The sequence below is a fragment of the Dromiciops gliroides genome, chromosome 5, assembly GCF_019393635.1.
Source record: "Dromiciops gliroides isolate mDroGli1 chromosome 5, mDroGli1.pri, whole genome shotgun sequence".
Taxonomy (NCBI): Eukaryota; Metazoa; Chordata; class Mammalia; order Microbiotheria; family Microbiotheriidae; genus Dromiciops; species Dromiciops gliroides.
In genome coordinates this window covers 178,358,424-179,511,856 of record NC_057865.1, presented here as the reverse complement: position 1 = coordinate 179,511,856, position 1,153,433 = coordinate 178,358,424, and the positions used below count along the sequence as shown (strand labels likewise).

General features: G+C 35.7%; 2 protein-coding genes and 3 pseudogenes across 6 annotated transcripts; 2 read left to right on the top strand and 3 right to left on the bottom strand.

Moving 5' to 3' along the window:
* The first annotated feature begins 9,121 nt into the window (after positions 1 to 9,121).
* Positions 9,122 to 82,042, top strand: LOC122728874 (eukaryotic translation initiation factor 4E-binding protein 1-like). The gene is made up of 2 exons (XM_043967599.1): positions 9,122 to 9,229; positions 81,593 to 82,042. Exons 1-2 carry the CDS (start codon positions 9,122 to 9,124, stop codon positions 82,040 to 82,042), a joined length of 558 nt encoding a protein of 185 aa, XP_043823534.1.
* Positions 82,043 to 342,903: 260,861 nt separating this feature from the next.
* Positions 342,904 to 344,006, top strand: LOC122728873 (annotated as a pseudogene).
* Positions 344,007 to 445,661: 101,655 nt separating this feature from the next.
* Positions 445,662 to 467,653, bottom strand: LOC122728872 (annotated as a pseudogene).
* A 5,741-nt stretch (positions 467,654 to 473,394) lies between these two features.
* LOC122728871 lies at positions 473,395 to 474,075 on the bottom strand (annotated as a pseudogene).
* A 144,985-nt stretch (positions 474,076 to 619,060) lies between these two features.
* Positions 619,061 to 1,122,386, bottom strand: SOX5 (SRY-box transcription factor 5). 5 transcript variants are annotated; one of them, XM_043968274.1, is made up of 15 exons: positions 1,121,838 to 1,122,386; positions 1,046,325 to 1,046,556; positions 970,103 to 970,313; positions 868,574 to 868,660; positions 855,176 to 855,348; positions 849,700 to 849,768; positions 777,044 to 777,167; positions 751,828 to 751,913; positions 709,927 to 710,073; positions 670,933 to 671,110; positions 664,619 to 664,764; positions 643,467 to 643,575; positions 639,297 to 639,470; positions 625,717 to 625,933; positions 619,061 to 624,030 (listed from the first exon to the last, which is right to left on the bottom strand). In XM_043968274.1, the coding sequence occupies exons 2-15, from the start codon at positions 1,046,553 to 1,046,555 to the stop codon at positions 623,727 to 623,729; spliced, it is 2,256 nt and encodes a 751-aa protein (XP_043824209.1). In that variant the 5' UTR covers position 1,046,556; positions 1,121,838 to 1,122,386; the 3' UTR covers positions 619,061 to 623,726. The 5 variants fall into 5 exon arrangements, with proteins under 5 accessions (XP_043824209.1, XP_043824207.1, XP_043824208.1 ...); XM_043968272.1 differs by lacking the exon at positions 1,121,838 to 1,122,386 and adding an exon at positions 1,120,930 to 1,121,098; XM_043968273.1 differs by lacking the exon at positions 1,121,838 to 1,122,386 and adding an exon at positions 1,120,930 to 1,121,098 and having other exon boundaries at positions 777,044 to 777,164.
* Positions 1,122,387 to 1,153,433: the final 31,047 nt, after the last annotated feature.

The window sequence follows — 1,153,433 nt, the reverse complement described above, 5'->3', positions numbered from 1 at the left end:
TTAATGCTAAACATTAAAACTAAAAGCATAGAAATGTCTTTCCACAATATGATAAAAATATATATCTGAGACCATTATGGAAAAATACAGTAAGTGTTCCTTTTGATAATAAATATTAAGCAAATATTTTTTCTTTTTTTTTGTTGTTCAGTTATTTTTCACTCATGTCTTACTTTGCGACCCCATTTGGGGTTTTCTTGGCAAAGATACTGGAGTTAGTTTGCCATTTCCTTCTCCAGCTCATTTTCTGGATGAGGAAACTGAGGTAAACAGGGTTAAGAGACTTGTCCAGAGTCACACAACTAGCAAGTGTCTGAAGCCAGATTAGAACTCAGGATAATGAGTCTTCTTGACTTCAGGCCTGGCACTATCCACTGTGTCACTTACCTGCCATTTTCATTTTTTCCAGTTCTGTTTAACATAATTTTAGAAATTTTAGTAAGAGCAATAGGGCATGGAAAAAAAATTAAAGAAATAAGCATTAGCAACAAGAAATTAAAATACTTGTAAGCTTCTCATGCTCACCATTATCATTGTCCTAATATGCTCCATCCTCCACCCCAACCTGCTTGAAAGCTGGTTGTTATTCTCAACTCCTCAGTATCTAGTTTTTAATAGCATTGTAAAAGTATATACCCACAATGAAATTATTGGGTAAAAGGGTATTAAAAAAATTTACAACGTACTTCTAAATTGCTCTCCAAAAAAGTTGGTCGTTTGAAATTCTAACAACAATAAATGGATACATCTTTTTCCCTACAACCCCCCCTAACATTGAATATAATTGCTTTTAATTATTTCTGTCAATTTGATAGAGATGAGATATGTCATAATTCTTTGAATTTTGTACCTCATGACTATTAGACCAAACATTTTTTTCAAGCGGTTTTTAGCAATTTGTGTTTCTTATTTTGAAAATTATCTGGTTATATATACTTTGATCACTTATCTTTTATGGTCTGGCAGTTACCATAGTGATTTTTAATGGTTTCTTATATATTTTAGATGGCTAGATTTTATTACTCATATTTCCCATTAAAATTTTCCCAGTCTAATTTCCTTTATTTCAAATGGATTGTTTTTGTACTTTATGTAATCAAGCATATTTTTTTTGTCCCCACTAAGTCCTTCCTTTATTGACTTTTTAAAAAAATTATAGGCTCATTCCCTGAGCATGAGGACCTTTTGTAAATATACAAACCAGTTTTTTTCCTAATGAGAATTGTTGTTCTTTTGAATATGTGTTTGTAATTGTTAATATTTAGAAGGATTAGCATTTTTCTTGTAAACAAAAGCAAATACTATTACATTCATAAAATATTTTAAAGGTATTTAATCTCAGATTTTGTGCTCTATTCTGTCAACCAGTGCTAGAGTCACTCACTTTACAGAAGATATAGTGAGAACAATGACAAGATAGGACTTCACAGATTGAATCATGTTCTAACTGCCTACACCATTCTGAGTGTGTAGTGAAAGTAGAATGACCAAATATAATATGGACAAAATGAGAGGTATCATTTATACTGAGACCATATTTAAGTGGCTTGATATCTCTTCTATCTTTCTCATCTACACCGAGAACTTTGTGGATAGAGAAGCATGATTGAATTCCATATGAAATGTTTGGTGTAGGTGCCATAAGACTTTCATGTGGCATTCCTGTCCTCTCTGTCATTCAAAGACTTGTGACATAATATATATTTCCCCTAATTTATGCCTCAAGGACCCCAAGTACTGACTTTGTGTACATAGAACTATTAGAGATAGATACTGCTGAAATAAGCTTTAAAAGTTGCAAAGTTCTGTATCTTACTTGTAATGACATTTTAGAATAAGCCTCCATTTCATTATAAATGGGTGGTCACACTTAACTCTATCTTTTGCTTTCCTATACCCCACTTCTTGTTCAAGAACAACCAAAATACAAACAATAGTTATCCTATCTCACACATCCAAGGCCAGAGACAAACTGGCTGATCAGAATGTCTTTTTTCCTTCCCTTAGAAAAAAACAAATCATTTGTGAACCTAATATAGCTATGGTTTTTTGGTATATTATAACTACCTATGGGAAATGGCTCATATTCAGAAATTTGCTTGCCCCATAGAGATTTCCCTTCTTTGTGGACCAATGATATTTCTCCCCGCCACAACTTATGATTATATATATGTATATATATATATATATATATATATATATATATATATATATACACATATGCACATATATATGTATTTACTGATTTGTACTCTACTTATAAGCAGTGAATTTCCTTTCCTTAACATATATAAAGTATTTTGCAAATTTTAAAATTCTATATAAATGCTAGATGTCATTATTACTATTCCTAAGAATGCTTTGAAGTGGATTGTTGGAGGAACTGAACAACAAGACTGGTAAGGTCTCTGATTGCTCAGTACATCACTCCATAGGCAACAATAGCAACTGGTATTGGTGAAGTATGAAAATATCAACTTAAGATTTGTCTCAGGGGCAGCTAGGTGGCACAGTGGATAAAGCACTGACCCTGGATTCAGGAGGACCTGAGTTCAAATCTGGCTTCAGACACTTGACACTTACTAGCTGTGTGACCCTGGGCAAGTCACTTAACCATTATTGCTTGGGAAAAAAAAATGCCTCAACTCAATATTTCTATCGAGATTTAACTGGGGATTTAGAAGACCAACTAGAAAATAGTCTGTATTTGAGTCTATCTTAATTAATTTTCACCATAAATTAATCTCTGCTAGACACTATAGACCAAGTAATCTCTTACCATTATAATTGAGTTCTTAGAGTCTGTTTCATATGAGGTCATGATACAGAGGAACCAGTGCGCCATATGGCTCCACTGTGAAGATATTCCTTCCAAGATATTCCTCCCAACAACAGTGGAGAAAATAGAAGTATCTATTCTAGTGTCATCTGGATTTGACTTTTTTTTTTTTTTAGGATTTCCCAATCACAAAAGGAAGGAAGTAATAATTCTTATTTAGCCAATATGATGACTTAAAGTAGAGGCGGTTGTTACTTTTATTTCCACTAGCATGGCAAAAAGTCCCAATGAGTACAAATAATGAATCCCACTGTAAAAAATTAATCATGATTTAGAAGCCCCAGCATGCCTCCAGCTGGGGCTCAGGCACCACGCCTCCGTGCCCGTGCAGTGCTCCACCCACCTCACACTGACACCTATGTGGGCCTGGACAAATTATAATGAGGGGAAGCCAGGTGAGGGCAGTCAGGTGACCTTCAGCATGTGGAAGCTGGGAGGCTGGCTGTTCTACAAGTGTCTGTTAATTCTGTCAATCAGGGCTGCCAGCCAATTAGCTTCGGGCTGTGTGTCTGTCTGCCCTGTTTCCTGGGAACCCAGGGGTTGCTGGTAAGGAGAAGGGAGGAGATTCGCTATTCTGGCTTTAGAGCTGAAAAGAGATGGGAAGCAGCCTTATATTTTGCTGAACCCTGGGCGGTGGTGTGATTCAGGTCATATTTTCTCTACCCCTATTCTTTTTTTTTTTTTCCTTTCCCTTAATTCTACTAATCTTACTTGTGTTTTTAAGTTTGTTCTTGTTAATAAATCCTGTTCTGTTTTTGAAAGAGGCTGTTAATCTCCTTCCTTGCCCCAATATTGGGGCAAGCCACCTAACTAACATTCCCCAATTAAAATTTGGCCCCTACACCATGAAAGGTCCCATTATTTATATTTACACTGAATATTTCATTTGGACTGGAACCAATGACCATATTTTATATAGTTATAAATTTGATTAGTGTTCAAATGCATGCACCTACTTCTTAGGATTCATTATTCCCACTAATTATCTAATAATAATTGTGGATAATATTTAGCACTTTAAGTTTCTACAAATATTAATTTACAAATATTAACCCATTTTTATCCTCACAGCAACCCTGGGAAGTAGTTGCCTTTATTATTCTCATTTTGCAGTTGAAGAAATTGAAATGGACAGAGGTTAAGCAATACACAGTTTCTGAGGCTAAATTTGAACTCAGGTCTTACTGACTCCAGGACCAGTGCTCTGTTCATTGTGCCACTTGACTACCTTAAGTAAAAAGAGAAGGGTATGCATGTCAGTGTGTATGCCATATGTAAATTATTTACATGCATACATGCATATACATACATACACACATATTTATCTATATATATCCAGAATTCATAGAGTGGTCTATGTATCACCTTTTGTGATAACAAAGAACTGGAAACAAGATGGTTGCCCATTGATTGTAGAATAAACAAATGGTGGCAGATGAATCTAATAAAGTATTATGCCTTAAGAAATTAAAAATAAGGAATCCAGAGAAATTTGGGAAGACATATGAGCTGTTATAAAGTGATCACAGATAGCAAAATATTATGCATTGCAATACGGCTGTATAAATGGAAAGAACAATGACACAAAATTGAATACTATGCAATGTTGTGTAATTATAATAACAACTAAATTTGGACTCAGAAGAGAGGAGAGAATGTTTTTCCTCTTTTTATTGGGGAAATAGTTTATGGGTATGTGGTTACAGAGTGTTGCATATATTATAAGACATACTTTATGTGTCAGTTCTTTTTGTTAAATTAAAAAAATATATTTGTAATAAGGCCAGTTAGTCAATAAACATTTAGTAGGCACTGTTTTAAGTTCTGGGGATACAAAAAGGATTAAAAGATAATCTCTGCCTTCAAGAAACTTACAGTCTAATGGGGGAGACAAGCAAACAATTATATACAAACAAGCTACATACAGGATAAATAGGAAATAATTAAATGAATGAAGACATTAGAATTAAGAGGGGTTAGAAGAGGCTTCCTGTAAGGGGAGGCTTGATGAGGGTTACTATAAGGGATGGTGAAGGGCATATCCAGAATGGGAAATTAAAAAGACAATAAAACTTAAAAAAATTTAAAAAGAGTGAGCCATGGCAAATTTAAAATATCAGAACACTTCTTTCTAGTTTTCAATTTGCTTCATGTCATGTTCTATGTATGATTAATTAGTTAAAGATAGTAACTTGAGAGTCTTTTCTGAATTTTATTCTGTCATTATGGAAGGAAATTTATTACCTTCTTTCATGAATTTGTATTTTGAAACAGCTCCTGCTTGGTTTGACATTTTCTGAGTTTAATGCCATCAAACCACTATTAACTCTAGACAAAGGGCACTAATTTTATCATTGTACACTGCATAAATCAACCTCATGAATAGTTCCTAAAAAGACCACAAACATTTTCAACAGCTTTGCTCCTTAGCTGAGTCAATTTTTGAACCACTGATCACATTTTGGTCACTTTCCCACTTCCTGGCACATAATTAACATCCATACAATGATGTACAGGTAGAAAAGTCTAGGAATGAAAGCAAGATCCAGAAGGATGCTTCTAAGGTTCTAAGTTGTCCTGAGGTTTATTTTTTAATTTTTTTTGGGGGGGGGGCAGGGCAATGAGGGTTAAGTGACTTGCCCAGAGTCACATAGCTAGTTAAGTGTCAAGTGTCTGAGGCTGGATTTGAACTTAGGTTCTCCTGAATCCAAGGCCAGTGCTTTATCCACTACACCACCTAGCTGCCCCTAAGGTTTATTTTTAATCTTCCTGGAAGTCAGAGTTTAATTAAACTTTGTTAAATGCTCAGAGGGCTTTTGGCATGAAGTAAGGGAAACATGTAGAACATAGGTAAAACAAGACTCCTACTTTCTGTTGAATTCATAATCTAGTTTATGTTTGTTCTAAAACTTCCAATTAAGGCTTACTATTGCAATTAGAACAGACATCTTTCATGAGGAAGACTATTGCATACTTTTGGATTCTGCTCGGGGAAGTTCTAACATAAAAGGGATTGACCTCTTGTGGACTTTGAAGAACTGCCCTAGGGAATATGGAGAGGAAAGTTATTGCTTCATTCCAATAGATATTTGGTTAAGTGTTTGATTAATGAATTTTCCTGAACGGGGATTCTGTGAAAACCTGCTTTGTTATATTTTCATCAAATATGGATCTAATATAGGATTAGCTCATTATCAAAATGATTTTTAATGATGAGAAAGTTGTTACTTCGATTCAACAAACATTTATTATGTTTCCTATGTGTAAGACATTGTGCCAATGGCTAGGGATACAAAAGCATTAATCAATGAGCCAACAAGTATTTCATAGGCACTGAATATATGCCAGACAATGTTCTAGTTGCAGGGTATATACCGATATGAAATAGGGTGATTGATTACATATTGAAGATTTTTAATATTAGGGTCAGCATTGTAAAAGGAGTAGAGTAGGGCGAGAACAATGATAATGAACTGGGAGAACAGGAAGGTATGGAGGGGCTGAAAATAATTTGGAAGACAAAGAAAAGGTTAAGGTGGGCAGTTGAAGAATGGGGATTGTGGTCAGAGAGAAGAATTTCTAAATCATGGAGGGAGAAAGAATTGTGAGATTAAGGATATGACTACCACTATATGTGGATAAGGGGGAGCCATATTGATTGACATGTGGAAAGTTGTACAAGGATTTTAATAATCTCACTGCTCCATAAAACAAACAAAAAAAATTAAAAAAAAATTCTGCTGATGACACATGACTGTGAACCATGGAGCACCATAGTCTACAAAGATCCAAAACTGATGACTCAAAGATTAATGGACACATAAATAGGTTGCAGCACATTATTAGCAATGAACTGAGTGTGAAGAGTGGCCAAAAAGATATTTAGGATATATGATCAGGGAAGGAAAAGGTCCTAACTGGTAAAGAGAGTGAGATAACAGATAGATAACTGGAATTTTGTACTTTTCCTCATATAATTTTAAAAGACCCAGAGGAAGGCTTAGAGCAATGATCCTCAGAATTTAAAAAGATTTGATAATTTCAGTTAAACTCCATCTTCTTTCCCTCCTGATCCCATCCATTCCTACCCTTTGAAAGAAAAAGAAAAACAAACCCTTAACACAAATATGCATAGTCAAACAAAACCAATTTTTCTTGTTATTGTATAAATGGTCTCCTGGTTCTGCTCACTTCACTCTGCACTAGTTCATACAAGTTTTCCTAGGTTTCTCTGGATACATTCCTTTCATTATTTCTTAGAGTGTTCCATAACATTCATATACCATAATTTGTTTAGTCATTTCTTTAGTGATGGGCACTCCTTTAGTTTCTAGTTCTTTGCCACTACAAAACTTATTATTATTATTATTATTATTTGTACACATGGAATCTTTTCTTCTTTCTTAGGGCTAATAGTAGTATGTCTATGTCAAAGGGCATGCAAATTAGTAATTTTGGGGTCATAATTTCAAATTGCTTTCCAAAGTGGCTGGACCAATTCACAGCTCCACTAGCAATACAATAAAAGAACTGTTTTCACACAACACCTCTAGTATTTATCATTTTCTTTTTTTCTCAACTTTGCCAATCTGGTGAGTGGGAAGTAGAACCTCAGAGTTTCTTTAATTGACACTTCTCTAATTATTAATTTGGTTCATTTTTATATGGCTATTGATAGCTTGGATTTCTTTCCCTGAATACTTCCTATTTATATCCTTTGACCATTTATCAGTTGGGGAATGGTTCTTATTTGAATCAGGCCTCTGTATATTAGAAGACCATCAGGGAAATGTTTTTCCCATTTCCTTGCTTCTCTTCTAATTTTAGCTACATCGATTTTGTTTGTACAAAAGTTTTTTAATTAAATTTAGTCAAAACTGTCCATTTTATTGTGTGTGTTCCTTTTTTATCTCTTGTTTGGTCTTAGACTCTTTCCCTATGCATGGATCTGAAAGGTAATTTATTTTTTGCTCTTCTGTTTATGATGTCACAGTTTATGTTTAAGGCATATAGTCACATGGAGCTTATCTTAGTATAAGATGTGAAATATTGATCTCTACCTAGTTTCTGGCAGATAGATTTCTAATTTCCTCAAAAGTTTTTGTTTATTATTTAGTTCTTTCCTCAGTAGCTGAGTTTATTCAATCAAGTAATAGGTTTCTGTGTTTATTTGCTTTTGTATATCATGTGCTTAATCTGTTTCACTGATCAACTTCTATTATTTCTTAACTAATACTAGATCATTGTGATGATTACAGTTTGTCATATAATTTGAGATGTGGTAGTGCTCAGCCTCTTTTCTTCCCATTTTAAAAATTATTTTCCTTAATATTAACCTTTTCTTACTCTAGATCAATTTCATTATTTTTTCTAGCTCTATAAAGTAATGCTTTTGTAGTTTGATTGATATGACATTCAACAAGTAAATTATTGGAGCAACTAGATGATGCAATGGATAGAACACTGGCCCTGGAGTCAAGAGTACCTGAGTTCAAATCTGGCCTCAGACACTTAACACTTACTAGCTGTTTGACCCTGGGCAAGTCACTTAACCCCAATTGCCTCACTAAAAAAACAAAAACAAAAACAAAAACAAAATAAGTCAATTATTTATGGGATAGTATGGGGTCATTCATGTTTGGGAATTTTTAAAGGCAGTAGGGAAGGAACCAGTTGATAGGTTGAAGTTGAAGATTCAAAATTGGGGGATTGATTGAAGATGAAATCTGCTGGAGGAAAAATAAGGGGATAGTATCAAGTGTACTGTGTTTTAGGTACTATGCTAAATGTTAAGGATGTGAAGAAAGGTAAAAAAAACAAATTCTGGCTCTTAGTGAGCTCACAATCTGATGTGGGAAGCAGCATGTAAGTAACAAAGTACCTATTACACGTATCAGTCAATTGGTAAACATTTATGAAATGTCTACTATGTCCAAAGCACTATGCTAAGCGACGAGGATACAAAAAGAGGCAAAAAGCTCCTGCCCTCTAGAAGTTTAAAATCTAATGGTGGAGACAAAATATAAACACACACACATGTATACACACATATATGTGCATGTGTATATAAATATAATACACATACATATATACACATGCACATATACTTTTATGTATATAATATGTATTTACATTATAATAACAGGCTGTATACAAGACAAACAGGAGATAACAGAGGGAAAACAGTGGAATTGAGAGGAACTAGGGAAGACTTCCTGTAAAAAGTGGGGTTTTAGTTAGAGAGGTTAGTAGTCAGGGTGGAAGAAGGAGAGTGTTTCAAGCATGGAGGACAGTCAGAAAAAATGCCTGGAGCTGAGAGTGAGTGTCTTGCTGGTGGAACAGCCAGGAGGCAAGTGTCACTGGATTGAAGAGTTTATGTCAGGGATTAAGGTATGAGAAGACTAGAAAGGCATATATGCATATAGATAGATATAGATATAGATATAGATTATATAGATGTAGATACATATATACAGAGAGAAGGAGTAATTGAGAAGTAATCTCAGAGGCAAAGGCACTGTCAGCTGTAGAGATGGAGAAAAGCTTCCTAAAGAAAGTGGTGCATGTATCAAAATTCAAAGAAAGCCAGGGAAATTAAAAGACAGAAGTGAGGAGGGAGAGCATATCAGGGACAGAGAACAGACATTGCAAAGTGGGGATGGGAGATGGAGTGTTGTGTATGAGGAACAGCACATAGGCCAGTTTGGTTGGATCATTGAGGAAGATAAAGTATAAGAATACTGGAAAGGTCAAAAGGGGCCAGGTTTTGAGAACTTTAAATGTCAAAACAGAGGACTTCATATTTGAAATTGGAGTCTATTGAGTGGAGGATGGATTAGAGAAGAGAGACTAGACAAGGAGACCAGTTAAAAGGCTAAAGTAGTAGTCCAGGTGAGGAGAGACTGAACTAGGGAGTGGCTTTGTGAATGGAGAGAAGGAAGTTGAAAGAATAGGCTGTATCAGAAAGGTGTCTTGAAAGGAGAAAAACAAGATGGTAACAAATTGGCTATTTGGGGAAAGTGAAAATAAGGAACTGAGTAACCACCCTGATGAGACCACAGATCTATTGATATATTAACAGTATTGAGGAATTCTGTATTCCCCAAAGTCATCAATCTTGTATTTGACTTCTGGTAGAATTCTGTGTGGCATCAAATCACATGACTTTCCATTCTCCCAGGATTTACTCAATATGTCTACTTCAAAAATGATTGCCAGATCTTTCCACAGATCTATAATTTTTTTTGGAGTGGAGAGAGCTAAAGTTTTTTTTTTTTTGAATACACTTTTTGTAGTAAACATAAGATCCTATGTTTTGTTAACTTTCTACATGAAATCTTAGAAACTCAGGATAAACGGCTGCTCTTTACATCAGAGAGTAAAGAAATTAAACTGTCTGGACTATGTTAGCTCTCTTGAAAATGAAATATTTGCTGTATTAAAAAACTTCAGGTTTAGTCCTACATGTGATGCTTCCATCATAGTTCAAAGTAGAGCAAATGAAAAAGATAGAACCACACAGCTCATTTGAAGTCAAGGCATATAAAATAGGCTAATAGTATGTAGTTACATAATTTTTCATTTCTCCTAGTACCTTGTTAAATAATTGACTCTTGAAAGAAAGGGCACGGGATATGAGGACATTATGCTATCTGAACTTGCCTAGTTTTTATTATAGTTAGATGTCCGTATTATATGATTATAGTTACACTGTGTACCCACTCAGGGTATGAAATTTGGATTTAAAATACAAACATTTTATCTGCTTGTGATTTTCTTTAAAAAAATCTGCATGTTTTAAATGGTTTAGCATCTATGTTGGAAAAATATACTTTGGGGATAGTGACGGAGGGGGAATGGATGTGCCCCAAGTTCATTTATATGTAATCAATGACAAAGCACTATTTGTTATTCATGTTGCATATACAACATACACAGTTGCATCTAAAACTCAGATTTAGTTGAAAATGAATATATTCCTTCTGAAAAGTGGAGGGGAAAGAGGAAGGGAAGGAAATAAGCATTTATATAGCACCTAACAATGTGCTAGGTGCTATCTCATTTAATAAGTGAGGCTGTCTAGTCAATCATGGCCTCTTTTATTTTTTTATTTTTATTTTTTTATTTTATTATTTATTTTAATACAAAGCTTTGGCATTAGCCATGGCCTCTTTTAAAGGGGGTTGTGTTGTGGGCTATAAGAATGTTTTGACAGAACATCCATAGTGACATTGTGAATCCATATAGATACATTTATTAAGTACTAGAATTATTATTCATTCTTATGTTGACACATGATTGGTATGATAGGACCTGGGTTTCCCTGTTTCCTTACAACAGTGATTAGTTTCCCCTAAAGGGCAACAAAACTGTCCCAGGACCTTTTTGGTGGCTGTCTTCCTTGATGCAGCTTGCTGCTCACTCTATGAGGAGGTGTCATTTTTTTTCTCTACCACATACTGCTGATGCCAGGAAGATTTTCCAGTTTAAGCCTTGAAAGCATTTAAATGATGGAATGTCATCTAGAAGATCCTTGGGACATTACACCTAAGGTGGCATGCGATAGGATCAGAGTTCTCCCTGTTTCATGCAATAGGGATGATTAGTTTTTCCTAAAAGGCAGCAAAGCTGTGCCACAGACCTGATTGGCTCTTATCTCCTGAGACTCAACTTCTTGGTTTCCTAAGGGCTTAAAATTCCCACCTACATGGTCTTATAGGGCCCTTTCTACTTGGTGGATGTGTGAAGACCAAGAGAATCATCATATTCGGTCCTGCTGACCTTTCCATGTGGGAACAAGGGTGTCAGAGCTATAGAAATAAGATGTCACTGCATAGTTATTGAATATCCTTGATGTTTTAGAAAAAATAAACCTCTATTTGTTAGCTATTAAAAAACCTATAAATAACTTATTTTGTCCCAAAGTTGAACTTGAATTAACAAAGTACTAGCATTAGGCCCTCTCCTAGCAATTGGTATATTCATAGGTATATTGGGTTTTCTTACCCTGGGTGGGGAGAGAGAGACAGAGACAGAGACAGAGAGAGAGAGAGAGAGAGAGAGAGAGAGAGAGAGAGTGTGTGTTGGGTGGAGATGGCATGTGTGGGCAGTGAGCTACTCTGGGTTAGTCTATAATCTTGTATTTCAGTCTATATAGTAAATACAGCAATGAACCTGAAGTCATGAAGACTTGCCTGTGATTCTTATCATTTAACCTTGGACAAGTCATCTAACTTCTCAGAGAGATCAATTTTATTCTGAGAATACTAATGCAAGTAAAGATAACTAAATCTCTGCCCTCAAGGAGTTTACATTTTATGAATGAAGATAACACATAAAAGGAAGCTGAAAGTTAGGAGATGGGGCAGTAAGGAAGAGAAATAGTCTCAGGAATCATGGGCTAGTCCAGGTTTGAAGAGATGAAGGCTGGTGTGGATTTTCCCTCAATGGGGAAGCCTCAGTTTCCAATCTTCAATTTCCTCATCTGCAAAAAAGAGATAATATCAATAATGCCTCTTTCACAAGCTTATCATAAAGAATAAATGAGATGTAGATAAAATACTTTTCAAACCTCAAAGTACTATATAAATGATAATAATTTTATTATTATTGGCTCATGTTCAACTTGAAGTTCCCTGAAATATCCAGAACTTTTTCAGAGAAACTACTATCTAACCACTCCTCCATTTTAATCTTATGAAGTTGATTACTTTGAATGCTTCAACAAGGCCTTTTTTACATCACTATCATATTCATCAGTACCCCTTGCCCCTCCAGATTCAGTCATCCCTTGTAACAAAATAAAACAATTAAACAAAAACATGTAATATAATGAAGTGGCCATGTCTGAAAATATCTATATCATTCTGCTCTAGTAGTTCCCTGCTTACCTGTCATGAGAAGGGAGGTTTGTTTCATTATCTGTTCTCTAGAACATTATTGATTTTTTTAATTACCCAAAGTTTGTCTTCCTTTTGATGATATTTTCATTTAGAATTTTGTATTCATGGTATATGTTATTCTTTTTTGGGAGTGGGGGGTGGGGGGAGGGGCAGTGAGGGTTAAGTGACTTGCCCAGGATCACACAGCTAGTAAGTGTCAAGTGTCTGAAGTCAGATTTGAACTCAGGTCCTCCTGAATCTAGGGCCAGTGCTTTATCCACTGCACCACCTAGCTGTCCATATATTATTATTTTGGTTCTATTACATCAGAATATACAAATTTCCCTAGTTTTCTCTAAATCCTTGATACTAGGCATTTCTTAGGTTATAAAAATGTCCACTACAAGATGGCATAGTAGATAGAGCACTACACCTAGAGTCAGGAAGACCTTGGTTCAAATCTTGCTACAGACACTTCCTGCTTATGTGATCCTGGGGTAGCCACCAATTTACTCATCTGTAAAATGGGGACAATAAAGGCACCTACCTGCTAGAATTGTTGTGAAGATAAAATAAGGTATTCTTTTTAAAGTACCTTGCACACCTTAAAACAATATAAATGCTAGCATTTATTATTCCTATTAATAGTATTTTCCATCATATTTGTATGCCACCATTTTTTTCCAGCTGTTCCTCAGTCATTAGGAAAGCACTGTGTTTCCAGTTATTTGCTCCCACAAAGAATACTGCTGTGAATATTTTGGTTTGTAATAGGCGTCTGTTTGTTTGGATATAAGCCCAGTAGTGGATCACCGGGTCAAAGAGGAAGACCAGTTTAATATCTTTTCTCATATAATTACAGATTGGTATTCAGAATTGTTGGACCAATTCATAGCTCACATATTAATGTGTCTGTTTTCCCCAAATATTTGATCTGGAGTAAGACATGATTTCAAGTTTGGCCTCAGACACTTATTAGCTGTGTGACTTAGTAAGTCACGTAAGCTCTATGTCATTTTCCCTCATCTATAAAATGGGGAGAATTAGCACCTACATCTCAGAGTCATTGTGAGGATCAAATGAGATAATGTTATAAAGTGCTTCTCAAACCTTAAAGTGATATATACATATTTGTTCTTTTTATTAACCCCTCTGACACTGACTTCTTATTTTTTACCTTTGATAGTTTGTGGTGTATGAAATAAAAGGTTAAACTTCTTTTAGTTTGCATTTCTCTTACTATTTTTGATTTGGAGCATGTTACATATGATAAATTGTAATTTGTTATTCTTTGAAAGCTGTTCATATCTTCAATTTCCTCATCTGCAAAAAAGAGATAATATCAATAATGCCTCTTTCACAAGCTAGTCATAAAGAATAAATGAGATGTAGATAAAATACTTCTCAAACCTCAAAGTACTATAGGGGAGTGGCTCTTAGTGTTTTATATCTGTGTAAATTTCCTATATATCTTAGATATCAGTATAACTCAAGTCCCAAACCTCATTAGTATGAGATTCTCTGCTAATTGGTGGAGAGCAATGCCCTAAGTGAGGGGTGGGATAGAGTTGAAAAGAAGGGGAGAGAGGAAAGCTCTACTCTCTTTGAGTCTCTTCAGGCTCTGTCATTGCTTTGGGTGTTTCTGGTTTCCAGCATAAAATAGAAGATAGACAATGCTAACTACACTTTAGGTTGCTGAAAGGATACTAAGTGGAAAAAAGCTGACGTAAAAGGACATAGCAATCTCCAACGTGTCCCTGTTCCCAGCTTGTGGAACGAGTAACTTCAGTGAATTTTCCTTTTGGTGAGATCTGGGGCTATCTCTTGATTGAGTTGAGTTACATGAGTTACTCTCTATTGTTTGACCTATATTCTCATATGCATACTTTCTTTGATTTCTGTTTTGCTATGATGGGGATAAATGGATTTCTTTGCTACTTACTATGTGTATTCATTGTGGAACTGGTATTTGGTAGGAAGGGAGTCAATCCATAGATATAAAGCTTAGGGTTCTTCTTTTCTCCATGAATAAATAGTGATCACAAGAATAACTTGAATCTGAAAACTATTCCCTAGACTACCTAGACTAACAATAATTAAGGGAGCAGAAAAATGCAATTCTAGGCCAGGAGCTCCTGTTTCTGAGGAAAGCAAAGTGGTCGTGCTTCTGACCCCAACTTCCTGTTGGAATGAAAGTCTTCATTGGAGTAGGTGAGAAGAAAAGAGGCTAAAGAAGTCTATTCTGTCTTCCTTTGAGCCACACAATGATACCTCTAGGCTACATGTGGGGATAGCCTCATCACACCAGACATTTTTCCCCCCCAGGGCAATGAGGTTTAATTGACTTGCCCAGGGTCATATAGCTAGTAAGTGTCAAGTATCTGAGGTCAGATTTGAACTCAGGTCCTCCTCAATCCAGGGCTGGTGCCTTATCCACTGTGCCACCTGGCTGCCCCCTATGCTAGACTTTTATTAGTGATATTTTATGCAAATATTTTTCTTGACATCTTTTCTTATTTTGTCTCCATTGATTTTATTCTTTAAGAAAAAAACTTTTCGGGGTAGCTAGGTGGCGCAGTGGATAGAGCACCCACTGGCCCTGGATTCAGGAGGACCTGAGTTAAAATCCGGCCTCAGACATTTGACACTAGCTGTGTGACCGTGGGCAAGTCACTTAACCCTAATTGCCTCGCAAAAACAAAACAAAACAAAACAAAAAAAACCCTTTTTGAATTTTATGAAATAAACTGTGTATTTTGTCATTTATGATCACCTTTACCCTTTGTTTGGTTAAGAATTCACCCCCTACACTCAATGATATGAAGTACTTCTTTCTATTCTCCATTTTGAAAAAAATGATAGGACCTTTTAAATTCAGGTGACATATTTAATTAAAGCATATTATGATATATGGTGTGATATGTTCTAATTTGAATTTCTGCCAAGCTACTTTCTATTCCCTGCCACCCTTACTCTTTAGCTACTCTTATTAAGTAGAGAATAATTTTTCCCTAATAATTTATGTTTTGGGGTTTATCAAACATAGGAATGCTGTTTTTGATGGCTTCGAGTTTTTGTTTTTATTTCATTGCTTTATTTTTGTATTTTTTAATCAGAACCAAATATTTTTTAAAAAACACATTTATTTATTTGAACATTAATTATATTTTTTAAATTTGGAGTTCCAAATTTTCTTCCTCCCTATCACCTTTCCCCCATCCATTGAGAAGACAAGCAATATGATATTAATGAAATCATACAAAACATATTTCCACCTTAGCCATTGTATTTAAAATATCATTCTAGCTGTTTCTGCCTAATTTATTGGGGAACTAGGCTGGGGTTTCTAAAATATTGCTACTTATAAATTAATGACTATTGCACCCATTTAGGTAGTAAGCATTTAGTAAAGTATATTAAATACTAGGAGACCATTGACCACATTTAACACAAGCTGAAAACCCCCCAGCACCATATTGTCTCTGAGAGCACATGGCCCCAGGCAGAGTTCAGAAGCCCTACATTACCTAAAAATGAGAGCACTCACCAACCAGGAAGGCTTCCCAGTCTTGAGTGCCACCCAGAATGATGTTTGCTGTGAGGTCTGTCCTTTTCCTCTTCTGATAGAGGTGGCTGTTATACACTGATCAAAGCTAATTGGCTAGAATCATTCAATTTCATTGGTTGACATGACCTGAGGGTGGCCCATATTAAAATGAGTTCTACCAGAGTCTAGTGCAAAGACAGATCCCCTGAGGGCAAAGGTGCATTCAAATAAGGCATCTATCTCCATTGTACCTTTGGGATGGTTCTGAAAGAAATTAGCTGAAATTCCTGAACTATACTTTCCAAAGTGGGGTCCCTGGATCCCCCCAAACCTTTTATTAGTAATTATTTTTTCATACCATGTTGCAGAAAATTATCAACAAAAAGCAAGAAACATAAAATGAAAAAAGTTATGTTTCAGTCTGTACTCAGAGTTCATCAGATATTTCTCTGAAGGTAGATAGCATTCTTCATCATTGGCCCTTAGTCCTGAATACTTTTTGGTTTTGCTGACCATTTCATAATATTTTGGGAGTCTGTTAATTGCTGTACAACCTTCAGTCCTACTTTTTTCATCATTTTTCTTGAGATTTAGGTTTATTGTTACTCCAAATGAATTTGTTATTTAACTGTCTACTTCTACAAAGTATCTCCTAGTTAATATAATTGATACAGCAGCAAATCTATAAATTAGCTAACACAATGTCATCATTTTATTATACTGACACAACCCAACCTTCAGCACTGAATCTTTCCAATGATTTGTCTTGCTTTATTTTTGTTAAGTGTATTATGCTCTCTCTTTATATGTATCTATCTATGTATCTATCTATCTATATACACACATACAGAGCTATAATAAGTATTTTTATACACACATATTACATATAAAACTTTCCTACATCTTGATAGATTAACCAATATTTTTTGCATTGTGTATTTATTTTGAAGAAATTTAATCCTGTAATTTCTTCTTGGCCTTTGTCAGAACTGGATAGAAACTAAAATGATATTTGCTGATTTCTTTCATATCTTGCTATATTATAGAATCTATTAATCATCTTGATTCATTTCTTAATTGATTCTTCAGTCAACATGCCAATTGCTAATAAGGATAATTTTTTCTCCTCTTTACCAATATAAAATGCAAAGGAATACAGAGGTTAAAGAGGTGCCCTTAAAGCCATAAGGAACTTTGTTCAAGACCCTCCTCTAAGGGGACAGCTAGGTGGTTCAGTGGATAAAGCACTGGTCCTGGATTCAGGAAAACCTGAGTTGAAATCCTGCCTCAGGCCCTTGACACTTACTAGCTGTGTGACTTAACCCTCATTGTCCCACCAAAAAAAAAAAAAAAAAGATCCTCCTCTGAAACATACTGTCTGTGTAATCTGGTCAACATTTTTTTTTTTTTAGTGAGGCAATTGGGGTTAAGTGACTTGCCCAGGGTCACACAGCTAGAAAGTGTTAAGTGTCTGAGGCCAGATTTGAACTCAGGTACTCCTGACTCCAGGGCCAGTGCACTATCTACTGCGCCACCTAGCTGCCCCAAAACAGGGCTTTAAAGTTTTTTTTTTTGTTGTTGTTTTGTTTGTTTTTTGGCAAGGCAATTGGTGTTAAGTGACTTGCCCAGGGTCACAAGGCTAGTAAGTGTCAAGTGTCTGAGGCTGGATTTGAACTCAGGTCCTCCTGAATCCAGGGCCAGCCCTCTATCTACTTCACCACCTAGCTGCCCCCTCCTGGTCAACATTTTTAACCTCTCCAAGCCCCCAGGCAACTTTTTAAGAACATATGTTGCAGAGAAAGTGCAAACATTAGAAAGAATTTACTCAGCTGGGAGTTTCATATAGAAATTAAATCACATATCCAATCTCTATTCCTTTGCCAATGTGAATATTTTTAATTTGTTCTCTTGTCTTATTAATATAGCTAGGACTATGCCCAATAATATAGGAGAGGAGACATCCTTGCTTTACCCTTATTTGTATTAGAAAAATTTCCAGTGTTTCTACATTACAAACAATGCTAAATCTTGGTTATAGATATATGCTTTTGAACATATCAAAGACTGACTCTTACATCTTTATAATTTATGATTGATAATAGGTTTTTCCATAGATTTTTCTGCACTTATTGAAATAATCATGTGGATTTTTTTGTATGTATCTAAACAGTTGTTTTCTTTATGTTGATACATCCTTGCATTTCTAGTAAATTTTCATATAAGGATTTTATTTGTTCATTCATTCATTTATCCATTCATTTCTTTGTTTCCATTCATCCATCCATTTATTTATTTGTTCATTTATTTGTGTATTGCATCAATGTTGCTTTGTGAAATTAGTCTACAGTTTTCTTGCTTTTTTGTTGCTCCCTGATTTGGGTATCAAGATAATAATAATAACACTTCAGAAAAAGTTGGTAGAATGAATTCTGTCTTTCTGAGAATTCGTTTTATAATATAAGTATTACTCTTTAAATGTTTGATGAATTCAGTTGTAATTCCATCTGGTCCAGGTTTCTTCCTCCTTTTGGCAGTTAATTTATGGCTCAGTTGATATCTTTTTCTGAGCATGAGTTGCCAAAGGATCTCTATTTCTTATTTTGCTAATCTGGGTATTTTATATTTTTGTATATACTTATTCACTCCCTTTGAATTCTCATTTTACAGGTTTGTAATTGTTTTATAGTTTCATTTCAACCACATTGTATATTAATATTAAATTAAATTTATATGTTTTATTTTCCCTTTTTTTTGATTAGATTAGCTAGTGCTTTATCAGTTTTTCAAGTCTTTTAATAAATAGCTCTTTATTTTGTTTATCAATAATATAGCATTTTAATTTTATCTTTTAATTTAAAAAATACCTGTTTTTGGTTAATTTGCTTATTATTTTCCAAACTTTTGAATTGCATATTCATTTCATTGATCCTCTTCTCTCCCCCACCCCCAGTTTGTTACTAAGTTTTCATAGAAAAAACTTTCCTCTGAGTATTCATCAGCCTCAAGGGTCAGCATGGCCAGAGGCTATGTGAAGGGACAGATGAGGTATAGAAGGGCATGATGAGCTAGTGAACTGGGCATTATTTTGTGGGGTGGGGTGAGGAGTAAACTTTACATTGGAAAAGGTTCTTTCTTTTCTCCTTAGCATTGCTGTTTCTATTGAATTATTGGACACTTTTAAAATTTTTATATGTTTTGCAGGTCATTGACCCTAGATTATCTCTTCCTCCTGCATCATCATCATCACTAACATTTATGTGCTAAGCACTTAAAAAATTTTATCTCATTTAATCCTTAGAATAACTGTGAAGTAGGAACTATTATTATCCCCATTTTATAGATAAGGAAACTGAGGCAGACACAGGTTAAGTGACTTGCCCATATTCACACAGCTAGCAAATGAGGCTGATTTTGAACTCAGTCTTCCTAACTCTAGGCCTAGTACCCTATTCACTGTGATATCCAGCTGCCTTCATCATATCCCTAAGTACCATGATATTGATACTTTGAATAAAAAAATAAGCTTTATTTCTATTACATTTCATTAATTTTACATAATATACAAGGAACTAGTGTTCTTTTCAAGATCTTTTTGAATGCGACTCTCTGTTCCATTATGTTAACTTTCCATTATAACTTTGAGTTATCTGTAAATTTAATAATAACCATGCCATCTATGCCAATATTTAAGTTATTCATAGAAATATTAAAGAACATAGAACTCTGGGGTAGTCCACTAGAGACTTTTTTTCAAATTCATATTAAACCATTAATGACTAATCTTTGGGAATGGCCATTTACCCCTTTCCAAATCTACCAAATTATATAATTATTTAGTCTGGAATCAGGAAGACCTGATTTTCAAATCTAGTTTCACATACTGACTAGTTGGGTGGTCCAAAGCAAGTCATGACTTTGGTGCTCTCATCTCTAAAAGATGCAATAATCATAGCACCTAACTCCTAGGGTTATTGTGAGGATCAAATAAAATAATAATTGTAAAGCACTTAGCACAGTCCCTTGCACATGATAAATGCTATATAAATGTTAGCTGTTGTTATTATTATTATTATTTCAAAGGCCATTGAACTAGGCAAGACATACTTTCCTGCTTTTGGTGGTTTAGGATGGGAATGGACAGGATGGAGTTGATTTCTACTTCAAACGCATGGACAGGTTTGTTCAGCCCTGCCCGAGAATGATATTTGATGAGGAATGGGATCCTGAGTGAGTTAGGGTTTAGGGATTATCCTTCACTGTTGCTACATCTTTGGTTTGTTACTTCATTAGGGTTCTTGCTGTCTTACACTGTGGAGATAATTGCTTTATCTATTACATGTAATTCCTATTTTATAGAGTTTTGAGAGGTCATGTGGATCAGAGAAAATATGTAGTCCATCACATGTCCCAAAAGTCAGTTTAATTATATTATAAAAATCCCTAGTAAGCTCAAAAATTATTATAGAAATGTATCATGAAGTAACATATTTTACTCCTTACTAGTTGCAATCCTCCAGGTTGACCTTCCCTCACTTGAAAGGCTAGTCCTATATGTAGCACAAAAAGAGAATAAGATAGCCAGTAAAATATCTTAAGCTTTTTATCTCCCAGTAAATCAGGAGAGAGGAATGGGAAATAAAGTGACAACTGGTTGTCTCCACCACCACTGGAGAACTCTGTAGAAGCTTTCAATGATTCTAATGGTCATTGGAAGGTACATTGCTGTATAATACAGGAGGAATTCTCTCTGAGAGTTGCAGGGTCCCAGAGTCCAGAAGTCTACTCCAGGATCCCCAGCTCTGCTCTGCATTGCGCTGGTTGACCTGTCTGCCTTTGAAGTCTCTGATAAGGACTCCAGTTCTTATCTTGGGGTCCTGTGCTGTTGATTGTGAGAGTTCATCATATTTTGTTGTTGTTGTTCAGTCTTTTAGTCATGTCTGACTCTTTGTAGCCTTGTGGACCAATGGTACAACTGGCAAAGATACTGGAGTGATTTGCCATATCTTTCCTCAGTTTTATGGAAGCAGAAGTTAAGTGACTTGTCCAGGATCACACAGCTAATAGGTGTCTTAAGTGAGATTTGAATTCTGCTCTTCCTGACTCCAGACCCAGTGGTTTATGCACTGTACCACCTAGCTGCCTCAGACCTCCCACATTGTACTTTACCCATGGTTCTGCCATGACAAAGTGTTCGTATCCCTGATTTTTACCTGTTGTTCTAAGAACACTAATCAAATCAACATACTATTTTTGTAAAGGACATAAATTAGTTGCCCTAAGACTTGCCATCTCTATGATTTTTCAGGACAAAATACCCATTTCCTTGTCCAACACTCTCCTATATGTGTTATCTTTCTCTATTAGAATGTAAACTTTTTGAAGGCAGGGACTATTTTGGTCTTATAATTGTATTTCCAAAGGGAAGAGAATAAGCATTTATTAAGCATCCACTATGTTCCAGACACTCTGCTAAGCACTTTACAAATATCATCTCATTTAATCTCTAACACAGCACAGTGACTGACACATAGTAAGCACTTAATAAAAATGCTTTATTATTCATTTATTCATTCATTCCTTTCCTTAAAAAGAGAAGCTACTTAAAGGCTCCTTGGGCTAGTGCCTGTCCTGGGAGGCCAGAAGCAGGGACAAACATGGCCATAATATCTTGTCCATCATTGCTTCTAAGTCTTTATCCAGGGGCAGCTAGGTGGTGCAGTGGATAGAGTACTAGCCCTGGATTCAGGAGGACCTGAGTTCAAATCTGGCCTCAAACACTTGACACTAGCTGTGTGACCTGGGGCTAGTCACTTAACCCTTGTTGCCCTGCAAAAAAAAAAAAATTAAATGTCTTTATCCTTTATATACACATACAATATTGCAACTGACATTGGCCCCTTCTGTTTGCCATCCATATAAGCCCCCTATACAAATGATGTATCCCATGAAGCAGATGGCATTTTAGCATTATATGTGTAGCTCTAGAAGGGACTTTAGACAACATTTTTATCAACCTTTATCATTTTATAGATGAAGAAAATGAGACCCAGATAAATTAAGTGAATTGCCCAAGATGACGCAGTATGTGGCAGAGTTGAGATTCAAATTCCAACTCCAAATCTACTACATTGTTGGATAAAGTGAGAATAGCAAGACTCTAGAAGTCTCTACTTCCATGTTCATTTGTTAAAAAAAATTAGATGGTTAATGATCTCCCTGTGTAATCATATCAGTCTCTTTAGATAACTCCTCTTTTTATAAGGATTTTTTCTTCTATTGTAAGAATTTCATTCTCTAAAATTTCCCCTTCTTTTTCGGATGACTAAAATGGTCAATTTCCCTCAGATTTTCTATGGACCTTTGGTTTCATCTGTGTGGAAACTCCCTTTATTGAGGAAGATAGATAACTCATCTGTAATTCTTTGTTTTTGAGAGTTAGTGAGGACACTGCAAGGTCGGGTAACTTGTCCAAGGTTGTACAGCTACTATATGTCAAAAGAAAGAGTTAATCCCAAGTGTTCTTGACACCAAGACCTATCCTCAATTCACTACATCCCATTGCATTTCAGGGTGGCATACCTTCTTATAATTTTCCTTCCTTCAACAAGAACTCTGCCATTCTTATATTTTAATTCTTTCCTCCCTCCCTCCCTCCCTCTCTTTCTCCCTCCCTCCCTCCCTTCCTTTCTCCCTCCCTCCCTCCCTCCCTCCCTTCCTTCCTTCCTTCCTTCCTTCCTTCCTTCCTTCCTTCCTTCCTTCCTTCCTTCCTTCCTTCCTTCCTTCCTTCCTTCCTTCCTTCCTTCCTTCCTTCCTCCCTCCCTCCCTCCTTCCTCTCCTTCTTTTATTCCTTTCTCAATTTTATTAAAGAAAAATGCCTTTTACATTGACAATAACTTCAAAATACAGCTAGTGGTGTAGAGTAACAGCCAATCACATAGGTGGATATGGTTTCTTTCCATGTTTATGATTTTTTCCACTCCAATTAAATGGAAAATTATCAGCTAAGACCAATCATTGTAAATTTGAAATGCCAGTCACATATCACATTATGAAAGAAAGAATAAGATTGCCCATATCTCAAAGGCTTTTGTAATCATAAATTAGCTCACTTTTCCTTTTCAGCTATATTCTCAATAATATATACATTTTCCAGTTGGCTAAGGCAGCAATTTCCTCACATTTTGGACATTTATCACTCTACTCAGCCATGCATGGGAAGCTCCAGGATCACTGCTTGCACTGCAGGCATAGCATCTGTGAAGAAGTCAATGACATCAGATGATTCAAATTTCCTGAGATGATCCAGGACATGTTATCAATGCCTGGGTGGTACTCAGACATTTGTAGCTGAAATGACCTTGTCCTTTGAACCCTGAAATGTTAATGAACTACGGAGGCCAGTAGTATTTCTGGTACTAAGCTACAGTAGGTTATTGTCTATTGGTCCCACTCCCTGAGTCAGTCTCTTCTTGCTGTTGGCCTGAGAACCTGCCAAATTAGTTCCTCCCCCTACCATGAACCCCAGAAAAGAGGACAGCTCTAGCTTGCAAATCCACAAGGCAATCAACACTTTCTTTGAAATGTAAAAGAGTTCTCTCTACAGCCTACTTAAAACATCTTCCAGCTATCAAAGTCAGAGATGATTTGATAGACCTTACAAATCCCCATAATCTACTGTAAGTAGTAGCTAAGATTTTTGGCTACACAGAGTGTTTGCAGACAGGGCAGAAGCAGGAGATAATTTATCCAACTTTAGGGTAATGAAGTGTTAACAAAAACCACATGAAGCTATTATTACAACCACAGGCCACAGACTGCAAAGGGAGGGAAAAAAATCTCTGGAGACCTACCTTTTTTTCAGAGTTTTGCTTCACATCTCACCTGAAGGCATTGGCTAAATATGAGGTGATGCAACTGGAAAGAAGAAAAGGAAAAAGAATTCATTAGCCCTAATGAACAATGCTGAGCATATTGTCTCTAAAATATAACCTGCTGACACTGATATATATGTACTTTAACTCATTCTTCCCAACTTTATTAGGTACATATGTCTACAGCAGACACAAATGAAGCATTCTACAACTAGGCTTCAAGCCAAAAACTAATTTATTCTTTAATGTGCTAGTGATTACTTGGTGGTTCCTTGAGCAGAGATGACAGGTCTGAGCTAATGGAGTTGTACTGTAAGTTAATATAAATCATGACAGAGCAATTAATTACAGAAACCACTGCAAATCCCTTTGTTAGTTTTCCCCATCACCAGAAGGATTTAATAATATTAATTTTGCTAAGTTCCAGTGACATTTACAAGCCTTAAACCATTTTTAATCAAATCAATATCACTGGCTGCTAAATTTAGTTGTGCTTTGCTAGGAAGTCTTGGAGTACATGGATGCTAATGTTTCCTACCTTCTGTTTGAATGAATCATATTGAATACCCAAACTTCCTCTTCATTTGTTTACCATTCATTGAGTAATTGGCATTTAGGACAAAGTAAAGAAGGCCTCTGAACTCTAGCTACAAGGAAGGAATTAGGAACTAGAAGAAAAGAGTGAATCCTAGAGTATCATTCCATTATTATTAGAAAATTCTTTAAAATTGTAGAACAAGATATGTGATTCTGTGGATTTATGAGTTTAGCAGGCTGAAAAAGCAGGGGACCGTGTTAAATATTAAGGGAACATGGACTATCCAGTTGTGGGGGCCATTAAGAAATCCTAATAATTTTACCACACATTAGAATTCAAGTCCCTGGAGGAGAGGGACTATTTAAATCTTTGTACAGCAGAATGGAGCTGTAAGTATAGAGGGGGCTCATGTTTTCTGAGGGCTACCTGTTGTGTGGCTTTAAAGGAGATAGAATAGGTATCACTAGCCTCTTCTCCACTGTTGTGGGGTTGGGACATAAACTGGCCAGTCAAACTAAAGGACATGGGCCTGGGGTAACTCACCCTGAGAAGCTAAACTAGACAGACACACCCTGAGAAGTAAGGGAGATAAGCCTATTAGGCATGGCTGCTTCCTGGTCAGCAACCAGGAGACAGAGATAACTCAAAAATCAGAACCACCCCTCACCGGACTTCTCTCAACCCACCCCCTATAAGGGCTTAGGTGATCACTACATCTACCATCTATAAAAGAGTTTGCCTTTCTCCTGTTTGAGGAGATACATATCTCAGAGAACATGTCTCTGAAATATCTCCCCTTGAGAGAAGTCTTTGACTTCTCTTGGTTGTTTTCTCTAGCATCTAAATAAAAGATTATTTTATTCTAATTGGATTTGTGTGTGAGGGTATAATTCTTTAAAGAGGAATACCTAAGGACCCCCACCACCAACCAATTTCCCTATGATATACACCATCATTCTCTGAGGGAGAATTAATTTCATTCATGTCAGAAGAGGAAGGAAGGATTGCAGCTAATGACCACCATTCTCCTTTTTCAAAGAGAGAGAAAGAGAGAGAGAGAGAGAGAGAGAGAGAGAGAGAGAGAGAGAGAGAGAGCGAGCGCTGGGCCATAAGTATATCTACCTGCTTCTTTGAATATTGTTCATCTAGAGGATATGATTGAGTTTCATATAACTTCTGATGACTCTGTAATTTTGGGGTAAGGGGGACCCTAAGATCTATATCTAAGGTTTAACCCCTTCCCTACTTCATGCCAATTTCACAGTGAACATGAGTAGCAAAGAAACTCATTTGTCTTAATCATAACAAAACAAATGAAAAAAAAGTATACAGAGGAGAATATATAACTGACAGTATGGAGTAAAGGAACTCTCCTATTGGGAGTAAGGTAACTGAGCTCAACCAAGAGAGAGGGTCCTGGATCTCACACAAAAGGAAACTCCCCAAAGTCTCTAGAGTAGCAAGTTGGTGATAGGGACATGATGGTAGCTGCTGGCTGTTCTCATTTCTTCCCAGTCTTTTCCTTCAGCAACTTGAAGTGGGGTTGGCCTCTTCCATCATCATCATCATCATCATCAATCATCATCATCTTCTTCTTCTTTCTTCGGCAATTGGGGTTAAGTGACTTGCCCAGGGTCACGCAGCTAGTAAGTGTTAAGTGTATGAGGCCGGATTGCCCCCATCTTCTTTTTTGAATCTGGAAATCAACCCAGTAGTGGAAGAAAACTTGAAATGACCCATCCTAAAGTGGGCATTGCTGTGAACTGAAGCTGTCTGTCTTTTGCCAGTTTCACCCAGCCCCTCAACAGAGCAAGGCAATCTATGGAGAGGGTTTCATATCAATGAGCTTTGGTGCAGGGATTATAGTTATAGGAGCAGTCCTAGCACAAACTAAATGCTTAATTATTTCAAAGCTTACATAAATTATTGGGGGACTAGGCTGGGTTTTCTCAAATATTACTAAGTTATCTATTAATGTCTATTATACCGATTTTGGCAGCAAGCATTTATTATTAATTAATATAACATTATTAAAGTCTTGACCACATGTCTCCTTGACTTCCCCACCAGTCACAGGCTTAGGGGCCTAAACAATTACATACCCAGCACACTGAGCCAAGAGGGTGAGGAGAGGGTGTGTGGAGAGTAAAAGGATGTCCAGGGAAGAAGAGAACAAGTCCCTCTTGGTCCAGGCTTTTTCTTTTTGATAGAGGCGGCTCCTTACACACTGATCAAAGCTAATTGGCTAGAATCATTCAATCCCATTGGTTAGCATGACTTGAGGATGGTCCACATTAAAATGAGCTGTACATGGCACAGTGGATAGAGCACAGGACCCGGAGTCAGGAGGACCTGAGTTCAAATCCAGCCTCAGACACTTAACACTTACTAGCTGTGTGACTTTAGGCAAGTCACTTAACCCCAATTGCCTCACCAAAAAAAAAAAAAGAAAAAAAAAGAGCTGTACAGTGATGACATCAGGGTCTCATGGAAGCAGCACCCTGAGGGAGGGACAAAGTCAAAGTCCAGATAGGCTTAATCCTATCAGTTCACTGAGCTAAAGAGTCTATTTCCATTTCTATTGTACACCCTGTATTCCCTGCACAGGATTAGAACTCCCTCCTAGAAATTTACCTCTCTAAAGTGGGGGTGGGGAAGAGAAAAGGTGCCCCCCCAAAAAACTCATTATTAATAATTGTTTTCTCACAGCAATAATACCTAAGAGCTGTGTAAGCAGAAGGGGGAACAGGCTGGAGTGGAGGGGAAGCAGAGGAAGCCAGCAGAATATAATAAGGGTTTATCTAACAAGAGTTTGTCCAGGCCAGTGGAAAGCATAGGGCTTTTCAGGGGGGAGAAAGGGCAGAGAAGAGAATGTAAAAATAATGGCTCCTAGGTAGGGGCACCTGTACATGCTTGCAGTTACACTACTTATATAGGACCGAAAGACTGAGGCAGAAGGAGCTTGGTGTGATGGGTCTGTATTCCTTGTACATGTTGGTTTGACCAGAGAAGAGCTGTCAGTATGTAATATATTTTTTTTTGTTTTTGTTTTTGTTTTTGCAGGGCAATGGGGGTTAAGTGACTTGCCCAGGGTCACACAGCTAGTAAGTGTCAAGTGTCTGAGGCCGGATTTGAACTCAGGTAATCCTGAATCCAGGGTCAGTGCTTTATTCACTGCGCCACCTAGCTGCCCTGTCAGTATATAATATCATGTAGAGGAGGAACTAGCATCTAATCAATATTGCTGGTATGAGCAGCTAGGTGTGCAGTGAATAGAGTGCAGGGCCTGGAGTCAGGAAGACTCATCTTCCTGAGTTCAAATCTGGCCTTAGACACTTATTATCTGTGTGACCCTGGGCAAGTCACTTAACCCTGTTTGCCTCAGTTTCCTCATTTGTAAAATGAACAGGAGAAGGAAATGGCAAACCACTCCAATATCTCCACCAAGAAAATCCCAAATGGGGTCCCAAAGAGTTAGGCATGCATGACTGAAAAATGAGACAACAACAACAACATTATTGCTGGTAGAGGTGAGCATTTTGAGGTTCCTTTGAGGAAGTTTGAATCGGAGCATCTGAACCATGTTTCTAAGAACTTTTAGTTTGGGGCTTGCCTTCAAAGAGGAAGTTTCAATTTGAGTTTCTGGACTGTGTCTGTTTTTTAATTGCCTGCTTATGATGAGTCTTGAAAGAACCCATGGGTAGAAAGAAGATGGCTATGATGGTTATTGAATGTACCTGCAAATACCACTATCCCTATAATAGAGAGCCTTATCAAGTAGGTGTTATTTTGCATCTATCCTCTTTTACAATCCTGAATAATCACAGATTTAGATTGTTTTACCTTGTACCTAATCATATGCTAGGACGGTCTCTGATGTGAAAAGCTAGAACTGACCTTACTTATAGGCAAAGTGGGTGGCTACTCATGTGGTATGATTAGGAAAATGCAAGATACTCTGCACCCCCTAAAATCTTTAGATCATAGGTTTATAGCTATAAAGAAATTTAAAGATCATTTAGTCCATCCCAACTATTTTACAGATGAGGAAAATTATGCAGAGAGATTAAGTGACTTGCCATATGTCATACAAATAGTAAGTGGCAGTAGAGAAATTTGAAGTCCATTTTTCTGACTCCAAAGCTGAGTATGGATACCATGCTGTAGCATTCCTGTCAAAGAATCTCCCTCTTCTGCCCTGAAATGACAACTCTTAAAGCCCTTAAAGAATTAAACAACAAAGGAGGGAATATTTTCTCCAAAGAGTTATTCTTATAATTCATATGTTATGCCAATCCCATAATTTTAGAGCAAAAAACAACAAAAAAGAAACCAAAAAAACTCCTCTAGAAGTCATTTAGTCCAATCAATATTCACAAAACAATAATCTCTACAATATACCTAGCCAGTAGATCTCTGGTCTCTGCTTGAAGACATAATGAATAACTCTAATTGTTAAGAAGTTTGTCTTCCATTATGACTCTATCTGCCTCTTTTCAACTTCCACTCATTACTCCTTGCTCAGGTCTCTGCGGCCAAGCACAGATCCAATCCTTTTCTACAAGATTCAGCTTCAAGTATTTGAAGATATCTATTGTACTACTTTCCCTTCTTCACTGACTGAGAGTTCAAAAGTGAACCAAAGGGATTTTACTGATAAATAGTGCTCTAACTCCTCTAACTCAGGGAAAAGATGAAAGCCATGTCAACCTTGACCATCATGGTTTCCTTTAGGGCAAAGAATGAACTAAGCATTGGTGTTTGGGGGATGGAGGCTTCATTAGCTGAGAGCTTGATTTGCTTCCCTCAGAGGCAGCTGTCCTAGTAGCTTCAGACAAATCTCCTGATTTCCATTTCCCAAGATAGGTTCAAGAGGTTTCAAATGCCTCCCCACCTCTCACACTTGACAGAATTAACTAAAAAACTCATACCTACTATGGTGATACCTGAAGAGAGGAGCAAGGAAAGAATGTTCACCCATGGGAGTATAGGGCCCATCCAAGAGGGCGTAGATAGATTTCCAGCAAAAACAACTCTAGCTTCCATTCACTTTTATACAGGTCATTCAGTCTTAACCCATTAGGTGCAAAAAGCATATCATCCTGAAGCAATATGCCTCTTCTATCCCTGATTCCATTTCAATCTGTATCATCATTATGTCCATTGGACCTACAACTCTGCTGTCAACAAACTCCCCTGCACACTCAAAATGTTTCATTGTTACTTATAAGTTCATTTGTTTCCTAGCATTAGGATCTCCAGTTTCCTTTGCTTTTTGCCCTTACTTCAGGCATTTGTAGACATTTCAGTAGTCTAAGCAAAGATGTGGTTTGCCATTTCTTTCCCCAGCTCATTTTACAGATGAGGAAACTGAGGGAGAATTAAGTGATTTGCCCGGGGTCACACAGTTAGTAAGTGTCTAAGGCCAGATTTGAACTCAGGAAGATGAATCTTCCTGACTCCAGGCCCAGTACTCTCTCCACTGTACCACGAATACAAACTTCTTTACTGGAATTTGACTCCTGTGAATTGCTGAGGTCTCACTGCTATTTCTTTTCCTCAACTGTGTGTACTCAAAGTATCTAAGTGGATATCTATCTAAAGGCATCTATCTTCTTCCTTTTAAATTTAGAGTCCTTTTTAATATCGTTTTGTTGAAGTTTTGTTTTTATATTACAAACATTTACAGATTATTCTTTCTGAGAGGTCTCTTGTAGCAAAGTAAAACTGTTAAGTAAAATTCGTACTATGGTGACTTCATCTGAAAATTCATGAGCTTTCCACATCTCTAGTACCCCTCTCAGCTCTCTATTTAAAAATAAATTAACTGATGAAAATTAAATGAACAATTTATGTATATATGTCTGTATAATGATAAATAACCAATTAAATATTTTTCTCCCTTCCACTCTTCCCCATTCCACTGGGGGAAAAAAAGAAAACCAAATCTTTTTCATAACAAATATGCATTATCAGGTAAAACAAATTCCCTCAATGACTATATACAAAAACTATATGTATTTCATGATGTGCCCTAAATTCATCACATCTCTGTAATCAATCAATAGCAAGTTTCATAATGGTTCCTTGGAATCATTAAGTGGCATTATATGGTTCGTAGTTCTTATCACTTAGGTGTGTAAGAACCCATCAAATATGTTCTGACAAGTCTTTGTTAGCCAACAACCATTTATTAAGAAACTGCTATGTGCCAGGCATTATGCTATTTTCTGTGGTTACAAAGAGGCAAAAATCAGTCCCTGCTCTGAAGGAACTCATAGCCTAATTGGGGTGTAGGGGAAGGAGAACAACAAGCAAACAGCTATTTTAAAGCAACATATGCATAATAAATTGGAGGTAATCAACAAAAGAAAAGAGATTACCATTAAGGGGGATTGAGAACAGCTTTTTTGTAGAAGGTGGGATTTTACATGGGCCTTGAAGGAAACCAGAGAGGTAGGAGATAGAAGTGAATAGGAGGAGAACTCCAGGTATGAGGGACAGCAAATGAAAATTTCTGAAGTCAGGAGATGGAAGGTCTTATGCAAAAAACAGCAAGGAGGCCTCTTGCCGTTGAATGGCAAAGTACACTGCGGCGGGGGGGGGGGGGGGGGGGGGGGGGGGGGGGGGGGGGGGGGAGAGCAAAGTGGAAAGAGTCTGTCTGGAAAGGTATCTGGAGGGGAGCAGGTTATGAAATACTTTGACAAATAAAGGATTTTATATTTGATCCTAAAGTTAATAGGAAGCCACTGGAGTTTATTGAATGTGTGGAGGTAGGATGGATAATATAGTTAGACCTGTGCTTTAGGAAGATTACTTGGGTAGCTGAGTGGAGGCTGATGGACTTGAGTATGGATGGAGAAGCTTGTGGTAGGGAGAAGAAACAGAAGGCTACTGTCCAGGTGTGAGTTGATGAGGCTTGGTTCAGCATGTTGGCAATGTAAAAAAAGAGAAGGGGTCATAAACAAGAGATGCTATGAAGGTCAGATCAACAGGATTCAGCAATAGACTGGTTATGGGGAAGTGAGAGAGAATGAATAGGCAAGGCTGACACCTAGATTGTAAGACTGGGTGACTTGCTAGGATGGTGTTGCCTTTGATAGCAATAAGTAAGTTAGAAAGAGAGGAGGGTTTAAGTGAAAGAGAAGTTTTGACATGTTGTATTTAAGATGTTGCACTATGTTCCTGGCCAGGGGTGTGTGTGTGTGTGTGGGGGGGAGTTCTATCATTTCTATTTTAATTAATGGTCCAGAAATCCAAATTCCATTCTCAGATGTTACTTTCTTGACCAACTGTTCACTTCCAAGTCAATTTCTCTTTTCTTCATCATTCAGCATCATTGGGCAGCAGCAAAGAAAACACACATTGTGGCCTTACAGTCTTCAGTTTTTGACTAACACTTTATCTTTTTCAGCAATATTTTCTGAGTTCCTTTAGCATAATTTGGGTCCATGTGAATCATTAGACATTGGTAGGAATTATGTCTTGATAAATTATGAGATAAATTATGACTTGAATACATGCTCCAGAAAGATAATAGATCCTTCTCTCATTATTACCAGATTCAACTTGGTATACCTGAGTAGAAACCACATCATAACTCTTTGCTTTTTCTTCTAACCCTTGCTGGATCATCTCCCACCTGATAGCCTCTGTGCTTCTATTTTAGCATTCCTTGTTGAATAAGCAACTGCATCTTCTTTAGAGATTTGAACTCTTTCTCTTTAGGAGAACATCACATTTGTTTTTAACTTCAAGTGTACAGTTGTCCTTTGTCCCCCCCCCCTTCTTCCTCTTTCATATGCCATCCTTTACTCTCTTGAATCCTGACAAGATTTTAGTTTTCTGTCCTCTACCTCAGAGCCTTCCCCCTCCCTCACCCCTCCCACCCTGCATTGAAGCCCTGTTATAATTTTAATTTTATTATTAAAGGAACATTTACCTTCCATAGCCTGGATTTTAGAAAGACATTCCTTAAATCTCTTCCTCTTATCTTTTGTGAGGGAGACCTGCTGACATTTAGAACATGGATTAGCTGTCACTTGGCTATGGCAGAAATACAAATAAATGTTGTACAATGTCACAGCAAAATTATCTTCTGTTCTCCATACTGACTGAGGGTTTCAGTCTTGTTTGTTTGTTTTTTAGATATACTTGTAAGTATTCATGCCATATCCCTAAGCACCTCCTTAAGGCCTTTATATCCTATTTTTGTGGACCAGACTTGTAAGTACATTGGTAAAAGGAATTCTTAATGAGTGACTTGCCCAGAATTAACCAGTTAGTGTTTATTAAGGTTGGGGCTTAACAAAGATCTTCTTGACTTCTTGTTCAACTCTCTGTCCCCTACTATATGCTACCACATTCTATTATAGCCAAGTAATAATTTAGCAGCTACATTCCTCTTTCCATTCTCATCTTGTACCAACCCCCTGTGATGTTTAAAATCTAAATTGTGGTCACCTTAAATTAGAAGCTTTAGCACCAGTCCTTGGGCATTAAACATTTATTAAAGCATATAGATATTCCCATGGAGTTCAGAAAGTTAAGAAAAAAGCCTGTTTAGCCTAGAGTTCCAGCCTGGTCTGGTTCTTCCTCAAGTCCTCTGCCACAAGCCTGCTTCAACCATGAACTCTCTCCAGCAAACTCATTGTGGAAGCTTTTTATAGGTCTGGAACAGAGGTGGTCCTTACACACTGCTTCAAGCTGATTGGTTGGTGTCATCCAAATCCATTGGTCCTGAAGGTGTTCTCAAGGTGTGATTACAATCCAGTTAACCTGAAGTAGGCTAATCAGCAGTTAATCACTCTCACTTGATTCAATCAGTCTAGATTAATCTCCAGGTGGGTCTTTGAGTATCTGCAAAATCTCCTTATTTCATCACACCCCTATTTCACCAACTTGCCCTACCCACTAATCAACTCTGCCAATTTGCTTTGCTAATCAATTTGCTCTATTTACCTTTTCTTGCCTACATTGCTTTGTCACTGCCAATGCCTTCTTCTTTTCCTTCTCCTTGAGTCTTTTTCAAAAGCCCTTATTTCATAATCCTTCTTGAGTTACTAGAGCAAGAGGAAAAGGTTGGAACCATGGAAAGAAAGGGATGAATTCAAGACTTTGCCATATTAGGAAGAAGTACAGCCTAGGCCCCTCAACAAATCTTCTCCACAAAGGTTGAGAATATGTACCAGATTGAATTCTGATTGGGAAATCCTAGAAAAAAGTCACAATGAATCATTTTTCCAATTCAAGGTGCTTAGGGATTCAGATGGAGACATCTAGGGATACTGGGGCTGGGATTGTGCCTTGTATGGAATATTCCAGAACCCAGGGACTGAAGGGAGGGTAGAGACTGGCCATCAGGGTAGGAAACTCCAGAGCAGAAAAAGATGCCAGGAGATATTCAAAATAATACAGGTTGCAGAAACAGGTGCCATCTGACTGGTCTCTTGCCCACTACTTAGTTCCAGGTTAGACTGAGGGGAGGGACCTGCACCTAGGGGTTTTGGAGAGGAGTAGTCCCTATCAGACCCTAGCTGTGTACTAAACAAAGAACAAGCCTTGAAGCAAACAGTAGAGATGAGGCTCTTATCCCAAGAGCAAAATGAGAACTCAGTTCTGGCCTCTAGTCCAGGTTGAAGTCTGAAGAGAAATAACCAGGGCAGGAAATCATACCAAAAGGGAGCCTGAAGTTCAGTTATTTTGAATCTGCAGTACCTTCCAGTGGGATAGTGATTGAGTATAGCAGAAGTCTACCAAATCTCCCAACCAGAGCTGGGAACTTGTAGAACTCAGACGTGGAGGACAATGAGCAGAATTCACCTTGAATAATATTACTTTGTGAGCTTTGAAGCCTCCTGCCTGAGCTATGAAAGCAATAGGTAGACAGAAGAGGACAGAAACTCAGGCCATACTTTCTCCAGAAGTACACAGAGCCCAGCTCTAACACAAAGTCCAAAGTCAAGGAGAATGAGAAAAAAAAAAAGAATCCTACCATCAAGAGCTTTGAAGTGACAGAGAAGCTAAAAACATAAACTCAGAAGACTACATAACATAAACTCCCACCAGAAGTTTGTGAATACAAGTAAGAGTATACCACTATGTCTGTGGGGGAGGAAAATATTTGCAAGTGAAGCCTCAAATAAAAATGAAAGTTGTATAGAAGTCCAACCATAATTCCTAGAAGACTTAAAACAAGAGTTGTTAAAAATGGGCAAGAATGGTTTAAAATATATTAACATACGTGTATTAATTCACATTAAAATATTTATAAAATAAAAAATATTTTAAAAAGAACTATGGAGGAAAGAAATGAAAAGAGAATTAACAGCTTGGAAACAAGTGGTATAAAACATTACCCTAGAAAACAACTCCCTAAAAATTAGAATTAACTGAATAGATACTAATGACTCTATGAGACATCATGAAATATTAAAACAAAACAAAAGATTGGAACTATAGAAGGCTGCCCAGAATGGGATTCCAGCAAAGGGGCCCTTTGGTTGCCAGAAAAAACAACAACAACAAAACACTGAGGGTACTGTATATCTGGTACTGATGGAGTTATCAAAGACAGTTTTCTTCTTTACTATTTTTTTCTAGGGATTTGACTTATGCAATTTGGAATGTTTACCATTGAGAATGCCAATGCAGAAGAATCTGTGAGATTTAAATTTGGCTTGCCATGGGCACAAAATTTTATGTCTATGGTCTCATCTTGTAATTTGGCATGATGGGAACAAAAGGGTGGAAAGAAAACGAGGAGGGGACTTTGGGACTTTCCTTTTAAGGAAGGTAACGGTAAAATGGGAAGAGAGCCAGGCTAGGAAAAAGTCTGAAAGTTAAAAGATGACTACAAATCTTTCATAAGGTGTACTCAGGAATAAGATCTAAAAATGTTCATTTTAATTCAGCATTAAAGTCTGTGCTCAGTGCTATTAGCTGAAAAGACCAAAAGACCAGCCTGAGACAGAAATAAAGGAGTTCAAAAAACAGTTTGAAGGCTTCTATTACCTTTGCTAAGGAGCTCTGGGCTGTGGGTCTGCCTCACAAAAAGGGTTGAAGTAGTCCATGAAACCATGGATTAAAAGGGCACTGATATCCTATTTCATGAGAGAAACCACATGGCAGCTGTAATTAAATGGGAGATCAACAGATAACAGCAGAGTCCCTAAGGAGAGCAGTCCCTTAGACAAAGCAGGAAACGGCAGTGAAAAAACACCAATAGCCTAAGGTGGTGGACACAACTACCTTATAACATAATAAATAGCCCATAGTTTGATGATATTCCCACACCAGCAGATGACAGCAGCTCTGAGGAACCTAAAACACCAGTACTGGAGGTGGCATTCCTGCAATGTCTGTCTACATGTGGTCTCTGTTTGCCTTCTCCCACACATATTCCCAGGCTATGTGTTCTTCTCCCACCAGAAGTTTGTGAATACAGGTAAGATTATACCACTATCTGTGAGGGAGGATTTTCCTTAGCATTTATCTTGCTGTGCCATGGAGTTTTACTTTGAATTTAATGGGTCTTGTGTTTACTGTATTGAAATCTATGGAACACCTCCTGAGTTGTAGTTTTGATCAGATGTTAACCCAAAGCTCTCCTTTTATCTTGGATACCTTTCAAGGGGTCTTCAATTGAGAATCACCTGGACTCAAAAGATCAAAGAAGTTTAATTGATTATTGAGGTAAAGATCGGGTTGGTGTGGCAGAATTAAAAATATTGTCAGGGCCTTCATTATTCTCATCTATATTAAACTTTAAATAATCAATGTATTCTGAAGAATCAATGAGAAAAAATCTTTTAAATATTTTTTAAATTTAAATTTAAATTTATTTTTCAAAAACTCATATGGTCCAAAGCAGTATGGTTTAGTGGAAAAAGTTGGGTTACAAGTCGGGGGACTGGAATTCTTGTGGTGACTTTGTTATCAACTAGCTGTGTGACTTGACCTATACGATTGTTTTGTAAGCACCCATAGCCTAAATGGGAGGTAAACCTTTGTTACTGAGAAACTTTAGCTTTAGGGAAGTGATGCCATGGATTTAGCTTTCTTTATTCTTTCATCTGCAGTATCCTATCAGAGGTAGTCACCTTCTTTGAGAAGTTGTTGTCCTCTTGGGCAACCAGCACCCAAACTGAGGAGCTTCTGAAATCTCAAACTTACCTACAGGATTGCTACCAGGGCAGACGACATCTAGCTCAGAAGCATTATTTGGTCACTTGTTTTCAGAGAAAGAAACACAAAGCAGAAGAAGCAGATAGGTGCTCAAGACCTAACCTCAGGATCATCTAGATAAGCCTATGCTATTGTTATGTCTGAGCAATTGCTATAACTAACCTGGAGGGTGGGGAGAGAGAGAGAGATTCCTTTCCTGTTCCTCATTGAGGGATAGGCTCAAAGACCTCATACTTGTGACCAAAGGGAAGAAGTATATCTAGAAAGTTTAGCATCACTTCTCTTAAAATTTACTTACTAGACCAATCTTCCTGTCGTAGTGGCCAGTCGTCAGAACCACAGCCCCAAATGACTGGGGCCATGGGGTTGAACCAGGAGCTTCTGTCTTCCTTGTCTTTTAGAAAGGGGTCAACTCACAAGAAAGGGCCAGGGCTGCATGCATGATCCATGGGATAACCCCATACTTTCCCATTACATGGTGAGCTCCTTCAAAGCAAGATTTACTTCATTTTTCTTTGTATCCCCAGTGTTTAGCATAGTGCCTGGCACATAGTAAATGCTTAATAAGTGCTTGTGGACTTGACTGCAATTTAATATTATTGTCATTTTCTGGTAGGAAATTTTGAAATATTATTTGAAAAAAAATCCTGCAAATAGAAAGAACTACTTTTCCCATTTTCAAAGTTACTTTTGGGGAATTGCATTTGGTAATGTTAATCATATGGAGAATTAATGGAAAAAATGCAGTATTTCATTCATTTCTTCTAATTTAATTAGTTTGGAGATCTTAAAAATAAGGGTCAGAGTTTTCCATTGAATTAAACATTGGCTCACCAGTTCCTATAATGGTGTGAACGCTTAAAACATATGCCACAAGGTCTATGAGGCTTTAATCTTTGAAGCACCTTGTTCAAAGAGGAGGATGAGGATGAGGAGGGGTATGAACTTGGTTACCGGTCATGATACATAGGCAGGCTGATAAAATTGGTCTTCTCTGCAAGGACTTCTTAACCTAGAGTTCAAGAGCTTTTTTTTGTTTTTCAAATTTTAAGAACTACATTTAAATAGAATTTGTTTCCTTTGTAATCCTATGTATTTTACTTTTGTTTGTTTTTGTTCTGTTTTTGGTGAGGCAACTGGGGTTAAGTGACTTGCCCAGGGTCACACAGCTAGTAAGTGTCAAGTGTCTGAGGCCAGATTTGAACTCAGGTCCTCCTGACTCCAGGGCCAGTGCTCTATCCACTGCATCACCTAGTTGCCCTCTATGTATTTTACTTTTAAATTTAAAAACATTATTCTGAGAAGAGGTCCATAGGCTTCACAAGGCTTCTAAAGGGGTCTGTGATACAATAGAGGTTAAGAGCCCCTAATCTCTTGGGATGTTTGTAACCTATGTTGATGTGAGTCATTTGGTTGTCTCTAGTTTCTGATTCATCAATTGTTTGTGTCTCTGGGTCTCATCCTCCTTTTGATAAAGTATTTCAACTCTTCAAAAGTCTCATGAAGTGGGATTTGTAATTAACAATAATTGTTGAAGAGAGATAAAAATGTCACCTGTAGATTGAACACAACAGGAAAAGCTTAATTTACAGATAGATGGTCTTCCTGTTTCCTTTTCAGAGACTAAATTAAACAAGACTTCATTTGAGTTTAACAACCCCTCCTCAAATAAAACAAAATGAAAACACCAAACTTTGTTATTTACTGAGTCTAGTTTGGTTTTTAGTCTTAAAAATTCTAAAGGGATTTGACATTTTCTTTCATTCATTCAGTCTTTTTCTTCATATCTAATGAACACACTCCCACAACAATGGTTCTCAGATCTCTGACATCTGCAGGAGACTGTACACAGGTCACAGGCTAAGAACAACACCACATCAGCATTGACTTGGAAAAAAAAGAAAACTTCAAAAGCAGAGATGGCTATGAGGTCTTTGCTTTCAAGACCTTGTAGCAAGTTTCTCCTGTTTATTATTTTTTGTTTGATTGCATGATAATGTAGGATGTCATTCCTTGGTCCATGACCTTTGGTCAGTTCCCTGTAGAGGAATCAGATTGGAGATTTTTTTTCCTGTGAGCCTGTTTACTCTGGGAAAAAATAATAACAAAAAAGAATGGTAGGACAAAAAAAAGTATGAGAGGAGGGGGAAAAAAGAAAGATTTGTAGTTAAGGGAAATTTATAGTTAAGGTAGCAGCACCCAGATTTTAACTAAAGTCCTCTGATTCCAAATGCAGGGCTTTTCCCTCTCTACCACTCTACTGGGGGCTTAGGCCAAAGTAGTTTCATCAGTAGTGGATGTTAATAACAGTTCTTTCTATAAACAATATAGATTAAATGGGCGGTATTGTTTATATGTCTTTCCCTAGACAATTGTTCTCCAGTTTCTCTAGTATTATGGGGGGCATCTTAGACTTCATTCTCTTTCTGCAATGATTTAAGTGCTTCTGTACCTCTGAGTGACCCTAAGGCATCAAGTTTTTTAAATGTTGAGCTAATGAATTGTCTTAATGGAAATTTTCTCTCCTAACATAGGACCTCTCCCATGCATGAATAATTAATGTCAATTTAGAGCTCAGGGGATGTCTAGGAGAAATCAATATGGAAAATTAACTTTTTCCCCCTTTAACAACAAGATCTACTTCGGGCATAATTAAGTGCAAGGAAGGGCTTATACACTTTATCAATTTTTAAAATAAGCAAACATGTCATCAACATTGGATTTATGTTCATTTTATTTCACATCTGTAGGAAGTACTCAGAATGTTCTGGGAGTTGAAAGCAATTGTATATGAATATGGTCCCTATTTTGTTGGAAGTAAAGCAGCAAGTAAGAAGATAAAGGCAAGACAAGGAGAAAGAACAAGTACTACCTGATCTTAGATTCATAGAAAGCCCCTGATTTCTTCTGATTTTGTTTTTGACTTTGGAGACAAGTTACTTCCTTTCTCTTGGCCTTATTTTTGTCCTCTGTAAAATGAAAAAAAGTTAGACTATATCTCTAAGGTAATTTCCAGAATATGCCATTATCTTCCTCATCCATAGCCATCTCTTACTTCCAAATCAGGGGAATGGATTGAGTTCTGTGATATTCCTCTATTAGCAGATGGGAGTAACTGATGGGTTGTATGACTGCAGCCTGGTTTATCTAAATCACCTTTCTAGTCCCCACCCAGTCACCCTGGGATTCTCAATCCTGCCCTCTTAGTCTACTATGAAGGAATTCTGTCCTCCATAAGAACTCCCTGTTTGCCTCAGCATGTACTTCCCAGGATTGTTGTGAGGATCAAATGAGATAATAATTTTAAAGTGTTTAGCAGAGTGCCTGGCACATAGTAGGTGCTATATAAATGTTAGCTATTATTATTGACCTTATTATTATATGTTATAATTAACCTTTATGCAGCATTAGGGAATTTAGATAATTATCATTTTCAGTTTGCCATATCAAAAGATTGACTCTTGTAGAGTTTCATGTCTAGTAACAACACAAATCTTTTCAGGTAAATTGCTATAGAGCCACACCATCCCCATCTTGTGAAGTTTTTTTTTTTTTTAACTGATGTATAAGATTTTAATATATCACTATTTAATTTCTCATTTGACTTAGCCTACTGAGACCTTTTAAAAATCTCATTTCTGTCATCTATTGTGTTAGTTCTCCGTCTAACTTTGAATTATCTGAAAATGTGATAAACATGCCATCTTTATCCAAGTCAATCATAAAACTGTTGAACCATTTAGGGCCAAAGACAAATCCCTGGAGCACTCAACTAGAGAGCTCTTCCAACTTGATATAGAATTATTAATGACTTTTTGGGTCGGGCCATTCTCTCAGTTTTGAATCTGCCCAACTGTACAATCCTCTAGCCCACATTTCTTCTATTCCACAAGAATGGCATGAGAGATTTTATAAAATGCTTTCCTAAAATATAGGTAAACTATGTCTGCAGTAGTCTCCTTATCTATCTCTTTAGTATAAGCAAATACATGTAGGATCTCTGAGTTTGTTAGTGTCGAGAACTCCCTACACTAGCCTAAATCTATGACCTAATGGAAGTCTTAGAGAAGTCTCAGAGAGCATATAATGATATTGAGTGATTCATGAGGGGTTGTATAGCCAGTGTTAGTAGCACTATTTGAATTTGGGCCTCACAATTATAGGATTATTGATTTAGAACTAGAAAGGAGGTCAGAGGTCATCCAATCCAACCATCTCATGTTTCTAGATGAGGCTGAGAGGGGTTAAATGATTTCTCCAGGGTCGCACAGCTAATATGTAGCAGAGGCAAGATGTGAACCCAGATCTTCCTTATTCTAAATCCTATAGTTACTAGTGATCTTGTTAAAAAAGAAAGAAAAAAAAAAGAAAAGGAAGTTAGTGTGTACATATGTGTGCTTGATAACTTATCTTGTAAACTTTTAATTACCAATACTAATAGAAGGAGCCAAAGAATAGTTGATTTAAAATGATAGGGAGATGAATCTGGTGCAACCTTTTCTTTTATTTATTTTTATAGGAGCTAATTTTTCACTGGATTAGGAAACTCTTAGTGAGGAAGCTTCTGCTTCCAAGTTGTAGAATATATACTTTACATCATATAAAGGCATAGAAAGTTGAGGGCATTAAGAGGATAAAAGATTTGCTTAGCATCATATTGCTGATTCTACTGCATCCACAGGATATGCCATAGACAGATCTTAAACCCAGGTCTTATTGCCTTCAAGGCCAGCTCTGTATCTCTTGCACCACACAGCCTCCTTTGACCAGTTTTTGATTTAATTAGCCAAAAGCCAATTTCTTAGCTTCCCATCCCATCCCTCTCCCTCCCTACCCACCCCTACCTCAAATTGAGCACAGAAGAAAAACAAAATCGACCAGTTTTTGATAAAATCATATTGGTACTTTTCGAGTTTCACTACATTTTCTCCACCTTCATTGGCCATTTAGTGAAATATACTAGAATTCTAAGCTCATTGACCTATAGTTTGCAGATTCACTCTTTCCTTTTTTTGAACATCAATACAACCTTTGCCTTTCAGTTCTGGGGCACCCCTCTTGTCCCCCACTGTCTTTCAATGATCACTGACAGTGAAGTCACATCTGCCAGCTCTTTCAGTACCTTTGAATATAGTTATCTAGACCTGGTGACTTGAACTCAACAAGGGCATTTAGGTGTTCTTGTAGTATCTCCTTATTTATCTTATATTACTATTAGGCATTTTTATTTCAACCTACTGTGATTTGGCAGAGAGAAAGAGAGAGAGTTTTAGCAGGTGTCCAGGTAATTGAAGTGCCCTGTCACTGCTCTATCCTGCCTCCATGCCAGGTTTGTGGTCTATTTCCTCATTTCTTCATCTTTCTTCTAAATATCTAGAATAATGAACAGCATGCCACAATGACAACATGACTTCAGTTTTTCCTTCTATCCATTACCATTCAAATGCTCACCAAAATATTTCCCTTCATATTTCCATATTTCCTAACTTCACTATAACTTCTTAATATAAAATGTCACCATCTCTCTCCTTGTGTCTCTTCTGTTCCTTTTGAATAATGAGTACTATTTTCTAACCCTGTTGTTCTCTTACCAAATCACCTTTTCTCTTCTTGAAGGCTTTGCCTTAAAACTTTAACAAGATATAAATACCACCTATACCCTTAAGACAGTCACTTTCTTACTCCAGGCTTCATAATCTTTAGCAATGTTCTTAAGTTTCTTCTTGTTATGTCATATTTGCCCATTTTCATCATCAGAAGTGTATAGTAGCAATCATGTTAAGAAGTCTTAGCTCATGTTCTATTTCATCCCTCTAACATGTTTTGGAAAGACAGAAAACCACTCAATTATTAATGTCAGGTCAAAAAATCTTTGCCTCAGCCCACCAGGAGAGTCAACAACTGCTAGTATTTTTCTCTTCTTCTTGACAGTTATTCTATGATCCTTTTCTTGACAGCATTTTAGATTCAGACTATCCTTCCTTGTGGTATAAGCAGCTATTCCACTGTTAGAAGCTATAAAACATGCTTCCATGAAAAAAGTCTCCAATCTATTATAAAGGTTTAAGTATCCAATGACATTTATTCTCTTTTTTTTTCTCCATGTTATGTTCTTCTACCTTCTAAACTTCTGACAGAAAAAAATTATCCTTTTGGCCTCTTTAGGTCTTCTTTGTTTTTTCTCCTTTGTCTTTATCTTGAAGGACTCCTTTACATTCTTTTCAGGGACCACTTATAGAATTTTAGATACTTCCTGCCTTGGGGGAGCAGAAAGGAAGAGATGATTTGATATGTATGTTCATGTATGTCTATACATACATTATACATTCAAGGACACATACATATAAATGCTGAAGGAATAGTCAAGGAGATTTTTAAGAATTTAAGAATTACTGAACTTCCTGAAAACTATAATTAAAGGGGAAAAATCATGTACACTATGTTCTAAGAAATCATAAAAGAAACTTACCTAGGTCTCTAAGAACTAAAGGGAAAGTTAAAACACACACATACACACACATAAAGTGTGGCACATTCTTAAATTCAATAACAAAAAAGGTAAGGACAGGAGTTATGGTAATTAATTCTCTTCTTGAATGTATAAGTCTATATCAACATATAGTGAACTTAACAATCATCACCAAACACAAACATTTCAATATACATACAACAAGAAAGATACATAAGAAAATGTGAACTTCTGTTATGTATAGTTTGTTTTGATATCTATTTATATCTATGTTCTTTATTATTTCTATTTTGCTTTTTTAAAATCTATTTTGGTTTTTAAAAGAAATTTAAACATACAATGTCACAAAAGTCTTAGTGTAGTTCTAACAATCACACATATATATTGTCAACAGCCAACCACAACATCACAAAAGTTATATGAAAATTAAGTTTATTACAAGAGAAATGAATAAGCAACTGGAAGCCAAAGAGTTCATAATCCATACAGAACTTTGTGAATTTATGACAACAGGACAAAGGAAGGAGGGGGAAAGGCGCAATAGAGAAGGGAAAAGGACAAAACCTCTCCTGAAGGGGAGGAAAAGTCAGGCAATGGCAAAAGCCTCATTCCTTTCCCTTTGGAACTGCTAGACTATGAAGATGGGATAGTCTGCTTATCTACACGGGTCCCAGCTGCACAAGCCTAGTGCATACTATCCTGTGCCTGTCTTGACTCCCAAGGACACACTGGGAGTCCAGGTTGGGATGAAAACAATAAAATATGTCAGCCTTGGGGGGGGGCTTCATCCTTGACACATTCAGGGCTTCTTTCATGCTCTAGGTCCAGTATTTCTGGAAAACATGGCAACTCAAACAGACAAGTTTCAGGGACCCCTTAACAGTCCTTAACAATACACACATATACATATATGTAATATTTAACATAGTTGTAACAAAATTTTTTATGCCCCATTTTGTGCCTTTTTTTACTTCTGTACATTTATACAATGTTTTTTTCATATATATCACTACCTACTAGCCTCCATCACCCCCTGAGTAGAAGCCCTCTCTTGTAACAAATATGTATAGTTAAGGCAAACAAATTAACTCACTGTTCATGAGAAAGAAAATGTATGTTTTCTTTAGTACCTTTAGTTCAATGCCTATAATGATACTCAAATGAGATAATATAAGTAAACTTATAAGAACTTAAAGTACTATGTGAATTTTAGTTATTATTATTCTATATCAAATCCAGTGGTTCTCAAATTTTTTGCTTTCAAGACCCCTTTGCACTCATAAATTATGGAGAAACTCCCCATTTCCTCTATTGAGAACATTTGTTTATTTGCGTTTCATCTATTGATATTTACTGTTTCAGAAAAGAAAACATCTTAGTATTGTTATAAAAATAGTTTTTACCTCAAGGACACCCTGAAAAGGTCTATGGGATTGCCAGGCATACCTGGACCTTATTTTGAAATCCATTGCTCTATTCCATTGCTTCTCTGTCCACAGGTGGGAGATATGTATCATAAGTCTTTTTAACTACTGATCACTCCTTTGGTCAGAGTTCTGAGGTCTTTCAGTTATTTCCCTTCATATTATTGTGTGATCATGGTGTAAATGGTCCTGCTCATTTCATCTCGGATCAAGTCATATATCTTTTCATGTTGCTCTGAATCCTTTACAATGGTTATTTTAATGATACAATGGTATTCCAATTTCACTCATGTATCACTTTATTCATTCCCCAATTGATCAGCACTTACTTTGTTTCTCATTCTTTGTTATGACAAAAATTGCTAATTTACATTTCCTTGTACATATATAGTTCCTTTCCCTCTGTCTTTAGTCATGTCATTGGGTCAAAGGTTATGTACAGTTTAGTGTCCTAAAGGATATAATTCCAAATTGTTTTCCAGAATGGTTGAACTAATAGTATGTTGGTGTTTGCCTGTCCTTCTGCAACCTCTCCAACAATTGTTATTTTCTTTTTATCATTTTGGCCTAATTAATGCTTTTATCCTAGAAAGGAAACCTCAAAAAAAAAACTCCTGCTTCAGAGGTCTATGGGATACAATTGTGGTCAGGAACATCAAAAGAATATTATCAATTATATTAAATTGTGCATTCTCTCCTTTTGTCTATCAGTCTGTTTAGAATATATTCATAAAATATAGTTATATATCTATATATGTATATATTTGCTTATATACTGTACTTCAGGCTGGAAGCTTATCTTAACAAGAAAACTTAGAGCAGGCCCTGTGGAGAGAATTTGGCAGCATATTCTAGAGTAGAAAATACTAACAGGCTGCAAGAAAGTCTGGCTTGGGATGCTACAGGGAAAGCAACAACTGGCTAGGAGACAATTAGTGTAGGAAACTCCTGAGCTCCTCTGTGAGAGGCCTGCTATAGTACTGTACACTGAGAGGGGGAAGTATCACTAAATAATGTGTGTTTTCATGAGAACTGAGAGGAAATGCAGCTACTCAAGCCAAGTTAGAAAAAGAACACCACCACTGAGCCCTACCATCACTGTCTTCCTGATCCAAAACAATGCACATGCAAAAATCAAATGCCAAGTTGAAAAAGGACTAGTTTGGGGATATTAAATGATGTTTTCTATAAAGCAATTCCAATACAGGTATAATTACTATTCTTTGTTTTACTTACTGATAAAAGCAAATACCACCTAACTTCTAAATTATCCTTGAAATATTTAGAATATAGGAATGTATATTATAATAGTTTACCATAAAACATAAGAATTTATCCATTCATTTCCATGAATGTTTGGGGAAAAAAAAAGGCTAACTTCACCAACCTGCAGGGGACCAGGCTGGTGACAAGTTAATGTGTTGGTGTCTATTTTATTCTTTTTGTAGGTTTGAGCTATGTTACTTACACATATATTCTCTGCATAGTAAAACTAATGCAGCTTGGGGAGGTAGCTGAGGACTGAGGAAAGACAGCTGGATGTGGAGTCATTGGGCGTGGGTCTGAATTGCAGCTCTGTTATTTACTACCTGCATGACCTTGGGTAAGTCACATAACCTCTTTGGGCCTTAGTTCCTCATATGCAAAAGGGGGCAGCTGAACCACCTGACCTCTAAACTTCCTTAGAGGTCTAAATCTATAACCCTATATATTTCATTTTTTGTTGATCTGGAAGTTCTGAATTCTCAAATTCCAGGCCTGATTTAATACTTAAATCACTCAATATTCCCAGATAATCCACTAAGTATTGTTGTCATTAGTTCTTCACCTACATAATGGCAAATTCATTTCTTTTACCATTAGGAATAATTAATTCGGATAAGGCTAAAGAATTGGCCCATGACAATAATTTGTTAAACCCTTAAAATGGAGATGCTAACTGTAGTGGGAAAATGTGGTTTGATAGTTTTGTTAACACTCAAGACTATATTTTCTTATGACATTTGAATTCTAGATTCCTCAGCTTCCATTCTTTTTTTTTCAGCTGTTGTTTAAAAAAATTTTAATTTTTAAAAAATAATAAACATTTTTATTTATAGTTTTGGATTCCAATTTTTATCCCTCGTTCCCTCCTCCCCTTCCCCCCCAGGTGGCAAACAATCATATATGGGTTATACATGTATGATTATGTAAAGCATTACCATAACATGCCTTTCCCTCATTCTTCCTTTCAATAAAATAATCCTGAAATTAAAGTTGCAACAATGTGATGTAGACATGGCAATATGTGAATATAAGCATCAAGAAATAGAAATCAGGGGCAGCTAGGTGGCGCAGTGGATAAAGCACCAGCCCTGGATTCAGGAGGACCTGAGTTCAAATCCAGCCTCAGACACTTGGTACTTACTAGCTGTGTGACCCTGGGCAAGTCACTTAACCCCAATTACCTCACCAAAAAACCCCAAACCAACCAACCAAACAAACAAAACCCAAAAGAAATAGAAATCACATACTTATGTGTCACTTTATTAGTTGCTATAGGAAATCAACAGATCAAAAAAGAAATATAAATGGTATCTCTAGGATATTACAATAAGCTATGTATGTTAATACCATGATATAAAATGAAATCACTATAAAAACAGTGATATGTGATGGATGATAAATGAGTTACATGTAGAACAAATATAGGACTTCAGGAGTGGGAGAGAGCACTTCTGGTGGGGGTCATCAGGGAACAACTTATTGAGTAGGTAGAGATCATGATATAGTGGAAAAACTCTGGACCTGGAGTCTGAGGGCCTGAATTCAGCTACTATTGAACAAGCTCAACATGTGTATCCACAGAAATGTAAATTTGCCTATTTGTGTGCAGATCAACACATCAATTAGTGGTCAAATGGACCTTGAGCTGTCTGATACAGTTTATTACTTATATTTTGAGGTCCAAATTCCAAGTGCTTGAGAATCTAACAAAGCTAAACTTAGGTTTAGGAAAGAAAACCACTAAAAAAGAAGGGAACAAACATGTTTGTTGCAAGCAGCTAATTGTTCTTCCCTTGGTATTTGCCTAGCTATCAATATCAGATTATTTGGAGATTGGAATGTTCCTTGAGTCAGAGCTGTATGGCACCATGGGAAGAATGTTAGGGTTAAAACATGAGTCTCTGTGCTAGGAAGCAGGTTAAGGTAATTGAAAGCTCTGAAGAATGTCTCTCATGCATCTTTGCCTGTTCTCTTGCATACAGTGATGACCTTAGCTCATTGTCTGTGTATAGTAACTAAGATAGATAGGTCAGTAGATTAATTCAATGAGCTGTTCATCCAACATCAGTTGAAAATCTTTTTTCTGTGTATACTACTAGGCTTTTCTCTTCTGAGTGATCATGTTTTGGAGTCTCTTTGATATTTGGGGGCTTGATTGAATCAACAAAATGCCACTTGCCATTGGGAACACATAGAAGACATCACCATATGCATAAGAATGATTTTCTGACCACCCCCCCCCAACTGACTGAAGGCCAGGTATGTTACATTTCACCCCCTCCCCCCCCAACAGTTCTTTAGTATTCGTAAGGAATTAGGAGGAGGCAGTTTCCCATTTCTGTTGTTGACTCAAGGTCCCATGGATTGTGTTCCCCTAGGTTCTACTTCCCATGGATTGTGTTCCTCTCACTTTAGGGGTTCAAGTACCCTAGTTTCATTTAACCACTTAATAGTCAAATTAGCTTTTATGCCCCAAAACCTGGGAAGCATAATCCTTCTCCTACACTGTCTTGGTCTTTACAGAGAGATAGGGATTTAGCTAGGCAACCCAGGTCAATTCTTTTTAAAAAAATTTTTTTTAATTTGTTTAAGAACAAAATAGTCTTTTATTTGGGCACTGAAGAAAGTGACCAAGAGGGAAGTCAAAGACTTCACCTCAAGGAGAGGAGATGGCTTAGAGACATCTTTTTCTTCGAATGGAAGAAAGGCCAAAGCTTTTATAGAGGATGAATGGGGTGACCACCTGCCAATGCAGAATTACTTTTGGAGGTAGGGTGGGCAAAGCTCAAATGAGGGTTGGGATGGGAAAGGCTTCTGGAGTTATCTCTGTCCCCTGGCACTGCCCCAGGTTTAGAGATTTTTATCTCCCCTTACTTCTTAGGTGTGTCTGTCCTGCTTGCTATCTAGTTGGCCAAGCTAAACTTTAATAGTCCCTTATTTCCTTGATATGTCATTCCCCACTTTTCTACATGTAAAGAAAAAAGAGGAAAAGATTCTTCTTCTGTAACTGCTTCAAGCTGAACAGGGTGGAAGAAATCACAGGGGGAGGAGGGGCCTAACCCATGTCAATTCCATCTATAGCCAAAGCCAGTTCCACTATTTCTTTCTCTCAAACCTTTTGTTCCTGGGACTGTGGCTTATTAAGGCTTCCCTGCTCGGTTGGAATCCAACCTGGAATCTTATACACCAACGTTCCCATAACTTGAGCTCCATGTACCTAGAATTGAAAAGGCCAAATGAAATAAGACCAAAACCCCAAGTCTGTTTCTTGAGACCACAGGGCCTAAGAGAAGAAGAACATGTTCTTCAGCTCCTTCTTTCCCAACTTGCTGAATGACATCCTGGACATAGTAGGAGAGAGCTTTGATGAAAACAATGCTGAAGAAGAACTTTGACTTTCTCTTTAATAATGAGGTGCTATGACATATATTTCCTGGTGGGTAAAGGGAAGAACTTGAAGCCTTGCTACCCATCTTCTAAATATCCAGGCATTACTTTCTGCCTGGCCATTGTACTTTACAGACTCATGGGTATTGACATTTGCACTACTGTTGTGCCCTCTTCACCTCCAGGTATTTTTGCCAGTCCTATTACAGTGTCCTCCAGACTCCCAGGCATTACTATCTGTTCTGTTTCTCCTCCTCTGAACTGATGGGTCTTGTTATACTCATGTCTACTAACCCTTCTCTATGTACTATTGACTTCTTGAGAGCAGAGACTCTGTTAATTTTCTATTTATATCCCTATCTGAAGTCCAAGCATAGCTGATTAATAAATGCTTTTTCATTCATTCATTCATTCATTCATTCATTCATTCATTCATTCATTCATTCATTCATTCATTCATTCATTCATTCATAAAATTTTCCTCCTTCACAGAATCATAAAATTTCAGAATTTGATGGGATCTTAGCGGTCATCCAGTTATACCCATACCTGAAAATGAATCCCCACTACAAGATACCCAGCATTTGGTCATCCCAAGTCTACTTGAAAATTTCCAATAAGGTAGAACCCTTACCACCTGAGGCAGCCAATTGTACTTTTTCGATCATCTCTAAATATTAAGGAAGTTTTTCCTGATATAAAGATTAAATTTGTTTCTTTGTGACTTCCACCAGTTGCTTCTGACTTTGCCTTTTGGGGTCAAACAGAATAAGCCTAACACCCTGATCCTCTGGAACAGATATTGGTGCATTAGCTGCATTTGTTTTCCTAGTGGTCTTTAAATTAGGCCTATTCACTGTGACATTTGGAATGAAGGCCCTCTGAGTTCAATGAATTTGAAAATGAGACTTGATTAGTTTCACCTATCCATTTCAATCCTTTTCCTGTTTCTTCTTTTCCTCCTCTTCCTTTTCCTTCTCCTCCTCTTCTTCATCATCCTCCTCTTCATCCTCCTCTTCCTTCTTATTCTTCTCCTCCTTTTCCTTCTTCTTCTTCCATAATGATAATGATGATGAAGAAGAGGAAAAAGAAGAAGAAAAAAAGAAGAAAAAAAGAAGAAATTCAAATGAGAGGAGGGTTTTGGGGAAAATATGATGAGTTCTATCTTTGTAAATGTTGAGTTTGAGGTGTCTATGAGATATATAGCTCAAGAACTACAAAAGACAGTTCCATTAGATTGTAACCCCCTTGAAGGCAGGGACTGTCTTTTACTCTTTGTGTATCAATGGTACTGAAACATAGAAGGTGCTTAATAAATGTTTATCAACTGTTATAGTTAGTGATGTCTGGAGCTTAGGAGAGAGAATTAGGGATGAATATACAATTTTTGGAATCAGCTTTAGGAAGGGACCAGGTAGAGAAGATGTTTAAATGTCAAAAAGAAGAGTTTATATGGACCCTAGAGCCATTGGAATTTATTGGTTATGGGAGGGATATCAGACTTGTGCTTTGCGAAAATTGCTTTGTTGGCTGTGTGGGGAATGGAGTAGAATAGGAGAGACTTGAAGCAGGTTGAACAAATGAGAATCTCATGTTATAGGAGACAGATAAGGGTTTAAACTAAAGTAGTTCCTCTGTGAATGGAGATGCAACAAGTGTGGGAGATGTCAAAAAGAGCAAAAAATTTACTAACTGATCAGACATGTGGGATGACTGGATACCGCTGAGATCATGAACCTGGTGCTTGGAAGAAAGGTCATGCTTTCAACAGTGATAAGAAATTTCAGAAGAGGGTGTTTTTTTTTGGGGGGGGGTAAATAAGTTTGGACATGTTCAGTTTGAGATGCCTACAGAATGTCAATTTAGCAATGTCTGATAGGCAGGGATGTGAGATTAGAGCTAAGAAGAGACACTAGGGCTAGATATAATTTTCTATATTTGTCTATCTATCTATCATCTACCTATCTCTCTCTCTCTCTCTCTCTCTCTCTCTCTCTCTCTCTCTCTCTCAATTGTATATAAAGAGATGATAAACCCATGGCAGTTTATGAGGTCACTAAGTGAAAAAGTATAGGGATAAAAGTGAGCCTAGGAAAGAGCCTTGTGGTATACCTACAATTATGATGATACTGATGATAGCTTGGCAAAGTAGACTAAGAAAGAATGGTTAATGAGAAAAGAGGAGGACCATGACAGAGCAGTATCCAAAGAACTCAGAGAAGACAGAGTAGCCAGTTAGAGAGGGAGGTCAGTTATGTTGCTTGTTGCAGAGAGATCTATGAAGATGAAGACTGAGAAAAGGCCATTAAACTGGACATTATGATGTCAATGGTAACTTTGGAGACAACTGTTTCAGTTGAGTGATGAAATCAGAAGCCAAATTGTAGAGGGTAAAAAAGATAATAAGAGGGGTGGTGGCACTTAATGTAGTTGTCTTTTTCAGAAAGTTTAGCTGAGAAGAGAGAACTAAGACAATATCCAGGAAGGAAGTTATTTGTGTTTTTATTTTTTTTAAGATAGGAAGACATAGGTGTGTTCCATAGGAACATGGGTAGTTGATAAGAAGTTATTGAGGATGAAATAGATGATAGAGAAACACACACACACACAGAGAGAGAGAGAGAGAGAGAGAGAGAGAGAGAGAGAGAGAGAGAGAGAGAATAATGATGGGGATGATCTTCCTGAGAACATAGGAGAGGATGGAATAAAGAGAATATGGCAAGCTGCTGGTCTTGGCAAAGAGAAGGACCACTTCTTTATCAGATACTGAAATAAAGGAGGAAATAAAAAGGCATGATTTCAAGAGATTGTGATATGAGGAGAAGAAGGAACTCTCATAAAATGACCTCTCTCTCTCTCTCTCTCTCTCTCTCTCTCTCTCTCTCTCTCTCTCAAAGTAGAAACAAGGAAGTAAAAGAATGGTGTTTGGAGGAGGATTGAGGAGAGAAGTGGTTTGGAATAGTTATTGTATACAGTAGGATATAGAATAAATTAGGGAGTAGTAACAGGATTGTCTAGCTGTACTGAGGCACACTTAGGAACAGATGGCATAAATTTGCAGTGGACCCCGTCAGCAAGTTGCGTGACTTCCTCCAGTTCTGTTCAGCAAGCAGCATGTGAGCAGAAGCAGAGGATGCAGGTGGTGGAAGGATTCTAGGGTTGGAATATGGCAAGGTGTAAGTAGCAATAGAACTAGTGAGCAAGGATTTTAAAAAATAATAATAAACATTTTTATTAAAATTTTTGAGTTCCACATTCTATCTCTCCTTCCCTCCCTCTCTGAGCAAGGCTTTATGAGAATAAAACGTAAGTATGGATTAAATTAATTTACTGTAGGATTGAGATGGGTACCTATAATCAGAGCAAGGATAATGGCATGGCAACATACTGAGGAATGATGGGGTTAAAAGTCACCGGGGGTTGAAGAATAGGCTTGGCATGTGGCGGGGGGGGGGGGGGGCGGTAAGGCATCCACAAAATTGAAATGGTAAGAGGTTGTGATCAGATAAAAGAATTACAGAGTTCTTGATAATGAAATTGAAAAGGAGACATAACTTCCAGGAATGAGAAAGTGATTGTCCTGTTATACTCTGCTCTGGTCAAAACATGTCTTGAGTATCACACTCAATAAAACTATATTCTTCTTCCCTGGCTATCTGGCCAGGCAGTGCTTGTGTGCCCTGAGCTACCATACTGTAAAAGACCTGAGGTCAAATCCTGCCTCAGACACTTAACTAGATGTATGACCCTGGGCAGTTCACTTAATTTCTCTTGGCCTTCAGAGGGACTTTATGGCATCTGAGGTTTCTTCTAGTTCTAAATCTATAATACTATGATGACATGAATTATGAGGAAAAATGAAATGACACTTCCCCCCTCTCTGGTGACTCTTTTCTATGAAAGGTTGTTTTTGGCACATTAAGGTTTTGGTGCTTACTACTGTCCAAAGAATATTGAGACCTCTGTCCCATGCCTATTTATATATGTACATGATTATGTTCCAAAATAGTAAATATGATCCAAAAGATAAAAACCAACTTTACCATTATTTTTCTTTTATTTGTAAAGTAAATATTTTAAGTAGATGGTTTTTTATTTATTTACATTTTTTAATTAAAAGAAAATTACAGATAAAAGATGCTATACCACTGTGAAAGGAAAATATTGCAATGTAATTAAAAAGACTCCTCAAAGTATAATTAGATTTGAAATTTAATTATGACTAGAATACTTCATCCTTATGCACACTGACACCTTGTTGATACATAACCTTTAATGTAATTTTATTGCATTTACACTAAGATCTTAATCTGTGGGCTAAATATAATCATCAGATTTCAAAGTATTGGAATTTAGCACAGAATATAATGCATGATTTTATGGAAAAAATATTGAGTTTGAGTTCATATTTCAATTGTAGCTGGATATCATTGACGCTTCTAGCCATAAAACATGCCCATAGACTATTCTAGCTGAGACAAGTTAGTCCAGAAGCAAATGACTCAAAGCTGGAAAGCCTTCCTCTGTTAACACTTGGTAAAAGAAGTGTCTTAAAAAAGGGAAGACTTTAGGAATTAATGGAGATAAATTATCTAGAAAGGAGGAAATGTCAGACTTCATTTATTTGTAAATTTTTTGGTTAATTAATCAATTACCACAACCTGGCTGAAAAATCTTCAATAGTCAGTCAGCCCTGATTAAATATATGCTTTATAATTAATACTATGGCAGTACTTAATACTTAGAAAACAATAACTTTGACAGAAAGAGTGATTTAGCTACCAATGAGGTATGCTAGGAACAGTACTTTTAAAGAACACCAATCTTGAATATAAAAAGGCAAGTATAAGAATCAGGAATTATAGCCAATTATACATCAACATGGGAAGGATCTCGGATTTTGTCAGCTTGGTAAACTCTTGGAGGGTAGTAGGACTGTTTATGATCTAGTAGACAAGTACTAGGAAGTTGTCTGAGCCATACATGTGTCATTGTTTCTCATGTTCCTTAAAACTAACCCTGGGAAGTATGTATTAAAGGTATTATTATGCCTATTCTACAGATTATAAAGCTGAAGATAAGAGAAGTAAAGAGATTTGCCCAAGGCCATGGCCATAAAACTAATATAATGGGAGACTGGTCAATGGGGGGGCAATTTAGAGATGCGACCTATATTTATTGTCAACCTATGTGAGGGTCTTGGTAAGCCTGCTACAAGAAATAGCTGCAAATACATAATAAAAGGTCCTTACACAGGGGAGCCAGATCAAATCAGCTTAAGGGAGCTGATTGTTAAATTTTCAGTGTAAGCATTTAGACCTTACAAATCAGCAAATGCTACAAATGTGCGGCTTGATTTATTGTTTTATTGATTGTCTACAGTTAAGAAAGAGAGGGAGAAAATCTTAGCAATGTAGATTAAACTAAAAGTGTGCATAAATTTTTTGAGGGTGTGAGTTGGTTGTTAAACATTTAACAGTATATTCCTGATAAATACTTTCATTTGCCTTAATTCAAAGAATATGCAGCTATGCTGTGACTGTTTATTGTCTCTTTATTGCATGTTGAAGAAAGCCTTTTAGTTGGCTGCTGAGTTAGAACTGAGTGTACATGAAAAACACTCTAATGGACAGAACTTGAAATATTTCTCTTTTGAAAGTTTTGGACATAGCAAGGACTGCTGTAAGTCCTGGGATAGGGAGAGAGTGAGTGCTAATAGCCCATTCTGACTATTTGGGCCTTCTGTCCTACTTTATTTCATCTTTCTGATATTAGGTGAATGAGTATTAAAGAGGGAATTGAGGAGGCTATGACCTTGTGAGCTTTCAAAGGACAGAGCCACCAGTGATTTAGTGGCTAAGCCTGGAAAGGAGCCTACCCTGGGGAACAACCTTCCTGACCAATCCCAATAGTGGATCAATCTGGATGCCAAGATAACATGTTCAGTAGGCAAGGAAACAATTATCTAATAGCTATGCTATACCTGGAAGTATAAACAATGGTTGGAGGAATTTTTGTACCATTTGTTTATACTTCCAGGTACAGCATAGCTGCTAGATAATTGGGGGTGATATATTTTTTCTTGCTACATCTTATGAGTAAATTGTCCTTTGGAAAAGCTTGTTGTTGTTTAGTCTTTTCAGTCATGTTCAACTCTTTGTGACCCCATTTAGGGTTTTCTTGGCAAAAATACTGGAATTCTTTGCCATTTCCTTCTCCAACTTCTTTTACAGATGAGAAAACTGAGGCAAATATGGTTAAGTGGCTTGCCCAGGGCTACACAGAGAGTAAATATCTGAGGCCAGATTTGAATTCAGATCTTCATGACTCCAGGCCCAGCACTCTATCCACTATACCACATAGCTTCCTCTGTAAAAACTAATTAATGTGGGTGGTGGTGGTGGTGGAGCCATGATGGTGGAGGAAAGGCAGTGACTTGCCTGAGTTCTTCCCCAAGCCCCTTCAAATACCTTTTAAAAATGCTATAAGACTATTCCAGGAGCAACAGAACTCAACAAAAGGACAGGGTAAAATAATTTTCCAGCCAATGACAACTTAGAAGGTTGGCAGGAAAGACCTCTTGTACCAGGGTGAGAGTGGAGCACAATCCAGCACAGGCTATGCCAATGCAGATCATGCCCCTGCAAACCAGGAGCCTTGGGAGCCACTGAATCAGCAGTAGCAGAGGGTGCTTCCAGAGTTCTCAGCCCACAGACAGTAAGGGGGTCAAACAACTGGCCAGCAGATTGCAGGGGTCTCTTTGGAAGCACTGAGGCATGACTCTGTTGCTTTGCCCATACTTGGATCCACATCACAGTGTTAGGTGGCAGTCCCAGGGTGAGGAAGAGTACTAGCACCCCAGGGCTTGAGGCTGCATTTGAGCAGGGACCCTTGTCACAGTTACAGGACGGAAAAGAGGACTAGTGGTTGCTCACAGACTATAGCACAGGTCAGAAGAGTATTAAACACACCTTTCTTTAGATTATATCACTGTAACAATTGGAGTGATGCCACCTGCTGGAGAGCTACTGTAGGAAAGCTCTGCCATCAGGAGAAGGCATCTGAGGGCAAGCCATGTGGTCAAGGTCCTTGGCATCAGGAAGTGATGTTTGCTCATGGGTACTGTCTATCAAGGCTACCAGCTAATCAACTTGAGGAGCCTCTTATTTCTGGGAGGATGACACAAAATAGGAAGTGGATGCTGGCAGAGCATTTTTTTTTTTTAGTGAGGCAATGGGGGTTAAGTGACTTGCCCAGGGTCACACAGCTAGTAAGTGTTAAGTGTCTGAGGCCGGATTTGAACTCAGGTCCTCCTGACTCCAGGGCCAGTGCTCTATCCACTGCGCCACCTAGCTGCCCCTGGCAGAGCATTTTTAACTCTTTTGGTTTCTGACCTCGTCAGATGGGTCAGATGATGGGGTCTCTTAGAAATAGTTAGATTTTTTACCTTTCTCTCTGATCCTAATGCTCTTTAATAAATACTTAAACACTTAAATACTCTTGCTAAAGCTTACAATTTATTTGTGACCACTCATTAGATTTTAGATAGTATAGCTAGAATTTTAGCCCCTTACACTACCTTGGAAGAACTAAAAACTTACAGGTCCCTAGAAGAATCTCTGAAAACAGCTACACAAAACCCCTGAAGTTTGGGATAGTGAGCCCTCCACCCTGGAAGCAGAGCCCTATGTTAACAAAAAATTAAAAGTCAAGAAATAGGCTGGGAAAATGAACAAACAACAGGATAAAAAATTCTGACCATAGTAAGTTATTATGGTGACAAGGAAGATCAAAACACACCCTTAGAAGAAGATAAGAAAGTCAAAGTTCCTACATCCAAAGCCTCAAAGAAAAATATGAATTGATCTAAGGCTATGGAGGGGATTGAAAAGGACTTTGAAAATAAAGAGAGCTAGAAGAAAAATTGGGAATAGAAATGAGAGAGATGCAAGAAAATCATGGAAAAAGAGCCAACAGCTTGGTAAAGGAGATACACAACAAAATACTGAAGAAAATAACATCTTAAAAAACAGATTAAGCCATATGGTAAAAGAAGTACAAAAAGTCAACAAAGAGAAAAATGTTTTGAAAAGCAGGATTGGCCAAATGGAAAAGGAGGTACAAAAGTTCACTGAAGAAAATAATTCCTTCAAAATTAGAATTGAAGAAACAGAAGCTAATGACTTTATGGGAAATCAAGTAACAATAAAACAAAATCAAAAGAATGAAAAAATAGAAGACAATGTGAAATATCTCATTGGAAAAACAACTGACCTGGAAAGTAGATCCAGGAGAGAGAATTTTAAAATTATTAGACTACCTGAAAGCCATGACAAAAAAAAAAAAAGAACCTAGACATCATCTTTTAAGAAATTATCAAGGAAAACTGCCCTGATATCCTACAACTAGAGGGTAAAACAGAAATTAAAAGAATCCATTTATCACCTCCTGAAAGAGATCCCAAAATGAAAACTCCCAGGAATATCATAGCCAAATTCCAGAGCTCCCAGGTTAAGGAGAAAATATTGCAAGCAGCCAGAAAGAAACAATTCAAGGACCATAGAACCACAATTAGGATCACACTAGATTTAGCAGCTTCTACATTAAAGGACTGGGGGGCTTGGAATAAGATATTCCAGAGGGCAAAGGAACTGGGATTACAACCAAGAATCACCCATCCAGGAAAACTGAGTACAGTACAATCCTTCAGGGGGGAAAATGGTCATTAAATAAAAGAGAGGACTTTTAGGCATTCATGATGAAAAGACTAGAGCTGAATAGAAAATTTGACTTTCAAATACAAGACTCAAGAGAAGCATAAAAAAGTAAACAGGAAAAGGAAATCATGAAGGATTTCAAAATGTTAAACTGTTTACACTCCTACATGGGAAGATAATACTTGTATCTCCTGAGAACTTTCTTATTATTAGGGCAGTTGAAAGGACTATACATACAGACAGAGAGTAATGGTGTGAGTTGAATATGATGGGATGATATCTAAAAAAAAATTACAGGGTGAGAGAGGAATGCACTGGGAGAAAAGGAAATGGGGCAAATTATTTCACATAAAGGAAGTAAGAAAAATCTTATACAGTGAAAGGGAAGATGAGGGAAGTGAGGGAGAATGAGAGAACCTTACTCAAAGTCTCAAAGTGTGTGTGTGGGTGTGAAGTGAGAAAGGTAGAGAATTTGAAACTCAAAGTTTTAAAAAAAGATGTTAAAATTGTTTTTATGTGTAATTGGGGAAAATAAAATACTTAAAGAAATTTTTGGAAAAGTAGTTGATGTTAATAGTACATATAAGATGATAAGGTTAGACATTAGTACAGGGGACACAAAATATAAAGACTTAAACATAGATGTAATAATGATATCCAGAATAATGAGTAGGTGCAAGAAAAAGTCTTAGAAAAATTAATAACCATGTGAAAGAGAATGATCGCAATGAGTTAACATAATGAATGAAACTTTTGGAATTCAATTAATGCAGTCCTTAGAGGAAAAATTATATCTCTAAGAACATATGGTAGCAAAACAAGAAAAGGGTTAATTGAATTAAATATATAATATTAAATATTCAGAAAACCAGCACATATATCCAAAAGAATAAGAAATCTTCAAAATTAGAGAAGTGTATAAAATGGAAAACAACCCATGGAAATTATAATTAAACTAAAAGTTGGTTCTTTGAGAAGATGAAAAATATTAATATTTAGTTATTCCAAAAAAGGATAAGAAGAGGGAAAAATGAAATTGCCCCTAAATTAAGAAGTTGAAATCACAAGTAGAGAGGAAATAAAAATCATTAAAATCTAATATCCAAAATTTCATGCTAGTAAAATTGAAAATAAATGGAGAATTGCTAGCAAAAATAGAAAATTCCTATTAATTAAATTTGCATTAGAGATCTTAAATTGTTACCCAATTCCAGAAAGGGAAATTTAACTAACCATAGAGTAATTGTGAAAGGAAAGCAGGAAAAACAACAACAAAACCCCCTCATCCAGATAGATTTACAGGTGAATTATATCACATTTTTATAGAAAAATTACTACCTATGTTATAGAAATTATGCTTTAAAATGGAATAAGAATAACACTTTTTAAAACTCCTTTCATAAAACAAATATAGTCCTTATATCTGAACCAAGGAAGATTATGTTAAAAACTCATGAATATTGATGCAAAAATTTTAAATAAAACCTTACAAAAAAAGTATTATGAGCAATATATCCAAAAGACTATTTCATATGACCAAGGAGAATAAATACCAGGGATGATTCAAATTAGGAAATTATTTAACATAATCATACTAAAAACAAAAACACCCCAAACCGCATTATTTTATCAATAGATACAGAAAAAGCTTTTGACAAATCATAGCATTAATATATGCCCAAAGCATACAAACAATAAGCATGTAAGGGTTTTAAAATATATATATATATAGTAAAAGTATACCTAAAACAAAAAAATTAGCTTTGTTTGTAATGGGGAAACACTAGGAACTTTCCATGGAACATTGGAAACATGCTCCTTCTTCCTTGTTTTTTGATGGGGTGGGGTGGATGGGACATTAAGAGAGGAGTAGCATGTCTTATGTAGGGGCTTGTCACACCCTTTTCAGGACTGCTAGTCCACCTTTCGTATCTACCTTTCACCCAACTCTCATAATAGCATAATAGCATAGTAGCATAATCAGCAGCCATACTTTAGTAAAACCTTCTTGGTAGATGGGCTAAATCAAGCTGAGAGTAATTGACATGCCTCAAACCCTTTGATGAATTAAGGGGATGACTACCCCAATCATGTGAAGACTTCCTCTGGGTAGAATTGGTGAATGAGAACAATTTATTTCATTGGCCATGATGGTGGCTTGTTCAGCCATCAAAGATAACAAGGTCATCCATTGCATCACACACCATCACCACTCATCTTGACTGTTGTCTTGCCACTTTGATGATGCTGGAAAAGAAAGTGAGGCTGACAACTTTGTGTAACTCATCCTCATTTAAATTCAATTCGTTTTTTAAGTTATTTGGGCTAAACTGTACTTTTTTTTTCATTTAAAAAATATTTATTTTAATTTTCCCCCATTACATGTGAAGATATTTTTTCAGTTCTGAATTTTTCTCCCACCCTCTTTAAGCCAGTAAGCAATTTTTTTACATAAATTCTTTTTAAAACTTTGTGTTCCATCTTCTCTTCCTCCCTCTCCCCTAACCCCCAAGAATTCAAACAATTCAACATAAATTATACATGGGTAGTCATGGAAAACAATTCTACATTATCTAGGTTGTGAGAGAATACAGATAAAAACAAAACTTCAGATTAAGGAATTGTCAAAAAAAAAATGTGTTTCAGTCTGTTTTCAGATACCATTAGTTCTTTCTCTGTAGATGGACTGCAATTTTCTTAAGTTCTTCAGAGTTATATTGGATCATTGCCTTGCTGAAGATAACCATGTGCTTCCCAGCAGATCATCTTACACTAATGCTGTTGTTTTGTATACAGTACATTTCTCTCTGCTTCAGTTCATGTGGGTCTTTCCAGGTTTTTCTGATAGCATCCTGTTCATCATAATGTTTATATAGTACCTTGAACACTCTTCACAATAGCCCAGCAGAGTAGGTACCATACTTTTTGACATTGCAGTCAATCATCACAACTATTTCCCTCCATCCCATTCCCCTTCAATGATATTTACTCTGTCCATCTTATTTTGCCCTAATCCTCCTCAAAAGTGTTTTGCCCCTCCCCCGCTCTGTCCTCCCTTCATTCACCCTTCCCTCCTTATCCTCTTCCCTTCCTACTTTCCTGTAGGGTTAAATGGATTACTCTTCCCAATTAGGTGTGTGTGTTATTCCCTCCTTGAGCCCACTTTGATGAGGTTAAGGCCTTTGAGCTAATTCTATTTTCTAAATTTTTCTTCCTTTCTCCATCTTCAACTTTCCCTATGAAATCAAGCAATTCAATATATGTCATACATGTGGTGTTATGCAGAACATCTTCACCTTCCTTGAAAGTGTTTTGCTTTTTTCAGCTTCCTCCCAGAAACTTCTCTTCCCTCCTTCCCCTCTTCTACTGCTCCCCCCCATCTCCTTCTCCCACTTTTCCTCAGGGCAAAAATGTATTACTATACCCACTTGAGTATGTATGTTATTCCCTCTTTGAGCCAATTCTGATGATAGTGAGGTTCAATCCCTCCCCCACTCCTTCCCCCTCTTCCCCTCCCTTCCATAGGCTTTTTTCTTGTTTCCTTCATTAAACTGTACTTTAAAAATTATTACCACTTATATATTAATGATTATTTATATAATAATGGCTATTGCACCCATTTTGGCAGTAAGTATTTATTATTAATATTGAAAGAACTGACTATGTGGCAGTTCACCACAAGCAGGAGAAAGGCCCCAGAGGACTCATACTATCTCTCAGAGAGCCAGCATGTGGTCTCAAGCAGAGTTCAGAAGCCCTACATTATCTCCTCTTTCCTAAGAAAAGAGTGAAGGCAGCTAGGTGGTGCAGTGGATAAAGAAATGGACCTGGATTCAGGAGGATCTGAGTTCAAATTTGACCTCAGACCCATGACACTTACTAGCTGTGTGACCCTGGGCAAGTCACTTAACCCTCATTGCCCTGCTCCCCACCCCCAAAAGTGGTTCTAAGAGAAGAGTGAGTACCCACAGATAGCATTCTAAGCACAAGTGGCAAACATGGTGACCCTCACATGGTTGAGGCTTTTATCCTCTTTTGATAGAGGCGGGTCACTATACATTGATCAAAGCTAATTGGTTAGCATCATTTGATTCCGTTGGTTGACATGACTTGAGAGTGTTCCAAATTAAAATGATCTCTATGATGACATCATGATGTAATGACCTAATGGGAGGGACCCTTGGGCAAAGGGTGAAGTCCAGACTTTAGATGGGGTTTAATCCCAGCAGTCCTTTTAGCTAAACAAAAGAATCAATCTCCATCTCTATTGTATCCCTGGGCTGGTTCCAAAGAGGTTAGCTAAAGTTCCTCAAGATTGATACTTTCTGAAGTGGGTGTGTGGGGATGGGGGAGGGGGAGAAAGGGGCTAAAACTGGGTCCCCCCTGAAATTATTTTTTTTTTGTGAGGCAATTGGGGTTAAGTGACTTGCCCAGGGTCACACAGCTAGTAAGTGTTAAATGTCTGAGGCCGGATTTGAACTCAGGTACTCCTGACTCCAGGGCCGGTGCTCTATCCACTGTGCCACCTAGCCGCCCCGAAATTCATTATTAATAATTATTTTCTCACAGATCTATGTAGGAGTCAATACATCACCATGTGATATCCTTGGTCCTCTTCAAAAAGGAAGGATAAACAACAATTATTTTATGGCAAGTCAGAAATACTGGCAATAGTAATAACAGGAAATTAAAGATATAGACATCAGCAAAGAGGAGCTCAAATTGTGCATAGTTACTGATGACATAGTTACTGATTTACCGAGAAAACTCCAGAAAACAAAACTGAGAAAATTAATAGCTTCAGTAAAATAGTAGTGTATAAAATAACATCAACAACATTTTAATATTGCAATAACAAAATCCAGGAGGAAAAAATAGAAAGTAAAGTTTCATTCAAATTAACAACAAAATGTATAACAAATTTGAGAGTCAAGATATTAGGATACCCTCAAAATATAAATGCAATTGCAATTACTGTTTAAAGAAATATTGATATAAATATCTGTTTAAAATTTGTATTAATTTTTTATTAACAAAATTAATTTTTTCTCACCTCCCTCCACTCTCTCATTAAAAAATAAATAAAAATGAGTCTTTGCAACAAGTTGAACAAAGCAAATTTCTAAATTGGTCATGTTCAAAAATATGTGAGTAGTGTAGTTCAATGTTGGTCTTCTGGAATTGTATTGATCAGAGTTTTTATGGTTTTAAAAATTGTATTGCCAGTGTTGTTATTGTATAAATATATATTCCATTTCTTTATCATTTAGAATGGGGCTGCTATAAATATTTTTATTCTATAGTTTCCTTTTCCTCTTTCTTTGATCTCATCTAGAATTTTCATTGCATGACAAATATTTGGAGGAACATACATTATTTTTCAAAGGGAATAGACTGATGTAATAAAAATGATAACATAATCTAAATTAATTCACAGACTTAGAGTTATACCAATAAAACTGCCAAGGGAGTACTTTTAGATACTATCAAGGAAAATAATGGGAAAAAAGTAGGCATATAGTGGGAATTACTTTTTCAGACTTCAAATTATATAATAAAAACAGTAATTATCAAAACTAATTATGGTTTAAAAAATACAAATGTATATTACTGGAATGGACTAATGAAGAATTATAACAAAATGAATACAGTAATCCAGTTTTTACAAAATAAGCCTAACACCTAAATCACTTGATGAAGAACTCCAAATTTGACAATAACTGCAGAGAAAACTAGAAAGTAGTTCTTCAGCTATTAGGTTTAGATCAATATCTTATGCCATGTATCACCATCTGTCATGGTTATTTCAAATGAACGCCCTATGACCTGAGGATGATATTTAAAAACAGCAGAGAACCACATCATGTACCTTTCAAAGTTGTGATTATAGGGAGACTTTTTAAATGAGAAAGGGATAAAATTATTATTTTGATTAAGTAAAATTAGAAAAGATTTTTTGTATTAACAAAATCAGTGAAAATATGGTAAGAAAGGAAATAATCAAGAACCAATTTTTGTATCAGTTATCTTTGATAAGGTTCTGATGGGGTATCTAGGTGGCACAGTGGCTAAAATGCCAAACATGGAGTCAGAAAGACCTGAGTTCAAAAGCGGTCCTATATACCTACCAATTGTGTGACTTTAGGTAAATCACTTAACTGTGTTTGCCTCGGTTTCCTCATCTATAAATGAGCTGGAGAAGGAAATGGCAAACTACTCCAGTATCTGGCAAGAAAACCCTGAAATAGGGTCACAAAATGTCAGACACAACTGAAACAACTGAACAACAAGGTTCTGAAACCCCAGATACATAGGAAATTATATATATATATATATATATATATATATATATATATATATATATATATATATATATATATATGAGGCTAAGAGCCATTTTCCAATTCATCAAATCACTTGTTCATATAACAAATACTTTTCTAAAAGAACTACTAAATATTACTATGAAAGATTGCTCTGTCACTAAAAATTAGATAAATCAAAGTACAAACAACTCTGACTTTCCACATCACACCCAATAAATTGGTTAAGATGATGAAAAATGTAAATGGTCAATACTAGTGGGATCAAAGAAAGATAGGTACACTAATATACTATTTTTGGAACTTTTAGTTGTCCCAATCATTCTGCAAAGCAATTCAAAATTATGCTAAAATATCTATATAATGCTACTAGGCATATATTTAAAAGAGATTAAAGACAGAAAGACCACATGTGTGCAATATATTCAAAGTACTTTCTGTGATGGCAAAAAAAAAATAACTGGATTATTATTGGTGAGTGAATGGCTCAACAAATTGGGGTGAGTGAATGCACTGGAATGCTACCACACCATAATAATTGAAGAATATAATTAATTCAGAAAATTGTGAGAAGACATATGAACTTATACAGAATGAAATGGGAACAAATAAAATAATATGTACAATGATTTCATCAGAGCGGATTGGGCTGAGGGTCCAAATTCTGCCCTCTATAAAGGAAGGTTCTGGGAGGAATTTGGTACTCCTTCCTCCAACCCACAAATCAAAGGAGATAGGAGACTGAGGGAAGTAATGTCCAGGCTTGAGCTAACAGCTTGGTGATGAGATTAGAAGTGATGAGCTTATCCTGGGAAGAGCATCTTGTTCTGCAGAGCAGAAACCAGGCAGAGAAGCAGATGCAAAGTGGAGTGGAAGAAAGGAAGATAGCATAATATGACCATATTAGCTTGGTATGATTTGAAGACAATGGCTTATAGGTGCGTTTTTAAATTTTGGATTTGTTAAAACATTTGAAATAATGGGAAGGGATGAAAATCTTCAGCCTCAGTTTATAGTGAAATATTATGGGGGCAGCTAGGTGGTACAGTGGATAAAGCACTGGCCTTGGATTCAGGAGGACCTGAGTTCAAATCCAGCCTCAGACACTTGACACTTAACTAGCTGTGTGACCCTGGGCAAGTCACTTAATCCTCATTGCCCTGCAAAAAACAAACAAACAAAACAAACAAAAAGAAATATTATGGTGTTAAAAGCATCTTCAATATCTGGCTTTTCAATGAAGGAAATATTTCTGCTTGGTGAAGCACTCTGTCCTGGACAAAGTAGCTGAGAATAAAAGTCAAGAAGCCTTGGAAAATGGGCCATTTCCTTGTCTCCCAATTTGTCAGTGCCAGGAGCCCTCCTAAGTGGATGACTTTCCTTAGGAGAAGAGAATCTCCATTCAACATTTGGCTGTGTCTCTGCTACAGAAAAACCTTGCCTCTTAGGTAAATTAGACCACACATCTCTAAAATAGTATGATCAGAATGCACATTGTGGGAACTGAACCTGCCACAGTGCTCACGGGTCATTCTTGAAGTACCCAGAGGTGTATCCTAAAATAGACAGAAATGCTTTTCACCATTATATGTTCTAAGGACTTTGGGGTAATAGAGGAAGACAGATGGAAAGGAATATTTTTACCCATTTTGTAAAATTGGAACAGAATCAGTTCTGGTCCAAATCATGGAGTACATGATATTCTGTTGTTACTATCCTTGCTTCTCTCCTTTCAGCCCTCCTTTCCTTTCTCCTGCATTTTGCTGCTAATCCTCTCTCTCCAATTTTCCCTTTTTAGGCTGTCAGCTAATGTCCCCCACTCCCCAGACCATATTTAAAGTGTTATCTCTGCTGGTGGATTTGTGAGTAGCTCTTAAAAACTGAAAAGACTTCAAGAACCCCCAAATTCTTAAGTCTGTAAAAATGAAACTTCAATCCTTGATCTTTCAAGGGAGAAAAAGTATTTGTGGGGGCAAGGAAGTCTTCTGAGTAACTCTTGACTAATGTCATAAAAGCATAAAAGCAATTGCTCACACTTCTAGATTACTTGCCCCCCCCCTGCCAGGGCAATGAAGGTTAAGTGACTTGCCCAAGGTCACACAGCAAGTAAGTAACAAGTGTCTGAGGTCACATTTGAACTCAGGTCCTCCTGAATCCAGAGCCGGTGCTTTATCCACTGTGCCACCTAGCTGTCCACATACACTACTTTGTTTTTGTGTTGGCATTTACTTTCTTTTGAAGTAGAGGATTGTAGCCACAAATAGAACTAATTTTATAAGGCCAATTAAGTCTTTCACAAAATGTAGCTTACTACAAAAATTATTTGGAAAACTCACTTGTTTTTAAATATATAGTGAACAGACATTTAATTATGATTTTATCTATCTATCTATCTATCTATCTATCTATCTATCTATCTATCTATCTATCTATCTATCTATTACCACCAATGCAATGTGAGTTAACAATATAGTGTTGTTACTATAATGCTGAAATACAAGTTTTTGAGATATAAAACTTTTATTGCCATACTTTTCAAAGATAGATATTATTACTGTTTTGCAAAGGGAAAATTGATTGAGAGGTTGACTGGTCTGCGGTCACATTACTAACAATTGTTAGAGCTGGCCCTATACCACACTGTCAGTATAGGCTGAGATGAATGTTGTAGGAACCATCTTAAGTGGAACTTGAATATGGTAGGAAATGGAAATGATAAAAGGATTTAGGGATTATGACTTTTTAAGGAAAGTTTCAATTCAATTTAAGTCAAGTCAACAGATGTTAATTAAATGCCTTCCATGTGCAAAGTTTTGTGCTGGAAAACAAACAAATAAAATCATTTTGGCTCTTGAATGAGTTTACTTCCTTGAGAAGGTGCAATATCAAGGCTTTCTCTAAGGCCCTCTCTCCTCTCCTCTCCTCTCCTCTCCTCTCCTCTCCTCTCCTCTCCTCTCCTCTCCTCTCCTCTCCTCTCCTCTCCTCTCCTCTCCTCTCCTCTCCTCTCCTCTCCTCTCCTCTCCTCTCCTCTCCTCTCCTCTCCTCTCCTCTCCTCTCCTCTCCTCTCCTCTCCTCTCCTCTCCTCTCCTCTCCTCTCCTCTCCTCTCCTCTCCTCTCCTCTCCTCTCCTCTCCTCTCCTCTCCTCTCCTCTCCTCTCCTCTCCTCTCCTCTCCTCTCCTCTCCTCTCCTCTCCTCTCCTCTCCTCTCCTCTCCTCTCCTCTCCTCTCCTCTCCTCTCCTCTCCTCTCCTCTCCTCTCCTCTCCTCTCCTCTCCTCTCCTCTCCTCTCCTCTCCTCTCCTCTCCTCTCCTCTCCTCTCCTCTCCTCTCCTCTCCTCTCCTCTCCTCTCTCTCCTCCCCTCCCCTCCCCTCCCCTCCCCTCCCCTCCCCTCCCCTCCCCTCCCCTCCCCTCTCTTCTCCTTTTGTCTCCTCTCCTTTCTTCTCCCCTTTCCTCTCCTCTTCATGATTTTTCTTTAAGATCTTATCGGTTTGCATGGATTCAATTATCATCTCTATGAAGATGTTTCCCAAAGTTTTATATCCATACTTAACCTTGCTCCTGAACTTATGATTACCTATCTGCTAGTCACCTCTACCTGGATGTCCCATAGACACCTTGATCTCAAATATGTGCAAAATGCAATCTATTTTATTTCCCCTAAAACCTAATCCAGTAGATTTTCAGTGAGAATAGAGTGGTCCCTCTTGGTAGGAATCAAAGTCTCCCAAGGAAAATGATGGGTGGATGAGACTCTAGAGCTATCTCTTCATGCCTCTCGTAAATGTTGTTAGTCTAATGGAAATATATATTTTAAAGTAACTTAAAAAATGTACATTTTGGGGCAGCTAGGTGGTGCAGTGGATAGAGCACCAGCCCTGGAGTCAGGAATTCAAATCCGGCCTCAGACACTTAACACTTACTAGCTGTGTGACCCTGGGCAAGTCACTTAACCCTCATTGCCTCACTAAAAAAAAAATGTACATTTAGAAAGAACAACATAAATATATTTTTTAAAGTAACTTCAAAAATTTACATAAGAAAGAACAACAACAAAGTCTGGTAAATACACAAAAGCAAAGAGAATCAAAGGGTACACAGCTGAAATGCATATTCTTTTAACAAATTATAGACAAGAATACACAGCTTTATGTATGGTTTTATTCTTCATTTTATTTCTTTGAAAGTTTTGGTAACAAAATTCCTACTCTGTTTAGTCCTGAGCATGACATTTTCAGAATGATCACAGGCCCATAAATTTAGAGTTAGAAGGTTACCTTGGAGATCATACAGTGAACACAGTGTACTCTGTTCCCTTCATTTTTCAGATGAATCAGTTGAGACCCCGTGAGGTGAATGAGCAATTTAGAGCAATCTAATTTACCAAAGTTACAAACACTATAAATGGCAAAGTTTTATTTTATAGACTGAGAAGCATACAAGATGACAATCAGAATGGTGAAGGACCTTGCAATAATGCTAAATGAGCATTTGTTGAAGGCAATGTTGATGTTTTGCCAAGAGGAAAGAAGACCTAGAGGAGATATACTTGTTTTTCAGTAATTGAAGGACTCTTATTCAGAAGAGTAGATTAGATTTGTTTTGTATGGCCCTCGAAGATAGAAATTGGAAAAAATAGGTGGATAAATAAGTTAAAAATAAGTTATAAAGTTACAAAGAAGTAGAATTAGTATTGATTGAAGGAAGAACTTGCCCCAAATTGTAGCATTCCCAATGTGGAATGGATTGCCTAAAGAGGAAATGTCTCCCCTTTTACTAGAGTTCTTCAAATAAATATTAGATAACCACTTGTAAGGTGTGCTGTATATAGGATTATTGTTCAGGCCCTTGTCAAACTATTTTTATGGAGTTCCCTTTCTGACTCTCAGGTTCACTGAGAAGTTGTGTGACACTGTCTCTAAAGGGTAGGCCATTCGAGCCCTAGCATGAACAGCTTTTAACATGCTGGCAAAGCTTTGAGTATGGTTCTTGCAACTTGTTTTCGCCTCCTTCTTTGTCAAAAGAAAGCTAGTGCCAGCCTAATCAGGTATGGCAACACACATCACAAGTTTACTGGCCATTATGTGGTTAATCATTTGGCAAGACACAAAATAGCTACAACAACAAAAAACACATAATGAAAATGACCACCAGATTGTTGAGACTTCCTCCTACTTCTGCAGTGACAGGCAGGGTGGTAGAAAAAGGTCAGTAGACACTAAGAAATACACAGATTTGCGCTACTCCATAACCATCAATTAAGTCATTATTTTTTTCAATGTTATTGATACTTTTCTTTGGACAAAACAAACACATTCAACAAACATCCTCTAATCCCCCATAAAATACATTTTCTGAAAAGTTATTTAAAACCACTTGAAGGATTTCAGCATATAATTTTCCATTGCTGTCATTTACTATTTGCTAATAGAAAAGGAAATGTATTTTCACTTTAATAATTTGGTACCAAAATTATCCATCACATTTATCTCAAGTTTTATGACTATTTTGTTGTTGTTGTTATTGTTGTTTTCAGTGGTGTCTCTTTGTGACACTGTTTGTGTTTTTCTTGGCAAAGATATCGAAGTGGTTTGCCATTTCCTTCTCCAGATCATTTTACGGATGAGGAAATCAAGGCAAACGGAGTTAAGCAATTTGTTTAGGGTCACATGGTTTGTGTCTGAGGCTAGATTTGAACTCAGGAAGATGAGTCTTCCTTACTTCAGGCTCAGTACTCTCTCTACCACCTAGCTGCCCTTGCACTAAATTACTGTTTAGTGTTCTTAAAATTTACATTATTATACTTATTCTGGATCTAGTTATTTTGGCTCTTTCTTCTTCACTTTGCATCACTTCATACACATCTTTCCAAGTTTCTCTGAATGGTTCACATTCGTCATTCCTTATGGTGTAGTAATATTCCATTGCATTTGTATACAACAATTCTTTCAGCTATTCCCTAATTGTTGTATACATAATTGGTTTCAGTTTTTGGTACTACAAATAGTGTTGCTATGAATAATCTGCAGACAGTGTCTTTTAAGGACCATACTGAAAACCGTTTTTTTTTTTCTTATAAACTTAACAATCATCAATAAACATGAACATTCCTGTAGAGAAAGAACAACAACAAAAAAGAACATATATGAAACTGTGAAATTCTGTTTTAATGTTTTGTTGATGTTCTTTTCTTGCTTTCATTTTTTTTGCATCTTTATAAGTATATACTTATTGTTCTTATCCCCTCAACCCTCCATTGCACCTCCAAATAGAGGCCCTCTGTTGTAACAAGTAATTATAGACAAGCAAAATGCATCAATATAATGTCCATTTTTCTTCATATCCCTGATCCCTCATTCAAGAGGTAGGTGGTATGCTTTATCATCAGTCTTCTGAAGTCATAATCAGTCACGGCATTCATCAGAATTCTGTAATCTTTTAAAGTTGCTTGTCTTTACATTATTGTGATTATTGTGTAAATTGTACTTCTGGTTCTCATTTCACTTTGTCTTGGTTCATAAAGTATTCCCAGGTAGTTCTAAAACTGTCATATATGTAATTTCTTACAAGTCAACAATATTCCATTTCATTCACATACTACAATTTGTTCAGCTATTCCTCATTTGATGGACACCCAATTTGTTTCTAATTCTTTGCTATAATAAAAAATGCTGCTATGAATTCTTTTGTTCACAAGGGTTCTTAAATTCTGTCTGTGACATCTTCAGATGTCAAAGACATCTTTGTCTTTGATCATCTGTGCCTTACAGTGGTATTGGTGGGTAAAACTATACCTAGTTTATTGACTTTGGGGGCATAGTTTCAGATTGCTTTCAAAGACTTTAAATAATGCTAGGAAATTTTCAGTTTGGTCTTGCCTTTGAGAACCTAGCCTCACTACCATGACATAAGGAATCTAATTGTACTTATAAGGAACTCTAAGGAATAAATACTGCAGCCATGAAAGTAAAAGATACTTGCCACTTGGAAGGAAAGCTATTGCAAATCTGTGTTTTTTCCAGTAGCGATGTATGATTGTGAGAGTTGAGTGATGCAGAATTGACACTTTCGGATTGTGGTACTAGAGAAGACTTTTGAGAGTTCCTTGGACAACAAGGACATCAAATCAGTCAATACTTCAAGAAATTAACTCAGCCTTTTTTTTCATGACCCTCCTGCATCACTCTTTTCTCTTTCCATTTTTTCCTCTACCTCTCTTACTTTTTTTTTTTGCAGGGCAGTGAGGATTAAGTGACTTGACCAGGGTCACACAGCTAGTAAGTGTCAAGTGTCTGAGTCTGGATTTGAACTCAGGTCCTCTTGAATCCAGGGCCAGTGCTTTATCCACTGCATCACCTAGCTGCTGTGGGAGAAAAAAAAAATTAGCCCTGGACTCTCAGGGTTTTTTTCTGTGTGAGATGGAGCTGTCCCTCCCCCTCTGTTTCAGCTGCAGGAGCTGGGCTAAGCTGCGGATGAAAACCCTGGGCCCCAGGTGTGGCACAGTGAGGCCTATGCCAAGGCCCCGCACAGCGGGGAGGCACACAGAAGGCCTGACGGACGCCAGAGCTTCCTTCACCCAGCCCCTAGTTCCCGGAGTGCCAAGCACAGGGCTCTGTGGAGGCCCTAGGGTGGCTAACCAATTAGCTTGATGTGTGTGGGGGCTTGGCCCCAGAGTTCCCAAGGAGAGAGGCTTTTTATATACCATGGTAGTTAGACAGTCAGGGAGGATGCTACAAGGATGCTAAGGAGACACAGGGGGACACTATGAGGATGCTACAGAGATGCTAGGAGGAGTAAAGGGAGAATGCTAGAAGAAGGTTGGTCAGTGAGAGAAGAAGCACAGGGGAGCTGGAGTGAAGGAGAAAAAGAGTGAAAGCTATAGGAACAGGACGTAGTGAAGACATGTGATATACGGAGCGTTATTTGGGTGACTCATCTTAATATTGGGGTCCCGGAAATATGAGGGACCTTTTAGGTTCTCCCTCTGCTCTGAACTGCCCTTTTTAGATATTTCTCCCAGGCCAATAAGAAAGGAGCCTCTAAGCTTGAGTTCACAAAAGGATCAGATATTATTACTTGGGAATTAATTAAACAACAAAGGTGAAACTAATAAGAAAATCAAAGATAAGGAAATAGGAAAATAGAAATACAGATAAATATTCTTAACTCTAAGCTTAACCTATTCACTGCCCAGACCTTTTCCAATTAAGCGAGTTCAAAGGAATTTAGGGTTTTCCATTATTAACTCACCAAACAGCAGCCACCGGAGATGGAATGAACAGGCGCCACCTCAAGGGGAGTTGCCAGACAGAGAGAGCGAACACGCCAACAGCACAAGGGCCAAAGTATATGTAACCTTCAGGTGGGCCAGGTGTGGGCTCTCCCAAATGAGCTAGCTAAAAACGGGAATATTAATCTTTACAACAAATAATTTTTACCACAGACGCCAGGGGGTCAAGACAGAGAGAGAAGGGTTATATAGCCTGGGAGGCAGAGACGTTGAGAGGTTGGTTGGGGGTTGTAAACTCAGGCAGTGGTGGCAGCAGCCGGCATACCCTTAGGTGAAAGAAACACAGGCGACAGGAGAGAAAGTTAAAAGAGAAAGTGGAGAGTCTGTTTTGGCCAAGGTTTCAGGCTGTATACTTTGCATTTCTTTACCCTCATCTCTTACATTTATTCTCATAAATAAACCCATTTGCTTTGATTATTATTTTATTTAAAAAAGGCATTTGCTTATTAGTCTGAGAGGCAGTGGGGGAAGAGGCAGGCCCTTGCATACTGGCTTAGGCAGCTAATAGCCAGCTATAGCTTTACCAGCTAAACATAGTCAGTTAGCCAGCCAGGAGTTCACAGATTAGGCCCAGTTAAGATAAAAGAATTTTTACACTGCCCCTACCTCTCTTACTTTTCCCTCTACTACTCTTAATCTTCAAAGTCCTTTTTTGAGTGCTTCCATGGCCTGATACTAATTCATATTTTTCTTGGAAGCTTTGGATGTAGAAGCTTTGACTTTGTTATTACCTTCTTTTGAGGGTGTATTTTTATCTACTTTGCCACCAAAGAAACTTTTGATGGTCTGCTGCTTTCTCTGTCTGCTCATCTTGCCCACCTATTTTTTTGGCTTTTAACTCCTTCTTAAAGTGGAGCACTGCTTCCAGGACACACTGTCCCAAGCTTCAGGGGCTCCCAGGCAGTACGATTTAAGGAGAGGCTTGTTCTCAGCTTGCCTGGCCTGTAAGTAACCACAGGCCTGCTTGCTCTTTAACCCAGAAGCAGAAATCTGATTGAAATCTGATGCTCTATGGTCAAAAGCTTGGCATGCCTGAGACCCTCCCCCACTGGGTCACTGCCACTCAAGTCTGCTTCCTGAGTAACAGCACAGCGCTCCTGCCTCTGCTCCAGCATAAACTGCATCTATTTCCCTCTGGCCAACCACTGGACCCCCTCACCAGTCCGTGAGCTGAGTTTCAGAAGCAGTTGATGATGCTGAAGATTACAAGGCTCCAGAGGCAAGGTCTGCCTGGGACTGAACTTGCATGGTGCACTGAGCTTCACTCTCACCCCAGTTCAGCAAATGATCCCTGCCCCTATTTAAGTCTTCTTTGGCTGGAAACTGGTCTCACTCTGTTCTTTTGTGGGTTTGCTGCTTCAGGAATTTTCTTATGGTATTTTTTTTTTGGAGGTATGTGGATGGATTTGTCAGGAGCTCTGAGAGTGATAGCCTTTCCTCTGTCATCTTATAACTTTTGTACTCCAGAGATCCCAAGTCAAGGAGAAAGTATTACAAACAGCTAGAAAAAAAGGAATTCAAATACTGTGGAGCTACAGTCAGGATAACACAAGATTTAGCAGCTTCTACATTAAAGTATCAAAGGGAATGGAATATGATATTCCAGAGGGCATAGGAACTGGGATTACAACCAATGATCACCTACCCTGCAAAACTGAGTATAATCTTTCAGGGTGAAAAGTAGGACTCCAATAAAAAAGAGGACTTTCAGGCATTGTGAAAAGACCTGAACTAAATAGAAAATTTGACTTTCAGATACAAGACCCTAGAGTAGCATAAAAAGGTAAAGAGGAAAAAGAAATCATGAGGTATATTAAAAGGTTAAACTGTTTGCATTCCTACATGGGAAGATAATACTTCTAACTCATAAGAACTTTCTCAGTATTAGGGCAGCTGAAAGGAATATACTTAGAGGGGGACAAGTGTGAATTGAATATGAAGGGATGATATCTGTAAAGCATTTTTTTGTTGTTTATCCTATTTTTTGTGGGGCAGGCAGGGTTGGGTAGCATATATCGGGGTCTGGATTTGGGCTTGAGGCCTCCTAGGTCCAGGGCTGGTGCTTTGTCCACCTAACTGACCCATGATGACAGCTTTAAAATAAAGTTAAGGGATAAGAGGAATGCACTGGAAGAAAGGGAAAGGGAGAGGTGGAATGTGGTAACGTGGCTCACATAAAAGAAAGAAGAAAAAGCTTATGGAGTAGAGAAGGAGATGGGGAAGGAGTAGGGAGTGAGTGAGCCTTACTCTCATCAAAATTGGCTCAAAGAGGGAATAACATACACACTCAAGTGGGCATAGTAATATATTTTGCCCTGAGGGAAAGTGGGAGGGGAAGGGGATAAGGGGGGAGAGGTGAAGGAAGGGAGGGCTGATTGGGGGAGAGGTCAGTAAAAAGCAAAACACTTTTGAGGAGGGATAGGGTGAAAGAAGATAGAAAATATTAAATATCAAGCGTGAGGGAATAGGATGGAGGGTAATACAATTAGCAATAGTAACTGTGAAAGAAATGATGAACACGGTGCTATCAGAAGGATGTATGAAATATGCAAACCATCAACAGAGAAAGAACTGATGGTATCTGAATACAGATTGAAGTATAATTTTGTTAGTTCCTCTTTCTAAAGTTATTTTGTCTGTTTTCTTTCACAACCTGAATAATGTGGAGATGTTTTACATGACTGCACATGTATAACTTATATTGAGTTGCTTGATTACTTAGGGAGGGGTGAGGAGGGAGGGAGAAAGAAAATTTGGAACACAGAGTATTAAAAAATCAATGTGAAAAATTTTTTTTCATGTAACTTGGGGAAAATTCTAAATAAATAAATAATTTTTTTTAAAAAACAACAACAACAAAAAATAACTTAACTTAGCCTATTCCCTGGAAGGTCAAATAGTGAAAATGATGCTTAAGTACTTTGGCCATGTAATGAGAAAACAGGACCCATTGGAAAAGACACTGATGTGGGAAAGATTCAAGGCAAAAGGAGAAAGGAATGGAAGAGGATAAGATGGATAGATAGTGTCATGAAAGAAATGAACATAAATGAACATAAGCTTGGACTGATTTCAGGAGACAGTGGAAGATTAAAGGGCCTAGTCCATGGGGTCACAAAGAATTGGACACAACTGAATGACCAAACAAGAAGAAGAAGAAAAGAATGAATAAATTCTGATTAATTATGGACCGAAATGAAAAGCATGTGACAAAGGGGAATACAAATACAAAAATAAGGAAATTCTTGGCCTCAAGAAGTTTACATTCTAGCTGAAGATAAGAACATAGTTAAGGGGGTTGTGTCCACGGGAGGGAGCTGAGTGGCTCAGTGGATAGAGTGCTGAACCTGCAATCAGGATGACCTTAGTTCAGATCTCACCTCAGACACTTTGTAGCTGTGTGACCCTGAGCAAGTCACTTAATCTCTGTTTGTCTTAATCCACTGAAGAAGGAAATGACAAACCACTATAGTATCTTTGCTAGGAAACTCCCATATCCAGTATTGGTGTGCTATAGTCCACAGGGTCACAAAGGGTCAGACACGACTGAATGACTAAACAACAAGTGGCTAGGAGAAGCTATTTTGGTTTGAGAACTTATTAGGATGGTAAGAGAATCCATAAGAGTGGCTATTGACATGCTCTAGCATGAAAATAGCTGAGGTCAGTGGTTGGATGGGTTGGGGAGCATGATCTGCTGATCAGGCTGGCTAGATATAGTTTACCATATGCTTTTGCACTGGAAGACTCACTAGTCAGAACAGCATAGACTAAGTAGGTGGTTTCAAAGATGAGTGGATCAAATTTCTCAAGGTATGGTCTCAGGGGGTCCAGTTGTCCAGGGTGTTAAGAGGGTGGATGACAAGGAAATGGTCAATGTATATGGTTGGGGGGGGGGATATGAAACATGAAAGAAGGAAAATATACAAAAAGGTTTAGGATACATTTTTCTAAGCCATCTTCTCATCTGAATGACAGATTCGGAGTCTCTTGATTCCTATATGAAGAGAGATAATTCACATGCAAAAATATCTCCTAATTGATGCATTTATTGAATTTACATATGACTTCCATTACATTTAATTTAGGGTCTAATACTTCTCATACTAGCCAAGGATAAAAAGGCAAATCACCTATGGTCCACAAACTTTTTCTTTAAACTGCCAAAGCCACATGACCAATGAATTTCAAACTCAAATACATGCTTATGCTTTCCCCCACTTTTTAAACTCTAGTTCAAAAGTCACAATACTTTCCCTAAACTAAATTAACCTAATATATGTGGTCAACAAACTTTTAAACAGCAGACTCATTCACAAATAACAATGAACTCTAAAGTCATTTTTTTCTGAATATGAATCTGCAGAAATCTCCTGTTACCTATAAAATAGAACTCATTTATCATCCTGTTTCTCCTTGATATCCCAATGTTTTTCCTGTAATGTTTGATTCACATTATTAACAGCTGGTATTCCCCAGTGGATGTATGATATTTTGAAACATCTGCCCATAACTTTTGATTTAACCTTTGCTCCTTTTTATACCCTTTACCTAGTTAATCTGGGTCTTTCAAGATCTTGCTTTAAAAGCTTATTTTATTGCTCAAGGTGGCTTACTGGTTTCTTTAACTTATCTAGCATGTGATCCTCTCCTCTGCTCTCAAAGTTTCCTCTCTTTCTGCCAGTATCCCTGGTGACGCCCTTTCAGAATGTTGCAGACTAACCAACCTGCAAAGTAGCCTTTTTTTTTATTAATCATGTTGTGAAAGCAACGTTGTTCATCAAATAGACCTAATTCCCTGATGCTTACCATAATCTTCTTTGCTGATTAAGTGTTAATTAATATTTCTTAAGCATTTTTTGTGAATGGTGGTTTTTGTTTTGTTTTGTTTTGTTTTTTTAACAATTCACCAACTCCCCTAAGCTTTTCTTGGAGAATCTACCATAGAATTAGCCCCCAGAAGGTGAGTTATCATGTTTATTTCTATTAACAGAAAGACAAGATATTAAATTTCACCCTAAGGAAATAGAGTAACTTTGATACTTTGTGATATAAGTATTTGATGCAGGAGATAGGAAGTATTTGATGGGAGACTTGAACTGAGGTCTTTTGACAATTCCCAGCTATCTTTCTTCTTTCCTTCCTTCCTTCCTTCCTTCCTTCCTTCCTTCCTTCCTTCCTTCCTTCCTTCCTTCCTTCCTTCCTTCCTTCCTTCCTTCCTTCCTTCCTTCCCCTCTCTCTCTCTTTTTCTTTCTTTCTTTCTTTCTTTCTTTCTTTCTTTCTTTCTTTCTTTCTTTCTTTCTTTCTTTCTTTCTTTCTTTCTTTCTCTTTCTTCCTTCCTTTCCTTCCTTTCCTTTCCTTTCCTTTCCTTTCCTTTCCTTTCCTTTCCTTTCCTTTCCTTTCCTTTCCTTTCCTTTCCTTTCCTTTCCTTTCCTTTCCTTTCCTTTCCTTTCCTTTCCTTTCCTTTCCTTTCCTTTCCTTTCCTTTTTTTGTGGGGCAATGAGGGTTAGTAAGTGACTTTCCCAGGGTCACACAGTTAGTAAGTGTCAAGTGTCTGAGGCCGAATTTGAACTCAGGTCTTCCTGAATCCACGGCTGGTGCTTTATTCACTACACCACCTAGCTGACCTCCCCCCACCCCCAGCTATCTTTCTAATGTGATATGTGATCTTTTATACTGTTTATGGTTGAAGGGACCTACATGATATTTTACATGAACTCCAAGCCCACACAAGTCATCACTTCTATCAGTTCATGGAGCCTAAAAGTTAGTTAATTGTTTTCATTCCTAATTCTTAATGTGAGATTGTAAAATTTCTGAAAATGTTTGGTTACTTATTACTGTTCATTTTTTATTTTCAAAAGTATCTTTATCTTAAATTGGCACCAACTCAAGGGCTTTGGGTAACTATTTAGGTTACATTAATAACTATTTAGTTGATATTAGTCATATAAGGGCCTGCATCAGAACCAGTATACTAAACCATGTATTCAAATTGAAAGAGTTAATGTTTGAAATATGGCATTGCTAGAACCTTGGCATCAGTTGGTGTAGAGACAGGTTTATTTTATTCATTCATTCTTTAATTATTTTTTTTATTTAGCAAAAATTTATTGGATGCTTAGTGTGTTGAAGGCCCTGTGCTAGGAATGACTGGATTTACAAAAATGACTATGACACAGTCTCTCTCCCCTTATTTGAATCCCTAACATTATCAATAGTCCAAAGGCAAAATATATGATACTTAATATATCTCTCCACTTCATAGAATATTTCCCTAAATATTCAGTTAAGCAAAAATTATTTATTATAGCTATTGCAATTCATAATACATATAACTTTTCACTCTTATTGTAACATAAAGGAGGGACTTGTGTTTTCATAATAATAATAATAACTTCTATTGAATAGCATTTTAAGGTTTACAAAGTTCTTTAAAATATTATTTAATTTTATCCTCACAATTACCCTGTGAGGTAGGTACTATTATTCCACTTTACAGATGAGAAAACTGAGGCAGACAAATTAAGTGGCTTTCCTGGGGTCACACAGGCAGTAAATGTTTGAGACCATATTTTTTTTTTGTTTTTTTTTTTGTTTTTTTTTTTTTGTTTTTTTAGGCAATGGGGGTTAAGTGACTTGCCCAGGGTCACACAGCTAGTAAGTGTCAAGTGTCTGAAGCCGGATTTGAACTCAGGTACTCCTGAATCCAGGGCCGGTGCTTTAACCACTGCGCCATCTAGCTGCCCCCTTGAGACCATATTTTAATGGAGGTTTTCCTGTTTTAATATTATTCATCAGGAACCAACTTTGATTCTTGTATTTGATCTGGTTTCTATTGTTTCTTGGTGCTGTCTCCATTTACATTACTCTTGTCATTATGTATATTGTTCACTTGGGTTCTGCTTTCTTCACTCTACATCACTTCCTACCAATCTTCCTATGCTTCTCTGAATTCTTTGTTCTTTATAGTGCAATAAATAGTCTATTACATTTATGCACCACATTTATTTAGCCATTCACTAGTCACTTAGCATACCATTTATTTATAGTTATTGCCACTAAAATAATGCTTCTATAAATTTTATTGTTTGTATAGGATGTTTCTATTATTGATTTCCTTGGAGTAAAAATTTCATAGGGAATAAGGATAACTAGATTAAATGGAATGAACAATTTGGATAGCTTTTCTCAAAGAATTCCAAATTATTTTCCAGATTGGTAGGGCCATACGGTTACTAAATGTAGTGTGTTTATGTTCCAATAGTATCTCTAATGTTAAACATTTTAATATTTTTACAATCTTAGACAATTTGATGTTTTGAGGTGACAACAGTTCTAATTTGTATTTCTCTGTTTATTGCTAATTTTCAGTATTTTTCAGAAGGTTCTTGATAGTTTGCCTTTCTTCTTTTGAAAACCATTTTGCTTGATTACTTCTCAGCTGGGGACTATTTCAGTTTATAAATTTGTATGTATTTTTGATAGACTTTTATAAGAGTTTTGGTACATTTCCCCCACATTCCCATTAATTCTTATTCTAAATTCAGTAATTTTATTTGTGCAAAATTATTTTTTTTAAATGAAAATCATCTATTTAAAACAAATCTCCCTAATACTTTCCTTGTTATAAAGTTTCTCCTAACCACAGTCATGAATTTATATTTTTTTGGTATTTTATAATTGAGGCCACACATTCATTTAGAATTCATTTTGATATAAAATGTTTGATGTTGCCTAAACCTATTTTCTACCAAATTGCTTTCCAGTTTTGTTAGTAATTCTTGTTGAATGAGAAGCATCCTTCCCCAAGTAGTTTGTGTTCTTGGGTATATTGAACACTAAACTACTATATATTCATTTGCCTCTAAGTCTTAATTAGACTATTATACTGGCCTACTTTTCTAGTTTTTAACCAGTACCAAATAACTGACAAGTATTGCTTTATAGTACAATTTGAAATCTGGTTATGGTAGTTCCCTTTCATTCCTTTTTCTTTTTTTCTTTATTCTTTGTTCCTACATATGAATTCCATTATTATTTTAGTTAGTTCTATAAAATGTGACCTTGTAGGTTTTTTTTCCTAGTGTAGCTTGTTGAGGGCTGTTGTCATATTGTTCAGAAAAGATGGACTTAGAGCATGCAGGAGGTCCTGAATGTGTCGAGGATGAAATCCCCCTGAGCTGACATCATTTGTTGTTGTACTACAAACTGGACTCCTGTATGTCCTTGGGAGGCAAGAGAGGTGCCAGTCATCTGTGCCAGGCTGGGGTACTGCTTGTGCAGCTGGGGTCTTCTGTAGATAAGAGGACCCTCCTATCTAAACAGTTTAGCAATTTCCAAGGGAAAAAAAATATGCAGCTTTGCTGTAGCCCTGCTCCTCCCCTGTGAAAAGTGGTTTTGGTGTCCTACACCAACTTTGATATACTGTCCCCCCCCTCCCATGTTACACCCCTTCCTAGTATCCCTGCCTCCATTTGTTTTGCTATTATAAAAGTGTAAACTTCTGTAAAAATTTCCAGCCTTTTGGGTTCCTATGCACATTCATTTCTCTTGTAATAAACCTGGTTTTCATTTAAGTCTCTTGACATGATTGCCTGTTGACAAGCTCCAGTTCTCATGTAGCTTAATTTAGGTAGTATTACCCTTTTTATTTTATTGTTATGGTTGAGCCATCAATATTGAGTGTCTCTGATTATTTAGTTTTTTCTTTATTTGTATAAACAATATTTTATAGTTACATTTATCTAAGTCCTATTTATGTCTTCATAGATTAAATTCAGATATTTTATTTTATCTGTAAAGATAATTACTTTAAATGGAATTTTTCATTCTAGTTTTTCCTCAATGATTTTCTAGTTTCTTATAAGTAATCCACCATATTGTTTGAAAATAGGAATAATTTTAGACCATGTCTGCGGGGAAGGTGGCGGGGAAGGGGCGGGGAGCTGCGGCCAGACACCAAGCTGCGCCATCCCGGCCACCTGTCGGATGGTGCTCAGCTATGGTTCGAAGCTGTTGCTTGGGGATTACATCACCACTCCTGGAGGCACGCTTTTCAGCACCACCCCCGGAGGGAACAGGATCATCTATGACAGGAAGTTTTTGATGGAATGTCGTAACTCTCCTGTGGCCAAAACACCTCCCCGGGATCTGCCCACCATTCCTGGGGTCACCAGCCCCCTTGGTGATGAACCTGCTACTGTAATGAACCCGAACCACCTACCGAACAGCCATGAGGTTAAGGCAGGAAGCCATGAGGAGTCACAGATTGAGATGGACATTTACAGGGTCGGCCACCAGGATTGAGCAGTGGCCTCCAAGACCCACGGATCCCGTTCAGGGGAGGAGACATACCGGTCAAGCCTTATAGGAGTTGTTTTTTCCAGAACAGATGCCACAGATGGGGATGGACGTCCCACTCCCTCCATCCCCAGTGGAGCATCTCCCCCACCTCCTCCAGAGCCAACACCAGCAGATACTTCCAGTAATGCCAGGAGCTGCCCTTCCCAGGGGAAGTGCTACAGAAATTACCCCGTGCTGCAGAGGGGCAAAATCAGGGGCAGGAAGAGCCCTTGTGAACTTGTCTACTTCTTCAGGTCTCATCTCAAATGGATGTGTCCACCCCTTTCAAGTTTGTGTCCTATGGCCACAAACAAGGTCACAGGAATGTCCCCTCTAGAGAGGAAATAAAAACTGGTCGGCCAACTCTTAAAAAAAAAGAAAAGAAAAAAAGTAAAGAAAATAGGAATAAATTTTCCATCTTTTTGCTGATATTCATCTCCTTAATTTTTTCTCTGTAATTTTTATTGCTATGCTAAATAATAATAATAATAATAATAATAATAAGAGGGGATATTCTTGCTTCACTCCAGTATTTATTAAAAACACTGCCAGTGTTTCTTTATGGCAAATGATGCTGGTTTTTTTACATATATGTTTTTCATTATATTAAGGAAAGACCTTATGTTTTGTTTTTTTGTTTTGTTTTGTTTTGTTTTTGCAGGTCAATGAGGGTTAAGTGACTTGCCCAGGGTCACACAGCTAGTTAAGTGTCAAGTGTCTGAGGCTGGATTTGAACTCAGGTCTTCCTGAATCCAAGGTCAGTGCTTTATCCAGTGTGCCATCTAGCTGCCCCATGTTTTTTTTAAAAAAAAAATTATTGACATGTTTTCTTGGGTTTTCTGTATCTTTAGACATAATAAGTGATTTTATGGAGTTGGTATTTATATAGTTATGCCAGTTCTTTCCTATTGTTGATCCACCCTTGCATTTATTACATAATTCTAACTTTTATATGTTTTACATTAATATTCAGTGACATTGGAGTATAGATTGCTTTTCTTTCTTATCTCTCCCTGGTTTTGATGTCAACCTGTTTACCTCATAAAGGAACTGTCTTCTTTCACTGTTTTTGAGAATAAGATGTGTAGCATGCAGATTATTTTTTCTGTAAATGTCTGAAAGAATTTTGAACTTTTATTCCTTTGGTAGTTCATTTATAACCAAATTACAAAATATAGACTATAATTCATATGTGTAGATACATAAACAAACATAAAGTATTCCTATAAAGAAATGATCATGCTTCATTGTTTTTTCTTATTAAGATTAGCTACCTTGCTCCATTTTTTCCCCCCTTTCCCCTGACCATTTAGGTTCTTCCTTCATCTTATTCTAATTTCTTCCTTTTTCTCTACAGATAAATAGTATGATAATTTGTAGACTGTATAAAGAATTGGGAAGATATATTAAATATTTGGGCATTTCTGTACAATTCCCAGTTATTTGGTAAGATATACATTTAGAAAATCTCAGTAACTTGAAGGTGGTGAATTAAACTAATTCAGGTAACTTAGAATCCAGTCTCTCCTTTGTCACTACCAAACTGTTGACCTCTGTCTAGTATAAAATCTCCTAAAATATATTTGTTTTCCACCAAGGTTTCTCTATTCTCTGCCCCACAACAGAATAAAATTAAATCAGGTAGTTTCTGCTTTAACTAGGACTGAAGGAACCAGACAGATCTTTTGACATTTTCTAAAGAAACAGAAACCAGACAAGAGATTAAGAGACTTAAAGAATCTCTTAAAGAATCTGTGCCAGGCAGGGGTACTGCTTGTGCAGCTGGGGTCTTCTACAGATAAGATGACCTCCTATCTTCACAGTTAAACTTGAGACTTAAAGAATCTCAGAGTTGAAAGAGGCACAGAGGCTATGCAGTATAATATGTACTTGAACAAGAATTCCCTCCACAACATACCTGACAAGTGGCTATTTAGCCTTTATGTGATGACCTCTAATGAAGAGGAATTTACCACTTCTGCTGGCAATCCATGCCTTTATCATAGTAATTAATAAACATTTAAAACATCATAGTCAATAAGAGATCCACTACCAAGTTTGCTCTCTTTAAGTTGGTATCAAGTCTGAATAGACCTACTATCATTTAGCCAATATTTTTCATCCTTTCTACAATAATAATGTGAGGAACTTTGCCAAATCATTTTCTAAAATCCAAAGCATTCCTTTGACCTATCAGTCTAATAACCTTGTCAAAAAAAATAAAGGAAATAAAGTAAGTCTGGAATAGTTTACCCTTGGTAAAACCATGCTGACTCAGTGATTATCATTTCCTTTTATAAGTTTATGTTAACCATAAACTTTGTAGATTTTCTTTTCGAAAATGAAGGACATTTGCCTTTCTCCAATGCAACAGTAGTTAACCTGTTCTCTGTGACCTTTCAGGGAACACTGATAGTAACTCAACAATTACTTCTGCCTCGGTTGAGGGACTAAGCATCATAATTAGGGCAAAGGGGTGACCCAGTAAAAGCAAGGGAGTAGGAGAGATAGAAGGAAAGACCAGAATTGGCAAATGTGATTTCTGAGTCCTGCCAATGTCCTTTGAAAACTAACAAAAACCAGAGATCTTACAGAACTGAAGACATACAAATGTTTTCTTGTTGGGTAAGGAGGAAAAGAGGATAGAGTTTGAAAACAATAGACTAGAGATCTTGATCTCTGTCACCAGCATAATTCTGTAATGTATTATTATTCGAGGGATTGAATGTGAGTGTAAAGAAAGAGAAATGGTGAACACCAATAATCAGTTTGCTTTTATTATGAACAGGTCATCCCATAGTCATATTATACCTGGATTTCAGAAAAGCATTTGACAAAATGTCTTATGCTATTAATAATTCATATTCTTTAGATGGATGCTACTTTATACTGAAGTTGTCTGTATTTCTTTCCACTGTAATCTCATCTCTTAACTCTAAAGGTTTAGCATCTTAGCAAAGAAGAACCAGGCTTGATTTGTGGAAGCTCCAGAGGTAGATTTTGATGTTATATAAAGTAAAAAACATTCTGAAAAAATGCTGTCCAAAAGTGGAGTGGGCTTCCACAGGAGGTAGTCATTTCTTTATCACTAGAGGGGATGACTACTTATCAAGGATGTTGATGAGATTATTTTTATTCTGGCACAAGTTAGACTTGTTCACCTCTGAGGTGCTTTCAAAGTATAATATTCTTTGAGATTGATTCTCATGATCTCTTGAGACATAGACAAAATGGTGGAGGAAAGGCTGTAAGCTCTCAGACTTCCTGACACAATTACTACTAAAAAACCCTTCAAACACAGCCACAAAGCAACTCTTGGAGCAGCCAAACCCACAAAAAGATGGCTGAGATTATTTTCCAGCCAAAGAGACCTTGGAAGTTTGGCAGAAGGGGGAACTGGCCTGGGAGTGGAGTCCAGCCCCACGATTTCACCAACACAGATACAGCCCCAGGCAGGGTGCAATGGAGAAACATACTCCCAAGCCTCCAAATCTGCTGCAGTGCCAGTGTCTTCTGGAACTAAGCTCACAGTTCCTGGTGAGAGGGCTGAATGGCTGGCCGGGGAGGAGTCTATGGGGGTGTATGCAGGAGCTAAAGTAGGATTTGGATAGCCTACCCCAGTGCAGAATCAGGAAAAAACCCTGAGCAGGTGGCAGCCCAGCTTGGGGAAGGGTGCAGGCTTATTGGAGCTAGCAACTATGGCACATAAAGTTTTGCTCCCTGGTTGATTGTCAAGTTGGCCTAGGGTTAACTATGGACTAGAGAAAGGGCCAGGTGAGTGATGCAACTGCCCCTCATTAAATCATAATGCCTGAGACCCCCTGAAGCTTGGGACAGTATATCCTGGAAGCAGGACCCCACACTAAGAAGGAGTTAAAAGTCAAGTGAAAGATGGGCAGGATGAGCAGGCAGAGAAAGTTGCAAACCATAGAAAGTTTATTTAGTGACAAAGAAGATCGAGTTGCACCCTCAGAAGAGGATAGCAACATCAGGGCCCCTACATCTAAAGCTTCCAAGAAAAATATGAATTGGTCTCAGGCCATAGAGGCTCTCAAAAAAAGACTTTGAAGATAAAGCCAGAGAGGTAGAGGAAAAAATGGAAAGAGAAATGAGGTTGATGCAGAAAAGACATGAGGAAAAAGTCAACAGCTTGAAAAGCCAAATGGAAAAGTTCTCCGATGAAAATAATTGCCTAAGAATTAGGATTGAACAAATGAAAGCTAGTGACTTTATGAGAAACCAAGACACAGTAAAGCAAGTCCAAATGAATAAAAAAAAATAGAGGGCAATATGAAATATCTTCTTGGAAAAACTGCTTACCTGGAAAATAGATCTAGGAGAGATAATTTGAAACTTATTAGACTACCTAAAAACCATGATCAAGAAAAGAGCTTACACATCATCTTCCAAGAAATTGTCTGGGGAAATTGCCCCAATACTCTAGAAGCAGAATATAAAATAGAAATTGAAAGGATCCACTGATAACTTCCTGAAAGAGATCCCAAAAGGAAAACTTCCAGGAATATTATAGCCAAATACCAGAGCTCCCAGGTCAAGGAGAAAATATTTCAAGCAGTCAGAAAGAAGCAATTCAAATACTGTGGAGTCATGGTAAGGATAGCATAAGATCTATCAGCTTCTACGTGAAAGGATCAGAGGGCATGGAATATGATATTCCAGAGGACAAAGGAACTGGGATTACAACGAAGAATCACCTACCCAGCAAAACTAAGTATAATATTTCAGGAGAAAAATGGGACTTCAATGAAAAAGGGGACTTTCAGGTATTTGTGATGAAAAGACCTGAACTGAATAGAAAATTTGACTTTCAAATGCAAGACCATAGAGAAGCATAAAACGATGAACAGGAAAAAGAAGTCATGAGAGATGTTAAAAGGTTAAACTGTTTATATTCCTACATGGGAAGATGATATGTCTAAATCATAAAAGAATATTAGGGCAGATGATAGGAATAACTTTAAAAAGAGAGAACAGGTGTGGACTGATTATGAAGGGATGATACCAGTAAAGCATTTATTTTTTTTGTTTCTCTTTTTTTGAGGGTGAGGTGGGGTGGTCAGGGTTAATCAGTGTCTTGCGTCTGAGGCTGAGGCCATGGCTGAATTGGGGCTTGGGTTCTCCTGGGTCCATGGTGGGTGCTTTGGCCACTGTGTCACATAGCTGCCCCATGATGACATGTTTGGGGTAAAATTGAGGGAAGAGAGGAATGCACTGAGGGAAGAGATAGGGTAGTGGCAGAATGAGGTGAAATCTCACATGAAAGAAGCAGGAAAGGGTGTATGGAGCAGGGGGAGAGATGGGGGAGGTATGAGTAAGCGAAGGAGCCTTATACACATCAGAATTAGCTCAAAGACATTAATCTCATCAGAGTTGGCTCAAGGAGGGAATAACATACATGCCCAATTGGAAGGAGTAATCTATCTGACACTGCAGGAAAGTAGGAGGGGGAGGGGATAAGGAGGGAAGGGTGAAAGAAGGGAGGGCAGAGCAGAGGAGGGGGCAGTCAGAATCAAAACACTTTTGAGGAGGAATAGGGCAAAAGAAGAAAGAAAATAGAGTAAATGTCATGGGAAGGGAATAGGATGGAAGGAAGCAGTTATGATGATTGATTATAATGGCAAAACATATGGTACTTTTCTGGGCTATTGTGAAGAAAATTCTTTGTCAAATTTAAGGTATTATATAAAAGTTATGATGAACAGGATGCTATCAGAAAAACCTGGAAAGCCTTACATGAACTGAAGCAGAGTGAAATGTACTGTATATAAAATAATAGCAATAGTGTAAGATGATCTGCTGTGAAGGATGTTGTTATTTTCAGCAATGCAGTGATCCAGTAAAACTCTGAAGGACTTATGAAAATTGCAATCCATCTACAGAGAAAGAACTGATGGTATCTGAAAACAGATTTAAGTGTAATTTTTTTTGATAGTTCCTTAATCTGAAATTTTGTTTTTGTCTGTTTTCTTTCACAACCTGGCTAATGTGGAGATGTTTTGCATGACTACTCATGTATAACTTATATTGAATTGCTTGAGTTATTGGGGTTGGGGGTGGGGAGGGAGGGAGGAATAGAAGTTGGAACACAAAATTTTAAAAACCTGATGTCAAAATTTGTTTTTACATGTAACTTGGAAAAGAAAATTCTAAACAAAAAGAGATTGATTCTCTTTACTTTTATAACCACACTAACCAAACACAAACTAAAGTCAATTTCACCACCCAGATAAAAACCCTTATCCAATTCAGACTATTTCTTCTGGAGAGCTAGGACTCTCTTGGTAATGTTAGGGATATTTTTATGGATTTGCGACTCAATCAATGTGGTCAGCTCCTCCAACAATGAGCATTGTGATTCAAATATGACTATCATGTCCATATCTTCCAGTAAGTACTCAACAGGAAGGAAACCCAATATTCTAGGAGCCTTCTCTTAATATACATTATCTCATTTGAGCCTCACAACAACCCTATAAGGCATACCACAAGTGTTATTCCTAGTTTACAAAGGAAGTAATTGAGGCAAAGCTCTTAACGTTGTGTAGACTGCCATCCTCCAAGGACTGATGATAAATCATCTGTCTTCCACTACAAGATCATACCACTTTCTTTCCCAGTCATACATTTCTCTGATGACATTCTTTATAACACTTCTAGGTAATGTGTTGCTGTCTGTTCCTCCCTATCTTGCGCATCTCTATTGTCTTCTCTACGCCCCCTTCCCTAATTAATTTCTTCAGAGATCCAGGCAGTCTGTGACAAATAGCCATTCAATGTTCCTGGAAGAATACCTGAAGTTTTTTTTTTTTTAAATAGTCCTTTGTTTAAGGGGAAAAACTTAGGGTTAATAGAAAACTGCATGATTTTCTGGGGGAAATTCAGACTGTTCTAATTCTATTCAGTTCAACTCATGGTCTATGCATAGTGCTGGGCTAATGTCTATGTAGTATTTGGATCGAACATTCAACTGCATATCATAGTTTGGATAATACAGAATCCTAACTCACTTGGTTTTTTCCTGTATAAATTTTGGGACAAGCTCTTTTGAGTAATTAAAGTATCTCATTCAGGAGGCTCCACAGTGTCCCTTGGCTTGATGCTACGAGTACAGTGCCATGCACAAAAAGAAGCACCTGGAAGACCATTTCACTGAGGTTCAGTAGAGTGATATAGAGAAAAGAATGTTAAACTTGGATTCAGGAGACATTTGGATTCAAATCCTGTCCAACACTAATCCTGCCTTGATCATGGGAAAGTCAGTTAACTTCTCTGAGATTCAATTTTTAATATGTAAAATGGGAATAATTCTTACAGTGCTTATCTCACAGGGTCATAAGGTTATTGAAAGAATCAAATGAGATAATGTATATGAAGAATTTTACCAACCTCAAAGCACTATATAAATGTTGGTTACCATCATTATCTATATGAAGGATTCCTAATCTTTTTTGTGTGTCATGGACTTCCGTGGCAGTCTAATGAAACCAATGGTACTTTTAAAATAAGTTTTTAAATGTAGAAAATATAATGAATAGTATTGTAAAGGAAATAAATTATACTGAAATATAGTTTTTTAAAACTTCATGGACCCTAGGCTGAGAAAATTTGATCTGTAGGGAATTTCTTTTTCATTTGGACTATGCCGAACATCCTTCATAATAGTGGTGGAAATTTTGGTGAGCACATGTCCCTGTTTTATGCCTTATTGGATGTTACTAATGAGGGGAAATCATAAAAGATTCTTCTTTCATCTTTCAAAGGATCTTATATGATTTGACATATACATGGGAGACACCATTTTGGAGGAAAGTTTTCAAGACAATATTCTGCTCTAAAATTTTAAGCAATTTTTTTTTGGCATACAATTGTATTCTCTATACCTATCAATCATGTGACTATATATGTAGTCTAATGTAGAATATCATTTGTGAAAAACTGTCTGTTCCTTTCTCATACATTTTTCAAAGGATGAATTTAGTGTGTATATAGTTCATTTTTTTGGGATACAATTGTATTCTCTATACCTATCAATCATGTGACTATATATGTATAGTCTACTGTAGAATATCATTTGAGAAAAACTGTCTTTTCCTTTCTCATACATTCTTCAAAGAATGAATTTAGTGTATATATAGTTCATTTTTGTAACAATTTTGTAGTAATTGGGAAGGAGGCCTATAGGTCAATAGTTAATAACATTCTCTCCATTTTTTTTTTTTTTTGGTGAGGCAATTGCGGTTAAGTGACTTGCCCAGGGTCACACAGCTAGTAAGTATTAAGTGTCTGAGGCCAGATTTGAACTCAGGTTCCCTTGAGTCCAGGGCTGGTGCTCTATCCACTGCACCACCTAGCTGCCCCCCTCCATCAGTTTTTTCAATAGTCACAAGATCCAGTGTTTCCTCCATATCTTTGATATCCTTCTTTCTTTAAAATTCCTTTGAGAATTAAGCTCCTAATACTTTCAAATTGTGTCACCTGCAGTACAGACTTCCTCTATATATACATTGGGAAGATAAAAAGATAATCTCTGCTTGCATCCAGAAAGAATAATATATAGTAAGGTCTCCTTAATTTGAATTCCTTGTAGTATCTATTAAAAAAAAACTTTTTAGAATTATTTACTTTTCACATGACTCCATGAACCTATAGTGTATTATATGCTTCAGATATTGTGAATCTGGAAAGTATTAGAACTCAGAAATTCGTACTACATAAAGCCAGCAAGAGCAACCTTTTGAATGATTGTTAAGCTAGACATATTCAGGATCTCTTCCTTTTTCTTGAACACCATCTTAATCTCCTCATAGGTAAACTATAGAGGAGTGAAAAATATCTTTTCTTCATATTTGAAAGCAATTGCTTTGTATATATATATATATATATATATATATGTATATATATATCCAATTACTTTCTGTATGTATATATATATATATATATTCTCCAACCTTAAAGGGGGCCATGGCAAAGTGTGAGTGAGATTTTCCCCGTCCCTTAGTTATAAGAGATTTACTATAGTTTTAAGTGCTTTAATTAAAATAATATTCAATATATTAACAAAAAAATAATTGTGATTCATATAGATTGCATAAGGTTAGTAGGTCAAGTCCTTTTTCCATGTTTCTCAATTTTTCTATGACATAGTGTAGTAGATCTTGTGATATCCGCCCTAGGAAATGTCACAGGGTCTGTAGGTGGTCAGTAATACTGTTCACGCCGCTTTACACTGGCCTACTGTTCATGCCGCTTTACACTGGCCTAACAATGATCCACCCTATTGATATCATAGTGCTGATCCCTTGTTATTACTCAAGACTATGTCCTAATTTTAGATAATGCCCCCCCAGGGTATATAAACCTATGTAGTTTGTACTTCTGGGTCTTTCAGGCCCAAAGCCTGGATGACCGGTTTTGTTGAGGGACGAGCTCTCTCTCAATAAACCCATTTGCTTCAGCCTGGAAACTTTGTTATTTTCATTTTTCCGTCGGACTTAAAATTTTTTCGCGACAAAAGGCCCTGCCAAACATCCAGTCTGGAATGTAACTATTGATACTGGAGTGACATAGGTTGTGTGCTGTTGTATCTATTGATAATCCTACCATGGATTATGGAGTTGGGGGAGGGTCATCTTCCTATACTACATTGGAGGGCAGGAACAAAGCCCTATATATTTATTGTTTGAATTGAAAAGAAACCAGGGCTTATATGTTTATTACAATTGAGCGCCCTGCTATAGTGATTGTAAAGCAATACTGAGGTGGATATAGTCTTTGCTTATTGCCATTCTAATAATAATGTAAAAGGTAAGACAATGACCAATTTGTGAGATTGAAAATGATAATTAATACACATGAGGTCATTTGTCATATCATATATTTGAAATTTCTTCCTGTGTTGCCTTTGAGGAAGATAAAAGCTGTTTTAAAAGTGCTGAAAAAAAATTAGTGAGTTTGTTAGTATCATGGCAGAAAGATGAGTTCGTTAAAGTCTGATTATTCTTGACTTCTTGAGACTTCCTAGAAGATTCATAAACAAAAGAGTAGAACACAAAAACAATGGTATGGTTGGAAAATGCCCCACTTAAGCATGTTCAATTGACCTCAAGTCTCTTGAGTTCAATTCTAAAGGTAAAGGCAGGGAAGATTCTTCAATATAAGAAACACTCAGACTTGAACTTCCAAGTAGGTATATTTGAGAAGAATGAAAAGAGTCATGGGCAAAGAAATGATGGCAGCAGAAAATTGAGTGGGAAACCTTCTGGCAAGGTTAAGGAGTTTTAATTTGAGTTAGATAGGCAAGGGAGGGCTTGAACTATAATTTGTTTCTTGTATGTTTTGTAGAAAATTTCCCTTATTGAAGTATTGTGCTTAATGCTTTCCCAACCATCAGCCCCTCGAATCTCTCTGTCCTTATGAGTATTCCTTAAGTGGAAAGAAGGATCTTCAAGTTGGTAGAGGATTGTAGATTGAATTCATATATAACAGGTTCACCAAATTTCATTAATATAAGTGTTGTCTTCATGCATGAACCTGTTCTATTTAGAAGCCCTTTCATTTCAACAGAGTGAATGAAATAAGCAAATCTTCAAAAAGAAAAGTGGAATATTATGCTTGTCAATCCAAATTAGGATATTAGAAACATTTACTACAAAATTAAAATTGTTGATAATTAAAATTTGTATTAATTACCTATGTCTCCAACTGATATGACTGTAATAAGATTGGAAAATCATAATATAACTGACTTGATGATTTTAATCGGATGAGTGAACATCAGCCACTGGAGTGGTACCTGACTGTGTTAATGATTGAGGCATAATTTGTAGAGGATTTCTGCCCTTTTTCTGCAAATTCAAAACAAAATTAGTCTCCAAATGCAAATTATAAATTGACTTCTGAATACATTATGATTGTTATTTTTGAAGTGACTATCTAGAATGTTTAGAAAAGCATTTGTAAAAAGATTGTTCAGTGATAGTGGAGATTATTTTGAAGTTGACAGAACAAAGTACATACATTAATGATGACTAAGTGATATATAAATGTGGCATTCAAATCCCATTTGTATGCTTGCAGATCAGTGCCAGATATCCTCTATTCATTTTTCCAGCAATTAATAGACTACCTTCAGTTAATCCAACACACAGACAGGCAACAAGGGATTATGGAATGTATGTGAACATGATGTGAGTAGTAGTAGACTCTCATATTTGCTCCATAGTCTACTCGAGTTGGTAGTAGTCAAGACTTAATGTCTACTGGGTTGCTGATTGGTGAACATTTGCTATTTCTAGTCCTGACCCAGACCTACTCCACATATTCAGTCACCTCCAAACTGCCACACTCTTATACTCCAGCCTCCATCTCAGACCTGGCACTGCAGCTCCCATTCTGGGACTTCAGTTCTTTTTATTGGTACTGTGCCCATCTTTATGCAATGTTGCTGCACAGATAGCTACCCTTCCTCTTTCTAAATTTAACTCTGAGAATAGTAAACAATAGCAAATTGTAAACAAATAAATATTACCATTCCTGTCAATTGCCAGATTACTTCTATCACCATTCCTGTGACTTCCCAAGTCACTCCTCCCTGGACACTCCCGCCCTATCCTCCTTTCAATATGTGTGGCATTCCTCTATTAGAATTTAAATTCTGGGCAGCTAGATGGCGCAGTGGATAGAGCACCGGCCCTGGAGTCAGGAGTACCTGAGTTCAAATCTGGCCTCAGACACTTAACACTTACTAGCTGTGTGACCCTGGGCAAGTCACTTAACCCCAATTGCCTCACTAAAAGAAAGAAAGAAAGAAAGAAAGAAAGAAAGAAAGAAAGAAAGAAAGAAAGAAAGAAAGAAAGAAAGGAAGGAAGGAAGGAAGGAAGGAAGGAAGGAAGGAAGGAAGGAAGGAAGGAAGGAAGGAAGGAAGAAGAAAGAAAGAAAGAAAGAAAGAAAGAAAGAAAGAAAGAAAGAAAGAAAGAAAGAAAGAAAGAAAGAAAGAAAGAAAGAAAGAAAGAAAGAAAAATTTAAATTCTTTGAGGGCTTCCTTACATTTTTATACTTTTCAATGCTTAGTGCTGCACCTTGAACATAATAATTATATATATGTGTGTGTGTGTGTGTGTGTGTGTGTGTGTGTGTGTAAATTCCTAGATGTTTAGAGTTTGGCCAGCAAAGCTGAAGTATTAGTATTAAGAATGGAAATTGTTGTTTGTCCTTTGTTTTTGAAGAAGATCAGTGATATCACAGGATGATACCTTGATTTGCCAGTGAATTGGACTTAAATGAGGCTGAGTTGCACAAAGTGCTCAGCCTCACTCTCTCAGAGTTATTGAGGTCTAGTAACAAAAGTCAGGATGACTGCTAATGGCCTGGGATGAAGTGAATGACTGGCATCTTTGATATATGGTTTAAGCATTCTGCAATGTCTGTTATAGATGTCTTCATGGTCATTGAAACAAATTGTTCTCATCTACCCATTAAGATGGGAGTAAGTTTTCACATGCTTGAGGTAGACATTTCCATAACTCAGTGGGTTTGAGGCCTGTCAGTTACTCTCAACCTGGTTTAGCTCGTCTGTTTTGCTGGGGTGTGCCTGCTGCATATCCTACAGCTTCTTAGAGCCACAGGTAAGAATTGGGTGACTTGTTGGACACCAAATGTGGGTGAGCAGCCCTGAAAAAGGCTTGGAAAGCCTTCACACTAGAGGTGCTAGTCCTCCCTTAACACCTTAACTTGACAAACAAACCGATAATTTGTAGAGGAAGGCATCATCAATTCAGAGAGATAGATGGAACTGTCAAAAACATGTTGAAAAGAGTGAATGAGAAGTCAGGCGATGAGAGGATACTCATGAGGAAGGGAGTAGAAAATACAGGAGCTACTAGAAACTTGGGATAATCATGAAAAGTGAAGTAATTTTCTGTGTGTGATAAATTCTTCAATTGTGGCTTTATTTTAATGGTGGATCTGCTTATGTGTGCTATTTTGTCACTTTCTGTCTTGCTCCTTAGAGTCCTCAATAATCAGGCTCAATACACCTATTTTATTTTTAAGGTTTGGAGTTTGACAATAAGGAAAGAACAAAGCACCCCAAATACCTGCTGATAGTTGTTGCTGCCACACATCTACTTGGATCTGGATGGGTCTTGTAAAGATACAAATGTGGTTATTGTACTATTAGACTTCATGGAATATTACCCAGTTGAACTGAATGTAATATATATTTATATCTTGTCTAGGTCAGTATCAGGCAGAGAGCTCTTTTACCACCGTCCTCTTCAATATTCATTCAATGCTTCACTGGAACTCTGTACAAGTGATGAGAGTTGCCATAATTCTATTTTCCTTTCTTTTCTGCCCTGGGGCCAGATCTGATTTCTATCCCTTCATGGTGTATGAAGGTTGACTTGAAGGAACTTTAGTAAATCCTCAAAAATAAAGGGGGAAAGATATGAGAATGTGTTAATGAGAATCAGTCCAGAAATAAAGAACTTCAGAAAAGACTCCTACTTTCATAGCCATATTTGATATTAAAAAAAAATAGACTGGAACCCTACCTAGAGTCCCTTAGTCCAAATTGAGAACATTTCACAGAAGTAGTAGACAATAATAGAGAAGAAAAAAAAGGATGGCATAAAAAATTTTTGAGTCTTATTGGTATGAAGAGTATGGGTTGTTTAGAATATAGCCCATTGAAATTCACAACATTTTTGAATCACTAAAGAATACATGTATTTTTCAGCACCATATGAAAGTTTTAAAAAAATTGATCATTTATTATGGTACAGAAATATTGCAAAAAATGTAAAAGGGCAGATATGCTAAAGTGACCCTTTATAAACCATAATGCAATAAAAATGAGTGATTGAAAGATCAAATCATAGAAATAATAATTATATAAAATAAAATATAATGACTAAACAACATACCTAAATGTGTGGGATGGAATCAAAGCAGTACTCAGGTGAAAAATAATGGCCCTAAAAATACATTAACAAAATTACCATTAATACATTAAAAAAGGAGATGTTTAATGAACTAAATATGCATTTAAAAATTAGAAACTAATAAATAAAAAATCTCAAACACAATAGAAGAGATATTGAAAATTGGAGGATAGATACATAATTGGAAACCAAAAAGACTATGGTAATAATTTTAAAAATCCTAAAAGTTGGTTCTTTGAAAAGATTTTTAAAATTAATAAACCATTAGGCAACCTTATTAAAAAGAAGAGGAAAGAAAATCAAATGATTAAATTAGCAAATATATGTCATATATACATTTCCCTCTCAGAGAGTTGGTTAAATATTTACAGGCATGCCCCAGGTCAACCCTTCTGGTGTTCTTATGGGAGTGCGCAGGCAAGATTATGTAATTTCTGTGCGTGTGTCTGTATGTATATGTGTGTGTATGCATACAACCCTTAGTGAAAATATCTATTTATCCATTATATCTAATGGATAGTACTCTTGTCTCCACTTTACAGAAGTGTGCAAATTTGTTGATTTGGAGGGATAGGGATAAGGACAGTTATAGGGACAGGTACTGAACCTCCAATTTCATTACTTTAGGGAATACTGGGTGAGGAAACTATCTCTGCCAATACAAGTCAATCCTTACTCTTAATCTTACTCTCTTAGAGGTTAAATGGCTTGCTTAGAGTTAGCCAGCATGTGTCAAAGGTAGAATTTGAACCCAGTACCTTCCTACTTACTCCACCACCATATTGCTTCTGTCATTGAAGGGAACATTCAAAAGGAGATCATAGATCTTATAGATCTCTTGGACTGTTATATTATTTTTTCATTATTTACACTATCTTTTAAGAATATTGCAATTTCCTTGTTTATCACTCTGAGCAGAATCTATTTTTGCTGTTATGTGAGATTTAAAATTGGATATAAGAGCATTAAACTCCCCTTTAACCTTTCCCTTATATATTTCCCAGACCAGTAAGAGAAAGAAACCTCTGAGCTTTAGTTAGAAATGGATTACTTAGCTTTTATTTGTTTGGGAATTAATTAGCCAACAAACAAGGTGATGCTGATTAGAGAAATAGGAAAGTAGAAATACAAATAAATAGTCTTAGATCTAAGCTTAGTCTATATTCCGTATAGAACTCACCAAAACCTAAGGCCACCTCTGAGGCTGAGAACCGCCTCAAGCACATGCTATTACAGAGGACCAGGCCAATCACCAAGGACCACGCTGTCGAACCTGAGTCACCGTGTGTGTGTGTGTGTGTGTGTGTGTGTGTGTGTGTGTGTGTGTGTGTGTGTGTGCAGAGTGAGCAAGCGGGCGAGGAGAGAAAAGGCACCACTTCCATTCTCTCCTTGCCATTAAGCTCGAACCCTGGAAGTGGAGTTTTTAGCAGACGCACAGCTGTTCATCATGGTCTCCTCCATGAAAGGGCGGTCCTTCAAAAACTGGAGTCCTTCAGTTATCGCTAACCAACTCTAAACGCTTTCACTTTTTACCCGTTACCTTAACTGAAGTCATGATCATAATTCCTGCTTTTAAAGCATGGAAATTGTGTTGTAACCCCTCACTTTGACTCTGTATGTTTTTATGGTTTTAAGTGTTTTTCTTCTATGAAGCAAATTATGGCATTTGATTTTCTAGTCTCTTCTACAACTTTCGTGCTCCAATGGTCAGTTTCATCCATTTAAAATAAGTTATACTTTTAAGTGATTTTTCTCTTTATCAAATTCTGTCATTTTATTTTAAAAACCTAGTGCTAGCCAACAAATGTGAATAAGCAATATTTAAAAGGAGAAAAACAAGCTATCAACAACTTTCAAAGGAATGTTCCAAATAACTTATAACACAACAAATTTAAATTAGTACAACTTTGTTTACCTCACATGCCTCAAAGATTACCGAAAAAGAAACATTATGAATGTTAGAAAGGTTGTGGGAAGACAGCCTGATTCACTGCTGGTGTAAGCACTGAATTGGTCTGAGTGTTCTGGATAATAACTTGTAACTAATACAAGATAAATTACTTAATTATACATACACTTTGACCCAGTTATATCACTATTGGGCATATTTCTCAAGGAAGTGAAAGATTGAGGAAAAGATCTCTTATAAGAAAAAAGATTTGTGGCGGCATTTTTTGGTGTGTGTTAGCAAGAAATAAAAGGAAAAAGTAGAGAATCATCAAGTAGGGAATTCCTGAATGAATTGTGTTTTTTAATGAATGGAATGGAATATTATTCCACAATGAGACATGATATGATGAATTCAGAGGAAATTGGGAAGACTTGTCTGAACTGATGCAGAATGAAATAAAAGTCAAGGACACTTTTTGCAATGATTAAAATAACATAAAGGAAAATAACACTGAAAAAGTCAGAGTTCTGTTATGATGAAGAATAGACTTCAGTTCTGACTCCAAGAGACCAGATAGTAAAACATTCTTCCCTCAGCAAATTGATGGTGGACTACAAATGGGGTGATTTGTCAGGACTAACTTTGCTTACAAAAGGGGGTTCCAGAAAGGGGATAACTCTATTAAGAACTGAGTAATATGAAAAGCTTCAATAAAACACACACACACACACACACATATATATATATATATATATATATATATATATTTTTTTTTTTTTTTTTAATTGGGCAGCTAAATGACACAGTGGATAGAGCACTGGCCTTGGAGTCAGGAGTACCTGAGTTCAAATCCAGCCTCAGACACTTAACACTTACTAGCTGTATGACCCTGGGCAAGTCACTTAACCCCAATTGCCTCACTAAAAAAAAATAAAAAATCATATTCAGGTAACTGTTGTTATTTAATTTAAAACAATCTTATCTTAGTCTTTGACTTCATTCACAGATACCCACCAACTGCCCATCCCAGGCTCAGATCCCACCATTGTACTTTTATTGATATATTTAAAAGGGTAATTCAGGACCATTGCCTTTCTATCCTACTTTTTTTTTTTTTGCTTGAATAACCATAAACTTGGACAGCTAGGTGCCACAGTAGATAGTATGAAGATAATGGAATGTGATAGATGAGATTTGGCAGATACTCAGGAGCCCACCTGAGTGGATTACTGGCTGATTTGACTGGATTAGTAGTTGACTAGATTCTAAGCACATCTGGCTGGTATTTGAGAGTACTTAAGAAAGTATGGTTCTCAGAATCTAAAAAAACTTTGAACTTCCAGCCCAGTCAACCAACCAGCTTGAAGAACCTCCCATTTCTGGGAGGGGACAGGAAGGAGGTAGGAGAGCCTGCGCAGGGAGCTCTGTCTCTTTTGGTTCCTGACTTCACTGTGGTGGTGCAGCGGCAGCAGAGGACGAGACAAAGGAGTTGAGGAAAGATAGGATTGCCAGGCTGTAGGAATTCTGTTCTCAATCTTTCTCTTTCTAGCTTTCAATAAACCCTTAAAAACCTTATCTCATTTTATCAGTGATTTTAGTCAGTTTCCCCCAAAACTTGGGGAACAGATTAGAACCCACATTTAGAATTTTAAATTACACAATAGAGTGCTGGGCCTGGAGTCAGGAAGACTCATCTTCTTGAGTTCAAATCTGGCCTCACACATTGACTACCTGTATGACCCTGAGCAAGTCACTTAAACCTGTTTGCCTCAGTTTCTTCATCTGGAAAATGAGCTAGAAAAAGGAAATGACAAACCACTCTTTTATCTTTGTCAAGAAAACCCCAAATGGAGTTTCGGATCATCAGACATGACTGAAAAACTACTTAACAACAATGTGTGTATAATGTATGTGTGTATGTATTTGTGTGTTTGTGTGTAATATACACACATATATACACATACACATATACATATACATATGTGTATATACATACACATATCAGACCTTGAAGTATGTTGTTGAGTCATTTTTCAGTTGTGTCTAACTCTCCATGACCCTATTTGGGGTTTTCTTGGCAGAGATACTGGAGTGGTTTGCTATTTCCTTCTCCAGCTCATTTTATAGATGAGGAACTGGAGCAAACAGAGTTAAGTGATTTGTCCAGGGTCACACATCTAGGAAGTGTCTGAAGCCAGATTTGAACGTTCAAAAATGAGTCTTTCTGATTCTTGGACCAGCATTCTATCCACTGTGCCACCTAGCTACCACACACACATTCATGCGCACACTCACGCATGCACACATGCACTCACACAATCAAGCATGCATGTACTCACTCATGTAGACACGCACACACACACTTTGGTTAAAGATTCATTATATATAATGGAAACTAATCTTGTCTCCCCTTTACACAAAGTAAACCTTAAGTTAAATCTGTGCGATATATCACTTACTGTTGTACAGCAACAACTGTTTTTCAGGGACTGTCTTTTGCCCTTTTTGCATTTCCAGAGCACAGTGCCTGGCACATAATAGTTGCTTAATAAATTATTTTTGACTATAGACTGACTGACTTTTTTGGGTAAAATCTATCAGAGGTGTAAAAGAAAAGTCTAGAAAATACCGCATCCCTTTATAATTTTTATATTTTTTGATTTTGCTCTGGTATCGCTTCATCTGTGTTCAATTTCTGTTATGTCTCTGCGATTCACTTTTCAAAGACTGACTACTACTTTATTAAGATTTTCTGCCATCTGTTCTAAACTGTTGATTCTCCTGTTCATCTTTAAAAAATTACTTAAGAATTCTAAATTCCTTGCTTATACATTTAATTATTTTTTATATATTTCTAAATCATTCTGGATGATCTTTAGGTTTTTATAATCTTTCTTCTCAGGCTTTTTTGTTTTTGTTCAGTGGTTTCAGTTCTGCCTGACCCTGTTACCCACTTTGGTATTTTATTTGCAATGATAATGGAGTGGTTTTTCATTTCCTTCTCCAGCTCATTTTATAGATGAGGAACTGAGGCAAACAGGATTAAGTGACTTGTCCAGGATCACACAGCTAGTAAGAATCTGAAATCAGATTTGAATTTAGTTCTTCTTGAGTTCAGACACAGCACTCTATCCACTGTGCCACCTAGTTGCCCTTTAGTTGTTACTATAGAATATTCCTTTCTTCAGGTTATTTCTACTTGTTTTCCTTTTTTATAGAATAAGTTTTTAGATCTCTCTCTCTCTCTCTCTCTCTCTCTCTCTCTCTCTCTCTCTCTCTCTCTCTCTCTCTCTCTCTGTCTCCCCTAATTCATTTCTTCCATATCACTTTGTTAATTTTTCTTCAAAGTTTTCTTTATGAAGATTTCTTTCCTTTCTCCTACTTTGTTGTTATTATTCTTTTACTTCATTTGACTTTATTTTATTGTTGCTATTTTTTAGGTGTGATGAAATAGATCAGGACCTCAGCACAATTACTCATTTTGTTGTCTTACTAGATACTGTCTATTCCGGGGCACTGGGTAGATCTTCTTTTTGAAGAATTATGGGAAGTAGGGAGATGTTTCAAAGAATGTGAAAGGATGAAGAGCTTGTGAAGTGCAAGAGGGACTAATCACAGTGATACAGAAACAGATACGCCAAAAATACCATAAATTAAAAGTGAATTGCCAATTGACTAGTTTCCACTTCATATAGATAAGACATAGGATCATTCTATCATAAATGTTAATAGTGATTGATAAGTATTATTATTCCCAATTATAGATGGATCAACTGAGGCTCCCAAATCTTGCAATATTTCCCCAAAGTTAATAGTTAATTAGTAACGAAAGCAGAAAGAAAATAGAATAATCTTAGATGCTTTGCTTTTCTTTTGCCTACTAAACTGTTCTACTTCCAGATGGTAAGCAATAAATACTCAAGTGATTGACTTGACATACTCTATTTTCTTTCCTTTTTAGAATGTTTCCTTAAATACTATGTGACTTTTTTCTTAAACCTGTTGCTACCAGATCCACTATGATGTACCTCTTCTTCTCTAAATCCTAAAGGAGCAGTCGTTTAAAATATGCCTTGGTAAGTTTATTTTGTTATCCAAATTTTAATTTCCTTGTGTTTCAATAATTATTCTAAACCTGCTAAAATTAGTGAGTTTTGCTATTCAAGGATAAAATATTGACCCTAATTTTTAGTTGTGGTTTTAGCCTGTTTCCTTGCTCTTCCCAAAGTAACCTTGACAATATTGTTGTAGTTATTCATTATAATTTTTATCCAGCAGCTATCTATTGATTTATCTGTGACCTTTTATTCAATAAATCATAACATATTGCTTTCTGAGTTTTTCTCACTTTGGCAGAATTTAGCTATAGTGGAATGGTTCTTAGGCTACATTAGTGAGCAAACACTAGTCATTTTGTTTAATGGTGTTGAATTTGAGGTGAAAATGTTACATCCAAAGTTACCTCAGGACCTAATTATAGGGCTTTTTACTTTTTCAGTTTTTATTAATGACCCATCGACATCATATAGTTCATGAAATGCTCTTTACATCTACACGCTGATAATATGACCTCAGGCCAAGAAGAACACTGATGAAGTATCCAGACCTTGAGGGTTCAAATTAGGGTTTTATTGAGTGATTTTCACAAGACAGAGATGCAGATTTTTCAGAAATAAATGGTACTGAAACTTTAAAAATGACAGAGAAGGTTTTGGTAACATACCATTCCTCTATTTTATAAATTTAATATAGGGGTGGCTAAGAGAATGAGGTGACAGTAAATTTGAGTCTTTATGCATAATCCTATCCCTTTGAAAAACACAGTTGCATTTTATAGGATATAACCTTTAAGAGGTCAGGTAGGTGGCATAGTGGATAGGAGACATCTTCCTGAATTCAAATCCAACCTCAGACACTTGGTAGCTCTGTGACCCTTGGCAAGTCACTTAGTTTGCCTCAGTTTCCCCATCTGTAAAATGAACTGGAGAAGGAGATGGCAAACCACTTCAATATCTTTACCAAGATGGGGTCATAAAGAGTCGCACATGACCAAAAAACAAAAATGAAAGCAAACTCAACTGACTAAATGAAACTTTAAGTTCTTGTCTTTATCTTTTTCTTGACCTCTCTACAGCAGTTGACAATGTTAGCCATCCTTTCTTCCTGGATACTCCATTATCTGAGCTTTTGTAACATTGAATTCTGTTGGTTTTCTCTTACATATCTGACCATACTTTCTCAATCATTTCTGCTGTTTCATTATCCATAGTATGTCCTCTAATTGTAAGTGTACCCTAAGGCCACTTCATGAGACCTCTTTTATTCTTTCTATATGTTGTCTCACATCATGATCTCATTAGCTTCCATGGTTTTAATAATAATCAATTTGAAAATGACTCCTAAATCTATATTCCAGCCCTAGACTTCCTTCTGAGCTCCAGTTCAACACACCTAGCTGCCAATTTGCTCATTTAAACTGGATGTCCTATAGGTATCTTAAACTCAACACGTCCAAAACAGAACTCATTATCTTTCTATGAAAATCAACTGCTTTCTAAACTTAACTATTTATATTGAAGGTAACACTTGGCAATGTCTGTACATTGTGAATGTATTTCTTTTATTCACTACATTGTACCTCCCTCCCACCCCCCCACCCCTGCCCCACTCTATCCTCTTTATTTTTATTGTGAAGTTATATTAGTCTCCTTTAGGATTACAGCCATAAGTTTAGCTTTATATACTTTATACACTTATATACTCCTTCTTTATAACCCTTGTACAATGTGAGGACTCTGGAATACTAAAGCTTGCCCCTTTCCCTAATTAGTTTGACTGCTAGTGTAATTGCAGATATCTGACACACACCCTGTTCCAACTCTTCTTTTGATAGATCTTCTTTGAAGAAAAAGAAACGTTAATTCATGGAGGAAACAGTGGAATGCAATGAAATGTGTTGCATATTTTAAAATCATGGGGCCATGTCTATTTCATACCCCTTTTACTTACTGCCTGTCAAACAGAAAGTTTGGCTTATATGTACCTTTACAATAAAACACTCCCCCATTCGCAGTTCTGAACCATCATCAAAATAACTTTGATATGGGTCCTTCAAAGATGTGCATCAATCTATTTCTTTATGATCTCACTCAGGAACCTGGTAACTTTCTATAACAATGTGACTCTCCATGGCCACCACTTCCCTTTGTGTTTTATCTCCTCCATTAAAATGTATGCTTCTGGAGGACAGGGGAAGTCTTTGCTTTTTTACTTTTACCCCCAGAGTTTAACATTGAACTTTGGCACTGAATAAACCCTTAATGAATGCTTTTTCATTCATTCATTCAAATCTGGTAAAAGTATTTGGGAAGGAAGAAGGGTAAACTATAATGAAGTTTGGGGGTTTCATTTAGATTTCTCTAAAAATTGTTTTATTGTGAGCTTGACAATGACAAAAACAAACATTCCAATATACAAAGAACAGAACAGATGTCTGCATATGAAACCATGAACCTCTGTTAAAATAATTTTTAAAAAGTATATAGTAAATTTTTGTTGTTGAGTCATTTTTTCAGTCATGTCTGACTCTTTATGACCCCATTTGATGTTTTCTTGGCAGAGATACTGTAGTGGTTTGCCATTTCCTTCTCCAGTTCATTTTACAGATGAGGAAACAGGCAAACAGGATTAAGTGACTTGTCTAATGTCACACAACTAAGTAAGTGTCTGAGGCCAGATTTGAACTCAGGAAGATGAGTCTTCCTGACTCCAGGCCCTGCACTCTATCCACTTTGCTACCTAGTTGTCTATATATTAAATTTACCAAGTTAACCAAATTGCAGGTTGTTTCTTCTTCTGAACCATTTTTGTTTTCTTCTATGTATTTTTTAGCTTTATATTTTCCTTAGCAATACTTTCTACTCTCTTCAAACTCACATCCACAAAGAATATTGTAACAATTAAAATAAAGTAAACAGAGGCACAAAAGTTCTGAGTATGATCAATTTTTTGGAAAAGCATCCAAATATACCAGTAAATAGGATCCCAGCTTCCTCAGTAAGCACAGATCCCAAAATGAGGGAGACTGTTTTATAGGCTTTTTGGGAGTGCAGAGCAAAGAACAGAAAAAGATAGGTGACATCCTGGCATAACTGGGGCATGAGGAACTATATGATCGGTTACACAGCTAAGATACTGGGAACAATATGATTGGTTGGAAGTTTGGTAATGGGTAGAGCTAGTGATGACGCCCTTCTTCCTTCCCTATGACTAAGAAGTGTTCACTTGTACATCTTGGAAAGCAGCAAGCCAAACATTGAAGGATAGCTTAGTGGTGTAAAATCTCCCAAGGTTAGCAAAATTCCTTGAGGAAAGAATAGCTTAGTGATTAGCAAGAGAACCGGATTTCTGAACTTAAACTTTTACAAGGCAGCTGAAATCTATGAATCAAGTTCAAACACCAAGAACCATGACTTAAGCAATTACAGGAGCAAATCCAATGAACTCGAAATAGGATCAATAGGAAAATGATACAGAATCAATATTGATCATTTCAATATTTTAGCTAGGAAATGTTTTAGAGATAATCTAGTCCAATTCCTTTATTTTACAGATGAGAAAACTCAGGATCAGAGAGGTACTGCCATACATTCTCCTTGCCTCTGTCCTTCTGTCACTGTCAGTACATATATTCAAAAGTTTATTCAAGTTTAGACTAGAAGTTTACCTTTAATTCTTTATGCATATTAAAGACACAAGAAAAAACACACAATTAGGATTAGGCATTTTAGGCATGGTGCTTTACCCCAATTTCATATGACATTTATTTAGCACCTTAACTATTGGCATTCTCCTACAGTCCGACCTTCCCAGCATATCTCATGCAGAGCATATAGCGAAAAGATCACTTTGTCACAGTGAGAAGTAATTCATTAGATTTATGTTCTAACAGCCCACCCTCTACTCGTCAATATCCACATCTATATCATAATGCTGTAATTTTGGCAGAATTATATGATTTTTATGAAAATATGATGAAGCAATCTTCAGAGCCCCTAACATTAATCAAAGAATTGTTGCAAATACACAAACACAGCAGTTGATGTTTCCCTTCCCCTATTTTTAAGTTATCCTTTACTCAGTAATGGCTAGAAAAGATTCTAAGTACAGTACTCTGAAAGAGAGTTTTTACACAATGTTTCCAACCCAGTTCTGATAAGCTGACAAATTTTGGTCAGACTTTAATCAGTAAAAAAAATTAAAGGCTAAAGTTCATCTTAAACTTCTTGACATCTCTTGGTGTCTCCTACAATAACAGCAAAGAGAGAAGAGATTGGGGATGGGGAACTTGTCCATGGTATCTCTAATAAAGCAGTTCAAATACTTATTTTACTTATTTGTTAATTCAATAGTCAGACCTTTATTAAGTACCTATGCTCTGTGTAGAGCACCCTGTGCTATGGCACTGGGGAAAATATAAAGTTAATGAAAAATATGCTTCTCTTCTAGGGGCTTAGAATCTAGTAAAGGGCTAACATATAAACACACGTGGCTATAATATAAAATTTTACAAATTGATTTATTTAACGAATTCACAGACTTTTGGTTGACCAAGGAACTCGGAGACCATAAAAGCAACCTCATATTTGAAAAATACCCTTTGCATAAAAATGAGAAGTGTTCTTCCAGCCACCCATAAAAACATCTGATGAGGTAGCTTATTTATTTCACTTTTGTATAGCTCTTATGTTTAGGAAATTTCTTCTAGTATCAAGCCTAAATTTGCTTCATTGCAACTTTTAATCATTGCTTATTCAAACAGAACAAGTTTAATCCTTTCATAAGACAAGTACTATTTAAGACTCATATCCTAAACCTTGCCCCCTGCATCTTTCCATAAAAAGGTATTCAGAATTTCCTTGAAACTCAATTGGTTCAGGGAACTAAGAGCCCAGGCTGTTGACATCACTTCCTCATTGCCTGAGTACAAAGCAGCTGCAGGTGTTTTGTGTGTGTGTGTGTGGGGGGGGAGGAGGCGTGTGGGGGGGAGGAGGGGTGGGGGGGGGGAGGAGGGGGGGGAGGGGTGGGGGGGGGGGGGGGTGGGGGGGGGAGGGGGGGTGGGGAGGGGGGGGGGGGGGGGGTGGGGAGGGGGGGGGAGGAGGGGGGGGGAGGGGTGGGGGGGGGGGAGGGGGGGTGGCTCTCTCTACTTTGTAAGTTCTCTATAGACTGTGTCAACTTGATGCAGTATCATTGCCTATCTTTGTTGGGTATCTTTCTCCTGCTGTGGCTAAGTCGCCTTTATTAGATTACCTTATAGTGTTCTCATTTTGTTCCAATATCAAAGCTAAACTACAGGGGACTGGCCTGAATCAGGTCCACCCCAGAATAGCAGTTCTTCAAGTACTTGAAGAAAACTAGCATGTTCCCTCTGGGTCTTCTCTTCCCCAGGTGAGGCTCCTTGAACCCCTTGAATGAATCCTCATGGCCCTTTCACCATTCTGGTCGGCCTCTTATTGATGCTCTTTAGCTCAACGATGTGCTTCCTAAAATGTAGTTCCCCAGACCGGAATACAGTGTTCCAGAAAAGATCTGTTGAAATCAAGGTACAGTAGGATGATTGTCTTCTTGTCTGTGCTTTCATGGATGCATTAGCTTTTCCGATTGCTGTATCACACTGTTAACTCATACTCAGCTTGCACACAATGCTTCCCCTCTCGCATTTGCCAGTTTTTTTAATCTAAGTGTAAAATTTACATTTAAGTTTTGTTGTTAATATGAATGCTTTCGTTGATTTCCTTTGTACCATGTCTGCATCCCTACTGTGAATCTGCCTTAGTCAAAACAAATAATTTATTGGATAAATTGCCTTAGTCCATTTGACAGGATTTTACTTAAAATCGTTGAAATAATATTCATTAATAATATTGGCCTACAGTTCTTTGCTTTATCTTTCTCTTGTTTAGGCATTAGGACTATATTTATCTCATAAAGAACTTGGTAGAGTGATTTCCTTCTGAATTTTGGAGAGTAATTTGTATAGTAAGGATACTAATTATACTTTAAGAGTTTGATATAATTCTCTTTCGAATCCATGAGGACTGGGACTATTCCCCCCCCCCCTCCATTTTATAGTTCCTTTTATAGCTAGTTCTGTTTCCTTTTCTGAGGTTGGATTATTTCAAATCTTTATTTGGTTTCCTATTATAATTAGTATTTTATATTTTAAAAAGTTTTCCTCTATTTGTGTTAGCATATAATTATGCACAGTAGGTTATGTAATTCTTTTTATTCTATTTATTTTGCTGTGATTTTACCTTGTTTATTTGTTATTTTATTGATTTCATTTTATGCTGTCCTTTTTAATCATGTTGGTTTATCAATTTAATATAGGTTGATATAGGTTTATCAACTTTCAAATAAATAGGTTTATAAATATTTTTATAGGTTTTTATTTTCCCATTTACCTATTCTTCCTTTAATTTCTAGTATCTCTCCCTTTGTGCTTTGGTTTTCTAATTTATAATGTATATATTCAATTAATAATTTCTTTGCTTTTTTATTTTGCCAATGTAGATTTGTAGGGATAAATTGTTTTTACCTGAGGATTGCTTTAGCTGTATCCCAGAAATTTTTGTATGTTGTGTCATTATAATTTTCTTTCAGATAATTATTCATTATTTAAAACATAATTTATTAAATCTCCACTTAGATCTATGTCTTTTATTTGTGCTTCCTGAACTGATTACTATTTTTTATTTCATTATGGTTTAAAATATGTATTTTAATATTTCTGCCTCTTAAATATTTTTCATAATATCTATGTATATATGTATATAAGATCAATTTTAGTTTCATGTGTTACTAAGGAACACACACACGTATACACACAATATATATGCTTTGTGTACACAATATAGCGTTTAAAACATACATGTAACATATATGTGTATATACACATCTCTCCCAGGCTAAACGTACAAGAGTTACTTATGGGTCTGATCACAGTGCTGATTGGTACAGAAGCTTAATTCTGCCCTCTCTATTTTTCTGAACTGGCTCAGTTAGCCCCTCTTTATGTAGCCTGGTGGTCTTCTCCCCCCAAAGGCTTATCATATTAGTGCCAGATTTAATAAGGTCATTTTATTGGTTTTAGCTTTGTTGAACTCTGAACTCGAGTGATTTGCCAGCCTCGACCTCCCCCTGTAGCAGGGATTACAGGCATGCACCACAATGCCAGGGAAATACACATATTCTTCAGCTTCGTTATTATTGTGTTACTATATATTCTTTTAATTCAGTTATATGTATTTTTTTCTTTATGAATTTAAATGGCGTTGGGAACATTTTTATTGTTGTTCAGTTATTTCAGTTGTGTCTGACTTTTTGTGACCTCATCTGTTTTTTTGGGGGGGAAGATTCTGGAATGGTTTGCCCTTTCCTTTTCCAGGTCATTTTCCAGATGAGGAAACTGAGGCAACTCCAGTCTTCCTGACAACAATCCTGGCACTCTATCCACTCTGTCAGCTAGCTGCCATTTAGAGCATACAGATTTAATGTTGATATTGGTTTCTTGTTCAGGGTTCCTTTCGGTGTAATGTACTTTCTTTATTTATGATGTGAATGTTTGCTTATGATTTAAAATCTACTGTTTGATTTGCTTAGCAAATTTGTTCTAGGCCTTCATTTTTATTCGGTTTTTGCCTTTTTTTGGATGTGTTTCTTGTAAGAAAGAGATTGTGGGTTCTGGTTCTCTCATCCAATTTGCCACTATTTTTCATTTTTTAGATTGTTTAATCCATTTGCCTTTAAGATGATCAGAGTTAGGTTTATGTTTTCCTCCATTTATCTCAAATATTGCTGTTTCCTAAATTAGAATTCTTTTGGTTGCTGTTCCTCTTCCTCCATAAAGACAGTATTTTGTCTCTTCTGTTATTTTTATTTTACTCTAAGGCAACCTTATTCTCCCAAGCTCCCTTCCTCTTAACCTCCAATCACCCCTTTCCTTTTGTCACCGCCCCCTTACCTAGTTTTGGAGTTTACTTCGCTTATTCATTCCTTTTTCTTTCTTCCTTTTATTTAGTTATTTAATAATTTCCCTCTTTTTCCTCCCTTAGTTGTTTTTTGTTTATTTTTTTGCGGGGCAATGGGAGTTAAGTGACTTGCCCAGGGTCACACAGCTAGTAAGTGTCAAGTGTCTGAGGCCGGATTTGAATTCAGGTACTCCTGAATCCAGGGCCGGCGTTCTATCCACTGCGCCACCTACCTGCCCCCTCTTAGTTGTTAATTAAAATTCCCCTTTCATTTCTTTAAGCTTCTTTTTTGTTAGTTTTTTTCCCCCATTTTCTGTGTTTTTTCTAAAAAAGAGATTTTTCTTTTCTTTTCTTTTCTTTTTTTTTTTTTTGCAGGGCAATGGGGGTTAAGTGACTTACCCAGGGTCACACAACTAGGAAGTGTCAAGTGTCTGGGGCCGGATTTGAACTCAGGTACTCCTGACTCCAGGGCCAGTGCTCTATCCACTGTGCCACCTAGCTGCCCCCAAAAGAGATTTCTTTACCTCATTCTTTTTATTGTCTTTCTATCTATTCTAAACTTTTAGTCTTTCAAGGTCCTTATACATATTTATTCTATCTTTTATCTCTGTATTCCTTATAGAATTAAAACTTCTAAAGTACTTATTTTGTTTCCTTTTCAAAACAATTTCATTTATTGCCTTATAGATCTTGCCTCTTGCCTCCAATTTTTCTGTTATGCCTCACTCTTAGAAGTAGCAATTCCTATAGGAGATTGGGGACAGAAATGCTGCCCCAAGGTAGTGATTTTCCTATACTCTTTTTCTACCTTCTTACATTTCTACGATCATTTTCTTTCCCATTTGGAATGAAAATTTTCCCTCTGGGTTCATGCCCTCATACTCTTCTGAATGTTGATTGCCTCCCAGAATTTTGATTCCACTTCTCCTGGGGATAGATGCTGTCCATGGAAGCAAAACACTTTCTCACTAGAAGTGTTCTCTCTGAGCACCAAATCCCTACAGATTACATATATTTTAAGGTCCTTATCTCCCATTTTAGAATGTCTCTTCCACATGGGAGTATTCTTCAGTGTCACCCCTACCCACCACTAAATCAAGAGTTCCTTTTTTCTTTCCCCTTGTTTTAATCCTTCTCTTTGCCACTTTGCTCCATTCTCCTGTAGCCCCTCTTCTATGGTAGTTACTATAGGAGTTATTTTCTTTCACTGTTTACCATTGACTTGATTAGGGCCTATCAAACTTTCTAGCCTCTTTTCTACCTCACCTGTTCCCTTTTTTGCAGTTTTGTCCCATAAAGGACTGATTCATCTATAAGGGATAGGTTGTGTGGTTCAGTCAAGGTTTTGCCAGGTCTGGTTGTCCATTGTCACTTTTATTTAAGTTCCACTTTCATATTTATCTCATTGTGCATTTTTAGAAAGAAATCTTAATGTTTTTTCAGTCGTTATTTTTTCATTTTTTTAAAGTCCCATAGTAGTCATTCTCTTTCTATCCATTTTTTCTTTTAAAAGTCTCTAGAGAAAGGGTAATTTATTTCATTACTTATATTTTTTCTTGATAGTTAGATATGATGTGGGGGAGAAAGCACGTGGGTCCTTAGGATTCCTCTGTGAAGAATTACACTCTCACATAAGTCCTATTTAGGAATAAAAGAACAGATTTATTGGGGTATAAGAGAAACTGGCCAGGAAGAAGGTTTAAAAAACACTTTCCTCCCCCAACTAGCCTGGAGAGTGCCCTTTTATAGGGCTAAGATGGCGTGAGTAAAATGTTCCTTATTGGGTGTTGGGTGGTTGGAAGTCGTCTGGACGTGGGTTGGGGTAGTTTGATGGGTCATAGGCAATCTGGTGATGGGTGTTAACTCCATCCTGGTGAGTCCAAGCAGTCTGCTGGTGGGCAGTTTCTCTGTCCCCTTCTGGTGCAGGATTACCTCATAGATGTGGTGAGGAGGACTGGAATGCAGGGTGGTGGTCCTCCAGCTTGCTCAGTTTGATCTGGTGCTGCTTATCTCTTTGGGTGTGTCTGTCCTTTGGCTGAGCTCAAGGACAAGCTTCCTTGATCACAAGGGAAAACTCCTTGGGTTTCAAGGAAAATGTTCCTTGACCTCCCCAGACAACTTCTGGGGTAACCAGGGCCCATAATAGTCCCATAAGTTATATTTTTTTTGCTCACTTCTTTTTCAGTTTTGCTCATGATGCTTTAAGTGCCTCTCCTTTATCATTGATGATCTTTTTTTCATTGATGATTAGACTATGGTTTTCAGTGTATGTCATTTGGGGTTGTATATAATATTTCATTCTCTTCTGTGGTTTTTGGTGAGTTCAGAAAAGCCTTATTTAATTTTCCTTTTCTTTACATTTAAAAGTCTCCCTCCTAGGGGCTTGCAGAATTTGTTTGCCATTGGCATTGTTAAGTTTAACTGTTATGTGTTTTAGAGTTTTCAGCATAGTTTCCCCCTCCCCCCACCCCAGGACTTTATCTGTGATCTTTTGATTGGTACTTTGTTTTCTGAATTCAGAAATTGAGAAGTTTTTGTGTGAATATTATTTATTGCATTATTTACTATTTATTGCAGGATTTTTTATTTGTAATGTTCTTCTGGGAGACCTTTGATGCTTGTTTTCTCTATGCAATGTATTTTTCTCATATAGAGATCATGTACTCTTTTAATGTTAATGATTTTTGTCTTTCATCCTTGTGTATGTATTTTCAATCAGTTATTCTTTCTTTCACTTATTTGGAGAGACTCACTACTATGAATTCATGGTTTTTGTTGTTGTTGTTTGCTACTTATTTCTATTACTCATGCCATAAACTCAGTTTTCATGATTCGTATTGCTCTTGAGCCATTCAGGAACATACTGAATGCACTCTTAGAAATCTACAGGGTCCTCTCTCAGATTTTGACTCAAATTCCTTTGTCTTATAACATTTATCTAGGGACATTTGGACTCATTTAGATGGTTTGGTGGTCATCTTCCCTCATGTTTTAGTATCTTCCTTACTCAATGTTTTTAACTGGGTTTTCTTCCTCTTGAGATCTTTGGCAATTTCAGTCTTTTTTTTCTTATATTATCCATCCTTCTTTGATAACAGATACCCCAAGGTCTAAACTTCAAAGCTGTCTCCAACTCCTTCCACACTGGGAAATTAAATTTTCATTGGCCTTTGCAATTACCCTAAATGAATTCTAGGTGCACATAATGGGTCCCATCTTTATGCCTATCCCTTTTTCTTTAGGCCTTGTGTAGTCCCATACATTTACTGGCACCATGCCATCTCCTCTTTAGTTCTCTGGTTGAACACTGGTTCCCCAGAGACAACATGCTTCTGCTTTCCTATACCTCTACTTCTCTGCATATGTGACTTGGGGTCAGAGGGAACGGTTGGGTAGAGATAAAATCTGAAGGTTTTTGTTTTTGTTTTTCCACAGGGAATGATGGGGTTTGGATAAGGTCAGGGTATGCTGGTCACGACTATAATGGTAGGTATATAATTGCTGGATGCATCAGTTTGTGTTGTCCTGCCAGAGGATGGGTCTGGTGCTGAAAAATGTGACAAGTGAGCACTTTAGGGATTAGAGATTAGCTTTCTCTCCTATTAATTAATCATGTTGTTGACCTTAGTTGACTTCTTGGTGTGTTGGTCTATGAAAACAGCTGCAAATTACTTTATCTCTTATGTATAACTCTTATTTTGGGTGTTTTTGAGAGTTTGGTAAGACTAGAGAAAATGTTCTTTGAATTTTTTAACATACTTAACTGTATACTTTAATTTTAAATTTAAATTTACTGTATACTTGAATCTTTACAAAAAATTGTTCCAATCTTCTAACTTGTCAAGTTTTTTTCTGGATCATGATTCTATCTAGCATTTTAGCTAGTACTCTTAGTTTGTAGATTTAACAAGGATATCATCTGTGCCATTAGAGAGCTATAATCAAAGAGCCACAAGAGGTCTGGAGGATCAAGAAAGCTTCCTGAAGGACATAGCATTTGAGTTGTTAGAGGATGAATACAAATTTCACTGTGGAAAATAAGGAGATGGCATTCCAGGCACAGGGAACAGTTCTATGAAAAGGAAAGGAAACGTATAATGGAGGCAGAAAATAATCCCATTTGAGTTGAGCTGGAAGTATAGGAAAGGGGAGTAACATCAGTTAAGGTTAAAAATGTAGATTGTCAGGGGCAGGTAGGTGGTATAGTGGATAAAGCACTGGTCCTAGATTCAGGAGGACTTGAGTTCAAATCCAGCCTCAGACACTTGACACTAGCTGTGTAACTCTGGGCAAGTCACTTAACCCTCATTGCCCTGTAAAAAACAAAAAACAAAACAAAACAAAATGTAGACTGTCATTGGGTCATGCAGGATGCCAAGTATCAAGTTCAAGCTTTATTTAGCAGATAGATTTTTGATCATATGAATGATATAAACATCCATAAGTATAACTGGAGGATATCTAGAAGGAAGTTGTTGCAATAGTTAGGTTTAGGCAAGTGGTAATATGGATCTCTACTAGGATGATGTTAGGGGAAAGAAATAGTAGGGGACAATTGTGTAACATTGCAAAGATGAAAAGTCACTACTAGAAGCAAGAGAGAGGGAATGTTCCAAGAGAGATTGAGGAGGAATAGCTATGTTAGAGAATGAGAGAATCATCAGCATAGAGGCAATAATTAGATCCATGGGATCTGATGAGATTACCAAGTCAAATAATATGGAGGGAGAAGCGAAGTAGGCCCAGTAAGAATCATGAGGGTCACTTATGGGTTTAGGGTTTAGGATACTCATAGGGTTTAGGACAAGGTGTAGGGAGAAGCAAGATTGCAAAGGCTGAGACCAAGCCTTCTCAGAAGTCTCTTCAAAAGTTAAGAAAACAAAGATAAAAGAAGCAAGGAAGGACTTAGTCAGGGACTTTAGACTTCAATCATCTTGTCCAGCACTGTCATTTTGCATAAAGAAACTGAAGCACCCAGAAGTGTACTTACCTGTTCAAAGTCACACAGCTAGCAGTGGCAGAGCTGCAATTTGAACACAGGTCCTCTTACTCCAAATCTAATCCTTTTTCTATTGTAGCATTCTGCCTCTTAAATGGTCTGTGAAGTCCATTCAAGCTCTGAAATTTCATAATTACGTGAGTATCACTTTTGTTATGTTACAGTGCTCACCATGTCTCTTCACTCCCTCTCTTAGCCCTGGGCTGCTCAGAACCCATTGAGGCTGCTTGTCCTCTCTCTCACACCAAGTGGATGAGATAGGAGTCACCAACTTTATTCGTGCTAGTGAGATTGAAGGCCATCAGGATTTACCTTTTACCCTGTCTATATTTCCTTTCTATTCAGAAACTGCCATCTGCCCTACTGATGCTACTCCTTTTGGTACCTGTGTTAATTTGTCACATCAACTATGCCTATGTATCCTTATAATTTCTGGGCTTTTCTTTCCACCCTAAAGCTGAAATTTCTTTTTATGTTTTGTCTCCTTCAGTTACTTTGTATTTCTAATACTTAATATCACATGTTATGCTGACTTCCTTCCTTCCTTCCTTCCTTCCTTCCTTCCTTCCTTCCTTCCTTCCTTCCTTCCTTCCTTCCTTCCTTCCTTCCTTCCTTCCTTCCTTCCTTCCTTCCTTCCTTCCTTCCTTCCTTCCTTCCTTTTAAATTCCTCCAGCAGTATAGATTTCTTAATCATTGGACAAAAATCTCACTGGGAATACCAAGAGTTGTGAGTTTTATAGGTGGCCTAAAAACTCTGATCCATAATCTCTCTGCTTCTGCTTTCTGCCACTCTGCCACTGTTACTGCAGCAGAGGAAGGAGTTTAAGATTGTTTCATATATTGTCATGAAACATGACCAGCCTACTCTTGATTAACCTGTTTGTGCTTAACTAATCTTTGGAAAACATAGTCTGTGTCTAGGACTGTATTCAAGATCTGCATCTTTGTATTAGTATTTAACTTTTATTAAACTGAAAACATAATTTACTAGTATTAAACATCTTAAAAAAAAAAAGAATACGTCTCCCTACCTTACCCAGCCTAGAAGTACAGAGGTTATTCATTGGCTTGGTCCCACTTTCATCAACATGGGAGTTCAGTTCTACTTCATTTCCCTCCCCAATCCTGAGTTTATCAGGTTGGCTTTAGCCACTGCAGTTCAGAACTTTTGAGGTCAAGAGCCACCAGCCTCAGGCCTCAGTAATTGGAAATAGAGGTGTCCAGTACCAGTCTGCCATTTATTGTTTTTGAAAATAATTCATTGGATAAAGGATTATTTTAAGTTTTTCATATCTGAGATGTTCAATTATTGCATTTCTATTTTTGCTCGTATGAACTTAGGTCTTGAATTTTGCTGTGAAAATTTAAGTATGAGATGGAATATTTTTGAAATCATAATTTCATTTCCTAACATCATTACTTTTTATTTTCTTCATGGTCTTGGACACAGTTAGAAAAAAAAGAGTACATTATAGTAATTTGGGGTCACATTACATGCGAGACCTGTATTCATAAGTCTTCTACCTGTCTGATGGAAAAATCAATTGGCTGCATTTTATCATTGCTCATGGGGACAGTTATGTAGTGCTTCATAGCTTACAAAAGTTTGATACAACTCTGAGAAGAGGTGAATAGAGAAATGGTCTGACCAACAAGAGATATTCTGTGAATCCATGAAAAAAGTACATGGAACAAATTGGGGATGGGGGAGGTATTTCATTTTACAATATTCTGACATGTTCAGTTATGTCCTTATTTCTAGTCAATTTAGTATGTGCATATAGTGACCTTGGCAATATTGCCAGTCAGATTTTTCATAATAATAAGTCATGCTTGTATATATTCTCCTTTATATTAGGTAAAATGGAGTTTTCTTGAAAATTCTACTGTGGTAGTTGCTGGCTTCACTTCTTAGTGTCAATGTTTTGACAGTACCAACTTGAACTTAAATCATAGCTCAATTACTTTTTCATTCTCGATATCCTAACCTAGTGAAAATTGAAATAGTAATGAAGCTACCAGAAGCACCTACCTTTCCCTCAGGTCATTTGACTCACCCACATTATGTGCATTTTGCTTGTGGATAGGCCCAAATTTACTAGCAACTTCACAAAATATTAGTGGTAAAGCCAGAAATCAATGCCCTGGCTGGAAGAGTGCCTTGTAGTCACTTCACAATTATTCATTAGTTCACAATTTCCGTGAATAATAATTACCTCTACTACCTTAAGAATGTTTAGGGACAGGGGCAGGTAGGTGGTGCAGTGGATAGAGCAACGGCCCTGGAGTCAGGAGTACCTGAGTTCAAATCCGGCCTCAGACACTTAACCACTTTAACACTTACTAGCTGTGTGAGCTGGGAAAGTCACTTAACCCCAATTGCCTCACTAAAAAAAAAAAAAATAGAAAAAGAATGTTTAGGGGCAGATAGTGAACTACTTTTAAAAGGTTTCTGATCAGGAGAGAGCATGTGTTTAGTGGAAAGAACACATTAGTATTTGGAATCAAAGGATGTCAGTTCACATCTAAGTTCTACTACTTTCTCTTTGACTGTGGGCAAATCAATTGTCCTTTCTGGTTATCAATTTCCTCATCTGTAATATAAAGGGAATGAACTAGATCATTTTGAGAGTCCCTTCCCATGCCAAATCCTATAAGCCCATGCTTTTTTAGGTAATTGTTACAGTATGTGCTAAAGGAAGTCATGGCTTAGTTTTCATAGAGTTAAGAATTTAGCCTACATCCTCTTGCTTTATAGTGTGATCAGAAAAATGAGACTTATTTTTCCTGGGTATTTGTATTACACACATTCTTAAGAGAGAAAGCTTTTCCTAGGCCCTAGTACTCCAGTGTACATTTTATTTAACTGAGTTATGGTATGGTCCAGTGTCTAGGAGAGCTGCAAAAAATGAAGATATAACTGGTAGAATTCCGTTCTTTGCAAGCCCTGTCAACATTAATGAGAATTATGGATTTTATAAGAGCATGAAGTATAAAATTTACCCCTGAAATTATTTTATTGATATTTATTCATGGGGCAGTCTTGGGATATGGGACTTTACAAACACATAAAAGATAAGGTCCCGGCCCTGAGAAGCTTACAACCTAATTCAGAGAGATGACGGCTTCTTTAATATGTTTTAGTGTTCTGGGTTCTCTCTTAAACATCATGATACCCAAAGGAGACTGGAATACAATCTTAGGTACTGATGAGCTGGATTCATTGCTTTGAGTGCTTCAGAAATGTCCTGGTTGTTTGCTTCCATCAGTGGGGGTGGTTTGTGTGTACTGATCATTTACATTTAGAGGGAGAAGATAAAGAACTAAGACGGAACTTTAAAACATTGAAATAAGTAAGTGCAAAAGTATATACAGAGCTTCTAAATTGTTATATTGCTTATATAAAATCACCCAATCTGGAATTAATCACTTCATTTATGAGGTGGTTTATGTCTCATTTTTACATAAGTATTAAGCTTTGCTTTCCATGACATCCTTCTTTATAAAAGTAAAATGTGAAAATCTACTGATAAGCCAAATAGCAAAAAATGTTATAGTATGTCAGGGCTTTAAAAAATTATTATTTTTTAACCTTGATCATGTTATAATGCTGAACACATGTATCCTTGGCCTAAATCACCTTTTCAGGTTTAGCTATATATTCAACTTCATTTACATGACACATGATCTAATATTGGAGAACAACAATACCATTGTAGTGTTAATTGAAAACTCCGAACTGAGAGCCAGAAGAAACCACTGGTTTGATTGCTGAGGGTCCCAGGGAAAAGGGATCTATTCCCACACCTGCAGTTGGTCCATAACACTAACATTGTTACCAACATCTGGGTCTAATCAGCAGAGAGGCCTTGATATGCTGCTCCTGTGGCACATAAATTTAGCATTACATTCATTTTAAAAGCCCCCTCTTTCAGTTTTTTAAGGACAAGATAGATTCATGGCTCCACTGAGTCTAACAAAGTAGAAACCACAAACAGAGTAAGTTACTGCCAGATTTCTCAGACTTTACCTACCAACTTTTTGCCACTTAAATAATGGAATTTTATGCTCAGGTCTGACTACCAAAAGTGTGTCTCCACAGAGTACTCAGTGACACTGAAAAGCTATATTTAAAATAAATGCAAATTCTTGGAAGGTGAGCCAATTTGTATAAATCAGACTTTATGTAAGGATATGAGATAATATCTAACAGAGAAATGTAAGCTCAGGAGTCATATAATTTGCTTGCTTCCCTTTGTAACTCCCAGCCCTTTCAGTCTAAGGGTCTTTTCATTGGCATATTGACTCTGCATAATATGTTGGAAGAAGGTAAGCATTGAAGTGTACTTTTCTGAAGGAATATGTAGAAGTCTTCACCTCTTTCAATTGGACTTTGGACATATTACAACCAAGGCAAAAAGTGTAACGTTTGAATATGAAATTATTTTCTCTGACTTCTTTCAAAAATGTGCATGCAGGTGGTTGATGGTTTTGCTGCCACTTAACAAAGAAAAATAATATGAATATCTTCTTGTGCTCTGTGCAAAAATCATGGGGAACTAGTTTAAAAACAGAATGAGAGTTTTCAGTTATATTTACAGGAAAAAAGACGTAATTGCAAAATCCAAACATAGAAATCTCTGTAAACAGCTACTTGCTTATATACCTGAGTCTAGTAGTACACACTTTGTGGGACCAGATATGTATTTTTAAGAATTTCTTTCTCCTTTTTGTAAAAAAAGAGAAGCAAACAAACATAATGTTGTCATGTGTATCCTCTCTCTAGGCTGAGAGAATGCATGGTAGGTAGAAGAATTTCGTGAACTGTTTTTTTTTTTTTATTCTTTCATGAGTTTGTTTCACCCATTTATTGACTAGTGGTGGTGACCATCCTGAGAGTACTTCAAGGAGATTGCACAATTAGTCTTTCTAAATCACTATTTCTAAATGTCCTCACACTGAAAAATCACAGAATCTTTGAGCTAGAAAGGATCATAGTGACTAATCCATACCTGAACAAGAATTCTCCTTCAGAACTTTTAAATCTTTTTTGTATTATGAAACCCTTTGTTTCACTGGTAAAGCCCATGGTCCCCTTCTCAGAATAATGTTTTTAAATGCATAAAATAAAATACATGAGATTATTAAAGAAGCTAATTATATTGGAATACAATGATCAAAATATGTTTTTTAAAGTTCATACACCCCAGGTCAAGAACCTACATTCTGCAACTTCCTTGACTTATCATCCAGTCTTTGAAGATGTCCTGTGAGGGGGGAATAAATGCTTACTGTGTTGAATTAAACAAAATAGAATTTAGTGATATACCAATCAAACTATTCAAGGGTAACTTTATGGAGCTACTAGAAAAAATAATGAAATTCATCTAGAGGAACAAAAAGGTCAAGAATCTCAAAGGAAATAATGAAAAAACAAACAAACCCAGATCTCAAACTATACTACAAAGCATTAATCATCTAAATGATTTAGTACTGATACAGACACAGTACAAAACATACAGAAGAAAAACAAAGTAGTGCTTGATAAAATCAAAGGCCTTAGCTATACAGTCAGTCAGTCAACTAACATTAAGTCCCCACTATGTGTCAGGCACTGTACCAGTGCTGGGGATACAGAGAAAGGTGAAACCCAGTCCCTAAAAAAGTTTACACTCTGATGGGGGAGACGGTGTATAAACAACTACTTATAATTTATAATTTATTATAATAATAATAATAAATAATAAATTATATTTATAAATATACTGATAGACAGGAAAAATGGGATAAACTTAGATGGAGGACACTGAGATTAAAGTCTTGCAGAAGGAAATTTAGCTAAGATACAAAGGAAGAGGAAGCTAGGAGGTAGAGATAAGAAGAGATAATATTTGATGAAGTAATGTGTGCAAGGATCAGCAAAACCACTAGTGTCAGTCTGGCAAAGTTCATGGTGGGAAGAATATGAAGACTGGAAAGGTAGCAAGGACTCAAGTTATGAAGGGCTTTTGTTCTTGGAAATAACAGGGAACTACTGGAATTTATTGAATGGGGGGAGGTCAGATTTGAAATTTTTTTGGGGGGGTGAGGCAATTGGGGTTAAGTGACTTGCCCAGGGTCACACAACTAGTAAATGTCAAGTGTCCGAAGCTGGATTTGAACTCAGGTCCTCCTGACTCCAGGGCTGGTGCTCTATCCACTGTACCACATATCTGCCCCCTGATTTGAATTTTAGAGAGATCTATTTAGCATGTGGGTAGAATGGATTGGGGTGGGAAGAGACTTGTCACAGAGACCATGTAGTAGACTATTGCAATAGTCTAGGTGTAAGGTGATGAAGGCCATCCCCAGGGTTGTGGTAGTGTCAGAGGAGTTCCTGTTCAGTTTTTCATTCTTTTCCTACTGTTTGTACCCCCCCATGGACTACAGCATGCTAGTCCTTTCCAACTTCCACTATCTCTTGAAGTCTGTTCAAGTTCACGTTTGTTTTCATGATACTCCCAAGCTATTTCATCCTCAGAGAAGGGGGCATATATGAGTAATGTTATAAAGGTAGAAATGATAGGAATTGATCACTGACTGAAAATAGGGGTTGAGAAAGAGTGAGGAGTCCAGGTTGTAAGCTTAGATGACTGAGAGTGAAGGGTGGTACCCTTGATAATAATAAGGAAGTTAGGAAGAGGGGAAGATTGAAGGGGAAAGATAACTAGTTCAGTTTTAGACATGTTGAACTTAAGATGTCTACCGGATATCCAGCTTGATGTGTCTAAAAGGCAATTGGAGATATAATACTAGAGGTAAGGAGAGAAGGTTGGGCTAGATGAATAGATCTAAGAGTCATTTGGTAGAGATGGTAATTAAAACCATGAAATGTTGAGATCACCAAGTAAGGTAGTTGAGAGGGAAATGAGAAGAAAGATAAAAACAGAGCCTTGGGGGACCTTAACATGGATGAAGATCCAACAAAGGAGATAGAGAAGGATTGGTCAGATATGTAGGTGAATCAGGATAGAGTAGTATCAAGAAAATCTAGAGAGAAGAAAGTATCAAGAAGAGGGTGATTGACAGTGTGCAAGAGTGATGGTACCAGAAGACATTTGAGTTATGTGAGATAAAAAATGAGAAAAGGGACTCACTGTGAATGATGAGGCAAGGCTTACTATCTTGAATGTAGGGGGATGGCACAAGAGATATGATTAGGAGTGAAAGGTTTGGAAAAGTTTCTCGTGAGTGGGTTAGTGACTCAATTAGGGAGGTATAAAAGGATTGCCTTGCCTCAGTAATGGCCTAGTTAAGACTATGGAACATTAACTTGTAGTGGACCCAGTCAGTACAATTTAATGATTTTCTTCAGATTCATTGAGCAGCGTGTTAGTAGCAGTGAAAGCAATGGATGGGTTGGGGTCTGGAAGGGGAAGATTTTCTATAGGATAAAGGGGCAAGGGACTTGAGAGAAGAAGACAGTGTAGAGTTAACGTGATTCACCTGGGGGGAGGGGGGGGGTCAAGATGGGTAAGGGAAGAGAGTTTAGCTAGTGTAGGGATGATGACCTGGAGAACTTATGGGTGGAGGTATTGAAGGTTGTGGTGAGGACAAAAAACAGGAGTTGGAATTCCAGGGCAAAGGGAGAGGTGGAATGACAACAGATTATGATTGAATAAAGGATTTTGGGAATTCATGAACATGGATGTGGAACATTTATGTGTGAAGGCAAGATTAAGGTTATGACTGACCATCTATATATGTAGCTATGGTGGGGGTGGTGGAATAGGACATGGAAAATTAATAAGTTTAGGAATTGGGAGATTGTGATATTTGAGGGAGTAGAAATATAAATATTGAAATCCCATAGTACGAGGGAAAGGATTCAGGGGGTGATGGTAGAAAGGGGAGAGAGGCTATGAGTCAGTCAATGCAATCATCGAGGAAAAAAGGGGAGTGTCCTGGAAGTTAGTAAGTAGTAGCCACAAAAATCTTAATTAGGTGATAAATATGAATTGAAAGAACCTCAAAGGAGGAGAAGTTAATGAATGTTGGATAGTAGAGGGAAACCTTGGAAGTGGCAGTGGGGAGCAAGAAATACTCCTACTTTTCCACTTCGATGAGTTGGGGAGGGGTATGAGTGAAAGTGCAGTTAATGCTGGAAAGGGCAGTCAGGAAAGCTGTATCATCAGGAGGGAGCCAGATATCCGTGAGTGTAGGAAGATGAGGTAAGCAAAAAAAGAGAACGTTTAAGATGAAATCTCACTTGTTACCTATAGAGAAGCCATTCCAGAAATAACAGTGAATATGTTGGGTAGATTTAGAGTAGGAGGGTGGGGCTTTGGACTGAAGGAGATAGAAATGGGGAGCAGTGAGTGGAGGAGAGAGAATGTGGTTTGAACAATGAAAACCTGGGGTTTAATTTCACTGGAATGGGGTTGATATGGAAGTAAGGGTGCGGATGGAAAGAAGGATTTCATGTGCCCCAAAGAGAAAGACAAGTCCTGTGGAGTTGTAAGCGGCCTCACCTAATACCTACCGGGACAAAATTTCACCATTCTACGCAAACTGCTGGGAAAACTGCAAACCAGTCTGGCAGAAACTAATTAAACACCAACATCTGACAACGAATATCAAGATAAGCTTCAAATGAGTACATGACAAACAAAAAGTAGCATCATAAAGGAGCAAGGAAAAAATTCCCTTTCAGATCTATAAATAGGACAAGAATTTGTGACCAAACAATAGAGGGCATCACAGAAGATTAAATGGACAATTTTGGTTGTTATTTTTTTCTTTTGAACAAAACAAATGAAGCTAAAATCAGAAGGGAAACAGGTGGTTGAGGAAAAAAATCTCTGCAGCAAGTTTCTCTGATAAAGGTCTAATTCCTATATTATATAGCAAAAATCATTCAGATTTATAAGAATTTATATAGCATTGTCTAATAGATGAGGAATCAAAGAATATGAACAGGCAGTCTTCAGTAGAAGAAATCCAAATCATCAATAGCTATAAGAAAAAATGCTCCAAATCACTAATAAAGAAATTAATATTGGAAGATAATGGGATAAGACAGGAATTACTGGGTTTTCCAAATTTCTTCCACAAACAAGATAAAATATCACATCAAAGTGAACTTCAAGCAGTTTGAGCAGCAGAGAATTAAGTCTGAATAAAGCTTGGGAGGATCTTGGGGATGGAGGTTTGGCCTAACTGAAGTGCAGACACCTCTAAGAAGCCTCCACAGAATCAATAAACAAGTCCTGGGGGCAGCTGGGTCAGGCCTCAGCTTCAGGAATTTTCACCCCACAGATAGAGTGGGGATCATTACAGCTGAGCAGGGGAAGATTGAAGGACCCTCCACTGTCAGAGGATGTCAGGCCCAGTTGTGCTGACCAGATGTGGTCCTAGGATATGACTGTAGGCAAGGAGGAACAAGCACATACCCAGCGAGTGTGGTAGCCGAGGGGCAGGGACCCTGCTGGATGTAGATAATTGCAGGAGAGCTGAGTCTCTGCTTTCAGTTCCAGGGCAGAAGGGAGAGCTGAAGTTTGTAGCCACAAGAGGGACACCAAGGAGCAAAGACATTTGTAGTGACCCTAGCTGTGGCTCAGGGGCTGAGAGGAATGACCCAGGTCAGGCCCCAGACAGTGCTTAGAAAATAAGAGTATGAAAAACTTGAAGCCTGAGCCATCACCCCCTATACCTCAGGACTTAGAACCTGACTATAATAACAAGCCACTAATACGCGTGTGCGCGTGCACACACACACACACACACACACACACACACACACACATATATAAATGTAAGCAAAGGAGAAAGAATTTGACGTTAGATATATACTATTTGAGAAGATCTGGGTTTTTACTCAGAAGATGATAATGAAGTTAAAAAAGCCACTCTACTTCAAAGAAAAATGCCAAATGCTTACAAGACCCAAAAGAGTTTTTGGAAGAGCCTTAAAAGAACTTTAAAAGTCAAATGAGAGGTTGAGGAAAAATTAGGGAAAAAATATGAGTAATCCAAGAAAATTATAAAAAGAAAGCCAACCAATTAGAAAAAGAGACTTTAAAAATCTTAAGAAAATAATTCCTTACAAACCAGAATTGGGAAAGGGGAAGCTAATGATGTCATAAGACACCAAGAAATAATAAAACAAAATTCAAGGAATGAAAAAATAGATGAGAATGTGAAAAAAAAGCTGATCTAGAGAACAGATTGAGGAGAGACAATATTAAAAAAAATTGTATTACCTGAAAGCTATGATAAAAAAGAATATAGATATAATAAGAAATTGTCAAAGAAAATTACCCTGAAATTCTAGAATGAGAGGGTAAAATAGAAATAGGAAAAAAAATTCTGTTAATCACCACCTGAAAGAGATCCCAAAACTCATAGGACCATCATAGCCAAGTTTTGAAATTCCCAAGTTAATGAGAAAATACTACAAGCAATAAGAAAAACAAAATTAAATACTGTGAGTTACAGTCAGTATAACACAAGATCTAGGAGCTTCTACATTAAGAGACCAGAGGGCTTGGACCATTATATTTCAAATAGCAAAGGAGCTGGGTTTTCAACCAAGAATAATTTACCCAGCAAAGCTGAGTATAATCCTGAATGGGAAAAGGACATTTAATGAATTGAAAGACTTTCAGGTATTTGTGCCCAAAAGACCAGAACTCAATGGAAAATTTGACATATAAGATCCAGGAGAAACATGAGGTAAACATTAAAGACCAATTATAAAGGACTCAATTAGGTCAAACTGTTTACTTCTTATATGGGAAAGTGTTATCTGTACTCTTAAGAATGTTGTCATTATTTGAAAGAGCATATGTACATAGATAGAAGGTTTGGGGATAAGTTGAGTATGATGAGATGATTCTAAAGAAATAAAATTGGGTAGAGAGAAGTAAAATGAAGCAATTTATCTCATATAAACAGGCATGAATGGAGAGACTGACAGTGGAAACTGGTTGGGGAGTAGGGCTGGTAGTGCTGGAACCTTATTTTCATCAGAACTGTGTTGAAAAGGGAATGCCAGATATATCTAGAAGAGTATAAAAGTCTTCTAAACTTATAAAGAAATAGGATGGTGAAGACACAGGATAAGGGAGGAACTTTTAGAAGGGTATATAGATCAAGAAGTAGGAGGTAGGGAGAGAGGACAAGAAAGGGATTCTTAGAAGCATGGGTAGATAAAGGAAAAGAAGGGTAAGGGGAGAGGAGAGATTTTTGAAAAAGGTGTGGATTAGGGAGATAGTGGTTAGAAGTAAACCAGACTATTGAGGAGGGTTAAGGTAAAAAGGGAAGGTAAGAAGGATAATAGAAAAAAAAAAGAAGAAAAAAAGGATAATAGGAAAAATAGGATGGGGGGGAACTACAGAATTGGTAATTATAACTTTGTGAATGGGATGAACTCACCCATAAAAAAAGAAATGGATAACAGAATGGATTAAAAATCAGAATCCAACAATATGTTGTTTATAAGAAACACATTTTAAAATGAGAGATACACACAGAGTTAAAATAAAGGGTTGGAATAAAATTTGTTATGTTAAAGGTGATGTAAAAATGGGTAGCAATAATTCGCAGACAAAGTTAAAGCTAAAATAGATTTAATTGAGAGATAAATGAGGAAACTACATTATGATAAAAGGTTCCATAGAATATGAAACATTATCAATATTAAATCTATGTTCCAAATGCTATATAGCATCGATTTTTTTTTTTTGTGGGGCTATGTGGGGTTAAGTGATTTGCCCAGGGTCACACAGCTAGTAAGTGTCAATTGTCTAAGGCCGGATTTGAGCTCAGGTACTCCTGAATCCAGGGCCAGGGTTCTATCCACTGCACCACCTAGTTGCCCCCCCATCTAGATTTTTAAAGGAAAATTTAAATGAACTAAGGTGGAAATAGTAATATTGTAATAGTGGGGGACCTTAAATTTCCCTTCTTATAATTAGATAAATCTAACCAAAAATAAATAAGAAAGAAGTTAAGGAAGTGAATAGAATTTTAGATAAGCTGGATATGATAGCTATATGGAGAGGACTGAATGGGAATAGAAAGGGATACAACTTTTCTCAGTAGTATACAGTACCTTTATAAAAATTGACCATACGTTAGAGCATAAAAAATTTATAGTTACATGTAGAAAAGTTAAAATATTAAGTGTATCCTTTTCACATCACAATGCAATAATAATTATATTTAACAAGGGACCATGAAAACACAGATTAAAAATGAACTGGAGACTACACAACAATTTAAAGAATGAGTGGGTTAAAGAACAAATCATAGAAATGGTGACTAATTTCATTAAAGAGAATGACAATAAGGAGACAACATATCAAAACCTATGGAATGCAGCAAAAACAGTAATCAGAGGAAAATTTAAGTCAGTAAATGCTTATATCAATAAAATAGAGAAAATATACACCAATTTTTAAAAAATTAGAAAAGGAACAAATTAAAAATCCCTAATTAATCACTAAATTTGAAAAATTAACAATTAAAGGTAAAATTTAAGAAAACCTTTGAATTAATAAATAAAACTAGTATTTGGTTTTATGAAAAAAACAATAAAATAAATAAACTATTTAAATTTTTCATGGGTAGGCATGGCCAATGTAATAAAAATGACAATTTTACCTAAAATAATATTTTTATTTAATGTCATTCCAATTAAATTACCAAAGAAATTATTTTACTGATCTAGAAAAAATAATGACAAAATTGATTTGGAAGAACCCAAGGTCAGAAATATCATAAGAATTAATGGGGGAAAAAAGTAAAAGAAGGTTCAGCAGTATCTGGTAAACTTAAAAAAAAAAAGCTTAAACTCTGATATAAGGAAGTAATTATCACAACTATCTGGAACTGGCTAAGAAATGGAAAGGTAGATCTGTGGAATAGAATAGTTGTATAGTGCACAGTAGCAAATGATTATAGTAACCTTATGTTTGACAAATGTAAAAATTTAAGCTTTTGGGATAAGAATTCATTGTTTGGTAAAGATTGTTGGGTGAGCTGGAAAGCAATCCAGTGGAAATTGGGCATAGGCCAATATCTTACACCATTTACCCAGATAAGGTCAAAATGTATAAAGGAAGACATAAAAAAATTAGAAGAGCATATAATATATTACCTATCAAATTTGTGGATAGAACAATTTATGAACAAAAAAGAGATAGAGAGCATTATAAGGTGTAAAATGGATAATTTCAATTACATTAAGTTTAAAAAGGTTTTATACAAATAAAACCAATTTAGCTAAGATTAGAAGGAAAACAGAAATGTGGGAGAAAAGTTTTGTAGACAGTTTCACAGATAAAATGACAAATGTTGGAGAGGATGTAGAAAATTTGGGACATTAATTCATTATTGATGGAACAGTGAACTATTCCAACCACTTTGGAGAGCAATCTAGAATTATGCCCAAAGAGTTATAAATTGTATATATCCTTTGACATAGCAATATCACTATTAGGTCTGGTTCCCAAGGTGCTTAAAGAAAAAGGAAAGAAAAAACCTTATGTGTTCTAAAATATTCATAGTAGCTCTCTCTGTGCTGGCAAAGAACTGAAAATTGAGGGGATGCCTATCCTTTGGGGAATAGTTATACAAGTTGTGGCATAAGATTGTGATGGAATACTACTGTGCTATAAAAAATGATGAGCTGGTCGATTTTAGAAAAAGCATGGGAAGACTTGCATGAAATAAATGAAGTTAAATGAACAGAACCAGGAGAATGGTGTACGCAGTAACAGCAATATTGTTCTAAGAACAACTTTGATTGACTAAGCATTTTTGAGTATTATGAATATCCAAATCAAATTGTATGAATTGATGAAGAGTGAGGTGAACAGAATTAGGAAAATAATTAATCCAATATCACCAACATTGTAAATATAAGCAACTTTGAAAGACTTAAGAATTCTAATTAGTGCAACAACCAACCACAATTTCAGAAGATACATGTGAAATGTCCTAGTCACATATTCATGGAGAAGTTATCTTGATAATAATGACTGACATACTTTTTTTTTTGGATGTCACTGGTTCAGGAATTTATTTAGCTTGACTATACATATTTGTTATGAGATTTTTCTTTTCCTTTTTTTTTTTCCAAGAGGAATGCATAAGGGAGAGAAAATGGATTTTTGTTCATTTTTAAAAAATTAAATGAAAACATTAAATTAAATTAAACTACTTTCTAAAGCAAGTCATTCCAATTTTTGAAAGTTCTAATTGCTAAAAAGTTTTTCCTTACTACAAGCCAAAACCTGACACTTGGAAAATTCCATCCAACTGTCTTAGTTTTGCCTTTTGGGAGCATGTAGAACAAATCAAATTTGTTTTCTAATTGATAGTACTCCCAATATATGAAGATAACTATTATGATCCCTTATCTTTGGAGTTAGGATTAAAGCCTGTCCTCTTTTACCAGCTAAGTATCCCTCATTCCTGAAACTGATATTCATATGGCTGATCTTTTTTTTTTTTTTTGGTGAGGCAATTGGGGTTAAGTGACTTGCCCAGGGTCACACAGCTAGTAAGTGTCAAGTGTCTGAGGCTGGATTTGAACTCAGGTCCTCCTGACTCCAGGGCCAGTGGTCTATCTACTGCACCACCTAGTTGCCCTTATATGGCTGATCTTGAGACCCTTCTCCATTATGTTTAAAAGATAGCACTGAGAATGTGGCTCTGTAGTCCTGGCTTTCAGGTTTTTTTGGTACCCTAAGATGTGTCTGACTGAATTTATCAATGACAGGTAAGGTGCTTTCTTATTAGCTCTATACTTATGTTAGGTAGAACCTCCCCATTAACCATTTCTTACCTGCACTTTTCAGTCTAATTATCATTCACCTTGACAGAGCAAGCAGAAGCAAACTTGAGTTGTGCATGTCACCTATCATCTGTTCTTATTGGACCCCTGACAAGCAGTCCTATTCCTTTCTGGTTTTCTCAATTTAACTAAAAAAGAAAAGTAAAACCAAAGTCACTGACAATTTTTTTTGTCTTTAGTTTTCCTCACCAGCTTCAACTAATTCTGAACTTAGCTCTCATGACAGTAATGGGAATATGGAATAGTTTTATATTCATCCTCTACTTTCTGTTCTTGCTTCCATCTTCTGCATGTTTTAAAATGTCTAAGTTGGCTGATAAATTCCCTATGCCTATATTGCCTTCTTTAAACTCTACATTTTCCTTGTCATCTGGCCATCCTTTCTAGGACTGGCTACATCTTCACTCATTCTCCCTGGCTCACTGGATTAGGTGGGAGAATTGGAATACTCCTTCTTCCCCATTGCTACTTCCAGATTCTCCCCCTTCCTTCATTACTCAGAAATCACTTCCTTTTTGAGTCTCCTCAATTCATTAATACCATCCAATCAAAATCCTGATAGCTATTGTCTACAAACTTCCCAGGTCATTCCCCTTTATTCATCAATGAGTTCAATACCTGGCTGACCTCCCCAGCTTCTGCCCTCATAGCTTGAGACTTCAGAATACACATCAAGTCTCCCTGAAATATGCAAAACACTCAGTTCTTTAACCTACTCATCTCCCAAGAACTAAAACTCCTCCATCTAACCGTAGGCATGTACAAAGATGGTCATATCCTTGATTTTGTCATCACCCACATATGTAACACCTCTTTGTTCAAGAATTCTGAAAGCTCCTTTTCTGACCATGATCTGTCAGCTTTTCACCTAATTCTCTGCCTTCCCTTATATAACCTTACTCTTTATCTGCACTATGACTTCCTATCCCTTGATCCCTCAATTCTGCTCCAGGCCATTTCCCCTACACTAGCCACTCTTTCCTCTTCTTCCAATTGTGACTCCTTGGGGAACCAATTCAACTCTACACTACTCTCCTTTCCTGAATCCCTAGTCAATTTATGCCCAGGCAAGCATCAGCCTTGAATCACTCCCACCATTTGTTACCTTTGCTCCTCCACATGAGTTACTGAATAAAGGTGGAGAAAAATCACAAATTTATGTTACATAACTTCAACTGGACCCTAACTACTGCTAGACAATCCTGTCACACATGGATAAATTTGTCTTACTCCCTACCATGGCTATCCCTTCTACCTGTTCAAGAGATCCCATCCCATCCTGTCCCTTTCAACAGATTGCCCCCTCTGCCATCCCTACTTGTTCACGTATTTTCAATCTGTCTACTGTCTCACTTTCTACTGCCTATAAATTCGCCCTTATCTTCTCTATCCTGCAAAAATCCCTCACTTGATCCTTCCATCCCTGCTACCTATCATCCTATTTCTTTTATGTCCTTTGTAGCTAAACTCCTTGAAAAGACTTTGTAATAGGTACCTTCACTTTCCCTTCTCTCACTCTCTTTTACCCCTTACAACCTGTCTTCTGACCTTATCATTCTACTAAAACCACTCTCTCCAGTTACTAATGGTCTCTTGGTTGATAAACCCACTGGCCTTTTCTCAATCTTCATTCTCCTTGACCTCTCTTCAGCCTTTGATGAGATTGATCCCTCTCTCCTCTTTGAAACTTTCTTCTCTAGGTTTTCAGGATACCACTCCCTCCTGGTTTTCCTCCCATCTGATTGTTCTTTTTCTCTCTCCTTTGCTGAATCCTCCTCCAGTTCATGCCCTCTAACCATAGATGCCCCTCAGAATTCTCTCCTGGGCCCTCTTCTCTTCTACCTCTATCACTTGGTGATATAATAAGCTTCCATGGATTTTATTACAATCTTTATATGGATGATTCTCAAATCTGCCTCTTCTGCCCTAATCTCTTTGTTGACCTCCAATATTGCATCTCCAAACTGGATGTCTAGTAGACATCTTATACTCAATATGTCCTTGAGTAGGAGGTTTGGAAGTGGAAGCTGGAACATATTTTCATAGTAGGATGAAGACAGCTGAGGAGTAGCATGTTGGGTATGGATTCAGGGAACATATGACTAATGGTCACCAACTATATGTATAATACTTTTTATAATTATCTATTGTGTTTGCTATAATGTTTCAAATATTTTATCAAGGATAATGGAAATAGATTTTTGGCTTAGAAACAAATTGATGATGTCTTGTATACTGGCTCTATATGAAAGAAATGTGTCTATAGCCTGCAGAAGAAACTGTTTCATGCCCACAAATTGTGATATACTATATTTAAATAATAATAAAATAATAATTTATCATAACAAGAACTGAAACCACCAGGGGATGCTATTAACAATTTTATATTTATACTTTTTATATGAATCTCATTTGCCCCAATTTTTTTATTTTCATGCTTGTCATATATGCAGTCACCTGGGCATAGTTGGGTTGTACATTTCCATTGTCTCTTCTGTATTTAATCAAATTGCATAGTAAATGATACAAGAATAGATTCCCCAAATTTTCATATGAGGTATATTCTCCCACATGTTACCATCCCACCACATGGGGAAGCACACATGTATGGAATATTCATTACTAAGAAACATGTATGATCAGGGACCGCACATGGAAGGTACATTCAGAAGTAGTAGCTTATGTGAAGAGGCATATATCAAGAATCCATGTAGCCAGGGAATAATTATGGGGGGCACACATGTAGGATCCCCCTTCTCATTCTCCAAGGTAGCATATATTTTCTGCGGTTGCCACCATGCTGCTCTCTGTGGAAAGTAGACTATGAAAAGCCTAAATGATGATAAAATCATGAAAATCATAATAAGAACTGAAACATCAGGGGATGCTATTATAGTTTTCACCCTAATGTGGACACATGAATTCTTACATCATTTCCAAGCTTCTTTTTGGTTTAACATGTCAATGAATCCAAGCAAACACAAAAGCAAAGGAAAATGACAAGATTATTGTCCTCTATTTAATTTTGTCTATCAGTAGCAAGATTCCTTTAGCTTTGTTATTCCACTGTGCCACCTAGCTGCCCCCATCATTGACTCTTTTTTTTTTTCAGGGCAATAGGGGTTAAGTGACTTGCCCAGGGTCACATAGCTAGTAAGTATTAAGTGTCTGAGGCTGGATTTGAACTCAGGTCCTCCTGAATCCAGGGCCAGTGCTTTATCCACTGTACCACCTAGCTGCCCCTACCCATCATTGACTCTTAACAAAGACTTGCCCAAGGTCACAGAAATAACTAGTAAAGTTAGAAGTAGAATTGAGGTTTCTTGATTCCTAAATTCAGCACTTTCTTTTCTGTATCGTTTTGCTAAGGCCTTATAGAATTATCTTCCTTTTCCTTTTCCTTTTCCTTTTCCTTTTCCTTTTCCTTTTCCTTTTCCTTTCCCTTTCCCTTTCCCTTTCCCTTTCCCTTTCCCTTTCCCTTTCCCTTTCCCTTTCCCTTTTCCTTTTCCTTTTCCTTTCCCTTTCCCTTTCCCTTTCCTTAATAGGACAAAGTTAAGCCAACTCTTACAGTGTAGTGTAGAGAGCTGTCTTCAGAATCAGCAAGACCTAGGTTCAAGCCCTATCTGACACACTGGCTCTGTGACCCTAGAATAGTCACAACCTGTGGAGCACTCCAATAGACTCAAGGACTGTAAATTGCAGAATAATTGCTTATTTGCATTGCTAGAAGAATTGTACTTAGCAGGAGAACTCTATACCAATGAAAATCATAGGTCTGGACCAGAAAGGGAAAAGAAAAAACAAACCACTTCATCTGACTTCAAAAAGGGGAGAAGAAACTGAAAAAGTATAAATCCACTAAATAGCCAGCTATTCATTTAGGAATCAATATTAGCTGCCCTTCTGTAGGAGAGAGGTTCTCTTTGTCTTCTGGTATGAAAATAGTCCAAACTGGTATTAGGAGTGAAGCTGGCTTCACTCACTGTTCAATCTTAAATTTCAAGGTTGCCTATTATAATCTTTGTATTATATTATAAGTATTATTATTGATATAGGGGCAAAATATATATATATAATTCAGGCAATGTCTTTGATATCAGAAATTGGGCCTGGGTGCTATTAATACTGCATCTCAGAATGCTAACTAGGAATATTTTTACTTGGGGTAAGCACCAAAAACTTTGTTCAGGAAAGTGGCATAAAACACCCATTTGAAGAGGGTAGTAGTGAACACATTCCTGTGTGTGGGGAGACAGACTCTGGCATACTACAACACTTGCTGTGGGGAGGCTCTCTTTGCCCTTCTGTCTCCAGAAACAGACCATATGGTACCTTCCTATTTTAACTAATTATTCATGATGAATAGTTGCTAAGGTCAGATTTGGCATCAAAGAAGCCTGATTGGTGGGGGTGGAGTCATAACCCTTATAGAAAATAGTTAGATTTTTACATGCAATTGGGAAAAGTATATCATTAAAAAAAGAAAACAAATACTTTTTAGGGAGGGAGCTGAAAGATAGTTTGAAGCCTTCTCCTATGCCATCTTCCCCCCAAATTATTATGTTAAACCTAGAAGAGATTTTGGGAATTATCAATTCCAATTCCTTCACTTACAGAAAAGAAATCTTACCATCCAACTAGGATAAGTGAAAGAGGAAGAGTTATTCAACCATCATTAAAATTAAAACTGAGCCAAAGTGGGATCAATGGAATGAAAATTTCCATGGACTCACACAAGCTTCTAGATGCGGAGGCCTTAGAGACCGGTGTTTAATCATTTCAGTTTACAGAGGATAATACAGAGCCCCAGAATTAATACCACTACAAAAGACTGGAACCTACATTTTGTGACTCCAAGTTCAGTTCTTTTTCCACCATCTTATTGAAGATTCACTTCCCACAGGAGAACAGAAATACCAGCATAACCAGAGAAACATTCCCTGGTCTCATGATTTCATGACTCAGGACAAACAACTGAGCCCAAAGGTTGGCCCATTGATTTTTCCAAGGGCACAGTGATCCCAATCTTTCCCCACATAAAGTTTATGAAGCTTGAGAGAGCAAAATTTTGAAAGAAATAAAAAGGTTTTTTGTAATGAAAGGTAGTTGTATTCCTAGGAAAGTGTGATTCTCCAACAGGAGATGAAGGAATATCTCCCCTACCCCCTCCAAGTTACCCTTCCTCAAGTAACTCCACTTTAATCTTCTGTCTCTTGGGGCCAGTCATCCTGATAGCAGAAAAGTTCTTCATCTAGAACAGGACTTCTTAAACTTTTTCCACTCAACCCCTTTTCACCCAAGAAATTTTTATGCCACCCCAGGTTTTAAGTATATAAAATATATATAAAACCATTTACTGTTGCCAGATTTTTCACAACCCCCACATTCAGTTATATGACCTCATATGGGGTAGTGACCCACAGTTTAAGAAGCTAGGATCTAGAAAAAGCATTTTCTTCTTCATGGAAAGCCCAGTCACTGTCCCCCACAGAACATAGGGACACTGAACTCATGACATAACCCAGCATACTTTCAACCTGATCTTCTTGCCCACCCCACTACTATCTTGCAGTAAAATTTGAAAGACCATATAGGGTACAACTTTGGAGAAAAGAAAATGACCTCAAACAAGGAGAGGTTTATCCTCTCAGGGAGGTAAGACACTGTCCTGAAGGGTACCCCTTATTTTTAGGTTCACCACACTGCTTCCCATTTGTGTCATGGATACCTGGGATCCATAGTTTCTATTCTTCCTTTCCTGGGGGAGTAACTTCTGCCATGATAAGATTATTTTTGGCATCAACAGAACCAGGTTTCTGAGCTAGGGCTGGGCCAAAGCTTTGCTTTCAATAGAACCTCATAAGGGACCCATTGAGGCAATATAACCCCTCTCCCCTTGCTTCTGTCCCAAATCTCACTATCTTGTGTGTAATTTAAGATTCTAAATGTGGATTCTAATCTGTTCCCCCAGTTTTTGGGGAAACTGACTAAAATCACTGATAAAACGAGTTTAGGTTTTTAAGGGTTTATTGAAAAATAGAAAGAAAAAGATTGAGAACAGAATTCCAACAGCCTGGCATTCCTATCTTTCCTCAAATTTCCTGTGAGGTCCTCTGCCACCAACACCACCATCAAGTCAGGAACCAAAAAAAGCAAGAGCTCTCCACGCAGGCCCTCTTTCCTCCTTCCTGTCTCCTCCCAGAAAATAGGAGGCTCCTCAAGTTGATTGGCTGGTAGCCTCGATAGACAACACCCATGAGCAAACGTCACTTCCTGACACCAAGGAAAAGCCACATGGCCTTGCCCTCTGAGGCATTTTCCTCATGGTGGAGCTTTCCCACAGCAAGTCTCCAGTAGGTGGCATCATTCCAATCATTACACTTGTTACCATCTCTATTTAGCCAAAACTTCACCTCCTCTCCCAACCAGGCTCGAACCTTGCCTTCTTCACTTAAGCATTACAAGCCCTATCATATGCTTTTATAATTCCTATTCATAGAGAAATTTTGACCCTGGAGCCAAGTCCCAGTTTCTCTTTACTCTATAACTCTAGTTAGAGCCCTGATGAATCTACTCATATATGTCTCTATCTCCTCATTGTCTTACTCTCCACCCTACTTCTCACCAATCCCCATTTTCAATAACTTTATCATCCACAGGGACAAATTAAGCAACAGGGGTCCAGAACACTAAGGAGTTTTGAACCCTCTCAAGCAATGAAAATATAAAAACATTATCAAGAAAGGAAAAAATAATCAAATGTAATGTTACCATGTGGTGTTAATATAAAGTTCTATGATCAATTATTAGATGAGGTTTTCAGAAGCAAACATGTCACTTTTTAAAAAAACTTTTGTGGGGCAATAAGAGTTGTTACTTGCCCAGGGTCACACAGCTAGTAAGTGACATGTGTCTGAGACTGGATTTGAACTCACATCCTCCTGAATTCAGGGCCAGTGCTTTATCCACTGTGTGACCTAGCTGCCCCCAAACATTTCACTCTTGAGATCAGAGACCCTTATTCTTTTAAAGTACCTATATTAGTTCTGCACATAGAGAAAAATAGAAAGGAAAAACTCATTTTCAATCTCCAAAAACATGATTGAATTTACTATAGCCTGTACCCTTAAGAATGGCCCTTAAATCAGGGATTGGTAAAGTAATGCCACCATTTTTCCAAGAACAGAACAAATGAGAAAGGGAGGGACTATTTTAACTTAAAATATTCTAATAAATCCCTGAGGGTTTGAACTGGCTAGCGGGGAAGCCTACCCATAACTGTAGCAGCTGGTGAGCAATTTCTGCCTGTAAGTACCACCTAAGTCTGTTTACAGCAAAGCTTTGACTCAGTTGCTTTGAGTAAATCTTAGTCTCCCTAGACCTATCATCACCATGCTGCTCTAGACCCATCTGAATATGACCAAATGATGAGAATTTGTGGTCATATTTCAGGGTGAACTCTTGGTAGATTAAGTCTTGCAATTTTCCTTGATTAATCACCGTGAAGAGGAAATTTCTCAATATAGGGTTGGGTCTAGAGGGCTAATAGTCCTTTAAGAAGTATTTAACACCATTAGTGAGTCTTCCCTGACATTGAGATTTTTAAAAATCATCTGTATGGGATGGTTATATTTAACTTGAAGTGAGTGAATCCCCTAATGGCATCTAGTACAAATTAAACATGCCGTTAGTAGACACATAGCCTGCAAAGAATAGACTCTTGGGTACTATTTCTCAAATTGAAAATGGTGTTCCTTGAAGGCATGTGGCCTTTGCTGACCAGTCTCATGTATGTTTGTTATGGTCCTCCTCATAAATTTCAATGCTCTTGCTATATAGCCTTACTTCTGGAAGTAAGGCTAAGAGATGAGCTATATCTCTGTATGGGATTGGATTTCTTTATTGTTTATTGTTTGCTTAAACTACAAGAGCAAAACCCATCAATCCCCCTTCCCCAACTTGGGGAAACAAAGTACAGGTGGAGAATCATTTATTGGGTATGCCAAATTGTGCCCCTTTTTACTTGGATGTTCAGAGTTGACAGCTTTCTTTGAAGTGCATCATAAGTGCTTGCAACTTCTTAATTTGTTAAGTTTCAATTGGATTTCCCCCCTTTTTAACTTTTATGAGAAGCCTTATTTTTTATTATATAGGCTCTACCCTTATCTCCATTTAAAAAAATAGTATCCCCTTCCTTCCTTCCTTCCTTCCTTCCTTCCTTCCTTCCTTCCTTCCTTCCTTCCTTCCTTCCTTCCTTCCTTCCTTCCTTCCTTCCTTCCTTCCTTCCTTCCTTCCTCCCTCCCTCCCTCCCTCCCTCCCTCCCTCCCTCCCTCCCTCCCTTCCTTCCTTCCTTCCTTCCTTCTTTCCTTCCTTCCTTCCTTCCTTCCTCCTTCCCTCCCTCCCTCCCTTCCTTCCTTCCTTCACTCCTTCCCTCCTTAACTCCCTAATGTCCCTCTCCTCCCCCTTTTCCTTGTTATTTTTCTTCTTCTTCCCTTTCACTCTCTTCCTGCCTCCTCCTGCCCTACTACCACTTCTTCCTTCTCTTCCTCCTCCTCCATTATGCAGGCTGCCCACCCTGAGATGGCAGCTAACTTGCTAGGTTGCAAAAGATGTACCCAAAGGTGAATTATGAGTTCAGAAAAGTTGTCCATGAATTCAACCACTTGTATTCTTGCTGTTTAGCATGTTTCAAACCTTTAAGATAACATAAAAAATGACTTTGCTTATAAACTCCTTCAGAAAAGAGACTTTCTGTATATAAACAACAATAATCCAGTTCCAAAGCACACTCCTTGTCTTTTGCTGTTTACAGACCCGAGGAATATGAGAGACAGTTTTATTCCATTACCTTCATTATTTTGGGAGTCTATCTGCTGTGTCCTTCAACAAACCTCACTTGGATATGTAAATTCTGCTTTGGTTTCTATTTTCATTTTTAATGGAACAGTGGTAGCACAACATAACTATTAATTTAGAGGGCATTTACTACTAAATGTTGGGAAATGAACAGAACCTCTTTAGCCCCACAAACTTAGGACAAATAACAGGAGATTCCCTATTGCTTCACAAGGACCAGAACTATGAAGTTTCATACAGAATTTGATATATGAAAAAATAGGATAGGATAGGATAATAATAATAATAATAATAATAATAAACATTTATATATTGTCTGCTATGTGTCAGGCACTATACTAATTGCTTTACAGATATTTCAATTGATCCTTGCAACAACCCTGGGACGTGGGTACTATTATTATCCCTGTTTTACAGGTGAGGAAACTGAGGAAAACAGGAGTAAAGTGACTTGCTCCAGAACATACAACTATTAAGTATCTGAGACCAGATTTGAAGTCAGGTTTTCCTGACTCTAGGCTCAATGCTCTATCCATTGTGCCATCTAATTAGCTGCCCCTAATTTGGATATTTGAAGAGATTGAGCTGGTCTTTCTTCTACTAGGTTCTGATAGTTAATAACATAACCATAGGCAAAACACTCAGATTTCCTATACTGCAGTTCCATTATTTATGAAATAAACTAAAAATTTGTAAGTATGAGTAGTAACTCAGTCTTTAATGTTTGATACAGTAATATTAGGGTGAATAAGCAGGAAACTTTCTTTGTATATGATTTTATAGAATGAGAATACTAGGACTCCATAGGGATAGTTCACAATAGGCAAAACAGGATCATATCTAGAGCTTTACAGTTTCCTCATGCACTCCCTTCTCCTTACCTCTCTAAGGTAAGTGAAACTAAAGTAAACCAGGCTCCCTCCCCTACCTAAAAATTTTCCATAATAGTTTAGGGAATAAAGCTTGGAAAAGAGAGCAGCAATTTCTTTATCCTTTTATTCTCTCTTCTTTTCCTCTTCCCCTCAGAGTAGTAAGCAGAAAGAAAGAGAACTGACCAGGGAATGGAAGGGAGAACAAAGACTGCACAATGCTCACAAGACCTCTCTCAGAAACAAATGACTGAGACAAGAAGGCATGTATGCTCCATTTCCTTTTGTCCCCCCAAAAAAACACATCCAGTAACTTTAAAGGAATCTAAAAGGGCTCCTTATCTCATTGCTCCTTTTGGCTGGGTCATTCCAGCCATGGGATAGGATGGGGAGAAATCACTGAGGTTTTAATGCCTAGATATTTAGGGAACTTTAAAGTGCACCATTATTCACAGGCTTGGCTACACTACAAAGTTGCAAATAGTCAACCTAACATGATAGGTCTATCTCCTTTCCTCAGACATGTACAGGTTATGTGATTGTGGGCAAGTCACTTAACCTCATTTTGCCTAGGTTACTTCATATGTAAAATGAAGATAATAATAGCACCTACTTCCTATAGTTGTTATGAGAATCAAATGAAATAATAGCTGCAAAGTTATTTGAAAACTTTAAAGTGATATATCAGTGCTAGCTTATCATCATCACCACCACTATTATCATCATCAATTCCCTGAGAGTTGGACTTGGCTAGGCTTATGATTTTTGCCCATGACTCTTTTACTTCTGGAAAGGGGTGTTCATATATCCCTTATTTAAAATTTGGTGTCCTCCTTATCTTTAATGGTTTTAAAGCTTGCAATAACATGATATGACTTTGGCACAGATGATAATTCAATCTGGAAAATAACCAGAACTAAAATAAATGAAATGTTGGAAGAACCAGAGGCCAGTATAAGAAACTGCACAACGTAGTTTAGTGACCTGAGCTTTCATCATGATTAAGGCACATCTATATGTTTCTGCAGTATCCTGCACACAACTAGGCATGAAGAGGTAACATCACCAGGAATTTTTTAAATGAAATTGAAATAAAATAATACTTAGCATAGGATTGAGACTAGACCTATGATTTCATTGATAAAGATGATTTCCAGGTAAGGAAACTTCCTGTACCAATGAAAATCAACAGCTTCTCTTGTAACTTAGAGTCTTTAGAAAACTGTCTATATAATTCCCCAAAATTGTAGGTCACATGGAGATACTTGCCCTTGGTAACACAGTCATTATATATTCTGGCTCCCTAGCTGACTCTATCCACAATATTATGCTGCAACAACTAACCGAATTGGGAAGGAAAGGAGTGGAGGGGAGAGGAGAGGAAAAAGGAGAAATTAAATTAACCAAGTTTCCTTCTCAGAAGATTAGTTCCTAATGAATTCTCTGAGCATATGAAACTCTCTTAACAGAGGTTAGGAACCATGAGTTAACTGAAAGTCATCTGTACACTCTTAGGTGAGAAATGTTTTTTTCCTGGAGGTGAAAATACCTCCATTTGTCCCTCCAATGCAAAAGACAACCTATACGTTTTCCCAGCATAGGCAGTCCAGCTGGAAGTTCAGACAAAATATCTCCAGGGTTTCCTGAAAAACATAGGCCATCCCACTTGCTCCAATGCATCCCTGCCAAGAAATAGGACAATTCAACTAGTGGTCCAAATTCACCTACCCAAGAATAGGACAAGTATATAGTTTTGTTTAAAAAAAAAAAAAAGCTCAGATGAGCTCTGAACATGTTTGTGGATCTCAGAAAGGGATTAATCTCTAAAGATTGATTAAAATGAATCCCTTAGATCCTGGACAAGGTCACCAAGTTTACCAAAACAGAATCACTGTTGGGCCTAGGGGGCCTGGGATATTTAGACTCTCCCATTAAAAAGTCCCTACTTCTCAATCTACATGTATAAAGCGGGGCCAACCTTCAGCTCCTGGCTTTAAGGAAAGTAATCAGGTTCTTCTTTAACTTTCCGGTCCTTTACATCTCTAATCCAGAGTCTTAGGGAACTAAAGTTTAAATTTGTCTAAGGCCCCAGGTCTTCTCAAAAAGAGGAGTAGAATTATATTCAATGTTCAGTGTGGATCAGGATTAAGACAGCTATTTATTTCCTCCACACATGCAAATAAAATAACAAACAAGAACCCATCGGCAAAGACTTAAACCTGAAGCAGTAACATAACTACTCTGCTTTTCTCTTGGGAGATTGATACTTAAAATATTAAAAATTAACCATTTTGTAGAACTGCTAAATGGTTGTTCTACCTTCCCTTAACTCTTTACTGTCTTCCTTAAGGTCCATGTCTTCTGGCAAGCCAGGCCAAGGGTTGGGCTCCTTTTCCTATTGGTGATTGTCTTCCTCTCTAAGAAGCATTGTAATAATGGTTGGGAGCAATCTCTTAAAATCTTGCTGGCACAAATTGAGGAAGTCTCCAGCTGACAATTAAGCTACTCCAAAAAGTCCCTTTCTCAGGGTCAGTGTTTGGGTGTACATTCTTAGGGAAACACACACACACACACACACACACACACACACACACACACACACACCATACTATATCCCATAGCCAGAAGTTAAAGGCCTTAGGCCCAGATTCAATCTTGCATTCTTCAAAGACGACACCATAAAAACCACAAGAGTAGGGGAAGGAAAACTGCCCAACCCACTCATTGGAAGACCCAGAGAGACTTACATGTCAAATTTCCCAAAGATGGAAAGGAAGAGGATACCCCAGGAGGCAGAGCCACTCATTTTAAATTTTCCTGAGTGGGCGGCTTTTTTGGCAGAGTGGCCAGTCATGCAACTCCCTACTATTGCTGCCATCATGGGGGCCAAAAGATTGTTCCATCATTTTAAATGACCAGACCTTTCAGTAGTGATTCAAACATGTCTTGAGAAGTTGCCAGGGGAACTCAGAGAATGCTTCTTTGGGTGTACTCTAGCCAGAGTGGATCAGGAAGGCAGTGTTCACTTATTATACCCAATGCATAGAGACCTAAATAAATTATGATGTGGAACCAGAGTGAGGTAGCTACATAGCATTCCCATTACTCCATATGCTTCTATCAGAGCCAATTTAAAGATGCTTTGCAACTCAGTTTCCTCATCTGGAAGCTGACAGACTTGGATGTGATGGCCTCTATGGTCTCTTCTAATTAAAAAATCTATGATTTTTTTGATATTATGAGTTTATAGAAATTGAGCTTATATACCAATTTTCATAAGTAATTACATAAAGTCCATCATTATGTTCATTGTGATATTTTATAACTAAAAGGAGCTAGGATCCTAGTGTTAAAATATCTATTATAATTTCCTTTTACAAATTATTTAAAAATATTTTGAATAGGATAACATCAATTTTGCTTAAGATATCTGCAGAACATTGACTCAAAAAGATTGAAAAGATAGAAGCCTTTCCTCAGATCATTTCTACTGAAATGCAGTCAAAAAAGATTTAAAAAAGTGACACAATAATAATATTGGTCATCCTTAAGGAGCCCAGCCTTACTGATAAAGATTATGCAAGGAAATATAAAACACATCACTGCAGGCTGCAAAAATTTACACCTACCAAATGCCTAACAAGACATGACCTGGTAGTTAGAATAACACATGAAAAGCTTGCCATATTTCATGGCCTGACAGACAACAAATCCCCATACAGACCTCAACATAGCTTTGAGAACACAACTAATAAGCTCCATGGGAATTGGAGCATTTTGTCAGACTGAATTGTTGCCTGCAATTGCCTGGCCATAACACTGATCCATTAGAACTTAATAAAATTCTTAATAGAGGTTACTATACCAAATTCTCATAATCTCCAAACTATTCATCATCATCATAATCATTATCTTTGTAAATATGGAGGCCTTGAAGGATTAATCAAATTTATGAGAGTGAGAATAGGTGAATATCACCATCACCTTGTCTGCTTAATGGAGTTGATCTTTTCTTTCTTTTTTTTTCCCCAGGGCAATGAGGGTTAAGTGACTTTCCCAGAGTCACACAGCTAGTAAGTGTCAAGTGTCTGAGGTCAGATTTGAATTCAGGTACTTCTCAATCCAGGGCCGGTGCTTTATCCACTGTGCCACCTAGCTGGCCCCAATGGAGTTGTACTAAGGATCCTTTCAGTAAGCCCACAGAAGAGAATTTTACATCCTAGTGCTTTTATTCAACTACAAAAGACACTTATTTTATCCACCAGTACAATAGTAAACAAAACAATAAGTATAAAATAAAATATAAGAATATCAACTTATGCTAGGATCATTCTATATGAAATCCACTGAAAAAGATCAGAACAAAATGAATTTTTTTTTAAAAAGAAAATATCTCTGGTTTGCAGTTGGAGAACTCTCCATAGAATTATATAGAATATATAGGACCTTCTCAACATGATAGAGAATTATTGTCTATTGGGCAAGACAGTTCAAAGATATTCATGAGAGGTCAGTTTGTTTTGGGCTTTCAGTGATTTTGAGGAAAAGATTTTTCACTCAAATTTTCCCAGCAGACAGAGGAGGTGGTTAGGTAAGAGTGAGGTATAAAGAAGATGGGCATATAGTCTAGAGAACAAGAGGAGAGAAGATAGGAGCTCTTATTCTACTATAAAAAAGTTATTTTATCTCTGTAATCATCCACAGGAAATTAAAGAAAATATAGCAGTATAACTTCTTGACATAGTACCACTTTTTACCACAACTCCATTGAAAAATATAAGAATGAAGTAACATTAATAATGCAGTAATTTTATATATTTTTGAGTTTTGGGGAGTGCTTTATGAACATCATCACATTCGATCCTCACAACAACCCTGTGAGCTAGGAGTATTATTACTGAGGTTAGAAAAAGTTAGGTGACTAATACAGGGTTACATAGTAACCTTGTAGTTACTACTAAGTAACTACTACACCTACTACCAAGTTACTACTAAGGAACCACTCACTTACTAAGTAACTGTATGATTTCAGCCCAGGTAGCCCTGACTCCACATTGAGTGTTCTATGTAATCAACTAATCATTTGAAAAGCATTTATTAAGCACATAATATATGCCAGACATTGTGCTAGGTGATAAAGATGTAAAAAAAAAGACAAAAAGAGTCCCTACCCTCAAAAAACTTACATTCCAGTGGTGGAAAAGATGCTAAACTTTATAATATTAGTCTCACTACCGAGTTTAGGTACTAAGCACATCAGTGGCAGAAATGAGGTCAGTTGATCAATAAATATTTATAAAGTGCCTACTATGCATCAGGACCTGCACTTAGTGCTGTGGCTACACAAAGAAACATAACAGTGGCCCTGGATTCAGGAGGACCTTTGTTCAAATATGGCCTCAGACATTTGACAGTTATTAGCTGTGTGCCCCTGGGCAAGCCACTTAACCTTCATTTCCCCACAAATACAAAACAAAACAAAGAAGCAAAAGACAACCACTGCCTTCAAGGAACACAAACTCTAATTGGAGGCAAGAATATTAGCTAACATTTATATAGTACCTTTTATGTGTCAGGCATTATGCTGAACACTTTATAAGTATTATTTCATTTGATTCTCACAACACTGGAAGGTAGATGTTATTATTATCTTCATTTTACAAATGGAGAAACTGAAGTAAAGTGACTTGCCCAAGACTGGTTACATGGCTAGTATCAAGGGCAGGTCTTTAACTGACATCTTCCAAACTCCAGCTCAGTGCTCTACTGAGTCATCTAGCTTTCTGTGCCCCAAAATTTAATAAGAGCATTATTTATAATAGCAAAAAGCTAGAAAAAATTATAGACCCAGCAGCAGGAGAATGACTAAATATATTGAGTTTTCTACTTAATGGAACACTATTACATCTATAAAATGAAGAATTTTGAAAAAAAAAAGAAGACATGAAGCAATGAAGAGTGAAGAAAATGAAATAAAAATAATATTATAAAGATTGATGACCACAGTCATACAATAAACAACTAAAAGAAAACAAAGCCTAGATCAAATATAATTGCTAATGGTGATTGCGAATTTTAAAAAATAACTAACATTTCTGTAGGGCTTTAAGGTTTACAAAGCACTTTATGTATATAATCTCATTTGATTCCTACAGCAACCTTAAAAGGCAAACTTTTATACATGTGCAAAGTTAAAAAAACAACCCCAGAACTGACCCATTTTACATATGCCTAAACTGAGATTTAGAGTGGTTAAGTAAATTGTTATGGTCATACAGTGTACAAAATTAGAGACAATGCCAGAGGAAAGATATAAAAACCTGGCCTAACAAATAAAAAATCCTGAAACCAATAAGAAACACTGACCAAGTAGACCCAGAACCATTTTTTTTTGTATCAGCTAGAGCCTCCCTGTCTTGCCTCCCCAATATTTCTAAGCCATTTGGCAGTTTATGGAGACACAATCTGCAGATTCCCAAAGATTTCCTGATTCACACCCTCTGTCTCATTGCTTGAGCTGAAGGAGTGAGCTGATTTGTGTCATGCAAATGGAATTAGGAACAGTTTATTGCAAACCAGGAAGAAGGGAGTTAATCAAGCCAGGCCTAACTGATATATCAATAAATTTAATTGTCCAGGGACTGCAGAACCCCTTCTCTCCCCCACCCCCACCCCAAGGATTACCATGGCTCAAAGGCTTAAATACTCTCCTTTCCCAAGTCTGAGTTGTACTTCTCTGGGGAAGTTCCCATGCATGCATGTATTATTTGCTGATCAGAATAAAAATGGGTGCTTATCTTGCCAAATTGTACCTCATTCTTTTTGGTGTTCTCTGGGGGACAGTTTTCTGTTTTGGACAACAACTATAAATTGTCTGAGGCAGATTTAAAGTCCTGTCTTCCTGACTCCAAGTCATATGCTGTATCCACTATACTATCTAGCACAATCCTTTTCTGTTAACAGGGTGTTTGAAGGTTATGTTAAGTCAGTTACCCTCTGTTCCTAGCCCTGCTTAGGAGAGGCTCTGATGGAAAAGGAGAGACTGTCTGTAACTTTTTGTATTACCTGCTTTTTGTCACATACTCTTACTTGCAAATTGTCCTGTTCTTGCTACCTTTGGGAGTTACTGAGATGCAAGGGTTCAGCCTTTTCTGCTGGGGTAGATGTATCTGAATTATCTATTATAGTTACCTATAAAAGCTGGTCCCACCTTGAATCCACTGCTGGTCTTCAGTGATCAGCCTCTGTTGCCACCTTGATCTACTTATTTTTTTTTTTGGGGGGGGGTGTGAGGCAATTGGGGTTAAGTGACTTGCCCAGGGTCACACAGCTAGTAAGTGTTAAGTGTCTGAGGCCGGATTTGAACTCAGGTCCTCCTGAATCCAGGGCCAGTGCTCTATCCACTGTGCCACCTAGCTGCCCCCACCTTGATCTACTTATAATAAAATCCCTTTAATTCTCTTTGTCCTGAGCTTTGCCTCATTAATCAGGGTGAAAAGCCCTAAATGAAAAATTTTCCTTTCAACAGGGGTAAACTACAAAAGTGGAAAGTAAAATGCCCTGTCAGTTTAAATAATTTGATTTTGTACTTATGCTTAACAATTTTTTTAAAATAAAGAATTAGTGGGAGGCATTGCCTGTTGGGAAATGACTGATATGTCAAAACAAAATATGCCAATAAAAAAAGAAAATGAAAAATAGGAATGGAAGCAGAGACTCAATTACTCAGTCAACTAGCATTTATTAAATACCTATGTGCCAAGCACTGTGCTAACTGCCGGGGAGAAAGAAAACTAGCAGAAGTTTGTCAATGAACAATTTAAAAGATCCCATTTTCCTTAAAATTGTCATGGGGCGCAGAGCACCCCAGAATTTCTCTGGGGCACACCGAGGAATCTTCTCCTTGAGAAACTAAACCAGAGGACAGATAACGCCTAGAGGAACCAAATCAGACTGAGCTAGCTTGGGATTCCTACCCTTCATTCCGGTCTCCCTTATCCTGGGGAGATAAGTTTGGGTGTGGCTTCGGCCTTTGTGTTCTGAAGAGGGATCCGTAGCCACCCCTCACCCAATTCCTCTAGTCACTACTAGTGGGGGATGGTCCTCCACTCCTCACCCAATTCCCCCAGCTACCACCAGTGGGGGATGGTCCACCTTCATTAAAGGAACTTTTCACGGGCGGATGGTCCACCCCCATCAGTCCTCTATAAAAGTACCTTCTGGTCTCCTGTTGGAGGAGATTTGGTACCTCTGAGCCATGTGCTTTATGCCAAATCTCCCCATGAAAAGTCTAAGGATTTCTTTCATGGTTTCCCTCCCCCCACCCTTCCCTTCCCTTGCTCCTAAATAAACTATCACCTTGTTCTAACTAAGTTTTGTGTGCAAGAGGGTGTAATTCTTTAAAGAGGAATTCCCAAGAACCCCAACCCCAACCCGTACCCCATTTCCCCCCCATAACATCTGGCGCCCGAACGTTGTAGGGACGTGGGATTTTCCTCTTTCCTCTTAGCACATAAAACTGGGGGGTGGGAACCTCCCTTCTGGGTTTCCTTTCTCCCTCTCCCGCCTGACTCAACCTCCCGTTTGAGTCACAGAGAGGTAGAGAGAGGGTCAGCTTTCGCACGCGACAGTGGAGGGCAGCCTGAGTCTCCCTCCCTCGCTGAAAGCTCAAACAGACGTCTGGACCACGCTTGGCACAGAACCTGGAGGTAAGGCCCTACCTTCTGGGTTTCTCTTCTCCCTCTCCCACCGGACTCAACCTCCCGTTTGAGTCACAGAGAGGTAGAGACGGTCGGTGTCTGCAGGATAGCAGAGAGCAGCCTGGGACTCCTAGATGTCCGAACCACGCTCGGACTCTCAGACTACACGTTTCTGGGTAAGAACATTTATGCTTATGTGTCTATCCCTTACCAGCTCTCTGCTCTTGGTTCAGACTATTCTCCTTAGACAGTAGTTATGGGACAGAAAGGGAGTGTTCCGAAAAATTCACCTCTGGGGTGCATCCTAAGAGATTGGACTAGACTGGAACTTAAAAACCTAAGAAAGAGATGTATGATACATTTTTGTAACAATTTATGGCCACATTATCCTCTAGGAAGTGAAGGAAATTGGCCTGTACACGGCACCCTTAATTATAATACCATCTTGCAATTGGACAAGTTTTGCAAGCGTGAAGGGAGATGGACAGAGATTCCATACATATCGGCTTTTATGAGTTTGAGCCAGAAGTCAAAGAGAAAGGATGAGGTCCCCTTGCCGGTTGAGAATCACCACAAGCCCAAGCAATTCGCTAACTCTTTGGGCACCTACTCTGAGACCTCAGCCTCCCCTCCTCCTCAAACTCATTCCCTACCTATTTCTCGTTCCACTCCTTCTCCGCCTGCTTCCATACCTATGGGTCAACCACAGTCATATCACTCTATGACTGAGACCTCTCCTTGCCCACCGGCTGATCTCAGAACCAATTCCCTGTGCCACACGGGGAGTGGATATCAGTCTCCTTCTATCCTGCTCTACCCCATTTACAATCGGGGGGAACTCCAATATGTTCCCATTTCTCCTGTTTTTTCCATTCAGCCGACCCCATCTGCTTTACCTAATCTGCAGTCACCTACGGCTATCTCCCTTTCCCCATCTCCACCCATGCTGCAGCCAAAGACTGTTTTCCCTCCCCCACCTACTCCACAGCCAAAGGCTGTCACCCCTCCCCCACTGGGCCCTGTGCCCAATCCTCTGTCTCCACCTGAGCTATCTCCCCAACCCAGGTCTTTACCAATGTCTCCCACTACTTCCCTGCTTCCATTAAGGGAATTTCCCATTGGGAAGGGCACAACAGTAAGGCACGCCCCTTTTTCTATAAGCAGGTTATCTCAGATTAAAGAGAAATTGGGGAGCTACTCAGAGAACCCCACAAAGTTCATAGATGGCTTTAAGTCTGTGACACTGGAGTTTGACCTTTCCTGGACTGATTTGCAAATTATTCTTGCCAGCTGTTGTACCCCTGATGAGAAAAAACAGATTTGGGACCTGGCGGTACAAGTTGGGGATGAACACTCACAGGTTGGAAATTGGGTTGGGGTCCCTGGTTTTACAGCTGTCCCGGTCATAGAACCGAGATGGAACTATGATAACAGGGAAGATAGGGCTTGTAGAAATCACATGATCACCTGCCTAGTTGAGGGAATGAGAAGGGGGGTTAAGAAACAAGTCAATTATGGAAAGGTGAGGGAGATAACACAGGGGTCTGATGAAAATCCTGCTGTCTTCATGAGCCGCTTAGCAGACTCTCTGAAGAAATATACTAACCTAGACCCCCAAAGAGATGTAGGAATTACTGTCCTCAATATTCATTTTATCAGCCAGTCTGCTCCTGACATTAGGAGAGAGCTCCAGAAGTTAGACTGGGGTCCCCAGATCCCATCCTCACAACTCCTTGACATTGCTTTTAAGATTTTTAATAACAGGGACCTTGCCGTAGCCAAAGAGAGAGAAAAGATGGCTCGTGCCCGCTCCATAGACCAAGCTCATATAATAGCAGCAGCCATCACCACATCTGCTACCAGCAGAACTCTGGCTGGCCGAGATTCTGGCAGCTGCAGTAAACCGGAACACAGAAGTGGGGGACGCCGCACGAAGGTGAGGTCAGCTCTCCTACCTCTTTGTCCCCAGGGCAGCACCCGAGAGATCGGCTTAGCAAAAATCCAGGGCTCTGCAGCTTGCTCTCCTGACCAGCATCGTGTCAGGCCTATGGCCAAGCTGGATATAGGAGGCAAGCCTAGGAATGGTTTTGGGGCGACCTCTGTCTTACTCTCTGGTTCAGGTCCTAGCATACAATCAAGGCACAAAGTGGGGATGGGATAAAAGGACCCTTAATGTAGACAGACACTGCCTATCACAGAATTAGGTTTGAACTCCCTCCTGTAAAGCAGGCCACACCCTGTCCTGCAAAAAGGTCCCACTTGACTCCTGATCTGATAAAGTCCCTTTTCCTTTTTTGCTCTGGTTAGTTTTAATTTTTTTGTTTAAGTCTGTTCCATCTAGGCTCAAGGATTCATGACACTGTGCCTACGTGTTGCCTCTGGACTCTCTGGGCCCCACGCAACTCCACTCACTCCAGGCCTTCTCCACTTCTCTCCCCTCCCCCTCCCTTGCGCCGTGATTTCTTCGACCCCCGGTCAGCATGAAGCAGTTTCAGAAGAATCTTCGTCCCCTTTCCTTATATATAGAGAAGTGGGGAATGTCATGGGGCGCAGAGCACCCCAGAATTTCTCTGGGGCACACCGAGGAATCTTCTCCTTGAGAAACTAAACCAGAGGACAGATAACGCCTAGAGGAACCAAATCAGACTGAGCTAGCTTGGGATTCCTACCCTTCATTCCGGTCTCCCTTATCCTGGGGAGATAAGTTTGGGTGTGGCTTCGGCCTTTGTGTTCTGAAGAGGGATCCGTAGCCACCCCTCACCCAATTCCTCTAGTCACTACTAGTGGGGGATGGTCCTCCACTCCTCACCCAATTCCCCCAGCTACCACCAGTGGGGGATGGTCCACCTTCATTAAAGGAACTTTTCACGGGCGGATGGTCCACCCCCATCAGTCCTCTATAAAAGTACCTTCTGGTCTCCTGTTGGAGGAGATTTGGTACCTCTGAGCCATGTGCTTTATGCCAAATCTCCCCATGAAAAGTCTAAGGATTTCTTTCATGGTTTCCCTCCCCCCACCCTTCCCTTCCCTTGCTCCTAAATAAACTATCACCTTGTTCTAACTAAGTTTTGTGTGCAAGAGGGTGTAATTCTTTAAAGAGGAATTCCCAAGAACCCCAACCCCAACCCGTACCCCATTTCCCCCCCATAACAAAATGAACTTTGAATTACTAGGGTTGGAATTCTGTTAAACTATCTGGAAAAGAAATTAAATATCTTTGTTTATCTTGAGGTCAGGAGAGATGACAAAGCTTTCAGACACATGTTAAACTGAAGCAGCCATTTATAATGGGGAAGAATGTTAATTGCTTATACCCAACAGCAAAAGCCTCAGTGTATCAATTGTGATAAAAATCTAAAAAAGCATTTCTGAATATGATCCAACTGAATGCTGTGTGTAAGTGATTTAACAAACTTAAAGTGTAATGCTGAAGATATAAATTTTTGTAAAGAAAAGAAATCATGTTTCCATGTAGTAATACTTTTTTAGGACTAGTCTTGCAAACTTCATATATCATGAAGTCTGCATATTATGTTGAATTTTCTTTTAAACAGCTACCACATACCACTGAAGTTCTCTTATTACATAAGAGCCTCACTTGCATCATCTGTTGATTTAATTACTTCATTCGATTATGGTTACTACAATGCTATGAAATGTAGGATTTCCCTCCCACTTTCTCTCTTTAAAAAAAAAAAAAAAACCCCAACCCAGAACAGAAATTTTCCTTCTCATGTCTCCTCAGCCCGCTTTGGTAAATGAATATTCCACTATACCATCTAGGCAGCATAATCCTAGTCTCTGCAGTTCAGTTTTCCTTTTAACAAGAACACAGAAGTGGTCTTTCTTTTCCCCTTGAATGTGCATATTCCTGATGGAGTTTAACTTCCATAAATCAATAAAGTAATTGCTACATAATGACCTATTGTTAGTGTTCCTGCCCAGAATGATGTCACTGGGGGATAATGGAGCTACTGAATCAAAAAAAGATGGCAGCTGTTTCCAATTTATTTGAGAGTCAGTTGGACAGAAAATTAAATAAACACATAGACAAGCAGGACAAGGGCAAGTCCTTGTATTATTCTTATGATAGTTTTTATTCAATTGCAGAAGTCAGCAGGCAGCTGATATCGTGGCCCAGAGTTTCATTAATTGCCTGTCTTGGTTGTCAGTGAGACAGCACATGCTCACTTCATCATTTTAAGCTCTTGTGATTAACATTCAAAAATGGGGGGAGGGAAGGGGAACCAACTAAGCAGAGAGGCTTACACATTCCTGAATTTTGGTTGTGCGAATAGCCTGTCTTCTAAAAGCTGTATGATTGGTATGGGGGGGTAGAATCTGTATGGGCCTTCCACCTGTATTCACCAAGGCTCTCCTTCCTCAGGGCAGGCAGCTGGGAATTTTTCTTTCCTTTCTTTTAAAAATCACCCTCCCTCCCTTTGGGGAACCTGGAAGACTTGCATTTGTTGTGGAGCCTAAAGAAAAAGAAAAAAGCTCCACCCTGTTTGATTGCTTCTTTCTACTGTGACTGGGCTCTTTGATCTGTCTTTTTGATGTTTTTGCCTTGAGGCAACACGGGAAGATTTTTCAAAAGTTGTCTCTACAATCCAGGTTGGAGTTGGGTTAGCTGAGTAGTTGTATGTTGGGCTACCAATTCACATGTGAAATCATTTTGAAAGAAGTGTGGCATACCATAATTTAGAAGAGATTTACAAAATAACCACATCCATCTAAATATGGAAATTTATTTCAAGGCTAGCATTTGGGGGGGATGGAGGGATGGGGGAGCCTAGACTGTTAGGGGAAAGGGGGCAGCAAAGGGAAAAGGGGGGCATTTAGGGAAAGGGGGGGCTGTTTTCATTGGTAAAGGGAACTCCAAATGGAGAGATTCCTTCTAAAAATGAAAATTGGCACCTGCTTTTCAAATTAGAGACATAGTATTTGTCATATCTAGAAAGTATATGTTTAAAGTTGCAAAGTACTTTTAGAGGTCAGCTGTTCCAACGTATTCTTTTTTTGTTGTTTTTGCTTTTTTTGGTGGGGGGTGGGCAATGGGGGGTTAAGTGACTTGCCCAGGGTCACACAACTAGTAAGTGTCAAGTGTCTGAGGCCGTTTTTGAACTCAGGTCCTCCTGAATTCAGGGCTGGTGCTTTATCCACTGTGCCACCTAGCTGCCCCAAACCTCTTCATTTTATAGATGAGAGTAAACTGAGGCCCAGAAAGGTGATTTGTCCAAGGTCAAATAAGTAGTAATAATGAATTGCAATTATTCCTCAGGGCCAGCTAGGTTATAATATTGAAATTTATGTGGGCTCAGTCCTGGTGACTGCATTGTTCCAGTCTGGCTTGTCTTCCCCATATGTACCTGTTTGTCAGCACATAGCATTAATCACTCTGTTGGGAGAGGTGTCAGTCAGTCTGTGTGGCAAGTCCACCAGCTAGTAGACATATAGTCATGTCTTCTCCTCCCATTCCTCTTATCTCTAAGGGCATTTCCTTCTGATATGTTAGTGGAGGAGTTTTTGAGACAAAATGGCCCATCCCCTTTTGGAGGTGGACATCTATCAGGATGGTCTTTTATTATGAAAAGTTGCCTTTAAATGCAATCCTAGATTCAAATCCTACATTGGTACTGATGGCCATCCCACCAACACTTTGTTTCTTCTTTGGTGATTTTTAAATAAACTCTAAACTTTTTTCTCTACTTGAGTTTGCTTCATTATTGAGGGCAAAGGTCTGAACAAAGATTTTCTTTTAACAATACAGAGTCAGGAAAACCAGAGATCAAATCCATTCTCATGCTTATTAGCTACTTGGTTTCATCACCTGTAAAACTGGGATCATAATGTATCTCTCACATGGCTGTGATGAGGATCCAATGAGATAATATTTGTAAAAAGTTTAGTACAATGCCTGGCACAAAGTATGGACTTGATAATTTCTATTCCCTTCCCTCTGACTGCAAACAACAAATAGACCTTGCATCTTTTCTAACATTTAAAAATATCACTACTTAAAGATAATATTAATTAGGCATTAATTTGCCCAATTATCTCTATGTAGGGTAAAAGGCAGTGTGGCCTAGTGTATGAGAGCTGGCTTCAAGTCTAGCCTGTTACATACAGAACTTTTGACCCAGGACAGTCACTTAACTTCTCACTGACTCTAGTTGTCTACCTTTCTGTGCCTCAATTACTTTATCTGTAAAATGAAGGTTTGTACTACAGGGCCTTTAAAGGTCTCTTCCAACTCTAGCCATTTGATTACTATGAGATCATCCAAACCATGAGTGCCGATGCCATTCTACATTCATAGAGGGGATTTTCTCATTTGGGAGCTCTCTATGAAATCACAGTTCCAGTCCCTACCTTTCCCCTCCTCCAAAAGAAAGAAACAATGTCCAACGAATGTTACCTGGAGGGAGAGATATTTTTTTTAAAAAGTAGGAAGGTCACAGGGCCTTCCTCTTTTTCTGAATCTAAAGCCAGCCTCTATATGTCAAAGGCTAGACTTGTACCCCGGTTTTCCTGGCTCTGAGGTTAACTCTCTATCCACTAGACCATGGTGCCTTTTACCTTGTGTACAGAAAATTGGGAAGTTGACTGCCCAATTAATAGTCCTGAATATAATATCTTTAAAAGGCATGTAGATCACTGGGGCCTAAACCATCATTTGCTATGAGATTGATTGCAATTCATCATCACTACCTGTGTCATCTTGGACGAATCATTTTAACCTCTTTCTCAGTATTTTTATCTGTAAAATAAGGATTAGACTAGATGACCTTTAAAGGTTCCTTTCAATTCTAAACTCATGATTGCAGTGACCCATATCCCATTCATGGTGGGTAGAGGAGGGCTTGCCTCCTGATTGGTAGAGAAAATGACGATGCAATACTTCAGAGGGGACCCTCATGCTTGTGTGAAGATGGAGTTGGAGCCAGAGCTGCTTGGAAAATCACTATGATACAATCTAAATTTTCTACCTAACCCAACAGCCAATAGCCCAAGGTTTGGTAATGAATTTAGAGATGATTTTTCCCCTTCCCAGGGAAAGGGATTGACCCTTGTGATTTCAATGGTATAAAGATCTCCCAGCTGAGGAGACTTCTTTACCAATACATGTTGGTACCTTCTCTACAATTTATAGTCTTACAGAGTTGTGTAGAGAAATGAAAGATTGTGAAATGAAATTAAATGCAAGCAAATTGCTCAGGCTCAGGTAACTAGTATGTCAGTACCTTTTTTTAAAATTCATTTTTCTTTAATCTGAATTTGACTTGGAGATATAAAATGAGAGATGAAAATACCTAAAATCAAAAAGGAGGAGCCCCTTTTGGACTCAGAATCTGAACCTCAGTCCTGTCTCTAGGGAGTAGGAGATGAAGAGAGTAGGTCAAGAATATCTGGGTACCATCCAGTTGTCAGAGAATAGGCCTTCCCCCGAGTGTAGGGCTCAGTTATTTCCAGCCCCCAAACAGATAGGACTTGAACCCAGGTCTTCTTGGTGTTAAGGCTATCTCTCTTTGTACTGTATCTAGTTGCTTCTTTTTTGTTTGAGGACTGCATTTTAATAATTGGCATTGCTAGAGTGCTTTAACATTTGCAAAGTCCTTTCCTCTATATGATTTGTTCTAAGCTTTATAAACAAGCTTGTGAAGTAGGCACTATCCCTACTTCACAAGATTATTATTATTATTATTATCATTATAATTATTATTATTATTTTGCGGGACAACAGCAGTTAAGTGATTGGCCCAGGGTCACACAGCTAGTAAGTATCAAGTGTGTGAGGCCAGATTAGAACTCAGGTCCTCCTGAATCCAGGGCTGGTGCTTTATCCACTAGGCCACCTAGCTGCCCCCCACAAGATGATTTTTATCCCTGTTTTATAGAATGAAAATTGAGGCCCCAAGTTAAATGGTCACACATCTAATAAGTGTCATAGCTAAGATTTGAACCCAGGTCTTCTTATCCAAGTCCAAAACCTAATCTACTGCCTCAAGTTGCCCTTGGTAACCAAGCCCCAGGGAGTTTAAGGGACTTTCCTCAGGTACACATAGTGGATGGTAGAGCTCAGACTTCTGATAGCAAAACTAATGTTCTTTTCACTTTCCCACAAATTGCCCATCAGCACTTACCTGCTTTGAGATACTAGCCTTGATGAAGGAAGAATTGATAGTCAAAGACTGCTAGAGCTGTATCCTCTCTGAGTCAAGAAAGATGTTACAATCCTGTTGGAAAGGCTGAAAGAGTCCAATAAACATAAGAGGAAAAAGCAGTGCTGAAAGTGTGCAGGGTAGAGGAAGATGTGTGGAATGCCTGGTACAGTGATAGGTTACAAATATAGTTAGTATGCATCAGAGGCAAAACATGAACCTAGGTCTTCCTGACTCTTGGATTCTTGACATTGATTGGTGAGGAGTTTTCTCACCTGGGAGTACTTTATGCCATTGAAATTATAGGGGCAATCCCTGTCCTTGGAGCTGGAGAGGTTGGTGGGGGATGGTGGGAATTATCTTCAAACACTTTCAAACCTTGGTTTATTGGTTGCTGGGTTAAGTAGAAAGTTTAGATCACATCATAGCAATCTCCTAAGTCTTCCTGACTCTTAGCATTCTTTGTATCCCTTGGAACCTGATGCTTCTAATAATATTAGGTCAAATGTAAATATCATTTATCAGTTTATAATTTGCTTTTCTTATAATGATTCTGAGATAGGTAGTATAAGTGTAATTCTGACTTAATAGATAAGAACAGTCTAAAAGAAATTAAATAACCTGTCACACATTAACAATATTAATAGCTAGTATTTACACAGTGCTTCAAGATTTGCAAAGTTCTTGGCAAATAATGTCTTATTTTATCCTCTGGACAATGATGGGAGTCAAGTTACTGTATGATATCCCCATTTTGCAGAGGAGGAAACTGAAGTGGACAGAAATTTAATGACTTGACCAGGGTTGCAGAATTAGTAAATGTCTGAAGTGGAATTTGAACTGAGGACATCATAACTCTAGGCAAAGCACTCTGTGTACTCTACCATATAGCTAGTAAGAGGCCCTATTTTTTCTTTTCACAGATGCAAAGACTAAGGTTAAGTAATATGAAGTGATCTTGCCAAGGTCACATACCTACCATCAAATACAGAACTGAAGTGCAAATTTTCAGATTCCAGGTTCAAAAGGCAGCATCGTATAATGGAAAATACCACTGACTATAGAGTCAGAAGATTTATTAGATTTTATTAAATACTTACTAAGGTACTGTGAGTTTGAATCTGGCTCTGCCTCTTATTACCTGGACAACCTTGGGCAAGTCACACTAACTTTTTGGGCTTGGTTCCTCGTTTTTAAAGTGAGAGAATTGGAGTAGGCTATCTCTGCAATATCTTCCTGCTGTAGCGCTTATTGTTTTTGTATTATATCATGCTTTCTAAATCAATGAATAGTTCTTTAGGGGTAAAAACCAGGAAGAGCTTCACAGATTATCAGAAATATCTTGAAGACAGCAAAAGTAGACATATGGGAAATCCCAGGAAAAACAAAAATTTGCATTTAGATTGTAGAGCAATTATTTCATCCAGAGCTTTGTGTGGCTATACCAACTATTTGAAATTTGTAAAAGTCCTTTCTGCAATATCAAATTATAATGCAACCATATGATAAATCAAGTTAAATTATAATGTAACCATATGATAAAATGTAAGATAGTAAAAAAGAGAAAAAACTACTTTACCAGATAAAAGTTTCTTAGCAAATGTGTTGGGATGAGGATCAAATGGTCATCAACATCACCCTAGCAGGCTATGACATTTGTCCAATTTTCAGTCCGAAGTTTAATAGATTCCTTTTGAATTGGTGTTCAGGAAAGCGATGAAAGTATTTCTAAGAAGCCAATTAAATCCTTGTTCAACTTTAGTTCCATTCTAAATTTCAGTTTTCTCTTTAAAAATCTTCATGGCTGTAACTTTAGAAAGGAAAGATTAAACGAGCAATTATTTGTGAATAAAGAAGAGAGGAAGGAAGCTGAGTTTTTTTCCTCCATACTTAGAGAGAAGAGGAAAAAAACCACAAAAATTATATAGCTCTAATTCAGTGTAATTGGGGAAAATTGAGATGAGGGTTTTAAGGGCTATAAGCAACAGGGAGAACTTTAATATGGTACGGTGAAAAGAGCACTGGGTTTGAAGTCAGAGGATCTGGGTTTAGCTCCTAACCTGGCTGCCTACTAGCTCTGGGACTTTGGGTAAACCCCATAGCATCTCTGGGACTCAATTACCTCAACTGTAAAAAGAGGGCAAAAATTGATGACTCCAAGAGGGCCCTTCCAGCTTTAAATCTATGATCCTATTCCTTTCTCATATCATTTAAACTTTATTAATACCTTTGGTTATGATGAGTCCTACGTAGGTTATATATCTATGTCATAATATCAACAGTAGACATTATCATCCAGTTAGTTTTTCCTACGTGAGTGGTTAGGCCAAACTCAAAGGGATGCGGATCATGTCCAGGACATCCTGCATTGTGCTGGGGCTTGATAGAGCCATGATAGCTGCAGACAGGAGTGTTTGGAGGGCCTTGTCATTATTGAGAATTGCTCTTCAACTTGGATTCTGTACTGTACTGTACTCCATGGTAATATTTTTCCTTAGGAACAAGAAATGCTAGGATTGACCAAAAAGATGAGTATCCTTTCAGTCTGGATGAGCTAGTTGGGAGTCATATATCTTTTTAGACAAGAGGTTAAACTAGGTAGTTAAACCAAAGTCTTCCCCTTTGATTGTCTCAGAAACAATCTAGTTAGACTTTCTGAAAGGAACAAAGTAATATTTGAAAAGACAAACTGCCTGGAGGGGTTTTGATATTGTTAAGATTCAGAGGAACTTATAAAATGCAGGGATAAGCTTTTGTTTTATGAGTACTTACTCAGAAAAATATGAGATGGATTTCTTTTATGTACTATTTACTTTGAAGGTTATCTTACTTAACTGCATTTTGTTGCTGAATGGTCATGTTTTAGTTACTGTAGTACTTTTTACTTACCTCAGGCTTTGGTGATTTAATTAACTTTGACACGGGTTCTTCCTCTGCAATTTCAGATCAGTATCCCTATCACTGTTTCTTTCCTGCCCCTTAGCCTAGTCATTAGGAAGGAATTTTCATGAGTTGTGGTGGCCAAAAAATAAAAAACAAATGAAAATCATTACTTGAATTTTTTAACCCACTGATGATGATGACCCTCTCTGAGACTGGTCAAACTATTTTCTGATGACAAAGAATCTCTCATTGACTGAGCCCGTGCTTAAAGTATTTCTGGTGCATAGAGTCTGTCATATCCTATCTATTGCCATGGCCTTCCAGAATCCAGCATCATCACCATGTCACTATAAGCCATTAGAATAGAACTTCTGTGGAGGAGTTGCTTATTTTAAGAAAACTTATATTTCTATTTTGGAAAGGCACATGAGAGTCTAAAATACCCGTGACAATGCGGCATCAATGGCAATAATCATGGGAGCAGTTTTTAGGAAAAAGAGTTAGACTCTTAAACCTCTAAATGGAACTTTAAAAAAAAAAAAGCATATTGAGGATAAATTTGTGGTAGTGTGCAAGAGGAGATAGTGATTATGGTCCAGGAAAGTTTTCCCCATGTGAAAACTTCTTTGGTGCACTGTCAGTCACACTATGGTGAGACAACATCATGTGGTATAAAAAAGCACTAGACACGGAGATAGAGACGCGGAATCAGTCCTGATGCTGTGATCCTGAGCAAATGATGACCTCTGTAAGTTTCAGAATCTTTATCTGTAAAAGGGGGGTCATTATACTGGCTTTGCTGTATTGTATCATGGGAAAAAGGGGGCAAGTAGGTGGCACAGTGGATTGAGTGCTGGGCCTGGAGTCAAGAAGACTCATTTCCCTGAATTCAAATCTGGTCTCAGATACTTACTGGGGACATGACACTGGGGACATGACACTGTTTACCTTAGTTTCCTCATCTGCAAAATGAGTTGGAGAAGGAAATGGCAAATCACTCCAGTATCTTTGCCAAGAAAACCCCAAATGGGGTCACAAAGAGTTGCACATGACTAAAAAAAAACTTAACAAACCACGGAAAGAACAATGGATTTGGAACCATAGCAAATTTGAATCCTAGTAGCACAACTTTCTAGCAGTGAGACCTTGGTAAGGTCATTTATTTCCTCAGGGTCTTAATTTCCTCAGCTCTAAAGTGAGGGGATAGGACTAGGTGATCTTTATTGCATTAATTGCAATTCTATCACCTGATTGTGAGGAAAAGCAATGTGTGTGAGTTATTATTAGAGTCCTATTCTCTACAAAAGAAGTTTCTGATGCTATACTGTTGTGTGTATGTAAAGAGGGGGCAAGAAGAGGGGGTGATCTTAAACATTTTGTAAGAAGAATTCAAGGTCTGCCAGCTTCTACAAAATTTCCAAACCATGTAATATTGTCCAATTCTTTCAGTCATGCCCAACTCTTCCTGATCCTATTTGGGATCTTCTTAGCAGAGATACCAGGGTGGTTTGTCATTTCCTTCTCCAGCTCATTTTACAGATGAGCAACTGAAGCAAATAGGGTTCAGTGACTTGCCCAGGGTCACCACAGCTAGGAAGTGTCTGACACTGAATTTGAACTCGTGAGTCTTCCTCATTCCAAGTCCAGTGCTCTATCTACTGTGCCACCTAGCTGCCCCTATTGTGGTTCAATTATAAACTTTGAAATAGGAGCCATAAAGTAAACTATGTCTACTATTGTAGGACTAGCCTAGATTCATCATTGAAAGAGTGATGAGAGACTCATCACCATCATATTGGCCACTAATTGATGAATTCTTTTGCTGTGGCAACTCATAAACAGATAGAAAGGGAAAAAAGATTTCAGAGGGCTTCCCTTACGCTACTACAGTGTTGATGGTAAAGTAGTTAAATTAAGTTAAAAGGTAGTAACTGAAAACAGGATTTGGATTTCTGGACCATTGCAAATCTTTTTTTTTTTTGGGGGGGGGGGTTTGCAGGGCGATGAGGGTTAAGTGACTTGCCCAGGGTCACACAGCTAGTAAGTGTCAAGTGTCTGAGGCCAGATTTGAACTCAGGTACTCCTGAATCCAAGGCTGGTGTTTTACCACTGCGCCATCTAGCTGCCCTCTGACCATTGCAAATCTAATCAAAAAGACTTTTAAGAAAGGAAAGGGGAAGGAGAAATATTTATTTCTGGCCACTAAGCTTTACATCAGAGAATATATCTTTAATATTGGAATAATGGCCATAGAGAGATACAGAAATTCAGAGAAGAAAAATCCCCTAAACAGAGACAGCAATAAAATAATTGACCTCAGATATCCTTACATGAATACAGAAAGTTTGTTAGGAAGGTAATCAATATATCCCAACGGAATAATACAAATTTACCATTACAGATATCACTAAGATTTGGTGGGATGGGATCCACAACTGTAATATTTAGCCTAAATGCTTTAGCCTGTCAAGATCTTTTTTTTTTTTTTCCCCTTGGATGATACTGACTCTTGAAGGCTGTTTGTAACCTTTTAAAAAATGAGGTTTTGGGGCAGCTAGGTGGCACAGTGGATAGAGCACCGGCCCTGGAGTCAGGAGGACCTGAGTTCAAATCTGGCCTCAGACACTTAACATTATTAGCTGTGTGACCCTGGGCAAGTCACTTAACCCCAATTGCCTCACAAAAAAAAATGAGGTTTTACCAGTGACTGGTCACTAGTAACCAAGGTCGGATGCCCCTAGACTTATACTGGTAACTAATTACTATTAAAACAGTCAGAGGAAGGCTTCACATGTGTTAGGTATAGCTCTATGGAGAACTTAAATAGTGTCATGGAGAAGAATTGTACAGGATGAGAAGTCAGCATGGAACTTTTGCCTTTATTTGTGTACTTGGTGATAAGGACAGTACCTGGTATATATTGGGCACTTAATAAATGCTTATTGACTGACTGTGGAAAGGGGACTGGCTTTGGAGTCACTTGACCTGGGTTCAAATTCTACTTTTCTACTCCGTGGGTGACTTTGGGTAAGTCACTTCACAGCTTCATCTAAAAAATGAGGTTAGATTACATAGATTCTGAAGTCCCTTCTGATATAGCTCAATGATCCTGGGAGAAGACAATGGGGCATTGTGGACAGAATACCTATAATAATGAGATTACAGAGCAACAAAGAAGGAAGATATAGTCTTATGAGCTTCCTGTATCAGCTTCCTGCAAAAGCCTTCGTATAGAGAATGGAAATAATGGTACATATCTAACATAATTTGGAATCAAATATCATATGCTTTGTAGATATTCCATAAGTGCTGGTTAACTGATTCATTTGGCACTTTCCTCAATTCTAGGTGCAATCATCCTGAGGCCATACTTTCAAAAGCTGTTCCTCAAGTGCCTCTTATTTTTTAAGGGTTCAGAAAATAAAGATTGATGAACAAATTTCATAAACATCACTCCCAGTGGAAAAATGTTTGTGGGCTATTTAGCTTGGGCAAGTAATATAATCCTTTCTTATCAGAGTTCAATCACTTGCAGGCACATAGCAGGTTTATGAATGTGTTTGGATTTCTAATGTATTATCAGTAGTTTTGATAATATTTGGACAATTATTTTTGACTATTCGTCTCACAATTTAAAAGGAGGAAAAAAAGCAGGACAAATGTCAGCAACTGCTTTTGCTATGAATATTTTTTTCTCTGAATATACTTGTGAAATCATGAATGTCCTTATTAGTGCTGCATCTTCCTAATGATAAAAAGACTGTATTAATGAAATAATAACAAAAGTTTTACATGAGCCATATAAAATTGTTAGATTTAATGGGACTTTTCTTTGATATTTTAAAATACACACAAATACACACTCACACACACGCACATTTTTTTTTTTTGTCTTTGCCTGCCCCACTAATTCTACACCAAACCTTATATAAGGGAATTATATATATATATTTGTTGGCTGGTATAAAAAGTTGGGTTTTGAATTAAGCACCGCTGTTATTTTCTTATGTGAATATTTATTTTAAAAGTACTTTATCATGTATGTGATTTGCTTTTAAGTTGTCATATACAGCAAAACAATTGTGTATGATGCAGCATGTGTTGTTAATTTCCTTTTATACTTCACAAACACATGTGCACACTACCAGATACACACACACACACACACACACACACACACACACACACACTATTAGCTATTTATACTTAATAGGGCCCTTGGCATTTTGGAGGCTTAGACTAATTTGTTTTATTCTACTTCCCTTCTGTTGTGGTGGGGTAAGTGTTGGAGTTGTGTTTAAGTTTAATGTCTTGTGATCATCCTGCATGAAGGGCACCATAGAAGTCCTACAAGCTGTTTCATTAGACACTCTCCTTCCTGCCTGCTTTCCTTGGCCTGGGGAATCTAAGAGGAGTCAGAGATAACTGCCACATACAAGTTATTGAGAATGTTGGTGTGCCCTTCTCAGCTCATCACACTCCCTTCTATTTCCTTTTTTCAGAATGGAGGAGAGAAATTATCAGTGGAATCCTGCCATCCCAGAACCACAGACTGTCAGAGCTAGAAGAGATCCTAGAAATCATCCATAGCTTATGCCACTAGTAAGTGATGGAACCACAACTTTGTCAAGTCCAGTGAGGTTCCTTTAATATTGTTACATTTGCTACTTAACTAAATGTTTTACTGACACATTTCTGTTTCATGCTATAGTGACTAGTATGTGGGGGGCTATTGACTTCAGTTTTTAAATAGGAGGAATCCAGGAATGGAAATAATGTTAGATTTGGAGTCAGATGCCCTGATTTTGAATTCCTACCCTGCTGTTTTGTTCTTGTGAGACTTTTGGAAAACCACATGACCTATCTAGGCCACTGTTTCTTCAACTATAAAATGAAATAGATGGGCTAGATCAGGGCTTCTCAAAGTTTTCCTACTTGCGAGCCCTTTTTGCCTGAGAAATTTTTATGTGACCCTGGGTGTATAGGTATATAAAATTGGTATACATAACCTTTTACTGTTGCCAAATTTTTGCATCCCCCACATTCAGTTATGTGACATCCATATAGAATCATGACCCACAGTTTAAGAAACTGGGGGCTAGATGATCCCTGTCAGCTTCATATTCTACAATCCCTGGGAACCTTATTGTGGTGGCATACAAACCACCAGTTTTGAGAAATGGTGTCTACTTTCTTTGTGATTCCTACTAAGTTATTCCTTTAACCAATACAGATCGGCAACTATTTTGCAGTTTCTATTCTTAAAGAGTTGCCTGGGGCATTGAGAGTTTCAGTGATTTGTGAAGAGTCACAGAGCCCATGTAAGTCAGGGCAGAGCCTGGACTCTGGCCATCCTGATTGGGAGATTAGCTCTTTTTCACTTCTCTATGCTGCCTTTGCCTACAAGGATGAAACCACAAGTCTAGATCAGTTGAAAACTAAGTTACTGCTCACTTAGGAACTATTTGGCAGGTTACTGCTTACCTGCCCTAGCTGGGATTTTAGTGCCCTGGGTCAACCAGTGCTCAATATTGTCTGAAATGGTGACTGACACACTAAAATGAAACCAAAATTATAATTTCAAATTCTTGCAATTCTCTTTCATTAGTTAGTTTATGGAGCCATGTTTGCAAAATAAAAATATGGATTATCAAAGCATGTAGCTAGCATAACATATTGTTTTTATTTGTCCTTCTTTCTCAAAGAAGACCATGGCATTGAGGTGATGTCATAACTTGCAGTGAATTTAAATGAGGCAGGGCTGTGCAAGGTCACCAACCTCACTCTCTCCTCCAGAGCCATCTGGGTACAGTGGCAAGATATATCTAGTCATCAGGATGACTGGAGATGGCTCCAGTTGTTTGAGGCAATCAGGGTTAAGTGACTTGCCCAGGGCCACAGGTAGTAAGTATTGTGAGGGCCAAATTTAATATCTGGAGAGTTAATTGAGTGGCTCACTGTAATATTGGGGTCCCAGAAATAATGAGGGTCCTCTAGTTCCAAAGCTCCCTCCCCTCTGAACTGCCTTTTTAGATATTTCTCTCAGGCCAATAAGAAAGGAGCCTTACAGCCTCTTTTCCACAAATGGATCAGATTTTATTAATTGGGAATAAAATAAACAGCAAAAGTGAAAATAAAAATCAAAGATAAGGGAATAGAGAAAAAGAAATATGGATAATCCTCCTAGCTCTAACCTAAGTCTATACAATCCCCAACTCAATTCCAGTTAAGCTAATTTAAAAGAAAGCAGGGCTTTATGTTAACTCACCACCTGAGGCATCTACTCATACTGCTCCCACCCCGGAAAGAAAGAAACTCCGTAAGAGACCCAGACTCCCCTCAGCGAGCGTTTAATCTTCCTCCCCCAAAAGGGGAGGTCCTTCAAAAACTGCCTATGGAGAAAGGTTTTCTCCTTCTGACATCAGTAGCCTGTGTCACTTCAGGGCAGGCCAGGTGTGGCCCCTCCTAATAAAACAGTCAAATTCCAATAATCTTACCACAGTATCTAAGGTGAAATTTGAACTTAAGTCCTCCCAACTTCAGGGCTAGTGCTCTATTTACTGTGCCATCTAGTTGCCCAGTATAATATATAGAGTTTTTGAAAGAACTTATTTTCTTTGTTTTGTTCAATTAGGATCATACATTTAGAGCCGGGAGGCACTTCAGTGGTCATCCAGTCTCATTTTAAAGATGATTAAAATGGAAGATCTATGTTGTGAATTCAAGTCCCCTGATACCAAATTCAGTGCTTTTTCCAATGCACTACATTTATAATACACAAAGATTATAATATCATATGAAATAAATCCTTAATAACTTACTCCATTATATTACTACTGGAATTCATTATTTATATTACTAAAATTCACTTCATTCTATGGTAGAGTAAGTTCTGTTTGCTAACTGTGTAATTATTTGCTATCAATTTTATGAAGAAGTCCTTTTATTAGGCTAATAATAGTGGTCTTAACCTCATAACTCAACATTAAAAACTTTGTATGCACACCTGGGTCATATTTCTTTTATGAACACAAATTATGTATTTTGTTTGGCTATGAGAAGCCCAAATAGAAGCTTGCAGATTAATTTTTTTAATTTCCAATTTTTCATTGTGATATTCTTTCTTTTTAAAGTCACTCACTGGTGGAGTCAGAGATAACATGATTTTACCTCTACTGTTCTTTGAATCTTTTCATAAAAGGAACAAAAAGGCCAACTCTACAATGACAACCCCATTTTTTTGTAGTACTGGTACAAAGGTATGACTCCAAGCTAACAATAACCTCAACCAAACAAATCTTCCTTTATTCCCATATGGTATTGTTAGTGTACTCAACGAGCTTGAAATCAGGAGATGAGCTTAAAGTCTCCAATAAAACCCGGTACAGTCAAAAAATTTTCTGGATTTTGAGCCAGAGGACCTGGATTCAAATATACTTTATGACTTTATTTACTATTTATATGACCTTAGGCAGTTACTTAAATTTTCTGGGTCTCAATTTCTTCATCTATAAAATGGAGTTGGACTAAATGGCTTCATGAACTTCTGGCTTTATGACCACTATATAATCTCATGAAGTTGATTAAGGAACTCCTCCAATCAATGTCTGACATGTATTTCCATAGTGTCTAGCATGATGCCGTGTACATGATTTAAAGTATTTGTTGAATTGACTGGAAATAGGGTCATCTTGGCAATCACATTTAAAAGTACAGCTTGCACAATATTTACATTTAATAACTGTACTAACTTTAGGACTCCAAGGAACAGGGAGAGCTATTTCTACTTTAAATTAACTGGAGGGGGGGCAGCTAGGTGGCGCAGTGGATAGAGCACCGGCCCTGGAGTCAGGAGTACCTGGGTTCAAATCCGGCCTCAGACACTTAACACTTACTAGCTGTGTGACCCTGGGCAAGTCACTTAACCCCAATTGCCTCACTAAAAAAAAAAATAATAACAATTAATTAATTAATTAACTGGAGTGCTTTTTGAGTAACAGTAATCTTATGTACATACTCATACATAAAAGATACAAGGAAATGATGTACAGTTCAGTTCACCATCATCTGCTGTGTCCTCATGTTTAGCTATATACTGTAGAAATGAGTCTTGCATATAACTTCTATGGTCAGGACAGCTCTTTTCATACTATGATAGCCCACACAATAGTAACCAGATGGTTGAAAAACACCAATCTTGAGTAGATCAGATATGTACAAACATAGTGGTTGGTAGAATTCTTATGGAGTCACAGGCTGCATCACTCATTTTGACTATCTTCATATTTCTTTTTTTCCTCTAAAGGGCAGAGTCCAACCCACCTGGGTTAGTGGAGTAGATTTCTTAGACTTAAGTGAAAGCTTAAAGTTTTACTATTTTCAAATGGGGGAACAAATTGACACATTACATTATTGGGTTCCAGGTATATATATTTTTTAGAATAGTGTTTGGAGGTTTGGTAGAAGAAAACACAACTTAGCAGAATCTGAAATCTAGAAAAATCAATGCTTCTCTAAGGGCAAAATATTCACTTAAAAGCTTTCTAATTAAAAATCCTGATAGGACAATAGCTGTTCTTAGAATTTACAGCAATTATAGAGAAGTAGAGAAGGTTATCAGGAACTGCAGAATGCTTTGCCAAATTCAGGCTTCCAGGAAAATGATGATCATATTTTGAGAATGGAAATGCTTCAGTTTACAGTAGGCATAATTGTTATTTCCCAGCAAGTGTTCAGAAATGCAGCAGTTTTCAGGGAGCCTTACTTCTTCACTAAGTATTCTTTTAATTTTTGGAAAAAAAATCACTAGCTGAGAACTACCTGAAAATTAGAAATACCCAGAATTGGAATGGACTGCTTCAGAAGATTACCTTTCCGACTCACTCCCCTCCAGTTAACTGAGGTCTTTAAGAAAAGACTAGATAACCCTTTTCCATGTATGTTATAGAGAGGATTGTTCTTCAGATATGGGTTGGGATATATGGCATTTTTTGATTTTTTAATACTCAAAAAAATTAACAAGCATTTATTTCCTTCCTCTATTATTGAAAGCAAAAAAGAAAAGAAAAACTCAAGCAAAACAAACTCCACATTGGCTATGTCCCAAAATGTGTGCCTCATTATACAACTTGAGTCCATCACTTCTCTGTCAGGAGGTGGGTGTAGCATGCTTCACGATCTGTACGCTGGTATCATGATTGATCATTGGGTTGATTGCAGTTCTAAGATTTTCAAAGTTGTTTGTCTTTATAGTTTTGTTTTTAACTATAAAACTGTTCTGGTTCTGCTCCCTAGTTCACTATGAACCAGTTCATGCAAATCTTAAGTTTCTCTAAAACCATCCCTTTCATAATTTCTTATTTATAACATAGTAGAATTCTATTACATTCATATACCATAATTTATCTAGTCTTCCTCTCAGTTCATGGAAGCATCTTCTGTTTCTAATTCTTTGTCACTATAGAAAAGAGCTACTATAATTTTTTTTTGCACATACATGTCTTTTTTTCTTTCTTTGATCTCTCTGAAGTATAGGTCTAGTAGTGCTACTGCTAGGTCAAAGGGTATGCACAATTTGGCAACTTTTTGTACTTAATTGCTTTCCAGTATGGGTGGATCAATTCACAGCAATATCAACAATGCATTACTATGGCTTTCTCAGCCTCTCCGACATTTGTCATTTTCCTTTTGTTAACTTTGCCCATCTGACAGGTATAGAGTAGAACCTCGGAGTTGCTTTAAGGCTCAATTATCTAATTATTAGTAATTTGGACCATTTTTTCATGTGGCTCTCTATAGATTAGAATTTTTCCTTTGGAAACTCGCTGCTCATATTTTTGACCATAAATCAATTGTCTGTTACTCTTATAAATTTGAATCAGTTCCCTATTTATATTAGGGATGAGACCTTTATCAGATAAACTTTGCTGCATCTCCTCCCCATTGAATGTTTTTCTTCTCATCTTATGTCTTTTCCAACTCTGAGATTTAGAGTGTAACACTAAAGAGATAATCCTAGGCCACCTAAGTACTATTTTTCTAAGATCCTATTTACACAAATTGACAAAAACACTCGGGGTTTTTAAGAAAATAAATGAGTGTTCAAACGATTGTTTATTAAGTTATAATGGGGGGAGAGGGACAGGAAGTGGCTAGTCATGCCGTTTGAATTATTGTTCTTAGCTGTGACTTAGGATTCTTTTTGCCAAAATATTTTATGGAATGTACTTTTATAAATTCAAGCATAGATCATTAAAAATTCACTTTGTTATGATTATATCCCAAACCCCATTTTACATGTAACTGTATAGGCAGATCCATTTATTCTTACAGAAATGCATAAGCAGAGAACAATAAAAGTGACAAACATCACAAGTATTTATAGGTGCAAATTGATAATTGGACATCAAAACAATGAAGTTATCCCACTGTAGAGGTGTAAATTAGCAGTTAAACTGCAATCTTTGGTAAGCATTAATAGTAAGACAAAAGGTAGTGAAGCAGATAATGAAACCCTACAGTGCTACATACAGCTTGAGAAAAAATATGTGTGTGTGTGTGTGTGTGTATATATACATATATCTGTATATATACTTATATGTATATATGCATGTGTATACATTGTGTGTGTGTATATATATACATATATATGTATATATACATATACTTATATGTATATATGTGTGTGTATACTTATATGTATATGTGTGTGTATATATACAGATATGTGTATATATGCGAGTGTATATATACATATATGTGTATATGTATGCATGTGTATATACTTATATGTATATATGTATGTATATATATGTGTGTGTGTGTGTGTGTGTAGAGAGAGAGAGATTAAACCATATTTTAAACATTAGATTCTCAGTTATTTGACTTATTGAAAAACAGTTTATCCACATTATCCATATTCACATAGTGTTAATAGAAAATACCTGTCAAATTTCTGTTCTAAGTAGTCTTTAATCATCACAAAGTTTAGCAAATGCTGGTAGGGAATAAATACCCTTTAGGCACCTGAATTCAGTTCTTCCCTAGCTCAGCTTATTTGGCTTTGGCAACAATACAAGATTTGTGGTGCCAGCATGTATGTGTGTTTCTTCATCTTATTGTGTACTTTAAGAAAGCTGTTACAACAACTGGATCCATCCCATGATGCTAAAATGTTTTGATGTTTGCTGCTGTGCACCTTTCTGTGCCATTTCTAAAAGTTACACCAGAAAATAAAAAAAAAAACTTATAGATCAGACTTACTAAGGTAGAAATGGTAATTTTGTTAAAACATATACGCAAGGAAGAAATAGAGACACAGAGAAAAGAAAAATGTGCCAAATCCACGAGGAAAAGAGATGATGAACTCCTTCTACCAACAGGAAGAGGCTCAGAATGACTAGAAAAACAACTATAAAGACATCATAAATCAAACAGCATAGAGTTTAGAACATCAAAAACTCAGAAATTTTTATCTATTATTAATTATGATAAAAAATTCTATCTCAGAATATTTTACACAGCAACTGTTGCCAAGAAAATCTACATCTTCTTGAGCAGAAGAAACTTTAAAATAAGGACCAAGGCTCCCAACTTCCAATGAAAATAAGATGGACATTAATAAAATATTTCAGTGTCTTTGTACATTTTTCAGAAGATTAAAAAGCCATATTTTAAATAAGGGACAATTTATTATTTTAATGGTATTTAAATATTTAATGAGGCCCCAATAAGAACAGACACATATGATGTGTAAATTCTGTGTGATAGTTTAAAAAAATTGTTGGAATTTTTCATGCATATTTATTTAATTTTACCTGCAATAAGATTAAAAAATACTTTGGGAAAATATGAATATTGTAATGCTCAACTTGCCTTAGAGATGAAAGTCCTTTATTAACCTCTCTATTAACCTCTTTATTAAATGTCTAAATAACCTTATTAACCAACTTAGGCAATAACAGAACTAACTCCCTCACTCTTCCTGGATTGATCTTTGAGGAGCTAATTAGTATGGTTCTGCACAGCTATACTTTTCTTTAACTGTATTGGATCCACATAAGCAGAATTTCTATATTTGTGCACATCTGTATTCCAATTAACATCATAATCTCATCTTTCCAAAATCCACATCTTCATAAGGGACCAGGGATAAAGTGGGACCAGAGATTGAGGCTAATTTCAAAAAACCTGGCAATTGTTTCAAATCTTTGCTTTGAACCCTAGCCAGAATTCAGAATTTTTTTAAAAAATAGGACAAAAAATAGGGGAGCATTATTTTTTTGTGTACATTATTTTTAGACTGCTATCACAATACCACTATTTGCAGGGAGTTAAATGAGTATAATTCTTTTAGGAATCTGGCAAGGGATATCTGAGATGGCATGTAATAAATATTCAGTAGATATTTGTTGAATATTCAGTAGATATTTGTTAAATATTTGTTGAATTATGAAGATGTAGCTTACATTGATTTTTTTTTTGGTGAGGCAATTGGGGTTAAGTGACTTGCCCAGGGTCACACAGCTAGTAAGTGTCAAGTGTCTGAGGCCGGCTTTGAACTCAGGTCCTCCTGAACCCAGGGCTGGCGCTTTATCCACTGTGCCACCTAGTTGCCCCCCCCACAACATTCTTTAGAAAAACCAGGGGTAGATAGAAAGATCCTTATTGCTATTGGGGAGTATGAAAGGTAACCATTCCTTCCCTCTGCTATCCTAAATCAAGAAAGGAAAGATTATAATCGTTTAAATATAGACATCTCTGCTTCAACTCGAATTTAGCCTGTCATAGTTGTTGATCAAGTTACACAGAACAGTTTCTAATTGGTTTTATCACAGTCCTATAACAGAAATGAAATGGGGGCAATAAAAACTTTTTAAATCAGTAGTGACGCTAGTGATGACAACAAGCTGAGGTCAAAAGTTCTGTAACTCCTTATAATGGTGCCATTTCCTATGAGACCATTGTCAACTTGAATATATGCTTAAAAAGATATTTGATTAGCAATTTGCATGAGAGAATGAAGCATTAAAAAAAGTCAAAGTAGGAGAGGTATGAATCAAGTAGGAAATGAACTATTCAATGCTATGAACACCTCAAATTTTTCTCACTTCGGATTTGTTCTGCACATTGCTGCAGCTTTGGTGTTTTGGTGAACCCATGATTTCATAGATGTGGATTAAGATCACAAGTCCTTGATGCCTTCTCATTCAATACAACATTTTACTAGAAATCCTTCTATGGTAGATTGACTCAATGAACAGGAGGCTTCCTTTTAATTGTCTATTGCTGAAAAGCAGAATCACTCTGCTGTCTATCTGTTGGGCCAATTCTTGCTACCTGACCCGTCTAAGCATCACTTCAGTGACTGCTTGGTGACTGATTGAGAGATGACCATGGAGTATCTGCTCTTTCACCATAGGAAATGGTATATGTGTATGAAAGGAAAGGTTAGGAAATTCAGCGGCATACAGTGAGGGAATAGAGTAAGTGATTTGGAGAGTGGGTAGGAGTAGTAAAAGGAGGAACTGGGAGAGATAAGGCATCATAGGAAAGTGCAGTTAGAAAGGAATTATCAATCAGGTTTATCAATGGTTTTGTAAAGATTGGAACTTGGCTATATCTTCTGCTACTAGCTACTTCTGCTACTAGCTAGATCATTTAGGTCTTGGGTGGGCATATGTGAAACAATTAAAACATAACTACAGATGAAGTGACTGGGATAAAATTTATTATGATTTGTACAGTCTCTTTCCCAAAGGAACTGCACACTTGATTTCAGAAACTGCAGAATAGCTGAAAAGCTTCAAAGACAATGAAACTATATCATCACAAATATGCATGTAACAAATGGTATATTGTTTAAGTTCCTAAAATGAAAGGTAGCTGAATTGCAAAAAGACATTGATTATAGTACAATAGTTAAAGGAAACTTTAATATTCTTCTTTCAGAACTGAATACACACACACACACACACACACACACATCAGAAAGATAAGGAACTAAACCAGGAGTTGGAAATACTAGATTTGAAATGCCTTTGATAATTTCTGGATGGAAATATTAATGAGTACTCAGTCATATTTATTTATGTGTGTATTAGCATCTATCTATATACTAACAAACATCAATCATGTAATGTGTCATAAATAAATAATTGATAGATTAAAATAAATAAAAATATCATTTACTAATTTAATCACAAGTTATAAGGAATACTATAAAAATAATAATCACTAGAGTTACCTTAAGCAAAAAAAAGATAAGAAAACCAATCCTTAGCAAAGAGTTCACCAAATAACAGATCACAGAAACAATAATTATATTATGCTAACAATGAAGCTATATACCAAAATTAGAAAATTTAGCTAAAGCAGTTATATGGAGACATCATATATTTATGAAAGCATATATTAGAGAAATTAAAAAAGAGAAATAAGGGACTGGGAATTGAATGTTTTTTTTGAAAGTGAGAAAGTTAACAAATTAATAACCTGCAAATAAGCATAAGAGATAAATTTTGAAAATTGGGAAGAAATAGATATAACTGAAAAAAAAACCAACAATAACCAAAGAGTACAAAATTAGTAAATAGGAAAAAAGATGTTTTTGTGCAAAGAATAAAAATTAGTAAATCATTAGCTAACTTGGTCAAAACACAAGGGAGAAGAAAATCAAAGTGCCCACATTTAAAAATAAATGAACAAGGGGGCAGCTAGGTGGCGCAGTGGATAAAGCACCAGCCCTGAATTCAGGAGGACCTGAGTTCAAATCCGGTCTCAGACACTTGACATTTATTAGCTGTGTGACCCTGGGCAAGTCACTTAACCCCCATTGCCCCGCCAAAAAAAAAAAAAACACCAAAATGAACAAGATGACTTTAAATGATTCCTTACCGTAACTGTGAGAAGTAGGTGCTATTGTTACCGCTATATTACAGGTGAAGAAACTGAGGCTGAAAGAGGTTAAGTGACTTGCTCAGGATCACACATCTAGTAAGAGTCTAAGGCAGTATGTAAACTTGAGTCAATATTTATTTGCAATGGAAACACACTGAAAACTTCCCTTATACGCATAATGATAAAGCCAGGATTTTCCCTTTTGATGTTTATATAATAATCACAGTCGTTATTTTGGGTACAGACTTGTGACTTCAGAATAAAGAAATCCATGTGTGGAATCTCACTTCTCTGACTAAGATCATCAATTCAATTATAATTTATAATCTTAAAGAGCTGTGGAGAGACATTAAGGGTTTAGTGACATGCCTACGGTTATAGAACTATAATAATAGCTAGCTTTATATAGTGCTTTATGGTTTACAAATATTATGTCACTCAATCCTTAAAACAACCCTGTGAGGTAGGTGTTGTCATTTCCTTTTTACACATAAATGAACTGAGACAGACAGAGGTTTAAGCGACTTATCTAGGTTCATACCACTTGGAAGTGCCTGAGGCAGAATTTAAATTCAGGTCTCCTGACTCCAGGTGTAGTGCTCAATCCTTTGAATCAACTAGCTACCTATACTTATCAGAAGGAATACCTGAATCTTGAACTTAGTTTAAAGCCAACTACTACTTTGCCTTGCCATTATTTCATATATTAATATTAAAAATGCTAGCTATAGCAATAAGACAAGAGAAAGAAAATGAAGAGAATAAACATCATCAGAAACGAAGCTAAATTATCCTTATTCACAGATGATATGATTATTTATTTAGAAAACAAAAGAGAATCAGTGAAGAAACTAATTGATATGATTAACACAAAGCCCCAGTAAAGTAACAGGATACAAAATAGACAAAAATCATCAGCACTTCTGTGTATTACTTACAAAAATCAGTAGAAAATTATAGAAAAAGAAATGTCATTCAAAATAGCTGTAAAATACATGAACAACCTGGGGGTCAATCAACCCAAGTATGTTCTAGCTATAAAGAAATGTAACTATCAAACACTCTGTGGAAATAAAAGAAGACAGGAATAATCAGAGAGACATTCATTGTTCATGACTGAGACATACTAATATAGCATAGATGAGGATGTCTTCTTGACAACATATGAACTCGGACAAATTGTGCTGCGTGCTCATTGCCCTGTTGACACATTGATGATAATTGTTTCTTTGAATCAGTTCAACTTAAATATCTATTCACTTACTATGAGAAATACACTTTGCTAGGCACTCGATTGATGGTTTAGAATTCATGATTTGTTCCTATACTCAATTACACCCTTAGATTTGGCCTTCAAAAGAGTATAGAAATCAAATACAGAAATGGGAGAGCTGGGGGGAGAGAAACTCGGAGAACTCTATAGTCATGGTCTTGATTCCCTGGAGGGATAACTGCACAGAACCCCTATAGGGAACCATATGGCTCCAAGGATGGAAGTGGATAGAAACAAAACAAGAAGTGGTAAAGAACTCTTAGGCCAATCTAGGAACTGTGGTAATTTGAGATGGGAAAAAAGTGGGATAACAACAGCAGGGCATAGTGGCAGAATGACTGAAGAATGTCTGGACCAAATTAAGCAGTTCCTGGACCATGCCAGGTGCCTAGACCAAGTGAAGCATACATGTATACTTCTTAGCACTAGGAAATTGAACAGAACTTTTAATGGCGATAAGCTCTTCCTTGAAACAAACATTTATCTTTGCTTTGCTAATATTGTCCTACTGATACTTTGTGGATGCACATGGTAGAGTCTTGACTCCTGAAGAATAAAAATTGCAGGTGGCCCAAAACTGACAGAAAGTCCTTGGGTTAGATGTAATTAGGCTATAGTGTATATTACAAATGATGACTTCCATGTGAAAAGCACCATTAACAACATCATCATGAACATAATTTACTGAAAAATTAAATTGGCCAGTTCTTTTTTCTTCCCTCTTTGCAATTCCCACTTTTCTCCCTTTTCTCTCCTCTCTCATTCAGCTGAGGACCTTTCATCTTACCTTACTGAGTAAATTGAAATCAATGTTAACTCCCTCTTTTGTCATTCTCTACATCTCATATGCTTTTGGTTCTCCTTTACCTCAGTCTCTGACAAAAGGATAGTTCTTTTTCTTTCCAAAACCAAGTCCTCTATATATGTGCTTGATCTTATTCCCTATTATCTTCTCCAGAAGATTGCCTTCTTAATTCTGCCCCCATCCTGCCCATATTGAGTCTTCAACTTCTCCCAATCAACTGGTTCCTTAGCTACTGACCTAAAATCTCCCACATGAGGAAAAACAAAAACAACAAAACAACTTCACTAGACCCTTCCATTCCCACAAACTATTGTTTTGTGTCTTTTTCTCAGCCAAACTCCTTAAAAAGATCTGTCTGCATTCACTCTCCACACTTCATCTACTTTCACTCCCTAGATACCTAGGTATCTCAGTGGATAGAACACTAGATCTGGAGTCGGAAAATCCTGAGTTCAAATCTGGACTCAAACACATATTAGCTGTGTGACTCTGGGCAAGTGACTTAATCCCTCTTTGTATCAGTTTCCCCATCTTTAAAATGGGTATAATAGGGGTGGCTAGGTGGTGCAGTGGATAAAGTACCAGCCCTGGATTCAGGAGTACCTGAGTTCAAATCCAGCCTCAGACACTTAACACTTACTAGCTGTGTGACCCTGGGCAAGTCACTTAACCCCAATTGCCTCACTAAAAAAAAAAATGGGTATAATAATAGCACTTACCTCAAAGGGTTGTTACAAGGATGAAAGACTGTGCTTAGCACAGTGCCTGGTGTATAGCAAGAGCTATATAAATGTTATCATCATCATCTGGTTTCTAGTACTTATTAGCTATATGACTTTGGGCAAATCACTTAACCTCTCAGCTTCAGTTTTCTCATATGTAAAATGGGAATTATATCACATACCTCACAGAGTTGTAAGGATTTAATGTGATAAGAAATGTAAAGCACTTTGCACACCTTAATCTAATGCTGTAGAAATGCTAGCTATCATTATTTTATTTGCATTCCAACTTCCCACTTCATCATTCACCTGGAATTTCTCTAAAGTTATCTGTGATAAATGTGATGAGTTATTTTCCCCAGTTCCTATCCTTCCTGAATATCCTGCTACATTTAACACCATTGACTACCTTCTCCTGGTTATTCCTTTCTTTCTGAGTTTTCATGACACTGACCTCTCCTAGTTCATTTTTTACATGCCTTACTTTTATTTTTTATCTCCTTTGTTGACTCAACATCCATGTTGTGAGAATTGGAATGACAAGCCCTGCTAGGAGGGAGATTGAGAGCTCTGGCCCGAAAAGAAACCATGTTACTTTAGTGTCCGGAAGTGACCTTTTCTGGGATTTCAAAGGTCAGTTCAGCATCAGAAAGTGATGTTTGCTCATGGGTTCTATCAATCAAAGTTACCAGCCAATTAGCTTGGAGCTGTGTGTGTGTGTGTGTGTGTGTGTGTGTGTGGCCTTTTTTTTTCCTGTTTCACAAGAGGTTGTGGGAGTAGCTGCTGAAGTGTTGGTCCTTTGGGTTCCTGACCTCGGCTTGGGGGGTTGGATGCTGGGGTCTATTAGATAGTTAGAGGAAGTTTGCCTTTTACCTCTCTCTCTCTATTCACTAACTTCTAATTCACTTTAATAAGTACTTAAAAGTCTAAACTCTTGCTAAAGCTTCTAATTTAAGGTGACTACTCATTAGATTTTAGACATTACAGCTAGAATTGTAGCTCCTTACAATATCATGTCCTCAAACTATGGTTGTTCCCCAAGGTTGTTTTCTCTTCTTCTATAATATATTATTGTTTTCTCTTCTTCTATATTTTTTCTCTTGGTAACTTTTTCAGCTCCCATGGCTTTAATATCAAATCTAGGCAGATGAATCCCAGATCTATATATCCAGCCCCAATCTCTCATCTGAGCTTCATTCCTGTATCACCAGTTTCCTACTGGACATTTCAAACTAGGTGTTTTAGATATATTTTTAACACAGAATGATTCAAGCTAAATCCATTATATTCCCACCCCTCATCTCTTCCTTCTTCCACATTTCCTTTTCCATATGATCATCATCCTTCAAGTCTCTCAGGTTCATAACCAACTTTATGCTCAACTCCTCATTCTCCTTCACAAAGATGGGAAATGGGATGCCATGAGTGAGGAACAGAGAGGAGGCCAGTTGACTTGGAGTATAGAATTCTGAATGGTAAGTAATGGAAAGGCAGATTAGGGCCAGGTGGTATAGAGTTGTTGGGTTTTTTTTTTTTTAGTGAGGCAATTGGGGTTAAGTGATTTGACCAGGGTCACACAGCTAGTACGTGTTAAGTGTCTGAGGCCGGATTTGAACTCAGGTACACTTGACTCCAGGGCCAGTGCTCTATGCACTGTGCCACCTAGCTTCCCTGGTATAGAGCTTTAAAAACTAAACAGAGAAATTAATATTTTAATCTTCTAGAGTCAACAGGAAACCTCTGGAGTTGATTCAGCGAGAGAGTCTTTAGTTAAGGAAAATTACTTTGGCAGAAGGGGAAGTAGAGTGAGAAGAGAGAGACATGAGATGTGGAGATGAGTTAAGAAGTTTATGTAATAATTTAGGTGAGTGGTGACACAGTTCTAAACTAGGATGGTAGCCATGTGAGTGAAGATAAAGATATATGTGAGATTCTGTAAAGGTAGAAATGACTTGATAAGTATGGTAAGGAAGAGTGAGGAGTTGAGGTTAATGCCTTTATTCCTTTGCACTGTTCATTGCCCTGACAGAACAAGTCTTATCCCTCTTACACAGGAGAGACTTTCAAATACTTGAAGATAGTTATTACATTGCTCCTAAATATTCTCTTTAGGCTAATTATCTTCACTTAACAGATCCTCATTTAACTTGATTTTGAAGTCATTTGTAATCCTTATCTCCCTTTCATGGAAATATCTCAACTTATCAAAATCTTTTCTAAAAGTGGGACCTAGCCTTGAACACAACACTCTAGATGGAATGTGACCAGCTTTTGGTATAGTAAGATAAAATTTTTCTTGTCCTTAATAATATGCTTCTTAATGCAATATATGACTATAATAGCTTTTTATTTTTTTAATTACATATGAAAATTTAGATTCATCCTTATTAAATTTTCTACCAAATAGATTTATCCCAGTGTTCTAGCCTGTTGAATTTTTTTTACATGGAAGACACTTAATAAATATTTGTTGAATTTTTGGACCACAATTTTGTTATCTGTTGTGTCAATTTACTAATGTCTTTCTAAAAAATAGCACTGAGTATTGAACACAGTATTCAAACAATATATTAAGCCTTTCACCTTCCTTTTTTTGGACTTTACATCTCAATACTGCCCAGCTATTTTGGTTGGCATATCCTGTTGTTTGTTACTTTTTATTAGCCTTGCAGTCCTCTAAAACTTAATTTTCCACAAGATTCTATTCTCTGGACACATTTCTTCATCTTTTATACAAGGGTATTTTGAAAGACTTTGTCACCTGCTTTGCTGAAACTCATACTATATGGGTGATCTCTAAATTAATTTGAGTAATTAGTGACCCTGTCAGTAGAGAAAATTAGCTAGGCTTGTGTGATCCATTCTTGATGAATCCAGTAGTCAATGATCTTTGCTTCTTTTTCTAAATGTTTCTAAATGTTAATAGTTCATTGCAGAATGTTGCCAGGAACTAAAGTTCAGCTAGAGTATAAAGACTCCATCATCTACCCTTTATAGAAAGTCAGGACATTTGCCTGTATCCAGTTCTGAGTCAACCCTCCAATTTCCCAGGATTTCCCAAAGTGCATTGACAAAGTTCAACAGCCATATCTGCCATGTAGTTAGAGATGTCCAATAGGCACTAGAAGTGGCAAGACTGGAAGTCAGCAGAAAAGTTGGGGCTGAAGAAGTAGATTTGAGAGTCATCTGTATAAAATGATAATTGAATCCATGAGACCTGATGATATCAATAAATTAAATAATGGGAAAGGAGAAGAGACGAGAGCTCAGGATAGAATCCTGTGACAAAACATATGGTTAGCAGGCATGGCCTGTATGAAGAGACAGCCAAGGAAACTAAGAAGGAGTAGTCAAAAAGTAATGATAAAATCAGTAGAGAACAGTGTCATGAAAACCTAGAGAGAAGAATGCATCAAGGAGATGAGTGTGATTGACAATATCAAAGGCTGCAGAGAGATCAAGAAGGTTGAGGACTGAGAAAATGCCAGTAGATTTGGCAATTAAGAGATCACTGGTAACTTTGGAGAAAGCAGTTTTGGTTTAATGGTGAGGCTGGAAGCCAGATCTTGGAGAGAGTTAACATGAGAGTGAGAGGAAATGAAGTGGAGTACCTATTGTAGATGACGTTTTCAAGGAATTTAGCTACAAAAGTGAGGAGATATATGGATTGATAACTAGAAGGGATGGATGGATTGAGGATGGGGAAGACATGGGAATCTTGTATGCAGTAGAGATGCAGCCAGTAGACAGGGAGACATTGAAGATAAATGAGAGAATGAAAATAATAGTGGGGGCAATGAACCTGTTTCTGGAAGGGTGTGATGACATGGAAGAGAGAGGCTTAGGTCTCTACTTCAGAGTAGTCTTCTGTGACATATAGAAACCAATGTAGAAGCCTGAGGATCTCATTTTCAGAAAAATGTAGATTGGACTCCCTATTATCTGCCAGACACTGTGGTAAGTGCTTATAAATATTATATTTTTATTTATAAGTATTATATTTTATATTATAAATAATTTATTATCATGTTTGTATAAGGAAACTAAGGCAGAAATTAAGTGACTTGCTTATAGTTGCCCAACTGGCAAGTATCTGAGCCAGAATTTGAACTTAGTTCTTCCTTATTCCTGGGCCAAGCACTTTACTTAATGATCCACCTAGTTTTCTCTCTTTTTTTGTTTGTTTGTTTTGTTTTTTATTTAGAATTTATTTTTTTCCCCAAATTGCATATAAAAATAAATTTTGACATCAATTTTTTAAAACTTTGTGTTCCAAATTCTCTTCCTCTCTCCCTCCCCCTCCCCCTCCCCCCAAGAACTCAAGCAATTCAATATAAGTTATACATGAGTAGTTATGAAAAACATTTCCACATTAGCCAGGTTGTGAAAGAAAACAGACAAAAACAAAACTTCAGATAAAGGAACTAACAAAAAAGTATGCTTCAATCTGTATTCAGATACCATCAGTTCTTTCTCTGTACATGGATCACATTTTTCATAAGTCTTTCAGAGTTGTCTTGGATCATTGCATTGCTGAAAGTAACCAAGTCATTCACAGCAGATCATCTTACAATATTTCTGTTATTTATTTCATTTTATATCAGCTCATGTAGGTCTTTTCAGGTTTTTCTGATAGCATCCTGCTCATAATTTTTTACTAGTAAACTACATTTATATAGTACTTTAAAGAGAGATTTCTTTACAATAAACCCATGAGGTTGGTTATTGCAACAACAGTAATAGATAATATTTATATAGTACCTTATACCTGACAAAGACTTTTCTTCACAATAGTGCAGCAAAGTAAGTACCATATGTTTGATCATCATAATAAATCAGTCATCATCAATTAATACTCCCCCTTCACATCAATTAATCCTCCTCCTCATCAATCAGTCCTCATCTTCATCTAATCATCATCAATTCATCATCTTACATTGCTCTTGCCTGTGCTTCAAATTTTTTCACAGTTACTATTGCTGTGTTTTCCTACATATTATTCCCTCCCCATGATATTTACTCTATTTTCTATCTTCTTTCACCCTATCCCTACTCAAAAGTGTTTTGCTTCTGACTTCCCCCTCCCCCAATCTGCTCTCCCTTCTTTCACTCCTCCCCCCTTATCCCCTTCCCCTCCTACTTTCCTGCAGGTTTATATAGTTAAGGCTCACTCACTCCCCCATACCTCCGCTACCTTCCTCTCTACTCCATAAGTTTTTTCTTACATTCTTTTATGTGAGATACTTTACCCCATTCCACCTCCCCCTTCTCTTTCTCCCAGTGCATTCCTCTCTCACCCCTCAACTCCACTCCTTTAAAGATATCATTATGTCAGGGGCAGTTAGGTGGCACAGTGGATAAAGTGCTAGCCCTGGGTTCCGGAGTATCTGAGTTCAAATCTGGCCTCAGACATTTGACACTTACTAGCTGTGTGACCCTGAGCAAGTCATTTAACTCCCATTGCCCTAAAAAAAAAGATATCATTTTGTTATATTCAACTCACATCTGTGCCCCTTGTCCATCCACCTGCCCTAACAATGAGAAAGTTCCCATGAGTTACAAGTATTATCCTCTCATTCAGGAATGCAAACAGTTCAACCCCTCAATATCCTTTATGATTTCTTTTACCTGTTTACCTTTTTATGCTTCTCTAGGGTCTTGTATTTGAAAACCAAATTTTCTATTCAGCTCAGGTCTTTTTTATCATGAATGCCTGAAAGTCCTCTCTTTCATTGAATTCCCATTTTCCTCCCTGAAAGATCATATTCAGTTTTGGTGGACAGGTGATTCTTGGTTGTAATCCCAATTTCTTTGCTCTCTGGAATATCATATTTCAGGCCCTCTGATCCTTTAATGTAGAAGCTGCTAGATCTTGTGTTATCCTGACTGTGACTCTACATTACTTGAATCATTTCCGGCTGCTTGCAATATTTTCTCCTTGACCTGGGAACTCTGGAATTTGGCTACAATATTCCTGGAGGTTTTCATTTTGGGATCTCTTTCAGGAGGTGATTGGTAGATTCTTTCAATGTCTATTTTACCTTCTGGTTCTAGAATATCAGGGCAATTTTCCCTGACAATTTCTTGGAAGATGATGTGTAATTTTTTTTTTTGATCATGGCTTTCAGGTAGTCCAATGATTACCAAATTATCTCTCCTGGATCTATTTTCCAGGTCAGCTGTTTTTCCAAGGAGATATTTCACATTGCCTTCTATTTTTTTTATTCTGTTGATTTTGCTTTATTGTGTCTTGATTTCTCATAAAGTCATTAGCTTCCATTTGTTCAATCCTAATTTTTAAGCAATTATTTTCTTCAGAGAGCTTCTGTAAATCCTTTTCCATTTGGTTTTTCAAGCTTTATGATGCTCCTGCATCACTGTCATTTCTGTTCTCATTTTTTCCTCTACCTCTATCTTATCTTCAAAGTCCTTTTTGAGAGCTTCCATGGCCTGAGACCAATTCATATTTTTCTTGGAAGCTTTGGATATAGGAGCTTTGACTTTGTTATTTTCTTCTGAGGGTGTATTTTGATCTTCTTTGTCACCAAAGAAACTTTTAATGGTCCACATTTTTTTTCTGTTTGCTCATTTTGCCAGCCTATTTCTTGACTTTTAACTCTTTCTTAAAGTCGGGCACTGCTTTCAGGGTACAGTGTCCCAAGGGTCAGGGGGTCCCAAGTGGTATGATTTAAGAAGAAGCAGGTTGTACATTTCCCTGGCCTGTGCTCTGGTCTGTAAATAACCACAGACCTGCTTGCCCTTTAACCGGGGAACAGAATTCAGTTTCATTGTGGTTGCAAGCTTGAGCATGCTTGCACCCCTCCCCCACCTGGGCCACCACTCAAGACTGCTTCCTGGTTCCTAGCATGGGCAACACAACAGAGTTCTACCTAAGTGCCAACAGAAACCCCTGCAATCTCCCTCTGGCCAGCCATTCAACCCCCTCATCAGTCTGTGAGCTGGGTTCCAGAAGTAGCCACTGCCTCAGCTGACCCCAAGGTTCTGGAGGCCTGATTCTCTGTGGCTGGGTCTGGTTCTATGCAGTACAGCCAGGATCTGTACTCCACTCTCACCCTGGTACAACAGATCTTTCCTGCTGACCTTCTAAGCTGTCTTTGGCTAGAAAATTATCTCACATCATATTTTTTGGGTTCTGTTGCTCCAGGTATTGTCTTATGGCATTATTTGAAAGTATTTGGAGAACTCTGAGAAATTACTGCCTATCCTCTGCCATCTTCTAGCTTTCTCTTAAAAAAAAGAAAACCCAGGGGCAGCTAGGTGGTGCAGTGGATAAAGCACTGGCCCTGGAGTCAGGGGTACCTGAGTTCAAATCTGGCCTCAGACACTTAACACTTACTAGCTGTGTGACCCTGGGCAAGTCACTTAACCCCAATTGCCTCACTAAAAAAAAAAAAAAAGAAAACCCTTTAAATTGGCTGCTGTAGGAGAATTAAGTGTGTATTTAAAAAGCACCAACAGAACAAATATTTTTAAATTTCTTTCTTGCTAGGTTAGTATGGTTATTTGAACCATAATTCAGATAGATGCTTAGAACAAGCCTACTGATAGAAGAAGGTATTTGTATTCAAAATATAGACTAAATCCCCATGGCCTCTAAGTAGCTGGATGACTGGTGTGTGTTCCAAAACATAGTTTGGCCTTTGGGAGCTGAGTTCAACTCTGGCACCTGACATACTCCTTTACTTCTAACTGAATTTTCCCCCTATTCTAATGACTAGGTGTTTGAAAGCCTCCATTTCTCATTAATAGGTTGGTAAGTTGCTGATGATTTTTTGGCTATGTAAACCTAACAAAGACAGAAAATTACAAAGGGGAGTTCAGTCCTGTTTCTTCCCCTTTTCACTTCTGCATGTTGCTAATAGTTTGAAATTATATGGGCAGCTAGGTGGTGCAGTGGATAAAGCAGTGGCCCTGAATTCAGGAAGACCTGAGTTCAAATCTGGCCTCAGATACTTGACACTTACTAGCCGTGTGACCCTTGGCAAATCACTTAACTTTCATTGCTCTGCAAAAAAGAAAAAAAGAAAAAGAAAAGAAATTATATTTGATGACTGTTCATATCTTTTGATTACTGAGAAATTATTTTTGTGGTTATATATCCATGTTAACTCCCCCACGTATCTTGAATATCATGACATATCACAGTTCTTGGCACAAAGTACATACTTAATAAATACTTATTGATTGATAAATTAATAATAGACCCTTATGAGAAATATTTGATCCAAGATTTCTCCTAAATTCATAGCTTCCCTTCTTATCCTAGCTGCATTGATTTTGTTTGTACAAAAGCTTTTCAATTTCATGTAATCAAAATTTTCTGTTTTATCTTTTGCAATAATCTTTATCCCTTTTTTTGGTTAAAAATTCTCCCCTTACCATAATTTTGAGAGGTACCTTATCTTATTATCTTTTAAGTTTTTAAATAATGTTTATTATTTTTTATTCACATATGCATCTATTTTGAGATTTTTAAGCAGATTTTGTAAGATATTGGTCTGAACCTAATTTCTGCTGAACTTTTTTCTGGTTTTTCCAGTTCGTGTGAACTAAGAAGTTGTTCCTCAATTAATTTATATTCTTGGATTTATTGAATGCTAGGGTATTGAGCTCAATTGTTTCTGATTCTTTCCATACAATTATATTAAACAGCTTTACTTTGAATTAATCAGTCAAGGAAATTGAGCTGTATATTTGAATGGATAAGGATTCACCAAGTTTCTTGCACCTAGCTTGGCTTTTCTGGGAAACCCTCAGATCAAACAGGGTATCCTAGATATGTAATAATTACCTTGTTAACTCAGAAAAAATATATTCAAAATATTAACTCAGAAACTATAAATTCAAAAGAAGGATATTAGCATAAGAATATAGAATATTGGAAAGATTACTGGATTTGGAGTCAGAAGGTCTGCATTAGAATCTCAGCTCTACTATTTGCTACCTATGTGACCATGAGTTTCTTGGACTTCCTCTCAGTCTCAGTTTCCTCATATATGTATATGTATCTGAATATACATCTATATACTATCTATACGTACATATATATCATATGTATACATGTGTACTTTTTTACTTAATATACAAACATACATGTCCAAACAAATGCAGAGATGGCATGGCACAGTAGGTAGAGAGTCAGGAAATCAAGGATACCTGAGTTAAAATGAGTCTTCTGATTTAAACAAGTTGTATAACTCTGGGCAAGTTATTTGACCTCTCAGTGCCCTAAACAAATGTCTAAGACTATAAGCTGCATAGCATAAAAAATTCAAAATTGCATTTATACAGGAAATTTCTTCACCCAGCAGTAAGTTCCTCATACCAATGAAACAGCAGATCCAGTTGCTATTAATATATATAATACACAAAAAATGTATATATAGCATGTATAGTGCATGACTGTATTTATATTCTGTTGATGTGGTTATTCCTTCCATCTATTCAGATCACAGCCTTTTATATTTCATGAATTATTAGGGCAATCAATTTAATACCTGGTGGCCAACCTTCAGGTAATAAGATGAAGTCTTAATGCGGTTGTAAGCTTTAATAGCTTACAACCTCATTAAGACTTTTGGAACACTCTATAGCAGGGATATAGTATAACTTGATATATAAAATTGAAAAATGTATTCTGCTAAGGAATATAGAGTTCCCAGTAACATTTTTTTACAGTATCAGTCTATGTAACTAGTTTATGAGGAAATCTATGACTTCACCATTGGAAATGTTCCTTTCTGTTAAAATGACATCAATATTTTCAATACTTAGAAATGGAAAGTTTTATAACTGGGCCATATAAATAAAAAATAATTAGGGTTAATTCTACCTTATAGGCAAAAGTTATTTGAAGAATTTTGTCCCCCTTCCTGCTGCTCTTTACAGTGGGTGTAAGACTTAAGAAATGTAGAGGGTAGGTAATGAAATGGAGTCAAGCCTGATCAAGAAATACTCTTACTTTAATAAAGCCATGCAAATGACTTCATTTTTCCTTAGGATTTTCTTTTTACCCCACCTATAGAAAAGCAGTAGATAGTGTCCCTACTTTGTAAATTAGCTGATTTTCCCCACTAAATAATTTTTCACTTTAAATTTTAAACAATTTTAATTTTACTTGCACGCAAAGTCAATACCCTAAATTCATTACTTTAATCTTTTAGCTACAAGTATCGCATTTTAGAATAGCTAATCTGGCTTCTCCCAATCAATTTTTTAAATCTCTTTTGCGGAAGTAGAAAAAGGGAGATGCTGTTACTAAGAGGGACTTTCATTATCTTTGCTTTTAAGCTACACTAAGTACTCATACTCCAATTCTCCTCAATAGATCTGAAATCTCAGAATGTGAGTATTCCCTCCAACATGCAAGTCACAGCCTAAGTGATTTGGACATAAGGGATCCATCTAATGTGATTGTGTCCTTTCTTCCTTTCTCTGGAGACCCCAAAGATATCAGTGCTATCCACTCCCTCCTCACACGTGATGAGTCCAGGAGTGTGTTGGAGCCTGTTACCACAGGATGATCAATTATTACATTTTCAGTGTGAGCATTTACACCTCAGAAATCAGAAAACACTAGTAATCAGGATGGGATTTATTGTTTTATTGATTATCAATACTAATAAAGTGATGGAGAAAATGTTAACAATTCAGATTAAACTTAAATATGTGTCATGCATATATGCTACCCACCCCAATTGTAAAACATTTACCAGCATACTGATGTCTCAGCCTATCATGTTTTCCATTCATAAATTTCTTTAAAACTTGATGACATCTTTTATGTCTCTTCCAATTCCCTGCTTGTATTTTGTTCCAATGCAATATATTGGAAATTTAAGTGGTACAAAAGCAAGGAAATATAAATAAAATGTATTTTAAAATTTTCTGAAATGGGAATTCAGTGAGGAATTTCTATAAGTAGGTTGCTAGAATAATTCATTTCATCCTTTCCTTCTAAAGAATCTCCTCCTCCTCATCCAAACTAGTTAATTCTGAAGAGAAGATATGAGATAGTTGCTTAATGGCTACAAAAGAAATTTCAGATCATAGATGTGATTTGCAAGTATTTCCAAGGCAGCAGGGTGTAATGGAAAGGACATCAGATTTGGAATCAAAGGACTTGGGTTCAAATCAAACTTGTGTAACTTTTGGCAAATTAATCTTTTTATACTAAAATTTCTTCATCCATAAAATGAGGGTGACAGACTGATATTTTAAGGGACTTTCTGTACTCTAAAATTCTGTAATCCATTATAATGAAATATGCTGCATATTTTAAAATGTTTTCAAAAGTGTAATGATAAAAAGAATGTTTACTTCATAGTCTCTGAATGCTAATTTCCTACAAAATGATCTATGATCATCTGTTTTTTAAGCAACTCCTTTAAATAAAAGACTTAATTCTTAATAATTCATGATTCATTAAGCAACAGGACTTTTTGTATTTTCTTAGGAAGAGTTCTAGAATTAGTTGTTGAGGAAAGAATTTATTTGGTCAGGGTTACTATATTATGGGGATGATGCAGACAAGACACAATTGATAGCTTCCCATATTTTTATGGCTAAGAAAGGAAGTAAGGACTGAATGTCAGTACAATTAAATGAGCTTTGTGGCAATTGTATAGCCAGAACCAAAGAACATTCAATAATAGGTGAATGTGAACCTGGAGGGAACTTTCTAGTGGATTCCTGAAGGGCTATGATCCTTAACTGTAGTTAATTTAACATTTTTATCAATGAAATATTTACTAAAATTTTGAATGGCACAAATATGGAAAGGTTAGTTAATATGTTCAATGATAAAATTTGGATTACCCTAAATCTCACAATTTGTAAAGATGAACTAGACCTAAGAAGATAATAAAAATCAATCAATAAATTAATAAGCATTTATTAAGCCCTTACTATGTGCTGATCACTATGCTAGGGACTAGCTACAAAAATATAAAAGCTTTTGAGACAATTCTTGTCTTTAAGGAACTTACATTTTATAATTTTAATACATATTCAGAGAGGAATAAATACAGGATAGCTACTGAAACAACAATAACCACCTACAGTAATGAAAAGGTGGGAAACTGGAGTGGGAAATAAAATCCTAGTTATAAAGAAGTTTTTATAAAAAAAAGACCTGTGATTTTTAGAAAATGGTAAATTAAATTAAAGTAGGTCAAATTTATATACGGTTTTACACATATCACCCCTTTAAAGGAAGTAATATAATTGTTATTATCCACATTTTTATTTAACCTGTGACCCCAAACCCTAATTATAAGTCAGCATGGACCAGTCTTAGGGAGCTTCCCACAAAATAGCTGTTGCTCATTTTCTCCCAGTCTAGTTTTCTTTAGAAAACCTCAGAATTTGACTCAATTGGCTTCATTCTGATTTTTTTTCCTAGAATTCCAGACTATGGTTCATGTCTGTATCTCTACATATCAATAAAAAGCCCTCAGCTTCCATTTAAGTACCCAAGCTAACAACAGATGCAATATAACTTTTATCTCACACCACAGAGAGAATGAAGAAAAACACAAAAGGACCAAGAGTAGCTCATGACAATCCAGATATTTTCTTTCCCTCTGGTAGATGTTACTTTTCATGCTAAAGACTGATTGATATAGGCTTCTAGATTTATTATACTACCCATTAGGGACTTGCACAGAAAGAAAAAATGTTGGGGTTGCTAGAGAGGAATTGCTCTTCCAACAAAACTGGAACCATCCAAGAAGTGATAGTAGTTTTTGTCATATTTCAGATCCCTGGTGTTACTCCAGTTCTAGGGTTATGAATTTTCTCCTCTTCTATCAAGTGTATTAGATTCTGGGGACTCCATTCTTTCTCTGCAAGGTTAGGTTCCTCAATACATTTTCCAAAGACTGAGTTACAATTTTTCTCATCATTCCACAACTACCCCTGGCTACTGCCAGCATTTAGGTCATGGTATTAAGAGCATAAATAACTTCATTGTTTCTCAGTCACTGCCTCTCTATGTCTTCCATTAGCAATTCCCTAAAGAGAAGTTTTATAGATACTCAGGATCCCTCCTACTTATTGTTATCTAAGTTCACTCTTATTTCTGTTCTAGGTCTCACTTGCCAAGTACTCAATTCACCCACTTGATTGTTTGGCAGGTCCTTTTGGCCTGTATAAAGGCATAATTTTCACGCACAATTAATCATCATCCCCAAGAGTAAGACTTGTTTGATCTATAGGAATGTTTCCAACTTCCCTAAAAAGCAAGATCAGAGTCCTTCCTAAGCAATCAAAACTCCCTAAGAATGACATTATCTCTTTAACCATAACATGTTGGCTAGGCTCTCCTGATCAACTTTATACATACAGTTGAAGAAAGTGAGTCTTATAAAGGTTAAATGACTTTTAAAAATAACCATAGAAGTTAGCTAGTAAGTGGCATCCAGATTTCAAGCCAAGGTCTTCTGACTCCAAGTCCCTTGCCTTTTCCCCTATGTAATGATACTACCAATGGACACATTCTTTACTATCAGCAATTCATAGATTTTGAAAACTTCAGTTGTGATTCTCTTTTTCTTGTAGTGCAGTGGGGGAACTGCTAATTTTAAAAAGTCATGGACTGGAGTTACAGGGATAGGAATTTGTCATCAGACCATATTATTAATTAACAGAATGATGTAGGCTAAATTAATGGAAGTGTAGTGTACTGAATGAACAGGGTGAGAGTTTCACTGTATCCTTCCCTGATTAGTTCTTGGTGCCACATTTTAGAAGATAAATTGACAAGCTTTTATTCTTATGCCTTGATACAGGTATAAGAGGTTTCAAATGCTTTTGACTATCCATTGGTGTAGCTTCTGATTCAGATTCCAAATTATTCTTTGAACATATCAAAGATAAAAATCCCAGAGGTCTTCGGCCAAGTCTGGAAAACAAAGAGGATGACATGCTTCTCTGTTCTAATTGATGGGTAGCCCCAGTTCTTTCCTGCTTGTCAGATACTACAGTCTCATCTTGAGGTAAATGAGGAACATTCTCTTCTTTTTGAGTACATGTCACCTCATCACAAGATTCAGTTCCTGAAACCTGCACAGTAAGTTCTGACTCCTCTTTCTCTGTCTTCTGAGGTTCTGTGATTGTACATGTGCTTCCCAAGATAGGTACAACAGTCTGCTTTTCATAAGACTCTCCTGCAGCATTCATGTACACATCTGTGGATTCTTCTGACAATACTTCAGAGGTGATTTTCTGACAATCATCTCCTAAAGTGGAAACACTAAGTGTTGTAGGAGCAACAAAACTATTGATTTCTTCAAGTCTGCAAACAAGTGTTTCACCAAATGTCAGATCCAAATCAGTTGGGGGCTCTTCAGGAAATGGCTGTACACTATTTCCATAACTAGATAAATATGTGACATCTTCACCAACTGGGAAATTCAAGCTTAAGTCTCCCCTTTCTTCTCCATTCACTGGTTTGACCAATATGGGTGCTGGTAGCAGAGCTCTAGAAGTTAATGAATCAGACAAACCAGTAAATTGCTCTGCTGAGTCTGTGGGGATTTCCACCAGAGAATGAATGTCTGCTCCTCCTCTTCTCCTTGATGATCGCCAGCAACCAGATTCACTGCTATGTCATCTGGGATAATTACATTTTGTTGCTCAGTTTTTGTAGCACTATTCGATATACATTGCTGGGCAAAATGAGTCATTAATAAATTGTGTCCATCATCATCATGACTAGAAAATTCTCCTGTAGGAGTATTAGTGACTTTATAGCTGATGTCATATGAACTGGTCTTGGTTAGTATAGAGGGAGATACCACTTGAGCCTCTTGAGATTCCTTGTTCTGATTTTCTTCTCTTTCCATTTGGTTGACTTTGCCATCATCAGTGCCTCTGAAGCTGTGTAGATCTGTCAGCATGCTAGTCTGCATCATGCCATCTGTCATAATCTTTGATTCTAGGTTTGTATCTTCCAAAACTGCTTCTTTGGAAGCACTCTGGAAATCACCTGATCCACAGTTTCAGGAAGACTAGTAACTTTCCGATGAACATGTCTATCTTTCCCAAGTATTTTACTAAGGTTTGGCTTAGGTTTAGGAAATCTGCTTCTTGTTCCCAATGAGCTTGTCTTTTGCACAAAAAATTAATTATTAATAAGTATATCTAATCTGAAAAATTTATATAATTTTGCTTATGTAAAATTATAAGTATATGAAAAATTATAGGTTTAGGAAAATTATAATTGGGCCATAAGTCCAGCCGTGGTTGCCATTCAAATGTAGAAATATTTTATTAACTAGGGCTAATTTGGGGGGACTAAAGCTGACTGGAGTACTTAATCTGGGACTGTTGACTATTTGGCTATCTGACTGCTGTTAATTTAATGTGGGCCATTTATAAAGTTCCACCACACTGCTCCCAAATTGATAAGCTATAGATTAAGAAGCCTCTTACCTAAATAATCAAAGCAGAGTTTATTTATGTGATACTATTTAAAATTAAGAATACAGGGAAATAAAATGTACAACCTGAGTGCATTGGGGTGTGTCTCTTTCCCACCTGCTGCTTTCGGACTTTTTTAATACAATAAGGGCCTTAGCTGCCTCCTGCCTCAGGGCACGTTACACTTTCCCTGCTCCTAGTCCTTCTCATCTTCTCCTGCATCCTTGTAGCCCAGTCTCCAGTCTGCCACGCTGCTCCTGCTGCCACTCCAACCTTTCTAATCTCGTCAGCCGCTGCTTGACCTCTTCTCTGCCTTGTCTCCTCTCATCCCCGTCCTAATCTAACTCCTAGGTCTATATATACCTTTTTTATCTCCACTCAAATCTCAGGGCTTTTTGCACCCACACACCAAGCTAACCCACCAGTCAGGGCTGTGGCTGGGGCTGGGGGGATGCTCCAGCATCACATGCCTCACCAGAGCCCAGTCTGGACAAGCCCAGGATCTCTCAGATCCCTTCACTCAGGTCGGAGGGTGCTTTTTCCCCCTAGCTGTCTGATCTGGGGTCTTGTATAGCCCATGGGGCTTTTTGTCTCAGCTGAAGCTGAGGGGGAGGGGCACTAGCACCTCCCACATAGAAGAGACCTTGAGGGCCTAAGGCTTTCTAATCTCAGCCTAAAGGTAAGGTCCCCAAATCAAAATAAATTTCCATACTTTTTAGAAGGTTGGTCACTTGAAGGTGGAGAATTCTCCTTTATTTGCCCAGGTATGTTCATTTCTTTTCCAGTATTTTGCTCCTCTAATATACTCTTATCTTCATCCAGTGTTGTAAGCAATGTACAAGGGACTGGTGAAGAAAGCACTTGATGTTCATGAAGTACCCTGTAGTCACAGTTCTCTGGGTTAGAAGTAGAAATATGGCTCCTTAAGTTAACTTCAGGAAGCACACATACTATTCCTTCAGTACTGGTCTCTGACTGCAACATCTGATTTCCCATTGTAAGTAAAGCTATGGCAGCTTCTGTGCTTCCCTCTTTGATACCTGTTTGTTCATGAGGATAATCAATGGTAGTAATTTCAACTGAGGCATTCAGATTTTCTTCCTGATGCAGTCCTTCATTTGACACAGTTACATCAGGAAGGAGATGTTCAGCAAGAGTAATACATGGTACATCTGGGACATTCACAGAAATTTCAGACAAGCTTCTATTTTTATGTGTAATGGTGTGGTGGCAGCCCTGGGTTTTCAGACTATGCTAAAGAAGTGAAAACTATGGCTAGTTTTTATAAGGTTTATCAAATATAGTCTCAGCAATAGACAATTTCTTTTTTAAAAGATATAGCCTAGCTAAATTTGGAAAGGCTCCCTACAAGTAAGTGATAAATTCTTTGGCCATGCCAGCTCATGAAATAGTGATAAATACAAAATGGATCCCAGTTCTTTACAGTTCCCATCCACTTCTACAGTGATGGTGGAAAAGTGACAGAAAGTGGGGTGAGGGGAGCAGAGGTAAGAATAACAACCTTTAAACTGACCATAAGTTTTAATTTAGCTATTACTAATCTAAATGTGAGATTATTGTCCAATGACCAATGAGCAGGCATACAACTTGGAGGAATTAACTTAATGCTATTTTCCTCAGTCTATTTATTCCCCTTAAAATAGAAAGGAAATTTATTGAAATTTTCTAGTCATTTTAATTCTAATATTTGGCAGTAAATATCTCTTTGAATGAATAATTTTATGGTAAATCAACGTCATCTCTAAGAAGGGGTAAGTTTAAAGCCCTGATATAAAATTTAAATATCCAAATCACACTTACTGACATATCTTTGCAGACATTCAAGGGCTCAGGAGGGCAAGAGACATGCAGGATTTAGCAAATTTCCAAGAAGTATCCATAGCAGCTCTGCCTGTGTTGTCAGTTAAATTTGCTAATTGTGTATGTTTGTTTGAGATGGGAAAAATAAAGATGAAATCTTAGGAGTTTTCTCTTTTTATATAGGGAAAGTCCTATCTCTAACTAGTGCAGTTTGTATTTCACCGATTGTCCCCATCTTCCAAGGTTTCTAGGCCAGAGATTAGTGGAGAAATGAAGAATTTTCTGTACTACTTTTTCTAAATCTTCTCTTTGGGACCCATGAGCATCGCAAATGGTTGAGGTGGTGAAGGAAAGCAAAAGTGTAGAGTATGATTCACCTTGGTTGCTGACTTTGTTGGACCTGTTCTCATAGAGTTGGTGGCCTGCTGTTATGATCTTGGCTGGGTTCCGAGAAACTTTCCCAGAGCCAAGGGGCCCACTCTTCTGCACAGGTGGTCATGAGCTCATAGGAGCTGCCTGACAAAACAAAGAACAAAGGTTCCAAAGTTTGTTCATGGTCTGAATTTTTTTATTTAACTTAATGTTCATGAGCCAGTCTCCACACTCTCAAGTATACTATAGGTAAAGTAAACAGAGCCTTATTCAGTACCTTCATATATAGGGATGTCTTTCATGGGTGAGATGGGATAGCAGCAATTAGAAATTTGTGTACACTTATGAACATATTCTAGGAAACAATATAAGTTAGTTTATAATCACACAAGGAAGATAGTACTTGAACTTACAAAAAAAAATCTAAATTACAAATGTATTCAAAAATGTACATGAATATATGCACATATATACATATACATGTGTAATATATATGTACGTATATATTATTGGAAAGATCATTGCAACCAAAAGCAGACATTATCATTTTGTTAACATTTTAGTAAATTTTTATTGATACCTTTTATTTTCCCTTAAGCTAGGCTTTCCTCTATGTAATAATTCCTTTACCTCCCAATGATTGATTGGCATTCTTCTTATTATTAATAATTTGATGTATTTTTTCATTCATAGTTTGTGATTCTTTTGGGAACCATCAAAATATATTACTAATCTCCTCAGGAATGAGTTTTGGTCTTATATACTTCTCTAAGTTGTCAATATGTCTTGGATAGCAAACCTTTATTAGACATATTTGATACATAGCTTGTCCCCTTAGTCAATTGCTTTTCCTTTTATCCTAATGCACCAATTTTGTTTTGAAAAGCAAAAACTTCTTGTTATCAAAATTATCTATTTTATCTTTTGCAATTGTTTCTATTCCTTGTTTAGTTGAGTTCATCTACTCATAGCTGTGAAATGTCTATCTATATTCTAATTCTCTTATAGGTCTTTATGGAAGGATCTTTAATATTTAGGCTTGAGTATCCATTTGGAAGTAATTGTAGAATATGGTTGGTCTAAGACTAATTTTTTTCCAAACTACCTTCCAGTTTTCCTGAAATTTCTAATCAAATATTGAGTTCTTTCTTAGGAATTTTATTTTATGTTTGGGTGTTTATCGAACACTAGGTTATTGAATTCTTTTTACTTTTTTTTTTTTTTTGGTTCTTCCCTGTTTAGCCTGTTCTATTGATGCAATTTTCTACTTTTTAACTGGGTGAAATGGATTTGATGACTACTGATTCATAATATGTTCTGAGGTCTAAAAATGCTACTCCTTCATTCCAACATTTTTATTTTATTCCTCTTGATATTCTAGCTAGACCTCCTGTTTTTCCAAGGGAATTTTATTATTATATAATCTATTTTATTCTGTAAAGAATCTTCAAATAGTTTAAATTGTATTGGGATTAATTATTCTTTAAATGTTTAGTAGAATTCACTTGTAAATCTATCTGGTCCTAGGGATTTTTTCTTAGGAAGCTCATTGATGGTTTGTTCCATTTCTTTTTCTAAAATAATGTTTTTAAGTATTCTGTTTCCTCTTTTGTTACACTGGGCCATTTATATTTTTGTAAATATTCATTCACTTAACTTAGATTGTCAGTTTTATTGACATAATAATTGGAAAATATAGCTCCTAATTCTTGAATAATATCTTCATTGGTGGTGTAATTATTCTTGTCATTTTTAATATGAGTATTTTGGCTTTCTTCTTCCGTTTTTAAAAATAAAATTAACCAATGGTTTATCTGTTTTATTGGTTTTTCCCCATAAAACCAGATCTTACTTTTATTTATTAGTTCAGTGTTTTGTTCTTTTGCTTTCAGTTTTATTAATCTCTCCTTTGATTTTCAGGATTTCAATTTTGCTGTTTAATTGGGGATTTAAAATTTGTTCTTTTTTTTAGTTGCATGCCCAATTTATTGATCTGTTCTTTCTTTTACTGACATAGGTATTTAGAGATGTAAATCTTCCCCTCAGTACTTCCTTGGCTCCATCCCATAAATTTAGCTATGTTGTCTCATTATTATCTTTAATGAAATTATTGATTCCTTTTATGATTTGTTCTTTGACCCATACATACTTTAGGATTAGATAATTTAGTTTTCCAAGTAATTTTTAATCTATGCTTCCAAGGCTGTTTACTGAATGAGATAATCATGTGTTTATCACAGCTAGTAAGTGTCAAGTGTCTGAGGCCGGATTTGAACCCAGGTACTCCTGACTCCGGGGCCGGTGCTCTATCCACTGCGCCACCTAGCTGCCCCTCTGTATATTTTTAAATATGATTATGTTGATTGTTGTCCTAAGGTTGAACCTTATCCCTGTATTCCTATTTCAAGGTCCAACTTTGTCCTCCTAATGAAGGATTCCTTGGATAAATTGTTGTAATGTGTTAATAAATTTTTTGAATCAATATTCATTAAAGATCTTGGTTCAGAATACTCTTTCTTTGCTTTATCCTTCCATGATTCAGGCATTAGGAAAATATTTGTTTCAAAAGGAATTTGATAGAAGGCATTCTCTTTCATTTTTTTGCAAATAATTTGTGTAGTATTAATTGTCCTTTAAAAGCTTTATAGGATTCTCCTAAAATTCTGTCAGGATCAAGAGGTTTTTTCTATGTATATTTCCTTTAGATTTAATTCTATTTTTTAAAATATAGATTACTTAAGATCTCTGTTTGGCCATATGTTATTTGGGGCATTTTATGTTTTTGAAGGCATTCAATTATTATTTTTTGTGATATATTTTGTTAGCACATGGTAGGTTCTGTTTCTGTGTATGTATGTTGTTGTTTTTTTTTTTCTTTTGGTGATTTTTACCTTATTCATTTTTTTTGTTTGATCTGAGTTGTCTGCTCTCTTCTATTTCATCAGATTGACTAAAGATCCCTCAATTTAGTTAGTCCTTTCAAAGAATCAGCTTATTTTATTTTCATTATTAGTTCCATAGTTTCTTTGGCTTCCGATTTTTTTTCTTCTCTCATTTTCAAGATTTCCTCCTTTGTAAATGTTTAGTTCCAAATTCTTTTGATTAGGAGGCTTTTTTCTCTTTATGTATCTTTTTCTAAGAAGGCTTTCTTTGCCTTTTTCTCTTCTCCCTTTCTATCTTTTCTGGATTTTTATTCTTTGATCCATGGTCTATATTCTTTGTTTTATTCTTTGATTCATGACTTGTATTTAGTCCTTATTTATTCCTTATTTTGCTTCTTCATGCTCCTCATAGAATGAAAACTTCTAAAGAGAGGTTATAATGTTTTGGTACTCATCTTCCTTTATTTTTTTTTTTAAATCTTCACTGTTGATTTGTTTGCTTGTTCTAGGTTTCTAATTGAGTTTTATTCCACTTTAAATATTTTACCCTTATATTCCCCTATCATTTACTTCCTGAGTTATCCCTCTTGATGGTGGATTTATTCCTGGGTGTGGACCACAAGGCTCTCTGAGTCTCCTCCTATGTTGGAGAATTGACTTTTCACTAACTTGAATCCCTGCCCCAAGTACATTTAGAAGGAATTGCAATGGCCTCAACTACTTTTTTCAGTACTTCAGGGCTAGTCAGCAATGCACACTGGGTCTCTGACCCAGTTATTTCTGTTCATTATTTCTTTGGCTGGGCTGACAGGATCTGTGGCTTTTTATGGTGTTGTGAGAGGGTGGGGTGGGTGTTCTGGGCAGAAACTGTAGCCTTTGGCTTCTTTAACCCAAGGGTTAGTTATTTCTGTTCTTTAGTTCTTTGGCTGGGCTGAATTGGGCTCTGTCACTTTTTACAAGGTTGGTGGAGGGTAGGGTGGGTATTCTTTGCAGAAACTCTGCAGCCTTTGGCTTCTCTAACATAGGGGCTAACACAGACAAAAAGGAATCTGACACCTTACCTCTTATTTCCAACCTCACTCGCATGGCAGGGCAGAGTCCACGTCTAATGCTTATTGTAATAGGAGTATAGGACTACAAGAGAGTTTCTGAAGCAAAAGGGAAATCCCTGAGTGGGTACCAAAGTGCAAGTCAGTGAGTCATTTTGTGTACCCTATCAGTATGTGGAGGCTAGTGGGACAGAGATGTTGAATCAAGCAGTGTGAACTAGAATTCTCCATTTTTAATTTATAGAAGTATTACCTTGTTTGTCTTTTTGCTTTCTTACTCTGTGTAAATAAATATAATTTCTATACCTTAATGCATAAGAATTATTGGTTGGTGGAGAAAGTGTCAGGTTACTCTTCCATTTGGTTGGCTATGTGACCTAAAGCATACATTATAAGATGAATTGTGACAGTCATAGTTGAGTTGGCTCTGCCACAGCACATTACATTTACCAATGTTTAATAAATATTTCTTGAATGAATGAATGTTAAGAAAAGATCCATCATTCAATTAAGGATGGTACCAAATATCCTCTAAAGTCTCTTTCAACTCTAAGCTTAGGATTTATGAATCCTCCTATCCTCCTAGGGCAGTTTCCTAAAATTGTTTATCTATTTTTGGTGAAGCATGTTGGTTGTATATTTTTCAATTTGTTAGGCCTTCATACCAGCTTACCAGGGAGTTTTAGCTTAGTCAGTTTTACCAAAGTCCCAATTTTCCAATGAATTAGCCAATTTAAACTTGGGAAATTGATGTGTGATGATCAACAGTATAAATGTATCCAAGTAATTTCCTTTAGGTATGCAGCAGGGGTAGGTTGGTGATAATGGTTCTGGTAGTTACTGAATGATTATGTCTACTTCTTTAGCAGAAAAAGCAATTTAGAACCAATAAAGGTGCTAGTAACCAGTAAACTTGTTTTTACCTGAAATTTTGGTGATACTGGGTAAACTGTTGAAAATATCTTAAGTCATGTTTTTCTCCTCAGTAACATCAAGAAAAAACCATATTATCTACCGTCTTATCTCAATGGGATGAGGTAAATGACATATGAAGCCTATAACTGCTTAGAGAGCCACAGAGAAGATTTGTGTATAAATGTTATATATTCTTTTGTAATGAAGACATAATATGCATTTGCCCAATTGAAACATATTTTATAAATAAAAAATGAACTAGTTTCCAAGTTACTTGCTTAGGAATTGTATTTAGGAAAAGACATTAAAATTCAAGCCTGACATAATTTCTAACAATAAATTCAGTATCTCTCCCAAATTCATAGCCAGCAGCATAAAAACAGAAACTTTTAACATCAAGAAAGGAAATCTTGGAGATAAATGACCAGCTTTTCATGGTTTTGGTCATTCATCTCCCAGGCATCCTTTTTTTTTTTTTTTTGACTGTTATACATTTCTGTTTTTATGCTGCTGGCTATGAATATGGGGGATGAATAGGGCAATAGAGGGAAGACACTTGGAATGATAAATACTGAAATACTGCATTGAGTCCATTGAATCCATTCTTGGATTGAGAAACCTGACTCCGAAGCTTTTATTTATCCATATAAAAAGAAGTGGCAAGTTAAAAAACTATCTAGCTGGGGGCAGCTAGGTGGCTCAGTGATAAAGCACTGGCCCTAGATTCGGCCTCAGACACTTGACATTTACTTGCTGTGTGACCCTGGGCAAGTCACTTAGTCCCCATTGCCCCGCAAAACAAAATCAAAAACAAAAACTATCTAGTTAATTTGAAGAAAAAGTTAATTCTTTGAAGTTAATTTGAAGAATATAGATAGTTAATAAAAAGTCCAAGCTTTGGGTTTTTTTAATCTAATTTTTATTGGACTTCTGTTCTTCAATTATATAATTTCTGAATATATCTCCCATAAAGTATAAACACATTTCCTACCCATTGTCTTTCAACTCTACAATGAATTGAAGAAAAAAAAATATATATATATATATATATATATATATTCTTAACATGTTTTTGGCTTAAGCTTGCTCTTTCTAATTGTACAACAACATTCAAACTCTCTTTTGGGGAGATAATTTCTTTCCCTTGACATTATTTACCTCTGTGTTTAGTATGTTCCTTGTTCTATACTTTTGATAGTTTATACATATCTTCTCTGCTTATCTTAATTCTTCATATTTATCATTTCTTATGTACAGTAATATCACATTACATATATTTACATCTATTACCAGATTTGACTTCCATTATTTGATACCAAAATATATCAAAATGTTGATATATTTTCATGAATATAGGGTCTTCATTTCTTTTGTTGAACTCTTTTGCTAGGTATATGCCTACCAATGAGATTTCACAGTCAAAGAATATGTTTATTTTAGTCACTTTAAAACAATAAAATTACTCTCTATAATGGTTTAATTGTCCATAGTTTGGTTAGGTAAAGGTTTATTTATTTTGTCAGTCTTTTTTAAAAATACTAGTTTTATATTTTATTTATCATTTCTATATTCCATCTTAGTTTCCATTTTAATTATTTCTCCTCTAATTTTCAAAGTCTCTTTTGTGCTTATTTTGTATTTTGTATTTTTAGTGAGGCAATTGGGGTTAAGTAACTTGCCCAGGGTCACACAGCTAATAAGTGTTAAGTTTCTGAGGCTGGATTTGAACTCAGGTCCTCCTGACTCCAGGACTGGTGCTCTATCCACTGCGCCACCTAGCTGCCCCTATTTTGTGTTTTTTAATATTAATTTTAATATGTATACTTAGTTCATTAATCTTACCTTTTTATTTTGTTAGTGTATGTTTTTAGAGATATAATTTTTCTTCTAAGAGCTGCTTTAGCTGAATCCTCCAATTCTGTTATGTTGTCCTCACTATCATTCTCTTTCACATAGTTATTGTATGTTCTTTGATCTATATATTGTTCAGAATTTCATGATTAAGTTTCCGTTTTTGTCTGGTTTTCTTTTTCCTTTTATTAAGATATTAATTAGACTATAGTATATTAAAATTTTTAGTTTTTCTGTTTTTCATATTTCTATAATTTCTTTATGTTCTAATGACGTCTCTATTTTTAAAAGATACCATGAGATTTCAAGAAATATAAATATTCATTAATATTTATTTTCAGAAAGTCAAATGAGCATTTCAGATGTAATTTCTTTTTTTTCAATTCCATATTTTACTTTTTTATCCTTTTAATAGTTATCCAATTCTGTGATAGGAACATTAAAGTGTGGCAAAATATAGGTGTTGCTATTCATGTACTTTTTGAAATTCAGCTAGCTTTTCAGTTATTAATTGATATGTTAAGCCATTTAGTACATATTCTGTCTTTTTACTGTTTTTTCATTGTCTAGTTCCTTTTAGTATAAGATTTTTTTTTCCTTGTTCACCTCTCAGTATTTTTGCTTTGTGCAATAGCATAATTGCACACCCTTTTTTCTTTTGGAATTAAATGATGCAAAGTAATTTTTCCCAGACATTCATTTTCATTCTGCATATATTTTTACTTTGAGAAGTTTCTTGTATGTAGTAGATTGTAGGATTTTATTTAATCTTGTAATCCTTTTATAAGAACATAGGGTTGTACAGTTGAAAGAGACCTTAGCCAATTCAGACCCCTAAATTTTACATACACTTGTCAAATCCATCCTGCCTCAAATATTTACCATTTGGATAAGTCATTTAACTTTTCCTGGCCTCAGTCTAGAACTCTATCTACAATGCCATCTTGTCATTGCAAAAATTCAAATTTAAAGTTATGATAATTAAACTGGTGTGGTGTTTTGTTCCTTTTGTATTGATTTTTATCATACTTTATTTAATCAACTTTTGTCCCTGCTTTTGCTTGCAGTACTTTGCTGCTATAATTTCATGGGTTTTCCTTCATCCTTTTCTATTTATATTACCTGTATCAAATTTTTTCCTTCCTTCCTTCCTTCCTTCCTTCCTTCCTTCCTTCCTTCCTTCCTTCCTTCCTTCCTTCCTTCCTTCCTTCCTTCCTTCCTTCCTTCCTTCCTTCCTTCCTTCCTTCCTTCCTTCCTTCCTTCCTTCCTTCCTTTCTTCTGTAATGATTAGAATGATGCCACCTACTGGAGACTTACTATAGGAAAGCTCCACCATGAGGAAAATGCCTCAGAGAGCAAGGCCATGTGGCTTTTCCTTGGCATCAGGAAGTGACGTTTGCTCATGGGTGCTGTCTATCAAGGCTACCAGCCAATCAACTTGAGGAGCCTCCTATTTTCTGGGAGGAGACAGGAAGGAGGAAAGAGGGCCTGTGCGGAGAGCTCTCACTCTTATTGGGTTCCTGACTTGATGGTGGTGGTGGTGACAGTGGACTTCACAGGAAATTTGAAGAAAGATAGGAATGCCAGGCTGTTGGAATTCTGTTCAATTTTTCTCTTTCTATTTTTCAATAAACCCTTAAAAACCTAAACTCATTTTATCAGTGATTTTAGTCAGTTTCCCCCAAAACTGGGGGAACAGATTAGAATCCACATTCAGAATCTTAAATTACACACTTCCTTCCTTCCTTCCTTCCCTGAATATTTAACATGTGGTTCAAAATCTTCCTTCCCTCTCAAGTCTTCTAAGATAAAATTTTAAATAATATTATTTTGTTGTGCATTTTTATATATTTTAATTTATGTTCAAATTATTTCAGTTCCTCTGTAGGCTTTTAATAATTTTATTCTCTGATTCTTGAGTTATATCCATATCCATGTTGCTTTTTTATTTTTTGTGTCCTTCATGAGGGTAGAGTTTTAAGTACTAAATTTGAATTCAGACCTCTATTCCATTTTAGGCTATCGAATATATAATAGATCTTACTACTCCCATCCTCCCTATTTTTAGTTGTGCTTAACTCTTATGAATATCAGTTCATGTAGGAAACATGGTCAGATAGAAGCACTGTCATGTTTAGAAAGCCAGCTAGCACTATCCTGGCCCTTATTATCACTGCTTTACTATTCTAAACTCATCTATTCTTATCTCTGGTTCTATATTATCCCTCTTAGTCAGAATTTTGTCTACCTTTGGGAATCATGCATCCCCTCTTTATAGGTAGGATTCAGTACTCAGAGATCCAATACTGTCACAGAGAAGATGGTCTCAGAATATGGAAATTTTCCCTAGATAAAACCCCTTACAAGATCCCAACATTTTATCACAGATCTATGCCTCCTCCCTCAGGAATGTCTATAGTTGGGGCAGCTAGGTGGTGCAGTGGATAAAGCATCAGCCCTGGATTCAGGAGTACCTGAGTTCAAATCTGGCCTCAGACACTTGACACTTACTAGCTGTGTGATCCTGGGCAAGTCACTTCACCCCCCATTGCCCCACCAAAAAAAAAAAAGGAATGTCTTTAGTGATATTTTTTCCTTTCATCCCTTTGAGAACGTGACAGACTATCATCCTTCTATTCCCTTCATTCCATTCCTCACTTGCACTGTTATAATCCTATTCTCATACATCCCTCTTTCTTGCTGAAAGCTGAAGGAATTTTTATTTTACATTCACAAATCACCTATGAATGTGGTAGAGCACAACTTCAGGACCTTTTTGTCTTTTACCTCCCCTCTCTTTATTTCCCTAGCTTTCCACTGTGTGACATAATCCATAAACATTTTAATAAAATAGGTTTAAAAAAATAGGGTTTGGTCAATGCAGTATTAATCCATATTTTCACCTTTTATCTCTTGATTCCTGAAATTCCCTTTAACTCTTTAACCACTTATGTTCTTTTTTGTTTTTAAAATGATCTTTCTTTGTTCTTTCTTTTATCACCCAGTTCTCTTTTTAAAAAATTATATAAAATGGAAGGAATTGACTTATTATTTAGTCTTTCCTTAATAATTGTTCTTTTTCTTTCAATATTGTTTCTGTTTTGATTATTAGCAAGTAAAGCATTTTCCTTAACTTTTTTTCTTTTGCAGCAATATCTCAAGTGCAATCTGTTTTGTTGAATAACCATCTTTTTTCATTGACTATTAGGTTTAGTTATTTTTTTTAACAGCTTGACCTCTTTCACTTTGGGGAACATATTTTTCCTTTCACTAATTTCTTGTGACTGAGGACTAATCATTTTGTTGTTTGATTTGATGTTTCTTCACATTCTCATGGTATTTCTGATAATTGTTTTGAAAATGTTTTGTTTGGGGTAAAACTTGAAATTTAGTCATTACATTCCCAGGGTTTTTAAATGTAGTGTTTTCCCCATTGTATCACTATATAGATTCAATAAGCAAAGTGGCTTTTACTTTGTGGTCTTTATTTAAAACTTCGGTACAGTTTTCTTGTATGATTCCTTGTAGCATAATATTGAACATTTTTATTTGTCTTTTGATATTCTTTTGGAAAACTTATATAGCTTAATTTATCTTTGTCAACCCAGTCTTGAATGTAATGTACTAAATTTTTTTAAAAAGAAAGTAATTCTTATAGAATCTATGCTTTTCCTTTATTATTGTTATCTTTTTTCTCTTCTGACAAATTTTTCTACCTCTGTTTTTTGTATGTGTGTTTCAAATCTGTCATTTTTTTATATAGAATCTCTTATTTTTGGCAGAGAATATATCATGTCTTTTAAGTTCCTTTTTCTTCTTTTAAAAAAAAATCTGTGTTGAAAGCTCTGATTTCTTACTTAACTTCTTTTGTAATATCTTCTTTCACAGTTTTATTGCTCTTTTGAACCATTCTGAACTTTATCACTATAGTTATGTGACCTCTGGGGAGTCTATAGAATTCTCTTTTTCTTTTGGGAATACAGGTACATTTTCCTTTATGTTATAATAGTTGTTCATTGTTCTATTGCCTTTCTGCATTTTTATGCAGTCTTACTTCTGTCTTTACGGTCCTCTCTGTTGGTTTATAAGCTTTTGAACTGGCTGAAAATTTTCCCCTTTGTCTTTCCCTTCAGTCTTTCTCTTGAATTCCAAATTATTTGTTTCTAGTTTCCTCCACTCCTGATCCCTGTCCAGAGTAATCACTAGATAGAAAAGTTCTTATTTCTAGTCCCTTTTCCATTGGACAAAAACTGTTTCTGTTCTTGTCTATGACTACACTGTGCTTTGGCTGCCAACATATTGTCTCTCCTCCTAAGTTTCTTTCCCTTTCCCTTGCATAATTGTACAGAAAATGTACCTGTAACCTCTTTTGTGGGATCCTCCCCAGTGGGATTCTGAATCACAAGCCTATAATGTTGCATATGCTTACTGTACCATGTCATATAGAATGGTTTGGGGAAGGGATGCTCACTGGGAACTCCAAATATTTAAGTTAGCAGATGTTATTGCATGAGGTGGTTATTTTGTATAGTGTTTCTGTCTTCTTATGTTGTGGATTCAGTTTTAGTCACTCTATATTTGGTTCACAATTCCTTTTAAATTTCAGATTTGGAGAAGGTTGTAGAAAACAACTAGTTCACCATCTTATGGGTCACATACTCACACAAGTCCCAAGCCTCAGTTATATTTTCAATAATGCATTTTGTTTGACATGGAATAGTCATTTAATCGTCTTACATTTTATCTTCACAGAAAATATAAACAAAGCTGAGTCTTCTATTTTGTTTGTTGTAGGAATGAATCAGAACTCAGAACTTTTCTCCCTGGGCCATTACATTTGTCTCTGTAATATAGTGTACTATTATCTTAGGCACCATAATTTTCACCCATTTCCCTTTTGCCTATCCTGTTCTTGCTTTGCAAAAAAGGCCTATAGGTTAATTTTTCACTAGATTCCTCCATCATCTTTACTCTTCTCCTTTGTCCCACTTTCCTCTAGTTCCCTTTTTCTTGTTTTCGTTTCTTTTATCAGCATTTACTCATCCATCTTTTTCTTCTACATGCTTTCTTTTCCTGTGTTGTTCTTTATATAATGCTACTTTCCACTTATTACCTTGCTCGTTGTATGTAAATTTTATCCATTTTTTCCTTCAATATTATGATGGTCATGAAACCTTAGATAAATATATGAGAGAGTATCTAAACTGGCATTTTCCTATGCTACCCAAACCACTTAAGTCTATAATTTTTAGGTGTGGGGTTTTTATGATTATAAATTCTCTTATATATTATACTTTACTAATTGTAACTCTTCTCTTTGGTCAATGAGTTCTAACATTTTCTCCTTTTTAACAAAGCAACTATTTGGTATTCTATATATATCTATACACACAATAAATATATATAAGAACTTAAAATGCAAGTATGTATCCACGCGTACATACATATGTTCATATGTATGTACGTATGTATACATTTCAAGTTCTTACAAGGGTGCCTCCAAGATCTACAACAGTCTGTGAGTATTCAGAGCACCTGTTTTAAAATGTCTCACTGTTAAACTATTTGTTTTTTCCTGTTAGGAGACTATAGTGCACATTTTGTTAAGGCTTTGACACCCAGCCAAAACATATATTATTCATTTAAACTTAAGTATCAAAGGTTCTATTCATCATTCTTTAAAAAGTAGATGGAAATATAGGAATAAGATTCTTTCACACTTTTCCTCTATGATTTTAAGTAGAGAATGACTTATGGATATGTCTAGCTAGCAGATGAAAATATTATGAAGATTTTCTATATAGTTGACTAGTATTTTCCAGCAGACAAAGATAAAACTATTTCTTTTGGGTTTCTATAGTCTTTTTATTCCACAGCTCTCCATGAACATAAATAATAAGAATATTTTATATTTACAATGTCAATCATGCAAATAGGTTGGTGCTTACATGCCTAAAACAATTACTAGGCACCTAAAACAAGTGTTTATATGCTGGGCACATAACTACAGCTCCGGCCTTGGCTACTCATTGCTGTCCTGTTCAAGAGGCAGAAAGCTGTAAGAAAGCTATTCCATCCCAGCCTTGTTTTCTAATATGTCATACCACTGCTGGTCTGACGGCCACCTTTAAAAGGGTGCCTTTGTTTTGTCTACCTCCTGACTTACAAGATCACAGAACACCAGAATTGGATGGGATCCAAGAAGTTATCTAGGTTAATTTATACCTGAACAAGAAACTAGTCTACAATGGACAAATGGCTAGCCATCCTTTGATGGAATACCTTTCTGAGGGCAAACCCCTAAGTCATCCCCTTCCATGTAGCATGTGAGCAAGAGCTTTGAGTTCTAGCATCTTCTCCATTTCTTCCTCCTCACCCCCACCCCCAAATCCATAAAAATTTGTTAAGTGTCTACTATGTTGCAAATACTGTGGTAGTTCTGGAGATACAAAAAGAGTCAAAAGTCACTTCCTCCCCTCAAGAACCTTACAATCTAGATTAAGGCATATCAAGACTAGATTTATATGTATAAGTCTGTATTTTCACAAATAATAATAATAATAATTGGTATTTTCATACAAATAAGTATCTATACATATATTATCTACACACAAACTCTCTGGAATAGATAGCTAAGATTTCAATGGTATGGAGAGCTCTCAGCCCTGAAATTGTTCTATCCCTGCAGATTAGCTACTTGTTTAGTGTGCAATGTCAGTGGGCCTCAAAACTGAGAAATTAGGTGACTTGAGCATGCAGCTAGCATGTCCAAGATTGGAACCATTTTTTTTTTCCTGGATCCGTGGTCAGGTTGTAATTCACAACACTTCCCTGTTCTTCACACAGAGATATATGCATATATGTGTGTATACACACACACACTTATTCTAGGCATTGCATATGTAGAAGTCTCAGTTTATGTGTGTGACAGAGAAAGAGAGATATGGAGAGACAGAGAGACAGAGAGGGACAGAAAAGAGAATTTGGACCAACACAGATTAAATAAATTAATGCTCAATCTGAAATATTTGGTCTGGTTCATCATATTTTTCCCCACTGTGTGCATGGCTGATAAGGCCAATATTTCTGTATTCCTACAATGTGACTATGTAAATGAATTGTGTTAAAACAGACTTATGTATATTGTGGTTCTGAGTCTGCACCATTTGTATCAATGCATCTACAAAGAAGGAGAAGAAAACAATAAAAAAGTTATTCTTGAATACTCTTTGTAATTTTCATAGAATTTAAAACTATTTTAATAATGAATTGATTAGTTAACCAAACCTTAATATTAAAAATGAGGAATAACAGAGTTTATATCTTAATTGCCTGGCAACTTTTAAAAAGAAACTTCATTTTCACCTGAAATGGAAGCTTCAGAATTTTGTTAAAACCAGAACATAATTTTGTCATATGAAATATGAACTCTAAAAATGTTCTTTTTTATAGCTCATCTTCTTTGCCATTCTGTGAAAGTAAAACAAAATAAACAGGGTAAAGAACAATGTGACAGCCTTCCCCAAATACCTAAGAAGTGACTATTATTATAGAAGCCTTTCCAGTGAACAAATGTAGGAAAATAATATAGGAAAAGAATGATGTTGGAAAAGAATAATGTTGCAGAAAAAATTCAGCTCTTGAGTAAATATACAACTTTGATTGATAACCGTTCTTTATAATCATATACTAATTTTTATTTAATGATATGTTTGAAAAGTTTTTCTAGTTCTAATTTTATTATATTCACATTATGTTACTACATTCTTTTAGAAGAAAGTGGGAAGAATCTCTCACGAGACAAAGAATAAGACAGAAATGAATGTAGAAAGCTTACTTCAAAGCATTAATGGCAACCAGCCTGATGTGAGAACTATAAAGTACATGACCCTTATTGCCACCAAGAATGCAAAGTAACCAAAATTTGTCCCTGTTTGCATTGTAGTGCTGAGCTGGGTGTAAAAATAGGAAAAGGAGGGTATTATAAAGTTACTTTCTGGGTAATTGGGTCCAACATTAGGCAGAATCAATGTTACACATTTTCAAGACTCAAGGCAAATATTAATAACAAAAACAACAAAACTATATCATTATATCAATAGATATAGATAAGTTTTTTTATAACAGCACTCACTCATTAAAAACATTAGAAAGGATAAGAACAACTGGATTTTTACTTAATATTATAAGTAGTATCTATCTTAAACCAAGAGCCAGAATTATCTGTAATGGGAATAATTTAGAGACCTTTCCAATAAGATTAGAGTTAAAACAAGAATGACCATTATAACAATTACTATTCAATACAGTGCTAGAAATGCTAGCTATAGCAATGAGAAAAAAAAAAAAAAAGCTTAAGGGCATAAGCGTGGGGAAAAAAAGGAACAAAATTATCAATTTTTGGATGACATGATGGTTTACATTGAGAACCCCTGAATGTCAATTAAAAATGAACAACTTTAGTAAAGTTGTGGAACATAAAATAAATACGCATAAGTCATTAGTATTTCTATATATTAGCAAAAGATTCTATCTGGAAGTGATGAGAGAGAAACTCCATTTAAAATGCAGAAAGCATAAAGTCCTTGGGAGTCTACCTGGCAACATACCCAGGAACTATATGAACACAATTATAAAAAAATTTCTACAAATAAAGTAGATAAAAAATTGGAGAAATATTAATTACTCATGAGTAAGCTGAGACAATATAATAAAATGACAATACTAGTAAAATTAATTTACTTATTTGGTTCCATGACAATCAGATTGCCAAAGGATTACTTTATAGAACTATACAACAAAATTTAAAATTTATCTAGAACAAAAGATCAAGAATTTTGTAGGAATTAATGAAAAAAAGTGGTAATGAAGAGGGCCTAGCAGTATTTGATCTCTATCTACTCAATAAAGCTATAATCATCAAAAGAAATTTATACTGATTATGAAGTAGAGAGGTTAATAAGTGGATCAGATTAAGACCAATATGTGGGGCAGCTAGTTGGCACAGTGGATAGAGCACTGGCCCTGGAGTCAGGAGTACCTGAATAAGTTTTAGCAAGAGGTTAGACTTTTAAGTATTTATTAAAGTGCATTAGAAGTTAGTGAATAGAGGGAGAGAGGTAAAAGGTAAACTTCCTCTAACTATCTGATAGACTCAAGCATTAGACCCACCAAGCCGAGGTCAGGAACCCAAAAGCCCAACGTTTCCATGGCTTCTCTCTGAAACCTCCTGAGAAACCGGAAACAGGGCCATCCACACACACAGCTCCAAGCTAATTGGCTGGTAGCTCTGATTGACAGATCCCATGGCTGGTTCTATAGATGTAACTTCAGGATTCTGGGCAACTTCCAGATGCTGGGTAACTTCTGGACGCTAAAGTCGCACAGTTTTTTTCTCGTGGGAAGAGCTCACAATCTCCCTCCCAGCAGGGGGTGTCATTCCAATTCTCACAGAATGAATGAATGAATGAAACCACTAATCTCCAAATCTGGAATTAATGTCCTTTCATGAATAACATCACAAGTACTCAGCCAACAGAGTAACAACAATGAATTGTCATGAAGATTTATTGTGTAAGCAGACGGATTTATGATGACAACTTAGAACCAGGCCATTGTCACTAAAAATTGTAGAAGAATTTTATATAATAAGTCAAATTATATTTTGCTTTAAAATGTTAAAAAAAACAACAACAACCATATAACCCATCATTGTAGACTATAAAAATTTAGTACCTAAGAAATACCTAGCAAGTTATAATATGGTGGCTGGAATTAAAGATATACAGATATCACTATTTTAATGGACTATTTTAAATAATGTTTCTTGCTCTTATTTTATATCTGTATATGTTTAAAGTGCTTAAAATTTGCAAAGTGCTTCACAAATATTATCACATTTGATTGTAGGTACTATTATTATCATTTTACATATGAGGAAATAGGAGTTACAAATGATTTGCCCTAGGCTACATAGCTAATAAAGTGTCTGAGGCAGTATTTGAACTCACATCTTCTTGACTCCAGGTCTATCCACTATGCCACAAAGCTGCCTCATAGTTTACCAAAATCAAAACCCATTCCAGCTGATAAAATTTTAACAGCTCCATCCCCTGATAGGAATCATTCTTATATCCTTTCACTTCTCATATGAATACATTAAAAACATTCCAAGACCATTGAATTGTAAGAGATACAGAAGTACCCTGACAAAATAAATTTACATGAAATAAGACAAAAAGGAATCAGAAAATAGAGTTATGGTGTACTATTTTAAACTTTCTAACCTGATCCTCATTAGGCCAGCCTGGTTTTCTTTTAGCAACCTAGGCACATGGTTCAGGGCTTATTTTCATGTCTGGTGTAATGGAATTCCTATATAAAGTCTGTAAGAAGAGAGGGAAAAATAGAACAGGAATAGAAGGAAGGCGTCGTCCATTCATGAACAATTTCTTGAAATTGTGGATTGATTAGGTTTGAATGGTTAGGAGAAAAAGGATAGGAAATATAGCCTAGTATTTTGTTTCTTTAGTTTCCTGTTGCATTATGTGGCTTCTTGAATTCTGCATGATATAAATCCACAGACCACCAGAAGACAAATTTCAATACAGTAACCATAGTAGATTTACTTAAGTTCATTTTTCCAATTGGATATCTGCATCAATTCTGACCCATAGAGTATCTCATGTAACCTAATGCAACAGCTAAATCCTGGAGTGTACACTGTAGTATCCACAACTGTTGGCAGACTAATGTTTCCTTTCCTTTGCCAAGCACCATCAACATTATTTTTGGGAGGATCTGAATCTGAACAACTCTAAGTTTCCATTACATAGTCCTAATTGTTAAAAAGGGGACTGTTATAATTCTTGAAAACTAGTCTGTTTAGTTGTACTTGTTACCATAACATCAGTTTGAAATATTGCTTCTTTCTCAGTTGGGCTAGCCACAGTAAAGCAGCCAGCCTAGTAGCGTCAAGGCATTAGGCCGAGGCAAAGCAAGCCACAGTCAACAACAGAATGAATGGAACAATTCACACTGTTGTACATAGATATAGAGGTTAAACCCAAACACATGAAAAAGTGATGCTGGAAGCACTTGGGAACAGCTGGGCCAGATGAATAACTCAATTGGATGCCATGAGGAACAAATTAAACAACTGACTGGAGACCAGACTGCTCCTGTGACAGACACTTTAATCAGGAAGTCAAAAGCTGATTGACAAGATGAAAAGCTGGATGTCATGAAAAATGGAAACAGAAGGAACAACACAAGAAAAGGGCACCCTGGGTCAGCATGCTGACAAAAATAATCAAGTACGACAGGCCATAATCCAATCTTCGAATGTTTGGCATGGTGCTAGTTATGAGAATCTGCAGCCAAGAGGAAAGAAAACTATTATTAAGCAAAAAGAAATTATCTTGCTTTCTAGAACTCACTATTATGTGTTCACTAGAGGTTTTTTTTTTTAAACAAACATTGTGGAAATGGTTCCTGTTGAGTTCGAAGAGATCAATTAAAAAATCCCTAGTGTATCTAAATATATAAAGCAACAAAAAATAAAATATGAAATTGTTTCAAATTTATAGCTGAGAAGTTACAAGTAGTTGCTTGACAACTCGAGGTTTTAGATGGCTATTTGTTGATCTATTTTTGTATTTTTAGTAGAGAGGAAGAAGAAAGGAGATGAGATTACATTCAGGGTAGTGTAAACCTTTGGATAAATTGCTTTTTGTACTCTAAGGCCCATATCAATCTATTATAACAATCTGTAATAACAACAAAAAAATGGATTGACTTACAATTTCATTGGTAGAAGGAACCTCTCTCTATCAATGCAAATCAGCAACCGTTGGGTCACTTATTGACTTAGAATTAACGGAGAAGTTAAGTGAATTACTCAGGGTCACACAGTCAGTATGTGTCAGGTGAGACTTGAACCTAGATTTTTTTGGGGGGAGGGTGAGACCAGTTCTCTATCTTCTATACTATGTTGTCCCTCATTTTTTAAAAAATGTTTTTTTGCAGGGCAGTGAGGGTTAAGTGACTTGTCCAGGGTCAAACAGCTAGTAAGTGTCAAGTGTTTGAGGCTGGATTTGAACTCAGGTCCTCCTGAATCCAGGGCCAGTGCTTTATCCACTGTACCACCTAGCTGTCCCCTGTTGCCCCTCATTTTAGTAGTCATTCAACAAACTTTTATCAAATGCTTTCTGTGTCAGATATTAGGGAATAACAATGATTAGAAAATACTTGGAATTGTTATCATGGAGCTCATAGTCTATTAGGATAAGATAAAAACCCAGGTAACTATAATTCATACATTGCATCCACTCTGATCTACTTTATACCCAGATTACTTGTGATTGGGTCTTGAGAGGGTGTATGTTATTCTCAAGTTCAAGTGTTAGTTTGTGTTGCTCACTCCTACTTCATAGTTCATGAGCTCCTATGTGTGTAAGTTTGTACAATTAGCTGTTTATAAAATAATATTTTCCCTCAATTACATGTCAAAAATTTTTTAACATTCAAAAAAAGTTTTGAGTTCCAAATTCTATCCCTCCTTCCCCTCCTGCCTCCCTAAGATGGTAACCAATTTGATATAGGTTATACTTGCACAATTAGCTCTTAATAAAGGTATTTGCTAAAATGGCATAGTAAGAAACAGAACTGAAAACTACTAGCTATGCAACATTCCTCATAAAGCTAAGGTGTACTCTCCCACAAAAGCTGTTGCTCCCATAGGAAGAACAGTCACAGAGTACAGTGATAATGAAGCATAAACATAGGGGATATCTGTAGCTAAAAAGTCATTTCTCTCCAAGAGACGTCTTCACTGTAGTGTAGGCACAATATCTCTGTTGTACAGGTTGATGAGCTGGGTTCCTAGGATCTGTCTTGTCTCTGCAGTATACCTCTCAATTTCCAGTGCTAGTTCTCTCTTGAATTCATAGTCTGCTTCCTTTTTATTTTCAGGGGTCCTCTCATGGATGCTGCTTCCTTCCTCAAGAGACTGCTCCTTTATGTCTTTGTCTCTATATTGTGTCTCTGTTCCCTGTTGGATGCAGTATCTCCTAGTGAAGTAACTTGTCCTGTCCATCAGCCACATGGATTTGAACCAGAACTACTTGACTAGTATGAGAGATCTCCTCCCCCCACTTCCATGAAATCTTTGCTTTCAGGGCCAGCTTCTCCTCTACTTATGTCTTTCAATTTAGGCTGGCTCCAATTCTCCAGCATTTAGATATTTAAGGCCTCCATTAATTTGTTTGTTCAGGCAATTTGCTATTCCCTCTTGACTTAATCAAGGAGGTATTCATACTTTGTAAAGGGATCACCTTGTTAACACATTAACACCTCATTACCTCTATTATCTCTATTTACCTTCTGTAACTTCATCTGCAGTGGTGGGGATAGGGTAGGGAAACCATATCTCCCCCTTTACATACTACATTACATGACAAATGCATTAGACCAATCGGCTGACTGAGGGGTGAAGTTGCTACTAAGTAGGTGAAAGTTTGTAGCATTTGAGTTGAACTTTAAAGAAATTCAGTAGGCAATTGGAGGGGAAACAGACAACTGTAGAGAAGAGTTTAGTCAAAGAAAGAGAGGCAGAAGAATGTAGGGGGTGTGGGGGTAGCAGGAGGAAAGGGGAAAAGAACAATTTCATTTGGAACAATGGTCCCCCAACAAGAGGGAAAAGTTAAGAAAGGTAGTGAGATGATTTCTGCCTGATTAGTGTCTTGAATAACAATGGGGAAAAGGAATTTGAAGTTTATTGAGTAGATAATAGAGAGTTATAGAAGTTTTTTCAGCATAGGAGTAACATAACCATATCTATGAATAAGAAAGAGTTCTTGGAGCAGCATGGACTATATATTCAAAGGGGCAAAGAGTGGGATGCAGGAAAGAATGTTAATCAACCCACATTTTTAAACTGCTTGTGGTATGCTAGATACTGTGCTAAACACTGGGGGTGCAAAGAAAGGTAAATCAGAGAACCTACCCTCAAGGAGTTTACATTCTAACTGGAGATTATTGCAATAGTCCTGGCTGGCAAATGAGGAGCTATAACAGGGTATTGGCAGGGGGGAAATAAATGGAAAGGGATAGATGATAAAAATATAGTGAAGGTATAATTAGGAGGGCTAAATAACTGAATAGATAAGGGGTAAAGGCGATATAGGAGCATAGATTTAGAGCTAGTAGGAACCTTAAAAGTAATCTACTATAAATCCTTCATTTGCAGAGGAGGAAACCAAGTTCCAGAGAGATGTGATGACTTAAATCACTACTGCACAGAGAATAAGTGGAAGAGCTGATTTGAACCCAAGTTCAGATGTTCTGGTCACTACAATAGTAGTTTTCAAGTGAAGTCTGGGGACCCTTGGGGTCTCTGAGACCCTTTCCCATGGGGAAGAGGTCCATGAGGGCAAAACTATTTTAATAATACTAAGATATTTTAATTTAAGAAATAAAATGTCAATAGATATAACTTATATAAAAACTCTTGGGAGGGATGTTTCAATAATTTTTAAGAGGGGGAATGTCCCAAGTCTAAGAAGTTTGAGAACTGCTGGTCTACATCATACTATCTCTCTCCTTTAATAATAAAATTAGTAACAAATTAATACTTATTCCTAAAAAAAGAGGGGAATGATAGAAGGATAAATACCATTAACAGTAGCAAAAAGGGGTAGCTAGGTGGCGCAGTGGATAGAGCACCGGCCCTGGAGTCAGGAGTACCTGGGTTCAAATCTGGCCTCAGACACTTAACACTTACTAGCTGTGTGACCCTGGGCAAGTCACTTAACCCCAATTGCCTCACTAAAACAAAAAACAAAACAAAAAAAAAACAGTAGCAAAAAAAAATTTACATTAAATATCTGGGAACTAATATCTCAAAACACACAAGATGTATAAATAAAACTATATTTTTATACAAATAAAGAAAAATATAAATAATTGAAGAGATTCTGTAATTATGGCTGAATCTAGGTGATATAATAAAGATGACAATGCTACTTGACTTAGTCACAGTATTTTAATGTTATCTTATAGAAATAGACAAAATATCCAAATTCATGTGATATAAAGTTTTGAGAATATCAAGGAGAATAATCAATAAAATTAAAAATATGTGAATGTGATTACCAGATCTAAAATTATGCTCTAAAGTAGTAATTATAAAAGATTATGTGGTATAGGATAAAAAAAATAGAAAAACAGGTTAGTAAAATCATTTAGACAAGTGAGACAGAAATAAACACATCCAGAGATCTGGTTTTTGATAAATCAAAAGCACAAAATACTGAGAAGGAATTAAGTACTTGACAAAATTGCTATGAAAACAGAATGATAGTTTGGCATTAAGTGGTTTTTGATCAGCTTGTTATGCCACAATAAATTCCAAACAACTTAAATACAAAAAGTCAGGCCACCAAAAAAGATAAAGTGAATAAAGAAGATAATGGTATTACCTCTTTTTTTGACTGTGGGTAGAAGAAAAATTCTAGTCTCTTCTCAACTCATCTGTCAAAATGATCTTTACAAAATATAGGCCTGAACAAGTCACTCCCTCTTCTATATCCCTATCCTCAATTAACTCAAAGACTCCTTATTAACACCAAGACCAAATATAAAATTCTCTGTTTTCTAAAACCTTTCACAATCTGACTGCTTTTACTTTTCCAGTCTTCTTATACTTTACTCTTTGGCATCTCCTTGGGATCTAGTAACTAGCTCTTCTTTACATAATATTCTCCATGTCCTATCTCTATGCTTTTTCTTTCTTTCTTTTTTTTTTCCCTGTGCTTTTTCACTGGTAGTCTCTGGTCCAAATACTCTCCTTCTTATCTCGGTTTCCTGACTTCCTTATAAACCTTCCAGACTCAGGACAAATCTTACCATCTCTAAGAGGCCTTTCCAGGTTCTGCTCACTGCTAGTGCTTTCCCTCTAAGATTATTTACAATTATCCTGAATCCTTTTTGTATATACATTATTTTTTGCCTGTTGTCTGCATCATTAGAAAATGAACCCTCGGGGCAGCTAGGTGGCGCAGTGGATAGAGCACCGGCCCTGGAGTCAGGAGTACCTGAGTTCAAATCTGGCCTCAGACACTTAACACTTACTAGCTGTGTGACCCTGGGCAAGTCACTTAGCCCCAACTGCCTCACTAAAAAAAAGAAAAAAGAAAATGAACCTTCTGTGGGAAGAGACTGTGTTTTTGCTTTTCTTTATTATCTGAATGCTTAGCACAGTGTAAGTGCTTCATACACTTAGTAAGTGCTTAATAAATGTGTGTTAACTATGTTATATTATTATAAAAGAAAAAATAATTTGATTATATAATGTAATAAGGTTTTGCACAAATAAAATCAATGCAGCTAGATATAGAAGAATTGATAAGGAAGAGGGGGAAAATAACATTTCTTTTTATAAATCTTCTATCTCCCATTCAAAATCTTCAGGAAATTTATGAGCTTCTGTAAGACCAGGAGCCATTTTCAAAAAAAAAAAGGCATCAACATATGATGAAAATAACAGAATCCTAGAATTAGAAAAACATACCAAAGTCATTTAATATGCAACTCATACCTAAATGAGTTCACTTTACAGCATGTCAAACGAATATGAGGGATGACCTCCAGTGAGGGAGAATCAAGTGCCTCCTGAAGTATACCATTCCATGCCTCTTAAAGTATTCAATTCCACTTTTGGATAGCTCTAATTATGAAATTGTTCCTTGTATCCAATTATAAATTTGACTATTGTTGCAATAAAAAAATACCAAGGCACGAAGTTCCAAGAATGATAAGTTTATTAGTATGGTTAACAAATACCAATAAATTGGAAGCAAGACTCCTCAGTAGTCAAGGATCCATCTGACAAGGCATCTCTTTTTTATAGTTCAAAATGCAAAAGATTGTATAGGTTACAAAAATAGCCCAGTGATGCAAATTACATTTAAGACTGTGATTGATCTGACCCCAGATATGGAGGGTGGGCTATGTTTGGCCTTGACTCAGAGATTTCCATAACTCAGGGTGACAGGGAAGACAAAGTATCAGAGTTGACTAGCATCACCTGTCATAGGCGAACTTCAGCACCAAATTGACTTATCTCTCCCTATAATCAGCAAAAACCCACATATTAGAATTTTGTGGTTGTACTGTGGTCCATAAGAATAAGGAAATTAGGGGGCAGCTAGGTGATGCAGTAGATAAAGCACCAGCCCTGGATTCAGGAGGACCTGAATTCAAATCTGGCCTCAGATACTTACTGGCTGTGTGACCTTGGACAAGTCACTTAACCCTCATCACCCTGCAAAAAAAAAAAAAGAATAAGGAAATTAAACTCTTTTAAATCTTACTAATAGGACCTAGTGTGAATTCAATTCACAAATTTTGATTCTCATTAGATACACTGATTACATAAAATTCTCAACCAATAATCATAGAATATCAGTTTTCAAATTTCAAAAGTAACAGGCTTGTGGGAGCTCAAACTCACATGATGAGGAGGCCAATTGATACATAGTAGATTGATCATTAATACATAATAAATTGACTAAATCTTCTTAAAATAATACAAAATAAGGCAGAATACCAATTTCCAATTCCATACAGTGCAGGTTTTATTCAATGCTACTAGTTCTAGTTAAGCAAAACAAGTTCCATCTATCTCTCTTCCACATGACAGTCCTTATAAGACTTTATAATTGTCATGTCTTCTCTAATTCTTTTCTCCAAGTTAAACATCCTCAGTTCTTTTTACTGTTCTCTCATATGAGGCAGTTATACAGATCTTCACCATTCTAGATGCCTTCCTCTAGAAGCTCTTAAACTTTTTAATATTATTCCTAAAATGTGGTGCCCCAAACTGCACACAAATCCCAGTTAGGGTTTTACCAGATGAGAGTAAAATGTGACACCTTCTTCATCATCTTGAATGCTATGCCTCTCAATGGGAGAAGGAGGTTGCCATATCACACTATTAACTTATTTTGAATTTCAATATAAACAGATTTTTTTTTCACATGAACTATTGCCAAGTCATAGGTCCACCATCTTGGGTGAATGAAATTGATTTTCGAACACTAGTATAAGCTTTTAAATCTATACATATAACTAAATGAGGGATAGTTCTGTCATTTCATCAGTGTAGGAAACTCTGGTCTGAAAACCTTTACCATCAATGCAGATCAACAATTCAGTTGTGACTTGATAGATCAGGGGCAGATGGTGCATAGAGTGTTGGGCTTGAAGTCAGGAGGACCTGAGTTAAAATGTCACCTCAGACACTTACTAGCTGTGTGACCCTGGGCGAGTCACTTAACTCCAGTTGCCTTAAATATCTGGTGCCATCTTCAGTTGTCCCGATATTTATCTTTCCATTGAACCCAGATGGCTCTGGAGGAAAGAGTGAGGTTGGTGACCTTGCATAGCCCTCCCTCACTTCAATTCAGTGCAAGTCATGATATCACCCCATGTCATAGTCCTCTTTGAGAATGAAGGATAAACAACAACAACAACAACCAACAACAACAACAACCACAACCACCACCACAACCACAACCACAACCACCACCACCACCACCCACCCCCCCACCACCCACCACCAACCAACAACATTTATCCCTACTAAATTTCATCTTATATAATTTAGAGTTACATTTTAAGTTTTCAGAATCTTTTGGTATACTAATTCTATCATTCAATATATTAGATTTCCCACTCCCTAGCTTTATGTCATATGAGAATTTGGTGAGTATTCCATTTATACTTTTTATGTAAGACATTGATCTACATGTATATCTATGTACATGTCTATAGCTACATATTTAAGAGTAGAAAAAGCATCACATTAATTTAAGATCTAGGAGTAGCAAGTTCTCCTGTTTTTTTTTATTACATTACTGGAAATTCTTAACATTTTATTCCTCAAAAATTATTTTAACTACCTTTTATAGTTATAGGAAATATTCTTTTAGTACATAATTGGTATTTATGTAACATCACTTTTTGTTATATTGTGATGACATAGACAAGAACACCTACTATTTCTCTAATTATGTAGATTTTCCTTTTTCTATTAAAATCAATTTGTAGTTGTAATAAAGTAAATCATGCATATATTCTGGTTGATTAATTCCTAGATATTTGATGTGTTTTGTTATTTTAAATAGAATTTGTTTTTCTATCTTCTCTTCCTGAGCTTTTAATGAATTATACAGAAAAACTGATTATTAAGAGGATTTATTTTCTATCCCATTACTTTATTGAACTTGTTATCTTAAGTGGCATCATGTCACAGTGATTAAAGGGCAGCATTTGAGTTAGAAAGGCATGGTTTCAAATCTTGCATTTTACACATAATAGCTGAGTGACTATAATCAAATCACATAGCCCTCATTGAAGGAAACTAATTACTCCCAAGTTGCTGACCTATCAGGAGTTCCCTGTATTGATGAATTCAGGTCTACACAAGAACAAAAAAAATCTTCATTGTTATTTTTTGTTTGATGATTATTCAGAATTCTCTAAGAAAACAATCATATCATCTGCAAATAGAGATCGTTTTATTTCCTCTTTACTTTGCTTAATCTCTTATTTTCCCCTTGTCTCATTCCTATATCTAGCATTTCTAATATTTTGTCAAATAATAATGGAGGCAGTGGAGAGTCTTTCATGTTCTTACAAAGAGAGTTTCCATTGCTGGTTCTTAGTTTTAAGCAGAGCTTGCTTCTTAACCTTTTGTGTGGGTGTTATTGGTCCCTTTGGTAGTCTAGCTAAGGCTCTGGAGTTATGAGGACCTAAGTTCAAATCTCACCTCAAACACTTACTAGCTGTGTGACTCTGGGCAAGTCACTTAACCCCAATTGCCTTAAACATCTGGGGTCATCTCCAGTCATCCTGATGTATGTCTTGCCAGTGGACCCAGATGGCTCTGGAAGAGAGTCAGGTTGGTGACTTTGCACAGTCCTTCCTCACTTATATTCAATTCATTTCAAGTCATGACATCTGTCATGCTCCTCTTTGAGAACAAAGGACAAACCACAACAGCAAGGTTTAGTCCCAACCTGCTGGGGAAGCTTTAGCCTCACCCCTCTGGGGATGGTTTGTTTCAACCTTGTTGGAAAAAAAAGATATTTCCTTTAAGGGAATGATGGGCTCTGGTAATAGTAAAAAACCAAAGGATTCCTCCTTAGATAAAATTTCTTTTGACATAAGATCAGGAGAAGAGAATGTTAATGAATTGAAACCCCTATAGGGAAATTCTTGTTCACCTGGAACTTCCCATACAGGAGTGGGGTGATGGAGCTCTCAATTTTTTTTTTCTTTTTGGTGAGGCATTAGGGTTAAGTGACTTGCCCAGGGTCACACAGCTAGTAAGTGTTAAGTGCCTGAGGCCGAATTTGAACTCAGGTCCTCCTGAATCCAGGGCCAGTGCTCTATTCACTGTACCACCTAGCTGCTCCTGGAGCTCTCAAATTATGCTACAATATGTAAAAATCCAAATGGGTTCTATATTTGGCATGAAGAAGGGACTTTCAATTACTTCAGCTCTGGGAAATTGTGTGCACTAACCTTCTCTGTTTTATTTTGTTTGTGTTTTTATGACTTTGTAAAATGTTCAAAAATTTTATTTTGTGTCATGTTTACTACTTTGTTACCTTTAAATATTTCTAAGGGGCAAAATGCAGCCAGCCAGAAAGACTGCTCAAAAGTTACAGCTAAAAAATTCAGTACACTGGGGAAGATTAATGATGCTTCATACTTGAAGCAGTTCCAGCTTTCTGTAATCTGATTCTAAACTCTCTGTCCTAGTAAGCGGGACTAACTCATGCTTTAGGGTTGCAGTGGGAGATTAGGTTTAAAAAAATAACAACCACCCTGCAAGATGCTTTCTCTCTGTCAATTCAGGCCTGGCTACATTGGGATTACAGAGATAAAGTCAGATAATCAAAGAAGGAAAACCTTTTCCTGGTTTGTAGGAATTTGTGTCATTATAAATTAATTAGAGATTCCAAACTATGATAATTACCAAAAAACATTTTAATCATTTTTGGAGATTTATATATTAAGAAGTTTGGAGATTTATCATTTTAGCATTGTAGAGGAGAACTCCTGGAGTTTTGGGTAATTCCAGGAACTCATTCCCATCTCTTTGTTCTAGCAGATAAGGCACTTAGCAGAAGCTTAAAATATCTTAGTGAGTTTTGAGGTACCACTCTGTAGAGTTTGTTTTAAGGAAAAATAAGAATTAAATTCTGTGAAAGTTTCAGGGGTAAAAAGCACTTAGATCACCTTTTCCCTGAAGATTGATAGAGCTATTATTTTAGTATAATGAAAGAAGGCAGCTCATTTGAAAATAATCGTATAGTGAAAAAAATAAGTATGTGGTTTGCATTTTAATTTATCCAAAACTTTAAATAGTTTCCTCTTGTTAGTCCTTTCTTGATCATGAAAAGAGAAAAGCTTGTTTAAATCAGGGAGCAACATAAAATGCGTAAAGTTAAATTAAGGAATAAAAAGGTGATTTAAACCAAAAAAGAGGTCTCTGAGGAGGTACCCTCTATGCCACCCTCACTGTTACCTGGTCCAGATAATGGGGATAGATATTCACAATGATGGGGAAGGAGGAGCTGGACCAGGACCTAGGAATGTCTTTTTGGAAGGCTGAAGTAGAACTTTCAAAGCTTTATATAATGGAATTAATTGTTTATTTATACTAGAAACAAGGTCACCAAAGATAATTAATTAGAAAGAAACCATGTAGTTCATAAGCCCTCAAGAACCTAAAAGGGTAACAGTATTGCAATTAATCAGGGTTGTATAAAATTTTGTGCTAAGTTGCAAAGGACACATTTTATGGAATAAAGATTAATTATTTATATAATTTGGAATATGATTAATAAATATAGTACTCTGCCCTGAAAGGCCATTCCAGGTGGCATATTACCCAATCTTTAGAATCTCATGCACTCCAAAGCAAGGGGATGGTGGGAATGTGAGGCTGCCATGTGGAATCTGTTCCTGTATTTTGCTAGAAATTAAAACTGAAAAGCCTCAGGGAAAGAGAGGGTGGAGCTAGGTTATGAAAATAAAACGAATAAATTCATCTCTTTGGGTGATTTTTTTTTTTTGCAGGGCAATAAGGATTAAGTGACTTGCCCAGGGTCACACAGCTAGTACCTGTCAAGTGTCTGAAGCTGGATTTGAACTCAGGTCCTCCTGAATCCAAGGCCAGTGCTTGATCCACTGAGCCACCTAGCTGCCCTTGGGTGATTTTTGAAAGAAAATAAATAAAAATTTTAAGGAAAGGTGAAAGAGCTACCGTATCGTTTTGAAAATGATTGTTAACTCTGGGCTCTAAATTTTAAGGTGCAGGTACCTAATAACCCTGAAAAATTGAGATTTTGATTTTGTGGTTATAAATCCAGATTTGATTTGGTTGAAATTTGTCCTGTAATTAAATTATAATGTGGGAATATGTATTATCCTATTAATAGGGGCATCAAAATTAAGAGAAATAAATGCTGGGAAAATGCAGGGAAACCTGAATTACATTCTGGCCTCAGAATTTTATTAGCTGTGTGACCTAAGCAAATTGTTTTATCTCTGTTTAAATCAGTTTCCTTATTTGAAAAGAAGAAAATAATAATACCCACCTTCCAAGATTGTTTTAAGGATCAAATGATATAATGATTGTGAAGTGTTTAATTCAGGGCGGGGCATATAGTAAGTGCTATATAAATGTTACCTATTAATATTGGCTTTTTAAAAAATTATAATGTGATAACTCTATAGTGGGTTTTAGATATGAAAGGTGATAAAATATAAGATAATTTGGAATTGCTTTTGGCTGAATTGATGTCATCTGACTTGGAATAGGTTTTATTTCATGTTTTAAATACATGATATTCTGTCAGAAATGCTGTGAGAAAGCATTGTATCAGGAATTCTGTTAGAAAAACAACTTTTCTTTTAATCTGGATGGTGTTAAATTATGAATTGAGCTTCAAAAGAATATGACAAAAATAGATATTTGAAAGCTACTCAATATTTAATGGAATATATTTTGTTTTAAAACATAACAGCAACAACAACAACAACAACAATGATAATTTACTGTTTGGGGGGAAAATTGCACAGACCCCTAAAGATATCCTTATCTATGAGGTCCCATGGCAATTTCTTGTTGTTTGTCCTTCATTCTCAAAGAGGACCATGACGTGGGGAGGGGGGGGAGGTGATGCCATGGCTTGCAGTGAATTGGATTTAAGTGAGGCAGGGCTATGCAAAGTCACCAACTTCACTCTTTACTCCAGAGCCATCTGGGCCCAGTGGGAAGATGTAGAACAGGATGACTGAAAATAGACTCTGGGTGCAGTGGAAGACCTTGGCCTTTTTAAGCTAAGGTCTTTCCCAAGTCTCAGTTTGGCCGAGGCAATACCTATTCAGTTATTAGGGCTAGGTAAGAAACGAGGCAAAGAATGATAAACAAAACAAAACAAAACAAAACAAAACAAAACACACCAATCTGAAAAGAAAAAATTCTAAGGGTTTCTGGCCCAAATACACAAATGCTATTTACACTCACTCTGAGCCATCTAGAGGCCAAGCAATGGCCCAATGAGGCTTGCACTGGCACCTATATGGCCAATCAATGAGAGCCAGATTGATTTGGGTTCAAGGCCTGGTCATTAGAAAAGAAATCTAACTTGTAAACCCCAAGACATCTTGTGAGTCATCAGCAATCAAAACTTATATTTCTGTGGGCAGAGTACCTGAAAGTAAGGGCACAATTTCCTTATATATACATAGGGAGAGGAGGGATGTAGAGCAGGAGAAAAGGAGAGGAGAGGAGAGGAAAGAGAAGGGTAGGGGAGAGGAGAAGGGAGGGAAGAAGAAAGGACAGGAAAGGAAGAAAAAGGAAGGGAGGGAGGAAAGAAGGGAAAAAGGAAGGAAGGAGTTATGTTGCCCTATTGGAGCTTTTCAGTTGGGTTCCCCAGAGAACAGCTATTACTCACAGGATATTGGTATCATAAGATCTTATCAGCCCCTACTCACTGTATGTTGCAAAATCTAAAGTACAGAAATTCAAGAACCTAAATTGAAGAAAATAGGAACCTTTCTCCCACTTTTTGTCAAAAGGCGAGAATTTACAAGTTTATTATAATAGTGAGTTTTCTTCTGAAATTCTTATGCTATCACTTATAAAATTATGAAAATGTATAGGATCAGTGAATAATGCATCAGCCCTGGATTCAGGAGGACCTAAATTCAAATCCAGCCTCAGACCCTTGACACTTACTAGCTGTGTAACCTTGGGCAAGTCATTTAAACCTCATTGCCCTGCAAAAAAAATGTATAGGATGGCTTAAAGATATAACTTCAACACATTAATATGAGTCAACTATCAAAAATTTTTGCTATATGTCTGAAACCCCAGAATGATACTAAGGATCCATGACATGTAACTGTTAGGGAAACATGACATAACTAATAATATTCAAGCCCTAAGTTATAATTAGTGAAATTTTTCTTTTTGAGGTAAAAAAACTTGGAAATATAATTTAATATTGCTTTGATTACAGGGTTGGTTGTCTGAATTGTCATGAAGTCAATAGAAGATGGCATTTGTTGCAGTCTGCAGCTATAGGTGGATGTCTCTCCCTGGGAAAAATTGAGGGGATGACATTGGCGTGGCCAATGGTTAGATTCTCTTGATTCAGTTTCCCCATTGTGCCATTTCCTTTCTGGACAAGAAATTTCCCACCTGGTTAATCCTGAGCCTGGCTTTTGATATCCTGTGAAAAATGTGGAGCTTTGTTATTTATTGATTGTCAGATATAATATGTGCTTGGAATCAAACAGAGCTAAAGGAGTTTTTTCCATGTTATGATATATGTCAAGTCAGTCTGTGTCCTTGAGGGAATGAGTCTTGACATTGTTATAACTATGTCCCTCCTTTTCCTTTCTTTGCAAATTTCTGTAACCAGGGCACATGAGCAATAGAAGTTTTGTAACAGCACTAAATCTATTAATAGATTGAAACTGGAACATCTCTGAGTAACGATAATAGGATGCAAGTATGAAAATCTTATAATTTTATTCTGCATTTGTGGTCAAATTATTATGTAGGAGGATATCCTCCTAAAGGGGGAATTAGACAGAGTAATAAGACAAAGAGGCAATGTAAAAGATTTCTCATTAAATGGAATATTAAAATTTGTGAAACAGTATTAGACTGTTTTCTCTAAGAACTATATAAATATCTATATGATGGACTTCCAAATGTATTTGGTATGGAAATTCAGGCTTTGAGTATGTTTTAGTAATAAATTCTCAAAATTAGATTAATGATTTCATATATACAATTGCATTAATATTTGTAAAGAGTGAAATTTTTACATTTTAGAGTAATCATCTAATAAATTTAAAAGATAGAAAGGTTCACTTTACAAGTTAGACCCTTATGATTTTTTAATTAAGATTCTTATGTTAAGTACTTGGGTTTACGTAGAGAAAGAAACAGCAAGTCATATATAAAAACTGAAATTCTATGAAGTCTCAGGTGAATTATGAGTTCCTAATCTAGTATTCTTATAGTTTTGTTGTTAAAAGGATCAGAACCATAAGGCTTGAGCTTGTTTTTAATCACATGAATAGTTATTGAAAAATCAAATCTAGGAAGTTGTACTAAAATATATTGTCTTCCTACTGGTAGATTTTGGCAAAATTACCCAGGAATCTCTACAAATGATTTAGAACCAGAGAAACAGAGCCCTCTTTAAGAGCTTCCCTAAGGATGAGACCTAGTCCAGAATGTCCAAAAGAAGATGTTTTTGAGGGACCAGATGACTACATGGCACATCTGGGACTCAAGACAAAATGTACTGATTACATGGACATTGAGATTGGCTTACTAGGATACAAAGAGACAATGTTAGTTAACATTGATGTAATTATTATTGTATTGCTTTGACCTTTGTCATAGTATTTATGCTGAGTTTTCTTGGTTACTTTGGTGACATGTAAATCTTTCCTCTCAAAATTAGTCCACTGTGAACCCTCTGAGTGGTTTGATGTATAGCTTTACTTAAATAATTCTGATTATGAATATATGAAAAACCTCATATTTATAGATAAGTGATTCATAGGGGAGGAAGCAAATCAAGGAGAATAATTGTGTGAACCACACTGATTCCATCTTGTGACTTAATTCTGGATCAAGCTCAGTCCCTTTCTATTCAATTAGAACCTAGTGCAGTTTCTCTCTTGTGAGAAAACTTTTTTCAATTATAGAAACTGTGAGAAAACTTTATTGCATTATTTGAACCTAGCCCTGCATGGCTGGGAAGCTGAACCAATTCTATTTATTGCTTAGAGACCCTTAACTAAGGATCTAGGTTATTCTGACTAGAAACCCCTTCAAATCTAAAGATTCTTACAATTATACATCTCAAGCAAGTCATATTTCTTATCTGAAAACTAGTCCCATACTGGTCAGTTACTATTTTCTTATTCCTTTGATTTTGAATACAGACACTTAGGGAGGGGGGAGCAGTAAGACATATCTTTTTTTTTTCTTTTTGCAGGGCAATGATGGTTAAGTGACTTGCCCAGGATCACTCAGCTAGTAAGTGTCAAGTGTCTGAGGCCAGATTTGAATTCAGGTACTCCTGAATCCAGGGCCGGTGCTTTATCTACTGTGCCACCTAGCTGCCCCAAGACATCTCTTTTTCTAATTTCAGGGAATTGTACCTGCTGGCTCTTCTCCCTCCACATTCTCAAAACTCACTAATCCCCCCTCCCAACTTAGAAAGACCTCAATCTTTTCTCCAATTGTAAACCAGATTATCTAATCTTGTATCCTGGTTTATAACCTATTAATTATTTTCTTTGGATGTATAAAAATCTGTCTCCCCCTTTATTCACAATCCAGTGCCCAGCTGAGGAGTCTAATACCTGATTTGTTATACAGTTGGCATGCATTGCTCAATAAATTGATGCTTGGAACTCTGAACCTTTGCTTCCTCAATATATCAGATTTCCTACATCACAATAGCCAGTCAGTCAGTCAACAAACATTTGTTAAGGATATCCAGTGTGCCAGGTCCTATGCCAAGTGTTATGAAAAGTCAGAGATAAGAAATGGAATATCATATTGTGTAATTTAAGATTCTAAATGTGGATTCTAATGTGTTCCCCCAGTTTGGGGGAAACTGACTAAAAATCACTGATAAAACGAGTTTAGGTTTTTAAGGGTTTATTGGAAAATAGAAAGAAAAAGATTGAGAACAGAATTCTAACAGCCTGGCATTCCTATCTTTCCTCAAATCTCCTGTGAAGTCCTCTGCCGCCACCACCATCAAGTCCGGAAGCCAAAAAGGCCAGCGCTCTCTGCGCAGGCTCCCTTTTCCTCCTTCCTGTCTCCTCCCAGACCATAGGAGGCTCCTCCAGTTGATTGGCTGGTAGACTTGATAGACAGCACCCATGAGCAAGCGTCATTTCCTGACGCCAAGGAAAAGCCACAATGCCTCTGAGGCATTTTCCTCATGGTGGAGGTCTCCACAGCAAGTCTCCAGTAGGTGGCGTCATTCCAATCATTACAGTCCCCCCTGTTGTTCCTCAAGAAACAAAATGTTTCCTTGACGGAACAGTAAAAAGAATATAATAACTATTGCTAACTAATAATATGTGAACAATAATATAGAAAAGGAAGAGAGGAAAGTTTTGTCCAGAGGGGCGATTTTTTTTTTTTTGTCCTCATGAACCGACGCTTTGACATTAGTCTTGCAAAGGGAGGGCCTCTGCAGAGGGTACATGTTACAGATGATGTATATTATAACAGAAAGGAGATAGTAAAAACTAACAAAGCAAAACAGTTCATATAAAGTCTCTGAGTTCTCTTGTCTTCTTGAAGTGGTAAGATGTCATCAGGAGGAAACTGGATTCTGGTCTGGAAAACTGGATTCTGGACTCTGGTCTGGAAAGCTGGATTCTCTTCTTTAACTGTTTGAATTGCTGTATTTTTACTAAACCTTAGCATAGCATTGTCAATGATCAAATTAATAAATTCCATTACATTCCTTCCTTTATATGGTTAGACTTGTAATAGAGGGTTGAGGTAGTTATGCAATGTGTAACACTTTTTACCACCATGTGTCTGGATCAAAGCCAAATTTAGTATGTGTTCATGACACCTGAAAATGTTATGGAAAGGTTATCATACCATATCTCATGGTTCCGAGACAGCCAGTGATTGTGCTAGGCCACAGGTGAGTTCAACTGAGTGAGATAAAAAGATAATTAAGTTCAGTTAAATTAGGTTAAATTAGGAGGGAGAGAGGATGAATACTGGACTGTGCCTAGTAATTGTGCTCTACATAGTCACCATCATAAGCAAACCATGGACTTACGTATACCTGTCTCTCCTTTTGTTGCACATATATTCTCTACAGAGCCTGCATCAGAGTTCACAGCAAATTAGTCTCTGAAATGATAAGTTTCCATACTTCCAAAATCTCATTAATTTCACCAAAGACAGTATGATGGTAAAAATGCATGCTATGCTGCATAACTGAGAATATATTAGTGATATATACAATAATTCCAAACCATACCCAGAGTATAATGACATGTAAATAATAAACGAATGTAAATAGCTGATTACATTAGACATTATCACATAATCTTCTTTTAGCTAGTAAACCACATCATCTTATACATGAATTCTCTAGTATAACAGTAGCAGATACTTAAAGTGGTGATTAATTTTTCAAAAAGAAATAAGATTTCAATATTCAATGTTTTCAGTGAGGTATCAAGCAATAGGGTTCAATAACCCTTTCTGGTCTTTTTTAGTTAAACAGAACAACATAAAAGAGAAAGGAGAAAAAATAAATAAATAAAACAAAACTCATTAGAACTCATGGTTCTCTCAAAAAGAAAGAGTAAAAAAAAAGAATTCTGGTAGCTTCTGAGGCCCGATAGCCTCACCCACAGCATATACTTAAAATGTCTTTGAATAATCACTTAGTTTATAAAATTTAGTTTTAAAGAAAAGCAAAAGAAACAAAAGTCAAGAAACAAAGCAAAACCAAAAATAAAAATAAAAAACAAAAGATTCGCTAAGCACCCTTTTGTGCTCTTAAAGAACTTAAAGGTGTGGTGAATTCCAGGTTTTTTTAGTGCCTTTCAAAAGTCAAAACAAAAGAATTTTTAAAAAATAGTTGAGGTGGGCCAGAAAACTAGGCCATGTGCTTCAGTGCTTTTGCCTGTAGAAGGAAATGCTTGTTAAATTATAAGGTATTTAAGCTGCTAGAGTTTGGGGTATGCCACATTGTTTTAGCTGGTTCCCCAATTCTCTGCAAGCCAAAGTGGCAGGGGTTTCTGAATTGTCATTGATCTTTCTAATGCTGTCATAATGTTCTTTATGGTAGAAAATGTGGAGTTCTCTAGCATCAGTTTTGTCTGTGCCACTGATTTTCAATAAAGGCTGATTTAATTGATGAACCACAACATTCAGCTGATGCTGCTTAGCAAATGCTACAATTGTATCATTTCCTCCCCACTTTCCAAATTTCTTTAATTCATCAACATATTCTTCAAAAGGGGAGTCATTTACTATAAAAGACTCAAACTCTTGTCTATGGTTAATCATATAAGAAGCAGCTTCTTGTCTGTGTCTGAGATGATTTCTACAGTGACCTTCTAGCTGGTCTGCTAAAGCCCTAAAAAGGCAATTTCCGTCTCCTGATACTTTACGAAGACTGAGTCCCAAAGCATTTAACTGATCAGTGGGATTATCAAATGGGAACTGCCTATTTCCTCTGAACTCTCTTTGCTCTTTAAGAGTTGCTATCGTTAGGGTTTTTAGCTTTTTAGCGTCTACCTCAGGTCTATCTGAAATCTCTTCACCTATGAATGGTGCAGGCTTTACATGAGAGCAATGAATCCATGAGTCTTTTTCACCAATTTTAATGGCAGTAGGAGTTGTCAATAATACCTGAAAAGGTCCTTCCCAGGCAGGTTGGGTTCCACTGGTTCTCTGAAAATTCTTTACATATATTTTATCTCCTGGGTTGAAGTTATGCAATGAAAAGTCTAATGGGCCTGCCTGGACCACAGCTCCTGCCTCATGGAGTTCACGTAGCCTGGTCTGTAATTCCTGTATATAGGAGGCAACAGAAGTATCACCTCCCACCAGTGATGTATAAACTGGGGAAAAAGTTTTAGCTTGGATAGGAGGGTGACCAAAAAGCATTTCATAAGGAGATATATGAAGTTCTCCCCTTGGTCTACTTCGTAGATAGAATAATGCCAATGGTAGAACATCAGGCCATTTCAAATGGGTTTCAGTACATAATTTGCCAATCATGCTCTTAAGCTCTTTATTCATACGTTCAACTTGGCCTGAACTTTGTGGATGGTAGGGCGTGTGGAATTTTGGAGTCACTCCCAAGAAAGAGTAGATTTGGGATAAAATCGAATCAGTGAAATGTGTGCCTTTGTCAGAATCGATGCGGGCTGGTGGGCCAAAACGAGGTACTATCTCTTTAAGAAGAATTTTGGCAACAAAGGCAGCTGTGGCTCGGGGGCTGGGAAAGGCCTCCACCCACCGAGTGAGCTGATCAACTATAACAAGGCAAAATTTATAATGTCCTGCTTTTGGCATAGTAATATAATCAATTTGTAAGTGCTCAAAAGGTGTATATGCTAGGGGACGCCCTCCATAAGCTTTGGCCTTAAAAGCATACTGATTATAAGACTGACATGTGGAACAGCCCGAGCAGATTCGAGATGCTGTATTAGTCACACCTGGTGCTATCCAGGTTCTCTTAATAGAGTCTACAATGCCTTGTGTACCAAAATGGCCTTTTCTGTGAACAGAGAGGCATACCTGGTGGTAGAATTTCCGGGGAAGAAATGGCTTACCTTCCGGAGACACCCAGATGCCATTGATCTGTTTTGCCTTAAATTTCTTTTTCCACTTTTCTACTTCAGAATCGTCATAGGTTAGGTTGGAAGGAATATCCTCAGAAGGTGAAAGGTTAAATACATGTTCAGGAGCTTCTAATGCAGCAAGCTTGGCTGCAGAATCGGCTCGTGCATTTCCCTTTGAAACAGGATCACTATTCCCTGTGTGGGCAGGGCAATGCACAACAGCTAGGGAAGAAGGCAGTTTCAGGGCATCTAAGAGGTCCTTGATAAGGTCCCCATTGGCAATAGCCTTGCCCGAGGATGTTAGAAAGCCTCGTTGACGCCAAATCATACCAATAAAGTGGCATATGCCAAAGCCATATTTCGAGTCAGTAAAAATAGTGGCACTCTTACCTTTGGCTATATTACAGGCCTGTGTAAGAGCCACAAGTTCAGCAGCCTGTGCACTAAAATGGCAAGGCAGAGAAGCTGCCCAGAGGGTGTCATAATCAGAAACTACAGCAGCTCCAGTAAAATGGGTTCCCTCTCTCATAAATGAGGAACCATCTGTATAGAGGACAAGATCAGGATTTTCTAAAGGTGTATCAAAAAGATCATCACGGGGTTTTTCAGCCATATCAACTAAAGAAGCACAGTCATGCAACGGTTCCCCTGAGAATGGTAAATTAGGGAGTAGTGTTGCTGGATTAAGAACTGTGCAGCGTTTTAAAGTGATATTCTCATTACCTAACAGGGTTATTTCATACTTAGCCAGCCTTTGATCTGAAAAGGCTTGTGTCCTGTGACGTAGTAAGAGAGCCTCCACTTTGTGAGGGCATTGCACAGTTAGAGGGTTACCTAGGACCAAATCAGAGGCTTTTTCTACCAAAAGGGCTGTGGCCGCCACTGCTCTAAGGCAAGGTGGCGCTCCAGCCGCTACAGGGTCCAGCTGAATTGAATAGTAGGCTATAGGGCGTTGGTTAGGCCCCAGTGACTGAGTCAGGACTCCAGAAGCCACCCCCCTTTGTTCATGCACAAAGAGAGTGAAAGGCTTACTATAATCTGGTAGTCCTAGGGCAGGTGCTGATAACAAGGCCCGTTTTAATTCTTTTATGGCTGAGAGATGCTGGGGATCCAACTGTAAAATGTCTGGAACAGAACTTTTTGTAAGAGCTATGAGAGGTTTAGTAATTTCACCAAAAGAGGGTATCCATTGTCTACAGTACCCAGCTGCTCCCAGAATGGCTCTTAATTGCTTCTTAGTAGAGGGGGCAGAAAGTTGTTGAATGGCCTGGACTCTCTTAGAAGAGACAGAGCGAGTTCCAGCAGCCAAAATAAATCCTAAATATTCTACCTGGGGCAAACACCATTGTACCTTTGTCTTGGAAACCTTGTGTCCTCTCTTGTGCAGCTCCAGCAGTAAGTGACGGCTATCTTCCTGACAAATTTCAGCATTAGGAGAGGCCAGAAGTAAGTCATCTACATATTGTACTAGTGTGGAGCCTTTAAAGGTAATAGAGGCCAGATCCTGCTGTAAAATTTGGGAAAATAATGTAGGACTGTCTACAAATCCCTGTGGGAGTCTAGTCCAGGTCCACTGTCTATTTTTCCAGGTAAAAGCAAATAAATATTGGAAGTCCTCATGTACTGGTATGGAGAAAAAGGCAGAGCAGAGGTCTACCACTGTGAAACATGTAGATTCATAGGGAATGGAAGAAAGTATGGTAGAAGGGGAAGCCAATATAGCATGTCTAGGGATAACATAATTATTAATTACTCTAAGATCTTGCACAAAACGATAAACAGGTTTACCATCTGGCCCAGGCTTGGGTTTTTTAACTGGCAAAATGGGAGTATTGCATGGAGAGTGATGACATGGAATAATAATACCCTGGCTTTTCAAAGCCTCAATTATAGGTGTGATCCCTTCTATTGCTTCCCTAGACAATGGATACTGTGGAATGGAGGGGGGTGGTCCCCCCTTAACTTTAAAGGTAACAGGTATGGCAGACTTAAGGAGCCCCACCTCATTAGGGGATGAGGCCCATAAAGACTCAGGAATGTCAGAGGGGATTTTGGATACCTCCTCTGCTGTTCCTTGAGCTTCTGTAAGTAAAATTGGTAATAAATGAACAGTATCCTCTGGCAATTGTAGGGAGACAGCCCCATCTGGAGCACAAGATATGGTTGCTCTAAGCTTACAAAGGAGATCACGACCTAATAAATTTACAGGGGCATCAGGCATGAGTAAAAATGAATGTTCTACTGTTAAGGGCCCCATAGATACCATGCGAGGATTCAATTTTGCCACTCTCTGGCTCTTTCCTGAGACTCCTACTACATTCAAAAATCCTACAGGTCTACACCCAGCATCTGGTTTGCTTATTAATACTGATTTAGAAGCTCCTGTGTCTAGTAAACAGTCATAATACGTGTCCCCTACTTTGAGGGTCACATGAGGTTCATTACTCTGGGGAGGTGAATGAACTGGCACAAGTGCATTCAAAAAATCCAGATCTGGGAATATGTTGCTTTCATTATCTTTGTTCCATTCCTCCCCTTCCTCTTGTCAATCCTGTGCCCCCCTTTGAGGGAGTCCATGGTTACCCTGATTCTGGTTCTGTCCTTCTGTTCCTCCCTGATAGGGTCTACGGTTATCCTGATACTGTCTCCTTGTATCCCCCTGAAAAGATTTATATCCATTTTGATTCTGCCTGTAATAAGGGTTATAATTACTCCGGTTGTTTCCTTTCTGATAAAAGTTTCCAAAATTATTTCGATTTCCCCCAAAGAATTCCTCAAGGCTCTCGGTCATTGTCCTCTTAAGGTCTTGTTTTCTAGTTCTACATTCCCTCAAGAAGTGTCCTTGTTTTTTACAGTACTCACAAAATTTAGGGGGTTGATAACGATTTTCAATTTTCCAGTTTCTCTGCCCTGTTGTTTCCTGTACTGGAGCTAAAATGTCCTGTCTGTTCCTTTCTTCTCTCTCATTTCCTTCGTAAATATATGTTGCTATTTCTTTAAGTCTGTCAGGACTCAAACTATTCCACCCAGGACATTGCTTTTTTAAATATTTCCGAATTTCTGGTAATGACTGGTTTACAAAATGAGAGCAGATAATATGGGCGTCTCTACTGTCTAATGGGTCTAGTCTAGCATATTGCCTGGCATACTTACACAGCCTGTCATAAAATCTATTAGGTCTCTCATCAGGTCCCTGAACTATATCTATAAATTTTTGCCAGTTATCAGTCTTTCTAATACAGGATTCCATTGCCTTCAGCAATGTTTCCCTTGCATCTTTCAACATATCAAAATGCTCAGGGTTATTGGGGTCCCAGTCAGGGTCTTGAATAGGCCACCCCATATCAACCTTTCCCGTGGCTTCCAGGCTGTTTGCTGCAGCTACTATATCTGCTCTTTCTCCTGGGGACAATATTATTTCCATAAGGTCAGTAACATCATTCCAAGTGGGCTGATATGCTCTAAAAATTGCTCTAAACTGCCTGATAACTGCTGTGGGATCTTCATCAAATTTAGGAGTGCTTTGTCCCCATAAAGCCAAATCCTTGGGTGTAAAAGGTGTGTATTGTCTGAGCTTACGTATAGTACCTTTTTGACCATGGGCGAGGATCTCTTGAAGGGGAAAAATTTTTACTTTCTCTGTCTCCTCTACAGGGGAATCATTTCTTTCTTTCTTTATTTGTTTGTTTGGCATGGAGGAAGTAGAGGGTGAGGGAATAAGAGTTGGGTCATTTGGAATTTCAGTCTGAATGGCCTTGGATTTAGTTGTTCTGTTGGGCGTTTCGGTTAGGCAGGCCATGTCTGTCTGCCAGTCTATCGTTTCAGTTTGGGTGGCAGACTCAGATGTAAACTGGGGCCTGGATTTTCCTCGTTTTATATTTTTAGTATGATAATTTTCACTTGCTCTGGCCCAGATTTTCCAATAACGTAAATGTTCAGGTGGACATCTACTTAGGGTTCTTTGCAAATGCCTCAATGTTTGGGGATCAAATGACCCATATTTGGGCCATTCTTCCTGTAATTCCTCATGCCACATAAAACACAGTCTGATAAGCTCTCCTCTGGTCATGGTTGTATTTAGTCTAAGTTTTCCCTCATTCCAATCCATAAGTAGCTTTCCTAATGGGGAATCCCAGGGAATCATCTTTATTCTAACATTATCTAGGACATGCCAAATTCTCCATACCACACCAAAAAGCCCCACAAAACCACAAAGAGTAATAAAAATATATTCAAGTTCAAGCTGGCCAACATCTTTGATTAGTGAAGGTAAAGCTAGAAAAGGGGTACTTAGGGTGTTTAAAAGATCCATTTGAAATTTAAAATAGCCTATACTTGGTAGTTCTTTCCAATTTAAGGGGACAAGGGAGGGGAAATCTTACCCAATCAGAAGATCAGAAGATGAATGTTCGGTTTTCCTCTTCGTGGTCAGCCAAACTGTGTAATTTAAGATTCTAAATGTGGATTCTAATGTGTTCCCCCAGTTTGGGGGAAACTGACTAAAAATCACTGATAAAACGAGTTTAGGTTTTTAAGGGTTTATTGGAAAATAGAAAGAAAAAGATTGAGAACAGAATTCTAACAGCCTGGCATTCCTATCTTTCCTCAAATCTCCTGTGAAGTCCTCTGCCGCCACCACCATCAAGTCCGGAAGCCAAAAAGGCCAGCGCTCTCTGCGCAGGCTCCCTTTTCCTCCTTCCTGTCTCCTCCCAGACCATAGGAGGCTCCTCCAGTTGATTGGCTGGTAGACTTGATAGACAGCACCCATGAGCAAGCGTCATTTCCTGACGCCAAGGAAAAGCCACAATGCCTCTGAGGCATTTTCCTCATGGTGGAGGTCTCCACAGCAAGTCTCCAGTAGGTGGCGTCATTCCAATCATTACAGTATATGAGAAGTTGCAAATAAGTCAGTATATCTGGATGGCAGAGTATGTGGGGTGAAGTAATATGTAAGGAGACTAGGAAGCTTGAAAGAGACCAGTTTCAAAGAGTTTTAAATACAAAAAGAAAGGGTTCCTAGTCAAGATGGCCAAATGAGCAAACAACCCACTGCAGCTCTCCCAGATTTCTCCTCTAAAATGACATAAAACTGCCTCTGAACTCTCTGAGGAGCAGGGAAACAACTTACCAGCCCAACAGGAAGAGTCTGTCTTATCTGGGTGGGAGGGAGGTGGGGTCCAGGCGCAGCAGTGGCAGCAACAGCTTCTGGGCTCTCAGCAGGGGCCTACAGTAGACCTCCAAGCCTGCTGAACAGTAGTGAAGCCCCACCCAAGCAGGTCAACAACAGATTCCCACCCCTGTGACCTCCCAGCAGAGAGACTATTTCCAGAGCAAACCAGCTCCAGGGATTCAACAGATCACAACAAAATTACCTTTTCAAGGGCCTGCTACCAGAGTGATTGGTTATCATAACAACCCAGCAGCAAGATACCACCCCTGGGCCAGACAATCAACAAGATCATTCCTCCAGGACCAAATACCAAATAGACTTTATTAACTTTAGCAATTTAGTAAGCAGCTGACACAAACATGAGTAAAACAAACAAAAAAAACTGAAAAAAAGTTTGACTATTGACAGCTACTTCAATGATAGGAAATCTCAAGATACAAACACAGAGGAGGACAATAACAAAGTTACTACAAGTGAGCCTTCAAAGAGAAGTACAAACTGGTCTCAGGCCCAAAATAAATTCCTGGAAGAACTTAAAAAGGACTTTGAAATTCAAATTAGAGAGGTTGAGGAAAGACTGGAAGTGATGTAGGAAAACCATGTGTAACGATTGGAATGACGCCACCTGCTGGATACTTACTGTAGAAGAGTTCCACCCATGAAGTGAAGGTCTTTGAGGGCAAGACCAGGAGTCTTTTCTTTGGTGTCAGGAAGTGATGTTGGCTAGTGGGAGGAAGAAGGAAGAGACTGGCGCTCTGTCTAGCTCTCTTTCCAGAGGACTCCGGTGGAGAAGGGAGCTAGAAATGTGCTCTCCCTTTAATAGATAGATGAATGTAGGCCTTTCTCTCTCACTCTGGGCACACACACGCTGGCTCAGGTTTGACTGCGTGTTCGGGTGATCGGCCCTGGTCCTTGGTGGCAGCATGTGCTTGATGCTGTTCTCAGCCTGAGAGGTAGCTTTGGGAGTTGGTGAGTTTTATAAAAGAATATAGACTAAGCTTAGATCTAAGACTATTTATTTGTATTTCTACTTTCCTATTTCTCTAATCAGCATCACCTGTTTGTTGGCTAATTAATTCCCAAACAATAAAAGCTAAGTAATCCATCTCTAATTAAAGCTCAGAGGTTTCTTTCTTATATTGGTCTGGGAGATATATAAGGGAAAGGTTAAAGGGGAGTTTAATGCTCTTACATCCAATTTTAAATCTCACACATGAAAAAGAAATACAAAAAATTACTGAGGAAAATAACTCTCTAAAGAACAGATTTAGCTAAATGGAAAAGGAATTACAAAAAGTCAATGAAGAAAATAATTCTTTAAAAATTAAAATTGAACAAATGGAAACTAGAGACTCTATAAGACCCCAAGATGCAGTAAAACAAAATCAGAAAAGCAAAAAAAAAAAAAAAGAAAAGAAAAAAATGTAAAATTTTTCATTGAAAAAACAACTGACTTAGAGAATAGATCTAGGAGAGATAATATAAGAATTATTGGTCTACCTGAAAGCTATGACAAAAAAAAAGGCCTAGACAACATCTTTCAAGAAATTATCAAGGAAAATTGCCCTGAAATATTAGAACCAGAGGGCAAAATTGATATTGAAAGAATCCACTGATTACCACCTGAAGGAGATCCCAAAATGAAAACTCCCCAGACTGTCATAGCCAAATTTCAAAAACTCACAGATCAAAGAAAAAATATTGTAAGTAACCAAAAAGAAACAATTCAAATACCATGGAATTATAGTCAGAATCACACAGGATTTAGCAGCTTCCACATTAAAGAATCACAGGGCTTGGAATAAAATATACCAGAAGGCAAAGAAGTTAGGTTTACAACCAAGAATGACATACCCAGCAAAATTGAATATAATCTTTCAGGGGCGAAAAATGGATATTTAATGAAATAGAGGAATTTCAAGCATTTTTTATTAAAAGGCCAGAGTTAAATGTGAAATTTGACTTCCAAATACAAGGTTCAAGTGAAACATAAAAAGGTAAAGAAGAAACAAGAAAGAAAAACTGTAAGAAATTTAATAAGGTTATACTGTTACTAGTTCTCTATGATAGGATAATATTTGTAAGTCTGAATAACTTTATTGTAAAAGTAATTATTAATGCAATTAGGAGTATATATAAAGAACTTGTGGTCATAAGGTAATTAAGGTAAGATAATATTTGTAAGTCTAAATATCTGTAATATTGAAATGATTAGAGTATATGTAGACAGAGGATTTGATCATAAGGTGACATTGATGATATAACACCATAAAAAACAAAATAAAGGACTAAAAAGAAATTGCATAGAAGAAGTAGGAGAGGAGAACACACACACATACATCAAGTGTCATAAAAATTATCATAATGGAAGGGAAGAAAGGGGACATGGGCAAAGATTAAACCTTACTCTCATCAAAGATGGCTTAAAGAGGGAACAACAAATACATTCAGTTCTATATAGAAATATATCTTATCCTATAAAGAAGTTCAAATAGGGATGGTGATAATAGAAGGGGGAGGGGGAACTGATACAAGGGAGGGAATATTGGAGAAGGTGGTGATCATAAGTAAAACAATTGTTTGGAAAGGAGGGGGTGGGGGTCAGAGTGGAAAGGATAAACAGGTGAAAATAGCATAGAGAGAAATAGACAGTCATTATAACTATAAATGTGAACACAATTAAAGCAGAGTGATACACACAGGGTAAATGTAAACAGCTGGAACAAAATCTATTATACTTCAGCTGAAGTAAAGAAAGCAGGGGTAGCAATTATGCTTTCAGACAAAGCAAAAGCAAAAATAGATCCAGTTAAAAGAGATAAAGAAGAAAACTATATTTTGCTGAAAGGTAAATGGACAGTGAAGTCATATCAACATTTAACATATATGCACTAATTGATATAGAATCTAAATTTTTGAAGGAGAAGTTGAATGAGTTGAAAAATCTCCAGGATGAGATGGATTCTCAAGTGAATTCTACCAAACTTTTAAAGAACAATTAATCCCAATACTATATAAATTATTTGAAAAAATAAGTGCTTTCCAGACTTTTTGGAAAGACATATATGAAATGATGTATTGGTAAGTGAGCAGAACCAAGAGAACACTGTACACAGAGACAGCAATATTATTCGATGAAGAACTGTGAATGACTTGACTGTTCTCAATAATACAATGATTCAAGAGACTCCAACACAAAGAATATTGATGAAGCATATTATCCACTTCCAATGAAAGAACTGATATCAATGGAACAAATTGAAGCATGCTATTTTTCACTTTTTTTCATTAAGTGACAAATATGATGATGTTTTGCATGATCATATGTGTCATTTGCCACCTCAGAGAGGGGTGAGGGCAAGGAGGGAAGGAGGGATAGAGATTGGAACAAAAAAATATGAATTAAAATGTTTAATCTGGAAAGGTAGGTAAGGGGTGTACTGGGAAGGGTATTGGAGATATATATGTATTTATATATACACATAAATATATATGTTATGCATTTATGAATTATTTTGGTCTTATTTATATAGTAATTATATTTAAACAAATTTGTCATAAATTATGTATATAAATTTATATATATGTGTTATTTATAAAACAGTTATTTAAGGATTTAAATACTGAGTAATATGTATTAGAATATATCTAGGTATATCTAAACGTAATAATGTAGAAAATGTACTTTATATATGTCATATATGTATGTGTATATTATATCTATGTTTGGTATATGTATAAAATGCAATTATATATCACAAATAAAATGTAAAAAAAAATTTAAAAAGAAAGAAAAAAGGATTTTATGTGCCATCCTGAGGTAATAGGGAGCCACTGGAGTTTATTGAATTGGGGAGAGAGGCAGTGGAGAAGGGGATATACATAGGAGAAACATAAGGTAGAAAATATTTTCTTGGTTAATATTCTTGGAAAATATTCTTGGATATCTGAGGTGAATGAGAGTAGGGAGTTTAGGATATGGAGGTTGTAAACCTGTGTAACTAGAAGGGCAGTGGTACCCTGCAATGGAAACAGGGGAATTTGGAAGAAGGATAGATTTGGGGAAAATGTAATTAGTTCTATTTTGGACATGTTCAATTCGAGATTCCTATGTAACACCATGTCAAAATGTGTAATAGGCAGTTGGGGAATTGGACTGAAGCTCAGAAGAGAAACTCAGTCTAGAGATATAAAATCTGGGGATCATCAGTCAATCAATAAACATTTATTAAATACACACTATGTACTAAGAGCTGGGAATACAAGAAGAAGTAAAAGACAGTTCCCATCCTTAAGGAACTTAAAATCTAATGAATCCTAAACATAGAGATGATCATTGAATCTAGATGGGATGATGAGATCACTAGGTGAGACAATGTACAAAAGAAGAAAAAAAGGTCCAAAACAGAGCCCTGGTGGGACACTCACAATTAGTGGTAATGACATGGATAAAGATCTAAAAAAGGAAAAAAAGGAGGGGTGAGACTAATATTAGGAAAACCAACAGACAATAGTGCCACAAGAACCCATATAGGAGAGAATATCCAGAAAGACAAGGGAAAGAGAAGCTATATCAAATGCCGATCAAGAAGGATAATGAATGGGAGAAGGCTATAACATTCAGCAATAGGAAATGATTGGTCATTTTGGAGAGATCAGTTTTGGTTGAGTGATGAGATCAGAAGTCAGATTGTTGAGACTTGAGAGTGGGAAAAGAGGAAGCAGTAACATTAAGACTAGATAACTCTTTCAAGAATTTAGCTGAGACAGGAAGGAGAGACATAAAACAATAGCTACAGGGATGTTAGAATATAGTGAGGTCTTTGGAAGAATGGGAAAGACACACAGGTGTCTGCTGGCAGCAAGGAAGGAATCTATTGTCAGGAAGATGAAGATTAGAGAGTGGGGAGGGTAGCATTAAGGCAATCTGGTAGAGATGAGAGAAGGCATTGAGGGCACCTATAGAGAGGTTGGCTTTGTCAAACAGAAGTTCATCTCTTCATCAGATGATAGAAGGAAGGAGTCAATAGTAGCAGATAATGACAGAAAGATGTGAAATAAGGATAACAGGAGAATGGAGATCTTGACAAATGACTTCAGTTTTTTGGGTGAAGTATAAGGCAAGTCTTCAGCTGAGCATGTGACTAAAGGGGTACTATGAGAGTCCTAAAGAAGGAAGAAATTTTGGAATAACCACAGTAGTGATAGGAGAGATGGTTAATTAGGGAGGTGTAGAATTATTGAATGCCTGCATTGAGACCTCATCTGAGATTAGGTAATTACATATTTGTAATGAATGCATTATAGTAAAGTGGAGAGAGTAATGGCTCTGGAGTCAAATGACCTGAGTTCAAATTTACCTCTGATGCTTACTGATTCTGTGACCTTAGGCAAGTCACAACCTTTTTTGGGCCATGGTTTCTCTCTCTGTTAAATGAGAGTGTTAAGCTAGATGGCTTTGGAGGTCCATTTCAGCTCTAAATCTATAATTCTTTGATCATATAGAGCACATAGCTAAGGGGAAGTATGTAGACTAAAATCTAGGTCCCTGGTTTCCAAATCCATGCTTTTCTCAGTATACAATACAGGCTCTCTTATTACTTTACCTTTTCTGTCTGAAAATTGAAGTGATCATACTTCCCATTCCATTTCTGACATCTCTGAGTCAAGATGCACCCAAAACTAAGCACTTAGAGCTTTGAAGAGAGAAGAACTTGTTATTTCGCTGGCATCAATGGGATGCATTAGTTTATGTCAAGGAGTGATACCAGGAGAGATCATATAGTGAAAACGTCATTGTGTTGCACTTTATCATTAGTAGCTTTTTTGTCTTGCTTTGATACCCCCTATGCATACTCAAAACAATGGGAAAAAATAACAAAAAGATCATTCTTCAAGACCAGGGAAGTTTCTTCTGGCTTTACTTCAGGAAAAGTATCTTGCCAAGAGAAGGATTACACTTTTATTCCAACTTGTTGATACACTGTTCCAACATGTATTTGCTTCCATATATTCTATATATTCCAACAGTTCCACATATTCTAACAGTTGATAAACTGCAGGTTTAAGGAAAACAGAATTCCATTTTTTGAAGGATAGGCTTGTCTAAAAATGATTTGTATATTTAAGGAGCAGGTTTCCAGTGAATGCTGATGCTAGAATGAACTATCACAGAGTAAACTCTGTGGGCCAACTTTTCCTGGATTTCTGCATTGGCCATTTTTGTTAGTGTCTTGTGGCATTCTTCTTTGTCTCTTGTGTTCATTACATTTTTTAAAAGTTTTTTCTTATAAGAATTTGTACAAAAGGATACAAAATATTTGCTTGTACCTATAGTGCAGATAACATGAATGTATTTGTGCTTCAATATTTCTATGAACATGTGATTTCTTCAATTTGGGCATACTTTCTAGTAATATTTAACATAATTGTTTGGGGCTGAGCCTAATTCATCCTGGTCCAGTGGTTCAGGCTTAGGATTGGAACGAAATAATATACTTGTAGATCATCAACTGTTAAAAGAGGTTAACAACAATAATATGCAACAGATAATAAAGGTAGCATTGGTTCACTTGGGTACAGCTCTCCTACTTCTGTACTTATCATTGGTGGCAAGCCAAGTTGGAAGTGTGTATAAAGCCTAAGAAGGTCTTGACTCTTGTGCTTGGTATATACACACACACACACACACACACACACACACACACACACACTTTATATATATAATATATATATATGTATGTGTGTATATGTATGTGTGTATATATGTATATATATGCCACACACATATATGTGTATATATGCACATACACATACATACACACACACACACACACACACACATATATATATATATATATATATATATATATATATATATATATATATATGCAAGAAATTACATCAGTGGGTTGAATCTTAGTCTCCTGGACCAATTAATGGTTGATTTGCCTTTTAGGAGATGTTACTCTTATTACAAGAAGCTATCTATAACTTCTCATCCTATGAAACTATTATCCATAGCCTCAGAAAAATCCTTTACAGGAGGTCTACCCAATATACTTAGTGTCTTCTGCTAGATCTTTTAAATTATGTGAACATAGAGGGACAAGATGTAGGCTGTCCATCTGTCATCTCAGTTTCAATTTGTGACCAGTCTACCTCTTTTTTTGCATATGTCTTTTATGATGGATTTTTTTGATGTTTTAGCATGAAAATTTTCATTGGAAATAAGGTATGGCCTTTTGGGCTACCTCCAATTTTAATTAATTAGAAATAATTCCATAATTCACAGCCACAAAGCATCACTGGAAGAATATTGGTGTTAAAAAGATCCATTTTTGTTTCAGGGAGGAACTTGGGATCATTGAAAGTATTAAACAGTTTCCTAAAAGATATATATCCAGCCCTTCCTCTTATTCAATTCAATTCATCATTTATCTGCCCTAATCATCCAAGATAATTGTTCCAATGTATCAATTTTATTGTTGGCCTATCCATATTAATTTCATAATCTGGACTATAGTCATTCTTTATCCACTTGGTTTTTCTTGAGTGGATAGTTAAGCCAAATTCTTTTTAATTGTTACTAATCTCATTTGGGAGGCTCTGCAATATTTAAAAGATTTTGTAATAAGGTAAATGCCATGGACAAAGAGGAGTATCTAGAGTATCTCCCGCTATCAGTGATTCAGTCATTAAACGTTTATTAAGCACCTGCTATATGTCAAGCGCTCTGCTAAGTTCTATAAATACAAAAAGAGGCAAAAGATGCTTCTTCATGGAATTCACAATCGAATATGGCAGACAACAAGCAAATATGTACAAACAAGCTATATACAGGCTAAATAGGAAATAATTAAAAGAGCAAAGACACGAAAATTAAGAGGTTTAGGAAAGGGTTCATGTAGAAAATGAAACTGTAGCTGGGACTTAAAGGAAGTCAGGGAAACCAGTAGGTGGAGATGAGGAGGAAGAGAATTCCAGATGTAGGAGAGAGCCAAAGAAAGTGCCTAGAGTCAAGAGAAGGGAGTGTCTTATTTGTGGAATAGCAAGGAGCCCAGTGTCATTGGATTAAAGAGTATATAGTGAAGAGTAAGTTATAAGATCATAAAAGAGTAGGGTTGCTAGGTGATAAAAAGCTTTGAATGCCAAATAGAGGATTTTGTATTTGATCCTAAAGGTGATAGAGAACCAGTGGAGTTTATTGAGTAACATAATTGGACCTGAACTTTAGAGAAATCATTTTGGCAGCTAAATGGAATGGATTTGAGTGGAAAGATTTATGTCAGGTAGACCCGCCACCAGGCTATTGCAGTAGTACAAGCATGAGGTGATGAGGGCCTGTACTAAGGTAGTGACAGTATCAGAGGGGAGAAGGGGGCCCATATTTAAGAGATGCTACAAAGATGAACCTGAGAGGCCTTGGAAACAGATTAGATATGGAAGGAGGGGTGAGAGAAAGTAAGGAGTTAAGGATGATACCCAGGTTATGAGCCTGAGGGATTAGGAGGAATCTCTTCCATTTGGACACTCTGATGGCCAAATCATGTCAAGGCCAAGAAATAGACCGTTCCAAGCCTGAGATCGTGCTGAAGCCATGGCCATGCACAGAGGCCATGAGGCAGTCTTGATCAGTTCTACTCACTCACTGATTAGCCAAACTATTCCTATATCCACTGATACTCTACCTAGGGTCATTTTCCAATGCTTAGCAAACACTATTTTCCACCCCTCATTCCCCCTTACTCTCTCAGATACTGAATCCTTAGCTGCCCAAGAATAAGCCATGCTCCTTCCCAACTCTTGATTTCCTTTTCTGTCATCCTCATCCATCTCAATCTCCCTCCCTCTATTCCCCACTCTAGATCCACATGGCTTGTCCACTTAGCCCTTTGGAACTTTTATTTCATGATTAATACGCTTTCTGTATGCAGGATCATAGATATCAGGGAATTAATCAGTTGAAAGGGAAAGATTAAATATTAGTGAGAGTGTAGAGATATTGGTGCAACTTGATGGAGAAGATGGAAGCAAATAAGATAAAGGGTACCTTGTAGAGTGTTTGGCCTTGGAGAAAGGTCACTTCTTCATTAGAAACTAGAGTAAGGAGAAAGTAATGGAGGATGACATCAAGGGAGAGTCTGGTAATGATAATGGGGGAAAAGGAGTATTCATTACAACTCTATCTCTTGGATCACTGAATTGGGGTGTAAGAAGTTGCAACCAATATTAAAAGGTATGACAAAGGATGCTGTATCAATTGGGGGAGGGGGTGGGACTGAGTGCCAGAAGACAGAAGGAATACGAAAGAAATAGGTATAAGATACCCAGGTTGTCTATTCTACATGCTTTAAAAACAATACTGTCTTCTATATATTGTATTGTATCTCCTCTTTTCTCACTCAAATTTTTAAGAAAGCTGCCCACAGAAACAATTTTGGAATACTTGGAAATTCTGATCAACACAAAGACCAACCACAATTCCAGAGGACTTATGAAACAAGCTACTTGCTTTCAAAGGATGTACTTAGAGAGCAGATAGAGGACTTTTTTTGGACATGGCTGCCTACTATAGGGATTTGTTTTGCATTTATATATATATATATACATATATATATACACATACATACATACATATATATAAATATATTTGTAATCAATGTTTTTCTTGCTTTTTCAATAGTGGTAGATAATTTGTAGCTGAAAATAAGGTAAAATTACACTAAAAAGAACAAAATTATTGGTAACTGACTAACTGGTTGTCACTTTGTTTGAAGGCCACCTTCATTTTGTACAGAGCAACAATAAAACTGCCCTTTGTTGCCCGTTTTAAGAATTAAAAATAAAATAATATAGCTGTCTATACTGGTGGCTTCCACTTTTTTTCTCACCCTCTTCTAAACCCTTTGCATTCTGACTTCTGGTTTCATCAATTCAACTAAAACTGCTTTCTCCAAAGTTACCAAATCATCTAATTGGCAAATGTAACGAACTTTATAATTCTTATCCTTATCTTTGCAGCATTTGGCATTGTTGACCATTCTCCCCTCCTGTATACACTCGCTCCTCTGTGGGTTTCTATAACTGCTCTCACTCTCACTCTTGTTCTCTTGCTTTCTCTTTCACTCATGCTCTTCCTTCCTCCTTGCCCCCTATCCTTTTTTACATGCCTGAAACCTCTGCCTCTGTCTCTTTTAGTGGATCATCAACCTTGTCATGCCCCCAAGTATGAGTGTCCCCCAAGGGGGAATTGTACCTGAGTCCCATTCTTTTTCTTCTCCATGCTCTCATTTAGTGACTTCATCAGTGACTTTGGGTTCAATTATCATCTTCATGACACTAGTGAAAATTAATATGGAAAAAAGACAGAGATCGAGGAAGGAATAATGATACAATGAATAAATGCTGAGTTTAAATTCAGCAAGCTCTCTGAGAACCTGATCACTGTTATTTAATGATTCAAATGCCCATTCTGATTTCCTTTCTTGAACTCCTTCCTTCCATGTATTTGGAGAAAGAACAAACTAATGTCAATCTACTTCATAGCAGGACCCTGGAGGATGGGTTCCATAAGCATTGATACTTACCTCATTTTATAGTTGACAAAATTCTACCTCTATCCCTTGATTCAGTTACTGTTAACAGATTTGAAAATTTCCTTTCCCTGCTAGCACTCTCTGCTTTCTTATCCAGCTTAGCTCTCCCCCTCCATAGACCCCATGAGTAAAGGAAGTCCTGTTCTCTCCTATTGTGTTTTTCCATTGTGTCCTTCCATCACATATTATCTTTCCTTCATCCTAAACTTGTTATTCTTAAACTCTTTCTGTTTTCCTATATTCATGGAAACCTGACTCTCTTTAGAAAATTCTTCATTTCTGTCCATCTTTTCCAATATTAGATGTTCCTTTCATAAGCCCCATGAAATGTTGGGCTATAAAAATGCATAAACATACTTTTTACTTGTGACTGCCACATTTAGATTCTCTTTGCTGACTGTACTCAATAGCATCTTTCCTTTTGAGGTTGATTCCATTTGCCTGTGTCATCTTATTCATATCTTTGTTGAAAACATCTATTACCCTATATATTGAAAGAAAACCAGATATAGCTAACTAGTGAGATAGCTTGATAGAATATTTATTAAGTGCTTACTGTGTTTTGGGTACTAGGCTAACTGCTATGCTAACTGTCCTTGTCTCAAGAAGCTTACATTATAATGGGGGAGAATAATATATAAAGGGGGACTTGAAAAGGGGGTGGTGGTATGTGGTGACATGGTGAGTGGGCATGGAAGTGGCATGAAGACCTCAGTCCTGGCAAACTAAAGTGAAAGCTCACCTCTCATAGACACAGAACTCAGGGGCAGAGTACATAGTTTCCTTTCTCTAGGAGTTTGGTGCTTCTCCACCCCAATATCTATGAGCATACCTAGGGAACTGAATATACAAATTGATGTTCCTTCAAATACCATAGCATTCCAGCTCATCAATCTTCTCAAGTCCCATGAACTGTATCTACTTCAATCAAAAGGATGTCCATACCATAGACATAACCAAAGGACCTTCATGATCTTGAACTTTTAAATATTTTCTAATTACAAATTTCTCTTTCCATCTCTCCCTCTACCTCACTCTTAATCTCACTATATATTCACTATAGCATTTAGTTCATTCACACTTTCTTGATTTCACAGTCCATTTTCTGTACTCTAGCCTCATTTTCCTATCTTCATAGTCTTCACTCTATGGTTGAGTTCAATTGCATATTATTGTCTGTCTTTGCCTCTGTGTCCTATTGTCACCCATATATTGAGATCCTAACTATGCATTCCTACTATCTCTTCTCCTTCTCTTCCTCCCCTTTACTTCCTCTTCTTCCTCCTCCTCTTCCTTCTTTCATTCTTTTTCTAGATTAATTACTACTGCTTCTTTTCAGCCATGATTGCTGAATCATCAAATATTTCCCACCCTGAAATTTGTGGCTCTTATTACTCTGAATACTCATCAGTTCTCATAAGTTCAATCATCATTTCTATGTCAATGATTCCTACATTTATTAAATTCTATCAATTGCTTATTTTATATCTGTTTTTTCTACCTGACATCTGAAATTCATCACAATCAAATTAGGATCCATTATTTCTACCCTCCTCCCCAAGCATCTTCTTCCTGAAAGCCTTTAAATATCAAACAAAAGCACCATAATACATTTATTTGTTCAAGTTTAAAATCTCAAAGGCATTCTTTTCTTTCCCATATATACTGTATATAATCACTTTCAATGTCTTCTCAGTTCTTCCTCTTCTATCCCCTGTCTACCCACATGACCACTACCCTAGTTCAAATCCTATTTTCTTTTTACTAAACTATTCTAATAGTCTTCTAAATGGTCTCACTGCTTCCAGTCTCTATGGCCCATGTATCACATAGCTGTCATAGTAATACACCTAAGACACAGGTTTGGTTAGGTCATTCCCTGATCAAAAATCTTCATTAGATTCCTATTTCCTATAGGACAAATTATATACAGCTAAGCTTGGCATATAAGGTCCTCTACAATCTGATTCCAATAAGCCTTTCCAAACTTATATAATAGTTCTCTCATAATGTGTTAAATTCGGCCAAACTAGATTGTTAGCTGCTCTATGAACTTAAAATATTTTCTAAAATCTCTATGTCTATGTTTTGTTGTACCTTATTTTGTATAAGTGAGAAATAAGGCATCCTAGCCAATAGTGCTTTTAGATAAACTGGGTATTAATCTTGATCCTGCAACTGAAGAGTATGTCTTAGCATTTTTCTATAGCCATTTGTTCACTTTTTATCATTTATTTATTTTTGGCTTGGCAATGAGGGTTAAGTGACTTACCCAGGGTCACACAGCTAGTAAGTGTCAAATGTCTGAGGCTGAATTTGAACTCAGGTCCTCCTGAATTCAGGGCCATTGCTTTATCCACTGCACCACCTAGCTGCCCCATTCACTTTTTTAGAGGGGAGTGTGTGTATCTGTTTGTCTTCGTGTGTTTAGGTATATCTCTTCTCAAATAGGAAGACTTTTAAAGTACTTTTACATTTTTCAGAAAAACATTATCTAAAAGAAGCCATTCCATTTTTAAAAGATAGAAGAATACTAGTTTGTCCATGTATATGTTGCTGAAACAATGGATTGGTTTCACTGAAATTAATGTTTTAATGAAATAATTTAATTTGGAAAGGAATGAAAGTCCTTATGTTGGATAGCTGGATGCGATGGTAAATCAAATGGAAATGTTCATAGTCTATCTGAGGCCTTATAAATATGTAGGTTTCCTGGGAATATTGGTTCAAATTTCAACAGCTCTTTTGAGGTACAGAGATTGAATACTATGTTTATTCTGCAAAGGTCTTTGAGATGAAGCCTTAAAACTCCTGAAGGATTCCCTACAATTTTCTCTAAGGGCATGTCTTCATTACTATTTCAATAATTCAACCTTTTTGTTGTTTTTTGGAAATTACTTTAATCTTTTGTACTGAAATGCCTCAGATTTATGCCTTGAAATTATGAATACATGCCCTAGGGATTACTATAATATCAAGCAAATCTAAGACCAGGGTGAGGAAATTTTTTATATCAAGGTCTGCTGACCCCACACATATGTGGAAACCACTCCTTTTCTCCTTAGACAAGATAAACCATTTGATTTACCAGCTTTTAAAATTAAGAACAAAAAACCATAATATTTTATTCAATGAAATGAAAAAAAAATGGCAAAAAAAGAAATACATTTCAGATCACTATTATATCCAGTTAATAGATAAAGAGTAGACAGAAAGGAGAATAAGGAGTAGTGAGAAAGAGAGAGAGAGAGAGAGAGAGAGAGAGAGAGAGAGAGAGAGAGAGAGAGAGAGAGGGAGGGAGGAAAGAGGAGAGAAGAGAAGAGAAAAGGGAGAGGGGAGAGTGGAAAGGGGAAACAGAGAGGAAGGGAAAGAGAGAATGAGAGATAAGAATGAGAACTAGAGAGAGTTTGGGAAAGAAAGGGAGAAATAGAGAAATTAATGGTCTCTTGAAGAAATACCCTGGGTTTCTTCTAGCATGTCCCAGAAAACTCTTTACCCTAATGCTCACTCAAGTATTGAAATTCATACATTGCACCCCCATAGCCCTAAAAACAAACAAACAAACAAAAATTCATACATTGCAAGTATTACCCTGACTTCCCTTTCTGCCTCTCTTGACTGATGCCTTCTCCCAGAATATTCATTTAAAGCGGGCACCCAGGATAGCCATATCTCATTCATTTCCAAGCTGTATTCTGGACTTTCTCTACCATGCCTCCATTCCTCATTGGGTAACTTTTTCCATCCCTCTTCCTTTTACGTGTTGTCTTTCCTCATTAGAGTATAAGCTTGTTGAAAGTAGTGACTGCGTTTCTGCTTGTATTTGCATTCAGAGCACTTAACAAGGTGTTTGTCAGATAGTAAGCACTTAGTAAATACTGCTTGATTGACTAACAGCATTAAAACAACAGAGTAAGAGAGAGGAGAGAAAAGAGGAGGGAAGGATGGAGAGGAGAAGAAAAAAGAGAGAAACTAGTAGGAGATTTGGGTTTTTTTTGTTGTTGTTGGTTTTGTTTTTTTGTTTTTTTTGTGAGGCAATTGGGGTTAAGTGACTTGCCCAGGGACACACAGCTAGTAAGTGTGTAAAGTTTCTGAGGCTGGATTTGAACTCAGGTCCTCCTGAATCCAAAGCCAGTGCTCTATCCACTGTGCCAGCTACCTGCCCTACTAGTAGGAAATTTGAAAAGAAGTTGAGTAGATTTTGAAATGTTTTCAGCTTTAGCAGCAAATCCTCTCTAAGTGGATAGTTATGCAATAAATGTTATCTACATACTACTAAAAAGCAAAAACAAAACCCAATGCATTACTCATGTATGTTTCAGTGGGAGTTCTTTAAGAGTATTACAGTCAGAGAGGCAGAGCCAAGATGGTGGAGGAAAGTCAGTGACTTCCCAGAGCTCTCCCTCAAAACCCCTCCAAATACCTTCAAATGATGTCATAAGACAATTCCTAGAGGAGCAAAAACCACAAAAGGATGTGGTGAGATAATTTTCCAGCCAAAGATGGCTTAGAAGGTTGGCAGGAAAGCTCTGTGGTACTGGGGTGAGAGTGGAGTGCATACCTAGGCTGCACCATGCAGCCCCAGCCCCAGCCCCAGAGAATTAGACCTCTGGAGCCTTGTAATCAACTGAGGCAGTGGATACTTCTGAAACCCACCTCATGGACCAGTGAGGTGGTTGAGCAGTTGGCTGGAGGCAGATTGCAGTGGTCTCTGCTGGCACTGAGGCAGAATTCTGTTGTGTTGTCTCTGCTTGGAACCAAGAAGCAGTTTTGAGTGGAGGCCCAGGTAGGGGTTTGCAACCACAATGAAACAGGTTTCTGTTCCCAGGTTAAAAAGCAAGCAGGCCTGTGGTTACTTATAGACCAGAGAACAGAACAGGGAAATGTAGAACCTGCCTCTCCTTAAATCTTACCACCTGGGACCCCCTGAAGCATGGGACAGTGTACCCTGGAAGCAGTGCCCCACTTTAAGGAGTTAAAAGTCAAGAAATAGGGTAGGAAAATGAGCACACAGAAAAAAATGCTGATCCTAGAAAGCTTCTTTGGTGACAAGGAAGATCAAAATACACCCTCAGAAGAAGATAACAAGGTCAAAGCTCCTATATCCAAAGCTTCCAAGAAAAATATGAATTTGACTCAGGCCATAGAAGTGCTCAAAAAGAACTTTGAAAATAGAGTAAGAGAGGTAGAGGAAAAAATGGAAAGAGAAATGAGAGAGATTCAGGAAAGTAATGGAAAAAAAAAAGTCAACAGCTTGAAAAGCCAAATTGGCCAAAGAGAAAAGGAGGTATAAAAGCTCTCTGAAGAAAATACTTGTTTAAGAATTAGGATTGAGCAAATGGAAGCTAATGACTTTATGAGAAATCATGACACAATAAAGCAAAACAAAAGAATGAAAAAAAATAGAAGGCAATGTGAAATATCTCCTTGGAAAAACAGCTGACCTGGAAAATCGATACAGGAGAGATAATTTGAAAATTATTGGGGTAGCTAGGTGGTGCAGTGGATAGAGCACCGGCCCTGAATTCAGGAGGACCTGAGTTCAAATCCAGCCTCAGACACTTAATGTGTACTATCTGTGTGACTCTGGGCAAGTCACTTAACCCTAATTGCCTCACCAAAAACAAAACAAAACAAAACAAAACAAAAAGCAAACAAAACCAACAAACAAACAAAAAAGAAAATTATTGGACTCCCTGAAAGCCATGATGAAAAAGAACTTAGGGGGCAGCTAGATGGCGCAGTGGTAAAGCAGGGGCCCTGGATTCAGGAGTACCTGAGTTCAAATCCAGCCTCAGACACTCGATACTTGCTAGCTGTGTGACCCTGGGCAAGTCACTTAACCCTCATTGCCCTGCGCAAAAAAAAAAAAAAAAGGAAAAAAAAAAAGAAAAAGAACTTAGACATCATCTTCCAAGAAATTACCAGGGAAAATTGCCCTGATATTCTAGAAGCAGAAGGTAAAATAGAAATTGAAAGAATACACTGATCACCTCCTGAAAGAGATCTCAAAAGGAAAACTTCCAGGAATAGTATAGCCAAATTCCAGAGCTCCCAGGTCAAGGAGAAAATATTATAAGCAGCCAAAAAGAAATAATTCAAGTACTATGGAGCCACAGTCAGGCTAACACAAAATCAAGAAGCTTCTACGTTAAAGGATTGGGAAGGCATGGCATATGATATTCTGGAGGGCAAAGGAATTGGGATTACAACCAAGAATCACCTACCCAGAAAAACTGCATATAATCTTTCAGGGGAAAAAATAGGAATTCAGTGAAAGAGAGGACTTTCAGGGATTTGTGATGAAAAGACCTGAACTGAGTAGAAAATTTCACTTTCAAATACAAGAATCTGGAGAAGCATAAAAAGGTAAACAGGAAAAAGAAAACCTGAGGGATATTAAAAGGTTAAGCTGTTTACATTCCTACATGGAAAGATACTTCTAACTCATAAGAACTTTCTCATTATTAATACAGTTGAATTGAGTATACTTAGACAGAGAGCACAGGTGTGAGTTGAATATGAAGGGATGATATCTTTAAAACTTTTTTATGATTTTTTTTTCTTCTGTGGGGCATTCAGGGTTGGGAGGCTTGCCCAAGGTCATGTAGCTAGTAAGTGTCAGGTGTCTAAGGCTGGATTTGGGCTCAGGTCCTCCTGAGTCCAGGGCTGGTGCTTTGTTCACTGCACCACTTAACTGCCCCATATTGATATGTTTAAAATTATAAAATTATTGGGGGAGAGGAATGCACTGGGAGAAAGGGAAAGGGAGAGGTGGAATTGGGTGAAGTATCTCACATAAAAGAAGCAAGAAAAAACATATGGATTGGAGGAGAAGATGGGGGAGGTGTGGGGGAGTGAGTGAGCCTTACTCTCATCAGAATTGGCTCAAAGAGGAAATAACATACACTCTCAATTGGGTATAGCAATATATCTTGCCCTGTGGGAAAGGGGGAGGGGGAGGGAATAAAGGTGAAAGAAAGGAGGCAGATTGGGGGAGGGAGAGTCAGAAGCAAAACACTTTTGAGGAGGGGTAGGGTGAAAGAAGATGGAAAATAGATTAAAAATCAAGGGGAGGGAATAGGATGAAGAGTAATATGGTTAGCAATAGCAACTGAAAAAAAATTTGAAGCAAATTTGTCTGATAGGCCTCAGTTCTCAAACACATAGAGAACTGACTTGAATTTGTTAAAATGAGAGCCATTACCCAATTGATAGATGATCAAAAAACATGAAGTTTTCAGCTGAAATAAAGCCACCTATAGCCATATGAAAAAAATACTCTCACTATTGATTGGAGAGATTCAGGTCAAAACAATTCTGGGCACTACCTCATACCTACTGGATTGGAAAATAGGACAGCAGAGGAAAGTCACAAATGTTGTAGGGGATGTGGGGAAAATGAGATATTAATATACTCTTGATAAAGTTGTGAACTGATTCAATCATTCTGTAGAGCAATGTGGAACTATGTCCAGAGTGCTATACAAATCCATGCATACTCTTCAACCTAGCAATACCACTACTAGGTTGGTATACTAAAATAGATTTTTAAAAAGTTGAATTTGAAATTGGGGTGATGCCCATCAATTGGGGAATTACTGAACAAATTATGAGATGATATTAGGATGGAACACTATTGTGCTGTTGGAAATGATGAACAGGAAGCTATCAGAAAGACTTATGAAAAATGCAATCCATCTACAGAGAAGGAACTGAGGGTATCTGAATACAGATTGAAGTATATATTTTTTGGTTCCTCTTTCTAAAGTTTTTTTGTCTGTTTTCTTTCACAACCTGACTAATGTGAAATGTTTTGCATGATTGCACATATATAACATATTGGATTGCTTGAGTTCTTAAGGGGGGGAGGGAAGGAGGAAGAGAATTTGGAACACAAAGTGTTAAAATTGATGTGAAAATTTGTTCATACATGAAAATTGGGGAAAATTCCAAATAAATAAATAAATAAATAGATTTTTTAAAAGAGGAGTATTACAGTCAGCTAGATCTTAGAGGTTTAGAGAGTAGAAGGAATGTGAAAGTTGCTACCTGCAGGTTGATTTTTGGCTTGACATATATTCAAGAACCTAAGTGGCTTTCAATTAGGTGACTGTTTTCTGAAGAGAGAGACATTTTCTCATAATTAGGTTAAGGATGATATATATTCAGTAACATTCCAAGGTAGCTTTATGTCAAGATAGGCATCCTATTTAGGTCAGCTGCAATTAAGCATTCTGAGGACTTTCCAAGAAGCTTTTTTATTATTTTTAGTGTATGTGGGGGTGGGAATTGGATAAGAAAACCTCTCTAACCTTCATGCCACAGTCAAAATAGGTGGGGGGGCAGACATCTGTGTAATCTTTCATATGAAACAATGAAGTAACAAGAACTTAAACTTCAAAGAAAATTATTAAATCTTAGTACTCAAGTAAAAATGATTACAACAAAGCATACTCAGTACAAATGTTTCTTCTCCTTAGGAAAGAAGTTTGAACTTAAAGTTTCTTCATATAATAAATATATCAGCACTGTAGCCTTATATTCACAAGTATAAATTAATATATCAGTAGCATCATGAATTGTAAGATTGGTCACAACAATCATAATAAGGCATGGCCCAATAGAAAGTCTATCCATCACATCTAAATCCTTCATTTTGTAGCTGAGGAAACTTGGGCCCAGAGCAACTTGTCGGAGATTACCCAAGTAGTTAGGAAAAGAATAGGGATTGGAAAGCCCGTCTCCTTTCACTAGACTCTTCTCATTGCCTCCTGCATAAGGCTTTGATCCCCCAAGTCTCTTATAGACTATTCTGACCCAGTCTACCTTGACCCTTTTCCTTATATACTTCATTTCATTTCTCAATAGTGAGGTAAACTCCAAGCAGGCTCCAGCCTCCATCATAGATTCTGCCCCTGCCCCAATCCAAGATTTACCCATACCAGGGCCAGTCCAGCCCATGATCTCTGACCTGTGAATTCCATGTGCAACATGTGGTAGGTTTACTGTCCACACAGATTTTGTGTAGTTTAGAGAATGGTTACTCTTGCTGTTGCTATAACATTTCCCTTTGGCCCCTCATTTCTCTTCTTCCCCTCAAAAACATGAAAAACTCCTAACTAAAACTGGGTACCCTGTTTCTTTGTTGGCATACTCAAAGTAAAGAGTTCAAGAGAAAATAAGTGGGTATTTGTGGAAAAACCTGGTTTATTTATCTTAATGAAGAGACCTACGACAAGACTTCAGTGAAAAAAGAACTACTTGTCCTCGAGTCAAGAATGTTTTCTCCACTGTCAAGATTTATCTACAGAATAACTGATGGCAGAAACTGAGCTTAGTTTAATAGAAAGAGAAAAGAACCAGAAGTTTGAAAATCTGTGTTTAAGACCTTGGTGACCTTGGCACAATAATATTTTTTTTCTCTTTGAACTTCAGTTTCTTGATTTCTAAAATGGTGGAATGAGGATAGATGACACTCAATGTCCATTACATCTCTTGACAATTCATTGATTTTAGAGATAAAAAGCCTTTGCAAATAGTTTTGTACAAAATTCTACCTAAATTAACTTGCTTATTCAATGCCATACCAATCAAAATACCAAAAATTATTTTATAGAGCTAGAAAAAATAACAAAATTTATCTGGAAGAACAAAAGATCAAGAATATCAAGGGAATTAATGAAAAAATGAAAGGAAAGTGGCATTGCCATACCAGATCTAAAACTATATTATAAAGCAGAAATCATCAAAACTATTTGCTACTGGCTAAGAAATACAGTGGTGGTTCAGTGGAATAAGTTAGGGACACAAGACATAGTAGTAAATGATTATAGTAATCTACTATTTGATCAACTCAAAGACTCCAGCTTCTGGGATAAGAACTCATGATTTGACCAAAACTTCTGGGAAAACTGGAAGACAGTATGGTAGAATCTAGGCATAAACCAATTACTGAGTTAAGTGAGCAGAACCAGGAGAACATTGTATACAGTAACAGCAACATTGTGTGATGATCAACTGTGATAGACAACTCTTCTCAGCAATACAATGGTCCAAGCCAATTCCAAAACACTCATTATGGAAAATGCTATCCATATCTAGAGAAAGAACTATGGAGTCTGAATGCAGATAGATTTTTTTCCTTGTGGTTTTTCCCTTTATTAAAATTCTTCTTTCACAATATGACTAATGTGGAAATATGTGTAACATTATTGTACATGTGTAACCTATATCAGATTTCTTACTGTCTTGGGGAAGGAAAGGAAGGAGAAAGAAAAATTTGGGACTCAAAATTTTATAAAAATGAATGTTGAAAATTATCTTTACATGTAACTAGAAAAATACTATTAAGTGAAAAAAACATAGTTTTGTACAGATTAATTTATCTTAATCAATAGGATAATATTATTGAATCGCAGAATCTGAGTTGAGAGGAGCCTCAGAGACAGAGTCCAACCAATCTCAGAAGATTCCCCTATACAAAAACCACATGAGAAGTGGGTTATCCTGATTCTGCTCAAAGATCATCAGTGAGGTGGGAATTTACTACCTGATGAGGCAGGCTATTCTACTTTGGGAATGATAATTGCTAGGAAGTTATTATTGTGACTTCTACCTATTGTTTCTAGTTCTTCTCCTTTAGACCAAGCAGAACCAATCTCTCTTCTACATGATAGCCCTTCAAGTATTAAAGACTGTGATTGCAACCCTTCAATACTTTCCTTCTCTAAGACAGACAACTTCCTTTAGATCATCTCATATGTCATGAATTTAAGACCCTTTACCTTCTTAGTTGCCAGCCTTTGGATCTTCTGTTAGAGTTGAAAAAATACTATAGGGGATGGTTAGATTTGCCATCTTTCCAATACAGGAATCCTCCATCAATTGTTTGAAGACTTGCACATAGAACTTGCTACTTAACAAAGGAACAGATTTTTCAGTTTTTGGACAGAATAAGACTAATCTATTTTATATATGGAAGTCCTTCAAAGGAAAATGTAAGGAGACCTAATGTTTATCTTTTTATTCTTCTTTTCCTAGATTAAAAATGCCCATTCTTGTTAGAGTTCTGCCAATAAAGGATTATAGAATTTTAGAGAGGGAAGGAACATTAGATAGCCAACTGATATCAAAGACATAAATCCCCTCTATTGTAAAACAACCCCAACAAGTAGTCATCAAGCCTCTACCTGAAGATCTACAAGAAATGCATTTAATCCTTAGATAGAGCAGTTTCTTTTCTCTTCTGGTGAACCCACAATTCTGAGATTTAAGATAATTCAAGAGAATATTTCCCCATTTCTTTTTTTTTCTTCTGTGTATTTCCCGCAGTTTATTTTAAACAATCTCCATTAATTCTTCATAGTTTCTCAAAAACTGCCAGCCCCAGTTGCCAAATTCTAAACATTCCATTTGGCTCATAAAACCACAATAACAGTAATTATAGCCTTTTTAGAGGAGGCTTTTTGAAACAGGTGTTGCATAACCAAAATCTACCACCCTGTAGCTTCAATTTGGTTCCAATTCTTCCTTCTCAGGTTAAGAAGAATGAATGTTTAGGACAATGCCTGGCACATAGTAGGAGCTTAATACATTGTTTCAATTGTTTGTTGGTTGAATTCCCAATATCACACAGGTAGCAAGTGACAAAGAGAACAAGAATTTTCAAACATATTTAGTTTTAAGGTGAGTATTCAAAACGGTGAGAAACATGAACAGATTTGGCTGGAAGTGTAGACTTGAGAGACATGCAAATAAAACTGATAACAAGTAGTGCAAGGAAGAAGATGGGTCATTCTCCATTATAATGCTAAAAGAATATAAGCATCTGTCTCTAGCCAAGCACTCAAAGTTCACCCATACCTCTTAATGTCTGCAAAATTTTACCACAAAGAGGATGGAAAAGAGAATCTTAGTTTTGAAATTTTATTTTATTTGGGTTTGTGACAAACTTCTTGAGTATAGCTTAGATATAAAGCTTTTATTGTGCCAGCGAAAATACTTTAGGGAAGAAAATTTTCCTTATTCATATTGATAATCTCTAAAATTCAGCAATTTGTCCTCTGTCTCTTGGACATACATGCAGGCTTCTCCTGAAAGCTCTTTTGCTGACTCTATCCACAATTGAACTCTCTCCCTTTCCATCATTCACTCACCCTGTTGTGCACAAAGAGGCATATATGCAATATAGCAGAAGCCCCAAGAAAAGGTTCAACTGTTCTGTCAAGACTATTTAGTTCAATATTGTTCTCAATGTGGCACCATAGCACTGGACATGACACTCAGCATGTCCAAACAGACATGATTATATATGAGACAGAAAGATACTTACATCACTGCAGGTTGTTATCCTTTAAAGGGCTTTTTTCACCCTCTTCAAATTAAAAGTTTTCAAAAAATGAAATAAAAATAAATCTTTGAAGAAGCCAGATTGAGACTGAATTTGGAAGGAACTCCTGCCAGGTGTGTACTAAAGAAACATTTTCTGGGTTTTTCCCTGATGATTTTCCTTGTAGTTGAGAAATACAATCCGCTGGGAGCTTTTGTGGCAGAACAAGAATTTTATGAACACGAACTTTACAAAGACTTCCCTAGGAGATTTAAGGTCTGGAAATCAATAGATCAATCAGTAGCTTTTATCAATCTATAATGGTTCTCTCTCTTTGGATGTCTGAAAATGGGATCAACGTAAATTGAACGAGGAATCACTTATTCTTACAAGTTAAATTTGACAAACTCTAAGGGACATAAATGACATAAAATATAATCATTTTTGAATTTGGGCCCTTTCAGGGTACATGTTGATTAAAGAAAAAAGAACCAGATGTTTCTTCAGCAGGCAATCTAAATATTTTTCAATTCCTGACATTTCTGATAGTTTCCCAAATAATCCAGTTAATTATTGGGTATACTTATCATGTAATATATAATTGTACCAGGGCAAATAGCATTCAAAGATGGCTGGCTGAGTTTGCAGAACTTGTTTTTGCCAAGTGTTTTCTGAAGAAATAGGGTAAAATGAATCTACCTCATCTTGCTACCATTTTATTTTAAATGACAATGGTCTAAGTATATGGGTTATTCCTCTTCTTTCTGATATTACCGTAGAGGTGTAACAACTAATAAAAATATGAATAATGTGATAGAAAATAATAACTTTGTTCATTGATTTTGGATAAAAGATGGTTTTAGTTGCATAGATAGAGTGCTGGAGTCAGGAAGACTCACACTCCAATCCTGCCTTAAGACACTTACTAGTTGTGTGATCTTGTTTAAGTCACTTTATGTCTGTTTGCCTCAACTTCGTCATCTGTAAAATGGGGATAGAAGTGGCACTTCCCAGGGTTGTTGTGAAGATTAAATAAAATAATATTTGTAAAGAACTTTACAAACCTTAAAGTGTTATATGGATTCTAGTTATTGTTATTATTGTCAAATTCAATATTGAGCTCTTCTTTTTACTTGTTAGATAGGTGGCTTTGGAAATTCACTTTGGGTTGGCGATTGACTAATGGTAGCATGAACATATCCTAACTCTGAAGTTCTTTTTAAATCATCAATAAAATCCACAAAATCCACAGCTTTGACAATCCCATATAAAATACCAATCCTACCCTGTTATAAATTAGAATCTTAATAAAGATGAAAAACCTCCAAATTCAACCAAAGCAATTAGTTGAAGCATGTATTTACCAGTAAAATAAAGCAGAAAGTTGAAATATTCATGATGATATAACAGATATAATGTTCTCCTTTACTTCACCACCATGCCGATGGGTATCTTCTATTCACCACCATGTGTAACCTCTTCCCCCTCCTTCCTCTCATCCTTTACTTTTTAGCTGTCTTTTATATATTACCTTCTCAATGAGCATTAAGCTCCTATAGGGGAAGGATTTTCTTTTTCTTGATATCTATCTAATGTTTAGCAGTTCATGGTACATAGTAAGCCCTTAATAAATGCTCATGGCTGCTTAATAATTCAGACAGTGATACACTAAGTCCTTATACCTGGGACAACTTTGGTTCCAAGTATGAGAAATGGTCCAGATCTAAAATTTAGCTTGGATGAAATATCTTACATGCATATAATTAGAAACATTTTTACCAAGAAATTCATATCAAAATTATAGTGGGAAAAAAGCACAAGAAGACCAGAGATAAGTAAATGTTTTAATTTTTAAAAAATAAGAAAGCAGGTAGATCTTATAAAACATAAAGTAAGCTTGACTTGAATATCCCCAATAGATTTAATGAATTGTTCAACATATGGTTTCTGAACATTAGAAAAGTAAGTGATGACCATAAAAAGTCAGGGTATATTCCTTAAGAACAATTCATACCTCCTAACTTCATTGGGAGGCAGTTCTAGTATGGGACAAGAAGTAATGATAATGTTTAAAGCTGTATGTGACCTTAAAAACCTTGTCAAATCCCCTCATTTACAAATGAAGGTATAGAGGACCAGAGATGTTAAGTGCCTTATTCAAGGTCACAAAATAATAATAATTTAAAAAAAACCAGAGATGGAATTGAAACATATGTTTTCTTACTCCAGTATTCTTGTCATTCTACTCCACTGCCTCTGGGCTCTGAAGACTTGAGCTGAAGTTCAACTCTGCCACTTATTATCAATGTGACATTAAAAAAGTCACTCAACCTTTCTGAATTCCAGTTTTCTCATTTATAAAATAGGGGTAATCTACTTAAATGTATCGATTTCAAAGGACTATTGTATTATAGGAGGTAACAAGAAACAAAGTAATTTTTTAAAAACTCCATATTATCACTCATCATACTAATATTCCCACTCTGATGCCTCATTGTGGTATAGAGGTGCCCCTAATCCTTGATGGCTGAGCTGATGGAATGCAAGCTTTGGTAGGACCTACTCAGCAGGAAAGATGTTGATGATAGGCCCAGAGACATACTATGGATCTCATGTGTAAAGACTAGCCTGACTAGCCTTAAATAAACTTAAACCAAACCACAATATTGGCCATCAAGTAAATACACACATGCACACACATGTTCATGTACATGCACACACACACGCTCATGTGCATACACACATGTGCAGTTTGGCTAGAGTAGCCCATGAAGACTATATAGTAAAGTTTGTTAGGACTATGATCTGTATTGATGGAGTGATTACCCATACCAAACCCATTGAAATCAGGGTTCCATTTGAAATATTGATTAATAATGGGCATTACTATTTCATCCATTCTGGGTCATGCCATTAGACTGGCAAACCAGGAAAGTTCTACAGACATATTAAATCTGGATTTCAGTCTTACTGACTTATGGTTTGAAGATATGATTTCTGTCTTCAAGTATTTGAAGGGTTGTCATGTTAAAAAAGGATTAAATTGGGGGCAGCTAGGAAGCACAATGGATAAAGCACCAGCCCTGGATTCAGGAGGACCTGAGTTCAAATCCAGCCTCAGACACTTGATACTTTCTATTTGTATGACCCCGTGGGCAAGTCACTTAAGTCCCTCCAAAAAAAAAAAAAAAGGTTAAATTTATTTTGCTTGGCCCCATAGAACAGAAAACTAGGCAACATGGAAATTACAAAAAGGTAAATTTAGATAATGGGTGTAACAACAAAAACAACAATTTCTTAATTACGTAGAGGTATTCAAAAGTAGAGTGCACTGCCTTAGAAGGTAGGAGATTCTTCTTCATTTGAGATCTTTAAGCAGAGGGCTGGAGGCCTTCTTACCAACTATGTTTTTTTGTTTGGTTTTTTTTGTGAGGCAATTGGGGTTAAGTGACTTGCCCAGGGTCACACAGCTAGTAAGTGTTAAGTGTCTGAGGCCGGATTTGAACTCAGGTCCTCCTGACTCCAGGGCCAGTGCTCTATCCACTGTGCCACCTAGCTGCCCCACCAACAATATTTAAAAGGGGTCCTTTTTCAGGTATGAATTAAAATAGGTGGCCTCTGAAGTTTTTTCCATCTCAAAAATTCCATTATTCTGCGATTATTTGCTCAACAGAGAAAACTAATGATGGAATTACAGGGACTAGAGTGGTGTGGTTGCCTGTTTAAAGCTTTGTTTTTTATAGTGACCTTGAAATAGCAGCATTAATGGGTAAGAAAGTATTTTCCCCTTTTATCTAACACTTCTCAAAATGTGATCCATAGACCCCTTTGGGTCCATGAGACCCTTTTCTGGGCATCAATGAGGTCAAAACTATTTTAATAATAATACTAAGAAGTTTTAATTTATAACATGGTGAATAGCAATAGATTTAAAACATAATACTCCTGGTGAGAGAGGAAATCCTCAATAAGTTTAAGAATGTAAAGAAGTCCTGAGATTTAAAAAAAGATGAAAAACTACTGTCCATTGTATCTGAATTAAAAATGACTCATTATACAAGCCTTGAATGTGGGAAAGGAACCAGATACAAGAGGAAAAAAATTAGCCATCTCTTGTGGAGGTGTGGGTAGTCACTAAAAATCTTGACTTTCCTGTTTTGAAAAAGTTTAAATTTTATGGAGTGTGGTCAAATGAAAAAGAACCAATCTTGGATTTGTGCTAATTTTTCAGAGATGTATTATAATTGAATTTTAATTTCCTGTTACCTTCTTCCTAATCTGAGCAGATAGTTTCCAATTCTTGTTACTGTTATTTGGAATTATGTTTTAATTTGTGTTCCCTAAAGCTCTTCGTAAGGAAATTATAGTGGTAGATTAACAACTGTATTGTGATTTATACTTTTAGTGGGCCTCATTTTCTTCATCTATAAAAGAGGGGTGTTGGACTAGATGGCTTCTGAGGCCCCTTCTATTTCTATATCTATGATCCTATATCCTGAGATATCTGAGACATACCATGTGGCCTGTCCAGGGTCATACAGCCAGTATGACAGAGGGGAAACTTGAACCCAGGTCATATTGGGGGTCCACCTTCCTTGCCACCACTAACACCAACCATTCACTGGTAATAATGAACAGGTAAGGGGGCAGCTAGGTGGCACAGTGGATAAAGCACCGACCCTGGATTCAGGAGGACCTGAGTTCAAATCCGACCTCAGACACTTGACATTTACTAGTTGTGTGACCCTGGGCAAGTCACTTAATCCCCATTGCCCTGCAAAAAAACCCAAAAAACAAAATAATGAGCAGGTAAGCCTAGAAGCCTGTAAATGGCAGTTCTTTACCCCCCTCCCCCTTCCCAACATGTATCATCAGACCTGCTTCCAATCCAGCTCCCATGATCATTATCTGAGGGAGCAACTACTGTGTGGAAGGGTCTTGACATCCCCACCAACTACTGACCAACTTTTACCAACAGGCAGGCACAAGTAAGCCTATCTGAAGCAGCAAGAGACCATAAGGGAAACATAGGAGGTAGCATATGTCAGATGAGACACCAATACCACCACCTCCCCACAGACCCTAATGAAGACAGCTTGAGATCCCAAACCCAAGAGATTGGGCATAGCACTGCCCATGAGACCAGTAGCTCTACTTCAACTTAGTCCCCACAACCATCATTGAGGGAAATAATCCCTGTGGAGAACCATCCATCTTCCTCAGCAACACCAACTACTTACTGGTTACCACCCGTGAACCTATAAAAGCTGAGATCTTTGAAAATGGCAGTGCTGGGCAGCTAGGTGGCGCAGTGGATAGAGCACCGGCCCTGGATTCAGGAGTACCTGAGTTCAAATCTGGCCTCAGACACTTTACACACTTACTAGCTGTGTGACCCTGGGCAAGTCACTTAACCCCAATTGCCTCACCAAAAAAAAAGAAAAAAGAAAAAAGAAAGAAAGAAAAGAAAATGGCAGTGCCCAGACCACCAGTCCTACTTCCAGTCCAGGCCCTATAGACATTATCTAGAGTGCCTTTGGAGAGGCAACCTAGAAGCTGCTTCTTCCAGTGCTAAAGTCCTTGTCTCCACAGCAACCACAGCTACTGAAGACCCAGAAAACAAGTTTCTCACAACAAAAATCCTTGGCACTATCTATTCAAAAACAGAAGCAAATATTTTTCCCTTCATTGCATTATTTAAAAAAAATATATTTTAAAGTAATAAACATTTTTATTTATAGTTTTGGTTTCCATTTTTTATTCCTCCTTCCCTCCCTCCTTCCTGAGGTGGTAAGCAATCAGATACAGGTTATATATGTATGATTATGTATCATATTAGTCATTTTGTGTAAGAAAACTTGAATAAAAGAAAAACTGAAATAAAGTGAAAATAGCATGCTCCAGTCTGTGTTCCGTCAATATAAGTTCTTTCTTGCAAGGTGGATGGTATGTTTCATTGATAGTCCTTTGGGATTGTCTTGGATCATTCTATTATTGAGAATAGTTAAGTCTTTCACAGTTCTTCATCAAACAGTATTGAACAGAAGCAAATATTTTTTTCAGTAGAGATTACATTAAAGAAGTTGTATTACTATCTGCTCTGCTACTGCATCCTAATGATCTTGTGACCTTCATCTAACTTGTAGTTGATACCTCCCATTATATCTCTCAAAGTATGATCTTTTTGAGAGCAAGGGCTTTCTTAGCTTTTTAATTTGTATCCTTGGTGCTTAATATAGTGCTTTATACATAGCACGAACTTAATAAATGCTTTTGCATTTATTCCCAAGACAAGTTCTCTTTTCACTATACTATCCTACCACAGTTATCTCCTGGGTATAGGCGCTAGACCTATGGTTTCATTTATATAGGTGAGAAAACTGCTTATAACAACACAAGTTGGAAAATCAGCGCCTCCTCTGAAATTTATATTCTTAGATAATTCCCCAGAACACCATGAGATTAAATGACTCGCCCAGAGTCACATATCTAGCAATGTGTCAGCCTCGAATCCTGAATGGATCTAACCTGAATAGATCATTGTCCATTGATTTTCTTTTAAGCCCATATACAAGACTTTATGATGTTTCAATCTAGGTAGCTAAGAAAAGTTTGTTGCAAGCAATTTAGCAAGAGAAAGCCAAAAATTAAACAGAGGGTCTGGCAAAAGAGAGTTTGTTAATCATTGAGGAATGAGTTCAGGAATGCAACCTGTGGTTTTATTAGTGAGAAACTTTCAGGTGGAAAAGATTCCTCCTACCAAAGTAAGCTGTCACCTTCTCTGTAATTTAGAGAGTTGCCTAGATTATTGAGAGCCAGTATATATTAGAAATGAGATGTGTATTAACCCAGGTCTTCCTGCCCATCTCACACTAAATTCTGTTCATATTAAAAAAAAAAAATCCAAGTTCCTTGATATGTTCCTTCTGTATCCACACTAGTCTGCTCAAACAACTCTTGTTTTTCCTCCTTATAGGAATTATTTCCCTTTGTGTCTTTAGAATTTCTAGATAGGAGTTTCTCAAACCTCCTGAGCAGATTTCCCAGGTAGAATTTTAATCAATGGAATCCTACCTAGGATTTTTCTGAATCATTTGAAATTTCTTCTCCTAAAATCTATGGTATATGTCTCATGATTCTCTCATCAATCAGATTTTAAAATACAGAGCTTTCCTCTCAATATAAACTGGAAGATGGAGTGGTTACTTCTCCCAAACCTTCCCATTATTCCCACCATATCAGTCATTTCTTTCCTGTTTTTGAGAACCAGATTCATGATGGAATTTTTTCCTCGTTGGTTCCTTCATGTTTTGAAGGATAAAATTGTCATTAGTCCTAATCAAAGAGTCGTTAGCTGCTGTGCTTTTGGCAGAGAGAATGCTCTAGCATATGTCGGGATAACTGAAGTCTCCCATCATGACTCTGTGCTAGGCATGTGATCCTTTTTTTTTCTTCTGAATTCCTCATCCACTTCTTTCCAGTTGGAGTCTATGCCAATAGTAGAATCACTTTTGTTTGTTCTTATGTTTATGCCCACCTAGGCATTCCCCACATAGGTATACTTTCTGAAAATACAATGTTATCCTTCTTTCTCTTCTCACCCCCTCTTTTACTTATCATGTTTATTTTAAATTAGACATAGATATCCAGAATCACATAATATTCACACATTTCTTCCTTTCAAGTGTCAGTGATATCTCTGAGATCAAATTGTTTGCTTGAATTATGATCTTTAACTTATTTTTCCTATCTTTTCAGTTGGAAGGGCCAAGGATAGAGTGATGGGGGAAGAAGATCAGACATTCATAACCTTCAAATTTTTCCCATACTCTTTTGCCATTAATTATCTTTGTGAAGCCTGTTGTTTGAAAGGTAGACTCATATGATTTCAATCTGACATTTGGTGAATCCTCAGTGTTTCTGAAGTAGAAAGGAGCCTGGGCTAGGCCCATTTTGGGAATATATGAGAACTCAAGAGGTTTTAATCCCCTTGCAAATGCTACTGAAAAATCCTACTTTTCCATAGGGTTCAAGGTTTCTTTGAACAATGAGTGACCTCTAAAAAAGATTCAGATGTCAGAAAAATCCTAAACAATTCACAGTGTCTTGGGACTTAAAATAACAACAAATATAACCAGCTTCCTTACAACTGGGAATGAAAAATAGCCATTAAATCATTCCCTTTGGTATTTTTATTTTGTTGACTCTTGAGATCTGGCTCAGGCTTCTCCAAAAAGCCCCGAGACTATATTTGGAGAACTTTGAGTTAGTAAGTATACTTTTACTCAGGCACTACTAAGATTTTTTTTTTAATTTAACCATTTGAAATAGATCAGTACTTTTCTTTGCATTTAAAAAATAGGACTATAAAGGATTCTGGCCATTTTAATTAACTAATAATAAACATTATTTTGAATTTCTAAAAATCTTGATGATCACATACTAGTTCAATTGTATTTTCTTAAAGAGAAGAAATTTAGAGGGATGGAAATGTATAAAGTTGATGAAATTCCTAAAATATGGTTCCATAAAAAATTGTCTGATTAATAACATATATATATATATATATATATATATAAATAATATAACAACAAATAGAAAAGCCTTAAGTTTGTTATGTAACTGAGAAATTGTAAGATTCGACCTTATCTAAATCTTAGTAAATTCTGGGTGCCTATTATAATCAAACCTATTTAAACCTTTTCAAAAACTATATCAGCCTGAAAATTTAGCAAGGAAAAAAAATATCTTTTGAGATTTCTGCTATTTCCTACTTCTTGTCAGGCTGAAAATGCTATGAGGACTGTCTTTCTCCTGGTATTTCAACACATTGGCTTCTGGTCCCAGATGGAACCAAGAAATGCAGAGGAGTGTGAAAAGTAAAAATAATTTCAGTAGTGTTAACCTTTCAAAACCTTAACAGAGATTCACTTTGGGTTAGTGGGAAAAATGAGTAAAGATTTAGGGGCTCTGCTTCCCCTATCTCCACCTCTCTCCAAAGCAAATAGTACATCTCAATTACTTTTCTTTCATTAAATTAACTTTTAAAATAATCTTATTAAATTAAATTTTATAAATTAAATTAATTTTAAAAATTAAGCTTTAGCAGGTTTGACTTTCCATTTATTTTTTTAAGTTAATGATATTACCATGTGAATGAAAACTTCTAAACATGGTTGGGTTCATCACATTTTGATAATCACTTTAAATAATATCTGATAAAGCTCAAATATTTTACCTGTATTCAGCTTAATTCTTCCTACTTACATTAATAAAGTGAAGTTATTTGGACCTATAAAGCTTAAAATGAGTGATGAGGTAATAATGTGCCACACCAAATGTATGTAGGCTTTGATTCATGTAGGCTTTGACTCAACATAATAAAAGGTGATTTTAAGCATAAAATCTAGCATGAGTTAGCATAGATAAATATTGTCAGGTCTCTATAATTAAAGCCCAAAAGAACTGAAGATGGACTATCAGTGTGCTTCAATATTTTGTTGTAGTTATATCTTTAATGTATCTCTACATGCAGCTGTACTCTTTATACTATAATGTAATAAGGTTCTTATCCATGTTTTACACAAGTACCCCAAAAGGTACCCCAAAACATTCTGGATACCTTCTTTTGGTTCCTTTAATATTGCACAGATTTAAGCAAAGGATTTGAGTTGGTCATAGGGATACCTATAGTACATCTGTGTTCTTAACAATAACTATCCATTGCTAACTACTTGCTATATGACTAGTCCACCTCTTTTTCTCTGCATACAGGTCTGTGATGTTTTCTTTTATATCGCTTCTTGCATGTAAGTCATTATTGGTAATAGACTGCAACTGGCTTATTCATCTTTTCACTGTTTTTTGGGTCACCTGCAGTTATATTATGATGTTCCATTTTACAATCATTTTTTTGTTTGTTATGGTGAGCTTTTTTTTTTGAGGGAGGTAGGGAGATGAAGGGTATTATCAAAAGTGCTATACAATTTCCCAAATGTGAGTTAACCTACTCTCATCCTCAATTTCAATCCAGAGTCAAGCCCATTTTCCATCTCAAGTCCTTATCCATGTATTTTTTGCATGTGAGTTTTCTTGTGGGTATTACTAAGCTTCTCTTCTCTTCTGTTCTCTTTCTCTCTCTCTCTCTCCCTCTCTCCCAGTAATGGTGCATCTACATAACAGAGTGGGAAAAATCACCTCCCTCTTAAGAATTTTTCATATAATTTAGGCAAAATAAGCTTTTAAATTGTTTTTGGTTTCCTCTAATTAGTTGGATAATGGTTTTAATTCTATTATTCTACAGTAATAGAGTTGAGATTTATCAATAATATTTTGGAATGATTTTGGAGTGATCATATGCAGTGACACCTTGAAATTATGAAATGAATATGTGAAATTGTGACAAAGCCAAATTTGCTCTTGGCATCCTCTCTTTTTCTTCCTTCTCCTCTGTTTGTTGGTGGGCTTCCCTCCCATCTCACTAGCCTGGTGCTCTCCTGCTGTCTTCTAGCTGTTCATATTTCCCCAATGTGGCCTTCTCCTACCCACTCCATGAGCCCTCTATGTGGGAAACATTCCATACTTCAACTTCCTCCTGTACATTGCTTTTCCATTAAAACTTACCGTTTCTGTACTTCACATTGTCAGGGACTTGTTAACTGACTAGATTTCTAATCTTTGATAAGCTAGATCATGCTAAGCTGTTAATGGCACAATGTGTTACTTGTCACGTGGAAAATTTATATTTTAAAAGACTCCCTGGAGACTTAATGCAACCCAAAGGAATACAGCATTGTAAAAGGCCTGTCATCCATAACATGGAGATGAAAACCTATTCAGCTTATGTGTGAGAATTAATCTTCATAGTTTCCTTTTTCTAAACTAAAATAAAGACAGTATAGCAGTGGATAGAGTGCTGGACTTGGAATTGGGAACACCTAGGTTCAAATCCTGCCTCTGAAACTTAATAACTTTGTAATAGTGGGGAAGTCACTTAATTTATTTAAAACTTAATTTCTTCATCTATAACATAGGAAAATGAATTAGATGGACTTGATTGGGGCAGAACCAAGATGGTGGAATAAAAGCAGGGACTTGCCTGAGTTCTCCTACATTCTCATCTATACAACTTTAGAATAATGCCTCAAAATGAATTCTAGAGCAGCAGAACCAAAAAAGTTTGGGGTGAACATTTTTTCCAGCCTAAGACAATTTAGGAAGTCAGAAGGAAAGGTATGTTTCACTGAGGTGAAAGTGGAGTACAACCCAAAACAGATTGTGCCCCATCAATCTAGCAGCAGACCTTGGGAGTGACTGAATTTGTGATAGTGGTGGCGGCTTCCAGACCTTTCAGACTGGACAGCTGGTCAGAAGGAGATTACTGGGGATCCTTTCTTTGTTGGCACTGGGTGTAGGATTCTGTTGCATTGTCCATACCTAGTTCCTGATCAAAACCTTAGGTAAAGGAGGAGCACTAGCACGCTAGACTATATGGATGCAGGGAAGCAGGAACCCTGGTCACAGTTTCAGGGTGGAAAAGAGTATTTGTATTTTATTTTATTAAAAAAAAATTTTTTTTGAGAGGCAATGGGGGTTAAGTGACTTGCCCAGGGTCACACAGCTAGTAAGTGTTAAGTGGCTTAGGCTGGATTTTGAACTCAGGTACTCCTGAATCCAGGGCTGGTGCTTTATCTACTGTGCCACCTAGCTGCCCCTGGAAAAGACTACTTGTAGTCACTCCTAGCCCAGAGCACAGACCAGGAAAACAGTGGTCATACCTTTCCTTGGATCATACTACCTTGGAAAAACTGAAAACTTACAGATACCCAGAACTGGCTCTCAAAACAGCAGCCTGAGAAACTAAAGTTTGGGACAATGTTCCATGTACCCCAGAAGCAGAGCCCCAACTTTAACATAATATTAAAAGTCAAGAAATAGACTGGGAAAATGAGCAAACAGCAAAAAACACAAATAAACAGAAACCCCCAAACCTCACCATAGAAAGTTACTGTGGTGACAGGGAAGAGCAAAACACAAATTCAGAAGAAGGTGACAAAGTCAAAACAGCTACATCCTCAAAGAAAAATCTGAATTTGTCTTGGGCCCAAAAATAATTTTTGTAAGATCTCAAAAAAGATTTTAAAAATCAAATAAGAGAGGCAAAGGAAAAATTGGGAAAAGAAATGGGAATAATGTAAGAACATCATGAAAGAGTGAACAACTTGGTAAAGGAGGAGCCAAAATCCACTGAAGAGTAGAACTCCATAAAAAGCAAAACCAACCAAATGGTAAAAAGATATGCAAAAATTCACTGAAGAAAAGAACTCCTTAAAAAAGCAGAATTGGTCAAATGGAAAAAAAGTTTATGAAAATTTACTGAAAAAAACCTCCTTAAAAAGTAGAATTTATTAAATGGAAAAGTAGTTACAAAAGCTCATTGAAGAAAATAATTCCTTAAAAATTAGAATTGGGCAAGTGGGTGCTAATGACTCTATGAGACACCAAGAGGGAGCAGCTAGGTGGCACAGTGGATAAAGCACTGGCCTTGGATTCAGGAGGACCTGAGTTCAAATCCAGCCTCAGACACTTGACACTTAACTAGCTGTGTGACCCTGGGCAAGTCACTTAACCCTCAGTGCCCTACCAAAAAGAAAAAAGAGACACCAAGAAACAGTAAACTAAAATCAAAATAATGAAAGAATACCCAAAAAAGGTGAAATATCTCTTTGGAAAAACAACTGACCTAGAAATTGATCTAGGAGAGTAGATTTAAGAATTATTAGACTACCTAAAAGCCATGATCAAAAAAAGATGCTAGACATAATTTTCAAAAATTATCAAGAAAAGCTATCTGATATCCCAGGGCTAGAGGGTAAAATAGAAATTGAAAGAATCCACAGATCACCTCCTGAAAGAGATGCCAACATGAAAACTCCCATAAACATTATAGCCAAATTCCACAGTGTCCAAATTAAGGAGAAAAAAGTGTAAGCAGTGAGGAAAGAACAATTCAGATATTGTGGAGAAACCATTAGAATTTCACAAAATTTAGCAGCTTCTACATTAAAACATTGAAGGGTTTGGAATATGATATTCCCTAGGGCAAAGAAGCTAGGATTACAACCAAGAATCATCCTCCAAAATTTTAGTATAATTGTTCAACAGAAAATGGATATTTAATGAAAGACAGAACTTCTAAGTATTCCTGATGAAAAGACCAGAGACAAAAGGGTAGAATCCTGTCCTGGGTCTGTCCTTGAGAACATTCACTCTTTGAACTCTGAGTGTTGTTTCATTAGTCTAAGGGGTGTAGTTAGTGTGGATTTAGAAATGGAAGTCGTATAATGCAATTTGTTCATTTTTCAGGTGAGAAAACAGACCCAGGGAGGATAAGTGGCTTGTTCTAAATAATACAAATGATAAGTAATAGAGGCAAGTTTATGTACCTAGGTTCTCTGATTTCAAATCCAGCTCTCTTTCTACTATACCACATTGCTAGTTGAAAAGAAGAGCTTCTTCTTATGTACCTACCTACCTACCAGAAAACCATCTTTTCCCCCAAACGGCTATATTTCACTGAGTCCTAGTTGCCTAATGACTTTTGGATAATAGAATTACCCCCCACACACACACACACACATATGGAGAGACATGTTTTGATACCATGTAAAGTAGTGGTTTTTTCCTTTCTATAGAATCAGTAAGAAAGAGAGAACATCTATTGCGTTGCCTGGATTCCTGAAGCTTCTCCTTGAACTAGGTCAAATACTAATGGCATATTAAAGCATTTGTAAAACAAAGAAGTTTTAGGAAAAACAAAGGTCAGCTCAAGTATTTCCTTTCTCCTACCTAATGCTACCTAATAGCTACTGTTCTTGTGAATAAGCAAACAATTATGAGAAATATGACTAGTTTCCAATTGATGCTCCACTCACAGCATTCAATGGGGTAGTCAATAGTTGAATGAACTAAAGTATCCAATCATTAGCAGACAGATTCAGAAATCAGCTCCTTCTTTCAGTATGAGAACATGGAATCAAAGGAACTCAGTCCAGGCAGGAACTTCTGAAGCCAGTTCTTTTCTATTTAATTTTCTGTCCTTGTTGAGAAACTCCAAATGCTCTCATCTCAGCTAGTAGAGAGAGTACTGTCAAAGGAAGATCCTTACCAGGAGAACCTGCTATGAATCTACCCTTTTTTCTCTAGCCTGAAAGCCCACATGGTACCCATAGCCTTGGTTGCCATGTCTTGTCATTTTTACTTTCCACTCCCTCCCCATTTATCAGCTCGATAGGAAGGGACCATGATGAAGAGCTAGAGGTACATGATATTCTCTATCTTTTTATTTAAAAAATACCAAGCTATTCAGAAGTCTTGTAAAAAGAAAACTAAGCTATTGAACAAGCAATGAAGAATGAATTATCTTCTCCACTAAACTAAGATGACATGATTTAAGTGATTAGAAAAGTATGAAGTAGTAGAAACACCTTGACTTTCATTTCCATTACCTCTAGGATGTAAAAATGAGCTCACTGTTTTAAGAAATCAAATAAAAAAGAAATAATTTTAAGCATAATATTTTCTAAAGATCTCAATTTTTTAAATTCTTGACCATTCCTTAATCCATAAAGGACAAACAAGGTATTTTTGTTATTACTTTTATAACTATTAATTGAATTTCATTTGTAGTGGTTATTGCTATTTATCAATAATTCCTTTTTACCAGGGAACAATGACATAGTAATTTGAAAACTTGAAAAGAAGAGAAAAGGAAAGAATGTGAGTGTTTTTTAAAATTTATACGATTTGAGTTTAATTATTTTGTGAATAAACCACCTGAAAGAAATATATTTGTGAAAATTAGAAAAACAAATAAAAATTATGTATATGTAAATATTACTTTTAAAATAATTTTGTTTATATTCACAGTAACTTGCATGGAATCAAGGCTCAAAAACATACAAATCACTCTATAAAATAACAGCATGGGGTTCCATATTCCCTTTCAATGACATCAAGATCAAATTTGCTCAGTGAATGAGAAAAAAAAAATGATGTATCTAATAGGCAGCACTACAAACTCAGCCTTGTACTGGAAAATCCAGCTATGTCTCTCCTTCTTATACCATCACCAGTAATAAACACACTACATGGCTGACAATTGGGTTAATGATACATGAGTTGAATATCATCCAGCTTGTCTTCCAAAGAGGATTTGTTGGCTTGGCCAGGCTAAGAATAAAAACCAAGTTTTGTTAGGCAAGTTTGATGATGGGGCTTAAAGCCACATAGAGTACAAAACTATTGAGTAAGAATGTACTACTTTTAGAGAGTTATAGTCATACTTCACAAAGTCTCCTCTCTAAACAGTTGGTAATTGATTCTCTGTATGATTCACCAAGGAAGGATTCAAGCACTTGCCCATGCTGTGATAAAATGGAGATTTTTGTAGTCAGTGAAGTACAGGGTGTTCCAGAGTCTTAGTGTGATTTTAAGTTACTGAAACTTAAAGCTGCACTAAGATTTTTGGAACACCTTGTATTTAAGAACTTAATTTTAATCTCATATCAGAGAGTGATCACAGTTCAAAAATATTGATAAATGTCCCTGTCTTAAAACTAAAGCCTGAATTATAACATTTATAATTCATAGTTTTTGAAGTGTTTTCATTTGCTAACCTTGCATCATTGCCCACCTGGGTGTTACCTAAAAAATGGATTACCCTGTGTTACTACGTTGATAGTAGTAGCAACAATAATGCTAGTGGCTTGTTTGTACTAGCAATGTTTGTGGAGCACTTTATAAATATTATCTCATTTAATCCTCACAACAACTCTGGGAGTTAGGTGATATTATTATCACCATTTTACAGATGAAGAAATCAAGGGATACAGTAGTTAAATGACTTGCTCAAGGTCACACAGCTAGTAAGTATCTGAGTCTCATTTTGAATTCAGGTTTTCCTGATTCTAGTTCCAGATCTATCCACTGCATCACCTAGTTGTAGAGATGCCATTCTATCATGTGCTGTTCTCCTGAATTGAATGGCCTTTTCTTACCAGCAGGAGCTTAAAGAGACTTTCTTTATTAAAAAAGCCTGCTTAATCTGTAAGGACGAGTGCCCTGAAGACTCCATCACTCTTTGCTACTCTGATGTTGTCTTTTTTTTTTTTTTTTGGTGATGTTGTCTTTGGGGAAAAGATAGAAGTAGAAGCAAAATTCTGGCCTTGTATTGTAGATTGGTTTATACCACAGTTAATGGTGTGGGTAAAGAGGGAGAAAGAGAGAAATAGGGAGTTTGAGATTGAACCTTCTCTTTAAAGATGAACAAGTGTGAATCTTGTATTCTGGGTAGAGTTTCCTGTCTTTGGGATTTCTATGTTATGTATTGGTCAATAGGGGATTCCTATTTACTTGGCTATGCTTTGCAATTGCCCAAACTTTGGGGCACAGAGAATATCCAAGAATTTGGATGATGGTTTTCTGTGTAACAAAGTAGGTAGCTTTGTTCCAATACCTTCTGAGTTTCTTCTTATTCTCTTAGGTGTATTTGCATCAGATCTGAATCATGAGACTCTGACAGTGGGGCCACCTTGGTAGCTTTAAGTTTCATTGTGTATACAGAGCATTTAAAAATTCATATAATTGTCTCCTTATCATTTTCCTATCTCCTACCTTGGAAGCCCCCTTTTCTCATTTCTACTCCCCATCCATTCATTTCATCAAATGAATTTATCAAGCACCCACACTATGCAGGCAGAATACTGAATCAAGAGATAGGGTAAACACTAATACACATGAACAAAAGTGACAGAATGTATAAAATATGTATTTCTAACTTTGTGTAAATAGATCTCCAATGAATAGCAACTGTGAAGGAGTTAAGAAAGATGAAAGGTGGAGGTGGCATAGAAATGATTTCCATCGGATACATCAGAAAAGTAAGTTTGGTAGCCTGGTACATGGAAATGATGTAAATAGAAGTTTGAACGAGAAGAAACATGCCTTGGGTAAGAGAAAGATGAGGTAAATTATTTGTGTGATTAGTTAGAAATGGAAGAGATGAATTATGTTCAGTTTAACTGATAGCTTAGCTGATAAATCCTATTTCTAGTTCTAAAACTGTCTGGTTCTGTCTAAGAAGTTGCCTCAACATATTTTGGAAGTGAAAAGTAATGACAATATGACAAATATTCCATGGAATATCAAGATAAGTACAACGTTTAATTTTTTAAAATGCAATTTTCATTTGTTTTATTAACTATCATAGCCAAAGAACTCATCTCCAAGTGGCCAGCCTACTAGAGATGAACATCTACCACTGGAAAGATTATTCCCATAGATGATATTATAGATCCATTGAAGTATATCCAACCATGTTAAGGGAGTAAAACCACTTTGACAAGACACTTCCCCCTCCCCCAAAATCTAGGGTCTTAAAGCTTTCTATCTGATTGAGTATCTGCTAGATTGGATTGCCAGGTATTTATGTCAAAATAAAATGGCACCTTTTTGCAAAAGTGAATCAATGGTCATATCAATACAGTACTCACATTTCATGCTCAAAACCAACAGGGTTTTCTACAAGCCCCATACCAATATGTAGTCCCTAGAGATAGAGTTATTGAATCAAACTTCCCCCATCTTCTACCAGGGTGAGAAAAGTTCATTTTCTCAAAGATTTTCTTTTCTTTTTAACCTTTATGACAAAGAATCATAATTTCCTATGATAAAATCACAAAAACATGTACATTTGTACAGCCCAGATATATTCACTTTTAATAGAAGATGGATCTTAATAATAATTTCTACTAGGTGCAAGAGGATTTACACATTTTAGCCACTAGATGGAACAAGTATCCTTTTCACTACTCAAGTTGGCTTTTTAAAGTGGACACTGTGCCCAGTATTTATTTTACTATTTTCTACTATTTCCTGTCATGTTGGATCTTTGAGAATTCCAGAAATACCTACTTTTGTTTTTAAAAAATAAAATTGTATTATTAATAGGTGACTTTATAAATAATATTTGCTTATGAACTTTTATAGAAGCAGCATGGTATAATGTGAAGAGTATTGAACTTAGAATAATAATAGGACTTGAGTTTGAATTCTCTATCCACTTCATTTTTCTCATTTGTAAAATGAGGGGATTGGTCTATATGTACTCTAAGATCCGTACCAGATCTTCTGATAGATCCTATGACTAGATGACTTCTGAGCTTACTTCTAGCTCTAAGCCTATGATTCTGTCGTCTATGATATATCTACCAATAGCAATATTCTAAAGTATCATACATCCTAAGCTCAATAGTCAAGCCACAGCACTAAAATGTTTCTGACAAGAAAAAAGTCAACATATAGCATCAAGGGCAGCAAGATACATATCTGTGGTAGAGCCCATGCCCCTGTTGCATTCTTCCCAATTTGCCTTGAAGCTCTCTTCATTACCATGATGCTGGGTACTGTTACTTAAAAGGTACTGACCTTCCAGGTAGAACTTTATTCATATTGAGACATAGGAAATAGATAACTTCCTTTGTCTTCCACCACTAATAATAAAATAGCTGTTTCCTTAATAAAAGTGCCCACTACCAATTACCTAGGCAGTGTAAAACTGACTTTTTGCATTTTAAGTTCCAAACATAAAACTGATTGAAAGACATTAAAACCAACCAGAAGTTATAACTGAAAGGCAATTGTTTTTACCTGTTCAGCCATTAGTCTCTCTCAGGCACTCTCTAATCTAGTTCAATATTTTAGACCTTCTTATTGATGTCTATATATTTTGACAGAGCTATTTTTGTTCAATACCACTGTGTTGAAATTTTTGATTCAGCAGCCTTTCATACCTTTCAGTCTTTTCAACATGTAGTGAATAGAGTATTAGATTTGGAGCCAGGAAGATCAAAGTTCATTTCCCATCCCAGATGCTTATATGTGTGTTATCCAGTACAAATCATTTAACCTCTCTAGCTTCAATTTCCTCATTTATAAAATGAGGAGAGGAGGCTGGATTCACCATCCCTTTCTAACCCTAACTATGTATAACTATGATTTAATCTGGAGGGTGCTGCTGACCACTTGCCTGATCCTGTTTAATATTAAGGACCAACAAGTAGCAATTCCATCCTAGTTGTGGTATACTCCATTCAGCTACAGAGGGTGCTTGGGGGAAAATGCCAAACTGTCTATGATCCTCAGGGAGCTGGCTACCACTGTCCCTTAGTTCCACCCTTTTTTTTTGTGGAAGGCAGTGCTCATATCATTAGTCTAGGTGTCTGGTGTATATTGAGTTATCAAATTATATTCTTGGCTTGGCCACCACTTGCCTTGAAAACTCTTCCTTATTCCCAGAGAAACTACTCTCTTCCCTTCATGTTGAGTTTCAGTAGAGTAACACTAACAAAGCATAATGAAGTTGACCACACAAATGTAGTTTGAGTGTATACAATTATTCATTCATAACCACAGAAACAAAAGGAATAAAATCAGTATATTAAAATAACTACCACACCAGCCACATACCCACAGCTTTTCAGATACAAGGATTTTTAATCAACCTATAGGCAAGCTCCAAACCTTTTACTTCTGGAAACACAGTATGGGTGCTCAGACTTAGAACTTCCCACCAACTGCTCCTATAAGATGCTGGCAAATGTACTCAATGTTACTCTGCTCATGGCCTTCCATAGAATCAATTTCCACTAGACTGAAGGAACTTGAGACCCTGGGAACTTATTCTTCTCCAAGCACTCTTCCTCTTTGACCACTCTGCCTCTGTCTGGAACCTCCTCTCCTGCCTCTGGTCACTTATTGGTACATCTAAATTCTTGTCTCAACTGTATAAGCCTTCATGGATTCTTTGCTGTATATGGAGCAGCAAGTTATGATCAAGAGAAGTTGCTATCATGGAAAGAGACTCTTCCAATGTTTGCTGTTCATCATTTTCATCCTTGTGCAGTACCTCTCTCTTCTGTCTCCCCCACACCCCTTCCCAGCTCCCTATACCTATACCACTTCTCTCTTTAGCTCATTTTATTTTTCTATTTTATCTCAGTAGTCTTATTCCCCTGTCTCCCTTTCCACTAATCAATCAGCATTTATGAAGCACTCACTATGTACCAGGCACTACTGTCTTCTAGGCTTTTTTCCTCATCAGATATAGTCATCCTTAGTCATAGCAAGTCAGGGGTGAACATGGAGGGATCAAAAAAGAAGATAGTAGATTAGTTCATCTAAATGTTGCTAAAAATCATAAAAATAGGCTCTATTTCTCTGCTCCCCCCGGCCTCTTTTCAGCTTGACTAAAGAAACTTGTAGGAAGGAAAATGTTTCTAAACATCCTAAGAATCTCTGCTTTCCAGACATATCTGAGCAGGGCTCTGTGAAGCTTTTCTTTCTCCCTTCTTTTATAGAGAAAGAATATCCAAACACTGAATTTATTTGAGATATTGTTCTACAGATGACAAAAACATATTCTTCATAAGAAAAATAACTGTACAATATCATAACCATTGATTAATAGTATAATATTTTAAAACAAATATTAATACCTTTTTTAGCCATGTAGATTTATCCCGAAAAGATCTTTAATGAAAATATCTTAATCAGTGACTCCATGTAGATACAACATGAGTAATCATGGTAAGACATTTACTCTTATCTGTGGCTTAATTTCTGCATTTGTAAAATAACCATAAGTACTCTTACTCAGTTACTTCAAATGGATGTTGGGTAAATTAATGGAATAAGATGTTTATAAAGTATTTTGAGTTCTTAGTAAGTATTGTATGTAGAATCATTGAAAATACAGTATTAGATAGCTGAATAAGATTTTCAAGGTAGAAAACATTGAGTACTATAGTACTGTAGTATTGTGATGATTAAAAAATATGAGAGACATATTATCTGGGCAATTTAATAATTTTATTAATGTGGCTGGTGGGCTATTAATAAAATGAGGTCTATGGCTGTCTCTGTCAGACCAAACACCTATTCCTTGCCATCAGGTCTGGTTCATATACTTTTCCCCCTGTGCGTGGTCCATCACACTGCAACAAAATCTAGCATCATGAGGATGTGGGTTATATTAAAATGAGGTTGGGGGATATGTGATTCAAGTAAAGCTTGACAGGGAAAAATATAGAGACCCCCACCCAAGCTGACACAATGGTTCCCACATAGAACTGATTCATGCAAGCCAAATCCCATCAGTAAAGTCCTTCAGCTTATCTAGACAAAAGAATGTCTCCACCTAAGTCTCCTTTTGTTAGCTTTGGTTTGTGTCAAGTGTCTGAGGCTGGATTTGAACTCAGGTCCTCCTGAATCCAGGGCCCATGCTTTATCCACTGTGCCACCTGGCTGCCCCCTGACTCAGATGAGATTTAATGAAATCTCTCAAGGAGGCCTTGTCTTTGCATGGAAAGAAGAGAGGACTAAATAGGAGAAATCTCTTCATCCCCCAAGATATTGATTATTAATAATTATTTCTCATAGTATATAGACATACACAGATACACACAGAGACACACACAATATACACAAACTCACAAACACTTTTGAGTTAGACTTTTTCGAGCTTTAATTTTTAATAGTCCACAAAATAAAAAATTAACAAAAACAAAACTAAAACAGTGTATCTAGATCTGGGAAGGATGGCTCTAGGAATACAAGCCAAATAAAAACTTGATGCTTTCTGTGTATAGTTATTCTGTGACTGAGAAAGGCAAACTCAAGCCATTTTCAACTCATCAAAAGAAGTTTGAATTTCAGGGGTTAACATGACCTATATGTTAAGAGCAAACTTCTTATAAATAATATACATAAATCTTAATTATTTGAACTAGCATGTTCATCATCCCTGAAACTTAAAACTATTTTTATCTCAAATAATGATGAGTTGTGATGATATTATGAAAGCAAAGATACAAATATTCTATAAATGTGTTTTTCTTGTGATATTTTGTGAAATTACATTCTATGATAAATTGCTTGAGGCAAGAAAGGTTTAATATGGATCTAAATAATTAAGCTAATTGTGTAAAAATATATTTGCAGAATTCACAAAATGTGTTAATACATTTCATATCATGTTTACTCCTTTTACATTAGTAAAGTTTGCTTCATGAAACATATTCCAAAATACTAAAAAGCCCTCAAAATATTTTCTTAAATTACTTATAAAATCCATTTAGAAGATGAATCCATCAGATTTGCCCTTAACCAACGTGAACAACAGAAGAATCAGAAGAATAACAAAAAAGACCTAGAAAAATTTTCCTTTGACTTTTCACTTTTATAAAGATAGGAGCCATTCAATTAATATTATTTACCATCCCTAATGATTATACCTTATTAATAAAGAAAGAGAAAGCCAACAAATAATTATAATAATTAATAACAACAATAATAGCTAGTTTTTTAGCACTTTAAGGTTTTCATAGCACTTTATATATGTTTAGTCATTTGATAGAAAGAAACTGTACATATAACCCCAGAACTTAGCACAATACCTGGCTTAAATAAATATTTGTAGATTGATTGTCTAATATTTAATTAGATTTCTAAGTTATATGCTTCGTAGTTATCTTATTATCTCGAAGAGAGCTTAATTGATAGGTAACCTAAATGGTATCTTGTATTAAGTTGTAGAGAACCATATATAACTGAGAAAATTCAAAGTAGTGCCTCAGAATAAAAATAACTAAATCATATTTTTTAAAGTAAAATTATTATAATTAAAATTATTATAATTAAAATGAAATGTCTGGCTATAGGTTGTTTTAAAACTTCAAAGAGTAGATTCATTAAACAACCTTAAGTGCATGCTAGAATAAAAGTTTTATGTGATACTATGAAAACTACCTCCAAAAAAGATAATTTCTTGAGGCTTTTTGCACCCTTGGAAAATGATCAGATCATCCCCTGTGATGTAAGGATGGGGGCCAAGGGAGAGATAAGAGTCAAGGAAGTTAACTTAAATGAATAGAAGGAATCAATAAAAAGGAAAACATAGATTAGAGATAAAGAGAAAACAGTAGTCGGTAGAGTCTATGGAGACATCCAAGTGGAACTTTGCAGCAGAAAGGTTGAAATAAAGGATAGGATTTGAGAAAAAAAAAAAAAAAGATGAGGGGTGGATTAAGTTGGTGTAGGAACCAAAAGGACCCATGGTTCAAGATTGGCCCTGACACATACTGGTCACTTAAGTTAGTAGACGTTTCCTTTCCCAATAGTTCCCTGTATATTAATGGAATCACAGGTCCCATTCCTATCCCATGTAAAATTCACGAACGATTAGGAATTCACAAAGAGAGATACCTTAAACAGAAGGGAACACAGTTGGCATCTTTCTAAGAATGCCCCACTTCACCCTTGATGGCAATTAGGTAGCATAGAGGGCAACTAGGTGGCACAGTGGATAGGGTGCTGGACCTGGAGTCAGGAAGACTACTAGCTATGTCACTCTAGGCAAGTAACTTAACCTTATTTGCCTCAGTTCCTCATCTATAAAATGAGTTGGAGAAGGAAATGCCAAATTGCTCTGGTATCTTTGCCAAGAAAACCCCAAATGGGGTTGCGAAGGGTCAGACATGACTGAAACAACTCAACAACAAGGTAAGTGGCATAGTGGATAGAATATTAGACCTGCAGTCAGGAAGGCTTGCTTTTAAGTCTTGTCTCAGACATTATATGGCTGTGTGACCTTAGGCAATAACTCAACTTCTATCTTGCCTCAGTTTCCTCTTCCATGAAGTGGGGATAGCAAAGTTGTTGTGAGGATAAAAAAGAGATAATATTTGTAAAGTGCTTTGCAAACCTTAGAATGCTTTATAAATTTTAGCTATTGTTTGCTCTTTGTTCTCGAAGAGCACCATGTCAGTACTTACTATAACTACTGCTACTACACTATGGAAAGAACCTCATATACAGTGTGTCCCAAAAGTCTTAGTGCAGTTTTAAGCTTGAATGGGGGGGGGGAGTATTCATAGATACAAGAAATATAGTCTTTACTGAAGCCCTCATTAGTCCAAGTGCTGCTGCTGCTATGATCGCCTTTTTACATTGAGAGACTCATTACTTACAAAGATTTGGTATCATCCACCATATGGTCCAGATCATTTAAATCCAGGATTTGGTGCTTTCAAAGCACCAAGGGTTTAAAGCAGGGTATAAAAGTCTGGAATTTCTATTCTTCTTTCTCCCGTAATCAGTGACTCCTTTGGGGCTGTAAATTTTTGGTTTTTTGTCTTAGATTTTTCTATTCCTCTCTCAGTGCTGCTTATCTCAAGTTTCTTCCATCCCTGATGTTAAGGTTGACCAGTAACAGCCTTAGTGTCATGTAAATGGGTAAGGACTGTGAGAAAATAATGGGGTTCTATGAGACCCAGAGAGCCTGGCCAGACCTTTCTTAAGGCCAGCCCAGAGTCAGAATTTCAAAAGAAATGTAGTTGGACTTTGGACTGTGAATACAGACAATAGAAGTTACTTCACTAAAGTCCAGACCTACCTAAAGGCTTTTTCCCCTCGAAGGGCTCCTTACTCTGACATTAGCACATACTGCTCATGGACCACCCTCAAGTCCAGTAAACCAATAGATTTGAATCATGCTAGCCAATTAGCTTTGAGCAGTGTGGAAGGGCCGCTTCTCCTCCGGACCCACAGGAAGCTTCCACTCACACACGCACTTGTGCTCTTGGCCTGAGACTCAGAAGAGGCAGCCCTGCTTTGCTCTCTCCTGCTCTTCTATCCTAGGTGCATAGGGCTTTTGAACTTTTGGAGGTACATGTTCTCTCTTTACTAATATTAAATGCTTCATGTCCAAAACTGGTGCTATAGCTTCCAATTTATAAGTAGAGATAAATTATAAACCCCAGGTAATTTTCCCTAAAACTTGGGACAGAAATAGAGCAACCCCATATAATTTCAAACAACATAGGACATTATTACCAAGGAGTAGGTTTGGGTGAGAGAAACATCCTATCCCTCTTGCCCCTTTATAAATTTGATTAGTTTTGTTTGAAAATGTGAATTTTCAATCCTTGAAACTTAATTGGCTTAAGAGACTAAAGGCTCAGGCTATTGACATCACTTCCCAGTCACTTGGGACTATAGGCCCTCTCTAATGTTTGGCTGGTAAACTACCATGGGTAACTCAGAGGCAGAAATTGGCTCAACGAATTAATTCACAGTGTCCTTGATACCTATCCTTATGGAATATTCTTTTTCTACTATAGCTAAGTACATTTATTTTTCTTAATGATTAAGTGATCTACAAACATATCATTTTGTACCACTATAGAACCTAAGATACTAGGCGATGTGCTTGATTTAGGTCCAGCCTATTATAGTCTTATACAGAAGGAATCTAAGATTCTTTTTTAGTCCAGAGGAGATTTTTTTTTTTTAGCTAAAGTTTGAGTCTCTGTAGGTCATCCAGTATAAAATAGATTGGCATGGAACCAACTAGCCTGGCAACATTTGCACATGCTTCTTTTCTCTCTGGGGAGGTTTCAAGGGAGGGGGAGTGTAACATTCAGTAAAAATCCCAAGACCCAAAGCTTCATTCTGCCCTTTTAAAGCATACGATGCACAATGTGTATGTATTCTCTTTTGAACTATTCACAGGCTCCAATTATTTTGAACAGTAAGCTGAAATCCATAATTCTTACTGATGTTGGAAGAAAATTATAGTGCTCCTTGAATAAGTGCACCTTACACAGTTTCCTCAAATATTGGAAGGATTGTCCTTTTTAGCTTGAAGTCTCTTGTGAATAGTTGTAGCCTTACTTGAGGTGTCTTTATCATATGACTTGCTGAAGAGACTGTTGCCCTGGTCCTCGGTTATAGAGGGGACTCTTGTCTTGGGCCTGCAGGTTTTTCCTCTGTCACACTCCTTGGTAAAGGTAGAATTCAGATAAGATTAAGACAAAAAAGTGACACCAGTCCCATTTTTCCTGTTTCTTCAATAGCTTCCCCAAATCTGTTCTCTAAGAGACCTGAATAGGCATCCCTCATAGTCCAGGGATAAAGTCAGTTATGAAGCCTTGTAGTAGTCATAGCCCACTTCAGCTACCAATCCAGGAACTACCAGACACTCCTTTTACTTTTAATTCCCAATCAGTCTCATTTTTGATGGCATGGTTCCATAGCTCTGTCTATTAATGGCAGTTCCTCAGTGTTCCAGGTTCTTAGTGTGGTTTACCAGAAAGAGCACTAGATTTGGAATGAAAACCTGGGTTTAAGGACCAGATTTGCTATTCACCAGCTTTGGCAACTTATTTGACTTCTCTGAGACTTAGTCTCCACTAGTTCTGACATTATTAGTAGTGGAAACCATTCCCTTGGTAAGGGAATTCTTTTAGGCCATATAGGCATATTTTGCCTTTTTTCTTTGACCACTTCTTTGGGTATACCAATGACATCCTCTGTAGACTGAAACCTATTCCCTTATCCCACATGCTTGGTCAAAATAACCAATATTGTCTCAACACTTTCATTGCTTAAGAGTTTTGTTTGCTGCTTAAATAGAAATGGAGCTCTTTATAATAAAGTAGTCAGATTCATCTTCTAAAAGGAGTCAAAATGACTTGTGGAACTATTTAGCCTTAAAAGCCAGAGGGCAGATTCTGGGAGCATCTACAGACCTGATCAGTATTCAGCTTCTGGAATTAAGGGCATCGGTTGTTGTTCCAAGCATATTAATGCCTCTTATCAGGTTGACCAGCCCAGAACAATCAGTTCTGTTCTCTCCTTTGCTACTTGCTAGGGAGCAGTTCTATCCCCGGGCTGCAATTCAGTTATTATGCTATCTTGAGGGTTGAGGGTGCAGTGAAAAAGGACAGGGAACACTATTTCTTTCTTCCCTTGCTTTACCCAAGTAAAAGGCATCCCCTCCCCGACCTTGATTCTGTCCTGACATAAATAAGATGGTCTTTCCTCTCTCGGAAGAGAAGTGCTTCATCTGTCGATCACAACTATTAGGTGAGAACATAGAAAGATAACGTTGCTGAATGTCAGCATAGGCTTTGAGGGCTTAACTCAACCATCTGTCCTTTTTCTACTTAAGAGGAAAGCTTTTCAAAAACATCTTTCTGATATTCCTTGTGTGGTCCCAGCAAGGAATTCCTCCCTTAATGTTAATGGGCCTCCAGTCACCCTGAACTCTCTTATTCCCCTGAAGAGGAATAATTTTAGAAATTAGGATTCACTCTACTGAGGGAGTATACTTTTGTACATGGTTCTGAAAGACTTCTCTGCCCCTCCTTCACTTGAGTCTCAATTATGTCCAAAAGTGGCATCTGTCTATCCAATCATATATAAAATATTGCTTCATATCAACAACTCCCTCACCCTGTGTAAATTGTACCCACTCTACCCAAATCCTACCTTTTCTTATGAACGCTACAGCCCATTATATCTAGTCTTCAAGCAATTAAAGCCCTATTAAACTGGCTTTAATACACAAGAGATAAGCAGTCACATAATTCAGAGTTAAAAGTAACCATTTGTTCCAACTCCTCTCCTCAAAGAATCTTTTCTATGACATACTCATCACTTGGTCATCTGGACTTTGCTTCATGATCTCCAATGAAGTAACTGATTCTTATTATTAAATATTATATTAATATAAGAATAGTAGTATTTTATTATTAAATATTATACTAATATAATAATACAAGAACTTTCTCAAACCTTTACTTTTTCTTCTCTTTTTCAATTTCTACCCCGCTGTAATAGGACACAGTGTTTCTGTGATGTAGTTTTTCTCCCTGCCCCTTAACAAGAGGAAGCTTTCCCTAAAAGAAGACAAAACTGCTCCTGGAATCTGATTGGCTTATGTGATTGACTCCAGCTTCCCTGATGCAGCTACTTTCCTCCACCTCCCCCACAGCTCCCCATGTAACATGGCACAGGCTTGGATAAAGCTGTCTCTGGGACTTGACTGGAACCATCATCCACCTCCTCTGTTCCAATTCATAGGCAGAGGATGTCTCATAAAAATGCTGACTGGATACATTTTAAGTTCATGTTATATATCTTCAGTGGGCCCTTGTTGCCTCAAAGTAATCCCATCAGTCCTCCTTAATTGAGTCTCTTTTCACTACTCACTGGATTTCTTCCCATCCTCAAGCCTCTCCTATAGTCCCCTTCAGGCTGAAGATCTTGTCCCTTATTACTGTGAAAATTGAGGTCATTTTTAATTTAAGTTCCATCTTCTACCATTTTTTTTCATCTCAAAATCCCTTGACATTACCCAATATTCTCCTTTCTTTTAGTTTCAGGCAATGACAAGGCCTTTCTCCTTGGCAAGGCCAATCTCTCTCTATATTCATTTAATCCATTCCTCTCTCATTTTCTCCAGATTTCAACCTTTATCTCTCCCTCATTTAATAAGCATTTATTAAGTGCTTCCTGATGTGTTAGTCACTGTGTTAAGTACTGGGGTTCCAAAGAAAAGCAAAAGACAGTCTCTGCTCTGAAGGACCTCTCAAATCTTCAACTTTTCTTTATCTAGTGATTCCTTCCCTGCTGACCAAATCTTTATCCTTAAAAAACAATTTCATTAGATCCTACTATCCTTTTAAGCTTTTGTCCTTTGGCTTTTCTCTCTATCTCACAGAAACTGCCAGATAACACTCTATTGTTTCATATTCTTCAACACTTTGTAATGTGGATTTTCAGCTTATCATTTATTGAAACTGCATTTCTAAAGTTATCATCCTTCTCTTAATTACTAAATCAGATGTTCCTTTCTTAGTTCTTATTTTTCTTGACCTGTGGACCACCCTGTTCTCTTGTATATTCTCTCCTCTTTACATTTTTGTAACACTACTTTCTCCTGGTTCTCTTCTCATCTGCTCTGGGTGTTCCTTCTCCCTCTCTCTGCTGCCTCATCATCTGTCATGGCCCCTAAGCATTGGTGTTCTTGAAGGCTCTGACCTGGGCCAGTCTCAAGGATTCATAATCTAATCATTATCCTGGACTACACAGTCTCCTTCATTCCACACATTTAATCAATTGCCAAATCTTGCTGTTTGTACCTTCACAATATCTTTCATCTTCACCACCTTCTTTTGACTCTCACAACTACCATCCTAGTTCAGGCCTTTATCCCTTGATTACTAGTTTCTCTCCACTCTACCCAATCCTACATACTACTGTCAAAATAATTTTCTTTAAGCAGGAATATGTCAGTCCCTCCCCTAATTGGTTAACTCTAGTGACTTCTTATTGTCCAGAAGAGAAAATGTGAATTCTGTTTAGCTTTTAAAGTTCTTTACAATGTGGTCTCAAACTATATTTTGACCCTCAAGACACATTACTCCCCCTCCTGCTCTCTGAGATCCATCTATATCATCTTTCTCTTTGTTCCTCACATTCTCTCTCTCCTCTTATTGCCTTCTCACTGACCATCTGTCATGTGTGGAATGCACTTTCTCACTTCTATCTAAGATAATCCCTTTCTTCTTTCAAGACACTGGTTAAGCTCACATTTTACACAAACCCCTTGCTGATTTTGTCTTATAAAATCTTTTAAATTTTTTATAGTTGAAGGTCTTGATCTTTTATGGTTTTTTATCCTTTATTCTGTTAAGAATATCCATCTACATTGTGACATGTCTCATTCTATTATTAAATAATTTTCTTATGATGTGATATGTTATAGTTCATATGTTCATTTGGAACTTATGATGTAAAATGTTGGCCTCAACCTATTATTTTTTTTTACATAAAAGGTATTTTTTTTTTCTGTTACATGTAAAGATAGTTCTCAACTTTTGTTTATACAAGCTTTACAATTTCAGATTTTTCTCCCTCCCTCCCCTCCCTCCCCCTTCCCCTCCCTCCCCCCTCCCCTAGACAGCAGGTAATCTGATATAGGTTATATCTATATATCTATATAGATATAGATATATATCTATACACACACATATATATACACATAATAACATTAATCCTATTTCTGCATTAATCCTGTTATAAAAGAAAAAATCAGAGCAGTAATGCAAAATCTCAAAATAGAAAAAAAAAACAACAGCACCCAAAACAAAAGAAATAGTATGGTTCAATCAGCATCTATACTCCACATTTCTTTTTTTTTTCCCTTGGATTTGGAGATCCTCTTCTATCATGAGTTCCCTGGAACTCTTCTGTACCATTGCATTGGTGAGAAGAATATAGTCCATCACAGTAGGTCAACACTCAATGTTGATGATACTGTGTACAATGTTCTTCTGGTTCTGCTCATCTCACTCATCATCAGCTCACGTAAGACCCTCCAGGTTTCTCTGAACTCCTCCTGCTCATCATTTCTTACAGCACAATAGTATTCCATTGTATTCATATACCACAACTTGTCCAGCCATTCCCCAATTGATGGGCACCCCCTCAACTTCCAATTCCTTGCTACCACGTAAAGAGCAGCTATAAATATTTTTGTACATGTGGGTCCCTCTCCCCTTTCCATGATTTCTTTGGGAAAAAACCTAAAAGTGGAATTGCTGGGTCAAAGGGTATGCACAGCTTTATCGCCCTTTGGGCATAATTCCAAATTGCTCTCCAGAATGTCAACCTATTATTTTTGCCAATTTGCTTTCCATTTTCCCAGAATGTGTGTGTGCGTGTGTGCACGTGTGCATGTAAAAGTGGGTGTCCTTCCCCATGTAGTTTATATTCTTGGGTTTACTGAGCACTGAGCTATTAAGTTCACTGGTTTCTTATTCTCATTTATCTAGTTTGTTGCACTGAATTTTTTTTGATAAGCACCAACTTTTGATGATTATTGCTTTATAATATAACTTGAGGTCTAGAAGTGCTATTCCATTCATACTCCCCCCTTTCCCCCTCCATTATTTCTTTTTATATTCTTTGGGCTTCTATTTCCTTATCTATAGAATGAAAGGACTGAACCAGTGGCCTCCAAAGTCCTTTCCAGCTCTAAATCTGTGATCCTATCAACAAATTTACATTTTTAGTGTAATGGGGGAAATGAGGTATGGGGTTGGTTAGGGGTTGGGGTTCTTAGGAATTCCTCTTTAAAGAATTATACTCTCTTGCACACAAAAGCAGCTAAAATAAGGTGGTAGTTTATTTAGAGGCAAGGGAAGGGAAGGGGGGAGGGAAGAGAAACCATGAAAGAAATTCTTGGACTTCTCATGGGGAGATAGGCAGAAAGCACGTGGCTCAGAGGTACCAATCTCCTTGAGCAGGAGAATGGCAGGTACTTTTATAGAGGACTGATGGGGGAAGGGGTGACCATTTGACTGTGGAAAGTTCCTTTAGTGAGGGAGGTCCATCCCTGACTGGTGGTAGCTGGGGGAATTGGGTGAAGAGTGGTGGACCATCTCCCACTGGTAGTGACTAGAGGAATTGGGTGAGGGGTGGCTACGAATCCCTCTTCAGGACACAAAAGCCACAGCCACACCCAAATTTATCTCCCCAGGGTAAGGGAGACCAGAATGAAGAGTGGGAATCTGATTTGGTTCTGCTTATCTCTCTAGGCTTTATCTGTCCTCTGGTTTAATTTCTCAAGGAGAAGATTCCTTGATGTGCCCCAGAGAACTTCTGGGGTACTCTGCACCCCATGACACTAGTTTTGTAAGGTAACTTTGTACTTTGATTAGTATTGTAATAATTTTGTAAATTAATTGAGAGAGTATGATCATGTTTTATCTTGAAGTCTATTCATAATTAATTAGTATTCCTTCACATATTCATCTTCCTTTATTTAAAGAAGTTTTGAAATTATACTTATATGAATCTTGATGTTGTCTTGGTATAAGACCATAGAGCTAAAGTTGGAAGGAACCTTGGATGTTACTTAATCCAACTCCTTCATTTTATAGATTAGGAAACTGAAGGTCAATGAGAATAAGTGACTTATCCAGAGTTATCATGGTAGAATCAGGATTCAAATTCAGATCCTATGAGTCTAAGTTTAGCATTCTATCTAGTTCATCTAGTGCATTTCCCCTGTTTGCCTTCCAATTATTTTATCCCTTTAAAAAAACAACAGGTATTTTGAATAGGATTTCTCTCTCTCTCTCTCTCTCTCTCTCTCTCTCTTTCTCTCTCTCTCTGTGTGTATGTACATACTGTTTTTTGTAATTGCCATAAACAAATGTTAATGATTTTTGTTAATTTATTTTGTAAGCTAATTTATTGGTGTTATTAATTATCTGACTTAATTTCTTGGATGATTCTCTATAGTTTTCAATGAAAATGAGACAATGTGCCATGTCAGGGTGAGGATGGGAACCTGACTTGTGAGATTTTATTCTAAGTTAATTAAAATCTCATAATTTTAATTTTGAAATATTTGCAAACCAATATTAAAAAAAATACTACACATGTATTTATTATCACGTATTATCATCATTTATTGGGATCTGTTGTCACATTTAGCATCTCACTGGTATGTAAAAGTGTGTGGCAAAACTCCTTTCATACTTTGATTTGGCTGTGTATGCATATTTATGTCAGGAGTACAGCTGAGCTGGTAGCAGAGACACTGAACTTGCCCAGAAAGCGTAGTATGATTATTCTCTATGTTCAGTATTTAATTATCTATATTGGGAGAACAGAAGATACTTAGGATTTAATGATTTGGAAATCCTGAAACTTGATTGGTAATTAGTGGGCAAATTATCATTACCTGTCTCATGATCTAGTCTTAAGATAATGAAAATGAGATGTATATGAAATAATCACCATAAGTTAGAGTGAGATCTCAGAGGATCCCAAGCCCTGGACTAGGAAGAGAAGTCTAAAGAAAAACCTAAGCCTAAAGGCATTTGCTAGCTGGTAAGGCCCTGCTCTTTGTTCTATTGAGTTTGGAGCCTGAGGCTCAGAATATACTACTGAGGAGATAAGAATCTTCAGTAGCAGAGCCTTAGAGGGACCTGGGCAGCTGCAAGTTTTGCTAATGCTTCGGTTTTCTGCCTTTCTTAAAAAAAACTGAGCAAAGCCAAAGGTTAATTGATTAATTGATTGATAGGGGTATGAATGGAATTATGTTCAAGATTGATTATGAAGGACAAGCCAAGGAGCTGCCTGAATTAATAGAATTTATTGAATAGATAAGTCAGGTAGTAGTCAGACCTGCTCTTTAGGAAGATCACTTGTTAGCTAAGTGAACTCTTACCTGTGGCTCCAAGAAGCTTTAGCATGTGCAGTGGCCACATCCTAGTAAAACCCTCTCAAAAGACTGGCTAAACTAGGTTGAGGGTAACCCACAGGCTTCAAACCTGTTAGTGAGTTAGGGGTATGTCTACCCCAAGTATATAAAGACTTTCCTTGGCAGAATGGACAGATGAGATCAATTTGTTCCCAGACATGAGGTTGGCTGAAGCAGGAGTGGTGGGACACTTAGAGCTTGGTCAGACCTTGAAGATGCCAAGGTCTTGACTTTTGTTTTACCATTTTGTGCAACTCTATCTCATTTTAATCCAATTCAGGCAAGTCAAGATATCACTTCGTGATGTCATTTGTCCTCTTCAAAAATGAAGGATGAACAATGATCTAAGGGAATATGGCATCACCTGCTTCTACCTAAGGAAGAGTTTCAGGATTTCAATGGAGCTAGGAAGTAGGAATGGTAGAAGCTACAGGAGGGTAGGATCCAACAGAAGTGTCCAGCAAATCAATTGTATACTCCTTTGTATACTACCCCAAGTCTACCCCATTGTAGAGCATTATTGGGCAACAACTGCAAAACCATTTGGAAGCAGTTTTGTCTAGCAGATACTATGAGATCAATATCTTTTGGGAGCAGCACAATTAAATCAATATAATAAATAAGAAAACTTGTGTCAGTGGTATAGTTTGCCCTAAAATGTATATTCCTTAGCTGCGTGTATCTCTTATGTGTGTACCCCTCATCTGGTCCAACATATTCTTTTCCTGTGAGCCTCTCCATGGGTGTTTCTATGTATGTCCAAAATGGTTGTTGCAACTTTTCTTTCACTGGTTACTTCATTAAATCCCTTCAATTTGAACTAGTATTATCTGCTTGACTATTAAAAGTAAACACATCAGTGGAGAATAATGAAGTATATTTTTAGGGGACTTGGACATAGAGTATCGCCAACCTGAATTAGCCATCTGCTAGGGCTTTCCCCAGTGTGTTTAGAAAAACTAAAAAACTCTGGAATCAGCAAAAAGTCATCCCAGCCCCATTGTTGATGAACTAAGTATGATTTGAACTAGATTTTGAGCTAAATAGAATCCAAACTTGAGAAATTCAATGTCAAGCATTGGGTTTAAAACACATAAAGAGGTCCTTTTATTCTAGGAATAGACAATATGTACAATAGCAAAAATACTATAAAAACAGGGCAAAGAGTTATGAGATTTGAGGAAAATTTAGGAATTAATATCAAGTCCAAAAAGGGATACACCACACAGTATGATGTGTGATTTACCAAAAAGAAGTGATCATTCACAAATTCTTGATGTGGTGATGGTAAGGGATGGAATGTGGGAAGTAATCACTAAACTTCTTTCTAGAGAGTAAAAATTAATTCAACAATTGGACGTCTTAATGGTCATAGAAGGACTGATGGTACACAAACTGAAAAACTAGATTATATTGGGAAACATTGGGACCTGAAAATGATACCAGTTCTAAAGCTCACATATCAAAGAGAAGCACAGGACGAAGTTAAGAATCTTCTCAGGAAAGGTCCCATAGACTCCTGGAGCAGAAACAGTAGAATTTTGGATTTCTATTGAGAATGAATTAGTATAGGATTAGTAATTTACTAAGGTGGAAAAAGGAATAACCTTCTGGAAAGATCAGTAAATAATCTAAAAACTGGAAGAGGGGAGATAAACCCACTGCCTTGCTACAAGTGCCCTGTTAAAGATAAATAACATAAATTTATAGTTTACATAGTACAATGTGTGACTTTCCTCAGCTCCAGCCACTGAAGAGTTTGGCAAGAGATGTGCCAGCACAAAGAGACAAGGGAGAGCAGAGGACAGGGTCACTTTGAAATGGAAAAGTATCAGATTGATGTTAGAAAGGAAAGAAAGTAAAGTTAGCTTACATATAGGCTTTAATTGAAAGATTGGAGGTCTCAATAAGAACAAAAAAGCAGTTTAGAAAGGATGAGGCATAAAGAAAGTGATAGGGGTTTGTGGTCAAAAATAATAATATCAAAGTTTCTGTTTAAGGAATAAAACACTATGGGTAATGGTAAGATCCAATGTGTGCCTATCCATTTGTGTGGCTGAGGTGGAGTGAAGGATTAAGTCCTGTGATTTAAGGAGGCTGAGGAATTTGGAGGTTATGGAGTTAGAATAAATATAAACTCATTTTGCATAAAGGTAGGAGTTGAGGAATAGAGAAAGATGACAAGCCAGATACTGAACTGGGGAAGGAGAGAGAATGACTTGGGGGCTAGACAATAATAGCTACCATGATATGGAGTGAGTGAAGAATTCTTAGTTAGTATTAAAAGAAGAGAGTTTGATGAGTGATGATGGTAAAGGGGAAGTCTAGAAGTGGCAGTGGGTAGTAAGGGTTATTTCAATATCATTGTGTCATGTTGTATAAAAAATATATATAGCCTGTACTAAAGAGGATGCCTAGGGATGAGGAATTTTTTAGTGAGGAAGAAGTAGGAGGAAGAAGGTGAAAGAGACAAATCTCAGTGAGAGCTAGTAGATTGAAGGAGAATGAGAGAAATATTTCCAGGACAATGGAATTGTTCATTATGGAATAGGAATTCCAGAGGGCATAGTAGAAGGAGTAGACAGGATTAGAATAACAGATGTGTGGGCATGGTTCAGGAGAAATAAGGATGAGAGAATAGTAGGTGGAGATAATTTCTTGCATTCCCAATGATTGATTCGTACAGGGATAGGTAGTTAAATCAAAGGTGGGTTGTGGTTATCTATAGAGGTAATAGTAGATGAATAGTGAAGCTCAGAGTTTAAAAAGGATATTGCAGGCAGTGTTGGGCTGGGCCTGGGTCTAGTTGGCCTCTGGCCTGCTGTTATGGTTACTTTTCCTCCAGTGTGGAAGAAGGAGGTTCAGAATCATACCATTTGAAGGAAGATGGTAGCTTTCACTACTGTGGTTATGGGAAAAACATTTTGAACTAAAAAAGAAATTTTTTAAAATCAGCAAAGATAATATAGAGAATTCTGATTACATGAAATTGAAAAGTTTTTGCAACAAAACATATGTAGTATTTAAAATAAGAAAGGAAACTCTTACTTTGGGAAAAATCTTTATATGAAATATCTCTAATAAAGATCTAATATTTGAGATATATTAGAAATTTATGCAAATAAATGTGACCAAAACCCATCCCCAAAGATAAAAGTTTATTAACAATTCTCTAAAGAACTGTAAACTTAATGACCATATGAAAAAATAATCCAAATGACTAATAATAAGAGAAATATTATTAAGAAAGAAAAAACCCTGAGGTTTCACTGTAAAACCAGCAAAAAGACAAATGCAAAAGGTGGATATAATTCATTTTGAAGTGGTTTTGAGAAGACAGGAGTACATTGGTAGAGCTGTGAATTAATCCAACTATTTTGGGAAACAATTCAGAAATGTATTTAGCAAATGACTAAATTGTTTATATCTTTGACATATATATTTCATTACTGAAATTCATTATCCAAGGGAAGTTAAAAAAAAAAGCCAAAACACAGAAAGACAGACTCATATATACCCAACCACTCATACAAAATCATTGCTACCATTATGTCATAGCAAAGAACTGAAACCAAAATGAATACCCACCATTTGAGAAGTGGCTAAACATACTGTAGCATATGAAAATAATGGATTTTTTTTATTGGTCCCCTGATTTCATTGGTGTAGCAAAACTTTATTGAGGAATTAACTCTTTGTACCAATGCAGATAAGAACCTGCTCTGTAACTTAGAGTTAAAGTTGCCTGAGTTGGAAGAACTGATTGAAATAAAACCAGATTTACTGCTCAAAAGAGGTAATTGGAGGAAAGCTTACTGCTTTGAAGTGCTAATTGGATGAAATACTTTGTTGCTTTCAAGAGGTGATTGGAGGAAAAGCTTTTCTGCTTAGAAGAAGTAATTGGAGGAAAAGCTTTATTGCTTGAAGGGGCTAATTGGAGAGAAATCTTTGTTTCTTGGAGTTGTTCATTGGAGGAAGCAGCTTTGCTACTTGGAAGAGTTCATTGAAAGGGGAAGGTTTTACCTTTGCCTTCACTACTATTATTGCCTGAGAGTTGGGAATCCTCTCAGAGCCCATCCAAGGAGGCTGACCTAGGCAGGGAAAAACAAAAACAAAAACAAAAAATCCATCTGATTTCCCAGATTTAGGATTTCTGTTTTGGCTGAAAGAGTCAACATTGCCTCAGCAGCCCAGAACCAGCATTAAATGAACATAGCAGCAAACAGAGGTATGGTCCCAACCAGCAGGACAGTGGAGGGGTCCAGAAGAGAACAGGTCTATCACTCACTGGTTTGTGGTAAAATGATTCCTGAGGAAGACCAAGGACACAAAGACTTATAAACCAGAGTTAGGAATTGCCCAAGAACACTTGCTCCACACTTATGTTCCTTCATGCCTTGGTTTTGCAAATTTGTGCCCCTTCTTCCACACTGATACTGTTTGCATTTGTGAGAGAGAATTTCCCAGGTTGGGAGGTGTACTTATATTATTTTATAATTCTTACTTTGCTTTCTGTTTAGTAAATGTTTCTGATGAAGATGATTTTAAAAACATTGGTCTGAGAGGGTAAGTGAATATCCTGGGGTAATATAGTCAATATGTGTCAAAGGCAGAAATTGAATCCTTGGATTCCTGATTCCAAGGCTTGCTCTCTTTACCCTTCCACCTATCAAAACATTATTGTGCCATAATTATGAATTTGAGGAACTTGGAAAGACATAAGAAGACAGATGAAATGATTCATGGTGAAGTAATAAGAAGCAGAAAAATAATAAATACAACAACAATAGAAATGAAAATAATAATCTGTTTAGTCATTTTTCTGTTGTGTCTACCTTTTCATGATCCTATTTGGGTTTTTGTTTGGTTTTTTTTTTTTTTTTGGCAAAGATACTGGAGTGGTCTGCCATTTCCTTCTCTGGCTTATTTTACAGATGAGGAAACTGATGCAAACAGGGTTAAATGACTTCCTTGCACAAGGTCACATAGTAAGTATCTGACATTCCATTTGAACTCAGGAAGATGAGTCTTCTGATTCCAGGAAGCACTCTGTCTATGGCACCACCTAGCTGCCTCAGATAAAAGTACAATGAAACTTAATGTTTTCTAAATATTTAGAACAATTTTGGCCCTAGAGAAGAGATTGAATTGAAAAATGCATTTCCTTCTTTTCATTGAGGAGCTGGAGTACAATAGGTCTCTAATATCATATATATTTACTATGAACTCTAGTCAATCTGTTGGTTGGTTTCACTTACCTTTTTCTTTTATTATAAGAGAAGGCTCACTGTGGATAATGAGGGAAAGGGAGAGTAGGGAGAAAATTCAGAAAGGATTATGATATTAAAATAAAAGTTACAAATGAAACTTTTAAAAAATGTGAGTACAAAGAGATCTGAGAGACTGATGAGAGGAATGGAGCCCAAACTAGAATTGTAGTAGATTTCATATTTTAATGTATTTTAAATATTTCATCTCTTAGTCTAAATTGGTACCTATAAGAAAAGTGAGAATGTAGTCAATTAGATTCCACACATAGGACAGGGAAAGTCTGAGGAAATTGTTTAGATCATTAGGTGGTCTGAGTCTTTCTTTCTTTCTTTTTTTGTGGGGCAATGAGGGTTAAGTGACTTGCCCAGGGTCACACAGCTAGTGTCAAGTGTCTGAGGCCAGATTTGAACTCAGGTCCTCCTGAATTCAGGGCCGGTGCTTTAGCCACTGTACCACCTAGCTACCCTGGTCTGAATCTTTGAGAACTGGCAGGTAGGGATGCCTATACCAGATATTGTGCTCTGAGCTCATTCAAATTCCTTGACTGGATTTGTTTATATTATGGCTCATAAAAGCCAAGTCTATAAGCAGAGTCCATACAGGTATGTATTGTCACATAAATTATTGTCACATGTGGGTGGTTTACTACTTAATGTAATATGTCACAATTGGATGTGCTGATTGCCATACAAATTCTGTGTGAACTTGGCTGGTAGTTGTAGGAATTTTCCTAACTTCAGAAAGCACTAGAGGGTATTCCTGTCCTGCAAAAAAAAAAACCACAAAACTTTAAAATATAGGCATCCTAAGAGATAAACTCCCCTCATGGGTCACTGCCTTGTCATGGTGTCAGGGCTTGCATAGTTCAGTGAAACTATAAATTATACTGTGTAGGGTTCCCCAGACAGACAGGTAATGGTGGAGAGTTCTGACAAAAGATGATCCACTGGAGAAGGAAGTGACAAAGTATTTTAGTATCTTTGCCAAGAAAATCAATGGACAGTATTAAAATGATGAAAGAGATGATATCAGAAGATGTGAGCCTTTCAGGTTGGAAGGTGTCCAACATGCTATGGGGGAAGAGGAGAGGACAACTATAAGTAGCTCCAGGAATACTGATGTGGCTGGGCCAAAGCCAAGAAGAAACTCTGATGTGAATGTGTCTGGTGATGAAAATGAAAGTCTAATGTTGTAAAGATCAGTATTGCATAGGAAGCTGGAATGTAAGATCTGTGAACCAAGGTAAGTTGGGTGTGGTCAAAAAGGAGATGGAAAGTTTAAACAATGATATCTTGGATATGAGTGAACTTAAATGGATGGGAATGGGTGAATTTAATTCAGGTGATATACTACTGTATAGAAGAATCCTTTGGAAGAAAGGGAGTTGCCCTCATCGTCAATGAAAAATATGAGAAAAGCAGTGCTGGGATATAATATCAAAAATGGCAAAAATGGTTTCTGTTCAAATCCAAGGCAAACTATTCAACATCACAATAATACAAGTTTATGCTCCAACCCCTGATGCGGAAGAGGCCGAAGTTGCTCAATTTTATGAAGACCTATAATGTCTTCTAGAAACAACACCAGAAAAAGATGTCACATTCATCATTGGGCATTGAAATGCTAAAGGAGGAAATAAAAAAAAAATTAATGTGAATAACAGACATATTTGGCCTTGAAGTATAAAATGAAGCAGAGCAGAGAGTGATAGGGTTTTGTCAAGATAATTGTTTCGTCATAGCAAATGATCTTTTTCAATTACCCAAAAAGTGATGCTACACATGGGCATGATCAATATAGACATTAGTTTGATTACATTATTTCAGCCAAAGGTGGAGAAGCTCTATAAAGTCAATTAGAACAAGACCAGGAACTGACTGTGGTTCAGATCATGAGCTGCTTCTTACAAAATTCAGACATAAAATGAAGAAAGTAAGGAAAACCATCAGACTATAGGTATAATGTAAAACATCCCTTATGAATATGAAGGGAAGGTGATATAGATCTAAGGGATTAAATCTGGTAGATAAAGTATCTGAAGAACTATGCACAGAGATTCTCAATATTATATAGAAGGCAGCAACAAAAAATATCCCAAAGAAAAAAGTACAAGAAAGCAAAATTGCTGTCTGCTGAGGCTTTGCAAACAGCTAAGGAAAGAAGGAAAGGGAAAGGAGAAAGGGAAAGGTATACTCAGCTGAATGAAGAATTTCAGAGAATAGCAAGGAGAAGTAAAACTTTTTTTTAATGAACAATGTAGAGAAATAGAAAAAAACAATAGGATGTAAAAGACAAGAGATTCCTTTAGGAAAATTAAAGATATAAATGGAATCTTTCATGCAAAAATGGGTGTGATAAAAGACAAAAATAGTAGGAATTTAACAGAAGAAGAGATTAAAAAGAGGTGGCAAGAATATACAGAAGAACTATACAAGAAAGATCTCAGCACCGTCATTAACCATAATGGTATGATTACTGATCATCCTGGAGAATGAAGTAAAGTGGGCCTTAGGCTAGTGTAGGTGATAGAATCATAACTGAGCTATTTAAAAGTATAAAAAATGAGGTTTAACTACACTCAGTATGTTAGCAAATTCGGAAAACTTAATGGAAACTGAATTGGAAAAGACCAGTTTATGATCCAATCCTAAAGAAGGGCAATACCAAAGAATGTTAAAATTACTGAACAATTGTGCTCATTTCACACATGGGTATGGTTATGCTTCAGATTCCATAAGATAGGCTTCAGCAATATGTGAACTGAGAATTACCAGAAGGCTGGTTTTTGAAGAGGCAGATGAGCTAGAGAGCAAAATGTTGACATTCTCTGGATTATGGAGAAAGGAAGGGAGTTTCAGAAAAATATCTACTTCTGCTTCATTGACTACACTAAGGCCTTTGACTGTGTGAATCACAACAAAATGTGGCAAATCCTTCAAAGAGATGGAAGTACCAGATCATCTTACTTGTCTCCTGAGGAATATGCAGGTCAAGAAGCAGCCTAGGGGCGGCTAGGTGGCACAGTGGATAAAGTACCGGCCCTGAATTCAGGAGTACCTGAGTTCAAATCCAGCCTCAGACACTTGACACTTACTAGCTGTGTGACCCTGGGCAAGTCACTTAACCCCCATTGCCCTGCAAAAACAAAAAACAAAAAAACAAACAAAAAAAAAGAAGTAGCCTAGAAGGTAGGATCTGAAAAGGAGTACAACAAGGCTATATATGGTCACATGATTTATGTTACATATGCAGATTATATCATGCAAAATGCCAGGCTGCATGAATCAAAAGCTGGAATTCAGGTTGCAAGTAGAAATATTAACAATATTAGATATGTAGATATCACTCTGATGGCAGAAAGTGAAGAAGAATTAAGAAGCCTCTTGATGAGGGCGAAAGGGAAGAGTATATAAGCTGGCTTGAAGCTTGACATGAAAAAAATAATTAAGATCATGGCAACTGGTCCCATCACTTCCTGGCAAAAAAGAGGGAGAAGAAATGGAAGAAGTCTCAGATTTTACATTCTTGGACTCAAAAATCACTGCAGACAGGAACTGCAACCATGAAATTAAAAGATGCTTTCTGCTTGGAAGGAAAGCCATGGCAAATCTGAACAGGCTACTAAAAAGTAGAGACATCACCTTGCTAACAAAGGGCCATATAATCAAAGTTTCTTTTTTTTTTTTCCTAATGTATGGCTGTAAGAGTTGAACTTTAAGGAAAGCTGAGTGCCACAGAATCAACACTTTTGAATTGTGGTGCTCAAGAAGAATTTTTAGAGCTTCTTGGACAGCAAGGAGATCAAATCAGTCAATACTTAAAAGAAATTCACACTATTCATTAAAAGGACAAATACTGAAGCTGAAGCTGAAATACTCTGGCCACATAATGAGAAGACAGGATTCATTGGAAAACACACACACACACACACACACACACACCTAAACCACTGATATTGGGAAAGAATGAAGGCAAAAGAAGAAGAGGCAGCAGAGGATAAGAAGGATAGTGTCATGAAAGCAACAAATATGAGATAGGACAGATTTTGGGAGATAGTGGACAGAAGGGCCTGGTGTCCATGGGGTCACGAAGGGTCAGACATGACTAAACAACTGAACAATGAGACAAAATGAGTGTAGAAAATGAATATATACACGTACATACACATATATAGGTATATTTATATATATTAGCATGTCATTTGAAATATTGGGAACTAGCCTGTTTCTGTTCTAAATTATTGGGGAACTTGGCTGGGGTTTTTCTAATATATTGCTACTTATAAATTAATGGCTATTGCACCAGTTTTGGCAGCAAGCATTTATTATTAATTAATATCACATTACTGGATAGATTACTGCAGCTAGATGGTGCAGTGGATAGAGCACCGGCCCTGGAGTCAGGAGTACCTGAGTTCAAATCTGGCCTCAGACACTTAATACTTTACTAGCTGTGTGACCCTGGGCAAGTCACTTAACCCCAATTGCCTCACTGAAAGGAATATATATATATATATATGTGTATATATATATATATATATATATGTCACATTACTAAAGTATTGACTGCATATCTGACTAACTTCCCCACCAGTTACATACCCAGTACATTTTGCCAAGTGGGAGAGAAAACACATGGCTTGTTCACACAGGTCCCAGGTGCATTTAACACAAACTGAAAATCCCTAGCACCATATTGTCTGAGAGAGAGCACATGACTCTAAACAGAGTTCAGAAGTCTTACATTACCTAGAGAGACAGCTACTGCATGGTGTTCCTCATCAAGCTTGTGTCCCAGAATGGCACTTACCTCCCTATCTCAGTCTCTTTCCTCTTCTGATAGAGGTGGCTCTTACACACTGATCAAAGCTAATTGGCTAGAATCCTTCAATTACATTGGTTGACGTGACCTGAGGGTGGCCCATATTAAAATGAGTTTTACCTATAACCTAATGATGTAATGACTTAATGGGGAAGTGTGCAAAAAGACCATCTCTGAAGGGCAGGACACATGAAGTCTAGGTGTAGCTGATCTCATCTAGTCAATCTCCATTTCTATTGATCCACCAGTGAGCTCCTGGGCTGGTCCTAAAAGGGATTAGCTAAGGATTCTAAGAACTATGCTTTCCAAAGTGGGGTCCTTGGGTCCCTCAAAAAACCCATTATTAAAATTTATTTTCTCACATTAGAAAGGTCCTTTCTACTTCTGAGATCCTATGCTTCTAGCACCCTGCTTCTATTTCAGATGCTGTCTACTGTTGCCTCTGGCCCTCCAAGCTAATTTCCACATCTACAGTAGCTTATCTTACTCATATTTCAGTTCTGAACTTCATCTGCTCAGAAACTACTGAGCTTTGTCCCTTACTTTCTAAACCAGGAAAAGATAAATCAGTGTCATGGTCTCTCTCAATTGAAGCCGAGGAGTAAAAGGCAGCTGCTTCATATATCCTATAAATTTGCATAAAGCATCCTATCCGTTGCTTTTTGTTAGTATCCTGGTGAAGTTCTCAAAATGGCATAGTTTAACCTGGTTTCCAGCTATAAAATCACCTGCTGTAATGTTGGGCAGAGACAATCTTGCTATATTTGGAAAAACTTCAAATATCAGTGAGCTGGTTTCTCTGAATATAGAAGAACTGACTTTGTCAGCCATTAGAATGGCTTTCCTCTAACATTGTGTTTCACTGATTAATTAACAAATAGAATCACACACAACCCTTCCCCCAAAACAACAACAACAATGACAACAAACAAACAAATAAAAGCAAAAAACAAAACTGAGAGTCCTCAATGGGTAGTGCCAATGGAAGGGAGGATATACCCTCACCTAGTAGGTGAGGTAAGATGAAAAAACCTGTTAAGACTATAGTGGAGTGAGAGAGATTTCTTACTGGCAACAATTGCCAAGGGACATATGTCTTTGGAGAAAACAAAATATTCCTGATAAGTAACTTGGACTCTTCTTTGTTTAGCTGTGATAGTGTTTGCATTGCTAGTGATAGAGTAGGAAAGGCATTGTGGGGTCTTAATAAAGTTGTTCTACCTGGTAAATAAACATGAACATTCATAAATCAGTTCAGTCCTGGGAAGCTTCATTCTTAGACTAAAAGGTCTCACTAAGCATGGTGTTATTCTCTTTAATTGTCCCCTGCTCTGTCTGTTGCATCCCATCACACACTTCTCTAAAAAGCCATATTGCTACAAATTCACATTTAGAATTTGATTACAGAGTCTCAGCAATTTACATGTACAAGATAGAGCCTACTGTGACAGATTAGTGCTCCTCAAGTTTGTTCAGGATGGTTAAATAGTTACTTTTTGGACATTGGACATCTTTGCGATGATTTTGCTAAATTAGAAACCATTTGTTGATGCTGCAGATGTGCCATGCATTTTCTCAAGCTGGAAAAAAAAAGTCTCCATAGTGTTTAATGCACTATCTTCCACTTTTCACCTTTTCATAATACCATCTGTGTTTGTGTGTGGAAGGAAGGAAACAAAAAAAGGAAAGAAAGGGAGAAAAAGGAAAGAAGGAAAAAGAGAAAGGAAGGAATAAAAGAGGAAAGGAAGGAATATGTGAAAGAGGAAGGATAAATAATAAGGAAGGGAGGAAGAAACAACAACAAAAAGAAAAATATTGCTAGGTCGAGTTTTAATAAATGTTTAGCCATAGTAAATACAAGTCATCCTTTGATAGTGTGGTTTTACCAGAACAAAACGTCTCATACAGATATGTCGTCTTCAAGCATCATCATCATCAACAAAACAACTCATCATTAACAATGAACATTGATTAAACACCTGCTATGTGCCAGATACCGTGCTAAGCACTGGGCTTACAAAGAAAAGTAAAATCACAGATTCTAGAAGTTAAAAAGAAAGAAAGAAAGAAAGAAAGAAAGAAAGAAAGAAAGAAAGAAAGAAAGAAAGAAAGAAAGAAAGAAAGAAAGCCCAATTCAGAGTTGGTCAGGTTATAGGCAAAACGTTGACATAAGTAGTTTATCTTCCTATATCTTTATATCCTCTTGCAGTACCCTTCCAGCCTACCTCCTCCACCTCAACTAGGTACATATAGCTGGTGGCTCATTATGCCTGCTAGTTTCTAATGGTGCCTTTTTGGCTCAGACACCCCTCTTCTCCACACATTGGCACTGATGTTTCTAGTGTCTTATCCTTTCAGGCTCTATATGTTCCTAAAGTGAAAAATTCTTAAGCTGTGAAACCAATTTGTACCTCTATATTAATAGAAAAAAGAGAAGCAAGGTATTCTCAGGGAATATATTTTGAGAATGTCCTTCAGGAGACACTCATTATAAGGATTTTAGACCAGATAGAAGATAAAAGTGATACGATTGGTATGCCATTGGGGAAAATAATTTTGAGCAAGTGAGGATCCTTATACCAAATGGTTATAGGTGGCCATCTATTTTGATTGTGCAAATGATTGGCCCCACTGCATCTCTAACCATCACAGTAAACCTTTGCCAATGAGATATGACTTCCAAATATAGTATAGATCTGCTGCTGAAATGGAAGTATAGAGAAGCAGAGTCAAAGAACATTACATCTGAACACTGAGTACCAGAAGTGTTAAAATAACATTCTCTTCTCCCATCTTGCTGCCTCATAAAGTCGGTTTATTTTCAAATAACACTGAAACAGTTTCTCAACTTAGTTTTGACCCCAATGGAGCTGTTTGGAATCCAGAGCTCCCTTTGAAATCAAGGAGTGCAAGATAGCTTATGTAGTACACACATATGAAGTCACTGTGGAAATTTGGCCCACTAGGTAGAGTTATGTTGCCTTATTCAATAACCCCCCCTTTTTGGTGACTAAAAAAAGAAAAGAAAAAAATTGTTATTATAGGAAAGAATAAAAAAGTCTATATTTTTGTTTCTATTAGATATGGTAACAAATAGTGGAACACTGAAATATTCAGACCAAATGTCCAAAACCTCTGAAGTTTCTTGGGCAACATCCATCCATATAGAGAATCAAATTGGTTAAAATAAAAGATATATTTGTACAGTGCTTTACAATTCACAAACCATTTTTATTTTCATCCTTGCACCTGACTTGATCATCACACCAATGCCATGATTTATTAGGACAAATTTTAGATATCTTATTTTATAGATGAAAAAATATAGGCTCAGAGATGGCAAGTATAATACAAGTTAAATCTAAGGTCACATAGCTAATTAATGAAGAACAGGATGAACTTTAGACTCTAAATTCCATGTACTTTCCACCACATCCACAAAATGGATTGAAACTTAGCCCTTGTATTATGCTTTAGCCTTATGAGGGTGTTTGATAAACCTTCCTCCTCTCCTTCAAAGAGTGTGATTTACTAAAGTATTATGGGAGAATGAGAAAAGGGTGGTTTTTGGTAGTGCCACAGACAATTATGGAGACCAAAGGGTTTAATTATCAATATGGCTTTGAAGGAGAACTTGAGAATTTCATTTCCAGGCAGAGGTTATGTAGCCTTTGGTAGGCTTCCTTACCATCTTCCCCACCCTCACCCCTAACTTCTCTCTGAATCCTTGTTGCCCAGAGGAATCTTAATACCAACTAACCTTGCATATTCTTTATTCCTATTTTTGGTGACTTATACTGGACATTACAATTTCTCAGAGAAAAAGAATACATATATTTTCTACTTTATCTTTTTAGTTTAATCGAGTATCTTTCCTTCTTTTTAGAGATTTAAAAAGAATTAGGTTGAATTGATTTTATAATATTTCTTTAGTGTATAACCTATATAGATTATTTTTAAGAGAGCAAGCAGAAAGGATATGGTTAACTCTTTTCATGATAGTACTTTCTCAAGAAACCACTTATCAGTTCATCCTGGGCCAGTCCATGAAATTTCCAGGTCATTAGAAATCAACTAACTTGGGCTTGGCTTTGAACATTCTAAATATAGCTATCCAATACACAGATAATTTTTGGCAAAATATACTGTAGAGTAAGTTATTGAATTATTGTATATTTCCTACATCTAGAAAAATGTTATTTTTAATAGCCAAATATCATTATATTATTTTGAGATGGTTTCCTAAAGAGAAGCTGGAATTTTTTTCTATTGTTGGTGAGTAAAGTATTGAAGTGAGAAAACAGTAAAGGAAGAATGTCATTCATATCTTGTAGAATTTAAAAGCTGAATTTTGGAGAAATATAACCACAAACTGAAGACAAACCACATTGGCTACCTAAAAGCAGTTACAGTTTCTCCTGATGGCTCTCTCTGTGCCTCTGGAGGCCCTGGATTCAGGAGGACCTGAGTTCGAATCCAGTTTCAGACACTTGATACTTACTAGCCGTGTGACCTTGGGCAAGTCACTTAACCCTCATTTCCCTGCAAAAAAGTAAAGTGATCAGCACCAGGAGCAAGGCTGAGCCTCCCCAGTGCATGTCCTTAGCCTGGTCTGCTGATGGCCAGTCTCTATTTGCTGGATACACAGACAGCTTGGTACAGATGTGGCAAGTGACCATTGGCACTTGTAAAAGGCTCAACCATAACTCAGATTTTGAAATAAAGACTTGAATTTATGCCTTTAAAAAAAGAGACCATAGAGTAGGTCATAAAGGTTATCATACTGCTTCTCTTATTTTATCTCTGTGCTCCCTGTGCCTACTGCTTCCCCTGACTGCATTATCCCATCCAGTTTCTGACCAGCTTGGGCTCAGTTAGAGCTCCAAGCTCCATAGAGCACTACGTGGTACATTGAAACTTATTGGAATTGCAACTCCATTCCTACCCCAGGGCCTCTTCCTTGGACACCCTAGAAGCTTTCCAACCTATCAACTCCTTTTGTCTTCTGGGTGACAAAATCTCGGACTCTGTGTTGCTTGAGGTTACCACACCTACTGTGCATATGAGGAAACTAAGATATTACACAGTTAATGGGCTTTCTCAGATCTCACATGCTGAATCTGACTTGGTTTTATAAGAGTAGCACTGTCCATTTGTATAGTGTTAGGGTTTAGCTGAGCACTTTTCTCATGTGACCTGGGTCCCATTGGTATGGGCCCTCTTCATTGGTGGAGATCTGTGCTTAAGTAAGAGGTGGAGGGGAGTTGACAAGCATAGGAGAAGAGAGAGATAGTGTCTCTTCCATCTCTTTGGGTTCTTCTGGATTCCAGCTTGAAGAGATGTCTGTGATGCCAACCTTTATTTAGGTAAGCAAAAGGAGAGAAAGACTCTGGGAAGAGGCTGACATGAGATCTGGCAGCCTCTGTCATATCCCTATCCTCAGCTTGTTATACTAGGGACTTAAGAGAATTTTTCCCCTTGGATGAGATTTGGGATCCTTTCTCTCTTAGTTGAGCTGAGTTACTCTATTCCCAATGGGAGAGCTCTTTCAATTTGTATTGTTTGGTATATATTCTCATATGTATACTATCTCTGATTTCTGTTTTGCTATTGACTAGGACAAATTTTTTTGTCCTTGGCTATTTTGTGTTTTTTTCTCTTTGCTATTTTGTATTTTTGTGTTCATTGTAGAGTGAGTATATGGTGGGATGAGGGCCAATGCTTGGATGTAAAGCTTGTGCCCTGCCTTTCCCCATTAATGAATAGCAATCAGGAATTTAAACTAAACCAAAAAATTGCATCATCTAGGCTAATAATATTTAAGAGAGCAGATAGATATAATCCAATACCCTTCTCTCTGAGGATGGCAGAATGGCCACATGCTGCGAGAAGTCTTAACTTAGTATTTTCCTTCTGAGACTACTCCCAATTTACTTGTTGGGTTTTCAACTTAGATCTAGTAAAACAAAGACTAATACTGTCTTCTTTATGCCAATTTATTTTTCAAGTAGTTTTTTTTTTTAAGTGAATGGAAGATTTTTGTTAAATGGATATCAGGACCACGAGTAGGCATCTAGAGCTATCATCTTGGGAAGCAACCATTGTAGGGATTTAGCTTGCCAACTACTCCTGGAGGTTCTACAGCCATATTTATTGAAGCCACAAAACAGAAAGTTATTGTCACCAGGATCCTTGGTGCTGTCAAATGGCTCAACATCAGACACTGATATGATTTTATCAATGGAATTATCATTTAAAAAGAGGCATTACCATCTGCTTTACTGCTGTACTCTAAGGACCATGAGGCTTTTCCATCTGATGTGTAGCTGAAACCTTCCATGTGTGTTGTCTACCTCATTAGAAGGTGAACTTGAAAGCAGGAACTGTCTTACTTTTCTAATTGTATCCTAGTTTAGCAAAGTACTTTGCATATAATATAGTAAACAATGTGTTTTATTTGTTCATTCATTTACCTGTGGATAGGAAAGACTATAGATGCTAGCTCCGTAGAACCTGAAAGACAGACTTCCCTGTGTCATCTGGCCATTCTATATGATGACACTCATTGGGCCTCATTCCTGTTAAGCAAGAGCTATCTGACTTTGTCCTTCAACCAAGATTAAATATCTAAGTACTACTCTAACATTTTTCTATTTAAGATCATCTTTTTCAATACAAAGTGTAACAATTAGAATGACGCCACCTGCTGGAGACTTACTGTAGAAGTGTTCTGCCCATGAAGCTAAGGTCTTTGAGGGCAAGACCAGGAGTCTTTTCTTGGGCATCAGGAAGTGACGTTGGCTAGTGGGAGGAAGAAGGAAGAGACTGGCTCTCGGTCTCGCTCTTTTTCCTGAGGACTCTGGCAGAGAAGGGAGCTAGAAATGTGCTATCCCTTTAATAGATAGGAATCTAAGCCTTTTCTCTCTTTATCAAATTCTTATTCTCCTTAATAAATTCTTAAAAGTCTAACTCTTGCTAAGGCTTGTAATTTATTGGCGACCACTCATTAGATTTTAGACAGTTTAGCTAGAATTTTAGCCCTTAACAAAAGTGAGGGATAATTTAATTTTAGTACAAAATTCCAGTGTACATTTCCATTAAATATAGGGGAAGTGAATGTGTCTATATAGCAGTTGCTATTGTATTGTTATTGGTTAGATCTTATATCCTCCAGTGTCTTGTGTTTTTTTTTAATTTACACAATAATTTCATTATGTATTTAAAAGGAATAGCAAGTTGTACATAACTGATTCGTAGTTTCATGTACAATTTGTAGTTTCACGTGCAACCTCCAGTGTCTTGTATGAAATGTGCAACTTAAATATTTTGCTCCCTTTTCAATAGTTTTATTTTCCTTCTCTGCTTACTAATTTTCTCTACTCTAGTTGTTTTGTTTTGTTTTGGTTTTTTTGGTGAGGCAATTGGGGTTAAGTGATTTGCCCAGGGTCACAGAGCTAGTAAGTCAAGTGTTTGAGGCTGGATTTGAACTAAGGTCCTCCTGAATCCAGGGCTGGTACTCTATCCACCGTGACACATGGCTGCCCCATTTTCTCTACTCTAAATAAAATGGATAAAGATCCCCCATTTCACCTTCATTCACACCTAGCTTTATTGGTATAATGCTATATTGGTTCATTACAGTTATTATTTCACTTAATAAATTGAAACAGAAAGATTAAATTCTGGGGCAAATATTCTCACACTTTGTGGTGATAAGTCTGGGTAAAATGTTTGTGTATATGTATGGTTTTGGTGGGGAGCACTACAACAGCATTCAAAATGGACAAATGGAGTGCTCTATGGGACAGTAGTGGGTTCTTGTCCTGTGTCTGACCATATTTGGCTAAACTTCAAGACAAATGTACAGACCAATGAGGCTCAAAGCCTTAGGAATTTCAAGGACCTCTTTGCAGTTTAGTTTGTTTGACTTTGTGGCACCCTTCCCCCAGAAGTGATCTCTGGCTTATGTTATTTTTAAAAATCAAATTGAATTAAAATTCAGCTTGGTTTGAGAGTTTCTGGGAACTTGTGACATCCTTTTAGCTAACTGGTGACACTTTGAGGTGTTACAAAGCCAGGGTTTGTAATCACTGTCATAGACCAACCCCTTTCCTCACCTTTAAAGCTTTCTACTGATCCAAAGAACATCTCTCTGCAATAAGCCTAGATCTTGGCACATAAGCCAAAGAAATGTATACCACCCCACCAACTGACAGTGTTCAATGCTGTTAATAGTCTGAACTCTGTGTACTTGGTTCTCAGTTATTTTTAGTTTCTGAATTGAAATGCATAATATAGCTTTTTCCCCCTCTTATTTAGAAAAAATAATTATTGAGGCTAGATTCTGTCAACAACATCTTACAAAATGAAATAAGAATAGCTGGGAATTGTTTGGAACTACAATATTACTCCTTTTGCATTGTTAATTTGAGGAGTATTTTTAGTGGTTTATTTCATGAAAACAGAGCATTCTGTGTAGCCCACCATTACATTAGTTTATGTTTACTGTACTTTTCTTAAAATTACTGTTATAGGGGGTACAGGATGCATATTTTCTTTCAACAAGGGAATGTATAAGCACAGGAAAAGCAAATCAAGAGAAAGTCACTTTAGGAAATGTTTTCAGCCTGAAATAGGGAAAATACACCCACCTCACTTGTTAGTGCTTAATAGGGAATGTGTTTTTATCTTTGAATATATTCTGACAATATTATCCAACAAGAGAAATCAATACATTCTCTCTCCTTGATACTCATAGAAAAAGTCCCACCCTCACCCCTTAATTCCATCCAAAGTAGCTCAATGTCAATTTGAAGGTGAAAGCTGAACCTTTGGGATAAAATAACTTTTACCTTGTCACAAAGTGGCCTATTAACTTTGCTCTTTCATGATGAAAATTTCACTCCCATAGTCCCTAGCACAATGTAATTTTGGTAGCTATATGATCATAGCTAAGGGGTCTTCCTTAGCACAGGGGATAGAGAATGACCTATATAGTGTCAAGAGGGAAGAGGTCCTCTTCAATAAATGATTGCCTCCCCATCCTTTTAAAATATTCTCCTAATAAAATCCCAAAGAGACATGGATTACCCAATCCGTTTAAAGGATATGAACCTTCCATTGATATATATATATATATATATATATATATATATATATATATATGTATATATATATATATATATATATACACACACATATGCTGAATGAAGCAGATCTGCCACTCTTAAAAGACCTCAAATTTCCTTAGATCTAACTTAACTAGACCTCACTGTAAGTAAGAGAACTTATTTAATTTATACATTTAATGAAAGCCTAATGACTATACATAGATACAAACATAAATGACAGGCTATAAGGAAATTGCTCATACCTCCTATGAAAGCAAATCTTGGCCCTGCTGCTTCAGTGATTGTCAACAAATTTAGTAATCATGATAATAATTGTCACATTGCAGGGCCAAATCTCTGGTTCTGAAGCTTTGGACTCTGATCTGTGCAGTTATCATAGCCATGCTTATGATGGCAACAACTGGCACTAGAAAAGCACAGTTTCTGAATGATGATATAATAACAGCTAGCATTTGTATAGCACTTTAATTTTTCATGAAAGGAAAAAAGAGTAGTGCATGAATTTTTGGAGTTGCTGTTGCTCCACTTGTCTTGTATCTATGAAAAAATTGATGTATAAATCAAATTTACATATTGTCCTGGTCGGAATTTGATACTGTACTTTCAGATATCAACTACCAAATATAATTTTCAAGGTCATCTTGGCCACATGTTGGTTGTGTTTACCATAAGTGCAGTATGGAATTTTTGTTCCAAATGAGCAGAACCAGAACCAGGGATTCCGGTTCTTGAGTAAAATTCAGTTGCTGGAAGTAGCCTACTCCCCAGAAAGTCCCATTTCAGCCACTGAGGCATGTTAAACCACCACCAACCACCTACTCTCTTTCCCCTGAAAAGAGTGGGTGAAAGGCAAGTGATGTGGAAAGGACCCCTGGAGATGGACCAAGCCTTGAAGCAGTGGGAGCCAGGGTGATCACTGTTACAAATGAATAAACATTTCTTTCAGTCATCCATAATGGTGTTTTGGGGCCATTAGAAAACAGTGAGAGAGCAGAATAACAAAGATGGGGGTATAAGAGAAAGCAGGATAGCCCATCTCTTTTAACACAACTACTCCACAAAGATTGAAGAACAGTAGCCAAGCGGTGATTAGGAAATCTTAGAAGAAACCACAATGGCACATTTTTTTTCCAACCCAGGCCAGAAAAGAGATATAGTCAGAGGCTTTTGGACACTGGGGAGGGGTTCTAATTAGGTCCATTGCACAACTTTCCAGGCTTTAATTCCCAAAAATTTCAATGAAAAAGTAAAGGACAAAAATTTATTTAGGCTCTCTTTGTTGTAGCAAAAAATTGAAAAGTAAGGGAATTCCCTTCAGTTAGGGGATGGCTGAACAAATGATAATATATGAAAATAATGGGATGCTACTTTACTAAAAAGAAGTAAAAAAAAGGGATGGTTTTGGTGAAATTTAGGAAGGCTTATATGAAATGATGAAGAGTGAATTGAGTAGAACCAGGAGAAAAATTCATGTAATAACAACAAAATTATAAATAAAAACCTCTTTAAAAGACTTCCAGTCAGGGCAATGATCACCCATTATTCTAGAAAACTGATGATAAAACACAGGCTATCCACATCCTAATAGAGAGATTATATATTCAAGATGCAGAAGGAGACCTATATTTGTGAACAAGATTAGTGTTCTGTATTCAGAAAGCACTTAACAGATGCTTATGGATAAATAAGGATGTCAAGAAGATTTTGCTGCACATTCTCAAATCACCTAATGTGGAGGTGCTTTTCCTTTGGAAGAAGAAATTCTGTGTTCCTCTCTGTTTGGGTGGAAGCATTCCCTTTCTATTAGCTGCATACTTGGACCAGTTAGCATTTTTAAAACAACTTGTCTGTCTCTCCCTCCAGCTGTGTCTGTATACCCATGGTGTGGGTGCTGTGAACTGACTAGATGAGGGGAAAAGCTACCTTCCTCCCTTTCCTTTTATAGGGCCTATAGACCTCAGAAATACTGATAAACACTGAGGAAAGGGCAAAATGGAATATTTGGCCTTGAAGCAGTGGGGGCCAGGGTAATGACTATTACAAATGAATAAACATTTATTTCATTTATGCATTTTAAGATATTCAACTATGAACAAAGTTGACCATATTTTAGCTCCATGTAGTATTTGATTGTAGAGGCAATAGGGAGCCCCTGGAGCTTATTGAGTAGAGGGGGAGGGAGCCACGATGAGACCTGTGCTTTAGAACAATTGCTTTAGTGGCTGAATGGAGGATGGATTGGAGTTGAAAGAGACTTGAGACAGTCAGACCCATCAGCAGACTATTATAGTCATCAAGAGTGTTAAGGATAGTGCTTGAGTATTTATTTAACAGTATTGAATAAATATTTCTTGAATAAAATCAAGATAGGTTTTATATGTATATACATATATAATATAGGTTATTCAAGTTGTGTTTGTCTTCTTTTTTTTTTCTTTAAAGTGAGGCAATTGGGGTTAAGTGACTTGCCCAGGGTCACACAGCTGGTGTCAAGTGTCTAAGGCCGGATTTGAACTCAGGTACTCCTGAATCCAAGCCCGGTGCTTTATTCACTGTGCCACCTAGCTGCCCCTGTTTGTCTTCATTTAAAAAAAAAAGTCAGGGGGGCAGCTAGGTGGCGCAGTGGATAAAGCACCGGGCCTGGATTCAGGAGTACCTGAGTTCAAATCTGGCCTCAGACACTTGACACTTACCAGCTGTGTGACCCTGGGCAAGTCACTTAACTACCATTGCCCCGCAAAAAAACAAAAAAACCAAACAAACAAAAAAAGTCAGGTTAGTCATTTTGGTGGGATATGGCTAGAGACATCACTTACTTGATTGCGTTTTTCTACTTTCCAAATAATGTCTTTGGTGCTGTATAGTCAGAGTTCTGGATCTGGTAGTCGATTTTGGCCTGTTCTTCTCTAAGTGAAATGTCAATGACTTCTTTCAACCATCCTAGAAATATTTCATGAAGCATGAAGCTGGCTTAGCTTTTAGATTTCTATATGGATCGCTTTCTTCTCTTTGCAGTTTTTCTGATTGTGCTTTCTTTAAAACTTAATAAACGGCTTCCCTGTTTATAAGAAGTCATGTACAGTATATTGTGTTTCTCAAGGGTAATATTCATTCTTCTGGATACACTCTGCAAATGAGAGAGCTGTCATCATCTGTTTCTGGAAAGCTAATAAAGAAAAGGGGATTATATAGCTAGGCAGCTTACTTCCTGTGGGAATAATTTGGGGTTTGTATACCTATTTGACTCAATTTATAAACTTACTATCAGCATTATTCTTCACTATTAAAAAAACATACTAGAACTAGAAAAGGCAACAATGTGTAAAATCAAAATTTAAATTAGTCTTCTATAGATTGAGGTCAAGAAAAATAAATAGGAGGCATTATATATTTATACAATTTAAAAATCTATATTCTATAGATTTTTACACAATTAACCTAGAAAATATTTTCTGAGCTAAAACACCACACTCCTACCCCTGTCATACCACAATATCCTAGGTGTGGGCATCCAAGCTACATTGTGTATGGTAGCAGAATGGTCTAATGGATGGAGCTGAATTTGGAGTAATGCAGACATGGATTTGAATTGCACCTCCATAACTTTCTGCCTGTGTAAACCTAGCCAAGTCTCTTAACCTTTCTAAGAATTGTCTTCCTCATCTGTGAAATAGGTTCTACTTATTTCATAGGACTGTTGAGAAATTCAAGTGAAATATTAGTGCACACTATTATGTAGATAGACATTACTGTGCTATATAAATGTCAGCTATTATTGTACAGGAAGCTATGCAGAATGGAGAGGTAAGGGATGCCACATAAGTGCAACATTTAGATCACTAACATTATAATTTTACAATTTCTCCCTGAAATTAGATGAATTACTTCTTTAAATATTTGGATAGTATGATGTTAGGTTCATATATATTAAGTATTGATATTGATACATTATCTGTGGTATCTTTACTATGAGGACAGTTAGGTGGTATAGCAGATAGGGTGACAGGCTTCTAGTCAGAAAGACCCCTCTTCATGAGTTTAAATTTGATCTCAGACACTTACTAGCTGCATGACCCTGGGTAAATCATTTAACTCCGTTTGCCTTAGTTCCTCATCTGTAAAATGAGCTGGAGAAGGAAATGGCAAACCACTCGAGTGTCTTTGCCAAGAAAACCCCAAATGGGGTCACAAAGAGTTGGACATGACTGAAAAATGACCAAACAACAAATCTTTAATATAATGTAGTTTTCTTTTTATCTTACTTTATCAAGTCTCTTTACTGTAACCTCACCTGAAATCATGATATTAACATCATAGTATATTAATAATAAAAACAAGTATATATTATATAAATAGATGCAGAAAGAGCTTTTGACAATATATAACACATTTCTATTCAAAATACTAGAAAACATAGAAATAAATGAATCTTTTAATATGATAAGTAGTATTGACTTAAAACAAATATCCATTATTTTATGATGGGGATAAATTACAAATCTTTCCAATAATAACATGGATAAAACAAGGATGTCCATTATCACCACTATTTTTATAAAGTGTTAGAAATGCTAGCTATCATAATAAAATAAGAAAAAGAAACTGGGAGAATAATCAGAAAAAGGAAACAAAAATACACCATTTTGCAGAAAATATGAATGGTTTGCTTAGAGAACCCTAGTGAGTCAATTAAAATAATTAAATAATAACTTGAGCAAATTGGCAGAATATAGAATATATTTATACATATAAATATGCCCATATTTTGCCAATAAAACCTAGCAGGAAGAAATAGAAAGAGATATTTTTTAAAATTAACTATAGGAAGTATAAAATACTTATTGTTCATTTAACAAAACAGGACAAAACCATTCTACCTTCATTACCTTTTTTTAAGGATCCTTGAAGATGTTAGGGGAGGCCTTTTTTTTTTTTTTTTTTACTGTTAGCATGTAAAACAAGTCATCTCCACCAATCCCTTCGGAGTGAACATATGTTTGTACCTTTCTATGTTCCTCTTTACTCATCCTACATTTCCAATTCAAAGTTCTACTGAGTTCTGACCTTTTCATAAAAAATGCTTGAAACTCCTCTATTTTGTTAAAGGTTTAGGGTTTCCCCCCATAAGGTTATATTTTGTTTTTCTGGGGAATTTATTCTTCAATTTTTTTCCTTTTGGAATATTATATTCTAAGCTTTCCTGTCCTTAGCCAATTTCCAGTATTGTGTGATTCTGACTGTGGCTCCCTGGTATTTGAATGATTTATTTTGGTGGCTTGCAGTATATTTTCTTTGACCTAAAAACTCTGAATTTTTCATTTGGGGGTTTCTTTCAGGAAGTAATCATTGTATTCTTCACATTTGCCTTCTGGTAAAGAGAAAGAGACAAGCAGTTTTCACTTATGATTTCTCAGAATATATCTAATTTTTTAAAATCATGATTTTTAGGTAGTCCACGGTTTCTTAGTTTTCTCCTGTTTTTCAGTTGAATTGTTTCTAACATCATATTCTTTACATTTTATCCTCACATTTCTCCTTGCATTTTTTCCCACTGTGTTGATTTATTTTTAACATTTCTTATTGTCTCATTGAGTCATTTTCTACTTGGTCCATTCTAATTTTCGAGACATTAAGTTTGGGGTAAAACCCAATAAAATCAACAACAAAAAATACCTAATCAGGAAAATCTTAGCAAAGTAGTAGGATAAAGAATAAACCACAAAAATCAACAGCATTTCTATGTATGACTAACAAAACCAAGGGAAAATGGTAGGAAGATGAATACAATTTAAAATAACAGGAAAATATTAACTATTTGAGAGTTAACTTACTAACAGACATATGGGATTTATATAATTGTAATTATAAAGTGCCTTTATAGAAATAAAGGAAGACTAAAATAATTACAGAGATAATAATTGTTCCAGGCTTTGATGGAATAATAAAGTTCATAGAACATGATGTGGTAGTGGGAGAACTAGACTTGAATTCAAGATAGACTCAAGTTTCAATCTTGTTCTGACATTTAGTATCTCTGGGATTTAGCAAGTCACTAACCTTTCTGAGCTACAATTTCCTTAATGGGGGGGAAAAGATGATAATAATACCAATAATACTGTCTAATACAGAAATGAAAAAACATGCAAATTCTTCCCACACCTTGAAACTCTATTTAAATATCATCAGTTATTAGTAATAATTATTAATGAGAGACAATGTAGCATAGTGGATAGAGAGCTTCCATGTCAGGAAAACCTGGTTTCACGCCCTGCCTTTCATGCATTCTGACTATGTGATCCGCAAAAATCATTCAATCTATTAATGCTCCAGGAAACTCTTTAAAGTTATAAGCTGCAAAAAAGACACCAGTCTGGACTAGTAGAGGGAGTGTCATCACTGTGAATCTCTTATGTTAATGAAATGCACACAAACACTATTTGTTTATATCCTTGATTTTATTGGTGTAGATGGTTTTACTTTGTTAGGTGATAGTCTAATTCCATTTTCTCCAAAACTACTTTTCAATAGTTTTTGTTGAAGTGTTCAATCCTTAATAGTTTGTGTTCTTGGGTTTTGAACATTAGATTGCTCTATGCATTTGATTCTAAATCTTGCTTATCTTGCATAGTATACAAATGTATCCTCAGAATAGTGTAATAAAATGTAATGTGATATTGCTTATAAAATAAGTAAAATTATATATAAATACAATATGAATATGAACCAACTTTATTTAGAAGTCAATAGAATCTAAGTGGTATCACAATATCAATCTACCAAATTAATGTGATAATTATGAAAATACCAATTAGACCCTTTAAAGGATTAGACAAAAATAATAAAAAAAAAGAAGCATATGGAAAAAATAAGAGGTCAAGAATTTAAGGGAAATAGAAAACAATAGTAAGAAAGGGGAAATAGTCATAATAGCCATCAAATTATGCTACATTATTTAAATTTAAATTATGCTAATTATTTAAAACCATTTTATACAGACAGAGAAAATTAGATAAGTAGATTACATAAGAAAGATTTAAGACCAAATGCGTATAGTAGGCTATTGTTCAAAACCCAAGAACACAAATTGCTGAGGAAGAAACCCATTATTCAAGAAAAACCATTGGGAAAACTAGAGAGCAGATTTATAGAAAATGGAATTAGATCAACATTCAACACCATGCATTATAATAAATTCTAAAATGGATCAATGATCTAAATATAACATGTCATCATAAAAACATAGGTGATAGAAAATTACAGCATGATAGGAGAAGTATTATAGCCAAAAGATGTATACATATAAAGGAAATAAAGAAAAAATTCTTATTAATTAAAAATAATAAACTTTAACACAAATAACCTCAATGCTTCCAGAATAAGCAAAAAGTTAATACATGAACTAGTAACATACATTTGCACTAAACATTCCTGACACAAGTCTTACAGCTAAAATTTATAGAGAAATGATACAAATATATATAAATGATATAGCCATTCTCCAATGGCTATAAGATTAAAGTTAAGATCCAGGTGATTCCCAAAGTATGATACACAAACTATCAGCAAAAACTTTATGTGGCCTTCAAAATTATTTATGAGAGATATGAAAATGAAAACAATTCTAAGTTGCTATCAGGTACACATCAAAATGGCAAAGATGATAAAAAGATGACAAAATTCAGTGTTGGGAATATGGGGGGAAGGGATGATGTTGCTAAATATGAATTAGGTCTCTTTGGAAAATATCATGGAATTATAAAAGCATTCATAATCCATGAATATTCATATTCAGAGTTCAGCAATATTTTTGGTGGCTAACCTTAAGTCAGTTAGATAAAGGAAGAGAGATCTGATTTGTCCAAAAATATATTCATAACAACTTTTTACATAATGATGAAAAACTGTAAACAAAGTGATCGGTGATTGGTAAACAACTAAATAAATCATTGTATACTAATATAATGCAATGTTGCACCATGAGGTAGGATGAATGTGAAGAGGAAAAAAAATGAAGAGTTATATGAAGTATTGCAGAGTGCATAAATAGAGTAGCAAATACACACTTTTACTATATTAAAAAATCAAATGGCAAAAAACAATGAACATTTGTGTTCCCCTATTCAACTTAAAGTACATGGTATTTCACTAGAAGTGTATATAGAATCATTCACACCCATTTCTATGGTGCTTAGCTTAATTTTTTAGGGACTTGAAGTTTATTGCTGCTTTTTATTTTACTTGGGAATCTCTCTTTATAGATAGATATCCTTTCACAAAATATAATATATACTATATCATATGCATTTCATCTATCTCTCTACATATACATATATCTATGTCTTGGGGCAGCTAGGTGGTAAAGTGAATAGAGTGCTGGTCTTGGAGTCAGTAAGACCTGAGTTCAAATCCAGTCTCAGACACTTACTAGTTGTATGATCATGCACAAATCATTTAGCCTCTGTCTATCTCAGTTTCCTCTTCTGTAAGATGGGAGTAATAATAACACTTCCCAAGGTTTTTATGAGGATAAAATGAAATAATATTAGAAATAATTACATAAATAATTGATAAAAAGGCATTTTGTAAATTAAATAACTATACATAAATTCATTGTACATAAATAAAATTTTATATATAGATAAATTGTATAAATAATATGATAAATAATAAGACATTTTGTAAGCCTTAAAGTACTGCATAATGATATCATCATCATTAGGGAATGAATGAAGGCAGAGATGTAGGAAATCACTGGTTATGTTTGGAGAATTGGACAAGCCTAATGGAAGTCTATTTTAGAGTGAGCAGAGATGATAGACTGCTTCATGTTGAAGAGGTTCCAGGCTCTAAGGGAAGTTCCAGGATGAGCTATCAGGAGAGAAGATATGGTTTTGAAGTCCAGAAAGTTAGGAACAGATATGGGAGGGGAAGTAATAATATCCAGAACAATATAATATGTTAAAATTCTATGATGTAGAAACCATCTTGAAAATCTTGACTTTTAAAAAGATAACTTTGGCTTTTTTATTGTTATATGGTTTTCAGATCGGCTATTTTATTGGAATTTTTAGCCAAGACTAGAATAAGCTGCACTTCTATTCTACAAAGCAAGTGAATTGTTTAGTATGCTGGTTTTGAAAAGGTGGGAAAGGTTCTTCAAATTACATGAATCCATTTCAAGTTTTCTCACCAGAATTCTTCAAAATATCATGTTGAGATAGTCTAGGCAAATGTTAAAGTGAAGTTCATTTCCATTCAACCTATATCTCCAGTCTTTTGAGACTTGCCTGTCTCTAAACAATATCCTTATTGTTCTTTCTGCTAATGTCTATTACAGAGAAAAATATATTGGCTGTTGACATTTGGTAGGTATTCTTTTTCCCAGAGAGCAGCCATGATTTTTTGTTTAATAGAAATTCCATATTAAAAAATCTTTATTGAAAATAGTCTGATTCAATTAAAAATCCTTAAATTTGTATTTTAAATTAAAAATAGCTTACATATATATATATATATGTTACTACTTATTCTTTGTGATATGCATTCTGATAAACTTTTCAAGTACTTAATACCTAAAAGAAAAAATCTCTTGCATGTTCACTGAATCAATTACAGCTGAATCAAGGCTAATAAAATTTCTTTCAAATTGATGTGTGCTAAAAGAAAAAAGAATCCTTGCAATTAATGATTCCCCCTAGAATCAGTGAAACTAATATAGGTGAATCAAAATTCAATTACTTTATATTAATGCTAAATTAAACAAGATCTTCAAATTTGGTCATTCTTATCTGATAAGATATGTTGTCTAATTAGTCATCGTAACAAGCTATGCAATGACACTCCTCTTTTAATAACAGCATTGTAGAATTGTCAATCTGGGAAGGATCTTTGACATCATTTAGTCAAATTCTTTCATTTTAAAGATAAGGAAACTGAGGCCCCAACAGATCAAATGATTTGACAAGTGACACACAATTCAGTATCAGAATGATGAAAAGATCCTATGTCTTTTGAAAGCTATTTGAAAAAAAAAAAAGGAAAAAAGAAAGAAAGCTATTTGGAGCTCTTTCTTACAACATCACAGTGTCCAGCTACATATAAATGATCAGAAAGAAGAAAGTCATCTTTAAAAATCCATCAAAACAAAATAAAAAGGGAATTTTTTAGTTCATAATTTGCTTATGGCCAAAGACATGTACAGAAAATTGGCCAAGCATGCTCAGGTATTTCAATAATTTCCTCTATTTTCCATGTGTTTCTGGGAAAAATGAATTAATATCAAGTTCCTTTCAATGGCATAAGACCATGGAAGTTGAGGGAAATAGTTCGTCTGGGTTGCATTTACTCCACAGTCTCAAACTTTCTAAGGCAGGCTCTTTTTCTAGAAATATGCTTTTAATGCTTCTGAGTAGTAGTCTAATACATAAATTGCATATGCAAATGTTTGGATTATATGTGGCCCTACTTTTTCTTTGGCTCCCCTACAATTGCTAACACAGCTAACATAGCTGTATGCATATTAGGCACAATAAATATTAGTTATTGATTAACAACAAGTCCAGAGTTCTCCTCCTGTGTTACACAGGCTAAGTCCAGGTAGAAATCCTTTAAAAAATTGACCCAACAAAATTAACTTTTTCTCCACTCACATTTCATATCATTGAAGGAATTTTTTGGAAGCATGCTTTCAGTCTTTAGATCTCTGAGATAATAAAGTTAGAATGACTGAAAACATAATTGATCTTAAAATCCAAAATACCTTAACCATTCAAGCCTAACTTTTGAGTACATGTTGTCTTTAGCTTCAATTATTTTTAAATTAATAAAGCATATGTTAGATACTATATAACTATAAGGCATTAAGCATTAACCTATAAGGTGGTGATATATAACTATCAGTTATTAAGTATTAAAATAGCAGAAAGTTCAATTACCCAGAGCTGAGACTCACTCTCTGCCAAGAGCAAGACAGGTAATTGTTTCTTGATTTGCCTTAATACCAGCATGACTACAAAAGTTTAAGCAATCATTGAGGAAAAATTTTATTTCTAATATGATTTTATCCAAAAACAAAGAGGATTTGGTTTCTGGGATGAACATGATGAGAACCTTTGAGGAGAGAAGGTGACCACAACACCTTGGCACTTGAGATAGACAAGGAGAAAAAAAAAGGCAGACAATGATAAATGTAATTAGATTTGAGGAGAGCAGATTTGAAAGGGAAGATATTTTGTAATCAAATTCAAAGGGAGAGTTATTTCAGAAGGGATATAAAGTTCTCAAACTTGTAATTGTCAAGACAGAGGCACAGTTTTGATGAAGAAATCAAGAATGAGGGTAGGAAGAGGAGTTCTCTAAATAAATCAAGAGGGATGCAAACAGGATTCACTCACTAATGTAGATTTTTTTTAAAAAAGGCATGTAGGGGACTGTCTTCAAGATATATAGCAAAGAAGCAGAAAAAAAGCCCAGCCCTTTCACAACTATTCCAGCAAGTAAAGATTATAGGAAATGCCATGTACAGACCCACAAAGGTGGGTGAACACAGAGAAAGTCAGAAATCTAAAAGTACTAGGGAAAGGGCTCAGCCAGAGAAGCACCCCTTCTCCATGTCACCAAAGTGCAGGTTACTAAAGCCAGGGAATCCCAGAGCCTCAAGAGTGCTCTCGCTCTCGCTCTCGCTCTCGCTCTCGCTCTCACTCTCACTCTCACTCTCACTCACTCTCTCAGTGGGAGAGGGAAATGACAGCCCAGAGCAAGGTCTAGACAAAGGATGCTTTGAATCTGCAGTTATGACTCTTTCACCTGGTAGGGAAGAGGTCCCTGGAATCCACCCAGACAGACCACTCCTCTAGATTGCCCCATCATGCAGGATACAGGGCTGTAGATCCATACCATTCAGTTAGACATTACTTCTCCTAATGCTTGATGATGATATCCAGTCTTTTCTGATTTTCTTGAAGAACATAGTACCCATTACCCAAATACCAGATAGTACACACAAGTAGCAAAGAAATTAATAAAGAAAAAAGGTTAATGATAAAGAAATACGTAGCCAATGATGTTCAAAAAACAACCCCAGGAAAAAAAAATACCTTTATATAATTTATAAGCAAAGCCACAATGAAAACATAGCTTGGTCATAGTACTATACTGGAAGGGTTAGAAGCAAGAAATTTAAGGTGACTGTATAAAAGAAAGGAGAGCCCTAAAGGGGAAAAATCAGAAAAGAAATGAGAGAACTAAAGAAAAGTATTAGAAAGAAGTTATTACAGGAACTACAAATACTTACTCAAATTAGACTCCTTGAAAAGTCTATTGGGCTAGATAGTCACGCACTCAGCTAGCATTTATTAAACACTTAACTATATGCCAAGTACTACTTAAGACAATAAAAAAATATTAGAACAAGATCATAAGGCTAGAAAAGTATCAGAAAATATGATAGAACCAATTAAAATAACTAATCTGGAAAACAAGTCAAGGAGAGATAATCTAATAATCACAGCACTAACTGAAAGACTTAGTCATAAAAAGCTTGGATAAAATATTTCAATATATTATGCATGAGACTTCAAAGACTTATTAGAACAATAGGGCAAGATAAAACTAGTGGTCATCAAAACTATTTGGAATACTTTTCTGGTCACCTAAACTTCATAGCACTCACCTGGTTGACATCTGTCTGGGACAACACTTCAGGAACTATACTCCCTCCAGTCATGTACAACTTTATAACTGTTGTCTTTTCCCTGCCTGGGAACACCTCCCAACCCTCCCCCACTTGCATCCCCATCACATTCCACATTCCTCCTTCACTCCTATTTAATAGAAGAAGTGAAACTAAATATAAAGATGAGAGACACATTGTGGAGGTAGAAAGCACAAGACATGGCAATGCTGGAAATGGGGGTGAAGGACACTGAGATGTCTGGAATGATTCCAAAGGTTCTGAACATGGGTAACTGGAAGGAAGGTAATTCTCTATGTAGAAATAAGGAAATTCAAATGAGTTGTAAATTTGAGAGAAAGGTAATGAGTCCCTTTTTTGGAAATGTTGAATCTGAATGACTATAGGAGATATTTGAAGTGTCCAATAAGCAGTTAGTGATGGGAAATGACTTTAGAAAAGAAATTAAGGCTGGGTAAGTCACTTTCATGGATCTGTAACTAAATCCATGTCAGCTGATGAGTTTACTGAAAGTGTTGCTTCATTCTCAAAGAGGACCATGACATCAGGAAGTGATGTCATGATTTGCAGTGAATTGGATTTAAGTGAGGCAGGGATGTGCAAAGTCACCAGTCTCACCCTCTCTTCCAGAGCCATCTGTGTCCAATGGAAAGATAAACATCAGATGACTGGAGATGGCCCAGATGTTTGAAATCACGGTTAAGTGGCTTGTCTAAGGTCACATGGCTGGTAAGTGTCAGGTGTCTGAGCCTGTATTTAAAATTGGGTCCTTCTGACTCCAGGGCCAGTGTTTGATCCACTGTACCACCTTGCTGCCCTTACTAAAGTATAGGGAAAGAAAGTAAGAGGCAGATGACTCCCAAAGACAGTCTTGAGGTTCACCAACAGTTAGGGAGTAAAAGACATGTACAATTCAGCAAAGGACACTGAAAAGAGTAGTCAGACAAGAAGAATGAAGATCCACAGAGAATAGTGTCAGGCAATTCCATCCAGGAGAAAGTATCTAGAAGAGTATGGTCAACAGTATCAATACTGCAGGGAGATTAAATTGAAATGAAAATTGAGAAAAGATTTAGCATCTGAGAGATCACAGATAACTTTAGAACGAGCAAATTTAATTGAATGTTCATGTCAGAAGTCATATTGTAAAGGGTTGAAAAATGAGAGAGGATAACCTATATGGTGGTAGGGTTAAATGAGAGGGTTGGGGTGGATTTTGTTGTTGTTGTTTGTTTGTTTTTAGTATAGGGAACACCAGTGCATATTTGTTGATAGTAATCATGTAACCAATTGATAAGAGATTTAAAATTAGTGAGAGAAAGGCTAGGATTTTGGGAGTCATTTGTTAGGAGAGATAAGAGGGGATAGAATTACTTGCACGTGTAGATTGTTAGTGCAGGTAAGAAGCGTAAATTCATTAGAGACTGCCATAAAGGAGGAGAGAAGGGAGGATAATGTCAGCTTTTTTAGATATAGAGGAGAGATGTTCATGGTGAATAGTCTGCTGTCATTTCTTCTAGTTATTTACATGCTGTTCATATAAACAAAACAAAACAAAATATCTTTAATAAAAGTTACAAAGCTTGAAAAATCCAATGGGTTTTCCCTCAGTCCTCATCCTTTTTGACATCTCTCCAACCTATTGACCACTTCTTCCTCCTATTTTCTTCTTTGGCTACCTTGACACATTGTTCTCTCTTTATTCTCTTCTTTCTGATTTGACCATTCCTCAGGATCTTTTTCTGAACCATTATCAATGGGAAGCCTCCTAGTTGTGGGCATCCTGAAAGTCAGGCTCTATTCTAGGTCTTCGCACTTAGAGATCTTATCAACTCCCAGAAGTTCAATTATAAACTAAGAAGATGACTCCCAAATTTATATAAGAACCCTAACCAAGAAAGAACCTGCACTTCATTATTGTATCACTAATTTTCTGCTGGATACTTCCAACTGGACATCTAGTAGACAACATAACAATCAGAAAGTTTAAAAAAGAGCCTTATACTGCTTCATCAATTTAACCCTGCCATCCTCCAAATGTCATTCTTTTGAGAGTACCACTATCCTTGTAGTCACCTCATTTCACAACTTCAAAATCATCAACTACTCATTGTCCTTCTTCACATGTGATAAATTATCAAGTTCTTTTGATTCTACCTTCAAAACATCTCTTTTGCCCTTTCCATTCTCCCCACTCACATGGCCATAATCCTAGCTTAGGTTTCCATAATATCTTCTCTGAACTATTGCAATAACTTCCTAATTGGTCTCCCTGCATTTAGTCTCTCTGTACTCCAATTAATATTTCATTCATCTGCCAAAATAATCTTCCTATATCACAATTCTGACTAAGCCAATTCCCATGTTCAGAATTCCTCAATGACTCCTTATTAACTATATGATAAAATGTAAACTCTTCTGTTTGGCATTTAAAGTCTTTCAAATTCTTGGCTGTATAGCACATTTCCAGACTTATTTTACATTATTTCCAGCACCTTCTGTGTTTTAGTCAAACTGGCATTCCTCCCTCACCTCCATGCCTTTTTACCCCATATTACCTCATGAATAGAATGCCGTCCCATCTCACCTCTATCTCTTCTATACCTTAGCTGCTTTCTAGGCTCAGGTAAGAATTCATTTCCTATGAAAAACTTCTCCTGATTCCACTAGTTGTTAGCAGTCTTTCCATCATCCAATTATCTTCTGTTCACTTATGTGTTTAGTTGTTGGCAATATGGCTTCAGTCAACTTTGTCAGGTTTATTTCACCTTATTCCGTTTCATACACTGTATGTCACAGGCAGACTGGCTTACTTGCTGTTTCCTGAACTTAGCAGTCCATTTTCTACTTCTGTGATGTTGTAAAGGCCTTCCTTCATTCTTGCAATACACTCCTTCCTTATCTTTGCCTTTTAGAAACCCTAGCTTACATCAAGACTCAGCTCATGGACCATTGCCTTTTTGTAGGAAGGCTTTCCTTATGTTCCTTTGGCTTAGAGCTCCTTCCCTCCTCTAATAATCATATAACCATATACATATAATACAAACACATATACGTATACACACATATATACCCACACCCGCATAAATATGTATGTGGGTATTTATCATGTTGTACCCCTCAAATATAATGGAAATTCCTTAAGAGCAGGATTTGTTTCTGATTTTGTGTTTTTATCCCCAGCACAAAGCACAATGCTTAACATATACTTAATAAATCTTTGTTGGACTGGATTGAATGCTATGTCTTCCAGTAGGATGGAAGTTCTTTGAGAATAGAGATTTTTTTTTGCATTTGTATTTCCTGTGCTTGAGTAGCTGTGCCTAACTGAGCACAATGCCTAACACACAATAGCCAAGTAATAAATGCTTACTGAATTGAATTGAAAATGATGTAACAGAAATGACTGGCCAATAGAGGGTTGAGTATTGGGATTGTAAGAGATTACCAAATTGCCTTTGGTGAGTTAAAGGTGCTATGCCCAAATAAACTAGTTCAAAGAGAGCTTAAAGAACTGGGGTAGGTGATTTCTGAGCTAGAGGAACAGAGAAGAATAAAAACTTTCATTTTCAAAAAGGGGAAATAGTGTGTATATAGTTTGTAAACAATATGCCACTCAATTTCAATTCTTGGCAAAATTCTATTAAAGAGATTGCTAGTGAACATCTAGAAAAGGAAGTGGTGACCACTTAAAGCCAAGAGTTTCATCAAGATTAATGCATGTTGCCCTAACCTAATTTCTTTCTGTGGTAGGATTACTAGACTGTTGAAATAATTTATCTATTTTTTTTCTCAAAACATCTTTAAAAAAGCATATTATGCTCTTGTGAACAAATCTGGGCTAGAATTGGTTAAATGACTGGATCCAAAAAGTAGTCATTTAATGGTATAATCTCAACTTGGTAGATATCTTGTGGAGAGCCCCAAGGATCACTGTTTTGCCCTGTTGTGCTTATTGTTTTTATCAAGGACTTGGTTAAAGGAATAGACAGCATACCAATCAAATAAAAACATGACATTAATTTAGAAGAGATAGCTTATATATTGGATGACAAAGTCAGGATCCAACAATATCTTCACAGGTTTGGATATTAATCTGAATCCCTTAAAAGGGAATTTCATTTAATATGAATGCATAAAAATTAATAAACAGATTTTTTAAAAATCATCCCCATAAGTACAAGATTAGGGAAGCATGTTTAGATACTTTTGTCTGGAAAAAAAGTTATTTTTTTTTCTTTTAGAGGACCGTAAACTCAATATGAATAGACAGAACTGTATCATATGGCAGCCAAAAATGCTAATGTAATCAGGCTGTATCAAAGAGTCATGGTACCCAGGATTATCGAATTATTAGTCCTCATGCATTCTACTCTGACCAGACCACATCTAGAGTATTCTGTTTAGCTTTGGGAAGAACATTTTAGAAAGTATGTCAATAAGCTAGAGAACCTTTGTCCAGAAGAGGGTAACCAGGACAGTAAAGAATCTAAAGTCTGTTTGGGTTGGATCTGGGATTTTGTTGGTGTAAAAAATTCTCAGAGTAGAAACTCTCTTTACCAATGAAGTTCAGTAACTTTTCTTCAAATTGAAGTCTTAGTTGCCTGGAACAGTGAGATGATATGTGATTTCATAAATGTGGCAGGTACAATGGAAAAGGGCACTGGATTTGGAGTCAGACAACTACCTCTCTTACTACCTGTGTGACCTTGAACAAGTCACTTAACCTTTGTAGGCCTCATTTTCCTCATCTGTAAAATGATGAAATCAGACTAGATGACCCCCAAGGTGTCTTCCATCTTTTGATCTATGAATCTGTGAGCTCCTATTGAAGAAATTCTTTCCCTCTGCCAGGGCAGACCATTACCTACTCTGCAACTCAATTGCTTGGGGGCACTGAGAGGTCAATAGACATGGCCAGAATCACACAGCCATTATGTGTTAGAGATAAGACTTGAAACCAGGCCTTACAGACTCTGATTTACTATGCCATGCTGACAATCAGATATGTGCCTTGCAAGAAGTAAATCCATTAAAAATTAGTTATTTTTAGTCTGAACTTAGACAGAGAATGGGCATTTCCTTATATATATTTCTCATAGAACCCAGAGTGAGAACTATACATGAAACTTCAGAACTCTACTATGCACATCTTGGTTTTCTTTTAAAATGTCTAATAAATTCAATTTGTCACTTTCAAAGCCATCCTGCTTTTCTGTGCTTCTATCCTTTTGTTTTCTTCATCTTTACAAAGATGCCTCACTGACCCTCTTTTTCTTTCTTTTCACATACTTCATAAATAGTTGTTGAATTGACCTGAATCAATTGAATCTTCAAAGGTAAATTAGCATTTTATTTTCAACTAAAAAAATCTCCTATTGTTGAAGCATGTTCTTACCCCAGCACATTTATCCAGGCGCATGCCTATGGAAAAAGAACATTGCAGACTTCTTATTTTTAAAGAAAGGATGGTACCAGGGCCATGTTTCTCTGGGTCCTTGTTTATCTTGGGTTCTGTTGTTGGGTTACAGAAATATATTAGACTTTTAATCCCAGGGGAAAATTGAAACTGTGAGAAAGACAAAATCTGGCTGACCTCCTAGAAGAGCAAACAGCAAATCCTGCTGAGAAACAACAGCAGCAAAAACAGAGGCTACGGCTACTGAGTTTTAGTTCTGGAGCATGACAACCATCTGAAAAATATTTTAACTATGAAAAGAGTAGCTACATCCTCCCACTTCATCTATATTAGGTGGATAACAAATGGCAAATTGTAATCTATATGGGTAATAGTGTCAATGAAAGATCAACATTATACATGATACTTGCTAAATTTGTTATGCCTCATTAGCATTGTGGCTTATTACAGAGAACTACAGATTTCCCAGGCATTCCCTCATGGGCTGTCCTGATGGATAATGGAAATAAAGAAAGGCAAGGTACTGGTGATATGGAGTGCACATGGCATTGTCAGGGGCCTAGTTAACTGGATTAGGTATGCTCCAAGTTTTTTATCAGAGACGTATATTGATCAGAATTGATAGTCACGCTCATTTGGTGCTGCTATAATTTCTATATTTGTTGTTATCTAAAAGTACAGACGGTACACAAGCCAAACTCTCCAAAAGAAATACATAGGTTCTATGGACATCAGGCAGATAATATCCACCCTGCAGACACTCAGGGAAAGAGTTAATGAAATCTTTTTCCAGGTCATCTTTTTACAAAATAATTGTACTATCAGATGTAATTTGAGAAGTTAAAAAAAAAAGAGGAGAAACTTAAAACTGAAAAGGTTTTTTCCCTTTTCATACCACTCTACAGTCAATTTTAGGATTAATACCTTTCCACTCCAATACCCACAGCCTCAATGGAAATCCTGAGCACTCTAACCCCTTCATTAGATTTGCAACCTTAATGCTACTAGTGGAAGTCATCTTCTAAATGGATTCAAATGAGATAATGCATATAAAAATACTTTGTAAACTGTAAAGTACATCTTTATAAATGTAAGGTATTTGCTGCCTTTTTTATCCCCACCCCCACACTAATCCTTGATAGATATCATGCTAATCTCATTCATATGGGTTTATGCTAGTCTTCAAACACTATAGATTAGGTCCAAGATGTCACTGTCACTTTAAAGTAAATTCCCAAGTGTTATTGTTGTTGTTGTTCATCTTTAGTTTTCAAAGCAGACCAATGACAACACAAGGTTGACAGTTTAAGTGAAGCAGAACTCAGAATCACCAGCCTCTCTCCTCCAGTGTCATTTAAGTTCAGTGGCAAGACAAAAGTCAAGATGACTGGGAATGGCCTGAGATATAGTGGTGACCTTGGCCTTTCTAAATTAAAGTCTTTCCCAGGTCTCAGTTTGTCTGAGGCAATGTCCATTCAATAACCAGGTAAGAATTGAGAGAAAAGATGAGCTAATCTACTATCACAAAAATATCAATCTGGAAAGGGAAGATCCTCAAAGTTTATGGCCTGAATAGAAAATAATCGCTATTTACTCTCATTCTAAGCCATCAGAACCTAAACAATGAGCCACAGAGGCTTGGACTGAGGGCTATTATTGACCATTCAATGAAGGCTAGAGTGATTTGGGTCTAAAAGCTTATTCAAGTAGCTTTTTTAAAGCCTGTTTTTACAGAACTATATTTCAAGAAATAATAAATGAAAACTGCACAGAACAAAAAGTAAATTGTCCCAGCTTTTTAAAAAAACAAATAAATAAAAATCTAGCAAGATATTTTGTAAGATATTTTTGGGATTTCCCAAGTGACCCCCAAATTTAGAGCGCTAGATTTAAGTTTGGAGAATATAGCACACAGATTCCTAAACACATTAGGGTAATAAGGCTTTGCCCCAGGGCAGTAAAATTTACAGGATTAAAAACATGTAAAATAATTATTTTTTAACTTATGATTTCATCAGGATGGGGAACTCTGTGTTGAAAATCTTTCCATACTATACCAAAGAAGTCATTAACCTGAACAAAGCCTTTGACTCAGTAATAGTAATAATAGAATTATCCTCCAAATTTGGCCTCCAAAGAGGCCAAAGACAAAAGAAAAGGATTTATGGTACAAATATATTTATTAGCAGAACTTTTTTGTGTAGCAGAGAAATGAAAATAAAGTGGATATCTGTAAGTTGGAGAACGACTGAACAAATTGTGCATAGGAATTTAAAGGATATTATTGTGACATAAGGAAAAAAAATAAATGATTTAGAGAAAACTGGGAAGATTTTTATGAGCTCATACAGAATGTATCAAAGTAGCATTGGGAGAATAATTTGCATAATGACCGCAATAATATAAAAGAAAAGAAAAACTTTGAAAGTCTTCAGAACTCTGACAAATGCAGTAATTAGGCATGACTTTCAAGGACTAATGATTAAAAATGGCTCAACAGAAAAGATCTGGACTACACATACAGATTATAACATATTCTTTCAGAAGTGGCCAATATAATGATTTTTGTTTTGCTTGGAAGCATATATATATATATGTATGTATATGTATACACACACACACACACACACACACACACACACACACACATAAACAAGGGAGGGCTCCTGAGAGGGTTAAAAAGTTGAGAGTAGTAGGTAGTGATAGAGAAGCAAAATAAAAAATAAGCAGAGAATCAGTTAAAATATTTTAAAATACATTTTAAAAAAGAAAACAAAAAGAGGTCCATAAGGGAGCACAGAGAGAACAATTTTGTTACTACCTTTAGAAATAAAATATACACTTTTTAAAAATGAACTTTATGTAGTAGGATTCCATGGTCCTGGTTGCTTTTAGAGTAGAATTTATAGGGTGTGGGCATATGATGTCATACCTTTCAGGTGAACTAGGGAATAGTCATCCTCTCCTCCCTAACATTGGTTTGTCTCCTTATTAACTCTCATGTATCGTTCAAAGGTAATGGCTATGCTCTGTAAAAGGTATATGGATTGGGGCAGCTAGGTGGCGCAGTGGATAGAGCACCAGCCCTGGAGTCAGGAGTACCTGAGTTCAAATCCGGCCTCAGACACTTAACACTTACTAGCTGTGTGACCCTGGGCAAGTCACTTAACCCCAATTGCCTCGCTAAAAATTAAAAAAAAAAAAAAGGTATATGGATTTTGTTGAAATAGGAATTGGCCAGATAAGGAAATTCTCTACCAATGCATATGTATACTTCTGCCACATATAGTCTGAGTTTCCTAAATCACTGAGAAGTTAATGAATTGGCTGGGTCTCACACATCCTAGAAGCAGGACCTGAATTCACATTTTCATGACTCTGAGACCTGCTCTCCTTTCATGTCTCCACAGTAGCTCCTCTCATGCTCAGAGATATGTCCAGTCAATTACCAAAGTTACAGAAACTCTCTTGCTGATCAGCTCAAACTTCAATCCAGAGTAACACAAAGTAAATCTCTTCCTCTTGGGCTAGCTTTCCTTCTTGAAATCTCAAACTATGTTTCAGATAACATCATTGTTAATTTCTATGTAATTTATTAACTACACTAATAGGGAAATAAAGCTAGACATTCAAAGAAGATATGTGTATATATACATCTAAATAAATCTAAATAAATCAAATATGTAGCATAATATATATTATATAAATGTGCATGAATATATTTGTATGTATGCATGTGTATGTATATATATGCATATATGTACAGACCTATATACATGCATTGTATATGTGTGTATATGTGTGTGTTTGTATGTCTGCGTGTGTATGGAGGGAGACAGAGACAGACAGAGACCAAGGCAGAGACAGAGAGCTAGGTTGGGTTTTACTGCCAAGGTGACTTTTTTCTCTCTTCCAATGCCTTCCTTTCAGCTGATTTGAAAGGATGTTACTGAAGAAGGGAATAATGACAAACTTGGTGTGAATATTTCCCAAACTATGTATGGGTTGGGTAGATTGAATTTCACTTTTACTAAATGCAACAACATCTATTTTGGCCTAGTCTCAGTATCAGTCCATTCCCACAATAAAACTATCTTGTCTCCTTTCACTCTCCAGTTTTTGCACAAGTAAATCTTGTGCCTTGATTTTACATTTCAGCCTCCTTTACTTGATACCCATGGGTATTCTGGAGTTAGCTGCAATTAGCTTGCAAAAGCCCACTGTTAAATTTTCAGTGAGAGAATTTATATCTCAAAAATTGGCAACTGCTATGATCAGGGATTGATTTATTCTTTTGCTGGTTGTCTACACTTGAGTATTAAAATGCAGATTAAACTTAAAAGTATGTGTGCATGTATTTATTTTTCTAGATCAGCTGGTTGTTAAATATTCACCAGGACACCCCTATATTGTTCTGTAAACATTGCTTGGGTCAGAAGGAGCATAGTAGAAGGCTGAGGGAATGGAGTCATCACCCCACTGGAGGTCTGGTGTCTATAGGCTAATAATAAAACAAATAACAATAATGGTAATAATAATGATAATATTAACAGGCATTTATATAGTGCTTTAAGGTTCACAAAGTTCTTTACACCCATTATGTCCTTTGAGTCTTATAAAACCTTTGCTTGTTCCCAAATATTTGGGCAAAATTTCCTTCTTTAAAGTCATTAAAAGGGGCAGCTCAGTGGCCCAATGGATAGAGCATTGGCCCTGGAGTCAGGAGGACCTGAGTTCAAATCTGGCCTCAGACACTTGACACTTACTAGCTGTGTGACCTTGGTCAAGTCGCTTAACCCCAATTGCCTCACCAAAAATAAAACAAACAAAAAATAAATTAAAAATAAGTCATTAGACGTCCCAAATAAACTGAACTCTCCTGAATATCTCTGAACACTGCAAGAATTCTTGCTCATCCTGGGAAAATTCTTTACATTATCTATGATCTTGTAAAGGTCTTCCAAAGCCTCTACATTCATATATTGAAATGTCTGTGTTTGCTGGTGATAAAGTTCATAATAAGAAAGAAAACTAAGGGAAAAAAAATCCTTTTTACCAGTGTGGCTCAACAACTCAATTTATAACTTAAAGTTTTACAGAGTGAATTGGGGTACTGAGAGACTGAGTGTCTTTCTTATGGTCATATTAATCAGTATGTGTCAGAGACAAGACTTGAACCCAGATCTTCTGATTCCAAGTTCATTCCTCTATCTACTCTGCCAAGTGGACCAAATAAAGTAAAGTAAAATAAAAGATCATGCAATTAAGAAATTATGTTTAGGGGGCGGAGCCAAGATGGCGGAGGAGAGGCTGTGACTCCCACAAGCTCCAGATAAACCTGTCCATTCACGCCCAAATAATGCGGTAAAAATCAAAACCCAGAACAGCCTAATGCACATAAGAACAGAGTGAGACTGTTTCTCCGCAAAAGAGGGTGATTCTGATCACCTACTGATCAGGCTGAACAGCTCAGCGCGCAGTCTGGACCCAGCCAGGGACAGTGCTTCCAACACGTCAGAGTCTTCAGCACCAGCAGCTTCTGAGGCTCCGATAACGGACTGGTGAGGGGGTTCGGAGGTAGGCCAGGGTGAAGTTGAGGCAGTATCTGCTGGAGTTGGGGCAAAGCGCCCTGGGTCTGAACCAGTGGGCTGAATCGAGTGGTGGTGGCCCAGTGGGGGAGGGGTAAAAGCACGCCAAGCTTCCGACCATAGAGAATCAGAGTTCAATCAGACTTCTGTTTCCGGGTCAAAGAGAAAGCAGCTGTGATTACTCACAAGCCAGGCAGGCTGAGAAGAAGCCCAATCACCCCCTGGGCCACGCTGTAGCACGAACGGTGTGTCCGGGAAGCAGTGCTACACTTTAAGGAGTAAAAAGCCAAGAAACAGTAAGCCAGGATGAGTAGGCAGAGAAAGCAGAAGACCATCGAAAACTTCTTTGGGGGAAAGGTAGACCACAATACATCCTCAGAAGAAGAAGATAATAATAGGGTCAAAGCTCCAACATCCAAAGCTTCCAAGAAAAATTTGAACTGGTCTCAGGCCATGGAAGCTCTCAAAAGGGACTTTGAAGAGAAAGTAGGAGAGATAGAACGAAGATGTAGAGAAAGAGAGGAAGGAATGGAAAGAGAAATGAGAGCAATGCAGGAGAGTCATGAGAAAAAAGTCAACAGTTTGAAAAGCCAAATGGAAAAGGAGATTAAAAAACTGTCTGCTGAAAATAATTGCCTAAGAATTAGGATTGAACAAATGGAAACTAGTGAGCTTATGAGAAACCAAGACACAGTAAAGCAAATCCAATTGAATGAAAAAATAGAAGGCAATGTGAAATATCTCCTTGGAAAAACAGCTGACCTAGAAAATAAATCTAGGAGAGATAATTTGAAAATCATTGGACTACCTGAAAACCATGACCAAAACAAGAGTTTAGACACCATCCTCCAAGAGATTGTGAGGGAAAATTGCCCTGATATTCTTGAAGCAGAAGCTAAAATAGAAATTGAAAAAATCCACCGATCACCTCCTGAAAGAGATCCCAAAAGGAAAACCTCCAGGAATATTATAGCCAAATTCCAGAACTCCCAGGTCAAGGAGAAAATATTGCAAGCAGCTAGAAAAAAGGAATTTAAATACTGTGGAGCTCCAATAAGGATAAAGCAAGATCTAGCAGCTTCTACATTAAAGGACCGGAGGGCATGGAATATGATATTCCAGAGGGCAAAGGAACTGGGACTACAGCCAAAAATCACGTACCCAGCAAAACTAAGCATCCTCTTTCAGAGGCAAACATGGAACTTCAAGGAGAAAGAAGACTTTCAGGCATTTGTTATGAAAAGACCTGAACTGAATAGAAAATTTGACTTTCAAATACAACACCCTGGAGAAGCATAAAAAGATAAACAGGAAAAAGAATTCATGAGGGATATTAAAAGATCAAACTGTTAACATTCCTATATGGGAAGATAATACATAGGACACAGGTCTGAACTGAATACGAAGGGAAGTTATGTTTTGTTCTTTGTGGGGTGTCTTATGTATGGGGCCGGATTTGGGCTTGGGGCCTCCTGGGTCCAGGGCTGGTGCATTGTCCACTGTGCCACCTAACTAACCCATAATGACATCCTTAAAATAGGGTTGAGGTGTAGGAGAAATAGACTGGGGGAGGGGGAAGGGGAGAGATGGTCTGGGGAGAGGTTATTCATATGAAGGAAACAAGAAAAAAGCTTATGGAGGGGAGGGGAAGAGGGGGAAGGAATTGGGGAGTGATTGAACCTTAATATCATCAGAATTGACTCAAAGAAGGACTAACATACATACTCAAGTGGGTATAGTAATATATTTTGCCCTGAGGGAGGGGAGGGAGATAAGGGGGGGGGGAGAAGGGAAGGGCAGATTCTGGGAGAGAGTAGTAAAAAGCAAAATACTTTCAAGGAAGGTGAAGATGTTCTGCATTACTGCACAAGTATGACATATTGAATTGCTTGATTTCATAGGGAGGGTTGAGGAGAGAGGGAGGAAGAAAATTTGGAACATAGAATTAGCTCAAAGACCTTAAACTCATCAGAGTTGGCTCATGGAGGGAATAACATTCATACCCAGTTGGGAGGAGTAATCTATTTAACCTTACAGGAAAGTATGAGGGGAAGAGGATAAGGAAGGAAGGGTGGAAAAAAAGGGAGTGTATAGTAGGGGAGGGGACAGTCAGAAGTAAAATACTTTTGAGGAGGAATAGTTTAAAAGAAGATGGAAAATAGAGTAAATATCACGGGAAGGGAATAGGATGGAGGGAAATAGTTATGATGACTTTGCTGGGCTAATACGAAGAAAATTCTTTGTCAAGTTTAAGGTACATTATTTAGGGTATGATGAACAGGATACTATTAGAAAAACCTGGAAAGACCTACATGAACTGAAGCAGAGTGAAATGCACTGTATACAAAATAACAGCAATAGTGTAAAATGATCTGCCGTGAAGCATGTGGTTATTTTCAGCAAGGCAATGGTCCAATATAACCCTGAAGGACTATGAAAATGGCAACCCATCTACAGAGAAAGAAGTGATAGTATCTGAAATAGTTGGAAACACATTTTTTTTTCTTTTCTCTTTTTTTTTTCTTTTTGGGTGAGGCAATTGGGGTTGGGTGGCTTGCCCGGGGTCATGTGGCTGGTGGGTGTTGGGTGTGTGGGGCTGGATTTGGGCTCGGGTGCTCCTGGTTCCAGGGCCGGTGCTCTGTCCGTTGCACCACCTAGCTGCCCCTGGAAACACATTTTAAAAAAAAATGTTTTTTCTCTTTGACAATTCCTCAGTCTGAAGTTTGGGGAGTTTTTTGACTGTTTTTTCCTCACAACCTAGCTAATGTGGGAATGTTTTCCATGACTACTCATGTATAATTTATTTTGAAATGCTTGAGTTCTAGTGGGTGGGGGTGGGAATAGAGGAGGAAGAGAAGTTAGAACAATTTTTTTTAAAAAACTGATGTTAAAATTTGTTTTTACATATATTTCATAATAAAAAAAAATTAGCAATAAAAAAAAAAGAAATTATGTTTATATTTTGATAGCACTTGCTTCAGCAGCATGGAATTTAATTAGCAAGAGTAATTAATTGAATTAGGAACCTTCCAAGTGGCCATTTTCTTATTTACCCCTATCAGCAGTCACATCAATTAGAAAGTTGATAGGAAGGCACATTTAGATAACTTTCTCTGGTCACCAACATCATTAGTTACAACCAGATGCATTACACTGATCAGAGTAGATAGAAGTAGTTGTAATCATCAACAACATTAACTGAACTTAAACAAGAGATATTATCCATCCGGTTGAAAGTATTCACTGGAGTACAGATGAATCTAAATATCTGGCAATATTATTTTAATTTTTATTATTTCTGTCTAGCCTATAAGTTATCTTTACCATTTATCTTAGACAAATTTGTTTAATTCCCCTCATTCTAATCTTGGGACATTCTTCTAGGATGTATGTTCTGTTTGAATACTTTAAATATGTTTTAAATTTCCCTATATACATATCTTCTACTTAGTTATGATTTGGGGTGGAGTATTAGGAAGCAATGTAGTGAGCTCCCATTCACAAAACTCCTTCAAACAGACCTAGACAATGTACCGTGCCATATTCTGATAGAGAAATCCAGAAAAAGTAACAGTAAGTCTTTGCTTAGCCCAACTCATAATGAGACAAGGCAGGAAGGTCTATGAACCCTGGGGAATGGGGTCAGGCCAGGAGCTCATGCAGTATTACAGAATCCAGTGAGAGGCTGCAGACCAGCATGAAAGGTGGTCCCAGACCTACAATTGGGACAATTCAGACCCTTATTAGGACATTGCAACAGGAATAGGTATAAATTGGCAGCTTTATTGCCCATTATCCAGTTCCAGGTCATGGATCCAGGGCAGACTTGCACTTGGGGTGGCCTTGGGGAAAGTGGAGTTCCATTTGGGTAGTGTATGGAGAAGGGAGGAAGTTCAAAAGCTTGCAGCATTAGGTTGCCTCAGACCCCAGGCACCTATCAAAAAGTTTCTAGACTAAAGGGGAGTCATTCTGAACTAACAGAGCTTTTCCAGCTGACTGAGAGGTGCTAAGTCTAGCAGCATTCTACTCTTGCTCAGACCCAAACCTAGGTCAGAAACTTATAGAATTCAGACCAGGGTGGGAAAAAAAGTCAGACTTTGCATCGCGTTATACCACTTAGGGAGTACTAAAAGCTTACATTTCCCCAACTTATTGATGAAATCCTGAATAACACAAGTCTTAATATCCCACAAAAGTAGAAATAGGACTAGCCCAAACCTTCCCTCTAGAAATGCCAGAGAGGCCATCTCTAACATCAGGTCTAAAATCAAGAAGTGGGCTGGAAAATGGGCAAATAAAAAAAGAAGGCCACCAGAGTGAGTTACAATGGAAAAGATGTTTAGGACAAATGCAGAAGAGGAGAATGACTCAAAAACATCTACAAGCAATGCCTTGGGCAAAAACACAGCTTCAGCACAAACTCAACTAGAATTCCTTGGGAAGATGTATCAAGGGTTTTTAAAAAGAGTGTAAAATGTTTTTTATAAATGGAATGAGGTTTGAGAGAAAAATGGAAAAGAAATGAGATCTGTGGAAGAGTGGGAAAGAGAATTTAAGAGGTTGGCACAAGAGGTACAAAATCTTGCCCAAGTAATAAATTCCTTGAAAACTCAAAGGAACCAAATAGAAGTCAATGTATCTATGAGGCAACAAGAAATATTAAAACAAAGTCAAGAAACTGAAAAACAGGCGCAGTTAGGTGGTGCAGTGGATAGAGCACCAGCCCTGGAGTCAGGAGTACCTGAGTTCAAATCCAGCCTCAGACACTTAACACTTACTAGCTGTGTGACCCTGGGCAAGTCACTTAACCCCCATTGCCCCGCAAAAAAAAAAAAAAAACAAACTGAAAAACATAGAAGAACATATAAGGTATCTCACAGTACAACTCACCTGGAAAAACAGATTAAAAAAAAAAAAGAATCAATGGATTGTCTAAATGCCTTAACCAGAAAAAGAAAACTGCCCAGATCTTTTAGAACCAGAGGGCAAAGTAGAAATAGAAAGAATATACTGCTTACCTCCTAAAAGAAAGCCACAAACCAAAACTCCTAGGAACATTATAGACCAAATCCAGAGTTTCCAGGTTAAAGGTAAGTCACAGCTTCTGTAGGGCTCAGTTTCATCATATGCAAAATGAGGGCATGAGATTAAATGGTCTCTAAAGTCCCAACTTTAGATTTATAAACCATGCTAACTCCTTTTATTTTTTTTCTCTGTAGAGAATCTATAAACCATCTTTCCCTTTAGCTGCAACTTCTGTCTTAGAAAACACTTGTAGTGAAAATGTCAGTTGATATGATTCAGTTCCTCCAGTAGTATATCCATGCATTAGTCATTGGATAAGGATTTTCACTAGAATACCAACAGTTAAGGTTTAAAGACAATCTAAAAACTGTGTAATTCTTATCACCTTCTGCCTTTTTTTTCTTTTTTCTTTTATTATGAACATAACAGAAACAATCACAAATGGCATACAAAGATGAGGAAAAGGTACATGAAACCAGAAATCTCTATTTCATATAGTTTGCTTTTTGCTTTAAAAAATAAAAGTAGGGGGCAGCTAGATGGCTCAGTGGATGAAGCACTGGCCCTGGATTCAGGAGGACCTGAGTTCAAATCTGGATTCAGACACTTGACACTTATTAGCTATGTGACCCTGGGCAAGTCACTTAACCCCATTGCCCTGCCAAAAAAAAAAAGTATATTGTAAATTTAACACAATATTGCCAATGTTTCCCCTTATGACTTTCCTTTTGCTCTTTTTCTGAGCATTTTAAGAATATTTCACTGATACCTCTTTCTTTTCTTCTTCTACCTTCCCTTTCACCACTCTGGTATTACCTCTATAGAAAGGAAAGGAAGCACCATAGAAGTGAGGGACATTTTATATTTGCTTTCCACAGCCAAAGAATCTATCACCAAGTAGCCAGTGTATTTGAGGTGATTCTATTCATACTTAGCTAAACTAGTCCCAGAAAGATAACTTGGTCCATGGCCAGCATCATAACTGAAGCCTTTCCAGTGTGATAACAATCAAAAAGAGACTGTGATCCAGTGGCATATCCCTCAAGAACTATGGGTTATTTCCATGTTGTAGCAAGGCATCAGAGTAGTATTTTGTGGAAGGGGAGGAGTCCTTTGCTAAGAGGAGTACAACAAGGCTGATAGAGTAGGGTAAGGTTGGAGGGAGTCTCTTGACAAGTGTAATGATGGATAGGAGGTCAGGTGGAAAGAAATGCTCTTCTCATTGGAAAAAAAAAAGTTGGAGTAACTCTTACTCTCCAATACCAATCTTGGCTTATCTATGTTCCTTGATATTTATGTACTCCAAAAAGTAGGAAGTGTCTGGAAAAAAAATGTTAACTTGCCTAAAGGCTACAACTTATCCAGATAATGTGAATTTTTTCATACCAACTTGATAAAAATAACTGGTTACTTTATTGTGTCATTGAATTAGCAGGTCGTCAGACCAGTGCTGAGTCTTTGGAAATTGGCAGAGTTGTTGCTTCAATTCCTCATGTTTGGGCTAGGGAGACTTACTGCTCTGTGCTTTTGGAAATATGTGCTGAGGAGATCACATGTTTGCTCATACCATGCTGGTGCTGGTGGCATAGTAGAGTGAACACAACATAAAAACATCATGCCATCTGCTCTGTGTTGGCAGCCTCTGCCCTGATAGCACTGATCATGGCAAAAGGTCATCAAATTGAAGAAGTCCCAAAACTTCCTCTAAGAAGACCAAGGAAGCAGTTTTGCTGCTTAAGAAGCTGAAGTCATGGACTAACATCAAAAAGGTCTAAGCTTTTCAGTGTATGTGAGCTGGTAAGGGTAAAATGAGGAACCATCAAGCAGTCCAGTGTAGGGGACCTTATATCATCTATAATAAAGGCATTGGTATTTATCAAGGCCTTCAGAAACATTCTTGGTATTACTCTCCTTAATGTGAGCAAATTGAGCCTTCTGAGACTTGCTTCTGGTGGGCACAGTGGGGCATCTCAGTTTTTGGACAGGAAGTACCTTCTGCAATTTAGATGACCCATATGGTACATGATGCAGGCCTTTTACCCTGAAGAGTCATTACAATCTTCCCATTAACAAGATGATCAACACAGATCTTTCCAAGAATATGAAAAGCCCAGAGACACAGAGAGTCCTCTGTGTACCATGCAAAAAAATTCATCAATGAGTACTCAGGAAGAACCCATTGACAAACTTGAGAATAAGATAAAACTGAACCCATATGCCAAGACAATACATTGAAATACAATTCTATACCAGACTACAAATCAGAGACAATAAAAGAGCTGCCTCATGAAAGAAGATTTTGAAGGCAAAAAAAAAGGGATATATGAGAAAAGGAAAAAAACCTAATAGGCAATAAAAAGCTTGCAGGAACAAAGAAGGATACAGGGTAGAAGAAAACAGCAGAAAAGAAACTTGGCAAAAAGAAGCATCCAGCAGCAAAAGAAACCTGTGGAGAAGAAGCTGAAAAGAAACCCTCTGGGAAAAAGACACCTGCTGCCTAGAAGAAGCCTTCTGCATAAACTCAGGATATCAATTTATCTATTTGTAGGGATAAAAAGGAATATATCTTTTTCCTCAGTGGTACATGGCACCTACAAAAAAAATGACCATATATTAGGGCATAAACATCTCACAATCAAATGCAAAAAGGCAGAAATATTAAATGCATCCTTTTTGGATAATAATGCAATAAAAATTATATTCAATAAAGTGCCATGGAAATATAGATTAAAGATTAATTGGAAACTAAGTAATCTAATCCTAAAGAATGTGTGGGTCAAAAAACAAATCATATAAATAATTAATAACTTCATTTAAGAGAATGACAACCATGAGACAAGATGCCAAAATGCAATGGATGCAGCCAAAGCAGTACTAAGGGGAAAATTGATATATCTCTAAACACTTAGATCAACAAAATAAAGAAAGAGCAGATCAATCACTAGGGCATACAACTAAAAATTCTAGAAAAAAGTCAAATAAAAAATCCTTAATTAAACACAAATTGTAAATCTTGAAAATCAAAGGAGAGACTAATAAAATTTAAAGTAAGAAAACCATTGCACAACCAAAAGTAGGAGCTGGTTTATGAAAAAAAATTGATAAATTATTGGTTAATTTGATTAAAAAAGAAGAGAAAACCAAATTACCATTATCATAAATGAAAAGAGTGAATTCATCACCAATGAAGAGGAAAGTTACAAGCTATTTTGCCCAATTATATGCCAATAAATCTGACAATCTAAGTGAATTAGATTAATTTTATAAGAATATAAATTACTCATATTAATAGAAGAGGAAATAGAATACTTAAATAATACCATCTTAGAAAAATAAATTGAAAAAGCCATCAATGGACTCCCTAAGAAAAAATTTCCAGGGCCAGGTAGATTCACAAATGAATTCTACCAAACATTTAAAAAAACAATTAATTCCAATACCATATAAGCTATTTGGTAAAATAAGGTAAAAAAAAGTGTCCTACCAAATCCTTTTATGACACAAATGTGGTGTTGAGGAGCTAAAACAGAAAGATAACTGTAGACCTATTTCCCTAATGATTGATACAAAAAAATTAAATAAAATACTAGCAAGGAGATTACAGCATTGTATCATTAGGATCATACATTATAAACCAGGTGGGATTTATACCAGGAATGCATGGTTGGTTCAACATTAGGAAAACTATCAGCATAATTGACCATATCAACAAAATAAATATATATATATATATATATATATATGTGATTATTTCAATAGATGCGGAAAAAAGTGTTTAACAAAATACAACACCCATTCCTATTAAAACAGTAAACAACATAGGAATATATGGAGCTTTCCTTAAAATGATAAATAGTATCTATCTAAAAACTATCAGCAAATAATATCTATAATGGGGATAAGCTAGAAGCCTTCCTAATAAGATCAGGGGTAAAGCAAGGATGTCCATTATCACCACTATCATAAAATAGTGTACTATAAATGTTAGTTTTAGCAATAAGAAAAGAAAGAAATTGAAGGAATTAGAATAGGCAAGGAGGAAATAAAACTATCATTCTTTGCAGATAGTATGATGGTATACTTGTAGAATCCTAAAGAATCATCTAAAAAAATCATTCACAACTTTAACAACATTGCAGAATATAAAATAAACCCACATAAATAATCTGCGTTTTTATATATTACCAACAAAGTCCAGTAGCAAGAGATAGAAAGAGAAATTCCATTTTAAATAACTGTAATAAAAAAACACAGGAGTCAACCTGCCAAGACAAACCCAGGGACTGTATGAACACAATTACAAAACATTTTTTACACAGATAAAGTAATATCTAAACAACTGAAAATATATCAGCTGCTCGTGAGTAGGCTGAGCCAATATACTAAAATGAAAATTCTATCTAAATTAATTTATTTATTTGATGTCATACCAATCAAACTGCCAAAAAATTATTTTAGAGAGACAGGAAAAATAATAACAAAATTCATTTGGAAGAACAAAAATTCAAGAACATCAAAGAACTTAATGAAAAAAAAAATGTGAAAGAAGATGGCTTAGCCACACCAAATCTACAACTGTATATAAAGTGGTAATCATCAAACAATCTGCTATTTCTAAGAAACAGAATGGTGGATCAGTGGAATACATTAGGTACACAAGGCACAGCAGTTCATGACCATAGTAATCTAGTGTTTGATAAAGCCGAAAACTCCAGCTTTTGGGACAAGAACTCACTATTTAACAAAATATGCTGGGAAACTGATAAACAGTTTGGCAGAAACTAGGTATACACTAACAGCCTACATTGTATACCAAGATAAGGTCAAAATGAGCAGATGGAGAACAACAACAACAAAAATGAATTGGAGGGAGATTCTCACTACTTATAAAGAAACTTATGGTGTTACAGTGATTACCTTCTCTTTTCTGTTTCTACCTGCAGATAGAATAACCAAATTAAAAAACAACAACAAAAACAACAATAACCCAAGAAAAGAGAGGGAGCAGTATAAGGCAACATTGTTTTCCTTTTGATTAGTTTTAATAAAGTAAAAGGTTTAGTCTCTCTCACAAAAGAGAAGACAAAAGCAATAATTTTGGATGTATTCCTAATATAGCAACTTTCACATTAGGAATTTAATAATAAGTATTTTTCAATTAAACAGCGCTGTTTGAGATTGTAGGAAGCCCATTTGCTTAATTAACTTCTGCCAGCCAACTCTTTGCTTGTTTGTGTTTTCTTCTATTTGGGTAGAAATTCCGCTTCTCCCATCTCTCCCAATCTAGAGTTTATCTGGGTGTAATAAACAATTGATTGTTTTCATGGCCACTTTCTCATATCTATTTTCTCTGATATATAGTCTGCTATCTTTAAAAGTTACCCTATCCTCTTTTAAGTTACAACTGTCTAAAAACATATTGTCCTATACATTATGCATGATTGTAAGAATTTTCAATGGTACTCAAAAACTTAGACAAATCTGGGTTTTAATCTCAGCAGTTACACTTGAACAATGCAGATCACAATCTATTCATGCCTACCCCTCCTGTGACTCTTATCCATTTCCTACCATAAATTAAACATAGGAAGGCCTCCAGAAAACATAGAAAGTTCCCTCACTGGGCTGGAAGCCTTCCTCGAGGTCTCCTGAATCACAAGAATAGCAGTGAAGTTCTCTGGCTCTCAATCTGTCATCTTTCATTCTTACCACATGAGCAGCCCATCTTTTTTTCCCATCATACAATTTCTTTATGATGTCCTTGACTTCTATTCTTCAGCAATTCTTGTTAGTTACATATTGTAGCCTGTTCCCATCAACCATAGGCCTCTCCATTGCCCTCTATGTGATACTACTCATTTTTAAAATTTTGTGGAGGCAGTTATATTCTACCACATGAGATCAGTAAAGGAAAATTGCAATTTCTTTTGGCTCTCTCTCCTTTCCTTGTTCAATTTAATTGCCAGGTTAATTTTTGTTTGTTTTTTTGTTTTGTTTTTGTGGGTGAGGCAAATGGGGGTTAAGTGACTTGCCCAGGGTCACACAGCTAGTAAGTGTCGAGTGTCTGAGGCTGGATTTGAACTCAGGTCCTCCTGACTCCAAAGCCAATACTCTATCCACTGCACCACCTACCTGCTCCATTAATTTTGATTAAATGTAATTCTTCTTCATATATGCTGACTTGAAACTCTACCCTCCAATAATGAGTGACTCTATACCTTCTTAGAATGAATATTTTTCAAAGATCACCAAAAAGATACTTAACTGACCTAATATGATAGAAGGAATGCTGGATTTAGAATCAGGACACCTAGATTCAAGTCCTACTTCTACCATTTTTAAGCTGGATGCCTGTAAGCAAGTCTTTTAGCCTCTCTGAATGAGTTTCTTTATTTGTAAAATGAACATAACAATACTTACTTCATTGGTGGAGATGAATGCCTTCCCCTAATTAAGGGGTAAGGCAGAGTTGGGGAGAGTGGGAAAGAGAAGAACTCTTGAGTCAGCTTGGACTTCCCTTCAAGCTTCAAGTCCCTTCTACTCTTTTCAGCCTTTTTAGGCTCTGAAGTTGTCATGGGAGCTTCTGGCTTTTGGTTTTTCAAGAGAAGAAAAGAAGATGCTAACTCTACTTTCATGTTGCTGAAGGAAACAACTATGGGAAGAAACCAGTATGAGAGGAGCTAGCAGTCTCCACCAATAAGGAGAGAGTCTCATATCAATGGGTATTGGGGTTAGGGCTACACTATCACCCTATATTTTTCCTTTTCATGGCAAGAGAAAGCCATCAATAATCAGTGCCTCTACTTCCTCTCCTCTTACCTCTCTGAAATATGCTTCCAAGCTCATCATTCAACTGAATCTATTCTCCCTAAAATTAGTATTTCTTAATTGCAAAATCTGATTTTTTTTTCTTTTACTAGCTTATGACTTCTCTGCAACTCTCTAGGTTTTCACGACATTATTCTTTCCTGGTACTCCTCCTACTTTTATGACTGTTTCTTCTCAGCTTCTTTTGCTGGATCTTCCTTTAGGTCATAATCACTAACTGTGTGTATCCTTCGAGGTTCTTCTCTTTTCCCTCTAAACGATTTCACTTGGTGATATCACCAGTTTCCATGCATCTAGTTATCATCTCTATACAGATGATTCTCATATCCATTTATTAAAACCTGTCTCTCATATGACCTCCCAATCTTAGCATATAATACATGCTTATTATATAACTTGAACTAGATGTCACATAGGGTTCTCAAAATCAACACATAAAAAACAACTCATCTTTTCTCCAAAACCCTCCCCTGATACTTTATTGTTATTAATTTTGAAAGGAACCTTGGGGTTTTGTCATTTGAAAATATATGGGGGTGCCTGTCTCTGTTCTAGGTTTTAGGGAATTTAGCTGGGGTTTCTAATATATTATTACTTATAAATGAGAAGCTACAGCACCAGTCTTTGGCATTAAGCATTTATTAAAACATAGTAAATGTGAGTAAAGAGAGAGCACATGGTTCTGAAAGTTCAGAAGCCCTACATTACCTAGTGTAGAAAGAGACAGCAAGGGGGCCTCATGGCTGCCTCCTCCAGCATCCCAGGCCAAGAGAGCTTGTGAGAGAGGGCAAGCTCTCAGAGGCGACCCTTACACACTGCTCAAAGCTAATTGGCTAGCATCATTCAAATCTATTGGTTTCCTGGATTTAAGGGTGGTCCATATTAAAATGAGCAGTACATGCTGAAGTCAGAGTCCAGTGGACAGACCCTCTGAGGGGAAAAGCTTTCACATAAGTGTTATTTTAATCTCTCTTGTCTCTATTTAGAGTCTGAGGTCCAACTTTACTGACTCTGGGCTGGCCTTAAAAGAAGTCAAGCAAAGCTCTGGAGTTAGGCCCTCAAGTGTATGTGTGTAGGGACTCTTGGATCGCCAAAACCCATTATTTTCTCAAAGGGTCATCCTTAAATTTTCAATCACACTCACTTCACATATCTACTCTGTTGCCACATCTTGTCATTTCTGTCTTCACTGCATTTCTTTTATATATTCCCATCTGTCCCTTCATGCAACTGTTCTCTCTGCCCCAGTGCAGGCCTTCATTGCACAAGAAGACAATCTACAACTTATTAATACATCAAATGAATTTTAAAATTTGTTCAATTCTTAACACATAGGGACTACTTCCCTCTGCAAGGAGCTGAGGTTGGATTGTCTTCTCATGTCTCTTCTTTCCACTTTATTCTTTGTAATTTTGCAACATTGAATTTTGATATTTTATGCTTATTTTTCCCATTTACATTGTTGTAGTCACTGTATATATTGTTTTATCAGCTCTACTTACTTTACTCTGCATCATTTTATGTAGCTCCCTCCATGCATCTCTGTATTCACTGTATTTTTCCTAAACAGTAATATTCCATTACATCCATATACCACAACAGTTTGTTTAGCCAACCCCCAATCTATGGGCATCTACTTTTTTTTCCAGTTTTTTACTATCACAAAAAAAAATACTGCTATAAATATTTTTATGTATATGAGGAATTTCTCTTTATCAATAGTCTCCTTAGAATGTTAGCCTAGTAATGGAATTTCTGGGTTTGTTATTTTTCTAATTTTCAGGATGTGAAGTGAAACCTAAGGGTCGGTTTGATTTACATTTCTCTTCTAATTAGTGATTTAGAGCACATTTTCATAAAGTCATTAATAAATTGCAATTCTTTTGAGAACTATTCATGTATACTCTTTGACCTCTTGTCTCTTAGAGAATGGCCACTGGCCATATATATTTATTAATTACATATGCAAACATACATATACATGTATGTACATGCATATTTGTGTATATATGTTTATAAATACACACTCATATGAACTTATACCTTGGATATAAAGCATTTATCAGATATTTATTTATTTATTTTTGGGGTGGGGCAATGGGGGTTAAGTGACTTGCCCAGGGTCACACAGCTAGTAAGTGTCAAGTGTCTGAGGCCAGATTTGAACTCAGGTACTCCTGAATCCAGGGCCGGTGCTTTATCCACTGTGCCACCTAGCCGCCCCCTATTGCATGTTTTTGATGCAAAGATTTTTCCTCCTTCTAATCTTAGGGGCATTGATTTTGTCTGTGTTGAAGTTTTTCAGTTTCACATAATCATAATTTTCTGTTTTGTTTTCATTGCCTCTATTCTTTTCTCGGTTAATAGGACATCTTTAAGCCATAGCTGTGAGAGGTCTATGATCTGCTTCTCTTTCACTTTTCAATAGTATATAGTATATTCTTTAATATTAAGGTTATATATCCATTTAGAATACATTATTAAATGTAGTAGAAGGTGTTGTGCTGAGCCCAGTTTCTGCCAGACTGCTTTTAATTATCATTTGGGAAATTCTTTAATAAATAATTTGGTTTTTGCTTAATCAGTTACTGGATTATTGAGTTCCATTGTTTCTGATTCTCTCATGTAATCTGTTCCATTAAGCTACTTCTCTATCTTTTGACCAATACCAGATGGCTTTAATGAATCTTGGTTTATAAAATAGGTTAAGGTCCAGAAGTACGATTCCTCCTTTGTCCTTATTTCTTTTTAATTATTGCCCTAGACAGTCTAGATATTTTTTCCTTTCCAAATGAATTTTGATAACATTTTTTCAAGTTCTATAAAGTATACCTTGATCATTTAATTTATATAGTATTAGAAGTTTATATTATAGATGGCAGTTTGGTCATTTTTATTATATTGACATAGTACAGCCATGAGCACTGAATATTCCTTCAGTTATGTAAGTTATTTATTTATTTATTTTTGTTTTGTTTTGGTTTTTTGTGGGGCAATGGGGGTTAAGTGACTTGCCCAGGATCACACAGCTAGTAAGTGTCAAGTGTCTGAGGCCAAATTTGAACTCAGATACTCCTGAATCCATGGCTGGTGCTTTATCCACTGTGCCACCTAGCCGCCCCTCTTTATTTTTAAAAATTTTTTTTTTTTTTTAGTGAGGCAATTGGGGTTAAGTGACTTGCCCAGGATCACACAGCTAGTAAGTGTTAAGTGTCTGAGGCTGGATTTGAACTTAGGTATTCCTGACTCCAGGGCTGGTGCTCTATCCACTGTGCCATCTACCTGCCCCCCCCCTTTTTTTTAAGTAACATTTTGCAACTTTTTTTGTTTGCTTTGGTAGATTAATTTCCATATAATTTATATATTTTGTGGCTATTTGGAATGGTATTTTCACTCCTATAGTTGCCTATTGAGTTTTGGCATTATTGTACAGAAATATAGCTGATTGGTGGGGCAGGGGGTGGGGTGTGTTTTGTGGCATGCAACTTTGTTGAAACTAATAATTGTCTTAATATCTTTGCTGACTACCTAGGATTTTCTAAGTAAACCATCACTATCATCAGCAAATCGAAATTCTTTAGTTCTCTTTCTGCCTTATTTTTTTCTCTCATCTTATTGCCATTTCTAGCATTTCTAAAACTATATCAAATACTAGTGGGGAGAGTGAAAATCCTTGTTTTACTCTCATATTTACTGGGAGAGGTTCTACTGTATCACTATTGTAGATGAGGTTTGCTTTTAGTTTTAGGCAGTTTTAAATTTTAAAATGGTCCTTCTCTGTCAATATGTCATAAATTTTTTTAAAAGCATAAACAACCCAAAAAAAAAAAGCATAAAAAAGTGTTATACTTTGTCAGAGGCTTTATTTTTCTGAATCTGTGGAGATAATCATGTGGCTTTGGGAGGTTTTAGTTTTTCATATGATTAATTATATTGATTATTTTTCTAATGTTATACCACCCATCTCATAGCTCTGATATAAGTCCAACCTGACTTGAGTAAATGGCTTCTGGTACAAATAACTGTACTCTGATAGGATTTTATTACAATTTATAAATTAAAATTCATTAATTATATTGGTCTATATTCTCCCTCTGTGCTTTATCCTTGTCTGGTTTAGAGATTGGTACTATATTTTAAAATGTAAAGATTTTAATTTTTAAAAATCTGGTACAGTCGTCTTTTTTTTTCCTTATTTTTTTTTGCCTTCAAGAATCCTATATTCTTTTTTTTTCTGTTTAGAATTTTATTTTCCAAATTACATGTAAAAACAAATTTTGACATCAATTTTTTAAAACCTTGTGTTCCAACCTCTCTTCCTGCCTCCCTTCCCACCCCACACCACCAAGAACTCAAGTAATTCAATATAAATTGAATATGAGTAGTCATGCAAAACATCTCTACATTAGCCAGGTTGTGAAAGAAAACAGACAAAAACAAAACTTCAAATTAAGGAACTATTAAAAAAAATTATGCTTCAATCTGTTTTCAGATACCATCAGTTCTTTCTCTGTAGATGGACTGTAATTTTCCTAAGTCCTTCAGAGTTATATTGAATCATTGCATTGCTGAAAATAACCATGTGCTTCCCACTAGATCATCTTATACTATTGCTGTTATGTTGTATACAATACATTTCACTACTGTTCCAGTTCATGTAGGTCTTTCCAAGTTTTTATGATAGCATCCTGTTCATCATAACTTTTACATAGTACTTAAACTTGACAAAGAATTTTCTTCACAATAGCTCAGTAAAGTAGGTACCATATGTTTTGCCATTATAATCAATCAGCATAACTATTTCTCTCCATCCTAGTCCCTTCCCGTGATATTTATTCTATTTTCTATCTTCTTTAACCCTATTCTTCTTTAAAAGTGTTTTACTTCTGACTGCCCCCTCCCCTGCTCTACCCTTCCCTTCTTATCCCCTTCCCTTCCTACTTTCCTGTAGGGTTAGATAGATTACTCCAACCAATTGGGTGTGTGTTACTCCCTCCTTGAGCTAACTCGGATGAGATTAAGGTCATTGAGCTAATTCTGATGTGTATAAGGTTCATTCAATCCCCCACACCTCCCCCATCTCTCCCCACTCTATACCCCATTTCCTGTTTATTTCATGTGAGATTTCACTCCATTCTGCCACTCCCCTATCTCCTCCCCCAGTGCATTCCTCTCCTCCCTCAATTTTACCCCAAACATGTCATCATGGGGCAGCTAGGTGACACAGCAGACAAAGCACCCACCCTGGACCCATGAGGACCTGAGCCCAAATTCAGCCTTGCAGACACAAGACACTCATTAACCCCAACTCCCACTCCAAAAGAAAGAGAGAAACAAAAAAGTAAATTCTTTATATAATCAATTCTCACTTGTACCGTCTGTCTAAATTTATTCTTATCATCTGCCCTAATATTCAGAAGGCTCTTATGATTTAGCCATATCATCTTCCCAGGTAGGAATGTAAACAGTTTAAACTTTGAACATCTCTCATAATTTCTTTTTCCTGTATATCTTTTTATGCTTCTCTAGGGTTTTGCATTTGAAAGTCAATTTTTCTATTCAGTTCAAGTCTTTTCATCACAAATGCCTGTTAGTCTTCTTTTTCATTTATGTCCCATTTTTACCCCTGAAAGATTATACTCAGTTTTGCTAGGTAGGTGATTTTTCATTGTAAACCCAATTTTGTTGCCCTCTGGAATATCATATTCCATCCCCTCCAATGCTTTCATGTAGAAGCTGCTAGATCCTGTGCTATCCTTACCTTGGCTCCACAGTATTTGAATTGCTTCTTTCTGGCTGCTTACAATATTTTCTCCTTGACTTGGGAGCTCTGGAATTTGGCTATAATATTCCTGGAAATTTTCCTTTTTGGTATTTCTTTCAGTAGGTGATTGGTGGATTCTTTCAATTTCTATTTTACCTTCTGCTTCTAGAATATCAGGGCAATTTTCCCTGACAATTTCTTGGGAAATGATGTCTAAGCTATTTCCTTGATCATGATTTTCAGGTAGTCCAATAATTTTTACATTATCTCTACTGGATCTATTTTCCAGGTCAGCAGTTTTTCCAAGAAGATATTTCACATTGTCCTCTATTTTTTTTTATTCATTTGGATTTGTTTTATTGTGTCTTGGTTTCTCATAAAGTCACTAGCTTCTATTTGCTCAATCCTAATTCTTAAGCAATTATTTTCATCAGAGAGCTTTTCCATTTGGCTTTTCAAGATGTTGACTTTTTTCTCATGTCTTTCTTGCATCACCCTCATTTCTCTTTCCCTTTTTTCCTTTACCTCTCTGACTTTATCTTCAAAGTCCTTTTTGAGTGCCTCTGTGGCCTGAAACCAATTCAAGCTTTAGATGTAGGGGCCCTGATGTTGCTATCCTCTCCTGAGGGTGCACTTCAATCTTACTTGTCACTAAAGAAGCTTTCTGTGGTTTGCAACTTTCTCTGCCTGCTTATCCTGCCCATCTTTCACTTGACTTTTAACTCCTTCTTAGTGTGGGGACCTGCTTCCAGTATATACTGTCCCAAGCTTCAGGGGGTCCTAGTTGTTATGATTTAATGAGGGGCAGTTGCTTCACTCACCTGGCCCTTTCTCTGGTCTATAGATAACCCCAGGCCAACTTGCCAATCAACCGGGCAGCAAAATCTTATGTACTATGGTTGCTAGCTCTGATGAGCCTCCATCCCTCCCTCACCTGGGCCACCACCTGCTCAAAGTTTCTGCCTGGTTCCCTGCTGGGGAAGGACATCCAAATCCCCCCTTAGCTCCTGCATATGGTCCCGTAGACTCCCCCGCCTCCTCCGGGCCAGTCATTCAGACCTCTCACCATACCGTGAGCTTAGTTCCAGAAGATGCTGTCACTACAGCTGATTTGGAGGCTTGGGGGTAAGTTTCTCCATTGTAGCCTGCCTGGGGCTGGATCTTTGTTGGCATAATTGCCGGGCTGGACTCTACTCCCAGCCTGGCTCCCCCTTCTGCTGCACTTCCAATGTGTCTTTGGCTAGAAAATAATCTCAGCCATCTTGTTGTGGGTTCTGCTGCTCTAGGAGTTGTTTTCTGCCTGTGTTTGGAGGGTTTATTATTTTTGTGAGTGATTATGTCAGGAAGTCTGAGAATTTACTTTCTTTGCTCTGCCATCTTGATTCTGCCCCCTTTTTCCTTAATTTTTGGGTAGTATGGGTACTAATTATTCTCACTTATCCTCAATTTCCTCATTTGTAAAATTGGCATAATAAGAACACTTACCTACTAGGGTTGTCATATCAAATGAAATAATAATTATAAAGCACTCAATATAGTGCCTGGTATTTAGTAAGTGCTCTCCTCCTCCTTTCTTTTATTTTTGTTGTCTAGGGTATTTGTAAAGTAAATAATTTGTTCAGTTCAGACTTTTTTTTCTAGAAATCCTTTGAACCCTTTTTTGGGGGTAGAATACTCATATTTTTCCTATTAATGGTTAGGCTCAGATATTCCAGGTATATCATCTTTAATTGTATATTCCTTAGAAGACATTCCATTCTCTCCTGCAGTTTATAGTAGGTATAGAAAAGCCAAGACATCTAGGTGGCACAGTAGATAGTGTTGGGCCTTGAAGTTTGCAGCATGGTTTCCTCCTCCAGCTTCCTACTCAGAGGTCACCTGTAAGTTGCTTCAACAGGTACTGTGTTTTTTTTTTTTTTAGTGAGGCAATTGGGGTTAAGTGACTTGCCCAGGGTCACACAGCTAGTAAGTGTTAAGTGTCTGAGGCTGGATTTGAACTCAGGTACTCCTGACTCCAGGGCTGGTGCTCTATGCACTGCGCCACCTAGCTGCCCCTGGTACTGTGTTTTTCATGTTGAGAAGTTCTGGGCAATTCTTTTGGATGCTTTATTACATCATGGTGTTTAAGGATTTTTTTTAGCTGTTGTATTCTTGGAGACCTATAATTCTTAAGTTGTCTTTATGTATCCTGTCTTCAAGATTAATATGTTTTGCTTGTTTGGAGGTCATATTAAAAGTCTCTCTCTCTCTCTCTCTCTCACACACACACACACACACACACCATTATTACTTTCACTTCTGTTTTTCCAGATTTTCCTTTATATCTGTGTATTTGTATTCCCAATCAGTTTCTTCACTGAGGTTTGCCACCATGACATAGCATCATGTATAGCTTTAGGTAGTGCAGTAGATAGAATGTTAGGCTTGGAGTCAGGAACACCTAAATTCAAGTCTGGCCTCAAGACACATACTAGTTATATGACCCCGGGCAAGTAATTTAACTTCTGTTTGTCTCAGTTTCCAGATTTTTAAAATGGGGATATAATAACACCCACCTCTCAGAGTTGTTATGAGGATCAAATGAAATGATATTTGTAAAGCACTTAGTACAGTGCCTGGCACATAGTAAGTTCTATACAAATATTAGTTTTATTATTAATGTTAGCTGTTATTACCCTGCATACAAGTTTTTCTATCTGTGAATTATTTATACTGTGTAGGCTATAAATTCTTTCACAATTCTCGTTTCTTTTTCAAACCATTCAGGAAAATCCTGCTGTGGTTACACACTCTCTTGGGAATCCATAGGGTTCTCTGCATCATCAAGTGTTGATTCATTTCCCTTTGTCTTGCCCAATTATTCACAGATGTCTAGACTCATTTTGCTGATTTCCAGGCTGTATGCTTTTCTGTTATTAATATATTTCCTCTTGGTTTGTCTGCTTATGCTCAAGTTCTATAACTGAGTTTTCTTCCCCCTGAGATCATTGGTAATTTCAGTCTTTGTTTTTTACTTCTCTTAAATTCCCCTATTGCTCACTTCATGACTCCATTCATTTTGATTTTGGTTTCCCTAGGGGCTAGACCTCAAAGCTGAATCAGCCTTCTCCTACACGGGGTAATTTAAATTTCACCAGTCTTAGTCTCTGCCCCAGGTAACTTCTGTTGTGGGGACTTAGGGAAGAGGCATAGAGCTTGCCCCAAATTGGTGTGGGGACATTTACTTCAGGAAGGTACGGTCAGATGCAAGTATACACTAGAATTCATCCCTGGTTCCCTGTTCCTAGCTTTTCTAATTGAGCACTGTTGCCGTATTTGCAGTGGTCCCAGCCACAGCAAGCTTCTTCTTTTTGGTTTTCCATGACACTGTAAAGGGAAGAAAAGTGTGGTAAAAAAATATGAAAGGTTTTTAACAGTCGGTTAGGATAACTGAAAGACACCAGTTTTTGAAGGACCACCCTTTTGGGGAGGAGACCAACAGTCCGCCTGCTGTGCACGTCAGACTGCCTGCTATGCACTCGATTTCCGGGGTGGAGAGAACGGAAGTGGGGCTTTTTCCGGCTTGGCGGGGCTCCTGATGGTGTGGCACAGACAGTCTCTCTCTCTCCAAAGGTGGCTTTTCGGTTTGGGTGAGTTTTTATAAGGAATATAGACTAAGCTTAGACTTAAGACGATTTGTATTGTGTTTCTACTTTCCTATCCTTCTAATCAACATCACCTTGTGACTACCATAACAATAAAAGGTCTATCTAGAAAACCAAAAGCTTCTTCCATTTACTAGTCTGGGAGATAAATTAAGGGAAAGGTTAAGTAGGGGAGATTTATGATCTAATATCCAATTTTTAATCTCACAGAAGTAAAAATGTATTTTGTTGCAAACTCTTGGGTCAACCTGTGTAGTACTGCGATAGGATGGTGAGTGGTGAGAGAGGGTGCTGAGTGAGTATGTTAGAAGTTAGGGATTAATTTTCTTTCCTGTTAGTTCATCAGATTCCTACCTTTTTAGGAATCTTCAAGTCTTAGAATATGAAGCTAGCTGGCAGAGCTTTATCTGTCACATAAATTTAATATTTTAAAAGGTTCAAGACTTCATTGGTGGGGGGAGAAGTCTAGTCCTTTTCATCTTGTTGGTCATTTTCTATTTGACTTTTAAAGAGCTTCACAACTTGGCCCCTTCCTACCTTTCCAGTCTTCTTACAATTTATTTTCTCCATTTGTTCTGCTATGTAGTGATGCTGCTCTTAAATCCCAATTTCTACAAGAAGCTTTTCTTAGTCACCTAAATCCCCTACATGCCCTCTGAGATTACCTTCTTTTTACACTGTACCCATCTTATATGTCTATAGTTCTTTGCATGTTTGTGTCCCCCATTAGAATGTGAGCTCCTTAGGCACTGGGCCCATGTTTTTGCCTTTGTTTGTATCTGTAGTTCTTAGCACAGTGCATGGCAGAAAGTATATGTTTAAATGTTTGTTAAGAGATTGACTTCCAAGATGATGGAGGAAAGACATTAAATGCACAAGCTCCCGACACAATTACCCCCCAAACAACAATAAAACAACCCCTGGAGCAGCAAAACCCACACACACACAAAAAAACACAACAAATCAGACTGTGATTATTTTCCAGCCAAAGACAGATTAGAGGGACTGTGCTGGGCTTCTAGAAGAGTCCAACCCTGCAATTGTGGGGACACAGACACCAGGCACTCTGCACCAGAGGAATTTACCCCTGAGCCTCTGAATCAGCCGCAGCACTGGCACCTTCTGGAACTAAGCTTACAGTCGGGTGAGAGGGCTGAATGGCTGGCCAGGGTGTGGGGGGGAATACAGGGGTGTCTCTGGGACCTAAGGAGGAATTCAGCTATTGCATCCTAGCTGGGAACCAGGAAGAAACCTTGAGGGGCAGGAGGCCCAGGTGGGGGAGGGGTGCAGGCTTGTCGGAGCTAAGAACCATAGCACACAAAGTTCTGCTGGCTGGTTAATTAACAAGTAGGCTTGAGGTTATCTTAGGACCAGAAAACAGACCAGGCAAGAGAAAAACCTGCCCTCCCTCAAACCGAAAAACCTGGGACCCTCTGAAGCTTGGGACAGTGTAGCTTGGAAGTAGGACCCCAATATAAGAGGGGATTAAAAGTCAAGTAAAAGATGGCAAGATGAGCAAGCAAAGAAAGTTGAGAATTATAGAAAGTTTCTTCAGCAACAAGGAAGATCAAGGTGCACTCTCAGAATATGATAACAACCTCAGGGCCTCTACATCCAAAGCTTCCAAGAAAAATATGAATTGATCTCAGACCATGGAAGTGCTTGATTTCATAAGGAGGGTTGAGGAGGGAGAGAGGAAGAAAATTTAGAACAGAATTATCTCAAAGACCTTAATCTCATCAGAGTGGGCTCAAGGAGGGAATAACATACACACCCAATTAGTTGGAGTAATCTATCTAACCCTATAGGAAAGTGGGAGGGAAGGGTGAAAGAAGGGAGGGCAGAGCAGGGGAGGGGGCAGTCAGAAGCAAAATGCTTTTGAAGAATAGGGTAAAAGAAGATAAAAAAGAGAGTAAATATCATAGGAAGGGAATAGGATGGAGGGAAATAGTTATGATTGATTATAATGGCAAAACATATGGTACCTACTTTACTGGGTTATTGTGAAGAAAATTCTTTGTCAAGTTTAAGGTGCTATATAAAAGTTATGATGAACAGGATGCTATCATAAAAACTTGGAAAGACCTCCATGAACTGGAGCAGTAGTGAAATGTATTGTATACAACATAACAGCAATAGTATAAGATGATCTGGTGGGAAGCACATGGTTATTTTCAGCAATGCAATGATCCAATATAACTCTGAAGGACTTAGGAAAATTGCAATCCATCTACAGAGAAAGAACTGATGGTATCTGAAAACAGATTGAAGCATAATATTTTTAATAGTTCCTTAATTTGAAGTTTTGTTTTTGTCTGTTTTCTTTCACAACCTGGCTAATGTAGAGATGTTTTGCATGACTACTCATATTCAATTTATATTGAATTGCTTGAGTTCTTGGTGGTGTGGGGTGGGAAGGGAGGAAGAGAAGTTAGAACACAAAGTTTTAAAAAATTGATGTCAAAATTTGTTTTTACATGTAATTTGGAAAATAAAATTCTAAACAGAGAGAAAAAACAAAAGAGATTGACTTCCCAAATCAAGCAGTGTTTTCAGGAAGTTTCTAGAAGTCAGGGATTCCCAATCAGAGCCCACTGTAGGAACTGTAGTCATATTTTAAAATAGACAACATTTTGGAGTCTAGTGGTTATTATTGCAGTCTTCTGAATGTATTTCCTGCCTTTAAGGTTTCTCTTCCTATCTCTGTGGTTAATTATTACTGTCTCTGTGGAAAGTAGCCGCAGTTCTAGCCAGAAACCTATGAATGCCATTCTTTCTGTTGACTCTACCTCCATTATTTGTCTCTGTTTATGTGATTGCAAACCAAGTTAAAAGGCAGCCTTTTCTATTATCCCTGTAGGATAGGTGCGGCTGGAGCATTATGCCCTCATTATCACCTTGTGACACTGACAGCCCACTGGTCACATGACTGCTAATGAGAAGAAAGGTTTTAGCTCAAACATGGAGAAAAGTGTTAGTGGTGTATATAGGTCTCTCTTGTGGTCTGTGCAGACCACTGTCATTGAGAGCTATAAATCTTTCTTCTCATGGGGATATGGAGAGACAGTAATACAAAGAACTATGAACCAAATGGAGATGTTACTATTAACTCAGAATATCTACAAGAACACACAGCTAAATTCAACACATATTTAACGTAAACATTTCTACTTTTTAGATTGACCTGTGATTCTGACAGCATGGGAAACCCTCAGGGTGGAAATTTCTTTCACTAATATCAAGTCATGTCAATAAGCTTGTAAGTGTGCGTGTGTATTATATGCGGTGGTAGTAGTAGTAGTAATAATAACAGCTAGCATTTATATAATGGATATTATGTGTCAAGCATTGTGCTAAGTCCTTTATAAAAATGATCTCATTTGAGTCTCAAGATAACCCTGTGAAGTAGGTGCTATCATTATACTCATTTTGCAGTTGAGGAAACATATACACACACACATAATACACATACATATATGCATACATATATATGTATGTATGTATAAGTTAATAGCTTAAAGCTACATTAAAACATTTGGGATATATATATATATATACATACATATATATGAATATATATATTCATATGCTTGTATGGATATATATACATATGTATATACATATATACATATGTATGTATATGTGTATATGTAGATTGCTGCCTTGACTTGTTGACTTGTTGTAGATTGGCAAGTCTTTTGTAACTTCTTATCAATTTAATCCAACCAGTATTTACTAAGCACCTGGTACATGCAAGGAATAGAGGATACAGAGGCAACAATGAAACAGTAATTGTCTTCTAGTGGATGTTGGATACCGCACTTATGCAGATAATCAAATATGTGCCTATGGTAGCAGATAGGATTAACATTCTCCTCAATCTCTCAACATTATAAGGAATTTAATCTGTGGTAAAACTCTGGTCTGTTATGTTCTGCTCAGACTTGGGTGAGGAATATATATCCTGGTGGGTTTGGGGGGAGGTGACTCAGAAGTAAATGACATGATATACTTCTCCTGATAATATTCATTCTTTCTCATTAATTGTTAACCACCCTCAGGAATACCCTCTCTTCTTCTTTTTCTTTTTCTTTTGCTTTTTTTTTTGCAGGACAATGAGGGTTAAGTGACTTGCCCAGGGTCACACAGATAGTAAGTGTTAAGTGTCTGAGGCTGGATTTGAGCTCAGGTCCTCCTGAATCCAGGGCTGGTGCTGTGCCACCTAGCTGTCCCCAAGAATACCCACTCTTCTAGGGGCATATGAACTGTGAGACTGCCACCATGATTTGTCTTTGGTCCAAGAGAGATAGCCAAATGACCATTCCTTTTATTATGAATATACTAGCATCATTAATATAATGATTAATTACTCAGAACTATGTCTCTTCAACTTTTTAAATATAACAGTGGTACATACAAAATAAATTGGGGTAGGGCACCAAGAACTGGGGCAATCAGGAAATGCTTCTTGTAGGTTAATTGAGATGATCCTTAAAAAGGACTAGTTATGATAAAGGTTATTTGGTGGGGGGAAGCAGGAAGAAGGCAGTTAACCAGAGACAGAAAATAAAATGTCAAAGAGAAAGAGAAAATAGGCTGTTATGTCTAGAACATGGATTGTATGGGGGAAGTAAAGGGAGGGGGGAGGGAGTATTGTGAGATCATCCTAGAAAGATAGGCCAGAGAGAGTAGTTTGCATTTTTTCTTAGAGTTGGACATTCATGACTGGATGTATAGATTTGGTAATCATCTGTATTTTATTGATAAAATCACTTAGAGAGATAATATAGGCAGAGAAGAGGAAAGAAGACAGGATAAAATCTGGGATATACTTGTGGATAGGGAGCCAGACATAGGTGATAATGCAACAGAGAAAACAGAAGGAAAGTTCACACAGGTAGGAAGAGAACTATTAAAAGCAATGTCACTAAAACCTAGGGAGAAGAGACTACCTAGAAGAAAGGAGTAAGTAGATTAGTGGTCTCAAATTGTGCAACGGTCAGGAAGTACGAAGTATGAAGACTGAGAAAAGCCTGTTGGATTTAACAATAAAGATGGAGCAACCCCTCAGGGCTACACTCCAACTTTGTCTCACCTTAGTAGGCTAGGTTCCCAGAGGGCAGTTGTCACTGTCCTAGAATTCTACGGAGTAAGCCTGAGAGGCTGGGGTTTCTGGCTCTTGCAACATTTAAGGCACTGAGTTAGGAGCTGTGTGGTACATGGTTATACCTGCATGTGTGGAGGAAAAGCAGTGATATATATTAAAATATTGACAATACAAGGTTATACATAATAAACTTAATATGAGCAGTACAAACATTGTTATAGGAGTTTAGACAAGAAAGGATCACTTTTTGGTTTGTGTGATCCCTTTCTTCTATGGAACAAGTGACATTTAAATTGGACTTTAAATAATGGGTAGTATTTTGATAGAAGACAATGAGTGACGAGCAATCCATGCAGAAGAAATGCCATGAGTAAATGTATGGAGGGAAGAAGGCACAGGTATTTGGAGGCAATTAAGGTATTTCACTGAAAAAAAAAAAAGAAAGGTGTTTGGAGAAGATCAGATAGTCCAGAACTGCCAGAGTGCAGGACATGGATTGAACTAAACTTCTGAGTTTTCTTCCAACTCTGAGATCTTGAGTTCTGTGATTCCATATTAGTGTAGCCCTATATTAGCATAACAGCAGCAGGGTTCACTAATCCCATCGCTGATGTACCTCCTCCCTTTATGCCCTCTCCCCCTTATCTCTGGGGTCCAAAGTCCCTAAGATTACCCTACTTAGCTTGGCTGAATGGTGAATGAAGCAATAAAGAATGCTTTTCAATGGCAATACAAAACATGATGTCAGTGAATTGTCTTTTTTTTTTTTTTTTGCGAGGCAATGGGGGTTAAGTGACTTGCCCAGGGTCACACAGCTAGTAAGTGTTAAGTGTCTGAGGCCGGATTTGAACTCAGATACTCCTGAATCCAGGGCCGGTGCTTTAACCACTGTGCCATCTAGCTGCCCCTAAAATATGTTTCATTTTTTTTTTTAAGTGAGGCAATTGGGATTAAGTGACTTGCCCAGGGTCACACAGCTACTAAGTGTTAAGTGTCTGAGGCCGGATTTGTTTTTTTTTTTGTTTTTTTTTTTTTTAGTGAGGCAGTTGGGATTAAGTGACTTGCCCAGGGTCACACAGCTAGTAAGTCTTAAGTGTCTGAGGCCAGATTTGAACTCAGGTACTCCTGACTCCAGGGCCGGTGCTCTATCCACTGCGCCATCTAGCTGCCCCAAAATGTTAACTTTTTTTTTTTTTTTTTTTTGCAGGGCAATGGGGCTTAAGTGACTTGCCCAAGGTCACACAGCTAGTAAGTGTCAAGTGTCTGAGGCTGGATTTGAACTCAGGAACTCCTGACTCCAGGGCCGGTGCTTTATCCACTGCGCCACCTAGCCGCCCCTCTGAGACCGGATTTGAACTCAGGTCCTTCTGACTCCAGGACAGGTGCTCTATCCACTGCGCCACTTAGCTGCCCCAATGAATTGTCTTTTATACATCAGCTGATACCAATGTCTCCCAAGTGCTAGTGGTAGTGCTCTTTTCTGAGATTACATTCCTTTGACTTTGTGTATATTTTGCACATACTGGCATACCTCAGAGGTATTGCAGGTTTGGTTCCAGACCACCACAATAAAGCAAATACTGTGATAAAGTGATTCACACCACTTTTTTGGTTTCCCCGTGCATATAAAAGTTAGAAATAGATGACACTATACTATAGTCTATTAAATGTGTGATAGTATCGTGTCTAAAGAAAATCCATACCTTAATGTAAAATGTACTCTATTGCTAAAAAATGCTAACTATCCGAGCCTTCAGTGAATCATAGTCTCTTTGCTGGGGAAGGGTTTTGCCTCAACGTTCACAGCTGCTGACTAATCAGGATGCTGCTAGTGGCTGAAGGTGGGAGTGACTATGGCAATTTCTAAAAATAAGATGACAATGAAGTTTGCCACATTTATTGACTCTTCCTTTAACTTGAACTCTTAGAGGCTGTTGTAGTGTTATTAACTGGCCTAATTTCAGTATTTTTGTGTGTCATGGAATAGGGAGGCTCAAGCAGAGGGAAAGAGATGGGGGGATGGATGGCTGGTGGAGCAAGCAAAACACATACATTTCTTGATTAAGTTCATAGTCTTATATGGGTGCTGTTTGTGGCATCCCCAAACAAATCAATTATCATTGATAACAGATCATCATAACAGATATAATTATAATAATGAAAAAGTTTTAAATATTCCAAAATAACTAATTATGAAATAGAAACATGATGCGAAGACATGCTGTTGGAAAAATTATGTCAATAGACTTGTTTGACACAGGGGTGCCACAAACCTTCATTTTGTTAAAAATGTAAAACCTTTGAAATGCAATATAATGAGATATGCCTGTACCTAGTCATTTACATGTTATCTCCACTATTAGAATGTGAGAAGTCAGGGGCTGCTAGGTGGCACAGAGGATAGAGTACTGGCCCTGAAATTAGGAGGACCTGAGTTCAAATCTAGCCTCAAACATTTATTAGCTGTGTGACCCTGGGCAAGTAACTTGAGCCCAATTGCCTCAAAAAAATTATGTTAGAATGTGAAAAGCCTAGGCAGTGGCTGGATTTTTTTAACCTCTCTCTTTTTTTTTTTTTAATCATTAGTACTTAGCATAGTGCCTGGCATATAGTTAACACAATAAATTTTTTTCATTGATTGATTAATTGATGTAAGGGGCTATCTTGTTTTCTATAATGCTGTCTGTGTCAGCAATAATCTTTAAAAATCACCTTTTCCTATGACAAATAAATCTAAGATTTGACACTTCCTTTGCACCAGAAGTGGCTTATTAGTCAACCAAAAAGCACTCTGCCTTTCTTGATGTGATTAGATACCCAATTCTCATTTCGCTTTGTTGCTTGTGGAACATATTCTTTTGAAGTGATTTTTTTCAAGAGACTTGGGTTGATAATCTCCAGGGCAGAGAAATGTGATAAAGCAATAAAATAAAAGGGCATAATAAATCAATAGCAAAATAAATCAACCTTTTGTAATTGGTAAGGTTCTTGATCAGTATCTTACCCTTAGGCAAACACTTGACTGAAAAAACATTGCTTATAAGATCAATAGGGAAATGTAATATGGTGTCCATTGATAGGCACCTAAACATAAAAGGTGGGCTTGAAGGAGGTAGAAAAATAAGTTGAGACTAGTTCTGCATACTGTTAACCAAATACTTTAGATGAAGTCAGGGAATTTTTTCCACCTTAATCACAATCTAATTTACCTAGACATCCTAGAAACCCCAGAGGTACAGTGGCTGTAAAGGTATTAGCTAATGTCACACTCCTGAGCTCTTTAACATCTCTCTAAATAAGCATTCAGAAGTCTGGACTTAAAGGCTATTTTAATGAATCCCAAATGGCAGTAACAAGAAAGAAAGGAAATTCAAATGCTAATGTTTCAGAAGAGAGCCACTACCATTTTAAACCTTTCAAGTTCACATGGTAGTTAATTTACTTGCCTTAAAGTTTATGAGTGAGAGAAGTCACCTCATTGTGGTCAGAGGAAACCTGAGATTAAAATGAATACCTTGAATGACAGCACTGACTAAAAAGTATAGCATAAAAAGTAAAGAATGGAAATAGGGTGCCTTTGAACAGAAATTCAATTCATGATGAAATATTTACATATTAGAAGTCAAAAATAAGATCTGGACTCATGGTGGGCAAATGACAAAAGGCAGGAGTCTCCATCCATGAAAAGATCAATGTGATTTCCCACGGCCCACATGGATCTTAAGAACATTTAAGCTTGAGATAAAATTTGTGTGGGAATCAGCTTTCCAAATTCATCTACAGGAACTCCAATTCACCATCTGGCTGAAGCAGCTGTGGGGAAAACCTTTGTTGTGTTGTTTTGTGATTTCTTCCTGCAGTGTCAGAAAGAAAGACACCAAACAAAACAAAACCAAAATATATTGCAAATAAGGCAACATAGTATAGAGGAAAGGACAATGGTTTTGTAATTGGAAGAACTGAGTTCAAATTTTGGCCCTGCAGCTTATTACCTATGTGTTGTTGGACAAGTCACTTACCCTCTCTAGGCCTCAGTTTCCTCACATGTAAAAAATAAGGGTGTAGGGACCAGATGGCCTCTAAGTTTCCTTCCAACACCAGTCCTATGATAGAAGTCATTGTCTTTTCTCTCAAAACAAAATGTATCAACGTTTCTTCAATCAATAGTGAGTTAGAGCATTTTTTTTCATATGGCTATAGGTAGCTTTGATTATTTCATCTGAAAATGTAATTTGTAAAAATAAATCATCTATCAATTGTGGAATGGCTCTTATTTTAACACATTTGACTCAGTTCTCTATGTCTTTGAGAAATGAGGCCTGTCAGACAAACTTACTTCAAATTTTTTTTTTCACATTTACTATTGTTAACTGTATTTCTCTCCATCTTATTCCTTCCCCATTCTATTTTCTATATTCTTTTACCCTGTCCCTCCTCAAAAGTGTTTTGCTTCTGACTGCCCCCTCCTCCAATCTGTCCTCCCTCCTATACCCCCCCCCTGCCATTATCCCCTTCCCCTCCTACTTTCCTGCAGGGTAAGATATATTACTATACTCAATTGAGTGTGTATGCTATTTCCTCCTTGAGCCAGTTCTGATGAGAGTAAGGTTTACTCATTCCCCAGCACCTTCCCCATCTTCCCCTCCACTGTATAAGCTTTTCTTGTTTCTTTTATGTGAGATACTTTACCCAATTCCACCTCTCCCTTTCTCTTTTTCGCAGTGCATTCCTCTCACCCCTTAATCTTGTTTTTTTTTAAAGATATCATTCCTTCATATTCAACTCACCTGTGCCCTCTCTCTATACTCCATCCAGCTGCCCTAATAACAAGAAAGTTCTTATGAGTTCCAAGTTATCACTTTCCTATGTAGGAATATAAACAGTTCAACCTTTTAATATCCCTTATAATTTCTTTTTCCTGTTTACCTTTTTATGCTTCTCTAGGGTCTTGTATTTGAAAGTCAAATTTTCTATTCAGCTCAGGTCTTTTCATCAAGAATGCTGGAAAGTCCTCTCTTTCATTGAATTCCCATTTTTTACCCCGAAGGATTATATAAATTTTGCTGGGTAGGTGATTGTTGGTTGTAATCCCAATTCCTTTGCCCTCTGGAATATCATATTCTAAGCCCTCCAATACTTTAATGCAGAAGCTGCTACATCTTGTGTTATCCTGACTGACTGTGCAATACTTGAATTGTTTCTTTCTGGCTACTTTTCTCCTTGACCTTGCAGCTCTAGAATTTGGCTATAATATTCCAGGAAGTTTTCCTTTTGGGATCTCTTTCAGGGGGTGATTGTTGGATTCTTTCAATTTCTATTTTAGTTCTGGGTCTAGAATGTCAGGGCAATTTTCCTTGAAAATTTCTTGGAAGATAATGTCTAAGCTCTTTCCTTGATCATGGTTTTCAGGTAGTTTAATAATTTCCAAGTTATCTCTCCTGGATCTGTTTTCCAGGTCAGTTGTTTTTCCAATGAGATATTTCACATTGCCTTCTATTTTTTCATTCTTTTGGTTTTGCTTTATTGTTTCTTGATTTCTCATAAAGTCATTAGCTTCTATTTGCTCAATCCTAATTTTTAAGGAGTTGTTTTCTTCAGTGAGCTTTCGTGCCTCCTTTTCCATTTGGCCAATTTGGCTTTTCAAAGCAATCTTTTTCTCATTGGCTTTTTGTACCTCTTTTACAAATTGGCCCAGTCTGTTTTTTAAGTTGTTATTTTCTTCAGTATTTTTTGCGTGTGTCTCTCCTTTATCAGGCTGTGGACTTTTTTTTTTCATGACTTTCTTGCATCACTCTCGTTTCTCTTTCCATTTTTCCTCCACCTCTCTTACTTTATTTTCAAAGTCCTTTTTGCGTGCTTCAGTGGCCTGAGACCAATCCATATTTTTCTTGGAAGCTTTGGATATAGGAGGTTTGACTTTTTTATCTTCTTCTGAGGGTGTATTTTCATCTTCCTTGTCACCATAGAAACTTTCTAGGGTCAGAATTTTTTCTGTTTGCTCATTTTCCCAGATTATTTCTTGACTTTTAACTCTTTGTTATAGTGGGACACTGTTTCCAGGGTGGAAGGAGCACTGTCCCCAGCTTCAGGGGGTTTGTGCAGCTGTTTTCAGAGATATTTCTAGGAATTTCTCAGTTCTTAGTTCTTCCAAGGTGTTATGATTTAAGGAGAGGTATGTTTACCACTCTCCTGGCCTGTGTTCTGGTCTGCAAGCAACCACAGGATTGCTTTTCTCCCCTGGAATTATGAACAGTCCTGCTCCACTGCGGCTGCAAACTCTTGTGTTTGTGCTCCTCTCCCACCTGAGACTACCACCCAAGACTGTGACCTGGATTTGAGTTTAGACAAAACAACAGTCCTGCCTCAGTGCTGGCAAAGAGACCCCTGTAATCTCCTTCTGGCCAACTGCTCAACCCTTTATTGTCTATGGGCTGAGTTCCAGAAGCAGCTGCTGCCACTGCTGATTCAAAGACTCAGAGGCCTGGGTTACTGGGGCTGGGTCAGTGCTGGCATGGCCTTGCACTGTGCTGAGCTCCCCTCTCACCCAGGTACAACAGACCTTTCCTGCTGACCTTCTATGTTGTCTTTGGCTGGAAAATGATTTCACCTTGTCCTTTTGTGGGTTCTGCTGCTCCAGGATTTGTCTTATGGCATTATTTGAAGGTATTTGAAGGGGTCTTGGGGAAAGCTCAGTCAAGTCACTGCCTTTCCTCTGCCATCTTGGCCCCACCCCTGGATTAATCTACTCTGTCCTAAGAGGAGAGTGCTCGCCAATCAGACAGCCTTCCAAGCCTAGAGGCAAATCTCTTTTTATTTTACAATATTTGTAATGAGCCTCTAATTCTTTGGGTGAGCTAGCCCCCCAATCCAGGTCGCAAAGTCCCCCCAAACATTTCTGGTGACAAAACCTGGGAAAAGTCATCAACTAGGTAAAAAAGGGGGCTGCTCATTTGGATCTTGGATTCCTTGAGTGGGGTGTACACTGTGCTTCTGTCCTCTGTCAGGAGCCTCAGTTGCTTTGGTTGGGCCCCCTAGGTCTGAGGTTGGAACAGCCAGGCTGCTTCCAGATTCTCCTTTCTCTTAGTCAGGAGACATCCTGACTTAGAGTAATGCTCCTCTGTTTTTTGTTGGCACCCATTTGGATGCAAGTGTGGTCTTTTGGTGCAGTCTAGCCCAACCCCTACCACTCAGGTGTAGCCTTAAAAATTCAGAAAAAATTGGAGGTAGTCACAATGAAATGAATGCTTTTCTATTATAACATCAAATGGCCATTATTTGGAGGAGAGAGAAGAGTTAAGGTAAACGGTCCTCCTGGCTAGCCTCCACCACACCCAGAGTGGGCTAGACAGTAAGGAGTAACATCTCACAGTTGTTGGTTTGCTTGTATGCCATATGTTCATCTTATATGCATTTATGTATCTCTCAAATGTTGTAATTGTGTGTACAATCTACAGGAAATTTTTGGTTATTGTAGCTCATAAAAACTTGCTTCTAAACCCCTGTTGCTTTCCTGAGCTGTGGCTAGTCTACAAAAATGGGGAAAGGGCAAATAGCTTTACACCATGAACAACTCAGAATTTGAATTTGGCATAGGCTGCTGGGCATTTATAGCCTTAGATGAACATTGTAAAAGCTGGTTTAAAAAATACTGCCACTCAAGGAACTGGAAGTTGAGGGGATGCCCATCAATTGGGGAATGGCTGGACAAGTTGTGGTATATGAATACAATGGAATACTATTGTGCTGTAAGAAATGATGAGCAAGAGGAGTTCAGAGAAACCTGGAGGGCCTTGTGTAGGCTGATGATGAGTGAGATGAGCAGAACCAGAAGAACATTGGACACAGTATCATCAACATTGAGTGTTGACCTACTGTGATGGACTATATTCTTCTCACCAATGCAATGGTACAGAAGAGTTCCAGGGAACTCATGATAGAAGAGGATCTCTAAATCCAGGAAAAAAAAAAAGAACTGTGGAGTATAGATGCTAAATGAACCATACTATTTCTTTTGTTTTTGGTGCTGATGTTTTTCTATTTTGAGGTTTTTCATCATTGCTCTGATTTTTCTCTTATGACTAATGCAGAAATATGTTTAATGTTATTATGTGTGTGTGTCTGTATACACTTATATATATATATATATATATATATATATATATATATATATATATATATATATATATAAAACCTATATCAGATTGCCTGCTGTCTAGGGGAAGGGGGAGGGACGGGAGGGAGGGAGAAAAATCTGAAATTAGAAAGCTTGTATAAACAAAAGTTGAGAACTATCTTTACATGTAATGGGAAAAAAATAAAATACTTTATTAATTAAAAAAAATACTGCCACTTTTGAAATCTTTTGTAGTGGAATAGTTTAAAATAGGCAATTATTTGTTACGTGTAAAAGTTGCAAAGGAAAAGATTAAAAAGTCTCTAACCATTGAATCACACTGTCAAAGAACAGGTTTTAGTTAACTCTGGTAAAGCGGGCCATGCCCTGTTTACATTTAGACTTGCAGCTGCCAAAGCCTTGACAAAGACAAAAAGTCCTGGAGAGTAAGGGGGGAACACCAAAAGCAGCCACATTTTAACTCCAACTTGTTATATCAAATGTACCATGTGAATATGTGGATAATCTTTTTCTTTTAATGTGCTAAAAGCATTAGTCCTTAGAAAGTTAAAATGCTGAATTTACTATCTCATAAGGCATAATGATAGATTTTCAGTGTAAAAGTATAGAGCAAGGGGCGGCTAGGTGGTGCAATGGATAGAGCACCGGCCCTGGAGTCAGGAGTACCTGAGTTCAAATCCGACCTCAGACACTTAACACTTACTAGCTGTGTGACCCTGGGCAAGTCACTTAACCCCAATTGCCTCACTTAAAAAAAGAAAAAGAAAAAGAAAAGAAAAGTATAGAACAAAAGCACAATGCAACTGAATTAAGAACACTTGATTGGTAATTAATTAGTTTTGTTTCAAGTTTTTAAAAGTCCTCATATTGGTTTGTCTTTTTTTTTTTTTTTGGTGAGGCAATTGGGGTTAAGTGACTTGCCCAGGGTCACACAGCTAGTAAGTGTCAAGTGTCTGAGGCCGGATTTGAACTCAGATACTCCTGAATCCAGAGCTGGTGCTCTATCCACTGTGCCACCTAGCTGCCCTCCTCATATTGTTTTAAGGTATTATGTTTCTAAGTGTATAATTTGGTTAATGTTAAAATTGGAATGAATGGGTTAGGAAGCTGTTGTATTTTGTGGTATATAGCTTTTTAAAAAAGAGAAACTATCTCTTTTTCTTTCTCTTTTTCTCTCTCCTTCCCTCCCTGATGCTGACTGCAGTAGAACAGTATCAGGGTGGTGGGTGAGAGAGAATGTCCTCAGAATTTTATGTAATTGGTGAAAGCAAGTAGAAAGAAAGTTGTACCCTGTTTGTACTGAGAGTGAAAACAGTTTGGAAATTTGAGGGGGGAAAAAGAGTGTACTGTCACTTTAAGTGCTTACCTGCAATTATCTAGAAAGAACAAAAAAGCAATTCAGTTTGATTGGAAGATCTAGCTAGGTATTTACAATATTGAAAATGAAATTATTGGTAATTTTTAAAGTCACTTATAAACTGGTACATGTGTGTATATGTGTGTGTTAATATTAGGAATAACTGTAAATTATATGACTCCTTCCCATTTTTGTAATAGACTATGTTAATTGTTTTGTATCCTCTAAGACAAAGAGGAAAGCACTGGAATTCTTTTGGAACTAAGGATAAATTATTATTATTAAATTGCTAAATTATTGTATGGGAAAAGATACAGAAAAAGACCTTCTAGATTCCTCTTAATTTGTAAACTTACCAGAAAAGAGCTTGTTATGAATTTTGAAATTTTCAGACAAGGAATGGTCTTACTGAGAATTTATAAGGTTGCTTATTATATAGAAATAATTTTTAATGACTGATCTTTACACCAGAATAAGTTTAAACTCAAGCAGAAGGAAAAGAAAAACCAAGTAAAATATGTTAGGTGAAACCTCTTACATGTGTGTGTCTCCTGGAAAACTTTTTTGTTCATTGCAACTCCATGAGAGTAGAGATTACCTATTTAAAATAAAATATTTTGGGACTGTAAATTAATATTTTTTTGAGTTTTGAATTCAGGTATAGTTGTCTGGATCATTAAGTCAGTGATCCACTACTAGAGAGAATGCCACAAGAGGGAATGTGCTGCTTATAGGTGGAGGTATGTAGGAAAAAGCTGAGAGGACGATCTTGGTCTCATCTAAAGTAGGATCCTGGCTCAGCTTCGCCATTTTTTTTCCTGCTGAACAGGAAATGTTTCCCACCTGGCTGTTTCTGAATCTACCTGGCTATTACATTTTGACTGGTTGTTGCTTGTGACTCTTACCTGAAATCAAACAGATCTAAGGATGCTTAATCCTGACTGTTATAATCATGTCCCTTATTTTTCTTTTATAGCCGATTTCTATAATCAGAGCAAGTAGTGGGTTGAAGAAATAAGCACAATACAAGTATGTAAAATCTTACTGTTTTCAGTCTAAATGTGTGGTCACTCGATATGCCAAACAATTTGGCACATTAATACTCAGTGTTGCTATCTATCTGCAAATGCTTACGTGGCATTATGATAAGGCTAAATTAGCTAGGTATATTTTTGGTTTAGAAAAAAAACCAAAATTCCTTCTCATTGCAAACACATTTTGATGAGAGGGAGGATGGTAACTAGGAGGATGTTAAAGATAGTTATGCATTTCATGTTTTCCATTTGGAAAGAAAGGACTGTTGACCTCAAAGAATTCTCCTGTGAAGCATGGAAAGGAGATTCTAGGCCTACTTGAGGCCATAAATCTGCCCAGTCAGGTCTCGGTTATGCACTCCTAAGGGTACCAAGCTATCAACTCCATAGCACAAGAGAATCACAGGGCAGACTTTGCTGTTAGATCAACTGCCAGGCCCATTAACCTGTCTACCCTAGCCCTGGCCCTTTGAACTCTACTGTGCTCCAAGGTATCTCCCCTTCCTATAACAAGGAGGAGACTAAAACAGGATAAAATTCAAGGTTTTGTTCCTGAGGATACAGAATGGTGGTGCTCTCCTTCTGATTTGCTGCTTTCCCCCCAGGAATATGACAGTAGAAATTTGCAGTAGGCCTCCACATTTCCACTCACTTGGGCAGGGTAAGCTCTAACCATGTTATTAAAGCCTCTCTTTACAAGCAAGGGCATCTCTAAGACCATCTGAGATGCCTACAATTCCTGTGCCCTCTGCGCCCAAACATACCACTGGGTCTCTCAAACCATGTCCTCTCCTTAAGCCAATCCAAAAGTAAGGGGAATTTCCAGGAGAAGATTGGCAGATAGATTTTACTCACCTGCCAACTTGCAAAAGGTCAAGTAATAACTCCTAGGTTTGGCCTTCCCAAACCACTCCAAAGTAGCAATGATATTGTCTTCATTTCTCAGATTACTCAGATGATTGACCCTTAACAAACTCTGTGAGGAAGCAAAGACTGATTGAGTCTTTGCTCTTTACACTCTCCCATTCCCCATTTCACTCACTCAAATTAGAATGGCTCCCTCAGGGATTATACAAATCAAACCCTTCTAAAACTTTTTTAAAAAATCAATCAATTAATTAATTAATTTTTACTTTTCAATATTTGTTTAGATGAGATTTCCAATTTCCAATTTTTCTCCCTCCCTTCCCTCCCTTCTCCCTCTCCCAGACAGCAGGTAAACAGATATAGGTGTTATATATATATATATATATATATATATATATATATATATATATATATATATATATATATGTAATAACTAAACATATTTCTGCATTAGTCATGTTATAAGAGAAGAATCAGAGCAAAAAAGGAAAAACCTCAAAAAAGAAAAACAACAGCACCCAAAACAAAAGAAATAGTATGATCCAATCAGCATCCATATTCCACAGTTCCTTTTTTTTCTTTCTGGACTTGGAAAGCCTTTTTCATCATGAATCCTTTGGAACTTTCTTGTACCATTGGATTGGTGAGAAGAATCTAATCTATCACAGTTGATCAACACATAATGTTGATGCTGTGTATAATGTTCTTCTGGTTATGCTCATCTCACTTATCATTAGTTCATGCAAGTCCTTCCAGGTTTCTCTGAACTCCTCCTGCTCATTGTTTCTTACAGCACAATAGAATTCCATTGCATTCATATACCACAACTTGTTCAGCCATTCCCCAGTGGATGGGCAGGCCCTCAATTTCCAATTCCTTGCCACCACAAAAAGAGCAGCTATAAATATTTGTGTGCATGTGGGTCCTTTTCTCTTTTTTGTGATCTCTTTGGGAAAAAGACCCAAAAGTGGTATTTCTGGGTCAAAGGGTATGCACAGCTTTATAGCCCTTTGGGCATAATTCCAAATTGCTCTCCAGAATGGTTGGATTAGTTCACAGCTCCACCAACAATGTATTAGTGTTCCAATTTTCCCACAGCTTCTCCAACATTTATTATTTTCCTTTTTTGTCATATTAGCCAATCTGATAGGTGTCAGGTGGTACCTCAGAGTTGTTTTAATTTGCATCTCTCTAATCAATAGTGATTTAGAACATTTTTTCATATGGGAATAGATAGCTTTGGTTTCTTCATCAGAAAACTGCCTGTTCATATACTTTGACCATTTCTCAATTGAGAAATTACTTGGATTCATATAAATTTGATTTAGTTCCCTATATATTTTAGGAATGAGGCCTTTATCAGAAATAATGGCCTTAAAAATTGTTTCCCAGCTTTCTACCTCCCTTCAAATTTTGGGTGCATTGCTTCGGTTTGTACAAAAATTTTTTAATTTAATGTAATCAAAATTATCCATTTTGCATTTCATAATATTCTCTATCTCTTGTTTAGTCATAAACTGTTCTCCTTTCCAAAGATCTGAAAGGTAGATTATTCCTTCTTCTCCTAATTTATGTATAGTATCACCTCTTATGTCTAAATCATGTACCCATTTTGACCTTATTTTAGTATAAGGTGTCAGATGTTGATCTATGCCTAATTTCTGCCATACTATCTTCTAGTTTTCCCAGCAGGTTTTGTCAAATACTGAATTCCTATCCCAGAATCTGGGGTCTTTGGGTTTATCAAGCAATACATTACTAATGTCATTTACTACTGTGTCTCCTGTGCCTAGTCTATTCCATTGATCCTCCACTCTATTTCTTAGCCAGTACCAAATAGTTTTGATGACTGCCACTTTATAGTAGAGCTCCAGATTTGGTACTGCTAACCCACCTTCCTGTGCATTTTTTTTCATTATTTCCCTTGATATTCTTGACTTTTTGTTTTTCCAGATGAATTTTGCTATTATTTTTCTAGCTCTATAAAAAAATTTTTAGGTAGTCTGATTGGTATGGCACTGAATAAGTACATTAATTTAGGTAAAATTGTCATTTTTATTATATTAGCTCTGACTATCCATGAGCAATTGATATCTTTCCAATTATTTAGATCTGATTTGATATGTGTAAAAAGTGTTTTGTAATTATGTTCATAGAGTTTCTGGGTTTGTCTTGGCAAATAGACTCCCAAGTATTTTATATTATCTACTGTTACTTTAAATGGAATTTCTCTTTCTATCTCTTGCTGCTAGACTTTGTTGGTCATGTATAGAAAAGCTGATGATTTATGTGGATTTATTTTATATCCTGCTACTTTGCTAAATTTTTGTTGTTTCAAGTAATTTTTGAGTTGATTCTCTTAAGTATACTATCATATCATCTGCAAAGAGTGATAGTTTTGTTTCCTCCTTGCCTATTCTAATTCCTTTAATTCCTTTCTCTTCTCTGATTGCTAAAGCTAACATTTCTAGGACAATATTAAATAATAGGGGTGATAATGGACATCCCTGTTTCACCCCTGATCTTACTGGGAAGGCCTCTAAATTATCTCCATTACATATAATGTTTGTTGATGGCTATAGGCAGATACTACTTATTATTTTAAGGTAAGCTAAACCTATTCCTAAGCTCTCCAGAGTTTTTATTAGGAATGGGTACTGTATTTTGTCAAAAGATTTCTCTGCATCTATTGAGATAATCATGATTTTGGCTAGTTTTCTTATTGATGTGGTTGATTATGTTAATAGTTTTACTAATGTTGAACCAGCCCTGCATTCCTGGTATAAATCCCACCTGGTCATAGTGTATTATCCTGGTGATCACTTGCTATAATCTCCTTGTTAATATCTTATTTAAGATTTTAGCATCAATATTCATTAGGGAAATTGGTCTATAATTTTCTTTCTCTGTTTTGGCTCTGCCTGGTTTTGGTATCACTACCATATTTGTGTTATAAAACGAATTTGGTAGAACTCCACCTATTTTTCCAAATAATTTGTATAATATTGGAATTAATTGTTCTTTAAATGTTTGGTAGAATTCACTTGTAAACCCTGGTCCTGGAGAATTTTTCTTAGGGGTTCATTAATGCATTGTTCAATTTCTTTTTCTAACATGGGCTTATTTAAGGATTGTATTTCCTCTTCAGTTAACCTGGGCAGTTTGTATTTTTGTAAATATTTATCCATTTCATTTAGATTGTTAAATTTATTGGCATATAGTTGGGCAAAATAGTTACTAATTATTGCTTTAATTTCCACTTCATTGGTGGTAAAATCACCCCTTTCATTTTTGATACTGGTAATTTGGTTTTTATTTTTTTAAATCAAATTAACCAATATTTTATCTATTTTATTGGTTTTTTTCATAAAGCCAGCTTTTATTTTTATTGATTAATTCTATAGTTTTCTTGCTTTCAATTTTATTAATTTCTCCTTTAATTTTCAGGACTTCTAATTTAGTATTTAATTGGGGATTCCTAATTTGTTCTTTTTCTAGCTTTTTAAGTTGCATGCCCAATTAATTGATCTCCTTTTTCTCTTTTTTATTCATGTAAGCAGTTAGAGCTATAAAATTTCCCCTAAGCACTGCTTTGGCTGTATCCCATAGACTTTGGTATGTTGTCTCATTATTGTCCTTCTCTTGGATAAAGTTATTGATTGTGTCTATGATTTGTTGTTTGACCCACTCATTCTTTAGAATGAAATTATTTAGTTTCCAACTAATTTTCAGTCTACCTTTCCATGGCTCTTTATTACATGTAATTTTTATTGCATCATGATCTGAGAAGGATGAATTTATTATTTCTGCCTTTCTAAATTTAACTATGATGTTTTTGTGCCCTAATACATGGTCAATTTTTGAAAATGTGCCATGTACTGCTGAGAAAAAAGTATATTCCTTTCTATCCCCATTCAGATTTCTCCAGACATCTATCATGTCTAACTTTTCTAATATTCTATTCACTTCTTTCACTTCTTTCTTATTTATTTTGTGGCTAGGTTTACTAATTCTGAGAGGGGGAGATTCAGATCCCCCACTAGTATAGTATTACTGTCTAATTCCTCTTGTAACTCATTTAACTTCTCCTCTAAGAATATGAATGTTATGCCACTTGGCACATGCATGTTTAATATTGATATTACTTCATTATCTATAGTACCTTTTAGCAAAATGTAGTTTCCTTCCTTATTTCTTTTAATTAGATCTATTTTTGCTTTTGCTTTGTCTGAGATAAAGATAGCTACCCCTGCTTTCTTTACTTTAGCTGAAGCATAATATATTCTGCTCAAGCCTTTTACCTTTACTCTGTGTGTATCTCTCTGCTTCAAATGTGTTTCTTGTAAACAGTATATTGTAGGATTCTTGTTTTTGATCCACTCTGCAATTCGCTTCCATTTTATAGCAGAATTCATCCCATTCACATTCATAGTTATTCTTTTTTTTTTTTTTTTAGTGAGGCAATTGGGGTTAAGTGACTTGCCCAGGGTCATACAGCTAGTAAGTATTAAGTGTCTGAGGATGGATTTGAACTCAGGTACTCCTGACTCCAGGGCCACTGCACCACCTAGCCACCCCCACAGTTATTCTTACTAGCTGTCTATTCCCCTCCATTCTATTTACCCATTTTGTATTTCCCCCCTTCTTTCACCCTATTCCTCCTCACCAATGTCTTGCTTCTTACCCCTGCCTCCCCCAACCTGCCCTCCCTTTTTATCACCCCCTCCCTTTTCTTTACCCTTTTCCCCCTTGCTTTTGCCCTCCCTTCTATCAGTCCCTCACCCTTTCTCCTTACCCTTTTACTTCCCTAAAGAATAAGCTAAGTTTTTTTATCCAAATGAACTTATATGTTATTCCCTCTTTGAATCAAATCTAGTGAGAGTAGGGTTGAAACAATGTTCACCCCTCCCTTCTTTTCCTCTATTGTAATAGGTTTTTTTCACCTCTTCATATGATATAATTTACCCCCTTCCACGTGCCCTTTCCTCTTCTCCCCATAAATTCCCTTTTTAAGTCCTCAATTTTCTTGATATCATCACATCAAAGACAGTTTATATTGATACCTTATGTGTATAATCCTTCTGTCTGGCCAAATACATATACCATTCTCAAGAATTATAGGTATTATCTTCCTGTGTAGGGATGTAAATAGTTTAACCTTATTGAGTAACTTGTATGTTAATATTGAATTTTCTATTCTGATCTGGTCTTTTCATCAGGAAGCCTTGAAAGTCCCCAATTTCACTGAATGTCCATCTTTTCCCCTGAAAGAGAATCCTCAGTTTTGCTGAGTAATAGATTCTTGGCTATAATCCAAGCTCCTTTGCCTTCCAGAATATCATATTCCAAGCCTTGTGATCCTTTAATGGTGAAGCTGCCAGGTCCTGAGCAATACTGACTGTGGCTCCATGATATTTAAATTTCTTCTTTCTGGCTGCTTGGAGTATTTTCTCCTTCACCTGATAATTCTGGAATTTGGCTACAATATTCCTTGGAGTTTTTCTTTTGGGGTCTCTTTCAGGAGGTGATCAATGGGAGTCTTTCAATGATGATTTTATCCTCTGATTCTACAATATCAAGGCAGTTCTCCTTAATAATTTCCTGGAATATGGTATCTAGACTCTTTTTCTGATCATGGCTTTCAGGCAGTCCAGTGATTCTCAGATTGTCTCTCCTGGATCTGTTTTCCAGATCAGTTGTCTTTCCAATGAGGTATTTCACATTTTCTTCTATTTTTTCATTCTTTTGATTCTGCTTGACTGATTCCTGGTGTCTCATGGATTCATTACCTTCCAACTGTTCAATTTTAATTTTTAAGGCATTGTTTTCTTCAGTGAAATTATGCACCTTTTTTTCATTTGGCCAAATGAATTTTTTAAGCCATTGTTTTCTTCAGTGAGATTATGCACCTTTTTTTCCATTTGGCCAGATGAATTTTTTAAGGAATTGTTTTCTTCAGTCAATCTTTGTGCTTCCTTTTCCAAGCTGCTGATTATTTTTTCATAATTCTCTTCTGTTGCTTTCATTTCTCTCTCCATTTCTCTCGATTGATTTATAAAATTCTTTTTGAGCTCTTCTAAGAAGGCTTTTTGTTCTTGAGACCAATTCATCTTCCCTATTGAGGCTTCACATGTAGGCAATTTGGGAGTATTGTCCTCATCTGAGTTTGTGTTTGCCCTCTTCCCTGTCAATACAGAAGCTCTCAATGGTGAGAGCTCTTTTTTTGTTTCTTACTCATACTGCAGCTTTTTAATTTTTTTTAAAGTTGAGGTCTGCTCTGGGGGCACCAGGGTCCCTGTTTCAAGCTTCTTGTGCTGGGGTATAGGGGCTTTGTCACTGGATTTCTACACTGAAGCCTCTGTGGCTTGTGGATTTATCACCTCCCTGGGATTGCTGGCTGCATGCTGGGATTGGTAGGCCTGGTTGTGCCTATCCTATGGGTGGCCATCCAGCTGGCAACCTGCCCTCCTGGCTGGTACAGGTGGGTTTTGCCACTGTCCTGCTGAGCCACCAGCTTCTTGAGCCAGGATCCAGGGGTCTCAGTTGCTCAGCTGTGGCCCACAGCTTCCTGCTAACTTGCCCTGCCCCCCTCTGCACTGCGCTGCCACCATGTGCTGCGCCTCCCTTATGCCCAGTGAGACTGACCTTTCCTGAAGTCTTCTAAATTATCTCTGGTTGAAAGACTGTGTCTTTCTGTCTCTTTGCTAGTTCTGTAGTTTCAGAAGCCATCTAGAGACTTGATTTAATGTTCTTTTTGAGGGAACAGAAGGAGAGCTCAAGCAATTTGCTGGCCTCTTTCTGCCATCTTCCCTTCTAAAACTTTTACAGGAAGATTTGGCAGGAACTTTAACCCCCAGACCAGCCAGGGGACCTAGTGTTTCTGAAAACTTGGAAAACAGAAGTACAGAATCAACCAGTGCCTTGATGGGAGGGTCCCCATTAAGTCTTCTTTTTGACACCCACAGCTGTAAAGCTTAAGGGGCAGAATACATGTACTCATACTTCTCATGTTAAACTCTTTGTCTCTTCAGAATCAAACAATAGGAAAAAGGACATATATTCCTGTCAACTGTTGGTGGACCTCAAAGTTTCTCTTCTGCTGACAGACACCCCGGAATGAGTGTTCCTTCTCCTTGTACCCTCATTTTTTGTTACTTTTGACACTTCTGCTCCTTGTGCCTATTCTCCCCAACCTGCTTCCTCAGGAACTGAACCATCTCATCTAAGAGAAGCAGAGACTAAGAAGTTCTTTTGACTTGCAGGGTATGTAAGAGACACCCACAGAACAGAAGAGACCTCTCTTAGCCCCTTAGTTCATGGCCTTACTGCCTCCAGGTCATACCCCTGCAGTTTCAAGGCAACACCATATCTCAGGCAGGCCTCAGACCTGATACACTTGTCTCCTGTGACAATTCTTCTGAATAGGGGGCTAATGTTATTCCAATGTTAAGGTCAACCAAGCAATCTATCTGTATTCCTCCAGGATATAGGTTTATTTGTAGTCATTACACAACACTCCTGGCATCTCAGGTAGAGACACCATTCTTTGAGCTAGGATGGTCTCCTGAGAAAGCTTTTATGTCCATAGTCATAACCATTTCTTACCTCAGTCCCTACATCATTGTCAGTGCACCTTGGGTTTTATAGATTCTAATGTATCCCTATATTAGAATCCTCTGATCCTTCTCTCTCCTGAGGAAAGGCATAGGGCAAAAGGGGGTCTTGGGCCAATTTTCTGTAGTAGATCTATAAAACTGTGGCTCTTTTCATTCCTTTGGTGGGGTACCTAGACCATGAGGCAATCCCGACTAATGTGACTTTAGCGATGGAAAAGATTTCTAATGAAACTTCTTTGGGCCTTGAAGACCTCCAAGTATCCCTAGATTCTTTGGCTAATGTAGTAATGGACAATAGGATAGCCCTAGACTATTTACTTGCTGCTAAAGGTGGAGTAATATACTTTGTGCTACATGTATATCATGACAGACACTGACAGCCAATTGTTCTCCAGCTCTTCATCCTGGACTTCATGATTGTTTTCATACCTATAATTTTGATCATTGCATGCATCTTGCTGTATGGATTTTGTATTTGTAATACTATCACTTCTTTAGTCCCTTCTAGGATTAAAGCTTTCACTAAAGCCACAGCAATGCCCCTGTGACCCTTGGACTTCGACTTCCAAACTTTTCACTCCCTCTCTCCTTAAAGACAAGGACATGTCTATGCCCCATTATTCAGCCTTGAAGAAGCTACAGAAGATGGACCTTTGCCCCTTTCTCCCAAGAAATAAGAGAGGGGGAAATGTAGCAGGACCCCAAGAAATCCAAAAGATTCAAACCCCCTGGGCCAAGAGGAAAACAGCTCTCTCCCACTGCAGGAAGGAAGGGTGATAGGGCATGGCCCAGGTATGCTGATGCTAAGGTCTGCAAGATGATATGCAAGATCTGGATGGATGCTACATACTCTACTGATACACCATTATCAAAGACCCCCTCTTAGTAATCTGGCACTAGTTTATTTTGTGTTTCTTCTTGCTTTGTAATTCCCTCCCAGTTCTTTGTAATGCCCTTCCCTCTGTTTTGTTTTGTAAAGATAGAAAAGACAGGTTTTCTCTTACTCCAGCTAGCCAGTCACCAAAGTGATCTGTTCCCTGGCCATATATTCCTCTCCTAATAAATCTCTTTTTAACTTAAAAAAAAAGTAAATAATTCTTTAAACAGGTAGTGTAGCTTTAAAAGAAATAGGAGAGAAGTCCATCCTTAATTCACAAATACTTTGGCATTTAAGATATCAACTTATATTTGAAAGCTAAACTTCAGCAGATTGAAAATTACCACAATAGTAGTCAATATGGTGAATGACAGTTTGGTGTCTTAAGGTGTGATACCAGGTTCATTCCAGGGGTTTATGTTGCTATGTTTTAGATCATAACATAAATGGTATAATACAATTCCAAGAATGCCAGGAAAGTCCTGCTGTCGCCTCCACCAAATACCTATCTCAGCTACTGACTGGTAACTGAAAGTCTGGCTTCATTCCTTTACCCTGTTATCTTAAGGTTTTACTCCCCAAATGGGAATACCATTTTAAACAAACATGTCACTTGTGCCTTTGTGTTAAAGATTTGTTCTGGTTCTTTTTTCGAACAAGTTTTAATAGAGGGTGGGATTGCAAGATCCTGTGATCATTGTGTACATGAGGAGGAAAAGAAGTACATGCTACTGAGTGGGGAAAATCTTAAAGAAAAGGAAGATTACAAAGTGGCCAGGAAAGATGGCATTGTTTACACTTTGTATCTCACCCAGGTAGCTGCCCAAAGTAGGCACATGCATATATGTTTAATGTAAATTGTTGAAATATTCATCGTTTTGTCTAGGGTTGACCTTGACTACACTGCCTATCAGTCTTCTCTAAAATTTCCTTATGCACTAGATATCATGGTGTGGCATTCTTTTCAAACTCCTAAGAATCAGAATCAAACAATAGTAGAATGGTAGAGGTAGAATTTCTTGATAGCATAATGCCAAAGAAGTGGAATTCAGCTGCTACCTTTAAATGGCAAGGGGGGTTATTTTTTAACCATTCATTGTGTTTCCTTGCCATATATTTTATTTTTTTTTGTGGGGCAATGAGGGTTAAGTGACTTGTCCAGGGTCACACAGCTAGTAAATGTCAAGTGTCTGAGGCTGGATTTGAACTTAGGTCTTCCCAAATCCAGAGCCAGTGCTTTATCCACTGCACCATCCAGCTGCCCCATTTGCCATATATTTTAAACATGGCCTCCATCTTCTTCAAAGATTTTCTTCCATCTCCTTTCTATCCTCTCCCCCAACTTCAACAGGGATTTATTAAGCACCTACCATATGCTAAACACTGTTGTAGATGCTGGGGATGCCAACCTGCCCCCCAAAAAATCCAAAACAAAAACCTATCACATTATCTGTCCTCAAGGAGTTTATAGTCAATTGGAACATTATGGCAACAAGGAATACAGTGAAGCTGCATGGGTGATTGTAGCAAATAACAGATTGCTGACATGAATTCACAGGTGAGTGCACGCCAATTAATCCACCAATAAGCATTTATCAAGACAACTACTATACATCAGACCCTTTTCCAGTTGCTGGAAATATAAAATAAAAAAGGATACAGACTCTCTTCTCAAAAAGCTTCCATTCTATTAAGGAGACAATATGTTTGTATAAAAGTATATATGCAATAAGGGTATATAAAGTATTTAGCGGGAATGGAGTCACTAGTGTCTGGAAATGAGCAAAGGTTTCACATATGAAGTAGTTTATGTGCTGACAGTCAAAGAAGACTAAGGGTTCTAGGAGGCAGAGTTGAGGAGGGAGTGCATTCCAGGAATTAGCCACGACCTATACAAAAGTATGGAGGTGAGAGATGGATTGTTATGTGTGAAGAACAGAAAATAGGCCAGTTTGTCTGAAATGGACAAAGTATGAAGAGAAGTCATACCACTAAGCAGGTGGAAGAAACAATGACAGACAGTGTGCAGTTGAAATGGATGTTTACCAATAAGATTTGTCAAAATGATTTCCAATCTCCTACATGCAAATGTGTCAGTTTATTAGTATATAGCATTAACTAATAATACTGTGTGTGCTTCCCTTCAGTTGTCTAATGAACTTTAATGAATACAATGATATAGAAAGATCACTGAAGACCTTGCTTCTAGTCCCTACCCTGTTGATAAATACAGAATCTCAGACAAATTATTTAATTGTTCTACTGTCAGAATCATCAATAAAATGCAGATAATGTATGTCTTATTCTCCTTTCTTACAAGGGCTGTAATAATGATCAAATGAGGAAATGTATGTGAAAGAATATAAAGGACTTCCTACTCTTCCATCTACACAAAATATTTATATATAGTATTTGTATGGGACTTGATGGTACCCTCAATGAGAGCATTAGGAAGCAGGCTTTCAAAAGTAATATTTTGGGCAGCTAGATGGCACAGTGGATAGAGCACCGGCCCTGGAGTCAGGAGTACCTGAGTTCAAATCCGGCCTCAGACACTTAACACTTACTAGCTGTGTGACCCTAGGCAAGTCACTTAACCCCAATTGCCTCACTAAAAAAAAAAAAAAAAAAGTAATATTTTAAAATGTGCTATTCCTTTATTATTCCATAACTGACTAAAAGATGTGATGAATATAAGATCACAGTGTGCTTATTGTTTGTCACTTATGAAGAAATATTTGATTCCATAGGGTATAACTTAGCCCTAAAGTCTCTTCTCTTACATGGTATCTCCTCTCTATACACCAAAACTGTTCAAGAGTCCTTGAAAGACATAACATTAGAAATAATCCAGTTTGACAGCCATATATCATAAACATCAGTTGAGGTATAAAATAGGGAGACGTATGCTTATCAAAGTTGTCCACCACTGTGATGGAAGAGAATCAAAGATCAAGTTTTCCCTGTGGTTAAAATGGAGTCTTATTTAGATAAACACCTCAAGGGTCATGTGCTTCTCTACATCTCATATAAAGAATCTTGGGTCCTCTGTTCAGCAGAGCTGAGGGAGAGCCACCAGGCTGGGCAATCAGTCAGTCAATCAACCAATCAGTCAGCCAAGTATTTATTAAGCACCTACTATTTGCAAGCACTGTGCAAGGTTCTGGGAATATGAATAGAAGGAATGAAAAAATACCTACTCACCAGAGCTTACATTCTAACATTCTAATTACATTCTAATTGGGGTCTGGGGTGGAGAAGGTTTTCTAGTTGCTTTCATTGGCGAAAGACATTGTGCCAGACATATGAAGCCCTCAAACTTAGCACAGCCTCCTAGAAAAGATCTGAAATCACTCAAAAGAGTTGAAACATCATGTGAATAAGGCCAAGTGATTAAAGAATGTCTGTTGACTGGAGAATGATATGGATTTGGATAGAAAATCTATAGAACGTGTCCATTAGTCTGTTTATCAGCAAGGAGGGCCCAGAGTTGAGGAAGAGAACACACCAGATTTCCCTCAGGCAATTTCAAAGCTCCTCTAATGTCTCCCAAGCTTCTCATGAAATGAAGGCCCATCTTTTTAATGAGAACATTTTGCCCAATTGGTGTTGTTTGTTCATTAGATGTGGAGTATGATAGTCTCTGAAGAATTAAAAATGATTATCCCACTTTCCCATGGAGTGATCAGGCTTCCCAAACTGAATGTGGACAGACAGTGAGGGAAGGTTAAAGACAAAAACAGACACAGTTCATTAGCTTCTGTGGCTTCAGCCAAGCCAGTACCTGGCTAGCCACTGTGCTAGATGAAGTTGTCTGATTCCAAATTCAGTATCCTTTCTAATTCACTGAATTTTGTTATTTCTACCTCTATATTATCTCATGCATCCATCCCTTTCTCACTATTCACACATCTTAGTTCTGGGCACTGCCTTAGTTCAGGTTGTCATCACCTCTTGCCTAGACTATTCCAGCAGCCTCCTATTTGGTTCCCCTACCTCAGGTCTCTCTCTACTATGGTACATGTTCCACATTACTGCCTATGTTATATTCTTAAAACAGAGGTCCGACCATGTCTCTTCCTTACTCAATACAGTCTATTGGCCCCCTATTGCCTCTAAGATAAAATATAAACTCTTCTACACAATCTGACACCAACCTATCTTTTCAGACTATTTACTTATACTTTCCTCTTCATCTTTCCACACTCTATGGTCGAGCTAAACTGGCCTTCTTCTTGTCCCTCACATATGACCAATCAAAAAAGAAAGTATCTCTTTGGTGTTGATCAGCCTATGAACAGCAGAGACATCTAGGTGGTACAGTGGTTGAAGTGTAGAACTTGGAGTCACAAAGACCTGAGATCAAATACTGTCTTAGATGCTAGCTGTGTGACCATAAGGAAGTCATTTCCCCACTCAATTTATACATGTGTAAAACAGGGATGATAATATCACCTTCCTCACTGGGTTGTTGTATGGATCATATGATTTGACATTTACAAAGCACTTTGCAAATCTGAAATCACTATGTAAATATGATCTATCTACTACATATGCACATTTATTTATTCATTCATTTATTAATTCATTCATCCATTCATTTATTTATTCATCTATTCATTCATTAATTTGTTTATTTATATGGTACTCCATCTCATCATCATGGATTTGAACAGTGTAGAATGCTCTCCTTTCTCACTTCTAGCTCATAGAACCCTTTGAAGTAGGGATGGATTTAATTGATCAAATTGATCGTGAGGCGTCCCAAAGAATTACAAGTCTCAGTGACTCAGTTTCCCAAGTTTTATTGAAATCCTGTGCTGACCACAGGGAGAGCATCCAAAGGTGTCTTTATTTGGGAGATGGAGATAGTTATATTTATAGTGACAAAAAGTAGGTTATCTACTCATCTTAATCTCCTCCTGAAGGAGGTACATGGGAGGTCTTATCCTAATTTGGACTTCCTGGGGTCCTAAGACAACCCCCAAGGTGGGTACCTTTTTTCTTTGGAGTTGTATTTTGGGGGGTTACATATCATAAGGTGAACCTAAGGACATATTTCGGTCTTTTCTGCGCATGTTCCTAAAGACATTCTTAAACTTGTCAGACCCAGAGAGTCTTTATGGGTTTTTTGTTTGTTTGTTTTTTGTGGAGGAATGAGGGTTAAGTGACTTGCCCAGGGTCACATAGCTAGTGTCAAGTGTCTGAGGCTGGATTTGAACTCAGGTCCTCCTGACTCCTGGGCTGGTGCTCTACCCACTGCACCACCTAGCTTCCCCCAAGTCTCTGTGTTTCTGATATCTCTTTATTTAAGATCTGGTTTCTAGATTTCCTGTCAGCTAGGAACATTAATGGCTATTAATGGTTAATGGTCCCTAGTTACTGTTTCTGTTGATGGTGTTGGTTGATATGGACTTGAACCTTCTTGGTTACAATATTGTTGATAACAACACAAACCTTAGTTCTCTGTTAACCCTTTTAGGTACAATTTTTTTCTTTTTCTTTTTTACTTTTCTTTTCTTTTTCCCTTTTTTTTGTGGGGCAATGAGGGTTAAGTGACTTGCCCAGGGTCACACAGCTAGTAAGTATCAACTGTCTGAGGCCAGATTTAAACTAAGGTCCTCCTGACTCCAGGGCTGGTGCTTTATCTACTGTACCACCTAGCTGCCCCCTATTTTTTGAAATAATAAGCTTTTTTATTTATACTTTTGGGTTCCAATTTTTATCCCTCTTTCCCTACCTCCCCTGACTTCTGGAGGCAGCAAACAATCAGATATGGGTTATACATGTATGATTATTTAAAACATTACCATATTTGTCATTTTTTTAGGTACTATTGATCTTAGGTTATTTGTTAACCCCTTTTTAGCTGTTATTGATAACTCAAATCTTAGGTTATCTGTTAACCATTTTTAGAGTTCAGGTCTTTGGTTGTCTATTAACTCTTTTTAGCCTCCTTCATCACTTTTACTTAGGAAGCTAGGTGAAGAGAGCACTGGAGTCAGGAAGACCTTAGTTCAAATCTTGTACCCAACCCTTCCTAGCTATGTAACCCTGGGCAAGTTATATAGTCTCAGTTTCCTCATCTATAAAATAGCTGCCACATCATAGGTCATGACAGTCAAATTAGATAATGTAGGTAAAAGTCTTTGATAATCTTAACACACTATATAAATGTTAGCTATTAACATTATTACATCCTTTAAGACTCAGATTAAGTACTCCCTTCTGCATGAATTATCCTAACTGCTAGTACCTTCCCTCCCTAAATTACATTGCATTTATTCTGTATATATTTATATATGTACATACTGGATTTTTTTCTGACAGAACATGAATTCCTTGAGAATGAGAATTGTTTGTTCTTTGTCTCTGTCTCTCTAGTATCTAGCATTAGAGCCTAGAATATAATGGGAGCTTAATAAATGCTGCTGATTGACTACAGCATCACTTCACTTCTTTGGCCTTAGGTTCCATATCCTCAAAACAAGGGACTTGAATTAGATGGTCTCTAAGTTCCCTTCCAGTTCTATGTGTCTAGTATGGTGTGATGTTCAAGACACTATCTCTTCCCTTTTTCTCCCCTTTCACCCTGCTCTGGGAAAAGGTACCTTCCTTGACTTTGAATAACTTTCTCCACCAATAAGTTTGCTCCTCCTATGTTATCTAGTATGCATCTGGGCATCATAATGTTGTAGAAAGAGTAATGGGTTTAGAGTCAGAAACCTGAATTTGAATCCCATGTATGAGTTCAGCTAAGTTACTTAACCATTCTTCCTTCCTCCCTCCCTCCCTCCCTCCCTTTCTACTTCTTTCCTTTCACTCTTTCTCCTGGATCTTTATCTTACTCAGGATGGAAGTACAAGGGCTACTCACATTCCAAATTACACTATTGATCAACTTAGGAGTTTTGACCTGCCCTGTTTCTTACTTGGACTTGTTTCACTACTCCTTAGGAAACCTGGTAACTTAGCGTGGACACCAAATCAGCATAGTGCACTGTAGCTTAGAACTGCCAAGCTCAAGAGATCTCCCAGGCTCAGCACCCCTGGTAGCTAGGATGACAGACATGTGCCACAGTGCCTAACTGGTCAGTGCTTTGTCATATGGCCATTTTAGCATGAAACTTCCTCATGATATGGTCTAAGCTTCTTTTGGTAGCCAGAGGACTATAGCAGTTACCAAAATGTAAATGTTTTGATCAGGTCAACAGAGGAGGTAGACTCCCTTTCTATAATTCTTTGCATTTTAAGTCACATGCCTGTAATTATATTATATGCCAAAGGACACAGTAAATGTGGGCTGGTTTTCAGAATTCTAACTATATGCCCACAGACTTTAAGTTCCATTTATATTTAATGGTAGTTTTCAAATCCATTATTTTATGGTTCTGATGCAAGGGGCAAGGGAGGCAAAGGAAATGACATCCACCCAAATCTGTAGCCCAGTTGTAAAATATCATTTTTATTCCATATTTCCATTTCAACTTGGAACCTTCCCATGCATTATTGTGGTGAGCTAAATTTAAATTCTGGATCTCTAGCACACACCCTCCCTGTCCTGTTGATATTAATAGTGCAGCAACATGAGGGTGGGGGGGGTGGGGGGGTGGAGGGGTGCGAAATCATAGCATGGACTTTGATCAGCTATTTTATATCATATGCTGAAAGATAAATGAGTAAATACATTTCATTTTACAGATGACTTTGTGTGGTGAAGAACATAAGCTGTTCAAACATATACACTTGAACGATACCCCCTCTCCTATCTCTACTCAAATGCCAGAAGTCTCAGAAATGTGATTGACAATCACCTGGGAAGCTTCTCACTTTAAATTTCTAGGAGTTCCTGAGGTGGGTATAATCTATGATGCCGTGAAAAGCAAGGCATCGGTCTATCTCAGAACATCTGGCTTGGGTCTTGGCAAGAGAAAATGGAAAGTAATGGGAAACAATATTTTGCCAGGACATTTTTTAAAAAAAGTTTCTGTTTTAGAAAATGGCAGGGATTCAATGGGCACAGATTCCAGGGTCTTCTTTTTCCACACCCTCCTCCCCTTCCCCTGCCTATTTGTTTCAATAGTTCTACCAGTTGCACACCAAGGTTTATAATATCCAGCTATGTTTGCTACTCTTTCAGTACAGCAATTCTGCACTTTGTTGAGAATTTCTGGTCTGTGCGATCCTGTATTTGCAACAGCATCAACCAGGGCAAGCTGTTAGGGAATGGGGTTAAAGCAACTAATTAGAATATGTTTTACTTTTCCTATTTAGGAAGCAAGGAGTGGGTGTTAGTGGCATGTCATTGCTACAGTGACACTCTGACCTCTTCTATTATTTTCTTGTTTCTCAGAGCTTCTAACTCCACAAGGGTTCTTGTGTTTCACAGAAACAATACTGTTCTCAAGACCAAATATGCTATTACATTTTCTGTTAAGAAATAAAAGCACACACACCCTACATTTTAAAGGAAAAAATATAACTTGTATAATTTATTCAAAGATGGAAGAAAATATCAGTTTCTCTTAGATCCTGAAGAGGAAAAAATAGGCTGATGGATTTCATATTTTTGGTATTACTTATAAGGGTTACACACATAGAAAGGAAACACAATTGGTTGTCAGTGAAACAAGAAGACATGGGTTCAAATCCTCCCTGAGATACTCCCTATATGACCATGGGACAAGTCACTTAATTTCTCTAATTCTCAGTTTCCTTATTTGTAAAAATGAGGGAGTTAAACTAGGTGGCCTTTGAGGTCCCTTCTAGCTCCAAGCCCATGATCCTTTAAAGACAGATTGAAGTTAATGCCTTTACCTCTATGGTCTCCTGCTCTAATTGATGAGTTGGTCACCAAATTTCCATTTGAAGAAACACCCACCTCAAACACGATTCCTCTGAGCCTGTTATTCCCCAAACTCCTTCTTCTGGACCTTTCATTCTCAGAAGTACCTCCTGTCCCCATCTCTTTTCAGTTCAATTTTTATGTCTTATCTTTCTCTACTATAATTTAAGTTCCTTGAGGGCAGGGCTTATATTACTTTTTGCTTGTATTTATATCCCCAGAATTAGCACAGTAGTGCCTAGCACATAGTAAATACTGTAAGGGGCTAAAATTCTAGCTAGTCTGTCTAAAATATCTAATGAGTGGTCGCCAATAAATTATAAGCTTTAGCAATAGTTAGACTTTTAAGCATTTATTAAGGAAAATAAGAATTTGGTGAAAAGAAAGAGAAAGGCCTAGATTCATCTATCTATTAAAGGGAGAGCGCATTTCTAGCTCCCTTCTCCACCTGAGTCCTGAGGAAAGAGAGCAAGAGAGCCAGCCTCACCCCCTCTTCCTGAAGCCAAAGAAAAGCTGCATGGCCTTGCCCTCAGAGGCCTTCTCCTCATGGTGGAGCTTTCCTACAGTAAGTCTCCAGCAGGTGGCGTCATTCCATCATTACAATACTTAATGTTTCTCTTTCTCCTCTCTGCCCCCCCTACACACACACACACACACACACACACACACACACACACCATGCATTTATTAAGTGGTTATTATGTGGCAGGTACCTTGTAAAGTTCTTGGAATACAAATGTGAACAAACAAGACAGTTTCAAGGGGAACAGGAGAGATGCAAATAATGGCAGGAGTGGAATAAGCATATTATGGAGGTGGCCAGAAGGTAGGGTGGAGGCTAGGGACTAATCCTATTATATCATTGGTATAAAGAGCTCTCAGGTGAGACAATTCCTACTACCACCTTATGGCTTTAGAGAGTTGCATAGAGCACTGAGATGTTAAATAACTTTCATGGAATTACATAGCCAGTATATGTTAGAGAGTGAAGACATGTGAATCCCTGTTTTCCTGGTAGGTGGCCAGATAGATCTCTCTTCACTATGTCGAGCTAACTCTGATATCAGACAAGATATGTAAAAGGAAGATAGAGAAGAGAACAGGTTTTCAGGTTTTTCCATAGATGTTTATTTAACTCTGAGCCTCAGTTTCCTCTTATATAAACTTGGCGTGATACTCCCTGATAATTAACCACCTAGTTTTTAGGGATGTTCTGGGACATCTAGGTGGCATGGTGGATAGAGTGTTAAGTATGCAGTAAGGAAGACACAAACTATGTGACCCTGGGCAAGTCACTTTACTTTGTTTGCCTCAGTTTCCTCATCTGTAAAATGAGCCAGAAAAGGAAATGGCAAACCACTACAATGTCTTTGCCAAGAAAAATCCTAAATAGGGTTATGAAGAGTTGGCCATGACTGAGATAACTGAACAACAACAACAACAACAAAGGATGTTCTAAGAATTATTTGGCAAATAGGTCCTGTGAAAGCAGAATAAATCCATGCAAAATATTTTTCATAGTTTTCAAGTTTTCCCATTATTCCTCCATATGTTAATTGTTTTTCTTTTCCATCAGAACAATAAAGGGAGAAAGCACATCCTAAGGGAAATCTGAGACTGTGGCTTGGGTGAAATCACACAATTCTATCAAAGTCATTATCATCTTTGCTCTAAAAGTCTATATAAAATCAAATTCCAAGTTGCCATTGTTAGAAAAAGCATTTGAAATGCTTAGAAATGCCATCAGGTAATATACTTTTTGATACACGTCCATGATAACATCTGGAAAAGTATCATGTAAATGTTCTTGATATTTCAAATATGTTGTGCCATGCCATATGTTTGAAGAGTTATGAAAATTGTCCAATTTCTCTTTTTGAACAGTTATAAAACTGGAACTGACTTTTGCAAATTCCTCACTTCAGGATAATGTCAAGGGTTATTTCCACTTCAAATATGCATGAATAGTATGAATGGTTTTCAGCAGAAGTAGTCTTTGTTGAGGTGGGGCCTAGACAGGGATGTCAGTTTAAATTCTAGGCCCCAACCCAAATTCCAGGAAGAGCCCTATGCCTTAGAGCTAGTAATTGCAAAATAAATAGATTTCTACCAAAAAGTAAAAACTCCTTCATCCTCCCATCTCCAATCAAAATAAAACAAAACAAAATGGGAACAAACTGGCTAAAAAATACTTATCTCCCAAAGATTGTTTTGTATCTGTCAAGGTTTGTTAAAAAAACAACAACAACATGGGAGGACTACCCTATCATATCTAATGATGCCCTGGTAGATACAAATGTTGGGATAGCCTTTGTTTTAAAATGTGATATTGTTTTGATGTTTTTGTGCTGTTTTAATATGTAAGTATGACTAAGGACAAGGCAGTCAGGTGGTGAAGTAGATAGAGTGCTGGGCCTGGAGTCAAAAAGATTCTTCTTGAGTTCAAATCCTGCCCCAGATATTCACTAGCTATGTGACCATGGGCAGGTCAACTTAAAACTGTTTGCCTCAGTTTCCTCATCTGTAAAATGACCTGGATAAGGGAATGACAAACCACTACAGTATCTCAGCCAAGAAAACCCCAAATGTGGTCAGGAAGAGTCAGACACATGACTGAACAACAACATGATTAGGGTAATGGCCGGTGGCCATTCATTCACTTAACAAACAGTTATGTAGTGGCTACTGTGAGATAAAGTATTGTACTTGGTGAAGATATAACCTGTCCACATATTTTACTATTATCTAGCAGGGAAGATACACCTAACATAGGAAGAATATGCAACTATGATTGAGAAGTACTTAGCTTTTCTTGAATTGGCCCCCTTCATCTCCCTATGGAAATACATCTGATAAGCCTGTAATATGGTGACCTGAATGGCATTCACGCATCCACCCAGTGTAAAGAGCACCCACCACACCTAGATGGCTTTTTTATGCCCCTGGGTGAGCAGGAAGCCACTTTAACATAGCCAGAGGCCACAAGGAAGCTGCTTTGAAGGAGGTACAGTTTGAGCCTTGCCCTTTTCCCCCAGAAACAATCAGGTTCTGGTTTTGTTACTTTTTCCTAAACTATATTGGAGGGGAAGGGCTGAGGTGTTCTGATACATATTGATCCTCTCATACGAGTGGTCTGGTAGATAAGTCAGTCATGTCCATCAACTAGCATGTTTCCTACTCTTAAGGTACTCAGTCTAATGGAAGAGACAAAAGGCAAACAACTACATGTAAACTATCTATCTATCTATCTATGCATACAAAGATATATAAATATACAGAAATATCTATATTATACATAGAGATATAAATATATATAAACATACAAATATACGTGTGTATGTGTATGTATATATATATATATATATACACACACACTACGTATGCATAGGTATATATGTATACATGTATATAGTTTAGTTTTCTTCCACTCTTCCCTAATAGCATATTGGACACCTTCTGACCTAAGGTACTCATCTTGCAGTATCATATCTTTTATCATTTTAATACTATTCATGAGGTTTTCTTGGCAAAGATACCAGAGTGATTTGCTATTTCTTTCTTCACTGAATTATCTTTTGTCAGAATTATCCACCATGACCTCTCTGCCTTGGGTAACTCTACATGACATAACTCATGGAGCTATGCAAGCCCCTCCACCATGACAAGGCAATGATCCAGGAGGGCATATAATTAAATGCATGAATTAAGGATGCTGGGAGAACTATAAACAATTTCAGATAGTCAGATGATACTATTCTGATGGCAAAAAGTAGAGGAGAATTAAGAAGCCTCATGATGAGGGTGAAAGAGGAGAGTGTAAAAGCTGGCTTAAAGATTAACATAAAAAAAAAAACCTAAGATCATGGCAACTGGTCCCACCACTTCATGTCATATAGAGGGAGAAGAAATGGAAGCAGTGTCAGATTTTATATTCTTAGGCTCTAAGATCACTGCAGATAGCTACTGAAGCCATGAAATTAAGAGATGCTTGTTTCTTGAAATGAAAACTATAGCAAATCTGGACAGCATGCTGATGAAGTGATGTGGATCTGCATCAGGTTGGGGGAAAAAGTTAGAGGAGAGAATCTACAAGGTCTTCAATAGAATAAGGAGAAGACTTGGGGGAAGAAGACAGTATAGAGGTGAACTGTTTTCTCAAGGGGTTGAGATGGAAAAAAGAAAGTGTAGCCATTGCAGAACTGATGACATGGGAAAGAACTTAGGGGTGGAGGGATTGGAGGTCATAATGAGAATGAAGAACAGCTTTTGAGACTGCAACACAGAGGGAGAAGTGGAATGACAAACAGATTGTGATCAGATATAGGAATCTCAGAGTTTATAAACACAGAAGTGGTTCATTTGTGGGTCATGGAAAGATCAAGGGTATGATCATCTCTATGGTAAAGTGGATGAGTTGGTCATGAGAAGTGAATAAGTTGAGGAACTGGGAAGTTAGGATTTTTGAGGGAGTATCTATGTGTATGTTAAAGTCCCTTAGTAGAAGGTCAGGAGTTAGAAATGAGAGAAAGACTGGGAGCCAAGAATTTGACCTATTGAGGAAGGAAGGAGAGTATCTCATATGTCTGTAAACAATAGCTATCACAACCTTGTTTGGGTGATCACTAGAGGTAAGGAGAGCAATTTAAAAAGCCTAAATTCAGAGATAGCACTGTATATGACCTCAGAAGTCATCTAATTCAACCCCTTCTTTTTACGAGTGAGTATACCGAGGACCAGAATGGTTAAGTGACTTGTCCAAAGGTCACACAAGTAATGTCAGGCAAGATCTGGGAGACACAATTGAAGAACTTTTCAACAGGTTAGATGGTGTGTAAAAAAAAAAAAGTGTGAACAGAATTGAAAAGTGACTGGAAAAAAAAGCCAAGTGAAGGAACCAGGGATGTTTAACTTGAAGAAAATATTTACAGGGTCTGTGGTAAATATCTTCAGTATTCTGAAGGACTAACTGGTAGAGAGAGATCAGATTTTTTTGCTCGGTTTCAAAAGGCAGAATGATAATGAATAGAAGCAGCTGAAAGGCAAATTTAAACCTGATGGAAGGAAAAACCTTCTAATTCTCAATGTCAATCTTAATAGTGTCTCAATTTCAAAACTTTGTTCTCCCATACAGATAAGAATCGGCAGGGGTGGGGGAATGGAGAAAAATACAAGCTTATGGGGGCAAGGTCTTCTCCTCATTCCAAGTTCAGGATTCTATCTACCCTTCTGTCTCTTTTACATCAGGCTTAAACTCTACTCAAGGATGGTTAAAGGGTGAACCCACACTCTCAAAAAATCAGAAGGTTTACTGGCTACAAAACATGAAAAGCAGAAATGGGATCAAGCAAAAATGAGGCAGGAATCAAGAAGACCATAGTTCAAATCTGTCCTTAGATACACCTCTTACTAGCTGTGCAACCATGGACAAGCAGAGTCAACCTGAGACTAATCCACAGTAAAAGAAATTCTGTTTTTAGATTAATGGGTATATTCCTGCTTATTGTGTTTACTCAGACAGGCCTTGGGAAAATGTTGATTCTCCCTATTATCAAGATGGGTGATATGGAAATTGATTACTCTTTGACCCAGATTTGATTGACCTAAGTCACTCCAATATAGTCCACCTCCCATTTGATTAGCCAATCAGAGGTGATTAGGCATCCATCAGGAATACCTCCCTTCAAAGAGCATATAAACTGTGTCCCCACCTCCATTAGTGGTCTTTGGTCTAAGAGAGATGGCCAAATGACCATCCTTTTATTAATAACCTGTTGGCCTTATTAATACAATTATTAAATACCCAGAAACTATGTCTCTCCACTTTTTAAACAATGGAGTTGGATTTAAGATGGAGTAGACATCTTAGAGTCATAAGTTTGGCAGAATGATTAGAGGCAGATAGATGGTGCTGTGGATAGAGTGTTGGACCTTTAGTGAGAAAGACGAGTTTAGATTCTCAGACTCTTGGTATCTGTGTTAACCCTGGGCAAGTTACAACCTCTCAGCCTCAGTTTCTCATCTGTAAAATAAGCAAAACACTGCATACTTCACTGGCATATTGTGAGGATCAAATTAGATGATATGTGTAAAGTGCTTTGTAAACCTTAAAGTGCTATATAAAAGGCTGTTATAAGGAAACTCTGTGGTAGGTTATCACAATGACAAAACAATGTGTTTATGTAGTACTTTATAAAGAGCCTTTTTAAAAAATGAATGACACGGTTGAGTATTAATAAAGGTCTTTATTAGGCTAGTGATGGTGTGAGTAGAGAGAAGTGGACAAACAGAAGAAATATTGTAATGGTAAAACTGACAAGACTTGATTACTAGATAGTGGAGGTAACTGACTTGAACTAATAAAATATATATGCTGTGTTTCTTCTCAGTTTCCCCAGATAAGCTTAATGACTGTCATGGGAGACTAGCTATAATGTGATTATACTACACTGTAGTTGTATAGGAATAAGGTGGGGTAGAGCAGGGCCCTAGTACTCTGATAAGCAATACCAAGGTCTACAAGATGATATGCATAATATAGATGGATGCTGCATATCCTCCTAGTTATCTGGCCCTTCCAAGGTTGGGTTTTTTTGTTTTGTTTTGCATTTCCTCTTGCTTTGTAATTCCCCCCTCCCCCTTCTTTGTTTTGTAAAGGTAGGAAAGACCAGGTCTTCTCTTACTCCAGTGGGACAATTTTCTATAGTGATCTATCCTCTGGCCAAATATTCCTCTCTCCTAATAAATCTCTTTTTATTCTTTTTATTGTACAAGATTTGTAATGAGCTTCCAATTCTTTGGGTGAGCTAGCTCCCCCACCCCAATCTAGGTCGCAAGTCCCCCACAACAGTTGGATTAACATCCAGAATTTTTGCATGGCTATGTTGCATTGTTTGAGGCTATACTTTAGTGAATCTTTTTTTTTTTTTTTTTGGCAGTGCAATGGGCGTTAAGTGACTTGCCCAGGGTCACACAGCCAGTAAATGTCAAGTGTCTGAGGCTGGATTTGAACTCAGGTACTCCTGAATCCAGGGCCAGCTCTTTAACCACTGCGCCATCTAGCTGCCCCCTTAGTGAATCTTCAAAATACTTTTTCAGTTTCTTCAAGCCCTCCCTGCATATTTTTTTTAAACTTCCTCCTACTGTACAACTTCAGGTTGCACATATCACTCTTGTCCATTCTTCTTACTCAGTCCTAGTTCACATGTCTTGTTATTGACATTACTTCAATGCTGATGAACTGGTTCCATTCCAGAAACTTGTTGGTGATGATCTTGTCTTGTCACTTGCCATGTAGAAGAGTTCATGGATGACACTGATAAACCAGCTTAAGGAAAGTTAGATATGACATGTGTAGGAGGTCAGGCTTTCCTAGCTACATGAGGTTAGAGAATACAACTGATTTTTAGTCTCTTGGTTTGACCGGGAGTTTGAAACCACATTAATGTCACAGAGTATTAACCACCAAAAGACACACTTGGCTTTGTGAATCCATTCTCTACTTCAGTGCATCAGTGGATAATGCTACTGTTTTCACTGTAAAATTCAGTTCTGTGTTTATGGTGACTGGGCAGTGTTTCCTGGTCCAGAATTATTCAACAAGCATACAACCTGAGATTCTCACTTCTACTTGTCTTTAGGTAAGATTGGTCCTTGTCCACTGTGACTTTATAATGAAGCTGACCTGTTCATAATATACATATTACTTCCTTGTGACTCGTATGAGCTTTCAAAGTACTCGATTTGTATATTAGATTTGTATATTTATACAACACAAGAGGGACCCAGTTTGGCTTGTTCTGAGCCTAAAAAGTACTGAAAATTTTTGAATCATCAAATTTTTGATAGTGAATGAATGACTTTCACTTGCTGTGCTGTAATAATTTCAGGAGGAAAATTCCATATCCTGATTTTACAATAAAGAACTGTTACAGTAGTTGTGGAAAGCTTTTGATAGGTTTGTGAATTATGGTAGACATCATTATTTGGCCATCTCAATCTTGCCTAATCACTGTATTGGACCCATGAATTATAGGTTAGGGAGCAGGTATGACAGATAATATGCCATGTCTGCTCACCAATTAAAATGTTGGAAGGTTTAAAATTAGATTAAGTAGAAAGGAAAACTGTTACCAACCCCATAGTCCACATGGAAAGATGAGGTGTTCCATTATTATAAAGGGAGTTGTAGGAACTTCCATCCTTAGGATATGGCTTTTTTCATGGATCTGCGTCTTAGCTGTCGGCATTTACTTGATGGGACCAGTAGAAGTTTTGAAGCTAGATGCCCTTCAGGCCCAGTGGACCTAAATACAACCTGAATTTCAAGTGCATGGGGGCCTAATAATCAGTTCTTTGGTACTGTACCTTATCATGAAACCCAGGGTCAGTAACTATTCATCAAAATTTTATTCCAATAAATTTGGCTCCAAATGTATAAACATTTTGCAAGGGATATCTTTCTTCTCATGTGAAACAGGCAATGAAAGACTTTAAATGACAAGGTGAGAAGTTTGTATTTACATCACCCATTCATCAAAGAATTCAAGAATTCAAAGTTGAAATGGACCTCAGTGACCAACTTAGAGACAGGGAAGTGGTACAGTGGATAGAGCTGGAGTCCGAAAGACCTGGGTTCTAATCTAACCTTAGATACTGGACAGGTCACTTAACCTCTATCTGTCTCAGTTTTGTCAACTGCTAAAGAGGGATGATAATAATTGCACCTTTATTATAGGGTTGTTGTGAGAATCAAATGAGATAATATTTGTAAAGTTCTTAGAACAGTTACTGCCACATAGTAGTCACTATATAAATGCTTATTTCCCCTGACCATTTTACCCTGTATAGATAGGACTATTCTATTATTTCTTGAGAGGATTTACCAGTATAACAAATATTACTTTATAATATTTATAAGACATTTGTTTCTAAACTGGAGGGAAAGCTGGTCATCTCTCCTATATTCAGGAAGCCCTTCCATACACTAATTTAACAAAAGAGAGGAAAACAAGGTCAGAGCAGGTGTTTTAGAATTTGAAAGCCAGGAATGATGGAAGGACTAAAGGCCATATTGATGATGAAGATTAGGTTTAGGGAAGGTCAATCTGAAAGTTGGCATGGTGAATTGTAAAGTGAGAGACTTGGGCTTAAATCCAACCTTTTATACAAGTCGTGTGAATTTGGGAATGTCATTTAACTGCTCTGAACTCTAGTTTCCTCAACTACAAAATGGTATATTACGAATGAATAAGTAAAAAAAGTATTAAGAACTTATGATAGCCAATCCATGTGATAAGCGTTAGAGATAAGACACAGGAGACAGTCCCTGCCCTCAAAGAGCTGAGATTATAATAGGAGAAACCATATCTATCTATATCTATGCCTATACACATAGATAGCTAGATAGGTATATTAATGGTGTCTACAAAGGGTATTTTATTTGGAAAATTTCAGGGATGATTGATAGAGCCATAGGTGAATAGATTGATAGGCCCTTTCCAGTGCCCATAACAGAATTTATTTGATTATGATTCCCAAACTGGAAAGTGGTGGATAGGGTAAGGGATGATAATGGATGGAATGCATATAGTGACAGGGTATTTAGTAAAAAGATATCCAGGATTAAAGTGAGGTAAGGATGGTACTACCTAGATTGACTGGCATTTACCAATCCAGGCTGTGAGGGACGTGAGTGTGGTAGTTTGGACCTTAAAGGAATAATCCTTAAGCACATGATCTCTGATCCAATAGGACAGCAGCAATTTAAAAAGATGGCCAGGGAGTAAATCAAAATGTGGAATATCCAAGGTAATTAGAAGGATTCAATGATAATGCTTTCCCTCTATACTTGCCCCCAATTTTTTCCTTTATGCATTTGTCCATTGATATTCTTATATTATCTCCCTCATTAGACTTATCTCTTGACTCCAGCAATGAGAGAAAAGACTGTTCTTTTCTCTACTTTGTTTCCTTAGCACATAGCACAGTGCCTGGCATATAGTAAACTCTTAATAAAAGCATGTTGACTAACCAACTCCTAAGTATGGGAGATAAAGAGACAAAAATGGAGGATGCCCTTGTATCTTAAGGGAAACATTTCAACTTTGTCTATATTAAGCACACATAGTAGGCATGTTCATGCTTCCTGATTGATTAATCAATTGATACAAAAGGACATACAGTATGGACATTTTATTAGGGGAGGAAATTTAGCTAAACTTTGAAGGTAGGATTCAAAAAGGCAAAAATGAGGAGGAAGTCTAGAACAATTTCTACCAAGGCCCAGAGGCAGAAGAAATCATGCTAATTTTAGGAAATAAGTCTATTTGGATTGAAAAGAGGGTATGTGACAGTGAGCAGTATGAAATCAATCTGACAAGGTAAGCTGGAACAGACAATGAAAGACTTGAAATGCCAAAGTGAAGAGTTTGTATTTTATTGAAGAGGCAATAGGAAGCCTTTCAAGATTATTGAGCAAGTGACCATCATAGTCAGACCTATGATTTGAAAAAAATTACTTTGGTAGTTCTATGGAGGATGGCTTGGAGAGGTAATACATTAGAAGCAGGGAAATCAATTAGGTAGCTATTGCAACAGCCCAGGCAACAGGTGACAGGGGATTAAAGTAGAATGGTTGCCATGTAAGTGGCAAAATGGGGATGGATAAGAAAAATGGATGGAGAATTGACAAGATTTGGAAATGAATTAGATATAGAGTGTAAGGAGCAGGGAAGAGTAAGTGATGATGGAGATTACAAACCTGGGATGACTAGGAAAATGATGATAAGCTCAAAATTAATAGGGAAGTTTGAAAGAGGGATAGCTTTTCAGGAAAGAAATACTGCAGACTATGTCAATTCCCTTCAATAAACATTTTTCTGAACTCCTGGTATAGGCATAGCCCTGATTCAAGTTCAGTGAGGGGTATGAATAAGAATACAGTCAATTTCCTGTCCATAAATAGATTACAATTCAGTAGGGGAAATGAGACTTAGATATGTGGGGAAAAAATTAAGATTAGTAAAAGATATTCATGTCTTTGGGGGGGGGCAATGAGAATTAAGTGACTTGCTCAGGGTCACATAGCTAGTAAGTGTCAAGTGTCTGAGTTCATATTTGAACTTGGGTCCTTTTGAGTCCAGAGACAGTGCTTTATCCACTGTACCATCTAGCTGACCCAAGATTTTCAAGTCTGAAGATTGCGACCAATCTGACAAATTATGACAAATTATTTCAAAAGATAGAAAGCCGTGGGATTGAGGTGGGCTTCAAAAGATGTGGCATAATATGTTACACTTCAAGCTACTTAATAACAAAACATAGAAGCCTGAATAGTGTGTATAAGATCTAGGACCAAGAGGCAGGCCTTGTATTTCCTCCTATACAAGTTCAACAAATGGTTCCATGTGTCAAATGACTCTGAAAAGAGACAGTGACTGACTGACTGACTGACTGACTGACTGACTGAATGAATGAATGAATTCATTCATTCATTCATTCATTCATTCATTCAATAACTACTTAAATATCTATTAAATATCAAGCATTCAGTATTATATAGGGGGATTAAAATCTCCTTCCTAAGCCAATTGGACATCTAGTTTCCTTCACAGATCTCTCTCTTTTAAGGGCAGCTAAAGTGTTAAGTTTCGCCCCCCCCCACATTAATCAGGCCCCTATTGTGGAAACTTTCAGTATTCATTCCCAGAAAGCTATTATAATTGATTTTTATATCCCTAAATGATTAGCCTGCATGTTTCAAAATTTCTGAAAAAACTATAGCCTGAATAAATATTCTTTGGGATGGCCTCTAGGCAAAATTAGTCTAAAGATAGTGAAATACTAATAGACCTACTTCTCTATTGAACCACCTACATACAGTTAAATATAGATATTAAGCCTTTAAGTCATATTTAGTTTAATTTGCAGTTTTTATGTTTCTTACTGACAGCCTTATAAACTGCTCAGTTTCTGGACTGAATACTTTAAATGCTGCCATCTTTGAAAGCTTGAACATTTCATTTTTGTACTTCTAATTTGTTTAAGAAACCCTTCTTACAAATCATCTTTCTGACTAATAGCTAAAGAAAAGTAAGTTTTGTTATATTTTACCCAATTTTAGAAGTGTGTGTGTGGTTTTTTTTTTTTTCATCTCCAACAGGCAGGGAAATTATCATCCACTGTAACATTAACTATAATGAAGATAAAAATAGTCAAATGATTTCATAAATTGGCATTTTCTTTACAATACTTCCCAATGTTTTCTTTTTTTAAACAATTTATATTGTAATTTTAAAAAACCCTTAACAAAAGTGATATAACTAATGTGTAGCTAGATTATAATAACTGCACAGCTAGAATTCTCTAATGTCTCGCACTTTGCTCAGAAATCTCTCTTTGCACCCTGGGTGTATATTATTGTATGTACAATAATCACACACCTTGTAATACTTTATTATTATACCATACACTCCTCTCTGTTGCCTTATTACCAAAAGGGATGGGATGGGACATAGAACTAAAGCTAAGTATAGATAGAATTTAGTCCTTATGCCAGATTCTAAATAAGAAGACTGATTATGATTAATATAATTAGATGAGACTAAATACATTCTTTTCCTAGTTAAAAAGACATAGTTAATAAATAATTTTTAAAAATCCCTGCAGATTTCTTTCCCTTCTGTATCCAAGAGGAAAATTTTGTAAGTAGCCCTAAAATGAAGGAGTGATTATGTAAAAGGGAATGGGGTATAGGAGAGTTGGAGAAGGAGCTCCTTGTTTTCCTCATCCCTATCCATGATGGCACTTAGTCACTCTTAAAATTTTAAACCCCTAGCCAAATAGTGTGTGGTGGAAACAATTTCCAAAACCTACCCCCATGCAAGATTAGATGATCCACAAAAAAATATTGGAAATATCTTCAAGACTTTATTGGCATAGAAAATGAGATTCAGGCTATTGGCATTAATCTCTTCCAGTAGCCTGATTACAAAATACCTATGAGCCACTCCAGCCCCTTTCTGATGTTTGTGGGGGTGAAAAACAATGGACAAGTCAGAGAAGAAAGCTTTAGGAAGCTGAATCAACTGGAGATGTCCTCAACGCAAGTCCTTGCTGAGTAACCTTTTCCTTTATGGCTATGTAAATCTCCTTTTGTTAACTGCTGAATGGTCCAAGAGTATTTCATTTTGTTCTAACTTCAAATAGAAACTACCTGGGGATTTTATGCACCCAGAACAGAAAAGAGAAAACTAGAGGGACATGATCCCTTTCTTCTTCTGACCTACATTCATCTTTCTAATATTTTTTTACCCTAACTCATTCCCCTTTCACCTCATTAAGCCGGATACTAAACCACTAGACCATCACAAAGCGTCCTGTAATGTCCCAAAAGATAGGTCTTATTTTATTTTATTTTTTTTAATCTATTTGATTCTTATTTATTTATTTTTGGTGGGACAATAAGGGTTAAGTGACTTGCCCAGTGTCATGGGAGGATTATGGGCCCCGGTTACCCCAACAATTCTCTGGGGGGTTCAAGGAACTTTTTCCTTGAAACCTCAGGGGTTTTCCCTTGAAATCAAGTAGGCCTCTCCTTGAACTCAATCAAGAACACACACACACACACACACCCCTAATGGAGATAAGCGGCACAGATCGAACTGAGCATGTTCCAGGACCATCACCCTACATTCCAGTTCTCCTAAACACCTGGATGAGGTAATCCAGAAGACCACCTGGAACCGCCCATCAGCAGACTGCTTAGACCCATCAGTACAAAGTTGACACCCACCACCAGATCACTCACGAGGGATTCCTCCTACCCCAGCGCAATGCGGGAAGACCACCAGCCCCTCACCCAATAAGAGACTCTTACCCACCCCATCTAAATGCTATAAAATGGCACCCCACAAGTTAGCCGGGGAGGAAAGCGTTTTGTTCTGGCAAAACCTTCCTCCTGGCCGGTTTCTCTTGTACTCCAATAAACCTGTTCTTTTATTCCTAATTAGGTCTTGTGAGAGAGTGTAATTCTTTACAGAGGAATCCTAAGGACCCACGTGCTTTCTTCCATCAGTTTCTCCCCCATATCATTAGCAACACACAGCTAGTGTCAAGTATCTGAGGCCTGATTTGAACTCAGGTCCTCCTGAATCCAGGGCCAGTGCCCTATCCACTGCGCCACCTAGCAGCCCCCTTAGTCTTATTTTATAGCCCTGCTTTGGTTAAGACCAGTTTCATAGTGAAGACAGAAAAAAGTTAAAACACAAGTAAATTCAAGCAAAATATTGGAGTAAGTGGTTGCTAACTCAGCAAAATCACCACCACCACCACCACCACCACCACCATCACTACTTCAAAACATCCCCCAAAATATGTCAGTTATAGTAGAGGTGTCAAACATATGGTCCATAACATGTAATTGGGAAATATTTAATAAAATCAACAAGAATACAACAAAATATAGATATTATATTTTAAACTGTCAATATGCAGCCGGAATGTGCTGTTTAGTGGCCTCTGTTTCTATTTGAGTTTGATACTATTGAACCTGAGGACTACAAAATTTACTGAGAACTTATTCCCCAGCCAGTCTGGGGCTGACTGTCTTTGTCATTTCCAGACCCTTGATGGACTTATGGACCTTCCCTCAAGTAACTTATCCCCTCCCAATGTTCCCCACCTTACTTCTGGGACTTTATGTTATTATGTAAAAAGGGTCCACCTACATTAAGTAGTTTCTATTCCGAGTCAGTAATGCCTATACTTAATTTAGGAGCAGTTCTCTTATTTCTTTTGTCAAAAGTTCATTTATATTAATTAGTTATATGTCACTCTGGAGCAATCTTTTAGTTTCCTTTTTTGTTCTTTTTTGTTCCCCATTAAAAACCCTGTCCTCTGTTCCCATCTTTGGGTATTCCTAGCTTCTGAGCTTTGTGATACCATGAGTTATAGTTCCTCTCCCCCCCCCCCATTAAAGACCTTATTTCTCCTATATTGATTGTTACCTTAATTTCCAGGTTAACAGACCATTAAAGCATTTCAAATTACAGCTAGAATATGAGAAGGTAAGTGATAGCTCCATGTACTGCATCTGTAGAAGGATCCACTCTTCATTGCTGTGTCCCACCAATGCAACAGGAATCTCAATACTTGAAACTTTTGTTTCTATTATCTTTTATATGGTTCTCTCTCAGAATTGAACCAGCCTGATACTCACTTCCAACACTAGCACAGGGAGTGCATTGAACTTTCTCAGCTCTATGGTGAAGAAAGCAGATAATTGTAGTGGTGGTGATAAGGAAAGCATAATAGAAGCTGTTAAAACAATTATGTTGGGCAGTGGATAGTGCTGTGAGCCTGGAGTCAGTAACACCTGAATTTAAATCTAGCCAAATGTTATGGGGGAAATGGGGTACGGGATTTAGGTTAGGGGTAGGGGTTCTTAGGAATTCCTCTTTAAAGAATTACACCCTCTTGCACACAAAAGCAGTTAGAATAAGTTGGTAGTTTATTTAGAGGGAAGGGAAGGGAAGGGAAGGGGAGGGGAGGGGAGGGGAGGGAAAGGAGAGAAATCCTTGGACTTCAAACCTGGCTTTGAGGTACCAATCTCCTCGAGCAGGAGACTGGCAGGTACTTTTATAGAGGAATGATGAGGGGGAGGGGTGACCATTTGACTGTGGAAAGTTCCTTTAGTGAGGGAGGACCATCCCCCACTGGTGGTGGCTAGAGGAATTGGGTAAGGGGTGGCTACTGATCTCTCAAGCTATCTCTCTCTTCTGGACAGGAAGGCTGCAGCCACACCCAAATTTATCTCCCCAGGGGTAAGGGAGATCACAATGAAAGGTAGAGGTCTGGAAGCTAGCTCAATCTGATCTGGTTCCACTTATCTCTCTAGGAGTATCTGTACTCTGGTTTAGTTTCTCAAGAAGATTCCTAGATGTACCCCAGAGAACTTCTGCTGTACTCTGAGCCCCATGACACTTAGACATTTACTAGTAGTATGATCCTGGGTAAGTCACTTAATTCCTCTTTGTTTTGGTTTCCTAATCTATAAAATGAGGAAGATAATAGCACTTGATTTTAAGGGCTGTTGTGAGAATTAAATGAGATAATAATTATAAAGTACTTACCATAGTGCCTGGAACACCTTAAGTGCTATATAAACATTATCTGTTATTGTTATTATTAATAATAATTAAGTGGAAGAGACTTTCTCTCCTAAGGGAACAGCAGGTATAAACAAAGTTGTGCTCTTTTTCCCTTGGATTTTCTATAAGGCAAAAATCCAGATAGATACCCTTTTCCCTTCAATGCAAAGATTGTTGAAAATCTCCAGGTTTTTCTAGTCTCTGAACAAGAGAAAATGGCTGATAGTGAATGAGGGAGGGACCAAACATGGAGGAGTGGAGGTGAGGTAGTCAAGGCAGATGCAATACCATGTGAATCAGTGAAGTAAAGGAAGAAAGAAGACTGAACATAAAAATTCCCAATCGAATAAATCAGCAGGAAAAGATGAGCAAATGATAACAAAAGATAACAAAATAAGTAAATATTTTGCAGTGTAGGATAGCAACCTGAAACTCTGGAAAAAGAATGTGAGATACACTTTCAAATTTCTCTTATGAGACAATTATGGTCCTGATACACAAATAAATATAAATTGGGGGGGGGGGCAGCGAGGTGGTGCAGTGGATAAAACATGGACCCTGGATTCAGGAGGACCTGAGTTCAAATTCAGACTCAGACATTTGGCACTTACCAGGTATATGACCCTGGGCAAGGCACTTAACCCTCATTGCTCTCCACCCTCCCAAATATAAATCAAACAGAAAATCTTCTGTTTAGTGTTCAAAGTCATCATAATCTGGCCTCTTCCTATCTTTGCATTCCTCTTAACTTACTCCCTTCCACATACTGTATGATCCAGTAACACTGGCCTTCTTGCTGCTCCTCAAATAAGACAATCCATCTCCTAATCCTATGCATTTTCACTCCCTGTCCCTCATGTCTGGAATACACCTCTTGGTTTTCCTGGCTTCCTTCTAGTCCTAGCTAAAATCCCATCTTCTGCAGGAACGCATAGTTCATCTCCCTTAATGCTAGTATCTTCCTTCTATTGAATATCTCCAATCATCCTGCATATACCTCATTGCACATAGTTGCTTTCTTGTTTTCTTTCCTTCATTGGACTGTGAATTCCCTGAGAATGTTTGTTGCCTTTCTTTGTTTCCCCAATACTTAGCATAGTGCCTGCCACATAATAGGTTTATAATAAATGCTTGTTGCCATTCTCCAGTTATTACAGACTTGTTTTCCAATACCGCAAAAAGTAGTCCTAGGAATTTTTTGGTATACAGTAGGGGAGACCTTTGTTTCTGTCTTTGTCTCTTATTTCCTTGGGGTATATGCTCCATAGGGTATTTGATAACATATTTCATACTATTTTAAGGAAAAGATTGAAGGCTGTGGATAATGCATCTACATGGATTCAGAGCTGGTTGAAAAGATGAGCTTAATGAGGAATTAATGTTTCAGTGTCAACTTAGCAGGGGGTCTCCAGTGGAGTTACCCAGGGATCTGTGGTCGTCTCTGTGCTGTTTATAAATTTTATCAATTACTTGGATAAAGGTATAAATGACATTCTTGTCAAATTTGCAGATTGACAAAATTGTGAGGGAGAGCTAATAAACTAGAAAATAGAATCAAGATAAAAAAAGATCTAGAGGCTAAAGCATAGGTTTAAATATAATGAGATGAAATTCAACAGAGATAAATAAAAAATTATATAATTGATGGCAAACCACTCCAGCATCATTGTCAAGAAAACCCCAATGGGATCACAAAACCTGAACAACAACACACCCGTACTTCATGTCAAAAGTATGTCTTCACAAATATAAAATGGGAAAGTGGTTTTCTGGTCAAAGCCCTGGATGTTTTACTGTCTTGCAGGCTTGGTATGAATGATTGGTGTAATTTCACAGCTGGGGGGGAAAATTTAAAAACAACAACAACAACAACTAATGAAATCTTTTTTTTTTTTTTAATGTATAAGGTATTTTATTTTTTCCGTTGCATGTAAAGATAGTTCTCAACTTTTGTTTATACAAGCTTTACAATTTCAGATTTTTCTCCCTCCCTCCCCTCCCTCCCCCCTTCCCTAGACAGCTGGTAATCTGATATAGGTTATGTCTATATATCTCTATACATATAGATATAGATATAGATATAGATATATACACACACATATATATACACATAATAACATTAATCCTATTTCTGCATTAATCCTGTTACAAGAGAAAGAATCAGAGCAGTGATGCAAAACTTCAAAATAGAAAAAAAAAACAACAGCACCCAAAACAAAAGAAATAATATGGTTCAATCAGCATCTATACTCCACAGTTCTTTCTTTCTTTTTTTTTCTTGGATTTGGAGATCCTCTTCTATCATGAGTTCCCTGGAACTCTTCTGTACCATTGCATTGGTGAGAAGAATATAGTCCATCACAGTAGGTCAACACTCAATGTTGATGATACTGTGTCCAATGTTCTTCTGGTTCTGCTCATCTCACTCATCATCAGCTCACGTAAGACCCTCCAGGTTTCTCTGAACTCTTCCTGCTCATCATTTCTTACAGCACAATAGTATTCCATTGTATTCATATACCACAACTTGTCCAGCCATTCCCCAATTGATGGGCACCCCCTCAACTTCCAATTCCTTGCTACCACAAAAAGAGCAGCTATAAATATTTTTGTACATGTGGGTCCCTTTCCCCCCTCCATGATTTCTTTGGGCAAAAGACCTAAAAGTGGGATTGCTGGGTCAAAGGCTATGCACAGCTTTATCACCCTTTGGGCATAATTCCAAATTGCTCTCCAGAATGGTTGGATCAGCTCACAGTTCCACCAACAATGCATTAGTGTTCCAATTTTCCCACAGCCTCTCCAACATTTATTATCTTCCTTTTTTGTCATTTTAGCCAATCTGATAGGTGTCAGGTGGTACCTCAGAGTTGTTTTAATTTGCATCTCTCTAATCATTAGAGATTTAGAGCATTTTTTCATATGGGAATAGATAGCTTTGGTTTCTTCATCAGAAAACTGCCTGTTCATATCCTTTGACCATTTCTCAATTGGGGAATGACTTGGATTCTTATAAATTTGATTTAATTCCCTATATATTTTAGAGATGAGGCCTTTATCAGAAGCAATGGCCTCAAAAATTGTTTCCCAGTTTTCTGCCTCCCTTCCAATTTTGGATGCATTGCTTCTGTTTGTACAAAACTTTTTTAATTTAATATAATCAAAATCATCCATTTTGCATTTTATAATATACTCTAGCTCTTGTTTGGTCAAAAACTGTTCTCCTTTCCAAAGATCTGATAGGTACACTATTCCTTTCTCTCCTAATTTACCTATGGTATCACCTCTTATGTCTAAATCATGTATCAATTTTGACCTTATTTTAGTATAAGGTGTAAGATGTTGGTCTATGCCTAATTTCTGCCATACTATCTTCCAGTTTTCCCAGCAGTTTTTGTCAAATACTGAGTTCCTATCCCAGAAGCTGGAGTCTTTGGGTTTATCAAACACTGCATTACTAGTGTCATTTACTACTGCATTTCCTGAGCCTAGCCTATTCCATTGATCTACCACTCTATTTTTTAGCCAGTACCAGATAGTTTTGATGACTGCCGCTTTATAGTAAAGCTCCAGGTTTGGTACCGCTAACCCACCTTCCTGTGAATTTTTTTTCATTATTTCCCTGGATATTCTTGATTTTTTGTTTTTCCAGATGAATTTTGTTATTATTTTTTCTAGCTGTATAAAATAATTTTTAGGTGGTCTGATTGGTATGGCACTGAATAAGTAAATTAATTTAGGCAGTATTGTCATTTTTACTATATTAGCTCTGCCTATCTGTGAGCAATTGATATCTTTCCAATTATTTAGATCTGATTTGATTTGTGTGAAGAGTGTTTGGTAGTTGTGTTCATAGCGTTCCTGGGTTTGTCTTGGCAAGTAGACTCCCAAGTATTTTATATTATCTACCATTACTTTAAATGGAATTTCTCTTTCTATCTCTTGCTGCTGGACTTTGTTGGTCATGTATAGAAATGCTGATGATTTATGTGGATTTATTTTACATCCTGCTACTTTGCTAAAGTTGTTAATTGTTTCAAGTAATTTTTGACTTGATTCTCGAGGATTCCTTAAGTATACCATCATATCATCTGCAAAGAGTGATAGTTTTGTTTCCTCCTTGCCTATTCTAATTCCTTTAATTCCCTTCTCTTCTCTGATTGCTAAAGCTAACATTTCTAGAACAATATTAAATAATAGGGGTGATAATGGACATCCCTGTTTCACCCCTGATCTTATTGGGAAGGCCTCTAATTTATCTCCATTGCATATAATACTTGCTGATGGCTTTAGGTAGATACTGTTTATTATTCTAAGGAAATCTCCCCCTATTCCTAAACTCTCTAGTGTTTTTATTAGGAATGGGTGCTGTACTTTGTCAAAAGCTTTGTCTGCATCTATTGAGATAATCATATGATTTGGGTTGGTTTTCTTATTGATGTGTTTGATTATGTTAATAGTTTTCCTAATGTTGAACCAGCCCTGCATTCCTGGTATAAATCCCACCTGGTCATAGTGTATTATCCTGGTGATCACTTGCTGTAATCTCCTTGCTAATATCTTATTTAAGATTTTAGCATCAATATTCATTAGGGAAATTGGTCTATAATTTTCTTTCTCTGTTTTTGCTTTGCCTGGTTTTGGTATCACCACCATATTTGTGTCATAAAACGAATTTGGTAGAACTCCTTCTTCATCTATTTTTCCAAATAATTTGTATAATATTGGAATTAATTGTTCTTTAAATGTTTGGTAAAATTCACCCGTAAACCCATCTGGCCCTGGGGATTTTTTCTTAGGGAGTTCATTAATAGCTTGTTCAATTTCTTTTTCTAATATGGGTTTATTTAAGGATTTTATTTCCTCTTCAGTTAACCTGGGCAGTTTGTATTTTTGTAAATATTCATCCATTTCATTTAGATTGTCAAATTTATTGGCATGCAGTTGGCCACCAGATTTTTGAACCAGGTTCCGGGAGCCTCAGTTGTTCGACTGTGGCCCGCAGCTCCTGCTGACTTGCCCCGACCCCCTCGGCGCTGGGTTGCTGCCCTGCGCTGGGCCTCCCTTTTGCCCGAGTCAGACCGACCTTTTCCTGAAGTCTTCTAAATTATCTCTGGTTGGAGGACTGTGTCTCTCTGTCTCTTTGCAGGTTCTGTAGTTTCAGAATCCGTCCAGAGGCTTGATTTAATGTTCGTTTTGAGGGAACAGAAGGAGAGCTCAGGCAGCTTGCTGCTTCCTCTCCGCCATCTTGGCTCTGCCCAACAACAACTAATGAAATCTTAGGCTGAATTAATATAGACATAGCTATGAGAAATAAAAGGGTATCCTACCCTAATGAAGCCAAATAAGTTAAATTCTTTTTGCCAGAGTATAGTAAAATCATTGATGAAAATCCCAGATGATGACAGGCATAAAGAGTCTCAAATTCTTTTAAAAATAGTTATTTTATAACATTTTAAAATTTGCACAGTGCTTTATATATATTATCTCATTTGATTCTCATAATGATCCTGTGAGGTAGGTGCTTTGCATTTAAGATTAGTTGAAGCAGTAGGATGTTAAGATGTGATGTCATTCCATTTTTGGATCTCCTGCTCTGCTTGGTTTCAAATTCATGGGAACAAGATGTCCCTCTCAGGATAAACTGATCATTTCTAAATTCACCAACATGATGCTAACTCAAGACTTGATTGACGTCCTCTCCCTCAGCCTCCTCTTTCCTCTGATTGGAGGGCTTAATAATGGAGTACCAGGGCAGCTAGGTGGCGCAGTGGATAGAGCATTGGCCCTGGACTCAGGAGTACCTGAGTTCAAATCCGGCCTCAGACACTTAACACTTACTAGCTGTGTGACCCTGGGCAAGTCACTTAACCCCAATTGACTCACTAAAAAAAAAAAAAAAAGAATGGAGTACCAAACTCCTCCCAATTATTTCTTTTTTAGAGGGCAGAAACTGGACTCTTGGCTCATTCCATGTTGCTTCTGTTGCTCTGCCTAGTTTCAACTCCATGAAACAAGACACCCCCATGCTTCATACCCCCTGGTGTCTCATTCCCCTCTCCCCACTTTCTTGCCCTTTTGTGTGTAATCTTTCCCTATTAGATTGTAAGTTCCTTGATGGCAGGGACTGTCCTATTAATTTTATCCCCAGCACTTAGCATAGTGTCTAGCACACAGTGGGTACTTAATAAATGTTAATTGGATTGAATGGCTTATTGAATTGATTACTTAGGAGTGACATTTAATTATCTTCAAGTATTTGAAAGGATATTATGTGGAAGACGGATGAGATTTTTTTCCTGATTGGCCCCAAAGGGAACTTATGGAAAAAAGTTGCAAAGAAACAAATTTAGGCTTGATGTAAGGGAAAATGACTTAATTAGAGCTACCAAAAGGAAGAATGATTATCTTGGAAAGTCATGGCTTTCCCATCATAGGATGTCTTCAAGAAAAAGTTGTATGAACACTTACCAGATAATATAAAAAGGTCATTCCTCTTCATGTATGAATTGGACTAAGTGGCTTCTGTGGTTTATTCTGACTGATATTCTCTGTACGGCATACTGTGTATGTGTGTGTGTGTGCGCGCGCGCACGCGCCCGCGCTTGCTATAATCCATGTCCCAGGACCTTCTAGGAATCTATAAATGTTTATTACATAGGAGCAGCCCAACATGAGTAATGAATGTCCTGCCCATTACCTAAAACATGCTTTATTACTATAAAGTGTGCTTTGTAATTGTCTTTGTAAGTCTTGAGGGTTTCTTATCAGATCACTGAGAACTGATGCATTTTCTAGTAATTTAAACTGTGTTTCCCTTTATATTGTTTCCTTTGAAAATTTGTTACTGCTATATAGAAATGCTAATGATTTTAATGAAATTATTTTGTATCCTGGTACTTTTTTGAAGCTATTGTCTCAATTATTTTCTTTGCATTCCTAGGGTTTTCTTTTCTCTTCTTTTCTTTTCTTTTCTTTTCTTTTCTTTTCTTTTCTTTTCTTTTCTTTTCTTTTCTTTTCTTTTCTTTTCTTTTCTTTTCTTTCTTTCTTTCTTTTTTTTGGTGAGGCAATTGGGGTTAAGTAACTTGCCCAGGGTCACACAACTAGTAAGTGTCAAGTGTCTGTGCCTGGATTTGAACTCCCGTCCTCCGAATCCAGGGCCAGTGCTTTATTCACTGTACCACCTAGCTGTCCCCCTTAGGGTTTTCTAAGTAAACAATAAACTATAAGAAGATAGTAGAAAAATAACTGCCTACTGTTAATTATTTAGGTATATCTCCATACTCAAAATTCTCAGGCAGAACTAGAAAAACTTCCTGAGATATTCTACTTGCTTTAACATCAATATCTTTAATCATATACTCTTTCAGTCCTTTGACTTTTCTGCCCAATATCCTTAAAATATTCTTATTCTTAAAGTTTTACTCTACTCCTAATATTAGGTGATCTCTATGCTTTTCAGCTGCAAAAGCAAAAAGTACCCCTCAATTACTTTAACTCCCATCTGTTCTAGAGATTGTTCCATACATGTCCATATTAATACACAAATATTAATGCAATTAATCAATGTACAGTATTAAAGTAATAATAGTCTATGTGAAAGACATGAATTCAAATCATGAAAACAGTACCAATGACTTTTTCATGTATTATCAGATAGCAATTTATTATACAGACAATAGTACTAAGTCTTTTAGGAAACAGCAGAAATTAAAAATGCATAAAAACAGTTCAAGGATATATACAAGAAGAAACAGAATTATAGGAGACTCTAAAGAAGCCTGCTTCCTATGAAGAAAAGAAAAAAGATACAAGCAAAAAGTGTTTTTCCCGAATGGGAAGGCAAAATGTGCTGCTGAAATCGAAGCTAACCATGGTAAAGCAAATAAACTCAAAACTAAGTCAAAGAAATTTCTGATCCTCAGACTGATTATACTAACCCTCCCTGCCTCAAGACTCTTCTCACTCTGTTCCATCCTACGAAATGCTGGCAAAATAATTTTCCTTAAGTGCATATCTGACCATGTGACTCCTCTATTCAGTCAATTACAATGGCTGCCTATTTCTCCTAGGATAAAATTAATTTATCTGTTTAGCTTTTAAACCCTCTACAGAACCTGGCTGCAACTTATCTTCCAGTATCATTGGGCATTTCTTCCATCTTATGCACTCTGATCTAATCTCACTGGCCTCTTCATTCTTCACACAGAAGGATCTATTTCCTGTCTCCATGCCTTTGTATTTGATGTTCTCCATACTTGGCATGCACTCCCTCCTTACATCTGCCTCACAGAGAGCTTCTCTTCCTGTAAGATGTAGCTGAAGCATCATCTTCTGCATGGAGCTTTACCTGATCTGCCATCTACTAGTGTTCTCCCTCCCCAAAATAACCTTGTATTTAACTGCTTTGTATATATTTGTATTTATTCACTTTACATTTATGTTTCATATAAGTATTTGTCTCCCTCATTAAAATGCATGCTTCTTTTAAATAGAAGTTATTTATCTCTTTGTACTTGTGTCCTTAGAACCTAGCACATTGCTTGGCTCATGGTAAGAACTTAAAAAAAAATCTGTTGGTTGATTCATAGAGGAGTACTGTTACTCAAAATATAGAAGATCCAATAAAGGATGAAAGTAAATTTTTTGTTTGTTTTCTTCTATTATTGAATCACACTGAGATTTTTTTGAATACTGATTCTTTGATTAAGTATATTACTTATCTTTCCCAATTCAGTGCCATCAGCAAATTTAATATGTTTGTTGTCTACATTTGATAAAAACAGGACAAGGCTGGGAGCATAACTGTGATATGCTGTGATACCTACTGTAGATATCCATTTCTTTACTTTCAGATTATCACTACTCTATCTCAGACCCTCACCTCCTTTCATCTGAACATGGTAAATAAATAGCTAATGCAGTCTTGCTGTTGTTGTTTGTCCTTCATTCTCAAAGAGGACCATGACATTGGGATGATGTCATGACTTGCAGTAAATTGGATTTAAGTGAGAGAGGGCTGTACAAGGTCATCAACCTCACTCTGTCCTCCACAATAAGTCAACAATTTACCACAATAAGTCAACAAACATTTGTTGCCTCTACTTTGTACCAGGAATTATTCTAAGCACTGAGGACACAAAGAAAGGCAAAAGATAGTCCCTGCTCTCCAGGAGATCACGTTACAGATTTATTAAAGAGAGGTTAGGGAAATTTAATGTACTGCTCTAACTTTTGAGGATAGCATCTTGAAAATCAATTACCACATGGCTTTTTTGTTTTTCATGGCTTTTGATACAATAAGAAAAAGCTGAATCCTGGAACTGTCTAGACCATTGCTCCAAGCCAATGTAGTACTTTAAATTTCTTTTTTGTAAAGTAATTTAGAAATGCTGATTTCAGAGCACTGGAAAACATATCAAGTAAAGAGTACAGTATATGTTTAAAATACCAATGAATCTTTGACTTTACAAAAAAAAAAGATGACAGAGAGAATAACAACTTCTTCTAATCCACTGGCCTTTTTTCCCATAAATATATAAAATATTTAGAAGAGCCTGCAAATATATTAAAGAGATCCTGCATGAGAATATTAGTAGGGCACAGCCAGACTTTTTGCAAGGAATACTTGACAGTAGAATGCAAAGCAGCATGCTGTAATTGATAGAGAATCAGCCTTGCAAAAAGAACATGGGTTGATCACATCAAGATAACAAAGGATAATTGATGGGTGACCTGTATGCTCCACTGGTGTTGTAGACACACAGCTCTAAAGTCAGGCCCTCTTTGTTCAGGTTTGATGTTGGGACAAAATGAGGTACTCCCAAGTCACTTAACATTTAACAAAGGAGAAGATTTACTTTGCCATAATAGAGAGACTATATAACAAGGACTTAGTGGCTTCTCTGGTCACTGCACCTCCACTTTGTCTACATCTTGAAACTTAGTTAATCATCAGGGTATGGCAACTCCCATGGTCATAGGCACCCACCAAGTCTGAGATGCTCACACTACAAACAGCTGGGACTTTTTATGCATTGACTGGAAGCTGCATCAGGATTGGATAGACATCTGTGGCAAAGGCAAGAATCATAGTGGATAGGTAGTCATACATTTGTTGGATTTCACAGAGTACCCACATCAATGAGATCACAGATTCCTTTGTGTATTTGTATATGGTCAGTGCTTTTAAAGTTTGGGGTGAGGGAGAGGTGTTGTCCATGAGAATACGTCTATTCATTTACTTCCTTTAATTCTTGGTTTGTTTATTTGTTGTTGTTATGGGGGGGTATTTAACAAAACAACAAATTCTGTTTCAAAAAATAGTAACTCTGCATTTTTTCCTTGAGAAAAAATGGGCGGAAATGTGGGGTTTTTTGGTTTTTGTTTTTTTGTGGGGGTAATTGGGGTTAAGTGACTTGCCCAGGGTCACACAGCTAGTAAGTGTTAAGTGTCTGATGCTGGATTTGAACTCACGTCCTCCTGAATCCAGGGCCAGTGCTCTATCCATGGCGCCACCTAGTTGTCCCAAAAAGTGTTTTTTTAAAAAAGGGACATATGCAAAATTTGACTTGACATCTACCACACTACAGGTAGGTGAATATCCTATTGTGTTTCAACAGGTAAGAATTGGACCTTTAGTGTGCTCCATTTTGCTGGTGATGTAAATGCGATCTTTTCATTTTGCCACAATTGAGCACATAACTTCAGTTTGTTTCATTTTACTGGAACATACTATATCAGATGTAATAAAAACTTTCCATTCTATAGGCTATAGAATAGGATAGCTACCACATGGCAATGCAATTTGTTAAAACATGAAGTTATACCTAATACTGAAGTCATACATCTATGGGATCTTAACAACATACACACACACACACACACTCACACACAATTACTTTGTCTTTGCTATGACTTTGGTCACGAGTGACAAGATACAAAATAACTAAAAATCAATATCCAAAGGCAAAATATATAGGGATTTTAAATGGTCTTGTCTTTAGAATAGGGTAGAACTAGTAGCTGCTTTTATTATTGTTGTTCTTCAACATATCCTTTAAAATATTTTGCAACCAAATTATTGTTTTAAATGAAGAAATTCTTAATAAAATCCAAGGACATGGTGGAGTTTATCTTGTCAAAACATTTTTTTGGGTGGGGCGAGGCAATGAGGGTTAAGTGACTTGCCCAGGGTCACATACCTAGTAAGTGCTAAGTGTCTGAGGCCAGATTTGAACTCAGGTCCTCCTGATTCCAGGGCTGGTGCTTTATTCACTGCACCACCTAACTGCCCCCTTGTCAAAACATTTTGGAACCAGAATGAAATAAGTGAGAATCTTACAAAAATCTATAACATAAGTAGATTCCAAGCAATGTCAAATCAAAGTATATTGAAGGATTGTAATCAGAAATCTAACAAAATAAAGACCACAAATGTTAACAAATTTAATGAAAATATTATGATTTCAAAAAGGTTTTTTAAAGCATTTCCATGAATGACTAGAGAATAGTTGCCATTTGTATGGGAGGCATATAAAAAAAAAAGCCAAAATGCTGTCAATTCAGTAGAACAGAGGTTATAGATAAATATTCTATCAAATGGAAAATTATCTGGGGAGTATGAAAAGCTACTTAGTATATGCATTCAAAGTTCACTTAAGGTAGCTTATGAGAAGCAACTTAAAGTTGTAGATCTACTCTAACTGTTTTGGACTCGCCTCTTCCTGCTTCTTGTGTATAAACCATAGAACACTCTAACCTGTGATTGAATAACTAACTGCCTGGAAACAAAAGGCAAGACCTTATGTTTTCTCTACCTCTAGCTCTCCACCTGGAGAACCAGTCCTTCATGAAATGCCACAGGGTAAAGAATTGTATTTTCTTTCCTTCCAAGAAAAAGAAATCAACTCCACTACCAGCTATCCTAGAATTTTACTATACAATTGTCAGCGTTTTTTACTTCTAAAAAATCCATACCTATTTATTGTAGTTGTAAGGAATTCTTGGGAAGGAAACTATTTTTACTGATATTAATCTGTACCTCATCTATAATTTATAGTCTTAGAGAGTTGCCTGGGGCACTGAGCAATTAGGTGCTGTTATGACCTTACAGTATGTATCAGAGACAGTACTTGAATCTAGACTTTCCTGAGTCCAAGGCTGACCCCTCTATCCATTATTCAATCCCACCTTTCATCCTGTTTTTCATACTTTGATTGTTTATCTTTTTGAGAAGACTGCACTTTAGGAAGTATTTTGATAAATTAAAGCAAATCCATAAAAGGGTGACCAGGATGATGAGCAAATTAGAGACCATGACACTTGAGGATCAATTGAAGCAATAGGGAATGATTAGCTTGGAAGTGACAAGAGTCAGGGGAACATATATTCAAGTATCTGAAGGCTACTGCTTGGAAAGGGGGCCATATTTGTCCTCTTAGGCCTCAAGGGCAGAATAATGTTTAGAAGTTTCAGAAAGACAGATTTGAGGTTCATATAAAAGAAAAATCAAAGTGTTATAAAAAGTGGAACAAATTGGGACTTGGGAGATAGTTGGTTCACCTTCGCTGGTAATCTTCAAGTTGAGGTTGGATGTCACTTCTTGATGATATTGTAGAGTGAATTTCTATTCAGCCAAACTAGATGACCTCTGTGGTCTTTTCCAACAATGAGATTTTGTTGGTCTAAAAATTGTTTTTAAATGGGCAATAGTTTTATCATTAGAGATACTACCAGCTACTAACCTGATGGGTTCAACAGGAAGTGCTGTGTTCATTCAAAATGCTGGGAAATGCTATGATCTGTAAGTGGAAGAGCCAATCTAAATCAGAAATCTAACTCAGCAACATGGTGGTCAAGTTTTGGAGAGAGCTAGAAGAAAATGAGGTTATATTTATCAATAAAGAAGTTATTTAATGACCTTTAAAGGAACAGATTCTTTCAAGTTGCAGGGGTGAAAGCCAGAATCAAAGTGGCATACATATATTTAGTTAGATGTTGTAATTCAGTCCTTGGACACCTAAAAATAGCATAACTAGCCAACCATCAAATTAGCTATTATCAATTATTAGTCATTATATCTTGCGAGTGACTGTAAAGATTCCACATTGAAGTTGATATTCCTTTTTGCTTAAAAAAAAATTCTTGCTTTTGTGATGGTAAAGATTGATTTTCTGTTTTCATTGCAATCTTTAGTCATTTTGCCCCTCCCTTATTTCTCAAGCTACCCCAAATGTCCTTCCTATCAACGCTGTTTTGGATTTCAAAATATTAACCCTATATTTAACTAATTCAACTATACACTGTCCCCCACAGTAACTTGGTCCTGTGTCCTAACACTGTTCACTCTTTTCCAAATTTCAACCCAGCATCACTCCTACCATCATCCAACTATGCTCTCATATATGTTCTACTGAATGTAGATGAAAAAACGTCACACATGCATTCTAAGTCTCCTATATAATTATATAATCTCAACTGCTCCTTCACTGCATCATTGTTATGTGACAATTCTTTTACTCTTTCCTGATTAACTCTCTATCTGGTTCCTATCCATGTCTGTTCCAAACCTTTTATTCTCTTCTTAAGCCAACTACATTCTCCTTTCTACATTCCCTCTCATTAGAGAATATCATCTCATACTTAAGTTGGAGTTCCCATTTTCTCCCCCTCACTATACTTTAAATTACCTATACATTAACCCCCCACCCCCTACTTACTCCTCCCTTGTTTCAATCTTAGAGGGAGAGGTAAGTCTCCATTCCCTTATCAACTTTTTTTTTTTATAAGGTGGGGCATTGAGGGTTAAGTGACTTGCCCAGGGTCACACAGCTAGTAAGTGTCAAGTGTCTGAGAACAGATTTGAACTAGTCCTCCTGAATCCAGGGCCAATGCTTTATCCACTGTGCCACCTAGCTGCACCCACTCCTTGCCTTTATCAACTCTTAATCTGGTGATCTTAATTCCCATACAGTTTCATGTCTTCCATGAGCTTGTCCCTTCAAATATGCCCATTCCTCACTAATTTTTGATCTTTGCTTCTACACTGGCCCTTTCTTTACTGTTTACAAAAATTCCCAGATCTCCCACATTCTTTAAAAAAAAATCACTTGATAGTAATATCTCCTCAAGCTATCATTTATATTTTTCATTCTTTTCACAGCCAAACTCCTCCCAAAAAATTCTACACATTTTGCCTCTACTTTCCCACCTTCTGCTCACTTCTTAACTTCCTGTAGTCTATTTTCCAACCTCATGAATCTACCAAAAATTCTTCCTTCACTAATCTCTTAGTTGTCAAGTCCAATGGCCTTTCCTCAGTTTTTCATCTTTCTTGACTTCAGTATTTGATACTGTTGATTATCTTGTCCTCCTAGATATTTTCTCTCCCTTGAATTTTGTGAAGGTGTTCTCTATTGTTTTTTCAACATGCCTCCCTATTCCTTTTCAGGTCCTTTTGCTGAATCATCAACGCCTTTTTTTGTGAATACACAGAGTCCTATTGTGTATCTCTTTCTTTCTTTACTAAATTCTTTTGGTAACCTTATCACCTCACCTGGCTTAAACAATGATTTTATGTAGATGACTCCCCAGTCCACATATACAACCCTAACCTCTCTATTATAGTTCAACTTCACTTCACAAAAATGCCTGCTGGGCATCTCTAAATGGATGCCTCATGCCACTAAACTCCCTGTTCCTTGATTGGACATTCTATTTTCCTACCTTTGCTCATGTCATTCCTTCTACCTGAAATATCCTATACCCCAATCTATCTTTAGAAATCCTTTATGTCACTTCCTCAATAAAGTTTTCTCTAATTCCTTTCCTTCCTCTTTTCCTTCAGCCAAAAGTGATCTTTTTTTCTCTTTAGAATGACCATATCACTTGATTTGTAGGGTTTTTTACATCTCTTTTGCCTTCTAGTCTAGTTGTCTATTATATTTGAAGGCAGCTAACTATGTCTTCTGGTTCAACATCACTTGTTCCTTAGTTGTTTCTCACATGACTTGTTTTCCAAACTCTTCATGATTATTTAGTGGCATTAAGTTGTCTATGTGGATCTCAGAATTGAGAATGTAATATTTTAGATGTAGTCTGTGCAGTACATAGCATAATCACATTCTTTGGTCAGAATGTTCTTAATAACCAAGGATAATATTAACTTTTTAGCAGTTATATCACAGTATGAACATAAGTCCATTTCAGCAGATAAAACAATGGCAATTAATTTTCCTTACTTAGTTTAATAGTAGTATGATGTTAAAGAAAGCCACTTATCCAATGAGTTTCATGAATAAGCCTACTTTTCATACAAGGATATATTCTTATATTAAATCTTAACCCAGAGAAGAAAGCATGAGAATAACCTTAGCTCAAAATTCCCTAGCTTTTACTACTTTCTATTCCAACTTAAATTTTTTTAGAATACTCTCATGCTTAATTTGCTTCTTCATCTGGATGATGATAATGAGTTTTTATTGACTAGTGTCTCCCATTTAGTTCAGCGCACCCTGGGCAGTATTCATAAAATGTTCCTTATGCGCCAGCTGAAATTGGTAGTGGTTTGGAGGAAGGGAGCCAAATTCATCAAAAGGATAATAGCTAAATATATTTTGTAGGTTTTTTTCCTGAATTTTAATGACTGAATGGAATTCTTATTCATTATTTATCTATTTTTGAATTTTATCAAATAGTTCTAGTGGTAATTACCCAATCTCTATATTTGTAGAAAAGTGGCACATTATTAAGATAATAGCCCAATTTCATATTGATGAAGTATCTGTTAAAATTATAAACAAAGATACATAAACTAATGCCAGAGAAAGCCACTTGTTGGTTAAAGAGTATGGTGGACATGTGGAAATATAGTGTTTATTTAACACTATATTTCAAGTAATTATTGTACTCATCTTCAAAATGGAAGCACACTTTGAGTGTAAGCTATTTAGTAAGGGATCACACATATTTTTGGTGAAATTAGCTTTATTTTGGTTCAATTTGGAGAAATAGTTTTCTTTTAAATTAACAAAATACCTTTTTATGAGGTGATATTAAGTTGTCATTGTTAGCCAACAATATTAAAAACAACAATAATATGACTGCTTCATTCAAATCAACATTTCTGAAATGACAATCAAGTCAGACTTTTTTTCCCTTTTGCCATAAAGAGAGGAGAATTGGATTATGAGCCCAGTAATTACTCCTCCCATCTATAAAATATGTATCAATTTATTTTAATTAGAAATATTTATTTACATCTTCAAACTCTTTCCGTGAGGGAGAACCTGTCTTTCCTCATATGTGATAAATTCGAGAAAGATAGGAGGAAGGGAACAAGCATTTATTAACTTCCTATTATGTACCAGACACTTTACAAATATTATCTCATTTGATTCATATACTAACCCTATGTGATAAGTGCTATTATTATCTGCATTTTACAGTTGAAGATACTGAAGTGGGCAGAATTTAATTGTCTTGCCTAGGGTCACACAGCTAGCTTGCATCTGAGGTTAGATTTGACCTCAGGTGTTCCTGACTCTAGACCTAGCACTCTATCTACTGTGTCACCTAAGTAGATGGATTTGAAAAAAAAAAGATATGGATAAATAATATTCTACTTATAAATGCATTCCTCATGCATTAGGAAAACTAATTTCTCTCAAGTCTTCCATGGAATATGTACATGTTTGGGAAATTGGAACTTAGGAACTTGACAATATTCATTGACAATCATTATTCCTTTTGGCTCAAGTTCAACAGATTGAGTTTTAGATAACTCATAAGTAGCTTGTTCTCTACTTTTTTTTTCTCTTGCAGTATATTTTTGATGTAACATATGCTTATAGCACTGATTGTAAATAGATATGATTCAGAGTTGAATTACTTTCTTTTCCAAGATGAGTGGAGTGTAACATTATTCAAATTTATATCTGGGACTTGGCACACAAACCTATCACATGAATATGGAAGGTTGGGCTTAGACCAAACTTTCACTCATCAGCATTCAATCTCCTAACCAAACAAGGAAAAGGAAAATTTAAAAGGCATAAGGTAAGGAAAGAAGGAGCAAAGTACAGAGGTCAAGATACTTGTTAATTTAACACTGTATTTCAAGTAATTATTGTACTCATCTTCAAAATGGAAGCACACTTTGAGTGTAAGTTATTTAGTAAGGGATCACACATAAGGCAAGAAATAAAGATCCTACAAAAATTTTGAAACTCAAGCAAGCATTTAGATCGGTGAACACGCTATTAAATGTCCAGGAGACTACAGATGAATGGTTCCCAAAATATATCAGGGATAGAATATTCTTGACTTGCTTCTTCACAAATGCATACCAACCTCTGTTGGAATGAAAACCCTGTAAGGCAGGGAAAAAATCCCCACTCACCCTTCGGTAAAATAAGTGACACAACAGCATCTTCTCATGTAGAGGCATCGATATGTCATATTTTCACTTCACATAAGCAAAAAGCATATCAGAAAATGCTTCAATCTCAAATATTTTCTTTTACAACATACCCTTTCAGTGAGAATAAATATGCTGGCAGTGCCATAGACCATGATCTTTTATTTATGTAAGATGTGGAATATTGATGGGAATACTTCATGGAAAATACCAAGAAATCAAAATCTAGTTACAAGGGAAAGTCAGTGATGTATTCATTTGATTTTCATTTTATTTTTCTAGCCTTATCAATTTGGTATTTTTTTTTTACAAAAGTTAGAGTGTATGTAATCTCATTTTCTAAAAAATACAAATTAAGATTTTCAAGATGAATTTAGAAGACAAATAAAGGGAAGGAGAGAATTATAAAAGGTAGAATGGACAATTTGATTAAGACAATGTACAAACAAAACTAAAGCAGCTGAAATTAGAAAGAAAATAGCTAACTGTAATCTTTGTTGCAGCCTTCTTTGATAAAGGTCTTATCTCTAAGATATTCAGCTTTTCCAAGATATTAAACATTAATAATAAAACTGCAGGGATTTTTTTACAGTTATCAAAGGAAGAAATCCAAGCTATCAAGAACCATATGAAAAAATTTTCTTATTTTCTAATAATTAGAGAAATATAAGTTAAAACAGCTCCAAGGTTCTACCTCATCCCCATCAGATGGACAAAAATGAAAAAGAAAAAAGATATATATACATATATATACATATACATATACAAGTCTATGAGAAAACAGATACATTAATACACTACTGGGGAAACTGTGAATTGTTTCAGCCTGGAAAGCAATTTGCAACTATCCCTCCAAAGTCCCTGAACTGTACACAGCCTTCGACCTGGTAATACCACTTTTAAACCTAATTCTGAAAGAGATAAAATAAATAGGAAAATTAATCTTACTTGTAAAAATGTTTATAGCAGCTCTTTTTTGTAGTAGCAAAGAATTTGTAACTAAGGAAGTGCCCAACAATTAGGGAATAACTTAACAAATTATAGTATATGAATGTAATGGAATACATGGTGCTTCTCAGTTTATTCTGGATCAGTTCATACAAGTCTATCAAAATTTCTCTGATGCAGCAAAAAGTAAGCAGTGCCAAGAGAACAGTTTACACAATAACAATATTGTAAAGATAATTGACTTTGAAATATATAAAAAACTCCAGTCAAGTCAACAACTAATCACAATTCCAGATGTCCAATGTTAAATACTCTCTTCCTGACAGGGAGGTAAAGTGGACTCAAGATGTATAACAAGACATATTTTTGGACATAGCCAATGCAAGAAATCATTTTGCTTGACTATATACATTTGTTACAAAGGTTTTCTTTAGCTTTTTTTTTTCACAATTGGAGGAGTGGGGAGGAGGAAAAAAATATTAATTAAGATAAAATATTCTTTAAAATGAATTTAATTTATATGAGTTTATTTTTTTCCTTCCCTGAGTTTTAAGGAATTTCTTTTGGGGAGAAATGTTATTCAAAGTCTGAGGTTGCCACTAAGAAATCAGGGGATTTAATATCCAAAGATATTAGGTACTTCTTTGAATAATCAGAATAAGGTTGGTGTGATCAAGTAGTTTTAACTATAACAGACATTGTGCTTTACTACTCCTAGTTACAGTTGAAAGATGTAATATATTTAGCCAATTAAATTAGATATAAGCATTACATGAAATTTGCTATAATTAAAAAGAAATAAGGATAGGTATTGGACCTCTTATTTCACTGAGATAGAGGACTTCTCATAAAGATGTTCCCTGTGTTAATGTAGTTCAGCACTTTCAAATTTATTATTTTGTTGTTGTTGAATCATTTCTGTTGTGTCCAACTCTCTGTGACCCATATAGGGTTTTCTTGGCAAAGATACTGGATTGGTTTGTCATTTTCTTCTCTAGCTCATTTACACATGAGGAAATGAGGCAAACAGGGTTAAATGACTTGACCAGGGTTACTAGTAAGAGTCTGAGGCTTGATTTGGACTCAGGTTCTCCTGACTCCAGATATGGTGCTCTATCCTCTCTGCCACCTAACTGCTCACAATCTAATGGGGGAGACAACATGAAAATAACTATGTACAAACCAGCTCTCTATAGTTTAAATTGGAAATAATCAATAGAAGAAATACATTAGAATATTGTGAAAGAAGAAATAAAGATCTGGCAATGGATTATGTATATAGAGTAAGTGAATAAGCAGTCAGTGACACAAATTGTAAGAAGCATGGTAGTACCTTTGAGAGTAATAGGGAATTTCAAAAGAGAGAAGAGTTCTGGGGGAAACATAGAGATATTAATTGAACCATGAAAGCTGATGAGAGCACCAAATAAGAGAATAGAGAAAGAAAACAGGAGAAAGGCCAAGACAGTGCCATTTTCAGTAGGTACAACAGAGATGAAAAACTAGCAAAGGAGACTGAAAGGGAAAGATCATAGAAATAGGAAGAGAAGTAGGAAGGAACAGTGTGAGGAAAACCCAGAAAGAAGAGAATATCCAGGAGTAAAGCCAGGCCAATAGTGTCAAAACCTAAAGAGAGGCTGGGAAGGATGAGGATTGAGAAAAGATAATTAGATTTGGCATTTAAGGGATCATTGGTAACTTCGGAAAGTAGTTTCAGATGAATGATGAAATTAGAAGGGTGTACTTCCTCCCTTAAAGGTGAGAATTCCTGTGTAACAAAAATTAGCAAAGAAAACAAAAATAGTTCAACAAAATTAACACATTAACTATATCTGACAATATATATGACTTCATGTCCATTTCCCACTCTTGCAAGAAAAGGAAAGATGTGCCTTTCCCCAGCTCTTCCCTAGTGCCCAACTTGGTCATTATAATTAGAATATGTTGGGATTTATTTTGTTAATGATTCCATTTACATTGTCATAGTTGTTAGTATAATTTTAGTGGTTCTTTCAGCACTTCTAGACCAATTTCCATAAGTTAATGATAGTGAAACTATTACCTTCGAACTCCAACACCCCAGTCTCCAATATGCCACATGAGGAAATATACGTAGCATTAAAGAAGACAAACATAAGAAGACCAGCTAGCCCAGACCAAGTATTCATGTAATAAATTGATACTAGACATGAAATATTTTAATGCTTATTGATGAATTCATTTTCATCATATTAGATTGTCCCAGTTGGTGAGTGTCCCACACAGCTCACTGTATACAGCCATCTTTGCATCATCTATCTTTATTACTGACGTCCCTTTCCCCTTTTAGCTCTAGAACAATAATCAAGTCAATACTTCCATTGCCACTAGAAACTGTGCCAATCTAGTCCTATGGCTCAATTCACCATCCCTGTGACTTTCCAAACCTTACTGACTTCCACAACACATGCACTTTCCTATTCTATCAGAATTTAAGTTCCTCAGGCACAGTGACCATTTTTCTTCTATATTTGTAAACCCAGTGCTTTACACAATAACTGTGTTTTATATTTACCTCCCCCCCCTTAAAAATAGATTTTATTGATATCACCTGTTTCTTCATTGCCTAAATCTCTTGCCTCTATCCTTTACTTTCCTTCTCTCCACTTTCTCAGACAGGTGCCCATTGTGACAAGGATGAGAGAGAGAGAGAGAGAGAGAGAGAGAGAGAGAGAGAGAGAGAGAGAGAGAGAGAAGAAAGAGAAAAAATTCAGCAAAACCAATCAAAACATTGAAAAAAGTCCAACTCTAAAAGCAACAATCTATATTTGTGTTCCCTACTTCTGTAAAGGAGGGAACAAATGAGGTATCTCCTCATATTTCTTCTTTGGGGCCAAGGTTATTCATTGCAATTCTTTTTTATTGTTTTATGGATATTCCTTCCATTTACATTGTTATATTCATTGTATATACTGCTTTCTGTGATGGGTAAAACTAAATGTGTGTGGTTATCCTATCTGTCCCTCTGTGGGGAAAGCTAACTAGGACAACATTTTAACAGTTTAGGTATTAAACAATTATTAAAATATATTAGAGGTTAAGAAAGAGAGAATAAGAGTAGGAAAACCCTAACTACCTCAGCCACTCCTGGTTCTGCTGCCAACCCCATGAGGTTCCAACCACCAACTCCCAAAACCAACTGCCTCACACACTGCTTCAAGCTGAAAGGGTGGTCACATGCTCACACAGCAGGGGGCCTCTGTAGTATCAATAATATTCTCACACTCCCTCCTGTGCTTCATTAAGAAAGAGTTTCCTTAAATGAAGCAATAACATTACACATATTTGTAACTAACAATGTAAAGGGAATAAAAAGAGAGAAAAGAAATTGAGTGACACATTGACAAAAACTAAAGAGGACATTCCCCTTTAGTAGGTGGAAATTACAAATAGTGTATACAATGGGAAAAGGAAAACTGGAAAATGTCCATTTAAATCTTTAGAAATTTTTTCTCAGATAATTCTTGGTAGGTCCACTGCGTATAGCTCTGGATTCTGGCTCTGGTTCCTGGCATGGTATCAGGTGTGATTTAAAAAAAAAAAAGTCTCTCAGGTGTTTCAGATACTGATGATCAGCTAGAAAGTCTCAGCTGGAGAGTTTCCTACAAAATTTATCTTAACATGACTTTAAATAACATTTCCAATAACCTAATTAAACAATGAGAGTTCTCAAAAACATGTCTAAGGAAATTCAGAATCTTTTAGAGATATAATAAAAACAAAAATTGAATTTTTTTCAAAGTTAATATTACTGTAAACCCTCCTGTGGGGAATAAATTAATAACACAATTGTGGTGTCAATAAGGAAAAGAAATGTTTTATCTTCGTTTCATCACTTTTTGTATCATCTACCTAATTATCCTCATGCCATTATGAGAAATTAAAGAATAACTGGTAACAGATGTCAAGACCAAATTCAACATTATATCTGTCATGATATCTTAGATAATTATGGGGTTACCATAAAATGACAGAGAAAGAAAAGAAATGAGCATTTCCAAACTTTGTATGTTGAGAGGAAACTGAGTCAGGCTTAATCAGATGCATAGGATTGAGATATTCATGGCATCAGGCATATAGGAGGGGGAATCAAAGTCAGGGGTAGAATGAGGTAGCATAGCCTGGCAAGCTCTGCTTGTTTTACCTTGTATCAGTTCACCCTGTCATGCTGACCAGACTCATTTCTATTAGGAAAAAAAGGGGAGCTGTGTCCTGAGAAGCTCAGTTGCATCATATTCTTGATGCACATCCTTACTAACTAAACTTACTTTTGTTGATTGTTCAGCGAGTCTCGAAGTACCTCACTTCATCCAACATTAAACCTGAAGAGAGTGTTGGCCTTAGGGCCTCATCAGACACCTACCCGTAGCTGTGACAGGTTCCTTCCTGATCTGCTTCTCTTCTCATTAAAAAAAAAAATTATGATGCTTAATATCAAGGTCATGTATTCACTTCAAATTTATCATGTAAAATGGTGTAAAGTAGTGGTCTAAACATACTTTATATCTGATTGCTTTCTAGTTTTCTGGTAGTCCTTGTCAAATGCAGAGTTTTTGACTAGGTAATAATAGTTTGCAGTTTATGAACACTAGATTTTTGAGTTTCAATTATTTCTAATTCTTCCTTATTTAGTCTGTTCCATTGATCTACTTTCCCATTTTTTAGAAGCTAGTACCAAATGTTTTTTATAATTATTACTTTATAATATAGTTTGAGGTATGAAAATGCTATTCCACTTTTGTTCCTACCTGGTTTTCATAATTTTTCTTTATAATCTAGATTTTTTTTGTTCTTCCAAATAAATGGTGTTTATAAAGTACCTCTTTGGTAGTTTAATTGCTTTAGCACTAAATTTATAAATTAGTTTTGGTACTTTTGTATTTTGTATTATATTGGCAAAGCCCAGTAAGGAGCATTCAGCATTTCCCTAGACATTTATGTTGCTTTTTATTTCTTTAAGAATAATTTTGTAATTATATCTATACAAGTATTGAGTGTGTTCTGGAATGTTGACTCCAAGATATTTTATGAGTTCTGTAGCTATTTTGAATGAAACTTCCTTGTATATTACTGTTTCCTGGATTTTTAATATTGCTAGTTAGAACTGCTGTTGACCTTGACTTTTGTGGTTATCTTTTGTACATATTGCTATTTTATTAAAACTATTAATTATCTTGCATAATTTACTAGTGCACTTGGTAGGATCTAACTAAATCTTCATGTTATCTTCATACAGGGAGAGTTTTGTCTCTTCTTCGCCTGTATTTAAGTCTTTCATGTTCTTTCTTTCCACTTAACCCAGTGCTCTATCCACACTGCATAGCATTTATCTACTACAGCTAAGAAAATTTCTTTTTGTTAACTGATAAATCACTTACAAATGTTTCATTTCAGCCTGGCTTACAAAACTATGCCATTTTGTGTATGTAGGTTTAGTTGATATTGGCTCATTGTCTGTGATTCTTTTAAGCATAATATATTTTTCTTGTTTAACTATATTGATATTGAGTTTTTATCTTTACTTTTCTTGATACCATTTAAGTCCTGCTTTGGTAGCTTTACCTGATGCATAGTGAATTTTATTCCAGCTTCTCATTTTGATTCTGCATAATAACTTACTTCATAGATGTTTTCCTTGTATGTAACACATTGTTGGGTTTTGTTTTCTTATCCATTCTGTCACTCTCATTTTATTGGAGTGTTTAATTCATTTACATTTAAATTTATGATTTCTAGGCTTGTGTTTTTCTCTATTTGTCTCTAAAGTAATTTAAAAAAAACAAAAAACCTTTCTCAGTTAAGTCAATACTTTGTTCCTGTAGTTAATTTTGTTCACATTACTTCGATGCTAATCTAGTCCCAAAGGTACCCTTTCTTGGGCCCATTTGCCTACTCTTTCTCTAGCTCTTAGGTTTTATTTAAATTATTAATTTATTTTCATTTATTTAATTTATTTATCTTTTTCTGCACATATTTTATTCCTTCTTTTTCCCCACTCAGGTCAATTGTTAGTTCAAAAATCTAGTCTCCCTTACTCTTTTCCAAATTCTTAGTTTATTTTTCTTTTTTTCCCTTCTGAATAGAGATGTTCTGAGGCATCTTCTTGTGTCTTTTTCTTACATTATATGTTTTTTTAAAACTCATTGTCTTCTAGGAGACATGATCCTTACATTCTCTTTTCGCATCCTATCTTCAAGGGAAATCGCTTTGGCTTATATAGAATTCATGTGTTCCTTTAATGTTATTGCCTTTTTTGTTTTGTTTTGTTTTTTGTAGGGCAATAAGGGTTAAGTGACTTGCCCCTGGTCACACAGCTCGTGTCAAGTGTCTGAAGCTGGATTTAAACTCAGGTCATCTTGAATCCAGGGTCAGTGCTTTATCCACTGTGCCACCTAGCTGTCCTAATGTTACTGCCTTTTGCATGTCTTATGCTGGATTTGCCCCCACTTTAATATTCTTGTGTTCTAAGTCTGCTAATTTTGTCTTCACTTTTTAAAAGAAATTCTCCATTGTGAATTAATTTTTTCTAATCTAATTAAATTTTAAAATTCTGCACTGAATGTTACAATACCCAACATATTCAATCCTATTTTCTTCTTTTATCTATTTTTATTTCTCTTTTGAACCAACATTGAATTTCTTCTTGTTGTTCCACACTCTCTTTGGACATGATGGGATTTTCTCCATCAGACATTGTTTCACCTTCCTTTGTATAATTGTATTTGTTAAAAGAACTTTGTATTCTTTTTTATAAAAAAAGATATAAGACCACTTTAGCCTTTTCACGTCAGAGGATAAAGAATCCCCCTGTTTCTCAGCCCTGATTACTTTCTGGAGGGACCAAAATGGTCCCAGTCAAGTTTTTAGTTCCATTTGTTTTAGGACAAGTTCAGCTTTTCACACTGGAATACCAAGTATCCCTGCTGCCTTCTTTTTTTCCTTCTCCTTACTGGGGATAATTGATATCTGCTGTTTATTGACAGGTAGAGAATCTATAGAAGTTCCTTGGAGACAGTAGCAACAAGAATGTTTTACTTTTTTCAATATTTCAAGTACTAGACATATTGAGTTGCTTCAAAGACCTATAGCTACACTAGCTTTTCTCTTGATCTTCTGGGGATATTTCTAGAGTAGAGAAAACTTCCTTTTTTCATTATCAAAAACAGGAAATATTTTAAAACAAAAAGTACCAGAATATCCCTATTTACTTAAGTTCAGAGCTCTGTTTTTGGTGGTTTTTTATTTTTTATTTTGGGAGAGGTTTGACTTTATACAGAGGCTATGCAAAGTCTGCATTTGGTTGACAGATAAGAAAATTGTTCTCTTTCCTCATATACAAAACAAGGAGGTTGACTTTGGTTTCTCAAGACCCTCTAACTTTATATATTTTGTTATCTCTCATCTATCTATCAATTGTTCTATCTACTTCCATTTGGGAGCCAATTTTGGGGTAACTGCCTAAAGATTTGTTGGACCGAAGTACCTCTTTATTCTTTAGAATATGGTCAAATAATGAGGGAATTGTAATTTAACAAAGTCATTTGTGGTAGAAATAGAAAAAAAAAATAGCCCTGAAGTTCATAGTAGGCTTTCCCCCCTACCTTTCATCATACCTTTCATCATGAATAAACAACTTTAAGTGAGATTATTCCACTGAAATTTGAAATTGAGAAATTTCCAAGGTAACTTTTGGTGGTTGATGTTAATGTGCATTATGTAAGATACATACATCTTTACACTGGTAAACAGGATTCTGTCAAAAAACAATTTGAATGCATTGAAAGGAAGTTAGGTGATATAGAGGATAGATGGCTAAATCTTGGACAAAGGGTGACCTAAATTTGAACCTAACCTCAGATGCTTAATAGTTGTGTAATCCTGTGTTAACCTCTCTCAGTTTTCTCATCTGTAAAATGGGAATAATAATATTACCTACTACATAGGTTCTTGTGAGGGTTAAAAGGGATAACATGTAAAGGGCTTTGCACACCTTAAAGTACTATGTAATTATTACTACTGGTATTGAATGAGTTAGAATTAGGAATTGATAGGAAGCTGGTATGGGTTAGGATATAAAATAAGCTACCCAAGGGTTCTCCTCTAGGAATCTTTGGTGGATCTATTGTCAGTCCTAGAAGTAACTACAATTTAAAAAGTAGGAAAATATGAAAAAATGTTCTATAAATAAACTGAATTTCTTGGGGAACATTTCCACATGACTTTTGGGGCTCTTTTTTAGGTTGTTTCATTTGTTATGCTCAAATTTCAGTCCTTGCTAACTATGGTTGCCAATTTATCCGATGACAGATTAAGTAGATGCCAAAGACCAAAGAATAGAATGGGACAGAAAACTAAGTTCATATCCCTGGAGATGATCCCCAAGGGGATGTGAAGCTATAACTGAGAGGTCAGGAAGGAGAGAATGTGACTAGCCATGCTGTAATTATTTAATGGTTTCAAAGAAAAGTTCAGTATCTATTCCAGGATTCTGATGCCAGCCCTAACAAGTAGTACATAACATTCAAAAGAAAAAAGAGGGAAATATACACATGCTTTTAATAGTAATTTGCTTATTTATTTTGGTCTCTAGAGAAGAGACATTTCCATGCACAGCCTCCCTTATTTGCAGAAAAGCCTTTTTATATATATCAGTATCACAAGGGCCTTATACCACCACTACCACCCTCTTTTTGAACACAAACACTGTTTTAAAAATAGTTTTAAAACTGCTTGGTTGGTTAAAGTTTGTAGTTTATGGTAATGATTTAATGTTCCTTGTCTCTCTGAAATGGCCACAATTAAATTAGATATAATGCAGCAGATTAATCTGTTTTTTTAAAAGGGGGGACTTAATAGTAAGACCTTTGTGGTTGTTTTAGCTTCTGGTGCTTCTTATAGATAATGGCTATGTACCCATTTTTTTTTTTAGTGAGGCAATTGGGGTTAAGTGACTTTCCCGGGGTCACACAGCTAGTAAGTGTTAAGTGTCTGAGGTCGGATTTGAACTCAGGTACTCCTGACTCCAGGGCTGGTGCTCTATCCCTGCGCCACCTAGCTGCCTGTTGTACCCATTATTTTGATGCAGATTATGGTCACTGTTCTTTTGAATCAATAGATGTCTCTCAGAAAACTTCAAAATGATTTTCTTTGTCACTAGTGTAGGAAATTTATCCAGAAACCAGATTAGGTTGATATGGTTTGGGGGAGGTGTGTCTTTAAGATTGTCTATACCTATCTATACATGATACACTTTTAAGATTAAGTTGCATTATTAACCTAATTCTCTCCATCACTTTCTTAAGTGTCAACAAAAGCAACATATCAAGTCCCTATTTGAAGCATTTACTGATTTCCAAGACGTAAAACTTCACACTCTGCTAGTTCCAGCACACCCCCGATTTATGTCTTAAATGAATCCTCAAGGAAAACAACTGACCTCTTTATTATTATCAGGGTGACAAATAGCTGTCTCTAGTCATCATCCATGATTGCTCTTCTCTTTTTCCTCTATGCCTCTAATGATCGCTTACCCAAACAACTGTTGTTGATCTACTTTACAAGAAATTGATTTTATATCAAAGGATCCAGCTACTTCTTCTGGTAGAGCCTTATTTTTTTTTTTAGGTCCAAGTGTCCAGTGGACCTCTTTACTTCTTCCTCTGTATGACATTGTTCCTTTCTTACTTCAGATCTTTTTTTCTACATTTGTCACATTAAAGCTCCATTTCCATTTTATTTAGTAGGAAACTTCATTATTCCTCAGAACCTGGAATGCAGAAAAAAATTCCTTGAGCCTCTTCACTTTGTTTTCTGGGGAGATTAGCCTTCATTTTTAACATACTTATCAGTCATTCAGCATGTAAAAAATAAAAACATCTTAACTTACTTTTCATCATTTCAAAATTCCATCCTGCTATCTGTACTAATTGAGATTGTCAGCCTTTAAACCTTCTGGTGAATATTTGTAACTCATTTCATAAGTAGCTTTTAAAAGTCTTTCCCACCAATTTTATCTGTTCTTTTCACCTTTCATCTAGTCTTTAATCATCCCCTTTCAGTAGGACAGTCAAGTTGATCTTCTTTTCTCTTCTCTGACCTCAGTTTTACTTTTTTAAAAAATTGTGACAATTTTCTTTACTAATTTTTTTTTAGTGAGGCAATTGAGGTTAAGTGACTTGCCCGGGGTCACACAGCTAGTAAGTGTCAAGTGTCTGAAGCTGGATTTGAACTGAGGTACTCCTGAATCCAGAGCCAGTGCTCTATCCACTGCGCCACCTAGCTGCCCACTAATTTGTTTTTAACAATATGTTTGATTTAGCTTTTCTAACTTACATTTCCTTAAAAACTAATTTCTCAGGGGCAGCTACATGGGGCAGGCCCAGGAGTCAGGAGTACCTGAGTTCAAATCCGGCCTCAGACACTTAATACTTACTAGCTGTGTGACCCCGGGCAAGTCACTTAACCCCAATTGCCTCACTAAAAAAACCCAAAAAACCCCAAAAACCTAATTTCTTAGCAGTAGCTAGGTGGCACAGTGGATAAAGCACTGGCCCTGGATTCAGGAGTACCTGAGTTCAAATTCGGCTTCAGATACTTGACACTTACTAGCTGTGCGACCCTGGGCAAGTCACTTAACCCTCATCACCCCGCAAAACAAACAAACAAGAAAAGAAAAACAATTTCTCCTTCTTTACAAATCCTCTTCAACTCTTCTTAGTACTTTTCATGCTTCAAATTCACTTGTTTCAGATTGAATCCTCCTCCTTTACTTCAAGTTGTTCTCCTTCAATCTTTGCTTAGCTTCTTTCCACACTTCTCCCCAAACTTAATCTCTAGTCTTCTTAACAATTCAAAATTCAAAAGTCTTCTAAATCACTTTAACAAAGTCCTTCTCCCAGTTCATCTCAAGTCCTTCTCCAATCCTTTCTGAGATGCAAATTTATCCCTGGGCATTAGCTAGGAGCTTTATGGATTGTGAGACACACCTTAGAACCACTTTAGGGAATTAGATTGGAGGGTTCAATGAATTTCATTGGTTTGATTTCAAGATGATAAGATAGAATCACTAGTTTTGTTTTGTTTTAGTTTCAAACAATAAAGTGCCTTCTCTTAAATAACTTACCTGTCATGCACTTCTGACATAAATCATCTACTCTGGCTGTACAGTGCACTGTGCTCAGAGGTTCATAGTTATATGTCACTGTAGAGTAGCAAGAATCTTATTCATTTCTATATTAGAATTATATTTGTTTGGGAACTGCTCAGAAATCTGTCTCATGGCATCTGACAGCTTGACAAGGCTTGCTGCCATGGAAAACGTTCGTGATGTTATATAAATATATTTCTAGGTCATGAGTTGCCATGTATTTTTTGGACATTGATGCTAAGAGGGAAATGACTAAACATTTTCTAGAAGGAAGAATAACATAGTAAACAAATAATAATAACAAATAATAAATATATAACTGTCTCATAAACTGGCATTCTATTTTTGAAAGTGTTAGACTCATGTTCTAACAACCCTTTTAGCGGTAAAAGTCCATTTATTGCCAAAGCTCACCCCCACCCCTTAAAATATTCTTATTATCAGTCATTTTACAATATTAATGGTTCCACTATTAATAGATCAAGGGACAAGGGAGTTATTATTCCTGCCCCATGTCTGTTATTCCATTAAGTAAGCCTGCCAGTCTCAGACTGCTAGCAATTCTATAATGAACCATGTGCTCAGGCCACATGGTATATACTAGGTGACACTTTTTCTCACGTTATTTTTTGTGCATATTATGACCAGACAGTAAAAGGTAGAACAACATCATACAAGGGGGGAAATCATCAATGCAGGTTAGAATCTAAAGTAGTTTTAAAAACAATTCAATGGGGCGTTGTGTCAATGATATGATATGGATCTCTATAATTTGTACCCCCATCATGACTGAATTCCAACTCTATCTAAAATCTGGCACATATAATCCTCTTATCCATCTCTTCTTCTTTGTCACACAGCACTATTTATTCACTAACTAGATAATAAAACCAAACAGATCTTCTGCTTGAGTAAACCCGATTGCCTTAAGAGTCAGCATTAACTGCCCATGTCATCTCTTCAGCTGCTGTAGCTCCTCACCCCCTGTGTCAATCATGGACAGGACAAATATCAGTTGCATCACCTCTGTCTTCATGTTGTGACTGAGATATCCTTGCTTATATTTTTTGTACAAACCAGTGAGAAACAAATGAATGTTTTTATTACAGGTCATCTTTCTGGAGGCATCTTAAGGATCATAGAATCATGTAAGGGGTGAACATTCTACTCTTCCATCTCAATTAATGTTATCACTGTAGACCCAGTCATCTCTTTTTTTTTTTTTTTTTTTTTTGGTGAGGCAATTGGGATTAAGTGACTTGCCCAGGGTCACACAGCTAGTAAGTGTTAAGCATCTGAGGCTGGATTTGAACTCAGGTCCTCCTGACTCCAACACTCATGCTCTATCCACTGCGCCACCTAGTTGCCCCTAGACCCAGTCATCTCAACTAAGGTAGTCACAGAATCAATCAGTCAATGGACCCTAAAACATAACTGAATTTTGACCCAGTGATTACCCTAACAGAGGTGTCTGAGTCTCTGGTGATTACATTGATGGTGAGGTGAGGACCAATTCCATCCCCACACTTTACACTATCATAAAATCATAAAATGTTTAGATCTAGAAAAAGACCTTGGAAATTATTGAACCCCTTCATTTTATAACTAAGAAACCTGAGGCTCAGGAGAAAAATACCTTGTCTGTTCTTAGACAGATAGTAATTACAGATCCCAAATCTGAACCCAGATCTCTCATGCTCCAAACCCATTGTTCTTTCCACCATAACAGGCTGCTTCAGCCATTCCACTGAGTGAATCTGTTTTAGGAATAGAAAGAATCAGGGCCGTATCATGTCCAAAAAGAACCTTAGGAAGGGTCCAAGGTGATACTATCACCTTTTAGTTCCATGTGTCTGGCACACAGTAGGCCTCTAAAAAGTGCTTATTGGTTCAGTGCCCAGTACCTGGCACAAAGTAGGAATTTAATAAATGTTGATTGATTCTTTGCCTCAGGGGATAGAATTAGATCCAGTTCCAGGAAAGTCACTGAGAAGGAGAGCTTGTTGCCATTTAAAAAAGAACTTTTAAACAATAAAAACTGGCCCATGCTTCAAAATCTAAGTTCTAATTCACTAGAGGTATTTGAGCAGAGGTCGAATGATCATTTTTTTAGGTTATAGAGGGAATTTCTGCTCAGTTAGGTTTGGGACCATAACATTTGAGACCCCTACAGGTCTGATATTGTGTGAGGCTATACCTTTCTCTTCGTTTCCAGCCCAACTCATTTTTCGCAGTACTATGGTGCTCCTTCCATCCTGTCTACTTTCCTTATTTTATAGATAGAGAGGTTAAGGCCTAGGCATACAAGATTCCAAGTTCACAAAGTTTGGTAGTACTGTAATGGGACTGGAACTCAGATTTCATACTCTAGACTCCCAAGTCCGATGCCTTTCTCACTACATCATTCTGTTTCCTAAGTGGCTGCCTTACTTTATTCTAGTTGTTTCCTTAAATTGGTTTCTGAGTATAGCTATAGTTACAGTTTCTGTGTGATCTTTGTGTAGTAGGATATATTAATTTCTAAAACCACAGAGCACTAGAGTTTAAGGGATCTTAGAATGTTAGAGATTACCTACCCTAATTCCTTCATTTTAAGGATGAAGAAATGAGACCCCAGAGAAAGGAAAGGACTTGTCCAAAGTCAGTGGAAGAGACAGCTCTAGAACTGGGTCTCCTGACTTCCATTTCAGTGCTAATTCTACAACATTTTGTCACTAATAAGTTTAAAGTTTACCTATAGGATCAAACTCTAAACTTAAACCCTCCACAAAGGAAAATGTTCAAAAATGTTCCAAAATTCATCCCTTGTATTATCATGCTATTGATATTTGCCGTATTAAACATGACCTGCAAGTGGTTGTACCTAGGGGTTTTTCCCCCACCCCCATTTGCCTTTCTTACTCCCATTCATTTACAGGGGAGACCAAAAGAAAATCCAAATGTCCAAATTGACAAAACTAGAAGTACTAGGATATAGAAAATCTGTGCAGATTTTTAGGAAAGGCCAACAAACAATGCTGAATAAGTGGGAGTGCAATGGTTTCTTATCCTAAGTGGAATAGATGGTAGAGCAGATGAAGACATACAATACTTTGAATCAGCATTAGCTTTACCAGGAAACATAAATAGAAAAAACTAATAATTTGGATGTGGACTTGTGAGTTTTCCTCCCTCCTTAGGATCACTTAATAATGAGGTAAAACTTAACACTAACCTCTCTATATTACTCATTAGTTTTTATTTATGCTTTTTCTTTTAGTTTCTATCTCAGAAGTCAAATATCTTTTATGCCAATAACTTCAAAAATTTTGTAACACAAGTTTTATGAAACATTGCATCAGATGCTTTAAAATATGAAATAAAAAGTGTTCCTTTAAATGCTTAAAAATCTGATAAAATGATGACTAGTTTTATATACAAAACAAATAAGAGTTCTGTCCTCTGTGTCTCTGTTTTTACATAAGGCCTTTCATATGCAGACACACAGAGATCCTATATCTATGTTGACACATATACACTGGTTTGGCTGATTCATTGGAATGGAACTGACTTGTTGAGTCTGCCAAAAAGGGCCATCAGACTTGCTGTTTGGCTTGGCTAAGTCAGCCAAAACAGCCAACAGCTTAAATTTACTGACACAATCACAGCATTTTTATATGAAAACAACAAGGCTAAAGGCTTCCCTGCTGTGATTTTCTAAAGACTGGGAGCCCCAAACCTCCTGGGTGTCACCCAGACCTTTCATTTTTTTAGTTCAGAAGAATCCCAGGTAACCCTAAATGAGTGCTTATATATCAATATTTATTCTGAGAAACTGGACAGAATGTACAAGAAAGTAGCTCTCAGAATACTCTGTGACTGGGGAAGTATCCCAAAGTAACTGCAAGGAGCTTAGTGAGTTCATTTATCATTTACCTTAATACCTATGGATTCATGTCATATAGACTCACTGATCTATATTCAAGTAAAGTACTTTGAAACATGCTTTCTGTCGATAGCTGTTTCCACAAGATCTTCATGACTGAGCTGCCCAAATTCTTCTTTAAATCGCTAAAGAGATTTAAGAAATGGATTAAGTATCTTGACCAAATTTAGAGTCATCTAAATTTCACAGTTTTCACTTGGTTATCTCTCTTGCTGGTGATATTTTAATATTCCTTCTTTAATCATCCTTTCTGTCAACATCTCTTTTGGCAGTTTCTTTCAACCTTAACCAATGGCAGTTATTTTATTTTCTTAGCTGATGTTTTATCCACTTCTATAAAAGTTAATCTTTCAGGTGAAAAATGGGATATATCCAAATACTTATTTCAAGTGGAGTCACAAGCACTTATATTGGCTTCTACAAGAGAAAAAGGAAAAAAATGGCTTATAAGCTTTATTCTTCTATTAACTACTGGAGTTACCTTAAGTTTCTCATTTAGATTCTGTTTCTTAGTTTCTTCATCTATAAAGTATGACTAATCATTACATTTCTGATGTCTAACCCAACATATATTTTGAAGCAAGATGAGATTATGCATGTAAATAATTGGGACCATGTATAATAGTCTTGTAGGTATTGAGTACAAGTTACACAAACAAAAAGGGGAAGGGGAGGCTGTATTAATAGAATTATTGTATCCAGAACTGGGAAGGTGATAGTCCCACTATACTCTTTTCTCGTCTGACCACATCTAGAAAGCATTCTGCAGTATTAGATGCTACATTTTATGAGAGTTATTGACAAATGGTACATGCCCCCTAGAAGGGCAACCATGAGTGTGGAGGTAAAAAATCATATCACATGAGGACAACTTGAAGGAATTGGTGATCTTTGGAAGAAAGACATTAAAATGCATAGTAAACATAATATTTGTTTTAAAATAGTTCAACAACTATGATATGTAAGAAGGATCGATTTTATTTTGAGTGGTTTTTAAAAAAATAAACTGGTTAGAAGATCTCTGAAGTCTTTCTCAATTCCCATGGGAATTAGAACCAATTGTGAAAGTTACAGAAATGCAAATTTTGGTTCAATATAAGGGGAAAAATTGGAGCTTTCTTTAAAATTGGATGGGCTTTCTTATGAAGTAGGGAGTTCTCCATTCTGTAAGGGGCTAAAATTCTAGCTAGTCTGTCTAAAATATCTAATGAGTGGTTGCCAATAAATTATAAACTTTAGCAAGAGTTAGACTTTTAAGCATTTATTAAGGAGAATAAGAATTTGGTGAAGAGAGAAAGGCCTAGATTCATCTATCTATCTTGGGGAGCTACAGTTCTCCTGTTCCGCTCTCCACAAGAGTCCTGGCAAAAGAGAGTGAGAGCTCCAGCCTCACCCCTCTTCCTCCCACACGCAAATGTCACTTCCTTAATGCCAAAGAAAAGCCACATGTCTTGCCTTCAGGCACCTTTTCCTCATGACGGAGCTTTCTGACAGTAAGTCTCCAGCAGGTGGCCTAATTCCAACCGTTACAATTCCTAGAATCAGTGAAATGTGTCCAAACAGAATGCTATTTGGGTCAGGGTCACTGGAAGGTCAGATTCTCCAGAACATGGCTACTATTCCCCAGATCTCTAGAGGTAGTCCTGAGGGTCGAGGCAGTTTTTCTAAGGCTCATGAGCTTCTTTAGGTGTACTCCCCTAAATAATTATTATTTGATATCAATTAGTCATCCATGCTTAATTAGCTTTTAGAAACAGATATTTAATATGTTGGTTTAGTTGATATAAAACATCCCTCCCCTCTTCCTCCACCGGTACATATAGAGTCCAGTGGAAAGAGGGCCTGAGCTTAGAAAACACTTGTGACAAAGGGAAAAGTAACAGTTGCTGAAAGTCCTTTTCATGGAATCCTCAAGATGCTCCCATTAGGTGTGATGTAGCCTATCTGCTGAGCTCCCAGTGAAGTCTTTCCTTTTTGGGTGCTGGTCTCCTGATGGAGACACTGCTACCAATTACCAACTACTACAATGCTGATGGAGCAGCTAGGTGGTGCAGTGGCTAGAGCACTGGCCTTGAAGTTAGGAGGATCTGAGTTCAAATATGACCTCAGACACTTACTAGCTGTGTGACCCTGGGCAAGTTATTTAACCCCAATTGCCTTGAACATCTGGGGCCATCTCTAGTCATCCTGAGGTCTGTATCTATATCTATACCTACATCTATATCTGTATCTCTATTTGTATTTGTATCTATCTGTATCTGCATTTGTATTTGTATCTATCTGTATCTGCATTTGTATTTGTATCTATCTAGCCATATCTATATATGTGTGTGTATATATATATATATATATATATATATATATATATATATATATATATATATATATATATATATATATACACTTACATGTAAGTGTATATAAAATCTTTCTACTGGACCCAGATGGCTCTGAAGGAGAGAGTGAGTTTAGTGACTGCATAGCCCTCCCTCACTTAAATCCGATTCACTGCAAATCATGACATCTGTCATGGTTCTCTTTGAGAATGAAGGACAAACAACAATGCTGATGAAAAGTCCAAATCCTCTGATGCGCCTAAGTTAACAAGGGTCAACACAAAGACTATAATTATTTAAATGGAAACAATACTAAAACACATCTGAAATCAGATAAATGCAATGACCCATCTTAGTTCTTGAGGACAGATGATGAGACATTCATCCCTCAGAAGTGGGAACTATGAGAACAGAATGTTTTGTTCACCGTCAGATGTTATCACTCTGTCAGTTGATTTTGCTTAATTGCTTTTGTTTGCTAGGAAGGAAAAGTCTTAAGGGGTGGTAAAATGACTGTGGAGTAAGAAAACAAAAGACATCAATAAAACACTTAAAACAACAACACAATTCTCCCTAGGCTTTTCATATTTGCTAGATGGAAGTTTCATTGTCCATCACAGCATTTATTTAGCAGAGAAAAAATGCACAGCACAGAAGCAAACAAGACAAAAGCCAGTTGTCTAATTGGAAACAAATACCTCTTTTCATCTCACCCTGGCTCTCTAGAACCTTTCCTGTGTTGCCATTATTCCTATATTCTATATCTTGGGAAGCTAAGTGGTTCAGTGGATAGAGTGCTGGGCTTAAAGTCAGGAAGACTCATGTTTCTCAGTTCAAATCTGGCCTCAGACACTTACTAGCTGTATGACTCAGGGTAAGTCATTTAACCCTTGTTTGCCTCAGTTTTACTTCTATAAAATGAGCTGGAGAAGAACATGGCAAGCCATACAGTATCTTTGCCAAGAAAACCTTAAATAGGGTCATAGAATTGGATACAACTAAACCACCACACTACCACAAATGATAACAGTATAGTATAGTAAAGTGTAGTTTAATGTAGAACACTATGGTAGTGTAAGGTGGTATGGTTAGTGTAATGTGGTGTGTTGTCTTGTAGTGTGCTGTAGTGATAATTACATAGTGAAAAAAGGATTTTGGTAAGAGTAAGAATGAGACTAGAATAGATTAAAATACTGTTTGACCCTGGGTAAGTCAATTCACCCTTGCCTCAGTTTCCTCATCTGTAAAATGAGCTGGAGAAGGAAATGGCAAAATACTCCAGCATCTCTGCCAAGAAAACCCCAAATGGGTTTGGACACAACTTGAGTTGGACGCAACTGATCAAACAAGAAGATTTGAGTGTGGGCTTTGCTATTAACTTAGTGTTAGCTAATCTAACTAATTCACTTAGTGTGATTTTGGTATATCTTTAAACCTTGTATCCCTCATCTATAAAATAGGGAATTAGATTAGATTAGTTTCAGATTAGCTTTCTAGCTTTTAAAAATTCAGACTGTGATTCTACAAAGTAATACAATGAATGACAGAATCAAGAGTCCAAATGATCTTGGCCAGCAGGAATGAGGGCCCCAAAACAACACAATTAAATTTTTCATAGATAAATTTGACATCCCATATTTAGGTGATTTATTAAAAAAATCAATTGCACAAGTACAGAATCAGAGAGATTTGATTTGGCAGCAGTTCATTGGAAAAGGCCTGTGGCTTTTAATTGACCACAAGCTCAATATGACATGACAGCTATTATAAAAGCTAATGCAATCTTAGGCTGTACTAAGTATTGTGTCCAGATCAAGGCAGGTAAGAGTACCACTGCAGTCTTCACATTTAATGATTGCATTTGTTTATGGACATTTAATTTTAAGAGAGACACCGACAAACTAGAGTATAGCCAGAGGAGGGTGACCAGCATGGTGAGGGGATCCAAAGCTAAGTTATATGTGGATTAATTGAAAAAGACTGGCAATATTTCATTAAGAGTCAGTAAGTCAGCATAAGAATTTATTCTTTGCTAGTTTCTGGGTTGAGAAGTAGAGTTACAAAATTGAAAAGGAAATACTTCTTGCCCTCAAGGAGCTTCCATTTTTTTTTTTTTTTGAGCAGTGAGCCGGCTTTATTCTTTATTGTGGGCTCTGTCGGCCTTCTCGTGGGGCTGCTCCTCCTAGGCGTGCTTCTCCCAGCCCCCCTAGGGGTTGGCTTGCATGTGGCAGGGTGGTCAGGTGGTCTCCCAGGCGCTTCCGCAGCTTCACCTCCTTGCCCAGGTAGTGGCTCTCCAGGAAGTCGCAGAGGTGTCGATCCCCTTGGCTGGAGCCCAGCGTGTGCAGCTTCAGGGGAGCCTGATTCAGGTCCTTCTCCAGGCTCGGGGCAGCCTCCATGGCATCCAAGCTGCGGTCCCACTCATCTTGACCAGGTTTCTGCACAGCCTGGAGGAGGACCCGGCCCCCACGTTGGTTCTGGAGCCGCATAAGGCGCTCGGCGCCCTCACGTTTGTCCTTCTCCAGGTCAAGGAAAAAATGTCACACCCTCGGCAGAGCTACATTGTCCCAGTCGAAATAGAAACCCAGGGACAGGTAGGAGTAGGAGGCCTGCAGGTAGAGGTTGGCCAGACAGTTGACCGCGGCTTCCGTCTCGGAGGAGAAGTTTTGGCAGATCTGAGAGGTGGAGCTCATGGCACCCACTGCAATGGGAGGAGGCGGCTGGTCCCGGAGGCGGATAGTCTCGAAAGCGGGGGTCAGGTGGTTCCAGGGGCTGGCAGGCTGCAGAAGGACGAAGATCTAGCGAGAGGGGAGTTAGAAACCCTGGGTCTGTTCTGTCTAAACACTGTTGAAGCAAGAACCAAATCAGAGAGAGAGAGAGAGAGAGAGAGAGAGAGAGAGAGCGCCAGCGAGCGGGAGGGGGAGGTGTCAAGAGCTTACATTCTAATAGAGAACTGTAGGGGGCTAAAATTCTAGCTAGTCTGTCTAAAATATCTAATGAGTGGTTGCCAATAAATTATAAGCTTTAGCAAGAGTTAGACTTTTAAGCATTTATTAAGGAGAATAAGAATTTGGTGAAGAGAGAAAGGCCTAGATTCATCTATCTATCTTGGGGAGCTACAGTTCTCCTGTTTGGCTTTCTACTACCGAGAGCTCCAGCCTCCCCCCCCCCCCCCTTGCTCCCACCAGCAAACATCACTTCCTGAAGCCAAAGAAAAACCACATGGCTTGCCCTTAGGGGCCTTTTGGGGCTTTCCTACAATAAGTCTCCAGCAGGTGGCGTCATTCCAATCATTATAGAACTAAAGGACTGGGGTAGAGGTTGTCTTTAAAAAAATTGTCATATGGAAGAGAGAGTGGCCACTGCCCTAAAAGGCAAAAATCTCCTTCTAGTGTCTCATCATGACAAAGAAATGATCATCAGTTCTCAAAGGCTATGCCAGTAGAACACAAGCTCTAGCCACTTCTATCCAATTGGAAAGGTATCAAGCATTGCCCCACTGACAAACTGTGTTTGCTAGCTGAGTACCATTCACGCTTCATATGAAGAGGCTCATCATTAAGTAACTGGCCAGGAAGAAGGGGCACAGTTACTTAACAAGGGCAAAGAAAGGTCCCACATTTCTTCAGTCTCATCTTAGATCCTCTTAAGTCTTCCATTTTACCAGTTCTCAGTCACCTTCAGGTTGGCTCATAGGATTCCATTGCCTTTGGACAGAAGTCATTAGGTTGCATGTGGGGATGGTTTCTTGGGATTTTTCTTCTGGGAGAGTATGACAGAGGCCTGGCCAAGTCTGCCTTAGGTTATGAAAATCATCAGGCAAATCATTATAACCTAGGCTTCCCTGGGTTTAGGACGGTAGGAAGATCCCTTCCTATTCTCTCTATGAATGGATATTCTACTAAGAGTATAGGCACTTAAATAAGAATGGGATTATACAAAGGAAGGGATAAAGGGGATGGGCTAAGAGTCCTAAGAAGAGTCCCTTATTAATTCATTTTTAGATTAGGCCAAAGGGGATGGGATTAGGGAGGATTAGAGGAATTGAAATAGAGGGGAGAGGGAGTACTATCAGGTATTGGGTAAGGATATCTGGACTTCAGGAATTTTTCCTTAAAAAAGAGACTGAAAAAAGGTCACAAAATATTAACCATGTTTTCTTTTTTTGTCATGGTTACTAAAAATGTTCAATGAGGATAAATATCACTTTGGTTCAAAAAAATCAATTTTTACCAATATAAGATAGAGAAGGCATAGCTTTACAGCAGTGGTGTTTGGTTTTATTTTTGTTTTTGTATTTCTTTTCCAGAAAACAAAATATCTGGGGTTTTGGTACACTGAACACTCACAATGAGTCATCAGTGTGATGTGGCAACAATATAAACTAATGTGACTTGAGCTTCAATCATAAAGGCATACATAATTTCCAGGAACAATGTGATGCTCCTCTCTGTCTTATACTCTGCTCAGACAACTTTAGGATCATTGTGTTTAGCTCTGTGTACCACAGAAATAGTACAGACTAGACGACCAAAATAGCATGCACATAGTTCTTGGAAAAATTTAATTGATCCAACCTTGGAATTTCTGCACTGGGTCAAGTTGTCTTTATTCATGAGAGAGTGAGTATAATTTAGCTAATCCACTGTGGTATATAATAATAATAATTAATAACAATAATAATAACAGCAACATATAAGAGTGTGTGTGTGTGTGTGTGTGTGTGTGTGTGTGTGTGTGTGTTCTCTCCCTCTTGTAATACATGTTACTTGAAGAAGAGACTATCTCACTTTGGGATTTTTCCTGTGAATTACACCATTTCCTGGTAAGGAACTTCTTCTGCCAATATGGATGAATAACTACTCTGCAACTTCCAACGTTAGAGAGTTTTCTGAGGACAATGAGAGGTTAAATGATTTGCCCAGAGTCAAACAACTAGCAGAAGTCAGAGATGGGAGTTCAACCTTGGTCTTCCTGACTTGGAAGCCAGCTATCCATTCAGTATGGCATACTGCATTTTGCCAGGAACATGGTAAGTGCTTAATAAATGCTTTTTCATGCATTTATTTATTCAATCAGAGTAGAAAACAATCAAAAGAGTATCTTCAGGATAGTGACTGAAGCCCAGGAACCCTGTCTTCTCTACTAGACCAAAAGGCCCCCATCTATGGTGACTCTTGTGGAAGGACAAAAAAGAGGTAGCAATAATATTTTTTTTTCTCTTTAGAACCATCTGTGACAGGAGAATTTTCCAGTAAAAGTTCTGAAAGCATTTAGATGGTGGATCCTTAGGACCTTATCACCATAGGACTGGCCCCAGGGGTTATGGGACAAGACCCAAACTGTGCCCTCTTTGATAAAACTTTCTGATGACCTCTGACTGTGAAGTATTTTTCTGGTCACGGAGGGGCATAAAAAGTCTTGTCTACGTTAGGTCAGAGCCCTTTCACCTTGCTGGATATCTGAAGAACATGAGTCACCACACTCTGACCTGCTGAACAGATGCATTTTCATATGGAGAAATGGGACTAGGAAACTGAGACAAATAGGGTTAAGTGATTTGTCCAGAGTCACACAGTGAGAAAAATGATTATTATTATATTAATAACCAATTGTATATACAGGACCCAAAGATCCTCTTTTTCCTTGTTCATTCAAAGCCCAGTCTTTCAAGGACATTTCTGACCTTGCCCCAAAATTCATTCCACCCAGACCACTCTTTTTAGGTGGAACTTTTACTATAATCCCATCATTGTTCTACTCTGGTAGGACTGGGGGGAGAATACATTCTTTGTATAGATTTCTGGAGGCAGAATGATCTGAGAGAGGGCTGACCTGATCAGTCACATTCCCCCAGACTCTGATTAGAAAAAGCCCACCTCTCATTAAAATATTCATTCTCTCATGGTTAACCAATCAGAATTGATTTTCACCTTCAAGGACATTTCTTCCCCCCCTTTCCAAAGGCATTTAAGCATTTCAAGTCCTCTGTGCAGTCTTTTGCTACTGAGAAAACCACTGACCTCAATTTGTTGATTATATGATAGCTTAATTAATAAATTGGTTATTAATTATGCAGAAACTGAGTCTCTTGAACCTTTCATTCATTTCAACAATTAGTGTCTGAGGCTGGATTTGAACTCAGGAAGATAAGTCTTCCTCTCCAGGTCTGGCACTACATCTCTTTTAAATTAATGATGCCCTTAACATTTAAAAACAAATCCAAAATAACTTAGAGTACATAAGTCTACATGACTTTTCAACACACTGAAATGACTGTTCCAATAGAGGAAACAGAATCCTAACGAAGAGTTTGTTCACATACTGTGTCCTTCATGTGCAACATCAAAGTTGTATTATTGTGTAATAAATGATGTCATCTGGAGACTTTTTCATAACCAACTACTGGGTGACTTGGGGAAGCAGTTATATTCATTTTTATTCCATACTGGGAACATTTTATATAGCCCCACCTTCTGGATAAAGTCTGCAGTGATCTACCTATACACAAAACTAATCCGAATGAGTTAAAGTGAAATGAAGAGTTGAGTTTCATACTAAAGCTATTCCTGATTGAAATCATCTCACACCGGGAAGTTTTTGTGATTATTCCCTTTCTCCTTCTTTCCTTCTTTAACTCCAGTTACCTTCTCTTTCTCTTTACTTCTGTCTGAATCTCTTAGTCCATCTTTCAGTCTCTGTTTCTCTCCCTCTCCCCTCCCATTCTACTTACCCTCTCCATTTTCATCTCCCTCCCTCCCTCTCTTCCTCCTCCTCCTTCCTCCTCTTCCTCTTTCCCTATTTCTCTCTGTCTCTCTCTCTCTATCTCCCCCCCCCATCATTTTGGTTTTCAGATAGTGATAGATTTCACATGCAATTCTTGCCAAAAAAAAAAAAAAAGGATGGATAAGAATGAGAGGAAACCCTTCTTTCACTTAACATAATTCTCAGTTCTAATGCTATAAAAAAGGAAATGCTGAGAATTTCAGAACAGTGATACTTTTACACCTGCAAAACACACAGCTACGTTGATTGCAAACTCTTTTCTAGCTATCTATGCCATTCTTTGAATGGGTTGTGAATTTAGATGCAGCCCTTAGTAAAAAGAACATTCATGACTTGATAACACATATCCAAGTAATACTTCACAATTGCAACACCAAAAAAAAAAATAAGAGAAGTAACTAAGTCAATTTTCATCTCTTTGTAGGCTTCCTCCCATACTGTGAAAGGGACAAAGTGTCCTCCTGGAAATAGACCTACACCCTCCATCTTATTTCTTGGAGGCTTAGATATGGACCAGTATGAACTGGATAATAAGTGAACTGGTATTTATTGAATATCCACAAGCATACAGCACTATACTAAGTACTAGTTGCTGGAAAAGTCATGCCAAGATAAACACCTTATGCCTTAAAATTAACCTCCCTCTGTTCTAATAAGGTATTTTTAAAGAATACATCGTACACATAAACCCAAATCAGTGATGGATCCTTAGGCAAGTGGCTTTGAAAACTTCCCGAGAAAATGTTCTCAATAATTTTTTTAAATCCCTCTTCCTCCCTATAACTATAAAATGAAAATAAGTGCTTACATAACCTACCCAAATATTTAGATAAAGAATGAGTTTATAAGCAGGAATATATTAAAATGCAGTTGAATTATCCCATATACTTTTAAAAATAGTTAAACTGTCAGCTTAGGATTTGGTATATCTACCTCATTAGATTGCCTCAAAGACCCCATGGTAGGTATATCTGCATTTTAAAATTTTGTATTTTTCTTTGGTTTATGTGCCCTGTAAAATGCCTTGAGAACTTTATGAAGGATGTTACATTAATATGTGTTATTATAAATATGATTTAAATATCCAAAGCATTACAGAGTGATTACTGTTCAATAAGGCAGGGTGCATAAAAGGGTTATCTGCACACTGTGCTTAGGTTTCTACAATATAATATAATGAATTGTTCAATATCGTTTGTATGCTATTTGTCTCTGTTCGTTCCCAGACTCGGGGGATGCCTGATATGCAATCCTCTAACAAGGCGATCATAAATTGCTGAACAATAAACAGCCCTTGAGATTTTTAGATAGTGTGTGGTTAGCATGCAATCTATCTTGAAGAACTTGATTTAGTGCCACAAAGGAACATCTCTGACAGTGCTCAACATTGTTTTAAACTGCTGCTAAATCAATTACTGCATTTGAAAAGCTTAATCTCTCTCTCTCTCTCTCTCTCTCTCTCTCTCTCTCTCTCTCTCTCTCTCTCTCTCTCACTCTCCCTCCCCTTTCTCCCCTCTTCCCTCCCTCCCTGTCTGTCTCCCCCCTTCCCTCTCCTCCCTTCCTCCTCCTTTCTCTCTCTGTATGTCTTTCCTTTCCTACCTTCTGTCTCTTTATTTCTTTCTCCCTTTCACTGTCTCTTTTTGTTGCTGCCTCTCTCTGTCCGTCTCTCTCTTTATCTGTGTATGTCTTCCTCTACCATTCTTTGTCTCTGTATTTCTGTCTATTTCTTTGTCTCTGTCTCTCTGTGTCTGACTGTTTTTCCTTCCGTTTCTCTGTCTCTCCTGCCCCTATTGCAAATTGCAAAATATTTGAGTAACCACTCTATGTATGCCGGAACCCCTGGAAAATTCTGAAACGAGGGATAAACAAATCTCTACAAGTTATTTAGATTGAATTTTTAGTTATCTTCAAAGCTCATTTCAATTTTTTTGAATCGACAGTCCCCCCCCAGTGAATAGTGTTATTAGAGAAAGGTAATATCCTCAGTTCCCCATCTATAAAATGAGCTGGAGAAGGAAATGGCAAACCACTACAGTATCTTTGCCAAGTAAAGCCCGAATAGGACACAACTGAAAACTTAACAACAAACAAAATACTCTAAAGTTAAGGTTGTGAAGTGAACTACTCAAAGTCTTGTTTTTCTCTCTTCTGTACCATTTCCTGCAGTATATAAAATAAAACGTATGATACCTTGTAACTATATAAGTCCATTACTGGAGAAATTCACATCAGATACTAGATACTATCTCTTCCTCACCTATTTATTAAGTTGTGAAATGGTATAGACAAAAGTTAAACTCAACAAATAATATCTCCTAATGGAAGCTACTACAGGTAAGTTTTCAGTTCATAACAGAAAATGATCTTCTCTTTACTGTACTAAAATAATGATTACTACAGCAAATTATTTGTAGGAGCAAAAGAATCCCTACCCAATGATTTATACCCTTTTCCTCATGACATTAACATCCTACTTTCTTTTTCACATGCATTTATTAAATGTGAGGGGGAAAGTATTTTGTTGACATAAGACATCAGTTTGTACCCCTTCCCTCTAGTGCTTTTTGTGCTTTCTACAGGCTTTTCAAAGCTTTGATAATTTTCAGGGATACTTACTAGGGACCATGACCTGAAATAAGAAGACAAATGAAAAGAAGTGTATGTTTATCCCCAGCCTCTGGGGAAAAAACTCAGCAGGAAATGCTGGATGTGTATGGGGACACCCTAATTATACTGACCCTAACTCACCTAGAACTAAAAGCTGAGGAGCTTCTAATTAGCAGTACAGCTGCCTTTTGTGCACCAGTCAGGGTGGTCGAGCTCCTAATATAGTTTGGAATGTGTGACGAGCCCTGAGGCATGCTGGCCCAGGAAGTCTTCACCTAAAAGAGAGATGCCACTTCCTAAGAAACATCAGCGGTGGCAATAGCAACAAGAAGCAGCGGGTAATGTGGAGCTTCTGCATATAACAAGCAGCATGGGGTAGGGAGTCAGAGTGTGGAAACAGTGAGTGGCTGCTTTGGAGGCTGAGAGCAGGGGCAAAGGGCAAAATTTTAGGAGCAATGAGGAAGTTCCAGGGATCACACCAAAGAGCAACAGAAACTCAAGCCAGCAGGGACAAGGAAGCAAATTAAGTGTCCAGGACAAAAAGCCAAGGCAAGAGAGATTTCAACTATCTCCACGCAAGGTACACACACAGAAGCCAGAACTCTTCTTCATCTTAAAGCACAAATATTTTGGGGCTTAGTTCCCTGGTCCAATGATATGTCTGCAGATTATTCTCATCTTTGAATGGGAAACAAGATGGTCCTACTCTTACTGTTATTTATTCTAACATTATTTTCCATTTGAACAAAATGTTATTTTAATAGAAATAATAAAACATTATGGGCACCTGAGTGGTGCAATGGATAGAGTGCTGGGCCTGAAGTCAGGAAGATTCAGCTTCCTTAGTTCAAATCTGTCCTCAGACACTTACAAGCTGTGTGACCCTGTGCAAGTCACTTAAACCTTGTTTGCCTCAGTTTCCTCACCTGTAAAATGAGCTAGAGAAGGAAAGGGCAAACCACTCCAGTTTCTTTGCCAATAAAACCCCAAATGGGATCACAAAGAGTAGGACATGATTGAAAATGACTGAAGAAGAAGAACAACAAAAATTATGTACTCTAATATTACTTGGTATTTGATTTCTAGTTTCTGCCTGATCTGATGGAAAAGTAGACAGAGGCTGAGGGAACAAGTTATGTTTTTCCCCCACATTTTATGGGGGCTTACTTGTGATATTTAATGATATTTATAGAACTTGGCATACAAGGACCCATTGGGGATTCTTTCCTTCTTTTCCTTAAGTTCTAAGATATGTTTTAGCAGAACTCACCCCCCTCTTCAACCTTGTTTTCTTTGTCTTCAGCAACATTTCTGACTTAGCTCTGTGATTAGAATGACTACTACAAAGGGTGGTTATAAAAGGTGCAGTACTGGGAAAGTTGATAAATAAAGCTATAATTAACAAAAAAAAATTAATGGCATTAAAAAAAAATATTATGCCCATACCTATATAGCAAGGACTGTGTCTCAATTACTTACAGTTAGAATGGAGAGGCCAAGGGGACTTAACCTGAGGTGGCCTGCTTCAGGGAAAACCACAATAATGAATAAACAAAATCTTCAAAATATCTGTTGTTACACCATAGGCAAGATTGGCACATGTACATTCAGAAGATTAATCTGGCTTTAGTGTGTCAGGAGTCAAAATACTAAACAGATATTAAGAAACAGAATCAGAGAATTTGATAATTGAAAGGGATTTTAATGCATAACTGATCTAACACAAACCCCCAAAGAATCCTATAGCAAAAAACTGATGGGTAGCTACCCAGCTTTTCCTTTAAGACCTTCAGTAAAGGGAATCCCCATGCCTCCTAGAGGAGCCAAATCCACTTCTGGGTAGTACTAATTCTTAGGAAGCATTTTTCCTTCATTAAACTAAAATTTTTAACTTACATTTAATATGTTCGTTATTCTTCTTTTCATTATTGTTTAGTTGTTTTCAGTTATGTCTGACTCTTTCTGACCCCTTTTGGAGATTTTTTGGAAAAGATAGTGGAGTGGTTGGCCATTTCCTTCTCCAGCTCATTTTACAGATGAGGAATTGAGGCAAACAGGATTAAATGACTTACTTGCTCAAGGTAACAACAGCTAATAAATGTCTCAGCTAGATTTGAAAGCAGGTCTCCCTGACTCCAGGCCCAGTGCTCTACCCACTGTGCCACCTACTCGTCCCCTTCTCTTTGCAACCAAAATAGAAAAATTCTGGTCCTTCTTCTAAATGCAATCCTCTATTATCCCTACTCTTTCATCTTTCCCTATTTTCAGCCTTTCCTTGTCTACTGGCTGCTTCCCTACTCCATATAAACATGCCCATGTATCCGCAGACTTCACAAAAAATTCTCATTTGATTCATCTATCTTCATGTACTATTGTCTTATATATGTCCTCCATTTCATTTTGTGGCTAAATTTGAGACCATGTGCATTAGGTTTCTCTGATTAGTTTCTTCTCACTTTCTTAACTCTCTATAGAATGGCTTCCAACCTCATCATTCAAGTATCACTCAACCTTCACTTGGTGATCTCATAAGCACCCATGCATTCAATTACCATCTCTGCAGATTATTCTCAGGTCTACTTATCTAGTATTAATCTCTCTCCTGAGTTCCAGTCTTGCATCTCCACCTACCCTTTAGACAGTCAAACTAGATGTCCCATAGAAATCTTAAACAGTACCTTTCTTGCTGTTCCTTGAACATAACATTCCATTTCCCACCTCCATGACTTTGTACTAACAGTACTCCATGCCTGGAATGTTCTCCCTCCTCACCCTCATGTTCTGGCTTCCTTTTTGACTTAGATCAAAAGTCACCTTCTGCAGATCTTTCCCAGTTTCTTTCTCATCTCACCTCCAATTGCTAGTGTCTTCCCTTTGATATTATCTTCCATCTATTCTGTATATATTTTGTATGTTCATAGTTATTTCTATGTTGACTCTTCCCCTTAGAATGTGAGCTCCTTGAGAACAAAGACCATGTATTTGTCTTTCTAATCCAAATACTTGGCACAGTGCCTGGAACATAGTCAGAGTTTAATAAAAATCAAAGCTTAGTAAATTCAGTTGACTGAGTTCTGGATGACACAGTTTAGAAATGATGTTGCTAAACTGGGAAGTATGTTACTAGGATAGTGAAAGACCTTGTGTCCATGTCATATAAGGGTTGATTGAAAGAACTAGGAATGTTTAGCCTAGCAAAGAGAACACTTGGGGTGTGGGGGATTTGAAAGCTGTGTGCGAGTCAAAGGGCATATTTAGTTTAAGATGTCTATGGGGCATCCAGTTTGAGATATCCAATAAGCAGTTGTAGATCCAAGACTAGAACTCAGGAGTGAGATTTGGGCTGGAGAAATAGTTCTGAGAATCATCCTCATACAGTGATAATGAGATCATAAATAGTATAGAATCAAAAAGAGAAATGAGTCCAGAACAGAACCTTAGAGGATACCCACTGTTGTCAGACATGACCTTAATGAAGGAAAGGAAAGGAAATAAAGGAAACCGAGGAGCCCTCAGACAGAAGGAAAACCAAGATAGGGCAGTCACAGAAACTCACAGAATAGAGAGTACTAAGGAGAAGGTGATGATTGAAAGTGTCAAAGAATACAGAGAGAATAAGAAAGATGAGGATTGAAAAAAGGTCATTATATTTGACAATTTGGTTGAATGATTAGGTTGAAAACCAAACTATATAGAGTTTAGAAGAAAGTGAGAAGAAAGGAAGTGGAGGCACCTAATGTACATGGTCTTCTCAAATTTAGCCATAAAAAATGGAGGGGAGTTAAAGACAATAATACACAGGGGATGGATGAATCAAGAGAGAATTGTTTGAAGATTGGGGAGACATGAGTGTATTTGTAGGCAGTAGAGAAGCAGCCAATAGACAAGGAAAGGTTGAAGATAAGTGAGAGAGTAGGGATAATATAGGGAGCAATTTCTGAAGAAGCAGGGATGGAATGGGATCATCTTTGCATGGAGAGGAATTAATTAGCCTTGATAAAGATAAGGGTAATCTTTTCATATAATTCAGAACTGAAGGAAAAGATAGTGGAAAAAAACATCTGAGTGATGAAAAATGAGAAGGAGCTCTCAGTGAATAGCTTCAATATTTTTTCAGTGAAATGTATATGAGACAAAGTCCTCAGATGAGAGGATTTGGGGAGGGGCAGCCATGTAAGGTTTGAGGAAGGAGGAAAAGGTTTGCAAAAGCTACTATCACTAGTTAATTAGGGAGGTGTAAAATGATTGCTTTGGGGGGCAGCTAGGTGGCACAGTGGATAGAGCACCTGCCCTGGAGTCAGGAGTACCTGAGTTCAAATCCGGCCTCAGACACTTGACACTTCCTAGTTGTGTGACCCTGGGTAAGTCACTTAACCCCAATTGCCTCACTAAAAAAAAAAAAAAATGATTGCCTTGCCATGGTCAGGGTACAGTTGAGATAAAGTAAACCAGCATGATTTTGTGATTTTTCTCCAGCTTCCTTCAGCAGCATATTAGCAAGAGCTAAGGCAGCAAATAGTAGGAGCAATCCAAAACTGAGGCTCATCAGGAAATGACTGGTCCTATAATAAGGGTCCAAGGCATTCAAGAGAAGGAGAAAGTATAGAATTGAACTGATTCACCAAGGAGTCAAGATAGGGGAAGGAGGAGAGTGTAGCTACTGTAGCAGTAATGTCTTAGTAAAGAACTGGGAGGTAGAGAGATTGGAGGTCACAGAGAAGACAAAATTCAGGTGTTGAGATTTCAAAACAGAAAGAAAGAGATGAAATTCCTCCCTCTCTCCTCCCTTCCTTCCTTCCTTCCTTCCTAACCCTTCTTAGATCTAGGCTACCAAGGTGTGAACTCAGCAAGACAAAAGCAACCACAACAATAGCAACGTCGTCAACAACAACAACAAACCCTAGTGGTTCTAGAGAAGTTCATTCTTGCCTTTCCTTTCCTTTAGGAATTCCAGCCAAACATATTTTCTTTAGCAACCACCAGATGTTCCTTAAAAAAAAAAGTCTGTTCATATTTTGTGAGTTATTCAGAGGCTGATTGTATAATTTGTGAGACATTAAGTCCTTTTGTTTTTCTTAATTCTGCAAATGCTCATTGTCATTTTACCATCTCCCTTCTTAGTACAGTAATACCTTTAATATAAGTTAAAAGGGAAAGCAAATGAAATTCAAATCGTTCTATTTATTTGCCAAGGCTGACACTCACCCTCTCTGTCCCCTATCCTTGTTACAGATAATGAAGAGTTATAGGAAGTGTGTCCTGATCTTTAAAATGTCTTGCATGTATTCAGGTCCATGTTTCTTGTTTCAATGTTTTTTAATTCTTTCGGTATTTCCTTCCTATCCTAAAAATACAGTGGTTTCTCTACTTGTTGTAGCCAAGCCACTGTTCCCCTCTGAGTTCTTTTCCAACTTAAAAATGGGATTTACAATACTCACCTGGCTAACACCAGGTGGCAACCATCTGTTCTGACTTGCTGTACTGTGAAACCCCCCAGGGAAACTAGAAATAGGAATACTCTCCTGGTTTTTGACACATCACTCAATTAGGAGTGTTGCTAGGAGGAGCACTGAGTTTCCCTCAGGACTCTTGCACTCCTATAATTGACAGGCTGGAGTTTAACAGTGCCACCTCTCCAGAGGGACTTGTTGGCTTTTCTTTCACTAAGTCCCACGTCTAGTATTTGAGGTATTCTATAGGACCCTCTGCTATTGTGATGGAGTATGAGAACCAGTCCCAGGCCCATTGTTTGAATTATCATTCAGCTCAAGCATGTCTTAGGTGCATGTCTTTGATGTGATGTAGAAGGGGAGGCACAGGTCAGTCAATATAACGGTTTTTTTCTCTCTCCCTTTTTCTTTTTTTTTTTTTTGCTAAATCTGAGCATCAGCCAAGCTATCCAAAAAAATCAGTGGTTTCAATAAACATGGGTCACACAGATATATTAGTGTATCAGTTCTGAAATATGGCAGGGGTTTAATGTGGGAGATAAGCACAGCTTGAGCCCTCATCCTATCCCTATTCTATGAACAAAATAGTCAGAAAATACAAATGAAATGGCAAAGTATTTAATTTAAAGTGAATAACAAGAAAAAGTCTGCAGCAAGATCAATTTCACTACTTTTACACATGTGAGCACTATTTCTCAAATTCTCAGCAAACTCATATCCCAAGGTGAAGGTGAGTTTCAACTTTAGTGATATTAGTGTCCTGCCACCCACTGAAAGTAACCTGCCATTGACACTTACCACACTTGTAACCTTGGAACACAATGGAATAGGCATTTGTTAAGTTCTTACTATGTGTCATACACTCTGTAGAGCACTTTACAAATATCTAATCATCACAACAATCCTGGGAGGTAGGTACTATTATTATTCCCATTTTACAATGGAGAAAACTGAGGCAAATAGAGATTAAATAACTTGACCATGGTCATACAGCTAGTAGGCTTATGAGGCTGAACTTGAACTCGGGTCTTTCTGATTTCCAGAACTCTATCTTCTATGCCATCCAACTGCCTTTGGGGAAGCCATTTATACTCTCTGGGCTTCAGTTTCCTCATCTGTGAAATGAAGGGGTTGAACTAGACAGCCTTTGAATTACTTTTGAGGTCTAGATCTCTGATCCTTATGTTTACTTCAGGGTGTTCAAATCCCCTCATATGGTAAAGCTTTTATTTCTTGGAGCCTTCTCTGGTTAACTGACCTTACTTGAAATCTCCAGAGGCTACCAGGTTTGGTCCAATCTCTATCTCCTGTTCTCTCCTTGAACCCAGTGCTCTGTTTTTTGTTGCCCCTTCCTCCACAGGGATCCTACCTCTGTCACTGCCTTAATGTCTTAAACTCTTCTCAGAGTCATATATCTTTCCTGTTTGCCTTACATTGTATTTTTTTATATTTTTATATTTTAAAAATCAATTAACAAAAAATTTTAAAAGTCATATGAACAGAACATTGTGCACAGAGACAGCAATATTGTTTGATGAAGAACTGTGAATGACTTGACTATTCTCAACAATGCAATGGTCCAAGATAATCCCAAGGGACTGTTGATGAAACATGCTGTCCACCTCCAAAGAAAGAACTGATATCGATGGAACAGACTGAAGCATGCTGTTTTTCACTTTATACTTTATAATATCACCCAGTATGCTGTTAACAAACCCTTTGCAATCACATCAGTGCTAAAGCTCAAAAAATAAAAATAAACATTTAGGAGTCAAAGAAAACCAGTGGATCTCATTAGAGTTCGTGAAAAATATTGAGCCTGGTCAATGAACAACCCTTACCCAAAGACTGGTATGGCCTTAGTTCCTTCCAGTGATGTTCTTTGTAGGTAGGATTACAAACTATTATTCCCTCTAGTAGTTCCTTCTCCATCTCTGCAGGTCTCAACAAGTGTCCACCAGTGTCTCTCTCTTCCATAGCTCCCCACCAATATCATTGGCAACCTGTTTTCCAGATGAACATTTCTTCTGTCATCTGCCCATCTCATGGTGGCAGAATGGGATATTTCAGATTTTTTCTGATGTTCAGCTCAAAAGAGAGGCAAAACCAGGATTCTGCAGCCTCTCCCAGGCACCGAAGTTCCCTTGAACTGTGACCTCACACCAGCTTTTGAATAGGCTTTGTCATTCACATTGGATTGGGTCGGGGTGAAGTTTACCACTCATCCTTTCCCTCCCAGATGAGGTGTTGTCCTTTTGGTGCCAAATGAGTGAACTTATTAAAATTCCTTGAGGCTGCTTCTTACCTACTCAGAAGAGAGAGATATATAGTTCCCTTTGAAATAATAATCATATTAAACCAAAGACTTCTAATCTTACTTTATACTTGTACAATTTTCATTTTAATGCTTCCATATAGAAATATAACTCTAACCTCAGGAAAAAAAATGTTTTATTAGATTGCAAGCACAATTCCAGTTAACTTTTCCCCCATATAAATATTTTATTATTTTCCAGTTACATGTAGAGATAGTTTTCAACATTTGTTTTTATAAGATTTCTAGTTTCAAATTTTACTCCCTCCCTTCCCTCCCTCCCTCCTCCCCAAGACAGCAAGTAATCTGATAAGTTATATATGTACAATCACATTAAACATATTTCTGTATTAGTCATGTTATGAGAGAAGAATCAGAGCAAAAAGGAAAAACCTTAAAAAAGAAAAACAACAACAAAAAACAATAGAAATAGTATGGTTCGATCTGCATCTAGATTCTACAGTTCCTTTTTTTTCTGGATTTGGAGAGCATTTTCCATCATGACTCCTTTGGAACTATCTTGGACCATTGTATTGCTGAGAAGAATCAAGTCTATCACAGTTGATCAACACATAATGTTGATGATACAGTGTATAATGTTCTTCTGGTTCTGCTCATCTCACTCATCATCAGTTCATGCAAGTCCTTCCAGGTTTCTCTGAAATCTGCCTGCTCATCATTTATTACAGCACAATAGAATTCCATTACATTCATATACCACAACTTGTTCAGCCATTCCCCAATTGATGGACATCCCCTCAATTTCCAATTCCTTGCCACCACAAAAAGAGCAGCTATAAATACTTTTGTCCATGTGGGTCCTTTCCCCTTTATAGCCCTTTGGGCATAATTCCAAACTGCTCTCCAGAATGGTTGGATCAGTTCACAGCTCCACCAACAATGAATTAGTGTTCCAATTTTTCTATAACTTCTCCAACATTTATTATTTCCCTTTTTTTGTCATATTAGCCAATCTAATAGGTGTCAAGTGGTACCTCAGAGTTGTTTTAATTTGCATTTCTCTAATCAATAGTGATTTAGAGCATTTTTTTAAATATGTCAATATATAGCTTTGATTTCTTCATCAGAAAACTACCTGTTCATATACTTTGACCATTTCTCAATTGGGGAACGACTTGGATTCTCATAAATTTGATTTAGTTCCTAATATATTTTAGAAATGAGGCCTTTATCAGAAGTACTGGCTATAAAAATTGTTTCCCAGCTTTCTGCCTCCCTTCTAATCTTGGCTGCATTGCTTCTGTTTGTACAAAACCTTTTTAATTTAATGTAATCAAAAGCATCCATTTTGCATTTCATAATATTTTCTATCTCTTGTTTGGTCATAAACTGTTCTCCTTTCCAAAGATCTGAGAGGTAAACTATTCCTTCCTCTCCTAATTTACCTATGGTATTACCTTTTTTTTGGGTTTTTTTTTTTTTTTTTTGGCGAGGCAATGAGGGTTAAGTGACTTGCCCAGGGTCACATAGCTAGTAAGTCTCAAGTGTCTGAGGTCGCATTTGAACTCAGGTCTTCCTGAATCCAGGGCTGGTGCTTTATCCACTGCAACACCTAGCTGCCCCCCTATGGTATTACCTTTTATGTCTAAATCATGTACTCATTTTTACCTTATTTTAGTATAAGGTGTAAGATGTTGGTCTATGCTTAGTTTTCCCAGTAGTTTTTGTCAAATATTGAGTTCCTATCCCAGAAGCTGGAGTCTTTGGGTTTATCAAACAGTACATTACTAAAATCATTTGCTAGTCCTGTGCCTAACCTATTCCATTGATCCTCCACTCTATTTCTTAGCCATTACCCAATAGTTTTGATGACTGCCACTTTGTAGTAAAGCTTTAGATTTGGTATAGCTAGCCCACCTTCCTGTGCATTTTTAAAAATTAGTTCCCTTGATAGTCCTTACCTTTTTTTTTTTCCAGATGCGTTTTGTTATTATTTTTTTCTAGCTCTATAAAATAATTTTCAGGTAGTCTGATTGGCATGGCACTGAATATGTAAATCAATTTGGGTTAGAATTGTCATTTTTATTATATTAGCTCGGCCTATCCATGAGCAATTGATACTTTTCCAGTTATTTAGATCTGATTTGATTTGTGTGAAAAGTATTTTGTAATTGTGTTCATAGAGTTCCTAGGTGTGTCTTGGCAAGTAGACTCCCAAGTATTTTATATTGTCTACCGTTACTTTAAATGGAATTTCTCTTTCTATCTCTTGCAGCTGGACTTTGTTGGTCATGTGTTGTGTGTGTGTGTGTGTGTGTGTGTGTGTGTGTGTGTGTGTGTGTGTGTGTGTGTTTGGCAGGGCAATGAGGGTTAAGTCACTTGCCCAGGGTCACACAAGCTAGTAAGTGTCAAGTGTCCTAGGCCGGATTTGAACTCAGGTCCTCCTGAATCCAGGGCCAGTGCTTTATCCACTGGGCCACCTAGCTGCCCCCCACAGTTAACTTTGTAAGGGCAAGGGACCATGTCACATACATTTTTGCATCCCCACAACCCCTAGGATGGTGCCTTGTACAAAGAAAGTACTCAATTAATATTTGTTAAATACATAAAAATATTTAATTGAAATAAAGGAAAAATCCTTAATATATTCCTTGCTTAGGAGTTAGATCTTGACTCACCAAAGAGAAAGTTAAATAGCATAAATTGAAACCCAGGAGCCTTCTACATTTAATCACAGAATATTGGGAGTCCACTCAGTCTAATTAATTCCTTCCTTTTATAAATGAGGAAACTGAGGCCCAGAAAAGTGAAATAACTAGCCCAAGCTCATTAGCCAACAAATGGAAGAGCTCGGTCTAGCACCCAAGTCATATTTTAATCTTTGTTAGTGGCATTTTAGAAATGAAGAAACAATTGTGCAGATATGTTCAAGCAATCTGGTCCACAATCCCCAGCAAACTGGGAATTCTTGAAAGCAATTATGTTGTCTCTAGGACAATGAGTTCTTGCTTTATCTCTGTTCCTCTTCTAAACAACAATATCATGTGAAGAGTTGTAAAAATGATATTACAGCGAGAGTGACTGGTTTGATGTTTTTCTTCCTCTAGCTTCCTTTTCAAGAATGCTGTTTTCGGCAGGGACCAGGTGCCATATGGCAGTGCAGTTCCTCGCTGTCAGGATATGGAGCTGTGGTGTTCTCCAAAAGTCCCTTCACCTCATTAAAGTCAAACAAAGGTCTAAAAATAAGCTCTCTCCTGCTCTTTCTTCACTTTCTTCCTTCATTTTTTAGAGAAACTCTGGAGACAATTGCAAGCCTGACAGTTTCTATTGGTAAAGTACAGAAAACAAAAGCTGGAGAGTTCAAAGGGGAAAAAGAGGAGAAAAGTGATAATGGTACCCTAAGAGGGAGACAGAAACTCAGGCTTACTGGATTGGAACCAAAACTAGGGGAACATGAACTTGTTAATGAGCTTTAGAGCTTACTGTTTCCCATTCTGGTTTTGTTCTGTAGGAGTCACCACCTCCTGGAACTGCAGGTGCTACTTCAACAGCAGTTTTCGTTAAGTCGGCTGCTGCAACTTTCTAAGGAAACTGTAAAGCATCAGAAAACAGGACAAAGATGCTTTTTCTTTTCTCATATCCCCAATGTCTAAGGAAAAGTGCAAAATGTCTCTCTGACAGAGCAGGCCTTCCATATGTTATGATTTGAGAGGCACTAGGCAAAGTTCCCTTTGACCAAAAATAACTTCCTACTGACCCTGCCACAGTATCTGAAATTCCCACATTACTCATTCTGCTTGACAGCATGGTGTTATGGAAATAGCCCTGGACTTAGCAGAGTTGGGGCGAGGGGGGGAAATCTGGGTTTGAGTCCCAGCAAAGTCATTTGCTAGCTATGTGACTTGATCTCTTTCAGCCTCAGTTTTCTCATCTGTAAAATGGTGATGATATTCTGCTTTGCTTACCTCAAAGGATGGTAAGGAAGATCAAATGAGATAACATTTGTAAAGTATTTTGTAAATCCATGATGGCTATTTATGTATTGTTGTTTTTGTGGAATTAAGTCCAACTCCTTCATATTATAAATAGGGAAAGTGAGGCATGAGAGAGATTAAGTGACTTGCCCAGAGCCACTCACATAATAAGTACCAGAAACCATCATAGTCATTACATCCTCCATTGTAATAAATTGATCAGATTAACTCCAGAAGACTAGAAGAACTCTGAAGGAATGAGACAAAGAATGAGTGATTATAGGGGAAAGAGGGAAGACAAAAGGAAACCTATAACATTTACTAGATTAATGAAACACCACGGTAGTGGTGGAGACAAGGGGGTTTGGTAGTGAACAGGTTTATTAAGGAAACCTGGAGCTTCACAACATAGAATAGTGCAAAGGGTCTTGTATTTGGAGTCAATGGAGCTGGTTTGGAGCCTCAGCTCTGCCCCTTACTAACTGGGTGACTGGGCAATATACTTAACTTCTCTGGGATTCAGTTTCCTCAGCTGAAAAATGAGGTAGTTGGACCTCTAGGATCACTTGTACTAAGGTCACTATTATCCTTTTATCCCCTTGAAGTGGGTAAAGTTGTGTTATCTCTATTTTGTAGATGAAAAACTAAGAAGGTTAAAGAAACTGCTCAAAGTCACAAAGCTAGTTAAAATGGCAGAACCAAAACTCATCTCAATCCATTCACACCAAGGAATTCTCTGATATTCTCAGTTCTCATCCTTCCTTACTTCTCTTGCATGTGACACTGTTGACCGCCACATCTTCCTGGATGCCCTCGCCTCTCTGGGTGTGGGTGATACTCTCCTGGTTCTCTTCCTACCCATCTGACATCTTTCATAATCAATCAATTCATCATTCATATCATGCTACCAAACTGTGGATATACCCCAAGGCTTTGTCCTTTTGGTCCTTTTTATCTCTATAGATTCAGTCCTTTTCTCCCTATAAACTCTCTGACTTGGTGACTTCAGCAGTAACCATGAGCTGAATTATCATCTTTGTTGAATTATCTTCATGAACATGACTCCCAGATGAACATATCTTACTCCAGACTTTCCTAAGTTTAAGTCCTATATCAAACAGCTGTTAGAAATTTCAAACTATATGTCCTGGAGGCATCTCAAACTCAACTTGTCCAAAATTCATTATCTTTTCCCAAAATCTCATCTCTCTATAAATTTCCTTAGTTCAAGAAAGGGCACCATTATCCTTCCATTTTCCTAGTTTCATAACTTTACCAAACCCTCAATTCCTCACTCTCTATCCATTCCAACATACCAGCAAGTTTTCAAATTTTGCCATTTTTACCTCCACAACATCACTTGCATCTACACCATTACCCAGTCACCACTTGAGTTCAGGCTCACTCTTCACCTGCACTATTGGAATGATCTCCTAATTGTTCTCCCTGTCTCAAGTCTCTCCCCACTCCAATCCATGTTCCACAAAACTGCCAGTCATTTGCCTTAAGAGGAGATGCCATTTGACCATGATTTTTAACATAATTGCCATGTCATTTCCTCCCTTCCCTCCTTCTCTCCTTTCCTTTCTTCCTTCATTCCTTCTTTCCTTTCTCCTCTCTTTTTGTCCACATAGGGAATCATGTGAGTACTCTGTCAAAGGAATGTACATTTTGATCCCTGAAACCTCAGAAGAAATCTTGGGGTTTATAGGATAGATTTCTTTTTTAAAGACCATGCCTTAAACCCAAATCATTCTGGCTCTCTGGCCAACTATAGGTCCCAACCCAAGCCTCACTTGGTCAATGTTTGGGCTCTGATGGCTCAAAGTGAATGTAAATAACAATTGTTTCTGTTTTGGCCAGAAATCTTGAGGTTCTTCACCTCCCAGATTCAATTTTTTTTCTTTTCGTTTTGTTTTGTTTGTTTGTTTGTTTGTTTTTTGGTGAGGCATTTGGGGTTAAGTGACTTGCCCAAGGTCACACAGCTAATAAGTATTAAGTGTCTGAGGCCAGATTTGAACTCAGGTTCTCCTGAATGGAGAGCCAGTGATCTATCCACTGTGCCACCTAGCTGCCCCCCCCCCTTTTTTTTCTTTTTGACTAGGTAAAAGAGGACTTTCTATGCCTCTTTTTTTTTTTTACACCTAGACTTAATCACTGAATGGGTGTTACCTCAAACAAACTGAGATCTGGGAAAGACCTTACCTTCAAAAGGCCAAGGTCTCCCACTGCATCTGGGCCCATCTCCAGTTGCCCTGATCTATATCTTGCTCCTGGACCCCAATGGCTCTAGAGGAGAGAATGAGCCTGGTGACTTTGCACAACTCTGACTTACATAAATCCAATTCACTTGTAAGTCAAGACATCACCTGTGAGAAAATGGGTAGTTGTCTCCTCTCATTGAGGATATAACAGTCAATCATACCCCTCCTGACCTGCTTGTAGGACAAAGGTCTCAGATCCTTCCCTCCCCTTCCAGCAAACAAAATCACATGGTTCTAGGAGCCTGAACTGGTCTCAATTAGATCCAACTGGTCTCAATTAGGTCAATAATTAGGGTTGGCAATAATGCATTCTGATTAGTCTTTGCTGGTAGATCGTAACCCTTGAGTAATCAATTAGTGATAAAAAAGGGGAGGGTCTATTTGTGCTAGGGACTAGGGGATAAAATGCGGCCTGTGAGCCTCCATTCTGGGCACTCACTAGCTGCACACTGGGGCGCCTCCTTCTCATGAGAAGGAAATAAAGAGTCTTTGTCACATCACTGCTGAGTTCCTGAGAATTATTAAGAAGACGATTGTTTTTTCCCCTCACATCACCCTCCTGATGTCACGGTCCTCTTCCAGAATGAAGGACAAACAACTTTGTAAACTCCAAAAGCTCCTTATTGTCTTTAGGATAAAATATAGACTCCTTCTATATACATATGTATACATACATATATATTGGCATATATATGCAAATATACATATTTGTACCTGTTGTCTTACCCAATAGAAGGCAATTTCCTTGGGAGTAGGGATTCTTTTGTTTCTTGTGTTCATGTCCCCAGAAACTAGCTCAGAGCTGGACAGAGTATATGCTTCTTAAGTGTTTGTTGATTATTTGCCCTCTTGGGTCAGAATTCTTGGTCTCATCTCTGTATTGAGCCCAGATATAAACTGTACATAAGACCAATTATCCCTGGGCTCTGATTTCACTTTATTTTTTTCACATTGCCTCTTCCCATCATTCCCCATACCATAATACCAACCCCTGGGACTCTGAGCTCTGATTGATGAGCTTTCAACTTATCTTGATATTCCTGCCTTGCCACTAGTCCTCTATGTATATTGTCTTCCCCCAATTGAATGTAAACTCCTTGGGGTCAAGGATTATACTGCTTTCTTGTTTGTTTCTCGTTCTATACCTAGCACTTAGTATGGTACTTGGTGTATAAGAGCTTGATAAATACTTTTTTTTTCATTTATCAGATATATTTGATGCACAGACTTTTCCCCCCAATTAAGAGTTACCCTTCTTATCCTGGCTACACTGATTTTGTTCATGAAAAAGCTTTCTAATTTTATGTAATCAGAATTGCCTTTTTCTATTTTATGATCTCTTCTATGACTTGTTTTGATTTTGCCTTGTTTGAAATTCTTCCCTTAATTATAGTTGTGAAAACTGCCTCCTTCCATTTTCCTCCAATTTTTAAAAAGATGTGACCTTTTCTGTTTAGTTTGCATATCCACTTGAAACTTATTGTGGTACATGTTATAAGATGCTGGTCTAAACTGACTTAAAAAAACCCTACTTGCTTATTTTCCTACACATTCATGTAGAAATAGAAGTCCTTCCTTAAGTAGTTTGGATTAGTCAAACAATGGTCTGCTGATTTCCTGTTTGTTTATTTTCCCCCCTCATTTTTACTTCTCTAATCTATTCTACTAATTTCCTTTTCTGTATTTTGACTAGAATAAAAGTTTCAATAATTACTGTTTTATAATATAATTCGAGGTCTCTATGTGCTATTCCCCCTTCATCATTACTTTTTTTTCATTATTTCCTCTGCCATTCTAAACATTTTGTCCCTCCTAATGTATTTTCTTAGCAGGTTGATTAGCTTAGCACTAGATTTGTACATTAATTTAGATAGTGTTAAGTGTCTGAGGCCAGATTTGAACTCAGGTACTCCTGACTCCAGGGCCGGTGCTCTATCCACTGCACCACCTAGCTGCCCCAACAACTGTGATTTTTAAAAACTGAAACTGTATATATATACTCCTATACTCCTACTCCTAGAGAATTAGCCTGGGAATGCTAATCTAGCCCCAGATTATAGTATGGTCAGAGGTAGTACTTGAACTGACATCTTCCTGATTTTGAGGCAAGATGTTCATCTCTTAGGCAAGCTTGACCCCTAAACAATGACTGTTACTCCAATTATTTAAATAATATTCTTCCTTCATTTCTATTTCTTTCTTTCTTTTTTTTTTTAGTGAGGCAATTGGGGTTAAGTGACTTGCCCAGGGTCACACAGCTAGTAAGTGTTAAGTGTCTGAGGCCAGATTTGAACTCAGATACTCCTGACTCCAGGGCAGGTGCTCTATCCACTGCGCCACCTAGCTGCCCCCTTCATTTCTATTTCTAAAGGTTATTTTATAAATGGATTTCTACAGGTCTTGAGTATTTCTTAGTAGATTGTATCTCTAATATTTTATGCATTTTGTAGTTCTTTTCACTGGGATTTTCTTTCCTATACTTTTCTATTAAAATATTGCTCTATAGAATTAATGATTTTGTGGATTTGTTTTGCATTTTGATAATTTATTGATTCTATTAATTGTCTAAATTAGTTTCTTAGCTGAACAGATGATCATAGATTTAAAACTGGAAGGGACCTCAGAGGACATCAAATCCAAACCCTCTTTAAACAAAAGAGAAAACCAAAGTCCACAGAAATTCAATGATTTGACTAAGACATTCAGGCAGTAAGTGACACAGGATAGACTGAACTTAGGTCTTCTGACTATAAAATTAATGTTCTTTCCATTACATCACATTGTTGGGCTTTCTAAATAAACTTATCACGTTGTCTTGCTAATAGGGATGGTTTCATTTTCCCCTTACCAAGGTTTATTTCTTGAATTTCTTTTTCTTATTTTACTACTATCACTAGCACTTCTATACGACAAATACAGTAGGTAGCAGGACAATCCTTGTTTTACCCTTGCATTTATTGGGACAACTTCTAGAGCTTTCCCATTTCAAATAATGCTACCTTTTGTTTTTAGATGTACATAAAAGGAATGTGTTTAAAATGATAAATATTTCTATCTTATTTATGGTTTAAACATATAAATTATTACTCTATTTTGTCAAAGGCAACCATGATTTTATCCCCTTTTTTGTTTTTATATTTTTAATTTTTTTTTCCTAATGTCATTTCACCTTTGTATCTCTGCTATAAATCCAGCTTGTGAACAATTTAAACATTTATTGTGATAGTCTTGCTTGGTATAATTTTATTTGAAAATTTTGCATCAATATTATTGCTATTGTCCTCTTTTTTGGTTGTTATTACAATTACTATCTCATGAGGAGGATAGGAATAGTGATTACAAAAAAAGAGAGGGCCAAAGTAACATTTTTAAAGTGCACAGATGAGAACAAAGGGAAATTTAGAAGGAAGAAGATATTGGGTTATAGCCTCCACAGGATTTGTTTAATATTCCTGCCTTTTTGCATTTATTTGTAATTTTTCTGTACCTGAACACATAGTTTATTTTCATAAAGGTACCAGTGATGTTAAGAAATATGCATATTCTTTAATTTCCCATTAAGAAGCTGCCATATCTTTCAAATCTAAGTATTTTCCTTTTTGTTTTATCTTTCTGTTATAATTGTCCTTCACTATCTAAGAGGAATATTAAAATTTCCTAGAATTATTATTCTATTTTTTTGTTAATCTAATTCACTTCTCCTTTATGGATTTGGTGCTATGCCCTTTGGGATATATATGTACGTATGTTTTTTTAATTAATGAGATGAAGCAGGGGTGGTGTAGAGTTGGTCTTAGAGTCATGGAGATGTTAGGGACAATGGAATTTCCCTAAAGGAAATAAAAATGAAACTTTAATGAGAGAAAAAATTATTTTATGTTGAAGTGGAGACTTGATGTTTGAAAATGTGTCATATAGAAGAGGAAGTAAAAGGACAACTTTACAATTAGAGATTAAGATCTAAAGTTTTTTTTTTTTTTTCAAAGAGTAGGGAGCTAAATGCTCTAAGGAGAAAGAACCTTCCTGTCTTCAAAGGAATGATAAAGAGCCACAGAAGTCATCATGTGAGAGAGGTGTAGTGATAACTGGTGGTTCCTTGATCTAGAAAAGTGAGGCAGCTATTTGTTGATATGATGAAATCAGTAGAGAGTTCTTCCAACCCAAGAATTATTAGGATGGATGACATTCATCCCCTTCTGGTGATTTGTGTGAATACAAATGATCTTGCCAAAAGGAGCCAGAAAAGTATTGATATAGATTATGAAGTATCAGGCAATAATTAAAAGCCATAGGAACACAGGGGATAATAATAGCATCTATCTTCTAAGGTTGTCATGAAGATCAAATAAGATAATATTTGTAAAGCAGTTAGTACAGTTTCTGACATAAAATAGGTACTTAATATTTCTTCTTCCCTTCCCTACCTCCCCTCTCCCATACCTAAGAACGTGGTTTCTGTTCATTTTATTTGTATTTCTCTGATGTAACTTAAATATGGGCGACAAATACTTGACCATAGGTGGAAATACAACCCGATCAGCTAGGTGGTGCAGTGGATAGAGCACCAGCCCTGGATTCAGGAGGACCTGAGTTCAAATCCAGCCTCAGACACTTAACAATTACTGGCTGTGTGACCCTGGGCGAGTCACTTAACCCCAATTGCCTCACCAAAAAAAAATAATTAATTTGCCCAATATTTTCAGAGCTACAGATTGGGGAGGGAGAAGACTGCCAACATATATCCTCAAGCTAAATGTTAAAGAGAGTAGTGACAGTAAAGGAAGAAGAGTGGCAATTGAGACTCCCAAAAGTTCACAGAAAAGGAAACCCAAACAGGAAAGGAACCAACCATAAAATCTTTTGTCTCCAGTGTGCCTCCTAACACCCAAAGTTAAGACAATAAGCAAGAGGAATGCGGTGAGATAAAACTCACCAATCACTCAGTCACCAAGCATTTATTGAGTGCCTGGCATTGTGCTAAGTGCTATGGATACAAACAGAAAGAATGAAATAATCTCTACCCTTAAGGGTTTTAGGTGATAACAGATGGTTTGTGACTAGAATATAAATGGATGAGTATGCTTTGTGCAAAAGAAAGAGGACAGGTAAAAGGGGTGGAGGAGGGTAGCATTGTATATTAAGAAGGTAAATTCAAGTGAGGAAATAGGAAAAACAGATGACCTGAGTGTGATGTAGAGTATTTGGACACAAGTCAACAAAGGGAATAACAAAACTATTTTGTGATTGGAGCATACTATAGACCACCTGTACAGCAAAAGGAAATAGATGAAGAGTTTGGGGACCAAGTAATGGGCCAGGGACAGATGCATGATATAGTAGTAATGAGAGGAACTTTAATTATCCTGCTGTTGTTTTCTTTCGGCCGAAAACAGTATCTAAAATTTTCTTGGCATGTGTATCTGCTAAAAGGTGGAGGAACCAACAAGTGAAAATGCTATCATGGACATAATTCTCATTAACAAAGAGGAACTGGTTGCTAGGGTGAAAATGATAGGAATTCTGGGGGGAGTGGCCACTCCCTCCTAGAGTTTGTGATAAAGGAGAGGATATCTGGGCATAGTCTGTTGTATCCTAGATTTGAGGAAAGCAGATTTCAAATATGCACAAGGAAGATAGGTAGGATTACATGGACTGAAATGCTACAGGAAAAGTTAACCTAAGAGGGATATTCTGGAGAATTAAGTTCTAATAGGATATGTCTCCAGAGACTGATTTGGATTTACAGAGACCTCACCAATCACGGTTTTTTTTTTTTTTTTTGGCAAGGCAGTGGGGGTTAAGTGACTTGCCCAGGGTCACACAGCTAGTAAGTGTCAAGTGTCTAAGGCCGGATTTGAACTCAGGTACTCCTGAATCCAGGGCCGGTGCTTTATCCACTGCGTCACCTAGCTGCCCCTCAATCACATTATTTTTAAAAGAAATATATAGAAGATGGAAGCAAGGTCAGGGAACTAAAGTTGAGTATAAAAGCATTTCATGTTACTGCAAAAATAGTGCAAGGAATGCTCAAGCTCAAAATGGGCAGAGGTTAGTGAAGGAAATTATTACATTAAAAAAAACATTAACAACTCTATATTAGGGGAAAATGAGGACCAAATAAGGGCCCATCCCTTTTCTTGGGAAAGATGAAATGATAACTGGTAACAGAGGGAAGGCAGAACTACTCAAATCTTATTTTGCTTCTATTTTCTCTGTCAAGGAAAATGACCATTGCACTGGAAGTATTAGAACACAAATGACCTATAGGAGTTGATACCCAAAATAAATAAGGAAATAGTAAGAGAGTACCTAGCTTCTCCTGATTGATTCAAGTCACCTGGCTCACATACTTGAGTACTGAAGGAACTGGCAAATATAATTGCTCATTGTCAGTAATATTTGAAAATAGGAGAGGTATGACAATACTCTACTATAAATTGATTTTAATATCTTTTTTTCCAAGAATGAATATAGAGGTGAAGTCCTAATAAGTCTTCTGCTGTAATTGTGGATGGAATACATCAAAATCCACTCTGATTTTTTTCTAAATAGTCCTCCAGAGTAACTGTCTGAAGAAAATCAGGAAATGCTTTCACAGGAACACTTCTCTGGAAGGATCTGGCATGTTTTAAATGAAGATGTCCCTGGCTGGCAATGTCATAAATTACATCCCTTTCATTTTTATCTTTGTTCTTATGTAGAAAATCTTCTTGTGAAACACTATGCAGCATACAAATGTCCATGGGAAGAAACACCTTTTGCCTATTAATATGATGAAGAGTTGCTCTCAAGCACGTGATGATGCCTTGTACTTTCCCAGTATGACTTGCAACAGGGTCTGCATGAAGGTGTCTTACACCCAATACAGCTTTCTTCCAAAACTGCATTCACATTTGGCCAATTATTTTCTGAGAGACTGAATCTTTAACCTGAGTCAGTTCCACATTGAAGGCTCTCAGTGCAAAAGCAACGCTTTGAGCTTCTGCAGGCAGTAACAGGCAACATAAATGTCCTTCATAGTCTTGGTTCCGGAGCAGCTCCATGCAGTACAGGTCACTGCCGGGGGCTTCTGTCCGGAGGGACGTGGGCACTGGGAGCCCTCTCCCACGGGTGCTCGTGCCATAGGGCACGCGGCCACTAAGGCAGCAACCAGGGCCAAGGCGGAGTGGACCCCAGCCCAGTGTCAGAGTGGGGGCTGCCATGACACCTCTATGACAACACTGCAGAATAATAAAGATACCCATTTTCACAAAAGGGAAAAGAAGAATAGAGACTACAAACTCTTAAGTAAAAAAGAAAAAGTAGTGTCAACTTTAAAGTTCTCTATAAATGTTAGCTACAATTGTATGATTATTGGGCATGTAAGTAACTTCCTATCTATCCACTTTTGCACTACCTTACTCTGCAACACACACACTCTAGAGCAGGGCTTCTTAAACTTTTCCCACTTGCTACCTCTTTTCCACTGAGAAATTTTTATTTGACCCTAGGTATATAGGTATATAAAATAGGTTATGAAACCTTTCACTGTTGCCAAATTTTTTGTGACCCCCACATTCAGTTACCTGATCCCATATGGAGTCATGACTCACAGTTTAAAAAGTTTTACTTTAGAATGATACTCTCTTTCCTTTAAATGAATCAGTGGGATGAACATTTTCCTCCTCTTATGGGATGCGAGTGTGTGTCGTAGGAGTTTGTGTGGGGAATGGAGTCACCATAGCTGGACCCTCAAAGATAGCCTGTCACCTTGTTTGTGTTTTGAATATGCAGTGGATCGAAAGCAGCAGAATAAATGGGAGCTTGAATTATTTCAGCTCTCCAATGTTATTTCACAAGGTTTTTACCTTGTACCATGTTTCTGTCTTATATTGTTATGTAGATTATTTGGGGGGGTATATTCTTTTCTTTTTTTTGAGATTTTTGGATTCAGGGAGTTATGCTGAATATAACTACCCTGCCATCTTGCTAACAATGTGACCAAGTCCAATCTTTTAGGGAAGAAAAAAAAATTAACAAAAAACTGGGGCAGCTAGGTGGTGCAGTGGATAAAGCACTGGTCCTGGATTCAGGAGGACCTGCGTTCAAATTCAGCCTCAGACACTTGACACTAGCTGTGTGACCCTGGGCAAGTCACTTAACCCTCATTACCCCACAAAAAACAACAACTTTGTAGATAGAAAATAGCATGTATTTAACATGATTTCAGGTTGCTCCAGAATCTGTTACCTCTGCAGGTATGAATTCCAAATCATCCTTCTGTATTCTATAACAAACTACATAATATTTTTGTTAGTACTATCCATCCTTAATGCTTTTTTTATCTTATGTTAAAAATATTTGTGTTTTACCATTATTTCCATGTCATTTGCTTCTTCAACTATATTTTAACATGCCTTGCTACATTTAGTGGTTGGAAACAGACATTTTGATAAGTTCTCCAAATTCCTTATCTGCAGTCTGAATTTAAGTTCATCTGTTCATTGGAAAATGTAAATTCTTGCCACCAATGGGAAGTCATAGTCATTACCAATAATAATAAATTATAGTCATTATTTTTTAGCTAAAAAGTTGTGTGTCTGGGGATATAAAGTAATACATAATAATATTTTGAACTAAGGGTTAAGGAAATAAACATTATTGATCGACTATATAAAGTATCTTTTTTTTTGGGGGGGGGCAGGGCAATGAGGGTTAAGTGACTTGCCCAGGGTCACACAGCTAGTAAGTGTCAAGTGTCTGATGCTGGATTTGAACTCAGGTCCTGAATTCAGGGCCGTCGCTTTATCCACTGCACCACCCAGCTGCCCTTTATATAAAGTATCTTAAGCTCATGATAAGTCATTCCACTCATTTTACAAATGAAAAAACTGAGAATCAAAGAAATACAGTTACTTGCATAAAGTTAGATAGCTAGGGAGCATCAGTCAGGTCTAAAACTCAATCATTTGGTTCATCTCATTCTATAACATCACATCTAAAAGGCTCAATTCAACTATAAGGATGGACATATTTATTCTATTACAGCCACATAATGATGCACTTTTCAAATAAAGGGCAAATTTTTGTTTAGGGAATATTGTGTCAAGGATTTCCTGTTTCAAATTAAATGAAAACATGACATACTCCATGAACTCTCAATGGTGTTGTATTTTCTCCTCTCTACAACTCTGATATTATATTGATGTGTATATTCGTATTATGGTTTTTTATGTGTATACTTCAAATTATAGTTTTCACATGTCCGTCTAGGAGGTTATAATCTGAGACCACATAGTTTCAGCGTGTGTCTATGTATACACACACATATATATATGTGTGTGTGTGTGTGTGTGTGTGTGTATGTGTATATATATATATATATATATATATATATATATATATATATATATATATATATATATATATATACTATTCACACACATATATCACAATACTTCAAGAAATCTAGGGTTTCACTGATCTGGGTACATTCTCCATCAGTGGGAGTTTCAATCCAATCACAACTTAATAAATGGTTTCATAAATTGCTTTGGCCTAATCTCCTGGTGGCCAACCTTTAAGTGAAAAGGCTCTTCATATTTGGTTAGGCTGATGTTTCATTCTATCCATTGGCCTATCATCCACTGAAGTCCTTTTCTAATGCCTATAGTGGCATGGAAGTGACACTAAGTTCTCTAAGACTTTGATAGAAGAAGATAAGCTCTAGTGGGTACTATTAATTTGGAAAAGTTCTGAGAATGAATTGTATGTGTATTTAAACATAGACTGATATCTGATAGATTTGCGATTTCATCAGTACTGCTACTACATGAAAATGCAGATTGTAATCCTGCATACCTTTTCATCCTATGTGAGTTTTATATAGACTTTCCCATAAGACTTACATGAAGATTCTATCCAAAGCACTTCCTTTCATTTCTTAGAATCTTTTTTGGGGGGTGGGGGGGCAATGAGGGTTAAGTAACTTGCCCAGGGTCACACAGCTAGTAAGTGTCAAGTGTCTGAGGCCGGGTTTGAACTCAGGTCCTCCTGAATCCAGGGCCGGTGCTTTATCCACTGCACCACCTAGCTGCCCCCATTTCTTAGGATCTTATGAGCACTAATACATTGGTTCTGGACCAACACAAGATTGTTCAACCAAATGATGATGATTTTCCCCCTCACAACAGTTCATGAATAACATCAACTACAGCACTGGTAGTAAAAATCTGCATTGTGGAAGGGGATGCCCACACAGATAAAAGTACATAGTTACTTAGCTAAGTAATAATAGCAGAAACAATAATATTAATACAGTTATTTAAGGTTTACAAAATACTTTATACATGTTCTCATTCCATCCTATGTGGTAGATGCTATTCTTTTTTTTTTCTTTTCTTTTCTTTTTTTTTTTAGTGAGGCAATTGGGGTTAAGTGACTTGCCCAGGGTCACACAGCTAGTAAGTGTTAAGTGTCTGAAGCCGCATTTGAACTCAGGTACTTCTGACTCCAGGGCCGGTGCTCTATCCACTGTGCCATCTAGCTGCCCTGTATTATTTTTATTTTATAATTGAGGCAGGCAAAGGTTAAGTAGCTTATCTGTGGGTACATAGGTAATATAGTTTTTAAGGAACTTGCAATATTATTGGATAGCATGTATTATTAATACATGAAATATTTAGATACCAAAGCAATACAGAAATGTTCAAAAGTTACATTTTGTACCACATTTCTATTTCCAGTTGGTTAATTGCGGTTTCAAATTCTTAGAATAGACTCTCCTTTTTCTCTTTAATTCAAATCTTAACTCATAACCTCTCTACTATATTATTTCTCTCCTTTATTTCCTCTCCCATTGTCTTCTCACTTGACATATTTGCATAGTACCTATATTCTCCTTCCTCTCCTTGAGTTGTGTAAAGGTATTCTCACACACACACAGCTCCACATCTCTCCCTCTATGCACCTCCCCTGATAGATAGGCTCAGAGATTGATCACTGCTCGGTAACAGTGCTGGAAACGGCTGCCAGTTGTGAAGAATAACAACTGGCAGCCATTCTGATTGGCGCTGGCACAGAGTTGTTCTTATGAGATCCAAATGCCTTGAGAACCAAATGTTCCTGTGATTCAGGCTTTCTGCAGCCAACAAAGCTTAGGTCAAAAAGCTAATTGGCTACTTGAAACTTTGCTTAGATATCTTCAAGAGAAATAAAAAAAGAATTGTTTTTGTGAACACACACACATATACTGATGGAGAGATCGCTAAACTGATAGATGATAAAAGCCAAACGATTCTAGAAAAAATGATCTGCTTGAGGTATGTTTTTGGGAGTGGGGGGAAGGGGAGTGGAAGAGTTGGTAAGAGGTAGTTTTTGAGAGAATAATGTATGATATATTTCTATTGAAACTGAAACTTGAACTAAATGCATTTCCTGCATGGAAATATGAGTTTGCATTTGAAGATAGACAATTTTGCCCATTTTAATTGCTGAAGGCAAAGTGGATCCAGGCAAAAATGAGTTTTTCAGTGAACAGTTCAGATGTGACCAGTGTAGCTTCATAATGCTACATCAATAAAATATGTCCTGAACACTATGGGATAACAATGTCTGTCATGGAAAAGAAAGTATCCCTTCCTTCCCCTTCTCATTCAAACTCCAAGGCCACAGTGGTCCAGGTGACAATTATGGAACAGTGCTGTTGCAATGATATTTGACTTTAATGATGGTTTTAATGACTGAATGCCCTTTCAGCTATGGCAGACTCCATAGAGAAGGGCCCAGGAAGATACAGAACTTCCTCCCCATCATTAAAGGGCATCTAGTCAGCACTAATCTCTGTGTGGAACTGTGCTGGGTGCCACACAAAAGCAGACTCACAGACATGCTTCCCACTGTTCTTTAAAGCTGACAGACTCAGACAGGTGACAATATAGGGACCAAATGATAACAAGTGAAGCAGACAAGTAGGAAACAATACATAGGAATTAAAGCAGAAATAAAATATCAAGAGAGAACTAAAGGGGTGTTGTAAGTGATCATTTAGAAACCAGTGAAAGAGATAGTGCTTCTAAGTAAGATGCAGCATTCATATGTCAAATAGACATCTCTTTAGGGCTTTATGTATGAGGTAGGATTTCAAAAGGTTTATGTAAAAGGACATCAAAGAAGGAGCCTGATAGATTGGGAAAGAGCATCCTGAGGTATAACATACACTATTGGGATCACTGAGTCAAGAAGGGAAGTACTGAGTACTGGGAGAAGCATGGGGACTTCATGGACAGAGTGAAAACAGGATGGATTAAAGAGCAGTGGGAAAAAAGTGGCAAAAGATTGTCAGAATATAAAGAGTATGATTTTTTACTTAGGGAATATTATGAAAAATTAGTAGAATGTTTCAATAATGCTTCCTGACTGACCCTTTTGGAAATTTAGATGGATGTAAAGAGGCCTTTGCTAGGGAACTAGCAGTTGGCTCAAGTACGCAACAAGATTGGTGACTAGAGCTGCAATTTGCCAAGGTGTTCACATTCTGGTTCTGACCTCTATTGTCAGTAGATTAATTACCACAATATATTACTAGAGGATGGGGAATAGTGTAGGAAACTAAAGAAAGGAAGAACAGTGAGCAAATTCATTATTTTTTTTAGTTTATGTGGAATTCAAACAGTTGTAAAAATTTCAAACGCATTTTTATTTACCTATGGGCATGAGTTAGCCCAATGAAGAAATTATTAAATTTGGTGAATGATTATTTCCAATACAAATGCAAAAGTGGAAATGGGATTATTTGGCTAATAGTTCTTTCCTTGCTGTGGCTATTGGTCCAATTATGACCTATTAATAGGTAAAGTATTTGTGAGAGAGAGATTCTTGAGTTTACACAGACAAATCTGTGAATAATTTTGTTCCTTACACAGTGATTTAAGGAATGACTCAACTTTCTTTCCAATCTTTCCTCTTTTCAGCTTTTTATTTTTTCCCTTCTTCTGTTTAAATTGGGAAGGAAGTCTTAGTCAGCTACTGATGCATCTTTAGTACCTAACATTTTATAATCTTTTAACAAGAAGGGCTAGGCTCCATGTCCCACTCTAAACTCCCAGTAGGAAGCAAGAACAATAATTGCTGGAGTTAGGAACCTGAGGGAGGCTAGTGGGGGGTAGCTGAAGTGGTTCTGTAGAAAGATACTTGGACATGATATCAGGTCCAACAACAAAACCGATCAGCAAAGTAAGCGCTTATTATATGCTACTTATTATATATGCATGCAAATATATGTGTGTGTGTGTGTGTGTGTGTGATACACAGAAAGGTAAAAACAGTCCTTGACTTCAAAGAATGCACATTCTAAGGATGAGAAAGCATATAAATAAACCAGGTACATATAAGATCCATACAGAGTAGATGGGAGGTTATCTAAGAGAAAGCTTTAGCAACTCCAGGGACAGAGAGGCCGCCTGTAGATTATGATTTTGAACTGTTGCTTTGTTCCATGAGACACCTGAGAAGATCACAACAGGAGAAGAGTAGGAAGGAGTTTGGGAATCCAGGAGCTTGGATGAAATCAGAAAGTAGAGGTGAGAGGAAAGCCCTGGACTGGAACTGAGGTGGGGATAGGTGAACAGGAGAGGCCCATTAGAAATAGGAACCTGGCAAGTGTCAGAGCCTCTGATTTTGAGTCCAGTGCTGGAATGGCCAGGGGTTGTGTCTGAAACTGTGAATGCTGCATCCATAATTTTTTGGTATATACAAGTTCAGTATATCTGAGAGAATAGAAGATACTAAATGATCAGAGGGGAAGAAATTGAGGGCAGTATTATCATTCAAAAAAGTTGAACAAAAGGACATCAGTACTTACTGATCCATATGTCCCCTTTTCCATCTTGATAAAAATCTTTTGGATACACTTATCGAGTGTGGCATGGAACACCATAGGCCCTGAGGAATAAAAATTGCATGTGATCCAAAAGACAATAGAAGTATTGCGGGTGTTGACAGGTTGCAGCAGCATGCTGCCAAAGTATCCCAAATGATATCATCCAGGAAATTAATGAATGGAAAGAAAATGGGTTAGTTATGTAGTGGGAGTGGGGGATAGCAAATGGATAACTGTGAAGTTTCACTGGGGAAGACCTCAAGTGCATTAACTAGTTTTTTCATGGAGGATTTATGGGAAGACGTAGACAAGAATCACATGGGATAAGAAGTTGCAGACAAGTTGCATTTTGTACCATGGGTGATATTACCCACATCAACAAGATCACAGATTCTTTGAAGCATTGAAATTTATATGGCAATCCATGTGCCCATAAACATACACACACACACACACACACACACACACACACACACACACAAAGTTAGATCCCCAAATTATAGAAGCACCAGATCTCTGAAAGGCTGCCTCCTCCACCCCATACCTAGACAAGAATCTTCACTCCCATTTGCCCAAGTTGTCATCCAGCCTTTGCTGAAAGGCCTCAAAAAGTAGCATGAAATTCTTTTAAGTTTCTCCTAAGAAGTGGACTTTAAGTGAAGGAAGGTTAGATGACCACTTGTTGGTTTTGTTATCCAGAAAATTTTTATGCACATATAGGTTGGATGAGACAGTTGCTAAGATTCTGTGCTATTCTGATATTGTATGTATGATGTCTTGAGAAAAAATTAGGTGTTTTTATGGATCTTTATTATGGAACCAATTTTCATTCTTAGAAAGAACCAGGGGTCAATGTCATCTACCTCTGACTCCAATCCGTTATTATTTCTCATCTTCCAGATATTCAGATTCACTTATTAGATCAGAATTTTCTTGGGCAAATTCAAGGATAATAAAGAAGCATATGTTTAGTTCATTCTTCATATGTTTTCTCGTTATTGTGATTCCTTCCCTTGCTTAGCAGTTTTTATCAATAAAAACAGACATTTTTAGCTTTCCATTTCCATAGTGTCATTATTGACATTGACAGCTGCCTAACAGTCATGTGAAATATAATTGCCTAAGGAAGAGTATTTTATGACCAATTCCTTCTCTTTTATATTAAAAAGAAATTAGACAAGCTGACTGAGCCATAGGCTTCTGAGTTTTATGTTAGTTCAGAAATTATTTTTTTATTTTCAAGAAATTGCATTTAAAATTTTTTTATATCTGTCAGGGGATTTTTTTTCTCCTGGGATTTTTATTAAGGCTCCAAGAACATTAATTCATTAATTTTGCCTTGTCCTGTGGATAATCTTTGTCATGATATTCTAGATCTTGCTTCATACTTCATTTCCCTAGAGGTAAAAACTTGTACCCCTTCTACTGTCAATCAAGTGTTGCTATAACTTCACCCTTAAGTCTCAGTAGGCCTGATGTTGGTTCCTATTTTTTTAATATTATGTTAATTGATCAAAATGAGTTTATTAAGAAAATAACTATTTGCAGAGGTGCTTTGTAGAGATACGAGATATAACTAAGATATTTTTCTTACCCTCAGGCAACTTATACTGTAGTAATGAGATAAAACTAAGACAGGCCATCATAACAAACAAAATTACATGGCAAGAGCATTAGTGAATTAAATTGTAATTCCCTATGAGTTCTGAGGTCATTCCCTCCCAGAGGAAAGGTTTTCCAAAAGAAAGAATGAAGGGGAAGGAACCAACATTTGTTCATCTCCTACTATGCTGCACACACTGTGCAAGGCACTTTACAAATATCTCATTTGATACAACAGTCCTGGAAAGTAGGGACTTTTATTACCCCCACTATAGTTGAGGAAACTGAGGCAGAAAGAAGCTTAGTGATTTCACCAGTGTCACACTGACACTAAGTGTCTGAGGCCAGATTTGAAACTGAGTCTTCCTGATTCCAAGCCCAGCCCTTCATCCTCTGTGACACCTCAATGCCTTTGGTTCTAGTTACAGAAGAGAACATTTTAAAATAGTGAATAGGGAACAAACCCATTCATCTAAGGAGAGAGCAAAGAGAAATCAGAGAAGTTATGCATATTGTAATATATCTTAACATAAACAGAATGAATGAGCTCTCCCACTGGGAGTGAAATATCTCAGTTTAACTGAGAGAAGCCCCAATCTTACCCAAAGGGAAATTCCTTGAAGTCTCCAGGGAGACAAGATTAAAATCAGTGATATGTTGAGGCACTGGCACTTGTAGATTTATTCTGCTTTCCAAAGTATTTTGTTTGTTTTATCCTTAGGTATGAAGTTGGTCTTCAAGAGGGTCTAGAATTATGCATGTCCTCTCTAAAAGAGGAATGAAGAATTTTTCTCCTCTCTAAGACTCTAACATGATCTCTGCCTGTCACATGCAGTATTAATTCATTATACTTCCGAACAGATTAGAAGTAACATTTGAGTAATAGTTTGCCAGGTACCTCAGACTTGAAACCGGGGTTACACTAATAGCAAAGAAAAAGTTAAACAAAAATATACTGATACCACCAACCATATAAGAAGTGAGAGCAACATTCTATTCCTGTAATTCAGGAATTTCAGTTTGATCAACTGTTCTCCTTGACCAAGACTGATCTAAATTCAAATGTCTTTTAGTTTAGTAGTATAATTTACATTATAGTTAATGTGCATACCATTCTCCTGGTTCTAATTTTGTTCTGCACAGATTTATGAAGGCTTTCCATTGTTTTCCTGTCATCATTTCTTATGAAATAATATCGAATGTAATTTGGAAATCACTCCATAATATAAATTGTCCTTACTTCTAATAATTTCTATTTTCTTTTTTAATATATGGTGCAGGATGGAACCTGATCCCCCTGAGCCCAGAGGTGGGGAACAGTCTCTTCAAAATTAAAAATAAGCATCACACAGAGGGTAATGGACAGGTATGTAGTGGTTGTTAATAAGCTGCAAGGAATAACCAAAGAGGAACACTAAAGAACAGGAATAACAGATACCATCTAGGAATTACATGATTTAAAAAAAAAAAGATGGGCTAGATAAATAGGGAGGGCAAGGAATGTCAAATAGCTAGAGCACTCCACTGGTTCCCAAAAAATGTCAGAAGAGAGAAAGGCCCCTATCACATTGAGTGGACCATCACTGTTAAACTTATGAGAGGAAATGTGCAAGAGCCACACAGGATGGGCAGGTATGGATGTATTCCAATCTGCATCATTAGAGTGAACTTCCAAAATAATAAAAATTCACTTGAGTACTGAGGAAGTACATAAGATGGAAGCAAGAGCAAGTAATAGAATGTGAATTCAAAAGGATGAAATGTTTTATTAAAATAGTGTCAGGTGTGCTCAAGCTCAGAATGAGCTGAGGTTGGCAAGGAATATCAAAGACAACAATAAAAAGGTGGGTTTTGTTTTTAAGGCATGTTAGATGAATATACAATAAAAGACAGGACTTCTCCAGGTAGATAGAGTAATAATTGTTGTTGTTCAGTTGTTTTAATGGTGTTTGTCTCTTCATGAGCTAATTTGGCGTTTTCTTGGGAAAGATACTGGAGTAGTTTGCCCTTTCCTTCTCCGGCTCATTTTATAAATGAGGAAACTAAAGCAAACAAGCTTAAGTGACTTGCCCAAGGTCACACTGCTACTAAGTATCTGTGGCCAGATTTTAATGCCTTCCTTACTTCAGGCCCAGCACACTCTCTACTGTACCACCCAGCTGTCCATGGTAGTAATCATTAACAATAAAAAGAAGTAGAGAGATGGTAAAGCTGCTCAACTCTTATTTTCCTTCTGTTTTCTCTTCCAAGGAGAGTGATATTTGTTCTGGAAAAGAGAAACAAAAAATGGATAATCGGGAGTTGATACCCCAAATAAGTAAGGAGATAGTAAGAGAGCAATGAGCTGACCTTTACAAATTCTGGTTGACTGTCTCAGATAAATTGGTAGTAATGAATAAATCAATGAATGCATACATGGAATGAGTGAATGAATAAAATTTTTAAAAAGCATTTACTATATTCAAGTATTTGGCTAAGCACTAGGGATTCAAATAGAAAAGTAAGATAGTCCCTGCTCTCAAGAAGTTCATATTCTTGAGTCCTAAGGTCATTCCCTATCAGAGGAATCGGAGGGAAAACTACACATGTGAAAGGTTTCAGCTTTAAGTCATATGGAAAGGTCCTTTGGTCCTCAGGATACAATAGCAAAAGAGATGGTAGTGTATCAGCATCATCTTTAATGTCATTTTCATTGATAAAATATTTTCTGATATTGAACCATTTGACAATGCCAAAAATTTTGAAGGTGAAAACTCTTTTTCCAGAGGTCTTTAGTAGCTGAGGCTGTGGCATCCACAAAAGCTATTTCCAGGCCACAACTCCACCAAAGTTGCTTCCAAAAATGATGGCTAGGCTTAAAGCAGGATCATTGATAAGGGAGGTGCTGACACTCCCAGTGGTCTTGGACTTATCTGCTCATTGGTGGTAATTGATCAACAACTGGTATGGTGGTAGCAAGAAAGATGGGTCTCTCTTCCACAGTGATTTATTCACTCACCAATGGATGTGAGGACCAAGCTAGAAATAGGACAAGTGTCATGGGGACACTTTTATTTCCAAGCCTCTTGGGTTCAGGGTCCTAGGCTATCACCATCCAGGTCTGATAAGAGGTAGTGGTCAAGGAGGTAGTGGCAATTTTGCTCACCTGGCACATTCTGCCTCCTGTGTCTCTCTCACCATGCCTACCTGCTTCAGTAAGACTGACTTGCCTTTGCTGTAGCTATAGAAAGATTTGGAAAATATAATTCCTTGAATTACATGCAGTAATATTTGAAAATTAAAGAATAAATAAAAATATTTCAGGATTGGAGGACAAATGTGTCAATGCCCAAAAAGGGGAAAAGAAACAGTTGGATAGTTAGCTTGACTCATTCTTGGTAAAATTCTATAATGTATTATTAAAGGGAGGCTTGATAAACATCTATAAAGCAAATCATTGATAACAAAAGAACCAGTATGGTTTCATCAAGGACAGATCATGCCAGACTAAACTTAGTTCCTCTTTTTCACAGTGTTGTTAAACTGGCATAACAAGGGAAAACAATTTTTATCATTTACTTAGATAATAACAAAGATATTATTGAGTTAAGAGCCTGAATGGTGAAGCATCTTGTGTTCATGATGAGAACTGGTTGAATGAACTGAGGATGGTTGACTAGAGGTGAAAAAAAAACCACAAATTGATTCTACCTCATAATTGATTTTATTCTGTATTACCGCTGACATGTATATAACTGCCTAAGCCACATTTTATTGTCTCTAAGTTAAGTTTAGAAGTTCAACTTTCCTGTAAATTACTCATCTCTAAGTTGTATTTTGAAGTTCAGTTTTTCTGTGAAATCAGTGGTTTATTATGTCAAGGAAATCTGTTATCCCTCACCCACTAATTGTCCTTCAAGGAAGTCTGGTTTATTGTCATTCATATACCACTACCTTACAGGTGGACCCAATCAGCAACAAGATGGATAGAGAGGGGGTTGCTAGCTCCACATACCTGATCTCCAGCCAATCATATAGATATCCCCATCTGTGCTGCTGCCTTTTACTGTGGATGCTCCTCCTTTTGTCTATAAAATGATCTCAGCATCACCTCAGCTTGCTGAGAAGGCTGAGATTCTATTTACTGGTAAATCTACACTTTGCTTATAAATTTATTAGACTCAGAGCTTTGTGCCTTAGTTTGCCTTAATTTCAATCATGACAGAGGTAAGTTAGGGGATATACGATAAATGTTCAATTATTTGAAGAGCTATTGTGTGGAAAAAGTTTGGACTTTTTCTGTTTGGCCCAAGAAGGCAGAACAGGGAACAATGGGTAGAAGCTGTAAAGAGGACAATTTATGCTTGTTGCAAGAAAAAAAATATCTTCCTAATAAGTAGACCTAATAGGGAAGAAAAATTGGTTACTTTAAGAGATGGTGAGATTTAAAATTTAAGAGATGTTGAGATTCTCTCTAATTGGAAGCTGGTTGACCAATTATTGGGTATTGTGTAGGGAATTCCTTTTCAAGAACTGATTTGACTAGATACACAAGTCTTGAGGTCATAGCAGATTATTCATCTCCATTGGTTTGTTATTGGTCTATAGTGATTACACAATGGCCAATAATGACAATTTCCAGTCAAGGGTGTTCTTTCCTACAGAGCATAATGGGGTTGGATTAGGTAAATTCTAAAGTCCTTCTAGCTATGATCTTTTTTGTTCTCTTTCATCTAATTGTTTCTATGTAAATGGAAAGGTTCCCTGGTTGAAGAAGTTAAAAGTCTCTGGTTGTAAGTGGCTCATATCTCCTGGATTAAATGAACAGCAATCAAGATGAACCTTTTAAGAAAGCCTCATCCATACCTCCTCTTATCCTATTCAATATTTTAGATTATTTTGGGCAGAACTGAGACTAGGATTTATGACTCCAGATTCTTAATTTGGTATTCTGAAGTATATTGCCTAAATTTCCTAAATTTAATCTGTTTTCTGTTGTTCAGTCTTTTTCAGTTGTGTGTGACTCTTCATGACACCATTTGGGGTTTTCTTGGCAAAATTCTGGAGTGGTTTGTCATTTCCTTCTTCAGCTCATTTTACAGATGAAAAAATGGAAGCAAACAGTATTAAGTTACTTGCCTAAAGTCACACAGCTTGTAAGTGTCTGTAGCCATATTTGAACTCAGAAAGATGAGTCTTCCTAACTTCAGGCCCGGCACTCTATCCAGTGTGCCACCTAGAGGCCCCTGATTTAATCTTGTGTCCTGAGGTACATTGCCTTAATCTGATATTTTGACAAATTTAACAATCCTCTTGGGTGCTTCATTTGTAGTGGAAATTTCTAGAGCAATTCAGTCAGCCTCCTACTGTGGGAATTTATTTTGATTTGGAGACCCTGCCTTTGGGCTGAGATTAAAAAGCCTTAGGCTCTCAGGGTTTTTTTTCTGTGTGAGGGGATGGTGACCATTCCCCTCCACTTCAGCTGAGCCAAAAAAGCCCCATGGGCTTTTCAGGAGCCAGGTCAGATGGGGGGGGGGAGAGAAGTCCCAGCTCCCTACACCCTGAGGGGAGCTGCCCTGGAGATCGCAGGCTTGTCCTACCAGGCCCTAGCACACCCTGTGTGAAGGTCCCAGGTGCACAGCAGGGGGCACGGGTGCCCTAGTGCGGCCAGCGGATTAGCTTGGCTTGTTCAGGGGTGCAGCGAGCCCGAGGTTTAAGGAAAGAGAAGGAACATATATAGAGGGGAGAATACAGTGGAGGGGGGATGCCAGAGGATTAGGAGGATGCAAGGAGGCCAGAAGATTAGGAGAAGAGGGGGACTCCAGAGACTAGAGACACTGAGAGAGGCAGATGTATGGAGGTTGGGAGAGGCCAGAAGATTAAGAGAACAGGGGGAGATGGTACAAAGAGGTTGGAGAAGACAGTAAGAGAGGAGACAGGCAGAGGAAGGAGCTGTATGGAGTAAGGGGCTTTTCAGGGGTTCATCACTACAGTAAGAAGCGAAGCAGTAAAAGTGAAAGCACAGGGAAGCTGGAGTGAAGGAGGAAAAGAGTGAAAGTTAGAGAAAGCTGGGCAACTGCCCTTATTGTATTAAAAGCAGACAGGTTGTATAATTTGCATTTCTTAACCTTTATCGTTTACATTGATTTTTATAAATAAATTATGCTTTGATTATTTAATTAAGAGGCTTCTTAATCATTTGCTTATCAATTTTGGGAGGAACAAGTGTGGTAGAACTTTATAAAAGGCCCTAACAGATTGGCTTAGGAAATAGACTTTTGGGTAATCCCTGATTATTGAAGTTGTCAGGGGGAGGAAAAAAATTCCTTCATAGTACATCTCACTCTGGCCTCAGTTGTTGTGACTCCTCTACCTGCACTGGTGATATCTTTTTCTTTCCATTTGTCTCCTTTCTTTGACCCCTTCCACCATTTGTTCCTTCCCTGATTTATATAAAGTATATGGTCCTTGTCTTCCTTCCAGTTTTCCTGAGAAAGTTAGCCTATGTAGGGAGGAAATGATGCCCCAGAAGGTGGCTTTGAAAGGGAGAAAAAACCTGAATTCAAATTCTCGTTCTGCTACTTGATACTTGTACAATCCTGTGCAAGTCACTTCTTTTAGGTCTCAATTTTGTCAATTTTTTAAAAAGAGTAGGTGTGGGATTAAATGACCTCTCCTGTTCCCATCAGTTCTAAATTCTTAGCTCTAAATTCTATGAGTTACCACTCTACCTCAGCAGTGTCCCATCATCTGTAGTTGGCTTCTGGATAATACCATCTACAGAAGTTATCCAAAAACTCATTTCTCACATTAATCCCTTGAATGCTTTGCACCGCCCATGCCTGGACAGGCTCAATTAACTTGTATGTAGAGAAATTTATCAGTAGGTAAGGGAACATTTAGCCTCTCTCAGTCACTTTCAAGATGTGATGACAGTCAAGTAGTTGACAATTTATCCCCTTAATAACTTCCATTGCATGCTGGATCCCAGTGATACAGTTATTCATATGGAATAAATAATTGCTACCTCTGCCCCCCAATTGTGACTGTCTAGAATGAATAGATTGAGAAAGCACCTAGAGAGAATAATTTAGTGTGAACCACCTGATCATAGGTAGGAATTTCTGTCTCCATTAAAGATACTCCATTCACGGGACTAATTAGAATAATATCAGATTCCAGCTCCCATTCCATTCATTGTATTTTAAATCTACCAGATTAATATTGAACAATATTTTGACTACAAATATGGCCTCAGAAGTCTAACCTTACCTGCAAACATGCAATTCCATTCCTTATTTATTAGCTTTGTTTGATATATTACCCATTGAAATAGATCTTATCTTATTCTAGCATGCAGTATAGTGAGAATCCTACTTACAAGTTATGTGGCTTTAAGCAAGTAAATCTAAACCTCTATGAGCCTCAGTTTCCTTACTTTTAAAATGGGAACAATAAAAAAAAATTTATATTATCTGCCTTACTGGGTCATCATGGATGTTAAAGGATATAATACATGTGAAAAGCACTTATTAACTATAAATCACTGTGCAAAATCTGCTTTATCCTTATTATCATTGCTATAGTTGTTGGTGATTTAAATAATAGATTATGCCATTTGAAAAAATAGAAATAATTATAATAATTCATCAGGACAAAGTGAATCATTCATTTTAGGACCTGAATTAATTTGTTTGGCCTGGAGTGATACAGTTAACTGGTTAACTATCAAATCTCTTCTTCATTTTGTACTGTTTATATGGAATCTAGTCCTAGGCTGTATCTAATTCTTTAGTATTAACTGGCCTTCTCAATAGTGTCTGATGGAGGGCATAGGGTAAAAGGTGAGAGACAATTTCCTGGGTAGTGCTCTTAAACAGTTTTCTATACAGCTGGGAGGGTTAACTGAGAATCCCCAGAGCTCCCATTTTCTTCCCCATTACAAGAAGAAAGAAAGAGGGAAAGACTTAACATAACCTGCTCAGCAGGAAGCTCAGTTTTACAGTTTTAGAACAGCATAATTTTTGTATTTTATATTAGTCTATCATATCCAACCCTTTCAAAAATAAAACAGGAACAGCTTTAATGCAATCTGTGTTTACTAATATGAGCTAATAAAATCTCATAATATTATTTTGTATTGCACTAATGGGTATTGCATTATAGTATATTAGTTAAATCATGCATTATTATGGTATTTGATGTGCTACTCAAAGTAGAAACATGCATAACAGAGCAGCAGAGAGTTTGTAGAGATGAATAGAGATGGCAAAAAAAGTGGACTATATAAAGGATTTATCTGTGAACAGAGGGAGAGAGACACGTGGGCCTCTAGAAGGTTTGGGAAAGTCGTCTGAATTTGTTTGAAAGAGGAATGTAAATTTGTCTCTCTTCTGAAGACCCCCACCCCAGCACCTTATTCCTCCATTATTTTCACAGTCAATCTTTTATTTTGGCTATTTGACAAGCCTAATATCCCTTACTAAATTGTAAGCTCCTTGAAGGCTCCCTCTAGTCATGCTTTATTTTCAGTGTACCTCAAGTGCCTAGCATAATGTCTTGCTCGTGGTAAATGTTTATTGAACTGATAGATGAATGCATTAATACACAATGTATTTTACAACCATGAGCACAGTCAGATCTATCCTTAAGTAGATTAAGCAGCTGTATATGTAATGTGATGAAAGGCCTATCTTCCCTCAAATACCTGTCCCTATTTTGCAGTCATAATTCTGGAAACTATGTTTGGAACCATTCCTTTGCATTGAGGCATTATCTGTTATTTTGGAAGTATATGGCATCAATGTATCACCTCCCATTATTATTCATTACCACATTATCAGAAAACACGGTCCAAAGAGAATAGTACCCAGGACAGTTCAGTTTTGATGGTTTAGGGGAGGCCTGGAATGTAGGGCACTGTTTTTCAGTATTATTAATTTATATGGGAATTTAGAAGGCAAAGAGAGATCTACGTGGATAGAAAGACTTAGGGAAAACTTCCTTCATGAAGAATGATTTGAATTGGCCCAGAAGAATTGGTTAGATTTGGATGGGTGGAAGGGAAGAAGGAGGGTAGTAGAAGAGTAACCCAAAGTTCAAAGCTCTTTTGCATAAGTCTCTCCTCATTAGTAGAGATTGATTACTCACTGCTCTAAGTCTGGCTGAGGTGCGGAACTGCTGAGACCTTAGGAAAAGAGAGATCCTGGTCTTCTGGCTTCCAGGTTCAAGACAAAGGACCAACAGTTGCAGACTTTCTTCAACTTCCAGAAGGGGAAGGAAGAATTCAGGAAGAAGCTAAAATGTCGAGGAGCTGGGGCCAGGACCTCAGGCAGGTCCCTATCTCCAGCTTACTATACTAGATACTATAGGGGATAACCCTGTGGGTGATATCTGGGATTCCTCTTGGTCTGAGATTTTTCATTCCCAATAGGAGAGCTCATTTAATCATTAATACTTCAGTGTCAACAAAGACATTTCTATTATGATGTCCGAAGGATTTGTGCTTTACTTTATGATGTTTAACATTTTTATCAACTATTTGGGTAAAGACATACTGTAGATAATGTTTATCAGATTTATGGAAGTTACAAAGCTAAAAGGGAAAATTCGTTTTATAACGAAGCCAGGATTCAAAAGATCTCCATAGACTAGAAGATTAGGCTGAATAAATAAGATGGAATTTAATAAGAATAAATGAAAATTCTAATGTAAGGGTGGGGTCAATTTAATCATTCCACTGTATTTATTTAGCAATATTCTCTAGCCCTGATATATTTTTCAGGTGGGAATGTCTCCACTAAATCAATCAACCAACCAAAGGCATTAAACTGGGTGCAAAAAAGAGTGGTTGACCCATTTTAAAGGAATACAAGCTATCAGATGAAATGAAATGAAATGAAATAACCCCGGAAGTATCTTGCTACTTTATATAAGAATCATAAGGCATGGCTGAGTCTCTCTAGCCAATCCAATATACTTCTTGGATAATTTCACTTTCAATTTAAATGAATGGGGTTGGGAAAATGCTTCCAGAACCTGAATTATGCTAACATTTATGTATGAAACAACAATAACAATAACAAGTTTATGAGAACAAGATATGGAAAATCAGAGAAGACAAAAGTTTATATAAAATCGTTGGGGATTTTATTGTACTGAAGGTTTAATATGAGTTGAATTGTCATATGGCAGCAGAAAAAGGCAATGTTGTCCCCAAAAAAATTTTAAAAAAAAGGCAATGTTGTCTTATGCTTCATTAGGAGGAGCATAGTTCATAGTGTGCTGAAATTAGCTCACACAAGCTTGAGAAAGTTGATTGTTAAATTTTCTGCATGCCCATTTACATATGGGGAATCAGAAAAATACTACAAATCAGGACCCAGTTTGTTTTATTGATGTCTATATTTAAGAAAGTGATGGAGAAAATGTTACTATAATGCATATTAACCTTAAAAGTATATTGGGTAAAAATCCTGCCCCCCCCCACCAGCTAGTCAGTTGTTAAATATTTACTATTGCAACTCCTAGACACAGTATGAAAGCCAAGGGAGATGATATTTGTGCTAAATATTGTTCCAATCAGACAGGACAACATTTTAGGAGGGTCATTGCCAAGTTAGAGAGTATCTAAAAGTGATTGAGCAAAATGATGCAGTGTGTCAGATTTTGACATATGAGGACTGGTTGAAGGAATTGAATCTTGAAGTAGAGAAGACTTATCATAGAACATGATAACTGTTTAACAATTTCAAGGACCATCATATGAAAACAGGATTTGACTTATTTTGCTTGACATCAGAGGAGTAGTGGGTATAAGTAGTATGTGTATGTGTATGTATTTAGTATGTGTACACATATACACACATATGTATTTATGCGCTGTATATATACTCTAAGATGAAAACAAAACAAAACAAACATCCTAACAACTATCTGAAAGTGAAATGGGTTGTCTCAGCTGGTACTTGGTTGCCCATCATCTAAAGTCTTTAAGGAAAGGCTAAATAACTACCTGTTAATTTTTTTTGTTTTTGTTTTTGCAAAGGGCATACCTTGGAAGGTACTGGTTGAATTAGGTGACCTTTGCCAACTTTGCCAACTAAAATGTGTGATTCAGTAATTCTTTTATACAGATGGGAAAACTGAGTATCCAAGTCTACTCTGAAAAGCCCACTTTATACAACTGGCATAATAACCTGACATAGCTTCCAAGATATGAAAACAGACCCATTGGATTAGCAATGCCACATGATTCTTCTTGGGACACAGATATGAAAATGTACTTCTTTTAAACAGAAATAGTGGGAATTTTTCCTTGGAGCTAGATCAGAAACCTCTTGATTATCTTCTTCAAATCAAATTCTACCTTGGATTTAATGAGAGCTCAGTATGGTTAATGTATAGTAGAATATGATTCTCTGAAACTAGTTTTTTGTTCTTGTTGTTGTTTGTTTATTTTTAAGTTCCACAAAAAAGCTTTTTAAAATATATTCTCCATTAGGCAATCATGACATCTACTAGCCAAATGGATCTGGGGTTATGCCTGGAGGCTTTCCATACTGCACGTGGTTGTCAATTTGAATTGTGTATCAATTACCCATCATATTTGGCACATCTGTACTTAACATTGGCATTAATTTTACCCTATTGTTCTAATTGCAGTACTTTGATGTAATGACACCATTCAATTCACAGATGGTACTGGTGGGGGGTTTTCCCAAAAAAATATAATGTAATTTTAATTTGGAACATGAGAATGCCAAAAATAAAGGCTTCATTGATTAAGTTATCTAAGCCTGCTAAACAGTTGAACATTTGAACTAAATGGGAAAAATTGGGAGGAGGAACAGCAAGTTTTGATACCAACCTTCCACAACTGTTTTGTTTCCTGATTACAGTCAGTTGGACTAACAAAACTATTTGTTCACAAACTTCAGCATACTTAGGGTAAGCAAAAAGAAACATAGTGAAAAGTAAAGGTTGAAAAATGTTTCTAAGGGTGAAATGATTTGTGAAAACGAGAGTTCTGCATTTTGAAAAGGAAATTATTCAAAATTGTAACAATAACTGAATTTCTATAATGACATTTTTCTTACTTGACTACACTGAAAGAGTTGGATTTTCTTCGGTGTGAGTACTATTCTGATGTAGATCATAATTCCTCTTTGTTTCCATGAACTGACTTAGTAAAAAAAAAAAAATAACCTGCTGCCCAACCTTAATGGTGATGGCTCTTTTAATTTAGTGAAACTGGTCCTGGAATGACAGAAAATCAGTGAGTCATTGGCCCCTTAAATGAAGACCCTTTAGCTTGGTAGATCTGTAAGAATTTGTGATTTGCCAGTGGACATTATCTTTCAGAGTTTGCAAAAAAATGATGCATCCAACTTGGACTTTTAGATGTGACATCTTAGATAAAGGTAGTATGGTGTAGTGAACAGAGAGAGCCAGTGCCCAGGGAAGATGAGTTCATACTAGCTTTGGGACTCTCGGCTAATCATTCAATCTCTCCATATGTTAGGCTATTTTCTAGACTCTAAGTTTGCAGAGAAGTTACAGAGCTACATTGGTAAAGTGCTGCTTCACCTGAGAGTTCCCTGCAACAAGAAAATTATAGCTCCAATATCTACCTCCACCTCCTTTTTTAAATGTTACAGTGATGTACAACAAGTGCCCTTTATTTGGAATCAGAACATCCTTGGTTTGAATCTCATCTTAGCCACTTAGGTTCCTGTATACCTTTGGGAAAATAACCTAACTTCTCTGGGTATCAGTTTCCTCATCTATAAAATGAGGAATTTGGACTAAAAGACTTTTAAGGTTCATTTAATCTCTAAACCCATGATCATTCAGATTCACCAGCTCTTAATGAAACTATGAAATCACATTCATTAATGTTTGTAGGGAGATCATCAAAAGTAAAGAAACAATTAGTGGCTTTTCAAGTCAGAATTCTTCATTGGTGAGGCCAGGATTGGAATACCAGTCAGTTAAGCAGCATTCATCAAGTGCTTACTATGTGCCAAGCACTGTGCTAAGTGTTGGGAATACAAATACAAGCAAAAAGAAAGACAGTCCCTGCCTCAAGGAGCTTACATTGTAACTGAGAAGCAAAGACACGAAAGGAATCTAGAAAACAGGTCAGGGGAGAAAGGTACCCATTTGGGGGCATGTTAGAAAGGCATAGAATAATCCAGTCTGGTGGGAGACAAAGAGATAACTAGTCTAGGTGCCGTCCTTAAATAGAGGTTCTGGGAGGAACCCTGGGATCAGAAGGAGGGATCCCAGGGGCAGAGGGTACTTCTGAGATGTAAGTTCCTTCCAGGGCTAATATGATCTTCCAAGATGAAGCGGTTCCTGTGGACACGATAGAGAAGTCCAGACAAGTGAAGCTTGCTCAGAAATGAAGAATAGTACATAATAATTAGGAACAAAGTTCCTAATACTGTTTCTGAATTTTATTTTTTAAGAAATTGTGTTCAGTTCCTTAAAGAAGCAGGCAAACAGGGAAATAAGAAGAGAGGGAGGGGGAGAGGGAAGAGAAGAGAAAGAAGAAAGGGAAAGAGAGAGGGAGAGGGAAGTAGGGGAGATGAGGGAAGGGAAATAAAGCTCAAGAACACACAGTGAGTGCCCAGTCTCCCTCCCTCTCTTTCTCTTTTTGTCTCTGTTTCTGTCTCTCTCCTCCCATCTACATCTGTCCTTCCCTACCTCTTTTTCCCTTCTTTTCCTCCCTTCCCTGCTTTCCTCCTTTTCTCCTTCCTTCCCTCCCTCCCCCCTCCTTATGTAATAGCTGCAGCAAACTAAAGATTCAGACAATTGTTCCTGACCTCTACTATATGTATTTATTTTATGCATAAGTATATACATGTTTTCTCTGACTATAGAATGTGTGGTCCTTGGAAGCAAGAACTGTTTTATTTTTGGCTTTCTACCTGGTATATAGTTGTTGCATAATAAATGCCAATTAATTGATTGATTGATTTATTGAGGCCTTTAATCGTAATGTTAAACAGAAGATGAGGTCAAACTTGACAATATTTTGAGATTTTTGAGAAAATACACAAAGTCCCTTAAGCAAAACAAATTATCAATACTCACTACAACTACTCATCATTGTCATATTTAAGACCATGAAAACTGTCATCAGGAGGGAAAATTTCTGAGTTCACATTTCACATGGTTTTAACACTGTCTTATGTTCTTGTTTCTCATGAAAAAATGATTTACTAAACAGAAGTAGTATCAAAGCCAGCCTCAGGCTATACTCACTGAAGGGCAACCAGGGCAAGATGTTCAGTTAGAATGCCCCAACCATTATACTCAACTTGTCCTAATTCTGATGAAATCACTAAAGGTATTGGAATAAATCAGTTTAATACTTGAGAGGGAATGTTTATTCAACTTAACAGAAGAGAAGTAAAGAAATGCTGTTCATGTTAATTAAGAATTTGTAACTGTAAAAATGTAAAAGTGTGAAATATAAACATGTTTAGTATAAGCTAAAAGCACTACAACATGGTAGGTTGGGCGCCTGGGTCTCATCTGGATTTCCTTTGAACCATTTACCTTACAAAGGTAAACACAGGTGTAGGTCTTTTTGAAATTGCAGTATACTGTTCTAAAATAGTATGTTCCATCATCTTGATGAGGCCACTTTAACTAACAGCTGTGCTAGTCTCACAAATTCACACAAAACACTAATCTTTATAAGCAAACAAAGGAAGTATTTGTGTGCATATATCATTCTGTGCATTGCTTTAAGAGGAAAATGGTAAAATGGCACTTTTATGAAATATATGGACAAAAAGAAGGGGAGAAGGAAAGTTGGAGCAAAAGGAAAGAAGACAAGGGGAAAGAAAATGTGAAATAAAGAAGAAAGGGAGCAAACAGGGGAGGAAAATGAAAGGATAGATAGGTAGAGGTTCTAGGAAGTGAACTTTCAAACCTATGGTAATTTATTCAAGTAATACCCAATATCTGTTGAATTCTAGACAAGTAATGCATTTAAACCCCACTGAGTAACCTCTTACTATATGCCCTTTTCCTTTGGTTTTTGTCTTCAGGCCCACCCAGCATTAAAACCATTCCTTTGGCCTGTTGTGAGAAGTATGGGGCATAGCCATAATTCATACAGAGCCCTCTGGAGCATATAGTTGCAATTAAGATTGTTTGAATTTAAAAGACTACAATAAGGTGGAATTTTCATCTTTTATAAAGGTAGCCAATAGCCTGCCCTTCCCCCGCCCCTTCCTTAGTATCACGTAATAATAATAGCATTGGTGAACAAAACCCATTAAGACTGTATAAGTTGATAAAGATCTCATAATTTCTTTTTTCCTAATTTAACATTTTATTTTCCCTCAATCACATGTAAAAATAATTTTTAACATTTAAATTTTTTTTGAGTTCTAAATTCTCTCCCTATCTCTCTCCCCTTTCCCCCTCATTTTTTTTTTTTGCGGGGCAAAGGGGGTTAAGTGACTTGCCCAAGGTCACACAGCTAGTAAGTGTCAAGTATCTGAGGCCAGATTTGAACTCAGGAACTCCTGAATCCAGGGCAGGTGCTTTAACCACTTCGATACCTAGCTGCCCCCCCTTTCCCCCTCATTGAGAAGGAAAGCAATTTGATATAAGTTATACAAATTGCATAATTTATGAAAATCTACAGGAATCCCAGAAGAATGAAAGAACAACTTTTGAGAGAAAAAAATAACTTACATTAGTGGGTGTTTCATAAATTTTAGTTAGAAAAAATGCATTTATCTGAAAACAAGATACCAATCAATCAGGAAGCATTTATTAACTGCCTACTGTGTGTTTGACTCTTCCTTTCCCCTGCTTCTCTACAATCAATGTTTTGGTCAAATTAAAAGAATGTTATTCTGATTTTTTTCTCTCAAAAGGATTTGATCTCTTGGAGGTTTACTCAATGGCAGAGATGTTAAGCTTTATATATAAGTACTTTGGTTTTTCATTTTATTTCTTAGATTTCTGACCAATTTTCTCATTTCTTAATATTTTGTATGTTTTTGTTGGTTCTTCATTTGCCTTTTGTGGTAGGAGCAATATTTTCACCTTTTCCATCTATTCTCTCCCCAACATGCAAGTTAGGCTAGTGTTTCATCAAAAGGTACTGAAACCATCCTTGAGACTTGGTTGGCTAAGTAAACTAAAGGTTCATAGTGTTATTATTACTTTCTCATTGCCTGAGCACAAAGTAGACACAAGGAACTCCAGGACTATGCTATGATGTTCCTTGATTGTTATGAATTTTTCAGGCAAGGGAACTTTGGGCAGAGACGAAATGGTGAAGTAAAGCCAGCATTATTGTCAAGCTCTCTCAACATACCATCTACAACAACTTAAAAAAAAAACTGCGCCTAACCAAATTCTGAATGGAGAGGCTAACAAAAAGTCACAGTGAGTGGTTTTTCTCTTCCAGGGCATCTTGAAAAGACAGAAAAAAAGATCTGCAGACACTAGTATGGGGACTGGTTGGGAGCAAGGTGCTGCAGAAGTGGTACTAACTATAGGTGGTAGTGGAGAGCCCAAAGGACCCCTATGTGGGATTGAGTGCCATTTGGCAGCTTTGTCACCCATTCTACCCATGCATTGGAGTGTTTAGGGTGTTCAGGGAGGACTATCACCTCTGTTGTGAAAGCTTGCTGAGCCCTTTTTAGGGCTGCTCATTCAGCTTTGGTGTGTCCACCTGTCACTTAAATCTCACCTCTGGCTCCCAGAGGCTGTAGCATCTGCATTGGCCATACCCTGGTAAAACTGTCTCAGCAAATGATCTGAATCAGGTTGAGGGTTACTGACAGACTTCAAACCCATAAATGAGTTAGAAGAATGTCAATTCCAAGCATGTGAAGACTTGGTCCCGGAAGAATGGGCAGATGAGAACAATTTGTTCAGATGGGCCATGAAGGTGGTGGGAGCAAGCACTGTGGAACTATTAGAGCTTGGTCAGACACTGAAAATGTCAAGGTCATCCACTGCATCCTGGGTGATTGCCAATCATCTTGACATTTGTCTTGCCACTGGACTTTGAAGACTCTGGAAGAGAGAATGAGGCTGATGACTTTGTGTAACTCTGTCTCACTTAAATCCAATTCACATGCAAGTCAAGACATCACCCATCAAAAAGGAAATGTGAGATGTACAACTCTAGAGACATTTCCATCCCAAGTATTCAAATAGACTACTTGTACCTGACCTGTGCTAGAGCCTTCTGAGCTCACATTGGACTGAAGAGTCAGTCAAAAACAGTGTACCTTGACCCCAACATCATGGTCTTCTTTGAATATAAAGAACAAACAGTCACAGTTCCAGGCCAGAGAAAAGTAGTCACATTCATGAGGAAGCAGGGGCCCTACATGGGAAGGACCAGAGTGCAGACTAAAAGAGCAGTAACCAGACTTTTCCCTGGAAACATGTTGCATGCACCCCAGAATAGAAGGACATGCAAAACAAAAGCTCAGGTCAGACATTACCCTCTGCTCCCAGAGATAAGCAGAGCCCAACTCTAACTGAAAGTCCAAAGTCAAGAAAGGGGATGGAAAAATAAGCAAAACTTCAATAAAAAAGAACCTGGCCATAAAAATGTACTATAGTGTGAGGAAAGTTCAAGACACAATCTCCAAAAAGGCAGTGACTTAAAAACATCTATAAAATGGATAGAGTAGTGGGCCTGGAGTCAGGAAGACCTGAGTTCAAATCTGGACACAGACACTAGCTGTGTAACCTTGGACAAATCACTTAACTCTGTTTGCTTTAGTTCCTAATATGTAAAATGAACTGAAGAAGGAAATGGCAAACCACTCCAGTATCTTTGCCAAGAAAACCCCAAATGGGATCATGAAGAGTTGGACATGATATGAAATGACTCAACAACAACAACAACAACAACACATAACTTCAAAGAAAAAAGTGCAGATTGGATACAAGCCCAAAAAGAATTCCCAAAAGATTTTTTTTAAGGAGCAAAACAAATTTTTTTTAAATAAAAAAGAGAGGTAAAGGAAAAAATTGGGAAAAGAAATAAAAGATCTTCAAGAAAACTATGTAAGAAAAGTAACAATCTGGTAAAAGAGGTACAAAAAAGCCTGAAGAAAATATAACTCCTTAAAAATCAGAATTGTTCAGAGGATAAAAGAGGTACAAAAACTCATTGAAGAAAATACTTCTTTTAAAAATTAGAATATAAGCATATAATTTCATGAAACATCAAAAATCAAATAAAATCAAAAGACTGAAAAGATAGAATAAATGTGAAATATCTCATAGGAAAAATAAGTGACCTGGAAAACAGATCCAGGAGAGAGAATTTTTTAAAGTAATAAACATTTTTATTTATAGTTTTGAGTTCTAATTTTTATCTCTTCTTCCCTTTCTTTCCTCCTCCCTTGCAATCAGATATGGGTTATACATATATGATTATCTAAAACATTACCATATTAGTAATTTTTTACAAGAAAACATGAACAAAAGAAAAAAAAGAAAGAAAGTGAAGAAATAGCATGCTTCAGTCTGTGTTCAATCAATATTAGTTCTTTCTTTGGAGGTGGATAGTATCCTTCATCATTCATCCTTTGGAATTGTCTTGGATCATTGTATTGCTGAGAAGAGTTGAAAGCAGCTAGGTGGTACAGTGGATAAAGCACCAGCCCTGGATTCAGGAGGACCTGAGTTCAAATCCGGCCTCAGACACTTGACACTTTCTAGCTGTGTGACCCTGGGCAAGTCACTTAACCCTCATTGCCAAGCCAACCAAAAAAAAAAAAGAAAAGAAAGAGAATAGTTAAGTCATTCACAGTTCTTCACCAAACAATATTGCTGTCTCTGTGCAAAACATTCTTTTGGTTCTGCTCACTTCACTATAGACCAGTTTATACAAGTCTTTATAGGCCTTTCTGAAATCATCCTGCTTGTCATTTCTTATAGCACAGTAAAATTCCATCACCATCATATACCACAATTTGTTAAGTCATTCCCCAATTGATGGGCATTCCTTCAATTTCCAATTCTTAGCCATCACAAAAAGACCTGCTATGAATATTTTTGTACAAGTAGGTCTTTTTCTCTTTTGGGGTATATCTTTGGGATATGAAACTAGCAGTGGTATTGATGGATTAAAGGATCAAATTGGTATTCTAGAGCATTCTATAGCCCTTTGGGCATAGTTCCAAATTGCTCTCCAGAATGGTTGGATTTTTTCACAACTCCACCAACAATGGATTAGAGTCCTAGCTTTCCCACATCCCCTCCACAACCAATATTTTCAATTTTTGTTATATTTGTTACTCTGATAGGTGTGAGGTGATACCTCAGAATTGCTTTAATTTTTAATTTGCATTTCTCGGATCAATAGTGATCTAGAGAATTTTTTCAGTTGATTATAGATAGCTTTGATCTCTTTGTCTGAAAACTGCCTCTTTATATCCTTTGGCCATTTATCAATTGGGGAATGACTTGTAGTATTATAAATTTGACTCAGTTTCCTACATAGTTGACAAATGAGGCCTTTATCAGAAATATTTGTTTCAGAAATACTTTCCCAGTTTTCTGCTTCACTTGTAATCTTGGTTACATCAATTCTGTTTGTGCAAAAACTTTTTAATTGTGTATATAATAAAAATTATCTATTTTATATTTTCTTTTACTCTCTATATCTTCTTTGGTCCTAAATTCTTCTTCTGCCCATAAAACTGACAGATAAATGATTCCATGCTCTTTTAATTTGCTTATAGTATCTTTCTTTATGTGTAAACCATATCCCCAACTTTGACCTTATTTTAGAATATAGTGTGAGATGTTGATCTATACCAAGTTTCTGCCATACTGTTTCAGGAGAGATAATTTAAGAATTATTGGACTATCTAAAAGCCATTATCAGACAAAGGACCTTTACTAAGCTGAATCACCTTGAGGGGTCCTTGTTTAATATTCTCTTGCTATAGCTAAATACATCTATTTTCATTAACTGCTGGATGATACACAAATTTCTCATTTAATTCCAATATAAAACTTAAACTACCAGGGAATCAATCTAACCCAGAATAGAACTTGTGCTCACTAAAGAATGCCTTTAAAGATTCTCTGCTTTGAATGTAGAGTTTTAAATATTCTAAAGCCATTCTATGGGCCTACAATATAACTATTCCATTCTGTTGTTTTCGTTCAGTAGTTTTTCAGTTGTGTCTTGACTTTTCATGGGAAAATTGGGATATTAGAGCATTGTTGGTGGAGTTGTGAATTTGTCTGACAATTCTGGAGAGCAAGTTTTTTAAAAAAAAATTTTGCCTAACATAAATTTGGCAAAGCTTTATTTTTTATTTTCAGAAGTAATAAACATTTTTATTTATAGTTTTGAGTTCCAAATTTTATACTTCCTCCCCTCACTCCCCTCCCCCCTCTCTGAGGTGGTAAGCAATCAGATGTGGATTATACATGTGCAGTTTTGTAAAACATTACCACATTAGTCATTTTGTACAAGAAAACTTGAATAAAAGAAAAAAAATGAAAGAAAGTAAAAAAAATAGCATGCTTCAGTCTGTGTTCAATCAATATCAGTTCTTTCTTTGGAGGTGAATAGTATGCTTCATAATTAGTCCTTTGAAATTGTCTTGGATCATTGTATTGCTGAGAATAGTTAAGTCATTCACAGTTCTTCATCAAACAATATTGCTGTCTCTGTGTACAACATTCTTTTGGTTCTGCTTTCACTATATACCAGTTCATACAAGTCTTTCCAGGCCTTTCTGAAATCATCCTGTATGTCATTTCTTATAGCACAATAATATTCCATAAAAACCATATACCACCTTTTTTGTTTAGTCTTTCCCTAATCGATGGTTGTTCCTTTGATTTCCAATTCTTAGCCACCATAAAAAAGCTGCTATAAACAATTTTGTACAAATAGGTATTTTTCTGGAGAAAAATTTGGAACTATGTCCAAGGGGCTATAAAACTGTGAATACCCTTTGACCCAGTAATACCACTATTAGGTCTGAATCCCAAAGAGATTTTAAAAAAAGAAAAGGACTTTTATGTGCCAAATTATTTGAAGTAGCTCTTTTTGTCCTTTTGCTGGTTCTGCTGCTCCAGACTTTTTTTGAGGCATTATTTTTAAGTTGAAGGGAAATTTGGGAGAGCTTGGGTAAGTATCTGGCTTTACTCTGCCATCTTTCCTCTGCCTCAAATTATGCCATCTTTGAAAATCATTATTTGGACCTATTTATACAAAAGTATTTCTAGCAGCTGTTTTTGTGTTGGCTAAGAATTGGAAATTAAGTGGATTCCCATCAATTAGGGAAAGACTAAACCAAAGGTGATATATGATTTTTATGGAATATTATTGTGCTATAAGAAATAGCAGGATGATTTCAGAAAAACCTGGATTTACATAAACTGATGCAAAGTGGTGAGCAGAACCAGAACATTGTATATAATACCAGCAATATTGTACAGTGAAGAACTGTGAATAACTTAGGTATTCTCAAAAATACAACAATCCAAGATAATCCCAAAGACAAATGAAGAATACTATCCATCTCTAGAGAAAGTACTGATACTGTCTGAATACAGACTGAAGCATGCTATTTTCCACTTTATTTCTTTTTTTGAGTCTTCTTGTAAAAAATGACTATTATAGAAATATTTATATCATTGCACATGTATAAACTATATCAGATTGCTTACCATTTCAGGGAGGAGGAATGAGAGGGAGGGAGGAATAGAATTTGGAACTCAAAACTTCTAAAAAATGTTTAAAATATCTAACATGTAATTGGGGGAAAAACATGTTATATGAAAAATCATTATTTTCAATTCCTGTGTTCCCTAGTGGTACTGTGAGTCACATCTCTGGCTACTTAAATGAGTTTTTCAATGCTATTTCTTTGATATATGGTAGAATCTTGATTCTCCAGTAATAATGCATGACAACGTACAAATAAACTAGCCATGCTTTTAAATTTTCTCTTAAAAAACGGAGCAGAGAAACATATAAATACAAATAATTGACTCAAGGACCCAGATCTGTCTTTTCTGGTTTAATCATGAGCAAATCCCTTAACTTATCTATACCTCAATTTCTTTATCCATATAACATGTGGGTTTGACTAGATGAGTTCTAAGTTCCATCTAGCAGTATGCTTCCATGCCATTCTATGGTATTCTAACTCCTTCTATCACTTAATTCAAATGCAAAATAATGCCTTACATGTAATAACCCTGTTTAAGTAATTATGCTTTTAACATTTTTTTTTCATGTTTTAGTACTCTGAGGAATGTTAACCTTGATCTTCCCACGTTTGAAAGGATTTATGTATTCAAGTATCTATCAGTTTGTTCAGTGTATTTTAAATGAGTATCAACTCCTTCTGATCCACTTCAGGCACCACCCCAGGGTTATATGTAAATCTTTCACTGGTGGGAATTGAACAATCCATTTGACCCGAAAACACTTCCAAAATCTTAAACATATCTCTCTCCATTTTTTAAAATTTTAAGCTCTCTGATCAGACATGAGCTCTGTAGTCTGGGTAAAGTAATGTCAATGTGAATTTAAAAAAAAAAACTGTCAGGTTTTTTTTTTTTTTAAAACATAAGCACTAACAGACTTCTTAATTAACCTGCCAATTCTCTTAATAATACGGTTCACTGTGTTTTCATACATGTGAATACCATGAGCATGTCTTCTTCTTTTACAGTTTTGTTTAATTTGCTGGTTCAGCTTGAATTTTCCTGAGGAGAAGATCATGTTTTTCTTAACCAAATAAAAACTTGTAAAACTCTGCATTAGGCACTTTCATAATTTAAACTTGTCATTGAGTCATTCATTTATCAATAATGGAACCTTTCCTAAGCAATTAAATCCATCATCCATTTATAAAGTATTCTCTAGCTTCCTGACTTGATCCTTCTTTACAGACTTGTAAATTGCAGAAGTTAGCAATCAGTTGGAAAACTATGGGGGTTAGGATAGATGACTAAACAAACATTCATTAATTCCACAAACATTTATAAATTCAACATTTACTAAATACTTACTAGGTTCAAAAGCTCTATGGCAGATGCCGAGAAAGCTAAACAGATAACAAAGATGGGCTTAGGTGCCTTGAAATCTTCTTTGTACTTCATTCATTCAACAAACACATTTGAATTGCCAATTACATGCTCACAATTACATGGCACAGGTGCAATGGCCCAGCAATTCAGTTGATTTAATTTGTCATATAATCTAAAGATAAATGGTTCCCTTCCCTCCTCACCAAAGAAAGGAAAGAAAAGGAAAGGGAAAGAAGACAGGGCAGAAGAGGATAGGACAGAAAAGTTTACATTAGTCTAATTAGATTCTCCATATCATATACTTTATTCTCAACAATGACCAAGAAGTTAGGTTTCAGGTTGAAGGGATGACTGATGATGGTTAAGCAAAGGAGACTGAAAAAGCTCAATCACATATTTAGAAGAACAAAGAGAGAGAAGTTTCATGAAAAGCAAGAAAGGTGAGAGTATACAAAAGGTGTGAATGTTCAATGAATGGATGAATAAAAGGATTGATAATATAAGATGCTTACTACATGTTAGACACTGTGCTTGGAGCTGGGGATATAAATATAAAAGCAAAGTTATTTCCTTCGAACCCAACTCAGTTCATGACACACTAAACAACTTTTCCACCTCTTCTCCAGTGGCTTTCTCATACAGGCTACCCTCTGCTCCTATAATTAGTAACTTCCTTACAAAGTCCACTTAAGAAAGTACTAATGCCAGCCATGCTCCCTTGAAACCTAGCTCATCTCATGACTCCCCAGACTATTTTTCCACTTTGTCCCCTTTATAGGTATTTTCCCCCATACACACCTTTTATGTGTTGTCATTCCTTATCAGACTGTTAACTTCTTAAGAGCAGTGATTCTTTCTTTTTGCTTGTATTATTATTTCCTGTACTCAGTACCTGGTACACAATGGGTATTTAATAAATGCTTGTTGACTTGTTTATTTTCTCCATCAGTAGTATCTTTCTATCCGTTCATCTACCTGTCATTTATCATCTATATAAAGACAGTCTTCTTTTACATATAAGGCAGTGGTAGCTAGGGGACAGTATCTTAGTTTGGAAAGTTCAAAGATGATGAATAGAGATATAGGGAGTAGTGCACTCTTTTAGCAGAAATAGTAGCATTTATTTGTTTAGGAACTGAACTGAAGAGGAAAAGGACTTATATTTTAAAAATGTTTATAGCATCTCTCTCTCTCTCTCTCTCTCTCTCTCTCTCTCTCTCTCTCTCTCTCTCTCTGTATTGTGGCAAAGAACTGAAAACTAAAAGAGTGCCTATCATTTGGGGAATGCTTGGACAAATTAAGGTATATGAATGTAGTGGAACACTATTGTTCAGTTAGAAATAATGAAGGGAATAGTTTCAGAGAAACCAGGGAAGACTTATATGAACTAATTTATAGTGAGTAAAACCAGGACAATAATTTATCTAATAATGACAATACTGTAAAGATAATGTTGAAAAATTTAAGAAATAGGATCAACTCAATGAACAGCCATGATTCCAGAGGATTCATGATGCTACCCATTTCCTGACAGAAAGGCAAGAAATTCAGAGTGCGGACTGATACATAATTTTACATATAGTAAATGTTTTAGCTTTTGGATATGGCTAATTTCATATTTTGTTTAACTGTATATATTTATTTCAAGGCATTTGTTTTTCTTTCTTTTTCAGTGGAAGGGGATGGGGTAGGAGAAATTTATTTTTATTAAGAAACAAAATTATTTTTTAAAAAGAATTTTTTGGGGGCGGCTAGGTGGCGCAGTGGATAAAGCACCGGCCCTGGATTCAGGAGTACCTGAGTTCAAATCCGGCCTCAGACACTTGACACTTAACAGCTGTGTGACCCTGGGCAAGTCACTTAACCCCCATTGCCCTGCAAAAAAAAAAAAAAAAGAATTTTTTGTTAATCTCAGGACAGTTCTATTTGAGTAATGAGGTATGTTCATGATCTCCTTTCAAACACTAGCTTCTTTGGTCAGTATTTCTGAAATATATTTGTAATTTCAAACTGGCAGTTTTTTAGAAGAGAAAGAGAAAGGGCAAATTCAGTGTGAGCTTTTCAGTAGCTGATCTGCAAAGCTTGGAAAGTAGGAGAACTAATGGACTTGCCCCCTTTAATAAAAACTACCTTATTGACTGTGTTCCCGTGATATCTAATTACATAAAACCAGAAGAAGAAAATTACAGTTAAACTGGAGAACACTGATTCTCAGAGCTGTTTGGTGACTTGGATAAATAGTTGTAAATCTGCAGAGATGAAGATTTGGGAGACTGTACTCAACGATCATCATAAGTTAGAGTGAGATCTTTCACAGAGGTCTAGTCCTGGGAGAGGAGAGGAGGGGAGGGGAGGAGAGAAGAGGTCAAGTTTAGCAAAGGAAACAAGTGGAAAGGCTTCTGCCAATCCTAGGCTATCTCTGCCCTTCTGGAAAGAACACAACAGTACCTTCAGCTGATGGATTCAACTGAACCTGAAGTAGAATGATAGAGAATAGAGGTGTAATTGGGCAGCAAATGCAGCTGAACAGAGGAACAGCCCACTTGGTAGCAGAGCACCCCAGCTAAGGGAATCCAGATGAATAGTGCAGTCCAGCTAAGACTTGTTAGTAGCTAGCCCAACAGAGAAACTGAGTAACCCAGCCTAGCAACAAAGCCACACCCAGAGGCCACACCTATTAGGGAACTTTGTGAGGATAATTCCAAATAGACCAGGAAAATCAATGCCCTTGGCTACATGTAATCCCCACTTGTGTGCCTATCATTGTTCTTTAAGTTGGTGCCACTATCCTCCATGGAAGTCATGAGTTTTGATAGGAGAGTGGGTGTGTCTGGTGAGTTTATAGAAGGAATGTTTTATGATTATTGTCCTTATTATGCTATTTGAGTAAATGGTTTTGTTAAACAAGACAATAACAATGTTAGCACTGTAACTACTCAGGAAGATTACCCTAGAACCTGAGGTAGCAGTTGCCTGTTGGACAGCTTTAACCGGTGAGTGCCAATATGAGTTAAGGAAGTATGGTCTCAGGGGACAGTGACTGATGACTTCATTCTAAGAAGTTTTCTTTTTTGTTGTTGTTAAAAAATATCATTCTCCCCCCCCCCCCCGCCACCCTCCCCCCACTCTCCCGCCACGTCCCATTGAGTTGTTTTTTAGGGGGGTTGCAGGCCAATGAGGGTTAAGTGACTTGCCCAGGGTCACACAGCCAGTAAGTGTCAAGTGTCTGAGGTCAGATCTGAACTCAGGTCCTCCTGAATCCAGGGCTTGTGCTTTATCCACTGCACCACCTAGCTGCCCTTCCCATTGAGTTTTTAAAGCAATTTTAAAAAGAGAAATATGGATGAGAGAAATAGAGGGAAATCTGCAAAAAGAGAAAGATATAAATTATTTTGATAAATCATATTAAGAAGGAGCTAGGAGATAAACAAACATGAAATCTATCTAGAGAGAGGACAAATATGCAAGACTTGACTTTCATGTAACCCTTAATCTATTTATAGGAGAAAAATCAGGAAATGAAGTACCTCTCAACAGCAGTTTAAGTCAACAACCAAAATTAATTGCCTTCACTTTGAAACTATGGTACTTGTGTAGACTATAGAGGAACAGCAGTTTCACACACCTGGAAGTTAATAAAGCATTGACAAAACAACCTGCTTTTAAAATACACACACACACACACACACACACACACACACACACACACACACACAACTAGTTGTAAATTGTTTTCTATCATTTGTTTTTAATAAGTAGCAAGGCCCCCTACGGGAGAGGCAGGAAACATCACATGCAATGGATAACAGGCCACAACCACCACCTTGCCCATCATGTCCCATAAGATCCTAATGAAGACAGCCCAGCTTTCTGAGCCTTGGGAATCGTGCCCCCTAAACTACCACACCTGCTTCTAGTTCAGCTCCTGAAGCCATCATTGTCGGGGAAAAATCACTGTGAAGAAAGAATTCACTTTTCTTATTACTACCAGCAACTGCTGGCCAATGCCTAATAAAAAAAAAGATAAGCACCAAAACCCCCTGACAGGCAGTACTCAGCATCTTCCCCACACCCATGTATTCTTCCAACCCAACCCTTACTAATCTATTATTATCTCCACGTCTCAGGTCAGTGTTTTGCTCAAATAAATGCTTATTAAATGCTTCAGTCATTCATTCACTCATATGAAAGAAAAGAATATATGCAGTGATCTGAGGATAGGCTTTATTCTATGAATTGGTCAAACCTCTTCTCACTGATAGAATTTATAAAATTATGTTAAAGAACAATAGGTGAATGTACTGTTTATCCCAGATAAAGAAATACTCTATTAATACCTATAATCTAATGTAAGCTTATTGAGAGTGGAAATTGTTTCATTCTTTTTATTTCTATCCTTAGCACTAACACAGTGATTAAGAAAAACTTACTGATTGATTTATTAGTTAATTTTGGTCAAACACTAAAAATGTGCTCTACCAATGAGGTACATTGCTTATGTTGAGAGAACCTACAAAGGATTCTATTGGTTTGAATAACTTTTTAGTCTCAATAAAGAAACAAAATGTGTCAAAGCTTTGCTTGTATTTTAGTGTTGTGAGTCCTAATGAACACTTAGAATTTATTGGATAGATAAAAACAATTGTAGCTAGGATTTCAACTCCAAACTGTTGACCAGGGGGAAAAAATCAGATAAAAAGAAGGCAGGGATTGCTCTGCAATATACCTTCCTTTATGAGTTAGTAATCGTTCCCTTGTCCCCCCCAAAAAAGAAAAGAAAAGAAAAGCAGCTAGTGCATAGAAACTACATACATTTAACCTCATCCTCTTGTGTACTGAAAATATTCCTTTGTTAACAACTGATAAAACTATGAAGAGCATCTCTAGACATGAAAACTACCTGGGTAGCTATATCTAAATGGAAGAAGAACTGGTTTGTGGAATCTACTTTGGCAATAAAGGATGGGGGAAAAGGCCCCAGGGATCTCAAAGCAGTTAAGATTGAGAACAAGACAATTAAAATACCAGGATTTATCCTGGGAACCAAGATGATAGGAGATTTAATTGGGAAACAAAAACAGAAGAAGCAGTAAAAATAGTACATCTGTGGTGGATTTAGAAAAAGGCCCGTTTGATCGGTATTAATAAAAAGAAAAAAAGACAACGACAACAAAAAAAGGCCTTACTATTCCATTTCTTTCTACTTCTACCTTGTGTTATATGTACATGTTGGAGGGGTAGTAAGAGAATATTCAGTGTTATCCTATTGCTCTTAATGCCATTCTTTAAGCTTTCACGAAAGAGTAAGATCAATTTATGAACATCTGGGGAAGCTACAGCCCTATGGCAACATGGTCATTAGAGTTAAACACCCCATTACCTTTGAGTTTTTTGGACTAGATAGGCAGTGTGCTAGAGTGGGAAGGAGACCTGGGTTAGAATCCCAGCTTTTGCTACTTATTACCTTTGTGACATTTGGGAAAACCACTCACTCCAGCTGAGAAAAATGAGAAGGTGGAGTAGATGAGTTCTAACGGCCCTTCCATTTCTAAATCCTGTGTTCTTTTAAGTAATAAAAATTTTGTCAGAAAAATAATCTGAATTGGTGGGTTATTTTACAGGAGAGATTATTAGACAGAAGGAATGACCATCCTTTTGAAGATAGAATGGTTGGGCAGCTTAGGTGGCTCAGTGAATAGAGTACTGGCTCTGGAGTCAGGAGGACCTGAGTTCAAATCCAGCCTCAGACACTTGACACTTACTAGCTGTGTGACCCTGGAGAAGTCACTTAACCCTCTTTGCCTCACAAAAAAAAAAAAGGATAGAAGAGGGTCTTTCTGCATTTACATAGATGTAAACCAAAGACGGGACAAGCTAAGTGATTTCTCAGGTCTTGGAGCGTGGGCAGAAATTATGGTCTTCGCTGGCCTTAATTTCAGAGGGAAGCAGAGGAATAATTGACCTGGCACCTAGATTATTTGACTTCTGAAAGTCCTGGGATATGTGTATGTATTGCATTTAATTTTTATTGAACTCTGAATAGACTAGAAGTAATAGAAAGAATATAAATGGAGGCACAGTTAAAATAGCAGAGTGATAGGAATTAGAATGGAAGTCCTCCCCCAAAACTCCTCCAAACAGATCTGGAAAGGGCACCGGACCAAATTCTGATAGGGAGATCCAGAAAAAAAGTCATAGTAAGTCTTTTGTCCAACCCAACTCAGCACACTGAGACAGAGGTTGGTCTGTAGACGCTGGAGACAGAGTCAGGCCAGGAATCCTCCAGTGCCCAGGGAAAGTCTGTGTGCACTAGGGCAAGAGGAGGTCTCAAAATCATAACAGAGCATTGCAATTGAGACAAGGGCTGACCAGCAGCTTTGTTACCCACTACCCAGTCACAGATCCAAGTCAGAAGGGAAAAGTGCTGTTCCCAAGTTAGGAAGACCCTCTGCAGTGTATGGAGAAAGGAGGAAGTTCAGAAGTCAAGCACAGCAGCAGTGGCAAGGGCCTAACTTCCATTGTCTAGCCCTGTCTACAGAGGAATAACCAGTGAAGGGATCCCAGGCCAAAGGGAAGCCTGTATTTCTGCACTCTGAACCAACAGAGCTTTCTATTTGGCTGATAGTAACAGACTCTACCAGTAGTCTACTATTGACTTAAACTTGGGCCAGGAACTTTGAGAACTCAAAACTGGTGGGGCAGCAGTTAGACTTTGTCCTGGATCCTACCACTTTGGGAGAACTGAAAGTTAGCAGGTCCCTGAACCTTAGATCCTGGGATAGCACAACACTTAATACCCAAAAAAGCAGCGGTAGAACCAGCCCAGATGTCTCCAGAAGTGCTGTAGAGCCCAGCCCTTACAAGTCTGAAGTGAGAAAATAGACTGGAAGAATAGGCAAACAAACAAAAAAGAACCCCACTATAATGAGCTGTTATAGTAGGAGGGATGCTTAGGACACAGATGCAGAAGAGAATGACTTTAGTATATCTATAAACATTGTTTCAGAGGGAAAAAAAACAGTTTGGGCATTAATTCACTAGAATTCCTGGAAGAGACGAAGCAGGAGTTTAAAAAAGAACTTAAAATGTTTTTGTTTGTTTGTTTGTTTTTTTATAAATGGAATAAGAGCACTTGAGGAAAAAAAAACATGGAAAAGAAATGAGAGCTATAGAAGAAACATTTGGAAAGAAAATTAACAGCTTGGCATAAGAGGGACAAAACCTTGCCCAAGCAACAAACTGCATGAAAATTTGAATGGACCAAATAGAAGCCAATGACTTCATGAGCCAACGAGAAATATTAAAACAAAGTTAAAAGGCTGAAAAGATAGAAGAAAATGCAAGGTAACACAGCATAAATAATTGACCTTAAAACAAATAAAGGAGAGAAAATAATTAAGAATCATTGGATTATCTGAATGTCCTCAATAAAATATCCTAGAAATCATAAAACTGCCCAGATATCTCAGAATCAGAAGACAAAATGGAAATAGGAACATTCCATCAGTCTCTTGAAAGGACATTCCATCCAAGAAGAAAACTTCCGGGAATATCATAGCCAAAGTTCAGAGCTTCTAGGTCAAAGAAGAAAACATTGCAAGCAGTCAGAAAGAAAGAATTCAAGTACTAAGGATCCACAGTCAAGATCACATCATTTAGCAGTCACCACTCCAAAGGAAAAGACAACTTGGAATATAATATTCTAGAAGCCAAAGGATATGGTCTTACAGTCAAGAGTAACTTACCCAACCAAACTAATTAGAACTGTGAGATAATTATCCCTAACCTGTCCTCCAGTCAGTGTATTACTCCCCCCCCCTCTTTCCATTCCTGCCTTAAGATCATTAAGACAAAACAGAAACATTCTGAGGCCTTGTCAAGTTGGAATCCCTCTGTGAACCCTGATCATGGTAGGGATCAGAGGGTTCACATATCACTTCCCCATATTTAAATGCAAGCACTTAATCTTTGTTTTGTTTTTCACCATTGTTCATTCATGTTTACCTCTCTCCTTTCTTTTCTTTTTCTTTTTGGTGAGGCAGTTGGGGTTAAGTGACTTGCCCAGGGTCACAGAGCTAGTAAGTGTTAAGTGTCTCAGGTCGGATTTGAACTCAGGTCCTCCTGAATCCAGGGCCGGTGCTCTATCCACTGCGCCACCTAGCTACCCCATACCTCTCTATTTTCTAATGAAAATATAAATCTGCTAGAGTTTGTGCTTCCTCCCTCCAGTGGCATCTCCTTAGGTAAGCTCCTTAGCTCAAACCCCAACCCTTCCCTAGCTGAACTACACACACTTCTCAAAGATAGCTTCCACATCCAATATCTTTTTATCTTCCTTATTACTTTCAGTAGTAACAGAGCTGGGTATGAATGCAGTAGGTTCTCACTACTTTCTTATTGAATTGAATTGATTGAAAATTAAGATACCAATATTTATCAAGATTACAATGGGTAGGGAAGGCAGTATGCAATATGTTTAAAATAGACGATTTAGTCTATGTCTATTTAGAGAGGCCACAACTGACAAATAGGTTATGTTCTAAGAGCTAAGTTGCTAGGGTATCCTAAAAAAGCCTCTTTGACTCTTAAGATTCCTTAAGATTTGTACAGATACTAGTATTTTCATTAAAGCTAGCTGCCATTTAGAATGTATTTTCTATGAGAAAATCTCAGGGACACATCCCCAGCCCCTGCAGTTATAGCTCCCCTAGTTTCTAGGTCACAGAATCATGGAATTTCAGAGTCTGAAGGGACCTCAGCAGCTGTCTAGCCAACCCAGGGCCAAAAGAAATCCCTACAATAACATACCTGACATCCAGCTTCTCTGCTTAAAGATCTCCAAGGAGGGTTAACGTAGAACCTCTCTGAGTGGCCCAATCTACTTTGGGATAGCTCTGCTTGTTTGGAATATTGGTATTCTGGGGCAGCTAGGTGGCACAGTGGATAGAGCACTGACCCTGGATTCAGGAGGACCTGAGTTCAAATCCAGCCTCAGACACTTGACACTTACTAGCTGTGTGACCCTGGGCAAATCACTTAACCCCAATTGCCTTACCAAAAAAAAAAAATTCTGACATCCAGAAGCCCTGAATTGAAATCTGGCCTCCGACAAGTTGTTTGACCCTAGGAAAGTCACTTAACCTCTCTTTGCCTCAGTTTCTCACACTATAAAATGAGGATAATAGCAATACCTACCTCACAGAGTTTTTGTGAGAATAAAATTAGAAAATATTTGTAAAGTGCTTCGCAAAGTGCCTGACACATAACAGGTGCTATATGAATGCTTATTTCCCTCTATAGCTGTGGCTCTCTTTAGGCCATTCAAGACTATAGAAGCATTTCTGGCTGTCACATCATACTTCTGAATCCTCTATAACTTGTAGTCCACTAAAACCCTGAGATCATTTTCTGACAGTTATATAACCATATCACCCCCACCTTAAATATGGAAAATTGTTTTTTTTTAAATCAAATGGAAGATTTTTCATTTATTTCTTTTGAATTTCCTTTCATTCAGCCCAGTGCTCTGGCATGTCAGGATCTTTTTGGGTCATGACTGTTCACCAATGTGTTATATATCACCCTCCACCCAGTTGTGTGTCATTGCAAATTTGATGAACATGACATACATTCATTTAGCCAAATCATTGAAATAGATTTAAATAGTGCAGGTCAAGCCCAAATCCTTGGGCCACTCAACTACAAACTTCCTGTTATGCTGGCATTGAACTATTAACAACTGCTTTTTGAGTCTAGCCATCCAATAAGTTCAGTTATAATTATGACTCATGGCATGATTATCCAAAATTGTGAATCAGTCTTGAGTCAAGTGTTTTTAAGTGCCACAGTTCCTCCTACATGTTACAATAAGGGCAGATCAAGGGCATAGATTAAATATTGTTTTAAAAAGATGCTACTGTTGCTAATATATAAATTCATCTTCCCATTTTTCAATTTTCTCTGTGCTAATTACCTTGGACAGTTCACAACACAGTCCTGTAACACAGAGTTTCTCTAAAAATATTCCTAGCACACAGGTAACACAGAAGCAAATAGGTAAAGTCACTCAAGAATGAAAAGACTCCAGAACTTCATTTTTATACCATAAAGTAGAAAGGATATTCCTGTCAAATATTGCCCAGTGTTAAAGGCCTCTTTTACCACACAATATGCCCTGATGGCCATGGCCATTAGTCTCCTTCACCATATGACCTTTCTAGTATGTTAGCCATACTTCCTAGCTTTGTTTCATTACAAATTTAGTTATCATGCTACATGTACCTTTATCCAAACCATTGATAAAAACAATAGGACAGGGCTTAACACAAAAATCTGGGAAAGTCTACTAAAGATCTCAATGTCATGTTGACACTGAACCATTAACAACTTTTTGTTGAATTCAGCCATCCAACCAATTATGAATCCATCTAAGTGGATTATTATCCAACCCAAATCTCCCCATTTTCTTCGTAAGAATAAGATATTGTATCAAAAGCTTTGCTAAAATCTAAGTAAAGTATATCCTCAACATTCCCCTTATCTACTTGTTTAGTAATCTTGTTTTAAAAAATGAGTTTAGTTTGTCATGACTCATTCTTATTTGTTTGTTTTTAGATTCATTAAAAAATGTTTATTAGTTCCAAATTCACTCTATGTCCTGCTCCACACCTATTCATTGAGAAGGCAAGCAATATGATAACCCTTAATCTTAAAGACATGCTGGTCCTTTGTAAAGACTACTTCTTTCCTAAATAGTTCCCAACCATCTCTTTAATGATACATCCTAGAATTTTCTGAGGAATTAAAATCAAGTGCACGGACCTATCATTTCCAGGCTCTGTTCTCTTTTCTTTTCTAAAAATCAGGATATTTGCCTTTCTCCAATTTTGTGGTGCCTCTCTTGTTTTCCATGACCTTTCAAACATACTCTGGTAATGACTTAGCAATCCAATTGGCCAGTTCATTCTGTACCTGAGGATGTAAGTGATCTGATTGAAGTGACTTTAATTTGTCAAGGACAGAGAGGTGCTCCCATTATTTCCTTACTTATCTTGGATATCAACTTGCTGTTAGTCATTTCTGTTCAGTCATTCACAGGGCTAAAGGTTTTTCTTCCCAGAAGAGAAGACAGACTCCCAAAATATAAATGGAGCAGCTTTGCCTTTTCTATATTGTTAATTATATTAGCCCTATTTACCCCATGCAAAGGTCCCACCCCTTTATGCCTTTCTTGTTTTAACTAAGTTAAAGGTGACAATAGTATCACTATTTCTAAATTTTTCAAGGAATCTTGTATGATTTTAAGATATGCATGGGAGATGTTGCATATGTTTTTATAAGACTTGACCCAGTGTTCTAACTTACCAGACCTTTATTGGTCCTTGACTTTGGCTTCTAATGTGTTAGTTATCCTACTTTATGTTCTGTTACCTGCAAATGTGATAAACAAGTAATTTTTATATATACGTATATATATATATGTATATAATATGTGTGTATATATATATATATATATATAAAATCCAAGATATTGACAAAAATGTTGAACATTACAAAAGCCAAGGAGAGACCCTTTAGACATGATATTAAATAACTTCTCCTTCCAAGTTGACAACAAACCATTAGTGACAGCTCTTTGAACTGAGTTAATGAATTAATAAACAAATATTTATTAAACACATACTATACACCAGATAAGACACTAGATGCTAAAGCTACAAAAAGACAACAACAAAAAAACAACCCTCAAAAACTCCAAAACAGTTCCTGATCTCATGAAGCTTACATTCTATTGTGGGAGACATACACATATAATAGCTAACTTTTACATAGCACTTACACTGTGCTAAGCACTATATAAATATTATTTCACTAGATCCTCACAACAACCCTGGGAAATAGGTGCTATTATCACCATTTTTATAGATGAAGAAACTGAGGCAAAAAGAGGTTAGGTGACTTTCCCAGGGTCACATAGTTTGCAATTATCTGAGGCCAGTCTTGAACTCAGGTCTTCCTAACTCCAGGCCCTGCATTTTATCCATTGTACCACCTAGTGGTCTATTCGTAAAGGGTAACAACAAGGTAGTTTAGAGAGGGAGGGCACTAGAAGTTGGGAATCGAGATAAGAAAAGCTTCATGTCAAAGATAATATTTTAATTGGGTTGTGGAGGAAATAAAAGATTCTATGAGGGAAAGGTAAGGAGACAGAGCATTCTAAGGACATGGAATGGCTGGGACAAATACAAAGTAAAGTGATAAAGTGTGGTGTATGAGGAATGCAAAGAGACCATTTAACTAGACCATAATGTGAAGGAAGAAATGTATAATGAGACTAGAAAAAGTTGACGGGCTCCATATTGTAAAGAGGATTTTAATATTTTATCCCAAAGACAACAGGGAACCACTGGAACTTACTGAATAGGGGAGTAGCATGGTCAGACCTGCAGCAGTTATGGGAAATCACTTTGGCAGCTGATGAAGGCTAGATTGGAGTTGGGAGACTGGAGAAAAGGAGACAAATAAGGAAGGTATTTCATTACTTTAGGCGAGAGGCAGTGAATGCCTGAATTAAGGCACACCAAGACTGCTTCAGTAGTGAGGAGATAGATGTGATAGATGTTATTCAGTTAATCAACAAGCATCATTTGCTTGATGGACATTATGGAGGTGAAAATGGCAAGATTTGGCAACTGATCAGACATGTGGGGTAAGAAACAGTGAAAAATATATAATAATGCTATGACTGCAAACACTGGAGACAAGAAGGATGGTGATATCCTGAAGAGAAAATGTTAAGTTCAGAAAAAGGGTTTGGGGAGAAAAATAACAAGTTCTCTTTTGGATGTTTTGTATTAGGTACAGTCTGTATACTCTAATAGTTTCAAATCCATATAACTGCACTCTTTCCTAGGCCACATCTTTCCATCTTATCCACAAGAATATCATAAGAAGATTAATTCACAGTGTTTTAGTGGTACTGCAAAGGTCTTTGATATACTCATCCTTCTGCTCATACATAATTTAATTTATTCAGTGGTCCAAGATGGTTCAGGTAGGGCCAAATTATCTTGACTGTACAGACATACTCATTGTCTACACATCATAGTATAAAGTGGTTATGTGGTAATTAATTTGATCAACAAAGATCAAACAAGTCAACAATAAAATTTAGGTCCCCAAATGACTTTTTACTTCAACATGACACATACAACTCATGCAATTATATTGATTGAATTTGCTAGTTAGTAATTTATTTAATCTAAATTGCCACTTCAGCTATATAGCTTTATTCATTCCAGCTATCCAATATACTTTTATAAAAGCAAGTAGGCAATTTCCAAATACTTTACCTTGTACTGAAACTGAAGCAGAGACCTTTAGCACAGTCTGACTACCCACCACCCATCCAAATCTCCACTATAATATATTTAACAAGTAGAATTTTTTAAACAGTTCTCAAATCAGTACTATCATTATTATGTGGCAGGCATAAGTACTAGGGATACAAAGAAAGCCAAACATACCATCTCTGCCCTCAAGAAACTCCATTCTAGTGGAGGAGACAACATGTAAAGAATATTGTACCAAACTGATGCAAAATGATGTAAATTGAGTAAAGAAACCAGTATATACAATAACTACAACAATGACTCTCACCAATATAAATGGTGAGAACAACAACAAAGTAATAGAAAATGAATTTTGTGAAAATGTAGAGAACAATTTTTGACCCAAAGAAGAGCGATGAGAAGATACCTCCTTCTTCCTCTCCCATTTTACAGGAGTTGGGGTCCACAAGCACAAAATTCCGATCCAAAAACTAAAGTTGCAAATATGAATAAACAGGGAAAAAGCACCAAATACAATAAGTAAATACTAAAGACAAAGATAAATCCAAGAGATAAACCTAGAAGAATAATGTAACCCCACAACAACTATATGGAGAGTCTCAACAAGGAAAACAAAAGAGATTTGTCCAAAAGGACTAAAATACTGTACCCAGAACAGAAAACAATATTCCCAGTATCTGATAAGGGGATGGTTCAATTGAACTATCATCTCTCCTTTGTTTTTTTTTATAGATTTAGGTTTGTTTATTTATTTATTTTTTCTGGGCAATGGGAGTTAAGTGACTTGCCCAGGGTCACACAGCTAGTAATTGTTAAGTGTCTGAGGCTGGGTTTGAACTCAGGTCCTTCTGAATCCAGGGCCAATGCTTTATCCACTGTGCCACCTAGCTGCCCCTCTCCTTTGTTTTTTACATTTATTTTATTCTGAAATTAAGAAATAAAACAAGCATTTCTATAATATAGTAGAATAGAAAAAAGATGATCGAACATAAAACTGCAAATCTATTATGTACAACATTCCTTTTAAAAATATAATAAAGTTTTCATGTAACTTTCTTTTGTTTTTCCTTCCTTTTTTGCCCCCCCCCCTGCTTTAGAGATGGCTACCATTAGGCACAAATATGTATACACAACTATTCCTTCTACATTGGGTAGGGTGGGTGGGGTTAGGAGCAAGGTACCCCTGAAGTCTGGAAAAATCTGTTTACAATTTTTGGCCCTCCCTCCATATCAGAGAAGTCTGATTTTTTTCTTTTTCTTTTATGGGGGTGTTTACAGTACTTTACTGGAAAACTTTTGTTAAGTATTTGGTCATAGCCTCTGTGACATCTGCTGGCCATTTTATGTTGTCTGAAGTTTCTGTGAGATAGATAGAAATTTTGATGAGGAAAGTGATAATGTAGAAGAGATAAGTGTATATATAAAACCATTCTATACATACTTCTATTTAGCAGTTCTTTGAATGCAGATAGCATCTTCCTTTATATGTCCTTTGTGGATATTTTGGATATTTATAATAGTTAAATGACCTATTGACTCAAAGATGTTTTTAAAGCAATATTGTTATTACTATATATAACATTCTCTTGGTTCTGCTCATCAATTCTGCAAGCAATGATACTCAATTCATGTTCATTGATCACATTAGCTTTTTCTGGCTGTTATTTCACATTATTGACTCTTATGGGGCTTATAGTTCATTAAAATCTGCAATTTTTTTTCAGATGAACTGCTGTCTACTTCATTTTTTACTTGTGGTGTGTAAGTGTAAGCCATCACATGTATACCTATTAAATTTCACCTAATTGATAAAATTGCATAACCTTCCCATTGAAAACTACCAATAATCCCTATTACTGGGGCTAGTAGATAACTTGAATTCTGGAATTCTGAGCTGCAGTAGAGCTAATGTCAATCAGATTTCTATATGAAGTCAAGCACCAATTTGATAAGTCCTTGAGAGTGGAGTATTACCAGGCTGCCTAAGGAGGAGCAAACCAGCCCAGGTCAGAAATGGATCAGGTCATATCTTCCATGATAATCAGTAGTGGTATTAGGCCAATGAATAGCCACTGTACTTGCAGCCTAGGTGATATAGAATGACCTAGTCTTGCCAAACAAAAAAAAAAAAAAGGAAAGAAGAAAGGAGGGAAGGAGGGAAGGAAAAGAGGCAGGAAAGGAGGAAAAGTAAAGTAAAGGAAGCACAAAGTTATGAAGGAAGAAAGAAAAGGAGGAAGGGAGGGCAGGAAGAAGGAAAGAAAGGGAGAAAAAGAGGAAAAAAGAAAAATTGAAAGAGAAAGGAAAGAGGAAAGGAAATGAAAGCCAACAGAACCATGTAATTCTGCTCCCAAATTCAAATCTAAATTCTAGGAGGTGATTTATCCAAAGCCAGCTAGAAAACTAGATTTCTTTGCAATATTTGCTTATAGGTCACATATGAAGAAATGCTATTCTAGCTTTTATACTGATGTGATACTTTAACTGTATTTAAATTCCTACTCAGCTATTTAGCGCCATTAAGTTTAACATCATTTACTGGGAGTGGTAAAGGCAATCAACATTTACCAAAACAGTTAAAGGCACTAAAATCTTCACAATGACTACACCGTAAATGAGTTTAATGTGTGATATATTAAAACCTGGTTGGATTCTTAAACATAGGTAGAGAGGAATTAACTTTCAGGGAGATTTATTAGATTGGGGAGTGGGATGCTGACTTAGCAATAATGGCCTGATCTGAAACAGAATGTGAGCTTGTGTGCAATTGAAACTCACTAGTTAGGAAGGCTAGCTATGAATCAGGTATTTTATAGTTTGGGTTGAATTGATCTTTTGCAAAATTCTAAAAGTGTAGTTTAAGGTTATTTGGTCTTTATTTCATTGTTCAGGTGAGGAGATTGAGACAAACTAGGAGGTGGATTGAACAATATTTATTCAGTTCTCTGATTTCTTTTTATAGCCATTGTATAGCAGCAGCAGCAGCTAGATGGAAAGCCAGCCTCAAAGACCTGGGTTCAAGTCTGTGAGAAAATAATGGGGCTCTATGAGACCCAGAGAGTCTGGCTAGCCCAGAGTCTGGAGAATTCCAAAGGAAATGTAGTTGGACCTTGGACTGTGAATAGAGACAATTAGATATTAAAACCACACCTACCTGACAGCCTTCCCCTCAGAGAGTCTGTCCTCTGTACTCTGACTTCAGCATGTACTGCTTAAGCAGCATGTACCCTTAAGTCCAGTAAACCAATAGATTTGAATGATGCTAGCCTATTGACTTTGAGCAGTGTGGAAGGGTGGCCTCTCATCTGGACCCCCAGGTAACTTACGCTCTTGCTCGCTCTCTTGGCCAGGAACGTGGAAGGAACAGCCACATGGCTCATTCTTCCCCCCCCCTTTACTAATATTTAATATGCTTTAATAAATGCTTAATGTGAAATATCTTCTTGGAAAAACTGCTGACCTGGAAAATAGATCCAGTAGAGATAATTTGAAAATTATTGGACTACCTGAAAATCATGATCAAGGAAATAACTTAGACATCATTTCCCAAGAAATTGTCAGGGAAAATTGACCTGATATTCTAGAAGCAGAAGGTAAAATAGAAATTGAAAGAATCCACCAATCACCTCCTGAAAGAGATCCCAAAATGAAAACTTCCAGGAATATTATAGCCAAATTCCAGAGCCCCCAAGTGAAGGAGAAAATATTGCAAGCAACCAGATAGAAACAATTCAAGTACTGTGGAACCACAGTCAAGATAACACATGATCTGGCAGCTTCTACCTTAAAGGATTGGAGGGCATGGAATATGGTATTGCAGAGAACAAAGGATTTGGGATTACAGCCAAGAATCACCTACCTAGCAAAACTGTGTATAATATTTCAGGGGGAAAATGGGACTTCAACAAAAAAGAGGACTTCAGGCATTCATAAAGAAAAAGCCTGAACTGAGTAGGAAATTTCACTTTCAAATATAAGACCCTAGAAAAGCATAAAAAAGGTAAACAGGGAAAAGAAATGATGAGGGAGGTTAAAAGGTTAAACTGTTTACATTCTTACATGGGAAGATAATACTTCTAACTCATAAGGACTTTTTCAGTAATAGGGCAGTTGAAAGGAATAAATTTAGACAAAGGGCACAGGGGGGAATTGATTATGAAGGGATGGTATCTGTAAAGCATTTATTTTTTGTTTATTGTTCTTATGGGGGGAGTTGGGGGGTTTTGTGTGTGTTTTTTCCCTTTTTTTCTTTTCTTTCTTTCTTTCTTTTTTTTTTGCAGGACAGTCAGGGTGAGGTGACATGCCCAGGGTCAAGTAGCTGGTGAATGTCTTGTGTCTGAGGCCAGATTTGGGCTTGAGTCCTTCTGAGTCCAGGCAGGTGCTTTGTCCACTGTGTCACCTAACTGCCCCATGATGACATCTTTAAAATAAAATTAAGCAGTGAGAGTATTACACTGGGAGAAAGGGAAAGGAAAAAGTGGAATGGAGTAAAGTATCTCACATAAAAGAAGCAAGAAAATGTTATGGAATGGAGGGAAAGATGGGGGGGGGCGGAGCAGGGGAGTGAATGAGCCTTACTCTCATCAGAATTGGCTCAAATAGGAAATGGCATACACGGTCAAGTGGGTATAGTAATATATCTTGCCCTGTGGGGAAGTGAGAGGGGAAGGGGATAAAGGGGGAGAGGTGAAGGAAGGGAGGGCAAATTGGAGGAGCAGCAGTCAGAAGCAAAACACTTTTGAGGAGGGAAAAGGTAAAAGAAGATAGAAAATAGAATAAATATGGAGAATGGATGGAGGGAAACACAGTTAGCAATAGCAACTGGAAAAAAAATTGAAGCAGAGGCAAGAGCAATGTATGATGATGATGATGATGCCACTCACTTTGCTGGGCTATTGTGAAGAAAATTCTTTGTCAGGTATAAGGTACTATATAAATGTTAGCTATATTGTTGTTACAATAATCAACCTCGTGGGTGTTCTGTAAGGGAATCTCCCTTTAAAGTACTATATAAATGTAGTTTACTATTAAAAAAATGATGAGCAGGATGTTATCAGAAAAACCTAGAAAGACTTACATGATCTGATACAAAGTGAAATGTATTGTATACAAAATAACAGCAAAGTGAAATGTATTGTATACAAAATAACATCAATATTGTAAGACAATCTGCTGTGAATGACTTAGTTATTTTCAGCAATGCAATGATCCAAGACAACTCTGAAAGACTTATGAAAAATGCAATTCATCTACAGAGAAAGAACTGATGGAATCTGAATAGAGATGGAAGTATATTTTCTTGTTGTTGTTCCTTTTTCTAAAGTTTTTTTCTGCTATGTTTTTCATGACTACACATGTATGACTTACATTGAATTGCTTGAGTTCTTAAGGGGGGATAAGGAGAAAGGAAGAGAATTTGGAACACAAGGTTTTCAAAATCGATGTTACAATTTTTTTACATGTAAGTTGGGGAAAATTCCTAATTAATTAATTAATAAAAAAGAAAAAAAGAAGTAGACCCTGAGTTGGAGAGCCCAGAGTCTGACTCTCTTCCCTGAAAACAACCCTTTTCACAGTGTTATCAGTGCTTATTTTTAAATTTTTGCGTGTGTGTGTGAGGCAATTGGGGTTAAGTGACTTGCCCAGGGTCACACAGCTAGTAAGTGTTAAGTGTCTGAGGCCAGAATTGAACTCGGGTACTCCTAAATCCAGGGCCGATGCTCTATCCACTGTGCCACCTAGCTACCCCGACTTGTTTATTTTTTAAAAGGTGTTTTTTAACTAATAAAAAATTTTAATTGTTCATTAAATAAAAAATGAAAGAATAAAATCAAATGTCACTTAGAGTCAATAAGTGTAAAATTCTTAACATTTGACAAGATGGAGACTGAAGATTTTTTTAGCTCCAATATGGATATAACACTGAGTCTCTGAGTTCTCTTGTCTTCTTGGAGTGGTAAGATGTCATCAGGAGGAAACTGGACTCTGGTCTGGAAAGTTGGATTCTCTTCTTTAACTGTTTGAATTGCTGGATTTTTACTAAACCTTAGCATAGCGTTGTCAATGATCAAATTAATACGTTCCATTACATTCTCTCCTTTATACAATAGAGGTTTGAGGTAGTTATGCAATCTATAACACTTCTTAGCATCATGTGTCTGGATCAAAGCCAAATCTAGTAATGTGTTCATGACACCTGAAAATGTTATGGAAAGGTTATCATACCACATCTCATGGTTTTGAGACAGCCAGTGAGAGTGAACTTTCATTCCCGCTGTCACTTTAGAGTTGGCATTCCGGAAGTTCCTCATGTTTTCCTCCCAAAAAGGGGAGGTCCTTCAGAAGCCATTTGCATGCGCAAACTTTCAATATTAATCTTTACCACAAATAATTTTTACTACAGTATGAAGGCAATATCTATGAATTCTTGGCTTTCTTTGGCAAAACATAATGAGTATAAAGATATCAAGGAGAAAGCTATGGCTGAGTATGCAAGGATAAATTGCTAGAAGCTCTTTTTGTGGTGACTAAGAACTGGAAATCAAAGGCATGTCCATCAATTAGGGAATGGCTAAATAAACTGTGGTATATGATGGTGATGGAATATTATTGTGCTATAAGAAATGACAAGCTGGTTGATTTTAGAAAGGCCTAGAAAGACTTAAATGAACTGATGTAAAGTGAGCAGAACCAGAAGAACATTGTGCACAGTGACAGCAATATTGTTAGATTAAGAATTGTGAATGACAACTATTCTCAACAATACAATGATCCAAGATAATCCCAAAAGAGCAATGATTAAGCATAATATCCACCTCCAAAGAACTGATATTGAACACAGACTGAAGCATGATGTTTTTTACTTTCTTTTTTCTTTTATTCTAGTTTTCTTATACAAAATTATTAATATGGTAATATTTTACATAATTGCATATGTATAAACCTACATCTGATTGCTTTTCACCTCTGGGAAGGGAGAGGGAAGGGAGTGATAGAATTAGGAACTCAAAACTTTAAATAAAAATGTTTATTATTAAAAAGAGACACAAATTGATAGAGTCTTAAAATCAAATGAATGAAAAAAAATGTTTAAAGAAATATATTTATACCTATACAATACCAGTCTCAATATATTTTTGGAAATGTAAAATGGCCCATAACAGGTTTGAAAAGGATAATAACAGAAAACTGTACTATATTAATGAAATGTAGAGCCCATCACTATATAGGCCGCTATATAAACATTAATACTTTCTTGCCAAAAAAAGGAGAAAGAGTACATTATAAAAACATTTTTTTAAAAATCTACAGAAATACCAGTGGAGCAAGCAGATATTAGCTCACTTAGCAATAGCAAAATCAATAAATGTCATTGTTTTTGTTGAATGTAATCAAAGGTGGTTTACTTCCTGATGGAGCCTATGAAATGGCTAAGATTCAGGACTAGAACTAAAAGGTCTTTTGTGAGTGACATCTACATGAACTTATCCCACAATATATTAGGACCCCTGGGACTCTGGCTGTGATAAATAACAGATTTTACCTTATCTTGTTTAGAACCAGATTACCATTCCACCTCCCAACAATTTACAAATTGTGATGCTATGTGTATATCCTTCACAGCCCTAGCACTTTACAATTCCAGCTCCACTTTATGTACACTCTTCCCCTATTAAAATATAAGCTTTGCATCAAAGTCAGGGGCTATCTAATTTTTCTATTTGCATCCCAAGCAACAAAGAAGCATCAAACAGGGTCATGTGGAAGTTTGTGGAACCAGAGAGGACCAATGATATCACTGGTGATGTTTTGACTTGCATGTGAATTGGATTTAAGTGAAGCAGAGTTGCACAAAGTCAGCCTCTCTCTTCTTGAATCATCAAAGTCCAGTGGCAGGACAAAAGTCAAGATGATTGGTCATGACCTGGAATGCAGTGGATATCTGACCAAGTTCTAAGTGCTTCACAGAGTCTGCTACAAATTGTTATATGGCCATTTTATTGGAGAAAGACTTCTACCCCCTAACTCACCAACATATTTGAGGCCTGTCAGTTACCCTCAACCTAGTTTTTTAGCCCATCTAAACAGTTTAATAGTGTGTGGCTTCTGTGCATGCTACAGCTTCTTGGAGCCAGAGGTAACAGTTGGGTGGCAAGTGGATACAAAAGGTAGATGAACAGCCCTGAAAAGGGCTTATCAAGCCCTCATACCAGAGAAACTCATCCTCCTGAGAACCCCATATAACCCACTGCATAAAAGGGAACTGAAGGCAGAGGGAGTAAAGGGAGTAAGAGCAGTGTACACAAACAGTGTGAGCATCTCCAGCATGAAAAGGTCTTTTGGATGGAATAGAGAAGTCCAGTAAGGAGCAGATTCTGGAGGGAGAAATGAATCAAACAGAAAACTAAATTCATACATGTGATCAAACTAGACCTCAGCATGGTTTCTTGACAACACCTTGCAGTCGAAGGTAAGATTATTCTGTGCTACGCTACAGCAGTCAATTCTGATGTACTCACCTAGACATGAAATGCCGGAAATGGCTGCAAGTTAAAATGACAAGTGAAGATGCTATTTCAGTCAGGCACAAAGAAAAAAGTCCTCCTGATTTGCATTGTCTGTCTCAAAGTATATATTCCTACCACACCAATAAAAAGTTAAATCAGAATAAAATAAGCATCATCCATGCATCATCACAGAGCACATTAACAACTTTTCAATTTCATTGTGTAAAGAATCTGGGGGAAGCCCCAGCACCATCCTTTAAAGCCTATAGCAATAACCTTGGACAGAACTCTTTAATTCCACTACCCTCTTGTTTTGGAAGAAAAGGATCCATCATGGGAGCTCTGCAGAAGAGAAAATTCCTGGAAGACAACTTGGGAACAGTATAGGTGTCCTTTGATGTAAATTGATGAATTACTCACAAATACTTGGGTCTTTTGGGGGATCTAGGCAGCTGCTTTTCCTTCATGGTGAAGGAAGTATTGCAGCATTGCTGCATGGATAAAGGAGCAGCTGAATACCTGATCATGGCCAATAATTCCTTCTTCCATTGTGTCTTTCTCTCCAGAAAGGCTGAAGGGAAAAATATGAGAAGGCAAGACAAAGCCATTGGCTCTATAGGAGTCACCACATTGTGGGGAACCACAATTGCAAAGCATGGAAGGTACTTCCTGCAACAGCATAGACAGCATCAATGTGTAATTATATGACCTGGTGGCTAGAATTACATAACAGGATCTCATCATGTTCCATCATTTGATTTATTGATTGATTGATTTATTTACAGGGCAATGAGGGTTAAGTGACTTGCCCAGGGTCACACACCTAGTAAGTGTTAAGTGTCTGGGGTCGGATTTGAACTCAGGTCCTCCTGACTCCAGGGCCAGTGCTCTATCCACTGCGCCATCTAGCTGCCCCAATTTTTTTTTTTTTTGTGGGGCAGTGCTCCCATTGGGTCACACACCTAGTAAGTGTCAAGTGTCTGGGGTCGGATTTGAACTCAGGTACTCCTGAATCCAGGGCCAGTGCTTTATCCACTGCGCCACCTAGCCGCGCACCTCCATCATTTATTGATGGCAAATCTACCCCCCTCTCCTTCCCTCCCCATCTCTCTCTCTTACTCTCTCTCTCTACATACACACACACACACACACACACACACACACACACACACACACACACACCCCTCAAATATCTTGGCAAACTCAATTAATAGGTGGTACTGGAACCCAATATTTGTCTGACAAGTATTTCCCCAATCATTTGGATGTAACGTTTATCTATATAGAGATAACTGGGATGCTTTCAGAGAGCCTACAGAGAATAAGTTTACATTCCAATATATTTATTCAACTTCAAAAGGTTATTTTATCCACCTTGAAATAGTTCCTAAAACATATATATGTATGTTTATATGTGAATAATAGCAGCTGTTTGCCCCAAGGTAATTTCTATCTGTAACACAATGTAAAAGATAAGAATGAGATTAGAATAATAATAAAAATATGTTTCCCATAACTGTCTATATTTAACATTGGTCTTTAAAAATTAAGAATATTTTAATAAATGTCACTATTCTAAGTATTAATAATTTTCAAATGATATGGAATGAAAAGCTTTCAAAATATAGAGACCTAAAGAAAGATATTAAGACCATGTTGGAACAGAACAAGTTATGTGTTGGCCCTGTCTTTCTGTCCACTCCTTGTTTTGTATGAAAGCGGCATTCATTGAGTCCGCAGAAGATTAGCTTATATCCCAATGCTTTTTTTTATTACAAAAGAAAGTCACTTTATTAATTTGTATGACATTTTGTAGAATATTAAAGTGTAAAAGTGATTTGTCCTTGGACTATTTATTTCTGAACTTCATCAAAAAGGATAAGAAAAATGAGATAACAATAAAAATCTTGTATCCAGTGAGCATACAGGTGACCTTATGTCCCAATACTTTTATTCAGTGGGAAGAAAAAAATCCCTAGTCATTTCATCCACTTGCGCAACCAATTATAGAACACACATACACACACACACACACACAAATTGTAATAGCAGGATAGCATCCCATGCCAGTACTATTTCTATCATAACTTCATTGAAATAAGATGAGAACAAGTTAACAACAATAATAACAATAACTAATATGTATACAATGCTTCAGTGTTTACAAAATCCCTTTCTACTATAGCATCTAGTCTTAAGGACAATATCAAGGAAAGAAAGGAGGGTAGAGGAAAAGAGGAAAGAAGAAGTAAGAAAAGGGGAAGAATATAGATATATGGGATGATTATATCTTAAGGATTTGCTCTTTCCTCCTGGGTACTGTGCATACAGAATGCCAAATCTTTTTAGGCCTGCTATATGGTCCCTCCATTCTTCAATACTTCAATAAAAATAAAGTCTCATTGATTTGGGCTATTGAAGTAGAACAAAATTGATGTATGCCATATACTATATGATTCTTGTCCATTATCTCCAATAGAACCTTCATGGAGGAATAACTAGAGATCTTCTCTTAGACCTTTTTACATTTCATGAGTGCCAGTGGGTATGTTCCTCTGTTATCTCACTACAACTAGGTCATTTCTTTCTCCATTCACATACTACTTATACATAGATGATTCATGGGGAAATAGGTAAAGAATATTCCTTGGAAACAAAATAAATTTGGATTTCAATTCCACCTCAGATGCTTACGAGTTGTGTGATCATAAGAAAGTCACTTATCCTTTATGGATCTCAATTTCCTTTTCTGTAAAAAGAAGATAATGAGACCCATATTAAAAGTTACCTATCTCACAAGATTATTATAAGGCAAAATTATAAAATATGCATAAAAACTCTGAAAACTTTAAAAAACTAGATAAATAAATTACTACATAAATGTTTATACTAATGAATTTATTTGTTCTTATGTCAATCTTTCTATAGATTTGTTTTCTTCCTTTTGATGTCTGAGGATCAAATGAAATGATAAATATCATGTCTTGCAAACTTTAAAGCACTAAATGAATGTGAACCATTATTGAGTCCAACCTTATCAGAAAAATCCTCCACATTGGACACCATTAAGCATGCAAACCACTGTTCCTATCCTTCTGTGGGTCTCCTGTTGCATGCCCCATCTCATGGATTCAAAAGAGAAGCAACAGGGCTTGGAGGTAAACATCCTATCTTCACCACCAAAATTCAAAACTTTAGGTCAAAAACTTTACTGGTAAGCCCAGAACATTCAAGGTACCCAAATACCATTTTTCACCAGCTCTTATCCTCACCATTAAGCCACTGAATTAGAGGAAGCCTGAGGAACAGCAGGAACAGAAGAAATGGGGAAGGCTTGAAGGGTTAAGTGCTGAGCTTTCTTCCTTCATTCTCACCTCTGCCCAAAATAGTCTTACTGAACCTTTAACTGTTCTTTTTGTTGTTTTTTTTTTTTGTGAGGCAATTGGGGTTAAGTGACTTGCCCAGGGTCACACAGCTAGTAAGTGTTAAGTATCTGAGGTCGGATTTGAACTCAGGTCCTCCTGAATCCAGGGCTGGTGCTCTATCCACTGTGCCACCTAGCTGCCCCACCTTTAACTGTTCTTAATAAGCTGTGGTATCAGTTATGTTCTTCTGAAATCCATGTTCATCATAACATCTATACTTTTTTATATTTGCTTCTTCCAACTCATCTGATATGTTATCACTTGCTCCTTTGTCAAATGTACTGTTGTGATATTTCATAAAATTTCCTCAAAAATAAATGCTTCTGGGGCGGCTAGGTGGCGCAGTGGATAAAGCACCGGCCCTGGATTCAGGAGTACCTGAGTTCAAATCCGGCCTCAGACACTTAACACTTACTAGCTGTGTGACCCTGGGCAAGTCACTTAACCCCAATTGCCTCACTAAAAAAAAAATAAATAAATAAATGCTTCACATATCTTTCCACTAAACACCTTTATGACATTTCACTAAGTATTTCATATTCTAAACTTATTGCCCTTGATTACCATGTATCTTGACTTGACCAAAGGATAAAGTGCTTTCTGGCTAAGGTGGTTTCTAGGTTCTTTTGGCCTCCTGTTGTGGTGACTGCTTTATATGAGTTAAACTTCTGAAGTTAGTGGTGATAAAAAAGTCAACATCTTTATGTTTTTCCTTTTCTTATACTTGGCTTGTTGAAATTATATGAAGCATCTTCTCATCTCTATTCCTTCTATGAATTTGATAATGATTTTGACCTTTGCTCTGACTTGTAAGTGGTCTGCCTGCACAAAGACAATTTTACTTTGACACACCTTTTGCATCTGTAATGAATTGTTTCCGTTCAGTTAAAATACCACCAACATTCTTGTTCAATATTATTTCCAGTGCTTTCTACTTCTCTTCTCAAAGAAGATATTCATTAGATACAAGATGTGAAGCTTGGTTTCTCTAGTTTCTTAAACCTGAAGAATATTTTCTAACATGCTTTCCAATATCCTGTACTAATTTTTGCAATTGAATTTAATCTTAAAGTATATGTTAATTTGAAGATCTTGTCAAGTTCTTTAGAACATCTTTCTATCTTTTCATCTTCTGCAAGTATATAAACTACAACTCTCTTCATGATGGGCTTTGCTTATGCTCACTGACAACACTGAAAGGGAAGAGCACCATGAAATGATGTTTTTGTTGCCTTTGGGCACACAGTGAAATTAACTCCAACTCCTTTGTTTATTTCTACAAGGAGAAACTGTGCCCTATCCTATTTGGTTCTAATTTCTCTGTCTTCTGGTTTAACTTAGAGAATGTGAATATGGATCTTATTCTGCTGAATGAATAAAATTAATAAAAAGTATATTAGGCATTTCTTATGTGCAAAGCATTGTGCTAAGTGCTGGGTATAATACTGGAAAAACAAGAGAGTTACTGTTCTCAAGGAGCTAATATTCTAGTAGGGAGACAAGACATAAAGAAGGTTTTAACTGAAGGGCAGATGGAAAGACTTAGAGATCCTTAAAGTTCAGCAGCAAAGCAGATGCCTTATATTTAGTGTTATTTCCATGAAAGAAACCATAGCCATATCGGATGTTATACTGTGCCAAGGACTAAGGTAGTAAGAATTTTCTTTTTTGCATCTCACCATCTTAAAAACAAAAAGTAACAATAGCAACAACATTTAAATAGCTCTTTGAGGCTTGCAAAGCACTTTACATACCTCATTTCTTTTGGTCTTCAATGACTGTGACATCTGAGGAGGCAAAAGGCTGCAATACTTGCAGAGGTATCTACACATGGGTTGCCCCCCTGGATGATGGCTGTGAGGGCTAGGCTGGAAGCAAGGCCAGTCATATAAGCAAGTGTTGCTATGCCCAAGGCTCTCGAATTTATCAGCTTCTCAGTAGTAGTTGATTTTGTTGTTTTTAGGGATGACAGGAGCCTCCTCCACAGGGATGGCTTTCTTCAATTATGGTTGCATGGACAAGGCTAGAAGCAGGGCTGGCTGCTGGGTTTGCTGCTACTGCTAGTCCACTTGGGTATAGGGTCCTGGGATGTCTCTACTTGGGTTTGAGGGGAAATGATGGTTGAGGAAGTAGAAGATCTGGCATATGCTGCCTCCTTTCTCTCCCTTGGGATGCATTACTGCTTTGGTTAGGCTGATCTGCCTAACACATTACTATCAGTTGGTGGTGTGGATGTTGGAGTTCTCCACAGGGGTTGTTCCTCTGGAAGATGTTTGTGGGGCCAGGCTAGCAATAGGGACAAAGCAGGCCTATCTGTTTCAAAAACACAGTGCCTATAATTACTTCCTATGTAACTAGACCAAGGGATAATGTTAGAACTCATTAGCCTCCCCATGCTCTACTCTTAGTTAATCCTGAATCCTGTTTCTTCTGTATAAGAATTATCACTAGCCCATTGCTAGTTATATATAAAGTGTGTCAGATATAAAGTAATTTATATTCATGTATCAGCTGGGCACATAGGTTTAATAATATTGACATCACAATGACATGCTTAGTAGCACATTGTCACAGTTTCATCTGTTAAGCATTTTTAGCAATGCATTTCATACCCTGCCTAATAATAATTTGTTAAAGGCAATGTAGCTATACATATTAATTCATTCATAAATGTGAACATCACATTCTTGAATGGTACACTTAAATCATTAGAACTCAAGTTATGATTGCATGAATAAAAGCTTAGGTTCATCAGAAATGGAAAGCTGAAAATGTATAATTGTGTTATGATCTCAAAGGTGCAATGAAAAGGGAAACAAATGCTAAGACTGACAGTAGAAAAAGTTTGAATGTCTTCTTTCATAAAATAAATTTCACATCCATATGTTTACTTTGCTTTAGAAATGTTCAGCTTCTATGGGGAAAATGCTCCTTAAAAAAAAAAAAGAAGGAAAAAAAAAAGAATTGGTTCCTGGGTTGGAAATCTTGGGAATTCTGTAAGTAAGTAGATACTCAAGCTTGTAGTTTGTGATAGAGAGGAAGAGGAAAATTGGGACTAGTTTGACATGCACTCTAGATTTGGGGATGCCAAATTTCAGAGAAGGGATAGATAGGACTTATATAAACTAAAATTTGTTAGGTGAAGCCAGTTCAGGAGAGAGGTAAAGGACTCAGTAATTCTGAAGTCATAATGAGAAATAATTTCAGTGTGGAAGAAAAGGTGGAGTTACCCAAAGAGATCACTGTGGATAAACAAGGACTATGCCAATCAACTTAGCTTATTAATAGAAATGTGTAGAAGAACAAAGCAAAAATAAATAATTGAAAACTAGTTCAGAAGCTAGTAAGCTTGATTTTGTTTCTTGGGGAAATTCTAGAATAAATCACACAAAAGAAGTGAATATCTTGAAAGGGAAATGGTGATTACAAAAAACCTCATGGCTTCATTAAGAACAGATCATGGGGCAGCTAGGTGGCGCAGTGAATAGAGCACCGGCCCTGGAGTCAGGAGTACCTGAGTTCAAATCCGGCCTCAGACACTTAACACTTACTAGTTGTGTGACCCTGGGCAAGTTACTTAACCCCAATTGCCTCACTAAAAAAAAAAAATTAAAGAACAGATCATGCCAGACTATCTCCTTTTTTTTTTTTTTTTTGGCAAGGTTACTAAAAAACCAGATCAGGATAATGGCATAAATACCATCCTTAGATTTTTAACAAAACATTTTTATAAAGCATCTTAGAATATTCTTATGAAAATGCTGAAGAGATATGAACTAGATCATAATACAGATAAATGGATTAGAAACTGTTTGACCAAATTCTTATATTCCTTGTTAAATGAAAACTTAATTGGAGGTCTCCAGTAGAGTACAAGGGATTTGTGCTTGGCCTTGTGCTGTTTAACATTGTTATTAGTGACTAACTAGGATAAAGGCACAGATGAAATGCTTATCAGATTTGTATATGATATAAAGCTGGGAATTATAGTTGATACAATGGTTGACAAAATCAGGATAAAAAAGATTCTGACAGGCTAGAGCACTGGGATGAATCTAAGAAGCTGCTATTCAATGGGAATAAGCATGTAAAAACTTATGCTTTCACTTCCAAAAATGCGAGATGGAGAGGTATAATTAGACACTAGTTAGGCTGAAAAAGATCTGGAGGTTGAAGTGCACTGCAAAGTCAATATGACAGTCTCATGTGAAAGCAAAAAACAGCATACAAACAAACCAACCTAACACATTCCTTTATTGCATATAGAGGCTTAGTTCCAGGAATAAGGAGATACCAGCACCACTGTACTGCCCTTTGGTCAGACCCCATTAGGAATATTATTGTTTGTCCTTTGTTCTCCAGGTGAGGGAGGGCTGTGCAAAGTCACCAGCTTTACTCTCTCCTCCAGAGTGGCAAAATATCTGTCTGTCTGTCTGTCTGTCTATCTATCTATCTATCTATCATCTATCCATCTATTATCTATCTATCTATCAATGTATCTATCAGCTATCATCTCCTGGATGTTTAAGGCAATTGGGGTTAAGTGACTTGATCAGAGTTACACAGCTAGCAAGTGTCTGAGGTGAGATTTGAACTCAGGTCCTCCTAACTTCAGGGCCAGTGCTCTACCTAATCAGGAATATCGTATTCCATTCTAGATACCACTGTTGAGATGGGCCATGAATATGCTAGAGAGCATCCATAGGAAGGCAGCTAGGATTTGAATTCATATGGGCAGCTAGGTGGTACAATGGTTAGAACTCTGGGCTTGAAGTCAGAAAGACCTGAAAGCAAATCTAGCCTTAGACACAATAACTGTGACCTTGGGCAAATCATTTAACCTCCATTTTCCTCAATTTCCTCATCTGTACCGAAGGCTGCTTCGAGGATCAAATGAGATAATGTTTGTAAAGTGCCTGGTACATCTATATAAATGTTAGCTATTATTAGCTACATGAGCATAGGTTGAGTGAATAGGGGAAAATATTTAGGCTGGAGAAGAAAAGATTCAAGTTGGAGATAAGAAGTGCTTGTAAGTATTTAAGAAACTACCCTGTGAAGAGGGATTAGACTTCCAGATCTCTTGTTTTGGCTCCGATGGGCAGAACCAGGAGCAGTGAGTGTTAAGTACAAAGAATTAAGCTTGATTTCAAGGGAAAAAAACCAAAACAAACTTTTCTTCGAAAGCTAAGCAAAAGTGGAATTTGTTGCTCTTGGAAGTCATGGATTTCTATTCAGAATAGAACTTCGGTTTAAGGTCGGGCAACCATTTATTAGATACTTTGTAATGGAGATTTCTTTTGAGGTGTGAGATGGACTATATGGTTGCTTGGGGGTCCTTTCTAAATCTAAAAGTCTCACTCTGTCATTCTTTGAAGAATCGTTAGTGCTGAAATTCAGAACGAGTTCGACAGGCAATGCAAACTAAGCATCACAAAAGTTTGTTTGAGTTTGCTTTTTTTTTTTTTTGAGCATTTAAAAAAACCGCGATATTGGGACCCTATCGCCCGCGCGGAGGTGGCGGCGCAGTTTCGGTGCGCGCATAGTCCAAAAAGTAGCATCGTCCACGGGTGGCTGAGAGGCCGAAGAGGAGCCGCAGCCAGGTCTGCTGCAGACCCTGGAGGATCCAAATAGCCATAGGAGCCCAAAGCCATTCTTATCCTCCACTACTACCTCACTGTCACCCCAACTGTAGTCTCGGTCCCTGGATCTCACCCACTCTGAACCTGCCCCCATTGGCTGACTTGCAGCTGCTAAACTTCCAGCTGAGCCAAATCTTCACGGGTTTATAGTCTAAGAGGAGCCACGTGGAGCCAGAGCCGAGACCTTGACGGGTGCTGGGTCCACAATCCCTAGAGTCCTCAGCCTTCTCATGCAGCAGCTGTAGCGGCTGAATCACGAGCGGCCGGGGCCCTCCTCTGCCATGCCACAGAAAACTATGGCCAGGCAAAAGCCTCAGCAGCAACCGCTGTTCGAACCCGAAGTCACTCCGGTGACATCTGCTGCAAAGCTTTCTCTTTGCACACATAGGAGAAAGGTCCTACTACTGCCCCTAAATGTCCCTACGTCTGTGTGAAAGGCGGTAAACTGATCTGCCACCTTTGCACTCGTCACCGACTGGGCCAGAATCTTGCTGCATACCTCCGGAACCAACAGACTGCTGAACCAGGGGGCCCCGGAGATGGGGAACCTGGCTCACGTGGAGGCCCAGGTAGCGCTATGTGGGTAGGAGGAAACGAAGGGTGCATTCTGGAGAAGAAGGGATATGTGGGAGTTCTATGAGAAAGTCTTTTGAAACAACAGCAGACTGATTGCATTCAGCGCTCTCATACTGGTGAGTGGTCCTTCATCGGCAGTCTCTGTCCCAAAGCCTTTTCTCAAAGAAGCTAGGCCTGGCACTGGGTCTGTCCCTTTTCCCAAACTCCATCTATTCCATGCCCTTTGGCCTCTGAGCAACGCTGGACAAACTACTCAAGTGACAACGTGGAAAACTGGGGAAGAGCAACTGACCAGGATGTGAACCTGACAGCTCCCCATTCATAACATTTGTGGGGGTGGTGGTAATAGCACCTTTTTGATTTTTTTCTGTTTGTTTTGTCTTTTGGGGTATTATTAAAAAAATTATTCTGTTCCTCACAGAACAGGCATGGTTGGAAGGGGTGAAAAAAATCACTAACAAGTCAGAGACGCTCAGCTCTTACTATGTTTCTGTATTCTCTGCCACAGAAAGTATTTGTATTGAAATGGACAGAACAATAATGATATTGATTATAAGGAGATAAGTAAGAGTAGTACCCTCCAGTTACTCTTGATGACTTTGAATCACCTGACTCAGATGACTCACATTCTCTAGTGATGAAAAAACTGATAGATACGATTGTTAACTTCTGTTGATGATCTCTGAAAGATCATGGAAGATGGAAGAGAAATCACAGAATTTGAGAGTGGCAAAAGTGATTTTGATTTTCAAAAAAGTGAATAGAAGAGAATCTTCAGTCTATAGTTTAGTGATCTTGACTTTGATTCCTAGAATGAATCAATAAAGGATTAGTTTGTAAACATCTAGAAAAGGCAGTGGTGTTGACAAGAAACTCTCAAGGTTTAAGAAAAAGCCATACCAGACTGACCCTATTTGCACTTTTGTCTGGGTTTGATTGAGTTGATCAGGAATAACACAGATATAATTTACCTAGATCTTTAGCAAAACACTTGACAAAATCTACCCTGTTCTTCTTATGGAAAAGAGAAGTGAGCATGTGATTATATAATTAAGTGTATTTGGTGATTTTTTTATAGCTAGTTTCAAATAATGTCCATTAATAGATCAATTTATAGGTCTTAGATCAAAGGTGTCTAGGGAATTGCTTGGCTCTGATCCAAGGTCAGTATGAGTCAACTGTGTGATATGGCATTCAAGAAAACTAATATAAATCTTATGCTGCATTAAAAGAGGAAAATTGCAAAGATGATAATATTTTTTAATCTGGTAAGATCAAGTCTATAGTCTTGTATTCAGATAGAGTTAGCCTATTTTAGAATGGGCATTTATAAGGTAGAAAATATAAAAGCCTCAAGTTCAAATCATTGAAGCAAAGAAGACTTAGAGGGACCGTAAGGAATGTCTTTAAATATTTGAAGTTTTGTCATGTGGAAAAAAAGCTTAGATTTGCTCTCCTTGGTCCCAAAACACAAAACTAAGAGCCAAGGGAATAAGAGGTAAAGAAGCAAATTTAGGCTTGATGTCAGGAAAAAAATTCTAATAATTAAAATTTCCATTGGGGTAACTATGTGGTGCAGTGGATAAAGCACTGGCCCTGAATTCAGGAGGATCTGAGTTCAAATTCGGCCTCAGACACTTCACATTTGCTTGCTGTGTGACCCTGGGCAAGTCACTTAACCCTCATTGCCCTGACCAAAAAAAAAAAAAAAAGTAGAACTGGCCATTCCAAGAATCCAAGATTTTCCCTCATTTAAAGTCCTCAAGCAAAGGCTAGATTTCCTTCCCTCAACTATGTAGAGGGATTCCAGTAGAGGCAAATTTTTGTTCAAGTATAGATGGAAATAAATGACTTAAGAGGTTCCTTCCAATTCTGAGAGTCTGAATCAATTATTCTTTTTTTTTGGGGGGTGTTGTGGGGCAATGAGGGTTAAGTGAGTTGCCCAGGGTCACACAAATAGTAAGTGTCAAGTGTCTGAGAACAGATTTGAACTCAGCTCCTTCTGTCTTATCTACTGCGCCACCTAGCTATCCCCGAATCTGTTATTCCTTTAATATTTCCTTTAAAGAGATTGTAAAATGCTAATTCTTTCCTTCTCCACAGAGTACATAATCCCTGGATTATGTACTCTGGACATGTCTGTAGACTACTAAATGGGGAGAACATAGCTCACTCTTCATTCCATCTCAATCTCTGGCCTATCTGCTGCTACTGTCAACTAGAGGAAAGTCAATGCCAAATGTGGCTGTGATTTTTATGACCTGGACATCTGTCTAATATGTACTAAACTAAGACTACTGTTTCAGTCACATAAACCATGGAAAAGCTGCCAGATGGTAATGAACTTTAGACACTGCTGACTTCAGCTGGACAGAAACCAGTGACCTGAAAGTACTACATTCTATATCTTGAGATTAACCCATTCTGCTGCACAGTGCTTCCAAGGTATGTTCATGAACAGTTAATATTAACATCAGAAGAAAACTATACATTAGAGGTAATGGGGTTGATTTATAGAGAATAATCAAATCATACATTCTGGAGGGATTTGGGGGAGAGCTCCAAGGAGTCACTCCAAATCGCACATTCTGAACAAAAATTGAGGAAGACCTTGAAGTAAGTTTTAAAAACCTTTTTCAATTTTCTATGCATTCATCTAAAAGGGGCAGACACAGATGTGCTGACATTCTTCATCAAAATGCTTACCTTTCATGTTTTTAGGGTTAACAAGAGTGGAAATTCAGTTTAGTAAGCTTTAAGTATTGCATTGTTTATATAATAAAAAAGAATTTTTCATCAATAAGGGGATAGACATTGGACTTATTTCATTGATGTAGGAAATTCCTACATGAGGAAACTCCCTATAACAAGTCAGCACCTTCTGTATGAGGTTAGATGACTTACCTAAATTCATATAGTTTGGGTCAGAGGCAAAATTTGAACTGGCGTCTTCTTGGTTCCAAGGCTAGCTCTCTGTTTCTTATGCAACACTGCCTTTAACATGAATTAGGTGTTCTATTGAATTTTGTTGCTAATTGAAATCCCTTTTGTGTTTCAACTTTTGTTGTTGAAAATTCATCTAAAACCTATTAGTCTATTTTCTAGTCTTGTTTAAGATGTGAGAATTTTAACTTAATGCTTGATGACTGAAGACCTTGCAGAATCTTGGGATTATCATTATGGAACTTAGTTCTTAGTACAGTATTGAATTGTAATTGTAGAAATATGAAGACACTAGCACTAGTATGATTCGAGGCTGTATACTGAAATGTTTTCCTGAATGTAATTTTGTTTTCTTTTAACTTTATTCTTTTGAGGTTGAATAAGAAAAAAAAATCAGTTGACTGAGAGTTCTAATTTAGTCAGGTCAGTCCACGAATGTTTACTGTGTGTCAGGCATTGTGTAAGCATGGAAATACAAAGAAAGGCAAAAAGCCATCTTGAGATAAATTAATGGGGGAAACAGCATGTAAATAAATATATATACGTGTGAAATATAGAGGGAAGTAAAATATAAGAAGATGGGAAATGTATAAAGTGGTACAGTTATAAAGAATACCTTAAATGATGGACAATGGGGTTTATATTTGATCCTGGGGCTCACTGGTGTAGGGAGAGGAGGAGGATGCATAGTTAGACTTATCCTTTAGAACTGTGGTGTCAAACTCAAATAAATAGAAAATCCCTGAGGGCCATATATTGACTTAGCCAGAAATGAACATTACCTGTGTTTTATTTATTTGTTAAATATTTCCCATTTGTGTTTTAATCTGGTTTGGGCCTACTTGGAAGTTTGAACAATGGCAGAAGCTTTGTAAATGACTTATGTGAGAGACAAATCCTTTCTTCAAACTACTGTTTTACTGTTGAGTAGTATAAAAACATCCTACTCAACAAATTTCATAACCAATCATTCCTGTCCCTTACTTACTGGATACAATCTGTTGCCAAAACTCTTGGTTTCTACTTCCATGACGTCTCTCACATCCATCCCCTTCTTTCCATTCACATGGTCACTGTGCTAGTTGAATCTTTCATTATCTTTAAACTGGGCTCTTGAAAACATCTTATTGTTTTCCTGGCTTTCTGTCTTCTCTAAAATTCATCTTCCACACAACTGCCCAAATCATCTTTTCCATGTACTAATCAAACTGTTTCACTCCCATATGCAAAAACTTTTAATGACTCTCTGTTGCCTATAGGATACAATATACCCAGCATAGTTTATAAAGTCTTTGACAATCTGGCTCAAGACTTCCTTTCTGGGCTTATTTATTGTGCATCATTCCCTTCACACTCATTTTCAGCCAAACTGGCATACTTTCTATTGCCTCAACTTGGATTCCATCTCTTGCCTGTCTTTGCACAGAAGGTTGTTCACCATGCCTGGAAGGCATTCTACTTTTATCTGTGATTCTTAGACTCTTTATAGTACTTCACAGCTCATTACATGTGATACCTCCTACAGAAAGATGTCTCTGATCTTCCTGGTAGTTAGATCTCTTACCCTCCTCAAATCATCAAGTATTTACTTATCTGCTTACTCCTTCTTCCTAGTCCAGTAGAATATAACCTCCTAAAAGCTGTAGACCAGGGCTTCTTAAACTTTTTTCATTGACAACACCTTTTCACCCTAGAAATTTTTAATGTGACTCTGGATATATAGGTATATAAAATAGATATACATAACCTTTTACTGTTGCCAAAATTTTCATGACACCATAGTGGGTCATGACTGATAGTTTAAGAAGCTTTGGTCTAAACTACTTTGAGGTTTGTTTTATTTTTATCTCTTCATATAGTCACAGTGCATTGTGCATAGAAAGTACTTAAACATTGAATTGGAAGCTACTAGTTCATCAGTAAACATATTCAATATATGTTGAAGACACTTTTTTTTTTTTTGCTTCCTGCCCCAGGTGTAGAAATTTGTAGAGATATCTCTGCCTGGGGGAGTCAGGGATGGTTTCTCAGTTCAGCCAATGCCTATAAAGAGCTTTGGAGGAAGACAAGTATACAGAAAAACAGAGATGAATTGCAATCCAGGCTTTGGAGATAAATTATGAAAAAGTAAAAGTGGTAGGGATAACAGGGAATAGCTAATAGTCCAATTTGCCTGAAAACATGAGTATTTAAAAGATTTGTACATAAAATAAAGCTTAAAAAGTAGGTTGGAGCTAGCATCAGAGGAATTTGTATTTTATCCTATATGCCAGAAGTGTCCAACATAGACAGGGCATTTACTAGTCTCAAGTGTGATCTGAACCAGATTAAAATGTAATTGGGAAATATATAACAAAATTAATAAAAATGCAATATGATATAGATAATGTTAATATATGGTTTGGTTTTGTTTTTTTAGTGAGGCAATTGGGGTTAAGTGACTTGCCCAGGGTCACACAGCTAGTAAGTGTTAAGTTTCTGAGGTTGGATTTGAACTCAGGTACTCCTGACTCCAGGGCCTGTGCTCTATCCATTGCGCCACCTAGCTGCCCCAATATATGGTTTTCTAATTCAATATGGTTCTGAAGGGATCCTTGTGTAAGATTTGGTGGTCTCATTTCTACTTGAGTTTGACACCACTGCTATGGGCAGTGATTTTTGAGAAAAGGAATGAGTTAGGAAGATTTATTTTGTCAGCTGTATAGAGAAACAGTTGTACATGAATAGGAATGAAAGCAAGGATCAGTTTGGAGGCTGATACAATAAATGGTACAGGTCAAAAAAAAGATTGGCCCTGAAGTAAAGTATTAGCTATAAAAGGGGTGAAAAGAAGATGCATGTAAAAGATGTGGAAGTATGATCCAAAGGACTTGGCAACTGATTGTATATGGAAGATGATAGTCAGGTTATGAATCTAAGTGACTAAAAGTATAGCAGGAAGTTTGGAGGGAGTCAGGGTTTGGTGACAGGGTGTAGGGAGAGAACTGAGACCATTAGATTGAGCAGTTGAGAAATGATCAGTAACTTTGAAAGTAGAATTTGACTAGTATGGTAAAATCAGAAGCCAAATGTCAAGAAACTGAAGAGAAGCTTTGTGAAATGTTACCTCACATAATATGATGAGCCCTAGGAAATACTTTTTCGCTTGTATTTTGGTCCTACCTTTTTTGATTTTGTTCAAAAAATAAATAAAATTGTATTAACTATTTTAGATCTTTATTAAGTCATTATAATGTACTTCCCTTCATTTCAGAAAAGGAACTAATCTATAATAATAATAATAATAATTAACATTTGTTTAATATTGACAAAGGATTTTACAAATATAATTTCATTTGATCCTCACAATAACACCAAGATGTAGAAGCTATTATTATCCCCCTTTTTGGATTAGGAAACTGAGGAAGATGGGGGTTAAGTGACTTGACCAGGCTAACACAACTAGTAAATGTTTGATATTGGATTTGAACTCGGGTCTTATGGACACTTATGGTCCAGCTCTCTGTCCCCTATACCACTTCACTGCTTCTAGTAGAACTTGAGAATCAAATTATTAGAGTTTAAATTATAGTACATATTTTCTTGCTTTTGTGGGTTATCTCAGGCCCTTAACATTATGTTAGTGAATTTACAAACTATTTTAATTCATTAGTCATGTACTGTCATTTTTCAGTGTAATTACTATAATTTCATCAAATGACCTAATTATAGTAAATACATTAACATAATTAACATAAATATAGAAAAAAGCCATCCAAAAGTATAATAATGTCAGAAAGTTATTTTTGATGCCTAGGACACTTATGACATGCAATAATATCATAACATTCTGCGTTTATATTATATAATGGTATAATGATATGGATAGCATGTAAAATTATATTATACATTATATAGTTTTTCTAAATAGTAGAGAAACTCCAGAGAATATATATAATTCCAGGCTCAGAGAGATCTTTGTTATACTATTTTCTCTTTGAATTTGAAAAAAAAAGTGAATTTTACTTAAAAAGAAAAAAGGAACTATTTACTTTAAAATTGAATGGGTAGAACAAAAGAATCAAATGAGAGTGCACATTTTGATTACTTATACAGATCTTGAATAAGATGTAGGAAAAGAGTATATATAAGTGCATATAGTGCTAGACTAAATAGCTAGAGCCTGAGTACATATCCTACCTCAGACACTAGCTATATGACCCAGGGCATATCACTTAATTTGCCCCAGTTTCCTCATCTGTAAATTGAGAATAACAATGGTATCTAACTCACAATGTTGTGGATAAAATGGCATAATATGTCAATAGCCTTGCCAAATTTAAATCTCTGTACGAATACTAGGTGTGTGTGTGTGTGTGTGTGTGTGTGTGTGTGTGTGTGTGTGTGTGTGTATAGTAATGGAGAAGGAGGACAAGGAATTCACTCTTCCCCACTTGGCTGATAAAATTCCCAACATGGAAGGGACTGGGGAACCTGCTTTTGGTAGAGTTGTGATTATGTATAATAGAAGTGCCTTTTAGAAACTTCGGAACATGCATGGTTTATTCTGTAACTGTTTCTAGTCTGACTCTATGGTTGACAGCATCTTCTTAGGCAGCAATTGAAAAATAAAAAAACAAACCTGGGACACCTTCAAAAGGTCTTAGCCAGCTTCCACTACTGTCTTGGTTGAACCTCTGCTCTTGATTTCAACTCCTTTGTGAATATCATCTAGCAAGAGACAACGATATGAATGGAGAGACCATTGGCTCTCTCTCTTTTGGGCTGAATGCTGGTCCCATGATTACAGACCTTGATTTTTAGCTGCCTTAATGTTTGTTGTTCTCTGTTCTCTGAAGTTGGAAATGATGACCTTGTGTGTTTTCAAAGGAGATCTGGGAAATACCCAAGAGAATAGGGAAACTGGGAGAACTGGGAGTTGAATCCACACCAGTTTCTGCCCAAGGAGACAGTGTGGAGAGATACTGGAGTATAGATACAAAATATTATATACTCTATCATTCCCAGTAATTGTATCGGATGATTTTGCTTAACTATTTTTCTTTGCTTGATCGATTAGTTGGTAATTTTGTTTGTTTTGGAAATAAGGGTATCATGGTATGAGGAAGAAAGTATTAGGTAGTGATTTTTTTTTTGGTCCAGACTTAAGAATTCATCAGTGTAGGAAGTTCCTTGATAAAGAAACTCCCCCTAGCAATCCAAATCATCAATTGTTCTGCAATTTACAATCTTTCTTAGAGAGTTGCCTGAACCACTAATTTAGTGAACTGCCTAGTCCCACAACTACAATGTTTCAAAGACAGGACATCATTGTAAGGGGGGGAAAGCTTTGATAATTTAAGAACTCTTATCAATTCAGTGACCAGTTATGATTCCAGAGAATTGATGACGAACCATGCTCTTTACCTTCTGACAGAAGTTTGTGGACTCAATGTACAGAATGAGACATGCATTTTCAGACAAGGCTAATATGGGAACTCATTTTGTTTTATAATTCATATTTGTTACAAAGTTGTTTGTTTTTTAATTGGAAAGGATATATGGGGTTGGGGGAGGGGGTAGGATGAAGTGTTTCCAAAAAGAGGGAAAAAAAGGAAAACAAAATTAGATCAAAGAAGAAAAGAAAGAAGGCCAGTAGGAAACAGACAAGTAGGTCAGATTTAAAAGTTATATATTGAACTTGTTGTAGACTTAAAAGAAAAAGCAAGATGTATGTAATATAGATTTATAGTTTCATGTACAATCATTTTTATGTTCTAATTTGTATACAAACATGTTTACTTTATGTGGTGTTTAAGTTCATAATGAAAAAAGAAAAATTTAAAAAGGAAAACCGTTCATTTCCTTTGATTATTCATTGGAGAATAACTCTTAATCACATATTTATGTCATTACATTATATTTGATATTTTATATAATGTTTTCTCCTTCTTTAAGTTTTTCTTATTCTAGATTCATTGAAATTTTTAAGCAGGCTAAAATATGACTGCTTTTTTTATTCATTATAACTTATCTACCCTTGTTTCCATTTTCCTAAATGTCTAAGTTTGAGTTATTTTTGCATCCACTTTGGACTTTATGGAAATTATCTCTTTATCTTTTCACTGGAATAGTTTCTTTTGTTTCTTTAGGCTTTCATTCTTGTGGACTTCTCCCTCCATATTTTGTACATTAAAAAAATACTTGGTGAAATTGGTCTATTTAGACAAATCACATTTTTCTTTGTCACTGGAATTGTTTTCCTTTGTATTTTAAGAATTTCATTTTTAATAATTTCCCAACCTTTCTGAGCTAGCTTTACTTGTAGAATTCTAGTCCATGGGATCCTATCTCTCTTTGCTCCAAATTTGAAATCTGCACCTTTCAAATCCAAGATAATGTCAGACTAAATGCACCTTTCCTCTTCTCTCCCCTAAATTATAAACAGAAATGATCACTATTCCTCCAGGGTTTCCATCATTTTTATCATCTCTAAAACAAGTTCTTCCTTGTTGTTAAGCCCAAGTCCAGGATACTTGTTGAAGAGTACAATTATCATTAAGTCAAGCCATGACCTTATTAGCTATTATGCTTTGATAGATTAGGGAGCTCAAGCAGATGTCCAAATAAATGAACTGTCCCATCACTACCATATTGTTGAACTATGCCAAGCTTATGATCTGTCTCCTGAGCACCTTTTCTATTTCATCTTTATATACAGGTGTATATTCCTATGACAACACTGCTTCTGTTTCTATTGATTTGTCACCATGCTTCCCCATTGTTTCTTAATTTTCCTCACATATATCTCAATATGTAATGCTATTTTCACTTTTCCCCACATCCCCCCATACCACCACCCTTTTTACTTATCCTGTTCCTTTTGAATAACTTGCATTATTCTGGAGCTACCCATGATGTCAAACTTAGTTCCTTGCATTAGTATCTCTAGTTCACCATAATTATGCATTTGTGTACAAATATCTGAGCAGATGGGCTTTATTGCCAGCTCCTTTCTTGGATGTTATCTACTATACATTTCTAGGCATCTCTACTGCTATTCCTCTCCCCTATGTTGCATGCTTCCAACAGTATCTCACTGTCGTTATACATGTATATTTTTCCTTTTCCTTTTCTTTTTCAGTTTAAATCACTTTTTAAAAATTCAAAATTCTAGAAATTTTTAAAAATTTAGTTCGGTTACTCTTTTTTTTTAAGTGAGGCAGTTGGGGTTAAGTGACTTGCCCAGGGTCACACAGGTAGTAAGTGTTAAGTGTCTGAGATCGGATTTGAACTCAGGTACTCTTGACTCCAGGGCCGGTGCTCTATCCTCAGTTACTCTTTCAAAGTTACTTTCCATATTAAAAAAAAATTATTTTATTTCCTACTTTAATTTTTTCCCCAATTTTTAGAGAGACTACCTCCTGGTAATTATTTGCTAAATTGAAATGAAAGAGGAAAGCTCAGAGATCTCTCAGGTTTCTTTGTATAAAAGACATCGCGTGTGTGTGCAAAGATTTGGTTTGTTTTGGACATGTAGGATAGTCTAATTCAAACATAAAATCTTGGTGATGCTACATCATAAATAGAAGGATGGGTTATGCATGCAGGAGCTAAGAATTCTCTGCAATATTTTCCTCCTGAATTCCTCTGTGATCAATCTTCTTAGCAAATTATTTAACCTTTCCCCCCTCTGTTTTCTTCATCTATTAAATTTGGATGGATGATCGCATACTTGTCAAAGTGCCTGTGATATGGCAGTGATGTTGTTGAAACCGGGGAAAACTGTTATCCCCTTTTTGCTCAGAAAAAAATGAAACAAGTTCCTATTATGTTTAAAGAGCGAGCTGTATCGCCTTATTTATATCACCACATGTTTTCAAAGAGGGCAAATTGATTTTATTTCAAAATAGCTTGAAACACTAAAGGGCTTGGCAAACTCTAAATGTCTAATCAGTATGGTAAAGCTAAACCAAACCCATAGAATTTAGGGACTATAAACTTATAAATCTGATACTTACAGAAGGAAATTCCAGCCAGTAGCATGTCACTGAGTCAACCTAATTCTAAGCCATGAAAACAAAAGAGAATTCTTTATAGGAGTTCATTAGTAGGTTTTCGTAAACCTATTTGAGTGTCATACAATACTAGGTTGAAAGAGTTCCACTTTGCACATATTTTTCTTATAAAGATCAATTTCCAAAGGCAGCTATGCAAAGCTGCAATGTAGATCTGAACAAAATGATTCAATATTGTTGTTTAAAAGTCTTGGATATTTGTAAATCTTGTGGATGATTCCATAATAATACAATAGCACTTTTGCACTTATGATGTTTTTAAATTTCAAAGTTTTGATAATTATTTTTTATTTTATAAAAATTTTTATTTTATGTGCTTTCAGATTAAATTTAAAAATTTCAGTTGACAAATAATTTCTCTTCTTTACTACCCACCCATAATGCACACACCAAAAAAGAGTAAAACTAAAACCTCTTAGAAAAAGCCAAGTTGTTAATAAACCCAGACAGCAACTATTGGAGGAAGGATTCGGTATTCAACAAAAAAAATTACTGGGAAAACTGGAAAGGAGTCTGGAAGAAATTAAGTCTAGACTAACACCTCACATCATATACCAAATTAAACCTCAAATGACTTATCCAGTAGGTCAAATTGTAAATAAATTAGAGATGCAAAGAAGAAACTACCCAACATGGATAAGATTAGGAGAGAAACAATTAACTGGGGGGAAAATATCTCGCAATAAGTTTCTCTGCTTGTTATTCAATAGTATCTGATTCTTCCTGACCCCTTGAAACAACTGCTAATGGATATTTCTTGGCAAAAATACTGGATTGGTTTGCCATTTCCTACTCCAGTTTTAGGCTGTGACTTGCCCAGGATCTCACAGTTAGGTCAGATGTGAACTCTGGTCTTTCTGACACCAGGCCCAGTGCTCTATCCACTGTACCACCTACCTGCCTCATTTTCTCTGCAAAAGGTCTCATTTCTAAGATATATAAGGAAATAATTCAAAACAATGTGTGGGAAAAGGATATGAATAGGCAGTTCTGAAGAGAAGAAATATGCTATCAATAACAAACTGGAAAAAGTGCTCAGAATTTCTAATAATTAGAGAGATACAAATTAAAGCAACTCTGAGATTCCACCTTGCAACCATCAGATTGAGAAAGCTGACAAAAAAAAAGGAAAATGACAAATGGGCTGTGGGAAAACAAGCATATTAATGTACTGTTGATGAGACTTTGAATTGATCCAGCCATTCTGAAAAGCAGTTTGAACTATGCCCCAAACGTTACTAAGCCATGCATACCCTTTGACTTATCAATACCACTATTAAGCCTATAATACAAAGAGATCAGAGAAATAAGAAAAGTATCTGCATGTACAAAAATATTTATAACAGCTATTTCTTGTAGTGGCAAAGAACTGGACACTGAATGTCCTAGAAATTTGTAAGGAGCAAGTTTTTTTATTTACTTTTTTACCTAGGTAGTTTATATCTAGTGCATTTAAGTACCTTATATTCACATAGCTAGTTTCATAGAGACCTTGACCAGAGCCTGTATTTTCCATACTATTTTCATTAGACAATAGTTCCCTTGATCCAAAACAACAAGCAGACAAAACCAAGGATCAGTAGACATGTGGAATCTCAAAAGAATGATCATTTTTTCAGTATTTAAGTTGAATTCTTTTTTTTTTTCCTTTTTGTGTGTATCCTTTCAAAATTTCTTATAGCAATTTTTATACAGCACACTAGGAATAACATGTAAGTCCAATTAAATTAAATGACATTAAAGGCCCGTTTCTATGATAAATACTAGATATACAAAAGAAACAAAATAAGGGTGGTACATTTCAGTTACATTATTACCCTATTCTTCAACCATCTACACCCCATTGGAAACTTGGATTACACCCCTGTATCCCTTGGTTCTAATAGGTGAGCTTTTAGCTTTCTCAGCCTTCCACATGCCCCAGAAGGAGAAATACTATCACAACCCCACCATCTGTATTCCTTTATATATATTCCCCATTGGGAATTATGCCCTTTGAGGACAGGGCATAATTGCTTATATTTGTACTTATAGCTTAGTGGTAGTAAAGAGTATGTGAGGTAAAATCATGTGAACCACTAAGGAAAGAAATGTATATTTAAAAGGGAAGGGAGCCAAAATGGTAGAATAAAGAATACACTCAACTGAGCATTCTCAATATTCCCTTCCAAACAACTTCAAAATAATGCCTCAAATCTAATTCTGAAGTGGGTGAAATCTGAAATAACTGAGGAAATAAAGATTCAAGCTTTGATCTCAAAATGGAATCAGATTTATAAGATTGAGTTAGTTTGGTTCATGCTATTTCCACAGTTCTCTCAGTTGCTCCCCTTTGACTGATGAGGGAGGGGGACAACCCACTCCCCCTCCAAGGATCACTTATCTATAAATCAAACTTATAAGGTTTTTAATGTGGTTAGGCTCATCATCAATATTATGCAGTAAGATTATGATTCTGTAATGATTGGAATGACACCACCTACTGGAGACTTACTATAGAAAAGCTTTGCCATGAAGTGGAGGTCTTTGAGGGCAAGACCAGGAGTCTTTTCTTTGGTGTCAGGAAGTGACGTTTGCTTGTGGGAGGAAGAAGGGGGGAGCCTGGAGCTCTGACTGGGGCTCTTTCCTTTGGACTCTGTTGGAGAAGGGAGCTAGAAACATGCTCTCCCTTTAATAGATAGATGAATGTAGGCCTTTCTCTCTTTACCAAATTCTTATTCTCCTTAATAAATGCTTAAAAGTCTAACTCTTGCTAAAGCTTATAATTTATTGCTGACCACTCATTAGATATTTTAGACAGACTAGCTAGAATTTTAGCCTTAACAATTCATAAGTAATTCTGCTAAAATCTGCCAGTAACAAGACAATACAAATTAGTACAATCTCTTAAATTTGGTTCTCCAAACCTGAAATTTGAAAAATTTTAGTTTTTATCTACCACTTGATGTTTCTTTCTTTACCTAAATCCTGCAGCTAACATGGACAATGCTATCAACAGGGTGAAGTAAGAATTTAAAACACTATCGCCACAACCATCACCCCCATAATCCCCCCCCCACCTTGGAAAATATATTGTCTCTTAAAATTATCAGATACTTTCAAATGGGACAATAATTTCACTTTTTTTTTTACAATTATCAATGTAATTTATATCTAATTTGATAACTTAATACTAAACCATAATACCTGAATTCCCATACTATTTATATTTAGAAATCAGTCATATACACATGTATATAGTTCTTAGAGAAAACAGTCTATTCCTATTGCTTTCTCAATTTACTATTCCAATTAATTAGAAAACTTTTACATTATGTATTTAATAATCTAATTCCCTCTTTAGGAGGCTATCATCCCTATATTAACATTTGACCACAAATTCAGATTAAAGTGATAAGATTTTTCATAGTTGCATCCTATTATAGTAACTCAGATGTTTTGATATCAATTAATTAATATATTCAGTATTGTACTTAAAAAACTTCTACTGTTAACCTGCCATGATTATAGAAATTTGATATGAAAGGAAATGGAGGGACATAGTTATAACAAGTACAAGACATCTGTCAAGGGCCCAGACTGACCTGATATATACCACAACAGAGGAAAAACTCCCTTACTTCTTTTTGATTCCAGACACAAGTAATATCTAACAGCCAATCATGTAGTAAAGCTCCATATTATTCACAGATTATCAAAAGCCAGGCTCAGGATTAACTAGGTGGGGAAATTTCCTGTTCAAAAAGGAAATAGCACAATGGAGAGACTGAGTCAAGGGGCTCCTTTCTTAGGCCATGCCAAAGTTGTCCCCTCATCTTTTCCAAGGTCAAACATCCTATAGCAGTTCTCAGACTATAGCAAATGACATTTTATCTTTGGCTGGTTGATTGGCTTCATAACACTTCAAACTACCATACCTGAAATCAAGCTCAAAACAATATCAGATTATAGTCCCACAAGCATTTACTTGAACTAGCAAAATTCCACGGACTTAGACCTTGAATTATTAGTTTTCTCAAGTTTCCCTAACAGTTATGTGAGATTTATCCTTTACTTATAAATCAAAACTAATCACATAATGGGTTTCAGACATACAGCAAATACCTGATAGTTCCCTCATTAATGTATGAAAGCTACATTTTTAAACCGCCCTATATATTTTCATGATTTTTATAAGTGATAGCCAAAAATTTCAAATGAAAACTCACTCTTTATTATAGTAAACATCAATTCCCACATTTTGATGAGGGGTGGAAGAGGGGAGCCTATTTTCTCAATTCTAGGTTCTCAAATATCAGTCCATTAGATTTTGCAACATAAGGTCAGTAGGTTTGAAAAGATCTTATGATCCTGCCTGAATACAAAGTCTCAAGTGGCCTTGCAGATAAGGATATTTTAAAGGGTCTGTGCAATATTTTCTCCAAAGAGTAAATTATTATCATTATTACATTTTTGTTTGTTTGTTTTGTGGGGCAATGGGGGTTAAGTGATGTGCGCAGGGTCATACAGATAGTAAGTGTCAAGTGTCTGAGGTCGCATTTGAACTCAGGTCCTGCTGGATCCAGGGCCAGTACTTTATCCACTGTGCCGCCTAGCTGCCCCATCATTATTAGTTTTAAAACAAAACAAACTACATTAAATACTGAAAAGTTTTCAAATATCTATTTTATTAAATTCTTTTAACAGCTCAATTCTTAATTGAACAGGATCCAGATTATAATTAGAGTTATTTGTCTAACCATATTTCTGATACAAAGATTTTTCAAATTCCACAATGAAAGAAACATTTTTTAGAAACACAATACCATGCATTTAAAAATGAAATAAAACTTATTACCAGTCAGATGACATCAATTTGGACAGATGCATTTCCAAATCATCTTATATCAGACATAAAAGAGAATAAATCAGCATAATACCTCAGCAAATAAACTGCATTTAATTAAAAGAAATGTAATTGCTCCTTGCTGGGCCACACAATACAGTATAGAGTCATCACATTACACAATCAAAGAAGCAATGACAATCATTAACATTTATATAGTTCTCACAGGCACCATGTCAAGAACTTCACAATCCTCATAACAACCCAGTGAGGTAGATACCATTATTAGTTTCTTCTTTATAGATCAGGAAACTGAGGTAAAGAGATATGGTAACTTATTTAGGATCACACAGCTAATATATTTCTGGGATTGGAGTGTAACTCAGGTTTCCCTAATCCATTCATTTTTTCCAGCCATTTTTCCCCCTTTAATGCCACTATTAAGAGAACGCATTCATCACATGATAATTTGTTACAAGACAAATCTCAAATCAAATTTCAATTTTCCTGGGCTATTAGGGACCTGTGCTTTAAAATTTAGAGCCCAGAGTTAACAGCTTATTTTCAAAGGTTTGTGGTAGCACTTTCACCTTTACATAAACTTTTTATTTTCCTTCCTGAAAATCTCCCAGATAGGCATATCAGTTCTTTTCATGTTAATAACTTAGCCCCATCTTCTCACATTTCCCTGAGGCTTTTCTATTTCAACCATGGAGGAGAGATAAGGAGAGTTTTAAATGGTAGCCTTGCATTCAAATCTCCTTGCTTTGGGGCTCATGAGATTCTAAAGACTGAGAAAATATATCCCTGCAATGTTTTTCAGGAGCAAAGAACTATATTTCCTAATCATATCCTAAACTATCTAAAGAACTAATCTTCACTTGTATTTCCCCTTTGTAATTTAACAAAAAACCTCAACACTTGATTTTTAAAATAATAAACATTTTTATTTATAGTTTTGAGTTCCAAATTTTATTCCTCCTTTCCTCCTTTCCCTCCTGCCTCCCTGAGGTGGTAAGCAATCAGATGTGGGTTATTCATGTTCAATTATGTAAAACATTACCATATTAGTCATTTTGTACAAGAAAACTTGAATAAAAGAGAAAATGAAAGAGTGAAAAATAGCATGTTTCAGTCAGTTCAATATCAATTCTTTCTTTGGAGGTGAATAGTATGCTTCGTTAGTCCTTTGGGATTGTCTTGGATCGTTGGATCAGCAATAGCTGAGATTAGTTAAATCATTCACAGTTCTTCAAACAATATTGCTGTCTTTGTGCACAACATTCTCTTGATTCTGCTTACTTCACTGTCCATCAGTTCATACACATCTTCCTAGGATTATCTGAAAATCATACTCCTTGTCATTTTATAGCACAATAATATTGCATCATCATCATGTACCTCAGCTTGTTTAGCCATTCCCCAATTGATGGGCATTCTTTTGATTTTTGATTCTTAGCCACCACAAAAAGAGCTGCTATAAATATTTTTGTACAAATAGGTCTTTTTTCTCTTTTGGGGGATGTCTTTGGGATATAAACCTAGTAATGGTATTACTGGATCAAAGGGTATGTGCAATTCTATAACCCTTTGGGCACAACAAAAAAAAAAACATTTTAAACAACTTCAATTTAAACAATTTAAACAACTTCAATTCAAAACATTTTAAACAACTTAGTTGCAAAACTGGTACTTTTTGGGTCATTTAATGACCTTACTTCTAATTTACCCAAAATTAATTCTCTTTTGTAAGGCTTTGAAAATTCTACTGAAAGCTTTGCAAAAGACTCCTAGTTCTTTGTCACCTCCCAGCTTTAGGTCATTGGGAATATCAATCCCCATTATCCACCACACAGAGTCTGAGCCCAGGCAATGGTGAGAGTGGGGTAGGCAATCCCTCCTCAGGAGCCCTTCTTTGTAGATCATATACCTATTTTTTTCTTAACTTTGAGATTACTTTCAAACTTCCTGTATTTCTTCATTATGCTAAAACAATGGATCTATCACTATTTTTTCCTCCTTGAATGTAAATATTTAATTTTTCCAATTATGTATAAAAGTTTTTGACATTCATTTTTTTTAAAATTAAATTCCAAATACTCTCTCTCCCCTCTCCCACTTCTCCCTGCTTCCCCTCACGACAAGCAATTTGATGTAGGTTATACATGTGCAATAGTGCAAAACATATTTCCATATTAGTCATTTTGTTAAAGAAAACAGAGGCAAAACCCCCTACAAAAATAACGTAAGTTAAAAAACAAACAGCATGCTTAGATCTGCATTCAGACTCCATCCTTCTTTCTTTGGAGGTGGATAACATTTTTCATCATAAATCCTTTGGATTATCTTGGATTATTGTCTTGATCAGAGTACATTAGTCTTTCACAGAAAAACCCTGCAAGGCATATATAAACAGATACCAAGTGAGTAGAACCAGGAGAACATTATACACAGTGACAGCAAAATTGTAAGGATGATCAACTGTGAAAGACTAATCTACTCTGATCAAGACAATGATCCAAGACAATCCAAAGGACCTAAAATGAAAAATGCCATTAAGTATTTAACAGTTGTTCTTCTAATGAAGCCTGCTATCCACCTCCAAAGAAAGAACCGATATTGATTGTACACAGACTGTAGCATGCTATTTTTCACTCTTTCATTTTTTTTCCTTTTATTCAAGTTTTCTTGTGCTGAACTGATGGAGTTTTGAAGAAGATTGAAGTATACTTTTTTTACTCTTTAATTTTGTTTGTGTTTTCTTTAACAAAATGACCAATATGGAAATATATTTTGTATGACCATACATGTATAATCTATATCAAATTGCTTTCTCCAGGAGAAAGAAGAATTGAAACTCAAAAAATTTTTAAATGATTGTTAATTTTTTACATGTTTTGGGAAAATATTTACTAAAATAATTTTTTTTAAAAAAGGGAACTAGGGGCAGCTAGGTGGCATGGTGGATAGAACACAGGCCCTGGATTCAGGAGGACCTAAGTTTAAATCCGGCCTCAGACCCTTGACACTTACTAGTTGTGTGATCCTGGGCAAGTCACTTAACCCCAATTGCCTCACCAAAAAAAAAAAAGGGGGGGACTGGCTCAGGAGTATGAGGAACTTGGTTGAAAGTTCACCTTTGATACTTAATAATTGTATAAATTTAGGCAAATCATTTAATCTTACTGGGTCTCAGGTTACATATCTGTAAAGAGAGGGAATTGGATTAGTACACTTTCCAACTCTAGATATATGATCCTACTATCCTATAATGTAAAAGTCAGATCAGAGAACTGACTTGACATTAAAAACAATTATTTTGGCAGTGACGTAAAGTATATAATAGTTTGGAGGGAGGAGAATAAATACAAGAAATCCTGTTAGGAATCAACAAAAAGGAAAAAAAACACCTACTGTGTAATTTGCATTGGGTTCCATGTTAAGCACTTTACAAATAGCATCTCACTGAATCCTCACAACAATCCTGAGAGATAGGTGTTATCATAATCCCCAATTTAGGAAACTAAGGCAGACAGAGGTTAAGTGATTTGACTAGGGTCACACAATTAGTATGTCTGAGACTGGATTTAAGCTCAGGTCTTCCTAACTCCAGGCCCCAAACTATATTCATTGCTACCTAGCTGAATCTGTCAAATCAAGTTGGAAAAAAAGATCTTATGAAGGTAGCCACCATGTAAAATGAAAAGAGAGAAAGTTAGAATCAATGAGAGGTAGAAAATCCTACTAACTCAACAACTAATATCAGTACTAATCAAGTCAACTTTACCTCATAACAGGTAAGTATGTCTCAGAAATAAAGGGTTGAGATGGGGACTTTCACTACTGGAATGGACTATTGGCACTGAAACAATCATGGATTAAAGAATCAAAGCTATTTTTTTTCCCATTGGAAATCCCTGAAGTTAGAAACATAAGAATGAAGAGAAAGGAAGCTAAAGGGTAGGCACTCAGGCTACATCTCTCTACCTAGACATCATTACCTTATACTCTTTAGGACGTCCACATAGAATCAGTTGGACTAAATTCCTTGTTTAAAGATCAATCTGCCTTTTTTCACTCAGTGCAAGGTGGTTTTAAATGCTGCTAGTGGGGCTACAGGTAAAAAGTTTCCATTATTCTCTCTAATTTGAAGAAATGTTGGGTCAGTATCTAGCACCAGGAAATGATTCAAGAGGAAGCCCATTTGGTGTTTTCTAAGCAGTCTTTTAACCAAAGTTATATCTGAAGTCATTAAAACAGCCCCTGTGTTGCCTGGGCATGTACCCAAATGGGGGAAAAATCCTAGTGCTTCACTTGCCCTAGACTATCTGTCTTGGTAAGCAGTTTGCAAATTGCAGAATTACATCTGTTCTTTGGAAATGATTATTCAGCTTTTCTTTGAGAGGAAAAACAACCTCCACAAAACCAAGGCCAAACTATCTCTTGCCTAATTAATGGAGACTATTAAATGAAATGAAAGGGCTCTGTTGTAAGCCTCTGTGCATGTGTCTTTTTAAATTTGTCATTTACTAATTTAATATTTTAGTTTGTTTTCTTATGTAAAATCTGTTTATATTTTCTGTTTCTTAAATGAAAAGAATAATATAAAAGTCAGTAAGCAAGACAGATGAAATTCTACCATAGAAAATGTGTTTCCTGGATAATAGAAACTATTATATCCTGTTAACTAGAACAATTTGGGCACATTCTACAAAAGTGGAATAGAAAATTTGAAGGGAAGATGGCATTCTCAATGGGTACTTGTAGCTGATGGAAATCTTTTTTTTTAAGTATCCATAAGACTCAGGTTATGATTTCTGGTTGCCAATATTATCCATCATACTTCTATAGTAGGTGTGTGTTTTCATATTTTATTTATCCAAACCCTTGATTTGTTAGAGCAAGATTATAAGAAACATCAAATTAAGAAAAAAGGACAGATATGAGGTCTAGCTTGCAAATAAAACAACTCTAATTTGATCCTTTCAAATAAGCTACAGATAAAGAAAAATGGGGATTAGATAAAGGAATGGACATCAGTGTAGATTTATTATTTTTATAGAAAATAAACTCCAGAAAAATGATGACAAAGTAATATCAAATAACGTATTGATCATTTTATCCAATAAACACTTGGTCTTGCCCATCACAGTAAATTCAAGGACAATATTGTCTTAGAATATACACTCATTTGGGCATCTAGGTGGCACAGTAGAGAGCGGCAGATTTGGGACTAGAGTCAAGGGAACCTGAGTTTAATCCAGCCTCAGACACTTAATAGCTGTATGACCCTCTACAAGTCACTTAACCTTGTTTGCCTCAATTTCCTCTTCTGTAAAAATAAGTTGAAGAAAGAAATACCAAACCACTTCAGTATCTTTGCCAAGAAAACCCCAAATGGAGTCATGAAGAATCAGACACAACTGAAATAACACATCAACAAATACACACATTTACAAAACCTTATGGGGGGAAATGGTAGAAAACTATGAATAGCATCACATCATAAAAGAGTAAGAAGCTCTGGAAGGAAAACAAGTATAAAGAAGGTTTGACCTGGGTGTCAAGTAAACAAAACCATCACAAGAGTTTTTAAAAATGAAATTTGAAGGACAATAGACAAGAAAAAAATGGAAAAAATCTGACAGATCAAACTCTTGAATTCTCAAGGCAAAGAGGGAAGCTATTTAGATGAAGAAGAAAAATGGGAGTTCTCTGAAGGGACTGCTATAGATGCCTAGGAAACTTATCAACCAACCTACATTTTAAAAAGGCATATGAAGGAAAACTCCTGTAAAGATGAAGAAGAGAGTTTTCATGAGGACAGCTTGTTGCTTGTTGCAAAAATTTGGCAATGATGAAAGGAATAGTAAAGAAATCCAAAACAAGGTGATTTTTACAAAGATGACAACCAATTTACCAATCCCATCACTCTTACTGCTCCCCTGGTGCTTCCACCCCAACATCTACCTACTTTTATAGACTATAAATTGCCTCATGACAGCCCTGCTACTTTTATTACTAGGGTTAATTTAGGTGTCATAGCTTTGAAGCTAATGACTTTCCAGTGTGCCAAGGGAAGCCCTATTACCAAATCAAATTAAGGTCCATGAATCAGATAAGACATGAAGCTTGAGGAAAAGGGGTGCATTTGCCAAGGTATATGGAACCTAGAGGACAAGAAAGAAGTTGGGAAGAGAGTGGAAATGCAATGTTGATTACAATTATTTAAAAAAGGACCAGGGGAAACAGAAAGTCAATTAAAGGAGTGAGAGAAAGAAGAGTGAAACAAAGGTCTTACAATAAAATGTGCTTGAAACTTTGTATTGAGAGGTTTACTGTCCAGGATTACAGTAATAGTCCTATTGTACCCTGATCTAATCTAATCACATCTGGAATATTGATTGCCCCTTTCTCCTTTCCATTTAAAACTTCTTTTTCCTTAAGCTCTTTGTTGTCTCAAATATCTCCTAGAATTCAATTCTCCACTCTCTTCCAGAATTCCTTCTTTTTCTCAAGTCATTAGCCTTGTCTTTCTGTCATACAGACTTTCCCCACATTTGTTGTTTCAGGTGTTTCTAACTCTTTGTGACCCCATTTGGGATTTCTTGGCAAAGATACTGGAGTGGTTTGCTATTTCCTTCTCAGATAAGTTTTTTTTTTCAGATAAGGAAACTAAGGCAAACAAGGTTAAATGACTTGCCTAGGCACACACAGCTAGTAAGTGTCTGAGGCTGGATTTGAACCTAGGTTTTTCTGACTCCAGGATTGGTGCTCTATGTACTGTGCCACCTAGCTGCTGCCCCACCCAAGCCACAAACAAAACTGAAGGATCTTAGGGTCATAGGACTAGATAAAACTGATGGGAGAGGGTGTGGCTAGGTGGCGCAGTGGATTAAGCACCGGCCCTGGATTCAGGAGTACCTGAGTTCAAATCCGGCCTCAGCCACTTGACATTTACTAGCTGTGTGACCCTGGGCAAGTCACTTAACCCCCATTGCCCTGCAAAAAAAAAAAAACCAACAACAAACTGATGGGAGAGCTAAGATGCTGGACTATATAATAAGTTGGGATCGAAAAATTATTTTGACAGGGTAAAATAGGAGGCCTAGATCAAATAAGATGAAATTTCTTAGTGATATCATTGAAAATGAAATTTATAAATCATAAAATAATTCATAGTTTTGAAGCATTTTAATGTTTACTTTTCTCACAACTCTATGGGCTATTAATATTAAAATGTTAATAACACAGCAGGACAAACTTTCAAGTTTAGTCTGCATTATTAGCTTTTTGCCATTACTTTCTCAATTCTAGACAATCAACAAAATAATAAATTAGTAATATTTCCTCATATCTGAAGGACAAATCCTCATGTTGCAAATTTGAGTTTAAACTTAAGTGTGGAGTACATTCATTGTTTTCCACATTTTATAGAATAGCTAATTGAGGTTGAAATCATTTGAATTACTTCCCTGAAGTCACACAGATAGTAAGCATAGCTAGTTAATATCTGAACCCAAATATTAACCCTGGTCTTCTGTCTTCAACTATAGTACTTTTTGCTGTAATATACTGGCTCTTCAATAGAGATTAATGCAAGATCATACATTTTAGGTTGAGTATTGATGAGAAATTCATGGAAGGACAACAGTGACTAGGAAAGAATCTGGTGTTCTTTGGAGACCTCTGCCCCGCAACTTTCAAGCTTCCATCCTGGGGCCCAAGGCTTCTGCTTGGTGAGAGTTCTGTACTTCTTAGGCCAGATCACACTGATTGACCACATTGTTCTCCAGTAATCTTTCTGTCATGCAGTTATGCATATAACCTTGTGCAAATTCTGTGCCTCCTACCTGCCCCATTACTGGAAAGGATGAATCTATCAATTGTCCTGTGGTTCCATTAACCATCTCTGGGCCTTCCCAGATTAAATCACCCTTCCTAGCCACTATTCCCCTATATAGGCATATTCTCCCATTAGAATGGAAGATCCTTAAGGTGAGGGATTATTTCAGTTTTTTTTCTATTCCCAGATTTTAGCACAATATCTAGCATATAATAAGCACTTAATATTTTTTTCATTCATCATTAAATTAATGAATTACTGGCTAGTTCGCATTGTAGGCACTGAGGATATAAATACAGTGAATAAAGTAAAGAAGGAGGGATATCTTTAGAAATGTCGTGTGAAAAAAATACCAATAAACACACATAGACAAGGAATGAAACAATCCTCACTTTCAAGGAGTTTGTATACTAATGAGGGACACAAGCAGTATCCATATATATCTCTATATGTGTGTGTGTGTGTGTGTATACTTGTATACATATTCACGGGTATACATATGTATGTATGCATGCATGTACACCAAACCTATACCTGTAGAGAATTACCAGGCAAGAAAATTCCCCCTTCCAATGTAGGTTGGTTCCTCCTCTGGAACTTCTAGTCTTAAATAGTACTAGAGGACCAGGATGTTATGTGACTGGTCCAAGGTCACATAGTAATTACGTGTCAGAGGCAGGGCCTGAATCTGTGCCCTTTTTGCTTCAAGGCTAGTGTTCAATCTCCCTTACAATGATGGCTCTGTTTGAATCATTCATTCATAGATGCAGAGTTTATAGAATGAGATAGCAAGTTCCACTCTACTCTGCCCTGGTTAGACCATATCTGCAATATTGTGTTCAGTTCTCATCACCATGTTTTAGAAAAGGCATTGAGAAATGATTCAAGAGGAAAGTGACCCAGATAGTAAGAAGACTCAAAAATATATAATAAAAGCATAATTGGAAAGAATTTAAAATATTTAGCCTCAAGAAGACTCATGGAGAATAAAGTAATTATTTTAAAATATTGGAAAGACTGTCATATGGAAGAGGTATTACTTCAGAGGACACAACAAAGAATGTTTGTAAGATGCAAGAAAGCAAACTATTGCCCTCTCTTGCTCCCCTCCAACCCTCCTCCTTTCCCATCCGTCTACTCCCTCCCCTCCCCATCTCTCCCTTCTATTTTTCTCTCTTCCTTCTCCCTTCCCTCCCTCTATCTCCCTTTTCTCCCCCCCACACATATATACACATATATATGTATATATACATACACATACATATGATTTATATTGTATTATACCTAAATAATATAAGGGAAAACTACCAAAATCTCTAAAAAGTGTTAAAATAATTTTTAAAAGACCAAGGAGGTACCATTCTATTAGGGAACAGGCCCATTCTCTGGAGAATGTAAGTAAAGACCTTTGCTACTTCTCCAACACTGAGTCCCAGAAATTTTTAAATGGGGTTTCTCACAATTTTGGCGCCTGGTGTGAGACTGGTCTGGGATTTTATGAAATTATGATTTGAAAGTAGCCCTTTGCAGGGCCTCCAAGCCCAATTCTCTCTGACAAGGAAGTCTGTCTGAGCTCTTAAAAGTAGTTGGGTGAGAACTAGGCATGGAGGCATGAGGGACTTGAGAAGTTGGTGGAAAAGTCTCAAATGCAGATGGATTAAGTGAGCTCAGCAAAAAGGATTAATCAGAAAAAGGAATGGGAAAATATTTTGGGGTGAATAGGGATTTATCAGAGAAAGAATCAGGTACTGAGGAAGGATGCTGAAGGACCACATAAGTTTATACACATACATTCCCATGGAAAGAAAGGGGCTATTGAGTGAAATTTTTCCAGGGGTGGTCTTGGCAGTCTGGGGAAATCAAGGCAAATCCCAGTTGTCTATAATGCCAGGCTGTTAGAGTTGGTGGGCAATGAGAACGCCATGCAGTTGGAGTCTGTGGGGGATGGAGGGGAAAGAAGGGGCTACAGAGAACCCCAGAACCCTTTTGTGGCCTCGTAGGACCCCTGGGAGACAAGCCCCTCCCAGTGGGTGGTAAGGGAAAGAAATAGAACCTGTTGGTGCTGACAGTGAAAAAGGAACAAGGTAAAGTGTTTTGGGTTGAAGGAGTTTGAGTTGGGGGGGGAACACCATGTGTTCTGCCCTCCTCCCCCTTTCTCATGGCAGTTTCTGCTGTGGGGGAGGGGAAGGACTGAGAAAGGAAGTCTGAGAGTGTCTTTGTCTTGTGTACGCAAATGTGTGAAATTGTCTTATGTGTTCAAGTCTTTGTAAAATATGTAAATTTGTGTATAAAAAGCTTGAGAGGGGGGCTGGATTAAGAAAGCGGGGATTAAGGAAAAGGGGAGTATATTTGAAGGCAGGGGCACTGCCTTGAGTGCTTCCCTACAGTTTTGGAGAAGCCAAAGAGTGGTCGAGTTTGATTAGAAAACTAAAATACTGTTGGAATACTGCTAAAGGTTCAAATTTGTTTTAAAATGGTGCATGTACTGAGGATTTATGGGTGAGGAATGTTTAGAAAATGGGAAAAAGTATGTCCAGGGAATTTTAAATAATTGGTATAGAAAAAGCTGTGCTGGAATAGAAGAAGAAATGTGGAATGCCTGGAGTGGATGATTCTTGAATGGATTGGTACTAGAATGAAATTGTCAATTGAGGTTCTATGGGATGTCAGGTGTAGTTAAAATTTATTGTTGAAATGCTTTATGTGGATGAATTTAATTGATTGTGGTAGTGGTTTTCCATGAGAGACAGGGACAGAGAGGACAAGAAGGGGAAAGAAAAATTTGAAAAAAAAAAAAAGACCAAGGAGAATAAACTAGATATCTAAGATTCAAATGTAGAATGGGCTAGCTCAAGAGGTAGTGACTTCCCTACTATCAGAGGTCTTCCACTGAAGGTTTGATAACCAGTTAATTGTTAGGGATGCTATAGAGGGGATTCCTCTTCAGGAACAGATCAGACTAGATGACCTCTGAGGACCTTTCAATTCTGAGTTGATATGATTCTGTCCTAGTGCAGTAGGGAACTAGTGGCGTTTTATACACACACACACACACACACACACACACACACACACACACACAGAGTCATGTGGAGAGGGGGCTAGAAGACATGTAAAGAAAAATGTTTTTTGAAGGCCCCACCTTGCTTGGAGTCTTCAAATAAAGCCACCCTTACTACTGTTTGTGTTCCTTTCCTTGTTGGGAAATAATCTACCAGAAGCATCCTAAATTCATTCAAATTCTAATAAACTTGTTCATTTGCATTAACCCAGAAGCAGTCTTCCTAGAACTTTCAGCAACTCTTCCTAGAAATTTTCTCTAACCTAATACATAAAAACTTATATAGTCATAATCCAAAAGGGGGAATTTGAATTGATGGAATTAACAGTGACTCTAGCTGAGGGGGGTCAGGATTTTTTGGGTTTCGCCTATGCCTGCAGAAGGAATCATGGTTATTTAATCATTTTTTGGTAATGTCTGATTCTTCGTGACCCCTTTTGGGGGTTTCTTGGCAAGAGAGTTTGCAATTTCATTCTCCAACTAACTTATACCTAACACAAAGTATATAATTAGTCTGCTCCCAACTGAAGAGGAGAGGCAGGAGAAACCACTTTACAGTCATCCTGGGAAATAAGCATATCTGAATACTAAGAGATGCTTAGTCAAAGGATTGGGGTTTGCAGGTATGGTAGGGAAAAGTTGTTGTCACTGACTGAAGGGGAATCTGAAGACACAAACAAGGTTCTGAATCTAAAACAAAGCAAACGTAAAGGTCAGACAAAAGCCAAATAGAGACCAGATAGGATTCAAACTCATGGGCTCTATCTGACTTGTCAATGGTTTTAAATGATCTTGCCACCTTAGATTCTTATAGAAAGCACTTTTCAATCACATCCTGCTACATATTTGGGATCTGAACCACAGGCCTCTAAAACCACCATAGAAATAATATAATAACACCAATATCAAACCCATTTTAACTTTCATTCCTTTGTCCTCATGTTTTAGGGAATCCTTGTGGTCTACTGATTCTCTTGATTGTCTATTCTAGAACAAATAGGTCACGATATTGGGCTTTGACTCAATGAATCTAGGAATGTGTTATGCTATTACTTGGCTTTATCTTTTTAAGAGAACTTTGCTTAGACTAAAGAGAGTAAGTTGGATATCTATGATTCAAAAGGCAATAGAAAAACCTCTCTGTTGCAAAAAAATTCACATCTACATGAATAAAAATATTCAGCAACACAAGGGGAGCATAGCACATTTTAAAATATCAGAACAGACAGACCAGGTTATTCTTTCTCCATTCTGCTATATACAGCTTCTGTTAGATTGTGTGCTAATGGAATCCTCACTCACAGGATGTCATCCACATGAAGAAATTCTAAGAAAATTGAAAAATGCAACTTAGTTTTCCTGGCAGACACGGCTAAAGCTTTTCTAGTTTGAATGTTCTGAATGTTACCCTCAATTTCAGCACTTCTCTCATTTAAATTCCCTCTACTAGCATATCTTTATTTAATCATTTCACTTTGAAAGCCATATACTTTGTCCATTTCAAGCATTTTTCTTTTTTCCTTCTGCTCTGTGGCTAAAAGAGTATTTTCTCTGACTCATTTTTAGGTAGGAAATAAAATGACCTTTACATTCTTTAAAAGTTGAGACACCTTCCTTTTCCAGGGTTATTTGCCATCATATGTTCAGCTGGTACCTACACAACACCCTTTAAAAAAAGTCAGACCATAAACTTGTATATATGTTAGAGGACTCTGTGTATGGATGTAGGGGTTCTGATTTCTTAATTCTAAAACTAGGTCAGCTCAGAGAAACATTTCAATAAAATGTTTGCTTGGAACTATTTGTCTTATGAAAAAAAAATTGCTACTTACTCTAACCAGATCATCTTCTAAACTGTTGTTAAGGTCTACTAAGCTATAGATGGTCTACAGTTGATGTGTACAGAGTAGAAGGGAGTTCTTATGATGATAAAAACAAGAAACCATTGAAATACCTTGCTTTATTCTTTATCCTGAACTCTTACTGCTATCTTTAGATGTGCCTTGTCCATTGTAATCCGAGTAAGAATTTCCACTGAAGTTCTGTTGTGATGTCTCTCAAAGACAATGTCAGAAAAAGTAAAACTCTTCTGGAAGAATTTCAAGTACAGGTCCAGTTATGGATTGTTGTACATGTTGAAGTGTTGAGAAGTTAATTACCAAATGTTCTGGAGATGATTTTTAATTTTTGTCTGGATGTGGAGAGGGGTGTATAGCAGCTTATGAAATCATCTACTGAGGTATGGATTAACAAATTGTATTCAATTTTCAAAAGAAGGAAAGATATAATTTTCAAATCAGTTAGTGTCACTTCAGTTCTTGGAGAAAATTCTAGAATGAACTGTACTATTGGATGGTTCTTAGAATCTAGAAAGAGATGTGATTACGAAGAAAAAATATGCTCATGTAAAATTAACTTCATTTCCTTTTTTTGAAAGATCTAGGCAATATTATAGACATAATTTGACTAGATTTTAGCAAAGGATCATACACTTCCTTATTGTATTTTTGTGAATAGTTGGGAGATGAGCAGCCTCAATAATAACATCTCAGTAGATTCACAAGTACTTTTTTTGACCCAACTAATGCTCATTAATACACTATATTGATGTGGAGGAAGATTTCTGGTTGACTACCTCGGGATCCTTCCTTGGGATCTGTCTATTAAATGACTTTCATGAGGTCATATATATCATTCTTATCAAATTTATAGCTGGCAGCATTTGGAGAGGGACTGGACCTATGCTTTCATTTATATAGAGAATCCCTAAGTTAGGAAACTCCCTCTGCCAATGTGGGCAGGCAACTTCTCTGCATTTTACAGGCTTATAGAGTTACCTAGAACAACAAAAGCTAAGTGACTAGATTTCCACAGGCAATATTATGTGTCAGAAGCAAGATGTAAAGCTAGGTCTTCCCAGCGTCTAGGTCAACTCTTTATCTATTATGCAATCCTGCTGCACTAAAGTGAACAGCTAGCATTTTATGACCAGATTTTAAAAAAACAAACAAACAAGAAAAAAACCTCTAGAACAGTGGGCCAAATCTAATCACATGGAATTTACTAGGGATAACTATGAAGTATTTTCCCTCAACTGAACCTCAGTAACATATCATGACTATGTAAAAGGACAGGGAGATAGTATAGGTCACCAAGTATGTAGCCCTAGGGAAACAGGATTTTGTTTACAGTTCCTTTCCTATACTAGTTTGGTTTTTAAAAATAAGGTCCATTGGTTTCCATATTCAATGGCAGTATCGATTTGATTATATTTCTACATCTGGAAAGTAGAGGTGAGCAGGAAGAAAGTTATGTGTATGGTAATGGACAAGAAGATGGTAGAGTCATAAAGGACTAACTTATTAATTTGAATCTAGCATTGTCATTTTGCGATAAATGTATTTTTGTTAGCAATATATTGATGATTTTTATTTATTAAAGCATTCTGTAACATTTTTTCTTTTAATGGGAAAATTTAGACCATTTATTATTATAAGCAATCTCTTTGATTTGTCCTCTGTATTCTTCTTTTATTGTACCTGATGTTACTGATGGATTGGGGATGGGGGAAGGATAACTTCTACATCTCTTTACTACTAAAACTGTATATTATTATCTCTCTCAGTGACTAAAATGGTAAATAAAAATATATTTCTGAGTTTCGTATTAAATATCCTGAGTTTAACCACATTTTTTATAAATATAGGAGTCTGGACTTTGGGATAGATAGCTCTTTTCCATTTCTTCTTCTTTTTTTCCATTGTACACTTTTTTGTTACTAAATACGTATATATTTTAACATTTAAAAATCATTTGGTAATGGTGAATACAGTTTTTAATACAATATCTAGCTTGATTCTCAGAGTTAAGAAACACTGCATATTTTATTTTACATCCATTTTGTATTATATTTGTTAAATATTTTATTTTCTCCACATTATATGTAAAAGCAATTTTTAATGTTCATTTAAAATTTTTTTGAGTTCCATATTCTCTCTCTCCTTTCTGTCCTCCTTCCCCTGAGACATTAAGCAATCTGATGTCAGTTACACATGTGCAATCATATAAAACATATTTCCACATAAGTCATTTTGTCGAAGAAAGCTTGACCCCTCCAAAAAAAATTGAAAAATATTATGTTTCAGTCTGCATTCAGACACCATCAGTTCTTTCTCTGGAGGAAGAAAGCATTTTTTCTCATGAATCCTTTGGGATCATTGTATTGCTGAGAATGCCAAGTCATTCACAGATGTTCATCACACAATATTGCTATAACTATGTAAGCATTCTGATTCTGCTCACTTCACTCTTCATCAGTTCATGTAAATCTTTCCAGGTTTTTCTGATAGTGTCATGCTCTTCATTTTTATAGTACTATATATAGTATTTCATTAAAATCAGCTACTACAACTTGTTCAGCCATTCTCCAGATTGATGGACATCCACATAATTTCCAATTCTTTGCCACCACAAAAAGAGCTGTTACAAATACCCTTGTAATATAGGCCCTTTCCCCTTTATTTTATTTTTTTATATCTTTTGGATACAGACCCAGTAGTGGTATTGCTAGGGACAGCTAGGTGGCAAAGTGGATAGACTTCTGGGTCAGGAATAAGGAAGATTCATCTTCCTGAGTTCCAATCTGGCTTCAGACATTTACTAACTGTGTGACACTGAGCAAGTAACTAAACAATTTGCCTCAGTTCCTCATCTATAAAATGAGCTGAAGAAAGAAATGGCAAACCACTCCAGTATCTTTGCCAAGAAAACCCCAAAATGGGGCCACAAAGAATTGAACCTGGCTGAAAAATGACTTAAGAACAAGAAAGTAGTGTTGCTAGGTCAAAGGGTATGCACCTTTTGGTTTTGTTTGTTTTACTCCTTTGGCCATAGTTCCAAATTGCTGTCCGGAATAATTGGATTAGTTCACCCCTCTACCGACAGTGCATCAGTGTCACAATTTTCCCATTTCCCCTCCAACATTAATATTAATCATTTACCTTAAATGATGCCTCAGAGTTGATTTAATTTGCATTTCTCTAATCATAGTGATTTAGAGCATATTTTCATATGAGTATAGATAGCTTTGATTTCTTCTTCTATCCTTTGGTCATTCATCAATTGGAGAATGACTTGTATTCTTATAAATTTGATTCATTTCTCTATATATTTGAGAAATGAGGCCTTTGTCAGAGATACTTGCTATAAACTTTTTTCCTCTAGTTTTTTGCTTTTTTGCTTTTCTTCTAATCTAATTCTTCCCATATCAATAGATCTGATGGGTAAACTATTCCATGCTCCCCTATTTTGCTTATGGCATCACTCTTTATGTCTAAATTAAGTATCCATTTTAACCTTTTTCTCAGTGTGTGGTGTAAGATGTTGGTTTATACCTAGTTTTTTGCCATACTGCTTTCCAGTTTTCCTAACAATTTTTGTCAAATAGTGAGTACTTGTCCCAAAAGCTTGGATCTTTGGGTTTATGAATTATTAAATTACTATGGTCATTTACTGTAGTGTAATTCATACCTATTCTGTCCCACCAATCCACCACTCTGTTTTTTAGCCAATACCAGAATCTTTAGATAATTATTACTTAATAAGCAAGTTTGAGAGCTCATATTTCTAGGCCACCTTCCTTCACATTTTTTGATATTCCTTTGATATTCTTGACCTTTTGTTCTTTCATACAAATTTTGTAATTATTTTTATAGATCTATAAAATGATATTTTGCTATAATCTCTTTGCTAGCATTATATTTAAATTTTATATCAATATTTATTAGGGAAATTCATTAGGGTCTGTAGTTTTGTTTCTCTGCTTTTGCTCTTCCTCTTTTAGATATCAAAATCATATTTGCATTGGAAAAAAAATGTGGTGGGTTCTTTCACCTATTTTTCCAAATAATTTAAATAGTATTGGAATTAATTGTTCTTTAAATGTTTGGTAGAATTCTATTTTGTATATCTAACTATAAGTACTAATAGGCTTTAATTATATTATTGTGTTCACTAATCACTTAGTCTATCACTGAATTATCCTCTTGTACTGCTTTTAGAGAAGATCACTGCCTCTTGAATCAGACGATGTGAATTCAAATCCAGCCTTTCTCTTTTGCTATTGGCTTACCTTGGGCAAATTATTTAACCTCACTGAACCTAAACTTTTCCATATGCAAAATGAGGAAACTGGACTAGATGGTCTCTGAAGTCTCTCCTAATATTATGTAATTTCTGTTCATATTTTTGGGTCATTATTTTGCCTCTGAAGTAAATTCTTCTTTTCAAATAATATTGTCACATTTGGAGAATGTATAAGTTTGGAGTCCCATACTATTTTTGAGACTTTTTAAATGTATTTTTCTCCACAGTTATTGTTTTTCCATTTTTTGTTTTTGAGAAGTGTGTTGTTACTTTATTATAGTTTTTAAAAAATAATACTTTTTATTTCCCAGCATTTGTATATTTTTTCTTTACAATTATGTGGTTTAACGATTATGTGCCTTTGTGAATTATAATTAGCATTTCTCCTTTCTATTCTCCTATGAAGCCACTCACCTTCCAGTATTGCCTATTTTGTTCACTCTGGAAAATGTTCTCTTCTAAAGTCTTTAGGTATGTCTCCCCCCCCCCCTTTATATTACTTTTAAAATTCCAGTCTAGCCAGTATTTGTAGTTGTGTTGTCTTCCAAATTTTGTCTTATGTATCAAGTAGTTGCTTTTTGAATTTCAGTATAAGCAACATTTGTTCTTCAATTTTATTGGTGTTATTAAGTGATCTTTGTTTGGTTTTAATTTTTGTTATTTACTGCTTCCACTGATAAATTTAGCGATGGAATGACATTGCATAATTTCCCTAATTGCCCCTTCATCTCTTTTTTGTGTTAAACTAAATTAATTACTTTAATATACTTATGATACAGTTTCTCCTTTGACATTCTTCCATTTTATCCACTGATATTTCTCTTTCATCCTCCCTAAGAATTTTCTCCCTTCAGTCTTTTAAATTATCAAATATTATTATTATTACATTATTTTAAAACATGCTACTCATTTCAATTTTCAGGGTCTTGCAAATATGATCTGGACTTGCCCCTTCAGGGAAGCTAATCAGACAGTTAGCATTTATTAAGCATTTACTACAGGCCTGGCATTGTGCTAAGTCCCAGGGATACAAAAAGAGGCAGCTTATAATATAATTGGGGAGACAACATGCAAATAACTATATACAAAGCACACTATTTACAGGATAAATAGGAAATAATTTTTAAAAGGAAGGCACTAGAATCAAGAGGGGTTAGAGAAGGCTTCCAGTAAAATATGGGATTTAGTTGGGACTCAGAGGAAGCCAGGGAGGTCAGTAGGTGGAATGGAAGGAGATGAGTCCAGAGGACTGTAGGGGGACAGCCAAAGAAAATCACTAGAACCATGTCTTGTTTGTGCCAGAGTCAGATTCCTAGGAGGCATGAAAATTTCATATTTTAGGGAGCCTCTCCACCCCCAGGTTAAGTGTCAGTGCAAACTACAGACTCAAGAGGTAGGGCAAAACAAAGTGGTCCTGTTGGGGGAAGAGCTTTATTCATAACTGCCAGGTGGTTTTCCAGGGATTTTCTCCCTTCATTTTCTGTATCTTTGGCTCCCCCATCCTTTTTGGTCAATTGGCAAAAGGGTTAGATGATATTTTTCAATCATTAAGGGGATTTGGACAGAGTTGGCTACACTGTTGTCTTACTATACTTTTATCTTACAAGAATCTACTTAATTCTTTCTATGAGGCAAATATGCTTCTTCCCCAGATGAAGAAAATGAAACAAACAGAGGTTAAGTGACTTACCCAGGGTCACATAGCTATTAAGTGTCTGAGGCTATATTTAAACTCGGGTCTTCTGTTTCTAGTTCCATCCATTGTGCCACTTAGTTGCTATAATGGATGGTTCAAGGGTAGGAATATAACAAATATAAAAAATGCTATCAGTAAAGAATACAAATCACAATTCTATGAGCAGATGTTGAATAGAAATTGAAAACCCATTTTTGTTAAAACAAGAAATTATAAGAATGAGAAAGTTTTCTGTGCTGTTCTTGGCTCAGGCCAATCCCCTGGTAGTTTAGATTTGATACTAGAACAAAATGAGGCACTTGTACATCATTCAAAAGTTAACCAAAAGAGATTTTTTTTTTCTATAACAGGAAAGAATATTTAACAAAGATAGGCATTGAGGACACTTTTAAATTAATTAAGCCTTTCAGTCTTTAGTTTTCTGAGGAATCTAAATCTTAAAGAAGTATCAGAAGGAAGGTTTAGGATGTTGCTAATGTCAGGAAAAATTTTTAAGTCCGACGGAAGAACGAAAATAACAAAGTTTCCAGGCTGAAGCAAATAGGTTTATTGAGAGAGGGTTAGTCCCCCAACAAAACCAATAGGTTTATTGAGAGAGTTTTAGCCTCCCAATAAATCCGGTCATCCAGGCATTGGGCCTGAAAGACCCAGAATTACAAAATTCATGGGTTTATATACCCTTCCAAAGTTACACTTGTATTGTATTATATCATTAGTTACATTTCTAAAATTAAAACATATTCTTAGGAAATATAAGGAACTATCTAAATGACTATAAATGACAGCATTATGATAACAATAGGGTGGATCATTGTTAGGCCACTGGTCAACAGCGTGAACTCTTATAGGCACTCATGATTATTAAAATATAGTATTGCTGACTACTAGATCTTGTGATATTACCTAATGCTTGTCATTGGAAAATTAAGAAATATGGGAAAAGACTTAACCTTTTAACCTTATGCAATCTATATGAAATAGAATAAATCACAATTTTTTTAGTTAATATATTGATTATTATCTTAATCAAATCACTTATAACTATAGTAAATCTCTTATAACTAAGGGATGGGGAAAATCTCACTCACACTAATACCCCAGAAGATTTTTCTTTAATATCATAAAGTGGATTTATGACCTAGAATTATATAATATAGAGAAACATTAGAAGCTTTTTCCATGAAACAAAGGAATAAACAATGGTGTATACTTTCACCATTGCTATTTCACACATATTCAATATATATGAAATAAAATTAATATGTTTAATAAGGATAGTAGCAAGAAATTAGGAGGTGTTAGGTAAGGTGGAGAGTCCCAAACAAAATAACAAAAATGGAAATTGCATTTTAGCAGACAGGAAATGAATCATTACTCATGTGTAAGTCATTCCTAAATCAGCTATGTAGAGTCAGAGCACCAACTAATTAGAACAAAGGGGAAAAAATGGATAACAATTAGAAGAAAGAATAAAACGATATAACACAGTACTTTAAAAAAAAAACTAACCATACCTACTTTTAAATTTTTTAAATTTGCATTGGTATCTTTATTTCTTATAATTACTTCTCTTTTTCAGTGTAACTCATTGAACAGTGGGGTGCCATGGTGAGACATGCTATAGGAAGATCACTTTGGTAAATGAGTGTAATATAGACTAGAATCGGGAGAATCATGAAGCAGGGAGAATAATAAACACGGAGTGGCATCAGTGTGTCTATGACGTGAAATAGACTTCAACTAGGGTGATGCCAATGTAAATGCAGAGAAGGGAACATATTCAAGAGATATGAAGGTAGAAATAACAAGATTTGGTGATAGACTTGGTATGTGGGGTGAGTGCAAGTGAGGAGTTGAGGATGACACCAAGGTTGCCATCCTGGGTAACCACAGTGATGGCTGTGTCCTCAATGGTAATAGGAAAGTTGGGAAGAAGGGAAGGTTTTGGAGAAAAGATAACATGTTATAGACATGTGGAATTGAGATGTCTATCTAGTTTGAGATGTCAAGGCAATTATCAATATGGAACTAGAGCTCAGGAGAGAGACCAGGACTAGTTATATACATCTGGTAATCATTTATATAGAGATTATAATTAAATTCATTGGAGGAGAGATCACTGAGCTAGACTGCGTATATATATACATACACACACAGGGAGGGAAGGAGGGAGAGGAAGAAGAAACATAGCTAAGGACAAAGCTTTGGAGGATAGACATGTTTAGTGGACATGACCTGGAAAATCAAACAAGAACAGTGTCATGAAAACTTAGTGAGGAAAGAGTACCCAAGAGGAGAGGATGATCAACTATGTCAAAAGACACAGAGTTCGAGAAGTAGAATGATTTAGAAAACACCATTATATTTGGTAATTAAGAGATCCTTTTTACATTTGGAAAGAGCAGTTTCAATTGAATGATGAGGTTGCAAGGGAAAATGCAGAGAGTTTAGAAGAAGATCCACTGATTTAAAAAGGCTTTCTCAAGTACTTTGGCCAGGAAAGGGAGAGGAGCGATAGGATGATAGCTACAAGGGACCATTAGGTCAAGTGACAGTGTTTTAAACCAGTGGTGTCAAACTCAAATAGAAATGACCCCTACAGGCCACATGTTGACTTAGAACCCCACAAATTAATATTATCAATGTTGTGTTTTATATATATATATATATATATATATATATATATATATATATATATATATATATATATATATATTTTGTTAAACATTTCCCAATTACATATTAATCTACTTTGGCTGTACTAGAGAGATTTGCCTTTCTCAGGTGGCCAGTGAGTTTGAAACCTCTGTAAAGATGAAGAATGCATAGAGACAATTATAGGCAGCAGAGAAGTAAATTAGCTAATACATATGGTGAGATAAAATATTAATAATGGAGTGGGGATGATAGAGGAGGCAATATATCAGAGAAAACATGATGGAATACAATGAAGGGTACTTGTGTAGGACCTTGCCTTGGGAAGGAGAAAGGCTGTCTTTTCATGTGAGGTAGAAGTAAAGGAATACTTGCAGAGGAAGACATTTGAATCATATGAGATGAGGAGGAGGGGTGAAAGAGAAACTCTCAATAAATGGTCTCAATTATTTTCAGTGAAATATAAAGTAAGCTGAAAGGATGAGTGAAGGAGGTGCTGTGATACAATTGAGGAGAGATAAAAGGGTTTGGAATAGACACTGTATATAGTGGCATAATGAATCAATTAGGAAGGTGTAAAAAGATTGTCTTGCTTCAGTGAGGGCCCAGTTGAGAATATATAACAGAAATTTGTTAGGGAACCCAATCAGCACAGTTTTAAGATTTTATTTTTTCCCCAGTTCCATTTAGCACTATGTGAATAGGAGCAAAGGCAGCAAGCAGATGGTGGGGGACTCCAGTGCAGTCGACAGTATAGGGTTTAAGTATTTCACCAAGGAGTTAGGAAGGGATAATGTTGTTACCATTGCAAATGTGATGGCCTGGGAAGGCACTGAGGGATGGAAGGATAGAAGGTGACAGCAAAGATGAATAATAGTGTTAATAGTCATAATGCAGAAGAAAAGATAGAATGAGAAAAGATTATGATTAATGATTTTCAAGGGCATGACTATGGAAGTGGAACACTTGTGTAAGACCAAGGGTATAACCATTTCTGTGTCCAAGTGAGGTAGAGTGAAGGAGTAGGGAATGGGAAATGAGTAGACTAAGAAACAGAATTCCAAGCTGAGGGAGTTTTAGTGTGTGCATTGAAGTCCCTTGGTAGGAGTTCAGAAGCTGGAATGGAGAGAAAGTGAGAGTGTCCTGGTAGTCACTAGATAACAGCTATCAGAGTATTGTTTGGAAGACAAATTTTAGATTACTCTGTCAAGAAGATGGTGGGAAGAGTATGAATGTGCTATTGGGGAGCAGAGTTTTTCTACTTCCCTGTTAAGACCAGTGAGATAAAAAACATAAGTGAAAGTGAAAATGGTACTAGAAAAGATAGCCAGAAATCTCATGTCATCAGGGACAACCCAGATCTAAGTGAGAGACAGAAGATGGAGGGGGTAGGAATGGAAAAAGTTTAAGATAAAAGCCAATTTGGTAACTATGGAGCAGGCATTCCAGAGAACACAGTGGAAGATGCGGAAACATGATGGCTTATTGCTCTAATCAGAGTTTTTTAGTCTTCCAGTTTTTTTTCTTTAAAATGTTACTTTCTTTGTATAATTTGTTCTTTTGGTTCTGATAACTACATTTTGCATCAGTTCAGTATTCTCTGAAATGGTCTCTTTTTATCATATCTTATCATGCAATAATATTCTATTGTCATGTGCCATAATTTATTTAGCAAAGATGGCAGAGAGTAGCCAGCAAGTCGCCTGAGCTCTCCTCTGTTCCCTCAAGAAGAACATTAAATCAAGTCTCTAGATGGATTCTGAAACTACAGAACCTTCAAAGAGACAGAGAGACACAGTCTTCCAACCAGAGATAATTTAGCAGAGTTCAGGAAAAGTCAGTCTCACTGGGGCAAAAGGGAGGCACAGCGTACCGTGGCAGCGCAGTGCCAAGATGGTTGAGCAAGTCAGCAGGAAGCTGTGGGCCACAGCTGAGCAAATGTGACCCCTGGATCCTGGCTCAACAAGCTGGTGGCACAGCAGGACAGTGGCAAAACCCACCTGCACCAGCCAGGAGGGCAGGTTGCCAACTGGATGGCCACCCATAGGACAGGCACAACCAGGCCTACCAATCCCAGCATGCAGCCAGCAAGGCTAGGGCAGAGAGAAATCCACAAGCCATAGAGGCCTCAGTTTAGAAAGCCAGTGACATAGCCCCTATACCCCAGGACAAGAATCTTGAAACAGGGACCCTGGTGCCCTCAGAGCAGACCTCAACTTAAAAAAAAAAAAGCTGCAGTATGAGTAAGAAACAAAAAAGAGCTCTCACCATTGAGAGCTTCTGTATCTGCAGGGAAGAGGCAAACACAAACTCAGATGAGGACAGTACTCCCAAATTGCCTACATGTGAAGCCTCAATAGGGAAGATGAATTGGTCTCAAGAACAAAAAGCCTTCTTGGAAGAGCTCAAAAAGGATTTAAAAAATCAATTGAGAGAAATGGGGAGAGAAATGAAAGTAACACATGAAAATTATGAAAAAAGAATTGGCAGCTTGGAAAAGGAAGCACAAAGATTGACTGAAGAAAACAATTCCTTAAAAAATTCATCTGGTCAAATGGAAAAAAAGGTGCATAATCTCATTGAAGGAAACAATGCCTTAAAAATTAAAATTGGACAATTGGAAGATAATGAATCCATGAGACACCAGGAATCAGTCAAGCAGAATCAAAAGAATGAAAAAATAGAAGAAAATGTGAAATACTTCATTAGAAAGGCAACTGACCTGGAAAACAGATCCAGGAGAGACAATTTGAGAATCACTTGACTGCCTAAAAGCCATGATCAGAAAAAGGAGTCTAGACACCATATTCCAGGAAATTATTAAGGAGAACTGCCTTGATATTATAGAATCAGAGGATAAAATCATCAAAAGACTCCACTGATCACCTCCTGAAAGAGACCCCAAAAGGAAAATTCCAAGGAATATTGTAGCCAAATTCCAGAATTATCAAGTGAAGGAGAAAATACTCCAAGCAGCCAGAAAGAAGCAATTTAAGTATCATGGAGCCACAGTCAGGATTCCTCAGAACCTAGCAGCTTCAACATTAAAGGATCACAAAGCTTGGAATATGATATTCCAGAAAGCAAAGGAGCTTGGATTTCAGCCAAGAATCTATTACCTAGCATAACTGAGCAATCTCTCTCTCTTTCTCTTTTTTTTCCCCTCAGCAACAAACATTTATTTTATTTTTCCAGTTATATATAAGGGTAGTTTTCAACATTTATTTTCATAAGATTTAGAGTTCCAAATTTTTCTACCTTCCTCCCTCCCTTTCCTCCCCCCTCCACAAGGTTGCAACCAGGTTATATATGTACGAACCACAAGTGTTCTTTTTATCAGTTCTTTCTATGGGCTTGCATAGTAAGCTTCCTCATTAGTTTCTTGGGATTGTCTTGGATCATTGCATTGCGGAGAGTAGTTAAGTCATTCACAATTGCTCATTGAACAATACTGCCGTCACTATGCACAATGTCCTCCCAGCTCTGCTCACTTCACTATACATCGATGTTCATTCATCTTTCTAGGTTTTTCTGGGATCATCCTGTTTGTCATTTCCTGTAGCACAAGACAATTCCACTACAATCATATAGCACAGCTTTTTCCATCATTCTTCAATTTATGGACATCCCCTTGATTCTCAATTCTTAGCCTCCACCAAGAGTTGCTATAAATATTTTTTGTATAGTTTCCCCCCTTTTCATGATTACTATTGTTAGCTGTTTCCCTTCCATCCTATACCCTTTCCCATGATATGTATTCTATTATCCATCTTCTTTCATCCTACCACTCTTCAAAAGGGATTTGCTTCTGTCTGTCTCCTCCCCCACTCTGCCCTTCCTTCTTTTGCCCCTCTCTCTTTATCCCCTTCCCCTCCTATTTTCCTGCAGGCTTAAAGGGATTACTCCACCCAGTTGAGTGTTATTCCATCCTTGAGCCAATTCTGATAAGAGTTAGGCTCATTTACTGCCCAGATTAAATAGATTATTCCACCCAGTTGGATGTGTGTTAGTCCCTCCTTGAGTTTAAGGTCTTTGAGCCTTTTCTGATGAGTGTAAAATTCATTTACTGCCCTGCTCCTCTTCCATCTCTTCCCCCACTCCATAAGCTTTTTCCTGTTTATTTCATGTAGGATTTCACCTCTGCCCTTCCCCCTCCTCCAATGCATTCCCTTCACCCCTCAATTTAACCCTAAAGATGTCATCACCTAGCTAGGTGACACAGTGGACAAAGCATCACCCCTGGACCCAGGGGGATCCCAGCCAAAACCCAGCCTCAGACACAAGACAGTCGCCCACTGTACGACCCCAGGTATGTCCACCAGCTCCAAATTTTTATGGTTCTCTAGGGTCTTGCATTTGAAAGTCAAATTTGCTATTCAGTTCAGGTCTTTTCATCACAAATATCTGAAAGTCTCCTTTTTCATTAAAGTCCCATTTTTTCCACTGAAAGATTATGCTGAGTTTTGCTGGGTAGGTGATTCTTGATTGTAATCCAATTTCCTTTGCCCTCTGGAATATCATATTCCATGCCCTTAGGTCCTTTAATGTAGAAGCTGCTAGATCTTGTGCTATCCTGACTGGGGCTCCACAGTACTTGAATTCTTTCTTTTTGGCAGCTTGCAATATTTTCTCCTTAACCAGAGAGCTCTGGAATTTGACTATAATATTCCTAGGAATTTTCCTTTGGGGATCTCTTTCTGGAGGTGATAAGTAGATTCTTTCAATTTCTATTTTAGCTTCTTCTTCTAGAATTTCAGGGCAATTTTCCCTGAGAATATGTTGGAAGATAATGTCTAAGCCCATTCCTTGATCATGGTTTTCAGGTAGACCAATAATTTTCAAATTATCTCTCCTGAACCTATTTTCCAGGTCAGCAGGTTTTCCCAGAAGATATTTCACATTGCCCTCTATTTTTTTATTTATTTGGATTTGCTTTATTGTGTCTTGGTTTCTCATAAAGTCACTGGGTTCCATTTTTTCAATCCTCATTCTTAGGCAATTATTTTCATCAGAGAGCTTTTGCACCTCCCTTTCCATTTGGCCAATTTGACCTTTCAAGCTGTTGACTTTTTCTCATGTCTTTCCTGCATCACCCTCATTTCTCTTTCCATTTTTTCCTCTACCTCTCTACCTATATCTTCAAAGTCCTTTTTGAGCACTTCTATTGCCTGACACCAATTCATATTTTTCTTGGAAGCTTTAGATATAGGGGCTCTGATGTTGACATCTTCCTCTGAGGGTGCACCTCGGTCTTCCTTGTTACTGAAGAAACTTTCTATCGTCCTCACCTTTCTTGGTCTGCTCATCTTGCCTTTCTTTTACTTGACTTTTAGCTCTTTAAAGTGGGGTACTATTTCCAGGCTGCAGTATCCCAAGCTTCAGAAGTCCCAGGTGGTATGATTTAAGGAGGATCAGGTTCTTCACTTGCCTGGCCTGTTCCCTGGTCCTAGATGACCCCAGAACAACTTGCTAATCTACCAGCTTTGTGTGTTGTGATTGTTAGTTCTGATGAGCCTGTGCCCCTCCCCCACCTGGGCCACTGCTACTCAAGCCTACATCATGGTTCTCAGCAGGGGTGAAAAATCCAAGTTCTGCCTCAGCACAAGCAGAGACCCCTGTAGTCTCCCCCCTGCCCAGGGCTTAGCCCTCTCACCAGACTGAGCTTAGTTCCAGATGACACTGGTGCTTCAGCTAATTCAGAGGCTCTGGGGGTCTCCTTCTCTGGTAAGGCCTTCCTGGGACTGGATTTGTGTCAGGGTGACCATGGGGTTGGGCTCGACTCCTGTATTATTAGCACAGCAGCTCCCTCCTTCTGACCTTCCAAGCCATTCTTGGTTAGAAGATAATTTCAGCACATTCTTCTGTGAGTTTTGCTGCTCTGGGCATTTTCTTATGGTGTTATTTGTGTGTTTTTTGGAGTGATTGTGTCATGAGTTTGAGAACTCGCTGCCTTTCTTCTGCCATCTTGGCTTCACCCTGGAAGTCATGAGCATTATCTTTTAGGGGAAAAGATGGACATTCAATGATATTGGGGACTTTCAAGGTTTCCTGATAAAAAGTCCAGATCTCAAAAGAACATTTGATCTTAACATACAAGACTCAAGAGAAATTTAAAAGGGTAAACAGGAGAAAAACAAAAAGTTACTTAATAAGGTTAAACTGTTTACATCCCTACATGGGAATATAATACTTATAACTCTTGAGAACTGTATATGTATTTGGGCAGACAGAAGGATTATACACAGAGGGTATAAATATAAACTGTCTTTGAGGTGATGATATCAAGAAAATTAAGGGTTTAAAAAGTGAGTTTATGGGGAGAAGAGGAAAGGGGAGGTGGAATGGAGTGAATTACATCATATGAAGAGGTAAAAAAACCTATTACGATAGAGGAAAAGAAAGGAGGGGTGAACATTGTTTCAACCCTACTCTCACTAGATTTGATTCAAAGAGGGAATAACATATATGTTTATTTGGATAAAGAAACTTAGCTTATTCTTTAGGGAAGTAAAAGGGTAAGGGGAAAGGGTGATGATAGAAGGGAGGGCAAAAGCAAGGGAGAAAAGGGTAAAGAAACGGGAGGGGGTGATAAACAGGGAGGGCAGATTCGGGGAGGCAGGAGTAAGAAGCAAGACATTGGTGAGGAGGAATAGGGTGAAAGAAGGGGGGAAAGTAGAAAGGGGGTAAATAGAATGGAGGGGAAAAGACAGCTAATAATAATAACTGTGAATGTGAATGGGATGAACTCTGCCATAAAACGAAAGTGAATTGCAGAGTGGATTAAAAACCAGAATCCTATAGTATGCTGTTTACAAGAAACACATTTGAAGCAGAGAGATACACACAGAGTAAAGGTAAAAGGCTGGAGCAGAATATATTATGCTTTAGCTAAAGTAAAAAAAGCAGGGGTAGCTATCCTTATCTCAGACAAAGCAAAGGCAAAAATAGATCTAATTAAAAGAGATAAGGAAGGAAACTACATCTTGCTAAAAGGTACTATAGATAATGAAGTAATACCAATATTAAACATGTATGTGCCAAGTGGTATAACATCCAAATTCTTAGAGGAGAAGTTAAATGAGAGGAATTAGTAATACTATACTAGTGGGGGATCTGAATCTCTCCCTCTCAGAATTAGATAAATCTAGCCACAAAATAAATAAGAAAGAAATGAAAGAGGTGAATAGAATACTAGAAAAGTTAGACATGATAGATGTCTGGAGAAAACTGAATGGGAATAGAAAGGAATATACCTTTTACTCAGCAGTACATGGCACATTTTCAAAAATTGACCATGTATTAGGGCACAAAAGCATCATAGTCAAATGTAGAAAGGCAGAAATAATAAATTCATCCTTCTTAGATCATGATGTAATAAAAACTACATGTAATAAAAAGCCATGGAAAGGTAGACTGAAATTCAATTGGAAACTAAATAATTTTATTCTAAAGAATGAGTGGGTCAAACAACAAATCAGAAACAATCAATAACTTTATCCAAGAGAATGACAATAATGAGACAGCATACCAAAATCTATGGGATACAGCTGAAGCAGTGCTTAGGGGAAATTTTATAGCTCTAACTGCTTACAGGAATAAGAAAGAGAAAGAGATCAATGAATTGGGCATGCAACTTAAAAAGCTAGAAAAAAAATGAATTAGAATTCCCCAATTAAATACTAAATTAGAAATCCTGAAAATTAAAGGAAAAATTAATAAAATTGAAAGCAAGAAAACTATAGAATTAATCAATAAATCTAAGAGTTGGTTTTATGAAAAAAACCAATAAAATAGATAAACCACTGGTTAATTTGACTAAAAAAAAAGAAAGAAGAAAACCAAATTACCAGTATCAAAAATGAAAGTGGTGATCTTGCCACCAATGAAATGGAAATTAAAGCAATAATTAGGAACTATTTTGCACAACTGTATGCCAATACATTTAGCAATCTAAATGAAATGGATAAATATTTACAAAAATACAAACTGCCCAGGTTAACTGAAGAGTAAAAAAAAAAAAAGCCTTAAATAAGCCCATATTAGAAAAAGAAATTTAACAAGCCATTAATGAACTCCCTAAGAATAAATCCCCAGGGCCATATGGATGTACAAGTGAATTCTACTAAACATTTAAAGACCAATTATTTCCAATTTTATACAAATTATTTAGGAAAATAGGTGAAGGAGATCTACCAAATTCATTTTATGACACAAATGTGGTTGGTAATACCAACACCAGGCAGAGCAAAAACAGAGAAAGAAAATCATACACCAATTTCCCTAATGAATATTGATGCTAAAATGTTAAATAAGATATTAACAAGGAGATTATAGCAAGTGATCCAGGTGGCATTTGTACCAGCAATGCAGGGCTGATTCAGCATTAGGAAAACATAATCAACCACATTGATAAGAAAACTAACAAAAATCATATGATTATCTCTATAGATGCAGAGAAATCTTTTAACAAAATACAGCACCCATTCCTAATAAAAACACTAGAGAGCTTAGGAATAGGTGGAGCTTTCCTTAAAATAATAAGCAGCATCTACCTAAAACCATCAGTAAGCATTATATGTAATAGAGATAAGTTAGAGACTTTCCCAATGAGATCAGGGGTGAAACAGGGTTGTCCATTATCACCTCTATTATTTAATACCATACTGGAAATGTTAGCTTTAGCAATCAGAGAAGGAAAAGGAATTAATGGAATTAGAATAGGCAAAGAGGAAATAAAACTATCACTCTTTGCAGATGATATGATGGTATACTTAGAGAAGCCTAGAGAATCAACTCAAAGATTACTTGAGGGGGCAGCTAGGTGGCACAGTGGATAAAGCACTGGCCATGGATTCAGGAGGACCTGAGTTCAAATCCGGTCTCAGACACTTGACACTTACTAGCTGTGTTGACCCTGGGGAAGTCACTTAACCCTCATTGCCCCACAAGAAAAAACAAAAAAACAAACAAAAAAACCCCCAAAATTACTTGAAACATTTAACAAGTTTAGCAAAGTAGCAGGATATAAAATAATTCCACATAAATGATCAGCATTTCTATACACAACCAAAAAAGTCCAGCAGCAAGAGATAGAAAAAGAAATTCCATTTAAAGTAACGGTCGATAATATAAAATGCTTGGGAGTCTACTCGCCAAGACAAACCCAGGAACTCTATGAACATAATTACAAAACACTTTTCACACAAGTCAAATCAGATCTAAATAATTGGAAATATATCAGTTGCTCATGGTTAGGCAGAGCTAATATAATAAAAATGACAATTCTACCTAAATTAATGTACTTATTCAGTGCCATACCAATCAGACTACCTAAAAATTATTTTATAGATCTAGAAAAAATAATAACAAAATTCATCTGGAAAAACAAAAAGTCAAGAATATCAAGGGAAATAATGAAAAAAAATGCACAGGAAGGTGGGTTAGCAGTACCAAATCTGGAGCTCTACTATAAAGCAGCAGTCATTAAAACTATCTGGTACTGGCTAAGAAATAGAGTGGAGGATCAATGGAATAGGCTAGGCACAGGAAACACAGTAGTAAATGACACTAGTAATGTAGTGTTTGATAAACCCAAAGACTCCAGTGTCTGGGATAGGAATTCAGTATTTGACAAAAACTGCTGGGAAAACTGGAAGATAGTATGGCAGAAATTAGGCATAGACCAATATCTGACACCTTATACTAAAGTAAGGTCAAAATGGGTACATGATTTAGACATAAGAGGTGATACCATAGGTAAATTAGGAGAAGAAGGAATAGTCTACCTTTCAGATCTTTGGAAAGGAAAACAGTTTATGACCAAACAAGAGGTAGAGAATATTATGAAATGCAAAATGGATGATTTTGATTACATTAAATTTTTTTAAAAATTGTACAAACAGGAGCAATGCATCCAAAATTAGAAGGGATGCAGAAAGCTGGGAAACAATTTTTATGGCCAGTACTTCTGATAAAGGCCTCATTTCTAAAATATATAGGAAGCCAATTCAAATTTATAAGAATCCAAGTCATTCCCCAATTGAGAAATGGTCAAAGGATATGAACAGGCAGTTTTCTGATGAAGAAATCAAAGCTATATATTGCCAAATGAAAAAATGTTCTAAATCACTATTGATTAGAGAGATGCAAATTAAAACAACTCTGAGGTACCACCTGACACCTATCAGATTGGCTAATATGACAAAAAAGAAAAATAATAAATGTTGGAGAAGCTGTGGAAAAATTGGGACACTAATGCATTATTGGTGGAGCTGTGAACTGATCCAACCATTCTGGAGAGCAATTTGGAATTATGCCCAAAGGGCTATAAAGCTGTGCATACCCTTTGACCCAGCAATACCACTTTTGGGTCTTCTTCCCAAAGAGATCAGAAAAAAGGGGAAAGGACCCACATGGACAAAAGTATTTATAGCTGCTCTTTTTGTGGTGGCAAGGAATTGGAAATTGAGGGCATGTCCATCAATTGGGGAATGGCTGAACAAGTTGTGGTATATGAATGTAATGGAATTCTATTGTGCTGCAAGAAATGATGAGCAGGAGGAGTTCAGAGAAACCTGGAAGGACTTGCATGAACTGATGACGAGTGAGATGAGCAGAACCAGAAGAACATTATACACAGTATCATCAACATTATGTGTTGATCAACTGTGATAGACTAGATTCTTCTCACCAATCTAATGGTACAAGAAAGTCCCAAAGGAATCATGATGGAAAAGGCTCTCTAAATCTAGAAAAAAAAAGGAACTGTGGAATATGGATGCTGATTGGACATACTAATTCTTTTGGTTTTGGTGCTGTTGTTTTTCTTTTTTGAGGTTTTTCCTTTTTGCTTTGATTCTTCTCTTATAACATGACTAATGCAGAAATATGTTTAATTTTATTTTACACACACACACACACACACACACACACACACACACACACATATATATATATATATATATATACACCTATATCAGATTACCTGCTGTCTTGGGGAGGGGGGAGGGAGGGGAGGGAGGGAGAAAAATTTGAAATTGGAAATCTTATATAAACAAATGTTGAAAACTATTTCTATATGTAACTGGAAAATAATAAAATAATTTTATTTTAAAAAAAACCCATAATTTATTTACAATTTCCTCATTATTTAAGAGGCAATCTCACGCAACCACTAGTTTTCCTCACTCTATCTACCTCTCTAAACTCTTTATTGTTCTTCTAATTCTTTCCTACAGAATTTTTTTTTATCTCTTGCTTCATTTCTTCTTGGTATTCATATACTCCTTGTAGAAAATTTGTCTTTTCCTACAAGTCTCTGCTTGCAGTCATTAAGGACTTTGCCTTTTCTTTGGAGGGATCTCTAGATCTATGATGATTTTTCATCTTGATCAGAATTTTCTTTGGTTTACTTGGGCTCCAGCCAGATTTACACTTTTGGTGGGGTGGTTTAGCTTTACTTGGCTACTCCCTAAATTGTTTGGATTTCTTGGCTATCCTTTGCTCTTTGAAATCAGTCCATCCTGGATCTTTGACCTTCATAGTATCAGATCTTCAGGGCCTTTTCTGGCATCTTAGAAATATATTACAGTAAGAGCCCCTGTGGTTCTGGGCTGTCTTGCTCTGAGCCATGCCGGATGCTGACTACTGCTGCCCCCTGGTATTTCAAAGGTTCTTAACCTGTGGCTTTTTGACAACCTAGAGATTGTCAAATCATTGTGGGGTTTTCTTGGGGGAGCCTCTGTTCTTGCTTCTGAATGCAAAGTCTTGCAGGCTACATGTGTCCTAAGCCTCTCTCTGACTGTGCTAGGTGCCTAGCCTGTGTTGGTGCTGGCTTTGCCAGTGGTCCTTTTTCTCATTGCCCTTAGGCTTCTGCATGACCTTTTGTGATATTTTCAGTTGGAAGAAATCACTTACTATAATTTCTCATTGGATGTCTTGATTATTTTAAGTCAAACGATAACTCCAGAGTCTTGCTTGGAGCTGTGGGTACTGGGTAGTCTGTTTTGATTTCAGGTAGGCTTCTTGTTAAATAATTTGGATAATTACTGATATAGGATATACTTTGAGGTCTGGCTTTAATATCTCCCTTTCATTCTTAATTCTTTTTCATTATTTTTCTCTTCTGATTCTAGATTGTTCATCCAGATGAACTTTGTGATTATTTTTCTGGATCTAGAAAATATTTCATTTGTCGTTTGATTGGTATTACATTAAATTTGTCAATTTGTGTAGTATTGCCACTTTTATTACAGTGGCATGGCCAAGTCATAAGCACTGAATATCCTTTGTTTGGGGCTTTTAACTGGGCCATGCCACTATAGTATTTCATCATTTATTTCTCTAAGGACTACTTTGTAATTCTATATCTGTAGATGTTTTGAGTGTGCCTTAGTTTAATGACACTAAGACAGTTTTGCATTTGTAGTTCTTTTGAGTAGGCCTTTTCTTTTTAGTATTTCTATTGCTATATAGAAATGCTTTTGATTTTGTATAGGCTTATTTTAGATTCTGCTACTTTACTGAAGTTTTGGCTCAATTAGTTCATTTATTCATTTAGTTCCTTTGATTTTTATAAATAAAAAAAGCATGGCATCAGTAAACAGGAATAGTTTTGTCCCTTCTTTGTCTGTATTTATCCTTTTATTTATTTTGTCTAATTATTATTGTTATAGTATCTAGAGCTATATCAAATAACAGCTAAGAAAGAGATAATTTTTCTCTACTTCAATATTTACTATGAAAGCTTATAACATCTGGCTGTTGTATATAATGCTAGCTTTGGATTTAAGATATGTACTATTTTATGATATTAAAAAGGTCTGTTTATGCCCTTGCTTTGTAGAACTTTTAGCATAAATGGGTGTTATGCCTTGTCAAGTTTTTTCTGGGTCAGTTGTCAAAATCATTTGGTTTTAAATTAAAAAAATATTATTGCATTATTCTTGAACCATTCTTGCTTTCCTAGTTTATAGCCAACTTAATCATAGTAAATATTTTTATATATTGCTATTATTGCTTTGCCTGTTTAATTTTCTTTACTTGATATTATGTATCTTGATAGTCTGTAGCTTTTTTTCATTGCTTTGTATCTACCCAGGTTATATGTTAGAACTATATTGTTTGTTGTAAAAAAAAAGTTAGTATATTTTCTCTTAATTTTTGTGAATAACTTTATTTATTACAAACAATTGCTGGTACAAAAGAAAATGAGAAATGAATAAAGAAATAGATACTGACACTAATTGGATACATTTACCAGAAAATCTTTACCAGTATGAGTCACGTATCATAATGAAAAGACAAAAAGTAAACTTAAAATCATGCACAGAAGGGTGATAGATTATGAGCAATATTACCTCTTAAAATAGTGAGAAGCAATAGAGGGAAAAAACAATTTTCCTCACTGAGGACTCAGTCAATATATTTGGACTGTCATGTTTGTCCCAGATTTGTTACAATACAAATTAGAAATGGCACTTAATAAAAAAAGGTGGAAAAAGCAACTGGACACACAAATATTTCAAGCTAGAGGCAATACAGTTTTGATGACATTGAGAAATCAATCCTCATGGTATCTGAAAGGTTACCAAAGGCTTTAAAAATGGACTTTACAATCTCAATTTTAAAAAATAGTGAATGAAAGACTATCATTAACTCTCTACTTTGTTATCTCTACAAAAAATTTATCAGCATAGGCTATACATGCACTGAGAGCATCTTTGATGAAGGTATGAGAAGGAAATGGGCATGATTTCCCAGATGATTTTCTACAGTAGATCATATCTTTACAGTAAGACAATTGACTGAAGGGTATATAGAATACCAGATGATATTGTGCTTATTGTTTGTTGACTAGAAAAAAAAAGCATTTGGTAAAGCAAAATTCCATTTTAATGGCTTTCCTCTAAAAAAGTGTACTTATTCTCTCTCCCTCTTTTCCTCTCTCCCTTTTCCCCCTCTCCCTCCCTCCTTGCCTCCCTTTCTTCTCTTCTTGAAATAACTTTAATAAACCTGTGACTATTATCACATGAGGCAAATAAATGGCACCAAAACTATTTGACACCATCATTGTTTATGTTCAGTACAGAACATAAAGCAGGTTCCCCTATAAATGGTAAAGATTTTCTAGATATTTCTGCTCATAGATCCCATTGTGTTGATTTCATAGTCTTAATTCCTTGCAAATCCTGCTAGATGAGTTCTATAGTCATTTCCTCCCCCCTAAAATCATCCTAATTGCTTACAAAGGGAGAAAGTGGATGAAGAAAGCTTATTGTTCATATCACGATAAGTGATTATATGGACAGCCCATAGAGCTCATCTATTAGGGTATGTATTTTGGGCAGATATTGAAAATAGGCAATGAGTCAGGGACAGAATTGACTAAGTTTGGGAGAGCAGGCTCATAAGCCTTTGGAGAATTTAAGACATATCTGTTAAACAGTAATACTCTTCCGGTGATTCTATATTACTGTGTATACCAGAATATCCTAGTCTCCAAAAATTGAAACTGAGGATCACTCAAAGGTCCAAGAAGAGGTGTATAATGGGCCTATTTAGGTATAGCCTTTTACAAATAAAGAATTGTGCAGACAAAACAGTGTCAAGGATGTCATTGGAAAAATATTTGATTGGAAAAAAATATCAGCCAGTCACATAGTGAGAGCAAGGGATACTGGGTAGCTCATGGCTCCAACGATATTCATGCAATGCTAGGAAATTAGTGGAAAGACCCTAGCCCATTGGGTGGACCCCTTCTATAGGATTTATAGGAGAACTTGTGAAGAGATATGCAAGGCTGAGGAGGTGTGGAATATTAGTAAGCTGCTGAATTAGAGTATTCACATTAATGAGAACACAAATCCATTGAAATATGGATAAGAACTATATAGAATGAGCATGATTAGAAGGGTATAATCTACATCAGTGAACAGGGTATCCATATTGGAGAAACCATAGATCCATCAAAGTATATATTATTGCTCAAGTGAAAGTTTTTAAGCTGGAAACTTTTATTTTTTTTGCAACTTTTAAAAATTACGTTTTAAAAAACATTTCATATAAAGGTAGATACTATAAGTACACTAAGCAGTCTGAAAAAAAATCACTGCCCCAAACCACAGCCCAATCTCTTTTATTGACAAACTGACTTGTTATTTAATCAATTTGAATTCAGTCTTCAAAGTGTAACATTTCTATTGCACCCCCCCAAACAAAACAAAACAAAACAAAAAAAACAACCCTAGAAGACACATTAAGAATAGTGCCTTTTCCCTATCATCTACCTTCATCTGTCATTTAAGTACTCACATTTCAGTTATTCTTTTTCCCCACTCAAAAAAAGAAATTTTACAGCTGTTTTCAGCAAGCTGTCATGGATGTCTTTATTGTTACTTGGGGATTTGTCTCTGTAATTACCTCCTCCCTGATATGATAATATATTGACCTTCCTTATTCAGCCAGAATAAAGCTGGTGACAATTGTACTACCTACCTCCTACATATAGCTTCACTCTCAATCAGAAAAGAAACAAAGAACCTTTGAGAATTGGAATCACTCATACTTCAGTTCCTCAGTGTTTCTTTCTTGTGGAATCTAGAAACTCACTGAGATTTCTTCTCAAAACTTGCAAACTTCCAAAAAACCCAACCAATCCATTTGTCACCGTGCTGGCTGTCAAAAGAGAAAAACAAATGCTAGAAAGTGTTTGCTGGGATCACAGAATTCCAATTTTTCTAACTTAGCAGCCAAGGTAAAAAACAAGTTTCTTGCTATAGCAGCCAAGGTAAAAAACAAGTTTCTTGCTATCTCTTTTATTTCCCTCAAAGTAGCAAATATATCATCAAGCAATACAAGGTTATAGTGTATGTAAATGTGTTATCTCTGGGTGTGTAGTGTTACTAAGATAGGTCAATAATCAAACTAAGCCCCAAACCTTTTATAATTAGTCTTCATAAAATTCTAGAGAAGAAAGAATGAGGCATGTGATAGATGATTTGCTCAAATCAGATCACAAGAATTCAACAAAAATTATCATTATCATTGATAGGGTGTGTCTGGGAGTAGTGGCATGCCTTGGCCAGCCCGCCCTATACACATACACATGGTGCAAGAGTATGCTGGCAAATGTTTCAAAGCTAGCTCTTAAGGAAACAAAAAGTTCCCAACACATACTTTTAAGTTCAATCCGCATTATTACCATTTCTCACTTTTTTTTTTAAGTCTAGAAAATCAACAATTCTATTTTTGAGGTGTATATTCTCACCCCCAAAATTTAACAGTCAGTTCTCTTTATAAACTGGCCCCTGCACAATCCTAATGACCATCAGGATTCAATATTCTTTCTTTCCCTACAGTTGAAAAACAGTGAAAATTAGGTGTACAGACTGACTTCTTACTTTGCCTAAATCTAGATAAGAATCTACCTTCTGTTAATGAGGCCATTAAAAAAAAATCAAGCCAAGCCTGCTGTGGTACTAGATCTATGATTTCACTGATATAAGAGGAGAAGTGAGGATTCCTAGAGAGGAAGCTATGTATACCTATCTGTGATGCAATTTATAGTTTTAAAGGTTTGCATGGGAGCATTGAGAGATTAAGTGACTTGCCTGGGTTCACTCAGCAAACAGGTACCCAAGGCAGAACTTATCACAGGTCTCCCTGAATTAAAAGACCAGTTACCTGCTATCTTGCCTCTCAAATCCTTATTAATGCTACTAATATCTTCTATGTGAGATACACATAATAAGACACAAACTATTGTAAAATGTAGTATGACCCAGGCAGACAAAATATATAATGACCACAGCAATGTAAGTGGAAAGAACTGCAACAATAAATCAAAACTGAATGTGCTCGAGTCCCAGAAGAAGGCTTCTCATTGTGGAGCTGTGCATCTTTCCTTCATCTCCTACTCCCCTCTACTTCCCTCCCTTCGCCTTTCCTGTCCTCTCCTCAGTATCACATACACACACACGAAATATAGTGTGTATGTGCATACAGGGATTTATACATATATGTATTTCTATGAACACATATTCATATATAAAAATACTAAAGTCAATTTCAGAGTTTTTTTTTTTTTTTTACATTTTATGATTTAGTCTGAAAACCAAGGGACATCCAATTTGGTTAAGAAAGGAACAGTTCCTCTTTAATCATGCCCTATAAAGATTTTCCTTTCAAATACGGCTAGAGGTGAATTTAAGAGATACCTTTCTTAATTTGGTTTAAACAAAGACTCTTCCCTCCTAGTTTGTTTATTGTGAACAAGACAAATATTTCTTAGTTTTGTTGGGGAGAATCTCTCCCAGAATTTGATTGTCTTCTACTAGGATGGATCATTTCTTTCATAAGAATGAAATCAAGGACTTCACATAGGATATTGTCTTCTTAGCATTAGTAAAGAAAGACTGATAAGGATTTTCATTCAGATTCTAACAAGGATTTCAAACTAAAATACTGTCAAAATATTATTTCTTAATATTTCTAGAAAATAAAAGGAGGCCTTAATATTATATACCTAAATACACACATGTACTACTCAGGTCAGATATCATAAAATGAACCAGATAAAATAGAAATCCACAGAGTGAAAGAGATTGAAATCACCGTCATTATGTACTTATGTTGTACTATTGGGCAGCTAGGTGGCACAATGGATAGAACACTGGTCCTGTTGTCAAGTGGACCTGACTTCAAATCTCACCTCAGACACTTACTAACCTTGTGACCCTGGGCAAATCACTTTACCCCAATTGCTTTAAATATCTGGGGCCATTTCCAGTCATCCTAATTAATATCTTACCACTGGACCCAGATGGCTCTGGAGGAGAAAGTGAGGTTGGTGACCTTGTCCAGCCTTCCCTCACTTAAATTCAATTCACTGCAAGTCATGACATCACCCTGATGTCATGGTCCTCTTCGAGAAAGAAGGACAAACAACAACAATATTTTACTATTGAGGAAGACCTGCCACTGCCACCACCAGGGTTGCCCTTCTCTATTCTCTCTTTCCCCTGGTTCCCAGGACATCCTAGATCCATCCAAGATAGCTATACAGGAAGAAGACCCACTAACACCAGGAGAACTCTTCCTCCTTGCTGCTCGATTGTTCACATGGATTATATGATATGCTTGTCAACCATTCAGTTCTTTCTAGGACACGAAGGAGCACCAGCTCTTAGCATTTGCTGTGCTATGATATAAAATCCTCCAGGTCTTACCAGATATTGACCTGTCTCTATGTCCTGAAGTCCCTAGGCACTATTGCCTGACTCATTTATGTAACCTAAGGATCTTTTCCATTTGCCCTGCTTGCTGCTGAACTTCTCTTTTATGTGCTGTATCCCCTGATTAGAGTGTGAGCTCCTGAAGAGCAGGGAGAATCTTGATTTCTTTGTTTGTATCCTCAGCACTTAGCATAGAACTTTACACTTAGAAGTGCTTAATAAATGCATTTTTAATTCATTTATTCATTCTCATCATTTTAACTCATGCTTGAAAATGTTAATGACTTCCCCCAGCCTACAGAATAAGTACAAATTGAGTTTACAAATCCTTGTGTAATCTATCTCAATTTATATTCCCAATCATGTTTTCCTTCAATTTTAGCCACTTCCTCGTAGTTTATTCACAAACTGGGAATCCCACCCTGAGGCCTTGCTCTTACACCTATTATTTCAGGAAAGCTAAGGAGCATGATTCATTTTACTTCTTCCTCTTTGGTTAGCTCATCCTCTGCTGTAGCCTTATTGTCCTGGAGAGAACCTTTTGCCCTGGAGGCCCACTCTTTTGATTAGGGACTGCTTCTCCTGGAACTCTTGATTCAAGAAAGTCCCAGATATACTCCATTTCACTCCCTACTTTCTAGCCTTCTATTCACCAATCACCTTGGCATTGTAAGCCCTCCTCCCTGAAGTTATGGAAGAAAAGATCAAATCAACTCTTCCATTGTTCCTGGTTGGAGTGTGTCAGTCTCCTTCCCTATTGCCTCACATCCACCATTCCAGGAACTTCCTGGAGCAAAGTACCCATTTCTGCCCATCACTTTTTGTTTCACAATTCCTAGCTCATTACTGTCTTTGTAAAAGTTCCTTGAAGACAGGGACTATCTTTGTTTCTGTATTTGTACACAGTGCACTTGGAGTCATGAAGACCTGATTTCAACTCCTATGTCATAGCTGTGTGACCCTGGGCAAATATCTTAGGTTCAATTTTTTCTCATCTTTAAAATGGAGATAATGGTAGCATCTACCTCAAAGAGTTGTTGTACGTATCAAATGAGATCACACAGGTAAAATAATTTGCAAAGCTTAAGGTACTATGCAAGTGCTAGCTATTGTTATCATTATTCTCCATAAAGCTTTTCCTGATTATCCCAGCACTTAGTAACTATCTCATCAAAAACTACCCTGTCGTCATTTTGTATGTTTGTGTATACACACACACACACACACACACACACAAACACACAACTTCCCCATTAGAATGTAAGCTCCTTTATAGCAGGGAATATTTCATGTTTTTCTATCTCTAGTAATTAGCACAATGGTTGGTAGGTATTTAATAAATGCTTGCTGATTATTTCTTATTGTTCTTTGATACAAAACAAAACTATCTCTGCTACTGCCATTAAGCTAAAGCTTTCCCTTTCTTTTCAGGTTTCTTATCCAGTAAAATATTATTAGAATTGATATGATTCAATTCCTGTAGTGTTTTATTCATTCTGTCTTTGGGCCATGATATATTCAGAGTAACAAATCTTCATTAATGTTGATAGATGGTCTAAAAGCTGTGTGATTCTTAGCAATGTCAGGACACTATGCTTATCTTCTTTGTATTACTTTTCTGTCTGCCATATCATATTGTTTACTAATATTGACTGTGCAAACTGCTAAAAGTCCATATTTTGAAACATAAACACTTTACTAATTATGTCCCCTATTTTGTTACTTGTAAAGTTGACTTTTTGAATCCTAGTAAGATTTTACATTTACCTCTATTAAGTTTAACCTTATTTATTCTGATATACTAGACTATTAAAATATATATTTTTTGAATTCTGACGCTTCCATGTAGTGTGTTAGCTGACCCTCTCAAATTTATGTCATTGGTAACTTGTATCAGTATGCCATTTGTGCCTTTCAGAGGAAAGAAAGATCACTTTCACCTTGGGGGTAACCCTCCTACAGAGCTAAAATCAGAGGAAGCATGAAAGTGCCAATGTTACTCAAAAGACACAGTCCTCATGAGTCAAGATAAATTGAACTGACAATTTTTCAGTCATAGGCAATTCTATTTCATATGTAAAAGTTCAGATTCAATTTATTTCAAATTTCAAATTCAAAATATCCAGTCAAATAGAAGATAAAGAAACAATGAGCATGGAGAATAGAGAAACATAGATGTTACATGAAGATTCTAGAAAACAGAGAGATAAGTATCAACATATCTATGAAAACTTAGGTTTTATTGCTCTCCAAATAATAATGGATAAAAACAGCTGGGTCATTTTTACTTTGCTCAGTTAATAGAACCTTTTGTTTTTAATGGGAATTATTATATTCTGCAAATACAAAACTTTTCTTTTTCTCAAAGTATATAATATGATAAATGAAAATTTAAGCAAACATGTAAATGGATACTTGACTAGCATTTGCAACATGTTTCTAAATGGTTTTTAGTGAAATGAATCCTATAACATGGTTTATTTGGAGAATAAAATGGTTATCAATCCAAACTATGACCCTTTATTGTTAAGATGAATAAATATAAATGCCAACTATTGATATTTCTAAGTTTTTACTACCAGAGTGCTACTTTTCAATCATTATCTGAATTATCCTTCATTTTAATTATTGCCATATATAATCTTATACAAAGTAAGGTAGAGAAATAGGTAACACAGAATATTAACTCTTTTAAAGTAGAGACTGGGTTTTTAGTTTAGTTTTTGTGTCCTTGTCACCATGTCAACCTTGTCACAGTTTTATGTACACCTAAGAGGCAATATAGTGTTGTGCATAGAGGGCTAGATTTAGGGTCAGGAAGACTTGAGCCCAATTCTTGTCTCTGGCACACTTACTCTATGATGAAGAGAAAGTTACTCAGCATCTCATTGCCCCAGACAGTAGTCAAATGTATAGACCAGTTGCTTATTTGTATCAGAAGAGGGACTTTCTGCATTGGGTGTTCCTTATAGTGATGACATCACAGGTCTGGACAAACCCCCACCACATCATCATAAGGTAGATGCTTAATAATTCCTTCACAATCTGGCTCATCCCTTCTCCCTAGATTCCTTCTCTCTGGCTTGAGCTAACTCATTCACTATACCTGCATCCACACCCAGAAGAGATGGCACACATTGTTGGGGAGGAGAGTTGGAATAAACTTGTAGAAATCTGGCAGTGGCGTATATGAGTAGGAAAACCCATGGACCCAGAGCAACTCACAGCTCTGAATTATAGGCCTTGATGACTTTGATTTTCTTAATCACTGCTGAAATAATGTTAAGTATTTTAGTGAAAATACTACATATACCTTAAGCCTAGCATCTACAAAAATATTCTGGTGTATTCTCTTGGCTTGGCTCTGAGGTAGCATTTATTCTTTCAAGCAAATCAAATCAACTGAACTATTCATTTCCATTCATTAGACTCTCTGGGGAGTTTCCCCATCTCAAGCAATAGGTGGAAGCAAAAGAGCAAGGTAACCAAAGCCTTGGCTTTTTTTCCCCCTGGTCGGCTCTTCAATTACTAAAGCATCTTCTTCTTTCCTCCAGTCAGAGAAGTTCTCAACAGTAGTTGCAAAGGTTCTACTCAACTGATCATAGCTGGGCTCAAATCAAAGCAAGTCTTTTCTTCTTTCTCCTGTTTTCTGCTTCTGTGTCAGTTTTCCCAGGTGTTCCACGTCTGATGCGAAGCCCACCCTCCTTCCTTAGAGCAAGGTCTCCCAGTGTGAAATGCATCACTACATTAGCACAAGACACAAAATTCTCATTTCTGTCATGGTACACTAGAGACGGGAAATGTACAATTGTCAAGTAGGTATCAAAAAGTCTAGTAATCAGGATTAAATTGTTGTCAGTTTTGGGAATGGGGACAAGTTGGCGGAGAAATATAATTTGGACCAAATAGGTTTGAGTTCATCAGCAGAGAGGTCTCACCTGAAGAGGAAAAGACTCCCTGAATGAAGAGTATACAATGCTTATTTAGGTTTCAACTTTTACCAAATTTAAGGATTAGGGATTTCTGCATAATATGATGCTACAGACTAGGCTGATTCTCAGAACAGGTTGCCCAACAGGATACAATGGCACATCCTACTTTAGGTTATTTGCAGTGCAAGCCCTAATGGGGGAGTACAGACCAAATATGTGAACAAAATGGAGTGATTCTCAAAAGAGACTAGTTCTGGAGTCATATACAAATGAACTGCTGGGAAATAAGACATTATAGCCATCTTGGATTTTCATTAAACATTTTATTTTCTATGAAGAACTTCTTTCTTTTTTTCCTTTTTTTTTGGGGGGTGAGGCAATTGGGGTTAAGTGACTTGCCAGGGTCACACAACCAGTAAATGTCAAATGTCTGAGGCCAGATTTGAACATAGGTCCTCCAGAATCCAGGGCTGGTGCTCTATCCACTGTGCCACCTAGCTGCCCCAAGGAACTTCTTTCTTTCTGTTGCTTTCAGTATTTTCCTCTCAGAGACTGATTTCTCTTAGGGATTCACTTAGAACTGTTCATATTTCTGACCCTTTCTGCAAATAAAATCTTTCACAGCTAAAGGAGTAACACTTTATATCTACAATACTGTCCTTCTAGAAGACGAACTCTTTGAGGACAGGGACTTTCATTTTTGTTTTTGTATTCCCAGTGCTTAGCATGATGCCTAGCATATAGTAGTTGCTTAATAAATGCTTGCTAATTGGTTGCTTGTCTCAACCTTGAGTTCAACTCACTTAATTGGAAAGGAAAAAAAAGCATGCTAGTGGTCACAAGCAGACCAGTGTCAGAGTAGAATCACGTACTCTTTCTTTTGTTAATCTCATCTAACATACTGATACACCTCTCCCCTCTAAGCAGACTGCTCTCACATATATGTCTCCCAAGTTCTAAACCCATGTTTTTAATTATCTATAGGGTGTATCCTCTGGGATATCACACCTGTACTTAAAATACAACATGTCTAAAACTGAATTTCTCTTTTCACAAAAACATACTTTTCATTTTCTTTTCTTGACACTATCATTCATCTAGTCATGATTTGTTTCCTTCAGCATTCACTCTTAATCAATTTTCAAATTATATCTATCCTAAGTCTTTATTGTTGTTTAGTCATTTTTCAGTCATGTCCATTTCTTTGTGACCCCATTTGGGGTGTTCTTGGCAGAGGTACTGCAATGACTTGCTATTTCCTTCTCCAGCTCATTTTATAAATGGAGAATTGAGGCAAATAGGACTAAGTGACTTGCCTAGGGTCACACAGTTAGTCTGAGGTCATATTTGAACTCAGGAAGATGAGTCTTCCTGACTCCAGAACTGGTGCTTTATCCACTGTGCCACCTAGTTGCCTCTTCTAAGTCTTTAGTGTCTCCCAATTCTGTATGCTCCCTTGTAGTCCCATTTTTACCACTTTAATCTAGGACCTCATTATCATCTGCCTAGACTATGGAAATAGACCTTTAATTAATCTCTCCCCCAATCCCATCTCAGTTTATCTTTCTCTTATCAAGGTGGGGTAATCATTTTTCAAAAACAAGCTGAATATGTCTGAGACTTAGCTAACTTAAATAATTATTTAGACCCTAGGATTAATGTCTTTGTTTTCACTTAAAACGGTTAAACATTACTTTGGTAGATGATCTAGGACATCAATGCCTCTAGTCCAGAGTGATGAGTTTTCTATTCATATTTTCTCTAAGTTTGTTCTCACTCTTCCCTATGGACACTGTTGCCTACCACATGAAGTATAAATACCCTGGGCTTACATTAAAGATCCATCAGCAACGGGGCAGCTAGGTGGCGCAGTGGATAGAGCACTGGCCCTGGATTCAGGAGTACCTGAGTTCAAATCCGGCCTCAAACACTTAACACTTACTAGCTGTGTGACCCTGGGCAAGTCACTTAACCCCAATTGCCTCACTAAAAAAAAAAAAAAAAATTAAAAAAAAAAAGATCCATCAGCATCTTCCATGGCATTTGCCCCAACACATTTACTTTGTATTTTAGCCAAATAAGACAACATGCCAGCTCTTAAAGCAATAGCTCAATAAGGTGAATTTAGAATTGGTTGAATGGCCAGATACAAAGAATAACCATTAATAGTTCAATGTCTCTTTGGAAGGAATGTGTTATGACCAAGAATCTAAAGTCCATTCTGTTCATCTTTTTTTTTTTTTACCAGTGTTACAGAAAAAGGCATAGATAGCATATTTATTATCATGACTTCCTTGATTTAAACAATTGGAAATGATATCTTATAAATTTTTGCAATTTCTTCAGAACCCAGTATAGTGCTCTGTACACAGTGAACACTTAATAAATGATATTCAGATAAATTCATGAAGTATTAGAGGTGGAAGTGACCTTAGTGATGAAATATTCTACCCACTCATTTTTATAGATGAATGATTGAGACCCAGACAACTTAATGACTTGACCAAATTCACAGAACTAATTAGTGGTACAGCTTTCTTTTATTTTTAGGAAAAAGGTTTTGGTTGATTTTACAACCACTGTTTCACCCATTTTACCTTTTTTCTACTTCTCAACTCTATGGGAGGTGTTATGTTATTAGGCAGAGCAAGTGTCACATAGACAGTATAATGTTATATCCATATATAATGAAGGTGAAATAATTGCATGGAGCACTTGACACAGAGTGGTAGAGAGTAGAGAAAAAACTGGCACCTCTGCCTTTGCTGTAGCAATACCAAACAGGAGGTTGCCTGTCATTAAAATTAAAAACTGTGAGTACAAGGAAAGAAGAAAGGTAGCAAAACTACACAAAGAAAGTCAACCATCAAATAGGTCTCACCAATGTCATGTTAGGCACTTTGTTAAACAGGAGTAACCTTTAAGTCTGTCTTTGACTTTTTGAAGTCTTTTGCCTCATAATGGGTCAATTGTATATGAACAAATGAATGACATTTCTAGTATATTCTAAATTATTTCCCAGAGGAAATAAATTAATTTTCAGCTCTGCCTAAAGAGTATTAAAGTACCATTCTTACCATAGCTCAACCAACATTGATTTTTGTTTTATCTTCTTTGTCAGTTTGAGTGTGAGGTGAAACCTCAGAATTCTTTTAGTGAACATTCCTCTTATTATTGGTGATTTGGAGCATCTCTCTATTGGTTGTTCATGGTTTGCATTTCTTCTTTTGAAATCTTTGTCTTTGTGATCAATTTGCTATTGATGAATGGTTTTTAGTTACACACACAAACGCATTTATGTGTTATGCATGTAAGTATACATATATATTTGTCAAGTATAAATCTCCAATTTCAGAGATTTTAGATTTTTTTGTAGAGTGTTTATACTTTTAATATCAGAATTTTTATAAGAGATATTTTATGCAAGATTTTTCTAAGAAATTTTCTTATTTTACTTGCATTGGTTTTGTTTTTGTTTGTTTTTTGGTGAGGCAATTGGGGTTAAGTGACTTGCCCAGGGTCACACAGCTAGTAAGTGTCAAGTTCCTGAGGCCAGGTTTGAACTCAGGTCCTCCTGAATCCAGGGCTGGTGCTTTATCCACTGAGCCACCTAGCTGCCCCCATTGGTTTTGTTTTGTGAAATGTTTTGTTTTTAGAAAATTGAAATTGTTTATTTTGTTTTTGTTATGCTCTGTTCTACAATGAAGTCTCCCATTAAAAAGAAATATGAAAGGTATCTAATGTTTCATATGTGTGTGGGTATATGTATTTATGCATATCTCTATATATTATAATATACATATAATTTAATATCTGTTTTATTTAAACATAAACACAACAGGAGTACTATATATATCTATATCTATATCTATATATCTATATATATATATATGGTGTTTGTGTGTGCATATAATTTGACTTTTTATGCTTAGTTCATTTATTTATTTGAAGCTTGTTATATGCTATCAAATTCTGGCCTAAAATTATTTTTGTCAAAATAATTTTTGGTTTTCCTAATTGTTTTTATCAAATAAGGAATTCTTATCCTAATAGTTTTTGAGATACTTTTGAGCCCTGAGAATACTAGCCTACTGTGTTTCTTTTTAGGTCTTTCTTTTTTTTTCTTTTGTTTGTTCCACTGTCCTATTTTCTAATTTTTAACCAGTACTAAATGGTTTCCATGATTATGCTTTACAATGTAGTTTGAAATCTCTTAATTCAAGCCTGCCTTCATTTCTACTTTTCTATTATGTCCTTGAAATTCTAAATCTTTCATCCTTCCAGATAAATTCTGTTATTTTGTCTAGTTCTATAAATCCTTTGTTAGTTTAATACTATTATTATTTACTTTTATTATACTGTCATGCACAAACCATAAACAATGACTATTTCTCTAATTATTTCTCTTCCTTTATTGTTGTAAATAATGTATGACAGTTTTTATTATATAGTCTCTGAATTTGTGTTGTTGATTAACTCTCACATATTTTATGCACAATGTAGCTATTTTCTGTGAAATTTTTTTATCATTTCCCTCATTTTTTGTTAGTATATATAAAAGCATCAGTGATTTTTGTGGATTTGTGTAGCATCCTGAGACATTGCTGAAGCTTTTAACCAACTCAGATAATTTATTTGCTGATTCTCTGGGGTTTTCTAACTAATCAACATATTGATCATGATGTATGTGAATAAGTATAATTTTTGATACTTGTTTTTCAATGTGTATAATTAATTTTTCTTGTCTTGACCCTTCAGAAAATTCCTATCTTTCCTTTTCTTTGGAATTGATTTGATTTTTGTCCTCAGAATTTAATTATTGTGCATTACTTCTAGCTCCTGAGCTGAATTCTATAGACTTGTAGTCCGTGAGATATTATCTCTTTCCTCTGCTAGAATTTTCACTCCCTTCCCATCACAAATTCTAGGAGGGAGTGATCATTTTTCCCTGGGTTTCTCATCATTTCCACCTCAGAAATCAATCTCTCCCTGTTAGTGAGAATAAAATCTAGAATGGAACTTCCACTGATTGGTTCTTCTACCTTTTAACAGATTAAATTAGTCTTAAAGAAAGTCAAGGAATTATTAGTTGCTTTGCTTTTGGCAGAGAGAACTCTAGGATATCTCTTTCCTCTCCCGATTCTTCCCCTCTCCCATCACAACTATATCATGTCTCTTTTCGAAACCCACAATCTCTTCCCCAAATTTCACAATTATTTGCTCTTTTTGTCTGTATAATCTTCAATGTACTACAAGGACAAAAATCACTGATGTTAGTTCCTTCATTGACCTTTAACCAAATACTACTGTTCATTATCTGCTCTATAACTGCAGGATTTTCTAAATGTGTGGTATAAACCCAAATTCTCATAAATTCTTTCTCTCTATGAGACTGTTTCTTCTGAATGAAATTTAATTATACAATACTTATTATAGACATGGATTTATCCCATCAAGTATGAATGATATGTATGACGTTAAATTTGCCTGCTTTCTTGAGGACCCCTTTTTCATTTTTCATTTTCATTTCCAAATTCTTTCCTCTCTTTCACCCATTGAGAAGGCAAGAAAATACAATACCCATTGTACTTATTAAGTCATGCAAATCATATTTCCACATCAGCTATGTTGTAAAAAGAAGAAAAGGATGAAGAGGAAGAGGAGGTGGAGGAGGAAGAGGAGGAGAGAAAATAGGCTTCAATCTGCACTTAGAATCCATCAGTTCTCTATCTGGTGGTAGGTTGTATTTTTCATTAAGTCCATTGAAATTGTTGTGGATTGTTGTATTGATCAGAGCACTAAAACTTTCACAGTTGATTATTGTTACACTATTGCTCTTATTGTGTACCTTACTGTCTTGGATCTGCTCACTTCATTTTGTATCAGTTCCTATGAGTCTTCCTAAGTTTTTCTGAAACCATTCTTTTCATCATTTCTTACCACAAAATAGTATCCTGTCAAAATTCTATACCATAACTTAATGGATGGTCATCCCCTGAGTTTCCAATTCTTTGAAAACACAAAAAGAGCTGCTATAAATATTTTTGTGCATATGTCCTTTTCCACTTTTTAAATCTTTTTGTGGTATAGACCTAGTAGCAGTATTTCTGTGTCAAAGGGTATTATGCATAGTTTCATAACCCTTTGGTCATAGTTCCAAAGTGTTCTCCAGAATGGTAGAATAATTCACAGCACCACTAATAGTATATTAGTGTATTTTTCCATACCCTTTCTAACATTTGTAATTTTCCTTTTCTGCCATTCTAGCCAATCTGATGGCTGTGAAGTGGTATCCCAGAATTCTTTTAATTTCCATTTCTTTAATTGTTAGTGATTTAGAGCATTTTTCATATAACTATTGACAGTTTTTATTTTTTCTTCTAAAAAACTACTTGTTCATATTTTTTGACATTTATGAATAGCCAGTTTTTAAAAAATAAATTTGACTCAGTTTTCTATATTGAGAAATGAGGCCTTTATCAGAGAAACTCACTGTAAAATTTTCCCCAGTTTCCTGCTTTTCTTCTCATTTTGATTGCATTGTTTTTGTTCGTGGAATATTTTTTTTTAATTTTATGTAATCAAAATTATTCATTTTACCTCCTGGAAGACTCTCTATCTCTTGTCTCATGGATTATTTCATCCATAGATCAGACAGGTAATTTCTTCCATGTTTCTTTCATTTGTTTATGATATCACCATTTATGTCAAAATCATGTCCCTATTTTGAGCATATCTTGGTAGTATGAGATATTTTTCTATGCCTAGTTTCTACCAGCTTTCTAGTTTTCCAGTTGTTTTGTGAAATAGTGAGTTCTTGCCCCCAATAGATGGCATCTGAGGGTTTATAAAACTCCTGGTTACTATGCTCAATTGCTTCTGTATATTATCTACCTTATCAATTTAATTTATCAACCACTCTATCTTTTCCAGTACCAAATTGCTTTGATGATGACTACTTTGTAGTATAGTTTGAGATATGGTATTACTAGTCTCCTTTCCTTCATATTTTTATTGATTTCTTTGATATTCTTGACCTCTTGTTCTTCCAGATAAATTTCGTTGCCATGAAGACCTCTATTGTACCTTGCTTGTTGGCTAGGCTCTGGAGATTTGTATATATTGGTAAATATTTAAGGATAGATGTTCATTTCATGTATTTTTTTAGTGTATATAAAAACATGGATGTTCTCAGCTGCCATTCTTCTTCCTTCATTGTAGCTACTCTCAAGCTAGATGAGACACAAAGAGAGGAAGAGGAGGCAGGCAACCCCCACCCATGAAAGAAGCAATTTATTAAAATTGTTAGTAATCCACTTCAAGGGTTCTGGTCCTATTAAAAGCCTTTGTTTTCATTATATGCCAAACCTAAAATATCTGCCACTGGCCCCTACACTGGTCCCATTGCATCCTTGTCCATTGGACTCCTTTGCCATATGCTCCTCTGGGTCCCCAATACTGCATTTCCTGGAATGGGAGGCAGTTCCAAGAAACATGACCTCTTTAAATTGGTGAAGTCTGTTTCAACTAAATGCTCTAGGAATATTTATCAGTTAACAAATCGAGGTTTATTTAGCCATAACATGAAAAAAATGTAACAAGGATATCACCTTGATTCAGTTGAATGCAGCTTCTCTTTCTTTTGATCCCATGATTAGAGCTTTGCAGATCTACCATTAGGAGCATCTCATGCTCCTGGTCCTTTTACTCAAATAAATGGGAGTCTATATCAGTGGCCCAAGCCTTAGATCTTTAGGCAATTACATCTCAAAGACAGTTTTAATGAATTTTTAAAAAAAATAGCCTAGATTTAATGGAGTAAGGCCTTTAGAAAAACTAGCCCAATCTATGTGGCAAGAACCTAAGGAACACTGATCCTATCATATCCTTCTTTAGAGAGGAACTTCCTTTAAAGTTCCCATTCCCTTCTAGTAGAAATCAATGCAAAGTTCACAGCTTATGCCTCCTACTTCCAAGGGACATACTTTAATAACTCTAGAGTATTCCCCACTCTTTGGGGAAAAACTCTACTCATTCCTTCTTCTGTTCCTTCTGCCCTACTTTCCATTAGTCTGGCAATAGGAGGAGAGACCAAGATAAAGAAAGGGGGGAAAATCCTCTTAATTCATAGTCCCCTCTTTACTTTCAAAATCTCTAGCTTCTCTCTCCATATTAATGACTTCCCTCTGATCTTCACCTTTCTACCTTCCTCTGCCCCTCCTGAAAATTACTCCTTCATTTATAAGGGAATGCATGCTTTAGTCCAAAATTTTTAAATTTAATTCTGCATGTTTCCCCTTTTCCTGACTCTTTTAATCCCCATAAGTTCTTTTACCTCTGGATGCTATCTCCTTATTCTCTTAATCACTCAACCCATATGAAAATTTTAAAAATCTAGATGTTAAAGAATGAAAGCCTTGTATTCATTACTATATCTTTTCTTCTTAATTGTAGATATTTACCTTTCTCGTGATTTTATTTTGACATTTTAAATTAAAATATACTGCTTAACTCTGATTTCTCATAAAATAAGGACATAGATTCTTTCTTTTATTATAATTATTAATTTTTCCTTTGATGGTTATGTTTATCTTTGCAGTATACAAATTTCTTTGCTTTTTCAAAAAATTATACCAATGCTGAATTCTCATAAATAAGTAGACTTGAATTATTCCAGAGAAAAGCTTTTTTTTTCCTTTCCTTTTTTTTTGGGGGGGGGAGGGCAATTAAGGTTAAGTGACTTGCCCAGGGTCACACAACTAGTAGGTGTCAAGTATCTGAGGTCGGATTTGAACTCAGGTTCTCCTGAATCCAGGGCAGGTGCTTTATCCACTTTGCCACCTAGCTACCCCCCAAAGAAAAGCTTTTTATTGACTTCATATAATACTTATTTTGTATTGAAATTCTGAAGCTTAACTACCATGTTTCTTGGTGAATTAAAATAACAGTATCTGTATCCTATTATCCCATATATTCCATTGATTTATGCTTTGCTATTTCTAATTCCTCTGGGCAATTTTGATTTGTTATTTCATGAATTATTTTGATTTCATTGCTCCCTCCAAAGACGATATCCATCTTTTGATTACCTTTTCTTAAAATATTTATTGATGCCATTTGTTTTATATCATTTTTTTGAGGGACAAGTGAGATAATGTACAAAAATGCTTTGAGTAACTTGAAGTGATATATGTGTCAGTTTGTTATTATAGGGAAATGATTTCTTTTTCTCTTCTTGTGATTTTTATTGTTTTATTTCATGGATTTCTAGTTTTGGGATTATGAGTATGAAGTTCTGGGTTAATATGTAACTCCTTACTCCATTTTCTTATTTGAAGTCCACTCAATAATATTTTAAGGAAAATATATAGACTCTAGGAACAAGCTAAGTTAGGAAGAATTAAAATAAATATAATGTCCAAAATACTATAAGCTAATAATGAGTTAGTACTTACAAAACAAAACAGAACAAAAATGGTCTTTTGAAAGCCTTATTCTGTTTGGAATAACAAGAAGATCAAAGAAGGTCTACATTTTTCTTGAGGGGAAAGATAAGACAATAAGAGATTATTTAAAAGAGGTGCACATTCTTGACTCTTATTTTGCTTATGTTTTTTTTTCTATAAAGAAGATTAATTTTCATACTTTGGAAGTATAGAGCACAAATTGTTTACTGGCAGTTAAAATGTATCATAAGCCAGATGGCAAGACAACACTAAACTGTCTTTAATAATTTCAAGTCACTATGCCCCAAACAAAGGGAATCAAGGATACTAGAAAAGCTATTATGTGATTTCCTCACCACCACGAGTGAACTTTGAAAACTCATACAGAACAGGGAGAAGTTGTTGACTTGGTAAAGATGGGAAAACATTGTCTCAATTTTTAAGTGAAAAAAGTAGATTATTTGATCTATAGTCTGCTTAAGTTCTATAATCTGCTTAAGATCCCCCTCCCTGACAAAATTATAGAATTTATCTTTAGAAAAGTTATTTGCAAGGACTTAGAAAGCAGTGGTCATTAGGAATCAATATAGGTTCACAATAATTAAGTCGTGGCAAGCTCACCTCATTTTCCTTTGACAGGGTTACTATGCTGATAAATCAGGGGAATGCCATAAGCAAGTACACCTGGATTTGAGCAAAGTAGATGACTCAGGACCTCATGATATCCTTGTGAAGCAGATAGATTGTTGAGAAATGCATGATTGTAGACTTAAGTGGATTCAAAACTTGTTGAATAAAGGTATATGTGTCATATACTCTCAGATTTCCCCTAATGTTGATGAGAGAGTGTTATGTGGTTTTCATATAAGATATGCAGCCTAGGTGGAAACAGGAAAGCCTTTACATGAAAGGTTAGCTTCTACCAGAAGGTTGGCCATCAACCCAAAATTATCCATTAAATGTAGCCAGAACATACAAAAAAGGTCCCAAAATAGTTGGAACACATACTATATGTGGCTTTCTTGGCTAGTTCCCTCTCCCCAAACTTCAAAAACAGTAAGAAATGTGTGAAACTAAAGGAAGAATGAAAATAAATACCTGGGAGGTAATTCCCACCAAAAGAGAAAACAAATAGCAAAGGCGTATGTAATTAGTCATATTGTTCCATCTGTCCCTTTCTTCAGTCCACACTAAGGACTGAACACTAAGGTCTAAGACTTGGCTTCAAAGATTGAGAGCTTTACATGGTCACTGTCAGTTTATGCTTGCCACCCTGATCTAGCACTTGAAATTTGGGTTAGGAGTGAGGTTTCCATGTAGCAGAGGCTCTAGAAGTTACAGAAACAAGATAAATTAGAAATAACAGCAGGTAGGGTAAACCTTTGGCAGTCATCCTTAGTGAAGCTGCCTCTTGGCAAGATTCAGTCAGAAACTTCCCCCACTGTCCATCCAAACTGTCATTTTAAGATCCCACAATAGAGACTGTGATAAAATGAAAAAAAAAATAGGAAAACTCTAAATACAATAAAGAAACAGTATGGGTTAAGAAAATCACAGGACAGATATCTTGAAGACGAAAATAATTTTGCAATAGCTGCAACTAAGCAATGCATTGGCCACAAAAACTCTTTTGCCTCACATCCAGTCATTTAACAGATATGATAAAAGTTGGGAATAGTCTGTGTAGGAGGAGCTGTGGGAAGACACATACACTGATACACCATTGGTATAGCTACAAATTGGTTCAACTATTATAGAAAGCAACTTGTAATTTGTTAAGAAAGTGAGGAAAATGTCCACATTAATTATCCCAAAGATCCCACTCCTGTACATATAACTGAAGGAGGTCAAAGATAGAAAGAAAGGTCCTATATAATCCAAAATATTTATGATAGCACTTTTTTTTGTAGTAGTAAAGAATTAAAAAAGAAGTAAATGCCCATTGAATGGGGAAAAGCTAAATAATTATACATGAATGTAATGAAATATTATTGTTCCATAAGAAATCATGAATATGACAAATATGGGGAACTGTGAGGCAACTTAGATGAACTGCTGCAAAATGGAAAAAAAGCTGAATCTGGAAATCAGTATGCACCATGGATAAAATGTAAAATGGAATGAATAAAGAAAGAACTAAACAATGGGTAATTGTTAGGTATGCTGGGTATAAAGACCAATGTTGGCCCCCAAGAATAGATGACAAAATCCACCTTCCTCTCTCCTTAGTGAGTTGGAAAAAGTACTATTGATGTGGGACTTCACATATATTGTCTAGCTTAATTGATATGTTGGTTAGTTTTGGTGAAATTCTTAAAAAAACATTCTTTATTAAAAGGAGTTTCTCTAGGTAGGGGAAGGTGAGGAATAACTTTGAATAAGGTAATGTCAAGACAACAAATACCAATACTTTTTTTTTTTAAAAAAAGAAAAAATGAAGGAAAATAGTAGATACATTTAATCAGAGCCATTGATGAAAGAATTAGAAAGAAGAAGAAAAACCTTAAAACAAGCTAAAAATTTTAGTAAAGTCGTGGACACTGAAAAAATAACAACACTGAGGAAACAAAATTGGGATACAAAAAGAAATATTAAAGTTATGTCAAAATGTAGCAAAATTGGAAGAACATGTGAATAATCTCCTATCAGAAACAAATAACCTACAAAGCTAGGTGTAGAAAGATAATTTAAGAATGATCAAGGATGGAGAAAAGCATGATGAGTCAAAGAACATGAATACCAAGGGTTGGAATAACATAGATTGGCATATCACCCAAGGCTCCTAGGAAACTCAACAGTGTAACCTTCCCAGAAATTTATTTGTATCTTTGGCTATTGAGCCAAAAGGTTCCACTATACCAGCTAGTCTATGTGTAAGCTTTTCATTCTCTTTTTATGTTTCACTACATGCTAACTTCTGAGGCTGGGAGAACAAAGCATTAGCACTCATTTTTTTTTTTTTTTTTTGGTGAGGCAATTGGGGTTAAGTGACTTGCCCAGGGTCACACAGCCAGTAAGTGCCAAGTGTCTGAGGTCAGATTTGAACTCAGGTCCTCCTGAATCCAGGGCTGGTGCTCTATCCACTGCGCCACCTAGCTGCCCCAACACTCATTCTTAAGAAGCTTGATGCTTTCTCCTTAGCATAATGCTGACTTAGTTAACTGATCTCAGTTTTTCTGTGAGTCCTGGACATGATATTGACAAAAGGGACCCAAAAAGTTGGGGTAAAATATCAGTACCTTAAAGGAGATGTCTAGGGGGATGAAATGAGTCCCTCTGTCCTTGGCCTTGTTCTTAGCAACATTTTTTTTTTACAGCTGATATGGATATATTTTGTGTTTACTTGAATATTTATTTACATGTTATATTCCAATATAACACAAGTTTCTTTAGAGCAAGAACTGTTTTTGTCTTTGTCTATTTATCTCTGTACCTATCACATTATTTAACACATGCTAAGTACTTAATAAGTTCTTGTTAATTGATTGTTTGGATTGTAATGATTGGAATGATGCCACCTGCTGGAGACTTACTGTAGGAAAGCTCCACCATGAGGAGAGGGCCTCTGAGGGCAGGACCATGCGGCTTTCTTTGGCATCAGTTGGCTTGTGGGAGGAGGAAGGGGGAGGCTGGCGTGCTGACTCACTCTCTTTCGTGTGGACTCTGGCGGAGAGCAGAGCTAGGAATGCTCTCTCCCTTTAATAGATAGATGAAACTAGGCCTTTCTCTTTCTCTTCACCAAATTCTTATTCTCTTTAATAAATGCTTAAAAGTCTAACTCTTGCTAAAGCTTATAATTTACTGGCAACCACTCATTAGATATTTTAGACAGACTAGCTAGAATTTTAGCCCTTACAGGATAAAGGCATAAATGGCATGCTAATTAAATTTTTTTATAACACAGGGGTTGCTCATAGGTTGGGTGATAGAATAAGTACTGAACAAATCCTCACCAGGCTAGAATAATGGATTATACCTAATTAGATGGAATTTAATAGTGATAAATGTAAAGTCCTATATTTGGACTCAAGAAGTCACCTGTACATGTTCAGAATGGAAATTTTATGTCTAGATAACAGTTCATTATGAAAATAACTTAGTTTTAGTGAAGTGAAAGCTCAAAATATTTAAGAACATAATGTGTTAACCAAAGAGAGAAAAAAAATTATGTGATCTTACTTAGATCTTTGGATCTCACTAGTATAGGTATTCTCTCCAAAGGAATAGATTATAAGCATTCATACCTTTTCTTCTTACATAACTCTTGAGTATATTCTCCCATAAATCTTTGCTAGAAGTAATCCAAGGTATTAGAGATCTTCCTTTAGACCCTTTGACATTACCAGAACTATTTTTTTAAAATTCAGATTTGTGATTTTTATCAGCGTATGAAACCCATGGTGTGGGGATTATATAGATTGGAAAGCCTTCTTCAATTTATAATCTTAGAAAACTGCTGTGTGGACTGAGAGGCTAACAGACTTGCAGAAGTCATCTGCTACATTGCATTAGAGGCAAGATTTCAACCCAGGCCTCCCAGAACCTAAGAATGGACTTCTATCTACATCTTAGGTTGCCTTTCTCTGAAGGCATACAGTGGAGAATGGGAGTTGCCCATCCTTCACTCTTTTATGTGATTTCTCTAGAATAGTATTCTAGTGGTAATGTGTTACAAACTACCAACTCATACCACACCTTTTTCTGTTTTGCTTTCAATGACCTTTCATTTTAATTTTTCCGAGAATGAGATATTCCATGATCCCCAACCATGCAGATTCACTAGTAGAATATTGCTGTTAATAAGAAATAAACATTTGTTGTAGCGAGCGCAGGATCTTTTTGTAAAATTTCATATACTCCTAAATTAATCCAAAAACACTGAAAAGATATTGCTCTAATTGCCACACAAAATATGTCTTATGGAATTGAATATATGAACTTGATCAGACATTGAGACTGGACAATGAATCTGAATCCAGAATTGAATAAGAAGAGGAATGTAGGCTGGATTAACTTTGGGAAATTTTACAGTATTAATATGATCTCAGACAACATTAATAATGTCCAAAGCAATGAAGCTTATAGTTCCGCTGCAGTTTGCCCTAATTAGTCACATTTGAAGTATTGTGTTCATTTCTGAGAGCTGCATTTTAGGAATGAAAATGACAAGATGGAGCATGCCCAGAGGAAGTGATGAGCATAGTGAGGGGACTTGAAGCCATGCCACATCAACATCAGTTGAAAGAACTAGGAATATTTAGCCTAGAGAACAGAAGACTTCAGGGAGAGCATGATAGCTGTCTTAAAGTATCTGAAGGGCTGTCATGTGGAAGAAGTAGTAGATTTGTTTTGCTTAGAACCAGAGGGAAGAACTAGGAACAATAGTTGGAGGTTGCAAAGAGGAATATTTAAATTTGATATAAGGAAAAATTTCCTTATGATTTAAGTTATCCAGAAGTGACATGGTTTCTCCTCAAAGGAGGTCTTTATGGGTAAGTTTTAGAGAGGATTTTTTTTTTTTTTACTGGTATGGGTTAGACTAGGTAGTATTGTAGATTTCTTCCAAATTAGAGATTCTGTTATTCTGTGATACACTGAGGGCATTAATGAAGAATATATGAGAAACAAATGGGTAGGCTTTTGAGGGGGGAAGTAGGTGGCACAGGAGTCAAGAAGGCTCATCATCTCCTGAGTTCAAATCTGGCCTCAGACACTTACTAGCGGCATGACTCTGGGCAAGTCACTTAACCCTGTTTGCCTGAGTTTCCTCATCTCTAAAATGAGATGGAGAAATAAATGGCAAACCACTCCATTATCTTGCCAGAAACCCCCCACCCCCAAATGTTGTTATTCTGAGTTGGGTATAATAGAAAGACAACTGGACAATTGAAACAATTTTAAGCAGTATACCCACAATTCACTGAAAGATTTAAGGAATTCAAGAAGCCTATAGATTTATTGTTGGTTGCAAAAACTAAAACTAAAACAAAAAATGAAAATGACAACAAATGAAAACATTTTACTCAGAGCAAAATGTAGCTTTGGGGACCATTCCACATTTCTGGCTTGATGCCATTATAGAGAAAATTTTGTTCAATAATTCTCATTATAAGTACCAGGTAATAATATGGTATATATACATAAATTAATAATATATTATATATTCATATAGTATATATACATAAATATGTGTTTTAAGGTTTGTAAGTGCTTTACATATATTATACCATTTGAACCTTGCAACAACCCTATTTACTACCTGTTGTTATCCCTATTAACAGAAGAGGAAACTGATATTCAGAAAGGCTAAGTGACTTGCTCAAGTTCACTAACTACTTGAGGCAGGATTTTAACTTCTTGGCTCCAAATGTAGTACTTTTCTATACTAAAAATATACAATAGGGAAGGGTAAACTATATTTTATATAAACTATATTTTCTCACCACTGTCATCCAGGACGTCCTATACTGAATCCAAATGGAGAAGGGATTCTTTGTAGATTGAAAGATCCTCCAGATGATCCTGTTTGTCAATGAAATTTTGTTAGTTGTGTCAAGTGCTATGATACTACTCAATGAGATTCATGGCCATCAAAAAATAATGGGCCGACAATCCATACTGGAAAAACTAAGAGGATGGAAAAGAATTATTGCCTAGGTTATTACATGCAGTTGGTTGGATGAGCAGTCTGTATAATTAGCCCATCAGTACATAAATTTCAGACAGGGATGGAAGCTTGACAGTGGCGGGGTCCAAATCTAATCTCTAACAATTTAGTTCAGCAAGCATTTATTAAGCACCTACTATGTGCAAGGCACAGTGTTAGGCATACAAAAACACAAATTAAATAGCCCCTGCCCTCAAGGAGCTTACATTCTGGGGGAGGGAGGGAGAGAGGGAGGGAGTACTATAAGTGAAGGAAGAAGGTAGAACATGTTAACAGATAGGTACATCCCAGATATATACAAAGAAAATACAAAGTAATTTCACTGATAAGAGAACTTACAACTGGGGTAATCAACAAAATCCTTGTGTTAAGAGGTGGCATTTGAGTTGAGACTTGGGAACCTTAGGGGATAATGAGAAGTAGAAAGGATGAAGGAAGGAATTCTGAGCAAGGGAACAAAAGTGAAGTTCGATTGTATGAATTTCTACAGTACTAATTCAACCTCATGGAAATACAACCCTTCCATTTTGGAACATGTATATTCTAGCAAAGGTGGCTATAAAGTATATTTTCTTTAAAGGAGACAGAATTGTGTAAGAATCCTAACTCGGAACCAACAAATTCTGCTGGTTCACATGAAAATTAGAGGGGCTTTAAAAAAGAGTAATCTGATATTATACTACAAAAGATACATCAATAATTCTTTTTGACACAGTAATTCCATTATAGGGAACATATTCTGAGAATGATAGAAAAAAAATTTGTTTAAAGATTTATAGCAGCTTTATAATTGTGAAAAACCCCAGAATAGTCCAATGCTAAAAGAGACAGGAATATCATTGTAAGTCGATATAGTGAAAGGAGCACTAAACTTAACAAACAAACAAAAAAAACTCCAAAAGATTTGGATTCAAGACTCAGCTCTGCTGTTTCCTGGCTGTAAGACCTTGGGGAGCTTTCTTCGCCTTACTTGTGTCATTTTCTTTATCTATAAATAATGGGGTTGGATTAGATAATCTGAAAAGAACCTTTTAGTTCTGTGAATTTGAATGCAATTCAAAGTGACACTTATGAAGAACATCAAGAGATACATAGGTATATGAAGTAATATATAGTAAGAAAACCAGAACCAGAAAACCAACATACACACTGGTTATAACTATGTAAAAGAAAATATATGCTCACAAATTCATGGATTAAAAAAAAGAAATAGAGAGGAAGACAACAATAGGAGTATATAAAATCTACTATCTGCATAAGACTGTGCTAGATATTAAGTGGGGTGTAAAGGAAATGTAAAAGCATCATCTTTGCTTTGCCCTATAGGAGCCTGCAACCTAGTTAGGAAGACCGGAAAGAAATGTAAAATATTTTGGCATATTTACTGCCAAAATCAACAATAGTAGAAGTGCTAATATGTTCTTAGAGACTTAATGAAGACATAGTTGGATTTAATACTGAAGGATGGATAAGATTTGGATGGTCTGAAGAAAAAGAATGGCATTTAAAAAAATAAAAAGGCAGGGGGCAGCTAGGTTGCACAGTGGATAAAGCACAGACCCTGGATTCAGGAGGAACTGAGTTCAAATCCAGACTCCTCAGATACTTGATACTCACTAGCTGTGTGACCCTGGGCAAGTCACTTAATCCTCATTGTCCGCAAAAAAAAAAAAAAAGGCATTGTAGACAGGATAAATAGTATGGACAAAAGTCTGCAATAATTGCCTCTAGAATAAAATGCAACCTCTGCCTCTGTCCCTATACATAGGTTGTCCCTCATGACTGGAATGCATTTCTTCCTCACTTCTGCCTCTTGGAATCTCTAGCTTCATATAAAAGCCTAGCTGTGGTAGTGTAAGGGTTATCTTTATCGAATTTGCCAGTTTGGTAATGTTCTCTCCTGCTTCAAATTGTGGTATATGCTTATCTGTTACATATGGTATCCCCTACACCCAACCTTATAGAGTGTAATCTTCTCAAGGGAAGGATTTTTCTTCTTTGCATCTCTAGAACCTAACACAATCCACTGAACACAGTTGTTGTTGAATCATTTAAGTCATGTCTGATTATTTGTGACCACATTTGGGGTTTTCTTGGTAAAAATACTGGAATATTTTGCCATTTCCTTCTCCAGATCATTTTACAGATGAGTAAACTGAGGCAAAAGGGTGAAATAACTTACCCAGGGTCAAACATCTATTACGTGTCTGAGGTTGGATTTGAAAACATGAAGATCAATGAGTGTTCCTGATTCCAAGCCCAGTGCTCTATCCACTGCACACTGTAGGTAGGTGCTTAATAAAACTTTATTGGAATAGATTGGATTGGATAGCCTATGCACAGACTGAGGAAAGTAGGAGATGGACCATGATTTATGAGTGAAGTTAGAATGTGGAATATATTTTTAAGTAATAGGAAACAAATCTGGAAAGGTAGCCTAAAGAAAGATTATGAAAGTTTAAAATATCAAAACAAAGGGATTTGTATTTTATCTTAGAAGCAATAAAGAGCTATTGAAATTTCTTGAATACAGTAAGTCTGTTCCTATATGAACTTTAGGAAGATTACTGTGTCAATTGTGTGAAGGATGAATTGGAAAACGGAGAACTGAGGCTGAGTGGTTACTTTGCCAAAATCTAGTGAGGAGTCATGAGTGTTTGAAAAATTGGATAAAAAGTAGTTATTAAGCACTTACTATGTGCCATACATGGTGCTAAGCGCTAACAATACGCATTTTAAAAAGCAAGATAGCTCTTGCACTTAAAAAACTGACTTTCTAATAGGAAGGAGATAACAAACACATCATAGTTGAATAGTGGTCAGAGAAATGAGGATTTTTTTTTTCTTGGGGAATTAAAAAATAGTGAATGGAGTCACAGAGCAGTATGTTGTCATGCCCATTTCAAAAGCAATGATAGCACTGATTTGATTACAGTTCTCAGAATAAGAAATTAAGGGAGAGGTATGAATATGGTGATAAGGTGGATGGCAAGAGATGAATCAAAGGGGGTCTGAGTGAGTTTAGCGCCTGTGTGAATCAAGATAAAGAGATAGAGAGATGCCATGGAGGTTATGCTGACAAGATATGGCAACTTTTGGGATATAGTGAATGAGGGAGAGGGAGGAGCCAAAGATCACTCAAAGACTGTGAACCTAATTGACTGCAAGGATAATGGTGCATTTAAAAAAAAAAGGTTAGGATAATGGGTAGACTTAGGTTGAAAGGAAATGAGTTCAGTTTTGTCTATGTTAAATATACCTGTGGGATATCCAAGTTGAGAAGCCCAACAGTCATTTGGTAACAGGACTGGATGGCAGGAGAAGCTGGAGTATAGAGATTTCAGACATCTACATAGAGATGATGAATCAGTGAATCATTAAGAGAGTGTAAATAGACACTACATAAGAGAGCTGAAGATAGAACTCTGGGGCACATCTGTGTTTAAGGAACATGATACCAATGATGATCCTTTAAAGTTCACTAAAGAAAATCAATCAGATAGACAAGGGGAATACCAGGAAAGAACAATGTCCCAAAAGCCAAGGGAGGAGAAAGAGTCAAAGAGGAAAAGATAGTTAACAGTCTCAAGAAACTTTTCCCCCATATGATGGCCCTTCACATACTTGAAAACAGCTATAATGTACCACTTAAGTCTTCCCTAGGTTACATGTATCCAGATTCTTCAACCTCATATAACATCATTTCAAGGCCAACCTGGCTGCCATCTTCTGGAAGCTCTCTTGCTTAACAGTGCCTAAATGCCCAGAACTAAACACATTCCTCCAGATGGAGTCTGACTAGTGCATCATCATTATTGCCCTCTTATTCTTTCTTACTATGCCTCTTCTAATGCAGTCTAAGAGTGCATTCAATTTCTTAGCTACCTCATTATATTACTGACTCACATTGAACTTGCAGTGCACTTAAGCATCCAGGCCTTTTTGTTTTTTAAAGTCAACAAGACTTTATTAAATACCTATAATGTGTCAGGCACTGTACTCTAGGTGTTGAGGATACAAAAGGCTCCTCAAGGAGCTTACATTCTACTAGGAGAAGGGGAACAACATGTACACAGATAAGTAAATACAAGATATATACAAAGTTGAGGATAAAAATAAATTAAATAAAATATAAAAACCAAAGCAAATGCAAAGTATTTTTGGTCCTCACATCTCTTTTTCAGAATTATTGCTGTCTAGCTATGTCTCTCCTCTCTTGTACTTGTGAAACTATTTTTAACATGATTGTAAGATTTTATATTTCTCTTTTAAAATTTTCTCTTTTTTTAAAATTTGAACCAATGGTCTAGATTTTTTTTTACCACAACTGTTATTCCTTTCTTTTAGTTATCTCTCTCTGTTTTATGTCTTCAGCAAATTTGATATATGTGATCTCTGTCTTTATTCAAGTCATTTATAAAAATGTTGAATAGCACTGGCCAGACACTCCATCAAATACCATCTAAGTTGTTATTGAACCATTATTGACTCTGTTCTTGACACAGCCATTTGACAAGTTCTAAATCCCCTTAATTATGAATACTTCAGGACTATTTTTCCACAAATAGTAAAATGTGTACTATGTTCTATCTAGGCCACACTTTTCTACTAGAAAAGCTCCAAAGTAGTGGTAGAAAGGGCACACAGAATGCTAAGAATCATACACAGCTTAGCCTATTAAAAATTAATTTAACTGAAAGTACTCTAAAGGTGAGGTTGTTGTTCAATAATCAATATGCTATTAAAGGTACTGAAACATGTCAATATTGATTTTCTCATGATAAATGAGACTGAAAGACCAAAGGAATTTACAGCAGAATGGAAGAATGCATCTTGGGTTCTCCTTGGCGAAGCAATGGATTTGTCAAAGCTTTCCTTATCATATGCCTAAAGACACTGAAAAAAAATCATTTTTTGGAATGTTTGGTCAACTTATCTTGCCATGCTAAAGATTAGCAAAAGCAAGAAGATAATCAGGAAGGTAATTTTAACTTATAATAATAATTCTAATGGTAATAGCCACTTACATTTATATAGTGCCTTAAGGTTTTCTAAGCACTTTACATATTTGATCTCATTTAATCTGCATGATAATCTTTACATATCAAAATATGTTGCAGAAGATGAAGAGGTAGAAACATCCTACAATGAACTAGATGAGCTCCTCCAAAGCAAGTCAATGTATACTTTTGATACTCAGCAATTTCAAGGCAAAGGGTGCTTAAGGGAAATGGTAAAAAAAATGGATAGGTTGTGACTTTGAGAAATAAAAGTAGCCAGTCTTTCAGACTACTCAGAAGTTTTATACCTATGTATCATGAATTTTTACATTTAATTCAGCAAATATTTATTAAATGCCTATTCTATGTAAGATATTTTGCTAGAAATTGGAAGTACAGAGCTAAAAACCCAAAACAGTCTGCTCTGAAAGAGCTTACATTCTACTAAATGGAATATAATATGAAAAAAATATATGCATGAAAATTTGAGGAGGAAGACATTTAACAAAGAGCTGGAATCATGAAAGACTTCCTGGTGGTACCTGAGCTGAACCTTGAAGGAAGCTGAGGTCATGAATTTGGGAAATTGGGTAATTTAGTTTAACTGGAATTTTGAGTGTTTAAGATGAAACTAGAATGATAGGCTGATTGCCATATTGTGATGAATTTAGGATTTAAGTCATAAGTAATATGGAGCTAATAAAGGTTTTTGAGGAGGGGAATCATTTTATTTGAACAGTGTGTTAGTTAGATTACATGGGCAGTAGTATAAAGAATGACTTGAAATGGGACCAGACCAGTTAATAGGCTATTACAGTAGTCCATTTGAAGGTTGATGAGGACCTGAACTTTGTTCAAGGCAGTGGTAGGCACTTAATTAATGTTTGTGAGAACTGATCAGAATTGAATCTGTATCAAGAAATCAGGATGAAAACCATGTTGAACACTTTATAAGTCGTAGGAAATGAGAGATGCATAAGAACTGGCAGGGTAGAAAAGAGATGTTACTTGATTTGACAGTATAATAAAAATTTGTGGCATAGTAAAATGCTTTACAATGGGATTTGGCTGTACTTCTAATAATATTGTCTACTTCTAAGAATTAACCAGTTCTTGGATCAAACCCAAAATATTAGTAGTGAAATCTCACAGAAAATAATCATTCTCAATTTGAAGAATTCAACTTTATACTAAGTTCTTTTAATCTGATCTTCCTAAAGCAGAACTGCCTGTTTCCTTATTCTCATTTTAAAATGCAAATATAAAGTGATTAGTTTTAAGTGATAAACTGGTGTATCCACATACCATAACATTCGGGTCCTCTCAGTCAAAACAAAAAAAGAAATGATGATTCTGTTTTCTTTCTTTCTTTCTTTCTTTCTTTCTTTCTTTCTTTCTTTCTTTCTTTCTTTCTTTCTTTCTTTCTTTCTTTCTTTCTTTCTTTCTTTCTTTCTTTCTTTCTTCTTCCTTCCTTCTTCCTTCCTTCCTTCCTTCCTTCCTTCCTTCCTTCCTTCCTTCCTTCCTTCCTTCCTTCCTTCCTTCCTTCCTTCCTTCCTTCCTTCCTTCCTTCCTTCCTTCCTTCCTTCCTTCCTTCCTTCCTTTCTTTGACAATATGACTAAATATCACAGTTCTATAATAAGAATTGGGAGAAAGAACCACAGTATAATAGGTAAAGAACACATTTGCTGTTTTTATTGGTGCCTTTTAGGGCAGTAATACTGAAAAAGGGGAATGCAAAAAAAACAAAAACGAAAACAAACAAAAACAGGATGGTGGCAACCCACATCTTTTTTTTTTTAAGAGTACATAAACTCAGATTTTCTTTTTATTGTGGCATGAATGATAACATAAAACCAAAAACATGAAAATATACAACTTATATTACACTATGTGTTATGAACAAAATATAAATCTATAACTCTATGTTATATTTACATAATTATTTCTCTTATTAAATTTCAAGTGAGATGGTAGGTTGCACATACTTTGTTTTAAGCTCCAGGCATTTGATTGTCTCTCTCTCTTTTTTTCCTTTTCACTTGTAAAATTCAAACTGTAAGAAGGACTAAGAGCTTTAGAGCCAATGGAGCTATTATAAATACTGTTTTAGTGAACCAGTGAGAGAAACACTAGGGAGAATAGAAATCAATCAGTAGAAACCCCAACATGACATCATCTTCAGTCTGTGAAACTGATAAGAAATTTTTAAAATGTAAATACTCTAGAAGCCAAACTAAACAAATCCCCATGCCCTATAAGATAAGGAGCTACTCGAATCCACTTTAAGTGAACTTATTTTTTCTTGTAAAACCATACTTTTCATTTTGTCAGTAAGTTGGTAGACCAATATTTCATAAATCTACACATGTGAAGACAGTATGTAATTATTTAGTTACAAGTGGACAATCCACCTAGTAGAATGGGTGAAAGTATAACTATTTTTGTTATTTTAAAATGTGATATGGGAGGCTACTTCAGGGACAAATAACTGCTCATGTCTTTGGATTCAGAAAAAAAAAAAAACTTCTGAAAGTGGAATATAAAAAAAGTTAAAAATAATTTACTTTCTAATGATGATTTAAGTAAAGAAAAATCAATGCATATATCAAGTATTTGAATTAATGTCACAAAAGAAGGACATTTTTTCCATATTTATTGGTTGTAGGAGGATTTGGTTACCAAACTAATTGTACACTAGAATAAAACTTAGTGTTCTTTTTGAGGCCTGATTACATTGCTGTTAAATGCGAATGCTAAATGTACTTAAAATTTTATTTGACTAACTTAAGGCATGAACGTATTGAGAAAAGTTTTATATTTCATTCCATTGAGGTAAGCAGCCAAATTATTAACAGCTTAAATATAAGCAACTTTAATCCACTTCCTCCAGTGCTTGTCTCTTCGATATTCACCAAATGTATTACACTGAACTGCTGCCATAGGGAGGAGTGTGTGTGGACACAAGGGGAATAGTGGAAGGGACCAAGAATAGAAATGCCAGATTAACCAAGATATAAACTAATACCTTTGTTGTCTGTTTTAGATGAAAACTACCTTCTTTTCCTCCAGCTTATTTATCATGGGTACCATGGAGTACAAACAAAAGCAAGGAGAAAAATAAGGCTTTATATTATTACAATATTGTCAACCAATCAAATGTAGAAAAGGCAATGAATTAACATAGTAAGTAATTACCCTTCATCTATAAACTTTAAGTCACTTTATAAATTAGCATGATTTTTTTAAATAATAAGGAAAACTAAAACACAGAGTGCCATTCAGTAAGTCAAATGGAAGAGCTGAGGAATATGATCTAGGTCTGCTGGATTGCTTTATGCTCCAGACCACACTTGCTCAGTTTTTCTGGCACACATCTAATTTAATAAAATTTATGTCTGAGTTTAAAATTAAAGTTTTGTTAAAATTCACAATGAACAACAACCCAGAGTGGAGGATGTGACCTTCTCCCTTTGGGGGGGAAAAGTTTTGTCATTTATTCACAAGGGTGTCACAATTGGCTCTAACCATGAATGCCTTGGTGGCACCTACCTGGAGCTAAAACAAAGTATTTTTGTAGCCCAAAGTCACAAAATTAAAACAAAGCATATTTATAACATGGTGGAAAATAAGCATCCAGCAAACGTGAGAGGTGAACCCACATAAGTCAGAAATAATTTGTTCACAAAGACAGGGAACAAATTTTTAAAAATCTGTTTTCACATTGTACTTAATAATGATATAAAAACAAGTGTCTAGTTTTTCCTTATCCAAACAGAGTGCTTAAAAAAAAAAAAGAAACAAAACAAAACAAAAAATTGGCTCTAGATGACTGTGGTAATTAAATAACTAAAATGAGTGATGAGAGAGCAGAAGTTAATTAAGATTGAACACAACACTCCCATTAATTCACTCCTTCATAATAAACATCAGAACTTGACATCGCTGAGGCCAAAATTTTTAAAAAGGGAGGGGAAAAAAGATGTTGGGATAAGTGAGTTTTTTTGTATATATATTTTATATATTTATATATATATATAGTTTTTTGTACTATATATGTAAAAAGTTGGAGAAGGGAAATTAGTTTTAAATATCTTAACAGCTTTGTTGGCTGCATTTCCAATTCAGAATAGAATAAAATAGAATAGGGGAAATAAAATAAATTATACATAATTTACTAATCTGGGAACAGCTGACCATTATTATCATCATCATCATCATCATCACAACACTAGCAAGAAGAGGCAGTTCAACTGAAATATACAGTCATCAAATACAAACAGAAAAACAAAGGAAACAAAATCTCTGACATGCAGGATATGAATAGCTCCTCCAAGCAGAACCCCAGAGCAAGTCTTTTGAGAGAGAGAAAAATGAAAAGGATGTTTTGTTCCTATTCAGAGGTATAAATCCAAATTGGTGGGGGTGGGAGTATAGGTCAGGGAGTTGGTGGGGTTGAGTAAAAAGATGGAGTGAATAACATCGCACATCCAAATTACTGGTTGGCATACTGTCCTGTTTCATGACCACTGTTAGCAATTTCCTTGGAAAGTCTGCATTTATTTGCAAAGGCCTCACACTTTCAGTGGCCCTTTGGCAAGTAAAAAATAAACAAAACAATCATCACCTGTTGTCTCTCTATGTGCACACCCTGCCTCAGGAGAATGTCTTCCTAGGACTTTTTTTTTTCTTTCTTTTTTTTTTTTAGCAAAGGCAAGTTCAGCAGACAATGGTGGCTTGAGCTCAGATATTATCAATTTACTTTGGCTGTAGTCGCTTTTTAATTGAATCCTGCTGTCTACTATGTGAAAATATTTGTTATTTTCACCATCATGAAATACAAAGAGACTATCTCATCACATAGAAAAATGGGGGGAAAAATTTAACACAACAACTTATAAAAATCACCAGATCCAATTCCTGGTTAGAACAGAATGGAATGTTGAAGAAAAATGCTCACTCGATTTCTTCAAAAAGGCCAGACTTACTCAATGTGAAGCATAATCTCACAGGTCAAAGGATCGTAGGAAAAACAAAATGAAACAAAACAAAACCCTCAAATAGCCAAAGGTTAGTGAAACTAATCATCAAAGGGAAAAGGGCATCTGCAAACAGGTTGTGTATTGTTAGTGGCTTCTGTGTTATACATGCACACTTCTGTTAAATAGGACCACCAGATCCATCCAATGAAGATCATATTAGCAGTTTAAAAACATCATTTCTGAGCCCCATACTTGATTAAGTTAAGTTGTCATTTGAAGTGCAAATTAAAGGTCAAAGTTACTTCCAGACCAGTCACTTAGAGGATGTGGGATTTCATCCCCAGATGTGGGTTTTACTCACAATGGTCCAATATTATTCTTATTAGTACCATAAACATACACACATACACACAAAAATCCAAGGTCAGAAAATATTTTTCTCTAAATTTTTTTATGTCTCTCTTTCTCTCTCTCTCTCTTCACCTGAGAACGGCACCTACAGTTTCCAAAAAATAAAAAATAAAAAAAAATCAAATCTCACCAGCTGCTGGTATATTAGGTTCTTTAAGGGATTGTCTAAGACATAACACTGTCCTAACTGAGAAAGAACAGAAAACAAACAAACAAAAATGAACTAGTTCAACACTTCAGTACAAATTTGGCACTTGCTCAAAGACGCAGTGTGGTGTGCAATAGATGAACCAAGTCCTCGATGAAGAAAATAATTGCCTATTGGGTGTCAGATGGCAAAAAATTAAAAATTAAAATTAAAAAAAAAACAGGCTCTCTTTCCCTCTTCCCCTCTCATATATTTCCACCCCTAAAATATGCAAAGGTATAGAGATGGAGACAGTGGAAGGGAGTAAAGAGAAGTTTATCTTTCTTTTCTGTCAGGTGCATTACCAAAACAAAAACAAAAAAAAATTATTATTTTTTTTTAAACTGTAGCACAAAACAACAAAACACATTCACAAGCCACTTGTTGGCACTGTGTACCTGAGTGAGAATTTCTAGAACATTGTAGAACAAACAGCCATAAAGTTTATTTAAAAAAAAAAAAGAGTTGACGGGTAAGACTTCAGTGCTTGGATATAGCAGCTGAATTACTGGCATTATTTTACCCATAGCTTATTTCAATCTCTTGTTGTTGATATTGTTGCTGTTTTATTTTTCCTCCTTCCAAAGCCTTTTGATGCAGGCTGAGGTCTATTAGTCAGCTGATGTCCCAACTAGTTAAGACTAACAGTTAAAATAACAGTCAGTGTATGAGAAAGTTAATGTGCTTGGCCACTGGTAAGGATGAACCAGCTGGGGCTTCTTTAGGTCCTCTAAGGTCACAACGATTTTTGGACTCTTATCAGTTGGCTTGCCCAGCAATATGGTTTTCACTGTCACTTCCATAGTCCACATCTGGGTCATCCTCTTCTTCATCGTACTCGTCGTAGATTTCTCCATTGATATCATCAGGCTGCATCTCTTCCTTGATATGTGGCTCCTCTCCTTTTACACCATAAGTGCTTTGGATCACAGGCATCCCAGGCTCTGGGCTGCTGGATACACTTGAGTGCTCTGAGGGCAGATGAGGGGAGGGCATTCCTGCCATGGCAATGGCTCCAGGATATACAACACCAGCAGTAGCGATTGGGATCTGTGCTTGTTGCCTATATTCAGACATATAAAAAGAGAATTTGAATATTTCAGGAGCTGTGCTAAACTTACCCATCTCAAAGTAATAATATTTTGGTCATCAGTGTCTGACATCAGGCAACTGACTTTCAACAACATTATCGTATCTATTATATGCCCTTTTATAGCACCCCCCCCAAGCCTATGGTAATATAGGCAACAGAATCTTGAGTATACTCTATGATAAAAATCAAATCCATAGGTGATAGAATTTTGATTGGCAAATGTGATTAAGGGAAACTGAGACTGGAACAATGTAGCTATCAACATTAGAGTCTGGGGGCAACTATAATGAGGACAAGGAGATTTACAATAAAAGTAGATAATAATCAACAGTTTGCCCTTGGCTTATTCGTTTATACACAATTTTACACCTATGGCATTGTGCTAGGAACTGGGAAACATTAAGCTGCATACCTCTTCATAGTGTTGGAGGCAGCAAGGAGAACCATTTTCAAAAGTGGAGGAATACAGGGAAAATGTGAAAAGGCTTTTTATATCTTGAATTCCAGCCATGCTAGGGCCAGGATTTATTGTTCTAAGAAGTTTGAATGTCCTTAAAGCCTCAGTTTTAAACATATGCACTTGCTATTTCCATACAATATGAGATGGTATATTTCATCATACTAGTACCAGGATAGGGTAATTCATTTTAATGTCACCATTCTTTTTATCTAGACGGTCTTATATATGTCTTAGCATAAGAGACAGAGTTGGAATCTCCTAAAATGAACATCCTCAATTAAAAATGGAAGTTTTCCCTGTCTCACAGCCTCACTGTTCCTTGTATATAGTCCTTATGCTAAATACAAAGATTCAGAAAGACTATATGTTACAGTTTATGACTTCCTTTTATCATTTAAACATTCACTCTTTGCCTAGTCAAATGTTTCCTCATGCCTGAAAGCAGTTTCATGGCAACTGACGTCAAATGAATTGTTACTTCTTGTTTTAACAATTATCATTATGCAATCTTATTAAAGAATGAAAGAAACTAACAGAATTTGATTTAATGAATCAAAGAAACTACTAAAATTTAGAATTTGATTTATAGATCCTAGTGACTTTTCCTTGTTTTTACACATTTAAAATATTTCAGTTGAAGATCTGTTTTTAGAATGCCATTAAGTAAATAAAATAAGCTAATGCCAGGCAAATTTCAACATTTAAGAGTTTGATGACTTCATATGCATTCATTAAAATTACTATATAAATCCTTACTATTATCATTATTAGGGATAAGGTCTGGACCTGCTATTCCATGGAAAAAGGGAGATCCCCAGTGAGAAAATTTCTTAACCATCCAGCATTGCACGTTCTCTACAATGCAGTGTTGCCTCAAGGTGTGAGAAATTAAGTGGCTTGTCCAGGGTCACATAGTCAGTACATGTGAGAGGCAGACATTGAACTCAGTTATTTCAGACTTCAAGAATAGCTCCTTGTCCATTACTCCACACAACCCATTATTATCCTAATTTTTTTTCACTATCTTTGGGGACTTGGCTGGCAGTTTTCAAATACCCTTGTGCTTAAGTTTCCTACTTATTCATGTTAAAATGGTATGCTGTTACTAATTGAGTGAGTTTGGTATAACGCTAAGCACACTAAATATAAGGATTTTTTTTTCCAATTTAGAAGAAAAAATAATGAATGGCCCATACCCAACATTAAAATATTGCCTCATCTCTTGACGTCTGTTTCTCATAATCGCTTTATATTCACCAATCCTCAATTTTTTTCCATCTACAAGGCAGGTTCGCTTTGGCCTGGGCTTATACTTATAGTCAGGGTATTTCTCCAGGTGCTGCTTGCTAAGTCGAGCCTGTTCTTCATAGTATGGCTGTTTTTCTAGGTTTGTCATTGCTTTCCAGCGAGAGCCTATTTAAAAAAGAAAAAAAGCACACAGAGTTAGCATTCTAACAGGCATCTGAAAGCATCCTAAAAAGGAAGAGCATTGAGAAAAATCTTGGTCAAAATTTGGGTATTAATAAATGGGTTTGACTTATAGACATAAAATGAAAATCCCAATACTTTAAAAAGAGAGGCTTTGACCAAGTGTGTGGGATGCTACAGAGGCAACAATATAGTCCTATTTTTTGCTTATTTCACACCAGTAATTAAATCAAATTTCCCAGCAAATTATTAATACTCTGGTGTATTTCTATAATGCAATTAATTTGAATAAAACATTCTTCAATCTTACACTAAATTCTGATGTGATTTTAAAATCCTTTTATATTTCATCATGTGTCTTGATTGAATAAAAGTCTAAAGGACTAATTATCCTTGATATTCCATATACTGGCTGTATTAGACAAGGAGGATAGAAAGAGGAATAAAATGTAATCTATGCTTTCAAGAAGTTTCCATTCTAGTAAGGAAAGAAATGACATGTACACAAATAAATAAAAGACAAAGAGTGTGATAAATAAGGGTACAAAACATATTTGGAGAAAGGAGACATCATTCCCAGGTAATAATGCCAGACCTTATGGGAAAAAAAAATTTGTATTGGATCTCGAAGAACAGGTAGATGAGATGGTAAGGGAGAGAGAAGTTGGAAGAAAAAAAGACCTGGGGTATAAGAAATGGTATAAGTAAAGGTAAGGAGATAGAAAATTGTAGGATTTGTTGGCAAATGAGATATTCAGTTAGCTAAAACATAGATACATGAAGGGAAGACATTTCAGATAAGCATGTAATGGTGTCTCTCAAGCATCTCAGAAATATGTCTTCAGTATCATGACGTGCCTATTAGCGGTATTTTTAGACAATTCTAACTTTTAGGAAATTCTCCTTCAAATTGAACCAAAGTCTATTATTCATCGATCCTAGTTCTACTCTCTAGAGCTACAAAGAATACATTTTCAACATATCACTCTTCGCAGTATTTGAATGGGGACATATCACTTTTTTAAGTCTTTTATTTTCAAAAGGAAACACTCCAAATTCCATCCATAGGTAATGAGATAGTGGCCAGTGAAAGTCCAGTCCCTATGAGCATGTGCAATCACTCTGTCTAGTATAATCCACCATGTAGACTGTGGATCATGTGCAGGTATGCTATGACTAGTTTCTGTAAAGTTCTGTGGGTCAGAGAGGTATTTTGACTAGTCATAGCCCAAAAAGAAAGGAGATAAAGGCTTCTTTCCCTCCCCAGAAGCTTATAGTATTTCATCCTCCTTACTTGAATGCAGCCAAGAGGAGAAGGATTGAGATGGCTAGTTATTGTCTTTGATACGAACCCTGAATTTTGATCTAGCAGCCAATCAAAAGTCCTTTGCTACACAGTAAACAGAATATAGTTACAGAATATCAGGAAGAACATTCTGAGGACATGGTACTCTCATTTTGTCGTCCCACTGGGTAAACAAAGATTCAATAAATCTTTATTAAGCACCTACAATGTGCAAAAACCCCTGTTGTTTCTTTAAATTCCATGAGTCAGTTTTAAGTTCCCTAACCAAACAGGCTGATACTCCTTTGGATATGTTCCACCTTGTCAAAGCACCTTTGAAAAAGTATTACCTAGAACTCCAGATGTGATTTGACCAAAGCAGGGCAGTCATTTTCCTCATTTTGTATGTTCTTGTTTCAACTAATATAGCCCAAATTAGCATTAAAAGAACATTAGAGGGGGCAGCTAGGTGGCACAGTGGATAAAGGTCCTGGATTCAGGAGGATCTGAGTCCAATTTCAACCTCAAACATTTGACACTTACTAGCTGTGTGACCCTGGGCTAGTCACTTAACCCTCATTGCCCTGAAAAAAAAAAAGAAAAAACAAACAAAAGAACATTAGAGGGACAGCTAGGTGGATACTAGCTGTGTGACCCTGGGCAAGTCACTTAACCCCAATTGCCTCACCAAAAAAAAAACCACACACACACACACACAAACAAAAAAACAAAAACATTAAAGAAGCAGTCTGTTGTAGTTTGTAGTTTGCTTCAAAGTCAGGAAGCTCTGGCTCTTACACACTGGATTCCAACCTTGGGCAACTGTCTAAGACTACATATTGTAGAGAATATGCTGATTTCCATTGACGAAGTTAGTTTCATCACTGGGAATTCCCGATACCAGTAAATGTACAAATTTGGTCCAAAAAAGAGATAGCATTAGTGTTTTTAGAGTTATGCTAAAAGGAGGCTATTTAATAATATCTGTAGGTCTTTCTCATGTACTTTTCTTTCTAGCTATATCTATTGTTGTTCAGTAATTTTTCAGTCATGTCTGACTTTCCATTTGGGGTTTTCTTGGCAAAGATACTGGAGTAATCTGCCATTTCCTTTCCAGCTCACTTTACAGGTGAGGAAACTGAGGCAAAAAGGGTGAAGTGACTTGCCTAGGGTCACCACAGCTCGTAAATGTCTGAGGCTGGATTTAAACTTGGGTCTTCCAGACACCAGGCTCAGTGCCTTGTCCACTATGCATGCCCAGTTGCAGAAACGAAACTCAAATAGCATCACGGAGAGTTGGGCATAACTGAAAATGAGTGGATCAGAATATGTGCCAACACTGTGCTAAGTGTTTAGGATACAAAGAAAGGTAAAAGACAGTCCCTATCCTCTAGGAGTTTACATCTAATGGAGGAGAGAACATGTAAACATTATGTATAAACAAGCTATATAATAGGAGAAATATGAAAAAAATCAAGAGAAGGAAGGCATTAAAATTAAGAGAGCTTAGGGAAGGCTTCCAGATGAAAGTAGGATTTTAGCTGGTTCTTGAAGGTAGCCAGGAAGTAGAGATGAGGAGGGAAAGCATGCCAGGGAGTAGGGACAGGCAGCAAAAATGCTTGAAGTCTAAAGATGTATCCTGTTCCAGGAACAACAAGGAGGCCAATGTAACTGGATCAAAGAGTAGGGGGTGTGTGTAAATTTGGTTCAGTCTGTCAGATATACAGATTATGTAATATAGTTACCTAAAATATATATTGTTACATAGATATATACATACACTCTAATAGCCATTATTTCAATGAAATATGCCTACTTTCCTTCTCAAAGTTCTAATAATGGCACAGATATGTGTCTGTGAGATATGAGAGAAGGGCAAGTTTTGGCAAGATCTGTGGTGCTGGGAATACTTTGAGTAAACAAGCAGCAACACAACCCTCATCTTGCTGATGATAGAGAAGCTTCTTAGTAGTCTGGCTACTTGTTGGTTAATTCTTTGGCTATGATAACCCATAAAACAGTGAAAACAAATGCCTCTTTATGAAGGGACATTGCCTAGATTGGGCAGACATAGATAAAGTTGTGAATTATTAGCAGGAAAATGATGAGATCACAAATCTATTGGAATATGGGATTTTGCCTACATTAAAAGTTCTATTTAAATATTCGTTCATATATAAGTAATTATAGTCATTGCTAATATATTTTATAATAAATATATTTTAATATAACAATATATCTATTATAAAGAAATTATGTATTATTAATATAGACATAAATAAATTTATATTTATAAACACTAAATATGTATTATATATAATATTAAATTGTTATATTTATCATATAGCAATGGCTAGATACAAAATAGAGAAATTAGCATGCTGATGACATATGCATATAGGTGTTTACACACATATGTACATATATACATACTCACTTGGGGGGTGTTTTTCAGTAATGTCTGACTCTTCATGACCCCCTTTGGGGTTTTCTTAGCAAAGACAATGGAGAGGTTTGCCATTTCTTTCTTCAAATATATAACTTTAATAGCTTTTTTATAATTTTTGAAGTAAAATTTCAAGTTGAGTTAACCTATAATAACAGAGATAGGGACTGGACTGCACCTGTGATGTCATGGGTATAAGGAACTCCCTCCAGTTGGCAGCAGTAAGAGTTCTCATCTCTGGATGACAAACGCCAGTTCCCAGGTGCCTCTGCTGAGTTCATAGATTAAGCTAGTTCAACCAGAAATTAATCTCTTCTTACCCCATCCCCTTTCTCCAATTCAATTCTACTTCAGATAAAACAAACCAAAAAACCCCACAAAAATTCTTGGGAGTTGTTATTTTTTGTTGTTAAATCATTTCAGCAAATTCTCCATGCAGGCTCACAGTTATATCAGCAGAATCAAGGAATATTGTTATGTTTATATTATAGCTCATATGGGGAATCAGCTCATTTGCAGATAGGCATACCTATCTGCAAATGGTTAGTGTAGCCCAGCACAAATTTGAAAAAACCATTTAGGGTATTTTAAAACCATTAGGTATATTAACTCTGAAAAGATAAACAGAATAAACAGAAGAATAGCCCAGCCCACCTAGGAACTAATCTGTTGCTTTGGTTTGGCTTCCAGAGTCATCAAAGCAAAGTTCATAAAGCTTGTTTATTTTGCTTATCTCAAGTGATAGGTAACTTCACTTTGTATTGTTAATAGCCATCTTTCCAAAGTTCCTATTTGTAAATGGGTACATTTAGTCTAAGTAATATGGTCAGAAGCCATAGGGGAAAAGGAAAATACCTCTTTACTATAATTTCATGTTAAAAATATTTTTTTAAATACCCAGATGTTATATAGATTTATAGACATACATGGTTCTAATTTAGAAAAACAAAAACACAAAACCCAGCCTCCTAGCACGAAAGTCTATGCCTGAAAGAAGATGCATTTATTTTATTCTTTTTAAAGTAAAAAACCCAAGTAACTGTTAAATAGCATACTTTTAGGTTTATTATTGCTTGCATATATCTATATATTTACTGCAACAAGTATCAGCAATATGAATCCTGTTGGTCAGGTCATATTATCTGGATATGTAAAACTAAAGTTTATGTATCCAACTCAATCAGAGAGTACTCTCCAGATGAGGACAAAACATGTCCTCATGATCATTTTCAAAGCCAGCGTTACATGGATACCAATCTATGAAATACTTTTGCGATAAATCTTCTTTGTTTGGAATTTTTTCATGCAAAGATCCTAGTCATTTGAAATGTTATAAATGTAAGAGGTTGCCCAGATTTGGTTCAATATTTGGTCCATTGCATAAATCCTGATCATACCCTCCACAAAAACAAAAATAAGAAAAAATGTTTAGCTGAAACAATAAGCTGCAGAAAGAACTGGAAGCAAACTAAGTATTCACCAGTTTGGGAATGGCTAAAAAAAGATTACTATAGGTGCTTAGTAAATTCTGGTTGATTGTTACAAAAGCCAAAATTCAGGTTTGTTCTATTCTCTGCTAAAGTGGGAGTGATGAAGAAACTATTTAAATAATTTTGTACAACAACGTTGCTGTCCCCGTAGAACTACTCACTACAGTTCAGACAAGAATGTAAGCAATCAGCTCACAACTTCTGAATCTAAAAGAAACCCTACTAAGCCTATAGAAAATCAGATTTTGGGTGTGGAAGAAATGTAACCTACTTACTATGTTCCCACCATATTCTTTATTAGTTTGGTTTTCCTTGGAATGTGCTAAAATTTCTCTGTCAAATTTAAATTTCAAAAGTAAATCCTTGGTTTTATCCTTATTTAATGAAGGCAGCACCTGCATAACAAACATATTTGTTCACCTCAAGAAAAACAGATGTTTCATATAGGCTTGGTCATGACATATATCTAAATAATTCAAAAACTATTTTAAAAAATTACTATAAGGAATTTCTAAAAACAGGAAGATTTACATGAACTTAAGAGTAAATAAAAAAGCAGAAATAAAAGAATGTACATATAATGACTACAAAAACGAAAATGATAAGATGACTGAAGGCAAGCTTTAGTAATTGAAAATCCATTGAAGGTTCCAGAGAACAGATTAAAACAACAACAACAACCCTTTTTCCCTCTCCACAGCAGAGATATAAGGGGTAGGATGGAAACTTCTCGTAAATTTATCTTCTTATAGTTCTAGGTTTTGGAAAGTTAAACTAGATCCAATTGCAGAGTTCTAATATGTTATAGGATTTTTGTGCCTGAGGATCTGATGCAGAAATTCCTAGTTTTCATTCTTCTTGGAATATCACAGAGAACTTAACAATACACTGTTAAATTTTCAAGTGCATACATTTCTTTACATAGTGTTAGCCTATAGCATGTGTTGTTTGTCCTTCATTCTCAAAGAGGACCATATACTGAATTGGACTTAAGTGAGGGAGGCTGTGCAAGGTCACCAACCTCACTCTTTCCTCCAGAGCCTTCTGGGTCCAATGGCAAGATATATATCAGGGTGACTGGAGACAGCCCCAGATGTTTACAGCAGTTGGGCTTAAGTGGCTTGCCCGGGGTCACAAAGATAGTAGGTGTCTGAAGTGGAATTTGAACTCAGGTCCTCCTGACTTCAGGGCCAGTACTTTATTCACTGCATCACCTAGAGGGCAGCGCCCCTCTATGGCATGTGGCTCTAGAATGAAAGGCTAGCAAACAAAATGCATACTATTTATCTTGCGTCCTTTGTATATCTTAGTCACTTGGCATGATGAATACATATATTCATTATAACTACAAATATTTGATATGTAAGCCTAAGGAATTTTGTATTTTTAATTGAGAGTACAAGTTGAAAAATTTTAAGTAATCTTTAATTCTAGATAGAGAAATTAAAGAATTTACAAAGGAATTAGAAGTTTAAAAATTAAATATGGAGATGACAGAACTTCTTGACCTAGAATTAGGGTTGCATTCAAAATCTGACTCTGATACTTAGAAGCTGTGTAATCATGGGAAAGACAGTTAAGCCTTCCTAACTTCAGTGTTCTCATTGTTATAAAGAAAGTTTTATAAACTTAAAACACTGAGATATTATTATTACTGTTATTGTCTGCAGAATGTTTCATATTTAATTGTATTTCAAATTTCATTGTTTTCAAAGTCACTAGGGGTTTTTGTGTTGTCTCACCGAAGAATGACGCAGTAATTATTTTCTATTGATTATTATTTCCCTTTACTCCATCTCAAACACTGTATTTTCCAGCCACACTATTTTTCATTTTCCCATTCATGTCATTGTTTCCTGCCTCTGTCCTTCAGCACAAGTTATTTTCCCTCAGTTCTCAAGGATCCTATTCAATAGGCCTTTAACAATTCCTCCAGTTGTTAGTGCTTTCTCCATACTCTTTCCAAAGAAATTACTTTATATTTGCTTTATATGTACTTTGTACATATTTGTCTATATCTATCTCTCTATATATCCATATGTTAATGGAATGTAAACTCCTTAAGCACAAATGATATTTCAGAGTTTTGTTTTGTTGTTGTTTTTTTGGTCTCACATCTTTAGTATATTGCCAGCAACATAGTAGGTGCACAATAAATGAATGATCAGCAGTCATAAATTCCTGTTATCTTAATTTCTTTTCTGGATTGCATATTTGTTCTTATGGACAACTCTCATGGTCCTATCATCTCCACTTTATACATGTGGAATGATTTTTTCAGAAGTCATTGTTGGTACTATGGCAAGAATTCAAGATTTTCTGACAGTCTGGTCTATGTTTATTCCATTAGAATATACTGGTACTAAATGTTTTATTCTAAGTTCTTTAAGGAAGCTTCAAAGGCAAGTATCATTATTTCAGCATGTTCTTTCTCTTGATTTTTCTTGTCAAGAATAGCATTTGTCATACTGTAAAGAAATGTGTTTTGCTTCAGAGGCCTAATACTTATAAAAATAAAAAGGTTGACTATCCTTATAATAGGTTTTCCAATACTTTTTATGATAGATATCAAATAGAAAAAGTCATCTTATGATGTATTTAATACTGAATAACTAGAAAGTAGATTCTTTTCCTAGATGTTTTCATATCAGAATAGATGTCCTTCATCTGTGTATACAAAAAAGTCAGATCATTCTAACCAATTAAGTTGACTTTTGTGTGTTATTTATATAATACCCTAAACTTACTTGATTACTTTGATGGTATGTATTTGCAGACTAATCTATAAAAATAGAGTTTTTACAAACATATTACTTCAGTGTAGTATGCAGATAGAATATTACTAACTGGAAATTTGAGAAACAGTTATTCAAATAACTAAATAATTGTAAGACAACACAGATAATAATTATAATGGAAATCAATGTGTAATCATAACCTATTGGTTAATATTTCTACAAAATTTCATTAGGTCCTCATAGTGAATTTGTGAGTTAGGCAGGGAAGGTCTGTTAATCTCCATTTTACAGCTGATGAAACAAACTTTGAGGAATTGCAACTTCCCTAAGGAAACAAGACTAGTAAATAATAGAATCTCAAAGAACCTTTCTTCTGACTCCTTCTCCAGTAATCTTTTTTTTTTTCTTTTTCTTTTTTTTTTTAGTGAGGCAATTGGGGTTAAGTGACTTGCCCAGGGTCACACAGCTAGTAAGTGTTAAGTGTCTGAGGCTGGATTTAAACTCAGGTACTCCTGACTCCAGGGCCGGTGCTCTATCCACTGCGCCACCTAGCTGCCCCCAGTAATCTTTCTATATCCACTGCAATATAATTCTTGTCTTCAAGAGTGAGTCACTAGGCACTTTTAGAGTCGTTTGCTACTTTTGCAAATGCTGATTAAAGATCACTAGTATATTTAGGAAGTGAGGAACATAAAAGATGGGTTGGGCCTTTGGGGGTAAAAGATGGGAATTATGGGGGCAGCTAGGTGGCACAGTGGATAAAGCATGAGCCCTGGATTCAGGAGGACCTGAGTTCAAATCCGGATTCAGACACTTGATACTTACTAGCTATGTGACCCCTGGGTCACTTAACCCTCATTGCCACCCCCCCCAATAAAAAAGAAAGAAAAAAGAAAGATGGTGATCATATACCTTGACATTAAAACTTTCCAAAGAGGAAAGAGTCATTCTTTCTCACATGCATGGAAAATGATAGCATTAGTGTGTTTACCGGTGACTTTAAATACCATACCACACTTGGGAAGTTTCTAAATGTTTATTGTCTAACATTGAGGTAATCTCTGAAATGTGTGGCTAAGGTTAGTCATATAAAAAAAATATTCAAAGTCTGTTTTTTCTCTGTCCCACAAGGATATTGTAAGATATTTTATCTTTGTATTATTTTTAGTTTGTTTTTTTGCCAGAGCAATGAGGGTCCTCCTGAATCCAGAGCCTGTGCTTTATCCACTGTGCCACCCAGCTTTATTATTAACCAACAAATTAAAATCTGAGCAATATCCTTTGGAGAGAGGTGGTAGCATAAATAACAAAAAAACAATTGCCATCTTCCAATTACAAACTTCATTTATAAAAACAAAAACAAACCTAAAAAAATACACTTTTAGAACAAATAAAAAACATTTTCAATATTAGCTATTGAAGAGAGAAATGATGCAAACAATGTCAGTCACCTTTGAAATATGCTAGGAAGTATTTTTCTGTACATTTGGATGTAATTTGCACATAGGGAAAAAACAAGAGAACGAAATAAAAAAATTACTTGATATTGACAAGTACAACCTTTGTCAACTCTTTGGCATTCTAGGATCTAGTCTTGGCAACTAACTTGATAATATGCCTTGGTGCCAGCAAATGATTCTTGGGAATGTTATGGGTATGACGAGTCCAAGAATACTTTAAATATAATGATGAAATAAATGTAGGCATTTTCAAAATTATATACCACAGTGGGGTAAACTTCTGTTAACTACATATATATTTTGCTAGATAAGTCATATTTCTGGGAGTTTTTTGTCATGGTATAGTTCATATTTTCTAAATATCCCTTGAAAAATATTGACCCATTCTAAGCTATTTTCAGTGGAAGCAAAATTCCTGTGACCCCTGCGCAAAGCTGTGGGACAATTCCCTCCAAACAAACCAAGAATGGATAGTGGAAAAAAAAAACATTTTAGATACCTCACAAAGAGATGAAAATGCCTACTTGATCTGGGAGTCTCTAGTTACTCACCCTGGGCCAGTTAAGAGGGACCTGCTGATTTCAAAAGATTGGTCTTTTGCAATCAAAAGGAGACCTTTGAAATATGTTTGTCTAGGAGGACATTCGGGTATTTCTCTTGATTGCAAAGGAAGAAGGTTCAAACCAGAAAATAATATTTGATGTTCAAAATAAAGGAAACATCTCACATTGTCTTAAAGAGCTCCCTTTTCCTTCTAAAACTGGCAGTAAAACAAGGGAGAGTTTGGACTGAGCTACACTGTCTGTCACCTCTATGGGGTCTGTAATGAATTTGCACATTTTACTCCAACTACTGTATATCTAATCAAAAAAAGATGTCCCCATATCCCCCTGATCTAGCGCCAAACAGTAAAAGGTGATTCCTTATGTTAACAATTTCAGCGGAATGGCTTATTAAAACCAGATTTTAGGGTATTATAAAATGCTTAGAAGCCCTTTAAAATGTCAACTAGGATCCCCAGAGACCACGTAAAATGTCAACCCAGCTCAAGCGCCTGTTTTAAGCAGAATGAATTAGCAGCGTGCTGTCGGAGGTTGTTATCCAAAACAATCAAGCTCTCTTTGTACTTTCTGTATGAAATGGGCCACTCACTCAGAATAATCTTGTAGATTTCAGTAGATGACTTATTTATTTAGGACCAAATATTGAAGGCATCCCGTCTACACAGCCCCGTAGTTAATTTGTTTCCCATATAACTGGTATCTCTCTAACCCTTCAAAGCTACTTAATTTAGGCAATATCCTTTTCTTATTCTATGAAAGGGCACCTGACATGACTAAACCATGCTGATGTAATTATAATATGCTCTTCTTTCAAATAACAAAAAAATAGTGTTATCTTTCTTGTTTCATTTAGGGATTTTGGAATATTTCACAAAATATCATTTTGTTACATTAATACTATAGTAGCCCTTATTCGAATTATCACAGAATCTCAGATGTCACCAAGTACAAAGCTGATAAATGATTAGCCAACCTTTGCTTGAAACCCTACAATGAAAGGGGACCATTATCATTTGATTAGACATCTCTACTCATTAGAAAGTTTTTCCTTAAAAGAAGTTTCAATTTGCCTTTGAACCTTCCAACCATTTCTCTAATTCTGTCCTGAGCCAAGCATAGTAAGTATAACTACTCTTCAGTATGAATGCCCTTCAAATACTGGAAAACATTTTATCATTCAATTTCATAAAGTCTCCTGTTCTTGAGGGTAAACGTCCCCACTGAAATGATCTCATCCTCATCTAGTATGACAGTAAGGTGCTTTGCAATCTTGATTGCCTACCAGTGGATGCTTTACAATTTAAATTTGGTGCCCAAAACTGAGTATTTCAGACATGGTCTGACCAGAGAATAATACAGTGGGTCTTAGGGACCTGCCTAGACCTGGAAACTATGCCTCTCTCAATATGGCTTAATCTATACTTTAACTGCCATAATGCATTGTTAACTCACGTTGATCTTGTAGCCCACTGAATTCAAAAATGATTATTTTGATGTTTTTCTCTTATGATACTTGTAAAGTTGGTTTTATGAACCAAGGTATAGGACTGCACGTTTTTTCCTTATAAACTTTAAAGGATTTTTTTGAATAATGACTCTATTATCCATTGTCTTAGATACCCCTCCCCACTTTATGTAGACTCCAGACTTAGCAAATATTCTGTCTATTCCTTTATCCAAGCAGCAGAAGGCCAACTGCAGATCCCTATAGGGCCCTTCATTGGCCTCCTCTTTCCAAGTTGACATTAAAACATTAATGACTATTTTTTGACTCTGGTCATTCAACCAATTATGAATCTACATATATGTATATTTTCTACCTCACATCTTTCTCTATTTTTCACCAGAAAAGAATGAAGGATTTTGTCAAATGCTTTGATAAATTAAAAGTAAGTTAAATTTACAATCACCTTGCCCTCAATCTAGTAACTATTAGGAAAAAAAATGAAATTAGAATAGAATGAATTGTTCTTGATGAAGCCATGCTGGCTCTTTGTGATCCTCACTTAGTTTTCTATACTAGATATCAATCTAGTATCATTAATAATAGAGTTTTCAAGAGTTTGGGCAAGAATTGAAGTTCATTGGCCTATAGTTTGCATAATCTATTATCTTACTTTAAAAATATTTGGGGGCATGTGGTTTCCTCTAGCCTTATAGTGCCTCCATTCCTTATAATTTCTAATTCATCAAAAAGCTATTTTAATAAAAATATTACAAATAAAAATTTTAGAAATGAGCCATATATGTACATATACATATATAAGGCATATATATATACATATATATTCAGAATGTGTTCATTTATATATGCATTTGTATTAATTTCATTTATTCTTCAATAAATTTTTTAATGAACCAGAATTTTTTTATATAGAAAGAAGAATTTGTAGTCTAAAGACCTCAAAATGTTATATACATACATGTTAACCCCTCAAGCTTAGATGTAGACACAGAGATTATAAACTTATGGAGGGCAAAAGCATTTTGCTCAATGTCTTTTGCATAGAACCTTATTTAAGAACGTGGCTTAGCAATTAATATTTAATGGCAACTACCTTAGCATCAGATTCCGTCTTCAGCCAGAAGCCTCTGCAAGGACTCCTTTATATACTTACTGTATATAATACTTATTACTTGGCAGCCTTGAGAGAAATGAATCATTTGCTATTTATTTTCCAAATAGTAATTTATTGGTATAGTATAGTATTTATTTTCTGTTTTCATGATAAAACTTAGAATACAGAAATATATTTGTTTACCTTGTTCATGATGTTTAGTGTATGATTTTGATGGCAATGATAGAAAGAGAGGGCATGGAAGCAAGAAGAAGGAAAGAAGTGAAAAGACTTCTCTTGTTTTTCTGGGACTTAAACTGAGGTCATAAATAGCTTTCTTAACAAATGGTGGATTTTCTGTTTCTTTCTGTATACATATGTGTGAATGTAGCTTTTGTTTATGCTGTTTCCATGTTACGTTGAAAGCTGCAAAGGCCAAGTAGGTGTTTTTAAAAATAATTCTGCAAATATGCTCAAGGCTAGAAAGAAATAATAGTGTACTTTATATACACATATAATTTATATAAATATACATCTCTGTACATCTACACACATATATACATATATCACTGAAATTGGTGAAGAAGGACCAAATTAAGTATGGAAGAAATTTTCTTTTCACTGCTAATATGTTAGTATAAAGTATATTAGCACAACCCCCCCAAAAAAAAATCCCCACACTATTTATGCATATTCTTTGTATTAGCAGATAACCAGAATTGTTCTGGCCTACAACTCTTTTTACAAAGTGTCAAAATTGCAAATTAAAAGTATGATTATTTTAGCTATTAATAATTTAGCCTCTTACCCAGTATCTTGCTGATGTTGGAATTGTGCATGTCAGGAAAGGCTTGAAGAATTTTCCTCCGTTCATCTTTAGCCCATACCATGAAAGCATTCATGGGACGCTTGATGTGAGGTTCATTGCTCCCACGCCCTCTGGATTCCCGATAAATTCTGGACTCCGAGACCCCTGCACTTCCTAAGAGAAAGAAACAAACACAACCACACACACACACACACACACAATGAAAATAATTCCAAATTTATATTCACATTTTAGAAACTCTCCAGTAGATTTTGAGATCTTTTAAAGCATGAACCTCTTCTCTATGAAAATATTTCAGGTTTTGGAAATGGGTTCTAATCATGTGTGGTGTCAATAAAGAATATATTTATGTTTTGAATCATATTGTAACAGTTTTTCCTTTAATGAACCTTGTGCTGCCCCCCCCATTTACTTTTATAGTCGCACAACAGTAGTCTGTTGTATAATTTCTTCTCTGAGTTAGACATGGTACCTTTGGATTGGGGTCAGCAAACCATAATTAGTGCAGCAGAAATAATGAACAAGTTAAAAATCCTTTTTTTTCCTAGCATGAAAAATACAAATTTAGTCAGTTTTGAGTGAAACATAATTATGGAAGAGGAAATTACAGGGGGATTTAAAGGTTGCTATATACCTAAGAGTGCATATAACTTGTTTCTAGGCATGGGTTCTTTAAACTATAGTTACCATTAGATGAAAATCTGAAAACAAAATGCAAGAGGTCTTAGCTAATAAGTGACAAACACACATCTCTAGTGTGTGTTTGAATTTCATTTATTTATTTGAAATAGCATGCTTGTAAATGCACAAAATAGCATAGTAATGATAGACTATAAAGTGAAATAGACATCTGAAAGTGATAGGGAAAAGAGCAAATGCATTAACATGTAGTTACATATGCAAAATACATAACCATAGCTTCAAAATATATAAAACTATCCACTTAAGTAGTTTTCGCTCCTTTCAGCTGAATTAATCCAAAGAAATTGCATGAAATAAACAATTCTTCAGAGTAACTCAGTTGGTAGATTCAATAAGCTAGATTTTACCATTGTTTAGTCACAACTTTATAGTGTTGCGTACCTTTGAAAGTCACATTAACTCCTCTAGGTAGTGAAGTACTATCCCATATTAGTACTTATTAAGTTACTGCCTCATTACACTAATGTCCTCATATGAGTTAATAAAACATCTAAGGGTGCCTAACTTAGGTGATGAATATAAAGAATGAAATTTAGAATACTACTTAAGACACTATGCAACAGGTTCTCAATGGCTACATTTACAACAGATGCACTGGATCTGCTACTTTACTGGTCTGAGAATAACAGAGTAAAGCTTGGTAGATTCTAGTACTTTGGTTAATCATAAACTAACTCCTTGCAATTCTTTACATTTCCCCTAAAGAAATAATTGCAATTCACTAAAGCTAGAAGATCATTTCAACAACACATCTAGAAATAAGAATTTTTGAGATTAAAGGACCCATAGTTATCAACTAGACCTAGGCCAAATAGGACTTTTTCATCTTCTTTTATATAAAGTTGTTTTATATTCATCATGTGATCTCTGACTTCATGAAAGTTTGAGGGTATATAAACATAATGGAAGGTTTTTTAAGATAAAAATATTTTTTGATGTTTTAAAACTGATGATCATTGAGGGAGACCTCAGAATGGCTAAAAAACTTAAAATTTATGAAATACATTAAAAATAAGCAATCTTTTTAGTGACAAAGAAAATTCATCTTTTAAAAGTGACTTTTGTCTGTCTGGGGGTCTTCGTGTGTGTGTGTGTGTGTGTGTGTGTGTGACACCTCACAGTTCAAAGTGCCATTGATTTATTCATTTCTTCTTAGAGAAAGAAGGCTAAGTGATGAGCCAATCTATAATCGTCATCAGCATCACTGACAATATGTTGAAATTAAGGAAGACTACATTTTGGAATAATCCTTTTATACTGAGCATCCTTTTTTTCCCCTTGTAACTTTTGCAAAAGGCTTGGTTCATGCCCCTAAGTCCTCCATCCCTACTCCCCCCAAAACCAAATACTCTAAGATACCAGTTATCTCTTCCAAGGTTATTCATCCATTTAATTTAGTAGTACCTTAACTGGGTAAACTGCTCACCCCAATATCATAGTTGCCTCCCAAGGTAATGGAATGTTATCTCATTCTGAGGCTAATTATGAGAAGGTTTGTCTCCCAACAACCAATGCCTCTATCTGAGGTCAAAGAAGATCTTGAATGTGTGTGAAGGCCACATTGCCCAAAGGAACAATCATGAACTCAGAAAACATTATGCACAAATTCAACCACATGTGTTTTGACTAGTTAGGACCCCTAAACCTTCAAAGTTAATCAAAAGACAGGATCTTTTGAGATCTATGTCACCAGTAGAGATTTTTCTCCCTCTCTAAAAACAATAAATCCTCAAATTGTATTGTTGCTAAGGACTTGTAACCCTCATATGGATGCTGGTACTTATATTGATGTGTGGAAGGCTAGTAAAAGATCAGACACCAGGCAGGCATGGAAAAGCATGCCCCAAAGCTTTATCATTCTCTGTTCCCACTTCCGACTTGAAAGGTGGTTACCTATAAAATATCCTTCAACAAACTCTACTGGACTATACATTAATTGTGCATTGGGTTTTGCTTTCACCTTCTAATGGTATAAAGGTAACATTTACCACCTAAATATTCTCTTAGAGTAATATTGGGGAATGGACTAGAAAACCTAATCATCTTTCCAATCCTTGAATTAACCCCCTGAATGGCCTCTCACTGGAAAAGTATTATTTGCACATCTTCCTTTATTCTTACACTTCTATTGCCACATAAAAAAGAAAATAATATTAGCTGTGTTTCATCAAATCTATAAAAGTGCCTTGATACTTGAGCCAGGTTTGCATTAGCCAAATGTAGTTTTAAAGAACTGAGCCAATTATATGGATGAATTCAATCCCAAAACATATATGTGTATGAAATAACCAGTTAAGTAAATTTTTTTGCCTCAATCAGCCATAAGATTATTCGAGTTCTATTTTTAATTAGTGTAGACTTGATCTAAGAGCAGGATTAGACAAAAGCAAAACAGGAGATGAACAGGTATGATCTGAGGGCTGCTACAAAGTCCTGTCTGACTTAAAATATCTTCTTTAGTGATTGGCCGTAGTGCTGGATCCCTTGCTATCTGGTCTTTCCATTATTATAAGTAATCACTTTGGGGCAGACAATATAGAAAGGGGGTTTGTCTCCAAGATTATTAAACTATACAAATATTGCATGGTACAGAAGATGGAGTCCTAGTTATAAGTGCAGGATAAGGGAAATTGACTTCTTCCTTAGCTCATGGGTGTTTCTGATTTGACTAGTTGTCACCCTTGATAATTTGGTACAGAGAATAGAGAACTTGGTAGAAGATATAGGATAGGGGAGTTTCAACATGGGTTATGGTGAACATAAACCTGGGAAGCTGCTGTGACATCTTGGGCAAAGGATCAAAAAGATGGTGGTTGCAGAGAGATGGTGTTAAAATACAAAATAGGGTATTCAAAAATAGGAAGCAAGAGAAAGTCCTGAAGATAAATTTTGATGACTGACAGCCTTTACTTAGTGTGTATTTCTAACAGATGACATGTTAATAGAGAAAAACTTAATTTGTTTGATCCCATTTATTTCACAGACTGATGGACTCTTAAAGCTGGTGGGTACTTTAGTTAGAAGACATTGTGTCTAATGCCCTTACTTTATAGAAGAGGAAAGTGGCTCAGAAAGGTGAAGGAATTTGCCTAAGGTCGTATAGTAAGTTAATGGTAGAGTTGGAACTAGAAACCATATCTGAAGGCTTCCAGTCTTATACTCCTTCCAATACACCATATTTTGGGGAGTTTGATTTTTCATTTTTATAATTGAAAATGTATCCTGATCAGGCTTTGTTCTGCGTAAAAGATACGTATGAGGTATAAGATGTATAAGACATCAAAATAAGCTATGAATATAAAACTCTGTAAAATGTCTTGTAGGCACAAGAAATAAGGAATGTAGAATGAGATGCTCCTTGCTGTTAAACAAAAAAAGGCATAAGCATTTGATTGTCATAAGTAGACACTTTTGAATATTATTGGGAACAAATAAATTTTCACCAACCATCAGAATCTCCACTCATATTGAAATCCATCATGGCATGGCTGAATTTTCCTTCTTCATTCTGTTTCACTGCTAGCTGCTGAGTCAGGCTCTCTAGTGTTGTTTTGTCCTGAAAAATAATAATGATGAGATAAATGCAGTCATGAAGAATATTCAGAGGCAAAATAATCAGGCCATCTACCAGATGGGGGGAAGGAAGGTAAATGATCCAGGTGATATCTGAAGGAATTTCAGGTTGTAGAAACTCTTATGGAGGTTTGGAATTTATGTTTGGTATGACTAAGGATACAAACGTTTGGCTCCTTGGATCCAAACTTCCCAAATCACAAAATGCGCATAGAAATCTCATGGAAGCAACCTGCTTTTTGACATTTCAAATGTCTGCTTCATTTCCAGCCAGACTGTTGAAGTATAGATGTGGCATTGGGCCCAAAGAGAGTCCTCCAATAGTCAGGTGACTAAATAATAGAAACATAATTCACAGTAGTGCCCTCTGTTGCCATCTCCCTAAATGCCATCTGCATTCTTCATGCAAGGGTAATGAAGATGCTTAAATATTCATTGCTAATTGCTTGTCAAGTCTCTGTACATCAAATGTGAATGCCTAGTACTTGGACCACAATTTGATTTGGACTGCTAAGCCAAAATATTGAATTGGCGAATTGTTTGAGACACAAATATACAAAAATTAGATCTGTAAAGACTTCAAGTCATTTAAAAGCATGCAGATTATGATTTGCATTCATGTAGAACATGCCACTACAAGCTATCCTTTTAATTTTTTTGGTAAGAAAAATGTTAGATCTTAAATTTATTTATGTTGAACATGGCACTATATCAGAACAGGAAAGTGGTTTATTTTAAGGACACTAGAATGTCTGCAGTGGTCAATTTAAATCTTTTTCTTATCTCCTCTGTATTGTCCAAAGGATGGTAGGTTTCCATTATAATTCTAAGATGCAAATTGAGTCTCATTCAATTTGGGGCAATTTTTTTTTCTTTTTCTGATGGTTAACTCCATTTTCTGAAGAATATGCATATACTCTGTGCATGTGAATTGTATATATTATATTCTATACCTGTGCAATTAGAGAAGATACTCATAAATGGAAATTTGCTAAGATTATTTATTTGCACATAAAAGATCCAACCAAAATTTCCAATCAAAGAACATTTTATTGAATCCCCAATACATTGATTGAGCTTTCCTCAAGAAAACTCATGACATTATAATGACTACACAATTGCTGAATAAAGACATTTTAAGACAATGACCTCATGTCTTATTCATCATTGATATCTACTTAGGATGGAGTAGTTTTTAATGATTCTGAAGAAGTTTTGTATGTAGTATTAAAATTTAAAGTAGAAAGTAGTTTAACTCAACTTAATTGATCTAGAACTGCCAGTGTTAAAACAGATTAACCATTTCAAATACAAAAAGTCAACCCCAAAAGATTTTTTTGAAACTGGAATTTTTAGCTACTTGATATGTTTAAAGTTTCTTTTGGTTGGGAGGGTTAGATAGTATTGAGTTGAGTTCAGCAGTACCAAGGCCACTAGCTGAACACATGTCTTTTTGCAGTAAATGTAGCTCTTAAGATAGAAAGCAGCTATATCCAAAAGCACATTCCATCAACACAATGTGATAGTCCCTGGGTCAATGAATACTGTTCTGTACTATCTATGGGAAACACACTGGGTATGGATCATCTATCAGATTTTGATTTAATAGTCTTTAGGGCTTTTAATGTTACATATTTTCTAGAGAGTTTACCATTCTGAAGGGCAGTTTTTCAGAACACTGAAGAAAAATGAAGGAAGTAAGAGTAGAAGAAAGAAATGCCAGGCAAATACTGAGATTCTGAGCTCAACTCTCTGGGTTTTGTTCTGTCTTAACAAAAAGCTGGAATGAGCAAGTGATCAGAGGGGGAAAGTCACACTCAGTTTTTAGCAACAAGGTGACCTGTAACCTACCACTACTAAAACATGCAGTATAATGAAATAATTCAATTAGTCACTGTAAAGTGGAAGTTAAGATAATTCTCAGAGGATGTCACTGAAACAGTAGATGTCAAAATAGTCAGCTGTGCTTTTCTTCTGCCCCTTTGCGCTGTGACTTTAGTTAACCCTCGGGCACACAGAAAGGGAAATGGAGGGAGGAGGAGGTGGAGAACATGTCATGTGCCTTTAATTATGATACATTACAACAGCATGTGAATCTGAATGGTAAGGTTGCCAGACTTCAGCAAACACTAACTGAGATTAAAAGAAGAAGACAGATATGTTTTGGTATACGGGTGAAATGGTTTCTTAACCCAAGTAGAGAATAATTATATAATTCTGCATGAAAACTGTCACTATACTGAAAGTAAAAAAAAATAAAATAAAAAATCCCCAAAACAAAACACTATATATGAGAGACTGGGTGATGTGTGAACAGCCAGGAGAGAGAGAAGGCTTTACAACAGCCCTGAAGGATTTAAACTCAAATGAGATATGAGGTGAGAGGAAAGGAAGTGAGTTGATTACAATGTCACATGAAATCTAGGGTTATTTATTGAAATACAAATGAAAACCAGGCCTGGCTTGATGAGTAAGCAGCACAAGTGCAGTGAAAAGGCCCATGCTCTCCCCCAACCAGGTGCCACTGTACTTGAAATTACATCACTGTACATACAGTCCTTTGGCCTCTTTTGATAGCTGTAAACAGCGTAGAGGAAGGAGAAGCTTCCTTCTGGGGCACTAATATCTAGGGTAAGAACAAAACTACCAAAGGATATGGTACCTCAGATCTGCCAATATTGTTTAGTATCTCAATTTATATCTGCTGATATGTTGAATAGTTTTAAGAAAAACTAGCCAGGTAGTTGGTACAGTGGATAAAGTATTGAGCTTGGAGTCAGGAAGACTCATTTTCATAAATTCAAATCTGGCCTCAGGCACTTAGTAGATGTGTGACCCTGGACAAGTCACTTAACCCTGTCTGTCTCAGTTTTCTTCTATGTAAAGTGAACTGGAAAAGGAAATGGCAAACCATTCTAGTCTCATTGCCAAAAAAGAAAAAACAAAAACAAAAACAAATGGGTTTACAAAGACTCTGACATGACTGAAAAATGAGTGAATGAAGCCAAGGATATTCAATACTTCATAATATTAAGTGTGATAAGTTCAGTCATTAAATTTTTGAAAGAAAAGTAAATTTATTTATAAATATAAATACATATTTTTAAAAAAATAGTCCTATAAACAAGTTCATTATAAATTCTGAAAGAATATTCTCCCATCATGATGCTTGTTTCCCTAATCAGAAAATAAAACTAGTGCATTCAAATGCAGAAAAAACACTGTATGACTCTCTAGGTGAATGAGTACTATGCCGGAGATGAATAAACCTAGAAATGATACTTAAATACATGCTGCAGTTGTGGGGCTATATATACATATATATATGTACCCATATATATATAATATCTAGATATTTAATATATTCTCTGTGTTATAAATCCTTATAAAGTATTCTATATATATGTGAATGTGTATATATAAAAATATATAGTTATACATTACGTATATGAGGAAAGACATTCATCTACTTGAAAAAGAACTATCATTTCAAGATATGTTATTTATTAGTGTCCATAGTTAAAATGTTTCAAATGAATATAGGGTAGAACATTGTACATAGGAATTTTTATTTTCCAAGAGATCATTTTCTTAAATAAATGTGTCAAAGTTTTCCCTGAGGCTCAATTATAATGTTTGTGGCTTATCTGCTCCCTTGATATCCTCTTCTTTTTTTCCTTTCTCCATAAGAAAACTTGCTGATGAGCACTACTTGAATATATATAATACACATATATGTTGTGTTAGGCACATAGAAGACACTCAGTAAATACTATGACCTGCCCATCTTTATATCCCTCTTAATATCTTGAACAGAGTCACTTTCTGGTAAATGTTTTCTGAAGTTAGTTTAATATAATATACATAAATAGTATCTATATGTCTTTAGGCATGCATGTACAAAGAAAAGTATTAAATGTTGTTTGTCTTTCTTAGAAGATAATGGTCTCTCATGCTAGTATTCATACAACTGTAGTTATTAATTGCCTAATGAAGTTCAGTAAGAACTTCCTAGAAAACTTGGAGGTAGTTTCTGATAGAAACAAAGAAAAGAACTGATGTTGTGGGTTCTAAGCTACATAAAGACCTAGAGAGAAATGTCTGTACTGAAAAGTGTTGTTCCTGTGTCATTTCCCCCCAACTCCCAGAGAAATATAGCCTCAGAGAGGAAAAGGTACTTTGATAGCAGTGGAGCAAGGAAGAGGAAAAGTTAAAGGCAGATGCTTATGTAGCAGTGAAAACCATATTGCCAAGAACATCAGGGCAGGGAACCATGTTGAACTTCCCCTTCCCAGATGTGAGTCTAACTCTACGGACTTTACATCATGCCTCAGCCGCCTTCTCGCCCTGGGATGTTCCCTTCCTCTACCAAACTTCTCCCTTCTCTCATTGATGAGTTCCTTCTGGCACCTACATTTTGGGTATGGACCCAAGCCAGTCACGTTTCATTATCCTCCTGGCTATGCTTTTGCTTCCCCAGACTTTGGCATCATGCAGGTACCTTCTCTCCATCCCCCACTCCCTGTGTATTTTCCTCCACTGGAAGGTTAGCTCCTCGAACAGAGGGAATGTCTTTCTTTTTGCTTGTATTTGTATTGCCAGTACATAGCACTGTGACCTGACTATAGTAAGTGCTTAATAATTGCTTATTGCCTGCTGGGAACAAAGAAAGAAAACACTAAAAGAGGGAACAGCAAAACAGTGTCATGATATGGGAGAGCAAGGGTTTGGGAAGAAGACAATGTATTCCATTTGGGACATGTTGAATTTGAAATGCTCTTTGGCCTCTGAACATGCACTACAATTTATTGCCTCCATGCCTTTGTTCACAATATTTTCTTTGCATAAAATTCTCTTCCTCCCTCTTTTCAACTATTAAAGTCCAAGTCATACATCTCTAGGAAGTATCTGATCCTTATAGTCTGCCCGTCCAAACCCTTTAACCCACTACCACCTGATTTTGTATCAACGTTACCTATCAGATTTCACAGAGCAAGTTTCTGTTGAATTTATTATGTAACATCAATCATTATCATTATCTATGTTGCTCTTAACCCTTGGCTAGACTATGAGCTCCATGTCGTATTTCATTAAACTTTGCATATCTTCCAATGTCTATCATAGTGCTCAATAAATCAATGTTTGTTGAATGTATCAATATTTTTCAATGCTACATTTTGTGCAATGGATTAACAGTGTTATAGGAAGTGACAGAAGAGGAATTCCAGAGATGGCTGGAATAGTACAAGAAAACTCCATTGAAAAGACAGTGTTTTGAACTAAGATTTGTAGAGCTAGTAAGTATCTGGATGAGTGGATGGGAAAAGGCAGATATTCCTGATGAGATGAAGCTTGTAGGCAAAGGTCTAAAAGGGGTATGTATGTGCAGGGATTTGTGGGATGATGAGGAGGTTTTGCTAGGGTGGAGAGTAGAGTGTGAGTTCGGAAACATTATGGAGCACCATGAAAAAAGAATAGATATTTGTAGTAGGTGCTTAATAAATATGTAGGATTGAGTTGGTAAATGATGAAATAGGGAGCCAGCGAAGGTTCTGAGTAGGAAAGAAAACATTTAAGGAAACTTATTCTGGCGGCTGTAAATAGAGTCATTTGGAGAGGCGAGATAAATTTATTAGCTAAGATACTGTTTTGATATGATAGGGGTTTGGACTAGGGTGGTAGCAGTATGAATGGAAAGAAAGGTGACAAGTGTGACATCATTAGTAAAATTAGCAGCAGTTAGTAATGAATGAGGATATGGAGAGCAAGAAAAAAGAAATTGAATAAGTTTTTAAGCCTATGTAAATAAGACTGTGAAGTCCATTAATGAAAATTCAAAAACCAGGAAGAACACATGTTTACCATTTGCTTGTTTGTTTTGGGTGGGGAATGGAGTTTATTTATTCCATTTGAGGTGCCCTATTTTCTCAAGTCTTTCACATTCCAGTTCCTCTTCCTTACATCTGCCAAAGTGGTTTTCCTAAAACATAAGTCTAACCATGTTACTCCTCTACTCAACATACTCCCTATTACCTTGAGGATTAAATATAAAATGTTTTAGTAGGCATTGATATCTCTTCACAACCTGGACATTTCCAGTCTTCTTACACTTTATTTCACTCCTCTCATTTTTATAATGTAGCTTGCCATTCCTCAAACATAACACTTCACCTCCCTTCCTGACACATTCTCCTTCCTCCCCTTTTACTCTCAGAATCCTTGGCTTCTTTCACAGGTCATCTCAGATGTACAGATTTCCCTATTAAGGTGACATTATGTACCTATTTAATACTCCCTGTTAAAATATGAGTTCCTTGATGGTGAGGATTGTTTATGCCATTCTTTTTAACCTCAGTGCATACATAACACAATATCTATCACAAACTTAGTGCTTAAAATGCTTTTTGATTTATTGATAACTGAGTATGAAGTAGTAGCAGGATATTCAAGTCAAACATCTAGCAGGTTGTTAGAAATCTATGTTTGGAGCTCACTGTGGGGAAGAAAGTATATAATTTAAAATATGAGTTTTATTTCTCGTCTTATTTTTTCTTCTACACACATATAAAAATTCACCATGCCCACTTTTTGTAAGTCATTGGGCCTCCACATAGTGACAAGAGTTGAAGTTCTGGTAAGGTTTTAGTTGCAGTTGATAAGAAAGCTTCAGACTTCCTGAGTCAGGATTCAAAAAAAAATAGGCAAAAAGCAAGATCACTCAAAAAGGGATACTTTCCTTACTTAAATAATACTAAATTAAATAGTGCATCAATAAATGACTCCTCTATTACTCCCTGAAATTTGGATTCTTATTGATAATAAGCATTCACATACATATACATGAACAAGGAAAAAAGGTTGGTTGTGGATCAACTATCATAATGAAGTCTACTTAAATAATGCTCACAAAGCTGTAAAACTCATAAAAAGCATATGCATGAAGTGTTAGAATAGAATAAGCCTATCAAATGTTGACTCAGTAACTGTTAAAAAAAAAAGCACATCCAAAAAAAAGTTTAATAGTCTCTTACTATACTAATGATAAAGGGAAGAAAGAACAAAAAAAGGGTTTTTAACCCTCCAGTTATGTGAACTTCCCAGACCACCAAAGAAGATGAAAGCTTATTTTTAATGTCATAATGATTTATCAGATGGAATTTTGCTTTGTATCAGAGTAAGTAAAATATGAAGAAACAATTAATTTGTCCACCCACTCAACCCTTTAGTTTCAGACTTGCTTATCTAGGATCTCCATTTTCTGTGGAATAACAATCTACACAGCACAACTTAACAGAATAAATGAAGTATGGAGGAAGGGAATCTTTTTTTTATAATCCTCACTAAGGTTTAAAATATGTATATTTTCTAAAAAAGAAAAACAAAGCTCATTTAGATTGTCTTGCTTGAGATTAAATAACTTCTGTCAAGGAAGCTTTGGCTCCAGTGAACCCTGCCCAAGTACTCATTTATCTGTCAGCCTTTTCCAAGAGTTTCTGGTAAAAGAGACATCCTGTGAGAAGGTCCACAGCCAGATCCATTTTTACCAGGATTTTCCCTCATCATTTGAACCACCTATTTTAAGCAAATTTATATACTATGGGTGAGACAAGCCTCAAAATCACATATTCCAAAGCCATTCAAGACTTATACACTCTCAGCTTTCCCATAATAGTCTATATGTTTCTTGAGGATAGGAACCATTTTGTCTTGTATTGGTAGCTCCATTACCAAAGTATGTTACCTAGCACTTAATAAATCCTTATAGAAAAAAACTACTACGAAAAAAAAATGTATGTATGTATATATTTCATGATGGCATCCAATTTGCTGGCCCAGATTTAAAGTTAGCTGGGTGGCATAGTGAATAAGAACATTGGGCCCAGAATTAGGAAGAACCAAGTTTAAATCTAGCCTTAGACACTTAATATCTGTGTGAGCCTGGACAAGTCATTAAGCTCTAAATAGATACCTTGATTTCCTCAACTGTAAAATGGAGATAATACCAGCATCTACCTCACAGGGCTGTCATGAGAATCAAGTGAGATAATATCATCTGTAAGGTGCTTAGCACAGAGCCAGCAGTCAAAAAATAGATGTTCTATAAATCCTTAATCTCTCCCCGCAAAATCTTCTGGAGAGTAATTTTAATTGGTTGACTACAGGTAGATCAGCTTCATTCGGTCAGACTGAACAAACTGAAACCTGTTAGTGGATAGCCCATTGTGTCCTTAGAGCAAACCTAAGCCCTTTAAAAGAAACAAACTTTGTAAGGTTCCTTGCCTTTTTACATTCCTCTTATCCACAAACCATTAACCTACTTGAGGAATAAGGTGATAGTTGGTTCAGACTTAAATATACCCCCTAAATGTATAGAAATGCCCCCGATTTCCCCCCACTAATTTCAGTAGGTTAAAAAAATGTGAAAGTTGATGGGAATTTCCCTTGTGGGTAAACAGAGGTATGATCACTGCCTCACAGAATTAGATATTTTGGAAAAGACAGGGTTGCAGGCACAAATACAAAATTTCTGTTGTTTCCAGTAGGTACAGGAGATGATCTGTGTGTGAAATGTGAAGTCATTGAGGCCAAGAGTTTATAATTTATAAGTTTAACTTTTTTTTTTTATTTTTTAGTGAGGCAGTTGGGGTTAAGTGACTTGCCCAGGGTCACACAGCTAGTAAGTGTTAAGTGTCTGAGGCCGGATTTGAACTCAGGTACTCCTGACTCCAGGGCCGGTGCTCTAACCACTGAGCCACCTAGCCACCCCTAAGTTTAACTTTCAAAGGAATTAATAGATTCACAAAGAAGGCACATTTGAATTACATTAGTAATGAATATTATCTTTTTCATTGTGTTTTTTTTTTATTTGTTAATAGTGCGTTAGAGATGGGGAAAATGTGTGGAAAAGAGGGGAAAAAGTAGGAAATAAGACAAAGTACTTAAATGTAGAGAAGACAAGAGTTGCCTTTTTTGACCAATTTGGCCAGAATTTTATCACAGAAGCCTGTTTCTTGTATTATGGTTGATTATTTTTTGATGTCTGTCTTTACTAATTCTGAAATTATGTGTTTCTTTGGTAACCTAAATGAATCCTTTATAGACTGCCAGAATTCAATGACAGTTTCAGAAAGTATTTTGCTAATTTCCAATTAGGATCTGTCAACCAACCACTGAGGGATGGGTGCAGGGGGAGGGAAGGTTGAGGTAAAGCATTAGGGTTAATATTGTAAAAGCTAGGAGCCCTTCCCTTCACCTAAAGAATAATGGGAAGAATTCACAACCCACAAAGGATGTCTAGTGGGTGGGAGAGTCTGCACATATGTAAACATAAAAATCAGAATATCATTTGCTGGCAATTGTTTCATAAACATTGGTGGACTTAGTAACTAGAGAGCAAACAAATGTATAGTGATGTTGTATGTCTGCTTCCATTCCAGTAGATTTTACTGCTGAATAAAAATATTTGGGTTTTCTTTTGCAACAGACATTTATTTTATTTTTCCAGTTACATATATGGGTAGTTCTTAACATTCATTTTCATAAGATTTAGAGTTCCAAATTTTTCTCCCTCCTTTTCCTCCCACCTGCACAAGACCGCAAGCAGGTTATATATGTACAATCCACAAGTGCTCTTTTTATCAGTTATTTCTATGGGGGTGGATAGTAAGCTTCTTCATTAGTCCCTTGGGATTGTCTTGGATCATTGCATCACTGAGAGTAGTTAAGTCATTCATAATTGTTCATTGAACAATACTGCTATCACTGGGCACAATGTCCTCCCAGCTCTGCTCACTTGACTATAAATCAGTTTATGAGTCCTTCCATGTTTTTCTGGGATCATCCTATTGGTCATTTCCTATAGCACAAGACAATTCCACCACAGTCATAAACCACAGCTTCTTCAGTCATTCCGCAATTGATGGACATTCCCTTGATTCTCAATTCTTAGCTACCACAAAGAGTTGCTATAAATATTTTTTGTGCAATTTCCCCCCCCCCCTTTTCTCTTTTTCATGATTACTATTGTTAACTGTTTCCCTTCCATCCTATTCCCTTCCCCATGATATTTATTCTATTATCCCTCTTCTTTCATCCTATCCCTCTTCAAAAGAGATTTGCTTCTGTCTGTCCTCTCCCCCAATCTGCACTTCCTTCTTTTGCCCCTCTCTCTATCCCCTTTCCCTCCTATTTTCCTGCAAGGTTAGAGAGATTACTCCACCCAGTTGAGTGTTATTCCCTCCTTGAGCCAATTCTGATGAGTGTTAGGCTCATTTACTGTCCAGATTAAATAAATTACTCCACCCAGTTGGGTGTGTATATTAATCCCTCCTTGAGGTAACTCTCTTGAGTTCTAGGTCTTCTAGCCTTTTCTGATAAGTGTAAAATTAATTTACTGCCCTGCTTCTCTTCCATCTCTTCCTCCCTCCATAAGCCTTTTCCTGTTTCTTTCATGTAGGATTTCACCTCTGCCCTTCCCCCTCCCTCAGTGCATTCCCTTCACCCCTCAATTTAACCCTAAAGATGTCATCATGGGGAAGCTAGGTGACACAGTGGACAAAGAATCTCCCCTGGACCCAGGGGGATCCCAGCCAAAACCTGTCCTCAGACACAAGACAGTCACCCGCTGCACAACCCCAGGTACGTACCCCAACTCCAATTTTTTATGGTTCTCTTGGATCTTGTATTTGAAAGTCAAATTTGCCATTCAGTTCAGGTCTTTTCATTGCAAATACCTGAAAGTCTTCTTTTTCATTAAAGTCCCATTTTTTCCTCTGAAAGATTATGTGAGTTTGTGCTGGGTAGGTGATTCTTGGTTGTAATCCCAATTCCTTCGCCCTCTGGAATAACACATTCTATGCCCTCCAGTCCTTTAATGTTGAAGCTGCTAGATCTTGTGCTATGCTGACTGGGGCTCCACAGTACTTGAATTCTTTCTTTTTGGCAGCTTGCAATAATTTCTCTTTGACCTGAGAGCTCTGGAATTTGGCTATAATATTCCTAGGAGTTTTCCTTTTGGGATCTCTTTCTGGAGGTAATCTTTCAATTCTTATTTTAACTTCTTCTAGAATTTCAGGGCAATTTTCCCTGAGAATATCTTGGAAGATGATGTCTAAGCTCTTTCCTTGATCATGGTTTTCAAGTAGACCAATAATTTTCACATTATCTCTCCTGGACCTATTTTCCAGGTCAGCAGTTTTTCCCAGAAGATATTTCACATTGCCCTCTATTTTTTTATTCATTTGGATTTGCTTTATTGTTTCTTGGTTTCTCATAAAGTGACTAGCTTCCATTTATTCAATCCTAATTCTTAGGCAATTATTTTCATCAGAGAGCTTTTCCATTTGACTTTTCAAGCTGTTGACTTTTTTCTCATGTCTTCCCTACATCACCCTCATTTCTCTTTCCATTTTTTCCTCTACCTCTCTAACTTTATCTTCAAAGTCCTTTTTGAGAGCCTCCATGGCCTGAGACCAATTAATATTTTTCTTGGAAGCTTTAGATATAGGGGCCCTGATGTTGACATCTTCCTCTGAGGGTGCACCTTGACTTCCTTGTCACTAAAGAAACTTTCTATGGTCCTCACCTTTCTCTGTCTTCTCATCTTGCCTTTCTTTTACTTGACTTTTAGCTCCTTAAAGTGGGGCACTGTTTCCAGGCTGCAGTATCCCAAGCTTCCGAAGTCCCAGGTGGTATGATTTAAGTAGGATGAGGTTCTTCACTTGCCTGGCCTGTTTCCTGGTCCTAGATGACCCCAAAACAACTTGCTAATCAACCAGCTTTGTGTGTTGTGGTTGTCAGCTCTGACAAGCCTGTGCCCCTCCCTCATCTGGGCCACTGCTACTCAAGCCTACCTCCTGGTTCCAAGTAGGGGTGAAAAACCCAAGTTCTGCCTCAGCAGCAGCATAAACTCCTCTAGTCTCTCCCCCTGCCCAGGGCTTAGCCCTCTAACCAGATTGTGAACTTAGTTCCAGTCAACACTGACACTTCAGCTGATTCAGAGGCTCTGGGGGTCTCCTTCTCTGGTGGGGCCTTCCTGGGACTGGATTTGTGTCATGGTGACTGTGGGGTTGGGCTCCACTCTTGTATCAGCACAGCAGCTCCCTCCTTCTGACCTTCCAAGCTGTTCTTGGTTAGAAGATGATTTCAGCACATTCTTCTGTGGGTTTTACTGCTCCAGGCATTGTCCTATGGCATTATTTGGATGTTTTTTGGAGCAATTTTGTAATGAATTCTAGAGCTCACTGCCTTTCCTCCACCATCTTGGCTCTTCTCCTGAAGGTCATATTTGGGTTTTCTTAAAGATGAATGCCTACTACAATAATGCTGATTTTTTCAATATGCTATAGGTATATTAAGATTGCAGGAAATTCCTTATTATCCATGGTCAATCCACATATAATCAAAATCTTCATATTAGTCAAGACTTTCAGACCCTCCCCCTACCCTTTACCAAAGCTTTACAAGAACTTCTAACAGTGAACAAACCTGATAAATTTAAGCTTCATTTTTAAAAAATATCTTTCCTCTCTGGTAGAGATGCTAATGAATGATAAAGTAAATAAAATCTAGAAAATATAAGAGAGAAGTAAAAGCAAAGAATTAAGGAAGGGCAAAAATAAGTTAGTATTTATCCTTGATGTAACTGTAACTTGAAAGAAATTCTTTTGGATAAGAAAGCTGTATAGGTGTTTATGTAATCAAGTAGACAGTTGACAAAAGTCAGGTTATGCAAATACTCTGGTCTCCATTCTTAGGTCTATTTTCTGTCCAATTCAAAGGACTTTTAAGTGTTAGGTATTGTACTAAATTCTGGGAATATAAAGGTAAAATGATACATGTAGTCATTTCCCTCAACGAGTTTTCAGTCATGGAGCTTAAACATTCATCTAAGCAAAACTATAGGGTGAAGTTCTATCAGAAATTTTAGGTTGGAGAGATCATTTCTATCAGTGGGGAATGAGAGGACGCTTTATGCAGAAAGTAATACCCAAATTGAGTCTTAAAGGAAGGGAGGGATTTCAAAAGACAAATAATAGGGGTGGAGCCCCTTCCAACCACATGGAACAACATGAATGAACAGATCTTTGTCCTCTCTCCTTATTTGGGAAAAAAAAGGAAGGAAGGAAGAGAGGGAGGGAGGAAGGAAGGAAGAAAACAAATACCTAATTTGTAAAACACAATAATATTGTTAGTCAAAAATGTAAAATGTATAACATTTTTTCTCACAATTTTCCTGTTTTGTATTGATGAAATAAACTAATATAGTGAAATACAGTGAACTATTAGGAAATTAATAATAGCATTTTTATGCTATTATTGCAAAATACTTTACAAATACTTAATTTTATTCTCACAACAACTCTGGAAGAGAGCTGCAATTATTATTCCCATTTTACAGATGAAAGGAAGTTAAGTGGCTTGCCCCATGTCACACAGCTAGCAAGTGTCTAAGGCTGTACCTGAACTCAGTCCTTCATGATTCCAAGTTTAGCCACCTCGCTGACTGGTTTTGATGGAAATTCCCTTTAAAACAGAAGAAATCACATAGAGGATGAGAAGGTCATAGATCTTGTGGGGGAGGTTTTCCTTCTTTTAATTATCTTTAGGCCTGTGGAAATCTATCTGAAAAGGCAATTTGGCATGTCCCATGCATCTTGTTTTATTGGACAATCCTGAACAAGCCTCCCTACTAGAACGATGTAAAGAACACAAGACTCTCTGTTTGAAAACATGCACAGCTTTTCCAGGCTTGGAAATTAAACCATAAAAAGTTTACTAAAAAAAAAAAAAACAAAAAAAACACCTTTAAAAAGCTCTACAAAAAGCTCACACCATAAATGCTCCCCACCAAGCGTGGGCACTTGCTAGCTGCAAGTAGTGGCACTGTGACAAATGTAGCAAAACAGAAAGCAGACTATACTAAGAGAAAGAAAAAGTCTTCTACTGGCCATCTGTGAAAATAAGGCATGTAGCCATTAAATGCAGAGGCTGTAAATATACACAAACTCCATGAAGCAAATGGCAAAAAAGGACGAAACTTAAAGCTCAAACAATTCAAAATGTTTAATGTATAGTTAGCACTGCTGGATGAAAACAGCTCTGATCTTTGCAGTCTGCAAACTCGGCATGTATTTCAATTAAATGAAAAAAAAAGAATAAAAGAAGAGAAAGAAAAGAAAAGAAAAAAGAAGGAAAAAAGAAAAAGGAAAGCAAAGAGCCACCTGGAACAAGAGGCTAGAATCAGTCTGTACTTGCTTTCTGGAAGCAAACAGCCCCTTTAACTTGCAAAATCCCATGGAGAACATGGACTGGAATTATTGAAAAGGCTGACACGTAGAGTGACGGATGTGTGATGACATAATACCTATTTGCTTTTTTGTCCCGGTCTTTGAAAACTGGCTGCTCTCTGCTGATAATATTCACTAAGGGGCTTTCCCCTCCTCCCCTGTCCCACAAGAAGTGTTCCCCAGCTTAGATACTCAGCTGAGCAGAATTAAGGTTTTATGAATGAAAAACAAAAGAAAAGAAAACCTAAGGATCAAATGCCAATTATTGTGTAAAAGGCTGATCTGAATTGTCTAATAATCAATTGTCTTGAAAACATCCCATTTTCATACTGTATAATAATTCTTCAAAACAAATAGGTGCCAGCACTCAAAAGGTAAAATACTGCAGTCTATGCTTTAAGTATGTCTTCTATTCCAAAAACAAAGATTAGATACCATGTACAAATGGATGTATTTTGAATGAAAATCATACATGCATACCTACATAGTTTTGAAAAGAGAAAATATCCATCACTAATGCTATTGCAATTTTTCTAGTCCAATTTAGATAACATTTTAGAGGGGAACAATTTAACTTCTGTAAAACAATCTTACATAAAACAATAGCTATTGCCAAATACCACAGTGACCTCACTTTTGCAAGCTGAAAGACTGACATTTTAGTCCCACCCTCCCTCATTTCCCTGTTCAAGATCTGCTTATTCAACCTTTAAAGCATATTTTAATCACAGATCCATTTTACGTAAAAGAATCACCCACCCAAAATAAACAAATCAGTCTTCACGATATCCTTCACTAAATTTAATGATTTCAACTTCCAATTCTGACTGTTCCAAGACAAAACTTGAATTCATAATTCTTTACGTGCCTACCACTCATCTGGAAAGTAAAGCATGGGTATAAAGTCCATAGCTGGGGTAGGTATACTGCTTCAGATTTTGAAGAGTTAATAAAACTAGCTCAATCCATCAGGTGACCAGTGAAGCATCAGGAAAGAATGACTGATGTAAAATTATTACAGGGCTGCTACCCAATACACTTACTGCCATTTGTAACTAACACTGGAACAGACACACTTTTTTATTATTATGAAACATCCACCTTAAGTCAACACTGGGTTTGCAGGTGGCGGGAGACAAAAGGTGGTGCTGGGAAAGAAGTAACTTAGAATTTCATAAAGCAAGAAAAGAAAATAGCTTATAGTTTAGCACACAATCTCTGTCAAAACCTCCTAAAGACATTTTTGGATAAAGGATCCAGTAGAGAAACTGGTATTCACCAAATTGCCATTTGTCTCTATTGATAATTCTTACTAATTTTTAAGGAGCTGATTGCATACTATAGGAGCATTAAAGTAAGATACAGAATTTTCACACAGATGTAGCTACATAAAATTATGGATGAGTGAGTTCATTGTGTGTGAATATGTATATGAATTGATATAAGAATTATGTATATCAAAATATGCATATACTTTTTTTCAATAATACGTTTGTAAGTAGTCACCTTAGCATGTATGGGCATACATAAAAATGTTTTCATATAGTTACTTTCATGATATAATTAATATGAATGTGCTTATATAATCCTATTTATAATGTACAAAAATAGTACAAGCACTTGTATGTTTAGCTATTTAAAACATTTTGGAAATCTTCTAAAATGGTTAGATACAAACCTGACTGAGGTGGTCATATTTGAAGGCTGAAATAGAAGTATGATTCTGAAAGTCTCTTTTAACCCAAAGACTACAATTTGTTGCTATGTTCTGGGCCCTGCACCCACTGAAGAGTTTGAAAATATATGAAAGATCAAATGTGTATCTTATGCATAAGATAGATGAGATATGGTTACACACAATAATTCTGAATTAGCAGTGAGCTCAATTTGGCCTGTCCTGAAAAGGGCATTGCTTCCAGGAATAAAAAAGTGATAGTCCCACTGTACTCTGTCCTTGTCAGACCTCAGCTGTGATATTGTGCTCAGTTCTAAGCACTAAAATTTAAGAACACCGCTAACTTGAAGAGTGTCCAGGAGTTCAACCAGGATCCTCCAGGGCCTTGAAACCATATCATATAAGGATCTCTCGAAGAAACTAGGCATGTTTAACCCAGAGGAGCGATGAATTAGGGGTAGGCTGGGGCATGATAACTGTCTTCAAGTATTTGAATGCCTGTCATGTGGAGAAAGGGATTATTAGACTTTTTCTGTTGGGCCCCAGAGGGCCTAACAGGGAGCAATGGGTTGCAAATAGGCAAGTTTAAACTTGATGTCAGGAAAAGTTTCTTAATAACTAGGGCTATTCACAAGTTAAATGGTATCTAGTTCCCTTTCATTGGAAGTTTTAAGGCAGAGGCTGGACAGCTACTTCTCATGTATGTTATAGTATGGATTCTTTTTGTGTATGAGTTGGACTAGGTAGATACTGAGGGCCTTGCCTATTCTTGTTATGTAGCAACTTGCAAAATTAAACCCATACCATGTGGATTTAAATGTATCAGGGCAGTATTTTCTTAATTAAAAACTTTTTTTAGAACAAGTAAATGATAACCTTCTTTTTTTCCTACCTCATGTGCTTGCTTATTCCCTCTGGATACAAATCCACAATCTCAGAACAATGTGGTAAAAGGTAACAATATTTGAATGCACAATCAAGCTATAATTAACTAGAGATGACAATTATAAATTAGACTGTGTCCCAGAGTTTCCAAGAAATAAGATATACACAGTTCTTGGGTATGTTTAAATACTTCCTAGCAAAGTAAAGGAATAAGGAATCTTTGAATCCAAAATTAAAATGTATTTTTTAAAAATGAATTTCATTATGTATTTTGATCTATATCAATGAATAGCAATGGTTGTCTGCATTCTTACTTCTGATTATGTTTGTCCAGCCCAATTACTACTTTTGAAACTAAACCCTCTTAACTGAGACAAAGCAGTTATTTATGTGAAATGTAGCATTTGAAACATGTTCCTCTCAGTGGTTTAATCTTTGATTTCTTATGAACTTTCCTATTTCAGAGTAACTGGACAAAGCCATTCCTTTTTCACTTACTATTAATGTTACAAAAATCCCTCCAAAACACCTCATTTTGTTTTCCCAAGTATGAAGACTTTTATAACTTTATCCAGTTAGCAGAAGCATATGAGTCACAACCAAGTATGTAAAACCTGGCACATGAGTATACTTGAAATTAGAGGGAGCAAGCAAACACCTTCCCTATGTTATCTGTGCTAATGATATGAATAATATTGTATGTTGATAATTCATAAATCATTTATATTTTAACATGGAAGTGCCTGATATTCTGGGCATTCACATTTCAAGCAGAATGGTGCAAATACTCTGTGAAGACCTAAGAAATCTAGAAATGAGTCAGCTTCTCAATTCTATCTCCTTTCTATCATTGTTGTGTTTTCCATTTTATGTTAGAAACACCTTTTATATCACTTGTTATACTTTCATAAGTTATACTGAAATGAACTTTTTTCCCTTTTATCTCAGCAGTTTTCTGGGTTCATATCAGGCACTTTTCCTGGATTGGAGAAATTAATTGTTTTAGCTTAAAAAGTCAAAGGTTGTCTTCAAAAGATATAGGTTCCATGGGACAGGTAAATTAAACAAGTAACATTGAATAGAGATAGTATATCACAAATTATGTTCAGCCTTGCATTTAGGAAGATCTGGGTTCAAGTCTTGCTTCTTACACATATAAGCTGTTTGACAATGGGTAAATCATTTAACCTCTCAATGACCCAGGCAACTTTCCAAGACCCTAAATGAAAAACATCTCCAATGTGCATGGCAGGGATGGGCATTTCCACACTTGAATTTATCTATACTAATAAAATCATGTCAAACCCCTTGTTTCTAGCATCCCTGCCTCATTACCCCTAAAAAGAGGGGAAGAATCTATATTTTTACATACTGTTCTTAATTCAGTAGATAATATTAAATCAAGATTTGCCAGAAACAAAAATCATCATGTTCATAATCTGACTAAAGATGAATCCTTCTACCTGAAGGTAGCTGACTATTAAAGTCTAAAAGGAAGAATTTAGGAAGAGACTTCACCATATGATTCACAGCTTGTATGCTGATGTTTCTATGTATGGAAGCATTAGCACACTAACCTACTTCTCCTCAGAAATATAGCTATTCTGCTGTGATTAGGAAGATGTGCATCATCTATTAAATTCCTTTGTGTATATATGCATACATGGACTTTGTCACAGAATTCCAAACATTTTTAAAAGTCTGCAAAGTTTCAATAATTTTGATCATTAAAAACATTGTGAATTAAACCATTATGTCTTATTCCTAAAGACAGGTTAGGCACAGCCTGATAACTGAGGGCTATAGAAAGAGAACCTAATGCCAATCTCAAGGAAGAGCTATAGAAGCTTCTTCACAGATAAGAACATCAGCACTTCCAGTGCCACGCAAGGCTATTGCAGATTGAATTGAGGGACAGACCAAAGAAACTTGAACTCAGAACATACCTGAAAATCCAATGTAACTTTTAACCACATTTAACACACAGAGAGAAGAGATGTGAGGATGGAAACATGCCTAGGAATACAGTCTAGAGTCAGCCAATAAGTTTTTTGGCAGACACTGTATCGAGAAGGAGCTTTTAAAGCTATTGCCTTTGACAAAAGAGGAAGAAAAAGTCACATGTCATGGTTTTCTACAATAAGGAAAAATAAACTATTAGTTTAGATGGGGGTGGGGGGAATGAAAAAGAAATGAGTCTACCCTCATAATGGGCAAGTAACAGAATAAAATGAATGCAGATGGTTCCACTCCTGTTACTTAATCAAAAGGCTGTGCCGAGTCACTGGAGCCGGCATAAAGTCATGTGTTAGAACAACAGCTGATTTGTATTAAAGAAGATTAACTTGCAGTGCCATGGTGGAGGGCCCAGGATTATTTTATGTACTTCCATTGCCTTACAAGCCGTCAACACAATTACTGCCCTCCGATGTGAATGACTGATCTGTAACCACAGTTAAACAGCATGTTGCTTAGGGGCCTAGGCGCTTCACGAAGATGAATTTCCATACCATCAAAGTGCTTTTAATGGGCTCCCAGATCCAACCACAAGGCCTGCTTTGCAAGTATATAGAACTCAAGATGAAGGCTTCCTGTCCAAAAGGATTTGGTCGGTTGTCACTTGACAATTCCCAGCCAGCACAGGGGAGGAGAGGGGGGAGATAGGTAGAGTTGTCTCTGCTTTGGAGGATTATAAAAAAAAAGGGTACAGATGCTTTGTGAATGCAACCAACTGCTGTATCCACAGCTGAATTCAATGCGCTTAACAAATAACGGCAATTTAGCTATGCTTGCGAGGAATAGCTTGAGTCACTTTGCATTAGCATCTGGCTGAGTGTTAAACTCATTTCTACATGGGGAGCAGAGAAAAGGAATTTCTGCTCAAGCATCCTTTCAAGAATGTTCAAATATTTGAATATAAATTCCTTTATGCTTGTGATCATTTCTTCTTATAGCTGACACTTTCCTTTTCCCCTTCCCTTCTGGTATTCTCCTATGTTAAGCAGCATAAAGTCCCTATGCCACTCCTCTTTATATTTCTGGGACTGCCACACATGGAGTGGCATAGTGACCCCTGCTTTGGTCTCTTCCTTAAAGAGTGAATAAAATTGGAACTGCTTGTACATCCTGGACACTCATGTTAGAATTGGTGGAAAAAATACATTAGTGATACAATCATACATATATTTCACATTCTTAATGCAGTCTGCTGGCTTCTCAGAGCTTATTGATCAAACTCCATATAAAACCTAGGGAAACTGGAAAGCTATCCAAATTAGCAATCTGCTCATTCTGGACAATATTGTTTGATTCATAAGCTTCCCATGATGATTTACTTTCAAGTTAGTGCTAAGTAGCTGATCATTTTTTACTCTTACTGACTTGGTCCACTATCTGCCTATAGAATAGTGGGATTCTTGAATAAAAAAAAAATCATTTCAATATAAGTCAAATAATACCAGATATAGACATATATCATTTTGAATATTCTGGAGTAATATCATATGGTATTACTTATGAAGAAAAGCAACTCTTTCCCTAGACGATAGCTTTAACAACCTAAAGCTAATTTAGAGCTAAAGAATATTAGATTCAACGACCCTAGTTTTGAAGTTCTACAAAAAGTATATGATATTCTTGCAAATGATTATGTCTCCCAGTTTCATGCTCATCTAACATAACTTGACAGGTTTTTTTGCGATAGAAACATAGCATCGTATATGACAACCTCACAAGCCTAGATGCCTAGAAGATGAGCTTGTGTATCATCAGCTCACAGCTTATGCTACTTAAAGAAGCTTCAGCATTTTCAAATCCAGCTCATTGCAAAACCATGTGAGCATTTCCATAAAATAACATTTTTACGCAGGGCCACATATTTCAAAGACAATCTAATTTTACTGTAATTCATATTGACACATGAAACGGAGAATTAGTTGTCACCAATTGTCAAGCATCTAGGGAAGGATTTAAGTATAATTTAATTCTTAACTGAATCTTGGGGAATTTCATTTCAGTGAGTATGGGGTGGGAGCATAGGTTCCATAAAGATGGAGGGAAAGGAAGAGTAGAATTACTATGAAGAAAGTGAGTTTGTAAAGAGATGCTAAGAAAAAAAATGTGTGTATACATATTATATATATGTACTATTCATATAATATATTAATTTAAGAACTAACCTTTTCTGTTCTGCAGTTATTGAGCCCCAGACTATTCACAACAGCCACCTTCCCATCAAGCACCTGTTGTTCCCGCCGAAGTTGCTCCTTCATCTGTCGAGCTTCTTGGATTGCCTTGGTAACAGCATCATGGTCATTTAAATAACCTGACAAGAAAGAAGAAAGCATATCATTTTATACAGTTAAGGATAAAATTATGTGCCCTCTAAAAACTCCTTCATATTTTCTTTAAGCATTTAATTAAATGAAAAAGACAGGGAAAATATCACACATATCAGCAATGGCAATGATGACAGAAAATCTGAATGAAACTGGAAAAAATCAGTTGTTTTTAAAAAGGTTCTAAGTATCTAGATGCTTGGCATCAAATAACAGATTTTGAACTACATTTTTCTCTGAATGTTTGACATAGCCTTTGCAATTAAACGTTTCCAATGAAATTGACAGTTGGATGAGAACCCTAGGAAGCATGTACTGATAACAATCCAATACCTGATTTAATGTCAACATTCACTTAATATTATATAGGCAACTTGTGGCTGTTGGACAGCAGGACTGAATTTTCTAGGGACAGAGAGAATAGATCTTGAACCCATTGAAAAAAGGTCATTTCTCCCCTAAACCCAGATATATTAAAATAAACCACAGGTGGCAAGTGGTTTGTTGTAGATATAAAACTCATAATGGTTGAGATAATAAATCTCATGCTATGAATGTTACCAAGTGATTGTCATTAAGTGTTTAGTAAGAAATTGTGGCTATCATAACTGTTACACTTAATTCATGCTGCTAATAAAAGGTCAGATGTCTAATTTGAGGTTGCTGTGCCACAGTCTAAAATTTACACAATATATTGCTGAATTATTTCTTTTAAAACATAGACATCAGAAGCACATCTAATACTACTTAATTTAAAATGTGACACTTTGTCATCTTTTTCTTCAGTGTAGATTATACTTATTATAATCTGCAAGTGATTCATAGGATGGAATGCTGATAGGAGACTTTAAGTCCTTGTCTGTTTTTCAAATATTCTAAGGAAAGCTAATATCTATCATCCCTCTCTCTCTCTATCTTTTAACTAGGGCATAAAAATGGCATAAAATGAATCTATAATATGAAATTGCCCAGAAAAGGGACTTGTTTGTGACATGAGGCTAAATCTAACCAGATCCATTGGTGAATTGTGACAGATGGAGGGACTGTGAGACAGAAGGCAGGCACTAATCACACATAAAATGACCGGCTTGCCTCAACATGTTCCATGGATTCCAGCAAACTTTACACCCTAATCCATTTTTAGAACAAAAAACATCTGGGCCATAAATCCTCTAATCTGCCAAAACACGCTATTAAATCCCATGATTTGTTGAAAAACACTAAGATTAAAGAAAGGAAATATAAAATGGCTAACTGCCGTGTTAGGAAAGTGTTATTAATACTCTTTCTTTGTCTCAATTATGAATGTTCTGTTCCTAAAGAGCCTCATCTAATCATGTCAGATTACAATACACATCCTCATCATTGTATTGCTAGAGACTCTTCTATCTGATCTGCTGATTGCCAAAAAATACAGAGTATTATCTTGTTGCTTAAAACATTTCTATTGAAGAAACTGATGTCAGATTAGTTCAGTGTTTCACTGCTAGAATATTTCTAAATGATCCATGGTTTTTTAAAAATTATGCACAGACTGGACCTGGTGTTCTGGTCTCCCTTAAGGATTGAAAGAAAAGTTTTAGATAGGGGGATAGAAAAAAGCTGTAGAAGGTCTAATAAGTATCCAGATGAAAATACTGACATTATTTATAGAAATAATTTTATCCCTACTCTTTGTAATTAGAAAAAGAACTGATAACACCACTTTAAATGGGTTTAAAAACAACCTTTGAGTTTAAACCTACTATTAAAAGAGAGTTGTGTCTAATATTTTTTTTTTATTTTTACCATCTTTACTCTATCCTTCCTAACAGCCTAAATCTCATTCTTGAAACATGACTAGGCAATATCATTTAAAAAAAAAAGCAGAAACAAAACTAAAAAAAGTGATTGTCTTAAAAAACAGTTCAATCAATAAGTTCTAAAAAGTTTTGCCTCATAATTTTACCCATTTACCTACCAAAATAGTTTGCTACCAGTTTTGCCTATGAAATAGAAAGATTGCTATTCTATGAACTATTTGGTTTCTACAGAATACAAATATACTTGAAAAGGTTTGGCACATAGCAGTGAATAAAAGCATGAACTCCTTATGTTTTTCAGTGGCTGCCAAGATGCTAGTGTGCAAGAAAAATGATTAATATAGATGCAAAGAGAATTTAGATTATTATGGAGGGGGTGAACTATTGACAGAAAGTGGAACTCAAATGAATAGAATAGAGTCTGAAATATATGTGTATATATTTCTAATTTGGTGTGTGAAAGAAAAAATAAGTTTTCAGTTTAAAATAAACATTCTTGGGTTTGGAGACAAAGATTTTAATTAATATACTATATGAAACCCTGACATTTGTGACTTCCTGTGTTAAATTGGAGAATTATTTATATACTGGGCAGTTGAATCTAAACAAGACTTTATTCAGGTTCTTTTGTTGTTTTATGTTTGCCTGTCACTATCATATTTCTGTGCTGAAGTAAAATGTGTGCTTTGTTAAAGACTTATTGACCAATGATGTAGTTTTATTTTCTTAGTACATATAGTATACATATACATACTTTTTTATTCCCAAAGGGGTATCTTTACATAAGTAATATTGCAATAATTAGATATTGTGATCACTATAAAGGTAATCAATATATTTTTACTATTTATTAGCTATTGAAGTTGGTCAGCTGTCACTACAAGCAAGAAACATATATAGATAATTGTAAATTATTTGCAATAAATGTTAATTTTCACAAAAAAAAAATTTAGGTCAGTGATAGTGGTCTCAAAGACCTATTTAAATTCCCAAAACCTTTTGTACAAGTGAAGAAATTTCACTGTATTCTTTCCCACATTAGCATCTGAACATTACACATTTTATGTCAAACTGTGAAAAAATGCATTTCTCAAGCATATAGTTAATCTCCCCCCCCCCATTTCATATAGGTATATTTGGCTTGTTTGAAAACTTGTTAAAAGCACCAAATTGAAAGTGAAACAGGTTCATCACATTATAGGGGCCAGCTAGGTGGCTGAGTGGATAGAGTGCCAGGCCTGAAGTCAGGAAAATTGATCTTCATGAATTCTAGTCTGGCCTCAGACACTTACTAGCTATGTCACCTGGGACATAGCTAGTCCTGTTTCCCTCAGTTTCCTCATCTGTAAAATGAACTGGAGAAGGAAATGACAAACCACTCCAGTATCTTGGCCAAGAAAACCCCAAATTAGATCACCAAGAGTTGTACATGACTAAAATGATTAAACAACAGCATCACATGGACTTAAATTTAGGGTCATGGATTTAAAGCTTAGTAGACCAACTGTATCATTTTGCAGTTGAGTAAACTACACCACAGTGAGGGTAACTTTTCCAGGGAAACATTAAATGTCTTGGGCAGGATTTAACCTCAAATTTTCCTGACTAACCATGCTCTATTCTGTACATCAAGCTGTCATTTAATACCTTTTTTGTCAGTGTTTCTCTACCACATTGTTCTAGACACAATGAGATACTCTAATATAAAACTATATGGTTGTAGTTTAGTCTTCATGATGTATCAAATTTCATAGACAATATAGATAGGAATGGGATGAATTAATTCAGATTCTGTAGCCACCAATAAATTATTGGTAAATAGAAAGAACTGGGCTGAGCAACTGTAGGTCTTGTAGACCTAAATGTAAAACTTCTCAAGGATCAGAATCTTGACCACAGGTTCTAAAATCTGCTGTCACTCTTCTAGGAAATTCACATTTCTCAAGGACTCTACTTTGGGCAGCTTTATCCATTTGTGCACCATTTTAAACCACTACTTCTTATATTTTACACAGTAACATTATTCTGCAACATCAAAAAATCACTTTCTATATTTCTAGTTAGCAGATATATAGCAAAGAGCCCCATGCCATTAATGATAACTTAAGTATGTTATCTTTTGGTCCACAGTTTTCCATGGTTTATTAATGGTCTAACACATTAATTCTTCTTTCAAGAGTGACCTTTACAGCTCCATTAATCCTCACAGCTTTTATCCAGCTACATTATTACTCATTACAGGTACATACAGCTTTTCAACATCTGCATTTTGTTGAAAGGAGAAAAGCAAATTGTAGAGGTCTAAAACCTATGAAAAAAAAATGAGATGTAGGTAGAGAAAAGATTTTTCATGGAAAACCAAGAGGAATTTTACTACCAAAAAATGCCACTTAAATGCTCAATATGTAATAGTAGACATGATTCATTATTCCTAGGAACAATTTTTAAACATGAGACAGTTAAGTTAAAAAATGATAATAAAAATGCAACTATATTATTTACCCAGCAAATTAAATAATGTAGTTCTAATAACATTACTTAGTAGGTCACACACTAAACAATGTGATATTTATAGCTCAATTACATATTTGATGGACTTAAGTAATTCATGTATGCCAAATAAAACATTTCCCCCTTTGATATCTTTGGACACTAAAATAAGCCTTTTCCTCATTGTGAATTAGAATATTAGCTAGTCATCGTTAGAGCCAAACAAAATAATTTTTGTTGTTCATTCATGTCCGACTCTCTATGACCTTATTTGGATTTTTTTTGGGGGGGTGGGGCAAAGATACTGGAATGGTTTGCCATTTCCATCTTCAGCTCATTTACAGATGAGGAAATTGAGACAAATAGGGTTAAGTGACTTACTACCCTGAGTTACAGAGCTAGTAAGTATCTGAGGGCAGATTTGAACTCAGGGAGATGACTCCAGGCCTAGCACTCTATCCATTTAGCTGTCCCAAACAAAAGAATACCTAACACTAATACGTGTGTAATTAAATATCAATCACAGTTATGAAACACTATATGCAAATATACACTTTATTTAAAATGAATAATATTTAATTATGCAATACTATATGATGTAAAGGAGCCTGGAGTAAGGTGAATGAATAAAGCTATAGCTTCGGTGTCCAAAAGACCTGGTTTCAAGTCTTGCCTGTGACATGTGAAATGTGTGGTGATAAGCCATTTGTTCAACTTCTCACTGTCTCAGGCAGTGAGTGGAAGTGAGGGGCAGCTAGGTGGTGTAGTGGATAAAGCACCAGCCCTGGATTCAGGAGTACCTGAGTTCAAATCTGGCCTCAGACACTTGACACTTACTAGCTGTGTGACCCTGGGCAAGTCACTTAACCCTCATTGCCCCGCCAAAAAAAAAAAATAGTGGAAACACTAGATAGGTTGGTGATGATCTGGTCTTTGGATGGAGTTTCTGTAATTTCCCCACATGAGGGCAACTACACGTCCAGATTCCTCTGCCTTCAAAAGACAGCAGTGATGAAGTTTTCTGGAGCATTTTGAAAGTCTGACTGTGAATGCCTGAAATCGCTTCTCTAGAATGATAGTTGTGAAGTTTGGGAGATAAGAATCATGCATGCTTTTAACTAATGTAAAATCCAAGCAGGATGGGACCAAGCATCAGTGATATTATCAGGTGGCTATTTACCATGGCAGACAGATTTCATTCATACATATATACTGCACTGCAAGCAAATATGCATATTACAAAACTGGTAAATTTAGCAAAGAAAATAGTAATAGAACAAACTACACAGTGAGTCGCTGGAAGGATCAGTTGGTCCTAGCCTGATCTCTGTTGTTTTGGCCTCTAAATAATTTACTCACTATGACTGCCAGTTCTCATAGCTAACAGTTATGTAGTGCTTTAGGGAATGCACTACATTCATCTATTTTCTCATTTGACCTCATGACAACCTTGTGAATTAGGTGCTATTATTATCTCAATTTTATATATGAGGAAATTGAAGCTGACCAGATTAAGTGACTTGCCCAGGGTCACAGAGCTAAGACGGGCTGAATTTAGGTTTTCCTGACTTTAAATCCTACTCACTATTATAAACAAGAATATGTGATCAATCTACTTTTCATGACTAGGAGCAATTAATGAACATAGATTCTTTAATGAAGTTACATATCTTTAGTTTCAGCTTAAAATGAGTTGTGTGGTTTTTGCTGACTACATAGTTCATTGAACTGCACAGAATTTGCATTGCATCAAATTAGAATTATTTGTAGAACACGAGTGGCCATTTTTAAATGCTATTACTCAAATACCACATATAGAACACCAGCTGTAAAATTTAAAAAAGAAAAGAAAAATTAACTTACCTATTGTGCTAACTCTAGCTGAAGGACTGGCTAATGCTGCTGGGACAGAAGCTTTAAGAGAGCCTGCCCCACTGTTTATTCTCAGAGCTGGCAAATGGGGAGAGGTGGGTGATGTGGGTGATTTCCCATCAGAGGTCTTGGGTTTAGCAGACAAGTTCAGTGGTTGTGCCACTTCATCCTGCAATAATTGACAGAACATAAACTATGAGAAAATCTCAAGTGTCTGGAGAAATACGGGTGTGTAGCCCAATGTTATTGTCTCATCAAATGTCTATCAATTAGTGATCTTTATTACTTATATATCACAAGGAATTTAAGCTTGGGATCATCACAGTACATCAGCAGGATATCAAAATGATAGTAACAACCCATTTTGTGACATTATAACTAGTATTATCTTTAGTAACAGTAATCAATCAATAATAATTTATTAAGCAACTACTACTTGCTACATATTGAGCTAGATGCTGATAATAAAAATCTGAAAGTGATACAGCCACAGTCCTCAAGGAGCTTATTATATTTTACTGTTACAATGTATTCTAATGATAATAGTACTTTTCATTTATAGAGCCCTTCATAATATGTTGACAGACATTATGTCATTTGAACCACACCACAACTCTGTGAAGTATTTAGGGAAGGTATCACTATCCTCATTACAAATGAGCAAATTGAGGCTCTTGTAGCTTAAGTGACTCGCCTAATGTTTTATTTTTTACTATATTTTTATTTCCTTATATATTTCCCAATTACATATACAAGTTTTTAAACATTCATTTAGAAAAATTTTTGAGTTCCAAATTCTCTCCCTCCTTCTTGACCCTCCTTGACCCCTTGAGAATACAAGCAATAGGATATCGAGTATATATGTGAAATCTTTACCTAATATTTTAGAGAAAGTCAGTTGCAGAGATGGAACTAGAACTTAAGTGCCTAGACTTCCATTCTAATCCTTTTCCACCATGCCATGCTAATTCTGAATGTATGAAAAAAGTATAATGAAATATGCATACAACTAACCTCAAGACAAGTTTTATAATGTGATATATGCTTAATAATTCTTATATATATATATATATTCATATAAAAACCATTTCCCTGAGTTCCCTACATTACAAACAGAAGGAAGTTTGACAAGCTTTAAAAACATCAGGTAATCTTTCCCCCTAGACTTCAAAGAAATAAATGCCTCTGGATTTGACCAAGACTAAAATCAACTAAATGTCACAAAGGAAATTATCTTTTTATTACATCATTGATCCTTCTAGAGAAAGAAATCCTTTTCATTTTCTAAAATCTTAGGCACTCTGTGTACACATGATAGAATATAGTATAGCATGAATTCATACAATATGATAGGTTAAAAGAACTGGAGAAGACCTGAGTATAAATGATACCTGACATAAAATATATGAAAACCAATAAAATTGGATGTAGTTGGAGTCTGTATCTGAAGCAGATTGCAAAGAGTAGTAAGTGTTTCCAGCTGTGTATGATACATTACACAATGACAATGGAAAATTGAGCATGACCAGTTCAGATATTCTTATAATGTCCAATTCTGGTGTCATGTGTTAGCATCAGAATGCATTTGACTCTATGTCTATCTTTTTTTTTTTTTTTAAGTGAGGCAATTGGGGTTAAGTGACTTGCCCAGGGTCACACAGCTAGTAAGTGTTAAGTGTCTGAGGCTGGATTTGAACTCAGGTCCTCCTGACTCCAGGGCCGGTGTTCTATCCACTGCGCCACCTAGCTGCCCCCTCTATGTCTATCTTAATGGATATCAAACTATATATTTCACTCATTCATGGGTTTCTCTGGTACAATTGATATTGGTTGCATTAAGACTACATAGCTGCATCCTAAGTTCTGCCATTTTGTTGTAAAACCTTTATGTGAACTACCCTTTCTCAGTATCCTAACTTATTAAATCAGATTAATTGTATGAAGCTTTTTTTAAACTAATGCTTGAACAAAGCACTTTAGAACACATAGGTAGATGTCAAAATATGTTTTAGCTTTGATATTAAATACTTTTTAAAACCCATAGAAATAGAATTTCATATTGGGAAAGGAGCTAGTAGCTATATAGTCCAATGCATTTCTAAAAAAAAGAATCTTTTATAAGAGACATCCAACAAGGAGAAGGGCAGTTTTTGGCTTCAGTAAAAGGAAACCGACTACCTCTGGAGGGACCTCATTTCACTTTTGGATAGTTCTAATAATTAGGAAGTATAAACAATTGCTGCTTTAAAAATCAAAAGAAATAAAACCTCTCTTCTTCATAACAGTTTTTCACATATTTGAAGACAACTATCATGGATTGAAGACTATGTAGAAAGGTGTAAGGTATAAAAAGACTGCAAAGGTAGGAGAGGGCTAGGTTATGAAGGTCTTTGAATGCCAAACTGAGCATTTTGTATTTACTCCTGGAGGAAGTACTAGAGTTTATTGAGTAGGGTGAAATGATCTTTGTTTTGGGAAAATAATTTTAGTGACTGAATGGAGGATGGATTGGAGTGGGGAGAGAATTGAGGCAGGTGTACCAACTAGTAGTGTATTGCAAAAGTCTAGGCATGAGGTGATGAGAGTCTGAACTAGGATGGTGGCAGTGTTAGAGAGAAGGGGGCATATTTGAGAGATGTCATAAAGGTGAAAACAACAGATTGAATATGGGGTGAGGGATAGTGAAGAATCTAGGATGACATCTAGGTTGTGTACCAGAAGGACTGGAAGGATGGTATTATCCTCTTGAGTAAAAGGGAAGGTAGAAGTGAGTGAGGGTTTAGGGGGAGAGATAATTATTCCTATATGCAATAGCATAATGATGTACTTAGAAAATCCTAGGGAAGCAGCAAAGAAACTAATTGAGACAATTAATTATCCTCAATAAAGTTACAGGGTATAAAATCAACCCATAAACAGTCACAGAATTTTAATATAGCAACAAAAAATTGAGGAGGCAATAAAGAGAAGTTCCATAGAAATAACCACAGCCTACTAAAACACCCTCAGTACCTGTATATGTAAGACTACAAAACACTCCTTAAAGAAATAAAGAAGAAACTTAAATAACTAGAGGGATATTAATAGTTCACGTCTGGATAGTACAAATATAATAAAATGATAATGCTGAAATTAATTTTCAGATTTAGTACTATGCCAAACTATCAAAGGGATACTTTTTGCAGAGCTAGAAGAAAATTAATTTGGAGGAGCAAAGGATCATTTGGAAAAGCAAAAGATCTGGACTATCTAGGGAAATAAAGAAAACGATAGAAATGAAAGGGGAATAGCACTTGCAGACCTTAAAGCAGTGCTTATCAAAACTATTTGGTTCTAGTTAATGAATATAGAAATGTAATTCAATGGGAGAGACTAGTCAACAAAGAAGAAGAAATAATTGAATTCAACAACCCAGTGTTTGATAAACTTAAAAATATAAATTTCTTAGGATAGAACTTCCTATTTGGCCATAATCACTGGCCAAATATGATAGAAAATCACTGGAAAAAACTGAAAAAAGTCTTGTAGAAATCAGATTTAGATCACTAATTTGTACCACATACCACAATCAACTAAAAAAAGAATACCTGAATATTAAATATAGCATTCCATAAAAATAGATTTATAACTAGATCATATGCCTTTCACAGATATGGTTAAGCAGTGAATTTTTAACCAGGGAAAAAAGAGATTACAAAAGATAAAACAGATAAGCTAGTCAGAGTATGCATATAAAAGAAATGAATGGACAAACTCTTCCATGGTATAGATCAAAGCAATAATTGCTATGGGCCTCTGGGTTACTTTTGCTGAATTGTTATTTTCTCTTTCTTTCCCTCTCTCTGTTTCTGTCTCATAAAGGAGGGATCTCTGAGTGGGAGGAAGGGATGTATCAGGAAATGAAGGTAAGTGAAAATGAAAGATATCAATACATTTTTCAAGAAAAAGCTAAAGAACAATGTTACTTGAGTGATGAGGTTGGAAGATAGGGTATTATGTGTTGAACAGTGATTAAAAGAAAAATGGGGGCAACCAGTATCTATAACTTGATTTTTTAAAAAGAAATTTGCCTCAGATAAGAGAAGAGATCTAGGGTGATAGCTTGAGGAGGTTTTAGGGTCATGTAAAAGTGGTTTTTGTTGTTTTGGTTTTAGACTGGCAGTGACTTGGGTATGTCTTTAGGCTACAGAGGAATCTAAATGGTTAGAAAGAGACTAGAAATTAGAGACAGTGGATCAAGGGCATATGTGGGAGAGTATGTTCAAAGGAGAAGAGAATGGAGAGTGATATCACAAGGTTTTGAGATTTAAAAACAGCAAAAAAAGAAACTGATAACTAATAGTTTCAGTTTTCTCAGTTGTAAATTTGGAGTGGACTTAGCATAACTGTATGACTTTCTCGAGCACTTTTCAAAGGTGGGTAAGAGCGAGAAGGCTGATGGTAAGAGTAGTCCAGGGTTCAAGTTTGACAAGGCACGTAAAGGGACTAGGTATTCAAGTATATAGTTGAAATGATTAACCAAAAGACCAAAGTTGATAAGGGAAAGAAATGAAGGCTATGCAAGCACTTAAGAATTAAGAGACTAGCGGCTACATCAAAAAGTAGATTAAGATAGAATGAGGGACAATGAGAAATGGAAGAATAAAAGGTATAGTTTGCTTTATTATGGAAGTAGACTGCTTACAGGTGATGGTGAGAAAAAGGGTCTGCTTATCCCTGTATGTGGCTGAGGTATATTAAAATTGTAAGTCATGGGAGTTGAAGAGGTTGATAAACTGGGAGACTAACCTGGACCAACATTAACATGAAACTTGACGTCCTCAAATATAGAGGTAGGAAGAGGGTTGGATAGAAGACTATGAGTGAGGTACTGTATCATAAGAGAAAGAAGGAAGAATGACTTGGGAGTTGGTGGTAACTGTCACCAAGCTTTGACTATAAATGTGGAGTGAAATTTAAGGGAGGAGATGGCAGCAAAGAGAGGGTCTGGAAGTGGCTGTGGGGAGCAAGGTATATGTCTACTCAGTTATCTAGTACAATAGGTCAAGGGACATTAGATAAGGTAATCCAGTACTATAGAAGATGTCTCGGGACATAATGTCTTAGGAGGAAAGCTAGATTCCCATCAGTACCAGAAGATAAAAGGAGCACAGGAACAAAAGGTCTGAGATTAATAGAAATTGTCAAAATAAAAAAAAAGAATGAGGGTTCCAAAGGGCACAATGCAAGGGGAAGGCAGCTCTGGATAGGAATGTAGTAGGACTAGGTTGCTGGAAATGAGGGACTAGGTAGCAGGGAAAGGGAGGGTTTTTACTTAAGAAACTATAATTATGTATTACCAAGTTTAATAGAGGAAGAAGTCAAAGTTTGATATCTACAATATGGTTTTGTGGCTACCATCCTCAAGAGTCCAGTGAATAACAGAATGTAGCATTAGTTTTCTTTCAGAGAAGAATGAAAGGGGTCTTTAGTAGGTGAGGTCATGACAACAATACATCAGGTCTCATTTAAGTATAAGTACAATAAAATGTTGCATTCATTACTCAAATAAAAAGAACATCATGGGGAACAACCTGATTTAATAAGCCCTCAAAATCATTAATGGATAATAAATAGATAAATACAAATAATGTAACTTTATCTTTGATATAGGACATCCTTTAGTATTATATTACCAGTAACAAATGAAGAGAGTAATAAAAAATAAATTCCTTGACTCCTAGATTGTAAGAAAATTTAGTGGGATAATCCAAATATTCTAATCTAGATCTTTTATCTGGAGGCCCATTGTGTATGATATCTAGAGATATAGATATAGATAGGGGTATGCTAAAGTGTCTCTTAGGTTAAAATCTTAATGGTCATTTTTAAGAATATCTAGGAGCAGCATTTCTAGGTACAAACTTTTTATTGTAAAATGGTGTTCCTGCTTATTTCTTTCTGTATAGAAATACTGGCAGGCCTTAGGGCTTAGTTGTGTCTCAAAAGCCTTTATTCTGACAGCCATAGAACTTCCTTTGACACTATCACAGCTGGTGAAAAAGGTTTGGGGATGCTTTGGGGAAATAAAGGTGACTGCTGCACTTGACTAAACAGAAACACTAACCCACTATAGGGGCAGAATATATTTCCAAATAAAAAAAAAGCTTATGAGAGAAGAGGAAATCAATTCTGTATATGGGGATAGGAGAAAAACAGCATATATTTATGTATATTAGTGATGATGGGTTGGAAGTGACACATCTCATCTCTGAGATGATAAGACTAATGTGTCATACATGTACACGTCTACTCAAAGCATTGAGTAAAATGAAAGAAGTAGTGGATTTCTGAATATTTTTCTTTATTCTCTGCAATGCTTCCTTCTAAAGCCAAAGAGAGCAAGACCCTAAGGACATAATAGAGGTTGACAGTTCTAGAGTTGATAAATGTCATTCAAAATTGCCCTTTCATTATGTGTTCAGACTAATGGTATATTAATAAGAGCTCTCATGCTTGATCTTTATACAGAAGACTGTGTTGTAAATAATTAGGACCCATTATATGATATTACTTCAGAATTTGGATGTTTTAATAATTTACTAGGGAATCATATCAAATATCTATTATTCATGAAAAAGGAAAAATGCAATTCATTATTTTTATTTGAATAGTTGAACAACTAAAAAACTTAACTACAAATAGAAGTGTTCTACTCATAAAAGAATATCCTGATGATACCGATCATCAGGGCTAAAATAGTTTTTGTATTAATATATATGCTATTCAGTGAAACTTCATAATTTAATACTCAGCTACTACAAAAGCAGTCTTTCCAAAACAATATAGAATTATCCACCTCATACTAATAAAACATTTTAACATGTATAAAAGAATAATTGGAATTTAATAATAAAATGTGCTCTTCAAATATCAAGAGGGCACTTGAACAGGTAGAGGGTAGCATTTGGCCATATCGATAGGGTGGAAGATATTTTCCCTCTTAATGATTTATGTAATAAATGAATGATTTTTGGAAGTCATTTGTAGAAATATTTTATAATTATTATGTTAATAGCCTTCAAAATAAATAATAAATCAATGTTATATTTAACTGATTACCATCAGAATATTTATACAAGGCAACAAACTAAATTCAGAAATTTAATTAATATAAGAAAATGGTAATAAATTATTTCTATATCACAAAGCTTTGGACCAGATGACCTATGAAATTAGTCCTGATAATTAATTGTATGATTTAATAAAAAAGATTTATATAGGGATGCAATGGCTGTAGAGTCAAGGGACTTAAAATATATTAGTAGATCTCCTTCTGACTTGTTCTATGACTTTGTTGCTATATATACCATATAAAGTCCCCTAATCCCTCTGTTTACATCAAAGAGATGTTTTAATAATGGAAGGAAAATACTAAGGAATCTTTGGAGAAAGTTGTCAAGTGCAAAAGAAAATTGCAAGAAAAAAGTATTTTGTGATTTGTAAGGGCAGATTAAGCTAGATATAGAGAATGTTTTTATTATAGGGATTAAAAATAGTGTGATTGGTTTTAAAATTATTTTAAACACAATGTTTTGATGATAGTGTCCTCAAAATAATGTTTTGGCTGAACTTAGTTTCTGAAACCTGATACATAACATTCACATATATTTAAATTCAAATATATATATATATATATTTAAATTCAAATATATATTTATATATATATATGCTGATGATTACTAATGACTTGAAAAAGAGGAAAAACAACTTAAAGTTAATGATCAACTATGTGAATAGCTATGTAAGCTGTGATTGTTTTTTCTGATTATTTTCTGAGATATGCATTAGTTGGTGTTTTATCTGGAGCATACATCCAAACTGGTGAACATTTGTTTTGGATTCTTTATAATACCTAGGTAATCACCACTGAGATACTTTTATATAAAACAAAGTTTTATATATATATATATATATATATATATATATATATATAAAATTATTATAACAAGTCCAAATTAACTGAAGAAAGAAGTTTAATAATAACAACAGTTGTCAAAGCAAAAGTATTCTCTTGAATCCTCTAAGGATAATTCTTTTTCCCTACTTCTTAACCTCTTTTAATTTCAATGTCTTCAACTTGGAGAAGTTGTCACAGTTTGAGCCACCAGAGGAGACATAAATGAATATGTAGACAACTATATTAACAAAAATGGTACTATGTCTTTTGCATTTTATTACCTACTAAATAATATGAAATCATTATATTTTTCATAACTCAATTGACCTTAAAAAGATTCCCTCAAAATGCATCATCCTTAAAAATGAGAAAGGGCCTAACATGCAGTTACTAAGATTTAGCTTAGACCTCTATACAGTACTTCAACGGCTCTATCTTCTCCCTGGTGTGAGTACTCCCTCTATAAGTAGAGATCACAAGTTATTCCATCTTTTATCCTATGCTATTCTAATTTATATTCTCCTACCACAGAGTATCCATGTAAAGTTATGGAAACCTTGTTCCCACTTTTTAAATTTTTTAACATTTATATGTGCTAGTACTACACTTGGGCTGTCCATTTCCTGCTTGCTATCATCTTCTACCTCAGTGATACCCCTTATGTCTTGCCTATATGTTGGATACACTGGAAATGTGCTATAGCCTATTTGTGCCTTATATTTGGCTCTTCATTACCCTTAGGATGAGTGTTTTATTGTGAATTAATTATGCTGGCTCAGCTCCTTAGGACACAAGAAAAAGGGAGGGTAGAGTAGGATAGGGCCTTGGGAGTCATATAGCTGACATGGATGGGAAGGGAATTTAGGCTGTGACAACAAAGCAAGTATTCTTTACCTATGCAGCCTACAACTGAATCACTAGAATTCTCAGTGAAGAACAGAGTTTGTTAGCCACAGGACAGTAAATGATCATATCCTTTCCAATATGTATAGTAGCTAAGCTCTAGGCCTTAGTTCAGAGTTTGATTACCACCAATCTCTAAGTAATAGGTGGAAGGGCAGGGCAGAAAAGGGGCAGACAAGATTGTAAGAGGTCAGTAACTGCCCCTAAAGAGTCCCAGAAAATATACTCCAAGAGGCAGATAATTTTGCACTCTGGGATTTTGATATCTGACACTGTGTCCTACTGGTACACTGAGAAGTCAGAAGATTTAAAGAAGAATTCAAATACAATTCAACTGGATATATAGTCAAATGCAACCTTTTGTATATGAATACAGATATTTTCTAATGTTATCCTCTTCTATTTTATTCTTGTCATGTCTTAATTAAATGTTCTTACTACTGGAGTCATGTGTTGCTGGTTGGTACTAGTAACAGAGTAGCACACTGAGTAGGGTCTCGTGCTATTCTTTGGTACTTATTACTCCCATACAGCCATGAAGAACATGGGACATAGCCAAGGAATGCTACACAAAAAGATAAATTTAGAGAAACGCGTGGGAGAAGTTTATTAGACATTTTTTTGGTAACATGTTCATGAAAGAAAGGAAAAATTCCATTTTTCTTTCCTAGCAATCTGAGGACAAAGAAGAGTAAGAAGTTCCCTGACCAAGGATCTCCAAATTACTACTTTGAAGAGAAAATGATAATTGCCCCTTCCTCTTACCCAGGTTAATTGATAAGATCCTATCAAATTTGCTATTTGATAGCTTTTTTGAAAAAAAAATAGTGAAAGACTTCAATAATCTCACTCTCATCTTTTCTCACTTCTTTCATTCAACTGTCTTCTGACCATAGTTTAGAAGGAATAAGAATTGCAAATCAATGACAAAATACAAGGCAATGCATCATCACATACTCTCTATAAAGTACTTAGCTGGGAGAACTCATAGAAGTCCTGAGTAATCAATCAAAACAATATCATAAAAACATCTACCCACCCCCACCCCCAGTCAATACTGGCAACACCTAAAAAATCAGGAGTCTTCCATCTCCTGTTCCAACCACATACTTAATTGGTAGGTTACATGATACCAAAAAGCAAGGCTGTCATCTTTCAGGTTATCTCATCCAGAAGTCCCCTTAATGATCAGATGCTTATTTTTAGACTCACAAATTGCAACATACCCTGTTAACTAGGCAGAAAAAGCTCCAGGAATTCTATGATAGGTGTTCCTTAGGTGTGTTAATGCTTCTATTAGCCTTGATCGCTACTTAAATACAAGTCTTTAGCGGAGGGTAATAAATTCTAGTTTCTAATTTGGCTTCTTTGGTCTGCCAGTTTGTATTTTTTGTTTAATGTGTAAGTTCTTATTTTTAAAAAGATACCTATAAGACAACAGGAACCAATTGTTCTGGCATAGTAGGAGCACATGATTTAAAATTTCTTTTTATTTTCTGTTATTCAAATTAATTTAGCATTTCATTTACTGTTTCAAATCCTACTACTCCTCGATATCTCTCACACTTTTAATAGTCTAGTAGAGGGGCAGCTAGGTGGCGCAGTGGATAGAGCACCGGCCCTGGAGTCAGGAGGACCTGAAATCAAATCCGGCCTCAGACACTTAACACTTACTAGCTGTGTGACCCTGGGCAAGTCACTTAACCCCAATTGCCTCACTAAAAAAAAATAGTCTAGTAGAAAGTCTTTCTGGTTTCATAGTGTTGTTCATTTAATTCTCAAAGTGAGAGACTATATGGTGTACCAGATGGAGAATTGGCCTCAAAGCCAGAAAAACCTTGTTTAAATCTCATCTCTTATAAGATGCTGGCTATTGGACCCTCAGGAACTCACTTTATCTCTCAATGCTGTAGGCAACATTGTAGGACTGACCATAAGTTGCAAAGAAGATGCTGACTTACATTGGGAATTACATTACTGGAATGGGAGTTCCCTAAACTAGGCAAATCCCAGATAAAAAGCACCAGATAATTCATGGTGGTGCTGCACATTAGAGATATTGCTTGATTTTCATTTTTAAAAAAGTCCAATACCAAATTGTCTAATTTTTTTTCTCTATAATCAGGCTATCTTCTGTCTTCTCACAATCCCTTCAAAGGTAACTAATTACATATTGTGTGTTCTTTTTATCTTTAAAAAACAGTTTCTGCCAAAGATGTCTTTTATTACCTGGTAAATTTTATTTTCCTGTTTTCATCTTTCATATATAGCTAACTTCCAGGGAGTCCTTTCCAATTTTTTTTTATCATTTGTAATGATTACAATTATTATCATTTATTGGAACACAGATTTTATGTCATCTGTTCAATCATCTCATTTTACAAATAAGAAAACTGAAGCCCAGAAAGGTAAAGTAATTTAGCCATTGTAATATAAAGGGAGGTGATAAAATTCAAAGCTCAGTCTTACAATTTCAAATCTATAACTCTTTTGCCTATACCATGCTGCCTTGGCCCCAATGCTTTTTTCTTCTTTCTTTTCTTATGTACTTTCTTCTGATCATTTCCAATTAACACAGTCTCTGATTTTTTTTTTCTCCTTCAGTTTATTCTTTTTTATTTAATTCCTAAGTTCTAGGTCTAGGACATGAGGACAATAAATATTAGAATGGACAGTAGTATATCTTGGGGATAACAACACGTTCTACGTTTTTTTTTTTCCCTTTACCTCTTTTAAAGTGCTCCAAAATGAGAAACTATACTGGAAGCAAACCCTCATACAGAACTCCCTAGTATAAACTTTTTGCACTTTATTAGACAGTGGGCAGAACAGGATGCAATAATAGTCAATAAAATCCTGAGCCTATGTTTCATTACTTAACACCTTGCTGCTCACGAAGAACAAATAGCTTGATGATAAGAACAAGCACAGTATGATCCAGTGTTGTAAGGTTTACTTGTTATTCGAGGCTTATCTCCACTTTGCTTCACATCTGGTCCCTTGACAACTTCTAATTCCTAATAATAAAGACATTGTCCAATTGCATTCCTCACATCTGGGCCATTGCTATTTTGTTTTAATGCTACTGAGTTCTCCATAAAGAGGTTCTGTTAGCTGTTAAACAGGAGGGGGAGAAGTGTTTTAACAACAGATCAGTAGGGAATGACATAAATAACCATGCAAGTCCTTCCCTTGAAAATATCATCCTTTAACAATTAAATAGAATAACTCTCTAAACATGGCAATCTTTAGAGAAATGACACAGTAGGTCACTCACTACTCCTCAAAGAACACTTTTCCAAGGAACCCGAGGAGGAATCTGCAACATGCCTAGACATGAAAAATAGTTTCAAAAACCAAGGTCTTTGATTTTTTTTTTAACAAATGTCACAAAAACATAACTATCACTACTGCTTTCCTGCTAGATAGGGATAAGAACTGTGAAAGAAAAATAATAAAGGAGAACAAAACAAGAACCCTTCAAACGATGGGATGGGCTTGGGAAGAAATAAGATAGGAGCTCTCATATAAAGCTCCTAAACTACACAAGTACTACAAAACTGGCACATTTGAGATGAACAGGAAGAAGACAGACGGTTCCCTGATCAAAGCCTAGCTTACCGCCTCCTCTCTGTATTAGGGATGGCGCCTTTGCTAGAAGCCCACTAGCACCTCCAAAAAGAATGACTATAAAAAGGATGTCAGACCAAAGCAAACCATATCAAAACAAATTAGCAGCAGCCCCCTTGTTCCACAGGGGTCATATAGAGGAGAGGTAAAAGTGTTGTTGCATAGAAGCAGAGAGAGTCAAATAGACAAGAGAAAGCTACTGCTGAAAACTTTAAAGGAACAAGTCAAAATACCTTTAAAGAAAACAAAAATCAAATAGTTTGGAAGCCATCAGAAGACTAAGAATCTCCTTTTCAATAGCACACCTGCACCTCTATGCACCTTTTCTAGTTCTAGGCTCTATGGAGAAGTTTGGTCAAAGCATATCGAAAAGATAGGTATTCATTCAATAGATGGATAGAATAGGAGGAAGGGGAGAAAGAAAATTAAAGCATATCTACATTTTAGACACAAATGTAAGAGCAACAGAATGACAGAGGAAATATCATTGAACTTGGAGACAGAAGACCCAGGTTAGACACCTACTTCAAGCTAGATATTAGTTGTGTGACTAAAGGCAAGTTTCTAACCCTCTCTGACCTTCAGATTCATTGTATGTGAAATGTTCATAACAACAATAATACTAGCACCACCTACATCACAGGAAAGCATTTTGTAAAATTCCACAAAATGTGAACTACTTGATTTGGAATTATGCAAATAAAGTGTCTAAAATATCAAAATAGGATAGCCAGGTGGCTCAGTGGATAGAGTGCCAGGCTTGGAATCAGGAAGACCACAGTTCAAATTTGGCCTCAAACATTTACTAGCTATGTAATCCTAAGCAAGTTACTCAGCCCTGTTTGCCTCCATTTCCTCAGCTGGAAAATGAACTGGAGAAGGAAATACTCTAGTATCCTTGTCAAGAATACCTCAAATAGGGTCATGAAGAGTCAGCCACGACAGAAACAACTAAACAACTACAACAACTACAGCAATGCCCTTTGAAGCAGAGATTCTGTATTGTGCTTATACTCCAAGAAATCCATCAATAAGAAGAATCCCCATATACATCAGAACATTATGGCACCAGTTTTGGTGGTAGAACTGATACAGGACATCTCCTATGCCTGAAGCATATTCCCTTTATATCTCAGTTTGTTGACATCCTTCTCCTTTAAGGGACAGGTAAAATGCAGTCTTATCCAGAAGACCTGCCACAATCCACCCTATCCAAAAATAGTCTCTCATCATTATACTTAAAGAATTATTTCTAGGCTCTTCCCTTATATCACATGTATTATTATAACTGTTATCCCTTTGATTAGATTGTAGGTTCTTTGAGGGTAGGTATAGTCAGAAATCAAACTAGAGTAAACACAGCTTTGAACTAAAGTGCCTAGATTTCTAGGGTGCTAACAACACTTAAAATCCTTTGGCAGAGTAGAACAAACTGATCTGAGCATTTGTCAAGCACAGTTAAAATAGAAAAACAAAATGGAAACAATCACCCCAGGTGATTTTCTCTCAGGTTGGTTGAGTCCCTTGCTCTCCTCCCCACACAAATAGAATGGAGAATACTAGGTGAAAATTAAAGGGGCAGATTGAAGCTTCATATAGAGAAAACAACAAAACTCATAACAATTAGCACTCTAAATAAATGAAATGGGCTGTTCCTGGTGGTAGTGGGTTTCTTGCTCACTAAAGGTCTTCAAAAAAGATTGGATGGGGGGCACCTAGGTGGCACAGTGGATAGAGCACCAGCCCTGGAGTCAGGAGTACCTGAGTTCAAATCCGGCCTTAGACACTTAACACTTAATAGCTGTGTGACCCTGGGCAAGTCACTTAACCCCAATTGCCTCATTAAAAAAATATTGGATGACCATTTTTTAGGGTATACTATATATGATTCTTTTTCAGGTATATGATGAATGAGATGAATTTTGAGGTCTCTCTCTAAAAGGTCAGTTAGACTACTGTGATTTGCTTATTGTAGTCTAATAGTTTCTTTTCTCATTTAATAAAATTTTAAGTACATTTTTGCCAGCATGCTTGCAATTGGGTCAAAGTTGTATCATCTAGTTTTTTGTTAAAAGGGACTAATTTTTTCCAGATTTTTGCTTAGGGCAAAAAGACACATGACACTCCTAAAATAAGATCTTGGCCTTCATAATCAGTCAATAAGCATTTATTAAGTGCCTACACTGGACTAAGTACCATGAATACAAATATGAAAAAGAAAGAGTTCCTGCCCTCAAGGAGCTTACAATCTAATGAAGGAAGACAATATACAAAAGTGTGTGGGGGGGTGAAGGGCAAGGATAATGTCTAGGTTAAGGGCTTGATGGAGAAGTCTAAAGTAGTGTACTCATGGGAAATTAAGAGATGGTTGTCGTGGACAACTCACTTATGTAGTGATTCTAAGAGGAACTCTCTTCACAGATCTCTAATCAGAGAGGCCCCAGGGGCAGCATATTAATTCTGATGTGATCTTGCAGGATGAAGAGGTTCTTAGGAGGCTTGATGGCAAAGTCCAAAGCAGTACAGCCAAGTGGGAAATGAAGAGATAGCTGACCTAGGCACCCTCCTTAAATGGAGGTTTGCAGGATCAAGTTTATATTTGTTTAAGGGTAAAGACAAATGGTAAAAAAAGGGGGGGGTATTTATCAACAGTACATGCCAAAGACAAAACTTTAAGGTCAAGTTTGATTTTTCTCCCCATGCCCTTCAAGTAAGTTCAACTAAATCTAGCTAAGGTTTTACATTTTATAAGGGGACTTAGGAAGTGACCTTAAGACTCAAAAGAATGAGGAAGATTTTATTTTCTTTGGAGGAGTGCTGGTAGTGGTAGTAGTATCCATTTACCTGCAGTGGTGGCTGCATTAGGCAAGGCAGAAAAAAGCATTTATTAAATAGCTGTTGTGTGCCAAGCACCATAGAAAGTGCTTTACAAACAACTTATTTAATCCTTACAACACTTTCAGGAGGTGTATGCTGTTATTATCCTCATTTTGCACTTGAAAAAACAGATAGAAAGAGGTTAAGTAACTTGTCCAAGATCACACTGCTAGTGTCTGAGGCTGAATTTAAACTCAGGTCTTCTTGACTTCAGGCCCAGTGCTTTATCAGTTGGGCCATCTAGCTGACATAAATGCCCTATTGTCTTTTTTCTTTCCTATTATCAATCTCACTTGGACAAGAGATCATGATGGCATTTAAAGAAATTCATCAAGGTAGACACAGTTTAACAGGCCCTACAACAATGTTCATATTCACTCATTTAATTCAACAAGTCTTTAATAAGCATCTACTACCTTGCAGCAAATACTGGGCACTTGGACACAAAGACAGAGTTTAAAACAGTACCTGCCTTTATGGAGTATACATTCTACTGTGAGAATATGTTGTTGTTAAGTTATTTTTCAGTTGTGTCAGATTCTTCATGACCTCATTTGGAATTTGTTGTCATTGTTGTTGGGTTTTTTTTTTGGTTTTGTTTTGTTTTGTTTTTTTTTAGCAGAGATTTTGGGGCAGTTTGCCATATCCTTCTTCAGCTCATTTTACAGATGAGGAAACTGAGGCATACAGGGTTAAGGGACTTGCCCAGGGTCACACACTAGTAAGTCTCTGAGAGGAGAGTTTGAACTAATGAAATTTTCCTGACTCCAGGGCCTGTCACTCTATTCACTGTGCCACTTGGCTGCCCCAAAACTATTGTTGTGAAGCTACATCCAAGTATTCATGATCCCATGGATCACAGCACACCAAGGCCGTCCATGAGATTCTCTTGGAAAAGATATTGGATTGGTTTGCCATTTTCTTCTTCAGTGAATTAAGGCATATAGAAGTTAAGTGACTTGCCCATGGTCACACAGCTAGTGAGGCTGGATTTGAACTCAGTTCTTCCTAACTCCAGGCCCAGTGCTCTATCCACTGAGCCACCTAGCTGCCTCTAAGAATGAAGTGTACAGAGGTAAATCATTCAAATACATGCACTAAGTAACTATACAGTCATTTTTAGGGGAGCATAAAACACTTCATGTAAGAGGTGGTACTTGAGCTGAGTAATAAATAGAACAAGTGTTTAAAAGATTCACAGTTTAGGAGGGAGAACAATCTAGGTCCCCAGGACGAGCTAAAACTTGGAGACAAGAGAGGGAATGTTGTGTACAGGAAACAGAAAATAGTCCAGTTTGCCTGACACATAAAACTTAGTGTGATGGATAATAAAAAATGGCTAGAGGGGGCAGCTAGATAGCACAGTGGATAAAGCACCAGCCCTGGATTCAGGAGGACCTGAGTTAGAATCTGGCCTTAGACACTTGACACTTACTACCTGCGTGACTCTGGGCAAGTCACTTAATCCTCATTGCCCCACCAAAAAAAAAAAAAAAAAAAAAAAAAGGCTATAAAGAGATATTGGAGCCAGATTGCAAAGGTCTTTAAATGACAAAGAGAGTTTTTACCTCATTATAGAGATAACAGAGAACTAGTGAAGCTTTCTAAGCAGTAGAGTAAAATGTCAGACCTACATCTTAGGACTATCAACTTGGTAGTCATATGGCTGACATATTAGAGAAAGGAGAGACTTGAGGCAGAGAGACCTTGTAGGAAGTGATAAGAGTCTGAACTATATATTTTACAATGACTTTCCTGCCAATGATTTTATCCACACATTGGTGTGTGTTTTGTTGGGAAATGTGAGGAAGACAGGAAATAAGACAGTAACCTCTGGTCCCCACTAACTCCCTCTACTTTAAAAGAAAAATGGAGACATTTTTATGCCACTTTTGAAGTGCTGAGAGCTGAACTAAATTTAATATTTTGTGAATGCAAACAAATGAGACAAACAAATTAAGGAATATGATGACTTTCAATTCACAGATAAGCTGGTTTTTAGTATATTTTCTCTTTGTTGATCATAGGTATACAGTCCCTCTTTGATACATATTTTATATCTCCATAAATTTATTTTTAGTCCTCTGCTGCCTAGCAAATATCCCTATGGGACCTCTTAGACTTCATCTTACCTGACTCACCCAATCCTCTTAACCTCTCTCCCCCTCCCCCATAAAACTTAATGAATTTCATGGTTCACTACTCTAGGTCACATTGCTAAAGTTCTCTCCTCACCTTTATCCCAAGACCTATCTTACTGGTTACATAGAATTATAGAAAGGTAGAACTGGAAGGGAACTTTCAGTTCATAAAATCCAACCAGTTCATTTTACAGATTAAAAATATGAGTCATGAAAGAAAATTCTTCTTTGTGTCTCCTAAGTATAGAAGGAATTTCAGTTTTCTATGCATGTTTGTGCTTCTATAGGATGCCATAAGAAACTTCAATTTTAACTCACCAAGAAACTCCAATTAAGCTTCAGAACCTCAACCCTAACCATCAACTCTTACAAGCAATAAGGAAGAAACCCTTCACATAGCAAGGAATGATCACTAAAAAAACTACTCCATGGAAAGTGAACAATAGCATTCTTACTGGTTTGTACTTGCGATATCACTGGTGTGGGTACTCCCTGTGATGGGATGGTTTGCAGTTGATCAATATCTTATCATTCTTTGACTCTTGTTAAGTAGTCACACAAATGTTCCATACGTGGGGTCCTAACAAGTAAGAGCTTTTGCCTTATATCTTTTCACACTTCATGGATACCAATTGTGAGAATCAGAGTGCTACCAACCTGCTGAAAAAGATATTGCAGGGAGACTACACCATGAAAAGAAAGCATGTGACTTTGGCATCCAGAAGTGACCTTTCTGGGGGTTTTGAAGGTCAGATTGGCATCCAGAAGTTATGTCTAATGCCTGTGGGTCTTGTCTATCAAAATTACCAGCCAATTAGCTTGGAGCTGTGTGTGGACGGCCCTGTTTCCTGTTTCACAGGGGGCTTCTAGGAGAAGCCACAGAGAAGCAAGGTCTTTTCATCTGGACTCTGGGGTGGTGTCAGAGAACTTCACATGGGTTGTTAGGGAAAGGCAAATTTTTCTCTCTGGCTATACTGAATAAATCTAAACTAGGGTTTTCCTCTCACTCTCTTCACTAACTTCTAATGCACTTTAATAAATACTTAAAAGCCTTGCTGAATTGATCAGTAAATATTAGCTGGTTTGTCCCCCTCCCCCACTGGGGTCAGATCAGGTGACCACACATTAGATTTCAGACATCACAGCTAGAATTTTAGACCTTATACAATGAAGCATGAAGCCTTTGCATCAGTAATTGCTAGATGATAAGATCACCTTTTGTTCCAGTCATAATTTTATACCACTCCTTCTGGTAATATATAGTAAAATACTCATATCTACCATCTGATCTGATTCAACTAAATTCATTTCAATATTACATATACCTATATATACACACAATAACATATATTTAATATAATATATATTAAGTACCTAGAACTACCCAGGGAATGAATGGCTGAGAACCATACTAGCAGCAGAACACACCACACTATGATTTCTTTCCCTTCAGCCAGGTGGCAGAAATAGACCTCTAGGCCTGGAGACAGGAGCACCAGAGTTTATTTAAAAGCAGCCTCAGACACTTACTAGCTGTATTACCTTGGGCAAGTCACTTAAACTCTGTATGCCTCATTTTCCTGAAATGTAAAATGGGAATAATTACAGCACTTAATTTGGAGGGTTGATGTAAGGATCAAATGAGATAACATTTTGTAAAGTGCTCAACACAATAGTAGGCATATAGTAGGTACCATATAAATATTATTCCCTTCCCCCCCCCCCTTTCTGCATGTAGTTCTGCTACTTTATTTCAGATTCCCATGTTATGGCTTCCATGTATCAATGGCTATAAAGGAAAGACAAAGCTGAAAATAAAAGTAAGTGGGGATGGTGTCCATCAAAGACCTTCCTTGTACACTTGATATTAACTCCCTGCTAATATCAACCCCCACTACAGAACCTTTTTTTATAGGCTGTTTCTAGTGGTAACTGAATCATGGAAATGTTGTTAGCTTTGAAACTTCCCTCTGACATTTGTGATTTGAGTAACCTTAGTAAAGTCAATTCAGTTCCCAGAGTTTCAGTTTTATTGTTTGTAACTGGGGTTGAACTGCATGACCTCTGAGGTCCCTTTAACCTCTTGACCTATGATCCTGTAATCCTATGATTTCTGGATATCACAGTAGTTGAGATGAACCTCTGTATAAGACCTTCACCATCCATCTCAGCATCTATTAGAAACATATGGGGCTTTCCCTCACAGCAGGATTCAGCCAAAGTCCTTCTTTCCTCAATATGGGGAAGTTTAGAAGCTATGTCCTTGTGAGACTAATACATACAACATATGTCTATGCTTGAGGACATGAACAAAATAAAAATATAATGAAGAGATTCTATGGAGTAAGAGAACCTCAGGATAAAGCATATAATTATTCTGCTGTGATTATAAGTAGGACCCCAGAAGAGAGAAAAGAATGGCTAACAGAACATCCAGTATAGTTCACGGGACTAATGAAAGAACTGAAGAAAGAAAAAAAGTAATGACATTGCATCCCTGAATGAAAACCTGCAGAGGAGAACAATTGACCAAGAATGGAAGAAATACTCAGAACTGGCCAAATTGGGGAAAAATGTAAGAAAAAAAGTCATATATATATATATATATACACACACTCACACACATATACATATATACTCACACATACATACAACATATATACACATGCATATATACATGTATACTCACACATACATACACAGAACATATATGTGCATATATTTATATATATATAAAACAGTTTGCAAACTTTATAGTACTACATAAATGCTATCTATTATTATTATTAAATTTGATGATATATTAAGAAGTGTTAGAGGGGCTAGCTAGGTGGCGCAGTGGATAAAGCACTGGTCCTGGATTCAGGAGTACCTGAGTTCAAATCTGGCCTCAGACACTTGACACTTACTAGCTGTGTGACCTTGGGCAAGTCACTTAACCCCCATTGCCCCACAAAAACAAACAAACCAAAAAAAAAAAAAAGAAGTGTTAGAGCAAAATCAAAATATTGAAATGTTGAAAGAGCATGGACACAGTTCTTATAAAATAACTGCCCTGAAAAAACATATTACAGAGAGAAACTCTAAGAAATGATTGAGCTTTGAGAAGTTCATGATCAAACAAAAAAGAAACTTTCTTCTTTTTCAATAAATCATAAAAGAGAATTGTCCAGAACTACCCAGTTGAAAGAGTGCTAGAGTTGAAATCAGGAATACCTGGTTCAAATCCTGCTTCAGACACTCACTAGCTATGTGACCCTGGGCAAGTTCATTTAATCTTTATGCCTCAGTTCCCTCATATGTAAAATGGCACCTACCTCCCTGGGTTGTCATGAGGATTAAGTGAGATAACATATGTAAAGTGCTTTACAAGTCTTAAAGTGGAATACGATAGCTAATTCTTATATATTGGATCCAGAAGGCAAAGTGATGACTGATATGAACAGGTTTATGGTCAGAAGGAAATGCCAGATATAAAACAGTAAGTAATATGATAATCAATATGCAGAGTTCTTAGGTGAAAGGGAAAAAAAAATCTTCACATAACCAAGAATCCAACTCAGAAATAAAGATTATTACGGAAACAAAAAGAAAAGATTGGAATAAGAAATACTAAGCAATAATTGTGTTATACACAAACATAACTTATATGAGAAAATTGAGAATTTAAAGTGGGAAATGGACATAAGGCAAGGCTGACTTCTAAGCAATCCTGTTGAGAAAAGGTAGACCTGAATAGAGACTGTGAAAGATAAACACATTGGACAAAAGCAACTTAAGAATAAACATGTTTGACCAACTTGAACCTAAGCTATGATCCAGTGTGCACACTCTGGAAAAGGAAAGAAAGACTCATTAAATTTCTACCCTGTTTAAATGTTAATGATGAAACAAAGAAAAATGCTAAATTAATTACCGGAATTTATAGATAGAAAGGTGATCATTCTTAGACATTTCAGCATGTCTTAAATTTAGAGTTTATAGAAAGAAAAATAATAAAAAATAAAGATCTGAAGGGAATATTCAAAACCTTAGATACTATAGACCTGTAGTGATTACTCAGAAAGAATTATCTTTTCATTATATTATATATAACCACATAATATACACACACATACAACTTGGTAAGTAGTATATTTTTCAGTATTGCATGGTACTATCATAAAAACTGATCATGTGGGAGGGTCCAAATAATTCATAAGTGAATGAAGAAATACATCTTTTAAAGTGGAAAGACAAGCAGAATAACATTAGAAATAGTATGTCGGGGCAGCTAGGTGGTGCAGTGGATAGAGCACCGGCCCTAGAGTCAGAAGTACCTGGGTTCAAATCCGGCCTCAGACAGTTAACACTTACTAGCTGTGTGACCCTGGGCAAGTCACTTAACCCCAATTGCCTCACTAAAAAAAAAAAAGGAAAAAAAAAAAGAAATAGTATGTCAAAATTAATATGTACTTAGAAACAAGCTGCATGGAACAGAGATTCACAATGTCACGTGCAATAATACTTTTTTGTACTTTGTATAAAAAATTCATGTTCATTAATGTTTGTCAAGTTATTAATAATAAAAAAGAAAATACAAAACAAAATCACAGATTTTACAGATAATATATAAAACAATATAAAAAACAATACATAAAACTGTGACATCAAAAAGGTAACCAAAGAACTTAAATAGAGAATAAATTATGCCATGCTCAAGAATTATTAAAAGTAAACATTATAGAAATAATAATTATACATAAAACATAATCTCATAATTCTGCATTCATGCCAAGAAAGTTAATGACAGAAAAAAGTCATAAAAAAGCAACACTTTAGTAGTAGCAAAGAGTTTAAAACAAAAGGGAATGGCTGAATTAGTTGTTTTATATGACTATAATGGATTATCCTTTTATTATAAAAATGAAAAATGTAAATAATTTATTTTTAAAAATACATGGAGACATTTGAATGAAATTATCTAGAATGAAGAAATAAGAAGTAGAACAGAAAAGAATACAATGATTTTCATAAGTCAATGAAAATAACATTAAAAGACATTTAGAGAACTGATAAGAAAACACTTCCTTGTTCTTCAGAGGGGTAGATGATTATAGGTGGAGAATGTTGCATACATTTATGTTTAATAAATCAAGTGTCTCATGATATTGTACATCTTGTCTTTGACTTATGAAAAAAAAAACAATTCTATTAACACCTTTATTTGCATCTCCAAGGAGAACTTATGTTATCTTTCCATTTAGCTGAAATGTCCTTTTTCTTCTAATTGTGCTAATAGTGAAAATGCTAACATTTGATATGATTCAAGTATTCATTAGTCTTTATACTGATTATTGGACAAGGGGCTCACATTTAGAGTAACAATGACTAAGTTAATGTTTATCCCAGTTTGTCAATGATACATGATTTCATTAGTGTGACAGCACCTTTCCCCAATACATTTCACAAAGTGTAATTTAATAGATAAGTCAGAGCATTTCTTAAGACTCAGAGAAGTTAAGTGACTTGCACATATGTGGTCGGGAATCAGAGGCAGGATTTGAACCCAAGCTTTCCTGCTGACTCTCAAATTAAAATTTATAGACAGTCTAAATCCTTTGCAATTTTAAGCACTGTCTGCTCCCTTTTGCAGAAGCAGAAAGGTGTGCAAAGGACTAAGGGCCATTATGTCTTTGAAGAACTTCTTTGTCTTTGTTTCATGGGTTGCCACAGCCAAAAAAATCATCAAGAAGTGGTCAGCCTTGGGGCAGCTAGGTGGCGTAGTGGATAGAGCACCAGCCCTGGAGTCAGGAGGACCTGAGTTCAAATCCAGCCTCAGACACTTAACACTTACTAGCTGTGTGACCCTGGGCAAGTCACTTAACCCCAATTCCTCACCAAAATATATATATTTGTGCATCTCAAGAAGTGGTCAGCCAACTGGAATTCTAGGCTTAAGTTGAAGACATTAAGGAACTCATGTCTATACCCCTCTATAGCTGGTTAATTAGCAAGTTGGCCTCGTGTTATCTACTGACTAGGGAACAGGCCAGGCCCAGGGAACAGGCCAGGCAAGTGAAGAACCTGCCCTTCCTTAAATCAAAACACTTGGGACAGTGTAGCTTGGAAGTAGGGCCCTACTGTAAGAGAAAGTTAAAAGTCATGTAAAAGACCAGCAAGATGAGCAAGGAGAGAAAGTTGAGAACCATAGAAAGTTTCTTTAGTGACAAGGAAGATCGATGTGTACTCTCCGAAGAGGATAGCAGCATCAGGGCTCATACATTGAAAGCTTAGAAGAAAAATATGAATTGGTCTCAGGCCATGGAGGTGCTCAAAAAAGGACTTTTATACCCCTCTATACTGGTGACTTTCTTCTTTAAAAATTTTGCAAATTTCAAGTAGATACAAAGAAAGTTTGCTTGATATAATTGACCAGTCATAAGGCTTTAATAAAAACTGAAAAACAATTGTATATCTGTTGGATTCAATGGATAAATTGTTTTCACTTATAGTGTATGCCCACATGGTATATAGTATAGTGTATGCCAATAAGTATGATCCTTGATCATATTTCAAGGAATGGACCATTATATAGGGAAATAATATTGTTAAAAACTGATCAAGTTGAAGATCATACAGTCAGCTTGAAATATAAAATGACTTTCATATTTTCAAAATATTTCCATTATCCCATTCCGAAGTCTATATAAGAAAAGATGATTTTCTGTCACATTTAATTCACAACACTTTCATACAGAAAAGTTATAAACTTTATTTTTATATATAGAAAATATAAACTGATTACAAATGATACTCATATATATAATTCACAAATAATGGTGAATATGGTAGAGAACTTTAACATACTCAATAAGACTTGTCAGATGTACCAGTTATGTTCTAATCACAACAAAAAGAGGCTAAGTAACATTGCAAATGATTTAGACAGTCTATCTCAAACCAGGAAGACCTGGTTTCAAATACTGCCAAAAATCCTTACTCTCTGCATGACCTTTCTACCCTTATACATGCAAGTTACTTAACCTCCCTGGGGCTAAGGTACTTTATGAATATATCCCAATGCATTTAAGACACTCAGGAAAAAAATGATTAAAGAAACTAACATAGTAAATAAACTCAAAGGAAAAGAAAACCTATAGTCCACCTATTGCCTTGAACAAAAGGTATGAATCTGTCTCTGGCTTATTTCAAGTGAGCTGTGTCAAAGGTTACCCACAGGCCATTTGTAGTGATTTATAGCTGTTGTCTGTGGATCTCCTTTTATTTTAATGATAAACTCAATAGAGTCATTAAGGCATTCTTTGTCTTCATGGCAGTGACCAGGAGCATACTTATGTCTTTAAAGAATTCTGAGGGGTGATAGACACTATATATATATATATATATATATATATATATATATATATATATATATATATATATATATATATAGTCAACTGAGGGCAGTATTTATGCTCTGCCTTGAAGACAAAAATTGTTCTTTCTCACTGCATTGAAGATGTCAGACTAGATCTTTTACTCTAGCCATCATTATTATAATGTTGACTCAAAGGTATGTGACAAAGGAAAACTAAGAAAAAGAGAAAAGACAGATATAATCAATCTGGGGAGGGTATTATTTTAATATAAGTAATTAAAATTTATATCAAATCTTTCACTGCATATTCTAAAATACTTCTATTAAGCTAAATAAATTTAAGCCATGAGGCAATTTAAGTTTTATTTATCAGTTGTTCATTTTAGAAAAATTCAATTTAAATAGTTCATAGTGAAATCATTAGTTCATTATTTCATACTCATAATAACCATTTTCATTTTGAAAAATATGTAACATTAAAAGGATAAAGGATTTTTTTACAAAATTTAAATTGGATGGTATTCCAGGCTTTGTATATGATTAGCAGTAGGAACATTTCAGAAATGCTTTAATCCTACTTCTGAACCAATCAGTATCCATAAAGGAGGCTGAGGGCTTCTGTCTGCTATATTAGTTTCTTAATTTTGTATAGTCCTCTGTATTTTCCTGCCTGATGTCAGATCCAAGAATGAACCTTATAAGCCATCTGTACATACTATGGGAAGTGCAAAGTCACCAAACATATACTTCCTATACCTTTATAAAATATGTAATCATGAAGAAGAATGACCAGATCAGGTAAATATTGTCCCCAGCAGATCTCCACTCTAATTTCAAGTAATAAGGCTTAATGTTGTTGTTGTTGTTGTTTGTCCTATGTTCTCAAAGAGCACCATGACATCAAGAGGTGATGTTATGACTTGCAGTGAATTGGATTTAAGTAAGGCAGGGCTGTGCAAAGTCACCAACCTCAGTCTCTTCTCCAGAGATATCTGGGTCCAGTGGTAAAATGTACATCAGGAAGATGGCCCCAGATATTTGAGACAATTGGGGTTAAATAATTTGCCCATGGTCAGAGAGCTAGTAATGTGAAGTGTCTGAGGCTGGATTTGAACTCAGGTATTCCCTAACTCCAGGGCCAGTGCTCTGTCCACTGTGCCACCTAGCTGCCCCAAATAATAGAGCAAAGGAAAGTGAGAGGAAATTATGTTCTAACAAAAAAAAAAGGCAGTCAAGAAGAGAAAAGAATATGATAATTTTGACTGTCTACAAGAGATAGAGATGACAGAGACAGAGATAGAGACACAGAGAGATAGAGATAGAGAGAGATGACAGAGATGGAGATAGAGATCTTTCTTATGTATGAGGATGGAGGGATAGTAGAGGCAAAGCATAGAAAGAGAAATTCCTTTTATTATGATAAAAATAAAATTAGTGTCTCTTTCTACCCCTCCCAACTGGATTTGAAGTGGCAACCCCTTACCTAACAAATCTGCATGATGAGCCATTATTGCTGGATAGCATATCAGCCTCTAAGATTTGCAAAACCTCCTTCAGACTGTATCTCAGAAACATCCTTTCCTCCACAGTTTAAAAAAAAATGGACTACTTCCCCAGAGAATGAGTAGTCATGCAGAGAGTAAGGATTTGAGGCAGGATTTGAAACCAGGTCTCCCTGGTTTCAAATATTATAGCAGGTCTCATAAAATCATTTGCAAAATAGGTATACCTAAGTAAATTAATTTTCTCTTATATTAATTTCTTAGAGTATTAGATTAATGCAAATGATTATTTAATATTGGATGTTGCCTACAAAGGGAATCATAATATCTTTTTTTTTTTTTTTGGTGGGGTAATGAGGGTTAAGTGACTTGCCCAGGGTCACAAAGCTAGTAAGTGTCAAGTGTCTGACGCCGGCTTTGAACTCAGGTACTCCTGAATCCAGGGCTGGTGCTCTATCCACTGTGCCACCTAGCTGCCCCCATAATATCTTTTAAGATATAATTAACATCAAGGCTAAGTATAGATAGATACCTGATTATTTATATGTCTTAAGGTTCTAAATATTTTGCCTCATTTATTTATATTCTCTGGGATTATGACTATCATTTTCCACTCCCCAGTTCCAGTCATGTTGCAGGAAAACTGAATGAAGTCTACTTATGACTGTCTACTATAGTTACTTTCTGTTCACTATGTGATCTAAAACTTCTAAATCCCATATCTTCTACCAGTTGTACTTCCAAGATCTCGTCTCACACATAAGAGAAACTATTAGATCATGTGTGATACTGACTGTAGTTTCTTGGTATTTGGACTACTTTTTCTGTTTGCTCGCAGTCTTTTCTTTTTCTTTGGATATGACAATTCCCGAATTTGGCTATGACATTTACTGGGCCTTTTTATTTGGGATTTCTTTCAGAAGGGGATCAGTAGCTATTTTCTATTTTCATATGCTCTCTGGTTCTGCCTTCCAGGCAATTTTCATTTATGATTTCTTGAAATATAGCGTCCAGACTTCCCCCCCCCAATCATTATCTCTAGAGGTTCCAAGGAATCTTCAATGATTCTTCTTTAATCTATTTTCCAGGTCAGTTGTTATTATTTTTTTAGTAGAACAATGAGGATTAAGCCCAGGGTCACACAGCTAGTAAATGTCATGTATCTGAGGCTGGATTTGAACTCAGGTCCTCCTGAATCCAGGGCTGGTGCTTTATCAACTGCACCACCTAGCTGCTCCCCAGGTCAGTTCTTTTTAATAGAATATATGTTCTCTTCTACTTTTTTCAATCTTTTGATTTTGATCTCTTTCTTACTGTCTCATGGAATTCTTGATTTGTTTGGTTTAAGTTTTAAAACTTTCCATTTCTAATTCAATTTTTTCCTCCAGATTTTTACTTCATTTTTAAAGCTAATTTCATTTCTTTTATTTATTTATGTAGGCCTCATGAAAATCCATTTTTTTTCTTTTGAGTCATCACTTACATTATTCATAGAGTTACTTGCTCCTTATTTTAGAACATCTCTAGATGTAAAATTAGTTTTTATATTGGTTGGTATTTTCTTTGATTTACTCATCTCTCCAGCTTTAATTCATGAATTGGGGATTTGTGCCCAGGTCAGGTTCTCTGCTACATTTTTGAGTGTAGTGACCTTCACTACTTTCTCCCGCCATAGGTTTCCTATGTTCCTTCACTGACCTCTATCTCTTAGAGTTAAGCCCTCCTGAATATTTGAGGTTCAAAGCACTGTATCTTCAGGGCCCTCCTTGGCATCTAAAGACAGAGTGCTCCTGACCTTGGATAGCTCTTCGTTCTAGACTTTCCTGGTCAGCATGTTGTCATGCCACTGTGGTCACTGTTACTTCTAGGGTTTCCACATCACTTGCGTTGAAGCTTTCTGATCTCCCTGTTTCTTTTTCAGGGGGGGTCCCTCTAGTCTTGCTGCATTTGGACACAAAGTATTGTAGATTACAAGTATCTCTTATCCTTCTCTGGTTGTACTGAGAAGCTGCAGATTTGGCTCCTACAATGGCACAAGCTTTACTGGGGCCATTTTTCCATTTGCCTGTGGGCTTCTGGCTGATATTTTATATAATTTCTGGAGTAGAAGAAATCACTTGTTTCTCACTGGATTTCACAAATGTTTTTTGATCGCACGAAATTTCCATGTTTTTTTCTGGAATAAGTTATATGGAAGCCAAGTAGTGTCCCTCTGTTGAAGTAGCCATCTTTTCCAGGAGTCTCCATTTTTGTGCAACATTTTTCAGTAGTGTTCTTCATAGAAAATGAAGAGGAACATCCATATTTCCACTTGTCCTTTCTGCTATATACCTATTAACTCCATGCCACCTAGCTCTCACCCCTGGAATTTTACTGAAACTGCTCTCTAAAAGGTCCTATGAATAACCTACTCTTTACTAATTCCTCTCCGCTCCCCAATATTAATTCTTCATGATCTCTTTGTAGCATTTTGAACAGTTTATAACTAAAGGACACAAGTTTACAAGCTAATGGATAGCTTCTGCTATCTTCAGATGTCTCAGGATATCCTGGTTTTCCTATGTCCCTAACTAATTCTCTGTATCTTTTGCTTCCTTCCTTCCTTTCTTTCTTTCTTTCTTTCTTTCTTTCTTTCTTTCTTTCTTTCTTTCTTTCTTTCTTTCTTTCTTTCTTTCTTTCTTTCTTTCTTTTTCTTTCTCTTTCTTTCTTTCTCTCTCTTTCTTTCTCTCTCTTTCTTTCTTTCTTTCTTTCTTTCTTTCTTTCTTTCTTTCTTTCTTCATTCATTCCTTTATCTGTTTGTTTATTTGCTTATTTATCTGTTCATTTATTTATTTGTTTCTTTCTTTCTTTGTTTGTTTCTTTATTTTTGCCATTTGTTAAGTTATCTGTTCCCAAGGTTTTATATTTGATTCGATTCTCTTTTTCCTAGATAACCTTTCTTGGAAAATGCACTCATATTTATGGCTACAACTATGTCCCTTCATTGAGCTGTTTGATTTAATTGTGAAAGAAAGTGTGTGCATTGTGTGGAGACAAACATTTTGGCAGTAAATTCACAAAGGAACTTATTGTCCTCTGAATTGTTAAGTAGTAGCAATACTACTTTATTAAGTAGGACTTTATTTTTACATGTAGGTGTTTTTAATAGCACTTCTTTTACTTCAGTTACTCCAACCCACACCCCCCCCAAAAGAAAAAGAAGAGGGAAAGAGGGAAAGAAGGAAGTTAAGGGGGAAAAAAGGAGAGGAAAAGGGAGAGAGAGCTAAAGAGGGGAAGAGGAAAAGAAGGAGGGATGGAAAGAAGGAAGGGAGGGAGGAAGGAATAGAGAGAGGGAGGGAAGAAGGAAGGGAAATATGGGAAGGAATAAAGGGAGGGAGGGGGGAAAGAATTGGAAGGAATAAATTATGAGGATAGGAGGACCTGGGAGGGAGGAACTGGAAGACAATAAAATATTCAGAAAGCAAAGTTAAATTTTTATCATTGTGATGAGGGTCATCTTGTCTCTGCCCCATTCCCTTCTCACCTATTGGATTTTGTATATTAATAGGCAGCAATAACTCATTAGAGCTAGTATAACCAGGGATCATAGATTTGGTGTTAGAAGAAACCTCCAAATTCATCTAGCCCAGTTTTCTCATTTTTACAGATGAGGAAAATGAAGCCCAGAAAAGTAAAATGTCTTATTCAAGGTCACTGCCCAAGTAAATGGCAAACATACGATTTGAACTTAGATTTTCTACTGTGTTGCTGCCTTCTCTTCTAGATGACTGGCTGCTATGCCAAAGACTTTACCCTGCTAGAACAATATCATAACACTGGGAGACTGAGTTAAGAACAGTTGACCACCAAGGACATTCTGTAAATACCTTCAGCTCTCTAGAATCAGTTGTGTGTTTTTTTTTTAATAGGGAAAATACATTATAAAAATCTATCTTTTATTGATTTTAATTGTTTTTGTTACATGGGCATAATTGATTCCAATCCCCAATCCTCATTTATAAGACTAGAGAAGTATCTCTCATTTAAACATTTATACAATTGTGTTACAAATGCTTAAAAAGGCATCTGCTTAATTACCTAGCTATTTAAGATAACTATCAACTATATACAGATAAAAAAGAAAGGAAGAGGCTAACCACAGGTTATTTTAGCTTAGAATTATAGAAACAAAAAAGAAAAACTATTTCGTTCAGTGTCAGGCTGACTACTCCATATCTAGCATAGATATACCCCACTCAGAAAGTGATGAAAATGATAACAGACCAAATTCACAGTTTAACTTTGTGGAATGTTTCTCCTATAATGAAGGCATCTTGGAGGATATAGCATATCAATAGCATCCATCTCAAAGTCATAAAATTATCATCTCACAGGAGACTGAAAGGTAGGGGAATAATCTAGCACCTGCTCACAAGAAGGTACATAGCAACTGCATATGGAGAAAAATGAGGGAAAGTATGGCTGGTATTTAGCTGATACATCAAACGGTGTTCAGTGTAACAGAACAGAACAAGGTAAAGAATCTATGTAAGAAATAGAACCCACAAAGACATCAGACTCATAAATTTTAGGACAGATTATGAATGAAATCTAATTCTTGACAAAAAAAGAGGAAATAAATCCTCTCATTTAAAAATACTACTTTAACACTGTTGCTTTATAGAGATATGACATGTGCCTAGTCCTATATAGTGAATAAAATAATTTGACATCAATTGGCAGACCTAAAGGGCTCTGGGCATAAGCCAACAAGAGTAGAATTTTCTGGGAAACTCTTGCTTTTTGGAAATTGTATCCCTGCCAATGCTACTACCATCTAGCATCCTTAAATGCAAGATGAAATCTGGAAACATTAAAAAAAGGTGATGGGTACACTAAGCTACAAAATATTATCACACTATGACCATTGTGTACTGAAGTTGCTACTTGGTTTGATACCTTTGATTAGTACCACTAGAGCAAAAATATCCCAGAAAACGGAGCATGTGTGTTTCTCTTTCTCTCTCTCTCTCTCTCTCTCTCTCTCTCTCTCTCTCTCTCTCTCTCGCCCTCCCGCCCTCCCGCCCTCCTTCCCTCCTTCCCTCTCCCCTCCCTCTCACATGCAGACACATGGCCGCACAAAGTTCTTCAACCATGCTTCTGTGAAGGAGAATCAAATAAGGAGAAAATAAAGTCCAAATTCTTGCTTGTGAATTGGTACCAATATTTGTTTGGATATTGCAGCTGAAAAGAATCTGATTGTGTCTGGTCAGCTAGTTAGGGCTGTTTCTGGTTTGTCAGAAACACATTTCTTTTCCTTGTCACATCCCCCAGGTGCTACTGCTGAGCAAATGGTAACATCACTGTCAGAAGTATTTGAAAAGAACAAAAAAATTGATTTGGACAATCTGTGTGCTGTTGCCATTGATGGAGACACAACTGCGACTGGGGTTAGGCCTAGGGTCATAGCAAGGTTAAAAGAAAAGCACCCAGGAATTTTCTCTTGTCATCATATTTTTCACACTGAACCACTCTTGGTTTTGCAGATGCTGCAGACAATGTAAAATATTTTGTCAAGTATCAAGACACCCTTGATAGTATTTACAGACTTTCCCAGAAATCCACCTAAGATAAAAAGAATCTGCCAATGGAAAAGTATATAAAATGTTCTTTGAAAAAAACCCAATGAATTACAACATATTCATTCTTGGTCACTCTTAACAGTTGGCTATGTGTGTAATCATCAAATTTTTCACAAAACCTGAGTATAAATTCTCTTCTCAAGAGGAACAGTTTGAGCTGGAGAAATATTAACATATCAGAGCCAATATTTTTTACAGCCTATTATTTGTGGCAAAGAAAAATATGATGCTAAAAAATTCAACTATCACCAAAAACAATAGTTATATCTTGTCTAAATAATTAAAATGGTCAATTTTGAATATATAGAAAGCCGATCTAAATAGCAAGACACATCTCAACTGAGAGAATCAGGCACACCATGTCAGTTCTATGTGTTTGAATAGTGAATCTTTGGCAAAGACATTTGTCAAGATATAAAAAATGGGCTTAGAAAGAAAATATTCAAGTGTAAGAAATTCAAGGAACAATGCTTGCCAAACTCTTTAATTAAAGCACTTGTTTTCATTCTTATAACAGAGGTTGAGATTAATGCTTTTCATGCATTTAAACAGAACTGCTATTGCAGTAAAGTTCAAGCTTCCAAACTTTTCAGATGTAGATGTTTACCAATATTTGGTCACAGACTCAGCTGTGGGGACATGGGTGAGGGAGGCGGGTGTTTCTGGACAGCTGAACATATTTTCTTAGGTTTGACAATAAAAATTGAGTTGAAGCTAGGATTCAAAGACAACAGAATCTTAAAGACTTTCTAAATACACAATTGTGCCTTGATCAATTTTACTTAACTTTAGAAGGTTTTCTACATGCTGACGACCCTAATTCTACACCAGCCAGCCTTTGGCAAAGTAGGCTGTGAAAAACAAATGTTTCTTTGCTCACAACTGTTAAAATGAGGTGGCGCCAAAAAATAAAAATTGAACTAATGACAATATGTCAGGCACTGATGCAAACACACCTCAAACAGCCAACACAAGACCCAAGGAGGCATAACCCTTCATGTAATACTATTCATGTTCTGTAATGCAAATTTGCAATATGCTGGATTTCTTCTCATGTTTTCAGGCTCCTAGAACACAATTCCTTTATGCATTCAGTATTCGGGGTTTTACTGTAAGTCCTCTAAAGGTTTCTTTATCATTTAATATTATAAATAATTGTGTTTCAAGGCTAGAGTTCAAAGCTCAGTATAGCACTCATACACTACCACAGGCAGGTCAGGTGACCTTTCTCCAATTCTCCTCTCTCTGGTGCTGAGGACAGACAAAGTGATATGTCTGTCATACGCCATTACCATTAGAACAGAATCTTGTTCTTTTATTACAACTGAACTCTGCCGGATTTCTCAGCAGGAATGCTAAGTGAAATCAATGTCTTGGATTTCCAGGCTGAGCTTGGAGGTCACAGCCACTCTATCATTTCTCAGCATTATCCTTTCTCTCTCTCTCTCTTGTGCACTCCCTGAGCCTCCAACTGGCACACAGCAGATTGAAAACAGCATGCATCAGAGGACTCATGCTGCACAATTTTACAGTCTTTTGGAGCCCCCTCATTTCGGTCCCCCCCTTCTATTTTTGCAAATTGCAAATAAGTTTTGTTTGTGTCCTTCTCTAGAGTTGTGAGTCAAAGGCAAAGAAACACTTAAGAATAAGGGTAAACAATGAAATTTAAAGAAAAAGGTTGATTTTGACAGCTGCCAACAAGACCATTTTGTTTATACCACCAGTTGGATAAGCTTTAAAATGCCATTGTTACAACCAATAAATGCTGCTTCCCTGTCAGACCATCAATTCAGTTTATTTCAGGTAAGTCTACAGATAACAGAGGGATCTTGAATGTACAACTCTTTTTTTATAATCTGCTAGATATATAAATCCCCCCTCCCCCAAAAGCACATAAAACTATATACTCCAGCACAAATAATTGCTTCAAAAAGAAAGAAAAAAATAACAATTACTAGTTTTATCTGAGGCAAAATAAGTGTCCATAAAGATTTTTAAAAAGCTTTTTGAAGCCAAAATGTGCCACAAATGTCAACTTCTGCCAAAAGAACTAGATCCATTTAATACAACAGTGCCTGGCTTTAAAAATTATTATTATTTATTATTATTATTTGACTATACAATTCATTTAAATGACCATTATAAAATTTATTTGTCTGGCTATTTTTAATTTATGCAGTTTTACTGCTTGACTTCAGGCTAAGACTATTGTCAGTTTAAGGAATCTATTATGACAAGACAAGAAGATGTGACAGCATGCTAGAAGAAACTAAAGCAAAAGAGGACAAATTTTCAAACCTCACTCTCACTTACATTGGGATATCTACCCTTTCCTAACCAATCTCCAATAAAATCCTTGTTTATTTTACAACAATTAAAGGTAGAGAATGCTTTCAATCCACAATTATGATCACTTCTCATAAACCACTTATAAAATCAATTAAGAACTTCTATTCTAAGCACTTGAATTTATATTATCGTTAAAACCTTAGCATAAGCCTGAAAACAAAAGAAATCAAAACTTCATGCTCATGTAGCTTATAAAAAGCATGCTCTGCTCTTTTATTTCACTAATGTTAAAGAAGGGAGTGACTACAGACCTATAAAATCAAGACTATAAAACTATAGCAGATCTAAACATGATTGCAAATTCCCATCTTATTTAGAATGCTGGATTTGGAGTCAGACAAACTGAATTTGAATACTAGCTGCTTATTAGCTGTGTGATTTTGAGCAAATCACTTAACCTTTCTGGGTCTCAGTTGTTTATTTTTAAAATGAAGGGATTAGACTATGTGATTTCAAAGACGGTTTTCACCCTACAATACTGTGATCATATCTCAAATGTCTACAGGGTTGGCTCTGTGATTGAAAGGGGGCCTGAGAATAACAATTCCTATCCCTAGAAGCTCATGATATAGTCTCTGAGTCCCATCAAAGCAAACCATTTGATCATATCTGATTCTTGTATTTATGTGCTTGAGTGTATATGTTCCATAAATGCTTTTTTATTGAATAAATCATCTATGGATTGGTTACTAGGGTTGTCTTAGGATCATAGGATTATAGATTTCTACATAGAAGGAACCCTAGGGGTCTTGTAGTACAACCCCTCACTGTAAAGTTGCAGCTCAAGGTCATCTGAAAAGTAAGTAGAACTGGGATTCCAACACACATCCTCTGATTCCACTTTTAGCAGTCTTTCAGCTATATCCCATTGCCCTCAACATAGCAACATAAATGGGTGGGGAAAGAGAGATTTAAATTTATAAAACAATTACTTAGTAAGAAGAACTTTTTAAAGGGCAATTCAAAAGAGAATATCTTAAAGCAATGTATCAACATGAGAATATGCAAACAGGAAATTTCATAAACAAAGCAAGAAAAAACACATACCAGTACCTTACTTTCACGCAAAATGACCTACTCTTCTCTGTGTAAATGCCCATATTTTGCTGATATGACTAGCCTTTTCAATGAATGTTAAATTATGTGTGCAAAACCTACAGATAATTACTGAAAACTCTGCTGGTCCATCTGTACACCAGAACTTCACAGAGACAATTATACTCACAAGACTGATTTATATTTAGTGACTGTAATTCCTATTACATAACTTTCTTTCAAAGACTTTGGCAATGCATTTAAACATTAGCTTCATTCACAGAAGTATGAGGTTAATGAAAACAGAGCATAATCATAAATGCAGGTGTTTACTCCCAAACACCATAGTGGAAATACTTTTTGGAGGGACTGTATTACTAATATCTATAATAACATACAAATATTTAATATATAAAGACATGTGCATGTGAATATGATCCCATACAAATGCAATTGTGTATTTCATATGATGTATTTTGGTCTGGATCTGTGATTTTATACATGTAAGAGAATCACAGTGCAGTAAGGAAATTCTAGCTAGCATTGCTGATCAGCAACAATTCCACAACTATGAATTTTAAAACACTGTTGGGATGTTGAAAATTTAAGTACTTGCCCAGGGTCACATGACCAGAGGTCTTTCTGACTGTAAGGGTAGCTTTTTATCCATGACTACAAAGTATAGGTAATGCCTACCTACACAAATATGATGTCTTGAGCATCATCTGTCCTAATGCTATTGGTGGCACCACAATCCTTCCATTCATTCTGATTCACAATAGTAAAAGTCTTTTTTTTTTTTTTTTTGGTGAGGAAATTGGGGTTAAGTGACTTGCCCAGGATCACACAGCTAAGTCATTCTTAACTTCATTCTTTCTTATCTCACATATCTAATCATTTGCCAAATGTTTTTTTCTACTTGCAGCTTATCAATTTTTATATCTGTTTCTTTTTCTCCACTCACATAACCACCACACTAATACAAGCTTTCATCACTTATCACCTGGACTATTATAATAGCCTCCTAATTGGCTTTCTTGCCTTGTCTTTTCCTCTCCAATCTATCCTCTACACAACTACCAAAGTCATATTCATAAAGCACAGATCAGATCATATAACTCCCTTCCTTAAAAAAACTCCAATGGTTTCCTATTGCCTTTGGGATCAAATATGAAATTCTTTTTTGGCATTTAAAACATTTCCTAACCTTTCCAATCTTGTTATATGTGATTCCTTTTCTTGAAGTTTTTGGTCTGACTGAACTGGCCTTCTCAATGATTCTCACACATGGCATTCCTTTTCTTCTCTCCATTCCTGGAATGTATTCCATCCTCACTTCTGGCCCTTAAAATTACAAGTCTCCTTAAAAGCTCAGTGCTTAGAGCATAGCTGGTATTAAATAAATGCTTAGTGGTTAACTAATCCATAGATTTGCATCCTAGATCTATTCCACTTATTATCTGACATTGAATAAGTCACTTAGCTTTTCTATACCTCACTTACCCTCTTAATAAAATGAAGTGAAATAATTAAATGTTTATTATTTTTCCCTCAGGTATTTTCAATGGTTTTTGTTTGTTTTTAAAAGAAAGATAATTCTTTAATATAGAAATCCTCCCCTCTGTTGAGAAGCAGCAGTGTAGTGGATAGAGAGCTGATTTGAAGCCAGGAAACCAGAAGTTCTCTGAAAGATACTGGCTTTGTGACCCTGGGCAAATTACAACCTCTCAGTGCTCTAGTTAATCTCTAAGTTATAGAGAAGGTACCAAACTGCATTGGTAGAAGGAATTGTATCTTTCAGACATTTTTTATGTCAGTGAAATCCTAAGTCCAGCCCCTATTCTCCTTCTGTTAACACTACTTTGACTTCTTTCTCTGTATATGTAATTTGAGATGGAGAGGTAGGTAGCTATCCAGATAATTCACATGTAAACCACGTTGCTTTTGATCTAGTATTTGATCTACTTGTATAGCTCTGAGGCAAAATTGTTCTTTTGGTAGCTAAATTATTTGACATTATCTCAAATCTCTACTTAATTCTAGATATCAATACATATATTTAAAAAGCACAAATGGGAATTAGATTATAATGAAGGAGGAATCTTGTTGAAAAGTCAACTCAAAGTGATTTCTGTTTACTCTCTCTTTCACTAAAAACTTTAATGTTTAATGTGCTCAAACAACTTAATTTACTAATCCTTATAAATTGTTTCTAAATGTATCTCTGACATTCCTGGGTCTAAATTTTTTATTTTCTATAAATCATAATGAAATTGAGAAGTTAATATAGCAAAGGCACAGTTTGTTCTTCTCCATTTCCTTTAAATTTTCCTGATGCTTTTTCTTCTTTTATCCTTGAACTTATTGTTGATTCCAAAAGTTAAACATTCTCCTATGATTATCACCTGTTACTGTTCATCCTCCGTTCTCAAGGAGGACCAATGACATCAGGAGGGTGATCTCTTGACTAACAAGTGAAGTGGATTTAAGTGAGGCAGAGTCATCCGAGTCCAGTGGTAAGACATAGGTTACCACCTTTAACTGTATGCACACACACATGTTTATATAGACTTAATTACATAGACATTATTTCTAATTTAAAATTTTGTGTTTAGGCTGGCCAATTATTTATAATCTTACTAAATGACATAATAACCAAGGTTGGCAGAATTTATCTACTAAATTATTTGTCCTTCTGATACAGGTCAAATTACATAAGAATGTAAGCTATTTGAAATCAAGGACTATATTATTTTGGATGTCTGTGGTTAGCACAATGTTTCTTACATATAAAGCACTTAGTAAATATTAATTAAGTCTAAGGCATTTGTATATAAATGGCATTATTTCACTGTCAACCTTGAGATATCTTCTTTTTTACTTATGTATAGTGAAATTTTTATTTTAGGTTACCATTTTTCTTGACCTCTTATGTTCTTGAGCCAAGGTCTGGGCCAAGGTTTGCAGAGAGAATATTAATTTCAATACCAGCCCAAACTAAACAAGTAAAAAGAAGCTGGTGCAAGAAAAAAAGTAATATGATTCATTCAAAGACAAATATAGGGGGGCAATGGGTAAATACAATGTTTTATGTCATCAGTGCTACTGCTCTATTATGTAATCATGGGTATTTGCAAGTAGTTCAACTTGCCTTTTACCATCAGCTTGGTAAGAGCTAAGAGATATGAGTTCATTTATTGCCTTTGTCATTCACTTATTGTGCTCTCTAAGTCAATTCGTTTGATGGTTTTGTGCTCCCCCACCCCTACGTAAAATAGAAGAAGTGATAATCCTAATCATTATTCTAGGATATTATAGAGAGAAAGAAAAAGAAAATCTCCAAAGCAATTTATGTATCTAGAATAAAAAATAGTGCTTTTGTATACAAGTGCTTCTGTACATTCTGTGTATTTGTGTATGTGCAGACACACATATTCTAACCAAGTTTGACACTACATTGAATTGTAGCTAGCATTTATTATCTAGTACTGGAACGTGTTAAATATTTTTTCTAAGATACATAGCAGCCAATCTTTAAATGAATAGGGTGTCAAGCTGACTCCATCTTCTTTTAATACATTGAGTTAATATCAAATTTTAAAACAACATAATTTCTTTGAAACAGTACCTTGCTTTTGGGTGGTGGGCTATTTGTGCTCTTCTCTGTATGAATGCTGGTTGGAGATACAGCAGCACCAAGGTTGCCTTGGGGTATGCCTGGTAACTTTCCTCCTGGAGATACCTGCATTGCAGCTAGCTGGGCAGCATATAACTGCTACATAAAGAGAGAGAGAAATGAAATATCATCAATAAATAAGTAAATGCAGCTTTCAAAACCTTCTACTTCAAATAGAGTATTTTTTATTTAGCACAGTGGAATATTTCAAGGGAAGCTGTCACCTCAACTTTTATGGCATTCCTCTGGGAAGCAAAGGCAGATATGCAGAAGCTAGAAGAGCTAATATGATATCTAGGTGACTTCGAACAAATGATAGCAGTCCCTATTTACTCTTAGGCCATGTAAATCCTAATTCAGGCTTTCATCACCTGTGTCCTGGACCAATCTTAGAACCTTCAATTTTTTCACCACTCCAAATTCATATTTTGCATAACTGCCAAAGTGATCTTCCAAAAGAGTAGGCATGACCTCATGAATCCTCTATTTGATAAACTCCAGTAGCACTGTATTACCTTTAGATATATATCTTTTAAAGTTATTTCACACCTGGCCTCTTCCTATCTTTCCAGTATGTTTAAACATTAATTCCCTTCTATGTACTGAATGATATAGCCATACTGACCTACTTCCCATTCCTCACACATAATATTCAGTCTTCCATATCCATTCCTTTAAACTCCTCCATCACTTTCTTAAATATGGAATTCAACAAAACAATAAATAAAGCCCTGATTTATAGCATTTGCAGATTTCTGAAACATAAATGCTCATACTGAAAATGTATTAATTAGCTCTCATGAATCAGAATGCACCAGCATTCCCCTGAATATTTATCTTTTTATGTATGTATGTTGTATGTTGTCTTAAGAATGTAAGTCACTTGAGAGAAGGGACTGTTTTTGTTTTTTCCTTGTATTCCCAATGCATGGCACAGTTTCTGGCACATAGTAATAGCTTGTTGAATGTTTAAATAATCATAGTATTTGATCTCTTCCCATAGCATATTACAGTTTCAGATACACAGCAGCTATCTTCCTGTTCTTCTGTTCAGATTAGTTCACATTGTACAAGAGTTCCTGAGATTGCTGAAATGAATGCTTGTATACTGAGAGAGATGGCCAATGAGTACTCAGGTCTGAGAGTATGCATGATATTCTTTACCTGCTGCCAATCAACATTTAGTCTTGGTGAACCTGCTTCTAGAAATGCACTCTACAATCCAGCCAAACTGGCTTTCTCTCAATTCCTTCCACAAAACATTCTATTTCTTATCTTTCATTTCTAAAATAGCAGTTCTCCTTACAACAAAAGCTTGAGAGTCCTTTACTACCTTCTACATGAAACCTTTTCTGATCCCCTTACTACAAGTGCCTTCCCTCCCAAACTACCTTATATTTAACTACTGTGGATATTTAAAAAAATTATTAGTTTAATTTATTATATATCATGTATTAAAGATAATATAATAAAGTATATTATATATTTTATATATGTGATATATAATTTTGGATGGATCCTAGTATATATCATGTGCTATATAATATACATTTAAATAACCTAATATACCATTATATTACATAAGCATTTTTACTAAAAAAGAAATTTATTGTTTCTTAACTTTATTCATTATATAATTTATCATTAACTTTGTTTATATTATTATTAATGTCCTTGTTAACTTTGAACACATACTCACATACATATACTTTTAGTCTGCCATTTGAATGGAAGCTCATTGTGAGTAGGGTTTTTTTCATTCTTTGCACTTGTATCTTCAGTGCCTAGCAAAGTTCCTGACTCAGTTTTTGATTGATTGATGATGGAGGGACCCTCTGCTTCCCAGATTCAGAGCACAAGCACCTATCCTTTTTTCCATTTCCTCTCAACTTGCCATGTGGTTACAATTAATTGCATGCTAAGCTGGAACTGTGTGAAGTCTCTTTCCTAAGCTGTGGAAAAATTGGAACACCAATGCATTGTTGGTGGAGCTGTGAACTGATCCAACCATTCTGGAGAGCAATTTGGAATTATGCCCAAAGAGCTATAAAGCTGTGCATACCCTTTGACCCAGCAATACCACTATTGGGTCTTTTTTCCCAAAGAGATCATAAAAAAAGGGAAAAGGACCCACATGTACATAGCTTCTTTTTTTGTGGTGGCAAGGAATTGGAAATTGAGGGGCTGCCCATCAATTGGGGAATGGCTGAACAAGTTGTGGTGTATGAATGTAATGGAATTTTATTGTGCTGTAAGAAATGATGAGCAAGAGGATTTCAGAAAAACCTGGAAGGACTTGCATGAACTGATGATGAATGAGACAAGCAGAACCAGGAGAACATTGTACACAGTATCAACAACATCGTGTGTTGATCAACTGTGATAGACTTGATTCTTCTCAGCAATACAATGGTCCAAGATAGTTCCAAAGGAGTCATGATGGAAAATGCTCTCCAAATCCAGAAAAAAAAGAACTGTGGAATCTAGATATAGATCGAACCATACTGTTTCTATTGTTTTTCTTTTTTGAGGTTTTTCCTTTTTGCTCTGATTCCTCTCTTATATTTTAATATGACTAATGGAGAAATATGTTTAATGTGATTGTACATATATAACCTATATCAGACTACTTGCTATCTTGGGGAAGGGGGGAGGGAGGGAAGAGAGGGAGAAAAATTTGAAACCAGAAATCTTATAAAAACAAGTGTTGAAAACTATCTCTACATGTAACTGGAAAATAATAAAATACATTTATAATAAAAAAATTATTTAAAGTCTCTTTCCTGGTGGATTTTGAGTATGGCAGAAATGCTTTGGGCCTCAGAGGTTCCATTACCATAGATAGTTGAAAGTGACCTATTTATCTTTTACTGTCAGCTTGGTCCTAAGAGACAGGAGTTCGTTTAATGTCTTTGCTACTTATTTATTGTGATCTCTTGGTCAATCCATTTAATTTCTCTGTGATTTTCCCCTCATCATACAGGAAATGGAAAAGGCGATCATTCTAATCACTGCCTAAGGATATTAGAAGCATAACTGAAAAATAAAATCTTTGAAGTAATTTATGTATCTAGAATCCAAAGCAGTGCATATGTGCACAAATATTTTTTGTCTCTGTCTCTGTTTGTCTCTCTGTTCTTGTCTATGTTGATGCCCCACATCATTTCTTCTTCCTTCCTTGAAAGTCACCAGGGAAGAGAGAGTTCATTTATTTGAACTTTTTGGATATATTGTTGGTTCAGGCTAATCAATTAATTAAAAGTCTTTTCATTAATAAACCAAGAAGAAATAGAGGATATCTGTGTATAAACCAAAGAGAGAATGAGCATGCCTCCATCATATATTTCTGAAAGTGGCTCATCAAGCCTCCATGTAGATTGGCAGCAGTCCAATAATATTTAGAGCAAGCTCTAAGCACTAGAAATTGGCTATTTCTCCCATTATGCATGCAATACTTTTTATGAACTATAACTTCCTACAAATTCATACACATATACACATACATGTATGTATACACATACATACATGTATATGCACGCACATACATATACACAGACATTGAATAGAAGAGTCATGTTTTAAGGAACATTTCTCTGGCTTTCTAGACTGATAAAAACAACTGGATATTTGCCAAAGTTACACTTCAATGTATGCTGTGTGAACACAGACCAGGGAGAGGTCCTCTTGAAGAGGTAATGTTTAATGGATGACATGGCTCAAATTCATACTCTTCAATCTTTGCCATTCATCACAAATAAAACTATTTAAATCAATTTTATTTAATAACTAATCTAATCCTATTTAACAGTCAATTAGATTTGGTTAAATAATTTAATATTACTATTATTTTCAATGAAATTTTCACCTTTGCAAAAATAACCTTATATTAAAAAAGTTTCATGGATGTTAAAATATAGTCAAACATGGAAGCTTTGCTTTACCTCTATATAGCACTGAGACAAAGGGAAATAAAAATCCAGGATATACAAATAGAGGTAAGCAGGTATATATTCCAAAATATGTAGAATTTAAAAAATTTCTTTTATCCAGTTGCTAAGTATTTGGATATCCAGGTCATTAGAACTCCCCCCCCCCCCTGCAAACTATGACTTCTCCACACCTTCTAAAATGGAAGAATGGTGGTAAAAGCCTTGAGAACAACTCTCTGGTATAGCCATGTTTTTTTTCTTTGAGGAAAGCCACCCACTTCCCCCCAAAATAGCCTGCTCCACATAAATAAATGAATCAATGAAATAAGAGATCTTTTGAAATATTGAATGTTAATAATAGTAGTAGTAATACATGTATATATATATATATTGCTTTATATGTACAAAGTAACTAAGGTGCATTATTAGGTGTGATCATAATAAATTTATGAGAAATAGGTAGCATATAATTATTTTATAAATGAGGAAATTGCAGCTAAGAAACATTAGGTAATTTGCTCAAGAAAACACCAAGTTAGTGAATGTTTGGTGGCATGATAGAAGATTCCTGGATTTGAAGTGAGGAAGAACTGAGTTTGAATCATGACTGAGACACATGCTAGATATGTGACCCTGAAAAAGCCATTTAACCTTGCTAAGCTTCAGTATCCTCATCTATAAAATGCATATAAGAGCTTCGACCTTACAGGGTTGATGTGGGGAACAAAAGAGACAACATATATAGAGTACTCTAAACCTTAAAGCACTACATCATCATTATTGATGAGGATGATGAGGATGTGGCAGAATTGGTTTCTAATTTGATGCTGTAACATAGCCCTAATGGAAAATAGATAACAGCTATGATCATATGATGACAGGATTTACAGTTAGAAGGAACCTAAGAGATCATCTAGTCCTATAGTAAATTAGTCTTTGTTAGAGCAAGCCACTTTGAAAAAAGACATCTTACTGATAGTGAAGTATACGAGAAAGGTGAAGGGCATAGCAATAATGATCTATTAAAAAGGAATTCACCAAACCTAAAGTTAGACCAATTCCTCAGTATGGTTAGTAAAAACATTTTGTTATGAAAATTACAGGGAAAGAGTTTTTAAGTTTTAGTCCCCAATTTGTAGACAGAGAGCTATGAAAATTTAACAAAAATATGATGTGTGAAAGTTTGCTGATTTCTATTTAAGATGAAGAGATGTTCTCATTACATGAGTTTAAAAGCAACTGGTTACATTTTGCAATGTGAAAATAGTATCATCTGTCAACACTGAACTTTGCTCCTATAGTCATTAAGCAGACATCCCTCTTTCTCCTAGGTCATCACCTTGAAAATTTACAGTTCACCCTGTATAGTAAAGGGTAAATGCTATTGAAGTTTACAAAAGGATGCATCATAACAGACTGGCTGGATGCCTAAACTGTATTTCAGCAGCTTAATCTTTGAAAACTATTCCTTGGAGTATTGTTACAAGATGTTAAGAATACTCATTACTTGTTTAGAACACACTAAAAATGATCTTGGTTTTTATTACAAAGAAAGGGGAGAATAGGGGCATTTTAATACTTGCATTTAAAATCAAAAAGACAAAAAATTGTTATTAAAATGTTTAAAAAACCATAAGATATTAAAAGTTTTGTCAACTACTAGAATTAATGTTTAATCTTTAAAAATAATATTAACAAGCCAGAACATGAATAAGATTCATTCAGTATTTAAAGATTTTAACCATGGACAAATTCAGTATTTTGATTTCTTTAATCATTTGAAGTCCCATCATAGAATATATACATAAAATGTATCTTGATTTTATGTTGTATACATCTTACTGATCTCAAGAGTATAAATTGCTTTTACTTTAATTTTACATATTATGAATTAAGAAGCAATGCAAAAATTACTTCCTTATTCAAAATACATAATTTTAAACTTTTCTCATATATCATTCATTAGGTGTTTCTCAAAGAGAAAAATATCTTCAGCATTGCATATGAATTTTAAAGCTTGAGAAAGGGAAAGTAAAAGACTATTCCAAACAACCTGGTAATTCTAATAATTAAAAAATACTTTAAATTTCCATTGTGATAACCAATCTCAAATTGTGTTGTCAGTACAGCAAATACAAGACTCTTAATATACTAGGGCTATTGACAAAAGGATTAGAATCACCTTCTGTCAATAGCCCTGTGATACCATTCTTTTCCATATCCTTGCTTCCACTTAGGTAGTTAGGTAAGGTTTTATTATTCTCACACTTTCAGCAGAAGAACACAATTAGAGAACTCAAAGCCACAGGGCTTTAACCTTTTATTCAAATCTCTCAACTCTTCTAGAGCTTACTAACTACTTATCAATTATATCAACTGTAGTTGGATAGGCTAAGGCACAAAGCAGGGGGTTAAGACTTTCTGATAAACCCATTTCAATCCATATATATATATATATATATATATATGTCCATATGTGTATATATATATATGTACATATAGATATATATATACACACATACATATATAAATTTAATTGATTGGTCAGTTGAAGCCAATAGTGACTGAGGGATTGGTCAAAAGAATCAAGAGCCATAGAGGAATCATGGAGAGGGAGATAAAGCCTCAAATGCTTTTACCTTCATGGAAGCTTGGTTCCCTTGGGCAGTACCATTCCCCCTGCCCTTTCATTTCACATAATATGTCCCCAGTGCACTTATTGTGCATTATTTAATATCCTAGTTATGTCTTATTTTCCTACTATCTCTTTCTGATGGATTTTTGTTAATTTCATGCAAATAAATTATGTTTGCAATCCTTTAAAAATATCATAAGCTTTAAGAAGCATTGTTGTTGTTCAGTTGTTTTCAGTTTTATCCACATCCTAATGACCCTATTTTGGGTTTCTCTTGGCAAAGATACCAGAGTCGTTTGCCATTTCCTTTTTCAGTTCATTTTACAGATGAGCAAACTGGGGCAAACAGAGTTAAATGGTTTGCTCAGGGTCACACAGCTAGTAAGTGTCTGAGGCTGGATTTGAACCAAAGGAGATGAGTCTTCCTGACTCCAGGCCTGGCACTCTATCCACTCTACCACCTAGTTGCCCTTAAAAAGCATACACATCATAATTAAGTATACAGTTTTTGCTACAAGATGCTTACTTATTTAAATTAAGTCTATTCAGCTGTCACAAAACAGAGGAAGTATTATAACCTGTCTGGGCTAGATCCTGATTTGGTCATCCGTGGTCATTAAGGAACTTCTGAAAGGTTTAAAGACAGACATATAAGAATTCTTCAACTCCATCATTTATAGAACAACAAAGTTATTTCTTTTAGTTAGCAATGGAAGATCTTGTATCAAGATACATTTGTTAGTATTTGTATTCAAGTTGCATGGGTTGATTACATCTCAATATCTCATATAAGGTGAGGAACACAAGTTGGAAGACTAGTCAGAAATCCAGGCATGAGGTGACGGAAGTTGGAACTGGTGGGGCAGCAGTAGGAAACAGAAGAAAAATTCCATCTAAGTGATAGAACAAAGGAAGAAACAATAAGACTTTTCTTCCACAGTGATTTGTACAAAATGGACACTGAAAAAATCATTGACTAACTGGGGCAAAAATCAATCAATTAAACACTTAAGTACACACTATGTGCTTAGCACTTAGCATTGTGCTAAGTTCTTGGTATACAAAAGGAGGCAAATGACAGTTCCTGCTCTCAAGGAGCTTACAATCTAGTGAGTAGTCAAGAAAAGGGATAAAAGAACAAAACCCAAACAAAAAATTTATATACTATGTATGACATACATAAAAGTGTCCATTGTGAATGCTATGTATTTTCACACTATGTTCATAACCAAATTATTCTTTATACTATCTTTGAGTGTTAGGAAAGAGCCATGTTATTTTCCCAATTTTACAGAGAAACTGAGGCAACAGGAAATTGATTTTCTTAATATCCAATGTTCTGCTTTGGATAATACTAGAATTAACTCAGTTCAATGTTATGCTGATAATACTACTAGAATTAGCCCTACAGGGAAGCAGGAGAGAAAGGCATGATCTCTCCCTAAAGAATATCTCCTTGGAGATCATTTTGAATTATGATATATGAAAATCAGTCTACATCAGCTTGCTGTTATCTCTACTTCTCTGGGCCTTATCTGTATTTTTTCCCATGTAATTTACCCCATATGAATCCCAAGCATTTCAAAACAAGGGGCTGAGAATTCATTAAGAAGCATTCTCCCTGGTGAGTCTGACTGAAGTAATGACCCAGCACAGAGAAGGGAAATGTGTGATAGAATGGAAAAAATAGAGATGTAATTACTCATCATCTTGTGTTCCTTGTTCATCAAAATCTATTTAGTGTAATTATATTTTAACAATCTAACTGCTGCATCCCTAGTTATTTATGGTTGCCTTTTCTTGTGAAAATATCTACTACATGAGTTTTCACTCAAATAAGATGTCCTATACTAGAGGTTTATACTTCTCTATGATTGATGGTATTCAGCAAGAGTAGGATTTGAAAAACCCCAGAAAGCAGGTGGGTCAGATCCTTACAATGTCAACCACTAAGTAACATTTTACAAGGTGGGAGGGCAGGACACTTCCACTTTTTTCTAAATGATTTAAGTAAATTTTGTACTTTTTGGACTGGATATGTGATTTCAATGGTTATAGGGAACTCTTGATGAGGAACATCCATAACCAATATCGATCAGCACCTGTTCTGCAACTTATCAAGTTGACTATTTGGGGGAGGGATAGAGAGGGGAGAAAATAGAGAAAGAAAGGGAGAAGAAAAAGGAATGGCAGGAGTGGGAGAAGAGAGAAAGATACTATGGATATTATAGGGTATTAAGGCAAGGGTGGTGAGGAAGCTCAGATAGAAAGCAGAGCTAGGAACTGTGAGAATCACAGATGTAAGTAGAGGAGAGGTATTTAGATGGTGGTAAAAACAGCAGGCCAAAAGGTAAACTATCTTGGAGTAGGAAAGCATGAAGGACAGGTTGTTCTTTCACCAAAGTCCTCAATTCTACTCACTAATGTCTGGACTATGGCTAAGTGTTGGGATGGGACCAAGGCATGACTATGAGTCATTTTAAGACCTTGAGAAAGGAGAACTTAAGAAAAATGTGGTAATTTCTATTTTTTCCTTCTATTTCTGCCTTAAATGAACTGTTCTTTGTTAAATATCTATGTCATTCTAGTACTTGTAGGAGACAGCAGGGTCCCTAGAGAGAGATCCCCTAATGCCCTGCCCCCCAAAAGCAAATTCATGAATCTATCCCAATAACAATAAAGAGAAAATTCCATGCTGAAATGGTACTCTGGATGGAAGCTAAGCTATTACATGAGTTGTTTTTGAGGAAAAAACCTTATCAGTTTGAACTCAGAGATTACATCATTAGCCATAGATAATATGGAAATTATTATCACCATCATCCTATATTCAATAGAGTTCATTGAAAGGACAAGTCAGTAACCTACTATTGTCCTTTATGCCTGATGTTCAGTGAAGTCTTATGTAGGTAGATAAAATGATTGCTTTTTGTAGATGAAAAAAAGTATCAAGATGTAAGGTCATTTCTGTAGGCTCACTAAAAGCATCTTTGGGAGAAATCCAGTATCATATGAATGGGGATGATACCTAAGTAATCCCTTTCCCACTTGGTTTTCATTTATTTCACTGGATATCATCATTAGTATTGCCATTTTTATTTTGATCTGATCTGTGATTTCATTAATGTAAGGAATTTCCCTCTACCAGAGCAAGATAGCACCTGCTATGCATTGTAAAGGTTTAGAAGACTGGCTAATGGTGAAGTTAATAACTTACTTAGGGGTTGGGGAAGCTAGGTGGTGCAGTGGATAAAGCGCTGGCCCTGGGTTCAGGAGGATCTGAGTTCAAATGTGGCCTCAGACACTTGATGCTTACTAGCTGTGTGACCCTGGGCAAGTTACTTAACCCTCAATGCCCCACAAAAAATAAATAGATAGATAGATAGATAAACAGATGAATGAATGAATAAATGAATAAAAACAATCTTTAAAAAAATGATAACTTACCTAGGGGTCACACAACCAGTACGTGTCAGAGGCAGACCTGACCACAAAGGATGTTCTCTATATACTATAACATGTTGCCTCACTGTGTAAATTATTCTTAACAAAAACAAGTCCTCTTTCTTGTCCCAATCTTAACAAAATAAGGGGAAAAACGGGGCCCATGTAGACAGTTTGTCAACAAAGGGAGCTAGGTGAAAAACTGTAAAGTTCTGAAAAGACATTGGACTTAATGTTTCTGATGTTCATGGTATGAGGAAATTAGGTTTACTGAATATTGTTAAATCTATAACTTCCGTATCTTACAAAAAGTAGTGTGGTACAGTAGGATCAGTCAGATTCAAAGGACATGAAATGAAACTTGGCTCTGTTTATCACTTCTGAGAACCTGGGCGGGGGGTGGGGGGGGTGGGGGGGTGGGGAATGCACAGCCTCCGTGGGCCTCAGGTTCTTCCTCTATAAAAAGGAGTCAGACTAAATAATTTCTAAGGACCCCTCTAGCCTGATCAAATGTATCTGTAAATTCCTGCTTCCTAGAAAGAAACTGAGTTTCTATCTGACAAAGATATTTCTCAGCACATGCTTTATTTGACTTGTACCACATAAAATAATTCATTTTTCTCCATTAAGTAACCAGTATAGCTAATAAGCAAACAATGCCATCAGATGTACTGTGAATAAGATTCCACACTTCTCAATTTGCTGAGTTGTAATTAAGGCATTTTAGTATTTAACACATTTCCTTAAGTGAGTGCTTTTCCAAATTTTTTATTTATTTATAGATTTTCCTATTGGTGCTTTAAGTTGTAATATTCAACTCAGAGTAAAAATAGGAACACATTCTGGTTATTTCAAGATTGGTGTTGAATCAATGATTTCAAGTTAAACAATTATCTCATTTTTATGTCAGAACAAAACTCACATAAAAACAAATTACAGTAAGAGTTTTCATTATAATGACATGAAAGACTTTATTTTGTCTATATCAGAAATAAGAGTAATGCTGATAACACAAAATAATATTGATATAATATCTCTATTTGCTTACCTATGAGAGAAAGAAAATTTGGAAACCGTGTATTTACAAAGTCTCAGAATAAAGTCAGAGATAATGTAGAGACAAACTCATTTACTCATTGAAATCACAATCACAGCAGTAAGGAGACATTTCTATTTCGAAAGAACATAATAGAATGATCCTATTTAAAGAAGACAGAAAAATTAAGTTTCTGAAAGAAATTAATAGTTTTATAGCCTTTGCAAAAGCCAGTAGAACCAACACTTCGAAAATAACGACTTTCCTTTCAAATATTATTGAAAAGCAAAACATCTTTTTCAAATGAACAGATATAGTCTTTTTAAAATACAGGAGTATCCATGAATACTTATTTTAAAAGGTGAAAGAAAATAATCCACAATCTGTGGTAGCTGGCACATACAAAAGTAGTTACTGGCATCTTTCTGCTTCTTCTGCCTGGCTCAAAACCTTAATTTGCTCTTTGAACTAAGTTCTATTATCAGGTCTCCATTACTGTCGGTCAAACAATCTGGATAAAGGCACAAGTGACAGTGATGGTGACAGCGAAAGACATTTACTCTGGAGCAAGAAGCATTCAACAAAGCAATATAAGGTTTGATTCAGCTCTTCTCTTTAGTTCAGACAAGGATTGAAAGAACATGACACTTGTGCCTTTGGGGAAGGCAGAGAATACTGTACACGTACATAGAGAGATAGATGATAGATATAATTAAATATCTCTTGTTTCCTACCTCACAATGAGAAATGTTAAACAAATATAGAAAAGGATAGTCCATCTGAGCTTTAACCAAAAAAAAAATCCAGATAAGATTTGCTCATTTCTAAGATAGCTGTTACATCTTTTCATTGCCTCTTTCTGAACAGAAGGTGCTAAGTGGCAGTGACCACTGTGAGCATGAAACTTTATTCCTAAAAATAATTTTTATTTGTGGAGGACTTACAATAATGTAAGATGTAGAGAAAAGAGTGTGAGAAAGGAGCAGGGTGTTGGGATGGAAGGGTTGGGGAAAAGCGTTTGAAAGAGAAAAACACAAAGAAATGTCAAGACTGTATCAGTGTTCACTCCTTAATTTCTGCTTCTTAATGTAAGTTAAATGTGGAGCTTAAGAGGAGCTAATGTACTGGAGAAAATTTTCAAAACTTAACAGCATGTTTCCATGTGAATCAATTGGCTTTTCTTCTCTATTTCTTCTGAGACAATTACCAGTGTTCCACTGAAGTTTCCCAAATATTGTTCATCTTTTGTCTTGTTGTGTGTACCTCAGTTTTCTTGGATTAAAACAACCTAAGTTCTCAAGTGCATAACGAGAAAACAAAAGCAATAATAAAACTGCAAACTGCCAGTCTGTCTTGTGAAAATTTCTGTTTTAAGACTAAGTGGAGGGGGCAGTTAGGTGGCACAGTGGATAGAGCACCGACCCTGGAATCAGGAGTTCCTGAGTTCAAATCTGGCCTCAGACACTTGACACTTACTAGCTGTGTGACCCTAGGCAAGTCACTTAACCCCAATTGCCTCACCAAAAAAAAAAAAAGACTAAGTGGAAGGATTTCTGGAATAAGGACCAACATCATACATTTGTGTATTACTGTGTACATGATACTTTCTCACAAATAAAATCTATCTATTTGATCAGTAAACAAAGCAAGTACATCTCTACTTCCATCTCTTTTAATTTGCTTGCTCATTTGTTACTAATTTGGCCTATGCTGGTTTTAGAGAACTGCCCCTTCCCTCCTTTATCAAAGCCAATCAATCAATAAACATTTATTAAAGGCCTATTTTTCCAGGCACTGTGCTAAGCACTGTGGATACAAAAACTTGCTATTTCAAAAGGTCTGATGATCCATGTTGTCTAGAGTGGACTGGATTCAGATTAACTTCTGAAGCAACCCTGCCATGTGTAGACAGAGGCTGTGAACTTTGAACTTCTTGAATATAAATAGCAGCTGTGAAGAGGTATCCAGTGTGCTACCAATCTGGAGGTGACTCTCTAGGTTGCTAGGAAGATGAGGAAGAAGGGTCAGTACTACAGAGACTCCACATATTGTCCCCTTCTAGGGAAGATGGTGGAGGTGATATCAAACATAATGAATTGAAGAGCACCTCATAGGTCACTGACAGATATAGAGGACCATTGAAGAGGGAAAGAGAGTTGTTAACTCTTTATGGCTACAGAAAATGAATCCTTTAAGCTTTTGTTAGGTAAATTAAAGCCTATCCTATATTCTATGTCATGTAAACCTGTGTGTTTGCTTGGGAGCTGAGGGTCCTTTTAAGATAATAGAGACCAAGGTAGGAGCAAAATGCTGATGCAACTAAGGGAAAGCTTGGATCAGAGCATATGCCAAAGGAAAAAAAAGAAATCTAAAAAATTGAACCAAATCTTGTTCAAGTAATCCCCAAAGCTTCACTCAGTAGGAATGAAGTCTATTAAATAAAGTAATGATACTTAGAATGGTTGTAATTCAGATAAACATAAACTATAATAATATAATTGTATATTTTATCTTATTTATATAAAATTATAAGTTTATATCTAAATTATATATAAAATATAATTATAATAATAGTATACTTATTAGTATTATTGGCTTGTTTTGTTCATATATGATTTCATAGTCCCAGGGAACCCCCCCCCCAAAAAAAAGTGTCCCATAATCCCTTAGTCTCAAATGCAAATTGGAAAAAAAAAGTCTGCATAACAATTTTGGATATACCAATTTACACATATTATCTATTTTTAATTTGGCAGCCCCAAGAGATAAAAATCATGTTTAAAAAATCAATAGGGTCACTTGAGTTGTAACATAAAGATTAAAATTTACTAAAATTCAGATTATAAAATGTTTTGATATCTGTAGATGACGACAAAATGAGTACATTGTTCATTTTTGTTAATGAGAAATGTTAAAGGAATTTTGTGAAGCAATCCTATAGGTTATGCCTGAAATATTCTAAGTTTAAAGACCAAATCAAACTCAGGCAATTATTTTTAAAAACAGAGTGAGCAAGTTAGCTAGGTCGTACAGTGAATAAAGCACTGGCCCTGGATTCAGGAGGACCTGAGGTCAAATCTGGTCTCAGACACTTGACACTTACTAGCTTTGTGACTCTGGGCAAGTCACTTAACCCTCATTGCCCCACAAAAACAAAAACCAAAAAAAAAACCCCAGAGTGGGCTAATAAATTTCTTTGTCAACTACATTAATCCCATACTTGTTCAGCCTGATCTAATAGGAAAGAAAGATTCTTTCTCATGGTCCCAAGGTCATTCAGAGAAGTTCAATGCTTGTTGACTTATTACATTAAGTAGTCTCCATTGAGGCAGCTAGGTGGCACAGTGGATAAAGCACCGGCCCTGGATTCAGGAGTACTTGAGTTCAAATCTGGCCTCAGACACTTGGCACTTATCAGCTGTGTGACCCTGGGCAAGTCACTTAACCCCAATTGCCTCACTAAAAAAACAAAACCAAACCATATTGACCCCTAAACAATGACTGTTACTCCAATTATTTAAATAATATTCTTCCTTCATTTCTATTTCTTTCTTTCTTTTTTTTTTAGTGATCCAAAAAGAAAGTCTAGTTCTTTTCAGCCAAAATAACAAAACCATACCACAATCAGGTTTTCATTATGATTTCCATACAAATTGATGTGGTTTGCCATTGTAAGAGAGAGAGATGGTCTTTAATTCAATCAATAAATCATTTTCCCTCCCCATTTAGTCCTGCTACTTTTATCAGGTGATAACACCTTCACTGACTCAATCAATCGTAGAAGTAAATAGGTGTGAACAAGGATTAGACACCTCTTTTAAAGCAATGAAGATGTTTGAGACACACAGGAAGTTCAGATTCTTATAGTGTAGTCCTATGTGTTTTGTATAAAATAGCAAGTCAGGGATTCAAGTGCATAGCAGTGGAAATAAGTGTTCCAGCTAAACCCCTGAAAAGGAATTGCTTGAAGGGAAGAAGAATCCTGGCTTTAGCTCAGCTGTGACTTCAGTTTCCATCTTCTCACCCTACTTCAATTTCACCTCCTCTTGGCTGGCAGAGGAGCTTGTGAACTTCAGAGAGCCAATAGATTTGGATTTTTCAAAAGCATCCTAGGAATGTCCTTTTAAATGCCCAGCCGAAAGCTCACCTTCTGAAGGAAGCTTATATTGGTCTGTGAGCTACTAATGCCTTACCCTTTCAGATTACCCTCTCCTTATATACTGTATTTTATAATAACCTGTCATAGGGCTAAATTAATATATGAGGATAAATTAGGACACTGGGATAACTCAGAAGTTTTTGTCCTTGAGAAGTACACCTAAGAAGGGGAGAAAAGTCCATTAGGTGTGGCTAATACTTGAGGGGAATCAGGGACAGAGATAAATCCAGAAATCAGGACCACCACCTCTCATTCAAACTTTTCCCACCCAACCCCCAAAAAAGAACTTTCCATTGTCAGGTGGTCACCCCATGCATCCTCTATAAAAGGTTTTGCCTTTCTTCTGTTCTCTGAGGAGAATGTTTCTAAGTCATCTCCTCCCCCTGAGGCTAAGTCTTTGACTTTCCTCTCAGTCACTTTTTCTAGTGTCAAAAAACAGACCATTTTAATCCTAATTGGACTATGTGTGAGAGTATAGTCTTTTACAGAGGAATACCTAAGGACCCCTACCACCTATTTCCCAGTGACAAACTTAATTACCGATTTTCTATTCCATTAGAATATTTGCTTTTATTCCCCTTTCTTTTTCTCTCTGGTGCTTAATACACTGCCTGGCATACAGGAAGAGTTTAATGAATGCTTGCTGGCTGGCTAACTAGTAGAAGCATCTGAAATTGGATAATGAGGAGAAATTAGACCCATTGAGAAAAGACAGCTTCATGACTTTACAAGAAGCTCAGTAGAAAGGCTACAATACTCTAGCAAGAGATTTCTAGGAGTGGTGAGTTATCCTGTTTGCACATGTGCTTTCTAAACTTGAGCTGATTTACCCTTGGACTAGTCTCACAGAATTTCAAGGGGATGCTTTCAATTATTGCTCTTATTGTACCATCTTAATAAATACCCCTAATTAAAAACTAAGGGGGCAGCTAGGTGATGCAGTGGATAAAGCACCAGCCCTGGATTCAGGAGGACCTGAGTTCAAATCCAGCCTCAGACACTTGAAACTTACTAGCTATGTGACCCTCATTGCCCTGCAAAAATAAACAAACAACAACAACAACAAAAACTAATTAAAAGTTAATGAAATCTGACAATAAAATTATTTCCACTGATAATCACAGGGGGAAGCACACTGGTGGGTGGCTCATGAGCAATATTCTTCCTCACCCCAACCAATCAAGAGCTACCACAGAGCTCTTGACTAAGACTTGTCATCCAAAAGGCATTTGGGAGAGTAGCTCCAGAGCTAGTGATACACTAAACACTAGTGAGCAGAGGAATGAGAACTAGAAACAGAGCTGTATCTTTGCCATTAATCACAGAACTTTGGGCAAGCCCTTTAAATTCTCTGGGCCTCAAGTTTCTCATCTGTGAAGTACATAAATTTTGACGTGATCCTTCCATCTTCATTAGTTCTTGTTCAATTTTGGTAAATGGAATTAATTGGAAAAGGATAAAAAAATTAGTATAAAAGTTGTACTGTGGTCTACTTTGGTGGCACTTGATAGCTATAACAAAAATATTGACCATTAATAACAACAAATTAACACAGTGATATTAAAAAAAAATTTAGCCTTCATTCTAGATAGACACTTTCTAAGTTTTTATTACAGGATATAAAAGTTAACTTCCTATTTCAGGAACTATATACATATCAAATTTTGTTTAAACCTTTTTTAAATGATAAAAAAAACTTAAATTTAAAAGTAATTTTAAAAGTAAAAAGATTTAAAAGTAAATTATTTCTTCTGGCTGGTTATTTCTATATGATGAAAAAAGTGAATAACTTTCAGATTGCTTTTTATGATCAAATACCACTGCTTCCCCATAAAAACTGATGGAATTTATAATCTGATGTTAATTGTTACCACAAAGTAAAAAATACATAGATAACTATTTACCACAAACTTGATTCTTAATTCAAAACCATTTCAATTTGACTTTTCAGTCTGATGATCAGTTCATCCAAAAGAATGGTAACCTGCCTAATTGTGAAGATAGCATATTAATTGGGGAGAAAAATCAGAGGGGAGGGGAAACTTTGGCATTTACTAGAATGAAAATAGCTTTTCAACATGCTGCTTCTGTATTATCACAAATACATAAATATATAAATCAGAGATGTATGTAAATAAGTGATGTTATAGTACATTTATTTACTTTAAAATTTTTCTTCTTTAGACTATGTTAAAGGATCAAATTATTCACAGAACAATGAATCTTAGTCAATGTAAAACACTAATAATAATTGAAATACTCCCTTAAAAATTGTGTGTATGTATGTATATACATGTGTTTTCTATGTATAGACAAACACACATATATACATATATATGTTTTTGCCTATGTATGGACATGTGTGTATTTGCTACATTTAGTAGTCATAAAAAAATTAGCGGATCATTTCTCTTTCCCCCGCCTCCCTTTTTTTCTCTACTCCACAAGCCATCTTCATGTACTGCACAGTAATATATTACAATATGTTCCAACATCTGCCTCCCCATATGATGTATGACCTATTCGATTGACCCTTTTTATGCTGCTCCAGACTGGCTGTTCATTACTGTGGGAGGATGAACACAACTAATCCATTTCTCAGGTCATCAACAAGTAAATATATCTCCATTTGGAAAGGTAAGGCTGGACACTGGAAAAAGTTCTTCTCTATTTTCTTTATATACCCATAAGTAAGATGGTATTAGTTACTACGTTTAATCAGCTAAATTAGGTAAGAACAGAGAACATTTCTGCTAAACTTCCCTTTAAAGGAAAAAAGAAAAATAGTTTGTTGGGGTTTTGTTCCCCACACTTTCCCTAAGAGAAAAATCACCATTGCTCCACATTTATGATTTGATAAAGAAAAGCAGAATGTTGTTAGATAGATTATATCCTTTCTGAAATCAAACGTTTCTCACTAAATTAACTGTCAAATCACCATTCCTTTTTATCTTCATAAATTGAATGTTGATTGGTACCTAATGATTATAGAACATATGAGCACTAAATGGATATGAAAATAATTGTTGGTTTAGCATAAAATCTTATTAAATACCATTTTGTGAGACATGCAAATGCAAATACTTTCATAATCTGTATTTCTGGGATTCTTGAAGCCATCTGGTGATAACTGACCTTCACTTTCAAGGATTATAAGTATGAAGAACCTGAACAAGTAGCCTCTGTCTACCCATGAAGCATCCAAAAAAGAACTCATTTAATTTCTCCCCAAACCATCTCCTCTTCCTAATTTTGCTCTTTCTGTTGAGGATACCACCCATCTTTCCATTCATTCAGGTTCACAACCTGAGAATCGTTCCTTATTTTCTCTCTCCCTCTTCCCTAATATCCAACAATTGACCAAGTCTTGCTTATTCTAGCTGGCATCCTCAGGCTCTACACCTGACTCCCCACAGAACTTTCTTTACCATTCCACCTAAACCTCTTCACCTTGAAAGCTCACACCATGCCTACATTACTTCTCACAATGGAAGTGCCCTTCACCCCTCAGGCTGCTTCCTCTGAATGGCTCCTTTCTCCCACGACTTCTCATTTCTCTCCAGAATGTAATCCTTATTTATCCTGGACCTTTGCTCTGTTCATACCATCACATGTCACCTCTCCACCCCCTTTCCAGCTTCCTTTAATGTGTAATCTTCCCCCATTAGGATTATAAGCACCTTGAGAGTAGATGCATTTTTTCTGCTTGTATTTATATTCCTAGCTCTTAGCAGAGTGTCAGGCCCATAGGAAGTGAGAAATATGTTTGTTGACTGACTCATTTTTCTCAATTTTTATCTCTTCATAGAACCACCCAGTTCACCTGAATTTAGTTCCGGTTTTTCTTATCTTACATCTGGACTATTTTAATAGTCTCCTAACTAGTTTTCCTGACTGTAGCTTTCCCTTTTCTAATCTATCCTCCATGAAACTGCCCCCTTTTCAAGAAAGGTTTGGGGGGGGGGCAGCTAGATGGCACAGTGGATAAAGCACCGGCCCTGGATTCAGGAGGACCTGAGTTGAAATCTGGCCTCAGACACTTGACACTTACTAGCTGTGTGACCTGGGCAAGTCACTTAACCTTCCCTCATTGCCCCATGAAAAGACAAAAAAAAGTTGGTACTCCCTCTTGCCTTCAAGTTAGAAACCCCTCTGGCAAATGGCAAAGTCCTACATTTGGCTTTTAAAGCCCTTTATGACCTTGCTCAAACCAAGATTATTTTGCATTATTCTCCTCTATACCCTCTACTTGATGTCAAAGTGACTCTACTTGCAAGTGCCTATATGCAATATGCTATCTCCCACTTCCATCTCTCCATCTTTGCACATTCTGGAATGCACTCCTTACCTCCACACCTCGCAGAATTCCTAGCTTCCTTTAAAGTTTGTGCTATGTCATATAGGCCCATCCTGATCCTCTCCCTAAATACTATTGCATGCCCCAAATCATTTTGTACCTACTCTGTATATGTGTTGTATTTATTTTTCTACATACATGTTTTTCCTACTAATAGAATTAAAGTTTCTTGAGGGCAGGTACTGTTTCCCTTTTGCCTTTGTATTCCAAACATGTGGCACCACCTGACATTTAGTAGGCAGTAAATAAGTAAGTGCCTGTTAAAATTTGAGTTCCCTGGGGACAGGGATATTTTCACTTTTCTGTTTGTATGCTTACTTAGCACCAACCAAGCACAAGGCCTATTACATAGCAGTCAACAAAGAAATGCTTGGTTATTCATTTATTCATTCCATATAGATTTATTGTTTGCCTCAATTCATAATGTTTAAACCACCTTGATTGTTCTAAGCAGAATAAAAGCCACTGCATGTAGGTGGATAGTAGTTGCTACACACCTGTTTTCTGTAGACTGGACTGCTCCCTTTAAAGGGTGGGAAGGCTATTTTGCTTCCTGGAGGTATCTGAGGAACACAATGTCTAGCCCAGGGGTAGTAAGAAATCGATTTTTCAAGAACATCTTCTATGCTCTGAACAACTTTCTTACCTATCAGACCAGATAACATGATGATTATAGAAATGGAAGGGAGTTGCATTTTATATTAGTCAATATCAGTTGTAACTTTGGGATTTGTATTCTTTTAATCTGTTGTAAAAATTAAATTTATTTTTATTTTTAAAAGTCATTGAAGATGAATATAAATGTCAACTATTGAATCACCTATTTTTAAATTTTTATCACTAAATTTCTTTTTTGTTTGTTTTATGGAAGACCTTTTTTTTCTTTAGTAATTCTTGAATAAAGCCTTAAATAAAGAATAAGAGAAGAAAGCCTCAAAAAGTCTAAACTATACCACAAAACTGAAATTCAGGTGAATCATGCAATGATAAAAACTTTGCTGTACAACTCAAATGATAATTATTCTTCATAAACCTTTATTCTGACTGGATCTGACAAGCTGCTACAGCATTACTGGCATCAGTTGTAAAAGGATATAATTAGATCAGATAATTACTATTGCTTTAATGTCCCCAAATCGAACAGTTTCCCATTCCTTTTCCCACAGTCTCAAAGATTTGGGGAATTTTCATTTTATCCTGGAGCTATGCAGTGGTCATCCATAATGATCAGACTGCCAAAAGAGTCCATGATATATATATATTAAGAACACCCAATTTAAAGAAAAAATTAATTTAAGATGATGACAATGATGATGATCATCATCTATACTTTGGTAACAAATAAAAAGAGAGAGAAGAGATCCAGATTCTAAGCCCACAATATAGACCTGGTCTAAAACGGAAGCTCTGAGATGTTATCTGTTCTTCAAAGGGGTAGGGAAAAACTTGAAATTTGCCAGTTCTATTGTGGAAGGAGTTATCTCTTCACCTCTTTCCCCTCCTTTTCCCCAGCCAGCTTCTTTTTCATATTCAGATGATTGTTTATGAGATCAATCTTGTTTCAACTGTCACTCTTTACATCAAGGAAAGATAGATGGGACACACCAACCCCAACCTAAGTGACCTTTGGATGTGACAAGAGTTTTAGGTCAGCCTTGCTAAATGGAGGCCTTGGTGTATGGAGACATGCCTCGGGGGTGAAATTTACAGTGAATTTATTATCTCCCAATGCCCTTTGGACTGCTTCCCACCATCAAACACCATGGCAGCACTTGGAACAGGAAGAAATACATTAACTGGAATTTGATCGTTTTAAAAGGTTACAGCTGCCCAAATATAATTTAATTTCATACTTGCCCTTTGAGGGTTTGGTGTATATTTTCATTTTATGACTGCAAATGATAAAGCTCTTAAGATTCCAGGCAGTAAAAAGAGGGAAAAAAGTATTTTAAGGGTTAGAAGTCTATTCAGTTCATACTCCATGTGTGAAGTGACAAATTAGTTTTTTAAAAAATCTAACATTTCTCTTTTATATTTGGATCCATCATCTTTTTTTCCCCTCTTCTGATCCTGCACATTGGATGAAATCAGTCTTGGAATACCAACCTGAGATCTCAGCCAGTTTGAAATCACAAAGGGCGATCAAAAACAGAAGATTAGGCCAATTGAGTTTGATTTGGAAATACTTCAATAGAGGGCACAAATATTTCTTCAGTAGCTTCATCTCATGTGTTAATTGGCAAACTTGCCAACTAATGCTCATGCAACTGAATTTACACTTAGAAACATTCCTTCTCATTATGTAGGATTACTTAGCAAGACTATATTCTAGTTTAAAAAAACACGCACTTTGATCCTCTTTTACCCCAGGGCACATCATATTTACAGAAAGGTTTTAAGCTAGGTTACTATGCTCCTCTCTAATCATTATCTTAAGTAAACTTCAAGTCAACTTCATAACATGAATGATGATGATGATGGTGATGTTTTTAAGAAAGCATAAAGCCAACAAACTGCCGAGGTCATATAATTTACTAAAAAAAGAGGACAGGAGCTCCAACAATCTCATCTTTATTGTTGTTTTCTTTAAGTAACAAGAATTTTTTTGCTTTCTTCCCTTGGCTCAATATTCTGCCAGAGATTTTCAAATATCAGTCTAGTAGTTTTTGAAGTAACAACTTGGGAGACTCTTCTAATAATGACCAACATCCATACTGTAACACTTTTCAATACAAACTGGATAAAAGAAACTCAAAGTACATAAATATTCATTCAACAAATGAATGCCTATGTGCAAACATTTCAAATTAGATGTCCCAGGGATATCTTAAAAATCATGTCCCAAACAATATTCATTATCTTTCCCTCCCAACTCAACCCTTTTCCAAACTTCCTTATTCTATTACCTAGAGTACCATAACCTTGCCAGTCACCCACACTTATAGCCTTGGTATCATTTTCAACACGTCATACAAACAAACCTCACATATCCAACCCATTGCCAAGTCTTGTCATTTCTATGTTCACCATGTCTCTTGTATGTGTCCCCTTCTTTGCAGTCACACAGATGCCACCCTGGTGCAGGACCTCAGTACTTCATGCATGGACTACTACAATAGCATTCTTTTTGGTCTCTGTGCCTCGCATTTTCCCCACTCCAATCCATCCTTCCATTAGCAGACAAATTGCATTTTCTAAAACCCAGTCTTGACTATATCACCACCCCACCTCGATAAATTCCAAAGTTTCCTATGAGCTTTAGGTTCAAATATAAAATCCTGTTTTATTTCACAGCCTTTCACAACCTGCCCCCTTCCTACTTTTCTAGTCTTCTGACACTTTCCTCTGCTTTACACATTCTAAGACCTTGCAGTAGTGGACTTTTTGCTACTCTGTGCCTTTCTCTTGGCTGGCCCCCATGCCTCTGGACTCTCTCTTCTAACTCCTGGCTTCCTTCATGACTCAGTTCAAATTCTACTCTCTGTAGGAGGCCTTTCCCAGTACTACCTATTACTTCCTTCTGAGATCAGTTTCCACTGACACTTTCTATTTCTTATACTAATTGTTATTTATGATATGTCCCTATTTAGAATTTGAGAACTTTGGACAGTGTTTTTGTCTTTGCATCCTCAGTGGTCATCTACAGTGTTTGGCACATTTTGTTTCAATTGTGTTTGATTCTTTGTGACCCCATTTGGGATTTTCTTGGCAAAGACAATGGAGTGGTTTGCCATTTCCTTCTTCAGCTCATTTTTTTTTTTGTTAGTGAGGCAATTGGGGTTAAGTGACTTGCCCAGGGTCACACAGCTGGTAAGTGTGTGTTAAGTGTCTGAGGCCGGATTTGAACTCAGGTACTCCTGACTTCAGGGCCGGTGCTCCATCCACTGCGCCACCTAGCTGCTCCCAGCTCATTATTTTTTACAGATGAGGAAACTGAGGCAAACAGTGAGAGGCAAAGAGAGCTGGTCCCAGCACTCTATCCACTGCACCACTTACCTGCCCTGGGACATAGTAAGCATAGCCAGTCATGCTAGGACAAGTGATTTAACTAGACATTCTTGGTTACTTTTCTCATTTCCCCAGGTATCTGAACTGTCTTCCTTGTCATCCTTGGAGCAGCTGGGTGACACAGTGGATAGAGCACTTAGCCTGGAGTTAGAAAGATCTGAATTCAAATCTAGCCCCAGACACTTACTAGCTGTGTGTCCTTAGGCAAATCACTTATTAACTTTCTCATGTGTAAAGGGGTGATAATTATAGCTCCTACTTCCCAGGGTTGTTAGCACAGTACCTAGTATGCAGGAAGCTCTATATAAATGTTAGCTATTAGTATTATTCTACCATTTATTAAATTACTGCTTGTTGTTTATAGGGGTTTGGCAGATAAATAACTAGGGAGAAGAAAGAGTGTTGTGACTTCTGCCCTGAAATCTTGTCATATTGACAAAAATTATCTGGCCTTCTTTCAGCTGTGTAACTATGTATGAGTCACTTAACCCACCCAAACCAAATTTTTGTGATCTGTCAAGTAGGAATCAAAATATCTGTTGTTGTTGTTGTTCAGTCTTTTAGTCGTGTCCAACTCTTCATGATCCTGTGGACCATATACTGTCTATGGGATTTTCTTGGCAAAAATACTGGAATGGTTTGCCATTTCTTTATCCTGTTGATTAAGTCAAACAGAGGTTAAGTGACTTGCCCAGGATCATGCAAATAAGTGTCTGAGGTCGAATTTGAACTCAGGTCTTTTTGACTCCAGGCTCAGTGGTCTAACGACTGAGTCACCTTACTACTTTATAAGATTATTGTTTTTGCTTTACTCTAGAAAATATTTAACATTTTCTTTAATGCCAGATTCCTCTCTGTAACTTTCTTAACCACAAGGTTCTATTTGAGTGAGAGCCCCTACCAATTTTTGGAATTACTTTATTCCTCCTTGTTCTTATGACCGTGGTGAGCAGGGTCCTAGCTAAGTACCCTAAATATTCATAAAACTTAACTTAGCCATGTGGTCTGAAAAATCTCTTTCAATAAAGTAGAATACAATGTTTTCCAAGCACTACAACAGCTTCTTGACTAACTAGACTAGCTGCCACATTAATTTATTCTTTCCCATTCTGCTAAGTGCCAGGTACTATGCTTAAACAATAAAGATAAAAGTACAAAAGTGATGTAGCCCCTGACTTCAAGGAACTTAAATTTTAGTATAAAACAAAATTAAATACTTTGGGTCACTGAGAATAAGTCTTCAGAAGCAATCTGTTCTACTGAAAACATGTTGACTTGGATTCCATTTTTATAGTATTTTAAATTAAAGTGAGTATTAAAATAAGTCATGCTAGAGGGAGACAGCTAGGTGGCATAGTGATAAGAGTACTGTACCTGTAGTCAGGAAGACCTGAATTCAAATCCAGCCTCAGTCACTAGCTATTTCACCATGGAATGTCACTTAATCTTTCAGTCTCAATTTCCTCAACAATAAAATGAGGAAAATAATAGTACTTACCTCTGAAAGTTGTTGAGGATAAAAAGAGATAATATTTATAGAGCACTTTGCAAACTTAAAGCTCTACAGAAAATAATAGTTATTATGATTATGATTAAACAGTTATAATTATTAGTGATGGCATGGTGTCCACTTAAACTTTCAAATTAAACTTGCTCTTAGATAGATTTTTCACTTTTCTCTTGCAAAATCATTGATCTGTAGATCATTATTTTCATATCCAAGCAACCTTCTGGAGGACCTGTTCTTTGGAGGAAATCTTTCTGAAATAAAAGGTGCCTCTATGTAGTGTCTAGAAATATCCCTACCCTTATTGGGGGGGGGGTCACCTAAATTTCCCCCATTTTGAATTTGACTGTGTAAAAAAGGGCAAAAAAGATTCCTTCATATCCTGTGTCCAGCAGACATAGGATTTATGTTTCTTCATATGTGTAAGATTATTTTGTAGGTTTTACTTATTAATCCTAAAGATTTTACATAAATCAATTTGAGGAAAATTTTAAAAGAATCAATAAAGCTTAAATTATAATGTTGGTTTCTGTATCAGATATTAACCATGGTAAATATTTAATAAATATACAATGATCTGGTTTATGGAAAGTAGGTATTCTACAATTTTATACATGGCTTAATGTACACTTCACTCTGTAGTTGTCACTGAAATATTATTACTTGAACTAACCCTGGAAAGAAACCAGATGTAAGAAAGACTAATTTAAGATGAGAATAAAAAATTGAAGAATTTAAAATGGACCTTTACTATTTCTTTAGTTTGGGATGATACTTGGTTTGCCTTTCTATTCATGTTCATGTTTTTGTTTATATAGTCCAGTTTTACCTTTTATAATTATTAAATGTAAGGAACATAGAAACTCATGTCATCATATCCATGTGGACTAATTTCACTTAGTGGTGAAAGTTTTGAAAAAAAAAGCACAAGGAAGAGACAGAAGAGGAAAAGAAAAGGAAAATGGCTTCTATATCAAGGGTACTATATGCGTCATAGCCCTTCCTGCCAGATTGTTTTTGATAGTCTCACACTTGATAAACCAGATGTAGCCCTCTGAGAGCCCTAAGAAGCTGTCACCCCTTTGTGGAAGAAAAGTGACAGATTAGAATCCCTGGAGAGGGCCAGGTTTCTAGCGGGAGGAGGGATAAGAGAGGGGTCAGGGACTAGGCAATGAAGGGATAACTACTGCAGGAAGAATCTTCCTTACTTTGACTTGTCAACCTAGAAAGGAATTTTACTTTGATATTCCTCCCTGTGACTGGCTTAGAAGTACACTTCCAGACTATGAGCCTACTAGCTCAAACTTTGGTGAGAGTAGCGGCTAATCTCCCAGTGATATCCACTTGCTTACTTCCTACCAAGGCAAAAGGTCTTAGTAACCTGTGCATTTTGAATCAGTGATCCTGTGGTGACAGGCATATTATCCTGACATTTCTGCCTTCAGGTCTGAGAGGTTGGTGCCAGGCTGGATTCACAGTTTTCTATCCCTAGGTGATTGAGGTCACATGGCTTGGGACCGTTTTCTGATCACAGTATTTTCTCAATATCACAAAAGCTGTTATTTTAAGTACATTTTTTCTTTCTTTCTTTTTCCCTCTAACTGAAAATAAAGAAAAGGAGAAAAAAGTCTCCCCTCTCAAGAAGATCAAATCCAATGGGGAAGAATACATGCAAACAGCCACATGCAAACAAGATATGTTAAGGATGCATGGGGATGAATTAAATCTTAGGAAGGCAGAGAAAAACTTATTGTAAAAGGTGATGCTTAGGCTGAGACTTGAAGGAAAGCAGAGCAGCTGGAAAGTAGAGAAGGGAGAGTGTTTTAGAGCAGAGGGAGAACCAGTGAACTAAATCTCTGAATTGGGAGATGGAGTGTCATATGGAAGTTACAGTAAGGAAGCCAGAGCCACTGGGTCTGTAGAGGGACATAAGGAAGTATAAGAAGACTAAAAAGGTAGGAAGTACCCAGATTATAAAGGATTTTAGAAGGCAAACTTCTCTGTAAGAACTTTTTTCCCTCAATATTATCACCCTGATTTCTATTCTCTCTTCCCCAAATCTCACAGTGGCAGTGGAGAAGAGCTATTAGAGACACACAGATAAGATGGTAGAAATGTCACAGTTCTATTTGACCTAATACGGCCATGGGAAAGCATAAACCATCATAACCTGTTTTTTTATTACCTTTCAGGCCCTGTATTTGGGATGCCAACATCGGGGAAACTCAGTAGGCCAGAAGAAAATTAGATATGTGCTGGATTGGCAAGTTTTTCTACTAGAGGAATCATGTAAATCTCAGTTTTCAAATTTCACAAAGACTGATGAGTCTAACAATAGTCAAAACTGTGATGCATTTTTCTCTTGGCTTCTTCCATCCCCTCCCCCAAAGCTCCTCCAATACAAATGCAAAATATTATCTGCACAATTATATAATCTTTTTTGAATATGTGATTTTCTCTGAAAGTAAGTAAAGTATCAATAAGACCCATAATATAAACAATCTTACTTTGATGCTTCTACATACAAATACACATAGGCCTAACTCATTTTATTGTGCCTTGTTTTATTGTGCTTTGCAGATATCATGTGGGTTTTTGTTTATTTTAACAAATTGAAAATTTGTGGCAACACTTTGTCAAGCAAGTCTATTGTGTCATTTTTCTTGTCATTTTGCTAATTCTCATAATATTTCAAACTTTTCATGATTATTTTATCTGTTATGGTGATCTGTGATCAGTGATCTTTGATGTTACTATTGTAAATGTTTTCAGGTACCATGAACCACGTCCATATAAGACAATGATCTTAATTGATAAATGTTGCATGTGTTCTGACTGCTCCACCAACCATGAATTCCCTATTTCTCTACATCTCCTCAGGCCTCCCTATACTCTGAGACACAATACCGAAATTAGACCAATTAATAATCCTGTGATGGTCTCTAAGTATTGAAGTGAAAGAAATAGTCAATCGACGCCACAGACTTCATTGTTGTATTATTTTAAGAAATAGCCACAGCCACCCCACCCTTCAGTTCATCCCAACTACCACCCAGATCAGTAGGCAGCCATCAATATCAAGGCAAGAACTTCACCAGCAAAAAGATTACAACTTTCTGAAGGCTCAGATGATGGTTAACATTTTTTAGCAATAAAGTATTTTAAAATTAAGGTTTGTATATCTTTTAGACATAATACTATTGCACACTTAATAGACTACAGCATAATGTAAACATAACTTTTATATGTGATAGGAAACAAAAAAAACATGTGATTTACTTTACTGCAATATTTGCTTTATTGCAGTGGTCTGGAACCAAATCTGCAATATCTCCAAGGTATGCCTGTATATAATAGTGTAATACTATGTTGGATTGTTTTCCAGATTCTCTGATATTTTAATAGTCCTCCACAACAAAATTAATTGACAAAGCCCACTTCCTGTACTTAGTAAAATGGAAACAATTCATAAGGTTTTTAATTATTACTAATATTCAAGTTCTAAACATTGTTTTATCCTCTTTATATGAAAGAAATTATTTTTCTCCTATTCTTCCCTAGGCCATTTACAAATGATAAAGTGTTTTTTTTTTCAGACTAGCACCACATCATGTTCCTCATTAGGACAAAATGAGGTATTCCTAGGTCATTGAATAGTTGATAAAAGGAGGTTTACTTTGCCCTAACAAAGAAAAGGATATGGAAGGGTACAGCAGAACTTAGATTTTATAGAACCCCTTCCACCATTATAAGGGAACTTGTCTAGTGAGCAGGGGAGGGTGTGGTGACTGACTCTCTCCATCCTACATGGGTGGAAATTTTATGCCTCTAGTTGACCAGGAAGGCATGCCAACATAGCCAAGAAGTTTCCATGCTGAGCCAGGGTGTGGGGGACATAGGGCAGAGGAAGAACTCTGGTAGAAATTGGTCCTATCTCACACACACACACACACACACACACACACATATACATATACACATACATATATATTTAAGCTCCTGTGCTCCAAACATTATGTTAGACCTGGATACCAACGCTGATAATAGATGTTAGTCATATCACAGATAGATAAACAGAACATTTATTAAGATCTTGATGTATGTCAAAGACTATGCTAAGTGTTAGGGATATGAATACAAGTAAAAGAAGATAGTCTTTAACTTCAATGAATTTATATTCTAATGGGAGAAGAAAATACATAAAGGGAAGCAAGGGCAGTGGGTGGGAGGGAAAATACTAGTAGTAAGAAGGTAAAGAGTCATGAGAGGGTTCAGCATGTCCTGGAGATTCATGAAATGGTGGTTGGGATGAGGGCCTCACCAATGAGAAGAGAGTACCATGGGGTGAAGGCAAAACAATAGCTGGGATTTATATAGTGCTTTAAGTTTTGCAAAGTGCTTTATGTTTTCTCTCTCTTTAGTTACTCACAATAACCCTGGGAAGTGTTATTATTTCTGACATTCTTTTCTTTCATAGCATTACCATCATTTGCCCTCTACAGCTTTCTAACTTTTGGCTGACCTTTGAAAAATACTCAATGAACTAGTACAGTGTTTAATATTGCAAATTCTATAAGGAAAAAATAAGTCATGGAGAAAAACAAATCACAAAAAATCATATGCAATCATAATAAAAGATCAGTTAAGGAGTTATTGCTACTCTGCTTTTGGTATGAAAGAGCTCAAGCATTTATCTGGATGAACATCACAGTGATAGCATGCCACTGTTCCAGGCTTGTAATATTTCTCCAAATCCTCATTTATTTTCTCTTTCTGTCCAGGTGGTCTGTAGTTAGCTTCGATAACAAAATTGCTTGTTTCTCCCTCCATTTATCTTCTCCATGCTTCTCCTCTTTCCTGGATTTCCACATACATAGATATCTTCCTAATATGTATAATATTACTCTTGCCCCATGCCCTTTACCAGTAAATTTTTTTTCCAATTGTCTGCTTTTAACGTGGCTCAGTGCTGGGCACACAAGTGCCTAATAAATGCTTTTTTCACTCATTCATTTTGAGTCAACATGATGCAGTGGAAAGGTCACTATTTATGGAGACTGAGTACCTAGGTTCAAATTCTATTTCTGATGCCTACTTCCTAAGTGACCTTAGGCAAGTCATTAACCTCCTGGGACCTCAATTTCTTCATTTAAAAACAAAATCCCAGTACTTACCACATTCTTGTGATGAGGATCAAATGGGATAACATTTTAAAGTGCTTTGAAAACCTGAAAGCACTATTTAAAAGCTAGCCTTCGGGGGCGGCTAGGTGGTTCAATGGATAAAGCACCGGCCCTGGATTCAGGAGTTCCTGAGTTCAAATCCGGCCTCAGACATTTGACACTTACTGGCTGTGTGACCATGGGCAAGTCACTTAACCCCCATTTCCCCACAAAAAACAAACAAACAAACAAACAAACAAAAAAACCCCAAACAAACAAACAAACAAACAAAAAAATCTAGCCATCATCATCATCATTCATTTGGTCTTGTTATGAATAGAATCTGTATAGTTGAACAAAATGATGATACATACTCAAAATTATTCTTATTCCTAAGGCTTATTTACAAATCCTATCTTAATTTGCTAACAACTTTCAATGAAAAAATAAGCCATTAAGTTGAAAAAAATGTATCTATTAAACAACATGGAAAGACAGACAGACAAGTCAACATATAGATATGATACATAGAATAAAAAAGAAAAAGATACCATGTGCATTAAATTGGAATGACTTTTGTTGTTACTAATTAGTAAAAATAGTAGTCAACATGTAACACACACACACAAAATTATTCCTGAAGTTATACTAACTGTGTCTATTAAACTGGCAATCCTATCATTCCTATCAACTATATTTTTAGATTTGTTTGATTTTTTTCTGGACTAGATCCATGATTTCATCTGAATAGTGAACTCCTGGTGGGGAATTCCCACAACTCAGCACCTGCTGTGCAACTTAAGAGTCTTAGAGAGTTGTCTTTGGCACCAAGAATGTAAGTGACTTACCCAGGGTCACACAATCAAGCCTTGTCAGAGTCAGGATGTGAGCCCAAGTCTTAACTCTTAAGTCAGATCTTTAACCATTATACCACATAACTGACCTTAAAGGTCATTTAATTTTTAGACTTTAAAACTTTACTTTATTGTTTATTGTTTGGGTTAAAACAAAGATAGGCTCATGGTAAGAGCATGTGTGTACTGATGCTTCTGTTAACATGTAATGAAATAACACGATGAAGCTGAAAGCAAGGCACTACAAAAATAGCATGCAAAAGACACTGCTTGCGCTGTTCCCATTGTCCAAATGTCAAACACCTCCTGGGAACCCTAGGGGTAGTAATAACTATGTAAGCAGCAACTAACAGGTTCTTCCTAAAGGGGATTCTTAAAAACTGCTGGGCTTTGACTCTAGCCCATATGGGCTTGGAAAAGTCAGAGAAAACGTTGGCTGCACTTTTCCAGGCCTATTTGCATATGTTCTTTAGTATGCAGAATGTCTCTGTATATAATTGAATTGTTGTTTTTGCCTCTATTAATACATATGCAAATGAGTCAGTCCTGCAGCTGTGCTGTATTAATCATATGTGTGCTTCTGTCTGTCTGCCCTGCAGGCTTAGGGTCGGAGGGAGGGGGAAAGAGGGAATTCAGACTCTTAACCTACGAGAAAACTCACTCATGCAGACAGAGGTCTACTAGCAAACAGCAGGACAGGGTTGGAACTGAAATGAAGGGAGGCTGGTCATTATTTTACTCTGTGGAGATATGGATGCTATCTCAAACTTAAGCAGTGAAATCAGCATGCATATCTGGATAGTTTACATTAATTCTTATCACTAATTTCTTCCATAAAAAGGTAAAACCAGGCATCTATCCCCTCCATAAATTTATTTCTACAGTATTGATTTTCTATGGATTATATCTTGGCTAGACAAGTAAAGATATGCTCAGACACACATGGCGCCCTGGGAAATAGGAAGCATTTATCTGTGTCCTGTCATCATTATTGACCTCCTTCAGAAACTGTCAGTAGGCTGATAAAAAGATGAAGTAGAGTTTTCATCCATGTCTGCCTTGAAAAACGTAGTGTGCCTACCTGCAACCTGCATCACTCTTTATCAGAAAAACGTGTGTGCCATTTCTACAATGACAGCAGAGTAACTTTAATGGCTATCAAAAAAAGATTGATTTTAGTTGATACTTTGTGTGAGTCATTCTATAAAACAATCACACATCATCTATCACTTTCCCCAGATCACAGAATGCACTCTACAGACGACTTACTGAGGCTGGATTCCAATGCTGTCTTAATATGGCTCTTTGGTGATCTGGACTTTCATGCTAAAGACATAATTATAGAAACTCAAAAGGCATTTAGATAGAGTTTTAAAGAACATCTTACCTTTCATTTTACCTAAATTTCCAATTAGAGAATATTTAGCCATTTGTATGAAATGAGACTAAGACAAAAATCACCAGTCAGAATTCCTGACCCTGCTTATCCATGGTAATCACTGGTTGGGAGGGACATTTTTGGCTACACATATATGGAACAGGTGGCAATCGACTTCTGGCCAAGATAATTGCATTAAGTAAACCTGGGAAGCGAATGAGAAAATATTTTTCTAATGTAACTTAGAAGTCTATATAATAGGAATTCTATATTTTGCTACATGATTTCAATATAATTTGTAGGGACCATCCAGAAACATGCATATTAATATAACTGAAAAGAACAAATGACCGGTAAATGGATGGCTGCCATCTTTGGCTTATGTTAATTAGAAGTCCTGCAGTAAGTGCATCTAGCTGTATCCTTTTTTTTTAACCAGTCATCAATATCTAAAATTATAATAATGGAGATGTAATTTGGCCTTTTGTGCTTAAGTATATTGTACCTGCTTTATAGTAGTGTGACTAAATTAGCTTTTTCCCCATTACAACCATAAATTGTAACAAATCATTCAGGTAAGTAGGAAAACAGAGAAAAATAAGTATGGTACTTATATTATAATAAGTAATCTTACAAACCTAGCATATAACAAGGTTTGCCATTATTGACCTCGTTATGCTAAGAAATAATTTACTTTTATGAACAATCTTAGGAAACATCTCTTGATATGAACCTATGGGCTTATTAAATACTAAGATAATTCCTTATCATATGTTTATTACATATGTAACCAGAGATAGTCTGAGAAAACAATATTTGCATTTTTACTCCCCTTTTCTCCCCAAAGATTTTTGGATGGCCAAAATGACTTCAAAGTAGCTAGCTACATTACTATGTTCATAATGCATCAGTAATCACTCAAAAGGATTCTCCAGGCAGTTTCTCATGGTAATGTTGGAAGACAGAGAGGGGAACATTTGGAAGAGTTAGGGATACCAGGGGTAGAGAGGGGAGGCTCCTTTTCCCCACTCATCTGTCTAACCCAAATTTCTAATTCTATAATTCTGTAGCTTTTGCACGTATAAATTTGGAGTAAACTAAATTTTCATTATGAGTGATATGAGAAAATGTTGCAGAAGTTTGAAGCATTTTGATTCCTGGAAATACTGTTCCAACTAACTAGTGCTTTTACATGAAACTTATCAGATATATAGGACACCCTAGAGGGTAACCAAAGAAAAATATGTAAATATCCAATTAAAAAAAATGATGGTCATGATCATGGTCACAGGGTGCAATGGAAAGAACATTGGATTTGGAGTTATAGAACCTGGATTATTCAAATACTGTCTCTGCCCCTTATTACCTATGTGATCATGGGCAGGTTGCTTAATTTTTCTGGGCCTTTGCTTCATCATCTATAGAATGAGGAGGGAAGGTAGATTATAATTCTTAAGTTCCATTTCAATTTGAAATTTATGATTTTATGAACATTAGGATTATGCTACTAGTCTAGTTTATTGGAATTAGAAATAAATACGCATCAAAAATGAAGTGAATTTACCTTCTGTTTTAAGAGAACTTAAATTCTCTATATCTCTTTTCACAGCTATGCATTTGTTTATATATTTGTGTATATTTTACTCTCTATCATCTTTAAATAAATACAGGATTCAAATTATATGGGTTAGTCATCAGGATGTGAGTGATGGAAATATTTATATCTCTATTTCCAAGAAAAAGCATTCCTTTGAGAAGTAAATTTAACTACCTATGCCCAGATCTAGATGCTCAAAAAGAAGAGCATAACTTAATACTTGTATTTCAAAAGATACACAATAGAAATACAAAGGTCAGAAGTCAATTGTAATTAGACTGTCGTATCTTTTGATATGGTGATGTGTACACAATATTTCCATTTAATAAACATTTGGATTGTTTTAACTTAATGACCATGTTACTAAGTGAGTAGATGATAGACGATAGGTAGGAAGATAAATGAGAGGGGAAATGAGAAAGACTTGGATTTAATTCCTGCCTCTCACACATGGTAATTTTGTGACCACCAGCAAGGCATTTAACCTATTAGAGACATAGATGATGTGCTCAGAGTTGTGTAGAACCTCTATACACTGGCGGCAGCTAGGTGGCGCAGTGGATAAAGCACCAGCCCTGGATTTAAGAGGACTTGAGTTCAAATCTGACCTCAGACACTTGACACTTACTAGCTGTGTGACCCTGAACAAATCAGTTGACCCTCATTGCCCTGTGCAAAAAAAAAAAAAAAAAGAACTTCTATACATTGACAAAAGATAGAGAATATGGATGGCTCTATACTGGTGGAGGAAGTACCCAAACTAGTGAGATGTCAAATCAGTCAGGTAGCTATTTAGGGTAGCTTTGTGACAAAGTCATTACAAAAACATTTAAATTAACCATTCATATTTTTAAAGCGTTTATATTTCATATGGGCATTTGTACATCATGAAGTCATCTAGGGATATAATCGACAAGATTAAATAAATAATTTGATAGATAGAAAAGAGAGGAGTAATGAATTACCAGTCTTAAATAGGTATTGTAATTGGAACTTTAATTCAAGAATTAAATTAAATAAGCATTTATTAATTACTATGTAAAACATTTATTAATTACCATATGATATAATGGAAAAGTACATTGATTTTAGAAATGAAGACTTGGGTTTGAATTCTGCTTCTGCTACTTCCTACAGTGACATTTGGTAAATGGCTTTACCTCGATGGGTCTCAGATTCCCTACAATAAAGGGGGTGAGCAATATGATCTCCAAGGTCACTTCCAGTTCAAAATGTATGGTCCTACAATCCTATGTGCAGCCATTGTTGTAGGTAGTGGGGACATGAAAACTAAGACAAAAGTCCTGAATGAGCTTACCTTCTATTAATCAGTATGGAAAGTGCAGAAAAGTTGGATTTTCTGTTACTATGCAAAAGAGAGTAGTGAAGAAAGGCATAACATTATAGGCATATTACATTCCTTTGGGGAGGGCTAGAGGTAGAATGGAATGAATAGACATAGAGGCCTTTAAGTAGGTGTGTCTGAAATTAGTAAATGGAAAGGGCTGGGGAGTAGGCTGAATTGGAGGTGAGGTATTCCTGGCATCCTGGTGAAACCATGCAATCCTTTCAGAATGATTTTATGTTCTTTTAAAATTAAAACTATTTTGAATCTCTGTAATTTTTCTTATGAGCAAAAGTTTTATTACATAAAACTTTTTGCTAAGAAAGTTTTGAACTATTCATTCTGTTCTGTGTCATGTTATTGCATTTTTCTGAGATCAGAATGTTTTAGGCATATATTACCACTAATATTGATGCAAATTCATACCTTTGGAGATAAAATCATAGTCAAAACAAAGAGTATAGATATGCTTTTTCAGTGTCTTCCTGGGTTTTGTGTGTGTGGTTTTTTTTTGTTTTTTTTTGTTTTGTTTTTCAGCGTCTTCTTGGGTGTAAAATATGTATCAGTCATTTTTCTATCCCTCAATTTTAAAAGACTGGAATATCAAGTTGAATTGCTTACGAAAATAAATGCATAAAACTTTATTTTTGCATAACATGTTTTAACATCCTTCTAGGAAAAGCATTTCCCTTTGCAACTTAACAGTGACAATCTATGTCTGTTTTTTGAAATGAAACACATGAGACTCCTCTAACTTCCCTCTATCCCTACAGTGAAAGAAAAACAGACTCCTCCCATCCTTTGATGTTTGACAGAAAAAACTCTAGGATCATTCAAAAAAGGCAACTCTAATCTTTTTTTCTACTCTCCTAATTAATTTTTGGATTTTCTTTCCTACCTCGTTTATCTGTATTGCCCCTACTCCTTCTGCTTTTACTTGACTGTTATGAGCAGTTAATCGGGACTGTAGTTATTCCCCAGAATCATTTCAAAAGAAGGATGATGTTAGGCTTACCTGCACAGTTCCTGTGCTCCCCAAACTGCTCATAGTATTTATTTCTCACTAACAAAGGTCAGACATGACTGCAAATTTTCAAAAAGGTATAATGGAAATAAATGTTACCTAGATTTTAACAAATCATTCAACAAAGTCTTTTATAATATTCTTGTGGACAAAGTGCAGAAACATGGGATAGATGATAGTGATTTAGGCAGATGCAAAACTTTTTGAATGACCAGACTTCAAGAAGAGTTGTTAGTGGTTCAGTATCAACTTGAAGGGAGAAATCTGTCAGCGATTTGTGTTTGGCCCTGTGCTATTTAGCATGTTGTTGTTGTTGTTGTTTTGGGGGTAATCAAGGTTAAGTGACTTGCCCAGGGTCACACAGCTAGTAAGTGTGAAATATCTGAGGTCGAATTTGAACTCAGATCTTCCTGACTCCAGGACTGAGGCTCTAGCCACTGTACCACCTAGCTGCCCCATTTACCATGTTTTATCAGTGACTTGGGTAATGGCATAGATGGCATACCTATCAAATTTGCAGGCGACACAAAGCCAGGGCAAAGGGCAGGAGTAGGGCTGGAATCTTGGTACAAACTTGATGAAATTCAATGAAAATTTAACACACAGGAAAGTCAATAGAAATAAATTTAAAGATGTCCTCATGGGCAGCTAGGTGGCACAGTGGATAAAGCACTGGCCCTGGATTCAGGAGTACTTGAGTTCAAATCCAGCCTCAGACACTTGACACTTACTAGCTGTGTGATGCTGGGCAAGTCACTTAACCCCCATTGCACCCCCCCCAAAAAAAGATGTACTCATGAGTACAAAAGCTCAAGTCTATACACGTACAGGATAGTGAAAATATGCCTAGACAGAACTTTGACAAAAAGACATGGAGTTGTACTATTCTTCAATCTCAAAATGAATCAGTAGCACAAAATGGCAGCCAAAAAAAAAAGCAAACTACAGAGGGCAGCTAGGGAGTGCAGTGGATAAAGCACCAGCCCTGGATCCAGGAGGACCTGAGTTCAAATCCAGCCTCAGACACTTGACACTTACTAGCTGTGTGACCCTGGGCAAGTCACTTAATCCTCATTGCCCTGAAAAAAAAAACAAAACAAAAAACAAACAAAAAAAGCAAACTTCAGCTACTACCATCGAGAGTCAAGTCAAAAAAAAAAAAAGAATTTTTTAAGCAAAATACATGTACAAGCAAGAGAAAGACACTGTCCTCAAGGAGCTTATATTGTAATGGGGGAAGACAATATATAAAAAGAAACTGAAAAACAGGAGGGAGATGGGAAATTTTCCCTCATGGGAACATGTTAGCAAAGCAAGGGAAGAGTGGCAGGGCCCTTATCTAAATGAGTCCTGCTCACAGCTAGCAAGGAAGGCCACAAGCTAGGCTTCTGGTCCCCTGAGGTCACAAATCAATCCAGGTCTGCTCTCTGCTGGTGATGCTGGGCTGAGAAAATGGCTTCCTAACTTCTAGCTAGTCTTCCAGAGCCACAGGTAGAGAGCATAGCACTGACAAGGAGTACTGGGAACACACCATTTCCAAATGCTGAGGGTGACTATGTCATGAGGCTTATCTCAATTGTGCAAGGAGTACAATAACCCCCTGATCAGAAATATACTACATCCTACTTATGCCTGAAACTAGGCAGGCTGCTAGGTACCTTCTATGTCAAAATAGGGCACATATAGCAGGTGAGTGTTGTATGGATACCTAGAAAGTTGCCATTCAACTTTCTAATGACCTGCCTTCATCAACAGGCCTAATTAGTACTTTGCCTGGATTCATTCCCAGGTGATTGATTAGTATAGTCCTGTCTGCTCCTATCCTCTACACCTTGTTACACTGAATTCCAAGCTGTGGAAGAACAAACCCCACAACTGTCTGTCCTTCATTTCTAGCCCTCTCAATACTTGTTCAGATGTTATTCGAACTAGATGGCTTCTGCTGATTTCTGACACGAATTATATGCAAAACTAGAATGGAAAATACACACATACACACCTGTGCACATATGTATTTAAGATCTGGTCCCATCCTTTATGGGACCTACAACGCAGCAAGAAATGGAGCGCAAATAGAAATAGGTAATATTACATAAGAAATATGAAAAAATGTACATATAAAAGGCTAGAAAATGTATCATCTTATTTTTATTTGGCAAGTTTGGTATGAAGAAGGTGTTCATAGGATCTGAGAGCTAAAATGCATCCTAGAAAATTGTTTTGAAACTGAATTGAACTTGCACAAGAAAGGAAGTGACTTAGTTGATGTCACACAGGTAGCAAGTGGTAGAGCTGGCCCTAGAGCCAAGGACCAATGAAACCTCAGGGCTCTTCACTATATGACACATTTTGCCAACTAGTTCCCCATACCTGCCCTCTAGCTTGCAGTATCAGTAATGGGGGAAAGGGTTTTACTTCCTAGAAAATAGAAGAAAATTCTAAAAAAAAAAATACTCCTTTGAACCAAGTGCTTCCAAGTCTTTGGAAAATTAGAGCCTTAAAAAGATTGTGAAATTGTTCCTCTACTTTATTTTACAGAATTAGTTTTCACATGATGATCTGATGGCATCTTTTTAAAATATGTTTTTTCCCAAACTGTGTATCAGAGAAAATTTTGGTATCAGAGTAATAACATTTAAAAAAAATGTATTTCCATGCAATTCTGTGAGTTAAATACTATCATTTTAGTATGAATCACATATATTTCCTGAGAGCAAAATGTTCTATTAAAGCATATCACACTGTACATTTGTTAATAAATATTGATATGAATTCTAAACTATCAATTTTCAAATGCTAATATGTTTCAGAGTTACTGGTCTGCTATATCTTATGTATGAATGGTTTATTCCAATTTAATCCTTTGCTACAATACATATGAATCACTGGAAAGTTTTAAATCCATTTTATATTCCTTCCTCCTTTATTTGTTGGGTATCATTTGTTATTTTTCATATTTTGTCTTCAACAATAAGCATCTATAAAACATCTATTATTTAAGGGAGAGTAAACCATTCTATAGATGTTATATTCTGTCATCTAGCCTGCCCAATGAGAACACCTAGTTGGGAGATTGTTATTTGCTACAAAAGTGATTGGTCTAGATGGGAATGGTGTCCAAGGCATGGAACTTGTACTGTTGGAATTGTTTTACATTTCTCCTCTCTTTTCTGATTGGATCCCTTGATACCTCCTTTCTCTCTCAACCAACTCCCATCTTATAAAGACCACCAGGGGAACAGATGAGAGTTCTAATTAAGGTAGAACTCTGCTTTAGATGCTGAATCTATGTGGGAGAGGGGAAGATTCCTCTAGGGAAGAGGGGGTAGGTAATGATTCCACTCTCTTGTGGTTTGAGGACTTGTGTACCATCATCTACTCAGACTTCTAAATGATGTGGTGTTCCTAAAGTACAGGTCTGACCATGTCACCTGACTCCCTTCATTCAATAAACTCCAGCAATTCCCTATAACCTCCAGGATTGAATATTAAAACCCTCTGTTTGGCATTTAAAAGCTTTCATAAATGAACTCCCTCCTATTTTTTTCAGTCTTCCACCTACCTTAGTCCCTCCTCCTCCCCTATACTTTGCAATGTAGTGAGACTGGGCTCCTTGCTTTTCCTCAAACTCCCTCTTCTGACTGCATACATTTTCTTTTTTTTTTTTTTTTTTAGTGAGGCAATTGGGGTTAAGTGACTTGCCCAGGGTCACACAGCTAGTAAGTGTTAAGTGTCTGAGGCCAGATTTGAACTCAGGTACTCCTGACTCCAGGGCCCGTGCTCTATCCACTGCGCCACCTAGCTGCCCCTACTCCATGCATTTTCACTGACTGTCCTTTTCTCACTAAGTTCAGTATCTGACCGACAGTATTTTTCTTGAACCCAAACCCTCTCAATATCCTGGCCTCTTAGTTCACCAGCTTCCTCATTCCCTATGAGATCTTTTTTCCAGGCAACTAGGACCTATCCACTCCTCCATCTCTCACACACACACACACACACACACACACACACACACACACACACACACACACACACACTTAACTGAATTAACCACTGGTGCCAGAATTCCTAGTTATTGTTCTGGCTGAGATGTGCGTTGAAAGCAGTGGGCTCACCAACTGTAGGAAAAAGAGATTTTTCAGGTAAAGGGAAAATGGATTGCTCAGCCAGACCTGGACGGTTCACTCTGTATGCCAAATTAAGATTATAAATTGGCTTCTGGTGGCTATTGCCTCAGGGGTTGGGACAGGTCTCAATATTTGGGATCTGCATTAGATCAGATTACATGTCAGGCATTGGGCTAAGGGGGTGGGGATGGAGGCAGTAAACTATAAGTCTACTTATGATTCCTCAAACACAGCAGGGCTTGACTTTACTTGGTCCTCAACCCAAACAGGGAATTTTCCCTAATCCACTGGAATGAAAACACAATCCCTTGACATCCAGGGTTTCCTTTTGCTCTTGACTGCTATTTTTGTGGTTTGCATACTTGTTCTCTCTGATCATACCATCAGATTTGAATTGCCCAGTCAGTATTTATCCCCCAACATCCATTCCCTTAACTCCACCTTGGCATCAAGAAGTAGAAACATAAATCACCTCAGATTTGTAGGAACTCCAGATTTTTTTCTCCTCTCACCCCAACTTTCTCACATGTGCTTTGTCATGACAGAAAGAATAGACCTAACCAGGGCTCAAATAGTGTTCTTCAAAAATTTCCTCTATACTTCCTATGCATAGATACACCAACTCACTATCGAGGTTATTCTTCAAATTTGTCAGCTGTTAACTGTGGATATGCAGATTTACCCACAGATATGGCTTATGATATGGACTTTCTAAACAGCTAAGAGAAAGCAACATCTCTCTCAGCCCAAACTATTCTAGACAAGAAAGAAAGTCTTTGAGAATTTGGCCCAGAGTTAATGTGAAGCCACTGTCCTAGGACAAGTGGCCAGGCCACAAGTAAACTTTATTACACATCCTGTTTTATACTTTAGAAAACCAGAGATGGCCAATCTGATCCCAATCAATGCAGCAAGCCAGGCATTCACAACAGAAAAAAACAAACAACAGCATTTGCACTTGAGGACTTCACATTCTATTGGATGTAAAGCTTGTATTAAAATGGCAGAAATTGATAACTAAAGTAGAATTATTGGTCATTAGGGTTAAAAATAACCCGAATCCATCTAGAACTAGCAACAAATGCAACTTTTGGTCGATAGTATTTGGGTTAAACAAATAAAATGAGATACCTCTTAAGCTTTCACTGACGACTGACACAGGTAAAGTTTTTTTAACGTGCCAGACAAAATCACTAGCCAATTTTTTTCTATAATATGATAATAGACAAGAAAGCTGTTTTCCATGTTTACTTAACCTTTGCCTCTTCCACATTGTTTCCAGACTTACCTGCAGTTGGAGTGGGCCTAAGCCTGGGGTTGCCCCGGCAGCAGCTGCCATGGTAGTTGGGATCAGCTGAACAGGGTAAGGGTCACCTAAGTAAGAGAATAATAGAGGCGTCAGCACCTTTTATCTACTCTCCACCTGCAAATTAAACTCCTGCATTCACTCTTTCCAAAAGCCTTCTTTTGTGTGCCTTGCTGAGGCCTAATGAAAAGCTCTATTGTGCAGCCTTTTACTAACACCCTTTTCACAATTCTGGCTGAGAGAGGAATGTGAATAAAAGGCACAAGCAATTAAGGCGGAAACCTCATCCTTTTTTCATGATGTATTTAGGGAAATGGGGTGGGGGTGCACATTGATCAGAGGGCTGCACTTTAAAAAACACACACACATACACAGAACCCCGACAACCTTGATAAAATCACAGCAGCTGAACAGCAAATTTACAGTCTTATCCAGAATTATGAACTTAACTAAACTGACTTTAACATTAACAAACTAAATCCCACCAAGATTCACACTGCATTTTTAACAACAAAAAAGAGCTTTTCTTCTGAATGCTGTATATTCTCCTGAATCAAGCATCCACTTCTCCCTAGTCTCTCTCAAAGACAGATTTTTTTAATAGCTGAAAGTCAATTCAAATTAAAACAAAATGTTACAAATAATGCAATTGACATCTTCCATATTTCAGAGAAGTGCTTTGCAAAAGTGTCTAAGCAAACAAGAAACAGGTGGTGATTCCTTTAAAAATAATGTGTATGGAAATTTGTACAAAAATTTTATTGATACAAATAGTGAGTGCTGAAGCTACAATATAATGACATTAAAAATTCACAAAACACAATTTAATATATCCTTGGTCCTCCAGCCAGCAAGCCAAGTTTTCTTCCCAATGTGACTTATAAGACCACTTGTAGGAGGCCCAGTTTTCTACTAATAAATGAGTGTGTTATTGAATTAATCATTCAAAAAAGACAAGAGTAAATTATAATAGTAGAAAGAAAACATTAATTTTTTTTGGATGTGACGACTTACTCAATGATAAATTTACATACGTGTTAAAAGGAAAAATTCTATTCTCTGTCTTTTGTCCTAATTAAAGAGGCAAAACTCAGGAAGAGAAAGGTAAAAAGTAGTTTATTAACACACCAATGCAACAAGCCTGGGTGGAACTACCCTATAGGGAGAACTGTTTTTTTATGGAAAGAAGTAAGCGTCTTCCATATAAGGGCAAGGGTATTTTGATTGGATCTTGTAATCATGAGGAGGTGGGATTAGGACCACCTCAGCTTCTCCTGAAATATTTTGATTGACCAAAGTTTCAAATGAGAAGATAGGGTTAGTGAGCTTGGCAGCTGCAGCCATATATTCATTAAGGGGAGGTGAGAATTGTGCTCAGGAGATATAGAGCACTTGCGAACTGCCCTCCCCTGCAGGCCTGACTTCTGCTCCAGGCTGGGTGCACCTAGCCAAAATTAAGCAAGGTTAAAACATGGGGTCACTTCAGAATGATTCTGTATTATTGACTGATTTTACACACATGGTGATATATGTCACCAAAGTGAAATAAATAAGAAATGCTATTTTCTTCAGCACTTCTAGGGGGAGAAAGCTTATATATTTAACAATTGAAATAAATTTAAAATTACTGACATGATAGCAACAATATCAGAAGCAATTAAAGTTAATAAAGGAAGTATTACACATTGGAGAGAATACTGAATTTGGACTCAAAGGACCTAGATTCAAATCCTTACTCAACTATTGTGAGAACTTTGGGAAAGTTACTTTTACTCTCTACCCTAAATTTTCTTATCTGTAAAATGAGAGCATTTGAATAGATATCTTCTGTCTGTTCAAAATTAAAATCTATGCTTCTATAATCCTAATCTTAATTTCACCAATTTAATTGCATGGAATTAGGAAATAGGGAAAAAAAGATTTTCATATCAACATTAAGTCAAGGAAATAAATAGCTGGACTAAATTTTGTTCAGTGCTTTTCAAGTGCATGGACAGAAATCCATTTGGTTCTCACATAACTGTTCAAACCTGAAAGTTCTCAGAAAGCATAAACATTTATTTTGAGAAATGTAATCGTTCACCATATACCAACCTACATTCACAAGGGATCTATTTGTACAGCCAAGCAATTCTAATCTCCCACTCTAGAAAATTTGTAGTTACCTTTTTTCTTTCTTCATCTTCTGCTCCCTTTATTCAATGCCACTAAGTATTATTGTTTGTTATTTCTAAATATCCATGGGATATTTTTTTTCTATTATTCCCACTGCAACCAGTTTAGTGGAAACCTGTATCACATACCTCCAGGCACCTCCCCTTTTAATTCATTCTGCCATTTATTACTACTTCCCTTAAAGTCAATCTCCTCACATCCTCATATAAACCAAATTCATTCTCAGTCTTTGTTCTCCTATTTCTATGCAAAATGAAATGACTTGCCTTCTCTCTATTGAGTATTCATTCTTTAAGGTCCAGTTCCAGTCTACTTTCTCCAAGAAGCATACTCTGATTACTTTAGCTCTCTGAATTTGTATGGCTGTAGGTGACACAGTGGATAGAGTACCAGACCTGGAGTCAGGAAGACTCAACTTCCTGAGTTCAAAACTTAGACATCCCTCACAGTTGTTTGCCTCAGTTTCCTCATCTGCAAAATGAACTAGAGAAGGAAATGGCAAACCATTCCAGTATCTTTGCCAAGAAAATCCCAAATAGGGTTAAGAAGAGTAGGACACAGCTGAAATGACTGAACAACACCACTTAATCACGCTCCCATTTTTATTTTCCTTTTTTGCAAAATGGGGATAAGAATAGCTGTAGAGCCAACTCAAATGGTTGTTGTGAAAATTAAATTAGGTAATGAATTTAAAATACCTACTATACTTAAAACTAAGGGACATGGGTCTGGAATGGCTATCCTTGAAAAGCTAAACCATAGGAGAGACACACCTAAAGAAGGGAGATAAACAGCGCCAGCTCTAGGACTGAGATAACTCCAGGACCACTGCCATTCATTCCAGTCCCCCACCACCCCTCCAGGAGATAATCCTATTACGTGTGGCTGCTGCCTGAGTGGAGTCAAGGGGACAGGTAACTCCAGAAGTCAGGACCACCTTCCCTCATTCCAGCTTCCCCCACTGCCAAAGGGAACTTTCCACAGTCAGATGATCACCCAACTTGTCCCTCCACCATCCGTCCTCTATAAAAGGTTTTGTCTTTCTCCTCTTTAGGGAGATAGGTATCTCAGAGAACCACATCTCTGGAACTGTTTCACCTTGAGGTTCCCTTTCTCTAGGGCTTAGATAAAAGATTATTTTATTCTCATTGGATTTGTGTGCCAGAGGGTATAATTCTTTAAAGAGGAATACCTAAGGACCTCCACAACCAACCAATTTCACCCATGATCAATCGATTGATCTCTCTATCATCTCTCTATCTATCTGTCCATCCATTTGTTTATCTTCCATCATCTATTTATCTATCTATCCAACCATCCACCTATCTTCTATCATCTATCTCTCTGTCCATCCATCTTCTATCTATCTATCCATCCATCTATCCATCCATCCATCCATCCATCCTTCTGTCTATCTATCTATCTATCTATCTATCTATCTATCTATCTATCTATCTATCTAAATGTCTTTCTTTTACTATAGTATCAGAGCAGATTTGCTTTGGAATTTCTCTTTAGAATTTTATTTAATACAGGCTAGAAAGTGGAAAGTCTGACTTTTAAAGTTCAACCATGTTTTAGGTTACTTAAACTGACCTTCAACTAGTTAAATGTAATTTGTTTTTACTCTTGTCTAGGTCATAACCATTTGAATAGTTTTCCTTAAGCTCTTCCAAAATAAATTTGCCTTTTATTTCAAAGTCAAACATGGAAAATTCTAACTCAAAAAGAAAAAAAAATGAATGTTTAGATATGAACAAAAAGGCACAAAACAAATTAAGAGATAATGTAATATAAACTACAGTGTTTACTCCTGAATATGATATAGCAAACATCAGATAAAGTATCATAAAGCAAATAAATGCTTTTTGGAAATGATAAACAACAAATAGAGATGCACATACATACATTGTTGTTTGGTTGTATCCAATTCTTCATGACCCAAGTTGGAGTTTTCTTGGCAAAGATACTAGAGTAGTTTGCCATTTCCTTTTCCAGATCATTTTACAGATGAGGAAACTGAGGTAAACAGGGTCAACTGTCTTGCACAGGGTCATGTAGCTAGTAAGTGTCTGAGGTCAGAATGTACTCAAACATGAGTCTTCCTGATTCCAAACCCAATGCTTTATCCACTGAGCCACCTAACTCCCATCCCATATACATACATATATATGTATATCCATATATCCAGGAATAAAATCAAGAACTTATTTCTATACCATGTAGAAAAATCAACGGGAAAAAATCACAATATCTTTAAACCAAAGTGTTTACTCTGGTAATCAGATGCAAATACATTTTGACCTAAGCTGATCATATATGTCCATTTCATCAACATACCTAAACTGAAGGTACTCAAACTTTTCAACATATAGACCTACAAAGCTGACAACCATCTTGTATCCAGGTACTACCACCATCAAACAGCTATTTTTCTGCCATTCTTGATTTTTATTTTGTATCAGTATCTTAGTATACTGAAGAGGGTGGACATAGAAGACAATGAAAACCAGCCCTTTCCATTTATTTAGCCTATAATTTACCACCAATGTGGAATTGCTTATCATTCTAAAGTCCTAGTTTCCACAACCCTCTTGAAATTATTGAAAACCTTAGTTTAAGAAATACTAACCCTAGCCATTAAAAGCACTGAATGCTGCTGGTACTTGATTAATAATACCTTTAATTGAAATCTTAATTGTTTTCATGTTAAAAAAAAATCAAGGAGGCAGCTAGGTAGTATGGTGGATAAAGCACTGGCCCAGGATTCAGGAGGACCTGAGTCCAAATGTACCCTCAGACACTTGACACTTACTAGCTGTGTGACCCTGGCCAAGTCACTTAACCCTCATTGTCCCACAAAAAAAAAATAAAAAATCAAGGATTGATGATTGTATTGGTGTGGGAAGTTCCAGTATCAATACAGACCACAACCTCTCTAAAGATTCAGATATGTTTTAGGGAGTTGCCTAGGCTCAGTGTGTTTAAATGACTTGTACTTGGTCACACCGCTGATAAATGTCAAAGGCAGGATTTGACCTTGAGTTTTCCAGACATAAAGTCTAGTACCCATAGTCCAAGAGGCCAACCTAGTGCTTGGAATGCCTCTTCGCCTTCTTAAAGGATAACCACCCTACTCTGTATAAAATAAAGACTACTGTCCATTTCTATCCACTCAAAAGTTTTTGAATGGATAGAAATGCACAAATTCCTTGAACCTTGGGTAACTAATCTGTGGGCCCATGTTTCAGACTGGATTATTTAAGATAAGAAAAAGACTTTGTCAATTTAAAATCTTTTCCCATTCACTAAGACTCATAGACTTATAGGATCTCAGTTATAAGGCAATTTGGAAGTTATCTAGTCTAACCCCCATCTAAAATTGTTATTGTTCTAGACATGGCCCAAAGTACCACCCATATGTTTACTCTTTCTATTCCTTATAATTGGCAGCACAGTGTATAGAATGCAGGAAGTCAGGAAGACTCATCTTCTTGAGTTCAAATCTGGCCTCAGGCAGTATGCCCCTGGACAAATCACTTAATCCTGTTTGCCTCAGTTTCCTCATCTGTAAAATAAGTTAGAACAAACCCCACAAGTCACTCTAGTATCTTTGCCAAGAAAACTCCAAATGAGGTTACTAAGAGTTGGATACAACTGAAAAATGACTGAACAACAATTTAAGGAGTTAGAATATATATTTCTTGATATAACTATTTTCTGGAAATACATTACTGAGTGGCATCAGATATAATATACTCTGAGTAGAAGGGAGAAAATTCTAAATTCATAAGGTTTATACAATATTTTTAGATTGCCTACAATGTAAAATTATAACCTCATTATGACTTACTCTATTTTGTGATTTTTAAAAATGGTTATGGGGAAAAGGTAAGACTTAATGAAAGACAGAGCCACAAGTATGGTAAGGTTGCCATGGTCTTGTCTTACAGTATGAATGTAGTTTGTATTCTTTCTGTAGGAAGAAACATATGTATATAAAACCCAGTTAGCAAGAAAATTTAATTAAAACAGGAAGCTCACAGATGGTGTACTTCCTCCCTCTAAGTGGCCACACCCCAGATGAACTCCCTTGGTGGTACCCAGTGCAATTCAATAAGTACTTAATAAATATTTTCTACATACAAACACATTTCTAGGCTCTGGGGATAGAAGACAAACACATGAGTAAATACATAATGATTTAAGGAGAAAGAAAACACTAGCCACTAGTTATTAAAAAAAGGATTCCCATATGAGGTGGTAACTGAATGGAGCTTGGAAGGAAGGTAAAGGTTTTAAGAGTTATAAGAGATTAGGGAATGCAATCCAGGCATGTGTGTTTACCTATGAAAAGACAGGATGTAGAATGTTAAGTTTGAGGTACACCAAGTAGGCCAGTTTGACTGTAATATAAAAATTGGGAAGAGTTCTAAGTAGGATAATTGTATAAATATAGCAAGGTTGAATTGAACTATAGAAACCATCCCATGGAGCATACCCAGAGGTGACATTCCTCATTTTGTCTGAATATGCTCTCACTCAGCCAAGGCTAAACCTAGGTTTGGACTGCCTCACGTGTGTGCATGTGTGTGCATGTGTGCGTGTGTGTGTGTGTGTGTGTGTGTGTGTGTGTGTGTGTGTGTCTGAGTGTGTGTTTCTTTCAGGTTCCTAGATGAGTAAGTACCTATCCTGAGATAGATGTCTACAGGCTTGGAGAAAACTTTATGAGTGTGAGGTGTAAAGGTACCATTGAGTCAGGACTGAACAGCATCAGAGTAAGAGTTCTCGGGAACTACTTGTTCTTTAGAGAGGGTAGTTATTGACAAAAAGTGGCTAGTTTTACCAGCAGACATGTACCCAGTGATGTCTGGAAAGAACAAAGATGAGATGAAATATAAAATTAACAGGCCTCTAAACTGCTTTATATTTGGATTAGGTTTACATATTAGTTTAGCAGCAGGTAGAAATAGTAATTATAAATTAAGCTACTGAATCCTGTTTAAGGGGTTCCATTAATACACAGTGATTCTTTTTATGTTTAGCATTTCTTTTATGTATGAGAATAAATTACCTGTCTCATACCTGACTCATGTTCAGTGAGTACCATTTTATTCTCTTTTTCAGGGAAAACCTAGAAGTAAGCCATAATCTAAACCAGATCACTCCTACAACACTGGGGTTAGGTTTTAACAAGGAGTGTGAAAACAGAGATCCTGGTCCTTACCAGGATTTCTAGGACTGAACTGATTTCAAAAAATCTGCCTAGGTCAGGAATACCCCAACTCCTTTGGATGCCTCCCTTTTAGATGTAAGAGCCTCATTTGCCTTTGGGGAAGATAATTCCAATAAACCACAAGTTCTTAAGGTCATTTAGGAACCTCACACAAGTGGAAAAATCAACTTTTTTTAAACTTTCTTTTTGAGCTGAGGCCAGAACTCCATTTGGACTGCCCAATTCACTGGCAGAGACTGGGGAAATATTAGGTGCAAGGACCCAGAGGAAATAGATTCTCTTGACTTTTAATGGCATTGTTACTTTTTTCCCTTTTATGTTATTTACTTAGGCTGAGGCAAGCCCTTTAAAAGTACAAAGGAGGGGCAGCTAGGTGGCGCAGTGGATAGAGCACCGGATTCAGGATTACCAGAGTTCAAATCCAGCATCAGACACTTGACACTTACTAGCTGTGTGACCCTGGGCAAGTCACTTAACTCCCATTGCCCCGCAAAAAAAAAATGTACAAAGGAGTCTGATAACCTTTATAAAATGTTCTTTCTTTAATTTGCATACCCTTAACTTTTAAGGGGGGATTGTCACCTCCAGCCTCATTGTGTTAGGCTAGGGCTTTCATTAAAGAGTGTATGTGCATTGTGTATGTATGTGTGTGTGTGTGTGTATGTATATATGTATATGTGTATGCCTATAAGTGTGAGCACAGATAGACATGCATGTGCATTGCATGCATGCATATATTTCTTTCAGTGTTGGAGAAGTGCAGTGCATGAATTGTTTGAGAACATTTAGAGAGCAAAACACTTGGCTTGAGCCAACCTGGTACTCTTGAAGTGGAGATATGGCTAAATGTACAAAGGAGAAGTAGTTATTCAAGAATTGTTAGACTGACAATTTTAAAACTTTCAAGGTAATTTTAGATAAATTCCTTGGTTACAGAAGGAAAAATAGTTTATATTAAGAGAAAAGTGGATTATATCAAAGACTATCCCCTGATATCATGACAGAAAACCACTTTAGAGAAAGAATATTGGCTGAATGGGCAACAGGTTTGATTTTTTCAAGTAGAAGAAAAGCGTTAGACTAGGAATCAGGGTTGGTCAGAGGTGTCAGAAGTTCATCAAAGTGTGCTAAGCATCTTGAACAGGTGTTTTTTCTCATTTATGCTCCAATTCATGGTAAGAACTTGTGTTTGTCATGCCAAAGAAATTTGCAGAGTCTAACCAGATGAACATTTCACAATCTATTAATTTATTATATAATTTATTTTGTGGATGTAGGTATTTGCTTAAAGAATGGAATAATGAACATTAATTTATCTTTCTGGGTTGTTTTTTCTGGTACCCCATTCTCCACCTTTTCAAGTCTACCATTAACCAAACTTTCCTGAGAAGTATCGAACAAATGATGTGGCCTCTTTAGTTCAAAAACAATTCTTTGGAAAACTGAACCCTAGCAAACACAACTATGTACTCATCTTTGTATCTAAGCCAAACTTTCACTTTTAAAACAATCATAACCATTTATTTGTCGAACTATTTTTTTTAGGAGATAGGGAAGCCTGTCAAAATCATTTTAAAATAAAATATGCATACTTACACAGAAGCCTGAGAATAAGATTTCATCCTCTTCTCTCTGCTTATTTACAAAGAAGCTAGAGTATGTGGTCTTGACAACATGTTTCTTATTTTTGCCAGTTTGATAAAAGCATACCATGTCAATGGTTTTAAGCTCCTGATTTAGTGATTGTTCTAACCTGACTGTCAGTGACCTGTGTGTTAGCTGACACAGTAAAATCAGAAATTAGCATGCAGCCTCCTTAAATGCCAGGCATATGAACCCTTTGCACAAGAAAGATAATAGTCGAGCCCATATGATATTCCCATTTAACAATGAAACATGTGACATTAACTAAAAAGAGGAATATATACTCAAATATGCCTAAGGAAATTTATAGTATTTAAGTCCTAAACATTAATTTTATTGTAATGAATGAGGAACTAATTAACTGAGAGTTTCTTTTTTGTTAAATGAGGAAACACCATTCAGGGAAAATGATGAACAGTAAATACAGAATATTTTAATGTTATTAAGTTTGACTAATCTACATTTTTTAAGCTAGTTCTCAAAGACAATTAAATATAGTAATCAATAACTTTATAAAGCTATTTTAAAATTAGTCACTTATCAATTAGTGAAATACTGGGTAAATAATTGATTTTTTAAAAGTCAAATATTTGATTGTCTTATTTTCCCCCAGTTTTACATTGCTGTAAAATAGTGAACAAAATGTTTCCTAAAATCCTATTTTTTATTCCAGTGTGAATAACAAAGAATGGGCAATAAGGTCAATAACCCAGAGATGTTTTAACTTGGAATTCTAGTAAAAGGCAAAAAAATAAATAAAATTTGTGTCTAATGAGGCAAATGTTTCCAACAGTGCTCTACTATTTAACCCACAAATAATTACTTTTTCTCTTTCTGGGAAAACCCATTTAGGTGTGGCAGAGTGATAATGATCTTTGATCAGATATGGAAATTGAATTAACTACTTGGCTGGTCAGAATTCCTACCATGGAGTTTGGAACAGATCCAGTGGTTTTCTCAACTTGTATCTAGCTAGTTATTTTATTTGTTACTTCCATATGTACCAGTGATAGAAATGTTTGAGGTCTTAGAGGAAGGGATATCTTGGTTAACATCTAATTAATTCTTTCAAATAAACACTTGTATGAAATATTTCCTTATGGTGGATGATGCTTTGATTTTATAATTTTATTGATGATAGTATCAGTTAATTCATTACTGTACCATTTGTTTGCCTTTATCGAAGTATGGATATGATCTGTTTGCATCCTTGTTGAAGCATATTCATTTAAAAATTTGAGTGTCAAAAAAGAGAATATAAAATATGAAATCCAGAAAAAAAATAGTCCATTTTCTCTCTCCACCTTCTGCCCTCAACCTGACAAGTTTTTCTTTTAAATGAAATAACTGTCAATTTAGTCAACATAGTTGAACTAGTTATGAACGTAAACAAGTTGACAACACTTTAAAAATATTTATTCATGCCTCACCACTTGTTTTTATCCTCTGCACTCCACTGGTACTGCATTTACCAAAGGTCATTCATTAATGGCAGTTGCTAAATCCAATGGCCTTTTTTGTTGTTGTTGCTCATCTTTTCTCTGTAGCATTAAACTCTGGTGACCATTCACTTCTAACTTGGTTTCCATGATATGGAATGTTAATGGTTCTCCTCCTATTACTATGATAATTCTATCTTGTTTGCTGCCCACATTCTTCTCAACCTCTTTAAAATGAATATTTTGCCCAGTTTTTTTCCACTTCATCATCTTTACACAATCTTTCTCAGTGATCATGAGCAATGTTGTTTCACAAAGCTCATTTCTGCAAATTATTTTCAAATTAAAATCTCTACTCCCAACCCTACCCCACCATTCCATTTCTTTCTTAACAGCTGGATCTATGTTGCATCAAACTTTGTATCCTCAACATTCACCCTAGTACTTTGGACAAAGGAAAGAAATGGTACCATAGAAATATTATACTCAAAAAGGAGGAAGAAGTTTATAAAAAATTCTAAGCTCTATTTGAAACAAGTTTATTTTGAGATACCAATGGGATATTCTGCTGGAGAGATCCTATAGGAAGCCAGAGTTATGGATATGGATCTCAGAAGAACAATTAGGACTAGAGATGCACATTTGGGAGTAATCTGTAGAGAGGGAGTCATTGAAATAATGAGTGGAAATGAAGACAGTACAAGTCACACAACTCTCTATCTGCCTCAGTTTCTTCATTTACAAAATTGGGATAATAATAGCATCTACCTTCCCAGGTGTTGTTGTGAGGGTGAAATGAGACATTTATAAAGTATTCTGCAAATTGTAAAGCACTATAGGCATCTACCTATGATTACACTTTGGACTTCTCTCAGCATCTATTCTAGCACAACACTTATTTTATATTTAGCAGAGACTATTAGATGCATGAAAGAGTGTTGATTTGAATGAAATAACAGGTCAATTTCAACATCTAATTTTAATATGTCATCAAAAATATGTAGTCAAATACTCATTTTATCAGACCATGAGTATATTAATGTTTAAATTTTATCTGGTTTATCAGTTTGATCAATTTCTTATTTTAAATGTGTCATTGATATTTTACATCATTTCTTTCAAGTCACCACCTAAAAATTCAACCCTTACCTGTGACAAAGAAAAACAATTAAGTGAACACAAACAATACAGTGAATGCATCTGCTAATACACATAATACTCTAAGTTGTGCCTAGCTTCTATCTCTTTTCTACTCTAAAGGACATTTTCTGGTAACTCTCTAATTATTCGTCTCCCTTTCGTTGGTAAAGAGTGTTTAGTAGTTATATTCATATGTCTCACATGTTTAATGGTAAATTGACTACTAGATATTTCATGCTCTTTTTAATTATTTTAATTTCCTCATCTGTAAAATGATCTGGAGCAGGAAATGGCTAACCACTCTAGTATTTATGCCAAGAAAACCCCATATGGGGTCACAAAGAGTCGGACATGACTGAAACAACTGAATAACAATGATAATTTCATCCTTTCAAAGATATAAGGATTAAAACTAGGAGGAATTCTTTTCTGGATCTGATTCTTACTAATAGGGAAGAAATGTTTGCTGGGTTAGAAGTGATAAAAATCTTGTGGGGCAAGTTACTACTCTCTCCTAGAGTTTATGATAGTGGAGAAAAATCTTGAGTCTAATACACTCCTAGATTTTTAGGAGAGCAGATTTCAAAGCATTCAAAGGAAAAGTGGATAGGATTCTGTATACTGCTGTAGGATTCTTTGGAGGACATCAGCTAAGGAGACATGAGAAACTGTCAAGAATGAAATCCTGAAAGAGAACAATTACAATAAAAAGGAAAAATTAGAGTTGCTCAAAGAGACCATTGTGGAAGTGAAGAGAACTCACCAACTTAGATTTTTAAAAAATACATAGACAAAGATGCAAGAAAGGCAATGTAAAAATACAAAATATAAAGAATACGAAAGAATGTTGTGATCCTAAAAGAATCATGTCAAGAGAGTGAAAGCTCAGAATCAGCTAAGGTGTAGGAGAATTAGGAATCAGAATTTTTCCTTGTTGTTCTTTAAGTTACAGAAGGGGAAAGAGCAGTATCAAAATAGAGAAGACTGTTGTTCAGAGTGGATTACATGGTGATAACTGACAACAAAGAGAAGGCAGAGTTACTCAATTCTTATGTTGCTTTTGTTTTCTAAGGAGAATGGCCTTTGGACTGGAAAAAAGAGAATAAAAATAGATGATAGGCAGTTAATACTCAAGATCTATAAAAAGATAGTGAGAGAGCACTCTCACTGCCCTCGATGATTCAAGTCACTTGCCACAGAAGAACACCATCAGGTACTCTAGGGCCTGGCAGATGTGATTGCTGAACTACTGACAAGGTTCTGTGAAAGATTGTGGAGAACAGGAAAGAGACCTTAAAACTGATTCCAGTGCCTGAGGCTATGCCAACATAGCTTCAGGGCAAAAAGTATTTATAAAATAGAATTGTAATAGAAACTGTAATTTTCTAGAGGGAAATCACAGAATCACAAAATTTCAGAGTTCAATGGGATCACAGAGGCCAACGGTTGAATCTATATCTGAAAAAGAATCCTTGCTATAACACAGTGAACAAGCAGTCATTCAGGCTTAGCACAAAGAACTATTTTCTGTGACAACATATTTCAGTTTTGGATTGTTTTATTTATTTAGGATGTTTTATGTCTCCATCAGCAAGTCTGCTCTGTTTCCCCTGTAGCAGAATTCAACTCTCCCCCACCCACACCCATCTTGCTCCCCATAGCAGTAAGATTAAGGTTAGGATTAGTCCTATCCCTTTCCCTATTTAAGAGGGAGGAATAGTATTTTCTCACTCTAAATTTCATCCCCCAAGGCTCTTGGGATGATCTAGCATAGCTAGAGTGATAATTATTTAGCATAACCAGAGAAAGATACAGCCTTGATTCCTGAATCTAGAATATATTACTCTACAGTATATTATTTAAAAGATGGGTACTAAACATCTACAAAAGGACATGGTAACCACAAAAAAATAGCATTGGTTTTTGAAGAACAGGTCATGTCAGACTAATCTTAATTCCTCTTTTTACATTTTTTTCCCTTTTTTTTTTTTTTTGTGGTAGGGCAATGAGGGTTAGATGACTCACCCAGGGTCACACAGCTAGTAAGTATTAAGTGTCTGAGGCCAGATTTGAACTCAGGTACTCCTGAATTCAGGGCTGGTGCTTTATCCACTGTGGCACCTAGCTGCCCCTCCCTTAATTCCTTTTTGATGGGGGTTTTTAACTGGTAGATCAGGAGAATATTTGTAGATATAGTTTATCTGTCTTTTAAGAGAACATTTCATATAGTGTCTGCATATTACTCTTGTGGAAAAGATACAGGGATGTAGGCTAGACAATAATATAATTAGGGGACTTAAGAACTGGATGAATGGACTAAGATAGTAGTTATCAATGATTTTATGTTAACCCAGAAGCATCTCTCTAGTGGAATGCTCCAGGATTCTTTGTTTCACACTATGCCATTGAACATTTTTATTTCTTACTAGGATAAAGGTATAGCTAAAATCCTTCCCAAATATATAGATGAGACAAATCTTGGAGACAGTGAGCTAAATAATATCTAGAATTTTTACAAAACCTTGACAAGTGATAAAATCGTGACAAATATGATAGGATAAAATTTATGGACAATGTCTAGACCTTTGATTTTATTGGCAGAAGGAACTCCTTTTGCCAATCTAAGTCAGCAACTTCTCTTCAATTTATAGTCATAGAGAGTTGTTCTGGGAAATTCACATTTTATACACCCAATTCTCTGTTCCAACTGTCTTTTGGGTGGACAGAAAATGGCCCCAGCTGGATGCTGGGCTCTTTCCTTCAGACGTAGTATGGTGTCATACTGAAACGTACAAGTGTCCTGCCCCAGTTCTCTCTGTTCCTCAGTTCTCTGGATGAGTTCTATTGTGGCACAGAGTGCTGTCATATTGCTGTTTTAGCCCAAGCAATGTTTGGATAAAGCTAAATTCTTTTGAAAGCTTCTGGGTCAATTTATGCAGCCTTGCTGTTGAACTGTTGTGAGTAGTGGAAGACTGTGTACCAAGTGAGTACATTTGGGTTTAGGGATTACCCTTCTTGGCTGTTTGTTCGTTGAGTTGATATCTCCTTACTATACCTGCTCATCCTAGACAGTAGAGACAGATGAAATGACTTTGTTTATTGCACATATTCTTATTCTGGAGAGGTTTGAGTGGTCATAAGGTTCAGAGAAAATGTTGAATCCTCCATTGTATTTGTCATGTGACCTGGACAAAATACTCAAGGGAATATTCTACTAGAATGGAAATAGCAAGGCTTTAACCAAACAAAGACAACGGATATAGCATCAACGATTTCCCAATATGGTGACTTTCTCATTTCTGTAACATCTTGATAAGAATGTTCATTTGCACACAGAGAAATCTTAATGAAAGCAGGAGAATAGGTGGGTGATTTTTTTTTTTTTGTGGAGGGAGTGATTTTATACAACAGTTCATACAACTGATGGAAATGCAGATACACTATAAAATCCAAGGATTCTTTATTCAACCAGATAGCATTTGCCTCCAGATCTATTGTTTGTTTCTTTAAAAAAAAAATCACTTGGTAGAATAAAATACAATCTTGCAGGTTCCACAAATTAGATAACTTCCATGCATATGTTAAAGTTATTCAATTAGCATCCCTATGCTGATGATTCTCAAACATCCTTGTTGAACTATAATTCTCTGCTGACCTCCAGTCTTAGATTTATAACTATCTATTAGAATTCTTGAAATGGATGTCCCATAGATATCTTAAACTTAACAGATCCAAAACAACTCACTCTCTTTCCCTCCCAAACTCCCTCCTCTTCCAAATTTGCTTATTAATGTTGGGAGCACCACTAGCCTCCTCTCTCTCATTCCCCATAACCAATTCGTTGCCAAGGGTCTATCAATTTTATCTTTTTAACTTCCCTTACAAATGTCCCTTTTTTCTATGTCACTGCCACCACCCTAGTGAAGACTTTCATCACCTTATGCCTGGACTATTTCAGTAATCTGCTGGTTTCCCCGCTCTAGTCTGTCCTCCACTCAGCTGTCAAAATAATCTTCCTAAAATTCAGGTTTGACCATGTTACCACACTCAATACACTCTAGTGGCTACCTATCCTATCTAGGATTGAAGATAAAATCTGTTCAGTATGCTAAGCCTTTCATAAATTGCCTTCTCAAAACCTTTCCAGTCTTCTTACACCTCATTCTGCACTTCACCCTGCCTTATACTCCCAAACCAGTGACATTGGCCTCTATTTTTCCTTAAGCAAGACCACTGCCTCTCCTGACTGTAGGCATTTTCACTGGCTATCTTCCCTGCTGGAAATGTTCTCCTTCCTAATCTCCACCTTTAGGTTTCTCTCAAATGAACTAAAATTACACCTTCTACAGGAAGTCATTCCAATGCTCTTTAATTCTAATGCCTTTTTTCTGTTGACTGTTTCCAATTTATTTTGTATATAGTTCTATTTTAAAGCACAATAGTTTGAAATTAAATAAAACAAAAAACAAACAAAAAATCATTTTAAAAAACCACAATAGTTTGCATATTGTCTCTGCAATTATACTGTGAACTCTGTGAGCAAGGACTTTTTTTAAAGTTTCATTGTATCTCCAATGCTTAAGGCAGTGCCTGGGCCGTAGTAGGTGTTTAAAAAAAACGTTTATTGGCCAATTATTAACAAGTGAAGTTTTAAGCCAGAAAGACTTATGTTCATCGAAGGTGGTGGCTTGTGACAGAAAATTCCATGCAAAGAACAGAAGGATTCTATATCAATACCAACTGTTTCTTCTCAGTCCTCATCCTTCTTTACCTTTCTACAACATTTGACACTATTGACCCATCTCTTTTCTATGTTTTTAATATACTGTTCTCTCTTGATTCTCCTCCTACTGATCTGCTGCTTCTTACACCTTTGCTGTATCCATGCACCATTACTCCAACTGTGGGTATACCCCAAGGCTTTATCCTATAAACTCTTTTCTCTTTTTTACCCTCTCTCTTGTCAATATCATCAGCTTTTACAGGTTCAACTATCACCTCTATGCAGTTAAATCACAATTTTATATATCCAGTGCTGGTTTCCTTTTTGAACAGGTGTCTCAAACTCAAAATGTCCAAAACAGAACCTATTATCTTCTTTTCCAAAATCCAATCCTCTTTCAAGCATCCCTTTTTCAATTAAGGGCACTAACATCCTTGCAATCTATTTGTTTTTTGAGGGTTTTTTTTGTTTGTTTTTATTTATTTATTTATTTTTGCAGGGAAATGAGGGTTACGTGACTTGCCCAGGGTCACACAGCTAGTAAGTGTCAAGTGTCTGAGGTTGGATTTGAACTCAAGTCCTCTTGAATCCAGGGTCAGTAGTTTATCCACTATGCCACCAGCTGTCCCCTTGTAATCTATTTGGGAAACTCAACATCATTTTTGATTCAATGAGCCTATTGGCAGGTGATATTGTATTAATTATTTTCAGTTCTGAAATGCTACAAAGTCTTTATGTTATTGTGAAAGATAGCCAAGTTTATGCGAGGCAGGCAATGTATTAAATTACTTTATCTATCTTTCTATCTTTTAATGTATTTATGATACAAAAGCTCACTATTTCATAACTTTTCTGCCAGTGATACTTTCTAATGGCAAACCACAAAATACTAGTTCCTGAAGACTCCCAAAATGCATTGCATGTAGGCATGAGGAGGTTGAAGTACACAATCAATCAAGAGTTGTATAAAGAAGGAGTATAAAGGATGCCATCTGAGCGATGTATGACCAGCAAAAATAGATGGTGAGTCTTGTAGTAAGAGTGAGGAAATAATTATCTGATGTATAGCTCATGTTTTCTAATAGTGTTTACATAATGTCAAAAGATCTAAGAGAAGGTCTGAAGCCTACTGGATGACTACTTAATGAAGATTTACAGAAGATCATGGACAAAAGCTTCATGGGATAAGAAAGCATTAATGGATTACGATTTGTATCACTGCATGTTAATGATCATGTTAATAAGATCTAAGGACAACCAACAACTGAACTATCAAAACACACATACATTTGGGGAAACACTGCAAGTAGAAAATTAATTGGGGCCATATTGATTTGCAGGAAGAAGTTGGGCTAGATTATAATAGGAAATTGCTCAGTGCTTTCAATGATCCCAAGTTGTATATATGTGTCTGTCTATCTATCTATCTATATGTATATACACATAATTACATACATTTTTATAAAATAGAACTATGCACATACATATACACATATGCCCTTATGTGAGTAACTTTTACTCCCATCTCCTCCTCTTTTCAGCTCCCTTTTATGTGTCATCTTCCTCCATTAGAATGTAAGCTCCTCATGAGCAGGCAGTGAATTTGATGGAGAAGTTGTGATCTTCCCTAGAAGAGGGTTCAGTCATGTAAAAATTATCATGGATATATCTAAGTATCTACATATGCAATTTATTTATTTAGTTATTCATTCATTCATTCATCCATTTTTAAAGTAATTAATTTATTCACTCATCTATCTATCTATCTATCTATCTATCTATCTATCTATCTATCTATCTATCTATCTATCTATCTATCTATCTTTCTATCTTTCTATCTTTCTATCTATTTTTGTGGGGCAATGAGGGTTAAGTGACTTGCCCAGGGTCACACAGCTAGTGTCAAGTGTCTAAGTCCAGATTTGAACTCAGGTCCTTCTGAATCCAGGGCCAGTGCTTTATCCACTGTGTCATCTAGCTGCCCCACATATTTAAATATGTACTTTTCCCTCCAATACATCAAGTATAGTTGTGATCTAAAAATTCTTTCAAATCACATTTCCAAGCATCTCAACACATTGTATGTACTTACATGCATTTAGGACTTTGAGATTTACAAAGCACTTTACTCACAATAGCCCTATAAATGTAGTGATCATTATTTCCATTTTTCACCTGAGTATTTTGAGGCACAAAGAGACTAAATTATTTTCCATGATTATGCAGCCAGTTAGTGACAGAGCTTGCATTTGTACCCAGATCTTTTGACTTCAAATCCATTGTTCTTTCTTTCTTTTTTTTTTTTTTAGTGAGGCGATTGGGGTTAAGTGACTTGGCCAGGGTCACATAGCTAGTAAGTGTTAAGTGTCTGAGGCTGGATTTGAACTCAGGTACTCCTGACTCTAGGGCCAGTGCTCTATTCACTGTGCCACCTAGCTGCCCCCCATTGTTCTTTCTAATACATGACAGTGATCTCTCTTATATAGGTTATATTGATGCTATTTGATTTTGACTATTTAGATTGAATCGAGCAGTCAAATAACCACCCATCACTCTGAATGATTTATCTTTTATTCATTTCCCTGAATTAACTAATTTAACCAATTGTTTTGATGTGACTATAGATAAAAATCTTAGTTTGGTGGCAAATTAATTCTCAGTTTCTCTTCCTATTTGATATTTATGGTCTTAACTTTTTTTTTTTTTTGGTGAGACAACTGGGGTTAAATGCCTTACCCAGAGTCCTCCTGACTCCAGGGCTGGTGCTCTATCCACTGTGCCACCTAGCTGCCCCTCTTAACTTTCACAATATCCTTGTTATCAGATTATTTCAACTATTGTATTTATGATGACTCAGATCAGCTCAGAAGATCTGACTTAAATTTTTAGCATGAGAATTTATACCTCAGAAGTTAGCAAAGAAGTCAGGGCTTGATTTATTGTTTTGTTGATTGTCTAGTTCTATGAAAAAAGTGATGGCAAAAATGTTAATAATGCATTTTTAACTTAAAAATATGTTGTGTATACATTCCCCCTCCCTACCACCAGAGAGCTGGTTAGTAAACATTTACCAGCACACCTCTGAATTCAATCTTCCTGCTTGGCTAGTCTAAAATATTTTTAGATTAAAGATACTATGTGATTTTATTCTGGGATATATGAATGTAATATGAAATTAAAATAAAACTCTGAGAATAAAATATTAATGTTATTATGTCAATTAAATGCAAATTGTTTATTTTGTAGGCCCTATCATACTTCTATTAAAGTGTTCTACTATTATTGAATGATTTTCATTCTAGTATGGCCAATGGTTATAATTATACTTTGCTTTCATCATCCACAGTTGATGAGCCATCAGCCTTGGAGGAAAGAAATGGCCTAGCTTATGAATGATAAAATCTGAGAAGAAATGGAGAAAAAGATGATGAAATAATGCTTACTGTGATAGAGCCTGATTTTTACCTCAAAGCTATAATACTGTGATAATGAGGATATGCCCTATCAGGGCATTATAGAAATGTGAGGCAATTCATGAAAGTGTGCAGCAAGAAAGCAGGAGGCATCATGATACTAGGGCAGCCAGCATCAGGTAAAATGGGAGCATTCTACTTCTGGGTCATTTTGTGGTGTTTCCCTTGGAGTAAGAGATAAAGAGATAGAGTAATAGGGCAGCCAGGTAGCAAAGTGGGTGGAGCACTGGGCTGGGAATCAGGAAGACTCACTTTTGTGAATTCAAACCCAAACTGAGACACTTAGTGACTGTGAGACCCTATCTTGACCAGGCTGGAAGTGGAGTGCTAACTCACAGACTTAATCCTACTACTGATCGGCATAGGAGCTTTGCTTTGTGTATGCCAGCATCATCTCCCATGGAGATTCCCACATGGAAAATGCAAGAGACCTGCTTCTAGATGAATATATTTTGTTTTCCCTTGTGACATGGGTGGGAGCAGGCTTTTCCATTGCTGCATAGCTGGAACAAACTATGTCTTTAAAACTACCAGATTGTGACATTCATTCTTTCCAGCTTTTCCCAGAGGGGTTGTCCTATTCACATACAGCACAGATACTTTGAACTGAACTGTGTGAGGGGAGAGATAACAACTTTCCACTCCTTACTCTTAGGCCCTATGGCCCTAAGAAATGGGCTTTAGGTTTTGTTCTAGTCTGTTTTTCTTTTGTTTTGGGTACATTTCATTTCTAGGTGCAGGATAATCCCTAGCAGATGCAGATGAGACATAGCAACCTTGGAGGTAGGATTCCAGGCTAGGTGTTTCAAACAGTCTAGCAAAGGAGACTTAAGAAATCAAAGTACCTGACCTTTGAGCACAAAAGGCTTAAATCTTTTGAAACTTTGTAGTATTGCTCTATATAGGAACTAGGCTAAACTATTCCCCCTCACTATTAAATGTGATAATATTTGTAAAGTGCTTAGCATAGTGTCTGGCATATAGTGCTTTATAAATGCTTATTCCCTTCCCTTTCCCCCTATTGCAAAGACTGAGCTAGTGTTGAGAGGATTATCCCCCCCCCAACCTCCTATTGTGGGGGTATGTTAATATGCTTGTTCTTACATTGAAGGAAATATTCATTTGTAAAAGCTAGTATTACTGTTGAGCAATAAAATGGAACTAGGGCATAAAGGACAACTAACATTAAGGAAACAAATCAGTGGGGCAGGAGCCAGTGGCACAGAGACTGGATACTCCAAATTCCTTAAATTGTGTCAAATTAAAATTGAAACAGGGCTATTAAAATGTACATAAGGGTCCCTGTAGGCCATATATTGACTTAGAAAATTACATAAGAACATCATCTATGTTATATTGTATTTTTATTTATTTGGTTAAATTGTTCCTAATCAGATTTTAATTTGGTTTGGTCCGCATTTGGGAAAAGTACAGATTAGGGCAAACGTTAGACACTTCTTCCTTAAGGGTATTGTTGAATCTTGGAAGAAGGGTAAAATGTAACATGCTTGTCTAGAGACAGTGGGAGCCAGGGTAGTCATTGTTACAAAATACATACTAAAAGCTTCCTTAAGGCATTGGGTATTTAAGAAAGATAGCCCAGTGGCCATTGGGCCTAACTAATGACTTATACAGGTTCTCTAAACTGAAGTTCTATACTATTATATTCTCAGAAAGCTGAACAGTATACATCAATGATACTATCTTATTTTCCTGGAGAAATGCCTGCACTGAGTTAAGATTTAATAATATGCTTTTTTTTTTTAAATGGGGGTTGGTATAAGAAATGTCCCATCAGAATACATTTCTGTATCTTTTGAAAAAATCATAGATTAAGACATTGACTATTATGTTATCCTGTGTCACTCAAATGAGAACCTATGTTATATACACACATACATATATGTACGCATATACATATTTCCTTTAGAATTCATTTATAGGAAAGTATTTCTACCCCCTACCTATATTCTTCTTATCACAAAGCAAAATATTTCCCTAGGTGCTTCTGAACTTATTTCAATTCCTAGATATAGAAATGAATGTATCCTAATTGCCTGACACATCTTTTTTCCTGCTGCTTTAAACTTATTTTTGTCCTTCAATTTTTGTTAATTGTCCAGGTTGTATGTATCTTAACTTTAGAGGACATTTCAAATCCTTTTTGGAAGCAGGTGGGGTACACATCATAAATATAAATATTTATTCATTTGAAATACTAACATTAATTTAATTTGTTTTGCTTCTTAACCTGTTTGTCCCATTGGGGTGATTCCAAGATTCCTTTATAGTTCCAAAAAGATGAGCCATCATATTATAAAAGAATATGGGAGAAATAAAAGATAGAAAAATTTATTATACTTTTCTAATAATAATAGTATAACAACCTATAAAATAGGTAGGAATAAGAAGTCTCATTATTCCCATTTTATAGAAGAGGAAACTAAATTTCAGAGATGTTAAATGATTTCCCCATGTCACACAAATAATGGCAGAAATGGGACCTGAACCTGTCTCTGAACTTGTATTCCAATGCTTTTATCCTCCATATTCTTCCCTACTTAGATTTTATTAAAAGTATGCTTAAACTATGGATACATGCTTGTCAGGAGTTTGGCAATAACATTAAAAATTCTGTTGGTATCACTTATCCTGAAAACCAGTCAGTATTACCAGTAATTAAAGCAATTATCAATAGGAAATGCTACACATCTTGCATAAGGTCTAGGTATAAAATAGGATAGATTACCATTTATCTTTTTATTCTTTCCCATCCAATTCTTTATGTATAATGTGATTAAAGAGAATTCTTAACTACTTTTCACTTCAACTCAGCTTCTCATTCAAACCAAGTCAGATGTGCCAGGGAATCAACAAGGGCAGAGCTTCCTTTTTCTACTGGCTTCTGCTCAGTTCTAGACTTTGGCATGCTACTAATACCTAGCTTGCCAGGAGCAGCAGAGACTCTATTCTGTTTGATTTCCAAGGTTACAAAAAAGACAGTATATTACTTGAAATTTTAAGTACTGAAGGTACCATATGAAGATCATATGCTTAACATACTAACAATTTTTATGCAGGAAAAAAAAAGTCACACTGCATTGACACGGAAAAAAATTAAATCTGTCTAATAGGAAGGACGTAGAAGTGTTCTTGACCTTTTCCAGGCCACTCGCTATGTGAGCATTCATATTTGGTAAGGTTTTCTCCTTAGGGTAGTTTTCCATAATGGGATTTAGTTATTTTAAAAAAGAAAACCACTGGAAGAACCAAATGAGTCAGCATGCAAATATTGCTACTACTGATTGACATGATTGATGGTTTAAACAATCATTTCATAGTTACCAAAACACAATGGGTAACAATAATCAGTATTAAAAGTAAATATTAACTCCTTAGAAAAACATTTTAAAATTGCCTTTTATAAAACAATAGAATAGAAATTGTATTTGGAGGAGCAAAGGGGTAGAGGTCCAGATCTGTGATTTTACCTTGGTGTAGAACTTCCCCAGTGGACTCCCTCCACAAGTCCAGATCAGCAATTCCCTGGTAATTGATAGTTTTAGAAAGTTGCCTGGGGCATGGAGAGATTAAGTGACTTGCCCAAGGTTATATAGCTAAAGCTGAGAAAAGGCTTATCTTTGAGGTTTCAAGTTTAGCCCTCTATTTAGTGCCTTGATTTTCACAATACTTTATTATCACAGAAAAAATTCAGGGATTTATAAACCAATTAGTGGTTCACTGTGCAGATTATAATGTTAGACAAATTTAGGGGTAACCATAATCCACACTAGATTGGGAACATTGGAAAACGGTTATGAGAAAACATAAGTACATAGGCACAGCAGTACTAAAATTCACTAACACCAAAATGATTTGTTAATTTTTTTTCTGACACCTACACTGTATTTCTTTGAAGTGATAGGAATATAGAAACAGTAACACAGTAACATTAAAAAAAACTAGAAAAATAACATGTTTGTAAAAATACTGGAAAGCTTTTGAAGAACATGAAGAAATGATAAGTAGGAGACATGGAAACACAGAAACATTGACTGATAGGAATCTGCATTAATACCAAATTTGAAGTTAGTATTGACCTAAATTCTATGTACACCATAAAGGCTAACAGAAGAGGTTCACTAGGTCTTACCATCTGCCCAGATGCTATGTTTACCAGACCCCAGAGTATTGCCATTTCACCCCAAGTATTTCTAGATATTGTCTTCCACCCAGTTGCTATGTACTAAGGGCCACCAGGCTTTTCCTTTTGACTTGTAGCTAAACCTTGCTATATGTGTTATCTCCCCTAATTAGAATGTGAGTACCTTGAAAGCAGGTACTGTCTTGCTTTTCACTCTGTATCTCTAGCTTTTTACATAGTGGTTGGCATATAGTCAGCATTTAATGAATGCTTTTTTTCATTCTTTTATTCTCCTTGCCAAAGCCAAGACCCCCATTTCCTTCTAGAAGGCATGAACAACCCCCCCCCACTTAAGAAATAGGTAGAAAGATGATAAGGCAACACCTTATTCCCATAGATGAATTTCTTGAATTCTTTTTATTCTAAGTTTATTTTTTTCTTTTTTTTCCCAGGGCAATGGGGGTTAAGTGACTTGCCCAGGGTCACACAGCTAGTAAGTGTCTGAGGCTGGGTTTGAACTCAGGTCCTCCTGAATCCAAGACTGGTGCCTTATCTACTGTGCCACCTAGCTGCCCCAATTCTAAATTTTAAAAAGGTATATGTCATATCTATTTTCATAAGGATTCTGCATAAGGATGATTATAAATGCATTATTTTTCTATACTGTTTGGACTAGTCATCACATTTTAGTGAAATTAAATTCAGTTTAAACAGTTTGGCCACATTTTAAATTTTGAACTATGCATTTTGTTCCATCAAGGCATGTTTTCCACTATATAATTTTGATGTCAATATTTCAAATTCCAGAACTATGTTTTTATCCCCAAAATGACTTCAGGTTATACAACTCAGACTGCTTAGAAAATAGAGAATATTGTATAGCATGTGCTTATATTGTACAGTGTGTACGTGAAGCCATATTTCTCTTTAAAAAAAATTAAAAACCATCAATAATTTGAAAACATACTGATGAGTTCTAGTTGAACACTCAAAGAGATGTGTGAAAATAGACAACACAGTATAAATCTCCCCTTCAATAAAACATATACTATTTGTGTGTGCTGTATTTAATATTAACTTAAATTCCTTTCCACACCCTACTAATGTATCCTTTCTAAAATAAATGTGATATATCTCTGAGCTCACTTCTTGGTGGGGCATTAATAGCAAATGGCCTGAACCCACCCTCCGCCCACTCCCAAATGGAAAATCAACAGTACTTACTACATCCTGCCTTGTAGCTGAAGCCTGGAGGAAGGAGGAAGCCTTGCTGGGCAGCTGCTGCCAGTGTTCGCTGGTCTGGAGGGAATACTGGAATCATTAATGGAGGCAGCTGACCTTGAACCTGCTGAACATGAGAAAACGAATCAAAGGGAGAATTTTTTTTTCCTTTAAGGAGAATGAAGGGGTTCAGTCCATTTAAAATATAGGGACTTCTCACTGGAGGTATAAACTATGAAATCACCTTAATTAAAGAATAATAGGATATGAGACTTAGACATGACTTTGGAAGCCACATAGTTCAATTTCCCACCAACTTCTACATATCCAGTGGGTTCACTCCTTTGCAAGGCAGCCTGTCTATTGTTGTAATGCTCTAATTATTTGAAAGGTCTTCCTTTGCTGAGGTAAGGAAGGATTATTATCCTAAAACTTCTACCTACTACTATATTTTAAATTCTACATTAAAAAAAGCATAATCATCTTGGCATCTCTTCCAGTGCCTAGCACAGTGCTCTGCATATGGTGAAAATTTAATAAATGGTTGTTTAATGAATAAATCAATTACTTGTTCCTAGTTCTATTCTCTGAAGGAACATAGGGTAAGTATAATTTTTCTTCCAAATCACAGCCCTACATGCAGTGGGGATGGTTGTCATGTGGGGACAGTTGTCATGTCAACACTTAGTCTTCTCTTTTCCAAGCTAAACAACCCAACTCTTTTTCATATGACATGTTGCAGACTTCCAAACACCTCACCATCCTTATTGTCTGTCTCTGGATGTAGTTTAGTCAACATCTTTCTGAAAACGTGTCATTCTTAAACATAATACTAAGTCTGAAAAATATATAGTGGAGGGGGACTAATATCCCTTCTGATATCAGACTTCTGTGAATGCTATATAAAATAGCATTAAATGTATCAAAAACACATGTCCACATTTAAAAAAAATATGTATGTGTACATTTAAATGTATATGTACATATATAAGTTGTTTAAGCTAACTTATTTTCAGTTAATCGATGCTAAAAATTATATGCCTTTAAAGTAAGGAAAATAGGAGTTATTTTAAAACACATGGAAACAGTGCAAAAGATTTTCTTATATATCTAGGAAAATTCAATACACATACAATTATTGGTGATTCATCAGAGTAATTTGCATTGTTACTTCTGCAGAGCTTCCCCCTTTTCTCAAATCTTACCTAACATTCAATTTTCAGATAAATAAGCACAATAAAATGAAATCTCCTTCAAGACTTCTTATTAAGACAAAATATATATATTTAAAATGTTTTCAACTAAAGAAAGGTTATAGTTAGCTTTCTTAATGTAAGGAGAGAATCATTTCCCTTGAAGTTAGAAAAATTCAAAATTAATTAGAGTTTTTCATTTAAAAAACTATAACATGATCATTTTTAGCATTAATGCATAGTACTTATAATTCTTCAAGATGCACAGTATATGATCTTTACACTTTAGAAACCTACTGTATAACACAATGCACCAATATAAATTCACATGTAAAAAACCAAAATCTTTATGAGTAAATAGAAGTCACATTTTCTTTATTTTTCTATTATGAAATATTTCTTCTTAGAAAGTGGTTGTGAGGAAAGAAAGGTAAAGATTATCACCTTGCCTTCCAAATAGAAAATTGCACTGAGACTAAATTTACAAATCTTCAGTTAACAGGAGGTAATTTTAATTCAGCTTGAAACAATTAAAAATAGTTAAAGGTAAAACTTTTGCAAACTTTTCTAAAGTATTTAGTCTTTTGAGTGCTATAGCATTCATACACATGCCGTCCATGGGGATCAGCTCACCCACAGCTGAAATTCAGCCACCTTCAGTAGGAAACGAGGCAGCTGTTTAAAAGCACATAGCAACATTACACAGCAGTTTCAGCCAGAAAATGGAGAATATAATATCCAAATGAAATCACAAAGGGAGTTTAGGTAGGCAATATATAATTACCCAAACTGGAGTTAAGCCAGGATCAGGATGCTAACTCCCCCTATTAGAAAAAAAGTGTCATGGGATCTTCAATGACCACTAATGATCTGTTATTTCATATTTAATGGAAAAGGTAAGGCACATTTATCAGTTGGTTGATTCATTCTTAGAAAAAATGGTATTAAAATTAACTAGAAAAGTAATTTCCCTTCCAATTAATCTACTAGAATAGTTGAAAAAATATCATTGAGAAAGCATTTATATAGCACTAAAAGCATATAAAAATGAACATGATATTGTTTTGAAATTTGCTGCTTAAAATTTGATCCGCACCTCTCAGTACTCTGCTTGTCCCACCTCTTGCTTTATTTGATTCAAGACAAAGACAAAGTAGCCATATTCTTTCAGAACAAAAATGAACAGCCATGTGGATTTTTACATAGTACTCTTCTTCGGCAAAGAGCCACAGAACTTTTTTAAAAATCGTTTCCAAGGATGAAAGTGACTTTGCCAAGCAAAGTGGCTTCAAAACAGGACTCAAAAATACTAATAGAAAGACAGATGGTTCTACTAAGAGCTTGGCTGCCAAAAAAAAAAAAAGCAGAAAAAAAAGCAGAAAAAAGGAATGATGTTATTGAAGCTGACTGCAAAGTTCTCTGATGACTGTGAATACTTTTGTCCCATTGCAAGTGCTAACTCTGCCTTCAGGGCTGATATAGCTAAAATACCAACCTCCCCACATTCTACCTCCCTGTGCTCTATCCCCTCCAAAATAAAACCTGTCAGTGCCAAAGCCCACAATCCAGCAAAATCCTACACTTGATTCTGACTGACTGCTCAACAGAAGCAAAATATTGCATGGAAGGACTCCCGTTTAGGAATAGACCCACAAGGAAAATTACCCTTTTTTCCCTCAAAACTGTCTGTCATATTTTCTTTTTCTAATTCCTCTTTTCCTCCTCCCTGCCACAAAAGGGCCCCTGGGCCCTATGAGTTTAGACGATATAAACTCAATTTGTATAAAGGGGGAGGAGGGGAGAAGTAGCACTGCAGAGACATGAGAATAGTTTGCAAGGATTTAGAAATAATCCAGTCAAAACACAGTGCAATTTTCCTTCCAAACTACTACTACAATAATATCTCCACTTTATTTCCTTCAGGGCAACTGTCATTTCTTTTTAACTAGATTGCTACCAGATATAATAGAAACTGAAATATTATATGGTCACTGACTCTTCCTTTATATGGATCATTTCACTACTGCATTTTAACTTTTACATGATGTGTTTGTTAGCATTGTTGCTAGGATATAACCATTTAAAAATGATATAGAATTAAGTCTTCCTTTTCAATTTTAAAGCATTGAAGTATATTTTAAATGCCATAAACAATTGATTTACACATTTTCCCAATAAACATGCTATTTTAAAAAAATGAATGATTCTTACATATTTGGCATTTTCTTATCTAACATACTTTTTTAATAAGTAGAACTCAATTTGTCTAATTTCAACCAACAGAATAATGAAAAAAATAACTATATTAAAATGCAGTGACATTTGTTTACTGTAATTCAGTGTAATCTCTGTGTTCTAAGATGATAGGATAATTATTTAGGGTGACAAGACAGGGTGACTCTTTACCAAGAGAATAATTGTTGGGGAACAGACAGATGTTTTCTTTGCTAAAGGAAACTAAAATCTTTGGGGGTATTACACCAGTCATAAATAGCACCTGTTTTTGAGAGTATTAGCTGCAAAACATTCCCTGAAGGATAACAAGGGTATTGATCATAATCTCTGAAGCTTGAGGCATTACTTTATGGTTGAGATTTCTTTAATTTCTTGAAAACAAAACTTACTACAGCTGTTGCTTGAACAAAAAATATTCTTTATTACAAATTCCCATTTTTCCATAAATATACGTGATTTTCTTTTTTATCTTTTTTAAACAATAAAGTAACTTGATTCATGCATGTTCAGTTGCCTACTCCCACAATTGCTTTTTTTTCTGTGTTGGCAAAAATTCACATTGTTTTATGTCACATGGTACCATGTCAGTTATAAATAAGCAGAGGAAAAATATACTAAGCAAAGTACAATATGCTGCAGATACTCAGTTTTAGGAATAGATTATCCAAATAATTTTATTACAAAATCCACCTCTAATAGTTTTCCCATGTACCATGTTATTGTTTTGAGCTTCTGTTTGCTAGTCTAATTTATGATATTGATGAAACATTGTACACTTCGAATGTCTAAAATACTTGGGAGTTTTGTATTAAGGTATCCTTGGGAATTATATGAATTCAACATAGCTAGTTAGTTCAGTGGATAGAGCACTGGGTCTGGCATCAGGAAAACCTGAGTTGAAATCTGGCTTCAGACACTTACTAGCTATGTGGCCCTGGGCAAGTTACTAAACCTCTGTTTGCCTTAATCTACTGGAGAAGGAAATGATAAACCACTCCACTTTGACAAGAAAATCCCATGAACAGTATGGTCCACACAGTCATGAAGAGTTGGACATGACTGAATGACAACAAATGAAATACCTTTAACAGAATAAAGGTAATTATGTAATTAGAGGGACATTAATTGTTCATGATTGGACTGTGCTAAAATAATAATAAAAAGACAATACTATCTAAATTAATTTGCAGATTTAGTTCCATATTCATCAAACTACTGAGGATTTATTTCTTTTAAGCTAAGTAAAAGAATAACAAAATAAAGCTGGAAGAATAAGAGTTTAAGAATCTTAATGGAAATAATGAAAAAATAGGAACGAAATGGAGTAGCAGTACCAGTTCTCAAATCATATTATATCATAAAGCACCAATTATCAAAACTATTTGGAAGTGGTTTTAAAAAATAGAAGAGTTGATTGACGGAACTGATTAGGTTAAAAAATACCCAGAAGCAAGTGAATGTAGTAGCATAGTAATAAAATGAAGATCATCAAATACTAGAGTAACGACTCTCTATTAAAAAAAAAAAACCTTATAGGAAAACAGGAAAGCAGTCTAGAACAACATTTGACATCATATACCATTCTAATGGATATATGACCAAAATATACAAAATCATGTTATAACATTTTAAAAAATAAAACATCCAGAGGACAAAGGCAGTAGATATCTTCCTTTTATGAATTATATGACATCATGAATGTTTGCTATGTCTAGGGGGAAGGATTCTTATATAAGCAGGTATAGGGATGATCCTAAAATATTTTGTTTATTGATATAAAACGCACAATATTGATTGTATAAAACAATTTTGCATAAGGAAAATGAATGGAGTTAGAATCAGGAGGAAAATAAATATATGGAGAAAATTTTCATAGCATCTTTATCTGATAGTTCTATTATACAAGGAAAAGGATTTATGTGTGTATCTATGTATTTATCTCTACCTATACCATCCTCCTAAAAATATATAGTCAAAGGATAAGAATAATCAATTTTCAAATGAAGAAATACAAGCTATCAATAACTATATGGAAGAATTCTCCAAATCAGTAATAATGAGACAATTTTTTTAAATTTCTGAATATTATATGTCATGCTCATTAGATTGGAAACAAAGAGAAAAATAATAGTAGATGGAGGAACTGTGACCAGATAGGTACACTACTGTACTACTGATGGAGTTATAACTTAAGAAAACTCTTCTGGAAAATAATTTTAAACTATAAAGTTTGAATTGGAATTTGAAACTCTAAAGTTGTTGAACTGTACATACTCTTTGATCTAATAAAATTATTATTAGACATATGCCCCAAAAAAGCCACAGCCAGACCCACAAACAGGATCTTATAATAATCAAGGAATGAGCTGTTGAAGGCTTGCACTAGGGTTGGAGTAGTAACAGAGGAGAGATGGGGATGGTATTTGGGAGATGGTGCAAAGGTGAAATTGGCAGGCCTTGGCAACAGTTTGAATATGGAGAGTAAAAAACAGTGAGGGATCCAACATGGTTCCTAAATTGGAAGCCTGAGAAAATATGAGAACGTTGTTTCTCTCTGCAGTAACAGGGAAGGTAGGACGGGGGTAGGGTTTAGGGGAAAGATAATGAATTCTGTTTTGGACATATTGAGTTTAAGCTGTCTACTGGACATCTAGTTAGAGATGTCTGAAAGGCTCTTGGAAATGTGAGATTAGAGATCATCTTAGAGATTGAGGCAGGAAAGGTAACACTGAGAATTATCAGGATAATGGTTGAAATTAAATCCAGGAGAGCTGATGAAATCACAAAGTGAAGTATAAAAGGAGAAGAGTAAAGCATGATATGGAGGATGATCCAGCAAGGGTAGGTAGGAGGAGAGTCAAGTATTTCAACAACCTGCAGAGAAGAGAGTATCAAGGTGGAGAGAGTGATCAACAATGTCAAAGGCTGCAGAAAAGTGAAGGAGAATGAGGATTTAGAAAAGGCCATTGTATGTGGCAACTAAGAGATCATTAATAACTTTAGAGAGAGCAGTATTGATGGAGTGATAGTCAGATGTCAGATTGGAAGGCATTAAGAAAAGAGTGAGAGGAGAGAAAGTGGAGGCATATATTATAGATGGCTGCTTTAAGGAATTTAGCTCCAAAAGGCAGAAGAGATACAGGACAATAGGTGGCAGGGATAGAAGAAACAAGTGAGTTTTTTTTTTTTCAAGATAGGGGAGACATAGGAATGTTAGGCATGTTGTATGTGGTAAGAAAGAAATCAGTATAAAGAGAGACATTAGAAATAAATGAAAGAGTGGGGATGACAGAGAAGGCAATCTGATGGAGGAGATGGGTTGAAATGGGATCACTTGAACAGGTAATAGGGTTCAGTAAAGAATAAATCCATTTCATCATGTGTGTCAAGGATGGAGGAAGAAAAAGTAGCAGAAGGCACCTGAGTGATAAGAAATGAAGAAGAGGGGGAAAGAGCATTCATAGCCAAAAGCATCAATTTTCCCTGTAAAGTATGAGGCAAGAGAAGTATGAAAGTATGAGAGAAAAAGGAGAGGTGGACCCACGGGAGGTTTGAAGAGGGATAGTGACTTGATAAGGGAGATATAGTAGGATTGCTTAGCAACACTGAGGGCCCAGTTAAGGTTATATAACATACATTTGTAGTGGACTAAGTAATAATAACAGTTGTGTGATTTTCTCCACCATCATTAAGCAGGCTATGTGTAGATAAGAAGGTGACAAATAGTGAGAATGATCCAAGGCTGAGGGTTGGCTGGGCATAATCAGTAATATGATAAAGGGGGTGAGGGATTCAAGAGAAGAGGACAGGGTAGAGTTGAATTTGTTCACCAGAGTCAAGATGGAGAGAAGAGAGAATGGCTAGTGTAGGAGAAATGGCTAGGGAGAGAATTGAAGGGTCAAGAAATTGGAAGCCAGAGTACAGGAAGACTGTGTGTACTAGATCCAGAGAATGAAATATAAATTCTCAAATATGTTTAATATTTTGATTTATTTTGCTTACTTTTACATGTTTATTACAAAGGACAGTTTTTTTCTTAGAGAGAGTTGAGAAGGATCATGAGTGGGGAATAGATGACTTGAAATAGTCTCAATAAAATATTAAAAGAAAAAAGTACAGAAGGAAACAGAAATAGACTTGTTAGACATACACTTACTAGCTGTCTGACACTGGGAAAGTTACTGAACATCTGTTTGCCTCAATTTCTCCATTTGTAAAATGGGGATAATAGCAGCTACCTATCAGGCTTGTTATTGAAATAATAATTGGAAAGCACTTAGCACAGTACCTGATGCATAGTAAATGCTATATAAATGTGAGCTTTCATTATTATTATTATTAAATAACATATTTCTTTTAAAAATCATGTAACAAGTTCACAATTTGTAATAAAATCCTTTCCCATTCCATATATCTTGAAATATTTGTGCATGTTGATGATTGTTAAGTTAATAAGAAAAGAAAATTAAAAAGATATGTCTCAAATGTCCCAAAGATATCTAAAACTCAACATGTTAAAAATAGAATTCATTATCTTTCCCACTAACCTCACCCTCTTATTAATTTCCATATTTCTGTTGGTGGTCCCTCATTATTTATTTCTTTCACTAAAATTCATAAACTTGGATTCATATTAGACTTAGATTCCTAGAATATTAGAGTTAGAAGGGAACACAAACAGTCATCTAGTCCAACCATTATTTGAAAAGAATCCCTACTTTAATATACCTAACAAGTGGGCATACAGATTTTGCTTGCTGATTGCCAGTGCAGAGGAACTCATTACATTCTCAAGCAATCCATTCTACTTATAGATATATTTAATTATTAAGAAGGTTTTCCTGATATCGAACCTAAATTTGTTCCTAAAAAATTTGTACCCATTCTCCTGGTTTTACCCTAATCTATCTAGTTACCTTTCTTTGAATGATCTCCACCTTAGTAAAGTCTTTCCTTAGCATGGCACTCAAAACTGGCCACATTACAACAGAAACAGTGTGACAAAGACAGAGTACTGTGGGACTATCACCTCCATATTCACAGAAGCTATGCATATTGGTTTCTTTGGTAGTGACATCACACTTAACTTGCAAGAGGATTTGAGCTGAATTCTGAAGGAAGTCCTAGAATTCAGGAGATGGATTCTAGCATGAGGGACATCCAGCAATGAGGTACAAAACCAGAATATGGTGTATCATGTACCAGGAAAAGCAAGTAGGCCAATGTTGCTGGATTGTATATTAAATGGAACAAAGTAAAGTGTTAGAAGAGTGGAAAATTAGGAAGGAGCAGTCTGTGAAGGGCTTTAAAAGCCAAAATGGAGGATTTTATTTTCTATCCTGGAGTTTTAAAAAGAGACACTAGACTTGACTGAGTAGGCCAGTGACATGGTCGAACTTTTGCTTTAGAAAGATCACTTTGGTAGCTGAATAGAGGTTGGATTGGAGTGGGGAGAGACTTGGGACAGAGAAACTAACCAGAAGGCCCTTACAAAAATCTAGGTTTGAAGTGATCAGGGAATGTACCAGAGTGATAACAATGTGAATGGACAGAAAGTAACTGTATGAAAGATGCTATGAAGGTAGAAATGACAAGACCTAGCAACAGACTGGATATGTGCAGTGATTCTTAGTGATAATTTAAAGATGACATGTTGAGATTATGAGCCTGGTTTACTGAGAGGATGATGATGCCCTCAACAATAACAGGTAAATTCAGGGTAGAGTTGGAGAACGATTCTATTTTGGAAATGTTGAGTTTAGGATAAATATGGGACATCTAGCTTGAGATGTCCAATAGGAAGTTGGAGCTGTAGGACTGGAAATTAGGAGAGGAGTTGGGGCTGGAAAAATAGATCTGAGAATCATCAGTTCATATGATGATTAAACCCATGGGAACTGATGAGATTACCAAATGTGATATTCTAGAGGGAAAAAAAGAAGGGTATCGAGTAAATCCACAGTCAATGGATATCATCTGTAAGAAGACCCAACATAGATGATAAAGAATGAGGGGGAAGATAGAAGAACTGGGAAAAAGAAATATCAAAATCCTAGAGAAGAAAAAGTATTCAGACGAGGGTGTTTGGCATTGATGAAACCTGCAAAGAGGTCAAGGAGAAAGAATGAGGTAAAAAAAAAAACAACGTTATCATATTTATCAAATGAATGGTGAGGGTAAAAAACGTGAATGTAAATCATTAGCAACTTTGGAGGGAGAACTTTCAGTTGAATGAGGAGGTTGGAAGTCAGATTTTAGAGGGTTTCAAATTAAGCAAGAGAAGAGGAAATGGAAGCACTAATTCTACATGGTTTTCTCAAGGAGTTTGGCTACAAAGGCAAGAAGAGATAAATGATGATAATTGTTGGATATTGTTGGATCAAGTGAATTTTTGTTTTGTCTTGCTTTTAGGATAGAGACATAGGCATGTTTGCAGGCATTTAGGGAGACATTGAGAATTAATGAAAAAGCGCGGGTAATTGTTGGTATCATTTTCCTTCAACTTCCAAATCTTGTTGATTCTGTCACAATATTGATTGTATCTTTTCCATATTTTCCTCCAATAAACCCACCCCTGAGCCCATGTCCTTATCACCTTTGACAGGGTATATTGTAATTGTCTCCTTGCCTCTGATCTTTCTCCTCATCAATCCATCCTCCTTTCTTAAACATATGTAAGTGGATCTGTATTCTCAGTGGTTTGTAAGTACTTTCCAATGATGCAGATTATAACCGCATCCTTGCTTCTCCATCCTCTGTGACTCTTGTTCATGGACTCCCATGAATTCACCACCCAACATAGGAGAGGTCTTCTTCAATTTTTTTCACAGCTATTAACATGGCATCTCTTACCCTTACCATATAATCAAACCCATCTTCTTGTTTTACTAAATATTTCTTTGATGACACCTTTTATAAGTGCTCTTCTCTGACATTCCCCATTAGTTATATGTTGTCACCTATTCATACCCACGGTATGTCTCTCAATTGCCCAAGGTGTGATTATCTGTTATGATTCTTCCTAAACAATATTCCTTGACTCGTTGCCATATAGCAACCCCAACTGAATATTGGTATTGAAAATATGAACCTTTGTTCTTCCCCAGAGGAATCTTGGAGTCCTTAAAATAACTTTACAATTCCCTGAAAGTAATTCAACCTGCTTGCCTCTACCTGTCTAACTTTAGGCCAAAATTGTTATCCATCCCAGATATACATGTAACAGACAAATTCTATGTGTCAAAATGTGTGTCATAATCCAAGCAACATTCTTTATCCACTTGATGTTTCTTGTGTATATAGTCAAACTAAACTTTTGAGTGGATCTCTTCTCAGCGGCTCTGCAATGACCAGAACTTGATGCAAACAACACAATATTATATGGATAATCTAATAATCTATAGAAAATCTCTCTCCAATATGGATTCTACACTTGAACTCTTATATCACAGTAAAGAACTGCTTTGGTGAAAATACAGAATTATGTAATTTTATGTGTTTTAGGAAATCTTAAAGGATTTTAATGTGTGGATGTAATATTTGTGTAAAAGAGTCCTTAAGGAAGTATTTTGCTCTACTGAATGAATTTTTTTTCACAATTAATAAACACTAAGCACAATGGGATCTTATAATCTCTGCATAGCATCATAGGATTATGTATTTTGATCTATGGAAAAGAAGACAACTTGAAAGTCATTCATTATAAACTATTTTATAGATGAGAAAGGAGGTTAAATAGGTTGCCCAGGGTCACCCTAGTAAATGTCAAATTCAAGACTCAAACAATCTTATTCCAAATCCTGTGTTCTATCCTTTATAGCGGGGCTTCTTAAACTTTTTCCACTTGTGACGCTTCACACCTGAGAAATTTTTACATGACCCTGGGTATATAGGTATATAAAATAGTTATACATAACCTTTTATTGTTGCCAACTTTTCATGATACCCCCCAACTACGTGACCCTATGTGGGGTTGCAACCCCTAGTTTAAGAAGTCTTGCTTTATATCACACCGCTTTAATTGATTTCAATTAACTGCAAAATTGTAACGATATTGTCCATTCTTGAAGATTATTATTACTCTTATCAGTGACATACTTGATTCATGTATAGGTGACTAACATAAAGAACTTGGAGAGATGAGAAGATATCTTAAAAGTAATTGATATGTTCTCATTTGACTTTAAAAACTGTATTAAGATGGTCTGGTTTTTTTTTTCTTTTTTTCTTCACACACCTTTGGTATTTGCCTTTCCTTCATATATTATGTTTATCAATCCCTCTATGTTCTCATAATTGCATTGTGGCCAGTGTGGATCTTCTCTAAATATACTTGATTCAAGCTAGCTGCTTTCCCTAATTTTGTTTTTTGTAGGTCCATATCCTCTATACAGCTGACAAATTGCTCTTCCTAAAGCAACAATCTGACCATGTTTCTCTCCTGCAGAAGAAGCTTCAATCAGCATTGTATTTAGGATTTTTTAAAAGTACTTCTTGGTTTGGCATCCAAAGCCCTTCACAATCTGGCTCCAGTATACTCTTCTGGCTTATTAAACATTATTCCCCTTCACTTACTGTACATTTCTCATGCAAGACATTTTCTTTTGAAATTTCTGCCTTGCATAGGTTGTTGAATGAACTTAATTTACTCAACCTCTTCTTATGACTAGTTTCCCTTGTGTCTCAGCTCAAGGGCCATTTCATGATCTCTACCCACCCCAGATATTAGTGCCCTTTTCTCTGAAATTACTTTATACTTGTGTTTATCTTTATACATAAACACACACATATAAATATAAATATATGGATATAGATGTATACATATGCAAATATTTATTTATATATATATATGCATACTTATATGTATAATATTTATATTTATATACATATTTATATGTATGTCTATATACACATAAAATTTACTTGTGTGTATTTTCGCTAGTTCAAGGAAGGGACTTGTTCATTTTTGTCTCCCTAGTATTTATCATAGTGTCTAACATGTAGGTGTTTAATAAAAGTCTTTTGAATAAAGGAATGGATTTAATCTCTTAGTGTCTAACTTTTTAAAAATAATCTGTTTGAATGGAAATATATGTGGATTTCTATGTTTCATCTACACTTATGACACATTAAAAAATGTAGCAAGTTCCTTGTGAAAGTACATCTACCAAGGTGGATCAATAACTGTTCTCAAACTTATATACTTAGAAGGCTGTCTGGAGAACTGAGAGATTAACTGAATTTTCCAGGTCAAAGAGTTAGGATGTGGAAGAGGGAGGATATGAAACCAGGCAGATCTTTCTGATTATGAAGCCACCCCACTGTCCACTATGCCATCCTGCTTAGTTTTTAAAAGAATTAGGTATATTCATTTTTAAAAGATTATTGATGATAAGTATAAATACAAAAATTAATATTCTCTGACCTCCATATTATGGTTTATAAGATATTTTTATCTCAACAATACTCTGAGACAAGTACTGAAAGTATTATTTCCATTTTACACATAAGGAAAATGAAACCTCAAGGGTTTAGGTGAAATGTAATTAGGTTGGAGATTAGGTCTCATAGCTAGGAATGGATTGACCCAATGTTTGAACTGAAATCATGTTATTGCAAATCTTATGCTCTTCCAGCTTCATCAAAGTTGCTATGCTTAGTTTGTCATTTCCAAATAAAATTTACTCAATGAAAAATTAAAATCAACAAATGTATTCACCACCTCTGAACATTATTTTGCCTCTTTCCAAAAAGATAATTGCTACTCCATACAAAACAACAGCTACACAGTTGGAAAACTGGCTAATTTTAATGTTTATGAGAAAAATGCCAGTGGTTTCTTGAGTTGGAGCAGGACTTTTTTTAAGACCCAATTGAGAGCCCACTTCCCCTATGACACTTCTCTCATCCCCCAATCTCAAAATGATCTCCCCCCACTCAATTTTTCTTTCAGCATTTTGTCTGAATCAATAGAATATCCATATTGCAATCTACCTTGCATCATAATTATTTGTATATATTTCATATGCGACTTATTATATTGTAAGTTCCTTTGAAGGGAAGGGGCAATAAGGCGCCAGGTCTATGTTGTGGAAATTGTTTCATTCCCAGTCTTGCATAGTGCCTAGGTGCTTAATAAAAGTTTATTGAATTTAAAAAAATTTGAATGGGCTAGTTAAGGCTATTTTTTTTTTGCCAAGTAAGGAATAGAACTGTCACCACACAAAGAATTATACATTAGTGGAAATGGGTCATTAGGGAAGCTTTTATAAAATAAATGGACTGATAATTCCATCTAGAAGGCTATTCACTTCAGATGCCATGGAAACATAAGCAGCTTTTACATATGATAAATCAAAGAAAACACTAGGGGAAAGCTCTTGGTGGCACACTAGGTAGGAAGAGCACTGGTCCTGGATTCAGGAATATATAAGTTCAAATTTAGACACTTAGTAGCTATGTGACAGGCAAGTTACAACCTCTGATGGCTCAGTTACTTGAGCTGTAAAATGGTGATAATAATAGTACTTTCATTAAAAGGTTGTTGTGAGGATCAAATGAGATAATATTTATAAAGCACCTAGTATAGTGCCTGGTACATCGTAGGTATTCTTCTTCTTCATCATCATCATCATGATGCTTATTCCCTTTTCTTCCACTCTACTGCAGAGGTGAAAAAGGAAACCTTGAAAAGGTATTTCTTCCCAGTTCTCTTTTTTCTAAGTCCCATGGTGAGCATAGGGTTAAGATAAATGTCTAATTCACTTTTAAATTTCCTAGTCACCTGACTAGAAGCTTATTTTGATTTCATTTAAATGTGATATTCTCTCTCTCTCTTTCTCTCTCTCTCTCTCATACCCCCCCCCCCAATTTGAATGATTTACTGGGCAACTAGGTAGTATAATGGATAAATTTCTGGATCAAGAATTCTTGGTGGCTCAGCAGACTTAGTACTGGGCCTGGATTCAGAAAGATATGGTTCAAATCCAGCCTCAAACACTTACAAGCTGAATTTCCCTGGGCAAATCACTTAACCCCATCTTTTAAATTTTCTTCATTTGTATAATGGGGATCACAATAGGACTCAGCTCCCAGAATTATTAGGATGAAATAAGATACAAATTGCCAAACCCTTTGCAAACTGTAAAGCATTATTTAAATAATATGATAATACTTATTATCTTTCATCAAAATGATTGTTTTTGTGAAAGCTGTCTCTATATATACATTAGACTTTGGACCATTTTCACTTCCCATAAGAACTTTATTATATTCTTGATTCTGTCAATATCTAACTAACCTCTCTTTTTACCTCATTTTCATTACTAATTTTACCTGGTTTTATCTTATTTTTATAACTTTTCATTTTGAGGCATTAATACAACTATGACTTTAATTATATTCATAGCCTTACTTACTTAGTATGGCATGGTCTTGTTTACATGATGCCCAACTTATCAATAAATTCAAGCAGAGAAATCTAGGGGGAGTGAAGATCAGTCCAAGACTGCTTTAAATGCCCCCAGCTCCCATTAAATAAATTCAACAGGTCTTCACTTTTAACAAATTTTATCCTTCTCTATATTTAGATGCCATGTTTTTGAACTGCATAAACCCGATCCTTCTTAAATTGAACACTACTCCTACTCTGTTTAATCTTGTTTCTTCTCCTTGCTTAGCCTTTAAACCCAGTCTTCATCCCAGGCTATACGTTCCATTCCTTTGAGAAGAAAAAAAAAACTATCAATATTTCATTACAATAATAGTTTCTTTATGGGATGATGATCTCTTACTAAGCATTGTTGACTTTTGTTTTACTGAGAACACCTGGAAATTGATCCTATTTTTCTAACAAATGATATAATTTGATTATTGACTTGTACTCATGTGTTCCTAAATATACCTTCCTCCTGGTATATATTTGACAACTGGAATAATTAAAATTACTATATTTGCTTTAATTAATGTGTGGGCAGTGAACAAAAAGTAGAGGTTATTTCATATCATGTAGTAGGAAGCAATTCAAAACCTTTAGATCTTGAAGATTTGCAGATTTAGGAGATATTAAATATGTTCCTTAAATCCTTTGATTAATCCCCTTTGTGTTTCCTTAATCTCATACATTGAAAAGCCACTTTAAACATAGCAAATATGTGATATGCTTTAGGCTAAAACTACAATAGTGCAAGGCTGTGTATATTAGTCCTGTTCTTAAATTTGGTACAACAGCCCTAAAGATTTTATCATAGACACTTTATTTTTAAAAATTTAACAAATTCTTAAATATTATGGGCAAAGAGTTAGGAAAACTAAGACCAAATGTTAGTGGAAATTTCAGTGGTAAACATATTTCTAGTATTGGGTAGCCTCTAATTACTGTCAAGGGAAATGCATAATAAAGACCTCTTTTCAGACTTTCAGCTGTTCTGCATTGTTTCTGATTATCCCCTTAGCCATTTCTTAATAGAGTTCAGTTGTACCATTAACTATCCAATTTGAAAAATATAATAAAATTAATCAAGATCACTAAGAAAAATTCCTTAAAGGCCTCCTATTTATATTTCATATAAGGCTGTTCTGTCCTAATTCATAGCTGATTTGGAGAAACGCCAGAATATTATATTTACATTCTTTTAAGTTCTTCTTTCATAAAATGCTTTTCTTCCATTAGTTAATATTTAGTTAGCATGGGGCAGCTAGATGGCGCAGTGGATAGAGCACCGGCCCTGGAGTCAGGAGTACCTGAGTTCAAATCCGACCTCAGACACTTAACACTTACTAGCTGTGTGACCCTGGGCAAGTCACTTAACCCCAATTGCCTCACTAAAAAAAAAAAAATTAGTTAGCATTAAGAATATTGCTTTTATTATTGGTACTACCACTGTTACCATTCTAGCTACTATATAAAAAGTGCCAAACTGCTTAAGTTATTATGCAGATTGTCCCCAAACCTGGTATAAATACAATACAATCCTTGTTCTTATGAATACCATATCCTGAAAACAGTGAATGCTTTGATAAGCAAAGGACCCCCAAGTTCAGTTAACATATGTTTCCAATTCTAGAAAGTATAAAAGAGAAATAATATGATACTTTAATTTTATAGGTGATTGACTATTATTAGATATTTCATATATATATATATATATACACACTGTTTACTTACTGATCTACCCCCAAAGAACCTGTTGTATTCTTCTTCACAATTCTGAAGGGGAAATTCGCAACAGCTTCACAGACATACATATTGAACACACAATGTCTAAGTTAACTTAAGAGATGCAGACTGAGGAGATTGAGTAGACCGACAGGAAAAAGACAGGGATTTTATAATGACTTCATAGAAAGAAAAAAATAAAGAATATGCATTTTTAACATTTTCCTCCTAATTTCACATATAGACTAAATGTACAATAAAGATTTCTACCTTTCTCTCTTTTAACTAGAAGCACAGTTTACTTTTAGTTGAATTTCTATGCCACTATAGGTATTAGAGGACAATTTACATGTGATTTGCATTTTTTTTGTACTTGTGGTTTTGATAAGTCTTCCAAACCTAATGACTGTTCCTTTGGCCAGCAGCATAAATGCTGTAATCACACAATTATTGTGCTGGGAACAGTTTAATTCAGCATTTTGTTCTCAACCACAGAACAATTACTCAACAATTTTGGTTAACCAAACTAGCTAGCTGCCTGGAGAGGAAGAGGAATATTCACAAGATCTATTGTCTTACACAAAAGACAGTCACTAGATCCCCTCTAAGTTTCTAGTGTAGCAGAGCTCACTTCAGCTCAACTAGTTCATCTTTTCAAGGAACTTTCAGATTCACTACCTAACAAAATGAAAAGCTATAAGCTTTCAGTTTTGGATTTCTTTATTTGTTCAAAACTTCTAACTATATATTTCATAGAAACATACATAAAATTGATACAAAACTGTGCCTGATTATATAGACATGCAATGTGTCTATATATATATATATAAATGTACAACAAGCATTCTTTGGTTTAAATTTTATAACAGATGTAATAATAGTTTTTGAGTACCCAGCAATATATTGCTGCAGTCAGCCTAAAGCATATGCCTTAATCTGATGTTTCATCATGTCTTAGAGGTGACCCTGAGTTCTTGAAGGCTATGCCAACAGAGCAGAAGGTCTGACAGGTTCTACTGTGTTAGAAATGCTTAATGTAGAGTCTCATCAACAAATTATGTCTGCAGGCAGCTAGGTGGTACAGTGGATAAAGCACCAGCCCTGAATTCAGGAGGACCTGAGTTCAAATCTGGCCTCAGACACTTGACACTTACTAGTGTGACCCTGGGCAAGTCACTTAACCCCAATTGCTTCACAAAATACCAAAACAAAACAAAACAAACAAAAAAACCACCCCCAAAATTAGGTCTGCTTTCAGAGGACCACCTTAGATAAATTTGAGAGAGAGTCCAGTAGGCTGACCATTATGTAATTGGCAAAGCCAACTCATGGAGCAAAGGAAAATATGCAGAATAGATGTAGTTCTCATTCTGCATCTTCAATAAAGGTGGAAGAGTGGTGGAAAGGGAGAGTTTGTCAGCAGTATGAAACATGGCCTGGAGAGGATATATATGAAGCTTATGTACCAACAACTGTTGCAGAGAATTAAGAGGTTGACAAGTCTACTAGTAATTTGTTAAGGACTTACAAGTTACACCACCATATACTTCAAATTTAGTGACTTCAATGCAAATTTAGACATATGAGAGAATGGCAGAAAAGTGCACTGGAAGATATGGCTTAGAAATAAAAAAAATGCAAAGGTCCAAAGACTTTTAAATTACAGAAAAGTAAACTGGGAAGTGTTACATATAGCAAGCACCAAATGAAATCAGAAAAGAAAATTACACACATATTTACTAGACATGGTTTATTGGTATTAGGGGATCCAAGTGAGAAACTTCTATTCCCAGGTTGGATAAGCATTTTCCTTCCACCCAAAGAGACCTAGAAAGTTTCCTGATGCATTAACACATTAAATAAATTATAATCAATCCTCAACTTTCATGGGGGTAACATTTATAGAAAACTGCTAAAAAGTCAAAAGTGTGAATGTTGATACATTGAACCTATAGGAAATACGGGCTTAGGTTCCTGCAACCACCAAAAACTGTAATCCTTCATGAGAGATTGTTGAAAATATACTTTTTGAATATAATTCTTTATAATAAAACATTAATTCTGATAATATACTCTTTTTATTAAAATCATGAAATAACCCATAAAATGAAGTACATAAAATAAAATTGGTAACATGTAAAACATTTTTCCTTAGAATTCTGTGACCTTTTACTATCTCAATAATAATAATAATAATTGAATTCAAACAATATTCACATTTCATAACACATGAAATCTATGGTACCATAAATATTTTTCTCCTTTTTGTAGATATAACAAATAATCAATTTGTTAAAACCAAACTTACTACTGATAGCAGCTGCAGACATTTGGCCATGAAGTTCATCTAACACATTTATTTTCTCACTAAACCACATCACTGACTTTGCACACTTGGGATTAGAGACCAAAGTCCTTGCCCTACACTTTAGGTGCATAACTGCAACACAAAAATTGAGTTTTAAAAGCAAACAATGAAAATATGCAGTCGATACACAGGGAACTCTTTATAATAGTAGGCTGAACAAGTTATTTGGCCTTCATTCTCAAAGAGGACCACGTCATTGGGGTGATGTAATGACTTGCAATGAATTGGATTTAAGTGAGGAATGGCTGTGCAAAGTTACCAGCCTTATTCTTTCCTTCACAGCCATCTGGATCTAGTGGCAAGATTATTTTTATATATGCATATATACATAAATGTGTGTATACACACATATACATATAAACATACGCACATACATGTCAGGACAACTGGAGATGGCCCAGACTGACCAGTGAAGCACCTGGTAGGATACCAGCTACTACACAAACTTGTGAGTTTTGGGCCTATCTTTTTTTTTCCTCTCTCTTGAGTGTAGCCATGTGTGTTCAGAGTTGATAACCCCAAAATGAAAATGAAGCAACTAATCAAGTCACTAAATGTTTGAAGTCACAAATGTTAAATAAGTGAATGTGGAGAATTGACTTTGTCTTTGGTCACACAGCCAATATGTATCAGAGGTAGGACTTATACCTGTTTCTTCCTGATTCCCATGCTAACTTCTGAAGCAGCTATTTATTTTTTGTATGTGTGTGTTTATTCTATCACAGAAGATAACATGAAGTATAAGTATATATAAGTTGTATACAAAACAAATATAAGCTCATTTTTTCATGAGGGGACCTTTGCAGCAGGGAGGATCAGAAAAGGCCACATGTAGTAGGTAGCATTTGAGCTGAAGCTTTCAGTAAACTAGGGATAGGAAGAAGTAGAGGTGGTGAGGGAGTTCATTCTGGGTTAAAAATGTACAGTGATGGTAGATGGGCTTAAAGGTGAATGTGTTTATACACATTATGTAAATATACATATAAAAAGAGAGTTTACATATGTTTATTATATATGTATATATAAACATATATGTAGGCTAAATATACCATAGAAATATACATAGCTGAATCTGTCTCTTCAAATCAACTTGTTATGACAAAGTTTAAAATCAACACCAAGTTAGAAACAATACAAATGAGAAGGGTATATAGTATTCATCAGAACAGTTACAATCTCACTTATTTGTACGTAGAAGATCCAGGCACAGAATAGGTGCTTGTTTATTTACTGATTGAAAAATAAGAAATAAATTATTTACATAGACTATAACCACAATCTGTGGAAGTTTAATGGAGATAAAGCAATTGCTGCAATAATTGGGATACAAAACTCTAGAAAACACCTCAGCCAGCAAATGCTTGATCTTTTTGCCAAGGAAAGAGATATGTTAAACAAGGGCCATGCTTGTTTAGAACCCAAAACTCATTTGTAAAATTTTATTTCCTTAGTCAGGATAATAATGAAACATGGTAAGAAATATTATCTTATAAAACTGTAAGAATTAATAGACAAATGATGTTAAAGAAAGGTTGGTGTGAGATACCATTAAGCCAGCTTACTTTAAAAATTAAACTGGAAGGCAAAAAAAAAAAAATTTAAAAATTTAAAAAAAGATATATCAAAATGTTATATGAAAAAAATTTATCCATCAATATACTAGGATCATTGCATTTGGAATCTAACATCAGAGTCCTTGATATGCTGCCTGATGAAGAAAAAAATGGAACTAGATAAAACACAGATGGGAGTGGTAGTTAAAACAAAGTATGCATAGAGAAGGTTCATGGTGGAAGTGACAAAATATTGAGAGTATTCAGGAATCAATTCTCAAAAGTGTCCAAAAGAGGGTACAATCAAATGACTGGAAAAACTGCGGCATTTTTTTTCACTAAGGAAAAAAGGTGATTGAAATGACATCAGTAATTACTGATTTATGTTGACATATATATTGAGGTCATTTTGCTGACAATGTAGAACAGTAACAAGCAAGATTTCAATCACGGTTTTCTATGAAGTAGACTTCATCTCTACAATTAAAAAGATTTTTTTCTTTATTTTGAACTAAAAAAATATTAACCATGAATAGTCATTCAATTAACTGAAAGTTGTAGACAGTACCAAGATTTCACTTAAGTTATTGCTTGTTGACTAAAAAAGCATTTGTTCAGTAGTAAATTTAGCCTTCAAGATTCTATTTCAACAAGGTTTTACCTATGCATATGTTCAGATCACATGATTTATGGACAGAGACAAGAATAAAGATAATTTTGTTTAAAGGAAGCTGGTGACTCAGTGGATAAAACACTGGACCTTTAATCTAGAAGACCTGAGTTCAAATCTAGCCCCAGACACTACTTGTATAAACTTGACTAAGTCACTTAAATTCTCTCAGTTTTCTCATCTATAAAAAGGGGATGATAATAGTAGCAGGGGTCTTTCTCTAGATGACCTGATATTACATAGATAATGGAATGTGAAAACTTATAAAACCAACTTGTTGGGTCAGCTAGGTGGCGCAGTGGATAAAGCACTGGCCCTGGATTCAGGAAGACCTGAGTTCGAATCCGGCCTCAGACACTTGACACTTACTAGCTGTGTGACCCTGGGCAAGTCACTTAACCCCGATTGCCTCACCATAAAACCCCCCCACAAAAAAACCCCAACTTGTCTCCTTTTCTACTCCTACATATCTTTGATGTTATCTTTTACACAACTTCATGCACAGAATTCATCATTTGAATTATGGTTTCACCTATGTATACCCACTATGCATCTCTCTATTTGCCTTTGACTCACCCCAAATTTTGATTAAAAGCATCATCTTAATAGCATATATTTAGAGCTGGAGGGAACCTTAGAGACCATGTAGTCTAACTCCTAATTTTACATATGAAGACTCTGAGATACAGAGAGATAAACTGAGTTGCCTAGCCTTCCACAGGCATTAAGTGAAAGAAAGAGGCAGGGTTGGAACCCAGATCTTCGACTCCAAATCAATCCCATTTTGCTCTAAAAGAAAAAAAAAGTTTCTCCGAAGATTTCCTCAGATGATTGTGGTATCCCATGATGCAGACTATTGATATTAAAAAGAGATGTAAGAGAGGCTTGTAAAAAAAAAAAACAACAACTTAGGCTTATTAAAACAATGTATACTTTCCCAAATGCAATTGCTTACTTTCTCCCTCCTATACAATTTTCAGCCTAATTCATTTTCCATAGATAGTATCTTTCCAAGAGGGATGTACTTTGGGATGCTTATTCTCACAATAAGTATACCCATGCACCCACCAGGGTTGTTGTGAGGACAAGATAATATTTGGAAAGTGCTTTGTAAACTTAAAGTACCAACACGCTTGCCATTATTAATGATCATCTGATTAAAAGCATCAAAGAAGGCAAAAAAAATCAGGGAGAGGATTGCTTGCCAAAGACATATGCCACTGCCATGGAGGATGTCCATCACAGAGAGAAAGGTGAAGAGATATATTCTATATATGGAGAGTTCTCTAGATGAGCCTGTTTCTGGATGACATTATGGTAATTACATGAACTCTCAGAATTTTGCAGAAACTCAAAATCACTAAAAAATTTTGCTTAACTAGCCACATAGGAAACATGAATGCAAACATAACACCACACACATCCGAAGTGGATAAGTAATGTCTATTGTCAGATTGTGAGTGGCATTTGGGTGGCAACCTTCCTAGAGGACATCCAGTGAGACCTTCTTCTTGAACAGATACTATCTACATATGAAAGATAAAAAAGGTTCACAATTGCATGGGAGAGAGAAAATAGGCTGGGTTGCATTTGAGAAAGTATGCACTCCTTTCAATGACCCTAGGTTTCTTTGCAAATCTCTTTTTCATACCAATATACGGAAACATGGCTCAGCACAATCTTCTGAGAAACTTCTTTTAGAGGAAAGCAGGATTGCTTTGGAGTATGAAGATCAGGAGTATGAATAACCCTCCCTGTTTCATTTGCTGCCTGTGGGAGACTAGGTAACTCATTTTATTTCTCTGCATCTCAGAGTCTTCATATGTAAAATAAGGGGTTAGACTAGACGCCCTCTAAGGTTCCCTCCAGCTCTAAATATATGCTTTTAGGATTATCTTTTTAATCAAAATTTTAGGCATTTCAAAGGGCAATAGAGGCTGCATGGTGAGTTTTCATAGGCTAACCCATAGTACAAATGAAGAATTGTGTGCACAAAATACTGTAAAAGATACCATCAAAGATATGTAATACCAGAAAAGGAGATGAGTTGGTAGCATAAGCTTTTGTGTTCCATTATCCATGTAATAGCTATTTAGAGGATGGTCCCTGATACTATTAAAGGGGTATCCACAGCAGTGAGAACATGGATCTTTTGAACTACTGAAGCATAAAGTGAAGAAATAGCTAATATAAAGCTAACAGAAGAACTAAAAATTCAAAAGTATAAATTAAAAACTCATTTTTAAGGTTATCCTGTAGTGCTTAAAATAATGTTAAAGGTTTTTACACCATTGGTGAGCTTACATATAATCTAAGCTATAATCTTCCTAACAGAGGAATTGACTTAATTTCAACCTTTAGTTTATATTTTCAGTTTTAAAAATAGAAATGGAGGTGGATGATTTTACCATGGCTATTATAATTATTTTTGTGTTGATATTTTAGTTAATATTATCTGGTATTCTTAAGTATTAATAATAATATTTAGATTCATGGTACCTATTCTAAAAGTTAGAAGTGTTATTAATTTGTCTATTATACAGTTTGGGTATTACATTGTAGAATACTTTATGTCCAAAGAGAGAAAACACTATTAACCGCCCCCCCCCCCCATCTTTTAAAATATCATTGAATGTAGGTAAGGAACTTTATTTAAAAGGGTTAAAAGAGTTTAATGTGAAAAAATACTATTCAGCTAGGACAATGCCACATTTGTTTGGCAATGAAATTCTTCATCACTAAAAGAACAACCTTTAAGGCCAGTTTGGGAATGGCTAGGGCAGGAATAGATGTTCTGGATAAAGTTAGAGAAACCTAAAGAAAATTAAACTTTCTTTTCATCACTTTTTTTCTCATGAATTTATAACTTTTTTTTGCTTTTCTGTTTTTACCACAACTTATGATGGTATTATGGGTAGTTAATAGTGGGAAAATTTTGGAAAGTAACTTTCTACCTCTCAGTAATCAGCAGGGCTAGTCATGCAACAAAAAATAGGTGTGAAAAAGAAAATCATAATATCATAAAACAAATAATGAAAAGGGAACTAGTCAATGGCACATGCACTGAGATAGTCAGACCTGAGTAATTGATGACTTCACAATTATAAAAGTTCCTGAGAGTGAGTTTGAATGAATAACTAATATCAATAAAGTTAAGTGAGATGACAAGACATCCAAAATACCCTATTGGTCATGCATTATAGAGTAGGAGGTCAAACTATAATGGGGACATTTAGTATATTACTGCAAACTTACTTCTAGGAAATAGCATAGTCTAGGTCTACTCAATGCCAAAACAACCCACAGGTTCAGTCAATTCAGTGGGAAAAAAAATGAACAGACTGATTGGTGTCATGTGGACAAAACAACTGATAGACTACTGTTTTTTCCTACTTAAAAAAAACACCCAGTTGTTGTAAGGTCATTTAATCATAGCCTTATGCATTCTATGGCAATGACAGAACTTGGAATAAAGCACAGCCCTGTGCCCTTTGTGTCTCAGAACCTAATTCTGTGCTCTAATATTAATAAGGCACCGGGAGAGCAGCTGATTTTTCTAGTCCATGCATTGATGTGTGTTAGAATCAAAGGGCAAAGTTGTATAGCACAGAGGAGAGTACATTTTATGAAAAGAGAAGCAAAAAATAGTATCAAGAATCTTCTGAATGAGAATAGCTCAACTTGGTGCAAAATTTGTGCTCAGAAATGAGCCAGCCAATTGAATTCAGAGTGAAAAATTGGCTATATATACATACATATAGATGTACATACATATTTGTCATTTCCAGATTAATCTATCTATGGGCCAATTTTCAGATATTGTGACCAGTCTGTAGTCCTAGTAAGTTTATTTATTTATTTATTTTGTGCAGCACAGAAATAACAGCTTAAGAAAAGATAATATGAAATGGATGACATATTTTAGAACAGCTTCTCCCAGAATATAAAAATATTCCCCAAAGCAAAACTGCAACAAATAGTAGAACTACTAAGCAATGCCAATTGGCGGTTTTAGAATGCCATTCAAACTTTACAAATACTGGGCTCTGAAATTGATTTTAATTATTCAAAGGAAAATTAGGAAATGATTCAAACATCAAATCCATTTTACAAAAAAAAAAACCCTATTCCTCTTTTATTTAGAAACAAATCTGGGTGGGGAGGGGACATATACTTCTAAATCTTGAAATATTTGTAAGGCTTACTTTTTTTGTTTTTTACATTTTTTTTCTCTTGTGGAAAATCACCAAGTTCATCATATCATTTCCCTGAAATGTTCCTTTATTTTTGTTACTATGGAATAGGATCCTTGTAAAATAAACTATTTACCTTTACAAACTGATAAAAGTGGCACTGAATAGATAAATTTTCACTGTATTTCCAGGTGCAATTCCAATAGAAACAAATGTTGAACACCATGAAAAATGGTCACTCTAGGCGGGTGGTCTTCACAAACTATAAGGCCTTTGTCATATTTTCAGTTATGGGTTACACAGAGACCATGGAAAACTCAACTTGCTCCTGAGGCTGAACAAAGCAATTTGGCCAAGGATGGCTGCACTAACATCTGATGAGGCAGTAGTATGACACTTACATGTTTTCATATAGTTTGTGAACATTAGGATATAAAATACCATTATATAGCTACAGAAAAGTACCTACATGTGGGGTTTTTATTAAATGAAGAACAGCTGCATATCACAATCATTACAGAATAAAGCAGAAAAGACAGGACAAAACAATTTTCATAGCAAATCCCTGTTTTGTTTGATATTATTTTTTCTCAGATGAATGGTCTCATGACATTTTAAGTTCATAAAACTATATAAACAGTTATGACTAATAAAGGATAAGAAACATAATTAAATGACATTTTAAATGCTAGCTATATACACATTTATTTTTTTAAAATTAAAGACTAAAAATTAATTTCAAACCAAATGAACAGGTTAATTCATTAGGATGTGGTTCATTTTGAACATACCAAGATGTTTTCAGAATAGCAAGTCATGAGGCCATTTATCAAGGTGACTCATTCATTCATAGAAGGTATGTGTTGCATGACTAGTTTATGGTAGCACTCTAGATGAGTACTCACATAATGGAGAGCTTATACAATTGCAGTAGTCCATATCCAGTAAAACTGGCTTAGTGAACAAAATAATGTGATGTGTCTGTAATAGTTCAATAAGAACTTCTAGATGGCTGCATACCACATATGACCTGTGCCATCTTTACAATCATTATTAACTATGAAAGGAAGCATTGGGAACTATTTTTTCCTGAACTACTAAAATTGAACACACTCAGTCCTCATTTTTTAAAACCAAATAAGGAGATTCTTACTTTTCAATCAGCCTCCCACTGATCATCCTTCACATATTAGCTTCTGCCCTAGAATATGCTGGACGATAGTATTGGTTCCATCTGTGCTCTCCATTAAACCCTGGTAATCTTTCTAAGACCAGCTGGACAGTCAGATTCCACACATAGGAACTCTTTCTATGGATCCATTTGGTTACAGTTATGCTGAGGCTGCACTTGATTCTGGTTTGCAAATGCTTTCTGTATGATCCTTTGGGTGTATGCAGTATAATATCTTAACATAAGAAATTCAACAAATACATTGATAGAGTTCCCATTTCATACCATGATGTGATGTTCAGTCACCTCTAAAACCAAGCTGCATTTAGAAGATTATTTTTCAGACAAATGACAACATTAATGACAAGTTTCCAACTATACTATGTCATTAAATAATCATGGAATAACATTTCCAGTTAATCAAATGGTTTTGATATACTCGGTACTGGGCATGCTTAAAAACCTTTTATTTTACTTATGAGCAATTTCAATGAGCACCAGAGTAACTTGTTGCTCCTGTCAGCTATAAATGAATAAAAAATAAACAAACACACTAACTCAAGAAAAATCATCTGATAATATAATATAATCATCATCAAAGCCAGGAAATGGCAATGTGGGAGGAGCAGTAAGGGCAAAAGGCTGGACAAACCTATTTGTGTACATAATGCTTTCTCAGGAGGTATTTTTACTCTCTGCTTGCTACTTCTTAACCACTATTTTAGTAAACAACATGAATACCACTATTAATATTTCCCATACATTCCTCACTGGAAAGTAACATCCAATTGGTCCTCAAGCATGTTAGTTCTGAATGAAACCCTCTATTTTAACTCTAAGTTTACTTTTCATTATTCTGGGAATGTAGTAAACTGAGTAAGAACTTCCAGTAGCCAATTTTCAAAAAAGAATTTATTCCCAACATACATGCAACAAAAAAGGTATACGCAAACAAAAAGGAATAAGTAAAACATCAACATATTGCTCAGTTCTTTCCATCATACCCTATAGGACACTAACAATGCAATTTTGCTTTAATTCCAGTTTACTCATAGTCAGATTTAGCCAGATAATGAGATGTTCCCTGAAGCTATTATTCCCATGATGTGTCCATAACAGATTTGCATGCTTTCCAAGGACACAGCAAGAACTCTCAGCAGTAGCAGTGGTGAACAAACTCCCAAGAACTTCTATAAAGTAATCTTGGGGTACAGGATTATACCTGATAAGGATTACTCCTTTGTGGAATAGAAAAATTCAGATTCTATGACAGGTTGTTTTACATTTCAAACTGATCAAATAAGAGAGCTAGGGAAGGACGATGAGGAAAAATACTTCATTCCCCAAACTCTGATTAGGATGATACTTAAACCATCATATCTTTGTGAAAATGTACTCCTTTTAAAAAGGTCAAATGAAAAGAGAATGGGAAAATTATTTTAGTTATACATTGAAATTTGTTAAGGAGATCCCTTTCAGGAAATTCTTTCTTTATCTTATCTAAATCCTTCAAATTGAATTTTAGATCCATTTCTTCTGGTTTTCCACTAGAAAGTGATAAAGTACCATTAGTTAATATTCTATTTTGTCACTTTCTTTCATATACTTAAAGACTGACATGAGATTTTCATCAGACATTTATTTTTTCCTATTTACTTATTTTGAAACTAAGCCCACCCTCCATGACTGTGATCAATCTTCCACTCCTCTTTTACTGTCTTGGTATCATCTAAAGAAGTTAAAGAGCATGCTTTTTTCTTTAATCATCCAAGTTTAAAGTTGACCTTACATCCTAAACCTGATAATACTAACTTTGAGGAGAAAGTTTTAGAAGATAAAAATAACAAGAAAACAAAGGAGGGGCAAAAAACTTAGGAATATGGAAAGTCTGGGAATGGGGATGGGCAATCCAAAGTAATTAATTCTTTTTCAATAGTGGAACAATAAAAATGAGGTCAGCTGAAATAAGATACATGACAATAGTCTCCCATATTCATACCCAACTTAAATGTTCATCTAGCTTATGTATGAAATTATTAAATTATGGCCCCTTAATTTAAAACTTGTAAACTAAAACTTTTTATTTTACTCCTAGTGTGACCATAACACAATATTAGGTGCTATGGTGGTATAAAAGAAATGAAATTGCCTTCTCAATGTTACAAATATATTAGTAGCACATCAGTCTTGTAAAGTATCATTATTTGTTGATTTTTTACTCTCAAATGCCCTCATGAGAAAGATAACTCTTTTTTCATTTTTAGAAAGAAAATTTTAAAAAAGAAAGAAAATGTCACCAAATTTCCAAACTGCTTATCCAAAGCATATGTCATTTGTTGAAACTTCAACATTTTAGCTTTTCCTAGGTTGTTTCTAATTTCTTTAAAATCCATACTGAATTTATAAAAAAAATTAATGGTAAATTAAATGAGATTCTTTCTGGTGTCATGTTTCCTTATGCTGGACTATCTTTTTAATAACTGTTCCCTAATGTGTTGTATTTGCATGCATGCATATATGTATATATGTATATCTGATTTCATGTTACCATCTGATTGAGTTTGTGACAGCTATTACATTATACTTTTCAAAATTCTGTATTCTATTCACTTTCATTTTTAAAAAGTAGCCTAATATTAATTAGGCTTTGAAAATATTTATAGAATGTAATGAAAATTCTTGAAATAATTAAAGCCACTATGAAAAAAATTAAAACAAGGACAATATTTTTTTCTAAATTTTTAGAGAATAGTAAAGAATATAAGAATCACATGTATAAGAGTTGGGTAAATTAGTTTTGAATTATTCAAAATTAGAAAAAGAAATAAGTGAATATGTATAAATCAAAAGTATAATTAATAAAAATGCTTTGTTTTACGGTGCCACCTCCTGAATTCAGATCACACGCATTTGCAAAGGCTCTTTTTTTTTTTGGTGAGGTAATTGGGGTTAAGTGACTTGCCAAGCGTCACACAGTGTCAAGTGTCTGAGGCCAGATTTGAATTCAGGTCCTCCTGAATCCAGGGCAAGTGCATTATCCACTATACTACCTAGCTGCTCCTGCAGAGGCTCTTAAAATGTATATAGTTCAAAATTTTTACTGTTACTAGAAAATATCATATTTGTGAATCATTATTCTCTAACATAAACCTATAGTAAATGGTATTTTTAATTAGTTAATTTCATTAAATTATTAAAACAAGCATACCATGCTCCCATACAATATTATTTTGCAATAACATCATTAACATGTTACAATCAAATCCCAGTGAAACACTGTGAAATACTACTGTAACATCTTTCATCCAATTACTCATTTATAGCATTGTACATAAGTTACTAATTGTGCCTATAATGTAGTTTCACATCACTTCATGTTTTCATGGAACCAATTAATGGTGTTAGTTAGTATTTGCCTTACCCATTTGTATTAATCATAGCTTTAAATACCAGCAAAGCTTCCTTTCATAGTTAGATTGGCTTAGAAATTGATAGATCCAACAACAACAAAATAGTGCTTTATCATCTTATCCTACTTGTAGAGTTGATTAAATAAAGAAGTCAGATACCGCTGAGATTCCCCCCACTCCCCCACCCCATACTGGCTCTTCCCCTTCTACTTATAAATTTGGATGGTTTGTATATGTCCTGATTTTTGAAGCTGCTATTTGTCCCCCAAACTATTTAGTTCTTTTTTCTACAAAATCCTAGAAAGACTAGTCTACACCAGAGCTGTCAAACCCACACTGCCCATCAGCTGGCTCACAATACTTCCCAAGTACATCCTGAACCAGATTAAAATGTAATTGAGAAATATTTAACAAAACAAATAAAAATACAATAAAACAAATAATATTACATTTTTAAAACTAATTCAAGATCAGTCCTGCAGGGATCCTTATATATAGATTTCAGTTTGATACAACTGACCTACACTCACTGGTGAAATTCTTGAACATCTATTTACTAACAAATCCCTTGCAGTCAGGCCATTAACATACATACATACACACACACACACAGACACACACACACAAGTCAGGGGCCTTTTCTCTGTCCTCATCCTTTTTAATTTTTCAGGTGTATTTGACACACTGACTACCTTCTCCTTCTTAATATTTTTTCTTCCCTTGGTTTCCATAACACAATTTTAGCCTGGTCTATCATCTCCCTTATTAAAGGGTCTTGTCCGATTTTTATTCCTTCTTCCCTCCCCTTAAGAGTGATAACTATTTCAAGGCTCATCCTTAAGTTCTATTCTTTTCTATGCAATATATTGAACAATCTCATTAATTCACATGGTTTCAATTATTAACAATGTCCAGATGATACCCAAATCTATATCTCTAATCAAGACCTCTACTCTGAGCTTTAGTTTCATATTTTCAGATGCCTGCTAAACATCTCCATCTGGATATCCTACTGGCACCTCAAACTTAACTCATCTAATATTTGACTTATTTTCTTGAACCATTTAATGGTACTACCATGCTCATAGCCATTCAAATGTGAAACACTAGAATTTAAGGTCCTCTTAATCTGGCCAAATGAATCTTTCCAACCTTATTTTACACTTCTCCCCTCCATGTGCTCTACATTCCAGCCAGATTAGACTATAAACCATTCCCTAATCTCTTTCTATTCTCTCTAGAATCTATATATTTGTACATCCTATTGCCTCTGTGATTTCAGCAAGCTCTCATCACTTCACAAGGTCCATCTCAAGTGCAACCACCTCTAGGAAACTATTTCTCATTTCCCCAGGTAGAAATGGTTATTCTTTCCTCAAAGGAATCTCTTTGTTTAATCTCTCCTATGCTCTAAATACATTCTAATTTATTTTATAGTGATTTTTGTGCATGTTTCATTTTTGTACATGTTTCATTCTCCTTAATACATGGAATATTTAATTTAATTATCACTGAATTCTATTGTCTAGAATTGTGCCTTGCATAGAGGAGACACTGGATAAATGTTTGTGGAATTGTTCTACTCTATGAAATATCCTACTGTATATGTAATTAAAGAAACAGTCAATATATGCCATTTTGGTGGAAATCCTTTATCAGTGACTGATTCCATTATAACTTATTTTACATTTATTAATTACCCATATTGCTATACTAGTACTTTAAATATGAAGCTCCTATTCAGAGAAACAATTAAAAAGTAACTGCTAGAGTTTAAATCAGGTTATTGGTTATTCAATAAGTGAAAGGATAAACTATTCTTGGGTAGTATTTAAGACTTGGCCAGGTACCATGGTAGAAGAGTACTTGAGAGTGAATGAGGGAGGAATTTTACTTGCTAATACTATGACTCAGGATAGATCTCTTACTATAACAAAGTTACTATTTTCTTAAATTTTTTTCCTTTTCAAAATTGAATGGCAAATGCTTTCTTTTGTATTAAATAATTATATGCAATGGGATAACAGCTTTTAGCAATATTGTTATAAATTAAATAATATTAATTAAAGAATATAGAAAAAATATTTCAGGTAAAACAAAAGCCATCTCAATATAATGGTTGCTAAAGAACAATCTAAATTTCTTTTAAGGTAAAAATTAAACATCAAAATAAAATACCAGAGCAATTTTAAATAATAATGAACTATTTCATTTTAAAATAATAATGAATTTATTTTCATCACTTAGCTAAATCTTTATCTTGCATGAATTCAGAACTAATAAATCAGGGTTCTCTAGGTCTCATAAGACCTCAGACAAACTTAACATCTTTAAAAAGGTCAAGTCATTTTTGATATGTACTCATCAAAACTGGCCTATTTAGCCATTTTTGATAGATTTCTTAGTGGTGGTTGTATCTAATTACATTTGGAGAAAAGCCAAATGAAGCTATTTCTTCATTAAAACTAGGAAAACCATATTTTACTTTGACTGAAAACAACACTTAAACATTAACTCCCACTGATATCAATGGGAATCCTGACTTCAGTTCAAAGACAACATTTGGCCCTACCAATAAATCACAAGTATTTGAGTACGGTGACAAATACACTTGTGAAAGCCAGTGGAGAAAGAGGGTATAAAACATTTCAAGTACAGTAAAAAAATTCCAGAAAACACTGCATTTAAACATGCATAAGACAAATACAACCAATGAGCTCAACTTACTCATACAGACACACATAGACTCTTGATTTCTCTTCAGGATATGTGCTCTATGGATATGAAAATTGTAGCCAAGTGGATGCAATGGTTTATAGTTAAAATCTGAAAGAATTCACTTACACCTTTTCTAATCTGGGGTGGGGGGGGAGCCTATGGTGTAAGCTTGGTGAATTTCTTACAGAAACCAAAGGCCTTCTTATTATAATGTGCAATTGTCCGTGGGTAACTGCACATTCATTTGAATTCCTGAAAGACTGAATCTTGTAAAGAGAACAAGATGGGCCCATATTAAAACTTTTAATGACTTTAGTTTAAAAAAAAAAAAGGTGGAACTTTGCAGCCAGCTGGCTCCATACCGAAAGCCAGGCGGCACAGCTTGAACTTAAAGCTATCTTAACATAATGAATAAGTGCCAATAATTAGCATATGTAGTGTGAACAGGTTTGCTGGCACAAGCAAGTGAAAAACTCCAAGGTAAAGTTATTATTAGGGAGTAATTAGCTCTGTGAAGTAAATGAGTGAAACAATAGCTGCCAGCACTGACAATATGGCTAACATCTGACTATGTGGAAGATAACATTGTAAAGTATTGCTCCCTGAGCTAGAATCTGTTAATAACCATATGTTAGTGTAATTAATGCAGAGTCTTTCTGACCTGTTGTCACAGAAGAACAATACTTTCTTGGAAACATTCAAACAGGCAGTCCCACACTAGTGGTAAAAAAATTATTCTGAAAGTTGCTTGCAAACAACTCTTCAATCTTTCCTTTTAAAAGAAAAAAAATTAATTAAAATAACCATTAACTAAAAAAGCTGAAGGGCAGAGAATGAGATTAAGTAATTTTTTTTTTTTTCTGGCAGATGATGTAGACATTAAGAAGTCAACTGTAACTGAACAGATCCTTCAAGGTGACTGAAACGTAGTGGCTATTTTGGACAGACCAAATTAGGAGTAGACATACTGATTTTTAAATTGAATCTCTTGAGAGACATGATAAAAATCTCCTCTAATTTCTTACAAAAGATATATTTGATTTATAAAGCAGTTTGGAAGCCTATCAAAATAATAAGAATTCATATTTTTATTCTTCTTCAAGGTTTACAAAGCATTTTCTTCAAAACAACTAAAGTAGGTTTTCTCCATAGGAAACTGAAAAAAGCCCATGAGAGCAAAGGTCCCATAGCACCCGTATAAGCTATGCCATTGTTATTAGGTACTCAAATAGTTGTTGGATGAACAAATATTTACTTTGGGTTTCCCAATACTTCGCCAATAACAACAACAAAAAAAGGAGGGAAGGAGTGGGGGAGGTTGAAGAGAGGAACAATCTCTCCTTTATTCTATTTTCATATGGATGTATGAGTATAAGTATGTGTATGTGTATATGTGTATATGTGTGTATTTTTACGTGTACGTGTACGTGTACGTGTACGTGTATGTGTATGTGTATGTGTACGTGTACGTGTATGTGTATGTGTATGTGTATGTGTATGTGTATGTGTATGTGTATGTGTATGTGTATGTGTATGTGTATGTGTGTGTATTCAGGGTGTCCCAAAATCTTTAGTGCAGTTTTTAAATTTAGAAGTTTAAACTGCACTAAGATTTTTGGGACAACATATGTATATGTGCATGTGTGTATATTTATATACATAAATACTTAATTATAATTTATAAAATAATTAAAATTTATAATTTACAAAATTATAATTTATAAAATAATTATTAATAATGCTTTATTAAAAACTTAATATTGACTGTCAATCCAAACAAACCTTCTTAGTAATGATTTATATTTAAGTTAATTCATTTCAATGCATAAACTATCATAATACCATTTTAGCTACTCCTAACTTCTTATCAAAAGTGGCCATTCATTCTCATTTACTTTTCCTCATATGACTATAATTAGATCATTCTTGGTCCATATATCATTCTTATGGTTCTGATTGTTCTTTTTTGAATTATTTCATGAAGATATTTCCAGGTATCTTTATATTTCTCATACTTGCGAGCCATAATTGCATGAGAGTATATACTTACTTTAGTGAAATATAATTTATTTGACCATTCATCTGCCATTGGACATTTTCTTTGCTTCCAGGTTTGTTTGGGTTTTTTTTTTTTTTGGCAATTACATATAATATTATATCTTCTATGAGCATTTTTAAAAAGATAATTCTGATTTTCTTATTATACTATTTTTCCCACAATGGCATTATTGAGTCAAAGGATATGCTTATTTTTATAACTTTTACTGAATAGTGAAGAATTCTCAAAAAAAAAATTCTATAAATTTGCATTTGCACTAGATTCCTATTTGCATGACACTGAATAACTCATGCTGCTTCAGTGATTTAGGCTGGGGATTAGAACTAAATGGGACATGCATAAACCATCCAACAGCTAAGAAATACGTTTCTTAAAAATTGCACGGGAAGGATACAACAGTGATTGAGTTGACAATAGCTCTTCTTCCTCTGAATTTACTATGGTGGTTCACCTGGTCAGAAACTTACATCAAAACTGAGGATTCCCTAACTCCTCCTTTGCTTAGGGGACATTGCCAGGAAGCTATGTCAATGATTGGGATTATTAAAACTCAAACATAATTGTGTTGGATTTCAGATTAAAACTAGTCTGACATACATGGGGTAAAATGTTGTTTCTATTACAAATGGTGCCCCGCCCCCCTTCTCCATAAACTCATGAACATCAAAATTTGTCATTTTCAATTATTTTTTGCCAATTTGATGGATTTGAGATAGTACTTCAAAAGTTGTTTTAATTTATTTCTCTGATTATTAGTTATGTTTAGTATTTTAAAATGTCCACGGGTGGTCTGTGATTCTTCTTTTGGAAAATTTTCATATTCTTTGATCATTTGTCCACTTTGGATTGGCATTTACTTGCTATAATTTTTTAAAGCATTTCTTCCTAAGACTGCATTATCTCCCATTGCTAATCTATCTTCCACACAGGTGGCAAACAGATAGTTCTAAAGCAAAAGACTAACTGTTATTCCCTGTTTCCTAATTGATACTCATCATACACTCCTCCAATACTATTCCAAATCATCTCTTCTCTCTTTAAATCTTCAAAGAATACTTTCCTTCCAGTCCTTTTAGTTAATGACTTTGCTTTACACTTTACCAAGAAAATTCAAGTTATTTGTCTTGTTTTCCCTCTTCTCCCCTCACAACTCCCCTCACAATTCCAGTCCTTGACATCATCCACTACTCCTTCTTCCTTTGCTTCAGTCTCTGGTAAAGAGATGGTCCTCCAAATCTCTAAGACCTGCCTTCTATATCTACCCTTGATTTCATCTCCTAACTTCTCCAAATGATTGTCCTCATTATTATACCCCCTTCTAATTTTTCTTTTAAATCTAATTTTTTTGTTGTTTTGTGGGGCAATGAGGGTTAAGTGACTTGCCCAGAGTCACACAGCTAGTAAGTGTCAAGTGTCTGATGCCGGATTTGAACTCAGGTCCTCCTGAATCCAGGGCTGGTGCTTTTATCCACTGTACTACTAGCTGCCCCCTTCCCCTTCTAATTTTCAATCTCCATGGAGTAGTTTCTTCCATATTACCTAAAAGCCTGTCAAAGTCTCACCAAGTCTTTAAAACAATTCTTAATTGGCTGTAAAATCATTCACTAGCCATTGTTTTATATGTCTTCTCTGTTTTGGGCCAAATTCCTTGAAAAAGTGGTCAATTATTATTGTTTCTACTTATGACTCTTCATGACCCCATTTTGAGGTTTTCTTGGCAAAGATACTGGAGTGGTTTGTCATTTCCTTCTCCAGTTCATTTTCAGAGGTGAGGAACTGAGACAAACACATGAAATGACTTTCTCAGGGTCACACAGCTAGTAAGTTCGTGCGACCAGGTTTGAATTCATGAAGAGTAGTCTTTCTAATTTCAAACCCAGTGCTCCATTCACTATGGCACCCAGCTGCCCATGCATTAGTTATATTTATTCTCCTCTAAGTCTCTTCTAATCTCTCTAGGATTTGGCTTTTGACTTTATTTCTCAAATGAAACTGTGCCCTACAACGTTATCAATGATCTCTTAATTGTCAAATCAAATAGGATTTTCTCAATTCTCATTCAGCTTGGCATCTCTATAGTATTTGGCACTGCAGAGCAGCCACTATTCTGATATTCACTCCTCTCTGGAATCTCATGATCTCTTATATGCCCTCTCTTGGTTTTCCTCCAATTTTTGGAGCCATTCTTTTTCAGTTTCCTTAGCTTCTTCCATGTCATGCCCACTAACTTCAGGTATCCCTCAAGGCCCCTTTTCTCTTCTCTGCCTGAAATTTTTTTATTTAATGGGTTTATAATTTTATATCAGCAGATGATTTCAAAATCTATAAATTCAGCTCTAGTGTCTCTCATAAGCTCCAGTCCTACTTTACCAATTCCCTGTTTAATACTCACAACTGGATATTCCATAGGTATTTAAAGCTCAGCACATCCAAAAGAAAACACTCTTTCCCCAGACAATTTTCCCTTTATTGGTAAGGGTACCACCATTCTTTCAGTTACCCAGGTTTTCCAATTCACTGTTATTTGTGACTTCTCACTCATACACAGTCCCTCCCACACATGAAATCCTACAAAATCTTGTTTTCTCCACAACATCTTTCATACTTGCCTCCTTCTTTCTACTCAAAAAGCCACCATCGTAATTGAGACCCTCATCACATTTCCTTACCAATGTGCATCTTATTTAATCCATTAGAATGTGAGATCTTTGAGAAGAGAGTCAATTTCACTTTCCTTTTCCTCCCCATTATCTAATAAAGTATGTTCTTGATTGCTTATTGAAGGATTGGTTGATTGAAGAAGTTAAAGGGCTCCCTGTTATTCTAGCATCAAACTAGGACAAACTGTTTTTGTTCATCTTTTAAAACCTTTCACAACTTTTCACATTGACTCCCCATTACTTATTCTTGTGTCCTACTTGCTGTATTTTGTATATAATATTCCATTTCCTCTCTCTTTACCTTTGCACAGGCCATTCCCCATGTCTGAAATGGTTTTCCCCCGCCCCCCGCAACTCTTTCTTTTGGAATTGCTTGCTCTATTCAATATTCAGCTCAGTTATCATCTACTACAGGAGGCCTTTCCTGATCCTCTAGTTTGTGGTAAAAAAATATGAAAGTTTTTTTTAACAGTCGGTTAGGATAATTGAAAGATGCCAGTTTTTCTTTAAGGACCACCCTTTCTGGGAGGAGACCAATGGCATGAGCTACGCACGCCAGTGCGCCTGCTGCGCATGTCAGACTGCCTGCTATGCACTCGACTTCCGGGGTGCGAGCTGAAAAGGCAAGGAGAGAACGGAAGTGGGGCTTTTTTTTGCTCCGCTGGTCTCCTGGCTGCGCTGCACAGACAGACGCGGACTGGAGTTTGACTTGGCTCGGCTCTCAGTTAACAGCATGCGCTTGACTCGGTCTCTCTTCCCAAAAGTGGCCTTCGGTTTTGGTGAGTTTTATACAGAATATAGACTAAGCCTAGTCTTAAAACGATTTGTATTGTATTTCTATTTTCCTATCCTTCTAATCAACATCACCTTGTGACTACCATACAATAAAGGCTCTATCTAGAAAACCAGAAGCTTCTTCCATTTACTAGTCTGGGAGATAAATTAAGGGAAAGGTTAAGTAGGGGAGATTTATGATCTAATATCCAATTTTAATCTCACAAGTTGCTAATCTTTCCCTTATCTCACAAAAATCACTTTGTGTTAATTTTATACATACATTTTTGCATATATGTATATGACATATATACATGATACAAATGCATATCTATGTAACTATTTATAGCTATATAGCTATATAGCTATGTTGTGATAAACACTTTATGCTTCATTTATATATGCATATGTTGTTTTTCCCTAGAGAATCTAGATTTTGGAGAGCAGAGGTCATTCTCATTTTTTGTCTTCATTTCTCAAGCACTTAGCTCAGAATCTGGTAAATAGTAGGCATTTAATACATGTTTATTGAATGAATCAATTTTTAGATATCAAATTTCAATCTGTTATAGGTGTCAGAAAGGTTTGGCTAGTTTTCTTTTTATTATAATTGTTTGCTGTTGTTGTATAGATGTTTTATATTAATATAATTAATAAAATCTCTCTTACCTTTAATTATTCCTTCAATTTGTTGAATCCCACAAAAAACTCAATTTCTTCTCCATAAGTAAGATGAAAACTCCATTTTATTTTTATATTTTTTTTCTATCTGGTTAAAAATTTGAAGTCTTTTAACCAACTGATTTCCATAGGGATACATGATATAAGACATAAGTCCAAATCTATCCCAAATTGTCAATCAATTTCATAAATTGTATTAGTTGGGGCAGCTAGGTGGTACAGTGGATAAAGTGCTGGCCCTGGATTCAGGAAGACCTGAGTTCAAATCTAGCCTCAGACACTTGACACTTAACTAGCTGTGTGACCCTGGGCAAGTCACTTAACCATCATTGCCTCACTGAAAAAAAAGTATTAGTTAAATAACAAGTCTCTGCCCTAGTTTTTCTTTCCTCTTTCCTTCCTTCTTTCTTTCTTCCTCTTTCTTTCTTTCTTTCTTTCTTTCTTTCTTTCTTTCTTTCTTTCTTTCTTTCTTTCTTTCTTTCTTTCTTTCTTTCTTTCTTTCTTTCTTTCTTTCTTTCTTTTTCTCTCTCTCTCTCTCTTTCCTTCCTTCATTCCTTCCTTCCCTCCTTCCTTTCTTTATTTTTTGTGGGGCAATAAGGGTTAAATAACTTGCCCAGTGTCACATAGCTAGTAAGTGTCAAGTGTCTGAGGCCGGATTTGAACTCAGGTCTTTCTGAATCCAGGGCCAGTGCTTTATTCACTGTGTCACCTAGTTGTCCCATCCTAGTTTTTATTTTCTAACAATGTTTTTACACATAAAATGTTTACATACATTTGTTTGGATTTCTCAGGTATATTTTCTTTGCCCATTGTTCTTTTGTTTTGTTTTGTTTTTTGGTGAGGCAATTGGGATTAAGTGACTTGCCCAGGGTCACACAGCTAGTAAGTGTTAAGTGTCTGAGGCTGGATTTGAACTCGGGTCCTCCGGACTCTAGGGCTAGTGTTCTATCCACTGTGCCACCTAGCTGCCCCCCTCCCATTGTTCTTTGATTCTGTCTGTTGGTCAGGCTGTGTGTGTGCACATGCATGTAGAGTTGTTTGCTACTAACTATTTTTGATGATAGCTTCTTTGTAAATGATTTTCAAGTCTAGGCGTGAGAGACCTCCTTCAGCAGTACTTCTTTCCATTGTGTCCCTTAATATTTACTACTTTTTTCCATATAATTTCATTATGATTTTCTTCTAATTATATAAACAAACTTAATCATTTTGACTGGTATTATGTTAATTATATACACTAATTTGGAAGGGATAAAGTTATAGTTGGACATAGTTGATAGAAGGCTGGGGATATTGTGGATAAGGAGTGGGGACAGGCTATAGTTTGCTACTACATGGATGAGAAATAGGAGAGAGAGTATTAGACAGGAGGAGCTGACATTCTAAATATGAAATAAGGGTTTGGATAATTTCTTTCAATGATATTGTTTGTGATTTAGATTTTTTTTAAAAGCTAATCTTTCCTTGATGTTGAGTTTTATAGTAAAATTTTGTGATTTTGAGGAATCTAGGAGAAGCATGTGTGTTGATCAGAATTAAACATTAAAATGGTCATTTCATTTTTCTTACAATGTTAAAAGGATTCTCTAAATGATACTTTGAGTAAATTTTACATATAAGTGCCATATTCATATAGCTAGAATAGAGACCAGAGTACAATATTTCTTCTTATCCATCTGATTTCCTAACATAAGGATAAAGACAATTTTACTATGCTTATTCTTAGCAATACAGACCCTCGAATAAAGCATATTAACACAGATTAACAGAGAAAGCCCTATTATCTATGGATGTACTTATTCAGTAAGTAAAAGTGACTGATTATATTATCTATGTCTCAGATGAAGGAACATTTTAAAAAATTCTTTAGGGATAACGCATATATATGTATATATACACATGTGTGCATGTATATATGTGTATATAAATGTAAACACACACACACATATATACACACATATATAACCCTCGTTTCCCCAATATATACATGTATATATATATATATATGTGTGTGTGTGTGTGTGTGTGTGTTTGTGTATATGTTGGGGTAATGAGGGTTGTATATGTGTGTGTGTATATACACACACACATACATACATATATACATATATGTGTTGGGGCAATGAGAGTTAAGTGACTTGCCCAGCGTCACACAGCTAGTAAAGTGTCAAGTGTTTGAGGTCACATTTGAACCCAGGTCCTCCTGAATCCAGGGCTGGTGTTTTATCCACTGTGCCACCTAGCTGCCCTAGGCTAACATATTTTGTACTCAATTTTGCATGGCTAGCACTGAATTACTAGTATTTTTAAAATTTAAGCACTTATAAATAATGGTTTAATGTTGTGTAATATAGAAAATGAGGTTATTATTTACTAATATTTGCATAATTCTGAGAAACTACACATAATTTAGTATGAAAAAATATTCAAGTATAGAAGATATTTTATATACATGTAAATTTTTCTAAAGTTAAAATGCTATAAATGTTAGCTGTTATTATTTTATAAATAATGTGGTACAGTGCTAAGCTTGCAGAGACCAGGGTTCAAATCCTATCCTATATCCTTCTTATGTTACCATCTCAGAGTGGTGTAACTTCTCAGAGACTAATCTAAAAAAATGGAGATATAATTATTTGTATTAAGAGGTAGCATGGTACAGAGTAAAGGGGAGGTAGCCTTGGAAACAGGAAAATTTAGGTTCTGCCTATGACACATACTAGGTATATAACTATAATCAAATATAGTAGCCAGTCACGGACGACCATGGATCAGCACCTTGAGGAGCCACAGGCCACAGTGTGGCTGTGCAGTCCGATACGGGAGCCGCAGCTCCTGCCACAATGAGGACATCAGAAAACTGTGCTCTCTATTGCCCGTCGGTTCCTGTATCTCATTCATTTTTCTTCCTCCAGAGCTTGGAGGCCCATCTCAGCTGCATGCAAGCTGCTCCTGAGTACTGAACTTCTTCGGGCGTGGTCCTTGGCCATCTCCTCCCAGCTGCTGGTGTCTAATCCCAGAGCCCTCTAGTCTCTCTTGCATTTATCTCTGTAGCAAAGCCGGGGTGTCCAGCAGGTCTTTGGCCTGAGGCTAACTCGCCATAGAGTAGGTCTTTAGGAATGCACCCATCTTGCATGCGGTGCACATGACCGAGCCAATGCCCCATCTGTACAACACCCTGCCCCATACCCAATTCTAAGACAACAAGATGCCATGGTATAAAGGGACTTTCTATGATAGAATGTTACTTTATCATTGATAAATGGGTCTAGATGAAAGAGGTGGGGGGAGTAGCATACTAATAGGAGCTACTACACAGTATGGGTCTAAGGAAAACAATGTAAAGCTTAAAGTGCTATATAAATATGAGCTGTGGAAGACTCCATCTATGGGACTGCACCTATTTTAATTCAACTATTCTCATATTTCAACTGAACATCTCATATATACCCCATTAAGGTGGGAGCATTCATTAGCTCTTAAAAATCATTTTAGAGGATAGGCAAATTGCAGTCATTCTTTCCCAAAGAATATCCATTATTTCCTAAAGGAAGTATAATAATAGTTAAATCCCAGTTCTGTTTAATCTTGATTATTATTTTTTTTAAATGAGATTTAATGGAAGCTTGTTAGCAACTTTCCCCCTTAAAGTGGGGCAGTTAAGAAAAAAAAAAGCAGTGCTTAATGCTTCACAGGCTAAAATGGTCAAGTAAAAGAGCCCTGTGTGTATGAGATCTTATACATTCATCTTCTCACTAAACATCTGTTTAAGGCCTGTGTGATCTACCTGTCAGCACCAGTGATCCATAAAGTGTTTGAACCTCCTGTCACAAACCTCAGTGTTAGTTTGATCAGAGGCTTTATGCACACTAATCACCCACCCCCTTTATCTTTTCTAATGTTAGGAGGAGTAAAAAAATACACACACACACACACACACACACACACACACACACACACAGTAAGGCTGTCTTCGCAACCTGACTGTAATTAATCTTTCCATGGGGGGAAACTGTCTGTTTTAAAAAAGAAAGATCTGATGGGTTGCTGTTCTTTTTTGTGAAGGCCTTATTCTCCTACCAGGCATCTTTATACTTGGGTGGTACCCTTTACAAACCACCTTAACTGTAGCTCAGTGACAGTAAAACAACCTTCAAGATCACCTTATGAATGAACCTGTTGGTAACTTTACCTAAGAAAAGAAACCAATGAAAGGGAGTTCTACAGGAGCTCACTTAAATGATTCTCTCTTTTTAACTGCATGACGAAAAAAAAAAGAGCCAGATGAGAAGCGCTTTCCTTTTCATGTTCCCTGTAAGCTTCTATCTCCACTAATAATCCCACTGCTACTTTTCTCTTGCTCAGTTGCACACAAATGTATCAAGAACTGCAGGAGTTCCTAGAAAGGAAACATTTAACATCTTTTTTTTTTTAACTGTTTAAAGTAATGCTTTATGCATCTTGCCTTTTGCCACTATTTGCTTTTTACTGCTTTAAGTGAGATTAATGCCATGGTTGAAATAACTACGAATGGGACTGATATTGAAAATGTAATGGAGCATCCCCAAGGGACACAATCCCTTGTGTAACAGTTTTAAAACAGTTTGGAATATGGTAAACAAAAGGCAAAGGAGGGAAAAGCACTATGATGCTGGAAAACTAGATAAAGGAATTAAAAACATTTTCATTTTTATTATCTTTCCCAATTCCTGGGAATACCATGAAATATCATTTTTAATATTTGTTCTCTACATTGGAGTGATTCAGCTGTTACTAAGTTATGCATAAAATTCACAAACAGAATATTTGGCAAATAATTGGATAAATTCTACCTCTCTTACAAAATAAAAAAAAATTCAGGTATATAGAGTAAACTGGAAATATATCCAATATATAGCCTCATTTGTTGTAAATCTAATCTCACTGTGTAGTTAAATATTCAGAAAGTCTTAGAGTATACTAGAAATAGAAAATGTCATATCTTAATTTTAGCTGGGGAAAGAATTAAAATATAAAAGGATAAATTATTCATATTATTTTGAAGGAAAAAGAAAAAGAGAATGATTTTAAATAGGGATGAAGTGAGCTTGAAAACAATATATTAACTCCAAATAACTTAAGTAAATGATAAAAAAGCACATAATCTTTCCTTATATTCCTAACTCTCTGTTACAAAGTCTTAAAGTTTTATTAGCCAAGAAAACATTTCAAAAATGAAATTTTAGTTTGTCAGTTTCTGGTTAATGTCAATATAAACTATGTGTTTATAAGTGGGTAACAATTACTCAGACCCAGTTTCATATTAGGTTTTATAAACACATTGGAAATTGTTGCAAATGGAACTATAGGAGTGTTTGTGTGTGTGTGTGTGTGTGTGTGTGCGTGTGCAAATACTATTATATATATATATTGTTCTACATTCACAATTGAGATGGTTAGAAATCATGTTTCAAACTTTGCAAGACCAAGAGGCTATGGTCAGTTTTCTTCCAGCTTTCCAGCTCTATAGCCTTTAACGCTGTTAGCACTCACATCTAGATACTTCCTTCCTCTCTAGATCTTTAAACTTTTCTGTCTCCCCCTACCTCTCTGCCAACTCCTTTCCAATCTCCTTTGCTGGATCTTTGTCTAGGTCACACTTGCTACCAAAGCTCTGTCCTGGATAACCTTCTCACCCTTTATATTATTTCATTCAGTGATCTCTCATCAGGTTCCATGGATTTAATTATAATCTCCATGGAGGTGTTTCTTAAATCTACTTATCAAGTTGTAACCTGTATCCAACTACCTATTAGCCATCTCAAACTGGATATCTCATAGATATTTTAAATTCAATATGTCCAAAACTGAACTAATTATCTCCCTGTTCCTGAACTTCCTCTTTTGCTAACTTCCCTGTTATTGTTGAAGGTACCATAATCCTCCCATTTGTCCAGACTTGCAACCTAATTGTCATTCTTGACTCCTCACTCTGTCACAACCCACCCCTCATCCTCCATGTCCAATCTGTTGTCATGGTCTGTCGGTTTTATTTTTGTAACATCTTTCATATATGTTCCCCTTCTCTCCTTGACACTGAGAATACCCAGGTGCAGGTATAGTATAGTATAGTGCACCACACCTATACTATTCCTACAGTCTGCTGGTTGGTCTCCCTGCTTCAAATCTCTCCCCACTCTAGTCTTTCACTTAGCTGTCAAAGCTACCTTCCTATAGTACAAATTTGACCATGTCACTTAACCTATCTCTCCATTCAATAAACTCCAGTGGCTTCCTATCATCCCCAGGAAATCCTACTATTGTTATTCAAGGCCCTTTACAACCTGGCCTCCTTATACCTTTCCAGTCATCTTACATATTATATCCCCTTCCCCTTCCCCCAGGGGCAGGTTTATGAGGTAGTATCCTTGCTGATCCTTCCTGATATAGTACATGCTGATCTTTATGATATAGTAACCTTGATGTTCTTTGCATAAGTTTTTTTTTTCTTTTTGGGGGAGTCATAGAAGGATTCAATAAAAACAGTTAAACCATATACTTCATTCAATGGGCATGAACAGGGGGCGGCTAGGTGGCGCAGTGGATAAAGCACCGGCCCTGGATTCAGGAGTTCCTGAGTTCAAATCCGGCCTCAGACAGTTAACACTTACTAGCTGTGTGACCTTGGGCAAGTCACTTAACCCCCACTGCCCCGCAAAAAACAAACACACAAACAAAAAACAAAAAACAATGGGCATGAACACAGAGCCGAGAAAAAGGAAGAAATTTTCTTACAGGAGCCAGGATTCTCCTGCTCCTCCCCCATCCCCCATCCCTACCTCTATAACTCTAATGTCTGGCCCCAGGCCCTCAGCTGCCTATAGAACACTGGAATTAGTAAAAGCATTCAGGAACTAGTGTCAGCATTAGATGGCACTGAGAGGCAAGATAGGCTTTTAAAAGTGTGACTTTAATAATACCCTACTTGAAAAAAATATATAAAAATATAGGTGGGCAATGTGAACTTGATTTTAATATTATCAATAGCATGAAAATACTATTTAAGTTAACACCTTGTACAGTTTAGCATTGAAATGATTTATTCTAACATCATCTCCACAGTGCCAGTACATCCAGATACTCCTCAGTTAGTTCAGTCAAAAACATAGTCTGTCATTAGGATATTTTGTCTACACAAAGGCAAACTGGCTTGATTAAGTATTTGACTAAATTCACCAGATGTTTTAGCATCATGTAAACCCAGCTTGACACCAATACACATTATACATGTCTATCCAGATAAATGGTCAGGTATATGTTGATATATATATATATATATATATAGAGAGAGAGAGAGAGAGAGAGATAGATAGATAGATAGATGCATATATGTAAAAATATTTTCAATTATTATAAATTTTAAAATGCTAATTTTGTACCTTATCTTTATTATTTATGTATATAAATATACTATGTATGTATGTGTGTAAATATGCTATTTGTGAGCATAAATATACTATATATAAACATACTATTTATGTATATAAATAGTAAAGATAATGTGCAAAATTAGCTGTTTAGAATTTTTCATCAGCTCTAAAAGTAGCAACTAGCTGTATTTGGCCATTAACTGGGATTTATACTGTCAACCTTTCAGAGACATCTTGATGATAACTGGTAAGGCTCCATTTTCCTAGTAAGGTCATTGGAAGTATCAATAGTTCTAGTTCTCTTATAATCACTCTCACTTAGCAGTCCTCAATAGATTGATTGCCCTAAAGATTATAATCAAATTTAATTAGCTAAATAATCTAAATTTTGCTCCATTATATTTTGTCTCTATAATTTTTAAAACATTTCTCAATGATTTTAAATTTAGGCTCCAAACAGGAAAAAAAAGTGATTCATTTTAATCACCAAAATATTTCATAATTTGCCTTTTAATTAATTCCTAGGTACTTTGGCTATAAGCAATAATTTTCTAGTAAAGGATGTAGGTAGGTGGCTCAGTGGTTAGAGTGCTGGGCCCAGAGTCAGGAAGACCTGAGTTCAAATTCAGCTTCAGACATTAGCTGTGTAGCAAGTCACTTAACCTCTGTTTCCCTTAATCCACTGGAGAAGGAAATGGCAAACCACTCCAGTATCTCTTTGCTAAGAACACTTGATGAATAGTAAAGTCAAAAGGGTCACAAAGGGTTGGACATGACTGACCAAAAGCAACAAATATTTTGCTTTGACTAGTTTAAGTTTCATTTGAATTCAAGGGAAGGGACAGTCAAACTATATTAATTTTGGTGAAGATTTATATTCATTGCTTCCTTGAATTCAGTCTCTTTCCCAGAATTTCAACAACAACAACAACAACAACAACATACTTGTAAAGATTTTCCCCCAGGAAGATTACAACTTTTCCCCAAAGTCAAAGAAGTACAATGGAGAAAAAAATATTTTTAAAAGAATGAAATTCAAACATCTTTAATAACATATAATATTTTAAGTAAATTCTTCTACACTTAGTTCTTGCTTTAAGACAGTTGGTATATTATGAATTGAAATCCAAACTTAGAAAATTAGATAAATTAGAAGGAAATAATTTGTTTTTACATAAATAGTCTTTACTTAAAAAAAGGATTTTCACTATACTTGTTTTTAAATGGAAAAATCCTTATACATGTTAAAATTGTAATTGTAATTAAATTTACAAAAATACATTTTTACATTTCCATTTTATGAACCAAAACACATGAACAGTGACTAATCTTGTTAACTTTAGTTACCATTTTTTAAAAATCTAGTGAGAGATCACAGGATCTGTTGTACTTGTAAACTTTCTTTTTTATTAGCACAAAGTTTCAGTTAGAAAAAAACTTTATAAAGAATAATAGTATAATAGGACTGGGAAGCAAGAAATCTAGGGATATATACACATATAACATAAATTATATATTTGCATATATACATAGCTGCAAAAATATGGATCACAGGATCATAGATTTATAGTTGTAAGGGAACTTAAAGGTTATCTGGTCCAACCATATATATATATATATATATATATATATATATATATATATATATATATATTTTTTTTTTTTTTGGTGAGGCAATTGGGGTTAAGTGACTTGCCAAGGGTCACACAGCTAGTAAGTGTTAAGTGTCTGAGGCCAGATTTGAACTCAGGTACTCCTGAATCCAGGGCTGGTGCTCTATCCTCTGTGCCACCTAGCTGCCCCCCCCTTTTTTTTGCAGGGCAATGGGGTTAAGAGACTTGCCCAGGGTCACACAGCTAGTAAGTGTCAAGTGTCTGAGGCCGGATTTGAACTCAGGTACTCGTGAATCCAGGGCCAGTGCTTTATCCACTGGGCCACCTAGCCGCCCACCCAGCCATATTTTAAATATGAAAAAACAGAAGACCCAGAGGTGTTGTGTCTTGTGCAAGCAAGGCCATACAAGCAAATTGTCACAGAGATGGTATTTGAACTCATAGGCATTATGAATCTAAAAGTAGTGCTTTTAAAATTGTACCACAATATTTCTTGGACAACTTAGTGATAAGAAATTTAGGAAATGTTGATTAAGCATGGAATTCTGATAGAAAAAATAAAATTATATAGTGCTAACAGTAAATGTATTTCCTACATTATCTAAATCATATAGAAGCATAAACATTTTATATCATTATCAAATAAAAAGGCAGGTAGAAATTACAACCAACTTTCTAGAAAACCCATTATTGTAGAAGCTACCCTACCAAATTTTATTTTTAGTAGCTATCCATTAAAATAGTTATGTCAGATAATTGAGCACTGCTGGAAACAAGATGCTAGTTATGATTGAGCAATCAACTGCTCCCACATGCTCTGTCTAATGTATGAAACAGACAATTTTTTTTCACGAAAAATCAATGATCCACCCAGCACAAACTCTAATAAACTATATTTATGGTGAAAAGTAGTCATAGCTCAAATGGAATGCATTAATTATGTAGTTCAGGCAGCTAAGTCATACAGTGGAGAGAGTGGTGGGCTGGGAATAAGAAAGACTCCTCTTCATGAGTTCAAATCTATCCCTGGAGTCAGGAGGACCTGAATTCAAATCATACCTCAGACACTTATTGCCTGTGTGACCCCAGGAAAGTCATGTAAGCCTGTTTGCTTCAGTTCCATGTCTGTAAATTGAGCTGGAGAAGGAAACAGCAAACTATTGCTGTATCTTTCCCAAGAAAATCCTTAATGGAGTCATGAAGAGTCAGACATGATTGAAAAATGACTTAGCAACTTAAGAAAACTATATAGTTCACAGATATACAATCATTAAAGAATATTTAGAATTTACTAATTAATTATGATTCATTTCCTAATACTTAATTTAAAACCAATCCCAACTTGGCCCCAATTTACTTTTCTAGGTTTATTACCCATTTTCCCCCTTCAAGGCTATGATGGCCCAGTCAAGTTGGCATTTTTAGTAGTTCAGATCCTTATCACTTTTTGCCTTGACTAATGAAATGGTTGTCTTTTTGGTTGCCCTCCCTCTAATCTTTTTCCACTCCAATTCAACCTTAATATAGCCAATAAAATGATTTCCTAAAGCACAAATTTGATTATATCATCCCCTCTCTCTTATTCATTAAAATCCGGTATTTTCCTGTTACTTGTAGAATAAAAAACCCAAAACTCTGAGATTTAAAGTTCCTTATATCCTAGTCCCATTTTACCTTTTCAGTATTTTTACATACCATTCCAGAGGGATGTTACTTTTTTTAAAGTCAATATGGCAATACTACATTGACATATCTACAGTCAATGACACCTGAGATCTCAATTATAGTGGCAGGAAAAGAGAATGGTGTAATTGTAAAAAGGAATAAATGCATAGTCATATTCAGTATATATTATCAATCTTTTAAGTTTTCATATATCTAAGTAGTGATCCATAAGCCAAGTTCACATGACAGACTCATTTTGTTAAATGTAGAATACCATATTGAGAGAGAACACACTAGACAAATTTTTTTCAGTCTCTTCCAACAATCAATTTGAAGGCATACTAAAATAGTCTGCACTATCATTTCAGTCTGACCATTTGATTAGGTGTGATAAGGTTGTGATATTGACAATTTATAAGGTTTCTGGACACATGTTCCTTTGATACTGACCCATTATCAGACATGACAGAGTTAATAATGTATGTGATGCAAATAACTGGCATATATTTGTAACTATTTCAATAATTTTTAGATGAAACTAGGAATGCCAGGCCATTTGGAGAATTTTAGTACAATTAATCAATAAACATTCATTAAGCAGCTATTATGTGCCAGGCACTGTGCTAAGCAAGAAGTTCTATTTTTAAAATGATCTTGCAAAAATAAATATTCACTAAAAGGACTTCTTGGTCACAATACCAATGTGGTATTGGCATTTTGATCAAATATAAAAGTATTGCTCTGAGGATGATTTGAAAATAGCAGTAACATCCTCCCTGGAGCCATCTGTCACTTATCTTTACCTCCTGAAGTAAAAGTAGTGGAAGTGGACAAGAACAAGCTGCAACACATAACAAAGGCAGAATTGCTCAGAAGAGAAATAATGTAATAAATATCATGGAAGAATCATAAGCAGGAAAAAAGGAGACTGGTTGCATAGATAGAACAAAGAATAACTGATCGAGAGACAATGATATGTATTGGAATGGACGGCAAATATCCTTCACTGGCATCTGCATAATGTGAAAATTAATGCTAGGGAAGTCCTTCAGCATATTGGTTGAATACCCTACAATAAATCTTTGGGAGGCCACTGACAATAGTCACATAGAATTACTAGGTATGCATGTGTTGCAGTCTTCATCAATGGAAGGAATATCCATGTACATGACATCAAAGTATTATAGATCTATAGATGGAAGGGATGTTAGTCATCTTTTCCCAAACACCTTGTTTTATAGATAAGGAACCAAGACTTGAAGAAGTTAGTTCTTTGAGAGGTTGAGCTAGTCTTTTAACCTCTAGAAACCTCAGTTTCTTGACATTTACTTTTTGTGACTACGAGCAAGTCATTTGACCTCTATGTTTCTTCATTACTAAAACAACTGTAGAAAACTTACCTCAAAAAATCATTATGAGGTTTAAATGAGACAATGCATAGAAGTCCTTTGTAAATTTTAATGATTTATATAAATGTTTGTTATCATTCGTCGTCATCATCACCACCATCTCACCACTACATAATTAATAGTCAATCTTCAGTATTGACTTTTGCTTTTGTCTCGGCCCCTACCTGGCAACCTCTTGCTAATCTCTCACTATAAATGTCATTAAAGAAGAAACATAAGATGGACCTCAAGTGTTCTAATTTGACTTTAACAAGTATTTTTCAAGCTAATGTAAGAAGAGAATAATATAGCCTATGCAAGCAGATAGGTATACAGAACCGAAGAAAGAGAGTCTCTGTGAGCTGAGGCAGATTGCTACGGATTGATATGGAGAGACTCCCACTAACATTTAGCACAGCTAAATGTGAATAAAAGTTAATAGTGGTCAAGGTGAATATGAGGTATTTATGGTAATGAATTAAATATGCCACATCCTGAGGTTATTTTCTTTCTTTTATCCCCCCATTAAGTAAAAGAGATACTTTTCATAATGGCAAAAGAAAAAAACAACAACCCTATATACTACATGTCTAAGAAATTAATAACACATAAAAAGTAAAGTTTAACTTTTCACTATGATATATATGTATATGTATGTATATATATGCATATATACATATCTCATATATGTATGTGTGTGTATTTGAGCTTGGATGATGAACTTAATCTAGTAATTTATTTTTGCTTCTCCATCATGGGTTCCACTTTTGGCAATGTTGTTACCCTTGTGCTTGGACACATGACATTGAAGATGATTATAACCCCACAATAATTTTAAAGAGATTAAAGTAATTTAAATATATCACTAGCTCTTAAATAACTTAAAAATTAAATTTAAATTCTTTGTCTAAGGTACTCTCCAGAGTCTTTCTCTGGGTGCAAAGGGATCAGCATAAAGCAATAAATATTGTATAGAAAGACAAAATAAAAAAATACCAACAAATTTGAGTATTTTTACCCATTTAAAAATAATATCAAAAGCCTTTTTAGGGAATCAACATTGCTTAAACTTTATGAAAAAAATCTTATTAAAAAAATGAGTCCAAGGAAATGTCCTTCATGAACACATTTTGGTTTCCTCCTGAAGCAGTAATAACCTTAGAGATAAGGACCAAACTCCCTACTCTAATCTTTATTTCCTGAAAAAGGGATTGGACAAATACACCCAGCATCTTAAGGCTACATTTTCCTGGGATAGGATAGAATCAGATCTCAGTAGCTTAATCTAAATCAAGCTAAGAGAGTTGTCAAAAAAGTTTTTATGAGGTAAATTTAATTTCTTCTTTCCTGTGAAAACTGTGAAAAAGAAATTTGATTTTTGTAAACTGAAATCGACATATTTAAATTATTCCTGTTCAGATCTTATTTCAGCATGTATTAAACTCCATAAAGATACTGTGATTTGTCTATTTTCATGCAAAAACTTCATAAAACATGGATTTAACATATGATTTGAGAGACTTTGCATCTGGCCTTTCACATTTTTAGACACTTTAATTGACCGGTTCTGAAAACTACGGAAAGAAATCAGGTAGAAAAACAGAGGGAAGAAATATGTTTGTTCTTCATGCAGAAAGACTGGAAGATGGAGGTGGTGGAAAGAAAAGGAAATTGTGAGGAAATAAAGTGATTTCAATTAATATCCTTTTAGCAGGCATATCCCTGAATAGGACAACAACTGTTTAAAGAAGGACTTCCCACTTTTCCTTCTTAGTCAAATATGTTTCATGCCAACACAAGATGAGAGATTTTTGAAAAGAGGAAAATGCTAGAGAAGGAAGTCTTATCTATTTATTTTTATTTTATTAATATGTCTATTAAGAATATAACATTACTGGACAAGATAGAAAATATGAATTATAACTCTACCTAGGATTTTCCATATGGTTATGCAAATCCTGAATGTGTCTCTTTTTTTAAAAAAATTATAAAATGACCAAAAATTACATACAAATGAGGTAGATTTCTTTTTCCTTCAATCTCAATCTTTTCCTTCCTTGTTCTCTGGACTCTTCTGCCTCCCTTCATTTCTTAATAATCTCTTCACTTGTCTCCTCTCTCTCTCTCTCTCTCTTTTTTTCATACTGTCTCCTCAAAACGTATTTCCATTTATCATTTTAATCTGACTCTGGTCCTAATGATTTAAGTCAAAGAGAATGTTTAGCCAATCAAAGAAATTGAGGACTTGCTGTGCCCCATGCATGTACCAATTCTATGAGCATGTTTATCTGTGGTCTGCCTAGTTACTTGAGAGGGACCAATCAGGATTGGGGTCAACCAAGCCCTTGTAAGCAATGTGGACTGATTAGCTCAATGGTATTGTCATTATTCTTGCTCTTTTCACAGGCTATATGTGACCCTTAAAAGAAAATTATGAAGTACAATGGCATTACATGAGTATAATTAGAGAACTAACATATTTAGATAAATCAATACTGAAAAGTTCTCTGATGGACAGAAATTATATATGTAAATTCTGTTAACATTACATATCACAGTCAAGTCTTCATATAAGTCAGTAAAGAAGCATGTATAATAGCATGGCCTATAAAAAAGAGTGTTAGACTTGGAGTTGACAGACCCATGTTCAAGTCCAAATCCCACCTCTAATATTTAACAACAATGTGATCTTGAGCATGACACCACTCATTCCAGCTTAATTTTCCTTAGCTTTAAGAGGAAAGGAGGGCAGCTAGGTGGCACAGTAGATAGAATGCCCCGCTAAAGTCATGAAGTTCAAATCTATCCTCAGACATTTACTAGTTCTGTGACCCTAAGCAAGTCATTTAACCCCATTTACCTCAGTTTTCTCATCTGTAAAATGAGCCAGAGAATGAAATGGCAAACTACTTCCAGTATCTTTTGCAGGGAAATCCCAAAGGGGGTCAAGAAGTGTGGGATATAATTGAAATGACTGAAGAAGAACAAAGGGGTAAGATCTATACTATAACTTACAGGGTTGTAGCAATAATCATATGAAATAATGTTTGTGAAGATATTTTCATAATAAAAGGCCATCACTATAAGATAATAGGTTGAACTAAAATTTCTGAAAGCCTAAGCTATCTCACTATTATATATTATCTTGGCTTTTTCAAGTGTACAGGGGTTTATTATTTTAAAGGAGAAAGTATTTACAGAATAGTAACTGATAGAGAATTATTTTTGTATCAGGTTCTTTCCCCTCACATTTTACCCAAAGATACAGTCTAGACTCTAAGTATAATCATGTCAGTGGAATAAATAGTAGTAGTTGGGAAAAAATCTAGGAGTGAGGGGAAATGGAAAGGAGAGAAGCAAATAAAAAGAAAAGAGAAACATGAGAAAGTAAAAGATGTTCTTAAAAGAAAAAAATGGACATGTTGATGAAACTATTCGCACACTTCAAGATCATGTGTGAAATTCATTTAAAAGCAGTGACATTTTTGTCACAAAAGAGGGTTCAATCAAAGTCTCAAGAGATCAACTACAGAAATTCTTTTCTTCTTGTTTAGTTGTAGAAATGTTTCTATTACATAGAATAATAAAAAAAGAGAAAGGCTAAATTGACATTTTAGGCATTGGAGAGATAAACTATTCACTAGATGATAGATTAACAGTATGGTAAGTAAAAATACTTACAGGGTGAGAAAAAAGTAAGAATGTGTACAAGATGGAAAAAATTTCTATCCAATTAAAGTTCAAACCACTCTACTTCTTAAATCTTCAGGAATGAGGTGGCACAATGTATCTTAAGTTCTACCATAATATAATTTGATCTATTTTCTTGACACTAGGACCTTTCTAAGAAGAATTTAATAGAATATGACTTCATTCAAATTATGAGAGCCTAATGATTTTTTATCTATCATAGATGAAGGAAGCAGAGATAGAAATCTGTTGCTGTAGTGATTTTTCAGTTGTGTCCAACTCCTTGTGACCTCATTTGGGATTCTCTTGGTAAAGATACCTGAGTTTTTTGTCTTTTCATTCTTCATCTCATTTTATAGATTAGGAAACTGAAGCAAACAAAGTTAAGGGCCACACAGCTAGTAAGTATCTGAGGGTAGATTTGAACTCATGAAGATGAGTCTTCCTGACTCCAATCCCAGCACTCTATTCACTGTGCCATCTAGTTGAGGAATCAATAAATTGTTCAGCCATAGACAATAGACATAATGACAAGTAATTGCCTTTAAATGCATTTTCTTGAAAGTAAACTACTCGGGGGCAGCTAGGTGGTTCAGTGGCTCACCAGCCCTGGATTCAGGAGGACCTGAGTTCAAATCTGACCTCAGACACTTGACACTTACTACCTGTATGACCCTGGGCAAGTCACTTAACCCTCATTGCCCCCCCCCCCCAAAAAGTAAACTACTGTCTATGTACCGTAAATCATAGTGCAATATCCTTGTGCATTGATAATTTTGGTTAGTTTGAATCTGGATAGAATACAAATATTATTCCTTATCTTTTCTGTGGAAAACCTCTGGCCATCTTAAGTGTTACAGCTATGCTACATTCACAGTTTTGCATTTATAAAGCTCATTAGAAAGGACTTTCTTCCCAATTTTCTAGGTAGGTAACACAAGTATTAATTAGCTCCATTTTACATATAAAGAACTTGGATCTAAAATGGTGATGTGACTTGTCCAAAGTCACATAACTAGTAAGTAGTATCATGAATTCAAACTTATGCCTCCTAACTCTGTATCCAGAGCTTGCCAACAGAATGTAAGCTCTTTGAGAGCAGGGCCTATTTTATTTTTGTCTTTGTGTTCCCATTGACTGGACCATAATAGATACTTAATGTCTGTTACATGATTGGGTAATTGCTCCATTATATAAGCAGAGGAAGTATGTTGTGAGAGAGCTTGCCTTTAAATCAAGAAGCTCTAGATTTCAGTCCCCTCTCTGACCCCATCCTAGCTCTGTGACCTTGAGCAAGTTCCCAAAACTCAGGGCCCTAAGTATGTTCTCAGACAATAAGTTGCAGAACACCTACCAATATGCATTGGTAGGCGAAATTTACTCACTGAGATTTCTTTATTCCAATGTCATCAGTGATATAATCCATAAATTAAAAAATATGCAGATCAAAGAATTTGAAAAATTGATTACGACCAAATGAATGTAAAAAACATTAGGGAAGTTTTGGAAAGTCCTTTCTATTAAACTTATACCCAATGATTTAACTTAGGTTAAATTCCATTCTAGTAATCTCAAATTTCCTCTGCAAATTCAGGAAAATATTCCCCTCCTTTGTAAATTTGTTTTCTATAAGTGCACTGTTTAATTGGGTGGGACACAACTTATTTTTATCATATACCTTGAAATGATGATAAACCCTTGCAGAAAGGAAAAATGAGAACTGAGATACTCTTATAGGATATAAAATTGTGGTTGTTTGTCCTTCATTCTCAAAGAGGACCAATAACATCAAGAAGATGTAGACATCTCTAACTGGAAGACATTTATTTTATTTAGGTACTACCTGGTGCCCATGAGTATAAAGCCAACTTATGTAAATCATGTCAGTCATCTATGGTAATGCATTTTCAAGTTCATATGGTTTAAGTTAAGGATGAGAGTCTATTGCAAATCTTCATAAACTATTTTTCCATTTAACTCATTACTCAAATTATGACCCTTAATAAGAATGCTTTGTCTTTTAAAGTCTATGCCTATTATTCTCCTCCCCCTTTATCTGTCTCTGTCTTGGGTCTCTTTCTCTATACACACACACACACACACACACACACACACACAAACCTTTTTATGTATTACTTTATTTTGAATGTCTTTCAGGGTTCCAAGTCTGACTGATGTAAGATGTTATTTTGAACATGCCGAAGCATCTAAACGGCTCTAGTCTTTTCTTTTCAGTGTGCATTCCTTGATAAGTGGCAAAGCTTCCCACTTATCAGTCACTCAAAGTGACTGAGGCTGTCAGTTGTGTACAAAGCGCAATCAGTTTGGAAGCAGAGACACCAGCATTTTTCTTCTCAGCTTGAAGCAAACACGTTTTGACTGCTAGTCATTCAATTTTAAATCATCCTCAATTAGGGGCGGATGAAGATATAAAGAAAACACATCCTAAACACCTCCACCAGCCAACAGAAAATTTTTATTGTTATCTCTTGATTTATATTACTGCAGCACTAGCCCTCCTCTTCTTTCTTTTTTTTCCCTTCTGATTGTGTGACACTGGTGATCCTGACTACACACTCTCTATCATGAAAAGATTGTAATAATATATTATACTAACACTTTTGAACCGGCAACTAACTCTGCTTATATTTTGCTTTGCCCTCTTTCTCATACCACACCCTGGTCCTGATTATAAAGTATTTTCTAAAAACAAAACTCATTTCATTTAAAAAAAAAAAAACTTAGTTCTTCTATTACTAGTGATCCACTTAAAAAAAATCAATGCAAGTATAAAAGGCAGCAGAATAATGGATAAGAAGAGCAGCTAAGTTAGGGAGAGGAAGGCAATAGGGGAGGGAGGAAAGAAATAAAAGGCCTGATCGTAGGGGAGAAAGAACTGGTAGCTGACTGAAGAAGGCTGCTGAGCAGTGGGTGTGAGTGCGGGGGTGGAGAGGAGGGATAAAAGTAGAGAGTGAGTGAAAGAGAAGCTGGCATTTGAGAGCTATATTGAGGTTGTAATGGAAGGGGGAAAAAGAAAAAAAGACTGGAAATAAAAAGAAAGAATAGACACATCAGGAGGAAGGAACAAGAGAGTCAGAAAGATAGACAGATGTGCTCACACATGGAGGCATTCACTTCAATTCAATTCTACAAACCTTTACCTATTTTGTGTACTATTTTACTAAGTGCTGTAGGAGAAAACAAAGTTTGGATGAGACGCTGGACCCTGTGGTCACGGATCATGCATATAACAGAGGTAAAAAAATCAAGGATTGATAGAACACCAAAGAACCTAAACATAGGGGGCCCATTCGCATTAAAGTATATTGTATTTTTTCCCTTTTTTCATAGAATGTGAAATGGCTGCAAATTATGGAACCACAATCTCCAAAATAATAAAAATTGTGTGCTGCCCAAAGGGCAGTCGAAAGATGCATGCTGTGTTTAAATAGACTACACCATATTATCAAGAACAAATTGTGCATGCTTGCAACACCCCCTCCCCTGCATACATATCATAAATGATATCATCAAAAAGATGATAACCAGAGAAGGAGGTAGGCTAGTCATGTAGACAGGGCAAAGATACCAGATGGACAGCTTGAACATAGCATTTATATCCACATAAGGTGGAAACCTAAAGAGTTATGTAGGGGAATGTTGAGTGTGGACTCCCTGGGGAAGACTTATGGAAGGACATGTACAAGAACCACACAGGAAGAGGGGGTGTGAATAGATTACAATCTGCAAAATTGGAGGGAGTTCTCACACTAATGAGATCATGGATTTATTGATGTTCTAACAATTACAAAGTGTATTTTCTCAATAAAATTAGTAAGGTAAATGGCTCATAATATGAAGGGAAAATCTCTGTATACATAAGCACACATAAACTCATAACCATAGCTCTGTATAGATATGTTCTTGTAGAATGCTATAGCTATTTTTTTAGTTGACTGTTTCCATTTTCTTTTTAGATGCAGCTAGAGGGAACAGTGGATAGAGGGTTGAGCTTGGAGAGACAAAGATTTTGTATCCTATCTAAGACACAGTATCTGTGCAACTGTAGACAAGTCACTAAACTTCTATTTGCCTCAGTTTCCTCATCAATAGAATGGGGGAAAATAATAGCACCAAGGTCAATTCTTAGGATTAAATGAAATATTTCAGAAGTGCTTTGCAAACCTTAAAACACTTTAAAAATTCTAATTATTCACGACTATAGATATAACAGTGATTTATTTACCTTTTAGGAATTATGACAACTTTTTTTATATTTGTTTGCTTTCCTAACAATGCACACACATATACTTAAAAATTATTCCTAATCTTAATGTAAGGGTGAACTTCTACCTCCACCCCAATTAATCAATCAACTAACAGAAGACATTTTGTTTTAATGGAATTGTCCCATAATTTCTTCATGGTGTATGGAAAAAAATTAATTGATTTTAACAGCATCATTTGGCCATTGGGGTGGGGTGGGGGAGTGAATAATGACACAAAGAAAACCATCTTGTGAGTGGTTCAAAAGATCAGGTCACATTTCTTGGTCTACATATTTTTTTAAGAAGTGGTTATTCTAAGGGGCAGATAGGTGGTGCAGTAGGTAAAGCACCAGCCCTGGATTCAGGAGGACCTGATTTCAAATCCAGACTCAGTCACTTGACACTTATTAGCTGTGTGCCCCTGGGCAAGTCACTTAACCCTTATTGCCCCGAAAAAGAAAATGTAGTTATTCTAGCCTCAAGTTCAGTCTAACAGTGAAGCAGGCTACCAGTGAAGGATTCTAAGTTCAAAAGCTGAGTATTCTAGTTCCACAGGTTGAGCCAAGACTCTGAGAAAGAATCACTCTTGAGAAGAAGGATTTTTTTCCTTCTCCCTCCTCACCTCCAAAACCCTCAATGATCATGCTATTAAGAGATTGAACCAGTAACATACAATGCATCTATAGGACAAAACAAGGGGAAATGTGAGCATGCATTGTAGATAAAGTACAGGCTCTGAACTCTACAAAGGCATTGGCCCTCTGATTTCAAAAGAGAGTTATGCTACACCTTAGGGGAATTTCATTAGGGCTTTATGAAGGAGTGTGTGTGTGTGTGTGTGTGTGTGTGTGTGTGTGTGTATGTATGTATGTATGTATATGCACACACATTTGACTACCATTATTATATAAAGTTTGAACCCACTCTATTTGAAGACATTTTGTGTGCATATATATATATATATATATATATATACACACACACACACATACATACATACAAATGTATATATATAGTATATGTATGTGTGTGCCTATATATAGGATTATTATATATGTGTGTGTGTGTGTGTGTGTGTGTGTGTGTGTGTGTACACACATATACCTGACAACCATTATTATATTAAGTTTGAGCCCATTCACTTCAAAGACATTTTGTATACGTAGGGAGAATGTGTTCCTCACTGGGGTAAAATACTTTGTAACATTCCACTTCTGAAGTTCCCTGCCACCATGCCAATGTCTAGCAGCCCAAGAGGAAGAACAGTCCCACAAGTGTCTCCTTCCTCCTTCATGTCCTCCTCCCAGAAATGGGAGGCTCCTCAAGTTGATTGGCTGGTAGCCTTGATAGACAGTACCCACGAACAAACGTCACTTCCTGACGCAAAGGACCTTGACCACATGGCTTACCCTCAGAGGTCCTCTCCTCATGGTGGAGCTTTTCCACAGTAAGTCTCCAGCAGGTGGCATCATTCCAATCATTACAGAACTCAGGTCCTCCTGAATACAAGGCCAGTGTTTTATCCACTGTGCCACCTAGCTGCCCCAAGTATCTCATTTCTTAGAGATGCTCTAAATTCAATTGCTCATTACTAGTAATGGAAATTGAGAAGTAGGTATAAGGAAGAAGACATTGTAATATAGTTTTGGGACTTCCTGACCCCCCGAAAGGCAAATGAACAGGTGCCATTCTGTATAGGTAAAGGGAACTCCTCGCTGAGAACTACATATGCCTATGGAAACATAGGTCCATTAAATTAACTCTATCTGTACAATAATGGTAAAAATTCATGATTTCTACCAGCACTATGAGCCTTAATTGGGAATCCCTGCAAATGGAACTAAGATGTGATCAAGGACACTACTACAGCATGATGATAAAAAGTACCAAATCACGTAGAGTGCCACAAGAAAGTAGTTACCTATTTTCTTTGTGGTTCCTTAAACTTTCTTAGTTACTTCAATTATGTAGGAGAATATATCATCTATTATTTTATTTCATAAAATATATTTGTAGGTATAACATGCTGCATGTGTATAGTAGGAAGATAAATATTTTCCACGACAAGAGACAATTCCATTTTTGCCATTCTCTTCTAGTGACACAGGGCTAGGAAAAGTGTGAAGAAATTCTTTTGACAAAATTTTCAGGATTCTTGGGGCAAAATAAAGATATTCTTTCTCTTTCCCCTTCTTTATTTCCTACTTTGTCTAAAAAAATGAAAGTTTAAAAAGCACAATGATACATTCCATATCATTTGACATAATTACTTTGTAGACTTTTGGGAAGATATTATCAAGCTCTAAACCACAAGTAATTCATTGATGTGAGAATTGAGGTAAATTTGCCGTGTATTAGCTATTCATATTTGCCACATTACTAACTTTATGTAAATCCATTAGCATTACTGTGTGTGTGTGTGTGTGTGTGTGTGTACTTTTCATGTGGGTGTATGTATGATAGTGGAGGGGGAATTTAATGACCAGAAAAACAGGTCTTTCCTAAAAGACTTCATGTGGACAGAATGCTACAGTAATATGTACACACACACACACACACACACACACACATATATATATACACACATATACACCCCCTGATGCTTTAGAAAAATGGGGGTGGGGTGAGACAAAGAATAGTTTACTTTAAGTCCACTCTAAGCCTAGATTTTTCCAAATTCAATTTTTTTCCAGGAGTTTATCTGAACATGGTTGGGTGGACTCTATCCTCATAACTGACAGTATATCAGCTAAAGAGTTTCTGTGAGAAACAATTGTTTCAACTTTGTGAGACAGCCAAAGTTGTTTAGGAAAAGGTTGCAAAGTCATGGGAAAAACTGTTGTCTGACTGCTTTTTGGGCCCATCTCAGTAAATTCAGTATGCCCATGTTTACAAGTTTTAGAAAAACAGCTGTTCCTGACACATGATGAATTTGGACATAATGTCCCCAACTCTAAAGCCCATTGAGTATGTCTCCACAATTTCAGTTTACAAATTGATCATCTTCTTTTAAGCCCTAGCAGTAAGAAAATGGAAAACAAATTGTCAAACAAGGTAATGTATATAAAGTGTTTTTGCAAACTCTAAAGCACCAACTCAGTGTCTGCTAATATAATGCATATGTAATATATGCTACATATATTACCAGTTCTAGTTACCAGTCTGACCTAAGGCAGGCTTCAGTTTACTTACTTGTAAAATGAAGGGGTTGACTAGATGACATTGAAGGTCAGTTCCCATGCTTCTACTTATATTTATACAACTACATGCAGTTGTAAGCACACATGAAAGGGTAGCTCTAGGCAAAAAAATGTTGTTCATCTCTGGAACCCTCAACTTTCACTTTTCTGGACTTTTTCCATTATTATGATATACCCTATCCTCTATGGTACCTATTGCTCTCATGTTATGTCTACTATTAGGTTATATTCTCTCTCTCATTTGCCAAAATAAGAAAATCTGATAACTATAAATGTTAATGTAAATTTGGTAAATGTAGGATGATTTGATTTTTTGGGTACATATATCCCCAGTTCCTAGCACAGTGTCTGGTACATAGTGGTCACTTAAATAATTGTTGATTATTTGATTATGGCACTTCCAACATATTATCAACCTCTTCTAGGAATATTTTCACTTTAAAGAAAGATGCCTTTATAAGGCATTAATCAAGAAAAAAAGAAATTAATCACTAAGAGAAGAAATATTTTTAGGAATGTTAGTTATATTTAAGGAGTCTCTCTGGAGCTTCTTAAACCATATCATGTAGACTGCCATCTATTCTATCTACACATTAAGGTAAGTACAGCCTACTGAATTTATATATATACATATAGCTATATATATAGATATATATCTTTATTTTTTAGAACTGATTTTCAGTTTTTAGGCCAAATTTCATATTTATTTAAAATATATATTTTATAAATATATTTATATTTAAAATACATTTTCCCTCTAGTGATCTATTTTAAAAAATGTAATTTTTCAACTGAACTGAACTGTGCATTCATTGAGTGGTTCTATCATGTACTTTTTTTTTTTTTTAGTGAGGCATTTGGGGTTAAGTGACTTGCCCAGGGTCACACAGCTAGTAAGTGTTAAGTGTCTGAGGCCAGATTTGAACTCAGGTACTCCTGACTTCAGGGCCGGTACTCTATCCACTGCACCACTTAGCTGCCCCTATCATGTACTCTTAAAATAAGTTCCCATATCTTTAGAAATATCTAATACAAATGGAAATTTTACTAAAATGGTCTTTGAAGGGAAGAAGTTATTTTGGATAAGGATTTTTTGTTACTTTAACCCTAAATCCATTGTTCTTTAAAAAGTTACATATGATTACTGGTTATATTTCCAGCAATATCGACTCAGCTTTTTAATCGCTAGCATTGATACCTTAGGAGACATTGGAGGAAAAGTTTTTGGCTATTGAATGCAGTAAATTTTAGTCAGTCAATAAGAATTTCTTAAACATCTACTTCATTTCAGGCACTTACTTTGCTAAGTGATGGGGATACAAAGAATGGCAAAAAATATAGATCTTGGCCTTCAGAAATACACAATCTAAAGGGAGAGACAGCACACAAAAACAGTGTACAAACATACTATAGGAAAAATAAGAAGTAATCAACAGAAGGAAGGCCCCAGAATTATGAGGGATTGGGAAAGACTTTTTATAAAAGGTAAGATTTTAGCTGGGAATTGAAAGGATCCAGGGAAGTCAGGAAGCAGAGGTAAGAAGGGAGAAAATCCGAGGCATGGGGAGTAGATGGTGAAAATGTGGAGTAGAAAGTTGAGCTGAGAGATGAGTGTCTGGCTAGAAAAACAGCAATGTCACTGGAATGAAGAGTATGGTGGTTACGAGGTATAAGAATGAAGGAAAAATAGGCTTAGGTTATCAAGGGTTTTAAATGCCAGCGTCTTTTATATTTAGTCCTAGAGATGATAGAGGGTTACTGGAGTGACATGGTTATACCTTCACTTAAGAAAAATCACTTTGGTGGCTGAATGGAGAACAGAGTGGGATGGATAGAGACTTGTGGCAGACAGGGCAACTGGCAAGTTATTGCAATAGACTTGGTGTGAGGACATGAGGTCCTGTATGAAGGTGGTGTTAGTATTAGAGGAGAGAAGGGGGTGGAATTTGAGAGATGTTGGAAAGGTGAAATGGATCTATCTTGATAACAGATTGATTTGATAAAAGAGTATAAATGATAGTGAAGATTCAAGGAAAATACTAAGGTTTTGAGCCTGGGGGACTGGGAACCTGGTTGTGTTCCCAAAAGTAACAGAGAAGTCTGGAAGTGGGGAAGGCTTGGGGGGAAGATAACACATTCATCTTTTGACATGTTATGCCTCAGCACATGCAGTTCAAGATGTCTAATAGGCAGCTGGAGATGCAAGGATCGGAGACAAGACATGAATTGAAATCTTGGCTCTGCTATTTGATATACCTGTGTGATCTTGGGCAAATCTCTTGTCTTCTTTGGGCCACAGTTCCTCATCTATAAAATATACAGTTTGGACTTAGAGTCCCTTAGAGGTCCCTCTAAATCTATTCTCATGCAATCCTATGATTCCTTCCAAGCTGTGGTCTCTTTTCTACAATTAAAATTCTGCTTCCACTGAAGGGAGAAAGTAGCAGAGAAAGGGAAAAGGTACCTTAGAGTTGCTTTTGTTTATTACTACATTTGTTCATCTAATAAAATACTTTGTTTATTTCAAAGGAACAAATATATAGCCTGAATACTGGTGGCATATTTCATTCCATGGGACAGACAAATAAGTTGGCATTCAAGTAGTTAATGCATCTTTCTTCTAAATATTGAAGTACTACCTTGATTGTATGGTATATTTTATATTTTATATTTCTAATCCCTCAAACAGAAAAGGCTACTTTGGAATCTCTTTGTGCATGTGCATGAGTGTGTGTGTGTGTGTGTAGATATATTGTTTTGGTTGCTGTAGGTAGAAAATGTTTCCATCTTATCACCTTTGAAGAAAGAAATCATAAATCAGCAGGTCAGTCAACTGGTGTTTTTTTAAAGACCTTCAAGTTATGGTCTTCAAAGTTATATTCAGTGGATTTCTTTCTGCATAATAATTTGTCAAGAGTTACTGAAACTCTAATGAGCTCAGAGAAATCTGACTCAAATAAAATGAATCCTTTGTAATAAATAGATCTGGCTCATGACTACAGCCCAAATCATTCAATTGCACACAAGTGAAGCAGTAATTATTTCTTGGTAGGACTAATATCTGGTCACATTAAAAAAGAGTCAAGTAGGTGGCATAAAAACTGAAAAGAACAACTTCAAACTGTTCTGTTGAAAATGCTAGAGCATTGCATTGGATGTCAGGGGGACATATTCCCAGTTTACTGCTAAGAGGTTGAGTGATCTTGGAGCAAAAAATGCCCAACCAAGTAGACAAAAAAAAAAAAAATCAACCTTTCTGAGTTTGAGAACCATTAGGCTCTGTATTGAGATTGGATAAAGTAATCTCTAAGAACTCTTTCACCTCTAAAATTCAATGAAATTAAAAAACTGAACCCAAGATTTTTGATATATAATAAGATCTTTGGATTTTATTTAATGTTTTCCGTCCTGCACCAAGTGAAAATTCCCTGGTAAATATCTCACCATAAGTGAAGTGGAAAGAAGGGTTTTTTTTCCCTTTATTAATTCACACACACACACACACACACACACACACACACACACACACACACACACACACACACACACCCTAACTGTAGAGTTGGAAGGGACCTATCTAGCCTTGTAATGATTGGAATGACCCCACCTGCTGGAGACTTACAGTAGAAAGGCTCCGCCATGATGTGGATGTCTCTGAGGGCAACACCATGCGTCTTTTCTTTGGTGTCAGGAAGTGATGCTTGCTGGTGGGAGGAAGAAGGGGGAGCCTGGCGCTCTGACTCACTCTCTTTCCTGTGGACTCCAGCGGAGAAGGGAGCTAGAAATGTGCTCTCCCTTTAATAGATAGATGAATGTAGGCCTTTCCTTCTCTCTTTACCAAATTCTTATTCTCCTTAATAAATGCTTAAAAGTCTAACTCTTGCTAAAGCTTATAATTTATTGGCGACTACTCATTAGATATTTTAGACAGACTAGCTAAAATTTTAGCTTTAACAGCCATCACCCAAACCCCCCCCCCCGCCCCGAGAATTTTCACCAGAGAATACTAGACAGTAGTCATCTAGCCACATCTTTTATATCACTGTTCATCTCTCGTTAGAACCAAACTTTGGACTAGAATCTTAATATCTCCCAATTTACCTCCCACTCACAAGTTGCTAGAGGAAGTTGTATAACCAAACTGAGTACAATACAAATTACTGTTTTCAAATCTTAATTTGACCCTCACTGTGGCAAGGTAATCCTCTTTTCTTACCTAATTGATTCCTTATCTCACTTCCCCAAGAAGCTTTTGAAACCTTCTCTCTTTTCACTCCTTGCCCTGTGTATTCAGTTAAATAATTTTCCTCTTACTTTCCTAAGAAAGTATAATCTACTCAGAATTAGCTCTTTCCCCCTTTTTTTTTCTCCCCCCTTTTTTCTTTATCTGAAAATACCTTGACATTACACCTCACTCTTTTATCACTTCCTCCAGTCTCTGATAATAAGGAGATCCTCTTCATTGAAAAGGTCAATTCTTCTACAGGTAGCTTCAATCCCATTTCCCTTAATCTTCTTGCAAAACTAACCCCTCATGCCTCTCCTGTCTTTTAATTTTCAGCCCCTTCCTATCTACTGACCCCTTTTGTATTGTTTTCAAATATACTTGAGCCTTCATTATTCTTAAAAATAAACAACAACAAACCCTTCACTAGATTCTACTATCCATTTCAAGCTATGATCCTATATTTCTCCTTCCTTTCTTAAATTCCTAGGGAGTGAAAAAAAAAGCTATATTTCCTCCACTTCCTCTCCTTTCAGCTGTTTGTAATCTGGCTTCTTCATCCTTAGCTTAACTAGAACTGCTTCCTCCAAGTTAGCAGTGATCTCTTAATGGCCAGTTTTGATGGGTTTTTTTTTCCCCCTTACTCTTTATCATTCTTTACTTCCCTACTCCATTTGAAACCATTGACCTGCCTCTTCTGGATAATCTCAGTTTTCATGACAATACTCTCTTCTGATTATTTTCTTACCTGTCTGATGGCTCCTTCTCCATTTTCTTTGAAGGTTCATCATATGTATTATGCCCCTAGTTTTACATAAATACTGCATAACTTAAGGCTCTGTCCTGAGGCCTTTTTTCTTCTTTCTCTGTGACCTAATATCATGGTTGCCTTCCACTAAAAATCCCAGATCTGTTTCTTACAAGTATAACCATGCCTCTACCTTTATATACTTTCTTTTTTCTTTTTGCAAGGCAATGAGGGTTAAGTGACTTGCCCAGGGTCACACAGCTAGTAAGTGAGAAGTGTCCGAGGGTAGATTTGAACTCAGGTCCTCCTGAATCCAGGGCCAGTGCTTTATCCACTGCACCACCTAGCTGCCCCACCTTTATATACTTAAAATTTTTTTTAACCCAAGTAAAAGATTTCAACTTGATTTCTGTTTTGTTTTGTTTTGTTTACTACATTCAGCTCAGGACTATCATGAAGACTGCCTTAAAGCTTGAAGATTTCTACCTTCACACAGCCTTAAATCCAAGATAGGATTGCTAGTGTATCCTCATGCTAATTTTTCCTTTGAAGAATGAGACTTATACTATCATTCCTAATTATCCTTGACTATATGAATGCCCAAAGGAAAATATAGGTTTTATTTATCATTTGAAATTTTAAGAGACCAAAGACTGATTCTTATTTAATATGTTTATATTTAAAATACCTAAGATAAAGAGGGTATATATGGGATATTTGTATAAATTCACACATGCATATTCATTTAAATGAGAACTGACCTTCTAAAACAAATCCACATATAAAGAGATCATATAAAAGAATTAAAAAAATGTTCATAACCTTTACCCTTCCTTTTATATACCACATCCATTAAGCCAGAAAGCTTTCCCCAGATTTAATTTATGTATATTCCTTTGTATCACCTATCAAGAGAAAAATCACATATTCAAAGAAAACCAGCACTTATTTGTTATAACTTTGGACTTAATAATGTGTGTGTATGTATGTATGGATATATACATACATATATACAAATAGATAAAAATCAATATATTATTATTATAGAGGTTAGGAATCATAAAGAGAATTATGGAATACTATTTTTCTAAGAAGTAGGGCAATGAAAAGATAAATATCCATTACTATGCATTCATAGTTGTTAATGTTAGAACTCTAGGAAAGAATAAAGAAACTATATTTCAAAGTAAAAATTAAGGAAAACAATGTTAGCTAACTATTGTTCCAATTTAATTCAGTCAAAATCCAACAAGCATTATATAGTTGCTCTAATTACTTTTTAAAATACAGTTTTGGTTGTTTGTAAATTATCAGCTACTATAAGAATAATACCTTACATAAATTAAATTTGCTGTCCACCAACTCCAAGGGAAAGGAAATTAAGGAAAATCCTTCTTTTTTTCCAAAAAAAGTGAAAGGTATTATGTAGAAATCAGAGTTCTCTATTTTTTGATTACATATACTTACACATGTGATCAGTTATTATCAATACTCAGAATTTCTTGGACAGGTTTTTAACTAAAGTGAATAATTTTAAATACTCTATCAATTTATAAATGATCCACTTGTCTTCCTCAATTACTTTCAAAATTATTAGGAGGTGGGAAGGATTTTATACAAGCACAATGGCACAATCCACATTCTCAAATCATTGCTGCTTGTAGTGGTTTCTTGAGTTTTCTTTCTACCATCTTCTTTATCTAAAAAAAAAATAGCCTAAACTTTACTTAAAAATGTATAATTATTTCACTGAGGAAGTTTCGTCATTTCACATTTTTAAAAAACTAGCTGTGACTACCAACTTAATGGATAAAATGAATAATGGGTTGTTTGGTATTCTGAAAAACAAGAAATGCCCAAATGCAAGGTTTTGTGCTGTCTTTAAAAGATCTTTATTTGGAGTTAAAGACCTTTGGTTTGAATCTGGTATCGGTTCCTTACTGTCTGGGGAATCTTGAGGAAAATAACTTATTCCCTCTGTACTTTCATTTCCTTCTCTATAAAGTGAGGTGAACTGAATGACCTCTGAAGTCTCTTGATACTCCAAACTTAGGGTCTTAAGATCTGATTTTATATACATTACACACATACATTACATGATACATACATGCATATTATACACATACATATATGTTCATATAGTAATGGAAATGAAATTATAGGAAAATGACAAAGACTACAAAAATCATGTCATAAAAGAAAGTGGTGGGAGCAGCTAGGTGGTGCAATGGATAGAACACCGGCCCTGGAGTCAGAAGGACCTGAGTTCAAATCCAGCCTCAGACACTTGACATTTACTAGCTGTGTGACCTTGGGCAAGTCACTTAATCCTCATTTCCCAGCCCCTTCCCCCCAAAAAGTGGTAGGTGAAAGGAACTCTTCTATGAAAGAATTGAAAAAAAAATACAGGAAGATAAAATCACAAATCTTGATTAACCATGACCTCTCATTATATATAGATAATAAAATAGTACACACATTGTTATGCTGAGATTCTAGTAGGGAGAGACCAGATACGACAGTTCAAAAAAGAACACATTTTAATTTATATACTATTTGTATAATGATTCACACTATTTCCTAATTTTAAGAATTTATGTTTTAAATGAACAATGTCACATTTTGGAGACATGACCTGTAATAACATGTAATTTATAATCATTGTCTCTAGGAAACCACAGATATCACAAAAAAATAAACAAAATAAAATAAAACAAAACAAAACATAACAGTCTAGTTGTACTATAGGTTGAAAGATAGGAATATATTAGAAGATTCGTTTTTTTAGTACCCATTACATACTATCCTGATTTTACTGGTATATACCATGCCTGCCCAAGGAGCCCTGAGTCAGTATTGGTTATGCACATACAAATCAAAGAAGACTATATCTGATAAAGTGAAGTAAAATATTAAATATGATGGCTACTTTATACCTATTATTAGTAGTTGAAGTTTGAATATTTTCCAATTACCAGTGAATATAAAGGAATGTTTCAATTCCACTCTCCCTAAAATGAGTTAGATTTTTCTCCCTAATCTGATTATTTTCTCCTCATATATTTTCCCTGAATTCTAGCAGCTGCTATCTAGTCTATCATACTAACTTGAGTTAAGAATACCACAGAATCCTTTTATAGGTTCCTTTACCAGATGTGGATAATTGCATCTTAGAGGTTAGTATACAAGATCTAACAACAAAAAAAGTGTTTTTTTAAACTATTAAATATCAATATGGATTAGTTAGTATCACTCAATAAAAGATAAATAAACACAAAAATGTGTCTATGGCAATTCTAAAAAGAAACAAATCAGTTAAGTGTGATTTAAGTCCCTTAAATGAAACTTGACTTTCTCTTCTGTCAAAACTATTTATTCTTTTCAATACAGGTTTGCAGGTATTGAAAAAGGGCTTCTGTATTTTAGGCTGTCTTTAGCCTAAATCCTAGCAGTTTTCTTGTTTGAATCTTTGCTCTACATTTATCTAATTATTTGCCTTGGTAGTGACCCCTAGGTCAACAACCTTAGGAAGTAGGTGCTATTATTAATCTAGGTTTTACAGGTGAGGAAACTGAGGAACACAAAAACTTCATAGCTTTATCAAGAGTCAAAACACATCTTCCCTTTTTGGATACAATTCTTCTTACATGTAGTTTAGAGAATGTTATAGCTGTGGTTTAGTTTTATTTCAGAAAAGTATTGGCAAAGTCACACATCTTGTGAACAGGATGTGGACTATGGGATATATCATAGTAGAGTTAGATTAATTCAGAATTCGATTAATGGCTTAACTTAAAAAAGTAGCTGTTATTGGTTCAATGTAAGATATTGATGTCACACTTACCATATTTGTAGACAATACAAGGCTAGGAAATATAGATCACATGTTGGATGATAGAATAGATTTAACTATCATCTCTAATGCATATGACCTTAAGTCCTGGTCCCCCTCCTGAACACCTATTAGACATTTTCAAATGAATGCCCCATTGGTATCTCAAATAGCATAAAATTATAATGACATGGTAACTTAGAGATCACATATATAAAGAAACTGAGGCCCAGATAGGTGGATGAGTTGCTCAAGGCCATATAGGGAACAAGGATCATAACAAGAATTCAGCCATAGCTCTGACTCCAATCTATTGTTCCTTGCAATGTACCATGCTGCATCACTGTACTTCTTCTCTCACTGCTCTTCTGTATGATTGTGATCTCCTCCTAATTGATTTCCTTATCTATAACCTATCCCAACTCCAACACATCCATCCACACAACTGTCAAAATTATTTTCCTAAAACACATCTGGCCATGTCATTCCACAACAAAATAAATACACTTTTGGGACCAAATATAAACTTTTCTGCTTGGCATTTAAAGCCCTTCAAAATCTGGCACAAAACTATTCTTTCATATTCTAGTCCAGTCATATTAGTCTTCTTAGTACATACATGGTGCTCTATTTCCCATTTCTATGCCTTTTGTGCATTGGCTTTCCCATATACCTAGAACTTTTCTGAAGAAATTATCTTGTGATACCTAATTTTTAAATACTTCATTTTGTATCAATTTTATTTATCTCTATATATGTATATGTTATCTCTCCTAGTTATTGTAAACCCTGCAAGGCAGTTACTGTTATTTTTGGATTATAGTACCTGCCAGAAGGTGGGTAGTTAAAAATTATTGTTGATTCATTTATTGGTTAGATAAACTTATGAGCATCCAAAAAGGGATGATGAGAGTGGTGAAAGGCCCTCAGGTCATATCAAATGAAGGAGAGAAAAAAATGAAACTGTTTATTACATGTGAGAAGGGTGTGTGACAACTGTTCCCTAAAGGTGTTACATGGATGAGAGATTAGATCTGTTCTTTGGGGGGCCCAGAGGGCAGAAGTAGGAAGTTGAAAAGAGAAAAAAAATTAGGCTTGAAATAGGGATAATATGAATTATCCAAAAATATAATCAGCTACTTCAGAAGGAAGTGCTCTGTAACCCTTTATTAAGGTTTTCAAGCCAAGGCTGCCTGGTCATGGGTCAGATATGAAATGGAAGGGATTTTTGTCCAGGTACAGATTATATTAGATGACCTCCAAGGGCCCTTTAAACTTTAGAATTTTTGATGGACACCAATCTTGTGCTAATCTTTTCCCAATGATGGTCAAGGTTTTCTAAACTGGAAATTATTTTCCCATCTCCTACCATTATATTGAATGCTACATTAACATACAATGCAATTTCTTCTTGATAATTGACCTTACAATTTAAAACCAGATCCACTCCCAGTTCCAGTTTCTTTGCCTATGTTCTTTTACTTTTGCCTTTTAGCCATTTTTAACATAACTCAAGAGAATGAATTTAATCAGGTCAATATAGTAATTTTCTCACATCACTGAAATAAGGAAATGTGGAACTCTTCACTTTCCACAATTCATCTATAGAACAGAAACATGGAGGCCAGAATGCAGGGACCCTTAGAAGGCATTAAGACAACATCTGGTCAATCAGGCTATAAATTGTCATTCTGAGGTTAAGTCCAGTGGAATAAATAATATATACCTACAAAATATGGTAATCATAGAAATAGGAGGAATATATGGGATGATCTCTGACCTGGATCTGTTGTTGAAGCAGATTGATTTTGTGTTGTTGCTGTAAGAGCTGCTGCTGCTGTCTTGCAATCTGTGGAGAAATTGCACATGAAAACTTAAAAATAATCTTAGTTTTTAATTTAAAAGTTTGATTTTTTAAAAGACCACATCATCTTATTTTGCCCAGCATGGAAATTCTGTGGCCACTAATTGCCTAATCCCATAACTAATTGCCAGAAAATCTTTTACCTGCTCCATTTCAGACCCGAGCCAGTTGTTGCTCCTTAGGGAGCCTAGTGGCCCCATATTCTCAAGGGCTCACCTTGTTGAAGTTGGATCTTAGTGTGGACACAATCAGCTGAAGCCCTACTGCAACTCAGAATTCCCAAAGTCAAGCAATCCACCAACATCAGCCTCACTATTAGTTGGGATTACAGGTGTGTGTTATCACACCTGGCTTGCACCTTGGTTTTTGACAAGAATTGGTTTTCTTCCACTCTGTAAAAGTCCTACTTGACCTTGATTTAAATGGTATAAATAGTATGAATATCTATCTAAATTGTCAGGTTTTGTAAGTAATGTCAGAGTTTGGAGGTCTTGGGGACAGTTATTATTCACATAGCCCAAAATAAGGGAAGTGTAGGATAGTACTATAATAAACTAGTAAGGAAAAATGGTATTGTAATATGAATGTAGGCCTCAAGAAAGATGTAATCTCCTTGAGGTCAGGAACATGCCTTATTTCTCTTTTAATCTTTCAGAAGTCGAATAGAATAGCTTAATAAATGCTCATTGAAAGAATAAAATTACACCTTTTCTGTGCAAGAAGCAGGCATTGCAACTAACACTATTCAGGCATTTCTTGGCAAGGAAGAGCACTGTATTTTATAATAGGAAATAGGAAAAAGCTATACAAAATGAATACAATTATGTTTCATTAAGAAATAGTACTGAACATATAATCTAAAATACCTTTCTATGTGAGATAGATTGTAGAAATGAAAAAATCAGAACTCATGAGGTTATGGCATTTTTAACAATAAAATATATTTCTTGAAAAAATAAGCCAATATTCATATAGCACTTTAAAAACTGCTAATCAGTTTATTTGTAATATTAAATATTAAATTATGGAGGCAATATGTAACAATAGCTAAATAGCCTGCATTAAAGCCAGAAAGATCTGGGTTGACCTCTCACCTCACTGCATACTGTGTCTATATGACTTAACTTTCCGTGTGCTGGGCAACTGTAAGGCTATAAGTTTCTAGCGAAATTCACTTTTATTGCTAAAGCAAGTTTCCTCACCTAAGAATTACCTATATCAATGAAATTGTAGGTACATTCTTTACCTCTTTAAACAGTTTATTAAAACTAAATGTTTATCCTCGATAAAACTAAGCTCACTAAGAAATTCTTTTCATTTAAATTAATTACATTTACATTTAAATTAATTTCAGTGTGTAAAACATGATAACTCTAAATCATCATCAGGATTCTTCTTCCTTTATCTCCTTTCTCTCCACCCCTTCTTAACTTTTGTAAGAGATATGATCAATTTTTTCGATTGTTTGTTTTTCACTTATCACCTCCTACCTATCTCAAGAAAAAGGGGAAATTTGGTCTCTTAAATTTTATCTGGTACCATTCTTGGTCATTAAAATTATATGAGATTTATTTTTTTTTCCATTTTTGTTGTTGTAGTCATAGAGTACAATCAGCAATTAAACAGTTCCCTGCCACCTTTCCCTTTCCACACTTGCCATAAGTTTAGGACTGAACAACTCTTTAGCTAAACACTCCCTCTTTATTAAATAATCTCCTCAGTTCCCTCACTGCATTGTAACCACAGAAAAATAGGCTATATAAAAATGCTGATGAATTTTTATTCCTTTACTCTGCATCTTGCTACTTGATAGAAATTATTAATTATATCAGTTAGGTTCTTGCTTAATTTTCTGTGGTTTTCTAAATATACAGTATCATCTGTATATAATGATAGTTTTGTCTTCTCTTTGCTGATTATGATCTTTAATCTAATTTTCAAACTGCTACCATTAGCATTTCTAGAATGATGTAAAATAACCATAGGGAGAGTGGGGCATGTTTGCCTCTTTTACTTTTTTTGAGAAATCTTTGAGTGTTTCTCTATTGCAAATAATGAAATGATGTTATCTCTCTGCATATGGATATCAAACTTATACTGTTTATACTCTTTATTATTTAGAGTACTTTAAAAAAACTTTTTTCCATTTATTTTTTCTTCCTATTACATAAAAAAATTTTCAAAATCCATTTTTAAAACTTTTTGTTTCAAATTCAATTCCTCCTTCCACCCCAAGAACTCAAGCATTTCAATATTAGTTATACATGTGTAGTCATGCAAAATATTTCCATATTCACACACACATATATATATATATATATATAAACTTTAATAATAATTAGCAGTTATATTGTGTCTATTAGGTTCTATGTCCTATGCTAAGCTTTACAAATATTATCTCATTTGATTCTTACAACAACCCTGGGAGGTAGGTGGTATTATTATCTTTATTTTAGAGTTGAAGAAACTGAGGCAAATAGTGGTTAAGATCACATACATAGCTAGAAAGTATTTGAAGCCAGATTTCTTATTATTTCTTCACTTTACTCATTTTTTTCCTACTCTAGATCTCGCATTCTATCTATCAAGCCATGTAGCTGTCTCTTATTTAAAGAATAATGCAGTATTCATGTTTATCACTCTTGACACTATGGATTTTCTTTTGCCTGATTCCACAGTTGTAACTCCTCTCATCTATCCAATTTTGAATCATCTAAAATTCAAAGGGATCTCTTAGCTCATTGGCTTTGGAGTTCCTTTCAACAATGTGCATCACAATCCACCTATGTCTCCTTCATCCTGTTATTCTTCATCATATTCTCCCAATTCTCCCCAAATGCTAGAGATATTTCTCACTTTCTCCTGATATTGTGAGGCTACTAGTGGAGTGAGTTGGCTATCCACATGCCACTCTTGTCACGTGACAAGCACATCTCTATCATATTTCTTTTTTGATCCTTCTGTTCTTCAAAATGCTTCATTGGTTATAAGTTGTAGCTTGCCCATATCCACCATGCATTTTCCCATTCCCTTCTGTGTGATACTCATCTTCAATTCTTCCTATACTGTTATCTTTTATATAACAATGACAAAATATTGGTATTAAATATATAAGCCTTTGTGTCCCTGTGAAGTTTGTAGTCATTTAAGGAGCTTTTCAAATATCCAAGGGTGATATGGTATGACTATCTCTTTTTCAACTAGGGGCACAACTCGTCCATTTGTATTGAATGCCCTAAATATACTGATGAATAATACATGTACACACACATATATAAACTATATATGCAATATATCAATTTTTTGCATCTTTATTCTTCTTAGTGTAATTTCTTTTTCCCTTATAAGAATATTTGGATTGTGATGTTTAGGGCCAAGTGTGGTATTTCTATTGTCCTTAATAGTGAAGACAGTTTGTTTTGACAATTACACTTATTTTCCATTTTTTCCTATTTATTTTCCAGCTTCTCATTTTCATCATCGTCATATTGTTATTATTCTTCATCTTTTGTTCTTGATGTATCTTTGTTTATGGTTTTATTTCTTATATACAGTAAAAACATTCTTTTAAAATCCAATTCTGCCATTTTATTTGATGTTATTGGCTTAGGGCATTTATTTTTAAAATTGTGACTCAGGTTTGTGTTTTCCTCTATTTGATTTAAATTCCCTTCCTCACTAAAAATGCAGTTTGCCTAATTGTTGCTCGATTTCTTATACTTTTCTAAAACTATTTTATAGTTCTTTAAATTATTTAATGTTTATTCAATTGATTCTTCTTCTTCGGATTTCTTCGATACTGTCCATTGATGCTTCAACTCTAATTTTTAGAGGAATTTTAACCTTTAAGTTTATGCTGCAGATATTCATTATTGACTTGTAGGTTACTTTGGTTTAGTACTCATTTTTCTAATGTAGAATGAAAGCAGTAAAGAGTGAGCTGCCCTGGTTAAGTAGGGAAACTATCACTATGGATTCATAGTGGGGTTGAGTATAGACTAATTACTCCCTCTGGTCTGGTTGGAAGTGAAAAGAAAGCATGAAGTTTACTCAGTTTTTGTTGCTGTTGCTGTTTCTGTTGTTTGTTTTTGCAGGAAACAATGAAGAAGGATTTTTCAGAGTTTTGGATATGAGACTGCACACTCTGTTAGAAAGGAGGTTTTGTCTGGAGTTTTAGCTACTTAAAGTACAGGTCTGGACCTAAAGTAATATACCTTAGTTGCTAGATATAGCTTTTTTTTTTAACTAGATATAGCTTTTTGCAGTATTAACCTAGAATATTAGCAATCTCAGTCCAAGAAGAAGAAGAATGGAACTATGCAGCCTAGTAGGAACTACTTATAGGGTTTTTTGTTTGTTTGTTTTTTGGCCCTGGCTATGTGCTTATTTGCAGTTCTGGGGGCTGAGAAGGTAAGGATCCTTGCCACCTTTGACACAAGTAGGGCATGATGCCCAAGAATTTCTGATGTTTTGTTTCTATAGGGAAGACAAGGAAGGGTAGGAGTGATCCCTCATATAATATTCATATTCTGGAATGTAAGCAAGCAGTTCTTTGGACCTCAGTGGAGCTTCAGCACAGTGGTAAGTAAGTGGGAGAGTCTTTGAAAGTCAGGAGGATTACAGACTGAGTTTATGCCCAATTCTGTGTTAGAAAGTCTGCTCCCTGTGGCCCTCCCCCACCCCCACCCCCCCAAGGCCTGGTCTGTGAGTAGGTCCTTGGGATAAACTCAGATCAGCCTAAACAGCAGGGGATGAAGTGAAGTACCAATGACATTTTATTAGTGATGGACTGCTGGAGGATCTGACTTCTTTGGATTTTTTTTTTCCTGAAAAGACTTTACAGGAAGGGAGGGAGGGAGAAAAGGAGAGAGGGAAAGAAGTAAAGAGGGAGGGGGGAGAGAGAGATAATGTCTTCATTCCCTCCCAGATTTTCAAGATCATTCCAGACCAAAAGAGAACCCCACCCTTTACCCGGCTAAAGCAACTCTGGAATCTTTCAAATGTCATCTTTAGTGAGTCTGGAATGAAATCCTCAGGGCAATTGTATAATCACTCCAAGACTTGGCAGCTAGGGTGCTTAAGCTTGAGGAGATAAGGAAGAATTTTGTTATGTAAGTATCAAAGCAATCATTGGTGCTTTGCAGAAGTCATTGCCACAGTTTTTACCCTCAGTGCCACAAGGTGTGAGTAAGAAGCAGAATCATTCTCCTAGGAAATATGTAATCTTTAGTAGAGTTTTCCCACCTCTCTATGGGGAAGGAGAAGGGTGCTAAGAAAGCTCTGTCAGTTATTCCATCCCCATAGGCCAGTCTTTCTCTAAAAAGAGAAGGACAAATTTGAGTAAGACTGACTCCTCAACTTAGACTAGATTATCTCTGCGTGTTTCACTCACCTGTTCTTGCTGCTGCTTGGCCAGTTCCATTTGCTGGCGCTGTTTTTCAATCTGGGAGGCAGCCAGTTTCTTCTGTTCATCATGAGCTGCCAGCAGCTGCTCTCGCAAACTGGTCAGCTGATTGATCATACCCATGAGCTGCCTCTCTTTCTCAGCGAGGCTTTCTGGAGTTCCTGTTAAGCATATGATAATAAAAAGGGGGGAAAGAAAAGGAGAAATGAGAAAAGGGTAATTGTCAATGACAATGAATCTGCAAGAGTAAACTTGCAATTCCAAAAGCTTTTTAACATACATATATACACACACATACACACATCTCCCAACTTTATTTTAGAATATTTTTACTTATCAAATGCAAAGGACAAATAATATTTGTCATTTAAAAATATGCCCCCCCAAATAATTAAAAACTGGTTGCTTTTATCGAATCAGTAATTTTCACTTTATAGGACTTTTTGCTTGGTCATATAATCAAGTCAATATATACATTATCTACTGTGTAGAGCTAGATTCTGATTTGTGGGAATAAGAAACACTGCAACATGAACATACTGTAGTTGAATTCACATTATTCAAAGTTATAATTATGCAAATTGATCCCAGCCCAATGGAAGTGTGTAGTACAAATACAAGAAAATGAACCACTTCACAGGACTGATTGTTTATACTAATTAGTACCAAACTGAAATATATATTGGGGGTTTGGGGAGTTCAGAAAAGTATGACACAGTTCCTTTTCTGGAGGAGATTATAATTAGTCAAACAAATGAGGTATAAACCTATGAAAAGTTAAATAATAATAAAGAAAAAACAGTTTGAGGTATTATAATAAATATAACATTCTCCTTTATAAGACTATGTGAAGAAGTCAAACTGAAGAGAAGCGTATAAAATGAGAGGTAGCTAAATCTTGAATATTTTAGGGAGAAGCCAGTTTAATGCTTTCTCCAGAAATATATATTTTTTAATCTGCAAAAATGGTCTTTATAGTTGGAGACAGAAGGATTTGAAGAAAAAAATGGAATTTGATTAAAATATTTGAATATATTCAACAAATTTAAACTACATAAATATATATTTTTGACTAGAGCATTAAGATACCTATTGGGTATATAGGAAATGTGAGAATTTCATTGACACAGAAGCAGTGTCACATTTAAAAGTTCTGTTAAACCTCACCAGACAGACAAGACCCCTATGGTAAAGTACTAGCAGTAGGAGAGAAAATACTATTTAATTATAATTTTCACTTCAAATGTAAGACACTAAGCACTATTTTAATAATGCATTTGCCACCTGTACATGTAATTAGATAGAAGGGCCTGTTACAACCCAGTCACCCTTCCCCATCCCATTTCATTCCTTCATGTCTATTTATGTTGAAAAAGCATGTACCTTTATCAAGATCTACAGCTATAGTTAGTTACTTGTAACTTTTACTTGTCCATTAGTGGTTGGAATAAACTCGCCCATTTATTTTAAATATGCTAGTAAATGAATACTAAGGGAAGGCCTCTGAATGATTACAAAATTGTAAAGGATACATGACATATATCTTTGTTTTTCTAGATCCTATCTTGGGGTGGAATCTAGCCTCAAAATTCAGTAAACATTAAGTGACTACTAAAGTTCAAACATAATAGTAGATACTTGGTAAAAGTCTTCACCGATTATATGTCAGGCATTAAAACTGCTACTATTGGGGCAGCTAGATGGCGCAATGGATAGAGCGCGGGGCCCTGGAGTCAGGAGTACCTGAGTTCAAATCCGGTCTCAGACACTTAACACTTACTAGCTGTGTGACCCTGGGCAAGTCACTTAACCCCAATTGCCTCACTAAAAAAAATTGTGATAAAGCAATTCAAATTTTCTAAGTTCAATTTATTTCAGTACTTGGTTTTAAAGGATGTCATAGTTGAAAAAGGTAACTCACAAAGATATATTGATACAACTGGAAGAAGTGCATTATTGACTGTGCTTACTAAATCAGGACACTCACTTTATTCATTCCATTCATAAATTAGGCAAAGAACTGTGCTCAAAACACACTAATAGTAATTTGGAAGATTTTTAATAAGTTGATGAAAAGTAACATATTCATTAGAAAAAGTAACATATTCAAAAGATAATCTAGTTATAAACCCCCTCAAATTAGTAAGAATCTAAAAGAAGCCTAGTGATAGGTACTCAAAACTTAAAGCGAAAAAAACTGCAATATAACCACCACTATTGTTCAAAGAGTTAGAGATAAGAATGTATAAAATAGGGTAAAAATCTTCTTTTGGTATCAATTAAATCATATATATCCATTTCCTTTTTTCCATAAAATACAAGTTTCATTCATGTCCTTTATGTTTCCATCAATTTTTGTAATGTCAATATGGGATGCTGAGAAAATATATTTAATATTTGAATTCAATATCAGAGTTTGGATTTGTCCAGTTCTGAGAGAAAGAATATTAAACTATTTTCTTTTAAATTGTATTAATTTACTTTGATAATTTACTTAGATGTGTTGCCATTTACCTCATTGTAATGATATTTTTTCACGATCTATGGTGATTTTAAGGAATAGTTTTCTTATTTGTCTCTCATAAATTGTTATTGTTCCTTTATCTAAAATTATGATAGCAACTTCTGAGTTTTTAGTCACTTGAGGCAATATAGATTTTTAACATTGCCTCATCTTATTTTATTTTTTCCTTCTTTTTTTTTTTTTTGTGGGCCAGTGGGGGTTAAGTGTCTTGCCCAAGGTCACACAGCTAGTAAGTGTCAAGTGTCTGAGGCCAGATTTGAACTCAGGTATTCCTGAATCCAGGGCTGGTGCTTTATTCACTGTGCCACCTAGCTGCCCCCATTCCCTCATTTTCATCTGTTGTTTATGTGTTTTAACATTTTACATGCAAACCTGAGAGAGACTATATTTGACAATATACAAAATATTCTGTTCTTGTACCCTTCAGCATTGGTTAGTGTGGGTAAAAAGTAAATTATGTTCTCTGTGATCTTATTTGGCTTCTTCAATATTAAGAGATAAATTTCCTTTTAATAAACTTTTCATTATAGTTGTGTCTATTGTGCTCTTTAAGACACTAGGTGGTACAATGGATAAAACACCAGCCCTGGAGTTAGGAGGACCTGAGTTCAAATGCAGTCTTAGACATTTACTAGCAGTATAACCCTGGCCAAGTCTCTTTACCTTATTTACCTCAGTTTCCTCATTTGCAAAATGAGCTGCAGAAGGAAATGAGAAACCACTCTAGTCGCTTTGCCAAGAAAACCCCAAATGGGGTTATGGAGAGTTGGATAGGATTGAAACAACTCAACAACAAAAATTGTGCTTTTTGTTTGATTTCTTTTGTTCTATATCATTTTAAACAAAATTTTCCACATTTCTCAGGATTCTTTACCTACAAATAAACTTTTGGAACACAACTTCATAACTTTAGGAATATCAAGGGATTATCTTCTGTAATTATTTAAGTACATTATTTCATGTTTCTGTTATTTCCATTTATTATTTACATGATTTGTGCCTTACCTATAGTAACTTAGTAGGCTATAAGGCAGAAACCCTGACCTAAATAAGTTTTCTATCTTTCAGAGTAGGCCAACTAAATAGGATGTATAATAATAAATATTTGTTATATTGTAATAAGACAAATAATCTTTTTTTTTTGGTGGGGCAATGAGAGTTGTGACTTGCCCAGGGTCACACAGCTAGTAAGTGTCAAGTGTCTGAGGCCGCATTTAAACTCAGGTCCTCCTGAATCCAGGGCCAGTACTTTATCCACTGTGCCACCTAGCTGCCCCTGCCAAATAATTTCTAAGATTAAAGTAACCTGGGGCAGTTAGGTGGTGCAGTGGATAGAGTACTGTCCCTGGATTCAGGAAAACCTGAGTTCAAATCCAGCCTCAGACACTTGACACTTACTAGCTGTGTGACCCTGGGCAAGTCACTTAACCCTCATTGCCCTGCAAAAACAAACAAGAAAATCTAGCACCAAAATGTCACACTGATATTCTAAATAATATCACAGCAAAAGAAAAATTATTCAGGGTTGGAGGGAAGACTTACTTATACAGAAATTATTTAACTTCCATTAATTTTAAGTAGATAAATTTGCTTCTTTAGGTTACTTTATTCTTTTTTTTTTTTTTTTTGGTGAGGCAATTTGTGTTAAGTGACTTGCACAGGGTCACACAGCTAGTAAGTGTCAAATGTCTGGAGCCGGATTAGAACTCAGGTTCTCTCGAATCCAGGGCCGGTGTCCTATCTACTGTACCACCTAGCTGCTCCTTTCCGTGTGACATTTTTAAATGGATTTTTTTTCTTTATTTTTTGTCTAGAATTGGGGTTGCTTTCAAGAAGGATTCCACTTATGAAATCTGGGAAGAATATGCAGTACTTCCTTTTGGGAACTTTGCCCAGTAGATTGAAAATATTTCAAATCAAGCCAAATTTAAATTCTTCTGAATTTATCATCAGGGTTTTTGTTTTTGTTTTTTTAGTGCTACTTTGATTGGTGTAGGATTTTATCAGTGTGGGAATTTTATCTCTTTCCTCCATTCTATATCAATATCACTAAAGGACTTCTGCTAGATCTTTGAATATTTTGTGTGTACTGATGTAGGATTCTACACTACTATCCATCAGATACTATATTCATACCATGATCCAGATGGGAACCCAGTTCCATCATGAGCCAAGTCTTTTCCATGGAAGAAATGCATCAAGCTAACAATGGACTATATTTTTTCCAATGTAAGAGTTCTTTGCTTAGCCAACATATAAATACAAATAAGCCAACTTTGGATCATCTTTACCAAAGTTCCAGAAATTGCACAGTATAGTTACTTCTCTCAAAGTACTCATTTCCTCAGATTTATTTGTATAGCATTTATTATGTGCCCATATTTAAATTAGTTGGCATTTAGTTGCACAACCATGACCATGATTATCACCACTATCACTACAACTACTGTTTCTACTACTAGTAAATACATTTACCCACTTACAGTTCTTTGTGGTTAATTTATTTAATATTTTAGATGTTAAAATATACTAGTTTTTGGACAAATACTTGCATTTTGGACATTTCTACTTTAAGTTCCAAAGCTCCTAGAATGAATGGAGATATTTGATGAATAGCTATTATTTTTATCATTCTTTGCCCATAAATGGTTATTCAGCATAGGTAAATCACACCAGTATTTTATCAATTATATAATGAAGATAAGGGTTACATGTGTAAGTATATCTTAGTTGTCTTAAAATACATTATTACAAACATTTTACAATTAACGTAGGCTATAATTCACAGAAATTCTGCCAAAAATATTGTTATGTTCACATTAAGGTCAATTCTCAAAGACTAATAATTATTACATGATTCTGACTTTTTGGGGCATTTTATTAAGAATCAAAATATTTTAAACAATTAAATATACTTTATTTTGATAGGTTCAAATGCATAGTTAATAACGCACATTCAATTTATTTTGGACAATTTTGGTGCAAATAGACAATATTAAGGGTAATTTTTATTAGCCTTTAGTCTTTTTAAATATATTCATTTGGCTCTAATATGATAAAATGGTATAAATTAAAATTATTGATGATATTCATCATAAAATCTTAAACCAAAGGGAGAAATCTGTTTAGTAAGACGTAACATTTCTTTGACTTGGGAACTACAGAGATTTCTTACTAAAGGATTTCAGAATGGCTTAAAAGCAGCTAATAAGTATTTTCAGGCATATGACCTGAAAATATTCCTTAAATACTAGACCTATTCCTAATATGAAGGACAGGTTAGAGTAGCCTTAATGAATTTCAATATCTTATTTCTCTTTTCAAACAACCAGTAATACTGTTACACTGATGTAAGGAAACTGGTACTCTCACACTAACCAAAGAATGATAATCATCACTATACTGTACTAGACTATTCTAGACTAGACTAGACTAGACTAGACTAGACTCGTTTTATGCTGCCCTAACAGATGCCAAGGTAATTGTTAAAAAGTTCATTTTCTATGTGTCAGTTTCCTTTTAGTATTAATGAAACATTTTTAGAGGTAAAATTAGTAGTAAACAACTAAAGAGACAAGAGTTAAATTAAAATAAATATTTCAATCATTATTATTATAGAAAGAGTGCTGGACTTAGAGTCAAAGAAAGACCTAAGTTCACATTTCAGCTCTGACAGTTATTATACATGCTATGGGATAATCTGTAATATCTGTTGAGAGTTTTAAATAAGATGTGTATGTAAAAACTTTCTAAACTTTAAGACTATATAAATCACTATTATAATAATAGTAATCATTATAATAATTATTAGTTGGCAATGACCACATGGTTTGTGGCTTTTTAAACTGTGGCTTTAAAAATATATGTGTGTACATATTTATGTACATATATGTACACAATACATATATGCATACATCAATATACACATATATACACATGCACACATAAATTACATATACACACATATTTATATACACTATGAAGTGGGTACAATAGCCTAGTATATTAACCCTGTTATCCATATAAAGATGCTATGGTTCAGAAAACTTAAGTGACCTGCCTGTGGAAACACATCTATGTTGTGATACAAGCAGAATTTAAAGTCAGGTGATCATGACTCCAGTTCTAGCACTTTCATTCTCTATGTCATATTGCTTTGCTGGCAAAATGTTTGGTTTGATACATTTCAAGGTCTTACTAAAAAATCTTAGAGTTGGAAGGGGTCTTAAAAGCTGCCATAGTCCAGACCTTATTTCAAAAGGATTATTTCTTACAACTTCCTCAACAAGTGGTCACCAGCCTCTGCCAGATTGTTCAAGCCCATTATTTCAGTATTTTTACCCCTGATGTATCAAAATTAGGAAAACTCAGTTTCTTCATCTTAAATTATAGATCACAAAGAACCATAAATCTGTAATTAGACTATTATGTGTAACCCTGTCCTTGTCCCAGTGTACTTGTTTTTAAATGGTCAATTATCAATCAATCTGCATAGTGCACTTACCTTGAAATGCTACCTGTTATTGAAGAGATTATTTACCTTAATCTATGAATTGAATATACGTGGCTCATATCTTTAATTCATGAGCTCTAATAAAGTATAATATCCATTATTTACAGTCACAGAACTGTTTAGTGTTACTTTGTGTATATTCTAATATATTATAAAATTAGTTTTCAGAAGAAAACCCAGTTGATTCTTATAACAAATTCAGCTAATTTTTTAAACACTTAGAATGATACTTTTCCAAAACCAAAACAGCTTTAGTTATATAAGATATTAGTACACAAAAAGTATACTAGTGCACAAGAAATTTTGCAAGAATAAAAAGAATTAATAAAATATATATGTGAAGTAATGTAGACCACAAATTTCTTCAGAGAAAATGAAAAATGAAGGTTTCCCTAAAAATTTTGGGGATGGACTACAATAGGATAAATAGTTATCAAAGAAGGAACTATTTTTTCCTACAACTAAGCTAGGAATGTTACTAACCATGTTTAACATGTGGATGTTTTTATTATAATTGAAAAACATAACAAATCAGCAAAACACATGTAATATTTACTGCCAACACTTATTTTTCAAGGTTTTAAAATATTTTGGGGGAGAACTGAACACTACAGCTAGGGTGACTTTCTGAATACAAACAAAAAAATGGACATAGTCTGGCAGAGAAGATTTATTTTACAAAGCCACATTAAAATCAGGATTGTCCCAGAAATCCAGAATCACAACAGCTATAGTCTAATACTTAACTATTGTAGAGGCGTAACTATTATGCATTGACCTTCCTTCATTTTTACTGAAATTTATGTTAGCGTAAAGAATGTGTAAAATTGTCCTTTCTGACCTAGAGAACAGGTTGTGAAAAACAATTTCTGTTTAAATAAAAATTTATCCAATAATGATTTCATTATAATGTGTCACCAATGCTGAAACACGAAATGCATAATTTTCCTCTTTTTTAATTAAACTGTAATACTACCAAGTATACTTCTTCACTTCTACCTTTAACTATGACTTGAGTTTCATTTTATATGAAATTCAGTTAGAGACAAATGGCAAAATTAAATTTCAGCAAACTAATTTTTTGGTGATTTGGGAGTGAAATACCTGCTAACCGCACCAACTAGTCAGTTGATTAGTGATATATCACTATTATTGATACATTATTGATATTGATAATATTATCGACATATTAATTTTAATATGTTACTTTTCATATTTAAGAATTACAATTTTGAATTCATTGAATTGGTATTCATGGAGTCTAGTGGAAGACATAAATGTTTGCTGAATTGAACTGAATGTGTACAAAGAATTCAAGGATTAGAACTTACTTAAGGCATCAGTTTCTTTTTCTTTTACTATAAAAGAATAGCAAAATTTTATAATGGGGCAAATAGGCTGTTTCATTACAAATATTTATGTTCTTTCATTCATTTATTCAACAAATTTTGAATAAATTACCATCATTTCTACCTGAAGTCCATTTTGGTTTTAAAGAAACATTGTAGAAGGAAAGGACTCCATGACAGTCATTTCCTATGGTAAACTACACCCTCATTCATCCTCTGTCCTCTAGAAATCTCAACTTCTTCCTTTCTGGAGGTTCCTTCCCTATTACTTTCAAATGTACCCAATATTCCCCTTCCTTAAAAATATGCAATAGATGCTACCATCCTCTCAAGTTTTTATTCTATATCTCTTAGCTTTCTCAACCAAATTCCTCAACATTTTGTCTATACTCGCTTATTATCTGGTTGTTTGTGAAATGGCCTGTCAGACTCTGGGAATAGGACTATAACACATTATATGCTCTACTTCTCCTTCTGGAGCATGCTCAGCTGCCATTTTAGGTGGCACATGGAAGCTGTGTCACTGGGGAAGGAGTGCTTCCAGTTTGTTATGACTCATTGATGGGTTGAGTTCCCATATTTGATTGATGAGTCAAAATTCTGTGTATATACAAAAGAGGCACTTAGCCATCATTTGTTTTTTCAGCTTTAAAGTATCAGGACTCTCTGAGTTGCTCAGAAGGTCAGAGAGGTGATATGGTTAATATCCCCTAACTGTAAGCTGGAAGCATGGATTTTACTTGGACAAGCTGGTGCCTAGGATGGGGCTGCCTCTCTTTTGTATCTTTCCTTTGGTACAAGTCCTAGTGAAAGCTAGAAAAATCTTAGAGTCCTAAGGTTGTGGTGGTAATATCTCCCACATCTCCCATCCAAGAGCGGTGACTACTGGAGTGGTTATGGTTACAGCAGTAGAAGCAACTATAGGAAGAGTTAGCATCAGATATAGAAAGTTCAACTGAAGGAAGATGCCCACTTAGCATTGGATTGGACTCTGCTCAGTAAAGGTGAAGGCTTTCATTTTTATAAAACTGTTTTGTATCATAATAAGGCTTGACTATTAGGCTTAACAGTTGCTTTTGTGAACAGTAATGAGTTACTGAATTCTGTTCTAACCATTCTTTATGCATATTATGATTCTTTTGTTCTTCTCATTATCTTTTCTGTAAAGGATATGTCCCATAACCAATTTATATTTTTACATTCAGGATCTTTTTCCCCTTGCGTGTGTGTGTGTGTGTGTGTGTGTGTGTGTGTGTGTGTGTGTGCGTGTGTGTGTAAATCTTAGACTAGAATTGCCTCCAGAATAGCTGGGATGGGGGTGACAACTCAATGAATGAATGTGAGAATTGGGATACCAAATCCACTCTTATGAAGCCATTTGCTCACCAATGAGTCCCATACAGGACCTTATATCCAGTTACAAAGCAGGGAGGAGCAAGTACCATAAAGCACCTACAAGTCCCCAGAAGCAGTTGGCTCAATTCTCTATTCTAGATAAGATGAAAATTAACATTGTTTCTAACTTCAAGGCATTTACAATCTGTACAATGGGGTGGAGGTTACAATAATTTTTTAAAAAATTTTAAAATTAGTACCATATAAGGAATGTGATGTAGAATGAGAATAGGAGAGATCTATTAAAAAGTGTGCAGGGAGAGAGTACTTTTGTTGTTGTTGGGTTTTTTTGTTTGTTTGTTTTTTGTGGGGCAATGGGGGTTAAGTGACTTTCCCAGGGTCACACAGCTAGTAAGTGTTAAGTGTCTGAGGCTGGATTTGAACTCAGGTACTCCTGAATCCAGGGCTGGTGCTTTATCCACTGTGCCACCTAGTTGCCTCTGACAGAGTACTTTTAATGGGCATAGAAAGGAAGGCTTCATAGAGGACCTAGCACCTGACTTAGGCCTCAAAAGAAGACTTTCAACATGTTGATATGTAAGGATAATATTCCTATGACAGGAATATTCCATAAGGTCTTTATGAAAGCACCGAGCTGAGAAAACTTAGGATAAGATTAGGAAAGAACTAGTAATCAAATCTAGCTGGAACATAAAATGAACTAATGAAGGAAAATAGAATGAAATAAATCTGGGCACCTAAGTGTCACAGTGTATATATACAATGCTAAGCCTGAAGTCAATAAGACTCATTTTCCTGAATTAAATTTGACCCCAGACACTTACTAGCTGAGTGACCCTTGGCAAGTCACTTCACCCTGTTTGCCTCAGTTTCCTCATCTGTAAAATGAGCTGGAGAAGGAAATTGTAAACTGCTCCAGTATCTTTGCCAAGAAAACACCCCAAAGGGTCATGAAGACTCAGATATGACTGAAATTACTAAACAACAAAAATCTGACAAATCTGGAAACAAAAATTGTAGCCTCAGCATAACGGGCTAAAATTGAAGACTATGACTTGAACTCTGGAACAATGATTACGGTCAAAATAAGCATTCTTAAGAAGAACAAAAAAAACTTCTCTTTTTGATGAAAATGCAGTTAAATTTACTGAATAGAAAAAGTGATTTTCATCACAAAATGATTGGTTGAATATCTTTAATGCCATAAACATGCCAGCATATATAAGTATGATATAAAAATTTTGTTTCAAAAATCATTTATAGTAAAACCAATTAAAGAATAACTTCCAAAGTAAATATATAAAGACAAAAATTTAATAGTATCCACTGAACAAGAAGACATCACGGCATAGTGGAAAGAGCATTGGCTCCTGATTCACGGGATCTGCTTTCAAATCTTGCATCTAATACATGCCATCTGTATGAGGGGTGAATAAGTGTCTTAATCTCTATGACCCTCAGTTTCCTTACCTGTAAAAGTACCATGTGGTTTGGACCACATAGCCTTTGACATCTCTTCCACCTCTTAACCTATGATCCAATTGACTTCATAGTCTCATATTAAAAAACAAATGTCCCTGTGCATTCCTTTCATCTGCTTCATACTGCAGATGTGAACTATTGTTCTTATATATCTTGGTCAGCACTGGTATGCACACTTCATTCCAAGCTATTACATAATCATCCAGCCTGAACCCCAACAACTTGCAATAAAATTAATTTGCCCCTCAATGTGCAAAACACTATTGTACCCTCTTTCCTTTTTAGTCACCTATGAACAATGGAAAGTAATTCTAACTGCCACAGGCAGTCAGTAGGAAAAATAATCTAGTCTGCTTTTCAGTTTATTGCCAAATCTTATCCAAACACCTAATAACCATGCCCCTTTCCCAGAACAGATCTACAGTTGCTTTAAAATGCATCAGAAATCAGACTTTTGAATAAAACTAGAGAACAATAACTAAACTTGTGCTCCAAATGTAAAGTGCCCCAAATCAAAAATTAAAGACACAGAAACTTCTTTTGTGACTGTACTCCAGATTCCCATCCTCCCCCTGGGCAAGGCTGAAAGGGTTGCTGAGTTTCTTTAGTGTTAGCTTATCATTGCTGCTGTTTCTGCTTTTAAGTTTGACTTGTGAAGGAAAACGAGGGAGGGGTAAAAATGATTACCCTCCAACAGAATGAGATCACACAGACTTGGAACAGACAATCCTCTCAGCTCTGTATTCTTCATAGGATTTTTGACTCAGTCCAAAAGAGAATGGAGTACCTTTGAAATTACTTTCTAAACTTCAGGAACTAAAGGGCTGAAGAACAGCTTCTACTTAAAATTATACATCAAAATGGAAATTCTCAATTTCTGAACTCAGACTTTGCTTTCTATCCTTTTAGGTCACATTTGTTCAAATATATTTCTTTGAATAAGATATGATTTATTATTATTTTTTGAATTCATGGTTAATTATAGGCTATTTCTATATAACATTAAGTATTTTTATGTAATTGAAATATTCCATTGTCTAAATGTCTCCAAACATCCAAATATATTAGCATCATGTAGACCCAACATTTAAAAGGTCAGCTACTTAATTTTTTCCCTTTCATTTGGATGTTCTGAAACTGAAAAAAAAAAAAAACCTCTACACAAATGAAATCTGCCACTCTTATTTAATGAGGCAATGTGTGCAATATAAGTTTGAATATTTATATTATATCATATGCCCATATCCATATACAATGTCACTATAGACCTGTTTATAGCATATGCAATATATCATGTAATATTGATAAATTATTATCTATTTTTAGTACAATTCAATTGAAGAAATATTACATTTCTACTATGTGTAAGTTATTGTACTAAGTTGCTGGGGTTACAAAATAGCTGTTTTTATCTTTAGTAGAAGAAATTTTAGAAGACATTTTAAAAATATTTAGAAGAAATCATAATTTTGTATCAAAAAATAGTTAAATGTTTTTTTCCCCTCAATTCTATTGATGTCAACTGGACATAAAAATTCAACTTATTATTTCTGGTTTTGGACTTGTTTTCTATTTTTTAAAAAATATCTATATAGGATCTTCCTAATAGTTTCATTTAATTACTAATTCAAGCAAAACCAAGCCAAAAAGTTTGTCCTTGTGCATGCAATCTGCAAAAATATGTATATAAAACATTTTATTATTTCTATAATATTCATTAATTCTGATTTTGAATATAAACCACATACTTTTGTGCGTTTTCCACATATAGACTATATGAAAAACATATTTTGTCATGAAGTTTTCTTCTTATAGATAAATCATTTAAATAAAAGCAATAGTCTGAAATGTAAATATATGTCCGTAGGCATTGGTAAGTATGCATATATTCACAGAAATATATTTATACATGTATATATATATATATATTTGTGTTTATACAAGTTACAGTATCACATGCAAAGAAAACAAATAAGGGATGATCTTGGTGGTTCCTCTCTCAAGTTTGAAATGAAAACCACTATAGAAAGAGAGGGCAGAAGATAACAAAAAATAATGATGCAGAAGAAAACAAAAGTAGAAGCACCTTAGCACCATTCAACATGTAAACAATGTATTCATTTTCGTTTATTTTAGATCAAGATGATACCAGAGATTTTTACCTTTTATTTCTCCAAAGTTCCCTGATCCCATAGCAAGAAGCTTGTCTTTCCAGTCCTTTGATAGGAGCTTTTCAATGCTGGGAGTTTCTGTGTGAAGAGGCGGGTGGGGGGAAAAGTAAGAAAATCAACATGACTGTTTTTACAATAGAGCTCATTAAAAATCTATCTGCTAAAAATAAGGCCATCCCTATCCAGGGCCCCAGTTCATAATGACTTCATCAACAAACTGATAAGAGGGGAAGAAAAAAGAATGCGTTTTGTCACCTGCTGTTTCAAAATCATTAGCTTTTTCCTCTTGCGGAACAAAGCCATACTAATTCTGTATGACAATAGGTACATATGAACCTGCAGTTCATTGTTTTCCAATTTAGAGAACAAGTTCCGGCTTGTCAGTTTCAGGGTGTTAGTCTGCAGTCAAAAAATAATTATGTTGATAAAATGCACAGTTAAAAAAAGGCAAAAGAATTAGCTCTTAAATCTGCTACATGTAATTATATCCCTCTGTGTGTTTACAATTCTATCCACTTTATAATGTGTGCTTAAACATCGTGGTGTTGGTAAGCACACTGAGGAAAGATTTGCCAGTAATACGAATATTGTAAGTAATTTCCTTAAGTTAGTGTGGGAAAAAAAAAAAAGCTTTTATAAAATTGTAAAATCCAGAGAGAAAGTATTTCCTAGAATGGAAACCCATTATTTTGCTCATTTCAGATTTACATCACTCCCTTAAAAAAATGTTGGCAGAAGTATTTAGAGGAAATGCACATTTTAGACCTCAAGACTGTGGATGGGTCTGATATTTGTATCGCAGAAACACTTGCATTGTAACCTCTTCTTTTGTGTTCAATCGTAATGTATAAGTAAATATAAATGCTAATAAAATTCAGAAAAAACATTAAACTCAATTCCAAACAATGTAATTGTATATTCTTGTCAGCATTTAGATGGGTACACAATTACAATGGCTTTCAATACCACGATTAGCACTGCATTCAGTTAGAAAATGGAGTGTACTAAAAGATAAGTGTCCCAGTATGCTCCATCTAAATAACAATACTCACACTTATTATCTGGATCTAAGACATCCACTGCTATTCTCCACATTTGTGTTTATGTGTATTTGTATTTGTTCAGGCATTTGTTTACCCCCTACTAGGAGCATAAAGGGAGTACATGTTAACTTATCAAAGGGACCGTCTGGCCTAGAGACCATGTGATTATTAGAAACTGGTTAATTTTCCCCACAGTAAAAAGCATTTTAAGGAATCTTCATTATCTCATTTGGTTAACGTTCCTACTTTTTCGGACCCCCAAGTTAAAACTCTCAACAATTAGTGTCCCAAAGTCTGTAAGGAGTTTTCAACAAAACTACATTGGGATTTTTTTCATGGAAAAGTAACAATACTATATCAACATTTCTCTCTTTAATTTCAAAAGGTTCATAGAAAATGAGAAATTGAATCTGGCATGTTGTTGTATTAGGCTCTATACATCTAAGTGCAAACATACGGTGACTGCACATATCTATGTACACACTCTTATGTGCATTCTTGTGTTTGTGTATGCACAATGAGCTTTAAAATAAAATAAAATAATCAAAATTGCTTTTCTTTTTATGTACAAGTTTTCACTGTTAAATTAGAATCTTTAACTTCTTCAAAAACCAACTTTCTTTCTATAGTCTTTAAAATGATAGAGGTGATTTCATAATAATGAATTAGATATAGTATTGTTCATTGTAAACAAGGCTACTATTCATGATCCTAAACGACTTTACTTTAAACACTTTTTGTAAATACTCCCAAAGTTTGTGCTTTCCCAGTAAACACTTTTTGAAGGGAATCATTTTTAAAACCTATCTGGGTAGGTCAAATAAACATCACCATTTCTTTTTCCCCCCTAGCACTCTTCAAAATTTTCGAGGTTCATGTATACAGGGTGCAGCCAATGTGGTATTTGCAATAGAGTAACTGTCAGTCATTAAAAGCTAACAAACCTTTGCAAAGCAGGAACACAGCAATAGAAATCCGTTGTGAACTAACAATAGGCTACAGAACCTCCAGGCACCAAAAGCAGACCATTTTCCTTTTAAGGCTATTGTCTGCAAAGTCCATGACAAAGTTTTTCCCCTGCAGCTAGACAAAATATTCACTGTAGTGTGCTCATAAAGAAACAGAAGTCTGTCTAAATTGCAGAGTTAAAGGAACAGTAGCCTGATTTCGGGAACCTGCAGAACCCTCCAGGTCTCTTTACTGAATATTATAAAGATATAAGACCTACTTGTAAAACAACTTTATCCAAGTATGCTATTTTTTAAAGCCTCAAGCAAATGAATGGCTCTTTAAAATGATAAACCCCAAGATATTTGGGCATGACATATCAGAAATTATAGTTAAAAATCTATGGATTAGCAATGAGAAGAAAATTTACACATGTCATGAGTTAGTTTAAAATATATACTGATAGAATGAGAGAAGGGTTATTATCATCATGAACATTAACATTTATCAGGCCCTCTAAAAGTTTGAAAAATATTTTTCATGAATTATCTCTTTTAATTCTCATAATAACCCTGTTAGGAATAAGAGCCTATTACTGTAAAGAGTTCAGATTTGGGATAAAAGAACCTTCTTCCAAAATTGAATTCAGCTACTTTTAGCTGGTATGCTTTGAGGAATCAACTAACTTTTCTTTTATGGTTTTTGCATTGAGAGTGCCTGGCATAATGCCAGGCACATAGTAGGCACTCATTAAATGCTAATTGAAATCAACTGAATTTTGTTGAACTGCATAAAATTTAATCCTATGTCTTAGGTTCCTCAACTATAAAATGAGGGGAGTGGGCTAGATGATCTTTAAAGTCACTCAGAGTCTAAAATTTATTGTCCCCTATTTACTAATGAGGAAACTGAACTCCAAGGGTATGTACATTTTTAATGTGTATATCAAGCTAATATATAATAAAGTGGTATTTACACTCAAGTTGTTCTAACAATACTCTTACAGTCTCTCTCCTTGCTTTTGTACTGCTCTCAAATCTTGATCTCTTAGAATCCCTTCTTGTTCAGGTGTGTCCAACTCTTCATGACCCCATTTGGGGTTTTCTTGGCAATGATCCTGGATTGGTTTGCCATTTCCTTTTCTAGATGATTTTATAGTTAAAGAACTGATGCAAACAGGGTTAAGTGACTTGCCTAGGGTCACTCAGATATTGACTATCTGAGGCCAAATTTGAATTCAGGTCTTCCTGACTATGTTGAGTGCTTTCTCCACTGAGCCACCTAGCTGCCCCTTTAGAATCTCATTTTCTTCCAAAGCTGAGGGCAAGTCTCACTTCTACATGAAACCCTTCTTGATTCTTTCAAATCCATCCATTATTCCCTTGCTCTCAAATTATCTTATATCAATTGTTTTCATATATGTATATACTGTCCTTCTCCATCCCATGGCACACTAGTTCCTTTCACCTTGTATAATGTCTACCACAAGGCAGATAAACAAACAAAAAAACACTTCATTGATTCATTGACTCTAAATACAATACCCTAACCACTCAAAATAAAATAAAAACAAATTTCACTGCAACTTGTATATGTAAACTGAACTCAGGGAAGCAGACTGGGGCAAAGGAAAGAGGGCTAGATTTTGCAGCAGTGATTTGATTGAAATTGGATTTGAATACAAGCTTTTTTTTTTTTTTTGCTTCTGCTAGAAGTCACAACCTCTCTGGGCTTTAGTTTCTTTATCTGTAAAGTGATGGGGATGACCTAGATGGTTTTCTAAATATGTGATATTTTCCACTTTTAGTTAGAAAATGGAACCAGGGAAAAGATGGTAATAGAGCTTGTTTTCCACAAAACTCTCTTACCTAATAAGGCCCCTAAAGGAAATGAGAATCAGCACTATAAAAATTAAAGCTAAATCCATAATATAAAACAGAAATGCTATAAAACCTAAAAAAAAATCAAATAATATCTAAGAACTAAAACACTTAATTTTCCAACTCACTAGTCTTTTTTTTTTACCTCAAGGCTTCATTTCAGACTATAGCCAAAGTGGCCAGACTTGGTTTGCCTCCTGAAGTAATTCTTTCTCAACCCCACCCCCACCCCCCATATTTTACAATAGGTTAAATATATATATATATATATATATATATATATATATATATATATATATATATATATATATATATTCAGTCATAAAAAAGAAAGGGATGCAACTTCTTTGATATGTGTAGGGGTATGCGTATGGGTCTGGGAAAGATCTGCCACAAAAGAACACCACACAGATGTCCAGGGACACAGTGCTTCTGAGACCAAAGTTACAGGAACAAGAAAAGTAGCTAGGGTTAGTTCTTTTCCAAAGGGACCCAGTCAGCATCCCAAAGCCCTCAAATTGAAGACACTCCAGCTCACAGATCTGTGCAAGCAGAGAAGTATCTACATTAGTAATAGAAAAGAGCAAAGAATGAGGGAGTCAGAAACAAGTTAATGGGAATATAAGGAAAAAAGTTTAAAAGACAAAAAAATTCAAGTTTGTAAGTAGACAAACTAACAGTGAATCTCATGAAGGCAGAAAAAATTATTAAAAATTCACAAAAGGCCATAACATAGTGAATACATATTATGCTAAAAGTAAAACTGAGCCAAAAAGTTCCAGTGATAAAGAGAATTGTGGATATCTCAGAGACATCAGGGAACAACAGTAAGGACTCTCAGAAATTTTCAAGAAAGAAAGAAATATTTGAAAGGTGTCATCAGGGTGGGCATTAGATAAAAATTCAAGACCTTTAGTTAAGAAATAACTAAGACAAACAATAGAATTGATAACTTAGAACACAAGGTGAATAATCTCTCCAAAGAAGTAGATAACCTAAATAAAAAGAATGACAAATTTGAGACTCAACATCACATACATAGAAAAAAATGGCAAAAAAGAAGCAAAAGACAACTTTGAAAAGATATATGAATTTTATATAAGCTAAAGCAACTACCTTTGGAGATAGATAATTTGACATTACTAAATTCACAAAACAAGATAATTCTTAAAAACGAAATATTATGATACAGGAAAAAAATACCAGAACACCACCTAGAATCTTCAAAAACAAACAATAAAGTTCTGATTGATTGAGTCCAGAAATTGTTACCTACAAAACCCTTCATGTTTGAAATTCCAAGGTATATAGTGGTTATTCTTCAGAATCTGAGTATAAAACAAAAATTTTGAAATCAACAGTGAGAAAGTCGTTTAGTATGAAAAAAACCTGTTAATTTGACTTATGTAAGATGACCCCATAATAATAAAATGGGATTTTTCAAAAAATTGACAGAGTTCAAACTCCAAGACAAAAAAACACATCGTAAATATGACACTCATCACCAATGATGCCCTTCAGCAAAAGAGATGGGTTGGAGACATTATTAGATAGGTAACAGTAAATTGCATGAGAAAGAAGTAAGAAAGCATTCAAATTGTGAACACTCAAAAAGAGAAATGCAGGAAAGGTAAATTAGCATAATTGTCAGGAAAAGACTAAGCAATGAGATCATCTCATCTTTCTATACTATTAAAAAAGAAATTGGGTCAAGAGGAGAAATAATGAATAAGGAGGAGCCATAAATGGAGAAAACATGTTTTAATATTGGAGGGGATCTTCAAGAGTTTTTTGAAAGAAAGGGGAAAGAACTGAATTAATCTAATGTGAACTAACTCCCATTCTCCCTTATAATGAAATCAAAATACTTTGGGGGAGATATAAGAAAATGAGATGTCATTTGCATGGAGATTAGAGGAAAGAGAGAAGAAACTGGAAATGTTGTCTTCCAACCCAACTGAGATGCAAGTAGAGACAAGATAAGATTCATCAGGGAGCACATGCAAGACTATGGTAAGAAGAGGGGAAGGGAAGAACTGCAATGGAGGAGACTGAAGGTAGGTCTCACTCCAGAAGATGAAATGAATCAGTGTCATTAAAGAACATTCCCATGGAGGCTAGGCATGGCAAATATCTATGGGAGAGACTTTATAATTTTCCTAATAAATGCCTGGGTAGATCAAGGATGCTACTTCCCTACTGGGGCAGATAGGTGGATAGAAAACTGGCCCTGAAGTTGGGAGGACCTCAGTTCAAATCTCACCTCAGACACTTACTAGCTCTGTGATCCTGAGCAATTTACTTAATCTCAATTGCCTTAAACATCTCTGACCATCTCCAGTCATCCTATCTCTATCTCTATCTCTGTCTCTGTATCTATCTCTATCTCTATATCTACATAGCTTGCCACTGGAACCAAATGGCTATGGAGGAGAGAGTGAGGCTGGTGACTTTGTACAGCCATGTCTCACTCAAATTCAATTCACTGCAAATCATGACATCACCCTGATGTCATGGTCCTCTTCGAGAATGAAGGACAAATAACAACTTCCTTCTTATTATTTTACATAATTCTAAAAATACTAGGGATATCAATGACTAGAGAAAGAATGTAACTTTATTAAAGAAGAGTTAGAATTGTCCCTATTTGCAGATGACAAAACGGTTTACTCAGAAAATCCCTGAGAATCAGCAGAGATGGGGAATTAATAGCTCTGATAAAAAATAATACAAAACAAATATATGAAACTTCTCAATATTTCTATACAGCAATAACTTAATCCAGGATGAAATGATAGAAAAGGAAATTCTATTAAAATATATATATATATATTAGCTGGCAACAATCTAGCAAAACATTAAAGACATATAAATGCAATTACAAAACTTTTTTTTCCACAGAAAAAAGGAAAATAAAAATATTTCAGGGGATATTCATTATTTATGAATGAGCTATCCTCATATATTAAAATGAAAATACTATCAAAAGTAATTTATAATTTTAATGTTAAACCAAAGTGCCATAGTGTTACTTTGTAGGGTTAGACAAAAAAATAATAAAATTTATTTGAAGTAATGATTCATTCTTTAGAATGATCATTTTTTTTGATCAATATAAAAATGCAAGACACCATACAGGGAACATACTACTGTACTATTCCCATTTTACAAATGAGAAAATAAGATTCAGAAAAGTAATGTCACTGGCTTAAATCTAATCAACCAAGAAGCTCAAATATGACTATGCTCTTACCCCTAAAGATCACTGCCTATTCATGGATGTCATTTTATTGAAGCATTTGATTTCTCAACAAATACCTATTGTGTGTATTTATCAAAAGGTCTAAAACAAAATAAGATGTTATGGATTACTAATGTTTCAATCAGATTCTATTGATACATGAAGAATTGCATAAAACAAGCTGAGAATAATTAATGTAATGGATGGTCATGTTATCAATGACTAAATTTTTCCTATGAACAGTAAAGATCTCAGAAATTCATGATTAGGGACTTGAAAGGCCAAATGGCAAAATCCCAATAGTAACAATGGATCTGTTCATTAGTGTGTGAATATGAGTAATATGAAATTTTTACCACAATCATAAGCCCTTTGCAATGATAATGGTATAAAATGGCATGTAGTGGTCTAATAAATATCCTGTTTTGAAATGCTGTATGTTACATTTTTTAAAGGAGGAAGAGAAGAGGAAGATAAGGAAAAGAAGGAAAAGGGGGAAAAAGAAAAGAAGACAGAGGAGGAGAAAAAGGAGGAGAAGGAAAAGGAGGATTAAGAGAATCAGAAACAGAAGGTAGTGGTAATAAGAGGAGGAGTTGTATTTAGAGTAGGGCTTTACATGTATGTGTCTGTATACACAAATATATATGTTTATGCACACATAATACACACAGAAATCCACCCTACTATGTTATATAATGATAGAAATGCTTCTAAAATAGCCTTTTCCTTCTCACCTACCTTTCTCCTTCTCCACATCACCTTCATGAACCTGATTCATGAAACATGGTTTCCAGAACTCAGTGAGAGACTCATCAATAGAAGGTTGGCTACAAGGAGATTTTTACTATTATTTTTTGAATGGAGCAAATCACAAAGACACAGAGGGATAGGGAAGGGTTGCAATCTCTTTTGACAGAAGTTGCACCTGCATTAACAAAATCACAAATATCTGAAGTACAGAGATACAACTAGAGGTGGAAATGCTCAGGCAGAGGCAGAGGCTTGTGGGACACTAGCCCTGGCTATGTAAAATGTTGTGGAGGGAGGTCTTATGGTCTTCCTTTCCTCTACCATAACAGGTCTCCCTATTGCTCACAGTTCATTTATGAAGAGGAGGCATCCCAGCCTGGGAGAATATCCTCTCTCTTACACATAATCAGTCTATGGAAAGGGGGACTGTTCAGGGAGTAGGCAAGATGATTGTAGGAAACAGCTTTTCCACCACTTTTGGAAGGTCATGGCTTCCCAGGGACACATATGCCTCTTCAAAGCATTTTTCTCTAATCCTGAAGTTTTGCCTTCCTTGGTTTCTGAAATCTTCCCAGGGCCCAGAGGTTGAGAGTCTGTGGTAGGCTGCATTGGGAAGGGAGGAGAAGGCAATTCAGTAATCTTAGGCCCCAGAATCAGTGAGACTATGCTTGGGAGAAGGAAATGCCTTTCCAGACACAAGTGATCTCTACTGCCTTTGAATTTATAGCTCCAGAGAGCAGTGGTAGATTTCCAGCACTTCCGGCCTTGGTGGAGATTCATGCCTTTCTAGAAATGCTTCTGTTCCACTCTACTTCCACCCCACCCCCCTCAATTTCCAGGGTACTTTTTTCCCTCAAATCTTTGTCTTCGGCAGCTATTTGACCTCAAGTCTAGGGCATGAGCTTGGGATCATTGGTACACCTGAAAAGACTTTGTCCTGAGTTATAATATCAGCTACCATTGCTCTGAATATATCATTCATTCCCCAAGGGAAAAATGTTGATCTGAGAGTCAAGAAATTAAGTTCTATCCTCTGATCTGGCATTAATTCTAGGTCTGTGCTTTCTCCTATGTTATATAAGAGCATTTAAATGTGGTCCCTGACAGTTTTAGCAGCTCTATGAGTTTATGAGCACTCAGGTACATTTGTTGTCAACTGAGGGCAATTCCAATTTCAGTGAATAGAATGTACCTTAGGCAAGTCATTTTCCTCCTCTGAACACTCACTATTATCCTCTGTAAAATGAAGGAAGTGGAACACATGATCCCAAAGCACCCTTACAGACCCATCCAGATATATGATAGTGATTTTTTGGGGAGGTGGAGTAGGTGGGGAAGGTGGTGACTTTGAGCAAACTTTCAATTCCTTCATCAAACTGGTCTATCTTTCTGCTCAATATGTTAACACTCTATCCCTCCCCCTAAGTAATCAGACTTCTTTGTTGTTGTGTGTAAGGAAACAACTGACCTTAGCACTTAGTTATCAATAGCAATTTTTTAAAAAATGAAAGCTAAAAATGGTCAACCATGAAGTTCTGTCTGTCCTTACAATTTTGCTCCAGGTGCAACAATTTCTAGTTAAGGCTATATAATACAGCCATGAGAGGTAACATGGCATGGTAGAGAGAGGACCCATTTGGATTCAGAGAGATCTGAGTTCAAATTCTCCCTCTGATACTTACTAGCTATGATCATGATCAAGGACTCCCAGGGAATTTTCTAAGACTATAAGGTCAATACCTTCTCCCTCCCTCCCTTTTCAGCTTTTGTGTTTTGTTTTACCCCATAAAATTGTAAGCTCCTTGAGGGCAGTCACTGCCTTTCTTTTTTGGGATAGGAAAACGCAAAGCTTACCATAGTTCCTGAATAAATTCTTATTGAGGTATAGATGAGTTCTAGATTTATATCTGTTGTGGAAGCTTCTGTATCTAGTCAGTTCTTACATTGATGAAATTACAGGTCTGGACAAACAGAACCAAAATCAAAAAACCTAGCTAACGCATATGTTTCTATTTCTATACGTAAATGCTATGAGAAGATTAAAATGCTATCATATTTATTTGGAAATCTCTTTTTACAGTTTCAATGATTATCACATAAAGTACTTAGTTTGGGGGCATCAATTTTCAATCTTGCTTTGGGATTTACTTTTCAAAGTTATGTTTGAGGTGACTATTCATCTCTATGTATGTATAAGAAACAAAGGTAAAGAAAACAAAAAATTATCGGTCTTATATTCTATGTAATGATTTGTATCATATTTTCCTGTATTTTCTTTGAGAAATGAACTTTTTCTATCAAAGCTAGAGACAAGTGATTAGAAATATTAACATTAAATAATGCAATCGCTATGTACTTAAATGTATCTCTATATATATGTATTTCCATATATATGTAGAAATTCCCTACAAAACAATCCTGAATATACATTCTCTGTGGGAATAGGCAACTCAGGGAATATAAATTATACTCTCTAGTAACTCCAAACAATAGTCTACTTTCTCTCAATAAGGTGCCTTGATCTAAACCTTACAAAGTACATATTAACTTTTATTGTAAACATTGCCAAGATCTGGGAATGACAAATAGGGACTTGGTGAGTCAAATAGAGATAAGCATCTTTTCAATTAATCTCCCAATACTAACTCTGAATTTACTGAAGGACTGAGATAAAAATATCACATCTATGTTGATTTTTAAAATAATAATTTTGCAATATCTTTGTCAAGTTAGCAATGCAGTAAAATGTAAGGGATAGATGAAGAGATTTATAATAAATTAAGAGAAAATTAAATTAATGCCAATGAATACAATATAAAATACATGGTAGGAAAAAACTATGTGAGGTAGCGTTTTACCTGTATGTAATTAATATTCACATTTATCCATTTGGATTATTTGTGCTTTTTTCCTACTCTATTTACTTTTGGTCACTGGGACCCTTATGATGCATTTCTACTACATTCTTTTCTCTTTTTCACCCCTGCTTCTTTCACTCACATATGCTTCTTCGCATCAATGCCTGTAGCAATACCCACCGGTGAATGGCCCTCCAACTGTGCCAGCCATTGTTACTGCAGCATCCTGCCTCTTCAGGGCATGTTCATTCCCTATAACTCTCCCTCTTATTCCCCCTTAGTGCCAAACACTCTTAAGACTGACTCCCTCATCTGGAACAATGAGACCAGGAGACTCATGCCAGCATACTGTAATTCTCCAACAGGCTTCTAGTGCCAAGAATTAAACCACATTCGCTCCAGTGCAGTAGCTTTACACACAATCCCAGGTTTTTTCTGTTTTCCCTTGAGTTCCTGTGGCAGCGATTCACAGCTCAAGAGCCCATCAACAATCAAAAATAAAGTAACTCTAAAAACACACACACACATAAAACCACTTTTTAAAACCAAGTCTCAGTAGACAGATTCTATGTAACATGCTACTTTCTCCCCTTCTTTTTAGTTGAAATTGAACCACATTTGTTCCTGACATGTGAAAGGCTATATATTTAAGAAATGGTTCCTACCTTGAGACATAATAAAGATGTCTCTAAATTTCAAAGAACACCAACTCAAGAAGTAAAAGCACAAGTATTAAAATAGACTTTTTATGCCACAGAATTATAATTTTAAAAGTAACTTGATAAATGTTTGCTAAAGTGAATTGATTTGAACAGAGACAGACTTCACTATTATCTACTCCAACTCCATTTTTAAAATGAGGAAATCAAGACCAAAGAGGTCATGGTCACATAGTAGTGACACAACCTATTACTCAATTCATAACAGTATGTATTATGCCTAGGTTTATTTAGTTAAAAAAATTATGAAGTCATATGTGCATATGTAGATCCACCCCTCCAAACAATATCTTCCCACTTTCATCCTAGAATATCCACTTCGACTTTTTCAAAGGTATAGCTCTTTAAGGATGATTTCCCACAAGGAGAATTTCACTTCAAGGTTACATTCTTGGTTTAGATAGTCTCAAAGCAAAATTATCTTCTGTGATCAGTATGAACAAATATGAATAACTCAGTCAGAACAAGTAAAAGGGATTTTGCTTGAGAAAATAAAATTAATCTATAAGAAATTACATATAAACGCCCATCAATTGGATCATGGCTAAATAAAGTATAATACGTGAGTGTACTGCAATATTATTGCATCTTAAGAAGTGATGGATATAAAAAATTCACAGAAGCTTTAGAAGATATAAAGTAGAATTAAGTAAGTAACATGAGTAAAACAACTGAAATAATGCAAATGGAAGGAATGACAACAAAGCAAACCAATGAAAACAAATGATGCATGTTTAGGATGAATTTTAGCCCTGGAGAAGATTTTTGGCTAGGGAAGACTTCATTTCATAGGTAGGTGAATATAGAGGTATAAAGCTGCATATTCTGAAAAATATGATTGATGTAGTTAGTAGTTTTGCTTATAGGCAGAGAGACGGCACCTGTGATTTTATTAGTTTAGGGAGCTCCTGGGTAAGGACACTTCCTCTACTGACATAAGTTAGCACTTTCTCTGACTTACAAAATTACCCAGAAATTAAGTGACTTTCCCAAGTTCACATAACCATCACTTATCAGAGGTAACAATTCAACCTAGGTCTTCTGGCTCCAAGACTAGATCTGTACTATACCAGGTTGCCTCTCAGTTGTTTTGCTGAATTTTTTTTCTTTCTTTTAAAATTTATTACAAGGAATATTTCTCTGGGAAAGGGTGGGGAAGAGATATATTTAAAAGTGAATGTCATATAAAACAAAAGATATCAATAAAAATAAGGTAATATTTTTAATGAAGAAACAAGCCACAATATGTGAATACGGTGATATGCATATAGTTTCACTGCTGACATGATTTTGTTTTCTCAAGAAGAAGGCCAAGGAGAGACTGGAAAATATATTACTAAAAGTTTCATTAATGTTGACAATAATGACACTTCTACCCTGCTTTCTTTTCATAGTGAATATTCATGCAATTTAATGGAATCTAAAATGTCTATAAGATTGGAAAGTTATTCTTAATCCAAAGGCCAGGAGGCACTGCAACATCTCCATTAGCTAACCATCACTAGTCTGCCACTGGAAATGTCAAGTTCTTCCAGGAAATATTAAAAAGAATAACAAACAAAACTGAAAAACATCTGGTATTCTTAAACATCAAGATTTCCATAAGCCTTATTTTTCTATATAATTATCTCAAAATGAATTAACCTCTGGAAATATTTTCATTTTGGTATTGCCAAAATGCATATTTATTTCAAATTGAAAGTTAATAAGAGCTTATTAATCGAAAAAGCCATGTCTTTGGCTTGCTGATTTGTTTTCTTTTTTTTTTTTCAAAAATCTGCAATCAATTTTCATAATATGCAATACCCAAACCTGTAAAACTTATCCAAATACATGCCCTATCCTTATAAAGCAATTAAAAATCATGATTAAGAGTGTTATGCTTCCCAATAAAACTTCACTGACTATGGTGTTATTAACATCAATTTTGATACCAGTACCAGATTTGTTAAGTATTTCCCCAACAACTATTTTCATCACAAAGATGGAGAATTGGAAGAAATTAGCTGCTCTATAATTCTTAATTGCACATGGCTTCTCTTTTTTAGACTAAGCTTTGCTTTTGTCAGATTTAAATTTCCCTCCCCACTCCCCATTCCTCCCCCAACCACCCACATCTAGGTGGTACAGTTGATACAGTGCCAGGCCTGAGGTCAGGAGATGCTGAGTTCAAATCCAGCCTAAGACAGTTATTGGCTGTGTGACCTTGGGCAACTCACTTAATCCCATTGGCTTTGGTTTCTTCATCTGTAAAATGAGCTGGAGAAAGAAATTAAAAACTACTCTCGTATGTTTGCCAAGAAAACCCCAAATGGTGTCATAAAGAGTTGGATATGACTCATCGACTGAACAAGAAATGTGCTTCTGTTAGCATTTGAAAAAAGACTCCATGAGTACTATTCACTACTAACATGGCCTATTAGTTATAACAGTTACTTTACAAACAAATTATTTCATGTGATACATAACTATACCTATCCAACATGCAATAAGCTGGAAGTACCAATTCAAAGAGATATGACATGGCATAAACTTGAACCTCACTGTCAGCTCATTTGAATAATAATAAAAAAAAAACTACCAGTATTTTGTACTCATCAGAAAGGAACCACTTACATTGCTAAAGTTTTATTTTGATTTACAAACTCTTTTCCAAAAGAAAAACATAAGACTTGGTCTTTGGCTGTCTGTCATTCAAATAAGTCTTTTTGATATGTTTTACAAAGCACTCTTCTTAAAAGAAAGTTTGACAAAAGGATGGACAAGGGTAGTGGGACAAGGGAGGCTATGTCTTGTTGGTTTATCATATGAAATATCCCACTGAAGCTCCACAAAAAGACATACTACTGAACTAATCATTGGTCTTCCCTTCAGTCTCTTTTCCCCCCTTTTGACAGCTGTCTTCCTATCATCCCAACAGGTGCTATTAGGTCCAGAACAATGGCTAAGGCTTTTAAGCCTGTGCTGTTGACAAGTGAAAGGGAAGAACAAATAGCTCAGTAGTGCTCTTTTCCCCGGGTCACTCAAGCAATGGTAATAGTTATTATTTTTATTTATTAGCACTGCAGTACTGTCCTCTATCATGCCTAACTCACCCTCCCCTTTCCCTGACAGCAAGAACATTTTAACTTTTAATAAAAATGGGAGAGTGCAGCACTCCTGCGCTAGGCTCTTTTTGTAAAGTGCACAGCTAATGAATGTTGTCCATTTGGATCTGGATAATTTATGATGTCAGCAAAGTGTGGGTGGGGAGATATGAATCAAGTTCTACCCATTAGTTACATGGTGAGGAGTGATGGGGCGGAGGTTGGACAAGTGCTGGGTGAGAAGTAGATGGGAAAAAAGGTGACTAAGGAGAGAAAGACATGAGGTCAGAAAGAGAGAGAGGCAGGAGAAAAGATGCTTAGAATAACTTCTTCAAGATATTAGAGAAATGAGATTTTATTTGTTTTCTTTACCATTTTCACTCCTTTAATCCAGCAATCATGAAACCTCTTAGAGAAAGATAGTAATTGTCTTTTTCTACAGTATAAAAAGAATAGTATTTTTTCCTGTATATGTACTTGTGTGTCAGGATATCCCTGTTCCTATGTATGGAAATATAAGAAAAACAGAGGAAAAGAAGAAGGAGAAGATATAAGTAATGTGTTTAGTAGGTCAAACAACTAAATATATTTAAAGCAAATAAGTTTTTAATATCTAGGAGTAAATTCATATATACTGTTATTATTATTATTATTATAATTTTGGTATAAGAAAATATGTCACTGCCTACTAAAAAGTAAGATCCATGTTTTGAAATAAATGACATCTGAAAACTGGTATATTTAAGAAATAGGTTATCTGAATATATGTTTTAATTTTAAATGAATTAATTAGCCTATAGTGAAGGGTGTATTCAAATAATTATCCATGCAATTAGATATCTAGAACATATTGGTGAAAACAGTGATGATAGTATTTGTAGAATCTTATTTTAAAATTCTTACCACTTCAAAATGTGGTAGTAGGGAAGATAAATGACATAGAAAGTACATGGGAAAAGAAACAGCTAAAAATACATTAGGATAAGAATTCTAATATATTTTAAAATATGACAGAATGTTTTACCACTGGAAGTGAGAATTAAAGCACATAAAGCCTGATGCTAAACAACTACACATCCTGAATCTTCTCTATCACAGCATATGTGAAAACAAATCACAATCTCAGTTTGCCAGATGCCAGTAAAAGAGATGAACAATAAAATTGACATGATTCTTATGATAAAGCAGAGATTGCGAAGTGCAGGTAGTGGAACAGTCGAACAGAAGGTTAGTTCTAATTCAGTTTACATTTCTATGAAATAAGTACGTCACATTAGATAAAAATTAAGACAAATGTCATCTTTTGATTTGCTTCAAATACTATATCAAGATTTGCACATCGACTTCTCAACTGGAGTATTCCATCTGCCATAACAATTTGTTATATTTGTTCCTGCTTGTAACCTTTTATGGATTTTGGATTGTATCATTTTCAGAGTAAATACAATCATTTTAGCTTTGAAATGACATTTAGCTTTTGTGAGTTTAGATGCAATATAATCAAACACAAGTTTTGGAGTCAGGTGATGATTTTAATGTTATATGGCACAAAAGTGCTGAACATCAAAATAATTCATTGTAGAAGAGGTCTCTTATGAAGTATTTATTTTGGAGGTGATAAGGAAAAGGGAAAGAGAGAAAAGGGGGCACAAAAGAAAAGTTGTGACATAGAGAAATAGCTAAAAACTTTGTCATTTTCAGTATCATCACAAGTGGTATATGTCCACTTCTGCTACGAACTCATGTAGTGACTTCTCATTTTAACAGTTTTCTGTATCAATAAAATTAAAGTAAGAATAGTTGCCCTCATTGAAAGAAGACCTATTACATGTCCAAGGACTTAGAAAATGGTATGATATTATACAATTATATGTTATATAATATAATTTCATCCTTATAACAACCCAGTTAGGTAGGTGCTATAGATGTTATTATTTCCACTTTAAAGATGAGAAAACAGAGGCTCAGGGAGACTAATTAACTTGACTATGATCACATGATTAACAATTGTGGGACAAAAGATTTTAATCTCCACTTTTAATGACTCCAAATTTCATAATGTTTATATAACACCCTACAGTTGTATATTGCCACAAGGTAAAAATTTTAAGGTATGTCTTTGCTAATGATGTTTGATTATTCATTATTCTAAAATAATTTTTGATCTACTGGGTGGAAAAGGGGAGAGGAAACTCATTCTTGGGCTACAGGGATACTAGTAAATATTTACACTATGAAAACTGCAGATTTTGTGAGAATCTCCTAAATTTAAAGACTTTCCTGAAACAATGTAACAATTTTGACAGATTTCCAGTTTCTAAAGGTAGTATTTGAAAAGGAAGTCATATATTTTCCCCCAATCACCCATATAACATTTTTCTTAGTAAAAGGTCTCTGTTCTTGTATAAAGGTAACTAAAATTTCAAACATATCTACAACTTTAAATAATTCCTCTAAAAGGAGTATGTATTTCTACAAGCAGGATACTTTGGCAGGAGGTGTGGTTATATGAATGGTAAAGAAGTGGTCATGCTACTCCACTAAAGAATAATTCTTTAACACAACACATTATCTTCAGTACAGGTATGATGAATGCTGGTTGAATTGAATTTGGTTAATTGAATGGAATTCCTAAACCTGAAACTTAATTCTCATTTTAGTTCTGTTATTCCACATAGAATAATTCTATAACATAACACATTATATAGAGTACATGTTTAATAGATGATGGTTGAATTGAATTTGGTTAATTGAATGGAATTCCTAAATCTGAGACTTAATTCTCATTCTAGTTATGCTTTGAATTTTTATTGAAATTCTCCATTTGAAATCATTGTGGATTCTTAAACTAAAATGGTACAATGGAAAGAGAACTCTCTCTGAACATCAGAGGACCTTGGTTCAAATCTTTACTTTGCTATTTACTACCTGTGTGACTTTGGGGAGATTACTTAATCAATTGTGCCTCAGTTTCTTCATTTGTAAAATGAGATTACAATTCAGAATTGATGCTCTTAAAATTAGCAATGTGGGGGTTAAGCAAAGGATAAGTAAATGGGTTTGTCGATATCTATTATATTTTAAAGTGTGGCAGAAAGCACTATGACATCCCTTTACTACTTTAAAAATGCACTTGCCCAGAGTATAAAAGAAGCAACTCCCCCCTTCTGGAAAAGAAGCCCTTTCTAGGCAGTATATTTCTTCCAGGGAAGGTGCGAGAGTTTTAGCATTATCATAATGCCATTTTATAGTGATACTTTAAAATGACAGAAAAAATAACAAAATCCAGCATAATCCTGAAATATTCTGCGTTTCAGGTTCATGCATCCATCAAATGTCATATTCAGAATGTGACAATGTGAAAAAGAACTTTTAGGGACTTCTATATGGACTGTATCAAATAAACTAGTCCATAAAAAAGAAAAAAAAATCAGTTTTTTAACCACAGTCTAAAGATGGCACATAGAAGACTGTAGATTATGTAAATACATACAAGGAACACAGATGCATGTGTGTACCTCTTTACCCCAGATCCCTCTCCATAGCATTCATACAAACAGTAAAGAAGGAAGAGATGTCTGGCAAATGACAAGGGCAAATTCTGTTTGCTTGAGAACTGAGGTAGGGGTTTGAGAGAATTATGGCATAGTGTTACAAGGAATTTAGTAGATCACAAAAGAATAAATAGGAAAACAGGTTCATTATTCAGAAAGTTCTCTTTTGTGAAAAGTCTTTAAGGGAATGCCAGGACAACAAATGACTTAATCCTGGGAAGGATGCTATGACAGACAAGAAAGCAGTCAATCCATACCTTGAAAATGAATAGTACAGATTGCTCTATCACATCACTAATTTGACTTCTGCTGCTCTTAATGATGTCTTAAAAGCAGCAACTGGCAATAGCCCCAGAACTGTGCTTCAAATCTAATAACTTGGAGAAAAACAGACACATGAATGTTTAACTAGAATAATTAAATAACCTCTATAGACACAGAAAGAAATAGATTTCTTTTTCTCTTTTTAAGGTGCTTGAAATAAACTTTGAACATTTTCCACATAATGATTATCCAGATTGTCATTAAGTAAAACAACAAGACAACAAAAATTCTTGCACAATCACAATATCCCTATACCTATAGTGTGAATTAGCATTTTGACTTTACATACATACCATACCTCCTTTTCTAATGACTGTCTAACATTAAATAATTCTAAACGTTTGTTTAAAACAAACCAGGGACTCATAAAATATTAGCAGTTTCCATACCAAATGATATGACAGAGTTCTCTTACAAATTAAAGATGTTTTAGTAACCACCGCCCTTCTCATTTCTCTGCACTAGGGGGTCAGAGAGCAATCTTCCATGACTTGTCAAAGTCAGTCTATTTTTGCATTCTATGGGTCAGATATGAGAGCTCTGCATATTTCTTGGAATTTGTCTTTGGGGTAAATAAAGGTTTCTAAGGACCCTACCACATCACTCCTTTAGGAAAGGTTCAGGAAAATGTTTGAACCAGATAGGCTCTGTGCTTCAGGCCATTAATCTTCTCCAAAATTTGGGCTCTATGAAAGAACATTGGAAAGGTTTGGAAGTATCCAGGGCTTATTGTTCTCAGGGAATGGTCACTTTCAGGCACATTGGTAGAAGAGGGTTTAGATAAAATATATTTAATATTTAAAGCAAATTTGGATCAAAGTCTTCATTATTATTATTATTGTATTATAGTTAAGGCAGGAAATGATGCTTTTAGTTGGCCTGCAGGTATTTAAAATCTCAACACCTATTTTTATACAAGTATACAAGTATAACCTGGCATGAAATCTCTTCCAAAGAAGTAACAAAATTTAGTACAAGAACTTATGTTAAAAATAATTTTTCATGTAGCATTTTCAAAATTCAATTATGTATTTTCAGATGCTAATCTTTATTTTAATAGCTAGGTAGTATTATTCATAAGAAATATCATTTACTTATTCTTTAAGAATCAATAAAATGAAAAAATGAATGTGATATTCCAACACTTCAAAAGACAGGTAAAGAAAAATAATAATCAATTTCCATGTATGCTACAAAATTTATAGAGAATTAAGAGGAAGTGGCTTTGATTAGTAAAGGGATTTTTTTGTTCTTTAGGACTTTTTTCCAAAGTTCATAAGTGGATCTTTTGATTTAATAACTTCAAATAAATTATATTGTTCAGGTATCATTTATTTTGTTTTTAGTTTATGGCTATGGGTGACATAAATAAGCTGGCTTCTTCCTCCTTTCTCTAAAATAAAATCAGTTTATATAATAGCACCCATAGAAAATATATAACAGAAAAGGAAATTCCCGAAAAGTGCCAATGACATTCCATGATAAATTCATCTACATAAAAGCTACAAACCAGAAGAGAGACAGAGATATAGAAATTGATAAATCAATAGATAGATAATAGATAGATGAGAGGGAGGGAGGGAGGGAGAGAGGGAAAGGGAGGGAGAGACAGAGAGAGAGAGACTTGATTGGAGACTAATTGGAACTCATGTTTTCATATAAATTTCAGCCCATTATTGTTGCAACCAAAAGAAAAGAAAAAAAAAAGAAGTTTCACAGGATGGGGGAGAAAGAAAAGAAGAAAGTTCCTTCTGTCCTGTTTGAATCATATTTGAATCAATCTCTATGGGGCTACTACAAAATCCTTTAAGCCCACTAGCCTCTTAGCTACATAAAATTAATGAGGCATCTCAAGCATTCATTTTTCTACAGCAAGCAGCTTTAGGCTCTCCAGTTGGACACCTACAATTCACAAAATTAGAAACACTGCACTAAGGGAAGCATTTGTGCATTATCCCTGCATACCATATAGTATTGTAATGTAAACTAGGAAGGATATTTGAGGGATTAAGATGATAAGATATAGGTTGAGTTGCATTTTCTAGGGTTAATAGGGGCAGGTCTCCAACTCTGTGCTGTTCTCTTGACCATTAAAAGTTTCCATTTTCCCAACAGGATGTAAAGTCTTACACAGATAAACATTACAAACTACAATACTTATAAACTATCCAATCCTAAGAGTCTATTATTCCATGATATTAGCTACCCCCATACAATACTCTGATTAAGCCTCAAATACATTAAGCCTGATTATAATCAATTTTTTTTTCATAATACTACCTTCTTGCTAATGCTCATAACACTTGGCTCCCAGGGATATACTTATAATGAGATGGCAGGGTGTATTTTCCATTAAAGGCCTCTGTTGGAGCTACCATAGTGTTTCTTCTCATGTATTACAAGTTCAATACTCTTTTTTTTTCTGTTTGCCTCACAATAACCGGCCCCTTTCCAAATGATTAATTTTCTATTCTAAATCAGTGTGCTCCTTTTTCCATTGTTTTGCCATGATTTCTATTCTAATGACTCTCTTCTTGTTTCTTCCCTGGTCTCTAGCAGATATCTTTACCAGTAAACTTCACTCCCCTCTTTAAAACAAACAAAAACAACAATAACAACAACAACAAAAACCAAAAACACAATGCTCTTTTCAGTGATATCATGGCCTTAGGACTTAGGGTTGTTCTCTCAGAGTTTCCATACTGTTTTGAAGAGTTACCCCATAAATGAAACAAAGTCCTGTATTATCAAAGCTGTAACTCAAGAGGTGCTGCAGTTATTTGTGTTCTATGACCTCAGCAAAGGTCCTTGATTGATTTGCAACCGTGCTTTAAATTGACCATCAAGTATGTACTGTTTGTGGAATTTTATAAATACTAGGGGGAGAAAGAGAATTTTTAAAAATCAAAGAAAAGTTATAAAATTCCTCACATATAGGTGTTTTCAAAACACCTTCGATTTGAAAAAATAAACTTCACTTTGTTTGAGAGCTTATACAAATTATCTAAAAAGATATCCTCTAAGAATGCTGAAATGACAGAAAATAAATAATGGAAGCATAATAGATTGCAGATGGGAACTGTCATCCTATGAGTGAACAACACCTAGCTGGTGAATACTATAAGCTTGTTAAAGGCTCCTTTATGAATTAGGCACTGGATATTCATTATATTGCATATCTAAATCATAATTCTTTTTGATTTATTTCTCCAATTTTACTAGAATAGAAACAGTGAGCTGTTAGTTAGGCTAAGTCCATAAATATCTCTTGGCCTGTTTCCAGTAGGTTTGAGCACAGAAGGTGGGATGCTTGTTGCATAAAGTAAAATCCACAACAGGTTTATAAAAATGCTATCTCCCTCAGTCATAGAGGAGACATGCAGAACAGACCGTCTTTTCAGCACTACAATTTTCATAGTGGAAAGAAGGAAAAGCTAAAAATGTCTTGTTCAGGAATCCATTTCTGTGAACCAAATTAAACTGCAGATTTCTCCATACATCTTATATTCTGGTAAGGGACATCAAGACACTATTCCTATCTAGAAGGGAATTTTTCAAGTTTGCTTTACTTAGTTTAAAAAAAAAAATCTGGGGGAGGGGGTGTGGACCAACAACTCCACACAAACTTAGTAAGAAAAGTTACAGTAAGTCTCTTTTCCCATTTTCTTATATTTGTGTAGCTGTTAGACATTTTGCAAAGGAGGGGAGCACCAGCCAGCCTTTTACAACAAAAGGGCTACTGTCACTGAGCCAGTCCCAGACATGGTGGAAACCAGCCCACAGGAAAAGGCCTGGCTCCAATGTTAGGCCCTGGCCGAGTACAGTCACTATATTCACTCAAATTGGCAACAGGTCTCAGTGTTCCTGGCTTTGAGCTGTGAACAAGGGTCAGGATTGAATAACCAATTATACAACCGCTGACTGAGTTTATCCAAGGTTTGCAAACTGCTATAATAGCCCAGTATTCAACCAACTGTTTTATCCTTTTCCAGATATACTGTCATATCTCCCCTTGAGCTCCATTTACATGTCACTTTATTACATATATCCATTAAAAAGGTTAATACGATGTCACACTCAATGCCTAAATGTTGCCTTTCAGTATCCGTGCCTCTCTCTAACATGTTTCATATAGGCACCTTTCTTGCTGTAAGTTAAACCAGGTTTCTGTCAAGAATAGAGAGCAGTGTTTGAAAAGAACAATAGCCAAATGTCAACAGTTTCAAAATTACCCCACTATGCTATTAGGCAGTATGAAAACACCTTCATATATTAGTAATTTAGAAACTCGGAGATTGGCAGTTCAGACTAGCACCCCTAAGTTAATTAAGGTCCTTGTATAAACTTACCCACAGTGAAGTACCTGCAACTTTCATATTAGCCTGAACTCCAAGTCTCATGAAAAGTACAAGAGTCTAATGGAACATACTCATAGAGCATTTGTTCATATGCATATTTGGTTCTGAACACACGGTGTGGTTAGAGAATGAGATACAAACATGAAGTCAAATTTCAATTTAGTTCTTTAAATAGTTAAAATCTGAATCTTGTTAAATTGCATAGGGATTAGGGAGAAGTGGTGTGAATAGTGAAGGAATTAAGAGTCTTTATTTTCAATTGCTGAATATTTGTATTCGTTTCAGACTAGGTTTTCACAGGTGTGCTGTAGTAGAAAATACTTAGGCAGCTAGGTGGCACATTGGATAGTTCTCTGGGTCTGGAATCAGGAAGGCTCATCTCCCTGAGTTCCAATCTGACCTCAGACACATACTAGCTCTGAGACCCTGGGTAAGTTACTCAACCCTGTTTGCCTCAGTTTCCTCATTATGTAAAATGAGCTGGAGAAGAAAATGGCAAACTACTCCAGTATCTTTCCCAACAAAACCCCGAATGGGGTCATGAAAAGTAAGACACAACTGAAAAAGACTGAACAACAATAAAAGTTGAAAGACAATTGCACTTTTGGTCAGGAGTTCAGTGTTCAAATCTAGCCTTTTGTGTTTTTTAACTGTGTTTCTATAGACAAGACACTTTCCTTTTATAAAGTTCAGTTGACTCATCTCTAAAAGACACATAATATTAATTACACTATCTACTTCCCAGAGTTGTTATGGGGAATACATTTCAAAAACCTTAAAACACTATAAGAGTTTATTTTTAATCACTTATGTATGTTCACTGTTTTTCAAAATCAATGACACAAACAGCTTCTAGGAATTTCAAGTTAAATGAAAGGTTTTACTTTGTTTTCAAAATGCAAGAATAAGGATCATCTATGTTATTCCTCTGGTGCTAGGATAAATAGAGAAATCTATCTCCTCCAGCTCCTTCGAGGACAAGGCTACAACTCCTACTCACATTAAATCATGCATAAATGGCTAATTGGCTAAAACGAAGGAGAGCTGAGTCAATTTAAGATGATGTCAGAATTTAAAAAGTTATTATATATTTCATTTGAATTTTGGTCTCATTCCACTCCCCCCCCCCCAAGACATAAGGTAAAGTTCTAAAAGAAGAACATGAAGAAACATGTCTATTAGAAACTTCAATAGGCCAAAGCAAAGAATAGCAGAAAGCCTATTCTGATAAGACTTAGCTTGATCTCTAGGTCCTGAATTAGGAGTAAACAGCCAACTTTCTGAATTCTATCCCAGACATATTTGGGATATGACATAATTATAGATTGATAGCTATGAAATTCAGGCATGACTGCTGAAAACATAAAAACAAATATTTTAAGGTACTTTTTTTTTTGTGATCAGAGATTACCAAATCCATTGATGGCTAATACAGCTCATACTTATATAGCACTTCAAGATTTGCAATAAAGCTTTACATATGTTACGTCATATAATCCTTACAACTCAACCACACTGAGAGTGGGTGTTCATGTTATTTCCATTTTATGGATGAGGAAACTGGAGCTCAGATCAATTAAGGGATATGTCTGGTTCACATGACTAGTAGGTACCTGAGGTAGGTTTGAATTCCTGGTTCCAAATCCACCATTCCATCTACTACATAAGGTTGATACCAGACAGGCATAGAGGGTCATATTCCAGCAAACAGAATAACACTGAGGGGCGACTCATTAAACATGTAAACATGAAGAATGAGTCTAAGAATCTGCTTCTCAGTGTAGCCAGGGCAGCTCTCCAGTCGTGTTAATTCTAAAAACCTGTTCATTGTGGACCAGATTTAGGAGGTGTCAGTGACAACATTTAGATCAAGGGTTCTTAACTTTTTTCTGTGTCATGGAACCCTTTGATAGTCTGGTTAATCCTTATGAAAATGACATTTTAAAATGTGCTAATAAAATACTTAGGATTACAAAGGAAAATAATTACATTGAAATACAGTTAGCGGGTGCAGCTAGATGGTACAGTGGATAAAGCACTGGCCCTGAATTCAGGGTCACCTGAGTTCAAATCCAGGCTCAGACACTTGACACTTACTAGCTGTGTGACCCGGGGCAAGTCACTTAACCCTCATTGCCCCCCACCCCCCCAAAAATACACTTATCAAAACTTTTTTTTAAAGTTCCCAGATCCTAGGTTATAAACTCATGATTTAGATGAAAGATTTGAGAGAGATCAATAGAAGAGTATAAAGCTCCCAACTTTTCCCCATCACCCAAATGTAACTTCAGTGATGTAAAGGAACAAATTTAATAATGCAAAAAAATGTTAATGAAATTATGTCTGCTATTCAAGCATCAGCATAAGTACAGAGAGGTTCATCACCACAGATTAGCCACTTGCAATTTGGCCATAGTAACACATAAAACAGAAAACTACAATACAATACAATCCTGTTTTTTTTTTGGGTGAGGCAATTGGGGTTAAGTGACTTGCCCAGGTCATACAGCTAGTAAGTGTTAAGTGTCTGAGGCTGGATTTGAACTCAGGTACTCCTGACTCCAGGGCCAGTGCTCTATCCACTGTGCCACCTAGCTGCCCCATCAAATACTTTTCAATGCTCTTCTATTTCTCCAGTGATGGTAATAGAGTAATAGAATAATGGGCAGAACAACTAAGAAAAACAGCTTTCAGACCATCTATAAATAATTTAAATGTCCATACTGTAAGTGTGAGATTTGTATCCAAGGACAAGTTGACATACTATGAATCATGTCAAGATTGACATTTTTCATATAAATGGAACCAGAAGGCAGATGTTACAGTTAAATGGTTTATAGGTTTTCCTTTGAGAGACATATAAAGGAGTTTGTAGATCTGATTTCACTATATACTTAAAAAGAAGAAACAAAATATATCAAGGGATACTTGATCATCCTGCTTTGTGGTTTCCATGACAGACAAGCAGAATGTGTCATTTTCATGATAACCATAGATTATGGACCACCATCTGTGCCAGAGGATGAAAACTCCATGATATTCTAAGAGCCGCTGCCCCCCGCCCCACCCACTGTTTTCCCTCTGCTGCCACCAAGCCAGGTCCCTATGAAAAGAGAGAGATCCTCAGCAGCTTCTCCCAGAAGCCATCTGTGAAACAGGAAGCAGGGCTGTCCACACACACAGTTCCAAGCTAATTGGCTGGTAGCTTTGATTGACATGACTACAGGTGATTCTATAGACATAACTTCCAGATGCCAAGTCACATGCTTTCTCCTCAGTGTGGAGCTCTGATTCTCACACTATAAAGATGCTCTAAACCAACTCAACATATATGAGGATATTTGGTGATGTCAATGAAAAGGGCATGCAAAAAAGTGATAATTAATAGGATTGAAAGGTGGTTCATGATACAGTAACAAAAGAGGATAAAAATTGTTTGCAGCATATGGTTTGGAAGTCTAATGACTACATGGAAACTTTCCTTAAGAAGACAGTAGGTGCTACAGAATTGTGAGCAAAATAGTTTTAAAATTACCTTGACTATATCTTAGACAGGAAATGACTGATTACTATTCGAAGAGTCCTTTTTAAATCATCTATCTGTACTCAGCCAAACTACTAACTTATAAGAACAAGGGTTAAAATCAAGAACTAATTATATAGCTCTTTTTTTTAATATGTAAAGAAATGCATTGAATCGGATTATAAAGAGACATGGCAACCAAAGGTAACATTAGTTTAGAATTAATTATTAATAATTATTAATAATAGCTAGCATTGATATAGTGTTTTAAGGTTTGTTAGATGTTATATTACATGTTATTTCATTTGATCCTCACAGCAATCCTGCTAGGTAGGTGCTATTATTAATCCCATTTTACAAATGAGGAAACTGAGAATGAGAGAGGTTAAATGACTTGACCAGGTCATACAATTAGTGTCTGAGGTAGGATTTAAATTCAGGTCTTCCTGACTACAAATCCAGCATTCTATCTACTTTATTACTTAGCTTCTTCATTACCAGGGCATTCTAGGAAGTATATACTTATTATTTGTTGAGTTAAAATGAAGAAATGACAAAAAAGAATTGATAGAGTAAAATATATCCTTATAGTTCCTCATCTAACAAAGCTTTTTTTTTCTTTTTTCTTTCTTTTCTTTTCTTTACTTTCTTTTTTTTTAGTGGTGCTTGCCCAAGGTCACACGGATTGTAAGTGTCAAGTGTCTGAGGTCAGATTTGAACTCAGTTCCTCCAGAATCCAGGGCCAGTGCTTTATCCACTGAACTACCTAGCTGCCCCCCAACAATGCTTTTTTCCATGGAGACATTAATGTAAGACTATTTGATAGATACAACCACAGTATAAATTAATTCATGATTACCTGATTATTAATGTGAAACAAGGAAGCTACAATAAATTATAAATTTCATGAAGGCAAGGACTACTTTATTTTGTTTTTGTATTCCACATATCTAACAAAACACCTTGTACATCTTGGATACTTGATATGAACTTGTCAAATTGAATTGAATAACAAGCACAGATCCAAACTGAAGAGGGATTCCCAAGAGATAGCTAGTCCCTCTTTATTTTTGTTTGTAGATGACATTGCACTAACTACATGAAGGCCTAATACCCTACAACACCTCTGCAGGCATACAGATAACTAACCAAAAATATTTGGCATGATAATCCACATGGAAAAAGCCAAGTAGATAACACATGATTAATGTCCAGACCTTGATATGCAGTTGGATGGACAGCCTACTGAGTTATTCCATCAGATATATATCAGTCATGGAATCAGAATTATAGAGTAATTTGTAAATCTGTAATTTCAGAATGAGAGAGACTTTAGCAGCCATCTGGTCCAACTAATAACTGAAAAGAATCGCCACTACATTATACGTTAAGTCTCTGCTTGAAGATTGCTGATGAAGAGAAATCTATAACTTCCTAAGAAAGTCCATTCCCACTTTGGGTAGTTCTGATTATTATGAGGTTTTGCCTTATATCAAGACCTAATTGGACTCTGTAATTTCCTTAGTTCTCTAGTTTATCATTCATTCCTCCTAGCTCTAACTTCTTTAGTAAATAAACCCCCAAAATCAGATCTAGACCTTGAAGAGACTGAAAGGACCATTTAGGTTAGTCTATTTTATAGATTAAGAAACTGAGGGGCAGTTAGGTGGTGCAGTAGATAAACCCCTGACCCTGGATTCAGGAGGACCTGAGTTCAAATCCAGCCTCAGAAACTTGACACTTACTAGCTATGTGATCCTGGGCAAGTCACTTAACTCTCATTGCCCCACAAAAAAAAAGAAAAGAAAAGAAAAGAAAAGAAACTGAGGCTGAGGCAAATTAAGTGAATTGCACAAGGCCACTCAGGTAAGTATAACAGGCAGGATTTAAATGCAGGCTCTTTTTCCCCTGAATCATATGTGATGATCCCCCATAAGTCTAACCTTTCCTTCACTGTCAGAACTTCTAATGTTTCAAGACAACAATCAAGTCCCTCCTAGCAACCAGTCTTTTCTTCTCAGAACAAAATATCTATACTTTCTATGCTCGCCTGTCCTACTTTTGATTATCTGTAATCTAGGAAATTCCCTCTAGCCCCACTTTCATCTGTTAATTGTATTAGTGTCAAGAAATTCCAAAGTGGAAACTCCCTTCACTAATGAAGGGTAGGTATTCCTCTATAACTTCAAAACTTGCCTGGGGAACTGATAGGTTCAATGATTGCTCTAGTTTGACATTTACATAGCTGGTATATGTTAGAGGAGGGCTTCAATACAGGTCTTTGTGACTCCAATAATGTCCCTTTTTCCACTATGCCACACTCTCTTGAGACTCCCTTTGTGAAAGACAACCACATGTTGTTTTTCACATGCAATACAATCATATGCAACTGTTGTCCTCCTTGTGTGGGGGACATCTTTGACAATTGACTTCCCTAGCTTTCTTCAAGTCTTAGCTAAAAATTCCCCTTCTGCAAGAAGCAATTGCCAGTCTCCCACATTTCTACTATTTTTCCTCTGAGATTACCTACAAAGTATGCTGTATGTATCTTTTTAATATGTTTTTTTCATTTTCCTCCTATTAGACTGTAAATACCTTGAAAGCAGGAACTGTTCTTTTTTTTCACCTCTTTTTTGCATTCCAAGTGCTCAGCCAAGTGTCCTGCACATAGTTACCACTTAATACATTCTCTTAGACTCCCTCAGTGACTAAATGACTGATTTCAGAGAAACACTGCAATGGGCTCAGAAATGAAATTAAAGAGAATTAGCAGAATTTTATTTGGGAAATTTCATAGCATTTTCAATTACCCTATGCCTGCTTGCCCTCCCCTCCCCTCCTCTGTCTCTGTCTCTATCTCCTCCTTCTCTTTCACCTTTTAAACAACAATATTCTCACTCAGATGTTTTATTTGTAAACTAAGGAGGATCACAAACTCCAAAGAATTAAAAGGTCAAACAGAAGGAAATGGAGAGATGCACAGTGAGAATAAGATGGCTAACATATATAACGAGTGATGAATTGTGCACAAATTTCATAAATGATATCATCTGGGAAAGGTCTGATTGCTAAAGGGGGTGGCCTACTTAAGTAATGAAAGCAAAGGATAACAAATAGTTTGAATACTGCAATGATACCCATTCATCATGGAAAGGCCTAGAAGTCCTTAAGTGCTTCATGTAGATACTCTATGAAAGATTTGGGAAAAGACATGAACAAATATCACACATGTTAAGTAGGTGTAGATGGCTAGTGATCTGCATAGCTAGAGAGTGTATCTATAGGAATGGGATCAAGGATCCATTGAATTATTAACACATAATAAAACTCAAAAGGATAAAACAATAAGGTAGCTTTTTGTGTCTTCTTGTGAAATTGATCTTACTATATTTTATAGTTATTTAAAACAGTCACCACATTCACACCTAGCAGTCAAAACTATCAATCAATCAATCAACCATCTAACAAAGAAGCATTGATTAAGTACCTAAAAGGTACCAAGAATTGTCCTAGACACTGGGGAATAAGAAGACAAAAATAAAACACCTGCTATCCTCAAGGAGTTTATATTGTATTAGGGAAGATAATATGTATACATGTAAGACTACATAAAATTAATGCATACAAAATATATGTAAAATAACCCCCCCCCCAAATTTTTGGGAAGCTATCAACATGAGGAAATACTTGATGAAGTTTGTATTTGAAATAAGCTTTGAACAAAACTAAGGATTCTAGACATCAATTTTCATAAATGCTACTAATATTCAAGAATTTTTAAATGCATTAATAATATAAATAGAATGCAAACAATAGAACATAAGTTTCTTGAGGGTAGAGACTGCTTTACTATTTTTAAATTAAAATTTAATTGCACAGCAGCAGGGTCAGAGCTGGAATAGGGGATAGCCAGACTTGGAGTCATAAAGAATAGGAGTCTGATCTTTGACACATATTAGTTCTATGATCTTGACAAATTGCATAACATCCTAGTGCCATGGGCTGCTCTCTAAGACTAAGTTATAGTCGAGTTGTTGATCTGTAGAGATTGAAGGATTTTCCACACTGAAATTTCTCTTTGGCTAACATACCCAGTATTGTGTAACAAAAAAATTAACACTTAATAAATGCTTGTTGTTCAATTAAAAAAATATAAGTTGGGGGCAGCTAGATGGCGCAGTGGTTAAAGCACCGGCCCTGGATTCAGGAGTACCTGAGTTCAAATCCGACCTCAGACACTTGACACTTACTAGCTGTGTGACCATGGGCAAGTCACTTAACCCTCATTGCCTAAATATATATATATATATATATATATATATATATATATATATATATATATATATATATATATATATATATATATATATATGTATGTATGTATATATGCCTAAATATATATATATATGTGTTAAGGCAAGGCATATATATATACATATATATATACACATATATATATACAAGGCATATATATATACATATATATATATACACATATATATATATATATATGTATATATGCCTAAATATATATATATATATATGTTAAGGCAAGGCAGTTAACCACAACATAGTGGCAGAGAATTAATATTTTCCTTTCCCTCACTCAACAAACTGTTAGTATATAGGAGCAATGAAGATGGAAAGTAGGACACAGATGAGAAATGCTTAGGATTCTGACTCCATGATGTAAAAAACTATTCTTTATGAGAAATTCTCTCTTCTTCTGCTAAGGGCCTAGCTTCTTTTGTCACTTTCTAAAAGGAAAAAAAAATGATGAAATATTCCACCAGCCTAATGGGGAATTATGAAGAAGCAAATGATTTTATACTATTTACTGGGGTTTTCCAGGAACCACCTTCATCTCCTTATCCAAAGAACATTTTAAAGAAGGATGAATTTTCTCTGCAGTCCCCTCTTTAAATATGCCTAGTTCAGCTGCCAGTCTCCAGTGTATTTTTGCATCACAAAAGGATTTAGGAACCACATTGTCCTGTTCCTGTAATAGACTCTTGATTGAGTTGAGATCTAAATGACGCATAGTGTAGTGAATGATAGAAAAGAAGCCAGAGGGAGACTCTGTTTTTCTTTTACTCCTAAACCAATTACATAAATGCTATGTGTAACATGAAAATTCACTATATTATCCTTTGGTGGGAATCAACACTACAAAACTATATCAAACTATAATACATCTTATAGTCAATCATATGAAGTTTTCCCTATTATCTGTTTGTATATTCATCCATCATTTCATTTTTAAAAGAAATATTTATTGAAAACCTACCATGTGCAAGGAAGTATGTGAAATGCTGTGGGGGATACAAAGGATAAGATATTCTTTTCCTTCTAAAGCCTACAGTCACATCCAAAATACAAAAGGTACTATTGATAGAAATAAGAATGTGAAAGGGCAGAAAGGGAAGTACAAGCAAAATGCAAGGAGGGTTCAGAAAAAGGAGACATTACTTCCTGGTGGATTGATGAGGGTGGATGTCATGGAGTATATTCTATTTGAAACTGGCCTCAAAGGCTGCATTGGAATTGGGCAGGTATACCTGAGGCAGAAGAATGAATCTGAGAAGCAGTTTGGTGTGTTACCAAACATGTGACTACCAAACATGAAATCAGGAGACCTGGGTTCGAGTACCATCTCACATGCTTACTAGTTCTTTCTCATAATTAAAAGAAGAATAGTGCTCTAGGAAGCACTTCACAGGATTCTTGTGAGGAAAAGCCCTCTGCAAACCTTGAAGTGCATATCTTTAAACTGCTATGAACAGATGTAAAGTTATATAAGAACAAAGAAAAACAATGACTACAGCAATTAGAATGGAAATGTTACAACTGTATCTTCTTAAGCAACTAACCCAAATGTTGGTTCATGTGGTGCCACCCACAAGAGAAAACTGATCCTCCTAGTTATTAATATTCTCCCTGCACTCATAAGAAATCACTTAATTTTAAAAAATACTTTATATTTGCTTGTGTGGATACATGTTTTATCCCTCCATGTTCCTCCCCACAGAATCTTAGCTCCTTGTTTTTTGAGGGAAAGAATTTTTGTCTTTGTATCTACATCACCAATCACAATGCCTTATAAAAAAAACACTACTGAAAATGCTTGTTGAATTGAATCACAGTCATAATTCAATTTAGCTTCTCAGTTTCAGTGTCCATATCTGTAAAATTGGAATAATAATTAATAGAGTTGTGAGAATCTCAGTAGATAATGTATGTGCTATACTTTGGAAACTTTAAAGTACTTTTGTATATGGCAGCAATTTAATACTTCAAATTTAATTAAATTTAATAATTTAAAGAGTGTTAGCAAAGTTAAATGGAAAATTCAGGGCAAAGTATCATAGATTATGTGGGGGAAACTAGGCGAAGCAGTGGGAGTCAGGAAGACATCTTCTTAAGTTCAAATCTGGTCTGAGATACTTACTAGTTGTGTAACTCTGGGGAGGTCACTTAACCTTGTTTGCCTCAGTTTCCTCATCTGAAAAATGAGCTGGAGAAGGAAATGACAAATCACTCCAATAGCTTTGCCAGGACAACCCATAAATGGAATCATGAAGTCAGACATGACTAGTAAAAATGACTGAACAAGTTCATAGATTATGAACTATAAGGGACCACATTTAGTACAACCACCTTATTTAATAGCTGAGGAAACTGAAGATCAGAGAGGCAAAGGACTTAGTCAAAAGTCACGCCAGTAGCAATTATCTTCTTATAGTATATTATAAATATGTTATATATAAATATGAATAGTAGTATTTAAATCCAACTCCTCTATTCCAGAACAAATATTCTTTTCCTGGCACTGTATAGAAGGTGTTTTGTTCAGTGACAGACTACAAGGTAAAGATTATCAGTACTTAAAATTGGAAAAGAGGCTGGTACCAAATAAAAGAGAAATGTGAATTCCAATGAAGGAATTCAGTTTTTTTTGTTAGGCAACAGTAGGACACTGAAGTTTTGCATGTGTATGTGCATGTGTGTGACAAACAAGAAAAAAGAGGAAATTAAATGGAAAGAAATAATAATGTGTTGTTTTCAATTTATGCAAGAAACTATTAGAACTTCTCCCCAGGTTATGACAGAATCTTCTTATAGATCTTTAGAGCTTCAAGTCATGAATTTAAAGAACTGTTGAGGACTCAAGAAGACTACATATACCTATAAGAGTGTATGCAACAATATAAAATATCATTTTTGGAGTCCACTACTAAGAGCAACTTAAAAAAAAAAGTAGTCAAAGAACTGAACTGTCTTCAGAAAGAGTATACTCCACTGAGCAAAATTATATATGAATACTTTAAGTACTACCTCACAGCTCTCAGATTGGCTAATATGACAAAAAGGAAAAGAATGGATGTTGGAGGGGATGTGGGAAAACTGGGACACATGCACTATTGGTAGATCTGTGAGTTGAGCCAACCATTCTGGAGAACAACTTGGAACTATGTCCAAAGGACCATAAAATTGTGCATACCCTTTGATCCAGCAATACAACTGCTAGATCTATATCCCAAAGACATAAAAAGGGGAATAGACCTATTTGTACAAAAATATTTATAGCATCTCTTTTTGTGGTGACTAAGAATTGGAAATCAAAGGGATGCCCATCAGTTGGAGAATGGGTAAACAAGCTGATATGATTGTGTTGGAATATTATTGTACTATAGGAAATGACAAGCAGGATTTCAGAAAAATCTGGAAATATGGAATGAACAGATACAAAGTGAAGTGAATATAACCAGAAGAACATTATACACAGTAATAGCAATATTGTATGATGAAGAACTGTGAATGAATTAGCCATTCCCAGCAATACAGTGATGCAAGATAATCCCAAAGGACTAATGATGAAAGATACTATCTACTTCCAGAGAAAGAACTGTTACTGTTTAAATACAGACTGAAGCATACTGATTTTACTCTTCCTTTCTTCCTCCCTCCCTCCCTTCTTTCTTTCCTTCCTTCCTTGCTTTTTCTTTTATTCATCTTCTTATGCAAAATGATTAATATGGAAATATTTTACAGGATTGCACATGTCTTTCCTATATTTGATTACTTACCATCTCAGGGAGGGATAGAATTTGGAATTCAAAACATAAAAGTTAAAATTGTTTTAACATGTAATTGGAGAAAAAGAAAATATATAAAAATAGTTTGTCCTTTTATTACTACCAAGGATACTCATCATAAGTGGAAATATAACCCATTCTCAAAGTTTGTCATCTGTAATGAGAAGAGTGACTAAAATGACTTCTTTTTTTTTTGTGGGGCAATGGGGGTTAAGTGACTTGCCCGGGGTCACACAGCTAGTGTCAAGTGTCTGAGGCCGGATTTCAACTCAGGTACTCCTGAATCCAGGGCCGGTGCTTTATCCACTGTGCCACCTAGCCGCCCTAAAATGACTTCTAATGTGGGGTTCAGGTACCCTTGGGGATGCCCCATTTTTCTCTGATAAAGGAAAAGACAGCCCATCATAGTCACTTTTCTATAATGTATCATGACTTCATAGTCATACAAATGGCAGAGATATGTACAGAATATAAAATCATGCTTTGGCAATCATTTGATGATTTTTCAGAAAAAAATTAATTAAGCAAAATAAAATGAAGGTTTAAAGACATTGATTTTTGGAGTCAAGAGGTTCCTGGTCATTTCCAAGTAGAATTAGTCACCTAAAGGTCACTTGGTTTCTCACTGTTGGATTCATTAGGCCACTCATTTTTTCTGACTTGATCATTTTGAAATATTGTTGTAAACAACCATATCTGCGAGCTCTTTTTGCCAAGAGTTGCATGATGATTTTTCCCCTTAACATACAAATGGACAAATGATTCTGATAGGGTGTTTGACTGAAGCAACATGCACTTGATCTCTTTGCCAATCAGAGGCATAACAGCCAAGGGGAACACTGGCTTAGAGGGCAAGCTTATTTATAAAATATTGATGATGAAGATAATGAAAGATTATGAATATTATCACCTCATGAAAGAGAGAAGGAAAAATTTGAAGGCAAAATAAGCTTGTAGAGACTTTGGTATGAGAAAATAATATTGAGAAAATGTATAGATGAAATTGAAAAGAATAGTAAAGGAATGGGGAGTAGTAAGCCTTGCATATTAGTCAAATATACTCATGTGAGTAAAATTAAAAAAAAAAACAGAAGGCACAAGCATATCACATAACATTTAGATGAAGATCAATGGAGGCTGAAACAGAAGCATTATTATCATCAGAATATACTGCAGATTGCTTGGAAAGAAAAAGTAATTAAATGAGGAGTTTGTGGAACTAATCCTAAGTCTAAAAGAGACACAAAATATATGACTTATGGAACTTAAGAGCACTCTAAGCCAAGACAAGAACAGCTTATATATGCTTTATGTATCTAATACATATTTATGGTCACTATTATGAACCCCAATTACTATATGTTCTATAAAACAGGTAATGCCCTCAGGTCCTTGTTCCTATGCTAACTTGCCCCCAACCTACCATGCATTTTTTGTTTTTGTTTTTAGTTTCAGTATGTATTCTTTAAAAGTTCTCTTATCTCTTATGTGAGTTCTTACTTCTGTCAATTTGTCAGTAGTAGCTTCCCTTTCTATTTATGAAATTTTGCTTCTAATCTCCTATAATTTTTAAAAATATTGTAGCTGTCTTGGTAGAATTTGGTGTTAATTAAAGATCTGAATTGGGGCCTGATGAGTTTACCTACCTCTGGCATCCATAAATGCCAATATTTCCAATTCATTCTGTATGCTATATGGCAAAAAAAAAATCACTTTGATTTCAGCTCCTATTTTCATAACAATGATATTCTTGTACCAAACTTCTGGTCCCAACAGGTTCATAATATAAATAAGAAAGTAGAGAAATATGTACCTATTCGATTTAATTCAAGGAAAAAAAAATGAAGCCATGATCCCAGAGAAGAGAGAGACTATAAGCAGGCAAAAACATTGTTGTGTGTGTGTGTGTTTGTGTGTAAGGATGATGGTGGTAGTGCTGAGAATACATTGGGGGGAGGTAACTATAGAATAAAATTAACAATATCTAATATATGTTTAAAATGGCTAAAATAATACTTGTAATACTTATATTACAAGGTTCTTATGATATTAAATGGAATAATGTACAATAAAGTTCTTTGTCAATTTTAAAATAAAATAGTCAATCATAATAAAATAGTTATTTGTCAATCTTATAGTAAAATATGAATCTTAGCTATTCTTATAAGTGGAAATCAAAGTTACATTCTGATACTTCATCTCCTAAAATATGAAAATGGGAAAAATACAATTGTACTCCAGCCACTGATTTTCCTATGAATATTGCAATATAATCATATAGAAACACATATATTCTATGATTTATTCATAACCTTTGTATTTTTATGTAGAAGAGATCATATCAATAAGGTGACTCAAAATGGCTTTTTTTCTAGTTATTTATACCTATTACCTTTTTTTTTTAAAGTGAGGCAATTGGGGTTAAGTGACTTGCCCATGGTCACACAGCTAGTAAGTGTTAAGTGTCTGAGGCTGGATTTGAACTCAGGTACTCCTGACTCCAGGGACAGTGCTCTATCCACTGTGCCATCTAGCTGCCACCCTATTACCTTTTGATAACCAAGAAATAGGTCATTTTCATAAGTCTACTTTGAATGTCAGAATCAGGAATGTTTGGTCTCAGCATTTCAAGTGAAATAGTTGCAGATAAGGAGAATTATATAGATGATGAATCAATCAATAAGCAAATATTTATTAAGTGTCTACTATGGGACAGTATTTCCAGAGGGAGAAAGTAGACATTAGTGTCACCTTCTTCAGATAAATCAAGAAAGATGAAGACTAAGAAAAGGTGATTAGATTTGTTAATAAAGAAATCTTAGTAATATTGGATAATTCTGTTAAATTTGAGTGATGAGATTAGAAGCAAAATTCAAAGGGACTGAGAAGTGATTGAATAAAGGATAAGTAAAGGCAAAGGAGTGTAGGTAGTTCCTTCTTCCCTCTCCACTGGAGTTTGGTTCTAAAAGAGATTCCAATTATAGAGAGGATTCCTACTTTGGTCAGGGATTGGACGACATTCCTTTTAAAGTACTATCCAAATCTAAGATTCTGGGATTCTGTCCAAGAGCACTAGAAGAATTCATTATACAGTGGAGAGAAATAGTACTTTTAAAAAGTAGAGTTAGTCACAGGAAGTTGATGAACCATTCATTTATTGTTGCTATTTGCGGTACCCATATTTGTTCTTTTACGATGCCATTCTTTATTGTAGGTCACAGAGATTTGTTAGGATTTTAGATAACTTTGTATATTACGGAAAAAGTCAATCACAAGAGAAGTCTTACCTAAATAATTATTTGATAATTTTCTCTTAATTCATTTTCACTCTCCGTTCTGTGTGTGTCTGTCTTTCTCTTTCTCTGTCTGTCTCTGTCTCTCTCCATGCCATTTACTACAGGGGATTAATATTAGCTTTAATCTCTGCTCTGGCCAACTGTCAGAGTGTCTCAAAGCTGCCTGCCTTAAAATGTGTAGGTTATGGTGCTGCTGTTCCTAACAGATAAAGGCAAAAACAGAAAAGAAAGAAAGAAAACACACAGATGTGCAACGCAAGCTGATTGTTAAAAACAGCTGTGTTGTTGGCCTTTACCTGAGAGGAAAAAAAAGCAAAACCTGTTTGCATTTTGCTTCTTGTCATCCTCTGCTCAACTCACTCAGCAACCAGTCTGAAGCTATAAAAACAAAAGAAAAAAAAAAAGTTGTAGGGAAAGGGACTTACATGCACACTATTGGAAATGGAGATAAAAGAAACAAGAGAATGAACTACCTAAAGTACACTGAAATATTTTAAAATATTGTATATATTTTCTATCCAGTTATTTAGCACAGAGGAAACTTTTATGTGGGGGTAGGGTTTGTACATGTTCAATTTAAATTCATTCAGTCAGATATTTATTAAGCATGTACCATGTGCCAAGTAAAGTGTTAAGTGCTGGCAATAACAAAAAAGAAAAGAAAAGAAAAGAAAGAAAAGAAAAGAAAAAGAAAAAAAGAAAAGGAACAAAAGGAAAGCTCTTCTTTTTAAGTTCACAGATTAATGGGGAGATAAGATGAAAACAGCTACATACAAATGAGCTTTATACAGGATAAATTGGAAACAATCAACAAAGGGAAGGTCCTTAAATTAAGTGGGATCAGGAAATGCTTCCTGTGGAAAGTGGGATTTTTGTTTAAGGAAGCAAAAGAAACCAAAAAGCAGAGATGAGGAGGAAGGGAAAGCATTCCAGGCATGGGGGAATAGCCAGTGAAAATGCCCAGAGTTGTGAGATGGAGCTTCTTATTCAAAGAACAACAATGAGGGAGAGCTAGGTGGTGCACTAGATAAAGCACCTACCCTGGATTCAGGAGGACCTGAATTCAAATCCTACCTCAGACACTTCACACTAGCTGTGTGACCCTGGGTAAGTCACTTAACTCTTACTGTCCTGTCCAAAAACAAATAAAACAAACAAACAAACAACAACAACAAAAAGCAAGGAGGCCTCAAAGAGAATTTGGAAAAAAAAGACAAACCAACAACTTCTTTTACCTAGGTTAAGTTAAGTGAAAGCATGAATTATGATCATTAAGAATGAATGAGGGGGGCAGCTAGATGGCGCAGTGGTTAAAGCACCGGCCCTGGATTCAGGAGTACCTGAGTTCAAATCCAGCCTCAGACACTTAACACTTACTAGCTGTGTGACCCTGGGCAAGTCACTTAACCCCCATTGCCCCGAAAAAAAAAAAAAAAAAAAAAAAAAAAAGAATGAATGAGGGGCACCTAGGTGGCACAATGGATAAAACAACAGCCCTAGATTCAGGAGGACCTGAGTTCAAATCTGGCCTCAGACACTTGACATTTACTAGCTGTATGACCTTGGGCAAGTCACTTAACCTTCATTGCTCTACAAAAAACAAAACCAAAACGACAAAAAAGAATGAATGAAATCACTCAATAAAAATGAAAGAAATTAAAGAAAAATTAAGCTATCTGGACTAGGATTTGGTAGTAAGATCTGCTTTGTTTAGGCATTTCCTAAATAAGTCATTTGCATCAACAGTACACACCTCAACATTTATTTTAAACATGTATTCTAAATTCCTAGAATTTAGAACTACTAACAAATATAGAATGAACAATTCTTTGAAAACAAAATAATAATAGTTGCAGAATAACTATCTGAAAACTTTAATAGGATGTCATTTTTGGTGGTTGATTATGACTTTGTAAATTAAGGTAAGACCCCATAGTAGTAGTTGGATACTTTCTTTTAGTATTGTATCAAATAGGTCAAAGTCAGTCAATTCTGGCAGATTTTGTGGGAAAAATAAAGACAGAAGAGGAATGTGAAACAGTTGGGATGAAATAGAATTTCATTTGAATAAAAAAATGAAGAGTTTTTAGTTTTAACCTACACTATGTATACATTCGAGTAGTCAGAAAAAAAATTGACTAGAACATAGGTGCAACAAAGTAAGAGGAAGTAAAGGGGTTTAATAATCCACAGGCTATACAATCAGCATAAACACCATAGGTACAAGAACCCATTTTAAAGATCTGTAGTCTCAATAATATGGATACTCCATAACCCTTGTCCAAGAGTGCAGCTAGCTATGTGTTAATGCCTTTTTATTCTGTGTCATTATTATCCAGCTTCTGTAAATTTTCCACAAGGGGTCCATCTTTTGTTCTGGGGGCTTCTTTCTAATTCATTGATGTTATTCAGAAAACAGAGGGGTATATAGACTATTCATTGGTTATTCCTTGCTTTTGCCACTTGACTAGGCTAGACTATTAAAAAAAACCCTTTAGCCTACTTTCAATTACCAAATATATAATAGAAGGTAAACTGAAATCCTAAATGAATTGATGAGTTGAAAAAGGCCATTTCCCCCCAAATGTCTTTAAAAAGTTTTTTAGGTAAAAGTGTATTTAGTATCTTTTTTTCTTTTTCTTTTTTTTCCAATGGGTGAAACAGAAATGTGACTTCATTGGTACAGGAAACTGACAAGGGAATTCCCTCTATCAACACATATGGCACCTTCTCTGAAACTTATTTGAGAGTTGCCTAGGGCCCTGAGAAATAAGCAACTTGCCCAGAATCACACTGTAAGTGTAATTCACACACATATATACATACATATACATATATATGTATATACATATAACTACACATATACATATATCTTCATGATCTATCATCTCTCTCTCTCTCTCTCTCCCCACATACAAACACACACACACACACACACACCTCCAAAGCCAGGTCTTTATTCATGAAGACTTGCTGCTTCCCAATGTCCCATTTTCCCCAAGCTGTGCTAAATTTTAAAATATTTTAAGTTCTAAAATAAAACCCATTTCATTTAAATAGAATTTTTAAGATCATTATTTTGGTGGGAATTGATGCACCTATGAAAACTGTTGAATCAGGTTTTATCGACTATGTTAAAAGTTGATCTTAAGTTATCAACAAATCAGGGAATAGCTGATCCAATCATGGCCATTAAGATAATAAGAATAAGTAGAATGAACCATGGTCCAATTATTTTAATCATCTTAAGCTGATTGAATCACACATTCAGCAGCACAGTAATTACCTCTGGAATTGTCAAATTATTGTACAGATTTTACCCAATATTGGTGTGAAATAAAAGATTTAAATATTATAATGAGTTTGTGAAGAATGACTTTCACATTTTTGTAACTATTACTATTATATTAGAAGGAAAATATTTAGGGTTTACATAAAACAAGCAAAACAATTATCAGTAACAAACCTGATTCAATCAGTTACACCCACAGCAGGATTTAGTATGTATACTAAACAGTTATTAAAATTAACCAAAGTAGACTTAGTTAATTCATCTTTGTATATGCATATATACATGTTTGTATATATATATATATGTACATATGTATATAATAAATATAACATGAAATGGTATTCCTCCCTATATTTATAATAAATGTAAGTTTCCTACAGAAAAAAATGCTCTTTGGAATATGATTCTGCATAGTAAATAGCACATTTTGAGGCACTTAATATCTGAAATATCAATACTATGTTAATTTCTATTCAATTATGCTAAGATAATTAGTCTTCTAGTTCATCAGTTCTAACATGTGCATGGGCATGCACTTTCCACATTTAACTGACATGCTTGTCTGACACATCTATCAAAAGTACAGTTAGACAGGAGTAAATTGTTTCAGCAGGACATTTATTTCTCAAAAAATATTAATAAATACAATTAAGATTTGAGCTTTGGTTAACAGATCAGGTTGTGCATTCATGAGCCTGGTCTTGTTACTGATAATACATCTTTGTTGACAGGAAAGGAAAAAAATACCAAGGATATGATAATACATGTAAATACATACTAAGCATAGTCTTATTCTCAAATGTACATATGACTAAGTTTATTTTAGTTAAAGGCTGTTTATGAATAAAGTGGACAAAGGAGAGAAAATGAACATTTTAAAATGCACTGATGACTTTAATTTCCAAGTTCATCTTTTTTTTTTTTTTGAGGCAATTGGGGTTAAGTGACTTGCCTATGGTCACACAGCTAGTAAGTGTTAAGTGTCTGAGGCCGGATTTGAACTCAGGACCTCCTGACTTCAGGGCCGGTGCTCTATCCAGTGCACCATGTAGCTGCCCCAAATTCATCTTTCAAATATCCCAATGTTGATAACCAATAAACATTTGTTGAATTGATATGGACACAAAATTTTAATATGAAATATAGAAATATATTGATGAAGTCATGAAAGCATTAGCTTAAGAGTCAAGAGACAGGGGGCGGCTAGGTGGCACAGTGGATAAAGCACCGGCCCTGGATTCAGGAGTACCTGAGTTCAAATTCGGCCTCAAACACTTGACACTTACTAGCTGTGTGACCCTGGGCAAGTCACTTAACCCCCATTGCCCTGCAAAAAACAAAAAACAAAAAACAAACAAACAAAAAAAAGAGTCAAGAGACATCAGTTTTAACCTTGGTTTTGTCACACGCTAGCTATGCAACCTTGGATATGATTCTCCAAGCTCAAGTTAAGGTGTGGTCAAATTAACTTAGCGATATATGGTTCATGGTTTTCTAAGCTAAACAGCTATGTGGTATAGTGGGTAAAATACCCTGCCTGCAGTCAATAAGAGCAAAATTCAAATCCAGCCTCAGGCACTTACTAGCTGTGTGACTCTGGGCAAGTCACTTAACTTCTGTTGGACTCAGTTCCCTCAACTGTAAAATGGGGCTAATAATAACAGCGATGTCACTTGTGATGACCAAATGAGATAATAATTATAAAGTACTTAGCATTGTATCTGACACATACTAAATGCCATACAAGTGTTAGCTATTATTATCTATTAGTTAAACTACTGTATTATAATTATAAGCAGACACCCAAGCCTGAGGCATCCTCTCCCACATTAGATTTCTGGCACATTGTTGCTTCATATCAAGCTTACAGCCAGATAAAACCTTTAAATAATTTTTCACATAAGTTTCTATTGGCTATACATATAACAAGTGAGCCATGTGGAAGCATTTGGTCCTGTCTTATTGACTGGGTTTTAGAAATTTTGGAAGATATATTACAACATTGTTTTCTTCGTGATATTTTTAAAAGTTTGTGGGCAGCTAGGTGGTGCAGCGGATAGAGCACTGGCCCTGGAGTCAGGAGGACCTGAGTTCAAACACTTACTAGCTGTGTGACCCTGGGCAAGTCACTTAACCCCAATTGCCTCAAAAAAAAAAGTTTGTTCATCTGCTTAAGTAGTTCTTATTCTTTCACCAGTGAAGGACATAACAGTCCACACATTTTTTCAATCTCATTACAAATAATTTATTTAGTGGTCATGTAAAGCACACTGTGTAATAAATAATTATTCTACTACCTATGAGTTCAAACTGATGATTACTGATGTCTGTGTGGATATGTGTCAACCATTTATTTTTCTCTTTTTCTTTTGATGTTTAAAATGGGTCTCTGGATATTATAAGTAAAAACATGGCTTCTCAAATACCAGATTTTCTCCCCTCCATTACAAAAGCCATACCATTTTAATCCTGGATTAATGTAAATAGATAGCATTGGTGATTTGGGGCAAGAAGAGAAAAACATTTAATTACTGGTGGAGAAAAACAAATCAAGTGGCCTTTATGATATTTTTAAAAGGAAGTTGCTGAAACTTGGAAATAATCACAGATATTTATTCAATCAGTGTATAGTTTTGAAATAGACTAGATAGGCAACATGGAAATGGAAGGAAAGGATTTGGATTCAGAAAAGTTGGATTTGAGTCCAAGCTCTCCTATTTATTGATTTAGTCACTCAGCAAATCACCTACCTATTTTGAGACTCAGTTTCCTCAATTACAAAATAGGCATGATACTGCATCTTAAGTTACTTCACAAGGTTGTTGTGAAGATTTAATTAGTTTTATACATGAAAGTACTTTATTGACCACAAAACACATTACATTTTGGTTATTATTTTATACTTATAACACTAATTGCTAAGATATCATTGTATAGATAATTTAATTATTTTGATTTTAACTTTATATTGTTAAAATAAGTCCTACAGTGATGTCTCACTATAGAATAGAGGTGATTCTGGGTTCTCAAAGACTATAGGGGACCACAGATACAGAAGACTGCACACAATGTCAAATTTAATTGACATATTGATTAATTAACTTCTTTTTTTTTTTTCCTTTATACTAAGGGATGGGTCTCTGGAAGGAAAAAAGATAGAATATCAGGAAATTAAGGTGATCTAAAAGCAAAATACATCTATACATGTTTTAATTTTTGGAATGGCTGAAAAAAGCTATGGTATGTGGGCATCATGGGTTATTATATACTTAGAAACAACAAGTATGAGGTATTCAGAGAAATGTAGGTTCATCTATATAGAGCTATAAGGGATCTTTGCAGTTATTTGATCCAAATTATTATTTCACAGCTTTGTTCAAGTTGCCACAGGTCAGTGTTTGCTCTTAGGACTTCTGATTAGAAGTTCAGCTTTCTAAATTCCACTACACCATAAAGCATGAAATAAAAAAAAAGTTTTATAATAGCTATGGATATATTTGAAATGTTGGGAGAAATCAAGAAAAGTCCGATAGCATGCTGCATGAATCTCCCTTGGTGATCATATGGAAAAACATAAGCAAGAGTTGTACATAATGGACCAACATTGATGGTTTGTGATTTGCATCATTTGAGGAAACATCTAAACCAATGTAATCACAGGTTCCTTTGACTATTTGAGCCCTGGAGTAAATAGGGATAATAATGTTAATCAGTAATGTGCATCTCAGCAAAGATAGTAGGAGGCACAATGAATTGTTGTTTATCAAATATTGAAGAAGTAAGCAGTAAGATAGAACACATGCACACAAAGTACTGTTAGTATACATTGGGAATGTCTTTTGCTATAAAGAAAATGTATTAGTTTTGAATTTTAATGGGTTTCTCTGAACTTTCCTAAGGCTGAAGTCTATGAAATTAAGCCACAAAGAATTGGAAATTTTTCTTACTAATGCTATGGAAAGCATGGGGTGGAAGAGAAATATCCTTTCCCCCAACCCTTTTTTTCTTTCTTTTCAGAGTCTAGCAATTCAATAAGCCTTTCTTTTAAATACCTACAATGTGCCTGGCACTGTGCTAAGCACAGTGAATACAAAGAAAGGTGAAAAAACATTTCCTGTTCTCAAGAAACTCACATTAATGTGGGATACAAAAATGAAAACAACTATATATAAACAAGATATATCTTCATAATAAATTGGAGAGAATAAACAGTTTTCTCCACTATTTTAAGGTTTAGGGCCAAAGGAATGACATGAAAGTTAAATGTATAGAAATTTAATATGTTTGGAGAATTTATAGATGCTTCTTTGTATCTCAAACAAGAGTATCCTAGTAATTTGACATGGGACATTATAGGATTTTAGAAGAGAATGGGAACTTAGACATCATCTTGTTCATCACCCTCATTTTACAGATGAGAGAAACAAGGTCAAGAAAAAGATGGATGAGACTAAGGTCAGAGAGCTGAGACTCAAAGTAAGTTTCTCCAGGTCTAAGTCATTGAAATAACCTGGAAGACCCTACTTTTAAAATAGAACTTCAGTTAAAATATGGCCCCAGTGAAGGGAATAGCAAGTGTCAAGCCAGTCAGCGTCTACTAGAGAAAGCATTCCTCTCAAAGAGGACTCATTGTTTTAAAAACTTCCAAGGTGGTACATTGTTTGTGGATGAGTAGCAATAAATGCTAGATTTTCTGTATGCCTTTGGGCAATTTATTTAATTTCTATTGGCTTTAAACATTTCAACTGGAAAATGAAGGCTTTTGACTCGATGATCTTTAAGTTTCCCTCCAGCTCTAGAATTCTCTGAATACCTATTTTGGAATTGAATATATCTTAGAGAATATTTTCTGATATTTCTTCTTATAAAACCATATGTTAAATTTGTGATATTAGCGGGTACAGATAAAGTAATATATAATGTATGGTATGTGGCAATAAATGACATTAACATTAAGCATGTGGGGGGGGGGCAGCTAGGTGGTGCAGTGGATAAAGCACTGGCCCTGGATTCAGGAATTCCTGAGTTCAAATCTGGCCTCAGACACTTGACACTTACTAGCTGTGTGACCCTGGGCTAGTCACTTAACCCCCATTGCCCCGCCAAAAAAATAATAATAATAATAAATTAAAAAAAAACAACATTAAGCATGTGGGATTTAAGGTAGCACAGATGTCTGCTAGAAAAAAATGTAAGCAAATAGTGTAATAGATGGAGTGCTATACTTGGATTCAACAAGACACTCCTGATAACTTCTCTCTGGGTACATATGTGCATATCACTTAGCTACTTTGAATCTCATTTTACTCAGTTTTAAATGAAGATAATAATGCCTATATCACCTACCTCACAGAATTTTGAAACTCAAATAAAATAATGCTTGTAAGGAACTTTAAAATAAAAAAAAATAAAACCCTTAAGCCACTGTACATGTAGTCCCCCTTCTGGCCTACTTTCCAACTTTACCTCCCAGAATGGGTCCCCAGTGTCATGACTAACTACAGGTTCAATGTACTCACTCTCTGCATTCACATTCCTAAAAGGATAGATGAGGAGCTTCAATCAGAGTTCTTCCTTTAACTGTCAGCCGGTATGTACAATTAGCCCAAAGCAAAGACATTTATTGAAACATCACAGTAAGAACAGTATTTACATAAAGCTGGAGCATATTCTCCCACACATACAAACATTGTAAGTAGGAAAAGTGAGCACACTATCATAAAGCACCCATCAAGGGAACACCTGGCAAAGCAACTCATACCTCCAGTATGGCAAATCCCAATATACTTTCTCTTTTTGTGGAATCCTTTCATTACGGTTCCTTGAAGCAGTAATTAGAAGCATCTAGATTTCTTGTAATTCAAATCAAGCCTTAGAACAACTCTCAATCCCTCCCTCCCTCCTTCCCTTCCTTCTTTCTCCCTGGGTCTGCTCCTCACTACAACTCAACTCCTGACTGCTGGGGCTGATTCTCTCTTGAATCCATAGTGTTCATCTTCTCCACTGCCAGTCAACATCTTCCTCATAATTTTCCTACCTCAACTGAAGCCTTAAAAGGGGAAGAGAAAGGATTGTGTATTTATTAAGTGCCTACTATGTATCAGACCCTGTTCTTAGAGCTTTATGAATATCTAATTTATTCCTCAAAACAACAACTACCATGGGGTAGGTGCTAATATTATCCCCATTTTACAGTTGAGGGAATAGTGGCAGATAGTGGTTTGGGAACTTACTCGGGGCCATATAAGTGTCTGTTCCAGCTTTCGAACTCAGATCTTTCATAACTTCAGGGCCAGTGCCCTGTCCACTATACCACTAAGATAACTATAGGGTATCTATCTTTAAAAAAAGAAAGACTATGGGGCACACAGTCAAGCCTTGTTGCCCTTTTGTTTGTTTTTGTTTTTTGTGGGGCAATGAGAGTTAAGTGACTTGCCCAGGGTCACAGAACTATTAAGTGTCAAGTGTCTAAGGATGGATTTGAATTCAGGTCCTCCTGAATACAGGGCTGGTGCTTTATCCACTGTGCCACCTAGCTGCCCCCAAAGCTTGCCCTTTTAATTTCAGTTAGCTTCACTATAGCTGTCAAACATAAAGAAGGTTCTGCCATTGATATAAACATCACATGCATATTTTCAGATGCATGGTAAAAGTTTCTGAAATTTCTCTTTCTGTACTCTACTCCCTATTTTCCATCTATCCTAGTGCTTCATTCCTCATAAACTTATTCTTTATTCTAATTATGACCTCAAAATATTTTAAAAGATACATTTCCATACTCCAGTGTTCTCCTAGGCCATCATTCCCATTCTGGCTTCATTTTCCTCCTGTCCCATTCTTCTTATACCAGTCCAACTGTTCACTGTCCTCTAAGATAAAATTCCTTGTCAAACTATTCTTTTCTATCATCTACTTTCTTTACTCTTTTACTCACATTATTTTGAGAAATATTGGAAGAACCAACCAATCAAATAAACAAACAAGAATTAACTGGATGCACTACAAAGTTATGTTCTTCTATCTCAACTGAGACCTCACTGAGACACTCAAATAACTTCCTTTTTCTTAATTGACTCACACTCTTCGAAGCATTTATTCCAAACCTTCTCTTTTCTTTTCACCACTCTCTTTTCCATCTATTTCATCTGAGAACTTTGCCTCATTATTTACTAAAAAAGAAAAAAAATGAGGCTATCAAGTGAAAGTATCCTCTTTCCTATTTCATACTTCAGACTCACACATTATCTTCCATTCTATCTTCTCAGGGACAAAGAATGTCTTTTTTTCTTTCTAAAACCAACCCCTATAGTTGTGCTTTTGATTTCATCCTCTTCTGTTTTCTATAGGACTTTGCCTGAGTATGATGATCTTTCCTTAATTTTCAGCCTTGTTCAGATTTCCTGCAACATTAAAAAAAATATTCACTTGACTCTATTATCTCCTCAAGCGATTATCCTATATTTTTCTTCCCTTTCACAGCCAAATTCCTAGGAAAAACAATATAGAGTCGCAGTTTTCCCCTACTCATTTCCCACTCATTTTAAATCCATGGAATCTGGCTTTCCTTTGTATCACAGAAACTGCTTGCTCCAAGGGCACTTGTGCTCTTTTTACTATTGGATTTGAAGTCTTTGTCCTCATGCTTCCTAACTCTTCTGTAATATTTGACACCATTGGCCAACAGTGGATAAAACTTATCTTCGCTGTATTTTTGTGAAGCTATTCCCTTTTAAATCTCTTCCAACCCATCTATCCACCCCTTCTAGTGCATCATCATGCATGCTTCACTCCCAATATGAGGGTGTACATAAAGTAGACTCTGGGCCCTCTCCTTTACTTCTCCCATCCCCTTCCCCATGTCTTTTCCTTTCTCTTCCTTTTCCTCCTTTTGCCTCCTCCCACTGAACTCTTTCCTGGTGATCCCATAAATCCCCATAGGTTCAGCTATCATTTCCATGCAATGCCACTTCTACAAATGCTTATTGTAAATTTCTACCTGAATGTCCCATAAGCACCTGAAAACTTCACATGTCCCAACTGAACCAATTATTTCCCCCTGAATTTGTTTTAGGATATTTTAAATCCCTGAAGTATGGGCCCATTCTATTGTTTTGGGCACTTTCTCTGCAATACCACCAAACTAACCTATTTACTGTTAATCTTTTTTTTTGGTGAGGCAATTGGGGTTAAGTGACTTGCCCAGAGTCACACAGCCAGTAAGTGTTAAGTGTCTGAGGCTAGATCCATCCATTGTGCCATCTAGCCGCACCTTACTGTTAATCTTTATAGGGCATTACATTTTCTAATTTATCTTTGAAAATGCTATTCCTTGTGCCAGAAAAATCTCTTCTTACTCCCCTCTGCTCTTAAAACTCCAGTTCTTTACAAGGAACATCTCCTTCAAAAGGCTTTTATAGATTTACTCCATTTTCAGTCCTCTCTCTCTGCCCCAATGACTTTCTATTTATTCTGTATATATCTTGTACGTGGATATTTGAGGACATGTATTCATTGAATAGAACATATGTAATTTGAGGACAGAAGAGATCTATTTTTAAAATTTGTGTCCCTGGCACCTATCATAGCACCTGACACATAGTAAGTGCGTATTGATCATCTATTCTATAACCTATCTAGCTATATAGCAATGAAACCAATTTAAAAAAGGAATTGATTAAAACCAAATCTCATTATTTTATACTTATACTCCACATTATATTTATTCTCAAAATTCTCAAAATGAAGAGGAATGGAACCAGTGGTATTATACCTGTCAAGTGGAGGAAAAATTGGAGTAAGGAGATTTAAATGATCATTAAAGAAGGTAGTACTGCGAGTTAATGGTAGAAAATGGACAAGAATCTAGGTCTCATGAAATTCTAATGTGCAGACAAACTTCTCTAATCCCACCTTCATAGATTACACAGAATTCTTTATTTATTTTGATCTAAGGTTTACACACAAGATAAGTACAACCATTTGAAATGTATTCATCAATAGCAGCTTAATCATAATCATCATTATACCTCCCATGAGGAACACCTATTGCTAACCTTGGAATTTAAAGTTGACAATAGGAGAAAGGAGTATTGTGAAATATAATATGTTATTTGAGAAATAAACCTTATAGCCTGCTGCCTACTAATCAATCTGTCTCTAGCTTTTTATATGTGTGACAAAAAATCTACAAATATTATTGATTATTTTGAAATGTGAAGTAACAGTAATAAATTCATCACATTATAAAAATTTAAATACCATTATCTTAACAGATCCATATTAGTGAGGGTATAAATGCTAAAAGGGGCAGGAATGTTAAAAAGTACACTAGCTCAAATCTGAAATGTAGCAAGCTAAGTAACCTATTGGGAGTTACAAAATAGGTAATACTCTTATTGAAATATGCTGAGGGGGGCAGCTAGGTGGCGCAGAGGATGGAGCACCAGCCCTGGAGTCGGGAGTACCTGAGTTCAGATCCGGCCTCAGACACTTAACACTTACTAGCTGTGCGACCCTGGGCAAGTCACTTAACCCCAATTGCCTCACTAAAAAAAAAAAAAAAAAAAAAAAAAGAAATATGCTGAGGATCACTGATATGCCTACTATTGTTAGTGCTGGTTTGTCTTTCTTGTTAAACTTAGCTTTTGTGTATAATTTTGTTTAGTGCTTTGCATTCATTCATTCAATAAAATTTATTATTAAACAACTATTATATGCCAGGCACTGTCCTAAGTGTCTGGTACAAAGTGGGTACTTAATAAATGTTATTTATTGGTTGACAGACTATTATATATAGTACCTTGTGTATTGTGAGTGTAGATCATATAATACATGTGATTGTGCTTTGAAAAAAGTTAAATGACCAATACAAATGCAAGGAATTTTAGGTGTATTCTTATCCAATGTAATGTTAAGTATAATTGATTTTACTGAAGAAAAATATTAAATACTTCCTTCCTATAGAACAGTATGATAAATAGTGGGGGGAATTATGAATATTAAGAGATAAGTGGTTTTCATGGATCAACTGATCTACTAAACAAAAACCAGATATAAAATGGATATTCCTCAGTTGGGAAATATCTAGAAAATTTGTTCAACATCTATTATACTTTCTTCTCTATAATATGTTTTTGAAAAACTTTCTTCAAAATACAGAGTTAAAACATGTTCTTTGATACTATTGATTTCTTAGGAATTTTTAAAAACAAATTAGAATGCCCACTGATAATAATCTTACTTGTAGTGGACATAATGTACTTATAACCTCACAACCAATAAACTCAGGCACTGTATACATACTTCATTTGGAATTTTCATTCAACAAAAGAAACATTTCAGGGTTCTATAATATCAGTATTCAAATAACATCACTAGTGTGTTAATTTTTTTTTGGCATCCTCCACAAAATCCTCTCACTAGGTCTTTTCCAAGTAAAAATTTTGTTTTGTTTGGTTTTCTTTTTGGATGAGGCTAAAATAGGTGATACAGTAGATAGAGTGCTGGGCCTGAAGTCAGGAAGACTCATTTTCCTGAGTTAAAATCTGGACTCCAACACTTACTAGTTGTATGACTCTGGGCAAGTCACTGTTTCAGTTTCCTTATCTGTAAAATGAGCTGGAGAAGGAAGTGGCAAACCACTCCAGTTTCTTTACCAAATAAACCTCAAATGGGGTCATCAAAAGTCTGGCATGACAGAAAAAATGACTAAACAACAACAAAATATTTGTTATTAATTATTGAACTGTTGTAATTTATTCTACAAAAGATGATCATATAATTAATAGTACTTTTATGGCTACCATATAATGGATGTTGTACCTAGCATCCCACTTGATGACATTCATAAAACATAATAAAAGAATAAAAACTATGATAAATATGTAATAAGGGAAAATTGACTGGAACCCTGACCCTACAACCTATAGTGGTGAGACATTGAAGTGATCCCTCTGTATCATCCTGGAATTCAGGTTTAGAACCATTGTGCAACTTTTTTCAATAGCTGCTGTGAGAGCTAGTACCAGATTACAGCTAAACAGGTGAGACAACGGAAGTGTAGTAGGAGACAATTTGAGGCTTTGCCTAGTACATTTTGGCTTGGAGAAGTCTCTACAATGACTACCTCTGTCCCCTAGATTTTTTTTTCTATCTTAGGTATCATCATAAACAAGGACTAAACCTTTCTCTGAATTGCTATCTTTTCAGTTGGCTCCTCTGTTTAAAATGTGGCCAGACATCCCCATTATGAAATAAATTTTTAAAAACCCACTCCTTTTCCTTGACCCTGATGTTACGTCAAACTATCATATTCTCTTTGCGACATTTTAATGTTAAGTTTCTAGGATAAGTAGTGTAATCTCTCCACTCTAAATTTCCTCATCACCCATGACTTAGTCCCCACCAACTTCACTTCTGTTCTCAGTATATTAATGAAATTACTCTTTCTAATATCACCAATTACTTAAAATTAAATATGTCTGTGTATTTCTCTCTCTCTCTCTCTCTCGCTCTCGCTCTCTCTCTCTCTCTCTCTCTCTCTCTATATGTGTGTGTGTGTGTGTGTGTGTGTGTGTGTGTGTGTATGGGGGTATTTTTGCAAAGAAATATTTGCATAATTTGGTCTCACCTCTCTTCTTTGGGGCCATTCTCATACATCATAAGTTCATAGTATTAAGTTCCTCGTATTTTATTGCATAATAATGTATTATTTTTAGATCTGGTAAATAGTTCATCCATTAAAGAAAACAATTTCAAATTATGAAGACCTACTATATGTCAAGTGGGCAGTTAAGTGGCACGATGAATAAAATACCTGGCCTGGAGTAAGGAAGACCTGAGTTCGAATCTGACCTCAGTCACTTACTAGCTGTATGACACTGGCTAAGTCACTTAACTCGGTTTGCCTCAGTTTATTTATATGTAAAATGAACCAGAGGAGAAAATGGCAAACTACTCTAGAATCTTTGTTAAAAACAAAACAAAACAAAACTCTAATAAAACATCATGAAGAGTAGGACAGGACTGAAAAAAGAATGAAGAACAATGTTCCAGACACTATGTTAAGTGCTCTACAAATATTATCTATTTGATCATTGAATTTGAAGGGAGCAATTAAATGTTAATTACCCTTGACCCCAGGATTCCAGACCAAGTGATCTACTCCAAAGAGGTTAAGGATAAAAAAGAAAGGCCCCATATATAGCAAAGTATTGCAACAATTTTTTTTTGTAATAGTAAAGGATGGGAATATTATAGACACTAAAATGCCCATTGACTAACTGAAAAGAAATTTGATCCTATCAATTAGAGACTGGCTAACAAATAATAGAATATGAATATATTGGAATATTATGATACTATAAGATACAATGACCACACTAAATACAGATAATTATAGGAAGTTATACTATGAACTGATAAAAAGTGAAGTAAACAAACCCAGGAAAAGTTTACACAATCATTATGATACTTCCTCAAATTTTTCAGTATTTTTTTCACTCTCTCTTTTGTCTTATCAAATATGATACATATTATACATTTCTTTATATATAGTATATTCTCTGTTAGAATGTGAATTCCCTGAGGACAATGGCCATGCTCTTCATTTTGTATTCCCAGCATCCAGCACTATTGCATATGCATCATAGTTATTTAATAAAATTTTAAGAAATTAAATCAAATGATTTCTTAAAGCCTCCTTATGCTTTCACATCACTCCTTTAGTTCAGGAACTTGACATAAAGACAGAAGACCAGCCACAATATAGTGTTGCTGTTAAATCTAGGAGAGATATGGGTTCAAATTCTATTTCTGACACTTGCTCAGTGTATAGTTTTGGATTCAGTTATATTAACCTTTGAGTCTCAGTTTACTCAGAATGAAAATGGGCATAATCTCTAAAGTTGTTTATCATACGTAAACCAATGGTTATTGTTAGGGAGAAGAAAAGCAAGGTAAGTGAAGTGTTTTGAAAAACTTAAAACACAATAAAAATGTCTAATCACAGTTTGTTTAAGGTGTATACATGGTGAGGTCACCTACCATATGGTTTCAGTGTCTTTAGTACTGTTTAAAGCCCTCTGATTGCTCTGGTATTAGAAATGCATTCTCAGTTTTCAGATAAGTAAGAGGTCTCATTTTAGACTGCAGTGAACATGCTTTTCCAAGGGAAGCATTCAAAAGAACACTTTTGTTATTCTATCTTTTTGATGGATGGTGAGATAGAAGATATTTTAAGCCTACTGAGAATTCATGAAAATAACTACTAAGGTTTTTATGGATTTCAGTTTAAGAAAGTAGCTCCAAATTTAAAAAAAATCCATATTTTATCTCACCTACATAATCTCAGAAGTAACCTTAGCTCTAGGTAGGCCTACTGTAGGACACACAGACTGCTCAGTCCTAGTTTTGTGGTTAAACTGGTGCCAATTGTAATGGTGGTTTTTGTGATGTGGACAAGCATGTGGGTGTGCTCAGATGTGTATCTAATAACTGTTCAAACAATCCAGCAAAATAGAGAAAGGTTGACCAGGAGTCTTGTGGATAGAAAGGGCAAATGGAATACTGCCTTTGCTGTGCATCAAGCGAGTGACTTTCCAGAGTCTGCCTCAGTACAATGAAGCTACAGTTTACTCCAGGCCACCCGGAGGAAAATGTGTGTATGTATGTGTGTTAGTATGTGTGTGTGTGCTTGCATGTGCAAAAACATAAATTATTTGTGGCATTTCTTTGGATTAACATTTTCCTGTCTCAAAACATTTCTTGAAAAAAGAAGCATGTTGGTATTTAAATTACCGAGGCAGTATTTAACTAATAAACAACAACAACAACAAAAATACACTGGAGTCTGGACGACAAAACCAATAGGGAGGGTGTAATTTAATAGTCTGAACCTGCCTGAAACATAGTTTACATTCAGCCACATTAAAGACAGTCTGGCAAACCCAAACTGTTACCTATCAATATGCAACGGTCCACTAGAACCTTTTAACTAACAGCTCGCTTATGATGAATCCTTTTAAGCCACGATTAATCCATGTTATTTACAACTCAAATTACAAACTGCCATTCCATTCAAAGTCCCTTTGCCCAGTGTCTTGCCTGGCAGCTAAATTATATTTTTTCCTTTGTGGAATAAAAAGTTGTACAACATTGCACAGAGCTCCTCAGAACCCTACCAGGTAGGGCTATTCATCTTAAGAAAATAAGACTTGCAAGTAAATGTGTCATTATTTTTAAATCTTCTAAGTATCCCAGGGTGGGTAAACTGAATTTCAATGAAAGGGAATAGTGAAAGGATCTTTAAAAAGGAGGCATAACTTTCATAAACTAGGAATACTTATAATGGGATATGTACAGAGCTGATTTGCATAGTTCCTTTTTATGTGTGTATATATACACATCTCTACATAGACATGATCTATATGTATATATCATGTATCTATATCTTTCCATATGTGTCCATCCATCCATCCATCCATCCATCCATCCATCCATCCATCCATCCATCCATCCATCCATCTATACTATGATGATGTGGACTTCAACACATCCCTCTCAGTCTCTGCTTTGCAATGCTTACTTATACATGTCCTTCTGTTTTCCACATAATGGAGTCTATTAGATACACTAGAGTCCTTACTTGCTTTCTCTTGACATTGAGAAGGTAGCAATGAAACATAGGATGTCCATTAGTTATCCCTTACTCTTACTATGTGACTGTTTTTTAGAGCCTCAAAGTTTGTTGGTCTCAGGAAATAATTATAAAAAATTGAAGTTTATTTCCACCCAATTTCAAGACCAAGCATAAACATAGCCAAAGTCTAAGGTCATACAATCTGTCATCTACTGAATGAATTATTGAGAAAGTCTTAAACCTGTATGGTCTCTTGCAAAATTTTACAAAAGAACTTGCTGGCTACTGATTGCAAAGTTGACTGAAATCTGAAATAAATTTCAAATTATCCCTAGTAGAAAGTTTATTCAAAGTATATGACCAAAGAATGTTAAGCCAAATACAGCTTGAGTTTGGTTTCAGTAATCACCAAATGTCCAGTGAATTTGTGCCCTAAAAGAAGAATATATTAGTGTCCTTTCTCTGCTCTTTTATTTCAGTGACTTTATTTGAATTTTTAAAAATTGAGGGCACTTTAATGGATTATAAGTTCAATTCTCAGGAATGAGACATATTTTGATATGTCTATTTTCCTGTAACATGTCTTCTCATTCTATGGTATTTTTGTCCATTTTCTCCCCTAAATCTTCCATAGGACATTCAACCAATGCACTGGAATCCAATTTCAAGGTTTTATCATTCACAAAAATTACAGACTTTTATTGTTCAGGTACCTATGCAGCACTCAAGCTGTTTATCTACTGTATATATTATTCCTCACTTTTTCTACATCACCAGTCTGCCTTCTTTATCAAATATATATTTCTTGGATGATAGCTTTTATGCCACATCTTGTTAGCAAGTTATCAGAGGTAACATGGTATTCTATTTATGTTGGCCATACATTATCCTATCGCCCTTCAGGTCAATTACAGTTTTGATTTTTCAGAGACTGTTAGTGCACAGTCTGAATTTTTTTAAAAAATAGTTTTAGTTTCAGGAAGCATATTGGGATCATTATAAACATTGTGCAGTGACCCAAATGCAACCCATCTCACTGTCTTCCTGTTCACTTCTGTGTCACACTCATTTGTACACTTACAGAATCTAAGATTTTTGCACTAACTTAATGAACTGTCCATCCAACTGTACAGCTTAGTCTGGGAATAGTCATTCTAAATTTGCTCCCCTCCTTATTTTCTTTTCCTGTCTGGATTTTTAACCATTTTTATGTGGTTGAGGATTTCATTAAAGAGGTTCTGGAATATTCTAGGGCTTCATGCAATCAATCCAATATCATCCATAAAAAAGAATAATTAGAGGACCTCACCATCTATAGGAACTCCCTCTTCCATATGCATATTCTGCTAGAAGTGTTTCATGGCCATGGAAAATACCTTTGGCAACTGTATGTCATAAGATCACAGAATTTCAGAATTTTTAATGAACTTCAGGGTCTATTTTGTCCAACACAAACCTGAAAAATAATTCCCCTCCACCACATTCTGCAAGTGGTCATCGAGTGTTTCCTTGAAGGCCTTCAATGAAGGGTAATACATACTAGCTTGAAGTAGACCACTGCTTTTTAAGATAGCCCTACTTGCTAAGAGGATTATCTTTAGTTCAAGCCTAAATTTGTCTCGTGGCATCTCCCCCTTTACCTATTTCTCATAGGTCTACCCTCTGGATCTAATTTAAAAAAAGTCTAATTCTTCACCCACTTGAAAACCCTTCAACATTTTAACATAGCTCTTGTGCTCTCCCTAGAGCATCTCTAAGCTTTGATATTTCCAGTTTCTACATAGTAGGTGATTAATAAATGCTTATACCATTGGCTACCTATTATCACATGGAATGAGCTTGAGGTCTCTGTCATGATCTTAATCATCCTTTTTTGTATGCTCTCTAGTTTATCAATATTCTTCCTGAAATGTGGTGTCCAGAACTGAACACAATATCTTATCAGGGCAAAGAACAGAAGGGTTATGATGCTTCTCAGTGTAGCCTAATATTACATTAGCTTAGCTTGAAGTTCACTAAAATTTCTAGCCTTCCCCTTTTTGTCCTTGAAAAGTTGATTTTATGAAAGAAAGTGTAAGATTTTAAAGCTATCTTTAGGGAACAGCAAGGTGGTGCAGTGGATAAAGCACTGGCCCTGGATTCAGAAGGACCTGAGTTCAAAGGCGGCTTCAGACACTTCTCACTTACTAGCTGTGTGACCCTGGGCAAGTCACTTAACCTCATTGCCCCATGAAAAAGGGGCAGCTAGGTGTCACAGTGGATAGAGCACTGTCCCTGGAGTCAGGAGGCCCTGAATTCAAATTTGGCCTCAGACACTTGACAATAGCTGTGTCACCCTGGGCAAGTCACTTAACCCCAACTGCCTCAAAAAAAATAATAAAGTTATCTTCATTAAATTTCATTCTATTTTATTAGGGTATCTTGTTGACATCTTTTTAAATCATGGCTCATAATCTAGTGTGACACCCATCCCTCTTAGCTTTTTGTTATCTTTAAATTTGACAGTAATTTCTCATTTGCCCTTATCCAAGCCATTAAAAGAAAAATTTTAAACATCATAGGGCCAAAGAGAGAAACTTGCAATGAGATGCTGAAGACTGATATCCAACCATTAATTAATATTCCTTGGGTCTGTTCAAACAACTGGTTCCAAATTCATCTAATTTTACTATTATCAAGTCTATACATCTCTAATAATTTTATATAAATACCATGAAAGATTTAATCAAATGTTGTTTTTTTAAAAATGTGTCTCCTGTAAATTTTTGGTATCTTAGTTGCTATTTATTTTATATAACATTCCATCTCTCTTTTCCTCTTACCTTTTTCTTTTTTTGTTTGTTTGTTTTTTTGCAGGGCAATGAGGGTTAAGTGACTTGCCCAGGGTCACACAGCTAGTAAGTGTCAAGTGTCTGAGGCCGGATTTGAATTCAGGTCCTCCTGAATTCAGGGTCGGTGCTTTATCCACTGCACCACCTAGCTGCCCCTCCTCTTATCTTTTTCAATAATTTTGCTCTGTGCCTGAAATGATAATAATTATATAACCACACTTCTTAACCTTGTTATTGTCATGAACTGATTCGGCCAGCTGATGGTTGAAATGGGTTACCATTATATTAAACTATAATAATCAAAATAGTAAGAGGAAAAGAAAAGAAAACAAAAGAAAAATTAATGGGTTTACCCCACCTAGGTTAAGAACTTCTGCTATAAGTCTCTATAATGGACCTTCCACTCTTTTCTTCTTCAGTCTCCCACAGCTACCTTCCATTCAATTATCATCTCTATGAGGATCTAGATTTATAGTACTAAAGTCACCTTACATCCAGCTCTGCATCACTTGAGGGATTCATCTTGACCTTGATGTCCCAGAGGCATTTGAAACTCTTTATGTCCAAAATGGAACTCAACTTTTCTCTTAAACTCACTTATTTTCCTAACTTCCCTATATATGTTAAATAAACTATAATCTTTCTAATCACCCAGGTTTAGAAGCTCAAAGTCAGTCTCAGTTGTTTATCGGCCCTCAATCCTCACATATAATCATTTGTCATATGTTATTGATTTAACTGCCACAAAATCTCTTGCATTCATTCCTTCTCCTGCATTTGCAAGGCCACAATCCTCATTTAGGCCCTTGTCAACATTTTCTTGGACTATCACAATAGTATCTTTTCTTTTTCTTTTTCTTTGCAGGCCAGTGAAGGTTAAGTGACTTGCCCAGGGTCACATAGCTAGTTAGTGTCAAGTGTCTGAGGCTGGATTTGAATTAAGGTCCTCCTGAATCCAGGGCCAGTGGTTTATCCACTGTGCCACCTAACTGCCCTACAATAATATCTTAATGGGTCTTTTTGACCCCAGTTTCTCCTCTCTCTGAGTCATTCTTCATATAGATGTTAAACTGATATCCCTAAAATATAAGTTTGATTATATTCTTAAAAAACTTTTTTTTTTGTTTTTCTTACTGCTTTTGAATTAAATATACCCTTTTGCTTGACACTTAAAGCCATTCAATATCTGGCTCCAACCTATATTTCAAGACTAATTTTACATTACTACTCATGTAGTCTATATTATAACAAAACTGGCCCACTTTTGTCCTACATGAATAACATTCTATCACTTGTTGTACATGGTCTATCAACCAAGAATAGAATGATTTTCCTTTTTACTTATATTTATATATTTTTTGTGGGGCAATGAGGGTTAAGTGGCTTGCCCAGGGTCACACAGCTACTAAGTGTCAAGTGTCTGAGGTCAGATTTGAACTCAGGTCCTCCTGAATCCAGGGCTGGTGCTCCATCTACTGCACCACCTAGCTGCTCCTACTTATATAATTTTTAATTTCTATGAAGTCTCAATACAAGGGAGATACAATGTATTTTGCAGTTTGGAGTAAGGTCATTACAAATTTATTTATAATTGTTGAGACATATGGAATATTTTAGTTAGCAGTAATATATTTTAACAACTAGTCATAACCTGACATATAGCAACTCTTTTAAAAAATAATTCAACCATCATATTTAAAGATATAAGAGATTATAAAAATAAAATTTCAAATAAAGATATCAATTCTCATATTGCCTAGTTCAGCACCTCTCAAACTTTTTATTCTCTTTTATTTATGTAGGTTACATTTATTGATATTTGCCATGTTAGAAGATTAAACTGATCATTTAAAATATTTCTTTAATAATTTAAATAACAAACCCATTACATAGTAACAAAAATATTTCATGAAAAATAACCATATTTACTAAAAATGTGTGACAAGTGACATATTTTACATATTTCTGCAAATCTCTTTCATGTCTGGGATAGTAGAAGAAAGGTAGATTTTCACATCTGCTTCTATATTCAATCTGACATGATATGTTGCTTTGATAGATGTATATGAAGAAAATCAAGCCACCACAGATATGCAGTTAGGAAAGTGAGAATCGTTTTAACAGGCAAAAACATTTTCATGTTACTGTGAAAAATTTGGACTTTGTAAGCCCTATAAAAGGGCACTTCAGAGGTCCTCAGACCACATTTGGAGAACTGTTAATCTAGTGAAAGTCAGAGGTTAAAATGTGAGACATTACATACATACATACATACATACGTACTGAGAGAATCAAATCAAATCCATTTTTATCGTCAGTGACATTTTTATAGTTGTTGAAGTTAAGTTCTGTGTCCTTGAGATTAGTGTTTTTCCCCAGGAAATCATGTCACTTCAAGGAAATCAGCTATTATTGTATCCTGAACTGACTTGCAATTTGCAGGTGGAAGCAACCAATCAGCATGCCTAAGAACTGGAACGTCCCAAAATCTAAAAATTGAAACTGTACTTTCCTATAAGAAAGAAATCCTTGTGTCTGCTGAGGGGCCTTGGAACCAATTTGTTTTGTAATTGCACGCCTTGTAAATAAATTTCATTGCTTGGACTTTGTTCCCTCAGTTTACCTCATTTTACTGATGCCAATTAGTAAGCTAACCAGGAGACTGAAAGAGGACCCTGCTGTTCAGGAGGGGCCCCTTCCAGGAACCCCTTAGTTCACGCTTATTAATTTTTCTACCAAGACTTCTCCATATGACTGTACTTGATATTGGTTTCTTCCTTGATCTCAACTTTTCCAAGTTAAGGGAAGGCTCATCTTAGTTGGGAAAGAGCTAGCTAATGTAAGTAATTCTGCACAGTATTGAATATTCCTTTAAAGAAATAATGGGATACAGTATTAACATACTGAAGGGAACCTGTCCGGAGAATTTTCTTATAGTTTGTGACCAAAGGAAGCTCCTGGTAGAGCTGGGAATGACTTGGAAATGAGCAATTAGATAATATGAAATTTGGTCTAAAACTGTGAGAGATTCAGCTAACAATTTGTTTCGACCTCAAATCGGTACCTTTCAGTACTGTAAATTAAAAAGATTTCAGGCTAGCCATAGTGGATAAGCATTAAAACTGGATACAGGGGCAGCTAGATGGCGCAGTGGATAGAACACCGGCCCTGGAGTCAGGAGTACCTGAGTTCAAATCCGGCCTCAGACACTTAACACTTACTAGCTGAGTGACCCTAGGCAAGTCACTTAACCCCAATTGCCTCACTAAAAAAACCAAAAAACCAAAAAACAACAAAAAAACTGGATACAAATTGATTTTTCTGGGCTGCCCTTTCTGATGGTGTATGCCTGACAAACCTATAGATATCTTCTTTCTTTCCTGTCTTGCCTGCTCTCTCTCAGTCCTTTACAACCCCTCCCAGCTACTACTTTTTTTGCTCCTGCTACCTCATATTCCCCACTCTCTGCACCCCATCCTATTCTCCTCCTGAATTAACTGGTGATTTAATGCCTCTTGAATACAAGGGGCCTGTAACTGTTGTCTTCCCTCTTCAAGAAAGCCTTGTACATAATTCAGCAGAGCTTGTACAGATGGTCAAGATTGGAAATCATAAGCCTTTCAGGATTTGGAGAAGGGACACTTCCAAATTTGACAAAGATACAGGGGGCAGTTATAATATAATTTCAGGCCAGTTTGAGGAATTATAATCACCCTAGGGGGTAGAAGGACATAGTCAACCTGATGGAAACTTTACTCTTACCCAAAGTGAAAGAACTGCCATTGAAAATAAGCACCAGAAGGAAGGAGGCCCCTGGCCCTGTGGGTCTCCCAAATTGGCCATTACAGGCCTTGTAATGGAACTGCAACTATACTGCTGATTATACCAGGGTACTTCAGGCTACAGAATCATTAATTAGAAGTATGGAGGCATGTGCCATTCAGCCTGAAAAGTGGAGTAAATTCCAAGAGACAATTCAAGAAGTAAATGAATCCCCTAGCAACTTGTATGTAAAAGTGCTTGGTGGTATGCATGTCTAGATCCATGAGATGCAAGATTTTGAAATTCAGTCTTTGTCAGTCAATTCTAGCCAGAAATATGAATGTACTTTCAAGAGTTCCCTGCAATAGTTAGGAAAATACTATATAATAACTTATGAGCCATGAACAACATGTTTATGCAGGAAAAGATAAAGAAAAATAGACATCTGAGCCAAAGTGCAAGCAGCCATACTTGCCCCTTCGCATGTGTTTCATCTTTCTCTTTCTGGCAATGCTCACCTCTGTCTTACAATGTTTCTGAAACTGCAAAATAGAAGCAACATTTTCCATGGCAAACAGAAGCCAAATCTCTCCTTCTTTGGAGCTTTATTCACCAGGTAAGTCTATCTGTTCATAAAAGGGAGCCATTTTGGTACACAATGAATTGTAGACTCTGTTAGGAGGATTTGGGTGGCCCTAGGCATTGTTTCTATAGGTACCCATATGTGTGCCTTTTGCCCTACCTAGCATGCCTTCAGTGCTGCTGCCTATGGTGGCTACCCCTTAGCTCATACACGTTTTGAACATTTGCAGATTATGACTCTTCACCTTTAAAGGGGCTTTTATACCCTTTGCTTTAGCCATTTATTGTCTTAATATCTCTGATAAAAGGATGAGAAAGGCACAATGGCCATTTCCTTTATCTTCCTCAAGAAAAAGGCAAATCCCTCTTAAATTCAATGCAACTCAAGATATTATTAAAGTTCAAGCCATCTCTTTAAAAGTTGTTTCTAGCTTCCCAACTTCCCATTATTGTGTGAAGATAAAGGTCTTAGTGCTACTCCAGATTTAAGTAACAGATAATTGGATTAATTATCTTCCTTTCCCTAATATTATCAAAGGGGATCCATTTATCTGTACCAAAGCCATTCTCTATAGTGATACTAAAGATTGTAAATCTCTATATGCTTCCCTAGTCAGCCTTACATAAAGTGTGTCTAGCTGGGTTCAGTTGGATAAAGTCCAGGACCAATATTATAAAACATGACACTTCTTGGCAAGATCCTATGCTAGACATAAACTTTCTTTTCTGAAGCCTCATAAGGTCTGGTGACCCCAAGTTATTTTTTTTTACTTGCAATGATAAAGCCTACTCTTCTCTTCCCCCTAATTGGTTTGGTACATGTGTAATTTTCTATTTGGCCCCACCCGTTTTGGTCTTTAATCATACCATAGGATCAGTAGGGGAAAATTCTATCAGAAAACTGGGTATATGGTAGCACAGAGTTCAAAAAAAGAGAAGAAACTAACTAATGGGGATGTAGTTTCAATCCAAATCCATATAAAACAACATGGGAAATGGAATAAAGTTACTTTGGTCCCTAATTCCATATAGAAAGATTGCTGCACTAGAACAAGCAGGTAGACACCTCTCCCTTGAGATTGAGAGATTAGTCTAGTCCACAAGTGAATCCATCTCCTCCCTCCAAATTGAGATAGATTCTTTAGCTCAGATGGTTTTTTGTTTTTGCTTTTTATTTATTTTTTTTTGCAGGGCAATGAGGGTTAAGTGACTTGTCTAGGGTCACACAGCTAGTAAGTGTCAAGTGTCTGAGGCATGATTTGAACTCAGGTCCTCCTGAATCCAGGGCCAATGCTTTATCCACTGTGCCAATGCTTTTATCCACTAAGTCAGATGGTCTTACAAAAATTAAGTAGTTCTAGACTTTTTCAGTGCTTTACGAGGAGGAACCTGAGATATAATTAATCAAATTCTCTGTCTCTGAGCTATTTATTTTTTTTTTACTATACATTGTGTAATTTTAAAGAAATCAGCTATTATTATATCTCTTGCTTGCAGGTTGTAGGTGGATACAACCAATGAGCATCCCCAAGCACTAGAAAATCCTTAGATGTGAAAGTAGGAACTGTGCTTTACTATAAAAACCCTTGTAATTATCTTTTCTGGGTCCTTGTCCCTACTGTGGAGCCTTGGAACCAATTTGTTTTACAACTTGATGCCTTGCCAATAAATTGCATTGCTTAGACTTTGTTTCCTCAATTTACCTCATTTCCTTTGTGACAATAAATACATATTTCCATATATCTACACACATAGACACACACACACACACACACACACATATATATATATATATATACATGCATACATACATATGGGTATGTGCAAATTTATATATGTGTTAGATATGCCTCCAAAACCTGAACTATGATAGATAAATGTTACTACAAAGTAGTAATGCAAAGACTTTGTTTTATGAACACAACTGATAATGAATTTCAAATTATCATTCTTGATAATCCTGACAGATAAATTGGTGGTATTAAAGCCTTGTTTTAATGCTAAACTACTGAGAAGAAAAAGTGCTCATTGATGATGACAGAAGAGATATAAAAAAGATTTTCATTCCATTTCATAGTTGGTTTGGATCCAAAGTTTGAATATAACTCAAATACTATTTACACAAATTTCTATGAACTGAATTCTGATTATACGATAATATTCCATTTTTTTTTTTTTAGTGAGGCAATTGGGGTTAAGCGACTTGCCCAGGGTCACACAGCTAGTAAGTGTTAAGTGTCTGAGGCCAGATTTGAACTCAGGTACTCCTGACTCCAGGGCCGGTGCTCTATCCACTGTGCCACCTAGCTGCCCCAATATTCCACTTTTAAGTCAACAACATTCTTGTACCTTATATCCCAGTCTTCCTGTTTTCCCATGCAAGATATTCGTAATTTCTGATATAAAGAAAACCTTATTCCCCTAATACTTTTCCTAATTTTTTGATCTCCACTTAGCCAAATCCTACCTTTAACTAGTTCCATTCTAGAATTAAATGAAAAAGGCCTCTTTTCCCCTCTTAGTGCACTGTGTCACTAGTAATTCTCTCCTATAAAAGTTCATCTTCTTTCATCTTCCAAATTCTAGGATCATGAGGAGACACTATTGCTTCTTTTAGGTCATCATGTTGTCAATGTTATTGAGTAAACTATCTTTGAACTTCAGTATCATGCAAACATATCACCCTTTCACCAGGTACTAATCTCTGAGGTAATTTCATATTCATCAATGACTTTAACACTGACATCAAAAACACATCTTTACTTCACTTTTTAAAAGCATGAAATTAAACTTCTGCCATTTACTATTTCTTTTAAAAGGTATCTATTAATTTTACTGAATGATTTCATAACAGTCATACCTTCTAACATCATGACCCCACCATTCTTCTCTCCTCACCCAAGACAATTAGTTGTGCTATACGTTATCACACATATTCCTTAGCTCTTAGAACCGCACCATTTTTAAGATCCTTAACTATGAAAATTCATCTCCAACTCCCTTATTCCTACCGAATCTCCAAAAATTTCATGAATTAGGAAGGATTAGAAAACATGTAACCTATATAATCTTCAAGTCATAACAGGAACTTGAAAATGTCTTAACCTGGTAATTAAAGAACCTTTATGCTAAGTTGATTTTTACTAATAGTTTATTTAGTTACAATTAGTATTTTCTGAAAACTTAAAGAAAACCCCACATGTTTAATATTGTATAATCTGTTGGGTTTTTTTTTTAATTCAGTCATGTCCATCTCCTTGTGACCCCATTTGGAGTTTTCTTATCAAAGATACTAAAATGGTTTGCCATTTCCTTCTCCAGCTACTTTCAAATTAGGAAAACAAGGCAACCAGAGTTAAATGACTTTTCCAGGGGCACAGTTAATGTGATCCTTGTCTGAGGTCAGCTTTGAATTCAGGAAGATGAGTCTTTCTAACTCCAGTCCCAGCATTCTATCCACTGCACTACACAACTGCCTTAATATTGGTATTAGCAAGGCTAAATAGCTGTGTCCATACTGTTCAACAAAATAATCTTGAAACGCAAAAATAAGCACATGTACATGTATATTATATATGTATATAGATAGATAGATACATAATTTCACACTTATAGCTACTTATTATATACCCTCCACTGTATGTATTTAAGTTTTTAGATAATTTGGTAGAATACTACATGAGGAAGCACAAATAAGTAGTTTATCAGAAGTTTTATTTTTCTGCAAAGACTACATAATTCTTCTTGACCCAAGTGGAACTCACAGATTATTGTGTTGCATAGCAACACACTATGTTACTTTAATATCCTTCCTAAGAATAAAAATGGCAGAGACAATGAGAAACATTCTTCATATTCTATCCTACTCTTATTCTTCCCCATTTTCTTTTTATCCATTACTCATTTTCCAACCTGGCATCTGTATATCATTTAACTTCCAGCAGATGATATTGACTTATTAAAGCACTTTTTCATGGAAACATTTTGCCTTAGGAGGTAGTAGCAGTAATAATCATATGAATAAAAAGCACAGACAACTACCTGGGTAATATCTTTAAGAAAAAGGATTTACTAAGACCTAAACTTTCAAGAAGATAAATTAGGGGTTAATCATTCACATAGCAAAATGGAATTCTATTTATTAAAGGATTTCCTGTTAGGTTCTTTTAAATTGTGACCTCCTATTGTGTATAAAAATATGGTTCATTACCAAATTTGATATAACATTAAAACCTAGATTATCCTTAAGTATGAATAATGAAATGTAATAGATGATTCCCTTAAAAGATCTGGGATTCTTACATAAACACTGAGCCTATAATCTCTCAATTTATAGACTCAAAACAGAAGACCATGTGGAAGAGGGATGAGACTTGTTCTATTTAGCCCCAGGAGGAAGCACTACGAGTAGTGGGTAGAAGTTACAAAAAGGTAAATTTGAGCTTGTTTCCAAGAACCACTGCCCAACAAGAAGAATGGAATGACCTGCTTTGAGCGATAGGGAGTTCTTCCTCACTGAACTTGTTCCATCACTTTCTATTTTATGACTCATGGTAAATCCCTTAACTTTTGTGCTTTGGTTTCTTTTCTGCAAAATGGAGGTATTACTTCCAGAACTTACTAATAGGGTTGATATGAGAATCAAACAAAATAATGTTTGTGATATGCTTCATAAGTCTCAGACTGACATATAAATGTAAGTTATTATTATGATTGCAATTATTAATATTATGGTAAGAGATGGAAGGGTGATGGATCCTAACTTATGTTCCCTCCCACAATTGTCTATTCCTGTCCTCGATCCTCTTTTTCTCTTGAACAGAGATCATAGCAAAGCTCTTCATAACTAACATGTATGTGTGACCCATAGTCAAGTCTACAAAATTAATGGATCCAATTATATTATTTCAAGTTACATGGTGTTGCTCTGGAATATATGTTTTATCTAATTGGTAACTGAGCTACATCAACTGAGAACCAATATTTTCTATATAGAGTCCTACAAGCACATGTCAAAAAGGTGCCAATCTACGAGAATTCCATATGATACCTATCACCTATTTAAAATGTACATTATCAAAAATACCAAAAGTATCATTTACTCATTTAAAATGAAACACTTTCCTACTATATGTTTGCTAATTGATAGAAATTAGAACTGTCTTTCCAACACTCATTTGAAATCTTGAATTCATAAAATGCACTTTGTATTTTTCAAAAGCAAAATGACATAAAAGCATTGAACACTTTTGGTCTTCTTGATGGCAATTGTTTTCCACAATGTGAAGTTACTATGTTCTTGGTTCAATTTAATTTGAGCTTTTGATATGATTTAGCTTAGGACTTCATATACACACACACACATACACACATTGTGGTTTGGTTTGAAGGACAGTACAACAGTCATATACATATGTCATATATAATAACTATAAATATCGTTATATGCCTATAGATTATCTGACTGATTATATATGCATACAACATATACATACACATGCACACACATACAAACATTCAAAATCACAAATACATAGAAGTATCATTGTATTTATACATATGGACAATTACATTTAAACATGGAAAACATGCTTGTTTAAATTCATTAGAAAATTGTAAAATAGTGGCTACTTAATCTAAAATTATGAAAACATGACTTAATCTTGGATTTAAAGTAGTCTATTACTCATAAGTAAGGGCAATGAAAAAAGAAAAATGCTTAATGGGTCAGGTCCAACTAGAGTAATTTTATCATTAACCCATGTGGAATATGTTTAAAACCTATAGTTATATTCTGCTAACAAAATCAATATTAGAAGCTCTCATAACTTTAAAAATGGATATTTCATACATATTAAAATTCAACTTTTAAATTCTAGCTTTACAAAATGAACTTAAAAGGTATAATTTTTCTTTCCCATTTATGTTAAGGTTAGAAGAGGAAGAAAATTCGTTGGTTCCAGATGGTTACATCAGTGGCAAACGAAAGTCTTTTTTTGATAGATTTGGGATTACTGCACATTTTCACTAGCTTACAATTTCTGTTAATGGACTGGATTTCCTAATAGCTTTGTCCTGCCTCCAGTAAATTAACATAAAGTGCAGCTATTTAAATATATCACAAACATTGAAAGTATACATTTTACATGTACTTTATGATTTGATTTTATATTACATGTACAAGAAAAATTTATCTTATAAAAACTCATAATTTGAAAGCTTAGAGTATGACAGAAATTTTTATGTATATATTTTATTAGAATAAGAAAGTCCAAAACCAAGAATCTAGCAAAAGAAGATATTATTTCTGAGAATATGGAAAACTATCCTAAATAGGTATAACCTCATTTCCTATTTGCTTCAACCCATCCTTTGCATCTCAAGATAAAACATCATGTTAAGTTACATATATGAAGTAGCTAACACAGTTTAATTCTATATTCCAGAGCTTCCCACGATGGCGTTTTTATTATTATGAACACTATGATCATTTCAAATATATAACACTACAATAGAAGTCCTCTAACAAAACCAAATTATTACTGTAGTGCCTTCAGAAAGAAACTCACAATGCAGGCTCAGAACTTGGCAACCTGTAAAAGTGCCCAGTCGAAAATTACTAACAGCTGGAGATGACAGTTGTTTTAACAGCTGAGCTGACAGGATTAATTTAAATGCACTGAAATCAAAAGTAGATAACACCTGTTTAGTCTTCCAGGGCCATTCGACAAGGTAGGCCAAAGGAAAAAAAAAAAGCAGAGCCAGAATTGTGTCTCTTTTTCTCCTCGAAGGACAGAGGGACTTCAGAAAAGAATGTCACCTTTTGATGGGGGTAGAGTTATTTTTTAACAGCTTGAGCTGGTTGGCCTTTATCAGTTTTTAACATCTGGTTTCTATAATGCACCTTCCCCTCCTTTTTTTCTCTCTTGTCCAAGGTCTTTGACCCAAACCCCAAAGTGGATAAAGATCACTGGATTTCAAAGCTACAGTTTTCATTGCAACATCCCAGAAATTCTCCTGGGTTAATTAATTTATTCTCTTTGAGGTTTCAGCCACTGCAATTGCTTTCCCCATTCCTTTCTTATCTTTTATTTGAAAACACCTCATGTCATACAGGAGTTTTACTTTTACCTGGTCAACAAAATAAAAATTTCATAGTTAATACTTGTGAAGAACATTGTAAATATTTGATTATTAAACATCCCCCCAATCTTTGGAGCAAGAAGGGCACTATTTGATAGAAATATTTATATAAAAAAGATTTTCACTGATAGTAGAAGAAGTCAATTTGTAATCAGAAGAACGGGGTTTGATTGCCAATTCTGCCACTCAATTCTGTAATGTTGGCCAAACCACTGAGTTTCTATAAGCCTTGTTTCCCTCATCTATAAAAAATGGTTCAGACAGAAAGGTTCTAGTTAAAGGTAGAAATACTTAACCTAACCCCATGGGATCAGACAAAAAATTTACTGTGGAAGGTTAAATTTGGTAACCTTGGTATTCATGAATTTCATAATAGATTTCCTCAGAACAAAGGAATCTTTTGACCTAACATTCAGGGCTTAATGTTCCACAAATCAAATAGCATCACATTACATTAGTTTCCTCAAATTAAATTAACACTACTTGCATTGAGTAACACCATTTTCATATACCATTTTCAGCTATGAAAGGGGCCCCTTAAACTTCTCTCAAATTCTGCCACATTTCCATTTAAACTATTTTTTTGTCTTATGAGAAAGAAAAAGTAGATACCCAAACAAATGCAATCTTTAGTCCTTTGTCTTTCTTCTGGACACAGGAAAACATACAAGATGATAGTCTGCATTTAACAGCCAAAACCAAGAAATAAGAGAATAATGCCTTTCTTATCAACCAATCTAAGGGAAAAATACAAAGGGAAAGAATATTTTTATTAAATTTAATATAAAATATTCATTATTTAATGTAAATAATTAAAAATATACCTCATAATAATTTGAATTTCATAGCTAATTTTGAAATTGCACATGTTGACTTTTCTGAAATCAATCTTAATTTTTTATGGGTTGATACAAAGTAAGTTGCACAGTGAAAATACTTTTGTTTTAAAAAGTCGTATGTTGCAACAGGGCAGCTAGGTGGCTTAATGGGTAAAACGTAAGGCCCAGAGGCAGAAATATCCATTTTCCTAAAATAAATTTTGGTCTCAGACAATTATTGGGGGTGTGACCCTGGGCAAGTCACTTAACCCTCTGCCTCAGTTTCCTCATTTGCAAAATGAGCTGGAGAAGGAAATAGCCATCTACTCTAGTAGCTCTAGCAAGAAAACCCCAAATGGGGTCACAAAGAGTTAGACATGACTGAAAATGATCCAACAACAACAAGAAGGACATGGATGAACAAAATGTCTTTTAGAAGCACACTTTCAAAAATAATTTTCTTACACACTTCTTTAAAACAGTAGAACTATCAAAATATGGGGAAGCTAGGTGGTACAGTACACAGAGTGCCAGATAGACTAATCTTGAATTCAAATCTGGCCTCAGGCATTTACTAGCTGTGTGACCCTGGGCAAGTCACCTAATCCTGCTTGCTTCAGTTTCTTCATCTGCAAAATGAGCTAGTGAAGGAAATTGCCTAGTACTCTAGTATCTTTGCCAAGAATAAGCTAAATGGGATCATGAAGAGTCAGATTCAACTGAAAAGACTGAACAACAACAACAACCCAAATGTTCCTGCCAAATAACTACTTCTTATAAACCAAATTACTTTGGTGCTTTTTAAGCAACTGAATTTGTGGTCTTCTGCAATTCAATGCCCTGCAATACATGCAGATAATTCAGATAATTACAGCATGGTAAAACATAAAAAACAAAACAAACAAAACTTTCATTTGAGCATCACAACAATCCTTTGAATGAGGCAAAATAGGTATTATTCTCCCCATTTTACAGATGAGGAAGTTTAGACTCAGAGATTGTTTCACACAGTTGGTAAATATAAAAACCAGGAACATGGTATTCTATCCACTTTGGCTACTCTTTCTTTCTACAAATTTCATAAAGGTTTTTCTTCTTCCAGATCAGTTAAGTCATCCCCCTCTCCAGTTAAGTGATTTTCATTATGTTATGCACAAGAAGTTCCAGAAGAAGGTTGTTTTCTAAATTTCCCTTTCCCAAGTCTTCCAGTTTCCAAAATTCTTTATCTAGATTGTCCCTGAAGTTATATGATACATAGTAGCTAATAATGACATTTCTTTTTCATTGTTCTATATCAATTGTTGACTTGGAATTTATCGCCCATTTAGCTATTATTAAAAATGGGGGGGAAAGTAAAACCTCTTAGTAAAATAAATGACAGTATTTTCTTGTCGGCATCAAAGTTTTGATTTTTTTACTTATTACGAGCAATAAAAATGGGATTGTTCTTGTTCAGGCATGTCTGACTCTTCATAACCCCACCTGGAATTTTCTTGGCAAAGATATTGGAGTAGCTTACCATTTCTTATTTTACAGAAGCAGAAACTGAGGCAAATAAGTTTAAGTGACTTTCCCAGAGTCACACAGCTAATAAATGTCAAAGGTGAAATTTGAATTCAGGAAGATGACTCTTCCTGACTAGAGGCCCAGCAATCTATCAACTATACAACCTAGCTACTCCTAAAATGGGATGGTATAATTTAATTATCCTGGGTCACAATATAGTGAGCAATGATGTCTCTCTATTAGTAGTTTCTTAAAACAATATCCAGAAAAAAAGGGCAGATAACATTTGAGGTGAGAAATGTATACTGTAAATGTGAATTTGTTATATGTAATTATGAATTGACCTACTCTTAGTGAGGACTAAAATAAAATGTCCCTTACAAAAATATTTATGCATACCTAAAGCCAAAATGTAGGAAATAATGAAATATTTTCAATATTTTTTATTTTATATAGAATATCTTCCCTTCTGGATTTCGACAGAGATCAAGACCTACAGTACAAATGTGCCATTAGTAAATCCACTCTCTTGTTTGAGCAGATACCATATACCACAGGAAATTTCATTTCACAAAAATATAGAAAAATACTTTGAACTTTTGAGCAAATCCACAAATCCAATTAACCAATCTTAAATTCACATTCAAGACTTCTCCATCCACCTACCAATATGTGTAGTATAAACAAGGTGGAATAGAATAAAAGTGATATAGGGAAAGAATAATAATGGTAATATAAATGACAGTTACATAGTGCTTTACAGTATACAACATTTACAATTCATAAAAGTCTCACAGCTGAGGTGGGTGGATACCTAGCAGGGAAAGGGAACTAAGGGCAGGTGTGCGAGAAGAGAAGGAAAAGGGAGAAAGGAGAGAGAGGCACATAAAGGGATTGGATAAGAGGAGGGAGAAGGGAAGAAGGAAGCAGACAGATACTTTCTGTTGGCGGTTATCAATGGAAATCAAAGGGAACTAAAATTGCTTTCGCTAAAGGCAGTATACCAAAATTTCCTGTATTTCATTTTTCTTTCACATGCTTTTCCTCTCTTAACAAAAGGAACATCTTTTAGAAACTCTAATTGCACTGCTGAACCATTAACTTCAAGGAAAATCTTTGGCTTTTTCTCTTTTATGGTTATTTCAAAGTTTTCAGTCTATTGGGCATACAACAATAATTGTTGTTCTATTCTGCCTAATGATAGATTCCTCTACTTTGTGTAAAACAAGGAGCAGTTTCTTCCCTGCTTTTTGTTTCTTTACACAACTCAGAGGCTCAAAGTCAAGATAATTACAAACAATGCCTGAAGAATGGTTCAGTTAATGTTAATTTATACAACAAACTAATTACTACCAAATGGTAAAAATCACATGTGGAAGTTCCTCTCTCCCACACACATAACTAAACCAGCAACCATCTGTCTCAGCTTGGGAGCTCTTTCAGTGACAAGCAAAGGAGATAAGGAAAAGGATGTGTCCAGTGGCATCGGCTCATTCACCTATATAGAGATCACAATGACTATCAATTAGTTTTGGGGGCAATATTTTTGTTTTCAGGGGTGAACAAACAGAAAATATAATTATAGATGAAAAATTAGATTTGCAGAGTTTAAATGTATTACAAATAAATTTATAATTGGTGATTGTTAGCACAGGTTAAAAACATATCCTTAGTCATTCTTTTATTTATTTTTTCAACAGGATATGAAACTATACACATTTTCCTTGAAAAGGTACCCCAAATTAATAAAACTTTCAGTCACTTATTTATTTCCTCATTGAAGTTAGAAATCTCTGTGATATATCTATGTCTCTCTCTCTATGCAATAACAGTTATTTTGTCTTATATTTTATTAAACCATTTCATGATTCTTAAGAATTTTAAGGGCATTATTGTTTAAAATTTACACATTAACAAAAAAGATAAATTGTCACCCCAAATTATTTAAATAAGCTGTGAATAGGTTGTATCTATTAAAACAAAATCAAAGTGACATTTATTTTTCAAGATAAGAAAATGAATATTGATCACTTAAACTGTGATGGTTTTTCACTCAGGATAGATTCTTCAACATATATAGATAAGTGTAAAAAATCAAATATGATTATCTAATTTTTATACATGAAAATGTCATGGGATGTAGAGAATGTAGAGGCCTTAGGGATCATCTAGTTCAATATTATTTATTCTTAGGATTCCTTTAAACAGTTACAAATTAACGAGGACCTCCTTGAAAGAGCTTGGGTTTGTGTGGGTTATATCTATTGATGTTTGCCATATTAGAAATTAAAATGTCTTAGTATTAATATGGATATAAGTTTTGACCTTACAAACCTGAAAGAGTCCCAGGGACCCAACAGGGTCCCTATACAACACTTTGATAAACTCTGATATAGTTCAACCCCCTCATTTAAGAGGTGAGGAAAACAAAGACTAGATGACCATTCACTGGTCAGGTAGTAAAGGAAGTAAAGGAAGTAAAGGTCAGGTAGTAAAGGAAATTTGAACTAGATGATAATCGAGGTACTTTTCAATTCTGAAATTCTATCTTTCTATGATCTCGTAAACTCGAGGCTCAGAGACTTTGGCAGAGCCACTGTTCAAAGTCAATGTTTTTGATTCCATATTTAGTACTCTCAAGTTTTAAATAAAACACAACTCATAAACAGGTAGATCAGCTAATACAGTTCTAGATTTTCAAAATTAGATATATATGATCATATAAGTATTTGGCCAAATGTCATTTTTTTGGGGGTAGAAAATGTTTGGTGAAGAAACTCGGCTGTTGGGGCAGCTAGATGGCACAGTGGATAGAGCACCAGCCCTGGATTCAGGAGTACTTGATTTCAAATCTGACCTCAGACACTTAACACTTACTAGCTGTGTGACCCTGGGCAAGTCACTTAACCCCAATTGCCTCAATAAATAAAAAAAAAGAAACTCAGCTGTTGCAGAGAAGCCACCTTTCTGCAATTATGTCTTAAGAGAAGTGCCATGGGGCACTAAGAGGTTAAGTGACTTGCCCAGAGCCAACCTTCTAGTTTGGCGTCAGAGACAGGCATTAAACCCCATTCTTCCTGGTTCCAAGGACAGTACTCTATCCACTCAGAACAACAGTAGCAACAATAATAACTGTAAAATGGGCCATAACAGATTAGCAAAGTATCTTTATAAAAACTGAATAATACTAATGATCACAGGGCACATTACCCTAATGTCCTGAAAAGATTTATTTTATCAAAAAGGAGGCCACCTTACTACATACATAAACATGAGAAAGTGTGTGCACATGTGCACATGCCCACACACACACACACACACACACACACACACACACACACACACAAACACACTTAGGTTCAAGCCCTTATTGCCACGCACTATTTGTATTACCATGACCATGTTACTTATTTCTTCCAGGGCAACAAACAGTTCTCTAAGGCCATAGTTTACCCAGCTGATAATCTGCTTTAGTGGAGAGTTTCTATGATCTGAGTTCTATAGGTAACAATGATATCACAGGTCTACACCCAAAACATATAAAAGTAAATAACACTAACAATGATACTGTTTCATATAAATTTTTTCAAGAAACTAAAAATATTTGATAAATACTATGCACTTATCTCACAGGGGCTCATTAATGTGTATATGTATACAGTAATACCAAAACTATGTCAACAGACATATAAAGGCTTCTGCCATCAATGACACCTTCTGAACTACAGTCCTCCAACCTTGGAATGCATGGCATGGGAGTTAAATGTATCAGAGCAAAGGGAAACATGGAAAAATAAGCAGGATAGAAGGGTGAGGTCAATCCTATATACAAAAAGAATAAACTGTTGGGGGCAGCTAGGTGATGCAGTGTGACTGGCCCTGGAGTCAGGAGTACCTGAGTTCAAATCCAGCCTCATTCACTTAACACTTATTAGCTGTGTTACCCTGGGCAAGTCACTTAACCCCAATTGCCTCACTAAGGGGGAAAAAAAAGAATAAACTGTTTATTTTTGCAGGTACACAAACTACCATACCACTAATGAAGTTGTTAGAATGTCTCTATAGTTCTTATACACCTCTACTATTAAAGCAAATAAGATGGTATATTTAGATTGCCAAACATTCCTCTACCTTGTGTCTTCATTTCCAGCAAATTTTACAGCTAAGAGTTTCCCTATATATCTACACATTGAATATATATATATATATATATATATATATATATATATTTTTTATCTTAAGGAACTATAAGCATTCTACCGAATTCATCCAAACCTGCTATTCATCAAAACTCAAAGTACTCTTGCCCAAGATGTATAAAAGATGGAACAGGTTACTTAGGGCATTCTTTTCAAGGCTATTGCAAAGTGTTGATGTAGACAATGTATAAACACTGGAGTGCATGTTCTGTTAACATGTTTGTTCTAATACTATATAGAAAAGAAGACTAAAATGTATAATCTATCCCCCAATCCCATATAAGTAAGCCCTTGAGACAATTGCATTTGTCTTCTCTTATAACCTGCATCCATCTTCAAAGGCCATTATTGAAATCCACTTCCTTTAAAAAGAGAAACAGGAAGTAATTCTTTTGAAAGTGGTATAATTATGTCTTAATATGTTGGTTGCTTTTTCATACAGAGATATCAAATTCTAATAGAAATATGTCTTCATTCACAAAATTTCTAAATGTTAATGATTTGTAGTAACTTTATGTGAGACACATTGGATATTCATATCAACAACATATATATATATATATATATATATATATATATATATATATATATATATATATATAAAACAACATCCTTGTTAGTAGCTTGACTCAAGTTATTAACAAACTTCAGTGCTGAACAAGTCTCTATAGTCTTTAATGTAAGAACATAGGGGGGGCAGCTAGATGTCACAGTGGTAAAGCACCGGCCCTGGATTCAGGAGTACCTGAGTTCGGGTCCGGCCTCAGACACTTGACACTTACTAGCTGTGTGACCCTGGGCAAGTCACTTAACCCTCATTGCCCCACCAAAAAAACAAAACAAAAAAACAAACAAGAACATAGGGCAACACTTAAATTTAGTAATCTTCACTTGAAACTCTACCACTACCTATCATATGGATAAATTAATAACTGCTTTTTGAGATCACATAAAATAAAGAGGTCCAAAGGAAACATATGAAGGAGATGTTTTGGAAGCAACAAAAGATTGGCTAAAAATAATTTCTTTGGGTTATTTGGGCACAATTGCTTATTTGTTATGGCAAACAGGCTTAAACAATTGTATCCACATATTTTCTTATCCTCAATGACAAAAATCTGAATATTTAGAGACCCTTAAATAATGCTATTTCTTCATTTCCAAAGGATTTCCCCCCTGAAAATATAAAGGAGAAGAGATTGCCTGTCCATATTAATTCCTACATTTGGGGGGCAAATAGTCATTTTGTGTTAAATCAGCATCTGCAATAGGAAGGAAGGAAATATTTATCAAATGCTTACTAGTAGCCAGACACCATGTTAAGCATTTGACTAATAATATCTTATATGATTCTCACTACAACTATGGGAGGCAGGTGCTATTATCATCTCCATTTTGTAGTTGAGGAAACTGAGGCAGACAGATTAAGTGACTTGTTCAAGATAAGTTTCTGAGGCCATAATTAAAGTCAGGTCTTACTGACTCCAGGCCCACTTGACTATTCTATCCACTATGCCATTTAATTACTTCTACATAATATGGTAGGAAAGGAAAAGAAGAAATACTCTCATGAAATTTATATATTCAAATGAGATTTACTGAAGAATATTTGTTATAGACACCTGAGTAGAGATAGAGAAAATTGCAAGTTCTTGGTTTGTTGTATCAAGCTGGGTATCCATTATCTGACTAGCTGACCTGGATGTCAGATCAGCTCATAATGGGCAAGGGGAAGGGAGGAAGAGAAGGAAGCAAGGAAAGAACAAGTATTTATTAAGAATCTACTGTATGGGGGCAGCTAGGTGGTGCAGTGGATAGAGCACCGACCCTGGATTCAGGAGGACCTGAGTTCAAATCTGGCCTCAGACACTTAACACTTACTAGCTGTGTGACCCTGGGCAAGTCACTTAAACCCAATTGCCCCGCCAAAAAAAAAAAAAAGAGTCTACTGTATGCTAGGCATTTTGCTAAGTTCTTTACAAATATATCTCACTTGATTCTCACAACTCTAAGAGGTAGAAGCGATAAAAAAGGGTTAGCAGCAATGAAAATGGATTCCTGTTTCTCTTTTTATATAATAAAAGGCATAGGGGCAGCTAGGTGGTGTAGTGGATAGAGCACCGGCCCTGGAGTCAGGAGTACCTGAGTTCAAATCTGACCTCAGTCACTTAACACCTACTAGCTGTGTGACCTTGGGCAAGTCACTTAACCCCAATTGCCTCACTAAAAATGAAAAAAAGAAAAAAAAAGAAAAGGCATAACTCTTACTTGTCTTATTGAGTTTTCCTAATTTCCCAGTCATTCTAGAGCAGGGATTACTGGGGAAGTGAGATATTGTCTGTTATCCCAGTTTCCAGATGCATGCTCTGGGCACTGCACAGTGCCTAGCACATAGTAAGTAATTAATACATGCTGGGTAACTTAGCAATTTGATGTTGGTTGTATTGGAGGTGCTGGTGATCGTAGTGCTGTTGGAGAGAAAGAGCCTGATACCTCATGGCTGACTTTGGATCTTTTAAAATAAAAGATCAACATTTAACTCTGAACATTCCTAGAACTCAATGATTCACTCCTATGCAGATGTGGCAATGACCTCATAAGGGGATATATGGCAAAACAAACAGCAAAAGGTCTGATGGTTATTCATGGTCTGATTTTTTGATTTAAATCTTAATCCTTCTGAGCCAGTCTGTGGGAACTAAAGCATTCTTTAAGTACAGGAAACAGGGTAACAGTCACTCAGTCTTTTGTTAAGTACTTCATATCCTAGGGAATTCTGCATCCATGAAATGGGCTGTCAGCAATTACAAATATGTATATGCATATATATATGTATATGCTTCATTTACATTCACAAAAGAAAGACAAAAAAAACAAAACTAAGAGCTTCTATTTTTTTTAAAGGATGTTAATAAGCTACCTGATAACCTGATTAGAAAAAAGAAAGGAAAACCCAATTACTAAAAAAAAAAAAAGATGAAGAGACAATAAAGAGAAAATAAAGAGAATTATCAGAAGGTCTTATACAGAGTTACATGCCAGAAAAAGTGAGAATTCAAAGGAAGTGATTTATATCCAGAAAAAACATCAAATGGATGAAAACTAAATATAGAAGTTGTAAATAAACCTAATATCAGAAAAAGTAAACTGAGCAAGCCATAAATGAACTGCTAAAGGAAATTAAAAAAAAAAAGAACTCTAGGCCAGATGAACCCACAAGTTTATTCTATCAGACTTTTAAAGAGAAATCAACATTTTTATCCTACAAAGTTATTTTCACATACAGAAGACATTTGTTCTGATATCCAAACCAAGGGCATATAAGGAAGAAAAAGAATTCAATAAATATATTTGGCTAATTAATATTAATGTAACCACTTAAAATAAAATTCTTCCCAGGATATTGCAGTATGATATAAAATAATTTGCTATGGCCAATTTGGTATCACATAAGGGATAAAAAATTGGTTCAATATGAGTAAAAATATAATTCATCAAAACAACAAAACCATTAATTACATAATAAATAACAATAAATTAAAACACTATTACTATATTAGTTATATATAAAGTACTTATCTTTTCTTTGTTATTAGATCATAAGATCTTGGGGAATAGAACTATTCTTTTGTTTTATTTTTGCCTTTCCATTGCCTAATCAAATGACTTGTACATAGCAAGTGCTTAATAAATGTTTTGTTGAATTGAATTGAATAAAGGAGCTAACACTTTTTTTTAGACTCAAGATGAGTGTGGATACACTGTTATTACTATAGATACTGCATCTTTCATTTAATGGTAGTACTACCTAATATCAATAATAAATGATATAGATTATTATATGATCCTAAATAGACACTTTTGTGTAATCCTCTCAACAAACCTTGTGTTCAAAACATACATTTAATTTCTTTATTTTGTTTTTTCCCCACATCTTATAAATGGGGAAATTAGGATTAGCGAAAATATAATCAAATAATTCATGTTTATATTTTAGTTTAATTTTTTATAGACTGCTTAAAAGTGAATTTAAGTGACTTGTTCAAAATCACATAAGTGGGAAATGGCAGAAGTGAGTCTTCATATACTTATTGTCATCTCTCATGCCCAGTACTCTTTCAGTTTAACCAGAAACATTTATTGAGAAGATAATATGTTCTAGGCATTTGGCTTGGTGCTTGGAACAAGGATAAAAATGGAAAAGTTTGTGTCTGACAGGACCTCACAGTATATTTGAGGAGCTAGCATTCTATTCTTTTCTTTATTTATAATGAAATATAAGAGTTATAAGAGACTTTAGAGACCATAATCAAAACCTGTCATTTTAAAGATGAAAAAAATCAACACTATTGAAGTTAAAGGATTTGCTCAAAGTCATACAGGGAGTAGAGGGCAGAAATGGAAATTGAATCCATTATTCTAACTGTAAATTCATTAATATAGTCAAGTATATATATATATGTATATATATGTATATATATGTACATATATATATACCATCTAAAGAAATATAACTAATCTAGTATTACAAACTCATGATTTATTTTCTTATTGGAAGGAGAAAATAAGTTAAATGCAATAGAAACTTTCCAATTCAAATTTAAATCCTATAGAAACTTTCCAATTTAAAAAAATATTCATTAATAGACCATGTATAAATCATTCAGATATTTTACATAAGTATATGCTTGAATTTATAATTTGGGTATCTTGGGCAGTTTATGCCAAAGTGGTTGAAATCTAGACCTCATTCAATGATATATGTTTAATATACATATATATTGCATATGTATATATGCACACACATGTGTACATACATAAACGAACGCACATTATATGTGTGTGTGTATATACATGTATACACACACACATATATACACACACACACACACACACACATACCATTGGCTGTTATGGCTATTATAAGTTAACAGAAAAGAATTAAGTAGTCTTGGAAAGCTGGAAAGTGACTATTATGTAACTTGGTATCTTTCTATGGGGCTTCCTGGGATCCCTATAGAGGTTAATGATCATTTAAGGGAGAGTCAGGAAGTCTTATACAAATATCTGATATTAATTCTAAGAAATCCAAAACAGCCAACTGTATCAAAACGTTCTGGGTTGATTTTGCATGTCCATTGAAAGCATTGGAAATAAATACACATAGCCATAACTGAAATTTTACAAACTACAGTTTAAGAAGCAAGGAAAACATGTAGCCATAAAGATAAGGCTTACAAAATTTTCTATTCCTTTTATTATGTTTCATATTTTTCTTTATCATTACCTAGTCAAGTAATACTTCAAAGCAAGTAACAATGCTAACATTGGGGATAACCACATTCGACTTTTAATTGAGTTGATCCATCTTTCAGGATTTATAATATCTAAAAGCAGAAAGTAGGAAGGGTCAATAATCATTTGATTCCCATAATAAATTGGTAATGGAACTCCACAATCCCTACTCCAATATGCTATCATAGAAGGAATGTGACCCTAGATTCTCAAAGGTATTCCAATGGATCATCCACATTGATAGGTCCAATCAAGCTGGAAATACTTAGAGTATGGAAGCTATTGATGCCTTGTATGTCTTTTGTCTGACAACCCGACTAAGTTCAGATAAGTCATTCATCTGGTTGGCTAAAGGGTAATGAATTTTTTGGCCATAGCAAGACCTTCTTCTAAATTATAGATGGTTTGTCATCTTTATTATTGGAGGAAGTAACTCCAATGAAAGATGCTCTGAAATATAGAAGTTGTATCTAACAGATTATTGGTTTCCAACTTAAAAATCAGAAGAGGTAGGACAAACACTAATTTCATTCATGACCAAAAATTTTATTGATATTATTTTAAGGTTTTTTCCTTGTAAAGGCTTTGGCGATTCCTATTTATACCATGTAATTTCTGCCTACTATTTGAAGTTTTATTCCTTAATTCAAGGAACAGATCTTTATTACTTTTGAAAATATATGACTATATGCACAGATGCATTTAAAATTCATAGAAGAGACGATTAGGAAGTTCATGTACATATACACATACATCCCCATATATACACAAATGAGTAAAGAAGAACAAATGGAGAAAGAAGACATTGGTAGGCAGTATTATTGGATATAAAAAAGAATGATAAATATATTCTAATCATTAATTTATTTTATTTTATTATTTTCTTCCAAAACCTTAACTTGACTAATGCCAGGCTGAGGTGTATAAAACTCTAGGGCATATTATATAAACAAAGGATAACTTTGCCTCAGCAAACAAAGGTCTAAAAACAGCAATTGAATTCATCTTAAAACAACAAATCAATCCTTTCTTATTAATGTCCTAAATATGAATGTAGTATCACTGTCCTCTAGCAATAAGCAGATGTTTTCAATTGCTGTCTTTTTTCTCAACTACTGCTCTCTTCAGTAATTACACCATGTGATACATTTTTCATTGATACTACATTAATGTGTAGGGAGGAGATATCTTAAATACAAATTGAGTTAAGGATAAACATTCCAAGGAGGCTTATGTGTGTAGCAATGTGAATTCCATAAGCATATTGTATAGCAGGAAAAGTTTGTATTAGATTATATCTCATTTTGTTTTTCTAATGAGAACTTTTTTTAAGAAAAAGTATAAAAGTACCATGTTCCAGAGTATCAAAGTTAACCTTGAATTTTAGATGCTTGAATTCCCATTTCATACAAATGAGATAAGACTATGCATGATGTTTCATAATCTTGTTCATGTGTCATATTCACTGAAATAACAATACTCAGACCCACTCTCAAATAGACAGGTTGCAGTAAAAAGAGAACAGCAAATACAAAACTTTTCTACTGAGACAAAACAAAAAGGACAAAGGTTCAAGAAAAGGCATCTCACCCTTTTGCAGAACTGTCAAACAATTTCTATTGACCAAGAATAGCACCATAAACAGACCAAACAAAAGAAATGATGAAAGATGTATTTACTTGTTCAGGGTCCTTTTTTTCTCTTTCATTTCATATACACCCACACTGAACAGTTTGCATTGTGTTATTAAATAACCAATAGCAACCTAGGTGAAACAGTGGACAGGTTTCTATGATGCCATCAAGCACCAAGCAGATGCTTGGCACTGTTGATACAATTTTTCTACATTTGGCTTGCACAAGAGCATAAAAATAAAGCAGATAGTTTCATCAATGGATGTGCATTTATCCTTGAAGAATTTCCTATTAGATATCCTGAATTTCACTTAGTACCTCAAAAATTACTAGAGCAAGTAGGAGGTCTTCACCATTTTTTTTAGTTTAGTTTAGTTTAGGGGAGGTTTAATTATAAGGGACAAAGTAGGACTAGAATAGTCTCTTCTGCCATAAGGAATATAAGAATTTGCTGTGGTCACTATAAATTGATCCCAAACAATGTAAAACTTTGAAGAGAAATGTTCATTTTAAAAATTCTTATTTTTAGAGATATACCTGAACCATATTCTACTAAAACAAAAATATAGGATTTTGATCAAATTTAAGCATTTTGAGACCATTTGGCTAAATGAATAATTCTGACAGAAAAATAGAGATAATTTCCATATGACTATAGTTTTGAACCCAGGGAAATCTACACATACTTTTAATACTGATCCAAAAGTTTACCTCATTCATAACATCAAATATACAATCATGAGAGTGTTTTTGTTATGTTTGCTGAGGGTTTTTTAAATGTATGAGGCTTACATCTCATAATATTTCCTGTGTTTTCTTGGATATCCATTTATCCATGACTGTGACAAGCATCTCGGTTGTTCTTCAGAATGAGAAAGTAAATCACCAATGAAAAGTGGACTATGTCCAGAAACTCCCAGGACACCAATTATTTTATATGTATGTGAAATGTTTATCTTAAATTACTTGTACCTAATATGAGGGGATTACTTAAAATCTGAATTAAATGGATCATCACTATTACATTTAAATCCAGAGCATGGAGGAATGAGAAAATTGCTATGCATTTCAGCCTCTGTTCTTCTCCAAATACCCACCATACCTCATCAAACCTACAATCATGTTTGGGATCTGGGCTCACTTAATAGCACTAAAATATACAAGTCAGATCTTCATTCTGGCTTCTAGCCTTGCCCTAGCCTCACTGATACTTCACTCACTGGCCATATTTTCCATCCACATTAAGGGTAGTTAAGAAAGGCACCCTGGGAGCCCTTCAGCCTTCAGAAATCTGGGCGCAGGTGGCAAAGAAAACTTTGAAGTGAGCTCTTCACTAACTCTAGTGCTGGTCGTGCCTTTTTCACAAGAATCTCCCATTAAAATAAAAAAAAAGACCAAGTACCCACTAGAACAAAACCAAGCAGGCCTATTTAATTAGAACAAACTCTTGATATCCACTTCTTTATGTTAAAACAGAGAGGCAAACAGGCCTGGGAGGTCTGATTAATTTTAATATGCACGGTCATGACAAGTGCCTTGAGGGTAACAGAGTGAAATATACACACATAAAAAAATCCTCCAGCTAGCCTGACAAATCAGTTTTGGGTAATTGTTGTGTATGTTGACCAAGATTAGAGTGTTACTATTCAACAAGGACCTGAACCTTTAATATGAAGGACAAGAGGCCTCAGAAACAGGTGGCTTGCTCTTGTATCTTGAATAAATGACATCCCCCAAAGCTGTGGTTCATAAGCAGACAAAAAGAGCTGGCACATTCCTCTCATGTGTATTTTTAAATTAACAGTCTCAGTCAAAGCCTCTTCTAAAAGTGGTCCATGCATTAAAAATAACATTCTGCAACTGACAGCTTTTGCCAAGGACACAAAAAGCAATGCCACCCCATTAGTATGAAATGGGTGGGGGGTGTCAGAAAATATTGGGTAAAGAGAGTTTTGGAGTGATTTGTAGAGTTGTGTCAGTAGACAAAACCAGGATTTGGTCAGCAGCAAAGCAAAACAAGAAAATGACAAGAAAAAAAAGGAGTAAAGGAGTTTCAGTCTTCAAAGAATGAGACAGTTCAAGAATTAAATCCTTAGGATGGCTGATACCTTATAATAACCAGGGTCTTTCTAACATAAAGTAAAACTCCATCCTTTTTTCCAGCAAAAACACAAGTTCCATAACAAATTATAATCTCCTTTGACCAGAGTGCTTCCTTGTACAAGTAAAGTGCTATATCAGCAGCTCAGACATTTTATCAAAGAAAAAACCCCCAAAGCTATGTCTGAACCTCTGCAGATCTAAGTCAGAAAGACCGGGATGAGAAGCTGAGTAAATTCTTTAAAGTAGCCATTGAAATCAACCTTATCAGGATAAGCTGTTAGAACTTTACTTCACTTAAAAATGGAGGTGACAAATGAACAACTTTTACTTTTTTTTCCCTTAAAGTAAGAATTGTCAGGACATCAACCCCAGCTCCCTGCATCTACCATGAAAACACTTGTTTCTGAACAATTCAGTATCTACTTAAGAATTTGTCATTTTCCCCATTGTGTTTCATTTCTTTTCTATTTATAATTTTTGCAATTATATTTCCTTATTCTGGTTTCTTAAAAATTTAGAGTTTAGCTAGCTTTTCTAAGCAGAGAAAATTTGAGGGGATAAGCTTCAGAGACAAGTATACTACTGCAGTGTACTAGGGGAATCCTTATAGAGCAGCAGAGTACAAGCAATAGAATTTAGAAGTTCTCAATTGAAAAAATATCCTTGTTAGTCCCAGTAAAATATAATTTACAAATTGTTTTGACAAGTACTTTATACGAAGACCAGTGAATAACTAAAACCAACACAAAACAAAGAAACCATAACCAATTAGAAAGTATTAGCATTTCCTTTTGGATTCATTCATTTTATAATTTTCTCTTTTTATCAGATGTGATTTTAAAACAATAATCTATTTTAAAGGAACCATTAGCATTGCGCTTTGAATCTTGGCACCCAAAGAAGATAGATCTAATACGCTTATCAAGAAGTTGTAATTAAAAGTTGATAAAATCAGGAGAAAAGTCTGAATTTTTGTTTCAACTATCTTATTACTTCATATGTTTCACTTTATTTTCTAAAGGGCTCCTGAAACAGCATCCATTTTAAATTATAGTGAAACAGGTGTTATGATTTGTAACAAACTAAAACACCAAAACAAATCACCTGTAGGGAATGTTCACAATACCAAATATCATACACCAGGGATCCATCTTCCTCAAAAAAAAAAATACAGAGTAATGTAGCACACAACAAATGATGAAAATATATTAAAATTTTGCCTATTTCAGGATATGTAAAATGATTCTTTAAAGTCAGCACAAACTGTATACCCTGCAGGTCTTATGCTCTTATATGTCTAGCCATGTTACAAAAATGAAAGAACTGAGAAGATGATTATATCTGGGAAAATATTCATGTAATACAGTACAGCAAATAAAGACAACTCCAAAGAAACAAAATTAATGATTTCCAATGGGTGGAGAAAACATTATAAAGTATCACAGACATAAACTTTATTGCATTTCTGAGAACTAAACAGGGATTTTTAAGTGTTCTGTAGACAAGCAGCTGTTAAAGACAATACAGTAAGACTTAAATTTTCTAGTATGAAAAGGATGAAAATGAAATATACTTTAAGTCAGTCATACTAATAGTGAAAAGAGGTAAGCACTTTCTTTGGTCTTTGCTGTCATGAGTTTATGCTGAATTTCATGGCATCAAAGAGATTTCCATTTAGTAGCTTAAGCCAAAAATAATAGACAGTTCCTGCCATTTAAAAATGACATAATAAAACAGAAAACAAGAATTCTCTATTTTATTCCCCTAATGATTTTAGCTGCAAAAGGCACCCCATGGTCAACTGATGATGCTGAAGATGAAGGCTTAAAGATTTTCTTCCATTTTCCAACTCCACTACATTATTTTCATTATTGTATACCAGAAATAAAAGGAAAGTTGATTCTTTTTCTGAAATATGAGCTAGAAACTTTGTTCTGTATCATGTAAAATAACACTGTGTGACTTCAATAATAAGCTTATGCCTTTGGTGTCTTCATAATAAAGTATCATACAAAGATTTGTCTGTAGAATTTAAGGAGAAAAAAGTCTTGAAACCCAAGTGATGACAAGAATTTTAGTTGTCAGAGAAGAAAATATTAAAAAAGAAATACCTTTCATACACATAGAATTTAATGATTGAACTAATCTCATGCTGATCTCTAAAAAGGAAAGAAATAGTAAAGATAGATACTGGAAAGAAACAAGTTTACTTAGGATGAGACTACAGAAAGGACAACCAAAGTAACGCAAATTGAACCCTAATACACATTTATTATGAAAGTAGGCTTAATTAAAAATTGAAGTGTGATGCACAACTCAATAGAAATATATATTTTTTTTTAATTTTTTTTTTTATTTTTTTGATGAGGCAATTGAGGTTAAGTGACTTGCCCAGGGTCACACAGCTAGTAAGTGTCAAGTGTCTGAGGTCGAATTTGAACTCAGGTACTCCTGAATCCAAGGCCGGTGCTCCATCCACTGCGCCACCCAGCTGCCCCAGAAATACATTTTGAAAGAAAATTCAAACTATTTTCCCAGTCTCAAATCTTTGAAAGATCTATTACTCTGGCAACTTGCAATTTTTTTCCACCTCATTTCAGTTTGTAATGCTTTAATCATTTAGTCTGTATTTACTTTCTCTCTCTTTTATATGTATATATACATATATATATAATGTATACATAATTTATGTCCATATATGCACACATTATATGAGGACACTTCTTTCTTAATGCAGCTTCAGATTACATTTTCTTGCATTCCATAAAAAATGTTTGTTTCATGTTTCCATTCCACTACAAACCATTAATTTTTTTTCAAATGAATTACTCTTTAGCCATGCCTACTTTTATATTTCTGAAACTGACTTTTTGTACCTGATCGTTTATTCTTATATTTCAACAAGTTTAATTTAACCCATTGTTTTTGCTTAAAAAAAAAAAAAACTTGTGAAATCCCATCTGTCTGGACTCCTAGTATGCGGTCACCAGCAAACTTGGTAAGTATAGTGATCTATTCTCTTATTTTGGACACAGGGCCCAGCAAAAACCTCTAGGGAACTCCACTGGAGAACTTTTAGCCACACAAGCATTTCAGAATCCTCTTAAATGTACTATCACCAAGATCACTTTTTTTTACAAGAATAGCAAAGAGAGACTTTGTCAACTGCATTTCCCATGTCTAGGTAAAATATATTTAAACAATTCCCATGATCTACCAGTCAAATAGCACTGAAAATTAGAACATTGTCCTCAATCCTTTAGTACTTCTTCCTACCCAAGTCTTTGAAAGATCACTGTTAATGGTTCAAGAACTATGTCTACAGGGGCAGCTAGGTGGCACAGTGGATAAAGCACTGTCCCTGGATTCAGGAGAACCTGAGTTCAAATCCAGCTGAAGACACTTGACACTTACTAGCTGTGTGACCCTGGGCAAGTCAGTTAACCCTCACTGCCCTGAAAAAAAAGAACTATGTCTGCAAGGTGTTTCAGTGACCTTGTATATGACATGGTTCATTTGCTCCAGCTAGTGAACATGTCCTTGAACTCCTCAAGGCTAAATAGTCATGCCAGATACCCTACTAGCCATATTTCTTTTGCAAAGACCACTCTCCTTGGCAGAAGAAAACAAAGGAATACAAAAGTTAAGTGCCTCTGTCTTCTCTCGATTGCCAGTTATAACTGACTCATTGACTTCAAGCAACTTCTTTGAATTGCCTCTTTCCTCCTGTTAAGGGCTAAAATTTTAGCTAGTCTGTCTAAAATATCTAATAAGTTTTAGCAAGAGTTAGGCTTTTAAGCATTTATTAAGGAGAATAAGAATTTGGTAAAGAGAGAGAGAAAGGCCTACATTCACCTATCTATTAAAGGGAGAGCACATTTCTAGCTCCGATCTCCACCAGAGTACAAAGGAAAAGAGCCAGTCAGAGCGTCAGGCTCCCCCCTTCTTCCTCCCACAAGCAAACATCACTTCCTGACGCCAAAGAAAAGACTCCTGGTCTTGCCCTCAAAGACCTTCACTTCATGGGCGGAACTCTTCTACAGTAAGTCTCCAACAGGTGGCGTCATTCCAATCGTTACACTCCAGAATAACCCCTTTTATTATCATTTGTCTTCCTTACTAGCCTCAGCTTTTTGTAAAATTTAGCACTCTGATTCTCTCTCTCTCTCTCTCTCCCCTATATATGTATGTATGTATGTATGCATGCATGCATGCATGCATGCATGTATGTATATGTATATATGTATGTCTGTTGTATGTATATATGTATGTCTGTTGTATGTTTATGTGTGTATATACACACATATATGTACATCTATCTATCTATCTATCTATCTATCTATCTATCTATCTATCTATCTATCTATCTATCTATTTGTACGGCAATGGGGATTAAGTGACTTGCCCAGGGTCATACAGCTAGTAAGTGCCAAGTATCTGAGGTCGGTTTTGAACTCAGGTCCTCCTGAATCCAGGGCTGGTACTTTATCCACTGTGCCACCTAGCAGTCCCTGATTCTATATTAATAAACAGAGCAATGCTCTCAACTTCTGCACATGACTTAATTTTAGTTGATGAGGTCACTGTGCTGATTGCTTCACTGCTTTATTTTTATGAGAGAGGTTTCTATTGGTGGAGAGATATATTGGTAAATAACTGTAATATTAGAAAAATAAATATTTCTATAATGTTTTTAAAAGGAAAGAATAAACAAAGAAAAGAGAAGAAAGGCTAAATTCGTGGCTGATTTCCCTGCACTGTCATGCCAAGTCTTTTAGATAATATTCCCTTTTTCTCCTGATCAGGATTGTTTCTCTTTTCCTTTTCATCTTTTTCATGAATTTCATTGGTGAGAGCTTCCCAAACCTTCTGGGTTGACTTCTCCCATAGAATTTTAGTATGTGGGATGACTTATCATTTTTCTGAATTCTATCAAAAATCTAGGATATATGCTAGACTATTTCATCTCCATATTCTAAAATATATCATACACACACACACACACGTTCGTCAGTGTAGTTATTCTATCCACTCAATATCAATGAAGATTATAGGTTCTCCATGCTTTATTATCTATTAATATTAATCACATGGCAGTCAACCTTCTGATAATAAAGTAGCATAGGCACTTCACATTATATTGTTCCTAACTTTCTCTCAATGAGAAACTGACCTGATACTATCATATCTATATCTATATCTATATCTATATCTATATCTATATCTATATCTATATCTATATCTATATCTATATCTATATCTATATCTATATCTATATCTATATCTATATCTATATCTATATCTATATCTATATCTATATCTATATCTATATCTATATCTATATCTATATCCATATCCATATCCATATCCATATCCATATCCATATCCATATCCATATCCATATCCATATCCATATCCATATCCATATCTATATCTATATCTATATCTATATCTATATCTATATCTATATCTATATCTATATCTATATCTATATCTATATCTATATGACAGTGTGGTGACAACAGACCTGAATACTGCAGAATCTTTATTTGACACTATTAAATAGATACAAATTAATGATAATGGTAAAAATGAGCTTTTTATCTCCAAATATTCCTTTATTCACTTTGTGGAGAGACTTTCTATATTGTTAGGGTGATCTCAGTCAGATAAGAATCTATAAAAAGACATATTCCTTAAAAAGGAAAGGTTCAAAGATACAGACATAGTGATAAAAGCAATGATATGAAAAAACCCCTCAAATAGATGTCTTTTTGTTCTATTTACAACTTAAAGAAATATTTTTCTCAGATTGTAAAGATAAGTTAGTTGGGAAAAGGAAAATAATATTAGAGAGACCACCCTCTTTTTGAAACTCAAACAAGGCAAATTTTTATTCTGAAATTCTCCTTAGTGACCTCCTTTTCTGTGACACAAAACTTGCAATTTCCTTCTTACTTGTGAATTTTAGTTTGCTTTTGGTGAGAGGAGGTTGGAAGAAGGAAGTCTTTTCTATTCTTCTTTTCCCCTTCTTTGAGTAGAGGTATCAATATAGCACCCTCATAATGATTTAACTAGAGCTTAATGAAATTTTCATCACAACTTGATGTTCATTTTAATGACATTTGAAAAACAATGGAACAATGACTAAAGGAAATAAATTATTATTTAGTTGCGTATATTATTAAGCTCAAAATTCAGTATTTGAAATGTATTCAGTATTGGGATACTTGTACTTAGTATGAATGTTTGAGACAGAGATTTCTATTTAAAACAAAGTTTTTAAAGTTTCTACAGATTAGTGTTATGTCTGGTGTCAATGACATAGTCATGAAATATCATCTTAAACCCTTGTGTTTCTGCAAAAAAATTCATGTGGCTCAGTTATTTGCTTAGTGCATCTTTGTGGACATAATGTTGTTTGAGTTCATGTGAATGTCATTTTGATTGTATTATAGTTTCTTCTCCATATTGTAGTCATCTATATGGAGTTAAATCATTTTTAGTTATCATTGACAATTCCAATGACATATTTTTTACTAGACTTGATCATTTCTTGGTGAAGGTAAATTTTCCCATGCCATTTTTTCCCACTAGGGTTTTTTTTTTTTTGGTGGGGCAATGGGGGTTAAGTGACTTGCCCAGGGTCATACAGCTAGTAAGTGCCAAGTATCTGAGGTCAAATTTGAACTCAGGTCCTCCTGAATCCAAGGCCGGTGCTTTATCCGCTGTGCCACCTAGCTGTCCCCTTCCACTAGAATTTTGATCTGGTTATCATATGATCTGAGAATGTCTATCAACTCTCTTCCCATTTTCTGATAAGGAAGTGTTATACTTTCTATAGCTCTCTTAGGGTTATAGGCACTATGTTTCATTAATTTTGATGATACATTCTAAACCAATTATAGTTAGTTTTGTAGCTCATATGGTATATGTTGAAATTGCTATTTTTAGATGTTAATTGCTTTAAATATTTCCTTTCCATTTGGCTTTTATTTTAGCATGTCAGTAAGTCTTTTGTGGTGTCTTGGCTGGAGAATACCAAAGTATTTGTGAGTATTAACTTCAATCATTGGTATACTATGACCTCCATATTAAAACTGAAAGCCTTCAGCTTCAATCTTTCCTTGTCATTAGTTAAAAATCTTACATTTATCAAGTCCAAATAACATGTTGATATCATTAGAAAAAAATTCCATAAGATGAAGGCTCTGTTTAATACATTTCCTTGATGTCATTCATTTAGACTAAATGATTAGTAACATGGTTTGTTTCTATTCCCTCTTTAAGTTGGAAAATATACTTAGTTTTTTTTGACAGATGTGACAATGAATTTAAGGCTAGGCAGAATTGTAATGATCTTATACTATCTTCTTCCAAAATGTCTACTTAATAAAATAATTCTTGCTATTATTGTGTTGGTGGTAGAATTTAAATACTACCATTATAGAGATCAGCTTTCCATGAGGATAGACAATACTTTGATGTTCTCACTAAACTTGGGACTGATTTATATGTATATGGAATAGGTGTGAAACTGAATCATGAGTTTGTTGATGATATAGATGGTACAAATGTTATGGAAGCTTTGAATAGCTTGTACAATGATTACTGAAATGATAATTTTTGTTGTTTTCAGTTGTATCTGACTCTTCATATCCTCATGGACCATACTATCTATGGGGTTTTCTTGGCAAAGACACTGGGATGGTTTGCCATTTCCTCTCCAGTGGATTAAGGCAAACAGAGGTTAAGTGACTTGCCCAGGTTCACACAGCTAGTAAATGTCTGAGGTTGGATTTGAACTCAGGTCTTTCTCACTCAATGCCTAGCACTCTCTTCACTGAGCTATCTAGTTACCTCTGAAATGATAAGTTGGTATTTATACCCTGACAATTTTCTTGGACACATATCTTTTGATCCTAAGACAATATATTGGGTTCCTGTGTTTCTAGATTTTTAGTAATTTAAATGATTAACACCATTTAATGAATAATAGAATGATTAAAAAGGGAAGCCAAGAGCTAATATAGTAAAAATGACAATACTACCTAAATTAATTTACTTATTCAGTGCCATACCAATCAGACTACCTAAAAATTATTTTATAGAGCTAGAAAAAATAATAACAAAATTCATCTGGAAAAACAAAAAATCAAGAATATCCAGGGAAATAATGAAAAAAAATTCACAGGAAGGGGGGTTAGCAGTACCAAACCTGGAGCTTTATTATAAAGCGGCAGTCATCAAAACTATCTGGTACTGGCTAAGAAATAGAGTGGAGGATCAATGGAATAGGCTAGGCACAGGAAATGCAGTAGTAAATGACACTAGTAATGTAGTGTTTGATAAACCCAAAGACTACAGCTTCTGGGATAGGAATTCAGTATTTGACAAAAACTGCTGGGAAAACTGGAAGATAGTATGGCAGAAATTAGGCATAGACCAACATCTTACACCTTATACTAAAATAAGGTCAAAATGGATACATGATTTAGGCATAAGAGGTGATACCATAGGTAAATTAGGAGAGAAAGGAATAGTATAACTATCAGATCTTTGGAAAGGAAAACAGTTTATGACCAAACAAGAGACAGAGTATATTATAAAATGCAAAATGGATGATTTTGATTACATTAAATTAAAAAATTTTTGTACAAACAGAAACAATGCATCCAAAATTATAAGGGAGGCAGAAAGCTGGGAAACAATTTTTATGGCCAGTACTTCTGATAAAGGCCTCATTTCTAAAATATATAGGGAACTAAATCAAATTTATAAGAATCCAAGTCATTCCCCAATTGAGAAATGGTCAAAGCATATGAACAGGCAGTTTTCTGATGAAGAAACCAAAGCTATCTATTCCCATATGAAAAAATGCTCTAAATCTCTAATGATTAGTGAGATGCAAATTAAAACAACTCTGAGGTACCACCTGACACCTATCAGATTGGCTAAAATGACAAAAAAAGGAAAATAATAAATGTTGGAGAAGCTGTGGGAAAATTGGAACACTAATGCATTGTTGGTGGAGCTGTGAACTGATCCAACCATTCTGGAGAGCAATTTGGAATTATGCCCAAAGGGCGATAAAGCTGTGCATACCCTTTGACCCATCAATACCACTTTTGGGTCTTTTGCCCAAAGAAATCATGGAAAGGGGAAAGGGAACCACATGTACAAAAATATTTATAGCTGCTCTTTATGTGGTGGCAAGGAATTAGAAGTTGAGGGGATGCCCATCAATTGGGGAATGGCTGGACAAGTTGTGGTATATGAATACAATGGAATACTATTGTGCTGTAAGAAAGAATGAGCAGGAGGAGTTCAGAGAAACCTGGAGGGTCTTGTGTGGGCTGATGATGATTAAGATGAGCAGAACCAGAAGAACATTGTACACAGTATCATCAACATTGAGTGTTGATCTACTGTGATGGACTATATTCTTCTCAACAATGCAATGGTACAGAAGAGTTCCAGGGAACTCATGATAGAAGAGGATCTCCAAATCCAAGAAAAAAAAAAAAGAACTGTGGAGTATAGATGCTGAATGAACCATACTATTTCTTTTGTTTTTGGTGCTGTTGTTTTTTCTATTTTGAGGTTTTTCATCATTGCTCCGATTTTTCTCTTATAACATGACTAATGCAGAAATAGGATTAATGTTATTATGTGTATATATATATATGTGTGTGTGTATATATATATGTATATAAAACCTATATCAGATTACCTGCTATCTAGGGGAGGGGGGAGGGAGGGGAGGGAGGGAGAAAAATCTGAAATTGGAAAGCTTGTATAAACAAAAGTTGAGAACTATCTTTACATGTAACGGGAAAAAAATAAAATACTTTATTAATTTAAAAAAAGACAAGCCAAAAAAGAAAAACCTTGTCAGAACTTCTGAAATAAAAATATGTTTCAACTCTAAAAAAGACATGCTATAAAAGGTTATTATAGGACACAATAAGTTAGATGTATTTAGAACCATTTTAGAACCAATGTTAGTTTAAATAACAAAAAAGATGTAACCTTGACCTCTTTTCATAATATGGGCCAGTGTAAGAAATTTGGCTGCATATATAAATGTGGCTGCTGTTTAATAGTTAAATTAAGATATGAACAAGTCAATTGTTAACCTTAACAAACTCTTAATGGATATATGCTTGATGGCCCTGTTTCCTATTTTTGACCCAACAGTTATTACTCTTTGAATAGGATGAAGAAATGAAACTTTCTTACTATGCCAACAGAACTGATTCCTCAAAATTATGATTAAGACATTTCTGATGGTAGGAAGCAATGGCATTCTGGTATTCTGGTATGCTTGGTATTATTAATGTGATGCAAAGTTATTAAATTTATATTCCTTTTTATTAGGGACACATATTTTCCTTTCAATTTTGAATTCCCAATAATTTTAACATTGATTTCATTATTTATAATTTAGTAATTCCAATTATAACAAGAATGAAAGGAATTTAGCATGAAAGGAATTTAACCACTATGAAACAGTAGTGTTGGTGGTGTTGTTCAGTTGTTTTGGTCGTGAGTCACTCTCTGTGACCCCATTTGTGGTTTCCTTGGCAAAGATATAGGAGTGGTTTGCCATTTCCTTCCTCAGCTCATTTTATAGATGAGGAATTGAGACAAACTGGGTCAAATGACTTGCCCAGTGTCACAAAGCTAGTAAATGTCTGAGGCCAGATTTTAACTCAATAAGATGAATCTTCCTCATTTCAAGACCAGCACTATACCACTGTGCTATCTAGCTGACCTAAGAAATAGTAAGGCCTTGCACCTAAATTTAAATAAGTGTCTGTTCAATGAATGAAACTATAATTTGATTGATTAAATTACATTTTTGCCAATCCTATTCACATTTAACTCTGTTCCAATCACCCTCCCTCTGTCAGAAATGAGCTCAAATTACCTGAAGAAGGCTAACAAAAGTATTTGGAATAATTTTGATCAATTTATGGTAAGATTCTTACAAGTCCATATAATACATTTTATGAAGAGATTAATTTTTCTCTGTCCCTGGAACTGCAGGTTCACCTTAATTTATATAGCCACATAAAATTTTTTTCAGCGGTCTCTTTATGAACATTAAATGATAGTTAAAATAAAATAATCTTTAGTATAACATTTCAATTTATCGAACTTGAAAAATTTGTTTTAAGCACCCACTACATGCAAGGTATCAGGAAAGATACTGCATTAAGAAACTAAAATGAAACTATCTCTATAAAGCATAGGAGTTGTATTCTCAGATTAATTTAAGAATAGAATTAAATGAGTGTCTTCTATGTGTTTGCTGTATGTCACTTGATGCTATATTAAAATAGTTTTCTTAAACATCTTTCTAGTACATTGGAAAAACAGTACAGCTTTACAGATTTTTCTATAACAAACTTTACCCCATATATGAGTGGAGCCACAATATTTGGCCTCTAAAATAAAAGTCACAAATGTCTTTTGGGACTAAATAAAATAGTTCTAGGACGTATCACTGTCCTAGACACAGAAGGTTGGTATTCCATTATTTTGAAAGTATTAATGGATGAGTTTCAGGATATGTTAAAGGGGGAAAATACCAAATGCTTAGGGGAAAAATCTATAATACTTGTTATTTAAAAAGGCTAATAAAATATCAATAAATATCTGCCTATAAATTTGTCTTTTCTACAAAATCTTCCAGAGAATAACCTACATCCATAATAGAGAAGTAAATGTTTTTTGGTTTTTTTTTGGACAAGCAACATTTTAGAGAAGACTACATCATTACAGTCACACAATTAATGAAAAGGTGAAGAGAATACGAAATTACATGGTACTTACTACTGACTATTAAAAAAGATTTTGATTTGATAAAACAGAATGTCGTCATAATTGTAGAGGATGGAGGATAATGGGGAATTTGTGTGTGTGTGTGTGGGGGGGGGCAATGAGGATTAAGTAATTTACCCAGGGTCAAACAGCTAGTAAGTGTCAAGTATCTGAGACTGGACTTGAACTCAGGTCCTCCTGAATCCAGGGCTTGTGCTTTCTCCACTGTGCCACCTAGCTGCCCCCCATAATAGGGCATGTTTGCAGGCAACAAGTAAGGAGCCAGTAGATAAGGAGTGATTAAAAATTAGGGCAAGGGAAGGAATGCTCTTAAAGTAAGGAGGAAATGGTCCTAGAAGATATGAGAAGGGATATGATCATGGGCATAAATACGGGGATTGTCTTTGACAAGGAGAAGTAACATTCTTTCCTCAGAAACTGCAATGAAGGAATAAAGAATGGAAGGGATGCTATTGAGTGGATGGGAAGGAAAGAGATTAAAAGGAAGAGGACTATGTAACATTGAACTGATTATCTATCATGTCCAGATTTGGAAGGAGAAATAAAAAGTCTAAAACTAAGGTGATGGCCATGGACCATAGAGAAGGGTATATTGACTAGATGTTATAGTGAGGTTAGAGGATAGGTTTAGGAAAAGCAAAGCGTAAGGAGAGCTGGAAGCTTAAAAGGTTATGCTTATAATGAAGCTTTTTGGAGTTATGCTGATGTCTCCTCTAAACCCAGTATGTCCAAGTTTCACAGCCTCCTCAACTCCTATAATTTGTACCTCCATTCCACTTCAGGTACACACAGGGAGACTGTTTTCGTGAATGGCTAAGAGCGAACATAGGAAAGGACAGAAATAGTGAAAAATATAGGCATGATGTGAGGTCTAGACCATTATTTGATTGACTCATTATCAGATCTCAAACTATACCACAAAGCTATAATCATCATAATATTTTTTCCTGGTTAAAAATATCTAGGTTAATAGAACAGGCTAAATAAAGAAGATGTTACCACAATCATACATAGCATTCATGTTCAATAAACCTAAGAGGACAAATAGCTGGCATAAGAACTTATTCAACAAGAAATTCTGGGAAAACCAGCAAGTAGTTTAACAGATATTAGGTTTGCACTAGTATTTAATACCATATGCCAAAAAACACTTCAAATGGATAGGGACGGAACCTAGGATGTCACTGAAATAAGGAATTCCATGATGAGGAAACGTCGTTCAATGCCAGTCGACATCTTCTGTGCAATTTATAGTCTTGGAAAGTTGCCTGGAGCACTGAGAGGTTAAATGATTTGCCCAGGGTCACAGACAGTATGTAAAAGAGACAGGACTTGAAGCCAGGTTTTCCTGGCTCCAAGATCAGCTCTCTATCCACTTTGATTATGTGTCCTCTCTTCTGAAAATACACAACCTACACATAAAAAGCCATATGATACTTTAAAAATAGAAAAATAGAATTAAAAGTATGGCTAGGGAGAAGATTCTTAACCAAACAAAAAAGAGAAGTTATAATGAAGATAAAACTGACTATTTCAAATACATAAATTAAAAATCTTTCACACAAAGTGAAAGAAGGTATAAAAAGAAGATCTGTTTATTGAGGAAAAGTCTTTATAAAAATATTTTCAATAAAGGTTTGCTATGTCCAAGATACAATAATATAGTGAGAATAAGAGAAGTTTTCAGTGGGATAAAATCACTGGAAATAGGTCATAGTAAAGTTCTAATATTCAAAATATAGAGAGAATGGCTATAGAGATATATAAGATCAAGGATTAGTCATTGCCCCAAGTGATGTGGCTGTCCCCATGCCTGGAATGCCTTCCCTCCTTCCCCCTGTTTCTTGACTTCTCTGGATTCTTTTAAGTTCCAGAAAAAATCTCACCTTCTAATGAAAGCCTTTCCCAATTTCCTTTAATTCTAGTGTCTTCCTTCCCTTGGTTCCTGCTAGTTTATCTTGTATATAGCTTATTTGTACATAATCGTTTGTATATGGTCTTCACTATTGGATGTGAACTCCTTGAGAGATGGGAATGAGTTCCTATGTTTTGTAATGTTGGTTCTTGGGATGGTTTCTAGAACATAATAGGCACTTAACAAATGTTTAGTGTTTGAACAAGAAATCTTCAAAAGAAGAAAAGCAAACTCATCAATAATCATATGAAAGAATGTCTCAAATCATAAATAACTAGAAATATGTAAATTAAAACAATTGTGAGAATTCATGTTATGCTTATCAAACAGGCAAAGATAAGCAGATGAAATAGTAAATGTTGGAGATGCCATGGGACATAGGGACACTATGAACCACAGGAGGAATTATGAGTTGATAAAAAGGTTCTGGGGAAAAAATGAGAAATTCTACTAGAAATGTAACTTGATTCCATATGCCACTGAACCTATAGATACCATTACTAGCCCCAAAGAAATCAAATACACATGGAAAGGTGCCATATTGTTAGATAAACATTTATGGAATCAGTTTTTGTTTTTCAACAAAATTTGGAGCAAAGGGGGAATTATCTGAACAGATTGTGGTAAATGCATTTAAGGTAATAATATTACATCATAAGAAATAACAACAATGAAGAATTACTTGGACTTTTGGAAGTCCTGCATGAGCCATAGGTAAATGAGTAAAACAAGGAAAGCATTTAAAAACAACCATAGTAATATAAAAGAAAACACGCCCTGCCCCAAGTCATCACAACTGAAGTTGATGTGCTGACCAGTCCTGACTTCAGAGGAATAACAATGAAGTCTTCTTGGCAGTGTTGGAGCAGCTAGGTGGCACAGAGGACCAAGCACTGACCCTGGAGTTGAGGACCTGAGTTCAAATCTGGCCTCAGACACTTGACACTTTCTAGCTGTGTGACCCTGGGCAAGTCACTTAACCCCAATTGCCTCAAACATCTTGGGCCATCTCTAGTTTTCCTGATGAATACCTTGCTACTGGACCAAAATGACTCTGGAGGAGAGAGTGAGGCTGGTGATTTTGCACAGCCTTTCCTCATTTAAAAGTTTAAAAGAGGGGGCAGCTAGATGGCGCAGTGGATAGAGCGCTGGCCCTGGATTCAGGAGTACCTGAGTTCAAATCCAGCCTCAGACACTTAACACTTACTAGCTGTGTGACCCTGGGCAAGTCACTTAACCCCAATTGCCTTACTAAAAAACCAAAACAAAAAAACAAAAGTTTAAAAGAATTGGGGGCAGCTAGGTGGCACAGTGTATAGAGCACCGGCCCTGGATTCAGGAGGACCTGAGTTCAAATCCAGCCTCAGACACTTGACACTTACTAGCTATGTGACCCTGGGCAAGTCACTTAACCTCAATTGCCTCACAAAAAAAAGTTTAAAAGAATTCTCTTTCGGGGAGATGGGGGATTCAGAAGCAATTAAGATATTAAAATAGAAGAGCAACAACAAACTATTGTTAATTAAAGAGTGCTTTTAATGACTCCATACAACAAATGCTCATCTTTTTAATGCTGACATTATTCTGGTTATTCTAATAATGTATTGTTCTTTAGATAATAGAATTCCACAATCTTCTGAGAATTGGAGGTATTAGTCATCCAAAGGAAAATGGAGAGGTGTCTGGGCATGGTAAATAGAGCAATAAGAATCGGTCTAAAGGGATCTCAAGGAGAAGTGACTCATTAGAAAAGTAGCTGTACCATTTATGTAGTAACATCTAAGACAAATCTCTAGATGATACACTGAGTGCTCTATGACTACTCTTGCAATGGTAAGAGATGTACAATAAGGTTAATAGTATTTTTGTCAGATGTACTTGGAGGATTTATGAAAGGATGTGAAAAAAAGTTGCAAAGGATGAAATGGTGTGTTTGGTTTATAATATGTACTGCTGAAAATAATAGACACATCAATAAAATCATAGAACCTTTTAAGTAGCAATATGAGATGCTCTCAGGCCTCATAAGACTTTATAGTTGATTTGGGTTTATGAAGTGGGAGACTACCAATATGAGGAAAAGAGAAGAATAAAGACAGGATAAGAAACAAGATCTGGATAATATCATTTGAAAATAAAGGAATAAAGATTATGTGAGGCAATGGAAAGTCAGTTAAAGGGTAGGAACTTCGATGGGCTATTAATGATCATTATGATGAATTGATGTATTAGAAGAAAAGAGAAGTAAAAACTATGGTCTATTTTCCAGTCTTTACCTTCTGGTTCATTTTTGATGAGCTCTTCCATTTTTCTTTGTTTCAAGGTATCTACAACATCGGCTAAGCTGCCTTTACGCCTTTCTGGGGTCCCTAGGGCTGTACTGGACAATGACTCTCCGCTCTGACGCCCACCTTCTTCTGCCTTCAGGGGTGAGGTAGATGAGTTATGTGGGGCAAATGAAGACATCACTTTATTGCCATCAACTTCCTGAAAGAGATCAAAAAATTAAATTATTATTTCAAAGGCAGCAAAAACACTTACATCAGTTCATAGCATTCTTTGTTATTCTGTTGCAACCTTAAAAAAAATTAAAAAATTAAAAATTGATTCCAGTATAAAAGGAACAAAGCTACTTCATAAAAGAATTCACAAAGTTCTTAGGCTAAGCAGAGCAGCCAAAGATTAGATTAAAGATGAAAACAATAAAGTATATTTTTCCCTTTAATTTAGTATGAACATTATATTTATACTGTTGTAATGCAGCTACCCTGGAAAAAATCTACTTAAAAACTTTAAGAACATTACTTTTTTCCTGTAATAGGTAAACAAAATGACTGGCAGCATGTTGTTTGTTTGTTTTGGCAGCTAGGTTCATCATAGTGCATAGAATGCTGAGCCTGAGTCAGGAAGACCTGAGATCAAATCTAGCTTCAGACACTTCCTGGCTGTGTGAATTTGGGCTAGTTACTTAACCTCTACCTAAGTTTTCTATGGATGATAATAGCACTTATTTCACAGGGTTGTTGAGATAATGAAATAAGATAATATTTGCAAAGGGGCACATGCCAGGCCTTTAATAAATGATTGCCCTTTTTTACTTTCCTTTTTAGCACAGTGACTGGAATACGAGTCATTTAATAAAAACTTGTTTATAATTAAGTTATGCTCAACTCTCTGTGAGCTCTTTTGAGAGGTTTCTGGGCAAGGGTACTGGAATAGTCTGCCATATCCTTCTCCAGATCATTTTACAGATGAAAAAACTGAACCAAACTGGGTTAAGTGACTTGCCCAGGGTCAAGCTTGCTAGTACATGTCTAGAGTCAGATTTGAACTCAGAAAGATGTCTTCCTGACTACAGGTTCAGTACTATATCCACTGTGCCACCTAGCTATACTTGACATGGGCCTTAAAGGAAGATAAAATTTTTACAAGCTAAAGATGTGGAAGGAAAGTGGGTATCTGCTAGACATGGATAAACAGGGTAAATACACGGAGGTGGTAGAATTAAGAACGTAATCAGGAATCATCAACTAGTCCAACAAAAAAAGGGACTGGACCTAGGATTTCTTTGTTATAGGGAACTCTGTGGTGAGGAAACTCTTTCCACCTGAATAGGTTGGTATTTTCTCTGCAATTTCTAGATAGGTGCCTGGGGCACTAAGAGTTTTAATGATCTCTCCATCTCAAAGTCAGTATGTATTAAAGGGATGAGTCATGCCATTTATGGCTGCAAAATTGTCACTCTTTCTAAGTAGTATATTATGCTACTTATTAGTAATTCAATATGGTTATAGAAAAGTAAGTGTGTGAAGGAGAATGGTAAGAAATAAGGTTGGGAAAGAAAGATGGATACAAATTCTGGATAACCAAATGCCACATGGAGTTTATTTTTAATTTTTATCCTATGAACAAATAATGATTTACTGAAGGAGTCAGAACAGGAGAATGATATGATCAGACTTGACCCTTAGGAAAAATTTTTTTTGCTACCTGACAAATGATATTAGTAGATGAAATGGCATTTTCTATTACCTTAAAATTTAATTCCAAATTTTCTCTTTATTATTGGTCTATTGATGGGTTGTGTATCCATTATCTTAGGATTGACCTAGCTAAGTATTTGAAAATACTTATTAACTGGCTGGCCATGTGGTGATTTTTTTGTTTGTTTGGGTTTTTTGTTTGTTTGTTTGTTTGTTTGTTTTCAGGTAGAGAAACTCCTGAAGATCATTAAGTAAGTTATAGAGAATCTTTGACCTACACTAATGGAGAGATTATGCATTTGTAAAATCACAACTCTTACTTAGAGGCAGTGTGTTTTGAATTAATGAGCTCTGGGACTGTCTCTGACTATTCTTAACTGTGTGACCTTAGTCAATCACTTAACAGCTCAGCCTCAGTTTCCTCCTATGTAAAATAAGATAATAATGGCACCTCCCCTACAGATACTATGGATAAATAATGTATGTAAAGTACTTTGCAAATTTCACAATACTATAAATACTAATGGTTATTGTTGCTGCTAACATCACAGAAAATATGTAAGGATCCAATCAGATAACACATACATAAAATCCTTTGCAAATTTTCAATTCCCAATAAATGGTAGCTACTACAAATAAAATATTACCTTGAGTATCTTGCTTCTAATTTAGGTAGAGTCAATAGGCTTTTTCTTAAACTTTTATAAAAGCAACAATAAAAAAGTTTATCCTTACAATCTTGCTCTTGCAAAATCCCTACCACGCTTACCTTTATGGCCTAACATGTACATGTGTACTCTATTACCAGATCACAATAGAATCATAGGTATTTAGAAGTAAAGAGGCCTTAGCTTTCATTAGTACAGTCCCCTCTATTTCCAGGAGAGGAAAGTGATGCAAGGAAGAGTAGAGAGAACTATCCAGAAACATAGTAGCTTCCTATTAGTAGCAGCCCATGAGAATCACAAGGACAGACTGACTCTTAAACAGAACTCTTTCCACAGGTGACAATTGTTTCCCAGATCAAAGTTGATATTTTTTGTCCTACCCTTACATATGTAATTAATTCTTTATTTGTACCTTTTTAGTTATGTATCAGTACACTTATATTAAAGATAAAAAACACAAGAGAAGAATATACTCTAATAATTGTATTGTTATAGATTCACAAGATTTTCTTATCAAACTTTCAGCAAATTGTGGGTATTTTAAATACTTGACACAAAATAAATTATTGTTCAGTGATTAGGAACAGTAGTTATGCTGTGATAATATGAAACTGAGGTTTTATTTTGTAATATAATAGGTTATTATTGCTCAATCTCTCTCTCTCTCTCTCTCTCTCTCTCTCTCTCTCTCTCTCTCTCTCTCTCTCTCTCTTATAGTAAGCTTTTCTTAAAAACTAAACCTTCATTCCTTAGCAAGTGAGCCCTTCATCTAAGGTATATTTGTTTATTTTATTCAATCTCTAACATGAACAGTTTCCACAAACACTAAATGTCTGTTCTATTTAATTTGATGATTATCAGACTGGTATGTTGTATCTCTATTTACATTTCTGTTCTTAAATTATTGATGGATTTTATTTGTGCTGACTACTATTCTTATTCTCTTGTTGAGCCTGGAAAAGTAATAAATCACACTTATGCATGATTTTTGTTCTCAAGGCATGTGTGTGTATGTGTGTGTCTTAATAACTCTTTGATGTAAGAGTCCCTAATAAGGATAAAACCTATAAAATAAGCATGCTATTAGATTAAAAACACAAATGTCATCACAGAAACAACATGCTTATATGATTTTTGTTTATGGGCATTAGTCATGATAATCACACAGCACACACAGAGCATATACTACTAGATACATATTAAAATTAGTACTTTAGTCTTCACTTGGAAAGGCATCGTTAAACATTTTAAAGATGCCTTATATCTTTGTGCTAAAATGAATGTTTTGACCTGTCATCCAAAAGTTGTTTCAATTTCCTATAGGAAAAACCCATATTATATGTTTTATTGTTTTCTTATGCACTATGTTAGGACTTATTGAAGTCTACCCTCCCCTTGCCCAAGGAGCCTGCTATTCAATCTCTTAGCTGCATCACCTTGAATATATGGCATACTGAGAAAAAGAGATCCATAGAAACACTAGCCTTTTTACTGTACTTATAAGATGCTTTAGAGTCTGGAGGATGGCTCAGGAATGTTCATTCAGAAATTAAGCCCATGAATAAACTTTGGTGCCTTTATTCCTTATTTTTCCATAAGACCTGTTATGAGCTTATGGCCCAGTAATTTAGAGGGAACTCCTTCAGATACTTATGTCCTTACCCATGGTTTATTACTCTGTATACCTATGTAGTTTTAATTGATTCTTACTGGGGTTTTTTTTTATGCCCTGAAACTAAGATTTCCACAGTAAAACCAAGTTTTATCTTGTTTCCAAAATTATGACTTCATAGACAAGCATCCACTTGGGTCCTAATAGTCCTAAATCATCTAGGATCACAGATAACAGAGCATTTTCCCCTTGTTATTGGGACTTGAGCAGTTGTATGCCATCCATCCATCCATCCCATTACAATGTTCAAAGATCTTAAAGCAGAAATCTAGAAGTCCTGGTAACAAATTATACCTTATATACTTTCACCACCAACCACTGCCCTACAGTTTCTGGGAAGTAAGGAAAAACTAACCAGCATATAACAAAGATGAAGACTTTCCTGCATGATAGAAGAAAGCTAGGAAGCCACCCATGAATCACACTGCACACAGAATGGGAGATTTGCAGCACTTTGACTATTTCTAAACTATGTCACATATACACTGGATATCCTCCTCCAAGAGAACCCTGGGCTGTGATAGTTGAGTTTTCATATTGCCTTGTCAGGAACAAGCCTTCCACATCACTTTCTTCCCATCTCCAGCTTCCTTCTCCCTATTTTAATTTCCCTTTATATATTGTCTTCCTTAATGGAATGTAAGTTTCTTAAGGATACGGACTATTATGCTTGATTTTATTCTTAGCACTTGGGATAATACTTGGCATATAGTAAATGATTAGTTTATGCTCATTCCTTCCTTCCTTCCTTCCTTCCTTCCTTCCTTCCTTCCTTCCTTCCTTCCTTCCTTCCTTCCTTCCTTCCTTCCTTCCTTCCTTCTTGCCCTACTGAAGGCTTTACTGTCTATACAGCATATCCTTCAAGAATTTTGTTTTGGATTCAGACATTTTAAGCATAGGTTCTCTCCTTTATTGTATCACAGATGCATATTTGCCATTGTATCACTTATTTTAGAGGCAATTATTGCTTACTCCAAACATAGAAGTCAAAGACCTTGTATAAGAATTTGATCAGTTATTTTAATTCTAAGGAAAACTACTATGAACCTAGAGAAAGAGAACTGATTTGTATACTTACTAGACAGAGATTTTAACCCCATAATTATTTAGATTAATTAGATAGTACTAGATTGAATTGTGATATAGATACATATTCAAATGACAATTTATATTTAAGTTCCTGAAGCCTAAGGAAATAAAAAAATAAAACATTTGTTAAGCTCTCATTATAATGTGTCAAGCACCGCGTAAAATTATTTGAAGACTAAAATGAAACAATCTCTACTCTCTTACGGGGCTTACGTTCTATAGTATTTACAAGGCAATTATTCATCCTAAAAGTTCCAAAATGGCTGTTGTAAAACAGGGTGTGATCTGTAATCCAAAAAGATGTCAAAGAACTCAAAGGTTCTATAAGCTAGTTTCATGTATAAACTTCAGTGAAGCAAACCACTGAGTACATCTCCATGAAATATTTCCTCTTCACTTCACCATTCTGTGAAATAAATGGAAATAGTGGAACACTATATCTTTTCCATCAAAGGTATTTCCATTTTATTTCACCCTAGTTCATATTACATGATGATTTTTTAAAATAAAAACAACTTTAATAGATGTTTCCCCCCATATGATAAACATCAAGGATTTCAGAGAAATCTGTTCTCTGAATTCTTTCCAAGATGCTTCCTAGGGGAAAATATCACTCAGATTTTATACTATGAAGAAGAAAGAAAACTATAAAAGGATAATATTCCATCATGCTATTTTTAATAATTACTTGCTCCTTACAGAGAAGCAGAAAATATACCAGGGAGTTTGAATTCTGCATAAAGATTCCAAATTTGGTTACCACAACAGTAGAAAACTAAACACCATAGCTATTCTATCTACCCAGGAATATTCTCTATTTCCTATATTGCCATTTCACCTGTTTGATTCCATTTCAGCCTCTGGCACTGCTAATCTCTTTAACAGTTTTATGCATTTAACATCTGTTTCAGTATGGGGTTCCATTGTTCATTTACATGGTGAATAACTTGTTAATATGTGCTGGCACAATATTCAGTAGAGAGATCTTTTTTTTTTCTTTAGTATTTCTTCCCTGGGATTGTACTTACCAATACCTGATGTAATAGTTGCTTGTTTCTCTTCACTTTGCTGGCAGTTAGACATCTACAGAGATTCTGCTAACAAAGACACAGGAGGTCCAGAGGAGGGAAATAGAGATGCCAAAATTTTGAGTCTTCAGAGTAAAAACCATAAGGAGATTCAATCATTTACATGGCAGTTGTCACTATATTTCCAGACCAGCTTCTGCCAATGTAGGGAATGGCTTCCAAGGTTTAATGATAAAACAGATTTCTAACCTTTCAGGATAAGGTCAATAATCTTCCTTTGTTAATCTTGGGCAAGCTTTATTTAATCTAGCCTCCTTTTTACCTTTGCAAGAGATAGAAGAAGTAATGGTCCTGTACAAAGAATTTATAGTCTGAGAAATGTTTCTTTTACATTTTTTTCTTCTAAGAGGTAGCCTTTTGCTATTGATTCTTTAAAAAAAAAAAAAAGGTTTTGCCTCTTGTTTTCATATTGTACTCATTTCCAGATATGCCGTTCACTTCACCCAGAGGGAATTGTCTTCCCTTCTGACAAATAAAGACAAGTAAGCAAGATCAGCTGACAGAGTCACCAAATCTGATAAACATTGTCCCATGCCCATAACCCCCACCTCTTAAATATAAGGAGAAAAATATGTTTTCTTATCCCTTCTCCAGGGTCAAGATTCATTCTCATAATTAAATAGTATTCTGCTTTCTTTTATTGTCCTTTTCAGTTACTATTAATTTTTATAGTAATTTTCATTCAACCTTCTTATTATAGTTCTTATTTATACAATGTGTTAATTTAAAAGAATTCATTTATTTTTTAAAAGTACAGGTTACATGTTACTCAGCAAGCTATTTATGACATATTTTATTATTAAAATCAGATCCCATTCTTTACGTCTGGCCTTTGGTTGAAGCTTATTATGCTTACGTCTCAGCACTGTTAGCCCAAATTATATTCAGACAAGTGGTAAACTGAATTTCAATAAACATTATGTTTATGTCTCAAACTATCTGACAAATAAGGATTTCAAAGGTAAGGCACAAAAGTAGTTTTCCCTATAATCTGTGATTACATTTAAAGTTTCTTTTCAATGTGATCAGCTCCCAAAGGAAAGCAGAGAATCAAATTTGGTTCATTAAAAATGAGTGAGCCAGCAAAACATATGGAGAGTTGTTTTAACAGACTCCACTACAGTGCATCAAGGTGTACATCCAGATGACCTCTGGCTAGTTGATTAGAGCCTGAGGCAAAATGGTTCTCAGTGATGTTTTTTTTTTTTCTTAAACTTCATGTGCATCTTATTATTTTGGCATGTCTTAGAACAGTAAAGAAAAGAAAGTTTAAAAAATAGAACCAAGAGAGAAGCTAACACAGAAAATATGAAATTTTAGTTTCTCAAGGGGGGGGTAGTTACGTGGTGCAATAAATAGAGCACTCACTGAGCCTAGAATCAGGGAAACTTGCATTCAAATCTGGACTCAGACATTTACTAGCTGTGTGAACCTGGGCAAATCCTTTAACATCTGTTTGCCTTGATTTCCTCTTCTGTGAAATGGGGATAATTAATAACATCTACATTCTAGCATCATTATTAAGATCAAGTGAGATAGAATGATAAAGACCTTAGCACAGTGCCTAGCACATAGAAAGCACGATAAATTTTAGTTTTTAATTATAATCCCATGGTTTATATATGCTTAATTAATATTTGTTTAGGTAGTATGAAATAAATCATCGACACACAATCCATGGAGATTATGGCACAATCTACATACTGCTATTCTAGCAATCATATCTGATAAATATGTCTAGAGTGAGACAAAATGAGGTATTAAGGGTTTATCTTAAAAGCTATATTATTCTGTTATTCTGTAAATCCTCTGAATACAAGATAAATACATCTTTTGTCAGAAATAGTTACTTTGAAAAAAGAACATCCACTTATGATTTATTCTGTCAAATCAAGAAACATAAAGCAAACATTCATACCAGGGAGTTAAATGATCAAGGAGACATGAAGGGTAGGTATATCATGCCTGAAATATAACCTACCTGGCATGCTGTTGTGTTACCATTTGCCATTTTTGTGTCATTTTAAATTGAGAAAATGAAAAACAAAAACAAAAAACAGAAAGAAAAAAAAGGGGGACAGCTAGGTGGCACAGTGGATAAAGCACCAGCCCTGGATTCAGGAGTACCTGAGTTCAAATCTGACCTCAGACTCTTGATACTAACTAGCTGTGTGACTCTGGGCAAGTCACTTAACCCTCATTGCCCTACCAAAAACAAAAAAAAAAAAACAGAAAGAGAAAATGAAACAAAATTCAAACATTTAAAAAAAATAAATGACTTTGTTTACTAACTGAAAAGGAAAAGAACAATGATGTGTTATCTTATTGAGTATGTATTCAACAGATATTGCTAAGTACCCTGATAGGCCTCAATGTGAAGATGGCTGATTAATTAAGAGGGACTAAATAACAATTAAGAATCAAATGAGAAACTCGAAGATACAGAGCCCTGAACCTCAATGATGCAGGGGAAGTATGGTTAACCCCAGGAAGAATAGGTTACCCTGGGACCTCAGGGCAGTCAAGTAAGGTTCACTACTCCTTCCAAATGCAGTGTGTGGGCCCTGGCACCAAGCCCCAGTTTGGGAACTAAAGCTAGGGAAATGAGGAAGTCAAAGAAGATGATTCAGATAAAAAAAATTATGGATCTAGAGATACCACGAAAGAGTAACTCTAATATAGACAGAATTTTTTTGAAAAATAAATGTTTCACATGGGTTAAAGGAATACCTAGAAAAAGGAAGCAAGAAATAAAAAATGAAATAAAATCACTTGAAGAAATAACTAGAAGGAGAATACGTAACTCAGAAGAGAAAGTGATGAGCCTTACTTGACTTGAAATCACTAGACTAACAAAAAACCATGAATAATAATGATTTTTTTTTAAGATTCTGGACACTATAATTCAAGAAATCACAAGTGAATCAGGTCTGGTGGCATATTTCTGTAATTTCTGTAGTCAAGGAGGCTGATTTATAATCTTTTGAGCTTAGTATTTTTGATCTGTAGTTCACTGTGACATCAAGTGTTTATACTGAATGATATAAAAACATGGTGAAGTATCCATGAGTGAAGAAGGTGGATGGGTTACTAATCAGTGGTGGGATCCAGACTTGGAGTAGCCCCTGACCTTTCAATATGGATGAAATGGAAAGGCCAGGTTGAAAAAATAGGAAAGAAAGAAATCATAAGCAAAAGATGTACAGATATATTAGAACCAAAGGATAAGGTAAATATAGAAAGATTCTACTGATTACTTCCTGAAATGATCCTCAAAATGAAAAGTCCTAAAAATTTCATGACCAAAATCCCAAATATGCACATAAAATTGCTCTAAGCATACTGAAAGAAGCAGTTACAATACAAAGAAAGTAAAGGGATGTTCACACAATCCTGACAGCTTCTACTATAAACAACCTTGTTTCTAGGAAAAAGAGAAAGATTTACAACCCAAGATTATTTACTCCTCAGAGCTGAATGTAATTCTAAGAGGGAAAAAGTACATCAGTAATGAAATAGAGGACTTTCATGCACTGCTGATGAGAATACTAGATTTGAGTAGGAACTTTGAAATAACAAACATAAGAATCCAGAGCACCCTAGAAAGGTAAATTTCTCTAGGAGTTCTGTGAAGAGGTAGTGCTAATATTCTAATAAACAAAGAAATGCCCCTTTTAGAACCTTCATTTCTTTAAAGAAGAGAAATGGAATTAAATATGAAAAACAGAAGCCATGAGGATGGATTGGTTCTGTTCTGACAGTCTGAAGAAGGAAAAGAGATAGGAGCATAAAAGGAATACAGTAGGAAGAAGAAGTGGATAGAACTTGCTATTTCACATAATTGAAATCCATGAGAAGAAGAGAATATAGACATGGAGAAATGGATCGAGGTAGGGGAGGAGAATGGGCATCGAATGAACTTCACACATAAACTGATGAAGGATGTTGAACATTGAATATATACATGCATTTTGGGGAAGATATAGAGTAAACTCCACAGGGAAACAATTAGGGACAGGGAGTGGTGGTTAACAGGGAGCATAGTGAGGGAATAGTTACAAGCAAAATATTTCCTGATCCTAAAAAAAGGGGACTAAAAGGGAGGGTGTAGGGCAAAAAGAACTACAATCTAAAGGAGGGTCTTTAAAGATTGTGTGTTAAACATTTACAGTAATCAGTATAGTATAGTATAGTATAGTATCAGTATAGTAAGTTTATAAGTAGTCCGTATAAAGTAACAATAGCAGGACGGCAAAGGAGAATCTAGAAGTCATGTTCAGACTGTCCCAGAGATCAAAGGTGCACCATTTCCAAACTGTATCATATATTAGCCAAATATTACAACCTGAAGATATGTATTAAATCAGGGGTAGTCATCTAGGTCTTGCTGTCAGGGCCTTTTGAACCTATGTTATGGAAATCTCGGATAAGTTCTACACATCCAGAGTGAGAGCACAAGAATATCAAATGGTGCTGATAATTTTAACCTCATGTGGATACAGGAAATCGAAAGTTTTATTGACAGCTCTGAGATGATTTGGATATGTTCATGAACTAACCCCAAGATAGCACAGATAAGAGTTAGTATTTTCCCCCCAAAACTCTAGGAAAAGGAGATCCCAAATTTCTGCCCTCCCCAACCCCTCAGGGTCCATGCTGTTTGAGTGCTCCCAAAGGCTGATCTAGGAGTTATATAAGTAGCTTACCTCCTCCCCATTCTCTTCGTCATATTGCCTGCCTTCAGCACACTATCCTTGTCCTCGAACCATCTGCATCTGTCTATCCTCCCATCCCCATCCTAGGCCCCATGCCGTTCTGTGCTTTATTAAAGTGTGATTGCAGGCTCACTTTCTCCTGCCATTGTGCTCCTTTCTGAGGAGTACCAAAGAACCACACATGCCTGCCTCATTTCATAATTTCCTAAATTAATTAGCAATTCATATTGCCTCTTAGATAATGGGGAACTGGTTAAATTGGTATATTTTTGTCCAATATGAAATTTTCAAAGAGATGGTTTTAGAGAATGGAGCTCCAGTCCAGGAGTCAGGAAGATGAAGCTTCCTGAATTCAAATCTGGTCTCAGTCAGTTATTAGCAATGTGACCCTGGGCAAGTCATTTAACTGTTCCCCTCAGTTTCCTCTTCTGTAAAATGAGCTGGAGAAGGAAATAGCAAACCACTCCAGTATCTTTCCCCCAAAAAAAACCCAAATGGGGTCATATAGACTTGGATACAAATGAAACAACTGATGAACAACAACGAAGAGTTCAGTTATCAGAATCAAGAGAATATTATACACGCAAACACACACACACACACACATATATGTATATATATGAACAGCAACATTATAAAGAACAACTTTCAAAGACAAAGATTCTAATTAAAGCAATGACCAATTTTATCTTCAGAGCACCTAGCATGAAGTATGTTATGGATTTGTTATAAGGCAACTTACAGGACATGGAAACTAAGGGTTAGTTATAGAATACTTTTTTGTGTGTCCTGCTTTCTATATGGAAATGAACTTTTTTTTGGCATTTAACTTCAAAATTGAAAAAACAACAACATTAAAGTTCTTCAAAGATCCCATTGTTTACATTATACTTGTCTCTAAATCTAAAAAAAAGAGTTAGATTTTAGATTAGCACTGGTACAGATGCTTTATGTTTTTATGCTACCAAAATGAGAGTGAACTTTAAAGGCATTGGCACTGAAGGAATAACCTATGATATAAATACTTATTTTGATGTAAGTTCCTACATATAACCAATTGTACCTATCACTCATAAGATAGCGTAATGTGATTAGAGGAAAGAATAGTGGAAACTAAGAGAATTAACTTCAAAGTACCCCTACCCACCATTTCTACCTTTCATATCTGTAATCTTTGTCAAGTCACTTAACTTCTTTGAAACTAAGTTTTTTCATCTATAAAACTTAGAATATTTTCATTATCTTCCTGAGTTGTGAACAAGTTGCTCTTGAAATTCTAAAAAGATACACAAATGTGAGGTCTGAGGATAATGATTAGACCTGACCTTTTTTAAATTTGTCCAAAAACTCAATAAAGTTAACATAATTTACTATTATTATTTTTGTTTTTGTTTTTGTTTTTGTTTTTTTTGTAGGCAATGGGGGTTAAGTGACTTGCCCAGGGTCACACAGCTAGTAAGTGTCAAGTGTCTGAGGCCGGATTTGAACCCAGGTACTCCTGAATCCAGGGCCGGTGCTTTAACCACTGCGCCATCTAGCTGCCCCACTATTATTATTTTTAAATATCACTAATTCTTTATTATCTTTGGTAATGAAGGAAATAAAGGCATGAATAACTAAAATGTTTAGGCAATTCCTCATCCCTAGAAGTCATGAAACATGGACTTTCAAATGAGACTTTGAGATGAAACTGTTTCACAAACTCTAAAAATGATATGCAAATATGAGCTATTTTGAAGAAGAAAAAGGATATTTAATTTAGAATTTTTAACTAAATAAATTAAATTTATTAAATTCATTATTAAATATGTTTAATTCTTGATTATTTGTGGTAATGATAGAAGAATGACATGAATAATTGAAATGTTCAGATAATTTATAAAATACTTCAACTATTATTCTTGTTTTGCCCCAGTAGCTGAAATAGTAAAATGTACTGATTTTATTGCTCTTCCTTTTCTTTCTTTTTTTCCCATGAAAATGATTTTAAAAATTAGCTAAGTGCCAGCAACAAGAAAAGGAACACCTGGCTAATTTACAATGAATGCAGATGTAGTGTCCATAGCCTAAATGGAATAGATCCTTCTATAAAATATGAGTGACTGAGCTTACAAAACCTTTTGTTATTGATCTATCCATTCATCTACCAATCTCAACAATTTTCAGATGCTTACTAATCATAGTAGCTTGAAAATAAAATGCATTTACATAGTAACATTAATAGCATGTATTACATCATTTGATCCATACCACCACCTCATGAGTAGATATGATTTTTATTTCTATTTTCCAGATGAGAAAACTGAGAATGAGTAATATTATATGAATTTCCCAGGGTCACACATCTAATCTGTGTCAGAGATAAATTTTGAACTCAGATTAATCTGAGTCCATGTTCAGGCCTCTATCCATTGCATTACCTAGTCTGCTCCCTGGCATATGCACATATAATTTATATTTTAAAACATTTAAGTTACATACACAATAATCATAACAGGCAATGTATGGTATAATGCAAAGAAAACTGGCCTTATAGATAGAACAGAGCTAGATTTGAATCTTGGCTCTGAGCCCTACGGTCATACAGATAGTAATCTGTATGACCATGGGCAATCAGATAATCTCTCTGAGGCCCAGATTCCTCAGTTATTAAATAGGTATTATAATACCTGTAGTAACTACTCCACAGGATAAAATGGATAAATGCACAGAATGCTTTAAAAAAAAGTGTTGAAGCACTAAATGAATGTGAACTATGATTACTTAGTAAAATTTATTGTTATTGTTCAGCAGTGTCTATGTCTTCATGACCCAATTTGGCGATTTCATAGGAAAGATATTGGAGTGCTTTGTTATTTCCTTCTTCAGCTCATTTTACAATTGAGGAAACTAAGGTAAACAGGATTAAGTGACTTGCCCAGTAAATATCCAAGCAGGATATGAACTCAGGTCTTCCTGACTCCAGGCCCAGCATTATGTCCACTGCAATTGAACCTATTCTAAAATTATAGTCCTCCTTTGATACCTCTGTGTGTCATGGAGATAAATTTCATTTATTAGCCAGAATTCAAGTTTAGTCAGGTTCTACCATGCTCATGGTAGAAAGGCATGATCCCAATCACAAAGTAATTATAACTGTCTAAGGTCTAACCTAGGTAAATACAAAGAGATTCATCCTCAGTGTGTTAGCCATTTGGGGAAAATTTTTTTGGCCACAGAAAACTACAAAATAAATGAAATAAAACAAAAATTAAATAGCCCTCAATTCTATGTAGCCTGGAAAAAAGACACAAATAAGGAGTAGGTGTGAATGGGTTGCAAAATAGCAATGGGAACTCACATCAGCAAGGTAAAGGCTCTGTTAAAGTATTGAAAAACTATTTCTACAATGTTTCATAGATGTTACTAACATGGTCTTATTTAATTTTTTTAAGGCTACAAAGAGGTCTGAAATTACAGGTCAATAAATGACTCAACAATTAAATCATAACGCAACTTAAAAGAGAACTTAAGATTGAACCAAAGCATGGTGCCTAAGGTGGGGGGGGAAGGGAAAGAAATAAACATTTAAATAGTGTCTACTATGCACCAGACACTGTGTTAAATACTTCATACATATCTCATTTGATCCTCACAACAACATTGTGATGTAGGTACTGTTATTATTTCAATTTTACATTTGAGGAAACTGAGGCAAACAGTTTAAGTGACTTGCCCAGGATCATATTGGTGCAAAGTGAGATCATATTTGAACTCAAAACTTCCTGACTTTAGGTTTGACACTCTATTCACTGTATCACCTAGTTGTCTCAAAGTAATTAATTGTGTATTGATTGCTTAAGTACTTAGGGTAGAAAGGATGATAACAACTGAATATCAAGAGAAGTTATAAGTATTAAATTTTATTTTTTCTCTTTTCTAAGCCAAGGAGAATAAACTTTGGACAGGAAAGGACAAAATAAAATTGACTAGTAGGGAGATGAAAACTAAGCTAAATAAGAAAATAGTAGGGTATGGCCTTTCTGTCTTACATGAGTTCAGGTCACCTTCCTAAGCTGAATTTTGGTTTTAGATTTTATCTGTTTTTGAATATCACTATTTCTGAGTCATTTCTTATGCACACATTGTCATTAGAAACATACTGTAGCCTGTTCCACTAATCAAATATGTCTCTAGCTTCAGACACTCACTAGCTGTGTGACCCTTGGCAAGTGACAACCTTAGTTTGCCTCAGTTTTATCAGTTGTAAAATTAGTTGGAGAAGGAAATAGCCAGAACCTATGTCACAGGGTTGTGAGGACCAAATAACATAATCATATTTGTAAAGGGCTTAGCACAGTGTCTGGCACATGGTAGGCACTATTTCAATGCTTATTCCCTTGCCTTACCTTCACCCATTTACTATATGTTAGGTACCACACTCTGATTCAATCCCTTCTTTCATCTTCTTCTTTCCCTCAAATATAGCCCAAACACTCTTAGTGCTATCTTCCTAACTATGCTTTCTCTGAAACCTTTAAAATCTGTTCTACCAAAATCTGGCCCACTTCCAGCTTTTTTTTTTTTGCTTCCCCATAACATATTCCAAGACTGAGTGTTCCCTTCCCAACAGACTTTCTGTCATTTCCTTCCCACTTATTTCATTCACACAGGTCCTTCCACAAATGATGCAAAGCCCTTTACAGTTTAGTGGCTACTTTTCACTACTTGCTTCATCACCTGGTGGACACTCCTTAAAGAATTTGCAATCTTGCAGGAACTGCTAGAACTCACATGTACTGGCTTAGCTTTCAAGGATCCAGGATGACCACCAAATTTTAAGGAGGCATAGTAGCACTGTTTTAGAAAAGAATCCTCTCATTATTGTTGGAAATAACTATTATAAACATTAAAAATAGAGGAAGGATTTAATTTTTTTAGGGGAGTATGAGGATGAAAATGATGTAGACCTGTGATTTTATCAATGTGAAGAATTTTCAGTTTAGAAAATCCCTCCATTGTAAGTTTTCATTTTAGAGAGTTTTACAGCTTGCCAAGTGGTTAAGTAACTTGACCTGAATCATACAGGTAATATGTCAGAGAAAGGATATGAACCAGTGTCTTCCTGAATCCAAGGCATCCCCTCTTTCCACTATATTATGCTGTTAATTTATCTCATTTAATAACTACCTTTAAACTATATTATTAATCATGAAAACTTTAAAATAATATGTCAATTTTACTTTACAGAATAGTGAAGATTTTGAGCAAAATCATTTTTCTATAGTATCATCTTAATTTAGCAGCCTCTGCATAATAAAGATTTTAAATGGAAGAAAGCAAAAGTCTAATTGTTAAGCTCTAAAAATGACTGCAGCACAGCAAATCTTTTTTGAATGCTAGCTCACATCAATTCAATTTTCAAATATTAATTTGCCTGAAGACAGAATGAAAACATCAAAAGTGAGCCCTGAAGCAAACCCAACCCCTTTCAGAAGTTCATAAAGAACACTGAACAAAAGCTTTTCTTTGGTTGCTTCTAACAAACTGTAAACTAGGGGCATACTTTGGTCAGTGCTCAACACCTGGAAAACACAAGTCTGCACTTAAGGACAAATTTTCAGGTGGAGTCTATTATGGTTGTGATTATGGTGGGTATTAAAGCAATCCCATTTGAAATCCTCTGCTTAACCTTTGACTAGAAAATAACTGCTTAAAGTCTAGCTAAGTTTATGCTTCTCAGAAATGGAAAACTGTTCAGTGTCTGACAATAGAGAAAACAGCATTTGTTTTATATCTCCAGTAATACATGGACATGTTTTGTATATGGTTAGACAAGACACTTTTTCATTTAAAAAAGGACCAGTTAGTATTAAAAACAACAACAATAATTGTGTTTTTAACAAGTCAATACAATAAAAGAGCCCTGATTCAGGAATAAGAGAACCTGATTTAAATCTGCCTCAGATACCACCTGTGTCATTTTGGGCAAATCATTTCATCTACCTGGGCCTCAGTTTCCTCACTTGTAAAATGAGGGGTTACACTAGATAGTCTCTGATCTAATTCCTATCTATGAATATATGAACAAAATGAAATATTTAATGATTGGAAAGTATATTAATGTATAACCCTAAATCTAATCTAATATTGTCTTAGACCTATAGAATACCACATTTCTCCCTGATGCTGAAGCTAAACATTTTTCAAAAGTCCTATTTGACTCTGACAAATTGCTAAAAATGTGAGAACTTCCCTAGAAGTGCTAAGTTCAAATTTGGGCAAATTGGAACAGTCCTTTCATTAACAAGTTTCAGGATTATCAAATGTTATATCCACTGTTTACTTTAGGATGAATCTACCAGCAGGCAATCCCAATCTCCCATATTTATTTAGCTGGTTCAAATGCCATTGACGAAAATGATAGTTTAAGTCTTCAAAGGACTGTTTTGCTTTTCCAGATGTACCAAGGTTCTGGTAGTAACAGACACATTTTGCCTCCAAAAACTTCTAATAATATTCATTTTAATAAGATAACTACAGGGTATAAGGTATACTTAATTGTGAAAGCTTTCTTGGTGTACCCGCAATGAAATTTCAGCAATTCAGGTTTGGGGTCCTTATTCCTAGTCGTTATTGGTGGCAAACAATATTCACTATCTCTACCATCACCCCACCTAATCTTCTGGAAGTGATTGACTTTATGTTATACCAATAGCAAGGGCAGTTTCTAGTAATGGACATTAACAAATCCATAGGTTCTCATAAATATTATAATTAGGCAGAGGCTTTAATATTCTTATCAATTTTGGTCACTTTTCCTTTGAGAAGTGAAATATTATAGACTGAAAAATCCAATATGCCTTACTTCAATATATGACTTGAATTATTTCCATTAATCTCCTTGTTATTGTTTTATAACAGTTAAATCTACTACTCATTAAAACAGCATATAACTTATTCAAGTCCTCATGTGAAGACCAAATAATGAGATTAAGACATATGAAATAAAAAACCAATCATTTGAGTATTAGTATAAAGGAGCTGAAATCTTAAAAGAAAAAAAAGATTTAGTAATTTGTTCACACATATAAAATAATGACAGAAGGATCTGAGAGTGGTGGATCTACAGCTAGAAGAGATCACTGAGGACATTGGTCTAATGTATTCATTTTACAGATGAGGAAAATGAGCTCCATTCAGATTGTTATTTTTTATGGATCAGACAGTTAAGTTTCAACACTGGGATATAAACCCAAGTCCTCTGCAGCCAGAGTGAGGGTTCTTCCCACTGAAGACAATGACCCTGCCCTACCCCCTCAGGCTTAGCATTATCTCTGTGCATTTGCTACCACTACCTCACACCTCATCTTTTGGATGAGTAAAAAGTGTTTTGTATTGGAGAAATCCCTGGAAATTTGTTGGGAGAGCAGTTTGCAGAATGCCCACCTTAAGGTGGCGTGAGATTCCCAACAAAGACCCAAGATGAGTCATTATGAAGTTTAATTAAAGAAACAAATTAATCCATAAAGGTCTAGTTAGATACCCAGGTGATTCCCTAATAACTGTCCAAAAGATCTTGGCGCCTGAGGCAAAGACTTCTTCTAAAAAAGAAAAACCATTTTAGCTAAGATTCTGAAAGGACCAAGGGAGGTCATTACTTAAAATAGTTAACTGAAGGTGTTTGTTTGTTTGTTTTTTCCTGCTACTCCCTAATTAGGACATTGGCCCTATAGCTGAGTTGCAAGGTTTATTTTTTTTTCTGAAAGAGTTAATAAGCCTTGGGGATTTAAACTAAAAGGATGTAGTGGAGTCCACTTTTCTCATGAGAAGTTACCATGATAGGCAAGGGCTTTAGTTGAAGCCAGAAGCCAAAAGCAGAGAGAGGCTCTGCAGTCACATACCCAGTGGAACCTTGCTTAGCTGGAACCAGTGCATTCAATCAGTGACCAGCAGAGACAATGATTTCACTGGAGTAGCATCAGACATCCATAACCTTGCACTGTCAGAGGCAGGAGTTTCCCCTCCACGTGTGTTCCTTTAACACATGTGTTCCCTAAATTTATATACTATATGTGTCTACTCTTCCCAATGATGGTAGTGCAGTGGATACAGTACCAGGCCTAGAACAAAGTTCAAATTCGACCTCAGATGCTTACTAGCTGTGTGACCCTAGGCAAATCAGTTACTCCTTTTGCCTTAGTTTCCTCATCTATAAAATGAGCTGGAGAAGGTAATGGCAAACCACTCCAGTATTTTTGCCAAGAAGATCCCAAAAATGTTCACAAAGAGTCAGACATGACTGAAAAATGACTAAACAACAACAATAATTTTGGAAGAGTGGGCCCCCAAGCTTATGGGAGAACTGTTCTATTGTTACTTTTCATAATAGACTATTATATGAAATGCCTTTGCTGTGATGTTCCAAATTAATTATATCCTCTGGCAGACTATTCAAGCTAAACACATTAGTTGGGGAAGGAGGAAGTGTTAAGTTATGGTTTTAAGTAAATAGGAATCCACCAAGTACTCTGGAATTTTCTAGGAGAACCACTCTGTGAGTTGGCAGTTATTCCTAGGTGCTATATCGGAAGGGGCTAACAGTCCAAAATATCATAATAGGAATTCATACCTCTTGTTGTTGTTTAGTCATTTTTCTGTTGTGCCTGACTCTTTGTGACACCACTTGCAGTTTTCTTGGCAAAGGTACTGGACTGGCTTGCCATTTCCTTCTCCAGAGAATTTTACAGATGAGGAAACTGAGGCAAACAGGGATAAATGATTTGCCCAGACACTATAAGTGTCTGAGGCCAGATTTGAACTCATAAAGCTGAGTCTTCCTAACTCTAGAGATTCACTTCAAGACCCAGCTGGAAGACCCTTACCTCTTAAGTCCTTCATTTATGGAAAAGTCACAGAAAGTCTAATTAAAACAAACATTCCCAGAGGAATTCTGTAATTGCCCATTACCTTTTTACTTGAGTCATTTTTTTTCTGATTTTACAAATAATATGCCCTCTGGACAAATCTACCATTCCTATCTGTTATGAACTCATTCACTTAAAAGTCTTAAGGATTTGTCAGTTCCTGACATTGGTTCTGTTATGCTGAATTTCAAGGCTTCCTTTATGTAGCTTGGGGCATGCCATATGAAAAGAAGAGTAGCTGTTTGGTAGTCCTTCAAAGTAAGGTGAAAATTGTAGACCTTTAGGACTCCTCCCCTGTAATATTTTACTGGGATTCTTTATACAATCTTGCTCAGTGGAAATTTGATGCTAAATTCTGGGATAAACTAAAAACATGTATTTTATTTATTTTTTCATATATGTGCACATATACATCCGTACATTTCCATTTTCATCATTATATCTATAGAAAGATCAATGCCAATGGACAATGAGATGGTCCCAGAACTGAAAAGGAAGATAATATATTGATTGCAATTAGGAAATTGTCCCAATCCTAAACTTCTTGATATAAAAATATATTTTGAACACTGATATTTTCCTGTTTATATTTTCTAGCTGTGAATTATAGAACACTGAATTCTCCAAAGAGTCAAATTTGTGAACGTTCCAATGATCAATGAATGAGGAAGGGAAGGGATAAAGAAAAGATAGGGAAAGGGAAGGGGCATTCATATAATGCCTACTGAATGCCTGTCGCTGTGCTAAGCACTTTAGAAATATTACCTCCTTTCATCCTTACAACAACCCTGTGAGGTGGGAACTATTATTATCTTCATTTTCATTTGACAAAACTGAGACAAACTGAGGTTAAGTAACTTGCCCAGGGTCACACAGCTAGTAAATGTCTGAAGCTAGTCTCTGGTCTTCCTGAGTCCAGGCACAAGTGCTCTATTCACTATATCATCTAGCTGCACAAGAGACATAATTGATTAGTGGAACAGGCTGCAGTGTGTTTCTAATGATAAGCTGTTCACAAGAAATGACTGTAAAATAGTGATATTCAAAAGCAGATAAAATCTACTCATTCAGATTTCACTTATTGTTTTGGCACCAGGTAGACACGATTTCCAAGTTTCCTGAACTCCAGTAAACTGCTTACTTCAAGGGACGATATAGCTGCATATATCCATATATGTATTCACATACATGGATATCAATACATATGGATATATTTGTATTTACCCTCCAAAAAATCCTTACTGTTTTTCTATTACTTGTCTTAGTGAAAAAAATCACGCCTTCTCCTAGAGAACTTACCTTGAAAATTTAGTGAGAAAGCAGTATTGTATTTGAAGTGTGGAATGGAGCCATTACATACATAGTTTCTCTATGTTCCCATAGCTTAGAAGAGACTTCTGCAGAGAAGCAGCAGCCACTTGAAGAAGCTGAGGGGCTATAAAGGGCTGACAAAAACTAAGGAAGGATCACTTTCTCGAACTCCACTCTGGACTATCAAAACATGGGACTGACAGTAGCTATTACTCATCTGGCAGACACTAGTGGGGACAGCAGAGATCAAGACCTGAAGAAAGGTGGTGTCCAGATGTAAGTGAGGCTGCCAGACTATGAAGTAAGGAATTAAGAGCAGATTTTAAAGATGTGAGGTCTGTGAGGTATACGAATACAGTCCAAAGCAACTTTCTTTCCCTCTCCATTCTGTGGATGCTTTCCATTTTCCCTATCCATCACCCCCTCCCCCATTTTCCCTCTTCACCAAATGGGAAGAGGAGTGGGGGCCTCTCTCAACTATAATCAAAGAAGCGGGAATTTAGAAGGTTCGTTCCCTTAACATCTTATTCTTACTTCTATGCTATTTGAAACTCTTAAAAACAAACCAACCAACCCAAATTGTCATCTAAAGTAAGCATGTCTGACTATAAATACACAGAAAGAGAGGACAAATCCAATAGAGAGAAGTCAGTTTTTTTTTTTCCAGTGCAGTTTGGAAGGACTGAGAGATCTCTTTAGCCATTAACAATTATTTCACACAATGTGTGTGTATGTATATATGTGTGTGTATGTATATATGTGTGTGCATACATACACATATATACATACATATGTGTGTGTGCAAGTGTGTGTGTGGTCAGATCACATTATAGACCCTTTTCCTTTTGAACTTAGAGAGATGGAGAGATTTAGAAGAAAAAGAGACAGAAAGCACTGTGGTGTGGGGTCCTGGTGCATTTTTTTTCCTTGAGGATATCCTGACCCTGATGCAGCTCAGGATGCCGTTATCTTTGTTTGACATTGAGGATCTCTTGCATAGCCACATATCTCACACCAGGGGACTCCTGTTTTACCAGGTTCTACACTACTCAATGAACTGATTCACAATGAGGAACTTTGACTTTGATAGTATTTTATAGTGTTTGCTCGATCCTTTCTATATAAATCTGAATAATTAAAACACACATAAATATTCTAAACTTAATCTGAATCCTTTCAGTATGTCTTCTTATTTATAAGGTTTTTGATTATTTTGCCTTATGGTTAAAAGCTTTACTATTAAATTTAATGCACTGTATAATATAAAATTTAAGGTAAATTTTTAACATCTTCAATAAGGAAGTGTTATAATTTTAAAAATCATATGGATTCCCATATTTTGAAAAATACATTTACATGGTGATGCTTCAGGCAGAAGTTTCTCAGATATTTTTTTCCTTACTCTTTCTTTTAGAAGCACATTTGTTAAGAATCTCAGAAATGCTCCATTCAGGAATAAAACGTATGTTTTCATTTGCTCTCAAAACCACTTAATAAGCAAAAGTGGCATTTAGAGAATTGCTAATACATTAACTAATAGAACCTGTAAAAACAAAGAACATTTTGTGCTGTGACAGTCTCATTCTCTTCCTGCTGTTGATTCTGTGTGCTGTGTGTTCCTTATGTTTAAAAAACCCGGCAAATGTACTTCCAGACATTGAAGATCTCTTCCCTGAGGGCTTAAAGGTCAAACTTAAGACATTATTAAGCAAAAGTAGGACAGAACATCAAAAATGCTTTGTTTTGAATAGCCAACCTCCTTCATCATGAAATTTCATTTATTCTTCTTATGGTTTTGTATCATTTTCATTTGACCAACAAATTCATTCTTGTGACAATGAGAACAGGGACAGAGCTTTAGAATAGACCTGAGATTTCAATGATATAGGAACTCCAAGATGAGGAAATTCTCCGTATTTATGCCAATCAATGCCTTTTCAAAAATTAAGAGAGTGCCCTGGACCACTGAGAGATTATGTTCCTTGCTAACAGTCACACATCTAATATGTGACCATGATGGGGCTTAAACCCAGGTCCTCCTTGCTCTGAGGCCAACTCTCTATACATTATGTCTTTTGTTGTTGTTGTTGTTTGTTTGTTTTTGGTTTTGGGGGGTGGGGCAATGAGGGTTAAGTGACTTTCTCAGGGTTACACAGCTAGTAAGTGTCAAGTGTCTGAGGTCAGATTTGAACTCAGGTCCTCGTGACTCCAGGACCGGTGCTTTATCTACTGCGCCACCCAGCTGCCCCCTATACATTATGTCTTACTGACAACAAACACTCAATGCTGTTTTTCTTGTTGCCTCTCCACCTTTTGGTAGATGAAATCTTTAAGGAAAGTCAAGAAATTATGAATTACTTTGCTTTGGGCAGAGAAAACTCTAGAAGACATTAAAAAATTTGAAATGTCATTTTTCCTATTCCATGCCTGTGTGTAAGGCTTATCAGTATCCTGATCACTTTATCTATTTTTTCTTTCTCTGAAAAAGTGGTTTATAGTCTATTCCAATATCAATATCTGTTTCTACCTCCACTGATTTTCCTCAAATGCTCTGTGCCACACTTCTTCCCTCCTCTGGTTTCTGGATATATTCATTTGTGTATAACTTCTTAATACACAATGCTCCTTTATCCTCTTTCCTCTCTTTTATTTATCTTGGGTCTTTTGGTTAAGGTAAACCACTATAGAGCTCCTCTCCAGGAGTTTTTCTAGTTTTATTTTTTTTCTATTATTTAATCAAAGCACATTTATTTAGTGCCCTCTATGTGCCAGTCACTGTGCTAAGTGCTGGGCATTGAGTTAGACTTTCTTACTTATAGTACTCATTTTGTTATTATTATATTATATAATTATATATATATAAGTAATATATATTCTTTTCTTGGTTGTGTTTATTTTACTCTGTACCAGATATACTAAAATTCTTTGGATATTCATAATTTTTTACTATACAATAATCTTCCATTAAATTAAAATACCACAGATTTTTTTCAGCTATTCTCCAAATGATGGGAATCCAATTTTTTCCAATTTATTTGCTCCCACAAAGAATAATGGTATATTCCATGCCTGTCCAGGAATATTTGCTTTTAAAATCACAGTCTAGAAGTTTAAATCCCATCCACAGAAACCATCTTATTAATCTGATGTTTTTGTCCCAAATTTCCTTTTCACTTTTAATGTCTTTATCTTGGATGGATAGCAGAGATGAAGGCACAGCCTGTTTGCATAGAGTCTTCAGATTCTTTCCTAAAATCTTATCCTTAGTAATCCTGTTTTTGGTTCTTCCTGGAAGTATCACCTGTGCCCATGTGAATGAAAAGAAGGATATAGTACTCATCAGATCAGACAAGAGTTGGGAGCTTTTCAATCATGTCCTGGCCAAATATTGCCAAAAGACAACACACCTGTTTATTTTTACTGTAAGGCTGACAAATAGCTGCCTAATACTCTTTATCAGCAAGTCAGTAACCAGCACTCCTCTTCATCTTTTGTTCTTCTGACCCTTACTCTTCTGAGAGTGCTTGTAGAATCACATCATTATTCCTTGGAAGACAAACTTTTCCCAAAGAGGACCTAACTCCTTATTCTTTGGGAAGAACTTTACATCTTCACATGATTTCAATATTTTTTCATAGTAGATGCTAGATAAATGCTTATTGATTAATTGATTGTGAAAGGGAAGGGAAAAAAGACATGGATGAAAGTATCTGGTTTAGACAAACTTGTTTTGATAACAAAGCCAAAGAAATATGACTATTCCATCATTTCTTTCATCCTCTGCCAAAAAAAAAAATGAGTTGTGATGGTATATTCTTGATATTCTTGATTATATTGTGGCTAGATTTAAATGACTAAATGAATGAAGTTTAAATGAGTTACCCTGTTTCTCTTAGGAAAACACTTAAAGGATACTATTAGCTAAAATTTCCAAAACATCATGTATTCTCCTATTTTTTCCCAATTACTTCTCATTATATCTCTCTCGACTTATTCTAAATTATTTCTTCCACTCTTAAGTATTAACTCTTCTATATATCATTATTTGGTTTTTAACCTTAATAATAAATTTGATAAATGTAACTCAGGAGAAATATATTGTAACAAAACCCATCAAACTTTCATATTATTTCTTTTCTTTAGAACCTTTATTCATTCAATTTGTATTCATTTAATGTTTTTCTTAATTCATGTCAACCATCCTATCAGAGCTACCATGACTTTAGCTATTCTATGATTTTTAACTAAACATTTTGTTGGTTCTGAAATATTTTGAATCAAATTTAATATTTTAGATGAATTTTCTACAGTAACAACTATTATCTCAAATTGGCAGTTTTTAAAAGTTGAAAAATATATTGTATTAAAATAATATATCATCATGAACAATAAGGAATCACTACATGCTTATTTTGCACCAGATGCTGTGATATGTACTAGATATACAAAGAAAGGAAAAAATAGGGCTCATACCCTTAAGGATATCATATTCTAATGGGACAGCCAATAAGACATTAACCATGTAATAATAATAACAGTTCACACTTATATAGTACTTTAAAGTTTGCAAAGGGCTTTACTAAAATTTTCTCATTTTATTCTCAAAACAACCCTTGCATATGGGTAGTATTATGTCCATTTTAAAAATATGGGAACCAAGGCAGAGTTAAAAGACTTGCCCAGGATCATACACAGCTAGTAAATGTCTAAGACAGAGTCAGGTCTTTGTGACTCCAGTGCTCTGACCACTGTGCAACCCTGTATAATGCAATGTAAATGAAAGGCAATCTCAGAGGGAAGGTACTAACTAGCAGTGTGGGTGAGTGTGTGTGTGTGTGTGTGTGTGTGTGTGTATGTGACTTGATGAAAGTCGAATTTCATTTGAGTCTGGAAGGAAGCCAGGGAAGGCAAGAGATAGAAGTGCGTAAGGAGGGCATTCTAAGTATTAGGAGCAGCCCATTGATGCAGAATTGGGAAATGAAATGTCTTGTACGAGGAATAGCAATGAGTCCAACGTTGCTGGATTATGGTATACATGGAAGAGGATATGAGTATAAGAAGACTGAAAAGGTAGGAAGGATCCAGGTAATGAAAGGCTTTAAGAGACAAACAGGTGTCATATTTGATATTGGAGGTAATAGAGAGAACCACTGGAATTTAGGGAGTGTGTGTGTGTGTGTGTGTGTGTGTGTGTGTGTTCATGCGCATGTGTATAGAATAGTCAGATAATTACTTTAGGAAAAATACTATAATAGTTGGAGTGGAGTAATGGTGAAAGATAAGGCAGGGACAGGAACCAGAAAACTATTGCAATAGTCCATGTAGGAAATGATTTGGGCCTATACCAATGTGGTAGCCATGTGACTAGAAGCAAAAAATCATAGAGGAGAGATGCTGTGAAGGTGGAAAGAACAAGACTTGGTAACAGATTGGATATATGGATATTGGATATTGGATATATGGCTATATTGCATATATCCATATGGTAATGTATGGATATATGCAAATGAGAAGTTGAAGATGATACTAAGATGGCAAGTCTGTGTGCCTGCAGGGATGGTGGTATCCTCAAAAATAAGAGAGAAGTTTAGAAGTATGGAAAGTCTTTGAGTAAAGATAATGAGTTCTATTTCTGACATCAAATCAAGTCAACAAACACTTATTAAACATTTTCTATGTGCCAAATACTGCTAATGCTACGTGGTGGGGAGCACAAAAGGGACAAAAATAGGAGAGCATCATTTAAGGGGAAGATATGATAAAAACAAAACAAGACAAAACAAAAAAAACAATGTACAAACATGGCATATACATCATAAATTGAAGATATCTTAGAAGGTGGGAAGGCACTAACATTAAGAGGGACCAGGGGAGACTTCTTGTTGAAAATAGGATTTTAGCTGAGATTTGAAGCCTTCCTGACTCCAGGTTCCAAACTCTGTCTACTGCAGAATCCAGCTTCTCCTTTATCTCTAACATCTTTCATTAATGGAAAAAAAAAGTCACAGAAAGTCTGATTAAAACAAACTCCATGATGCAAATATGACAAGGGAGAACATTCTGGGAATAGGAGAAAACCAGTGAAAATTCAGAGGCAAGAGATGAGAGTGTTTTATATGGGGAATAGCAAGGAGGCTAGTGTTACTGTATTGTAAAATATAAAGAGATGAATAAAGTATAATAAGGAAAGAGTCACGTTATGACGGGGTTTAAAAGGCAGACCAGGGGGCAGCTAGGTAGTGCAGTGGGTAAAGCACTGGCCCTGGATTCAGGAAGACCTTAGTTCAAATCTGGCCTCAGACACTTGACACTAACTGTGTGACCCTGGGCTAGTCACAACCTTCATTGCTCCACCAAAAAACAAAAACAAAAACAAACAAAAAACCAAAACCTTTAGCACAGTAACTGGCATGTAATTGGTACTATATAAATACTTATTTCCTTCACTTGCCTTCATGTGTCATATTTATTATATTTAATCCAAAACTCATAGATGGAATTTATGATCCTATTTAAAATTTATAAACTTAATAGCAAACATAAATATAATTAATTAGACTTACTTTACTACAAAATGGGGATAATACCCATAAAACCTATCTCATAGGGAGTTATAGGGAACAAATGAAATAATGTATGTAAACCAATATTTAAAACCATAAAGTGCTAGGTAAATGTCAGGTATTATTATTTTATGAGCCCCCTACCCTCACTGGGTGTAGGAGGATGAGCTTAGGGGTTGGAGACAAGCAGACCAGAAAAATGACTGAAATCAGTGAAAATAATGACAGATTGTGATTGTGTACAATTGGATCTGTGATACCATTTGCTTCTTAGTCACTGTCAGAGTCCATAACGATCAAGGCAAATTATTTCCTAGTTCTATAATTTCTCAAAATTAGATTCCTCCCTGCCCCTCCAAAAAAAAAAAAAAGAAAGAAAAAAAAAGAAGAGGAAATACTGGTAAAAAGCACTGAGAAAATATGAAAGGACATGGAAATATACAAATACAGAAACTGAAAAAGAAAAGAAAAGAAAGAGTTGAAAATAGAAAAGGTATGAAAAAAACTTCATTGATAGTGAAATTCAAAATGTTTGGGTTCCCTCTGAGGCACTTATTAAGGGGGCCATAGAGTATGATATTGTGGGAAGTATGTGGGCTTTACAGACACGGAAACAGGGTTTGGAACCTGGATCTGTTGCTAATCAGCTGTATAGTCATGGTCAAGTCACCTGACCTTTCTAAGTCTTTTTCCCTTATCTATAAAATGAGGGTGTTGGCCACTCTGTGACCTCTACAGTTTCTTTCCAGTTCTAAATCAATGATCTATGATCCTATAAAGTTAAAGATAAAGTGATTAATGATAGGGAACAAACAACATGCTTTTCTTTCTTCATAATAAGAAAACTCTTAAAATCCTAACTTCTTGATGGATTTTAGCATTTAAAATTCTCATAGTAGAGTTTGGTTGGGGGAAGACTGAAGAACTGATTAAGATAACAAATTTCTGCAGTATTTTACAGATTTTCAGATTTCTACTAATAGCCTTGTAAAGGGACTCCCCCGCCCCATCCCAATTATAAAATAATATGGCAGTGACATAAAAAAATATATATATATATATACATATATATGTATGTATATAAAGATTTTATATAAGTTGCGGAAAAATTATCCCAAAGTAGGATTTGAATTTTTTTTTTAATTTTGCTACACATGTTGCCTCCCAAGCTTTTTCTTGAATCATTGACTTCTGAGCATTGCCTGCAGTTTTGTTTCGTCCTAATGTGATACTGACTTGATGTTAAGTAACCCACAAAAACCACCAAACAAATAAAAACATGAATTTTTTCTTATTTTCCTCTCTTGGACAGAAAGAAGTCTCATTTTTGTCACAAGCCCAACTACTGCTTGACTAACAGAACTAAATTATAAGCAGTATTTTTTTTCTTTCAAATCTGAACTACCAAGACCTACCAGGTATTACTATGCCTACCAGGACAGAAATGATACACACATAGAGACTTCCTACAAAAAGTCTTTTGCAATCCATTCATTATACTTAGCAACATCAAACAAGGAAAAATAATTAAAAGGCTCCTATGGAGCACCTAGAGACTTTGAACATATATAGGAGGTGAACACAAAAGTAGGTTATTTGGTTATAAGACATACTTCTTTAATTTTTTATATTATATTTTTGATTTGTCCATTATTTAACTCTCTGTGTTCTAATAGAAATATCACATATGTGGTACGTATACATTTTATAATGAGGAAATATAAAGAGTTGTCTTTATTTAAGATGTTGCTATTCATAGAGACCATATTTAAAAAAATAAATTGCCTGAATAAATTCAATTATCTGGAGCAGTGGAAATCACATGCAAATGACACTATATGCAGAGGTTATTCTGACAGCTTCATTTTTATTTTTATTGTTTCAGTCAAAGGCAGGACAAAGCTGTCAAAAATGTACATCTTTTCTGATTTAAAGGGTCAGATCTCTCTTGTACTGAACACTGAATGTACTTTAACAGCAATGAAAGTATCATGTACACCACTGAAAGTAGAAAATTCCCAATCTCTCCTCCCATTCCCTCCTATACTTTTTAGTGTGTTTGTACCTATAGGTACACTATATTTCAATACTTACATTGAAAATGACTCATTATGTCTATATGACAATAGTAAAAACTATTTCATTCGTTAAAAGATTATATTGTATGATCATTTGGGCCAATCATGAATCAGAATGTGTAGTCCAAAAACAAACCTTGTTGAAGACTATGACTGAAAAGTCACTGAAATTGATTTTAAGTATACATAGTTACAAAGCAATTTTAGCTATATTTATTTAATATTAACTTTATAACAAATCACTCAGACCAAACAAACAATATGCATTTATTTAGCACCTACTGTATACTGGGTATTGTGCTAAGACTGGCAATACCAAAGAAGGCAATAACAATAAAAAAGAAAGCATTATCAGTTTCAGTTATTTATATGGGACAAAACCATAATAGTCAGTGCAACAAATAAGCATTTATTAAGCACCTACATTGTGCCAAACACTTTGGTAAGTGCTGAGTATACATAAAGAAGTAAAAGATAGTCCCTGGCATCAAGGAAGTCACAATTTAATGGATATAACATGTGGAGTATATGAAGGAAGTATATTCAGGGCACATTTTAAGGATTCACCAAAAATGACTTTTTCCTCCCTTACTTGTTATGTGAAATCTCCTGAAAACATTGCATATTACATTAATTTGATTTAAATTTTTATTAACTTCCAAATAAAATGCATTTATTTAAATAATTTATCATTGACTATGGAAGTCAATAGCAGCTTTGTGTATGGAGCCAGGAGTAATCAATAGAAGCTCTCTGCATGGATGAACTATACAAAATTGTATAAAGGACAGGAATTTGGCTACAAGATTTTTTGAATTGTCTAGATTAATTTAAAGTCACTTAAATAAGGAAGCTTTTTATCATTTGACTTAATAATTTGGAAAGTTGTATATCTAGGAATTTTCCTCTCTCCTACTTAATCAACCAAAATTTTCCTTTGCTTAATGTTATTACTTCTCTGAATATGATTGATTATAAGAAATACAAACAAATTTTTTTAATATACTTACCTTGCAACATTCCTAATTGGGACCATTCACCTGAAATCCCTTATTAATGTATCCCATTGTTCCCTATTTCACACTAGTCCTTTGAACATTTCTTTTTTTGGTTTGTTTGATTTTGGTGAGGCAATTGAGGTTAAGTGACTTGCCCAGGGTCACATACCAAATAAGTTGTCAAGTGTCTGAGGTCAGATTTGAACTGAGGTCCTCCTGACTCCAGGGCCAGGTCTCTGTCCACTGTCCCCCCTAGCTGCCCCTCCTTTGAACATTTCTGAGGTTCCTATTAATTATTACTATAGTATACAATACTAAAGATATTCAGTTTATTGCAATCACTTTTGTTCTTTTTACACTTGAGATTTCATATGTTTTAAAGCATCTTTATAGGAAAACAAATTATATATAATTTGCTATACAAACTCACACCCAAGTCTCTCTTAGTTTGCTCTAGTCTGCTCTATGGATTTCTTTGGATCCCTGGTGTTATAATACAAGTGTTAAGAAGGATAGAATATTTCTACTTTAAAGAATAATTTTAACCTAATTTCCTACATTTTTTTATTTTATTTTCTTATATAAAATGTTTCTATACTAGATAGAATTCCCCAAATATTCAGTTTTGTTATATATAGGGAGATAATTATCAGGATGAATTTTCATCATTAATTACTTAATTGATTGCTATTTTACTGTACAAAATGATGGAATGTAAGGAATTGCAAGAAAAATAGAAAGATTTGTATTAAGTGAAGTCAAGTAAAATAATTAAAAGCAAGAAAAAATAAGAAAAAGTCCAAGTCTGAATAATTGAAGAAACCAATGAACATCTCACAAAATAGATAATGAAACATATCTATTCTCCCCCAGAAGAGAGATTGAAAACTCCTAGGAAAGAACTTTGTATATATTGTCTGATTTGATCAGATAATTTTGCTTATGTGAATAATGTTCAGTTTTTGTGTACATTGATATATCAGATGTCTAAAGGGAATGTTTTTGTTTATTGAGAAGGTTTAGTTTGCAGATGGGTAATAAATTATTGTGAAATAAATACAAATGGTATAAATAAAATATATTTTTAAACAACTGTTAATCAAACACCAAGATTATATAATACCTTCAGTTCATACCTGCTTATAAGTGGTATGGTAGTACTGTCTAAATGCAGTCCATAATGTTACCTCATTAGTGATTAAGGTGGAAATGTTTGCTTGTTCTTGTAAAAGCTTTTGAATGCTTTTCATTAACTTGTTCATTCATTCAACCACATATTCATTTATTCTAAAAGTAATTATTGCTTGCCTACAATTTGCATTGCACAATGTTAGACTTTGTGGGGAACATAAATGACTTGTTATCACAAAGCCCAATTGTCTTTTCTTAGTCTTCATTCATTTGAGCTTGCTAGGCTGTGCATTGTTTAGAATTTCAAGCTTGAGGTTTGGGAGACTGAGTTAAAAACCTCTTTCATATACCTAATAGCTATTTGATTTTCGGCAAGTCACTTAACATATCTTAGCCTCAGTTTCTTTCTTTCTTTCTTTTCTTTTTTTTTTTTAGTAAGGCAATTGGGGTTAAGTGACTTGCCCAGGGTCACACAGCTAGTAAGTGTTAAGTGTCTGAGGCCGTATTTGAACTCAGGTACTCCTGACTCCAGGGCCGGTGCTCTATCCACTGTGCCACCTAGCTGCCCCTTAGCCTCAGTTTCTTAACCTCTTAAATGGGGAGAATCCTACCATCTATCTCTTGGGGAACTGTAAGGAATAATTGAGTTAAAATATAATGCAATTTTTAACCTTGAAGTTCTATGTAAATTCTATTATTATTACTATTATTATTAATATTAATGTATTAGCAGGATTTGAAACCATTTGTGACTATGAAAGTTTCTTCTTTTTTGGTTAGAATGACACTGGTTCTCTTCCTTTCTAATAGAACCTTCCTTATGTCTTTACTGGATTTTCTTTAATCTCTTCCAAACTAAATTTAGTAATTTCTCTAGTACTTCATCAGTGATTTCAATGATCGCAATATTTTCATTATCATCTCTTACCCATGACTCAGTTTGAATCTCTACTTCTATACATCCCACCTCAAGCTCAATCAGTAAAGTTTATAGATAATAATCTTCTCTCAAGCAACTATTCCTCATGTCCTTAGGTTAAAAGAACAGTATAGGTATAGTATATAAAGGTATAACATAGTAGGAAGAGACTAATATGCAGCTAGGTGACAGAGTGTTGATAGAGTATTGGAGTTAGAGTCCAGGAAGACCTAAATACAAATCCTGCTTTGGATACCTACTAGTTGTGTTACCCTGGGCAAGTCTTTGAATCTCTGTTTATATCAGTTTCTTCATCTATTAGATGGGGATAATAATAGCACCTATCTCCCAAGATTTTTGTGAGGATAAAATGAGTAATATTTTAAAGCACTTTACAAACTTTAAAGCTACTAGTATATAAATACTAGCTGCTGTTTCTGCTGCTGCTGCTACTATTACTACTATTATCATTACTACCTGTAATCAGAATGTATTTAATTCCTATCATTTAAATATGCATTTTTCCCGCATCTATACATTTGGTCATTGTTTGCTTGAAATGCCCACTTTCTCTTGATTCTCCCCTTATTCTCCCACCAACTCCCTCCTTCACTACTGGCCAGCTTAATGTCCACCTCTTTAATGAAGTTGTCCTTTAACACTGTAGATAGATATGTGTTCATAGGCCTAGGGTAATAGATTGGATATAGGTATGGGGAAAAGGAGGAATATAAATGATTAAAAGTTTTGAGCCTGGATAATTAAAAGAATGATAATGCTTCTAGGGAAAAATTAAACTATTAAGATTTACTAAATTGTTCTTATGAAGATATTCCACTACTTTGATTGTATTCTAAATAGGTTATTGACAGCAAGAAAAGACATATGTGTACAAAAATGTTCTTTGAAGGGACTGTTTGTAATGAAATTTGAAAACATACACAAAGAAATGCTGTTATTTATGCAGCCGAAGTGTTATGGAATATTATTGTATCATGAAAGTGGTACTTATGACAAACAGTAATATGGCAAAATTTGTATAAAGAAAACATAAAGAAAGCAGAGCTCAAATAATAAAAGACAGTGGCAGCAATATGAAGTCAACATGAAGAGGCAACAAATCTCTGGTTAAATACAACTCTGCCAATGTTAATACTGTACAATGAAAACTAGTGGAAACACCTTTTCCTATAAGATAAGCCCAGGAACCCTTGGGGTGACCACCCCCCCGCCCCCCCAACACACATAATTGGTCCTGCTTCCAACCTACTTCTCATAGTCATGGTCTTGGGGAACAAATCCTGTGGAGAAGAGGCCAGTTACCCCACCTACTGTCAACAACCTGCTACTCATAGAGCAAATATGTAACCTTGTTGAAGTAGGATATACACAAGGAGGGATAAGAAGCAGCAGGTGCTAAGCAAGTCAAAACACTACCAACAACTTTCACTTCCATCTTCATTCAGACTCTGATGGAGATGTCCCAGACCCTGAATCGGAGAATCCTGGGAAAACTTTGTTTTCAGCACAGTGTCCCCAGACAATGTCTTGAGAAGCAGTTCCTCTAGAGATTAAGCCTGGCAGCTACACCTGGCACCTATGTACAGATGTAACAGACACATCTATTGAAGACCTGGTGTGGGGATGAAGGTGAACAAAAGATCTTGTCACCAAACTCCTTGGTACTCTCAAATGGTTCAGCATCACAAATTGATATGATTTTATCAGTGCAAGTGACATTAAAGAAGTGGCAATTATATTACTTATTTGTAACTCCAGCATTTAACAATGTTTTTGCACACAATAAGCCTTCAATGAATCCCTCCTCTTCCTTCCTTCCTTCCTTCCCTCCCCTTTCCTTTTTTATTCCTTTTTAAGAGGTGTCAGTTGAAAATAGCTATCAATAAATTAAAGAAAATTAAAGAAAGAGGGAGGTAGGTACCATTAATACAAATAAAGAAGCAAGAAGTGAGATCCAACTTCTTTTGGATCACTTCTGTGATGTCACTTGCTTTAAAAAAAAGAAGTGGGGAGATTTTCAGAAGAGTTTAGCAGGTCATCCAACATGCATTTTGAATGGATATTAACTCAGTTTAAGATGTTTGAACTATGAAACCATAAAGAGATATGCAAAAGAAATACCTGGTCAGATCTAGAGAATATTAGACACACCCGTGTCTAATGGTAGCCATCTCTAGGATGGGGGAGGAGAGAAGAAATAAAATAAAAAGAGGAAGCTACATGATAACATTTTTATACATTTAAGAGGAACAGCAAATTGTACTTAATAGATTTTTAATTTCAGGTGCAATAATATTTTTTCTATTCTACCATGTTATGGAAATGCTTGTTTTGTTTCTTTTTTTCCTTTTTTTTTCGGTAAGGCAATTTGGGCTAAGTGACTTGCCCAGGGTCACACAGCTAGTAAGTGTTAAGTGTCTAAGGCCAGATTTGAATTCAGGTCCTCCTGACTCCAGGGCCAGTGCTCTATCCACCGTGCCACCTAGCTGCCCCATTTTGTTTCTTAAGTTCAGAATAAAACAAATAAAAATAAGGTCATCAAGGTTAGTCATAAGATCATAGATTTAGACCTAAAATGGAATTTAGGGACTCTCTAATCTAACCTCCTCATTTTATAGGTAAGGAAACTGAGACCCCCCCCAAAAGTACAATGGTTAGTTCCTGGTCGCAATGGTGGCAGACAGGATTTAAACCCAGCTCTTCTGACTATAAGTCCAGTATTCTTTCCACGGTATTGCTATTAGTGAATACATGTCTTCATGTTTTATACCTCCATTGATATTAGTAATCAGAGGAACAAATTTATCTCTTTGGTTGTCTTTATCAAGGAATTTTGTTGCTGTTGTTGTTCAGTCATGTCTGTCTCTTCCTGATCCCATGGACCAATTGTCCATGGGGTTTCTTTGTAAAGATACTAGTTTGCCATTTCCTTTTCCAGTTTTATACAGGCAGGGGTTGTGACTTGCCTAGGGTCACACAGACTGTAAAGTATCTGATGTCATATTTAAACTCTGATCTTTCTGACTACAGGCCCACTGCTCTATGCACTGTTTCCTAGGAACTCCATCAAGGAATCTACTTATGGTTTAACATATAAATGGAGGCACTATATGGAGGATAACCTTGAGGCTACATTTTGCTCTGCTGTATCAAGTTTCTTTGTAGGAGGTCCCCCCCCCCAATCAACAAATAATAAGCTATTATGTTCGTTTTATTCTATTTTCTGAATATCTTCGTCAACTTTGTGACTGGGAAGGTGTGCAGACAATTTTCAATGATATCATTCTCCAAATGGGGAATTAATTAAACAATTATTGAAGGAATTCAAAGACAGAGTGAAATGTCATATAAACTTAAAACTAATATCAATATTAACACTTTTTGTGGTTATAAAAATTGAAACAAGGTGTGTGCCCATCACTGTGGAATAGCCAACAAATACTGATAAATAGATACAATGAAATATGATTGCTCCATAAGAAATGACAAATATGAATAATTCAGAAAAAAACTAGTGAAGCCTCTTGAATTGGTGCACAGCTAAGTAAGCAGAACCAAGTGAATAAAATAAAAAATAATCAGAACATTATTATGAAGGAAAATCATATCAGAATTTACAGGGAGTCCTTGGAGTAGAAGAGTCACATGGTCAGACCTACACTTTAGGAAAATCACTTTGGCATGTGTTAGATTAGAGATGGAGACATTTTGAGATGAGGAGAAGAATATTGTAATATCCTAGATTTTCACCTGGTAATGAGGGTCTGAACTAGAGTAGTAGGTATATGAGAAGAAAGAAAAAAATAGATACAAGAGATATGGAGACAAAAATCTCATGATTTGATAATTGATTGGATAAGTGGTGAGTAACAGGGAGGCATCAGGTGACATAGGTTGTGAGCCTGAATAACTTGAAGAATGGTCATAATCTTAAGACTTATAGGGAAGGCTGAAAAGGAGGTAGGAGGAAAGATAATGAAAATATATTTCTGGGGTTAGTTCATACCATCCATATCTATACATCTTGTATAATGCCATCTCTCATTCAAAACAAAAAGGAGGTGTGGGGAAGGGAACACTTATACAACAGTCCCTTCCCGTGATGGCAGAATCAAAGCTCTAAGAAACTTGTGAACTGGGCTTCAGGTGGTTGTACGGAAGGACTAGAGTTCCTTCTCCCTTCTCCTACCCCAGCATAAGTTCAAGAAAGGAAACAAAGTCAGGACTTGATTTACTAGTGCTGGAGTAAGCTATACCTCCCTTGACAGAGCTTCCTAGTGCCCATGCTATGTTGACATGGTTTCCTGGTCATCTAAGAGCATAAAAGCCCAACATTTGGCTACTATAGGGATGGATGAAGAGCAGATCATGTAACTTTAAATGTCAAATCTCTGACCCCCTTACCCAACCACCAAAGGGTCTTGGCTCTTACTTTTGAGACTGTCCAAATATTCTCCACAAATACCCCCCCAAAATGCAAAATACAGTAGTCACATCTTATGTGGGTTAGGTTCTAAAGTCAGTACTATTAAGTGAAGATTGATTAAAGTAAAAAAAAAATTCCCTCAAAAAACCCTTACTTTGACATAATAGTACAAAACATTATTTTTAAGCAATTGTAGTTAGAAAGGGATTCAGGCTTCTTTAAAATAAGGCAGTCTATGTCAGAGAGCTGATGGTTCTAAGATGATTGCTATGAGAACAATTAAATATGTTTTAATTTCATTACATATATCCATCTAAGATGTTGAAGAGGAGAGAGTTAGGAATTAAGGTGTTTACTCAAAACAAACAAACAAAAACAAAACCCTGCAAACAGGTGGAGGTGTAGCTAGCAGGAAAATGAATGATTAAGGAAGAAAAATATTCTTGAACAGACTATGTACACGCCACATGACTATTTTTTTTTTCCTTCCTGCTTCACCATGAGAGGATTGATAGATGACCATGAATTCTAGGATGGCCAACTAAGGCTATCCTCATTAATTCTACCAGCCTAAGCAAAAAGAATAGATTGTCTCTGAGTACACTCCTACTCTGCAAGTTATGGGAACTGAGGGTGCCTGAGGCAACAGAAGATTCATGCCTGCCCTTCAGTGTTTATTTCATTCATTGAATGGAATAGGAGACAGAAACATCTACTCTATTCAAATGGTTAATGCTCTCATTCTCTTTCTCATATATGTGTATGCATGCATCTATAAGTAAGTATGTTTTATATGTATGTAGGTGCAATCACATATGAATTCAAATAAGTTTAATTCATGGAAGATATTATTTCATTGAATAACAAATGCCAAAGTCTTCTTCAAGTTTAAAACCTTCTCAAAGAAGTTATAAAAGTAAATAAAAAATGACAACTCAAAAACAACATGGTAAAATGGCTAACAAGGATTTGTCAATGACTCATTTGACTCTAATCATTGATAGTCTAACTAATGATGGTCTTTATTACACAATTTATCATATAAAAGATATATTGATTTATAGTGTTTGCTAATTGTTCTATGTTCTTTAAAATTATTTCCTCAATAAGATTTTAAGTTAATCAAGGCCATTTTTAATGCAATGCTGATTTTTATTACTTATTAGCATTTACCAATTAGAGCTCAATTTTTTCATTTTCTTTTTTTTTCTTTTTTTTTTTTTTAGTGAGGCAATTGGGGTTAAGTGACTTGCCCAGGGTCACACAGCTAGTAAGTGTTAAGTGTCTGAGGCCAGATTTGAACTCAGGTACTCCTGAGTCCAGGGCTGGTGCTCTATCCACTGCGCCACCTAGCTGCCCTGAGCTCGATTTTTTCTAAAACAAACATAGCTAACTAATTAAATTAGAGTCATTTTGCAGCAGAATTTAAAAATTAAGTGAATGGCTATTATAATATGGAGTTATATATACTAGTATTTGTATGTGTATGTATACACACAATACATATATACATACACATCTATCTTTACATTTATGTGTATATCTAAATAAACCTAAAACAAATATTTATATATTTGCTATTTTATCCCAGTACATGGTTCTTTATTAGCAATAGTAAGGAAAATATATATCTCAATTCACCTAAGATTTACCAGGTATAGGAACTCCAAACCATGTATATAATTTTACGTCTTAGAGAGCTTCCTAATGCTCAAAGATCTTAAGTGACTTGCCCATGTTTATATAGTTTGTAAATGTCGGAAGTGAGATTTGAACCCAATTCCAAATTTAACACTATGCCACATATATACAGGTTACCCATGATTAGAAAAGGTAGATATAGCATAATTTCTCTGCATGATAAGGTTTTCTACATACATTCAGAGAACATGGATGTCCATACTGATGCAACAAATACTATTTGCTTATTATGATTTTTAATATTATAGCACTTCTAGCTAATAAAATTATCATGTGTTCAGCATTAACTACCTTCCTATCAGTCTTTAGAATAATTCACGGGACCCACATAGGACTTTGTCTGGTTCCTAGAGTAGATTCTCTGAGAAGAGATACTTTACTTCAGCAAAGGAAGTGGAAATAAACTCTAATTTAGGACCAGAGATTTAGAGCTAGAATTGACCTTAGAAGCTGTTCAACTATATCAGTTCAAAGATGAAGAAATTGAGGCCCGGACTTACTGAAATAAAAACTCTGACATGTATATGGCACTTAAAACTTTGTAAAGTGCCACTGACATTATCTCATTTGAATGATACAGCAACCCTGTGAAGTATGTCCTATAGCTATGATCACCCTTATTTTGCCATGGTGCCACAGCTAGTAACCTGATCATCTTTTCTCTCCTTTGCATCTGCTGCTCTGGTTTTCAACTCCATGGCCAGGTACTCTATGGTGACCAGACCCACACCATTCCTGCTTCTTTTTTTTTTTCATTGTTCCCCCACCCCCATTAAATTACAATCTCCTTGAGGGCAGGGACTTTCTTCCTTTGTATTCATTATATCCCCAGTGCTTAGCACAGTGCCTGCGACATAGTATGCACTTAATAAAACTTGATTGGATTGGATCCTTACTCTGCGTTCATGACTCTACTGCTTATGCCATGTTTGCCAGGATCACGCAGGTGGTAAAAGAGTGGGGTTTCGACTCAGCTCCTTCTCTAAACTTTTCACATTTCTTCTCTACTTGTTTCACCTTTCAAGAAAATTGAATTCATTGATTTACCAAAAGACAAGGTAAACATAATTTACCAACTACCTTCTCTCCAACACCATTGTTTTTATTCCATCCTTTATTTGACTTTTTCCTTTAAGGATAAGTACATTTTTCATATCTGAGAGTGATGAGTACCCAAAAAAGATAGCTGTCAAATAACTGGTAGCAAATATATTTGCTTGCTCAACAAGATACTTAATTTGTAATATTTTAAATATTTCAGTGATGATTTTTACTTTTAAAACTCCAGTCACATTCATATATATATATATATATGTGTGTGTGTGTGTGTGTGTATTTTACACATATATATGTATGTATGTATGTATCCTTTACCTTGTAGCTATAAAAATAATTGCTCAAAACTAAACAATAATATTGATCACATCTGACAGCATATGTGATCAAACCCCTTTACTGGGAAGAGGGAAGCATTGATCCTCTAGAAACTTGATTTGTCATTGTATTTAATCTGAGTTTTGATTGTATTAATTTTCATTATTATAGTTTTACCACATCCATGTACACATGTATTGATGTATAAATATGTTCTCTTACTTTTTCCTATTTTGGAATTTTATCAACTCGATATCTTTAAGAAATCCAATAGAAATTAAGAGCTTTGGATGTTCATTATCACTGAAATACAAAAGAATTTCAAGACCTCTGCAGGGATGGTAAGTTTTCCTAAGCTCTGGAACTATAATTCAGTGGGAATTACTTAACACAGCCCAGGTAATTAGATTTTTATCTACATATAAACAAGTGAGAGGCAAGATTTATAAACAAAAACAAACACTTAAAAAATTTTCTCTATAAAAGTAAAGAATTTATAAAAATAATAGAGTTTAATGACACACAGAAATATGCTTGAAGCACACATTTAGAAAAAATGTACATGGAGCAAGATTGAAAGAAATATTAGCCTTAGGTCTCAAGTGTTGTGTTTAAAGTATTGTCCAGTTTTGTTCTGAGTATGCATTCTGCTTTCTACTCTTAAGAGAACATTTTCACTTCTCTTACTGCTGCTTCACTATATAGAACCAGATTTCTAGGGACTAGCTTCTAGATACTTGTTTGACATTGTTTCAAATACCTTATAATTTTCCTATAGTTTCTCTCTGGTTCACTGGCTAACCACTACAGAGATATTCACCTGACACTAGTGGTTATAATGTCTCTTCAGTAGCTTTAAATCAAAACCCTCTTGGCTTCCTATGCCCAGACTTAGCTTCTAAAATGTCCCTTCAGAAATGATGGTCTGTCTCATGCAGAACAGAAGATAATGAAAGAAAAAGACTGCTCATCTCTCTATCTTATTTGTCTAAGACTCCGTTTTAAGAGACTTCCAATGAGGATATGATTATCTGATTAACCATATCACTAATACATAAAGCAGCTAATCTCTTTGTTCTTTATGATACTCAAGAAATGGCTGATTCACATTGAAAGAGTTGATTTAACTAAATTCTGCATTTTATTAGGCCTATGTTTTTTCAGTGTTTATTACTGAAACAGTTCTAAAGCTTGATTTTTCTCAACTTCTTGATGTATTTTCAATAAGAAAAAAATCATTTTTAAAGAACATCCTTTTCTTACAAGGATAGTTCTTAACCAAATAGTAGAACTTAAAATTGGATTAAATATCTTATGTTTTTAAAATAGACCTGAAGTTATGTAAAATTTTTGAGAACATATTTCCTAAAACAGAGTACATATGCAATGCTAATAATAACAAACAACATAAGAACAGTAGACTGGAATATATAAGACCTAGGTTCAAATTCTAGTTTTGCCAGTACTGTGGCAGCTTTGCATCACCCTGGATAAATAGTTCAATCCTCTGGTCCTTAATTTCCTTACCTGAAAATCAAGGGGAATTGAATAAATGATAGCCCAGGTTGCTTCATAGCTATAAATATCATTCTAAATGCTGTTTTGTTCAGAAATCATTTTCTTAGACACATCACGCTGCCCAAAGCTCAAGTACATTAAAAAAATGAGAGGGGTATGTATTATGAGTGAGAGGAGACAACACATTAGTAACAAAGACTTATGCAGGAAAAGTGGCAAAAATTAAGAAATTTGATCAAATAAAAAAGATCACAAGGAATAAAAAGATGAATAGGTTATTTAGCAAAAGCAATGGGGTAAGTGACTTGTGTTCCTACAATGATATCTATACAAAGCCAAGAGATCTAGAGGAACTCCCAAGAAACATATATGGACCCCTTTGGAGAATTTTCTGGAATACATGGTTAGGAGTTACACAGGATAAGCAGACATGGAAGGGTAGATATCTATTGCTGGAGGGAGTGCTCCCATCAGTAAGTTATCAAGTTATTGAAACATCACATTTTATTACTTTCATTTATAATTTACCATACCATTTGACTCAAACCTACATAATCCAATAGATCTATGATCTTACCAATGAAGATGCTTCTTTTAATGATATAGATTGCAATTTATCTATGCCTGCTCATCCTGTAAAACTCCTCTCCAAATCTTCTATGTGGGATGAGAAGTATGACTGAAAAATTTCTTGGGAAGTATACAATTTCATTTAAAAGATAAAGGATAGGAAGATGTGTCTGCATATGGGAATGAAGGTAGGAGAGGGGAAAAAGCAGGGTAGAATTTTTTTCATAAAAATATACCCATGTGAGGAAAACTAGGGACCACATTAATAAAGTATGGTGAAACGCATTCAGTGTAGACAAGTGCAAAAAGAAACAGACATTGCCATTGGAGGATATTACAGGCCACCTAGTCTAAGAAAGAATAGAGATGAGGTGTTTAAGAAACAGGTGTTACGATCCAAAACAAAAAAATTACATATTAGAGATGGTGGCTTTAACTATTCAAACATGTTAGAGTTCTTTCTTTGCAAAAATAGAACAGCTAATAATATTTTGATTCGCCCTGATAATTATTTCTTCCTTTAAGAAGATGAGGGAAGCAGTGAAGAAAATTTCTACTCTGCCTATGATTTTTTTTTCAGCAACAAATGGGAACTCATTGCTAAAGTGGAAATTTTGGAAACCCTCAGGGAAAGTGAACATTTTGAAGGTAGCTGGTAGCACAGTGGACAGAAGCCAGGAAGATGTGAGACCAGCTTCAGACACTTACTTTCTGACCCTGTACAAGTCACTTAACTTCTGTTTGCCCCAGTTTTCTCAATTGTAAAATTGGGATAATAATAGTACTGACCATTCAGGGCTGTTGAGAGGATAAAATGAGATATTTGTAAAATAAACAAACAAACAAAAAACTTACCACAGTGCATAGAACATAGTAGGTACTGTATAAGTGCTTAAATTCCCTCCCTTCCTTTTCCTTTCCTTCAAAATAAAGTATGTATTATAATTCCAACAAAATAAAGTATGTATTAAAAAAGAGATAAATGTTAAGAGTAGACTGAAATACACTCTAGTTTTGAGGCTAGATAATTTCTAAGTGTTCAGACAAATGTTATACAGAATTATAGAACCAATATGCTTAATTAGGAGTTAATCTACATGATTAAGTAAGGAAAGAGTAAAAAAAAAAAGAGCATCTAATTGTGCTTCAGAGTTCCCGTCATTTACCTTTGATCTATATGTTTGGGTCCTCAAAAATCTGTGAATATAATTGCTGAACTAGTTTCGATGGCAGCTATGTGATCTCTGTTTTTTCAAAATTAGTACCAAATACTGTTTTATATACAGTATAAGGACTGATACTATTATGTTCTCTATATTAATAATTTTCAGTAATTCCCCTAAGATTTTAGACCCTTTTTTCTTCCAAATGAATTTTGTCATTATTATTATTATTATTATTATTATTATTATTATTATTATCATTATCATTATTATCATTATATAATTATTATTTACTGGGAGATGTAGGTAGCACAGTAGAAAGACTGCTGGCTCTGGAGTAAAGAGCTGAGTTCAAATCATGCCCTCAGATACTATCTGTGTGAACCTGGCAAAATCACTTAATCTCTTTCTGCCTCAGTTTCCTCAACTCTAAAATTGAAATTATAATAGCACCTGCCTCAAAGAGTTGTGATGAGGACCAAATGAGATATTTGTAAACTCATTAGCACAGTTCCTGGCAGATATTAAGTTCTTACCAAATGACTGTTCCCTTATGCCTAGTTCCATAAAGTATCTCCATCAGTGATTTGTTTGCTTTAGAACTATATTAGTAAATGAATTTAGGTAGAATTGACATTTTATTATACTAGTATTACCCAAACATGTGGTAAAATATTCTCATCAATTATCTGTATTTTTTTATTTCTTTAACAACTCTTTTGTAGTTGTATTTATTTAAATATTGCATTTTACTTGGTAGGCTTTTTTCTTATGAACCTCATGATTTCACAGGTATAGAATTCCTGGTGATGGTTTCCTTGTACCATTACAGTGCAACACTTTCCAATTTACAATCTCAGAGGGTTTCTTGTTGAAACTCAGAAGTAAAGTGACATTCCTATGATTCCACAGCTATTATGTATCAGAGTGAGGAATTGAACCCAGGTCTCTCTGTGTCTCAGGTAGGCTTTCTGATCACTACACATTTTATGCATTTTATAGTTATTTTGAATGGAGTTTATTACTTCTATTTCTTTTATCATTTTCATAGAAATGGTTATTTTTGTGGATATATTTTGTAACCTGCTACCTTGTTAAAGCTATTAATCATTTCAATTAGTGTCTTCACTGATTCTCTGGGGTTTTCTAAGTATGTACCATCATGCAATCTGAAAATACCAATAATTAAATTTCTTTTTTTGCCAAGATTCATAACCTTAATTTTATTTTCTTGTATCATTCCTATTACTAACATTTTTTAAAAAATAGTTCTTAAGGGAGGCAGAATCTTTGCTATACTCATGTTGGTTCTGGGAAAGATGCTAGTATTTAGTAGTGTTTTGTTTTGAATATATTCTTTAGAAAATATTAAAGAAAGGCTCTTTCATGGCTATACACTTTTAGGGTGTTTAAACTATATGTGAAGATAATGAATAATATGGAAGGTATGGTAGATAGATGTTGTCCTGTTATTTTTTAAAATAGAAGAGAATGGGGTTTGCAGTCTATAGGAGAGTGAGCTTGACTTAGGTGATTTTCAATATTCTAGAATGTATTATTAAAAGCATGGCTAATGAATATGTAGGAAAGCATGAACTCTTCCCAAAGAAGCTAGTCCCTATGTTAAAGAGTTGTTATGAAGATCAAGTGATATAGTATTTGTAAACTGCTCTTGTTCATCAAGAACAGGACATGCCAGACTAATACGTATCCCTTTCTTTTACACAATTACTAGACTGGTAGAACCATGATATGCTTTAGATAGTTTGTCTAAATTTAAGTAAAGCCTTTCATAAAGTATCTCATGCAGTTCTTATGAAACAGATGGAGGCATGTGGTCTAGAGTATGGTTACAATAGTGTAAAAGCAAAACTAGCTGAAAAGCTGAACCCAAATGTCAACTTGAAGGCTATCTCTAGTGGAGTATCCTGTAGATTTGTACCTTGTACTTTTTAACATTTTTATCAAAAAGTTGAATAAATGAATAGATTAAATACTTTTGGAATTTCAAGATGAGGCAAAATTGGAAGGGATAGTTAATGTGAAAGAGGATAGAATATGGACTCAAAAATATCTTTACAAATTTTGTGAATAGCCTTGTTCTTAGCTATGACCCACCTCATAACTTGAGATTTTATTGCTGGGTGAATTTCTATCTGAAGAAGTGAATATAAGAGCTGAACATTGCCCATGCCCATGCCCATGCCCATGCATCAGTCACTGTTAGTTTATTGAAACTTTAAATGTAAATCCCATTTAGGAGATTCCTTCCATAAGTAGAAAAAAATTTTATGTAGTAGAGTTTATTACACTATTTTCTGCTTGCTCATTAAAGCTAAAAGTATGTCATTCAGAATATATATCAGCAAGATTTGAAGAGAGGACCAAATAACTAAATGTGCAATTATAATGAGAAGAATGCAGATAAATAAAAGAAGCACAGAAAAGGAAATCTCAAAAATTAAAGGAGAAATATATTAACTAGCAAATCAAAAGACTACAGAATTGATCGACAAATGTAAAGCTGTTTTTTTGAAAAAACTGAGAAAATCAATAAACCTTTCACTAACATGATCAAAAAGAAACGGGAAAAAAATCAAATTACCAAAGTAAAAAATGAACAAGGAGGAAGCAAAACAAATATTGAATTAATTTTAAAAGATCATCAGAATCTACCATATATAATTATATGCCAGAAATACAGAGAAATTATACAAAATTATAAAATATCCAAATTTCTAGAACACAAAAAAGGGATACTAATCTAATTTATGAACTACATCTAAAAGATTTAGCAATAGGTAGAATCTGAATCCTGATCCAGGTGGATTTATATGTCAATTCTGTCAAATATTTAATGAATAATTAATGCTTATACTATAATTCTTTTCAAAAATTGAGAAAGAAAACACTTTGCCACACTCCTTTCATGATATATATATATGTGCATAATTCAAATGCTTAAATCAAGGAAGATTAAAGTAATGTAAAATAATTGTAGACCAACAACATATATTGTTGTTTACAAAAATAATGTTGAGTACAATTTGAGAAATAAAATCCTAGCCAAAAGCCAGTAATTTTAGCAAAAATAATATTGTCCAAAAATTATTTCCTATTATGAAATTGGAATTAAATCAGATGATCCAAGCCAGGTACTTGCTGGTCCTAAGTAAATTATCAGTATTTGGTGAGACTGAGTAAATGAATGAATTAGTAAAATGTAACCCCTTCCAAAACACACACACACACACACACACACACACACACACACACACACTACCTTAACTGACTAGTAGCAACAAATATATAAACCCTCAAGGTTCGGAGGCAGCTAGGTGGCACAGTGCATAAAGCACTGGCCCTGGATTCAGGAGTACCTGAGTTCAAATCCAGCCTCAGACACTTGACACTTACTAGCTGTGTGACCCTGGGCAACTCACTTAGCTCTCATTGTCCCATAAAAAAAACAAAACAAAACAAAACAAAACAAACAAACAAAAACACTCAAGGATCACTATTCAGATACTCTGTTTGCAGAGACATACAAAGGTTTGGAATAGTTTCTGAAATGAAAATGAAACTCCATAAAGTCTGAAGAAATATACTCCCTTCTCATTGTTGACTTATATGGGATTCTTTAAGTTACCAAAACCTAATCTTAATATATTTAGTCAGTTAGCTAAAAATGATAGCCTTTTATACTGCTTACCTATATCTTCCTTCTGTTCTCTTTGACTAAATGGTACTCATACCCTTGAATCACCAACATTGCAGTTTGATCAAACCTTTCAGGGCAAAAGACTTGTGCCCTTAGGCACCCATAAAACCAGGGTTATGAGGATGGTTAGAAATTAGCAATGCTTGGTAACTTTATCAATGCACTGGAGCTACTCTCTCAGTTTCCACTACTACTTGTAGCTTGGGTCTCCAGATCATGTCTACTACAACATTTTAGGGATAGAGGGACTGAGGCTACATGTATATGCAGTTAACATGATCATATTAGAAAAAGACAAAAAACCTAAAAACATGTTTAAGTTAATACACAAGGAAAAAATCTTGGAAAAAATAAAACATTTATGCAAAAAACCCTAAAAGCATAGTCAAAGAAGGAAGGGCCTTTAAAAAATGATAAAAGTGCATATTTAAAATTCAAATCTAATGTTATTTGCAACATGAAAAAACACAAGCTTTTCCAAAAAACATAGAACTAAAGCAAGGATACCCTTTTTAAACAAATCTTATTTGACAAATCAATGCAACTAAGATAAGATGGGAAGCTATAGATGAATGGAAAATTTTTGTATCAAAATATCATTAATAAAATCCCATGATATTAGGTATTAGCACAAAATTCAAGACTATAAGTCATTCTTCCAATGGATATGGTCAAAGGATATGAAGAAACAGTTCTTAAAACAAGATCTGCAAAATATTAACAATCATATGAAGGAATCTTCCAGGTCACTAATAATTATATACATATATATATAATATATATCAGCAATATATATGTATATGTGTATATATGCATATGTATATATATATATATGTGTGTGTATACACACACACACACACACACACACACACACACACACACACACACACACATGGGGGGGGGCGAGTTTCATTCCATACTTGGCAAATACCAGAAAAAGAAAAGTGTAAATGTTGGTGGGACTGTAGAAAGATAGGCAAAGATTTTTCTCCCTACCTCTACCCCCCAAACCCCAAGGAATTATCAGACATTATCTGGAAGAGTTCTCCTTTATTCAGGCAGATGCTAGAATGCCCTGAATCCCAAATTAGTCTTCTATTTTATAAAAAACCTGCGGGGGCATGGCCAAATTCCTTTAGCCAATAACATCATACCTTTCAGAAAGTGTTAATTCATTTTATCCAATGACTTTATCTCTTTGCTAATGTCCTTATTTGATGAATTGATTCAATGGAAATCTTCAAGTCTTATTCACACCTGGTTAATAGTTACTTTAAGTTGGGGGGGTGGGGTGGGAGGTGATTAATTAACTGATTCAATGGAAGCTAGTCACCCAATAAAGATAGCTGAGCTAAATGGATTTGGATGATTGACTCAATAGGACCCCCACCTTACAAATACAATGAATTGTCCTGTCTTTCTTCTCTTTCTAAACAGTCAGCAGTTTACTACATATAAAAATCATCAAAGTGTGAAACTGTGAAAAGTATATATTATTTCAGACTATTTGCAAGGAGTAGTACATTCAAATAAGCTAATTTATATATTTGTCCTAGTAGTGAATATATATTATTCAGTTAAAAATCAAGATTGGAGTTGATAAGGGAGCATGAAACAGGCCACTGAAAAGTTTCAATAAATCACATAATTTATAATAAGTAAAAACAATATTCCACTAATTTCACAAATATAAAAAGAATATTTTAAATAAATTCTAAACCTAGAATGAATAAATATGAGGTTAAGAGGAAGAAAGCTGGTCAAAAGTTAGGTAAAAAGTACAAGGGCTGAGCTGAAAATAAAAAAACAACAACAACAATAACCCCAGATTGGTAATTAAATGGATTGTATAGCATCCTTGAAAAATAACTCATTTTAATTGACCATAATATATTTCTTTCACAAATCTTTTCCTTTTTTTCTGATTTCATTAAGTGGTATACTATAATAATTATATCAACATATTTTATTTAATATGCTCCTTCAATTTTATTGGCTTTTATCATTCTTGATGAATTCTTTAAAACCTAGTACCTTTCTTATGCTTTTCTTCCTGATATTTTAAGGAAACATGGTTTCGTAATTCCTTTTACTGCTATAGGTTGCAGTTTTTGATAATTATTGGGGCTAAAAAAATCAACATCTTATAGTCAACCTAGCAAAAAGTCTCTCCAAACTTTCTGATAAATGGTGATTATTATTAGAGGATTAGATGAATAGGTAGATAAATAGATGCAGATTGATATGATAGCTTGCTGTCAATGCGTGTATATGTATATAACATTTCTATGCATGCTTTTGGCTTTTACCTAAAAAATAAAAATAAAAGTGCAAGTGTATAGACTTTGCAAACTATATTAGTTCCTCCTCGACAAACATACACATACACACACATACATACACGCTCATACACACTCAGAATTAAATTGTTTCCAGAGTTCTGAGAGGCCCTTTATTTTTTCCAAAACAAATATTCAAATGTAGATGCTAAATGTTATCCCACCAAAAAAAACCCCTTATGAATTTGGTATTATGTTTGCTGTAGTGTGAATGTAAATGATGAATTAGATTTCAACAAAAATGAGGATAAAGTAAACCTTGCCTACATATTCACAGACAGCCTTCCTACTCCTATTATGACCATAAATTACAATTCAAATGATTATCCATGCCTTTTTTACACAGTGGCACAACTGACAAAGATACAGCATCCAGTGCTCTGATCATACTATCCTGTAGAATGACCATTGCTAATCAATTTGACTGAAAGTTAAAATTTTTGCTACTGAGCATGCAGAAATTGCTGACCTAATTGTGCACTTAAGCTTATTGCCATGTGCAAATCAGGTATATATTCCTGTTTGGCACTCTGTATGCAATATGTTGAGCAAATGAAAAATTAAATCATTTTAAATGCTAGATAATTTCTAGTTTCATATAAATGCTAAATTGTAATTTTTTTCAGCAGAAGTCAAGATTCGACTCTACTATTTGTTTTTGTTTTTTTCCCTTGGAGAATTGCATTTGATCCTTGTGTCAAGTTTTCTACTTTATTACTGTGGACATCAAACGAGAGGGGTAAAAATGCACAAGAATGCTAGCCATGATCATAAAATACTAGGTTGCAATTCAACCAAACAGAAATCTCATTCTCACCAGAACATCATCTGCTAGTTCTCTGAATATAGTTTAGTATCTATTCTGTATTCTTTCTTTTCCCCAAATAGCTACTGTTGATTCTATGTGTGATTAATTGCTATATGGTGGAATAGCAGTAGTCACGGAAGATTTTTTAGAATTTAACCCCATACTCAGCAAAATGACAAAGATGACAAACAAATAGTAAAATTCAATACTAGAGGAGCTGTAGACATAATTGTTTATTGGTTCCCCTATTACAATATAGGTGCCTTTTGTCTAAGAACCTTTCAATTCTTTGTAACTATCTCCAGTACCTAGCACAGTACCTACCACATAGGTATTTAATAAATATTGGCCAATTGATTAACATAATAATCATGTGCTTCTCCCATACATAAAAAACCTCAGCATATTATACTACTTTCAGATATAATTTTTCAACCCTCCTCCCCATCTCAAACTTTGAAAAAAGCTATCTTTTCCATATCTAATTTTTCTCTTACTCTCTTTTAAATCTTTTCTAACATCTTCAGATAGAAATTTCCCTCTACAGAATTATAAATTAACTATTGCAACTAATGGTCTTTTCTCAATACTCATCTTTCTGGACCTCTCTATAGCATTTAACACTACTGACCATAATCTCCTCGATGTCTCCTCTTCTTTCCAGATTTTTGGGACTCTTATTTCCAATTCTTCTCTTATTTTTGTTTTTTTCTTCTACCTGTCTAATTACTTTTGCTCAATCTCCTTTGCTCCTCCAAGTTATGGCCACTAACTCTCCCCAGTGTTCCAAGGCCTTGTATTTGTAAGGCCAGGGTCTGACTGAGTCAATCATAAAACTACACTTAGCTCTGCTATTTTTATTGGGTGAGAATGCTTCCAATGGATCAGTTAATTAATCACCCTGCCCCACTTACAGTAACTATTAATTAGGTGTGAATAAGAACTATACAGAAACTTAACTCAGTTTCCTCATTTGCTTTTGTTTTTTTAAGAAGATAATAAGAACCTACTTCCCAGGGTTCTTAAAGTACCATATAAATGCTACCTATTATTACAGTTAATATTGCTATTATTTCTTAGGAATAATAATAAAATAAATATGGATTATACAATTATAGTAACCAATTTTAAGAAAGAAGATGCAGAAATGCATTTGTCTTGTCTTCAAAGGTATGGTTTACTTTAAGGTATGGTTTACCATAAATACTGAATGTTGTTTATGCTGGCCAATAAAGCCAATGTCTTGTTTTTGCTGAATAACTTAAAAAATCTCTGGTATGTTGAAAGACTCAATTGATGGAGGACAAGTGGAAGGGTATATTCACAAATGAATGGGATAGGGGCAGCTAGGTGTTGCAGTGGATAGAGCACCAGCCCTGGAGTCAGGAATACCTGAGTTAAAATCTGGCCTTGAACACGTAACACTTACTAGCTTTGTGACCCTGGGCAAGTCACTTAACCCCAATTGCCTCACTAAAAAAAAAAAAATGAATGGGATATAAAAAAGGCATCAATAAAACTTTTTTACAAGGATATAATTCAAGCTAAGAATATGAATGGTATGAGTAATTGTAAGAGTATTCATTCTTTACTTTATGATCATTTGGTCTCAGAAAAGGAAGGTTAAGGAAGAGACAATATGAAAAAAATGCTTACCTAAATGCCAATAAAATAATCTATGTAAATATGTAAGACATAGGGGAATGAAATGTCATTCGCTTTTATGAAATTATTGATTGTTTTTTATGATGTGTTCTTTGACCTTTTCATTCTTTAAGATTAGATTATATCATTTTGAATTAACTTTTAATCTATGCTTCCAAGGTCCTTCATTAAATGTAATTTATATTAAATTATGGTTTGAAAATGATGCTTTAATAATTTTACTTTTCTGCATTTCTTTGTGAGATTTTTATGTCCTAATACATGGCTAATGTGTGCAAAGGTACCTTGTGGAACTGAGGAAAAGGTATATTTCTTTCTATTTCCATTACATTTTCTCCAAAGGTCTGTCATATATTGAAATTCTATTAATCTTTTTTACTTCTTTCTTATTTATTTTATAGTTAGATTTATTTAGCTCTGATAGAGGAAGTTTGAGTTCCTCCATTAAAATAGTTTTACTATTTATTTCCTCCTGTAATTCGTTAAACTTTTCCTTGAAGATTTTAAATGCATTGCCATTTGGTGTGTGTGTGTGTGTGTATACATACATACATATATATATATAGAGAGAGAGAGAGAAAGAGAGTATTGATATTACTTCATTGTCCATGGTTTATTTTAGTATGATTAAGTTTATTTGCTTATTACTTTTGATCAAGTCTATTTTTGCTGTTGCTTTATCTGAAATCATTATTGCTACCACTGCCCTTTTTACTTTAGCTGATGTATAATAGACCTTACCCCAACACATTATTTTAATTGTGTGTGTATCTCTGTTTCAAGTGTATTTCTTGTAAATAATATTATTGGATTCTAGTTTTTACCCTCTGGTTTGAAAATACTTGGGCAGTTTCCCTTGACTATTTCTTAAAATATAATGTCTAGGGTCTTTTTAAAAATCATGACTTTCAGGTAATTCAATAACTTTTAAATTATCTTTTCTCAATCTATTTTCCAGGTCAGTTATTTTCCCAATGAGTTATTTCACATTTTTTTTTTGTGGGACAATGAGGGTTAAGTGACTTGCCCAGGGTCACACAGCTAGTACATGTCAAGTGCCCCCTATTTCACATTTTTTGATAATTTTTTTCCCATTCTTTTGACTGTGTTTTATTGTTACTTATTATCTCATGTCATTAACTTCCACTTACCCACTTATTTTTTAAGGAATTACTTTCCTAAGTGAACTTTTGAACCCATTTTTTCCCATTTCATCAATTCTGCCTTTTCCCATTAATTATTTATTTTGAGGTGGGATGGGGCAATGAGGGTTAAGTGAGTTGTGCAGGGTCACACAGCTACTAAGTGTCAAGTGTCTGAGGTTGGATTTGAACTCAGGTCCTCCTGAATCCAGGACCAGTGCTTTATCCCCTGCACCATCTAGCTGCCCCTCAATTCTGCTATTTAAAGATTTATTTTCACTAGTGAATTTTTCTACTTTTTGGGGGGAGAGGGGTGAGTGGGGCAATGGGGGTTAAGTGACTTGCCCAGGATCACACACCTAGTAAGTGTCAAGTGTCTAAGGCTGGATTTGAATTAAGGTCCTCCTGGATCCAGGGCTGGTGCTTTATCCACTGTGCCACCTAGCTGCCCCTGAATTTTTGTACTTCTTTTTCCCTTTGACCAATTCTGGTTTTTAAGGTGTTACTTTCTTTAGTATTTTTTGTTTCTTTTGTTTTTTTTAACAAACTATTAATCACCTTTTCATAATTTATTTCCTTTGCTTTCATTTCTCTACCTAATTTTTCCTTTATTCTTCATATTTGATTTTGAATTTGTAAAACAACTTCTTCAAGGAATTCTTTTTAGGCTTGTTTTCAATTCACTTTTCTTTTTCCTTTGAGGCTTTGCTTGTAGCTGTTTTTACTTCATTTTTTTCTTCTGCATATGTGTCTCTATCTTCCCTGTCATCATACACACACACACACACACACACACACACACACACACACATATATATATAGACACACACACACACATATATATATATAGAGAGAGGGCATTTTTTCTTTGCTTATTTTCCCATCCTATTTCTTTTTTTAAAATCATAAAAGTATTTTATTATTTTCCAGTTATATGTAAAGATATTTTTCAACATTTTTAAATAAGATTTTGAGTTCCAAATTTTTTTCCCTCTATCCCTTCCCTTCCCATTCCCCAAGACAGAAAGCAATCTGATATAGGTTATGTATGTAGAATCACATGAAACATATTTCTGCAATCGTCATGTTGTGAAAGAAGAATCATAACAAAAGGTAAAAACCTCACAAAAGAAAAAAAACACCAAAAAAAAGTGGAAACATTATGGCTCAATCTGCATTCAGATTCCACAGTTCTTTTTTCTGGATGTGGAGAACATTTTCCATTATGAGTCCTTTGGAATTGACTTGGATCACTGCACTGCTGAGAAGTCACAATTGATCATCTCACAATGTTGCTGTTACTGTGTATAATGTTCTTTTGGTTCTGCTTATTTCACTTAGCATGAGTCCACTTAAGTGTTTCCGGGCTTTTCTGAAATCTGCCTGGTCATCATTTCTTATAGCATAATAGTATTCCATTACATTCATATACAACTTGTTTAGCCATTCCCCAATTAAGGGGCATTCCCTAAAATTCTAATTCTTTGCCACCACAAAGAGAGCTGCTATAAATCATTTTGTACATGTGGGTACTTTTTCCATTTTTATGATCTCTTTGGGATACAATCCTAGTAGTGGTACTACTGTCCACCCTATTTCTTGATTTGGAACTTTATGTCAATGGTGGGATTTGTTCCTGGCATAAGGGAAGAGTGGCACTCTTTCAAGCTTTTGTGTTTTTTGCCCTACTGTTTTCAGAGATAGTTTTGGGAATTTAAATGTTTTTGGTGTTTCTAATATGGTGTGATCTGGGGAAAGTTGTGGTTACTGCTCTTCTGATTTGTACTCTGTTCCTTACCCAGCAAGGCATCTGATACTTTGGGATTGCAATGAATACTGCTCCTCAAAGTTCCTGTTCCCTTGAGGCTGCCATACTGTCCCTTAGGGCTTCCACACTCTCTTACCCTCTTGACTGAAAGAACTCCTCCTTAGCTTTGAGGTATGAAACAGAAGTGGGTACAGGCAATGGAATTGCCAAATAGTGTCTGGTCCTGCGACCAGTGCTAGCACAGGGGTCCCTTGTATTCTGTTTCTGACCAGTTGCCAGGTCTCTTTACTATCTCTGGCTTGAGAACTCTCAAAGCTGCTGCTGATTATGTCATTACCACCTAGTCCCACCGCTGATGTTTCATCCAACGGACTCTGGGCCAGACTTCTCAACCATGATACAGATCTCTCTAACCTTCTATATTATCTTAGACTAAAAGAATGTCTCACTCTGATCTGAAGTGGCTCTACCACTCCAAACTTAGATTTGAGGAATTATTTTAAAGTTGTTTGGAGGGAAATGTTGTCAGAGCTGAGCTGAGTGTTTTATCTACTCCATCTTGGCTTTGCCCCAGAAGTAAAAATAAAAAATTTTGAACCACAGCACCACTCCCTGGCCCATTCCCCTTATTGTTTTTTATCTATTTCCCAGTAGTAGAATTTAAGATTTGAGATGCCAGGGATTGTATTTTAATTTTTTTGTATTGGTATTGGTATATATAGAACTTAACACAGTTCTTGGCAGTCTGTAATATTTAACAGATGTTTTCCCATTTATTTCTTCATTCCTTGAGATAATTATCAGAAACTATTACACTTGCCTATATGTTATAGCAAATTTGATAACTTAAATGCAGTAGATAAAAACCTATAAAATATTAAGTAACTAAATTAAACTAGAAAATTGATATTCAAAATAATCTAATTGTTAAAAGGCAAATTATAAATTAACTACTAAAGAGGGAAAATGTTTCATAAAAAGAATTTGGCGAAGTGCTTTCTTGAACTGTTATTGAAAACAATTAATGTAATACAGAATTAGTTCTTTATTTTGTTTAATTATTTTGTTTTGTTCATTTATAAATAAATTTAAGAAGCACTTAAATCACTAATATACAAACCAGGGAGAGATAAAAAAGAGAAACAACTATAGCTCAGTAGCATTATCAATATAGCTCAATAGTACATAGTTCAAAGATAGGAAGGAATATTTTTCAGTAAGGATAGTATGGAAGCCCAAAGGGAAAGTATTACTTCTAGCCTCAAGAGAATAGAAGTCCTTAGAAGCAGAAATGAATTTGATGTAAAATTTTAGAAAATGAATTATAATATCATCAATTCATTCATTATTATCAAGCTTGATGTATAACATTAGTAGAATTAGAATCAATTAGTTGATATTTTAAATTAAATATCTAAATAGATACATCATCATCATTTCCTACCTAATTGCTCTCCAGGACTTAATTATCTCTACAAATTGATCATTGTACAAGATGAAAGTAACTATGTAACACACACATCCTCAGATTTTTTCCCACCTCAGCTATATGACTTCATCATAACCCAAACAAAAACATTTCTATCTTCCTTTTCAGCTTTTTAAAAATGTATTGTATTCCCCCATTAGAATATGACCTTGAGGACAAGAAATGTCTTATACTAAAAAAAAATCCCTAATGATTACCACAGTACTTGATTTATAGTATGCACTTATAAAGTTTATTGACTCTAACTCTGAAATAACTTTAACAAAATATAATGCTTATTTATTTAAAAATAATTAAATGCAAATACATAGAAGGGTCCTTATTTAATATGATCACAAACATATACCTACAACTATGCATCTCTCATAAAAGCATAGATGCAGAAATGTTGCCAACCTCTGACATGAAGATTTTTTTTTAAATGAAGAAATAAATAATAGCAGAGAGGAGCTGAAATGAATCCTTATTTGTATATGATATGATTATTTCATTTGAAAACCTTAAAGGTTTAGTGAAGAAACTATTCAAGATAAATAGTAGAACCAGTGAAGCAGCAGAATACCAAATATACATAAACATATATACATACCTATATACACACATGGTATAAATATACATACACATGTATATAATATAAACTTTGTATTAAGAAAAAAACTATAGAAGACAGGAATATTTCCTTTTATATGGGCTCAGTTTTTTAAATCATACAACAATAAAGGGTTAAAATGAAAGGACCACAAACATAGTTAATTCTATTCTATAGGTATGGCATACCATTTTTGGAAAGTTGTCCAAACAAACGTGTTATGTTCTACAGAAAAGTCGTTGGTTATTAATCAAACAACAAAGACCCAGTTAACACCTATTTGTTCTTACCTTGATGTAAAAAGCCTTTCTTTTTTATATAAAAGTGCTACATTCTACCCAGAAATGCCTTAAGGGCATAAAGGGGGAGGAGGCAAGACTAGAGAGCTACAGAAAAAGTCTTAAATACCATCCCTCCTCTAGGCAGCAATTTCCACAGATGAAGAGGTCACCACTGTTTAACAGTGTGCTGCCACGTTAATTTAGTATGACAAGATAAAGCAGTAATCTCTGCTCGAAGAGGCTGTAAACCGCCTGCTATCCAGGGACATGCTCAAGTCGATTTGCACTGTATATCACTTTATACAATTGCCATGACAAAGCCCCTTGAGTTCTCACATGTAAATCTCTCTCTCTCTCTCTCTCTCTCTCTCTCTCTCTCTCTCTCTCTCTCTCTCTCTCTCTCTCTCTCTCTCTCTCTCTCTCTTCCTCTTCTCTCTGGCTCTTTTACCAAGAGCAGCAAATTGGAATGGAGATTTAATAATATATCTAGAGATTAGTGGGCCTATAGCATCCTGAACTTTCTCTCCTACTACCATCATTATGTCAGTTTGACAAACTCAGGAATGGATGTTTAAGAATTAAATAATCCACTGACTCTAGTCTGAAAATCAGTCAGTCCTGTTAAACTGAGGCAGTGATTAAGAACAGGCGATTAAATTGATGTTTCATGTTTCCAGATTTGTATTCCAAGGAATCATCATTTTCAAAAGGCTTTTCTTGCCAGGTTCTGCTTAAAGATTATCCCTAAGAAAGCTGATGTGAATATCATTACTGGTATAAACCTACTAATAAAATGATAAAGTGTTTTAGGTAAGGACATTTTTAGTGATATACAGGGTTATAAACATAAGAGTATAAAGCTGGATAAAAGTTGGAGTGGTTTTTTTTATCATCTGTGTCGTTCTCTCTGCATGAAGCAAAAACACCATATGTAAAAGGGAAAAAATCATCATGTTTCTATCTATGTAAAACAAAAATAATTATAGCATCACAGAAGAGGGCATGATAGAACTGTGAACAGTACATAAAATATAAAATAGAAATATTATATGGATTACTTTTGCGGGAGAGAACCACAAGCTTGATCCAACATAGTGTAGGTAGAAGTATATGTTTACTTATCTACTCTAACAGTTGGAGTAATACATGTTTCGGTTGGGTGTGTTACTTTTAGTTGCAACATGTCAAATTTTTGACATACCTTCTCTTGTATGTTAGATATCTATTTTCATTGTACTTCCTCTCCATTTCACATCTAGTATATATCATCTCAAGGTATCCTCAAGGTGTAAGAGAATATATAAGAAAAAAGGCCCAATAGATAAATAAACCCATTATTATTCATCACGGGACCTAAGTAGAAAGGTATGAATACACAGACCTTTCAGTTTACAATGTACTTTTTATGACCTTAGTTTAAATCTAGATTTAAAGTGGATTTGAATATAGGGGAAACATGGCCAAGTGTCTGTGATGAGAAGATACCACAGTTCAATGACTATTACATTCCATGTGTGTGTATACACACATATATATGCTCACCATTACAATTGCATTGACATGACAGTATAAAAATGGTTAGAGTGATTTTATATAAGAAACATTTCAGAACACTAGACAAAATTTGATTCATTTGCAAAGAAATCTGAAAATAAATGTATCAAAAGCAATTTAATTCACAAGACATATGTATATATGTTCCTGCCAAATTAATTGTGGTTGAAGGGATTTCATTGATTTTACTGGTACAGGGAACTTACATGTGGAAATATTCTTAACTAATAGAGTTTACTTACTCCTCTGTATACAATTGACTCAAGCACTGAATGGTTAAGTGACTTGATTATGGTAACATAACTAGTCAGATTCAGGACCAAGTCTTATTGACTCAAAGTTGTCCAATCATTTCTGGCTCTTTGTGACCCTATTTAGAGTTTTCTTGGCAGAGATACTGGAGTAGTATGCCATTTCTTTCTCCAACTCATTTTACGGATGAGGAAATTAAGGCAAACAGGGATAATTGACTTGCCTGAGGTCGCAAAGCTAGCAAGAGTCTAAGGCTGAATTTGAACTCAGTTCTTTCTGACTCCAAGCCTGATGGTCCATTCACTGGGACACCTAGCTGCCCTGTCTTGACTCAAAGACTTGTCCATTCTACCATGCTGTTTCACAAGCTTAACTGAGCCATGAAAAAAATAAAAAAGCAGCTGTAAAGTAGTTAAACATGATAAATGTGATAGAGTTGAAGATTAAAAAATAATTTTCATATATTTTCTCTGTTTGCTGCTATTCTTTTGCCGGTTTTCATGGGAATTTTTATCTCTAGAGAAACCTGGAATGTGGTTATACAGAAAGATGTTTATATTCTCTTGGCCCCCGCAATATGGACATCAGTAAAATGAAATGGTTAGGATCTAGGGATGGTCGTCCTGATAAAAGTAGCTTACTACTGCCGGTTCTTGTTGGTGTCAAAGTTATATAGCAGCTGCAACTTCCCCTGTCACTGTGAAAGATTATTTGAGAATCCATTGCTACCTGGGGAAATTAGAATGCAGAATAGACCATAGAGGCTACCTAAGTAACCATACTTACTCTCCTCAAAAAAGCAAAACAGAAATAAACAAAACCCACAAAACCCCAAACAAACAAACAACAAAAAACCCTCAGTATTTTTTAACCAGGGTCTTAACTTATAGGTGAATTAAAATCCAAAACTCCCTAGGGAAGAAAAGCTTTTTTATACTGATTTGACTTCTTATCCCACTCAAAAAAAAGTGTTTAGAGTAGCGGCTTAGCGTCTGTGAGCCTAATGCAAAATCTGCAAGTCAGATTTGAACTTTTGATTCTTCAATGATTTTTTGGGAATTGTTTTACAGGTATGTACTATTGATTATAATATATGAGGTCTTCATTTTCCCAATTGCAATTCCTGAACATAGAGGGAGAAATTTAGAGAGGTAGTAAAATCTAAAAATTTCTACTTACATGATTCGCTTCATTCACAATAATAATGGACACTACAAGGACAAGAAGTATCTCACTACAGAATCTCAATAAGATAGGAGGAAACTGGAAATTTGAATTCAAGTCCATTCTCCTTTATTCAAAAACTATATGACAATATGCAAGTCACTTAGGGATAATAGCACCTCACAGGATTGTTGTGAGAGAAATGCTTTGTCAATCTTAATATATAATAATAGCTCACATTTGTATAGGCTATAAACTTTGTTCAGAGAAGCTACCTTTACTATATGAGTATTTTTCCCACTGTACAGATGAAACTGAGACTCAGACATCAAATACTTTGCTTTAGACTTGGTCACAAGTGGAGTCAGGATCTGAGATGAAATTTAACCATTTGTCAATTGATCAATCTATAGAATATTTTCTTCCCAGTATATGCATGATCCTTTTATATCTGATAGAGCGCAATATTTTGGCATTCGTGTTAACATTATACTATTTTGTATGCTGAAAAAATATACAAGCTAATTGAATACATCAGAAAAAATTAGGCAGGAAGAGTATAATTACCTCAAATATGGTGAGTAGATATTTTATGAAAAGTACATATAACTTAATGACAAGGCCAGGACCTCAATTTGACTACTCATACTAAAAGAGATGTTGCCTAGCTTAAGGTTATCTGAAACTATTCTGTGAGATGCATACATTTATAGAAATCTAGAACAAATGACATTTTAAGATACCCTCTACTGCTCTTCCCTGATCCCACTCTGATTACAGGGCTAAAGACATGACTGGCTGACTAAAACTTATTCTGATGGTTCCATGAAAAAAAGAAGAAAAAAAAATCTCGTTCATTTTCTGAAATGCTCATACAGTCTCTGATGTGTTTTAGGACTGTATGCTAATCCCCATATCCAATCTTTACCTTAAACATCCTCCATTAACTTTTGCCCTAATCACCCTGTATTTTCTCAAATGCCTACTGGGAATCTTCACTTGATGGTCCTGCAACGACTCAAACCCAACCTGCATAAAAACTGAATTCATCATTGCCCTACTCCCTAAACTATTCCTTTCTCTTAACTTTACTAGTTCTATTAATGGTACATCCATCCTACCATTCCCCGAGGCAAAAAATGTCAGTTACCTTTAATTCTTCCCTCTCTCTTGCTTTCCACATCCAATCAGTTGTAAATCTCTACAAATTTAACCTCAACAATTTCTATCACATCCTTCTCCACCTTCAGTCTCACTGCCACATAGTACAGATTCTTAATACCTTTATGTGGAATACTATGATGATCTTCTTGCCTCTAGCCTCTCTCCTCTTAAAACATCCTTCATAAAGGTGCTAAAGTTTTAAAAAAAAGGCCCAGTGGTTTTACAATGGCTATAGCAGCTGTAATCTATCTTGAGACCCAACTTTTTTGTCTCAGGACCCCTTAACATTTGTAAAAATTATTGAGGGCCTCAAAGAGCTTTTGTTTAAGTGGATTATATCTCTTAGTGTTTAACATATTGGAAATTTGATTTGATAAAACTTTTAAAACATGTATTTATAAACTCATTAAAATAATAAACTGATTACACATTAACATAAATAACATTTTATGAAAAGTAATTATATTTTACAAAACAAAAAATAGTGAGAAGAATGGCACTGTTATACATATTTTTGTAAATCTCTTTAAAGTCGTGTTTAATAGAAGACAGGTGGATTCTCCTATCTGCTTCTACATTCAATCTGTTGTGATATGTTATTTTGGTTGAAGTATATGAAGAAAATCTGGGCTCACACAAATATATAGCAGGAAAAGGGAAGAGTATGTTAACAGTCAAATAATGTCTTATTATTATGAAAATAGTTTTGGTCTCCTTGACCTTTTGAGTCTTGGGAATTTGCCAGGTTCCCAGGGGTACAATACATTGGCAACTGCTGGTCTATAGTATAATTCCTTACTTTAACATTCAAGATCCTCTGCAGTTTGGATCCAATCTACCTTTACAGCCTTAACTCACCCCTGTCTCCTTTACATACTATTTTCCAGCCAAAAAGGACTACTAACCATTTCTAAATTTCATCTTGCTTTCTCTATATAATGGATGCTCTCCATATCTCTGCTGTTGAACCTTGAAAACTAAGTATAGGTGGCTTCTCTTTCATAGTCTTCCTTGATACACTAAATAGAACATATCTCTCCCCTCATACATTTCTCATTCCTCTCTCTTGAACTTTTCCTATGTGTTGATCACAGTGCAACATGATAAACTTTTGTAGTAGTTACTTGTACTTAATAGGTCCTTAATAAATATTTGTTGAATTGAATTGGAAAAGTAGAGGGATCTTAACCATTATGTAGTTCAACAGTACTTGTGAAATTTATGCTATCCTATCTCTATGATTAATATAAAATATATCTGACTTAAGATAGCTAAAATAAATGAGTCTATAGGCAAGTGGGCATTTCTCTTCTTTTTAAAGATATCGAGAGATTTAACAGCCTTTCTGTACCACAGTGATCACATATTTTACTTTACATTAAAATGAAATACTAGATTTTTTTTCAGGAAATTGAATGAATATCTAGCCATATCTCTTCCATAACATTTTTTAAATGAAATTGATTTCTTAAACCTAAGTATGACTACATTTAACTTTATTTAGTTCCATTATATGAGAATTGACCCAATCTTCTAGTCTGTCAAGATCTTTGGGGATCCTTACTCTGCAAACAAGAATGTTAAAAATTTCCTAGCTTTATATCATATATAAATTTGGTTATCTTGTCAGAGATACCTTTAAGTCACTGATAAGTATAAAAGAATATCAGGCCAAACACAGATCCTTGGTGTACTCCATTGATACCTTTCAAGATTACATAGAACTATAAATACCAACTTTTTGAGTTCATGTATTCTATTAGTCCCAAATCCAACAAGTCATTCTTTTGTCTAGTCAACATAACTCAATTTTTTTTAAATAGCATATTTATCAGACCCTTAAAATCCAGGCAAACTAATATCTACAACATCCTCATGATCTACTTGTTTTATAGAAGGAACAATGAGGGAACTCAGATTAAGTAATAATTTCTTCTTGTCCTTCTCACTGTCAATGTAGGGAGAAGCCATTGCTCTTATTTTCAGAATAAAACAAAGTTTTTTTCCCTTATTCTACAAGGCCTTGATAAGCCATGGCTTTCAGAAGGGAGGTTTTTGTTTTTTGTTTTGTTTCTTGTTTTTTACTTTCATTGTATGTGTTATCTATAAGTGTATATAAATTATTTATTTTTCATAACTGCACTTTGAGAAGGGGGAGAGAGCAGGAGGGAGGGAAGGAAGGGGAAAGGGAAGGAGTGAGGGGTGGAGGAGAGAGAGAGACAGAGACAGAGACAGAGACAGAGACAGAGACAGAGACAGAATGAATGAGAATGTCCCTTTAAAAGACTGGAAATATTTACTTTGCTCACTGGGAGCTGGAGCCACACAAAAAACAGAATTTGTTGGTTCTGTCTTTCACAGGCCTTGCCAAATGTATGAGTCTCATAGAACAGAGGAATAGAACATTAGATCTTTGTTCTATCCTTTTTGTTAAACAAAAACCCAGAACAAATTAGAAAGAAATATGCTATTAAGAAAACAACAAAGGAGGGAAGCTAGGTGGCGCAGTGGATAGAGCACCAACCTTAGAGTCAGGAAGACCTGAGTTCAGACACTTGACGCTTATTAGCTGTGTGACCTTGGGCAAGTCACTTAACCCCAATTGCCTCACACAAAAAAAGAAAATAACACAGGCTTAAGTGAGAAGCCTAGGATGGCTTCCTATATTCAAAAGCATAACCCGAGAGAGGAAAAGGAGAGAGAGTGGCATTTTGTTGTTCTTTCCATTTACACTGCTTCAGACATTGTGGATATTGTTTTTCTAGTTTTACTTTCTTTACTCTGAGTGTGTTCATATAAATCATCCTATTCCATGCTTCTCAGAATTCTTCATATTCTTAATTTCTTATGGTGCAGTAGCATCCCACTATACTTTTGTGTCTCAATCAATGGGCTTTGCTTCCAATTCCTTGTTACCACCAAAAATACCACCGGTTGTCCCTCTACCTTCCTCCATGACAGACTAACCCAGGGTCTTTGACATTTACAGAGATGTAAATATTTAGAGATGGCATGATTTTTGAGTGGCATGTAGGCAGGGCTCTTTGTTTAAGGAGAAAGGCAGGCTATTTGTGTTTCTTGCCCCCTGATGCACGAAAGGCTTATCTGAGGGGTAACTGTCAGAAATTTTAATGAAGCTCTCCTGTAATGCTTCCCTGACTTAAGGACCAGTTGCTATATCTTCAGAGGTAGATGGAAATGGTGTTTTGAGTTATATATTTTTTTAACTTTAGAAATCATACTATTTTAATTTATTATAAGGAAAATTATTTTTAAGCCTGGATCATTAGATTAGGCCTGGCCCACAATACTTTTGATGGATGAAATTATCATTAAGGAAAGTCAAGTTGTTTGCTGCTGCTCCAATTTTGGCAGAGAGAGAACTCCAACAGATACCTGGAACATTGAAGTCCTCTATCATTACTATACCATGCTTCTGTGCTTGGCTTATTATCTATCTCCTTTTTTTTTGTCCAGTTAGTTTATGATCTCCAGTGACAAAAATGTTTCTGTTTTTCCTGACAACTATGCAACACAATCCTTAGTAAGCAAATTTAGAGTTTTGATATCATTTGCAGTCATTCATCAGGGAAAATTAACTTAGTACGTGGTCAATTAGAATGATGAGATTTTTAAAAATGAAGTTACTGGATAGTTTGCTTTCTCTATCCTAGTGGCCCCACCCTAGGTTTAGAATTTAGGTGTCACAGAATCTTTGTCTTCACCCCTTATGGGTGAAGGGCCTTTTTCCTTCCTTCCCCATAAGAAAAAAAAAAATCCCTGTATTTCTTTTAAGAAGTTAATTTGATGATGCATTTTATGACACTTTCCTGAGATGCTTTTTGTTCAGTCTAAACTGTGATAAAAAACTGAAGATAAATAATGTCTAATATTGAGTGACTTATTTGTAACTTGTGAAGTGAAGGAACTGGAGGTAAATTCATTTTTGGAGGGATTATTTATATGTAATTTCCAGGCATATTCTCTAATGTTTTATATCCATATATAGGTCTTCTACTTGCATATAAAACATGACAACCAGTTACTCGTATCTGAATATGGATCCTGGAGAAAACTAGGTTAACCTAATTTAACAGGTTATAAGCTTGGAAAAAAAAAAGTAGCCAGGAATTAAAGAGTAGGGCATTGACAAATTCACTGATTTTGGTTGAAGTGATAGAAGGTTTTAATTGCTTTATTACATCTAAGTATTATTATACAGAATGTCCTCCAAAAATCTTAGTGTAGTTTTAAACTTTAATAGCTTTTATAATGCACTAAGATATTTGGGACTTGCTGTATATCTGCTTTATATTTTTACATGGGATTGAACTATATTTGCCATGAATTTTCAGGTTCCTTGCCAGAGAAAAGTTATTGAATCCTTTGTAGTTACATTTCCTCCCCATATTGCCCTTAGGCAACCATTAACCCTTTGAAGACTAGCATTTTAAAAATACAAGGATATATGGCATTTCCATAGTCTTTTATCTTGGGGCTGGCTAGATTTTTGAGAGCACTGATGGAAGACTGAAGTGCATAGTATATCCAGACATAATGATAGCATTATTTACAGTTTAACAGGAAAACCAGCTTTGCTCAAATAAGATACAAAATCCAGTAAGTTATACCCAATTGCTTTAGTTGAGGTAACCACAGGGCTCACTGAGCTTGTTCTCCTTATGTAGAAGGAGCTTATATGGATTAAACAATTTTTTCTATTGTTATCTCTCACTACTAAAGTCTGAGATTGAGTAGTAGTTCAATAAGCACAACTTAATAATTAACAACTAGCATATTTATATAATTATATCTTTTGTATTAGCTTTGTTTTCAAAGTGCTTTACAAAGAGCATTGCCTAAAAATAACAAATGTAACAATGTTCAAAATATGACAGCATGCTACAATACTATTACTAATCCAGTCTTCTTTCCCACTTAATATAAAAAAAATAGGCAGCCTCATCACCTCGGAATTTATGAAAGTAATTATATTTAAGTACGCGTTCTATGCTTATGTGGTAAAATATGAAAGTTTTTAACAGTCGGTTAGGATAACTGAAAGACGCCAGTTTTTCAAGGACCACCCCTTTGGGGAGGAGATGAACAGTCCGCCTGCTGCGCATGTCAGACTGCCTGCCGGGCTCTGGACTTCCGGGGTGGAGAGAACGGGAGTAGGCCTTTTTGCCTGCTTGGCGGGACTCCTGACGGCGCGGCACAGACGGTCTCTCTCTCTCCAAAGGTGGTCTAATATCCAATTTTAAATCTCACACGTAGCACATTACATCTTGAATTAAGTATGATATTTCCTTTATTTTTTATTTCTTAAATATCTGGACGGCCATCAGAATTAAGTGACTTGCCCAGGGTCACACAGCTAGTAAGTGTCAAGTATCTCAGGCCAGATTTAAACTCAAAAGATTTAAACTCAAACCCTCCTGACTCCAGTGATGGTGCTCCATCCGAAGTACCACCTAACTGACCCTGACACTTCCTTTTTATGTAAATATTCATGTGAAAGGTGGGTTTATTTTTGGCTTCCTGATAGATTTTCAATACACAAGAAAACTTTCTCTGTTATTGACTGTTCTTTTTATGAAGTCTAGAAAGTATTTTGATATTTCTGTTTGTATGAGAAACATTATTTGAGTACTGCTGGCAAAAAAAAAAATTAAAAAGGTAAATTCTATAATTCCCTTAATTATTTTTCTAGGTTTCTTTTTTTCTCAAGCTCTACAAATAAATATTGATGTTTGTATTTTAAAATATGTTACTAGATATGGGACATATTTACATTTTTAGGTGAAAGGAAAAGGTAAATTATGCCCAGTTTTTATGGCAAAGACACAATACAGTGAAAGCACAGATGTTGAAATATCATAAAGTTCAATGGCAAATGAGTCAGTGAATCATATTCCAACCTAGAAAACAGGAAATCACATTATAGATTGCATTGTCTGTGGAGATTGAACTTTATGACTATCAAGCAGGAATAGCAATAACTGGTACTACTACTATTATTTTTACTGTTATCAATTTACTATATGGACAATACCATCCAAAATAATATTTAATTGTACACAAAAATCTCTAGATTCCTGATCCTCATTATTTTCTTGACAATTCAATGAATAAGAAACTTATATTTACCATAAAAGCATTTTGAATGATGAAAATTCATAGTAAAAGTTATTTAGCTGATAGGACAAAAGAAACTACCAGAAGTTATTAACATGTTTGAATTGACATAATGTAAAGAAAAAAAAATAAGCCTGTAAAGGTAACTTTAGACAATTAAGCATGAATTAGAGACTAGCACATTTCCCAAAAGTTTTCCTTCCTCATATCTAAATGAGAATGGAAATGCTATAATGTCCAAGGTTACAAAATTAGAGAACATCAGGCTGAGAAGGCATCTAGTCAAATCTTCTCCATGTGGGAATTCCTCTAAAATATCCCTGATATTTTAGGTGACCATATAACTTCTCTTTGATATCCAGTTATGCAGAAGGAAAGAAAACACACACACACACACATACACCTGCCATAGAAAGACTCATTGAAGGAATGTGTCTTAAGAATGTGACTTGAAAAGAGAAATTATAAGGTACACATGAAAACTGTTTACAAGTATGTGAAAGATGTCCTATGGAAAAGCAAATGGGCATTTACTGCTGTATTTTATAGAAAATTGTGACCCAGATCATGAGGGAGTATGTTAAAATATCTTGGTGAAATCCATATACACTATTTCCTAATGCTTTACTTTACCTGTATAGTTTTGTTCCCTGCCCCCCACTTTAATCTTTTTTGGAGAGGGGGAGGGGAGCATTGCAAGGCTTTTGAAGTAGACCACTCTGCTTTAGTGAACCCCTGGTTCAGGAATGCCATCCTTCAGAGCAAATCAGCAATTATTTTATATCATAATCTTAGAGAGTTGCCTGGGGCACTGAGAAGCTAAATGGCATGCCCACAGTCAGATAGCCAAAATTTTCTAAAGGCAGGACTTGACCTCAGGTCTTTTTGGTCTTAAGGCCAGCCCCCAATATCACATAGGTTTTTTTTTTTTTTAATAGGATAACAAGTCTAGTTACCCTACTAAAACAAGAATAAGGTTTTGTCACAACTCTTAGCAAACTCATGCTAGCTATAAGAAATCATAGGTAATTTTATAAGTTTGGTGTCATCTTAATAATTCTAGAATTTTGCTAAGAATAATTACCAAGCAGTTATCAAAATCTACCTTTATCTGATTTTTGAAAATTAGTACAAGATTTAGTTAATTCCATTATTAATATAATTTTGCTATTCCCAATAGTTGATTAAAGATTCCTGACAGGGTTTCAATGACCATATATTATAAAGTGTTTTGTTTTTTAAGTTAACCCTTGGTTTTACATTTCTCTATGGCTAGAGATGTGAATTCACTCCAATCAGAACAGTGCTATATTACTTATCTTCATCATCTTCTCTTCACCATGCTTATCCTTCCAATTCTGATTTCATAGGCTCCTAGGTAGAGCTGGAGTAGACTAGTAAAAGCATCTAACAATCTTTCACAAATGAGGAAATTGAGGCCTAGAGTAGTTATGCCCATTTTCACATATTTAGTTCTGGAAGAGCAAGGATTCAATCAGGGTGATCAGACACTCTGATTCTGAATCAAGAACTCTTTCCACTGCACCAAACTGCCTCCACTGAAAGGAAATCTCCTTGGCAGGAAAAAAAGAAAGAAAGAAAGACAAACAAAATAAGAGATGAGTATTTTGGCTCACTTTCCAGCATTGGTTAACACTACACAATCTGCATGAAGCAATAAGCATAGCCCCTTACTTGTTCTTGTTGGTTTGAGCAAGTCCATTTTTCTTAAGCCTTTCTGCTCATTTTGGGCTTTAATCTTTCTGACAATATTCTTTCCTTTTCTTTTTTTTTTTTTTTTTGGTGAAGCAATTAGGGTTAAGTGACTTGCCCAGGGTCACAGAGCTCATAAATGTCAACTGTCTGAGGCTGGATTTGAACTCAGTTCCTCCAGACTCCAGGGCTGGTGCTCTATTCACTGCACCATCTAGGTGCCCCCTGACACTATTCTTAAAGAATAATGGAACCCTTTTCTACAGTAAAGGTTGAATCCTTAATAATTTACATTACCTTAAAATATATTGAATTAGTTTAGCCATTCTAGAAACCAGTTTAGAATTATAAAAAAAAGAAAAAAAAGGCATGAAGGAATAGCATGTCTATACTATTTGTTCCAGTGTTCCACTGGCTAGGTATACATACCAATAAAATTAAAGACAGAAAGAAAAATCTATCTACAGAAGAACATCCATGGCAGCACTTTTTATAGTAACAAAGATGTGGGGAAGAGTAAATGCCCATCTACTAGGGAATGGCTATATAAACTGGAGCACACAAATGCAATGGGGTACCACTATATCAAAAAATATGTTGGATATAAAGAATTCAGAAAAGCATGGAAAAAACAGATTCAGAGGGATGAATGAAGAACAACAAAGGCAATATAACGTTGGCCAAAACACTACTCTCTCCCTGGCTCCACATGGAAAGGAATACAGTACAAATTCTTCACATGACAAACACACTTTTTTCCCTTTTTCCATAGGCACTTCACATCAAGATATTTCTCACCTGTCACTTCCAACTGCTAGAGTATGTTCTCACGACATTCTATTAGAAATCTTAAAGCTATGATAACAATATCTCCAGTGTCTGTGATATAGACACTCAAAATACAGGTAACATTTCTCCCTATGGTCAAAAATTTTCAGACCTCTGAAAACAACCTAAGTTTCATTAAAGGTGCAGTAATATTAATACTATATTCAATATATATAGTTTGATGCAAAGCATTATTTGATAAGCTGGATATTAAGTGGGGAAATATATTATTAGTGATAAAAGCAATGATAACAATATATTCATCTTGCAGTGAAAAACAACATTATATATAATTTAACACTGAATTACATGTAGATGAAGGATTAAACACTACTACACTATCATAAAGGCAGAGAGGTGGTGCAGTGAATAGGGTGCTAAGCCTGCAGTAAGGGAACTCATCTTCCTGAGTTAAATTCCAGTCTTAGGCACTTACTATCTATGAGACTCTGGGCAAGTCACTTAACCCTGTTTGCCTCAGTTTCCTCATCTATAAAATGAGCCAGAAAAGGACATGGCAAACCACTCAAGTATTGCTGCCAAGAAAATCTCAAATGGGGTTATGAAAAATTAGACACAACTGCAATGACTGAACAACAACAACAACAAAATGACTCAGAAATGTGCTGTTGCTACTAAAACTTTTTCATTAATATGAATATAAAATCTACAGTTCTTTATTTTTGCTCTATATGGATATAGAGAAGTTATTAATTTTATTGCATTTTATTTCTAAAACCTTTGCATTACTTTGAAAACTTTATATCATTTATATATTATGGTTTATTATGTTTATTATGTATTTGTGTTTGTATGGATACTTATTTTAAACTTTATATAAAAATATTCCATGTATTTACTGAAATGTCCGTGAGGTATAAGTGTATTTTCAAATATGAAGTCCCATGGGGGTCATTGAATGAATTTTTAAAATGTTATAAGTGGCTAAATCTATACCTTCCTGGTAATTATTTTCTGTAAAAACAATTAAGCTATGACTGTTTTCTCTCCTCAATTTCACATTTAAATCAAAGTCACCACACTTCCTTATTCTTCTTCAATGGAACAGTAATGCCCCTAAACAAGCTTATAACATGCACTGAGAAAAAAACTTGCCTTCCTGGTTAAACTTAGTATTAAATATAATATTATGCAAATGATGAGCATTGAATAAATGTTCTTAACACACTGACTGCTACAAATCTCCATACATTCATACACATTAGTCAAGAGGCAGATAACTTTAAATTCAACAGTAACATTATATTATATATGCTGTGAATTAAGACTTTACCCTTTTTAACATCAGACCCCCTGGATTCAAATGGAATTGGACAAGAGGATGAAATGAAACAATATATTGAATAATTTCTCCAGCTTCTTGATGGATCCCAAATGATTCTTTTTTAAAAAACTTATCCCGATTCCTGACAACTCTAGGGGAAATTGTCTGAAACAATGCAAGTATAAAGATTGAAAAACTCATTCTCAAATACAAGCCTGGGATTATATCTATGGAAACAGCTTTCATGTGGTATTTTGTGATGACATTTATAATGCAATGTTTGTAACAATGTAATTTCATTGTATGATAAACATCAATTTACCATAAAAAACAAATACAAACTTGTCACCATTTTCACCTTGTTTCAATTGAATTGGCCTTGTTCAGAGAAGCATGCCTATCTCTTACAGAAACAACAGTTTATAGATAAACTGTATGAAATCGTGTATGTGTGTGTGGAATTATACTGCCTACTAACATAATTTCATACTGACACATTGTACATATGGCTTCCAAGCTTGCTTTATCTGAATCTTTGCGAATCTATTCTCCATGCTATTAAACTGAGCACATTCCACATCGTTCAAAAGTAATTACACTTTTGTTTAGAGTGTAGGAGACTGCTCTCCCTAAACAATGAAATTCTCATTATTAGAACTGGCACAATAATGGCCCTGGTGTTCACAACACTGTGCATTGTACCATCACAATAACTTATGCTAAGCTTGATGTACAAAGGTACACCAGAAATTTAAATATCTTTAAATACCCACTATATAAAATAACATATTTATTATTTCAAAAGTCAGATGTTAGTCTGACTTTTTTAAAGCTCCAATAGCATCCTTACACGTTCTATGCATTTTCAAATCTCCTAAACAGCAGTTGTTCTTCTGAACAACCATTCCCATAAATCAAACATCTAAAGTATATATATATATATATATCTGAATATTGAACTTTAAGTAAATGTTATGGTGATTGAGGATTTGAAGATATAGCTAATATATGGAATTTTAAAGTTGTTTTGAAAAATCCTGGGAGAGAGTAGTAAGCGTGACATTAAGAAAAGAATCTGGTTGTCCTGGGAGTTTAATGAATCATTTCAGAGCTTAAGAACAGATTCAGTACACAAGATCCCTACGCAGTTATTGTTCTTTGGATTCATGCTGTGTCATAAACTTACAGGGAGATCATCTTTTTACTGAGGGTTTTTGATACATAAGTAAAAGTTCAGGTATAGTGTTATCACAGTATTCTAGTGAATATTGTGGTATATGAAATCAAAGTTATCTAAGTGTCTGCTACGAAAACCCCTTACCAATTACAGGAATAGGCCATCCATACAGACAACAGTATAGATAATTTTGATATCTATTACAATCATACTTTAACTCCAAAAGGTCTACTTCTTTAAAACCCCTAACTATAGGGGGGAAAGTCTGAATCGTCACTATCTCCTGAGTGGGACAGGGTAGTTGACTTAGCTTAGGAGGAATCAAAGAAGTCAAAATATAATTTGGCCAAGACAGGGCATAATCTTAGTAAAAAAAAGACAGCTGATCATTAAATAACCCAAAATGGTCATATCACATATGTCACTGGAACAATATTCCAGCACATAGAACTACCCAGCAAATACATGGGGACTGAGTGCCAAAATGGTTAGGACACAGCTTCCCAGCTGCCCCTGATGCTGCCACTTTATTTGCCTCCAAAGTTACCATGATCCCTGCTGGTGCTTATAAATATCCTTGTCAGTTGGCATTAAGGCATACTTTGTATAGTCATATGCAAGACCAAGCAAATCAACCCTAATCATACCCAAAACAAGAACTGTTGTTGAAGAAAAGCCAAAAAAAAAAAAAACCCCATGATTGGGGTCTAGCAATGAGAAAGGTTGAAAAAGATAAAGCATGCTCTTGGGGCTAATTGAACAATAGTAAGGACAATGATGGCATAAGAAAAATAGAGACTGAATTCCAATTTGCAAAAACAAAAACAAGAAAGTAAAAGGGGACATTTCCATGTTTTCTCAGTTGGCATAAACCTGAGAGGCAAGTACTCCCAAATTCCTACCTTTCAAACAATTCAGAGAATTCAGTTAGACTGTTTTCCAATGTGGATACAAACAATAACTATAGCAACAAAAACTATCACCACCACCACTATTATCACCACCAGCACCACCATCATCACCATCACCTCCCTCAACACTCTTTTAAAACAGTCTCTTATACCATTAGTTCCTTACATGTAGCCTAGGCACCTAGCATGATACCTTGCATATAATAAGGTATAAAGAAGTTTGGAAATACAAAGACATAGATTCAAATACTTCTTCTGATACTCATTAACAGTATTACCATGGACAAGTCACCTAACTTCTTTGACTTGCAATCACCTGTGAAATGGAGGTAATAACCCTGGAATTACCTACTAAAAGGTCTGTTGTTACTCTCAAATATGTTCATGCATGTAAAGCACTTTGTATACTTTAAAGTTTTATATAAATGAACATTATGATTATAACCTCAATCAGTACTTCAATTTTATCAAAGTATACTCATTAGAAGAAATGTGATTTATTTTACTGACTCTAGACTGCAGAGCCAATAATTCAATATCATGATCTATGCACAAAACCTGTCATGGACACAATAAAACTGATTGAAGGGATTCAAGGTGAAAACTACAAGTTGGTAAAAACTAGGGTAAGTTACACTATAAACTTTCCTGCAACAACTTTTTAATTTACAGAAATATGGCTAAAATTAACAACTAGGATGATATTTAAGAGGAAAAGAAAGTTAAAATTCAACAACACAGAGTATTTATCCTAAAGGGTAAAAATAATATGGTTAGGATCATAGATACAGTGTTAAAAAGTACTTCAGAAGGTATTTATTCTAATGTAACTATTTTAAAGATGAGGACACTGAGACTTAGGGAAATTAAGTGACTGATTTAAAATGAAATTAGGTGGTATTTGAATCTGGTCCCTCTAATCCCAGAGTCAGTGCTCTTTCCATTAAAACATATTGCTTTTTTGAGGGAATTTTTTCCCTACCAGCCAAGGATCTTGGTAACAAGTTGACTACATGTATGAATATTCATGGTCTTTTTAATATTAGGTGGTAGAGGAATCTTCTTCCTTCTTGCCCTGGGAAATGGCAGGCCCTTGGCCCTCATCGTAAATTATTGTACTTCAAGGATGTCTTTAACGGAAATCATTGAATGGTTGCATTATTATCCAAAGAACCAAATAGATACAGTTTATTAAAAAAAATTAACATGACATTTGGGGTTGTAGACTACCTAATGTTGTGGAAGAAAAACTGGACTATGAGTCAAGACACTGAGGTTTTAATTGTTTCTTGCCATGAACTAGATGTTTGACATTCCCCAGTCATATGTAACTCCTATCAGCCTTTATTTCACTTGAAAAATTAAGAGATTTTATTGTAGATTTCTTAAGGTCTTATCTTAACATAACACTACATAAATAGAAATGTATAGAATGTGAGGAACTTAAGTTAGGGATATAAAGATGTAATTTAGGGGAAGAATAATTCATCAATGTAAAAAACCCTTCCAACCGCAAGCATGGTCAGAATGCCATTGGACAGGCATGTTGGTCCACAGTGTGGTAGAGTGGAAAGAGCAGTTGGCCCTGGAGGCAAAATACCTGGGTTCAAATTTCCCTCTATTGGTAACGATATGGGTGACAATGTAAAAGTCACTTAACCTCTCTGTGTTAGTCTCCTCATTTGTAAAAAGCTCTAGATATTTCACCCAGGCAAATTTGACCCACATTCTATGTACAACTATATATCCAACAACATTGCAAATAGATTCTGTAATAATCATTCACAGGAACTATTGCAACTTGTGACTTTCATTATAAATGTAAAATATGATACTTTAAATTTGTTTATATTTTATTACATATAGTTTATCTCCTGAATTGTACTGTAAGCTTTTTGAGGGGAGGATCATGTTTAGAAGCACTTTCAATGTTAGTCATACCCACATATTCTTACAAATAAAATGTTTTATATACAACAAAATTTTGCTTAACACATTAAAAAATTATAAGAAAATATATGAATTCTGGAGACATGTAATATTATAATTATAAGTAGATATGTAAATACACACACACACATATATATATATGTATATATATATATATATATATATATATATATATATATATATATATATATATATATATATATATATATATGAGTTTATATATCCATGTGGGGGGTACTTATACATGTGCCTCTATTGCTTTATCTGTATATAGATAGGTATATATACATATAGAGAGATAGATTGATTATAGTTCTCTGGTAAGCATATTCTCACTTCAGACCTAAGCCTGGATTTGAATTCAATATGAGCACAAAAGGCTAAAATAAGGAAAGAATTCATAAGAAATTTCAAGCTTATGCTACTGTAAATGAAAGATTTTTGTTCCCAGATATAGATGCATATAATATAATATCAACATATGAATCGAGGTCATTAATTTTTTGTAACTCTTAGAAAAGTTAAGTTAGTATGTCATATCATCATGGTGTTTTATGTGACTATTAACAATGTCCTCCTTAGAGTAGAAGGCTGAATGCCAAGCTACTATAGTGGTAGACTGGTCCAAGAATGAATGTAAGGACAAAAGAGCACAAGAAAACCTACCACTGTGTTGTGCTGAGAAGTGGGAGTCCTATGGCCACAATTCTCTTGCGTCAGAAGAGAAACTGGTTGAAATTCCTCAGAGTGAGGCTTGTTGGGAAAACTCACATGCAAGGGAAGGTGAAAGGCTGGGAGCCCCTCACTCTCCTCTTCTTCCACTTTCTGTCTGCTTGTCACCATGGCTACCTCTCCATCTGCTTCCCCATACGGAGAGGCTGGTCGCTTGGAAGACATCCTGGAAGGAACAAAAGAGGAGAAAATAATGAAACCTCCATATAAATCCTTAATGCCGTCATTGTGTGGTTAGGGGCCATTGTAACAGAAATGCCTTTTTGTGCTGGCAGAGAGCAGGAAACCATCCAAATACCACTGCAAAGCATACACAATCAGAAACAATGGCCAAGCAGGTAGCAACAGAACAGTGCTTGTTTGTTGTGAGAATAATACACTAATATAGCACTCTCTTGTATTCTGGCTTCTTAAACAAGAAAATTCACCTAAGAACACTGCATAATGAAAGCCCATTCCTTTTTAAAGGAAAAAAAAATACCCATCTAGTTTTACACTTTGATAGGCCTTATTGAAGACAGAACATCTGTGAATAACAAACACTGTTTGCTGTTCAGCGAGGGAGAAATAACATTAATAATTTCTTTAATTTTTAAAAACCAAAAAACAAAATCCTTGCTATTATCTGGAATTTGAGTTATGTTAAAACTAAGATGACTGTAAAAGCAAAAACAGTAGTCAGTGATAGGTGATCTCAACTTTGATATTTAAATATCCCTTAAAAAATTTGGATGTCTGAATATTCCTAATGCCACAATGCCACAAATATTTAAACTGTTTCTAAAATTTTGTCATTTTAGTTGCACTTATAAGGTCTGAGAATTCTATGACCCTTCTACTTTAGCATTTAGTTCTAATTTCTGAGTTGTAAAATATATACAATAAAAGAAGTATTTTAATTTTTTTAAAAAGCTAAGGTTAGACTAGTTAGCTTCATATTCTTAGAATTAATGTGTTCATTGCTAGACATCCAGATACTTAAAAAAGAACAGCAGAAGAATACTGCTTTATTTTAATAAATTAAGCTTTGTATTATAGAGAGTGATATGTTTTTTTCCCACAAAATAGACAAGAACATTTTCTTCAAACTTTGATCAGATTCAGAATATTATCAGGAACTGAAAAATACATAGCAAAAATCTTAAATTGAAATGTTAATATTTCTCAGAATAAAAGTTTTATGGAGAAAGGGAATTGAGAGAACATAAGACCTCCATCAAAGTATTTACAATTAATCCTATCTTGAAGGAATCAGAAACCCTGGTTCATGCATGCATATACACGTACATACATATATACATACATACACACAAAGAGGATTAAAGAAACTTGTACTTTTATCTTAGAACACAGGAAAGGATGTAATGAAATTATTCTTTGCTTCAAGACATTAAAAATATTTTAAAAATTACTAATCTATAGGCTTTACTAAATTCTTCTCTTATTCCTCATTATAACATAAAGATGACCTTTCTGTTACATTCTTCTCCCTCATCTGTACCTCATATGATTAAGCAGCATTACTCTTTATCAAGGTTAACCCCTTTACTTGTTCAAGCCATCCCATCCCATCCCTTCTCCTCCAATAGATTACCTCTGTAATGTCCACTCTTTCACTTCTTTTCTTTTCTTTTTCTTCTTTTTTTTTTTTTAAGTGAGGCAATTGGGGTTAAGTGACTTGCCCAGGGTTACACAGCTAGCAAGTGTCAAGTGTCTGAGGCCGGATTTGAACTCAGGTACTCCTGAATCCAGGGCCAGTGCTTTTATCCACTGCGCCACCTAGCCGCCCCTCACTTATTTTCTGTCTCTCCCTCTCTGCTAGTTTATTTCCTACTGGCAACAGACATGCCCAGATCTTCCCTATCCTGAAAACCACCATAACAACAATAACAAAAAACAAACAAAAAGATTATTTCTTCATTCTGTCCTTATTAACTATCATCCTATATCTCTTCTGCCTTTTGTATACAGTTAGACACCTCAAAAAGGCCATCAGCAAGAGGTAATTTTACTTCTGCTTCACTTATTCTATTCTTTTTTTTTTTTTTTGGTGAGGCAATTGGAGCTAAGTGACTTGCCCAGGGTCACACAGCTAGTAAGTGTTAAGGGTCTGAGGCTGGATCCGAACTCAGGTCCTCCTGAATCCAGGGCCAGTGCTCTATCCACTGTGCCACCTAGCCGCCCCCCTCTTACTCTATTCTTAACCCCATCCAATCTGGCTTCAAATCTTATCATTGACCAAAATTGTTCTCTCCAAATTAATTAATCTCTTTGTTGCCAAATCCAATGGCCTTTTCTCAATCCTTACTCTCCTTGACCTCACAGCTCTCTACAGCCTTTGACACTGTTGATCACTCTCTCCTTGATACTCTTTTTTTTCTCTAGATTTTCTGGACACCACTCTCTCCTGGTTTTCCTCCCACCTATCTGACTTCTCTGACCCATTTGTTGGCTTCTTCTCTAGATTATGTCCTCTAACTGAAGGTGTTGCTCATGGTATTGTCCTGGGCCTTCTTCCCTTCTCCCTCTATACCTTACTTAGTAATCTCATCAGTTCCATAGTTTTAATGACCATCTCTACAGTAATAATTCTCAGATTTACCTGTCTGGCCCTAATCTCTATGTTGATCTCCAATTTTACATCTTCAGATGCCTTTTAGAAATTTCAAACTGGGACAGCTAGGTGGTGCAGTGGATAAAGCACCCACTGTGGATTCAGGAGGACCTGAGTTCAAATCCAAGCTCAGACACTTGACACTTACTAGCTGTGTGAACCTGCGCAAGTCACTTAACACTTATGGCTTCACAAAGATAAAAAAATAAATAAACAAATTAAACAAACAAATAAATAAATAAAACTTTTTTAAAAAAGAAATTTCAAATTGGATGTCCAGTAGACATCCTAAACTCAATATGTTTAAAATGGAACTAATTTTCTTTGCTTTTAAACTCTCCCCACCTCCCACCTTCCCTATTACTAGTGGGCAATACCATCTTCCCAGTCCCTCAGACTTGCAACCTAGAAGCAATCCTTGACTCTTCATTATGTGTCACCCTTCCATATCCAACCTGTTGCCAAGATCTACTTATTTTGCTTTTGCAACATTTCTCAAATATACACTTTTCTCACCTCTAACACTGCTATCACCCTTGTACACACCCTCATCACCTCACACCTGATTACTACAATAGACTGCTGATAAGTCTACTTGCTTCAAGCCTCTCTATTCTACAATCCATCCTCCATTAAGCCACTAAAGTGGTTTTCCTAAATTGCAGGTCTGATTATGTCATCCACAAACTTCAGTAAGTTTCCTATTGTCTCCAGGATAAAATAAGAAATGTTCTGCTTGGCCCTTCCAAAAGCCTTTCATAATCTAGTTCTTTGCTACCCTTCCAATCATACACATTACTCCCCAGTGTGTACTCATTGATCTAGTGGTACTTGACCTTTTCGTTATTCCATAACAAGATACTCCATATCTACACTCAGCATTTTCTTTGGATGTCCCTCAGGCTTTGAATACTCTTCCTCATTGGCTCTGATTTGGCCCTAGCTCCCTGGCTTCTTTAACTCCCATCTAAAATCCTACCTTCTACAGGAAACCCTCACCAATTCCTCAATTCCAGTGCTTTCCCTCTGCTAATTATTTCCTATTATTCCTATATGTGGCTTGCTCTATGTGTGTATGTGTGTGTGTATGTGTGTATGTGTGTGTGTGTGATTGCACACTGTCTTCACCATCAAATATCAATTTTCTAAGTTCCTTGAGGACAGGAATTGCCTTTTGCCTCTTTTTGCATCTCTAGTGCTTAGCATGCTGCCTGGCAGATAGTTGGTGTTTAATAAAATTTTATGGTTTGAATGACTGAACTTGATTCTCAAAGACTAAACTAATAGAGCATGTACTCAGGCAAGTCCTAAGAACTGAGTTTGGATTGGGTAACAGTCTATGTATTTATTGCCCAAAGACCAAACTAAGTAGGTTTGTAGAAGCACTCTATCAGAAGATTGGACACCAGGATATAACCATCATTTTTTTGGTCATTACAACAAATTATGAGTATTTACTAAAGTAGAGATTTTTTGTGATAAGAATTTTTAGTGGGAATACCTTACGTATAGAAATCACAGGTCCTGTAAATACTAACCTTTAAAATAATAATAAAAAAACTCCAAAAGATACTTCTATCAGTGAGTTGATAACCTAAACCATAATGCTTTTGAGTAAAAAACTTTCAGAGCAAAGCACTCTAAAATGAATTGTGTTCCAAATGTCCTTCCTCTCTCTGATAATGCTGGATTATATGATTCTATTACTGTCTAACCATTCTTTCTCAGCTTCTGGGAGGAAGTCTTCTTTCCTTGTGGAGACTCTGAGATTGACACTTTCCTTTGAGATGTCAGTCAACTTTGTGGGTGATCATCTAATGCCTAATGTCCCACCCTTGTGTCTAGGGATGCAAGACTGATGGGTGGGGCAAAATGGAGATTTCTCTCTGCTTTGTGATCAAAGGAGCCAGGAGGTGGAGTAGCAATCTAGCAACACCATCCCCTGTAATAAAAAGAGGCGGAGTAGAATACTTGGTCTCAGAGATAAGTGTAGTATAGCAGGAAAAACCTGGGAGTTGAAGTTAGATAAACTAGATCTAAAATCTGACTCTGTCAATTACTGCTGAATTTGAATCAACTGACTTCCCCTCTCTGTGCCTCAGTTGCCTTACATGTAAAATGAAGGACCTAGAGCAAATGATCTCTAAGATCCCTTCCAGCTCTGACATTCTACTTTCTTGAATCTTTTCTAGCTTAGACAGTCTATAAAGTTAAAAATAAAGGTCAGTCAAAGGGGGAAAAAAGTTTGAACAGGCCTATATCTACTTTCATTAAATATCACGGAGCCCTTTTAAGACATCTCATAACATCATAATTTTGTACTTTTGTTAACTGTATTTGTCCATTTCTCTGTACTATTAGTAATGAAAATTTGTAGGAAATCCAAATAAAGTCTCTACCTTTATCCCAGAGGCAGCTGGGTAGAGGACAATACGAATCTGAGGTCCTTTCTATACCACATCTCTATGTTATCTGGGTAAGAAGACCTCAAGGAGAAGAAACATTGGTGTCAAAGGGACAGGCAAGCCAAGCCCTGAAGCTAATGGGAGATTAGAAAAAAGGAGCAAGCAGTACTGGTCTAAGACTGAGATGTATCTTTCAGGGTTTCAGTCCATGTTATGGTCCCCCTTCCCCATAGCATCTTAGAGATAAAAGATTGCTCACAGGGTACCTAGTGAAACCCAGTAGTTGAAAACAAATGCTTTGGAGAACATTACCAATGAAGGGTTGCATAGCCTTTCAAAGAATATCTCTTAGTAAGAGAAAACTCAGGATATTGTAAGGCAACCTATTCCTTTTATTTCCATTTCAGGGCAATGAGGGTTAAGTGACTTGCCCAGGGTCACAAAGTTAGTAAGTGTCAAGTGTCTGAGGTCAGATTTGAACTCAGGTCCTCCTGAATCCAGGACTGGTGCTTTATCCACTGCACCACCAAGCTGCCCAAGTCTGTTCCACTTTTGGATAGTTCTCATGGTGAGAAATTTCTATTTCTTCTATTACTTCTAGAATAAAATATAAACTCCTCAGCTTGGTATTTAAATACTTCTACAAAGTGTTTCTGCCCTATGTCTCCAGACATTTTTTTTTAAATGTTAATTATGCCCTTTGTATTTTATGCCATAGTCATTTCCTGCTATACCCCTCCCTGATGAAAACCATCCATATAGCAAAGAAAAACATTTAAGCAAAACCCACTGACACCAAGACCTTGTTTGACAGCATGTAATAAATAATAGCTACCATTTATATGGTGCTTTAAGGCTTGCAGAGTATTTTACAAATAGTATGTTTTATCCTCAAGAAAATCCTTGGAGGTAGATACTATTTTGTGTTTATTTTACATAGAAGGAAAGTGAGGCAAGCTTAGCTTGAATTACTTGTCCAAGGTCACACAGCTGGTAAATATCTTAGTCAAAATTTGAACTCAGGTCTTCATAACTATAGGTCCAGGATTCTATCTATTGCACAATAGCCTATTCCCCAGTTCTACTAACTCTCCTGAGAGGAGGGAAGTGTGCCTCATCATTTTTTCTATGAAACCGATATTGCTCATTATATTTAATCTGAGTTCCTTTTTAGAAATAATTTCATTTATATAATTTTAGTCATGTATTTTCTGGTTCTGCTCTGCCTTTGATTTGCCTTAGTTCATAAATATCTGGACTTATTTGCTAATATCTTAGAATCGAAAGGGACCATATTACTTTCATAGGTGAGAAAATTTAAGCTCAGATAAGAGAAATAACCTGTCCCAGGTATGTACCTAGCAACTGCTAATGTGAGCATCTGAATCTGGGTTCCCTGATTTCAAGTCCAACACTTTGCTTTGTACCATACTGTTTAGATGTCTGTATTATTATAACTATCATTCAGCTTTTCTTTTCAAATAGGACCAGTGATATCATGAAGTCTTGACTTGCTCTTGAATTGCATTTAAGTGAGACAGAATTGAGTCAAGTCTTTAGCCTCACTCTCTCTTCCTGAGTCATTGAAGTCTAGTGGCAGGACAAAAGTCAGGACAACTGACGATAGCATGTGATGCAGAGGATAGCCTTGGCTTCTTCCATGCCTGACCAAACTCTAAGCACTAAATAGCACCTGATTCAGCCACCTTCATGGTCTTTGGAACAAATTGTTCTCATCCACCCATTCCATCAGGAAAAGTCTTCGCATGCTTAGGGTAGACAACTTCCTAGCTCATGGACAGGTTTGATGCCTGTTGGTTAACCTCATCCTTGTTTAGCCCATCTTCTAAGCAGGCTTGCTGGTGTGTGGTTGCTGCACATATTACAGCTTCTTGGAGCCACCTTGGAGCCTTTGGTGAGAGTTGGGTGAAGGTAGACAACAAAGGTGGATGAGCAGTCCTGTCAAAGTGTATATATGGTGGTCAGGGAGGACTAGCATCTCTGGTATGAGGGTATGGCAAAAAATAATAATGCCAGGCACTATTCTAAGCCCTTCTAAATTTTTATCTCATTTGATCCACACAATAGATACATACAACCTTTAACACAACAACTTTCAAAAAGACATAGTTGAAGTCCTGGCTCTAACATTTACTAACTGCATGACCCTGGCAAGTCATATACCTGCCAGCCTCAGTTTCCTTTTCTATAAAATGAAGTCACACTTGAACTATCTATCTCACAATTGCGTTGAGGAAAGTACTTTATAAAATTGAAATTAAAACTCAAGTATGAGCCATTATTGTTTCTCAAAATCCCTATCATTGCCAAGATACAGAGGATATATCCTTTATCCTAGGAATAGAATAGGTAGTTTATGTAGTTAAGTTGAACAAGTTTTTCACTTTTCATGACCAATGTAACTAATGTGATAACAAAAGTCATCAGATAACAAAATAATTTCTAGAAATATTCCTACTTGAAATTTCAAAATCCATCCATATATTCAAAACACTTGATCAATCTAATTATATCAAGAGAGTTCTGAGGGTAAAAGTACAAAGATCAAGATGAATTTGACATATTTAGGATTCTGTGTCAGAGAATATTTAGAGTATGAAGAGTACATAATAAAATAACTTCACCTGAAATACCTTTTCTGTAGGTCATAGGGCCTATACTAGAATGAAAGGAGAGCTAGAAATATCCACCCTGGAATCCCACTGACCTGATCATTTGACCTGACAATGAATTCCTTCCCTTTCCTTCCTGTACTCATGATGAATTTGGTTTCCCTAATGCTCAAATTTCCCACTGGTCCAGATGGACAAATTGATCTTAGAACTTACTGGAGTTCTCAGTGTGGGTTGGGAAGGACCCTGAGGGTTTCTGTACCATACTGGAGTCTCATGCTGATACCATAGTTATTAATTAAAGTAGCAATCTTCTAGGTGTTTCCTACATGGATACATAATAATTATGCATTCTTACAGCATGTCCATGACTAGAAAATAACTGCACTCTATTTTTTAATGAAAATTGGCTTAGCAGAATCCATTAGCAGCTATGTGGTACCTTGCGTAGAGGTCTAAATTTATAGTCAGGAAGACATGAATTCAAATCCAGCCTCATAATACTTACTAGCTCTGTGACTTTAGGCAACTTAACTTCCTCATTTTCCTAATCTGTAAAATCCAGATAATAGCACCTACCTCTCAGGGTTGTGGTGAAGATAAAATAAGATATTTTTAAAGTGCTTTAAACATGTTAAAGCACTATATAAATGCTAGCTATTATTATTAAATGCTACCAAAAATTGCTTTTCTCTAACACTTTCGATCTGAAGTGTAAGTACTATTTAATACGGCTTTCTATACACCACAGAAGAAATTCTAAAATGTTTAAAAAACACACATGGAGACACCAAACTTAAATAACTTGACTAAAAATTATACTTAATCCTTGAAGGAACTTTGGATAATGCCCTTATGTTCTAAAGAACTATCCTTAGCTACAGATTCCAGAATAAACTGCCTTTTTAATGTATGTTCTTGGGTAATATATATTTACGGATGACAATAACAACACATTGGCATAGAGCTTTAAAGTTTGAGAAGCATTAACTTCCAAGTAACTCTGTGATACAGGTATTATCACTAATACCAAGATGTTATTTTTTTATAATATTGTTGTTCAGTTGTGTCCAACTCTCCATGACCCCATCTGGGATTTTCTTGGCAAAGATATTGGAGTAGTTTGCCATTTCCTTCTCCACCTCATTTTATAGTTGAAGAACTGAGGTAAACAGGGTTAAGTGACTTGCCCCAGGTTTCATAGCTAATAATTATCTGAAATTGGATTTGAACTTGGGAAGAAGAGTCTTCCTGGTTCCTAGTCCAGTGCTCTATCCACTGTGCTACCCATATGCCCTGATTTTTATAATACACATTTACTAATATGGAAACTAAAACGAAGAATTGTCAACTTGCTTGTGGCTACTCAAGTACTAAGTGTTTGAAATGAGACAAATGAGGAGTTGAGACAATCTTTCTATTATGACACATCAATTCACAAAATGAAAAGGGAGAAGGGAAGGGAACGAAGTGTTTATTAAGCACCTACTATATGCCAGGCACTGTGTTGAATTCTTTGCAGATATTCTTTCATTTGATAACAAAATAGAATTCTATATTTTGAAGGAAAACAAATTAACAGGTTTGAAACAAAGTTATTCCGCCTCCTCCTTTCCCCCTCCCCCCCGGGGAAGTAGTGGAATATTTCCTGTAGCCAGTTGGCTCTCTGGATGCATAACATCTGATTCAGATATTAATTGGAGTGCTAGGATATAGTGCATTCTACTGGTTATTCTTTTTGAATCAAAAGATTTTTCTAAAAGAAATAACACTTAGAAAAGTATTTCAAATCCCACCTGACTGACAAAGACCTCCCTGATTATTCAAATCTGAAAAGAGAGCTTCAGTTCTCTTAACTATAGCATTTATGGTCTACTCTATGCCATGCATTAGGTAATTAATTACACTTGACTATGTTTGATCTTTTTTTTTTTTTTTAGTGAGGCAATTGGGTTAAGTGACTTGCCCAGGGTCACACAGCTAGTAAGTGTTAAGTGTCTGAGGCCCAGATTTGAACTCAGGTACTCCTGACTCTAGGGCCGGTGCTCTATCCTCTGCGCCACCTAGCTGCCCCGACTATTTTTGATCTTAACTATACACTTAATCATATTATAACATTATTATTTTAATAACTTTTCCACATCCCCCTCAGCTATATTTATAAAATGTTCGAGGCTGTCATTTGTTTTTTTATATCTTTAGTATCAATCACAGTGCCCTGTATATACATAAAGAATCAATGGTTACAGGCTTAGGACACCCATATGTGAGGACTGGAATGCCAACTATCTATAAAATAGTCATATAAATTTACCTGAGAATTAGAAAGGTTTAAGGGACTTCCCCATGGCCACAAAGAATTAGCAAAGGTGAGATGTGGGATGCGAACATAGGTCTTTTTGTCTTAAAGTGCAACTGGGGAAAGAAGGGAATAAGCATTTATATAGTGCCTACGGTGTGGCAGGCACTGTATTAAGTGTTTTTTACAAATAGCTCATTTGATTTTTACAACCCTGAAGGTGGATACTATTATTCTGCTCATTTTATAATTCAATAAATTGAGTCAAATAGATGGTAAATGACTTGCTCAAAGTCACACAGCTAGTATCTAAGGCCAAGGTTGAAGTTAAGACTTCCTGACTCTAGGCCTAGTACTCTCTCCACTTTACTAACAGTTGCCTCTACCACTACCCAGGCTGCCTTTCACCTTGGATATACATGTTTGTTAAATATATTATTTTATGACATCCATTCTGGTTGTTAAATATCATTTCTTTGTAAGTTCCTAGAGGCCAGGGACTATATTCTTATTTATCTGTATTGCTGTAGCCTCTGACATATTGCTGTCATTCTGTAAAATTTCAATAAATATTTAGCAATTTAATTCATGACCACATTTATTGGTAAAATTTTAAGTTTTCTTAAGAACAAAATAAAAATTAGTAAAAAACTAATAAGATAGAATAGTAATGAGAAAATATGTAACACATATTTGATAGAATTCAATCTAGAATTAATTCAGCGATAATCATAACTGGGAAATAGGAAATGGACATTTGGAATGGCATGGAAACCAATTAAAATAATTTTATACAGATGTTTAACTGCTCTAAATCTACTGTCATAACAATAAGAATTACAGTACACAGAGGTCATTGGTCAGCAAACATTTGGCTTATTTCAAAAGGCACAGGAGATGGCAGTGAGAAGCAACATCAATTTAGAATACAAAATCATTTGTAGGGGCAGCTAGATGGCACAGTAGATAAAGCACTGGCCCTGGATTCAGGAGTACCCGAGTTCAAATCCGGCCTCAGACACTTGACACTTACTAGCTGTGTGACCTTGGGCAAGTCACTTAACCCCCATTGCCCCACAAAATTAAAAAAAAAATCATTTGTAAAAATTTAGAAGACTCAGTTAAGAGTGTCATACAAAATGAAGAGAAAGAAAGGAAAGTAAAACAAGTTTAAAGTAAGGCTGGCAAGAAACCTGCCTAAGGGAATTTAAGGATAAAAAATAGTGGGGGCGGCTAGGTGGCGCAGTGGATAAAGCACCGGCCCTGGATTCAGGAGTACCTGAGTTCAAATCCGGCCTCAGACACTTGACACTTACTAGCTGTGTGACCCTGGGCAAGTCACTTAACCCCCATTGCCCCGCAAAAAAAAAAAAATAGTAGGGCAAGAAATAGAAGAAATAGAAAAGATCTCTAAAGATAATTATAACAAATAATTTTTACTATCAAAGACAGTGGAACTTCTACACTTGAAATTGGCACTGATGCTCAGGATGTGCTTACAGGTGAAGCATAAATGGAAATAAAGAAGATAAAGGCAGAAAGAGTCCCATATTGGCATAAGAATGTGTATGTATATATGTCTGGTAGAGAAAAATGCCAGGCTATAAGGTCTTTTTCAAAAAGGTATCTCATATTCATATGTCAAAATCATTCAAAATTCTTTCAAAGGCATAACAACTGAAATAATCCTCTTCAATGACTCTCTGATGGTAATGAAATGAGGCATAAATTAGGGATATCTATTTTTATCAAGAGTGTTCACTATTTTGATAGATATCTAATCCAGTCCAAGTTGGAGGGGTGATGTCCTTTATTTTGGAGGTGATATTTCACCTAGCACTGGAACATTGCATAGCTTCCTAGAAGAGATTTGTAATCATTCAAAAGAATTTGGTCCAACCATCCATGCAGAAAAGTTCAATTAGTTAAAGAATGTCTGTTGCCCAGATTATGGCATGCATTTGGATGGAAAACTTATTGAATTTTTCCATCAGTATGTATACAATCTGTGACTATACACGCGAACAAATTGGGCCTTGAGTTGAAAAGAAAGAGAAATAGCCTATATTACCTTCAGAGAATTACAAAATATTTTTAACTTTCTGTTTTCCACCAAAATAAAGGCTCATCTTTTTAATCCTCATTCTACCAGTGTGACTCTAAGAGGCAAAAAATGGAATACAGAAGTCTCTAAAGAATTAAAATATAAGTTCTTTTATGGAGAGCAACAGAAGGTCTCATAGTAGATATAAGTGGACTACACCATATAAACAATGGAGAGATTCAAAGAAAAATGGAAATAAAATATTGTGCTAGGAAGAGAATATGGACTGATGTAGAACAAGAAATGTAGAAAGCAAATCAGAATGCTCTACTGGCATTCTCATATTGATCTCATACTGCCAGAAAGAAATATGTAAGCTATATGGAATGGTGTGTGGGACCCCCGTAGACAACTTGTTGGAGGGCATCCACAATATAAGAAGACAGAAACACTGCACAAGGTAAAAAACAAAAACAAGCAAACAAAGAAACCCTCATAAAATAACATCTGTAGAAGTTAAATACTTAACATTTCCATTCATCATTCCCATCCTCAGTCCACTGCACACAAGGTATGCAACCAGCCCATGCAACCCTGTAGGATTGTGTTTCAGGCTCCAGCTGTGGGTACCCCAGTCTGGTTCACCCATAGCAGTGATGCATTGAAACTCTCTCCCTTATCATGAACCAAAAACAGTAACTAGCTAGTCACTCCCAGGAAAGGGTATGTAATTAGGGGTGGGAGTGATGGAAAAAGAAGTAGAAGTACACAGCTGGCTAGAGGGAAAGTGGTTTCTTAACAAAAGAAAAGAGGGATAGTAACATAGCTAGTCTCCACAAAGCCAGTTTTCTCTCCATGAAGTTTGCTTTGTGCAAGAAAAAAATACTCTAAATCTCCCTGAACCTGAGAAAAATGAGGATGCCCAGCCTCAGGGGTCTGTGGAGAAGAAAGGGCATCATTAAAATGGAAGGGGAATGACAAGAAAAGTTTGAGAAACTACTGGAAATACAAAATATAATTTTTTTGAAAGATTAAAAATTCCAAGGGAAAAAAGAATGATTATAAGTCTTACTTTCAACTAGATACAACAAAAGTGAAATTCATGAAGACAAAAGAAATGAATGAAAATAGTAAAAAAAAAAAAAAGCACTTAACATATCATACAAGTATTACAGTGTAAAGGAAGGTAAACCAAAAATTACAAGTGAAAAAGAAAATTCTGTGGAGCCCTCAAATCTTGTAACATCAAAAATATTTCATCAAGAAATAAAGGTGTTTTTAATAAAAAAAATTAGGATAGAAATTATGTAAGAAATTGAATTTCTCAAAACTGAATTAACTTAATATATAATCTATTTAGAGACAAACTCTCTTCAAAAGAGTAGAAGTTTTGAAAAAGAGTCAGTGACTACTAGAATTTAAAAATACAGGGTAGCTAGGTGGCACAATGGATAGAACACTGGCCCTGGAGTCAGGAGGACCTGAGTTCAAATCCAGCCTCAGATACTTGACACTTACTAGCTGTGTGACCCTGGGCAAGTCACTTAACCCCAATTGCCTCATCAAAAAAAAAAAAGGAATTTAAAAATCCAGGAATGTGAAAAAAAAAACTAATCAGAAGAGAAAACATCTATTGAAAGAAGACATCAATGCCATATGAACAAAGTAACTAACCCTGAAGAATGATTCAGAGGCATTTAGTGTTAAATTTTACAATTTTAATACCAATTAACAAATTGTACAAACCCTCAGGGTGGGGTGGGGAGGCTTAAACTACACAGTAATGCTAGTTTAATAACATAAGATTACTTCACAGCCATGAGAAATCAGAGAATATAATGGACTAAGATATTCTAAAACTTAAAGTTGCTCAAGTTATATTCCAAAATAACATGTCTTATCAAGCTGAGCTTTGAAATTAGTGAAAAAATATGGACCCTTCACAAAAGAAAGGTGGTCTTGCTTATCTGTCAAAATCTAAGCAGAAATAAGCAGGTTATTTGATTTAAAATCTTTTTAGACTGGAAAAGCATAAGAAAAGTAAATAAACTCAATTATAAAAAAAGATATAACTTCTAGTTTCTAGGCCAATATTTTGTAAAGGGGATGATTTAAGTTGGTAGAGATATTAAAGGATCATAAAGAATCATGGAAAAGGAAGGTGAAAGAGATGAATTACTAGTCCATGTACTAAATTTCCAATTTTATTCAGAACCTTTAAGGATGGGGATAACACAGTGGGAAATCATTCAACAAAAGAAAGGAGAGGCAAGAGATAGACAAGAAATAGAAAGATGTCCTGCCAACCCAAGCCCACAGATGACTAGAAAATGGATAGGAATATTTTGTTAGTCTTGCAAAAAAAGAATAAGGGGATCGTGGAAAATATGGGTAAAATGTAGAGGAAACTGGAATATGGGGGAGTCAAAAGATTTCACCTTAGAAAGGGAAAGGAAAAAGTTCCATTAAAGTGGGTTCCCACGGCAGAAGAAAGATTATTTCTAAGATGAAAGACAAGGGTTTTATAATGGCTTTAATATTAGGAGCATAGGCACAATAGGCAACAACCTTGACTGTGCAAAGGCTGTGTTTCCCATGATTTCATCCTAATACAGTAGAGGGAATTTTTGAGTTTATTGGGATGCCATAATTCAGAATTATAGGGGAGTGGGACATAAATTCAGAGAAAGGATAACCTGACCTTAGAAGTAATGATTATGGAAGCAGCTGGGTGGCACAGTGGATAAAGCACCAGCCCTGGATTCAGGAGGACCTAAGTTCAATTCCGGCCTCAGACACTTGATACTTACTAGCTGTGTGGCCCTGGGCAGTACATTAACCCTCATTCCCCCGGGGGTGGGGAAAAAGTAATGATTATGGTAAAGTATGGAAAGGTGGTATGACCAGGTATTACCACATGGTGTACTGGGTTACTTCTAACACATCACATTATTAATTCATTAATAAATATTTCTGCAGGCAGCTAGGTGGCATAGTTGATAAAGCACTGGCCCTGAATTCAGGAGGACCTGAGTTCAAATCCAGCCTCAAACAAGACACTTGACACTTTACTAGCTGTGTGACCCTGGGCAAGTCACTTAACCCTCATTACCCCACACATTATATAGATAGATGTACATATTTCCAATAGTAAGGTACAATATAAAAGTTCCACCCCACTCCCACCCCAACACATAAATATAAATTATTAATGGAGGATAGAGTGAGATCAAGAAATGAAATAATAGAAATTGAATACAAGAGGAAGTTAAAATATGGTATTCTAGCAATTCTTCCTCTTATGAGGAAGATAGAAAAAGCACAGGAAACCCAAAAAGAATATAGTCCATGAATGAGAGAAGTCAGAATAGACTCAAAGGGAAAATAAATTTACTTCATAAAGGAAATGAAAACTTCATGGAAAGGGGTGTCACAAAATAATGTAACTGAAGCCAAAAGGCTGGGAAATTGAGAAGTTAATGTTCTGAAACATATTACTATCTAAGGAAGAAAAGGGAAGGGTCTATCAGAAAAAGGGAGAAAATGTAAAATGAAGGAAGGAAACAGAAGGAATATAATAGTTAATAGGAGAGTGCATTACCTGTGGGAATAAACTAGCATCAAATTTTGGTGAGCAAAATTAAATGTAGGGAGGGTAAGAAGAAGGGAGTAAAGTCAATTCAAAAGGATAAAATAGATGCAAAGACATGAAAACATTATATTTTTAAAATTCAGCATGACCAAATTCAATTTATACTTTGTATCCACTTAAGCCATGAAACTATGCTGTCATCAATGAATCAGGCAATGCAAACACCCATGACTTACTTTATCTAACTGATCCCATACCTAGTTTCATGACCTACCAAACTAATATACCCTATCACCCTGTCATCTGCCACCTTCCCATGTACCCCTTTTCCAGCTTACCTCCAATTACTTTGGGGTTAGTAACCCAGTCAGTACTACTGTTACTACTTGAAAGATTGGGTAAATTGACCTTCCTATGCTCCATTCACTATGCTTGTGACTTCCTAAAGCTAAATATTCTTCATTGACTACTACTCCCTTATATGTGGCATTTCCTCCTACTAGTATAAAATATTAGTTCTTTAAGAACAGAAATTATCTTGCTTTTGTATTGTATTCCCAGCACTTAACACAATGCTTGGCATAGAGCAAATGCTTAATATTTTTTATTGATTCATCAATTCATCTATCCATCTACTCACTGCACATTAGGAAAACAATCAACATAATTAATCAGATTTAGGACAAGTAAAAGCCATATATTTATATCAATAAATGCAAACAAAATCTTTTTTTTTTTTAGAAAAGTATTCATGTAGGCTAAAAGAAACAAGGAGAAAGCATAGTCATGGAAGAATATTTCTCTAATGTAATAAAATACAGACATATAAAACAGACATTATTTATAAGGGAGATACACTAGAATCAATCAACCATTAAGTTTTTTATGAAATATCTGCTATATATTAAGCACTATGTCCATTTCCCAATATATTCTGGGTAAAAGCAAGGATGATCCTTTTCCTACTGTTATTTGACATAATTTGAGAAATACTAGCAATAAAAATAAGGCAAGAAAAATGCAACTATTTTAGCAAAAGTGAGATGAAATTATTTCTTTTTGAACACTCTGATAATTTATTTAGAAAACCCTAACAATCAGCAAATAAACTTATTGTATCAGTAACTTTAGCAAAGTCATAAGATATAAATTATGTTAAACATTTTTAGCATTTCTTTCTAGTGATCACAAGAAAGCCAGGAAAAAATGATGGAAGGAAAAATCCTTTATAAAAATAACAAAAACAGGGGCAGCTAGGTGGCGCAGTGGATAAAGAACCAGCCCTAGATTCAGGAGTACCTGAATTCAAATTCAGCCTCAGACACTTGACACTTACTAGCTGTGTGACCCTGGACAAGTCACTTAACCCCGATTGCCCCCCCACCCATAACAAAAACATGGCAAAATATCCAGGAGCCAATGTAACAAGATATTCCAGGTATGTGCACACACACATATTATAAGAACTTTCTATATGACAATAACTACTAGAATAATTAGAAAACAGTGCAAGAAAAAAACACCCATTTATTCTAGCATCTTACACAGTATCCCACAACAACCACCAAATGAAAATGCCATCTAACTGTGAATAAATATGTGTGTGTATGTGTGTGTGTGTTTGTGTGCATATATTCTATGAGGAAATGAATGAAAGTACTTATCACAGTTATAGGAGGAGATTTTTAGCCAAAGCCAAGGATAGAGAAGGTAAATGGTATAATAATAAATTTCAAACAAATAAAATTTAAAATGTTTTGCACAAGCAAAATACAAACATCTAGGATAAGAGGACAAATTATAAATCAGATAAAATCTTTGCTTCATATTTCTCTGATATATAATTATGTGTGTGTATATACACACACAGACACATACACACACACATATACATAAACACACACAACTACATTAGACCAAGAGCCATTACTTGGGGATAAATAGTCAAAGGATATGAACAAACAATTCTTTTAAAAATTGCAAACTACAATTCAAACTTTATGAATAAGTGCTGTAGAACATTAATAATAACAAATGCAAATAAATACAACTATGAGTCTAAACTTTATACCCAGAAAAATGTCAAAAATGTCAAATATCGAAATAGAGAAATGCTGCAGGAAGACAGGTCCAATAATACGTTATTAATGAAGCTCAATGTTGTCTCTCCATTCTGGAAAATGCTTTGGAATTATGCAAAAAAGTGAATTAAATATCCATAACCTTTCTTTAATGCAGAAATTTCACTAACAGATCTACACCCTCAAGGAGTTCAAAGGGAATGGTTTATATATCCATATATATATATATATATATGGCAGAATTTTTTGTGGTATCAAATAAATGGATATCATATAGATAAATATTAAATTAAGTTGTTGCTAAAAATTATGGTACACTGAAATAATGGAATATTTTTGCATCATAAAAATGGGCAAATATGTAGTATTTTGATAAACTTGGGAAGATTTATATGAATTGAAACAGAGTAGTGTAAGAAAACAATTTACATAATAATTACAAAAATACAAATGGAAATAAGATCATGTTAAGGAATTATAATGGCCAAGCTTGACTTAAGTGTCAAAAAGAGATGAGAAAATATTCTTCCTTTCTTTCAATGGACATGAAAAAGACTATGGGGATAGAGCTAGAACCACTAAATTTTCTGTAAGATACAATGTATTGGTTGACTTAGCTGAAAATTTTGGAAAAAAAAATTAAACAGAAAGCTAGCAAAGGAAGGTTAGGGCATATTTGGAAATACACATGGTAAGAAAATATAATGCATCAAAATGACCTTTCAAAAAACTTCTAAAGTTTTTCTATTCTATTTGTAATTTATTTAATACTCTCTAGAATTAAGATTTGTGATTATAAATAGCTTTAGTACAGGTTTTTATAGTTATCCATAATTAAAGTCAGTATACTTAAAAAAAGTTTCCCCATTCAAATGTAAACTCTGTCATTTTGAGAACTCCAAATCCATAGCATGAAGAGGTATGATTTAAATTTTATATCAACATTGTAACTGCACTGCCTTCCCTCCTTCCTTCCCCCCTCCCCGCCCCAAGAGCAGCATTGTTCTTGTCTTGCCATAACTAGGCATGACAGCGCCAGACTGGAGTCACAGGGCTGGTTTCTGAATCAGCGTGAAAGTACTCACCTCCTGAGTTTCCCCAGATGCTAGTCTCCTTATGAGTAAGGCTGAGGGTTGAATATTCACATACTCATTCATGAAACATATCAAATCAGAGAAAAAGACAGGGATTATAAGAAAAAGAAACCTACAGAAAATACTTAAATCCTTCTAGTTAAGCAAGGATCTTCATCTAAGGTAGAAGGAAATGAGACAAGGTCAATTCTATAATTTAGACCAAGATTTAATTGGTTCGGGTTGAATATGGGAAGAATTGTGGATTTTGTTTCCTATACAAATACATATTTAACTCTGGCAGTAGACTTATTATGTCTAGAAGCTACATGTTTAGTATCCTCAAAGAAACAGTAATATTTTAGTCCCCCATCAAATCTATTGCTGGCTAGGGGATGGTTTTAGGGAATAGCTAAGTTTCTATTGTATTATTAGAAAATATGTGTGAAATATATATGTGTGTGTGTGTGTATATGTATGTGTATATATGTATGTGTGTGTATATATATATATATATATATATATATATATATATATATATATATATATATATATATATATATATATATATATATATATATATATATATATATAAAGCATATAGGAGGTTTGGGGTTTACATGTAGGTGATGAGGAAGGTTAATATGAGTACAAAGCACAGGGATGCCTATGTTATTATTAGTAATGGGTGGTTAATACAATTTTATTTGTCTAATATTTTTCTTGGTAGAAGATAGAACGTATATATAGAACTATGACACAGATCCTCATATACCTGAATTCTCACTGTCAAATATTACAATCTTTTTCCTCTATGTATATAAACCAATTTTTTGGTTTATTGATTTGTTCTTGGATGTAGGAACCAATTTTTCCAATTTACTAAACGATAAAGGTACTTGACAGGCAAAAACTAAGTATGTAAAAGCTTAAATGTGCCTCCTACAGCAAGGGCATAATAATCTGTTAATTAGTGATCTATATAAAGGCTAGTTGATCAACTTTTTAAAATCTCTACCATACACAGGAACTTCCCCCATGATGAGTGTTTCCAAAATATTAATTTGTTCTTAGATGAGTGATATATTAGAAAACATAATACATAATACTACTTTTGAATCTGTTTGAATGTGTGTACATGATATTTCTTCCCTAAAAAAATGAGAGAAAAGGGAAATTGCATCACTTCAAAATAACTCACAAGTTGCAACCATCATGATGCCCACTTCCAAAAGCAAACTTCAGGTCTTTATCACAGAAAGATCCCATATTTATTATAAATCTTCTGGGGTAATAAAAGCTATGGATGGAAGAAGACTGGTACACCATCTTTACCCTCAACCCCTTCCATCTTGTCTCCCAGCCTAGTGTTGCTGACTGCCCAATTTGCTCATGCAACTCAGGGCACATTTTAAGGTCAGTATTGAACATGGTCAATATTTATTCAAGTATTTATGTATTTCTTAACCATTTAACATGTGCTACCACTTTTAATAGCTTCCATTTTTTCTAATGGATCACTGCTAAAGTTTTTGAGGTTTGGGCTCCAACTCCATTTTCCATATAAGTTTTGTGCTTTTTTAATTGAAATGGTTTTACATGTACTTTTTGGTTATGCATTTGTTTTGTTATTGCAGAACTATATATATGTGACTGTATGTATAAAATAACTCATAAAATACTTGTTTTTACAGCAGATGACTGCACTTGTGTACTAAATACTAATCTTATATTATTTATATTATATCTTCTATATCATCTATTCTAAATCTTTCACTGTATATCATATTGTAATTGTTATATCTTAAAATGCACTCTCTATTCAGAGACATGAAAAATAAAGGAGTATAATATAATTGTTTCTGTGGCAGTAATGACTCTTTGCCATCCCCAAGGAAACAATCTTACATGAGTAGCAGAATGAGAAAGCATGTAGGATTCTCACTTCCAAAATCCCAAAGGAAAGCAAATATCTCTTCTTGGTTCTCTTCTCTATCCCTTTGTTTCCTAACTTTCCCATTATTGTTCCTTTGCCTCATATTAAAGATTTGTTCTAAATTGTACACCTTATTCTATAATGAAAAGTAACCTTTGGATAGTATATACCTTGAAATAAAAACTATGGCATGTTTAATGCATTCAGTAGCTAATGACATTAAAAAATAATTAAGTAACCAGACTAATTTTAATTTCTTCTGTTTTCAAAGGTCATTTTGAAATCAAGGAAGTTGAGCCTACTAAGAAAATCTTCTCTTATTAGTGCTATTATTTTTCTCCTGGAAAAAATTGTGGAAGTGGGCTCACAGCTAAGAGAAGAGCATCCATGTTACGTTTCTTGAGCTCTGACAGTCTAGGACAAGAAAAGGATTACAATCTTCTTTCCAAAGAGATTACAATCCAAGTAACCTTGACAAGGAAAGGGTTATGTGTTGCAATTGATTGCTACAAACAGACCTATTTTGAGATCACTATTTCTTTCAATTCCCCATACAGATTTAATGGAGCTTGGTTTTTACAACAGCTATTGAAAAATACACAAAATTGAAAACATTTAACTTATTAAAAACAGACAGCTTACAATGTATAGAGACTACATGCCATTTATTGCTAGAATCACTCCTATTGTAGGATATAGGGACACTAAATAAAGGCAACACTTCAGGATTTAGACCCTTTCCCAAGAAGAAACAGATCTAAAATTCAGTCTAAGTTCACAATTATATGACAAATCCACAATGTAAAAGTATAGTGTCAAATGAAATGAACTTTTATCAATATAAAATTCCCAAATAGCAGGATATATCCATTATTGATGTTACAAATATATTTATACTGACCATTGGTTCCTGTTTTGTCAGTCTTTGCTTGAATAAATCTGTACTAAATCTGTACAATGACTTATCATTTTTTACCTCTAATCTCATTCTACATCTTTGCTCTTCATTCCTTTTCCACATTACTCTTTCTGGTGTTAGTATACACTTTGTTGTTGTGTTTCTTAAAGATTTTTTTAAAGATACACTAGCACTATAAAAGTACAAGGAAAACAAAACAAAACAAAGCAAAACAAAACAAAACAAAACAAAAAAAAACCCAGGGGCAGCTAGGTGGCACAGTGGATAGAGCACCAGCCCTGGATTCAGGAGTACCTGAGTTCAAATCTGGCCTCAGACACTTAACACTTACTAGCTGTGTGACCCTGGGCAAGTCACTTAACCCCAACTGCCTCACTTAAAAAAAAAACAAACAAAAACAAACAAAAAGTACAAGGAACTATATTAAGTAAATGGATAAGAACTTTATAGTAGAACTCAAATGACTACCCATTTATAGAACCTAAAGTTCAACTTTAATTTGATTCAATTCAGGAAGAACTGAATAAGCAGGCAGTGCATTCTAGGCATTCTGCTAAGCCGAGGAGATTAAGAGGAAAAAACAAAAACAAAAAACAGTTTTTGCCCCACAAGAACACATATTATACTATAGGAAATGTGTACAAATTAGAAAAAATACATGTATATACACAATGGAATGCAAAATAATTTGGGGGGATAGATAATAATAGTTGAGGGAATCAGGAAAGACTTCTTAAAAGAGGTAGTCCTTGAGGTAAACTCTGAAAGGAGCAAGGTATTTAAAGATATGTAAGTCCATTTGCTTGGAATGTAGAGTGTTTGAGAGGGGAAGATTTGTAATCAGTCTGAAAAGACAGGTGGGAGCCTGATTTTGAGGGCTTTAAAATGTCAAATGGAAGCATTTTTATGTTACCTTAGAGGCAAAAAACAATGACTAAATCTTCTCTAGAAGGTCAATGATCAGACCTGTGCTTTAAGTATAGTTTTCAATTTAATAACTGTGTAAAACAAAGATTGTAGTGGGGGGGGGGGAGAGGATTTGAATCAGAGTGACCAACTATAAAGCTATTATAGTAGTCCAGCTTTGAATTGATGAGGGTCTGATCTAGGATACAGGCAAAGGAAGAGAGAGAGAAGGGATTGTATGCAAGATATGTTATAGAGACAAATTATTCAAGATTGAAGTGATTGGATATGGGGGATAAAGAAGAGGAAATAGTTATTGATAATCTCAAAATTATGAATGTAAGTGATTTGGAGGATGGCTATATCCTCAAGACAATTAGGGAAGTTTGAAATCAGTGGTGAGTTTGGAGGAGAAAGTGATAAACTATATTATAGAAAGGCTGAATTGGAGAAGTCTATGAGACATTCAGGAAAAGATGTATAGCAGGCAAGATTATAGCTCAAGAGAGTGATGAGGGCTTCACATGTACATGTGTGTCATCTGTACATAGATGATAATTGAACCCATGGGAACATCTGAGATCTACCAAGGTAGTAGAGTGAAGAAAAAGAAGTCTCAGAGCAGAGCTCTAAAAAAGATGAAATATATATTAAAGTAATAAAATTACAGTAAAACATTAGATTTGCCTTGCCTTGGAACCTAACAGAAGCTAAAGTTAGCAGCATCACTAAATATACATGTTTTAGCTCATATATTATACTGATACTAAATATTCTGAAATGAATTTCTAATTAGTCTTTTCTACAACCCAGTTTCTATGGATAAATATACATATATGAAGACCTTTGTTGCATTTTTCATAAGAGAGTCACTATAAAAAGAAGTTGTAACAAGACTGTGGAGAAGATATCATAACATATATAACTAACTGGTAGGTAAGAACATCCCTGATCAAGATACTTATTTTATTTCCTGGTGTTCCTAATATTAAATGGAGTAATGAATTGGTTATTAAAATAAATTTGTTAATATCAAAATTAGATAGATCTTTTGAGTAACATAACTTCTGTCTATGTGCAATTGTTAAAGATATGAGATTTATTATCATTATTTAATAAAACTATGCAATTTTGTCACCTAAAAAATAGTTGACCTAACTACATATAGCTAATACCTTTCATGCCAGGAAAACTCTAATATGATATCAACTATTTACCATTCTATAGCTACTCTATCTTGTTTTCCATTGTTATGTCACAATATCCACAAACCTTCAAAAAGATCCAGCTCTGTATGCAATTCAGTGTTGTCAAAAAACAAAATTAAGAGATAATATAGGAGAAGATGTTGAATATGTTGACCACAGACTGAGATTACAAGGATAATGGGACTCCAATGGAAAAAAGTAATCATTTATTGGTGTTTATTTTACTACTTCTCTGTACTAGTTTTTGTTGTTGTTGTTTTTCCATTACCAAAAAACAAACAAAAAATCTCTGACTTACACCTTTACCAAATAAGAGGGTTTCATTTTTTAAGAAAAGAAAACACCTCCTTTCCCTTACAACATTTTAGTACACCAAATTTGGGGGAGGTTGTGATGTAGTAAAAGTAGTAAAAAGACTGGAGGCAAGGGCACATAACAGTATGAATATGAGTATGGTATGGTCCTATCACAATAGTGTCATCTGCTAAAGCTCAGAATATTGTAGGCCTGGTAAGGAAAGCTAAGGACAACAAAAATGTTTCTTTGGTTTTTAGTTATGGTGAAGAAAATCAGAAGATCAAACAAGGCATAGGACTTCTGCTTTGGGCAGATCAGATGATAACTATCAACAGAGTTATGGTAGAGAGGCTCAACTGTCATCTTGCTTCTCTTTTCTCACTCAAGAGAATGAACTTTATTAGGAAGTGACAGGACAGAAGTGGTTAAGAAATCACTTTAAAACCTTTAAAGAATTCAGGTCATCAACCATTGTAGGACAGATTGTCAAAGAAAAAATTGGAGAATGACTAGAAAAAAAAGACATTATTAGAAAGGAGATAGATAGCATGTGTGTTCTTTAAAATACTGTGCTACTAGGCTGGGGTTTCTAAAATATTGCTACTTATAAATTAATAGCTATTGTACCAGTTTGGGCAGTAAGCATTTATTATTAATTAAGATCACATATTGGTAAAGTTTGGACCACGTGTCTCTCTGACTTCCCCATTTGTCACAGGTTTATCAGGCCTAAGGGATTAAGTACCCAGCATGGAGAGTAAGAGTCCCAGAAATGAGGCCTGAGAAAGAGAGAGAGACAGGCAGGCAGACAGACACTCATGTCCTCAGGGATTTTTATCCTCATTTTGGTAGAGGTGGCCACCACACATTGATCCAAGATAACTGGTTAGCATGATCAGCTCCATTGATTGAATGACTTGGGGGGGGGAGGGGGAGTGTCTAGAGATCAAATTCCATCCATCTAGGTGTGCTTCTTCCCCTAGCTAATCAGAAGGATCAATCTGCATTCCTTTTGTTAAGCTGAAGGTTTATCCCAGGTTGGTTTCCAGGAAGGGGGAGAGAGCAGCTAACACTAACACATCTGGGTTTCTCCTAGAAATTCATCATTAATAATTATTGTCTCACACATGGTTGCATGAATAGGCTATAGCAAACTAACATTTTCCCATTTTTTATTGTAGTATTAAGTTGGAGAATCGGGTAGCTAAAATATATCTAGATTTTAGCAAAAACACTTGATAAAGGATCTCGTTATTATTATGGTGATAATAAATATATGGAGCACTTAGTCTTGCAGAACATACTTCCTCATCAATAATATGGGGATAATACTACAAACACTGCCTTCCTTATTGGGTTGTTGTGAAATAAATACTTTGCATGATCTTAAAGAAGTATAAAAACAAGAGTTATTATTTATTAATACAAGTTCACTTTACCAACAGTCCCTAATCTGAAGTGTTTAAACTTGGTCTTGAAAAAGTATTTTGACACACATATACACACACACACACATATAGGATACATATTATATATAATATTATATATGATTTATATATACATGTATATATAAAATTATTTTCCTTTCTTATGCATTTAAGAACATTATTCTGGGAAGGGGTACACAGACTCCACAACATTGTTGAAAGGGTCAAGTGCATCTAAAAGGTTAAATGATTAAAGGAAATACTCCTTTAGTTATATCTTAAAATATTGTTTTTCTTTTAGTCACATCATTTACACAATAATGTCTAGGAAAAAAGATTTCAAAGGTGTATGGATTTATTTCACTTGGAGTTCTTTTTTTTTGAAAGAAACACAGACCAATGTACAAATTGAACATTTCTACTTAAGGACTCAAACAAACAATATATTATATATTATCTTGGATGGTCATGTAAATATAAATGAAGTAAAATTCTGTCAAGAAAAGAAGTATGTCTTCTGTTTTTATATGACGGCATTCTTTTTCCTAAAGCATATTATCAACATGTCATCTGGTTGAATATTTAGTGGGAGTATTTCCATTTAGAATGTGATTCTGAAGAGGGTTGGATTTTTTTTTTTGAGATGAAGAAAATGTTTTAAATAACTGAGCTAGTAGGGGCAGCTAGGTGGCGCAGTGGATAGAGCACTGGCTCTGGAGTCAGGAGTACCTGAGTTCAAATCCAGCCTCAGACACATAACACTTACTAGCTGTGTGACCCTGGGCAAGTCACTTAACCCCAATTGCCTCACTAAAAAAACAAACAAACAAACAAACAAAAAATAACTGAGCTAGTGAATCTTTTCAAAAGTATGTCTTGCAAATGAAAAGAAATTAGACCAATGAGTTTTTCCAAAGATTTTCCAGGGATTAATTAACCATTCCCTATTTTCAAGTTTCTTCAGTTTCACATACCATGGTAAAGCCATTTATGGTGAATTTAAATTTTAAAATGCCCAATACTAAGCAATTACAACTGTTGTATGCACTTATCTAAATAGTCATCAAAGTATAATTAATGTCCAAGGAACTTCCTGGGATAGAGTTAGTAAAATTTATATTGAGGTAGCTATAAGAAAAGCAAGTTCTATTTTACAGTATCTTTTGAGGATGGGAAAATATTTGAAGATTTTTATATTTTCTATCTAAAACTTCTCCATCTGCAGTACAAGATTTCTCTGCATTGCGCCAGAGATCAAAATGGATTATACATTTTCAGATAGGGTAAAAATTAGGCTCACCCATTGTTCTGTATATTTTTCTACTCAATACAACATGAATATTTCTAATATAAAATACAATATTGTTAGTTCTATTAACTACTTACATTTCCAAATGCTATATTTTCTCTTATCTAGAGATATAGATTCCATGGCAACAACCTCTTTACATCTTCATCTACTCAATCTCTGACTTTTGAAGGAATTTAATTCATTTAATAAACCTTTAGTACAGCAGTACTAGAAGATATTGAAATTTTAAATAAAATATTGTATAAGTAATGATTGGGCCCAGATACAAGAATACATATATCATTATTTTATACAGGAGAAATGAATACAAAGGGGATTCAACATTGTATTCAGTGATAATGTTGAGTCAGTGTTAAAAAAAATCTTTTCTTCACAATCAAAATGTTTGATTTTATCCTACTTGTCACTAAGAATCATTAAGTTTTCTGCAAAAACAAAGTGATAAGTCACATGACTATTTAAAATGTGATAAGGCTTTCAATTATGTCACAGTGTACTTCTTTATCTTCTTAAGGATTTTAATGTTTATTGGAATTTTTATCATCAAGGCCAAGTGAAAGAATGTGTCTAAAAGCCAAAGATGAGTTCCTCTTTTCCCTTTCAAAAAAGCCAGAAACATACCAAATAAAGCACAAGAACAAGAAATAAAAATAATAACAAAACAAAACAAAAGAACAAACAAAAAAGGAGGAAATTAAGAGAAACTGACTGATTCAAAACAAAACAAAAATTTGAGCTGGAATGGAGAATATCCAAATAAAATCAAAGAAGAGCAACATTGGAAAAACATTTGAGGTTTACACACAAAAACAATTTGAAGACATCTCTCATCAAGGCAATCTGAGAAATATTGGAATCCTAGAAAAATGAAAATGAAACAAAACAGCTGAATAGTGTAGTTCAGAAAATCACGCAAGAAAATTGCCCAGAAGTTTTGGAACTAGAGGCCAAAATATAGATTGAGAGAATCTACAGAACAATCTGAGAGAAGAATGCCAAATTCAAATCCCAGAAATACAATCTCTTTGTTTTCTCATTTCCACATAATTTAGATGTCAAGAGTAGTCCCTTTACATACCAAGGAAAACTGATAAGGTAAAAATCATATGACTTTTTTATAAACCATAACAAGATGAATGAAAATAATTGTCTCATAACAATATGTCCTACAAAACTGAGCATAACTACAGGAAAAAAAGAAAGATAAATGTTAAAGAGGATGGAGTAGTTTTAATCACTTCTATTGGAGAAACCCGGGGTGATCAACTTTAACCCAAGGAAGATAAAGAAAAAAAATCATAGAGTATTACAAGATAAGAATTAAGCCAATTGTTAAATGCTACAAGAAAATAAGTATATTTCTTCAGAAATGTCCAAGAGAAAATGTCAGAGAAAACAATTGTGGGCAAACCTCACAAAAGGAGAAAAGACAGAACTATACTAGGGGAAAGAAGTAGGGAAGAAGAATAAATCAATTAATTTTTGATAGATTACTACATATAAAGACTATTCAAAGAGTTTGTGGTAGGATAAAGGTATTTAGATTCAAACACTGAACTAATCAGATACAAAAAAGAGAAGATATTGGCAGGGGAGAAGAAGAAAGAAATAAGAAGAAATGGAAAAATGATATGGAAATGGAGGAGAGAAAAAGAAATTATTTGGGCAATGGGGAGGGAGTGATAGGTGGGGTTGCGGGTGGGTTGGGAAAAGTATTAGAGAGTTTCAAGCAGAACAAATTTAATCTAATTTAATTTAATTTAATCAACTAATTATCATTTTTCTAAGAAACAGCAGAAGTTGATGGTGAAAATACTTAAAATTATAATTTTGAATGTTAATGGACTCGATTCACTTATTAAACAGAAAAGAATGCCCAAAGGCATTTGCAAATAGAACCCCAAAATTTGATGTGTATAAGTCACACATAAAAGGTAAGAAAACATGTAGAATTAAAATGAGGGCCTAGAATTAAATTTGTTGTGTTTGATATAACACTTGAAAAGTAGTAGTTTCAATCAGTTTGTGAATAAGGTAATAATCATAGGTACTATAAAGAAGAGAAATTACATTATTTTTAAACTATTCTGAGGGGAGATTTCAGTTTAGGAACTATGGTTTTAGAATCAGGATCTTTCCTCTGTACCATGCTGCCTCCCAATGACTTCTACTATAAAGTAAAAAAGACATTTATTATTTGGCTTGTTTTTTACTTCCAAGTGCCATACTATCTTTGTAATAAAAATAATTTGATATTGCTTTCTATAAAATTGGACATGCACGCAAAAATGTCCTTTCTTAGAGATGTAAGAATCCCCCAAGTATAAAGTGCTAAACAATTGGCTCTGAGTAAATAGTAACTTTTTTATTTACCCCACATCATGATACTCAATTGGAAGACACTGAGTTTGACATGGCACTGAGTTGAAGAGTTGAAGAAAGTTTAATGGTAAATCTTAAGTACTGAATAGGAACATATTTAAAATGACCTTCGTTCTTTGTTGTGCCATGACTTTCACTATAGTTTGATAGTTAATTTTGTGAGATTAAGAGTCTTTAGGCTTTGGTGTCTTTTCTCAGACTCCAGATAAAATCATGACAGTAGGACCCTACATCTCTGAAAAATGACTCAATGAATCACCAATGAAGGGAGTCACACTCTATCCCAATTTCACTTTCTCATTTGTTTGCTCCCTTAAATAACTACAAAGCTATAGTACAAATCAATTCTACAGAAATGGGAGCAAAGGTAACTGATTTTATTTTACTTTCCCAATTATTACCCTAGAACACATATAAAGTAAAGAAAATATCACTGACCCAAGCCAGAAATAGCACATAGCATTAATAAAAAGGAAAATCCAGGAAATATTTGTGCTATTATGGAACACCATAATGAGTTGATCAGACAAAGACTTGAAAATTAGCATCATACTTCCTCTCCATCACCATTGACAATAAAAATATAAGAATATCCTTTAATAAAAAACATTTGCATATTTAATTTTCATATTTAGACAATATTATTTCTTCCTATCCTGAAGTGTGATTTTACATAGAAATCACTTGTTTAGAGAAGCATTTGCTGTTAAATACAGAATGGAACTGAAATAAGAGAAGGTAAGAAGGATTTTTATATGAGTACATTCTTATATGAGCTAGAAAACAAAGGTGAAAGGAGGGAAGGAGGCAGTGTAGAGAGATAAAAGTAGCAGAGAAATTCATGGAGAATTAAATAATATTATATTTAATGTATGGTTACAACAAATGCAAATTCAATGAAGTTTGGAATTGAGCAGAAAATGAGAGGGAGATGGAGGTGGAAGAAAAAAATTGGGATCATATTAGTGTGTTTGTTTGTGTGTGTGTGTGTGTGTGTGTGTGTGTGTGTGTATTTATAAAATAAACTACAGCAAACAAATTCTTACTTAAAAGAACAGGAAAAAACATGAGTATTTGATGGGCAAAAATAAAACACACTCACACAAAATATAACAACTACAACCCTACATGTAATCAGATTAATTACCATAGGAAAAGTAAAGAGAATAAAGGAATGGACGAAAGATAGAAACTCAAAAATTTGTTGCATATTTAAAACATGTCATGATGTAGGGTAAAAAAAAACAAGTTACTATTCACTTAGAGACAATTGTTTAACTCTTTATACTTGGGGGATTCTTATATCTCTAAGAAAAGATATTTTTGGGTGCATGTCCAATTTTATAGAAAGCAATAACAAATTATTTTTTATCAACAAAGATAGTACTGCACTTGATGGTAAAAAAGATAAATAGTAAATATATCTTTTTAACTTTATAGTAAAAAAGCAGATAGAAGAAAATCTATAATACTTCAGAAGATGCAGTTATGTTTTCAGATAAGATGACAATAATATTGATAATGATGAGAGTATCAAACAGAATATTTATATATATATATATATAAATAGAAAAAAATTGAACTTCAATTAATTGGGAGTTCAATTAAAATCTGGACAGTAAATAACCCTAAAACAAGGGCACAAGGATCTTAAAATCTGAGAAGAAATTAACAAACAAATAAAAAGACTATATAACTGATAAAAAAAATAACTCTTAAAATGAATAAAACCATCATTTGATCTATTTTGGTTAAGAAGAAATGAAAACATCAAAAATAAACTATTTAAAAAGTGATTAATAAAAGGAGAAAGGAAAATTATATTACCAACATAAAAGTGAATTCACAATAAAGAATAAAGAAAAAGTCAGAAATGGATAATACAATTCTATGTCAGGAAACATGAGAATTCAATGTAAGATCTGGATTATCTGTAAAAATCTAGAATACTGAAAATTATAAAATCCGAAACCAGAGATCTTGAATAATTTAATTTTGGGAGGGGGGAAAAAGAAAGCAAAATATAAATGAACTGAGAAAAAGGTTAGAAAAAAACCTTGTCCAGATTGATATACAACCAGAACACACCACAAATTTAATGAGTAATTAAAATCCATGATAATTGTTCTCAAAAAGTCGATACAGAGGGCTTCATAGCAATCTCCTTTTTGGAAAGACTTATGTTCATGAGGGCCAAACTGGAATGAGATACATTGGAGAAAGAAAAAGGTCTATTTTACAGATGAAAAATATTCAAATTGTGTTTAAAACACTGTATTTTATAACATTTTATAAAGTTTGAATTTGGATAAAATATTTTCTTTTCTTTAGTAAGGCAATTGGGGTTAAGTGACTTGCCCAGGGTCACATAGCTAGCAAGTGTTAAGTGTCTGAGTCCGGATTTGAACTCAGGTACTCCTGACTCCAGGGCTGGTGTTCTATCCACTGAGCCACCTAGCCACCCCGTGGATAAAATATTTTCAAGGATACGGCAATAATATATTCAGAAAAAAATTCACTGCAAGCTACATTCATACTGAGGAATCAAAGATGGTCCAACATTAAGAGAACAATCAGAATATTTAGTTATAAAAACAAAAATATTCCAAAAAAACAAAATTGTTTAAAAAATGTTAAAAAATCATTTTTATAATATGGTACTCATTTATGTTAAAAATCCTGAAAAATGCCCAAGAAACCGAAAGAATCCTTCTTTAATATGATTAAAACAAAAGGTACTGGGTTTTTTTCAATGCAAAAACACTTGAAAATTATCTATTACAAACAGGGAAAGAAGCAGGATATTTTTCTTTATTATGAGAGTATGCAATATGAAGGAGATGAAATAATTTTTAACATAAATTACCATGATATGACAAAAACACAAATTAAATATATTTAAAAGATAATGTTTTTAGATAAGCATCTTTTACCACATACCACAACAATTTATAAATGTATAAGTTACCTAAATACAAAAGTTAGTACATAAAAAAAAATAAACTGGCTCAGTGAGGGAGCTATAACCACATTTAGGATAAGACTATAAAAGGTGAAAGAAATGCTTTTTTTGTGCAAAATTTTAAATGTTATTACTAATAGAATCAATGATTAAAGAATAATATTTTTTAAAAGATATGGATTAGTATAGGAAAAACACTAACATAAAGTATCTTTGATAAAGGATGTCAAAAGATACATGGGGATGACTTAGATATGAGGTGATAAATTAGAAGAGGAAGGAATAGTCTACCATTCAGATCTTTGGAAAGGAGAACAGTTTATGACCAATCAAGAGATAGAGAATATTATGAAATGCAAAATGGATCATTTTGATTACATTAAACTTAAAAGTTTTTGTACAAACAGAAGAATGCATCCAAAATTAGAAGGGATGCAGAAAGCTGGGAAACAATTTTTATGGCCAGTACTTCTTATAAAGGTCTCATTTCTAAAATATATAGGAAACTAAATCAAATTTATATGAATCCAAGTCATTCTCTAATTGAGAAATGGTCAAAGGATATGAACAGGCAGTTTTCTGATGAAGAAATCAAAGATATCTATTCCCATATGAAAAAAAATGCTCTAAATCATTATTGATTAGGGAGATGCAAATTAAAACAACTCTGAGGTACCACCTGACACCTATCAGATTGGCTAATATGACAAAAAAAGGAAAATAATGAATGTTGGAGAAGCTGTGGAAAAATTGGAACCCTAATGCATTGTTGGTAGAGCTGTGAACTGATCCAACCATTCTGGAGAGCAATTTGGAATTATGCCCAAAGGGCGATAAAGCTGTCCATACCCTTTGACCCATCAATACCACTTTTGGGTCTTTTTCCAAAAGAAATCATGGAAAGGGGAAAGGGAACCACATGTACAAAAATATTTATAGCTGCTCTTTATGTGGTGGCAAGGAATTGGAAGTTGAGGGGATGCCCATTAATTGGGGAATGGCCAAACAAGTTGTGGTATATGAATGTAATGGAATTCTATTGTGCTGTAAGAAACAATGAGCAGGAGGAGATCAGAGAAAGCTGGAGGGTCTTGCATGGGCTGATGATGAGTGAGATGAGCAGAACCAGAAGAACATTGTACACAGTATCATCAACATTGTGTGTTGATCTGCTGTGATGGACTAGATTCTTCTCACCAATGCAATGGTACAGAAGCGTTTCAGGGGATTCATGATGGAAGGGGATCTTCAAATCCAGAAAAAAAAAGAACTGTGGAGTATAGATGCTGATTGAATCATACTATTTCTTTTATTTTTGGTGTTGTTGTTTTTCTATTTTGAGGTTTGTCCTTATTGCTCTGATTCTTCTCTTATAACATGACTAATGCAGAAATATGTTTAATGTTATTATATATATGTATATATATGTGTGTGTGTGTGTATATATATATATATAGATCTATCTATCTATCTATCTATCTATCTATCTATCTATCTATCTATCTATCTATCTATCTATCTATCCATCTATCTATCTAACCTATATCAGATTACCTGCTGTCTAGGGCAGGGGGGAGGGAGGAGAGGGAGGGAGAAATTCTGAAATTGGAAAGCTTGTATAAACAAATATTGAGAACTATTTTACATGTAACTGGAAAAGATAAAATACTTTTATCAGAAAAAAAGAGAATATTGTATAGAGTAAAAGCAACATAGTTTTAAGAACAAAAAGACATGGGGAACTGATCAAATCTTTGAGCATATAAGATTGAAATCCATTCTCCAACAGAAAAGAAGTGATAGAATATGAAACATTTTCAAAAGAAGTAACAATCCAAAAGAAGTAACAATTGTTAAAAATCAACTGAAAAAAAAAGTTTTGAAAATCACCAATAATAAGGGAAATTAAAACAATTCTGTATCACCACACTTGGAAAAGATTAAAAAAAGATGGGTAAGTCCAACATTTAGAGGATCACAGGAAGATAGGTATCTGATTAATTGCTGATAGAGAAAGTCTATTTAACTTCCTATTGCCCCATGGTAAAATGTGAAAACCTTAGCCTGACATTAGTGGTTCTCTATATTTTCACTTCAAATAATTCTGCTAATTTTAACTGTCGAATTAAACTGTAGATAAATAATGAGAAATTTTTAGAAACTTCCTTTGACTTTCCAAAATAAAAGACATTACTCCCCTCAATAGCTCAACCAACCACTTTCTCCACAATGCTTTATTTTTATATTTCTCTATTCCTTCACAGTGTTTCATGGCTACTACCTCTGTGAATTTATTCTTAATTCCCCAGATAAAAATATTTTCTTCTCTTCCTCAAATTGTCTTACATAAGTTTGTATGGGTTTCTACTTTACTCTTATTACATTATCTTGTAGTATCATTATTTATTGCCATCCCTTCTTCCCTCTTCCTCTTATTAACCTGTAAATTTCTTGAGGGTAGGAAAGTCATTAAAATCAAGTCTATAACTTCAACATATTGTCTTCTATGTTGCTTAACAAATGTCAGTTTTACTGCATGGTTCTAGGATATTAGGACAGTTTTCCTTGATAATTTCTTGAAAGATGATATCTAGGTTCTTTTTTTTCTTTTGATCATGGACTTGAGATAGTCTAAATAATTCTTAAATAATATCTCCTTAATTTATTATTCAAGTTAGTTGTTTTTCCATTGAAATGTCACAAGTTTCTCCTATTTTTTCATGCTTTTAATTTTGTTTTATTGTTTCTTGATGTCTCATGACCTCATTAGCTTCCCCTCACAATTCTAATTTTTAAGGAATTATTTTCTTCAGGAAATTTCTCTGAATCATTCTCTATCTTGGCAGTTCTGCTTTTTAAGGAGTTCTTTTTAGTGAATGTTTTGCCTTTTTTAACATTTTAACTTCTGGTTTTTAAGGTGTTATTTTCTTCATTGTTTTTGTGCCTCCTTTACTAAGCTGTTGACTCTTTTTTCATGATTTTCTTTCATCACTATCTTTTCTTTTCCCAATTCTTTCTCTACCTCTTATTTAATTTTTAAAATATTTTGAGTTCTTCCAGGAATTATTTTTGGGCTTAGGATCAATTCACATTTGTCTTTGAGGCTTTTGATATAACAATTTTGACTTTACTATTCTTCTGAATTTATGTTTTGATCCTTCCTTTTACCATAGTAATTTTTATGGCCAGTTTCTTTGCTGTTGTTTGCTTATTTCCCCAGGCTATTTATTCATTTCAAACTATATTTTAAAGTTGGCCCCTACTCCCAGGTACTATATCCACTTTAGTGTGTAGCCCACTTTGAGTCAATTCTGATGAGAATAAGGTTCCCCTGCTCCTTCCCCATCTTCCCCTCCACTCCATAAGCTTTTTCTTGTTTCTTTTATGTGGGCTACTTTGCCCCATTCCACCTCTCCCTTTCCCTTTCTTCCAGTGCATTCCTCTTATCCCTTAACTTCATTTTAAAGATGTCATCATGGGTCAGCTAGGTGACACAGTGGACAAAGCACCAGCACTGGACCCAGGAGGCCCCAAACACAAATCCAGCCCTAGACATATGCCACTCCACCCTGATTCCCCCACAGAAAAGATAAACAAAAAATAAATGCTTTACAGATATCATCCCTTCCTATTCAATTCACACCTGTGCCTTCTATCTATGTTTATTTCTTTCAGCTGCCTTAATACTGCAAAATTTCTTATGAGTTACAAGTATCATCCTCCTATATAGGAATATAAACTGTTTAACCTTTTAACATCCCTCATGTTTTATTTTTCTTATTTACCTTTTTATGCTTCTCTAGGGTCTTGTATTTGAAATTCAAATTTTCTATTCAATTCAGGTATTTGTCTTTAGGAATACCTGAAAGTCCTCTTTTTCACTGAAGTCCCATTCTTTTTCCTCTGAAATATTATACACAGTTTTTTCTGGGTAGATGATTCTTAGCTGTAATCCCAATTCCTTTGCCCTCCTAAATATTATATTCCATGCCCTCCAATCCTTTAAAGTAGAAGCTTCTAGATCTTGTGTTATCCTGACTGTAGCTCCACAGAACTTGAATTATTTCTTTCTAGCTACTTGCAATATTTTCTCCTGGACCCGGGATCTCTGGAATTTGGCTATAATATTCCTGGAAGTTTTCCTTTTGGGATCTCTTTCAGGAGGTGATTGGTGAATTCTTTCAATACCTATTTTACCTTCTGCTTCTAGAATACCAGGGTCATATTCCCTGATAATTTCTTAGAAGATGATGTGTAAGCTATTTCCTTGCCCCTGCAGTGTAACACTGCTTCCGGGATGTACTATCCCAAGCTTCAGGAAGTCCCAGGTGGTACGATTTAAGGAGAGGCTCATTCGCAGCCTGCCAGGCCCATAAGTAACTACGGCCCCACATGCTCTTTAACCTGGAAGCAGAAATCTGATTAAAATCTGATTCTTAGTTGCAAGATTGGCAAGCCTGTGGTCCTCCTCCGCTGGGCCACTGCCACTCAAGTCTGCTTCCTGAGCAACATAGTAGCTCTCATCCTCTACTTTAGAGGAGACCTCTACTATTTCCCCCCTGGCCAAATGCTGGAAGCCCTCACTGATCCATGAGCTGAGTTTCAGAAGTAGCCACTGATGCTTATGATTCCAAGGCTTTGGATGTGCGGCCTGCCTGGGGCTGGGGCTGTGCTGCACACTGCACTCTACTCTCACCATGGTACAGCAGACATTCCCTGTTACCCTATTAAGCTGTCTTTGCCTGGAAAATGGTCTCACTGTTCTTTTGTGGGTTCTGCTGCTCCAAGAACTGTCTTATGGCATTTTTTGAAGGTATGTAGATATGGATCATGTTGGAAGCTCTGAAAGTTACAGCCTTTACTCTGCCATCTTGGCTCTACCCCCTTTCTCCTTAGGTACTTTTCCACAAAGCAAAGGTATTTTCTTAATACACACTTTTTTTGGTGCTAGCAATTGCTTACTCTTCAGGAAGTGAATAACAGAAACTTGAGTTTCCTGAACTGAAACATTTTTTACCAGTTTTTTTTTCAATAATCTTTGCTTCTTTTGCTGGACTTTTTAGCAGTTATGTCTCAGATTTAATAGGTGCTTAAAAATCTTTATTGAATTTAATTGCATTATAAACTAATCTGAACCTTTAAATTGTTCTAGAATACTTGCAAATATCTTGACTGAATTCTGTTTTGTAAATATACTAACTAGCAGGAAGCTGGAAGCATGACAAAAATACAATAGGCAACTTTTGATTTTTTTCTATAGCATATTTAAAGAAATGACTTTATGACAATAAATTTTCTACCCAGTATGAATATTCCTTAAATTGTATAAATCCTTCCTACAGAGAAAATTCAAAATGTGCTTTAGAACTTGAAATTTTGCTATCTGTGTATCCTGCCATATATTTCTGTATTTTTACGTGTAGGGAAGGATTTTCAGTCACATACATACTAAGTAAATTTCTTCCTCCTCAAAAAATTTCATTCAATTATACCAATTCATTTCTGTCCTCTTCCAAAAATACAACTCATACCTACTTTATCCCTCTGAATTCTTGGTCAAATAGTAAATGTATATTCTCAATGAAAAATTTCTACCATTTTCCAACTCATTCATGATAGTCATATAGGACAGGTGTTAGTTGTCCATGTGACAGCAGTCAATTTTGTTTTTTTTGGTGGGGCAATGAGTGTTAAGTGACTTCCCCAAGGCCACACAGCTAGTAAGTGTCATATGTCTGAGTCCAGATTTGAAGTCAGATACTCCTGAATCCAGGGCTGATGCTTTATCTACTGTGCCACCTAGCTGCCCCCAGTCAATTTTTATTATAGACTATTTGTTCCCTAACTTCAAATAGTTAAAGAAGATTTGTGTGAATTAGCAGGCAAAGAAGAAAGTTCAATTGGTAGCTTTCTAAACACACGCAGATTTTTGTCTCATTAGCATTAGTAAAAGCCATAGGTAGGTCATTAACCTGTTTGTTCAACAAGACTTGCAAGAGACAATATTTGTTAAATTTTTGTGGAGTAATCTTTAAAGTGATCACTATTTATCTGCTTGTATTATGTCTTACTGGCACCAGAAAATTAATTTATTTCATATGAAATCAACTATTATTGATATTACTAGATGTATAATCAAGTTTTGAAGAAATAGAGAAGATATGAAGGAGGGGTCAGAATGAATAGGTCGATTATGTTTTACAAATTTGTTTTCTAGTAGTTTATACACAATCTCTCTACTACTTTGACAGAATATCACCCTCAATTATTAATATATTCTATTTTATATTCTGTGATGACATTCACTTGTAATATTGTTTATTATTAATTTAAGGTAGTTCAGCTTGGTCTTAATAACATAGAAATTGATTTGCCCAGTGAGGTAAGTAACTAAACCAATTTAGGGCACAGCATTTATTTAAAGTACTTCCAGAACCACTTATGGTTTTAATCATTTTAATTTATTTATGATTTAATTATGATTTTAATAACAAAATAAAAATAAACTGGCATAATAGAAAAACCTTGGATTTGACTTAAAAGGATGATGGAATGTAGGAAAACGAACAAAACTCAATTTTCACAAATATGTCTGGGGAAGAAACAATAATTTACAAAATTCTGAGGACCTGATTATTGAAGTACATAATTTGTTGCCTTATTAGAAATTTTAAAATAAAACCCATTTTTAGGAAAATTTATGCTAACTTTAAAGTTTACTGATTTTGTCTTAATTTTATTTCAATATAATTTTATACAAATGGAAATTAGCTATTGTAATAGTAAATTTATCTCTGCATGTTTCTTATTCCTATGATTGCTAAGTTTCCAATATACCAAAAACCCAAACCTTTTAATAAATGAATGAGTGATACTAATGGTCTACTATTTTCAAAGTGTATGTTAGTTTTTTCTGTTGAATTTAATTGAATTCTTGGAGTTATTTAAAGACAAAGTAAATGTCTGGTTCTATTGAAAACAAAATTATAAAGAGTCTCCTAAGACACATTCAAATATACATGTTTTCCTTCTCAGTGGTATTTGAATATTGTTAATGATAGGACAGTTACTGAAATACCTCAATTTGTATAATTTTAGGGATTTTTAAGTTATATCAGAAAATACAAAACAAATTTTGTTTTAATTCATTTTAATTTTGGCATAGATATGTACTGTATAGCAATAACTTCAGAAGGCATAATGATCAGCATGTTGAAAACAAAAACCCGAAAAACTGAGCTGAGACTTCAAAAAAATAGATTTGGAATTATTGTGCTAGAATAGAGTACCCCCTCCAAAAAAAAATAGCAACTGAGAAATGATCAGCGAATCTATTGACTATAAGATCAAATATCATTTCATTTTTATCTCATTCATTAATTTCTATTTTTATGTATGTTTTATACCCAAATTATCAGCAATTAATTTATAAATAAATAATATTAATATGTTGAGGTACATAATTAATTTTTATTGGTAGAGACATAGCATCAAAATTTTGTGTAGAATATTGCTTTCAACTCCTGCCATAGTCTTCTAATAGGACTCTCTTTTTTCCAATCTCTCCTCTCTTTATACAATTCCTCTGAAAACCATCAAAATATTCTTCCTACAACATTTTTTGGCTATTGCATTGTTTACAGTCATGTCCAACTCTTCATTACCCTATTTGGGGTTTCCTTGGCAAAGATAGGGGAGTGGTTTGCCATTTCTTTTGCTAGCTCATTTAACAGAAGAGGAAACTGAGGTGAATATAGATAATGACTTTGGCAGGGTTGACACAACTGGTAAATGTCTGAGGCCAGATTTGAACACGTGAAGATCAGTCTTGCTGAATCTGGGTCCAGCAGTCTGTGCCCTGCAACAACTAGCTGCCCCATTCTACAGGATATGTCTGACCATATCACTCTGCTACTCAAGAATCTTCTGTTGCTACCTATTTCTTCTATAATAAAATGCTAATTCTTCATCTTGTGATTCAAAGTCCTTCACAATCAGGTTCCAGAATACTTTCTCAGACTTATTTCATATTGCTCCATTTCACACATTTTATGTTTCATTCTAAATGGTCTACTTGATGTTCCTGAAACTCAGGATTCCATCTCCCTCCTCTGCACATTTCCACATGCTGCTCACCATGCCTGGAATGCACCTGTTCTTCACCTATGTCTCTCATAAAATGCAATCCTGTGCTTCCTCCAAAGCTCAGCTAGAAGCCTTTCCTAATCAAACTAGTTGTTATTGTGCCCTCTGTTCTGAAATTATCTTGTAGTATCCAACTGTGCAAAGCAAACTCCTTGGCAGGGCCTGTTTTCCCCACTCCCACTGTCCAGTACTTAGAACAGTGCCTTTTACATTTTAATAAATGCTTGTTGAATTAAGCTAAATGATCAGGGACTTGGAACATTGTGTTGTTTGACATATTTTTATTAACAGTTAGTAGATAAATGTTCCCACCATTTTCTTTATAGGAAATTGAATTTACTAAGGATCCAGGAGAGTTGGGACTCATTATTATAAGATTCAGTATACATGAATACTTTATTAGTGACTCTTATTGATGTAAATTGTTTCTATATTCTGTGTATGGGACTTAGGTCTTTCAAACAAAGAAATGGGTTTTATAGTAAAGAAAGATGTATTACAAAAAAATTTGTTGTATCACTGCGTTCACTGCACTCACTGCATTTGTATTATGTAAAAAAATCCACAGTGGCTTAGATTGATACCCAACATTTTGTGGGACATTCAAAGGATGTGGAACTGAACATAAAAATGATGATTTTGTATATAGGAAAACAAGCTATAGCACAACATAAAATGAGGAGAACAGGAAAAATAATATACTGGAAGAATTTTTCTTTTAATCTAAATAACTGTTTAGCAACTAAAGGGATGGACTCCTACTACTCCATTCCTATAAATTATCATCAATATGTTTATCCACAGTCATTTTCAAAATGACAACCTAGCTCACTTAATTACATTTTCTCCTTCTATGAAATGTTCTTAAACAAAGGTAGACCAGCATACACACCCCATTGTAAACTATCTGTTTAGAATATTCCATCATTATGACCAAAGGGAAAACAAAACAATGAAAAGGATATAAGTAGAATGTTTACTTGATCTTCCACCAAGGGAGGACTGAAATGGTAATACATCCCAAATGGATTGATTTGAAGACAAATCATTGCCTATTCTTTTATCACATGGAGTTTATCCCTAAGACATTGAGAATACATGGATGACTCTTAATAAAATGCATGCTGTTGATAGTATACTCTCATGAAGTAATCAGTCTTATTTATATACTTCTGAGGACCAGATGAAATGTTAACAAGGTAGAAAACTATAAGCTGAAGAAAATCAATATGTGAAAAGGGAGATATCTTAATATTAGAAGTAATGATAAAGCTTATTAGAAGCTCAGCTCATGATCCATCTTCTTCAAGAAGACTTTCTTAATTCTTTCAGTTGATAGTGCCATATACCATCCCCACCCCAAGTCACTGTATTTATTTTTTATATGTTCTATATTCACTTGGACATGTTGTACTTCCTGCTCCCTCCCCCCCCCCCATAAAAGCTCCTTGAAACATGGACTCTCTTTTCTATTTGCATTCCAAGGCAAGTATCTGGAGTAAGAGTAGGTGCTTTCAAATGTTTGTTAATTATGTCCTAAGGCTCATTCACCAAATCATGGACAGGCTTGATCTCTATTGATATAGGGTGCTTTGATAGCGTGAGTTTCCCATGCTGACAAAATAATAGATCCCTCTTCCAAATATTTGTGTACATACAAAATTCAGAGATACCATGGGTTTGGTTCCAGATCACTGCAATAAAGCAAATATCACAATAAAGTGAGCCATATAAACTTTTTGGTTTCTCATTGCACATAAAAGTCTTATTTATGCTATGTTCTAGTTTATTAAGTGTGCTATAATAGTATTATATCCAAAAATTCTCAAAGTATATACCTTAATTAAAATCTTTTGTTACTAAAAATATTCTATCATCTAAATAAGCAATAAGCAAGTTGTAATCTTTTTGCTGGCATAGGGTTTGTCTCAATATTGATTTCTATTTATCAGAGTTGTGGCATGATTTTCAGCCTATCTCAGCTTTTGGCATGCCTTCCTCACTGAGCTTAATCATTTCTAAGTTTTGACTTAAAAGTAAGAGGCTTGTGACTCTTCCTTTAACTTAAACTCTTAGAGGACATTGCAGAATTATGAATTAGCTTAATTTCAATATGTTTTTGTCTCAGAGAATTGGGAAACCTGAGGAGAGGAAATGGCCAATTGTTGGATCAGTGAGAACACACACATTTATTGATTAAGTTCACCATCTTATTTGGGCATTGTCCATGGTGCCCAAAACAATTATAACAGTAAATCACAGATCACTGATCATAGATCACCATACCAGATATAACGATAATGAAAAAGTTTGAAATATTGTAACAATTACTAAAAGTTGACACAGAGACACAATGTGAGCCCATATTACTGGGAAAATGGCACTGATAGACTTGCTGGATACAAGGTTGCCATAAACTTTCAATTTGTAAAAAATGTAATATCTGTGAAGCACAATAAACAAAGAGCAATAAAATGATTTATATTTATACGAGAAAACTAAAGATTGTCTAAAATAGGATACCAGAATGATAAAGGGAAATAATATCATGAAGAATGGTCAAAGGAATTGGGGATGGTTGCCCCAAAGCAGAGAAGAGGAAGGAAAAATGTGATAACCATCTTTAAATACATAAAGTGTTGAAAAGAAGAAGAGGGAATGGACTTACATGTTCTATTCTAGGAGGTAGAATGAAGAAAAAAGGGAAGAATGGAATAAGAAAGATTTCAGTTCAGTAGAAGAAAGAGTTTGTAACAGTAGCCGATTAACAATGGTATGAGTTGCTTAGGAGACTAACTTTGCATTATTAGAGGTATTCAAACACAAAGCTGGCAGACCATCTGTCAGGGATGCTGTGGAAGAGATTTCTACATTGCTTTTAAAGTCAGTTCAGGTAATAAACTTTCACATCTAAGGTTCTACATGTGGATAACAAATACATTCTTATCTAAAAATAAATGTTGGTTGACTAATTCCTTGCTCAATTTTAGCTTGGGTACCAACCCAGGAGATATCCTTAAAGGTGTTAATCACTTATTAACACCTTAAATAGGGATCCCTGTATATGGGACTAGAATAATTCTAAATAATGTAGTAAGCACAGCTATAATCTTATACTTTGTCTGTGAAACTAGCTTTGAAGAGCAAAATGGGAATTCTTGGGAATTACACTCTAGGAACTTCTGAAAATTGTACTTCAATTGTACATTAGCTAAGAATATAATGAGCCTTGGGGGAAAGTATAAATTGGGAAGGGGGATATAAACTGTGTTATTGTAAACAAAGGGTTTTACCACACCATAACCAATCAACACATTCTTGAGGAAAGGGACATAGGTTCTACTCTATGCTCTGCCAACAAGTAGTCCTATGACCTTGGGTAAATACTACTTTGGGAGTTTGTTCATTTGAAAAACTATGTTTTACTAGATGAATAAATGTTCTCAGACTTCTAGAATTCTGTGGTATAGAATTGGAGCGGTTTGTTTGTTTGTTTGTTTGTCCAATTAATAGGTATGGATTTTAGATCCCAGGAAAGGAAGATAAGCCTATATTTTCTTCCATTTCATGTAAAGCATTATGTATATAATTAAATGCTGATTTTTTTTTTACCTCTCCTATTCAACATTTCCTTTTACAAGTCACATATACAAACCAACTTGTATCCCCCATAGTACTATAGGAGTATAGTTAATGTTAAAGAGCAAAGTTTGAGGGAAAGAGTAGTAACTTGTGATCATTTTAAAAGGAATTTCATCTATTATCCTTGTATCATCTATTACTTTCACTGGCTGCCCCAGATTAAAAAATCCTACCAAGTACTTCCCAAACTGTCCCAATAGGTTCTATTGTATAATCCCTCTATATATTCTAATTCTAATTTGCTGCAGGTATAATTTCCCAATTGATCAATATTATTATTATTACCCATAAATGGTCCTTTGGGGGTGGGAGTGTCCTGGCTCATGGATTTCCTAATTCATAGGAATGGCAAGATAGATGTAAAGATGTCAATTTTTCTACTCTCTACATTGTTATAAGACCACAAGAAAAGTAGCCCACCAGATAATATTAATGCCATATACTTTTAGACTTCAGAAAAATTTTTTGTTCTTATTTACACTTTTCCCCTTAATGGATCACAGTGACAAGGCAGTAAGCAATAGGTTTGACAATTGGGTAATTGCTCCAGTAAGACAATAGATCTCTCTATCATTATTTCTAGACTGACAAATAGTTGCCTCTCTATGTCTCCTAGGTAAGAAGTCACCAACCACCACTATTTTATTTTATCAGATAATCTTTCTTCTGATAGAATATTCCCTTTGACAATTGCCTTTTTTTTGTGAGACAATTGGGTTAAATGACTTGCCCAGGGTCACACGGCTAGTAAGTGTTAAATGTCTGAGACTGGAATTGAACTGAGGTCTCCTGAATCCAGGGTTGGTGCTCTATCCATTGTGCCACCTAGCTGCCCCAACAATTGCCTTTTTAAAGTTACTGCCAAGGAGAAAAATCACCATTAGAGTTTTTTGCATGTACTTGTTGGAACAGAAGGTTTGTTTTTTTTTTTTTTTTACATTGCTTTAAAAGTGACTTATGGAAACTCCCAACAGAAAGTAAAGTTATAATCAAAGAGTTATTCAAAGTATAAATGACCATTCCTGACCATTTATCCTCTGCCTTCTAGAGCAACATATATGTGGATTATCTTTTATAACAAACCTTAATATTTTATTAAGGTCACCAAACAGCTATGTAAAGTTTAGATTTTTAAAGCCAATTCACCATTGGGAGAAAATTATCCACTTTTAATAACAATTGCCACTATTTTATTAGCATTGTTAAATTATTATGCTACCTAATTGGATAAGAATACATTTTGTTATTATATTACTGTTACAGGCAATATTATAAGAAAAACAACAGGTCACAGATGAAAAGATAGTCTTGAAACAAGTCAATCCTGGCTTCAAGTCTACATTCCGACACATAGATATTGTGTTACCTTAGGTGAGTCGATACTCTCAGTGACCAAGGAAAATCTCTATTAATCCAAGTTTCTGAGATTGGGTTTCACTGGTAGAGGGAGTTTCTTTTCCTGGACAGTTCTCTATACCAATGAAATCACTTGTCTAGTCCCTCTCCTTATTACTATTAATAATAATATCAAATTATTCATATTTATTTCCTCCATAATCTAACCAGGGATTTCAGAACCATTCAAAATTGAAAGTGTAGGAAAATGAAGAAAAGTTAGTGGAAGCAGGTAAAATTAAGGAAATATTGGCTGGCCTAAGGCTTTCCAAAGTCACTTCAGTAGGAATAATCCTCAACATTATTTATCTTCTTTTTTTTTTTTAATCTGGCAGGACAATAAAAAAATCTAAATAAAATAAATCACTTAAAGTTCACTATGAAAGGCTATTTTAGCAATGTTGCTTAAGCCTCTAAAACTGACAGATATGAGTGGGGCATCAGCTAGATGGCACAATGAATAAAGAACCTGCCCTGGATTCAGAAGGACCTGAGTTCAAATCTGGCCTCAGACACTTGACACTTACTAGCTGTGTGACCCTGGGCAAGTCACTTAACCCTCATTGCTCCACAAATAAAAACAAAAACAAACAAACAACAAAACAAAAGAAACAACAACAAACAAAAACCTGACAGATATGTAGCCAGGTAGACCCTAGTGAACAAAGGTCAGGATCTAAGGATCTAAGAGCCCAAAAGGATCATAGAGATCTATTAATCCAAAGCCTTTATTTTACTGATGAGAAAACAGGCTCACAGAAGATAGGTGAATTGTTCAAGGTTATATAGGTAATACAGAACTGAGATTTGAATTCTGGTCTTGGGACTCCAAATCCAGTCATATTTCCACTACACCACACTAGAACACTTTGTGTATTTGCTTTCACCATATGAAAATGCCCCCCATAAAGTTCTACACTCATGCCTCATCATGGAGGAATGGAGGTAGCCCTGGTTTCTCAGAGGCTTTGTCAGTACACCACAGGTAGGTCCTGACAAACTGGAAAGGTGTTCATTATGGAACCTATAATTATGGTTTTTACTTGAAGACCAGGCAAGCTAAATTTGGATAGACTAATCACCAACTTAGCTAAAGGATGATAAATTTTTAAACCACAGCAATTCTCAAGTCTCATGTATTAATAAATACATGAGATTGTGTTCATGGAAAGAGGACCCGCACCAACAAGATGACAAATCCACAATGTACTGAAGAAAACATGGAAAAGATATACTCCATGTATATAGCTAGCATAGTCAAGACAGTTCATGGTTTGTAGCTTTCTTTTCATGCCCCTTCAAAGGGAAGGAAAGTTTTAAAAGCTTCTGTACTGCCAAGGAATCCTAGCTTTAAAAAAATGTAACAAGCAGAAATAGAAGCAGCATCACAATCATAGCAGGTCATATTTTGATTACATTTGTGTATTAAAAACCTCCTAATTCTTGTCTATCAGCAGAATGCAAGTCATTTGTTCAGTACCAGCGAAAAGTCTACTTTAAAAAGAGATGAGAAACAGGAGAAAGGCATAAAATAACATAGAAGATAATAACAAAACTAATAAATATGCACATACTATATAGCAAGTTAAAGGTACTCAGAGTTGATGTGATCAAATAAAACAATAAAAACTCTAAAGGAAATTTTAATATAATCACATAATATTGCATACAAATAGAATTTGGTGTAACCTCTGGACCTCTGTCCAGTAACATGAAGCAAGGCTGCTTTCCTTAGAATCAGAGGTCTTTGGAACATGTCTATCACAGTTATTTTCTATTTCATTTGTCAGCAAACTTTAATTTCAAAACAACAACAAAAACGAGCCTCCTCAGCTCCCTGAAAACCATGGAGGTAAAAACAAGAAATATTTCAAAGCAAGAAAGCAAACAGACTGTGAGGACTGAAACTCAGACCAGAGGCATCTGCTCTCCAACTCACACTCCCCACACCCACCCTTCCTTCTCATGATCGTACAGATTTTTCTAAGAGATATTGCCATTTAAGCTTTGTTTTTCCCTAAAATCTGGCAATACCTATCACTTCAGGCAAGGCAGCAAAGCCACAAACAGTATCCAAACCGGAAAACAGAAAAGCTGTTCAGTCTTTTCTTCCCCGCCAATCCATTACTTACTTATTTATTTTCCCTGAAGAAAAACTCCTCCATTCTACTTAAAACTATACTCACTCACTTCCAAGGAAGACTAATTATACCATTAAAGCAAATACCATAGGACCGATTATTGTATGAAGGAATAAAGGAAGGTCTGGTCAAATAAACAAGGCAACTCCCCCTGGGCTTTCACTTTTCACAGAGGAGGAAGAATCTTGTAACCCAGCTAGCCCTGATCTTCTCTTTAAAAAAAAATACCAAAGCAATCTTTGTTTTTTACTCTTTTCCAGGATCCCTCCTCCTTCCTTATCCTCTCAGTTTAGAGGCTGCCAACAGAATTTCCCATTCACAGCCTTCATGAGGGGAGAAGGGAAAAATATTAAGGAAGGAAGGAGGGAAGGAAGGATGGAAGGATGGTAATGAAGAAAGAAGGGAAAGAGGGAGGGAAAGAAGGAGGAAACTCCTCACTTTTAAGTAAGGTAGATAGTTCACAAAGTGCCTAATATCATGGCAGCATTGATTATCAATGTATCATCCAGAAAAAGAGACTACCAGGAAATATTTTTCTCTAAAGGTAAAGGTGATTTCCCCACTCAAATTTGATGTGAAATTGTCTTTTGCCCTTATTACATTCTCCTCTACATTATTCTTATTTGCATATAAAATCTATCATCCTGTAAGATGATTAATGACAGAGGATAGGGTCTATGTCATTTTCATCTTTATATCCCACCATCTACATTTGCACTATATATAGTATGTACTTAATAAGTATTTGTTGAATTCAAATTAAGATTTTGTCTGGCTGTCCATTTCTTTTATATTTCTATCTCATATTCCTTCAGTTTTCATTTAAGCAGAATGAAAGAGAGGCAGTATAGCTTTGTGAATAGGAAGTTGGATTTATGGTTAGATGACCAAATCTTGGCTCTGACACTTGGCAGCTATGTTAGCCTGAGCAGGTAATTGGACCCAACTCTTAGTTCTTACAGGATTAGGGCTCATCTCTAAAATGGAGAAAGTACTTGCTATACATACTTTATGTGATTATCTACTGGGAAGAAATTTGTAAATGTAAAATGGGAATACAAATTACTTTTATTCTCATTCTTAATAGATTAAGAATAGATTTAAGGAACTCTTTAAGATAAAACATATATCCACATGTAAAATTATCTATGATGGGGGCAGCTAGGTGGTGCAGTGGATAGAGCACAGGATGTGGATTCAGAAGGACCTGAGTTCAAATTTGGCCTCAGATGCTTGGCACTTACTAGCTGTGTGACCCTGGGCAAGTCACTTAACCCCCATTGCCCTGAAAAAAAAAATGATCTATGATAATGGAGAAAATACTCTATTTGTAGATCATACCTTCATTACTTTATTTTCCTCCTCTGGGAAGAATCATATTTTTCCTTATATACATGATTTAAGTCTAAGTCATTCTTTCAAATAATAGTACCATTTATTATAAATGAGGATAAAAGACTAAAAAATAATTAAAATGTGGAATATACTCAGATTTCTCATTATAAAAAATATTACACATATTTGCTGTCAGAAAAAAAGAGAAAGATAATTACAACCTCTTTTAAGTGTCTGAATTATAAACCAACAGGAAAAAGAAGATATATGCTTAAAAGATCACTCTAGCTTTATCAGTTCCCATAATTTCTATTCTATTACTCTGCATGACTCCCAAAATCTCTTTCTCTACCCTGACCTTTTCACTGAACTACATGGATAACTTCCTGGGCACTGTCACTTAGACATCTGTCCTACTACATTGAGTGGATATACTAATCTGTTTTTTTTTATTTATTTACTCAATGTTTACCACATTCATTGTATTGCTGCTATGCTTGAAATGAAAATGTTCATACCAGTCAATGGTATCATTCCACTGAGACATTCCACTTTCTTGGTGTGATTAGCCAATGTCGATTACTAAGAATTCATTAAACACAGACTGCCCTGCATTGCCATCATAAGGATATTCTACAAATATAAGATGAACTATGTCAATAAATGGGCAATGGGCAATCTCTCAGAGGACCAAATAGTCTATTACCACATATTTAAAGAGAACTCTGACTTCACCTGTGGCCAGCTGAAGCCATTTAGTCTATGGTTGCTCAGCTGTGTTGTGTCTAACCTTCCAGACCATTTGATCCAAAGCTGAGTATATCTCCAGAGTGAGTGAACTGGAGCTCCATGGAACAGGACAGTTCCATGGAAATTATACTTGAGGAAAATCTGAAAAATCATCAGCTCAGGCAGAGAGTACCTAACCTTTCAATTCTACATAAGTAATAAAAAAGAATGAAAAAAACATTTAAGCTATTAGTATGTATCAAATAGGAGCAGCTAGGTGACGCCATGGATGGAGTGAGGAAATGGAGTTAAGGAAGATTCTTCTTGAGTTCGAATCTAGCCTCAGATACTTATTATCTGCGTAACCCTGGGCAAGTTCACTAACCCTGTCTGCCTTAGTTTTCTTATCTGTAAAATGATCCAGAGAAGGAAATGGAAAACTACTCCAGTATCTTTGCCAATACAACCTCAGATGTGTTCATGAAGAGTCAAATGTGACTGAAAAGTGACTGAAAAACAACTGTATGCAACACTCTGCAAAGTATTGGCAATACAAGTAGAAAAAGTGAACAGTTGCTGCCCTCAACTACCTCACACTATAAACAGTAGAGACAACATATGAAAGGCCTAAAAGTTCTAAGGGTTCAGTTGCAGGGAAAGATACCAAGGCCCAGGGATTGGTCCCAGTCCTTATGTGTCCAGTATTCTTGTTTGATTACTGCATGCCCTTCCTTTTTGTGAAATACTTGTATTTACGTCCTTTGACGTTCCTAAAAATTCTTTTGAGATGTAAAAACAACATTGCAAAATACATTTTCTATTTTACTTTCCCTATCAGAAAGCTAAAGAGCAAAAGAACTAAGATCAGTGCCAATATTTTGGACTTAAAATGTTTAAATTGAATAACTCCCAAGGCCTGCTACTCTTCTTAACCTCTCTCCTGTTACTAGTCAACTGGGTTTGGAATCTTATAGTGACTTCTGACTCTTCCTCTTCCTCACTTATAACCTCTAAATAGCTGTCTAGGCCTATTGCATTTACCCATCCATTATTTCTCATTTCTATATCATCTTTTCTACTCCTAGGGCTGCCAATTGCTGTCTTTATTATCTCTTATGTCTATTTTAATACCTTTCTCTATCATCTCCCTGCTAGAATTTCACTTTTGACCACAGTAATTTTACCCTGAAAAAAATGGGGTTGTTATATTTTATTTACCAAATAAAAACAAAACAAAATAAAACAAAAGTCTCAGCTTACTATTCAATTCCCTTTACAATCTGATTGCAATATATTTTCCAACTTTATTACATTCTTGCTTTATTTTACATACTTTTCATGAATTGGATGTTCCAATCACAGCAGGATATTTACCATTACTGGATCTTATGTTGACCATAATTACCTGTGTACTTATGTCAGAAATAGTCTGTCACATGCCCACCTTTTGAATCCTTCTTTTTCTTTAAGGTCTAGCTCAGATGTCACCTTTTCCCTAAAGTTTATCCTAACTTTTCTACCTGTTATATAATTTTCCACTTTAGACCATTTCCCTCTTAGACTATTCTATTTACATTACTTATTGACACTTATAATTTTTATATGGTAATTCCTTATTTATCTTTTTCCTCTACTCTGCTTACTTTTCAGCTTCTCTTTATGTGTTTTCTTCCCCCATTAGCTGTTGTTGTTTGTGCCTCATTCTCATAGAGGACCATGGCATTAGGAGATGAGGTCATGACTTGCAGTGCATTGGATTTAAGTGAGGGAAGGCTATGCAAAGTCACCAGCCTCATTCTCTCCTCTAGAACCATCTGGATCCAGCGGCAAGATATAAGTAAGGATGAATGGAGATGGCTCTGAATGTTTAAAGAAATTGGGGTTAAGTGGCTTACCCATGATCACACAGCTAGTTAAGTGTCTGAAGTGAGATTTGAACTCAGGTCCTCCTAACTTCAGGACTTCTATACACTGTGCCAACCAGCTGCCCCAATGTAATCTCATTGAGATGAATAATCATCTTGTTTACTTTCATTTTTATTCCTAGTACTTAGGACAGTGCTTGGCAGATCATAAGTATACAATAAATGTTCTGTCTAACAGTCACTTATCTTCCATTGTTATGTTGTAAACTCCTTGAGGGGAAGGCTTAGTTAGTAATATCATCATTGTATTCTGAGCAACTAACAGTATATTAATCATTATAGGTATTTACTAAATATTCAATTGTTTAAAAGAATTTACTCATCACTTAAGAACAAATCTTTTAAATGATCAGGTATTGCTGAATATATAATATATATGCATATTTGTGCTGTTATGCATAAATAAGATAATAAAATAATACTAGAATATTATAGCAGTTGATTTAAGTCATATGTCATAGATTTAGAACTGGAAGGCTATCGCAGAGGTCATCTAATCCAATCTTTAATTTTGTAAAGGACTAACTGAGACTCAAAAACATAGGAACTGGCACAAACAGGTAGTAAGTGGCAGAACCAGATTTTAAACCAAGATAATCTGAACCTCCTAATTTCAAAACAAGTGTGTTGGGGGGGCTGCACCTCAGGGCTGATGTGTGATCCTCTTCTTTCCTAGTTTGGGCAGAGAACCTAAGGGATCTTATCTATTTTGGAAAAAAATTCTATAGAATGTTTAAATAAACTTTAAAATTTTGTAAATATAGCATGCCCCTTACACATCTTATTCTGTAAGCAAAGGAACTGAAATTGGGATCATACCACAATAGACAGGCCTGAGGTGAGGGAGGGGAAGGAGGAGAATATGGAAAATGACCTATTATGCACACATAGAGGAGAAATTAGACATTATTAACTGAAAACCCATAGAAGTAACTGGTCACGATGTCAATGGAGGTTATTTACTTATTTTTTTAAAACAGGGTAAAGAAATGGGAAGCATTTTGCCACATCAGAAGTAATGAACTTAAGCAAAGAAACAGTTGGTGAAACAGTTAGAATGATTAGAGACAATAATACCTAGAATGGCTGACCCCATTCTTAGTCTTGAGCATCAAATATTAAACAGCTCAAGCTAGAAAGAGTCCTTGTTTCTCTTAGATTTGAATGGGCTTTCAAGTTGGGAGATGAATAAACCAAGTAATTGAAATAATTATTGGTATCAATAGACACTTCCTACCAATGCTTGTCAATAATGTACCACAAAAATGCTATAGAATCACTGGGCAATACATATGATCAAGAAAAAAAACTGATTCTAAGAGAAGCATCAGGTGAAATTCTTAGATCACAAACTTGGAGATGGATAAAATAGGTATAGATTAATTAAAGCTTATGCCAGTAAGGTACTTCATCATTTGTGGTGTTCTTTTCTTATTCTTAAATTCTTTTAAATAATTGGCATTTAAGCTCTAATAAAATTATGATGTGGGTTAATTACAGCTAAATGTTATTTTTAAATAAAAGTAAATGTTACACAACAAAAAGATCACTGGCTCTGTGGACAGAATATGGGTTCAAATCCCATTTCTTATTCTTATTATATTTGTTATTCGCTTGGGTAACTCAGGCAATGGGCCACAGTCCTAAGCTACAAAATGAGGATGATAAACTGACTAGATATCTATCCTCTGAGGTCCCTTCATACTCTATCTATGAACATATGAGAGCTGTAATTTGTCTCACCTATAGAGTTACGTGGATGACAGGTTGTGGTCACCTATTAGGAAGCAGCACTGCCTAAGTGCAATTACCATGGTCCTAATATATTCAGCAGTTCAGATACTATAGGAGGTAATAACTCCTTTAGTAGGCAGCAAAGTAACTAAAGATCTAGAAAGTTTTCAGCACTAAAGCCCTTGTCACTGTAAATAATTTAACTGTAGAAGTGGTTATGGTTTTACTAAAGAAATTGACATTAAAGAAAATGTATTATCTTCCTCACCACTGAATCCTACCAACCAATGGGCCATCTTACAATTTATTGCACCGCAGCTGAACCCTACTATTTTTGTTGTCTCCCCCATTAGAACATGATTTTTATATAGCAAAGATCATCTTGTTTCTTTATTTCTATCCTTAGCACTTTGTACAGTGCTTTGCACATAGAAAGTATTTAAATGAGTTGACTGCCTCATGTTTTGTCATTTCCGATCTGATATTTCAAAATTATAATATTCAATAATTTACAGAAAGAAAGCAAAATAAAACGTGATGAGCTGTATATGTAGCCTAATAAATTTTGTCAAAGCACACAATGATTTTGTAATTAAACAAAATTATGACGATACAGAGATGCTATTTCTTCTTCCTTCCAAAATTCCTTCATTGGTTAGTAGGAAGACTTGTATACATTGAAACAAGGTACAGGAGAGAAAAATGCAGCCACCTGTTATATCTATTGGAATGTTCTCTCATTACTTTTATAATAAAGCATTGACGACTATCTAAGACAATATAATATATGAAGGGAAAATTCTGAAAGCATTCAACTCCCAGGAATTCACTTAAAAGGCCCATAAAAGGGAAATCTTTCAATGTTAAAAAAGACACCACCACAAAACCAAATATTTAGTTTAATCATTTATGCCTCAAGGGCCAAAATGATGTTAACACAGGCTGGATAAATGCATATATTTTTATCTTCCAATTTTTTTGACTCTATTGAATTAAATAAACTAAGAACAAATCCAAGTTGTAGTATATTTTCCATGTTTCAATCAATTAAAATACTACAAATATGTTACCATGGATCTGGGTTTAGTTTTGGTATTTTGGTTTGTTTGTTTGGGGTTTTTTGCAATCATCATAATAAATCGATAGTTTCAAATTGTCTTTAAAGTCTCCAGCTACTGGAAATTTAGCATGGGTAGTAGTCAATGAAATGTCTCTTAACTATACTACTTTGATGACTAAATTGAATATTAACATTAAATTTTATGTCTATAGTTTGAATATGATTAAATATTAGGTGACTTTAATTTTTTATTGGAGAGACTAAGATACCTAAGGAAAACTATTAGCATCTCATTAATATTTATATTAAGTAAACTCATTGTTGGTATATAACTTTATCATCATTGGTCAAAGATATTTCTTAAATAAATAGTAAAAACATAGTCACTTGCTATTTCTGAATATAAGTTGTTAAGTGTTGAAAGGGGTATGGGAGAAAGGGAATCTTTCCTTAAAACACATATCTTTTTTAAAAAGTCAAATCTGTGGTTGAACATTCAATCTAAATAATGAATTATCACACATTGAATGCTTAGAATCTCGAAATACAATTTTATATTGCATTATTCCATTTTATGAATATAAAAATTTCTTCAATTTAATATTCTACACTATGAAATATGCTGCACTTGTCTTATTAGGATGCATTTTCAGTGGGGCAGTAGTTTGGGATTGTTGAAAGCACTGCAAGATTTCCCAATTACAATACTACTCAAATTCTGCCTCATATTAAGTTCTAGTGTAGATTCATGTTTTTGTATTATCTATTCCTCATGAATACACTGATCTATTAACTCAATGGACTGCTGGCCATCCAACTTCATAATGTAATATACATAATAGGCGTTATTCCATCCACTGAGTTTGGCCTGTGGAGATTGTTAGAATGATCATTTTTGAATAATCATGGATCTCATTGAATAGGTCCAGTAATGTTGTACTATTTTTTCAATCAGATGCAAATATCATCTTCAAACAATAGACAATAGATCATTTATTCATTCTCTGTAGATGTTCTTAGCTTTTTTGTGGGTCACAGACCCATTTGGCAGTCTGGTGAGTCCTATGGACCCCTTCTCAGAACAATGTTAAAAAATACATAAAACACAACACATACAATTACAAAGGAAACTAATTACCTTGCAATAGTTATTAAAATATTAAACAAAACAAATTCAAAGCCCCTAAGTGAAGAATGTTTGACCTATCAGGAATTCTTTCTCCATTTGGGCACGTATAGGACATCTTCCATAAAAGTAATGAAAACCTTTTTTAAGATTATAATTCCCTGTTTTATGCCTCATCATTGCATACTTATCTCTCTGGCTAGGCAGCTAAGTAGCGCAGTAGATAGAATGCTGGCCTTAGAGTCAGGAAGACCTGAGTTACGTTTGGTCTCAGATATTTACTAGCTTATGTAACCACAGGAAAGTCACTTAAACTCTGTATGCCTGCCTCAGTTTCTTTATCTACAAAAGGGGATAATAATAACATCTAGATGCAGCTAGATGGTACAGTGATATAGTTCTGGACCTGGAGTCACTAAAATTCTTCTTTCTGAGTTCAAATCTGGTCTCAGACACTTGCTAGCTATGTGACCATGCATAAGTCACTTAACCCTGTTTGCCTCAGTTCTTCATCTATAAAATAAGCTGGAGAAGAAAATGGCAGATTATTCCAGTATCTTTAGCAAGAACATCCCAAATGTGGTCACACAGAGAGAGAGAGAGAGAGACACAATTGATAGGACTGAATGACAACAAACAGCATTTACATCCTTGAATTATTATCAGGATCAAATGGAATAATAATTGTAAAGCACTCTGCACAGATCATGGTACACAGTAAATACTATATAAATGTTATTATTATTGTTATTATTATTTTATATTATTATATTGTTTTTATCAGACTATCAAAACATCTATAACTTGGGTCTTAGAAGGTTGTCTAGGCCATTGTAAAGTCAGAAAATTACTCATTGTCACATACTTATCATGGACCAGAATTTTTGTCTCAGGTTAGCTTTCTTTCAGTTATGCATGCTATTTCTCATATCATCATCATCAAAAGAGCTAACAATTATATAGTACTTTCAAATTTACCAAGTGCTTTACCTATATTATTTCATTTGATCATCACAATGACCCTGTGAAAAAGTTGCTATTATTATCTCCATTTTACAGATTAAAAAAAAATGAGCCTGAGAGATACTAAGATTGGCTCAGGGTAATACAGCTGGTTAAGTGCCTGAGGCAGGATTTAAACTCAGTACTTCACAACTCCAAGTTCTACATTCTATGGGGACCATATATTTTGAACACAAAAACATTAATATACACTTAAGTATGCAAATGCATGACACATTTTAAAATGCTATTATCTCTATAATTAGTATAATGTGTAGTGTTTGCTCTCGATGATAGCAGGTGACAGTAGTAACTCTGTACCTGATTATGGTTTTGTTTTTTGATTTCCTAAGCTATGATATCCTCACAAAGTCACCTTTTTTCCCTGAATGGTGCCCATTAGGTTGATCTTTCTTCTTTTGTGGCTTCCTAGAAGTCAAAGTCTAAGCCATACTGCTTAAACTTTCATTTTAGCAAGGCATACAATGCTATTCCTACATTGTGATCTTACAGTTTATACACATCAGAATCTCATAGAAGAATCATGCTATTATACTGCTATCAAGAACATTCACATGACCAAATCATTAATGTTGATTTTTTTTCATGGAATATAGACTAAATTGAATAGTATGTGTATCATATATGCATGTATACTATCCATTTTATTATATACAGATGCTTTCTACTTATACATATCAATTACACATTCATTGTGCTTTATGTCTTTGAAAAGTCTTTAGACATACCATACAACTAAAACAAAATATTTTAATGCTGACAAGATGAATGGGACTTAGGCATTTAGTGTATAAAATTTATAATTGAAATTCTGATCCTGGAGCAAAGATCTACCTAAATAGTTTTTATTCCTTTTCTCTAGACAACTAGGCTCAGAGAAATGTGTATGTGTGTGTATATTAATCAATATCCTTATGAGAATACTTTGCCCAATAAAGATAACAGTTAACAAAAGTGACAAATAAAAGTTTCAGACTCCACTGAAAAATCTAGGTAGCAATTCACCTAGGACCATATTGGAATTATAAACCCGTAGAAATCTTATATTCAATAAGAGATTACTGAAATAAACTTCTTAATTTAAGTAGTATGAAAATGTGCTTCTGTTTATGGTGGAAAACTATCTTCATTCAAAATAAATTAAGAATTTGATGTCTAAATTTAAAAATAAAATTCTAAAAACGTTATTTCAAAGTTTTGTTAGGGTGAAAAGAAAAAAAAATACTTAATAGGATAGTGATCCACATCCTTCTTCAAACAGCAATGTCCCTCTTTTATTTATTTTTCCAAATATGAATTTACACCGATGTGAAATATCTGCCCCAAAGCTAAATAAAACAAAATAAAACAAAGCTCCCAGGCACAATTTTAGTAAAATTAATTATAATATACACATACTCAATGATTTCCACTAGGAATAAAATATGTACTTTAAAATAATCACAATGGGGCAGCTAGGTGGCGCAGTGGATAGAGCACCAGCCCTGGAGTCAGGAGTACCTGAGTTCAAATCCAGCCTCAGACACTTAACACTTACTAGCTGTGTGACCCTGGGCAAGCCACTTAACCCCAATTGCCTCACTGAAAATAAAAATAATAATAATCACAAGGTATGGAATTAAGTTTATATTGATTGGATTTTCTATTTCATAATTTTCTCTTAAAATTAAAATATTTATATTATGGAATTTGAATGACATTAAAGTGCTAGTTAAAATTTGGAAGCTGTTAAAAGATGAGTCAAGGTTTATAAGTCTTTAAGTTGGTTCTTTTCTAAGCATTACCAATAGGTATCCAAAAAAGAAAAAAAAATTAAAATAACTCCTTAACTCCATTTTTATTATGTTTTAATAATTATTTGTAAATGCTACTAAAATCATAAAACATAGTAAACATTGTATCCTTGTTAATTATAATTTTCAGTGCATACATATGCATATATGGAGATATAGATATCTTTTCACCTGAGAATTCTAGTCTCTCTCTCTCTAAAAATTTTAAAACAGTCACTGTTTGAGAGTTGAAAAGTGGGACATAAGGCTGCTTGTTTCATACCAAGAGAAAATGTTACATTTTAAAAATTTTGTGGTAAGAAAAAAGACATAGATTTGCATTTGGTCTTCATCAATGGGCAGGGCAACTTCAACTTAACAGTTTAATCAAATTTACTCCCCTTGGCATAACTTGAGCCTTTCTATTTAATACTCATCGTCCTCATTCCACACATACAACCTCTCTTTTCAATTCAACATATTACCCATGCATTTTGGAGCTCCCCCCAAACCATATTGGACTGGAAGGTATTAAAAGTAAGTAAACCACCAATAAATGTAACTGCATTACTTAGTCAAGTAAGGAGGTAGACACATGCAAATAAAATGGCTTAATTGTTCACAGTAGTGAAGCTGACTTTGTTCGCTAAACTTTCCAAGAACTCTGGTGGAAAGCCTCATTTTGAATTCATTCAATACCTTTTATGCTTTTTCTGAATATAGAAATTCAGCAATGCTATTCATGCTCTCCCCAAAATTAATTTTATTTATGTACCTAAGAAAAATTCTACCCAAATAATATTGAACATGATTTGTTCTTTTCTGCTTTAAAGGTTAACATCATGTAAACCTAAAAAGGCATGCCCTCTGAAACTTTATAGAAAAGCTAGAAAGGCTACTGCTACTCCACCATACTCTGGCAAATCACTATGACTCCTTATAGAGTACCACTAGGGAACACTGTCCTGAGAAGGCAATACCCACTTCATATCCTCAAATATTAAATGGGGGCACATTTATATATGTCCATGCCCTTCTCTAATTGTCAAAGTTTTTCTTAGCTCCCTAGGAAGCTTGGACAACTGTTAGCCACAGATACTACCAGTTTAGAGTTGTATAAGTCTTTCTTACACTGAGGTATCTTGGAAACAAGGTATGTTTGTTGTTGCTATTGAATTAACCCACTCATTACTACTGCAATGATTCTGCTTTATCCATATATGGCAGAAAGTTATTGAAGGTGAGTATATAAGATAAACTACATAAGAAAAGAAAGGATTTTAAGTGTATATGAGAAAAAAACAAACTCCTTAACAAGAATTACAAACTAAAAAAGAATGCTTAAAATGAAGTTGCATGGACCATGTCACATCTTTACTAGTTGGTTAACACTAATTTAAAAGAGTGATGACAAATGGCTTTGGACTGCCAATAAAATAGTCTATCTTCATTCACAAACATCCTAAAATTTCTGAAGCCAATTACTTTTAGTCAAGTGTTACACCCTATATGATATAACAATTTTCACAAATGATTTTGAGGAATTAGTAACATTAATTTAGGGTCATACCTTCTATTAACCCTCTGGTAAAAATTTGTCAGGTATCATATAAGTTCCTCATGAATTCATAAGAAATTCACAATGTGTTATGATATTGACATATGAAAATAATCCCTTCATTACTGAAACTTTAAGTCTTTCATCATACTAAAATGATATAAAAAGACACTGAACCAATTCATTGCCTGATATGCTTCAAAAAAGCTGATGTCACAAGTTGTCATTCTTAGACAAATATCCCATTGTGAAAACCAAAATAGTTAATGTACCTCAAGAATTCTGGCAGCAAGACTGCCCTCTCCAAAAATAATAAAAAACACTGAACTAAGAGGGTCAAAAGAGACCTATGTCTGAATTCTGCCTCTAACCCTTATGACCATGAACAAGTCATTAAATTTTTTAGAGCCTAAGTTTTGCAATCTATAAAATTAGAATAATCATACCTGCAAAACCTATCTCACATAACTGTTGTAACAGCTGAATGAAATAATGTATTCAAAGCACTTAAAAAACCTTAAATCTATATATAAATGGGGGCAGCTAGATGGCGCAGTGGATGGAGCACCGGCCCTGGAGTTAGGAGGACCTGAGTTCAAATCCAGCCTCAGACACTTAACACTTACTAGCTGTGTGACCCTGGGCAAGTCGCTTAACCCCAATTGCCTCACTAAAAAAAAAAAAAAATCTATATATAAATGGCAGTTCATGGTGGTGGTGGTGATGAGGATAGTATTAGTATTAGTAGTGGTAGTGGTAGTAGTGATGGTGGTGGTGGTAGTAGTAGTAGTAGTAGTAGTAGTAGCAGCAGCAGCAGCACTATTAGCAGCAGTACTAGCAGTAGTGGTATTTTGTACCTCAGATCTCTCTAAGATAAAGGAAATAAGAAGTCTAAGTCAAAATTTAGGGGGAATGAATATGTCTCAAAAACAGTTCCAGGCATCTTTAGATAGTGGAAACACCATAAAACGCTGTTACCTCCTCCCCAAATAACCTGGAGATCATTCACCTAGGGGTGTTTTACTTAAGGCATAATGTCAAGTTCCTTCAACTTCTTTTGGATTCTAACTAACAGTACACTTAGAGAAACAAATAATAAGACATTCACCATAGGAAATAGGTTACAAAGATTCAAAGGTTGAAAAAAATCTCTATCAAACCACAGATTTCTTTGGAACATTATGATTTACCTATTCATAATATATGACCTTAGAAAGTATAAAATAGTGGAAAGAACGATTGAATTAAAGTCAGAAGAGACCACGGTTAAAATCCTGCCTCTGGCTTTTATGTTTTCAGAGTGTTTTGCAAACCTTAAAGCACTGAACAAATATCAGTTATTATTATTAAAACTGAGCATACCTTTTCACAGGTGAAAAAAATTCTCACTTAATCCTTGCAAGCCTCACATAAACAATTTCCTTTATATAATTTTTCTGCTACTCCATGAAATTTGGAAAACCTGATAAAACAAAATTTGTTCTAACTTTTAAGTAAGTCAGTTGGTGATACAAAGAGCTAAAACTGTAAAAAAAAAAAAAGAATCAAAATTGCTATCATTACTATTTTCAAGGAAAAAGGCAAGAATTATGACAGTAGTAGCTATTGTGGCATTTTTCTGCTTACCACTATGCAAGATCCTGGTGTGAATCTTTCTGACTCATCCTACCAGAATGACAGTATGTATTGAGATCTCAATTCTCTTCTCCATGCTGATAGTTGTGGAGAGACTTTGAGGAACATTTTCCCATGCCAAATTGTCTAGTTCAGTCTTTTCCATGGAGAATAGTGTTTAATGTATGTTTTTTGCAAAACACAGGACACAATTAAGTCAAAATTAATGTTCATTGAATAAAATATGCCTCAACTGATTCTAAAAACTATTCACTTTCAGTCTCCATTTTTGTATTCCATTTTCCTACTATATGAAGACATCACACACATGTATAGGTACAAGTCACATAAAATGTCTCTATGAATTGATCCATAGTTTTAAAGGCTTAGAGTATATTTACTAATATTCTCCTAGTAAGTACTTTAGAATTTCTCCTTGAAATTAAGATGAGCAAAATAGGCCAAATAAGAATACCTTGTCTAATTTATGACGGAATTTTTTTTTTCTCTCACTGTAGCAATAATGGAATAGTATTGCTCCGGTTTAATGCTATAAATTCAGATCAAATAGGAAGGTGTGAAATCCAGAAGTGATGCTACTTCATTAACTTGCATGCTGATTTGACATGCTCCATAGTATACAGGCAACAGACTTGATGATACAACCTATTCCTATAAGCAAACAATATTTTATATCATAAACCATCTGGGGTTCTCATCCTCAGAGCCACTTGCCTAGAGTTGGCTGGTATATTTGAATATTCTGAGGTGCAGCAGTAAGAATTATTTTATTAGCAAAATCTCATTTGCTACAATAAGAGACTGGCATTCAAGACATTATGGAGGGAACAAAATTTTGGCTAAAGTACTTGTTTTCATTATTCAGCTGAAGAAAATCATTAGTTATACAAGCTTTCAAAACCCTATGGTTTTTCTAAGTTACCAATAAAAGTGATACCATTCATAACCTGGACAGTAGTCTCTTTCATATATTGCCTATAGTCGCAAACTTAAGTGCCAAGCAGATGGTTGAAATCTGTTTTGTATAAAATGTGTGTTTTTTTTAAACTGTGTTCTTTGTATTCATATTCAGGCCTAGGTTTTAGCCATCAAAACACTGGCACTGTGTCGATCATTAGCAGCATTTTAGACAACTGGCAACTAAGGTATTCACTGTTCTCCACACAATGTTCAGTTAATATTTCCCAGATGCATAATTAAGGCAAAAGATCATCTTCTTAAATTGGTATCAGCACTTTGGATGGCTTCTGGCTTTTAGAACACTATATCTGTGAAAAACAATTTCACACAAAATAAGTATTTTGTTTTTATTTTTGTTTTTTGGGTTTTTTTGCTTGTTTTGTATTCTTTTAAGGCTGTTTTTTTTTTAGAGAAAGATATAGCTTTCCCCATCAGGTAAGCATTTATTTATTTGTTTTTATAATTTCAGTTTTTAGTTATTTTTCATTAGATATATACAAATTAAGGATGCTGGAGTTTTAAGTTGAGTGAGTATATATCGAACCAGTGCAATCAATCCATATTTTCATAAACGAGGCTCCATGCCTACCAGTAACTTTTTGTTACTGATATTTTTATACATTAAAAAGGGAGAAATATAATTTCCAATGTATTTCACTACTATTCAAATATATGCTAGGTATAGTGATAATATGCTAATTTGATGTAATAACAATAATAGCCATAATAATTACTACCACTTAGCTTATTTACAAATAGTGCTCTTCTAGGACCCAACAAAGTAGACAGGTAATTTTTCATATGCATTTGCCATTGAAATTATTTTTACTCCTATAATTTTTCACTTTAAAAGTATGTTAACTATTTTGCATTTAGTAAAAACTGTACATAATTCTAACAATTTGTACTCAGTGGCTTTCATCCAGAAATATCTAAATATTTTGTAAATATTAATTAACTATGTCTCTTCTCTAGCATTGGGGGTAGGTAAGTAAGTATGCATGCCCATTTTATAGATCAGTTGTTGAAAAACAGAGAAGTTAAGTGACTATCTCAACATAGTTTTAAATCTTTGGTTGAGAAATTACAGGAACATATGTCATCCTTGTATAGCACTAGGTGCTAGATTATAAAATATATTAGCAGTGGGATGCCTGATTGGATGGTTTCCAGATTTTCTTTCTGTTTTAAAAGTAGGATTTTTGCACATTTCCTTTTGGTCCTTGTTTTAAATCTAGTTTGGGTTCAACCTTTAAAAAATAAAAGCCACTATCTCAGTAGCAAAGGAAGAACACCCATTCTTCTTTCCAAAATTAAAAATGGCATGAATAGTCAATAATCCTCCATCTGAATTATGGCACACAAAATTAACTTTAACATGAAGCCAATTTCTACCTTCTTTCAAATGGCCAAGTACTATTTTTCTTTTTAAATCTCACCAATGCTTATATGTATGTGGCTTTCAAGATTTGATGTATTCATCTGTAAAATGAGGGGGTTGGACTATATGATCTGAAAGGTTCTTTTATACTTAAAGCTCATACCCTGACTGACTGACTTGTCCACTTTGAAATTAAATATACTTGGTTATGATTGCTGCATGTGGAGAATACACACACCTCCTTATATTCAAAGATTGTGTTCATGGTGCTATGAACACTGCTAAAAAGAATCCAGACTGCGCCTCAATAATTCATATATTATTGTTATTATTTTTAATAGTGGTAACTCATTTGCATAAATATTTCATGGCAAAAAAGCATCTTTTCCTTACAATGCTTTGAAATAAATATAGTGAGGGTATTAGTATTTCTACTTTCTAGGTAAAGGAGAGAGTAGGCAATTTTCCCAAAATCAGAACTTGAACTCAGTTCGTCTGACTTTTCTAGTATATTTTCTAGCGCTAAATAGATGAACCAGTCATTCTGAGCCCAGGAGTCTTTCTCATAGACCATAACACCTCTCATCTAAAGTTTACCTTCTCAGGATATAGAGCTGTTCTTTAAGGAACATTTTTTCACATGGTGGTTCTGTGTGGTTTTTTTTAATTGGCTGTACATTCATTTTCTCAAAAATTCAGGTGCAAAATTTGTCTCCCTATTGTTAATACTCTTTAAAAATCAAAGACTATACCACTTTCTAACGTTTGTATTTGGCATGACCCTTCAACTACTGAAGTTCACTTCAGCGGACCAAAGTTAATTTAATGTTACATTTATCTATACGAACAGAATCCTTAACTTATATGTATAACTCACTCATATAGCACTTAGTAATGTGATTTAAGCATAGTAGATACTCAAATATAGTTGCTGCTTGACTGGTATGTTGAATTATTTTGATATGATGTACAACTACTTTTTTTTAATTAAGAGAACAGGTCTCTGTTTTTTGTTTGTTTGTTTGTTTTTAATGTACAGGTACCAACTTCCAAGCACCCAGAATTTCATTTTCTTTAAGTGTTTTGCCCCTGGACAATAGTCCCCAATTCACATGTAAACTAAGAAATGGTTTGAAATGTAAATTCCTTGGCTGATTGTGGTAGTACTGCTCTCTTCACATAAAAAAAAAAAAGCAGAAATGTAAGCATTCTGCCTGCTTTAGCAACAAGAAGCTGAATACTGTACAAACATTTTAGAAACTTAGAATTTTGGAACTAGAGGAGATCTTAGAATTTAGTAACATAGCATGTTAAAGCTAGAGGGGGCCTTAGAGATTATCTAGTCCAAAACTTTCTTTTTATAGGTGAGGATATGGAAGTCCAGAGAGTAATAAAAAGGTGCAGAGACTCAAACAATGAAAAGTTCTTTAAAGAACAGAACGGGAAAACTTTTACAAAAGGGGAAAACTTCATATAAATGCTTATGTAATAAAACAGGAGGGAAAAACCATTGCTTGATACTGGATAACATGAATTAAAATAATGCAAATTACACTCTCTGAGCATCAGGTTTTTAAAGAAATTATTTGTGAAATGGCAATAATAGGCAATAAAGAAAATCATTAACCACATAACTCTTTATATTAGATTCAGGATTAACACTCCAGATACTTTTTTTAAACTTTCCAATATAGTGCTCTTTCTATATTATATTATGCTGAATTCCTAATTTTCATAACATATATAAGTATATAAGTATAATAATTTATTGATTATTGAATTCCTAGTTTTCATTACATATATTACAATTTATTGATTATTATAATTTAATAAATGTTAATCTCAAAGAAAAAGAGCCATCATAAAGAATATTTTTAGAAAAATATACTATTACAGGGAAGTTAATAACTTTTCGTTTTAAGAACATACTTCCAACATGACACTTAAGTTGAAAACTCAGATGTTATAAATGTTACTCAAGTATACTCTGATTTACCTAGCTAGTTGAAAAAAAAGTTCTTGATAAGTACTACATGCTTTAAGACCAATTTAGGTTTAGACAATTTAGACGTTATTACTTTCTTCTATAAATCATGCTATAGCCTTAGGAAGTAGAAGTGAGCTTTCTTTTTTATGTATTTGTACTGGTTGTGTGATTCAAGATAAAGAGCATTATACTTCGAAGTCCATAGAAGCGTGGCTTTGAATCCCAATCCCAGGACTTCATGACTTTGGGCAAGTCATTTAACTTTTGTGGAACTGTTTCATCATATGTAAAATTTTGAGAATAATACTTTAGTACTCACTACATAGAGTTTTTGGGAGAATCAAAAGGCATCATGTAGATAATGTACTTTGCAAACTTGACATAACTATGAGCATCTGCTACTACTATCCCACCCCAACCCCCTCACTAAATTATTTTAGGTCTTTTGATCATATGTACTTTAAGCTATTAGTTTGTCCATGATAAATATATTTCCTGATCTTAAAGGATGTGGAATTTTATTTTAATTTTCTTACAAAATGTCCATTATTCTTTACTTTAACTTTGATTCTTGTGATTCCTTCTAGGATAGAAAATATTTTATATTTATTAGAAACATTTTTCTTTATCTCTGATGCTATGTGAAATAAAATGTCTATCAAATGTTACATTTAAATTATAGGCCAAATATGCATTTCACTTCTCAAGAATTAGAACTTTGTATATCAGTAGGCTTCTAGATACTTGTATTCCATAATCCTTTAAGGCTACTAAAATTTAAGCTATTATTAGAGAATTGGAATAGAAGGGTACATTTCACTCAATCACTACATTCCTTACTGTACTTGATTTTCTGTTCCTACTTGTTTATCCTAGTTTGATTAATAGCACTTTGAGTTTTATATAAAAGCTTTCTTCTGAACTCTCCCAAGAACCTTTCACATATTATGTGATTAAATCGCATGATGTCGCTGTGAGAAAGATTACAAATAATGCAAAGCCAATTTATACATGTAGTCATTAAAACAGACTTGAGCAAGGTCAAAGATGAGTCAATGATAGAACCAGAAATAAAATATTTTGACTTCCTGTCCATTCTATTCTCTCCTAAGATATTGTGGCACTTTACATAGCCTATGAGATCTTCAATATGTATTTCTTTTCCAGACTGTAAAACTAAGGGAAGAGAGTGATTAGCCCTAATTTTATATGACATTTCCATACAAATGATCCACTTCTTTTCTAAAACCTTATGAAACTCAATAAGAAAAATAATATAATAAGAGAGGGACACAAAAGGTCACCAAGAAGAAAGGGGAAAATATTTTGGCCATGCAAACTTTTGTCTAAGGAACACTAGGATTAATTGTCAGGATAGATGGCAAATAGTATACATTCATTTGTCCATCTCAACACATAATTATAAAAATGTTTTAAAATTTGATATTGAAAGAAGTCATGGCAAGAAGGAACAAAAAATTAAAAGAGTAGATAATTAATCCTGTTTTCTTTTCATTTAGAACACTATTGCATGAAGAGTTGATTGTAGCCCTATGAAATCATTTATTCTTAATTTTTAAAAATGTGAGCATAAGGTATGGCCAAAAGGAATTAATTGCTGGTCAGTTGACTAAAACACCACCAAAAAGTCTGTATGATGGTAAATGTTTTAATACATTTTGAAACAAACTATTACAAAGGTATCAAAATAATGCATATATAATCTGATATCTTCTCTTTAGCTATAATATAAAGGGAATACACAAAGGCCAGTTACAACCACTTAAATTACCTCACTTATATACCCAGTTTCCTAATTTTTGTAGCCAGAAGGGAACTAGAAGCTTTTCTTACTTAGTCTCCTCGGTAAAACTAAAGATATTCTTAAAGTCAACACTCAAACAAGGTATGCTGCTTTTGTTAATACTTTTGTTAATGATCAGTCCTGTGCTGTAAAGTTGATTTCTTCATATTAGATACATTCACAGTGCATAGAGTATATTAAGGCAAAAATGTGAGGCTCATAGAATAAAATGAAGAAACCCATGCCACCACACAATGAGATATTATGCCCAAAGTACCCCCATATAATATATATATACACACATGTATGTATATATATATATATACACATATAAATACATATCTATACAATGTATACTAAGGTAAATTGCATAATATTATTTATATATTCTTTAACATTATTTTGCAATATATGCAAAATAATATATATGTTTGTCTATGTATATATGTGTGTATGTGTATATGTATACTTACGTGTGTGTGTATACACACACTTTCAAAAATAAGAGCAGAAATAGAAATGCTGTAACATATGAAAGTTTCAGTGTTGTTTTTTCCCCCCTGCCAGAAGTTTTTAGTTTTAGTGTTACTCTTACCTACTATATGTGTTAACTCTGGCAGGTAGCCCTAATTTGTTGGTAGCCAAATTATTTTTGTCCCTGAAGTATGAGAAATATCGAGTGAATGAATGAGACCCAGTTTAGTAGTTTACATGCATCCCTATCACTCCAAGAAACTAACATCCATTCAAAACTGCATTTAGTTTGGCAAAAAAGAACTACCCAGAGATACCACCTGAATTTCCTTCAGGAGGAAGAGAACACCTTTTCAACATCTATAAGAACTTTGGTCATTAGTGCAAATGAAAAGAAACAATAGTCTCTTCAGCATGATTCCACTTAAAGTAATATATATATATACATATATATATATGTATATGTATATATATGTGTGTGTATATATATATACACATATCTATAGCTATACTATAGATCTACATATATACAAAGACAGTCATTTGTTAAAAATCTTAAATGTTTTCAGGTAAGAATACTGTATGGCATAGTACCTTAAGATGATATGAGCAGAATAAATGTCATCCTTATACTTCATGATCACCTATCACATTTTGTACTCAACTGGGTTACATTGTCTTAGTTGTCAAGGAAAACAGTCAGAAAAATGACACTTAAGATATACCTAATTTTAAGATTAAGCAATAGGAAAAGAGTTTATGTATCCAAAGATAAGGAAAAAGTAAAAGTACAATTATTATAGAGTCAAGTACCTAAGATATTAATTTGATTAAAAGGAGAAAAATCTAAAATCCACTCAATCCAGTTTGGGTTTGGATAGATTTATTGTTCAAAGCTCATTTCCAATGTCTATGAACAGTCACCAGCTTTTGTTTTTAATTTTACTTCTGTCATGTTTTATGGGTAAAAAAGTCATTACACCACCTTGTAACAGATTAATTACTTTCAAGCTGGGTGACAAAAGGGCATAATGACCGGAAAATTTTACAAAAGGAAAAGCAAAAGCATGTTGACAAGTTTATCAACAAACCTGGGCAAATCTCATGAAGTACAGATTAAGGTTCAGTGGTTCCAAACTGGCAGCATTCAAGTTGGGTTCATATTTGGGTTTTTTGTTTTGTTTGTTTTTTTAAACCACCTGTCCTAAAATGATATTGTTTATGCTAATTATCTTTGTTTATGCCACAATTCTGTTTGTTTACTACATTCTTTTAAAATACCATATCCCCATAAACAGTTCTCACCAGAATTCTTCTAGATCTTGTTCCTGCCTGGTCCTCCGCAGTCCACTGAGTAGAATTCAGTGCTACAGTGGAGGCGCAAAAGATTGGGAACAACTTTGAGTCTCTAACGACTCAGGCTGGCAAAGGCTGGGAGTACGGCTGAGGTTTTACTCTCAGTCTCTAGAGGGAATGGATACTGAATGTGGTGCTCAAAACAAACCCCTATTGGACAGTTAGAACTAGACAACTAGAACAATTTCCTCTTGAGAGGAAATTCAGGACACATGAACTTACTTAGTAGAGATGAATAGGTTATGCTAATGATAGCTGAGAAGAGGTTAGAGACTTGAGGACAGAGGGACAGGTTTAACAAGAATCTGAAATAGAATATGGTCAAAGTCCTATCATCTTCAATTCTGATTTGCTGTCAGTGAATGTTGTCAAAGGATATTGGGTATTCTATTAAACTTGCCCAAGTGTTAAAAGTCAAACAATAATAAAATATATATTGAAAGTTGTTACACAAGTGAGTATCATTTTATCACATCTCTCTAGAGATCAAATTATTATTTTATTATAAGAGATTAGTAAGATAATGCACAATGAAATGCCATGTAAAACACAGCTATGAAGAATAAAAATCTGTTGCTTGATTTTAGAGAGCTTCTTATTTCTGTTCTAATGGAAATGCCACATTGAAATTATGCAACAGTTTTTCACTTGATACTAATATATGATATCTACATCTACTTTATATTGACTTTGTGTTAATAGAAAAGAGCAAACTGAGGTGGTTAACTTGACTTAAATTATAAATAACTAACAAATTATGAAGGGGGAAAAGAAAATCCATCAGTTATAGTTATTTACCTAGTTTGTAAATGGATAGACATTCAACCTACATAATGTGTGTTTTCAGCACACTATATAATCATTAGGTTGCTGAAAAATGAATAGTGGGAAGAGTAAGCAATAAAAATCAGGCTTTACCCATGGATGTAATTCCACTTTCTAAATGCATTATGAATTTAATCCATTTGAAACAGTTCCCAACTCTATGGAAGAATAATGTGCTTAAGTAACAGAACAGGTCTTATTTGGCTCTCATGCAAGATGTATATATGGTTCTTAGCAAAAAGCTCCCTAAGAACAGGTAAAAATACTTTATCATGTGCTTATTATGTCTATGGGCTGTGATACAATAACTCTGCAAAAAATGAAAAGTAACAATGACCCTCACATATTTCTACATCTGTCAAACTTATTGCACAGTGAACACTACAAGATGCTGCTTAATATTTTAACTCTTAGATGCGCTTGATAGTTACCTAGAGCATGACTCTATCAAGCCCTTCATTTTCATCCCTTCCCTTCTGTGTGTTACATTACAAACTTATAGCTCCATTCCAAGTAGTGGTAAATTATTTAAAATCTATAATATGTTACAGTCAACTTTTCCTCTATAAACAAGTATAAGCACAACAACTGAAATGCACAAAGCAGAACACCCTGGAAACATATTCTAAATATGAAACTACAACTTTCCTTTGCAACCAATTTAGAGATCTCCCTTTCCTTTCTTACCTTATGAACAAATGAGATAAATAAATCATTACATGAACTGAATGTTCACCTTAATGATGGAAGGCGAGTTCTGAAGTTCTTCTGATGCCTATGTGCAAATTCTAGGTGATCTAAAAGTGTCACTAAAGAGGTGTTTCTATTATATTTAGTTATGAACAAGAAAATAATTTCCAAACAATATGTTATAGGACAACCAACTTATTATAAAAGTTGCTAGTATATTTTGTAAGAAATATATTTGAAAATGTTCTCATAAGGAAATGTTTTTTCCTTTAGGCAAGTGATGATAAAACATCAAACAAATTTGATGTATACCTAAAATGAACAATAGCTAAACTCATTTCTTATCCTCCCATCAGAGACTTTTTGTCCTATAGCCATTCGCTCCACATCTATCTAAGCAGGCATTCTTCAGTCTGGACCCGTTTTGAAGGATACCACTCAATAGGTGACACAAAATGTTTAACCTGGTTTCATGTTTACCCTCCACAGACATTAACATACCCTTTCTTCTTAAGCAACCATTTCACACTTGATACTTAATTAAGCACTAACATGACATAAGAGAGAAAAGTACAGTAACTTAGTTATCAAACTGTTGCATGTTATATATACACAGGGTATATGGAGTATAAAAGAGAGGAATGGCAAGCAAATGTATGTATGACAGTGTTAAATATTCATTTTTCTTATTTATCAATATCATAAAAACAAAAAAAGGTTGTGATAGTTATTTTAGTAGCTCCTTATATTTTCAGAATTTTAAAATGGATATTCAGAGTCCTTTAAAAAAAAACAAGCGAGTTAGATTAGCTTGTATTTAATTACATAAACACATCTACAAGTCTACAAAGGTTTATATTGTGTGGGTTCTAGTATGCATTTAATGTGATAGCTATTAACATATAGTGCTTGCTGTCAATTATACTGACTCTAAGAAGTAAGACATAATAGGTCCTAATTGCCAATAATATTTCCAAGAAATCTTTAGAAATGCTTCCCTGACTCCCATCCCCATGTGGAGTCTACATTATCAATTTAGTTAGGAGACTGAATACTTGCAAATAAAAACCAAAGGATGGAACTCACTTTACTTTTCAGAGAAGACTGTCCAGTTTGGGAAATTTTTACTAAATCCTGAAGAACAAATCTTAACAGCCTCTGCAATTGCAACTACTTCTGAATGAATTAACAATTGTTTAAATGACAGTCCTGACCATTTTCACCTCTACAGCTGTTATCACAGTCCTATACCGATCCAAATCAAACAGTTGTCATCTCCACATTTAACTTGTAATTGTACAGGTTGTAACTATTCTGTAAAGTTTCAAAACAATATGGAGGTTTGGAGAACAATGAAAGATAGTCAGAAATCTCTCACTGGAAATAGTCTAGGATGACATAACTTCTATTTCTAGTGTAACCAAAACTAAAAGCAAAGTAACTTTGTCCACTTCAGTGTTCTATTTCACAAATTATTTTAGAAGGCTTCTTTTATAGGTTCATGGGTGATTATTGATTTTTAAAAATCCCCTATGGCAGGTATTTGTGTGCACTGTAAGTAATTTATATGGAAAGAGTTACAAATAATCTAAAAAGCAGAAAAAATCAAATCCCAGCAGAACACATGTGGTAGTGCAGATATTTTATGCACATATCCTTTGAATTTTCTTTTTATAAGTGGAGATCATCAGTGTTACATGATATGTACTACATCTAGCTTATTAAAGCTACATTTACCTGTATATTCATAATGTAAGCAGATGGTAATGAGCTATAAAGATTTGGGGTTGTATTACCAATTCTAATTAAGACCTCTTACATCATGGGATATCTTTCAAAAATATTTGAGTTGTTAATATTTTCAAATCTGTCGGCAAGAATACCAACACTATTGATTACCATTTGCTTATTTAACCAGTCAGTGAGAAGTGCATGCCCCTGAGTGATGGCAAAAATGAAACATGAGCCAGGAGTAAAATGTTAAGAGATTCTAGCTTTAGAATTTGGAAGTTAGGGGTGGGAGTTTTAATTAACTCAAAAGGAGATAATTGAAAAAATACAAATAAAGCTGACAGTAGTAAAGGTTGCCTATATATACACAGAATATAACCTTTTAATATGTAACTACCTTTTATAAGAATCATTAAACTGGCTTACAAATGAGATTGTCAGCATCATTTTCATAACGTACAATTATAGTTAAAGAATATTATACTTTAACTCTTACTCTGCACCACATAGGAAGCTGTTACTCTGTTGAATTAGAAAAGTATTCGCTACTTCAAACACTAACAATTTCTAAGATAAATAACGAATCTTCCTCTGTAAAATAAAGCATTCTTCCAAAGTAAAATGTTAACATTTTAGGGAGTTACTAAATTGAAGTGAGAAAATATTATAACACTTAAATAAAGACACTAAAGAAGTTAAGCCATTTATATGAGGATATCTGGTCAATAAATCACTCGGTGGGAAAAAAAAGAAAGAAACCAATGCTAAAGTATATTTTGTGCTATTTTAATTTTCTCTGTAATGTCGTATTCTGAACCCTAATATGTAATCACATTCAAAATGTATTTTACTCTCAGTACTTTTTCATCTTCCATTGCTCACTGATTTACTGCAATCTTAAAATGTTTTAATCTTTGTCTTTCTTTTTTCGCCTTTTCATATCAAATTCAGTCATTTGAGCGATGAACAGCTTGACTTAGCATATTTTTAACCAGCTGGTCTAGCACCTAGCTTGCATTGCATAGTCAGATACAACAAATGTTTATACAGAAGGTAGCTTTCATGAAAATGAAAAAAATATAGCCTATGTATCATGCATCCTGTCTTTTTTTAGATAAAAAAAATCACCAAAGAGAATGCAAAGTTTGAATTATTTTAAATGGCAAACAAGATCCTATTTATAGTTTTCCCCAAAAATTGAACTTGTGGTAGAGTAAGAATAAAGATTTTTAAAAAAAAAATTACAGTATATATTAAGATGCATATGAAGAGGACTAACATTTTTGAAAGCCCAACTCAACTTGAAATAATACAAAACTAAAGCAGCTAAAAATACTTTTCTCAATAGTAACAACTTAATTCCAAATACACATGCTCCTGTCTTGGCAAAAGAAGGAAACATCATAAATCAAAATTGAGCTTTCGACAGCCAGTGCAAAAAGTGTCCACTAAAACTTAGGAATCATCAGTGTTTAACTTTTCTGACATTTATAAAAAAGATCTCCTGATGGATTGTTGTGATGTTAACTTGAGTTTAAAAAAAAAAATGCACACCCTGTTCCCTTATATCAACAAAAGGTCATGTGCTTTATGGAGATACTTCCAAAGTTTTGCAGGAACTTAAAGCCTTAGTTCTAATCATCCTCAAATTTCTCTGGCATCCCAGAAATTACATCTGAGATAGAGATGCTGAAATGTGGGTTCTTTGCATAAAAAAAAGAATTAGAGGAAGAAAGGAAGAGACAAGGGGGGCATGATACTTAATGTTCATTAAAAATCTCTGTTATAGGACCAAAGCTAAAATCATCAAAAGCAAGCTTGGGGACTTTGTAAATTCCTTCAATTTGGTTCAGAAAACAACAAGATTCAGCTAACATATAGAATCATATAAAAGCTTCTCCGGCAAGCATGATTTTTAAAGAGCATCTCACAACTGATTCTAAGCCTGTAAAATGGGAGAGTGATACTTTCATATTTTTTAAAAAAATATATAACATCCAAAAGAAAACAACTCAACTCACCTTTCAAACTCCTGAGGTAAATCAGGGTCAGTTAGCATGCTGGAAAAGCACAATTTCCCTTTGTCACAGCAGCCACCTATGATCGTCTCCAACTGAACCTGTCAAGTGAGTCCAAACCCTCTAAACCAATTGATTCTCTCCTCTCCTCTCTTCTCTTCTTCCCCCCTCTCCCTCCCTCCCTCCCTCAATCTCTCTCTCTCTCTCTCTCTCTCTCTCTCTCTCTCTCTCTCTCTCTCTCTCTCTCTCTCCTCTCCCTCTTTTCTTCCTCTCTCTCTCTGCCCTCTCTCTTCTCTCTCTCTCTCTCTTCCTCTCTCTCCCCCTCTCCCTCCCTCTCCCTCTCCCTCTCTGTGAACTAGGACTCCTTGACCAGTCTCTTAAAGGGGTAGCACACTTAGCGGCACAGTGTTTAGAAAGCTTCCCCCACAGCTGAGCAGCACGCTGCGGCTGCTAGGCACTAGACAACCTCAGGGTGCCTGTCCTTTCCTTTTAATTCTATCATCCAGTCATCAGAGAATGTGAGAAGTCAACTCATTTAACATCCTCCATACACACTCTCCCCCATGAATAAAATACATACACAAATAATATGAATAAAGGAAAATGTATTAGTAGTGAATTAAAAGAGAATCTATAATACCAACCACCCGTTTAAACTGCAGTTATTAAGTAATTAAAGAAAAAAAAATGGAAATGTTAGTCATAGTCTTTTTTACACATTCATTTCTTCTTATCCTCCCCTTCTAGGCTTTCTCTTTGCCCGCACACGGAAGCACACACTCACACACACTCACACACACATATACACACACAACAATCAGGCATTGTTCTGAGGGAAGAAAAGCAACTTTGACAGATTGAAATATAGCAGAGGCCCCTTCAAGGAAACCTGTAAACAACTTGTCACTCACTCTGTCCGTCTCACTGTTAGCTCTTGCTTTCCACAAAGTGGTGCGAATGTCCTGGCAACACAGCCAAAGTTTCCTCAGCTCCAAACTCCATAAAACATCAGTGCTATGTGGAGGGGAATAGGTATCCACATCCCAAAAGAACACACGGGAAACAAAACAAAAATCACCGCCCCCCCCTTTCCCCCAAATAGTAATAACTTTTGATTTGTTCTGATTTTTTGGTTGCTGGGGGGAGGGGGTGGTTGAGAGGAGGGAACAGGGCTAAGTCCCTTAGCTGTGGATCTCTTTAATTTCCTCTGCCCAGGCAGCCACAGATAACAAGGTGGACAAACTATGGTTTTACAGATTCTAAGCTGGCTGGCAGAGAACAGCCTCTATAGCAGTTCCAATTATCTAGATAAAAATCTGGCAGATGAGGAAGGTAATCAGGTAATGTACCTTTGACATGAAATGACAGAGGCACATAACACACACACACACACACACACACACACACACACACACACATGCAGAGATGGTGACTATCCCCGTGCACTGCAGCATCTGGTCAGAGTAAGCACACCCTCACAAACACAAGACTGTGCATTCTCTCTCTCCTCTCTCTCTCTCTCTCCCTCCCTCTCTCTCTCTCTCTCTCTCTCTCTCTCTCTCCTCTTCTCTCTCCTCTCTCTCTCTCTCTCTCTCTCTCTCTCTCTCTCTCTCTCTCTCTCTCTCTCCCTCCCTCCCTCTCTCTCCTTCTGTCTCTCTTCCTCTCTCTCTCTCTCTCTCTCTCTCTCTCTCTCTCTCTCTCTCTCTCTCTCTCTCTCTCTCTCCCTCCACTCCTACTGGGAGGGTTCATTCTGCACAAAAGGCTACATTACAGAATCCGCCCCAATAAGGGAAAGAGAGAAAAAAAAGCCTTCCATTGTTGAGAGGGCAGGTCAGTTGATTAGATTTTCTGTGGAGAATTCCACGAGGAAATTCCCTTCAAAGCCGAAGTGATTAACTGGGGGCTATTCTGGAAATGGAGCAGACAATGGCTCAATAGTCTGCACAGCCAATGTCCAGGCTGGCACTGAACTCACTTTAAAAAAAATAAAAGCCAGACTCCCTGTTCTTTTCCACCAGCCCCCCCCCACCCCCACTCCTTCCAACTTCCCCTCCCAATTCCTTTTATTTTGCAGCTGGACAACATTAAGGGCCTTTAAAACCACAAGGGTTGACCCCACAGTGGTTTGATTAGGTCCCACTTTTTTTTTTCCTGGCGACAGGCAGACAGCAAGTTTACTTTTTTAGACATACACAATGACACATGCACATTCACATACCCCGTAAAATAGCATCTATCAATTTTTAGCCTTTTTATTCTGATAGTTTTTTTTTAATTCCCACCTTCTATGAGCCATTGCTATAGTTAAAATTCATTGATATGGTTGGAAGTAACAAGCATAAAAAAATACACTAATCATACTTTATCTTTTCATTTTCACCTTAAAGAAATCTTGCAAAAAGCATATGTATATGTGTGCACATATGTATATGCACATATATGTACATGCATATCTCTCTTTATTGACTATGATCCCTCATCAAAATTAAATTGAATTTAAACATGTTATTATATAGTTAAAGTCCTAATAACAACAACAACAAAATGAGGAATTGTCATCTACCTTGGCAAAGCAGTTAACATGAGATGGGACAAATATTGATGATTATATGTTTTTCTGGTGGAGTTAGTTGGGGGTAGGAAGAAGAATGGTGGTAGTTATAACAGCATTCCTTTTAGCAATTAGTCTCAAATCTTTTTTTTTAATAAAACAAACTATTCCTGGAAAGAAATTGTTATAGTAATAAGCAGTTTATGGTATTTTCATTTATTAGTGATTGAGTCTATATACATGGTATTCAGAATTAGGCTAGAAGACAGTTTTCACCTTTAAAAAAGCTTAGAGAAAACTCAAAACTTCAACAAAATGATCTCCTTTTGGGATTGGGTAGCAAAATATAAAGAATTAGGTGTGTAGGTTACACAAATAATTTTCTTTAAAAATAAGTCTGTATAAATTTGCCTGGTTTGGGAATTTTGTATTTCATATTAGTAGAGCAAAGCAAAAAAGGTGGGGGGGGCGGATAGGTTACAGTGAGCAGGAGGAGCTAGAGTCAGGAAGGGGAGGCAGGAGGAAAGGACTAAGGGGGAGAGCAAGGAGACATAGTACAGTATAAAGATAGAAACAGAGATAATAACCAAAAGACAAGCTGTTTGGTTGTGTATGTTCCCAGCTTGCTCTGTCTTACTACAGCTACCACCTCTGGTTGCATTTGCAACTCTAATCTAGAAGGTCAGTAGGATAGGAAAAATTAAAAGTTCTTATGAGTCTGATGCAAACTGTGCTTTAAAGACATGATGGCCATCTCATTATCTTTGGTGTCCTGAGTTTTTCTATTCAATAAAATACCAACCAATTTCATTTGTATCACATACCAAAGATAAATGTAAAGAATTCTATGAGTCTTAGCTGTCTAAAACATTAAGTCCCTAAACTAGTATTATAAACATTGTCTTGCAATGGATATGTTTTTTATCATACTCGGGCTTAGGATGGGCCTAGAATATAAGAAATATGCTTGAAGGAAACCCTTGTGTAATTAACATTTTAGGATTAGTACTGAACTTATGATTTCATTAGTAAAGGGAAATACCAGGTGAGCAATCTTTTTCTACCCAATACAGGTGAGCATATTTTCTACACATTAAAATCTTAGAAAATTGCCAGAAAAATAGAGATTAAGTGACTTGCCTAAAGTAACAGAGATTATATTTAACAGAGATGGGACTTGAACTTATTTCTTCCTGATTTCAAGACCACCTCACTATCTACTATGCTATGTTGCTTCTCCAAACAACAATCATGATACCATTTCAAATTTATATAGCAGTTTATATGGTTCTCAGTTTCATATGCCACCTTATGTGGCAATACAAGGTATACTAAGGTGAGTTTTTTTACCCCTAATTTGAAGATAAGGGACGTTGGAGACTATGATATGGATAGCTCTTTCCTTAAGCAGCTTCCTGCTCTGGAGGCACGAAAGTGCCATCCTTGTGTAATATCTCAAACTTGGAGGGTGCTGAAACCATGTGAAATCCTATTCCGATCATTGACTGATTAGACACATTTCCAGATGGAGATGATTGGGGGCAGTGTCCAGTGAAGCTCAGTACCACTATATCCTTGTAGTATATTCTTGCTGTGCTAAATACACCAAGTAAACATCCTCTTTTATTAAATGTTCAGTAACTTGGGAGCACTTCATTTTGCCTCAATGTTGAACCTGAAGTAAGAAGATGCTGGTTCTAGAGCCATGCCTACAACAGAGACAAATATGTTTCAAGTGACTGTCCAAAGCCAATCAGTAGTTAGTACTTGGAGCCAAATCATTTATTCATTGCTCCTATAACTTGAAGCCATATTCTTTTTTAAATAAAGAATTAATTAGTACTAAGTGAGATCTCCAAGATGGTGCTAGGTCCCTTTTAAGGAACTTTTAGATTATTCATACACAGATTATTTTTAAATCAGATGCTTGCATTGGTGCTTATATCCAGTACTGTGTTCAGCAGGCATATAGAATAATGCTAATGATTCTACTCTAAAGTAGCATGAGACAATTTTCACCATTTGAGTCCTTGGAAAGCAAATTGGCATCACTATTAGAATTTGGAATCATTTTACTCTGCAAATAAACATTTGAAGCACTCCACAAACAAGTAGAAAAATGTTTAAGATACACATATATGATATGATACATATACATATATATGACTGATATATATATATATATACATACCCACAGAGTATTACCCAAACCTCTAGAGAGATATCATTGTCCCATAAATTTGTATTTTATTAAATGACCTGAACTATCACCTTTTACTTAAGAGTTTTCCTAAATCATAGGATTTCAGATTTGGAAAAATGTTTGGTGGCTCTGAAGTCCAAAATATTCAAAAATGAATTTATACAATATTATGCATGACAAGTATGCATGCAGTCTTTACTTGAAGATATCCAATGAGGAAGAATTCACTCCTTTCTGAGATAGGCCAGGCTATTTTTTGTGTGGTTCTAATAGAGAGTTTCTCTTTATATTAAGACTAAGCTGGGGGCAGCTAGGTGGTGCAGTGCATAGAGCACCAACCCTGGATTCAGGAGTACCTGAGTTCAAATCTGGCCTCAGACACTTGACACTTACTAGCTGTGTGACCCTGGGCAAGTCACTTAACCCCAATTGGCTCACCAAAAAAAGAAAAGAAAGAAAGAACGAAAGAACGAAAGAACGAAAGAAAGAAAGAAAGAAAGAAAGAAAGAAAGAAAGAAAGAAAGAAAGAAAGAAAGAAAGAAAGAGAAAGAAAGAAGACTAAGTTGGAATCTTGATGATTTTTACTCTTTCTATCTATTATTCCTTTTTCTTCCTTCTTGGCCCCATAGAATGAATCAAATACATTTTCTACATGATAGCCTTTTAGGTTTTTGAAGCTAGGTGTCATGTCCTATGCCTCCCCCTTCACACAGCAGCCTTCTTTTCTCCAGAATAAACATCCTTGGTTCCTTTAACTGATCATCACATGGCACAGACTCAAGTAGGTCTTTCCATCTGCCATTATTATGAAATCTAGATCATAAGGTATAAACTATATAATTGTCCTTCCAAAGATGTGGTACACAGAAGGGGACAGAATTCTATAGATTTGGTCTGACTATATCCTAGTACAATGGGACAATCAAATCTTCATTACTAGAATTATGCCTTCAAATGCAGACCAAGGATGCATTAGCTTTTTGACTTTTATCAGATATTTGACTCCTATTAAGCTTTTAGTCCGTAAAAATGTTCATAACATTTTGTTTGTTTGGTTGATTTTTTTTGCAGGGCAATGAGGGTTAAGTGACTTGCCCAGGGTCACACAGCTAGTAAGTGTCAAGTGTCTGAGGTCGGATTTGAACTCAGGTCCTCCTGAATCCAGGGCTGGTGCTTTATCCACTGCGTTACCTAGCTGCCCCCTCATAACTTTTTCCAACTACATTATCTCATACTTAGTAATTTGGGGGTTTTTTGAACCCAGGTATAAGATTTTACATAAATTTACACTAAATCTTATTATATCATATTCAATCCAATTTTCTAAACTGTCTAGATATTTTTTGAGAATTTGACACTTCTAATGCAATAGCTATTTCCCACAAGCTTTATGTAATTTGAGAAAATCAATAAGGATGTTGTCTATGCTTTTCTCTAAGTCATTACTATAAATACTATACATAGCAGATCCCTAAGGCACTCCTCTGAAGACCAATGATTTATGAATGGAACTATAGGAAAAGATAAATAAATGAAAATATAAACATTGAAGTGAGGAAATGAAAAAAGTGACAATGGGGAAAGCAAAAGTTCTAAGAGAAAAAGACAATGTTCTATGCTGCTACAAATGGTAGTTATTTTTGTCAGTCAACAAGATACATTATTGCTTCTAAAAAATTGAATATCAGGATTTTTTTTAGTATAAAGAAAGTTTCCGATGACTTATTTATCTACAGGTAAGAGAAATAAAAATGTTTTTGAAGCAATGAATATTATCTTTAAAACTGCATAATGCTCCAGATTTGGCATGACTAGACCATAATAAAATGGGTTATGCTTTTTAATGAAGTCCAATATAATTTTAGTTTTTTAAAAACTTGGTAGTTATATCATACTATTCACTTTATTAAACTGTTTTAATGCTTTTAGTTGAATTTCCATATAGCCATTTCTCTACCATCTTAATTTCTTGAACCCAAGTGTAAGATTTTATATTTTCTATTATTAAATTTTACATTATTAGATACAGCTCAAATTTGTAGCCCTCTGAAGTCTTTTTGGATCTTCATTCTAATATGTTAACTACCCCTTCTATATTTGACTCAACTGAAAGTTTCATAAGCAAGTTATCTATGATTTTGTCCAAATCACTGATAAATATCCTAAACAGTATAAGTCACATACAGATCCTTGAGCACATACACCGGAAACCTTTTCCGAAATTGATGTGAAATCATTAATGATTACTTTGTGTCTGGCCATTCAACCATTTCTGAATTAATTTGACTGTATCATTATTTAGGCAGCAAGGTTGTGCAGTAGATAGAACATCAGGCCTAGGGTCAGGAAGACTCATTTTCCTGAATTCAAATTCAAGCCTCAGACAGTTAACTCGCTGTGCTACCCTGGGCAAGTCACTTAACCCTGTTGGCCTCATCTGGAAAAGGAGCTGGAGAAGGAAATGGTAAACCACTTCAATATCTTTGCCAAGGAAAATCCAAATGGGATCACAAAGAATTAGACATAACCAAAATGACTAAAAAACAATTGTTGTTTAGCCAATATCTTTCATCTTTCCCACAAGAACAGTATCAGCAACTTTAAGAAGTGTTTTGCTCAAATCTAGGCAAGCCATATTTATAACTTTCTGCTGATAAATCAGTTTAATAAGTCCATCAAAAATGAAATAAGATTTTTCTCACATGATCTGTTTTTTTTTTTATTAAACTGCTTGCACTTTGGAATCACCATTTCCTTTTCTAGTTGTTCATTAACCATTCTTTTCTTTAATAATACATTTTATAGTTTTGTCATGATTTTTTTTATAAATTGGGAAGATAATTGCTCTTTTTTGATACTATAGTATCTCTCCTTTCCTCTATAATTTTTCAAATATGTCTGACAGTAATCATATATGTCATTTTGGTAAATGAGCATCTTTTAAACATGGAAGATATATGTAAACTGAGAATTCTATGGAGATCATTCATTTAAGCAGACAGGATGTAATCTAGCCTGTGTTAGGTGCCATGTCAGGTAATGAAGGTCTGCAAAAGAGAGGAGGGGCAAAGTAAAGCTCCATCACCTACTCTCAAGAAGTTTGCATTATGTTGGAAAAAGTAGCCTATATGAACATGGAAAGTTAAACAGTAAGCAAAGAGTTAAATAACAATAGAGTCCATCACTGAGGATAAAGAAGGCTTAGTAGTGTATTGAATGATTTTTTTGAAATATATAAGCTCTGCAACTCCTTATGAAGTATAAAGATTTTGTAGCTTCCATCTTTAATAAGAATTATAGCTGTCATGTTGATGCTACTACTAGACTAATGCATATTAAAATTCATGTTTAAAATTCCTTTTAAAATCATGCCATAGTGGATAGAATATTGTACTTAGAATTTGTAAAACCTAGTTTCAAATACTACCTCTAGCACTTATTAGTTTTATGACCCCGTAGAAGTCATTTGACTTCCCGGAACCTCAGTTTCCTCTTCTATAAAATGAGGGTGTTAGACAAGAAAGCCTCTAGGGTCTCTTATAGCTTTAAATCCAGGACCTTAGCATGTTTTAGCAATGGGATTTCTTGACGGTTTCCTAAAGACTTTTTAAAAACTGACTTTGGATACGGTGGACAGAGAATGGTATAAGAACATTTCTTTATTCACAACTGATTCCTTACTCTGTAACTGCCACAAATATTAAAAGGTTAAGTGACTTTCCCAAGGTTATAGAGCCAGTATATAATGGAGGTGTAACTTGAATACAGCTCTTTACAGTTCTTTACAGCTTCTCTATTCACCATGTCAAGTCACCTCTCCTGTATATCTAAAAATAAATACTTCATCCATGGAGATAATTGTTTTAAGTATGTACCTGACTGTGTGTATATGTATAGGAACTGGTGAAATCCCATTTTATTCTAATCTTAGTAGCCAACACAATAGCAACCAAAAAATGTAGGTCAAGTATTACTGAAAACTATACCCCAGTGAGTAAACCATTGATTAAACTTGTAAGATAGAAATACTCTTGATAATTTTACATGCACTTCATGTTAAGGATTTAAAAGAAGAAAAAAAAGGCCATATATTTCCTAACAAATGAAAACACACACACACACACACACACACACACACACACAGAGCACTGGTTATGGAAAGCTGTAAGGAAGATTTCAAGGAAATTAATATGTAATATAAAAGGTGAAACACTTAATGGTTCAACTTAATCTAGTTATAACAAATGCCCTCAAAATGTTAAATATAGAAATGAAAACTAAAAATAAAAAAGATCAAGGGGGAGATATATCTAGAAATTAAGTGAAGAAAACTTTCCAAATAAAATCTATAAAAATGGATTGGGAATATTAATACATTACATAAAATCATACATAGAGAAATACAAATATAACTTCTAAGAAAGAAAAAAGTCAAACAAAAGAAACACCATAAAAATATATTTTCATTCTCTCTGTCTTTGCAGTAACTGTACTATAGAAAGTAAAATAAATGTAGGAAAAGTGTGCTTTTGAGCTTTTGTTGTTTCTATTGCAAATATAAAAAAGAAGACTCACACAGTCTGAGGAAATATAAGCTGTTCCAGAGAACACTACTGGAAAATTCTCAAAGAGAATATCAGAATCTGTTAAGATCATAAACAAGTTCAGATTTAACTCCTTTTCAGTTGCACTTTCAGGTATGAATTTCCAACATTTCTTTACATATTTTAAATAAATTTTCACTTTCTCTTTCACCTTGGAGACAATTTATTCTGGAAAATTCTAGCATTTATTAACAGTGTGTGGCTATGAAAAAGGTTATTAAGTGTACCTTTATTCCTTCCTATTACTTGTATCCTGCCTATAATCTTGATGTGTGTATGTGAGAGAGAATGCAAAACATGATATATTAACTAGGAGAAATCTTATCTAATATTAACATATTATTTGAAATTACTTATGAGATATAAGTACCAGACCATAGCAATGTATGGAGAATGAACCTCCCATAAACAAGAATGAAAAAATAGAGGAGTTATGAAAAAATTCAAGTCATTCCATTGGTGTTGAGCTACTCAATTTTCTACTTTAACCTTGAAATATTAAAAGAAAATTTCCTTCATTCAAGAAAAAAATATTTATAACTAGTGTATATCTGTGAGCTATTCACTAAGCACCTCAGGGGTCCACTATTGCCACCTCATTTGAGTAGACTAGGATATTATAATGTGCTGGATGTTCAGGTACTTCTGAATAAACAATCCCAGATTCAATGGCAAGGTGTTAAAAAGTGACTAAGACAACACAAACTCTCAGTCCTAGTTTCTGCAAAGAAACAGTCAACTCTCCTATTGCCCATTCTGACTCTGAGTCAGAGTTTTCCAGTTATTTTTCCTCAGTCTACATATTCAGCAAAACATAAGTAGGCATGATTTGCATCTTTGGAGTTCCCTTCTCTAAATGATCCCAAACAATTCAAACCCAAACCACTCTTTCAGTTACTAAAGTTCATAGTCTGAGGATAGTTACTTCAGCAATTCTTGCTATCATTTTGGAGTACTTCAGCAGTAGTTCAAATCATTTTTTATTGATAAACAAATAGGATCTCTTATGGGAAAGACCCTATATGCTCTGATGAAAAGAAATATGAAAATGATGTTACAACTAAAAAGTATCTTTCAAATATAGTACTATGCTGTGGTGTAAAGAGCCTGAACTTGGAATCAAAAGCTCTAGGTTTTTAACCCAGGATTACTATTTACCACCTATCTGACCTTGACATCACTTCCTATCTGAGTTTTAGCTTCATTATCTGTAAAAATTGGTAGCTGAACTAAATCATCTTTCTCTAAGAGGCATGTCTCAGCTTGAAATCCTAAGGACAAAAATTATATTGAATGAATAGGAAATAATGATTGGTTTAAAGAATAATTATAATTTAAAATAAATATGTTTTTTCTTTTTATAACTATAACTTTTAATAAACCCTTTTGTTTTTCTATTTGAAATTAAGATATTAACACCTCACCTTCTATTCCTAGCAGAAAGGAGTTCATGCCTAGTTAATGATAAAAAGTCATGAATCTATCTGGACCAAATTTATAATGCAAACATTTTTTTTTTACTTATAATCAGAAGTCCATTTCTTTGGCTGTTAATTGTTGTGGCTATAATTTTACTTGCTTTTTGTCTAATTCATGTTTTTAAAATTCACATACATAAACTTTCTATGATGGCTTATTCAGATTATAACTATTCATTCAGAATTCACTCCAATCGTTCTAAGTAATGTTATATAATTTATGTAAGGTAGGCAACAAATGAAAAATTAATAGACTATATCCTTGACTACTAGAATTCTTACTTTGTTTACAGCAAAAAGACCTAATCTGGTGAACTTTTAAATTGATTTTCTAGTGGAGTGTCATGAAAAAGGGCACAGGAAGCTACAAATTATAAACTTACTTTAACTATTGTAGTTCCAAATGTGAGACGTTTGTCCAGTGAGGAATAGAATGATATACTACTTGGTAAACTAAAGCTACAACAATGACATGACAATAGAAAAAAAAAGTGAAGGATGGTTTACAGATACTCCTTAGAGAAGCAAACACAATAATCTGTAGAGTTGGTTTCATCATGAGTAGAAATGTCACAATAAAAATTATTTTATTGGATACTTCACCATCTCATCTTGTAGACTTCATTTTAAGAAAAAAGCCATCAGGAAGATTATTGAAGGACTTTTGGCAAAAATGGACATGTGAAAAACTCCAGGAAAATCTAGATATTTCATAAATACCTCAAGAAAAAGAACAGTAATGAAATGCACCAACTGAAACAAAAGATCAATAAAGATAATCCCCGTTCCAAAATAAAAGACAAAACAAAAAATTTTTAAAAGCCACATTATTGACTTGGATCACCATATGTCTGTTTCATTAGGAGCTTGAGGAAATGGTTACTCAGTTCAGTTACTACCCTCTCTGGTTCCAAATCAAAAGTGGAGGACCAGAGATCAAGACACTTGACACTTACTAGCTGTGTGACTCTGAACAAGTCACAACCCTCACTGACCTGAAAAAACAAACAAACAAACAAAAGCAAAACAAAATACAAACAAAACAAACAAAAAACAAAACAAAACAAAAAAACAAAGTGAAAGTCTAGTAAAACAAATGAATGCAAAATTGCAAGAAGGAATTAGAAGGAGAATTAGAATTCTAAATGAAAAACTGGAAGAATAAGCAGTTTATACTAGAAGCTGGATGATCATTCCAAAATAGTAGACACTGAAAAACAGACTGGAAAATAGAACTTAAAAAAATTCAGTGGTTCATTGAAAAAAAATGTTATGGCAAAGTCAAAAGACCATAAAATTAGAGTATATGATGTATCTGCTTTAAAAAAAAAAAAGAAAAAGACTTATGGTGGCAGCTAGGTGGCACAGTGGATAGAGCACTGGCCCTGGAGTCAGGAGTACCTGAGTTCAAATCCGACCTCAGACACTTAAAACTTACTAGCTGTGTGACTCTGGGCAAGTCACTTAACCCCAATTGCCTCACTAAAAAAAAAAAAAAAAAGACTTACTTGGAAAACAAGACTAGAATAGAAAAAGAAAGAATCAAGAAGTCCCAAATGTATGACAAGGAAAAAACCATGGTGTACTAAATTATAAGAAATAAGAAGAAAACAGGTATTGGTGGCAAAATGGATTAGAAAGCAAAACTCTAACAAAATTTGCTCTATATAATGTAACATAAAGATTCAAATACAGTAAAAGTGAAGTAGTGGTTGAATATATTATGTTGTAACTGAATTCAAAATAAAGGAATGGTGATCACAATCAAGGTAATAGTAAAAAGAGACATATCTGAGACTGTAGCAGAGAAACTTCTTTGTGCTTAAAGTCACTATAAATAGCTACATGGATAGCATTTGGATAATGTTTTTAAGTTTGCAAAGAACTTTACATATATCATTTGATACTCACAATAATCATGTTATATAGGCACTATCATATTAATTTCACATATGAGAATCCTGAGGCTGAGTGGTTAAGTAATTTGCCCAAGGTCACACAGCTAATAAATGCTTGACGTAGGAATTGAACTCAGGTCTTCCTGACTCAAGATAAACCCTTTGTGAAATAATATCACTACTCTTTTTTTTCCTCTCTCTCACTCCCCTGGTTTTCATAAACACACACACACACACACACACACACACACACACACACACACACACACACAAACACCCCAAATAGCATAGCATCTAAGTATTTAAAAGAAGACATTCCCAACTAAGAGGAAGACAGTAAAACTAAAATAATTTAATATGTCCTTTTCAGAACTAGACAAATAGAAATCAGAAACAAATATGTCAAGGGCAAGAGAATATTAGAAAAAAATTATATACCTTTGGAAATAACTGAATGGCAATGACAAGGAATAGACCTCTTTCATCTTTAAATGGCATCTTTACAAATACTGACCATATGTAGGCTCAAAAACTAAAGTATAGTTAGAAATTTTAAAACAATTTAAAGACTGCAATTAAAAATTATATTGATAAGAAATGTGAGTAAAGTAGACAAATAGAAACCAAAATAATACAATACTAAAGAATGAATCAAAGTATAAATCATAGAAAAATAGAAATATTTTTCAAAGAAAAATTATAATAATGGGAAACAATACCAAAACATTGGATTCAACTTAAGCTGTGAAACATTTACTCCAACAACAGAGAAAGAAAAGATCTGTAATTAAGTATGCAACTAAAAAATATAGAAAATTTATAATTCTCAAATTTATTACATATAGAAATTATGAAGCTCACATATTAATAATAAAAATACAACTATTTAGATCATGTTTTTAGGTCAGAAAAACTTTTCATTTCATAAAGTCTGGTTTATGGAAGCTATGATTTTTTTCACAAGGTTTAGAATGATTTTATGTTTTCTATCTAGAATTTTGTAACTGCTACTCTTTCTTTGTGAATATAATTGCACTGAAATTGTTTTATAGATAATCTATTTATTAATGTGCACATTTGTAGATAGATATAGAAAGAGAAGCAATGTAAAGAAGTGGGAAAAGCACTATATTTGGATTTCAAATACTTGTGTTCAAATTCAAGCTGTTCACACTACTTGTATGGGATAGGATGATACCATTGTCATCTCCAATGCTAATCCTTGTGGTGAGATGAAGGACTACTAGGCTCTATCATCTTCCCTGCCACCTTGTCTTGAGGTCTTTTGAGCTTTCCTTAACAGATACCCTGCCTCTATGCCCTCTACAAGCTCATGTACTGTCATGTGGCCTCTTGTACATGAAAAACTATCAGTCTTACCATTAGTGATGTTGTACCATTATGTGTTCTCGCCCTTTCTATATGCCCTATAGCTGGAGATTATTTTATATAGTGTCCCTCACTTAGAGTCTGAGAAGAGACTGTCTAATTAAAAAAAAAACACATCTCTATCCCTATCACATAAAAATGGCATTTGGGACATAATATGCACTCAACAAATATTTCTTCATTCATTCACCTCTCAGGACCTAAGTTTCTTTATCTGAAAAATGAGGCAGATGGACTAGATAGCTTTTAAGTCCCCTCTAGCTTAAAATGTTTAATCGTATGATATAGATAGTTAAGGCCCATTTGTGTGTGTGTGTTTGTGTGTGTGTGTGTGTGTGTGTGTGTGTGTGTGTGTGTGTGTGTAGTATTATGATCTAGAATATAGGCTGGAATTCATATGTAGAATTCCAAGAGAAAGCTATAAACCCCTGCATCAAAGGGGCTTTCTCCTCTCCCTCCAGAAGACATCCAGAGGCTGTTTTCCTGGTACTGGTCAAGGAAATTAGAAATAGAATCATCTGGGGATACTTGTGATGATACCCATTTTATTAGTTGGCAAATCTACATATTTTTAAATGTTTCATGCTATTTTTGACTTATATCCATAAATCATCTGATAAGGTTTCTACCTGTTTCTATTAATACTGACTCCAAAGATGTGGACCCAAGAAATCACATAAGATTTTGAATCACAGATAAAATTCACATTTCCTTGTTAATGGACTTGGAGTAATGCTATGGGACATTAGCATTTATTCCAAAACAGATTGAAGCATAATTTTTTGATAGTTCCTCAGTCTGAAGCTTTGTTTATGTTTGTTTTCTTTCACAACCTGGCTAATGTGGAGATGTTTTGCATGACTATTCATGTACAACTTATGTTGAATTGCTTGAGTTGTTGGGTGGGGTGTCAGGGAGGGAGGAAGAGAAGTTGGAATACAAAGTTTTTAAAAAATGATGTCAAAATTTGTTTTTACATGTAATTTGGAAAAAATAAAATGCTAAATAAATAAAAAGAAGACAAATTCATAGAAAAAAATTAATTCCAATTTTATGCCTCTCAATAAATCAGTAAATAAGCTATTTATTAAGTCCCTACTATGTGTCAAGTTATCCGCTTTCCATTTCACCAAATCATAGTTTGGTGCACAAATTAGAGTTTTGGGAATAAATAGGACCTCACTTCCTCAGTAATCACTTTTTGGAATCCCTGGGAAGAAAATAAAACCAAATGACATATCATAAATGGTACCTTTCTTGTATAGAAAGAGAAAGCTTGGAAGACATCATAGGACGTGCCAACTACTGCCTCTACTCCAACCCCAATACATACCAGCTGACCTCACACATATTTGAAGATTTTAAGCATTTCCCAGTATGAGGTATGGATCACAACTATCATTGAAAGAACTAAACAAATAAGGAAAAGATATTTCATAAGCAGTTAATCAATCAATAAACATTTATTAAGTGCCTATTATGAGCCAAGCATTATATTAAGTACCAGGAGATAGAAAAAGAGGCAAAAGATAAGATTGACAACTTTCTTGAACACAATTAAAAGCCTTTGCATGGACAAAATCAACACAGATAAGCTACTGATGGAGGAAAATATTTCCATTAATTATCTTTGCTGAAGTGCTCATAGGGAAAGGGTTAATAACTGGTCCTGTGATTTAACTGATACAGAGCAATGCCTGATGAAGAATGTTACTTATAAATGTAGTGGGTACCTTCTTTGGAACTCTAAGCATTGCCTAGATCACTTAGAGATTGAGTGAATTGCCCAGAGTAATCACAAACTGTAACAGAGATAGGATGTGCACATAATCTGCCTGATATAGAAAGCATATAGGGAATTGATAAATATAAAAGAATAAGAGCTATTCAGCAAAATATGATTAGCCCACATCTATGAACACACTGTTTTCAAATGAATACATAAAAACCTATTAATAAGCATATGAAAGAATGCTCCAATCACAAAAAAAAAGAAATGCAAACTAAAACCAACACTAAAGTTTCAACTCACACTATTGAGACTTGTAAATATGACAAAAGACAAAAAGTAAATCATGGAAGTCAAAGTAGTGCACATTAATTGATGCTAGAACAATGCTAGGAAAGTCACTAAACTGCACAAACCCAAAGAAGAAAATAGAAAGAGCTAAAGATTCAATAAGATTATACTACTTATAATAGGACCTTTTGCCATAATGAAAACATAGAAACAGAGTAGTTGTCTAACAACTGTGGAGTTGCTGAAAAAATTTTTGGTATGTAATGCAATATCTTTCTGCCATAAGAAGCAATAGACATGTGGGGCAGCTAGGTGGTGCAGTGGATAAAACACTGGCCTTGGATTCAGGAGTACCTGAGTTCAAATCTGGCCTCGGACACTTGACATTTACACCCATTGCCCCGCAAAAAAAAAAAAAAAAAAAGCAATAGAGATGAAAAAATCTGGAGAAAATTGAGAATGTATGAATTGATATACCAAAAAATTAACTAGCTCTGTTAGACTGTACTCAATGAAGACAAAAATATAAAGGAAAACAATACTGAAATACAAGAGAACTCTAATCAATGTAATCTTCCATTTTGACCTTAAAAGATTGACAGTGAGACATACCTCCCTTCTCTCTGCAGAGGTGGTTAATAGTTGTGAAAATACCTATATATTGTCAGATATAGTGATGATTTGTTTCATTTTATACAACTACCCTTTATAATAAAGACTCATTCCATGGAATAAGGTAGGGTATTAGGAAATGAGAGTAATTTTTTTAAACAATTTTGCCAATTTAACAGTAAAAAATAATTGCAATCTGTGCACCAATATCTGCTACAGGAAATAAAGTAGAGCATTTCCAAAAAAGAATTCAAACAAAAAAGGGTTTTATAACTTTATATATTGTAATGATTGGAATGACGCCACCTACTGGAGACTTGCTGTGGAGAGCTCCACCATGAGGAAAATGCCTCAGAGGCATTGTGGCTTTTCCTTGGCGTCAGGAAATGACGCTTGCTCATGGGTGCTGTCTATCAAGTCTACCAGCCAATCAACTGGAGGAGCCTCCTATGGTCTGGGAGGAGACAGGAAGGAGGCTTTTCCTCATGGTGGAGCTCTCCACAGCAAGTCTCCAGTAGGTGGCGTCATTCCAATCATTACAATATACCTTCTATACCTGTAGACACACAAGCATGTATACATATATGTATACCTCTATGTACACATAAAATATATGCCTATAAAAGTGGGTAAAATTATAGCATTGCTGCTGGGGGCAGATATATGATGATAATGGACAGATCATAGTTCTGGCATGATAATGGAAGTATATGAAATTAACTTTTGTTTTTCTTCCACTTCATTTTAAGAGCATTATTTTTTGGACTGGATAGGATGTAACAGAAGTAATTAATGCGAAAGTAAAATGCAAGGTAAATACCCACCTGTTAAGGGAGCACCTGGCAGCTGCTGTTCCTACTACTACTACTACTACTACTACTACTACTACTACTACTACTACTACTACTACTACTACTACTACTACTACAACTACTTCTACTGCTGCTGCTGCTACTGCTGCTGCTATTGCTACAGCTACCACCACCACTATTACTATTACTCCAACTACTACTATGAAGAAAGGAGGAGATGGCACAGGGGAAAGTGGGAGAAAGGAGTAGGGGAGGAAGAGAAAGAAGAGAAGGAAGAAGAGGAAGAGAATAATAAGAAGAGGGGATGGGGAATAGAAGGAAGAAGAAGAAGAAATGAGTAGTAGGAAGAGGAATAAGGGGAGCATCTGGGTGAAACAGTGGATAAAGCACTGGCCCATTCAAATCTGGCCTCAGACACTTGACACTTACCAGCTGTGTGACCCTGGACAAGTCACTTAAGCCTCATTGTCCTGAAAAATTAAAGAGGAATAAAGGAGGAAAAGGAAGAGGTAGGAGATGGGAGTAGAAAGGGAAGAGGAAGAGGGAAGAAAGAAGAAAAACTGGAGGAGACTAGACTTAGTCATCAATGTAGACTATGCAAGGAATTAGTTGAATCTGTACAACAGATCACTATAGGCATTAACAATCTTGCACCTCTGAATATCTAGCAAGAAACAGCCTGGTGGATAGAATTATAGACCGGAAGTTTGCTATCTTCCATAGACAGACAGATAATAAATTTTCCTAATACAAATATGAACCTCAAAATATCTTCGTGAACTCAACCAATAAACTGCACTGGAATTGGAACAGTAAAATAGACCAAATTGTTGACTCAAAGTACCTGATAATATTACTGATTCCTAAAAAGCTAAGACCCTTTCCCACAGATGTTGTTGCAGAAAATACATAATCTCCAAGCTACATCGATTGAGAACCATTTTTATCAAAACTCATCAAAAAAGAAAACAAATACAACCAGAAGTACTATTAAATACCAGTACTGCTTTTATTAGTACCACTTGTCTTTCATTTAATATTCATTTTTAATTCCTTAGAGACTATTGTATTTCCTGTCTTGCTGCTTTATAGAAATATAGGTAGTTGTATAGTTATTTCAGTCATGTATAACTCTTTGTGATACTATTTGGGGTTTTCTTGGCAAAGATACTGGCATGTATTTACATTTCCTTTTCCAGCTCATTTTATAGATGAGAAACTGAGCCAATCAAGGTTAAGTGACTTGCCCAGGGTCACACAGCTAGTAAGTATCTAGGTTGGATTTGAACACACAAAAATGAATATGCCTGACTTCAGGTCCAGAATTCTACCCTACTGTCAAAAATACAGGTAGAACATTAGCATTAAAAACAAAAACAAAAACAAAAAAACCTTTGTTCCCAAGGGAAACTTGGAGCTATTATATAAGCTATACAAATTCTCAAAGAGAATTCAGGCCACCTTCCTCATTAAAAGGTAAGTTTATGTTTTATCTGCACTATTTGTATGGGCTGTTCCTCCAAATACACATTATAAAGCGAACAACAAACATTCTTCATCTACTTGGCCTTGCCTATGTGGATAGTTGGGCCAAAATCTTTTCTGAGTGGTTATATATCTCTTTCAGGAGACTCTGAAAGATTCTGGGGCTTGATGCATCTAGTAACACTACCACTGGCAAACAGGAACATCTGGCAGACCTCACCATTCCCAGATAATACCTCTTCAACTTGGACTCTATGCTGGACCTCCTCTTTCACACTGGTGAATACCACTGGTGAGAATACATCTGCTTGTTTTATGCGTCATCTAATGTTTATTATCTGAGGGTCATTGAACAATTTTTTCAGGAAATCTTGACTAGCTTTGATGGAAAAATACCTTGTTAGAAAAGAGCCTGTAAAGTGGTGTTTCATTTTATTAAATTAAATTTTATAATCAACAAATAAGCCAGGAAAAAAGTGAAATACAAGCTCTAAATAAATTAATACTAATTAATTTTAGGGGATGGTTACTAACAGTAAGGAATTTTTAAAAGGGTCTCTTGGAGGAGATAGCTCTTTAACCTTGAAGGGAGGTAGTGGTTCAAAATAGGGTGATAAATATGGAAAGTACTATAAGCATGAGGATTATATGTGCAAAGGTATGGTGGCAAGAGAGGTAATATGAACAGGGAAAAGCAAATAGAACATTTTGACTAAAAAGTAAGGTAAATGAGAGAAAGTAATATGAAATTAGTATGAAAAGATAGGCTGAAGTCAGATTGTGAAGGGCTTTAAGTGCTAAATAGGAAAGTTTTATTTTATCCCAAAGGCAGCAGGTAGTCATTGTGGCTTTTGAAGAAGGAAGTGCTTTAAGTCATATTAAGTAACTAAGGATGTAGATTTAATAATATGAATCAGTTGAGTGGATGATGGATTAGAAAAGGGGAGAAAATAGATTCAGATCTCTTTAGAAGGTTAATATAATTGTTTAGGTCAGGATTTGGATGGATGTGGTATGAATAGAGAGAAGGGGTGAATTTGAAAGACATAATGGAAGAAGAATGAATAAACTTAGCAAATGACTGGATTTGGAGGAATGTGAGTGAGATTAAAGTAATGAATAACTGGTGGCTTTTAACCATAATGATTATAAGAATGGTGGCACCCTTGGCAGAAATTTTGAAAAAAAAAATAGAACAAGGGGAGAATTTAGGGGGAAAGATAAGTTCCACTGGGAACATGTTGAGTTTGAGATGTTTATGGATTATATAAGTGGAGGTGCCTATTAGCAGGCAAATGAGATCTGAATGTGGAGATATGTGTCATCTGTAGAGAGATGATAGATGAATCCATACCACCTGATAATATCACTAAAAGAGAGAGGGGAAGGACCAGGACAGGGGACTGGGATATACTTAAAATAAATATCAGGATTGGGATAATAACTCAGAGGTAACACAACTGAAAAAGATAAGTCCGGTAGAATGAGAACCATGACAGAACAGCATCATGAAAACCCAAGGAGTAGATTATATCTAGGAGGGCAAAACTATCAAATACTGCAAAGATTGAAAGAGGGATAAAGATTGAGAAAAGTTTATTGGATTTAGCAATAAAGCAATCATGTGAGACCTTAGAAAGAGAAGTTTTTGTAGAATGGTCTTTCCAGACATCAAATCACAAGGAGTTTAGATATTGGTGGTAGCATGGAGAGTGTGCATTGGGAGGGGAGGACGAGGGGGTATGTAGAAAGCTTCTTCTCCAATCAAAGAGTTTGCCTGCAAAAGGAAAGACATATAGGATGGTAGCTTGAGGCACTGGTAGGGATAAATGAAGGCTGATAAGCAAAAATCAAGACATTTTAGGTAGCAGGGAAAGAGACAGTAATAGAGACTAAAAATTAGAAAGGTAATGACTACAGGAGGAGGCTCCTAGAGGCAATGGCAAATATAGGATCAAGAGTATGAATAGGATGGATGTGGTGGTCCTTCTGGCTAGTGTTTAAACGTTTGGGAAGGGAGCAAAGGAGAGGAAAGGCAGAATGTAGTGATATTCATGAAGTTAGAGTAAAGGGTAATAAATGGATAACTTGACTAAATTAAGAATGTCTACCCTCTGGTAGTACTCTGTGTGTAAAAACTCTTTCAGTTAAGGTTCAAGAGTTCTAATCCTAGTGTCTATGCTATAATGTATATAACATTTCTAGGCTTCAGTGTCCTCATCTACAAAAGAACAGTGTTGGGACAGATGATTTACAATGTCACTAAAAGTTTTTAGATCCTATGACCCTCTGGCTACCATTAGTCTGAAAAGTGCATTGGCAAATTTTTCACTCAATAGCATTTTCTTATCATTAGAATTCAAGGAGCTAGCTACTCTCCTGTCAAAGGTCAATATTAGTGCTGTATCATTAACATCTTATTTCTAATTGCTAAGTTGTATGTCAAAACTTCATTTTCATTAATCAGAGCAAGGAGGGGAAAGAGGAAATATCTTGGTAATTAAGCAGATTTAGTTGAATTTAATTTGAAAAAATAACTAGTTAAATTGATTAAAACAAGGAGTCATAACTAATTAACAACAAATGTTTTAAAAATTGCTAGTTATTTGACTAAATTCAATTGCTTGTTGTTTTTTTTTTTTACTAAATTCGTTTATTTTGGTGTAATGAATGTTCCCATCTTTATATTTTTAACTTAATAGGGATTTCCCCTCTTTAATTTTACTATTCCCTACAGAGGATTAAAATAAATGAATCAACTATTAATTGAACACCTACTATGTGCAAGGCACTATGCTAGGGGCCAATGGGATACAAATATAAATCATGTTGCCTTCCCTTCCTGCAAAATTAGAAGCTAAATAAAATGTACCAGAGGCACAAATCTTGTGGAGAAAATGAGGGGAAAAGCATTTATAGAGGTAATTTTAAAAAATAGTCTTTAGTATTCAAGTATACCAAAAATAAGTAGCTTTTGTTATTATGAATGGAATTGTCTTAATGTGACCTGCCAGAGAAAAAATTGTGCGCAGAACTGAAATTCTGGAATAACAGTCTCATAACCAATGCCTGTCTCTGGAGCTCTTTCTTCTAATAATGCTTTCACCTACTTAGTCAACATTTATATAGTGCCTATTGTATGACTAAAACTTTATTATCATAATACCGAGGACACTACTTTAATTTCCCATCTACAAAGCAGGAAATGTTTATTGCATCTACTTTCAGAAAGATAAAATAGAGAATGATTAATAACTATAAATTGACATATAATTCAGGACCCCTGTTTAAGTTTCAAACAGACTTAGTATTAAAAATGTAACTATATAAGTTATTATTCTTTCTTTAAATAATTCTTGTGAGAATCACATTGGGTATAGAATAATGGATAAATTGAAAGGTTGAGCTGGACATGGAATCACAGGCCTTACTGCATAGGGTATCTTCACTAAGTATGCAGCAACATAGGCCCTAGGAGTAGGAAACCAACAGGCTACCTAAGAAGAGAGCAAACCAGCCAGTTCAGAAAAAAACAGAAAAAATGGTAGCTTCCATTGACAATTAGTATTGATACAAGGCCCATAGACTTCCAGCACAGAGAAGATAGGGATACCATCTCTCTCTCTCTCTCTCTCTCTCTCTCTCTCTCTCTCTGTGTGTCTGTCTCTTTGTCTCTCTACACACATACATACACACAACATATAAGTGGTTTTAGATCATATACATATATATGATCTAAAACCATATATATATAATGTGTGTATATGTGTATATATCTATATCTACATCTATATATGAACTTAATTGGTGTGTATAGATGTCTGACACTATAGATCTATCTGTCTGTCTGGCTGGCTATCTCTTGTATATATCTAGTTACTTACATATTGTTTCTCCATTAGAATAGTTTCTGTTCTAATGTTTTTGCTGTTTTTGTCTATTCTCAGTATTTATCACAGTGCCTTATAGATACTAACACTTAAAAATGTTTATAGACTGAAAAAAGATGAAGTGCTTGTTCATAAGGAGATTTTGGAAATAACTTTATAAGTTTACATAACAAGGCAATATTCATTTGCTAGATTGTGTTGGAAACTCCAGTTCTGAAGTGGTAAAATGACTCTGGGCTTGTGTAATCAATTGAAGCTTCATGGAGGAAATAGGAGGTGGGCCTCAATGGAAATGTGAGATTTCATCTGGAAGATAGAAATAGGGAGGACATTTCAAGCAGGAGGAATATGAAATTGCAAGAACCTAGAGATAAGAATAAATATAATATAAGTAGAGGGCAGAAAAATAAACTTAACAGAGTAGAAGGTCTGTGTCAGTCATGAGATAGAATTAAACAAAACAGACCCAGATGACAGGGCAAATTGAATATTTTGATAAATAATAGGAATTTGATTAAATAAGCAGTAAGGAAACATTCTAACTTCTTAAGGAGGGGAACAACAAAATGAAAGTGATGTTTTATAAAAACCAATTTGTGCACGATGGATAGGTAGATGATGGAGGATGAAGACGGGCTATTATACTGATTCATTATTCAATTTTTATTTAGCATTTGCCATGATATATTTATAAGGAAATATTGTGTCACCACATGGGACAAATGCAAACTCACTAAGCACCCATGAAAACCATTCTTCTAAAACAGCTAAAGCAGTTTTTAAAACTTTGTGGTTTCCATGTATGAAGTAAATGAATGCCCCTCCACTCCACCAAAAAACAGGTGATGGAGTGAGAAAATCAAGAAATGCAGGGACCTCAGAAGCAATTATCAGCAATAATTGGTAACTAGATATGTAAAAAGTTGGTAAAAATAAATGCTGAACTGAATTTGGGCAAAGAATGAAAGAGCATTACTTAATAGAGTTGCATGAGAATGATCTCCTAGTTTAGGTACAAGAATAGTAATATGGAAGAAGGATAACCCTGAGTGATTAGAAATCTTGGTTTGGAAGCCCTACACACTGTGAATTAATTGCTTCTGGCAATGATTTGGCCACATATGAAGATGTAACCCCAAGTGACCTGATAAGTTTAGAAAATCCACTGTTAGTGGGCAACCAGCAAGAGATGTGATTGCTCTGCATCTTTAATAACTATAGCCTGAAGTCAATAAATGTTATAAAGAATTATTTGTTGAAGTTTCATAACCCTTTTATTTGGGAATTAAATGTATTTTGGGGGATCACCAGTGACTATAGAACAGGACCCTCCCAAAGGACTGCAGTTTTGGCACCATCTGGTACCAATATTCCTATGAGCTCAATATTCTGACTAGTCATCGGTCAGTGCCAGTATTGGTAGTTAACACCCCAATCCTTTCATAAATGGACAGTGGCAGGACCAAGGGAAACACTCACTTCAACTCATCACTATGCCCTATCAGAGAGAGTTATGATGGTGCCTGATGAGCCCTGTCACAGGCAACATAGCTATGCCATAAGAGTATGTAGGGCATCATTTAGCCTTACCATATTAATCAGCATAGTGGGTTCCAGGGACTTTGGGCCTTGAGCAGTATTTGGGGACCCAGTCACAATATGTCAAACATTGTGCAAAACAATCCAAGTGCTAGAGGAGTGGATATTGCCATAGGAAACAATTCAGGTAGATAAGCAATAGTCCTTTGCTTACTATAATCTGGAATGGTGAAGCTCTTCCACATTGCACCCAGTAGAGCATCTAGTGGTCAAGAGAGCACTAATTAGGAAGGGCATAGTTGGCTAAGTGGTAGGATTATTGGGAGGTGTTTTGCTTTTTGGTGACAGAAAGAAGGTAAAACTGTCTTTTATTTTATTTTAAGGTTCTGTAGAAATCATTAGTGATGCTATGCCAAGGGCTGAAGTTCATATGCAACCTGAATATTTTGATTCACTGAAAAAGTAACCCACAATTTACTAAAAAAAATTATAATGATCTCATCCAATTTTAAAAAATAAAGTTGCATTAAATGGGGGCACTAATAACTTCCCACTGTCACTGTAGTGCTAATCCATATGGGAGATTGGAATGTGAAAAACTTTAGCATGTGCTAAAGATGCCCATTTTTACTTGGTTCAAGAGATGTAAGCAAATTCTTCTAAAAGGAAATAGCACTGTAGCATAAAGGGCATTCTAATTACTACATCTAATTACAAAGAAGAGCAAATAACCCCCCAAAATTACAACATGCTTTAAATGAAATAAAAAGACTGATTAAACAATCAAATAGGAAGCTATCATATTGACAGGCTGATGAAGTAAATGAGGAAACAAGAAATGCATCTTGAATACAAGTCAAAGGAAGAGAAAATTAAATGGTGCATGACTTGTATTCTACTGCCCCCAAAACTATGAAGTCACCTGATCACTTAATCATTCCAAATGCATTGTGTTCCCAAGATCTTACTGTGCATACATGTACTAGGATAGTAAATACTGATAGTTGTATTTTCAATTTATTCTATAATGCCTGTTTAAGGGCAATGTTTCTGTTTCAGGGAGAACCATATGACATTAGATATAAAGACCTATACTAGCTTGGTAACAATAGGAATGAAAAGGAGAGGATGGATTAGAAGGCATTGTGGAAGTATCCTTTTTTTTTTTTAAATGGCAGAAGATCAGATATGTGGAGGCTGAGGTTTAGGACAATAAGGGACATGATAAAATCATGTTTGCATTGCTTCTCATTTGGATTACTACAATGACCACTCTATTGTTATAAATGACCTTTGTTGGGGGCAGCTAGGTGGCGGAGTGGATAGAGCAGCAGCCCTGAATTCAGGAGCAACTGAGTTCAAATCCAGCCTTAGACACTTGACACTTACTCGCTGTGTGACCCTGGGCAAGTCACTTAAACCTCATTGTCCCGCAAAAAATAAATAAATAAATAAATGACCTTTGTCAGATACTAATGTGCTGGATGCAGAGCTGTGAATTGATCCAACCATTCTGAGAAACAAAAAAATAAAATAGAATATTATTGAGTTACGGTAGACAATGAACAGGAAGAAACCAGTAAAGCTTAGAAAGCATGAAAAGAATGAAAAACCAGTAAAAATGTAGAATGAGGAAAATAATCTATACTGACTAGAACACTACAAACTGAAAGGATGGAAGGGAGATAAAAAGGAAGAAAAGGAAAGAAGACAGGAAAAAGGAGAAAAGGAGTGAGAACAATAGACTGAATGATGTGTAATTATAATGGCTGTTTGACTCCAAGGAAGAAATGAGAAATTCTATGGCTCACTCCCTTCTTTGCCAAGGTGAGAATACTAGGGGTACACTACCTAGACATGTCCGCTTTGTTGATGTGTTGGTTGCTTTTTTAAAATCTTTGAAACAAGGGGAAGGGAGAGATATATGTGGGAATCAAGTTAACATAAAAAAAAAAGATAACAAACAATAAAACAGTATAAATTTTAAAAGAATTCATGAAAGGAAATGGCCAGGCGAAGGCAAGGATTGGTTACAATCTATATTTTTGGAGATAGTACCCATATAAAGGAGGTTGTACATTTACATCTTCAGAAAATTTATTTTTATAATGATAGAAAGAAAACGTTTTTAAGTTTCCAGATCATGGTAAAAAAAAAAATACAGTCTCACTAGTCTTAGTGCATTTTGGGATTCTCTCTCTCTCTCTCTTTCTCTCTCTCTCTGTATAGATCTTTATATATGTGTGCATATATATACACATACATATATATAGTAAGCATATTTCAAATTTACAACAACATCTAAGGAAAGGACTACTGAGATTTTCTCCACTTTCAGATGAGGGAATTATGGCTCAGCAAAGCTATGAGCTTTGCTCATGGTCACACAATGAGGAAGTATCAGAGGAAATACCAGGTCCTTCTGACTTCAAGTCTACCATGCTGCTTCTTTTCTACACATGCTTATGTACCCATAAAGAGAAAAAAAGTCTCAAACAGACCAATTTTTCTGAAAATGCTCATGGTCGTTATTTTTCATAGGTTGAACTGTTTAAGTTAATTTTGAACTTAGACATTTTGAATAATTAATTTTAAAAATTAAGTCAAAGAATGATTACATTGTGACTTAAAGACTTAATGATGAGTTAAATGTTAATGAAATGAATAAATGTATTTACCCTGCCCAAATCACTTGATTATTAACTTATTTAAGAAACAGACCAATTTATAAATTTGTAACATCATTTTTGTAACATGCATATATCTGATGCAACTACAATTTTAAATCTTTTGCATATATAAAGGTGAATATCTACTAGATGTTTGAAAAGTATGTTGGTTTTTATGCTTAAAATGAAATCTTAATAAACATATAAACATGTCATGTGTAAAATAGGACATGAACATTTCATTTAAAAATCTATTCTGTTAGATTATAGCCTCCCTATATTTATCTATTTTCCTTATGAAGGAATGATATGGAAAAGAATAATGTACTTTTCAGTAGTTTTGTTAGAATCAAATCCATAGTCATTTATTTACTGATTATCTATTTTAATATACTGCATAATATAAGGGGAAAACAGGAAATCTTAAGATATGGAAAAGATCATTTTAAAATTTAAGTCTATTCTTATATTTCAGACAAGATAAAACCTTATGGTGCATGTAGTGTAAAGCATACACATTAAGGGAATGCATTTTAAAAGTCGTCACTAGATGGGTCCAGAGCAATGAATTAGGAATTTAAAATTGTTATGGGAAATTTTTTTTAAACAGATGTAATACAACTCAAACATAAGCTATTATGTACTAAAATGAAAATATTAGAAATTATAATTGATCAAGGAAGATTTGAAAATATAAAATTAATAAATAATTGAAATTAACCAAATAGGCCCATCTCAGGAAAAAAATAAACAAACAGGCCATCAAAGAATTACTTTCCAATAGGACATTTGACCAAGATGTATTTATAAATGAATTTCTTCAAAACTTCAAATTACAAGTTACTCTATACTATATACTATTTCAAAACAACATCTTTGTTGCAAGACAAATATGGTGGCAATGCCTAAATTCAACAAAGACAAGCTAAAAAGAAAATTATAGACTGACATTTTCAATGAACATTTTATTCTAATTAAAATAATTAAAAATCTGATACAGTAGTATGTTAATAATATCCAGTTTGACCTGCTGGAATTTATAAATGGAAGGAAAAATACACTTAAACATAAGGAAAATAATCATTATTCTAAATCAAATCAGCAAAAGAAGAATAAAGACTATATGAACAAATATAAAATACACTGAAATTATTTTTTTGCATGTGAAAATTCAGTTTCATAAATGGACAACTATTCCACAAATAGTTTAAACCTACATTTGACACTATAAACTAATAGTATATACAATGTACAAATTCTAGAAAAAATATCATTAAAAACAAATGTTTAAAAGAAAAGTTATTATTTCTACTATTTAACATGCTTGTAGAAATATTAATAGTAAGGCACCAAAAAAAAAAACTCACCAAAGAGCATAGTCAATTAAAATTATTCTACTTGCAAGTGACATGAATGTATAACTTGAAACCTCAAGGCAGGCAAAAGCAAAAACAAATAATAGTGTTAAATAATATCCAGTAAAGTATGTCGATATATGATAATCCAACAACCAAAGCAAAAAAGCCCCTGAACTTCTACATGTCATCAAGAATCAAGAGACAATTATAGGGACAAAAATACCCCATGACAAAAATTACCAGATAAACCTTATGGAAAAAAAAAGATAACTTTAAAATTATTTTGGCAAAAATCAAGCAAAAATTGAAGACAAAACTACCCCTTGCTCATTGTTAGGTTGAAGAAATATGGTAAAAATGACAATACTTCCTGACTCTACTTATACATTTAATGTAATATCAATTAAAATGCAAAGACAATTTAATTAATTACATATAATATTAGAAATGAATATGGGAAAGTAAGTATGTAGGAATACTAAGAACTATGAAATAGAAGGCTGGCAGAGGCACTACTACTACCAAAACTGAAATACATTCTAAAATAATAATTATTATATGTGTTCTGCTATTTCTTGTAGTACAAAAAGGATAGAAAAATAAATCAATAGGACAAAATATAGAACCAAGAAATATAATATGTGGATGTAAAAGATTATTGCTTTTATATTTGAGTGCAGTTTTTATTAAATAATAAATTTTGATAAATTCATACAAGTGAGAAATATAAGATTGTCTGACTATAGAAATAAATGTGATTTTTAATTATGATTTTTAAATATCAGTATTAATGAGTATCTATGCAGAACTGTGCCTTCTCATTAAAAATACAAATAGGGAAAGAAAGATACTATATTGCAACAATGAAAATGCATGTATAAGTACCAATTTGTCTAGCATAATGTCTTCTACAAATAATTTACTTATGGTTTTAGGTATAGCATTCTACATCTTGCAAAAAAAAAAGCCAGTGCTTTTATAAAAACATTAAATAACAAGAAAGTATAAATGTGTTCTGACTTTTAAAAAAATCTTATAGGGAATATGAAACAAAGAATATTCAAATACATTTAGTTATTAAAAAGAGGATTTGAAATGCTTGAAATATCTTTATTATAATGACTGGTGATCAGAGTCCATAATTAAGATAGATGGACTTTCAAAAGTATATCCAAATAGAAGAATTACTAAGGAGCTTTAAGTATCTAGAGCCTATAAGACATTTTGTATCTCGGAAGATAATAATAATGTGCCTTTCCAGGTACAACATAGATAAGATGCCCATGTGTATTTCCTCCAAACCAGTTGGGAGTAATCCCAGTGACCTTGGACGGTCCTTTCAATAATATTTTTTAAATTACATTTTATTTTTTCCAATTACATGTAGACATTGTTTAACATGTTTTTAATTGAGTTCCAAATTTTCACCCTCCTCTCACAACCCCTTCCCTAACAGGGTAAACAGTTTGATACATATTATGTATGTGCAATCATGTAAAACATATTTCCACATTAGTCATGTTGTGAAAAAAGAATGAGAACAAAAGGGGAAAACCTCAAGAAAGAAATAAAAATAAAAATAACATGGTTCAATCCATATTCAGATCCCATAGTTCTTTTTCTGGATATGGAGAACATTTTCCATCATGAGTCCTTTGGAATTGTCTTGGATCATTGTATTGCTGAGAACTATCAGCTGATCATCACACAATGCTGTTGTTACTGTGTACAATATTCTCCTGGCTCTGCTCACTTCACTTTGCATTAGATCATGTTAGCCTTTCCAGGTTTTTCTGAAATCCACCTTGTCATCATTTCCTTTTTTTGGCAGTGGAGTGGGACAATGAGGGTTAAGTGACTTGCCCAGGGTCACACAGCTAGTGTCAAGTGTCTGAGGCTGGATTCATACTCAGGTCCTCCTGAATCCAGGGCCAGTGCTTTCTCCACTGTGCCACCTAGCTGCCCTCATCATTTCTTATTACATAATAGTATTCCATTACCTTCATATACTACAACTTGTTGAGCCTTTATGCCTTTAATTTCTAATTATATTACGCCACCAAAAAAACCTACTATAAATATTTTTGTACATATAGGACCTTTTCCCTTTAAAAACAAACCTCTTTCAGATACAGACCTGGTAGTGGTATTGCTAGATCATGTGGTATGCCATTTATTTCCCTTCTAGGTAAAGTTCCAAATTGCTCTCCAGAATGTTTGGATCAGGTCACAACTCCACCAATAGTGCATTAGAGTCCCAATTTCCCTACATTTATATTTTCATGAATATTCATTTATTTTACTTAGATCATCAGATTTATTGGCATATAAATGGATAAAACATTTCCTAATGATTGCTTTAATTTCCTTTCGATTGGTGGTGAATTCACCCATTTCATTTTGATGTAGGAAATTTGGTTTTCTTTTTTCTTTTTTTAAGTAAAATTAACCAATAGTTTATCTATCTTATTGTGTTCCCCCAAAAAAAAACCAGCTCCTAGTTTTAATTATTAGCTCAATAGTTTTCTTACTTTCCATTTTATTAATTTCACCTTTGTTTTTCAGGATTTCTAATTTGGTATTAAATTTCGAATTTTTAATTTGTTCTTTTTCTGTTTTTATTTGCATGCACAATTCATTGAGATGCTCTCTTTTATTGATGTAAGAATTTAGAGAAATAATTTCCCCCTAATTGTTGCTTTGGCTGCATCCCATAAATATTGATATGCTGACTCTTTTTTGCCATTCTCTTTAATGAAATTGACTGTTTCAGTGATTTGTTCTTTGATCCACTTGTTCCTTAGGATTAGATTATTTAGTTTTCAATTAACTTTCCACTGAACTTTATCACATGTAATTTTTATTGCATTATTATGAAAAAATGTATTTGGGGTTTTAAGCCAAGATGGCCAAGTAAGGAAGCAACCCACTGCATCTCTCCTACATTTCCCCTCTAAACCAACATATAACTGCCCCTGAATTCACCAAAGAGCAGGGAACAATCTACCAGCATAGCAGGAAAGGTCTGTCTTACCTGGTAGGGAAGGAAGTGAGGTCCAGGAGTAATAGCAACAGAAACACCTTCTGGACTGACAGCAGAGGTCTACAACAGACCTCTGAGCCTGCTGAACAGTAATGAAGCCCCACCCAAGCAGGTCAACATCAGATTCCCACCCGTGTGACCTCCTAGCAGAGAGACTCATTCTAGAGCAAAACCAGCCCCAGGGATTTAGCAGATCTCAACAAAATTACTATGCAAGGGCCTGTTAGCAGAGTAACAGGTTACCATAAGAACCCAGCAGCAGGTTGCCACCGCGGGGCCTGAAGATCAAAGGGATCACTTCTCCAGGGCCTGGCTGACACAAAATGAGTTAAAAAAAACAATGAAAAACAACAATGAAAAAAGTTTGACTATTGACAGCTACTTCAATAAAAGGAAATCTCAAGACACAAATATAGAGGAGGACAGTAACAAGATGTCTACAGGTGAACCTTCTAAGAAAAGTACAAATTGGTCTCAGGACCAAAATAAATTCCTGGAAGAACTTAAAAAGGACTGTGAAAATTGAATTAGAGAGGTTGAGGAAAGATTGGAAGTAGTTCAGCAGAACCATGAAAAAGAAATACAAAATAATAACATAAAATACAAAAAATTATTGAGGAAAATAATTCCCCAAAGAACAGATTTGGCCAAATGGAAAAGAAATTACAAAAAGTAAATGAAGAAAAAAATTCTTTAAAAATTAGAATTGAACAAGTGGAAACTAGCGACTCTATAAGACAGAAAAGCATAAAAATAGAAGAAAGTGTAAAATTTCTCACTGAAAAAATAACTGACATAGAGAATAGATCCAGGAAAGATAATATAAGAATTATTGGACTGCCTGAAAGATATGACCCCCCCCCAAAAAAAAACCCTGGACAATATCTTTCAAGAAATTTATCAAGGAAAATTGCCTTGAAATATTAGAACCAGATGGCAAAATAGATATTGAAAGA

Coding starts and splice junctions, on each gene's coding strand:
- LOC122728874 (XM_043967599.1), top strand. CDS start 9,122: ATGGAGGACAGTCAGAAAAAATGCCTGGAGCTGAGAGTGAGTGTCTTG. Junction 9,230..81,592: donor AGTTTATGTCAGGGATTAAG/GTATGAGAAGAC, acceptor ATGATTTTCTAG/TTTCTTATAAGTAATCCACC.
- SOX5 (XM_043968272.1), bottom strand. CDS start 1,120,967: ATGCTAACTGACCCTGATTTACCTCAGGAGTTTGAAAG. Junction 710,074..751,827: donor TAGGCCCACTCCAACTGCAG/GTAAGTCTGGAA, acceptor CTCTTTATGTAG/CAGTTATATGCTGCCCAGCT. Junction 643,576..664,618: donor ATAACTGCAGAACAGAAAAG/GTTAGTTCTTAA, acceptor ATTATTTTTCAG/GACAAAACAACACTAGAGAG.